The sequence below is a fragment of the Eptesicus fuscus genome, chromosome 7 (genome assembly GCF_027574615.1).
Source record: "Eptesicus fuscus isolate TK198812 chromosome 7, DD_ASM_mEF_20220401, whole genome shotgun sequence".
Classification (NCBI taxonomy): Eukaryota; Metazoa; Chordata; class Mammalia; order Chiroptera; family Vespertilionidae; genus Eptesicus; species Eptesicus fuscus.
The window spans coordinates 58,212,242-59,321,912 of NC_072479.1; the positions used below are offsets into that span (position 1 = coordinate 58,212,242).

The 1,109,671-nt window shown below is 42.8% G+C and overlaps 21 protein-coding genes, 4 long non-coding RNA genes, 6 other non-coding genes and 5 pseudogenes across 63 annotated transcripts; 17 read left to right on the forward strand and 19 right to left on the reverse strand.

Moving 5' to 3' along the window:
• The first annotated feature begins 863 nt into the window (after positions 1-863).
• BIN2 (bridging integrator 2) lies at positions 864-35,099 on the forward strand. Of its 2 annotated transcripts, none has more exons than XM_008140690.3 (13): positions 864-1,000; positions 7,989-8,069; positions 20,245-20,299; positions 20,565-20,659; positions 21,261-21,356; positions 22,983-23,090; positions 23,353-23,438; positions 24,580-24,655; positions 25,722-25,804; positions 29,202-29,955; positions 31,757-31,837; positions 33,788-33,862; positions 34,626-35,099. In XM_008140690.3, exons 1-13 carry the CDS (start codon positions 920-922, stop codon positions 34,653-34,655), a joined length of 1,701 nt encoding a protein of 566 aa, XP_008138912.1. In that variant the 5' UTR covers positions 864-919; the 3' UTR covers positions 34,656-35,099. The 2 variants fall into 2 exon arrangements, with proteins under 2 accessions (XP_008138912.1, XP_028000186.1); XM_028144385.2 differs by having other exon boundaries at positions 29,205-29,955.
• Positions 35,100-39,777: 4,678 nt separating this feature from the next.
• On the forward strand, positions 39,778-56,558 carry SMAGP (small cell adhesion glycoprotein). Its single transcript, XM_028144583.2, has 4 exons — positions 39,778-39,942; positions 40,782-40,909; positions 55,065-55,139; positions 55,837-56,558. The coding sequence occupies exons 2-4, from the start codon at positions 40,819-40,821 to the stop codon at positions 56,013-56,015; spliced, it is 345 nt and encodes a 114-aa protein (XP_028000384.2). The 5' UTR covers positions 39,778-39,942; positions 40,782-40,818; the 3' UTR covers positions 56,016-56,558.
• Positions 56,559-59,283: 2,725 nt separating this feature from the next.
• On the reverse strand, positions 59,284-62,524 carry DAZAP2 (DAZ associated protein 2). Of its 2 annotated transcripts, none has more exons than XM_008140686.3 (4): positions 62,418-62,524; positions 61,325-61,443; positions 60,668-60,913; positions 59,284-59,600 (listed from the first exon to the last, which is right to left on the reverse strand). In XM_008140686.3, the coding sequence occupies exons 1-4, from the start codon at positions 62,428-62,430 to the stop codon at positions 59,472-59,474; spliced, it is 507 nt and encodes a 168-aa protein (XP_008138908.1). In that variant the 5' UTR covers positions 62,431-62,524; the 3' UTR covers positions 59,284-59,471. The 2 variants fall into 2 exon arrangements, with proteins under 2 accessions (XP_008138908.1, XP_054575047.1); XM_054719072.1 differs by lacking the exon at positions 62,418-62,524 and adding an exon at positions 61,863-61,947.
• Positions 62,525-78,699: 16,175 nt separating this feature from the next.
• On the forward strand, positions 78,700-106,532 carry POU6F1 (POU class 6 homeobox 1). The gene is made up of 11 exons (XM_028144376.2): positions 78,700-79,062; positions 86,452-86,545; positions 89,656-89,851; positions 94,568-94,689; positions 95,572-95,797; positions 96,322-96,590; positions 97,236-97,364; positions 98,002-98,205; positions 100,018-100,159; positions 100,908-101,076; positions 103,572-106,532. The coding sequence occupies exons 2-11, from the start codon at positions 86,498-86,500 to the stop codon at positions 103,915-103,917; spliced, it is 1,851 nt and encodes a 616-aa protein (XP_028000177.2). The 5' UTR covers positions 78,700-79,062; positions 86,452-86,497; the 3' UTR covers positions 103,918-106,532.
• Positions 106,533-114,616: 8,084 nt separating this feature from the next.
• On the forward strand, positions 114,617-162,566 carry TFCP2 (transcription factor CP2). 3 transcript variants are annotated; one of them, XM_008140681.3, is made up of 15 exons: positions 114,617-114,865; positions 136,410-136,561; positions 141,264-141,340; positions 142,409-142,514; positions 146,297-146,403; positions 149,791-149,943; positions 150,737-150,847; positions 151,407-151,495; positions 153,138-153,186; positions 153,590-153,683; positions 154,493-154,583; positions 158,779-158,900; positions 159,348-159,490; positions 161,952-162,003; positions 162,430-162,566. In XM_008140681.3, the coding sequence occupies exons 1-15, from the start codon at positions 114,744-114,746 to the stop codon at positions 162,465-162,467; spliced, it is 1,506 nt and encodes a 501-aa protein (XP_008138903.1). In that variant the 5' UTR covers positions 114,617-114,743; the 3' UTR covers positions 162,468-162,566. The 3 variants fall into 3 exon arrangements, with proteins under 3 accessions (XP_008138903.1, XP_008138904.1, XP_054575048.1); XM_008140682.3 differs by having other exon boundaries at positions 162,433-162,566; XM_054719073.1 differs by lacking the exon at positions 136,410-136,561 and having other exon boundaries at positions 114,806-114,865.
• On the reverse strand, positions 151,677-151,800 carry LOC114231312 (small nucleolar RNA SNORA28). Its single transcript, XR_003617265.2, has one exon. It is a non-coding gene; the product is annotated as a small nucleolar RNA SNORA28 (small nucleolar RNA).
• A 13,699-nt stretch (positions 162,567-176,265) lies between the features above and the next one.
• Positions 176,266-189,228, forward strand: CSRNP2 (cysteine and serine rich nuclear protein 2). Its single transcript, XM_054719075.1, has 4 exons — positions 176,266-176,764; positions 177,815-178,074; positions 183,428-183,724; positions 185,871-189,228. Exons 1-4 carry the CDS (start codon positions 176,614-176,616, stop codon positions 186,789-186,791), a joined length of 1,629 nt encoding a protein of 542 aa, XP_054575050.1. The 5' UTR covers positions 176,266-176,613; the 3' UTR covers positions 186,792-189,228.
• Positions 189,229-189,307: 79 nt separating this feature from the next.
• On the reverse strand, positions 189,308-200,311 carry LETMD1 (LETM1 domain containing 1). 5 transcript variants are annotated; one of them, XM_008140678.3, is made up of 9 exons: positions 200,155-200,311; positions 199,447-199,598; positions 196,725-196,840; positions 196,032-196,114; positions 193,070-193,256; positions 192,845-192,946; positions 192,594-192,746; positions 191,585-191,681; positions 189,308-190,660 (listed from the first exon to the last, which is right to left on the reverse strand). In XM_008140678.3, the coding sequence occupies exons 1-9, from the start codon at positions 200,274-200,276 to the stop codon at positions 190,590-190,592; spliced, it is 1,083 nt and encodes a 360-aa protein (XP_008138900.1). In that variant the 5' UTR covers positions 200,277-200,311; the 3' UTR covers positions 189,308-190,589. The 5 variants fall into 5 exon arrangements, with proteins under 5 accessions (XP_008138900.1, XP_054575051.1, XP_054575052.1 ...); XM_054719076.1 differs by having other exon boundaries at positions 196,686-196,840; XM_054719077.1 differs by lacking the exons at positions 199,447-199,598; positions 200,155-200,311 and adding an exon at positions 198,551-198,633 and having other exon boundaries at positions 196,686-196,840.
• Positions 200,312-200,436: 125 nt separating this feature from the next.
• On the forward strand, positions 200,437-216,897 carry LOC129149795 (uncharacterized). Its single transcript, XR_008556611.1, has 2 exons — positions 200,437-200,642; positions 216,686-216,897. It is a non-coding gene; the product is annotated as an uncharacterized LOC129149795 (long non-coding RNA).
• Positions 216,898-220,853: 3,956 nt separating this feature from the next.
• Positions 220,854-264,553, forward strand: SLC11A2 (solute carrier family 11 member 2). 3 transcript variants are annotated; one of them, XR_008556610.1, is made up of 18 exons: positions 220,854-221,177; positions 236,426-236,479; positions 238,687-238,835; positions 239,605-239,730; positions 240,373-240,492; positions 242,564-242,670; positions 243,181-243,251; positions 243,360-243,427; positions 245,831-245,986; positions 246,629-246,787; positions 247,570-247,656; positions 248,383-248,502; positions 248,715-248,864; positions 249,365-249,438; positions 251,013-251,166; positions 254,066-254,119; positions 259,688-259,844; positions 264,539-264,553. XR_008556610.1 is itself a non-coding variant. In XM_054719074.1 (17 exons), the coding sequence occupies exons 2-17, from the start codon at positions 236,446-236,448 to the stop codon at positions 259,763-259,765; spliced, it is 1,707 nt and encodes a 568-aa protein (XP_054575049.1). In that variant the 5' UTR covers positions 220,854-221,177; positions 236,426-236,445; the 3' UTR covers positions 259,766-261,211. The 3 variants fall into 3 exon arrangements, 1 of the variants encoding a protein (XP_054575049.1); XR_008556609.1 differs by lacking the exon at positions 264,539-264,553 and adding an exon at positions 260,395-261,211; XM_054719074.1 differs by lacking the exon at positions 264,539-264,553 and having other exon boundaries at positions 259,688-261,211.
• Positions 264,554-267,370: 2,817 nt separating this feature from the next.
• Positions 267,371-281,316, reverse strand: HIGD1C (HIG1 hypoxia inducible domain family member 1C). Its single transcript, XM_008140676.3, has 3 exons — positions 281,223-281,316; positions 275,432-275,566; positions 267,371-267,435 (listed from the first exon to the last, which is right to left on the reverse strand). Exons 1-3 carry the CDS (start codon positions 281,314-281,316, stop codon positions 267,371-267,373), a joined length of 294 nt encoding a protein of 97 aa, XP_008138898.1.
• LOC114231307 (small nucleolar RNA SNORA73 family) lies at positions 269,896-270,098 on the reverse strand. Its single transcript, XR_003617261.1, has one exon. It is a non-coding gene; the product is annotated as a small nucleolar RNA SNORA73 family (small nucleolar RNA).
• An 8,713-nt stretch (positions 281,317-290,029) lies between the features above and the next one.
• On the reverse strand, positions 290,030-292,315 carry LOC129149723 (elongation factor 1-alpha 1-like; annotated as a pseudogene).
• An 8,252-nt stretch (positions 292,316-300,567) lies between these two features.
• Positions 300,568-309,321, reverse strand: TMT1A (thiol methyltransferase 1A). The gene is made up of 2 exons (XM_008140675.3): positions 308,431-309,321; positions 300,568-300,874 (listed from the first exon to the last, which is right to left on the reverse strand). The coding sequence occupies exons 1-2, from the start codon at positions 308,926-308,928 to the stop codon at positions 300,638-300,640; spliced, it is 735 nt and encodes a 244-aa protein (XP_008138897.2). The 5' UTR covers positions 308,929-309,321; the 3' UTR covers positions 300,568-300,637.
• A 6,794-nt stretch (positions 309,322-316,115) lies between these two features.
• On the reverse strand, positions 316,116-340,345 carry TMPRSS12 (transmembrane serine protease 12). Its single transcript, XM_054719080.1, has 5 exons — positions 340,114-340,345; positions 339,299-339,494; positions 332,669-332,937; positions 320,611-320,753; positions 316,116-316,678 (listed from the first exon to the last, which is right to left on the reverse strand). The coding sequence occupies exons 1-5, from the start codon at positions 340,286-340,288 to the stop codon at positions 316,424-316,426; spliced, it is 1,038 nt and encodes a 345-aa protein (XP_054575055.1). The 5' UTR covers positions 340,289-340,345; the 3' UTR covers positions 316,116-316,423.
• On the reverse strand, positions 327,553-327,999 carry LOC103285294 (dnaJ homolog subfamily C member 15-like; annotated as a pseudogene).
• Positions 329,030-330,948, reverse strand: LOC114231242 (nibrin-like; annotated as a pseudogene).
• A 194-nt stretch (positions 340,346-340,539) lies between the features above and the next one.
• LOC129149796 (uncharacterized) lies at positions 340,540-413,577 on the forward strand. The gene is made up of 4 exons (XR_008556613.1): positions 340,540-340,647; positions 340,756-340,839; positions 385,088-385,209; positions 413,219-413,577. It is a non-coding gene; the product is annotated as an uncharacterized LOC129149796 (long non-coding RNA).
• Positions 358,778-428,378, reverse strand: ATF1 (activating transcription factor 1). 5 transcript variants are annotated; one of them, XR_008556612.1, is made up of 9 exons: positions 428,137-428,378; positions 418,833-418,931; positions 390,105-390,224; positions 387,795-387,895; positions 377,276-377,406; positions 364,826-365,008; positions 364,581-364,740; positions 360,839-360,893; positions 360,111-360,258 (listed from the first exon to the last, which is right to left on the reverse strand). XR_008556612.1 is itself a non-coding variant. In XM_028144364.2 (8 exons), the coding sequence occupies exons 2-8, from the start codon at positions 418,923-418,925 to the stop codon at positions 360,114-360,116; spliced, it is 933 nt and encodes a 310-aa protein (XP_028000165.1). In that variant the 5' UTR covers positions 418,926-418,931; positions 428,137-428,378; the 3' UTR covers positions 358,778-360,113. The 5 variants fall into 5 exon arrangements, 4 of the variants coding, with proteins under 4 accessions (XP_028000165.1, XP_008138895.1, XP_028000168.1 ...); XM_028144364.2 differs by lacking the exon at positions 360,839-360,893 and having other exon boundaries at positions 358,778-360,258; XM_008140673.3 differs by lacking the exons at positions 360,839-360,893; positions 390,105-390,224 and having other exon boundaries at positions 358,778-360,258.
• Positions 428,379-437,387: 9,009 nt separating this feature from the next.
• On the reverse strand, positions 437,388-667,360 carry DIP2B (disco interacting protein 2 homolog B). Of its 2 annotated transcripts, XM_008140671.3 has the most exons (38): positions 667,062-667,360; positions 557,508-557,579; positions 535,280-535,408; positions 520,542-520,667; positions 507,241-507,453; positions 504,356-504,511; positions 503,834-503,953; positions 500,102-500,299; positions 494,732-494,823; positions 492,685-492,795; positions 491,041-491,164; positions 490,343-490,452; positions 489,428-489,530; positions 488,618-488,682; positions 486,374-486,467; positions 485,775-485,894; positions 484,235-484,349; positions 483,576-483,715; positions 482,798-482,934; positions 479,078-479,158; positions 476,954-477,081; positions 475,117-475,231; positions 471,808-472,009; positions 467,047-467,156; positions 466,829-466,909; positions 463,295-463,418; positions 461,619-461,740; positions 460,029-460,140; positions 455,197-455,306; positions 454,600-454,730; positions 452,846-453,014; positions 451,856-452,026; positions 450,515-450,576; positions 449,578-449,635; positions 447,074-447,148; positions 445,565-445,742; positions 443,634-443,757; positions 437,388-441,402 (listed from the first exon to the last, which is right to left on the reverse strand). In XM_008140671.3, the coding sequence occupies exons 1-38, from the start codon at positions 667,159-667,161 to the stop codon at positions 441,150-441,152; spliced, it is 4,731 nt and encodes a 1,576-aa protein (XP_008138893.1). In that variant the 5' UTR covers positions 667,162-667,360; the 3' UTR covers positions 437,388-441,149. The 2 variants fall into 2 exon arrangements, with proteins under 2 accessions (XP_008138893.1, XP_054575054.1); XM_054719079.1 differs by lacking the exon at positions 557,508-557,579.
• Positions 460,378-460,513, reverse strand: LOC114231321 (U1 spliceosomal RNA; annotated as a pseudogene).
• A 3,391-nt stretch (positions 667,361-670,751) lies between the features above and the next one.
• LARP4 (La ribonucleoprotein 4) lies at positions 670,752-746,851 on the reverse strand. Of its 5 annotated transcripts, none has more exons than XM_054719085.1 (16): positions 746,627-746,851; positions 728,185-728,329; positions 727,430-727,582; positions 724,194-724,269; positions 716,523-716,659; positions 715,024-715,127; positions 711,643-711,753; positions 710,099-710,152; positions 695,185-695,397; positions 694,612-694,715; positions 688,155-688,367; positions 687,022-687,070; positions 683,766-683,927; positions 678,310-678,440; positions 678,025-678,193; positions 670,752-675,405 (listed from the first exon to the last, which is right to left on the reverse strand). In XM_054719085.1, the coding sequence occupies exons 1-16, from the start codon at positions 746,636-746,638 to the stop codon at positions 675,067-675,069; spliced, it is 2,172 nt and encodes a 723-aa protein (XP_054575060.1). In that variant the 5' UTR covers positions 746,639-746,851; the 3' UTR covers positions 670,752-675,066. The 5 variants fall into 5 exon arrangements, with proteins under 5 accessions (XP_054575060.1, XP_054575059.1, XP_054575061.1 ...); XM_054719084.1 differs by having other exon boundaries at positions 728,185-728,332; positions 746,627-746,641; XM_054719086.1 differs by lacking the exon at positions 746,627-746,851 and adding an exon at positions 745,214-745,365 and having other exon boundaries at positions 687,022-687,055; positions 728,185-728,332.
• On the reverse strand, positions 684,121-684,224 carry LOC114231306 (U6 spliceosomal RNA). The gene has a single exon (XR_003617260.1). It is a non-coding gene; the product is annotated as a U6 spliceosomal RNA (small nuclear RNA).
• A 2,462-nt stretch (positions 746,852-749,313) lies between the features above and the next one.
• Positions 749,314-847,757, forward strand: FAM186A (family with sequence similarity 186 member A). Its single transcript, XM_054718608.1, has 16 exons — positions 749,314-749,539; positions 787,738-787,954; positions 791,130-791,300; positions 820,329-822,893; positions 822,966-823,624; positions 824,099-824,314; positions 824,531-825,070; positions 825,978-826,523; positions 829,845-830,484; positions 830,713-831,061; positions 831,170-832,126; positions 838,872-839,064; positions 841,043-841,194; positions 841,584-841,586; positions 841,851-842,033; positions 847,689-847,757. The coding sequence occupies exons 1-16, from the start codon at positions 749,378-749,380 to the stop codon at positions 847,714-847,716; spliced, it is 7,581 nt and encodes a 2,526-aa protein (XP_054574583.1). The 5' UTR covers positions 749,314-749,377; the 3' UTR covers positions 847,717-847,757.
• Positions 754,976-755,879, forward strand: LOC129149797 (cofilin-1-like; annotated as a pseudogene).
• On the forward strand, positions 793,113-793,215 carry LOC114231305 (U6 spliceosomal RNA). The gene has a single exon (XR_003617259.1). It is a non-coding gene; the product is annotated as a U6 spliceosomal RNA (small nuclear RNA).
• A 40,669-nt stretch (positions 847,758-888,426) lies between the features above and the next one.
• Positions 888,427-888,535, forward strand: LOC114231304 (U6 spliceosomal RNA). The gene has a single exon (XR_003617258.2). It is a non-coding gene; the product is annotated as a U6 spliceosomal RNA (small nuclear RNA).
• A 2,475-nt stretch (positions 888,536-891,010) lies between these two features.
• LIMA1 (LIM domain and actin binding 1) lies at positions 891,011-979,994 on the forward strand. Of its 2 annotated transcripts, none has more exons than XM_008140669.3 (11): positions 891,011-891,083; positions 920,103-920,244; positions 933,883-933,928; positions 943,888-944,355; positions 955,289-955,373; positions 957,019-957,167; positions 961,058-961,165; positions 964,798-964,855; positions 967,818-967,930; positions 975,528-975,661; positions 977,672-979,994. In XM_008140669.3, the coding sequence occupies exons 2-11, from the start codon at positions 920,126-920,128 to the stop codon at positions 978,687-978,689; spliced, it is 2,298 nt and encodes a 765-aa protein (XP_008138891.2). In that variant the 5' UTR covers positions 891,011-891,083; positions 920,103-920,125; the 3' UTR covers positions 978,690-979,994. The 2 variants fall into 2 exon arrangements, with proteins under 2 accessions (XP_008138891.2, XP_008138892.2); XM_008140670.3 differs by having other exon boundaries at positions 891,031-891,083; positions 967,821-967,930.
• A 2,540-nt stretch (positions 979,995-982,534) lies between these two features.
• On the forward strand, positions 982,535-1,016,080 carry CERS5 (ceramide synthase 5). Of its 5 annotated transcripts, XM_054719091.1 has the most exons (12): positions 982,539-982,905; positions 998,568-998,673; positions 1,003,340-1,003,470; positions 1,004,159-1,004,216; positions 1,006,190-1,006,240; positions 1,007,218-1,007,310; positions 1,009,144-1,009,272; positions 1,009,371-1,009,477; positions 1,012,661-1,012,817; position 1,013,393; positions 1,013,827-1,013,849; positions 1,015,189-1,016,080. In XM_054719091.1, the coding sequence occupies exons 1-12, from the start codon at positions 982,709-982,711 to the stop codon at positions 1,015,336-1,015,338; spliced, it is 1,203 nt and encodes a 400-aa protein (XP_054575066.1). In that variant the 5' UTR covers positions 982,539-982,708; the 3' UTR covers positions 1,015,339-1,016,080. The 5 variants fall into 5 exon arrangements, with proteins under 5 accessions (XP_028000152.2, XP_054575066.1, XP_008138889.2 ...); XM_028144351.2 differs by lacking the exon at position 1,013,393 and having other exon boundaries at positions 982,535-982,905; positions 1,013,741-1,013,849; positions 1,015,189-1,015,277; XM_008140667.3 differs by lacking the exons at position 1,013,393; positions 1,013,827-1,013,849 and having other exon boundaries at positions 982,543-982,905.
• Positions 1,005,054-1,005,188, forward strand: LOC114231319 (small nucleolar RNA SNORA51). Its single transcript, XR_003617272.2, has one exon. It is a non-coding gene; the product is annotated as a small nucleolar RNA SNORA51 (small nucleolar RNA).
• Positions 1,016,081-1,030,604: 14,524 nt separating the features above from the next.
• On the reverse strand, positions 1,030,605-1,033,891 carry LOC103285524 (cytochrome c oxidase assembly protein COX14). Of its 3 annotated transcripts, none has more exons than XM_054719097.1 (2): positions 1,033,780-1,033,891; positions 1,030,605-1,031,015 (listed from the first exon to the last, which is right to left on the reverse strand). In XM_054719097.1, exon 2 carries the CDS (start codon positions 1,031,005-1,031,007, stop codon positions 1,030,834-1,030,836), a length of 174 nt encoding a protein of 57 aa, XP_054575072.1. In that variant the 5' UTR covers positions 1,031,008-1,031,015; positions 1,033,780-1,033,891; the 3' UTR covers positions 1,030,605-1,030,833. The 3 variants fall into 3 exon arrangements, with proteins under 3 accessions (XP_054575072.1, XP_028000148.2, XP_028000147.2); XM_028144347.2 differs by lacking the exon at positions 1,033,780-1,033,891 and adding an exon at positions 1,033,597-1,033,767; XM_028144346.2 differs by lacking the exon at positions 1,033,780-1,033,891 and adding an exon at positions 1,033,436-1,033,582.
• A 153-nt stretch (positions 1,033,892-1,034,044) lies between these two features.
• LOC129149799 (uncharacterized) lies at positions 1,034,045-1,038,429 on the forward strand. Its single transcript, XR_008556615.1, has 3 exons — positions 1,034,045-1,034,207; positions 1,037,339-1,037,487; positions 1,038,346-1,038,429. It is a non-coding gene; the product is annotated as an uncharacterized LOC129149799 (long non-coding RNA).
• Positions 1,034,773-1,042,686, reverse strand: GPD1 (glycerol-3-phosphate dehydrogenase 1). The gene is made up of 10 exons (XM_054719096.1): positions 1,042,533-1,042,686; positions 1,041,805-1,041,979; positions 1,041,244-1,041,421; positions 1,040,312-1,040,452; positions 1,039,594-1,039,732; positions 1,039,248-1,039,360; positions 1,038,353-1,038,586; positions 1,038,030-1,038,136; positions 1,036,783-1,036,875; positions 1,034,773-1,036,288 (listed from the first exon to the last, which is right to left on the reverse strand). The coding sequence occupies exons 2-10, from the start codon at positions 1,041,843-1,041,845 to the stop codon at positions 1,036,252-1,036,254; spliced, it is 1,083 nt and encodes a 360-aa protein (XP_054575071.1). The 5' UTR covers positions 1,041,846-1,041,979; positions 1,042,533-1,042,686; the 3' UTR covers positions 1,034,773-1,036,251.
• A 2,117-nt stretch (positions 1,042,687-1,044,803) lies between these two features.
• On the reverse strand, positions 1,044,804-1,056,980 carry SMARCD1 (SWI/SNF related, matrix associated, actin dependent regulator of chromatin, subfamily d, member 1). 5 transcript variants are annotated; one of them, XM_054719092.1, is made up of 15 exons: positions 1,056,656-1,056,974; positions 1,055,871-1,056,058; positions 1,055,554-1,055,596; positions 1,055,337-1,055,459; positions 1,054,528-1,054,650; positions 1,053,148-1,053,264; positions 1,051,788-1,051,889; positions 1,051,096-1,051,257; positions 1,050,907-1,051,004; positions 1,049,578-1,049,713; positions 1,047,880-1,048,002; positions 1,046,692-1,046,793; positions 1,046,548-1,046,561; positions 1,045,930-1,046,008; positions 1,044,804-1,045,168 (listed from the first exon to the last, which is right to left on the reverse strand). In XM_054719092.1, exons 1-15 carry the CDS (start codon positions 1,056,830-1,056,832, stop codon positions 1,045,016-1,045,018), a joined length of 1,740 nt encoding a protein of 579 aa, XP_054575067.1. In that variant the 5' UTR covers positions 1,056,833-1,056,974; the 3' UTR covers positions 1,044,804-1,045,015. The 5 variants fall into 5 exon arrangements, with proteins under 5 accessions (XP_054575067.1, XP_054575069.1, XP_054575068.1 ...); XM_054719094.1 differs by lacking the exon at positions 1,046,548-1,046,561 and having other exon boundaries at positions 1,045,110-1,045,168; positions 1,056,656-1,056,978; XM_054719093.1 differs by lacking the exons at positions 1,044,804-1,045,168; positions 1,046,548-1,046,561 and having other exon boundaries at positions 1,045,864-1,046,008; positions 1,056,656-1,056,978.
• Positions 1,056,981-1,059,746: 2,766 nt separating this feature from the next.
• On the reverse strand, positions 1,059,747-1,081,059 carry ASIC1 (acid sensing ion channel subunit 1). 3 transcript variants are annotated; one of them, XM_028144344.2, is made up of 11 exons: positions 1,080,698-1,081,059; positions 1,079,876-1,080,071; positions 1,063,494-1,063,644; positions 1,062,757-1,062,884; positions 1,062,326-1,062,476; positions 1,061,889-1,061,945; positions 1,061,295-1,061,448; positions 1,060,789-1,060,880; positions 1,060,199-1,060,278; positions 1,059,997-1,060,101; positions 1,059,747-1,059,851 (listed from the first exon to the last, which is right to left on the reverse strand). In XM_028144344.2, exons 1-11 carry the CDS (start codon positions 1,081,057-1,081,059, stop codon positions 1,059,747-1,059,749), a joined length of 1,581 nt encoding a protein of 526 aa, XP_028000145.1. The 3 variants fall into 3 exon arrangements, with proteins under 3 accessions (XP_028000145.1, XP_054574433.1, XP_028000144.2); XM_054718458.1 differs by lacking the exons at positions 1,079,876-1,080,071; positions 1,080,698-1,081,059 and adding an exon at positions 1,065,867-1,066,556 and having other exon boundaries at positions 1,062,326-1,062,479; XM_028144343.2 differs by lacking the exons at positions 1,079,876-1,080,071; positions 1,080,698-1,081,059 and adding an exon at positions 1,065,867-1,066,547.
• Positions 1,060,606-1,063,571, forward strand: LOC129149654 (uncharacterized). The gene is made up of 4 exons (XR_008556509.1): positions 1,060,606-1,060,708; positions 1,061,023-1,061,130; positions 1,063,189-1,063,322; positions 1,063,516-1,063,571. It is a non-coding gene; the product is annotated as an uncharacterized LOC129149654 (long non-coding RNA).
• Positions 1,081,060-1,109,671: the final 28,612 nt, after the last annotated feature.

The window sequence follows — 1,109,671 nt, forward strand, 5'->3', positions numbered from 1 at the left end:
GGGCCTCGGGGTGGTCCTGAGGGGCCTCAGGGTGGTCTTGGGGTGACCTCAGGGTGGTCCTGAGGGGCCCGGGGTGGTCTTGGGGCGACCTCGGGGTGGTCCTGAGCGGCCTCAAGGTGGTCTTGGGGCGACCTCGGGGTGGTCCTGAGGGGCCTCGGGGTGGTCTTGGGGCGACCTCAGGGTGGTCCTGAGGGGCCCCGGGGTGGTCTTGGGGCGACCTCAGGGTGGTCCTGAGGGGCCTCGGGGTGGTCTTGGGGCGACCTCAGGGTGGTCCTGAGGGGCCCGGGGTGGTCCTGAGGGGCCTCAGGGTGGTCTTGGGGCGACCTCGGGGTTGTCCTGAGGGGCCTCAGGGTGGTCTTGGGGCGACCTCGGGGTTGTCCTGAGGGGCCTCAGGGTGGTCTTGGGGCGACCTCGGGGTTGTCCTGAGGGGCCTCAGGGTGGTCTTGGGGCGGCCTCAGGGTGGTCTTGGGGCGACCTCAGGGTGGTCCTGAGGGGCCTTGGGGTGGTCCTGAGGGGCCTCGGGGTGGTCTTGGGGCGACCTCAGGGTGGTCCTGAGGGGCCTCGGGGTGGTCCTGAGGGGCCTCGGGGTGGTCTTGGGGCGACCTCAGGGGTGGTCTTGGGGCGACCTCAGGGTGGTCCTGAGGGGCCTCGGGGTGGTCTTGGGGCGACCTCGGGGTGGTCCTGAGGGGCCTCGGGGTGGTCCTGAGGGGCCTCGGGGTGGTCCTGAGGGACCTCGGGGTGGTCCCGAGGGGCCCGGGGTGGACAAGCCCAGCCCCGCAGGGGCAGCGCCCGCAGGGGGAAGTGGGAGGCCCGCCCACCGGCGGATGCGAGGCATGCTGGGAACCGCACTTCCTCCCCAGGAGCCTCCAGAAAGCCACAGGCTCTCGGTCAGGGCCGCCGCCCCCAGGGAACCGACAGGATGGCGGAGGGCAAGGCCGGCGGTGCTGCGGGCCTGTTCGCCAAGCAGGTGCAGAAGAAGTTCAGCAGGGCCCAGGAGAAGGTAAGCCGCCTCGCCGCCCGTCCGCCCGCCAGGAGCCGAGGCCCGGGGCCCGGTGCGGCGAGAGGGGCGGCCCGGGTGCTCCGGGGCCCCGAGGCCTGGGCTGCAGAGAAGGGTCTCCGGCCTCCTCCGGGAAGCAGGAGCGGGGAGTGGGTGTCTACACCAGGCAGACTCTAGAGAGAGAGAGGAAGAGCATCACCCCATCTTGGGCAAGGATGAGGGACGCTGAGACCGCTGTCTTTCTCAGGAAGCCTAACGCTCAGGCTGACCCAGGAGAGATGAAGGGAAGGAACTAACATTGGGGGCTGCTGGGTAGCAGTTTTGACCCTGTCCATCCAGCAGGGATGGTATTTTACAGATGATGGCATTGATGGTTCCAAGGAGGTGATTCCCTCAGAGTCATAAGACAGAAGTGAGTGCCGCCGGGCGGCTTGGACTGGGAGTCCAAGGACTAGGTCATTCTGCGTGAGTCTCTGTGTCTGACGCCGCCTGGCCTCTGGGTGCAGTTCAGGCTGTTGTAAGAGTGGCCCGTATCTGCTTCCTGCACCGTCCAGGCTGGTGACGGTGCTTCTCTCTTTGCATGGTGCCCTGGGCTGGCTCTTGGTGGCCCTACTCCAGCCCTAGCATTTAGGCAGGTTGTCTGTCTGTACCTGGCCCACCTGTGTAGATGATGTGGACACTTCCCGACACATGTAATGGCATTCTTGTTTCTACCTACCCAGAGTATTTCCTTTGCCTCTAACCTCAACTTCTGCTCCCGCCGTCAGCACTCTGGTAGGTGAGATGGTATGGGAAGATGAATAAGCCAGAAGAAAAGGGGGAGGGAGCGATAAGGACCTGACATAGAACTGTGGTTTTCGAAGGGTCCGTGGGCTTAGAAGCATTTGGATGAATACCACATGCTTAAGAACTGAAATATTTTTGTAATCTTCTAAAAGCAGAGCACTGGCCTGGGTCCTGGAAGGATTAAAGGCAACCAGCTCTCCCACATGAGATTATCAACGGAGAATTGATGGAATGTAGATAGAGCGCCTGTCTTTTAAGAAGCTCACAGTGGAAGAGGGGAGGCAGGGAAGAAGCTGGTTCATGCGAAAAAGCAGAGGAAAAGGGACATTGTGTGGCTAGACTGTTGCATCACCTTGCTGCCCTAACTTCACCTTGATCATGGTTTCAGCCTTCAAAAGGCTGTCTTGTTACAGATCAGACACATAGAGATCAGAGTCTATGGGGAAGGTCTGGTTAGAAACAGTGTGGAGAAACAGGAGGTACTAGAGAAGAGGGGAAGGCTAGCTATACTAGTGGTTTGAAAAACAAAAAGAAAACCCAAAAGATAAAAACTGTGGATAATAGTTATTTTTAAAAGATAGAGAAATTGACTTTAACTCACTCTTTCACCTTCTGTCCTCATCCAGACTATCATCAACACTATGCCCTTGCTTTGGGATTTCTCTCCTTTTTTTAAGCATGGAGTCCTAAGCCTTAGGTAAATAATGTCCCTGCTCTGCCCACTTCAGATTCTGCATTTGTAAAATGAGAGATTTGGTGTTCAGTGATTTGGAAACTCAACATGGTAAGGACACTAAAGTGAGAAGAGGAGAGAGGGCTCCTTGAACCACAGCGTCAAATGCCTCCCAGAGGGAGAACCAGCTGCCCAGGTACACACTGTTCTTTGTGGTCTGAACCCTGAGAAGGCAGAGTGAGGAACAAACTCAGATCTGCCCTGGGGAATTCCCAAGTTGTTGCAGAAAACAAGAAAATATTCTGAACTTAGACAGAAGGGCAGGCAGAAATTGGACAGTTCAGTTGGCACCTTAACGATAGTGGATACTCAATGGATAGAGTGGGAACGGCCTGGGATGTGGGCAGGAGTTCGGCTTACTCAGCCTGCCAGAGTTCTTGAGTCTTGGGAAGTTATTTTTATTTTTCTATTGTTGAATGTGAAGTTATTGAAGACAAGATAAAGACGGTGAAAGTTACAGTCAAAAGAAAGGACTCCCTAGGAAACTTTGCAATCTTTCTATAAGCAGTTGGCTGTAATCTTCTCAGTAGTATGTAATAGCTAACATGTCAAATAGTCAAATGTGTCAAATATCAAGTGCCCACTAAGAAAGACATGATCTTTCCCTTTATGGAGCCAACATAGCTATAATAAGATTTCACTTCATCTTTTTAACCCTTAAGCACGTTATTAGTATCCCAATTTTAGAAATGAGGAAACAAGGCTCAAAGGAGATTAGCATGTGGCAGAACTATCACTGGAACCCAGGTGCCTTGCCTTTGGATGCCAAACTCAGGCTGCTCTCTTTACAAGGTTCCCGATAAACCACTTGGACATCTGTGCCTCCCCACTTCCTGCTGGCCTGCCCACTTCCTTCCTATCTTTTCTCAGGAGCAAAGCTGGGAGTAGGAACACCTTTTGCTCAGACCACCTCCTCTGAAAAACTAGGAGTGAAGGTCTGGTGACTGTTAAACGCAATGGAGGTGAAGCATTCTTGTGTTATTTTCCAGTTCCCATCCAGACTCAACATGAGACCATTCAAACTGGCTTTATTGTGTTTTTACAAGATGACACATTTTCACATTTCACTCTAATGCTTTCACCAACTGTTTGTGACATCTCTGTGGAAAACTCAGCTCTCTAACTCCCCACTCCTTTGTTGCTCTTTTCCCTCTGTTGACTTTTATTCAACATGTATCTCAGATGGTTCAATCAATATTTAGAGAAAAACTCTTTTGTCCAGGATACCTGGCTAGACGTCTATCAGGAGGGAATTTAGATATGAGTAAGAGGCATTTTTGCCTGCCCGAAGCTTACAATCCAGTTTTTTGTTTGTTTGTTTGTTTGTTTGTTTTTTAAAGGTAAAATAAGTGACCTGAGAGAGCTGCACCTCTGTGGGAATTCAGAGGACAGTAAGATTGAGGAGAATTGAGGGAGGTTTTGTAGGGGAGTCTGAATTTGAAATAGGAATTATGGCTAATTAGTAGTTCCTCAGGCAAGAGATGAGGAATGCCAGCATGAGCCAGGCGTGGCTTCTGGAAATCCTTTTAGGCAAGGAGCGGTGGGATAAAAGGCTGGGAAGTATATTAGGGCCATATTAAAGAGAGCCTACTGTAGCATATATCCTGAAAATAAAATTTCTTACATAACTACAGTATCATTATCGCACCTAGGAAAACAAATTTAACAAAATTTCATATCTCATGTGCAGGCCCTACTCAAATTACCCCAACTGAGAGAATTAACTCAAGATATACTAGTATGTGATTATGGGGAAGGGTCATGGTGAGGAACTATAGGCAACAAACATATCTGCAGTGATTTTTTTTTTAAAGCTTTACCCTCCCACTTCAACTTACACAGAATGTAAATCAATGAACACTAGAATATTCTTTACCTGTTTCACCAAGTGTTAACATTTTGCCACATTTACTTTCTCTCTTGTCCCTGCTCTTTCTCCCTAAGTATCTATATTCTAACTTCCCAGCTGCTAAGCCAGACAAACTGGGTCAGAATTCTCAGTGCAGGACTTCAGGGATTGGCATTACGTGGGCCTTTACTAGGAAGTGATCCTGAGATAGAATTTACTAATTCTTTCAACAAACATCTGTGGAGCATGTGTACACGCACTTCCCTCAAGGAACTCTGGTTAAGAAAGAACATCTACAACATAGTATAAGTGTCTATGTTCCTGGCCCCATTTCTTATGGCAACAAATGACTTTGGGCCCAGGACATGTTTCCAGGGTGATAATACTCATCTTTTCAGTTTCAGAATTGAAGGTGGGAGTGTTCCCTCAGCACACACACTCCCACACCTCCCAAGCCTTTTTGCCTTGAGCCTTTTGGGGATTGGGAACATAGGTCTGCTTTGTAGTTTGCCACGGTGATTCCAGCCTCAGTGGACTCCTCTATCCTTTCAGCCTCCTCCACCAAAGAAGAATTATGCCCCAAACAAAGGAAGGGAGGGGTAGCAGGAAGGAAGTGAGGGCTGTGTTAATCACTAAACAAGGTGGTTTTGCAACTTTCTTAGGGGGATGGGGATAGGGTGGAGCCAAGGAAGATGGCCTACTCTGCACAACCAGGGCTGGGTGTTAAGGTGGAGTTAGAGACAGACAAACATATAAGGTTAAACTGAAAAGGAAATAGGGAAGGGGTGGAACTAGACATAGTGATAGTGGGTTTGTTTTGAGTACTCACCTTAGGGCAGCACTGTGAAAGCAATTTATATGTATAATATTCATTTCTGCCGTCAACCCCAGGAGTTACTATTATCTTAATGGGGAAAGGGAGGCCTGTAAACTGAGGCTCCAGAGTTTAAGTGATTTGCCCAAAGGCATATATCCAGTAAGTGGAAAGGCCAAGATGGGGGCATACATTTATCTGTCTGATTCCAGAGTCCTTGATCTTAACCATTATAGAGAAAGCTCCAGAAGTGAGAGACACTAACCCCAGGATTAAGAATAGAGTCTTCCTGCCCTAGCTGATTTGGCTCAGTGGATAGAGTGTCCGCCTGAGGACTAAAGAGTCCCTGGTTCAATTCTGGCCAAGGGCACATGCCCCGATTGCAGGCTCGACCCCCCACAGTAGGGGGCATGCAGGAGGCAGCCAATCAGTGATTCTCTGTCATCATTGATGTTTCTATCTCTCTATCGCTCTCCCTTCCTCTGAAATCAATACAAATATTTTTTAAATATATTTTTATTGATTTCTTACAGAGAGGAAAGGAGAGGGATAGAGAGTTAGAAACATCGATAAGAGAGAAACATCGATCAGCTGCCTCCTGCACACCTCCCACTGGGGATGTGCCTGCAATCAAGGTACATGCCCTTGACCGGAATCGAACCTGGGACCTTTCAGTCCACAGGCCAATGCTCTATCCACTGAGCCAAACCAGTTAGGGCCAATAAAAATATTTTTAATAAAATAAAAATAAATAGGAAAGTATCCTCCAGTGAGAATTAATAAAAATTAAAAAATCTTAATTAAAGGCCCAGTATTTGTCCTCTCCTGTATCAGTCTTACTCTCCTTCCTGTTATAAGTATTAAGTATCTATTTGCTGGATACTGAGAAATCTAGATAAGTAAGGCAAGTACCCAATCCTCAGGGAGCTCACAATTTAGAAAGAGTCATAGATAGATAAATACAAAATAATAAAAGAGTAACAGAAGTGCATATAAGGTACAGAAGTTGTAAGTGCTTAGGAGGGAGTGATTAACTTGATTAATAAGATGAAGTAGATGTGATTAAGTGTCACAAAGAATATAAATTATGAATTGAGTTTTTTAGATAGTGGCCTGACAGCCAAGGTGGGGAAGAACATTCCAGAAAGAGGACACAGCATCTACAATAAGCAGAAATATGGCTTATTCAGGAAACTAATAAAGTGTTGGGGAGGGGGGGTGCGGGGAGACCTACAGGAAGAAGGAACTATGAGAGCTGAGGCTAAGTGAGTAGTGAGATCATTGAGACCTGCATGCATGCTAGAGCTTGAACTATAACTTACAGAAACATAATGGGTATGTAATAACAATTTGTTGAGAAGGTAAATGGAGAATCATTAGAAGGTTTTAAGTAGCAGCATGATAGGCAGACCAGGTGAGAAACAATCGGGGCCGGGGCTGAAGCTATGGCAATGAGACTAGAAAGCGTGGGATGATTTTCAGAGATGGGCGTGTTGAGGGATTCGATGAAGGAGGTGAGAGAGAAGGAATTGAGGGCAGGAAACTCCTGATATTCCAACTTGGACCTAGGGTTGGTGGTACCTCCTTCCAAAATGGGTTACAGATAGAAGAGGCAGGACTTTCTTATTTGTTTATGTGAGTGTCCCCTATGAAAACAGGTACTGTAAATTTTTCACTTCCATCTCCTTTTCATTAGTGCCGAGACCAGAATAATATTTAGCTCTCGGGTTCCCAGTGGAGAGGAAATAAACATAGATAGCATTAATTTTTAGCTGAGTTTTAAATGCATTTTACCAGGGCTTCTTAAAATAGGGCCCTCATAAGAGAGGAGTCTCCTGCCCACCTCTCTGACCTCATCTATTCTAGAGGAACCTGGGCTATGGCTGAAAGAGAGTTTCTCAATTGAAAAATGTCTTTAAGGCTCATTTTACTAGGTATATCTTTAAAAGCCATGCACATTTTACTTTTTGTTGTTGTTGTTAATCCGTACTGAGGATATATTTTTTTTCCATTGATTTGTAGAAAGAGTAAAAGGGAAAAGGAGGAGGAGAAGAAGCAGGAGGAGGAGGAGGAGGAGGAAGAGGAGGGAGAAACATATTAGTTGGTTGCCTCCAGCATGCACCCCAACCCGAGGCCAGGCGTCAACCTGCAACCCTGTCCTAGCCACTTTGGCTCAGTGGATAGAGTGTCAGCCTGTGGCCTAGAGGGTCCTGGGTTCGATTCTGATCAAGGGCACATTCCCAGCAGGGTGTGCAGGAAGCAGCCCACCAATGGTTCTCTCTCATCATTGATGTTTCTATCTCTCTCTCCCTCTCCCTCCCTCTCTGAAATCAATAAAAATATATTTAAAAACAAACAAACAACAACAACAAAAATCCTGTAACCCAGGTACGTGCCCCTGACTGGGACTCAAACCTGTGACCTTTCAGTGCGCAGTCCATGCTCTATCCACTGAACCACACCGGCCTGCATATTAATTTTTGTTTTAATATAATACTTTCCCCATCCCCCTGCAAAGAACAGTGTAAATAACAATGTAATTCCAGGAACATATACCTTATTATTTTGGGCTTTATATATATCCTCTAGCACACTGCTGCATATCCTTAAGAGTATCCAATGTGAAAAGAGCCATAAAATATGATTATGTATTCAACAATATGCTATATATCTAATTCTGTTGAGTACAGTGGCCCTTTAGTTGGATCTAAAACTCTGAGAGAAGCCAGGGACATGTGACGCCAACAGATAAGAGAGACTTGACTATACTGTATATAACCTTATGGGCCTCTCTGACTTATATCCCCAGGTACTGCAGAAGTTGGGGAAAACTGTGGAAACCAAAGATGAACGGTTTGAACAAAGTGCCAACAACTTTTACCATCAACAGGTAATCTGGAGGTGGGGAAGGGAAGTTTGGAGGGCTGAGTGGTAGAGGAACAGCACGTTCTTCAAATCAGAAAGCACTCCTGGTAACTCATTTCCCCAGGTGTAAGGGCCTCGGTGCTGCTTATCCTTGTCCTGGAACCAGAGGAACTTACCTTTCCTGCTCCTGCTGACCCTGGGTTCTGGGGAGGGGTGAGCAGATAAGTGTTCTTTTCTCTTAGTGGTTCCCCTAGGGCACCGTGGCATCACTAGGTCCTTAGACAAAATCAAAACGAGCCCCTGTCACCTTATTTACTTCCCAGGGTGCCTCTCTTCCACCCTAGGACTCTTCTTATCTCAATAGCCTCATGTTTTCCTTGTGGCCTCTTTGTTCACTACATCTACATACCCTACTTAAACCCTTTATTCTAAAATAATAGCTCCATCTTTTCACCTGTCATTCTCACCAACACCTTCTGTTCTCACTGTTCCTTCTGTCTTCACTGGATAGTATGGGTAATTTTATGTAGAAAATTTATGTTAACAAATAGATAACAGAGGTTTAACTTTCCATGGGATATCTGATTTTTCATCTCCATGTGCCAGGCACCATGCACAGTGCTTTACACACATCTCATTTAATTCTTACATTAGTCTTGAAGATTGTGACCCCCTCTTTTAATAGAAAGGAGTTGTTAACTTAAACAAATATCCAGTTACATTGCAGATTCCCCTACTACACTGCCTTACTTCAGACACCAGACACAAACTCCAGAGTTTTCTGGCCACCTGCATTTCTGACCAACTGGCTATAAATTTTGGGCTTCTTACTAGATGCTCAGCTTCCATAATTTGCTAGAATGATTCACAGAACTTAGGAAAGTGTTCTAGGTATAATTACAATGTTATTATAAAGAATACAAGTCAAGACCGGCCAAATGAAGACATATATGGTGAGGTCTGGGAGGGTCCCAAATGTGAAGCTTCTGTGTCCACAAGACATATCACCCTCCCAACAAACTGATCTAGAATTACCAACCAAGGAATCTCACCTGAGCTTCAGGTGTCTATACAGTTTTTTTGTTTGTTTGTTTGTTTTTAAAAATATATTTTATTGATTTTCTACAGAGAGGAAGAGAGAGGGATAGAGAGTTAGAAACATCCATGAGAGAGAAACATCGTTCAGCTGCCTCTTGCACACCCCCTACTGGGGATGTGCCCGCAACCGAGGTACATGCCCTTGACCGGAATCGAACCTGGGACCCCTGAGTCTGCAGGCCGACGCTCTATCCACTGAGCCAAACCAGTTTCGGCTATACAGTTTTTATTGTGATTTCATTGCATAGTAAATCATTGGCCATGTGATTGAACTTAATCTCTAGTGTCTCTCTCCTACCTTGGACTGATATCACCTGTCACAGAGCACTAACCCTCTAATTCATGGTTCATCTTTCCAGCCTGAACTGCTACTGTCCTGAGGTATGATCTGAGAGGCCCACCATGAATAATAAAGACACTCCTATTACTCAGGAAATCCCAAATATTTGGAATTTACTTCCCAGGAACCAGGGACAAAAACCAGCCAAAATATTTTTTAAAATATTTTTTTATTGTTTTCAGAGAGGAAGGAAGAGGGAGATAGAGATGGAAACATCAATGATGAGAGAGAATCATTGATTGACTGCCTCCTGCATGCCCCCTACTGGGGATCAGGGCCACATGTGCCCTTAACTGGAATTGAACCTGAGACCTTTCAGTCCACAGGCTGACGCTCTATCTACTGAGCCAAACCAGCTAGGGCATAGCCAAAATTTTTATTGTTCAACATCAGTTAGTCAAATTATCCTATATAATAAAAGGGTAATATGCAAATCGACCAAACGGCAGAACAACCAGTCACTATGACATGCACTGACCACCAGGGGACAGATGCTCAACACAGGAGCTGTCCCCAGCCTGCAGACCCCGATCGCCTGATGGGGAACAGGGAACCAGGGGTGGGTGGTGATGGATGTGGGTGGTGCCAGGCCAAGGCCCCGCCCTACTGATTGCCCCACACACAGAGGGTGACCAGTGTCTGGGGACGGGGCCAATGAGTGGGCAGTATAGCCCACTTCTTGGTCCCTCCCCCCGGCCGGCAGGCTCTGATTGCCCGATGGTGAACGGGAAACGGGGGGGGCGGGGGGGGGGCAGGGCCAACTGCCAGCAGGCAAGGAAGATGGCCCTGATCGCAGGCCAGGCCTAGGAACTGTACCCGTACACGAATTTCATGCACCAGGCCTCTAGTATGCAAAATAATTCTTTAAAATTATATTAAAAGGATATTAGCTATTATCTAACTCTGTAGTAGACTGTATCAGAATCATTTAGGAATATTTTAAAATGCAAGCTCATTGGTAGAAGGGCCTGGGAATCTGTACTTTTAAGCTTGCTTTAATGGAAAATTTCATACATACACAAAGATAGAAAAACTTGTGTAATGGATCCATATGTACCCATTGCTCAACTTTGATCATTTAACTCCTGGGAATCTTGTTTCATCTGGCTCCACCACTTTCCCCCATCTTTGATCATTATGAAGCAAATTCTAGGTATATTATTTGTCTATAAAATTTCAACAGGCCAAGTGGCCAGCTATACTAATAAAAGGGTAATATGCAAATTGGTCATGACACCCTCACAGTAACAACCAAACAGCAGGCTGCGTGGGTGACCAGGCCAGCAGGGGGGTTAGTGAGGATGACCAAACGACTGACCAGCAGGCTGTGTGGGGCAACCAGGCCGGCAGGGGGGTTAGCGAGGGATGACCAAATGACTAACCAGCAGGCTGCGTGGGGCCACAAGTCCGGCAGGGGGGGCAGTGAGGGGTGACCAGGATGGCAGAGGGGGGGGGGGGGCAGTGGGGGTGACCAGGCCAGGAGGGAGCAGTTAGGGGTGGGGGGGGGGGGCAGTGAGGGGCGATCAGCCTGGCAGGCAGAGGCGGTTAGGGGTGATCAGGCTGGCATGAGGGGGCAGTTAGGGGCGATCAGGCAGGCAGGCAGGTGAGCAGTTATGAGCCAGCGGTCCCAGATTGTGAGAGGGATGTCTGACTGCCAGTTTTGGCCCGATCCCTAAGGATCGGGCCGAAACCGGTAGTTGTACATCCCCCAAGGGGTCCCAGATTGGAGAGGATCTGGTCTGGGCTGAGGGGACCCCCGACCCCATGCACGAATTTAGTGCACTGGGCCTCTGATCAGTATATAAGAGGATAAAAAAGCTGTGGTACATTTACACAATGGAATACTATGCAGCTATAAAAAAAAGGATCTCTTACCCTTGAGACAGCATGGATAGACCTGGAGATTATTATGCTAAATGAAATAAGCCAATCAGAGAAAGACAAATATCACATGATCTTATTTATTTGTGGACTCTAATGAACAAAATAAACTGACAAATGAAATAGGTCCAGAGACATGGAAGCATGGAACAGACTGACAGATCTCAGAGGGAAAAGGAGAGTTGGGGGAAGAGGGGAAAGGAGATTAACCAAAGAACTTGGTTACTAGAGACCCATTGCATGAAATTCATGCACTGCGGGGGGGAGGGTCCCTCAGCCCAGCCTGCATCCTCTCACAGTCCAGGACTCCTTGGAGAATGTCCACCTGCCAGCTTAGGCTCACTCCCAGGGGGAGCAGGCCTGAGCCAGCAGTTGGACATCCTTCTCGCAGTCTGGGACCCCTCGCTCCTTACCGCCCGCCTGCTTGCTTCTCCTTACAACTCAGCTCGCTGCTCCTTAGCGCTGCCGTGGAGGCGGGAGAGGCTCCCACCTCTGCTGCTGCACTCACCAGCCATAAGCCCAGCTTCTGGCTGAGCGGTGCTCCTTTTATGGGAGCGCACTGACCACCAGGGGGCAGCTCCTGTGTTGAGTATCTGCCCCCTGGTGGTCAGTACACATCATAGCGACCAGTCGTTCTGGTTGTTCCACTGTAACGGTCGCTTAGGCTTTTATTATATAGATATGTATAGATAGCCCATGGACACAGATAATAGTGAGGTAAAGGTCTGGGGTGGGGCGGGAACCGGGTGTAGGAGGGCAAAGGGAATAAAATGGGGAACATTTGTAATACTCTAAACAATAAAAATAAAATTTTTAAAAATTATATTATCAACCTCTAAAGATAAGGACTCTTTTAAAATATAATCACCTACCTGGCTGGTGTCTCTCTGGTTAGAGCAGAGCATCAGCCCGAGCACTGAAGGGTCTCAGGTTGGATTCCTGGTCAAGGGCAGGTACCTGGGTTGCAGGTTCACTCCCTGCCCCCGGTTGGGGCATGTGTGGGAGGCAACCAGTCAATATGGCTCTCTCGCATCAATGTTTCTCTCCACCCTCTCTCTTTCTCCCCCTCCCTCCCTTCCACTCTCTCTTAAAAAAAAAAAAAAAAAGCAATGGAAAAAATATCCAGTGATATACAATCACCTAAAATATTTTATTTGCACCTAAAAATATTTTTCTGTAAACATTTACTCATAACAAATCAGAAAGTACATCAATAAAAAAATTAATTTAAAAATAATTATGTTTATATTGTGTTTTATATCCTTACAGTTATTTTGCTATATATGTGTATGATCTCTAAATATATCCACTATAAAGAAAAGAGGTTTGCAAAAGTGAAATTATTCCATTTATATGGTTTTATAACTTGCCTTTTTCACTTAACAGAATAACACAAATATCTTTTCAGATAGATCATGTTGACTATCCCACTAAAACATATGTAAAAAAAAAAATGTCTTGCCCTAGCCGGCTTGGCTCAGTGGATAGAGCATCGGCCTACAGACTGAAGGGTCCCGGGTTCGATTCCGGCCAAGGGCACATGCCTGGGTTTCGGGCTCGATCCCCAGTGGGGGGCGTGCAGGAGGCAGCCAATCAATGATTCCCTCTCATCATTGATGTTTCTATCTCTCTCTCCTTCTCCCTTCCTCTCTGAAATCAATAAAGAAATATATATATTTTAAAAATGTCTTAGTGATATTTAAAAATATTAGCAATAACTTCTTAATATAAAATGTCCAGTCAGTGTTCACACTCCCTTAACCCTTTGTACTCGCTTGCTTTTTTTCTCGAGCTGCTACCGATGCTAACCGTGTCGAGTCACACTCGACATCCGAGTGCAAAAGGTTAATTGTCTTTTTTATAGTTTGTTTACATCAGCAACTGATTGACATGTTTAAATCTCTTAAAGTTAAATCCCTTAATCTGTAGGTTTCTAATCCCTCCCTTTGTAGATTATTTGCTGATGATACTAAATTGTTTTCTTATAGTCTAAATTTTGCTGATTGAATCCCCATGGTATGTTTAACATGTTCCTCTATCACTTGTATTTTCTGAAAATTAATAGTTAGATTTAGAGCCTTGATGAGAGTCATATTTTTGTTTTTGTTTCTTTTGGTTGGTGGCGAGAATATTTATTACTGTAGGTGTTCTATTCTCCCAGCTGGAGGCACATCATTATAGTTGTCTCCTTTTTTGTGTGATATTAAAAGCCATAGGTGATCATTAACTAGAGAATCTGTGTTTTACATTAAGCTCTCTAAGTAATTATGATGTAGCAGCTAGTCTGAGAACAGCATTTGGCAACCACTGATCTAGTCTAACTCCTTTGAGGGGAAAAAGGATCTGATTGAGAGGGAAATGATTTCATCAAGGTAACATAGCATACGAGTTGCAGGATTCAAACTTAAACCCTGTGCTTTTTCCCCTGTACCTCAATAGGAGGCCTCCCTGGGCCTTTTCTCAACTCCAGTTATTGTTCTACTTTCAACTCCAGGGTAAAAAGAACAGGAATCAGTACGGTGACACCCACTTTGAAAGGTTTCCAGCTCTTGGCCCATTCTGTCCCTCAGTCCTTTCTCTCCCTCTCTGCCTTGTAAGATGGTACTGCAATGGCAGATGTGTGGGTAGAAAGGATAAGAGATGTGATCATCAAGAAGAAAAAGAGTATCAGATGGACAATTCCCTCAGAATTCTCTCTGCGAGCCCACCAACTAAATGTCACTTGATAGGGGGAATATTTTTGAGAAATGAAATGGAGTTAGATTAGGAACAAGGAAAAACTTTTCTCCTGTGAGAATGCTGCACCTATTGTAACTCGTGTTTGAACAGGCTTGGAAAGTTCATTTAACAAACATTTATTTCATGAGTGCCTGCTGCATGTGGGTACTGGGCTGGATGCTGGGATTTCACAGATAAGAAACATACCTGCCCTCAAGGGTCTCACAGTTTAAGAAGAAAGAGAGTGATAATACAGTCAGGTCTGAGGCTGGACCTGGGGTGGCTAAGGCGAACAGGAGGAAAAAAGACAAGGCCAGAGATTGAAAGTTAAGTATTCTGGAAATTAGACCAGTTGGTCATGTGCCCTTTTCCTCAACCACAATCAACTTGTAGGTAAACTTCTTGTTAATAAATAAATATCACTCCCAAACTTTCCAACTTGATTTCAAGGCCTTGCACTTACCTACGTTCCTAATCAAATTTCCATAGGTAATTTTTCTTTGAGTGCTCTACTTGCTTCCCTCTTTTCTCTCTCTCCAAAACATATTATATAGGAAGAATTCCTTTTCCCAAGCAGTACTTTAACGCCTTATTTCTGGTAGTGAGAGCTGCTTCCAAATTATTGCCTTTAAAATCCAATCAAACAGTCTAGCTTTATCTTCCCCCTTCTGGACCTCCATTAGATCAAACACTTTCAGCACTTGCTCAGTGTTAGTCATGCTGTTTACTTATTTTGCTGAAAGTTTGGGTTTCTCTGGTCCATTTTTCTCCAGCAAGGAGGGAACCCCAGGACTGGGGCCTTCTTTATCCTCACTACCCCAGTCTCCTAGAGAACATAGCTCTCTGTTTATCTACCTGAGTGCTTAGGAGAAGCTTGCAGAGTGAGTGGTTCATTAACTGAGGGCTGGGACTGTTTGTATAAGGGATGGGAGGGACTAACTCAGACTGTTTATAGTGCTGCCAAGAATTGGACAAGGCTTCAGAGAGCAGAAGTGACACAAAGATTTAGAGCTAGACATCGCCTTACCCGGCATTTATAGATGAGGAAACTAAAGCCAGAGAAGCAGAATAACTTGCTAGTTGGTGGCAGAGACAAGTATTTGACTCCCAGACAAGTGAGAACCCGGGGTGATTTAGCCTGGAGACATTTCAGGGAAGACAGGTCAGAGAAATAAAATGACATTCAACACAGGCACTGGGGCGGTAGGGGCTTGCGGTGGGGGCTTGCCTGAGGTGGGAATGGCTGGGGGTGGCGCAGGGGCGGTCAGTTGGGGAAAAAGAAGACATATGTAAAACTTTAGACAGTAATAATTTTTTTTAAATGACATTCAGTGCTTTTCGCCACCCTGCATCCTACTACTACTGCATCTCCTCGAAGGAACAAGAGTGTAAAGAAAGAACTTTGAGGAGGCTTGATTCTAAAACACAAAAATGGATTTGGACTTTTGTGAGGTGTGATGGAGGGCAGAAGGCATTCACATTTTATGGACTATGGTATAAATAGTTCCCCCTAGTACTGAACAGTGTACATACAAACTGCACAATCATACATGGTAGCCTGATTATTGACCTGGTTTTTCAGGCCATGTAATATCCAATGGGATAAAAATTAAGAATTTTATTTATAGAAATTATGTAAGATAGTTTACCAGCTTTTGTTCCTCACGTATGTATTTTTCAGACCAAATCTTCATGGTGAAATAAAGAGTTGAGTCAGAGTTGTTTTCTTTCAAAAAATAAATTTAAATCCTTGTTAATTTCTATAATCAGAACTTTTTAAAACCTGGGTTATCACATTTGCAAAACTCTCAAACTTACACCTACCTACCATAGCCATGTTTAAAAGGTATTATGATTGGTGGGTTAGAAGAGATCAACCAAATAACTCATATGCATATATGCATAACTCATGGACACAGACAATAGGGTGGTGAAGGCCTGGGGTGGGGGTGGGAGTGGGCTAGAAAGGGTCAATGGGGGGAAAAGGGGGACATATGTAATACTTGCAACAATAAAGATTTTTAAACAAATATTATGTATATTTAACATGTTAGACTGTTAATGGAAAAAGCAAGGAGGAAGTGAGACATCCTTTCTGGTGAATGCTGAGTGTTTGAATTTTTTTTAACCTACCAAATTTGTCTCCATAATGCGATTGAAACACTTTCTCACGGTCAACAGTGACCTCCATTACCAAGTCCAGTAACTTTTACATATTCTTCCTGCATTCTAACCGCTCTGTAGCATCTGACTCTCTTTTTGGTCATTTCTCTAATGCTGTCTTTATTCTCATTTGCTATGACACACTACACAATCCCAGTTCTTCCCCCTCTCTGACAGGGTGTTAGACTACCTTGAGACTATCTTTGTTTCCATGTCCCTTGAGCCTGATATTCAGCCCCTTGAGGAGGACTATTAACCTGAAGAATGGTGAAAAGTTTGGACTGGCTTAGAGGAGAGCTCTGGAGGCAAGAAGATAAATGAAATAATTAGTCCAGTTTTCTTTATTTGACTGAGTAGATCTAGATTTTCTGCTAAAATTAAACAATAATGGTCTTTCCTTCAAAGTTGTACACAAAATTTTAATTTAAGTTGTTAGATAGAATTTTCCAGTTTTCTGTAAATTTTTTTATATGTTTGGCATGCTCAATAGCCTACCCAGTAATGAGCACAAGCAAATAAAACAAATGAACTAGTTCACAAGTATGTACTGAATAATGCATCTTAGCTCAGATACTTCATCACCTGAACTGGTAGGAGAATCACTCCTCTTTTTTTTTTTTCCTTCATGCCTATTTATTTATTTATTTTTTAAAATAATTCTTTATTGTTCAGATTATTACAGGTGTTCCTCTTTCCCCCCCGCCCCCATAGCTCCCCTCCACCTGATTCCCCATGCCCTTACCCCCCGCCACTGTCTTCATCCATAGGTATAAGATTTTTGTCCAATCTCTTCCCGCACCCCTCAGATCCCTGAGAATTGTCAGTCCACTCCCTTTCTATGTCCCTGATTCTGTTATATTCACCAGTCCATTCTGTTCTTCAGATTTTTTATTCACTTGATTTTTAGATTCACTTGTTGGTAGGTATGTATTTGATATCTTTTTGTTGTTCATAATTTTTACCTTTACCTTTTTCTTCTTCTTCCTCTTCTTAAAGAATACCTTTCAGCATTTCATGTAATCCTGGTTTGGTGGTGATGAACTCCTTTAGCTTTTTCTTGTCTGTGAAGCTCTTCGTCTGACCTTCAATTCTGAATGATAGCTTTGCTGGGTAGAGTAATCTTGGTTGTAGGTTCTTGCTGTTCATCACTTTGAATATTTCTTGCCACTCCCTTCTGGCCCGCATAGTTTCTGTTGAGAAATCAGCTGACAGTCGTATGGGTACTCCCTTGTAGGTAACTAACTTTTTCTCTTGCTGCTTTCAAGATTCTCTCTTTGTCTTTTGCCCTTGGCATTTTAATTATGATGTGTCTTGGTGTGGTCCTCTTTGGATTCCTCTTGTTTGGGGTTCTGTGCGCTTCCTGAACTTGTAAGTCTATTTCTTTCACCAGATCGGGAAAGTTTTCTGTCATTATTTCTTCCAATAGGCCTTCAGTATCCTGCTCTCTCTCTTCTTCTGGCACCCCAAAAATCCGAATGTTAGTACGCTTAAAGCCGTCACAGAGGCTCCTTACACTATCCTCACACTTTTGGATTCTTCTTTCTTTCTGCCCCTCTGGTTGGGTGTTTTTTGCTTCCTCATATTCCAGATCTTTGGTTTGACTCTTGGGGTACGTTGATATACAGTTGAGTTTCTGTATATTCTTTATTTCAGACAGTGTATGCTTAATTTCTGACTGGTCCTTTTCCATTTTTTTGGCATTCTCATTATGGTCCTTGAAGGTCTCTTCAAGTTTCTTAGCGGTTTTTAGAAGATTTTTGAGTAACCTTATAAATGTGGTTCTGAACTCTGTCGTCCAGTAGTTTACTTTCCTCTATCTCTCCCATTCGTGACATGCTTCTGTGTCTCCGCATTTTGGCTGCCTCCCTGTGTTGATGGAGTGGCTTTGTGTGGTAGGTGACCTATAGGGGCCAGTAGCTCAGCTTCCCCAATCACCCGAGGTGGACGCTCTTGGTACACCCCTTTGTGGGCTGAGTGCAAAGTCTTGGTGTAGTTAAGTCTTGATTGCTGTTGGTACACTGGGAGGAATTGACCTCCAGGCCAATTGGCTGTGAGGACCCACTGTGTCTATAATGGAAGAACTGCTGCGCTGGAGACACGCTTATGGTGCAGGCCTTGTTTCAGTGGGGCTTTGGTGCTCACTGAGTCTGCCTCTTAAGTGTGTCACTTATGGATGTGAGGAGTTGAAATCTGGTGTCTCACACTGACCACTAGGTACACTGGCTTCTGGATCTCCAATGGGGTGCAGTTCAGCTACTGTCTGAGGCCACCCTGCAGGAGCTACAGCGAGAACCACAGTCCTCTCCTCCCTGCTTGGAGCTTGTAGGCTTTGGAGCTGTCTGCACCCGGTTGTAAGTTTGCTAGGTTAAACTGCAATAGAGAAGGCCATTCATATGCAAAAGCAGCTGCTTGGAGCTTGGGTGGGCTTGTAGGTTGTGTGGGGCGGAGTCTCAGGGTGTCACTAGGCTAGGGCGTGACAAACAGTGATGGCTGGCAGTGAGCCGTCTCTGCCTCTCTGACCGCGTCTCGCGCCCCAGCACAGCAAACAATTATTCTTGCGCGCAGCTCTGCAAGCAGCTACCCTCACTTTCCAACCCGATGGCAGACAGTCCAGCTTCTCCCCAGAAACTGGATTTCAGAGAGATCGGGAGCTTGTCTCTCTTCGGGTTGAAGAAAGCAATGCCGGGATCCACCGCCATCCCTCCGTTACCTCAGTTTTTCAGCGCTTGTGCCCTGAATGCTCTTTTCTCTTTCCGTCTAGTTGTAGAACTTCCACTCAGCCAGCTTTCCCGTGGTACTGGGTGATAGACGTTTTGTCTTTTAGTTGTAGTTTTGAAATTGTTGTGCACGGCAGCAGTTTAGATGTTTACCTACGCCACCATCTTGGATCTCAAGATCACTCTTCTGACCCATGGGCCTGGCCCTTTAAAGTTAGCTGCCCTTTCAGTCCAGTCCCATACTCCTAAAGTCAGGCTCTAAAATGTCAATGGTCTGGTCTCAGACTTCCTTCTTATCTAACTCCTGAAAGCTGGAGTTCACACAGAAGGGAAAGGGTCTCTAAAAAACACCCTGAGGAACAATTGAGGAACCTGTGAAAAAGACTTGGTACAGGGCATGTGAAAGATCTCTTTAAACATATATGCAAGAGAAAGTATATCTGCCAAGAGTACAGACGGCCAATGTAAGGCCAGTGGGCAAAAGTTCTGATAGAGCTATTTTAAAATGAAGTTCATCCTCAACAAAAGGTTATGTGGGTTTCTGGTTGCCTCAAGAAGCAGAGGCTAAATGAACATTTGTCAGAGCTATAACAAAAGTAGCTCATCTGTTGAGAGTGGAACTGCCAAACCTAAATGATACCTTCATCTCTTTCCTCCCTTCTTCTTTTTTAGAGGGAAGAGACCTACTCTGTGCTTGGGAGTCCTAGCATAAAAAGTGAGAATTCAGACACAGGAGCAAAGATCGAATCAGGCAGATAGATAGAACTATAAGTGAGGACACTGGAGTTGGAACAAGAGAATCAATGATGAGGCTCCTTGGAAGAAAAGTATAAAGCAATGGCTGATGGAAGGGAAGGGTAAAGTGGGCCAAGGCAGAGAAGGACATTAGGGGAGGAGAAGAATGGCCTGTGGGAGGGAGCAGAGAAGGAAGAGGGTCTGGTGTCTGCAGAAGATGGTAGCAATTTATCCAGAGAAGAAGGCATAAGCCAGATGATCACTGAATTTCAACAAAGAAACTTAGGTATAGGCACTTGTTCACTGGAAGGAAGAACATAGGAAAGAAGACATACCAATGCAGTGGGAGCAATGTCCCAACTTAAAAATTGCCCCAAAGAGACAACCTACAACTTCTCGGTAAAGAGAGTAAAAGCTAATTTACATTTGCAAGTGTTTGAAGAAGTTCCAGGATTGATCTCTGCTTTTAAGCTACTTTTATACTTTGACCTCTGCAGCATCTTTCCAAATATATCTCTTTAGTCACTAAAGGCGTTTCTCTCTTTCAGGCAGAGGGCCTCAAGCTATACAAGGAGCTGAAGAACTTCCTTAGTGCAGTCAAAGGTGGGTATGGTAGCACTGGAGAAAATCCAGAGGCTTTTATGCAGCTCTAGCAGGTTTGGGCGATGGGGGAAAAAACCCAACCTGGTATGCCTCTGACTCCTGGAACTTGGTGGGCCGGGGAAGAGAAACTTTTTCTATCCCAGCCCCAGCCAGCTTCCCTCACTGATAACCCAAACCTTCTCAGTTTATCCCCCTGATATGCCTGTCACCCATATGATTATTCCAAACTACTTTTGGGAAACTTTATGGAGCTCTCTCCTTTCAGTAATGCATGAAAGCTCAAAGAGAGTGTCAGAAACCCTGCAGGAGATCTACAGCAGTGAGTGGGACGGTCATGAGGAGCTGAAGGCCATTGTAGGGGTAAGTGTTCTGGGCTTAACAACTCTTCCCAACTCACTCCTGCCCTCATTTCAGCATCACCTCAGCGTCTCCATCAAGTAAATAGGAAAACAAAGGAGCCAGCCCTAGCTGGTTTGGCTCAGTGGATAGAGCATCGGCCTGTGGACTGAATGGCCCCAGGTTCGATTCCAGTCAAGGGCATGAGCCAATTCACACTGTTCATTTGTATAGTCTCAGTCACAGGTAGAAGAAAAAAACTGCAACTATGAAGGTACAAACAAATTTTCCCTAATCTGTGGATTCTGTTTTTGACCCTCTTCCCCTCTTTAAAACCTTATGGAAGGTTTCATAAAACCTAACTTCATGTAATTATTTACTCAAAAAATTACCTATCCTTAAAGCACTAGAATCCAATACTCTGACCATCTATTCCTGTTTTTAATCCCTGAATGTATGTCTAACCTTTTATAGGGCAGTTCCTTGGGGAAAGGCTGTTTCTTCATCTGATTCTTCCCAGTGCTCAAACAAGGAAGTCTGTTGCAGGAAGACTTTGGGCATTTCCCTGGTTTGCAGTTGTTGAGAAGTGGAGCCCTCACAACTCCCCTTTGCCTCTGTCCCACAGAATAATGATCTCCTTTGGGAAGACTATGAAGAGAAACTAGCTGACCAGGCTTTGAGGACCATGGAAAACTATGTAGCCCAGTTTGGTGAAATTAAGGTACTGACGCGATTTACAGAATCAAGGATGGGTTTTGAGTGGCCCATATAAGAGACCATATTAGGTTAAACTTATAAGTAGAGTTAGAGCCCGCAGTTAGGAACAAAGTTGAGTAGGTAAGGAGAAGGATTAAAGTTGAGGGTTAGTCAAGAGCAGGGGTCCTCAAACTTTTTAAACAGGGGGCCAGTTCACTGTCCCTCAGACCATTGGAGGGCCGGACTATAGTTTAAAAAAAAACTATGAACAAAATCCTATGCACACTGCACATCTTATTTTTAAGTAAAAAAACAAAACGGCAAAAACACCCGCATGTGGCCCGTGGGCCGTAGTTTGAGGACGCCTAGTCAAGAGGTTAAGATGGAGAGTTAGCTGAAACCGGTTTGGCTCAGTGGATAGAGCGTCGGCCTGCGGACTGAAAGGTCCCGGGTTCGATTCCGGTCAAGGGCATGTACCTTGGTTGCGGGCACATCCCCGGTAGGGGTTGTGCAAGAGGCAGCTGATCGATGTTTCTAACTCTCTATCCCTCTCTCTTCCTCTCTGTAAAAAATTAATATATATATATATATATATATAAACACAGTTTAAAAAAAAAGATGGAGAGTTAAAGGTAGGGTGGAGGTTATGTTTAGACTTAGATTTCAGTGGACTAGATTTGGACTGATTTTAAACTAGATCCAGGTTAGAGCATCCCTTTTAGTTGTTTGAAACAGCTAATGAGACTAAAAGATGTTTACTGTAGAGAAGCAGAAGGAGTCACAATAGTTATCTGCAAATATTAGAAAGTCTGTTAGTTTAAAAAGGAAGTGAACCTGTTCTAAACAGTTCCAGAAAGCAGAATTAGGATTCATTCAATTCATATCACCTAGTCTGTCAGGCACAGATTTTAGTTTAATAGGAAGAAATGAGAGGGAGCCTTAATTTTCCCATAGTTAGAGTTTTCCCAAAACGAAGTAAAATGGAATATACTATAAGATAGTGGGTTGTCTATTCTCTGTTCAAACAGAAGTCAAACTACTTCTTACTTTAGATATTGTAGAGATAGTTCATGTATTGCATAGAAACGTGGACCAAATAACTGCTAAGATCCTTTCAAATTCTGTGATTGAAAGAATGAGACATGAGATTGAGGAGACTCTCTCTAAGTGGTCATAATATTTTAATATTTTTATTGTGCTTTAGGATTTTCAAAACACTTTATATTCCGCATTTGATCTTTAAAATAACACCAAAAGACAAATGAGGCTACTGAGGCTTCAAAAGAGATGGGCCTTGCCCTAGGTCGCAAGGCTAATAGATGGCAGTGTTGGGCGTAAAATCCAAAACGTCTGCCTTTCAATTTCATAGGATTCTCAAGACCACTTATCCCAAGAGGCTGAACTAGTTTATAGTGAGTTTGTAGGAAATGTTCATATTTAATGCAGGCTTCCAAGTGTTGGATTGCCCTTTATTTCCCCCTGAAAATTCCCATTCTTTCCAGATAAGGACGATCCCTTGGGTACAAAACCATATTAGAACTTGAAATTTGATAATAGGACCCAGGAATCTTGCCTCTCTGTTTGATACTCTGTTACCTACTTCCTGGCCACTGAAGAATATCAAGGTTTTTTTCTCATGATTCTGGGTTAGGAAAGAATTGCCAAGCGGGGTCGGAAACTCGTGGATTATGACAGTGCCCGACACCACCTGGAGGCGGTGCAGAATGCCAAGAAGAAAGATGAGGCCAAGATTGCCAAGGTAAAAAAAAAAAAAATCCTAGTACAGGCTCCCCAGTCGTGCTAGGTTTAGGAAATGATAAATTCAACATCCAGTGTCCTGAAGGAAGTCCCTGTTTCTGACACCAATGCTCTAAGGATAGCCAGAGAGTCAAGGCTGGGGAGGGCATGGGTCTGAGAAGGAGAGGCATGGTTCCAAGGAAGCCTAGTCCCTGAAAGGATAAAAGCAGCAGCGTCTATCCTGGGGTTCAGAATTGAGGGGAACTGTCTCTTTTACCAACCAGGCAGATGAAGAGTTCAACAAAGCCCAGCTTGTGTTTGAAGATCTGAACCAGGAACTACTAGAGGAGCTACCTGTTCTTTATAACAGGTAATGACTAAGATTCTGGAAAGTGCTGTCACCTCTTGAAAAAAAAGCATCCAAGAGTAGGTTGTAGCCTCAGCCTGCCTACTAACTTGCTGTGTAATATTAGGCAATATTATCCCTCTAGACACTGGTTTCTTCATATGCAATACAGAGATAACCATCCTTGCCCAGCCAGCTTTTCCAGCTTTAAAGACAAGATGCTTGCTGAATAGGAAAGAGCTTGCAAGTAAAGTGCTGTCATCATGCATAGTAAGAGTATCTGGTTTCATGCTACAAGGATGTATTGTTTTAAACAAGCGTGGTTTGTGACCATCCAGATTTATCATCCCATGTAGATAAATCATGGGACGATTATTTCCATTAATGAAGATGTCTTTGCTTCACAGTAGGTAAAAGTGCTTTAGATGTAAATTTTTTACACTGGAAGAGAAATCTGAGCAGAAATTCTATTTGTATCCTAATTTCTTTTCACTGTACAAGCTATGCTTTAATTCAGTTGCAGCCATTGTATTTCATATTGTCACTTAATATTAGCTTACATATGATGGACCCTTTTTAATAACTACATGTATTCTAAAACATTATGTGACTTAATTTAAATAGAAGTGAAATTTAATAGTTTCTTGAAATGTAAATTTTCCCCATTCATTTCCAGTAGAATTCCATTAATGTACATATAGCTTCATAGAAGTTCAATATTGCATCATGAGAAAGAATAATTACTTATTATAATTGTATGGCCCTATATTTATTTTTTTAATTTGCATATAATATTTCCCCTTTTTTGTATGTCCTTATATTTATATAGCACTTTAAAAATTCTTCAAAGCACTTTAATGTCTGCTTCAGTACCTAAAGAGCCTGACGCAGATAACTCCGTGCAGCTAGAGATCTGTTACACTTTGGTGTCAGCCTGGGCTGAGTGTCTCCTCTGGCCTTCACACTCCTGAGAGTCAAGTGTGCTCCTGGGCTGGCTCTGATGAATCAGATCCCAGGACATCCCGAGTCTGAGGATGTGGGGTGCTTTTCTCTGAGGATCCTTGGTGGTGGCTGGCTTTGGCTAAAGCTCCTACCTTGTGTTTTCAAATAAAGACTTTCTTTACCAACCCTTTACCTGTATGTTTGTTGTTTTGCCCCCTGATAGTCGTATTGGCTGTTATGTGACCATCTTTCAAAACATTTCCAACTTGAAGGACGTCTTCTACAGGGAGATGAGCAAGGTGAGACATAGGTGGTCAATTTAGACATCTCAGTGGATTTTTCTAGTAAATATGAAAGTTGTCCTAATTTACAGAATCATTAACCTTTTGCACTCAGATGTCAAGATTAAAATTACTCTTTGAATGTATCAATAATTTGAAATATAAAAAAATCCAAATAAATAAGTTTGTATGAAAAGAAACTCCAGTTTTTTATTCTACTGCTGCGCTTTGTAAAATCTGGGGTATTTCAAAAATTAAATCCCGAGTAGAATAAAGGAATCGAAGAAAAAAGCAAGCGAGTGCAAAGGGTTAAGTATCCATATCAGCACTACAGATTTTTACCCTTTTCTTGATGAAACAAAAGCACTTGATTAACTGTGTTGACCATATTAAATCATATATATACATATCAGAGGGTCCTTTCCATCCCTGTTAAGTGAATAATAGGATTGAAACTTGAACTTCAGATGAATAAAGGAGGTTAGGCCTACGGAAGGAACAGCTGAAATGGGGAACTAAGTTGTGAAATATCTATCTTTGGTTGCTACAGAACCAAGAGGACAGTGTTTAAGCACAAGTCAGTTTCTCTGGTAGTTCATTGGTCTTGAATAGGGCCAATCCTACTCAGTGACAGGCAGGCACAGAACCTGACCTCATGGGATTCTAGTCCTGGGATTCCAAGTCTCTTTTCTAGTCCTGGGATTCCAAGACTTAGCTATCATCAACTGCATTCACATCCACATGCATACATGTTCCGCTCCACAGTTATTTTGGCTAAATTATGATTTGCCTAGTTAATATTACAGTGAGTTTTCATTCCTTGGATCACCTGAGAAGCTAGAATCTCAAACATCAAGGAGCCAGCCTTAAAAGCTGCCAGTCTGATGGAAGAGGCATCACTTAAGAAGGAAGTCAAGGAAGAAGGGGTGGTGGGACAGGACCCTGCCAAAGAAATGAAGAGGAGTTTTACAATTAAGGGTGGGAAGGTTTTATTTGGGGGAGCTGTCTGAAAGAAAGTAGAGAAGGGATATGCCAGTCTCAGGTTCCATATGGCTAGCATCTCCTTCTCTCTTGCTGGCTCTAGCTGAACCACAATCTCTACGAAGTGATGAGCAAACTGGAGAAGCAACATTCCAACAAAGTCTTTGTGGTGAAGGGACTATCAAGGTGAGCAATTTCTGAGACTCTTTCTTGTTTCACTTGTCCGGTATGTGAACATTTTCAACAGTCTCGTCTTCCATCCCAAATCCTGGCCATTCCTGTGTGCTTATGTGCATGATATTGTCTGTGGTTACACCCCTATATAAATTCTTTTACCTGTTATGAAATATTTCAGCTATAACTATAGTATAAAGAGTAAGACAACAAATAGCCACATACCTACCACCAAACTTAAGAAAACAACTATCTATATATATAAAAGGTTAATATGCAAAGTGTCCCCGTGGGAGTTTGACTGGGAGACCGAGAGTTCTATCACTCGCTATGATGTACACTGACCACCAGGGGTGGCGCAGAACGAAGGAAGGCCCAGGCCGGCAGCTGGGAGGCCCCAATCGGCCCCGATCACCGGCCAGGCCTAAGGACCCTACCCATGAGAATTTCGTACACCAGGCCTCTAGTTATATATATAATTGAAGTGACCAGTATCCCTTCCCCACTTACTTTCCACCAAAGGTCATCACTATCTTAAATTTAGTATTTATTATCCCCCTGCATTCTTTTTACTTTTATTATACACACATATACACACAAAATATTGTTTTGCATGTTTTGAAACCATATAAATAGAATTATGCTGTATTTTTTTGCAACTTCTTTTGTTCTGAGTATTGTTTGTGAGATTTATTTATTCTTGTTGTTCCATGTTGCTAGCTCTGTTCTTTCCACACTGTTATAGATGCTGTTGTATGGCTAGTTCACAATTTATCTCTCCTCCTGCTAATGAATATTTGGATTGTTTTCTAGTTTTTGCTATTACAAATAATGTTACAGTGAACACATTTTACATTTCTCCTTGTGAATATTATCAGGAGTTTCCTTAGGGTGTGTACAGGGAGTGGCATTGCTGAGCCACAGAGTCTGTGCATTTGGGCTTCTACAGCCTTATTAGATACTGCCATTGCCAAATTGTTCTTTAGAGTGATTGTTTCCATTTACAATCCACCAGCAGTAAATAAAAGCCCCCATTGCTCCATTTTCTTGCCATATGTAACATCATTATCATATTTAATTTTCAACCTAATGGGTACGAAATATAATTTTCTTGCAGTTTTAATTGAGATCTCCACAGTTGCTAATGAGCTTGAACATCTTTTCACATTATTAGCCATTTAAGATTCCTGTTCTGTAAGTCTCCTGTTTATCCTTTTTTCAAATTTTTCATTTGGATTGTTTACCCTTTATATTGATTTTTTTTTTTTAAGGGAGAGGGAGAGAGAGGTAGAAACATCAGTGATGAGAGGATCATTGACTGGCTGCCTCCTGCATGCCCCCTACTGGAGATTGAGCCATAACCCGGGCATGTGCCCTGACCAGGAATCAAACCTGTGACCTATTGGTTCATGGGTCAGTGCTCAATCACTGAGCCACACTAGCCGGGCTCTATACCCTTTTTAAAATATTTTAGTTATATGAACTTTTGGGGGGTTAAAAAATATTCTGGATATTAATTCTTTAATGATATGCATTGCAAATATTCTTTCTCAATCTGTTATGGATTGATTTTCCACTTTTTTCTCTTTTTTTTGTGGTGTCAATTGCCATCATACATTCTTTATGCTGGTAAGTATAAGCAATTCACTGGTCCCTCAGAATGTGATCAGTTTCTTATTTGGAAGCCTTTATTCAGGAAGTCTAATTACGTTCCCTCAAGTTTTATGCTGAGAATTAGGGATCCAAAGACACAGAGATTTGTTATTTCCCTGAAGTGATTTACAAAAAGTTGAAAGGACAGAAAATGTGCATACGGAGATAAGGAACAATTTAAACTTTCGCACGTACAAAGTGCCTTATGAGACTGGTAGGAATGCCAGAGAGATAAGTAATTGCCAATGTACAGACAGCCGGAGAAGGCTTTAAAGAGGTGATGAAATTGAGCTTGAGATCTGAAAAAGAATAGGGCTCACATCTGTTGCTTGAACTTCTCATTTAGCAATTAGTTACAAACTATTAAAAAGAATCACGAAAGAGCCAAAGTAGACTTCCTATGAGAAATCCCTTTTGATCAAAAAATTCTCTTTCCAATATTGAAAACCATAGTTCTCTCTAATTGTTCATTCATCTAAGACTTATGATTACCTACATTAAGATGCCTCAGAACCTTGTAGGGAAATCTGGTGTTTTCTTGCTGTGTCCTGGGCCTTCACCTACTGACCTCTAGAATTGTAGTGCTAGAAAGAACCTTATATCACTCAGCTTATGTCATATCAGAAACTCCCTTAGAAGGAACTTTCTTTTTCCTCTTTCTCTTCCTATCCCCATATCCCATCCTTGTGCTCAGGGCACAACACATAGTTGGCACCTGTCAAGGAAATACTTGTGAGTTGCTTAATCACTTGGTGTACAATACATAGGAGGCACTTAAGGAGGTGAGGAGTTAAGCTAATGCTGGCTGTAGAAGCACTTAACACAGTATCCAGCCTACTTGATACGTGTTACAGTTAAATTTTTTACTTATGGTAGTTATGTTCTATAAAGTCACCATAAGCACTAAATTCGTGAATACTGAACCACTGCTCCCAGGGGGAACACAGGGTTAGGTTTCTGTGAGCCCCTGGTCCCAACATTTTCATCAACTGATCAGTACATAACCTTGTCTTCTGTATGTTTCTGTTTAAAGACAACTTATTTAATATATGTTGTTGATTCATTAACATCGAACTCACAGCCCACAGAATTATATAACTCATGTCTGAACAAAGCTTATAACATACATATTTTCTCTGTAAGGCACATCACAGTCCTTTTGCTCTTAGCACTTTAGCACTACACTAGGAGGCCATTTTAACCAGAAAAACCACTAACAAAAGTACAGCAGTGTGAAAAATATGGCAAAAGAACATAACTACAATGTGAGAGCTGAAACAAGAAGGTAGAATGTTTCCTTGTTAGACCTCAGCTGAGAAAGTGTTGTCAGGCATTGATTTTTCACAACTTGCGTATGTCCATGAATGACCATGAAAGCATCACAAGTATTGTTTTGGGGTTACAAGTAAATTTTAGGGAGTCGGTGAATTTGCAAATGCAGAATCCATGAAGATCAACTGCATATCACCCATGAATCTTTTCCCCAGAGAAAATATTTTGTTAGTATGTTCTTGTTACTTTCTGCTTTCTTTTTCTTTATATATTTTTAAATAACTGAGATTTTGATACAGCCTTTTACACTCTACTTGATAACATAAGCATTATTGCAAATTATACAAGCTTTCTAGTATCATTTTAAATTATTTTATTCTGTTATTCTATAGCATGCATCATTATTTGGGGGTACTTAAAAATACCCAATAAGACTTCCTTTTTTTCCTCTCTCTTCTGAATCTGAATGTCCTTCATTTTTTAGCAGCAGCAGACGCTCTTTAGTCATCTCTTCCCCAGTTCGAACATCTACAGTCTCCAGCCCTCCTACCTCACCTACCAGTCCCTCTACACTTTCCTTGTCAAGTGAGAGGGACTCCATCTCAGCAAGTGAAGAAGAGCTAACATCGGATCCAGCTCAGGGAGAAGACAACTCTGAGATGAAAGAAGAGCCCTTAAAAGAAAAGGAAATAGAGAAAGAAGAGGCTGAAGCCAACTCCTCTGAGGAGGAAGAGCCTCTGCCAACCTGCAATGGCCCTACCCAGGCCCAGCCCTCTCCTACCCAGCCCACTGAGGGTGGCGAGTCCCAGGAGGAAGTTTTCCCTGGCTCCCCAGATCCATCCCCAGGCAGAGCCCTAATCCCTTCAGAACAGCCTGCATCTCTCCCAGAAGTTGTCCTCCGAACCCGAACCTCAAGTGAAGGGTCTGAACAACCAAAGAAGAGAGCCCCTGTCCAGAGGACCTCAGCACCCCCTAATAGGCCTCCTCCACCCAGAGCTAGAACCTCCTCTGGGAACATACCCTCCAGTCCTGCAGCCTCTGAACAGGGTTCACCCACCAGCCCCAGGGCCTCCTTGGGGGCTGGGACTCCAAGTCCTAGTTCTAGGGCCACTTTGGAGGTTTCTCTTGATCCACAGCCACCACAGAAGCCAGTAAGAACTCCTGAGGACAGAGAAAAAGAAAACACCGACAATCTGAACCCAGATCTTTGTACTTCCCCCACCTCGGTGATCCCTCAGGTGAGAGTGCATCTGATTAAGTCTCTATTCTCTTTTATAACCTTCCTATAGATCATCTTGACTATGTCCAGGTTGTCCCACAGTTAATCAGATTTTGTCATATTACAGTCTCAAGGATACTCTTGACTACCTTTTGTTTTTGTTTTTGTTTTGTTTTTTGTTCTGGGGATTGTTCCACATCTCCAGAGCAATTAATTTAGTGATCTGTACTGTTAGCGTATTTGACTTCTACAAAGGGCTTATCTCTAATATTATTATGAAAGGTTTCTACTGATTTTCTTTTTTTACTACAAGTTTGGGGAGTTCCAATAAAGAATCTACAACTGACATCCTGAGCTTTAACTTTTTTGAATAGGGGGTAGGGAAGAGGGTCTCACTTCACTTTGTCATACTTGTGACTGTGGTAAATAGATCTCAACCACATTAGCAAAGAATCATTTCATTGATAAGAAATAGAAGAAGGAACTCAGAGAGGAAGGAAAGTAAAAAAGATGGGCTTTTGAAAGATGAGAATGTGGATGAGAAAATAATTGTGTTAAAATAGAGACACAGTCCCTTTGGAGAACAAGCAGGTCTGTGAAGAATCTAGCAATCCAAGTCATATTCCATTCAGATGGAAAGGCTATCACAGAGAGATTTGATGTATTCTATGAGATTCCTGAGGGCAGAACTAGGCCCTATGTATAAAGATTGTTTTAAAGTACATTTTGAATCAATACAAGGGGAACTTTTAGCAATTATCTCTGTTAAAAAATGGTATGGAAAAATATTTTTTAAATATAGGGGCACCCGGCCAGTGTGGTTCAGTGGTTTAGCATCAACCCATGAACCAGGAGGTCACAGTTGATTCCATCAGGGTACATGCCCGGGTTGCAGCTCAATCCCCAGTAGGAGGCATGCAGGAGGTAGCCCATCAGTGATTCTCCCTTATCAATGATGTTTCTGTGCTTCTCTTCCTCTGCTTTCCTCTCTAAAATCAATAAAATATGTGTGTGTGTGTGTGTGTGTGTGTATACATACATATATACATATACACACACATATATATATACATATACATATATATACATATACACACACATATATATATATATATATATATATATATATATATATATATATGAGAAAGGGGACACAAGGGCCTTCCAAACAACAAAATGTAAAATGTGATGGGCCACTTTGACAAATAGTTCTCCTTCCTTGATGTTAAAAGCTAAGATATATGATCATCTGTCAGGTTCCTTATAGGGAGGATTTCGGTGAGACATCTGACTATATGGTACCAAGATTCATTCATTCATGCATTCCACAATTACTTATTGAGTCCTTACTATGTACCAGGCACTTTTCTAGGAAGTGGGGTATTACAGTGAACAAAGCATAAAATTCCCTGCCTTCCTGCATCTTACATCCTAGTGGAAGAGGGGAGATGAATACAAAACAGAATAAATAAATAAAATTATAATCAGTGGTGATAAAAGATATGGAGGAAAATTAAGTAGGGGAAGGCACAGGGAATTGGGGCTGAATTGCGATTTTAAACAGAGTGGCCAGAGAAGGTGACATTGGGGCAATGAAGGAGGCCAGGGCACGAGCCATGTGGCTATCTGGGAGTATGAGATTTCTGGTACCCCTCAGATCACACTATCCTATTACTGCCTATGCCTAAGGAAGGTTGACCATGATACCTTGGGAGCCTCCTGCTATCTGAGAGGAGTTAACATGAATGACGGGTACCAGGGTGGTATCCAGGGTGAGAAGGTTTGGAACTTCCTTCTACATTGTCCTCTTTAATCTACAGGTTTTTTCAGAATCTGACAAAGCAAGTAAGATGGAAGACAAAGAAGAGAAAAATAAGCTTATCTTGGCTGACTCCCCTGAGGTACTGAAATCTAAGTCATCAACATTATGCCCTGAGACTTGATTCACATGAGGTATTGAAGGTCCTAACAGAGCAAGATATAAAACTTTCTCTTGGCTGGTTTCTGGTGTGAGGTCACTATGCTGATTGAGAGGGATGTGGGGCAGTGAAGAGATGGATAGTGAAGAAGCACAGGGTAATTGTGGGATTTCGAATCAAGTATAGCCACTTCTGACATTTCTGCACTGAGAAGAGGAACTCAACAATATGGAAAATCCAAAATTAATTTATATTTGACTTTGTAATATATGACTTTAGTGTGGAGACAGCAATAATGTGAGCTGTTTGGCTCTGATGAATAATAAAACAAATTTTCATTCTTGGAGTAATCTTTTTGAAAGGGAGATTATGGGGACCAAGATGCTGTGGTCTATATTGAGGAACAGACTAGTAACACTGTTCTCCTTTGGAAAGAGGTACAGGACACAACCTCCTTTCCCCTGAGGCGACCTCCTTATATTTGAGAATTATAGTGTTATTGTTTTGTTTTGTTTTTTGAGAATTATAGTGTTGACTCACAGCCTTTCCTGTGGGATTGCTTTGGTCATCAACTAAGGAAACCTATTTTTCCTATGGAATTGAGCAACTAGAGCATCTTAGATCCTAGCCTATCAGTGACATCAATCCTCTGAAGCCTTTGTCCTACTAGATCTGTTTACTTCCCTTGCAGATACATCTCTCAAGCAGAATTATGGACATATCACATATAAAATGGATCACAATTAAAAAAGATCACTATGAGAAAATTTGTTCTTGCTTAGCATTTAAAATACCTGTAGAGAATGATAACTTTCTGGGAGGTAGTATTACCATTACCTTTCAGGTAATTCCTGGCCTGAAATCAAAGGAGAGAATAAGGAAAAATTTCCTAAAAGGAAAAATCAGAAAATTTCAAGTAGCTGTCATACTGATAGAAATTGGTTCTACCTTAAAAGGGTGAATTTTATGGTGTGTGAATTAAATTTCAATTAAAAATAAATTAATTCTTAATTGTAGAGTTCCAAGGTCTTCTCCTGGCTTAGCAGCTGCTAGACCAGTGGTTCTCAACCTTTCTAATGCCGCGACCCTTTAATACAGTTCCTCATGTTGTGGTGACCCCCAACCATAAAATTATTTCCATTGCTACTTCATAACTGTAATTTTGCTACTGTTATAAATCGTAATGTAAATATCTCTGTTTTCTGATGGTCTTAGGCGACCCTGCTAGCAGTTCTCAACCTGTGGGTCGTGACCCACAGGTTGAGAACCGCTGCTATAGAGCCATATTTACATTACGATTTATAACAGTAGCAAAATTACAGTTATGAAGTAGCAAAGAAAATAATTTTATGTTTGGGGGTCACCACAACATGAGAAACTGTATTAAAAGGTCGCGGCATTGAAAAGGTTGAGAACCACTGTCCTAGACAGAGCTTTTCACACTTTGGGTTCCTACTGCAGAACCTAGAACTTTTCCCAAAGAAACCATTATACCACTTGCCTCTCCTAACTGCCATAGGTTAGGATCATCTCAGTGTGTTAACTGCAGTGTATTCTTGAGGACAGTCTAAAAGTGGTAGGTAGTGTTCTTCAGACCTATATTTATATCCTCACAGACTCCCACATAGACATACATACTGATGCATGTCACACAAATTACAGTGTTTGATTATGGAAACAACTTTGGAGCCCAAAGACCTGGGTACCTGTCCCAGCAAGTCATTTCACCCTCTGAATCTTGGTTTCTTGGCCTGTGAAAGAGGATGACAGTAAAGCCTTTCCTCGTGCCGTCAGGCTGTAGTGAACCAACATTGTATGTTTACCCTTTATATTGTCTATGACCCTGTAGAGTGTAAGGCACAGAAGACCCCCTAAGCTGAGAGGCTGGGGAGGTTGAGCCACCTCTCACTGGCCGAACTCTTCTTTTTATAGAGCCAAGGTCTCCAGCTTCATGCCTCTGTGGTTCCAGAAGACAGCAACGTCACAGCACCTGAGCGTCAAGAAAAGGTAAGGTGGACAGATACACAGAGACCAAGATGGGTGGTAAGATTGGTCATTGGGAGTGGACAGAAGTTTGACTAGATTAGAATCTTCACCATGGCTGCTAAGGGAACCCAGCAGTGAACAATATCCTTAGAGCAAATGGGAACAGGGGAACCAAGAGTAAACTGGGACATTGTGGGTTTGGGGTGTCCATTTCCCAACACTTGGCCTTGAACCTCTTGACCTCTCACCATAGCCCTATCTCCCAAGTACTTATTTAGTTTTTTCTGAACTTATTTCAAAAAGTTAAATACAAAAAGGCAAATACATAAACACACATAAAATATAGCAAAATAACTCAGAAATAATGACAGTGACATAAAATGGAGCGATGAATTAGGCAAATAGAAAAATACCTTCTATGAAATAAACTTACTAAGGATGGATCACAAAATTGGTTCCAGACTTTCTAAACATCCAAGAAGAGAAAAATCTGATCAGTTCACCCAATTCATGATGCCATGAATGATGGCAATTCCTTCAAACAACTCCTGCTACTAAGATGAAAAGGCAATTTCTCCTGTGAATCCTCATAAAGAGATGAAGACAGATGCAATGACCAATATCTGCAAAAAGTTTTGACAATAATCCCAACAACCAGCTTCACTTCCCTCAATAGTGCATGACATGAAGTATAGTTTGATAGAAGCAAATTGAGTTTTTACCTTCCTTAAGTGGTTGGTGGGAGGGCAGGTGAGCATCTAATGCAATCATGTTTACTTTCCAGGTATCTACAATTCAAAGTGCACAACTCTGAAGAACAACTGCCAAGACCTCCCACATATGTACCTCTCCCAGAGAAACTCTTCAGCTAGAGGGTATATAAGTCGTAGAGACTTAAGGTCTAACATTCATTTCTAAGTTCTCAAAGTGGATGCTGGTTGTCTCTAAAGACCTAGCATTAATGGAGGCTGAGGAGCAGACTTAGGGGAGGGAGGGAGGCAGGCAGGCTTGGGAGACGAGATTGTTAGGCTCAGGGAATATTTAATTCAGATTTTAGCATTGTTACATAATAAGACTTTATATATTAAATAAAGGGGCTAAAATGACTATAACAAGCAAAAAGCATCTATGGATGCATACACACAACCACACATACTCAGAGAACAGGAAACAAATCTTGGATTTACCACTCATTTTTCAAGACTTACAGCCAAAAGAACATATTTTCAGATTGTTAAATAAAGCTTTATTCTATGTATGGAGTCTTTGTTTGACATAGGGAGGTTGGCCCAGTCCAGCACACTGTTCTCCGCTTGGGCAAGGTTATTGATTCTACCCTGGGTTCAGAAAGCTTTAGTCACATCCATGACCTCCAGCTCACTTGACCTTCCGGCTTTAACTATTTGATGATGCCATGGACCACAGGTTCCTCAATCTAGATACTCCACTGAATGCACCTGCCCCCTACCCTTGGTTAATAAGCAAATACCCTTGGAAAGGGGTTACATTTTAGAGTTATATCTAGTTTTAATAGTCTGGTACTTGGTGAAGAAAGGATCTGCAGGATGGAAGAAGAAATGGAACTCCAAGTAAAGGAAAAGGGTACAAAGTATAATAATATAATGGAAATGGCATGGAATTGGGAGTCAAGAGTCCTGGGTTCAGCTGTATCAGTTGCTTCTGTGATACATTAAAAGCTAACTTTGAAGTATTGCCACCCTGATAAACACAGACACATGTAAATCTGTCTGTTTTTTGTTTCTAAGGGTGATGGGCAATATCACCTTTTGTTCAATCATTCAGCAAGCATTTATTGAGTACCTGCTCAGTGCCAAGCACTGAACTAGGTACTAGAGAAATAATGAGTAGAACAAGTAAGAATTTTATAGAGACAGAATATTGAGCAGGGAGAAGAATGGGCAGGATTTAGCAATGTGTTAGAAGAAGACACATGATAAAGACTCAACTTTTAAGGAATTATTCTAGGTTAGGCTTGAAAGACTAGAATTTGATGGTGCCATTCCCTGAAATGGTGACTATAGGAGGAAATGCATTGTATGTGGGTTCTATGTTTGCAAGCAACAGACACAATTAAGCAATAAAGAATATCAGGCAGCTCATAGAACTGAAAGAACAAACAAGCTGCAGAAGGCAAGAACCAGCCCACAGCTATCTGTGGCAGGAATGTGTGGATTGTCCCTCTAGGCAGTTGTCATAAGAAGACAGCTTCAGCCACCATCTGCCACTGTGTCCTTTGCAGATCCAGGTTCCCTGGAGAAAGTACCTGACGGGCCCAGTTTGAGGGGAGGCATGTTAGTGTCTACAATGACAGGAAAAAGACCATTGTGGGGATGGCAGTAAGGACGGTGGGTTACAAAGAAGTACAAGGAGCCCAGCCAGTGTGCTCAATGGTTGAACCAGGAGGTCACAGTTCGATTCCTGGTCAGGGTACATGCCCAGGTTGTGGGCTCCATCCCAAGTGGGGGGTGTGCAGGAGGCAGCCAATCAATAATTCTCATCATTGATGTTTCTGTCTCTCCCTCTCCCTCTCTCTGATATCAATGAAAACATTTATAACCAAAAAAGTACAAGGAAACTTTTGGAGTGATAAAAACGTTCTTAATTTTTATTGTGATAGTTTATTACATGTATACATGTGTCAAAACTGATCAAATTGTATGCTTTATGTGCAGATTTTGGGGTATCTCATACAAATATTTGAGAACTTGCAGGACTTTCCAGTAGATATGTCCGTTAGGGAACTGAAAATGCATGTTTATATATTTTCTTTTAATATATACTTATTAATTTTAGAGAAGGAGAGGGATAGATAGAAACATCAATGAGAGAGACACATTGATCAGCTGCCTCCTGCATACCGCCCCACCGGGAATCAAGCCCAAAACCCAGGCATGTGCCCTGACTGGGAATCGAACCATGAACCTCTTGGTTCATGGGTTGATGCTCAACCACTGAACCACACCAGCCAGGCTACATGTTTGTATTTAGAAGACATTTTTCTAAGATTGAATCCTGCTATTTTATTTAAAAACCTTCAGAGGATCTCTTCTGTTATAATGGAGAGAAGGCTGCATGCCCCCCCAAATAAAGGCCTACTGCCTGTATTTTAATACCTCTCCTAGAAGGCATCCCAGTCCTTTAGCACTCAGAATCACTGCTGGGAGTGATACTCCACGGGTATTAGAAGGGTGGGGAAACTGCTGGGAATACAGGCCACCAGCTGTCCAAGGCCCTCCGTGAGCTGCTTGGAATGCCCCACCCATTCATCTGGCAAAACCCAGTTCAAGCCTTTTCTCTGCAGGGCTTTCACTGACCTCATCTCCTAGGAAATTGATTCTCTTTGTGAAATGAACCCTTCATTTGTATATGACACTACTGGAAGTTCCAGAAAGGCAGGAGAAAGGGCCAGTGGGTTGGGCGTGAGTGATAATTTTGCTTATCTAGGATAGATATTCCCAGGTAAGAACCAAACTGTTTATTGAGATATACAACAAGATAAAGTTGTCCAGGGGAAAAAGGCCAGGACTCAGAAGACTCATCTTGGCAGCAACATAAAGAGCTGAAATCCAGCAAAATTGGGCAGAGATGAATATCTCTTATCTCCTGTCCTGAGGCCCTTGGAGGTCTGTTGACAAAAGGATGGCTGCTCTAGTTTCTGAGGTTTAGCATTTAGTCCTTGGAGAACACTGGTAGGTCACCGCACAGGCTTCATTCATCTGTATGCATCTCTGTGTAGAATTAATTGCAAGAACATTGCCTTTTATCAACCTGAAGGACAATAATGACAGACTAGGCAATATGTCCAGAGTACAGTAGAAATATCCTGGTCATCTAGGGCACAGCAAAGAGCAGAGTATACGCACTGCTCACAGTATTGTTCATTATATGCTAAATTGGTGCTGAGCCTGTACATACTGGGTCCTGTTTTTCTACATGTTTACACTTTCAAAATGAATGGTATGTGCCTACAGGGATCAAATCACATATCAGCAAAACTTAAGGTTACATTTTACAGAGAAAAAAGATGCTTGTGAGAGACTATTAACCTTTAAATTGTGAAAGTAACAGTGCAAATCAGTAGAGAGTCAGTTCAGATGGATGGCCTCTGAGAGTCGTGGTTCTAACAGTTTTCAGTTCTTAATGGAATATATGCTGAGAGAGACCAACCACGAAACAAGAAAAATTTCAACCTTACCTGGAATTCATGGTCAGCTTGTCAGTAAATGCAAGCAATTGTCCACTTTTGGAGTTTAACCCTTAGAATATCCTTTTCTCTTGAGTATTCTCTGACCTGAGGACTGGTCCAACTGACCTTCTGCTAACTTACTATATGTGTCTTGCCTGTGTGTTACTTTCTTGGTTGGAGTAGCAGTTTCCCCACACCTGGGCTTTCTTCACTGATCACGGCTATGCCTTTAAAGACAGATTTAAATAAAATGAATTTTATTAACTTATTCTGTTTTATCCTCAGTTTTTACCAACCAAATAACATCTTTAGGAATGAAAGCAACTACCCTTGCTTATTTTGTGTCTGCTTTCTTTTTTCTCACACTATGTCTCCATTCTTGAGACTTTCTCTTTCAGTCTTTGTCTCCCAAATAAACTTGCACAATCCCTGTCTCTCTATATAAACATTGATTCCCAAACCTAGATTCCCAAACTCTTTACAATAAGAAGTAAGCACAGAAGTCTGTATCACTGGGATGGAAGGCAGAATAACCACAAGAGTTCTAACCCCAAGTAGGAAGCCAGGATAACAATAGCTAGCATTTATTGAGCACTTACTATATGCCCGGTAAGGTTCTAATGCTTTAGATCGGTGATTTTCAACGTCTGTGCCACAAGAATTTTTAAAACATGCAATACCTGACTATGTAGACTGTCAAATTTTTTAAATGACAACAGAGAACACAATAGTGCATTGTGACTGAATCAAAATTATACCTATTTTTGTCAGATCGGCAAAAAATATTTTTATGTGCCCTAGAATTTTAGTGATTAGTTTACGTGTGCCATGAGATGAAAAGGGTTGAAAGTCGCTGCTTTAGATGTAGTAACCCATTCCATCCTCACAGCAACTCTGAGACAAGTATTGCCCCAACGAGAGAAATTAAACAAGTAATTTATCCAAGATCTCGCGGCAGAGCAGATTTCAGAGCCCGTGTTTATACTAGCCCGACCTTAGTCACTGAGCTCATCATTAATTGGGAAACTTTCCTGCCACAAAAAAGTGAGTCAAGAGGTGGCTGAAGTATGGCATTGATTAAACCCTACCACGTACGGAACCATGTCTATGAAATGAAATGAAATGAAATGAAATGAAATGAAATGAAATGAAATGAAATGAAATGAAATGAAATGGCTTCACGGGCACGATCCGCTTCGGTCCCCATTTCAGGGTGAGGGAACAGACTTTAGAGATGTTATTTGCCAAAGTCACACAACCAACAAGCTGCGGAGCTGAGGCTGTCGGAGTCCAAAGTCCATGCCGCTCCTCTGCCTCAGACGAACACCCGACAGGACAGGACGGGGCGCCGTCCCGGTCCCCCTCGCCTCCCCGCTCCCCGGCCCGCGGGGAGGTACCTCGCGCTCCACGCTTCTGGACACAGACCTGTTTACCTAAGTGATAAGCAAACAAAAGTAAATGCGATTTCCCACGTTCATTGAAAATTCAAGTCGGTAGCGAGGAAAGCGAGCGGATCCCAGTTAGCCCGGGGTTCCGCTCCCACGGGCCCCCACCCACCCCCAGCCGCGGGGCGCGGGAGGAAGCGCTCCGGACGGAGGGCCCGGTGACCGGCGGGGAAGGAAAGGCAGCCTTTCCTCCCGGGGCGCCGGGCGGCCGGAGGGAACCTGCAGAGGGCGGTTTCTCTCCTCTTTTCCTGTCCCACCCATTCGGCCGGCCCCGCACCCCCACCCCCACTCCCACCGCCGGCCTCCGCAGCGCCCTCCGCGCGCCTCTCCGGGGCTCCCGCCGCCGCGTCCCTCGGAGGGTCTGCGGCTCTGCGGCTCCCGCCCCCTCGAGTTCAAAAGGACGCGCGGAGCGGCGCCGGCCCTGCCCCGCAGCCCGTCCGACTGGAAAGGTGAGCACGCGGAGGAGGGGGCCGGGAGGGCGGGGAGCGGCCAGCGGGCGCCCACACTCCCGCCGCAGCCACCTCAGCCCCGGCAGGAACTGAAACCGAGCGCGGCCCTCGGCGGAGGCTCCCTCGGAGCGCAGCGAGCACGCCGGTGCGGGTAACGCGGGAGGACGGGCCCGGGCCGGGGGGCGGGAGCGCGGGGCGAGACCAGGCGCCGCGGGCGTGGCGGGGGTCCCCCGGCGTCAGAGGCTTGGGCTCGGCCCTCGTGGCCGGCCAGCGGGGTTCGGTAGTCTGCGCGCAGACGGCGCGGGTGGACAGTGAAGGGCGGACCGAGGGGAGCGGGTCAAGCCCGGCGGACCGGTGGTTTCAGGCCAAAAGGCGACCAAGGCCCCTCACTCCCAGTTTCCTTTGCCTGGCTCACCCCCCGCCACCGCCCCCACGCGGCCCCCGGGCCAGGGGCCGGGCCTCCTGACACCGGGAGGGTGGCTCCGCCCGAACTCCGGCGGTGGAAGAACCGGGCACCTGTGACCGAGGTTGGCGGACCGGGGCCGCTGCTCGTTTGCATGCCTGTGCCTAACCTCGGCCTTGGTGAATGTGACCCCTGAAAGGACCTGGGGCACCCCACATGGTCAGGTTTATGCACCCCACATACAGGTGGTCTCCCGGATCTGCTCTTGAAAACGGCAGCCTGGGGAGACACCCAGGGAAACCCAACAAGGGTTTAGGACCAGCTCCACCGGGAAGAGGGGATGGGGACGGGACTCCCGAAAATCCGGCACCCACGGCCTCTGGCTTTTCCAGTTGTCTCCCGCACCTCATTCCTGTCTTTCCCCCTCTTCCTACAGATCTGCCCCTTCCTCACGGTGGCCAGCGCTTGCGGCAATGGCTAGCCTCCCACTCACACCTCCAGGTCCTCACGGTGCCCATCCACTTGCTGCAATGACCGGCCTCCCCACCACGCCTTCTCCAGGAGGTAGGTGAAGGCCTTTTCCAGGTGGGATGGTAGGCACTTTTCCAACGTCCTCACCCCAGCCCAGTCTCTGAATGCCCTGAGGCCTGGGGCCAGATGAGAAGGCCTCTGGCTGCCTCGCCCCGGAAAGGTCCTGGGAGGAAGCAGAAGGCAATTAGTGTGCACTTTAGTGCGTTTGCATCTAAGTCTCGTGGGCTGGGCCAGTTCCGGGCACTACCACCTAAAGCTTTGTGACACCGAGTTATCTAACCTCTAAGCTCCAGTTTCCTTATTTGTAAAATGGGGGAAATAATACCTATCTTATGGGGTTATTTGTGAGGGTTAAATAAGACAACTTATATAAAACACCTAGTACAGTGTCTCAGATCTAGTAAGCTCTCAATAACATTGATTATTATTATTATTATTATTATTATTATTATTATTATGTGTTTGTGAGAAACCCACCTTTTCCTGGAAAGGAATTCTGCATCTTTCTAATTGCGCTCCTCTGGTGATACACTCCAGTATCAAAAACCCATTGTTCCTGGAGCTATGCTCTCATCGCTTTGAGAATGGATTCCCACCAAGCTGAGCTGCTTATGAAATATATTCATTGATTACTTTCATATGTGCTAGTTAGGTTAAGGGAGGAATGAAGACTTGGTTGGTCCATACACCTTTGTTTTCATATACACGGTTTCATTTATCATCAGGACAGACATTCTCTGCTTTACTGATGTGGAAACAGGTGCATGACAACCCCAGGAAAGCTAAAACAATGTCCGCAGTGACGCACGCAATTCAGACTGTTAGTTGTCTGGTGAGAGAAAAGGGAGAAATGGGTAGAAGTTCAGATTGCTTAGCAAAGTCTTCCTGAGTGGGGAAGGGGCGGAGAATGGGTATGGCAGAGTGGGGTATAGACAGTATTCCGGAGGTAGTAGCATGTGTGAATCTGCAGAGATTGCATTTCCCCTGGAGGGTGTTCTGAAAGAGAAGAAGAGAGGGCAGAGGACCTGCAGGATAAACCTGCCCATAGGGAAGCCACGGGATGCTTGGGCAGCTAGCTGAGCAATCAGCACTTGGGTAAAAGGGGAGGTATTTACATTCCTTTTCTCTTTTTTTTTAAATTTGCGATAAAATACACATAATATGTGTTACCATTTTTTTGGTGGACAGTGTAGTAATATTAAGTATTAACATTCACAGTGCTGTGCAACCATCACTACCATCCATCTCCAGAACTTTTCCATATTCCTGAACTCTGTATTCATTAAACAGTAGCTCCCCGTTCCCTCTCCCCCCAGCCCTTGGTAACCACCACCGTTATACTTCCTATCTGTATAAATTTGACTAAATACCTTAATATTATAAGTGGAATCATATAATATTTGTCCTTTTGTGTCTGATTTATTTCCCTTAGCATAACATCTCCAGGTTTCATCCATGTTGTAGCATGTGTCAGAATTTCTTTCCTTTTTAAAGGCTGAATTTTATTATTTATATACATATAATATATGTATAGTATATATCAGTTTGTTTATCCATTCATCTACTGATAGATACTTCAGTTGTTTCTATCTTTTGGCTATTGTGAATAATGGTGCTATGAATATGGGCGTACAGATACCTCTCCGAGTCCCTGCTTTCAATTTTTTGGGGTATATATACCCAAAAGTGGAATTGTTGAATCATGTGGTAATTCTGTGTTTAATTTTTTTGAGGAACTGCCATACTGTTTTTCTTTTTCTTTTTTAAAATATATTTTTATTGATTTCAGAGAGGAAGGAAGAGGGAGATAGAAACATCAATGATTAGAGAAATCATTGATCTGCTGCCTCCTGCACGCCCCACACTGGAGATCGAACCCACAACCTGGGCATGTGCCCTGGCCCGGAATCAAACCGTTACCTCCTGGTTCATAGGTCAACGCTTAACCACTGGGCCACACCGGCCAGGCTGCCAGCCTGTTTTTCACAGTGGCTGCACCATTTTATATTCCCACCAGCAGTGCACAAGAGTTCCAATTTCTCCACATTCTCATTACTTTATCTTTTTATATAGTAGCTATTTTAATGGGTGCGAAGTGGTATCTCATTGTGGCTTTGATTTATATTCCCCTAATGATTAGTGATGTTGAGCTGTATATCTTCTCTGGAGAAATGTCTATTCAAGCCCCTTGCCCATTTTTTAATTGCCTTGTTTTGTTGTTCTTGTTGAGTTGTATATTTACATTCTTGACCCAACTAGTGACATCAATTGGTGATATGGTATTTTAGGATGTATCATACAGTCCCCTCCCACTGGGTCCAAGCAAATATTAAGTTCAGAAACAATACGGGAGAAATCACAAACAGTGAGATCATTGAGGGTCTTGTTCGTCTCTTCCCCATCTGTCCCCTCCCATCCTTTCCCCTAGTCCGTCTATAAAGAGCTCCTAAAGGAACTAACCTCTTGGAGTGTTGAAAGTGAGGGCCACGGCCCTAGCTGGTTTGGCTCAGTGGATAGAGTGTCAGCCTGCGGACTGAAGGGTCCAGGTTCGATTCCAGTCAAGGGCACATGCCTGGGTTGTGAGTTCAATCCCCAGTAGGAAGCAGCCGATCAATAATTCTCTCTCATCATTGATGTTTCTATCCCTCCCTCTCTCCCTTCCTCTCTGAAATCAATAAAATATATTCTTTTTAAAAAGAAGAAAGTGAGGGCCACAGTATTACTTTCATGGGCTCTTGGCACTTTTGCCTTTGTGGGCTCATTCCTCCATTAAAAAGATATATATAGCCCTAGCGGGTGTGGCTCAGTGGATAGAGTGTCGGCAAGGACTGAAGGGTCCTGGGTTTGATTCCAGTCAGGGGCACGTGCCTGGGTCGCAGACTCGATCCCCAGTAGCGGGTGTGCAGGAGGCAGCCGATTGATGATCCTCTCTCATCATTGATGTTTCTATCTCTCCCTGTCCCTTCCTCTCTGAAATCAATAAAAAATATGTTTTTTTTAAAAAAAGAAGAAGGTTATCATCTTTAAAAAAAAAAGATACATATTATTAGAGTGTTGGCCCCTGGACTGAAGAGTCCTGGGTTCGATTCCAGTCAAGGCACATACCTGGGTTGCATGCTCGATCCCCAGCCCTGGTCAGAGCCTGTGCAAGAGGCAACCAATCGATGCGTTTCTCTCACATAGATGTTTCTCTATCTCTCTCTCTGTCTCTCCCCCTCCCTTCCACTCTCTCTAAAAATCAATGGAAAAATAGCCTCGGGTGAGGACTATCAAACAAAAAGATATATATTAAAAATTATATTTTACAACTGTGTTGGTGTAAGGAAAAATATAATATTAAAGTTGCACGTATGATTAATAATTAATTGATAATAACAGTATTACAATTTCCTTGACCTAAATGTTCAATTTTTTCCTGTAATTTTAAAAGAAATTAAAATCATTGAAAACCATTTTCATGGGCCCCTGGAAGGATCATGAAGCCCAGGCGCAGTGCCTGCTGTGCCGAGTGCCGAGGTCACCCTGTTGGAAGTAGGATGGAGTAGAACCTGCCTTGTGGGCTCCGCCTACCCACCAGTAAAGCCCATCCCTTCCCACCTGATCATACTAGCTACCTCCTAGGTTTTCCTCACTCTGGATTGGACACTCAGTATTTTTCATCTCACTTATTTCTTACCACAACCCTAGGATCAGGTTTTAGTTTCATTTTACAGAAGCAAAAACTGAGGTTCAGGGACGTTCAGAAATTTTCAGAGGTTAAGAAATTCTCCCAAGGTCATGTGGCTAATGATGGCAGAAGTGGGATTTTGTGCCACGTTTGGTTTACTCCAGAGCCTGTGTTCTTTCCGTCATGGTATACTGCTCTTAAAGTGCCACTCCACCCCACTGGCCGGCCACATGAAAGAGAAAGGAGGAGAAAAGGAGCAGAATTCCAGGGCGGGTTCCCGTGGGAAGGAGGACTGGGGGAGCCGCCCTGTGTTGGGCAGCTCTAGAGCAAATAAGTAGGTTGGCAGACTCAGGTGGCAAAGGATCTGATGCCTGAGTGATAAGAGATTTAGGGGAACAAGGGACACAAAGAAGCCAACCTGTATCTGGGTTAACACAAGCAGGAGAGGAGGGTGAATGCGCAAAATAGATCTTGAAGTTCATTTGCTACTGGTTAGGATTTGGGTGGAACCTTTTTGTGGGTCCTGAGCCCCAGACCTGCCACCTGAAAGAAAAGCCGGCGGCACTAGAGTGCTTCCGAGCCTGAGAAGGGAAGGAGGAGAGTAACATTATTATTCCTTTGTTGGACAAAAGGCAGAGGAGAAATGGGGTAGCAACAGGAGATAACGGGGCGAAGCTGTAAGCCATCCCCCCTTTTATCCCAGACTTTCTGAACTTCGTTAACCTTTGTTGTTGTTTTCATTAAAAAGCTATTTCATGCCCCTCAAAATAGCCTCCTTGACCTTTTCTCTATATATGTGTGTGTGTGTGTTTATAATTTTATTTTAATTTACAGTTTTTACAAACATGTAATCATATTCCATGCTGCCCCAGCAATTTGCTTTTTTCATCTAACCACATGTCCTGTCCCGCGGTATATGCAGATCTGCCACATTCTTCTTAACAACTGTATAGTGTTTCCAGAATGAATGGCCTGTAATTTATTTAATCGTTCTTCCGCCTGTGGACATTCAGATATGTGTCACTCTTGCAAACAGTGCAGCAGTGAACACCCTTTCCATCTGCCATAAAACTCAGAGAACAACTCCGTTTCACCGGAGGCAGCACAGGATGTGCCAGATCTTGGAGGGTAGGTAGTGTGTGGTAGAAGGAGCCTTGGACAGATTTGAAACCCAGCTCAGCCAACTGCTGAGTGACCCTGCGCTTGCTGAGCTGCTTCAGCTTCTTGGCGTGTACCGAATGATAACAACAACCCTGTTTACGTCCTGTTCTTGGGGTGGAGGTAAAATAATGTATGTTTTGTAAACTGTAAATCATAAATACAGATAATAATTCTGATACTTGAAGCCGGAAAGGCTCTAGCTCATCAGTTCTCAGGACACTTTTTGACCTTTAGTCTGAGACAAGCACTTTTGTGTGCATTCAAAATTTTAGTTTTTGAAAAATAAACATTTTAGCACTAACCCATTTGGCTCAGTGGCTAGAGCGTCAGCCCGTGGACTGAAGGGTCCTGGGTTCGATTTCGGTCAAAGGCATGTACCTTGGTTGCAGGCTCGATCCCCAGTAGGGGTTGTACAGGAGGCAGCTGAATGATGTTTCTCTCCCATCGATGTTTCTAACTCTCTATCCCTCTCTTTTTCTCTCTGTAAGAATCAATAAAATATTTTTAAATAAATTAATTAATTAAAATAAATTAAAAAAAAACATTTTATTTTGGAATAATTTTAGATGTATAGAAATGTTGCAAACATAGTACAGAGAATTCCCATGTACCCTTCAGCCAGTTTCCCCTTAATGCATCTTACATGACCATGGTACATTTGTGGGAGAAACAAGAAATTAACATTGGTACAATATTATCAACTCAACTACAGACTTCACTGAGATTTCACCAGTTCGAAAATGTGATTTTGAAGTAAATGCTGATAGAACACTTTCAATTTATAAAAACTCCCAAAATTAAGGCTGAGAAAGGTCCTGGGGGCCAGCTAGTTCAACCACCCACTCGGTTAGAATCTCGCCGGTACCCGAAGCATTTGTCCTGCTGTGTTCTTCCCCTGTGGGGTGGCATCGGCCTCCCATTGGCGTCTGCCCCTGGTACAGGTCATCCAGTGGCATATCGGAGGGCAGCATTCAAGCGCTAGGCTCCCCCTAAGTTTTCTCTCGGGGCTTTCTGTTGCGAGCTGTCCTTACCTGGAACGGTTCCCAGACCGTTCACAATGTTGGCTGCTCACCTCAAAACTGTGACACCCAGACGCAGCTCAGCAGTCTAGGTGTGGCGCAAAGGAAGGCTGCGCGGCCGTGTCCATTATTAGAGACCATGTTAATGGTGCCTAATAGAACAGCAAGTTGAACCTGTTTTATGAGTAAGGATCATCGTAAGAAACTTGGAAGAGAAAGGGAAGCATGTAGTAGAAGAAAATAAAAATCATCCCAAATTCTATAACTTACCCGTCACGCTTGCTGTTGTTTGGGGGCATATCCTTCCTGGGTCAGTTGCTTTCTGAGGATCCTGTTAGAAGCCTTTTGGACACGCTGCCACTCAGCCATGGCTTCCCCATTCTTCCCCAGTCCCCATTTTACTTGTGAGTTCGTTGGTTTCCTGGACCTAAGAGCAGGGAATCTGTTAAATTCTCATCTTGTTCACTTTGGCCCGTTTCTTCAGTCGTTTGAAATCTCTCTGTTTATCAGCTTACTCATTGCCCCTCTGGCTTTGAGTGTTTCACAGTTTTGTCACTCTTTCCCTGGGTCCGCAGGGGGCTCTGTTTACCCAAAGGGCACTAAGCCCCTGGGGAAGGTACCGATGAAGTGGGACACCAAAACAAAAGATCTTGCAAAGAATTTCATATTCAATATCTTTTTAAAAACAGACAAGCCAGAGTCCTCATCATAAGGGACACATTATATTATTGGACCTTCTTCTACCTGTCTTACGATTTAATTTTTTTAATTGCTTAAAGGCCTTAATTTAGCCCTATCCCTGGTTTGCTATAATAATATCAATTCAGAAAGAACTAAAGTCAAACCCCAGGGGAAGGACCTCTGCTTAGACTGGCATCACTCAGGCCTCTCCTTGACTGACAGTTACCACCACACTTAGTCCTTACAACGAGGCTGAATTACTCCACAAGGAGAGTATAAACAGTTTCATCCTGTGTTCTGTGAGGAGCCTGTAGCTACTCACAGGGCACCTTCAGCCCCCTCCCCTCCTCACTCAGCTAATGACCTTATATTCTGTTTTCTTGGAAAAATTAGTTCTCAGAAGAGAACTGCCAAAGGCTCCTGTTCCCCCGCCCCCATCTGCCCACTACCTGCCTCTGTTCCTGTGTGCACATTGGTAATGAACGGTCCCCGCGCTGTCTGCAGCCAACCCCTCTATTTACAACTCGGTCCCAGACCCTTCCAGGCCATGGTGCCAGCCACTCTCCTCTCTCATGCATCATCGGTTGTTCCCTCTCACCTGACTCATTCCTGTCCGTACATAAACAGGCTGTCATTTCTCTCATCCTTAAAAAAGGCAAAAGCAAACAAAAAGCTTGAATTCCCTCCTCACTCTAGCGATAGCCCGTTTCTCTGCTCACCTTTACAGGAAAAAAAAAAAAAAGTTTATATTATGCCTTTGGTTCCTCTCATTCCATTTATTTTCCTTTTTTTTTTTTTTCTTTTTAATTCTCACCCAAGGATATTTTTCCATTGCTTTTTAGAGAGAGGGAAAGACGGAGAGAAACATCAATGTGAGAGAAACACATCGATTGGTTGCCTCCTGCACGAGCCCTGACCAGGGCCCGGGTCACGGAGGACCCTGCAACTGAGGTACATGCCCTTGACCGGAATCAAACATGGGACCCTTCAGGCCGCAGGCAGCAGGCTGAGGCTCTGTCCACTGAGCCAAACCGGTTAGGGCAACATTCCATTTTTTTTTAACCTTCTGTAAACCAGGGGTTTTATACTCAGCACTTCACCAAAGCATCTTTTAAAAAATATATATATATATACATATATATTGATTGATTGATTGATTTGAGGGAGAGAGGAAAGGAGAAAGAAAGAGAAAGAAACATCAATTTGTCCTTTCGCTTACTTATGCATTCATTGGTTGATTCTTATATGTGCCCTGATCAGGGATTGAACCACAACTGTGGCATATTGGGATGATGCTCTAACCAACTGAGCTACCGGCTAGGGCTGTCAAAGTCACTCATGACTTTATGCTTGGCAAAACCCAGGGGTCCTTGATCCTCTTTACCTGTGCTTGCTCCCATGATGCTCACCCTCTCTCATGATCTTAAATATGCTGACCTTTTAAATCTCCAGTGCACACCTCTTCCCAAAATTCCAGCCTTAACATCTGCACTTGGATATCTGATAAGCAGTCTGTCCACATCTGGATTTACCCTTCCAAATCAGTTCCTCCTCCAGGCTTCCCATCTCGGGTAGCCTCATGCCTTCCCTCCCTCCAGTCACTCAGGCCCAAACCTTGGTGTCATCCTGACTTCACCCCACATCCTGTCAGTCTTAACTTCAGAATATATCCGGCATCCCCCCACTTTCCCCTGAGCTGCTGCTAGGCCCAGTCAGTGTTATCGTGCAAACCAGAAAAAGGCTCCCCTTTGGGTGGATGAGCTGTGTGTGCCCTTGTGCCAGGTCGAACCTCTTTCTGCTTCTATCCCCACCTTCGCTCAGGAGCCTTTAAAATCAACCTCTGTTCCGTTACCTATTGCTGCATAACAAACCACCTCGGCACTTAGTGGCTTAAGACAATAGCAGTTTATTGTTCCTTAGAATTCTGTGCGTTGGCCAGGCACTCCTCTGCTGCTGTCACTGTGCTCGCACTGACGCAGCTGCAGTCCTCTGCAAGGTCCGCTGGGCCAGAGGGGCAAGACGGCCTCCCTCACGCACCGAGCGGTTGGTACGGGCGGGGCGCCTCCGTTTTCTCCGTGTGGCCTCTCATCCTTCAGTGGGCTGGATCCAGCTTCCTCACAACATAGTGGACTCAGTTTTCCAAAGGCATGGTCTTCGGGATTTCAGGCCCTGAATCAGAACCTGCATTTTCACCTGATCCCTCGGAGACTCTCGGGCACAGCAGAGTTTGAGAAGCGCTGTTGTAAAATATAAATCCGGCCAGTTTCTCCTCGAAAACCTCTAAAGGATTCCCATCTCACTCATACAGCCCTCTCCACTGCTCTCCTGCTCGCCTCCTTGAGCCCTCCAGGGGACCTCTGTGCTGCACCCCTGACAGGCCGAGTATGCCGTGGCCCCACGTGCATGTCGGAGTAGCCCTAACTGAACTCTGCCTGAAGGTTCCTCTCCAGGTCTGCATGGCTGCCTCCTCACCGAGCCGTCCTTACTCCAGTCACCTCATCAGGGAGACATTCCCTGACCACCGCCATCCACATCCGAACTCCCTGTCTCCCTTCCTGCTTGTTTTTTCTACATAGCACTAATCAACATTAATGCGGTCTGTTTTCTCACTTGTTTATTTTGTTTCTTGTCCTTCTCCCCCCTCAGAATGTAAATTTTATTTTAAACATTTAATTGTGGTAAAATTATACATAACATAAAATTTACAATTTTTTTTTATTTGAGGATATGTTTTTACTGATTTTAGAGAGAGAAGATGGGAGAGAGAGAAACATCAATTCGTTGCCTCCCTTACATGACCAGACAGGGATCAAACCTGCAGCTTTTTGGTGTATGGGACAACACTCCAATTAACTGGCCTGGGCTAAAAGTGAAAATTTTTACATCTACAGTTCTGTGTTCTTCCTCTGTGGGGAACAGCTGTATAGTGTTTCGAGACTGAATGACATTGTTACGCAACATCACCACAGCTTCTCATCCCAAACTGAAACTCTACATATTAAGCAATAATTCTCCATTCTCCCCTCCGCCCACCTCTTGATAATCACTCTTCTACTTTCTGTCCCTGTGAATTTGACTATTCCACATACCTCATATAAGTGGAGTCACGATACTTATCCTTTCGTGATGGGCTTATTTCATTTAGCATGTCTTCTTCCAGGTTCATCCATTTTGTATTATATGTCAGAATTTCCTTCCTTTTTAAGACTGAATAGTATTCCATTGTGTGTGTGTGTGTGTATGTGTGTGTGTGTATATGTGTGTGTGTATATATATATATATATATATATATGGCATTTTGCTTATCAGTTCATGGACATTTGAGTTATTTCGCGTTTTAGCTATATGAATAGTGCTGCTGTGAACATGGGTGTGTGAGTATCTCTTTGAGTTCATGCTCTCATTTCTTTCGGGTATATAACCAGAAGAGGAATTGCTGGGTCACATGGTAATTGTGTTTAAATTTTTAAGGATCTGTGAAGGCATGGGCTGTTTGTTGTGTTCACTGGCGTATGGCCAGAGCCTAGAGCAGAGCCTAGCACAGAGTACACGGCCAGTAAATACTTATGGAATTAACTTTTCATTTCTCTGTGAACCGGGACTCTCAGTCTAAGAAGGCTGTGCAGCTTGTCTGAGCCGCCTGCCCATAGGGGTCCCGAAGTAGCTCCTAATGCATGCTGTTTCAAGATCCAGGCCCCCAAAGCAGGCCCGAATAACTTGTCCTAGAATTTTGCTGGGGAACTATGTCGAAATCACCAGCTGTTTGCAGAATCCACCTTCTTTTCTATGGCTTGTCAGGCTCCTGGCCCCTCTTTCTCAGACGCTCCTACGTCACCAATAGTGGCCCATTACATGTTCTTTCAGTGCCGTTGACTGTCATTTATTTGGATTCCTTTTAGATTAGTCTGGTGCTTTCTGGGTTGCATCTCTCCTCTTAAGCTCACTTCCCCACCTCACCAAGTTCCTGCTGCTGCTTTTGTGCAAAAATCATTCTCTTTGACAGGAGACAGAGGCAAATAAAAGGCTGGAAGAATCTTGCCTCCTCTGTTACCTCCAAGCTGGCATCCTCAGGCCCAACAGCACCCTTAGCCCTTTCCCTGTTCTTGCTCCAAACATAACACTTTTTAAATTTGTTTGCCCGTTTTCTGACACTATTCTTCTAAGTCTCTAATATAGGCATTTCTGCTATAAAACTTGATGTGCATTTTTTTAAGACCCACATTCTGAAATCACACTACTAAAAATGGGCTTACAGGAAAAACAGGATTAGGACCGACCACTCAACGCTTATGAAACTCTGTAACAAAAACCCTATAAATATGACAACCATCTCAATTAAAATATTGACAGTGAAATCTCCACCAGCATTTCCATCCTCGAATCCCTGCCTGTCCTTTGCCCCCTGTGCCCTGGCGAGTGTGCATCCTCCTTTCAGACGTAGACGCCAGAGACCCCTCACCTCCAACAGAGTGAAATTGTTCGTCAAAACTTAAAATCTGATTCAGGGTCTGCCTTCTTCATTAACCCTTGGTTTCCACATACAGGTAAATTTATTTGTAAGTCCTTCATTTGTACTTACTGCTTCACCAGATGGCTTAATAAAAGTAGAGACCAACTGTATTACTACACCCAACGAAGACATTTCTATTGAATATTATGTTTCTTAAGGTCGTGATATTGCTGAAATGTTCTTTTTAGATGTAGAACATCAAATGCGAAAGCTGGAACAGCTTATGAACCAGCGTGATTTCCACGTTACACTGTGCCGATCACCTGTGGGTGAATTCACGTAGAAGGCGCACTCTTCGAAGCACGACAGTCTGTGTTTGATGGTAGTTGTCTGGTTTTCTTCTGCCTTTATCCGTGTCTTCTAAGCCATTGAACTTTTTAGAAAGCTTGTTGTGCTGCCTCATAGTTGTCGTTCATTAACTCTTCCTCTCTTTCCCTGTGGGAAACAAGAAAAGGACAGAGGTAGGAAGGTTTAGCATTAATACTTTGTTTGGGCTTTGGAGTGGGTCATCCTGATTCAGATCTTGGCTCCACCCACTGTTTCTTCATTTATAATATGAAGCGTGTCACTTAACTCTCCCGGGGCCTCAGGGTCTCCATGGGCAAATAAAAACACTACGATTGGTGTTCTAAGGATTAATAATCATGTCCATAAAGCACCTAGCACAAAGCTGTCATAATTGACATCATTTGCAGAATTTCCCAACTAGGAATCATCTTTCCTCCCAGATTCTCTTTCAGGGACTCACACGTATCTGTGCCCTGAACCCTCACTAAAATTCAGCTCCCTGGTCCGTCTGGTTGCCCTCCTCATTGCTGCTTCCGAGCATCTATGACAGCGCCTCAGGCACATAGTAGGGGCAAAGTAAATTGTTGATTGATTGAACTGAATATTGCTTACCTTTATTTTAAACTTACGTACCTACATTATTCTTCCCGGTGCTTTGTTTATCTTAAGCTCCCAAATGTTTAAGGAAGGCCAAACTAGAAGCAACTGTACAGAACTCTGGATCAACGGTCAGAAGATGGAGTCCAGCCCTGGGAGGTTTGGGGAGGGAACGTGTGCTTGGCAAGCGTCGATAAACTTCAGGGCTTTTTTTTCTTTTATGGATCTCACCAATGACATCTCATCACTTTTGTGGTATTCTGTTTGTTAGAAGCAAGTCTCTGGGTCCAGCCCACACACAGGCAGCGGGGCTTTCACCAGACTGTGACTACCAGGAGGCCGGAATCATTGGGAGTCACCTTAGACGCTCCCTACCACACTCCCATTTTACAAATCAGGACACTGAGCCACAGAGTGAAGAAGAGTGAGGAGAGCGTGGCCTGGCCTTGGGAGGGGGGTGCTCTCAACAGCCTACCTCGGCCTTCTCTGCGGCAGAGCCAGGACCATTCATCAGGCCTCCGCTTGGCCTGTGTTAAAATGCCCCTCAACACCACTGCCCCCCTTAGCACCGTTCCCAGGCTCCCCAGACCACCACCGGTCACTTAGTTTCACTTGCCCTCGCAGGGAACCTGAGGGTGTCCGGCACTGGACAAGAAGCATGCTATGCCCTGTGCTCCAGCCACACTGGCCTTGGAATCCTCTTGTCTCAGAACTCTGACCCGGGCTCTTCCCTCTGCATAGAATGTGTCCCATTTCCCTCAGGGTACTTCTGTCCTATAGTAACCTTAACTTAACTTTTACCCGTGGTAAACTCCTACGCCCGCTTCAGCTCCCTGTGCAAGTCTTACTTCCTGGGGAGGCTGTCCCTGCTGGAAGACGAGACCAGGCCCCTCGGTCACATGCTAAGTGCCGGGTATTTCCTTTGCTGCGTTTATCGGAAGTTCGTTACTGTGAACTGTGGTATGGCGGAGGGTAAGTTCAGTGAGGGTAGGCCATGAATGTTTTGCTCACTGCTATATCCCCGGCGTGCCTAGCATAGTACCTGGTGGAACGGTAGGCAGCTAATGGGTGACGCTGTTATCATCTATTGAAGGAATATGTGGATGCTTCCGGAAAACAGGATCCGCCAGCCTGTTTGCCTCAGGGTACTTCTGTCCTATAGTAACCTTAACTTAATTGTTACCTCTTCAAATGTTTATTCTAAAACGCTAACCAGGGGGGAACTGAAGGGCTTCCTGACTTCCCACGAAAACATTGAAAAGGGACTTCTGGAGACCAGTGGTTCTGCAGTGTTCCCACTCAGGATAATGACTTTTAGGGGTGGGTCATTCAAGCTCTGAGGGATAGGTAGACTAAGAGCAGGAGGGAGTGGGATATGTTTTAGGATAGGAGAGGCCTCGTTTCAGAACCTTTCCAATTACAGGGCCTGCTCTAGAAGTGTAGAAAGGGTTTTTAATAAGGAACCTCATCTCATTGTTTAAAAAAAATGTTTACATGCCCTAGCTGGTGTGGCTAGGTTGGAGCATTGTCCCATTCAGCAAAAGGCTGCAGGTTCGATCTCCCGTTGGGACACGTACAGGAGGCAACCAATCGATGTTTCTCTCTCACAGCAATAATTCTCTCTCTCTCTCTCTCTCTCTCTTTCTTTCTCTCTGTCTCTCTACCCTCCCCCTCTCTCTCTGCCTTTCTCCCTTTCTAAAGTCAAACATATTCTCAGGTGAGGATTAAAAAAAATGTATTAAAAACTTTTAGGTAGTGTTTACAAAGAGTTGGTAAGAACATTGAAGAAATGCATGTACCATATAATATATCTATTATGTATATACACTCAGCATTCGATTTCATTCATGCAAAAATATGCATTCCTAATTAATAATAGCTTAGCTTTATTGAGTTCCTACATGTCACAATAACCCTGTATAAAGCAGACACTATTCTCTCCATTTTTCAGAGGAGGAAGCTGATGCGCAGGGGCGTGAGGTAATTTTCTCAAGGTTCCACCGCCAGTAAAGGACAGATCTGAACCTTGTCAGTCAGACGCTTAACTCCTAAATCAAACAGAAAGAAGTCCGTGAGGATGTTCTGTCTCTGGGTGGTGGTTTATTTTCTCCTCTGTTCCCCAGGTTTTCTGTGTGGGTTTACTATAGAAGTCGAATGATAAATTTTTGAATAGGGAAGAAGGGTGGTGAAGCTTGAAGGACAAACATATGCTTTAGAACAAAACAACTCACCCCATTTCCTTCTCCACGTTTCTAAATTTTCCAGGACTGATCACCACCATTCGGCAGGTCACTGAGGCCCTGTCCCCAGAAGCTGAAGCCAGCACCGCACTCATTGCAGGTAACAGCGGCTCTGAGCCAAATCCAAGGGACCTTCTGAGTTCAGGGGCCATCTCGTTCCAGTCAGCCAGGAACCCGTGGTGATGAACTAGGACTTCCCTGTACAGGAAAGCTCTAAAAATCAGAGACCAGACCCACAAAGGGGCTCATTTCGGCACGTAGGTTATCTCACACACACAAAGCTCTGAAAGACTCTCTGAGGCTTCTGGCACAGGCACTGCCAGTAAATGATAGGTTGGGAGGTGGCCACAAGTAGATATAGGTGGGTATGGGCGCTACACTCCAGTACGTGGGTAGGGAGGAGGATGTGTGGTTTGCCAAGTGGGTGAGGAAGAGGATAGGAGGGAGCAGAGAACCCCCTGCAGGAGGCTATGGATTCAAACAACCCTTCCTGTTGGATAAGCTATTTCCTGTTTGCCTCCTTCCTGTTTCTATCATAATCATCAGGAACTGGTTGAGAGAGAGTTCCATTTTATCAGAAGTCAGAAGCCTTGTGTCCTTAGCTTAAGTCCCCAGAGATCATGTCCCATGGGGATTGGGCTTGGTGGGGGAATAGAGATTTGGAAGTGGACACCAGTTAACTAGACCAGGAGGATCCTTATGAAAAGTGAGGGACTCGTCTAGTTCAGGGGACCCCGTGAATTACTGAGATATACTGGATCCTAAAACATCTCTACATTTTCCCTCTCCTTTACAAGTTGTTATCACCGTGGTCTTCCTCACCCTGCTCTCAGTCGTGATCTTGATCTTCTTTTACCTGTACAAGAACAAAGGCAGCTACGTCACCTACGAACCGGCCGAAGGAGAGCCCAGCACCATCCTTCAGATGGAGAGTGACTCAGCCAAGGGCAGGGAGAAGGAGGAATATTTCATCTAATGATTCCCAGGCCCCACAGAGCTTATCCAGGCTCCAGGGCTAACACAATGACTATCTAATTTATTAGGTGAAAGTTTTTATCTGAAGCCAGTGAGAAGCATTGACTGGTATGGGCAAACCTGAGCTCCTTCCAGGAGGAGGCCCAAACCCAACATCACTGACAGTAGGGACCAGGGACATGGAGAAAGCTGCTTATGTCTTTAGAAAGCAGTGTTTGTGACTGACCAATAAGGTAGGGCTATCCCAGGCAACATTTCAGTATGTGCCCAGCCATCTTCAGGTTTTTTTCACAGGTCAAAGGGGAGGAGTTAGGGTCACTGGCTACCTAGTGACAGCCCCGGTGGAGGTAGTGTCCACAAAAGTTCTCCCCAGAGGCTGATACCACAATAAAAGGCCAGGCCCTGAGGGGTAGGAGACTAGATAGATACCTTACCTCCTAATGAATGTGCAACGTCCCTTCATCTGAGCCCATCCTTTCCCTATTTCCCAGCCTCATACTTAATGCTATTTTTATCAGAATTAAAATTTTTCATTAAGAAATCATTCTCATGTACAAGAAATAACTACTTTTTTAAAAAAAAAATCCATGTCTTTATTGGGATGTTTCCCACTCATCTTGATTCGGGTGCTTTTCTTCCTGCCGCCTTCTGAAGGAGCACCCTCCTGTAAGCCTTGCTTTCCCTCCCGTAGGCTGACAGTTGTGGAGCAGCCAACACACAAAACTACCGTTTGTGCATGGCTGAAAACGGTGGTGGTCTTACAGCATCCTGGACCTTTCACACCCATGCCATGAAGTAGGAATTGGGGCTCTTTCCTCTTCTCTTCTGGAGAGGGATGAAGGGGATCCTTAGCGAGAGGCATGTTGTGGTGGGGAAGTCGTTACTGCCAGAAAGGCTACCTTTACATTGTGACTTATCCCTGCTTAAATTTTCTGACATTTTCTTTTGCTTGACTCCTTTGCATATGTCCTCTCCCAAGCTAAAAGAACTCTTAAGGAAGTTTTGGAAGTTCCCAGAACAATTTTTTTGAGGGGTGTGTGGATGGGGCTTGAAACAAAGCTGGTCCTAGAAAGTGTCATTACAAACATACCCTGGGAGATGGATTGGCTTATTCTCCATCCTAGCAAGGGCCACAATTTCCCAGAATCCATTCTTCGTGTACACAGAGGGAACAGGAGCAGTCTACTTACTACTTTTCCCACTAATCTCCTTGAATCAAGCTGAGAAGCTTCTTGATCTAACTTGTATCTCACAATGAGGTATGTTTTAAAGGCACCATTGGCCCTGGCCAGGTAGCTGTCGGAGCACTGCCCTGTGCACTGAAGGGTCTCGGGTTCGATCGCTGGTCGGGGAGCATACCAGAGGCAATCGATCAGTTTTTCTCTCACATCGACATTTCTCTTCCTCCCTCTCCTTCCTCTCTAAAATCAATTTAAAAAAAACAAAAACCAACTTATCCTTGGGTGAGGATTAAAAGGTACAATTATTTTGGTGGAAATCATTAACTCCCCAGATATTTCTTTGGGATTAAGCTAAATCTTCTTTGAGGTCTTAAATGTATTGTCTCCATTGTCCAAGTCCACCCAAAGTAAGACCTCAGGAGTTGAGGAGTCAGTCTTGGCAACCCAGATTCCAGTTTTCAGTATTTCTCCACACAGAACTTTGGAGAAACTGAAGGTCACCCTGAACTTACACAAACTTTTATACTAAAATCATTTTCCTCAAGTCAAACTTTAGGGCAAGTTAGGAGTCTGTATCATTCCCTTATTCTAAGTTTATGTTCTGAATTCCTCTGGCATAATAGACTTCTAGAATCTGAGCCCAGCTGGTGTGGCTGTGGTTGAGTGTCAACCTATGAACCACGGTTTGATTCCCGGTCAGAGCGTACGCGCGCACACATACATACACACACACACACACACACACACACACACACACACACTGAAAGGGGGGTGAGTTAAGGTAGAAGAGTGTATAAGGGGGATAAAATAAGGGGTAAATTTTTTACACAATGGGGAAAAAAAGAAAGAGCTTAGGAAGTAAAATTAATTGTTTAAAATGGCAGTGGCACCTATCTGAATTCTTGGTGGGAAAGCTATAAACAGAAGAAATCTAAAAACAAGCTGAGTAATGAATCCTTGAAGTGAGGTGTAATGCAACTTCATCACTTTATTCAAATCTTCAAAATAGTCTTTATTCTACATTTTTAGTATAAAAAAATCCACAAGTTAAGTGCACCACAGTGTAGAGAGAGAGACATACAACGCTTAACTTCCATAACAGTCAATGGTACAGTCAAACATCACATGTACAGAACACAAAATTTAGATGAACTGAAATTATAAAAATAAAACCCAATTGCAAAAAACAAAAATTAAAATATTAAGGATCCCTGAAATATTCTTAACCCTAATGAGATTTCACTGGACTCAAGTCATTTTGTAGAGGCATTCACAACGTGACCCCATTAACGCAACTTAGGAATTATTGGGAGCCATGAGTGGCTGCATCAGACGCTTGGACAATAAATGGTAACCAATTTTTTATCTGACAACTCCACTTAAATTTGGCTCTAAAGTCATCAGGCTTATGAAATACATCCTCCTTCTTGCCCTCCCCCCACACACACACATTTTAAACAAACTGTTGTTTACAGTTTGTGTTGCTATCCTTTGTTCAAATAAGCTGTTTTTCTGGCACCAAAGCAAATTTGGGTTTGGTTCATGTAAGAGACAGCCTATGAGGAGGGTCCAAAAGGCACCCTCCACTTTTGCCTGAGGAGATACAAAAACAGAAATAATGGGGTCTGTGCTTTGGGCACAGACGGGGTTTCAGAGGATCCTTGTGAAAGACAAGTTAAAGATGACAAGTGGGACAAGTGCAAGGAGAGAAGGAAATTAGTCTGACTGGCTTTCTGTCCTGCACCACTGATTCAATGGAGATTGGCGGGAGGGAATGGAGGATGGATTGGGCATGGGATGTGGGACAAAAGATGGAAAAGAAGAGGCAGACAACTAATGCATTTCACTTATAACAAGCAATATAAATCAAAGACTTAAAGATTAAAGACCAATCAGAATAATTTGGCAACTTTAATTCTTAGGAAGATCAAAGTTCCCTCCAAACCTAATTTGATGTTTTATTACTAAAAGCAAAGACCAGTATGGTACAGTATTACTCCAGAGGAATTAAAGGAAGATCTTTAGGGCTGTTTCACCCACATTCATTTTATGAATGGATACCTCCCCTACCTCAAAATGCTTTAGGGAGGTACTGCTACCATTACATGGTTCCTTATTAAGTTTGAAAAGTGCCTGAAAGTTTGGGCACCAGAAAGACACCCCAACAACATGTGTCTTAAACTGCAACTTCAGGTTAATATGACTAAAGCAGTTACATTGTGAGAAGTGCTGAAGGTATGTGATGTCTTTCCCGGCACAGAGGTGGCCTTGGGTCTTCACCAGATGGTGTAGCCACCATCTGAACCACCCATGAAGAAGTTCCCCTTCCGCTGAGTTACGAGGACATTGGCTCCCTGCATGACTGCAAGCTGAGCAGCATTGGGAGGGCATCCAGGGGGTGGAGGCTGAAAGGAAAAGACAAGATTGACTGGGCATAAGGCAGCTGGTACAAGGGAAATGGTGAAACAGAAGACCTGTTAGGAAGATGGTAGTGTGCTGACCAAAAGCGTCTTTAGGAGCTAGCTGTACCACCAATCTGGGTTCTAAAGCAGATCTGTGAACCCAAAGATACAAACAGGAAAGCATGCACTACTTATTCAAAGAGCTCTAGCTTCAAGATAAAGCCTATGGATACCTTCTGAATATGGGTAGTCTAGACCCAGTGGTTTCCTACCCACATACCAAAAACAGGGATGGGGTGCCAGGTCCATGGCCCTATACCACAGGGTCCCTCAATATTTTTCAATGACGATGGGATAACCAAAAGGCTCTACCTAATGACACCATTCCCTCCTCATCTCTAACATATGGTGAGTAGACAGGCCTCAAGGCATAGCAAGGCCCTCAGACTGAAGGGTCACGGGTTCATCAGGTCAAGGACATGTACCTCAGTTGCAGGCTCACTCCCTGCCCTGGGAGGCAACCAACTGATGTGTTTTTCTCACATCGATGTTCCTCTCTCTCCCCCCGCCCCCTTCCTCTCTCTCTAAAAATCAATGGGGGGAAAAGACCTAGCAAGGACCATTTGGGCTCTAAATCCCATGTATAGGGAATCTAAGCAGAAGACATAACTAAACTCCCTAGAATCTTTCTAAAAGCTACTTAATAGAGATTATGCGTTCTACTTTTTTAATCAGCATGGCTCCATGCTGATGGCAAATATTAAGTAAATGCTATGGAATGAATACAGAATGTTACTAGACCAAAGTGAACTGCACAAGCAGCAGGTAAGACTCCTAGGACAGGAAAGCAAAGGAATCTGGTTAACTCAGAGCCAGTGAATGTTCCAGATGCTACTGACCTGCCACAGTTCTCCTGCCCTCTCAGTCACTTTCTGCCTGACTCGTGGCTGTCATTGGTTACACTAATACCAGCAACTATTATCCAAGGATGGTGAAAGGATGAAAATGTAGTCATTTCAGAAAGTTAAAGTACACAAGGGCTGAGTTTTTTCTGATAAAGTCATACTCACAGGAATGGTGCCAGCAGTAGCCCCAGCTCCAAATCTGGCACCTGCATCATACCCGCCTTCCACCAGCACTGTTGAACCAGGTGGGTAGATGGGGCCAACTGGATAATAAGCCATGGGGATTGTGGAGCCTAACGGTCCAACAGCCACAGACTGGGCCATGGGAAGATACAGTGAGGCGCCAGGAAATGCAGCTGACATGGTGGGGACGGTGGCAGCCCCTGGGTGCACAAAGCTCGGACGATAGAGCTAGAAAAGGCAGGAGAAGGCGAAATGTTACTTGATGACATTCCTATTTCAGATTTCATTCCTGTTTCCTCTTTAATGAGTCACTCTTAATTCTCTTTATTCAGATTATAATCTAGAAGTTACACAAGTTGCCTTTCCCCTACCACTCAATATTCTTAAATCACTTCCTGCTATAGCTAACCTTAAGCTGAAAGAATGCAAACTCATCTTAACTTCAGCCTGTGCCAAATAATGTGCAATAATCAGATAATGCATTCTGAACCCAACAGATATTGATGAACTATATGTTGTTTTAGATGATTCATTATTCATTCTTCTGTTTGTCAATAAATGGAGTGAGACTTAGCTAAGGACTGAAAATGTGATCCAAAAGTATTCTCAACCCGTTCAAGTCCCGTAAACTAGAAGCACCTCTGAGTAGGCGGGTGGAGCATCCGTATAGGGTGGAGCCTGAGGGAGATGCAAGGTCTGAGGGTACACTGGATTCCCAGGAGGCTGCACAGGGTAGGTTGGCTGCGTTGGATATTGACCTGGAAGACAAGAAAAAATGCATATTGCCTGCCATATAGAGCCACCAAAGAAGGGCATATCGGGTAGTAAACTAGTGGGAGCAAGCAAAAGGGGATTTGCAAAACCAGACTGCCCTGGAGGGCCCGATTCCTGTAGCCAAGGGGGAAAAGTATTCTCTTTGCTTAAGCAGTCCCTTATCGCGGATGCTAGGTCATAAATGGGCAGGAAAGTCGCTCTTCCCATAGTGGACTGGTGTACGTGGGAAATCTAGCTAGGCCCAAGTTCCTCCCAGAGTGCAGGGCAAGTTCTCGCCCGCGGAGTCTCCACAGGCCCGGCTGTAACCAGCCAAGACTTCGTAACGAGTAACGGTGGTTATCTCACAGATGTCCACTCAAGGTCGACTTCAAATTAAAACAAAGCGTGAATGGAGGAGGAGAACCTTGAGGCTGGACAGAGGGTGAAGGGGAAAGTCCTGGCTTGAAAAGCCGAGGTCGTGTTCTGCCAGACATACTAGCAGCATCCCAGGAACCAGGATAAACTATGGTCGCCAGCGAAGGGAAGGGGAAAGTGACCCTTGAGGCGCGGGCCCGCCCACCAGCGCCCGCTCCGGTTACGCCCGGGGCCTGCCTGTGGTTCGGGAGCGCGGCGCCCCGCCTCCGCCGGCTCCCCATTGGCCTACCCAAATCCCTGTTCTAGCTCCCCATTTGCTTCTGCAGATGCCCATCAACACAAACCTTCCCCCACCCCCACCCCCAACCCCGACTCCGCAGCGCCAAACTGCGCCACAGAGTTGAAGGGGGAAAGGGCCGGGAAGAAGCGAGCAGCCGCGATTCGGGGATGACGAAGGCGGCTGACGCAGCCCCGGGGGCTGCAGCCGGCCGAGGAGGGCGGCGCAGCTCGCCCCACATTTAGAGGAAGGGCACCCTGGGCTCCCGGCCGCTCGCTCCGGGCAGCGCTCCTCCCCGCGACGGCCTCAGCCGTCCCCAGTCCTTGCCTTTGCTGTTCATGGTGGCTGCGGGTCCGGTTCGGCTCGGCTTCGCGGACGGTTATTTTTTTCGTCCTCTTCCTGTTCGTAGTCACTTCCGTGTCACGTGCTGATTCGTCCTCTAGCGTCACCCGGTGCCGAGTGCCTCTGCGCCGGAAGCCCCGCCCCTTCGCCAGCCCTCCAGTAGCTAAAGGGAGAGCCCGCGTGATCCGCCCACTCGCGTTGGCCCCGCCCACTCGGTCGTGTCCTCCAATCCCCACCCCTGTCCGTCGCCTAGTGGAAAACCAAACACTACCTACGCGTGCGGATATTGTCTCAAAACAGGACCTGTTTTCTGGGGCGCTCGGAGGCGGAATCTTAAACTGTTTCCCGGAATCTCTTCCCATCGATGCGCAACGGCTCCAGGTCACCCCACCTTACAGCCTTTCTTTCCACCAGGGGCACAGATTTCAGTAATTTATCTTCCTGCTTGAGATGTGCTTCCTAAACCTTGATCTATCACGCTTTCCTACCAATCCCAACTTAAGCCTCAGCTCCGTAAACATTTATTTTGCCAGTCCAGCTCACACGTATTCTTTTCTGAATTAGACCATCCCTCGAATCTTCGCTGTCTTGTCTGCTGCACCGACAGGCTGTCAGCATTTACTTCGGTGTTGCCCTCTTTCTCACCAAAAGCAAGGGCGCATTGTGCTGTGTCCTCCACTACAGCTCAACCCGTGAGGCGAGCCGGTGGCCCTGCCCTTCCTTCCGCACCTGTTACCGGTGACCTGCACGGGGCTTTGTGTCTGTTTTCTTTGTGTACCGCTTTGCCTCTGACTTAATTGTCCTTAAGGGCAAAGATGCTATCCTTTAGGGCAGCAGTTAAGTTTTTCCTTCCATCCTTCATTTTAAAATACCTGCTGAGCGCTTGCTATGTGCAAGTACAGAGATGAAGCTGAACAAGACAGCTCAACACTATTTTCCCATAGAGTTTACATTCTATAGCATGTAGTAAGAATAGTAGAAGAAAAGCATCTGAAAAGAGAAAACTTTGGAAAGAAAAGCTCTCAGTAAACACTAGAAACCTGATAAATATTTGCTGGTTAATTAAACCACTAAAAAGACCCCTACTCACTTCAACTCTGACTTTTTCTCCAGTATTATATGAGCACCATTAAAATGCATGATTTCAAGGGGTCTTTACAACAGCCCTGTGTGCCAGGCAAGGCTTATATGAGCATTCCTGTATTTCAAATGAGAGAAATGATTAAAGAGAGTTGCCCATACAGTGAACTGGTTCCAGAATCAGGTCTTGTGTCCTGGCTTCCAGGGTCCCAAGTCAGTGTTCTTATTTTGTTCTGGATTGTTTGTTTGTTTCTTTCTTATATGTCACACTGCCTATCATGACTAAAACACTCTAAAAGTCCAGTGTCCAAGAGTTTTTGTTTGGGGACTTCTTTTATATTTACACTAGAGGCCCAGTGCACAAAATTTGTGCCTGGGGGGGGGTGGGGGTCCCCTTAGCCCAACCTGCCTGCTTTCACAGTCCGGGAGCCTTCAAGGGATGTCCTACTCATGGCTTAGGCCTGCCCCCAGGGGTAGTGAGCCTAAGCCACAGTCTGGCCTCCCTCTGCAGGAGGCGACCAGCTGATCAGGGGAAGGCGCCACCCCCATCACCCTGCTGCTGCTGCCACTGCCAGCCACTGCAGCCACCAAGGTGTTTTCATCAACACGGGCTCCAGTCCCTTCACCACGAAAAAATGACAACTTTCTTTAGGCATTTTCAAGATGTCTCTTTCATAGGATATGACATTTCTTTTTCTTTTTCTTTTTTATCCTCACCTGAGGATATTTTTCCAGTGACTTTTAGAGCGTATAGAAGAGAGCGGGAAAGACAAAGAGAAACATCAATGTGAGAGGGACACTTCGATTGGTTGCCTCCTGCATGAGCCCTGACCTGGGCCCTGGCCAGGGAGGAGCCTGCAACCTAGGTACATGCCCTTGATCAGAATCAAACCCAGACCCTGCAGTTGGCAGGCCGAGGCTCTATCCACTGAGCCAAACTGGCTAGGGCAGGATATGACATTTCTTAGCCCTCCAGCAGCAGACCTTTGTTTTTCCCTCCAGGAGTGAGGTGGAAAAACCCTAGATCACCTTCTTGGATTCTTATTACCCAAGTTACCAAGAACACTGTGAGTGGTGTACAGGGAGCTTAGCCAATGAGCAGTCAGAAAAGGTGTTTCCTCTGCAGCTCACGCGCAGAGGCGGGACTGCTGGAGCGCTGTTTCCCAGTGGGGGCGGGCCCCCCTGTGTGTTGTGTCTCTGCTCCGGGCCCACCCCCAGCCCCAGCTGCACTGCAGCTGCTGGTGCTGGGGGTGGGCACAAAGTTCCCTCCAGCCCATCTGCACATGCAGCCTCCTCCTGAGCTGGTCGTGACTGTTATGGCGTCCCGGCTAATTTGCATATTACCTCTTTATATATATATAATCATTAGCTTGACTCAGACTAACATTGATATTATAAAGCCTCTGATATATACCTTTTCCTGTATTCCTGACTGTTCTTGAAGGCAGGCACAGTGTTAGACACTCATTCATTCAACATTTATTTGTAGAGCACTTACCAACACCAGGCACTGTCCCAAAAGAAAACAAAGCCCTTGCTTTCCCGAAGTTTTCCTTCTAGGGCAGGAGCCTATAGAACTTTTTGACCAAAATACACAGTAATTCACCCTAAATCATGACCCAGCATATATACATTTATACATGTAACTGAAACAAACTTAAATGACTTTGTGCTTGTCTTTCTATGCACAACAAATGCACTGTGGTATTTTCTATTCTCTTCTATTTTTTTTTTTTTTCAATTCTGGTTGTGACTTCACATCCCACTAATAAGTCAGGACTCACAGTTTGAAAAGCACTGTTTATTAGTGGACTATTATCCCCAGGGCCTTTGTAATCAGTTATTGGTGAGTAAATGAGTGAATAAATCCTTGGAGGTCAGATCAGGCAAATCTTTTTCCCTGTATCCTTACTTCTCCCCAAATCAGATCTTAAATTAATTTCAGCCTAAAGCCTGAAACTGTAGAGAGAAGTCACTGATCTATCCCCACCCTTACCCTGTGCTCAGGACCTCAGAAAATAAAGGAGTGAAACTAAGAAAGGAAACTTCCCTTATTTCTCTTTCTGAACCCTCAGTTAGGGACCCTGGGATTGTGCTGACTGTAGCAGCCCATGTCACTGGGAGTGTAGGATGTGGGTCCTAACAGCCCATTTCAATGGGCATAGGAGGTGGATCCTAGTTCTGGTCCTACTCTGTCACCAACTAAGTGACTTTGGTTCTCACCTATTCAGCTCCCCTTTATTCCCTACTAGGTAGGAATCTGATATTGTGCCAGTGATCTTACAGATATTATCCATTTAATGTCCATAGCAGACTCCAAGGAAAGGTGCAAGTAAGGGGACTGTGTTTCAGAGAGGTTAAGTAGCTAAACTAAATTCCACAGCTGCAGAGCCAGTATCAAACTCGGGTTTGCTCGACTTTACAAGCATTGTTTTTAATCTGCTTACATTGTTTAACCTGTTTATAGTGTTTTTAATCAGTTGCCTCACAAGGGTCTCCATTTCATCATCTGTCCACCAAATCACACATTCCTTTTTTTTTTAATATATTTTATTGATTTTTCACAGAGAGGAAGGGAGAGGGATAGAGAGCTAGAAACATTGATGAGAGAGAATCATCGACCAGCTTCCTCCTGCACACCCCATACCAGGGATGTGCCCGCAGCCAATGTACATGCCCTTGACCGGAATCGAACCTGGGACCCTTCAGTCCACAGACCGACGCTCTATCCACTGAGCCAAACCGGTTTCGGCCAAATCACACATTCCTTGTGTCACCTCCAGCTATAAGTCTAGACTGTTTGAGGAAAGGAAAAGAGCAAAGGAGGCCTGAGAAGACAGAGGGGAAGTGGACAGAGCTGATAATTAAGTTGTAGATTCTGGTCAGGCCCTTAATGTGGAGCGAATGCGAGTGAACGACCACTGGAGTCCAGACCAAATTAAAATTTAGGGAGCCTTTAATAGTTAGCCGGCAACTGCTCTGCCTTTCTCCACGCAGGGAGTCCAGCGAGCAGCCAGACCCTTTGTGCAGGACCACTTTTAAGCCCATTAACCACATCCTGTTTTTGCAGAGCAAGCAACCCAAGACAAAACAGTTTTCCCAAGCAACATCAGGGTCATGCCATTGACGACCATGTTATTTACAGGGTCATCCTGTTCTTCAGAAAGCTGACAGTGATCTATGAAAGAAGGCCTACATGCTGGGAAGGGGCCATCAGACCGTATCTCAAGGCCTGGCCTGGTGTCAGCACTGACAACTCTATCTGGGGCATAGTCCACAGCCTCAGTAGTGCTCAAAAATTCCCACTCTCTAACATTACCAGGTGTTAAAAATTCAGATACCTCTACTGGATGGTAAACAGCCATTGCCCTAAGCCCTTTCCCCAAGTACCTGCCCCTCTGCTGTAGCCTTCCACTGGAATCCCCCAACCCTTCCAGGACCTCTCCATGGTCCAGGGACTAAAGGGTTAATTAACTCTTGACACCGGGAAGCCTCCAGGACCTAGCTAAGGCAACTGCCCTCAGATTGGTCAGTGCCTCCTCTATAAGATGTTAGATATTTTGCTTATCACCCTGGGACCTGGGCATAGGGGAAGCCAAATGAGATTACCAACGGAAATGGAAGGGTTGCAAGTCACTGCTCTCTCTGGCAGGTAGGGTTAATGAACAACTACTTTCTGGGACAGGAATCAAAAGCCATTCTATCCCCTTCATTTTCCCGGGTCTCTCAGTGAGATAAAGATGTTCATTTAGTCACTTATCAAACATCCTTTGAATTAATTTAACAAGTATTTATTGAGCACCTATTACATGCCAGGCCCTGTGCCAAGCGTTAGGGAAACAATAGTGAAGAAGTTCCTGCCCTCATGGAACGTAGTCTACCTAATAGGAAAGACAGATAAACAGATAGTCGTGATATAGTGTGCTCAGTACTGATACTCGGATAGCATGGGGTGTTCTGAAAACACCCCGTCTTCTCTACTGTGCTCAGGGAAGGCTTCCTGCTGACAGTGATGTGAGATGAAACCTGAAGGGTGAGTAGAAGGAAAGGGTGAGTAGAGGGCTCCTCAAACAGGGAGCAGCTTATTCAAAGGCCTAGAGGCGAGAGAGCTTATGGAGAGGTAGGACATGAAAACAGTTCAGTGGAGCAAGGACTGGGAGGAGATGAAGTTGAAGCGGGAATCGGGAGCCAGCATGGAAGATCCTATCTTAAGATATGGATTCTATCCTACAGGCTCGGGTCAGCCACTGAAGAATTTGAAGCAGAAAAGTAACATGATCACGCTTTTATTTTAGAAAAATCTTTCTGGCTACAGAATGTAGAATAGATTCGAAAGGGCAAAAATGGAGGTGTGAGCCCTAGTCAGTTTGGCTCAGTGGATAGAGCGTCGGCCTGCGGACTGAAAGGTCCCAGGTTTGATTCCAGTCAATGGCACATACCTTGATTGCAGGCTCAGTCCCTGGCCATGGTTGGAGCACTTGCAGAAGGCAACCAATTGGTGTGCCTCTCTCACATTGATGTTTCTCTCTTTGTGTCTCTCCCCCTCCCTTCCACTCTCTCTAAAAATCAATGGGAAAATGTCCTCAGCTGAAAAACGACAAGCAAAAAGAATGGAGGTGTGTCTGGGAGACCATTTAGAATGCCAAACTAGTAATTTAGGTGAGTAATGATGACAGACTGGCCTAGGGAAGTGGCAGTGGGGGTAGAAAGAAAGGGTGTGGAGGATACCAAAAATATTTATTCTTTTTAATTTTTAAAATGTATTTTAGAGAGAGAGGAAGGGAGAAGGAGAGAAATATCAATGTGAGAAATAAACATTGACCTGGGAATTGAAACCATGACCTTTTGGTCTATGGGACGATGCTCCAACCAACTGAGCCATACCAGCCAAGGCAGATTCTAGAAATATTTAGGAAAGAGAAACAAAGGGACTAATATTGGAATTAATGTTTGATTTAATTATTTAACAGGATTAATGTCAGGGATGAATACTCCATAAAGTCAAAATACAAATAACACATTGGAAAAGATATTTGCAATTTGTATCACAAAGGGCTAATCCCCCTGTATATAAAGAACCCTGAGAAATCAGTGCATGACCAACCATTAGAAAAAGTAGCAAATGCCCTAGCCCAGTGGTCGGCAAACTCATTAGTCAACAGAGCCAAATATCAACAGTACAACGATTGAAATTTCTTTTGAGAGTCAAATTTTTTAAACTTAAACTTCTTCTAATGCCACTTCTTCAAAATAGACTCGCCCAGGCCGTGGTATTTTGTGGAAGAGCCACACTCAAGGGGCCAAAGAGCTGCATGTGGCTCACGAGCCGCAGTTTGCCGACCATGGCCCTAGCCAGTGTGGCTTAGTTGGTGGGGCATCGTCCCATGCACCCAATGGTTGCTGGTTCAATTCGGATTCCGGTACATGCCGGGTTGTGGGCTAGATTCCCAAGGGGCGTGCATGCAGGAGACAGCTGATTCATGTTTTGCTATCACATCGATGTTTCTCTCTCCCTCTTCCTTCCTCTCTCTCTAAAATATAATTTAAAAATTATTTAAAAAATAAAAAGTAGCGTCCTAGTTGGTTTGGCTCAGTGGATAAAGTGTCGGCCTGCAGACTGAAGGATCCCAGGTTCGATTCCAGTCAAGGGCACATGCCTGGGTTGTGGACTGATCCATGATTCTCATCATTGATGTTTCAATCTCTCTCTCCCTCTCCCTTCCTCTCTGAAATCAATTATATATATTATAATTTGCTATTTTAATATATATATATTAAAATAGCAAGTGAGATTTACAGACAGTTCACAAAAAAGGAAATACAAATGGCTTCTAAACAGATGAAAAGATGTTCAGCCTCACTCTTAATAAGAAGGCAAATTAAAACCACACAGATACCATTATCAGATTGGCAAAACTCCAAACATTTGCTAACTTTACTCTATGTGCAGGGCTGTGGATAAGCAGACACTCTAATTTATTGATGGTCGGGCTGTAAATTGGCACAACTCCTATAAAGGTACTTTGGCAATATCCATCAAAATTATAAATTACTATTCCCACTCCCAGGAATGATTTCTACAGATATATTTGCCCTCGTGAGAAACACTGTATATGAGGCTGTTCACTGCAGCATTGTTTGTAACAGGGAAAAGTTAGAAATAGCCCATATGTCCATCAATGGAGAACTAGTAACATAAATCTTAGTACATCTATACATTTAAGTACTGTGAGACTGTAACAAAGAATGAGAAAGCTCTCCAAAATATTTTTAAGTGAATAAAAAAGGTTGAGAACAGTGTATTTAGCATGATGCCTTTTGTGTAAAAGGACAGGAAAACCAAGAATATTCATTAGTATTTGAGTAAAAAAATTCTGAAAAAATACACAAAATACCTATAAAAGTGGCCAGTGTGGCTCAGTTGGTTGGAACATCATCAGGGCACATCCCAGGTTTTGGGTCCCAACCCCCGTCAGGGCACATACAGAAGGCAACCGATCAGTGTTTCTCTCTCTCTCTCTAAAAAAAAAAATCAATAAACATATTCTCGGGTGAGAATTTTTAAAAAAGGAATGTATAGATTCATACAACAACATGAATAAACTCAATTACGCTGAGTGAAAGAAACCAGATTTTTAAAAAGAGTGCAGACTGTAGGATTTCATTTGTATAAAATTTTGGAAAACACAAACTAATCTATACTGATCTAGAACAGATTGACAGTTGCCCATGTAAACGAAGGGGAAGTTTTTGGGAATATGTTCATTATCTGGATTGTGTTTGTTTCATGGGTGTGTACATGTCAAAACTTACAAAACTGGGCCCTGGCCTGGTAGCGCAACTGGTTAGAGCATCGTCCCAATACACCAAGGTTGCCAGTTTGATCCCTGGTCAGGGCACATACAAGAATCAACCAATGAATGCATAAGGAAGTGGAACAACAAATCAATGTTTCTCTCTCTCTCCCTTTCTCTCTCTAAAATCAATAAATAAAATAAAAATTTTAAAGTTACAAAATTGCCTAGCCAGTGTGGCTCAGAGGTTGAGGGTCAACCTATGAACCAGGGGTTAGGGTTTGATTCCCTGTCAGGGCACATGCCCGGGGTGCAGGCTTGACCCCCAGTAGGGGGCGTGCTGGAGGCAGCTGATCAATGATTCTCTCATCACTGATGTTTCTCTCTCTCTCCCTTCCTCTCTGAAATCAATAAAAATATGTATTTTTAAAAGTTACAAAATTGCACATTTTAAACATGTGCAGTTTATTATATGTCAGTTACACCCCAATAGAGGTGTTTTAAAACATAGTGTGGGGATGAAGAAAGGGAAAAGCCCAGGATGGTGGCTAATGAGCTCTTTTAATGTGGTTGGGCAAGACAGATGCTGAAAGGGAAATTACAGCCGAATGCGGTAAGTGCTACAGAGGAGCTGGGGAAGCTGTGCTCTGAGGGCTCAGAGAACAAAGGTGCCGCTTCCTGCTGGGCCCCTAGTTCCAGTTAATAAGACAGTAGAGCGTTTTAAGGTCCCTTTATTGAACACCTACTATGTGTTGTGCTCTTCACTTATGTACCTAGAAAAAAAACAAACCACCTATTTGCCAGCCCAAATTGGGAGGGTGGAGGTTTGTGGAAGAATCCAAGGAGGCTCTTTGAAGCAGTCTTTCAAAGCTTTGGCTGGTCTCTGTGTAACTAAGGGAGCAAGGATTACAAGATATATGACTCAGAAATGGACCCTCCTTTCTTATTCCTGGCAAGCCTTCGTAGGGCAGGCACTGACACTGCTCTGCCTAATAATGCGCAGGGCTAACTCCACTGTTGCTGGGCAGCCTAGTAAATCCTAGGGCAGTGTCTCTTCCTTTGGGGTTTTGATTAGTTTTTCTCAATGTGAAATCCCAAACCACCTGCATCTCGGCAACAGAATCACTTAGTGCTTTTTTTAAAACAAAGTATTTTTTTTTTTTCTTGATTTCAGAGAGGAAGGGAGAGGGAGAGAGAGATAGAAACATCTATGATGAGAGAGAATCATGGATCGGCTGCCTCCTGCAGGCCCCCTACTGGGGACCAACCCCACAACCCAGGCATGTGCCCTTGACCAGAAACGAACCCGGGACCCTTCAGTCCGCAGGCTGACACTCTGTCCACTGAGCCAAACTGGCTAGGGCTCATCTAGTGCTTTATAAAAATGCAAAGCAGCCTGGCTGGTGTAGCTTAGTGGCTGAGCATTGACCTATGAACCAGGAGGTCACAGTTTGATTCCCATTCAGGCACATGCCCAGGTTGTGGGCTCAATCCCCAGTAGGGGGCGTGCAGGAGGCAGCCGGTCAATGATTCTCACTCATCATTGATGTTTCTATCTCTCTCTCCCTCTCCCCTCCTCTCTGAAATCAATAAAAACATATTTAAAAAACAACACAATAAAGTAATGGAGTGATGCTAACACACCACATCAACATCTGCAGGTTTGGGGGTTGAGATTTCATTTTATTCTTCAAGGTGAGAGTGTGTGTGTGTGTGTGTGTGTGTGTGTGTGTGTGTGTATTCCAAAGCTTACTTACTTTCCAAAGGGGCACTCAGAAGAATAGAACCTCATTTGCCTCAGGAGACTGGAAGGGGTCTGGACTTGGGGTGCCAGCCTCCCCTAGACAACTCTGCTGGATGGGCTGTGTGCCAGAGCTCACTGGGACACATGCACTTTGGCATCTTCTCCCTGTTCCCCCTGCGCACACTCACGTCATATTTGGGAAAGTATACCTCTGGGGACAGCTGAGGAACCAGAGGGAGGAGGACCGGGGCTTCCCAAAAGGAGTGGAGGTTTGAAGGAGTCCCCCCTAGGGAGGGAAGCAGACCTAAGAACATGCTAGGGTTGGGTTCATCCATGAAAGGACCTGACCCCTTAATAAAGATTGGACTTCTTAGCTGTTTTACACTTGGGTTACAGAGAACGTTAAAAAACTAAGTTTTAATGTTTTCCCTTAGTCATTGGAATTTGTTTTACTTTTCCTCCAACGCTTCAGTCAAGTATAACCTTATGTAGTCACTAGAGGCCTGATGCACGAAATTCGTGCAAGGGGCTCGGCCCTTGCAGCCCTGGTTTCCTTCGGAAAGTCGTCCGGACGGTCGTTCTGCTGTTTGGTCTAATTAGCATATTAGCTCTTTATTATATAGGACCGTGGTTGACAAACTGCAGCTCGCGAGCCACATGCGGCTCTTTGGCCCCTGGAGTGTGGCTCTTCCACAAAATACCACGGCCTGGGCGAGTCTATTTTGAAGAAGTGGCGTTAGAAGAAGTTTAACCTTTTGCACTCAGATGTCGAGATTAAAATTACTCTTTGAATGGATCAGTAATTTGAAATATAAAAAAATCCAAATAAATAAGTTTGTATGAAAAGAAACTCCAGTTTTTTATTCTACTGCCGCGCTTTGTAAAATCTGGGATATTTAAAAAATCAAATCCCGAGTAGAATAAAGGAATTGAGAAAAAAAGCAAGCGAGTGCAAAGGGTTACGTTTAAAAAATTTGGCTCTCAAAAGAAATTTCAATCGTCGTACTGTTGATATTTGACTCTGTTGACTAATGAGTGTGCCGACCACTGAACTAGGATGTTAGGGAGAATTCACAGCTGTGCCCCATTGAGAATATAGATGTCTTTCATTCAGAGGAGCCAGGAGTTCTAGGCTGGGCTAGCAGCCAAGTGAGTGGCCCAGGACAGAATGAAACGGGCAGTCAAGCAGAAGACCTGGGGGACAGCCATGAAAGGAATCTGGTTTCCCACTCCACGTCCCCAAATATACAGAGAGAGGTGACCCTTAGATGGAGGAAAACACAGACACCTGGGTTTCATATACATTATCTCATTCAACACTTAAAAAACCCTTGGAGTGTTACTCCTGTTTTATAAATGGGAGACTATGGCTTAAAGAGGCTAACTTGCTCTAGTCACACAGCTAGTAAGTGGCCACGGCCAGACGGGAACCTCGATCCCTGGATCTGACCGGATTAGAATGTCTCCTGCTTGTTCCTGTGGCCGTGGCTATTGGCAGACATGGCCCGTAACAGCCGGCCCATGCACGAGGGACATTGTTATTCTCTAGTCCATAGGACTTCGTATTACTTGATGCTATCAAGCCTACATTGCTTCTGTGGTTCACGAAAATAATAAAGATATAAAAAAGGGGAAACAATAAAATCAATGGCTCATGGAAAACATGGTGAAATGCTTCTGTCTTGGGAATGGTGGGTTTTATCATCCAGAGGACTTGGGAAGACAGAATTTAAAGAACATGAAATGCCGAAGAGAATTTAGGTTCTAGTCCTGGTCTGTTCCTCACCAGCTGGTTGGCCGTAGACAGATCATTTAACCTCTCTGACCCTCAGTTTTCTCATCCTGAAACTTACTCCTACCTCACAGACTTGTGAAGGGCAAATAAGATAAATACTTCTTCAACTGTAGCATGCAACCTCTATCTTAGTTACTAGAAGCATTAACTCTATCATATTGGCTGAAACTGCCCTGTGTTGCAAGGAAGGGGACCCCTGCGGGCTTCCGGGGCACAGGCTCTGTGGAAGCAGGAATCTGGGGCCTTTAGCCACCTTAAATGGACGGTGGTTGATTCTGCCCATTTATTTCCTACTCCAAGCTTTCTTTCCCTTTTATCTACACATCTGCATGTCGGGAATAAATTTTTCCTCCCTACAATGTCATTTTTTTTGAAGGAAACTTCCAGACCAACTCAGATAGAAGGAAGGAGGGGGGAGGACAAAAGCCCACATTTCTTCAGCATTTCAATCAACAACCTCATTTTCTCCTAACAGTTGAAGTGAACGTCTTATGAATAATGGATGATAGCCTGATGAATATGCACACAGCCTATTATGCCTGTGAGGTGTGGTAAATAATTTATGAGCTAAAATGTTCCTCACCTTGTTACTGTACAAAAAGTTATGAAAAGAAAACCGTCTTTACCCTTTGAGCTGGTAGGGTGATCTGTCAGAGCGACAGCAGCCCAGCATATACCTTTACATCACTGCTAAAATTAAAGTAAATACAAGAAAATACATGCATTTCAGGGTGGGAGGTCTGTACAAAGAGGGGCACGCACAGCCACACTCCCGGTCACGTACAAGTTTTCAAAAACTCTGGCTTCTCACCTTGAAATATCCCTGGATTGTTAACAGCACTCAGGGGCCTCCTTCACGGCCCATTCTCCTCACAAGGACTTGGATATGACCCGTCAAGATGGACTGCAGCTTCCTTGTTTTATCAAAACTGACTAACCACAAACGAGCCATAACATTATAAAATGTAAGTCACCAGATTTTTATTTTTTGTAATTCTAAACGCTTTCAGGGAGAACAAGCCGATAACAAACACGCAGGGGATAAAAACAACAACAAAAACTGGCCGGAGAAGCACTTGGAAATGTACTGCTCTCTTTCCTGTCCTTACAGCTGCGAGTGTTTTCCTGCTGACCAACCTGACTCCCTGCTGGACGGTCCTTCAGCCGACGCCCACCTGCCCAAGCCTCAGTCCCTTAGCAACAGCAGTGATGCCTTCAGTCTGGCGACTGGAGCGGAGGAGGGGCAAGATTAACTATGGAGATAAGGGAGGTGTTTGGGAAAATATGCACAGAACCTGGGGAAATGTGGTTGCTCCACGCCAGGTTTCGAAGATCTGGGACTGGGTCAGCTCTCCAGCCAGGGAAGCAAGGACCCCAGGGATTATCTGCTTACATTCCTAGAGGTTTCTAGGAGTAAAATATGTGCCAAGGGACATTAACTGTCAAAAGACCATCCCTGATAAGCTGGGTGGCTTGGAGATCGGGCAAAAGAGGAAACAGAGGCTGTCCAACATCTGTGGGATAAACCAATACATTCCCAGGAAACGGAATGAATGGCCTACAAACAAATTACGTAATGAAGTTATTGGAACAATGATGCACTTAAAATAATAATACTGCCCTAACCGGTTTGGCTCAGTGGATAGAGCATTGGCCTGCAGACTGAAGGGTCGCAGGTTTGATTCCGGTCAAGGGCATGCACCTTGGTTGCGGGCACATCCCCAGGGGGGTGTGCAGGAGGCAGCTGATCCATGTTTCTTTCTCATGTTTCTCTCTCATTGATGTTTCTAACTCTCTATCCCTCTCCCTTCCCCTCTATAAAAAAATCAATAAAATATATATTTTTTTAAAAAGAATGCTGCTCAAGATTACAAGCATCCGAAGCCCCTGCATTATATGAGATTCAAGACTCTTGCCCTAACTGGTTTGGCTCAGTGGATAGAGCGTCAGCATGCGGACTCAAGGGTCCCAGGTTCAATTCCAGTCAAGGGCATGTACCTTGGTTGCGGGCACATCCCCAGTAGCAGGTGTGCAGGAGGCAGCTGATCAATGTTTCTCTCTCATCGATGTTATTCCCTATCCCTCTCACATCCTCTCTGTAAAAAATCAATAAAATATATTTTAAAAAATAATATTAGAACAATGTATTATTCAAGAAGGCATCTTAGAGGAGGTAAATCTTGACAGAGTTTGTAAAGAAAGAAGGGACCCAATTAAATAGAAAGATTAGGAGGTATCTATAGCCAGGCCTGCCTGATCTGGGCCATGCCTCTCTCTCTGTCCAGCCTCCTTTGTGCTCCAGCCACATTGTCAGCCTGTTTCTTGAACACCAAGTTCTTTCCTGCCTCATTGTCTCTGCTGCTGTTCCTTCTGCCTCCTGCTTATTCTTTCAAACTTTGCCCTAAATACTCAAGACTTCCTCAGAGGTCTTCCCTGCCCCCCAGTGTTAATCTCTCTTGTATCACTTCTTGTTTATTAATTATCATGTATAATGATATATTTATGTGTGTTGTGCTTTTTGTTGTTGTTGTTTAATGTCTATTTTTTTTTTTTCAGCAAACTATAAATTCCACTGGACACTTAGTAGCCAGCCCAGTATCTGGCACATAGTAATAATAAATATTAGTAGGCTCAGAGGAGTGGGAGTCGAGGAGAAAAAGAAACTGTGCTGGGTTGAGGATACTGCTGAAGACACTAGTGAGTGACAGCTTCTCCCTACACAAACCGTAAATGTACACTTTGAGGAATTTTTATATTATACATGTAATTACCACCCACAATCAGATGCAAAGCATTTCCAACACCTGAGAAGATTTGTGGTCATGGAAATATTTATATTTTGACTTTTTTTCTGATTATGAAATATATATTATTCCAAAAAGATTATATTGCAATCTTGGAACAACAGAAAAAGATTGTATTACAAGTATTGGTGAGGATGTGCAACAACTAGAACTCTCATGTGTTACCAGCAAGGACGTGAATTGGTTCAAACATTTTGGAAAACTATTTAGCAGTACCTACAAAAGCGAAACATAAACCCCAATTCTAGCAATTCCACTCCTCAGTATATACCCAGGAGAAATAAGTGCATATATCGGGGGTCCCAAAAAATGTATACTAGTCAACACTTTGAATAATTATAAATGCAGTGTTTATTAAAATACATTTTATTTTCAAAATTGAGCTATCAGCTGTTAAAGTGTGTATACATTTTAGGGGGACACCCTGTATTTACCAAAAGACTTGTACAAGTATGTTCATAGCAGTTTTATTCATAAAAGATAAAAACAGGAACAACCCAAATGCCCACCAATAGTAGAATGGATAAATTGGAGCATAATTACACAATGAAATACATATAGCAATAAAAAAAAACAACAAGTAATACTGCTGGACCCAATAACAGGGATGAATCTGAAAAACATCTGTTGAGCGACAGAAGCCAGACACGAAAGAGTACACACTGTCTGATTCCATTTATATGAAGTTCAAGAACCAGCAAAACGAATCGGTGGTGATTGAAATCAGAATAGTAGTTACTGGTAGTTGATCAGCTCTCAAGAAGCACAAGGGAGCCCTGTCAGGTGTTGGAAATGCTTTGTATCTGATTGTGGGTGGTAATTACATGTATAAAATAAAAATTCCTCAAAGTGTACATTTACGATTTGTGTACCTTACTGGGTGTATGTCATGCCCCAATAAAAAAATTAAAGAAGTAATATTCACAGGAATGTATACAATATAAATTAAAGATGTCCTTTCCCCAAATAAAACCACAATTAACATTTTGATGTATGTCTCCTTGAACCCCTTTGACCACAAATCACACGATCCCTGATATCCAGGTCATCCGAGGCTTCGGGTCTGCGTGGAGCACCAAACCAGGCCACCAGGCCCAAGCGTTTCTGCCTTCCTGGTGACCACGCTCGCTAGCCATACGGGCCCCTTCCCGTCGAGTGGTAGGAAATACAAAAGTGAGTTCAGCCGAAACCGGTTTGGCTCAATGGATAGAGCGTCGGTCTGCGGACTGAAAGGTCCCAGGTTCGATTCCGGTCAAGGGCATGTACATTGGCTGCAGGCACATCCCCGGTAAGGGGTGTGCAGGAGGCAGCTGGTCGATGATTCTCTCTCATCGATGTTTCTAGCTCTCTATCCCTCTCCCTTCCTCTCTGTAAAAATTCAATAAAAAAAAAAAAAAAAAAAAAAAAAAAAAAAGTGAGTTCAGTCCTAACCTGTGCTGTCGAGGAATTTCCCGTCTGAGGGGCAGGGCTACAGGGACTACAGACCAAACAAAACCCCCAAAGCTGTAATGTTCTACAACCCTCCTGGGGGGGCGAGGGGGGGGGCATGCAGGACCTGGGTCCCCCCTCCCTGCGTGGAAAGGAGGCGCTGCGCCCCAGTTCCCAGGCTGGCTGAACTAGGTCTGAGTTCCCTCTCCGCTTTCCCGGTGGGGTCCCGGCCCGGGGCTTGTAACCGCCCCATCCCAGGCTTCAGGGACTGCGGCTTAGGGTCCCAGCCCGGACTCCCGGGCTCCCGCTCCACTCTCGCACCTTCCAAAATGAAACCACCTCAGCGGTACCCTGGGGGGGGGGGGGGGGGGCTGCGTGACCCGCCGCACCGACCCTCCACGCCCGTCCCGGGAGCGAGCCTCGGGGGCCTCCCGGCGTGGCTCGCGGCGGAGGCTCCCGGCCCCGCCCCCACCCCTGGTTCCCGGCTCCCCGACCCCCTCCCTCCTGCGCCCGCCCCCGGCGGCCGGCGAGCGCGGTGCAGCACGCCGCAAAGCTCTTTGCATAAATTATGCTCGTGACGCAGTAGCTAAAAAAATCCAAGTAGCTGAAGGAGGGAAAAAAGGGGAGGAGGGAAAAGGGGGGGGGCCGTGGAAAGGGGAAAAGAAAAATATATATACCTGGGCGCCCCCACCCCACCCCAGCTTCCCTCCCCGCTCCCCGGCCGTCCCGCCTCCGCCCAGCGCAGCCCGCGGAGTCCCCTTGGGCTCTGCCCGTCTCGGGCTGGGGGTCCGGGGGCGGCGGCGGGTCCCGAACGGTTCCCGGGCCGGGCCGAGCCCAGCCAAGCCGCACTGGCTTCTTTGTCTACCGGCGGCGGCCGCCCCGGCCCCGGCCCCGGCCCCCGGCCCCCCGGCCCGGGCTGTGAGATGAATCTCTAATCGGTGGCCGCCGGGCACCCAGGGCGAAGGCGGCTCGGGCTCGGGCTCCGGTAAGTAGCGGGGCCCGGGGCGGGGAGGGGTTTGCACGGAGGGGGAGGGGGCCGGGCAGGGGAGGTTTCGGGTTTGGTTAATATGCAATGCCCGTAATTAGCATAATTTATATATTTATGATAAAGAGAAAAAATGCCGCGGGGCCGGGGCGCCGGGATGCTGGGCCGGGCGGCGGGAGCTCTGGGAGCGGGACCGCGCGCGGCCGCCGCCCGGGGCCGGAGAGCCCGGGGTGTCGCCCTCGCTGGTCCGCGGACCGGCGGGGGCCCGGGGAGGCGGGGGGGCAGCCGCCAGGTGGACCTCGCAGGGAGCTTGCACCTGGCCCCTCCCGGTTTCTGCCCCTAGAGCCCAGGTTGGGTACAGACCACATAGGACGACCCATACCCAGACCCTGGGGCGACCGGGACGGGGGTCCTCGCCCCCCGGGAGAACCCGCCCGCCGGGGTTCCCGGCGGTTAAGGTCTGCCGAGGCGGCCAGGACGACCTGGGAGGACGGGGGGCACTCAGGGTTAGGGAGCTGGCGGCGTTGCTGGAAGGGTGGGGGAGTGAGTGAGTCCTTCATAAATATTTAATAATAATATTATTATTAATAAATCGTCATAATAATGGGCCCAATCTGTGTTCCCTGGGCACTCTCACCTGGCAGGGCCAAGGGAGCCTCAAGGTGCCTGGTAACCTGCACTTGAGCGTTGGGACACCTCGCTCAGCTGTGACGGGGAGCTTAAAGCCCCAGAAGAGCCTCAGCTGCTGGGTAGGGGCAATCGGACCAGGCAGGAGCCTTCCCCGGCGGATGAAAGAAGTTCTTGGCAGAGATTTTAGCCTTCTCCGCTCTTTCTGAGTCCTTGTTCCGAAAGCAGAGGGCTGGCCTTCCATTGTTCATGGACATCTGCCCCTCCACTTGCCTTGGTAGTCTAAGGTAGCCAGTATGGACAAGCAGGGCCTTCTGAGGAACAAGGCCATGTAGGATTCCATTTTGGTTGAGGTACTGGTGCTCAGGGTGATATTTCTGTGACCAGGTACTTCTTTGCATATCAGCGGTAGAACGTCATTCATTTGTTCACTGGTCCAACAAAAATACCTACTATGTGCCACACGCTGAACAATAGAGAGAGAACTTCCTCTGTCGTGGAGTTTTCATTCCAGTTTGGGGTGGGGACAGGCAGATCATAAACATGAAAACAAACAAGATAATATGATGTGATGTGAGGTACTACCCGGCAATTAAGAAAAAGTCAGAAAAATTTTGCTTCTCTAAGGGTAAGGAGCACAGGATTAGATCATATTCCCCTCCCCAAGATTTACTCACTATAAAGTCATAATAGTAATTTTTTACATTTTTTAAATAAAACTTGACAGTTAAAAAAACATTTTTATATGCATGCTTTATTTCAATTAAAAAGAATAGCAATAGCCCAGCCGGTGTGCTCAGTGCTTGAGCGTCGACCTATGACCCAGGAGGTCACTGTTCCATTCCCAGTCAGGTTACATACCTGGGTTTCGGGCACCATCTCCAGTGGGGGGGGGATGTAGGAGGCAGCCGACTAGTGATTCTCATCATTGATGTTTCTACCTCTCTCTCCCTCTCCCTTGCTCTCTGAAATCAATAAAAATATATATTTTTAAATAGCAATAGCCCTGGATGGTGTTCTCAGTGGTTAGAGCATCGGCCTGAGAACTGAAGGGTCAAGGGTTGTTTTGTTTGTTTTAATGCTCACCTGAGGATATTTTTCCATTGATTTTTTTGAGAGAGAGGAAAGGGGCGGGGAGGGGGAGAAAGAGAGAAACATCAATCCTGGGACCCTTTGGTTCAAGGTAACCACTGAGGTACCAGCCAGGGCAAGGATTACAGGTTTGATTCCCAGTCGAGGGCATGTACCTGGGTTGCAGGTTTGATCTATGCCCATGTCAGGGTGGAGCGCCTTCAGTAGGCAACTGATTGATGTGTCTCTCTCACAGTGATGTTTCTCTCTCTCTCTCTCTCTCTCTCTCTCTCTCTCTCTCTCTCTCCTACTCTCTCTAAAAATCAATGGAAAAAGTATCTTTGGGTGAGGACTGCCAAAATAATAATAATAGCAATAACAATTACATTGTATTTGCTGTGTGTCGGGCCCTGTTCTAAGTGCCTTACATAAATGTTATCCATTTAATCCTCACAATAATCCATGAGATGGGTAGTATAATTTAGCCCCATTTGACAGATAAGGAAACTGAGGCTTAGAGAGGGTTATCTGAGGCAGAAGCAGTACTCAACTTGAGTCTTCTACCTTTAAACCCAAGCCCTTTGTGTCAAAATGAGTGTCAGTGAGGCCACAACGGGAGTGATACCAGGGAGAAAGTGGCCTAGAGAGGGAAGGCTTGGGAATGAGGAACAGGATCGGCACATTAGGAGGGGTTAAGTGTGATCAAGGTTCTCCAGAAATACTACTTTGAATCACTTTAGCTAGCCCTAATACAGGGAATGGGGGCAAAATATGAAATAGGACATGTGTTTTGAGGAGGGAAGGAGGAAATATGAGGAGGCTAAGTGTTGTGATTTGATTTCTTTTTAAAAATATATTTTTAGTTATTTTAGAGAGGAAGGGAGAGAGAGAAAGAGATTAGAAACATCAGTGATGAGAGAGAACCATTGATCGGCTGCCTCCTGCATGCCCCCCACCGGGAGTCAAGCCCACAACCCAGGCACATGCCCTGACTGGGAATCAAACCATGACCTCCTGGTTCATAGGTCAACACTCAACCACTGAGCCACGCCGGCCGGGCTGATTTTATTTCTTAATTTATATTTTAATATATTTCCTAAATTTATAATGTCTTAATTATTTTATATTCATTAGCTCCCATATGTACAAGGTATTATACTAGGCACTGGGATATGGTGATAAGTGGACATGCCTTCTTGGAGCTTACAATCTAGTGGGGCAACAGACCTACGTTTTATTTTTCACATTTTATTTGCCCCCTCCCTTCACTTTGCCTGGGGTGAATCAAGTTTGGGCCCAAGGGAAAGGGGGCAGAAGGATAAACTAAACCCAAATTTGTCCTTATAAAATTAGTCTTTACTGTTCGACTGTGTAGGTCTAAGATTACAAATGGTATGCTCAATGAGGGGAAATAAAGTTGTTCACTACCTCCTTATCTTTTCCCCTTTCTCTTTCTGGCCCATGTGTGGGCCTACCCAGTCTATCAACAGCTTGGCAAGCCATTATCTCTGCCTATGGATCCAGGGCCTGAGGGGGAGGGTCTGGAGCAGAACTGAGAGCTTTCTGTGTCCCAATAAACTATCAGTGATTTATTACCAACTATATATATATCAGTGACCCGGTGCACCGATTCATGCACATTGAAAGGAAATTAATTAGAAGGTGGCCAGCAGGGCAGGACTAGGCAAGATGGCCGAACATGCCCTGGAGCCAATGGCCGGCCGCACCTGGGGCGGCCCTGAGGCTCGAAGGGCTTCTGTGGAGTGAGCGGGGTCCCTCCGGAGGTGGGGTCCTGCGGCCTGGTGGAATTGCACAGCACCCGGCCCCCCACAGCTCAGCAGCTCCTGCGTTGAGTGTCTGTCCCCTGGTGGTCAGTGCGCGTCATACCTACTGGCCCATCGGACGGATGGATGCTCGCTTAGTCTTTTATATATACAGATTTGTTTAAACTGTCAGTGATTATTATTCTCCAACAGGTGGGAAGGGAAGTCTGTGTCCTTGGGCCAGAAATGGAGAAGGGTAGGAGGACATACAGAAGTCCATCAGGCAATGACAGCTTGAAAGAGGTGGCGCCTGCCTGGAGTCTGGCGACTTAAGAACAGGACAAGTAATACTTACTTGTGTGCAGAAGGGCGTGTGGTGTTGCTTCACACTAGGTGCCAAAGCTGTGTAGACCAGGGTAGTAGTGATAAGAAATGGGGGGATTCTGGGCATATTGGAAGGGAGAGCTAGCAGGATTTGCTGAAGGAATAAGCATGCGATAAGAGAGAAGGCAAGGATGATGGCAAGGTTTCTGGCCTGAGCATCTGGAAGGATAAAGCTGCCATTTGCTGAGATGGGAAACGAAGCATGCAGGTGGAGCGGATTTGGGGTGGAAATTAGGAGTTTGGTTTTGAACTTGTTGAGTAGGAGATGATATGAGCAAACAGTAGGCCATTGGACATATGAGTCTAAAGTTTCCAGGTGAGGGCCAAACAAGACTTAGACTTGGTTGGTTGTCAGACTGGGGACGAGGGGAAGAGTGGGTTATCTGCCCCATTCGACTCAGCCCCAGCTACCAGTCTATACCTATCTCTTGCTTCCTGTCCTCATGGTCTATTTGAATGGCAGCTCTGCAGAAGGTAAGTGGCCGAACAATTTAAATGTAAGAGTGGTGTGGAGCTGAAAATATTGATGTCTACAAACAGCCTAGCCTGTGAGAATTACATATAAAATGTGAAAGGTAATTTCCCATAAAAAATGTGACTTTCTACCAGTGGAATACTGCTAAAACGAATTTCAGCTCAAGCAGCCATTCTTTGGACTCAACTAATTTCATGCAGAGTACCTCCACTCCCCAAAATGACTGGATAATGAGAAGGTGTTTTACACCTGGAAGACCTCAGCCACGTTAAGTGTTAAGGGAGTGAGTGAAACCACAGAAATGAGTCTGAATTAAGTTCCATTTTCCTCTACACGGCACAAGATTCTTCATACATAAAATTTCATATCTGAAACACATGCCACTCTAGAACAGAGGACCACACAAACTTTATTGGGCATCCCTTCTGTGCGTCCTCTGCCGCTCTGTATTCATCTACCTTGACACTGAAAACATGCTTTTTATATTCTTTACTCCCATATAGACTGCAGGCAGGGGCAACCTCTCCTGCTCCCCCCTCCTCCTTCTCCTCCTCCTCTTCCTCTCATCCTTACCTCATCCTTTTTCTTCTTTTTGTAATAAGAGAAAGTTTATTTTGAAAGCCACAGAAGTAGAAGTGAGCTGTAGAAGGAATGGGCTCAGAAAACAAGTTATAGAGGCAAAAGAAAGGCCCTTGGAGCTCAGGAGAGAGCCAGGCCCAGGACCTTGGGTGGTAGGGTAGGGGAAGTAGAGGGGAAGGAAAAAGGCGCTGCTGAGCTCTGGGGAGGGAGAGCCGCTAGACCAGTGACAGGCAACCTTTTGAGCTTGGTGTGTCAAACTTCGCCAAAAAACTGAGCCTAACTCGGGTAGTGTGTCACTTTGAGGAAAAAACATTATTTCGCAAATGTTTCCTCCTCAGGAGCAGCAAATGTTTCATCCTGGGCATGCGGCCGCCTCAGCGGCGCGTGTCATCAGAAATGGCTACGTGTGTCAGTGCTGACACGCGTGTCATAGGTTTGCCATCACTGAGCTAGACTGTAGGCTTCTTGACAGAGCTAGGGAATTTTCCCCCTATTGTATCCCCAACACCCAGCACACAGTAGCCACTGAAATATCTGTTAAATAAAGGAAGGACAAAGCACTTCAGGATTTTTTCTAAAATGATCTTGGGCTGTTTTAGGGGGTTCTGATTTGTTTGAGATTTCCCAGTGCTCCTCTGGGTGTTTGGAATGTTGCCCTACGCCTAAAGCAGTTCCTGAAAGAAAATTCCTCTCAGTCCCCTCCACTGGAAGTCCTGATGGCCCTGGAGTTTTCCTTCGTAGGCAAATGCCTCAGCACCTGCTGTTCCTTCCCCCGAGGTTCCAGGCATTTCTAGGCATTAGCACAGGAAAGCCAGGAATAAGTGAGCCACCTGTTAGCCAAGCAAGGTGCCTTGCCAGATTTGCTTCAGGTGTTTTCAAACGCAACTCACTGGAGAAAGAAAGCAAAGGAGCAGGCTCTGGGTGGGCCCTGGCTCCCTCCCAGCTTTAACCAGAATTGCCCAAATTATTTTTTATCATTATTTTAAATGGTAAATATTTCTTTAAATGTTGTTTTCTTGGCAAATTTATTCAAAATACTAAATTTTCATTTTGAAATTTGGTTTATATAACAGTGCCTAAATTGATGACCACCATTTTAAAAATGTTGAATTTTAGGTTATACTAGAGGCCTGATGTATGAAATTCGTGCCAGGGGCTCAGCCCTCGCAGCTGCAGTGGCTTGCCTCAGCCCTCGCAGCCCCGGCTTCGTCCGGAAGGTCGTTCGGCTGTCCAGTCTAATTAGCATATTACACTTTTATTATTATAGATGGATTTTATCTCATTCAATAAAAACACAAAAAAGTAAAACAAATGATGCAGAGATGAAAGAGGAGGATGAAGGGAAAGGTGAGGAATCCAGAACACTTCTCTGAGCTTAGTTTCCTCATCTATATGGTGATAATAATGTCCCCAGCCCCCAACTGGCATGAGTAATACATGAATTAGTTACATAAAATGCTTATTAGCACAGTAGGCACTCAAAATAAATGTTAATTGCCTTCTTTTATATATAAGTGTCCAAACCTATTTGTCCCCTTTATTACCTTTATTTCTTATGACTGTGTGGTTTGTGGCTCCAGCCAGACAGCCTGTTCTTACAAGGGCTTCTCCCACTCCTCCCTGCATTTGGCAGGCTGCTCTACGTCTGGGATGCTGTCCTGCCTTCAGTGGGGAAGGCCAGTCCTTGGGCCACGGCCACGAGATCACCTGAGAGCTGATTCTGTGGGGCCCCCCTGCTGGTTCAGGCTCTCTGGGGATGTTATTCTGGGTGAATCCAGGCCTGTGTTTTTTTAGTAAGTGCTCCAGTGCTGATCGTGTACGTTGAAGTTTGAGATTAATGTTTTTATTTGTTTGTTTTGTTTTAAACATGTTTTTATTGATTTTTTTAGAGAGGAAGGGAAAGGGAGAGAGAGAAACATCAATTGGCTGCCTCCTGCATGCCCCCTACTGCCTCCAGCCTGCCACCCTGGAATGTGCCCTGAGCGGGATTTGAACCGGTGACCTCTTGATGCATGGGACAGTGCTCAATCCACTGAGCCACACTGGCCAGGCGAGACTAATGTTTTAATGTATTCCTGTCTTTACCATCTCTTCCAGGAGGTCTGCTCAGACTCCTCCCCTGAGAAGCACTCTGACACCCAAAGTGCTCCTTATCCAGGTCTGAGGTTCTGAGTGTCGGGGTCAGAGTTGCTTTGGGTTCCGCTGAGTCTTCTTTCTCCCAATGGATGGGGGACAATATCTGGCCCTTCTCTTGTCACCCTGGTCCTTCTTCTTTCCCACCTCCCCTGAGTGTAGGTTCTCCGGGGAAGCTGTAGGAAGCAGGACACTTTAGTTTTAAAGTCCTTAGAATACTTTCTGTCTACAAATACTTGAGAGAACTTAGCTTCTCTCTTTTCCTACCATTCTACTTAGGACTTTTTGCAATGGTATGGGAATCGTACTACTGTGTCATATCAGCCTTTGCTTTTCCCATACCATCTCACCCCACAGGATGTGCTAGGTGTTGGCTGGTCCCCGCCCACCCTGACAAGTGACCATGGACCCAGGAGCTGGCCCAGAGTCATCTCTCACCGTCAATGAGCAGGTATCTTCTGGGGCAGAAAGAGGTGGGGGAGTGAGGGTGATGGATCAAGGGGTGTGGGAAAGTAGGAAGACCCGATAGAGCCCCTCATTGTCTGTTTCTTACCAAAGTTCATGGTCAGTTCACCTGACCAGGTTTAGATACCAGCTAGGATTTCTCAGGGGCTTAATTTGGGAATGTAAGCTGTGACTTTATTATTATTTTAAAATATATTTTTATTAATTTCAGAGAGGAAGGGAGAGGGAGAGAGAGATAGAAACATCAATGATGAGAGAGAATCACTGATCAGCTGCCGCTTGCACACTCCCCTGGGGATTGAGTCCAAAACCCGGGCATGTGCCCTTGACTGGAATTGAACCTGGGACCTTCAGTCCACAGGCCAATGCTCTATCCACTGAGCCAAACCGGCTACAGGGTTGTTTTTTTTTATAGATATTTTTTATTGATTTCAGAGAGAGGAAGGGGGAGGGAGAGAAACATCAATGATGAGAGTGAATCATTGATCGGCTGCCCCTTGTACGTCCCCTACTGGAGATCAAGCCCACAATCCAGGCATGTGCTCTGACCAGGAATTGAACCCCGACCTCCTGGTTCATGAGTTGATGCTCAACCACTGAGCCACACCAGCCAGGCTAAGGTGTGATCTTAAAAAGTGAAATGAAAATGTACACATATGTATAATTAGAGGCCCGGTGCACAAAATTCATGCACGGGTGGGGTGGGGGTGGGACGGAGGTGTCCCTCAGCCCAGCCTGCACCCTCTCCAATCTGGGATCCCTCGAGGGATGTCTGACTGCCCGTTTAGGCCCGATCCTGGTGGGATCGGGCCTGAATCCTGGTGGGATCAGGCCTAAACGGGCAGTCAGACATCCCATTCACAACCCAGGACTGCTGGCTCCCAACCGCTCGCCTGCCTGCCTGCCTGATTGCCCCTAACCGCTTCTGCCTGCCAGCCTGGTCCCCCCCAACTACCCTCCCCTACAGGCCTGGTCCCCCCCAACTGCCCTCCCCTGCTGGCCCGGTCACCCCTAACTGCCCTCCCCTGCTGGCCCGGTCACCCCCAACTGCTCTCCCCTGCAGGCCTGGGCCCCCCCCCCCAACTGCCCTCCCCTGCAGGCCTGGCCCCCCCCCAACTGGCCTCCCCTGCAGGCCTGGTCCCCCACAACTGCCCTCCCTTGCTGGCCCGGTCACCCCCAACAGCCCTCCCCTGCAGGCCTCGTCCCCCCCAACAGCCCTCCCTTGCAGGCCTGGTCACCCCAAAACAGCCCTCCCCTGCAGGCCTGGTCCCCCCTAATGCCCTCCCCTGCAGGCCTGGTCCCCGCCAAACTGCCCTCCCCTGCATGCCTAGTCCCCCCTAACTGCCCTCCCCTGCAGACCTGGTCCCCGCCCAACTGCCCTCCCCTGCAGGCCTGGTCCCCCCAACTGCCCTCCCTTGCTGGCCTGGTCCCCCCCAACTGCCCTCCCCTGCAGGCCTGGTTCCCCCCTAACTGCCCTCTCCTACTGGCCTGATTGCCCACAACTGCCCTCCACTGCTGGCCATCTTGTGGCAGCCATCTTTGACCACATGGGGTGGCCATCTTGTGTGTTGGAGTGATGGTCAATTTGCATATTACTCTTTTATTAAACAGGCTCTTACATGGGGAAATATTTGGACATTGGATAATTTGCTCTTGTTTCTTTTCCTGTGTTTTTTTTTCTTCTTTTGTTTGCTTTTGGTTTTAATATTTTTTCTTATATATTTTTTCTAATTTTTCTACAATCACCATTTATTACTTATATAATCTTAAAATGTTTTTTGGTGATTTTTTATCTTTTTTAGAGAGAGAAAGGAAGGGAGAGTGAGAGAGAGAGAAAAAAAACATCGATGTGAGAGAGAAACTGGATCAGTTGCTTCCCGCATGCACCCCGACCGGAGATCAAACCCACAACCTGGGCATGTGCCCTGACGAGGAACCAGACCGGTGACCTTTCAGTGCATGGGAAAATGCTCAACCAACTGAGCCACACCGGCCAGGGCACTTAAAAGGAGAAAAAAGATTAATTTTTAAGAGGAGAAAAAAGATGGACAACTCTTAAAATGCAATTGAAGTCCCTCATAGGTCAAGTTTGAGTCAGAAAGGCAACTGCTTTGGGGGTTCATTTCCTCCAGCTCCTGTGATGGGTCACACCATCACTTTTTCCAGCAGAGTCTCTGGCTGGATCCAGTGTTCAGGCCTAAGGAGTGTGTTGTGGGAGTAGCTTCAGGCATAGGCCCAATGTAGGGGAGGCTGGGCACAGAGCTTTTCAATGTACAGTGTCCCTGATTTTTGAATGGCCCCGTTGGAAGCATTTTCGTGCTGGAGTTAGAGAGCTGAGTGCTGGTTGTTTGAGCAGGGGAAGAAGGTCGTGTTCTGAGGAGGCCCAGGCGCCTCCGCGTTGCTGGGACATGGAGGCTCCCTTCAAGGTCAGAGCAGGCCGACAGCAGATGGCACAACTGTAGCCACAGGGCACAAGCTCCAGGCCAGGGGGGTGGGGAGAGGCTCCGTCCTCAGGATGCAGGAAGTTAGCTTGTAGGAAAATCTTGGCCTTTACCCCAGAGTTTTGGAAATAAAGGAATCATGAGCTGAAAAAGTTACTCAGCATTGTGGAGCATTTGTTCCACTGCTTTATCTCTGAAGGTTTCAAGGGACGTGAAGCGGGATTTGCTTCTTGGCCCAGCTTACGCTGTGGATGCTGTGTCAGGGGCCCTCACAGCCACGCACCAATATCCCGGCAGCCAAGAGAACATCCTTGCAAGGCTGTGGAATAGACTTTTACCCGCCCTGAACTGACTCCAAGAAAGGGACCAAATAGCAATATGCTCCAGGGGTTTGGCTCCGTGGGGCTTTTTCCAGCTGTGTCAGGCCCTGCCCCCTGTCCCCTCCCCAGGGCCTTTCTCCTAGCTCACTCCTCCTCTGGAGCCAGGGAGCTGCAGCCTGCCCCAGGCTCTGGAGTTCTCACAGAGCACGCAGTGCTCGGGACAGGAGGTCTACCCTTTCCTCTCTCCCGAAATCATGCCTAGAGCTCTGGTCACCAGGCGGGGGGGTGTCTATATCGGCCCCTCCCCCACAGGGTTCCCTGTCCTCTGTTTGCAGGTCATCGTGATGTCAGGCCATGAGACCATCCGCGTGCTGGAAGTTGGAGTGGACGCCCAGGTCCCTGCTGAGGAGGAGGACAAGGGACTGGAGGGTGTGGCCGCCGAGGGCTGCCAGAGTGGAGGTCCTGCTGAAGCCAGTGAACCTGCTGGCGAGGCTGGGCCAGACAACCCAGACTCTTCTGCTGAGGCAACTGGTACGAGGCCATTGCTCCCGTCTGGCATTGCTCCACCCTGGTCCCTCTCTGTGATTCCCCGGGGAGCCAGCACAGGTCCTCGGGGCCTAGGTGGCTTTAGGGTCTTGTCGTCTTCCTGTCCACTGGACAGCCTCTGGCCATGGCCTGTACTTCTGGTCAGCTTCCAGGGCTGCACTCCTTGTCCCTGGAGCTTTAGTTCTGGTTTCAGGCATTTCCAGACCTAAACTGGGAGGGATCAGGGTGAGGTGGGCGGAGAGTGAGTGGAGAGTGAGGGCTCGGCTGAAGGGCGTGTATAAACCTCAGAGGGGGCTCCTAGTTCTAAACCAGACCCTCAGCCCCAGTGCAGAGAGGACTAGACCTTGAGGATCCCGCCAGCCCTTCCAACTCAGTACCTGCTGTGGGGAAGCTGGGAGGTCCCAGGAGCTGGGGATGGGAGGGTATCTTACCCACCTTGGACTAAGGATGTAGGTTAGGTAGGACCTTGAAGAATGCCAGCTCCTTACTCCCAGCTGGGCTGGTGTGAGTCAGGCCTGGTGGACTTATTTCTGCTGTCCTCCAAAGATGACTGGAGGGCATGGGCTTGATTCTTCCCCATGGAAATGGATGTGGCCGATCCACCCACTCTATCTCCCCTAATTACCTGCAGTAGAGCTGTACTAGAGGCTGGGTCTGGTACCAGGCACTGCTCTCTGACCACAGGGCACCATTTCAATGGCTTTCCTCATTAACACCTTACAGAACAGACATCTCCTGTTGCAGGAAGCCTGAGGCCTCCCTTGCCAGTTTCCCCCAGAACACCAGGACTCATCTCCCCTTGTCTTCTGCGTATCTTCCCTTCCCTAGATTGGAGATCTGGGCTGGTGGGTGTAGGCTAAGAGGGGGAGCCAAGAAGACAGCAAATGAGAACAGACAGTCTTCGGGAAACAGCAACCCCTTAACAAGGAAACTGCAAGACCTCACATCCTGTGCTCTACCTGCAAATTAGAGTGCAGATTCACTTGGGACTCCCCTGCTTTTGAATAAAGAAATGACAAGAGACATGACCATTTCCCCCTTGCCTGGAAATGCTCTGCTCCGTGTTGAGCCCAGGATGGGGCATTACCCGTGTCCCCATGGACCCATGCCCTGGAGAGCAGGCAGGGAAGACAAGGATTCGTTGCCTCAGCCACCCTTCCCATCCCTTTCCATTGTGGGCATGGAGCCCCTTTTCAGAAAATTTGGGAGGTTTCCCAGATTTCTCCACAGTGCCCTGACTTCCCTCTTTATCCTTTTAATGATATTCCATGCCTCATTTCTTCTGGTGTCTTAATCTGCTCCTTATCCAAACCTGCTCTCAGAAATAGATCCCGAGCCAATTATTTACACCTTAGCATGAGTGTTTGTGGTAGTGTGCATCTTCTTCCAAAGGTTGGTATACGTAAGCCTTTCACAACATTTTTCTCGGTAAAGGAATTTGAATCATTGTCAAGCAGATAAGGCAGATATTTTGATGCTGCTCCCTAAGAAGCTGCCAGCGTGGATTGTGGTCTTAGTGTGACCTTGCTAGATATTAAGCATTTCCTCTTAAAACAAAACAAAGTACTGGCCGGCGTGGCTCGGTGCTTGGGCATCGACCTATGAGCCAGGAGGTCACAGTTCGATTCCCAGTCAGGGCATATGCCCAGTGTGGGGTGTTAGGGGGCAGTCAATCTTGATTCTCTCTCATCATTGATGTTTCTATCTCTCTCTCCCTCTGAAATCAATAAAAATATATTAAACAAAAACAAAGGAATAGGAAACTTTTTCAGGGTGGAAAAAAATCTAGTGATTTATGGCAGTCTAAATTACTGCCCAGTCCTTGTCACACACACATAGTTTTATAGTTGTGACCACTGAGGGTAGACTATGTAGCATAGCTCTGACCACTATATTATTTCAGATACCTTTTTCCTTTATTGACATAGATTCACACACCGGTTCTGGTTTTGACTATTGCCAAACTACCTGGTTTTTTATTATCATAACCAGTGCTGTTTGGAATATCTTTGTACTGGTCTTTGGAATTTTTTTTTTTCTTTGAGGTATAGTCCACCCAAATTATTTTGGAAGAGAAATCAATTGTTTATATAGGGAGAAGTTATCACATGAAAAAACGCAAACTCTTGCTATCAATGAGAGAAAACGTAACTGGCTATAAGGTACTACATGCCTGTTAAGCCAGAAAACTCAACAGTGATAAAAGCTAACCTGGTGATGCTGTGGAGAAAAGGTACATGGTTGATGTTTCTGTGAATTGGTTCAGTCTTTCCGAAAAGCAGTCTAGCAGGCAGTGACAAAAGCCTAAATATGTGCACACTCTTGGACCTCTTGATCCTACTTTGGAAATATATTCTAATAAAATGAATATCTCATTTCTTTGGATGGTAAGCTTTATCACTCATGTTTATCGTATTCCTATTTTCACTTTCCTTTTTATAATTCATTATATTTGTCAAGAAAAATGTTTTAAAATTTTCTCTTCTCTGATTTTTCCCCCCCAGTAGTTGGAAATGCATCTCCCCTCTGCGGTGAAGTGAAATACTAAGTGTTTCACTTAGTATTTTCCCCCCCACTTAGTATTTTATAAGGCTTTTGTTGCTGCTTGCTTGTCTCTTTAATTCCTTAAACAGTCTGAATTTCTTCATTATGTACTGTGAACAGGACAGTCCTGAGTTAGGTCGGAGCCTTTCCAGATTAGGACATGGGCTGGGGATGGGGGATGGGAGGTTCTCTGACTGCATGGTGCCCACTGTGGCTGTGTGCTGTGTCACAGGGAGCTTGAAGAACAAAGAGATTAAGAAGTGCATATTGCCAGTTAGGCAAATAGTCACAGGGTGTAAAGTACAGCGTAGGGAATATAGTCGATAATAATGTAATAACTGAATATGATGTCAGAGGGGTACTAGACTTCTAGGGGCGATTACTTCATAGGTTATAGAAGTGTCTAATCACTATGATATACACTTGAAACTAATATAATATTGAATGCCAACTGTAGTTGAAAAAAAAAATTAAAAGTAAGAAAAAGAGAGAGAAGAGGTTACTGGCCTCCACTCCCAGACATTCTGATTCAGTAAATCCATGTCCAGCTAGTATTAAGAGGCTATTGATCTGGTCTAATATCCATCACCCAATACCTAGACTCCTTTTAATGTCTCACCATCTACATATATAATTGCCTAAGCGACCGGTCGACCAGTTGCTATGACACACACTGACCATCAGGGGCAGACACTCAATGCAGGAGCTTCCCCCTGGTGGTCAGTGCACTCCCGCAGAGGGAGTGCCGCTCAGGTAAGCAATGGGCACCAGACTCCAGGCTCACGGATGGCGAGTGCCACTGCGGTGGTGCTGCGAGCCTCTTCTGATCAGGACTAGGCGCAAGCCCGCAGCATACATAGTGGGGCCAGGATGAGTGGGAGGGGCATGGCACCAGGCCCGGCTCGGGCTCCTCCCTAGCCGCCTACTGCTTCGAGCACTACTGCATCCCTCTGGGGAGGTCGGACTGCTGGTTTCAGCCCAATCCCCACAGGCCACCTACGGGGATTGGGCCGAAACCTGCAATCTGACCTCCCCCGAGGGGTCCAAGATTGCAAGAGGGCACAGGCCAGGCTGAGGGACCCCACCAGTACACGAATCCGTGCACCAGGCCTCTAGTATATGAAATAATAACCCTTTTCCTCAATGTGTGAATTCTTGGTGGGGATTTCCAATACCTCACAAATCAAGGTAGTAAGAGAAAACTGTAACCTGGATAAAAAGCTTTGGTTCACGGGAAGTTCCCTTAGAAACTCACTGAAGCTGCTCATTAGACTTCAGGCCTCAGGGACTGGCAGAGAATAGCTACCTGGCCTGGCCCTAGCTGGTTTTGCTCAGTGGCTAGAACGTCGGCCCTTGGACTGAAGGTTCTCAGTTTCTATTCTGATCAAGGACATGTGACTGGGTTGCGGCTCGATCCCTGGCCCTGGTCAGAGTGAGTGTGGGAGACAACCAATCGATGTGTCTCTCTCACATCGATGTTTCTCTGTCTCTCCCCCTTCTTTCCACTCTCTCTAAAATTCAATGGAAAAATATTCTCGGTTGAGGATTAGCAAACAAAAAAAAAAAGCTACCTGGCCTGGAGAGCCATTGTGATCCTGAGTGTGGCAAAGACGTGTCCAATTTTCAGGGACTGTCATTTCAAGGACTTCATTCTGCAGAATCCCTGTCCCTTCAACCCAGCACCTGCATCCAGGAAGTAGCCTGCAGATGGGTTGAGCAATGGTCCCGTTGCTGGATGAGCCAGGGGAAGCTGCTCCCATTGATTCTATCTAGCTCCTTCTCTCCCAGACACATGTTCCTTCCCTTCGGACCCCTCTACTGATTAGGTCAGAGGTCACAGTGTTCTGTAGAGCCAGGAAATGAGAGATGGACACCTAGCTGTGCATAGGCCTGCATTTTCTTCATCTAAATGTGGGAAGAAGAGGGCCCACATTCTAGGTCTGGCACAGGGCTCCAGCCTCCTGGTCTCACTACCAGTTGCATTTGGGAAGCTGCCTTCTGGGCCAGGGAAAGCCAGTGATTGGTCTCGGGTTATGCAGAAATAGGATGTGAGGCTGAGAGTTGCCACTTCAAGCTGCAGACAGGACATTCTAGTGCAGGGACCCGTCTGCTCACACCAGGCTCACCCTTTGTCCTTTCTCTCGATGCCACATGAAGTGAAGTCACTCCCGGGGATCCCTTCGAGTCCTGCCCCGGCTGTCGCCACTTTCAGCCAACCCCCAAGCCAGCCTCAGGCATCGCAGACCCTGACGCCACTGGCTGTACAAGCTGCCCCCCAGGTAAGAGCCACCCCTGGGAGCCGGACACCGCAGTGGGCAGAAGCAAGACATGGGACCACCACCATGGAGAGGCGATGGGATCTGGAAACTCACGAGGCAGGACAGGGACGGGGCTGTGGCTTGAGAGAGGGAATCCCCTACTAGGCACCCCTGGCCTCTCCCCTGCCCCAGATCAGGCCCACTGGGAAGAGGAGATCTACCTTTGCCAGGTAGTCTCCTTGGGTCCAGCAAGGATGGTAGAGATTACTTTAACTCTTTCATGCCACAGGCCACTCTGTTTAATGACTAAATGAGTGAATACCCTGTCCGGCCCTCCAGTGGCTGCCTGGAAGAGTTAATGCATTGTTCACAGCCCTCATTTAGAGCCGGGGGCAGCCCCAGCACAGCGAGCTGCCTCCAGGATCCTCCAGGCCTGCTGAACGCCCTGTGACCTTTGCTATATGCACAGATTTTTGAGGCATCCATCGAGGGTAGCCTCCCTCAGAGCTTCTCAGAAGCTTCTGTGAGCCCTTGACCACTTAGCTCCATCCGCCCTTGCCCCCTGCTGTCTGGCCACAAAGTGTTGGTCCTGTGGGCAAGGGCCCAGGGGAGGCTGGGGGGCAGCAGTCCAGTGGAAGAGGCCCGTGCACCCCCTGCTGTCCTGTGAGCAGGCCAGGTCCTGTCCTCGGTTTGGGCTGCTTCTCTGAAGACAGGCACCCCACTCGAGGCTGAGCCTCCAGCTAGGGCTGGTCTCTTCCCCGTCCTCACGCGGCCTCTCCCCCACTGCCCTCAGAATGCTTTGTTTGTGCTCCGCTGGGTCAGAGAGACCCAGTGTTTGCGCTGCCGATGTTGATTTTTTTTTTATTTTTTCTTTTCTTTTTGAAATCTTGTTTGCTTTTGCAGGTCTTGACTCAGGAAAACTTAGCCACAGTTCTGACAGGAGTTATGGTTCCAGCAGGGGCAGTTACTCAACCTCTTCTTATCCCCATCAGTATTGCAGGTCAAGTGGCTGGTCAGCAGGGGCTGGCCGTGTGGACAATTCCTACAGCAACCGTGGCCGCCCTCCCAGGACTGACCGCCGCTTCTCCTACGGGGGGAGTTTTCAAGCCACCTTTAGCCAGTCTCCAAGGTAACGGCAACTCTCCCCAGGACTGCACCAGGCCCCCCACCACCCACCACTACCATTCCTGCACGAGCGCTTGCCATGTTGGACTCAGAACCCGCAGCCCGCCCAGGGCAACAGCCCTGGAGTCTGGATCCGGTGTCCCAGGCACCCAGCCACAGAGCTGCAGCACCTCGGGACTCTAGGCCAGGACACCATCCGGCCCAGCAGGCCTCTCTTACTTCAGCCAACTGTCTGAGACTGCCCCTCTCCCCCCACGCCAGAAGCCACCCCATGACCAGCCTCCTGAGAAGGACTGCAAGAAGATGCAACTTCTGGTTTTGAACCTACACATCTCCAGGCCCAAGGGAGGGGGGATGAGCGATGTGGGCGTGTGCTGCCCCCTGCACGGATCAAGGGAATCACAGCTGCCTGCCCCCCTTCCCAGCTGCCCCAGCCCCCTCTGTTCTTGTGCCAGATCCCTTGGGATTGGAGCTGCTCTGGGCTACGGCTAGGCGTTTGAGCACCTCTGTCTCTGCCTTGCTCCATAGCAGCGGCCGTGCTGAACACCGCTCTCCCGGCACCCGTACAAGCTGCCCCACCGGTACAGGCCTCCTCACCCGTCCAGCCCCGGCCACCAGCACAGTCCCAGACGCTGTTCCAGACCCCGCCGCCACCGCCGCCGTCGCTGCTGCAGAACACGCCCACCATTCTACCGCAGCCCGCTGCTGCCACCGCTACCGCCCCCACCCCCAAGCCAGTGGACACCCCCCCACAGATCACCCTACAGCCTGCCAGCTTCACTTTTAGCCCAGGAATCGTAAGCTGCTGCTGCCCTCACCCAGGGCTGATCAGGGATGGATCAAATCTTGGGCCAAGGGTGGAACTGATGGGGGGAGGAAAGAGGAGGAGGACCAGGCCCCTGAATACGGCTCTTTTCCAACACATCAGCAGAGATGGCTCCCTCGGAAGCCTTCTCCTTGCAGCTGCCAGCCTGTCCATCCCAGACACGAGCAGACAACCTCTGCCAAGAGGGCTGGGCAAATTCTCCAGAACCTGAACCACTGGACCAGCCTTGGAGGGTGGGATGATGTCTGGGGATTGCAAGCTTGTGAGCGGTCACTAAGGTGGAGCTAGAGGCTCACGGCCCCTTGCCAGTGTCTGTCCTGGCTTGGCAGTGGAGCTGTTCGATGTGACTAGAATCACATCAGCCACTCCAATCTGGCACTTCTACCCTCCCAGGCCTGGCCTGAAAGATTAGCCAGTTACTCTTCCATGGCTTTGCCCCCACCCTCCCTGGTGTACCCCCTGCCACCCCTAGCCCTGGGTACTATTCAGCTGGTAGACATGAGCCTGTAGCCCACATTCATATCTGCCTCACGTCCCTACCTCCCCACCCCAGTGCCTTGAGCCCTCTTCCCTCTGCGCCCGTGGTCTCTGAGCCAGGCTCTTCCTCCACCCACAGATCAGTGCTGCTTCCCTCGGGGGACAGCCCCAGATCCTGGGCTCCCTCACGACAACTCCGGTCATTGCCAACGCCATTCCCAGCATGCCAGGGATCAGCAGTCAGATCCTCACCAATGCTCAGGGACAGGCAAGTGGTCAAAGCCAGGGCTGAGGGATGGGGGCTGTGGACAAGCTGGCGGGGGCACTAGGACTTGGGCTGAGGGTCACAGAAACTCAAACAGGGTGTCGGACTGCTGTTCATATCTCCTGTGTGGCGGCTCCCTGCTGATCCTGAGAGCAGGCAGGGGCATAGCCACTGCCTTGCCCTGGAGGCATCCACTCCAGTTGAGGTGAACACCCACTTCCTTTATGGAGTACCTACTTCGTGGCCAGGTCTGTGCTAGGTGCTTTCTCATACATCATCTCACTTTGTTTTGAGTACAGATCTATTAGGTAGAGATTTTTATTCCCGTTTTACCAGTACAGGGAAGAAGGCAGAGAATCAGAGAAATTAAGCCACAGCTAAACTGTGGCAGAGCAGGGATTCACATCCAGGTCCATCTGACTCCACATGCAGACCCATTCCTGCCCCATCACAGCTCTGGAGATAAAACAAAGGAAGCAGCCCCAGACTGTGAATCCTTCATTTTGTTGAGGAAGAAACGGAGGTCCTAGAGGTCGAGTGATTCATCTAAATGCCTTCCCCTACCAGTGTGGGCATGTGGGTTGGAGGTGGAGCTGGACACTGGCCTCACACTTAGAGTCCCTGCCTTATTTCCTCCCAGGTCATTGGAACACTTCCGTGGGTAGTGAACTCAGCTAGCGTGGCAGCGCCAGCACCAGCCCAAAGCCTGCAGGTCCAGGCTGTGACCCCCCAGCTGCTGTTAAACGCCCAGGGCCAGGTGATTGCAACCCTGGCCAGCCACCCCCTGCCTCCGCCTGTGGCTGTCCGGAAGCCAAGCATGCCTGAGTCCCCTGCTAAGAGTGAGGTACAAGGGCCGGGGTTGGGAATGGGGCAGGCAGTGCTGTCTGGCATACGCGGCCGCTCTTTAGACTGGGCAGGACAAGATTATTTTCTGAAGCCCCCGAGAAAGCAGGGACCTCCCCAAAGTTTGGGAATGTCCAAGGTAGAAGGCTCACATGAGTCACCTATGCTCTGCTCAGGGAAACCACGCTCCCCACCCCTGCCCCCTGCCCACACACACCAAAAACTTGTCCATGTACCCTCAGAAGCTAGTACCTTTCTGAGAAGGCCTGGGAGGAGGGGGTCAAAGTAAAAGGCCTTGATCAGCGCCAGGGTGAGAAAAAAAAAACAAAAAACTGCTGGAAACACTCTGGGAGGTTAGTTCTGCATCCCCTCCCTCTTCCCCCTTTACCCCTCCACCCCTCACTTTGATTATTCACTTATTTGTTCATTCGAGGAGCAGTTTTTGAGTGCCTACTATATTCCAGGTACTGAAGATCTAGAGATGAATACGATGCTCTTCCTAGCCTTAGGTAGCATGGCCTTGGGACAAGTACAAGGCAGCCTGACAAAGACTGATAGGGGCATGATAAGGGGACCCAAAGAAGGGAGCTCTCAACAGACGGGGGAGTTCAACAAGGCTTCCTAGAGAAGGGACGTTGAACTAATCCAAAGGGATGGCTTGAATGAGAGTATTTTATCTTTAGGAAATTGCAAGAGTAGAGTGTGCAGGGGTTCTCAAACCTGGGTGAGTGTCAGAACCCCCTGGAGGGCTTGTTGGAATGCAGTTCCCAGGCCCCGCTCCAGAGTTGCTTATTCAGTAGGTCTGGAGTGGGGCCCAAGAGTCTCTCTTTCTAACAAGTTCCCAGGTGTTGGGGCCCATGATTCTCCAGTGTGGTGTGCTGCTTCTCAGCTTTGTGAATAACCTCTCAGCCTCATCTGTAAAACGGAGATTATAAGAGGATCAACTGCAGAAGGTTATGAGTATTGGAGGACAGATGATTACACATAGGCAATTAACACAGGAAGCACTTGAAAACGAATGTTATCACTATTATTAGCTAGTGAGGGGTCATGGAGGGGTTCTTAGCAAGGAAATGGCTAACTAAATGTACATTGAAAAATTTCCTCTGTCGCCAGAGGAGCCAAGAACGACTGTGGTGAGACTTGAGTCCTTGTCACCTGTTAGGAGGCAGCTTAAACAGTTCTAGCAAGAGACCAGGACTCTGTACTAAGGCTAAGGCTCTGAGAAGCAAGAGGCAATGGACTTCAGAGCTACCAAGAGGTAGAATCCAGGGAACAAGACCCATCCTAGAGAAATTTGAACTTTTCAGGAAGCTTTTTTTTTTTTTTTTTTTTTCACTTAGCACCATGACTCAGCTTTTTCCATGTCAGTGGTTAAGAGATATACCTTATTCTTTTCATAGGGAGGTCCCAGATGTCACTTGCTGGTCCCTAGTAATGGATGTTTGGGCCTAGGAGGCTCTAAAATCAGGTTAGGTTTCTCCTCTGAGGGCAGAGATTTGAGAGCAGTTCTCAGGGTGGACACTTGCGGGGTTTTGACCAAGTGTACTGACCTTTCTGAGCCTCTGACCTGCCTGTGTCACAGGTGGCCATGAGGCCCCAGCTTGGTGGAACATGTTGCTGTGCTTATTTCGGAGGTCGTTATCATTGGGTGGGTGATAATAAGTAGTTTCTAGTCTTGCTTTTTGATGGGGCCCAGGGAGGAGTGTGGACTTCATGCCCATTTTTGCCCCCGTCTCTGGTCCATGTAGGGCCTCCGACCCCCTGAGCTGGGCAGGTAGGCAATAGGGGATTGTTGGCTCTCTTCTCATAGGTGCAGCCCATCCAGCCTACGCCAGCTGTGCCCCCGCCTACAGTGGTCATCGCCAGCCCAGCCCCAGCGGCCAAACCATCGGCCTCTGCTCCCATCCCAATTACCTGCTCAGAGACGCCCACTGTCAGCCAGTTGGTGTCCAGTAAGTGGCTCCTGAAGGAGGTTGTGGAGAATGGGAGAGGCATTTATTTGGACCCCCTGACATCTTTGAAAGCTGTTCTTTTCTTTTTTTTCTTTTTAATATATTTTTTATTGATTACAGAGAGAAAGGGAGAGGAGAGAGAGAGAAACATTGATGATGAGAGAAAATCATTGATTGGCTGCCTCCTGCACACCCCCTACTATAACACGGGCACGTGCCCTTGACTGGAATGGAACCCAGGACCCTTCAGTTTGCAGGCCGATGCTCTAGCCACTGAACCAAACCAGCTAGGGCTGAATGCTGCTCTTAATAAACTTCCTGGAATCCCAGGGGGAAGGGCAGGTGCTTGATGCCAGGGACTGGCTTTCTTATTCCTGTTAAGCTGGATTCTAGGCATGATGATAGTGGAGGCTGTTTCCCCATTGGCTGTCTCTCCAGTGATTCTTACCTAGTATTTGAGGAATGCGGAAGGCCAACAGGTGTGCTTGGGGGCCAGGAGTAGGGGGAATGGGGAGGGTCAACAGTTAGAGCTGGACAAACTTGAAACAAGACCCCAACCTCCAGACAGGTTGGTCCAGGGCCCTTTCCTCCATTATCTGTCTTGGGCCAAAGTTAATGAGGGTCTTAAGGGTAGGTGGGCCTTTTGCCAAATGTCCTCACCCCTCTGCACCAGGCCAGGCCAATGGGCTAGATAAGCAGTGATGATTATCTGTCCTCTGCACTCACCCTGCTCTCTTCTCTGGCCTAGAGCCACATACCCCAAGTCTGGATGAGGACGGGATCAACTTAGAAGAGATCCGGGAGTTTGCCAAGAACTTTAAGATCCGGCGGCTATCTCTGGGCCTCACACAGACCCAGGTGGGCCAGGCTCTGACTGCAACAGAAGGCCCGGCCTATAGCCAGTCTGCCATCTGCCGGTGAGTAAGGCTCCCTGGGCAAGGTCAGGGCCTGCTCAGGTGCCTGGTGCCACCAGGTATTCACAGGACCTGGTGACCCCTTTATTCTCCCTTGCTCCTGCCTTCTTCCAAATAAGGAAGGCTGCTTTAAGGATAAGATATGAATACCCGGAGTAGCCAAAGACTGACCAGGTCCTCTGATGTTTATCCTCCAATCCTGAGCAAATAGTACATATATATATGCTAGAGGCCCGGTGCACGAAATTCGTGCATGGGGGTGGGGGTGTCCCTCAGCCCATCCTGCACCCTCTCCAATCTGGGACCCCTCAAGGGATATCCGACTGCCCGTTTAGGCCCGATCCCGGTAAACGGGCAGTCGGACATCCCTCTCACAATCCAGGACTGCTGGCTCCCAACTGCTCGCCTGCCTGCCTTCCTCATTGCCCCTAACCACTTCTGCCTGCCAGCCTGATCACCCCCTAACCACTCCCTGCCAGCCTGATTGATGTCTAACTGCTCCCCTGCCAGCCTGTTTGCCCCCAGCTTCCCTCCTCTGCCGGCCTGGTCATCCCTAACTGCCCTCCCCTGCAGGCTTGATCACCCCCAACTGCCCTCCCTTGTAGGCCTGGTCCCTCCCAACTGCCCTCCCCTGCTGACCTGATCGCCCACAACTGCCCTCCCTTGCAGGCCTGGTCCCTCCCAACTGCCCTCCCCTGCTGGCCATCTTGTGGTGGCCATGTTGTGTCCACATGGGGGCAGGATCTTTGACCACATGGGGACAGCCATCTTGTGTGTTGGAGTGATGGTCAATCTGCATATTACTCTTTTATTAGATAGGATAGAGGCCTGGTGCATGTGTAGGGGCCAGCTGGTTTGCCCTGAAGGGTGTCCCGGATCAGGGTGGGGTTTCCCTTGGGGCGTGGGGTGGCCTGGGTGAGGGGCCTGTGGTGGTTTGCAGGCTGGCCACACCCCCCGGCGACCCAAGCGGAGGCCCTGGTATCTGGGATTTATTTATCCAGATAAATAAAGGAAACTTTGTAGCCTGGAGCGGAGCCAAGCCTTCTGCTCTCTCCGTGGCAGCAGCCATTTCTGTTGGGATTTATTTATCTTCTATAATTGAAACTTTGTAGCCTTGAGCAGAGCCAAGCCTCCTGCTTGCTTTGTGGCCGAAGCCATTTTTGTTGGGATTTATTTATCTTCTATAATTGAAACTTTGTAGCCTTAAGCAGAAGCCAAGGGCTGCAGAAGCTTGACTTCCTCCATCGCCGGGGGCAACCCTAGCCTCCTGCTCTCTCCAGCTCTGTGGCTGCCGCCATTTTTGTTGGGATTTATTTATCTTCTATAATTGAAACTTTGTAGCCTTGAGTGGAGGCCTGGGCCGGCCAGGGTGTGCGGAAAGCTTGGCTTCCTCCATCGCCAGGGAAATCCAAGCCGCCCTCCTGCTCTCTCCGTGGCTGCAGCCATCTTGGTTGGGTTAATTTGCATACTCGCTCCTGATTGGCTGGTGGGCGTGGTTTGTGGGTGTAGCAGAGTGATGGTTAATTTGCATATTACTCTTTTATTAGATAGGAGGATAGGATATTGATTTCAGAGAGAAAGGGAGAGGGAGAGAGAGACAGAAACATCAATGATGAGAGAGAATCATTGATCGGCTGCCTCCTGCACACCCTCTGCTTGGGATCAAGCCTGCTACCCGGGCATGTGCCTTTGACTGGAATCAAACCTGGGACCCTTCAGTCCATAGGCCAACGCTCTATCCACTGAGTCAAACCAGCTAGGGCAAGCAAATAGTCTTTTTCTGCGATCCCAAGACCCTAATCCATTAGGAACCCTAGAGGGAAAGGAGTGCAGCTTATGAAATTAGTCACAAAGGTGGGAACTTCAGTTCTGTCTTAGCTCTCAACTCTATCCCACCATCACCCCTGTCATGCTGTCATCTCCCTGTATTATAAGGCATGACCCTAAAGTGGTGTGGCTAGCTTCTGTGTGCAGCGTCTAAGCTAGTCCTGGAGCCAGTATCATAGGAGGGGTAGTAGAGGGGTTCCAACAAGAATGAGGCTCAGTATGGCCGAAAGGTTTCATCTGCCTTCCAATTCCATATGTAGACTACAGAGACTGTTAGACTCACTGCTGTGTTGGGAAGTCTGCAGCCACATCCGGGCTCTGACTTAGTGATGCTGCTATGAGAGGGTAATTAGAGGAGGACAGTGCTCATGATGTCCACTGCCCTGTGTGGAGACCTCTCAAGATAGCACCTCAAAGGACCGCACTTACTTGGTTGTGAAAGTTCTGGAATGGTTGTCCAGGTAGCAGCTGCACTGTTATCACTGCACTGCTGAACCGAGGCCATGGGAATGGCCCCTCTGTTGTGACCTGGGATACAGGATAGTCTGAGAAGTCTGGTTTCACCAAGCCATCGGGGTCTTGGTGGGGGTGGCGAGGAGCAGAGTGCTCACACCCAGGTGTGGGGAGTAAGACACTCTCACTGTCCCTTCCTGGGCTTGGGTCACCTACAGGTTCGAGAAGCTGGACATCACACCTAAGAGTGCCCAGAAGCTGAAGCCGGTGCTGGAGAAGTGGCTGAACGAAGCCGAGCTCCGGAACCAGGAAGGCCAGCAGAACCTGATGGAGTTTGTGGGAGGCGAGCCCTCCAAGAAACGCAAACGCCGCACCTCCTTCACCCCCCAGGCCATCGTGGCTCTCAATGCCTACTTCGAGAAGAATCCACTACCCACTGGCCAGGAAATCACCGAGATTGCTAAGGAGCTCAATTATGACCGGGAGGTCGTGCGGGTCTGGTTCTGCAATCGGCGCCAGACGCTCAAGAACACCAGCAAGCTGAACGTCTTTCAGATCCCTTAGGGCTCGGCCCCGGCCCGGTGTTCCAGCACTTTGTACTTGTCCCTGGGCACCTGGCTGCAGCCACGGCTGCGACAGCACCGTCATTCCGGTACATGTGGCTGTGCTTGTCCTGGGTCTTGAGACTCCACCGTGTGCATGCCCGCCAGCTGCCTCCCTCCTGTCCCCCACATATTGCACATCGTGGGGAGGGCGGAGGGGCCCTCTGAGCGCGCCAGGCTCCGGGCTGGTCATGCCCAGGGAGGGGATTTGTGGTGTCACTTAAAGAAGCACTTTGCTAACGTGGTTTTTGAAGGGTGAATTCTGGTTGGGAACCAGAAAACCCCCGCCGTTGGGGCAGGGCTGCAGCAGCCCCTAAAGACTGGCCATTAGCTCTTGTTTCCGATGGCTTCTCTGTCCACCCTCTCTTCTTTGCTCCTCTGTGTACGTGTGGCAGGTATGGCAGCTCATCCAGTAGAACCACAGCTTCACCCCTTTGCCTGCAGGCACACTACCCCCTGGAAGGACTCAAGAGACACAATTCTGAAAAGTGTGATGTGCTGCTCAGGTCAGACTCAGTGTCTGCCTTGACCTCAGAGTCAGGAGATTCCACAGCCCTGGGGCCAGAATAGGCCACCTCCTCTCCCCCACCCCGCCCCCCTCCTGGTTCCTCTGGAGGAAAATTGCACTAAAGCAGAACCTTTTCTTTTGTAATCCATGTTGGAAGGAAACATCAGCGAACTCTAGCTGTTGTGGAGTTGATCCAGGCCTGTGGCAGGTCGGGAACTTAGTGAATAAGGCCATTCTTCCAGATTTTAATCTAATCTCTGCCCATGACCATCTCCCCCCAAAGCAGTTGAGAGAACGTGCAGCCTGGAAAATCCCCTTCCCAAGTAAGCAGGCACTTTGGAGAAAAGTGAGGAAAGAAGTGCTGACCCTCTCGTCCTCACATTCTTCCCCAACCCAAGGCGGGTCTCAGAAGGGGCAAATGGAACAATAACCCAGACAGCCAGGCCTGGGAGAAGGCCGACATCCAGCCCAGAAACGTCTCCTGTGGAAGGTGACTTAACTCCAAGTTTCTTTGTAGCTTTAAGCCTTGGATACTGGATGAGAAATCTTATTTTGTCCCGAGCCTTAGACCCGTGTTTGTGTAAGTCATCTCCCCAGGACTCCACTGAACCAAGAATATCCCTGGAACAGGATGGGGTTTGCCTCTAGAGAGGGTAACTGTGGCACATTGGGGGTTGGCACCTCCTCCGAGCTCCTGAGTTTTCCAGCCTCGCCGTGGCTGGCCAACCCCTGGAACTCAGCCTGTGACTCCAGGAAGTCAAGAGAGAGCACTAAGAGGTTTGCTGAGATGAGCCCAGCCTTGCTGTATAGAGCATCCCTAAAGGGCCACCAGTCACAGGGGTCAGCCACCTGCTCTCTTCACTACTCTTGTCCTTACAGAGCCAGGTCTCTAGCAGCTGCCTTCCACCGCACCTCACCGGATACCCCTGAGGAAGGGACTGCCGGCAAGAACACACTGCAGCTCTGCTGGCCACAGGCAGCCCCCTCCTAGCCCAGCCTTCACCGGCATGCTGTTTCCTTTCCTGCCACACCTGGTCCCTCCCAGGCCCTGCCGTGCCAGCGGGGCCACCCTCTGGTAGCCCTGCCAGTGGGAAGGCAGTCGTGTGACAAACTGCCACACACACACACACACATTCCCGCCCCACCGCGTTGGGACCAGCAGACCTGCCGGAGTGAGGAAGCTGGTGGGCAGCCTGCCCGCCCCAGTTCCCCAAGAAAAAATGTCTCCAAGGGGAGGCTCCACACTCAAGGTCAGGGTGACCCACCTGTCTCTCGGTGAGAAGAAGGGAGGAGTATTGTGCACAAGTTTTCAGTACAAGTTAAAGTCCTGGCGTTGAAGGATTCAGCGATTTACACTTCAATAAATTAGAGCGGCAGTTTTCAACCTTTTTCATCTCATGGCACACATAAATGGATTACTATAATTCTGCAGCACACCCAAAAGTATATTTTTTGCCAATCTGACAAAAAAGTAGGTATACTTTTGATTCAGTCACACCGATGGCTGTTGTGCTGTGTTGCCTGTTGTCGTTTTTGAATTTGACAATCTAAGGGAAGAGAGGTCAGGGCCCCTGACCAAACAGTCAGGTAGTGCCTGTTTGAAATGTCTTGTGGCACACCGGCTGACATCTCTGAATTAGAGAGAGACAGGTTTTCACCCTCAAACACTCGCGTTCAGATATGCTTTCTTCCAGGTGGGTCATGGTGGGTACCCTGGGAGTCGCACATAATCCAGGCTGTGTCCATGGCAGTGGCTCTGCAGGACACCATGTGTCTGGTGTCAGGGCAGGAAAAAGATAATGAGCTTCTGCTGGTCCAAATTGGGCCTGGCCTTGCTTTCTCAGCTCCTCCCTCGTCTAAATCCGTCTTCCAGAGGCTGAGGTAGAGCTGAACCGTTTTCTCCTCTGCAGGAAGAATGGGTAGGTCTTTCTGAGGAGCTATACCAGGGTCGGAATATTTGCAGGCTGAATTCCCCAGGCAGGAGGGCGTGGGGTGTCCCTGAAATATGCCCAAAGCAGAGCTTACCAGCCTGCCATCTCTCCTGCTTCCCCACTGTAGCGCCACCCCCCCCCCCCGCCCCCGCCCTTCACTCCCCACCCCCCCCACCCCCCGCCCTGGGAAGCATCTGTTTTGTTTTTGTTTTTGGTAGTAGCATCAGACTCTAAAGGAGTTGATATAAATTTGTCTTGAAAGCACCTTTCTGGACTTAAAGCCAGAGCTCAATGGCTCCTTCGCCATGGAAAGGCAGGAGAAAGGGCAGAACATGTTTTGCTGTTTGCTTGTGGTTTCGTTTGTTTTTGTTTTAAATGAAAGAAAGACCAAAACTTTCTATGGCCTGGTGAATTAGCTGAGGCCTTTGGCCCTGCACTAAGCATGGTGTTTTATCCCGGCGGGGTCCAGGGAAAGAATTTGGCCAAATAGGTTGAGGAACTCACTTGAATTTGGAATGAGAGTCCCTGATGTTTTTGTGTCCTCGGCAATCCAGTCATCTTCCTATGCCTGGGTCCCCCTCCTGTCTCCTAGGCCAGGCTCCCACACTGAGGTTCTGACTGTCCCCCGACATGGGGCACAACCTGCTGAGGGCTGGAGTGAGGGCTGGGGAGGGAGAACACTTGCTGTAGTTGTGTGGAATAAACAGTATTTTTCTTTTGTACGGGTCTGCTTGTTTCTCCTTCACCTCTCCGGGTGGGGACATAAGGGCACTCCTGTCAGAGGCCAGGGAAGGATCAGTGAGCTGCCTCTGCGATCAGAGCGCATGGCCTGGAAACGCCATTTCAAGAGGGTGAAGGTCAGTGCTCTAGACTCACACTTCAGAGGGCCCTGCCCCTGGCCCTCCAGCCACGACCCTGTTCATGGGGTGCAGGGTCAAAGGGATGTGCCCTTTGTCTTTCTAGACCATCCTGGTACCTAGGACCCCAGAATACCTTGCCAAGCCCACTTTCCAGCCCCTTTTCTCTGGGTTCTGACAACAGACATGTTGGTGTGCATACTCCTAGACTCAAGAAATAACCAAGGGACAGCTGCTTGTCAGAGATCTGGGTGGGTGGAGCTTGAATATGCAGGCCAGAGTGTCTAAACATATACGCAATGTGAGATGGGGCTGCAAGGGGGAAGAGAAATCAGGCCATAGGCTGGGGGCCAGGGCTGGAGAATATTCTAGCACAAAACTTCAAGAACTCTTAGAAGTTTAAATTCAAACCCAGTCTTTTGGGTCATTTTAAAAAAATATTTTTTAAATTGATTTTAGAGATGAAGGGAGAGAGAGAGAGAGAGAGAGAAACATCAATGAAGAGAGCAAATTATTGATTGGCTGCCTTCTGCACACCCCACACTAGGGATCAAGCTCACAACTCAGGCATGTGCCCTGATCTGGGATGGAATCAGGAACTGGTTCATAGGTCAATGCTCAGCCATTGAGCCATGCTGGCCGGACCTTTAAGATCATTTTGAAGGTCTGCTTATCATTATTAGCTGCTAGAGCATTCACAATTAGGTTGGTTTGCACTTTATGAAATTTAGATACATGTTACGTGGACCTTCATTTGTGCTCGTCCGCAGGCCTGCCAATGTTCGGGTAGGCCTGATACTTGAGCTTAGAGCTGGAAGAGCGCAGCTATCGTAAAGGTTTCTCTCTTGTCTAACTCCTAGGAGTAGGGTTTATGCCCTGCCCCCTGCAGCCTTCCCACTCCCCCCTCTACCCACCTGGTATGGATGAGGTCTGGGCCACATAATCCAAACTGGTGAACGCAAGGCATCACCTTTGATTCTGAACCAACCAGAATTCCTGAGCCAGGCACTATGCTGGGTTCTAGATCAGGCTCCATCACCCCACCTCTACCCAAGGGACAAGCGATGTCTAAGATTCTGATGTAAGGCTTAAGGATCAGAGGAGCTGTAAAATAATGGGGCAAAAAATTAAATAGAAGCCAGCACTTACCTCTGCGCAGATCTCACAACCCTAATACTAGCTGTCCCTCCTGGTACTTAGACCCCCAGACTAGTCTGTGACTCCACACTAGTCTGTGACTCCTCAGTGCCCAGGCCAGGAGCACACAGTAGGTGCTTGGCAAATTTCAGACAGATGACTGAATGTATCTCCTATTCTCTCCTTCAAGGAAATAAGAGCTGAGACCCTGACTTCAGGCTGCTGGGAGAAAGCAGGTGGAAAGAATTCTGCTTAGCTATACAGGGTTTAGACTGTGGTATGTGGGAGTGAATGGAATCTGAGTAGCAACGGACCCTGACTGGAGAGAGGCAGATGCCATCAGAAGAGTCAGTGAAAGCTGATATCTCTGGCTCAGACCTGTCAAGTGTGGTTCCTGGCAGTTGGCCCAGAAGGTTGTAAAGCGGCGGGTTTGTGGAGAAACTGTAGTTTCTATTCCCAGGTCTATCTAGGATGTCCTTTGGGTTTCTGAATCCAATTCCCAAGTGTATATTTGTGTGTGTGTGTGTGTGTGTGTGTGTGTGTGTGTGTGTGTGTGTGTAGGATTCCCACACCAACATGCAAGTCTCAGACACCAGCAGGGTGTCCAAGAATTCAATTCAATTCTGACACTGTCTACCTGGAGATAGCATTAGATTCCACAGAGAACTGTCTCAGTTCCACAAGACCACCCTCCACTTCAGATACCAGTCCCCTCCCCTGACATGCGGGGGTGAAACTAAAAGTTCCAACCCTCTGTTCTCAGTTGGTTCTCCTCGCAACCAGCCCCCCGCCTTGGATTCCTTCCACAAGTCACCTTCATTCACATAAGCCTTCTGCGGCCGTTGTGGTGGGAAGGGGCTTGTTATGAAAGCAAGACCCGTTTCACCTTTATGGCTCTGCAGGTTTTCAAGAACTGAGGACCAGAGGCCAAATGGTGTAACAAAAGAGGCTCCCAATGCTCTTAAGCTTAGCAATTCCAAGGTCTCCGGGAACTGTGAGCCAGGAACTGTGGACAAAGACAAAGCATAGATGAGAAATGTATTTTGGTCATTCAATGGACCAAATATGTATGTTGGCACCAGTAATGGCACGAGGTGTTAGGCCAGTGGAATCAGACTGAACCTTCGTTTAGCAACCTCAGCACTTGAGTTCTGGCTAAGAAAGAATTCAGAGCCAAGACTCAAACTGTAAGAGCAAGTTTATTTAGAAAGTCACAGAGGTAGAAGAAGTCAGTTTGGGAAACAAGTTACAGAGGCAAAAAAAAAAAAAAAGGGGGGGGGGAGGGCTTGGAGCTTCAGAGACAAGGAAAATGTCCCCAGGGGAAGGGGGATGGGAAGGGCAGGGGTGTGCTCCACAGAGAGCTGCACTGGGTCTTCAGTCGTTTGTTTTTTGTTTTGTTTTTTAATATTTTTATTGATTTCTTGATTTTATTGATTAAATATTTTTATTGAGAGAAAGGGAGAAGGAGAGATAGAAACATCAATGATGAGAGAGAATCATTAATCAGCTGCCTTCTGCATGCCCCCTACTGGGAATCGAGCCTGCAACTGGGGCATGTGCCCTGACTGGGAATAGAACTGTGACCTCCTGCTTCATAGGTCGATGCTCAACCACTGAACCACACTGGCCGGGCTGGGTCCTCAGTCTTGAGGTTATTTAACTGGAGGTCTCAGGGAAGGATCCCGAGAGAATATTCATCAGCTTTCTAGGTGTGTCCTTTCAGCGTCATGGTCTCTACTGATGGGTTGGTGCCAGGGCAGGAGGTCATTAGTCAGCTGGTCCTAATGTCAACCATGGTGTCTCTTGTCTGTTTTTTTCTGGGCCTGGAGCTGAAATACAACTGAGGCCTAGATGTATGTGATGTGGGTCAGTCAGAACCTCATTGTCCTGGAGGCTTAAGAGCTACTCTCCTCTAAGGGGTGGGGAGACTAGCAACATGCCAGGGAGGGAAGGTCAGGGGAGGATACAAACTGCATGAGCAGTGAGATGGAAGGTCAGGGGTCTAAACTGCATGGCCATCTATATGCTAGGGGAGAAAAGGTTACCCTGAGGGTGAGGTCCTTGTTTTCCCAGTTTTGCTAGACACCTGGAGCTTTCTGTTCTAGTGACCTTCTGTACCTGGCCCATCATTCTTGCTCGGCTCATATCTGTCTAACTGCCTACCACATATATGTTAAAAAAACAAAACTTCACCCTGGCTGATGTGGCTCAATCATTAGAGTGTCGGCCCGCACAACAAAGGGTCTCAGATTTGATCCTTGATCAAGGGCACATACCTGGGTTGTAGGTTCCATCCCAGGCCCAATCTCTCTCTCTCTCTCTCTCTCTCTCTCTCTCTCTCTCTCTCTCTCTCTCTCTTCTCCCTCTACTCTCCCTCCCTTTCACTCTCTCTAAAAATCAACGGAAAAAATATCCTCAGGTGAGGATTAACAAAAGCAAAACAAAACAAAAAACACCTTTCAACCACATAAATTTGAAGATTTAATTGGCTTTATTCAGTGATTCACAATTGAGCAACATCCCATCTAGCACCTACAAGGGCTTTCCCAGGGGTTATACAAAATAAAGGGATTTTATAGGAAGATGGATTTATTAGGGAAAGAAAAGCTGATTATTGGGGGGCCAGAACATCTATATATATTTAATTGATTTCAGAGAGGAAGGGAGAGGGGAGAGAGAGAGAGAAACATCAATGATGAGAAAATCATTGATTGGCTGCCCCCTGCATGCCCCCTACTGGAGATCAAGCCCGGAACCCAAGCATGTGCCCTTGACTAGAATAGAACCGGGGACCCTTCAGTCAGCAGGCCTATGCTCTATCCACTAAGCCAAACCAGCTAGGGCCAGAACATCTTTTCTTTAAGGGTAGGAAAGTGGAAGGGTTTTTATCATGTAGATTGTCTTGCTACTTCTTTCTACTTACTGGTTAATTAGTCATATTTATTTGGTTCTTGATCAGAAAATTTCAGCCTGATTAAGGTTAATTAAGATTGCATTTCTGGGAGAGGTTAAAACTGCAATTAGATCAGGTATTAAGTTTGGCATCATGGGCTTTTAGCACTAATAATGCCATTTTGGGCCTGCAGTTTTCTTCTTAACATATATATTTCTTATAAATCACAGTATCACAGATGTCCTATGTGCTGTGGATGGCTGTGAAGGAGGAACTGACCTTTTAAGAACTAGAGAAAATGTGGACTGATTTCTGGACTGGAGATGAGAATTGAAGGGAACCTGAGGTTGCTTGAAGCTTCATGAGTGTGAATGTGGGTGTGAAATGTTTTGATTTCCTTTCCTCTCAGCGGCAGGGTCTTTCAAGGAAGACAGAGTGGGCCCCAGAGGCTGACTGTGTGGGACGTAAAAAGATGTAAAGAGTTAAAGCTAGCCCGGCCTGCGTGGCTCAATGATTGAACGTCGACCCATGAACCAGGAGATCACAGTTCGATTCTGGTCAGGGCACAGGCCCAGGTTCTGGGCTCGATTCCCAGTAGGGGGCATGCAGGAAGGAGGCAGCCGATCAATGATTCTCTCTCATCATTGATGTTTCTATCTCTCTCTCCCTCTCCCTTCCTCTCTGAAATCAATAAAAACATTAAAAAAAAAAAAAAGTTAACGTTAGATGGTCAGTCCCTCAAAAAAGCCTGCCTGGATAATTGGTTTCTTCTTATACCTGGAAGAAAATGCCCAGTGATTGACCCAGGAACCCAGCAACAGTGATTGACTTCAGTTCATGAGTAAGAAGGGAAGCCTGGGGTGCTGATCCAGGGAGCGTGAGCCTCAGGCCTCTGAGAAAATTGACTTGTCTTATGAGATAGGCAGGATAGGTCTCCTTTTGTCAATCATAATAATAGCTAACCTTCACTTAGCACTGACCATGCACTAGTCACTCTTCTAAGCATTTAACGTGCATTATTTCAGTTAATTCTCACTGGATTTTATAAAGTAATAACTAGTATACCCATTTTACAGATAAGAAATTGAGGCACAGAAGAAATGAGAAACTATTCAAGGTTGCTTTGCTTGTGAGCAGCAGAACCAGATCTTGAACCCAAATGTGCTATTTTTAAAGTCTGTGTGCTTAACCTTCCCCCATACGGGGTGGCACCTGGAGATTGCTGTCTGTCCTCATCTTTTTTATAGGATTTCCACAGACTCCCACACACCAGGGTAAACCCTGCTTTGTTCCATCTAAACAGTCTAGTTTCAGGATCCAATCTAGGGAAAAGAACCCTTCACAATGAGCCTTAACTTTACCCAATGGTCTAGACCCGTGGTCGGCAAACCGCGGCTCGTGAGCCACATGCGGCTCTTTGGCCCCTTGAGTGTGGCTCTTCCACAAAATACCACGGCCTGGGCGCGTCTATTTTGAAGAAGTGGCGTTCAAAGAAGTTTTAAGTTTAAAAAATTTGGCTCTCAAAAGAAATTTCAATCGTTGTACTGTTGATATTTGGCTCTGTTGACTAATGAGTGTGCCGACCACTGGTCTAGAATAAGGATTTTGGAGCTCTGTGCCACAGGCGCTCTGGTTAATTAGTCATATTGATTCTGTCTAACAGAAGCCATGGTTTTTGTGGTGGGATGAATTTATGGGGGAAAAACTTGGTTTATTGATAGGTGTTGCTGGATTTCCAGGGGACACTGGGGATCTTCTGTTGGAGGCACAGCTGCCAGGGTTGACCCTGGAATCCTCGTCTCCAGCCACGGCACTCAGATTTCCCTCTTAGTTACAGGGGGGAAGGGAGAGGAAGGAAAAAGTCCACCCCTCCCAGTCACAGAATTCCAAGGCTCTTCTCCCCTCCTGGGGAACTGGGCTCAAGGACATAGATCTCAAGGCTGATGGCTGCATTCCAATTTGGATGAGCAAAGGTTTAGGAGTCACCTTTCATTGCACCTCAGTTTATTTTAGAATTAATTAAAATTAAGGTAAAGAAAACCTGCGTGGTTTTAATTATGGTTCAGAATTTAAACAAACACAGGCTCAAACATTTCGGAGAAGTACATGTCTGTCTTTTTCTAAATATTTCCCAGAGGGCAGGGCTCCATGAGATTGCTAGATATGGCTCAGTTATCTAGTTACGGAAGCGGGACCTAGCCCTGAACGGGTCTGCCTAGGGCTAGTGGGCGGTGGGGGGTAGGGGTGGGGGTGGGGTGCTAACTTTGTGCAGGAAAAATTTTACAGCACGAGTCCAGGTGAATTTTAGAGAACAATTATTAAAGCTGGGGACAGTGAAACAAGAAAGGGCTGGGGAAAGGTCGCAGAGAGGACGACCATCCAGGGAAGTGGGGTTTAAGCAGAGTCTTGACCTCCAGAAAGGTGAGCTTAAGGAGAGAGGGTATTCCAGGAGCAAAGGAGCGCACGGAGGTCGAGCCTGGGAAACGGTCCAGTTCTCGGGGCGTCGGGGTGGGTTCGGTAGGACTAGAACGATGGCCCCACCCACGCCCTACGGAGCGGGTTTGGAACCTAGCGGTCCCGGAACGCAGGTAGCCCCCAGGGAGGCACGTTTACACCGAGACACCTGACGCACGCCCGGTCCCCTCCCAAGTAGCCCCGCCCATTCTCGGGGCGGGAAGCCGTGGGTAGCTGGCCTATCACCACTGCCGAGGCCAGCGCAGTCTCTTTTTCATTGGTGAGCGATCGAGTGACGTCATGTTCCCCGGCTCGGCGGAGGAAGAGGGCGCCAAGATGATTGGCTGGCGTCGGGGCGGCGGGCGGTGGAGCAGCCTGGCGGGTCTGGGCTCCAAACCCGTGCTGGACTTTCCCTTTCCATGTTTCGCAGCCGAGGGGTTGCTGCAGAGGTCGGGGAGTCGGCTGGGCGGGAACCTGGATTTGGTCCCAAGAGCTGCGGGGTTGACCGGAAGTGATCTTGGGGCTGACCGGAAGCGAGGCCTTGGAGGGGCCAGGGAGCGCGGGTCCCGGGAGGGAGGGGGTTCCTAGCCGTAGGGGGCGGGGGGGAAAGGTGCGACAGCGACCTGGGAGCGCCGGGGAGGCAGTGGGTCGCAGCTGCTGGTCTGTTTAGGAAGCAGCGAGTGACCACCACGCGCAAAAGGGGAGAGCCCGGAGAGCAGGAGTGTGGGCGTTCAGGGCTGCCTCGGGGCAGTCTGGAATAAATAAGCAGAAGGGCCCTCTCGCGGCTCCGGAGAGCTGATTGGGAGGGATTTTGAAAGTCGGGGCACCCCAGAACAAGGAGCCGAGGGTAGGGGAGATTAGTGCGGGTCGGGCTAAAGGGTAGCTGGTGGGTACTGCGTGGGAAATCTTGGTTTGGAGTTTCCTACAGTCCTTGCCCCCATTGGATAGAATCACACTGCTCACCTTTGTGCAAGAAACAGTGTCTCCTGGGGCAAGGAAGGAGCCAGGATGGCTTGGGCTCTGAAGCTGCCTCTGGCCGATGAAGTGATCGAATCCGGGCTGGTGCAGGACTTTGATGCTAGTCTGTCCGGGATCGGCCAGGAGCTGGGTGCTGGTGCCTATAGCATGAGGTGAGTGAGATTTTCCCAGACCCTGCACCTTCTGAATAACAAAGGCAGGATAGAGAGTAGAGAGAGGGGCTAATGTGGGGCAGAGTTAAAGAAGTTGTCTGCAGTTAGGGAAAAGGGTCTTCTTTCTTTTGTTGCTTTGAGTTTGAATATTGTGGAAGAAATGGAACTGGAGATTGTGGGCAGTGTCAAGTCTGCAGGATCAGTGGGAGAAGGAAGAATAGCAACCAGATAAATGTTGAGAGGATGTTGTGCCAGTGCGGGAGACTTGGGAGACTGGTGGTGGTGGTGGTGGTGGTGGTGGTGGTGGTGGTGGTGGGTGTGTAGATTGGACTGGACTTGTATGAAGAAGAGGCTATATTGAGCATGTGAGGAATGTCTAGGAGTTGGGGCGTTGGAAGCTGGATCTTAATGATGAATATTGCTTGACTGTTGGAAGGAAATGTGAGGCCTTGGTGAAGAAGTCCACACATCTATATCTTAGCCTGCTTTTAATGCTTTGCTTAATTCTAGGGACTTTTGAAACATAGTTGTGAAATGAAAAAGTGTCAAAGAGGACTTTTAGATGCTTTTAGACTTTAATGTATCAAACCAAATGTTGATAATAAAGTACCCTTTGGAAGCAACGTTACTTTCCCATGTAATTTATTTGCATGCATTTACCTATTTCATTCTCCCAGTATAGTTTGTTTCATGTTTAAGATTTGCAAGAATCATGTCTGGAAATGTTGAAACATCTGCATCTTAGGGTTAGATAGAATGTAATTGGGTTTCCAAATGTATTATAAGGCTTAATCTAAATAAGTAAGTCAAAAGAGACTTTGTTTTTATTGAATTTATTGGGGTGACCTTGGTTAATAAAATTATATAGGTTTCAGGTGTACAATTCTTTAATAAGTCATCTGTATATTGTATGTTTACCACCCCAAGTCAAGTATCCTTCTATCACCATTTATCCCCCATTTACTCTCTCCTACCTCCCCCCACCTCCCTTTCCCTCTGGTAATCACCATACTGTTGTCTGTCTAGAAGGGCATTTTTTGTTGTTGTTGTGTGTTTTTTTTGCTTAATTCCTTCACCTTTTCCACCCAGCCCTCCAACCCCCTCCCCTCAAAAGAGACTTTAGAACTCAACACCTTAATTGGGTTTAGGAAGTTATAGAGAAAAGATGCTTTTTATGGGAAAAGTGGACAAATTTTGCATTCTGATAGTGATATTCTTTGAGAGTTACATAATGTAAACTTCCTTTCTTTATCCCTATGAAACCAAAATGGACTTCCCACACTGAAGTAAAATTATGAGTTAGAATTTAGTAAACACTTCACCTTCAGGAATCTTTGCTTAGTTAGAACAATAAAGGCTATCTGTGTATACATATATTTGTGACTTTCAAGGAAATTTGAGTTCTATCATGCAATGCTCTTAGTCTTGAGAAATTTTTAAAAATATATTTTTATTGATTTCAGAGAGGAAGGAAGAGGGAGAGAGAGAGAGAGAGAAACATCAATGAGAGAGTATCATTGATCGGCTGCCTCCTGCATGCCCCCTACTGGGGCTCGAACCCGCAACCCGGGCATGTACCCTTGACCAGAACCGAACCTGGGACCCTTCAGTACGCAGGCCGACGCTCTATCCACTGAGCCAAACCGGCTAGGGCTGTCGTGAGAAATTTAACTGTAGTTTTGCCTGTCCTTGTTTACATAAGTCTGACCTTAAAAATAGTGATTAAGTTGGTCTGAAAGTAAATGCTTGCATGTTGGTATCTGACAATTTATACTATTGTTCATTTAAAGATTACCACAGCAAAAGTTTGGTTCTTGTCTAGGTTGAGTTGAGGATGGAGATAACTAACCATAACTATATTTGTTATAAAAATAGTTAACATTGTTAACAAACATTTGCAAATCCACTATGGACTCTCTCTGCTACATGACCTTACATTGATGAGTGCTTTCTATCACTCATTAATGTGAGTGGTCTTCACAGGTATTAGTAAGAATGCCTTGCATATTTACACATATAGAATTTTTTTTTCAATATCAAATTTACAGGAGTTTTCAACCCTCATTTTGTGTTTTTATAATGTACTAAATTTTTATTTATTTTTTTCTTGCATTTTGCTCTTGTCACTATTCTCTTGGCTCTTGCATACATTAAATATCATTTGCATTAACTTGTGTTACTTAGATATTAGTTCTCAAACTTGGGTATTCATGGGAATCATCTGGAGTACTTACTAAAAATAGTTTCCAAAGTCTCACTTTGGTGATTGTCTGGGACCAAACAAGTTCATAGATGATTTTGATGTAGGTAGTCCAGGGACCACATTTCAAGAAACACTGACTAGAGGAGTTTTTATAGACAGAGGTAATGGCTGTTTCTCCTTTTAATTACATCTTGTGATTGCTTTTCCTACACCTTCATTGGGGAAATTTTCTCTTTGACAAGCAATTTGTTCTGTAAAATTCTTTCCCTAATATATTTGTTTTACACTAGTTTGTTTACTTTAATGATTTTGCTTCAAATTTATATTTTATGAAGATTCATCTTAACTGGAGTCCTCTTTTTTATTTTTGATCTGCCATTCTATTCAGTAATATTCTTTTCATAAGTAGTCCTTTAATAGTCTCTTTACTTTTTTTCTTACATTTAATACATGGCACAGACTTTATAGTTAAAATAAAGGAGAGTTTCTGAAAACATGCTGAAAGAAGCCAGTTACAAAAACCGCATAACCTCTGATTCCTTTTCTATGAAATGTACAGAATAGGCCAGTGATGGGCAACCTTTTGAGCTTGGTGTGTCAAACTTCGCCAAAAAACTGAGCATAACTTGGGTAGTGTGTCACTTTGAGGAAAAAACATTATTTTGCAAATGTTTCATCCTCAGGAGCAGCAAATGTTTCATCCTCAGCATGCAGCCGCTGCCGCGTGTCATCAGAAATTGCTACGCGTGTCAGTGCTGACATGCGAGTCATAGGTTCGCCATCACTGGAATAGGCAAATCTCTAAAGACAGATTACTGCTTGACTAGAGCTATGGAAAAGGAAGGAATAGGGAGTGACTGCTAATAGTACCATTATTTTGGGGGGAGGGGTGTGATAAAAGTGTTCTAAAGTTGTAGTAATGGTTGTACAACTCTGTGACTACCTAAAAACAATTGAATTATACACTTTAAATGGTTAAATTGTAAGATATATGAATTGTATTTCAATAGAACTGTTATTAAAAAAAGTAAAAATTAGATTTTGTGATTTATTTATTTATGAATAGTTATTGATTTTTAGAGAGAGACATCCATGTGAGAGCACACTGATTGGCGCCCTCATACCCCCTACTGGGGATGAAGCCCACAAGCAACCCAGCTTGGGGATGTGCCCTGACCAGGAATCGAACCAGTAATCTTTCAGTGCATGGGACGATGCCCAATCAAGCCACACTTTATTTATAAATTTTCCCTTTTTCTCCTTTTTTTAAAATGTATTTTTATTGACTTCAGAGAGGAAGGGAAAGGGAGAGAGAGAAACATCAATGATGAGAGAGAATCACTGACTGATCGGCTGTCCCCTGCATGCCCCCCATGGGGGATTGGACCCGCAACCCAGGCATGTGCCCCGACCAGAATCAAACCCGGGACCCTTCAGTCCCCAGGCTGACACTTTGTCCACTGAGCCAAACCAGCTAGGGCTCTTTTTTTAAGTTGAGATGGAATTCACATTACATAAAATTAACCATTTTAAAGTAAACAGTTCAGTGGCATTTAGTGTGTTCACAGTTCTGTGCAACCACCACCTCTAGTTCCAAAGCATTTTCATCACCTCCAAAGAAAATCCTCTACTTGTTAAACACTTGCTTCTCATTTCCCTCACCCTTTCTCCCCAGTAGCAACTAATATGGATTTACCTATTCTGGATATATGCCATTGTATGTATATATCACAATTTGTTTATCCATTCAGCTATGAATGGACATTTGGATTGTTTTTACCTTTTGACTATTATGAATAAAAGAGGCCCAGTGCACAAAATTTGTGCATGGGGGTGTGTTTCCCTCAGCCCAGCCTGCACCCTCTCCAATCTGGGACCCCTCAAGGGATGTCCGACTGCCCGTTTAGGCCCGATCCCAGGTAGTATCGGGCCTAAACGGGCAGTTGGACATCCCTCTCACAATCCAGGACTGCTGACTCCCAACTGCTCGCCTGCCTGCCTTCCTCATTGCCCCTAACCGCTTCTGCCTGTCAGTCTGATCACCCGCTAACCACTCCCTTGCCAGCCTGATTGCCCTAACTGCTCCCCTGCCAGCCTCCCCTGATGCCTAACTGCTCCCCTGCCAGCCTGTTTGCCCCTAACTGCCCTCCCCTGCAGGCCTGGTCACCCCTCACTGCCCTCTCCTGCAGGCCTGGTCCCCCCCAACTGCTCTCCCCTGCAGGCCTGGGTCCCCCCTCAACTGCCCTTCCCTGCAGGCCCGGTCGCCCGCAACTTCCCTCCTCTGCCAGCCTGGTCACCCCTAAGTGCCCTCCCCTGTAGGCCTGGTCTCTCCCACCTGCCCTCTCCTGCTGGCCTGATTGCCCACAACTGCCCTCCCTTGCAGACCTGGTCCCTCCCAACTGCCCTCCCCTGCTGGCCATCTTGTGGCGGCCATCTTGTGGCCACATGGGGGCAGTCATCTTTGACCACATGGGGGCAGCCATCTTGTGTGTTGGAGTGATGGTCAATTTGCATATTATTCTTTTATTAGATAGGATAGAGGCCTGGTACACGGGTGGGGGTCGGCTGGTTTGCCCTGAAGGGTGTCCCGGCTCAGGGTGGGGGTTCCCTTTGGGCGTGGGGCGGCCTGGGTAAGGGGCCTGTGATGGTTTGCAGGCTGGCCACGCCCCCTGGCGACCCAAGCGGAGGCCCTGGGATCTGGGATTTATTTATCTTCTATAATTGAAACTTTGTAGCCTTGAGTAGAGCCAAGCCTCCTGCTGGCTCCGTGGCCACAGCCATTTTTGTTGGGATTTATTTATCTTCTATAATTGAAACTTTGTAGCCTTGAGCAGAAGCCTGGGCCCGCTAGGGCAAGCGGAAAGCTTGGCTTCCTCCATTGCCGGGGAAACCCAAGCCTCCTGCTTTCTTTGTGGCTGCAGCCATCTTGGTTGGGTTAATTTGCATACTTGCTCCTGATTGGCTGGTGGGCATGGCTTGTGGGTGTAGCGGAGGTACAGTCAATTTGCATATTACTCTTTTATTAGATAGGATGGTAGCTAGCATTATGCTTATGAAGGAAATAACAAAATGTTTATAAACATACATGTTCAAGTTTTTGTGTAGACATATTTTTCTCTTTATTGAGGTATAATTGACATATCATTATATTAGTTTCAGGTATACAATGTACTGATTTGATATTTGTATATTTTATGAAATGATCACCACAATAAGTCCAGTTAACATCTGTCTCTGTACATAATTGCAAAATTTCTTTTCTTCTGATGAGAACTTTTAAGATTTACGCTTATCAACTTTCAGATATGCAATACAGTATTATTAACTATAGTCACCATGCTTTACTAGACATATGTTTTCATTTCTCTTGGGTATATATTTAGAATTGGAATTGATGGGTCATATGGTAATATGGTAATTCTATGCTTAACTTTTTTTTTTTTTAATTTAAAGAACTTTTTTTTTTTTTTTAGTAGTTTTAGGTTCACAGCAAATAGAGGAAGGTATAGAAATTTCTCATATACCCCCTGCTTCCATATATGCAGAGCCTCCCCCACCAGAGTGGTACACACTCTGTACCTACATTGACACATCCTAATCACTCAAAGTTTACCTTAGGGTTCACTTTTTTTTTTTTAATTTTTATTGATTTTTTACAGAGAGGAAGAGAGAGGGATAGAGAGTTAGAAACATCAATGAGAGAGAAACATCGATCAGCTGCCTCCTGCACACCCCCTACTGGGGATGTGCCCGCAACCAAGGTACGTGCCCTCGACCGGAATCGAACCCGGGACCCTTCAGTCCGCAGGCTGACACTCTATCCACTGAGCCACACCGGCTTCGGCAGGGTTCACTTTTGATGTTGTACATCCTATGGGTTTAGACAAATTTATAATGATGTATATATATGTGTCAATATGGAATATTTTCATTGCTCTAAAAATCCTCTATATTCTGCCCATTAATTTCCCCACCTCTATTCTTGGCAACTGTTGTTCTTTTTACTGTCTCCATAGTTTTGTCTTTACTAGAGTGTCATGTAATTACAATCATACAATATGTAGTCTTTACAGATTGGCTTTTTTCACTTAGTAATATCTAGTTAACATTCTTTCATGTCTTTTCATGGCTTGATAGCTCATTTCTTTTTAGTGGTGGGTAATATTTCATTGTCTGGAAGGATTTATTTATCCATTAACCTACTGAAGGAGATCTTTGTTTCTTCCAAGTTTTGGCAGTTATGAATAAAGCTTGTATAAACATCCATGTTCAGGTTTTGGTGTGGAGATTGTTCTCAACTATTTTGAGTAAATATCAGCGATGTTATTGTTGGATCATCTATATATATAAAAGCCTAATATGCAAATTGTCCCCTCAGGAGTTTGACCGACCGGGAGTTCAATTGCTCACTATGATGTGCACTGACCACCAGGGGGCAGTGCGGAACGAAGGAAGGCCCCAGCTAGCAGCCAGCAGCCGCTAGGGACCCTACCCATGCACAAATTTCATGCACTGAGCCTCTAGTATAGTAAGAATGTGCTTACTTTTGTAAGAAACTGCCCAACTGTCCTTCCAAATGGTTGTACCATTTTGCTTCCCTTCAGCAATGAGTGAGAGTTCCTGTTGCTTCACATCCTTGTCAGCATTTGGTGTTCTCAGTGTTCTAGATTTTGGCTATTCTAATAGATATGTAGTACATGCTTAATTTTTTTCAAGAACTGCTAAGCTATTGTATTTATTTTCAAACTAGAGGCCCTGTGCACGAATTCATGCACCAGTGGGGTCCCCTGGCCTGGCCTGCGGGATTGGGCTGAAACTGGCTCTCCAACATCCCCCCAGGAGGGGTGTGCAGTAGGCAACTGATCAATGATTCTCTCTCATCATTGACGTTTCTATCGTTCTCTCCCTCTCCTTCCTTTCCAAAATTAATAAATATATATACATATATTTTAAATTATAAGGGAAAGTTACAGAGGTAGTAGAAGTGAGCCAGCTGGGCTACTTAGGCTCAAGAAACAAGTTATGGAAGCAAAAAGAGGGCCCTTGGAGGTTAGGAGAGAGAAAGACAAAGGTAAGGTAACATCCCTGGGGGGAAGGGGAAGGGGAAGGTGTGGGTGTGCTCCTGAGAGGGAGAGCGCTTCCAAGCTGTTTACACAGCATCTGAATTATTCCCACTATACAAGGGTTTCTCTTTGTCTACATCCTCACCCTTTCTTTCTTTCTTTCTTCCTTCCTTCCTTCCTTCCTTCCTTCCTTCCTTCCTTCCTTCCTTCCTTTCTTTCTTTCTTTCTTTCTTTCTTTCTTTCTTTCTTTCTTTCTTTCTTTCTTTCTTTCTATCTTTCTTCCTTTCTATTAAAGCTATCCTAGTGAGTGTGAAGTAGTATCTCATTGTGGTTTTGTTTTGCATTTCCTTAAAGGCCATGTTGTTGAACATCATTTTATGTGCTTGTTGATCATTTGTATATCTTTGGAGAAGTGTCTATTCAAGTCCCTTGCACAGGTTTAAATTGGATTGTCTTTTTTTTGTTGTTGTTGCTGAGTTGTAAGAGTTTTTTATATGTTCTAGATACTAGATCATTATCAGATAAATGGTTTGCAGATATTTTCTCCCATTATGTAGGTTGTCTTTTCACAAATTCTCTTACATAAAATCAGGAACTTAACACCAATACAATACTATAAACTATTGACTTACAAAAGTGTTTAATTTTGATGAACTCCAGTTTACCTATGTTTTCTTTTGTTACTCATGCTTTTGGTTTCAACTTTAAGAATCTGTTGCCAAATCAAAGGTCATGAAGTTTTACCCAGTGGTTTCTTCTGAGAGTCTTATATTTAGGTAATTGGTCTACTTTGAGTTAATTCTTATATATGGAGTGAGGTAGGGATCCAACTTCATTTGTTTGCATGTGGATATCCAGTTGTCCTATCCACCATTTGTTCATTTCTTTCCCCATTGAATTTTCTTGGCACCCTTGTGGAAAATCAAGTGGCCATAGATATAAAGATTTGTTTGTGGACTCTTAGTTCTATTCTGTTGGTTGATATGTTTATTCTTTGCTAGTACCACACAGTTTTGATTACTGTACCTTTGAAATAAGTGCTGAAATTTGGAAGTTTGAGTCCCCCTACTTTGTTTTTCAGTATTGTTTATGAACTTTTAACCCCAGCTAATGTATTTTCTTATCCAGAACTTCTGTCTGGTTCCATTTTATACTTTTTATCTTTTTATTGCCATTCTTTACTTAATCATACGTTGCTCTTCTGATTTCCTTTAGTTATTTGTCCATGGTTTCCTTCAGTTCTTTGAGCATATTTAAGACAGCTAATTTAGTGGTTCTCTATGGAGTGTGCCTGCTCCTTTCCCCACCCTCTTCCCTCATTGCCTTTCTCTTTCTTCTGAGCTCCAAAAACCCTTCTTTTGCCTCTGTAACTTGTTTCCTGAGCCCATTTCTTCTACGGCTCACTTCTTCTACCTCTGTGACTTTCTAAATAAACTTTCTTCTATAGTTTGGGGAGGGGGGAAAAGACAGTTTAATTTAAAGTCTTTGAATAGTAAATCTAGTATCTGGGCTTGCTCAGGGATGGTTTCTGTCAATTTCTTTTTCTCCTCTATGAATGGACCATACTTTCCTGTGTCTTTATATGTGTCATAATTTTTGTTGTTGAGAACTACATTTTGAGTATTGTAATGTGGTAACATTGGAAATCAGATTCTACTCCCTCCCTAGAGTTTACTGTTGTTACTCGGTGACCTCCTGGTTCATAGGTTGACGCTCAACCACTGAACATGTTACTTTCCTCCTGAAAACTCTCCAATGATTTTGCATCTCACTTTATTTTTTAAAAAATATATTTTATTGATTTTTTACAGAGAGGAAGGGAGAGGGATAGAGAGTTAGAAACATCGATGAGAGAGAAACATCGATGAAAGAGAAACATCTATCAGCTGCCTCCTACACACTCCCTACTGGATATGTGCCCGCAACTAAGGTACATGCCCTTGACGGGAATCGAACCTGGGACCCTTGAGTCCGCAGGCTGATGCTCTATCCACTGAGCCAAACCGGTTAGGGCTGCATCTCACTTTAAATAAAAGCCTCAGTTCTGATTAATACACATGAAGTGCCTCGCTGGACATCTTGTCCATAACTTCTGTTCTCCTGTCTTGCTCTGCCCCAACCACATCTGGCTTTCTTACAGCTCCTCAGATGCTGTGCACATACCCACCTCAGGGCCTTTGCATTTGTTATTACTCTTCCTGGGGTAATAGTTGAGAGGAATTGGAGTAGAGGACAGCAAGGAAAAGGAACTTGAGTTCATTAGCTGGAACTTTTAGAAAGGGAAAGGTAATGAGATGAGACTGTACAGGTAAGCAGGTCCAGTTTGGAAGGGCCTTGGGAGCTCTGTTGAGAACTATCGTGATTTCACTCAGAAGCTACGGAAGCATGTAAACCAAGCATGTCAAACTCAAAGGCTAACACGGGTCAAATAAACAAAGTTTATGTGGGCTGAAAAAAAACAAAAGCTTCAACTTTCATAGAAATGTAGGTTTATTTCGATAGAGACATGCGGAATACAAAGGGCTGAAATAAATGAGTAATTGTTAACATAAAATAGAACATTTTAATAAAAATTAATATTTTTTCTTGAACATTACTAGTAACTTACCACACACTGAATAACTGCACAAATTAATAAGTGTAATGCAAATAAACCTATTTTTCTTGTTCTCCAAAAACAAAATATTTCCTGTTGCGCACACCAAACAAGTCAGTACAAGACTAATGATGTGGCAGTCAGCTGCTAAAATATTCTTTGCTGGTATTAGTGGAGAGTAGTGGTGTGCCTGCGTGTAAGGCGCATAGGGAAATGAATGCAACACGATTATAGTAATCAGTCATTAGCAAACGTAGTTCGTTATTAATAATCTATATATATAAAAGGCTAAGTGACCAGCTGACCAGCCAACCGGCTGGTAAGTATGACACTCACTGACCACCAGGAGGCAGACGCTCAACACAGGTGCTGCTGAGTGACAGCAACTTTGCAGAGTGCCCTCTTGCACTCTGGGACCCCTCGGGGGATGTTGGACTGCCGGTTTCGGCCCGATCTCCACAGGCCTGGCCGAGGGACCCCACCTGCCAGAGGGACCCCGCTCACTCTGCAGACACCTTTTAAGCCTTGGCGCTGCCCCAGGTGCGGCCGGCCAGGCAGGGACCACAGGAGGATGGCTCCAGGGCATGTCCGGCCTTTCTCGCCCAGTCCTGCTCCACTGGCCACCTTCTAATTAATTTCCTTTCAGTGTGCACAAATCCGTGCACCGGGCCTCTAGTTATGTATAACAGGATATTGCAAAAATTAAATTACAAAAATTTTATTAAAACGTTTCTTACATACTATTATATTGGCTGGGCCACAAAAATATTCATTGTGGGCCGTGAGTTTGACATGCTTGATGTAAACAGAGCAATGATATTTTAGATTTACAGTTTTAGAAGTTACTTTGGCTGCAGATGGGAGGATAATGATGAAAAGCTAGTTATTATTCCTAAGAAGGGTTGAAGCTCAGTGAACTGGGTATCTTCTGCTTTGCATATTCTTAGAGATGTAACTAATTCTCTAAAAAAGAGAAAGGGAGCAAATAACAGACCTGCTGTGATTGCGTCATCAGACCTAGACAAGGGCATCTTGGAACATGTTGGCCACTTTAGAAGAAAGGGCCTTCATCAAAGGTCTGGTCTGAAGGAGCAGAAGGAGGAGAATTTTTATAAGCCCTACCACTGAGCTTACAGGGAGAAGGGATAGCTAAAGCCTCTTACCATTACATAGGACTAATGTTCTGGTACTTACAGGATTTCTCCAGTTAAAGTTAAAAAAAGCAAAAAGAAAACAAACCAAAAAAAACCCAGAGAAATATCTGTGCTTATCTTTTACTACTGGGAGGAACTGGGGACTGGGGAGATTGTATGGCTTTGAAGCTAGGTGTGGTAGTGGGGATGGAATGGGCAAGGCAGAAGAACCCCAAAGGTGGTCACTTTGGACCTGAAAAGAAGCTTTGAATACTGAAAGGGGAGTTCTGCTTTCTATATCAAAATTGTCAGGTTTCCAGAATATATAACCCATGAATATTGTTGCAGGTTGCCATTCATCACCTTGCTATTAATGTGAAGAGTCAGTAATTTCTGAAATTTAATAAAAGAGCCTGGTACTAATGATGCCACAGGTGATGTTTTCAATTAGCAGTGTTTTAATGAGATTTGTAGGCTGGTAAGAGCTAATCCTGTAATGCAGGAAAAAACCTGAGAAAGCAGGCCTATATCTGGCAAATCTCCTGAGGTAGGACTTTGTGATTCAGAGGTCTCTGATTAAACATTGAATATCTTATAAATTCTCTTGAAGTATCTGACATTGGTCAGATACTTTTCCACTTCCAAAATAAGTAAGACTTGCAGACATTTGAAATGAGAAGTTTTTAGTGACTTTCTCACCTAAAAGAAAAATAAAAAACACATTGCTTATAGAAGTAAATTAGTGACCAATAACTCAGCAGGGTAGAAATGAGGGAGATTCAAAAACTTGGAGGGAAAACAAATTAGCTTCATATTTTTGGGAAAACTTTGAGGGGTACATGACAGCTATTCAAGCTTCTGGTCTCTCTTAACTGCTGAAGAAATAGAATGGTTTAAACCTAAAAGCACCTACTTAAAGTACTTAAAGAATATTAAGACCATATTGAGACCTGGAAAATAGTTCCAGGAACAGTAGGGTCAAACCTCAATTCTCAAATGTCTCCCATCTCAAACAATTCAATTCTCGACCAAGTTGTTCACGGAAAAATGTCTTGGTTGTCCAACAGAATTTCAGTTCTAGACCCTGATACTTATAGGATGAGTCATGAGTCTCTCAGGCGACAAAGGAGAGAATGCACGAGTATGAGTCAGTTTACTGCTAAACCTCGGTTCTCAAACTTAATTCATCCTATAAGGCTGTTCGAGAAGCGATTTGCTTGAAAACTGAATCATTTTCCCTCCCATTAGAAATAATGTAAATTTAATTAATCTGTTCCGGACCCCCAAATGATTCCCCGTTTTAACCTTCTTTGTATACTATAGCACATGTCTAATGTACTGTTTAATATATAAACACTTTTTAAAAAGGACATGAAATGAAAGTGAAAATTTAACAAAAAGGAAATGAAATGTACAGTAAGAAATAAAAATTTACATACATCCTAGAACTTACCTTTAATGTTGAGAGCTATTGATGACTGAACATGGAGAGGAGCGATGGAGGGATGTTATTGTTGGGGAGTCCCCTTCCATAAAAAAAGTCAGGTAGCTGTTCTCCTGGATTCTGTCTCTCTTTTTGCCTCTTTGCTCCACTAGAACTTGCTTCAGGCTCCCTGGGCCTCTGTCTCACTAAAAACCTATCCAATGATGTTTGTTTTTGCCTGTGTTTTAACAATTGCCTGAAGCAAAACACTTGCACTGTCACTGAACAAGTTTATTGCAAGGTTTGTTACTCCTTTGTCATGGTGATATTTCTCAAATATTTACAGCACAGTTTCCTGAGCAGTTAACACCAGATTTAGCAGTAAACTGACTCATACTCCAGCATTCTCTCCTTTGTTTGCCATCTGAGAGACTCATGACTCATCCTATAGGTATCAGCATGAAAGGATTGTTAGGTCCAGACCGAAGTTTTGTTTGACAACTGAGACAGTTTTCTGTGGTTGAGAACTGAATTGTTTGAGATAGGAGACATTCGAGAACCAAGGTTTGACTGTGTAAGTAAAGCGGTTCTGTGCTTTGTTGTTTATTTTTTCTTAAGTGCTATACAATGGCTTTTGGAATGTACCCTTTTGTTCTTTCTGTGTGTGTGTGTGAGTGAGCGATTTAATATCTTCCTTTACATATTCACCACTACTATTGAGTTTTGTCGTAAAGAATTCTATAGAAACATTGGAACAGGGGCCTGTTCCTCTATTCAGTGGTCAGCAAACTGTGGCTTGCGAGCCACATGCGGCTCGTGAGCCGCGGTTTGCTGCTCTGTTGACTAATGAGTTTGCTGACCACTGCTCTATCTTATTACTTAACAAACCACCCCAAAGATGCAGTGGCTTGAAACAATAATTTGACTTCTCATGAATCCCTGGATTGATGTTGCAGATTTGCTTTATGTTGGACAATCAAGATGGCTCTCTCACATGTACAATACCTCAGGCAACTTCTATTCCATTTACTACTAGCTACTTCATACATCATTTTAGAAGAGGGTATTCTGAGATCATAGTTCATTAGAATCACTTTGCCCAAATGGATAAGATATAAACTTCCTAAGAATTGAAAACCTTTTTATGTCTTGACTTCAATTAATATAATTTTTAGCCTTGGCCACCGGGTGGCTCAGTTGATTGGAATGTTCTCTTGTACACAAAAACATTGTGGGTTCAATTCCCAGTCAGGGCACATACCTAGGGTGGGGGTTCAATCCCCAGTTAGGGTGTGTTCAGGAGGTGCCCAAATCGATAATTCATTCTTTCTCTCTCTCTCTCCCTCTCACTAAACATATCCTCAGGTGAGAATTTTTTAAAAATTTAAAAAGTATGCCAAAACCGGTTTGGCTCAGTGGATAGAGCATCAGCCTGCGGACTGAAAGGTCCCAGGTTCGATTCCGGTCAAGGGCATGAACCTTGGTTGCGGGCGCATCCTCAGTTGGGGGTGTGCAGGAGGCAGCTGATCGATGTTTCTCTCTCATCGATGTTTCTAACTCTCTATCCCTCTCCCTTCTTCTCTGTAAGAAATCAGTAAAATATATATTTTTTAAAAATTTAAGAAGTATAATTTTTAGGAATCATCTGTTAGAAAATACTATACTGATAAGTCTTTTGGATTTGGTATATACAAGGTTTAGCATGCCCAGATGTTATCTGTGCCTTGTTTTGTCATGGCAAATACACAAAAGTAGAAATGAAATTTTAAAAGATATAAACAGGTTCATGAGCCAGTTGGTCTAGCCCATATACAGACTTTTGTAGTTATCAATTGGTTGCTGCCTTCTGTAGCAGATGCTATGGCATATACTTTGGACTATAATAGCAGTGAACTAGTGTATTTCCTATATACTAGAGAATACTATATACCTATTAGTATTTTCTAATAATATATAGGATCCCTAGGCATATCCCAACACAGCTTTTAAGACCTTAACAGGCTCAAAACATTTAGGTCCTTTTTAATTTTTTAATTTAATTAATTAATTTTAAAGATATCTTTATTGATTTCAGAGTGAAAGGGAGAGAGAGAGAGAAACATCAATGATGAGAGGGAATCATTGATCAGCTGCCTCTTGCATGCCCTTACTTGGGATCGAGCCCCTAACCTGGGCATGTGGTCTGGCTTGGAATCAAACTGTGACCTCCTGGTTTGTATGTTGGCTGGGCTATTTTTTTTATTTTTATTTTTTAGAGAATGTTTATTAAAGCTGGGGACAATGAAACAAGGAAGGGCTTAGTATAGAAGAAGCAGCAGGAGAGAGACTAGGTGAGGCTGATTTTGCTCTCTAGAAATGTTATGGGAAAGAAATGAGCCAAGTCAGGGCTGCTTTGGCTCACTGGGAAGTCAGAAGAAAGGAAGCCTTGGAGACAGGTTCAGGAGGTTAGCCTGGGACAAGCTGCCACTGCCCATTGCTCCCCTGGTTGGCGGGGACCCTTAGAGCTTCGGAGATGCATGCCTGAGAGGGAAGAAAGGTGTGGGCATGCTCCCAAGAGGGAGCGTGCCCCATTGATTTGGAGAACATTTTAAAGAGGCCTCCTACTCTTTCAACCCTGAACTGGGAATTGAATATCTTTATAGAGTGGATCTAACAAGACTTCTTTGCTTCAGACAAACATCCTGCACACCCCACACTGGGGATTGAGCCCGCATCCCAGGCATGTGACCAGGAGTCGAACCGTGACCTCCTGGTTCAGAGGCTTATGCTCAACCACTCAGCCATGCCAGCTGGGCCACACGGTGTTTTTCATGAAAGCTGATATCAGCATTTTTGGCAACCATATCACACTGTTTATCTCATTGAAATCGATTTTTTTAAAGCCCTAGTCTTTCTTACATATATTGGATCACTTTGCTGTTTTTAGTTTTAAGTCTATGGCTTAATATTTATCCTTATTAAATCTTATTTAGTTAGATTTAGCCTCCTGTTCCAGCCAATTAGAATTCTTTTAAAAGTTTATTCTATCATATAGGATATTTGCTTTTCCATACCAGATTCCTGTGATTTGCATATTTGATCATCATCCTTTTTATTATCCTTATCAAGTCATTTATTTGTTTAAAATGTTGCAGGGGATGAATTTCTCTGGGGTCTTGTGGAATACTGCTTATACCTCCTAGATTTAGCTGCATTCTTTAGATACAGTTGTATAGTTATCTGTAAAGCCACTTAACTGTAGCAAAATTCATATTTTTCACCTTGAACAGAGATATCAAGAGAGACTTTATTTTATACATTGGTAAAAACCAGAAATATTTATCTTTCCAGCATTCCCCAGTCAAATCATATAAAAAGGGAATATGAGTTTGTTTGCTTATGGCTCCTAGTAATCCCTGATGCCCTGCCTAAATACTCAAACTATTATTTTAATAATCTCTTTTAGTCTTTCCCAGATTTCATGTCAGATCACTCTGGTTAAGGTATGGAGACTATACTTGCCTCATTTTAAAAATTACTACTACTACAGAAAAGATAGGAGAAAAACAGGAATTGAGATGTTCCTCTGTCTCTGCCTCATATTAACTAGTAATATGCCATTTACATCAAAGAGCGGACCTGTGCCTCTCTTACCTTTTTAAAAATATATATATTTTATTAATTTTTTTACAGAGAGGAAGGGAGAGGATTAGAGAGTTAGAACCATCGATGAGAGAGAAACATCGATTCAGCTGCCTCCTGCACACTCCCCACTGGGGATGTGCCCGCAGCCAAGGTACATGCCCTTGACCGGAATCGAGCCTGGGACCCTTCAGTCCACAGGCCGACACTCTATCCACTGAGCCAAACCAGTTAGGGCTCTCTTACCTTTTTTGCAAGTCTCAGCACATTGTGGGTTTCAGCTCAGCCTTGCTTCTTTTTTTTTTTTTTTTTTTTAATATATTTTATTGATTTCTTACAGAGAGGAAAAGAGAGGGATAGAGAGTAAGAAACATCGATGAGAGAGAAACATCGATCAGCTGCCTCCTGCACATCCCCTACTGGGGATGTGCTCGCAACCAAGGTACATGCCCTTGACCGGAATCGAACCTGGGACCTTTCAGTCTGCAGGCCGACGCTCTATCCACTGAGCCAAACCGGTTTCGGCAGCCTTGCTTCTTATTTATGTCAGTACCACCTAAAAAAATAGTTTCTTTCCTTTGTATGTATTTTTATTGTGCACCTCCTTCTAATTCTGAGTTGATTGCTGAGCTTTTTGTCTAGTCTTTCTAGACACCTCCTATCCTCTTCCCCCTCCATCTCAGAAAATGTGAAATTGGCAGAATTTCATTTTTGCGAACTCAATCTTGTTGTGTTCCCTTTTAGTACCTCACATTCATGGGCTTGGGTCCTGTCTTCACTGTTTGAAGCTTATTCTTTAAAAAACTAGGAATCACATCTGCTGTATTCCTTGTCCTTCCTGTCTGTTTGGCTGGGTTGCTTTCTTTTGAGGCTCCCACCACTTCCTCTTTTCTGATCAGTTTCTTCTTCTTGGTCAAATTAGGTTCAGAATATAATTCTACTTATTTCTTAGTCTTCTGGGTGTAGAATAATTAGCAAGCCAATTTTAAAAATTATATGTGCTGCTTTTTAGTTTAATGAGATTTTTTACTAGATGTTCAGCTAGCAGAAATCTTTTATCACTTTGTGACAGCAGGCTCTTAACCAAGAAAGTAAGGTAATTTCACCATTACTCAGTAGTCAGGACATCTCACTGGCTTCATATTAAAATTTGAAGGGCCATCTCTCTTTGCCACAAATCCAAGGAAATCAGTTATTTTCTCTCCTCTTTAAACATGTTATGACCAGTTATTTTTTTTAAATGTCTTGTCCAGCATTTGTTGGTGTTCTTTTTAACAATATATTTTTTTTATTAATTTTTGAGAGAGAAAGAAACATTGATTTGTTATCCCACTTATTTATGCATTCATTGGTTGATTCTTGTATGTGCCCTGATCAGGGATCAACCTAACAATGTTGGCATATCCAGACAATGCTCTAACCAACTCACCTCCCTAGCCAGGGCCTTTATGACCGGTTACTTACTGGATTTTTTTTCTTTTGAAGCTGACCTCAGAATAGAATGTAGTATCTTCAATTCTTGCCCTTCTACACTATAACTAATATAGAGATACTAGGGGCCCAGTGCACAAATTCGTGCACCTTGAAAGGAACTGTGGGCCACAAGACTGCGGTAGGCACAGGGGCAGGTCTCGGCCCATCCTCTACGCCCCCGCCCAACCCCTCCTGCCACAGCCCCAGGTTCCCTGTCTGTCGGGAGCCCCGCTCCCGCTGCTGCCGCTCCCATGTGCTGATAGAGCTGGCCCTGCTCACACCTGCTGACGGAGCTGAGCGATTGGGGCCGGGGCCGGCGCCGGGGCCGGCACCAGCAGCGGATGCAAGCGGGGCCAGCGCTATCAGCGGGTGCGAGCGGCGGCTGCTGCCCCGATCACCCCTCAGGAGCAGGGGGAGGTGGAGAAGCCCTCAGGGGCAGTTAGGGCTGGCAGCAGCCACTTGCACCTGCTGATGGCGCCAAGCGAACGGGACCGGCGCCAGGCATCAGCAGCGGGTGCAAGCGGTGGCTCTGGCACTGGCTGCAGGTGTGAATGGGGCCGGCCCTAGCGGCACCAGCAGTGGGTGCGAGTGGGGCCGGAGCCAGCAGCAGGTGCGAACGCCGGGAGGGACCACGGCATGTGGGAGCAAAGAATTTTCAGTAACCACCAGAGGCTCGCCCTGATGACAGCAACCAGTACCCTGCCTTGGTCTGGTGCCCCCATTCACCTGCTCCACCATCCCGCCGCAGCCAATGCCCACCATATTCACACACCCCCTGGTGGTCAGTGCATGTCATAGCAACCAGTCATTCTGCCATTCGGTCTATTTGCATATTAGCCTTTTATTATATAGGATTGGCATGTTTTCAGATATTTTCATCATGCTGAAATGTAGGTTATAAAATAGAGAAGGAGCTAATGACATCTTACTGTCCCCAGTTAGTTTCTAATTTCCTTAGATGCTATGGACACCTGTCTGCTTGCCTCTCTTACTCAAGATAGAGCTCATCCAACCTCTCCCTTTCTATGCTGTAGGATCTTTTTTTTTTTTTTTAAATATATTTTATTGGTTTTTACAGAGAGGAAGGGAGAGGGATAGTCAGAAATATCGATGAGAGAGAAACACCGATCAGCTGCCTCCCACACACCTCCCACTGGGGACATGCCCGCAACCAAGGCACATGCCCTTGATCGGAATCGAACCTGGAACCCTTCAGTCCGCAGGCCGACACTCTATCCACTGAGCCAAACCGGTTAGGGCTGTAGGATCTTTTTAGAAGAGAGCATTCCACAGCTGGTGGGCCTGAGGGAGAAAATTAAACCATAGTTGTGAATTAGTAGAGACTACTCAGAGAAGGGTAATTTATATCAGAAGCAGCTCTTCAGGGAATCCAAGTTACTTACAGAGAAGATCACTCTTAATAATGCTTTCTGCTATGCCTCTACTCCCACGTATGGATTTCCACTTAGCGATGCATATCTTAAAAATATACAGTACTTAGCCCTTGCTGGTGCCTCAGTTGGTTGGAGTGTTGTCCTATACACCAAAAGGTGGGGAGTTCGTTTGATTCCTGGTCAGGGTACATACCCAGGTTGTGGGTTTAATCCCCTGTCAGGATGCATGCGGGAGGCAACTGATCAATGTTTCTCTCTCACATAGATATTTCTCTCTCACTCTTTATTTCCCTCCTTCCCATCCCCTCTCCTTTCCTCTCACTAAAAATTAATTTTAAAAAAATTAAAAAAAATATTTATCTTTTTAACAGTAAGGTTTCTGTATCCTTATCCTTGATTAGAGGTACTATGAAATGTTGAGAATTCCAAAATGATTACAGTGTATTAGGGCTGAGTATTTGGGACAATGCAAATAAACAAAAATATAAATCATACCAACAAATATCTATCTATATATATAAAAGGTTAATATGCAAAGTGTCCCCTCGGGAGTTCCATCAATCACTTGCTATGACATGTGCCGACCACCAGGGGGCCTCTGGAATGAAGGAAGGCCCTGATCAGCCCTGATCATCGGCCAGGCCTAGGGACCCTACCCATGCATAAATTTTGTGCACCAGGCCTCTATTTTACAAATAAGCACATAAAAAAATTACTCCTTCAAATTGCATATGTTTCACTGAATGAATTAAATACACGAAGGAATCACAGAATATAATAAAGTGCCAAATTATACATTGATAGCAACTACTTAGAGTCTGCCAGAGTGGGTTTTCCTAATCTGTACTCAACTTACCTATAAGAAAGAGGAGACTTCTGTGTATTTCCAAAATTGTTCTCGTTGAATTTGGTATTGTTGTGGTATAAGCAGGGACCTAGAACTGTAGTTACTGGTGACCTTTAGCCTCCACCTATAGGAATGAGGAATTGAATGATACTCTTGTTCCCACAGCAGAGTAAAAGAAATTCAGTGTACCAAGAACATGAGTAATTCAGATATATTTGAGTTTTTAGATCTTAAATCCTCTTCTGAGAAAATATAGTTTTATGTATTGAGTTTGGCTGTACTATTTTGAGTTAATTTTAGGGGTAACTTTAGAATCAATTTTAGAATTCCAGCTTCAAATGATAGTCCTTTGCTTAGTCATGAGGGGTTAGGTGTAATGCCACATTATATTGAGAAGTCTAGGAACTGTTGCTATACGTATATTAACCTTGCTAGGCACTGACATTTGAGAAGGAAGAAAAACACTCTACATTCCTAAAGGTTGAGCTGTTGCTATGTTGCAAAATCTCATTTTCCTTGATTCCTAGTAATCTTCACTAACCCTTCCTTTCAAGGAATCATCAAATGTGATGTACTTAAGGATGTATAGCACCCTGGCCCAGGATTTCAGTTGGTTAGCTCAGTTGGTTAGAGCAGTGGTCGGCAAACTCATTAGTCAACAGAGCCAAATATCAACAGTACAACGATTGAAATTTCTTTTGAGAGCCGAAAACCGACTTCTGCACATGGGCCATGAAGTTTCAATCGCACTGTACGTGTGCACCCGCACGTGGTATTTTGTGGAAGAGCCACACTCCAGGGGCCAAAGAGCCTCATGTGGCTCATGAGCCGCAGTTTGCCGACCACTGGGTTAGAGCATTGTCCTGATACGCTAAGGTTGTGAGTTTGATTCCCGGTCAGGGCACATGCAAGAATCAGCCAAAGGATGCATAAATAAGTGGAGCAACAAATCTCTCTGTCTCTTTCTCTCTCCATCTCCCTCTCCCTCTCCCCCCCTCCCCACCTCTCTCAAATCAATAATATTTTTTAAAAATGTAGAAAAAAAGAATGTATGGCAACAAAGTCTCCCAAAGACTAACATCTTTTATTGCTCTGTAATTAAAGGAATATGTGCGTGTTCTCTCTCTCTCTCTCTTTCTCCCCCTCTTCCTCTTCCTCTTTCTCTCTCTCGTGCTCTCTCTTCCTGTAACTATCTAATAACTGAGAGTGCTACTAAGTGACCAACAGGTGAGTAGCGTATACCAAGTATATGCTGGACAAAGAGATGATTCATGTCCTGGGTGGAACAGAGCAGGATAGTGTGAGATTTCATCACACTACTCAGAATGGTTTGCAACTTAAAATTTAGGAATTGGTTATTTCTGAAATTTACCATTTAATATTTTCAGGCTGCGTGTAACTGAAACTGTGGATAAAGGGGGACTGCACAATAAAGATACTGCAGTTGGTGCATTTCAGAGAACAAATATATTACTGAATATCGTAAATTGTGATTTTGGAACTCTACATACGATTTTCAGAGCCCTTTTAGAAACACCTATGTTCCCTAGAAACACAGTCTTTGGGCATTTAGGTGGTTTTAACAGTGAATATATGTCATTGCTCATATTGTTGTGGTTAGGGGAATATCACAGCTGGTAATCTGAACTGAATAGTTGGGAAGAAACTCCAGAAAAGTGAGTAATATTTATGGTTTGCCAAAGCAAATTGCAGTTAAATTGCTTCCACAATAAATCTGCTCTTGCACCTTTGTCAGATGTTAACAAAAGTCATTTATTTGTTTTATTTCAGTGATGTCCTTGCCTTGCCCATTTTTAAGCAAGAAGAGTCAAGTTTGCCTCCTGATAATGAGAATAAAATCCTACCTTTTCAGTATGTGCTTTGTGCTGCCACCTCTCCAGCAGTGAAACTCCACGACGAAACCCTGACATATCTCAATCAAGGTTAGATGCGTCCTTGTTTGTTAGTATTACTGCAGACCTGCTGAATTCATGATATTTAATTAGGTACACTTTATGTGAAAAGTGCACCTTTCGGCCCAGCTGGTGTTGCTCAGTGGTTGAGCGTCGACCCATGAACCAGGAGGTCAAGGTTCGGTTCCCTGTCAGGCTACATGCCTGGAGTTTTGGGCTCAATTCCAGGTGGGGGTTGAGAGGGGGAGGCTAATTGGTGATTCTCTCTCATCATTGATGTTTGTATCTCTCTCTCCCTCTCTTCTTAATCTCACTGAAATCAATATAAACATTTTTTTTAAAGTGCATCTTTCTAGTGTGGACTGTCAAAATCCAAGGCTTACTTCAGATATTTGAGTTTTAATGTCATATGAGATATATATTAATAGCTTCTTTTGTCTGTGTGCCCATTTTCAGTTTCCATCTCCCTCTTTTTTCTAATCTATGTTCCCTGAACATCCTTACTGGTTACTATTTGAGAAGAATTACCCCACTCAGCATTATTGTTTATCAGTTGTATGGCCTTGGACAAGTTGCATAAACTCTTTATTTTTCTTTATTTATTCAGGTATTACATATGTGCCCTTATCCCCCCAACCCCCCAATCCCCGCTCATTCCCTCACCCCCTAGTGTCTGTGTCTATTGGTTAGGATTATATGCATGCATACAAGTCCTTTGGTTGATCTCTCCCCCTTCCCCCCATCCTCCCATGCCTTCCCTCTGAGGTTTGATGGTCTGATCGAAGTTTCTCTGTCTCTGGATCTGTTTTTGTTCATCAGTTTATGTTGTTCATTATATTCCATAAATGAGTGAGTTCGTGTGATATTTATCTTTCTCCAACTGACTTATTTCACTTAGCATAATGCTCTCCAGGTCCATCCATGCTGTTGCAAATGGTAGGAGTTCCTTCCTTTTTACAGCAGCGTAGTATTCCATTGTGTAGATGTACCACAGTTTTCTAATCCACTCATCTGCTGATGGGCACTTAGGCTGTTTCCAAATCTTTGCTATTGTAAATTGTGCTGCTATGAACATAGGGGTGCATATATCCTTTCTGATTGGTGTTTCTAGGTTCTTGGGATATATTCCTAGAAGTTGGATCACTGGGTCAAATGGGAGTTCCATTTTTAGTTTTTGAGGAAACTCCATACTGTTCTCCACAGTGGCTGCACCAGTCTGCATTCCCACCAGCAGTGCACGAGGGTTCCTTTTTCTCTGCCTCCTCGCCAGCACTTGTCATTTGTTGATTTGTTGATGATAGCCATTCTGACAGGTGTGAGATGATACCTCATTGTCGTTTTGATTTGCATCTCTTTCGAGCATGTTTTCATATGTCTCTTGGCCTTCTGTCTGTCCTCTTTTGAAAAGTATCTATTTAGGTCTGTTTCCCATTTTTTTATTGGATTGTTTATCTTCCTTTTGTTAAGTTGTATGAGTTCCCTGTAAAGATTAAACTCTTATTGGAGATAACATTGGCAAATATGTTCTCTCATGCAGTGGGCTTTCTTGTTGTTTTGCTGATGGTTTCTTGTGCTGTGCTGAAGCTTTTTATTTTGATGCAGTCCCATTTGTTTATTTCCTCCTTAGTTTCCATTGCCCTAGGAGCTGTATCAGTGAAGATATTGCTTCTGCATATGTCTGAGATTTTGCTGCCTGTGGATTCCTCTAAAATTTTTATGGTTTCCCGTCTTACATTTAAGTCCTTTATCCATTTTGAGTTTATTTTTGTGTATGGTATAAGTTGGTGGTCTAGTTTCATTATTTTGCATGTATCTGTCCAATTTTCCCAGCACCATTTATTGAAGAGACTGTCTTGATTACATTGTATGCTCTTGCCTCCTTTGTCAAATATTAATTGAGCATAATGGTTTGGGTCAATTTCTGGGTTCTCTATTCTATTTCATTGGTCTATATATCTGTTCTTATGCCAATACCAGGCAGTTTTGAAAACAGGGGCTTTGTAATATAGCTTGATATCTGGTATTGAGATCCCTCCTACTTTGTTCTTCTTTCTCAGGATTGCTGCAGCTATTCGGGGTCTTTTTTTTATTCCAGATGAATTTTTGGAGAGTTCGTTCTAGGTCTGTGAAATATGCCATTGGTATTTTAGTGGGGAGTGCATTGAATCTATAGATTGCTTTGGGTAGTATGGACATTTTAATGATGTTGATTCTACAAATCCATGAACACAGTATATTCTTCCATCTGTTTATGTCTTCCTCTATCTTTTTTTTTTTTTCAGTGTCCTGTAGTTTTCTGAGTACAGGTCTTTTACCTCCTTAGTTAAGTTTATGCCTATGTATCTTAATTTTTTTTGGTGCAATGGTAAATGGAATTGTTTTTTAAATTTCTCTTTCTGTAAGTTCACTATTGGTGTATAAAAATGCCATAGATTTCTGGGCATTAATTTTGTATCCTGCTACATTGCTGAATTCATTTATTAAGTCTAATAATTTTTTGATGGAGTCTTTAGGGTTTTCTATGTACAGTATCATGTCATCTGTGAATAATGACAGTTTTACTTCTTTTTTCCAATTTGGATACCTTTTATTTCTTCTTGTTTAATTGCTATGGCTAGCACTTATAGTACTATGTCAAACAGGAGTGGTGAAAGTGGGCATCCCTGTTTCGTTCCTGTTCTTAGGTGAAATGGTTTTAGTTTTTGCCCTTTGAGTATAATGTTGGCTGTAGGTTTGTCATATAAGGCTTTATTATGTTGAGGTATGATACCTCTATTCCCATTTTGCTGAGGGTTTTTACCAAGAAAGGATGTTGGATTTTGTCAGATGCTTTTTCTGCATCAATTGATATGACTATGTTTGCATAAACTCTATGTTTTAGTTTCCTTATCTGTAAAAATGGGATTGATGCTGAAACCAGTTTGGCTCAGTGGATAAAGCGTCCGCCTGCGGACTGAAGGGTCCCAGGTTCGATTCCGGTCAAGGGCACATACCTTGGTTGCGGACACATCCCCAGTAGGGGGTGTGCAGGAGGCGGCTGATCGATGGTTCTCTCTCATCGATGTTTCTAACTCTCTATACCTCTCCTTTCCTCTCTGTAAAAAATCAATAAAATATATTAAAAAAAATAAATTTAAAAATATGGGATTGATAATACCTTAGAGAGAGTTGTGTAAATTAAATGATACAATGTATGTAAACATTTAGCACTGTGCCTAGCATATAGTAAAGAATTGTAGTTGTTGTTACTAATACTAATAATATTATATTCTTATATATCCAACCAACTGAATTTTATTCCTTTTTCTTTTTTGCCTCTAAGGCAATTTATGGAAGTTTCTGCTTTCAACTACCTGTCATACATCCATAAACAAGATATTTGGGGGGATACAAACTTTCATATGATTCTGTCTATACTCTCTCAAGATAGACAGGTTGTTACTAAGTTTTACTCTATCCTTAAGTGATTGGAAACCCTTCTTTTTCTATAGTGTGTCTGGCACTTCTAGATGATGCTGGCAATAATGCGACAATGATGATGACAGCTTACATTCATATATTCGTTAAGTGCCAGGCCTTGTTTTACATCCTTTATATGTATTAAGACATTTAATCCTGTCAACAGCCCTGTGAGAAGATTACTAAATATTCCTGTTTTGAGGCTGAGGCAACTGAGGCAAAGATTAAGAAATTTGAAAAGGGCACACAATGGAAGAACCGGGTTTTTTTGGGGGGGGGTTTGTTTTTGTTTTTGTTTTTTTTAAAATATATTTTATTGATTTTTTACAGAGAGGAAGGGAGAGGGATAGAGAGTTAGAAACATCGATGAGAGAGAAACATCGATCAGCTGCCTCCTGCACACCCCCTACTGGGGATGTGCCCGCAACCAAGGTACATGCCCTTGACTAGACTCGAACCTGGGACCCTTCAGTCTGCAGGCTGATGCTCTATCCACTGAGCCAAACCAGTGAGGACAAAAACCGGGTTTTTAAACCCAGGAAATAGCTTAGCTTCCAGCTACATTAAATTGAGGAAAGGGACCAGGGCTTATGTATGTTTTTATCCCACACAGAATCTAACATTACTTTCAAAGCTCCAAAAATGTTGCTAAAAATGCCTTTTTTTGGAAGTGGGGGTGTGAAGAAAGAGGAATCTTTAATCATTCAGTAATTCCAAATCACAATCTGTCTGAGAGAGGAATATTCCTTGGGGTATTGAAGGGCGGTGGTGTATTCATTCGTGTGTGGGCCATTTTCTAGCCGCTCCAAGGCTAGAGCTTATTCTAGATACTTGGATCCGACTTTGGCCCCTCAGTTTACCTGCAGGCAAACGGTTGGGGGAGGGGGAAGCACGCCACAGCCTATAGTGTCATGGGAGTAAGGGGTTTCTCCTCTCATTCCTCTTACAGCACACAGGCTCCAGCTCCCTCTTCAGTGCCCTCAGGTCCACTGAGCACCCCCTTCTTCCCTGAGCCTCCTGCCTGAGTCTGGACGCTTGGATGTTTCTGACAGTTCTTTCCCGCATCCCCAGGACTCACGTCCTTCAGCCCATCCAACAAAAGTGCGGTGGCCCCATACATTAGATTCTTCAGAGAACACTGCTCTCCTAAAATTCAACTCGCTGCTGCCACCATGAACCAGAGGGAAACTCTCCTCCCAACTGAGTTTTTTTCTTTCTGAATTTTGCAAAGTTAATTATGATGAATGTAATACGTAGTTACTTTTTCTTCCAGGACAGTCTTATGAAATCCGAATGCTAGACAACAGGAAACTTGGAGAACTTCCAGAAATTAATGGCAAGTTGGTGAAGGTAAAAGAAAATGAAAAACATCCTTTTTATTGACTCTTTGTAACATTATTTTGCTTCCATAAAAGGCTTGGTGATATCTTACCTGCTACAGTTTGCTGGCAGAATGTGGGGTCAGAGTGAAACCCTCTAATTCACATAGATTTTTCAGAGCTTACCACTCCATGTCAGGATAGTTTCGTGGCTCAGTGAAATTCTTTTCAGGTGGAATACAGTAACATCCTTGAGCTCTTGAGAGAAGTTTCCCTTTCTCTTTGGATACTTTGTGTTGTTGTTTTTTTTTGCAAGGAAAACAGAAGCTAGTGTTGACGAATAGCAGTTTTCTTTGTCCAGACTGATGGTAATGAATTCACAGTACAATTGGGACAGAGGCGTTTGGGCAGCGGCTGTGAAAGATGATAAGAAGGATATGAATAGGCACCTCCGAAAAGTAAGAGTAATAGAAGTAAGGTTGATGGAAATAGCTGCTACCTGCTCTGTGTTTATATGGCGGGTTAGCAAGCAAGGGCCTTGGTGAGTTTTCGATCTGAAGAGCCAAGCCGAATATTACATGATAGCAGTAGGGGCATGTAGAAATGCTACTGATATGAGTCCTTTATGCTTAGTTACCATCAGAACTGATGTTTCAGCCAAATATGGCACTGGTTCATTGTAAAGATTATATCTGAGCAATTACAAAATTTACCTTGAATTAGAGCTTGGTATGGTGTGGGTCTTAGAGTGAAATAGGTCTTAAGAAAAACAATTTTAGCCCTAACCGGTTTGGCTCAGTGGATAGCGCGTCGGCCTGCGGACTCAAGGGTCCCAGGTTCGATTCCGGTCAAGGGCATGTACCTTGGTTGTGGGCACATACCCGGTGGGGAGTGTGCAGGAGGCAGCTGATCGATGTTTCTAACTCTCTCTCTCCCTTCCTCTCTGTAAAAAATCAATAAAATATATTTTAAAAAAAGAAGAAAAACAATTTTAGCTTGTATCTAAAAACCAACTGGGGGTGACTTCTGCAATTTTTTGTTTGTCAGCATTGATTTTGAAGGAATCCTATTATCATTTGATTTTGTTGCTTCCTTTTAGAGTATATTCCGTGTAGTGTTCCATGACAGACGGTTACAATACACTGAACACCAGCAGCTGGAGGGCTGGAGGTGGAACCGACCTGGAGATAGAATTCTTGACATTGGTGAGTTAATAGAATCTATTCCCAGGAAAGGCCTATAAACTATGGCCTGAGAATTGGTGTTCATGAGTTTACTTTGATTCAAAATGCTTCAGGGGCTCAATTAGCATGTACTTGGAAGTGGTTATTAAGTATAAAAGCTTACTAGTATGATGATACCAAAAGTTAGAAAGTGGAGACACTTCAGTTCCAGAACAATCATATTCATTACTTCAGGGTGATTTTTTGTTGCTTTTATTTCTTTTTAATTTAGTTGTAAAATATACATAACATAAAATTTTAATTATTTTTAATACATAAAATTATCCAGTATTTATCTTTTTGTGATTGGCTTATTACACTTAGCATAATCATCAAGGTTAATTTATGTAGTAGGATGTGTCAGAATTTCCTTCCTTTTTATGACTGTACTTGAGGCCCGATGCACGAAATTCATGCAAGAATAGGCCTTCCTTCCCACGGCTGCCGGCACTGGCTTCCCTCTGGCCACCGGCAGGCACCCGGGACTGGGGCTTTCCTCGCAGGGCTAATATGCTAATTAGACCGGAAGGTCATCCGGTCTAATTAGCATATTACACTTTTATTACTATAGATAATATTTCATTGTATATAGATAGCACATTTTGTTTATCCATTCACCCCCTCAGTGGATGCTTGGGTTGATTCCACCTTTTGCTTATTGTGAATGAATAATGCTACTATGAACCTGGGTGTGCAAATACTTATTTCAGTCTCTGCTTTCAGTTCTTTTGGGTGTATACTCAGAAGTGGAATTGCTATATTATATGATAATTCTATTTAAAATTTTTTAAGTAACCACCATATTGTTTTCCACAGAGGCTATACATTTTTTTTTTTTTGAGGCTATACATTTTATGTTCCTATCAGAATTGCACAAGGGTTCTAATTACTCTACTTCCTTACCAACACTTATTTTCCTTCTTTTTTTTTAAAAATATATTTTATTGATTTTTTACAGAGAGGAAGAGAGAGGGATAGAGAGTTAGAAACATCGATGAGAGAGAAACATCCATCAGCTGCCTCTTGCACACCCCCTACTGGGGATGTGCCCACAACCAATGTACATGCCCTTGACCGGAATCGAACCTGGGACCCTTCAGTCCCCAGGCCGACGCTCTATCCACTGAGCCAAACCGGTTTCGGCACCAACACTTATTTTCTATTTTTTAATATTAGCTATTCTAATAGATATGGAGTGGTATCTTATTGTGATTTTGATTTATAGTTCTCTAATGATTGGTGATGTTGGGTATCTTTTCATGTACATTTGTATATCTTTGGAGAAATGTATATTCAAATCCTTTGCCCATTTAAAAATTTTTTTTTATTTTCTAAAGTTTTACATATGTCTCCTTTTTTCCCAATTGACACCCCTCCACCGCCCCCCCCCTGCCCCCCTCACCACCACTAGCCATTCCCACCCCGGACACCTTTGCTCATTTTTGAATCTGGTTGTTTTGTTCTATATATATTCTGAATGTTAAACCCACATCAGATATATGAGTTACAATATTTTCTCCCATTCTGTGTAGGTTGTCTTTTCACTGTTGATAGTGTCCTTTGATGGACAAAAGTTTTAAATTTTAATATAGTCCACTATATATTTTTTTGTGTTTTTTTTTTCTGTGCTTTTGGTGTCATATCTAAGAAATCATTGGAAAATCCAGTATCATGAAGTTTTTCCTAAGAGTTTTAGGTTTAGATGTAGATATTTCTTTTTGAGGAAGGAAATTCTTGTTTGTTTGTTTTTTGTTTGTTTTGAGAGAGAAAAACATCACTTTGTTGTTTCACTTATTTATACATTCATTAATTGCTTTCTTGTATGTGCCCTGACTAGAGATTGAACTCGCAACATGGGTATATCGGGATGATGCTCTAACCAACTGCCATACCCGGAGAGGGCAGTGTAGATCCATTTTTTAAGTTAGTTTTCATATATGCTGTAAAGTAAGAGTCCACCTTCATTCCTTGCATGTGGATTTCCAGTTTTTCCAACACCATTTGTTGATATCCTTTACCATTGACTGGCCTTGTCACCCTTGTCTAAAATCGTTTTGCCATATATATGAAGGTTTGTTTCTGAACTCTCTATTCTGTTCCATTTGTCTGTATATTCATCTTTATGCCTGTACCACACCAGTTTTTTGTTTATTTATTTAATCCTCACCCAAGGATACTTTTTCCATTGATTTTTAAAGAATAGAAGGGAGCGGGAGAGACATAGAGAGAGAGAAACATTGATATGAAGAGACACATCGCTTGGTTGCCTCTTTGATGCGCCCCAACCAGGACTGGGGATCGAGCCCGCAACTCAGGAACGTGCCCTTGACCAGAATCAAACCCAGGACCCTTTAATCTGCTTCATTGCTCTGTCCACTGAGTCAAACTGTATAGGGCTCACACCATTTTTAATAATTGTAACTTCATAGTAAGTTTTTTTTCTTCTTTAATTTTTATAGGGATAGAGGAAAGGAGAGAGAGAGAAACATTGATTTGTTGTTCCACTTATTTATGCATTCATTGGTTGATTCCTGTATGTGCCCTGACCGGGGATCAAACCTGAAGTCTTGGCGTATTGGGATGATGCTCTAATCAACTGAGCTACCCGGCCAGGGCATGTAGGAAGTTTTGAAATAAAAAAGTATGAGATCTCCAATCTTGTTACTTTTCAAGATTGTTTTGGCTAGTCCAGGTCTGATATTTTGTTTTGAGTAGTGTATAAAAGGCCAGGTTTTGCCCCTAAATTCCTCAAAGTTCTTTTATTTTACTAATACCTGAGAGCTAGATTAGTGCTTTGTCTTACCTTAAGTAAGAGGCCTGGGATTAGAATCTATGTCTCTTGGTTTGCAGTTCAAGTTTTTCTACCTTTCTCCAGAGTAGAATTTATTTTTCTTAAACCATGGCACAAAAGGGAAAGATCTTTACAAATATGCACAGGCTCTCTTCATAAACATACTTTAAATCCCAGCATCTGTGTCTTTGATCTCTTATTGGTTACTATCTCCTATTGGTAAACATAGTTAAATCTAAGCACTACTATATTTATCTGAGAAAGCACTGGTTCTCATACAGATATCCATGTAATAAAGTTGGATGTAGGATGAATCCAACACAACTAACACTGTGGAGTGGGATCCACTTAATGCTCTCTTGTTTAAATCATTGATACTAAAACAGTATAGTTAGAGCACAGTTATAATAATATCAGCCTGGCCTTATCTCTTAGTTTGAATATTAATAGAAGTCAGGGAATGGTATTTGAGTTTGTGCTATATAGAATGGAATGCAAAGTTCTACTAAAGCCCATTCATTTTTGCTTACCTCTTGAGTACAAGATGTGTCACTCTGCTATAGGATTATTTGATGACATTCCCACTTCTATCTGTGATACAGTACTTTATGCCTTTATTCAGACACTCTACTTTATCCTTCTATAGCAATACTCTTAGTGTACTTCTAGCAGTAACACTAATCTAAAAACGAAGTGAAGCAGATTATGTTACAATTTTCATGACACTAGAGCTAGTGTGTAGACTAAATCTATTTTTAAGTAGAATTAAACTTTTTAAAGTAGAGAAAAGATACTCAGAAGCAAAATATTTAGATTAATGTTAGCTCTAATCAAACCTCTTTCACTGGCAAAAAGAGGTTTACATAAAAATCTTGGTAACTAAGGACCAACAATACCTGTATAAGAATCGGTGCTTTCTTACTTAAACCCAGTAGCACTCAGAATTGTTCACTGAATACCATTTGCTTCTCAGATATCCCAATGTCCGTGGGTATAATCGATCCTAGGGCCAATCCAAACCAACTAAACACAGTGGAGTTCCTGTGGGACCCTGCCAAGAGGACATCTGTGTTTATTCAGGTAAGGCATGGCAAATGGGGTTCCAGTTATGAAGAGCATCCTTACTCCAAATTTGTTTCTTAAAGAATAAAACACGTTGAGTTGGAAATCTTTACAGGGCTCCAGTGTGACTCTCAAGTGCAGACTCCTCAACATGGTCCTGAAAGCATTGAGGAGTTTCTTAATTGCTCTTCTCATTTCCCCAGTTTATGCCTTTGTTCCTCCCCAAAATGCTTACTAACGGCTACATAATTCAAGGCAGGTCAAAAGTAGGTTTACAGCTGTTCCTTTGGAAAATAATACAACAATTAATAAATAATAAGAATACACTTTGTGTTTTGCATACTCACAACTGTAAGCCTACTTTTGCCCCACCCTGTATTTTATTCTGGATATACCATAACTTATCTAATGATTATTTAGCATTGAGATTGTCCTAATTTTTCACTGTTATCCATAAGGTTATTTTGAACATCTTATACGTAAAATTTGATTTGCATATATGATTATCACCTTTGGGTAGCTTCCTTGAAAATTCTTATTTGTCATCATGATAGCTAATAATTTAGGTGGTTCCCATGTTAACACTTTGTATACATAATTTTATCTAAGATTTTCAACAATAATCCTGTGGAGTAGGACTAGTCCTTGACACTTAGAGAAGTTAATAACTTACCCAGGCTAGTATTTGGTCATTCAGAGTTCCACTGTTCAGATTCACCAAGGTCTTAGACTTTATGCAGAAGCCAGGCAAACCGTTTTCCTCCTATTGCCAGCTTTCATACACACTGTTTTCCCAGCAGACTAGTAGATGGTGCCTCCACTTGCTAAAATCCATCTAAAAGTCCAGGAAACTTTCACTAACAGAAATCACTTCTCTTTTATGTTAACTCTGTATTCTCTGAAGCAGTTCATTAATTTGATTCCTCACAGTAGCTTTTGTTAGCATTAGATCTATTGTTGTTGTTGTTGTTAATCCTCCCCCAAGGATATTTTTCCATTGATTTTTAGGGAGAGTGGGAGAGAGAGGGAAGACAGAAAGAAACATCGATGTGAGAGAAACACATCGATTGGTTGCCTCCTGCAGGGTCCCTGACCAGGGCCCGACCAGGGAGGAGCCTGCAGCCAAGGTATGTGCCCTTGACCGGAATTGAACACGGGGCCCTTTGGTCAGCAGACCGACACTCTATCCACTGAGCCAAACTGGCTAGGGCAACATTAGATCTATTTTGTTTGCATTTGTAAATCATTTAAGTCTTCCTTATTTCCATCATTAGAATACCAGGTGTACCAGTTAATAATGAGGATTTTGTAATCAAAGAAAACATGATAATTTCAAGAGAAACATCAAAAGCGCTTTATTCAAAGTAATGTCTATTGCTAGCTACATATTTCCCCATCTTTCAGGTAATTTGTGGATACCGTCCCAATAGAACTTTACTTGTTTTGAGGCAAACCATTCAGAGATCAAATTTTCCACGTCTTAGTACGTTTTGAAGTGCCACTTAGAAAGTGGGTGTGCCATCGATGGGAACAAGTGGTAATCTGAAGGAGCAAGTTCTGGTGAATATAGCGGGTGGGTTAATACTTCCCACGCAAGATCTTTTAACGTGTCTTTAACTGGTTTTGAAGTGTGTGATGGTGCTTTATCATGAAGCAAAATTACTTTGCTGTGACTTCTGGCCCGCCCATTCTGGTCATTTTACGATCAAAGCATGGTTCGTATTGATTATTTGTTGTCGGTAGCAATCAGTATTAACAGTTTTATCTAGTTTTAGAAGCTCATAATACACCACCCCTTCCTGATCCCACCAAATGCAGAGCATTGTCTTCTTTTTTTTTTTAAATATATTTTATGGATTTTTTACAGAGAGGAAGAGAGAGGGATAGAGAGTTAGAAACATCGATGAGAGAGAATCATCGATCAGCTGCCTCCTGCACACCCCCTACTGGGGATGTGCCCGCAACCAAGGTACATGCCCCTGACCGGAATCGAACCCGGGACCTTTCAGTCCACAGGCCGACGCTCTATCCACTGAGCCAAACCGGTCCTGGCCATTGTCTTCTTTTTGAAGCGATTTGGCCTTGCAGTCGATGTTGATGGTTGCCCTGGATCAACCCATGATTTTGTACATTTCGTGTTCTCAAAATAAATCCACTTTTAATCGCCAGTCACAATTCGATGCAAAAAAGACTTACTTTTGTGCTGTTGAAGCAACATTTTACTGATGACTTTTCGGTTTTCCATTTGTCTTTCATTCAGTTGATCTGGCACCCATTTTCCTTCCTTTAAAATCTTTCCCATTGCTTGTAAACTATTGGAAATTGTTTGCTGAGCAACATTTAATCTTTCTGCAAGTTGTTTTTGAGTTTGACATGCATCTTCTTCCAATAATGCTTGTAATTGTTGGTCTTCAAACTTTTTTGGTTGACCTGGACATTCTTTATCTTTCACATTGAAATCATCACTTTTAAAGCATTTTAACCAGCATTCACAAGTATCTTGAGATGGAGCATGTTCACCATAAGCTTCCCAAAGTATTACGATAACTTTTTCTTCAAAATAATGAATTAAAACTTTCCGCAAATGCTCTTTTTTGGCACAAAATTCGACTTTTTAAAAAAATATATATTTTATTGATTTTTTACAGAGAGGAAGAGAGAGGGATAGAGAGTTAGAAACATCGATGAGAGAGAAACATCGATCAGCTGCCTCTTGTACACCCCCTACTGGGGATGTCCCCGCAACCAAGGTACATGCCCTTGACCGGAATCGAACCTGGGACCCTTCAGTCTGCAGGCCAACGCTCTATCCACTGAGCCAAACCGGTTTTGGCAAAATTCGACATTTTAAGCGTAAAAATATCTATGATGTTAACACCTTCAGAAATTTTTTTTTTTAAATATATTTTATTAATTCCCTACAGAAAGGAAGAGAGAGGGATAGAGAGTTAGAAACATCGATGATAGAGAAACATCGATCAGCTGCCTCCTGCACACCCCCCACCGGGGATGTGCCCGCAACCAAGGTACATGCCCTTGACCGGAATCGAACCTGGGACCCTTCAGTCCGCAGGCCGACGCTCTATCCACTGAGCCAAACTGGTTTCGGCACACCGTCAGAAATTTTGACATATGAAGTTTTGAAGCTTGCTGTCAATACAACAAAATAGCATACACATAAAATTGCATATATATCAACATATGTGTAATCCCATCTATTGAAAAAATCTGCATTATTAACTGGCACAGCTGGTATAAATTCTTCAAGATAAAAAGAGTAATAGTTGTTTTTGTAGGTGTTCACAATGCTTTTGAAAAGTTTTGCTATTAGTAGTTGCTCAAAAATGTTGTTGACTGGTTTGTCTGGCCAGCAGTACTGAAACCTGGACATTGTCTTCTCTTCAGGTGCATTGTATTAGCACAGAATTCACCATGAGGAAACATGGCGGAGAAAAGGGAGTGCCATTCCGAGTACAAATCGATACCTTCAAGGAGAATGAGAACGGGGACTATACTGAGCACTTGCACTCAGCCAGCTGCCAGATCAAAGTCTTCAAGGTATTCCTGGGCATTGTGGTGGCCCTTGGAACTACTTGCCTTGTCTTTCAGTTGTAACATTTAGTCACCAAGTCAAAAAGCCAGCTTGTTGTTTTGTGTGTGTGTGTGTGTGTGTGTGTGTTTTTGTGTTTTGTTTTTTTTTTTCCAAAAACAAAACTATGAAAACTCATGGATTTTCATTGAATGCTCTTAAAGCCTGTTAAAGTGATAAGCTCTTTTAAAAATGCACAAAAATTATGAAAAGTGAACAGTTTTGCTTACATTTATACTTGATCTTCTTTCCTTATTTTGGTCTTTATCATGTGGATAAATATGTTCTCATTTAAAAAGATTCATTAATACAAAGGTATTCCAAGCACAACACTGACGTTCCCCTTTATCACTCTTACCCTGACTCTCCAACCTCTGCCCACAGGTAACCACTGTTATAATTTGGTGTGTATGTATCCTTCTCGTCCCTTCTGTGCTTTTATGTACACATGTTCATAGGTATACATATATTTTCTTTTCTTTCAAACATAAATGGGATTATACGGTATGAACTCTTTGAGGCTTGCTTTTTTCAGTTAACTGTGTGCTTTAGAGATCTTTCCATGTCCATAGTTATAGATCTCCTATTCTTTTTTGACTTCCTCAAACATTTAAATTTCCTATTTTCAGATTTATATGCAATTATGCATTTTGTCTTTATGTCATTAGAATATATCTTTGTATCATTTGTGACTGTTTACATTTTTAGAAATAATACTGTTGGGTTGAGGGTGAGTTTAAAACAAAGTATTTCTCATTTCAGCCCAAAGGTGCAGACAGAAAGCAAAAAACAGATAGAGAGAAAATGGAGAAACGAACACCTCATGAAAAGGAGAAATATCAACCTTCCTATGAGACCACTATACTTACAGAGGTAAAGGATTTCTTTTGGTGACAATTTTAATCGATACTTTTTACTCTTTTTTAAAAAAATATGTCTTTATTGATTTCAGAGAGGAAGAGAGAAGGAGAGAGAGATAGAAACATCAGTGATGAGAGAAATCATTGATCGGCTGCCTCCTGCACACCCCGCACTGGGGATCGAACCCAGGCATGTGCTCTTGGCCAGAATCGAACCTGGGACCCTTTAGTCCGTAGGCTGAGGCTCTATCCACTGAGCCAAGCCGGCTAGGGCAATACTTTTTACTCAAGAAAAAGTCCAATCAATTACATATATCTAATTATTATCTTGTGATTTACCTAAAACTAATATAATATATCAGTTATATCTCAGTTTTTAAAAATTGTTTTCCACATGTTCAAAATTTATTTGACCTCTTAATTATGCGGGGCTCTGAAGAATTAAAATTTACTTTTACTAATCAAGATGTGCCATTTAAGTAAACATATTATGTGCCATTTAAGTAAACATGTTTTGGTGGAACATTAGGGTCAATTATACTTTTTAGTATCTAAGTTTTCCTTTGTTGTAGTGTTCTCCATGGCCCGAAATCACATATGTCAATAATTCCCCATCCCCTGGCTTCAACAGTTCGCATAGCAGTTTTTCCCTTGGGGAAGGGTAAGTCTGGGAAATGAAATTAACTTGTGTCTGTACTAAATGTGTATTTTTTATTATCTTTCTATAGACAAGGTCTTTCTAAATCAATCAGTACTTCTATTTGGTCAGGCTTTGATGGACTTACATAGTAACTGAGGTTTGAATTACCTTCAAAGACACGGAAGGTATTTTGTTTTTTAACACTGTCTGTGTCTATGTAAGGCCTTGTCTCATAGAGGAGAGTACACTGGAATAGGTTAGACTTTGTTGCTATGGCAAGCTCAAATTGCATCAGACAGTTTTGATCATCTGCCAGAGTGTTGCCGGTAAGAGACTGAAAGAGTTTTATATACCCCTTTCTCTTATTTTTTCCTCCCATTAGAAAATCACTTTTACGGTCAGTTTTTAGTGAGTCAGGGACTGATTTTCTGGGCTTTTCACTTCTCCCTAGAACTGCTTTTTTTTTATTATTTCACTTCCTGATCATACTCTCACCAGATTGGTCATCGGAATTGAAACACAGTTGTACAAACATTAATATCTGTTTTGTTACTTATTAAGAATGATCCTAACACCTAATTATCATGAATCGCTGTTAATCAGGGGAAGAAGGTTGAACATGATAGCTAAAGAGTGTCTTATCACCCTATTAGCACATATTCCACATGGGCCATATTGAAATTTCAAATAAGCTGTGAAATGTGTGAATATATTGCTTGGTTGTAATGTTTGTTTTTAATTTATTTAGGCTCTGTGTTCAACCTATTTCTGAAATATTTCATTAAGGTGGCTTAAATATTCAACATGTATCAATTAAGAATAAAAATAAGTAGAAGTTGTAGAAAGAATAGTTAATTAGGGCCTTGAGATAAGTTACTAAATTTGAAGACTGAATTTGAATTTTGCAGTTAAGGCCAAAAGAAAAAAAAAATACCTTTTAGGAAAGAAAAATCTCTTATTATTCACATGGATTATTCAGCCTACTTATAAGCAATTTTAATTATTATATGGGATTTAAGAGGGGTTTCCCCCCCCTTTTTGTCATGTACTTCATTATTAGGCTCAAATTTCCACTCATAAAAAAAGTAAACATTAGGGAAGAGGGACAGTCTGTAAAACAAAAGGAAGTACAGGGAAAAACCTACGGTGTAGAAATAGCCCTTGGATTACAAATTAGATAGCACTAATTTTTGAAGCTGTTTTAAAAATAATTATTGTTTTTATTATAAAAAATGTGGGATATCATTGCATTTCATAAATTTTATTCTAATATTTTTCTGTATGTCTGTACATTTATATATTTTATGCAGTAATATATTGATTACTTTTATACTCTTGACAGTTTATATTCTAATAAATTTATATTAAATACTGTTTATGCCGTAATTTATCTAATAAGTCACAACTTACTGGAATCTTGATTCCCCCCCCCCCAATTTCTCCAATAATAATAAAATGTTGCAAATGTCATAGCTTCTCCCCCCAAAATCTTTACAATGAATTAGTAGATAATAGAAGTATTAGATCCAAGAATAAGAGTGTTTTATGAGAAAGCACAGATTTCTTTAAATTCCTAGTTTAGGACTTATTATGAGAGTAAAGAATGATGATGAACCTTAGTATGTGTCATGGACTCATCCTTTCATTATAAATGTTTCTTTAGAAATGGTTCACCAAACCACCAGCCAGAGCCGCCCCCTCCAGTCACAGATGTAAGTCTAAAGTTAAATGTCAGTTATTTGAATGTCTGATAATACTTTGATGACTGTGCAGTTCAGTAGAAGTGTCCAACTTGTCAGGAGTATTCATTCATTCATTAAACAAACATTTATTGAATTTTGACTATGAACAGATACTATGCTAGGGACTGAAGATATAAAACAAGTAATGCAGGACCCTTGTATTTAAGGAATTTACGATCTAGTGGGGAAGATAAGGATGGAATTCCAAGGGTATCTTGTATGGTTAGAGAAAGAAGACTGATGTACAAACAACTTCCAAGCAAACTAGGCCTATTTGAGTGTGGGTGTGTTTGGCTATGTGTTACCTAATAATATTTGCCTTTTTTAAATTCACCCTATTTAGTTCCAAAAAAAATTGCTTTCTCTCTTTCAGAACCTCTTGCCAACAACCACACCTCAGGAAGCTCAGCAATGGTTGCATCGAAACCGGTTTTCTACATTCACAAGGCTTTTTACAAACTTCTCAGGTTAAATTTGCTTGTCCTTTGTTTTCTCCAGCATGGGATATTCTTTTATATTCTAGGGCCTTCTGGTATCCATGTGAGGGTGTGTGTGTGTGTGTGTGTGTGTGTGTGTGTGTGTGTGCGTGCTGTGAAATACTTAAAAAGAAAAATCTCTTAGTTTAAACTCACTTTAATTTTAAAATATTTATTCTTTATAACACTTCACATAGTATTTTATCAAGGAACATTTCGAGGTAGTCTGAAATTTCCTCTTGATATCACTATATTGTATTTTATTTGCACATTCCACTTTTATTTAATACCTTCGGTTACCAGGTATGGTAGGAATACACAGATGTATAAGACATACATATTTCCTGATCATTCATTATCTAGTATCAAAAAAATCAAATCAAAATACCGCCCCCGCCCCCCCCCCCCAAAAAAAAAAGGGTAAACAAGTAGTTGTGATGTAGTAGATACAAAGTTAGGCATTTAGAGGAGGGTCTGGGGTTCGGAACATGTGTGATGCGTGAAGAATGAGGAGGAATCTGTTGGTCAGACAGTGAAGGTTAATTCAGGCAGGAGGAGCAACTTCTCATTAGACATCATCATTATGATGAAAACGTAGGGTTAAGTGGGGAAGTAATTGGGTGGGAACTGAGGTGGAAGATGAAGCAGGGCCCAGGTCATGGAGGGCCTTACATACCATGCAAAAGATTATGGATTATAACATAGTAGTAATGAGGTGTCCTTGTAACTGAGCCCATTTTAATAGTCATTCACAAAGAAAATCTTTGCCTCTATCACCCATTTTCTTATATTTATTTCAGGGGCAGATTTATTGAAACTAACTAGAGATGATGTGATCCAAATCTGTGGCCCTGCAGATGGAATCAGACTTTTTAATGCGTTAAAAGGCCGGTATGTGATTAGTGTTTAGTGTTAAAATATCAGTGAGGTTGGATTTCAAATGGATTTGGATTCAGGGATTCTTCACAATTTTTGTTGCATAGCTAAATGCATCTTGTCAAAACATTCTATTTGAATGCTAACTCTGTACCAAATAAACAAAGATGAAAAATATCCTTTCTTACACTTGATTCAAGGAATTCCTCATGATATCCCATTTTTTATTTTCACGTAGTTTTTTCATTCAGTAAATATTCATTGTCCCTATTATGAGCCATTGGGCTCTGGGGATATATTGGTGAGCAAAATAAACATGGATACTACTTTCTAATGGAAAGAGAGATAAAGATATAAACAGTATTTTGGTTAGTGATAGTACTTTGAAGTAAAACAAACAAAAACAAGGTTGTGACCTATAGAGTACCCAGCATTTGGTTAGAAAAGATCTTTCTGAGGAGGGATTATTTATCATCTACAGCCACACCACCCTGATTTTGGAAGCTAAACAAGGCCAGGTCTGGTTAGTACTTGGATGGAAGGAGGGATTATTTAAACTGTTATGAGAAAACGAAACTATGAGGGAAGAGCCTTCTAGGCAGAGGGAACAACAGATGTTAAGGCTCTGAATTCAGTTTTAGCTAGAAAAGAGATCATTCTTAAGTTTGTACAGGAATTGCTTAAGTGATCTTCTTACAAACATTATTTATAATACAGAGAGTGACTTATAGACCCATTTTGTGATTTCCAATTTCCAATAGGTACTAGTAATATTAATGGAAAAAACATACAGGTCAATGCCATAAAACCAAATCAGTTACTAAATATAATGAAACAGATTGTGTAGTATTTGTGTTTGTACATCACAGGAGTTATCAGGTTGGCTATAATCTTGAAAAATTTTAAGGAAAGAGGTGAAATTCAGGAGTAAATTAGTTGGAGAAAAAGAATGGATATTTCATTTTTACATGTATTATCTAAAGAGCACTAAAAAACAGGAAGCAGTGATGGAAAAAATTAAATTAAATTAAAAAAAAGAAAGAAATAGGGAGCAATAAGGTAATGAGATCAAATAGGGCTATCAAAGAAGTAAGAACAGCACTAACTGGTTTTGGCACCTACCTCAGTTGCCCACATGTAGAGGCAACCAATCGATGTGTCTCTCTCACATTCATGTTTCTCTTGCTCTCAGTCTCTCCCCCTCCCTTCCACTCTCTCCAAAGAAGTAAGAACAGAAAGAAGGCTTAGGCTACTTAGGTTTTTGTGTGTTTAAAAAAAAATTTTTTTTAATCCTCACCTGAGGATATTTTTTTCCATTGCTTTTCAGAGAGAGTGGAAGAGAGGAAGGAGAGAGAGAGAAAAAAAAAACATCAATATGAGAGAGACACATTGACTGGTTGCCTCCTGCACATGCACCTGCAACCCAGGTACGTGCCCTTGACTGGGAATCAAACATGAGACCCTTCAGTGCACAGGCCGACACTCTAACCACTGAGCAACACTGGCCAGGGCTGGCTCATGCATTTTGAATATAGATGATTCCTGACTTATGATGACTCGACTTATTATTATTCAACTTTATGATGGTGTGGAAGTGATATGCAGTCAGTAGAAACTGTACTTCGAATTGTGAATTTTGGTCTTTTCCTGGCACAAATGATAAGTAGTATCTATCTATATATATAAAAGCCTAAGCAACCGTTATGACCGGTCGACCAAATAACTGATTGACCGGTTGCTATGATGATGCACTGACCACCAGGGGGCAGACACTCAACACAGGAGCTGCCCCCTGGTGGTCAGTGTGTTCCCACAGCCAACCTCCTGTGGCCAGCCAATCTCCCTTGATCCCTTCCCCCAGCTGGCTCCAATCAGCCCAATCTCGCCAGGTCAAGGGACCCCACCTGTGCACGAATTTGTAGTAATACAATAATGCTGAGCAATGGCAGTAAGATAATTTTGCGCTACTGTAGGCTCATGTAAGTGTTCTGATCATGTTTAAGGTAGGCTAGGCTAAGCTATGATCTTTGGTAGATTAGATGTATTAAATGCATTTTTGAGTTATGACATTTTCCATTTATGATGGGTTTATTGGGACATAACCCCATCGAATGCTGAGGAACATCTGTATTTCTAACCTGTACATCAAAGGTCACTAACTCAGGTGACTACAGAGGCCACATGTAAATGAGTGACAGTCAAGCCTGGGGTGTACTGAAGAATGCATACCCCCTACGAGAGAACAGCTGATTGTTATCTTGTTGTCTTGTGGAATGAGGGCTTTGGATTGCCAGATCTGATTTTTGAAAAGCCAAAATTCAGAGGTTTACACTGAGTGGCCAGATTATTATGATCTCTGAACGCATAATAATCTGGCCACTCAGCACACACACACACACACACACACACACACACACACACACTAGAGGCCTGGTGCACAAAATTCGTGCACAGGGCAGGGGAGGTGTGTCCCTCACCTCAGCCTGCACCCTCTCCATTCTGGGACCCCTCGAGGGATGTCCAACTGCCCTCTCACAATCCAGGACTGCTGGCTCCCAACCACTCGCCTGCCTGCCTGCCTGATTGCCCCTAACCGCTTCTGCCTGCCAACCTGATCACCCCCTAACCACTCCCCTGCCAGCCTGATTAACACCTAACTGCTTCCCTGCCAGCCCGATTGCCCCTAACTGCCCTCCCCTTGCCGGCCTGGTCACCCCTAACTGCCCTCCCCTGCTGGCCTGGTCGCCCCTAACTGTCCTCCCCTGCAGGCCTGGTCGCTCCCAACTGTCCTTTCTGCAGGCCTGGTCACCCCTAACTGCCCTCCCCTGACGGCCTGGTTCCCCCCAACTGTCCTTTCTGCAGGCCTGGTCACCCCTAACTGCTCTCCCCTGCTGGCCTGGTTCCCCCCAACTGCCCTCCCCTGCAGGCCTGGTCCCCCCCCCAACTGTCCTTTCTGCAGGCCTGGTCACCCCTAACTGCCCTCCCCTGCTGGCCTGGTTCCCCCCAACTGCCCTATCCTGCAGGTCTGATCCCCCCGCAACTGCCCTCCCTTGTAGGCCTGGTCCCCCCCCCAACTGCCCTCCCTTGCAGGCATGGTCCCCCCCCCCCAACTGTCCTCCCTTGCAGGCATGGTCCCCCCAACTACCCTCCCCTGCAGGCCTGGTTCCCCCCAACTGCCCTCCCCTGCAGGCATGGTTCCCCCCAACTGCCCTCCCCTGCAGGCCTGGTTCCCCCCAACTGCCCTCCCCTGCTGGCTCGATTGCCCCTAACTGCCCTCCCCTGCCAGCCTTGTCGCCCCTAATTGCCATACCCTGCTGGCCTGGTTCCCCCCAACTGCCCTCCCCTGCAGGCCTGGTCCCCCCCCCAACTGTCCTTTCTGCAGGCCTGGTCACCCCCAACTGCCCTCCCCTGCAGGCCTGGTCCCCCGCAACTGCCCTCCCCTGCAGGCCTGGTCCCTCCCAACTTCCCTTTTCTGCAGGCCTGGGTCCCCCCACAACTGTCCTCCCCTGTAAGCCTCGTCACCCCCAACTGCCCTTCTCTGCCAGCCCGGTCACCCCCAACTGCCCTCCCTTGTAGGCCTGGTCCCTCCCAACTGCCCTCCCCTGCTGGCCTAATCACCCACAACTGCCCTCCCCTGTTGGCCATCTTGTGGCAGCCATCTTGTGTCCACATGGGGCAGCCATCTTTGATCACATGGGGGTGGCCTTCTTGTGTGTTGGAGTGACGGTCAATTTGCATATTATTCTTTTAATATATATATATATATATATATATATATATATATCTGAGGCCGGGTGCATGAATTCGTGCTTGGGTGGGGTCCAGCCAGCCTGGCCGGGGGAGGGGACATGGGCGGTTGTCCAGCCTGCCTGCTGGTCAAACTCCTGGTCGAGGGGACAATTTGCACATTAGCCTTTTATTATATAGGATATACACTGAGTGGCCAGAATATTATGCATTCAGAGATGATAATAATCTGGCCACTCAGTGTATATGGTGCCTTCTGTTGAAAGGAATTCAGTTAAATGCGCGCACCCATATACAAACACACATGGAAGCTAATAAAACAGGTCAAATGAGCTGCATTAGCCCTTGGGCTGCCAATTTTCAACCGTTGCTCTATAGTGTTACCATAACTACACGAGTTGTCCCTTAAAATGTGCTTGCTGTGAAAAATATAAGACTAACAGCTTTTTTCCTCTCTCACTAGGATGGTGCGCCCAAGGCTAACCATTTATGTTTGTCAGGAATCCTTGCAGTTGAGGGAGCAGCAGCAGCAGCAGCAGCAGCAGCAGAAGCACGAGGATGGAGACTCAAATGGTACTTTCTTCGGTAGGTCATTCAGGACAAGGCCAGGAAAGATATGAAGAAAAGGTAAAGAGATTACTTACAAGCATGTGTGATAGGAATTTATCAAATAACAGATTTAGAAGACATTTGCTAGAAGTAATGGTAATAGCTTGAGTTCCTAATATATGCCAGGCACTATTCTCAGCACTTCTTTACACATTTGAATTTTTACTAGTATCTCCTCTTTGCAGTAGATTTTATTGTTATCTCCCACATTTAGGTTAGGAAAATGAGGCTTAGGGATCTTAAGTAACTTACTCTCAACCACAAGCAAGTGGTTGAGTGAAGACTCAGGATTTGACTTTGAGTCCTTCAGAAATTGGGCATTCCTAATGATCAGATTACCAGTCAGGGGCACAGATAAGAGCAGATAAAGTTTAAGAACAGATAAACTTTGTACTGACTGCCATTGCTCCCTTCTTTTTGCAGTGTACCATGCCATCTACCTAGAAGAACTGACAGCTGTTGAATTGACAGAAAAAATTGCTCAGCTTTTCAGCATTTCCCCTTGCCAGATCAGCCAGATCTACAAGCAGGGGCCAACGGGAATCCATGTGCTCATTAGTGATGAGGTAGATTTTCAGTACAGCTGAATCACCAGTGAATTTGTCAGGGCATATAGCAGGAGCAAGAGCAGTTCTATTGGGGCAGAGTGCTCTGTTTTCTAGACCAGAGGTTCCCAGATGTTTTTGCTTGATTACCTCCTAAAATAATTTTTTTTAAATATGTATTTCTTTGCACATTTTTAGGGACTTAAAATTTTTACTCTTAAGTTTATTTATTTTTATTTTTTATTAATCCTCACCTGAGGGTATTTTTTCCATTGACTTTTAGAGAGAGTGGAAGGGAGGGGAGAAGGGGCAGAGAGAGAAAAAGAGAGAGAAATATTGATTGGTTGCCTTCTACACACACCCTGACTGACCGGAGCCTGGGATTGAATCTGTAACCAAGGTTTGTGCCCTTGACTGGGAATTGAACCCGAGACCCTTTGGTCTGAGGGCTGACCCTCTAATCATGAGCAACACGGGCCAGGGCTTTTTTAAGTTTAAATGAAGTTGCAAAGGATGCTATTTCTGGGGATATTATATGACATTTAAAAAATGAAATGGTGCCCTAGCCGGTTTGGCTCAGTGGATAGAACATTGGCCTGCGAACTGAAAGGTCTCCGGTTCGATTCTGGTCAAGGGCACATGCCTGGGTTGTGGGCTCGATCCCCAGTGGGGGACTTGCAGGAGGCAGCCAATCCATGATTCACTCTCATCGTGGATGTTTCTCTCTCTCTCTCTCTCTCTCTCTCTCTCTCTCTCTCTCTCTCTCTTCCTCTCTCTGCAATCAATAAAAATATATTTTTTAAAAAAAAGAAATGGTTGCCTGGCTGGAGTGGCTCAGTTGGTTGAGTGATGTGTCCTGTACACGGAAAGGTTGACAGTTTGATTCCCAGTCAGGGCACATACCTGGGTTGCAGCATGTTTGGAAGGCAGCCAATCATTGTTTCTCTCTCTCTCACTCCCTTCCTCTCTAAGCATGTCTTCAGGTGAAGATTAGAAAAAAAGTTTTTTTAATAAAATAATTCTGAAATGGTTCCTTCACTGTTCTAACTATATTCCATGTAACCTAAATACAAGTGATTTAATACCATCATCTGTTTAAAAGAAATACATGAATATGCTTTTCAACAGAATTTTTATATAATTTCCTTGAATTCATATTTATATTTACTTCTCCATATAATTTTATCTTACCATAACATTTTTATGCTTGAACATTTTTTATTAATTATTTTATCATATTTAATTGAGACAAACATTTGCTTCAACAAAAAAGTTGTTTCAGGTCCAGGCAGTGTGGCTCAAGTGGTTGAGCATTGACCTATGACCCCAGGGGGTCACGGTTCAATTCCCTATCAGGGCACATGCCTGGATTGTGGGATTGATCCCCAGTAGGGGATCCCCAGCCCATCAATGATTCTCTTTCATCATTGATATTTTCTCTCTCTCCCCTCTCTCTTCCTCTCTCAAAAAAAAAAAAAAATCAATAAAAAATTTGTTTCAGTAAAATTGATAGATTATTTCTCTGACTAGAATTAACATTATTAATTATACAGTTGATTAAAACAATATAAATGTATTACACGTTTTGACGAGTAATTATTAAACATTAAGAAAAAATTTATTATAAATTATAAATGCATCTAGTAATGAGATGGATGGGATTGTTTGATTCCCTACCCCCTGTCTCACACACAATTAATTCATCTCTAGATGAATACTGCCTATAGCATGAAATAAAGTTCAGCATCAATTCCATCTGTTTTTTCCTCTAGATGTAAGTGTTATGGAACCTGGTTCATGTTTATTGACCAATAGCAATGGATGGGGTTTTGTTATGACAACATTGCTCTATTTTTTTTAACTTCTGAGTTATGTGCCAAAAATTACATAGTATTATTGTCAAAAATTATTTTGAATCATCTGTCACTTGACAATTTGTGATTAGGTCACTCCAGTTCTGGTGAAAAGAAAGAATTGGTAACCATGTGACCCACTAAGTCATTAGAGTTTACAGTTGCAGTTATACTGGGGCATTCTGGAACCTTTTATACTCCAGGGCAATGCATTTTGGTAGGATTCCAGGAAGGTGAAACTCATGCCTTTATTTTATAAAGTGGGGAAAGGGAGTTTGAGAAGGAAAAGTGAGAAAGGAAAACTGAAGAGGCTTTCAGGCAGTTTTAGAAAAGAGTAGATATGGAAGTTGGAGAACTAGGGGTCAGTTCTCGCATATGGGCCTCTCAGTGTCTGTGTGCCTCTGGGAAAGTCTTGGTGTTAACTCAGGAAAATGCTCCAATTTTAAGATCACTGTTTTAAACGACTTCACTTTTAAAACTTAAAAACTAAATGGGAGAAAACAAAACAAAGGATTATTTTTCACTCAAATCTAAATATTATAAAAAGCCACATAAGCAAAATAAATACAACAAACCAAAGTTTTTTAAAATCAGCAAATTTTCTTGCTTTTTTTTTTTTTTTTTTTCAGATGATACAGAATTTTCAGGAAGAAGCCTGTTTTATTCTGGACACCATGAAAGGTAATAAAATAGTAAAACAAATACCTTTTTCTAAGGAGCTTAAGAGGTTTTTTTCATGCTTCTTTGAGGAGAGAGGGAAGGTATCAATCACCATATTTGAGGCAGAGAAAGTGACATCACATTAGAGGTTGTTCCTTTGTATGAATTGGCTTCTTGTCATTATCAGAATAGACAAAGTATAACTGATGATTCTCTGCCATTCTCTTTCGCCTTTCATGGACAAATGAGGAAATTGAGGCATGTTTTTATAATACAAATTTATTATAAGTATTCTGTGATAATTAATACATACACTGCTCTTTGCTCTGCTGTGTTTGTTGTTGTTGTTTTTTCTCAAAAGAACCTAACTGTATTTTTTCTTTCCTAATGTGTCTTAAAGGTGACTTAAAGATTATTCTCTCTTTCTTTTTTTCCCTTTTTTTACAGCAGAAACCAATGATAGCTATCATATTATACTGAAGTAGGTGTGGGGCATTCCATCCTCACTGGCTGCTGCTTCCTTCACCTCTTGGAAACGCCTCTCTCGAAGGGGTTGCAAATGGAGATTTGAAGGTCTGCAGGACCCTGACTCGGGGGGAGGGGGGGGGAGTCCAGGCCATGGAGGCAGAATCTCAGCCATCTGTGTTGGCCCAAGCTCTTGTGGCATACACAGATTACTGCCCAACATGCATTTCTGCAGCTGTTTCTTAGTTAAAATTTCTGGACTCTGTTGTTATTGAATATCAGTAGAAACTCCATTTCATTTGGGGTGTATGTAGGATATAATGATGATGATAATTGTGTGATGTTTAATGGGAAGATGTTAAATTTTGTGATATGGATCTGTGTAATTTTTTTCTAATATAAAAAAAGTGAACATCTATATTCATAAGACTAGAGCCTCAATCTCTTTTGCATCAAACATAAACTGGCTTTTTACCACAGTTGGCCCCTGAAAACCTCATCAAAGAGAATTTTTCTTTTGGTTCCCCTGTAATACTATGACTAATATTAATTTTAGCTAACATTTATGGAGCATTTATTTGTGCCAGGCAGTGTGATAAATTCTTCTAATGGATTATCTTGTTAAATCCTCTTAATAATCCTATATGAAGTAGGTAATAATGATCCCTAATTGAAGATGAGGAAATGGAGACATGTAGTGGCTAAGTAGCTTGCTGAGTAACGGGCAGCTAGCAGGCAGTGTGCTGCTGAAATCCAAAACCAGGCAGTCTGGTTCTTAAAAATTGCCACTCACTACGGCCACCCTTGCAGTACCCGGTGTTTGTCATCATTTCTAACTGTGGCTCTTCTGGTGAATAGGACATAACACTGAGTGAGAACTGGGTACTTAACCACTGAAAGGGACAAACCACACCTAATGATGAACAAATCAAAATCTACAAAAAGTAAAAACATAAGTGCTTTGTAAGCACCTTCAGTTATCAGATCACAGAATTTGAGGTGGTGAAAACTAGAGGTTTTCTGTAGCTCCCAAAATTCACTGTTCTTGAATGACTTTTTCAAACTATTTATTAATGAGATAAACTAACCCCTTCTTTCTCTTTCCCCTCTCTGCATTTTCTCTTGGTATAGGAAGTTCTTTTACTCCTGTGGTGTTCCTTTATTTAAGCTTTACAAGAAATTCCTTCTGATTCCATTCACATTCTTCCCATATATTTTTGTTATTTCTTAAAGAATGATTGTGTGTTTACATGTGTAAGACTATGGGTCCTTTTTTTTTTTTTCACATGTAAAGTTTTATCCCGAAATCCCTTTATACATATGTTGAGTTGAAAAAGATAATGTTCAAAGATTATGTACTGGATTTGGATGTGTGTGTTTTTAAAGAATTTGATAAAGTTTAAATGTTTTTATACAGATTTTTGTTCATTAAAATCAACCTGCAACATAGTCTGTTTCTTTTGATTGGAAACAAATTGAAAACTTTGAAACTAGAAAATTAAGTCAACTAACTTGTTTAGAACTGACCTGGGCAACTTGGCATCTTAGACCAAAATCTTTTTTTAGTGAATGATTACCAGATGTCTCCGTTTGAGAGGGACATTTCTAGTATACTATATTCCTAAGACTGGTTCTCAGCTTCAGGGAAGTCAGCTCTCTCAGCAGGCTTCTATTGTGTTGATTTTGTTTTTTTCCTATTCTGTCTGAATGATGTTAGGCTAGGAGGGTTGGAATAGATTAAGATCCAGTCTAAATCTCAATCTGTGACTCTTGTTTACTGCAAATGATACATAGAATTCTATTAATATATTTACTATAAACTTACACTTACTAATTTTTACTTGGAGTTAGGGTGTTTTTTTTAGAGTAGTCTTCAAATTTGTAGGAATGAATTCATACAAGTTTGTAATCACAGATCCTTAAATTATCCAGAAAAATCTCTTAGGTTTTCTTTAGCTTCAGAAAAATATTTGTAGTGCCAATCCTATACAATAAAAGCCCAATATGCTAAGTGTCTGGTCGTCCAGTCAACCAATCAAAACGAAATATGCTAATAATATGCTAAGGCCACTCAACTGCTTGCTATGACATGCACTGACTACCAGGGGGCAGACAGTCGACCAGCTGCTATGATGTGCACTGGCCACCAGGGGTAGACACTCTGGTAGGTTAGCTTGCTGCTGGCTGATTGGGACTGAGCAAGACAGGCTGGACATGCCCTGGAGCCCTCCCGCAGTCCCTCCCCAGCTGGCCAACCTCCCGCGTCCCTCCCCAGGCCTGATAGTGCACCGGTGGGGTCCCTCGGCCTGGCCTGTGCCCTCTCGCAATCCAGGACCCCTTGGGGGATGTTGGAGAGCGAGTTTCAGCCTGATCCTGCAGGCCAGGCCAAGGGACCCCACTGTTGCACGAATTCGTGCACCAGGCCTCTAGTACTATATAATTAGTAAGAATTGGTATTGTGATTATTCACCTTCTTTAAAAATGGCATCTGTTCATGGTTTACCCTTTCTATTAAATCAAAATTTAAAACTAGCTTTTTCATTGTGAAAGTCATGTACAAAGTGATAAATTCAAATAATAAAGAACACTATAACTTACTACTTACCTCCTAGTTCCATTCCACAGAGGTCATCATTTTAAAAAAGTACCTGCCCATATCTCTCTTTCCCTCTCTCTCTCCCTCTCTCCCTTTCTCTCTCTCTCTCTCTCCTCTCCCCCACACACAAATACTCAGATGGGTTCATGTAATAACTAATAGTCTGCAATTTTCTTTTTGTATTTATGTGACATACATTGAACATAGTTCTATATTAGAATTTATAGTTCCACATCATCCTTTTTAAAAAATGGCCATTCCCATGCTCGGGCAGGTGTGGCTCAGTTGTTTGGAGCATCCTCCCATGTACTGAAAGGTTGTGATTGGATTCCCAGTCAGGGCTCATACCTGGGTTGTGGGTTCGATCCCCAGATGGGGTGCATACGGTAGGCAACAAATTGATGTTTAACCCTCGACCCTTTGGTCTGAGGGCTGACACTCTACCACTGAGCCACACTGGCCAAGGGGCATCATCAGAATTTTTTTGCATGTATCTCTAAGATATATTCCTAGAAGTCAAATTTGCTGGATTTTACCTTTTAAACAATGTGACAGTTGATATTTAAAGTAGTTTAGTGTTTCTGTTAGTGTGAGGGTATATGAGAAGGAGAATGTTTAGATTTTAGGCCCTCCTGAGAGGAGAGTAGCATCCTATTTGACTTAACATTGTCTGTTCTGTTCCCTTGAAGTGTAATAGGTTCCATCTAGAAGAATCTGCTGTATAAAGACTTGGTAGTTAAAAGGGGGTTATTGGGAAATAAAAAAGAAAGAGCTATTTGCAGGACTCTAAGAATTGAGAACTAGTCACTTCATGAAATGTATCTAGTAAGTAGTAACACTTGGTCCAGTATTATGGCCCAATAAGAATGTTTGCCCACATAAATGATTTCTTTAAGAAGTCATTTAAAAGGAGGAGAAATGGGAATGGCCATATTGTCTGGAAAGAGATTATAGGACAATGAATACAAGACCACTAGCGTCTGAAAGACCTGAGAAAGCCGTCCACATGACGGGCAGGCCTTTTAATTCCTGGAAGTCAGGTGCTGTCAGGCATTGGGTATGTTGTGAGGAGTAGGTCATGATCTCACCACTGAGAGTGGGAGGAGCATGGGGAGGCTTGGCAAGTGAGGAAAGTTTGGCATATGGAACTAGCTGTTTCTCATTTATGCCAGTTTATTGCATGTAAATGGCTAATTATTTTGTATTTTATATATATATATATATAAATATATATATATATATATATAAAAGAAAAAGAAACATTTAATCCTATCAAGAATTTTTGTGAGTTTATTAGAGCCAAACTGTCAACAATTGCCTGGAAAGCAAAACCTCAACAGATTAAGATAATACTCCAGAGAATGGCAGTTTTACTTTTTTAAAAAATATATTTCTCATGGGAGAAAGGCAGTTTTGCATCTTACTTTATACATTACAATCAGAAGATGAAAGTGGGTTACATGGAATTCATTGGTGATAGATTAGGGAGCTGGGAGGAAGCAAAGCCGGGAAACCTCTGGGATTGAATGAAAAGTAAATGATAGACACATACATCTTATACCTAGGTGGACACAGGATAGTTAACCCTTAACAATTAACATGATAACAATAACAATGAGAGGATTTATGGTCTCCACCGTGGTGCCTTGGTTGTGCTCTGAGGGGTTTGGAAGAAAAGGGAGTTACCCTGACATTCCAAAGGAATGTTCTCCCAGACACAGATGCATAAGATGAGAGGCAGGCTTACATAAGATAAAGATTGACTTTTGTTAGGGAAGTTTCTAGAGGACATGACTATCTGCCATAAACTGTTTTTAGTTTAAAAGTTTTAATTTCAGACCGTCCTTTGTGATTATTTTAGGTCTCTGAGTTTGCAAAGCCACCATGAAGGCCTTTCCTAAGCTTGTCAGATTAGCACGTGGTCCCTTTTCTTCTACGAAATGTACACATAAGTGTAAGACAGTGGTTCTCAACCTTCCTAATGCCGAGACCCTTTAATACAGTTCCTCATGTTGTGGTGACCCCCAACCATAAAATTATTTTCGTTGCTACTTCATAACTGTAATTTTGCTACTGTTATGAATCGTAATGTAAATATCTCTGTTTTCTGATGGTCTTAGGTGACCCTGCTAGCGGTTCTCAACCTGTGGGGCGTGACCCACAGGTTGAGAACTGCTGCTGTAGAGCCTAAGACCATCAGGAAAACAGAGATATTTACATTACGATTCATAACAGTAGCAAAATTACAGTTATGAAGTAGCAACGAAAATAATTTTATGGTTGGGGGTCACCACAACATGAGGAACTGTATTAAAGGGTCTCGGCATTAGGAAGGTTGAGAACCACTGGTGTAAGACAATTGTGTAAACACTGCCCAGGACCTAAAATCTGACCTTTGCTTTTCATTGGTGGCTGCTGTTTGTTGTTGTTGTTGTTGGCTGCTGCTCTTGATAGTATGTCTTTTCTACCTATTCTGCTTTGACTTTATTGTTCCCCAAACAAACAAACCATCCCTGATTTGTGCATTCTGAGCTGGTTCATACATACATAGCAGCATGGTCTAGGACAAAGCAGTAACATTTACAATTGGATGTCCAAGGTTGTTATTTACATGTTAATAATATTAGCATTTCTTTTCACTTTTCTTTTAGTTTCTAATATACTGCACTTGAGCTTCCTGGTCATTTGACCTCCATAGGCCCTGCATAGGCTGGAGGCAGAATTGCAGTTATGAGCCAACTGGCACCATTGAGGTAATTTTAGTTAGTGATTCTATCAAGAAAATGAAATGCTGAATAAGTAACCCTGTGAAAATGGTTGTGATGTTTGTTAGAGGTTCGGATGATTTTTTTAAAATGTCTTGTAGTTCTTATTGATTTTTTAAATTTTTTTTGAGAGGGAGGAAAGGAGAGAGAGAGAGATATAGAGAGAGAAACATCAACTGGCTGCCTCCTGCATGCACCCCTACCAGGGATTAATCCTGAAACGTGGGCAGTGCCCTGAGAGAGAACCAGACTCACCACCCTCTGTTTCACAGACACTCCAACCAACTGAGCCACACCGCGCAGGGCTCAGATGATATTTTGACTGTTTTAGAGCTTATTGCCAAATTGGATTCTGCTATCTTTTTATTTTTATTTATTTTATTTTTTTAAATATATTTTTATTTATTTCAGAGAGGAAGGAAGAGGGAGAGAGAGAGAGAGAAACATCAATGATGAGAGAGGATCATTGATCGGCTGCCTCCTGCAAGCCCCCCACTGGGAATCAAACTCACAACCTGGGCACATGCCCTTGACTGGAGTCGAACTGGGACCCTTCAGTTCACAGGCCGACACTCTATCCACTGAGCCAAACCGGCCACGGCCTGCTATCTTTTAAAAATATATATATTTTTATTGATTTCAGAGAGGAAGGGAGAGGGAAAGAGAGATAGAAACATCAATGAGAGAATCATTGATTGGCTGCCTCCTGCGCATACCCCCCTGGGGACTGAGCCAGCAATCCGGGCATGTGCCCTGACCATGACCTCCTGGCTCATAGGTCAACACTCAACCACTCAGCCATGGAGGCCTGGATTTTGCTATCTACACTGATAAAAGAGAAACATGCAAATTAAACATCACTCCACTATGCCCACAAGCCACGCCCACAAGCCAATCAGGAGTGAGTATGCAAATTAACCCAACCAAGATGGCGGCCGGCCACAGAGCTGGAGCAAGCAGGAGGCTTGGGTTGCCCCCGGCAATGGAGGAAGCCAAGCTTCCCGCCTGCCCTGGCCGGCCCTGGCCTCCGCTCAAGGCTACAGAGTTTCAATTATAGAAGATAAATAAATCCCAACAAAAATGGGGGCGGCCACTGAGCTGGAGCAAGCAGGAGGCTTGGGTTGCCCCCAGCGATGGAGGAAGCCAAGCTTCCCGACTGCCCTGGCCGGCCCTGGCCTCTGCTCAAGGCTACAAAGTTTCAATTATAGAAGATAGATAAATCCTAGATACTTGCTTCCAGCCAGCCCTGGCCTCCGCTCAAGGAGGTGCTGAAAAAAAAAAAAGAAAGAAAGAAAAAGAAAAAAAGGAGGGGCTGGGACCTTGGGTCACTGGGGGGTGATCAGGCCAGGATGGGACAGCAGGGGCCGTTGGAGGTAAGCAGGCCAGCAGGGGAGGCCAGTTGGGGGTGATCAGGCTGGCAGGGGTGGCAGTAGGAGGTGATCAGGACAGCGGCGGGGGGGCAGTTTGGAGTGAGCAGGCCAGCAGGGGAGCAGTTGGGGGTGAGCAGGCCAGTGGGGAGGGAAGGTGGGGGCGAGCAGGCCAGCAGTGGGGGTGCAGTTGGGGGTGATCAGGCAGGCCGGCAGGCAGAGTGGTTAAGGGCAATCAGGCAGGCAGGCAGGCAGGTGAGCGGCTGGAGCCAGCAGTCCCGGATTGTGAGAGAGATGTCTGACTGCCAGTTTAGGCCAGATCCCTGTAAACCGGCAGTAGGATATCCTTCGTGGGGTCCCAGATTGGAGAGGGTGCAGGCCAGGCTGAGGAACACCCCCTCCCACCCCTTGTGCATGAATTTCATGCACTGGGCCACTAGTCTTAAAGAATAAGCTAACTTTGCTTTGGCTGTCATGTGGTTTAGTGTCATTAAATAACAAAGCTTTGGCACTGAGGCTGATAGTATTAAGATAAATTTCCATGACTTCTCCTACTCTGGATGTGTAGGCATACGAGACCTTTTTTAGCCTATTCACATGACTTTTAGGCTGTCTTTTTGTTACTCAGCCCATTGATTCACAGAGTGATCTGGGGCCTTCTCTTCCTTTTTGTCTTCTGTGTCCAGAAGAAATAGAATCATGAACATTTACATAGCACTGACTGTGTTGTAAAAATTTTATACTATAAACATTAACTAATCTTCACAAAACCCTACAAGATACATACTGTTGTCTCCATTTTGCAGATGAAGAAGCTATGGCACAGGGAAGTTATGTACATTGTTAAGGGTCACACTACTAGTGAGTGGAGGAGTTGGGGATTATATTCAGGCTGTCTGGTTCCAGGATCACATGTTATATCACACCTAAATTTTGGCAGATAGGGAATTGATCAATACATGGTACCCTAAGGACTGCTTTTTGGGGATCTGCTGCTGTTTCATTTTGCAGTGTTGTTTCCTAGCCTCTTGGAGTCTCATGTCACCTAGGGGAGAGGCATGGAATTCTTGGCATTTTTTTCCCAAGCTACCCTACCCTCTTAGATCTGGCTCCATAGTTCTTGGTTGTAGTGCAAAGTTTGGCTTTGGAACCAGCCTAACCTGAGTTTAAATCCTACCATCTCTCAATCCAATAAATATCCAATAAATACATATTGAGCTCCTAAATGTCAAATACCAGGCTTTGTACTGGGTACTGACCATATAGTAAACAAAACAATTCCTTGCTCTCATGGAATTTAGTCAAGTGAGAGAAAACTGAAAAACATAAACATATGTCAGGTGTTAAATGCTAAGAAGAAATATAAGGCAAGGGGAAAGAGACTAAAGGGAAACACCATTTTAGAAATAATGGTTAGACAGGTCTCTGATAGAGGACATTTGAGCAAATACTAAGTGAGGGAGTATGGCTAGCTGGTGAAAAGAGTGTTCCAGGCAAAAGACCTTGAGATGAGAGCATGATTGTCCAGTTGAAGGAACTGCAAGGAGGCCAGTGGGCCAGTATTAACAGCAGAGTAAGGGAGGGGAAAAGGAGAAGGTAACAAGATGATTAGGATTGGGGGAGGGGGCGCAAGGATGCACCTATCTCTTGTAGGGCCTTATAGGTCAAGGAAGAGACGTGTATTATTCTGAATGAGATAGGCAATCAAAGCAGGGTGTCCTTGGCAAAAATAAATTTGAAAGAAAACAAATCAATCAGTCAATACAAATTGAGATAACTCAATATATTGCTTGTATTTTCTTCTCTCTACACTGGGCAGGCTGCAGCATGTCACGCTGCTTAAGACTAAGATATCCCGTGAGCGAGCTACGGGGGTTTTTGTCGTTTTGTAGGCATGGGAGTGTGGTTATGGGAATTCGTTTCGTCATTGAAAATTTGTAGCTGAGTGCCTCCCCTCCTCAAAAAGCTGCAGCGGCGCCCAACTCGCTTTTCTTGGGACTGCTGCAGCAGAGACACCGCCTCGCCAGCCAGTTAGCACGAGTTTTAGCTTCGGCCGGTCGCTGCCTCCAACTCCCAGCATGCTGGTGGGCGTGGGGCCTGCGCGTAGACTCCATTTCCCAGCCTGCCCCGGGGCCCGGTCGGACGTGCCGGCGCCTATAAGAGCCAGAGCGCTGGGGCCGGAGCCTATTGTTAGCCGGAGCCGGGTCGGTTCTGGGCGGCTGCTGCCGGGGACGCCCGAGTTGCCGGAGCCGTCCGCCCTCTGCTGCCTGCGGGTCGCCCTGCCCACCCACCCACCCTCCCTCCCGGTCCTGCTGGCCAGGGAGCTCCCGGCCGCTGTCGGGGTCCCAGGACTGGCACTCTCCTCCCTCCTCACCATCGGGCTAGGGCGGCGGCGGCGGCGGCGGGGGCGGCGGAGACCATCGCGGGAGGAGGCAGCTACGGCGGGGCCGGTAATGGGCCTGGGGGTGCGGGGCGGACGGGGCCGCCTCGTCCTTTCTCGGGATCGGCCCTCGGGCGGCGGTGGCGGAGTGGTCAGCCCAGAGCCCCGCGGATGGAGGGGTCAGACAGGAGGGAGGCTCGGCCGGGAGCGGCCGGGGGGCGGGGAGCCGGGGCGCCGCTGGGAGGAAAGATTAGGGAGAGGCGTGGGAGCGACGGGCGCGGAGGTCGCGGGCCGGACTGCGGGGGCAGCTGGGGGGAGCGAGGGGCGGCTGGGACGCCGGCGCGATTGCGGGTGAGGGTTGAGTTGGGAACGGAGTGGAGGTGATGCAGGATGGAGCGAAGTAAAGGAAGGGGAGGGGGAACCGAGGAAAATGTGGGAGGAGTGGTTGGGAATTGGTGAGTAGCGGGCAGGAAGGGCTGGGAGGGCTGGGTAGGGGCTGCAGGAGATAAGAATGAGCGGGAAGGTTAACAGCCGGGAAGAAATGGCCGGGAGCTGAAGGGTTCGGCGAGGGTGTCCATTAAGGGGAACTGGTAACTTGGCGTGCCCTTTCAGCTCAGGTTCCTGCTGTATCTCCCATTTTCCCGGCGTTGTGTGGGAAAACGAAAGCATCACTTGCCCCGGTTGCTCGCTTGATCTTCTTCACAGGCCCAAACACGCAGCTGACTGCCATTCATCCCCGTTAGTGCCTCGGTCTTGCTGCATCGTTTTCAGGGGAGTTTAGAGTGGCATGTGACAGACACGCCAACCTTTCTTCAATATCAAATGTTAGAAGTTATCCCCGACAGACAGTGTCCCCTGTCCGACAGTTTTCAGTTCAAGGTAAATCCATAGTGGATTCAGATTTCCCTTTTCTGTACTGACTGTCCATCTTGCACATCTCCAAAGCCAGGAGGATGTTGGTGTGTACCAGAGGTGTAAATGACTGGCTACCCTTGAGAGGTAACGCTCCCTACAGCAGCATGCTCCGGTTCTTCACAAAGGTCTGGTGTCCTCCCTGTGATGGTGGGTTAGACATGCAGAGCCGCATCCAACCTTGTGGAGGTCGGTCAACACCAGGGAGTGTTGGAGGGGGACTTGGTTGAAATACCTAGTGTAAAGGATGTTTTCACTGCGTTCCTTAAAGATTCACGATCCTGGTCATCACAAGGACACATATCCACAAAATTCATGGTATTGGAGAATTAACCAGAATGTATTGTAAAAGGAGAAACAGGCCAGGTCATCTTACTCAGGTTTATAACACCGAGCAAGCCTGCCTTCCTCTCCCCTAGTTACAGATGGTAGTAGCCCCGATGATCTTACTGGAGGTTTTGGTCCCTTGACCTTTAGCAGAAGGTTGGGTTCCAGTTGAGCGGAGAGGCTTTTTCCTGTGAGATGTATCTTGTCTTTTTTTTTTTTAAATTCATTTAAGAGAGAGGCTTAAAATACCTAAACTTTGCAAATATATTCTGCATCCACAAAATTTGGCGGGGGTCCCTCTTTCGCTAGTCTCAGATGCTGGTTTTAAAGGAATCTTCACAGGCCTGGAAAGGCTGAGATCTAGTGCTCAAGTGCACATATGCTGTAGATCTATTTTGTTTGGTGCCAGCCTAATATCTTCTATATACTGTGGAAACCTTTGGGAAATGTTCAGCCTGAAACACTTGAGAAAAGACTAAAGCATGGAGGCTCAAAGTGTCAGTTGACCTTTCATTTCACTGGCATTTTAAAGCTTTTAGAGAGGTTTGCATTATTTTCTCAGAAGCATTTGTTGTTTGAGTTGCTCATTTTGACAGTTAACTGTCAGGTGTTGCCTGCGTTGCTAGTCTCACCTTGATTATTTCTGTATGGGTTTAAGTGCTGGGAGCATAACTTATAAGTGTTTCTCTTGAACACACACATTGATCTTCTGCCGGTTGAGAGGTGGGAACGACTGGTTTCTAATTGTGGTTTGAAAGGAGGTTGATTTGATAAATTGGAAAATGTGGAACCTAACTAGTATTCTAGTTGTAAACAAGAGCTCTCCAGGTTTATTCTTGGTGCCCAGTGAACATCTTTATCTAACAAGTTCACACCAGAGGGCTGGACAAGGAGACCTGGACTGAAATTTAAATATATTGGTTGTGAGGACAAAATCGATGGATTTATTTTATTTTATTTTAATAACGGAGTTAATGTCAGAGAACATGATGCTAACAGACCCTGTGTGGGGTGAAGAGGACTAAGTCAGTATGCATGTTATTTACACAAATAGCCATAGATTATTCTCAGACATTTTAAGGAAAATATTTTTCTCCTGGGTTTCACATCTTTTTATTTTTCTTCCTTACCTACCCCTTGTCATTGCCCAGAAACCTGTGTTCCAGGGGTAGAAGGGGAAAGACATAGATAAAAGGGTGAAGGAGAATGGCATAAGCAGCCAGCAATCCTCGCTGTACCGGAGTGCACAAACATTAACCTAACAGAAATGATGCTCCGAAGGGCAACTGGGTGGAGTCAGTGGAGAATTTTGATGATGAAGATGATTTGGGCCCTAGCCAATTTGGTTCAGTGGTTAGAGTGTCGGCCCTTGGACTCAAGGGTCACAGCTTGATTCTGGTCAAGGGTGTGGACCTCGGTTGTAGGCTCCACCAATTGATGCGTCTCTCTCACATCCATGTTCTCTCTCCCCCTTCCTTCCACTCTCTAAAAATCAATGGAAAAAATACCTTCGGGTAACAACAACAAAAAAAGATTTGGACCATACCCAATGTCATTCAGGGCTTAAAGAGAAATATTCCAAGGGAGTCCACACTACAGAAGCAAAGGGGACCAGGAAAGAACCAGAAGTGCATATCATAAATCCCGGAGTGATTCCAGGCTGAAGAAAAGGCCACTTTCCTAGTAGCATCACTAGCTGGCTCTCAGTTAAAACTGAAGCTGGACTTACAGCCTTTCTGAGAAAGCAGATGTTCAGCTCAGTTTGAGTTTTCATGTGGTTGATAAGTTTTTTAAGTGGGGAGGAAAAATAAAATTTAGTGGTTAACATTATTCTTTTTTTTTAACTCACCCACTTAAGTACTTAATTGCAAAGGTTTCTCCCCCACCTCATAATGGAGTGGAATGAGAAATTTGTTAGTTAATAGACACCTTTAAAACCATCACTATTCTTAACCCATAAACAGACCTCGGCTCTTTCCTTCTTACTATGTCCTAGGAATGTGACCTCTGATGGCAAGATCAGTAACCTGGAGGACAAAATTGATACTTTGGGCTCATTTTTAAATTTAATTACAACTCTTATCAAGTACTTGATCCCCCCCACTCCCTGGCCAAATTTATTTCAGGAATGTGCTTGTCTGAGACCTATATGGCTGATGTTTCTTAAGTCCATCTTGTGACTTAAAAAGGCAGATTTATTTTTTTTTAAAATCTGAATAGATCTGGTTGACTATATAGAACTTATCCAAGAGCAGCCAAATTGCTTCCAAGAGACACACACAATCCGGAAAAACAGCCCTGTAGCAGGCATCTCTTGACACCACACCGAGTATATTCTGGGTAGCTGCTCTGCAGTAATGCAGCCCTGTCTTTCTGGGCAGTGTTGTTATTCCTGCCGCATAATTAGCAACTAGTGAGATCATAGTCTGGGGAGATTCTGGCATTACTGAGGCAAAGCAGGGAGGCTTCATATCGTCACATGTGGCCCTGGCCCTGACAGCATTTCTGTCGAGCAGATTCATATCCTTGTGAACCAAAGTCCAAAAATGGAGGAGATTTGTATCCCAGACTCCTTGGTTGGGTGACAGCTGGTTGAAGACACTGCCTGCCATATTGATGTAACCAGAGTAAATTGTCATTTCTTTTGCTATTTGTTTTCCCTTTGCTAGTTTCTTTACAGAGGGCAAAGGTGGGAAAGCTAAGTTTTCCTTGCGCAGAGGAGGACGATAGACCAGCGGAACCCTATTTTATGGAGCAGTGTGAGATTGGGAAAGATTCTGGGTTTTGAAGCCAGTGCAGATTCTAATCTTCAGGCCATTCTTTAGAACCAAAGTTGACCTTTCTAGGAGCCTGGAGAGACATTGTATACTTGTGAAGATCTGGGTAAAGTGTTTCCTTGGCTGCTGATGTACTTTGAAATTGAGAGCCTAGAGCAGTATTTCCCAAAGTGTGTTCCAAGAATCATTTGTTTGCCCCCTAAAATACTCTGGAAAACAAAGGGTCCCATATTCAGGTGTGCGGAAACACTGTTCCGTCCCCCCACCCCACCCCCCATTCCCCATGCCCATTAGCATATTAAAAGCCTCTAAGAGGTTCTCCCATAAACAGCTTTCTGAACTGTTTTGACACAGCAGTCCTATTTTCATGTAAAAACTATTCATATCCGCCCTAGCTGGTTTCCCTCCGTGGTTGGGGCTTTGGCCGGGGACTGAAGAGTTCTGGTTTGGTTCTGGTCAAGGGCACTGTACCTCGGTTGCTTGAGTTAGTTCATTTCATATATACACTTTGGGAAATGCCAGGCTGTATCTTCACTAGGAAAAATAATTGGATCTAGTCTAGATTTAGGCACAGCCTATTCTGCTTTTGATGCCTAGTCCCTCCTACTGGCCCCTGGGAGAGCTCTCCTGTGTGATCAGAAGAGAAGCTCCTGTTATCCCCCAGCTAATGAAGCCTAAGCCCCGATGGCTTGGAACCAAAGGCCTTCACCCCACTGGGAAAGGTGCTGCGGTTACTCATCTCATTATTCTGAGAGGGACTGAGACTGGAAGGGCTGAAGGGAAGCAAAAGTAGGAGAACGTTGGCCAGAATCGGTAGAGAAATGACCTAATCTGGAGAAACCAGACATCAGTGCGAGCTCAGGTGCTTCCTCTCTTCAGTCGGAGACCTTTACTTACACACTTGGGAGGGGTCTGTCATAGGACAGGAATGCTGATTCCTCTTTTCCCCTGGGCAGAATCCTAATGCACCTGGCTACCTGGTGGTGAACAGGGGCTTTGGGGCCAACGTGGTGGGCTCCCCAAGGAGACCCCTTTGAAACCAATGGATGCATTCACGGGCTCGGGTCTCAAGAGGAAGTTCGATGATGTGGATGTGGGCTCCTCAGTGTCCAACTCCGATGATGAGATCTCCAGCAGTGACAGTGCCGACAGCTGCGACAGCCTCAATCCTCCTACGACTGCCAGCTTCACACGTGAGTGGGCCACTCCCCCTGCGTACACCCATGTCCCCAGGCATCAGAGCCCATTGCAGTTCTTGAGACACTTCTAACCAGCTCTTAGCTCCACCTCGCTCCAATATCATAGACTTAAGTCTGATTTATTCCAGCTGATTTTACTTATGCTTGGTTTTTGGGTCCCAGGATGGGGTGAATTAAATTGAAGGAGGAGAGGAGGCCAGGATTTACCCTTCCCCACCAGAGTCCCATAGAGTTCTGTGATATTGTAGCTCTAGCAGGACATAAATCCTTATAGCCTGAACAACTGGGGCAACTCCAGATTTCTTAATTCTTTTGCCCCAATTAGTTTCTTGGAAAGAACTTTTGATACTATAGATCGGGGGTTGCCAGTGGACCAAATCGGGCTCTGCCTGCTTTTGTAAATAAAGTTTTATTGGAACACAGCCACTCCCATTGTCTATTATTGCTTTCCTGCTACAATGACAGAGTTGAGTGGTTGCAACAGAGCCCTGATGACCTGCAAAACCTAAAATACATACTTTGTGGCCCTTTACAGAAATTTGCTCTCCCATTATACAACACTATCTAATAGAATTTTCTGTTATGAAAATAACTGTTCTATATCTGCACTGTCCCCTCATGTAGCCATTAGCCACATGTGGCTATTGAGCACTTGAAATGAGATTAGTGTAACTGAGGGGCTGAGTTGTCAGTGTTGTTTCACTTTAATTAACTTATATTTAAATTGACATGTGTGGCTAGTAGCTGCTATGTTGGACAGTGAAGCTATGCAGGTTGTTTTATCCTGAGAAGATTACCTGGAGATCATCTTCCCAACTGATGTCTAAAAATAGACTTTGTGGTCTGCTTGGGTAAAGTCAGTCACTGTGGACCAGCTGATGCTAAAAGTCCTTTCCAACTATGCATTTATGATTTGAAAATTAGGAATATGTCTAGGTACAGGGAGCACCTTTGGATAAGAGTTGAGAGCCTAGATGGATGAGAAAGAATAAGGTCCCCAAACAGGCCATCTCTGGGTTAATAAAATGCTGTGTTCCCTCTCAGCCACCTCCATCCTGAAGCGGCAGAAGCAGCTACGGAGGAAGAATGTACGCTTTGACCAAGTGACTGTGTACTACTTTGCCCGGCGCCAGGGTTTCACCAGTGTGCCCAGCCAGGGTGGTAGCTCTTTGGGCATGGCCCAGCGTCATAACTCCGTACGCAGCTACACGCTCTGCGAGTTTGCTCAAGAGCAGGAGGTGAACCATCGAGAGATTCTCCGTGAGCACCTGAAGGAAGAGAAACTGCACGCCAAGAAGATGAAGGTGCCTAGGGGATCGGGGGCCTGGTACTTCCCCTGTGCCAATATAAAGTGGGAAACCATATCTTTTTTTACTGTTGCCCTTCCTTGGCTTGTAGATTCCAGATCTTTCTAGTGAAAGGCTCAGATATGGATGGAATCAGATCTCATTCTAAGACCCTTCTTTTTGTGTCTGGTGGGAAGTCTACCAGAGATAGCAAAATGGCTTCTCTAGAATTTCCTGCCCTTGCCAACCTCAGCGAATTTTTATTTTTTTAAATATATTTTTATTGATTTCAGAGAGGAAGAGAGAGATAGAAATATCAATGATGAGAGAGAATCACTGATCAGCTGCCTCCTGCATGCCCCCCCGGGGATCGAGCCTGCACCCCGGGCGTGTGCCCTTGACAGGAATTGAACCCAGGAGGACCCTTTGGTCCGTAGGCTGACACTTGATCCACTGAGCCAAACTGGCTAGGGCAGCCAATATATTTTTAATGTTTAAAATGTGAATGAAGACATTCAAGTTTGCCACCCCTAGAACCGGGGGAAGCACAATGTTTCAGTGCCTTATCAGATGAGTATCTCATGCACAGGGCAGGTTTGGGATCTTTCGTGTTGTCTGAAAGGACCCTGCTGTTTCTGTAACCCCCGTCACCTCTTTCAGGCATAAGCAACAGCATTACCAAATGGTTACTTCAGTTTGCATAGCACCGTGTCTGCCGCTGATGCTGCACCAGCTCAAGGGTAGGAGGAGAGCAGGCCTGGAAGGCCCGTCTTAGAGTGCTGTCTTAGCACTGCTAGGTACTCCACAGCCATAGGTTCCACCAGTCTGCAAAAATTCCCCCAGCGTTCCTAGTTCAAAACTTGGAGAACACTGTTTGAGGCCTGGCCAACTTTCTTGCGGACCTGTATTGAAATAGGTGGCTGCATTATTGCCAGGGTTGTGGGTGAAATCCTAATGAGACACACTTCAGCGTGGTAGGGTTGGAGAACTGGTGGCAGCGGATGTAGGTTAACTGGATGTCATTGCTTTCTTCCTTTGAGAGTTCCGTGTCTACTTTCCTCGGCCTACTCCTAAAGCCGTACACCTGTTCTTCTAACTAGAATGACATTCAGGCTTCCCTCTCTGTGTCTGAGGAATTCCATCGCTGACACCATCACCTCCCTGCTTCTATAGCAACAGCTGGGCAAATAAACACTGTTCTCATCATTTGCCATGAAGGCTTTCTTCCCTTTTCCCAAGAAGAATCCCTCTCCTGAATCTGATAGAGGAATTATATGTCAAAATGTAACAGCCTATGGCCTCCCTAGTAGGAGGTCTGGAGATAAATTCAAGGCTTGAGGTATGGGGTTCCAGCTTACTAGCAGATGTGGTGAACAGCAGCAATGATGGCATCTAATCCATCTATCTATGTCAAGAGAAAACCCTTACTTTGCCCTTCCCAAGTCCAGTTTATTCTTTTCTTAGAAAATTTTCTTACCTTTAGCATTCTACAGGGGAGGCAGTTGGTCTCAAAAATATATATTCTGTTTCTCCCGTATACCATCTAATATTTATTTTCCTTTTGGGCTGCTACCAAAAGGAGAAAAAAGCCGCTGGTGCCTGGCCGGTGTGGCTCAGTTGGTTGAGTGTGGTCCTGTGTTTGATTCATGGTCAGGGCACATGCCCAGGTTGCAGATTCGGACCCCAGTAAGGGCGTATATGGGAGCCAACTGGTTGATGTTTCTCTCCCTTCCTCTCTATCTAAAATCTTTTTTTTTTTTTTTGCCTCACTGCTTTATTTTTTTATTTTTTTTAATCTTTACTGTTCAGATTATTACAATTGTTCCTCTTTCTCCCGCCCCCCTATATCTCCCCTCCACCTGGTTCCCACCCCAACCTCTGCCCTTACCTCCCCGCCCCCATCCTCATCCATAGGTGTATGATTTTTGTCCAGTCTCTTCCCACACCCCTCACACCCTTTCCCCCTCAAGAATTGTCAGTGCACTCCCTTTCTATACCCCTGATTCTATTATATTCACCAGTTTATTCTGTTCATCAGATTTTTTATTCACTTGATTTTTAGATTCACTTGTTGATAGATATATATTTTTTGTTCATAATTTTTATCTTTACCTTTTTCTTCTTCCTCTTCTTAAAGAATACCCTTCAGCATTTCATATAATACTGGTTTGGTGGTGATGAATTCTTTAGCTTTTTCTTATCGGTGAAGCTCTTTATCTGACCTTCAATTCTGAATGATAGCTTTGCTGGGTAGAGTAATCTTGGTTGTAGGTTCTTGCTATTCATCACTTTGAATATTTCTTGCCATTCCCATCTGGCCTGCATAGTTTATATTGAGAAATCAGCTGACAATTGTATAGGTGCTCCCTTGTAGGTAACTAACTGTTTTTCTGTTTCTGCTTTTAAGATTCTCTCTTTGTCTTTTGCCCTTGGCATTTTAATTATGTTGTGTCTTGGTGTGGTCCTCTCTGGATTCCTTTTGTTTGGAGTTCTGTGCGCTTCCTGGACTTGTAAGTATATTTCTTTCACCAGGTGGGGGAAGTTTTCTATCATTATTTCTTCAAATAGGTTTTCAGTATCTTGCTCTCTCTCTTCTTCTGTAACCCCCATATTTCGGATGTTGGTACACTTGAAGTTGTCCCAGAGGCTCCTTACACTATCTTCATATTTTTGGATTCTTTTTCTTTTCCAGTTGGGTGTTTTTTGCTTCTTTGTATTTCAAATCTTTGACTTGATTCTTGCGATTCTCTAGTCTTCTGTTAGATCCCTGTATATTATTTTTTATTTCAGTCAGTGTATGCTTAATTTCTAGTTGGTCCTTTTTCATATCCTCGAGGGTCTCGCTAAATTTATCAGCCTTTTCTAGGAAATTCTTGAAAAACCTTATGACCATGGTTTTGTACTCTATATCCCGTCATTTGCTTTCCTACATTTCTTTCATTTGTGATCTGTTTCTTTGTCTCTGCATTTTGGCTGCTTCCCTGTGTTGATAGAGTGGCTTTGTGTGCTAGGTGTCCTGTGGGGCCCAGTGGCTCAGCCTCCCCAGTTACCTGAGGTGGACACTCTTGGTGCACCACTTTGTGGGCTGTGTGCACAGTCTTGTTGTAGTTAAGCCTTGATTGTTGTTGGTATCACTGGGAGGAATTGACCTTCAGGCCAATTGGCTGTGAGGATCAGCTGTGTCTACAATGGGAGAACTTCTGTGCTGGAGACAACCTTATGAGACAAGAGTGTGTCCCTTATGGATCTGAGGAGTTGGTGGTGATTAACTCCTTTATCTGGATGGTTCCACTCTGACCCCTGGGTACACTGGCTCTTGGATCTCCAAGGAGGTGCTAATTTAGCCTCTGCCTGAGGCCACCCAGCAGGAGCTATGGAGAGATCTGCAGATTTCTCTTCTTTTGGGGTTTGGAGGTGCCCAGATGAGGCCCAGCTGTGAAGCAACGCAAGCCGCTGCGGGGCCTTGGGCCTTCTTTTGGGTGTTCTGGGTCTCACTGACTCAGCTGCAGTTTGTTAGGTAAGTTTAGAATTCAAAGGACCAGGCTATTCATATGCAAAAGCCTCTGCGCTCAGCTTGGATGGGGTGGAGTCTCAGGGCGGAGCAAACAGCAATAGCTTTGTGGGGTGGGATCTCAGGGCGGAGCACACAGCAATGGCTTCCCATCAGCCCTGCCCTAAGAGGCCCCTGGGTCTGAGTGTCCCTTGGTAATCGCTGCAAGCACCTCTGAGAGAAAGCCGCCTTCGCGTTTCACCCACTGCCAGACAGTCCAGTTTTTCCCCGTATGAGTCTGGGTCCCCAGAGTCTCGCCCGGAACTGGAGTTCAGAGCAGTCAGGAGCTTTTGTCTCCCTCCTGATTGAGAAAGCCAGCCGCATACTCAGTTGCCAGCCCTCTGCGTGCGCGTGCTTCCATACCTCTGCTTTCTGCAGCTCCTCTGAGTCTCCATGTGCTTTTCTCTTTCCTTCTAGTTGTAGAATTTCCACTCAGCCAGCCTTCCTGTGGTTCTGGATGATGTCCGTTTTGTCTTTTAGTTGTAGTTTTGAAATTGTTGTGCAAGGCAGCAGTTTAGGTGTTTACCTATGCCGCCATCTTGGTTTCTCTCTCTAAAATCATTTTTTTTTTTTTTAAAAAAAAAGCTGCTTTTCATCTGCAGCTTTAGTTACCAATAATTTTTTCTAATTCTTACGTTACTTTTTTTTTTTTTTTTGCCTTTTATCCATATGAATTCATTATTATGAATAGTATGAGTTGGGAATCTAACTTTATTTTTTTCCAAAAGACTATTCCCTGTCCCAGTACCATTTAATTATTAGAAGGCCCTTTGTCAGTGATAAGAAATGTCACCTCTGTCATGACATATTAAATTCTCACGTCTACATGGGTTTCTTTCTATTGCATCTGTAATCTCTTTCCTTGAGAGGATAGCAGGACTGAGGGTGATTAGGAGGAAGCCAGCCCTGGTGAAACAGACAGGAGCAGGCCTAAGGTCTGTGGACAGGCCCCTTGTAGTTGGCCTGCTGGTACAGAAATAATAATAGACTAAGGACTCCTCGGAAGTACCACTTTTTCTCGCCTCATTTTTTCTGCCCACAAACAAACAAACAAACAAACAAACAGGTGTGTAGCTTATTACCCAGAGGTGTTGCATCACATCTCTCCTAGGAGTTGTTCCTTTACCAGCACTGCTCTGTGGCTGTCTGATGAAATAAGCCAAACCCTCCAGTAGCGTGGCTTTCATCCTGCTAGTAGCTTCCAGAGCCCAGGGGGTTATGAGACCTCATTTTCTTTACTTGAAATCTCTAGTGAGTTTTCAAATGCATCCAGCTATGGATTGTCTTTAACCTGCCCTTCCACTAAGATTCCCTTTCGTGGCTGGCTGTCCCTCTTAGCCCAGAGAACCCAGCTCTGCCTGAATTACATATGCCACCCTACCTCACATACAACTTCTCTTTTGAAATCAAGTAAAAATGATTAGAAAGGAGAAAGCAAGGGCTTATAAGTTAGTAATTAATAGTTTGCTTATATTTTTCTCCTTCCAGTAAAATGCAACTCTCCTGTGTATGAATAGATAAGTTTTCACATTGGGAATTCAGGTTCATAGACTAAGATCTAGTAGCCTTGTACTAAACTTTAATGAAATTACTGCCCAAAATGTGGTTTTGAGTCCTTTATGGGGTGCAAATTGAAGAGTGTTTGCAAGCTTATCTATACACCCAAGGAGCATCCAACTATTAATACACCACACGTGCTGTGGCTACTGTGTTAGCATGGCTGTTTCCCTCATTGCAGATCGTGCTGCTCCAGAGGCTCCCTGTGAGGAGGCTCGTGCTGGTAACGCTGTAGGCTAACCTCTCCTTCCTGTTTCTTGGCAGCTGACCAAGAATGGGACAGTGGAATCAGTGGAGGCCGATGGCCTGACACTGGATGATGTTTCCGATGAAGACATTGATGTGGAAAATGTGGAGGTGGACGATTACTTCTTCCTGCAGCCTCTGCCTACCAAACGGCGACGGGCCCTGCTGAGGGCTTCTGGGGTCCACCGCATTGATGCTGAAGAGAAGCAAGAACTTCGAGCCATCCGCCTGTCACGGGAGGAGTGTGGGTGTGATTGTCGGCTGTACTGTGATCCAGAAGCGTGTGCCTGTAGCCAAGCTGGGATTAAATGCCAGGTCAGTCCATGTCAGGCCTGAGGTGGTGTGCCTGCACTAGAGTCAGGGGAGTGTGGCGTGGGTGCCAGTGAACCTGGAAGGCTACCCATAAAGGGTGGCTTCCCTGGGACTGAACACTCCCGAGTTCCACAATCCTCCTCCACCAGCCAAGGAAACCAGCATGCCAGGATTCAGGCTGCGGAGATACCGGTCATCTTGTCTGTGTTTTATTCCTTGGGGCTGATAAGAAGCAGCTGTCAGCCAGTGGAGGAACAGGGGTTAGTAAGTTTAATACTTAGCCGTTTCCTAAATATTGATTGGTTAAAAGGAAGCAGAAAAATGAGGTAGGCCTTTAGATTTTATCTTGCAAACACTACTCACAGTGCCTCCACTTCAATTTTATAAAAATCAAAGTAGTTCTTGGATGCTGGCATTCAGGATCACACTGGGCCTGGCAGAGCTTAAATTCCTATTGTCCATAAAGAAAGCATCATTCCCTCAACCGGGCCCATCGTCTCCCCGCTGGCCCATTGATGGACAGCTTGGAAGACACATTTCAATTGAAAACAGCAGTACCATCCCAAAGAGTGGAATGTATGTGGGACTTGTATACTGAGGATGTGGCTGCTGAGTCCTTGTAGCTGAACTGCTGACCAACCTTTTCTTTCTCACATTTGGGTATCAAATAGCTGTAGTGGACCTAGCCAAATACTGCTTGTCAGACTGAAGTCCCATAATGAATCAGTCTATTATCCACAGACCGTTCCTAAGAACTGAAATAGTTCTTTAGGTTGACATTATAGGAAGACACTGTGTATTTGTACATACCAGCTTACTCGTGTTTTTAATTTTATTTTTGCTATCCTCCTCTCCCCCTTGGGGATCCAAAAGAGAGAAAAGGAAGTAGAAAGGATCTCCTTTCTAGATGGTCTAACTTAGTTGTCTTGGTAACTGCTCTAGAAACAAACTGGTTGCCCTGACCAGTTTGGCTTAGTGGATAGAGCGGCGGCCTGCAAACTGAAGGGTCCCAGGTTCGATTCTGGTCAAGGACATGTACCTTGGTTGCGGGCACATCTCCAGTAGGGGGTGTGCAGGAGGCAGCTGATGTTTCTCTCTCATTGATGTTTCTAACTCTCTATCCCTCTCCCTTCCTCTCTGTAAAAAAATCAATAAAATATATAATTTTTTAAAAAAGAAACAAACCGGTCAACCATCAGGAAAGATGAAGCTGGCAATGAAAAGCTGGCTCTGTTATTTTGTTGGAGGCTGTTTTGCTTAGTTTCCCCAGAATGTATTTCTTTGGACTAGCTGGGACTTCCCATGCCTGTCATCACAGAATACAAGAGGCTTAGGCCCCAGCATTTTATTTTCTCAGTAAACCAGGTAAGACTGGAAAAGTCTTTGAGGCACGTAAATTTCTTCTGCTCTGAGACGTGTTGGCATTCATAGAGGCATCTCTGGACTTTTGAACTTGGAAGGGCCCTTTGATGTAATATTTGTCTCCTTCTTGTTTAGAAGAGAAAACAAAGCCCTAGAGCAGGGGTCCTCAAACTTTTTAAACAGGGGGCCAGTTCACTGTCTCAGACCGTTGGAGGGCCGGACTATAGTTTAAAAATAAACTATGTACAAATTCCTATGCACACTGCACATATCTCATTTTGAAGTAAAAAAACAAAACGGCAAAAACACCCGCATGTGGCCCGCGGGCCGTAGTTTGAGGACGCCTGATCTAGAGAGAGAAGCGAGGCTGCACTGGAAACACCAGTGGTCTGATAACTACCATCTGTGCTGTCTTGGCTCACGCTGCAGTTTTGAATTGGCTGTGTCTTTTTTCTTTTTCTTTAAAATACATTTTATCGATTTTTACAGAGAGGAAGGGAGAGGGATAGAGACATGGATGAGAGAGAAACATCCATCAGCTGCTTTCTGCACACCCCGTACTGGGGATCGAGCCCGCAATCAAGGTACACGCCCTTGACCAGAATCGAACCCAGGACCCTTCAGTCCGCAGGCCGACACTCTATCCACTGAGCCAAACCAGTTAGAGCTGGTTGTATCTCTTATAAGACCACAAATCCCACCTGCTTGTTTTGCCAGCTGATGTCTCCTGTCGCCATTGTTAAACTGATGGTCTCCTCTTGCCTCAATCTCCTTGTCCCCTTCTCAGGTGGATCGCATGTCCTTTCCATGTGGCTGCTCCCGGGATGGCTGTGGGAACATGGCTGGGCGCATTGAATTTAATCCAATCAGAGTTCGGACTCATTACCTCCACACCATCATGAAGCTGGAGCTGGAGAGCAAGCGGCAGGTGAGCCGCCCACCCGCCCCAGATGAGGAGCCCTCACCCGCCGCCAGCTGCAGCCTGACAGGAGCCCAGGGCTCGGAGACACAGGACTTCCAGGAGTTCATTGCTGAGAATGAGACCGCAGTGATGCACCTACAGAGTGCGGAGGAACTGGAGCGGCTCAAGGCAGAGGAAGACTCGAGTGGCTCTAGTGCCAGCGTGGACTCCAGCATCGAGAGCCTGGGCGTGTGTATCCTGGAGGAGCCCCTGGCTGTTCCTGAAGAGCTGTGCCCAGGCCTGACCGCTCCCATTCTCATCCAGGCTCAGCTGGCCCCAGGCTCCTCCGTCCTATGTTTTGCTGAGAACTCGGACCACCCAACTGCCTCGGCAGCGACCAACCCATCCTACTTGAACGGTGGGCCCCTGGTCTATTACCAGGTGGAGCAGAGGCCGGTCCTGGGGGTGAAAGGAGAGCCTAGTCCAGGAGAAGCCCCACCCTCCTTCCCCAAGGAGAAAGATCTCAATGTCTTCTCTGTCCCTGTTACCTCACTGGTGGCTTGTAGCCCCACAGACCCAGCCGTGTGTAAACCAGAGGCAGGGAAAGCATCCACTCTAGAAGCACTGGTGCCCGAAGATTGTATCCCTGAGGAGCGGGAGAATGAAGACTTCCGCCCCTCATGGTCCCCCTCAAACCTCCCCTTCGGCACGGACAGTGAAGAGGGCTGTGTGGCAGAGAAGACCTCACAGCCCGGCGAGGACCGGCCCCCTGAAGATTCTTCTCTGGAACTCCCTCTGGCAGTGTGATGTGGGCTGGACCTTCTGCCTCTTACCCATTCTCTATTTATTCCCTTATTTTATCTAACACCATTTCAGAACAAAACTGTAGAAGCGGCTGCTGCTCCCATGTTATTTTATTGGGGTCTTTGGGGGATGGGTGGGAAAGGATTGTTTATACAAGTATTTTTTAAAGGTAAACAGAACCAAGGAGACCAGCCCCAGCTCGATCTGGGGACAGTCTTGGGGCAGAGAAGGCCACATAATGCTGAATACCGAGTTTTCTGGGCCATTGGATCTCATAGGAGACACTAGGCAATTCAAGCAGCTATTCTTCTCACAGGGATCAGAATACATAATTTGAACAGCACGGCAAAGCCCCTCTCTCCTAAGCTCCAGGCGGCTACAAGCTCATTTTCTCGGTGGTTACTCTGATATCCCATTTTGGTTGGAAATGTCACCTGGAGAGGAGGGGGGAGAAGGGTCTCCACTTCTGTACAAAACCTACAGGATTTTTAAAAATTGAACCTGCCTTCCCCAGCCCCCTACTTGGTAAATAAGTTAATATTTGACATGTTTGGTGTTCTCTGGCCTGTTCCCCACACTGGGGATTCCTGGTCTGTAACTTGAATTGTTTCTTTCTCATGTTCTTAGGTACTAGAGTTTAACTTGTCTGTCTTCCCACCCCCCTCCCCATTTGAAGAAAAAGAGCTACATTGGCGGGGGATGTGGTATAAAGAGCCCATGTCTTCTGCGTGCGTCTAACACTAGCTCTGCTAGGCAGCTCTAGGCTGGGCTCACGTGTTCCATGGGAGGCATGTGGAGCGTTAAGTGTGTCCAAAGGAGGCAGCAGGAACAGTCTGCTGTCTGGAAAGATTAGGACTTCGTGCCATGCTTACTTTCACCCAGGTGTCCCCTCCCCACTTGGGGAGATTTGAGCTTTAAAGGAATATAGGATGTGGCATTCTAAGGTCACCAGTTTTGGGTTTTTTTCCCCTTCTATATCTACTCTTGGTGGTCCTTGGATATACAGGGTTGGAGAGTTCTTACACTATTCCAGTTCACTCCCAAGAATTGCAAATATTAGACCCCTCCATCTTGATATATGAAAATTAGAAGTCAAACCCATTCTTAAATGCTACATGTAACCCCCAGGTTCCAAAGAAGTCAAGTTCTGATGATAAAGCTGTGAGGCCTGTAGGACTCATTCAGTTCTTGCCTCTATCTGGGGACACCATTCCTTTTCCTCCCGTGTCCACCTTATGCTCCTGGATGTACTGCATTGACTACCACTGAATTCACTAGCAAAGTTACCTTTGTCTGCATTTTAAAATGGAGGCAGCAGGGAACAAAGCACTCGGGCATATTTCCACCATGCTTTGCTTCTGGTATGGTTTATTAACCAGGAAAGAACAAAGTGAAAATGTTTTTGGTGGGGGAGATAACTATTCCTACCTATCTGGATCATAAAGCCTTTTCTCGTGGGATATTATAGCCCTGGTGTCTTAAAGTAACCTTCATGTATATCAGTAGTATTTTCCCTATAAAATTGCTAAACTGAGCCTGCTAGGCCTTGTACTTAACACAGATACATCTTTTAACCCCTTCTTCCTCTCCTGTTCCTGTTTTTGCAGGGTTTGGAGGAGAGTTCTTAAGTATATAGGTCCTTAACACTCCATCCTCAAGCCTCACAAGACAAGAGTTGAGCGTCTTAGGTACCTGAGATCTAGATGCTGTCCCTAACTGAGCTGCTGCACTCCCCACCTTAGACTGGTCCCCTCAAATCCAAGACTGAAGCGTAATTGGGAATAGGACTCAATGGAGAAGAATCTTTCTGAAAGTTTGTGTTGAAAGGGGAGGGTGAGCGCTATATATTCCCTCCTTAGGAAGGATTCCTAATCTAGGAAGTGATTCCAGGTGCTCAATTAAGAGAGACATTATTAGCCTTTGGGATCAAAACAAGAATTTGAATCTGACTATTAAACTCATTGCCAACCCCCAAAATAATGATTTTTCTGAAGAAACTAGTTTCTTAATCTAAATCCTATATTAACCCTGTAATTCTGATTCACACTGATCCCAAGCTTTTAAATGCTAAGTGTCGAAATTTAGCATTAACTGTTGTTAAGCAAAGGGCCTTTTCTACAATCTCGTCCATCTCACTTCTGGTGCTACTCGAGTTGGACACAATTAGAGCTCATGGTTGCTAGAAAAGCTAGGCCTCTGATCACAGAAGCAGATAGCTTCAACCCCACTCAGTCCAGGCCTAGATAAAAGAAATTACTTTTTATTGCAACTCATTCCTTTCTCACTGTATACAGGTAGTATTTTCAATGTGAATCCAAAGCTTGTCTGGTTCTCTGGAAACAATTTTTTTTTTTTTTTGCCTTTCAGGTCCTTTACATTGTGATAATGTTGTATTTAAAGAGAATATTTAAATGTAATATTAAAGAAATATTCAAAAGAATGGTGTGTTACTCTTGATCTTGGCAGACCACAATACAGTTACTTGTTAGAAAAAGGATGCTTCTCCAGCCTGTATATAAAATTAATTAGGTCAGTTAGGGATTAATGTTAACAATGTAAGTGTTTTATGATGGGAAAACAACGTTCTCTTTGGAGCATCAAGAGCTTGACTTGCCTCATATGTGCTTATGCACCTCATCAGCTGAAAGAGCCTTGATCCTGCCCTGTTGGAGCTTTCCCTGTCTGTAGTCCCTACTCTTGGGGCCCGGATTCTAATTTCATTGCTTGCTATTTGTATGTACAATTTTCTATTCCTAGTTAGCTTTTAAAATCCAGCAACAGGATCAACTCCTTCATAACCTCCATCCCATCAGAAAGTTCTATTCCAACCAATTCTCTCCCCAATAGTCAGGTTATGACAGTCTTATAAAGGAGCCCTAGCAAAATGATTAGAGTATGCATAAGTGAATTTCCAGCAAGTGATTTCAGACAGTCTTTACTTGGGTTTAAAAACAGTGCTTCATGCATTTACAGTAACTACAGGCCACTGATGTCCCTTCATAGACAAAAGCTAAACCCAACTTACTATCTTGATGCAGACCTCTCCTGGTCTCCCGGGTGGGGTTAGTACTGTACAGGTTTGATCCATGGGCCAAAGGCAGCCACTGTCAGTTAGTTGGATGGCTGCAACACAGTGGAGGTAGCAAAGAGTTTAAGATCCACAGGTTGTGGCACAGCCCAGAAATTAAGACAAGGGTGTGAAGGCTATAAATACTGGGTAAGCGGTCAAGAAGGACTTGTAGTTCCTTGTATCTTGTCCATTAGAATGTTCCCATACGTTACTCACTAAAAGTAAAGGTGGTAAAAGGATTTGGAGAGGGAAGAGGTTAACCCAGTGAGGGGGACAAAAAAATTACTACTTTTGGTCATCTCAGGGTTGAGGGGAGCATCAAAGTGCATGCAGTTTAAGTAGTGCTGTTCCCCTCACCAGCCAGAAAATGGCTTTAACAAAAACAGCTGAAAAGAATATGGCAGTGAGTAAGTCCTAAGCCAAATGAGGATTCCCTCCTGGGCCAAAGCTCATTCCCAGAGTCTGAAATTAACATATTCCAGGAACAGCCCAGTTCAGTGGCTGCTTCCAGTTTCAGTTAATTCCAAGGAAGTTGGGATGACATCTCCCAAGAGCTACCTCTGGTGAGAGGTTGTTTCAGTTCCAGCTCCCACGAGTGTACCACACTGAAGCCCGTGGCACCGGCTCCTCTGCCTCACACACCTAACAGTGCACACAGACTGCCGACAAGTGCTGTTTGGTCCCACGCTGCCATGCTGACGGCAGGGCAATGCCATCCGCTCCACGTTCACTCAGCGCCTTGTCCCAATGTAGTTGATGGAAAGCAGGACCACGTTGTGTAGCAGAAGAGACAGCTCAGCTTCTGAAAACACCATCAATGTTAAAGGTTTGGCCAGGGAACAGTTTGCCTTCTAACTGCCTTGGTTTACAGGACTTGAAATTGCAGGTGGGAAGCCCAGTGCCGGGAATATGACGTTAAGGGGCTGTTGTTCTCAATTCCCCTTCTTCATTCCAGTACCTGCATGTATGCTTTTCTTTCCTTCCACCATATATCCTACCTACTCATCCTCATTTCTTAACTCTCCTGTGACAGCAGTAGAAAACACAGATAGTAATGGTACTAAACACCACTGCCACCCTTGGGATTCTTCTGGTAGAAGCTGGTGCTCTGGGGACAAGTCTCAGCTCTAAGGCGATTAGCAGGCCTACCCTCCCTCATATTCACAGGCTTAAAAACATCAAGGTCTACCTAGCCAAAGGTTCCAAACAGGGGACCCACCAGTCTAATACCTACCCTTAGAAACTTTTTGTTTAGCCAGCTGAGTGGTTTTGTTTTTAATTTGAATTTAGACTAGTGCTTCTCAACTAGGACAATTTGGCTCTCCCTTCAACTGGGATATCTGGCAATGTCTGGAGACATTTTGGGTTGTCAGAACTAGGGCGAGGGGGTACTACTGGCATCTAGTGGGTAGAGGCCAGGAATACTGCTAAACACCCTATATATCCACAGGACAGCCCTCATGATAAAGCTTCAATAATGCCAAGGTTGAGAAACTGCTTTAGACAAGCATGTGCTCATGCTCGTGCTCCCACAATCCCCACTACTCACTCCTTCATCTTGCATGATCTACTTCGTTACCTGCTTGTAGGCTAATGAGTTTGTACCTTTCAATTAGACAGACATGTAGATAGGGTCTAACAGTACTCAATAATTAACTCCAAAATAATCTTAGAATAAAATACAAAATTACTTGGATTTCGGTTACGCAATAGGGATTTGTCTGACCTTTCAGGTTGCAAGAAATCTGCAGCCATTCTGCCAGCCAAGTTCGACACCTCTCTTCAGCAATATGGGTAGAATTCAAGCCACGAAGATAACAAGCCTGTAACACTCAGAAGAGAAATGGTCCTTAATAATCACAGAGTGAGTATGCCAAGGAAGTGTAAACCTACAACCCCAAATCTCCTTTAAATTAAGTTACAATGTCATCCCAAGAAGGTGGCATTCTCCATGGCAATTTGAACTACGATGACAAGCAAAGAGGCCTAGGTTATCTAAAACAGTAGGTCTAAAGTGTAATGCCCCCCTTTTTTTTTTTTTAAATCCTCACCTAAGGATATTTTCTCCATTGATTTTTTTAGAGAGTGGAAGGGAGGAAGTGGGGGGGAGAGAAAAAGAAACATCGATGTGAGAGAGACCATCAATTGGTCGCCTTCTGCATGCGCCCCGACCTGGGCTGGGGATTGAGGCTACAATCAAAGTACGTGCCTTCAGTCCATGGACCTGTGCTCTAACAACTAAGCAAAATCGGCCAGAACTAATGTCCTTGGTTTTTGTTTTTATTTTTAATATATTTTTTACTGATTTCAGAGAGGAAGGGAGAGGGAGAGATTGAAACACTAATGATGAGAATCATTGATCGGCTGCCTCTTGCATGCCCCCCTGCTGGGGATCAAGCCCGCAATCTGGGCATGTGCCCTTGACTGGAATTGAACCTGGGAACCTTCAGTCCACAGGCTGATGCTCTATCAACTGAGCCAAACCGGCTATGGCATTATCCTTGATTTTTGAAGGACCAGAAGAAAGGAAACATAAACCAAAATGACTATGGACAATTCCTTCCTAGTAGTTAAGTTCACTGAGGGGGGAAAAAAGACCTAGAAATGAGGTAAGAGAAGAAAGAGCTTGGATTTTGCTATAACAAGCAAGACAACGAGCTCCCTGTAAGCTCCCAGTCCTGAAAACTCCTAAGTCCACCAAGAATTGAGGGTTGATATTGCAATGAAGCTCTTACCGATTTCACTTCCTGATCAGTCAGCTGATTAATCCCCAGCTTTGCCAAAGCCTTGTCTAGTTGATGAATCACAGTAGTATGAGTCTTTAAACGACGTCTCAACAAGAGAGAAGGCAGGTGAGTTGTGAGAAGCATGGCTCGACTCAAGGCTTTCTGTGATATTAACAACACAGGAGGAGCAAGTCAATATAGTAGCATTACTGCAAGCAAAGACCTGAAGTTTGGAAAAGAGAAAGCTTCAGAGTACTCACTATTTGCACAGCGTGGAGTTGATTCATGCCCAGGGGATGGTTAGAGAAACACTTTCTCAGAGCTAGGATATCATGTATTGCTGGGTGGGTACCACGCTGTATCTTGGGAGAGGTAAGAGATTGGTAGATGTTAACAACGTGCTGACTAACCCTCCTATCTGATTTTCATGCACACTGGCTCTAACAAGATTCCTAGTTTGGAACAAGGGTTAACTGGAAGAATACCTTGGTGCACAGCTCTGTCATATGCCACCGGAGTCCTTCATCAGAAATGAGAGGGATAGCTTTTTCTAAATAACTAAGGATTTCTGGGTGGGACTTTTTCCGGATATCATGATAGATATTTAAGAAATCAATTTGTTGCTTTGGGGTCCAGAAATGTCTGACCAGCAGTTGCCTAGGAAACAGGTACCTGAAAGGAAATAAATAACAAATTCACTTGCTGACACTGGCATCTTTCAAAGTGAATAAAGAAAGCATTTGACAGACATGAATAATAAAGAGAGATGGAGACACTGCTTTGCTAACACACTGTCTCAGACCAAGGTTTAGGATACACTCAAACACCATTTCCAGCAACATTACTGAGGTCCTGTGAAAGGAAGTAGTACTGGAAGAAGCAGCAATCAGATAAAATGACTCTTTTTGAACTAAAGCAATGAAGAACATATTTTGGACAGAATTTCAGAGCTGGACATGGTATGTAATGTTGACAACCTCAAACAGTAACACAGTCCTTAGGTGTATACAAAATGGAAAAGGCAAATTTGCTTTTAATTAATTTCCCTATCTGTGAGGTGGGTTTAAAACATGGCCATAGCCTTAGCAGGTGTGGCTCAGTGCATAGAGCATCGGCCTGTGGACTAAATGGTCCCGGGTTCGATTCTGGTCAAGGGCACATGCCCGGGTTGGGGGCTTGATCCCCAGTAGGGGGGCAGCATGCAAGAGGCAGCCAATCAATGATTCTCTCTCATCATTGATGTTTCTATCTCTCTCTCTCCCGCTCCCTTTCTCTCTGAAATCAATAAAAATATGTTAAAAAAACACACACACACACAAACAAAAAACATGGCCACAAATTCTCTGGCACTCCTCTTATTGAGAAATGCCCCTTTTTAAAAATCTGGGTAACTGACTTAACCAATAGAAGAGAGCAGAGTGAGTCTGTGACCTCCAAGGCTAGGTTATAAAAGGCCATGCCGATTCTTATTTGCTGACACACTCACTCTTAGAGCCCTGAGCTGCCATGTGAGAAGCCCCACTTCCCTGAAGTCACCATATTAAAGAGGCTACATGTAGGCGCCCTGATTTACAATCTCAGTCTTCCAGCCACCCCTCAAACATTCCAGACAAGTCCATTTCCCAGCTAACTCACTGAGGGACCTCTGTTAACACCACATGGAAGAGAAATATCCATTACTCACCTGAGCTCTGCTCTAATTCCTGATCCACCAAATCGTAAAAATGGTGCTTGTTTTAAGCTATTTAGCTTTGAGGTTGTTTGTTATACAACAACAGATAACTAGAACAAGATGCAAGGTCATAGTTTAAAAGTGTCATTTTTGGATATAAAGTAAAGTAATACAGATTTGTTATCAAAATATGAAATGCTTTTCTCTCTCGAAAAAATAAATTTGTCCCAAATCGCTATGCCTCCCAGGGAGTGAGTTATTGCCTGTAGAGATAATGAAAAAGGTCATTATCTTACTTCACATCAGATAGGGGCAGCTAAGAGATGAGAGTCTAGACCAGTGGTCGGCAAACCGTGGCTCGCGAGCCAGATGTGGCTTTTTGGCCCCTTGAGTGTTCTAATGCCACTTCTTCAAAATAGACTCACCCAGGCCGAAAACCGACTTCTGCGCATGGGCCACAAAGTTTCAATCGCACTGTATGTGTGCACCCGCATGTGGTCTTTTGTGGAAGAGCCACACTCAAGGGGCCAAAGAGCCGCATGTGGCTTGCGAGCCGCGGTTTGCCGACCACTGGTCTAGACCATCTACACCAAGCATGTCAAACTTGCGGCCCACAACGAATATTTTTGTGGCCCAGCCAATGTAACAGTATGTAAGAAACATTTTAATAAAAATTTAGTAACTTAATTTTTACAATATCCTGTTATAAATAATCCTATATAATAAAGAGGTAATATGCAAATTGACCCTCACGCCCTCGCACAAGATGGCCGCCCCCACGTGGTCAAAGATGGCTGGCAAGGGAGGGTAGCTATGGGCGATCAGGCCTGCAGGGGAGGGCAGTTGAGGGGCGACCAGGCCGGCAAGAGAGGGCAGTTAAGGGTGACCGGGCTGGCAGAGGAGGGCAGTTGGGGGCGATCAGGCAGGGGAGCAGTTAGGCATCTATCGGGCTGGCAGGGGAGTGGTTAGGGAGTGATCAGGCTGGCAGGCAGGCAAGCGGTTGGGATCGGGCCTAAACCGGCAGTCGAACATCTCCTGAGGGGTCCCAGATTGGAGAGGGTGCAGGCTGGGCTGAGGAACACCCCCCTCCCCCCCAGTGCATGAATTTCGTGCACTGGGCCTCTAGTTATTAATAACTAACTACAATGTTCGCTAATGACTGATTACTATAATCGTGTGGCATTTATTTCCCTTACGTGCAGGCACACCATTTCTCTCCACTAATACTAGCAGCGAATATTTTAGCAGCCAATTGCCACATCATTAGTCTTGTACTGACTTGTTTGTTGTGCTCAATGGGAAATATTTCACTTTCAGACAACAAGAAAAATAGGTTTATTTGCATTACGCTTATTAATTTGTGCAGTTATTCAGTATCTGGTAAGTTAATGTTCAAGAAAAAATAGTAACTTTTATTAAAATGTTCTATTATTTTATGTTAACGATTACTCATTTATTTCAGCCCTTTGTATTCAGCATGTCTCTATCGAAATAAACCTACATTTCTATGAAAACTGAAGCTTTTGGTGTTTTTTCGGCCCACAGAAACTTAAACCTTGTTTATTTGGTCTGTGTTAGCCTTTGAGTTTGACATGCTTGACCTACATCTACAGCTATTTAACCTAGGTATTACTGAGTGGCTTTTATGAACCTTGGGCTAATGAAAAGATTAGAGCAGGAAGTTTGATAATGGAAAATTCTTCTTAAAGTAATTTGTAATTTTGAAAAAATCTATGTATCTTCAATATGCCAGGGAGACAGACGTCTATACTCACATTAGCAAGAAGACCAGGTAGTTGGCAAAGGGTGGAATGGAAATAATACCCAGAAAAAAACACTTGGTGACATCTCGACGAAACTAAGCAGAAATAAACACAGATGCAGTTTTAACCCACATTCTTAATACAATGGACAATCCCTCCATCCCACTGTGCAGTAAACTACTGCAGCCCAGCAAAGGATCAAGATTATTTCTATCTACATGTAGTTGATAAGTTCCTGGAGGACCGAGCCCTGATTGACTTTTGTATCCCAAATACTGTCTAGTGCAGGGACTGACATTATACCAAATACCTCCGTGAATTCTTCCTGCTCTGCAGAACGGGTCCTAGATTCTTACTCAGCTCCAAAACGACTCGAGTCACCGCCAAATATTACTTTCCTGCTGCCTTTTAGATCCTTGCAAATTTTTATATGTTCAGAAAAAACCTGACTTTTAGTGTTTACAATTTTTATTTAGGAAGCGTGCCCCAAATTCTATGGAGCTCTGCTATGGAGGACTATAACTCTGAAAGAATCCAATTGTGACAAATAGTCTGATACTCTCATTTAGTTCAATACTTTAATCTCGTAGCAAAGGGCAAAAGCTTGATCAGTGGGGAACAAAACAGAAAAGAAAATAACATGAGATCTTGGTTAATTTCAATTACCTCACCGTGAACTTCTGGATATCTGTCTCTGGCCCATACCTGTCTCAAATGCTCCATATCCCGGTATGAAAGTTGATGAAACTTTACATTGTGCTTCGCCATATCTGCCTTTATTCTTCTAGACTTTTTGCCATCAGCCCATAACTGCTGCAATCCTGCCTCATTAAAGTAGAGGACAGAGTGTGATGTTACCCCAGTTTGAATCATGCCACAGATTCCTATATCAAGTTTACCCTCAGTACACAAACTTGTCCCTGCCCAACATTACTCTACATCAAAGCTTCCATCTAGGTCACTTGAAATTCTTGTGAGGCCAACCTATATCTCCTTCCTTACCCCTTTTCCCACAGCACATCACTTCTCTTCTAGCCAAGTGGGCCTTCTGTGACCTACTATGGAATGGTCTCCCTCTTCTGGTTTATTACTCATTCCTTTTTTTTAAATCCTCACCAGAGGATCTTTTTTCCATTGATTTTTTAAAAAAATGTATTTTTATTGATTTCAGAGAGGAAGGGAAAGGGAGAGAAATAGAAACATCAATGATAAGAGAATCATTGATTAGCTGCCTCCTGCACACCCACTACTGGGGATTGAGCCCACAACCCGGGCATGTGCCCTTGACTGGAACCGAACCCGGGACCTTTCAGTTCGCAGGCCGACACTATCCACTGAGCCAAACCATTTAGGGCTCCACTGATTTTTATGTTGTGTGTTTTTCCGCACTGATTTTTAGAGCGAGTGGAAGGGAGGTAGGGAAGGGGAATGAGGGAGAGGGAAGAGAAGAAGGGAAAAAGAGAAACATGGATGTGAGAGAGACACATCGATTGGTTGCCCAGGTATGTGCCCTTGACCAGAATCAAATGCTTGGCCCTTTAGTGTGTGGGCCAATGCTCTAACCGCTGAGAATACTGGCCAGGGCGTCATTCCTTTTTTAAAATAAAAATTTAGGGCGATGGGGGCGGGCTGGAGAGGGTCAATGGGGGAAAAAGAGGGACATATGTAATACTTTCAACAATAAAGAATTATTTTTTAAAATAAAATAAAAATTCACCCTGAGTGGCTCAATTGATTTAGAGTATCATCCTGTACACCAAAAGGTTGTGGGTTTGACTTTTGGTCAGGGCACATACCTAGGTTGCAGTTCGATCCTGGCTGGAGCTCCTAAGGTAGGCAACTGATGGATGTTTCTTTCTCTCCCTCCCTCTCTCTCTAAAAAACCAATAAAAACATATACTCCGGTGAGAATTTAAAAAATAAAATTCAAAGCTCCCTAACCTCAGGAAGTCTTGCTCAATCATCCCTACGTATTCCCTAACCAGATATTAACTTATCTCCTTTCTAGAACATTTGTGTAATTACTGTAATTCAACATATTTCTATGATCGTATTTTGCTCATTACATAATTCTTACATTTATCTAGAACTTTAGTTTTTAAAAATGCTTTCCTATTTATGAATGAAATGATAGAATGTCTAGGTTGGCTTCAAAATAATACAGGAGAAGGCATGTTTAGAAATGAAATAAGATTGGAGACCATGAATTAATTGCTGAAGTGAGGTTGAGTACACAGGAGTTCATTATATTATTTTCTCTACTTTGTGTATGTTTAAATTTTTCCATAATAAAAGGCTTAACAACAAACCAACCAAAATGCTTTCACACCCTTTTCTATTTGATCCTAGTTATAAACTGGGAGCAGACAAAGCAGCCATTTTTATCTCCACTTTACAAATACGGATAAGCAATTTGCTAGTAATGATTATGATACTATTCAGAATTGACAATGTGGCAGTTTATTGTAACTGGTATTATGACAAAAGTATAGAGTATAAAAACAGTTATAGTACATTTATTGAGCACTTACTAAGAATCGGGCCTTAAATACTTTACATGTATTAATCTAATCTTCACAACCATGAGGTCAACAGGTAGGTTCCATTCTTATCCCCAATTTACAGACAGCCCGGCCGGTGTGGGTCACTAGTTGAGCGTCGACCTATGAACCAGGAGGTTGCAGTTGGGAGTCCCGGTCAAGGGCACATGCCCAGGTTTCTGGCTCGGTCCCCAGTGGGGGCCATGCAGGAGGCGGCCGATCAATGATTCTCTCTCATCATTGATGTTTCGGTCTCTCTCTCCCTCTCCCTTCCTCTCAGAAATCAATAAAAACATATACTAAAAACCAACCAAATAAACAAAAAAACACACCCAAGGGCAGTGAGGTTAAGTAACTAGTCCAATCAGCCAGTGGCAAGCTGGCTCTAGAGTGGACAGCTGACTCTATACCATCTCCTAGTAACAAGCAGAGCTCTGATCTGGACCAAAACATTCAGAAACCAAGTACTATAGCACTATTTCCACAACATGCTACCTAGGATAGATGTGTGATAAGCATTAAACCACATTTTCTTATAGGCTAAGTCAACGGTAAATCAAAGGGCAGGTCTGTGCAGCGCCATAGATCCCTGCCCTTATGCATGACAAAAGAATTCCTGCTATAGTCAAGTGTGCGGTCACAAAGTGCAAAAATACCTATATTCCCTCTGGATATTGTTAGAAGTTGTTTCTAATAAAACCTTTCTAGAAACATCCTCAAGAAGTGCTAACTTATAAAACGAAGTTGAATACTCAAGCATTTATGAAACATAAGACATCCCAGCTCACTCTCCCATAGCAAAACCTGCCAATCATCTTACTGACGCTCACCCTCTGACATGGCCCGAGGGCCGATTCTAGTGACTCCCATTTCAGTTTTGTTCTTACCTTTAGTGAAGGTGGTGTACAGGACATAGAAGCGGGGGAAATAACGTTCCAAAAAACGGTGGTATTTCCCATTAATCGCTTTGGTCTTAGTCGCCACATAAGAGATTAAACTCTTCACGTCTGCCTTTGGAGAAAGGTGAAGCCTTGAAGACCTACAAGGAGGATCAGAGAGACCATCTGGGAATCAGTCCAAAACGCACCTTCACGCGTGGCGTCCCTGTCGTCCAGCACGGGCCTCCGAGAATGTTTGCTACGACCCGAAACCTCCGAAATACAACGAAGATCCTGGGATCAAGAGACAAGCAGTCAGGCTGAGAAAAAAACAAATGAGGCAGCGGAGCGGCGAGGCAGGAAGGGATGTCGGGGAGCGGCAGGAGTCCGGTGAGAGGCGACCCCTGAGGCCGGAGCTGCAGGACCAAGCCAGGGAGGTGGGGTCGAGGGGAACCCCGGTAAAACCTGAGCCGGAGACGGGGGCCTGGAAGCTGAACTCACGGTACGCTGGGGACTCAGACTATAGGGGGCACTCAGCGTTGAGAGGGTCAAGAAGCTAGGCCACTAGCGGGGATCGGGGTGCGACTTCTGAGCAAAAGAGTAAACATCCCCAGGTGAGGGCGTGGAACCCTGACAACCAAGAGACAGCATGCAAGCAAGGAAAAGACACTGGAAGGGCCTGGACATCCGAGATGCCGCTTTCTCCGGGTCCCTCACCAGGGGGCTCCCCAGGTCAGTCCGGCGCGAACGAGCTGCAGCCTCCGCGTGACGTAAGGTCGAGGGGTGACCGCCGAACCCCACAGAGCAGTTCGAGCCCAGCACAGCCTGGAGAGCGCCATCTTCTCGGCGAGGGAGGGGGAGGAAAGGTCTCCTTCAGGTCAAGGTTCACCGTCCAGCGCGTCCCTTTGACGGCGCATGCGCCTTTCTTGAGACCTGATTGGCCACCACGGACCGCTCGCCTCGCGCTAACCCGGCACTGAACGCACCCGGAAGCCGGAGTGCAGAGGCAGGGCTGGGATTGGACGCAGCCAGGGCTGCCTGCTTTCAGGGCGCCGGAAGCAGGCTATCCCCGACGGAGCGAGTGCTCCTGCCCGTGGTAGGGTCTGTGATCTTGAGGACGTCCTCTCTCTCTGAGTGACCCCTCTCGATTCCCTAGGGCCGCGATTGCCCTCTGTCCGACTCTCCTGCCTCGGCGCCTGAACGCGGTAGGTGCCCGATGTCAATTGGGCAATGCCTGCGGCCGCGGCGCCTCCTGGGTGCTGGGAGGGCCCGCGGCGCCCTCTCGTGGCGGCGGCGTGACTAGGCCGGGAACCGTCCATGGCCGGTTAGCATTTGGTGGCAAAGGTCGGGAGCCTGGGAGCGGCCGCTGGGCGAACCAAGTCCGCTTTTCCTTTGGTCGGCGTTCCCCAAGTGAGGTGGGGAAATGTCTTTCGTGAAGCGCCTCCTGCAGGCCAGGCTCGGGTCTCAACTTGAATGTCATTTTTCTTCCGAAAGTTTTTCTCTGACCAAAGGACACACATTTTCTCCCATCATCCTGTGTATTTTTTTTTATAGCACTTACCACTTGCATCGTTTATATGTTTTGTTTCCTTGTTTGGCAGGCTCCCTAACTAGGCTGAGGGCAAGTGTTTTGTCTCCTTCACTGCTATACCCTAATTAATGTTTAACAAATTAATACCTGAAGCTGGGAAGGATTCCCAGAAGTGGCACTTCGCTGCCTCCAACAGTTAAGACCTCCTGAATACATATGAATACAGGGTGGGACAAACTTAGGTTTACAGTTGTTTGTGTGGGAAACAATAAATAGTAATACTAGAACAAACGCAGGTTTCTGCGGGAGGCAGTTAGACATGAGCAGGGCAAGGATGATGGGCCAGGTACAGAAGGTCACCGGGTGGAAAAGCCCCAGATGCTGTTCCCAATGGAAACATCCATTCGTGTCATTGCTAGAGCTTTTTTTTTTGGGGGGGGGGGGGGGGGAAATGAGGGGCTTTCAAGTTTCCTCTGACCCTAAGGATAAAGGTCAGACTCCTTAACCAGGCCTACCTTCCCGGCCTCGTCTCCTGCCTCATTGCAGCTCTTTCCCCTTAGCTCTCTATGCTGAGGAATATTGGCCTTTCTGTTCTGCCCAAGGCCAGGCAGGCCACTTTATACGCTGGGCCCGTGGTCGGCAAACTGCGGCTCTTTGGCCCCTTGAGTGTGGCTCTTCCACAAAATACCACGGCCTGGGCGAATCTATTTTGAAGAAGTGGCGTGAGAAGAAGTTTAAGTTTAAAAAATTTGGCTCTCAAAAGAAATTTCAATCGTTGTACTGTTGCTATTTGGCTCTGTTGACCAAGGAGTTTGCCGACCACTGCCCTGGGCTTTTGCACCCGTGTTGCTCTTTGCTTGGCGTTTCTTCCCTCCCTTCTAGCTTGTCCTTCAGGCTCCTGCTGAAATGGTGGTAACAATAGCTGACACTTACTGAGCAGACACTACTGCCATCATTTTTCTTAGGGCTTTACTGTATTAAGTCATTTAATCCTCACTTAACTTCATGAGGCAGGTACCATTGTTAGCTCCACTTTCTAAGTGAGGTTAAGTAATCAGTCTTTGAGTCAGCAGCTGAACCCAGACAGACCGGGCACATGAATTACTGCTGTGTGTATATAAACATCGCTGTTACAGGAAACTCTTTCTTAAGCCCACAGAGTTAGGTTTCCCTGTTATTCATCTTGTAGCCAGCTATAATTATCCTTCATAGCACTTAAAATAATTAACTACAGCATTATGCTCTCAATGACTGTTCCCCATTTGATTCTAAGCTCACTGTATTTCTGGTCCCTCGTACAGTCCCTGGCACAGGAGGTGCTTATTAAGTATTTGTTAACCGAATACATATACCTGAGTATAAAGTAATGTTTTTCCTCTCAAAATAATTCTTTTGAGCCCAGCCGGCATGGGTCAGTGGTTGAGCGTCGACCTATGAACCAGGAGGTCACGGTCAGGCACATGCCCGCGTTGCAGGCTCGATCCCCAGTGTGGGGCGTGCAGGAGGCAGCCGATCCATAATTCTCTCTCGTCATTGATGTTTCTAGCTCTCTCTCCCTCTCTCTCCTCTCTCTTCCTCTCTCTGAAAGCAATAAGTATATATTTAAAAAATAATAATTCCGTTGAAAGGAAGTTGCTTTATATTTTGTGTTCTTTTATTCACTAATAAATAGTTAATTTATTCACTAATTCCACAATTATTGAGCATCTGCCCAGGCCAGGCATTGTTTTTGTTGCTTGAGATAAATCAGAGATTAGACAGATAAAGAGTACAGCCCTACCTGGACGGTGTGCTCAGTGGTTGAGCGTCAACCTATAAACCAGGAGATTACAGTTCGATTCCCAGTCAGGGCACATGCCTGGGTTATGGACTCCATCTCTAGTTGGAGCCGTGCAGGAGGCAGCTGATCAGCGATTCTCATCATTGATGTTTCTCTCTCTCTCTTCCTTCCTCTCTGAAATCAATAAAAACATATTAATAAAAAAAAAAAAAAGATTGGCCCTGATTGGGCAGTTAGCGCATCGTCCTCATACATCAAGCTTGTGAATTCATCCCCAGTCAGGACACATACAAAAATCAATCAATAAATGCATAACTAAGTGGAACAACAGATGAATGTTTCTCTTTTCCATCCTCCCTCCCTCCCTCTCTCTCTCTCAAATCAATTAATTAAATTTTAAAAAATGAAAAAAAGATTACAGCCCTACTTAGTATAGTTTACATTATAAAATGTTTGAGAGATTGTTTGGAATACCAGAGTGAGGTGGTATTCTGGGGCCTCATGTAAAGATTAGATTTGCTTGGGGACCTCAGGTGTAAAGATTAAAGTTTTGAATTTGATTTCAAAAGTCCTAGGGGCCCTAGCTGGTTTGGCTCAGTGGATAGAGCGTCAGCCTGCAGACTGAAGGGTCCCAGGTTTGATTCCTGCCAAGGGCACATGCCCGGGTTGTGGGCTCGATCCCCAGTAGGGGGCGTGCAGGAGGCAGCCGATCAGAGATTCCCTCTCATCATTGATGTTTCTATCTCTCTCCCTTCCTCTCTGAAATCAATAAAGAAATATATATATAAATAATAAAAAAATAAAAGGTCCTAGGGAATCATAATGCATTGTGCCCAAGGGAATGGCAAGATGAAGGTGCTATTTTGTAAAAATTACTCTGGAGTTAATATGGATTAGAGTGGGAAGAGACTGGAGGTTCAGGATATCATTAAAGTTATTTTACAGCAATCTGGACAAGAGATAGTGAGGAACCACCAGGCTGGTGATCATCTTACATGGTCCCAGATTTGTGCTACAATAAATGGGCACCAGATTTGAGCTCCCTAAACCCCAGTCATTTAGCTTGTCATCAGCATTTGCTGTTGTTCATTTGGCAAACACTTGAGGGCCTGCTCTGTACCATTCTGCTAGGTCCCAGGAAAATAAAGACAAATGAGAGGCAGGCCTTTCCCTCTAAAAGCTCAGAGATTTAGTAGAGAAGATTGACATTTAAAAATAATTGTAGCCCGCCCTGGCCGGTGTGGCTCAGTGGATAGAGCGCTGGCCTGTGGACTGAAGGGTCCCAGGTTTGATTCTGGTAAAGAGCACATGGCCAGTGGGGGGCGTGCAGGAGGCAGCCAATCAATGATTCTCTCTTATTGTTGTTTCTACCTATCCCTCTCCCTTCCTCTCTGAAATAAATAGAAATTTATTTTTAAAAATAATAATAATTGTGCTTCCCCTTCTCCCCTCTCTCTTCACCGCTCTCCACCAGGTGAGGGCACTGTGAGAAGGCAGCAAGCCAGAAGGAGAGCCATTTCCAGAAACCAAACCAGGTGGCTTCCTGGTCTTGGACTTCCTGCATCCTGAACTGAGAAGATAAATGTTAGTTGTTGAAGCCACACAATCTGTGATATCAGTTCTAGGTTTACTTACTTATTTAGTCCTGGGTTTAGGACTCAAATGCCTAGAAGGGCCAACACACAGGAGAGAATGAGAGCCCCCTGGGAAAGATGCCCTGGGGACTTAGTTACATTGTGTCCGATCCCCCACATTTTCAGGAGAAGCCAGAAATTCAAGTTTGTAAAGGTTAGCACTAATTTTAAAAGATTTTAAGAGGAAAAAAATAATTGTACTATCACGTGATAGGTGCTGTAACAGGAAAATGTCTAAGGTACAGTGAGAGTTAAAGGAAGGAGTAGTGAACTGACAAATTCTGGTGGTGGTTATGGTGAAGAGCAGTCATGTTTGAACTAGATCACAGGATAAACTGGAGACTAACTGGAAGACACGTACTTCGAGGACTGGCTTTTTGGAAGGAGGGAACGGTGTGTGCTAAGATAAGAACGACTGGAATCTTTCCAGGGAAAGATAAATCTCTTGCTGGTACAGATAACGACTGCAGTGATTTGCCACCTGCAGATGCTAATTCATTGAGTTTGACAGGTTGGTTTGCGACAAGTTATTCTTCCCAAAGCACTGAAAAAAAAATAAAATCCCAGGATGAAAAAATTATAATAACCAATGGTTTATATTAAAACTTCTTAATTGCATTCCTTCTTTCTTATGTGTTAAAAATGTTTTAAGAGGAAAAGAACAAAGAATATTATAACAGCCGAAAACGGTTTGGCTCAGTGGATAGAGCGTTGGTCTGCGGACTGAAGGGTCCCAGGTTCGATTCCGGTCAAGGGCATGTACATTGGTTGCGGGCACATCCCCAGTAGGGGGTGTGCAGGAGGCAGCTGGTCGATGTTTCTCTCTCATCGATGTTTCTGGCTCTCTGTCCCTCTCCCTTCCTCTCTGTAAAGAATCAATAAAATATATTTAAAAAAAAAAAGAATATTATAACATTCATCTATGTATCTACCACCCAAAATGAATAAATAATGTCATACCTATTTTCTCCCAAGCCCCATTTCCCTTTCTTCCTTTAGGTAGCCCCTTCATGTCAGTCCACTTTTAATACTTTGTATATATAGTGTATACAGGGTGTCCCAAAAAAATGTTTACACACTCTGAATAATTATATATTCCAGTGTTTATATCTGAAAGAAAAAGAAACATCAATTAAGCTAGCAGATGTTAAAGTGTGTATACATTTATACCCTGTATTTGAGCATTTATATAACAATTTATATTTGTATATAAATAAGTAGTATATGGTATTTTTTAATGTTTTAAATATTCCGGCGCACTCTGCCCTCCGGAGCATGTTTGAGCCTTTCCCTTCCTCTTCTCCTCCAACGGCCATGCATCTCCTAAACTCTGAGGCCCCATGAGATTTGCACAGGGGAGCAATGTGCAGTGGCAGCTCCTCCTGGGCTCACCCTCTGAACCTGTCACCCAGGCCCCCTTTTCTCTGATTTCCCAGTGAGCTGACAGCAGTCCCGCCTCAGCTCATTTCTTCCCATAATGTTTCTAGAAGCCAAAGCAGCCTGGCCTAGTCTCTCTCCTGTTGCTTTTATCCTAAGCCCTTACTTTAGGATAGTTTCACTGTCCCCAAATTTAATAAACGTACTCTCAACATAAAATAAGAAATCATATATTTGGTTTTTATGTTGTAACTGGACAACCAGTGGGTCTGGACTGCCTGTCACTACTTGAGCCAGTTCAGCGGAGACAGGGTTGAATCATATGAGCATTTACTCCAATACTGCCGAGAGAATGGGAGAGCAGCAGGTCACCCACAAAAATCTCTCCAGCCCCCCAGAAGCCAGCTGCTTATATTGGGGAGGACGAAGATTACATGGAGGAGCAGGAATCCCAGGCGTGGGGAAGTAGGCAAGGTGGGCTGTGGGAAGCTGGTGCGGGACGCCATTGGTGGACCTCATTCCAGGGTTGACTCCCGGGTCCTGGGGATGTACAACTCCCAGCCAGGTTCAGACGTGCTTTCTTTAATCAAAACAATCACAGTTAACAGAGCATGATTAATATTTCTTATTTTATTTCTTATAGCTAGTCCCCAATATTCTATTTCTACCCCTAACAATGTAGCATTTTTCTGTTTTGTTTCCCTCAAATTTGTTTTCAGAATTCATCCATGTGATGATATAGACCAAGTTCATTAATTTTAGCTGCTGTGCGGTGGTGTTCCATCACAAGAATACACTCCAGCCCTAACCGGTTTGGCTCAGTGGATAGAGCGTCGGCCTGTGGACTGAAAGGTCCCAGGTTCCGGTCAAGGGCATGTACCTTGATTGTGGGCACATCCCCAGTAGGAGGTGTGCAGGAGGCAGCTGATCGACGTTTCTCTCTCATCGATGTTTCTAACTCTCTATCCCTCTGCCTTCCTCTCTGTAAAAAATCAATAACATATTTTTAAAAATACTTTAAAAAAAAAGAATACACTCCAATCTGTTTACCTATTTGCTACTGATAGACATTTACATTGCTTTCATGTTTCATTATTACAAACACTACATTAAGGGAACATCCTCGAAGATGTCTCTTTGTTCTTAGGTAGAAGAGTTTCTCTTAAGAAACTTAAGTAGTGTTTTCAGACTGTTTTTTAACCATAACTCATAGTAAACACTTTATATCAAAACTCACTTCTTATGTTTTACATTGTTTCATTTTTGTAAAATGCTGTACATGACTCACTTGACTGATTTCAGGAGCCACCAATGGATTGAAAAACACGGCTCTAAGGCGATAGACTCTGGAACAAAGGATGTGTGTATGCTAACCTTGGACAAATAACAAGTTGCTCTCCAAAGCAGTTGTATCAGTTTCACAAGATAAGAGAGTCCTCCTAGTTTCTCTACACCCTCATGATGGAAGAAAAGGGTGCTGATATAAATCTCACCAAGAGTAACCTCACAGGGTGATCTGATCATAAATTCCTAACTGGGAAGGTCATGGGGGGTAGTTTTGCCCCAGGCCTATAACTTCTTTAATGAAAGGTTTTTTTGTGTTTTTGTTTTTTTTTTTTTTTTAATGAAAGGTTTTTAAGTAACCCCTACCCATTGTTCTTGTGCATCTAGGTTAACCTTTTAAAAAGTATAGATATTTTTATTGATTTCAGAAAGGAAAGGAAAGGGGGAGAGAGCTGTAGAAACATCAATGATGAGAATCATTGATTGGCTACCCCCTGCACGCCCCCTATTGGGGATCAAGCCCACAACGCAGCCATGTGTCCTGACCTGTAATCTAACGGTGACCTCCTGGTACATGGGTCGACACTCAACAACTGAGCCACACCAACCGGGCTTTAAGGTCCCTCCTTAAATGTGCATAAAAGAAACTGCAAACTGACATATTTTAAAGCATTTGAGATCTTTGCTTCCTGGAAATTGTGGTCAGTTTGGCTCAAACTCAGGTTTGGATGTTTCTTGTAGACATCACCAATACTTAAAGTGGTCAGACTTTTAATTTATTGCTAACCCAATAGATGTGAAATGAATCTCGTCCATTTACTCTGTATTTCTCTGATTATGTGAGAAAGCTTATATGTATTATTGGTTATGATTTTTATATGTATTTTTATATGTATTATTGGTTATGTTAATTTCTTCTGGTAATTCATACCTTTTGTTCATTTTTCTATTGGGCTGTTTATCTTCCTTATTATCATCAGTTTGTAGGACTCCTTTATAGATGCCAGGTAACAATCCTTTTATGATAAACCTGTTTGATGCAGATATCTACTCTCTGTCTTCCCATCTGTCACTTGTAATTTAACCTTGTTTAAGATGTTTTCTTGTAGGAGTTTCGTTTATTTTAAATATATTTTTTATTGATTTCAGAGAGGAAGGGAGAGGGAGAGAGAGATAGAAACATCAATGATGAGAGAGAATCATTGATCGGCTGCCTCCTGCCTGCCCCCTACTGGGGATCGAGTCTGCAACCCCACACGAGCCCTGGGGTTGCAGACTGGAATTGAACCTGGGACCCTTCAGTATGCAGGCTGATGCTCTATCCACTACTAAGCCAAACCATCTAGAGCTCATGTAGGAGTTTTTAATATTGGTTATACTAAATTTTATCAAAATTGTTCATTATGACTTCTGCTTTTTCATAATTTGCCTTAAGAAATTCTGCTTTAAGAGCATAAGGAGCCCTGACCGATTTGGCTTAGTGGATGGAGCGTTGGCTAGCGGGCTAAGGGTTCCAGGTTTGATTCCGGTCAGGGGCATGTACCTTGGTTGTGGGCTCGATCCCCAGTAGGGGGGGTGCAGGAGGCAGCTGATGGATTTTTCTCATCGATGTTTCTAACTCTCCCTCTCCCCTCCTCTCTGTAAAATTCAATATATATTTTTTAAAAGAGCATAAAGATATTCTATATTTTTTCAGATAATTTTGAAGTTCTTTTATAACTTTAGGTCTTTAATTCACGTGGAGTGTATTTTCGCCTATCCCTTTTCTATCTTCTGAATGTCTGGGCTCACTAGTGGACTTTTCACCACATTTCTTTCTGTAGTGGTTATCTTTGGCATTCTAGCCATTTTACATCATCCCTGTGAGTCTTTTTCTTAAAAATATCAGAATGGGAACATAGATAAGGCCACGGCTTAGAAAAGTAGCTCTTTGGAGGCCTGTAAGAAGAAACAGATGGCAGAGATGAGGTAAAGGGAATAATTGGAAGGAATCTGCCAAAGATGACATGCAAGGGTTATTCACCCATCACACCCGGAACCTGAGGGTCCCAGAAGAATTGTCCTTGTGGGGAGAAAAAGTGTTTCAGAGAGCTGGCCCTGAAAGGGAAGAGGTATAGACTTCTGACAGGATTTTTTAAATCCTCACCTGAGGGTATGTTTTTCACTGATGATGAGAGAGAGAGAGAGGTTGAGAGAGAGAAGAATCGGTTGCCTTCAGTATCCACCCCGACTGGGGATCAAACTGGGTATGTGCCCTGACTGGGAGTTGAACCCTTCAGTGCTCCTGGCAACGCTAACCAACTGAGCCACACCGGCCAGGGCACACATCTACTTTTTTTTTTTTAACACACCTACTTTTTAATTTTACCTCTCTGCCCTGTCTGCACGCCCCGTGAGCTTTTTCTGGGTTGCACTAGAAGATTGTGCAATAGAGTCATACAGAAGTTGGTGAATCTAAATAAGAACCCAGGTCTTCTGCTTCAAATTGAAAGGGTTCAGTGCCCTCCCCATCTTCTTCCACACAGGCATGCACCTCCTAAACTCCAAGGGACCTCAGTAGACTTGTAATCAGGGCAGCAATGGGCAGCAGCAGCTGGACCCAAGCTAATCCGCTGAACCCCTTTTCTCTGACTTCTCAGTGAGCCCAAGGTGCCCCACCGAGGCTCTCTCCTGTGGCTTCTATCCTAAGCCCTTCTCTGTTTCACTGTCCCCAGCTTTAATAAACGTACTCTCAAAAAAAAAAAAAAAAAATTGAAAGGGTTCTGCTGAGGCCAGCTGAAGCCAGTCTGTGAGAGAAGACCTGTAAGAGAAGAGGTTATCACTTTCAGAGGAGCAGTATTCCAAATGACAAGAAGTAGCCTTTGATTTCTACTGTAATCGTTGAAGTCATAATCAACATCAAAAGCCTTTATCGGCCTGTCTGCAATAGGCAATCAAGGAGGACACAGCTACATTTAGAATGCATTATTCATGAACAAGTCTAACAATTTACACCATGAAAATTAATATAAATAGATGAGCAAAGGACATATCTATATGATAATAAAAAGGTGGACCAATCTAGCTACTGTGGACAGTAAAGAATTAACATCAAACACGTCAGAAGTCAGTGCAATTCAACGATAAGGGCATCACTGGGTGCAGAGCAGTGCCAACGGGTTGGTTACAGGGGTTCCAAGTTCAGGGAAGCCGATTAGGGAGGGCGGGTCTCTTGCTTTCTGACTTCCTCCACTTTTTCCACCCTCCATACACACGCCCCACCCCAAACCTTTTTTCTTCCCGGCAACATGACCCTTGCCAGCGCTTTGAGTTCAGAGGAATTTTTACTTTGTGTGAGTCTGGCTCTGCCTACGGGGACCTTTACCCAGCATCAGCAGGAACCACCCTCAGGAGCCCTTTTGTGCTGCCCGGCACGTCCACAGCAATTAGAGCTAGAGGACAGAGGTGAGGGAACTCCTGGAGAGAAATCTTCCCCACCCAGCTGCTGCAGGGCCACCTAGGGTCTCTTCCATCGGTCTTGATACTCACCCTGATACATTGGCTCATTTATCTAGCCAGCACCATTTACTGAACTTCTAGGCACATTTGCACATTCAGCAAGATTCATAAATGTTTTACCTAGCTGAGTCAAGATGAGAAAGACCACGGATTCTGCAGTTTGCCCTGGCCCGGTCGCACAGTTAGAGCATCGTCCCCCTATGCCAATCCCTGTCATACAAGAATCAACCAATGAATGCATAAATAAGTGGAACAACAAATGGATGTTTTTCTCTCTCTAAAATTAATAAAAAAATTTTAAAAAATGATTTTGCAGTTTAATGTCACTGTCATAAAATTACTATCATATATTTAATGTAGGACAAAGGAATAATATGTTCACATATACATACAAATGGCCTTGTCTCAGGGTGTTTTTTAAAATTGATTTATTGATTTAGAAAGAGAGGAAGGAGGAAAGAGAGAAACATCGATTTGTTGTTCCACTTATTTATGCACTTATTGGTTGATTCTTGTATGTGCCCTGCCCAGGGATTGAACCTGCAACCTTGACATTTCAGGAAGACACTCTAACCAACTGAGCTGTCCTGCCAGGGCCATGTCTCAGGGTCTTTGCATTGGCTTTTCCCTCTGGCTGGAGGTTCTTCCCCAGATACTGTTCATGCAACTTGCTCTCTGACTTCTGTCAGATTTATGATTCAAAGTCACCAAGAGAGGTCTTCCCTGCCCTGCTGGCGTGGCTCAGTGGGTGAGCATCGACCTATGAACCAGGAGGTCATGGTTCGATTCCCAGTAATGGCACATGCCTGGGTTGGGGGCTCGATCCCCAGTGTGGGACGTGCAAGAGGCAGCCAATCAAAGATTCTCTCTCATCATTGATGTTTCAGTCTCTCTTCCGTCTCCCTTCCTCTCTCTGAAGTCAATAAAAAATATATATTTTTAAAAAGAGGTCTTTCCTAACCATCCCTTGTGAAATAGTCTTTATTTCTCATCTCTGGTTCTTGCTGGCCCTTATCTTGCTTTTCAAATTTACAAATTTATTTATGTATTTATTTATTTACTTACTTATTTAAAAATCTAACTTATTGTTATTTATTTTTTAAAATCCTCACCTGAGGAGTGAGGATATTTTTCCATTGATTTTTAGGGAGAGTGGAAGGGATGTAAGGGCAGGAGAGAGAGAGAAAAAAAACCCAGAAACATCAATGTGGTAGAGAGAGAGAGAGAGAGAGAGAGAAAGAGAGAGAAACAGAGAAACATCAATGTGGTGGAGACACATAGATTGGTTGCCTCCGCTTGCTCTTCAACTGGGGCCAGGGAATGAACCTGCAACCGAAGTATGTGCCCTTGCCTGGGAATCAAACCCGTGACCCTTTGGTCCACAGGCTGACCCTCTAACTACTGAGCCAAATGGGCCAGGGCTTATTTTTAATTTATTGATTTATTTTAGAGAGAGACAGCGATAGGAGAGACACATCAATCTATTATTCCACTTATTTATACATTCATTGTTTATTCTTATATGTGCCCTAACTGGGTGTCAAACCTGTAACCTTGGCATATCAGGACGATGTTCTAACCAACTGAGCTACGTGGCCAGGGCTTAAATTTATTTTTTATTTTATTTTTTAAAATATATTTTATTGATTTTTTACAGAGAGGAAGGGAGAGGGATAGAGAACTAGAAACATCGATAAGAGAGAAACATCGACCAGCTGCCTCCTGCACACTCCCCATTGGGGATGTGCCCGCAACCAAGGTACATGCCCTTGACCGGAATCGAACCCGGGACCCTTCAGTCCGCAGACCGATGCTCTATCCACTAAGCCAAACCGGTTTCGGCTTAAATTTATTTTTTAATAGAATTTATCACCCCCTGACATATACTTATTGACTTGTTTATTATTTGTCTCCCCCACAGAACCAGTTCTCTAAGAGCAGGAACTTTGTATGTCCTTGATCATTGCTATATTCCAGTGCCTAGAACAGAACCTGGCATACAGTAGATGCTCAATGTTGTATTTATTAAATGAGTGAAATTAAATGGAACAAACATATGGTGTTCGTGTGTTCTTATTCTTAATGTATGATGAAGTTAAATAGAAGATTCTAAGATGTCTTTTTTAAATAATTTTTTATTTTTCAATTACACTTGACATACAATATTTTATCAGTTTCAGGTGTACACCCCAGTAATTAGATATAACTTAAATGATAATCTCAAAAAATCTCATACCCATCTGACACAGTACCTAGTTATTAGAATATTATTGACTATATTCCCTATGCTGTACTTTACACCCCCTTGACTATACTATAACTACTAATTTGTACTTCTAAATCCCTTTGCCTTTTTCACCCATTTCCCCAACCCTCCTCCCATCTGGCAAATGTCAAACTGTTCTCTGTATCTATGAGTCTATTTCTGCTTTTTCATCTATTTTGATTTTTAGATTCAATTGTTGAAAGATATGTATTGCCATTTTATTGTTCATATTTTAAAATCTTTTTCTTTTTCTTTCTTTTTAAAATGTATTTTATTGATTTTTTTTTACAGAGAGGAAGGGAGAGGGATAGAGAGTTAGAAACATTAATGAGAGAGAAACATCAATCAGCTGCCTCTTGCATACTCCCTACTGGGTATGTGCCTGCAACCAAGGTACATGCCCTTGACTGGAATCGAACCTGGGACCCTTCAGTCCGCAGGCCGACGCTCTATCCACTGAGCCAAACTAGTCAGGGCAAATCTTTTTCTTAAAGAAGACCCTTTAACATTTCATGTAATACTGGCTTGGTGGTGATGAAATCCTTTAGCTTTTTTCTTGTCTGGGAAGCTCTTTATCTGACCTTCAATTCTAAATGATAGCTTTGCTGGGTAGAGTAATTTTGGTTGTAGGTTCTTGCTTTTCATCACTTTGAATATTTCTTCCCACTCCCTTCTGGCCTGCAAAGTTTCTGTTAAGAAATCAGCTGACAGTCCTATGGGTGCTCCCTTGTAGGTAACTAACTGCTTTTCTCTTGCTGCTTTTAAGATGTTCTCTTTGTCTTTAACCTTTGGCATTTTAATTATGATGTGTCTTGGTGTGGGCCTTTTTAGATTTATCTTGTTTGGGACTCTGTGCTTCCCGGACTTGTAAGTCTATTTCTTTCATCAGATATGGAAAGTTTTCTGTCATTATTTTTTCAAATAGGTTTTCAATTTCTTTCACCTTCTTTTCTCCTTCCAGGACCCCCATGATGTGAATGTTGGTATACTTGAAGTTGTCCCAGAGGCTTCTTACACTATCTTGATATTTTTTTATTCTTTTTGATTTTTACTGTTCTGATTGGGTGTTATTGTTTTTGTGTGTGTGTGTGTGTGTGTGTGTGTTTTTTTTTTTGCTTCCTCCTATTCCAAATCCCTGATTTGATTCTCAGCATCCTCTACTCTGTTGTTGATTTCCTGTAAATTATTCTTCATTTCAGTTAGTGTATCCTTCATTTATGACGGTTCTTTTTTATGGTTCCTAAGTCCTTTTTCATGCTGTTGAAGTTCTCAATAAGTTCCTTGAAGTTCTCAATAAGTTCCTTGAGCATCCCCATAACCATTGTTTTGAACTCTATATCTGATAGTTTACTTGATTCCATTTCATTTAGTTCTTTTTCTGGAGATTTCTCCTGTTCTTTCATTTGCAATATGTGTCTTTGCCTCCACATTGTGGCTACTTCTCTGTGTTTGTTTCTGTCTATTAGGTAGAACTTCTGTGTCTCCGGGACTCGGTAGAGTGGCCTTGTGTAGTAGGTGTCCTGTTGGGCCTAGTGGTGCAACCTCCCAAGTTACCTAAGGTAGGTGTTTCAGATGTGCCCCTATGTGGGCTGTGTGCACTGACCTGTTGTAGTTGAGCCTTGATTGTTGTTGGCATCACTGGGAAGGATTGATTCCCAAGATACCGTATTTTCTGGCGTATAAGACGACTGGGCGTATAGAAGATTTTCCTGGGTTAAAAAGTCGTCTTATACACCGGAAAATACGGTAATTGGCTGTGAGGACCAGCTGCAACTACTATAGCAAAAGAGCTGCTGTGCAACCCTAGGAAGCAGGATTTCCATGGGGCTTTGGTGTTCACGGAGTCCACCCCTTGAGTGTGTCGCTCATGGAGGTGATGGGGTTGTAATTGAGCATGGTCTGAAGATGTCCACCAGGTGCACTGGTACTGGGGCCTCCCGGGAGGTGCAAAGTCAACCACTGCCTGTGCCCTGCCTGGGGCCACCCAGCACTACCTACTGAGTGATCTATAGATGGCTGCTACTTGTGTTGGGCTTGGAGGTGCCCAGGAGATGCCAGGCTGTGAACCAAGGTAGGCTGCCGCTCGTGCTGGGCCTGTGGCCACTTAGTGAGAGGTACAGAACACATCGAGGCCAGCTGCTGCTTGTTTCAGAGATTTTAGGAAAGTCCAAAGCATGAGGCAAGAGAGGTGAGTTGTATAGAAAATCCACTGGAAATGGCTTCAGTGAGCCTGCAAGTTGGGTGCAGACAGGGTCTCGGAATCATCAGGGTGGGGCAAACAGTGTGAGCCAGGTTGATAGAGACTCAGATATGGTGCCCACCTGTCAGCCCTGTGGTGGGGAGGGTTCAGCAAAGGAACAATGGCCTCTGCCAGCACTTCTGTCTGGAAGAAAGCTGCCCGCCCTCCCAACTCTTGCCCTGGTGCCAGACAATTTAGTTCCTTCCTGTATACCCCTGGTTCCTTTCAAGTGGCTGCTCAATGCTGGAGCTCAGAGGGAGTAAGTCCAAGTAAGTCTGTGCATGGCCCTTTAAGAAGAAATGCCTGGGACTCCTCCTACCCTCTGTCTTTCTCAGCCTGATTCCCACCGTTTTTACAGCCTAAAGTTATGGGGACTTCTCCTGGCACTGGAACCCTGGGCTGAGGGATCTGGTGTGGGGCAGAGATGACTTGCTTCTCAGGGGGGACCTCCACAGCCAAGATATTTCTCCCAATTAAAAAACACCAAATGGTAGACTTACGTCGTTGGAAACGCCTCATAGAATAAGTATGTTGCTTCCTTTATTCACAGAACTATTTGTTAGATCTGTGGGAAGGAGTTACAAGACAGCTGCTAAAACTGCAACAGACTTAATAATCTTTCTAATTTCTTTAATCTTAGGTATTTTTTTATATCCTGAAGATCTGTACTATTCTAGGGAGTGATAGCTTAGGAGTGAAGATTTGCACTTACTCATGGTTAGCGGGTGTCTGAAATGAAAAAAACCAGGCAGATCCATCTGCTCAGACCCTAACCATGGCCCTAAAGTAAATTGCTTGAGGAAATTAGTTCCCAACGATTATAGGTGCAGAGTTTTTGAAGCATGTCCATATTCAAGTGTAGATCAAAGAAGCTCAACTAAAAGAATTGTGGACAGACCGAAATGACATCAGGATTGAGCATAAAAAGGGAGTAAAATGATTAAGACTCAAACTCAGGAGGAACTAAGGCAGTGGAAGAACTAAGAACATCTGAAATTCCTTAAATAAATAAAAGTTTATTAACTTTAAATAATTGTGCCTATGTTACAAATAATAAAAGCCCTCTATACTTAAAAAAAAAACAAAAAAACACCAAATGGTTCTGTGCCTCTGCCCCTCCTACCAGTCTCAATGTGGCTTCTTCTTTAATTCCTTAGGACTTCCATTCACCTAGATATCAGGTGGTTCTGAATGATGGTTGTTCTGAAGATTAGTTGTTTGTGTGTTTCTTTAATATATTTTTTTGATTTCAGAGAGGAAGGGAGAGGGAGAGGGAGATAGAAACATCAAAGATAAGAGAGAATCATTGATTGGCTGCCTCCTGCATGCTCCACACTGGGGATTCAGCCCACAACCGGGGCATGTGACCTCCTGGTTCATAGGTCAATGCTTAACCACTGAGCCATGCCAACTGGGCGATTAGTTGTATTTTTGATGTGGTTGTGGGAGGATTCTAGTACCACGTTTACCTACATTGCCATCTTACCTGGAGGCCCAAGATGTTTTTTTAAACTAATTCTGTTCAGCTTTAGAAACTTGGTTATTCTGAATCTCTGACTCCACCCCTCAAGAAAACTCCCCACCAACCTCTTTCTCAGTCCATTAATGGTAACCCGAATGTTTGCGCATTATTTTACAGGCTTTTTGGGTGGTCCATTGACCATGGAAAACATCCTGTGACTACCCTGGGATCTACCACCAACAGACAAGAATCATGGGACAACTGACCTCATCACCCACCCCAAGGCCCCTGTACAAGCCATCCACAAGAACCCCTTGGAGAGCTTGGCTTCTCTTTTCTGGTAACTCCATTTAGCACAAGTTCTTTTCAATAAACTCTTATCTGCTTGACTTGTACTGAGTTCCGTGCTCATTTTTAGGACTTGATACTCAAGAGCCTGGCATTTAAGGTCTGGTAACATTACTACATGAGAATCAGGGGCCCAGAAGGCAAGAGTAGAGTGTGTTTGTTGGGAGAAACTGTTGAGTAAAGAAAACTGTGGGGCTATGGTAGAGACTCACTGTAAAATCCATTCCAATTTTTGGAATTCCGAAACTAAAACAGGGCTTTTTCCTCCAACACTTCCGTTGGATGATTTCATCTAACTTCTCTCTTGTGAAGGGGGACAAATTGGTGGCCAACCCAGTTTTGCCTTAGGACACTTGGTCAACGAGGACAAAAAGGATAGATCAAGTTGTTATGATAGGACTTCTAGTCCTTGAGGGCACTCCTGACTAAAGAGATGGTAATCTGGGGTCCTGGCAGATCTCTTCCTAGTTTCTTCTACTGACTGTTCTGTGTAGGAACCAGAGCCACTTGCTGGAAGCCTACCTTGATGAATATGAATTAATTACTGCTTTTCATTCTAAGGCATTTATTTCTATCACATTTGTTTGCATATATTTTTATGGTACTAAGCAGATTTTTTTTTCTCCTTCACCCTCTTCCCTGTTAAGACCACCCCAAAATACTTCAAGTAAAGTTAAAGGGGTTACATACTTAAAAAAATCTGATTAAGGAGTGGGAAAAAGAATAACCACTAGCCATTTCTCTAATGGACAGCTCCACCACAGACCTCAAAGTGAGAGCTGCTCATGCTCTAGTCTCTAGAAACTATAAACCGGTGGTGTTCTGATTATCCTGACACTGGATTTTCTTCTTTTCTGTTACCTTGCGTAATTTGCCTTTGAGATTCTAGACAGACCTACGGAGAAAAGAACTCAAAACATATTTTGCTCCCGACCCCCCACTAAAATCCCCCCCCCCAAGTTACACACCCAAACTGGACAGTCACAACTTATTCACAAAACTAAAATTCCTCATTACCCCAAGCGAAAAATAAAAACGTCTTACAAAACTTGCCTTAATTTTGTCTCAAATTAATTTGTTTCCCTCAAATTGGTTAAAAGATAAAAATCATACAACTTGCCATCTACTATTCCTCTGGGCATTGGAAATCTGTCCTCAAAAGCTTCAGACAAGATGCATGAGAAAATAAGCCTGGCCCTGGCCAAGTAGCTCATTTGGACCATCGTTTGGACGCGCCAGTGTTGGGGGTTCAATTGGGTCAGGGTACATGCAAAGATCAATGAATGAGTGCATGGATGGACGGAGCAACAAATCGATATTTCTTTGTGTGTGTGTCTCTCCCTCTCTCAAATCAAATCAAATCAATACATTTTTAAAAAGAAAATAAGCCTGGCCCTGGCTGGTTTGGCTCAGCGGATAGAGCGGTGGCCTGCGGACTGAAGGGTCCCAGTTTCAATTCCAGTCAAGGGCACACACCTGGGTTGCGGGCTCGATCCCCAGCAGGGGGTGTGCAGGAGGCAGCCGATCAATGATTCTCTCTCATCATTGATGTTTCTTATCTCTTTCTCTCCCTCTCCCTTCCTCTCTGAAATCAATTGAGCCCGAAACCTGGGCATTTGCCCCAGACCGGAATCGAACCCATGACTCTTCAGTCCTCAGGTCGATGCTCTATCCACTGAGCCAAACCGGCCAGGGCAATAAAAATATTTTTTAAAAAAGAAAAAGAAAAGAAGCCTGAAAAAGAGAAACCTATACCACCTGGAAGTCGGCCTACATTCCATAATAAAACCCTTTTGCTTAAGTACACAACTCCCCCATTACCATTAGTAAAGTAAATATTACCATACTCAAGTTACCAAAAACTAGGACATAGCCAACCTCCTGGACTTCTACCACACCACTGGCTGCCTGCGTGTGGCCTTGCACGCTGGGACACTGCTCTAGCCTCCTCTAGCCTCCACACCTAAGCAGATTTCCTTTAAAACTACCAGAAAGCTTTCTGAAGGCAGCAACTCCTTCCTTCCAGTATCCCATCCCATTCTCCTTACCCCACCCCAAAGCTTCTCCTTCCCAGCTTTGCCTCTCCAGCTGACCTACAAAGCTATTTATTTGCCTGAGGCAGATTTTCCTCATCCTTTAAATTCCTCCCACATTGAGAAATTCTGGACTTCCTCTGTTTTTTTTTTTTTTTTTCCCCCAGTCTCAGGGTACTTCCTTTTTTCCCTTTCTTCCTTCCTCCTTCCCTTTTCCCCCTCTTTCTCAAAAGCCTTCTTTATACCTTCTTGCTTGCTTCCTTCTTTTCTCCCTTTCTCTCTTTTCTTTCTTTCATCAGTCAGAGTCCTGGGTTTGTGCGGCTTTGTTGTCTGCCTGTGAATCACTGATTGGACAAATGCCAGCAGGTCCTTAAAATCCCAAGGGATGGGCGGGTGGCATTTTCACCCACACCCGGAGACGAGTCCTAATTGCATCAGGGCTCACGTACCCATGCGGAAAATACTTGTGGACTGTCAAGCCTGGGGTTAATTGGTTTCAGTTTACATCTCAGGGGAGCAGAGTCCTAATGCACAGGCAGCCCGGGTACAAGTGCCCGAACCAACTTGACTCCAGGAGGAGTGGCGTCCTGAAGGAAAGCAACCCCTTTTACTTCACCCTTTCATACGCCGCCTCCGTCCCCTGTCAGAGCGAACAGAGGAAATCTTAGATGACACGTTTTCAAACTCAATTAATTGTCCATTAGTATCTAGGAGTGGCAGATATACGATGCTTCCCTTTTCATGGCAGGTCAAAGATGAAATCTGATTATGCTTTGAAGGATGTGGATTGCCTCTTGAAATTCCCTGCTGTGTCTTTATCAGTGTGGCGTTGCCCAGAGCAGCCTCCGTGCCCTTATTTAACCAAGGGAGGCACACTTGTCTGCTCCTGTAGACGAGCTGGCACTGGAGGGAGTCACACCCGTTCTGCACAATGAAGAAGCCGCGGAAGACGGAGGCAGCACCGCACTGTGAGCTAAGTAAGTAACTAGCAAGTATGCCTCAGCCGGGGACGTGGCCCACGGAGCCCACCCAGAAGGGCACGAGAATGGCTACAGCCATGTCGTTTTCTAGTTGCAGCAGAGGTTCCCAGAGGAAAGGCTCTGGTCTGGAGAGACTTTCTGAGACTCCCCAGGTGTGTTACAGAGAGATCCTCAGGACTAACTTGTGCATTTTCTTTTCTCTCCAGGAGAAAGTCTGTGTGCAAACCAGCCTGTACCAGATAACTGACGATGCTCAGCCCAGTTTTCCGTCCCCACGTTTTCTGCTTTGTACTTTATTTGGATTTTTCTTTTGTCCATTCACTCTCCTTCTTCTCTCCTGTTGGACTCTTTGACAACTAGTAAAATTTTCTCCCAGCAGTTTTTACATGAAGAAAGAAATTGGAGGGGGTTTTGGCTTTACCTCTCTAGGCCTATGAGTGGGTTAAATAAGCTTGGTTATCTTTGATATAAGGGGGAGGGTGTCTAAGAATGTTTCTGTAGCTCTGAACGAGAAGAAAATTAGGGTGGTTTGTCAGACCATTTGTTTTCTCCCCGCTGTTGCACCACTGGCCTGACTGCCATCTTCCGAGAAAGACTCCAGAGTGTGAGGTTGAGGCTGGGGCTGGAGTGGGGTTACTTTGGGGTAGGTGGAGGTAAATCTCGGGGGAAGAAGCGAGGCAGATGGGTAGAATGGAGGGAAAGGATTCATTACAAAGGCTGGCGAGTCAGGCACCTGATGCGGTCGAACTGGTTGCACTGGCTGATGTTTCGCAGTTCCTCTCAGGTGTGGGGTGCTCTTGATAGGGCACAGATACTATGATGAGGCTCTGGGGGCGAGAGGAAATGGTCTTTGCAGGTGGCTATACTTTATAGGGTGGAGCTGCACTTTATAGGGCGGAGCTGCACTTTATAGGGCGAGCCACGTCTCCAGAAGAAACAAGCTGATTGTCAGTAGCTAACGTGAGGCCACAGCGGACTATTGCACGAAACTTACCTGTCTGCTGGGTGGGAGCCTCCAAACGCACCCTCTGGGGGCTGGACCGCTCGGTAGGGTGCAGCTCCGCCCAGACCGCTTGGGCTCCGCCCCCGGCCTGACCTCGGGGGTGTGGGCGGAGCCTCGGGACCCGCAGTCCGGTTGCCACGCGCGCAGGCCGCTACCGGGAAGACGGAGAATCCAGCCAATAGGAATGTGCGGCTGCCATCCTGCCGGCCAATGGCGGGGCGTGTAGGAGTCGGGCTGCTTGGCGCTGGCTCCAGGGCTATGGAGCCCCAGGCGCGGGGACAGCTGGTCAGGTGGCCGCGGAGCTGGTAAGGCGAAGGGCAGGCGAGGTCAGGGGTCAGGCGGGCGCTCCGTTTGCCCCTGACGGGCCGGGGGGCCGGGCGGCTCTAGGGCCCGCCGGGGGGAAGGCGCGGGGGCCAGTGCGGGGCCCACGGGACGCCGTGCGGGGCTGCGAGGGCGGGGCGCGCAGGGGCGGCCTGAAGCGCGGGGTCTAGATGGAGTCGCGTTATTCCGAGGGAGAAGAGGGCGCCGGGAGTGGGGTGCGGGGGCGGGCGGGGAGCGAATACCAGAGTTCTCGGGGCCTCGCCCCTCGCCTCCCACGGCCTAGGAGAAACGGGCGAACCCCTGGCTGGACCTGCCCCCGCGTGGGCACCCGTGATCCAGGGTGCGGTGACCGGCTCCCCGCTGCGGACCAGGCCGCCGGGCCCCGGGCGGCCTCCTTACCCGCGCAGCCTGGGGCCCCGCCCGCCCCCTGGGCTCCCCACTTCCACAGCCGGTGCATTTGGGGGGCGGCCCGCCAGCCGAGCGCCCTCCTGGGAAGGGCCCGGCCCGGCCGCTGCGCCTCGGGCATCGGTGGGCTTTGGGCCTGTTGGTGCCGTCATTGCAGACGGTGTGGCAGCGGGGCGGACGCCCGTCCGCTGTCCGGTTGCACCTGTGCCTGATTTCAAAGCTGTCGCTCACGCTTTGTTATATCATCGCCTTTGGATTCCTCTTCCCTTCTGGTCTTCCCCAGTTCCCTGCCTCCTCCATCGGACACACCGCGTCCGAGAGCGTCGCTAGGGGAAAGGTTGAGGAGCCCGGCTGGCGGGTCTGCGTGTGGAAAGAAGGTGCTCCCATCCTGCCCTCTGCTTTCCCGGGAGCGTTAGGAAACGAAAGGAGCGTGACGTCTCTGTAGAGGGGGAAGGAGAAGCTACACGATGTGAACGGAGGGGCACGGGGACAGAGGCTTCCATCATGCTGCTGGCCCTTATGTTCGTGAGTGTGGTGAGGCCAGGGTCAACCAGGCTTCCCTTGCCGCCTGTGGCATCTGGAGCCCTCCCGGCCTGCATCGCCTTTTGGCGTAGGTTGCCAGCCTCTGTGTTCTCCTGTTTCCGCATACTTCACGTGGGGTTGATAGTATCAGTTTCACGGAGGTGTTGGTGAGTGTGAAAGGAGGCAATACACACGCAGTGCTTACAACTGTTTCTGGCATGTGGGAGGGTTGGGGTTGTTGTTGTTTTTGTAAGAGAACATTTATGGGATAAATTAAATTACAGAGGTAGCAAAAGCAGTTCCTAGAAGAAATGGGGTTAGGAAACAAGTTATAAAGATAAAGGAAGGGCCCTTAGGGCTTAGGAGGTAATGGTAACTCCTCTGGGGATAGGGGAGGGGGGCGGAAAAGGGAAAGGCCTGGTTGTGCTCCTGGGAGGGAGAGCCTGGTTTTGTTGTTGTTTTTGTTTTTTTTACTATTCCCTACATGTGCCTTCTTTCCCCTTAAAAAGTCCAAACTTAACAAATCTGACCTCATTACTTAACCTTTGTTCAGAACCCTGTTAGCCTATTGCCAACGAACCCTTGCCATTAATGTTGATCTGAGTATATAGTATAAATTACCGGTAACTAGAGGCTTTCTGCCAGGTGTTTATCTTATCATGAAATAAGGCTAGAAGCTATCACTAGACCAGGTCTGTCTGTGATAAGCGGTGTTGGGTAAATGAAACCTGAGAAGTTATTCGGCCGTTCAGTTTTTCATCGAACAGCATTGCATTCACAGCCTTGCGGCCTAGGCACAGTTTATTTTGGATCCCATACCAAAAAGGCCAGGATGGCAGCATACTTGATTCCTCATGTTTCTGGTGTGACCACGTCGGGACTGGGGAGGGGAATTTCTGGGCAGCCTGGCAGCACTTCTTGTTAATGAATAGGGAAGTTTGGTATGAATCTAATGTTATTCTGCTGTTAGGAAATCAGCAATGCTCCTTGGATTACTCTGTAGAGCTACTAAGCAGCGTTGGTTCAGTTTTAACTCAGTGAAGTGAAAGTAAGAGGTTAGAGAATAGTATCCACAAAGCAATAGGGCAGGGGTCCTCAAACTTTTTAAACAGGGGGCCAGTTCATTGTCCCTCAGACGGTTGGAGGGCCGGACTATAGTTTAAAAAAACTATGAACAAATTCCTATGCACACTGCACATATCTTATTTTGAAGTAAAAAACTAAACGGCAAAAACACCTGCATGTGGCCCGCGGGCCGTAGTTTGAGGACGCCTGCGATAGGTTTTCTGTTGGACTTTTAGTGCTAAGAGTTTGTGTGGGTGCTGTGGAATCAAAGACGTCTTTATTCCCTGTCTCCTCACCACGTTCCTAAATACAAATGTGAGACGACAGAGTTACGCCTTTTCTGTGCGCTTCCCTCTCAAATTCTGTGGAAAGCTCTAATGGAAGGTTGTCTTCTAATTCTCCTCTTCTAGGAAGCTGCTGTGTATGCATGTGGCCTTACTGGAAACTAATGCAAAATGAGAAACTTTGAATTTACAAAAAAGAACATCACTTACTCTAGCAGTATGCAGGTGTTATAAGTTTAGTTATTTAGCTTTGCAACAAGACAGTTTAGTATTCTTGTAGGGTTGAATGTCCCATGTTGGAGGGGTGAGAGTGGAGGACATTGTCTTCGTGAAATCCCTTTATTTGTACTTGAGTAAGGAGGAAAAGGAGTAACATCTTTAAAGAGTTGAGTGTTTGAGGTAGAAAGGGGAGCCTTTTGCCCCAATATTGTCATCTTTATTATCTGAGTCTCTGTGGTTTGAATACAATATTTTGGAAAAGAAGGTTGGTAGCATTTGAATGTGTAGAATATAAGGAGTTAGAAGAACTAGACCCTTGTCTTACTCATTGTATGCCATTTATTCTTTTAATAATTTAACACACATATTTAGAACAATTAACAGTTATTGATCCCTGGAGACACAAAAAAAGAGCCCTTTCAGGTACCATTAGGAATATCATTGATAAAATAAAACAACATATGTGTTTATAGGCTATATTTTATTTATTTATTTACTTATTTATTAAAAAGATTTTTAAATGGATTTTAGAGAGAGAGGAGCGGGGGGAGAGATTTATAACAGGTTGCCTCCCGCATGCCCCCTTCCAGTGATGAGCCTGAAATCGGGCATGTGGCTGACCGGAAATCAAACCAACAACCCTTTGGTGCACAGGCTGATGCCCAACGACTGAGCCACACCCGCCAGGGCATATACTGGTAAACTATATTTTAATAAAATTAGAATCCTATATAATAAAAGGCTAATATGCAAATCGACCAAATGGTGGAAAGACCAGTCGCTATGATGCTCACTAACCACCAGGGGGCAGATGCTCAACACAGGAGCTTCCCCCTAGTGATAGTGTGCTCCCATAGGGGGAGAGCCTCTCAGCCAGAAGCTGGGCTCATGGCTGGTGAGCCCAGTGGCGTTGTTGAGAGTCTCTCCTGCATCTGCAGCAGTGCTAAGGATGTCTGACTGCCGGTTTAGGTCCACTCACCCACCCCGAGTGCACGAATTTTGTGTACCGGGCCTCTAGTAGAATATAAAAGAGTTGGCCAAGAATGATAAAAATATATTTATTGTCTAATTCCTCTTCCACTTTTAATTTAAGGTCAGAGTAACTTATATTTTTTAGTGTAAGAACCAGTTTCCAATGAAGACAAATTGGGAAGTTAGGGTTTTCAGTCTTTGTGCCTATTGCTAGTAGGTCATTTTGTATGGGTTTTATTTGTTTTAGCCCCACTTATCTCTGATAAGCAAGTGTATGTTAAAACTCCAAGGTAATGCCTGGCTGGCATGGCCCAGTGGTTGAGTGTCTACCTCTGAACCAGGAAGTCACGGTTTGATTCCCAGTCAGGGCACATGCCAGGGTTGCAGGCTTGATCCCCAGTGGCGGCTGTGCAGAAGGCAGCTGATCAGTGATTCTTTCTCATCATTGATGTTTCTATCTCTCACCCTCTTCCTTCCTCTGAAATCAATACAGATATATTTAAAACAAAAACAAAACTCCAAGGTAATGAACGAAGCCTACAAGTTAAAATTTTAACAGGTTCCAAAGAGCAAAAAGAGGCATGTATCAGGTTGGAGACTCTTGTATGTTTTGTCTGTCTTTACACATAAATTTTGTTTGCTTTAAGACAACAAACATTGAGGAAAATATGTACTTAAAATTGTCAAGTCCAGTGTACATCAGGAGGGCCAATACTGTCACTAGAATAAATGAGTTGAATGTAATCTAATGATAATTATTTTTCATATTTGCCAGAGAAAAAACTACTTAAGCAAGTATGAGGGCAAAACATTTTTAAAAAATATATATTTTATTGATTTTTTACAGAGAGGAAGGGAGAGGGATAGTTAGAAACATTGATGAGAGAGAAACACTGATTCAGCTGCCTCCTGCACACTCCCCACTGGGGATGTGCCCGCAACATGCCCTTGACCGGAATCGAACCTTGGACCCCTCAGTCCACAGGCCGACACTCTATCCACTGAGCCAAACTGGTTTCGGCGGCAAAACATTTTTTTTCCTGAGGCTAGAAGTAGGTAGAGACTGATTTATAGACTTTTTTATTTCAATATAAAAGGGGTCTTTGAAATTGTTCTCAGAACTTGGAGTTGTGTTCCAGGATAGATGTGTCCAGCCAGGAGGCCAGGTTGGCCCCCCAAAGGGAAATGCACTGCTGTAAATTTGTGGTTAGGGGGAAATCGGAGGAAGCTCACACTGTGTGAGCTGGGAGGAACAAAGAGAAGCTGTAGTCTCTGGAAGTAAGATTTTAGTGAGCAGTAAACATTAAAGAAGTAAAAGCGAAGAAGAAGCAGTCAAGAAGCTGATTAAGCCTCAGTGCAGTGAGCAGATAAAGTTAAGAGTTCTCTTTAGCGGGTCAGGGCCTTCTAATTCTGAAGTCTCTGGTTGATGAGTGATATTTTTGTCTAAAACATCCTTCTTGACCAGCTTGGCCAAATTTCTTCCAACTGTTATCGTCTTTCACACCCAAGCAGCTGGTTTCATTATCAGCTGTACTCTCTCCCGGGATCTTAACTCCCTCTTTCCTTTTGCTAATTAATTTTCTCTTTCTTTATCATTAGATGTTCTCAATGTTAGGTTTTTCTTTCAACTATAAAACAGGTTCTCTAAAGTCTAGCTTAGGTGAGAAACTGTAAACTTGATATTGAGTTGAAATTGTGGTTCTCTGATAGACTAAGCAAGATTAACACTATGGCACACAAAAATCAGTAAAATGAAGAATAGTCTGAGCTGATATTTCTGTTTTTAAAATAGATTTTTATTGATTTTTAGAGAGAGGAAGGGAGAGAGATAAAGAAATAGAAACCGATAAGAGAGAATCATTGATCTGCTACCTTCTGCACCCCCCCCCCCCCCCCCCCACTGGGGATCAAGCCTGCAACCTGGGCATGTGCCCTGACCGGGAATCAAACCGTGACCTCCTGGCTCACTGGCCGACTCTCAACCACTGAGCCACACTGGCTGGGCTAAGCTGGTATTTCAGTGGCCATTGTGCCAGGGAGAGCGAGACTTACGCACACACAGGTGCCCTGATGCGTATTAAGCACATTGTACAATAGCAGCACTGTTTGAACTTTATGAACTGGGCGTGCTTGTGTGGCTTTCGGTGGGAGACATTCTGACCCTACCCACTTAGGTAGAGAGGAATGGAGTTTCTAGGCCTTTTTCTTAAACTAACACCAGAGGGGCTATTCACTCTCAGGAAGTAGATGTAATCAGTCTTCAATCCTTTTTCCCATTTTACATCAAATTCATTTTCATAAGAGAAAAATAGGATACACTTATCCAAATTAAATAATTTCAAATTTACATTCTCAAGAATAATTTAGAAATTCACATTGCTTTTCTAAGCTCTTTCCCCTCACCCCCAGTGGGGACACATTGAGTTTTGGAACTAACTAGATGAATACCCTAGATGGAAAAGACTCAGAAAATGGTGCGTCTTTAATGACCTGGAATGGAAAAACAAGGCAGTAATACTCTTTCAAAAAGTAGCTAGTAATCTTCCTTATTAAAACACACAGGGTTCAGAAAACAATGAGCTTTGTTTGAACCACTTGAATATTTCAGAGTTTTGTTGACTCTCATCCAGGGGTAGGAACTCACCTTCATAAAGAACATCTTGTGCAACATAGGTGTTAGGTTAATAGTAATGGTTTTGTAGGAATATCCAGTACTTTATTTAGCCTTAAAGTAGAACTTTCGGGAAAAGGGATTTTAGAAGGATCTGAGAATCTTTACATTTTCTTCAGGACACAAAATGAATTTTAAAAAGTCATAACTGCTTGTTAATACCTAAAACCCTTGGATATTACTTTTTAAAGCCTCGATCTGTGCCTCTGGCTATGTACTTTGTCACCAGCATGTTGCTGGCACCGAATCTTGTCTGAGAAAAGCGTTAAGAGGGAGTTAACTTCAAACATTCCTGTTCACATTTATTTAATCAGTTGCTTCCATGCAAACAGTTCTTTTGTTTGCTTCTATGAAATTTATTTTCCTTCTTCAGTGATTTTCAACCTTTTTCATCTCATGGCATACATAAACTAATTACTAAAATTCTGTGGCAAACCAAAAAATATATTTTTTGCCAATCTCACCAAAAATTTGATTAATTCTGGACACCTATTGTGTTGGCTGTTGTCATTTTTTATTTGACAATCTAAGGGAAAACAAGTCAGTGCCCCCAAATAAATCATCAGGTATTGCTTTTTTGCTTTTTTAAAAATTCCCACCCAAGGATTGAGGATATTTTTTCCATTGATTTTTAGAGAGAATGGAAGGGGAGTGGGGAGGGAACATCATTGTGAAAGAGATACATGGAATGGTTGTCTCCCACACAAGCCCCTACCGGGGATGGGCATCGAACCCCAGACCCTCTGATGCATAGGCAAATGTTCTGAACACTGAGCCCGCTGGCCAGGGCTCAGATAATCCTTTTTTTTTTTTTTTTTTTAGGTATTGCATTTAAAAAAAATTATTGTGGCACACCGATTGAAAATTGCTGTCCTAATGCTGCCTTTGATGTTGTTTATGTATAGGAGGGGAGAAAAAAAGGGAGGAAGAATTAGGGGACTGTTAAAAAACACTCCTAAACCTTACAGTTTTAGGGAGACCTTTGCAATGTTGAATACAGCTCTAAAATCAGTGAAATAGTTTTGAGTGCCTTTGCCCTCTACAGGGGAATTTTACAAGAAAAAAATATTTCAAATTAAAAAATTTTTTTAACCATAGGGGAAAAAGTTTAAGTTAATGTTTATGTATGTATTTTAATATTCATTTCTTGGGTCGATTTTTAAATAGGCTTGGGTTATTCAGAGTGTTCTTCCAGCCCTAACCGGTTTGGCTCAGTGGATAGAGCGTTGGCCTCTGGACTGAAGGGTCCCAGGTTCGATTCTGGTCAAGGGCATGTACCTTGGTTGTGGGCACATCCCCACTAGGGGGTGTGCAGTAGGCAGCTGATTGATGTTTCTCATCGATGTTTCTAACTCTCTCTTCCTCTCTGTAAAAAAATCAATAAAATATATATTTAAAAAAAAACCAAAGTGTTCTTCCAGAGTTCTTGTAAATGCTAAGAAACATAGAATTTCTTAAAAATATATTTTTATTGATTTCAGAAAAGGAGAGGAAGAGAGAGAAACATCAACAATGAGTGAGAATCATTGATTGGCTGCCTCCTGCACTCCCCCCTACTGGGGATCGAGCCCACAACCCGGGCATGTGCCCTCACCGGGAATTGAACCCAGGACCCTTTAGTCCGCAGGCCTACGCTCTATCCACTGTGCCAAACCGACTAGGGCAGTGGTCGGCAAACTCATTAGTCAACAGAGCCAAATATCAACAGTACAACAATTGAAATTTTTTTTGAGAGCCCAATTTTTTAAACTTCTTCTAATGCCACTTCTTCAAAATAGACTCGCCCAGGGCGTGGTGTTTTGTGGAAGAGCCACACTCAAGGGGCCAAAGAGCCGCATGTGGCTCGAGAGCTGCAGTTTGCCGACCACGGGACTAGGGCAACACAATTATTGTTAACTAGATATTCAGAATTGGTTATAGCTAGTTTGTGTTTTGAGGAGATAACTATTCATTTTGATATAATTTTAAATTTACAGAAAAGTTTCAAAATAGTATCAGAATAAATGATTTCAAGATAACATGGTAAGAGTCTAAGAGTAATGATAATGGTAACCAGCAGGTGCCTTGGGAGAACACGAAGGAGGGCCATTTAACCCAAATTAGGAGTCAGGAAATGCTTTCCTAACGATTTGGCTTCTGAAACTCCATGATCATAACTTTACAGCATGGCTATGTGGGCGCTAAGACAGAGTGATAGTAAGTTAAAGTGAAGGCAATATATGCCAGCCAAGTGGAGGGCTGCAGATCTCCATTATCCATTTGAGAAGCTTTCTCAGAGCCCAGGCTGGGTAGCTCAGTTGGTTAGAGTGTCATCCCAATAGGCCTAGGCTGTGGGTCCAATCCCTGGTCAGGGTACACACATTGTATAAATAAGTGGAACAACAAGTATATGTCCCTCCTTCGCTCCCTCCCTCCCTCCCTCCCTCCCTACCTCTCCCTTCCTTTCTCTCTAAAATCTATCAATCATATATATATATATATATATAAATTAAGCTTTAGAGAGAGAGTCCCTAAAGTATTTGTTAAGTGAATCCAGCCCAGCCAGTGTGGCTCAGTGGTTGAGCATTGACTTAGGAACCAGAGGTCACAATTCAATTCCGGTCAGGGCACATGCCTGAGTTGTGGGCTGGATCCCCAATATGAGGCATGCAGGAGGCAGCCTATCAATGATTCTCTCTCATCATGGATGTTTCTATCTCTCCCTCCCTCTCCTTTCCTCTCTGAAATCAATAAAAATATTTTTTTAAAAAAATGAATCCAGAGAGCAGTGGGTGGTTGAGACCAAATACTTGACTGAACCCAGATTCAGTATAGGCAATGCAGACCTGCCTGGGAGAACATGACAGAAAAGAATGGGGGCGGGGGGGGTGGGCGGAGGAATTGGATCAAAGGAGGAATCTAAGACTCAAGAGATGTTAGTGACGTACTTTAAGTCACCTGGTTCAACAAGTCTGATTCTAAAGCCATGATTTTCCTCTTTCCCCTACTTGGGAGCAAGGAGACATTATTCCATTCAAATCTCAGACTGGAGAGGCTGGAGGCTGGATTGAACTATCTGGATTACACTGTTGGAATGAAAATATGTTTTGAACTTTAAAATGTTTCAAGAAAATCACTTGAAATCTGGATACTGGAATCTGTCCCCCCTTTTAATGTTTATTCCTTGTTTTCTTGAGATTCTTTAACATTATGTGCATTAATTATTTTCTTTAAAATGTTTCTCTTAGATCTACATTATTAGAAAAACTTGAAATTATGATTATTTGTTATCCATTTATACAAGTTAAGGTGTTTCACACATGTTTTTTGCTAAATAAACAATCTTTTACTTCAACCTGTAAAAAAAAAGAAAGTGAATCCAATCATTTGCCACAGCATAGATGGAACTAGAGGGTATTAGGCTCAGTGAAATAAGTCAATCAGAGAAAGACAAGTACCATATGATTTTACTTATATGTGGAATCTAAAGAACAAAATAGATGAACAAACAAAATTGAAACAGATTCATAGATACAGAGAACAGACTGACAGCTATTAGAAGGGAGCCTTAATAGCTGGGTGAAGGAGGTGAAGGGACTAAAAAATACAAATTGGTAGTTACAAAGTAGTCACGGGGATAATGTAAAGTACAGCACAGGGAATACAGTCAATAATATTGCGGTAACTATGTATGGTGCCGGGTGGGCACTGGAAATGTCAGAGGGAATGCTTTGTAAAGTACATGATTGTCTGACCACTATGCTGCACATCTGAAACCAATACAAAACATATGGAAAATAAACTAATAGAAAAAAAGAAGCAAATTCATATTATCTTTATACTTTTTAAAAAATAAATAATACAGAAATGCACATGGTAAAATTTTTTAAAGGAAGAAAATGGTATATGGTATATATTCATTGAGAGGTCTTCCTTTGACCTAATCTCATTTGGGCTCCCCCACTTCTTCGTCTTAGGGACAGCATTACCAGTTTTTGACTTATTGTCCTTTGGAGAGAGTATATATGTGTACATGTGTGTGTTCTTTTTATTTTCCTACACAAATGATAGCATACTGTTCTATAAATTAGTTTGTTTTTTTACTTGACATCATATGTTGGAGATTATTTCCTACCAATATCTATAGATCTGCCTTATTTATAATAGCTGCATGGTATTCCATCGTATGAATGTTCATAGTTTATTTAATCAGTCCTCTGCTAATATCTTGGTTGTTTTTTGATACTGCAGTCTTTTGATACTACAGATAATGCTATGAGAAATATGCACATACTTCCTTATGTGAGTGTTTAGGATGTATTCTTTTTTTTTTTTTTTAATATATTTTATTGATTTTTTACAGAGAGGAAGGGAGAGGGATAGAGAGCCAGAAACATCGATGAGAGAGAAACATCGATGAGAGAGAAACATCGACCAGCTGCCTCCTGCACACCCCCCACCGGGGATGTGCCCGCAACCAATGTACATGCCCTTAACCGGAATCGAACTTGGGACCCTTCAGTCCGCAAACCGACGCTCTATCCACTGAGCCAAACCGGTTTCGGCTAGGATGTATTCTTAGAATTGCTGAGTCAAAGGATATGTAGACTTAATGACATTTGGACAGAAAATTAATTTTATTAGCATTTTAATACTGTAAAACAGTCTTACAACTTTTGATAAGGAATAAGATAAAATAGTTATATTACACTTAACCATTTTTCTGTCGTTGATTGCTGTTTAATAAGATGAATCTTACTGGCTATAAGAGAAGGTGGTACTTTATGGTTGGAGTGATCTAGAATATCAAAGCATATTAATCATAACTATCGAAGTATTGCTGAGTTGATTCTGGTTGCTTATATCTCAACTTCGTCTTTTCCTTAATGTAACCGAGTGACTGAAAATGGCCTGTGGTATGGCCTTAGAGAGCAAAACTACCTTAATGTTAACTTACAGCTTCCGTATGTATCTTAACCTCTCATGGAGGCTTAAACACTGTGCAGCACACCAAGCATAACTGACCCTCTCTGTTCCCTGTCCTGGTTATGTCCTATATGCACTACAAACAGTGGAGCTTGTGGTTTGTTAATGAAAAGTTTTAATGAGAAAGTTGGAATCTAGAATCAGTTTTCTCTCCTGGAATAATACATTCCTGAGATTTCAGAGAGAAGACTAGACTTCTTATATATTAATGGCTTTATATGTATTTAGTATAGGAATAATCAATTAGAATAGTGATATTTATTAAACTTTTTATCATGAAATATTTCTGTCTAAAGTTATTCTTTATCACTTTTGCAGACTACAGGCTTGGGGAAAAACACACTATCTCAGTTGTTTGCCTTTTATTTTTTTATTTTGAGAGTACGTTTATGAAAGCTGGGAACAGGAAACAAGGAAGGACGTGGGATAAAAGACGCAACAGGAGAGAGCATAGGCGAGGCTACTTTGGCTCTCCAGAAAAGAAGTGAGCCCAGGCTGGGCTGCTGGAGAGTCGGAGAAAAGGGGATGACATTGGAGACAGGTTCAGGGGATTAGCTTGGGCTGCCCATTGTGTCCCTGGTTGCAAGTCTTGTAGGGTCCTTTGGAATTTAGGAGATGCATGCCTATGGGGGAAGAAGAAAGGGAAGGGAAAGGTGCCCGGGTGCTCCTGGAAGGGGGCGTGCCTCAATTCATTGCTTTTTAAATATACGTTAAGTAGCATATTTTGGATTGGAATCTTCCTCAAATGTATATAAGCATTTCTGTGTCTTCTTAAATAGGATATCATGCATCACTACAAAAATAATCTAATTTAATCAGTTCTTGGTGAGTAGGCCACAGTTAAGAAATTTGATATAACAATAATATATTAATTATCCTATATAATAAAACGCTAATATGCAAATTGTTCCCTTGGGAGCTCAAGACTGGGAGTTAGATCACTTGCTATGATATGCGCTGATCACCAGGGGGTAGCATGGAACATGGTGGATGACCAGCAGCGGTGGTGGGGCGCTGAGGGAGTGAGGGAAGGAGGAGGTGGGGAGGCTGGAGGCGGGGAACCTGATCGGCCCTGATTGCTGGCCAGGCCTAGGGACCTTTCCTGTGCATGATTTCGTGCACTGGGCCTCCAGTATGATTAAGAATAAGGTAATTATTATTCTTTTTTTAATTATTTATTTAAAAATATATTTTATTGATTTTTTAAAAGAGAGCAAGGGAGAAGGATAGAGAGTTAGAAACATCGATGAGAGAGAAACATCGATCAGCTGCCTCCTACACACCCGCTACTGGGGATGTGCCCGCAACCAAGGTACATGCCCTTGACTGGAATTGAACCCGGGACCCTTCACTCCGCAGGCCGACGCTCTATCCACTGAGCCAAACCGGTTAGGGCAATTATTATTATTAATCTTTTTTTAAAAATATATTTTATTGAGTTTTTACAGAGAGGAAAGGAGAGGGATAGAGAGTTAGAAACATCGATGAGAGAGAAACATTGATCAGCTGCTTCCTGCATGCCCCCCACTGGGGATGTGCCCACAACCAAGGTACATGCCCTTGACCGGAATTGAACCCGGGACCCTTCAGTCCGAAGGCCGACGCTCTATCCATTGAGCCAAACCGGTTTTGGATATTATTCTTAATAATAATGTTCTCAGAGCTAATTGAAGTATAAGGAAGGGCTCTTTGCCTCAGATCAAATGGCCCAAGACCTTTTTCTATGACAGCCTTAATCCCGGATCGGATTTGTGGTTTCTAATTCATTGTGGGCTAGGAAAACCTGATTACCTGGCTTTTTAGAATTAGAAGTAAAAAGGCTCTGGGTGGTGCCAAGGGCTGTACTGTGATTGGAAGCAAGTGGTTATTGCTACGCTGAGTTATCAGATGTAAATCCCGTTTGGTGAGGAGCTATGGTAACTGGCTGAAAGAGGGGCTGGGATCTCTTGCCTGGTGTTGAGCCATCTGGTGGCTCAAGACCTGATAGGAGGAATATGGCTGGTCATACTTTATAACAAAATACCTGATATTGGTTACTGCAGAGATGAAAATTGTTTTCCAAATTAGTCAGTGGTGGTATGTTTTATACCCCAGAAAATAGATGAAACCTAAAACCCCCTTTGGGCCTGAATTCTGTAATTCTATAAGATAGGTATAATATAGAATATGTTGGTAGATAGATGGTCTAAAACAGAAAGTAGAGGACTGTTCAGTTAGGAGGAACAAAGGGACATAAATGGAAAAGACCATTTAAACAGTAAAAGACAGCTAAGGGGAGTCTTCATACCTTTTCAGAAGGAGAGTTATTATTACCCTATCTTCCCCTTCTGAATTTGCAATTGACTGAGAAGTAGATTCCTTAATTAGTAGATCAGAAATTTAAAAAATCAAGCCTTATTGGCGGGGTTGACTGGAGAATACACCATAGATCTGTGGTCAAATGGGCTTATTAATACCTCTTTACACCCAGTTGAACTTACCCCAACAGAATGGGGACATGTTGGACACCTCCTCGTCCCCACAGGTTGCTTATTGCAGGACTGCGAGGAGTGCCAGCATCTCGAGAACCAGGCCCAGCCCTCCTGCTGCAGCGCTCCCTCAAAGTCCAGGAGCGGAGGGCACGGTCATTAGTTTCTTCTCCCAGTTGTTGAAGGGTGGGGAGTGAGACCTGAAACATTAGAGCTGACGTCTCTCCTGGGGAAACATGGAGCTAGGAAATAGTGGCCCTCCACTATCCGTGTGCTGGTGAGGTGCTTTTCCCTGTCCAGAAATTGAAGCATAAGTGCTTGAATAAATATTTAAAAATATATATTTTTATTGATTTCAAAGAGAGGAAGAAAGAGATAGGAACATCAATGATGAGAGAGAATCATTGATTGGCTGCCTCCTGCATGCCTGTCCTCCCTACCCCCCCCCACCCCCCACACACACACACACAAACACTTGGGATCAAGCCTGCAACCCAGGCATGTGCCCTGATCAGGAATCCAACTGTGACCTCCTGGTTCGTAGGTTGATGCCCAACCACTGAGCCACACTGGCTGGGCCCTTACATAAATCTTTGTCATTTATTTCTAATTGAAGACTCCCAACGACTAGGCAATACCAAGTGTATTCCCGAGGAGAAAGAAAAGTCTGAGCGTTTTATAGTAAGAAGTCCATTTTGGAGGAGAATCAGTTCTGCATTCTTAGTGCCCGCATTGGTTCAAGATGGTAATCCTCAGATGTCCGGTGGTTTAGACAATGCAACATTTTTTTTTTGAGGTAATTCAGATGGTTAACTGGAGGCATCAAAGGCACAATGCCCTGATATTCAGGTAGGACTGGAAATTTCAAAAGCTTAAGTTCTCAGAGTCAGTTTAAACAAGAATAATTATTTTTTTGATGCCTCAGTTAATAAATTAGCAGCATAACCTAAAGTTAATAAATTAGCAGCATAACCACTGTGACTCTTTTTTATTTCTCCACTCTGTTTCTCAAGTTTAAATTGTTAGGTCAGAGAGAGTTTTAGATTTCTGCCCTTAAAAACTCATAAAAATGAGGCCTGGCTAGGCTACTCAGATGGTTAGGGCACTGCCCGGTCCCCATTGGTTAAGGTTGCAGGTTCCATCCATCCCTGGTCAGGGCACATACAAGAATCAACCAATGAATGCATAATTATGTGGAACAACAAAGCAGTGTTTCTCTCTTCCTGTCTCTCCCTCCCCACCCTCCTAAAATCAGTCAATCAATTAAAAAATATTAAAAACTCAAAATGGGAGAAATCAGACTGGTCGGTGCAGCCCTGGTCCTGGGAGGGGGTCCGCCCCCTCGCCTGTCATGCAACACATGTTTGTGGGGAACGTGGTGCTACGCTGTTCTAGAGGACCTGCTTCTCAAAAACAAATAAAACATTTGCCTGCTCCAATTTGGTTTTGAAATCTTGCCAGCAAAACCATGATTAAGACATATTTTTATTAAAATCCCTTAATCATACTCAGAAAACTAATTATTTTCAAGGTTATCTAATTCCATAGAAGAATTACTCTTTTCATATAGTAAGGCTTTGGTTGTACAGAGTACAAATGCTGTTGCTGAACTTGTTAGTTTGTTCTTGTTCACTCCTCTCCCTCCCTTTTCTACTTTCCAGAATCCTATTCTAAGAACACCATGGTGTTGGGGCCTGAACAGAAGATGCCAGATGGTAATTTACAGTTTTTGTGTTATTTTCTGATTGTTATTTGGATATAGAAATTTATCATATTTTCTTTTTCATTGTCTATTCCAACAAAAAATGTTCCCATTTGCCCTCCTTCGGCCAATAATATCTTCGTGGAGATCTGCTCCATTCAGAAGTCACCATCTGGTGACTGAGGCTGTAAATGAAAATGGGTTTATAACTGCAGAGACCTGCCTCATCTTGTTTCCAGTTCTGAGATGAGCCAAGATTAGCAACAAGTTAGGTTTCTATAGCAGTAATGCCTGCAAAGGCAGTAATATTCACAGACTTGTCATAAAACCCTCCTTCTGGGCTGCGGATGGCATTTCAGATATGTATGGAGCTGTAAAGTACTGGGTGTGCACCTTATGCTGTATTTGATTAGAGCTTCTTGACTGCTTTGACTAATCCTTCCTAATTCTAAGTTTTCCCTTTAGAATTTCCATTCCTTTTTATAATTAAAAAAAAATTCTTAATAAGTTCTGGGCCACTTTCCATATAGAAAGAAAGCTTTTGTTTTTTAATTGGAGGTTATAAGGATTTCTTAGAAACACTGAGATTAGAGCTTTGTGGTTCAAAATAGCCATTTGATGGCTACAGCTATCCTGGTTTTGTATCTTTTGGGCAGATTAGCCGTTATCTTCCAGTCCCTAATCCCTACCCCTCCCTGCATTTAAGATTAACTGCGGAATGCCTAGGTCAGGGAAACACTGTCAGTCTTCGATGAGTTCTCCTATCCCGAGGGTCACCACGTGACCTGCACTCTTTACTGCAGGCCTTAGTCAGGAGGCAGAGGGGTTCCTGCTTGGCGGTTTTCCGGCAGCCTCAGATTTTAGCCCGAACTGTGGCAGGATTTTGCAACTTCCACATTTTTTGAGAAGCCTGCCGGAGGCATAATGTCCAAGGAAGTTTCTTTGAGTAAGTCCTACCAAATATTAGGAGGGGAGGTGGTGGTGGTGTGTCCCTACTAGATTGACCCAGTTTTTCTTGTAAAAGTTAGGATTTTAGGTTACCAAAGAGGCTAGTCTGGGAATGTTATATTTTGAGTCCTAGACATCAGTGTTCTTAGAAGAAAATGAAATGGTTCTAAAAGTTGCCAAGTGGGAATAGAAGTATGAAAGTAGAAAAACCATTGTGAGACTATGTAAGTCAGTGGTTCTCAACCTTTCTAATGCCGCGACCCTTTAATACCGTTCCTCATGCTGTGGTGACCCCCAACCATAAAATTATTTTCGTTGCTACTTCATAACTGTAATTTTGCTACTTTTAATGAATCGTAATGTAAATATCTGTGTTTTCCGATGGTCTTAGGCTCTACAGCAGCGTTTCTCAACCTTCGCGACCCACAGGTTGAGAACCGTTAGCAGGTCGCCTAAAACCATAGATATTTACGTTACGATTCATAACGTAGCAAAATTACAGTTATGAAGTAGCAACGAAAATAATTTTATGGTTGGGGGTCACCACAGCATGAGGAACTGTATTAAAGGGTCATGGCATTAAAAAGGTTGAGAACCACTGATGTAAGTAGTCTTAAAACTGATATAGAGCCCCAGCTGTTGTACGTCAGTGGTTGAGTGTCGACCTATGAACCAGGAGAGGGTTGTAGGCTTGATCCCCTCCCTGCAGGAGGCAGCTGATCAATGAATCTCTCTCAGCATTGATGTTTTTATCTCTCTCTCCCTCTCCCTTCCTCTCTGAATTCAATAAAAAGATATTTTAAAAAAACCCACAAAACTGATGTAGAGCTGAATGACGGCAGAAGGAAGTGATAGGGAGCTTTTTTGCTATAGCCTTTTTTTATTTCTCAAATTTTCAATCATGTGAATGTATTGCTTATTCAAAAATAAATTTATTTCCGTGGCTGGGTGGCTCAGTTGGTTGGAGCATTGTCCCGTACAACAAAAGGTTGCATGTTCGATCTCCAGTTGGGGTGCATACTGTAGGCTACTGATTGATGTTTCTCTTTCTCTCTTAAATCAATAAAAACATATCCTCAGGTGAGGATTAAGAAAATAATTGGAAAAATTAATTTATTTAAAATAAAAATAAAGTATTAGAAATAAATTGAGATACAGTCAGGTAACTCTTGTGCCTTTAGGGTGTTAAAGATTTAATTTCAGTATTACTATGGATGAATTGTTAGTTTGCTCATTTTTTAAAAAAAATTCTTTTCAAATTTATTTATTCAGGTGCTGCTTCTGAAGACTATGGGGACTCTGCCAGTCTTGGTGCTATCAACCCTGCCTACAGTAGCTCCTCTCTTCCGCAAACCACCGGGACCTCAGAGGAGCCCTTCACCACCTACTTTGATGAGAAGATTCCCATTCCTGAGGAGGAGGTCAGTGACAGGTCCTTGGAAGAAAAAGTTGTTATGTAAGGAAAACGTGTGTAACAGGTCTGCTGGACAACGCAAGATCAACAACCTCAGGTCTAAGTTTGGCACACAGTCTCTGAAGACCGAATTTTAAAAATCAGAATAAATAGAAGCTGTTCAGGAAAATGAGGGCCTTGAAAACTGTTGCCAATGAGAAACGCTCACATCAAAGAAGTATGAGATTTATGTTCCTCTTTTACGACAGCTTTTTAAAAAAATATATTTTATTGATTCCTTCACAGAGAGAAGGGAGAGGGATAGAGAGTTAGAAACATCGATGAGAGAGAAACATCGATCAGCTGCCTCCTGCACACCCCCCACTGGGGATGTGCCCGCAACCAAGGTACATGCCCCGGACTGGAATCGAACCTGGGACCCTTCAGTCCGCAGGCCAACGCTCTATCTACTGAGCCAAACCAGCCAGGGCTTTTTATGACAGCTTTTGTCCCATTTGGGTAGTGGTTGAGCACAGAGATACTGATATTGTTACTCTTGTTTTAAAATGAGAGGCTGATGGAAAAGAGAAAGGTAAGGGAAAGGCTCTTTACTTGGACAGAGAAGGGGCCAACTTATTGATAATAAGTGGATAAAATGGAGATGAAACTTGGACACACCCAATATCCACCATCCTAAATCCTTTGTTTTGTGACACTGATATTGTTGCTTGTATATGATAAAACAGATCAGTAGTATGGAGGTGATAATCAGTTTGATCTCTTTTCCTCCTGTACAGCACTCTTGTTTTAGCTTTCGTAAACTATGGGCTTTCACGGGACCAGGCTTTCTTATGAGCATTGCCTACCTGGATCCAGGAAACATCGAATCAGATTTGCAGTCTGGAGCAGTGGCTGGGTTTAAGGTAAATGTCTAATTCTACCCGTGTCCCATTTATTTATTTATTTATTTATTTATTTATTTATTTATTTAAATAAATAAATAGAGAGTTAGAAACATCAATGAGAGAGAAACATCGATTCAGCTGCCTCCTGCACACCCCCTACTGGGGATGTGCCCACAACCAAGGTACATGCCCCTGACCGGAATCGAACCTGGGACCCTTGAGTCCGCAGGCCGACACTCTATCCACTGAGCCAAACCGGTTTCGGCTACCCGTGTCCCTTTTAAACACACACAACACTCTCACATCCTTTTCCTCTACTCTGCTGGTGGGCATCAACCTCTGAACTTACGGTGACGTTTAAGTGAAAAGTACTTTTCCATCTGGTTTTTTATTTTATTTTATCCACATAGTTGGTTTTTTATTTCACCCACACAATTCCCTTGAATAAAGGAGAAACTGCAGATGGGAGAAACTAAGGCTCAGAGAGGTACAAGGAGACATACCAGGTTATGTGTACAACCTGATACAGAACTTGGGTCACTTGGTTCCTGACCTGGGCTCTTTCCTGAATGTTGTGCTTCCCATTCACATTTCCAAACAACCAAACAAAAAGGCCTCTGCTGTCTGTGAGTGTTATGGTGGGATTTTGTTCTTCTCTAGTTGCTCTGGGTTCTTCTGTTGGCCACCATTGTGGGACTCCTGCTGCAGCGCCTTGCGGCTAGACTGGGAGTGGTCACGGGGCTGCATCTTGCTGAAGTCTGTTACCGTCAGTATCCCAAGGTGAGCAGTGTACTGTTCTGTTTGTCTGTCACTCACATTATAGGAATCTGTGTGTCTGGCAGTATGTGCTGGCCCTACTACTGTATACTGAAACAGTGGAGAACGTGGGGGTCAGTGACCCTGAGGACTGGGAGTCCCAAGGAAATTCTCTAGGCCCCTTTTACTGCCAAGCCACATTTCTACATTCCTTCATTTTCTAAATGAAGCTGGGCCTTAGCTTTATTTAGAAAAATCCTGTTTGAGTAAACATTTACCATTCATTCTGCCTTCTGGCATCTATTAGTGCCATGGCGTGGTGGGGGCTACTCTCTAAGCACTTTCAGTCATGCTTTCATATTACTCAGTCACTTTGCATTATACATATTTTCTTTTTGTTTGACTTTGCTAACAATTAGAAAAAAGTAAGTTTCTTCCTTATAATACAAACTGTTTGTGGCAGGATCTTTGGATCTTCTAATAACTATTTTTCAATTAACCCTGACCCTGGGTGTTACCCTCTTCTCTTCCTCTTCCTTCTGGACCCTTGGAGCCTTTCTTACTGCCACCTAAGGCGGAAGTGGAGCCTGTGTCCGGAAGAGAGCTTTACCCTAGCTTCATCTTTTTTTCTTTTTTTCATTGATTTCAGAGAGGAAGGGAGAAGGAGAGAGATATAGAAACATCAATGATGAGAGAAAATCATTGATTGGCTGCCTCCTGCACGCCCTCCACTGGGAACTGAGCATACCACATGGGCATGTGCCCTTGACCGGAATCAAAGCCAGGACCCTTCAGACCACAGGCCGATGCTCTATCCACTGAGCCAAACCAGCTAGAGCCTTTTCTTTTTATAATAGAAGGGAGAGGGAGAGAGAAATAGAAACATCAGTGATGAGAGAGAATCATTGATTGGCTGTCTCTTACACGCTGCACACTGGGGATCGAGCCTGCAACTTGGGCATATGCCCTGACCAGGAATTGAACCATGACCTCCTAGTTCATAGGTTGATGCTCAACCACTGAGCCACACCGCTGGGCCTTAGCTTCATCTTTATTTTTTAAAAATATATTTTATCGATTTTTTACAGAGAGGAGGGGAGAGGGATAGAGAGTTAGAAACATCGATGAGAGAGAAACATCAACCAGCTGCTTCCTGCACACCCCCCACTGGGGATGTGCCCACACCAAGGTGCATGCCCTTGACCAGAACCGAACCTGGGACCCTTCAGTCTGCAGGCCAAGGCTCCATCCACTGAGCCAAACCGGTTAGGGCTAGCTTCATCTTTAGATGAGATACTAGAGATCTACCTCTGGTTTGTCCTAAATGTTTAATCTCCTTTCCTGGCTGTGAGAAAGTACCCTAATCTTTTTTTTTCTTATATACTTCTTAAAAGAAAATCCTGGTAATTTATAATTTCTTTTAGCTTCTCTTTCTTTGTGTATCTTAGCAGTAGTTTTTTGGGTAGTAGATACGTGGAGGTGTTCTTTTACTGTGCTCAGTGAACCAGCATTAACTAGATTTGTCTTCAGCCTGCATTGTTTGACCAGATTAGTTCCCTATTTTGTCATACACCACCCAATTCCAACCACTTTGCCCTGAGTCCCTTTGCATCTGTCCTTTTTTACTTCCGTGTTATTATTACATTTCAGAAGACTCAGCCTTTTCACATTTGTTATGTCTCTTCGGTTACAATCTGGATCGATATTTTCTTCAGACATTTTTTATTCGCTCCTGAACAGTATTTTGACCATATTAGCATCATCATTTCCCCGTAAGACTTAGGATCGTTTTTTTAGGCACGAAATTAAGTGGAAATTAATGAATGGAAATTCCATTCCTCTCTTGAATGGAAAGGAAAGAGGAAAAAATTAGGATCCAGCTGCTACCTAGACCCTGACTCATAAGCTCCGCTGCACAGAAGCACACTTGCCTTCTGTAGCTAGGGCCCACAGTGCTATGATGGGTCTTTATCTCTAAACTGAAGGCTTATAAAGACTGCTGATGGGTCAGTTCCAAAATGTGAATTCCAAATTATGAGGGAAGTTCTTAGAAGTTATTAACTAGAACCATGTCTTTCTTCTGTTTGGTGTTTAGGTCCCACGAATTGTCCTGTGGCTGATGGTGGAGTTGGCTATCATTGGCTCAGATATGCAAGAAGTTATTGGCTCAGCCATTGCCATCAATCTCCTGTCTGTAGGAAGGTGAGGGAGTTTCCCTCTAGAAAGTAATATTTTGCTAGATTTCAAAGCAAATGTAAAAACAAAAACCCAACTCATTTTTAAGATTCAACTCAAGTTTATTATATTTTCTGTGGAACCTATCTGGGCCCACTTTCCTCTGTCCTGGAAGATGTAGACTGTATATCTTTCATGTTCTCATGTTGGATTATATATACCTCTGTTATGCAGTATGTATTATTGTGTATCACAGTTATTTATTTGTATGTCAAATTATCCCAGTAAACAATGAGCTCCTTGAGGGGTAAGACCCATTCTTTCAACTGTGTACCCTAATGTCTGACGTAGTAGACAGTCAGGTTTGAGTGAATATTATTCATGTGATCCTAAACTACCCAAGGCCTGGCCTCCTGCCACTGTCCCCTCCCCCCAAGTCCTTGCTTCTCCAGAAGTTGTATGTATGGAGAGCTGTTGGGAAGAAAGTACTTCTCTGTCTTTCTTTACTTTAATTTCCATTTCTTATCTCTGATCTAGGGTTCCCCTATGGGGTGGAGTTCTCATCACCATTGCAGATACTTTTGTATTTCTCTTTTTGGACAAATATGGTAAGTAGAGTGGGAATGGAGGGGTTAGGCAAAGAAACTACTTTTCCATCATGTGACTGATGGGGAACTCTGTCTCCTGTAAACTCACTGCTGCATTTTCCTCTTTAGGCTTGCGGAAGCTGGAAGCATTTTTTGGCTTTCTCATCACTGTTATGGCCCTCACTTTTGGATATGAGGCAAGTGTGTCAGACTATTTATTATCTTTTCAAGACAAACAAAAAAATTGTTTGTTGTTTTTATTATAAAAGACAAAATAATGCTAGGATGGTTCAATTGTATTGCATGTGCTAAGAAAAAGACAGTTGCTTCCTCTTCTTGTAAGTAGCAGAGGTGACCTATGAAAATAGTTTGCTATTGACTTGACCCAGAAATCAGGCAAAGTCATGCAGATTAAGAGGTTCAGATCTTTGTGTCCACTCTAAGAACATTCGTGAAATTGCCCAGGCCATCTGGGGTATGCATATCTGAAAAGCCCATCAAGTGTCTGAAGGATGTCACCTTACTGAAGCATTCTGTTGTGACATTGGTGGAGTTGGTAGGTGTACCCAGGCCATACAGTGGGGCTGGACATAGGGTTGGTGACCCAAAAAAGAGTGTTGAGTTTTTGCTGCATGTGCTTAAAAAGCCGGAGAGTAATGTTGAACTTAAGGATTTAGTTCCCTGAGCACTGGACACTGAGCACATCTAGGTTAACAAAGCTCCCAAGATGTGGCACAGAACTTACAGGTTACCCCACACATGAGCTCTCCCTGCCACACAGATGATTCTTACTGAAAAAGCGGTAGTTTTTAAACCAGAAGAGGAGGTTGCACAGAAGAAAACAGATATCCCAGAAGAAACTGAGGAAACAAAACTTATGGCCCAGGAGTAAATTCAGCATAAAATAAAAAATGTTTATAAAGTAAAAGCAGAAAGAAAAAAAGAAGCCAGTTAAGTCTTGGGCCAATTTTGAAGGAATATTATCTATAGCAAAGACTAGTGTCCAGGAAGGTCTGCAGGACTCCTATGTCAAAAACTTAGAGGCCCGGTGCACGAAATTTGTGCACAGGTAGGGTTCCTAGGCCTGGCCAGTGATCAGGACTGATCTGTGGGGCGACCGGCAGGGCAGTCAGGGGCCCCTGCTGGCACCCACCTTGGCCAGCCTGGTGCCGCCTGCTCACCAGCCCTGCCCCCTGCTGCTGCTGCTGGTCACCTCCTTCTGTGGGGTGATTGGCGAGGCAGTCGGGGGGGCCCCCCACTGGCACATGCCTTGGCTGGCCTGGGGGCAGCTCCTGTGTTGAACATCTTCCCCCTGGTGGTCAATGCACGTCATAGTGACTGGTTGTTCTGATGTTTGGTCAATTTGCATATTAGTCTTTTATTAAATAGGATTATTATATAGGATGACTAGAGGGTGGGTGGAGGTGGAAGAAGGCATAGAGAGAATAAGTGGTGATGGGAAAAAAATAAATGACAAACATTCTAGGACTTTCCAGACTACACCCCCTGGTTCCAAATTGGCCATCTGGACAATAGAACAGCTTTGGAGAGGGTTAGAAAGGATGTTAATAGGGTTCTTCTTGGCTATTAATGTAGAGAGGTCTGTTTTTGCTCATTTTGGTTTATACCAACTGCAGCTTGAACTTTGCTGCATTGCAACTACAGGGGATGTGGTGGATGCTTCCTGGTTTGTGCCCAGCCCAGACACTCCTAGGAATCGGTACCATGACATGCCTCAACAGCCCTTTTCTGTATCCGGTTAACTGATAGCTGTTTATTGGCCTGGCTGGACTTTTACAAATATATCTAATCTATGAGTAGGGTATACAGCTCGGTCTAAGGCTTTCAAGAGAAATGCTGAACCAGGAAAAAATATGTGTGAAAAGTGTTTTACGAATGAGTCAGCTTATGCTAGTGGCAAATACTGATTTTTAGATGAATATAGCTGATCAGAGGCATAAGTGTGGATAATTAAGAATTGACTGTATTCTTGGGTCTGTCTCATAGAAGTTATTGTGAAATTAATATCAATAAGGCCCTTAGCAGCCATTTCATTTCTTTTTTTTTTTTTTAATCCTCACTTGAGGATATTTTTTTCCATTGATTTGTAGAGAGAGTGAAAGGGAGAGGGAGAGACAGAGAGAAACGCCGATGTGAGAGAGACACATTGATTGGTTGCCTCCCACATGCCTCTGACCAGGGCCGAGAACCTGCAACTGAGGTACATGCACTTGACCAGAATCGAACCTAGAACCCTTCAGTCCGCAGGCCAATGCTCTACCCACTGAGCCAAACTGGCTAGGGCTCAGCTATTTCATTTCTTTAGCATATTAATTACATTCTCTGCATATCTATTTTGTGTATCTAAAATATGAGGTAAAATATCCAGGTACCCCGGAGTTGAATTCTCTGATCTCTGGCAGCAAGCCCCTAATGCTGCTTGGTTTGCGATGGTTCTGTATTCCTCGTTATTCTAGGTAGTTGTTGAAGAAGAAGGGGTTATAAGGAAAGGAGGAAAAGATGCTGAGTGTTTCCTAGTACTGTCACTCCCTCGGTCTCATATTCCAGTGAAAGCTAATAGTTGTTATGTTGGTCTGTAGTATATTACAGTGCGACCCAACCAGAGCGAGGTACTCAAGGGCATGTTCCTGCCATCCTGTTCAGGCTGCGGCACCCCACAGATCCAGCAGGCTGTGGGCATCGTGGGAGCTGTCATCATGCCACACAACATGTACCTGCATTCTGCCTTAGTCAAGGTGAGCAAGGCCTGTACCTCACTGGCCTCCTAGATAGGTCATGAGATGTTTTCCTTTAGTTGCAAGGGGCACATACTTAGTTTACAACTGTTAGAACTTGAAGGAGCAAGGTCTTTTTCCATGGTGAGACTCTTACAAACTCCACACTTGGACTCTGTTTTATGACCCCACAGAAACTGGAACTAAAGTTGTTCATAAAAGGTCTGAAAGTACACCGAGTCTCGGGTGTTTTAATCTCAAAGCCCTGAGTGGCCTTGAGGAGGTCAGGAGTCAAGAGTCCCACTAACCTTTTACCCGTCATTCTTACACAATAGTTTTCTGGGAAATTTCAGAGACCTTTATAATTAAGGTTATGCACTTGTTAAGACAGCTTGGTTTTTTTTTGCTTGTGTGTTTGGTTCTTCCAGCCACAATAACAGAGCTCAGTAATCACTTAGTTTCTATTACCTATTTGAGGAATGTGCAATGTCATCCAAGGGTCACGAAGTTCTTAGTGAACACGGATGTAAGCGATTCTCTCACATTTCATCTGGTCAATTGTTGCCCTCTAAATCTTTCAGTTGTCTCTAAACTCATGAAATATTACAAGGAAACTTGTTCCAAATAGTTTAAAAAAAACCGACTATGCTATTTTCTCTCCAGTCCAGACAGGTAAACCGAGCCAAAAAGCAGGAAGTTCGAGAAGCCAATAAGTACTTTTTCATTGAATCCTGCATTGCTCTCTTTGTTTCCTTCATCATCAATGTTTTCGTCGTCTCAGTCTTTGCCGAAGCGTTTTTTGAGAAAACCAACCAGCAGGTGGTGAGTCAACCAGCAGGGGCATGCGTGGTCGTGAATGTGAGGTCATGTGAAGGCGGAATGGGTAGGAAAGTATGACAACGACTGGGATCTGTGACAGTAGATCTGTGGCCTCAGTACTGTCCCCTAAGTCACTGCACTGGTCCGGGTGTGCAGCCTGGGGGCTGAAAGCCTACACCCTTTCCCCTGCTTTTGGCTCAGAAGGGAGATTGCCTCGTGCTGTGTTGTTAGTGGTTTCACATCTCTTTAGCCTTTTGTTTCCTGTTTATCAACTGCCAGTCTGCTTGCCAGTCCTGCCATTTGGTGATTGAGGACAGGTTGGGAGGAGGCAACAAACAAAACAGAAACTGTTGCTAGGACAGACTGTTTTGTCGTTTTGAATTCTGTCTTCTCAGTTCCTGGTTGCCTATCCAGTTTTGATCACCACTTTGCTTCCCATGTGTAGGACTCAGACGCCTGGTTCTGCTTGGACTAAGGACTCCCTGTTCCGGGTGTCCTCTCATATTTGAAGCCTTCCTAAGGGTCCTCCCTCCTGTCCTTAAAATGACCCAACAGTGCACACTGTAACTCAGTAAATCTTGTTGATGACGTGGGGGTGCGGGAAGATTATGGAGGAAGAGCACAAGTGATACTTGCCCCGGGGTCTGCCCATCACAGCCTGAAGCATCCACTCTGCCTCCAGGCTGTGTCGCATAGATGACTTGCGTGTGATCTGCGGGAGAGCTCTTCCTCTCTGGCCCATGCCTCGAAAATAAAAGTTGCTCCCAAACTGCTTTCTTTTCCAGATTGAAGTCTGTAAAAACAGCAGCAGTCCCCATACTGGCCTTATTCCTGATGATAACTCAACACTGGCTGTGGACATCTTCAAAGGGGTAAACAAGTCAGATTTGTGTTCTTTGGCCCTGGGTCAATATTCTTGGCTTAGTAGCTGGTCTTTTCTGTAGGTTCGCTTCAGAGCTAAGCATATCTCCCTGTGGAGTGTCATTTATTTCAGAGGTCCAGATGCTAGGCAAGCATTTTGGACTACATAGAAAGAATAAAGGATCAGCTAAAAAAATGAATTTTTTCAGCAGTTCCCAAACTTGTGCTGATAGTAGAGTGTTCTACTGATGTTAACAGGGGCAACTGGAGAAAGTGTACCTAGTAAAGTGGTCTTCACTGGGGCTCAGTCCCTTTTATATTGGTTACATTGTGAACCTCCAGGTGTAGAATGTGTATGTATGTAGCATTTCCCAAATTTATTTGAACTTTCTTTTCACTCTTATTATCTTCTAAAATATTGTGTTAAGCAGTATAATTTGGGAAATATAGTGTAGACTTTTTTATCTTATTAATATTTCAGGTATAGGTTGAGGATGAAGACTTTAGGAGCTTGGAGAAGAGAAAGGACTAGGCTAAGGAATGAAGGACCATCTAGCAAAATTTAGGTTGAAAGGTTTAGAATGAAGTTAGGACTGAGTTGAGCTTCTGGGACAGTGCCCCCTGCACAGCCCTTGGTTTAGCTGGGTGCATAGCAAAGAAGAGAGACATGCTGTTTTGGGTGTTGTCTAAGCAGTTCACTGACACACACCTGCTTCTCCCTTGCCCCTCCCCCCCAGGGAATTGTGCTGGGATGTTACTTCGGGCCTGCTGCACTCTACATCTGGGCCGTGGGGATCCTGGCCGCAGGGCAGAGCTCCACCATGACAGGAACCTATTCTGGCCAGTTTGTCATGGAGGTAGGTGCTGCTTTGACTGGTATAGACTAGAGCAGCGGTCGCCAACCTTTCAGACCCCACGGACCACCGGTTGGCGACCGCTGGACTAGAGGAAGGGGAAATTGGCCTTTTGTTACTTATTAATCCCATGCTTTTAAGGTCTTCCTGAATCGCTCCAAAACTTTTTAGTTTCCTGTTCCAGACACTCATCCTGTTTCTGTGTTTTCTTCCAGGGATTCCTGAACCTAAGATGGTCACGCTTTGCCCGAGTGATTCTGACCCGCTCTATTGCCATTATCCCGACTCTGCTGGTTGCTGTCTTCCAAGATGTAGAACATCTAACTGGGATGAATGACTTCCTCAATGTTCTGCAGAGCTTACAGGTGAGGTAGCATTATGGACTGCCCTAGGTACCAAGCCTAGTGCCAGGTGCTAGGAAAAATTTAGAGGAAGAGAGAGGCATGGTCTTGGTCTGCAGTAAATGTGTACGAAATCCCTGGCATCCAAAAGGCTTTTAGAAATGACTTGGTTTTTTTTTTTTTAAAGCCTATTGAATGGGAATTATAATTGCATATAGGATACAAAGTTATTATTGATTAAACCAAGAAAGTGTTAAATGACATATAGGATACTGCTAGGTCCTAAGCAGGTTAAGACAAGGCAGAAACAAATATTTGTAAAGAACCTTATGATCATAATTGATGTTAGGTTAATGACAGCTGTGCAGATTTCAACATAATGCTTGAGCATTTGGGATGATAGGAATAATTTTTCATAGAGTAAATGAGACAGGGTCTGTGTTTCCCTTTCACTAGTAATGCTACTCTGGGATGATACAGGGACCCCCAGCAGCCCCATCTGATCTTAGGTTTTTCTTTTCCAGCTTCCCTTTGCTCTCATACCCATCCTCACGTTTACGAGCTTGCGGCCAGTAATGAGTGACTTTGCCAATGGAATGTGAGTGTGCTTCTCTCGGTTCCCCAAAGCTGTGTGGGGGAAGGCTATCTTCATTAAGTAGGCCAATCAAAAAATGAGTCATAGGGGCTCGTGGGGTGGTTGCTAGCACTGCCTCCTCAATCTTTGGCTTAGAAGAGGAAGGGGGAGAGAGAAAGAGAGAGAGAGAGAGAGATCAATGATGAGAGTGAATCACTGATTGGCTGCCTCCTGCACACCCCCTACTTGGGATTGAGCCCGAAACCCAGGCATGTGCCCTTGACTGGAATCGAACCCAGGACCCTTCAGTCTGCAGGCCAATGCTCTATCCACTGAGCCAAACCGGCTAGTGCTAGAGCTTTAACTCTTTAGCTTCAGCCACTGAAGTATAACGCATCTTTTTATTTACTTTTTTGTTAGTCCTCGCCTGAGGATATTTTTTCCATTGATTTTTTTAGAGAGTGGAAGGGAGGGAGAGAAGGGGAGAGAGAGAAACATGGATGTGAGAGAGACACATCAATTGGTTGCCTCCCTCATGCTCCGACTGGGGGTGGGGATCGAACCTGCAACTCAGGTATGTGCCCTTGACCAGGAATTGAACCCCGACCCTTTGATGCATGGGCCGATACCACCAAGCACACCAGCCAGGGCTAAAGCATCTTTTTTATAAATACTTTTTATTGATTTTTAGAGAAAAAGGAAGGAAAAGGGGGAGAGAGAGAGAGAGAGAGAGAGAGAAACATCAATGTGAGAGTGTAACATCAATTAGCTGCCTCCTGCACACCCCCTACTGGGGATTGAGCCTATCACCCAGGCATGTGCCTAGACCAGGAATCAAAGCAGCCATCTTTCAGTGCACAGGACGATGCCCAACCAACTGAGCCACACTGGCCAGGGCTGAAGTGTGAAGTGACTTAATTCCATGTTAATGACCTGAATAAGAACGGTATAAGCTAGTACCTTACATACACATCTTTAACAGATATGAGAGTAGTTGAAATTACTTGTTGGATCTCTAGGGATACTCATAACTTGTTGAATTTTTAGGGACTTGAATAATAGAGGTTATTTGATAGGTGTTTTTTTTATTTTTTATTATTTATTTATTTTTGCTCTCTTTGTCTCTATCTTTATCTAATTTTGGCTTATTTAACCAAATCTGGGGTAATTTGTAGTTTTTTTTTGTGTTTTTTTTTTTTTTTGAGAGTACATTTATTAAAGCTGGGGACAGTGAAACAAGGAAGGGCTTAGGATGAAAGAAGCAACAGGAGAGAACCCAGGCGGGGTGGCTCTGACTCACTAGAAGTCAGAGAAAAGGGGGCCTTGGAGACAGGTGTAGGGGGTTTGTCTGGGAGGAGCTGCCGCTGCCCATTGCTCCCCTGGTTGCAGGTCTCTTGGGGTCCCTTAGAGGGAGGGATGCACGCCTGTGGGGGAAGCTGAGAGGACGGGAAAGGCGTGGGCATGCTCCCACGACGGGGAGCACACCTGTTTTGAAATGCTGCTTACTCCTGCCCTGTCTGCCCCACAAGACGCAGCGCCCTGCTCTGTTGTGGACAGGTTGGGCTCTTCCACCAGTGACGGTGCTGATTCTTTTGCAGGGGCTGGAAGATTGCAGGCGGGATCTTGGTCCTTGTCATCTGTTCTATCAACATGTACTTTGTCGTGATTTATGTCCAGAGTCTTGGGCATGTGGTTCTGTATGTGGTGGCTGCCGTGGTCAGTTTGGCTTATCTGAGCTTCGTGTTTTACTTGGTAAGTCCAGTTGGGAGGGGGTAGGGGCATAGGTATCGGGATGGCAGCGTGGGGCTGACTAACATCCAGGAAGCTCCCAAAGGAGCACCTAGCAGTCTGTCTTCAGGTTATTGAGGTAATTTACATGAAATTGTTAAGTCAGCTGTGGTTAAACTGCACACACACACACACACACACCACATACCACACACACACACCACATACCACACACACCACATACCACACACACACACACCACATACCACACACACACACCACATACCACACACACATACACACACACACACACCACATACCACACACACACACCACATACCACACACACACACACACCACATACCACACACACACACCACATACCACACACACACACCACATACCACACACACATACACACACACACACACACCACATACCACACACACACACCACATACCACACACACACACCACACACACACCACACACACCACATACCACACACACCACATACCACATACACACCACATACCACATACACACACACCACATACCACACACACACACAACACATACCACACCCACACACACCACATACCACACACACACACCACATACCACACACACACACCACATATCACACACACACACCACATACCACACACACACACCACATACCACACACACACACCACATACCACACACACACACACCACATACCACACACACACACACCACATACCACATACACACTACATACCGCATACCACATACCACATACCACACACACACCACATACCACACACCACATACCACATACTACACACATACCACATACCCCACAGATACCACATACTACACACACACACACACACCACATACCACACACACACACCACATACCACACACACACACCACATACCACACACACACACCACATACCACACACACACACCACATACCACACACACACACACACACCACATACCACACACACACCCACATACCACACACACACACACACACCACATACCACACACACACACCACATACCACACACACACACCACATACCACACACACACACCACATACCACACACACACACCACATACACACACACACAACATACCACACACACACACAACACATACCACACACACACACACCACATACCACACACACACACCACATACCACACACACCACATACCACACACACACACACCACATACCACACACACACACCACATACCACACACACACACACCACATACCACACACACACCACATACCACACACACACACACAACATACACATACACACACATACCACACACACACACCACATACCACACACATACACACACACCACATACCACACACACACACACACACACATACACACATACACACACACACACACATACCACATACACACACACACACATACACACACACACACACCATATACCACACACACACACACACACATACACACACACACTTTTTTGGTTAAACACTATTTTTAATCATAAAATTTGGTTCCTAAGAGCTGTCATCTTTCTATTTCTGTCACTTCTGTTTAGTTTCCATTCTTAATAATTCCTAACAGGAGAGTATAGGAACTAAACAAAGAGGATCAGTCTGGAAAGCAGAGAGTGGAACAAAATAGGGTTGGATAAGGGGGCTGTGCGGTGTGATTTCAGAGCTTTGGGGTGGATCATGTGGGTTCACAGCCCTGCTCAGCTCTGCTACTTAATAGCTGTCTAGTAAGGAAATAAATAAAAAGTTATATCTCACATTGAATTATTTTAGAATTACTAAAAGGTGATGGTTATAAAACCACATAGAAAAGGAATGTAGAATTATGTGTACCCAGATAATAAAAAAATTTTCAAAATTCTAGAGTCAATTATATAAAAATGGTAATAGTACTTGTCTTAAGATGATGGGATTATGGATATGTTCTTTTCTTTATTTTCCAAGTCTATAGTGTTATTTATATTAATGAAAAATGACTATAGCAGCAACATCAAATCCACCTCCCTGTTCTATACAGGTTTCTCTGAAACACACAAGGGTTGAGGATCAGGGACGGCAGAATTTATACCATATCTGCTGAAGAGAATGGTTAAGGATGGAGGCTGGAAATCCACTGCTGATCTTTGTAACAGTTAACCTAGTCCCCATGCCAATGTCTGCCACAGGTTAGGTACTTGATTGAGAAAAATCACTTTAGTGAATGTTGAAAAACGATGTCCTGAATTGATACATCCCCTTTCTTTTGCTCTCCGGTAAACCTTAGGCACACTAAAATCATGCTGACCCTATATATATTATAGGGACTTACTCTAAGGAAATCCAAGCAACTGAATATGTCCTTGACAGTAATTGTTTTTAAAATTTCTGTAGAAGGTAAAGGAATCCTTCCTTCATGCATATTGGTCATGAAGGTGCCGAGTTGTCCTCAGGCAGCCCGAGACTTTTGAGGTTGTTGAAGACTGTTTTTTAAGGCTAGAATGGGTTACTGCGGTTTAGCTCCAAAACATCCGCTTCATAGAGCAGTTTCGGAGACTATTCAGTTGTATTAGTCTGTCATTCATGCCCCTCCTCATGAAGAAAAGTGGTCTTTAGGGAACTCCAAGTCCGATAAAAGAAACAAACTGCAAACACCAAGCAGTAGGAGCAGAGGGAGCTCAGCATTGTCACTAGTGTGGAAAAGCCTGGCCGAAGAAGGAGATTCCAGGATGTTTTGAAGGGGTTGTGGGGTTGGAGAATGACTTGGTGATAGAAGATAGGCAAAGCTGGATGTTCACGGAAGAGAGCAGGTTTGCATCTGAGAGCCCAGTTTTGAGCAGTCACCGTGGGTAAGAGGGCTCTTCCGAGAGGTTGGTGAATGATGGCTCTGTTTTCTCTTTCAGATTTGGCAATGTCTGATTGCTTTGGGCATGTCCTTCCTGGATTGTGGACACACGGTAAGCACCTCTAAAGTCCTGACTGAAGAAGCCGCCGATGACTATACTAAGTAGACCCTGGATCAGTCTGTCTGATCCAGGTAGCCATCAGAGCCAGTGTGTTTCTATGGTTTACTGTGTGAACATAGCCAAAAGTATGTGCTGTTGCACAGACTGCATTTAGGATTCAAATGTTTGTTGTGAAAGACTTTCACATATGTATGAAAGATGGATTTTTCTTCCTGACCTCCTAACCTGGGAACTGGGTCTTTGAAAAGCTGACTATTTGCTGCTGTCATTTTAACACTAAACTCTTGAGCCACTGAAGAGCTAACTTATTTTATCCTTTTGAGAGATAAATCTCTATGCATGATTTTTAACTAGGCCATATGTTAAAAAAGAATTGGAGAATGCAGTACATTTCATAACAAAAGTACACAATGGGTATGCAGATTTGTTTATTAAAAGATAATGGATTGTAAAAAGCTGAGAAATACTTGTGCATACCCTTTCAATTATTTTAATTATAAAAAAGTAAAATCTCAACTAGAGTGGTTTTATCCATATTAAATGTAGAATTGGGAGACCACCACCTCTGTCAGGTTGAGAATTCTTTCATTTATTTCTTTAAATTTCTCAGTGAAAGTTAAGAGAGGTGAGAAAATTAAGGTGATAAATGGACAAATAGCAAAACTCACTGTAGGTGGTGGTTACTAATCACCTCGAAAATCACTTAAAGATTTTCCTCAGAGATTGAACACTTACCAGGATTTTCTTGGGAGTCCTGACTTTAATCACTTTTATGTTAATACACAGAGCTTTCTTGATACTTACTCTCAAGCACATATAGTTGTAAAACCTTCACTCCCTCCTCCAGGAGGGTGGTGATGGAGAAAGATGGTAGCATTTATAAACTGAAGTTCTCATGAGACTTTGGGGTAAGGAGAAAAGACTTGAAAGGAGAAGAAGAAGCATCTGTTGTATTCCTAAGAGCCACCTCCTACCAGCACCATCACGTTTTCCTGAAGTGTGCCCAGGACGGCTTGCAAGGCAGCCTCGGAGCTGTGGACCTAACCGATGCAAAGCGCTCTCTCAGCAAGTCAGTAGGGTATCACTGTGGTTGCACAGTTCTCTTCAGCCATTCCCTAAGAGGGAAGAACATTTGAGACCAGATGGTGGAGCTCTGGAGTCAGAGGAAATGGGTCCCTTCAGCATGAAGCTGCTGCTCATCAGCCACTTGCGACATTTTTACACGTGGAGACCGACACCATGTGATTATCTCAAATCAGATCACATTTGTGTGATGCAGATAATCAAGTCGTTTATAGCTGTTGACTTGGTGAGGACAGTAATGGGAATGGCATTGAATGACTTCTTACTTGGGAGGTGAGGGCTTTCCTTCTGGAGATATGGTGGATTGATGTTCTCTGTCCATTTGAACACTAAAGGCATTATTGCTGATACTTTGCACAGTCAAAAGTACAGACTGGATAGATTGTCTTTTATAAGTCACTAAGGGTAAACTACTGTTTCACTGACCATATCGTTAGCTTAGCTGCTCAGTATCATGAAAGACAAATTTCCCTAACTGTTCCTCCTCCTATCCATCCTGTTCCTCGGAGAAGATATTGAAGAATGACACCTTAAGCTGCCATAGGTCTGGCTATAGTAGGTGAGGGCCAAATTGACGAAAAAATTCTTTGTGAAAACAGTACAGAAACATTTACCTTTGCCCTGAATCTGGGTGGGCCCAGTCAGTCTCAGATTCACAAATATTTAGAAGTCCAGGTAAAAACTGGCAGTTTTCCTTTCAAAGTTGTATTTATGACATGCAATGATGGAGTATTTCTTCCCAATTAAATGGTACTTTACAATATGTGTATGGAATGTGTCACAGTGTTAAAAACTCCCATACTGTGTTCCATCTGATCCTCTCAGGTAGTGTACTTCAACCAGCACTCGGGTGCAGTGCACGGCATTCAGACCTTTGACGTTTTCCAGTGCCAGCACATGCATTGTCTCGGCAGTGTCTCTGTGTGGAATGTTTAAGGGTATACAGTTACACTTTCTGTCGATCGGTCCTTGTTCTCCATAAATGTGACATGAAATAATTGTGCTGCTCCAGCCTCCGAGGAATTAACAGGGACGGGCAGAGCTGTAGTTTGGCTCCTGAGAGGTTGTCTGGTGCTGTTGGGAGTGCTTACAACTGAGCTTTCAGTGACCATTTCACAATGTAAACTTGGTTTGTAATTAAAAACATTTTCCTTTTTTCAATTTGGTTTCCTGGGTATTTTTTTAACCTTAAAAATACTTTATTAATAAGGGTCTCAAGAACTTTGAAATATCGAAACTTCATCCACCCCCAGAATGACGTATTAAGCCCACTCTGTTCTTATTCCCTCTTTAAAAGGGATAGAGAAATAAATACTAGTAGATTTAATCCTTAGACTTGATGAATTGCAGATACCAAACACTAATTTCTGTTTACCCACTTTACCCACAAATATTTTTGCTATTGCTAAAGGTCACATCACTACCATCCTATATAATAAAAGGCTAATATGCAAATTGAACAGTGGAACGACTGATCGCTATGACACGCACTGACCACCAGGGGGCAGACACTCAACCCAGAGCTGCCCCTTGGTGGTCAGTGCACTCCCATAGGGGGAGTGCTGCTCAGCCAGAAGCCAGGCTCATGTGCAGTGGTGGTGGTTTTCCATCATTGCATGTGGTGGGAGTCTCTTCCGCCTCCACAGCAGCACTAAGGATGTCCGACTGATGGCTCCCAGACTGCAAGAGGGCACAGGCTGGGCTGAGGGACCACCCCCCCACACACCTCCTGAGTGCACAATTTTCATGCACCGGGCCTCTAGTATTTAAATAATAAGAAACTTGTTATTCTGCCTTTCTCTGCTCTAAACTGAACATTTTTCTAACTGTAGTCTTGTTTCACCATTGAAATAAGCATTCATATTCTGTATATACTGCCAATAAAAAGGAGTATTTGAAAAGAGAAACCAAAATTATTTATCTTAAAAAAATGAGTGAGCCTGGCCAGTGTGCTTCAGTGGTTGAGAGTTGACCCAAGAACCAAGAGGTCACTGATTCGATTCCTAGCCAGGGCACATGTCTGGGTTTTGGGTTCAATTCCCAATAGGGGGTATGGAGGAGGCAGCCGATCCATCATGTTTCTCTTTTGATGTTTCTATCTCTATCCCTCGCAAAAAAATAAAAACATTTTTAAAAAAGTGAGCATTTTGGCAGACTCCATATAAATGGGAATATTGGCACCATTTAGTGAAAACAAAGACAAGTTCAGGCACACGGAACTACCTGCCCTGTCACCAGACGCATGATGGGAAAATCTAAGCATTTCATTTGTCTCAAGAGGGTCACCAGAACTTCATTTTCCCTTATTTTGTTGCAAGCTTTCCCTGTCTTACAAGAGCTAAACACGTAGGTTATGCTGTAGAAGTAATCTGGGACTTTTGTTCTCTCTGTTGTCCTACCTCATTTAGCTCTCTCTTTTTAATTTGGGTTTAATTTCAGAACTAAAATAGAATGCATAACCATCTGAAGATCCTCAGTTGACCCAAGAACCTTTAACATTGCCCTCTAGAACTCTACTCTCTGCTCCTTCGTTGGGTAGGACCGTGAATCAGAATGTGTCAGCCTCTCTTGACACCTTAGCTTCTGAATGTTTAAAGCAGCTAACACATTACTATGTTCTAGCCCTGGTCCAAGCACTCATAATCTCATTTAATTCTTATAACAAGAGGATCAACTTGTATATAGGTGAGGCAACTGAAAGGCAAAAAATAACTTCCCCAAGTTACAATTGCTAAAGGGCAATTGGCATTAGAACTTGAATGGCTTAACTGCAGGGCCTACATTATCATTACCAAACCATCCTACATAATATATAGTACACTCTTCTTGTGAGTTTAAGACACCAAGCTTTGGTGGTTAAAAGCACGAGAAATATCAACACATGGAAGCATTTGCTTGATACTCGGATTAGTATTAAAGTATGTTTTAGCTCAGAAGTTGCCAACTGGTAGACTAATTTTGTTTGGCTTGCTCTAAGTAAAAAAAAATAATAATAATGTTTTTGGCAGGTGTAGAAACTGGGCGGGCCCTCTGTGATCCGACCCCAGCAGTAGCTAAGAACTAATAGTTAAGTTTACTCATTTGCATCACCTCTCTGCCCCTGAGAGGATATTTCAGACTATGTCTATGCCATTTAGCCCCATTTCTCAATGTCGCAGAGCAATGTGACAAACCTCTAGCGAAGAAGTTCTGTACATGATACACTCTGGGATCACAGGACTAATAATGCAATCCTTGCTTACTCCATAGGAGGCCCACCACCTTAGCTCATTGAGAACAGGGTGCAGTGTATTGTCAATATATCTGGAAATTGCCCTTGGTTAGGAAACCCTGAGATGTAAAACCCTACAGTGAATAAACAAGCTATCCCTGAAGAGCTGTTTTTCTGCCCCAAGGCCAGTGTGACTCAGTATTTCCTAGCCCATTAGTTGAGACTGGTTTTATCTTGGGCTCCATTTGGACTCATCTCTAGGCAGTCACCACAAGCCTGTGAGGTGTACAGGGCAACTTGTAACGTGTTAAAAGAAATTATGCTTATTGAACACTAACATGAGAGGGCATATTATGTACTTGGGATTTGCAAAGGTAGCACTTATTTCCGTTTTACAAATAAGTAGGATAAGGCTCCGAAAGGCTGCCTGACTTGCGCCAGGTCACGGGAAGTGGCGGAGTTGGAGCTTGAACCCAACGCCAGTGCCTTTTCCACTATAACAGGAATATTTTCTTCCTGTGAATTTACAGTCTGCGTTCTGCATTCATTCACAGGCTGCTAGTGCCAAGGGGCAAGAACATTTCCAAGGCCCCGGGCAATGATAGGGCTAAAATGAGACTCAGTGATTATCCCACAGTGTTTGGAGAGGAGAGAAAAGGAGTTCATGCAGCGTCACAGATCCCAACACAAACCATCTGGACTCAGGTCTCCAGGAGAAGGGTCTGCCATGTGTTGTGAAAGCAGCCAAAGTGATTCTGATTCAGACTGACAAACAGTTGGGAACCATAGGCCATCTCCCTCTCTCAGCCGTTGTGTGTGTGTGTGTGTGTGTGTGTGTGTGTGTGTGTGTTTAATGAAAGACTTTGCTCGGGTGCCAAAAGGGTAATGGGGCTTAGGCTTTAGACCATTTGAAAATTGATTTCTGACACACAGTACTAAAACAGAAAAGCAGCCGGTGCATTTGCCCTTAACATCCTGATCAGAAGCACCCACCTTAGGCAAAGAATGTGACAAGAACGGTCAAGTGCAAACTGTGCTAAGGGCATTTGGCGCTATCTCAGTCCTTAACTATTTCAGCTCCTAGCTATTTTTTTATATACTAAAACTATGTATCGGTAAGCCATTTCTTTTCCGAAATAAAAATCAGCGTAGCAGTACTGAAAAAAAAAAAGGCCTATATCGATATGCTATTTATAGATACTTAAGTGCCAGTTTTAGTATTTAAATACAAGTCAGTCTAACCCTTTCCATCTTTCTGTCCTCAGTACCACGTGGGATTGACAGTTCAGCCTGAACTCTACCTTCTCAACGCCGTGGATGCCGACTCACTTGTGTCTAGATGACCGGCAGCCTGCGAAGACTGTATAAGAGCCATTTTCTCGTAGTCCAGGGGCCCCTTAACATATCTCTGTTAGTTCAGAGGTGAGTTTTGTTCAAATGTTTTGAACAAAATGCAAAGATTTCCTCATGGGAAGACTGTTAAAAGCTGACAGCTGTTAAGTGTAGGTCAGAGACCCACCCGCCTCACAACAGTCCTACAACAGCCGGGAGTTGATCGATTGGCCTGTGATGGCCACACACCCCTATGGGTTTGTGTCTTAACTCCTGGGATTAAAAAGTGTATGTATTTAAGTGGACCTGAACATAACAGTTTGGGTAGAGTTTTAAGGTTACAAAAATAGATTTTTTTGTATTTAAAAACACACACATTGTTCAGACAAATCAGATATCTGTTTTGTCTCAATCGTAAGTGAGAAAGGAAAGGGAGTAACACTCTTTTTCAGAATGAACTGGTCCAAATGACTTACCTTTTAAAGTGGTGCTTAAATTTCATTTCAGTTTTAATCAACCAGACCCTTAGTAACTAATGGTACTAGCACATCATTTCTAAAGAAAACATTTCTTATGTTTGGCAACCATATTTAATCCTAATTATCAGTATGCTTTATTATTTTCTTGAATTTTTTTTCAGAAGTATGATGGTATTTTCCAAAGAGCTTAATACCTAGTAACAAGATGCAGAAACCATACTTTAAAAAAAAATTGATTTGAGAGAGAGAAAAACATCAATGTGAGAGAAAAACATCGATCGGTTGCCTTTGCACCCACCCCAACTGGGGACTGAACCTGCAACCTGGGCATGTGCCCTGACTGGAAATCGAACCCACTACCTCTTGGTCTACAGGACAATGCTCCAATCAACTGAACCACACTGGCCAGGGCCAGAAACCATACTTTAACCAGTGATCATTTTTCCATGCTGCATTATGTAATGCAGCGCATTCTAACATTCAAGGTTTAGGTATAAAAATAAGGACCGTCTAATATTTAACTTTGCAAGTCCCAACAAGATATAATGGAGGTATTCACTTTCTTTCTAAAATTTGTATAGTCCCACTATGTCTTTTCTTCCCATTTTCCCCATTAACAGTCCAACATCATTTCTAGGTCCAAAGCTTATTTCCAGGAGTGGCTTATATTTCTAATGTTGAATCTCCTAGGAAATGCTAAGCATTTTATTTCAATATATTTATACCAAGTAATAATATGAGATTAGAACTAGTCTGGCACTTGGAATGTTAGTCCACATGTCACAAACTGCCAGCCTATGTGTGGCTTATAGATTTTTTTGACCCCTCTTCCTAACCAGGATTGTTTTCCTTAAAATTTTTATAATAAACATGTAATATTTAAAAATGGAAAGTTTTTGCATGATTATCTGTAAAATCAGAAGATTTTCAACACTGGGCTCACATTCCTGCCTGGGAGTACAGTTGGCTGGAACTGAATGGCAGCTATTCATTTAAAAAATAAAATTAAATAAAATAAATATATATATATATGTTTTTATCGACTTTAGTGAGAGAGAGGGAGAGGGGAGGAGAAAGAGAGGGAAAGAAACATCTATCGGCTGCCTCCTGCACTAACGCCGGTGGGTCTTGATCTAGCATCTAGAAGGGTTCCGGAATCTGGAGAAGGGGCTGTGCGTAAATTAAATAAGAGTCCAGAGACAAAACATAATTTTGAAGGCATACTGGGGGGCGGCGGGGGGGGGAGGGACTCAGAGAAGCCTGGCTAAAGAAACCAAGTTCTCCTTGTCTCAGGACCCCTTGCTTTTTATTAACGAGAACTGTCCTAAGGCAGGGGGAGATATACACATCAAAGGGTAGGGTTTGGTACAGAAGCATTGTCAGATTGGGGAATTGCCTTCAGCTGTTTAGGTGTTTGGCCAGCAGGAGGCAATAACATGCCAACCAAGATGCCCTGAGCTGCCTGGCAGCAAGCAATCATCCTTTTCAGGTTTGGGGAAATGCCTTTAGCCATTCCAGCAGGCGATAACATATGTGACTCAGCCCTTGTTGAGTCCCCAAGTTCCATCAACCTTTTGATGAAACTCTTGCAATTATGACATGCTGGAACTGGCTTCCGGCACTGCACGACCTCTGGGGATCAAATGGGCAACATTTAAAAAATATATTTTTATTGATTTCAGAGAGGAAGGGAGAGGGAGAGAGAGATAGAAAAATCAATGATAAGAGAGAATCATTAATAGGCTGCTTCCTGCATGCCCCACACTGGGGATTGAGCCCACAACGCAGGCATGTGGCCAGACCAGGAATCGAACCGTGACCTGGTTCATAGGTCGATGCTCAACCACTGAGCAACACTGGCAGGGTGAAACTGGCAACATTTTTAATGCATGGGATGATACTCAACTGAGCCACACCAGCCAGGGCACAGCTATCCTTTTTTTTCTGTTTGTTTGTTTTTGTTAATCCTCACCTGAGGATATATTTTCCATTGATTTTTAGAGAGTGGAAGGGAAGGAAAGAGGGAGGAAGAGAGAGAGAGAGAGGGAGAGAGAGAGGAGAGAGAGAGAGAGAGAGAGAGAGAGAGAGAGAGAGAGAGAGAGAGAGAGAGAGGTGAGAAAGACACATTGATTGGTTGCCTCCTACACACGCCCATTTGTGGCTGGGGATCGGACCTGCAAGCTCAGGTACGTGCCCTTGACCGGGAATCAAACCCGAGACAATTCCGTGTGCTGGCCAATGCTCCAATCACTGCGAACACCGGCCATGAGGAGCTATCCATTTTAGTGGGATATACTTCACTCATTTCCTTCCAGCCCCAAAGGCATTGAGTTTGTAAACCCTGCAGCCTTTGTGTGACTTTAAGCATCATTTTCTTCCTTCAACATAAAAGTTAAATTTCTGACTTCTCTCTTATTTTAAAACTTAGTACCTTTCAATAAGACCTTTTAAAAATCTAAATAAGTGCCTATCTTCATTTATATGATTTGGCCATCTAAGATGGTACTTTAGAATCCCCTCATTTCTGCTTCAGGGGCCTTACAACTTCTGATAAGAGCAGCAGCCTTGTAACCCAAGTTAGAGTCCTTCTGATTTTAAAAATGAAACGGAATTAACATCAATTAGTAACTTTCACTTTAAAAAAAGACTTAAAATGAGTTTCACTGTTTCGGTTTCTTTATGCACAGACAGCAACTCGAAACAATTGGTTGCATTTTCTTTCGTCCCTGGACAATTTCATTTCCCAGTAGAAACATTCCCTGAGGATGTTTGGGAAAAGAAAAGAAAAGCCAAAAAAATTTTTTTTCTGTTTTGCAGCTCATAAAAGGATGAGGTGGTTGGTTAAACAGAGATTATATACTTGGGGGTTTCTGTAGCTCTTCTTCATTCTTTAACTCTGTATTACTAGGAACAGACTAAAGTTTATAAAAATTTATAAATATACCCTTCAGGTCCTATGACTCCTGTAATTAGAAAATCCTATATAATGAAGAGATAATATGCAAATTGACCATCACTCCAACACACAAGATGGCCGCCTCCATGTGGACACAAGATGGCCAGCAGGGGAGGACAGTTGGGGCGATCAGGCCAGCAGGGGAGGGCAGTGGGGGAGCGACCAGGCCTGCAAGGGAGGGCAGTTGGGGGTGATTAGGTCTGCAGGGGAGGGCAGTTGGGGATGACCAGGCCTGCAGGGGAGGGTAGTTGGGGATGACCAGGCCTGTAGGGGAGGATAACCAGGGGCAATCAGGCTGGCAGGGGAGGGCAGTTAGGGGCAATTGATCCGGCAGGGGAGCAGTTAGGCGTTGATCAGGCTGGCAGGGGAATGGTTAGGGGGTGATCAGGCTGGCAGGCAGAAGTGGTTAGGGGCAATCAGGCAGGAAGGCAGGCAATTGGTTGGGAGCCAGCAGTCCTGAATTGTGAGAGGGATGTCCCAGAATGGAGAGGGTGCAGGCTGGGCTGAGGGACACCCTCCCCTGCACGAATTTCATGCACTAGGCCTCTAGTTTGATAATAAAGCAAACTGAATCATGCTAAAACCAGTAGAAGAGATTGATGTCTAAAGGATGAGTCTTGGGTAAACTTTTTTGCTAAATTAAGAACATTCAATCATTCTCTAATTTATGATTTAAAAAATCTGGATTTCTGTATTATGTGCATATACAGATAATATATTTAATTTGAAGAATAGCCTAGATGTATACCCTCACTGAGTCCCTGGGGTTTAACTCAATTTGTAAAATGATGCTCTGGCATTGTGTGCCCAGAATGTAAAAAAATGCGATTAAATACAGTAGGTCCTCGGGTTACGTCAGAGATCCATTTCTACTGCGCAACGCAATGCGATTTTCACCGTAAGTCGGAACCCACCTACATAAGCACCTACATCACTCACATGGAGCACATACACAGCAGTAATGAAGTGAAACAGTAAAAAAAATTTAACAGATAACAATTCCTGACCTTTACTTGTGGTAAATAAATAAAAAAACATAAAGCACATATGTACATACATCGAAATGATGGAACTTTTTTTTTTTAATAAATAAATGGGAGGTGGCGACGTAACCAGAAACGACACACGACAAGTCCGACGTAACCTGAGAACTGTCTGTAGTTGTTACAGAGCAGCTGCTGCTCCATAACTGTGTGTCACTTAATACAAAAGGCATTCATGAGTGAGGCATTAAGGTTTACAGTAGCCAATGAAAATAGCCTTCTCAATTGTAAATATGGTAGTAAGCCACCAAAGCTTTGCCCCAGAAGTATGGTACAAATTCAGGTACTGTGATTATCTCTTCATAGGGTCTTCCTGCAAGGGCCCTCCCTCTTTACCCAAGCTTATGTGGTAAATCAGTATCCTGCATACTTTTCTCCAAGTGTGATAACATAATTGGTGAGTTCTCATGCATGGCTACTCTAATAAATAAATACTTTGCATTGCTTTTTTCAAGCATAAATATATTACTTTAATTCTCTCAGTAAGATTAATTTTGGAACCTTTTGGGTTTTGTGGGGGGGAAAACATTTCTAATTAAATACTTCAGTTCATTTATTTTAAAAAAATATTATTTTTTTATTGATTTCAGAGACAAAGGGAGAGGGAGAGAGAGACAGAAACATCAATGATGAGAGAGAATCTTTGATTAGTTGCCTCCTGCACACCCCAAACTGGGGATGGAGTCCGAAACCCAGGCATATGCCTGGACCGGGAATCAAACCATGACCTGCTGGTTCATAGGTCGCTCAACCACTGAGCCATGCCCGCTGAGCTAATCTGTTTTTAATGCTGAGTGTTTATTGAGAGAGTGGAATCTTTCCAGTAGCCTTATCTTGTCATGTGCAATCAACATGAAGAATAACATTTCTTTTTTAAAGAGGGTCTTTGCAGCATGGCATTCTGTGCCAGCTGTCTTCAACTTTCCTGACCTTCGTGGAACATATTAGATACAGTTGCTGGAATATTTTCTTCAATGGAATAAAGTAGTTGAATTCTTTCCTTGCCCATTTTCCAATGAGGACAGTGTTGACCAAAATATGTGTATTTGTTGGTGGCACTAGAAGAGCTTCATGATAGATACCAATGACAACTTTTAAAATAATTATTTTTGCCAATGGAAAGAAATGTATATAATACACAGAACAGCGGGCTAATACCTAGAATGCAGACATATTTTCAGATATCCCTACATTTCACTTCCTCAAATACTAGACTTCACCTTCCTGTCAGAATAACTCTCCACTACAGGAAACAGCAAGGAAGAGGAAATCAGCACCACAGAAAGTCTTACAGTGCATTCTGTTTTTCTTTTTTTTAAACATATTTTTATTGATTTCAGAGAGAGAGGGAGAGGGAGAGAGATAGAAACATCAATGATGAGAGAATTATTAATTGGCTGCCTCCTTCTTGCCCCCTACTGGGGATCGAGCCCTGCAACCTGGGCATGTGCCCTTAACCAGAATCGAACCCGAGACCCTTCAGTTGGGGGGGACCAGTCTGAGACCCTTCAAACCCCCGGGACTGAGTGTGTACATCTGGTCAGTGGTTGGCAAACTCATTAATCAACAGAGCGGCAAACCGCAGCTCACGAGCCGCAGTTTGCCAACCACTGATCTAGGCTATGCTGCAAATCAAATATATTATCTGTATATGCACATAATATAGAAATCCAGATTTTTAAATCAGAAATTAGAGAATGATTGAATGTTCTTAACTTAGGGGCCTGCGGACTGAAGGGTCTCGGACTGGCCCCCCCCAACTGCCCTCCCCTGCAGAGTTTGTACCTGCTCTATCCACTGAACCAAACCAGCTAGGGCCTTTAAAAAATATATTTTTTTTTATTGATTCTAGAGAAGAAGGAAGAGGGAGAGAGAGAGAGAAACATCAATGATGAGAGAGAATCATTGATCAGCTGCCTCTCTCATGCCCCCTACTGGAGATCAAGTCTGCAATTCTGGCATGTGCCCTTTTTTTTAATTTAAATTTCTTTATTAAGGTATTACATATGTGTCCTCATCCCTCCATTAACCCCCCAAACCCCCCTCCCCCACACTCATGCCCTCACCCCCTGGTGTTCGTGTCCATTGGTTAGGCTTATATTCATGCACACAAGTCCTTTGGTTGATCTCCTTTCCCCCACCCTCCCCTACCTTCCCTCTGAGGTTTGGCAGTCTGGCATGTGCCCTTGACCGGGAATCGAACCATGACCTCCTGGTTTATAGGTTGATGCTCAACCACTAAGCAACACTGGCAGGGCTTAGAGTGCATTCTTGATTTTATTTCAGTGAATCTCTCTTTATTTTTTAAATTTTTTATTGATTTTAAGAGAGGGAGGGAGAGGGAGAGAGAGATAAAAACATCAATGGTGAGAGAGAATCATTGATTGGCTACCTCCCTCATGCCCCCCCACTGGGGATCGAGCCCACAACCTGGGCTGTGGACTCCGTGCCCTGACCATGCCCTGACTGGGAATCGAACCATGACCTCCTGGTTCATAGGTCAACACTCAACCACTGAGCCATGCCGGTCAGGCTGTTTGTTTTCTTTTTCAGGCTTGGAGTCTGAAGGGAGTAAATCTGAGTCATGACAGTTATGAGTTGAACACAGTCTAATACATCTTTTTAGAATAGTCACGTTCCTATATACGGGGAGGTGCACAGTGGTGAGCCATATTTAAATAACATGACCATTCTCTCCTGATGTAATTGTTGCCCATTCTAAAAACGAGTTTATGAAAGCCTTAATTATTTGGGGAGAATGAAGCAATGAATAGATTGTCACATTTGATATGGATATAGAAAATTTCTGTGGCCACTATGTATAGCCAACTCCTAATTTTAAGGTTGGTTTGTCATACGATAGATAATTTTCTGTCACTAACTACAAAATAAAAAATTTTAAGTCAGAAAATCATGCTCTAGGTTCTGAAAGACATCATCAAGGATATTTTTGAGTTGACTATGATCGTTGCGTTGGAGGTCAACTTCTTAAACAATTGAGACTTACTATACCAGGCTGTGAAAACTCTAATACTTCTGCAGTACAATTTGCTATATATTGAAAATTCATTCTTCATAATAGTTTTCAGAAGCCTTCTTGTATTTTTTTGTATGCAGCTTCATTTTTTGGACGCAGCTTCATTTTTTGGACACATTGAAGAATCGAGGCCTAATGTAATCCTTATACATAGAATAGAGAACACCTAGAAACAAAAAGATGTATATCAATAGAGCATCCATGGGAACAAACACTGAATTTCTTCCACCTGCATTTTTTCACAGCTAGCCCACAATTTAAAACAAACAAATCAACAAACAACACTTTTCATCTTATAAAGTTTTGGCTTGGATTATACAAGTAGCTCCAGAACACACACACACACACACACACACACACACACACACACACACACACCACACACACACACACACACACACACACAACTAAGAGCCATTTGAGATTAGTGCAAGTCTGAATTTAGGATGTTATGCCACCCTAAAATTTGAATTTTAAAATATTGATGAAAAACTTAGGAAAGTGAAAATATCTGGCTAGGTATTAAAATTAAAAATAATGGGCACCTCAATTTAGCAAACATCTATTCAGTGTCTGCTTTGCTCAGTATCCCGAGGAAAACAAAGGTGAATAGATCTAATCTCTGCTTCTAGGGATTACGGTCTAATGGGTGAACTAGCTGTGAGTTAGGCAGATGAGATGGGTGTGTATCTTCCATAATATGAGGTCCTCGGGTCATGCAGAAAGGCCGAAGTAGGAACAAGGTGAGGAACAGAGGAGATGCTCCAGTGAATTCCAGGGATGTCAGCAGCTGTTTATACCCAAAGCAGGTGAAGGAGTCAGATTTAAACTACAACGCATCCCCCCTCTTGTCCATAGCAATATCAAGGCATCACCTCTCTAGTAGGTTGTCTACACTAAATCCTTGACTGCAGTTTCCTTCCCCGTTCTTTCTGACCCTGCTTGCTGATATCTTTAAAGAGTGCACGGAAGATAAAGGGTCAGGAAGTTAGTTGTTCTCATCTCAACATGATAGCTGGGTGAGGCAGATGTCTGCACCATTTTCTAAAGAAATATTATGATAGCTATCATAGATGCATAAAACTCAAGACAAAGGTTTTTAACTTGAATTATTGTGGTATCGATGGAAATAACATTCTCAGGTTCAGCCCTGACCAGTTTGGCTCAGTGGATGGAGCGTCAGCCTGCGGACTTGAGGGTCCCAGGTTCGATTTCGGTCAAGGGCATGTACCTTGGTTGTGGGCACATCCCCAGTGGGGAGCGTGCAGGAGGCAGCTGATCGATGTTTCTCTCTCATCAATGTTTCTAACTCTCTGTCCCTTTCCCTTCTTCTCTGTAAGAAATCAATAAAATATATATTAAAAAAAAAAAAGACATTTCATTTCCCTGTGCTGCTGCTTCTAATTCTTCCTTCTCTCTCTCTCTCTCTCTCTCTCTCTCTCTCTCTCTCTCTCTCTCTCTCTCTCTCTCTCTCTCTGTCTTTTTTGGCTTAAAACAACAGAAATACGTTGTCTCACAATTCTGGAGACTGGAAGTCTGAAGTCAGGGTATCAGCAGACTTGTTACTTTCTGAAGGACACGAGGGAGAATCTACTCCATGCCTCTCCTGGCTTCTGACAGTGGCTGTGCTCCTTGGCTTGATGCACACTCCAGTCTCTGCCTCCACCATTACATGGCATTCTCTCCTGTTTGTTCCCTGTGCTTTTTAGACACAGAGAATTCTTACCTCTTAAATGTTGGTGTTCTCTGGAGCTCTGATCTCAACTCTTTTCCCACCTGTTGCCTCACTGGTCAGCAAGTTAGATCTAAGTTAGATTTCTCTTCTGAGTGTGAGACCCCATATATAATCAGTGTACCATATGTGTTATTTCTACATTTCATAGGAAGGTGGTCTCCAAACTTAAATTGTGCATAAGTAAATATGTTGACCATGCCCCTCAAGATGCACATTTGTTTATAAACAGTATAAATGCCCCATGGTCAGCCTATATATTAGTAAAGTTTTTATTTATTTATTTATTTTTTTCTGCAAAACAAGGTAAAGAGCTTAATTCAGCAGTACAGCAAAACTGGTTAAAGCAAAAAAATCACTTCTGATCAACCTAGATCCAGATAGGAAGCTCTAGAGTAGCAATTGTCAACCTTTTCCACCTCATGTTGCACACAAATAATTACTAAAACTGCAGCACACAAAAAGCACATTTCCCTGATCTGCCAAAACAGGTAGAATTTTTCAATATAGGTTTTTTATTGATTTCAGAGAAGGGATAGAAACATCGATGATATAATTATTTATAAATTTCATTGGCCACATGGCCCATTGAAACATCAAGATAGAATCATGGATGGGCTGCCTCCTGCAATCCCCTCTCCCCCCCCCCCCCCCCCCCCCCGCCGCCTCAATTGACCATGTGTCCTGACCTCCTGGTTCATAGGTCAATGTTCAACTACTGAGCCAGGCCAGGCCAAAGGTAGAATTTTAATTGATTCACACCAGTTACTGTGTTGGCTGTTGATTTTAAATTTGACAATCCAAGGGAAAAGAGGTCAGTGCCCGACTAAATCGGCAGATACTGCAAGTTTTCAATTTCTTGCAGCACATCGGTTGAAAATCGCTGCTCTAGAGAGATGTTTCTGCATGGTTTGTCTCCTCAGTCATGGTCCACAGGACTCTGAGAAGCTGTAGGAATATGCAGGCGCAGACTCAAGGCCCGGCTTTCTCTCCAACGTTGTGGAAAGGGACTGTACGTCACGGGGCAGAGCCCTATGCTCCCCTACGCCACCTGGACAGAGCCCGGGGAGAGTGACCTCCCGGGGTATCCACGTTGGTAAAGCTTTTATTTTTAAGATAAAAATATTTTCTTCCCATATCCCCATGGATCTCCTTATATATCTTGTAGGGTATGAGTACTCTAATTTGGAAACATAGGTCATAGGCATCTCAGTCAGTATAATACAAAATTAAGAGTTCAGGCTCTGGAGTAGATTGCCCATGTGATTGTGAACAAGTGACTTACCCTCTCTAAACCTCAGTTTCCTTATCTGTAAAATGGAATAATAACAGTACCTACCTCACAGAGTATTGTTGTTTAATAGATTTTGGTCTTCGCTCAGAATTCCTGGTATAGACCTAAAATGCTTGGAATTTCCCAAGTAACAGGATTGCCTTTGTTATTCATGAGCCCCTTGGGTCATACTTTAATTTATGCTAATTAAGTGATTCACGAGGGGCTCCTCGATAGCTTCAAGATGTGGCTAGTCAGACAGACCAACCATGTGGCCATCAGGGAGGGGAGTAGGACTGGAGATTGAGCTCAGTCACGTGGCCAGTGATTCAATCAACCATCTAATCTAATAATAGACAAATATGCAAATTGACCGCACCTTCGCTACACCTAAGCCACGCCCACCAGCCAAGCCACGCCCACCAACCAATCAGGACGAGTATGCAAATTGCCCCAACAAAGATGGCGGCTGATTTGCATATCAAGACAGTGTCGAAAGAAGCCAAGAGCTGCAAAGGGGAGTAAAGCTTCGAAGAAGCAAGCAAGCCAGGGGGGCGGGGGGAGGAGAAGGGAGGAGCGAAGTCAGGGCCGTGGGCGAAGGGAAACGAAGGCGGGCTGGAGGAGAAGGCGGGGCCGGCGGCAAGGGCGGGGCGGAGGCGGGGCCGGGGCCGAAGGGAAACACGGGCGGGCTGGAGGAGAAGGTGAGGCGGGTGATAAAGGCGGGGCGGAGGCGGGGCCGGGGCCGAAGGGAAACACGGGCGGTCTGGAGGAGAAGGCGGGGCCGGTGACAAGGGCGGGGCGGAGGCGGGGCCGGGGCCGAAGGGAAACACGGGCGGTCTGGAGGAGAAGGCGGGGCCGGTGACAAGGGCGGGGCGGAGGCGGGGCCGGGGCCGAAGGGAAACGCGGGCGGGCTGGAGAAGGCGAGGTGGGCGGCAAGGGCGGGGCGGAGGCGGGGCCGGGGGCGGAGGCGGGGCCGGGGGCGAAGGGAAAAGCAGGCGGGCCGGAGGAGAAGGTGAGGCGGGCGGCAAGGGCGGGGCGGGGCGGAGGCGGGCGACAATGGCGGAGCAAAGGGAAATGCGGGCGGGCTGGAGGAGAAGGCAGGGCCGGCGGCAAGGGCGGAGCGGAGGCGGGGCCGGGGGCGAAGGGAAATGCGGGAGGGCCGGAGGAGAAGGCGAGGCGGGTGGCAAGGGAGGAACGGAGGCGGGGTAGAGTGCAGCAGGAAATCCCATTGCAGGAATTTTCCTGCAACGGGAAAGCTAGTCCGATATAATAAAGAGCTAATATGCTAATTAGACCAAACAGCAGAATGACTGTCTGGACGACCTTCCGGACGAAGCTGGGGCTCCGAGGGGTTGCGGGGGGGGCTGGCCGGGGCTGCGAGGGCCGAGCCCCTTGCACGAATTTCGTGCATCGGGCCTCTATTACCTATATAATGAAGCCCCAATAAAAGCCCTCCACACTGAAGTTCAGTGGAGCTCCTTGATTGATAAGCACATTGATACTCTGGGAGTGTGACAAGCCCTGATTCCATAGGGAGAGGGCACAGGAGCTTTGAGCTTTCGGTCCTCCCAGACCTTACCCCATTTGGCTGGTCCTGATTTGTACACTTTATAGTAAAACTATAAAGTTGATTCCTCTTTCCTTTCTTTCTCCAGTCACTTCGTTGCCGAGTCCTCGGTATTTCTAGGAGCCCTCTCCTCTCTGTTTCCACTGCACTTAATGCAGAGCCAAGTCATCATCCGCCTTCATGTCTTTGCTTCCTCCCCTCCATTGCAAATCATCTCAATCATTTTCCTCTTAACATTTTTTTCATGTTGAAATATACAAACACGGAAAACAGTATGTACAGCGTAAGTGACCAGATTAACAAGTAGTTGTAGAGTGAACACCTGTAGTTACGGGTCAAGAAACAGAATATTGCAGGCATCCTAGAGGCCTCCCAGGTCTCCCTTTCCGACCATAGTGTCCTCCTTTCCACAGGTTTATGATATGGTTTTCTTCCTTGTCTTTGCAGTGGGACTGTTTGTTTGGTAGCCCTGCACACACAGCTCCATATTGCCTGTTTCTGATCTTTCTATAAGGCGGGCATCTTCCCCATCGGCCATTCTGTCCATGTTACTCCCCAGTGTAAACCCTTGACTGGCTCACTTCATCGTGTTACTCCGCATCTCGCAACCGTAAAAATCTGTTGGGGGTTTGTTTTATACGGATTTAACTCAGCTTTCACTATGTTTTCCAGAGTCCCCTTCCCTGCATAGTGGTGGGGTAGTTTGGCTCACGCGACCTTGTGGCATGAAGGTGAACGTTGAAGCAGCAGCTGCCTCGGCCGGTTTGTACTTGGAGGGCTTGGTGCCGGGCACCAGGTGCACGTGCTTGTCCGCTGGCTCCCCTCGCTGTTGCTGGGCAGCAGGCCCACCGTGCCTTCAGCTCCCCTGGGTCGCCTCCCTGTCTCATCCGGCCTCTAGGCCCGGTGTGGATGAGCTCCATGACAGAGGTCCGCTTCTCCTCCGGCTCACACCGGGATCAGGGTTGGAGTCCGTAAGAGACTGACTCGCGTTCCCCTCTGCCTTGGTGGGCTCCAGTTCATCCTTACAGATTCCGGTGTATTTTGCCTTCCCAACTACTGCCTTGTTAACCTCGGGCCCCGCATTAGAAACACAAGCAACAAGCCTAACTTGGACTGTTTAACCAGCTCCCAAATTTGCTTAAGATCCTCTCTCTATAACAAATCCCTTCTTATATATCATCTCTAATGGTTTTCCTTCTCTGATCGAACCTCGATTGAAACAATTTGGTAGCAGGAGCTTCCAGAGAGAGATAACCATGAGGACAGGTTCTTTGTGTTGGTTCCAGGTTATCTGGAATTGGTTCTCTGGTCTGGGTAGACTTAAAGGTATCAATGGCCATTTCTTTCAGTGGTCAAGAGGGTGCTAGCATGCATCAGCAGAACATTTTGTGAAATTACCGCCAGTAGATACCCTTAAACAGATGCCTATAAAAAGCAAGGTGGTTGCTGATCAAGTGTTTGCTTCCACAGAGCACTTGGTGGAAGCAGGAGTGTAGGAGTATAAGGCTGGTTACTTCTAAGTGTGCTGGGAAACAAAGTGGTGGGCTCGGGCTTTTAACTCCTAGCTCCTGGTTCTGTGAGGGGCCTGACTGAAGCTGCCTGACTTCCAGGAGAGGATTCCTTTCCTTTCACGCCCTGTTGCCCAGAGGCATTTTGCAGGAGATTGGGAAGGCAGAAGGGGAGCAGCAGCCGCCGTCTCTGTCTGCTTGGAAGGCACGGCCGCAGCATGATTTTGCTCATCTTGCGGGCCCAGCTCCTGATACATACATTACTACTAGTCATCCTGCTTCTCTCATCAAACACTGATTCGCCTACACACCCAGCCCCAAGTTCCACTGAGGCGCCATGCTCCGGTGCCGTTGCTCTTTCCTCTGCCTCGTTGGTTCCTGGTCTCCTTCTCTGCCGAGTTAATTCCTCCATTTCTCTGCTCATTATACAGTTCACACCCTTACAGAGGCCTCCTGGACTCTCAGCGCCGGTCAGATGCCCCTCCTTTGTGCCTGTGCTCCCCAAGTCCCCGTGTTACCCCTGCCACAGCACCCATGACTTTGTATTTTCTTCTGCTGTTCTTGGTCTCTTGCCCTGAGGAGACTGACAGTATTTGAGGGTAGGGACCAAGTCCTACCTCCACATCTATAGACCAGCTCCGCGCCTTGCAGATAGAAAATGCCTAGTACATATTGGCTGAATGACAAAAACGAGGACTATAACTTTGTAAAGGTTCTCTTTGTACTTTGTTCAAGACTCCCTTATCACAGTTCATAGTAATAAGATAATTACCACTTAACTCCCTATGTGCGAACCCACACCTATCTCCATAGTCCTAGACTTTCTCTCAGGCTGATTCTACTCTGTACAGCCAGTGGGGGAGGGGCAGGGGGGAGCTAAGAACATTGTGCCTTGGTCTCATGAATATAGACAAAAAAAAAAAAAAAAATCAAGATAATTTAGGTTCCAAAGTGGACTTTTCTGCTTAATTTATAGACTAATAAAAAAGATTTCCTATTGCTCAAACTTGGAATAAAAGGAAAACGAGCATATTAAGACTTGTGGACTCTAAAAACGTTTTCTTCCCAGTTAAACTTTAATAATTATATCTGTTGTTCAAATCGGCTGGGAACTATGACTGCTGCTCTTAACTGAGCAATAAAGGCAGGTGTATAACTACTGCTTCCAGCTGTTGTAGGTATGAACACTGCTTTCATAATAGAGGCTAACATGGCCTATAACTTAGTTCTCCACTGGGTTTTTAAAAATTGATGTATAATTGCCATACAACATTACATTAACTTCAGGTGTACAAAATAATGATTTGATATTTGTATAGATTGTGAAATGATCACCACTATAAGTCTAGTTAACATCCATCACCATACATAGTTACATACTTTTTTTTTCCCTTGTGATGAGAACTTTTAAGATCTCTTTTAGCAACTTTCAAATATGCGATACAGTACTATTAACTATAGTTGCCAATCTGTACATTCCATTCCATGACTTATCTTACCTAATAATAGACAAACATGAAAATGGACCGTACCTCCGCTATGACCACCAGCCAATCAGGAGTGATATGAAAATTAAGCCAACAAAGATGGCAGTTAATTTGCATACAGAGGTGCCGAGTGACAGGGGGTGAGCGGGAGGCCTGTATCATCGCCATGGCGATGATGCAGGCATTCCGCCCCACCCCCAGTCTCTCAGGGCCTCTAGGCAGCATGGGAAGGCGGGGACAGAGCTGAAAGAGGCGGCTCCGGGGCGGGAGCAGAAAGAGCCTGCTCTGGGGCTGTGCTGCGGTGCCAGCAGCCAGGGAAAGGAAGGCCCATTCTAGCACAAATCTTCATGCATCAGGCTTCTAGTTTATTTTATAACTGGAAATGTGTACCTTCTGCCTACTGTGGTGGTGGTGTTTTTTTCAGTGTTTAAAATTTTAAGAAATTAAGCCTCAACCAATTAAAGAACTGTTTTTCTTACCAGTCTTCCACAATTATGTCATCTTGACCCAATATTCATCTTCAACTATGAATGAATAAAATAAATAAAAATACTCTCAAAGATAGCTGAACACAGCTACAAATTAAGCAGGTTACCTAGAGTCACAGCTCCTACAACAAATCCTTGGGCAGCAACTCTCATGTGAATAAGATGAATGGATATTTTCTGATTTCTTCTGTACTTTAACTTGTAAAGACCATAGGACACCACAGTCATAAAGCCCGCTATCCCTGTGAAATAAAAAAGGTTATATAAGTAGCAGGCCAGATTGGCATGAGCTTAGAGAGTTCAATAAAGGACTGTCCAAAGGATTAGTGCTTAGAGAATGAGCAGCCAAGATAGCAAAGGAACCTTGCTGGATTTGATTCACCAGATTTTATTTTATTTTTTTAAAAAAATATTTTTATTGATTTCAGAGAGGAAGGGAGACGGGGAGAAAGATAGAAACATCAATAATGAGAGAGAATCATTGATCAGCTGCCTCCTGCATGCCCCCTACTAGGGACTGAGCCCGCAACCTGGGCATGTGCCCTTAACAGGAATCGAACCCTGTACCCTTCAGTCCACAGGCCGACGCTCTATCCATTGAGCCAAACCAGCTAGGGCTGATTCACCAGATTTTAAAATGGGCTTATAACTCATGAATTTAATATTTGCAGTTTAGCCTTTTCCCAGGAAAACCAGAACCATATAGTGTAGTGATTTCTAATTTTCCTGAGCTATGACTTTAAATCATACCTTGCATGCTGCACGGCTAACACTTGGGCAAGTCCTTAGTGAGTAGACCTTCCAAACATCCTATAGCTTTTCAGTGTTTGGCTTTATTCCTTTCCACTTGTTATCAAATAGGGGAAATGGAGTAAAGTGATAAAACTGGATCTTCTGTAAAATTGAGACATTAAGCGAATGAGAGATGCACAGGAAGTATGTGATGCCAGGAAGAACTGTGATTCTAGAAAACTCCAGAAATCCCTACAAATATTTCTGTATTCTCTACAAATGTTACTAATAAGGGTGAAGTTATTGCTGTGGCAATCAAGATACTATGTAATTGGCTCTAAAACATAAAACTGATCAACTGAATAGGAAAGATCCTGGAAAGAGATTTAAAACACTGTGAAAAGCCATGACAAATCAAAATAATCAAATAACAGATAAAGGAATAATTATTTAATAAACATAATGAGTACAATTTATTGGTATAGAGAATTAACTTGGATTTCTGTTTCACACCAGACACTACAAAAAAAAAAAAAAATCCTGGATGGGTTAGAATTAAATGTAAAAATAAAACAAAAATATCAACAACAAAAAATAGAAGAAAATAGACTAGCATGCTTATAATATCCAAAAGAGGGTAAGGTAGACTTAAAATGACAAGGCAGATGTAATATTTTAACATAAGAATGAAGAAAACTTGAATAAAAGTGTGGGTCTATATTTTGGGTTTTCTCCTTTATCCTTTTGATATATGCATTTATCCCTCCATCTGTATCACACCATCTTGTTTACTGTAGCTATACCTCTTAGTATCATTTTAACCATTCTAGAACTTAAAACTTGCTGGGATTTTGATAGGAATTACACTAAACCTATAAATCAGTTTGGGGAGAATTGGCATCTTTATATTGAGTCTTCTAATCCATGAACACAATAGTCTCTACATTTATTTAGGTCTTCTTTAATTTCTTTCATTAGCATTTTGTAGTTTTCAGCATACAGATTCTGTACATGTTTTCTTAAGCTGATACCTAAGCAGTTTCCTTTGGAATGATTGCAAATGGTATTCTGGGGTGTTTTTTTTGGACATTGCTCAAATATTCCTAAGTGGACTTTATTTCACAAAATTATTTCCAATACCACTTCAACTATGTGATACTATTTAAATAAAAAATTTGGCAAATTCACAAATTATGTGCTTTAAAAAGTCATTTCTTCTACTTTGAGAAAGGGTGTTATGTTTTTAAGTTTGGTTTCCATGTGTTCATTGTTAGTACATAAAAATGCAATTGATATTTTATTTCAATTCCCTTGGCCGGGAATTGAACCCTAATTGCCTGGTTTATAGATTGACGCTCAACCACTGAGCCACACCAGCAGGGCAATGCAATTGATATTTATGCAGAATAGCAAGATTTTTAAAAAATATTTTTTATTGATTTCAGAGAGGAAGGGAGTGGGAGAGAGAGATAGAAACATCAATGATGAGAGAGAATCATTGATTGGCTGCTTCCTGTATGCCCCACATTGGGGATCAAGCCTGACCAGGAATCGAACCATGACCACCTCTGTTCGTAGGTAGGTAGATGCTCAACCACTGAGCCACACCGGCCAGGCAGAATAGCAAGTTTTGATTAATTGTGTTGGCACATGTGTATTTTTATAGGTGAGCAAGGTTATATTTATTCTTTTAGGACCCACTTAACAAATGGAAGTAAGGACCAGAGTAAATAAAAACATGTATACTTTATAGGCTTATTAGCAATAAATAAAATTGAACCCTAGTATACTGCTGGTGGGAATGCAGACTGGTGAAGCCATTATGGAGAACAGTATGGAATTTTCTTAAAAAATAAAAAATTGAACTGCTGTTTGACCCAGTGATCCCACTTCTAGAAATATATCCTAAAAATCCCGAAACACCAATCAGAAAGAATATATGCACCCCTATGTTCATAGCAGCACAATTTACAATAGCTAAAATCTGGAAACAGCCCAAGTGCCCATCAGTAGATGAGTGGATAAAAAAGCCGTGGTACATTACACAATGGGATACTATGCAGCTATAAAAAAAGAAGGATCTTTGACCCATTGAGACAGCATGGAGGGACCTGGAGAGCATTATGCTAAGGGAAATAAGCCAGTCAGAGAAATATCACGTGATCTCATTCATGTGGAATCTAATGAACAAAATAAAACGCCGAACAAAACAGGTCCAGAGGCATGGAAGCATGGCACAGACTGATGGATTTCAGGGAGAAGGGGGAATGGGGAATGGGCAGAGATTAACCCAGAATTTGGTTAATCAAAACTTGCTATTCTGCCAGGCCAGTGTGGCTCAGTGGTTGAGCATATATGCATAACCCATGGACACAGACAATGGTGTGGTGAAGGTTGTGTGGGGCGGGAACTGGGTGAAGGGGAGCAATGGGGAAAAGAAGGGAGACATCTGTAATATTCTCAACAGTAAAGATAAAGCAAAATCCTATCTAATAAAAGAGTAATATGCAGATTGACCTTCACACCAACACACAAGATGGCTGCCCCCATGTGGTCAAAGATGGCTACCCCCATGTGGACATAAGATAGCCACCACAAGATGGCCAGCAGGGGAAGGCAGTTGGGAGGGACCAGGCCTGCAAGGGAGGGCAGTTGGGGGCGGTCAAGCCTGCAGGGGAGGGCAGTTAGGGGTGACCAGGCTGGCAGAGGAGGGAAGTTGGGGACGACCGGGCCTGCAGGGAAGGGCAGTTGGGGGTGGGGGGACCCAGGCCTGCAGGGGAGAGCAGTTGGGGGGGACCAGGCCTGCAGGGGAGAGCAGTTGGGGGGGGACCAGGCCTGCAGGGGAGAGCAGTTGGGGGGGGGGGAACCAGGCCTGCAGGGGAGGGCAGTTAGGGGCAATCAGGCTGGCAGGGGAGAGGTTAGGGGGTGATCAGGCTGGCAGGCAGAAGTGGTTAGGGGCAATCAGGAAGGCAGGCAGGCAAGCAGTTGGGAGCCAGCAGTCCTGGATTGTGAGAGGGATCCCAGATTGGAGAGAGTGCCGGCTGGGCTGAGGGACACACACCCCCGTGCACGAATTTCGTGCATTGGGCCTCTAGTATAAAAATAAAAAGAAATTGAAATAAAAATGACAAATATATAAAATCAGCAAAAAGCAAATGCTAATAAAATGATGATGGTAGGCACATTGAGAGAGGGTACCATGCTGAAAGCTCTGTAAGTTTAGCTAAATCTTTCTGGAAAGAACTCTGGAAATATATAATAAATGACATTAAACTGAACATGCTTCCTGCTCTGGAAATTCTACCTTTGGGAACATGCTCCAAGGAAATAAGCAAAAGAAAATTTAAGAAGTTGACACAAAGATTTTATGGCTACATTATGTATAAGGAAAAACTAAACAGCCCAAATGGTTCAAACAAAGGAAAATCTGTCATAGCTATAAAAAAATTGTAAGCATAGAAACTACTAATACACAGAAATGTACATATGAAATGTTAAGTGAAAAACGCAAAAATAATATATCAACACAGTTTAAATGCACATAATATATGTACAGGTCTTAACAGTGATCATAGGACCATTCTAAACAATATAGATAGATTATAATGATGGAAGCTGTTGAAGATAACAAAAAATGTTTTATAAATTATTTGCACTGGACACTCCATCCTATAGCAGGAAATACATATTATTAAAATAACAATAGCTAAACAAACTACTCAATAATATATACCCCAATTTTATCATTAATTATTTTTCTAGCAAAAACTTGCTTCTCTTCCCTTATCAAATCAAGGCTCTGTTCTTACTTAAATTGCTTTTGTTTCATTTAGAGATTAAAGTCAGAACCTTTACTGTGTTCCATAGAGTGTCTTTGTAGTTTGTATATAATTGAATTTAGCTGGAAACACTTTAATCTTTCTACTTTAATCACCTTAAATGTGTCTGGAAAATAATTTAATTTACGGCAGGCACAGTGATTAATCTCTGCTCATTACAGTGATCTGTGCAGGTGGCATCGAGGTCTTGAATTGTTTTTCTAGTTAAAAATGCTAAGGAAGGTGAATAAATCACTGTAAATTTATTTGCTTAGATTTGCTACGGGTGCTATTATAAGTCATCCAAATTAATGAAACTTCTAAACACAATATTACTATAAAAACTTTAATTCTTGTTGATATGTGAATAATGACATGAAGTTGCTAGACTTACAGTGACATTGGAAACATATGACATACACTGGGGATCAAGCCCGAAACCCTGGCATGTGCCCTGACCAGGAATCGAACCAGCAACCTCCTGGCTCATAGGTAGATGCTCAACCACTGAGCAACACCAGCCGGGCATGAGAAAGCTTAGATTTTAAAAAATATTGGTGCCTAGATTTTTGTTTAAAGCCCACATACATGTTGTATTTGTTGAAAATGTAAACATACTAAGTATGTGTTGGGAAAGGATAAAGAGGCCAAGACTCCTTCTTTAATCTAGCACTTCTTTAATCTAGAGATTACTTAACCATCAACCTCACCATCTGGAGTAGATCAGGAAGCCAGGAAAAAGGGCCACTGAGCATGAATACCACAAAGTTCAAGCTCTCAGGTGTTTAGGAAGGCCCAGGCTTCCATTCAGAGCTTCTTTTCTCTGAATCGACTCATAGTTCTTTTAAGTTTAGGTATCTAGCGTCTAGTGCCAGAGAACACCAGAGGCAGAAGTTTTTTATGGTACCCAATAATATGGAAGAAACAAAAATCTGTAAACAACAGACACAAGAATCTAAAGGTTGGCGTTACTTAGAGGACGGAGAGACATAGCCATCTTCATAGTCCCAATAGACTTTCAGTGAGCTACTGAGTCATCACAGGAAATTAAAGTCCATTCAATCAATTCCATTTAGATTGGCTGGGATCTAATAATTTTACTTAACCCTCTAATGAAGATGGATTAGAATAAAATCTGATGCTCCATAATAATAATAGCTAACCATTATTGGGGATTCACCATATACTAGAAACTTCTGAAAGTGCAGCTTATGCTTAGTAGGGGTTAGCTTCAATTATCTGAAAAAAATCAGTTACATGAAACATTTCAATCCTCCAAGATACTGGGTATGGCATTATTGTAGGATTGCAGCCAGTTTTCCAGCATCCAGTCAAGGCTTGTACTTACCTACAGGCACAAAGGGCGAGTCTCTAGATTTCCTGATCAGTCGGGATAATTGACCTTCGTCCTCATCTGCTGACCACTGGTTATCTGATGACATTTTTCTCTCTAGTAACAGTAGGGGATAAATGAGGTTGCTGTGAATCATTAAAAAGAGTCCAATTATCTTCCCAATATACTTTGAAAAAAATATATATATATTTAAAATATTTTTATTGATTTCAGAGAGGAAGGGAGAGAGGGAGAGGGAGAGGGAGAGGGAGAGGGAGAGAGAGAGAGAGAGAGAGAGAGAGAGAGAGAGAGAGAGAGAGAGAGAGAAGAGAAACATTAATGATGAGAGAGAATCATTGATTGGTTGCCTCCTGCACATCTCCCTCTGAGGATTGAGCCCACATCCCAGGCATGTATACTGACCGGGAATTGAACTGTGACCTCCTGGTTCATAGGTCTACACTCAACCACTGAGCAACACTGGCCAGGCTCCCAATATACTTTTGATTATGTGTTCTGTCTTCATTTGTTTGTCATGCCTGTCTGCTCAATTGAAATAAAGTCATCTTTCCTCCACCCTTTTCATCAGGGGATCCTTTCATTATGTGTGGAGGGGGTAAAAGGAAACATATAAAGAGACATAATCATAATCAGATTCCATGAATACAGAGTGAAACAGCTTATGATTATGTTTTCAGTCTCTTTTTCACTGCTCGGCATTTGCGATCATTGGGAACCTCAGAATTATCCCACAAACAGTAAGAACCCAGAGCTTATTTTACTAAATATCATTTTAAAGAAGGACAGCAGTGCCAATATAGGCAACAATACATTCAGATTTACAGGGGATGGAAGAATGAGCACTCCGGTTCTACAGAACGTGCCGAGCATTATAAAGTCATTGATGTTTACCAAACACCTGCCATGTGCCAGGTGCTATGCTAGACAATGGAAATCATCTTCCTCGTGGACCCAGGATGAATGAGGGAACTTGGAAGAGCAGCTATAGTCACGATCAACATGGTTTAACAGCACCTCAGTCTGTTATCCCTGCAACTTACTACTTTCATCTCAAAATTTCAGATCCGATGGCTTCATCCTATGAATCAGCTTTCATTAGAAAAGGTAACGGGGAAGTGGAGAGGCACCATACCTTTGGCGTGTCCCACCGCCTGCTGTCTCCAGGTGCTCCCTGAGCCGGGAGCAGTAGATGAGAACAGCTTTGTGAGGCTGGAAGACACCTCGCTCAATTTCCAGCTGATGGATAGATACAGGGAAAGCCCTCCACACCCCTCCTCCCAGGGGGCGTGGCGAGCTGCTATTGGCCAAAGTCTTCACAGCCAGCCTGGACCACAAGCCTCAGGCTTTCCAAGGCAACAGGAAGGAGACATTCAGGCTCTTGGAGGTGCCATCCCTGAATTCTGTCTCCACAAGGGAGCTCCCCGCTTCCCTCTGCGGCTGTGAGTGCTGTTACCCGGCTCCAAGGCCCAAATAAAAAAGGAAAGTGGGCGCAGAGGACAACCCTGGGTTGGTGGCCGGGATGGGGCCCGCCCTCTGAGGGCTGAGGTGCTTGTCCTTGAGGCAGGTGTGCCTGTCAGAGGGGCAGCCCCCTGTGGCCGGAACCCCAGGCCGAGGCGCGGGCAGCTTGCCCACCGTCACCTGGCGGCCAGGCCCTCGCACCTGCCGTCCCGCAGAGGCTCCAACGGCACCTGCGCGGCCGGGCGGGGCGGGCCCGCAGCAGGTGCGGTGGGGCCCGGCCCTCCCCCGGCGCCCGCGTGGGGAGCCGCCTCCTGCGGCTGCAGGGCCCGCGGCTGGTGGACGCTGCTTCGAGCTCCTGTTGTGCCCGCGCCCTTGGGCACCGTGAGGCCTCACCGCCAGGCTCGCCGCCTCGACTGCAGGACGAGGGCAGAGGGCCAGGTAGCGTTGGCGGTTTTTTCCTTATAACTAATTTTTTTTTTTTAATGTCAGACTTACAGAAAAGTTCCGGGAACAGTACAGGGACTTGTATGCCCCGCACCCAGGTTCTCCAGGGTTAACATTTAGTCGCGTTTGCTTGATCATTTTTCTCTAGACGTGGTTTCTTCCTTTCGTCCAGTTATTTTGTAGAAGGTCTTTCAATGTAGGTTCTTCCTGATGCTCTCTCGCCCTCGGAAGGAGGGTATGCATTTGGGGCAGAATACCATTCTGTGGTGACGCTGGTGTGAACAAGCACATGAAGCCGGCTGTTTGGGGAAGTAACCTTGATCCGGTTATTGTGCTGGTAACGGTTGGTTCTGCAGGGGTAAAAAGCCTGGATTTCGGTGCAAACACGCCCATCGCGGTCCTGTCCTCACTGGACACAAAATGGGGGAGGGGTGTGCCTCTCTTGAGTTGGGGTGAGTCAGCAGTAGCACCCCGCTGCGTTGTCACCTGGATTAAGGTGGTGTGAGCAGGTTTTTAGTAAGTTTACTATTCCCCCTTTATAGTTCCTGTCTTTTGTGATGAGATACTTTAATATTGTACAAATATCCTGTTATTTATCAGGCTTTCACCCATTAACTTCAGCATCCGTTGATGATTCTTGCCTGAATCAATTAATAAAGGGTCATTTTTCAAAGCCATAATTTCTTTTGTATTTTTCAGCTGGCATTCTACTATGAGGAAGTGCTTTCTTTTATTTCCTGTTTATTTATATCAGTTTGGACTCATGAATTTCTATTTAATTCAGTAGGTTATCCATTACTATGATTATTTATTTTGATGGTCACATGGTCCCAGGTTTGGCTAGTCTGAGTCCCTTCAAGCTGGCTCTTATGGCCTATCGATATGGCTCCATCATTCTTCGAACACTTATGTCCTGACATAACATGCTGTTGCAGGCTGAAACCCTTCACCCCCACCCCCACCCCGACCCAGCTATTTCTTCAAGGAGGCCTGATTCATTTTAGTGTGGAATGGTATTTAGAAGCCAAGTTCTTGGCACTAGAGGTGCTCATTGTTAGTGCAGTATCATTACTTGTAGCCTTCTCAGCAGACAGAGTTAGGATTTATATCTGTGTCTATTTCTATTTCTCAATATCTGTCTATATTAAAACCATGAGCTCATAATAATATCTTCAATTTCAGTCCAAGTCCACAGGGTTCATTCTGATCTTCTCCTTTTCATATGTGATTTCTTTCTCTGACTGTGAGAGACCTGACCCCCATTATCCTCAGTGTAATGATTTACAGTCATGTGTCGCAGAATGACATTTTGGTCAATGACAGACCACATATATGATGGCGGTCCCATAAGATTATAATGGAGCTGGAAAATTCCTATCACCTGGTGACATTATAGCTGCCCTAAGGTCATAGTGCAATGCATTACTCACATGTTTGTGGTGATGCTGGTGTAAAAAATAACCGACTGCATTGTCAGTGGTAGTAACTTTGATCCAGTATTATGGTTATAAATGACTAACAGTTGGTTCTCCAGGGGTAAAAAGCCTGGATTTGTAACACTTGCGGATTTCGGTACAAATATTCCCATCACGGTCATGTCATCACTGAACACAAAATTGGGAAGGGGTGTGCCTCTCTTGAGTTGGGGTGAGTCAGTACATAATACTTGATAATGGTGAACAACTATGTTACTGGTTTATGTATTTATTGTACTAGTTATCATTATCTTAGAGTGTCTTCTTTCTACTTACAGGAAAGTTTGCTGTAAAACAGTAAGCTGCATTACAGCTGGTTACCTCATACATCTCATGTTACCATGTCTTTTGGTTGTGTCATTTTCTCTTGTGCTTGATTTAATCTTGTGGTATTTTGTACAGCAACAGGCTGTACGGGCTTGTAGCCTAGGAGCAACAGGTTATAGCATCTAGGTCTGTGTGAGTGCAATCTATGATGTCCTCACAACAATGAAATCGCCTAACGATGCATTTCTCAGAATGTATCCCTGATGTTAAGTGGCACATGATTGTGTTTGTTAATTGCAGAGTACACAAAAATCAGTTTCAGACTTTCTAACCCATACCTGTGTGAAAAACAAACCTATTAAATATTTTTATAATTCTTTTTGTCAGCGGGAATACAATCAAAACACTGTCTTCAAAAATCACTTGGAATGAAAACATATGTGTAGGCCCTGGCCGGGTAGCTCAGTTGGTTAGAGTGTCATCCTGATACACCAAGATTTCGGGTTTGATCCCCAATCAGGGCACATACAAGAATCAACCAATGGATGCATAAATAAATGAAAGAACAAATCGATGTTTCTCTTTCTCCTTTCCTCTCTCTCTCAAATCAATAAAATAAATAGAAAAGGAAACATATCTACCCCAAAACTTGTACACAAATGTTTGCAGCATCATTATTCACAATAGCCAATAAGTGTAAACAACCCGAGCATTCATCATTTGATGAATGGAGAAATGTGATATATCCATACAATGGAATCTTATTTGGCCACAAAGAGAAATGAAGTACTGATGCATGCTACACCACAGATGAATGTTGAAAACCATGCTAAGTGAAAGAATCCTGTCACAAAATAACACATATTGTGTGATTCCATTTATATGAAATGTCCAGAATAGGTAAATCTATAGAGACAGAAAGTAGATTAGTGTTTGCCGAGGGCTGCAAAGCAGTGGGAGGAAATAGGCCCATTACGAATGGGCACGGAGTCTTTTAAGGGTGGGTGATGAAAAATGTACTAAAAATAGATTTGTTGTGTGGCGGGCTGGCCCGGCCATGGCATACTCAGCCCCAGGGCACCTTATGTGCCATGCCAGCTCAGCCAGGTTCAGCGACCCTGAGAGGGGGCGGCTGAAAGACTTAGAAAAGACAGACAAGAGAAGGAAAGCTGGGTCTTGCTGGGACGCTGCTTCTCTGAAGGAGAGACAGCGCCATGCTCACAAGCCGTGTCTTTATTTTATAGCCGATGCCATGAGGCAAAGTAAGGGTGTGGTCAAGATGTTTACTACATTCTCGAGAGTTTTGATCCTACTCAATTCCATGCACCTGATCCAGCTTTGTTTCCTTGCAGCCTATATCACTCAGGCATGTGGGGCCACGTGTTCGGACCATAGGTTCAAGCTTACAACTACAGCTGTTGGCTATCATTGTGCTGGGAGGGCTCTGCCCTCCAAGCTGGGACTTGCACGTGGCCACGAGAGGACTGTGCCCTCTCATCAGTCCAAGGCTTGAACCTGTCCAAACACTGTAGCCGCACTCCACATTGTTGTAGGTGGTGGGAATGGCACCAGGTGTCTCACCGATGGGGTCAGACCAAACCTGATTTCAACAACCTCAGTACTTGGGTTCTGGCTAGGAAAGAATTCAGAGCCAAGACCCAAACTGTAAGAGAACATCCTATATAATAAAGAGCTAATATGCAAATGGTCATCATGCTCTCATGCCTTCACGCTGTAAAGGCTCAGACACTCAACACTGGGGAGAGAGGAATGGGGACCAGCCAGGCTGTGGCCTGGGAGAGGGACAAGCCGCCCACCCCATGGTTCCGGGTGCCTGCAGCTGTGGCCCGGGTGAAGCCGCCTGCCCACGGTCCCCTGTGGCTGTGGCCGGCCCAGGCGAAGCCAGCTTGGGTCCTGGGTGCCTGCGACTGGCTGGAGGAGGGAATCCTGGGTCCCGGGTGTGGGTGCCTGCGACTGGCTGGAGGAGGGAATCCTGGGTCCCGGGTGTGGGATCAGGCCAGCAGGGGAGCAGTTAGGGGCGGTCAGGCAGGCAGGCAGAGGTGGTTAGGGGTGATCAGGCAGGTAGGCAGGTGAGCAGTTAGGAGCCAGCAGTCCCAGATTGCGAGAGGCAGTCGGACATCCCCCAAGGGGTCCCAGATTGGAGAGGGTGTAGGCCGGGCTGAGGGACCACCCCATGCATGAATTTCATGCACCGGGCCTCTATTTATAAAATTACAGAGGTAGAAAAAGTAAATCCTAGAAGAAAATGGGCTTCGGAGATCAGTTATTGAGGTAAAGGAAGGGCCTTTGGAGCTTGGGAGTGAGGAAGCTAATGGTAAGGAGCCTGGGGAGGGGAGAGGAGGGGAAAGGCATGGGAATTTGCGCTGGGTCCTCCTTCCTAAGGGTTTTAAGGGTAGAGATTTTAGGGGAGGTCCCAGGAGACGATCTCAATAGAATAATCAGCAGTTTTCCAGGTGTGTCATTTCAGGGTAGTCGTCTCCACTAATTGATTGGCTGGCACCAGTCCAGCGGGTCATCATCCGATGCAGCTGGTCCCGAGGCCGGTTCTGTTGCTTCTCTGGGTCTAGAGCTGAAATACAACTTGAGGCCTAGATGTTATCTCTAGGGAGGAAAGGTCAGGGGGTCCTGGTCCAAACCCCATGACCAGCAATATGCTAGGGCTGTGGTCGGCAAACTGCGGCTCTCGAGCCTCATGCGGCTCTTTGGCCCCTTGAGTGTGGCTCTTCCACAAAATACCACGGCCTGGGCGAGTCTATTTTGAAGAAGTGGCGTTAGAAGAAGTTTTAAGTTTAAAAAATTTGGCTCTCAAAAGAAATTTCAGTCGTTGTACTGTTGATATTTGGCTCTGTTGACGAATGAGTTTGCCGACCACTGTATGGGAGAAAAGTCACCCTGGGACAAGGTCCCGCGGGCTTTCCACCCTCATGACCTCCGTACCTGGCCCACCACCCTTACTTCGCTCATGTCTCTCTAACTGCCTACCACAGGTTGTGTGATGGTTGTAAAGTTTTGAACATACCAAAAACTACTGAACTGTGTACTTTAGGTACATTTTATATACGTGAATTACATCGCAGTAAAGCTGTTTGGAAAAAAGCTACTTGGGTTGATTTTTTTACTGTCTGCTTTAATGTGGTTAGTATTCATTTGGAATACAGCCAGGTGTTTTCTATTTTTCTGTTTTAGGATCCCCTCTCTTTAAATTATATTTTACATAAGACATTTTTTGTTGTTGTTAATCCTCACCTGAGGATATTTTTCCCATTGATTTTTTTTTTTTTTTTTTTTTTTAGAGTGGAAGGGATGGAGGGAGGGGGGAGGGAGAGAGAACAAGGAAGAGGAAGATCCGTGTGAGAAAGACATATCAATTAGTTGCCTCCCATAAGTGCCCTACCAGGGTTGGGATCGACCCTGCAACCCAGATATGTGTCCTTGACCAGGAATTGGGTCAGAGACCCTTTGGTGCAATGGACCAACACTCTAACCACTGAGCAACACCAGCCAGGACTGTAAGACATTCTTTTATGTATGTTGTGTAAGATGTGGTTCCAAAAATCAAAACTATACAAAGGGTATATTTCAAAACATGTCACTTCTCTCTTCCCTTTATTTCTCCTCTCTTCCTACCTACTCAGTATAGGCTTCTCATTTCTGATTCTACTAATAATGGGTCTTTCCCCTTTTTTCTTTAGTGAATATAGTCAGGGGTTTGTCAATTTTATTAATCTTTTCAAAGAACCAGCTCTTGGTTTTATTAATTTTTTTGTATAGACATTTTGTTCTCTATTTCATTCAATTCTGCTCTAATTGTTATTATTTCCTTTCTTCTGCTGACTTTGGCTTGCTTTAGTTCTTCCTTTTCTAGTTCTTTAAGATGTGATGTTAGGTTGTTTACTTGGGATTTCTATTGTTTCTTGAGATAGGCCTGTAATGATACAAACTTCCCTCTTTTTACTGCTTTCACTGCCTCCCAGAAGTTTTGATATGTTGTAATATCATTCTCATTTGTCTCTATATATCTTTTGATCTCATCTTTATATCTTCTTTGACTCAGTCGTTTTTTAGTAGTATGTTGTTTGATCTCCACATATTTGTGGGTTTCATTACTTCCCTTTTTGCAGTTGATTTCTAATTTCAAGGCATTGTGGTCAGAGAATATGCTTGGTATACTTTCAATCTTTTTGAATTTGTTGATGCTAACTTTGTGACCCAATGTATAGTGTATCCTTGAGAATGTCCCATGTGCACTGGAGAAGAATGTAAGATCTGATGTTCTTGGGTGAAATGTTCTGTAAGTGTCAATTATGTCCATTTGGTCGAGTGTTTCATTTAAGGTTGTTATTTCTTTATTGGTTTTCTGTTTGGTTGGTCTGTCTAGAGCTGTCAGTGAAGGATTACGATCCCCAACTGACTGCATTTTGATCTGTTTCTCCCTTTAGTTCTGTGAACAATTGTTTTATATATTTCCGTGCTCCCTGGTTGGGTGCATATCTATTAAGATGTGTTATGTTTTCTTGATGTAGCATCCCCTTTATCATTATAAAGTGTCCATCTTTGTCTCTTGTTTTCTTGCAATCTATTTTGTCATAAGTATGGCCGTACCTGCTTTTCTGTGGATGTTATTTGCTTGGAGAGTCATTTCCACCCTTTTACTTTGAATCTACCTTTGTCTTTGCAGTTTAGATGTGTCTCTTTAGGCAGCATATAGTTGGGTTTGTTTTTTTGACCCACTCTGCTACCTGTGCCTCTTTATTGGTGAATTCAGGCCATTTACACTTAGGGTAATTATTGATGTATGAGGATTTTCTATAGCCATTTTATCTTTTGTTTTCTGGCAGCTCTGTGCCTTAATTGGTTATTTTCTTTTGTGTTTCTGACTTGTTTTTGTTTAGTGGTATTTCATACTTCTTTCCTGTTTCCTCTTTTTTTTCTCTCATTAAACTTTGTTATTTTAATGGGTCTCAAAATTCTGACAGATTTTTGGTCCTGTTGTTTCCATTACAAAGTACTGATTTTAAAAACAAATAACTTAAAAGCTGCCACACACATAAGAACCAAATGGCCCACAGAACATCCTCCTTTCCTCTGAAGGTTTCACGATGCATGTAATCGTTCACCAGTCTTTTACTATTAAACCTAAATGGCCAACTGAGACACACAGTTCTGAGAGTTCTTCCACCACCGAGTAAGACAGGGCGGCAGGTGTTGGGGATAATATTCACTTAGTTTCTGAGCTTTCTGGGCAGACCTGGTGACTGCCAGCTGCAGCTGCCTTCTTGTCCACTGCTTTGATGACACCCACAGCAGCTGTCTGTCTCATGTCACCAACAGCGAAACGGCCCAGAGGAGGGTAGTCAGAGAAGCTCTCAACACACGTGGGCTTGCTAGGAATCATATCAACGATGCCGGCACCCCCAGATTTCAAAAACTTGGGGCCCTCTTCCAGCTTTTTCCCAGAACAACAATCAATTTTCTCCTTCGGCTCAGCAAATCTGCAAGCAATGTGAGCGGGGTGACCATCCAGCACAGGTGCACACCCAGCACTGATGGGGCCTGGGAGGTTCAGGATGATCACCTGAGCTGTGAAGCCAGCTGCTTCCACTGGTGGTCCTTTTTGCTGTCACCAGCCACACTGCCACGGCGAACATCTTTGACAGACACGTCTTGACGTGGAAGCCCTCACTGTCCCCAGGAAGAGCTTCCCTCACAGCTTCATGGTGCATTTCAACAGACCTCACTTCAGTTGTAACGCTGACTGGAGCAAAGGTGACCGACCACCTGCCGAGTTTGCAGTTCTTACCACTCGTAGGGACTTATTTTCCCAGCTCTGGGACCCTGGGCTGGGGGTCCGGTGTGGGGCTGAGACCCCTTGATCCTCCTGGCAGCCTCTGCAGAGACAATCTTCCTCCCAATTATAAAAGCAGCACACGTGGGTGCCGGACCACCCCATTCTGTGCCTCCACACTTCCTACCAGTCTGTGTGCTTTCTTCTTGACTTCTCTAGTTGTAGGACTTCCATTCAGCCAGCTTTCCGGTGGTTCTGGATAATGGTTGTTCTATATTTTAGTTGTAATTTTGATGTGGTTGTGGGAGGTGGCAAGTACAGGCATTTACCTACACTGCCATCTTCCTTTCTTCTCCTAGACTCCTATCTTTAATATCACTAATTCTTTCCAACATCTGGTTGGCTCTGTTTTCCTATTTTTTTCTTTTTTTTTAAAGTAGTCAGTGCCTCTAAGCATGAATCACTCTTTTCTTTATATATATTTATATTATGTGTGTGTGTGTGTGTGTATATATATATATATATATATATATATATATATATATATATTTTTTTATTGATTAAAGAGAGAGGAAGGAAGAGGGAGAGATAGAAACATAAATGATGAGAGAGAATCATTGATCAGCTGCCTTCTGCATGCCACACACTGGGGATTGAGTTTGGAACCCGGGCATATGCCCTGACCAGGAATTAAATCATGATATCCTGGTTCATGGGTTGACACTCAACCACTGAGCCACACTGGCTGGGCTGGTTGGTGTGAAGAGTGGCTACAGCATTCAGACAGGATCAAGCCTCAGACTGACTTGTGGCAAAGCCACATACAAGTCCCAGCTTGGAGGGCAAAGCCCTCCCAGCATAATTACAGCCAAAGGCTATGGCTGTAAGCTTGACCTTATAGTCCGACCCTGCAGTCCTAGGTAGCTAAGGGATGTGGGCTACGAGAGGTGCAGCAAGTGCTGCCTAAACAAAGCTTGATAGAGTTCAGAGAATGGCAACAACAGGAAAGAAGCAGATTTGAAACTCGTAAGAACATTGTAAACATCTTGCCCTTGTTTTGCTGTGTGTGATCTGACTATAAAATAAAGCTTCGGCTTACAGGCTGTGTCACTGTTTCCTCATCCAGGCACAGTGATCCACCTGGTCCCAACTGTATGCTCTTGTCTGTCTTCTTTAATCCTTCACTGCCCCTTCTCAGGTTCACCACTGGCTGTGCTGAATGCAGTTCAGGTTGGCTTTGTTTTCTATGCTGAGTAGTTCACTCTTTTTTTTTTAATTAAATTTTTTTTTAATTGATTTTAGGAAGGGTGAGAAATTGAAACATCAATGATGAGAGATAATCATTGATTAGCTGCCTCCTGCACACCCCTACTGGGGACCACGCCTGCAACCTGGGCATGTGCCCTCACTGGGGAATCAAACCATTACCTCCTGATTTGTAAGTCAGTGCTCAACAACTAAGCCAGACTGGCCAGGCACTCAGTAAGTTTACTTGTAATCTCCTTAATTGCATGCTTCATTTCCAGGATTTCTGATTGGTTATTTTTTTAAATTTCAATCTCTTTGTTAGAATACTCATTTTGTTCATTGATTTGTTTTCTGAGTGCATTGAATTGCCTGTCCATATTTTCATACATCTCGTTGATTTTCAGAACTGCAATCTTGAAATTTCTGTCATTTATATCATATTTCCATCTGTTTCAGCTTGTTTTCTGGGGAGTTTTCATGTTCTTTCTGGTCATCCTTGTTTCTGTCATTATTCATGGTATTTGCTGTTCTCCTTTGCCTACTCATTTATCTCCCTGTAAGTATGTTCGATAGAAGCTTTGTCTGAAGAGGTCTTTCTACTATTTTCTAGTAGATGGCACTGAATTGCAAGATTTTTTTTAGCTCTGTGATTTCCCAATCTTGAACCTCTATGGCTTTCGTAAGACAATACAGCCATACGGCTTTGGGGTGGGATTTATTTTGCCCTCACTGTAATTGTGACCCCTGACCTCTGTAGGGTCTCACCTCAAGCACCCTCCTGTCACAGAGGGAAACAGCAGTTCTACTGCAATAGCTCTTGGTTTATAGATAATACTAGAGGCCCGGTGCACAGATTCGTGCACCAGTGGGGTCCCTCGGCATGGCCTGCGGGGATCGGGCCAAAACCAGCAGTCCAACATCCCCCGAGGGATGTAGTAGAGCGTGAAGCAGCAGGCGGCCAGGAAGAAGCCCGAGCCCAGGCCAGGTGCTGTGCCGCTCCCACTCATCCCGGCCCCACTGCGCCTGCTGTCGCCACTGCTCAGTATGCTCACTGCCACTCCGCGCACGCACCCGTCCTAGGGTGATACCGGCATGCCCATGACCGAGAAGTGGCCGCGGGCTCATGCCCAGTCAGTCCTGATGCTGGTCCCAATCTCGTCCCGGTCCGGATGAGGGAGGGGTGCGCAGGGGGAGTGTCCACGGGAGAGGCTCGCACTTCCGCAGCTGTGCTCACCAGCCATGAGCCTGGCGTCTGGTGCCAATTGGTCAGCTGAGCAGCGCTCCCACTGTGGGAAAGCACTGACCACCAGGGGGCAGCTCCTGCGTTGAGCACCTGCCCCCCTGGTGGGCAGTGCATGTCATAGCTACTGGTCGAACTGTCAAAAAGTCGCTTAAGCTTTTATATATATATATATATATATATATATATATATATATATATATATATATACACACACACACACACACTAGAGGCCTGGTGCACAAGATTCGTGCACTTTGCGGGGGTAGGATCCCTCAGCCCGGCCTGTGCCCTCTCACAGTCCAGAGCCCTCGGGACAGTCGGACATCCTTAGCGCTGCCACGAAGGCAGGAAAGGCTCCCGCCACCACCGCTGCGCTCGCCAGCCATGAGCCCGGCTTCTGGCTGAGTGGCACTCTCCCTGTGGGAGCTCACTGGCCACCAGGGGGCAGCTCCTGTGTTGAGCATCTGTTCCCTGGTGGTCAGTGCGTGTCATAGTGACTGGTCGTTCTGCCATTTGGTCGGTTTGCATATTAGTTTTTTATTATATAGGATAGGTGCTCCTGGACCTGACTCCAAGGGCAATGGGAGGTGAGATTTGGGAGTCCAAGCTGCGGCAGGGCTCTGTGGTCCCGTTTCTTTGCCTGAAACACCACCACCTGGCTGACAGTGGAGAACCGCACAGCAGAACCTTGTGCTCTGTCAGGCGTCTGCTGACTCAAAAACACTGTTCACTCCCTCCCCGCTTGTCCTGCTGGCCTGGCCGGCCCCCCCTGACCCCCCTGCAGCTCCCTGTTCCTTTCTCCCGGGCCAAAGGAAGCACCTGCTCCTGCCGGCTTTCTCCCCTCTCCCGGCTGAGTGTGAGCTCCTGGCTGCAGGGCTGTGTCTGTGGGCCATTTGCGTTTTCCTCCCTTCTCGTCTCCCCATTTATTCCCGGTTGCCCACCTTTAGATGTTTCAGTGCTCAGGTCTTTCAGGCATGCATCTGTGCTGAGTAGAGATTTCTTTGGTGAATAGTCATTGGTTAACTTGTGGAAGTTTCAGGGGGACAGAACAAGGTACGCTCTCACGCTGTCATTCCTCTGATATCATTCAGTGTCAGGTACAGTTTAAAGATTGAGAAAAACTCAGCCTGAGTTAAGTATATTGGACATAAGAGACTTTTACTTTTTAGGAATGATAAATTGTGAATGGTAATTTTCCTTGTTCCCATGTAATTCTCTTCAGGTTCCCAAGTAGTTTTCTTTAGAAACAAAATTATGTCTTGCTTGATTGGCAAATTACTATGTTTTTAAGAATTTATCTAGAAATTTGGGGCTTTGGCTATTCTAAATTTATTTCTTTCTTAAAAACATTTTTTTTTTTTTTTTTGCCGAAACCGGTTTGGCTCAGTGGATAGAGCGTCGGTCTGCAGACTGAGGGGTCCCAGGTTTGATTCCGGTCAAGGGCATGTGCATTGGTTGCGGGCGCATCCCCAGTAGGGGGTGTGCAGGAGGCAGTTGGTCGATGTTTCTCTCTCATGGATGTTTCTAGCTCTCTATCCCTCTCCCTTCCTCTCTGTAAAAAATCAATAAATATATATATAAAAAAACACAACATTTTTTTTTATTGATTTCAGAGAGGAAGGGAGAGGGAGAGAGAGATAGAAACATCAATGATGAGAGAGAATCTTTGATTGGCTGTCTTCTGCATGCCCACATTGGGGATCGAGCCCACAACCCAGGCATGTGCCCTGACCTAACTGGGAATCAAACTATGACCTCCAGGTTCATAGGTTGATGCTCAACCACTGAGCCGTGCTGGCCAGGCTCAACATTCACTTCCTTTGTCCTCAGTTAACGTGACCTCCCCCCACCTCGATTCTCTGATGTTTTCACAGTTCAGGGAATTCCGGTTATCGTTTAAGGTAGCCTGAAGGCTTTAGGATTTAAATATTGAGATAAAGTAATACTGAAAAGTTTTCTTTTTTGCTTTTGTTGATATTAGTCTGCCATGATTCATTATACTCTCAGTTGCCTTAACAGAGCAGCAAGACTTAAATTCATGTTAAGTTCTGTGTTTTCTGAAGCAATACTAAAGGGAAAGGCTTACTTAAGGTCAAGAGTACAAATAGAACTACTGTGCAATGTTCAGTTTCTATTCAAGTGTAAAATGCGTAGGAATTCAGAAGAAACAAAACACATAGGAACAGAATGTTTTATCATGTAAATGAAATAAATTTTTAATGTTCTTTTTTCGTTAGCCATTAAAATAAGTGTTGGGCTCATGGGCCAAGGTTCTTTTAAAAAATATACATTTTATTGATTTTTTTACAGAGAGGAAGGAAGAGGGATAGAGAGTTAGAAACATCGATCAGCTGCATCCTGCACACTCCCTACTGGGGATGTGCCCGCAACCAAGGTACATGCCCTTGACCGGAATCAAACCTGGGACCCTTCAGTCCGCAGGCCGATGCTCTGTCCACTGAGCCAAACCAGTTAGGGCATGGGCCAAGGTTCTTAACAAAATTAACAAGAAGCTGATGGAAGTAGTGGCCATGCCAAAACCCACCTTTCAGGCTTTGGTGCCCAGCTGTGCCTGCTTTCTTTCAGTTCCTTGAACACAAAACTGGACAAACAATGGGTCCAGGCTGCCTGTCACTACTTGAGCCAATTAAGCAGAGACAGGGTTGAATCACATGTGAGTGTTTATTCCAATAATGCTGCCAGTATGGGAGAGCAGCATGTTTTCCATGAAAATCTGCTCAATCTCCCCTCCCCAATAGCCAGATGCTTTTATTGGGTAGGACAAAGATTACATGGGGAAGTGGGCAAAAGGCGTAAGAATGGGAATAATGGTTACAGGTTACAGGCAATGTAGGCTGGAGGGAGGGGAATGGGGGGATGTTGTGAAGGGTTGGTGCCTCGGGGACTCTGTTGTTTTGGCAACAAAAGTGGTTCATCTTTCCATGATAATAGGCAGTTCTTGGATAAGGAGAATGGACCACATTCCCAGGTTAACTCCCACGTCCCAGGGTGTACAACTCAGCCAGGTTAGAATATGCTTTCTCTAATCAGAACAGAACAATCATGGTTAACAGAGCATCATTAACATTTCTTATAACTATAGCTGACCATCATGGTTAACAGAGCACGATTAGCCCTAACCGGTTTGGCTCAGTGGACAGAGCGTCGGCCTGCGGACTGAAAGGTCCCAGATTCGATTCCAGTCAAGGGCATGTACCTTGATTGTGGGCACATCCCCAGTGGGAGGTGTGCAGGAGGCAGCTGATTGATGTTTCACTCTCACTGATGTTTCTAACTCTCTATCCCTCTCTCTTCCTCTCTGTAAAAAATCAATAAAATATATTTAAAAACAAAACAAAACAAAACAAAAAAACAGAGCATGATTAATATTCCTGCCCCTAACAAACATACTGTGTTTCCTCTCTTCATTAGTCAGTGGCACAAGCTGTTACATTAGGCTGAAATACTCTTTTTTTTTTTCTTAAAGATTTTTATTACGCCCTAACCCGTTTGGCTCAGTGGATAGAGCGTCAGCCTGTGGACTGAAAGGTCCCAGGTTCGATTCCGGTCAAGGGCATGTACCTTGGTTGCAGGCACATCCCCAGTAGGAGGTGTGCAGGAGGCGGCTGATCAATGTTTCTAACTCTCTATCCCTCTCCCTTCCTCTCTGTAAAAAATCAATAAAATAATTTTTTTTAAAAAAAGATTTTTATTAGTTGGAGAGAGAGGAAGGGAGAGAGAGAGAAACATAGATGTGAGAGCGAAACATCAATCAGCGCCTCCATACCCCCACCGGGGATGTGACCCGACCAGGAATCGAGTCAGCAACCTCTCAGTGCACAGGTTGATCCCCAACCAGTTGAGCCACATTGGCCAGGGCAGGCTGGGATACTGCTTCTTCATCTTCTGGAACTCAGCTCAGATGTCATTTCCTCAAGGACGCCTCTGATCCTCTTCCTCCTGGATAGACCATATTCTGTTCTCTTCCCGAGCTTCTCCCTCGTAGATAGCATCATCACAGTTGTATGCTTCAGCAGAGAGGGACCAGGTCTAGCTTATTCAGGACTCTTAAGCCAAGCACCAAGAGCGGAGGACACAGTAGGCACTCACATTTGTTGAATGAAGTTCAACATTTACTAAGCACCAAGGGCTTCACATCATTAACTCCTCACCATATCTCTGTAGGTAGATATTATCCCCATTAGCAGGTGAGGAAAGTGAGACAAGAGAAGTAACTTGCTCAAGGTCACACAGTCAATGAATGACATAGCCAGGACTTGCCCTCGGTCACTTTGATGCCAAAGCCAGTGTCATCTTGACTTTTATTTTTCTCATTGTATGCAATTATCCCTCTGAAAAGCCAGTGTTGTAAGCACAGTACTGTGTGATCTACCGCAGGAAAGCAGAGGGTCAGATCAAAATGCAGCAATGAGCCCTGGCTGGTGTGCTCAATGGTTAGAGCATCAGCCTGAGCACCAAAGGGTCCCAGATTCAGTTCCCAGGCAAGAGTTCATACCTGGGTTGCAGGTTATACATTGCCCTGCCTCCCGCACATGGCCCTGTCTCTCTTCATCTCTCTCTCTTCCTCCCCCTCCCTTCCACTCTCTCTTTAAAAAAAATTTTTTTTAAATGCAGCAATGAGCTTATCCTGGGCATTTGTCGTGTGCCTTCCCAGCATCCATTCCCCCTTACCCCAGTCACAGGCTCTGTTTTCACCTGGATAATCCACAAGTCTCCTTGTCTCAGTCCACATGATCTGGGTGTGCTCAACCCCAGGGATGGAACACGGGGACCTACACTTGAGCCAATCAGCATAACCCATCCCATCTAAACATGATTGGTTCAGGAAAGGGCTGTGACCCAGGTTTGTCAATAGGAGCCTGATGAGACTCAGTCCTCAGGCTGTTGGAATGATCATAAGCATGTGTCATTCTGGGCCTGCGGAGGAAGGCAGTGAGAAAATAACATGGCAGCTGTAGTCAAAACAGGTTTTGTGGTGTTGGGAATCGGGGCTTATAAGACTTGCTCCTTAACTTGTGGAATGTCAGAAACACCATTTATTTCTTTCTCTACACCTTAGTGTTGTCTATAGAAAGTGAGGATAGGCCTGGCCGGTGTTGTTCAGTGGTTAGAGTGCTGTCCCATACACTGAAGGGTCCCAGGTTCTATTCCTGGTCAGGACACAGGCCCAGGTTGCAGGTTCAATCCCTGGTCGGGGTGCGGGAGGCAACTGATGGATGTTTTTCTCTTGCTCTCTCCCTTTCTTGCTCTCGAATCAATGAAAAACATATCCCCAGGTGAGGACTAAGAAAGAAAAAGGGAGGATAATATTTGCCAAACCACTTAAGACAAGAAGGAATTGGTAAGAATGTGCCTAGTACTTCGTACTTGGCTGTTATTTGCCTTCCAACATGCCAATATCATTTCACCAGGTCACCCTGTGGCTTTTCATAGTTCTCCCTCACTAGACTGACCCAACCAGTAGTGAGGTGGGTAGAGGAAGGAGGTTCCTACTTTGGGGAGACTGCAGTGGGAGGGGATTCATGCTCCATTGCGCAGGAGGCCTTCGGTGAGTGTCCAAACCTCACCGTAACAGTAACTGTTTCCTTGTCCCACAGAGAGAACTGAGCTTCCTTTCTTTCTGCTCTCTGGATTTCACAAACGGGGTCTTTGGACTTGAATTTTTCAAAACACATTCTGATCCTTCCAAAATTGCTTTTTCTAAAACCTGCTAGCTGTGTTTACTAGTATAGTTACCTGGCTGAGGAAAGACAAATCTGTATGTTTAAACAGCTTAACTTTCCACGAGGAAGGAAAGCCCTCCCAAAGACATAAAGAAAAATGAAACCAAGCCAGTAAACATATAAACTGTTTATTTTATTTCCATTCCTAAAATGCATATGAATTTATTGATTTGCTATTTAAAATAGGCCTTTTGCAAAATCATCTCAGAAAATATACTAAATTTATTAAAATACATGCAAACTATTTCTGAAAATTCTACTCTTAAACCCTCTGACTGATCAGCCCAACACTTGTGTTCAACACAATTTCAATGATTTTCAGAGGTTTTCGTGGTTGCAAGGAACTAAGAAATCATCTTGGGATGGGGTGGAAATTTGATCATCATAATCCAACAAATACTCGTCCACTTCTTTCCACGCTCACAAATTGTCTGGTTTTAGGGGCTCTTACAAAGTGTACCTAATTATACCAGGGTTTCCTAATTACAGTGAGTGGGCCTCTTCCTTGCCTGCAATTGACTTCATTCAGGAAAGTATATGCTAGTCAGTGGTCGGCAAACCGCGGCTCGTGAGCCGCGGTTTGCCGCTCTGTTGACTAATGAGTTTGCCGACCACTGGGATAGGGGCTTAATCACAAGGAACAACAACAGCCTGTAATGATTGGAATCGAGAGTCTAGGTCAGTGGTCGGCAAACTCATTAGTCAACGGAGCGGCAAACCGTGGCTCACGAGCCGCAGTTTGCGGACCACTGTGCTAGATAATAAGGAAAATGAACCCGAGAACCTTAACTGCCTCAGACAGTTTCATGAAAATACTAAAGTGTCAAGTATAATTTTCAACTAGTCTTCTTTTATTCAGTTTGCGAATCATTAAGGTATTTTCATTTGTCCTTTCTCAAAGTTTTCTTTTGAGTGATTTAACTACTTATTTCACCAAGCTCTCAAATCAAAGAGGGGGTGAAATTCAAATCTGTTGGGTAACAACTTAACTAAGATAGTTGAAGTTACTGAATAAACTAAGGTTTGCGGATAATGGTAGACTTCAATTTCAAAAGCTCATTGTTTCCTTTTATTTTTTTAAAAATATAATTTTATTGACTTTAGAGAAGAAGGGAGAGGGAAAGACAGAAACATCAATGATGAGAGAGAATCATGCCTCCTGTATGACCCCCACTGGGGACTGAGCCCACAACCTGGGCGTGTGCCCTGACCAGAATCTAACCGTGACCTCCGGTTCATAGGTCAACACCCAATCACCGAGTCACTGTTGGCTGGGCTCATTGTTTCCTTTTAAAGGAGAGTTCGAAGCTATTTTGTATTTGTTTTGTTTTCTTTAGCTAATTTATTCAACAGATATCTCTTAAGCACTTATTATATGCCAGGCATTGGGAATACAATGATGGGAGAACAAACAGCACTTAAAAAGTGCTCATAGAAATATATGTTTACAAATGATGGTGTTATAAAAGAAAATAACGTATGTAGAAGTAAACTCAAATCCTAGTACAGCCTAAATAAAACTAGAAAACAGCGATGCAACCTAACGTGGACGGATTCTTCGGGAGACAATGGAAAATGGCTAAACAGGGTATAAGGTAAACATTTTAGGATGAAATTCAGCTTTACCTGAAAAAGGGTTTCTCTTTTCCCAATTAGTATTTAAGTGTAAAACAGAAGCCTTAGGTGATCTGAGCCATTCATTCGGCTCTCTGCTCCCACTGGCGCTATTTCACGGCATATCCACAGATGTGCGGGCGCACCAGCGCCCAGGACAGCGGGGCCTGCAGGCGCTGCAGCTGCAGCCTGGAGAAGCCGGCCCGCTCCACTGCCTTCCAGCTCTCTCGGGTCAGGTTGCACCCGTCAAACAGAAGGTACCAGACAGGCTCCAGGACCTGTTGCCAGAAGTAACTCCAGGTTGAACGCTCAGCTGCTACATGCTCCAGGAAATAAAAGGCCCCGCCCTGGAAAAGAAAAGAAAGAAAACCCATTTCAAGGATTTTAGTTTGGGGAGAGCAGATTTATAAGATGAGTGAAGCGTCAGATATCAGTGGCCCCGGAGATCAACTTCGTGAGAAGACACGGATAAGTTACTAGGACATCATTTTGGTCAATAGTTTCATCTGTCAAATTTTACCCAGAGCTGCCACTCTAAAGCAATTATTAACACTTCTATTGTCTGATCATAAAAGCAATACATAATAATAGCTAAAACTTAACTTTTGCACTCGGATGTCGGATGTCGAGTGTGACTCGACACGGTTAGCATTAGAATAAAGGAATAGAGAAAAAAGCAAGCGAGTGCAAAGGGTTAAAGCAGTTACTATGTACAAAAAAATATATTTTTAAAAAATATATATATACACACACACACATACACACACACACACACACACACTTTATTTTTTAATTTCAGAAAGGAAGGGAGAAGGGAACAAAAGATCGAAACATCAGTGATGAGAGAGAATCATTGATCAGCTGCCTCCTGCACACCCCACACGGGGGATTGAGCCCAAAAGCCAGGCATGTGCCTGCCCAGGAATCGAACCGTGACCTCCTGGTTCATAAGTTGACACTCAACCACTGAGTCACGCTGGCTGGGCGATACTATCTCCTTAATGCCTACCATGTGTTAATCCACACAATAAATTTATTTGGTAAAGTATTATTATCATTCTTATTTTTACAGATGAGGAAGTAAGCACAGAAAATAAGCAACTTGCCTAAGGTCCCTCAGCTTATAAACGTTAGAATCTGGTTTGGCTCCAGAGGCTGGCAATACTATCTCACCAATATGTTTATTTAAAAAATTTTAGGAAATTCAGAAAAGTAAAAAAAAAAAAAAAAATCAACTATTGCCCTAGCTGGTTTTGCTCAGTGGATAGAGCGTCAGCCTGTGGAGTGAAGGATCTTGGGTTCGATTTCAGTCCAGCTCCTATACCTGGGTTGTAGGCTCGGTCCCCAGGAGGGGGCGTGCAGGAAGCAGCCGATCAATGATTCTCTCTCATCATTGATGTTTTTCTCTCTCTCCCTTCCTCTCTGAAATCAATAAAAATATATTTGCCCTAACTGGTTTGGCTCAGTGGATAGAGCGTTGGCCGGCGGACTCAAGGGTCCCAGGTTTCGATTCTGGGCAAGGGCATGTACCTTGGTTGCAGGTACATCCCCAGTGTGGAGTGTGTAGGATGCAGCTGATTGATGTTTCTCTCTCATTGATGTTTCTAACTCTCTATCCCTCTCCCTTCCTTTCTGTAAAAAATCAATAAAATATATTTTTAAAAAAAAATATATATATATTTTAAAAATCAACTATCATTTCACCACCTCGTGATAACTACAGTTAAGGTTTTGTGTGCATTTTTATATGAATATGTATTTTTTCCAAAAACTAGGATTGGAATGTATGTTCTGTTTTGTAACTTGCTTGATTTATTTATGTATTTGAATATTATTCTAAAACATAATTTTAAAAAATCTTCACATAATATTTCACACCACTGTAGGTACCATCTGTTATTTAACTATTCTCATTTAGGTTATTTCTAATTTTTCACTATTATGAATATGGTTACAGTGACTATCCTAACCCATAAATCTTGGTGACCATCTCTAATTCCTTCCAAATAAATAACTTGCTAAAAAGTGGAATTGCTGAGCCAAAAGTCTCTGCTGTTTGCCCTGGCTGGGTGGCTCAGTTGGTTGGAGCATTGCCTTGTACACGGAAAGGTGGTGGGTTCAATTCCCGGTCAGAGCACATACCCAGGTTGTGGGTTCGATCCCCAGTCGGGGCACATGTGGGAGGCAACTGATAGATGTTTCTCTCTCTCCCTTCTTCTCTCGAAAATCAATAAAAAACAACAACATAATCCTCGGGTGAGGATTTAAAAAAAAAAAGTCTTTGCCTTTTTAAAGCTGTTGGTGCAGGTTGTCATACTGCCCTTTGGAAAAGATGTAGCAAATTTACACTCAGACCAGCCGTGGGTGTGAGCGCCCATTTCCAATAAACTCCTCAGTACTCCCCCTGCCCCGCATCTTTGTTAATTTGATGGGCAAAATGGTATTATATTTTCAATACTATGCATGTCTTTAATATTTTTAATAGATATAACATCTTTTATGAAACCTTACGGATGATTTGGATTTTTTATTTTCTAATTTGTCTGTTAATGGCCTTTAACAGTTTTCTACTAGGGTGTGTTTTTTTTTGTTTTTTTCTTACTAATTAGTAGGGACGTTTTCCCCAGTTTGCCATTTAATTACTTTAAATTTTTTTATTTTAGAGAGGAAGGGAGAGGGAGAGAGAGAGAGAAACATCAGTGATGAAAGAGAATCATTGATTGGCTGCCTCCTGCACAACCCCTACTGGGGACCGAGCCCACAACCCGGGCATGTGCCCTGACCGGGAATCGAACTGTGACCTCCTGGTTCATAGGTTGACACACTCAACCACTGAGCCACACCAGCTGGGCCTTTTAATTACTTTTAAAGAAATTCTACTTCTTTTAGTTTATTCATGTGAAAATTGTTCTGTCTCTGCTTTGCAAACCTGTGGGAGAGTCCGAATCCACACCACCACGCACTGCCTGAGACTAACTAACCATGTCTTATATTTCTGTACCATTGTCACAAGAACGTAAGCATGATTAATTAAAATACTGAATGAGCTCAGGGTGTTAGTGAATTCATGGTAACACTTTGTCAGGAGGTATTTTATTCAACCAGTGGCTGCTCTGCGTAGAGGACTGTCATGTAGGAATCTGCCAGCGCTGCCCTCATCCAGGGCAGTCCTGTAAATGTAGGTCAAGCCTAGACCCAATAGAGGCCGCACGTTATTAGGACGTCTTCAGAAGTGCTCGGCCCATCGCTGAGCTGAGCAGGAGGAAAGGGACCTTCCAAAACCCGTGGTGGCTGCCCCGCTCTCCCTAACCTCCTCCCGCTACCCTAATCTTGGCTATCCCAGGCAGACAGCTGAGAGATGGAGTTCCCCCAAATTCTCTGGGTAAGTCTGAGAGCTGTGTTCATGAATGGAAAACGTGCTATTTCCTGATTTTAAAAAATTGCATAGAATTGGACAGGAGAGAGAGGAGGAGACTCAGGTCGGGGAGGTGGCTGTTGCCCTCTGGATAAAACAGCGACTGCCAAGTGGACAGCTGCATATGCAGGTTCACGGTTAGAAGGGAGATCTGGGCCAGATGTTTTGATTTGGACACCATCTGTGTATGGGTAGTAATTGAAAATTTTTGGGGTGAGTGATATAACCCAGGGGGATGTATAAATGAAATGAGAACCGAAAAAGAAACTTCAGTATTTGGGGATGGGTGGAGGAAGAACAGTCAGCAAACGTGATAGAAATGTTCAAGTCAGAGAAATGAAAAGTCCAGAGACGAGCAGTGTGGTGCAGCCATAACAAATATTTGCATTAAATGAAGTCAGACCTACTAGCTATATAACTTTGGGCAAGTTTCTTAACCTCTTTGAGTCTGTTTCCTCAACCCAACATGAAGACAATACCTATGCCCGGCTGATGTGGCTTAGCGGTTGAGCATCAACCTGTGAACCATGAGATCACGGTTCGATTCCCGGTCAGGGCACATGCCTGGGTTGCCGGCTCAATCCGCAGTAGGGGGTGTGCAAGAGGCAGCCAATCAATGATTCTCTCTCATCATTGATGTTTCTCTCTCTCTCTCCCTCTCCCTTCCTCTCTGAAATCAATAAAGATAAGTTTTTAAAAATGGGGGCGGGGGGGGGGGGAGAGACAATACCTACTTTAAAGGACTGTTGTGAGGATTAAATGAGACTGTGATAAAGCTCCTGGTTATAATCAGCAAAGAATGGGTGCTTCCCAGGAGCTAAGGCGGTCTACAAGAATATGGTCTCCTTAAGAGCATTATCAGTACTAGGAAACGGAGATGTTAATTACTTGCTTTGCAGGGAGGGGTGCTGTGAGATTAGTAACTCTGTGAGCAAAACATCTACTAACCATGCCTAGTGAGTGTGCAGTCTTAGGACACAACCCAGCTCTTGAATATAAGAATCAGACCTTTTTCATTTATTACTTTGATGTCGGCCTATCCTTGTGCCAAAGACAAAGTTACATTTTGCCTCTAAACACTATCTCCAAGTCCTTTTATTCCCGAGGAACTTCCTCTATCCTACATAATAAAAGCGTAGTATGCAAATTGTCCCCTCCACTGGGAGTTGTTCAGGGGGAGTTCGACCAGGGGGCGGGGCCGGCCGGGGGAAGGGAGGGAGGCCCCGGCCAGCAGCTGGCAGCTGCTAGAGACCCTACCAGTGCCCGAATTTCATGCACTGGGCCTTTAGTTAGAAAATAAAATGGGGGATTATAGACACCCTTTTCTCCTAGAAAAGTAAATTAAAATGTTAAGATAGCCATACTTTCTTTGTGTTCAACTATATTTAGAGTAAAACTATTTTAAACTAGTTTTAAAAAAATAAATAAAGGTAAATGTGGAAATTACACACAGGTATTAAAAATTTCAAACTAGCCAAAACCGGTTTGGCTCAGTGGATAGAGCGTCAGCCTGTGGACTCAAGGGTCCCAGGTTCGATTCGGGTCAAGGGCATGTACCTTGGTTGCAGGGCACATCCCCAGTAGGGGGTGTGCAGGAGGCAGCTGATCGATGTTTCTCTCTCATCGATGTTTCTAACTCTCTATCCCTCTCTCTTCCTCTCTGTAAAAAATCAATAAAATATATTTTAAAAAAAAGAATTTCAAACTATGCAGAAAGGAATAAAATGAAAAGAAATTCTTCCCCACCTCCATCCCATTCCCAAGAGGTACCACTGCTAATATTTTCTTGTCTGTCATTCCCATTAACATATATACATATTTAGGTATATTCTTTCCCACCTCACACACTTTGATGTAGGTTTATACTCTACATCATATTCTACACTTTGATTTTTTTTCATTTAACATTATCTCTTGGGAATTTGTTCATGTCCACATAGATAACTCCTCCTTGTTGGCTTTTCGGACTTCTAGGTTATTTCGAATTTGTGCTATTACAAAAACTATAATGGATGAGTATTTGCACATTTGTGCAGTATTGCTACAGGATAAATTCATACTGGGTAAAATAGTATGTTCACCTTAAATTTTGATATATTTGTTTTTGCTTCCCTTGCCTTTGAGGTCAAGTTCATAAAATCCTCTCTAAGACCAAAGTCCTTTAGTTTAGTACCTATATTTCCTTCTATATTAGAGACGCTGTAGAGAAAAAGGAATCCTCATTCACTGCTGGTGGGAATGTAAACTGGTACCGATGCTATGGAAAGCAGTATGGAGAATCCTCAAAAAATTAAGAATAGAGTTACCATATGACACAGCAACTCCTCTTTTGGGTATCTACCAGAAAATTTTGAAAACACTTGTTTGTAAAGATATATGTACTCCGCCCTAGTTGGTTTGGCTCAGTGGATGGAGTGTAGGCCTGCGGACTGAAGGGTCCCAGGTTCGATTCCGGTCAAGGGCACATGCCCGGGTTGCAGGCTTGATCCCCAGTGGGGGGTGTGCAGGAGGCAGCCGATCAATGATTCTCTCTCATCATTGATGTTTCTATCTCTCTCTCCCTCTCTCTTCCTCTCTGAAATAAATAAAAATATATTTAAAACAAAAACATTAAAAAAGAAGATATATGTACTCCTATGTTCACTGCAGCATTATTCACAGTGGAAGCAACCAAAATGTTCTTTAAAAACAAACAAACATATATATATATTTAATTGATTTCAGAGAGGAAATGTGCCCTTGACCGGAATCGAACTCAGGACCCTTCAGTCAGCAGCCTGACGCTCTATCCACTGAGCCAAACCAGCTAGGGCTGAAGTGTCCTTTGATAGATGGTTGGATAAAGAAGGTGTGGTACATTTGTACAATGGAATACTACTCAGCCATAAGAAAATATGAAATACTGCCATTTGCAACAGCATGGATAGATCTTGAGACTATCATGCTAAGTGAAATAAGTCAGACAGAAAAAGTCGAGAACTATATGATTTCACTCATATGTGGGATATAAAACTGAAAATGACAATGAGCAAACAACTCGTAGACATAGACAACAGTATGGAAGTTTCCAAAGAGGAAAGGGATGGGGAGGTAGTAAAGGGTAAAGAGGGTCAAATGTATGGTGATGGAAGGAGATTTGACTTTGGGCGGTAAGCAGACAGTGCAATATGCATGATGTATTATAGAACTGTACACTTGAAACCTATATAATTTTATTAACCAATGTCACTCCAATAAATTCAAGTAAAAAAAATTGATATTATCAAATTGCCCTCCAAGGAGAGCACTTCCTCCAATGTGCATGGGGTGTCCAATCTCCCAAATGCACCCCAACACCATACTGACCTTAAAAGTCTCTGACAGTATAATTGGTAAAAATGGTATCTTGCTTTAATTTGTTCTTCAATTGTAAGGTTGAGCATTTAAATCATATTATTGGCTGTTTTTATTTATATTTCTGTTCCTGCTCTTTGCCTATTTTTTCCTTGTGTTTTTCTTATTGATTTAAAAAAATCCTACCACCTGGCAGGTGTGGCTCAGTTGGTTGAGGGTCAGCCCCTGCACCAGAAGGTCACTGGTTCGATTCCCCGTCAGGGTACGTGGTGCCCAAGTTGTGGACTCGATCCCCTGAAGGGGGTGTGCAGGAGGCAGCCAATAATTGTTTCTCTCTCACTGATATTTCTCTCTCTCCTCTCCCTTCCTCTCTCTGAAGTCAATAAAAACATATTGTAAAAAATTCTACTGACCTTTGACTAGTAATGTCATTTAATAGGAAGAAAGTTAACCCTTTGTCTACCATCCCTGGCAAATATTTTTTCTAAGTTTGTTCTTGTTTATAGTACTTTTTTCCCTGCAGTTTAATTTCTTTCTTTCTTTATTTTTTTAGTTTTTATTGATTTCAGAGAGGAAGGGAGAGGGAGAGAAGAAATATCAATGATGAGAGCAAATCATTGATTAGCTGCCTCCTGCATGCCCCCTACTGGGGATCGAGCCCGCAACCTGGGCATGTGCCCTTGACCTGAATCGAACCTGGGACCCTTCCATCCTCCCTGCAGTTTAAAAATTTTGTGTATTCAGATTTACCAGTCTTTCCCTTTATAGCTTCTCCCCACTCTAAGATTAAAAAAAAAAAAAAAAAAAAAAATCGCCCTAGCCGGTTTGGCTCAGTGGAAAGAGCGTTGGCCTGTGGACTGAAGGGTCCCAGGTTCGATTCCGGTCAAGGGCATGTGCCTTGGTTGCGGGCACATCCCCAGTGGGGGGTGTGCAGGAGGCAACTGATCGATGTTTCTCTCTCATCGATGTTTCTAACTCTCTATCTCTCTAACTTCCTCTCTGTAAAAAATCAATAAAATATATTTTTTTAAAAAATCAATAGTGTCTTTTCTAGTAGTTTTACTTTTTACGTTAGGATGTTTGATTCAGCTGAAATTGACAGGACCGCTCTTGGTGGTTGCTACTCACCAGCCCTCCTCACAGGCTGACACTCACCGGCCTCAGCACCCTGCGCACCTCCTGGAGGATGCGCTCCTGGTTCTCCACGGAGCACAGGACCAGGGTGCACACCACCACGTCCATGGAGCCATCGGCCACCGGGTGCATGTTCTCCCCGGCGGCCACCACGAAGCGCTCAAACTGCACGTGTCGGTTCTCAGCGATGCTCTTGATCAAGAACTTCTCGAAGTTGGGGTTGGGGTCAACGCAGGTCACCCTGCACCCAGGCGGATAGAACTTGAAGTTGGCCCCGGTGCCGCAGCCCAGCTCCAGCAGGCAGAGCTCCCCCGAGGGGCTCCCATGCTCCTGCAGGCTGCTGAAGAGCTCCCGCTTCGTGCTCGCCATCTGCTTGTTGTACACTGAGGTGAGCCTCACCAGGAGGAAGGGGAAGCATCTTTTGCACATCCCGTTCCACAGGCCCAGGAAGTCCAGCAGGTACAGGGGGAATGCCAGGATGCGGACGGCCAGCTGCAGGAGCAGGACGGTAAGCGCCATCACTGGAAGAGGAGGAAACCCCACACGGCTGAGCGCACCGGCTCCTTTAAGGGCGGGCGGCGGCCGCTGGCCGCACTCCGGGCCAATCAGCCGCGGAGGGAGCCGAGCTGGGATCCTGGGCAAGAGGCCAGTTTCGCCCAATCAATGGCCGTGGGCGACAGTGGACTCAGCTTAGTTTTCATGAAGCAAATGAGAAGGTTCCGGTTTCTCCTTCGAAGGAAAGGGGCGTCCCGTCCCTGGTTCTGAATCTGCGCCTGCTCCCCCCGCTCTCGGTTGGGAGACGGCTGCCCGTTTCCCGCCCCAGTTCTCCCCGCAGCGCCCTTACCGTGGGCCCAGCGTCCGGTGACCTCGGCGGGGAGGACAGAGCCGGGGCGGAGCCGGGCCAATCGATGGCGGAAGACCGCGGCCAGCACCCCCCCTCCCCCCGTGGCCCTGCCCCGCACGGACTGCCCACCGGCCACAGTTAACAAGAAATTTCCCTTCGCGCTCTGCGTTCTGGGCTGAGACTCGCAGAGGTTCCTAACTCAGCACAGTTATGTTTAAGTCCCTGTGTTGGGCTGACCATCTTTTAAAGGGCAAGTTTCAATTTCAAATTGTGCACCACATTATTCAGCTAACTTAGATAAAAATCGTTCCCCAGAATATTCACATTTGGAAACCTCAAGCATTCAGATATATTTTCAAGCATCCTTCAATTTTTAACAAGAAAAGCCCCAGCTTTAGGCTGGTTGGGGAACACAGCAATTTTTTAAAATAATGGTTACAGCTCTAGCCGGTTTGGCTCAGTGGATAGAGCATCGGCCTGCGGACTGAAAGGTCCCAGGTTCCATTCCGGTCAAGGGCATGTACCTTGGTTGCGGGCAACCTCCCCAGTAGGGGGTGTGCAGGAGGCAGCTGATCGATGTTTCTAACTTTCTATTCCTCTCCCTTCCTGTCTGTAAAAATCAATAAAATACATTTTTAAAAAATAATGATTACATTAATTTTTTAAAAACTGGGCGATGGATACAGATAATGTGCTATTTTTTCATTATTTGTTATACTCTATACCCGTGGTCGGCAAACTGCGGCTCGCGAGCCACATGCGGCTCTTTGGCCCCTTGAGTGTGGCTCTTCCACAAAATACCACGGCCTGGGCGAGTCTATTTTGAAGAAGTGGCATTAGAAGAAGTTTAAGTTTAAAAAATTTGGCTCTCAAAAGAAATTTCAATTGTTGTACTGTTGATATTTGGCTCTGTTGACTGAGTTTGCCGACACGTATTTTATAAATAGTGTATCTTCCATTTTTAAAATTTATTTATTTATTTATTTTTAAATATATTTTATTGATTTTTTACAGAGAGGAAGGGAGAGGGATAGAGAGGTAGAAACATCGATGAGAGAGAATCATCGACCAGCTGCCTCCTGCACACCCCCCACCAGGGATGTGCCCGCAGCCAATGTACATGCCCTTGACCGGAATCAAACCTGGGACCTTTCAGTCCGCAGGCCGACGCTCTATCCATTGAGCCAAACCGGTTTCGGCCATTTTTAAAATTTATTGATGAGAGAGAGAGAGAAGAAAGAAAGAGAGAGAGAGAGAGAGAGAGAGAGAGAGAGAGAGAGAGAGAGAGATTTGCTTTTCATTTATTTATGTGTTCACTGATTGATTCTTGTATTTGTCCTGACTGGGAATCAAACCCCACAGCCTTGGCATATCAGGACAATGCTCTAACTAACAGCTGCCTGACCAGAGCTATCTATCCCTGTTTTTTGTTAAATATATTTTTATTGATTTCAGAGAGGGAGAGAGAGGGAGAGAGAGGAAGAGAAAGGGAGAAAGAATAATTGATGGCTGCCTCCTGCACACCCCACACTGGGGATCATGCCTGCAACCCTCACATGTGCCCTGACCTGGAATCAAACCATGACCTCCTGGTTCACCTGGCTCACAGGTCGAAGCTCAACCACTGAACCACACCAGCCGTGCTCTATTCCATTTTTAACAGCTTTTCCGAGGTGGAATTGACATACAATAAGTTGTACTACATATTTAGACGCATGGATACAGAGAACAGACTGATGATTGCCAGAGGGAAGGGGATTTAGGGAGCTGGGTGAAAAGGTGAAGGGACAAAGCAGTACAAGTTGGAAGTTACAGAAGAGTCACAGGGATGTAAAGTAAAGCATAGGGGATATAGTCAATATTGCAATAACTATGTTTAGTGACAGCTTAATAAGTTTTGACATACTGTGTACACACCCGTGAAAGCATCATTTCAATCAAGATGATGAACATATCCATCACCGCCCCCTCTCAATTCTCTTCTTGTCACTTTGTGATCCCTGCCTCCTCCCCTCCCCGTCCCAAGGCCACCACTGATCTGTTTTCCATACCTAGAGATTAGTTTGATTTCCTAGACTTTACGTAAATGCAGCCACAGACTATGTGCTTCTTTTGTCTGTCTTCTTTCACTGAGCATATTCTGAGAGTCGTCCCATGTTGCACGTATCCATTGACTTTGTTGTGTTCCATTGTATGGCTGTATAACAGTCTGTTTATCCATTCACCTGGATCTTTGGGTTGTTTCTGGTTTGGGGCTGTTACAAATTAAGCTACAGTAAACAAGTTTACATTTCTTCTGAATAAATTCCTATGAGAATATAGGTATATGTCTAACTTTTAAAAATATATTTTTATGGATTTCAGAGAGGAAGGGGGAGGGAGGGATAGAAACATCAATGATGAGAAAGAATTATTGGTTGGCTGCCTCCTGCATGTTCCACACTGGGGATTGAGCTCCCAACCTGGGCATGTGCCCTTGACCGGGAATGGAACTGTGACCTCCTGGTTCATAAGTCGAAGCTCAACTACTGAGCCACACTTGCAAGCTAATCTGTATTTTTAATGTTTACTTAGCTTAGGAATGTAAATACTTTCATTAGAAAGGCTTTATTTTTGGATATTCAAAGAATCTTGAAAACTTCTTGCAGATATTTTAGTATTTCACAAGGTATGTAATTATTTCTCTGGTAAATTTGTGTCAGTAATTTGAAAATGAAATATCAAGAGAGGCTAACTCTTTCTTCAGCTTATCTGCCTTTAAAGGACATTAAATGCAACCAGTTTATTGGCTTGATATTTCTTTAGGAGCTTAATGACCAGTAAATATAAAATATTGGTAATGACCAGAAGGTATAAAATACAACTAGAATTAACTACGCACAACAGCATACCTAATTATATATAGTAGTGTAGTCTCAATTATATCTAAAGGTAATTATGAAGAACAAGTACTCTTTGTCTTAAAATTTCCAGATCTATTATATTTGTGAATGTAAAAGATTATATAAATATTAGTGGCCCGGTGCATGGATTCGTGCACATTGAAAGGAAATTAATTAAAGAAATATTTTATTATCGCTATTCGCCCTTTCTCTATAATAGAAGTGTCAACCAAATTCATGATCGACAATGACAGATGTAAACACACGTGTGCGATTGGTGCCAGCTTTATACATATACTAGAGGCCCAGTGCATGAGTTCGTGCACCAGTGGGGTCTCTCAGCCTGGCCTGCGGGATCGGGTCGAAACCGGCTCTCCAACATCTCCCAAGGGGTCCTGGATTGAGAGAGAGCACAGGCCAGGCCATGGGACCCCACTGGTGCATGATTGGGGCCAGGGAGGGACACGGGAGGATGGCCAGCCAGGGAGGGACTGTGGGAGGGCTCCAGGGCATGTCTGGCTCGTCTCACTCAGTCCCAATCAGCTGGATCCCAGCAGCAAGCTCACTTACTGGTCAGAGCGTCTGCCCCTGGGTGGTCAGTGCATGTCATAGCAAGCAGTTGAGCAGCTTTAGCATATCATTAGCATATTATACTTTGACTGGTTGAACGGACGACTGGATAACCGGACACTTAGCATATTAGGCTTTTATTATATAGGATAGATAAACTTGCTTAATTAGACCTACTTTCTGATGTAGCTAAACTTTTTCCAGCCCAGTGAAGCACCCCAACTTCTCTTTCAGGTAATTGTCAGTAACACAGCAGTAAATATCAATACAAAGCAGATTATTATTGTAGATCACACAAGGAGAACAAAGGGTAAAATATTTAACTGCAGGAGTATATTCTGCGCAGTGAGAAAACCTGAAGTCATTTTCAAGATCCACCATTTCTTACTTCTTTTTAGTCAGGTCAAGTTTCTAAGCTTTCTAAATTCCCATCTTCTGGCTAATGAAAAGAAAACAGGATTCTGTCAAGGCTCCTATCTACCGACTCTAGGACTTCTATGAGGATCAAATGAGATGAGGCATGGGAAAATGCTTCACAGACATTTGGTTAAAGTGAATAATGTTTGGACCTGGCTATAAAGCAAGTCGTGTTCCTGGGCTGAAGAAACTGCAAGGAGGCTAGTTGCTAGGGAGAGGAAGCCAGGTGTTGCTAGGTGACATCATTACCCAGCGCCCACAGCCACTGTTTCCGGGTTGGGCTGGTATGTGGGCCACATTTTGTATGGTGGGGTCTCGGCAGTATCAGCTGCAGTTTGGTGGGGTGTCACTCCGGGGTGGTGGCAGGCCTGTGTCCGACTTGGGGGAAGCCAAGTGTTGCTTTGTGGGCACCAGGTCCGTGGTGCCGTTTCTCTGTAAATGGCCAGTGCACGTCACAGCAGCTCCTGCATTGAGAATCTGCCCCCTGATGGTCAGTGCGCATTATAGCAACCAGTCAGACAGACACTTAGCATATTAGCCTTTTATGTATATAGATTAGCTTGTTAACTGTAACTTACTATAGAATCCAGTTTTCACTGGTCAAAAACAACCACAGTTCCTTTTTTATCTGACAAAGTACTGATATGCAGAATATATAAAGAACACATTTAGTATAAAGGACATATACAGGATGTCCCCAAAACATGTATACACACTTTAACAGTGGATAGCTCAATTGATGTTTCTTTCTTTTTAGGTTTAACTGATTTGAAATGATGGGTGAAGCCAGACTAAGTTTTGAACAAAGAAAAATTATCCACTAGACTTTTTAATGGGGATACATAAAAGATAAAAGTTATGGTACAAAACTGGCAACAGTTGACAAATTGAGAGCACACAAATACTGAACAAACTGATTCTTTTTTTTATTTTTTATTTCTTTTTATTTTATTGATTTTTTACAGAGAGGAAGAGAGAGGGATAGAGAGTCAGAAACATCGATGAGAGAGACACATCGATCAGCTGCCTCCTGCACACCCCCCACTGGGGATGTGCCCGCAACCAAGGTACATGCCCTTGACCGGAATCGAACCCGGGACCTTTGAGTCCGCAGGCCGACGCTCTATCCACTGAGCCAAACCGGTTTTGGCCAAACTGATTCTTGATATTTGCAATTACATTGTTCGGGTTAACAGCAGTGCCTGGATCAGTTTGAAAATGGTCATTGACAAAAAAATTATTCATTTTTGTAGATGCTTTTAAATTTTGAAAATGAACTGTATGTAAATAAACACTAACTTTAGCATCATTCAGAGTGTGTATACATTTTCTTGGGAAACCCTTTATATGTGTCAGATATTTGCCCCTAGTCTATAACTAAGTTGTCATTTTCTTAGGTATTTCTTTTATTTTGATGAAGTCCAATTTATACATTTTTTCTTATAGTCCATGTTGTCTTGATCTTTTGTTTTTTGTTTTGCTTTAGTAATCCTTGCCTATTCTATCGTTGCAAAAAAGTTTCTCGTATTTTTTTCTACATGTTTTATATTTTTAGTTTTTTATGTTTAGGTCAATGATTCATTTTAAGTTATACTTTATATAGGATATGAAGTAAGGAGCAAGGTTATATTCTTCCACTTTTATTGAGATATAATTGACATACAGTACTGTATAGGTATAAGTTTAAGGTACACAACCATTATGACATGCAGACCCAGGGAAAAGCCCCATGACTGAAAATTTACCTCTGTAAGCAGAGGGCTGGGAAAAACCGAAGAAAGAGGCAGACTACTCGAGTCAGGCAATTAACAGTGTTTATGAAGAGAAATTTACCTACAAGGCAAGACAAATGGATATCCTTCGTGAAGCTTGGTAATCGCCAAAAAATTATGAAGAACAGGGCAAGATGGATGGGGCACTAGGGCATGACTCATCCCAGATAAGGGAAGATGCCTTGCAGGCCTGTTCCAGGAATCAGCATGTAATGTGGGGGTGGGTGGGTGAAGGGAGTAGGGGAGAGGTTGAAATGAAAGTTTCTGAGTGGGCTTACGGGGAAGCAATGTCTGTTCTGGCTGGCATCTAGCTCACATTATGGAAGGGTCTCATATTTCTTATTCTTTTTAATCCTCATCTGAGGATATGTTTTTATTGATCTGAGAGTGGGAGGGAGGGTGGGAACAGGGGAGAGAGGGAGAAACATCTGTCTGTTGCCTCCCATACTCGGACTAGGGATCAAACCTGCAACCTTCTTGGTGTATGGGTTGATGCTCCAACCAACTGAGCCACCCAGCCAGGGCTCCTATTTCTTTCTATACAGATGTCTGGTTGTCCCAGCACCGTTTGTTGAAAGGACTGTCCTTTCCTCACTGAGTTAGCTTGGCACCTTGGTTGAAAATCAATTGGTCGTATATATGTGGGTCTAATTTGGAATTGCTATCTGTTTTATTGATCTACTAGAGGCTCAATGCATGACATTCATGCACTGGGGGGGTGCTCCCTCAGCCTGGCCTGTGTCCTCCCTGGGGAGCGGGTCTAAGCTGGCAGTCGGACATCCCCCAAAGGGTCCTTAGTGCTGCTGTGGAGGTGCGAGGCTCCCGCCACTGCCACTGTGCTTGCCAGCCATGAGCCCGGCTTCTGGCTGAGCAGTGCTTCCCCTGTGGGAGCGCAATAACCACCAGGGGGCAGCTCCTGCATTGAGTGTCTGCCCCCTGGTGGTCAGTGCGCATCACTGACCGGTCGTTCTGCCATTCGGTCAATTTGCATATTAGGGTTTTATTATATAGGATATGTTCATCCACAGGGTACCACACTGTTGTATTACTGGAGCTTTATAGCAAATCTTGAAATCAGATAGTTTAAGTCCTCTGACTTTTTCTTTTCAAAATTGCTTTGACTGTTCTAGGTACATTGCATTTTTATACAAAATTTATAAAAGTTTAAATTATGTAGGTATATAAAATATGACTATTTCACTTTAATTATAAATTCTTTATTATTTGGTGTGTACATACATAAAGCATATATATTTAAACTGAATATTTAATACAAACTCTAAGGAAGTATTCCAATTGAAAAATTATGATTATAAAGTAAAACAATCAAGATACATCAAGGATGCATGTGATCCAGTGCCAAATTTACAATCAATCCCATATCTACAATGTCACAGTCTTTTTATTCCCTCAAAAGTTTCCACATAAGAACTCAAAAGTGGGCAGTAACTTGCCCAAAGAATAAATTATTTTCATTATGTAGAACATGGAATAGGACAGTATGAAAAATACAGCTTCTTCAGAGTATTTTATGGAGTTGCTAGTAAGACAACAGAGCCTAAGGCGACAAGGACCTGTCCAAGTAGACTGCTTATATTAAATATGCCTTTATTCCTAATTGTCTGGTTGAGGTGATATGTCAGCCACGTTTTGTAGAAGAATGGTGAACAATAGACACCAGGAAAATTTTTTCGGCCACAGCCATATCCATAACTGGTAATTCCCATTACAAAAAACTGTTTATGTTCTGGGACGTAGCACATTAATGGTCCACCACTATCACCCTATTAAGAAAGTCCCAAAAGAGTGTTAGTTACTTCTAGCAGTCCTTATATAGTAGTAAAGCAGGAGTAAATTAACCACATTAAACATACATTTGTATAAATATACATTTTCAATATACCTCTGACTAATTATGATCAATGGATTTTCAGTTTTATATTCCAACTCAAACAGGAATTCAGTTACATCCAGTTTGGCCTGGTATTTAGAGGAACCATACAGCTGATGGATAAACTTGCCATCTGTATAGTTTTGAACCAGAATACTATAAAGCAAATTGTTTGGAATTTTTTTGTACAATTAGGAGAAATATAATTCAGGATATGTGCAAAATATTGTAAACACTATCTACTAGAATACTTCTATTGCTGAATGCTGTTTGTGAAAGGTATATCTTTAAGATATATGAAGGAGTCTTTCAGGTGTGTGTGGTTTGCTAGCTAGAGGAGTGAACTGAATCTTGCAAGAAATGGCATCTTTCTAAGTGTTGACATTGGCTGGTGCATGATATTAGGAATACATGGCTAATCCCCTCTGTAGTATCACAAATAACAAATCTCCCTCGCAGTCATACAAGACTGTCCATGTAAGTTGCGTTGGTGGTATAGTGGTGAGCATAGCTGCCTTCCAAGACTGTCCATGTAACAACTGAAACACCATTACTAAGGATGTTAATCATCAAAGCAACAAGGACATTGAGCTGTCACAGTGCCTAAAAAGTTAAAGACTGTTTCTAAAATATTTTCAAATTCTCTATATGTGGTAGGCATTGAATAATTATTTTTTACAATGAAAATGTTTTGCTTATGAATGCAATTAAATTAGATTGGATTCTGTATTTTACTGAGCAAGGTTTTAAATATATATATATTTAAATATAAATATATATATTATGGAGAGGAAAGAGAGGGCTAGAGAGAGAGAAACATTGAGGACAGAGAAACATTGATCGCCCACCTCCTCCTGGGGCCAGGCATGTACCCTGACCAGGAATCCAACTGGTCACCTCTTGGTTCATGGGTCGATGCTCAACCACTGAGCAACACCAGCCAGTCTCAAGGCAAGGTTTTTAAGGAAAAGGACACAGGATGGATAAGCCCTGGATTTCTATAAATAAGAATGAGTAGGAAAAGATCAGAGCATGGGTTATTGCTTAGGGATGAAGTGCTGATGGATTTAGAAGTAGTGAAGAAAAGAGGAATAAAGAAAGTCAAAACAAAGAATAGATAAATTGGACTTCATAAAAAAATAAAAAACTTCTGTGCCTCAAATGATAACATCAGGGAAGTGAAAAGACAGTCCACAGAATGGGAGGAAATTGTACCCATGATATATACAGAATTTTTATGACTCAATAATAAAAAGGTAAATAACTCAGTTTAAAAATGGGCGAAGGATCTGAGTAGGCATTTCTCCCAAGAAAATATACAAATGGCTAATAAGCACATGCAATGATGCTCAACATTATTAGTCACTAGGGCAATGCAAATGAAAACGGAAATGAGATACCACTTCACACAAGGATGGTGGTGATAAAAAAAAGACAGATAAGCCCTAGCCAGTGTTGCTCAGTGGATAGAGCCTTGGCCTGAAAACTGAAGGTGTTGCAGGCTTGATCCCCAGCCCTGGGGCCCTGGTTGGGCGTGTGCGGGAGGCAACCAATTGATGTGTCTCTCTTTGTGTCTCTCTTTCTGTCTCTCCCTCCCCTCCACTCTCTCTAAAAATCAATGGAAAAATATCCTCGGGTGAGGATTAAAAAAAAACACACCAAAAAACCAGACAAGCAATAAGTGCTGACAAAGATGTGGAGAAATTAAAACCCTTATATTTTACTGGTAAGAATGCAAAATGGTACAGCCACTTTGGAATACAGTTTGGCAATTCTTCAAAATGTTAAACATTCACTCAGGAATTCCACCCGTAGGTGAAATTTGCAAGAGAAATTAAAACATACCAACACATAAAAACATATACAGAAACATTTATAGCAATATTATTCAGAATAGCCAAAAAGTGGAAATAGCTCAAATGTCCATCAGGTAATGAATGGCTAAATAAATGTGGCCCAGCCCAGCTGGCATGGCTCAGTGGTTGAACATCAACCTATAAACCAGGAGGTCACGATTTGATTCCTGGTCAGGGCACTTGCCCAGGTTGCAGGCTCAATCCCCAGTGTGGGGTATGCAGGAGGCAGCCAGTCAATGATTCTCTCTCATTACTGATGTTTCTATCCCTCTCCCTTCCTCTCTGAAATCAATAAAAATGTAAAATAAAATATGGCCTATTCATACAATGGTACATTATTTGGCAATAAAATGAATAAAGTATTAATATATGTCACAATGTGGTTGAGCCTTGAAAACATGCTAAGTGAATGGAGTCAGTCACAAAAGACCACATATTGAATGATACATTCATATGAAATTTCCAGAATAGGCAAATCTTTAAAGATTAGTAGTTGCCTAAGGCTGGGGGTGGGTGGGAGGAGGATGAAGAGTGACTCATAATGAGTGGAGGTTTCTTTTTGGGGTGACAAACGTGTTCTCAAATTAGATTATGGTGATGGTTGCACTACTATGTAAATAAATATACTAAAAACCCATTGAGTTGTACACTCAAAATGGGTGAATTGTGTATATGTAAATTGTATCTTAATAAAGGTGGTAATGGGAAAGAAAGGAAGAAAGATTCAGCGCAAATCAGGAAAGTAAGGATTTGGGTTGAGAAAAAAAGAACTTTTTTTAAATAAAACAAATTTTAAGAAAATTTTAAAAATATATATTTGTATTAATTTCAGAGAGGAAGGGAGAGGGAGAGAGAAATAGAAACATCAATGATGAGAGCGAATCATTGATTGGTTGCCTCCTGCACACCCCACACTGGGGATTGAGCCCATAACCCGGGCATGTGCTCTGACTGGGAATCAAACTGTGAACTCCTGGTTCATAGGTTGATTGGTGGTAATAAAAGAGACAGACAGGCCGAAACCGGTTTGGCTCAGTGGATAGAGCGTCGGCCTGCGGACTGAAGGGTCCCAGGTTCGATTCCGGTCAAGGGCATGTACCTTGTTGTGGGCACATCCCCAGTAGGGGGTGTGCAGGAGGCAGCTGATCGATATTTCTAACTCTCTATCCCTCTCCCTTCCTCTCTGTAAAAAATCAATAAAATATATTAAAAAAAAAAAAAAGACAGACAAGGCAAAACCGGTTTGGCTCAGTGGATAGAGCGTCGGTCTGTGGACTGAAGGGTCCCAGGTTCGATTCCGGACAAGGGCATGTACATTGGTTGCGGGCACATCCCTGGTGGGGGGTGTGCAGGAGGCAGCTGGTCGATGGTTCTCTCTCATCGATGTTTCTTCCTCTCTGTAGAAAATCAATAAAATATATATAAATAAAAAAAAAAAAGATAGACAAGCCCTAGCCAGTGTTGATCAGTGGGTAGAGCCTTGGCCTGAAAACACCAGCTAGGATAAAAGATTTTTTGAGAGGAATGGAGAGAGAAAAACACTGATGGGCTGCCTCCTGCACACCCCCGACCAGGACCCAAAACCATGTGCCCTGATGACCCTGAAACTCCTCTGTGTCTGGCAGGATGTCCAACCAACTGAGTCACACCGCCCAGGGCAAACATTGATAATTAAGACATCACCAGCCTTGGCTGGGTAGCTCAGTTGGTTAGAGCATTGTCCCAATAAGCCAAGGTTGTGGGTTCAATTCCAGGTCATGGCACATCTAAGAATCAACCAATGAATGAGTAAATAAGTAGAACAAGAAGTCATTGTTTCTCCCTCTGTGTGTGTGTGTGTGTCTGTATCTTCCTTCCTCACTTTAAAATTATTTTTTAAAAAAAGGCTTTACCAGAAAGTGATCAAAGGCCTTGTTCAAGTTCCCTTTGGCTTTAGAAAATATTTCTAAGGAAAATTATTTGGTCTTACCCTGCAAGTATCAAAAATTCCATCTTCATCACCTGCACAAAATGAAGTTACAGGAATTATATTCCCATAACCCTCATCAGAATTACAAATTTTTCGAGAAATATAATGTACTTGTGCTTCCTGTAACATTCTTGTAGTATTACCTATTAACAAACAAACAAACAAAAAAAAGCGCCAATAAGTGATTTTGGAGAGCAGGTATTTTGACAGTGATATAAAATTTTCATGTTGAATAGGTTTTCTTTCCAAAGTGATTGATTCAACAATTATGTAAAATTGTATCAATATTTGTATGTATGTGTGTATGCATGCCTAGGAAGACTGTGGAAGAACATTCACCAACATGCCAATGACCGTAATCTCTAGAGAGGAGGAATTTCAGGTTATTTTTGCCGTCTTTGCTCTTGTGTTCTCCTGTAGGTCTCACAATAGGATCTATCGATTTTACAAAATAAAGCAATTGTCAAGGACTAAAGACATAAAGCCTGAGGCCAAACTTTCTTCTGTTGTAAGTTGTGAATACTTTTACTTAATTTTACAACGATGCTAAGTCTCGGAGGATGGTGCACAGGAAAATAAAATAGATTTTAATGTATGTACTCCCCTCACTTCTCTGCTCATCCCAAACATAAAGTGGTTCTTGGCTACACAAGAAAATAGGAAAATACAGGACAACACACCAAGGACGGAGAGGACAGATTACGGACAGACTTAGCCATAGGAAAGCTGCTGTAACAGCAGCACCGGATCCCCTCAGCCCGTCTCAGAGTTGCCGTTGTCACCTGCGGGAGCCGAGTGTTGTGTGTGCCCTGCGTACTCCAACTTTCCTGGTAATAGACTTTGTCCCCTTGAGGGCAGGTGGGCAACGGTTCCATTCACAGAACTCCATTCTGCTGGTGACACTGATTGGTCCAGACTTCTCTATATTTAGTATAAGTGTAACTAATTGGAATCCTTAGCCAGCCTTTTTTTTTTTTTTTTTTAAACCGGTCTGCTGGAGAAGAACGTTTCACCCTAGTCACATGACTGATTCGCTATAAATCTAAGGCAGCCTGATTCTCTAGTTGCAGCCTTTTGAGGACAGGCAGCCTGAGACACTACCGTCAACATACAGAGAGAAAAGGAATAGGAAGCAGAAATAAAATACATCCCAAAGCCCAGATTCCTGGATTGAGGCTTCCTAGAGGCTAGCCACATTTCTGCCATTTATTTAAAAATAATTTCCAGTAACACGCTGCATATAAAAGAATACATGTAACATGTAAGTGATATCATGTAATAATAAAATGAACACCTGGGAACCTACCACCCAAGTAATGAACCTGGTGCAGTGCTATTAAGAAACAAACCAACAGAGATTTCAGAGTGAATACAAGAGGGAGCCCAGAAACAGATGTCTGGACTTCGTTCTGTTCCTCTGGTCACTTAGAACTTCCTGCACAAATACAGCACGGACTCATTACTACAGCTTTAGAATAGTTTTCTTCCACACGATTGTGTTGGCTGTTCGTGGTTCTTTTAGAATGGGCTTTTTAATTGTCTCAAAACTCATTAGGGTTTATCATTCCTTGGGTGAGTTTTTTTTTTTTCTTCCAGTTTTGCAGATAGAATTGACATCTTTATGATACTCAGTCTTCCTATGCAAGTATAAAGTGTTTCACTCCATTTACTTAGGTATTTTTAATGTCTTTTTAAAATAGTTTAGAATTTTTTTTCCATAAAAGGCCTGCAATCTTTTGTTAGATTTGTTTTTAGCTACCTAATTATTTTGGTATTTTTATAAATGTTAATGTCTCTTCACTTTTACAACATTAAAATGAAAATTTTTAATCATAAAGCAAAGATAAAAGAATTTCTCAGTGAACAGTCATATGCCCACCTCCTAGTTTATCTATAGTTGTTTTTGCAACTTTTATTTAGCTATTATCTTAAAGTTATAGAAAAGTAGCAAGAATAGTATAAAGAACTGTCAAATACCCTTTACTGAGATTCACCAGTTGTTTTTTCTCACATTTGCATTGTTTGCACTCTGTATGTTTATAATTTTTTCTGAACCATTTGAGGGTGAATGGCAGTGATTGTTTTAGTGTGTATTAGTTAAGAAAAAGGACGTGCTCTTATTAACCATAGTACTTTTATCAAGATCAGGAAATTTAACACTGGTATAGTACTATTATTTAGTTCACATTTAATCTCAGTGTATTTTATTTATTTTCCAGCTATCTTTCTGTTATAGATTTATAGTTTAATTTTATTATTTATAGTTTAATTTGAACCACTGACCCACTTCTATATTTGCCTATTCTGGACACTTTCTCATATAAATGAAATTATATAATATGTGGGCCTTTGTGTCTGGCTTATTTTACTTAGAATAATGTTTTAGCATGTATCAGTACTTCATTTTTATGGCTGGATAATATTGTCTGACTATACAATTTGTTTATTCATCAGTTGATGGACATTTACATTTTTCATTTTTTTGTTACTAGGAATAATGTTGCTATGAATAGCTGAGTATTGATTTTTGTGTGAACATGTTTTCATTTCTCTTGGGTATATTCCAACACATGAAATTGCTGAGTTGTATGGTAATTGTATGTTTAAATTTTTGAGGAACTGCCAAACTATATTCCAATGAAGCTGTATCATTTTATATTCCCACTAGCAATGTATGTGGGTTCTAATTTTTCATATTCTTGCCAACACTTGCTACTGCCTAAATTAAAAAAAAAATTAAAAATTGATTTCAGAGAGAGGGAGAGACAGAAACATAAATAATGAGAATCATTGGTTGGCTGCCTCCTGCACACCCCCTACTGGGGATTAAGCCTGCAACCCTGGCAAGTGCCCTGACCGGGAATCAAGCCAGGTGACTTCCTGGTTCATAGGTTGATGCTCAACCACTGAGCCACGCCGATTGGGTGCAACATAAATTTACATTAAGTGAATTATATTAAGTGAATGATGTTATAAATATCCAAATGGTCCTTGGCAGAAAAAAAGTTTCCCCACCCCTGTTTTAAAGTCTATTTTTGTCTGATAAATACACTGAGTGGCCAGATTATTATGATCTCTGAATGCATAATAATCTGGCCACTCAGAGTATATACTATATAATAAAAGGCTAATATGCAAATTGTCCCCTCAACCAGGAGTTCGACCAGCAGGCAGGCCGGCCAACCGCCCATATCCTCTCCCTCTGACCAGGCTGGCCAGACCCCACCCATGCACGAATTCATGCACTGGGCCTCACACACACACACACACACACACACACACACACACACACATACACACACACACACACACACACAGTGGCCAGATTATTATGCCTTCAGAGATCATAATAATCTGGCCACTCAGTGTATGTTGCTTGTTTGTTTCCATTTGCAGAAATATCTTTTCCTTTCCTTTACTTTCTGTGTCTTTTGATCTGAAGTGCGTCTGTTGTAGGCAGCATATGTATGGGTCTTATTTTCTTATTTATTCAGCCAACTTATGTCCTTTTAGTGGAACATGTAATCCATTTACATTGATTGTTAGGTATGTAGTTATTGCCATTTTATAACTCATATATTTTTTAAAATATATTTTATTGATTTTTTACAGAGAGGAAGGGAGAGGGATAGAGAGTTAGAAACATTGATGAGAGAGAAACATCGATCAGCTGCCTCCTGCACACCCCACAGTGGGGATGTGCCCACAACCAAGGTATGTGCCCTTTGACCGGAATCGAACCCGGGACCTTTCAGTCCGCAGGCTGACGCTCTATCCACTGAGCCAAACCGGTTTTGGCTTAATAATTCATATTTTTTTACCTTTTCTTCTTAAGTCCCTGTAATATTTTTTTGTAATAGTCATTTGGTAGTGGTGAACTTTAGCTTTTTATTGTCTGGGAAGCTCTTTCTCCTGTGATTCTAAATGATAGCCTTTATTCTCCTTAGATTCTAAAGGATTATTTGCTGGGTAGAGTAATCTTGTTTGTAGGTACTTGATTTTTATCACTCTGAGTATTTTGTGCCAGTCCCTTCTTGCCTGCAAAGTTTCTGTTGAAATATCATTTGACTGTCTAATGGGAACTCCCTTGTAGGAAACTGCTTTTCTCATGCAGCTTTTAAGATTCTGTTTGTCGTTAACCTTTGGAATTTTAATTATGGTGTGGGTCTCTTTGGATTCATCTTATTTCAGGCTGTGCATGCCCTGGAGTTATGTTTATTTTCTTAACCAGATTAGGAAAGTTTTCAGTCATTATTTCTTCTAATAGATTTGCAATGCCTTGCTCTCTCCTCTCCTTCTGGTATGCTTATGATGTAAATGTTGTTACACTTGTTTTCCCAGAGCTCTCTTAAACTATTCTCATTTTTCTTTTTTTGCTGTTCTGATTGGTAGTTTCTGATAACTTGTCTTCCAAATTGCTGATTCAAACCTCTGTTTCATCTAATTTTCTGTTGGGCCTCTCTAGTGAATTTTTCATTTTATTTATTCTTCATTTCTGATTTTTAAAAAATGGTTTCCATCTCTTTTTGTAAATTCTCACTGAGTTCATCTAGTCTTCTTTTAAGTTCATTGAACATCCTTATATCCAGTGTTTTGAAATCTGTACCTTATAGTTTTGACTCATTTTATTTCACTCTTTTTTAAAATATATTTTTATTGATTTCAGGGAGAAAGGGACAGAGAGAGAGAGAAAGAGATAAAAACATCAATGATGAGAGGGAATCATTGATCAACTGCCTCTTGCATCCCCCTATTGGGGATTGAGCCCATAACCCAGGCATGTACCCTAACTGGGAATTGAACCATGACCTCCTGGTTCATAGGTCAATGGTCAACCACTGAGCATACCTGCCAGACTAATTTCATTCTTTTTTAATATATATATATATTTATATATATATTTTATTGATTTTAGAAAGGTAGAGATAGAAACATCAGTGATGGGAGAGAATTATTGATTGGCTGCCTCCTGCATGCCTTCCTACTGGGGATTGAACCTGCAACCAAGGCACTTGCTCTTGACCAGAATCAAACCCAGGACTCTTCAGTCTGCAGGCTGACAATCTAACCACCGAGCCAAATCAGCTAGGGCTCATTTCATTCTTTTTCTAGAGTTTTTCCTGTTCTTTCATTTGGGACATGTTTGTCGCCTCATTTTGGCCGTCTCCTTGTGTTTGTTTCTATGTATTAGGTAGATCTGCTGTCTCCCGGTCTTGGCTGGGTGGCCTTATGTAGCAGGTGGGACCCAGATGGCACAGTCCCTCTGGTCTTCTGAGCTAATTGCTACAGGTAGTCAATCCCCTGTGTGCATTTTGTGTGCCCTCCTGTTGTACTTGAGCCTTGATTGCTGTTGGCCATAACTACAACAGAGTTGTTGGGTGAGAGCTGACCCCACAGAGTACGATGTGCTGTATTGGGGATCTTGTGCTTGCTGAGTCCAAATTTTAGGTTTGTCATTTGCAGAGCTAATTGGGTGGTGGTATGGTGTGATCTGAAGCCAATCACTGGGAGGTGTGTGTGTTGGTTCTAGGGGCTCTTGAGAGGGCCTCTAATGCAGGTTCAGTTCAGCCTCTGACTGTGTCAATCCTGGGGTCACCTGGTAGGAACTACAAAGTGATTTGTGGTTGGTAGTTTCCTGTGCTGGGCCTAGAGGCTCCTGGGAGAGGCTATTCTGTGAACCAAGACAGGCTGCCAGGCAGGGGCCACTTTGCAAGAGCCTACTGAAGCCAGCTGCTTCTTATTTGAGGTTTGTGGATCTATCAGATTTGGACGAAGTCCTCAGCCCAAGCCAAGGCTGGCTGCTTGTGAGGAACAGCTACTGGAAGAGGTTCAGGCCTGTGCCTGTTTGGGTGGGTAGGTTCTCAGGAAATCAGCAGGAGGACCAAACAAGATTAGCTAGTTTTATGGAGACTCACATTTGGCACCTTGACTGTGCCTGCAGGCTGTGTGTGTGGAGGGCCCAACAGAGGGTCAATAGGTCCTGCCAGTACTTCTGTCTAGGCCAGAGCTGCTCCTCCAGCCCTTGCCTTGAAGCCAGACAATTCAGTTCCTCCCCGTATATCCCTGATGCTTATCAAGATGCTGCCCCAGCCCTAGCTGGTTTTGCTCAGTGGATAGAGCGTCAGCCTGTGAACTAAAGGGTCCCAGGTTTGATTCTGGTCAAGGGCACATGTCCAGGTTGCAGGCTTGATCCCCAACAGGGGGCATGCAGGAGGCAGCCGATCAATGAGTCTCTCCCATCATTGATATTTCTATCTCTTGCTCTCTCTTCCTTCCTCTCTGAAATCAATAAAAATATACCCTATATAAAAAAATGTAGTATGCAAATTGTCCCCTCGACCAGAGTTCTTCCAAGAGTTCGACCAGGGATTGGGCCAGCTGGTGGAAGGGAGGGAGGCCCCGGTGCTGGCAGGTGGCCAGGGGAAGGGAGGGAGCACCCGGTTGGCAGCCGGCAGCCACTAGGAACCCTACCAATGCACAAATTTTGTGCACTGGGCCTCTAGTATGTGTATAAAGATGCTGCTCCAGCACTGGAGCTCAGAGTGAGTGAGTCTGTCAGCTAGTAAGTCCTTGTGTTGGCCCTTTAAGAGAAACACCTGGAACTCACACAGCCCTCAGTCTCATCTGGACAGAATTCCTGTTGATTTTCACAGCCAAAGTTGTGAGGATTCCTAAGCACTGGTGGTCTGGGCTAGGAAGCTGGGTATGGGGCTGCGATCCTGCCCTCTCCTCAGGGGAACCTCTGCAGGCTATATATCCCTCCTGATTCTTTGATTGTAAATAATTTATCATTATACTGTTTAACAGTGGAATAAATTAATATTTATGGTTAGCATATGTACAAAATTTATGAAGGTGGTGGTTTAGATTAAACTTGCAGGACTTTTTAAAGCACCCCCTCCCCTTTTTTTCTTTCAGAGTATACTAGTCCTTAAGGATCAATCAATTTTTGGTGGTTTCTTCAAGGAAGTCTTTTGCTTCATTTATTTTGGTTGTTAACTATGGAGACCCACCTTAATCTGGGTGGTTCAAAATCATGATTCTCCTGTGAACTGTTTTAATCTTGGCCTTGCCAGCAGATGAGTTTATACCCCAAAATAAGACTAGCTTCTCCCCTGCACATTTTCTGTTCAAATCCTCCTTTCAGTAGGATGAAAGGTTAGGAGCTGAAATCTTTGCAGTTTCTGTGATGACTTGTTTAAGAAGTTTCCAGATCTGAAATACACAGCAACCTGCAGATGCAAAAGCTGAAACACCTTGTCCTAAGGCTATCAAGCTTCTTGCCAGTCCCTGGTCAATTTCCGTGTCTGGCCATTTGGTTGAGGGCAGCGAGTACCGAGTATAGTGCAGGCCTTTGCCCACAGGGGCAACATCGCCGAGGGCAGCCATGGCAATGTGGTGAGGGAGGTGCTGTGCGCACTGACACTGCCTACATGACAGACGCAGGGACAAACTATCCCTCCTGATTTTAACCACCACACCATGGGTGTACGATCTGCCCATTCTGTGTCTCTGCCCCTCCTACCAGTCTTGACATGGTTTCTTCTTGTTAAAGAAGTTATGTTCAGCTAGTCTTCAGGTGGTTCTCAAGGGTGGTGGTCCTATAATTTAGTTGTAACTTTGATGTGATTGTGGGAGAAGGTGAGCACAGTGTTAACCTACTCCGTCATCTCGACCAGAAGTTCATTCCAGCTCTCTAGATTAATGTTGCTATGGTGTAGCTTTTCCTATCCTTTTGCTTTGAGCATACCTCTATCAGATTGGAAGTGTACTATGTATACCGTATATGAACCATTTGCTGGATCATGAGTCTGACTCAGTTTTAGAATATAGTCCTAGAGCTCTAGCTTTAGGGGTCTCCCCACACACACAGAGCAATCTTTGTTTTTCAACCCTCTCAAGGCCCATGAAACCACAGAAATCAATATTCAATGTTATAAATTTGGTAAAGACCCTCAACTTTGGTTATCTAAATTTCCCATCTTCATACTCAGTCCTTGACCTATGTATTTTCTGTTTTTAATAGTTTTCAGTGGGAAGGTTGGTATGTGCATGCAATCTGCAGAACCAACTTAATCCTCAGAACAATGCTCTGATAGGTATTAATACTCTCATCTTATAGATCATGAAAATGTGTGGCACTGTGAGAGATTATATAAAATAGTAGAAACAAATGAGTTTTGAGGCAGGCTGACCTGGGCATGAATTTTGACTCCTTTCTTAGCTCACTGTGTAACTTTGGGCAATTTATTATATTAACCTCTTTTTTTAGAGTTTTGTGCATTTTATTTAACCAATTCAGGCCATAATATTTGTAACTTAAATCCCTTGTATATATTATATGCATGTACCCCAGAGGAAACAGGAAGTAATACCTGACAGGAAATGTTTTTCCATGGCTTCTTTATTAAATCCTTAGTTATCTTCTCCTTTTTATATTAGAATTGTACCTAAAGAGATCACTGGCAAGAGGCTCTTCTTTTGCATGTTGATTTTGCACCTCCATTTCCTGCCTCAAGGCCCCTTTTAATTCTATATTCTTTTGATCATGATGAACTATTAAATCTGATCCTCCAAATGATCTGTGGAAGTTTCCCTACTCCAGGAAATGTGATCTTTCAGAATTTCTTGAAATTTTTTAGTCAACCATAATCATCCTTTTCACTAGGTGCATTCCTGGAGGCAGAGTTACCAGTGATCTAAATTTACTCAGCAACACCTTCTTTGGAAGAATCACACCATCATCCTGAAGCCTGTCATTGTTAGATGATTTTTTAGTTGACCTAGTAATTCTTGAGATCACATTTCTTCCTAATTTCATTTTCTTGAGATATTTTGTTACTTTCTGGTATTGTTTCATCATTAAAAGAGCCCTTTGTTTCTATAGCTAATCTTGGCTCTTTTGTAATATTGACATCTTTCTCTTGTTTTGAACTTTCACTTCAGTTTCTAACTCTGGTTTTGTGTACTTGAATAATTGTTCCAAGACTTCATTTTCTATGGCTAAATTGTCAATTTTCCTTTTTTCTGATCTTTGATTTTCTGTAGAAAGAGATTGATTGGCAGAATTTTTCACAGTGGATTTTTAATCTATTTCTATAAATGTTATCTGATTCTCCCCGCCCCCCCCCCCACGCCCCCAGTCTTATTCCGAGATAGATGCTGCTCCTTTTTTTTTTTTTTCATATTGAGGATGTAGCAAGTTGCATTTATTCTAGATGAGAATGAATTCTTGCTGATTTAGATGAAGAAATTTCTCAATTTTCTTCATCCCTTTCCCTTTCCTTAGTGGATAGTTGGAAGTAGTTTCTGATGGAGTTGATCAGTGGCTGCTGGGAAGCCCAATTTCTCCCTCTATTTACACCTAGGAGCGTGGTTGGTGAAAGCTGTATTATTATCAGAGCTTATGTGGAGGTTCCATTAGAGTAGATGTTTCTTGTGAAGGTAGTCTGAATTTTTGTTCCATTCTGAAGATTTTTATTTCTTTTGTCCTTTCACTCAAATCCACACATCTGTTTGCTCTGACTCTGTGTCGGCTACATGTTATGTTCACTGAGGCACTTGGCATGAGCTTCTCTTTGAAGGACAAGCCTTGGAAAAGGCTCGGTGCTGGAGCCATCATCCTGAATCCCACACTGGGCTGGCCCTGAGGATCACAGTAATTCTCTGGAGTCATGAAAACAACTGCCAGTCCAATTTCTGCTTCAGGAATAGGTCTAAGACCTTGCCTTTGCATGGATTGAATTGGATCCATTTTTTCTGAGAGTCAGAAATTAAGGAATTTGTTATTCTTACATCAACAACAAAATGTTCAGGAGCTGAAAATAAACTATCATCATCTTCATTTTCTTCTGTTATCAACCTAGCATCTTCCTCCCAAAACAACTGCTGAACTTACGCTGCTTGGCATTCAGAAATACAAATGTTTTCCCTTTGAAGATGTTTTCTTTCCTGTCGTCCTAACAGATCAATATTTTTACTTCTAAAAGCTGGTTCATCATCAATAGGTGGGTAAAAACTTTCAATTTGTGGACGCTGCTTCTTAGACAGAAGTACTTTTAAAAACTCAGTAAATTATTCTGGCCTTACAATTGGTCATCCACAAATGAGTGCACGTATTGTTTTAATGATCACTTTAACTGACATCAGAACAAGGTGTGTGCATTCACACCGTACTCCTCCGGGTTGCAGAGTGGCTTGATTTAAAGCAGTTTTCCCAGAGACTTCTAAACAAGAAGCGTATGCAGCCAAAGACTCAGACTCCACTCTCCATTTACTTTCAAACACTCCAAAGTAACTCTATCCTGTCTTCAAAGTTTGGGAAAGGCCATTCTACATTTCTTCCTCATTCACAAAGGTACCATACTAATAATTATCTTTATTGTAAAGATAAGGTTGGTTACAGAAAAGTTGGCAATGAACACAGCATGATTTCAACTGATTAATCATTTTCTTTCTTTCTTTTTAAACCTCTCCCAATTTTCTCCATTTTCAGAGAGAGTGGTCTGGCTGCTTCCCCCATGCTCCCCACCGTGGGCAGGGAGCCAACCACAACCCAGGCATGCATGTGCCCTTAACCGGGAATCTAACCCGCGACCCTTGTGTGGCCCATTCTCTAACCACTGAGAACCACGGGCCAGGGCTGACTGATCATTTTCAATGAGAATGCCAGTTTTCCCTTCCTACACACCCGTCAAAAGTCTGTATGGTTCTTGGCTGGGCCGTGGAGGTTTGGGGGAAGCGGGGGTTGGGAGGCGGGGGGGGGAGGAGAGCAGCTTCCACATGGGTCAGGTCCTCAGTGTCAGGGCGACCGGCGGCTGCACAATTACAGCTAACAGACGTGTGCACTGCAGTGCCTTGGGACTGCGGGCACCTAGACATATGAGCTGCCCATATTAACCTCTTTAAACCTCAGTTTATTCATTTTTTACAGCATTTCTCATAGTATTGATAGGGATGTTAAATGAGAAATTCATTAAAATGCTTGCCCTGCATAAATGGCAGTTGCTCCTATAATTATTCTCATTGTTAAAGATTTAATAATTGCCAATGGCCATTAAGCTAGTACAGGGCAGGGCTGAGATTCAGACTTATGTTTGTGATTCTAAAACCAATGCCTTTCCCTATACCATGTTGCTTTCCTTCTCTTCCTTAGAAAGAATTAACAGAGGAAAAAATAATAATTCACACATCTTTCATACATTTACCTCCAGGCTATCCTATCTAACTAATCCACAAATATTAAAATGGCTAGGTTCTGTGAGGAATAGAAGAAAAGGCTCAGTACTTGATCTCATATATGGCTAACTAGACTTTCATTACCTCAAGAGCAGTTTGTACTTAATGTAGTACTTAAATATTCAGGCTTTAGAATAAAAAAGACCTGGATTTGAGTCTCAGCTTCTCAACCTCTAAGATCCACAATTCCTGATCTGTTGAAAGGGAATAATAACATTAACTCCCTAATAGGAATTTTTGGAGGATAAGATAAAAATAATATATTTAGAGCAGGGCTCGAAACATGGTTAATGCTCCCAAATGGTAGCTGTTGTTATTACCAAAGTGAGATACCGTTTTCTACATTTAAATTTTTTCCCATTAGTGCAGCCAATCAACAACAGTGCCCCTTTGTGTAATAAAGAAAATTCACTATCAGCTTGTTTGATACTAAACAGAGCATTAAATTTAAAAGGACACCAAGTTGACTCCTTACAGCCAGAAGCTTATTAAAGACAAGCCATTCTGTCACGTAGCTGGCTCTATCACCTATGCGTCTCAACAAGGACACAAACACTTAGATTGCCGTTCTCTCTGAGGATGTCCAGAGGTTCGGGTATCTTGGCATGTATAACCAGAGAAAGTCTTTATTTCTGCTTTGGAAGATAATTTTCTCTCTCCCACAAGGAAGAAAAAAAAAAATACAGACAAGACAGACAGACATTTTCTTTTCACTGATTTGTAAAGACTCATAAAACAGAGAGATAAATATATAAAAAGGTTCACCCTCTCCAATAACCAGAAAAAAAAACTGTATCAATAAAGTTCAGACTATAATTACCTTCTTCTGTTTTTCTTCCCCAGCCACCTATGAAACACTCTGTCTTTTCATCCAGCTTTTGGAAAACATCAAAAGGTAGACAAATAGGCTGGATATAGTTATTGTACTTCACTGCTTTTTTCAAATGAAAAAGTGCAATATCATTTACATAAGTTTCCAAATTGAAGTTTGGGTGGATGATGATTGCTTTAACCTTTATAATCTTGGTGTGTGGACGTCTCCCATCAATATTATTAGTTCCAAGCACAGCTCTCCACACTACAGGATCTCTAAAAGAAAGTAAATGTTCTTGTTATAAACACGTTTATTTGAGTAACTATTCTTAATCTCCCACTAGTTTTTTTTCTCATGTTAATAACAAAAAAATTTTATCCTACTTTTATGTGACATAAAGTCACATCAAATAAAAACCTAAATATCAAGATGTGGGAAAAGAGAAAAAGATCAGTGGAACAGGAAGTCCAAAAACAGATTCAGAGAAATTTTTTAAAATATCTTTTTTTATTGATTTCAGAGAGGAAGGGAGAGTGAGAGAGAGATAGAAACATCAACGATGAGAGGGAATCATTGATTGGCTGCCTCCTGCATGCCCCCTACTGGGGGATCAAGCCTGCAACCCAGGCATGTGCCCGTGACCACAATCAAAGCCGGGACCCTTCAGTCCATAGGCTGACATTCTATCCATTGAGCCAAATCAGCTAGGATTCAGAGAATTTATATGACCTAGGCAGCAGCACTTCTTACCAGTGGACAGAGCATGAATTAGTAAATGATATTGGGGAAACTAGCTAATTAACTAGTGTGAAAAGTGAATTAAGTCTCTGAAAAACACGAAACAATAAAATAAACTCAAAATGGATTAAATTAATTTAGACACAAATATTTTAAATAAAACTTCCTATCTTTTAGAGATACATAAAGTGGTATGTCTGAGATTTGCTCCAAAATAATTGGAGGTGGAGTTGATGAGGATAAAGATGAAACAAACTAACAAAAAAGATGAAACAAGATCCTGCATGAATTGATAATGAAGATGGGTTATTAGTATCTGGAAGTTCACTAAACTATTCCCTCTTCTTGTGTAAATTCTTGAAATTTTAGAAGGAAACATTTGGATATTAAATTTAGTGTGAGAATTATAAAAAATAAATCAGAAAGAATATGTAGGCGAGTACATAAAACAGTATTGACATGAGGAAGGACTTTATAAAGCATGACACTAAATATAAAAACAATGTATCTTGACAAGTCTTTAAAAAAACACACCAAAAAGCAAGCACGACCCCAGACCAAACCAAAAGATGTTCTGTAGGACAAAAGTCAACAATTAAAACCCAAGCATTTTATAGTTGTTATACCTGTCACTGGATTAGGAAGGAAGGACTTACTTTTTACATGGTTGTTTAAAATGCTGAAATTCCTTTTCACTGTTCAAGTTGGAAAAGTTTATGTATGAGTGTGTGTGTGATATGCGCACATCCTATATAATAAAAGGCTAATATGCAAATTGACTGAACAGAAGAACGATCGGTCGCTATGACGCACTGACCACTCAATGGAGGAGCTTCCCCTTGGTGGTCAATGCAGTAGCCAGAAGCCGGGCTCATGGCTGGTGAGCGCAGCAGCGGTGGTGGGAGCCTCTCCCGCCTCCATGGCAGCAGTAGGGATGTCCAACTGATGACCTAAGCCATCAGTCGGACACCCCCCAAGGGCTCCCCACCATGTCAAAGGAACAGATCAGTAAAGGCACATTATAGAATTCAGGAGGCATTAAGAGCTTTTCCAAGACTTTTCAAACCATACAAGCAGGCCTTTTCTCCCTTGGCTTAAGGTTTAAAAGCTGTAGAAAAGCAGTTTTTAAAGATAGCATGTTAGAAAACAGTTGTAAAACACCCACACCTGAAAGAGCAGAATTGACTTCTAACTCTAAAACTTTTTCTCCATCTCCTTCTGTACCCTTGGTTTACACCGCTGTATCTTCCCAGGTTTATAATCTCTGTTCCTCAAAGGCCAATTGATAGAACTAAATCCATATTTTAAAAATATAGTGTACACATTAAAACCTATCCAATCAGGCCAGTTCCCTCAATTGAATTTGAAGTTATTAGTTCCTTTTAAAGACTTTTCATGCCCTAGCTAGTTTGGCTCAGTGTCTACAGGGTCAGACCGAAGAGTCCTGGGTTCGATTCTGGTCAAGGGCATGCTCCTTGATTGCAGACTCCTCCCTGATCTGGGCCCTGGTTGAGGCTCATATGGGAGGCAACCACATCGATGTTTCTGTCTTTCCCTCTCTTCCACTCTCCCTAAGAGTCAATGGAAAAATATCCTCAGGTGAGATTAACAAACAAACAAAAAAAGACTTTTCATTCTTCTCCAAGACAGCTGTTCTCTTAAAAATTAAAGACTAGCCTGGCTGGTTTGGCTCGGTGGATGGAGCGTCAGCCTGTGGACTGAAAGGTCCCAGGTTTAATTCCAGTCAATGCACATGCCCGGGTTTCAGGCTCGACCCCCAGTAGGAAGCATGCAGGAGGCAGCCAACCAATGATTCTCTATCATCGTTGATGTTTCTCTCTCTCTCCCTCTCCCTTCCTCTCTGAAATCAATAAAAAAAAAAAAAAAAAAATCTAAATAAAATTAAAGACTAGCCTGGCTGTTGTGGCTCAGTTGGTTGAGCACTGTCCCATGCACCAAGAGGTCCCTGGTTCAATCCCAGTCAGGGCACATGCTTGGGTTGCAGGCTCAACCCCCAGTAGGGGGCATGCAGGAGGCAGCTGATTGATGTTTCTCTCACATCGATGTTTCTATCTCTTTATCTCCCTCTCCCTTCTTCTCTCTCTAAAGTCAATTTTTAAAAACCCATATATTATTTAAAATTAAAGACTAAAGGGAGACTGTATGACAGGTACCATGGTTTTCCAAAGGATTTATCTTAGAGCTTTATATACCAGTATATATTCTAATCCTCACCCAAGGATATGTTTTTAGAGAGAGGAAGGGGGAAAGAGAGAGGGAGAGAAAGAAACATCAATGTGTGAGAGAACCATCAATTGGTTGCCTCCTGTATGTGCCCTGACTGGGGATCGAACCTGAAACCTAGGTATGTGCCAAGATCAGGAATGGAACCCAAAACCTTTTGGTGTAGGACAATGCTCCAACCAACTGAGCCACCTGACCAGGGCTAGAGCTTCATATTAAACTAGAGGCCCAGTGCACGAATTTGTGCACAGGTGCAGTCCCTAGGCCTGGCCGGCGATTGAAGCGCAAGCATCTGGCGTGGAAGGGCAGGTCCCAGGTGAACTCTGGGCCCTGGGCAGCACCTGGGCCCCTGGACCCCTGCGTGCCCCCCTCCGCCTGAGTCATGGCACCTGAGTCCCCATGCGGAGATGAGGTGGGCGCAGCTGAACACCGCGGGCCAGGGCGCAACATGGGCCTCTGGGCCGCCCAGCGGCACCGCATGGAAGCTGGGTGGGCAGTGCGCTCTCTCCCGGCTGGCCTTGCAGACTGGCTCCTGCGTGAACCCACATGGAGCCCAACCAGCCCCAGCTCATCCGGAAGAGGCCGCATGGGTGCGGGGCAGGCTCCTTGTGGGCGCTGGGCACCTGGGCACGAGGCGCGAGGGATTCCCCGGTGCAGGCCCTGGCATCCTGGGGAAGGGGACCAGGGGGAGTGAGAGCGAGCTTGGCGGACACCTTTCATTCTCACCGCACTTCTTCCCCGTCACCCCCGCCCCCCAGGTAGCTGGCGAGAGGTCGCAGCCCCCTGCCTGGGTGCTGCGGGAGGTTGGTTGCTGCCACGCACCCACCTTGGCCTGGCACTGCACGCTCACCTACTCCACCATCCCACCGTGGTCCCACTCTCAGGGCCCATCGGGGCCAGCAGTGCCTCCAGCCGCCCACTGCCAGCACTGCGTCACCGATGCCCGCCATGTTCCTTGCCACCCCCTGGTGGTCAGTGCACATCATAGCAAGTGGTCGAACTCCCGATATCCCAGCTGAACAATTTGCATATTAGGCTTTTATTATATAGGAGGACTAGAGGCCCAGTGCACAAAAATCATGCACGGGTGGGGTCCCTAGGCCTGGCCAGCAATCAGGGCCAGTCTGATCAGGGCCAGGCTGAAGAGGTGACGGTTGCTAGGCCGGGCGTGGAGGGAATGGACGCTAGACGCCGCCATCATTGGTTCCCTCCCTCCCCACCTCCTCCTTCCCTCGCCACTGCACCACCACCGTGGCGGGTGGGGTGGGCGGCGGGACAATTGAGGCCTGCTGGCTGGAGGGAGAGATGGGGCATAGGAGGTTGGCCACTAGCCCCAAGGAGGGAGCTGGCCCTCAGCCCCCTGAAAGGGGCCGCATCCGCCGCCACCCATCCCTGGTTCCCCATCCCAGCCCTGGGCCTGGCCCCAATTGGGTGATCGGGGACTGCTGGCTGGGGGGAAGGGACTGCGGGAGGTTGGCTGGCCAAGGGAGGTTGGCTGTGGGAATGCACTGACCACCAGGGGGCAGCTCCTGCATTGAGTGTCTGCCCCCTGGTGGTCAGAGTGCATCATAGCGACCAGTCGTTCGGTCGCTTAGGCTTTTATATATACACTAGAGGCCTCATGCACGAAATTCATGCAAGGGACTAAGCCCTCCCAGCCACAGCGGCTGCCTTGGCCCTGGCAGCCCCGGCTTCGTCCAGAAGGACATCAGGAAGGTCGTTCGGCTGTCTGGTCTAATTAGCATATTAAACTTTTATTATTATAGATAGGCTAGAAACCCGGTGCACAAAATTCGTGCACGGCGGGGGGTTGTCCCTCAGCCCAGCCTGTACCCTCTCCAATCTGGGACTCCTAGAAGGATGTCCGACTGCCCGTTTAGGCCCGATCCTGGTGGGATCGGGCCTAAACGGGCAGTCGGACATCCCTCTCACAATCCAGGACTGCTGGCTCCCAGCTGCTTGCCTGCCTGCCTTCCTGATTGCCCCTAACTGCTTCTGCCTGCCAGCCTGATCACTCCCTAACCACTCCGCTGCCAACCTGGTTGATGCTTAACTGCTCCCCTGCCAGCCTGTTTGCCCCCAACTTCCCTCCTCTGCCAGCCTGGTCATCCCTAACTGCCCTCTCCTGCAGGGTTGATCACCTCCAACTGCCCTCCCTTGCAAGCCTGGTCCCTCACAACTGCCCCTCCCTTGCAGGCCGGGTGCCTCCCAATTGCCCTCTCCTGCTGGTCATCTTGTAGTGGCCATCTTGTGTCCACATGGGGGCAGGATCTTTGACCACATGGGGGCAGACATATTGTGTGTTGCAGTGATGATCAATCTGTATATTACTCTTTTATTAGATAGGATAGAGGCCTGGTGCACGGGTGGGGGCCAGCTGGTTTGCCCTGAAGGGTGTCACAGATAAGGGTGGGGGTTCCCTTGGGGTGTGGGGCGGCCTGAGCGAGGGGCCTGTGGTGGTTTGCAGGCCGGTCACACCCCCTGGCAACCCAAGGGGAGGCCCTGGTATCTGGAATTTATTTTCCTTCTACAATTGAAACTTTGTAGCCTGGGGCGGAGCCAAGCCTGCTGCTCCCTCTGGGGTGGCAGCCATTTCTGTGGCAGTTAATTCACCTTCTACAATTGAAACTTTGTAGCCTTAAGCGGGTGAGCCCGGCCAGGGTGTGCGGAAAGCCTTGCTTCCCCTGTTGCCGCCAGCAACCCTGGCTTGCTCTCTCAAGCTCCATTCTGCCACCAGTTGTTTGAATTTGTTTACCTTCTATAATTGAAACTTTGTAGCTTGAGTGGAGGCTTAGGCCTGCAACTGCTATGGAAAGCTTGGCTTCCTCTGTTACCTGGGAAATCTTGCTCTCTGTGGCTGTAGCCATCTTGGTTTGGGTTAATTTGCATATTCGCTCTGATTGGCTGGTGGGCATGGCTTATATAGCAGAGTGGTGGTTAATTTGCATATTACCATTTTATTAGAGAGGATGGTTCTATTCTCACTGCAATAAATCCTATTTCTCCAATATTGACATAATCCATAGATTCAATAAACATTTATTGAAGTAGGCCAAGTACTATATTAGTACCAGGAATACACTAGTAAAATAAAACATGTAGTCCTTGCCTTCAAATAACTCCTGATCTAAAGGTGAAAAAGACAAATACATGATTACAATATAATAATTTTAAAAGCTAAAAAAAAGTTTCATTATTTAAAGCAAGGTCCAACCAACTCCAACCCATAAGCCAAATCTGGCCTGTCTCCTATTTTTACACAGCTAATAAACAAAGAATGTTTTTTGCACTTGTAAATGGTTGGCAAAAAAGTAATATTCTGTTCAAATTTCAGTGTTCATAAATATCTATTGGATCACAGCACATTCAATTATGTACTGTCTATGACCACTTTGGTTCTACAGTTACATAGTTGAATAGTTGTGACAGACACCATATGGTCTGCAAAGCCTAAAATATTTACCGAAAATGTCTTTACAGAAAATGTTTGCTGACCTCTGACTTACAGGATTCATTTAAAAAGATATTCAGTGTAGTACATATAAGGCATAATAGGCCCTTGCAAACATACAGCTTAACATGAAGTCACGTGTTCCTCCACCACTTTAAAATACTCCTAAGAGAATAAAATAGGAGTGTGTTAGGAATACATACCTCGTGTCCCTAGTGCAGTGGGCAGCTGTGAGGACCCAACTGTTTCTCACTAAGCTTCCCCCACATATATGAGCCATAATTTTTCCGGATCGAATCTGCAGGCTAACTATCCAGGGCCACGCGCCAATCTGAGCGTCTGTGCCCCCTACAATCCGAGACCCTGTCAACATATTCACAAGCGGAGCTGTTCCACAATCTAAAAACAAAAATGACGTATTACTTAGACTGAACACCTAATAATATGTATTACTTCCCAATCTTAACACATTAATATAAGCTTTTAAATTCCTATTTTAACAACGGGTCGAGCAAGCTGGATACCGTATTTTGAGGGAGGAAAAAAAAGGAGAGTTAAGGTCAACAGGTCTTAATTATTTATAAATAGAACGACATTAAATCAACACAATTCATCCATTTTAAAGCTCTGTTGCCCAAGAGCATACAAATGAGATGTTTTTCTGGCCAGGTGTCATGTTCTTCCCTGGGTGAGCTGGGGATCCAAGAGCCACAAGCTCCCATACTTGCCATTTTCATTGTTTATTTTTCTGAACTGCAGTATGCAAAGGTCACCTAAGAGCCCTAATTCAACTCGGAATTCCAGTGCATTCTTAATCTGTGAGATGGGAATGACGAGCCCCATCATGTTGTGAGGCGCACAGAGAGACGCCCTTCTTACTCCAATCCCTGCTCTGGTCGCGGTTACGTTTTTAGTTCAAGGCCCTCGGGCCGACGGGACAGGAGGGCCCGGGTCAAACACCGTGGAAGTGGGGAAGGGCGAGGGGACCGGTCCGAAGGGAGGAACGAACAGATACTGCCCTGTGCGTCCGGCCGGTCCTCCGGGGCGCGCTGCCCCTCCCGCCGCGGGAGCCGCCCGGGACCGGCCGCCCGGGACCAGGAGGGGCGCCTGCCGGGCGAGAGCGAGGAGCGTCCCGGGAGGAAGAGGGAGCTCCCCAGCAGCAGCAGCGCGGCGCCCAGCGGCCCCAGCCGCATAGTGGGACTCCTGCGGGCAAGATGGCGCAGGCCGCCCACCCGCCGGCCGCGCGGTGGGGCAGGTGGGGGCGGGGCCGAGCCCGCCCAGTCGCGGCGTGGCGCGCAGAGGTACCCCGGGGTGTGTGCGCTTATTGGACAGATGCACCAGGAGTCCCGCCCTCAGCCTGGCTCTGGGCGCTCCTGAGTGGACGGGACTTGCCCAGGCCAGGTCCTCACACCTCCGGGGAACCGCGGGCCTGTGGTGGGCGGGCCGGGGCCGGGGCCGGGCCGCGGTGGGCGCTGCTGGCGGCGCGGACCTGAGGCCCGGAGGGCTTCCGGAAGGGCTGCTCAGCAAAGGCGGCTCCGCTGGGCACCCGGAGGTAAAGCAGAGGGCAAAGCAAGTGCAGAGGTTGGGATTCGAGACAGGACCGGCGCTGGGAAACCCAATTTCTGTGATACAGGGTGACTCATGGTTAATTGTCTTGTAGTCGTTTGCCTTGAGCGGATCTCAGGGCGAGCTGATCCAGTCAAATGTGAGGACCTGCAAAGTGGAGGACAAAGCCTGACTGAAGGTAACGGCCGCCTCCACCTCGGTCCCTAGCCTGAGAGATGCATGGTGCCTTGCCCTGTCAGACTCCCTGAGATGGCCCTGGACACTCCAAACAGTGTGGGGAGAGGGTGCAGGGAAGTGACTCCAGCTAACGGATCCACTGAACAAGCATTCACCTTACACGAGGTGCTGGACAGGGAAATAGCATCCTACCACGGGAAGGGTGTTAAGACTGTCCGTCTGACCCAGGGAACTTTGTAACTTGGCTGGCACCCAGCCCAAGCCCAACACCAGCTCAGACACCAGGGAGTGGTGTGGGCTGTGGCAGTCTGGGAAGGCTCCCTGCAGGAGGGGTATGTTAGCTGGGCCTAGATTGAGGGGGAATGTCAAGAAGAGGAAGGAGATGTAGTGAAGACAGGCTAGGCCAGTGGTCGGCACACTCATTAGTCAACAGAGCTGCAAACCACGGCTCGCGAGCCGCAGTTTGCCGACCACTGGGCTAGGCTAAGCGACAGCATAAGCCAAGGCATGGGATTTTGAAAATTAATAAAGGAAACCTCAACCAAAATTGGAGTCTTGGAGGGCCTGTAGGGGGAACTCTCACACCCTATCACTCATCATTGGTTGCCCCAAACTGGAAGAGATATGCCTTGATTTCCAACAGGGAGATGTTTTCTAGTCTAGTACCCCAACAAAAGGAAGATTTTCTCCTTCCCCAGCAATGGCACAACCAATGAGAGATTGTCACAACTCAGCCAAGGAAAAGTCAGTAGAGTTTGAACTCCCAGGTTTCTTCAATGGACTCTTTCCTCCACAAGAGACAGCTCTTCTCCTTGGTTCTCCAGACTTGACTATGGTTTTGTCATAGCTCACAAGTCTTGAGTTGCAATATTCTGCTATTCCTCAATAAATCCATTTTTGCTGGTAGAATAGCTTTCATTTTTTTAAGGTCAATAATGTGTACCCAGGCATTTCTCCAGAGAAATAGAACCAATAGGACACGTAGAGATATATAAGAGGAGATTTATTATGGGAATTGGCCCACACCATTATCGAGGCTGGAAGTTGCACAGCATGCCATCTGCAAGATGGAGAACTAGGAAAACCAGTGGTATAGTTCAGTCCCACTCCAAAAGCTGGAGAATCAGGAGCTCTGATGTCTGAGGACAGGAGAGATGGATGTCTCAACTCAAGAAGAAAGGGAGAGTTTGCCTCTTCTTCACCATTTTATTTGGACACTCAGTTGATTGGATTGTATGACAACCACCCACATTGGTGAGGGCACATCTTCCTTACTCAGTCTACTAATTCAAATGCTCATTTCTTCCAAAAATGAACTAACAGACACAACCAGAAATATTATTTTACCAGCCATCTGGACATCCCTTAGCCAAGTCAAGTTGACACATAAAATTAACCATCAATGTCACTGTTGTTTCTCGACCTTTTGGCTAAGATCAAGTATAATGCAATATGTGTATGTGTAATTTATTGTTTTTATTTCAGTTGACATGCAATATTATATTACTTTTAAGGGCACAACATAGTGATTAGACATTTAGATAGATTATAAAGTTATCACCCTGATAGTCTACTACCCCTCTGACACCCTATGTAGTTAATATATTGTTGACGATCTTCCCTGTGCTGTACTTTACATTCCCGCGACTATTTTTATAACTGGCAATTTTTACTTCTTAATCCTTTTCACATTTTTTACTAGTCCCCTCAACACCCCTTCCATATGGCAACCATCAGTTTTCCTCTGTATCTATGAGGTTGTTTCTGTTTTGTTTGTTTATTTTGTTTTTTAGATTGCATATATAGCCCTGACCGGTTTGGCTCAGTGGATAGAGCGTCGGCCTGCGGACTGAGAGGTCCCAGGTGCGATTCCGGTCAAGGGCATGTACCTTGGTTGAGGGCACATCCCCAGTAGGAGGTGTGCAGGAGGCAGCTGGTCGATGTTTCTCTCTCATCGATGTTTCTAACTCTCTATCCTTATCCCTTCCTCTCTGTAAGAAATCAATAAAATATATTTTTTTAAAAAGATTGCATATATAAATGAAATCATATGGGATTGGTCTTTCTCTGACTTATTTCACTTAGTATAATACCCTCTAGGTCCATCTATGTTGTTACAAATGGTAAGATTTCATTCTTTTTATGGCAGAATAGTGTTCCATTGTATATATGTGCCACATCTTCTTTATCGACTTATCTGTGGATGGACATTGAGGTTGCTTCCATATCTTGGCTACTGTAAATAATGAACATAGGAGTGCATATAATTTTTGAATTAGTGTTTTGAATTTCTTTGGATAAATACCCAGAAGTATTTATATGGTAGTTCTTTATTTAATTTTTTGAGGACCCTCTATACTGTTTTCCATAATGGCTGCACCAATTATATATTTTGGATATTAACTGCTTATTGGATGTCTCATTGGCAAATATCTTCTCCCATTCAATAGGTAGTCTTTTCATTTTGTTGATGGCCCTTCACTATGTAAAAACTTTTAAATTTGATGTAGTGCCAATTGCTTACTTTTTTCTTTTGTTTCCCTCACCTGAGCAGACATATATACAACAAGATATTGCTAAGAGCGATGTCACAGAGTTTATAGCCTGTGTTTTCTTCTAGTAGTTTTATGGGTTCAGATCTTCTGTGTAAGTCTTTAATCCATTTTGAGTTTATTTTTTTCTTTTAGAGTTTATTTTTGTATATGGTGTAAGAAAGTGGTTTAGTTTCATTTGTTTGCCCAACACTATTTATTGATGAGACTGTCTTTACTCCATTGTATGTTCCTCTCTAGTTTGTGGGTTTATTTCTGGGCTCTCTGTTCTGTTCCATTGACCTATGTGTCTTATTTTAGTAATCAAAACAGCCAGTACCATGCCGTTTTGGTTACTATAGCCTTGTATTTTGATATCAGGTAGCATGATACCTCCAACTTTGTTCTTCTTTCTCAAGGTTATTTTTGCTATACGGGGTCTTTGTAGTTCCATATAAATTTTTGGTTTGGTTGTTATAGTTCTGTGAAAAATGCTATTGGTATTTTAATAGAGATTGCATTAAATCTATAGACTACTTTGGGTAATATGGACATTTTAACGATGTTAAGCATGGTATATGCTTACATTTATTTGTATCTTTTCAATTGCTTCAAAGTCTTATAGTTTTCTGAGTATAGGTCTTTACTTCCTTGGTTAATTGAGGCATGTTCTCTCTATCCCCACTTTGTAAGATTTTTTTATCCTTAAAAAAAAAGTTTAAAAAAATTTTATTTCAGAGAGAGGAACAGAGAGGGAAAGAGGGATAGAAACATCAACGATGAGAATCATTGGTTGGCTGCCTCCTGCATGCTCCCTACTGGGGATAAAGCCTGCAACTTTGGCACATGCCCAGACCAGGAATTGAACTGTGACCTCCAGGTTCATAGGTCAATACTCAACCACTGAGCCAGTTCGCCGGGCTGTTGTTCCACTTATTTATGCATTCCTTTGTTGACTCTTGTATGAGCCTTGACCAGTGACTGAACCCACAACCCTGGCGTATTGGGACGACGCTCTAACCAACCTAGCTACCCAACCAGGACATGTTGCTAATATTTTTGTTGAGGATTTTTCCATCTATGTTCATCAGGGATATTGACCTATAATTCTCTATTTTTTTTGGAGTGTCTGTCTGATTTTGTTCATGTCAGTTGTTGTGTTCTTCAGTTTTAGCTGCTTCTTTTTTATTCTTTTGTTTCTCTTTGTTGAAGTTCTCACTGAGTTCATCTATTCTTCCTCTAAGTTATAACCAGGGTTTTGAACTTCTGGTAGATTGCTTACCTCCATTTTACTTAGTTCTTATTCTGGAGCTTTGTCCTGCTCTTCCATTTGGGACAGATTTCTTTTTCTCCTCATTTTAACTGACTCCATATGTTTGTTTCTGTGTATTAGGTAACTCTCTTACATCTCCTGGTCCCTCCAGCCCTCACCCTGACAGAGTGGCCTTATGTACTAGAAGGTGTCCTATTGGGACCAGTGGTGCATTCTCCCTGGTCCCCTGAGCTGGGTGCTACAGGTAGTCCTCTGTGGGGGTTGTGTATGTCCCCCTGTTGTAGTTGGGCCTCTACTGCTGTTGATGCAAAAGAGTGGGGTTGACCCTCGGGCCGACGGGCCATGAGGGATGGCTGTGACTATAGCAGATGAGCTGTTGTGCAGGTACTGGCCCCACAGAGCAGGCGCTGCTTTAGTGGGGCTCAGGTGCCTGCCAAGTTTTCCCTTCAGGTGTGTTGTTGGTGGACCTAGTTGGGCGGTGCTCTCATATGGTCTAAAGCCAGCCACTGTTGGTTCTGGAGCCTCTTGGGAGGGGCTGCAGTGCAGGTCAAGTTCAGCCACCACTTGTGCTGGGTTTGTGGCCACTTAGTTGAAGCTATTTATGTTCTAGACCGACATAGTCTGTTGCTTATGCCAACCTTGGGGCCACTTAAAGGGATTTACAATGCAAGTTGAGATCAATCACTCACTCTTTGTGCTGGGCTGGGGCTGCTTAGCAAGAGCTGCAAGGCATACGGTAGCTGGCTGTGCTTGTTTCAGTATGTGGGCCTTTGAGAGATTTTAGGAAAATCCTCATTGTTAGCCAAGGTGACGACTCCTGTATAGGAGCTACTAGAAGAGGCTTGGGCCTGGTGAGCAAGTTCGGTGGGGTGAGGTCTCAGGGTATCATCTGGATGGGATGAACGGTGTAATCAGGTTAATGGAGAGCACAGGTTTGGTGCCTACCTGTACCAGGCCAGCTGGGTGGGAGAAGAGCTTAACAAAGGCACCTGCCAGTGCTTCCATCGTAGAAAGAGTGGAGAGTTGGCCCATTCCCTGTCCCTCCAGCCCTCACCCTGAAGTTAGTCAATTTAGTTCCTCCCCTTATATCTCAAGTGCTTTTTGAGCTGTTGCCCCTGTGCTGGAGCTTAGAGCTAGTGAGTCTGTGAGCGAGTGAGTCTGTGTGTGGGTCCTTTAAAAGCAACCCTTTGATCTAGCAGCCCTTTGTCTTTCTTGGGTGCAATCCCTGCTGGTTTTCATAGCCAGATGTTATGGGGACTCCTCCTCTCAGCACTGATGCCCTGGGCTGGGGAGCCAGATATGGGGCTGGGACCTCCCCACTTCTCAGAGGTGACTCCTGCAACTGAGAGATCCCTCCTGATACTTCTTCTTTTTTTAATTCTCACCTGAGGATATATTTATTGGGTAAGAGAGAGAGGAAGGGGGAAAGAGAGAAACATCGATCAATTGCTTCCCATACGTACCCCAAATGGGGAGTGAACCTGCAACCTAGGTATGTGCCCTGACCAGGAATCGAACCTGCAACCTTTCTGATGTACAGGACGATGCTCCAACCAACTGAGCAACCCGGTCGGGCTCCCTCCCGATTCTTAGCTGCCATACCGTGGGTGTGGGAACTGCTGGTTCTGCATCTCCACCTGATTAGTCTCATGTGGCTTCTTTATATCTTTAGTTATAAGAATTCTGTTCAGCTAGTCTTCAGGTGGTACTCAGTTTTAGTTGTTATAAAATTTAATTGTAAATTTGGTGTGATTGTGGGAAGAGGCAATCATAACCTCTACCTGCTCCACCATCTTGATCAGAAGGAGTTTTTCTTATTATTATTACTGTTCTGTTATCTTACAGAGACTGAGGAAACCATGTCTTCACATTTTTTGACCAGGATGTGTTAGAGAAAAGACACTAAGTTGAAGGCTTGTTCTTGGTTTTGCATTTGATTTGATTCTCTTTTGAGTCCAGAATCACCATGTGTGGGCCTTCTTCCCTTTAGCAGATCATTTAATATGGTTTTGGGATATGCAGTAGTAGGCCTGTAACCTGCTTCATACTTAGGGTAAGGCTGCTGATTGCTCAGCATAATGAAAAGAAAACTTTCAGTGTGCAAAGCAAGCTGGACAAGAGGGAGGAAAGAAGCAGGCAGCCTGCAGTCCAACAACAGGGCAGATGGCCAGGTCTGAGCCAAAAATATGTCTGTGAGAGTTTCATCATGGTGGGTTGACCCAGGATTTTTAAGAACAATGGAATCTGATGTCTGGTTTTAATTATCTTATTGCTATCTTGTTTTGTTCCTAAGATTGCCTCTGTTAACCCCACACCTTCATTAACAAGGGAGCAGTGTGGGCTGTGGTAGTCTGGGAGGTATGTCACACTGTGGGGAATTAAAGTAGGGGTCAGTGAAAGGACAGCCATCTTGTTGCATCAACCCTCTGAGACTGTCATGGTTGACAGCATCAAATCAAAGGAGGCTATTGGGGCTTTCAGGTGAGAAAGGGAATAGATGCTTCGGGCTGAGCTGAAGTCAATGATAGCCAAGTGATATTGGAGCAACAAGTTGCAGCATGAAACTGACCCAGGGGCAGACAAGAAACACATTTCCTGTTCCCCAGATATTTTAGTGGGAGGTGATGCTTGAAAGGGAAGCACAGTTGGGTGTGTGTGTGTGTGTGGTGTGGGTGTGGTGGGGGGGGGGGGGGATATGACCAGATTGGGTATGGCTTTATAAGCAGGGCAAGATGACGAATCTTGCTGTGATGGGTAACAGAGACACAGCAGATTTGTTTAGACACATCAGGATATGATCAAAAAGAGGTGCGTGCAGCCAGGCCATGAGGAGGCAGTGAAAAACACAGTGGGCCGGTAACCACAAAGTCCTGTGCCTGGATTTCTTCTGCCTCGTCTAGGTCTTCTCCCTTCTCTCCTGCACTGTCACGTCCTTTCTTTGTGGATCACTGCCATAAGCAGACAAGTATACTCTGGGGCAGTAGGCAGCCTCCAGAATGGCCTCCGATCAGCCCTGTCTCCTGTATTCACAGCCTGGTTTAGTCCCCTCCCCTTACTGTTAGCTGGATTTAGCACCCATGCTTCTAGCAAATAGTGATAGAGATGATGGCCTATTACTTCCAATATTAGGTTATCAAAAGATTGTGACTTATTTTTTTATTTTTTTCTTTATTGATTAAGGTATTACATATGAGTCCTTATCTCCCCATTCCCCCCCACCCCCACTCATGCCCTCACCCCCCTGGTGTCTGTGTCCATTGGTTATGCTCATATGCACGCAAACAAGTCCTTTGGTTGATCTCTCCCCCTGACCCCCACCTTCCCCTACCTTCCCTTTGAGGTTTGACGGTCTGATCAATGCTTCTCTGTCTCTGGATCTGTTTTTGTTCATCAGTTTATGTTGTTCATTATATTCCAAAAAGATTGTGACTTATGCTTGAACATTCTCTCTAGCTCTCCTGCTCTGAGGGAAGCAGGCTGCCATGTTGTGAATGACCCTATGGCCCTAGGGCATGGCCTCCAGCCCTACCAACGAGGAACTAGAGTCCTCAATCCAACAGCCCACAAAGAACTAACTCCTACAACACAGCACGCGTGAGCTGGGAAGCACCTCTTCCCCTGTCAAACCTTCGAATGAGACCATAGTTCTGGCTAACGTCCTAACCGCAACCTTATGAGAGACCTTAAGCCAGGCACCCCACTGAGCCACACTCAAGATTCCTGACCCACAGAAAGTGTGAAATAACAAATTTTTGTTGTTTTAAGCCACTGAGTTTTGGAATAATTTGTTATGCAGCGACAGATAATACATCTTGTTTCTCCTACCATTGAAATGTGTGGACGAAAGGGGCCATGTGCTGACCTGACAAGCTCAGGGAAGGCCTGTGTGGCAGCCTTGCAAACTCAGAGACCTAAAGTCACCACAAAGGATGGTCTGAAATGAACACTTGCTTTTTTTTTAAATCCTCACCCGAGGATATTTTTTCCATTGATTTGTAGAGAGAGTGGAAGGGAAAGGAAGAGACAGAGAGAAACACTGATGTGAGAGAGACACATTGATTGGTTGCCTCCTGCATGCCCCTCCTCCCCACCAGGGCCGGGGAGCCTGCAACCCAGACATGTGCGCTTTTTTTTTTAGTATTTTCTATGAATATTGTTTACTTTTTTTTTCATTTTTTTATTAAGGTATTATATGTGTACATATCTTACCATTGCCCCGCCCTCCCCCCCCCCAACTCCCATGCACGGGCATGTGCTCTTGACTGGAATGGAACCTGGGACCCTTCAGTCCGCACGCCGACACTGTATCCACTGAACCAAACCAGCTAGGGCTGAAATGAACACTTTTTAACTAAAAGCAGTTTATGGTGGTAGTCATGTCCTAGGCCGGCATCTTCCCCGACAAAGGTCAATCGTTACCCTAACAGCGTCTATTATCTTTTTTTTTTTTAAATATATTTTATTGATTTTTTACAGAGAGGAAGAGAGAGGGATAGAGAGCCAGAAACATCGATGAGAGAGAAACATCGATCAGCTGCCTCTTGCACACCCCCTACTGGGGATGTGCCTGCAACCAAGGTACATGCCCTTGACCGGAATCGAACCCGGGACCCTTGAGTCCGCAGGCCGACGCTCTATCCACTGAGCCAAACCGGTTTCGGCGTCTATTATCTTTTTGCATCTACAATAACATATCTCTGAATGTCAAAGCAACTTCCCTTTTTCAGGACCTCTCAAAGCCCGGGCACCACAGACCCCCTCATGGTTATTGAGTTGATTGTTGACTGTTAACTTTCCTGTTCCTCTGTCAGAGAAGCTTGTCTATGGTTTTACTTTTCATCCACTCCCAGAGATTTCCCCGCATTGCTTTCTCCGCTTCCCTAATCTCTCGCCAACGGGTTTCATGTAACCCACACAGGTCTCCTCTTTTGATTGTAATATATAAAATGCAAAACTACCATTCTTTGGAACATTATCTTAACCCGTTGAGATGTTTTTTCCCAGCATTTTTCCACAATTTGGCTCAAACAAACTCACCAAAATTCTTCACAGGTTTGACTGTTTCTTTTTTTTATTATTTTATTTATTTATTTATTTTATTATTTTTTAATTACTTTATTGATTAAGGTATCACATATTTGTCATCAACCCTCCACCCCCATTCCCATCCCAACCCCCCCCCACACACACACGCATGCCCCCATCCCCCTGTTGTCCGTGATCACTGGTTAGGCTCATATGCAAGCACACAAGTCCTTTGGTTGATCTATCTCCCTTGTCCCCACCCTCCCCTACCTTCCTCTGAGGTCTGACAGTCTGATCAATGCTGTTCTTGTTCTTCAGTCTATGTTGTTCAGCATTTCCCCTAGATGAGTGAGCTCATGTGATACTAGGAATACACTTATAGGAACCGAAAATGAGACAAGCAATAATGGTTATGCTGAGAGGCAAATGAATCAGTCTATAGTGAGTTTCTTTCTGGGCCAACAGTTCTTTTGAGTCCCGATTTCTATGTCCAACAGTTGTTTATGTGTTCATAACAGCAATGATATTTCAGTTCTGGATGGTGGACAAATGGTGGTAATGCAGGTCCGACCCTCTCTGGTTTGGTCCTGGGCAATCTGCAGTGACGCACATCTGGTGACTGCTAGTATGGTAAGGCATGGTCAGCGTCTTCCATCTCTAGACTGTTTCTCTTCTGACTTCATGGCTGGAGCACTCCTGTCAATTCCTCTCTGTTGCAGGAATCCACATGGTCTCGGAGTTGTTTTCTGAAAATATACAAACATATTCTCGACCAAAAGTTAATAAAGGAATATTTTCTATAAATTTGACTTGCGATCCTTTTTCATTTTTTTGCCCAAACGATTTTCCTTTGGTTTGTTTTGACACCATGTATGTTTTACCTGGGTGTCTTGTTGTTAGCATTACAAATGAAAGTTAATTTTCTAAAGTAAAAATTTTCTAGATGTAATTTATTTACAGGATATTTTTCCTTACATGATATTCTTCTATCCCCCCTATTTTGGTTTAAATATTGGGAGGCTTTTGGAAATTTTATGCTGTACTCTTGATAGCTTTTAAATTTTACTTTTTTGCACTAAAATGTGACTGCTTTAGGTTCATTATATGTTATGCAATTTTACCATGAGATGAACTACCAATAAAAATTTTAGTTAACACTTTAGGAACAGCTTTTTTGTCCAGTACAATTCATTTTTCTAGAGTATTTGCTTATTTTTATTGGCCAATTTAAATTAGTCTGAAAACTTGACTACTATTTTACTGTCAAATTTAATACTGTAACAACTATCTTGTTTTTCCCTGTAATTATTAGTGGAGAGGATTATTTGCCTTCTTAAGTAGGCCCAGAGCATTCCTGGTGCTAGGCTGGATTTAGATATCATAGACCCCAGTTCCCCAGATCATGGGTGCAAGACATCTCCATCAAGTCTTGTTGCAGTGAGAGGGCATCTGCTGTCAGCCATGTTTCTGTTACCTGGGTCCCGATTTGAGCTGGGCATGCGAAGCTGAGCAGCCATGGGGGCAGGAGATCTCCCTCAGCAGGGGTGAGGGTTCAGGCCCCTGCAAACTTGGGGGGGTGAAGGTCTGTGCCCCACCTCTGTTGACCCCCAAGTTCTCTCCTGATGGCCCCTATGCGACTGTGCCTGTCTTAGGTTGTTCCTTCCCTGAGGAATCTTACCCGGGTTTGACTGTTTCTTACATTGACAAGTGTTACCCAACAGGGACCAGCCCAGAGCACATCTGTGTCAGGCCGGCCTGTAGTGTGTGGGGTCTTGACTTCATTAGGAAAGATTCCCAGCATGAATCGACATGGGGTTAAGAGTACGTTGGTTAAAGCTGGGGACAGTGGAACCCAGGAAGGACTCAGGGTGAAGAAGCAGCAGGGAGAGCCGGGCGCTGCTCTGCTTTGGCTCTAGCACTGTTACAGGAAAGAAGTGAGCCAGACGGGGCTGCTGCCAGCTCACGAGGAAGTCAGAGAAAAAGGCCTTTGGAGACAGATTCAGGGGGTGAGCCTGGGTTGAGCCACTGCTGCCCATGTGCCCCCTGGTTGCAAGTCTCTTGCGGATCCTTAGAGTTTAGGAATAAAAAGTTCACGCCCGGGAAGGGACATGAGTGTGCTAGAGTGAGCTAGCATTGAGTCTTTGTCCTGGGGTCTTTTTGTCCCCCGCCCCCTTTTTTTTTTCTGCAGGTAAGAATATTAGGGGAGAGTTTTGTCAGCTGTCCAGGTGCATTTTTAATCTGCTGATGTATCAAAATAGTTGTTTAGGGGAGTTTTGGATTATTCTTTGGTCTGTTTTACTGTTTTATTTTTTTAGGTCTGTCTGGCCTTAATGGGTTTTTTGTTATTTGTTGCTTGACTTCATCTGTCCTTGAGTGTAGCTGGCACAATGTCATTAATTGGTCTTTGTCGTCTGTTTTCCCAGGCAGGGTGATGTAAGCTATGCATTCTCTGGTTGGGGAGGAGAGGTATAAACCATTTGCTCTCAAATGTCCTTGGTTGGGGAAGATAAGGTATTGTATTGCAATTCACAAGCTGGCTGCAAGCTGCCCAAACTGTTTGGCTTTGTTTAATTTTCTTGTTTTAGTTTCTCCGTTACATTTGCCCAGGGATTTAGCTCGGAGGGGGGCCCAGTGGTGGCTGGGTACGTGTTCCGATGGGGGCGGGATTGACTGGGTCTGGAGTTGGGGGAGACTTTATTCTTTCTTCGAGTCCCCTGCTCCACTTAGAGCACATCTGAGTTAGTGCTAGAAATAGATATACTTTTAATCCTCACCCGAGGATATATATTTTTTAAACTATTGATTTTAGAGAGAGAGGGGAGGGAGAGAAAGAGAGAGAAACATTGATCAGTTGCCTCCTGTAAGCACCCTGGAGATCCAACCTGCAACCTTTTGGTGTATGGGACGATGCTCCAACCAACCGAGCCTAGATATCTTTTTAATAAAATATTTTATTATGTAGACTTGAAGTAATAACAATATAAACATTCATGTACCTACCACTTCATTCACTATTTTTGTTTTAATAAATATTTAACCCATAGGAAATAATATTTATAGCACAATATACGTACAGTTTAAAGGATAACAATACAAGGATACTCATTTAAGAAAAAGAATGTTGTTGTTACTTTTGAAATTCCCTGTGTACCCCTCCCTATTCTATCTCTTTCTCTTTATCTTAGAACTAACCAATATTCTGAATTTTGTATTTATTATTCCATTGATTCTCTTTATAAACCTGGCAGTACTATATATTAGCCACTAGGCACAGTTGACAATTTAAATTTAAATAAAATAAAAAATCAAAAATAAATAAATAAAATAAAAATTTATTTCCTCAGTCACATTAGCTATATTTTAAGTGCTCATTAGGTTACCATGCTGAACATCAAATTATGGAATATTTGCATCATTGAAGAATTCTATTGGATAACACTGCTCTAAACAATATATTGTTTAGTTTTGCATGTATTTGAACTTTATATAAATTGAAGCATGCAATGACTTTTCTTTTGCAGCTAGCTTTGTTTAATTTAGTGTTAGGTTCTTGACATTCATTCCTATAGTTATCTATAGCTATAATTCATTTATTTTTACCACACATGGTGTATAAATGCCATAATATATTTATCTACATCAGAATTATTAATGGATGCTTAAATTGTTTTCAGATATCTGGTATTACAACTAATACTATTATGCATACAAGCATGAGTTTCTCTGGAATGTATCCCAGTTTGAGACTGCTGATTCATAGAGAAGACGCACTATCACCTTCTCTAAAAAATGCCATATTACAGATGTCCCCCCTTTTTCTCCCCATTGCCCCCTCCACATGGTTCCCGCTCACTCCAGGCCTTCACCACCTATTGTCTGTGTCCATAGGTAATGCATACATGCATATAGGATGTGTGGTTAATCTCTTCCCACCCCCCAACCCCCTTCCCTCTGAGATTCGTCCATTTATTGCATGTTTCTATGCCTCTGGTTCTATTTTATTCATCAGTTTATTTTGTTCATTAGATTCCTCGTTCTTTTATTTTGATTTTCAGGTTCAGTTGTTGATAGATATGTATTTATTGCCATTTTAGTGTTCATATATATTTTTTAACTCTTCTTCTTCTTAAAGAATACCTTTCAGCATTTCATATAATACTGGTTTGGTGGTGATGAACTCCTTTAGCTTTTTCTTATCTGTGAAGCCCTTTGTCTGACCTTCAATTCTAAATGATAGTTTTGCTGGGTAGAGTAATCTTGGTTATAGGTTCTTGCTGTTCATCACTTTGAATATTTCTTGCCACTCCCTTCTGGCCTGCAACATTTCTGTTGAGAAATCAGCTGACAGCCATATGGGCGCTCCTTTGTAGGTAACTAACTGCTTTTCTCTTGCAGCTTTTAAGATTCTGTCTTTGTCTTCAACCCTTGGCATTTTAATTATGTGTCTTGGTTGGTCCTCTTTGAGTTCCTCTTGTTTGGGACTCTCTGCATTTCCTGAACTTATAAGTCTATTTCTTTCATCAGGTAGGGGAAATTTTCTGTCATTATTCCCTCAAATAGGTTTTCAATTTCTTGCTCTATCTCTTCTCCTTACGGTACCCCCATGATACGAATGTTGGTAAGCTTGAAGTTGTCCCAGAGGCTCCTTATACTGTGTTCATATTTTTGGATTCTTTTTTCTTTTTGCTCTGCTGATTGGGTGTTTTGGTTTTTTTTTGCTTTCTCATATTCCAAATCATTTGATTTGATTTTTGTACTGTTGAATCCCTGTAAATCATTCTTTATTTCAGTTAGTGTATGCTTCATTTTTGACTGGTCCTTTTTCATGTCTTTGAGGTTCTCACTCAAGTTCTTGAAATTCTCACTTAGATCCTTGAAAGTCCCTTAAAGCTCTCATTAAAATCCTTGAGTCACTTTATAACCATCATTTTGAACTCTGTATCTAGTGGTTTGCTTGCTTCCATTTCGTTCTTTTCTGGAAAATTCTGTTTTTTTTTTCATTTGTGAAATATTTGTCTCCTCATTTTGGCTGCTTCCCTGTGTTTGTTTCTATGTATTAGGTAGAGCTGCTATGTCTCCTGGAATTGGTAGGGTGGCCTGTGAAGTAGGTGTCTGTGGGGCTTTAATGCTCTTCTCCCCCCATCCCCCCCCAAAAAAACACCAACAACACAAAGTATTGAATTACCATAGCTAAAACCCTGTTTTCTTTTTTCTGCTTGACCTTTCACTTAGAGAATGATATATTAAGGGACCATTTATGAACTTCTAAAAAAAGATCCTATAATCTGACATCTTTATTTATGGACTCGTGTCGTAAATATAAAGAAAAACAAGCAGACAAAATAAAACATGGACTGGATCCCCACTAAATTCATTGTAGTGGTTTCCTTTAGGGAGAGGAAGGGGGGAGTTCATCTGTGCATTTTTACTAAGAAAATGATCTAAATTAAAGATAAAATGTTAACACTTATTAATTCTGGATGGTGGGTATACAAGATTGTATATGTTAACTTGTGTAGTTTTCTATGTATTTACTTTTATTTGTAAAATTCTGTGATTTTAAAGTGGAGGTTGCCATCTAGTGGACACACTTAAAAAAATCTTTCATAGCAGGTGCATAAAGGTACAGCAGGTCCTTGAGTAACTTTTTGTTCAACTTTGTCCTGTTATAATGTTGATGAGATGATGTTAACTCCTGACTCTTGTTTATATGCCGAACCACTGACGTTAAAATGTGAGGACTTACTGTGCAACGGAACAGAGCGATTCACTCTTCAACAACACAGACAAGAAAGAAGGTGCAGCCCTGGCCAGGTGGCTGGGTTGGTTGCAGCATCGCCCCATACACCAAAAAGGTTGCGGGGTTGATCCCTGGTCAGGGCACATACAGGAGGCAACTGATTGAAGTTTCTCTCCTACATTGATGTTACTCTCTCTCTAAAATCAATAAAAACATATCCTCAGGGGAGGGTTAAAAAATTCAAAAAAACAAAAAAGAAAGAAGGTACATTCTAGTGGTCAAGACCACAAACTTTGGAGATGACCAGACCTAAGTCCAAACCATAGTCTTATTTTCTGTGTGACCTTGGCAAAGTATCAAACCTCTGTGTCTTAGTGAATTTGAACCCCAAGCTCTCATTCATTTAATACACATGGAGCATTCCTGTGAACCAGGTAGGCACTGCTCTAGAATGTGGGATATTGAAGAACACAAAAGAGACAGTTACCCCTTAGACTTTTATAAAGGTGTGTTTTGGGAGTGGGCATGGGGGAGAGACCACTATTTAAGTTGAATGGTTAAAGACCAGGTTAAAATCCCAAATCCCTAGGTGTTGTTTTTTTTTCAATTACAGTTTATATTCAATATTATTTTGTATTAGTTTTGGGGGTATAGCAGTGGTTAGACAGTCATATATTTTATAAAATTTTCCTCCTGAATATTTCCAGTACCCATTTGGCACTATACGTAGTTATTACATTACTGACTATATTCCCTATGCATCCCTGTGACTATTTTGTAACTACCAATTTGTACTTTTTAATCTTCACCTTTTTTACCCCATCCTCCACCTCCTCTCTGGCAATCATTAGTCTGTTCTCTGTATCTATGAGTCTTCATCAATTGTTCATGTATTTGTTCTTTAGATTACACATATAAGTGAAATCATATAGTCTTTGTCTTTCTCTGACTTATTTCATTGAGCATAATAGTCCTTACCTATGTTGTCGCAAATGGTAAGATTTCATCATTTTTTATGGCCAAGTAATAGTCCTTTGTATAAATGTACCAAAGCTTTTTTATCCACTCCATGTTGATGGGCACTTGGGTTGCTTCCATTGCTTGGCTATTGTAAATAACGCTGCAATGAACATAGGGTGCATATGTTCTTTTGAATTGGTGTTTTGGTTTCCTTTGGATATATACCCAGAATATATATCCAAAGGAAACCAAAACAGGGTCATAAGACAGTTCCATTTTTAATTTTTAAGGACCCTCCGTACTGTTTTCCATAGTGGCTGCACCAGTCTGCATTCCCACCAACAGTACACTAGGGTTCCCTTTCTTCTCACCCTCAGTTGTTTGTTGGGTTTATTGGTAATAGCCATTTTGGCAGGTGTCAGGTGATACCTCATTGTGATTTGAATTTGAATTTTTCTGACTAGTGACATTGAGCATCTTTTCATATGGCTATTGGCCATCTGTATGTCCTCTGGAGAAATGTCTATTCAGGTCCTCTGCCCTTTTTAATTGGATTGTGTGTGGGTTTTTTTGGTATTGTGTTGTACGAGTTCTTTATTGATTTTGGGTATTAACTCCTTATTGGATGTACTAGTAGCAAGTATCTTCTCCATTCAGTAGGTTGTCTTTGCATTTTGTTGATTTCCTTTGCTGTGCAAAAACTTTTTAGTTTGATGTAATCCCATTTATTTTTTCTTTTGTCTCCCTTGTCTGAGATATATCAGATAAAATATTGCCAAGAGGTGTCAAGAAATTTTGCTGCCTGTTTTCTTCTAGGAGTTTTATGGTTTCTAGTCTTACATTTAAGTGTTTAATGCATTTTGTTTGTTCTTGTATAGGGCATAAGAAGGTGGTCTAGTTTCATGTTTGGCATATATCTGCCGGTTTTCCCACCACCATTTATTGAGTAGATGTCTTTACCCCATTGTATATCCTTGCCTCCTTTGTCATATATTAATTTGCCACATTGGTGCATTATCTGCCGTTTTCCCACCACCATTTATTGAATAGATGTCTTTACCCCATTGTATATCCTTGCCTCCTTTGTCATATATTAATTGGCCACATTGGTGTGGGTTTATTTCTGGCATCTTGATTATGTTCCATTTTTCTGTATGTCTATATGCTGTTTTGATTGCGTTAGCCTTGTAGTGTGGTTTGATATCGGGTAGCATGATACCTCCAACTTTTCTTTGAAATAGCTATCAAGTCCTTAAGTCAAATTTCACTCACTTTATTTACAGCATCTTCTCTGGGATTGTGAATTGCCATTATGACAACTAATTCCAAACCATAATATGTATTTTTATATCCTCTCTATGTCCACGTATTTTAACTGGAGGAAGAACAAGTTTAACCAGCAATTTTGATATAATTTCTGGATAAATAAGACAAATGTAGTAAGATTTCTGAAGCTCTAGCACATGCCCATTCTTCATGCTCTGGTCAATAAAATGTAAGCATCTTATATGCTCAAGATGTATTCATGGGCAAGGTATTTCCATCAATATAATATATAAATTGATAATACATCTATATAGTGTTCTGAGCTAAGAAAGTAATTGCACTAGTCTATTGAACTTTTGAATTCTAATTCAGGTTTGGGTTATAATCACCTTTAAAATTCCATTAGCTTGACGTTGGATTCAAATTAGAAAAACATCTAGAATAATGTGGTATGCACTTAACAGAATCCTCCGTGGCTTTCCCATGTCTGTTACATACAGCAAGACTAAGGTATAACTTGATCTAGTGAGCAAGGCCCTATACTAGAAGTCTGTAGGTAGTGGAGAGTTTACAAATATTTATGGATGCCCAACTGTTAAGGCACCAAGGACTACATTATCTCAATTGCAGCCAAGCATGACATCTACCCAATATATTACGTTAAAAAAACTCTTGATATAACCCAGTGACCCCTTACCTCCTCCTATTCTTCAAGCTAATGGACCACTAGTTTAAGACTCTGGCTTTATAAATAGTGATATAAGTAATCCCACTGGTGATTGTACTTTTTTTCTTCTCATAAGCTGCTGCCAACTAAATGGAGTCCAATTTTAAAAGCTCTTATTAATAAAATATTTCATTAGGGTTAAATACAAATTTATCAACTGTGTTAATATTTCTGTGTAACAGGCTTCTTAACCATGTCCTAAACACTTGTAGAACAAAAAACTTCATTAGTTTATTGCAACTGATTTTGAATAAATCAAAACATACAATCAAATCTTAAAATAGGTTATGGAGACCAGAATTGTAAATTGATCCTCATTTTAAAACTAGAAATGCATTATACTTAGTATAATTAACAGAATGGCTATCAGGAGCTTGTCATTTATATATCAAGCAATGTATTTTACATTCAGCAAACTTAATTTTATCAAACATCCTTTAATTTCATAGACAACAATATGATACATATTGTATAAGAAGCACACAATAGTTTTGCAGTACAATTTCAAAGTGTATAGAAACTGGAATACAGAAGTTAAACACTGACAGCATTTGTGAACTCTGGAAAAACTGTATATAAAACTTAGAATCCAGAGATTAGCCAATCTGAAACTTTACTTCCCATAATATAAAAATGATACTTTGAGAGGCAAAATATTTTTTTTACTAAACTATATAAACATTTAAAATAATCATTAAAAACTCAACTTTAGAATTTATAAAGATTAGCTATAAAAATATATTGACAGTCACTTTTATAAATGTACCATTCACTACATTACAAAATAGTCTCTAGCATAAAATTGCTTTAATAACTGTACTATTTTAGAATCTGATAAACCTTACATTAAATCAATTATAAAATCCTCTTGGAAAACTTTGGTATGCATCTTCAGAAGTTTTTTAAAAAAATACTCTAATATCACCTCAAGGGCCTGTAAACATTCCATTCTATTAAAGCACAACAGAATAAGTGATGTATACTCAACTGCTTACAGAATATAGAATCAAAAAACAATCTGCTATGTATTTGTAGAAAATCACCATTCCCAGAATTACCCCAAAAACCAACTATTTAAAAGTGTCAAACTTTTAAACAGTTTTCTTTCCATTCTGATAATAAATGTTACAAAAACACTACACCCCATTCATGTACCTTAGATGCCTGTTAGGACAAGGCCTCAAAAATAGTTTAATCTACTCTTCAAAATGCTGTCAAGTCCAATAAACAAACTTAAAACCCATTTAAAAGACTTGACAATAGAACAAGTGTATGTAATCAGAACACATAATTATTTATATTTGGTTATGTATAGTTTTTCTTTTGGTAATTTAGAATTATTGGCAGAAATAAAATACACACACGCACACAATTGAAAAAAGTAAATTTTAGGAATCAGTATGAAATGCAGACCTATAGGGTAAATAGATTTAATTTTGAAAATGTACCAAATGTCATTTTACCTGCCATTTTTGGGTCATTGACGACTACTGTTGTTTAGAAAACTCAGATTGGTGCAGGCTCACTCCCTGCTTTAGTGTGCCTTTTACAGTTTCCAGTTGTGCCAGGGTCTTCCTTGAGGTCATTTTCCACTTTATCCTCTGTCACCAGTTCTCTTGCATAAGACATTTATCTTTGAGTTGCAAAAGCCTAAATAAAAGCTTCATTTTTGACCTTTTAATTTATAAAACTCCACTAAAAAGAAAAAATCCATTTAATTTTTAGGCAAGTCCACAAAATATTTTCTTAAATATCAAACACTTTTATGGGAATAAAGATCCTTCAAAGTTTTTAACTCTTCTATTAGAGTTTTATTTTGATTTTCCAGGACTGCAACTCGATTTTCCAGGCATTTCACATATTCTTTCTTCTTTCTGCGACATTCTCGAGCAGCTTCTCTAAATATAAGCATTAAAAAAACAATGTTAGAAAAAAATTCACCTTCTTTAAAGTGGTAAATGCCCTGCAGTAATTTTCCCTGCTTATCTTTTTTTTTTTTCTCATTTAAAAAATTAAGTTATCTATATACAATGAAATGTAGATCTTAAGTGTAGAATTAAGTTAGTTTTGGCAAATGCATATACATATACCTATATAGTCCACACACCTATCAAGGCCAGAACATTTTTATTGTCCCAGAAAATTCTCTCATGCCTGTTTCTGGTCAGTCCTCTCCTCTAGCAACTGCTGTTCTGATTTTATCACCATCAATGAAGATTTTCCTAATCTAAAACTTCATATAACAGTTATACAATGTGTACTCTTGTGCGTGGTCTCCTTTCTTTCAGTGTATTTCTTTTGTCTTTGTTAATCCTCACCTGAGGATATTTTTTTCCATTGCTTTTCAGAGAGTGGGAGGGAGGGGAGAGGGAGAGAGAAACATGGATTCGAGAGACACATTGACTGGTCGCCTCCTGCATGCTCCTCAACTGGGAGTGGGGAATGAAACTGAAACCTAGATATTTATGAAAATCGAACCTGTGATCTTTGGTGCACGGGTCGAAGCTCTAACCACTGAGTTGTTAATCCTCACCTGAGGATATTTTTGTCACTGATTTGTAGAGAGTGAGGAGGGGGGGGAGGGTGGAGAGAGAGAAAAACACTGACGTAAGAGAGACATCCATCAGTTGCCCCGACCAGGGCCAAGGCCAGGGATCCAACCCATAACCCAGATACCAGGGTGGACAATCCAACCACTGAGCAACAGTGGCTAGGGCTTATTCAGTTTATTTTTAAGGGTCATTCATGTTGCTGTATGCTGGTTTGTTCCTTTATATTTTAGGGCATATTTAACTGTATGAATATCACTACAATTTGTTGATCCATTGTGTTAGCCTGCTTCTAGTTTTAGCTGCTGTGCATGTTCTTGTGCCAGTCTCTTTGTAAACATGCCCTATTTCTCTTGGATTAATACCAAGAAGTGAAATTTAGGGGTCCTCTGCTTAATTTTTGACCCACAGATTCTTTAAATTAATTTTCATATTTTATTCTTCAAATTAATTTTAACTTATTGAAAATAATTTTTTCAATACATTTTACTGTAATAAATACAATGATTGATACTCAGTTTTGTATATGTCCTTAGAATATTTCTACCAAGTCACATGTAAGTTTTTTATATATATATATATAGATATATAGATAGATAGATAGAAGTAAAAAGTATTACTTGAGTATACTATGTACTGTAGATATTATCTGCCACTTGATTTTTAAAAAAATGTATATTTGTTGATTTCAGAGGGGGAAGGGAGATAGAAACATCAATGATGAGAGAATCATTGATTGGCTGCCTCCTGCACACCCCACACCTGGGACCGAGACCGCAACCCAGGCATGTACCCTTGACAGGAACTGAATCTGGGACCCTTCAGTCCACAAGCCGATGCTGTATCCATTGAGCCAAACCAGCTAGGGTTCTGCCAATTCATTTTATGCCCAAACTGTTTTAAAGATGTTTCTATGTTGGTACATAGATTTTTGCCATGTTGACTTTTTTTGTTAATTTCCATTTTCCTCACTACTAATGAGATCGAACATTTTTCAAAACTGTTGTTGGTCTTTTGGATCTGCTCTTATGTAAATTGCGTATTTATGAATACCCTTTGTCCCTTCATACTTTTTGGTCACTTTACAATGAGAAATTATTAGAAAGACAAACAACCTAGGAACTTTCTGTTCATTATACATATTAATCCTTCAAATGTTTTTACATTATTTTGTAATCTACCATTTGATGTCTCATTTTTATATCTCCTGTCATAAATGCTCTTTAGTCTCTCTTTTCCTTGGCTCAGTGGATAGAGCGTTGGCCTGCAGACTGAAGGTTCCCGGGTTCGATTCTGGTCAGGGGCACATGCCCGGGTTGTGGGCTCAATCCCCAGTAGAATCAAAAAAGGAGGCATGCAGGAGGCAGGAGGCAGCCTATCAATGATTGGCATGCAGGAGGCAGCCTATCAATGATTCTCTCTCATCACTGATGTTTCTGTCTCTCTCTCCCTCTCCATTCCTCTCTGAAATAAATAAAAATATATTTAAAAATAAAATAAAATGCCATGCACTAAATATTTCTAAATTTCATCTTAGAAATTTTATTGCTTAATTTTCACAAGTCTTTAATTCATCTAGAATTACTTTTGTTCATGGTATAAAAAAATAGGAATCCAATTTAATTTTCTTTCAAATGTAGAGCTGATTGTGTATCTTTTACTAAATAAGCCATCCTTCACAAGTGTACAGGCAGCCCTCAGGTTACGTCGGACTCGCCTTACATCGTTCTGTGGTTACGTCGCCATCTCCCATTTACAGTATTTATAAAAAAAAAAAGTTCCATCATTTTAATGTATGTACATATGTTTTTTATTATTTACTAGCGTTCCCGTTGCAGGAAAAATCCTGCAATAGGGTTTCCTGCTGCACTCTACCCCGCCCTGCCTGCTCTCCTCCCTTGTCCTCCGCCCCGCCTTCTCCACCAGCCCCCCTGTTTTTCTCCCTTCTCCCCTAGCCCCACCTATGCTCCTCCCTTCTCCCCCGCCCCGCCTTCTCCGCCAGCCCGCCTGCTTTTCTCCCTTCTCCCCCGGCCCCGCCTCTGCTCCTCCCTTCTCCTCTCCCCGGCTTGCTTGCTTCTCCACAGCTTTGCTTGCTTCTCCGCAGCTTTGCTCCCTTCTGCAGCTCTTGGCTTCTTTCTAGGCTGTCTTGATATGCAAATTAGCCACCATCTTTGTTGGGGTAATTTGCATACTCGTCCTGATTGGTTGGTAGGCGTGGCTTGGGCATAGCAAAGGTGCGGTCAATTTGCATATTTGTCTATTATTAGGTAGGACTGTATTTACCACAAGTAAAGGTCAGGAATTGTTATCTTTCTTTTAAATTTTTTTACTGTTTCACTTCATTACTGCTGTGTATGTGCTCCATGTGAGTGACACAGGTGCTTATGTAGGTGGGTTCCAACTTAAGGTGAAAATCGCGTTACGTCACGCCGTAGGAACGGATCTCTGACATAACCCGAGGAATGACTGTACTTAACTAGCACAGGCGATTTCTGGCCTCTCTCTGCCATTTGCTAATGTTATTGTTTGCCCCCTTCACTGATACCAAGTTGATTACAATGGCTTTTTAGAGTATGTTTCAATGCTTAACAAGACAGTAACCTCTTTCTGTTCTTGACCATTCTTGAATACTTATTTCTTCCTTGTAAACTTTTAGCTTATTTTGTCCAATTCTATAAAGATTTACAAAGATTCTAATTTAAACACATTACATTTATACATGAATTCTGAAAGAACACATTTATTATGGCTTAATCAAATAACATAGTATTTTCTGTTTATTCAGATACTGTTTTACCTCTCAATAAGATTTTAAAAATGTGGATTCTATGCCTTTCCTGTTAAATTTACTAAGTATTTTATGACTTTTGTCACTAATCTGAATGTAATATTACTTCCATTATTATTTTCAAGATGGCAAGCCATAGGAAATAAAACACCTTACTAAGTTGCCTTCTAAATTACTGTAGTTTAAAACATTTTTATGAAATAGTACACACAGATGTAGTGTAGATGTAAGTTATGAAGCATAATAAAATGAACAAATGTAAACACAATACCCAGCTTACTGCGGGGAAAATGTTATCCACCCTGTTGAAGGGCCCTCTGTGCTATCCCTGATTACATCCATACCCCTGCCTCTTGCCCAGAAGCAATTGCTAGCTTCAATCTTTTGCTTATTTTTATAGTTTTAGTGCATATAGCAATGTTTTAAAATACATTTAAAATAAAAGTAAACGTTTCTGGGGTTAAATTACTAATCTATTTTCATGTCAAAATTCATAGTTAGGAGCATTTCTTTGTCAGTAATTAAACTAGATATTAGGCAGAATCCCACTAATTCTTCTTGCTGTGGCAAGCAGCAGATTATTATTTTTATTTAACTGTCAGCTCAACAAGAACAAAATATATTGTTTGAAAAAGCTTTGCTTAACAGTGCTATTCAAAGGATATAATAACAATAAAGGAACTCTAGGTCAATATATTAAATAAAGAGATTGAGCAATGGGACTCACTGATCCATTTGAAATAAACCAGACATAATCACTCAGTAAAATAAAGCTGATATAAACCTCTCTCCTTATTTCCTATATACAATTCCAGTTAACACCTGGTTATATTTTGAGACTGAAAAAACATTACCATTCTGGCAGTATAATTTCACTACCCACCTGTTTTTCATCAACCTTATTTCTCTTTTCAACTGGGGGTCATCTGTCTTAGTTGTTGGAGATGTAAGACTCACAGGAGATGTCATCACCACAGTCTGTGGCAGCGAAGTCGCTGAAGGTGTGGTTCGAATCTGATATGTCTGCATATCTCCTGAGGCAGCTGTGTGGTCAAAAGAATGAGTTAATTCATAAGTGTCTTTAAAAGAACTTTGGGATACATTCCATAGATACTTAAACATACTTACTTTGTACAACCACCTGGTTGCTGGGCACAAGTATTTGCTGTCCATCAGAGGTCTGTGCATACTGGAGAATTGTTGTACCTTGTTGAGTACTGCCTGAATTTGTCATGGTTAGTGTCTGAAGTCCCTGTACTCCATCTGTGCCTGGACTGGCCAGCTGTAAGGCTCCATTGGGGGCAATGGCAACTTTAACCAAAGAGAGAACCTAGCTATTATAAGGCTATACAATACACTAATTGCAAAGAATTAGTGAAAAACAAACAAACAAAAAATTAAAACAGGCTTGAAAGCAGTTCTACCAGACAACTGTTGACCACTTGGAGTGAACTATATGTACAAGAAATAAAATGGCATTTCTTTAAAAAATTTTATAGTTTAGATGCACTAATCTTAATCTCAATTTCTACAATAGAAGTGGTCAAGGCACATTTTGGGCTCTATGGACCACTCCATGCTAACTGCTAACGTTGTCACAGCAGTTCTGGAATATTGAGAGGGCACTGATGGCTGACTTTTAAAGGAAAAATAACTAGAAGGAAACATTAATACAGCTTGTAATTTTTTCCAAAAGAAGCATAAAAGAGATTGTAACAAAATATTTTTAATAGATAAGTGTGCACATAGAAAACCTCAAATAGGATAAAAGATTACATAATGAAAAAGTTAACCTTTTGCACTCAGATGTCGAGTGTGACTCGACACGGTTAGCATCGGTAGCAGCTCTGTTTAAAAAGCAAGCGAGTCAAAGGGTTAATCTTCTAACTCTGTTTCTTAGCTCTACTCTCTAGTGGTAACTGCCTTTAGACATTAAATGTTGTTAAGTGATACTTAAAAAATATCATCTATTCAGTCACTTCCTAGCAAAAATCACCAATAAAGTTAAGTCATCAGAAAGTCACCAGAAGATAACATTTCTAAGCTCCCCACAAGCATTTCTCACTGAATTATACTTAGAGGCCTGGTGCACAAATTCGTGCATGGGTAGGGTCTGGCCAGCCCGGCCCGATCGGGGCGATCAGGCTGGGCTGGCCAGGGGGAGGGGCTGTGGGAGGTTGGTCGACCGGCCCCGCCCATGATCAGGATGTGGGGGGCAGATCGGGGGTGGGACTGGCCAGGGGGAGGAGCCATGGGCCTTTGGCAGGCCAGCCATGCCCCCTGGTTGAACTCCGGTAAACTCCCAGTTGAGGGGACAATTTGCATATTACCCTTTTATTATATAGGATGTTAATGCTTTCCCCTGAAACCTTAAATGAAATGCCCATGATGCATGACCAAACAGAAAAAACATCTTAGCATTTTGCCGTTCCCATATAATAGATCTCCTTCAGAATCTAATGCCTCAGCTCTATACCCACTTTTCAGATTATAATTATGTAACATTTTCCCCTTTTACGCTTTGCCTACCATTAGGCCAAAATGCATGTCAGCGTGTAAATTTTAATTAAAAATACTTTTTGCAGGAGTTTCTAATTATTCCCTCCCCACTACCACACAACAAATATTCCCACATACTTTAATATGTATATAATTTTAGAAGACATTAAAATTGTTTAAAATTTTATTAGCAATTACCTTCAATCTCCTTCCCTATAACACACATTATATACTCCCCCAAATATATTAATATAAATATATAAATAAAAAGTAAATGTCCCATTATCTATCTCTATTTATTCCACTGGCCAACCCTTACTCCCACTACCACCATTATTTTTGGTGCACATCCTTCCTAATCTTTTTCCATGCTCACATAGACTGATAAACAATTGACCCTTGAAAAACACAGTTTTGGAGTGTTGATCCGCTTATATGCGGGTTTTCAATAAATACATACAGTACTATAAATGTATTTTCCTATGCTTTTCCTTTTTTTCTAGCTTACCTTATTGTAAGAATACAATATATAGCCGAAACCGGTTTGGCTCAGTGGATAGAGTGTCGACCTGTGGACTCAAGGGTCCCAGGTTCGATTCCGGTCAAGGGCATGTACCTTGGTTACGGGCACATCCCCAGTAAGGGGTGTGCAAGAGGCAGCTGATCGATGTTTCTCTCTCATCGATGTTTCTAACTCTCTATCCTCTCTCTCTTCCTCTCTGTAAAAAATCAATAAAATATATTTTTAAAAAAGAGAATACAATATATAATACGTAGACATACAAATTATGGGTTAACTGACAATCTATGTGGCCAGTAAAGCTTCTGGTCAACAGTAGGCTATTTATTAGTAATTAAGTTTTTTGGTGAGTCAAAAGTTATATGAAGATGTTTGACTGCATGAGGATCAGCACCCCAAACCCCCCGTTGTTCAAGGGTCAGCTGTATTTGTATGAAAATGTGAAATTATACTCACAAATGTATAGTTATATACATCATCTGATGTGAAATATATGTGAAAATAAAGAATTGTTTTCATTTTTGCAACAGATCTTCATGTACTTGTTGAACATGTATATTTACCTGGTAACCCCATCCTTCCCAGAAGGACTTCACCCCACTATTGTCTGTGTCCATGGGTTAGGCGTATAAGTTCTTTGGGTGATCTCCTTCCTCCCCTCTGCCTTCCCTCTGAGAATCCTGTCTGTTACATGCTACTATGGCTCTATTTTGTTTGTCAGATTGTTTTGTTCATTAGATTCCACACATGAGTTAGATCATATGATACTTGTCTTTCTCTGACTGGCTTATTTCAGTTAGCATAATACTCTCCAGGTCCCTACATGCTGTCTCAAAGGGTAAGAGATCTTTCTTTTTTTACAGCTGCGTAGTATTCCATGGTGTAAATGTACCTCAGCTTTTTTATCCACTCATCTACTGATGGGCACTTGGGCTGTTTCCAGATCTTAGCTATTGTAGATTGCGCTGCTATGAACATAGGAATGCATATATTCTTTCTGATTGGTGTTCAGGCTTCTTACGATATATTCCTAGCAGTGGGATCACTGGGTCAAATGCAGTTCCTTTTTCTTTTTTTTTTGAGGAAACTCCACACTGTTTTCCATAGCAGCTGTACCAGTCTGCATGCCATCATCAGTGTACCAGGGTTCTTTTTTCTCCACAACCTCACCAGCACTTGTTTACTGATTTATTGATGGTAGCCATTCTGGCAGCTGTGAGGTGGAACCTCATTGTCATTTTAATTTGCATCTCTCTGATGCTTAGTGATACTGAGCATTTTTCCATATGTCTCTTGGCCATTTGTATGTCCTCTTTGGAGAAGCTTCTATTTAGGTCATCTGCCTCTCTTTTAATTGGGTTATTTCTCTTCCTTTTGTTGAGTTGTATGACAACTTTATATATTTTGGAAATTAACCCCTTATCAGATGTATCATTGGTAAATATGTTGTCTCATACGTGTTCCTTTTCATTTTGATGCTGTTTTCTTTTGCTGTGCAAAAGCTTTTTATTTTGATGTAGTCGTATTTGTTTCTTTTTTCCTCTTTCTTTTGCCCTAGGCATAATATCAGTGAAAATTCTGCTCTGTGGCATATCTGATATTTTGTTGCTAACCTTTTCTTCTAGGATTTTTATGGTTTCATGACTCACTTTTAAGCCTTATATCCATTTTGAGTTTATTGTTGGATTTGGTGTAAGTTGGTGGTCTAGTTTCATTTTCTGGCATGTAGCTAACGATCCCAAAACCATTTTATTGAAGAGAGCACTTTTACTCCATTGTATGCTCTTGCCTCCTTTGTCAATTAATTAAGCATAATGGCTTGGATCAATTTCTGAGTTCTCTGTTCTGTTCCATTGATCTATCTGGCTGTTCTTGAGCCAGTACCAGGCTATGTTTGGTTGCAGTGGCTTTCTAGTATAGCTTGATATTGGGTTCTTTTTTGGTTCTATATAAAGTTTTGGAGTGTCTGTTCTAGATCTTTGAAATATGCCATTGGTATTTTAATAGGGATTGCATTGAATCTATAGATTGCTTTGGATAATATGAACATTTTAATGATGTTGATTCTACCAATCCAAGAACATGGTATATTCTTCCACTTATTTTCTTCTACCTCTTTTTTCACCATTCTGCAGTTTTGGCTCCGCTGCGGCCCGGGTCCCGGGTGCCAGAGAAGGAAGGCCTATTGCATGAATCTTCATGCAACGGGCCTCTAGTAGGTATATAAAAAGGCCAACAATTTCTGGGTGTTAATTTTGTGTCCTGCTACATTGTCAAAATCATTTATTAAATCTAGTAGCTTCTTGGTGTAGTCTTTAGGGTTTTCTATGTACAATATATCATGTCTTCTGCAATTAGTTAACAGTTTTACTCCCTCCTTTCCAATTTGTATGCCTTTTATTTCTTCTTCTTGTCTGATCACTGTGGCTAGGATTTCCAGTGGTGAAAGGGCACAACCCTGTCTTGTTCCTGTTATTGGGGAAAATTATTTCAGTTTTTGCCTATTGAGTATGATGTTGGCTTTAAGTTTGTCATATGTGGCCTTTATTGAGATATGATCCCTCTATTTCCACTTTGCTGAGTTTTTATAAAAATGGGTGTTGGCCCTAGCTGGTTTGGCTCAGTGGATAGAGCACTGGCCTGTGGACTGAAGGGTCCTGGGTTCGATTCCCGTCAAGGGCACATGCCAGGGTTGCAGGCTTGATCCCCAGTGGGAGGTCTGCAGGAGGCAGCCGATCAGTGGTTCTCTCTCATCATTGATGTTTCTGTCTCTCGCTCCCTCTCTGAAATCAATAAAAATATATATTTTTAAAAAAAGGATGTTGGGCTTTTTCTGCATCTATTGATACGATCACGTGCTTTTTGTTTTTCATTTTGATTATGTGATGTATCACATTTATTGATATGTGAATATTGTACCAGCCTTACTCCCTGGAATAAATACCACTTGGGCATAGTGTATGATCGTTTTAATATATTGCTGGATCCAATTTGCTAATATTTTGTTGAGGACTTTAGCATCTGTGTTCATCAGGGATATTAGCCTGTAGTTCTCTTTCTTTGTAGAGTCTTTATTTGGTTTTGGAATTAGAATGCTGCTGGCCTCATGAAAAGAGCTTGAGAACCCAGAATGCAACTGTGATCTCTGGTTCATAGGTCAATGCTCAACCACTGACCCACACTGGTCAGGCTGTATTTTGTTTTAGTCTCTATGACATTTATTTATGCTCTGATCTTTGTTTTTTCCTTCCTTCTCCTTACTCTGGGCTTTTCTTCTTGTTCTCCTTCTAGTTCTTTAAGTTGTAGGGTTAGTTTATTAGCAATTTTTCTTGTTTCTTGAGAAAGGCCTGCAGTGCTATCAACTTTCCTCTTAAGACTGCTTTTGCTTTGTCTTGGAGATTTTGGATTGTTTGTTCATTTTCATTTGTTTCCATGAATTTTTTATTTCTTCCTTGATTTCATTGGTAACCTATTAATTTTTTTTAATAACATGTTATTTAGTTTCCATGTGTTTGAATGATTTGTGGTATTTTTATTGTAGTTGATGATCTCTAGTTTCATGCCATTGTGATCTGAGAAGATGCTTGGTATGATTTCATTCCTCTTGAATTTTCAGACTTAGTCTGTGTCCTAACATGTGGTCTATCTTTTAGAATATCCCATGTGCACTTGAGAAGAATGTATATTTTGCAGCTTTGGGGTGAAATGTTCTGTAAATGTCTATTAAGTCCATTTGATCTAGAGTGTCATTTAGGGTCTCTGTTTCCTTGTTGATTTTTTGTCTAGAAGATCTATCCAGTGATGTCAGTGGGGTGTTAAAGTCCCATACTATGATTATATTGCTGTCAATTTCTCTCTTTAAGTCTTCCAGAAGTTTTTTTATTAATGTATTTGGCTGCTTCTATATTGGGTGCAAATATACCAGAGTTATATCCTCTTATTGTATCAATCCCTTTAGTATTATGAAGTGGCCTTCATTTCTCTTCTTAAGGCCTCCATTTTGAAATCTATTTTGTCAGATATGAGTATTGCTACCCCAGGTTTTCTTTTTAATTCCATTTGCATGGAAAGTTTTTTTCCATCCCGTTACTTTCATCTTGTGTGAGTCTTTTGTTCTGAAGTTGATCTCTTGTAGACAGCATATATATGGGTCATGTTTTCTCATCCATTCAGCTACCCTATGGTTTTTGATTGGAGCATTTAAGGCATTTACTTTCAAGGTTATTATTGATAGGTACTTATTTATTGCCATTTTTGTTCTTGATGTCTGTGTTCCTCCCTCTCTTTCTTTCTTCTTACTAAAGTCCTTGTAGCATTTTTTGCAGTGCTGGTTTGGTGGTAATAAACTCTTTTAGCCTTTTTCTGTCTTCAAAGCTACTAATTTCATCTTATATTTGAATGATAGCCTTGCTGGATACAGTAGTCTTAGATTCAGTCTCTTACTTTTCATTACTTTGTATACTTCATGCCATTCCCTTCTGGCTTGAAGTGTTTCTATTGAGAAATCAGATGACAGTCTAATGGGAACTCCCCTGTAGGTAACTTTCCATCTCTCTCTTGCAACCTTTAAGATTATCTGTCTTTAACATTTACCATTTTAATTATGATGTGTCTTGGTGTGGGTCTTTTTGGGTTCATTTCACTGGGCCTCTCTGTGTCTCCTGGACTTGTGTGACTTTTTTCACCAGGTCAGGGAAGTTTTCTGTCATTATTTCTCCAAACAGGTTCTGTATTTGTTGCTCTCCTTCTGGTGCCCCTATTATGCAAATGCTGTTACATTTCATGTTGTCCCAAAGCTCCCTTAAGCTCTCCTCCTCCTTTTTAATTTATTTTTTCAATTGCTACTCTGAATAGGTGATTTTTTTAAACCTTATCTTCTAATTTGCTACTTCAGTCCTCAGCTTCTTGTAGTCTACTTTTGAATCTTTCCAGGGTGTTATTTTAGCTATGTCATTCTTCATTTCCAATTGATTTTTATTTTTTCAATCTCTCATGTCGTTGTAGTTCTCATTAAGTCCCTTATAATGCTCACTAGAGGTCTGGTGCACGAAATTTATGCACGGGGGAAGGGAGTATCCCTCAGCCCAGCCTGAGCCCTCTTATAATCCAGGACCCCTCAGGTAGGGTCCCAGGCCTGGCCAGAAATCAGGGCCTATGGGGGCTTTCCTTCCCCTGGATGCTGGCAGCTGGCCCTGCCCCCCTCCACTGCTTGCCATCTGTGCAGCGTTGCACCCCCCCCACCCCCCGCCACTGGTCGCATCCCTCTGTGGGCAACAGGTGTGGGGTGTGATTGCTCGGCTGGCCTGGGCCTCACTCTGCGGGGTGATTGCTGGCTGGCCCTGCACACCCGCCAGTGTCGCTGGCCGGTGGCCCGGGCCTCCCTCTGTGGGGCTATCGATCTCAGGGCCCCCAGATCAACTGACCCGCAGAGGGAGGCCCCCGCCCATCCGCTGCAGCACCGCCAGCCAGGTGGCCTGGGCTTCCCGCTGCAGGGCAATTGATGGCTCCATAGAGGGAGGACCCACCCACCCGCTGCAGCGCTGCTGGCTGGGTAGCCTGGGCCTCCCTCCTTGGGGCAAATGATTGTGAGCCTCCACAATCTATCGCCCAGCAGAGGGAGGCCCCACCACCCAGCTGGGGTTCTGTGATCAATCATCACACAGAGGGTGGCCTGGGACTCCCTCTTTGGGGCGATCGATCATGGAGACCCCCATTGATTGCCCTGCATGGGGTGGCCTGGGCCTCCCTCTGAGGGGCGATGGCGGGCCCCCGACCAATTGCATCACACCCGCATTGGCTGGCCTGGCAACAGTGTGTGTCATAGCGTGGTTGTCCGGACGGTCATTCTGCTGTTTGGTCATTCGGTTGATTTGCACATTACACTTTTATTATTATAGATTGAGTTGTTTATAGTTCTCACTGAGTTGTTTGATCACCCTATGACCATTACTTTGAATTCTTTACCTGACAAACTACTTGCTTCCATTTCATTTAGTTTCTTCTGGTGATTTCTTCTTTTCTTTCATTTGGTGGTGTGGCGGGGGGTTGTTTTTTTATCTCCCTATTTTAGCGGCCTAGCAGTCTGGGGCACCGGGTAAGGCTGGTGGGGTTGCGGGAATGGGTCTGTGTGTCCAGAGATTATTGGTCATGCAGGGTGTCACAGTAGTGGGTCCGATTTTCTGGAGACACCAGGTTAGGTGTGCTGGGTCACTGTGGCAGGTCCAGCAACCCAAGGTGTCAGGTCACTCCTACCAGGCAGTCAGGCAGCAGGGCCTTTTGTCCAGGCACAGAGGGTTGTGGTGGCATGTCTGTGTCTGGTGGCGTTGGGTCATGCTGGCAGTGCTGGGTGCACTGCACACTTCAAGGTGGTGGGGCCAGCTGTCCAGGAATACCGGGTTGGGCGTGCTGGGTTTGGCAGCAGGTCACTGTGTCCAGGTGAGCCTCTTGTCAAGGTGGTGGGGCAGGTGGATGCTGCTCCACTAGTGCAGGGAGCAGATTGGGTGCTCTTCATCTGGTATAGGGGCAGGCTAGGCAGGTCCAGGTGCCACTCAGCTGGTGAAGGGGCAGGCCTGGCTGTGCCTCTCCCTCTGTTGCAGGGCATGGGCTGAGCAGGGCGCTGACCTGCTGGTAGAGGAGGTGGGGCAGGCCAGATGACCCTATACTAACATGGCTGGTAGCAGGGCGCTCAGCTGTAAAAAGGGCGTGGCGTGCCCCAGTAGCCAATATAGTGAGGCAGGCCCCACTGCACTGCCCATCCAGGCTGCCAGCCAGTCCTCCAAGACCCATAGCACACAGAGCTGCTATGTCTGATCTGTATGTCAGGAGCTTTGGGTCCCTGCTGTGGGGCCCTGCGCCTGTGACCATGGCCTAGAGGTGCTGGGGCAGGTTTGTGCCCTGCAGCCTCCTCCTGTGGAGGATCCTGCAGCGCCCCTACAAAGGTGAGCTCCCCTCTATTAAGCAGAGAAATGCACCCAGGGGAGCAGCATGCTGTGTCCCACAGCTATGAGCACCTGATCTGCTCTCCCAGAGTTCCCCCTCCCACAGACAGATGCCCTTCTACAATCACACCCCCACATATTCTCCCTTGCACTCACCCACTCACTCTGGTCCTGCCCATTGCCATGTTGGGGCTTTTTTTTTTTTTTAAATAGATTTTTATTGATTTTTGAGAGAGGAGGGGAGAGAAACACTGATGACAGAGAAACAAAAATCAGCTACCTTCTGCAAGCCCCCAACTGGGGATCCAGTCCACAACTCAGGCATGTGCCCTGACTGGGAGTAGAACTGGCACCCTTTTGGTATATGGGACTACTCCCAACAAACTGAGCCACACTGGCCAGGGCTCACCAGCCACATTTCAACTACTCAATAGTCAAACATGGCTTAGTGGCTACTATACTGGACAATGCAGATATAGAACACTTAGCCATCATTAAGAAAGTTCTATTGGATCGTGCTACCCAAAATAATAGTTTACTGTATGTATAGCAAAAAACCATGTTACAAGGGTTGGTACTATCCATGGTTTCAGGCATCCACTGGGGGTCTTGGAACACATCTCTTGCAGACAAGGGGGAGGGAGATACAATTATATCATAATTTTTAACTTGCAAATACGTTATCTTTAAAATTTTTTGGGGGGTGGAATGCAGGGAACAAACTGATGATGACCAGAGGGGAAGGGGTTTTGGGGAATGGGTGAAAAGGTAAAGGGATTAAGAAGTACAAATTGGGTTCAGCTGGCATGGCTCAATGGTGAGTGTCGACCTATGAACCAGGAGGTCACAGTTCGATTCCTGGTCAGAGCACATGCCCAGGTTGCAGCTCCCTCCAGCGCCCACGCTCGCTTACACCTCCTGCGGAATCCGCACGTCTGCCAGCTCCCGTAGAAGCAGCGCAGCTCACGGTGGTGTGCTGCAGTTCCCGGCCTACTGCGCACGATTTTGTGCAATGGGCTACTAGTTATATATAAATGCCATAAAAATATTAGAAAATAAAGAAAACTAAAAGGAGCAGCGGCATATTTTAAAAAGAGGAGTCTCTTTGCCCAGCTGGTGTAGCTCAGTGGTTGAGCATCAACCTATGAACCAAGAGGTCACGGTTCGATTCCCAGTAAGGGCACATACCCAGGTTGCAGGTTCGCTCCCCTGTGGGGCATGCAGGAAGACAGCCAATCAGTGATTCTCTCTCATCATTGATGTTTCTATCTCCCTCTCCCTCTCTGAAATAAATAAAAATTAATAAATAAATAAAATAAGAGGAGTCTCTTTGAGGAGGTGACAGTTAAGCAGAGCAGAAGTGAGAATACAAGCCAGGTGAGGATCTTGTAGAAGAACGTGCCAGGCAGTGGGATGACAATGACAAAAATCCTGAGTGAGAAACGAGTTTCTTGTATTGAAGGAACAGCAAGAAAGTCAGTGTGGCCAGAATGCCACCAAGTGGCAGGAGATGAGATCGGAGTGGCAGGAAAGCCCAAATCCTGAAAGCAATGCCTTGTAGAATTTGTTCTAAAGTGTGATGGAACATCACTGGAGGATTGTGAGCAAGAGTGGTATGATCTAATGACATCTAATCTAATAATAGACAAATATGCAAATTGACCGCACCTTCGCTACACATAAGCCACGCCCACCAGCCAATCAGGATGAGTATGCAAATTACCCCAACAAAGATGGCAGCTAATTTGCATATCAAGACAGTGTCAAAAGAAGCCAAGAGCTGCAAAAGGGAGTAAAGCTTCGAAGAAGCAATCAAGCCAGGGGGGCGGGGGGAGGAGAAGGGAGGAGCGAAGTCAGGGCTGTGGGCGAAGGGAAACGAAGGCGGGCTGGAGGAGAAGGCGGGGCCGGAGGCAAGGGCAGAGCGGAGGCGGGGCCGGGGGCTAAGGGAAACACGGGTGGGCTGGAGGAGAAGGCGGGGCCGGCGGCAAGGGCGGAGCGGAGGCGGGGCCGGGGGCAAACGGAAACGTAGGCGGGCTGGAGGAGAAGGCGGGGCCGGCGGCAAGGGCGGAGCGGGGGCGGAGCGGAGGCGGGGCCGGGGGCGAAGGGAATCGCGGGCGGGCTGGAGGAGAAGGCGAGGCAGGTGGCAAGGGAGGAACGGAGGCGGGGTAGAGTGCAGCAGGAAATCCTATTGCAGGATTTTTCCTGCAACGGGAAAGCTAGTTTTAAATAAACCACTTTCACTGCAGTACGGAAAACTATTAGAGTATGGAAGCAAGATAACCAACTGGATGCCTACTGTAGTAATTCAGACATGTGTGCACCAAGGTGGTGGTAGTGACTAGAGATGGTTAGATGGAACATATTATTTTGTGGCAAGAACCAGTTAGACTTGAAGAACAGTGGTTAGGAGTAAAGGAGAGACTATTTAAAATGGATGGTCCAGCCCAGCATGGCTCAGTGGTTGAGGGTCAACTTATGATCCAGGAAGTCACGGTTCGATTCCCGGTCAGGGCACATGCCCAGGTTGTGGGCTAGATCCCCAGTAGGGGGCATGTAGGAGAAAGCTGATCCATGATTCTCTCTCATCATTAATGTTTCTCTCCCTCTCCCTGCCTCTCTGAAATCAGTAAAACTATCATACCTAATAAAATGGTAATATGCAAATTACCATCACTCCGATACGCCCACGATTGGGCTGGCTGGAGGCGTGAGGGGCGGGGACTCACAAGTCCCCGACTCCCACTCCTCCCGCTGGCTTAAACGGCCGGCGCTGCGGAAGACGCTGGTGGCGGAACCCGGGGTGGCCGATTGCGTGGCTGCTGGCACCAGTTTTCCGCCAGCAGCAGTTTTCCTCTGGCCACCCGCCCGATCGGAGTTCCTCTCGGGGTGGCCGATCGTGCTGGCGGGAGGCACTCTGATCGGCGGGTGGCCAGAGGAAAACTGCTGCTGGTGGATAACTGGTGCCGGCAGCCAGGTGAAGGAAAAGTCTATTGCACGAAACTTCGTGCAACGGGCTCCTAGTATTTAAAATAAAATAAAACGAATGGTCCAAGTGAATTTCTTGAGGTGATGGACTGTATCTTTTAATTTTTTTAATCCTCACCTGAGGATAAGTTTTATTAATTTTAGAGAGAAAAGGCGGGGGAGGGGGGGAGAAAGTTCAACACGAGAGAGAAACATTGATTGGTTGCCTCTTGTATGCACTCCAACTGGGGATCCAATTATGTGCCCTGATTAGGAACTGAATCCACAACCTTTTTGTGTATAGGACAATTGCTCCAACCAACTGAGACATCCGGCTAGGGCTGATGGACTATATCTTGATGGTGGTGGTGGTGGTTAGATAATCCATGCATTTGTCAAACATACTTTTACCCCAAACTAGTGTATAAGCTGTGTGACTACTTTAGGGACATTACTTAACTCTATAAGCTTCAGTTACCTCATAAATTGATAACTACCTACACCTCATAAATTTTAAGGAGATAATGCTGAAAAGTACTTTGCATTATTTCTGGCTCAATAATCATCAATATTGAAGTATGACAGTCTTTCTACACACCTTCTTTACATGGAAAGGTTTTTATGTGTCTATCAGGTAGAAATTTTTCCTATACATACTGTACTGTCCGGTGCTAGTCTGATAGATGGAAGTTGGAACAGACATAGGAGTGACAGCAGAAACTCCAGGATTTTCTCCGTCTCCTTTTCTGCCCCGTGTATCTTCAGAAGATAGATCTTTCAAAATTTTTCTGTGAAAAATAGAACTCTATTAACATTGGTAATGTGGGGTGACTTTATAAAAAGAAATTGCTAAATAAACCTTTTTCAATCTCTGGTTAAAAGCACAGTAATCTACCAGACACCTATAATGTGTCAAGGAATTCTTTTGTCTAACAAATACTTTTTAATGATGTATTGCAGGCTAGTTATACTTTACTTTATGACTATCTGAAAAGAGACACTGAACAAATACTCATACAGAGTGCCTTTCAATGTACCAGGCCTTTGTAGAGGTATAAAATGTCACTATCCCCTACAGGATGGCTCCATTGTGAGGGACTTCATTAATTAACATTTTCTAAATAGTGTCAGTGACCTTCTTTTTTTAAAAAAATTTTTAAATAAATTTCTTTATTGATTAAGGTGTTACATATGTGTCCTTATTCCCCCATTACCCCTCCATCCCCCCGACTCATGCCCTCACCCCCCTGTTGAGTGACCTTCTTTTAAAAAGATCAAATTTGCCGAAACCGGTTTGGCTCAGTGAATAGAGCGTCGGCCTGCGGACTCAAGGATCCCAGGTTCGATTCCGGTCAAGGGCATGTACCTTGGTTGCGGGCACAGCCTCAGTAGAGGGTGTGCAAGAGGCAGCTGATCGATGTTTCTCTCTCATCGATGTTTCTAACTCTCTATCCCTCTCTCTTCCTCTCTGTAAAAAATCAATAAAATATATTTTAAAAAAAAGATCAAATTTAATTTCTCAACCTTCAACTCTATAGTGGAAGAGAAGCCCACAGTTCTCAGAAAGAACAAGATTAGAAATACTATAAAAAATGCATAGTATCAGTGATTTTAAAAAATGCTTATTTTAACAAGAAGAGGTAAATAAGATACCACAGGTGTCCCTCAGACTTGGTAAAATGGAAATCATGACAGAAATAAGAGGATGAAAAGAGATTACTTACTGAAAAGAAAGGTTTTCCAAAATACAATTGGAGGAGGAGGGAGAAATAAGCATTGTTTATTTCCCCGGGGGGGGGGGGGGGGAGGAGGGTTACTCAAGAATTCCATGTTCACTATAGAAAAACCAGAAAATAGAAATGTACTTGTGTGAAAACATAACAAAAAAAGAACCGCAAAGGGAAAACACCCTTGGCATTAAAAGGGATTTTTCATGTTACCTATGCCAACCTTCCAGTCCATGTAGGAATTCCTTCTCTACATTCCTAACATCCTCTATTTCCAGGAATAAGGCATCCACAATTTGCAAAAAGCAAACCATTCAATTATTGAACAGTTAGAGCCCTTGTTAAAGACCCCAAACCGGTTCCACCCAGTGAAGCTAGAGAAATTTAAGTTTCAAACCTAATTCTATATCCATACCCTACTTTGCAATATTTGACAATTGCTACAGGTCTTGTTTTTTTCAAGGCCAAATAACTAGTTCCTTCAGCTGCTTCTATATAACATGCTGAAAATCATTTTCCAGCTTGTTCTCCTTACTCTGAACAGTCTTCCGACCAAGAGCTAATACAATCTTAGTCTGTATTACCAGAAGCTTCATACAGAACACAGGAGGTGGCAGTCCCTGTGTTGAGCATTTGTAGAAGTCGCAGTAGTTCCTAAACCTGTTTATGTATCAGAATCATCTGGAGTTTTTATTGAATCCAGATCCCATATGGTATCCCTAATGATTGAGTGAGTGGGCAGGATAGAGCTCCAGAATCCATTTAATGAGCTGCCTCATGGTTTTATGCAGCCAGCCTATCATGAGACTGTGGAATACTGTACCCATTTCTTTTTCATTTTAAGTTATAAAACATTTTGAGCACAAAGGAAAGTAAATAAAAACACCTATGTACCATATACCAAGAACCAATAGATGCTAATATTTTGCCATATTTGTTTCAGATATCTTATTTAATAAGAATTAAGTTACAGATACATCAATGTTACCAATTCCTTTCCTTTTTCTCCCCCTCAAAGAACACCATAAAATTATTGTGTATCATTCCCTTATATATTACTTTATTTTTACTACATAGCATTTAGATATATTATTTGTCATTGTTTTGTATTTTTTCCTCATCTTTTAAAAAATATCTTTATTGCCAACAGTATTACAGATTGCCTTCCTCCCACCTTGCATCCCTGAAATAAATCCCACTGGGTCACAGTGTATGAACTTTTTAATATATTGCTGGATCTGATCTGCTAATATTTTGTTGATGATTTTAGCATCTATGTTCATCAGGGATATTGGTCTGTAATTCTTTTTTTTTTTTTTTTCTTTTGTAGTGTCTTTATCTGGTTTTGGAATTAGGACAGTGCTGGCCTCTCGAAAAGTGTTTGGAAGTATTCCTTCCCTTGGATTTTTTGGAATAGTTTGAGGAGGATAGTTATTAGTTCTTTGAATATTTGATAAAACTCCTGTGAAGCCATTCAGGCCAGAACTTTTGTTTGCTGGGAGTTCAATTTCATCAGTTGTTATCACCCTATTCAGGTTTTCTGATTCTTCCTGGTTCAGTTTTGGAAGATTGTATTTTTCTAGAAATATGTCCATTTCATCCAGGTTGTCCAAATTGTTGGCATATAGTTGCTCACAGTCTTTTCTTATAATCCTTTGTATTTCTGTGCTGTCAGTTGTTACTTCACGTCTTTTGTTTCTAATTTTATTTGGATCCTGACTTTTTGTTTCTTGATGAGTCTGGCTAAAGGTTCAATCTTGTTTATCTTTTCAAAAAACCAGTTCTTAGTTTCATTGATCTTTTGTATTGTTTTTTTTAGTCTGTCACTTATATCCACTCTGATCTTTATTATTTCCTTCCTTCTACTTACTCTGGGCTTTTCTTGTTGTTCTCTTTCTGATTCTTTAAATTGTATGGTTAGATAGTTTATTAGAAGTTTTGTTGTGTTTTTACATAGACCTGTAGTGCTTTGAAGTTCCTTCTCAGGACTGCTTTTGCTGTGTCCCATGGATTTTGGCTTATTGTGTGTTCATTTGTTTCCAGGAAGCTTTGTATTTCTTCATTGATCTCACTGGCAATCCATTCATTGTTTAATAACATGCTATTTAGCTTCCATGTTTTTGAATTTTTGAGTGTTTTTATTGTAGATGATTTCTAATTTCATGCCATTGTGATCTGAGAAGATGCTTGATAGGATTTCAGTCTTCTTGAACTTGTAGAGATTTGTTTTGTGTTCTAACATGTGGTCTATCTTTGAGAATAACCCATGTGCACTTGAGAAGAATGTATATTCTGCAGCTCTGAGGTGAAATGTTCTATAAATGTCAATTAAATCCATCTGATCCAGTGTGTCATTAAGGGTCCCTGTTTCCTTGTTGATTTTTTTCTGGAAGATCTATCCAGTGATATGGTGTTCAAGACCCCTACTATGATTAAATTTTAGTCGATATCTCCCTTAAGGTTTTCCAGAAGGGTGCTCCTATACTGGGTGTATATCTGTTTAACAGGGTTATGGCCTCTTGTATAAGTGGCCTTCCTTGTCTCTTATTATGCCCTTATTTTGTCAGGTATCAGTATTGCTACCCTGGCTTTTTTTTCATTTCTATTTACATGGAAAAATATTTTCCCCACCTCTTCACTTTCATCCTGTGAGTCTTGTTCTGAGGTTGGTCTCTTGTAGACAGCATATATGTGGGTCATTTTCTTATGCACTCAGCTACCCATGTCTTTTGATTGGAGCATTTAAGCCATTTACATTTAAGGTTATTACTGATTGATATTTGCTGGCTGCTATTTTTATTCTTTGTGCCTGTGTTCCTTTCTCTCTATTTTTTCTTCTTACAACAGTCCCTTTAGCATTTTTTGCAGTGCTGGTTTGGTGGTAATAAACTCCTTTAGCCTTTTTTTTCCCCCTGAAAAACTCTTTATTTCACCTTCTATTTTGAATGATAGCTATGCTGGATGGTCTTGGATTCAGTCCCTTGCTCTTCAATTACTTTGTATACTTCATGCTACTCTCTTCTAGCCTGAAGTGTTTCTATTGAGAAAGCTGCTGACAATCAAATAGGAATTCCCTTGCAGGTAACTGTTTGTCTCTCTCTTACAGCCTTTAAGATTCTTTGTCTTTAATGTTTGCCATTTTATTTTTCCTTTTTAAAAACTGATTTCAGAGAGAGGAAGGGAGAGAAAAATAGAAACATCAGTGATGAGAATTATTGATTAGCTGCCTCCTGCACATTACCCACTGGGAATTGAGCCCACAACCCGGGCATGTGCCTTGACCTAGAATTGAACCCTGATCACCATTAACCAATGAATGAGCCACACCAGTGGGGCTTTAATGTTTGCCATTTTAATTATGTGTGTTGGTGTGGGTCTTTTTGGGTTCATCTTGATTGGGACTCGTTTCCTGGACTTGTATGACTTTTCCCTTCACCAGGTTAAGGAAGTTTTTTGTCACTATTTCTTCAAACAGGTTCTCTATTCCTTGCTCAGATTCTTCTTCTGGCACCCCTATGATGTGGATGTTGTTAGGTTTCAAGTTAATTATTTTTCCAACTGCCGTTCTGAATGGTTTTTTTTTTCTACCTTGTCTTCTAATTTGCTAATTCAGACCTCAGCTTCTTCTAGTCTACTGTTCATTCCTTCCATGGTATTCTTTATATCATCTATGTCATTATTCATTTATGCTTGTTGTTCTCACTAAGTTGTTTGAGCACTCTTATAACCTTTCCTTTGAATTCTTTACTTGACAAATTGTTTGATTTCATTTCACTTAGTTCCTTTTCTGGCATTTCCTCCCTTTCTTTCATTTGGGGGTTGTTCCTTTATCTCCCCATTTTAGTAGTCTGGTAGTTCAGGAAGGGGGCACTCCACTGGTCAAGGGGGCCAGGCAAGTCAGGCAATCTGTTATCCAAGGAGGCTCCACAGGTTGAGGGGCCAGGGCAGCCTGGCTCTCAGCTTGATGAGGGGGTGGGTCGAGCAATCTGATGATGGAGGAGGTAGGGCAGGTGCTCTGCTGGTCAAAGGGGCAGGCCCAGAGGACTGGGCTGTGTGTTGGCCTAGGAAGCAGGGCAGGCTTCTCCGGGGGCCAAACCAATCAGGATACTGGTTTGCTACAACCCTCCCCTGGGTCTGGGTGCATTGGGTCGCAGCAGTGGGGCTTTGGGCGCCTGTATATGACCTAGGGGTGCTAGGACATGGCCACTTCCCTGCCAAGCCTCCAAAAAGGTCTGCTCTCCAATCTCAAGCAGAGAGCAGCTCCGCAGTTCCTCCATCAGGAGCGCCCAAACTGCTTTCCTGCAGTTCCCACACTGACTAGCAGATGCCAGCCCACACACTCACTCACACTTGCCTGCAGCCATGCTGGTCTTATTGGTCTGTTCTTGATAAGACTGTGAAAGGTTGTTCTTTACCTTTTAAGTAATCTGCCTAGTAAGCAAAAGATTCTGAGTTTAACAAAATGCCTTTAGCGGGTCTTTGACTACTTTTTAAAAACAATTTCTTTATTGACTAAGGTATTACATATGTGTCCTTACCCCCCATTACCCCTCCCAACCCCCCCCCCCAATCATGCCCTCACCCCCCTGTTGTCTGTGTCCATTGGTTAGGCTTATATGCATGCATACAAGTCCTTTGGTTGATTACTTTTTAAAAAATGGAGTGTTCTCTGTGAAAAGAGTTAAGGTTTTTAAAAATAACTACGGTATTGCCCTAGCTGGTTTGGCTCAGTGGATAAAGCACTGGCCTGGGGACTGAAGGGTCCTGGATTTGATTCCAGTCAAGAGCACATGCCTGGGTTGCAGGCTTGATCCTCAGTAGGGGATGTGCAGGAGGCAGCTGATCAATGATTCTCTCTCATCACTGATGTTTCTATCTCTCTCTCCTCTCTGAAATCAATAGAAATATATTAAAAATAAATAAAGTAAAATGTTATTTCCTATATTTTGCCTTTGAAGTCTTTTGTCACTCTGGTTAAGCAGATAAGTATTGTTTCACAGTGACCTACGATCCTATTTAATCAAGTGTTCCAAAACATTTTGAGCCCTGACTGGTGTTGCTCAGGGTTAGAGCATAAGCCCGCACACTGAAAGGTCGCAGGTTTGATTTCCATTCAAGGGCACATGCCTGGGTTGCAGGCTAAACCCCCTGTCTAGTTGGAGCACATGTAGGAGGCAGCCAATTGATGTGTGTCTCTCTTCCTTCTACCCTCTCTAAAAATCAATGGAAAAAACATCCCCGGGTGAGGATTAACCAAATAAATAATAAATAATAAATAAATAAATAAATAAATAAATAAATAAATAAATAAATAAATAAATGGCATTTTAATAACTTTAATAAACTTCTCAAAAATAAATTATCTAAATTAAGTCTTGTTGATCTTGAACTAACTTTGGGATTTTCCAGAGGGTCCCTGTTGCATCTCAAACGATTTGTTCTTTCTCTTTGTGAGAGAGATGTTAAACTAATTAAACTTATTTGACATGTTAAATTACATGGTAGCATGGTCAAATAACAGTTGATACTAAACTTCTTTAGGCTATATTTGTATTAAATTCCTAAAATTGATATGTCCTGTTATTATGTCATCAATCATAACTGTATATCACAGAAATAACCAAAGTTCCTTATCAACTGTATTATAATGAATGCTCGATGAGATCTTTAACCATGAACATTTTTAAGTGTTTTATCATTTACAATTACTGTTTTAACTCTGAAGTTTTTGCAAAAGTGCTTCATCTTCAAGGAGATTCATAGAAAAGACTGACAAGTACAGGTTTCTGATAACTAAGATCAATCAATTTGCCTTCACATGAGAGGCAATAATGAACCTGTGTCATGGATGGTAGCCCAAGATCTGTGCTGATGTGAAATAGGCACTATGTTAATGTTCACATATGACAACTTCTGCAGGACACTGTGCAGACTTTGTTGGAATATCCGTGAGAGAGAGGATGGGCAATGAACGTGCAGAAATTTCAAGGCTCAGGCACCACTGTGTGGTTTCTGGGAGTTGTTTGGTTGGGTAAGATGTGCATTGTCCCAGGAACTGTTATTGACACCCTATTCAACTCCTAAGAACTAGAAAGAGACGCAAGCCTTTGTAGGAATTTGGAGATTTTGAGGCCTTTTATTCCTACCTGGGACAGTATTTCTTTCTCCCTCATACAGCCTGGTGAAGAAAAGGCACACGTGGGACTGGGAATCAGAGTAGCAAGCCACCTTTGAGAAGGTAAAAATACTAGCAAAGCCCTAACCGGTTTGGCTCAGTGGATAGAGCATCGGCCTGCGGACTGAAAGGTCCCAGGTTTGATTCCAGTCAAGGGCATGCACCTTGGTTGCGGGCACATCCCCAGTGGGAGGTGTGCAGGAAGCAGCTGATTGATGTTTCTCTCATCAATGTTTCTAACTCTCTATCTCTTTCCCTTCCTCTCTGTAAAAAATCAATAAAATATATATTTTAAAAATAGTAGCTTATCTGTGTATCTCTCAAGCAGGGCGACCCTATGAGTTAAATGTGTCTGTGACTCTGTAGGATATGGGTTTGAGCACTGTGGTAGAGACAACAGAAGGTGAAAGTACCCCTAGGATATTGGTCCCAGCTCTGGAAATGGGCAGAAACCCAATACACCCCTATAGATCAACAGCTCCTAGCAGTGTATACAGCTTTCCTCCAGGTAGAGCCTCTCACAAAGGAACAACATATCATGGTAAGCACTTCCTTTCCTATCTACAGGTGGGTTTCGAGAATACGTTTCATCTCACCTCTGCCATGGCTCAAACCTTCACTGTGAGTAAGTGGCACATCTATTTGCAGCAGAGGAGCACTGTGCCTGCCAGCCCTATGTCTCTAGAAATGTGAGTGCTACTCTATAGAATATATAGATCCTCCAAATGCTCCCATCCCTGTACCTGTGGTGGCCCCTGAGGCCTGTAGAGAGGGAATGAGGGGAATTCCTGTTGACACCTGGTATACAGATGCCTTTAAACAGGAACAAACTGTAGCAGCCACAAGCTGAACTCAGAGCAGTTTGGCTGGTGATCACTCATAAGTAATGGTATATGTGACTGAACTCAGTTCAGGCCCCTACATAAACTTTTAAGAGCTCTTTGCTGCATCTACTGCGAGGATGAAGACCATTCTCAGCAGACTGTGGACATCACTCTGAAGGGATGCACAGTTATTGTGAAGGGACCCAGAGGCACCCTGCAGAGGGACTTCAACCACATCAATGTAGAGCTCAGTCTCCTTGGAAAGAAAAAGAGGCTCCAGGTTGACAAATAGTGGGAAAATAGAAAGGAACTGGCCACAGTTCGCACAGAACATGATCAAGGGTGTTACACTGGCCTTCCGTTACATGATGAGGTCTATGTGCGCTCACTTTCCCATCAACGTCATTATTCAGGAGAATGGTTCTCTTGTTGAAATGAGAAATCTTGGGGGCGAAAAATACATCCGCAGTTTGGATGAGGTCAGGTGTTGCTTGTTCAGTATCTCAAGCCCAGAAAGGTGAGTTGATTCTTGAAAGAAATGACACTGAACTTGTATCAAATTCAGCTGCTTTGTGCAAGCCACATCAGTTAAAAACAAGGATATCAGAAAATTTTTGGATGGTATCTATGTTTCTGAAAAAGGAACAGTTCAGCAGGCTGATAATTAAGATCTAAGTTGTCCAGCTATAGAAACACTGAGATGCCGAATGATTTGTCATACTTGTTTGTGAAACTATAAAGATGTATAATAAAACCTTTCAAGATTCTGGTGAGCAGGTTGAAGATCTACTCATTGTATAGCCCCTTAAGAAAAGCCTCTTAAGTAAGTTCCCTTGCTTATTAAACCTCCCACCCACCTACTAATGTGGAGTGGTCTGCCTCTTTCTTTGGTCTCTCTTTGCCCTCTGTATCCAAGGTTGAATTTGCAAACTAACAGACCATTCCTGTCTTACATGTTTTTGCCTCGTATATTTATTTCCATTTTGTAACAAGGTTCTAAGTAAGCTGATTCCAGTTTACCTTTTTTTTTTTTTTATAAACCTCTGCTTCCTCCCTGCACCTTAAATTTCCAGTTTTCGGAACAGGCCAATCTCTTTCTTATCACACAACCTACCTTTGATTACACTTCCCCTCAGCCTAAAAAGCTCTTTTCCCACCTTGTATCTCACAAAATTTATCAGACTGGTGGTGATCTAAATGACATTTTTTATGAAGTATTTCCCACTCATTCCACCAGGCAGGAATGACTACACCATACGTGTATTTCTCTCATAACATCGAACATCTTACTGCAGCCTGGAGGGGCTCAGTGGCTGAGTGTCGACCTATGCACCAGGAAGTCACCGGGTTTCGGGCTTGATCCCCAGTAGGGGGCATGCAGGAGGCAGCCAATCGATGTTGATGTTTCTATCACTGATGTTTCTCTCTCTCTAGAAAAATCAGTATTAACAAAAATCTTACTGCATCTGTTTCTGTTTCAAACACAGGGTTTCACCCTGTCTCCTGTTCCTCCTATCCATCATCTAGTCATTAGTTTTGTCAGTTCTACCATAAACTGTCTCAAATACACCCACTCCAAAACTATCCCACTTCCCATGTGAAATCACCCATATTATTTCAACAGCCTTCTGTCAGTTAGTTGTACTACTTCCAGTTTTCCATTCATTCAACAATTACTGATATTAATCTTGAATTGTCACTTTGGTAGGCCCTTGGATCAGAAAAGATATTACATGGGCCATGCCTTAAATAAACTGGATTTCTTGCCTGGCCAGTGTAGCTCAGTGGTTGAGCACTGACTGTTGACTGATGAACCAGGAGATCATAGTTCAATTCCTAGTCAGGGCACATGCTTGGGTTGGGGGCTTGATCCCCAGAAGGGGCTTGCAGAGGAGCCAAACAATGATTCTCTCTCATTATTGATGCTTCTAACTCTCCCCTCCTCTCTCTGAAATTAATAAGTACTGTAACAGAGGGTCAGTAAAAGGGTGCCACAGAAGAAAGACTTAACCTAAAGTCTCGGGGTAGGGAGAGAGTTGGAGAGAAGGTAATTAGATCAGAGAAGGCTTCCAGGAGGAAGTGGGGACTCACGTATATGAAGGAGTTATGCAGAATGTAGAACAATGTGTTTCAGCAAAGGGACACATAAGGAACAAAGGCCCAGAGTTAGGAATTTAAAATTCCTAAAATCTATAGTCCTCCTTTCATACTGCTATTAAAGATAACTCTCTAAAGATAAATGTGGAAATCTAATAATTTGTCAAAAGATAGGTCTAAATTCTTCTTTAGCACAGCAACCTGGGCCCTTTATAATCTGGCTCCAATCTGTTTTAATAATCCCCTTCTTGTATACACACATGCTCCCTCTGTATATAGTTTGTTTTTACACAGCACCAATTGAAATCATTTGGTATTATAGCACACGCATGGTTTGATATGAAAGGACTCACCTATAAGATGGACGCCTTGCTAGGATCCCGTGGGCTTTCTGTGAGGAGCCGATGCTATCAGATGAGTCCTGAGATTCTTCACTTTCTGATAAAGACGATACCTAAAAAACAGAACTAGTTTTACTATGATGAACAAGCAGGTGGAAAAGAATTTAATTTTTACTTTTAGAAACAGTGACTTGTCTCCTGGTACCCAAATTACTTGTCAATTAATCTAAGGCCTAAAAGAAAGAAACAAAAGGAAATGGAAAAGGAGAACGTTTATTTCAAGAAGCCAAACTAATTAAGGGAACATATAGTGCAACTAGTTCAGAACTAAGAAGAATGTCTATCCCCAAATAAAGCCATACTATTTTACTAGAGTTGTAAAGACCAATCTCTTATCTCCACCCTATTTTTATACTGTTGCACATTACTCAGAGGTGTTTTTTTAAACATGCTCTCTGACTTGGATTTTGGACATGTTAATTTTGAAATACTATTAAATATCCAACTAATATCTCACTATTAGATAATGACATTGAGGAGATTGCTGAATGTGCAAAAACCTGTGAGTCAGGATGGGCTATAAATTTGGAAGTCACAGCTCTTCAGATAGTCCTTAAAGCCATTAAAACTGGAAGAGCTCAATCATGGAAAAATATAGAGAAGAGGACCAAGAACAAAATCCAGGAATATTAACGGGAAGAAGGGGAGGAACCAGCAAATGCAACAGAACAAGCCATCAGTGAGGTAGGAGGAAGACTCAGTGAGTAAGATGTCCTTGGAAAAGTGGAGAAAATAGTGTACTGAGGAGGAAACAATGATCAACCATGTCAAATGGTGCTAACAAGTGAAGTAAAACAAGGACTGAAAACAGACCATTAGATTTAGCAAGGTGGAGGTCACTGGCAAGGGCAGGTATAAACATGTGCTACTTAAAAAAATCTATTGAGTTAGTAATACATGTAAAGCACTTAGTGCATGGTACACAGCAAGCACACATTAAATGTTAACTAGTATTAGTAACAAATCCTTTAAAACGATGTCAACACAATAATCATATGCAAGTTTTAACTTACAGTAATATCTACAATTAAGAAAACAAGTTTTTTTCAATTTTTAAAATGTATTAAATTTCCCAACACTTGTCCAAATTTGCATCATTACATCTCACTTCACCTTCATTTTAAAAATAAAATAATCCAAACAGGCTTCTAGAAAGGATATAACAAATTTACTATCTATTGAAGGTCTTCCCTATTATTTAGACTTAGATCTTAACTTTCCAGAGAAGTTTGTTTTACATGTTATAATAGTTAAATACAAGTTCTAGTGTATAACTACTTATTTATATCTTACATTAAATCTTATTTTTTTGATGGAAAAGAACTGGTCACAACTTATAATAATTAAGAACTAATAAGAGCAACAAATAATAACAATGTAATGATTAGATTAAGAAAAATCTCACTTTTTTGTTTCCTTAAGCATCGTGGATATACCATTTCTAATCTAAACCTTTAACTGTTTTCACTGTCCCTAAGTTTACTCCAAAGCCTCCCACTGAACTCAAGTAAGAAAATAATTTCTAAGACTAAGATTAAGTATTTCTCTTTAATGACAGCACTAGCAAGTAAGAGTAAAACCTTCATACAAAAACTCAAAAATCCAATCAGCAGCCACCGTTTGTGTACAAAAACCACCTAAAAATGCAGCTCTAGAGCTGACAACATTGCCAGACACCATATATTCAGAAGGGAAAATGAGCATTTCTTCTAGGACAGCTGCTTCTAAAAATGAGAGATGTCCAAAGGCATTATGGGATTCACAGGAGCCAGAAGATAACATAGGAAGAAAGAATAGGAGCCCAGGATGGCTCTTTCCTTCCTACTGTTGTCAGGTGTTAATATGAAGGTAGATGTAAATAAAAACTTTCCTCTACTAAGAGAGAACTTTTATCTGACCTCCATAAAGCATAAGGTAGGTACTGTCTTACTTTATAAGATAACTGCTAATATTAACACCTTTGCTTTTTGTGAAGGATAGATACCACTACTGAGATTTTTTAAAAAGGTGCTTTCCCTTAAGAAATTAATTTCCTTAAGTTCTAAGCAATAATTTCCCCAAAAATTATCTTCTATTTTCACTGGATAGTATATACACGAAACTAGAAATTCTAAAACTTTTCTATTTGCTTCATTTGTTTGTCTAATTTCCTTGACTTTATATCTTGGTTTATAATATAGTAACTACACAACTTCAATGTGTCTGAAGACTCAGGGTATAAAAGTCCCCTCTCTCAACCACTAAGTCTTTGAATTTCTGTACCGTTTGCACGTGTGGTGGGTGAATTACAGAAGACTGAGCTGTCTGGATGACCCCCTGAACCTGTACTTGCTCTCCAGGAAGAGGTACAATTGTCACTGGCGCAGATCCTCTTAGTGACATCTAAGAACAAATAAAAATTCAATTAACAAAATATATACTGTACCTATGCACATAAGATAGCTGAATTCTTAACACGGGAAAACACATTGAGAGCTTATTATATTTAACCACACCTATTAACAGAACATTAGGTATCTTCTATGGGCCCGAGACTGCACTAGGGGGTTAAAAGTACAAACTAATTACAACCAACAGAGTAAGAGTTATAATGTAAGAGGAAAAACGAAGAGTACTGTAGTGTGAGAGCAAAGAAAACATGGTACTTCAGCTGGGTTTTGAAGAATAAACAATTCCCTGAAGGTGTGTATGGTAGAAAGCATGAGAAGGTATTTTGGACAGAGGAATTGACTGTGCAAAAACACGGAGGTTCTTTAGACTTTGTTATACTGAAGAGCTCTGTTTGAAAACCAATAAAGAGTCAAAAAGTGAGAGAAATATCAACTTTGGGCAGTGTCTTTAAAGAAAAATAAGATATTTCAAGTAAATAAATGAATCATGAGATTATAATTTATTTCTGGGGAAGTTAAATGAGGTTTCATGGAAATACAATAAAATGCTAAATCAAGAAAAGCCCACCCATCATCTCTCAAGGCTTTCTTGGACAGATTCCTCTTTTTTTTTTTTTTTTTCTTTTAATATATTTTATTGATTTTTCACAGAGAGGAAGGGAGAGGGACAGAGAGCCAGAAACATCGATGAGAGAGCAACATTGGTCAGCTGCCTCCTGCACATCCCCCACTGGGGATGTGCCCGCAACCAAGGTAAATGCCCTTGACCGGAATCGAACCTGGGACCTTTCAGTCCGCAGGCCGACGCTCTATCCACTGAGCCAAACCGGTTTCGGCTGGACAGATTCCTCTTTCAAGAAGCTTTCTCAGATATTAACAAAGATCTCTCGCCTTCCTCTGGACTACTCTGGTCCATACCATTCATCTTGAACTTAAATCACAAAAAAACCAAGTTGCTTCTCAGATCCTGAAAGTCACCTTCCTGACTGCTCCCCTATTTGTATCAGGTCCCCAAACTGTGCCTTATTCTCTTTCATTAAAGGCCCTTTTCCCCCTACCCAAGATCGGATTAAATTCCAGTCTATCATTACCCCAAAATGCCCAAGTCATGAAATTCTTAATATAAATTTTACCCAGCTACTGAGAAATGCAGGTTCTCAGCACAAAGGAATCCATCCTACCCCCACCCCCAACACAGGCATTAAGGACATGACCACATTCTAGCACAATGTCTATCAGCTCAAGGTCATGTCCCTAGGATGATAACCAGCCCCCTTAAAATGCATGGCCAAGAAAGTTCAATGCTGCAAAAGAATTTACTGTTTGTTTTAGCCAAAACCTGACTATAGGCCCCTGACCTCATTTTTCTTAGACCATTTACTTTAGAATAAACCTGCAGTTATAAATCCTTTCTCTGATCCTTAAGAGGAAATCCTTCTACAACCCAGAAATTTCTTTCTCAAGGATTTTGGAACAATCCCTTGAAATGTAATCACCAGGAAGGATAGGGCCCTTGTCTCCCTGTCTCTGTGGGAGGATAGGAGTCTAATTTTGATAAGCACCAATTAGTAAAACAGATGCCTGCATCACAATGACCAACTTCCCTACCTAACACCTAGCATACCCCAGTGTTTAAAAAACCTTTGGATTCAGCAAAGTTGAGCTCAATTTATGCAGGAGTCTTTCTTCCCTACTACACTAGTCTGAATGAAATCCATCTTGCTGTCTTTAACAAGTGTCCAGCTTTGTTTCTCTTTGATAGTACTCCATAGGGGACTACAGAAACCAAAGGGTAAAAATAAACAGAATTCACAAATCTTAAGAGTCCAGATCTAAAAACAAAATAAAACAAAGAAAAACAACAAAAGAACAACAAACAAGAGTCCCCTTACCTTTCAGACTCCAACTGAAGCCACTCACTCAACTAATGGGGAGAACCTTAATGGGATTAATTTATATTTCTAAAAGAATAAAAGCAATAATTTCTCCAGGTTCCTGGCAATCTTAGTGATTTTTGTGCAGACTATGCGTCTGGCAGGTAGGTGGGAGAAAAGCACCAAATTTTGTTTTAGCTTGCAGTTATCCTTCCCCCTTACCACTGTTCTAACCTCAAAAATACAAAATGCTCATTACTCAGGCTCCCAAAGCCTTGTGTCTTCCTACCCTCACTCTCAAAGTTGATCTAAATCCTGACATTTCTCTCAAAGGAGCACGAAACATAGATGACTGCCTCCACTCATCACTTTTCAGCACTAATCGAGCTTTCTGCAATGATGAAAATGTTCTATGTCCGAACTATCCAATATGGTAGTCAATAGCCACATGTGAGTATCAAGCATTTTAAATGTAGCTAGTGTGACTGAGTGACTGATTATTTATTTATTTATTTATTTTATTATTTTTTTTTAATTTCTTTATTGATTAAGGTATCACATATTTGTCCTCGTACCCCCATTCCCATCCCACACCCCTCCCCACACATGCCCCCACACCCCTGTTGGGGACTGATTTTTAATTTTCTTTAATTAAAAAATTATTTTTTTAGAGGGAGTTTGGGAGGGAGAGAGAAGATAGGTAGATAGATATAGATAAGTAGATAGACAGATAATCGGTTGCCTCCTCTACATGCCGACAGGGAATGAACCTGCAACCTTTTGGTGTATGGGATGACTCTCCAACCAACTGAGCTACACTAGCCAGGGGTAATTTTATTTTATTTTAAGTAATTTAAATTAAAATTGAAATATCCATTCGTGGCTTGTGGCTGCCATATTGAACAGTGCAGTTCTACATCTCAGAATGTAGAACCTGCTAGTACACTATGGCTCCAAACTCAGAACCCCTCTTAGGAGATTTTAGAAGACAAAAAGGATTTTTCTGGAGCTGCTCTGGTTAAATTGGAAGCTTCAGGACTTAAAGCCTCCTGGTTTCCTCTCACTCCATGGGGTTAGCTAAGTGCAAAGTTCCTCTTATAAAAGTGAGTAGGCAAAAATTAGCATATTCCTTAGCTACCTAATTAGGAGATTCCTGGACACTTGGGTGAGGAAGTGTGAGGAGTTAGTAGAGCGGTATGGGGAAAAAGTCTCTATTTATCCAGAGTCTGAGTCCAATGGCTTCTAATATCAGAAAGGTACACAGGTCCTGGCCGGTTTGGCTCAGTGGATAGAGCGTCGGCCTGTGGACTGAAGGGTCCCAGGTTCGATTCCGGTCAGGGGCATGTACCTTTGTTGCGGGCACATCCCCAGTGGGAGGTGTGCAGGAGGCAGCTGATCGATGTTTCTCTCTCATCAATGTTTCTAGCTCTCTATCCTTCTCCCTTCTTCTCTGTAAAAAATCAATAAAATAAAAAAATTAAAAAAAAAAAAAGGTACACAGGCTTTGGAGTCAGACTGGCTTGGGCTGATTTTCAGCTAACGGCACTCAATAGCTCTGTGATGCTGAGCAAATTACGGTACTTAAACTCTTAGGACCTCAGTTTCTTCTTTTGTAAATAGCATATTTTTTTTTCACAGAGTTATAGTGAAGATTAAATGAGTAATACGTTGAAAACAAAAGGTAGGAAAAAAAAGTGAAGAGAAGGAACCTACATATATGTCTCTTATTTGGAACCTGGTTCAATGTTAAATATGTGCATGTGTTTCTCTCTCTCTTTCTCTCTCTCTCTCTCTCTCTCTCTCTCTCTCTCTCTCACACACACACACACACACACACAAGAAATAACAATCAAGAAATTGTTAAATACTGATGACTATTTGATGGTATTAAGAAATAATACTAAAAAAAAAAAAATTAAATGAAATAAAAAATAATACTGCCCTAGATGGTTTGGCTCAGTGGATAGAGATTCAGCCTCCAGACTGAAGGGTCCTGGGTTCGATTCTGGTCAAGGGCACATGCTCAGGTTGCAGGCTTGATCACCAGTAGGGGGCGTGCAGGAGGCAGCCAATTAATGATTCTCTCTCATCATTGATGTTTCTCTCTCTCCTCCCTTTCTCTCTGAAATAAATAAAAAATATGTTAAAAAATAAATATTTTAGGTGGGAAAACAGTATTGTGGTTATATTCTTTAAAGGAGTCTTTATATTGAAGAGATACAATTTATTGAAATACTGAAGGCTGAAATAATGATATCTAGGATTTGCTTCAATATAAATCCAGTTGGTCGGGGCAGGGGAACAAGAAGCCATGAGTTTCGGCGAATTGCTGAAACTGGGTGATGGGAACCATAATGGTTCAACTTAATAAGCTCTTCTTCTGAATAGATCTGAAATTCTCCATAAGTGTTTTGAAAAGTACCCAGCACAAGAGTGAACACAGCAGGGTTGGTCCTGTTCTGTCTGGCTCAAGTCCAGTGCTCTTTCTAAGACATCTATCTTATCTCTCTCTCTCTTGATGCCAGTCAAGTTTTTCAACCTTTCACTCTATATGTTCTCAGTTTGCTTCCCACACAGCAGGTATATTTGTTTTGCATTTTCATTTCAAGGAAAAAGGCACAGACTATTTTGACATTTGGAATAATAATTATTAACTCCTACAGTACCAACTGTGACAAATCCTTAAGCCCAGAGTATCTGCTCAGTTCTTAATGGATTGGAGCCATTAATTCAAAATACAAATGAAAAATAAACTGAACCAAGTCTTTACATCTTTTACTTTCTTTAAGGTAAAGATAATTTAACTATAATTTTATGGGGGTTTTCCATAGTTAAGTCTATGCTGTATTTGCCCCCAAATGTCAGTCTTCCTAGGTCACAAAAGATTCAAATGAGCCCTGGCCAGGTGGCTCAGTTGGTTGAAGCATCGTCTCGTACACCAAAAGGTTTTGGGTTCGATTCCTGGCCAGGGCACATATCTAGGTTATAGGTTCAATCCCCAGTCAGGGGACATATGGGAGGTAACTGATGGATGTTTCTCTCTCACATTGATGTTTCTCTTCCTCTCTCTCTAAAATCAATAAACATATCCTTGGGTGAGGATTAAAAAAAGAAAAAAGATTCAAATGATCCTTAGACAGCCAGGAATTACACATAATAAACCCTTAAAATGTACTGTAGTAAAGAATTTACACTCGCCCTAGCTGGTTTGGCTCAATGGATAGGGCGTCGGCCTGCAGACTGAAGGATCCCAGGCTTGATTCCAGTCAAGGTCACAGGCCCAGGTTGTGGGCTTGATCCCCTGTAGGGGGTGTGCAGGAGGCAGCTGATCAGTGATTCTCATCATTGATGTTATAATCTCTCTCTCCCTTCCTCTCTCTGAAATAAAAAGAAAAAATTCACACACAACAGCATGCTCTTAGGAGAATCACAAAACCCTATTATCTCCTATACCCGTGGTTGGCAAACTTGCTCACGAGCCACATGCGGCTCTTTGGGTGTGGCTCTTCCACAAAATACCACGGCCTAGGCAAGTCTATTTATTTATTTATTTATTTATTTATTTATTTATTTATTTATTATTTTTTAGGGGAGTCTATTTAGAAGAAGTTTAAGTTTAAAAAATTTGGTTCTCAAAAGAAATTTCAATCGTTGTACTGTTGATATTTGGCTCTGTTGACTAATGAGTTTGCCGACCACTGTCCTATACAATTATTCACTTATTAGTAAACTCAAATGTACTTAAAAAGAAAGCCTTATTTTACTATATAACCAGTACCACTTGCCATAACTACATGGTTAACTATAAAAATGAGAGAAAATGTTTTTATTAAATGTTATCTTTTTAATTTTAAAACCAATAATCTAAAAACTCTTACCCTGGTCTACACAACCCCCTGCACAGAATGACTGCTTCCTATCTCCTGCTTCATCTGAAATCATGTTCCCCTGGTTCTGCCCACAGTAGAGAGTGCTAGTCCCTTCTACTTTTCATGCTCTTTCCCACCACAAGGTTTTGGCATAGATATTCCCTCACATGCCTAGAAAGTTCTCCCTTACTTCCTGGAAAGTTAGCAACTACTCATCCTTCAGGTCACAACTCAAGCATCACTTCCTTAGCAAGGCTGTCTTATTCCCAACAGGTCAAATTCCCTATTACAGTCTCCCATACTATCCTATGTATTCTATGCATAATCCTTTGTAGCACTTCTCAGAGTTAATTTCGCATCTTGGTGAATATCTGGCCTATGTCCTGTCTCCTCCACAAACAGCAAGTGCCATGAATGAGGAACTTGCCTCTTTTTGCTCCACACTGTATTCTCAGCCCGGTTGTTATCCCAACTGGCACATTAGATCCTAAATAAAGCATTGTTTAGTGAATTAATGAAATATCTCCCAATTTTGGACATTATAATTTAGTGGAGTTATTCCTATCACTTATTCTGGGTATATCTTTGACTTTTTTAAATTGAATTCTGTATTTCCTCACGTCAGTACATTTGACCAATTTTCTTATTTCCAGCCAACCAACAATAAGGGGTAAGGTGCAGGAGATAATGCCAACCTTCCCAGATTCCTCAGGCCAGCATGACCAGGTAGAAATGTTTTTTCTCTCTAAGTTTTAGTAAGGTCATTCTCATTGTTGACAATCCATCTTGTTTCAGCCAATTTCCCAACTTTCAAATAAGAGATATGATGTCTTTGAATTCAACACAATAAAACAGAAATATTCATCCATCTATCATTACCTAAAGAGATCTGGAATACCACCAATGATAGGGAATGTATACCATGTTTTGAGAACTACTAGAATACTGGAGTGGGGATAGATTAGATAAGCAAATCTAGGCACTATTATCTTTTGAATATGAGGACTAAGATTCTGGATTAAACAGATAATAAAACTCAACAAACGTTACCTACAGGCCAGGTGCTATGACAGACCTTCAAGATAAAAAAACAAGCAAAAAACCCAGATAACAACCATAGTTACTGCCTTCTGAGCCAATCACAAAGGGACCAATTAAAAATACTGTTTCTGTACACACATCTTAACATATGGCATTTATTTGTTCTTAAAAACCTGTCTGAAAAGCAAAATTTCACACCAAACAAATCTGGGGTGTGTGTGTGTGCGCGCGCAGAAAGAGGGGGAATATGTATGGCAAAAGTAAAAGAATAAAATCGTGTAGTTTGCTATCATCTAGAAAAAAATGTTGGGAAGACAGAAACAGGGAGAGGGTGGGACAAAAAGGAGATATACTGTTACATCCTTCTGGTTGAAAGACAATTCTCTAAGGGTGTTTCTGTGAATATTCTGAGCAGAGGCACTGACAACTTCTGTTCTGCACTATCTTTTCAAGGATGTTGACATGACATGGTGAACAGCTTTAGGTGACAAATTAGATTTCCCTTCAAGGTAAAGGGCAGATTTGTTTGCTGTCCAGAATAATAAAGGTAAGTCTTCCTTGAGGATAAAGGTTGGTCAGGTTTGCTAACAGCTCTCTTTAAAAGTTTGGTGTCTCCTAAGCTTGGAGTCCCACTCAGCAATGATACAAACCCACTGCAAATACAGCATCCACCTGAGCCACTCTGCATTAGCCCATGGAACTTGGAAGGAAAGGGGAACTGAGCAAACATGAAGCTCATGCTGTTTGCTGTGCCACAAGTTTTAAAGTCCTTTTTCTCTGAACCAGGATTCTCATGTCTTCTGCCAGCATCCAGGAGAGGCAATCTAGTTTATTAGCTTGCAAGGCAGGGTCAAGTCTCAGACACTTCACATTTCTTGACACTTCTCTGTCTTGTGCTTCATTTATATCCTAAAGACTCTAATCTAAATTACCAGGCCAAAATCTGAGCTAGAGCAAAAACAAGTAAAGTAAACAGAGTCACCTATCAAGGCAGACCTGAGTTGCTAGAGAGAGAGAGAGAGAGAGAGAGAGAGAGAGAGAGAGGGGGGGGGGGTGGGGGGGGGAGAGACAGAAAGAGGGGGGGGACCTAGAGAGAAAGAGGGGGAGGGACCTAAAGGCCGGGGTTTTCTCTAGATAAAAATAGGAGACCCCTATTAAACTGGAACTTCCCAAGGGCCACACACTCAGGGTAAGGTAACAGAAGGAAAGTTGTGTGGGGGAGGGAAGGATCGAAGAAGATGTAACTAGCTCTCCAGCAGATTTACAGCCCAAGTTAACATCACTATGGTCCAAAGAGACAAAAGCCTCAAACCCTGAAAATAGTTCTCCAGGTACGAGGCAATAGTAAATTCTTCTGGGAGAAAGGCACTCTCACCCTTGGCCACAAAGAATTCCCTTTCAATATATCAAGATTAATGGACAATAAAGAATAAAACATAACCAGTCACAGAAGGCACCCTGAGCATGAAGCAAAAATAGACAGCAGAATCAGACCCTAGTGATTTTAGATATTGACATCATCAAACAGATTATAAAACAACTAGAGGCTCGGTGCACGAGTTTTTTGCACAGGTTTGGGGGAGGTCCCTCAGCCCGGCCTGTATCCTCTCGCAATCCAGGACCCCTTGGGGGATGTTAGGCCAATCCAGGACACTGCATGCACCAGTGACCATACTTTTCAGTATGCAGGCCAACGCGCTATCCACTGAGCCAAACCGGTTAGGGCGACCATACTTTTCATACAGGTGAAAGGCATCTTGCTATTGTATGGGTAGCTACATTTTTTTGCCCTGAAGTAGTACCTAACATGATGGGTGGAAAAACTGAAGCAGAGAGAAGTTAAGTAATTGGCTTTGTCACACAGTTATAAGTGTCAGAATCAGGGCTGACCACAAAATGTGCAAGCCAGAGTCCATGCATGTCATCGCTGCATCATCCTGTTTTTTTTCAGTGTTAGAGTAGCCTTGCCAGGTTTTAACTTTTAAATCTAAGAGACTGTTCCCAATATATAGGGTAGGGTCCCTAGGACTGGCCAGTGATCAGGACCCTCTGTGGGGTGACTGGTGGGCAGGGCGATTGGGGGCTCCTGCTGGCACCCACCTTGGCTGGCAGCCTGGTGCCGCCCGCTGGCCAGCCCCACCCTCTGCCGCCGGTCACCTTCCTCTCGGGGGGGCAAACACTCAATGCAGCAGCTGCCCTCAAGCGGAGGCAGCTCCTGCATTGAGCATCTGCCCCTAGTGGTCAGTGCACGTCATAGTGACCAGTTGTTCTGCCGTTCGGTCAATTTGCATATTAGGGTTTTATTATATAGGACTAGAGGCCCAGAGCATGAAATTCGTGCACTGGGGGAGGGGATGTCCCTCAGCCCAGCCTGCACCATCTCCAATCTGGGACCCCTCGGGGGATGTCTGACTGCCCACAGGGATCAGGCCTAAACTGGCAGTCGGACATCCCTCTCACAATCCGGGACTGCTGGCTCCTAACCGCTTGCCTGCCTGCCTGCCTGATTGCCCCTAACTGCTTCTGCCTGCCAGCCTGATCACCCCCTACCCGCTCTCCTGCCGGCCTGATTAACACCTACCTGCTCCCCTGCTGGCCCGATCACCCCCAACTGCCCTCCACTGCTGGCCTGGTCACCTCTCCTGGCGGCCTGATCTTGTCCCCAACTGCCCTCCCTGCAGGCCTGATCTTGCCCCCAACTGCTCTCCCCTGCCAGCCTGATCACCCCTAACTTCCCTCCCCTGCTGGCCTGATCTCACCCCCAAATGCCTTCCCCTGCAGGCCTGATCTCGCCCCCAACTGCCCTCCCCTGCCAGCCAATTTGGTTCTGATTGGTCGGTTTCTATGCCAGTCAGCATCTACGGACCTATCTCTGGGCCTGATCAGAAAGGCGAGGCTGATCAGCAGCCCCCGCGGAGGCCCGTTGAGAAACAGGTGCGGCTGCTCATGAAGCCCGGAGAAAAAGAGAGAGGCAACGGCTGATCTACAACTGCCAAGGAGGCTGTGGATCAGACCCTGCCTCTCTCTCCGGGCCTGATCTGCAGCCTCCTTGGGTCGCCACGGCAATGCAGCACTGACTGCAGGACCGACTTCCAGTGTTTGGTCGAGCCTTTGGTCGGTCGTTACGGACCCTGTGTTTTTAAATATTAAGATAAAGGAATATTTTCTAGCTCATTTTATGAGGCCAAAGACATTAAGAAATAAGAGGACCATAGACCACTATATTTCTTATGAATGCAGACGCAATAATCCTCAACAAAATATTAGCAAACAGAATCCAGCACACAGAAAAAGAATGTAACACCATAACCAAGTGCTATTTCAGGTATGTAAAGTTGATTTAACATCTGAAAATCAATCAATGTAATCCACATTAACAAGCCAAAGAAGAAAAAAATCATATAATAACAACAATTAATGTAGAAGAAGCATCTGACAAATCTAACATCATCTCATGAAAAAACTCTCCTAAAATTAGGAATAGAAGGGAACTTACACAAACTCACAAAGAGCATCTATAAAAAAAAAAAACCTACTGTAACCCTGGCCGGTGTGGCTCAGTTGGTTGAACATTGTCCCATGCACCGAGAGGTGGCTTGTTCAATTTCCAGTCAGACCACATGCCCAGGTTGTGAACTCAATCCCTAGCAGGGGGTGGCCGCTCAATGTTTCCCTCTCAGTGATATCTCTCCCTCCCTCTCTCTCTCTCTCCAAAATAAATTTTAAAAAAGACTGTGTAAAGCCCACTGCATGGGAGAACATATTTGCTATCGTTATCTCCAATAAGTGTTTAATCTCCAATATTTACAGGGAACTCATACAACTTAACAAAAGGAAGATAAACAATCAAATCAAAAAATGGGCAAAGGATCTAAATACCGTATTTTCCGGCATATAAGATGACTGGACATATAGAAGATTTTCCTGGGTTAAAAAGTCGTCTTATACGCCAGAAAATACGGTAGACACTTTTCAGAAGAGGACATTCGGAAAGCCAACAGACATATGAAAACATGCTCAAAGTCACTAATCATCCAAGAGATGCAAATCAAAACAATGAGGTACCACCTCACACCTGTCAGAATGGCTATCATTAACAAATCAACAAACGACAAGTGCTGGAGAGGATGCAGAGAAAAAGGAACCCTCCTTCACTGTTGGTGGGAATGCAGACTGGTGCAGCCACTGTGGAGAACATTATGGAGTTTCCTCAAAAAACTAAAAATGGAACTGCCATTTGACCCACTAGAAGTAATACCACTTCTAGGAATATATCCTAAGAAAACAGAAACACTAATCAGAAAGGATATATGCACCCCTATGTTCATAGCAGCACAATTTACCATAGCTAAGATTTGGAAACAGCCTAAATGCCCATCAGCAGATGAGAGGATTAAAAAACTGTGGAACATCTGCACAATGCCACTATAAAAAAGAAGGAATTCTTACCATTTGCAGCAACATGGATGGAACTAGAGAGCATATGCTAAGTAAAATAAGCCAGTCAATGAAAGAAAAATACCACATGCTCTCACTCATTTATGGATAATAAAGAACATTATAACCTGACTAGAAGCCCAAATCACGAAGATTCATGCAGGAATGGGCCTTCCTTTCCCTGGCTGCTGGCACTGCCTTTCCGCTCCAGCCCCGGAGGCGCCTCTTTCCGCTCCGGCCCCACCTTCCCACGCTGCCCAGAGGCCCTGAGCAGCTGGGGCGGTGCGAAACGCCTGCGTTGTTGCCATGGCGACGATGCAAGCGTCCCACACACACCCCCTTGCCACTCTGTGTATGTGAATTAACCCACCATCTTTGTTGGGTTAATTTTCATACTCACTCCTGATTGGCTAGTGGGCATCGTGAAGGTACTGTCAATTTGCATCTTTCTCTTTTATTAGTGTAGATAAACAAAAAGATAGATCCAGAGGCAGAGAAGCATCGAACAGACTCAAATTACAGCGGGAAGGTGTGGGGGGGAGGTAAGAGGACAACCAAAGGACTTGTATGCATGCATATAAGCATAACCAATGGATGCAAGACACTGGGGGAGGTGAGTTGAGGGCATATGCCAGGGGGTAGGGGAGGCTGGGGGAAGGTCAATGGGGGGGGGGAGGGAAGGAGATGTATGTACTACTATTTGTGATACTTTAAACAATAAAAATTAAAAAATTTTTTAAAAGACAGTGTAAAAAAATACAGTTAACATCAGACTTAATGATAAAAGAATGAAAGCTTTTCCTTTAAAATTAGAAAAAAAGAAACGATATCCATTCTTACAACTCTATTCAACAGAGTTCTGGCCAGTGCAATAAGGCAAGAAAAAGAAATAACATGTATACAGATTGGAAAAGACAAAATAAAACTATCTCTATTTTCAGATGACATGACAGTCTATATAGAAAATCCCATAAAATAGTAAAAAAATTAAAAATATAAATAAATCATCTCTTCTAGAATAAGTGAGTTCAGCAATGTTGCAAGGTACAAGATCAATAAACAAAAATCAATTGCCTTTCTAAATACTAACAATAGCCCTAGCCGGTTTGGCTCAGTGGATAGAGCGTCAGCCTGCGGACTGAAAGGTCCCAGGTTCGATTCCAGTCAAGGGCACATGCCCAGGTTGTGGGCTAGATCCCCAGTAGGGGGCGTAGCAGGAGGCAGCCAATCAATGATTCTCTCTCATCATTGATGTTTCTATCTCCCTCTCTCTCTTCCTTCCTCTCTGAAATCAATAAAAATGTATTTTAAAAAAATACTAACAACAAATAAAGTCCAAAGTCAATAAAACATAATCCTATATAATAAAAAGCTAATATGCAAATTGTCCCCTTGACCGAGAGTTCCATGAGGAGTTTGACCAGAGGGCGGGGCTAGCCGGCCAACCGCCTGCGGCCTCTCCCCTGATTGGCCCCCCCTCCCCTGATCAGAGGCGGGGCCGACCCACCAACTGCCCACGGCTCCTCCCCCCGACCGGCCCGGCTGGCCCCAATCGGGGCAAGCCGGACGGACCCCACCTGTGCACAAATTCGTGCACCGGGCCTCTAGTTTACAATAGATTCTAAGAAAATATGCAGCCCTAGCCAGTTTGGCTCAAGTGGATAGAGCGTCAGCCTGCAGACTAAAGGGTCCTAGGCTCAATTCCAGACAGGGGCACGTACCTCAGTTGCAGGCTCCAGAGCGAGTGCAGGAGGCAACCAATCGAAGTTTCTTTCACATCGATATTTCTCTGTCTTTCCCTCTCTCTTCCACACTCTCTAAAAATCAATGAATAAATACCCTAGGGTGAGGATTAAAAAAAAATGATGCTGAAAAACAGTTAATAAATTAAAAAAAGAAAAGAAAGTATGCAGTATTTTCATGCACTGGTGGGGTCCCTTGGCCTGGCCTGTGCCCTCTCGCAATCTGGGACTCCTCGGGGGATGTCCACTGCTGGCTCAGTGGATAGAGTGTCAGCCTGCGGACCAAAGTGTCCCAAGGTTTGATTCTGGTCAAGGACAGATTCTCAGGTTGTGGGCTCCATCCCTCTAGAGGCTCTATTGCAAAAAATTCGTCCAAGAGTACACCTTCCCAGCCCCGGCTGCCTTGGCCCTCACAGCCCCAGCTTCATTCATCCGAAAGGTCATCCAGAAGGACATCTGGATGGTTGTTCCGCTGTTCGGCCATTTGGTCAATTTGCATATTACACTTATATTATTATAGACTAGAGGCCCAGTGCATGAATTCGTGCACAGATGGGGTCCCTCTGGGTGGTCTGCAAGGATCGGGTCGAAACCTGCAGTCCAACGCTGCCTGCAGCTCCTACCTGCCACTCCAGCTCATCCCGGCCCCACTGTGCCTGCCTCGGGCTCGCACCCAATCAGTCCCGACCGTGAGAGGCTCATGGTGCTCGCCAGCCATGAGCCCTGTGTCTGGCACCCTCCCAAGGGGAGTAGTCTGTGGGATTGGGCTGAAACCGGCTCTCTGACATCCCCTGAGGGGTCCCGGATTTGAAGAGGGCGTAGGCCAGGCTGAGGGACCCCACCGGTGCACGATTGGGCCAGGGAGGGACCGAGGGAGGGCTCCAGGGCGTATCTGGCTTATCTCATTCAGTCCCTATCAGCTGGACCCCAGCAGCAAGCTACCTACTGGTAGGAGCATCTGCCCCCTGGTGGTCAGTGCATGACATAGTGACTGGTCAAATGTCTGCCCCGTGGTGGTCAGTGCACATCATAGTGAGCAGTTGAGCAGCCTTAGCATATCATTAGCATATTATGCTTTGATTGGTTATCCGGTTATTCTATTGTTCGGTCTATTTGAATATTACCCTTTTATTATTTAGGACGTTTCTATCTCTCTCCCCCTTCCTATCTGAAATCAATAAAAATATTTTTAAAAATTAACTTAAAATTGCCCTAACCAGTTTGGCTCAGTGGATAGAGCGTCGGCCTGTGGACTCAAAGGTCCCAGGTTCGATTCCGGTCAAGGGCATGTACCTTGGTTGCGGGGCACATCCCCAGTAGGGGGTGTGCAGGAGGCAGCTTATTGATGTTTCTCTCTCATCGATGTCTCTCTCCCTCTCCCTTCCCCCTCTCCCTTCCTCTCTGTAAAAAATCAATAAAATATATATTTAAGGCCCGGCCGGTGTGGCTCAGTGGTTGAGCGTCGACCTAGGAACCAGGAGGTCACAGTTCGATTCCCGGTCGGGGCACATGCCCGGGTTGCGGGCTCGATCCCCAGGGCGGGGCGTGCAGGAGGCAGCTGATCGATGATGATTCTCTCTCATCATGGATGTTTCTATCTCTTTCTCTCCCTCTCCCTTTCTCTCTGAAATCAATAAAAACATTTAAAAAAATAAATAAAATAAATAAATAAATAAAATATATATTTTTAAAAATTAACTTAAAATGAATCATGGACTTAATGTAAAATATAGAATTTTCAGAAAAAAACAGGAGGGAAAAAAAATCTTTGAAATATAGGACTAGGCAAAGAGTTCTGAGATACCAAAAGCACAATCCATAAAAGAAAAAAATGATAAATTGGACCTAATCAAAATTTAAAACTTTGGGCTCTGTGAAAGGCCTTGTTAAGCAAATAAAGAAAAATAATTCTTCTACTTCCCTATACCATCTTGCTGGAAACATCCAAATAAATTCAACTAGATTTCTAACCCCCTCTACAGGAGGATCTGTCTTTACCAAAAAGTAAAACCCAGCTGATCAAGAATGTCCAAGACATTAGATGGAGAATTTCCTGGTAAGAAAGGATTACCAAAAGCTCTGTTGCACACAAATACATTCTTAGTATATTCCTGGACAAACCTTGGGTTAAATTCTAAAGTCAAAATTATTAATGGAATGAAGATCAATCTGTTTTTAAAATGTTTTAGAGCTGCCCAGTTGGCATGGCTCAGTGGTTGAGTGTCGACCTATGAACCAGGAGGTCATGGATCGATTCCTGGTTGGGGCATATGCCCAAGTTATGAGCTCAATCCCCAGTGCGGGGTGTGAAGGACGCAGCCAATCAATAATTCTCTCTCATCATTGATGTTTCTATCTCTCTCTCCCTCTCCCTTCTCTCTGAAATCTATTAAAAAACATTAAAAAATGTTTGGAGTCAAGTCTACATGTAATTTCTTTAACTCTCCTCATCCTCTGCCTTGAGGAAACAGGACTGGTGATTACAGCCTCTGGAGGTGTAGGAGACATTATGATATAGTATTTCTCAGAACTCCTTTCACTAGTTAAAGACTGATTCCTCAGCTGCTGGCAGACAGTGTTCAGCTGTCAGTTCTCTTTGAGAAATGCCTTGCTCGAGGTTGCACATTCCCCCTTCTCAAGATCCAATGACTGGTGCATGCAGGGATACAATGGCCTGGCTGGCTCCTTACCCCAATTCTTAAAGAACTATCTTAGCTAATGATATGGGGTTTGTTGAGGCCTTCATTGAGAGTGAATCCTCCCTCTGCTCAATCTTGGTTCCTTTTCTTCCTTTCTTTCCATTCCCAAGGTGGTAATCCCTAGAGGACTCCCCAATAAACCTGAATGCTAATCTCCATCTCATAGTCGGCTTCTTGGGAAAACCAAACTGTGACAGAAGTCAAACAGCTGAAATTCAAATCTTGTCTCTAGCTTTACTGGTTGTGTGACCTCTAAAATGAGAATGATAAAAGCAGGTAGGAAGGTTGATATGAGGGCTGAAGACATTAAAACATGTAAAATGCTTAGAAATGCACCCGGCACACAATGGACACTCAATAAATGTTAGCTGTTTTTGCCATCATTGTCACATGGTTCAAGTATACAAATTCACCTACAATATGAGAATTACTGGAAGTTATGAGCTGGATAAGACCTTCGAGTTCATCAAGTCTGATGCCCTTAATTTCCAGATGATGAACATCAAGTCTAAATAAGTTAAGTGACTTAGTCAATGTTCCAGAGTTACTAAGTAACAAAATCACCATTCAAACCAGGTCTGATTGCATCCATTGTTCTGTCCACAAAGCAAGACTGCCTCTCAATCTACATACACTTTGTAATTAAATGAAATTTAGTAAGAATTGAGTCCCTCCCCCTCACATTCTTGCCATAATTGAACCTTAGCTCTCCACTGATGAACACTGCCTCCCTTTATGGCTCTCTCCTGCACTTCTCTACCATGATCCTATAGACAGGGTGGGTGTTTCCTTTGCTCTTCATTGCTACTCTCAGAACACTGTCCATTCAAATTCCTTCCAGAAAACTCTAAAATTTGAGTTTTCTGGAAGGAATTTAGCAGCAGACCGTGTGGTGTCATGTGCCCTCATTTCTTTAAGACTTTAGTACCCTAATCACTCTATTCTCTCCAATATTACTCTTGATACAATTTTACTTCAATAGGCAACTTCCATGCCCAAGCCTCTGTTTTTGATTCCTCTCCTACAAAGCCCAGTCTTCCACCCTCCTCAACCACCCACTCCGATTATCATACCTTATCAGGGTATTTGTTTAGAAACAAATCTTCTATGTGCAGGAATATCTTGCTCAATGCAAAGCATTTAGCATTTCTGCCTCTGTTCGTGAAATGCCAGTGGCAACTCATCCCCACCCCTACAAATACATCTCGATAAGGGACCATACCACTCCAGTTGAGAACCATTTACTTAAACCTTATCATTACCAATAAATGCACCTCTCCATAAATCTCAAATTCAAGTATCCCTCTCTCTGAGTACCACTTACTTCCAATTCACTACCTCTACTATTGGACTCTTAATTCTTAGACTCCATAGGAACCTATAATCCATTGAGCCTACCATCTTCCCTGCTCTTGACCCATCAAATCCCCACTTCCTTGCTTATACAGTTTAAACTTCACAGTCCAGTATTATATCTCATACACCTCCAACATCCTTGTCTTTTCCTGCTTCACTGTAGTTCCTTGACTCAGTAACAATCCTGCTAACTTAACTACTCTAAGCCTGTAACCTCTATGCAAATACCTGAATCTGGACTTAATCCCTTTAAATTTGTGGAAGGAAGGGGCCACATGCTAACCTGACATGTTCAGAGAAGGCCTGCATAGTAGTCTTGCAAACTCAGAGACCTAAAGTTACCACAAAGGATGGTCTGAAATTAAACTTTAAGTAAAAGCAATTATGGTGGGTAGTTACATCCTAGGCCGGTATCTTCACTGACAAGGTCAACCTTTACCTTAACTGAGCCTATCTGTCTTTTTGCATCTATGATAACATACTCTTTGAAATGTCTGGGTAACTTGTAACTTCCCTTTTTCTGGAGCCCCTGGGGCACAACCTAATGTGCCTGGGGCTCCAGGACAGATATGACAAATTCCTTCATTGTTATGTTACTTGTTTCTGCACCCACCTAAGTATATGTCTATCATTTTACTTTTTATCCAATCCCAGGGGTTTCCCAGCTTTGCTTTCTCCCATCTCTCTAGTCTATCACCAATGGATTTCATGTAACCCACCTATGTCCTCTTCCTTTGATTGCAATGTATAAATATAGATGTAACCAGCCATTCTCCGGAGCATTATCTCAATTCGTTGAGGTTCTGCTTCCTGGCATATGTTGACAGTTTGGCTCAAACAAACTCACAAAAATTCTTTACAGATTTCAATGGTTTTTTTACGTTAACAAATCCATGATCAGTAACCTCAAGTGGACTTTCATGCTCTCCAGCAATCCTACTACATATCCCTCGTCCACTTATGTCCCCACTGTCCTAGCAGACTATTTCATCCTTTCTCCTACATCTGTATCTTCTCAAAGTATTTTATTTCACTGAGATACAAAGACACCATAAAAAAAAACTTTAGGGTATCTTATCTCAAATCTACCTGCCTAATCTGTATTTACTTTCTTTCTTATTATGATGTACCTGTGCTCATATAAAACAAAATTTTCTACTAATCCTCATCTCCTTTCCTCCTCAAGGACATAATTGCAGGAATGCCCTCTCCTGTATCATCAAATGTTTCCCTTCTACTTTATCATTCCCACTGGTATACAAATAGCCTGTTACTTCCATCTTAAAAATAATAAAAATAAAACTTCCATAACTTACAACCCCCTCCAGAAACTTCACTTTTTAGCTCCATTTTGCAGCAAAAAAATCCTCAAAGAAGTTGTCGAACCATTTTGTGGTCAATGAGTTTATCTACTCTTTTTTTTCTTTCCTTTCTTGTGTCTACTCATTTTCTCTGCTCTCTTTTTTTCATGCACTCTTGGATCCAATTAGATTTTCATCCCCACTCAAACTGAAATAGCTCTTATCGAGATTATCAATCAACTGATTCTCTGTTGCCAAATAAGAGTCCATTCTTGTTATTTGTGGTAGTTATGTTCCATCAAGTCACCTTGTACACGGAACTGACAAATTCTAAACCACTGCTCCCAGGGAAAATACATGGCCAGCTTCCTGCAAACCTGGGCACATTTTTATCAACTGGTCAATATATGACCTTGTTTTATGTGTTTTTTTTATTTAAAGACACCTTATTTAAATACATACATTGTTAATTCATTAACACCGAACTCATGGTCAGTAGCACTAGAACTCATGCCTGAATAAAACTAATTTAACCCATGTGTTTTCTACATAAGGTATATCACAGACTTTTTGCAGTTAGACAACACTTTACTGGTATGCCTACAGGCCATTTCAAACAGCAAAATCACCAACAAAAAGTATAAAAATGCAAAAAACATGGCACTAACTAGAACACAAGAAGAATTACTTACAGAATGAGAGCTAAAATAAGATCGAGCACTGTCTTTTCAACCTGAGCTGGGAAGGTGTACATCAAGTGATTAAAATTTTTCACCATTCTGTGCATATCCACTAATGACCACAAAAGTGCTGTGAGTTTTTATTTGGAGGATATAAATAAGTTGATCAAGTATGTGAATTTGCAAATACAGAATCTATAATAATAAAAGGGTAATAAACTAATTAGACCGGGTTGACTGGACATCGTCCGGTCGCCCTGCCTTCCTTCCGGACAAAGCCATGGTGACGAGGGGGGGGGGGGAGGCAGAGACGGTTAGGGTTGATCAGGCCAGCAGGGGAGGGCAGTTAGGGGTGATCAGTCAGGCAGGCAGAGGGGTTAGGAGAGATCAGGCAGGCAGGCAGGTGAGCAGTTAGGAGCCAGCAGTCCCGGATTATGAGAGGGATGTCCAACTGTTGGTTTAGGCCCGATCCTGCAGAGATCCTGAATTGGAGAGGGTGCAGGCTCGGCTGAGGGACCCTCCCCGCCCGTGCACGAATTTCGTGCACTGGGTCTCTAGTCCTTGAATAATGAGGCTCGACTGAGTTATTTTTTACTCCTCATTTTACCTACCAGCAGCATTGTACACAGTTGACCATCACCTCATTCTTAATTTCCAAGATCCCAATTTCTCTTGATTTTCATCTTACCTCACTGACCATCCCCCCATTTAATCTCCCCAAAATCCAAATTTATTTATTTAAAAATTTTTTTTATTGATTTCAGAGATGAAGGGAAAGAGATGTAAGATCACTGACGAGAGAGAATCATTGATCGGCTACCCCCTGCACACACTCTACTGAGGATCCAGCCAGCAACCCGAGCATATGCCCTGACTGGAAATCGAATCTTGACCTCCTGGTTTATAGGTCGACGCTCAACTACTGAGCCAGGCCCAGGCCCAGGCCCAAACTCCAAATTTAGAAAGCTCAAAGTGAAAGCTAATGACCACCTCCTCTCTGATTATACTCGTTTCACGGTAATCTTATCTAGTCCCATGATTTTTATGTTCAATGGATATTGTCCCACAGCTCTGGGATGCTCTGTTGTTGTTCTCCCCACATTTTTTTCTCTTTAAGTTTGGATAATTTCTGTTGACCTATCTTCAAGCTCACCAATTCTTTCCTTGGCTGTATCAAGTCTACTAATAAGCCCCCAAACATACTCCATGCATGTCATTTTTTTCATGTATGTAATAACTTTTATTTCTAGCACTAGAGGGCCGGTGCATGAAATTCGTGCATAGGTAGGGTCCCTAGGCCTGGCCAGTGATCAGGGCCTTCCTTCATTCTGTGCTGCCCCCTGGTGGTCAGTGCATGTCATATCAAGTGGTCGAACTCCCAAGGGGACAATATGCATATTAGCCTCTTATTATATAGGATTTCCATTTGACATACAGTTTCCATTTCTCTGCTGAAACTTACCATCTATCCATACATGTCCATCTTTTACACTAGAGCCTTTAATATGTTATATATTGTTATTTTAAATTTACTCTCTTTTAGTTTTAACAGTTGGGTCACCCTGAGTTTTTTATTATTCTTACTTTTGACAGTGGTGTGTGTGTTTTTTTGTTTTGCTTACTTGTACATGTTTCATAATTTTTGCATGAGTAGTAAAAATTCTTCTACTAGCTTTAGTGGGGGGGGGGGAGGGTAAGAGAGGGTAGGGATTGAGTCAATCTATTTAGATTGAGCTGGGTTTCAATTTTCTTGTTATGATTACCTTAAGTGCACCTCCAGCTTCAAATTCCTCCCCTGTGACCTACTGTTTAGAGTGGAGGCTGGTTTGCCAGAGCGTTTTTCTCCATGTTCTTACTCGCCTCTCAACTTCAAGCTTTCTCTGGGCACTTGCCCCAGAGTCGCTCTCCATATTCTTGCCCCTTCCCAGGAGTAAACTGCTGTTGATTTACTTGCTAGCAGGGAAAAGGTGCTCTGTTATTCTGACCCAGTCTCAGGCCCTACAACCCTAGTTTTAGTAGAAGGAAAATTAATGGTCTGAACCTAAGATAGTTTCCTGCCCTTCCCTCAGGGTTTATGGATTTTTTTATCTTTTCACATCTGCCAGCCACAATGAAAAATGGGATTTATTCCCTTCCCCTAGTAGCTTAAAGCTGCTTTCCACTGGGAAAAGGGGTCCAGGCAGGCCTGTACCACCTAGTAAGGCTTTCCCTGGTCTCCCTTGCTTCTCCCAATCTTCCTCAGGAGCAACTGTTGAGGGTCCTTGGAGAAAAGCCTACAAGTGGGTGTTACCTATCCTTGTGTCTGCAGTTCCCAGGATTCTATTCTCATGTTAGCCTACACTTAGACTTTAGCAATTCATTAAAAATATAGCTGAACTGTTCTTTCCCCTGTATGACAGACCTGCCTTCTTCCTGTCCTCTACTGCAGGTAAGCCATGACCGTATCCTATCTCTGATGAATTGAGAGAAGTTAGTTTTAGGGAAAGATCAATACTCTTTCTTTCACCTGTCCTGTAAAAGAAACTAACTCAGTGGTTGAGCATTGACCTATGAACCAGGAGTTCACGGTTCGATTCCCAGTCAGGGCATATCCTTGGGTTGCAGGCTCAATCCCCAGTGGGAGGCATGCAGGTGGCAGCCGATTGATAATTCTCTCTCATCATTGATGTTTATCTCTCTCTCTCTCCCCCTTCCTCTCTGAAATCAACAAAAACATATTTTTACAAAATACTCTTTCTACATTCTAGTGGAAGCCAGAAATCACCCTCATAAGTTTAAATACCACTTATATATCCACAACTCCTAAATTTACATTTCTAGTCTGGACCTCTCCCCTGGACTCCAGACCATATACTAGTATCTCCAACTGCCAACTGGACAAATCTACTTGTTTGGTTTGGCAGAAAAACTCTAAGGTGGCCCCCATTAGCTCTTCCTCCTGGTGTTCATGTCTTTGTGTAATCCTCTCCCCTTGAGTTGTGGGAGGGTCCTGTGACTTCTAACCAACAGAACAAGGCAAAGATGATGGGATACCATTCCCATGATTATGTTTTGTTTTATGGCAAAGGAATGGGATATCATTACCTTGATTATGTTATATTACATGACTGTCTTGCTAGCACCCTCTTCTCACTCCCGTTGGAATAAAAGAAGCAGGCTACCAGACTCAGAGAGAGAGAGAGAGAGCAGGGTGACAGCTGGGAGGGGGGAGGTAGGGAATGTGGAGGGATTGAGGAACAAAAGAAAAAAAAGAACTCATGGACAGGGACAACAGAGTGGTGATTGTGCAGGGGCGGGGGTGGGGGTGAGAGAAGGTATGGGGGGATAAATGATAATGGGGAAAAATAATATATATACACTAGTGGCCCAGTACATGAAATTTGTGCACATTAAAAGGGAATTAGAGGAAATATTTTAATATTGCTATTTGCCCTTTCTCTTTTATAGCACTGTCAGAGATGAAAGAAAATTAGTAAAATTTATATGAAAATCTCACTCCTGTCATAGTCTGGGGCGTGCCGTGGGACCCAGAGTCAAGTCCCCACCCGCCCGCACACGCCTCGAAATCATGTGAGACCCAGCCCCAGCCAGCCCCACCCCTGTCAAACCCCACAGGGTGGGGGGCACAGCCTCAGGTCCCCCAGCCCAGCACTGAATGGGGGGTACAGCCTCAGGTCCTCCGTCAAGCCCCGCCGGGCTGGGGGCCCGGCCTCAGGTCCCCTGCACCCTCCCCCCTGCACAAGGGCGTGATGACCATTTGCATATTAGCTCTTTATTATATAGGATTTTTTTGAAGCATGAGCCTGGCCAGTGTGCTCAATGGTTAGAGCATCAGTCAGAGGACCACTTCTAGGTCAAGGGCATATACCTCAGTTGCAGCCCCGGTAGGGGTGCGCATGTGGGAGGCAACTAATAGATGTATCTCACGTCGATATCTGTCTGTCTGTCTCTCCCCATACCCTCTGCCCTTTCTTCCACTCTCTCTAGAAATCAATGGAAAATATATCCTCAGGTGAGAATAGAGAAAAAAGAAGAAGCAGGCTGCCATGCTGTGAACTGCTTATGGAGAGGGCCAAATGGCAGCAAATTGCAAGTGAACTCTTAAGAGTTGACCGTGGCCTCCCATCAACAGCCAACAAAAATCTGAAGCTCTCAGTCCTACAGCTGCAACAAAATGAATTCTGCTAACAACTTGAGTGAGCTTAGAAACAGATCGTTCTCCAGTCTAGCGTCCCGATATGAACCCAGCCCTAGCTACCTTGCTTGTAACCTGGTGAAACTCTGAAGCAGAGATCCAGCTAAGACATGCCTGACTCCACAGAAACTGTGAGATAATAAATGTATGTTTTAAGCCCTAAATTTGTGGTAATTTGTTTTGTAACATAGAAAACTAATACAGATAGTAACACAAACGTTACAAGCCGAACTCCTAATTGCTAACATCTCCTCAAAAAGAAAAGAAAAACATGCTCCAGTGTCGTCCATGTCAATAAATGGCAACTCCATTCTTAGTTATTCAAACCAAAAACTGTAGTCAATCTTAACTCCTTTTTTATCTCTAAAACCCACATTGAATCTAAAAGCAATCACTGTCGACTTTACAAACAAATCATATGGAGACACTAACTTGATCTCAGTACCACTGTTACCACAATGGTCCAAGCCACTACTGTATCCATGCACTTTGTTGTAACTGCCTCCTAACTGGTTTTCCTGCTTCCACTTTCAAAAAGCAGCCAGACTGATCCAACTAAAATATCAGTCAGATAATGTTTTTACTCAAAATCCTCCAAAGGTTCCCATCTCACCCAGATTTAAAACCAAAAATCTTACAGTCGCATATAAGGCCTACATTATCTAGCACTCTCCCCTTCCACCCCCTTCCTCTGCCTCATTTCCTCATTCATCCCTCTTCCACCACACTGGCTTCCTTGCTATTCCTTAACCATGTCAAGTGCCTGTCAGTCTCAGAGTTTTACAATTGTTGGTCCATATAACTGAAGAGGTATTTCCACAGACAGGACTTCTCTCACTATCTTCGATAAAAAGTCAAGCCCCACTGTCCCCACCAATAACTCCCTATTCTTCCTACCTTGTTTTATTAGTCTCCACAGCATATCCTGCCAACTGATACTCATTTTATTGCCTGTATCCCCAAAACCAGAATATAAGTTCCATGAGAGCTGACACTTTTGTTCACTGCTGTACTCCCGGCTAAAACTAAATGATTGAATAAATATTCTATATTAGATACTGTTTCCTTACAAAATTTAGAGTCTAACAGTCAAGCCACAATACCTTGAATGTAAAATCAGTGACGTTATTTTTAAAAATCATTATACAACTATTTACTACCTAGAAATGTACTTATTCTACCTCACTGTAAATATGTTTCTAAGGAAACTTGGAATACATTCACAGGTAACCAAAATAACTGAGATACAGTTAAGTAAGCTAACTGAATTAGAACATTTCCGTGAAGGGCTCTAATAACAGAAAGGTAACTGGAAGACTCCATCTATTGTTCTTCCAGCATCATCTGGAGAAGATACTGTTGTTCTTCACAGATATAGCCGAATAACAGAGAAGGATGCATCAAGCTTGAAAGACTGACCCTTTAGGTCTCTGTTTCTCAAACTTTTTGGTCTCAAGATCCTTTTACACTCTTAATCATTATTAATGATGTCAAAGAACTTTTATTTATATGGGTTTTTATCTACCAATACTTCATGTAAAATTAAAATAAAAATTTAAAAAATATTTAAGTTCATTTTAAAATAACAACCATAAATCCATTATAAGTTAGCATAAATAAAATATTTTCATTAAAACAACTACATTTCTCCCCAAAATTAGTGAGAGAAATAACATTGCTTTACATTTCTTCAAATCTCCTTAATGTTTGAGTTAAATAAAAATGGCTAAATTCTCTTACTGCTTCTACATTAAATATGTTGCCATATGTTATTTTGGTTGAGGGGAGGAGTGTTTTAATAGTCTTTTCAGGTAATTGTAAATATTCTTCTTTGATACCACATCAAAACTTGACAGTCTGTAGTTTCTTAAAGTTTGTTTACAATGTACAATCTGAACTTTGTTTACTCTGCTAACATTAAAATCCACTGGTCTATCTTACGCTCTGAATGGATCTTCTACCCACACATGCCTTTGTTAAAATAGTTTGTAAGTATTGGGAAGCTGTCAAGTTCACAATGGTGAATAAAAGTTTTCCAAATTTCTACTTTTTGCTTGAATGTTCATATCTCCCCACTGGCAACAAATCCTGCCAGTTGTTTCCCTTGAACTGAGTCAGGTGCATAGATCAGACAATTTGAAATTTAAAAACATCAGTTCTGCCCTAGCCAATATGGCTCAGTGGATAGAATGCCAGCTTGTGGACTGAAGAATCCTGGGTTCGGTTCCAGTCAAGGGCACATGCCTGGGTTGAGGGCTCGATTCCTAGTAGGGGGCGTGCAGGAAGCAGCCTATCAATGATTCTCATAATTGATATTTCTATCTCTTTTTCTCTCTCCCTTCCTCTCTGATATCAATAAAAATATATAAATAAATAAAAATAAGAACATCAGTTCTGCAGTATGCATGCCTGTCCATTTAAATCCTCTAATGAATATGACTATTTTCCAGTTCAACAAAAATATTTTATATTTTTGATACCACATCAAAACTTGACAGTCTGTAGATTTATACCCACAATAAATCTACTGAACTGAAAATCTACTCCTGAAACTAATGGTCTGTTTCAATTAGTGTAATAAGCCAAATATTTTTTTACTTTCTTTATGCAGCAACAAAACTGGTCTGAAAAAATCTAAATTATGCGCCACATAAAATGAAATCTTCTTCAAGTTTGGAAAACTACCTACAACATTAAATATACATTGTATAAAAGAAAACTGAATGATCTTGACAAGATCCTCCTATCTAATAAAACAGTAATAGGCAAATCATCACTCCGCTACACTCACAAGCCACGCCCACCAGCCAATCAGAAAGCGAATATGCAAATACATCCAATCAAGATGGCTGCAGCCTCGGAGAGTGGCCTTGGTTGGAACTGGGCGATTGGAGCCGAAGATCAGAGGGGAAGATTGGAACCAGCTGGGATCCCCTGTGGTGATTGGAGCCAGCTGGGGGTCCCTGACCAGGGCCCAAGCCTTGGCCAGAGGCTTGAGGCCTTGGCTGGGGGCAGAGCAGGGCGATCAGAGCCAGCTGGGGGTCCCTGCCCAGAGCCCAAGCCTCGGCCAAAGGCTTGCAGCCTTGGCCGTTGGGGCAGAGCCTGGCGTTGGGAGCCAGCTGGGGGGTCCCCGCCCAGAGCCCAAGCCTCAGCCAGAGGCTTGCGGCCTTGGCCTTGGATGGAGCCAGGCGATAGAGCCAGCTGGGATCCCCTGCGGGCAATCGGAGTCAGCTGGGGGTCCCCGCCCAGAGCCCAAGCCTCGGCCAGAGGCTTGCGGCCTTGGCCTTGGGTGAAGCCAGGCAATTGCGCCAGCTGGGGGTCCCTTTGGGGGATTGGAGCCAGCTGGGGTCCCCTGCAGGCGATTGGAGCCAGCTGGGGGTCCTCTGCCAAGGGCTGGAGGCTTTAGGTCTTGGCAGGGGCGGAGCTGGAGATCACAGGAGATAGGTGTGAACTACAGAGCAAAGACCTTTTCTGACCTCATTGGCTAAGCTCCCTGTATGCCACTGGTAATATTCTTAGTAACTTGGGTAGAAGAATCCAAAAAGGTGATCTAGGGCTCTTCCACCACACTCCTGGGGAAAAAAACGAAGATCTGCTGCTGGAGGGCTAAGAAATGTCATTACCTGCCCTACACGGTTTGGCTCAGTAGATAATGCCTAGGTTTGCCAACCGCAGAGTCCAGGTTAGATTCTGATCAAGGGCATGTACCTAAGTTACAGGCTCCTCCCTGGCTGGGGCCCAGGTCAGGGCTCATGCAGGAGGCAACCAATCTAAGTATTCCTCTCACTTTGATGTCTCTCTCTGTCTTTCCCTTTCTCTTTCACATTCTCTAAAAGTCAATGGAAACATATACTCAGGTGAGGATAAAAAAAAAAAAAAGTAATGTCATATTCTATGAGAGACACATCTTGAAAATGCCTAAAGAAAGTTGTCATTTTTTCTTGGTGAAGGGACTGGAGTCCGTGTTGATGAAAACACCTTGGTGGCTGCGGTGACTGGCAGTGGCTCCAGCAGTGGGGTGATGGGGCTGGTGCCTTTCCCTGATCAGCCTGGTTGTCTCTCACAAAGGGAGGCCAGACTGCGGCTTTTTTTTTTTTGGCGTCACATAAGCCGTCAGTAGGACATCCCCTGAGGGCTCCCAGTATGTGAGAGGGGGCAGGCTGGGCTGAGGAGACACCCTCAGTGCATGAATTTCGTGCACCAGGCCCCTAGTCTATATATAAAAGGCTGTCTGTCCGGCTGGTGGCTATGATGCACACTGACCACCAGGGGGCAGAAGCTCAACGCAGGAGCTGCCATGACACACACTGGCCTTTTAAAAATAAACAGCACCACAGACCTGGTGCCAACAAACCAACACTCAGCTTCCCCCAAATGGGACACAGGCCCCGCCACCACCCTGGAGCAACAGCACACCAAATTGCAGCCAACGCTGCCAAGACCCCATGGTGCAAAATGCGGCCCACAGCCCAGCCCAGAAATGGTCACTGTGGGTGCTGGGTAATGGCGTCACATAGCAATACCCAGCTTCCTCTCCCTAGCGACTAGGCTCCTTGGAGTTTCTTCAGCCCAGGAACACAACTTGCTTTATAACCACGTGCAAACATTTCACACTTTAACCAAATGTTTGTGAAGCGTTTTCACATGCCTTATCTCATTTGATCCTCACAGAAGTCCTAGAGTAGGTAGATAGGAGACTCGGAGGAATCCTATTTTCTTTTCATTTGCCAGAAATCAGAGATTTAGAAAGTTTAGAAACTTGACCCGACTGAAAAGAAGTAAGAAATGGTCGAACTTGAAAATGACTTCAGGTTTTCTCTGCGCAGAATATAGTCAAACACTACTACAGGTAAACCCTTTGTTCTCCCTGTGTGATCTGTTAGTACAATAATAATGTGCTTCATGTTGATCTTTACTGCTGTGTTGCTGACAATTACCTGAAGAGAAGTTGGGGTGCTTCACTGGGCTGGAAAAAATTTAACTAAATCAGAAAGCAGGTCTAATTAAGCAAGTTTATTCTACATATATAAAAGGCTAAGTTAACTCGCACATGCGCAATACATATAAAGCTCTTGCTGGCGCCAATCACAAGCATGTGCTCAGATCTGTCATTGTCGATCGTGAATTTGGTTGACACTTCTATTATAGAGAAAGGGTGAATAGCAATATTAAAATATTTCTTTTAATTAATCTCCTTTCAATGTGCATAAATCCGTGCACCGGGACACTACTATTTAAATAAAATCTACCTCCCATGTATTTCAACACTTTATAGTTTGTTTTTTTGTTTTTGTTTTTGGCTTGGTTCTTTTTAAAACATTAGTTATTAGAGATCTGAAACAACCAATTAATCTGCATATATAATATTCCTAACTGGCTCAATATGTTGGCTGGTCCTTTCCTTACCTGTTGAGCAATATGAGAAATATGAGCTCCTTGAACTGTTGAACCAGGCTGAGGTGCTGTCTCTGAAGTGTTACTCTTGTGGGAATCTTCCATAATCAACTGTAAAGAAAAAAAGTCAGTTAAAAGATGCTTTCTAATCATTTTCAGGAAATCTGAAGACATTTCTTTTCTTAACATGCATACATTTTCAGAGAAACAAGACAGAGCTTTTCTATGTGATGGGCTGAGCTCAATTTAACCAGACTCAATATGTTCCCACAACTCTGCTCTGGGAGTGTAGCAATCTAAGTATAGGATCTTAATGAAAAGTGCTATAGAATATATATAGTACACTGGTAATGAAAAGTGCTATAGAATATATATATAGTACACTGCACAGTTGTGTAAGAATTGATAACTTGGTTGCCTCCATTAAAGAGAATTGGGATGCCCTAACCAGTTAGGCTGTCGATAGAGCGTCAGCCTGCGGACTGAATGGTCCCAGGTTCAATGCCAATCAAGGACTCATACTGTGGTTGTAGGTTCCTTCCCCACCAGGGCCCTGGATGTGCTGTGCAGAAGGCAATCAATCATGTGTTTCTCTCACATTGATATTTCTGTCTTTCCCTCCCTCTTCTACTCTTTCTCTAAAAAATAAAAAATAAGTAGAAAAATATCCTTGGGTGAGGATCTAAAAAAAGAAGACTTTTCCTTACATATTATTAAGTACTAGAGGCCCGGTGCACGACATTGATACACTGGAGGGAGAAAAGGGGTCCCTCAGCCCGGCCTGCGCCCTCTTGCAGTCCAGTCCTGGGGGGAACGGGCCTAAGCTGGCAGGCGGACATCCCCCAAGAGGTCCTTAGCACTGCTGCGGAGGCAGGAGAGGGTCCTGCCACCAGTGCTGCACTCACCAGCTATGAGCCCGGCTTCTGGCTGAGCGGCACTCCCCGTGGGAGGGCACCAACCACCAGGGGGTAGCTCCTGCATTGAGCATCTGCCCCCTAGTGGTCAGTGCGCATCATAGCGACTGGTCATTCCACTGCTCAGTCGATTTGCATATTAGGGTTTTATTATATAGGATGATAGTCTTCCTGTCCATGGACATAGCACAGCATTCCTTTCTCTAGCCTAGGGACAGTTTCTAATTGCACATACAGTTTTATGTAGAAAATTTATTGAGTAGAAGTTGAACTAACTAAATAACTAAATAAATCTATACCCAAGGAGGCTCAAAAAATCTAGCTGATCTAATCAATTTCAGGATATGGCAGCTGGTTAAGAATGAGAATAGGAAAGAAACCAAGATGGTGGCATAGGTAAACACTTGAAATTGCTGCCTCGCACAACCACTTCAAAACTACAACTAAAAGACAAAACGGCCATCATCCAGAACCACAGGAAGGCTGGTTGAGTGGAAATTCTACAACTAGAAGGGAAGTGAAAAGCACACTGAGACTCAGATGAGCTGCAGAAGTAAAGTGCAGAGGTATGGAGGCATGCACGCGGAAAGGGCTGGCAACTGAGTATGCGGTTGTCTTTCTCAATCGGGAGGGAGACACAAGCTCCCGACTGCTCTGAACTCCAGTTCTGAGAGAGACTCTGGGGACCCAGACTAATATGGGGAGAAAGTGGACTGTCTAGCAGCGGGCGGAACTCAAGGGCGGCTTTCTCTCAGAGGTGCTTGCAGCGAATACCGCGGGACACTGAGACCCGGGCCTCTTAGGGCAGGGCTGAGGATCAGCCATTGCTGTTTGCTCTGCCCTGTGGATTCCCTGAGACCCCGCCCCACCCAAGATGTGCGCAGAGGCTTTTGCATATGAATGGCTTGGCCCTTTGCAATCTAAAATTACCTAACAAATTGCAGCTGGGTCAGAGAGACCCAGAACATACAAAAAAAGGCCCAAGGCTCCACAGCAGCTTGCATTGCTTCACAGCTGGGCCTCATCTGGGCACCTCCAAAACCCAAACAAAAAAAAGGAATCTGCAGATCTCTCCGTAGCTCCTGCTGGGTGGCCTCAGGCAGAGGCTAAATTAGCACCTCCTTGAAGATCCAAGAGCCAGTGTACCCAGTGGTCAGAATGGGACCATCCAGATTACAACTCCTCAGATCCCTAAGGGACACACTCGGGGCAGACTCAGTGAGCACCAAAGCCCCACTGAAGCAAGTCTTGCCCCATAAGGGTGTCTCCAGCATAGAAGTCCTCCCATCATAGAAACAACTGATCCTCACAGCCAATTGGCCTGGAGGTCAATTCCTCCCAGTGATACCAACAACAATCAAGTCTTAACTACAACAGAACTGTGCACACAGCCCACAAAGGGTTGCACCAAGAGAGTCCACCTCAGGTAACTGGGGAGGCTGAGCCACTGGGCCCTATAGGACACCTAGCATACAAAGTCACTCTATCAAATCAGGGAAGCAGCCAAAATGTGGAGACAAAGAACCAGGTAACAAATGACAGAAACGGAGGAAAGCAAACTACTGGATATAGAGTTCAAAACCACGGTTATAAGGTTTTTCAAGAATTTTCTAGAAAAGGCCAATAAATTTAGTGAGACCCTCAAGGATATGAAAAAGGACCAATGAGAAATTAAGCATACACCGACTGAAATAAAGAATAATATACAAGAGATCCAAGAGCAGACTAGAGGATTGCAAGAATCAAGTCAAAGATTTGAAATACAAAGAAGCAAAAAACACCCAACTGGAAAAGCAAAAAGAAAAAAGAATCCAAAAATATGAAGATAGTGGTGTGGTCGGCAAATTGCGGCTCGCAAGCCACATGCGGCTCTTTGGCCCCTTGAGTGTGGCTCTTCCACAAAATACCATGGCCTGGGCGAGTCTATTTTGAAGAAATAATTTAGAAGAAGTTTAAGTTTAAAAAATTTGGCTCTCAAAAGAAATTTCAATCCTTGTACTGTTGATATTTGGCTCTGTTGACTAATGAGTGCCGACCACTGAGATAGTGTAAGGAGCCTCTGGGACAACTTCAAGTGTACCAACATCCGAATTATGGGGGTGCCAGAAGAAGAGAGAGAGCAAGATATTGAAAACCTATTTGAAGAAATAATGACAGAAAACTTCCCCCACCTGGTGAAAGAAATAGACTTACAAGTCCAGGAAGCGCAGAGAACCCCAAACAAAAGGAATCCAAAGAGGACCACACCAAGACACATCATAATTAAAATGCCAATGGCAAAAGACAAAGAGAGAATCTTAAAAGCAGCAAGAGAAAAACAGTTAGTTACCTACAAGGGAGTACCCATACGATTGTCAGCTGATTTCTTAACAGAAATTATGGAGGCCAGAAGGGAGTGGCAAGAAATATTCAAAGTGATGAATAGCAAGAATCTACAACCAAGATTACTCTACCCAGCAAAGCTATCATTCAGAATTGAAGGTCAGATAAAGAGCTTCACAGATAAGAAAAGCTAAAGGAGTTCATCACTGCCAAACCAGTATTATAGGAAATGCTGAAAGGTATTCTTTAAGAAGAGGAAGAAGAAAAAGGTAAAGATAAAAACTATGAACAACAAATACATATCTATCAACAAGTGAATCTAAAAATCAAGTGAATAAAAAAATCTGATGAACAGAATAAACTGGTGAATATAATAGAATCAGGGGCATAGGAAGGGAGTGGACTGACAATTCTCGGGGGGAAAGAGGTGTGGGGGGTGCGGAAAGAGACTGGACAAAAATCGTACACCTATGGATGAGGACAGTGGAGGTGGGGTGGGAACCGGGTGGAGGGGAGCTCTGGGGGGGAAAAAGAGGAACAACTGTAATAATCTGAACAATAAAGATTTATTTAAAAAATAAGAACGAGAATAAATGGGTTATACGAGATGTAATATGTCAAATGAAGAACTACTTAGAAAAAGACTAGTAAAAAAAATTGGGTAGAATTTAAGGTTTTTGTGGTTTTGTGCAATGACATAATAAAGAAAAAAAGAAAGGGTTAGCCTGCAAACATAAGAAAGGATGCTTAATATCACTTATCATTAGGAAAATGCCAAGTCAAAACTACAATGAGCTACCACCTCATATCCATTAGGATGGCTAATATAAAACAAAAAAGAAAATGTATTGGTGAGGATATTGAGAAATTGGAACATTTGTGCACTGTAGTGGGAATGTAAAATGTTGCAGCTGCTGTGAAAAGCAGTATGGTGGTTCCTCAAAAAATTAAAGATAGAATTACTATTTGATCCAATAATCTCACTTCTAGGTATATATCCATTAGTTCTGTGAGCTATCTGTTCATATTATTTGTCCATCTACCTACCAGAAGTTAATGTTTTCCTTATTAGCCTACATTATTTCTTCATATAAATTTATTTTAATCCTCATGTGAGGACATGTTTTCACTGATTTTTTAAAATATATTTTTTATTGAGTTCAGAGAGAGGAAAGGTGAGACAGAAACATCAATGAGAGAGAATCATTGATTGGCTGTCTCCTACACGCCCCCTACTGGGGATCGAGCCTGCAACCCAGGCATGCGCCATTTACTGGAATTGAACTTGGGACCCTTCAGTCCGCAGGCTGTCTCTCTATTCACTGAGCCGAACCACTAAGGCCATTGATTTTTTTAGAGAGGGAGAGGGAAAAAGAGAAAGAGGAACATAACATTGATCAGTTGACCATGCACACGTCTCGACCAGGAATGGAACCTGCAACCTAGATATGGGTCCTGTGAATCAAACCTGCAACCTTTCAGTGTATGAGATGATGCTCCAACCAACTGAGCCACACCAGCCAGGGGTCTTCATATAAATTTTATTTCTATTATGTTGATACAAATACTTTCTCAATATGATTTAACCATGCCTATTTTAAAAAGTTTTTATATGCTTTTACTGATTAGGGAGAGAAAGGGAGAGGAAGAGGGGGAGGAAAGAAAGAGAAAGAGAGAGAGAGAGAGAGAGAGAGAGAGAGAGAGAGAGAGAGAGAGAGAGGACAGAAACATACTGTACTGGGGATCAAACCGCAACCTTTAGGTGTATGGGACAATGCTTGAACCAACAGCCACAACAGCCAAGGCTATTTTAAAACTTTTGATTTTGACAAATTCATCTAGTATTTCCTTTGTTCTTTCTTCAACTGCTTTTAAGCCTTCATAATAGTCCAGTGCCGTGATTTTTTTCATCTACACTAATACAAGTGTAATTCCACAAAGTAAATATACAGACAGTGCCAAAGATAGAATTACATATTTTCTACATACTATTTCTAGTGAAGTAGACTTTTAAACACTTCATTTCAGAAGACATGGTTAGAATATAGAGTAAAGAAGAAAAAAGATGTAGTGCTAAAGCACTGAAATAAGATTTTTTAAAACCTTGTTAAATTACTGGAAATGGTACTCTTCTTTTTGTTCCACTGTGACTCACTGATTTTCCCTCCCTAACATTATTAAGAAATCCTATATCTAACGGAAACTAACATGATCAACAAAACAACAAACATTTCCTACAGTTAGCAAATAACATCTTGGACAATTATTACAACTATACTGTATTTCCTATAGAAAAGAAGAAAACCTATTTTCAATGATTTTTTAAAGAGGAATCAGTTTTGGCTGGCGCTATTTTGGGGCTCAGTCCATCAGGTTTACCAGATGACCTAAAAAATTCATAATCCCTTAAAAAAAAAAGAGGAATTGGCTTCATTTCCCCCCAAATGAAAACAGCTTTATAGTTTCATCTCATTATAAACAATTGCTGTATTTTAATGTTATCAGAATATAACCTTTAGTTGTTCACTTATTTTTTACTTATTATTCCTAAAACTGAGGTTAAGATAAACATCTGCTAAAAACTTGCTCAACACACAATAAATTTTATGTGTACAAAGGCACTTAAGTAAAGTAAGCCCTGGGCAGCTGCTGGAAGCTTAAGATGAGACAACCTCAAGTGGGGCAGAATCACAAGGCAGGCAGTGAAACAGCTTCAAAAGTACGAAGTATTTGGGGAGCTGAGAGATAGCAGCAGGCTGTGATCTTGCTGATGACATAGTGAGAAATATAAGTAAAGGCATGGTACTTTTTTTTTTTTAATAGAGATAGGAAGGGACAGAGAGAAACATGGATTTGTTATTCCACTTATTTATGCATTCATTGTTACTTATTGTATGTGCTCTGATGGGAGATGGTACCCGAAACCTTGAAATTGGGATGATGTTCTATCTAACCAACTGAGCTAACCAGCCAGGGCAAAGCATAGTACCTTAGAGGAAACTTTCAAAGAAAAAAAAAACATTATGTGCTAGACACTAGGAGCTTTTAAATATATTATCTGCTGGATTCCCTAAATTGAGGCTCAAAGAAATTGTCATTTACTGTGGATCTCACAGTAAGATGTGAATGCAAGACCTGAGGCAAGAACTGTTTTAATCCAAAGTCTATGTTCTTTTATTCTGCATTGCCCCTCTACTCTCACGTTCCCAACTCGTCCACCTGGCAAACTTGTTTTCAAGTTACATCCCAAACATTATGTTCCATTATGGTCCCTCCTTTCTTAATGCTTCCACTGTGCCTTGCAGATATTTCTAAGGAGGTTTCTTAACACTCTCAACTGCGTTTATTGGCATGTCGGTTTCCCTTAGTCTTTTTTAAAACTTTTATTTATCATCACAATTTATCCCCCATACCCTCTTCCATCCCACCCACACTCCTACCACTGTTTCCCTTAGTCTTAAGGCACCTGAGGACAGTGCTTGTATCATGTAAATCAGTGATGGTGAACCTATGACACGCGTGTCAGCACTGATATGCGTAGCCATTTCTGATGACACATGCCGAGGATGAAACATTTGCAAAATAATGTTTTTTCCTCAAAGTGACACACTACCCGAGTTATGCTCAGTTTTTTGGCGAAGTTTGACACACCAAGCTCAAAAGGTTGCCCATCACTGATGTAAATGTATGTTTTGTGCCCAGCAGAGACCCTCACCTATACAGTAAATAGTAAACATCAACAAATACAGTGTAGTCTTCTCATGTGATGAATGAAGAGAGTCTTAGTTCCTCACCTAGAGAGGATGTTGAACTATGAGAAAGCTTGCGGCGAGGTGTCTCTTGCTCACCATTTCACAACTGAATTCACGATCTCCCCTCAAAATTGCTTCTCTTAGTCATATTGAATTTCTTTCAGATCTTCAAATGTGCCTGCCTCGCTTTCTCTCACCTTCAGGATTTTATATACTACTAGAGGCCCGGCGCATGAAATTCGTGCACGGGGGGGGGGGGGGGGGGGGGTCCCCTCAGCCCAGCCTGCATCCTCTCCAATCTGGGATCCCTTGAGGGATGTCTGATACCCGGGCCTAAACCAGCAGTCGGACATCCCTCTCACAATCCTGGACCGCTGGCTCCTAATCACTCACTTGCCTGCCTGCCTGGTCGCCCCTAACTGCCCTTCCCCCACCCACCAGCCTGGTCACCCCTGCCAACCTGGTCGCCCCCAACTGCCCCACCCTGCCGGCCCAGTCGCCCCTAACGCGCCCCCCACCCCCCTCGCCCTGGTAGCCCCACACAGCCTGCTTGTTCAGTCGTTTGGTGGTCCCTCACTAACCCTGCTGCCGGCCTGGTCATAGGCAGCCATCTTGTGAGGGCGTGAGGGTCAATTTGCATATTACCTCTTTATTATATAGAAACACTATCCCCCTTCTCTTCATGTGACCTATTCCTATGAGTTATCCTTCAGGGCAAACTTTCCTAACTCCCTTAGGCTGGTTTAGAAGCTCTGGCAGTAATGTATACCCACAGCACATGTTCCCCCTCTTCTCCTGGCACTTATCACAGTAGTTAACTGCCTGCTCTATACCCCACAGGAATGCAAGCTCCAGGGAGTCAAAGACCATATCCTGTTCCCAATATAACACTGATATCGTACATATTTATTACTGTTGAATAAATCAATGTGTTTAGTTCAGTTTACCTACTCAAAACTGATAGAAACAATGGTTAAATATGTTTAGACAATTATCTCAACCCAGCCTTAGGAACAGGACAATGCAGGCACAAAAAAACACCCTATGATAGAGTTGGAAATTCATTATAAGTAAATGGAAAAAAGCACATTAAAAAAAATAAAAATAAAAGCATTTTTAAAGTATTTTTAGATGGGACTACCTCCTACTGGTGATATAGTAGTACTGTCAGATGTATCACAGAGCAAACATAACCTTAAAGGATATCTACAAATAAATAATAGAGCTAATATATTCAGCTTTGGTACAAAAGAATTATTCTGACTGAGCCAGAGGTGACTGCACACTTTAGTATATAAGAAAAATAGCATTTTAATAAAACGGCATCTCTCTGTTCTGTTGGTAACAGAAGTCTCAGGATAAAATACATTTTGCAAACACAGGGTAAAACTTATCCCAAACGAGGCCAGTTTGACAAAGATGCTCGCCAAATCTCTGCTGAAAAGGCTTCCGAAGGTCAAGGCTCTCAGTGACCATTAGCCCACTGCTCCTCAAAAGCTAACTGAGTGACTTTCTCTAACAGCTACAACGATTCAAAAGCGGCGGTGCGGCCCTGCCCGGCACAGCTGACGCTCTGAGGTCCCCTTCTTAGTTTTATGATGCAGGGGGAGAAAAGTCAAAGACGTCTCCTCGGTCTCGTCGTCTGAACAGAGGTAACAGACGATCTCCGGTCAGTCCACACCCTCCTTCCTCGCTCATCACCCGCATCTTTCCGTTACTGTTTTGTGTGTCTGTCGGATTATTTTACTGTCTCCCCACTCGACTGTAAAGTCTACGACGGTAGAAGGGCTGTTTCTGCCCCGCACGGCGGGCCGACCTGGGGCCTGGCACCCCGAGGGCGCCCGGTGCGCGGCCGTGGGCTCCCCGGAGAAGATAACCGGTCCCGGGCCGCGCTCCGCCAGCAACGCGCGAACGCCACGGCCACGCCGCCCTCCCCCCGGCCCCCCGCGCCAACCGCAAGACCTTCCGCCGAGGGCACTCGCCTAGAACCGTGGGAGGGCGGCTTCGGAGGCGAAAGCCACCCCGCGGCGGGAGGTCTCCGGGTTTACCCTGACGGGGGGCCGCGGGGAGGGGAGGAGGAGACCCACCACAGCCGGGAAACGGCGCGGCCGAGGCGCGAGAACCGGAAGCGCGCGAGGCCGGGGGACAGCGGGCGAGCCCCCCCCCCTTCCGCCGAGCGCCCTCCGCGCCCCTCCCCCACCGCGGCCGCCCGGGCGCGACCCCCCACCCGGCGAGCTGCCCAGCGCGGCGTCCCCGCAGCGCGGCGTCCCCGCACCCTCCCCCGGCCCGGGGGCTCGGGAGCACGCCCCACCCCCGTCCCCCGCTTACCTGTGGCTGTCGCCTCGCCGCTCTCCGGGGCGGGAACTTCCACTCCCCCCTCCCAGGTGGCTCCGAATTTACTACCTATTTCCCCACCCCGTCACGCGGCGGGGGACGTGCCTCTTGAACGCCCGGCGGGGCGGGGAGAGTCAGTGTCACCTAACAGCCAACTGTCCTAGGCTACCGTTTCCTCGGCAGTCGGGGCCGCCACTGGCGGCATGATCTGCAACCAGGCCGGGGGCGGGGAAGGGAGGGGGTCAAACCTGAGTGAGCGTGGGGGGCGAGGTTAAGGCTGTGCCTCCGTGACGTTCGCCGTCCTACGTCATCACGTTGCTCACGTGACGCGCCGCCATCTTGTGCCGGGCTAGCTCGGAATGGCGAGTTGCGGCGATTGGAGGTGTCAGCTCCGGTGGGAATTGTAGGTGCACCGACTCCTTTCCGCTTCAGGAGCCCTGCCCGCACGCGGTCCCCACGTCTGTTTCCGGAGGCCGTCACCCGTTCGCGGGTGTTTGGGGTCGTGGTTGAGTGGCCTCGCTCGCAGCTCAGCTCCTGCCCGCGGCTCCCTGTTGGGCCCTCGGGCCTCGAGCTGCCCTCCCTGGCCCTGGCGCAGCCTGACCTGCCGGCCTTCCGTAGGGAGAAGTGGCTGGAAGCGGGGCGGTTGGCTCTCCTCAGCTGCTGAGATCACCCAGGACTGATTTGAAAAAAACGTAACTGCCACTCCGAAACTCACATTTATACCAACAGTTAAACTAGAAAAAGGTTACATAATGGACTGTCGTGAAATAAGATGTTAGACGGTCATTTTAATACACTACAAAAACTTTGTAAAATATTTTATATAATGTGTCTACCTTTCTGGAGAAGGAATTATGCGTTATTCTGAATATTTTTCTTTACCCATTTACTTGCAAGGTGTTCTTTTATGGCTATAGTGATAGTAATGATAAGTGATAAACCTTTTAATAAGTTCTTGACAAGTTAAAAAGTTCCAGAATGCTTCTGAAATTTTACTAGTTTGAGCTCTCCAATGAGGGAGACTGATTTGAGAGATGGGGCCCATTCTGATTTTAACCTTTAGCGCCAGATAGTGTGATTTAAAGCTCAAGAATTAATGTGTGCCAGACACTCCTAGGAGCTCACAAACGTTTAGACATCATCATTCAGCAAACATTGACTACCTATTAAAAACTAAAACAGGTTGACTGCCTTTATTTAGATTTTTAAAGATTAAATCTTTATTGTTGAAAGTGTTATTTATGCCCCCTCCCCCCCCCATGACCTCTTCTAGCCCCTCCCCCGCCTCTCCCCCCAGGCCTTCACTACCCTATGGTCTGTGTCCGGTGGGTTATGCATATATGCATACAAGCTCTTTGGTGGATCTCTTTCTACCCACCTACACACCCTGCCTTCCCTCTGAGACTCCGCATTCTATTCTATGTGTCTATCGTTCTGGATCTATTTTGTTCATGTTTATTTTGTTCATTAGATTCCACATATAAGTGAGAGCATGTGATACTTCTCTTTCTCTGACTGGCTTATTTTGCTTAGCATAATACTTTCCAGGTCCCTCCATGCTGTCTCAAAGGGCAAGAGATCCTTCTTTTTTACTGCTGCATAGTATTCCATTGTGTAAGTGTACCACACCTTGTCTACTCATCTACTACTGATGGGCACGTGGGCTGTTTCCAGATCATAGCTATTATAAATTGCGCTGCTATGAACATACATCCTTTTGGATTTGTGTTTCAGAATTCTTAGGATATATTCCTAGAAGTGGGATCACTGGGTCAAATGGCAGTCCCATATTTAATTTTTTGAGGAAACTCCATACTATTTTCCATAATGGCTGCACCAGTTTGCATTCCACCAGCAGGATTCCCTTTTCTCCACATCCTCACCAGCACTTTGTCATTTGATTTGTTGATGGTAGCCATTGTGACAGGTGTGAAGTGATACTTCATTGTCATTTTTTAAAAACATTTTACTGATTTCAGAGAGGGAGGGACGAGAGAGAAACATTGATGAGAGAGAATCAATGATCAGCTGCCTCCTGCACAAACCCCCAATGGGGATCGAGCCCACAGCCCAGGTATGTGTGTGTCCTGACCAGGAATTGAACTGTGATCTCCTGGTTCATAAGTCGATGCTTAACCACTGAGCAACTCCGGCCAGGTTCATTATTATTTTCATTTGCATCTCTGAAGATCAGTGACTGAGCATTTTTTAATTTGTCTCTTGGCTATCTGTATGTCTTATTTGGAGAAGTGTCTAGGTCCTTTGCCCATCTTTTAATTGGATTGTCTTCCTTTGAAGTTGTATGAGTCCCGTTCTACCTAATAAAAGAGCAATATGCAAATTGATGGCACCTCCGCTACGCCCAAGCCACGCCCACCAGCCAATCTGGGTGAGTATGCAAATTAACCCAGCCAAGATGGTGGTTAATTTGCATATCAAGAGAGCGTAGAAAGAAGCCAAGCCTGCTGAAGGGAGCGAAGCTGCGGAGAAGCAAGCAAGCGGGGCGGCGGCGAAGGAAGGGAAGCAGGCAGGGTCGGGGGGGGGGGGGGAGAAGGGAGGAAAGCAGGCAGGGCAGTGACCCCAGCAGGAAGCCCTATTGTAGGAATCTTCCTGCAACGGGCCACTAGTATATATATATTTCTTCTCATTACTGCAGTCCTTTTAGCATTTCTTGCAGTGCTGATTTGGTGGTGATAAACTCCTTTAGCTTTTTTTTTTTTTTTTGGTCTGCAAAGCTCTTTATTGTATCATTAGACTTGCTGGATATAGTAATCTGGATTTCAGGTCCTTGCTTTTCATTACCTTGAATATTTCATGCCATTTCCTTCTGGCCTGTAAAGTTTCTGATGAGAAATCAGCTAACAGCCTTATGGGAGCTCCTTTGTAGATAACAAATTGCTTTTCTCTTGCTGCCTTTAAGATTCTTTGTCTACTTTTTAGCATTTTAATTATGATGTTTCTGGGTATGGGCCTGCTTGGTTCTCTGTGCCTCCTGAACTTATGTGACTTTTTCCTTCACCAGGTTAGGGAAGTTTTCTGCCATTATTACTTAAAACATGCTCTCTGTCCCTTGCTCACTTTCATCTCCTTCTCACACACATATTATGCGAATACTGTTACATTTTATGTTGTCCCACAGCTCCATTAAGCTGTCTTCCTGTTTTTTTTTTTTAATTGTTTTTTCTTTTTGGTTCTCTGATTTTTTTCTACCCTGTCTTTTAATTCACTAATCTGATTCTTGGCTTATCCTAATCTGCTGTGTATTTTTTTCCAATATATTTTTTATTAGTGCTATGCCATTCTTTATTTCTGACTGGTCTTTTTTTTCATAATTTCTCATGCTGTTGAGCATCTTTGCCATGATTATTCTGAACTCTGTATCAGATAAATTTATCTCCATTTTGTTTAGCTCTTCTAGAGAATTCTTTGGTTCTTTCATTTGGGGGTTGTTTTTTTGTCTCCCCATTTTGGCTGCCTGTTTGGTTTTGTGTCTATATATTAGATCAATCTGTTACTCCCAGTGTCTAGTGCAGGACAATGTCAGATGCTGTTTCTGCCTGGCCCAGAGTACCCTATTTGGAGTTATCAGCAATCCACAGCTTGTGGCTCCCTGTGCTGGGGCTGGGTTCTTTGGAAAGGACAAAGATGTATAGCAGGGTCTGCTTTTCCTAGCCCCGGGCCCAGAAGGGGATCAGGTGAAGACTCAAAGCCTCCAGACGTCTGCCTCTGCCTGCAGTCTGATTGTATTCAGGCTTGATTAGCCTCAGGGTATCAACCACAAGGTGGGGCTACAGGTCTCCCAATAGGGTGGGGCAGTGCCTTCCTCCCAGGCAAAAACTGCCTGGATATCAAAGGTCCTTGGAGAAAGATGTCCTCCGTAGATGAGGGAATGACTCAGCACAGGTAAGTGGGGTGGCTGCCCTCCAAGCTCCAACCTGACTCCTCACACAGCTCCAGTCTACTCTGCCCTCCCTCTGCCAGAGCCCAAGGTGAGTGGCTGCACAAGAAATCTTGTCATTGGCCCTTTAAGAGGGTGCCTGCATTTCCAGCCATCTCTGGCTAGCATACAGCATCCCTGCTGCTTTTCACAGCCAGGTGTTATGTGGGCACCTTTCTCAGTTCTGGTTCTCTGGGTTGAGGAGCCCAGCTTGGGGTTTAGACCCCAGAATTCTCAGTGGGAATCCCCCACAGCTAAGATATCCCTCTGGACCTTCAGCTGCTGTCTATGGGAGCCTGGCCAGCTCTTGCACGTTTCTGCATTTCCTACCAGTTTCGATGTGGTCTCCACTTTATATCCTTGGTTATCACAGTTCTCTCCAGTCTTCAATTGATTTTTCAGGATGGTTTTTCTATATTTTAGTTGTATTTCCAGTTTGGTCTTGGGAGAGTATCAGTGTAGCTTCTACATACTCCACTGCCATTATCCTCCCCGCCCCGCCCCCCCCCCCCCCCCCCCCGCCTTTAAATTTTTTGATTGGGCAAATTACCCAACTTCTGTAAGCTTGTCTTCTCCTTATCAAAGTTGGGAAAAACATAATGCTCAGCCCATGTCCCAGCATTATTTAAAAAATCAAAATATATATCATAGGAAAGCAAAGTACCCTATAAAGGGAAGGAGTGGGGAAGAGGTTCTCAGACATCAACCTTTCCTGATTAACAAAGTCCATTGGAGCCTGGCTGGTGTGGCTCAGAGGTTGAGCATTGAGAGGTCACAGGTTCCATTCCCAGTCAGGGAACATGCCCAGGTTTCGGGCTCCATCCCAGTAGGGGGCATGCAGGAGAGCAGCCAATCGATGATGTTCCTTTCTCATCGATGTTTCTCTCTCAATATCTTTCTCCCTTCCTCTTCTCTAAAACAAAACAAAACAAAAAGTCCACTCTAGCTTGTTTAGCTCAGTGGATAGAGTGTGGGCCCGCAGACTGAAGGGTCCCACATTCAATTCTGGTCAAGGGCATGCACCTCTGTTGCAGGTTTGATCCCCGGCCCTGGTTGGAGCAAGTGCAGGAGGCAACCAATCGATGTCTCTCTCCCCGACTCTCTCTAAAAATCAATGGAAAAATATCCTTGGGTGAGGATTAACAACAACAAAGTCCAGTGGAATCCAGAACATTAGTGGCTGGAAGGCTGGTTCTGTTTACTGCTCTTTTGTGTGTGTTTGTTTCTTCCTTGGAACACAGAATACTTAACAAATGTTAATCTGGAAAAGCAGTAGGGAAATTGAAAAATGTTACCATCAAAAGAAACGAAATTTTACTGAAACGTTCAAACTGTGCATGGGAAAGAAACCAAAAACAAAATGTGCATTGGGTGCTCCCTCTGTAGCTCCTCTTCCATCTGTAAAATGTCTAAATCAGATTTTATATGGTGCAACACTGCCATTCACAAATACAGTCCTTATTTCTTATGGAAGTGTCACAAGCTGAAACTATCACTCTTCTGAACCATGAACATCAACTGTAAATGGGAAAAAAAAAGTCGATTATAATGCACACTGTTGTATCTGAATATAACAGTTTTATAAACCAGATAGGTTTTTTAACTTTAGAAGTGAAGAAATAAAGAGAAACAAATCTGACTTTCAAGAGCCAAAGGCAATTGTTTTCAAACCAACTGGTCAGTGGTGGCACCTCTTTGACTATTTTAGTAAGGAGAGAGAAACGTTATTAATGAAATTGTGTATATACCCATCCCAGAGTTGTGTGGATTGAATGAGTTTAACACGTGTAAGTTAGAACCATGCCTGGTAGACGAAGCACTAAATAAATGTTTATCTTTGTGAACTGAGAGTGGAGATTCAGAGAAGTGAATGAGGTCATCAGCTGGGCCTCTACCAACTACCTACTATTAGCATCTTGCTTCTACATAGTTTTGACAAAACGTGCTTCCTTCCTTCAAAGACTAATCCTTCCACCTGTTCTCTGGATCCCCACCCCTCCTGCTTCCTCAGTGACCTTGCTTTGTCAATTACCACTTATACTATATCTGGAAACTTTCTCTCTCTACTGGCTCTTTCCCCAACACAGGAATATTTTTTTAAAATATATTTTTATTGATTTCAGAGAGGGAGGGAGAGAGAGAGGGAGGCAGAAACATCAATGATGAGAATCATTGATTGGCTGCCTCCTGCACGCCTCCCACTGGGGATTGAGCCCGCAACCCAGGCAGGCATGTGCCCTTGACCGGAATCAAACCCGGGATCCTTTAGTCCACAGGCTGACACTCTATCTACTGAGCCAAACCAGGTAGGTCAGGAATATTTTATTTATTCCATTTTTTAATAACCTCTCAATTTTATAACCCTCTTTTAACTATTATGCTGTTTCTTTCCTTCCTGTGTACAGATAAAGCTTCCGGAAAGAGTAGCCTCTATTTAGTTACACCTCCCATCACTCCTCCCCTGAACCAGTTTTCTGTCTTCTCCCTTAACTGCAACTGAAATCGCTCTGACCAAGGTAACCAGTGACTGTCAGATGCCAGATGCTTAGCCAGTCCCCATTTTACTCAGCTTCATTGTAGCCTCTGGCAGCATTGATCACTCTCCTCTTTAAAAAACTTCCTATAATTTCTATGCCCGTGCTTATTTTTTTGCTCCTCTCTCTCCAGTTATTCCTTCTCCCTTTTGTGGACTCTTTCCCTACCAGCCTTTAAATGCTGGTGGTGTTCTCCATGACTCCCATTAGTGATCCTTTTTTCCACTTTACATGATTTTCCTTGGTACTAACTTTCACTGTCTTTCTTTTTTTTGGGGGGGGAGGGTAAGCAATATCTATTGTCTGAGTCTCTTCCCCGAGCATGAAGTCTTCCTGGCGGTGCTGCTGAGCGCCCTGGCGCGGCTCTCATGCCAGAGCAGGAAAGTCTTCAGGGTCGTCCGGGTTTGGAGCAACGTCGTGTCACCACTTCTGCTCTGGGTCCATAGTTCTCTGTCCTTCGGATCCTTCCCGGGCCTCCCCGTGCGCCCTGGACCAGGGAGGTTACCAAAATTAATCTCCAGCTGGGATGTGATGTCATTGGCCGCTTTCCAGAAAACATGGGCATCATCCTCGCAGTCATCCTTTACTGTATCATCTCTGTATCGGGACTTGTGTATCACCACTGCTTTGGAAGGGACCGTGCACTCAGGTTTCCGGATGTTAAATTCAGGCTTCGGTCTAGTCTGTTCTTGAAGAGTTTTCCACTCATCTAGGGTCATCTCTTGAACTGGAGTTTCTTCTTCTACCTCCAACTAAGGAACTTTGGCTGGAGACCCCTCCTCCAGGGGGTCCGGGGGCTCCTCCATAGGCCCAGCCGGCTCCCCGTCACTGGTATCTACCGGATCCCCAGGTGCGAACTCCACATCCACCCATGCTGTCTTCAGTTCTGATTGCTATTTTATCACTTTCGTGGCTTCAACTACCACTTGTACAAGGAAGTCTCCCAAATATCTAGTTGTTGACTGGAGTTCTCCTAAGGCAGAAACCTAAATATTTAGCTTCCTGTTGGACCCCTTTTCACTTGCATGTTTCATAGCACCTCAAATACACGTGACCAAAATGGAACACGGCATCTTCTTTCCCAAATCGATTCCTCTTTTGTTCCTCTTGGTAAATGGTCCCACATCTACCTAACTCCCCAAGTCAAAGCCTACTAGTCATTTTGAATTCCTCCTTCCTTACCATGAATACTCAGTAGTTGAAATCTTAGTCTCTTAAATTTGCAAGCATTGTCTCTCATCTCCATCCTGTCACAACCTTATGTGCTCTTGCTTTACCACTGCAGTTATTGGAAAGGCCTCCCAGCCTCAGATTTTTTTTTTTTTTAATATATTTTATTGATTTTTTACAGAGAGGAAGAGAGAGGGATAGAGAGTTAGAAACATCGATCAGCTGCCTCTTGCACACCCCCCACTGGGGATGTGCCCGCAACCAAGGTACATGCCCTCGACCGGAATCGAACCTGGGACCCTTGAGTCCGCAGGCCGACGCTCTATCCACTGAGCCAAACCGGTTTCGGCCCAGGCTCAGATTTTACCTTCCCCTCCCTACCCACACCATTTACTATGTGACCACCAGGATAATCTGTGTTGTAAATCTGAGTGTTTTATTCCCTTGCTATAAATCCTCATTGGCTCTTTTTGGCCTACTGCATAAAGTTCCAAAATTCTTAGCGTGATAGATAATATCGTTGTGATCTATTTTTAGCTTAAGCCTCTGACTATCTTTTACTTTTCTCCCTTCAAACCCTGTAACCTAATAACGAACTGCAGTCACCAGAACATGCAACTCCACCTTCCCCCTTGTTGTTTTGATCTTACCTGGCTGTTCCATCCTTCGAAACTCAGTTCAGACATTACCTCCTCCAGCATGTATTCCTCACTATTCTCCTCATCGTTGGATTGGGTGCCCATCCTACCTGTTCAGACATTCCACCACACAGGACTATAGTTTGAATTTGACATTGTAACCCGTAATTATATAGTTTTCCTGTATTTCCTTGAGAGCAGTGACTTGATATTTTTCCTTCTAGCTTCAGCTCTTACTACAGTGCCTTGTGCCTAGTTAGTAGGCACTCAATAAACATGTTAAATGAAAAAAATGTTCTCAGCTGCCTAAATAGCTTGGACCCTAATTCAAAGACGAGTTTTAGTGTCTGTGAGAACATGCAAAATTTGATGGGCTCCCATCAAGTTTCTTGAAACCAAGGAATGTAAGAACAAATTAAGTATTACTTTAAGGAAAGATGAAATCCAGCCCAATCACACATTAGAAAAATACTAAAACTGATAATCATAAGTTTAAAACCATCAAATACCACATGAGTAGGAGGAAAACTAAGCTATAATTGTTACTGACAAAAGGCTTTTTAGTTTTCAAAATGACTCTACTGTTTCTTTATCTGGCCTCCTTTTATAGCAATAATTTGCTATGATCTCTGCTCACTTTCTTAGAACACTCTAGCTATCCTGAGGTATTACCATCTGACGTTAGATTTAAAATTTATAAATTACAGCCCTCGCCGGTTTGGCTCAGTGGACAGAGCGTCGGCCTGCGGACCGAAGGATCCCAGGTTCAATTCCAGTCAGGGGCATGTACTTTGGTTGCGGGCACATCCCCAGTAGGGGGTGTGCAGGAGGCAGCTGATCGATGTTTCTAACTCTGTATCCCTCTCCCTTCCTCCCTGTAAAAAAAAAATCAATAAAATATATTTTTAAAAAAATTTATAAATTACAATTGATCAATTCTCCCAATGTGTGAAGGATTAAACACAATCAGGCATCAATATTTATTAACACAAGACAAAGGAAACACATTCAATGAGTTAATAGAACACTGTCCAGCCAGATGTTAAATTTAAAAATGTATATCTAGTCTAATTTCAAATAAATAAAAAAACTTTATACATAATTACACAGTACTATAGTTTGAATTTGACACTGGTAAATATCTTGACAGAAAGTAAACAAAACAGCATTTAGGACTAAAAAAGTATTCTTGGATCTTTACACTCTCTTCCTCTGGACAAATAGCATGGCCATCTACATATACCTAAAGCAGAAATGCATGAATGATACTGAAAAGGCCTATTGTGTATTTGGAGTACTGCAGCTTCTTGCTCCAAATACTCTTGCTTTTACATCAAAGCAGACAACAAAACAACACTAAGGCATAGATCATGTTGGAGTTTGAGGGTGAGGTGGTAACTCCTCATTAGCTTTAGTCTAAAAGATTCCTGGATATTTAAGAAAGTAACTTATTTGGCCAAGATATTGAGCACCATGCCTGGGGCAGAGGCCTTAATAAAAAACCTAAGGCCTCAGGCCCTCTGTTGATTCAACAAAAGCATTAAGCAAGCATTGCCCAGGGACTAAAGGAAACACACTCACATGACCTATAAGTAGGCAATGGTCCCTAAACAGCCTGAGGCAGCACAGCTTCATAAGGAAAGGACTTGGTACTGGGGTAACGGGCCCTTTTATGAGGCAGAAAGTGAAGACTGGGTTCACTGGTGCCCATTAGCATGCTGGTCTTTCCCAGGGTCTTACTGATGCAGGAGATGGCATTTGGATAGCTCTAAGAATCCGTAGGACCTAGGGTTTTTCTTGAGGCAGCCCCTTTCCTGGTCTACCTCAGTTACTTCTGCTGAGAAGCAGAAACAGGCTCTAAAAACTTTCAGATGAGTAGATTACTCTATGCTATTAATTTAGTTTTCTTTTTCACAGGCATAAAAACCCAGACAATGCAGTCCAGAGTTTGGCAAGGCTCTTTCTATCAATAATGGCCTTTTGGGTCTGTCTGAAGAGTCCGTCTTACCACAAAGGTTCTACTTAATGTGGAAAGAGCAAGAGCACTGTGTCATCAAGAGAAAGTTTTCTTATCCAAGTCTGCAACAGACTAAGCACAAACACCTCTAAGCAGTGACTGGACTCTCTTCCCCTCCAGAGATGCTTTACCAGAGCTACTGATGAAGCTCCCAGAGACACTTAGCTTCCTGTCCTCCACAGGCGTATTCTGGCTTTTGAGGGATAAGCAGAAGATCAATAAAGCAGCCACAAGGCAGAAAGCAAAAACTAAAGATGAATCAGAAGCCTTAGGAACTAAAAAACTAGCTAACTGGCCCCTAAGTAACTGGGAATTGGCCACATTTTGAGATTAATAGATTATCTTCTTTGAAGGAATGAGTATAGAACTGCTCTATCCAACATCATAGCTATTCCCCACATGTGGCTACTGAAAACCTGAAACATGGTTAGTCTGAACAGAGATGTGCTTAACAAGAATGGATTTCAAAGACTTAATAGGAGAAAAAAAGTAAAACATTTCAGTACTTTTTTATATTGATTTCACATTGCATGATTTTTTTTTATATATTGGGTTAAATAAAACATATTAAGACCATTTCACATGTTTCTTTCTTAGTGCTTAAAATGTGGCTACTAGAAAATTTAAAACGACAGATGTGGCTCACATGATGCTTCTAGCAGACGCTCTGACTCGTGCAGTAAAGAATAATCCAACGCACAGAACAGACTCTGCCTGTATCATTTCCTTAGAACTTACTATTTACCTCTCAGGGCCCCTTGTTTCTGTTCAGTGAATCAGTAAGAACTGTTTTCAGAAAATTACTTTCCAAAAAAGCAGGCTGTTTTCTCTGCAAAACAAACTGTTGCTTGTCGCTGGGATTTCTTGCCCCAATGTAAGTGCTTTTTTCCTGTACATCCTAGAACCTCTCCCATCATGAATAAATTAATTTCACCCAAAATGTTGGAAAAGAGATCTGGACCTGGAAATGTCCTGAGGTCTGCCCTCTGTGGAGAAGGGGTTGGGAGGGAGGGAGGATTATGTAAAAGGGAGTCAGAAAGTGGCTTTGAGTCACAGACTGTAAGGGCAGCCTCCAAGAATGCTGCCACAGAGAAGGGTCTGGCCTTTGCATTACAAACCTTATTTTCAGGGTAATTACAAGTCTTAAAAATTGTTTAAAAACATATTTAGTTTACATGATGTTACAGTGGGGTAAATAATATGTATTATTAAAATAGTCTAAATAAATATTTACACAATAGACCAGAGTGGGTCAAAGAGAACCATTCTGATTTAACATGTTAACTCTGTTCACTTTGATTTTTTTTTTAATTTTTAAAAATATTTCTGTAAGAAAAAAATAAATTCAACTATATTCAAATACATGAAGTATCAGACCAAAGAAAGAAACTGAGCCGGAGGCCACACTCAGTCCCAAGCTCAGTCTGCTTGGCCTGGGCACCACAGTTATTTCAAAAGAGTTTCTTGCATACATCCAACTTCCCCTATTTCAGCATAAGCCTGGCTATTTTGGCAAGTCAAACTGGGTCAGTTTTGAGATGTACAGTTATGTGGCCTTACGGTTTCACGTGACTTTGGTCCCACTGTCTTCCCAGCCTATCATTCTTGTTCTTAAAATCCTGGCCCTCATGAATTGGAAGAACAGAGGACGCTCTTCAGTTTTCAGAAAAGAGAAGCTATATGTACAAACTGTAGACACAGTTTACACTGAACCTGGAAAAAGAGGAAATTCTAAATTCTTATGTAGTCACTCTTAATTTGAAACACAGTTTCAACACTGGGGGCCAAAGTGAGTTATTGTGGTTCCTTAGAATAGGGTGGGATCTAATGAATCTGAGCTTTTTCATAACATTTTGATTTTTAAACTGAGACTTTTCAGCTTGTAGAAACAGGTTGAATTCTTAAAAGCTTAAAGCTGATTCTGGGAATGCAAACTTTAAAAACAAACATAGGCAGCTTTAGTTTATAAAATACACCAGCCAATAGAGACATAGTACAATGTGCAGCGAAATCTGCAAACAATTTGCATTTCTTAGTTACCTATTCAACTCCACCACATTAAGAGCATATCTGAAATTCTCTCAAAGTAGAAATGTTCCTACTTTGGTGGTTGTAACTGGACAAGCCAATCTTCATTTTTTAAAGCTAAATTATGTGTATTCTTATTTACATGTTCCAAACAATGGTCAAAATGTTTTACAGTCAAGAACTATATATATAATTTTTATATTCAGTGAGTTATCCAATTTGCTTATGAGCCGACTGAAGTAAGATGAGTAGTTCCATGTTAACAAAACCCGCAGAATGTCTAGCTGGTAAAAGGCAAAATACAGTACAGAGCGGGGAACTGGGTACCTCACACTACCCCCTTATGTGAATTCATTAAACTCCCTTACAAAATTCTAAAATGGCATTAGATAAAAATACAAGTATATACAACAGATGAAAAATATGCAACATGCATGTAATTGCTTTAGTAACGTGCTGCTCACGCTATGTCAAAGCTCATGACTGTTAACATTTTTTTCATTTGCCACCACAGAATTCCCCTTTTCTGTGTGTTGTGTGATTGCAGAATCCCACAGGATGAGATGAAGGATATAATGTAGCCACCTCAGCTTATTTTACATAATCTGAAAGCTTGCTCCTAAGTCACCGGTCTTCGGTGCTTGTGGTTTCTCAGGATGGCCCCTGGTATCTCCACAGGCTGGTTACATGTTATAAGCCACGTAGATGGGGTCTAACTGGTCAGCGAGGAAGCTGTCGCGGAGGTGCATCCTTTGCTTCTCTCCTCGGGAGTTGATGGGGATGACACCTGGGTCCACCACAACCACGACGCCAACGATGAGGTAATGCTCCTCCAGAACCACATTTGTCACTAAAGGAACCAGATCTAGAGCTTCCTGTTCAGAGCCACACAGTTCCACAACCACCACGAGCAGGTTGGTCCACGTGAAGACAGCACTGAAATTTCAATGACATTCATTTAACGTGTCAGTACATTTATCAGTCATCGTTTACAGTTTTATCTTCCCAAGGCTTCTCCCCATTTCCCTGAGAACTGCCTTCTCTCTTAGCAGCCACGTCTGTATATAAAACCTTCCCCTACGACTGCAGCTGATTAGCTGAGCCATCCAAAATCTCTTGGGAGTTTGGAACTGGGATTGAAAGTTGTTAGCTTGTCACCTGAACTGGGGACACGTGGACTTGAAAGTTCTGGGGTAGCCACGTGTGCAGAGAATCACAGAGAATGGCTCTTCAGGGAGAAGAGAAAGAATGAAGTGGATGTCCATGTGGCTCTAGCAAGTAAGAGGACAGTGGTTCCTGATGGCCTTGTCTCTACCTTTCTTGAGAAACAGAGTTAGTTAGAAATTTTTAGGAACCTCTGAGATAGGCAGGTATTCTATCCATTAACTCTCTCTTTTGCTTAAGTGTTTTGTTTTTTTTAATAGTTTCTGTTATTTGCAAAGTAAGAACTTTGACTAAGATAATATTCTTCATCTGACTTGGCTTCATCTGAGCTTAGTGCCCCACACAAGGGTGTCTCCTCTTATGCCATAAAAATGCCATGAAGTAGTAAGTTGCTTTACATTGAGTGGGATTGCTGGGTAAGAGGATATGACCTGACTTGTGATGTGCAATGTTAAACTGCTTTAACAAACAGAGTCCAATCATTAAAGAAAAATGTTCACAATTTCTGACTGCATTAAAAGCAGAATGTCAACCAGGATGGGTAGCTCAAGTGGTTAGAGCATATGCCAAGGTTTGGGGTTCGATCCCCCGTCATAGCACATACGAGAAGCATCCAATGGCCCAGCTGGTGTGGCTCAGTGGTTGAGCATTGACCTATTTACCAGGAGGCCATGGTTCGATTTCGGCTGGGAAATATGCCCAGGTTGTGGGCTTGATCCCTAGCAGGGAACGTGCAGGAGGCAGCTGATCAGTGATTCTCTCTCATCATTGATGTTTCTCTTTCCCCCTTTCCCTTCCTTTCTGAAGTCAATAAAAATATATATTTTTTTAAAAAGAAGCAACCAATGAATGCATAAATAAGTGGAACAACAAATCGATGTTTCTCTTTCACTCTCCCCACTCTTTCCCTCCCCCTCAAATCAATTAAAAAATTTTTATAGCAAAATGTCTAAAATTAGAGGGTTAACCATGGCACCCAGCTTCTCTGCATTTTCTTGTACCTCACGGACATAATTCAGGTCTGGGGAGAGACTCTGACCAAAGTGAGAACATTTTTAAATATATATATATATATTTTTTTTTTAATTGATTTTTTACAGAGAGGAAGGGAGAGGGATAGAGAGCTAGAAACATCGATGAGAGAGAAACATCGACCACCTGCCTCCTGCACACCCCCCACCGGGGATGTGCCTGCAACCAAGGTACATGCCCCTGACCGGAATCGAACCTGGGACCTTTCAGTCCCCAGGCCGATGCTCTATCCACTGAGCCAAACCGGTTTCGGCAAAAGTGAGAACATTTTTAGATAAAGAAGCATCTGGAAAGCAGGAGCAACCTTTAAAAGCATTGTGGCCTTTCAGCAAGGGGAAAAAGAAACAAAAAACGAGTAAGGACACACTGATAAATATGTAGAGAAAAGAAATTGGGTGGACTCTGTATTGTTAAGAATCCAGAATAAAAGCCAATATGAAAACTTCAAGGTTTTAATTTTAAGGAATTTTAAGTCAATGTGAAGTTGGATGATCCCTTATCAGGGATAATGTAGGGTGATTTCCTACACTGAGAGGTAAATTAGGCCAGATAAAAGTAATGATCCTTTTCATCTGCTATCCACTTAACAATTTAAAAGCACATCCTCACTGGATCCTCCCAATAATCAGGAAGTGACACAGAAAGTACTTTACTGACGAGGGAAGCAGCCTAAGTGGGAGAGCAAGGCCTTTAAGCTCTTGGTCCTGTCCACCATTCTACTCCGACTTTCTAGAGGCAGTAAGTCTATCATTAAAGAGGACTCGGCTCTGTAATGGTCCTTAGAGCCAGTCTCAGGTCTCCATGGCCTCATCTGCCACAGCAGATGGCACCCAAGACAGAATCAGTCTACTTATTCTCTTAGGCCCCCCGAGTTCTGTGTCTGAGGTGGTATTTGGTGCATTCAGCTGACTACTTAGTTTTCCTCGATACTACAGCTGAGGTGGGAAGCCTGTTCGGGGGGTGGGGCTTACCATTCGGCAATGCTCCTGTGGATCCGAGACACTGAGGTCTCAATATCGATTGGGTGGTATCGTAATCCCCTCAGCTCCAGCGTTTCATCCAGAGCTCCCACCACATATAACGCATCATGACGCTCTGACAAAGAAAAAGAGGAATTTGGTTTATCAGACACATTTTGAGTATGATACAATATTAGAATTAAGAGCACAGAGTTCAGACTGCCTGACATGTCATGTGGCTACATCACTCGCTGTGTAACTTCGGGCAAATTAATCAAGCCTCTGGGTTCTGCTTCACCCTCTGTGAGACAAGATAAAAACATGGCGGTGGAGATCAACCAAGGACTTGTATGCATGCATATAAGCCTAATCAATGGACACAGACACCAGGGGGGTGAGGGCATGAATGGGGGGTGGGGGGTGGGGCAATGGGAGGATAAGGAAACATATGCAATATCTCAATCAATAATAAAAAATAAAAAAAAAACACAAAAAAACATGGCTGTGCCCTGGCTGGTATAGCTCATTTGGTTTGAGTGTCTTCCCGTGCACCCAAGGGTCGTGGTCTCGATCTCTGGTCAGGGTACATACGGGAGGCAACTGATTGATGTTTCTCTCTCCATTGCCCTTCCTCTCTCTCTAAAAAAATTAATAAAAACATATAAAAAATAAAATCAATGAAAATATATCCTTGGGCAAAGATTATAAAAACAAAACAAAACATGGCTGTTATTAGGATTAAATGAGATAATCCACGTAAGGTAGTTTAGTTTATATGATGCCTGGTAGATTGTAAGTGCTAAAAAATTAGCTATTATTATTACTACTACTACTACTACCTTACCAGGAATTGTACCAAGTGCTGGGGAGACAAAGATGACAAAACACAATTCCTGCTTTGAATACTTACTATCTACTGGGGGAAGTAGACACACAAACGGGTGTTCCCTTGTAACGCAGTGAGCCCCGTGACAGGAGTGTGCACAAGGCATCAGGGGAACAGAGGATACCCCCGAGAAGAGCTGAAGCCAGGCTGAGCTGTTAAGGATAAGTAGGAATTGGCCAGATGATGGCTGGGGGAGGGGAGAAGGAAGGGAAGTGAGGACTTGAGATGGAGAAGACATGAACATGTGTCATTGTGTCTAGACATCTTCAAGGAATCTGGGAATAAGGAGTAGGATTAAAAAATGTGGAGACTAGTTCTGGTTATTAACAGGGTTGTAATCTGTGTCTATATTACTAGTGAGTGCATTCTGTGTGCCAGGCACTGCTCTGGGCACCTAAATGCATCAATCACCTGACTGGGAATTGAACCACGACCTGGTTCATAGGTCGACACTCAACCACTGAGCCATGCCAGCAGGGCTAGAGTTGGGTGTTTTAAAATGCCTATTCATGCCACCAGGAACGCAGGTTGAAGGCAGCAGTGAAGCCATGACAATGAACTGGGCAGAGGATGGCTGGGGGGACTGCTCATACCGGAGCCTTGCCAAGCAGTCTCAGCCCAACATGCGACATTAAAGGGACAGAGGAGCTCTTCTGCAGACGGCTCCTCTGCACGGACTCCCTGTCAGGGATTAGGGCTGGTACCCGGGAGTAGAAGAGCCAAAGGTGAAATACCTGTCCCGAGGGCTTGTTCGGGGCTGAGGGTCTGTGCTCTGCCTTTCACTGCTCAGCAGGCACACCTCCAGCACTGAGGCTGAGCCGACCCGCAGTTCAGGGGTGCTGATGTGGTACCCTGGGTGCTTACCTCCTAGGTGTTTTTTAGGGGCAAAATCTTTCTTTATTTGCAGATGAATTCACACATGGATTAAAGAGTCGTAGGAGGGAATAATTAAATACGCACAGCACAATGCAAAGGCTGGCTGAGGAAGGCCGGCCAGTGCTCCTGGCTGAAATGCAAAGCAGGATGAAGGGGAAGAGTTGGCGTGGGAGATACAAACCTCCAGTGGCCGCAGTGAGCTCAGTTCGGCGGACAAAACCAAGGTATCCTGTCCGAGCCCAAAGTGTCTGAGCAGCATCCCCAAAGCTGAGGCGAGTGTTGAAATGATCAGCTTGAAGAGTCTCACTGTCGTAGATGGTGTAATAGCCACTGGCCGTATGGGGACTGTTTACCCAAATCTACAACAAGAAAAGGGCACTGGTCACATTTCAAAGAACACATATTGTGAGTTTAGTTTTTTAAACTCATTTTTATATTAACAGCAACAACACAACTGCAATAAAAGCAGCTGACATTTCAAGTATTCAGTGAGGTAAGTACTTTATTTATATGCTTTATCTCATTCATTCCTGCCATATATGACAGGACAATACAGTTCACACTATTGTTATTCCCATTTTACAAGTGAAAAAACACAGAGTTAAGTAACTTGCCTAAAATGCGGGAACTAGGAGACTCACACCCAAGTCTGAGTGGCAGAGGCCATGCTCTGAACCACGACACTACACTGCCTCCCTGGCTCATCTCCCAGCCTCTTCCAGAGACTCACAAAGGCTTCCAGGTGTCATTCCTGTGCTTCTGAAATAAGGTAGAGAGCCCTCAAGGAAACAATACAGGGTATCTGAATTTACCACATAACAACGCAATACCTAAAAGTGGTTGGTAACACCAGACAGGTGCCATTCTGTGTGCATTACAGATACAGGTATTAAGTAATGCCTTTAATTGTCACACAATTCTACTACATAGGTGCAAATATTATCGATGGATGAGGAAACTGAGGCCCAGAGAGATTCAGTAACTTGCCCAATATTGAGAAACTGGTAAGGGGTAGAGCCCAGGTCATCTGGCTCCTGTACCTACAACACTCCCCCCAGTCCGCTATGGGATGAAACAGTGTCCCTCAAGATAGATCAACCAAAGGACTTGTGTGCTTGCATATGAGCCTAACCAGTGATCACGGACAACAGGGGGAGGGGGGTATGCGTGTGGGGGGTTTGGGAAGGGAATGGGGGGGGCGTTGATGACAAACATGTGATACCTTAATCAATAAAGTAATTAAAAAAAAAAAAAGAAACATTGACCCTCAAAGATTTGGGGGAAGAAAAATTAGGCCTTTAAAAAGATTTTAATACTAATACAAAAATTAAACACATTTTGGGATAGAATATAAAATTTGCATGAATTTTTGAAATTTAATATTTATGGCTCCTTAAATAGGTGGGAGGAGGTAGGATTTGCCCATTTTCCTTTTCAATTGAGGGATTGTCAGTGGACAAACCTGGGACTAGTTCTAGTTTGGGTGCCTAAATCTCCTCTCCATCCTGGTCTCAATCGTCCCCTTCTGTCCGTTTCAGTCTTGTGCTTTACAGAGGAAGAGGAAGACTCTTTTAAAGATGAACATTCCCAATGGGGGAAAAGCACATCCACAATTTCTCTGACTTTGAAATATGAACCCTCAAGCTTTTCTCTGTTGACTTTTCAGAGTAAAGGTGAAAGGTATACCTACCTCTCCAAGGTGAGAGTCTCCAACAGGCCCTTTGGTTTCAGGATTCACAATAACCACTTTCACTCCAGGTAAAATCTAAGAATCAAAGAGAAAACACAAAGACTCAAATAAAATCTAGTGACCTGCTCTCCCTTCCTCTAGTGAGGCGAGGAGTGCACAAAGGCAGCAGCTGAGACGGTGCTCACAGGATCGCCTCAGTGGAGACCAGAGGTACAATAAGATTCATCCTCAAAAATAAACCAAGCAGCCAACCAGTCTATCTTCCTTCAAAGGGACGAGAAACGGCAGATCAGAATGATAACAGTTAAGAATCTGTAGACTGCCCTGGCCTGTGTGGCTCCATGGTTAGGGTGTCCCCTTGAGAGCACGAAGGGTCGAGAGGTCATTCCCCGTCAATGCACAAACCTGGGTTGCAGGTTCAATCCCCACCCTGGTCAGGGGGCATGCGGGAGGGAGCCAATCCATATGTCTCTCGCACATCAATGTGTTTCTCTCTCCCTCTCCCCCCGCACTCTTGCTCCCACCCTCCTACTCTCTCTAGAAGTCAACGGAAAAAAATATCCTCAGGTGAGGATTAGCAACAACAACAATAAAAAGAAAAGAAACAAAAAGAATTTGTAGACTAACTTAACCATGTAACTGTCCTTTCCCACAATCTATCTTGTTCACTGGATGGTGGCACTAAAAGGGCAGCAGTGAGAGACTGCACTCCAGTCCACAGTGAGTGCTGGAGTGCAGGGACCTGAGAGTGACAGAGGAAGGCAGGAGTTTTGCAGGAGACTAGAAAGACACTCGCGTGCCCAGGATCTCCCTCAAGAGGGAGAAGGAAGAAGCAGGTGCTGGCTGAGAGAATGGCCCAGGGCTTCTCTGGCCACCTGTATTCCATCTCTTACACCTCCTTTTTCATCTTTGGTTTCTGGATTATGCAGTTACGTGAGAAACCCTACAATGATTATCTGGGCTCCTACATCTAAAACCTCCAGGAAGGAAGAGAAAAGACCACGCCCCCTCGTCTGGGCCGGGCACTGTGATACACACAGCTCCTGCGGTACCCAGCTGCTAACTGAGGCAGAGAAGATTTGACAAGGTGATAGGATCAACCTAAGTCCACCTGGAAGAGTTTAAACAAAGAGGGAAACTGCAGTAAGTTCTCCGTGGGGCTGGCCTACCACCTGATAGGCTGGGCAGGTTCCCACTTTTCCCCCCAATTTTCTCCTCTGCCTTTCAGACTTACTAGAAGGGATTCTGAGGCATCAACACATCTCTTCAAAGGGATAAGAAACTTGAAAGCTTATGCTGATGTTTCATCACCCTCGGTAAATTGTTTAAAACCGATATAGGCTTGGGGTGGTAAACACACAATACAATATACAGATGATGTATTGTAAAACTGTATATCTGAAACCTATATAATTTTATTAACCAATGTCACCCTAATAAATTCAATTAAAAAAATAAAATTATATCCCTAGCCTGTTTGGTTCAGTGGATAGAGCGTCGGTCTGTGCACAGAAGGGTCCTGGGTTTGATTCCAGGTCAAGGGCACGTACCTCGGCTGCAGGCTCCTCCTGGGCTCAGGCCCTGGTCAGGGCTTGTGCAGGAGGCAACAAATCGATGTGTTTCTCTCACATCGATATTCTCTCTGTCTTTCCCTCTCTCTTCCACTCTCACTAAAATCAAGGGGAAAATATCCTCGGGTGAGGATTTAAAAAAAACACACCTGCTATAGATCGAATGTTCCCAATGAGGATTGGAAATCCTAATCTCCACTGTGATGGTATTAGGAGGTGACTCTGAGCGATGACGAAGTCAGGAGGGCAGAACCCTCAAGGAGGGGATTAGTGAACTTATAAAAGAGACCCAGAGATTTCCCTCGCCTCTTCTGCCATGTGAGGACAAGATGGCCATCTATGAACCAGAAATCCCTTGCCAGAATCTGCTGGTGCCTTGATCTTGGATTTCACAGCCTCTACAACCGTGAGAAGTTTCTGTTGTTGATAAGCCAAATGAACTAAGATAATAATTAAATCTCTCCTTGAACATTTTAAAGCCTCATTCTAATCTAAATCTTATCCCCATAGATAATCACTCCAATATTTTTAATCTCTTCCCCATTTTGGTTTCTCTTTGAACTATAATCTTAAACCACACCCCTCCCCTATCTGCCACCTATTTTTCTCCTTGTAACATTTATAAAGATAGAACTGGCTCTTGTTCATCTCTCTACCTTGAATAAATGAACATTAAATTTTGCTTGTCAAATAACAATCAACATGTCAGATTTTTAAAAATCTATGGAAATTAAGAAAATTGAAAGAGTATTCTTCTTATGTATGTACCCATATGAATTTGAAAGCATTGGCTCAGTTGAAATTGTTGAATTATCTCCAGATTTCAGTTAAGTTTTGCCCTGGGTACTAATACGTTAAATGGCTTCAGATTTCTTTAAAATGAACCACTTCTCCACATAGACCACCTTCCCAATGGTTAACAAAACACATTACCTTTCCAGACTCTGAGAGGAGCAAACTCTGGGGGGCACCCCGTTCCACAAGACGAACCCTGCAGAAGGACAATATTTACTATGTATGAGCCTTTTAAAACGTGATTGCACCACATCAACTACAGCTACAAAGTGCCTTCCTAAGACCTCTAATTTGTCTCTCCTTACGCTACAGCAGGTTCTCAAACTTAGCATTGCTGACATTTTGGGTCAGATAATGTTTTGTTATAATTTTTTGTGAGGGGCTATCCTGTGCATTGTAGAATGTTTAGCAACATCCCAGTCCTCTACCCACTAGATGTCAGCAGCAACCCACTTGTGACAACCAAAAATACCTCCAGACTCTGTCAAATGTCCTCTGGAGGAAAAAATCTCCCCAGGCTGAGAACCACTGAACTCGTGAGATGCCCTAACTGTGCAGGCGGGTCCGGGCCAGGACACACCAGTGAACACAGCTGATGTCAGTGGGGAAGGGTCACAGAGCCCTCGGGCCAGGCTCACCTTGGGATACAGTTAAAATTCCTTTCTACGTTGATGAGGGGAAAGGCTTTTACTCCTGGGGTTCAGATAAAGTATTGTTTCAAAAACCCTACTCCGCCTCATTTATCTTGTCTGTCCCATCTTTTATTTTTAAACTTTCAGAGGGAAGAGTCTACCCATTTTGGTTTAATTTATATCAAAATACTTTTACACAGGCAGGAACTAAGTATTACATCTTAATATTAAAGAATAGTGCAGAGACTGTGAGAATTAAAGCTTTCTTCTTATCAATGTAAAAAATTATCAGGTATTAATAATGAAAACAAATTATTTCCCTCTTTCCATGCCCCCTGGAAGATACAAACGAAAGGATGAGGAAGGGACTGGCTTTCTTGAGGCTCAGAACTTTTTATGTTTAGGAACTCTAATAAAAAATGATCAAAATAAATCTACTGTACCTGTCATGTCTTAATGATTTCAGATCTACATACACAGTAGTTGGATCGGGCCCTGAGGTTCCCTAAAAAAAATAAATCAATGTATGGTTTATTTAAAATTTAAATTACTATATTTCCATATTTCATATATTTAAATAAAGAAAGAGGTAAGTTAGACATATACATGAAAAATGCAAACTCTACTTTGAAAGTCCCCTCTTCAACCAGATGCAGCAGGGTGCAGCCAACACCTAAAAGAGGCGCTTGGCCAGGCTTCGCCCTCATGTTTCTTTCTTTTCCTCCCTCGGGAGAGTGGGCCAGGGGCCTTCTCACAGAGGCAAGAGAAGCACTAAAACGTTACCAGGCTAAGGCTGGTCCCCATCCCTGGACTTTAAAGCAGGGACGACTGCCTGGCCTGTGTGGCTCAGTGGTTGAGCATCAACCTATGAACCAGGAGGTCACAGTCTGATTCCTAATCAGGGCACATGCCTGGGTTGCAGTCTTGATCCCCAGTAGAAGGCCTGCAGGAGGCAGCCAATCGATGACTCTCTCTCATCATCGATGTTTTTATCTCCCTCTCCCTTCCTCTCTGAAATCAATAAAAAAATATTTTTAAAAAATAAAGCAGGGACGACACAGGTCAGCATCTGTGGGGATTTTCAAAATTAACACTGGCCCAGCCTGAAAACCAAGGGCCCACAATTGGGCTCCACGGTTAAAGCATCATCATGTTATTTAAAAGTCACTTGACCGTGGTCACAGAAGACCTGAAAGTATCCACCCACGTATGCCACCTTCTTTTACTCTCACTCTTGTCCATGCCTATATTTTCCTTATTAGTCTCCAAGTTACATGAAATCAGACTCAGTTCTCCTCTGTTATGTACCCACCAGGAATAACATGGCAAAGTTGCCATCTGGCTGGAGAAAAGAATACAGGCTTATTTGTACTTCCTTTGCAAAAAAGTTATAAAATATGGAGGAGACCGGAAAACAGAGGGAAGATATAAATAAAATTCAAATAGGACTCAGAAGTCTTCTTCAGTCATTGCTGTGGACCATAAAACTACTACTAAGAGTAAACATTTAGCACATGGGTGCTCCAAGGCCAGAAACAGCTCCACGCATGTAGCATCTAGCAACTTAGTGACTGATTCTACAGAACGGCACTGTGAAGCAATACTCTTCTCTTCACCTTACAGATGAGCAGCATGAGGCACAGTGGAGTCAGAATAAAGCCCCCGGTCCCAGAGCAGGCAAGAGGAACCGGGGCTCAACCAGGCGACTGCCTTCGAGGCCTCTGCTCCAGAGCGCCACACATTCCCCTTGCATTGTTCTCCAAGCAAGATTTCAAGAAAGTCACCTGTAAACATATTGCTACATTGACTCTTGATCCAAAAGTGGTGCTGACAGCTCGAGGGGACAGACCGATGTCTTTGAAGAGCTTGGAGAAGGACTGTTGGAGGGCAATACGGGGCCGCTCCTCGGCCACCACCACACACGTCCGGATGCAGGAGAGGTTGATCCCTCTGGTCTGTAAGACACCATGCATGTGAGCTGAGGTTAGCAAGACCGTAAGAGAACTGAATAGCTAGGGCCAGTGCTGTCTCTTTGGTCAGGAAAAGCCCAGGAACTGTGTATTCTCACCTCAGACAACCAGAGAAAAGACAGAAGTTTCCAGAAAATGCCAAGGCTTCCACTGAAGTCATTACCCACTGATAAATGTGCTCATTCTCTGTTTCTTTTCTCTTTCCTCTAAAAACCTCAGGTTCCTCAGCAATCCATTTTTATCCCACCCCATTTCTGTGCCTTGTATTTCTCCCTACTGCAAATTGAAGAAATGGGACTACGAGGAAAGAAGCCTAGCACCCTGGAGAGCAAATCTCTTATCTTTTTTTTTTTTTTTTCCTTCTTAAGGTCACATTTCTCTATTTAAGAAAATCTGGTGTCTTCTGACTCTCCCATATGCAGTCAGACATATGCTCACTGGATACACACACAAATGAGCTACCCTTCTGTCTCTGGGGCACTCCCCAAGCTCTAATGTTCTGAGGTTGCAAATTCTATTGGGAAAAATCCTACTGGAGGTTAACAGTTTCCTTTCATCTTTATATAAAGTCATTTCCATTCAGCCTCCCAACCAGTTTCACCTTCTTCGCCACAAATTTAAGACCCACATTAAACTCTGAAAGAGTGCAGAAAGTGGAAGAGATAAACTTCCTGAGGTTTACAAAACACCTGTTTGCTGCCTAGAGAAAACCAAGCAGGTATGCCTGTCGACCCCACTCAGCACCATACAGTCCCGTTTCTTTACAACCTTCCAGGACTGCTGTTTGTTGCAGCTGCTTCTTACCTTCAGCACCTCCACTTGGTTTCCAAGCCCCTTGGTGCAGAGCTCCATTACTGAATAGGAGCAGAACGTATCCCTTATCTTGTACTGGTTGACAGTGGCTAGCCAGAGGAAAAGGTTGTTTTCTAACTCCATAGGAGGAATTAAGATGGACTGGTGACCTGAATAGACACTGCAATAAAGGAAGGCAAGAGCTGACATTAGCAAATCATCCTAGATATCTTGATGTTTTAAAACATCATCAATTCAACTGAGCACGAAGGACAGTGTAGGGCCATATTAGATACAAAGGTCTAAGAATCAGCCTTGTTCATATGCAACTCACAACACAATAACTATAAAATAGAGCAGACTGTGATACATGTAGTAACTGAGATGTGAATAAAGGACATCAACAAGATCACAGAATAAAGAGTTAAGTCATCCAAACTGGGAAAGCTGGGGCTGGCAGGGGCGGGGAGTTTCAATGTGTAGGTGACAGTTGTTCTGGGGCTTGAAAAATGAGCAGGAATATGACAGTGGCAGGAGGAAGTGAGGATGGTGATGAGAGTATTCCAGGCAGAGGAACAGCATATGCAAATGCAGAGGTATAAAATTACATGGTGTGTTTAAGGTTGACAGAAATAGTATCCCGGTGTGAAATACTAGAGCACAGGATGCATGGGGGAGCAATGAGACGTGAGGCCAGGAGGGCTGGGATCAAACTGTGAAAGGGCTTAATTATCATATGAGGGATTTAGACTTTACCCAGCAGGCAGTCACTGCAGCTTTACGTTGGGGCAAAACTAGCAACATGGAGGAGGGATTGGAGAAAAGAGACACTGAAGGCTGAGAGACAGTGGCAGAGACTGCAATAGTCCAGATGAGATGATGAGGGCTTGAACCCCGACAATGCAGCGGGATAAAAAGGAATAGTAGAGTCACATATCATATGTATAATCTGCAGCCATGAATCCTCAACTTCCTAAACCTGGGTATAGATCAGAATCACCAGGAGCCTAAGAGTCCACCTTTACAGATCTCTGGGGAAGGCCCATTAATTTTTTTTAGACCTCTACGTGATTCCTGTGTATAGACAGGTTTAGGAACAACTGAGCCAAAGGACATGACATTTAAATGGATGTGAGATATAAAGACAGAGAAGTTGGAGGTGATGCCCAAGTTCCTAGTTTGGGCCCCAAAGTGAAGGATCCATCCTAACAAAGACGGAGACACGGAAGGGGCTGTTGAGTTGCACACAGCTGTGAAGGACTCATGGAGATGTGCGCTGGGAGGTGAAAATGCAGGTATGAGGTAAGGTTCCCTGGGCGGATAGTGGAAGGAGCGGCAATATGCTATTCCATAAGAAACAACCTGGTCAGGACAGACGTGCTACTTTCCAGCCACATGCTCTTCTCCCACCTCATTATATTCCTTCCTGCCAAAGAAGGGGGTGCATTCTGGCTGTCAAAGCATGACATATTTCACCCAAGTATCATCCTTCTACTTGGCTCTACTTCTAAAGAGAGGATTACAGGACAGAGCAGAGAGCAGGTAATAAGATCACTAACCTTTTGCATGAGGCACAAAACTACAGAAAAGAAAAAGGGAATATAAATAAAACTAAACCAACATCAGAGATATATTAGAAGTAGAAATTCTGGAAAAATCAGCATTTTATTGACACTTTGCCAAGTGAAGGGAGCAGAGGGAAGGCTGAGATGGTTATAGCCTCCACAGACATGCCTGCACGTTCTGCTTTGCTTTCCCATTCCTACCTGCAGAGACACCAGAGTGCAAAGCCAAGTCCACAGTAAGGGTCAAGGCAGATGGCGATCTGCCGAGAAGAATACAATTCACACTGGAGCTTGATGGCTCTACAGAGAGCATTGACTGCCGAGTGGGACATCTGGAAAGCAAGGAACATGGAACAGGATGGGACAGGCATCCCACAGGCAGCAAAACAATAGTTTTGGGAAGCTTCGAGTCCCCCAAACTCCTCAAAATGATGTATATTTTTCATTGGTTCTAAAAGCTTAATCTCTCACTTAAGGTAACAAATTTCTGTTCATTAGTCAATACTGAGTTTTATGAAATATGAATCTGTAATTTCATACTGTCTTTAACTGTAACTCTTACTATCTGTTAGCTTCAGAACATGGCATAACACAAATTCCTTGGGATAACTTATTCCGGAAGAGCCGATGCTCTTATTTAAATATAGCAGGGACCCTTGATCCTCCGCCTACTGTCTCTGGTACAACCAGTTGGCCTCTACAGCTGAAGTCCCTGGGGCAGTGGTCATCTCTATTTTTTGCAGGCCTGGCATTTGACCAGCAACCAGTGAGTGAATGAGTATATACAGACTACTCTACCTTCACTCCTGTAAGCATGCCCGTTGTAGAGACACTAAAATCAAGATATGCCAACATCTCAGGAGTGGGTGGTTTATACAACTGAGGCAACTTCTTCCTGGGTAAATCATCTGCAAGGAAAAGAAAAAATCTGATGTCAATCCCAGAAGCTGGAACATGAAAGCCGCTGCTCTTTAACTGGTTTTCTGTGGCCTTGCGATGGCCAAATTTAGCTTTTGGGATTTGGGAAAGCTTAGGCTTCTCGTATTTAACCAAGCAGCTTAGACATGGGCTGGAGTTAAGGGCACCGCTAGGCAATATGAATAAGCAAACCTGTATCAGGCAAATGTATTTACTAGAAGGTAAGTGAGGAACATTATAACACAGTAGTTGAAAACTAAGAAAGTGTACTATTGGCATTCGAATCCCAGCTCTGCCATTTTTCAGTGATTTGACCTTGAAGTTATTTAACCTCTTTGTGTCTGTTACCTTATCTCTAAAATGTATTAATACCTACCCTCATAGAATTATTGGGAAGTTAATTCACACAAAGCAATTTGAAAATAACTGACTAAAATGCTCAAATAACTTATTATTATCATGTTGGTTTCAAGTTAAAGTTCATTACTTACAGTTTTAGTACATGTTATATTAGTCATGGACTGCTTTAAAAGTTGTTGTTCTGTAAATTAACATGGTTTTAAAAAACTATAATCTAGAATTAGGAATTATTTTCCTTTCTCATTTATTTATATTCTCACCCCTTTTCCCCCAAATATGCTTTATAAATATGTCAAAACCAAGGCTATCAAGTATGTCTCTGGCCCAACCATGTCTCTTCAATGGCTCCATTGGCGTTCTGCTTCAAGAAACAATTTTGACTCTGACTTTAAAAAAGACAGGGGTGAGTATATAAATAATAATATATTTTTATTGATTTTCAGAAAGAAGAAGGAAGAGGGAGAGAAACATCAATGATGAAGGAGAATCATCAATTGGCTGCCTCCTTCACGCCCCCTACTGGGGATTGAGCCTGCCACTCAGACAAGGAATCGAAGAGTGACCAACATGGGTCAACACTCAACCACTGAGCCACACCAGCTGGGCCTGACTCTGATTTTTAAATCTCTATATTACTGGGTGCCCATCTCTGATCAAACCAAAGACTTTCTCTATCACCTTCAACCCACCTTTGTGAGGGTCATTTATGTGCCTAAAGAAACCTTCCTAGAAAAAAAAAGAAAGAACTCTTTGTGACCCAGCTAGTGCTGCTCAGTGGCAGAGTGTGTTCACCAGTCAACCAGCAACGGTTCATGGTTGACTCATGAACCAATAGGTCACAGATCCGATTCCTGGTCAGGGCACATGTCCAGGCTGTGGGCTCGATCCCTAGCAGGGGGCATGCAGGAGGCAGACAATGAATGATTCTCTCTCATCATTGATATTTCTATCTCCCTCTCCTCTCCCTTCCTCTCGGAAATCAATAAAAAATATATGTATTCTCATGGCTGTATCACAGTCCATATTTCAGGTATTCCTGAAATGTGAATGAGTCCAAAAACCATAGTACATCTATATGCCTCATTAACACCAACACAATCTATTTGTACATTTATTATATACTTGAGGTCCGGTGCACGGATTCATGCACCAGTGGGGTCCCTTTGCCTGGCCTGAGAGGATTAGATTGAAACCGGCTCTCCGACATCCCCTGAGAGGTCCTGGATTGCGAGAGGGCACAGGCCAGGCCGAGGGATCCCACTGGTGCACGATCAGGGCCAGGGAGGGACTGTGGGAGGGCTCCAGGGTGTGTCCAGCCCATTTCGCCCAGTCCCAATTGGCCAGACCCCAGCAAGCTAACCTACCGGACACTTAGCATATTAGGCTATTATATAGGACTAGAGGCCTGGTGCACGAAATTCATGCACGTGTGTGTGTGTGTGTGTGTGTGTGTGTGTGTGTGTGTGTCCCAACTTAGGCAGCCTGCACCCTCTCCAATCTGGGATCCCTCTCACAATCCAGGACTGCTGGCTCCCAACTGCTCACTTGCCTGCCTGCCTGATTGCCCCTAACTGCTTCTGCCTGCCAGCCTGATCATCCCCTATCCACTCCCCGGCCAGCCTGATCAATGCCTAACTGCTTCCTTGCTGGCCCGATTGCCCCTAACTGTCCTCCCCTGCCAGCTTGGTCACCCCCAACTGTCCTCCCCTGCAGGCCTGGTCCCCCTAACTGCCCTCCCCTGTCAGCCTGGTTGCCCCTAACTGCCCTTCCCCGTTGGCCTGGTTCCCCCCAACTGCCTTCCCTTATAGGCCTGTAGGCCTGGTTCCCCCCAGCTGCCTTCCCCTACAGGCCTGTAGGCCTGGTTGCCCCCAACTGCCCTCCCCTGCAGGCCTAGTTTCTCCCAACTGCCCTCCCCTGCAGGCCTAGTTTCTCCCAACTGCCCTCCCCTGCAGGCCTAGTCCCCCCGGCAACTGCCCTATCCTACAGGCCTGGGTCCTCCCCAACGGTCCTCCCCTGCAGGCCTGATTGCCCCCAACTGCCCTCCCCTGCAGGGCTGGTTCCTCCCAACTGCCCTCCCCTGCTGGCCTGATCGCCCACAACTGCCCTCCCCTGCTGGCTACCTTGTGGCGGCCATCTTGTGTGTTGGAGTGATGGTCAATTGGCATATTACTCTTTTATTACATAGGATGACTGTGCTTATGTCCTTAAGTTACACATGCAAAAAAAATCTAGTTTAGCATCTGGCACACAATAACCACAAACACATGTCATCCCTGGATTTAAACCCATATAAATGTTCCTGAGGTGGATACTATGTGGTACTTACTGAAAGCAGGTGGTGGAAGAAATTAATGGTTAAGAGGCTGGAAACGGAGCCAAACTGACTGGGAATGTCAGTGCTACCACTTAACCTCCTGTGCCTCCGTTTTCTTATTCGTAAGATGAGGACACAAATTCCATCACTTCATTAGGGTTGGTGCAAGGATAAAATTAGGTTATACATGTTAGATGCCTGGCACACAGTTAGGGCTCAACTAAAGATGTTATGATTATGTGTGAAGTGCTTTACATTATGTCATTTTAATCTTTAAAACACCACAAAATAGTTATTACAACCCCCATTGTATAGACAGTTTTGCCCAAGTTACTGGTGGTACTCAGAGAAGAACAAAGTATTAGGATTTAAACCCTGTCTGCCAGACTCCATAACTCACACTCTCCCCTATCCCACCATTCTCCAGGTGGCCATGCGTCTTATCCCCTTCTTTAGTAGAAATGCCATCTAACATTCATGCAAAATTTATGATTTTCAAAGAACTTTCATATAATATTGCATTCGATATTCTCACTAAGTATGTGAATCAGGTAAGGGCAGGTAGTATTTTAGAAAAGGGTAATCTCAGACAAGATTATATAGAGAACTAGAGGCCCGGTACACAAAATTTGTGCACTCGGGGGGTGGTGGGGTGGGAAGGGTGTCCCTCAGCCTGGCCTGCGCCCTCTCACAGTCCGGGAGCCCTCGGGAGATGTCTGACTGACAACTTAGGCCCACTCCCATCAGCGGACATCGTTAGTGCTGCCATGGAGTTGGGAGAGGCATTGGCCACTGTCACTGTGCTTGCCAGCCGTGAGCCCAGCTTCTGGTTGAGCAGTGCTCCCCTTGTGGGAGCGCACTGACCCCAGGGGAAAGCTCCTGCATTAAGCGTCTGCCCCCTGGTGGTCAGTGCGCAACATAGCGACCGGTCGTTCCACTGTTCGGTCGATTTGCATATTAGCCTTTTATTATATAGAACTAGAGGCCCGTTGCACGAAGATTCGTGCAATAGACCTTTCTTCACCTGGCTGCCGGCACCAGTTTTCCTCTGGCACCGGGGACCCAGGCCTTGGCTCTGGCCTCCCGCTGGCCCGATCGGCCGCCCTGAGTCCCGCCGCCACGCCTCCTGCCGGCCAATTGGTCCCCCCTCAGCGGCAGCCGATGGGGGCCGCCATCTTTGCTGGGTTAATTTGCATAGTGACCTGATTGGCTGTGGGCATAGCAAAGGTATGGTCAATTAGCATATTACTCTTTTATTAGGTAGTACTAGAGGCCCGGTGTACGAAATTTGAGCATGGGGATGGGTGGGTGTGGAACACGACCCTCAGCCCAGCCTGCACCCTCTCCAATCCAGGACCCTTTGGGGGATGTCCCTCTCACAATTTGGGACTGCTGGCTCCTAACCGCTTGCCTGCCTGCCTGATCGTCCCTAACCACCTCTACCTGCTGACCTGATCGCCCCCTAACTGCCCTCCCCTGCTGGCCTGATCGTGCCCTAACTGCTCCCCGCTGCCGGCCTGATCACCCCTAACTGCCTCTGCCTTGGCCCCTGCCACTGTGGCTTTGTCTGGAAGGACATCTGGAAGATGTCCGGTCTAATTAGCATATTACCCTTTGATTAGTATAGATAATACTGAATACTGAAGCTTGAACTACAACCAGGTCTTCTGACTCCTAGTCCAATGCTGTTTCTACTATATCACATCTAAATCCAGACTGTATCAGATCTCAGTGTTTTACATGTACATGGTCATATCTAGCATAAAAACCTAACCAACATTTGATGATGCCAGAGTAACAGTAACATACTGTCTTGAGGGGCCTTAGCATGTTGTGATCTGCTTCTCTGGGTCTGGCTGTTGCATTATCCAGACTTTTGGTAAGGTAAGCTAACTGGGTATTAAGTTTTGACTCTGTCTTATCAGAGGAAACGTATTGTGATGTAAGAGCGTCGTAAACATCTTTGGCATAAGAATCTAGGAACTTTCAGGGAGTAAATGCTCTTGTTCCTTCAACTCCGGAGAAATCTCCCCTTCACCTGTGTCAATGATGGTTGGCCAGGTTTTCACATCCACAGATGCAGCTGCCTCTCGGGATTTCAGTAACCTCATTAGCATCTGCGTGGTGAGGATGCAGGCGGCTTTGCTGACCTAGAAAACAAATGAACAGAAATAAGCACCAGGAGGCTTAGCCCGCATGTAGCACCAGAGACTCTGGCTGCTGCTAAGAGCAACTCGCACACCACACTGGACAGGGCACAGCAGTTTTTTAAAAACACACACAGGTCAGTGCTTCCCCTTACATCTGTCCTCTGGTGATGTGTAACTCTTAACTGCCTCAGAATGATGGACTTGTTCACGACACCAGTTTTGTTTTGTTTTGTTTTTTAAATACCCACTACCACAAATTATGCAGTCGAGTTTCCCACAGGTGGGGAAATCGCACATCTACAGTGCAACGGATAAGCCTCGCCCTGGGAAAACCACCTTCGTGATCGTGGTGTCTCCCCTGCCAGGTAAGTATACAAGTTTTGTTTACAGTAGTGATTCTCAGGGGTTTTCCATAGTTATAATCTCAGTATGGATCCCGCAATCTTTTGGTTTCATGAAGACCAAAATAAAATAAAAACATGGATTTTGTAGTACTCAGGGAAGGAGTTGGTGTCTGTGACAGTTTGGTTGAATGGTTGGTAAAATTAACTAGACCTAGAACATATGCTGAATTTGAGGGACTCTGTGCTCACAGAAACTGCTGCTCACCCACACAGAGAAGCACAAAATGACTGACCTCCCCATAAACGGTGTCAATGGGAGGAAGCTTCCTTCCCCGCTGCTCTGGCCTACCTTGCAGAATATGACAAGGGCATTTTGTTGAATTGCACTTTGTAATAAAATCATCTGTGGTGAACACAGTGTTTATGCTGCAGGCTCCAATTGCTGACAGAGCAGCAGTTCTTAAAGAAACAAATGTTACATAAATTGGAATTTTGTAACTCTTTGCTTTAAAGTACATTAGGACATGATGCAATAAAGATTCATCTTATTTTCTTCAATTCTCATATTCTTCAGAAGCTTCTTTCACTTCCAGAGCAAGCTCTGGACACTTTTTTAATACTATGCTGAATAGATACATACTGAATTTATAAAATTAACCAAAATAAAAGTGATCTAACACTGAGGAGAATTCAGTTTGGCAAATAAAATTACCTTGGTTATTGTTTAGAAAAAACACACCAAATAGAACATTTTTTTAAAAGAAGGGATCAACCAATGAATGCATAAATAAGTAGAACAACAAACTGATGTTCCTCTCTCTCTCCCTCAAATCAATCAATCAATAAAAATAAAAAAGGGGAAAAACAAGTTTTATGGAGAGTTAGTTACTATGATAGCTTTGCCTCTTTAATGTTCATGATAAATGCACATAATTCTGTATATCACCAATAACCACTTTCCCATACTCTTCCACTGAATAACACTGGTCAATTTGGTCAGATTAAGAAAAAACAAGCTGTTTTTAGGAGAAAGATTTGACTTTCTGACTCAATAGAACTGGAGAATTAGTAAGAATCCTTAGTTGTCTAAATCTGGATTTTATGAGATGAGGACAAGGTATACTGGGTACTTACATCAACAATCATGCGGACTGTGGGCAATGTGGCGGTAAGGTTCTGAGCATGAGGAGGCCGGACAGTCACAGGAATGCACCCCGCATACAGGCAGCCATAGAAGGCAGCAATTAACTCGATGCCTGCAAGACAGTCAGTTGCTTAGCTGCCTAGCATCACTGTGAACCTAAAAGGCACACCTTCCCAAACTAGTTTATTAAATCATGTGTCAAATGGGTTATTCAGACCATAACTTAACAGAGACACTAGCCGAAGAAATTTTTAAAACTGAGAAGGAATAGAAGGGAAAGGAGAAAGCACATAAAACAACTTTAAAGAGAGAGAGAGAGAGAGAGAGAGAGAGAGAGAAGAGAGAGAGAGAGAGAAGACAAGAATCAATAAGAAGAAAGGAAGTCAGAAGTAAAGAAAACTTTTTAAAAAATATATATTTTATTGATTTTTTACAGAGAGGCAGGGAGAGGGATAGAGAGTTAGAAACATCGATGAGAGAGAAACATCGACCAGCTGCCTCCTGCACATCTCCTACTGGGGATGTGCCCACAACCAAGGTACATGCCCTTGACTGAACTTGAACCTGGGAACTTTCAGTACGCAGGCCGACGCTCTATCCACTGAGCCAAACCAGTTAGGGCTAAAGAAAATTCTTGAAAGATACCCCAAAAGAAAGTGTTTTGGTTTCATTACTTGATGTCACTTAGGAGAATTAACTGCAGAAATTAGGGATGTTGAACTTGGTAAATAAAAGAATAGGAAAAGGAGAGATGAGGATCACATGAATTTTCTCTAAATCTGTAGAAGGCCACCCCGGGTGAAGAGCAATTTAATTTCTAACAAATGGCTCCATCAGTGGGTACAAGTTTTAGGGAGGTAATATGAAGAAGACTCTGCATTATCAGGACTTAGCAGGTGGCCTCCTCAGAAAGTGTTCTGCTCCATCACCATGTCATAATAAACTGGTGATGAAGACAGTAAGACAGGAACACCATAGGAAGGATTCCTTTACCAGCTGACCTTCTAAGAAATCTTACTATCAATGTAAATAAAATAGCAGAGTAATCACAGAGCAAAATGAAATAAGGGATATGAAAGACCAAAGAAGGCTGGATATATGAGTGGGTTTGGTGAAAGAAGAATAAAGAGACAACTCAAATATTTCACCTAAAATTTTGAATATTTACATCAAACTGTCACCAAATAATTCAGAGTCCCTCTTACTGTGAGGAGAAGGTTGTTGAATTAAATTAGAGCATGGAAGATGAAAACAGCAATAAAAGAGGAATACTACACGTCAATTATGATATGAACAACTTAAAGTCAAAGAGTTCATGGACAACTTTCTTTTGGAAACCAGGTCAAATGGTCCCATTTCTCAACATGATTACAAACAAAGTATCTCAAAAGTCAAGAAGTCTTCATTCATTCATTCATTATTTACCACAGTGCCAGGCACTGTGCTAGAGAATGAAAATACAAGAGTAAACACAAAAGACGCAGTCCCTGAAGAGCCGTCATGCTGCATAACTCCACTAACTCGCATCTTAGCCCGTGTGCAAGGTATTTCGGAAGTCGGGAGGTGCACAGCCTACATGGTCATGCGTGGTGGCCCTGAGTTCCTGTCCTCTTAGTTTGTAGTCTAATAATGGATCTTAGGTGCAGTCTACCAACTCAACACTCACCAGGTGGATAGAGCAACACCACATTGTCGCCTGCATTTAGATGCCCCTTATCACCAAGAACTGACGCAATCCTCTCTGCTCGCTTGTGAAGCTGGAGGCAGCTGGCTGTGCACACAGTCGTGCCCTTTAAACAGGAGGAAATATGGATCATTAAGAAAATAAAACAGCAACAAGTATAGCCAATTTGACATTATACCTAAAAGACTTGTGCCATGGTAGATTATTTTTAGCTATTTATCAATTCCAGTGAAAATCCCTCTGGTGCCAAAGGACATTCTTTTTCAATGTCCAAAGGTACTTAGGGAATATCTACATTAACTTAAATCAAACATATGTACTTATAGTCTTTCTTGCTTAAAATAGCTTTAGAAATACACAGGGATTGTTTTCATTTAAATGAGGAAATAAGAGTAAAGGGAAAATAAAGGGACTGCTAAGTAGGATGAGGGCAGGACAATAAATGCTGACCATGTGGTCATGTGCATTTGCTGGGCATTAAGCACATATTTGACTGAGTTTCTAACAGCAAAGATGTAAATAAAACAGTAACATTCAGCTTTACTAGCTAATAATAAAGATTAGCAGATTTGAAGATGGCCAACTATTACTGATCCTGAGAATAATTTTGCCTGTGGGTCTTCATAAATATCCTTAATTATCAACTAGAGGCCTGGTGCACAAAATTTGTGCAGGGGGGTGTTTGTGGACGACGACGATGGTGGGGGAGTAGGGGGGCTGTTCCCTCAGTCCGGCCTGCACCCTCTCACAATCTGGGACCCCTCAGGTAGGGTCCCTAGGTCTGGCCAGCGATCAGAGCCTATCGGGGCTTTCCTTCCCCCAGCTGCCGGCAGCTGGCCCTGCCCCTGCCACTGCTTGCCATCTGTGTGGCACTGCCGCTCCCTCCCCCGCCACTGGTCGCCTCCCTCTGTGGGTAACAGGTGTGGGGTGCGATTGCTTGGCTGGCCTGGGCCTCCCTCTGCAGGGCAATTGTGGGGCGATGGCAGGGCCCCCTAACCAATCGCATCACACCGGCCTTGGCTGGCCTGGTGCCAGTGCGTGTCATAGTGTGGTTATCCAGAAGGTCGTTCTGCTGTTCGGTTATTCAGTCGATTTGCATATTACGCTTTTATTATTATACATTCAAGTTTTACTAGGCTGGGCTTTTTAAACCTCCTTTCCCTTGTAAAAACTTCCCACAAATGTGAGAGTGCATAAAATATAAAGCAGCCCAGCTGCCGTGGCTCAGTAGTTGAGTGTCGAGGTCACGGTTTGACTCCCAGTCAGGGCACATGTCAGGGCTTGACCCCCAGTGTGGGGCATGCAGGAGGCAGCCAATCAATAATTCATTCTCATCATTGATGTTTCTATCTCTCTCTCTTCTACTCTGAAATGAATAAAAATATATATTAAAAAATAAAATAAAATGTAAAGCAAGCATCTGTGTAAAAACTAGTGTGACATGAAAAAGACCACTGCCAACAACTCAAATGCACCGCCATGAGCCCCCCAGGCCAGCCTTCTCTTCCCTTCATAGGTAACTACATCTTGCCTTAAAAAAATATAAAATTAAATCTTTATTGTTGAAAGTATTACACATCCCACTTCCCCCCCCCATTGACCCTTCTAGTCGCTCCCACCCCCTTTTTTACCACTCATGAAATTTTGAATTTTATATAAATGAAATTGTACTGTATATACTTTTGTGCTTTGCTTCTTTCTCTCAACATTATCTTAAGAGTCATCTATGCTACAGTGCCTAGGTGTAGTCTATTCATTTTTGTTGGTGTATATTTAATTGTGTGAACACGCAATTTATTCATCCATTCTACTATTGACAAACACTCATCCTTCTACAATATCCTACTGCATAAACATTTACGTTCTGGTCAGGTACAGACCTAGAAATGGAAATGCTGGGTCACTGGGTATGCCCATCTTCAACTTTAGTGGATAATGCCAATACCACATGGTCTTAGTTACTGTAACTGTATATCTCAAAAAAAAATCTCATGATGAAAACAAGTTTTACTGAGTAGTTTCTTTTAAAAATACTTTTTTAAAATTTTAGTAATATAAAATAGGGACGTGTTCCATACAGAAAATTTGGAAAACATAGATAAATACAAATGTAACACTATTAACATTTCAGTATGTATTTTCCTGGTGTTTTTCTTTTTCTTTTTAAAAGACTATATATTATATATAAATTCACAAGAAACATTTAAAAAAAGGTATCATATCTACCCTGGCTGGTGTGGCCCGGTTGGTGGGAGTGTCGTCCTGTGCATAGAAGGGTGTGGGTTCAATCCCAGTCAGGGCACATACCCAAATTGCAGGCTAATCCCCAGTTGGGCTGTGTATGGGAGGCAACCGATTGATGTTCCTCTCTCTCTCCCTTCCTCTCTCTCTCTAAAACCAATAAAAACATATTCTCGGTGAAACTTGACTCAGTTATTGAAACACTTTCATGTTTGGAATAACTTGGGCATGAATCTACTTTTTCAACTACCAATTGTAGGATATATAAATATCGACCAAATATTTCTGGTGAAAATTTAGCATTTGAATTAAAAAGTACTCTAAGTTTAAAAATACACATAGATTTAGAAGATTTCACATATACATGTTAAATTTATAATTAATAATTTTAATATTGATTACATGTTGAGTTGATAATATTTGGGAGATATTTGGTTAAATAAACATTAATATTACCTGTTTAAAAAACACACATATCTTCAGGTGAGGATTAATAAATACACACATAAACGAATAATAGTTTTAAAAAGGCATCATATCATACTATCTTCCAGAGGCTGTCTAAGTGAAGAATGTGGGCTCTGTCCAGCTGGTGTGGCTCAGTGGACTGAGCATTATCCTATGCACAAAGAGGTCACCAGTTTGATTCCTGGTCAGGGCATAAGCCCGGGGTTTCAGGCTTGATCCCCAGTAGGGGGCATGCAGGAGGCAATCAATCGATGTTTCTCTCTCACTGATGTTTCTCTCTCTCTTTCCCTCTCCCTTCCTCTCTGAATATTCTGGTGAACCATCATTAGAAAGCAGTAGTTAAATGCATTCAAATAATTTTCAATTTGCTTTTTATCTGTCAGCAATAAATTACTTAAGTAGGTACCAAAAATAACTGTTTTTAAAATGTTGATCTATTGTCACTTTCTTCCTGGCAGAAATCAAAGAATTAAAAGTCAAACTGGGTAAAATGTTATGTGTCATAATGCATTCCATGTATCTGTAGAGATATGTAATTGCATTGTTGGCCCCACCATTCCTCACAGAACTGAAAAAAGATGACTTGATTGTATCACAAGAAAAGACAGTATTAAATAACACTGCAGGGGGGGGTCTCATTTCAACCTTGAATGATTGCACAACTTATCCTCATATGTCAAAACAAGGAGAAAGCAGTAACTCTTTCCTCAGAGTTGGCAACAGATATTTCCTGATGAAAGAGATCAAAGGTGCCTAAGGTCCTCCCGCAACATTCACCTGATTTGAAAAACAAATGAAGTTTCATACCTTTGCATTTAGCAGCATGAAGAGTACATGGTCAGGGGTTGCCTGGGCTCGCCACTGTAATATCTCTGCCAGAAACTGGTGCTAAAGTCACAAAGCAGAAAAAAAGAATCAGGTTCAGCAACTTTAAACAAGTTGGATAGCACACCTTCCATCTGCTACCTGAAGTTTAAGTTTTGTCCTTGCCTTGTTTGTAAAAATCAGCACTTCTGGAAACTTACCTTCCTCACTAAATCATTCTCTTCAATTTGCCCGAGATCCCTTCCTGCAGCTTGTGCTATGCGTTTTCCAGCAACCAGATTCCCAACCATCACAGAAGCAGGGCCTACACCTATAAGTAAAGGCAAAATTCAACCATGGAGATGGTAATTCAAGTTACATACCCCAATATATTTTTAGACTGACCAAAACTGGTTCAAATAATTGAGCATTCTCCTAGGCACTGGGAACACAGGAGCAAACAAGACTAAGAGCCTGAATTCTAGTGGTGAAAGGCAACTAATAAGCACATACACAAATAAATACAAAACAAAACAGGCCCACAGGAATTGGGGAGTTGGGGGGATGGAGGAGGGCAGGTGGGTATAGGGAAGTTTTTACTCGGAGGAGGTGACAGTTGGTTGCAAATGCTCCAATCTAAACACAACCCTAAAAGTGAGTTTATCAGTAATGAATATCTGGTCTGGAAAGAAATCTGCTTTCTACGAGAACTGAGAGTGAGTTAGTTCATCAGGAATATCAGAAGTGCTTTATTAAAAGTGAATGACAACTAGATTATAGGATATTCTATAAGACAGCTAGCCTGGATTCCTCAAAAATATCCACGTCTTGAAGAGAAAATATGGCTGGGAACTTCCAAATTAAAGAACACGTCACCCAAGTGCAATTCGTGACCTTCACAGGATACTGGATCTTAAAGAAATCAGCTATTGCCCTGACAGGTTTGGTTCAGTGGATAGAGCGTCGGCCTGTGGACTCAAGGGTCCCAGGTTCGATTCCGGTCGGGGGTGTGTGCCTTGGTTGCGGGCACATACCCAGTGGGGGGTGTGCAGGATGCAGCTGACTGGTGTTTCTCTTTCATTGATGTTTCTAACTCTCTATCACTCTCCCTTCCTCTCTGAAAAAATCAATAAAATATATTAAAAAAAAAGAAATCAGCTATTACAAACAAGTGGAGAAATCTGAATATGTACTGTATACTATTAGATGAAAGCATTATATTAAGGTTAAATTTCTTAATAGGATAATGATTGATTAGGAAAATTTTGGGAGAATTTTTTGTTCTTTGGAGATCCATTGCTGAAATACTTAGGGGTGAAGGGCCATGATTTCTGCGATCTACTTTCAAAGAGTTCACTAAAAAAATAGTAACAATTGGTTAATCTAGGAAATGGTAATCAGGTGACCATTATACTATTCTTTCAACTTTTCCATAGGTTTGACACTTCAAAATAAAAAGGGAGCCCGGCAGGTGTGGCTCAGTGGTTAAGTGTCAACCCATGAACCAAGAGGTCACCAGTTCCATTTTCAGTCAGGGCACATGCCCGGGTTGCAAGCTTTTTTTTTTTTAATCTTTATTGTTCAGATTATTACAGTTGTTCCTCTTTTTCCCTCCCCATAGCTTCCCTCCACCTGGTTCCCACCCCACCCCATACCCTTACCCGCCCCCCCACTGTCCTCATCCATAGGTGTATGATTTTTGTCCAGTCTCTTCCCACACCCCCCACACCCCTTTCCCCCCGAGGAGGGTCAGTCCACTCCCTTTCTATGCCCCTGATTCTATTATATTCACCAGATTATTCTGTTCATCAGATTTTTAATTCACTTGATTTTTAGATTCACTTGTTGACAGATATGTATTTGTTGTTCATAATTTTTATCTTTACCTTTTTCTTCATCTTCCTCTTATTAAAGAATACCTTTCAGCATTTCATATAATACTGGTTTGGTGGTGATGAATTCCTTTAGCTTTTTCTTCTCTGTGAAGCTCTTTATCTGACCTTCAATTCTGAATGATGGCTTTGCTGGGTAGAGTAATCTTGGTTGTAGGTTCTTGCTATTCATCACTTTGAACATTTCTTGCAATTCCCGACTGGCCTGCATAGTTTCTGTTAAAAAATCAGCTGACAATTGTATGGGTGCTCCCTTGTAGGTAACTAACTATTTTTCTCTTGCTGCTTTTAAGATTCTCTCTTTGTCTTTTGCCCTTGGCATTTTAATTATGATGTGTCTTGGTGTGGTCCTCTTTGGATTCCTTTTGTTTGGGGTTCTCTGTGCTTCCTGGACTTGTAAATCTATCTTTCACCAGGTGGGGGAAGTTTTCTGTCATTATTTCTTCAAATAGATTTTCAGTATCTTGCTCTCTCTCTTCTTCTGGCACCCCCATAATTCGGATGTTGGTACGCTTGAAGTTGTACCAGAGGCTCTTTACACTATCTTCATATTTTTTGGATTCTTTTTGCTTTTCTGGTTGGGTGTTTTTTGCTTCTTTGTATTTCAAATCTTTGACTTGATTCTTGAGATCCTCTAGTCTGTTGTTGGATCTCTGTATATTATTTTAAATTTCAGTCAGTGTATGCTTAATTTCTAGTTGGTCCTTTTTCATATCCTCGAGGGTCTCACTAAATTTATCGGCCTTTTCTAGAAAATTCTTGAAAAACCTTATAACCGTGGTTTTAAACTCTATATCCAGTAGTTTGCTTTCCTCCATTTCTTTCATTTGTGACCTGTTTCTTTGTTTCCGCATTTTGGCTGCTTCCCTGAGTTGACAGAGTGGCTTGGTGTGCTAGGTGTCCTATAGGGCCCAGTGGCTCAGCCTCCCCAGTTACCGGAGGTGGATACTCTTGGTGCACCCCTTTGTGGGCTGTGTGCACAGTCTTGTTGTAGTTAAGCCTTGATTATTGTTGGTATCACTGGAAGGAATTGATCTCCAGGCCAATTGGTTGTGAGGATCAGCTGTGTCTACGATGGGAGAACTTCTGTGCACAAGACACCCTTATGGGACAAGACTTGCTTCAGTGGGGCTTTGGTGCTCACTGAGTCTGCCCCCTGAGTGTGTCCCTTATGGATCTGAGGAGTTGTAATCTGGATGGTCCCATTCTGACCACTGGGTACACTGGCTCTTGGATCTCCAAGGAGGTGCTAATTTAGCCTCAGCCTGAGGCCACCCAGCAGGAGCTACAGAGAGATCTGCAGATTCCTCTTCTTTGTTTGGGTTTTGGAGGTGCCCAGATGAGGCCCAGCTGTGAAGGAATGCAAGCTCCTGTGGGGCCTTGGGCCTTCTTTTGGCGGTTCTGGGGCTCTCTGACTCAGCTGCAGTTTGTTAGGTAAGTTTATATTTCAAAGGACCAGGCCATTCATATGCAAAAGCCTCTGAGCACATCTTGGGGGGGCGGGGTCTCAGGGCAGAGCAAACAGCAATGCCTTCCCGTCAGCCCTGCCCTAAGAGGTCCCCGGGTCTCAGTGTCCCTTGGCAGTTGCTGCAAGCACCTCTGAGAGAAAGCCGCCCTCGAGTTCTGCCTGCTGCCAAACAGTCCAGTTTCTCCCCATATGAGTCTGGGTCCCCAAGTCTCGCCTGGAACTAGAGTTCAGAGCAGTAATATTCTAACTGTCCCTTTAGAATATTAGCCTCCTTAAACTCTTATTTCCACTAGCAGAAACTAATAAATGTCATAAATACTTTAGATCTACACACACTGTTACTAAGATAAGGTTAGTTGGTGAGCTGACAATAACATCTAGATAAGCAACTGTGATATATGATCTTAGTCGCAAGACCCCTGATGTAATATTAATATTTTAATATCGTGATAAAAATACCTAGAGTCAGAGGCTTACTTATATCTTGCTAGTGAACATTCCTGTTTACTTTTCAGTAAACACGGTCTTACAGAAAATAATTAAATACCAGCTTCCCCTTCCCTTCCCTGTCTTCCCACTGCTACCTTCTTCCCAGCACAGTGGGAGGCTGCTGTGCTGATGTACATAGAGAGTGTGTGGCGGCAGTTGGATCTGTAAAGGCCAGTTTTGGGCTCTCATGTTTTAAGGCATCCAGGAAACCAGGAGCCTCTCATTGACTCCTCAATGAAATGAAAAAGCATCAATAAACTTAAAGATTTCATGTTGGATTGAACTGCCAGTTTAACATGACTGACCATCAATCAATTACTCCTGCCTTTAGCCTCCTAACTCAGCGCTATAACCTAGTCTGCTAGAAATTAGGCAAAAGGGTGAAATTGACTGTTTTGTTTTTCTTTTCCTTATGGCAATTCATATACTCTTATTTGCGTCTTGAAGTCATAGGAATATGGCAAATGCCAAACATGCTATTTACCTGTGCTTACAATCCAGAAAATTTCTGAATTAAACATTTTTCCCCTCAGAGCTGTCACAGGCCCAAATCAGACACCTAAAGCTAAAAGGAATGAGGGATGATTCTAGGTAAGAGAGTCCCAACAGAAAGGCAGTGTAATTGAGCAATTCAGAGCATGGATTTTAGAGTCAATTAGTGTGACTCTCACCTCTACCACAACTATCTGACTTTGGGCACAATTCTTAACTTTCCTGACCTTTACTTTCCATAGCTGGGCACAGAGCTTTAGGATCACATTGTAAAACATAAAAATTAGCTAATATTTGGCTTTTAGTAGGCACTCAATAAATACTAGCTATCTTATCAAAACCTCCCTGTAGGACTTGCTTTATTCTGCTTCCCAAATGGGATTCTGAGCGTCTTTGACTCCGTACCTCACATCCCGGGGAAAGGAGGAACACTACTAAGAATTACTTAGGAGAGGGAGCCGACAGAGAACAGGAGAAGCCCATTCTGCAGGGTCTCAGTCCTCCCTGCTTTCAGTCTGGTGATAACTATTATCGTTACTAACTTTTGTAAAGTCTAATTTTAGAGAAAGAATCATGTGGGGAAAAACTCAGCTTCTTGAATTTACAATCTTAACATTACATCTTCAAAGCCAGCACATTACCTGGTTGCTTTTGCCGGGGTTTTGGCAAATTGGTCACGCATGTATGTGGGCACATGAGGATATTGCACGGATGTAGAGATCCTTCCAGGAAGAGCTGTTTCGTTTGAGATATATGAATTCCTCCTAGTGGAGTTTTTGGCAATGTATTGGCAGGCACCAGAGCAAGACAATAAACCCCCACTTGATGAATGCTATCGATTGCCTAGAAAAAGAGAAATATTCCGTGAGATTAATTTTACTACATTTGACATCTCCCTAACACAATTCATTATTCTATTCTAGACTTTTCTTTCTCTATACATTCTATTCTAGCTCTGGAATCTGGCAGATTAGTAAGATCCCATATGTCTGAAGTTATCTAATCCATTCAGTGATGGTAGAAGTCAATAGAAGGGTAAGATACTATCTAAATGGGTAGAGGTGAACACTGACTTGCAAGCCTCAATATGTTGAGTGATAATGTGAACCACCTACTAATGTGTTTTGGTTGTTTTAAACAACTTAAAGGGGCAAAAGAATAAACTTAAAAATCAATACTCCTCCAATTTCCCTCCTTATCAATAACAACAAGTGAAGGTGGAAAGTCTGGCAGAGTTCCTAAGTCTCTGGTATCTCAGAGTTACAGAAAGTGAGCAAATGTATTACTGTATGTAGCCTTGATTTCCTACTGAATACACCATTTGGTAAGGTGTCTACTGACCACCTTCCTTAGGTATTTACTTTATTACACACTGGAGGCCCAGTGCATGAAAATTCATGCACTGGAGAGGGGGTCCCTCAGCCTGGCCTGCCCCCTCTCACAGTCCAGGAGCCCTCAGGGGTGGGAGGCGACGTGGTGATCAGGGGAAGGCGACGACCCCATCACACCTTTGCTGCTGTCACTGTTGGCAGCGCAAGCATCAGCTGGCCCTGGTTACCTGAGCCTCGGGCCGGCCCTGGGCAGCTGCGGGGGGCTGAGGGGACTGGGGGACTTTGGAGGCAGGCGCACGGAACTGAGGGGATTGGGCGCCGCCATCTTGTGGCTGTGGGTGCCGCCATCTTTGAGGGCGTGGCAGTCAATTAGCACATTCCCTCCTTATTGGCTGTGGGTGCCACCATATTTGAGGGTGTGACAGTCAATTAGCATATTCCCTCCTTATTGGCTACGGGCGCCGCTATCTTTGTGACAGTGTGAGGGTCAATTAGCATACTCCCTCTTTATTAGGTAGGATAGACCTGGAATCAGTGATGGGCAACCTTTTGAGCTTGGTGTGTCAAACTTCGCCAAAAAACTGAGCATAACTTGGGTAGTGCGTCACTGTGAGGAAAAAACATTATTTCGCAAATGTTTCATCCTCAGGAGCAGCAAATGTTTCATCCTCGGCATGCGGCTGCCTCAGCGGCCGCATGTCATCAGAAATGGCTACGCGTGTCAGTGCTGACACGTGTGTCATAGGTTCGCCATCACTGCCTGGAATTAACACCACTGGCTCTACCTACCAGAACATATGGTATCCTTACTGTTCTACTACGAATCCAAGTGCTCTAAGCTGATAAGCTACAGAGACTGCAAAAATAATGCCCTTTTATTTCATGCGCAAATCAGACCCCAAATGACTTAAGAATTTGAATTAGCATAGCATTTAAAAACTATAGTTGCTTTCCAAAAAAGTAACAAATATCTTGGGGAATTTCAGTTTCCTGTGACAGGAAAAAACATTTCACTACAAGATTCAACCATTATGCCCCAAAGTTCATTGTGAATGAAATAAGCAGTTTATTTGTTCGAAAATATGAACAGTATAAGAAATACTTTCTTTGCAAGTCTGGTTCTTAGCCACCTTTCAGAGATCATCCCGGGCCCACCTTCTTCACAGTCTTTTCTGTCTAGTGTATCTTCAGTAGATTCTCTTCCTTTTCTCTGATTTTCCACTACAAATAGCCTATGCTATACCAGCTGATAATTCAGAATCACAGACCCTGCAGATAGGAAGAAATCTCAAAAGTCATCTAGCCTTATCAGTCATCCCATGATTGCATAATTTCTACAACATTACCACTAAACTGGCAATTAATAAATCCAAACGGCCCAAGCAGACCAGTTATGGATGTTGGGAACACTCCCAATGGACACTTAGCATATTAGGCTTTTATTATCCTATATAATAGTAATATAGGATAATAGTGTCCAGGCGGCCGTTCAACCAATCAAAGCGTAATACGCTAATGATATGCTAAGGCTGCTCAACTGCTTGCTATGATGTGCACTGACCACCAGGGGGCAGATGCTCCGACTGGTAGGGGAGCTTGCTGCTGGGGTGTGGCTGGTCGGGACTGAGCAAGATGGGCCGGACACGCCCTGGAGCCCTCCTGCGGTCCCTCCCTGGCCCCAATTGTGCACTGGTGGGGTCCCTCGGCCTGGCCTGTGTCCTCTCGCAATCTGGGACCCTTGGGGGATGCCAGAGAGCCGGTTTCGGCCTGATCCCACAGGCCAGGCTGAGGGACCCCACTGGTGCACAAATTTGTGCACTGGGCCTCTAGTATGATGATAAATACTAAGTAAAAAAGTAAAGACAAGTGAGGGGACAGAGAGTAAAAGGGAATGTTATTTAGTCATCATTTACTGAATGCAGGTACTAAATGCTTCAATTAATTATCTAATTACTATCAATTAATCCTCCTAATAGCTCTGTAACATAAATAATTTTATGTCCACTTTATAGATTAGGAAATAGGCTCCCTGAGGTTAAGTAACTTGCCTAAAGGCATATATGTGGTGGGGAGTGGAGCTGGGATTCAAATGAAGACAAGTAAGCTCCTTTCATCACTCTAGCCTGCCCCCTTTGGAAACATATCCCTTATACTGAACCCAAATCTTTCTCTTTCCCTAGTGGCTTATGTCACCCAGATCTCTAACTTCACAATAAAGCCCCTGCAAAGTAAGAACAACACCCTATATTTTCCTGGATCCCTTGCACTCTATGCACCACTTTTAACATGTAATAAGACTGTAGCTGTTGACAAATGGATTGATTACTGTCGAAGATGTGTTCCACATATGGACAGTTAAAATTTTTATGGGTTGTAAACACTCTGGAACAAAAAAAGTGAAAGAATTTGCTGAGGCAAGTTAGTTCAATTCTTTTTGGCAACCTGAGCAGAAAAATACTATGTGGTCCACATGGAAAAAGGGTATTAACTATCTAGTTTTGTTAATAGCACCTAGAATATTTAAGTAGCGATTGGCAAGAAAAAAATAAGGTAGTATAACTAGTCCACCAAAGAAAATGGTAAGCACTGGTTGCTGCCGCCTTTGACAACAAAGCTCACCTGCAACACCCGGCTCATCCACTGGAAACTATCTTCCTCGGAAGCATCAGGTCTTTGTTCCGCAACCACGACAATGCGCTCATCATAAAATACAGACACAGAAAACACAGCAATTCTAAGAGAGACAGATCAAACACATCAGGACTCCCTTCACAACCAGCCCTATTTACTTTGCTCAGTTGGAATACAGAGAAGGGGCGTCCCCACCACACTAGCCAAGAATGAGTAGTTTAGAAAAGAAAATGTACAATCATTACTATCAAAACGAGGACTCAAAAAACATGTATTAAGCACCACTGTCGTGAATGTTGGGACACAGTGATAAATAAGACAAAGGCCCTGTCTTCATGGAGTTTGCATATCAGAGAGAGAACAAACAAATATAAAATAATGTCATGTTGTAATATACACTAGGAGAAAACTAAGGCAGGGTGAGGGGGTGGAGTGGTGCACTATGAAGGCAGGTGGTTGGGGAGTGCTTTCCTGAGGAGCGGACACTGGAGCAGAGACCTGAATGAAGTGAGGACGCGAGCCACGCGGAGATCTGGAGGAAGAGGTTTCCTGGCAGAAGGAACGGAAAGCGAAAAGGTTCTGAGGTAGGAACGAGCTTGGCAGGTTTGAAGAACAGCAAGAAGGCCAGTGTGCCTGAAGCAGAGTGGTGAAGCAGAGAGCGGTGGGGAGAGGTCAGAGCCAGGCCAGGGCGGTCACAGAGGACCTGGTAGGCCAAAGGGAGGGGTGTTTTAAGAGAGATCTCCGCTCAAACGTCCCCTTACTAGTAAGGCATTCCCAGACCACCTTAGAGAAACTGGCAACCACAGCCCCACCCCCTATGTTTTTTTCTGCATAGCATTTGTCATCATCTCATACGTTATCTATTTCCCTATGTGGTTACCGTCTGTTTCCCCCAATGAGAATGTGGCTTCACAAGGCCTGTTTTGTTCAATACCACACTTCGAACATCAAGAACAGTGGCATACAGTGGGCACCCAATAAATAGTTGTAGAATGAATGCATGAAATAATGCGAAGTCATTGGAGAACTAAATATACCCACACACCTGTCTCCCTTCCTTCCTTTCATCCTCACATATTTATTGAACACCTACTGTGTGCCAGGTGCTCTGCTGAGTGCTATGGGTATAGCTGTGACTAAAGTCAGGTCTAGTGCCCCATATGGAGTTTACATCTCATAGGAAGCTACACCATGACAAAAACTACACATTTCAAGAATTGGTTCTCTATTGGTTTAATTCATTTTTCTTCTTCAAATACTAAAGGGATACCAAGATTGCTTCAAAACATATCCATGATTGAAAACTACTGAACAGGACATCCATTTTTCAAATATGTATCAAAAATCTTTTCTTCAATTAATAAGCAAAGAAAAAAAGATATCTAATTGACTTCACCCATGGAATTTGAAATTAGTACTTATGTGCTATGCCAATCTCTGTGTTAAAGTGATATAATAAATTAGAGATGAGCAAGAGAAACAATTCTTAGATGTAAAAATCCTACAAAGTAGCATCTTTCTCAGTTAGACTGAATGGGACTACTTCTGTATTGAAGTAATATAGGAAGTTCAACATTTTAGAATCTCCTCAATTCTCAACAGTGATAATTAAAAACTGAAACACAAGGGTCTCATTATGTCTTATTTCTCTCAATTACAGCCAAAGAACCAGACATTTTAAGACAAATATTCAAAGCTTGGTTTCTGCTAGGCTTAACCCAAAATAATCCAATCACTTGAAAGAGAATCTACAGAATACAATCAAATCACCTGATATATTTAGATTCTACGGAAAATGTTAACAATTGAACTCTGCACTACTCACCTTCCTCTATAAACAGTCTTTATTGATTCCACAGCCAATCCTGTAGCAACAATGTCATCAGCATTATGTCTTCGACCACTAACCATGAGTAACCCGTCCATTTTTCCAACCACAAACACCAAGCTGCCCTGAAAGATAACGATTTACCTTGATTTCCATAATTTAAATAGTAAAACAAACATTTTACTTCTGCCTTGAAATAAACCTCATACAAAATATAAGAAACAATACTAAACTTTATGGATTCTGAGAAAATATTTCACATCACAGCATCTTGGAAATTAGTGGGGGGAAAACCTGTGGTATCTTACAATTAAAGGGGTCTTATAGTGTATAAGAAGGGAATCTATTCATATTTATTCTTAGGGAGGAATTTTATAAGAAAGCAATTAGAATGGCATACAAGGATAGTTTATTTTCCCAGCCATGATTATGTATTAATTTATTTTCTGTACCTATTCATGAGATGGATGCAGAGGAGAAAAATGTTGTCAATTAATACTGGAATTAGGAAAGAGATAAAAATAGTTTTGATGTTAGAATGACTGTTTCAAGTTTATAAGGGTAATGCTTTTTCCATCTGGCAAGATCACAAACAGGCTAATACAGGTCAAAGGAAGACTGTAGGAGTCTTTCCTCTCCAGTAAGATAAGAGCTGCAGGAAAGTATGCTGTTAATGCCCTAAAAGCACCACTGCATAAATAATTTTACTTATTATTTAATATTATTATCAGTAATTCCCCCAGACCCACTAGCAATAAATTAACTTTTTCCATTCATTACAGAATTCCTAAATTTCTTGTACCATCTTTATATATTCACTATCTAGCCGTCATCTCCATGTGAACGTCACTCACTGGCTGACTGGGCACAATGCAGTGCCATACACTGACCGGGCTACGTAAGTACGACATAACCTCCAGTCTCAAGAAGCCAGTGGTCCGTCTCAGAAAACAGAAGAGAACCATTCATTTCCACCCTAGTGTGAGAAATGCTACGGTGGAAATAAAGAAAAGGAGACAGTCACTGTCTCCCACATCCGTCTCTTCATTTCTTTCACACTAACAGAACTTTTAGCTGGGCATGGCTGATCAAAACAAGGATGGCACTTCACCCTCCCTTGCGGCTAGGGGGGCCAGCTGACTAGTTCAGAACAATGGGATGTAAGTGGAAGTGTTGCTCAGCAGCTTCAGGGAGTCTTCCTTACAGGAGAAAGGACTGCACCCTTTCCTCTGTCCTGTTTCCTGGAATGCAGATGTGATGGCTCGAGCTCCATCTTGGATGTCAACAGTGGAGTGGTAAGCTACTATCACAAGGAGCAGGTCCTTAAGAGCTTCTTGGTGCTGAGCGAGGAAGTCAAGACAATAGGTGCAGACTTCTCTTTCTAGAGAATGATTCTCTTAGAGGTATTCCCTTGCCCCCACCATTCTCCAGGAACTCTGGGAAAGAACTATAATAAAATTATATCTTTTCTTATGTAACTTAAACCTTCAAGAAGAGAAGCGAGAGTAAGGAGGTAATTCGAGACTGATGGAGGTCTATGGGCCTAACTGTGATAATGAATAACTATTACTTATAAAGTAAAATCCAAACTCTCATTCTGTCATGCAAAGCCTTCCTTGCTGGCTCATGAAACTAGCTATAAGCTCTTTGAAAACAAGTTTTGTGTCCTAATTGTCTCTATAAACCCAGTGACTATAAATACCATTTACTGGAAAACAAATTGCTTTCATTCAAAGAATTTACTATTATACAAATTGTATTGCTGATAATCTGTATGAAAATGCTTTGTACACTATTTATTATGGTTTCCCTTTGCTATTAAAGGAAATAGCACACTTATAACTTATTGACACATATTAATCAAACCAAAGAAGGGTAGCAAGAGTGAGTAAAAAGAGTTTTGAAAATAAAAAAATGTCTCAATTTGGAGGAGTCAATGAACTTGGGTAACAGAAACAATAAACTTTGATGCATTTATTACATTCTTATAGGAAATGCTTTAAATGTAAGTTAAGCGGCCCTATAACACTCTTGGATTAATCAGAATTTGTTCTGGTCTGTGGATCAAAGTCCAAATATTTGAATAAGATGCATCAAAACAAACATGAAAACATCACTTACGGGCCCTACAAACCCCAGCAATCCTGACCGGATGAATGGCACATCCCCAACAGGAGAGCCTGCAGAATTCACTGGAATTACCTAAAACACAGAAAAAAAGAAAGTGACAATCTGAGATTTTAATTTAAAAATGTACTTAAGAACCTCTCATGCATTTGGGATCTCTGACTTTCATGTATGAAGGGTTCTCATACTTGTGCATATATAAATTTGGTATTTTCTCTTGCAAAAAATATGTATTTGTTTTAATTGATTTGTGAGAGAAAGAGGGGAAGAGAAAGAAGGAGGGAGGGAAGGAGGAAAACAGAGAGAGAGGAGGGGTGGGAAGGGCACAGATAGACATCGATTTGTTGGTCCACTTATTTATGCATTCATTGGTTGCTTCTTGTATGTGCCCTACCCCGAGACTGAACCTGCAACCCTGGCATCCAGGGAAAATATACTAACTAACAGAACTACTTGAGCTACCCGGCTAGGCTGTTTTGGTTTTTCAAGTCTTTAAGTGTTGTTGTTTTTTTAAGTTACACACAACAAGTAACACATATTAAAATTATGTAAATAGTGAATACAGGAATCCTACCCCCCTTAAGAAATAACAATCATTTACAATTTGTTGTTTATCTCTCTGTATTTTTTTTAGATTATTAAGCATTTTTTAAAAGGGATCATATTACATATACTGCTTTGCAACTTGCCTTTTCACACAACATATCTTGGATACCTTTAGAAGTTGGTAAGAGTTCATATGGCTCCCTTTGTACAACAGTTCTGTAATATACCACTGCACGGAGAACAGCGTAGCATAGCCGTTGGAGTCAAATGTAAGTCAATACCTGGCTCTGCCACTTACTAGTAATGTGGATCTTGGGCAAGTTCCTGGATGTTCCTAAACCTCCGTTTCTTTTGCCATAAAATGAAATTCCCAATGCCTCTCACACACAGCTAAGGTCAAGATTAAGGGAATGTAAACATATTTGCAGACATAAGCACAGTGGCTGGTCCAGAGTAAGTACTCAGGAAACTATTAGAATTAGCAGTTATCAGAAAGTAACCGGTCTGTATAGCTGTGTAGGTCAACTAATTTTTCACTATTACAAACAGCACTTTAATGAACACTCCTATACACATTTTTGTGCATTGGAATAAGATGCACAAATCTTTTCAACTTTAACAGATTGTCTTTACAAAACTGTTATATCAGTTACATTTCCCCAATAATATATCAGAATGTCTGTTTTTCCTGTACTCTAACTCATACTATACCTTATCAATTTTTCCAAACTTTGCCAATCTGGTAGGCAAAAAACAAAGATATCCCACTTACATTTAAACTGCATTTCTTTATTAGTAATATGGATGGATTTTCTTCCCTTTGTTTATTGGTCATTTGTATTTCTTTACAAATAGCCTGTTCCTGTCTCCTGTTTATTTGCTCTATTTGACTGGTGTTTTTCTCTTTAGTTTTTAAGATTTCTTTTTTTATGTACAGAGAACAATTATAACAAGAGCTAACATTTATTATGCTTATTATGTGCCAGCCACAGGACCAGCTGTTTTATAGTTAATCCTCAAGGCAATCTTATGAAAAAGGATTATTATTTCCATGTTACAGATGGGAATGTAAGACACAGGAAGTTTCATTTGCCTCAAGTCAAACAGCTAATAAGTGGGGGCAATGAAAAATTAGCTCTTTGCTTATCATATGTGTTAAAAAGCTTTCAGGAGCTTATTTTTGAAATACACTTTTCTTTTCTGACCAGTCATTATTACTAGGTCTTTCGTCCTAGTAAAATGTTAACCACGTTGAAAAATTCTTCAGGGTTTATATATAAGATTCCAGTGAGAAAAATATTAGAAATGTTAATTTGCAAACCCAGGCTTTTAGTTAGGATTTTTATTCTACTTCACTATCATTAAATTTATACTGCAGATTTCAAAATTTCTTTATTACTATGGACCTAGCAGTTTAGTATTATATCTAAGAATTTTGATCAGGCAGTTGTCCTTGTAGGAAAGGCAATATAACCAAATATTACCAGTATCTTCTAACGCTGCTTGAGGATCTTATTTATATAAGGCAAATGCAACAGAAAAATTCAGGTATTCAAAATATATGTAGCCCTGGCCAGTGTTTCTCAGTGGTTAGAGCATTGGCCCATGCACCAAAGGGTCACGGGTTCAATTTCCCACCAAGGACACATGCCTGGGTTGCAAGTCCAATCTCCAGCTATGTTCCCCAGGTATGTTCAGGAGGCAACCAATTGATGTGTCTCTCACATCGATGTCTCGCTCTCTCTTTTTCCCTCCCTCCCTCCCTCTATCCTTCCTTCCACTCTCTCTAAAAATCAATGGGAAAAAATATCCTCAGGTGAGGACTAACAACAAAAAAAGAAATATATGTAGTCCAAGCACTTTTAAAATAAAAGGAATAAGGTAAGATTTAAATTAGTGACATGTATATATACTCAGCAGAGGTAATTAGTCACCTAAAGAGTTTATGAAGGTCTACTCCTATCAAGGTGACTTGGTCTTAACTTTTGACGGCTGGGCAAGAATATAGCAGTAACAATGACGATGACGGTAATAACTGACAGACATTTAATAATTTATATTATACCATTTTAGGCCGTGTAAATAGAAATGATGGTGAGCTCAGGAATTCTAAAGTTTTTCCAATACCACACCATTTACATAGATACCACTCTCCCACCAGCTACATCTATCACTACTTAACTATATGCACTGATTTTCAAATGGGATGGTAGATAGATGTGCCCTGCCATATTGAGAACCAGTAGTCTAAATTATAAAAAAAGGAAGCTTGAAGAACTGAAATAGGTTGTGGTCATATAAGCCCTGTTTAGTATGAAAGGGACCTGGCCCATAAACTGAGTTCTCTGTTCCCTAAAAGGTACCCGGAGGTAGGTTAATCCCAATGATAAAATATAGACAATTAATTATGCCTGTTCTGATTTCCAGGCTCACCAGGCACATTTTCATTACAATTTGATTTCACATGCAGAACTGCCTGCAGGAAAGCAATGTGGTAGTTACGCTGGAATATGAGCTATCTGAGAGCTCTGGTTGTTCCCCTGATGTACCCCAAACCTCTAGAATGGTGCCAGGCACATAGAAGGTGCTCAATAAATACTTGTCTCACGGAAAGTTTGAATGACAGGAGCAATCTGCCCCTGTGACAGAACAGGTCTTCATTTTTCTTAGCAACCTGGCATTCTGGTTTACATCTGTCTTCATGAGCTCAGTTCACTTGAGTCTACACTTAAGAGATGGATTCTCACTATATACTGTTAAAATTAAATATTTGGGCTTATAAAGTTCAAACCATGGCATATTCACCAAAGGAATTTTTGTAAGGCCTCTTATTTATTAACTTACTAATTTAACAGTAGCACTTCCTGTGTGCCAGGTGCTGCTCTAAGCACTTTATAAACATTAACTCACTTAGTTCTCACAACAATCCTATGACGTAGTTACTACGATTACTCATTTTAAATATAAAGAAATTGGGACACAAAGAGGTTAAGCAACTCACCTAAAATCAGCTAGTGAGTGGCAGAGTTAGGATTCGAACTAGGGCAGTCCAGCTCTAGAGCACATACTTTCAACCCACTATATTATGCTATTTCCCATGAACCAAGTCATCTGCCCTAGTGACACCCTCACCAAACATTTTCCTGGCAACAGTTTAATATCATGTACCTCAAAGGTATTTTTGGTCACACCAGCAAGCCCAAAGTACATCATGCCTCCTGTTCTGGAGCTGACACAGATCTCTCCAATTTCGTCAGTTCTGCAGAGCTGGGGAGGTCCATCAGGTCTCACGATGCACATCATCCCTAGTGCACAGAAAACACAGTCAAGAAGCAGAGATCCTGGAAAACCTTCATCCTTGTGAACCCAGGAAAGTCTTGTATTTAGTGAGTGGCATTAAGGAAGAATAACCAAAGAAAAATGTTAAAAACAGACCTGAAACTACATAGTATATTTGAAATTTCCATCTTTAAATATCATCTACTTTGATGAGAGACAAATACTTTTTTTAAATTCAGCAAAACAACAACAGCATCAAAACATATAACGGATGCAGACTGAAGCTTTTAAAGAAGGTGACATTAAAAATGACTGTGAAGTCCAAAGAAACGTAAATTAATCCCCCCCCCAGGCAGATCTAACTCAAACACTCATGGAAGCAGTGTGTTCTTCCTGCCAGTCCCATGGCTTGGCAATTACGGTGAAAACCAACTTTAATACCACTCAGACTTCGCTTTCCATGTGAACAACTGTAATCAGCACCCACAATTAAATCACAGGACACTGCTGGAAGGTAAGTATAATCAGAATTACTTAACTGTTAGAAAGGCTTTGAGAAACTAAGTGACTAAATTTTGAGTTCCTGGTTTTGGATCCCGTATTTTATCAGCCTCTACTATCTCTAATAATCTTTGTGAAAAAGCAAATGATACTCCTGAGAACTCACCACCAGGCATGACATGTCCCACATCCTGGACTGTTAGTGCTGAATTTTTATCTTCAGTATTGACCCGTATTACCCCATAGCTCAATCCATTCATTGAGAGAATGGCTCTTCCCGGCAAAGGGGCCCCTGGAACTCCAGGCCTGAAAACAAAATAAACTCATCAAATTTGGCAAACGAAATAATGGAGAAAAATATGAGTATGTAGGAAAGCAAATTTCCTCCAGCTAACACACACACACTCTCTTTTTCAAAGCATGGTCAATTTTCATTCAGGTGGAAAAAGTACATTTAATCAGATGTTAAGAATATACTGGTCTTGTGTATACTATGAATGTACTTTGCACACTTATGCCCCAATCAAGAATAGCCTATTTCTAGGCTAAGATATTAACTGAGGATTCTGAAGAGCAAAACAACACAGAAAAAGAACTAATTCAAAAAAATGAGATGAGAATAATTAAATTTTCAGTTTACCAGTTATACTTAGTGCAAGAATGGGAAGAATAAATGAGATGCTTCAGACTGCTTTGCAAAGTCATTTTCACTCTTAGACTCATGAAGCAGAAAATTAGCTAATGCCCTTGTCACTGGCTGGTAAATTCCGCACATCTGATCAAAGCTGTAATGTACATTAAGAGCACCGGTGTCCTGAACGATACCTGCGGATTGCGACAGTCATGGCTTCAGCAGAAGTAGCGCACGGACAGATGGCCTCAGGTTTCAGTCCGTGGCTCTGGAACAGACTCAGGAAGGCATCGCAGGACGACACAGACCCTGTAAGGAGATGGAACAGATCAACTTGAAAGCTGACATTGTGATTTTCACTACTGTAGGAAACTGGTAAAGAGTGGAAAGCCAATACATTTTTTTCTCATGAGAACTCTTACTGTACACCATTAATTCCATACAAACATTTTACTGTGCCTGTGAAATGGCTGATACATATCAAGGACAAATGAATGTTTATCCAGACCATAAAAGATCACTGACACAATTTAAAGCTACAACTTGTAATAAAGCTGCTCCTAACGAGCTTCCCAATCAATAGCAGAAATGCAGAGAGCACTGTGGCCAGTCTGGAACTGAGCAACGCATCCTGGATAACTATGTTAGCCAGTGCAGAACTAACACTCTGGCTTAGTTCCACCCTCTTCTACATGATATGCTCTGACTTGTTTCTTATTGAGGTCAATCCCATGTCTGTGTTTTATTATACAGGATGATTAATGTGACTACTGACAAAAATCCAGTATGACAAAGAACATAGTATCTAACATTTTACCTGGTTCTACTGTGTGGGAGCTCAGGATGTTGTGTTTGTGGGGGAAAGCAGGTGACATGGGGGATCTCTAAAAGCTTTTGCAAACTTGATTTGCTGCTAGGGGGAATTTACATAGAGTGCAGTCACTTGGTTACATCAAGTCATTTTCTTATCATTCCTTTTAGTTACATGATAGAAAAAGGGTATAAATAAGTGAGCAAGAGAAAGTGGATTTAAAAGCATATGGAACCGCCTAGTCGGTGTGGCTCAGTGGTTGAGCATCAACCCATGAACCAGGGGGTCACAGTTTGATTCCTGGTCAGGGTACATGCACGGGGTTGCAGGCTCGATCCTTAGTAGGGGGCGTGCAGGAGGTAGCTGATCAATGATTCTCTCTCATCATTAATGTTTCTCTCTCTCCCTCTCCCTTCCTCTCTGAAATTAATAAAAAATATATTTAAAAAAATATTTTTACCCATCCATCAAATGATGAACAGATAAAATGTGGTATATCTATACAATGGAATTATTATATGGCAATAAAAAGAAGTGGAGTATGAACACATACTACAATGTGGATGAACCTTGAAAACATTATGGTTAAGTGAAAGAAGCCTGTTACAAAAGAGCAATATAGTATAATTGCCTTTATATAAAATGTCCAGAATAGGTAACTATAGGGACAGAGTAGAAGTTGCTGAGTAGTAGGGGACAGTGGAGGAGAAATAAGGAGTGAGTACTAATGGGTATGAGGTATCTTTTGGGGGTGATGATGGTCTAAACTGAGATCATGGTGATGGCTGCACACTCTGTGAATACACTGAAACTATTAAGCTGCACACTTTAAATGGGTGACTTTTATGGCATATGAATTATATCAAATTATATCAAACGTTAAGAAATGAATAGTCCCCAACCTACACTCTAGAAGTACTCACAGGGATTTGCTCCATCTGTCACAATTAACATCCGGAGGGAACTCAAGCTCACATCTCGTTGGTCCCGATGTGCCATCATAGCCCAGTGCAAGTCTCGACATTTTACTAAAGCTACCTTGGCTACAAATTCAAAAGGGATAGTTAACACACACATACATGCTAAATTAGGTAGATATTTAATATACTATCATAAAAACTTTTAGTTATTTTAGGGATCATGATTTTCACTTAGAGAAAATAAAAAAGGTTTCAAAGAATGTATGCCCGGTGCTCTGAGGCAGCAGTGATTAACTGAACACAAACTGTTTGCTCACTGTGACCTGTAGGCAGGCCACATATCTTTGCCAAGGAAGTTATGAACACCAAAGTACTCAATAAATCTGATTCAGGGCTCAAATTCAGGCAAATTCATCTCAATTCTTAAGAAAGGATGTCATAAGAGATGAAAATGACAACACACGTAAGCTTAGTAATTGAACTCTAACATTTGTCAAGCCACCAAGGCATAGAACTATGTCTCTAGAAGGGTGACTTGAAAATCCCTGAAATCTTAGTTCAAACAGTCACATAATTAAAGCTTAGATGTTGTGTGTAGCTACCTTTGTGGGCATGTACTCTCTGGACCCAAGAGAGAGGGCAAGTCTTCATAACAGAGTAGGGTACACTAATTGTATGCATCTTATTCATTACATTCTGAAAAGCAAAGGAAGATAAAAAATAATCAATCCGAAATACACATATAGCTTTTTAAAACTGAACTGATATTCTGTTAACAATTTTAACCACATGTAATATATACTCAAATACACGCTCTTTGAAAAAAAAAAAAAAAGAAATATTAACTTTAAGGTTGAAGCCTAATTTGCTATCTACCCTTAACCCTGGTCCCTCTCCTCCTTAGAGATAATCACTATTATGAATCTGGCATGTATCCTTCCAGTTCTTTTTCTATGTACTTACATATATAGTTGTCCCCATGGAAACAGAAAGTATTGTTAACATAAAAGGCATCATACTAGACATATATCTACAATGTACTTTTTTTCACTTAAATTGTTTCAGAGCTAAATCTACGCACATCAATATGAGATCTACACAATTCTTTTCCAACTGCTGCATAGTATTCCATAGTATGAATACACCACAATTTATTTAGCCATTTCCCTATTATTAACTATTGTTTTGCTGTTACAAACAATGTTCCAAGGGACATATTTTCACTTCCCTGAGTATATGTACAAGTGTTTCTCTAGGGTAGGTACAGAACAGTGGTATTGTTGGGTCACAGGATATCTGCTTCTAAAATTTAACAGATGTTGCCAAACTGCCCTCCCACCCACTAAGTGCTTTCATCATGCTGGCACTTGCCACGTACCACAAAGGGCTGGGTTACAAAACAATCTATCAAAGTTTCCCTGTTACTTAGAGAGGGTCCTGCCCACACCTGTTAGGTATTTGAGTAGATAAAGCTGAGTGAGCTGAGAGGGTCATGCAATTTGGTTTCCTGTCACCCAAACAAATGAATATACCCAGGACCTCCTGTCCCCAAAAGACCCAGCCCAGCAGAATAACTAAGTCTTGGTATTTAGGCTGGCCATTTTTCTCAACACGTAAGTGGCCCAAAGAAACCAAGACACCATTGTTAACTTCTTTTTCCTCCCTCCCCAAAGTTTCTAGGGTATGGTGACAAACTTTTGGATTTCAGAGAAAGAATGGTGTTTATAACTAATTTTTCACACTTTGTCCCTCTAACTCCTCACAAGGGTTTCTTAACCTCTGATAAAAAACAAAATAGCACCCTGGCCGGGTAGCTCAGTTGGTTAGAGCATCGTCCCAAGACACCAAGTTTGTGGGTCTGATCTCTCGTCAGGGCACAAAGAAGAAGCGACCAATGAATGCATAAGTAAGTGGAACAACAAACTGGTGTTTCTCTCTCTCTCAAATCAGTAAGTTAAAAACAATGGGAAGGGCTTCTGAAAAGAGCTAGGAAGTATGTACACTCAAGGAATAGGCTCTTACTAATTTGAGGGGTCCTGAGTGAAAAGGGATCCCCTCCCCCATGCTTCATTTTCTCTTCTTTTTCAGACTCCTGCAGTATGTAAGGAAGTTGAACAAGATACTCTGAGTTCCTTTTCAACTCTAGGATCTTGTACCTCTTTTCTCTCCCTTCCTAATCACCATGCTACATACGGTAGCTTTTCCCACTTGAAACATCCCCTCTCTCTACCTCCACCACAAAAATATCTCTATGTGGCTAAATCTTAGCCATTTTTCAAAGCCCGACTCAACTGTTACCTCTTCCATAAATACAGCCTTTGTGCCAGAGCTGGGAGGAATTCACCTTTCCCCAACTCCCATAGCACATTACCTGTTCCTCTCTTATGGAAAGCAGCCCACTCTATTCTTTAATTGTAGCATGCAGTCATTCAGTACATTTTGTCCAACTGGAAAGTTAGTTATTACCAACAGTTGCCAAGTTCTAAATATACTTACATAATCTCAAACATACTTATAAAATCATAAATACAGTCATTTTTAGAATCTTTTAGGCTTTGAGCCATCATAGCAGATGTCTTAAAAATTATAGATCCTAAATTCTCCCATTAACTATTACGTGAGGAGTATGCCCAACCACACAATGAAGAAAAAACAGACAGAAGTATATTCTCCCTTTAAAAACAATAACCTTTCGTATTGTAAAATAAAATCCCTCTGGAAAATATTATTGATCTTTTGGGGACTAAAATTTCAAACAAGCACTGTGAGATTCTCTGATTACACAGCATGCATACTGATCTGAATCATAAGATTTACACTAAAGGCCTTAATTCTGAGTAGCTTACCGCAAACATGCCATGCCACAGCCCAGCATCCTTCTTAAAGTCTAAAACATTTACTACTGTTTCTCCTGAAATAGAAAAAATGGGGTGGCGGGGCGGGGGGGAGACAAAGGAAATCATCTTTAGTGGTACATAGCAAAATCATGTTACTTGCCTCTATTGAACAGCTGGTTTGGTACTTCTACAGAGATCACTAAAAGCTCTCAGAGTCTTTTGATTACATGGCCATGGAAGAGACAATGAGTTCCAAACTCCTTATGACTTAGATACTATCTTCTGAGAGGTAATCCTCTTTTCCTAATTATATAAGGAACTTTGAAAGTTTCACAAACATGTAAAAATTAGAATTCCCAGAGAGAGAAAATGTTGGTACATATATCTATATATTATACCTATATACACACACATATACTTCTAAGTATCCTACAGAATACACTTTTGTGTTCTGATTTGTGCTTTTTGGTAGCTGAATTTGACTCTAAATGTACTGCTGATAGCAACTCTATACACTTGGGAAGATGGAGATACCTGACATTCTGCAGCTAATAATAAACAGGTGGTTTTAATTAGTTTTCTATTTCTGTGCTCTAGAAATCATAGTTCACATATTTGGTTTGCCCAGAATTTTAGTTCCTTTAAATTGCAGCATATTTGTGAAAAAGAAGAAAGCCAAAGCAAGCCAAGAATGTGTCTTAAAACATTTCACTCTGAACTTGGTCATTAACTGGAATCCAATCACTGAGCACCCTGCTCCTAGTCACACCACATGGATCTGAAGCTCACAATGAGGGCAGTCATGGGATGAAGTCTGACCTTCAGAATAATTGCAGGCCTGGGACAGAGCTTGGCAGTGAGACAACATTGCAAGGCGGGACACCGTAACTCCCATTACACTCCCTTCTTTGCTTGTTTTATACTAGAAAACAAAAACACAAAGAAACAAAACATAAGAAACACAAAATGTTATTTCAAATGACAGGACTAGAATCCTAAAACAAAAGGATAAAGCCATGATAATGGGCTGAATTTAACATGCTTCATATGAACATTTGAGGCTGTGCCCTTGGGCCTCAAACTCTAATCACACAAAGATAGGATTGGAAATGGCAAAGCTCAAGAAAAGTATGTGTGAAAAATCCTTAAAAGTTTAATTAGTCACTAGTGTGAAGTGGCTGTTAAAGGAGCTAAAACAAACAAGGGACTTGAGCTGCATTAACAGAAGCACAGTACCAAGTACAGGGCAAGAACAGTCCTGCAGAGCTAAAGGTGCTCTGTTTGGGAGGGGGAGACCTAGAAATGGCCTATTCACTCCTACAAATCAATTAACTATAATTGTGCTTTTACCTCAATGCTCCAGCTATTTCCCCTCCTCATTTCTCCAGTCTCTTGCACCCGAGTCCCCTCTCCGCCAGCAACAGAAAAATGTATCTGCCTGTTTCTTTGCCAGGAAATCATTTCTTAAAACTCTGTACTTCTCCAAGTCTTTTGTAACTTTCTTACATGGCAAGGATCAATTTCTTTGCTGTCTTTCTCTTGAATGTGTATTTACGTTAAAAATAATTAGAATAGAAAGCCACCATAAGACATTTTACAAGCCAAAAGATGGAAATCTAACGAAGTAGGAGGATCTCCTAATATTAAAACTGCAAAAAAGTTAGTTTAAGTTTGTAATATAGCATGTGAAGCCAAAGGAAAAGCCAGAATGTATGTTCCAATCGCAGGACTTACCTCGATGTACGCTGGCTCACTGCCGGCAGGTGAGATGTGGGGCTGCCAGTCTTTAGGAGGCTTTGAAAGGTACTTGGAATCTGTTACAACCCATTTGAGCCGGGGCCAACCTAAATCAAACCCCAAATAAAAACTGAATTGCCTAAGCCATAAAGGAAGGAATTCACACTGAATTGGTCGTTTTAAACATCAAGAGACCAAATCAAGGTCATTTTATAATCAGTAAAATATGTTTATTAGTTTTTAGTGACACATCAGTAAACATTTATACCTTCTTTCAAAAGTACAATTGTTCCACATGCTCATTCCAGGCCTTGACATTACCTCAACAACTGGGAGGTCCATTTGGCAGTGGAAGTCCACTGAGGTTAGTGGTCTATCCTCTGTCTCTACATGTAGCATTTAGCTTTAATGAACAGAGTGGTAGCTTTTTCCAACCATCAGCATAAAGGTTAAGGGTGTGGGCTGTGGAATCAGATTTGGGTTCAAATCGCTGCTCTGCCATTTATTAGCTGTGACTTTGGGCAAGTTACTTAACCTCTCTGTGTCTCAGTTTCCTCACCTGTAAAATGGGGATAATAATGGTACCTACTTCATAAGACTGTGAGAATAAGAAAATAAATTTAGCTATTATTAAATTAAAACACTAATTAAAGCACTCGGCTTTAACTGATAATTCAGATACAAATATTACTAACCTTTAAACTGTACAATCTCTCCATTCTGTGTTTTTGGCAGCCCCTTTAGACAAACTTCACTGGTAAGAGCTAAGGCAATACCACAGCTTCCTAGCAAGAAGCCAATCTGCTGCCCTCCAGCATCCTGTGGAGAAGATAGTGAGCACAGTAGAGGAGTGAACGTGAGCACACTCATACCCAAAACCTAACACTTAGTAATGCTCTGGCACTTGTGTGATAACATTCATGGAGCCCCACTGATATCTGGCAACTCAAAAATCTAGTGACAATATGTTCTTCCAAATAGTTTGAAACATACAATGATTTCCTGAAGGCAAATAAAATATTTTATGAATCTGACATTGCTAATGAATTCTACCAGCCAAATGTGACCATTTTATTCAAAGGTCAACTATGCTCCTCTTTTATTATTATTTTTTAAAATATATTTTATTGATTTTTTACAGAGAGGAAGGAAGAGGGATAGAGAGCTAGAAACATCGATGAGAGAGAAACATCGATCAGCTGCCTCCTGCACACCCCCCACTGGAGATGTGCCCGCAACCAAGGTACATGCCCTTGACGGGAATCGAACCTGGGACCCCTCAGTCCGCAGGCCGACGCTCCATCCACTGAGCCAAACCGGTTTCGGCTATGCTCCTCTTTTAGATTAAATTCAAGCAATTAAATAAATGCTAACACGGTTAAGTTGTCTTGACCTAGTCACACCCCCAAATCCAAGAGCAAAGCAAGTCAGGTTAGAACAAAATAAATAATGTAAATGAACATCAAATGTCCAAATTTACAATGAAAATGAACGAATAGCTATACCAAAATCCATATACTTGTTATTATATTTTAAAAGAGGTAGATATAATATAAAGATTTTCATTAAAATGTCATCTTAAAGTATCATTATGAAATCACACAAACACTGTCAACTTAGTATAAGAATAATCCTATGACTTCCTGAACAATCTAAATATACTATATCCCATCAACCAGAGTTTTAGAGATGTTACCAATTTGTTTTTTATTCCTTTAAGAAAATAATCTTTTTCTTGTAAATCCACACTCTCCACCATATTTGTCTTGATCATCAACTCTCAATAATAAACAACACGAGAAAATTAAGGTTAGGTTAAACAGCTCGTGAAAAAATCATTTGGTTAAACTTGGAAATTTGCCACATATGCTTCATTTTAGGAGGGCTGATTTGTTATTAATGTAAAGTCCTGTGCCATAGAGTAGCAACATGCCATCATTGCACCACCCTTCAACTTCATGGAAATCCTAGGTCACATGATACAATTAAACCAAATCCCTTTACAAAAGGTCTTACCTACTGTAAATGTGGATAAATGTGGATTACAGTCTCTGAAGCAAGGGTGGTAATTGTTGAAAAGTCAAGTATGTCCCCATAATTTTTAAGTGATATACAATACTATATAATACTATAAATATTCTATCTTAGGTAAAAACATGTTATTTGCATGAAAGTTATAAATATTAATAATTTTTATACAACTTTCATGTTTTTAAAAAGTGAAACTTAGTACTTAAGAAAGCAGATGTTTCTAATGTCATGACCAAGTCAATGGATCCAAGAACCCAATGACCGCCATGTCACACAGGCTATATTCTTTTTAAATTTAGCAACGTTACCTTTCTGGTAAGAGGTACCTCTATAGGCACTGGAATCACTTCCGCCAGGAGACACCCATAAAAAGCCACCATAAACATGACTGGATCATTGTTGGGGTAAACCAGGGCTACCTAAAATGCATAATGACATTGAATAACAGAGGAATAAAAACAGACTAAGGCTTTCAATGTCACTCTGTAAGATATACATTTAAATATAAAACATCTTCATGAACACAATAAATAAAACTAATTAATAGCCTAAAGGAAATTAAGTTATTGAGAAGGATGCACAAATCTAAAAAGACCTCTGTCATTCCTATGATTATACTAGACACATTTTGGGAACTATATTGCAATTTATCATCATCCTAAGATTTTTCACTTAATTCTATTGGTGATTTAGCAATAAACAACTCATCTTAAGTAGTAAGTTAATTACTTGTGAAAACTAAGCCAATTTACTTTAGTGCAAAGCTAAAGCAATAAAATAAGTGTAACGATTTAGAGACCAGCATATTAAAGAATAAGCCTCACATCTCTCACAGAGAGCTATAAGCATTGAAGCTCTTACTCTTTGACAAATTCATTGCATTAATTCTTACTCACTGAGCCAACAATGCAAGTATTCTAGCATGAAAGGCATTTGGTAATAGGTATAAGCAATATTGGCAGAAACCATTATGGATATAAAGTTCATTCATTTACAAAAGATAAACAGTAAAACTTCTGTAATGCGTTCAAACCTGTGATCTCACCTCTAATACATCACAGGGATAACCGACTCTTCCTACTACTCAAGGAATGAAAAAACACAGAAGTCACTATCATTCTGGAGTTTTGTTACTTGGCTCAGATATTTATACATTAACATTTGAAACTTAATTATGGCACTTGACTCTTGTTTTTCCTTCTTTTGCTTTCAAATTATCTAAACTCACTCTCAAGGTAAGTTCAATTCTTTTTTTAAATTAAAAATTTTTTAATAAATTTCAATTCAGACCTTCAAGAGTTCTAAAAAAATACAAACTCCACAAGACATTTAAGTAGCCCATTTTCTTCCTGCACACAAGTGCCTCTGCTGTCGGGAAAAGAGAAGTACCTCCTGAGGGTTCAGTGAGGACTAGGAAACACTCATATGCCACATTTGTAAGTAGAAGCCATCCTTTAGGTGTTCTTTGCCACAATGCAAAAATATTTTTAAAAGGCTAGTTTAGGAGATTCTATAATCATGAGTCTCCTAAAAGCAAGTCTGTTGCATAGCTGGTGTTTCATTCTACAAATTCCAACTGAAAAGTAATGTTTGATTTTAAGAAGTAATCATATTTACAAATTAATAGGAAAAAACCTTCAAAAATTAAAAAAGATTCATGTCACCTTCAATTAAAGAAGAAATTAAACGATGCCTATTTGCTTCTTCTTAGAAGTAGCAACGAGTCTCCCTTCCTTTCCAAATAAAACCACAGAAAATTGTTTTAAAATTTTTATGTGACTTTTTATAATCCTCACCCAAGGATATGTTTTTGGTGTTTTTTTGTTTTTTTTTTTTATTGATTTTTAGAGAGAGCAGAAGGGGGAGAGAAATAGAAACATTGACTGGCTGCCTCCCATATGTTCCCCAACCCAGGATTGAACTGCAACCTAGATATGTACCCTGACTGGGAACAGAACCCACAACCTTTTTTTTTTTTTTTGGTGGATGGGTTGATGCTCCAACTGACCCACCCGGTCAGGGCGATGGGATATTTTTGAAAGAGAAAAAAAAAACCAGAGTCAACTTATATCGAGATATTTACTTCCAGAAAGACTTAGGTTTCCCTACTTTTTATTAGCTCCCGAAGAGTTTACTGATTATCAGCTACAGAAAGGGACATGTGAATTTCCTTCAATTGATGAATGTAAGAAATATTGCCTGGCATTGGGCCAACCTGGGTTGGCAACAAACCATTTTCATTTCCTAAGAAGAAGTTATATAAATTATGCTGTTGTATATTAAAAATCCAGAATGCAAATGTTCAAAAGCAATAAAACTTCACCTCCCTAAAACCAAAAAACAAATTAAAATTACCCTGTCTGCAGGTTTTAATACAGGTTCATTTTTGGTCCCCAGTTTATTAAGCAGTGTATAGGCCAACTTTAAACTTCTGCTCCACAACTTTCCTGGAAAAAGAAAAGAAAACAGTCATATAGAAAACCACAGGTACACCCCCTGCCACCACCCCTACCCCTAGCACGCCCACGCCTTTCTTCCCTCTCAGAGAGACATCCCCTAAACTCTCAGGGTCTCCACGAGACTTGCAACCAGGGAAGCAATAGGTGGTGGCAGCTCATTCCGGGCTAACCGCCTGAACCTCTCTCCAAGGCCCCCTTTTTTCTGACTTTCCAGTGAGCTGACAGTAGCCCCACCCTTGGTTCTCTTCTGTCAAGCTCTCTTCTGTCAATGTGACTCTTACTTTCCAGTGAGTCCCCGCATGGCTCACTTTCCCATAGCATTTCTAGAAAGCCAAAGCAGCCCCACCTACGCTCTCTCCAGTTGCTTCTTCTACCCTAAGCACTTCCTTGTTTCACCGTTTCCAGCTTTAATAAACATTCTCTCAAGAGAGAGAAAGAGAGAGAGAGAGAGAGAGAGAGAGAGAGAGAGAGAGACAGACAGACAGACAGACAACCACAGGCCTACCTCATCAAGAGCATTCAGTCCCTAAGCACATATAATAAGACAATGGCCCCTTCCAAATGACACATCAGACAAGCATGGCCTCCAACAGAGAGCTCCTCCCCCACAACAAATGTTATATTATTCACACTAGTTTATGGAAAGCCAGTCCTGCCTCCAAACAACAACAACAAAATACAGCAATGGAAGCTCATTCCGGTTTAGATAATTTTTCAAATTATTATTTTTTAAGTATGTTTGTATTGATTTCAGAGAGAGGAAGAAAGAAGGAGTGAGAAATAGAAACATCATTGATGAGAGAATCATCGATCAGCTGCCTCCTGCACAACCCCTACTGGAAATCTAGCCCGAAACCTGGGCATGGTCTCTGACTAGAAATCGAACTTTGACCTCCTGGTTCATGGGTTGATGCTCAATTTCTGTAGTAATCTGAGTATCTTTAAAAACAGTTTGATGTGAGCTGATCACACTTCAAGGCAAGGAAACAATTGCTTATCACAAGACTGAAAATCAGAAGACTACACCATTCTAAGCTTTTTCTGAAGAACCATTTACAAACATGGTATTAGATACTTGAAGTAACTGCAAAGCAAAAATGTGACTCAAATAATTTAGCATTTCATATTACTGTATTTCAGTGAAAACAGGTAATAAAATGAAAATTAACTATGTGAAATGTGGATATATTCAAATATATTAAATAAACATGAAGAGATTTAGCCAGCTAACTGCTTTCTTTAAGGGTTATATGGATGAAATTAATATACAGCTTCTGAAATGAATGCTAAAATCTGCTTGGGGGTGAAAAGCCGATTCTCCCTTCTTCATGCTTCCTTCCTTCAACCATTCTTAGAAATTCTTATATTATGGAACAAGTGAAAGACAAATTGTATTATTTCAATAGATATGTTACTTTTATATCCAACACATTCAGAGGGGCATCTAAGGTTTAAACTCATATCAGTTTCCACAATTCTTTAAATAAAACCAAAAATTCCTCTAAAATTATTCTATATTTAGGTCTATGGACAACGTGCACCGCTTGTGAAGGGAAAAAGGAATCTGTCTGAATAAACTAGTACAAAATCTCACAGCCCAGGTTAATTCTACTCTTCTTGTTATTTTTTTCACTCTTCTTGTTATTAAAAAAAAAAAAGTTTTTAAAGAATTTATAAAATAAAAATAATTTACTTTAAAAAGTTATTTACAAAAGAAAAAGAAAAACTTTAGCTAGGATGCAAAACTGAATGGAAAAGTACTGCTTCTTTGTTTATTATAGAATTCTGTGCCTATTATAAGCAAAGAGGCAGGATGAAGTAAATGACAAAGATCTAAAGAGTAATCAATTTTAATTTTTGGATAAAATTATATGGTTTTTACCATACACCATTAATCCTGCCCAAATGTCTTCCTAAAATCCTGTCTTTAAACAACTCTATTCCAACAAACTAGACAACATGGAGGAAATGGACATATTCCTAGAAAAATACAACCTTCCAAAACTCAATCAGGAAGAATCTAAAAATGTCAACAGGCCGATAACTATGGAAGAAATTGAAGCAGTCATCAAAAAGCTTCCAGCAAACAAAAGCTCGGGGGTGGGGGGGGGATTAAAACCTATCCTCCTCAGACTATTCCAAAAAATTCAACAGGAAAGAACACTTCCAAGCTCATTCTATGAAGCCAGCATCACCTTAATACCAAAACCAGATAAAGATAACACAATGAAAGAGAATTAACATAGATGCCAAAATCCTCAACAAAATTCTAGCAAATGCGATCCAGTGCTACATCAGAAAGTTCATACACCATGACCAAGTAGGATTTATCCCCGAGATGCAAGGATGGTACAATATCTGCAAATCAATAAATGTGATACATCACATAAACAAATTGAGAGATAAAAATCACATAGTCATATCAATTGATGCAGAAAAAGCATTTGACAAAATCCAACTCCCTTTCTCGATAAGAACTCTCAGCAAGGTGGGAATAGAAGGATCATACCTCAACATAATAAAAGCCACATATGACAAACCCACAGCCAACATCATACTCAATGGGCAAAAACTAAAACCATTTCCCCTAAGAACAGGAACAAGACAAGGATGCCCACTCTCACCACTCCTGTTCGACACAGTACTGGAAGTATTAGCCATTGCGATTAGACAAGAAGAAGAAATAAAAGACATCCAAATTGGAAAAGAAGAAGTAAAACTGTCCTTATTCGCAGATGACCTGATAATGTACATAGAAAACCCTAAAGACTCCATCAAAAAATTATTAGACTTAATAAATGAATTCGGCAATGTAGCAGGATACAAAATTAATGCCAAGAAATCTATGGCATTTATATACACCAATAGTGAACTTACAGAAAGAGAGACTAAAAAAGCAATCCCATTTACCATTGCACCAAAAAAAATTAAGATACCTAGGAATAAACTTAACTAAGGAGGTAAAAGACCTGTACGTGGAAAACTACAGGACACTGAAAAAAAGAGATAGAGGAAGACATAAACAGATGGAAGAACATACCATGTTCATGGATTGGTAGAATCAACATCATTAAAATGTCCATACTACCCAAAGCAATCTATAGATTCAATGCACTCCCCATTAAAATACCAATGGCATATTTCACAGACCTAGAATGAACCTTCCAAAAATTCATCTGGAATAAAAAAAAAAAAAAGACCCAGAATAGCCACAGGAATCCTGCGAAAGAAGAACAAAGTAGGTGGGATCTCAATACCAGATATCAAGCTGTATTACAAAGCCACTGTTCTAAAAACAGCCTGGTACTGGCACAAGAACAGACATATAGACCAATGGAATAGAATAGAGAACCCAGATATCGACCCAAACCACTATGCTCAATTAATATTTGACAAAGGAGGCATGAACATACAATGGAGTCAAGACAGTCTCTTCAACAAATGGTGTTGGGAAAATTGGACAGATACATGCAAAAAAATGAAACTAGACCACCAACTTACACCATATACAAAAATAAACTCAAAATGGATAAAGGACTTAAACATAGGATGGGAAACCATAAAAATACTAGAGGAAACCACAGGCAGCAAAATCTCAGACATATGCCGAAGCAATATCTTCACCGATACCGCTCCTAGGGCAATGGAAACTAAAGAGAAAATAAACAAATGGGACTATATCCAAATAAAAAGCTTTTGCACAGCAAAAGAAACCATCAACAAAACAACAAGAAAGCCCACTGTATGGGAGAACATATTTGCCAATGTTATCTCCAATAAGGGTTTAATCTCCAACATTTACAGGGAACTCATACAACTTAACAAAAGGAAGATAAACAATCCAATAAAAATAATGGGCAACAGACCTAAACAGATACTTTTCGAAAGAAGACATAAGGAAGGCCAAGAGACACATGAAAACATGCTCAAAGTCACTAATCATCGGAGAGATGCAAATCAAAACGACAATGCGGTACCACCTCACACCTGTCAGAATGGCTATCATCAACAAATGACAAGTGCTGGCGAGGATGCAGAGAAAAAGGAACCCTCGTGCACTGCTGGTGGGAATGCAGACTGGTGCAGCCACTGTGGAGAACGGTATGGAGTTTCCTCAAAAAACTAAAAATAGAACTCCCATTTGACCCAGTGATCCCACTTCTAGGAATACATCCCAAGAAACTAGAAACACCAAGCAGAAAGGATATATGCACCCCTATGTTCATAGCGGCACAATTCACCTTAGCTAAGATTTGGAAATAGTCTAAGTGCCCATCAGCAGATGAGTGGATTAGAAAACTGTGGTACATCTACACAATGGAATACTACGCTGCAGTAAAAAAAGGGAATCCTTACCATTTGCAACAGCATGGATGGAACTGGAGAGCATTATGCTAAGTGAAATAAGCCAGTCAGAGAAAAATAAATATCACATGATCTCACTCATTTATGGAATATAATGAACAACATAAACTGATGAACAAAAACATATCCAGAGACAGAGAAGCATCGATCAGACCGTTAAACCTCAGAGGGAAGGTAGGGAATGTTGGGGGTAAGGGGGAGAGATCAACTAAAGGACTTTATGCATGCATGCATATAGGCCTAACCAATGGACACAGACACTAGGGGGGTGAGGGCATGAATGGGGGGGGGGGTGAGGGGGGCAATGGGGGGATAAGGACACATATGTAATACCTTAATCAATAAAGAAATTTAAAAAAACAAAAAAATAAAATTCTCTCTTAATGTTAAACACCAGGGGATGCACAAAGTCTCTTCTTTTTTGCTCTAATATTTATTTATTTATTATTTTTTTAAACAGTGCTACCCTTCTTTTTTTAAAATATATTTTTATTGATTTCAGAGAGGAAGGGAAAGGGAGAGAAAGATAGAAACATCAATGATGAGAGAGAATCATTGATCGGCTGCCTCCTGCATGCCCCACACTGGGATTGAGACCACAACCCAGGCATGTGCCCTTAACCGGAATCGATCCCGGGACCCTTCAGTCCTCAGGCTGACACTCTATCCACTGAGCCAAACCAGCAGGGCTCATTTAAATATAAGCTGCTTTGCAAATGTCAGGCTAGCAAATTAAAATATTTGTTAATAGCTGTACTCAGAACTTAGGATCCTATGAAAATAAAAGATCTACTGAAACACAATGACCAGCAACTGCGAAATACCAAGATAAAAACCCCTCCCATGATAATCTGGAGAATTATTAGGAGAGAAGGAAGGAGCTGGAATCTTGCAAACTCACCGTACGTGAGAGTGTAAACTGGCTTCCCTGTCACATCCAGTGCAGTCAGACAGGGGCACTTTGCTTGAGTGGTGCCCCAGCGCTGCAGGGCAGATTCCAGAGCAGGAGGCCAGTTACAGATGACTCCTAAGGGCTCTCCCTTCACAGGGGTCATCTGCCGTCCCTCAGGCTTGGGCTGGTTAGGGTCTGGCTGAGGTACTGAAACAATAGAAATGAGATCTGATGTAAGTACAAATACCAACCAATACAACTTAGGTCACTAAACCCAAATATATTTCCCTTTTCCTTTCATTTTTATCTAGTTTGAACTCACTCTGAGAAAAGAAAGAACACTGTTAGAAGTGGTAATCCATAACCTGGGCCTTAATTCACTTTCCCACATAACTGTAAAATCATATTTAATTTAATTTAATTTTATGCAACAAGCAAATCCTGCGCCCGACAAAGCAAATCACTGAACACATAGAAAAGCATAAAGTATAAATTTCCTTTTAGTAATTTCACAATTTTTAGTAAACTTGTTTTGAAATCTTTCATTTGTGTCCAATGTCAGAGAGCCAAGTTCCATTTTACCAGATAACATTCAATGAAAAGGGACTGAATGGTGAGTCAGGAAAACCAAGTTTATATTCACTTTTTACTAGTGTGACCTTAGGCAAACTGAGTTATCTGAGTCTTGTTTTTCCTCATCTGTAAAATGGGGACAGTAACAGTTATATCACAGGGTCAGTATCAGACTCAAACCAATAATGGGCATGCATGTTCCTTCCATGGCCAATCCCTTTGCCTCATGGTGAACCCGTACTCATCCCTCTTAAGAAGCAGCTCAACCAGTGCATTCCCTGGTAGTCAACACTTATTAAAGCACTAGGCTCCTCAAGGGCTTCTTGATACTGTACACGTCTTTTCTCCACCCTAAGCTTTTTGAGAGAAGGCATGGTTCTTACTTCTCTTATTGCCTATAGTGCCTAATACAAAATGCTCAATCAATTTTAATTAACTTGAACTGAATTTGGGGGAGATAGAAAAGCTCTAGATTATTAACATGATCATTCCAGAAACTGGCAGTAAATAGTATTTCATATTCTTTCATTTAGATAAAGCTAAAGTCTTCAATTTTTCTATAATAAACAAGTATTATTCAAATAATAAAAAGCAAAAAAAATCCTATATATTCACAATAGGAAAGATAATTTGCACATGGAATAAAAAATCAAGTATTTACTGAGTACCAATTATGTAGACAGGATGTGATAAACAGTGAGAAAGTAAATACTGCATCTGTTATTCTTTGACAAACATTTATTCTTTCTAATGCTATGTGCAAGGAATACAGAGTCTATGTCCTCCAGGGGTATCTAGAGTACAATGCGGACACACACACACACAGAGCTAAGTAAACATGAGCAGTGTATGACAGAGGCATGTATAGAGAAGGCAGGCGGGAGAGGGCCACATTGCCCAGCTTAGGGGGTGGGATCCCTCACCTGTAGGAGGTAATGCCTGAGCTGAGTCTTAAAGGTAGGTTAGGATTTAGCCAGGTGAATGGGAGGTAAGAGAAGAAGCACAGAAAGGACAAGGAACAGAATGAGCAACAGGTATTAGATGGGCAATTGGAATATGAAATAAATTTTATTTTATAGCTCAATTTGATGACAGATTTGAGAAGCTCACTAAAATATCTTGAGTAGTTCCACTTCCCAAATCACCGTCCTTCTACTCTGTATATTTCCAGACCCTAAACCATCAGATTAAGTAAAAAAAAAGAACATGGATGAAGCTAAGTAAATAGTTTTGGTTTTGCAAACAGACTGTATATATGGCAGGCACAGTCTTCTGTTGATAAAAGTCTGTACATTGTTGCCATCCACTAGGCCTCAATGCAGACCTCAGGGCACACTCAGACTTCCAAAGACATAGGGGTATCTCTTTTCCAAAGGTATTCTTATTCAAATAAACAACGGTTGCCTATTAATAACTAGTTACAAGCTGTTGGCTCTATTCTGACAATGAAAACTGTTTCAGTATGATTTCTATTAAACCTTGAGCTTCATTTGCCTGGTCAATACACAGTGCTAACATGCCTGGTGAGGTTATTATTGGCATGAGCACCTTGAACATCAGTGCACTGAGAAAGATCCCCTTAGCTCAATGAGTTCAGTGACTCTTAAACAAAAGTTCATCTTAACCTCATGTGTCAGGTTGCTTGTTGCTTCCTGCTGCATAAAACGGGTTAAGACCAGATCTAGGCTACTCATGGGCCTATTTTCAGTAACAGGTCTGGGGTGATCAAAGCCTACTATTAGTCTCAGGATGTAAAAATGGAGTACAAAGCTACTAGGACTTAGTTCTTTTGACAAAAGCTTTTGTTAGGTAGATCTATTTGTCACCTAGCTTCAATAATTATCAAATGGTCACTCTTGGTTCATTTATGCCCCCAAGGTGTTCCCCTCCCAGTCCTTCCTAGATATCATATGATTTCATCCATAAATTTTTTAAATTCCTGAATGAATAAATCACTATCACCACTTCCTCTATGAAGCTTCCCCTAACCACATGGATGCAACTGATTTCTTTCCTTCTCCAACTACCTGTATTAGTTGATACATATTTAATGGCTAAACTCAGTTCTCACATGTATATATTTTCCAACAGGTCTAAACTGTAAACAACATAATGGAAGAAGGAAGTTGACTGTATTTTGATTACCTTTTTCACCATCTACCACGTTATCTTTTTTAAATATATTTTTTATTGACTTTAAAGAAAGGAAGGGAGAGGGAGAGAGAGAAACAACAATGATGAGAGAGAATCATTGGTTAGCTGCCTCCTGCACACCCCCTACTGAGAATCAAGTCTGCAACCCGGGCATGTGCCCTAACCAGGAATTGAACCATCACCTCCTGGTTCATGGGTTGACGCTCAACCACTGAGCCACACCAGCTGGCCTACCATGTTATCTTAAAGCAGTCATATACTAGTATATGTGTTGACTGGCTGATTTAACAAAAGGGTCTGTTATATCAAAAAGATTGGGCAAACTTTTGAGTTTGACATCGGTATTCTAGGATAATGCCAAATAGAAATAATCCTATCTAATAAAGAGGGAATATGCTAATTGACCATCACACCCTCAAAGATGGCGGCACCCACAGCCACAAGATGGCGGCGCCCAGTCCTCTCAGCCCCCCAGCTGCCCAGGCCAGCCCGAGGTACAGGCAAACCTCGGTTGGTGGCTGCTCAGCCACCCAGAGCTGCCCAAGGCTCAGGTAACCAGGGCTGGCCGAGTCTTGCACTGCTGGCAGTGGCAGCAGCAGAGGTGTGATGGGGACGTTGCCTTCCCCTGATCGCCAGGTCACCTCCTGCCCCTGAGGGCTCCCGGACTACAAGAGGGGGCAGGCTGGGCTGAGGGACCCCCCACTCCAGTGCATGAATTTTCATGCACCGGGCTTCTAGTTTTTCAAATAATGTATTTGGCAAAGTTCCAAATTTCAAAGAGCATATTTTCAAGGATAGTTCAATACTCCATAGTTATCTCTTTGCTTTTTTCTCCCTCCCTCCCTTCCTATTTTTCATCTGAGATCTAAAATATAAATGATCCTTAGGGGAAAAGAGCAGAGAACTATGAACTTGTTTAACCCAAAATGATGCCTTGCTCATCCTTAAATCCTATAGTACCTGACATGTAGTAATTGCTTAAGAAATGTTCGTTTATGGTACTATTACTACTACCTTCCACAATTTCTTCAGAATCATCCACAAAAAATTCTTTTAAGGGAGGCCTTTTGGGTCGTTTCAGAGTGTTGAGAAGCTGTTGGATTTTTGTGGATACTCTGCTACTGACAGGAACACCTATAAGGGAAAAAACGGTAAGTTAAAATTAATTGATTTCAGGGATATTTTAGTTCATCAATTTTCTTAGAAGCTTTTATTTCTAATTATTTTTGGCCTTTTCCCACAGTCTCATCCTATTTCAACTGGGACAAATAAATACAAATATGTCCATGACAAGTTTTGACAACCGAGAATAAATATGGTGCTATTATTAATATATTGCTTAAAGATGTCACCTAATCTCCCTTTTCTCTTATAGCATTCTTTTCTTTTTACATATTCAATTTTTGGTTCAAAGTATCTTTTGAAAGTACAGACTAAGTCTGAACAAGTGTCAGTGTGGCCACAGTGCAGGCTGCTGAAACAGCATGCTCAAGATGACTTGTGTTACTGGATTTCTACCCCTTAAGAACTCCCTACCATCAGCTGTATCCATAAGGCTGGACCTGTTGGATCCTTTGTGCATGCCTTTAACTATCCCGGAGGGGGGCAGATCAATATTTGCTGGGCGTATTGAGGAAGATGATGATGATGAAGAGGTAGTTGTAGTGACATCAGGGGGAGCAGAAAAATTCTCTAAGAGGGGAGAAAAAAAATTAGAATTATATTACATTAGCAGTAAAATAAAGAATTTTTCAATCTTTTTTGTTTGTTTGTTTTGCTTTGCTTTTTAGCAAGGAAGAAAACTATGGGAATGAGCTCTTGTAAAACAACCTTTGGAATCAAATTCTACTAGCAAGATATAATGAGAGAGCAACAGGTTAAGCCAGGGCTTATGAGCTTTCCAAAATTATTTTAAAAAACTCGAGTAGCCTTAGTAAGATCAAATCCTCTAACAAATGTTCCTCAAAAACACTCTTTTCTATGTAAAAAGACTAGTAGGAAACCAATATTAAATAAAAATGATCCTAAATAAAATAAAAATTACAAATGACTTCAAAATGAAACCAAGTGAGTATGATTATATAGTTACTAATATTCTAGTCTGTTAAGCATTTCTTCATGTTTATGTTGGTTTATCTGTAATATTTCTTCTTCTATTGAAGAGAGAAATAGTATCTTGAGAATGGGTCAGATCATTCGAGTTTTCAGATGAAGAAAAACAGATAGGTCTCCTTTTAATTTTTATTAATCGACCCATAGGCAACTTGGATCTATACACACACAGACCAGGTTCTTCCCTTGCTCTAAGCATGGTTAGTGTTACTGTACTCTGCTTCATGTATAGATTCTTAATATAAAGGAACTGAATGACATAAATTGGAAGAGAGCCATTCAAGAGGGATGTGTTACAAAAAAAGTAGAAGAAGAAAGCATCTGGAGAAGTAAAAAAATGAAATTAGAAGTAAAATATACAAAATAATAAAAAGCCACTCAAAACAATAAAAAGGGGAAAATCATAATATGAACAATTTCTAAAATCAATTTGAAAGTAAGATTTCTATGTTCTAAAAGTCTGTAATTACTAGTTTAATAGTTTTTAAAGTTTTAATATAGTACTAACTATAAATAAATAAATATAGTACTGGCACAAGTATATTGCAGTATATCTCTTCTGTAGGATAGTGTGGTAACCTGCATTTTTATTTGACCCAGCAATTCCACTTATAGAAATACATCCTAAAGAAATAATCAGACAAATGCACAGTTATGTGTTCATGAATGTTCATCCCAACAGTTTTTATAATAGCAAAAAAATGTATAATACTTAAATGTCCAAGATTGGGGAATGGCTAAATAAACCAGGACATGGCCATACAGTGGCATATTTTGAAACATAAAAAAAATAATAGTATAATTCTATATTAATGATATAATAGATGTTTGTGATAAGAAAAGCTGATTATGAATGTTATGTTTAGTGTAATTTCATTTTAGTAAAAATAAAACCTACATATTTATATGCAAATAAAGTCTAAAAGGATATATGATAAAGTGATAACATTAAAGTGTTATCCATGGAAAGTAGGTTTATAAATTATTTTTCTTTTATCAGTACTTTCACATTTTTCTATCAGAATCATTAATTACTTCTTTTAAAACATGCAAAAGGCAATAATGTTAGATGAAACTGTTCTCTTTTAGACCAACGTGAAAATAAAACCTGACCCAACATGACTGTTGCTGCCTCTTCCAAATAGAAGAGGCGGTGAGCATGCTCACCTGTAGCTGCTTTAGGAGGTTCAGTGAGTGACAGGACAGGTTAAGAGTGCAGGACAAATCAGTGCTATTGGCACTTGGCTTTTAAATGTAGTCAATCATAACCTCAAGGTAGCTATTGTCGTTAAAAGTTATTGGCTTGAATTAAAACTTTTCCAAGTTTTTCTCTTTAATTAATAAAAGGATACAGGTGCAATCTCCCTCCTGGGCGGATACCCACACCTTTCCCCTCCCCTCGATCTTCCCCTGGCCTGTTACCTTTACTTTTCTCGCTCCTAAGCTCCAAGGACCCTTTTCTTTCGCCTCTGTAACTTTCTAAATAAATTTCCTCTTATACTTTGAAAAAATAAAATAGCAATATATATAAGGTGATATAAAAGGTCACTGATAAGAAAATGAAGATACCAAAATGTAATTGATTGTCTAGAAAAAAGAGAAAAGTGCAACAGACACATGATCTGATGTTCATATACATCACTTAGTGTGTGTACCAACCAATTAAGCAAAAGCAGAGAACTGAGCTGTATCTTTATTTGCAGTTGTCACAAACTCTTTAGAAACACACACAAAAGAACATAAAGCAGAGCCAAGCAAAAGCTACATACACACCATACAGGTGCAGAGGCAACACGTAGCAGCTCACGGAGTCCCATCCTCGGGCTGCACACTCTAGTTGAAGCAATAACACAGCAGCAAGGACAATAAATCCAGTCTTTATGCTAAAGACAAAAGGGCCTCACTGAAATTGTCTTAGTACAGAATTTGCTCAGGTTTAATGTTTTTTGTTTGAGAGAACGTAAACAATAATCCTGGGAAAAATCTAAGATGTTAGTATTTTAACACCTTTGATCAAATGGAATATTCTTCAACAGGGAAAAACCCTCGCTAAGACTGGTGTTATATCTTGCAGCTTGAGTATTGCTTATGGAAATAGTTATGGCTTCAGGTGGGCAATACTTTGCACCAAAAATGCAGACAAATGTATTGCTGGTGTTTCCTTCTTTGCTTCATTAACTGTCATGTTCTTTCTGATTCTACTTTTTAGGCCACTCTGAAAAAACTAATACAAATAAAAACCTCTTTTTCTGGATACTGGGAGCCAGATGGGACATAATTTGGGCTTCTTGGGTAGACCCAGCTCCTACCTATTCGAGTATTGGCAAATACATCAGCTAGAGACCCACTGGTTCCTTTGACCTCTCCATGGGACAGCGTAGAAGACGCGGATGAAGAAGTGGACGATCCCTGAATGGAACGGTTGATCCAGGACTCCGCATTCTGTAAGCTCTGTTGTAAGGCAGCAGAGAGCGCAGCTTGGCGTCTCAGAGAGCCCTCATCCTCGGAGGCCGAAGACGTGTCTGTGTGGAATTAGAAAAAAAGTTGTTCTCGATCCTGCCTAGAACAGAGACCTTTCACTTCTTGCTCATTGATCACACATTCAATTTTGACACCAGCAAAACATTCGCATTCTTAAGGTAAACTAATATGTCAAGCTTCTCCAGAATCACAAGGAAAGGTCTATGGACCAAAGTGCTGAGAACCAAGAGCAACAGTAATTAATATAAATGCTAGAAGTCAGGTCAGAAGGCTGAATTGGGCTCTTTGATATTCACAGGGTGAATATTTGCATTTTATTACCTACTGCTGACTCAATGGTCTAAAGCACACTCCCCCAACCTGATAATCTTACTGTTTACTAAACATTACCAGTGATATGTCTGTTTGCATACCTAAAAGGCAATTGTGTATTCTAGTAAATAAAAGCAGATGGGAACAGAGACTCAGTGGAACTTGGCTACTACAGCTAAGCTTTCCCTGGCTTCCCCCATAATTTCCAAATTTATATTTCTTGTCTTGTGCATTAATTTGCGCGTCAGCCCTTTCTCCAAGCCTTTGAACCTGAGGCCACACTGGCTGTGGCTTCACACAAAAGACTGCAAAACTAAGTCTAAATCTACAGGTAACTTTATTTTTTAAAAACCCATTTAGAACATTTAAACTTCACTGTTTTTCTGATCTGAGTTTAATCAATACCTAAGTTCTTTGGCTTATCTTACTTATGTTCAAATAATTCTGAAGTGCTTATATATCATCCTCAATCCCTTAATTTATAGAACCCTGTGATCAGATGCTACACTGATTTCAACAAGTACTTATTAATTAATGTTTACTTAAAAGGAAATAATCTTGATAGGGAGATATAAAAACTTATTTTAATTAACGACTTAAGTGTCAGTGAGAGGCTGGGGAACTGATGTGGGATAAGAAATAATGCTTAGCCTGAAGGCATTCATGGTTTCAGCGAAAAAGATAGCTGGTCACTCGGCACAGGTAAGCTTTCCAAACATGAGAGGAGAGGGCACTGATATGTATTTCTCTTCTTAATTCTCAGAGAAGAACTGTGAGAAATTCACTGAGGTCTGTATTTAGCCTGGCCCTGACTTCAGGAAAATAAGGCCTAAATTAGAAAAGCATAATGAAAAGAAGAAAAAAAAATTAACCAAATATAGGATAGCCAAGGGCAGCAGAAGTCAGGGATTTGTTCCAGGGCTCCAAGCTGACGAGGCACTCAAATTAAGGGGCATTTGGTCTGATGTGAGACAAACCCTTTAAATGATTTTAGGGGTTATAATTTATGGCCTGCGGATTGAATTTCATTCATTTTTTAAAAAATTAAATGTTCTGTGATTAGTCCTGTTGAATTCTTTCCTATAATTCAGGTGAACCTGTAGGTCCATGTTCTACTTTGGCTCAAAGAACTAAAGAGATAACATTGCAAGTACCAACAATGGAAATTTGAACCACAAAAGACTAATTTAATCTAGAAGTCAAATTCTGCAAGAGAGAAAGTTTATCCTTGCTTTCTGCTCTGGACTACTTCCAAATTATTACCTCATATTGAAGGAGATATGAGGCCCAAGATTTGTTTTGTTTTCTGGTGTGTATTTTTTTACAATGTACTACATAATCACTACATATGCCAGGAACTATATCAGGTTCCGGGGATCCTGAGATGTATGAGTTCTTATGAGACAGGAAGGGCCCTAAAAAGGCTTACAGTCTAGTACAGGAGAGACGCACAACCCCAGACTGTTTCACAGGAATACAACAGATGCTAAGAAATAGGGTAAGCAAGGGTTCCACTCCAGGGCACCAATCCCAGCTGTGGATGTCAAGGACTTCTATGTAAATGGAGCAAAGACTTTGAGGAGGTAAGGGGCACCAGGTGAGGCTGGATAGGTAGACAGTGACCAGACCTCAAAGGGATAAACAATGAGGTTCTTTAAAGGGCAAAGAGATCTATAATGCAAAAGGAGATGATTAAAGGAAAATATAAAGAAACGTAATAGCATCTGTCATGTTTTAAGGAAAGCATTTTGCATAATTTCCAGAAATTATTCTAACATTTCAGCTGTACCTTGGGAGAGAGATTTCTATATTTGCAAATATGCTAAAGAAGGAGGTCGGGGGAGGCTGACCCTTAAAGTATTTTTAGGGTATAGATAATATATCTCTGGATCCCATAAACTCCACTAGATACGCAGGCTATCTTCATTGAATCATTTATTTTAATCTGTATAAGTCTAAAATCAGAATAACCCAATTTTCAAAAGATAGTAAAGGCAGTATTTTCATGATTAAGTTTATGGAAAACTGGCTTCATTATGTTTCTATATTGAATCAATTACGTAATTAGGTATATTGTTTCAATTCAATTTCCTCATTGGCCCGCAGTCTTCCTCAGAGTGTTTAGTGACCATGACTGTGGGCAGCGTGGCAGAGTTTAGTGGGGAAAACATGGCTCTGGTGACCCCTGGGGTCCACCCCTTACTGGCTTTGTGACGTGTGGGTAAGATTACCCATCTGAGAAGCCTGGCTGTTTGTTTAGCCATTCAATAAATTTCACTAAGCACTTCACTAGTTTGATATAAAAAGATGAGTAATTAGTTATGAGAAGCATAAGGTTGGGGAGAAAGAAGTGCGGGTAGAGGGAAAGCTGGGAAGGGACAGAAAACAAGGCACATTTGAAGATCTGAATGAAATTAGACTAGCTGAAGCACAGGATGCAAAATTGGTAGTGAAGAAAGATGAGGGTGGACAAGTGAACAGCACTGGGTTGCTAAGGTCAGTGTAAGACGTGCTAAGGAAACTGGCTTTTATGCTAATTGCAGTGGTAGGCCAATGAAATGAGTCCGTGTCCAGAAAGCAGCCCCAGCAGTGACAGCACAATAGCAGGTGGAAAATAAACATTAGGTCTCCTTTTCCTCCCAGAATAACCGACCCTATGTTACCTCACGAAACTGGCCGGGCAAAGCTTAAAGCTGATTGTGTTTAAGATCACACAAAATGTAAGCACTTCTCTGAGACTGTATCTTTATAAAAATAAAAACGAGCTCCCTTAATACTTATATGTTGCCCTGGCAGGTGTTGCTCAGTTGGTTGAGCATTGTCCCCTGCACTGAAAGATTGCTGGTTTGATTCCTGGTCAGGGCACATGCTCGGGGTTTGGGGCTTAATCCCCAGTAGGGGGCATGCAGGAGGCAGCTGACTGATGTTTCTCTCTCCCTCTCTCTCATCCTCCCACTCTCTCTAAAAGTCAATTAAAATATATTTATACTAGAGGCCCAGTGCATGAAATTCATGCACTCGGGCAGGGTGGGGGGGCCCTCAACCTCGCAGTCCAAGAGCCCTTGGGGTATGTCCAACTGCCAGCTTAGGCCCACTCCCCACCGCTGCGGAGGCGGGAGAGACTCCTGCCACTGCTGCTGCACTTGCCAGCCATGAGCCCAGTTTCTGGCTGAGCAGTGCTCCTCCTGTGGGAGCACACTGACCACCAGGGGGCAGCTCCTACATTAAGCATCTGCCCCCTGGTGGTCAGTGTACATCACAGCGACCCGTCATTCCACTGTTGGGTTGATTTGCATATTAGCCTTTTATTATATAGGATATTTATTTAACTGTCACCCAGAAAACTGAAATGAATTTGTAGAAATTCAGGGAAGATTAAATGAATATTAATAGAAATAAAGCTATCATTTCCCCATTGATTCTGCTCTGGTTGAACATGAACTCACAAATGTTTATCTGTTATAACTAAAGTCCCTTATCTAAACTATTGTATATGATGAGTACATCTACACAACACAATTTTGAAAACACAGTTTGCCCTTCAGTTCATAACTAATATGATTTTAACACAGCATCATTTAATACTGATCACCGGAAGCCTAACCTCCATTTATAACCAATTAGAAAACATACATTCTAAGGAAAGAAAAGCCGAGTTTACTAACTGTTCTTAACTACTGTAGCACTTTCAGTCTTTAGTCATGTGTGGAAATGACTTCCCCCTTCTTGGTGGAAAATATAGTTATTATATCTAAAAGTGTTTATTAATTAATAATTCTAATTTATAGGTTGAATTTAAACACCTACCATATCCACTCTGCTCCTGATAAATGAAAGCAAACCTATACAATGACTTGTACATAGATGTTCATAGGAATTTTATTTGAATAACTAAAAATAGGAAACAGTCCAGCTGGCATGGCTCAGTGGTTGAGCATTAACCTATGAACCAGGAGGTCACAGTTCGATTCCTAGTCAGGGAATGTCCCCCGGTTGCAGGACTCAATCCCCTGTGTGAGGCGTGTAGGAGGCAGCCAATCAATGATTTTCTCTCATCATTGATGTTTCTCTCTCTCTCCCCTTATCCCTTCCTCTCTGAAATCAATAAAAAAATTTTTTTTAAAAAGGAAACAACCCAAATATCCATCAACAACTGAATGGATAAATTGTGGTGTATGTATATGATGGAATATTAATCAAAAACAAAAAGGAATAAACTACAGTACGGATACACACAAAGTAAATGAATCTCAAAATAATTACACTGAGTAAAAGAAGCCAAACCTTTTCCCCAAGCCCCCGTAAAGAAGTACAACTGTATGATTCTATTTATATAAAATCCTAGAAAATGCAGACTAATGTAGTGATAGAAAACAGATCAGCGGTTACCTCGTGAGGATGGGGAGAAGGGATTACAAAGGGATCGTGAGGAAACCTGGGGGGCTTGTTCATCTTAATCGTGGTGATGACTTCATGTGTTTCTAGGTCAACACCAGAAGTATACTTTAAATATGTGCTGTTTACGTCTATTATAATTCAGTAAAGCTATAAAAAACTAATTAAAAAAACTGTAGTGAAACTGACACCTTGGTGAGAGGGTGGCAATCTGGAAGTCAGTCTATACAACCTGAGGCAAAGCAAGTTTCTCTACAGGCAAGGAAAAAATTTGAAGTTTAGGGAAAAAATTTTTAGAAACCCCAGAGGAGACAGCCTAGGAGTAAAAATATATATGGAAGAGAAGATGAAAAGGTTGGTTCTGGAAGCAGGCCAATCTGAAACTACCATGGGCAACAATCCTGAGCAACTTAATCGAGCACCAAACCCAAAGTGGGTGCCTGCATGCTGATTCACCAGACAAGTGTTAGGGAGACTTCAGAACTACCCAAGAGATTTTCACATCCCACAATAATCTATCTGTCTCTGTGCACAGAGAGCTGGCTGGGACTGAAAATCACTACCAAGAGCCTAATTAATTAGCAAGAGGTCCATGAGTTGCCTGACCATTAAAATCCAAACTGGGATACTTCTGAGAGAAGGTGCACTCACTATAAATAATACTCCAGGGTCACTCTACCTATGGGTGTGTGTGTGTGTGTGTGTGTGTGTGTGTGTGTGTGTGTGTGTCTCCAAACATTGTTTTTCTAGATATTTTCCCACATCTATGAAAAAAAAGTTTATAAAACAAATCAATATTACAAATAATAGTGGGGTGAGAAGAGAGATTTTTTTTTCACTTATTGCCTATTTGAAATTTAGATCAAAACATGCAATTGTTAGAGCTCCAAAATTACCAGAAAATATTTACTGACAATATGGTAGAATGAGAGGCAATATGCAAGTGGTTTAGAGAATGGGCTTTAAAAATCTGACTGATCTGGACTTCAACCTCAGCTCTGCCACTGAGAGCTGTTCTTAGGGGTCTTTCTCCCCCCCCCCCTCCCCCAGACCTGCTGGAGTAGGAGCCTCACATTTAGGCTCAGGGGAAGTGGAGGTGGAGGCCATGGGCTTTTAGAACTCTACAATACCAGTAATTAGCATAATCTAATCACGCTGTGCTTTGTGTCTCTTAAAGTTGTCTTTGCTGTGTATACAAACTACCCCCCAACTCAGAGGCTTGAAAACTGTTTTCAGTCATTTTATTGCTCAGTTTTGCTCCGATGCGTATGGTTCGTGTTTCCTGTGCTAGCTGCTAGGGTAGCTGAGTGGCTGCTGGAGTACACAGCATGGCCTCCCCTATCTGGGGCCTTGGTGCTGGGTGCTTTGGTTCACCTCCACATGGCCTCTCCCTGAGGCAGGATAGGAAGAAACCAGGAAAATTCCTTGGCAAGTGGAATGGGGAAACTGAGACAGATAGCTGAACAAACTGACCTGGCAATTTACAGCCAGATCCAGTCACCAGGGCAGAAAGTCCAGATGCTTAGCAACGGGCAAAACTGGCACAGCCCTGGCCTGCAGGGTGGCCTTTCCTCCCCTAATCATGCGGTGGAGACCCCCTGACCTCTCCCTCCTAGAGATAACATCTAGGCCTGAGTTTTATTTCAGCTCCTGGCCCAAAAAAGCAGCAAAACCTGATGGATGGGGATGCCAGGACCAGCAATGACTAACTGTTACAAGAAAGCGGAACTGGCCCTGAGCAGGGTCTGCCTGGGGCCAGCCAGTAGTGTGCAGGTGCTTGACTTCGTGCAGGAAAAAGTTCACAACCTGAGTCCAGGTGAACTTGAGAGGAGGTTTGTTAAAGCTGGGCGCAGGGAAACAAGGAAGGGCTGGGGAAATGAGCCTAGGCGGGGCTGCTCTGGCTCACTAAGGAGTCAGAGAAAAGGGGGCTTTCGGGACAGGTTCAGGGGTTTGCCTGGGATGAACTGCCACCGCCCATTGCTGACCTGGTTACAAACCTTATGGGGTCCCTTAGAGTTGCAGGCGTCCTCAAACTACAGCCCGAGGGCCACATGCGGGTGTTTTTGCCGTTTTGTTTTTTACTTCAAAATTAGATATGTGCAGTGTGCATAGGAATTTGTTCATAGTTTTTTTTAAACTATAGTCCGGCCCTCCAATGGTCTGAGGGACAGGGAACTGGCCCCCTGTTTAAAAAGTATGAGGACCCCTGGAACTTTAGGGGATGCATGCCTGTAGGGGAAGAAGGGGTGGGGAAGGTGTGGGTGTGCTCTGTTCTTAGGGGTCTTAATTCTTCTGTTTGTTGTTCTATGAATTTTCTCTTTTGTGGCGAGTGTTTCTATTTTTGGATGGTTTGCTCACATTCAGTGGATTTGTAGCTGTGGGAATCCCAACTTCCTAGGCTGAGGTTGTGTGTGTGTGCCAGAGGGTTATGACCAGCCTTTATGTTAGTTCTCAGCAGATACAGCCGTGAAATTTAAATCCTATACCCACTGACCACAAGTACTTAGGGAAGGTGCCTGCCTCTATTATCCCAAGGCCAGGTATAAGTCAAGCTTTCTTTTCTTTCTTTTTTTTTTTTTTTAGTCAAGCTTTCTTGACATCTTCTTTTGCTGGCAGTTTAACTTTTTCAAACTCATTCTTCTGGTGAAGATATAAGCCTCTCCAAGGATCTCGATTCCAGCTTCCAACCTATATAGGTCCAAGGTTTTATCTTTTCTGCCCCTTATGGTAACAATTTAGATCCCTACTTTACTGCCTCCCCTTTCTGCAGGGGAGCCAAGTGTGCCCCATCTCACCATTCTAATTTTCAGTGATCTTTCTCTCTCTTGCTCCTGTATGTTATTTAAAAGGAAGCTGATTTTATTTTATCTAGCACTTCTAAAGGTATGTTTTCTTTCCCCAATTTCTAGGAGTTTTTCAGGTTATCTAATTGATTACACAGCTAGAAACAGAAGTTGGGCAATTTATAGAACCTCTACACCTGTTTTCTCATCTGTAAAATGGGAGAGGATCGTCGAGAGAACTGAAAATGAAAAAAGTTAAGTACTTAGCCCTTTCATTATAAATGGTAACTATGAAGTTAACTTTTATTGGCAAACTTAAATTTTACAACTAGCTATTGAAATCAATGAATTCAATCTGTTAAGAGTGGGTTTTTATTGTGCTTTGGGTTAAAGAATAATGAGTTTTACTAGCTTCCTAAGTAACTGTGTACAGTTGCTAACCCATACTAATAATGAAAATATGCTATTAAAATTATCCAAATATATTAGAGCATATATATAGAGGTCTGATTTGCCTGCTCTGTTTATCTTGTGGTTTTGAACAAAATTAAAATATTTAGAAAAAAGCTTCCCAAGTTGGTAATTCTGACAGGTTATCTCTTTTAAGTTCAAATTAACTGACTGATGTGTATTTTGGGCTATATGTTCTCAGAAGGCAATAGCTATTCGATTTGTTTAGAATAATCCCCATCCCAGTACCATGCACATATGAGTATCTATTAAGTAAAGAAAGATTTCCCAAGCATGAGGCATTAGTAGAGTGAAAAACAAAGTCAAGAAGACTCAAGTCTGAGGCTTAATTGCTGTTTGACCTGAGGTAAGTGACTGAACCTGCTTGTTTCCTCATCTCTAAAGAAATCTGCCCTTCCTGCCTCACAAACGCTTATGAGGAGCGAAGGGGCAGGACAGCCACAGGTACCTGGAAGTCTTTTACAGACCATAACACAGTGTAATTCCATAAAGCACTGTTAAAGCATGTTAAAAGTATAGCAATATTCCAGTCTGTCCACCCGTCAGAGAAGCACAGAGGTAAAATTCTCCTCGTCTGGTGCTATGAATTACTGCCACAGTCACTTTCACGCAGGGCCCTATGTGAGACTAGACCTCTAAATTGAAGCTTAGTCTCTACCCAGCCAGCTGAAATAGCTTACTGTGTTTTGGGGTCATACTGTGATTTATTTGACCATCCTGGTACCCTCAATGCAGTGTTGGGTAAGCCCACCTGGGTGCAGAAAAAGCTGAGAGGGGAAAAATATATGCTGCCGTTTTTATATTGTGTTTATTCGTATGAATGAGTAATAGTTTTACACAAAGAACCTCCACAAAGAAAGAGCTGAGGTAATTGTCTCATGACATTGGTAAATGATTTCAGCACATAAAGGGAACTGGATGGCAGTAATTCAAGCAGTCTAAAAGGACTCAGACACTAAAAGAACCATGGGGTGCTACCAACTTGGAGAATTTAAAATTTTCAATGCACAAGATAGAATTCAGTGTACATATCAATCAGTAAATTTTAGGTTGATTGACACTTTACTATTTGAGAATGATTTATAAATGAAAGGCAAATTATTTCCCATGCCAGCTATTTACCATATTTTCTCCTTAAATCCTTTTTATTAAATCCCCCCTCCCAAATAGCTCTAAATTGTCATCAAGTCAGTAATTCTAATTTTATGTGCTGAGGGGGCCCCTCAGACAAGCTGACTAGCTAATGCACTCAAGCAGGTCTCCCCTCACAACTAGGTTCACACTGGACAGCACATCAGAGTGAGGGCCCTGACTGCTCACACATTCTTGACCTGAGTGATGTGTAGTATGACCTTTCAGTGCACAAAGAAAAATGCGACTAAAATACTATGAAATTTGAGATTAATTTTCCCCTTCAGGAGTGGCACAACTTCTCTAGAAACAAAGTCAAAGCAAGTTCATCTTTTATAGCTGCCCAGAACCTGTGTTTTTTTTAATACAGCCTTTAACAAGCAATAATTAGTGTCAATTCTCTTCTTCCTCCCCATCCTTGTGTGAAGACTCGGTATTCTTCTAAATGCCATTGTTTCAGGGTATTCTTCTAAATGCCATTGTTTCAGGGGATGCCCGAGTAGACAAGTGAGATAAAGTCTACCTGCCACCCTGGGTTAGTCTGGGAGACAGTGCCAGAGGCTTAAACTGCAACAGGAATAGGAGACAGCCGAGTCTCTAACGGGCTTTCAGAAGCTTGGAGAGAATGGATCCTGAACCCTAACTTGGGAACAGCAAATTCCATCCTCTAAACTGAAAGGTGCTAACAGACGCCTTATAATACAGGTCTTCCCGTGTTCCCTCACAGTATTTGTGCTAGGCATGTGCGAAATTGTAAACTGAGAGCATCAAGATCTAGCTCTATGTGGGAACTGTGAGAAATCACCTTCTATTTGAAAACATGGATGTTGAAACCAAGGGTCCTTATGACTTGGATTAAATTTAGTTTTAAATTCTAGCTCTGGAAATTCATTCTCATTCTCTCTCTCTCTCTCTCATAGACCTAGTCTTTCCCTCTAATCAGCAACCTCACCACCACCACTCAGGTATCAGGAGACAGTAGCTGGACCATGGTCACATGGTCTGGACCTCTGCCAGGCTAAAGAAAACATCTTGACCTAAATTACGTTTCAGTTTCTGAGCCTTAATGTAGAAAGACCCCTGGTTACTTTCCCATGAGACCGAAACCTCAGAACTATCCTCAAGACCTGAAGAAATGATTCATTACCCTTACCTCTCTGACCAGTGAGCTCCCAAGCCCTAAATTCATGGTGTTTTGTGATTTTGCCCTATATAATCTGTAAACTACACGACATCAGATCTTTAGCATTAGCTCTCCCTATCTGGACTGGTCAATTCAATATTAAACTATTTTTATTTCGCCCGCCTGGCTTGGCTCAGTGGTTGAGCGTCGATCTATGAACCAGGATGTCACAATTTGATTCCCGGTCAGGGCACATGCCCAGGATTGCAGGCTCAATTCCCAGTGCGGGGCGTGCAGGAGGCAGCCAATCAATGATTCTCTCTCATCATTGATGTTTCTCTCTCTTTCTCCTTCTCCCTTCCTCTCTGATATCAATAAAAACAACAACAACAACAACAAACTATTTTTCTTTCTATACTGAAAGCTCCTGCTCATGCATTTTTTGGGGCCAATGCCTGCAGGCAGGTGGACTCAAGGAAAAACATTGGGGTTCCAGTAACAATGTCCCTAAGAGCACATAAAGATTTTGTATATGCTATTTTCATCGATCCTCAGAAGAGGAGATAAATGAATAGAAACATTTTAAAGGTCTTAGGAGAGAGGACTGAATCTTTACAATCATGCAATTATTAAAACATGTAAGGTGAATTGACAGTTTCCTGAAATATGCTTTTGTTCCCATTAGGACTGATTCATTTGGCAGGAAAAAACTCCATGTAATTTTTTCATGGAAAAATGTATAGGGTACTTTTCTTTTTAATGTTAAAAAGCATGAAGTAACATCTTATGGTAATGTTTAGTGCGGCATATGATATTGTGTTGTAATGATTACTGCTATAGATTACTTGAGTATATAGGATCAACTAAGTTCCAGGTGCAGGAGCTTTAAAAACAAAAACAAAAACATGTAAGGTGATCAAGAACATTAAAGCATATCTTTAAGGCTGTAGACAGAGTGGAACATTCGGGTTTAGAAATGCATGAATTCCAAAGGACTATGGCCTCATTCAGCCACGAACAGCCACGGTTTGTCTCTAGGGTGGGTAAATTCCCCTCAGGCAGTGACTTTTGTAAAAGGGGACAAAAAGGTTTCCATTTCTTCTGAGCATTAGCAAGATCCTTTGCTGCACTCTCACATTTAACCCAAGGCCATGAGAGCAGACTATTTACTCTGAAACTGCATTTCTTTAATACAGTTCTGGAGAGGATTGTTTCTAAGAACTAAGAGTCACATTGCTCTCTACCCTTTGCCATTTACTACAACTGAACCCTCAGCTGCGCTGGAGCACAATCTGCCAACAAGGAACAGCCACCACTGAGAGCCCCCTTTGTCCCTGAGAACCCAACTCTGTACGAGTGCGGGAGGGAAACCATCCAAGATTTCGAATGAGTGGGTTGGAAGTATGCACCACTATAGACACAAAATGTCTTATTGTGATGGTCTGCTAGAGGTATCCTGAATTTCGTTTTGAGAAACACTTGAAGCCACAAAGCTATTTCTCTTTCACACATATTGACACCACAGATGTAAAGAAAAAAAAAAAAAAGAGCACACACAGTTAATGAGCCCACAGCATACCCAAATGCTCTGAGAAGTTAGCCAAAACCTAGGAGAAAACTTATTAATATGAACATGGACCAGAGATTAGGATCAAGTGTGAATAGCTCAACTTGACAGCTGTGATTCAAAATCAACCACAACAAAGTAACCTTCCTGGGAATCTCCCCAAGAGACACAGTAAGTAGTTAGATCAAAACAACATGGGGAAATCTTTTACCTAAAGATTTCATTGCCAGTAACGTGACATTAGGGATACAGACACTACACTGAGGCTCTAAAATAGATTTACTGCCGGCCAGTGTGGCTCAGTGGTTGAGTGTTGACCTATGAGCCAGGAGGTCACAGTTCGATTCCCCATCAGGGCACATGCCCAGGTTGCCGGCTCGATGCAGGAGGCAGCCAGTCAATGATTCTCTCTCATCACAGATGTTTCTATCTCTCCCTCCCTCTCCGAAATTAATAAAAATATAAAATAATAATAATATGGAAAAGAATAAAAATAAAACAGATTTATTATCTGTAGCCTCAGAGGCCTATACAGAGATTTTTGTGGGGACATCTAAAAAAAGTTTTTTAAGTTTTTAAAAACTTAAAGATTCTGAATAGACAAGACAACTTCAAGTTGTTCCAGCTGCGCCTCAAATATGAAATGATAACTCTTAAATTTACTTTAGGAGGAGTAAGAATAGTCTGGGAAATAGGAATGGGATGAAGACACTTGGTTTCCACTGATCTCATGACCCTATTATACAAAGTGATTCTTAAAAATATGTAAATGTATACACAATATATTCACACACACACACACACACACACACACACACACACACACACACACACACACGTCTTCATATCTATTACAACTTTACCTGACTGCTCTCCTATCATCTTTAATGACACACAACAAGTCTACTTACTCCTATGACTGTAGCGGAGACAAAGTACCTGAATCAGGAGTATAAATTTGTTAAAGAAATATAGGACTATCAGTCATGTTTCGAATGTCCATGAAAATAGCTATTTAACCACAGCAGAGCTGTGCTAGACTAAGTTTTAACGTGCATATATTTATGATTACATGATTTTGGGAGTATAGCAAGAATATTCGAAGGAGAAAAAAATTTTTTTAATAGCTTTACTCTTAAGACCTCTTTTTGTGTGCTGTTTACAATGCAACAACCAAAACAAGCCCCCACCCGTGTATACTTTCACACACCTCTGATCTTCAGTGTGTGCTCTCACACACCTCTGATGAGGAGGAGAGTTCTGGCTCCTACCTCAGAAAGAAAGACTAGAACTTATTTCAGGAACATCAAAGTAGCAACTGTCAGAGGGAAAGTGTGACAAACTTACCAGGAGGCGTGCAGGCATCCGCAGGAGACTGGACGAATGTGGACCGCCTTTTGGTTGGCATGGGCAAAGCCATTTTCTGTTCTTTATGCTTTGCCAGTGCGGCCTGAACTGCTTCTGTGTGAATATCTGAAAGAGTAATAAACATTTGCATTTATCAGCTCCTGGCTCTTAAAGTATTTTACTTCTGTGGGCTGACCTATCACTGCTCAACGGTAGAAAAAGGGATGTTTAGGTGATTTTTATTTATCATTTGTGTTAAAATATAAGGGCTGATGTTACTTGTTCGTCACTTTGGCCACAAAAGAATTCAGCTCTCCACTGAATGTCTAATTGGAATCTCAAAATTAACATAACTAGACAGAACTCTTGATTCTCTACTCCTACTCCCAAACTCACATTTCTACAAAATCAGACCATCCTGTACACAGTATTTTGGATTCTGCTTTGATTTTTTTTTTTTTTAACACTTACACAATCCTACTGAGGTAGGTAACAAATGAAGTGAATTCCTAGTTCCCAAATACTTCTTCTCCTCAAGCAATGGGCCCAATCCACATGTAAACCATCCTTAAAGGCCTGTCTGTAATATATAAATACACCCCTTATAAGGCTGGAACAAGCAGATCCTTTGGGGCATGAGGTAAACTCTGCATCAAGAAACTGCAGGTCCCTAAAGTTGAGTCACTTTAATGACACTGCCTTAGAAAGAAAAGTCCTTGAAGTTCAAGGTTGAAGCTCCCTAGAGCTCTCTCTCCCTTTCTAGAGATTTCTCATTTATTCCTTTGTTTCTATGATCTACCCTAGATATTTATTCAACAACAATAACAAAAAGTCTCACTAATTTAACTGGAAACTTCTTTCTGGGTAAATATAGACACCTACAGTAATTTTAAGGGCTGCATGATATTTCACTGTATGATGTGCCATAATTTGTTTAAGCAACCTTACTTCCAATTTTCGCTACTATTCATAGCAACTATTCACTGCAAGAATAATTCAGTATTTTCACTTTATCACAGATGTTCAACCCTATTTCCTTAAGATTAATTCCAACAATTGCTGAGGTATACAGGATTTTTCTCCTACATAGCTACAGTACATTGATTAAAATCCAGAAATTAAAAATTTATAAAACTATTATCTAAACCACAACCTATATTCCAAGTCAGCCAATTGTCCCAATAATGTCTTCTATAGTTTTTTTTTTTTTTTTGGCCTTTTTCCCTGATCTGGGACCCAATACAGAATCACACATTTAGTTGTCATGTCTCTTTATAACCAGGAATAGTTTCTCAACCTTTGTCTCTCATTACCTTGACATTTTTGTACAGATTAGTTATATTGCAGAATGTCCCTTAATTTTGGTTTTGTTAACACTTCTCCGTAATTATTCAGACTGTGTATTTTGGCAGGAAGACCACAGAAGTAAGGTGTCTTCTTGAAACATGATGTCAGGATGCATCTGCCTTATTACTGGTGATAGTAACTTCGATCACTCGATTAAGATGGTGTCTGCTAAGCTAATCCACTGTAAAGTCACTATTCTTCCCTTTAATTAATTTATGGGTGAATACTTTGAGACTATGTAAGTGTTATATACTTCATTAAACTTTCACCCACTAGTTTTAGCATCCACTGATGATTCTTGGCTGAATCAAGTATTTCTATAATGATTATAAAATGGTGGTTTTAAAACCCCATCATCCCTTCTGTATTTATTAGTTGGTATTCTAAGAAATATTATAATGGAGATGAAAAATTCCCGTTGCCTAGCATTGTAGCACAGCACATTACTTACGTGTTTGTGGTGATTTTGGTGATAGCAACCTACTGCCCTACCAATCGAATAGAAGTATAGCACATACAATCATGTATGATACATAATATCTGATAATGGTAGTAAATAACTATGTTACTGTTAATATGTATTTAGTATATTGTTATTTTAGATTGTACTCTTTCTTATAAAAAAAGTTTGCTGTAAAGTAATATGCTGTGTTACCCAGGCACAGTCTCATACATTTTGTGTTTACTGTGTATCTTGATTGTATTATTTTCTCGGGCTTTGATTTAATCTCATGTTGTTTTGTACAGTAAACATGCTGTACGGGCTGGTAGCCTAGGAGCACAGGCTATAACATATAGCCTAGGTGTGCAGAAGGCTATACCATCTAGGCTTGTGTAAGTGTACTCTGATGTTCGTACGATGATAAAATTGCCTAACAATGTATTCTCAGAACATATCCCTGCTGTTAAGCAGTGCATGACTGTGTATCAATATGGACCTATTGATTCTCATTTTATTTCTTGACTATTCTGTTACTATTGCTAATTATTTTGGTGCTGTGCTAATATTATCCCAAATTTGCCCAACAGGAGCCCCTTCAAACCAACTCTTATGTCCTTCTGACATATCCCTACCATTTTGAGCAATTCTTTATTTTCTGGTATAAGATGTTCCAGACTCATATGGTACGTTCCCTGCTCCAGCACCAAAATTATACATTTCTCCAAGGGGCGTTGGCTCTTCTTGGTGGAGAATGGTACTTAGAACCAAGATCCTAGTATTGGAAGTGCTCTGTGCTATTGAGGTATCTTTCTTCTAAGCCCTTCCAATAGATAAAGTAAAATAAATATAAACATAAATATTCACACATATATCTGCATCTATTTATCTATATTAAAAATCATGAGTTCATATTAATACCTCCAATTCCAATTTAACACCACAGAATTCATTCTAATCTTCCTCCATCCCATTTGTAACTCCATTCCCTAACAGTAACAAATCTGGTTCACCATATCCTCTATATATTTCACTTGTTCCCTCAGTCCTACAATATACAAAAAGTAGCTTGGAAACTGCTATCCTATCTATCTATATAAAAGGCTAATATGCTAAGTGTCCTTCCCTCCGTCCGGGTAATGACATCAAGTAGCAACTCCCGGCTTCCTCTCCCTAGTGAATAGCCTCCTTGCAGTTTCTTCAGCCCAGGAACACGACTTGTTTTATAGCCAGGTGCAAACACTTTACACTATAACCAAATGTCTGTGAAGCCTTTTCTGGTGCCTCAGCTCATTTGATCCTCACAGAAGTCCTGGAGTAGGCAGAAAGGAGACTCAGTGGAAGCCTATTTTCTTTTCATTAGCCTGAAAATGGAGATTTAGAAAGCTTAGAAACCTTACCCAACTAAAAAGAAATAAGAAATGGTGGAACTTGAAAATGACTTCAGGTTTTCTTACTGCATAGAATATAGTCAAACACTGCTGCAGCCCTAGCCGGTTTGGCTCAGTGGATAGACTGAAGGGTGCCGGGTTCAATTCTGGCCAAGGGCACATGCCTGGGTTGCAGGCTTGATCACCAGTAGAGGGCATGCAGGAGGCAGCTGATCAATGATTCTCTCTCATCATTGATGTTTCTATCTCTTTCTCCCTCCCCCTTCCTCTCTGAAATCAATAAAAATATATTTAAAAAAAAAAAACACTGCTGCAGTTAAATATTTTACCCTTTGTTCTCCCTGCCTGATCTACAATAATAATCTGCTTCATGTTGATATTTACTGCTGTGTTGCTGACAATTACCTGAAAGAGAAGTTGGGGTGCTTCAATGGGCTGGAAAAAGTTTAGCTAAATCAGAAAGCAGGTCTAATTAAGCAAGTTTATTCTATAGCTATAAAAGGCTAAGTTGACTTGCACATGCGTGAAATATATAAAGCTCTCGCTGGCACCAATCGCAAGCGTGTGTTTCGATCTGTCATTGTCAATTGTGAATTTGGTTGAAACTTCTATTATAGAGAAAGGGCGAATAGCGATATTAAAATATTTCTTCTAATTAATTTCCTTTCAATGTGCATGAATTCGTGCACCGGGCCTCTAGTATTACTATAAAAATAAATTTTTAACTAGAATTCAGTATTTGATTGCAGTTCTTTTTGTCTTTAGTCTGAGTTAAAATACTGTGTTCAAAGTCAATTTGCGTTATTTCTCACCCTTTCCCTCTTTGGTGTGGTTATATTATTCTACTGAATAATACAGTTAGGATCATTTGCTTTTATACATATTCCATAGGTACTTCCCTACATATTCCATAGGTACCTCCAAATGTTGTAGTTAAACAATATAAGAAATACTAGTATACATCCCTCTCTCCTAAAATAGAAAAATATATCTGGTCTCTTCTCTTGTTCCGAACACTAAGCTCCTATAACTATAACCCTTGTAATTTTGTGAGTGATAGGAGTGTCTTGAGGATGGGGTCTGTTCACCAGAAAGATCAGCCATAATTAGAAGGTGGGGCCCAGCCGGTGTAGCTCAGTGTTTGAAGGTCGACCCAGGAACCAAGAGGTCACAGTTCGAAGCCTGATCAGGGCACATGCCCAGGCTGTGGCCTCGATCCCAAGTAGGAGGCACCTGATTGATGATGTTTCTATCTCATCAGTATTTCTCTCTCTCTCTATCCTACTCCCTTCCTCTTTCTCTAAAAATCAGTAACAACATATTTTTTTAAAAAGAAGCTGGGAACGTTCAACCTTACCCTCCATCCTCCAGGGATGGGAGAGGGGCTGGGGATTAAATGACTAATAATTTAATAAGCATGCCCATGTAATGGAACATCCACAAAAACCCTAAACAAGAGGGTCTGGAGAGCTTCCTGGTTAGTGAACATACCCACCTGATAGCAGGATGGTGCATCCCAAACACCACAAGGATTGTCAGTCCACTCCCTTTCTATTCCCCTGATTCTATTATATTTACCAGTTTATTCTGTTCATCAGATTTTTTTATTCACTTGATTTTTAGATTTACTTGTTGATAGATATGTATTTGTTGTTCATAATTTTTATCTTTACCTTTTTCTTCATCTTCCTTTTCTTAAAGAATACCTTTCAGCATTTCATATAATACCTGTTTGGTAGTGATGAACTCCTTTAGCCTTTTCTTATCTGTGAAGCTCTTTATCTGACCTTCAATTCTGAATGATAGGCTTTGCTGGGTAGAGTAATCTTGGTTGTAGATTCTTGCTATTCATCACTTTGAATATTTCTTGCCACTCCCGTCTGGCCTGTGTAGCTTCTGTTGAGAAATCCGCTGACAGTCATATGGGTGCTCCCTTGTAGGTAACTAACTGTTTTTCTCTTGCTGCTTTTAAGATTCTCTCTTTGTCTTTTGCTCTTGGCATTTTAATTATGATGTGTCTTGGTGTGGTCCTCTTTGGATTCCTTTTGTTTGGGGTTCTCTGTGCTTCCTGGACTTGTAAGTCTATTTCTTTCACCAGGTGGGGGAAGTTTTCTGTCATTACTTCTTCAAATAGGTTTTCAGTATCTTGCTCTCTCTCTTCTTCTGGCACCCCCATAATTCAGATCTTGGTATGCTTGAAGTTGTACCAGAGGCTCCTTACACTATCTTCATATTTTTGGATTATTTTTTCTTTTGTCTTTTCCGGTTGAGTGTTTTTTGCTTCTTTATATTTCAAATCTTTGACTTGATTCTTGCAATCCTCTAGTCTGCTGTTAGATCTCTGTATTATATTTTTTATTTCAGTCAGTGTATGCTTAATTTCTAGTTGGTCTTTTTTCATATCCTCAAGGGTCTCGCTAAATTTATCGGCCTTTTCCAGAAAGTTCTTGAAAAACCTTATCACCGTGGTTTTGAACTCTATATCCAGTCATTTGTTTTCCTCCATTTCTTTCGTTTGTGATCTGTTTCTTTGTCTCCACATTTTTGCTGCTTCCCTGTGTTGGTAGGGTAGCTTTGTGTGCTAGGTGTCCTATAGGGCCCAGTGGCTCAGCCTTCCCAGTTACCTGAGGTGGACACTCTTGGTGCACCCTTTTGTGGACTGTGTGTACTTGTTGTACTTAAGTCTTGATTGTTGGTGGTATCACTGGGAGGAATTGACCTCCAGGCCAATTGGCTGTGAGGATCAGCTGTGTCTATGCCGGGAGAACTTCTGTGATGGAGACAGCCTTATGGGACAAGACTTGCAAAATTGCAAAAGCCTCTGTGCTCAGCTTGAATGGGGCGGAGTCTCAGGGTGGAGCAGACAGCCTTGGTTTCCTGTCAGCCCTGCCCTAAGAGGCCCCTGTGTCTCAGAGACCCGTGGTAATCACTGAAAGCACCTCTGAGAGAAAGTCGCCCTCGAGTTCCGCCTTCTGCCAGACAGTCCAGTTTCTCCCTGAATGAGTCTGGGTCCCAAGTTTCGCCTGGAACTGGAGTTCAGCGCAGTCGGGAGCTTTTGTCTCCCCCCGAGTTGAGAAAGCCAGCCGCGTACTCAGTTGCCTGCCCTCTCTGAGCGCATGCCTCGGTACCTCTGCTTTCCACAGTTCCTCTGAGTCTCAGTGTGCTTTTCTCTTTCCTGACAGTCCAGTTTCTCCCCGTATGAGTCTGGGTCCCCAGAGTCTCGCCCGGAACTGGAGTTCAGCGCAGTCGGGAGCTTTTATCTCCCTCCCGCTTGAGAAAGTCAGCTGCACACTCAGTTGCCAGTCCTCTCAGCGCGCGAGTCTTAGTACCTCTGCCTTCTGCAGCTCCTCTGAGTCTCAGTGTGCTTTTCTCTTCCCTTCTAGTTGTAGAATTTCCACTCAGCCAGCCTTCCTGTGGTTCTGGATGATGTCCGTTTGTCTTTTAGTTGTAGTTTTGAAATTGTTGTGCGAGGCAGCAGTTTAGGTGTTTACCTATGCCGCCATCTTGGTTTTCCTCAATTTGCACTTCTTTTATCATTAGTGAGATTGAACATCTTTACAGAGTATTTAAGGGCTATTTAATATTTGTTTTTGATTATTTGTTTGTCTGTAAGTAAAATGAATGCTCATGTCACATGACCATTTTCCCATCGGGTTTCTGAGTTTATTTTTCCTTAATTTTTAAGAGTTCTTAATATGTAAGGGATAGTACCTCTTTATCTCTGATGTATGTTAGAAATATTTTCTTTTAGCTTGTCATCTGTCTTCTGACATTGTTTTTTATAGTGCTTTGTTTTTTATTTTAAGATCTCAAGTCAACAATCTAACTTCACACCTGAAGGAACTAAACAAAAAGAATAAACTAAAACCAAAGTAAGCAAAATGAGGAAATATCAAGGATTAGATCAGAAATAAACAAAACAGAATTTTAAAAGTAGAGGGGGAAATCAATGAAAATAAAAGTTGTGTGTTGTTGTTGTTTTTAAAAGAGCAGCAAAATTGACAAACCTTAAACTAGATTTATAAGAAAAAAAAAAGAGAAAATTCTCAAATAACTAAAACCAGAAATAAAAGAGAAAACAGAAACAACCAAAGGGGGGGGGGGGGAGAGAAAAACAAACAAACAAAAACAACCAATGCCATAGAAATAAAAGAGATTACCATGAATAATTATATGCCTAATTAGATAACCTAAAAGAAATTGATAGCCAGCTGGTGTGACTAGGTGGATTGAGTGTCATCCCATGGATCCAAGAGGTCCAGGGTGTGCCAGAGGTAGCCAATCAATGTGTCTCTCTTATCGATGTTTCTATTTCTCTCTCCCTCTCCCTTCTTCTCTATTTAAAAATCAATAAAAACATACAAAAAAGAAAGTGATAAATTCCTACAAACATACCACCTATAAAAATTGAATCATGAAGAAATAGAAAATCTGAACAGACCATTATAACTAGTAAGGAGATTGAATGTTAATATCCTTAGGTGTTTTTTTTTTTTTTTTAAAAAAAGGCTCTTGCAAATAAATTAGAAAAAATAAACCACAATTAAAAACACACACAAAAAAAACAGGTTTAGGGAATGAACAGGTAGTTTATAGAAGAAGCACAAATGGATAACAAACATATCCCCAAATGCCTAATTTCATTATTGATAAAATAACACTTCTACCAAGAGGGTAGGAGAGTGTTCATTTTTTCACATCTATAAATAGCAGCACACCATTTTTTCATCTTTCTTAAAAAGACAAGTGGGAAAAGTTATTGTACAGTTTTATAGTAGCTGCTCCTATTCTTGGCTTGTTTTTATGAAGTGTTTAAGATGTGGTACATAAGTGGCACAGCTGGGCTTTAAGGGCCAAGGGCAGAACAGGACACCAAGCACCCTTACCTATTAGGACATTATTTTACTCATTTTTTTCCTTTTGACTTTTTTCTTTATTTTTTTTCTAGGACATTATTTTAGATAGACAGACAAACACACACACATATATATATATATTAGAGGGCTCGGTGCATGAATTTGTGCATGGGTGGGGTCCGGCCAGCCTGGCCAGGGGGAGGGAACATGGTGGTTGGCTGGCCTGCCTGCTGGTTGAACTCCTGGTTGAGGGGACAATTTGCATGTTAACCTTTTATTATATAGGATATACACTGAGAGGCCAGATTATTAGGTGTTCAGAGATCACAATAATCTCGCCACTCAGTGTATATATAGACAGACTAAAAGGCAGATGTGTGGGTAGGTTAGGTCAGTAAGTAGAAAAGTTCACTTCAAGGAGTTACCTGCAAGCCAACAAAGCCATGCCATTTTTACCAAGTTCTGAGGTACCAACCACTTTAACATTAAGACAGAGGACCACTATTAAGCTCTGTAACATTAGGATACTACATTAATTTTGGCACAACTCTGTGTTGATGGGGAGGCGTAGTGAAATTTTAATTTTGCATTTCACATTCCCCCATTTTTACAAATTCTGGTTTTATTTTTTTTTAGCCTGTGATATCTATATAGCAAACTAAAGGCCTGGTGCACGAAATTTGTGCATGGGGTGGGGGTGAGGGGGGGGGGTAAAGGCATGTCCCTCAGCCCAGCTTGCACCCTCTCCAATCTCTCACAATCCAGGACTGCTGGCTCCCAACCGCTTGCCTGCCTGCCTGATTGCCCCTAACCGCTTCTGCATGCCAGCCTGATCACCCCCTAACCACTCCCCTGCCAGACTGATCGACACCTAACTGCTCCCTTGCCGGCCTGATTGCCCCTAACTGCCCTCCCCTGCAGGCCTGGTCGCCCCCAACTGCCCTCCCCTGCAGGCCTGGTCACCCCCAACTGCCCTCCCATGCAGGCCTGGTTGCCCCCAACTGCCCTCCCCTGCAGGCCTGGTTGCTCCCAACTGCCCTCCCTGCAGGCCTGATCACCCACAACTACCCTCCCCTGCTGGCCATCTTATGGTGGCCATCTTGTGTGTTGGAGTGACCGTCAATTTGCATATTACCTCTTTATTATATAGAAAGGATGGCTGGCTATTCATCCTTCAAAATGGCTCAGACTTTACTCTTAACAGTACCCAGTGCCCAGGTTCCTTCCCTGGTCATCCTCTCTTCCATGCTGCCTCTGTAATCTGTACAAGGATTGCTGTGTTTTCATCTGTGTTTCTCTAGCATCTAAACTGTGCTCGACTCATAGGAAGTCTATAATAAATGCTTGCTGAACCAAATACAATTACCTTCCTTGGTATGAGAATGTATGTTAAAACAGAAATAAAATGGTCTCAGTGTACCAGTGGCAGCCACCTTAGCAAATGTCACCAGGTCAGAGACCAGATTTGGACAGAGATAAGCAAAAGTTCTCAATTAGGATGACAGAGGGAGTTACTACTGCATTTAACGCCCAGCATTAAGTCAGAAGAATCTACACTTGGAGTAAGAATCAATAAGAACAATAACTGATTTAAGGTTTTAAATCATTTATCCATGGCTATCACTTTAAAAACTATATTTTGCCATTTTTTAAAAAATTAATATACATACATTTTATGTTACATGTATCTTGTATTTTACCACAATAAGAAAACTGAAAAAATATATATATTGGAAAAAAATCTAAACACATATAATGCTAAAGTGAAAAATTTCCCTAGAACCACCACTTCCCAGAAATAATAGCACCTCAATAGTTTGGGGCACATATTTTTCAAGTTTCTGTATCTTTGTACATACTAATATATGGAATTATTATTACTACCATTCACAAAATTGGGTCATATTGTACATAATATCTTGCATTTACTTTAAAATATATTTTGTACATCTCTCCATATCTACCTCACTTTTTGTGAGCCTTCACAGAATTTTTAAATCAGCTTTCATAGAATTCCATTGTATATGAGTACTATAATTTATTTAATCATTGTATTACTACAAGCAAAACTACAACACACATACATACATAAATACATATTTTTTATCTTTGTACACATATGTAGATGTTTAAAATAAATTCCTAGAAGTGAAATTTCTGGGTCAAAGTGTATGAAGACTGAAAGTGTAAAAGGTATTTCCCAGCTGTTGCACTATCACTTTAAGACCACAATATTAACTTAATCTTAGCTCTGAAGAAAAATATTTTCTACTGTATTTATATTTATTATACCATTTCAGTGTCCCTGAGGTTTACTTAGTTGAAACAAGATTGCCACATTTAACTGAATCTATGATGCCATTTTAAAACACAACCTGATTTTAGTTATGTTGAAATATAAAAAGCATTCCTTTTATATTAGATGAAATATATTTCTCTTAGCTGTCTTGGAAAATAAATGATTAACTGCTTATTCTCAGAAAAAGCACTTTCTCAATAAAAGAACAACAGCAACTCAAATGCTCACACTAAACAATTAAATATACCTTTCCAAAGTTTATTTTTACATAAGATATGAAACATGTGACAGCAAACTTGCAAAATCTAGGGAATTATTCACATTAAACAGGCTTTTATTTTTTTTAATTTTTTAATTTTTTATTTTTTAAACAGGCTTTTAAAGGCCCACTTGAATAATCCTCTGCCACAAGGATTCATAGCATCAGACCACAGAACAAATAAAACTCCAACTATTTTCTAACACGATAAACCCAGGCTCATAAACGCATGTGAAAAGGAGATGTTCACAGTTACTGTATTAGCAAAGCCTCTTTTTGTAAGAACAGACTGCTCCCTGTTAACTGCATTTGACTCATTCACCAGCACACAATTCATCTTGATCTTTGATAAAGAAATCACTTCCGAAGTTCAGTCCCCAGACACAGCTACCTTTGGACATCTCTGCCAGAAGCACATGAGAGCTAGGTATCATTTTCCAGCGCTAATGTTTGAGCTGAATAAGGTGATACTAATACTCCTTTAAAGTCCTTTTGGCTTTTGTTTTGTTTGAGGTGGCTAATTGCTCAAAAGATTAACATTAAAGGACTTATCACAATGACAATCAGGCCCTGGCTGGGTAGCTCAGGTGGTTAGAGCATCCTCTGGATACCCCAAGGTTGTGGTTCAATCTCCAGTAAGGGCACATATAAGAAGTAACCAAACTATCTATCTCTCTATATAAAAGTCTAATATGCAAATTGACCCCATGGGAGTTTGTCCGGGAGACTGATGACTCGCTATGACGTGCACTGACCACCAGGGGGCACTGCAGAACAAAGGAAGGCCCCAGCTGGCAGCCAGAAGGCCCCGATCAGCCCTGATCACCAGCCAGGCCTAGGGACCCTACCTGTGCACAAAATTTGTGCACAGGGCCTCTAGTGAATATATAAACAAGTGCAACAACAAAATAGATGTTTCTCTCTCTAAAAATCAATTAAATAAAAAAGAGAAAAGAATGACAATCAGATCACTTTCCATTAACTGTGTATTTGTCTACACTTGTGACCGAAACATGTGTAGAAAGGGGCATCATGCCTTGATTTGCAGGAATAAAAAAGGTACTGAGTAAGTATGTTTGAAATGTCACACAGACGTTGGCTAAGCACAGAAAGAAGAATCAGATCAGATGATCTAAACTCTGCATAAATACAAGCTCTTTATACCAAGTCTGAAACATGAAACACTGTCTATTTTATTATCATTGGTTGAAATGTCATAATAAGCCACCACCAAACAAGAGAGAATTTTTCAGTCCCTCTTTCGTCCCTCAGGTATGTATCTCTTTCCCTCTCTCCTCTAAGCTCCAAGGGCCCTTCTTTTGCTATAACCTGTTTCCTGAGCCCATTTCTTCTATGGCTCACTTCTTCTATCTCCGTGACTTTCTAAAAAAACTTTCTCTGAGAATGAGAGAGAGAGAGAGAGATGAGAGAGAGGGAGAGAGGGAGAGAGAGAAAGAGAGAGTTTTCACTGTTGAACTTACTGACATCAATATTAAATCCTTTTTGTGTACCCATAACTTTACTCAGTATTCTTGTGATTATCACTGCACATATTTTATGTTCTTAAGCTATTTTTGCATGACTTGTAAATGTAACCCTTCGTATGAAAAGAGTGGCAGAGTTGAAGTTGAATTTACATCAAATTCTGTAACCTAATTTGCTCTACTTCTGCTATTACTGTTGGTTTCTTCTTATTCATAGAAGCCACAATTCTCAGAATGTACTGAGCTTTCCTTTGCTACTTAGTTGAACAATTTCTAATATATGAAAAAAATGTGATTTTCACCAAAATCCATGCTTGCATACTTCCTCTTTTCTGTTCCCTTCATGACAGCATTGCAGTCCTCTCACAGCTTTCAATCTCTTCAGGGTTTTTAAATAACCCTTTCTTTCCTACTTTACCTCCTCTTGCTCTACATTTCACATCTACCCTAAAAAAAGAAGTCCAGTGAGACAATTATTCAAAAACCTATTAAATCCTCTTCAATATCCCTGTACCTAACCAAGACACTGAACAGTCTGCTAACCAGCATCTGACTCGCAAACTACACTTTTAGGTATTTGGGGTAAATGTGAAAAAGAAAAAAAATGGTATAAAAGAATGGGAGTTGGGGGAGGAGATAAATGGTGATAGAAAAAAATAAAATAAAAAGAATAAAGTTTTTTAAAAAGAACAGGGGCTAGAGATCACAGTTGGGTTTTGCTAGGTAAAATTAAAATATTTACACTACTGAATGAGTTCACTAAAGCCTTTTACTATATGTCATCAGCTTGGACATAAGATGTAGAGAATCATCTTTTGGTTCTTTACTAATCCTTTTATTATATCCTATGAAAACAAAGAAAACCAAAACCAAAGACAAAACACTCCTAGAGAAGGCCAGGATGAGAGTTGCAAAGGCTAAAACCCTCTTGACACTGCTACTGAACCTGGTCTCCAGCCTCAAAAGGCAACACTGGGTTCCTGGGAAATCAGACTTGTGTCTTGGCAACAAATAGGAACTTCTGATATACCTTTCTTTTCTATTTTTTTAAATCCTCACCCAAGGATGTATTTTCTATCGACTTTTGGAGAGTGGAAGGAAGGGGTGTGGGGGTGGGAGGAGACAGGGAGACAGACAGACAGACAGACAGACAGACAGACATCTATGTGAGAATGACACAACAACTGATTGCTTCCTGCAGGCACCCCGTCTGGGGCCCCAGGGATAGAACCTGCAATCCTTCGGTGTGCAGGCCGACACTCTAACCAATGAACACACCAGTTAGGACATAATACGCTTCTACATCCAGCATTACCTCCCACAAATCCATTCTTAACAACTACTTTCATTCCTTCCTTTCTTCAAGTTATCCTTTTAACTCATGTATGTTAAGCCCTGTGCCAGGCATTGGGACCCAGTAGTGGCAGAGCATACTGTCTACAGCTGGAACGAGCTACAGAACAAACACGCATCTGATTACGTACTGCCCTGCTGAAAATCCTTCAATGCTGTTCAAGGTTTCTTCAGATTTGGTCCCTGGTAATCTGGCTAGCCTCATCTCCCACCTCCTTCAGGGGCCTTGATTCAAGTTGCAGCCATAAGGAATTGTTTTCAGGTCTACTTTCTCATGCATTTCCCTTTTATTGGACAACTCTTGTCTTTCTGCCATGACTCAGTTTAGATGTCTTGTTCTCTGAGAAAGCCTCCCCTGTTTGCTTACGGCCAGTCAGGTACAAAGGAAAATTCTGGTGTGGCATGCAGCCTCTGTTTTTTTTTTTTTATTGAATACTTCTCCACTCTTCCTTCCAGTGTGTGAAAATATATTTCTAATAAAATCAGCTCACAAAATGGCTGACGCAGCTCTGCATCCACATCCTTTAGCTCATTTCTCTGAAGCAGTTTCTGAGAGGAGGCAACGAACACCCTGTTTTTCAACTTAAAAAATGGTTAAGGTAACTCTGGCTGGCACAAGTGAGTCAAAAATCTAGGGAAAGTAAATTTGTATTCCAGCTCATCTCCTGGCACAATAAATGTGCTGCAGAGACTATAACGGGCAGCAAGCAGAAGGGGATGGGACGGGCTCACTGCACCCACACCCCCCTGAGGATCTCTGATGTGTTTCTCTGCTCATCAGTCCTGGACATGGGGTGGCAGGAGCATGCTCCCACTGCCAGCCACAGCATGTCGCCCTTTCCCTTCCAATGGGTACTTTTTAGGTCAAAAGAAATAAAATTTAAGAGTTTACTAATTTGAAATTGCATTGTGAGTTTTTGTTCCAGGTCCATCAGTTAATTAACAGCTTTGGCAAACACAGAGGACTTGCCTCTTCCAAAAGAGTTCACTGAGTTCTCCCTATATACCACCCTGTGTGACCCTAGCCCTCCGCTTTCTTAGTTATTTATTCGCATTGCCTTTGTACTTGTCTGGCTCCACGTCTGCCCTGGAGCACAGAAACATCTTATTTGCTGCTGTATCCGCAGTAAATACTGAGTATCTACAATACCTGGCACATAGTAGGCACTCAATAAATGACTGATGAATGAATCAATATAGACCTGTTGATACTTCAAGGAAACAGGACAAACGTTAGAAGCTCTGAGAATACACAGTTTATACTAAGTCAGTAAAAACTCTGCCACTGATAACTTCCAGTTCCTTCTCACCTGATCGATATCGTTCATCCCTGGCTCCCCCAGATCGAGATCGGTGGTACTTGGAAGGAGCGGAAGTTTGAGCTGCAGATGGAGCAGGTGTCTGGTTTCTATGTTCTTTCTGTGCTGCTGAATCAGTTTCTAAAAAAGGAAGTTTGGAAGATGGTTATCCGATAACAATAATAGCTAACATTTTCTGAGCACTTCACATCATTCCCACAACACTCTGAGGTAGGTATTATTACCCCATCTATAGTAAAGGGTTAGAGAGCTATAATATACATACAGAAAAATGATAAAGACATCCAGGTGAAAAAATAATCATCTTAGAGCCATAACTGTGAATAGGTGATAGGAAAGAAATAGCAAAATGATCTACATAAAATGAGTAAGACATTCCAGAGACTGCAAGAACTGGTGGGGCAGGAATAAGACCCCTAATCCTACATATAGTACAAAGAACAGCTTGCAGAGCCTTAGCCTCCCCAAACATAAGTTACTCCGAATAAACAGATCATTTAAGCAAAAGCAGGGTGCTTACTATGCAAACATAGCTTCAAGTCATACTTAGTAGGCCCTCTTCCAACTGGAGTCACACCTGAACTGGTCCTTTCCAGTCCCTGGTCTGTTCCCTTATTCTGCCCTCTCAACATTTACTGTCTCATCAAGAATATGGGGAAGAGCTCTAGCCAGTTTGGCTCTGTGGTTAGAGCATCCAGCCCATGGACTGAACGTTTGCTGGTTTGATTCCAGTCAAGGGCACACGCCTGGGTTGCGGGCTCAATCCCCAGTAGTGGGCGTGCAGGAGGCAGCTGATCAATGATTCTCTCTCATCAGTGATATTTCTCTCTCTCTCTCTCCCTCTCCCCTACTCTCTGAAATCAATACACACCCACACACACACACATATATATAAATGGAAAAAAATATCCTCAGGTGAGGATTAACAAAAACAAAAAGCAAATGAATATGGGGGAGGGAGAAAAAAGTAGGTAAAATAAGCAGAAGAAAAACACCTTAAGTTCTTTTTTAGTGCCTTTTTTTAAATGGTATTAGCTCCAAAGTCATAATCTATAATAATCTATAATAATAAAAGCATAATATGCAAATCAACTGAGCAATCAAACAGCAGAATGACCTTCCGGACTACCACGCTATGACATGCACTGGCACCAGGCCAGCCAAGGCGGGTGTGATGCGACTGGTTAGGGGTGCCCCACTATGGTCCCACAATCGCACCACAGAGGTAGGCCCAGGCCACCCAGCTGGCAGGGCTGCAGCGGGTCGGTGGGGCCTCCCTCTGCAGGGCTATTGATCTGGGGGCCCCAAAATCAATCACCCCACAGAGGGAGGCCCAGGCCAGCCAAGCGATCACACCCCATGCCTGTCGCCCGCAGAGGGAGGCAACTGGTGGCCAAGGGGGGGGAGGGGAGTGGGGGCAGTGCCGCAGATGGCAAGCAGTGGCGGGGCCTGGTGCTGGCAGCGGGGGAAGGAAAGCCCTGATAGGCCCTGATTGCTGGCCAGGCCTAGGGACCCTACCCAAGGTGTCCCAGATTAGGAGAAGGCGCAGGCCTGGCTGAGGGACACACCACCCATGCACAAATTTTGTGCACCGGGCCTCTACTTTTTAAAATAAAGTAAGAACATTTAACATGAAATCTACCCTTCTAATAATTTTTTTTTTGTCAATCCTCATCCCGAGGATAATTTTTCGATTGCTTTTCAGAGAATGGGAGGGAAGGAAGAGGTGGTGGTGGGGGGGGATAGACAGATAGACAGACAGACATCTATACGAGAATGACACATCAATTGGTTGCCTCCTGCAGGCACCCCAACCAGGGCCCCTAAGGATCGAACCTGCAACCAAGGTAGGGTCCTTGACCAGGAATCAAACCCAAGACCCTTCTGTGTGTGGGCCAATGCTCTAACCACTGAGCACATTGGTCAGGGCTACCCTTTTAATAATTTTTTAAGTGCATAATACAGTATTGTTAACTATATGCACAAGGTTGCATAGCAGTTCTCTAGAACATTCATCTTATATAACTAAAACTTTTGACCATTACAGTAATAACTCCCCATTTCCCCTCTCCCCAGCCCCTGGCAATCAACATTCTACTCACTGCTTCAATCAGTATGACTATTTTAGATTCCTCTTAATATAAGTGGAATCAAATAGTATTTATCCTTCTGTGACTGGCTTTTCTACTCAGCATCATATCCTCCAGGTTCAACCATTTGGTCACACACTGCAGGATTTCCTTCTTGTATAAGGCCTATTTTAAGTTTCTTTAATAGCACTTAGTTGTGCCCAGCAAGGCAGTTTACACATAGCAAATTAGGTGTCCACTACCATAGAGGTCACCAATCCAGCAACTGAATTGCTCCAGACCACAGCTGAGAATCAGCTTGCACAGTGGTCCAGGGAGTACAAGTAACAGCCCTACAGACCTCAGTCAAGGCTGAGGGTACTATAGGAACTAGGAACTGGGACTCATAATGTCATATCATTTTTTAAAAATATATTTTTATTGATTTCAGAGAGGAAGGGAGAGGGAGAGAGAGAGAAACATCAATGATGAGACTCACTGATCGGCTGCCTCCTGCACGCCACCCGCTGGGGATTGAGCCCTGGGGATCAAGCCTGCAACCCAGGTATATGCCCTGCCCGGGAATCAAACTGTGACCTCCTGGTTCATAGGCTGACGCTCAACATGCCCGGCTGGGCATGTCACATCATTAAAAAAAAAATTATTGGCATGCTTGAGAGGCCGTGTGTAAGAGGTCTAGCTGACAGTCCCAGCTGAGCCCTGCCTCCCATCTGCCCCCGCCAAGGCACCAGATATGAGTGAAGCCATCTTGGGCCTTCCAGACCAATCTGTACACACCAGGTGAAAGCACTTAGCGACCCCAATTGGCACCATGAGGAACACAAAAAATCACCGAGGCCTGACCCAAATCAGAAGATATAAAGGTTATTTTTTTTAAGTTTGATTATTTTTGTACATGGTTTTTAAGAAGGCAAAAGAGTATATTTTAGGAAGCTCTCCACAAAAGTGCTTTTATGAATCTAGAAATGTTTTATTTTTTATGGTTCCTGGTAGCTGAGATTTTTATTATAAAATATATTAACCAAGCAGAACATATTTTAACACTGAGATTTTGAAAGGTAATGTCTGAGGTTGCAAACTGAAGTTTTAAATCAGCCTAAATTCTCTTGATAATCTACTTCACAGAAGAGTTATAGTGAAGTCTTAATATTTTCATACCTTGTTTCATTTGTTAGTTTTATTACTCTAGAATAGAAGTCAGCAAACCATAGCCCATGTCTATTTTTATAAATAGTTTTATCTGAACACAGCCACACTCATCTGTTTACACACTGCCTGTGGATGCTTTGACACTGTAAAGGCAGAGTTGGTTAGCTGTGGCAGAGACCATATGGTCCTCAAAACCTAAGATATTTACTTTCTGGCTCATTACAGAAAAAGCTTGACTCTCCCAGGCTATACCAATAAAAGCTAACATTTAAGTGTTTGCTTTGTGGTAGGCACTGTGCATATAGAAGTACACACAAAATGTTTTCACATTTTGTCTTATTCTTCACAACAATCCTATAAAGTCAGCATTATCAACTTACTATAGAAAAAGAAGCAGAGGCATGTATCATTTTATCCAAAGTCACAGAGCCAGAGAATGACAGAGCCAAGATACAAAACCAGGTCTGTCTCACCCTACTGGTCTCCACCAGAAAAGGTTATAAAAAGGTTGTGATGCCCTAGCCGGTTTGGCTCAGTGGATAGAGCGTCGGCCTGTAGACCGAAGGGTCCCAAGTTTGATTACGGTCCCGGTTGCGGGCTTGATCTCCAGTGGGGGGCGTGCAGGAGGCAACCGATCAATGATCCTCTCTCATCATTGATGTTTCCATCTCTCCCTCTCCCTTTTTCTCTGAAATCAATAAAAATATATTATTTTTAAAAAGGTTATGAAAATTCTCCCAAGACTTTAGAGGAAAGCAATCAGAATTAATAATTTAGTCTGCAAGTATCTAAATGCTTCAGGAATTACAGTCAGCAGCTAGACAAGCACTTGTGTATTTTTTAATCACCTGCCTTCATGTGAAAGATTCTGCAAAAAGCCCCTCTAAAAACTTTCGGCCATTCATTAGAGAACTTATTTAAAACATATTCCAATTGGAGTTGGGGAACTTAGAAGAGGATGGGGGGGGATGAATGATGACAGAAGGAGACTTGACTTGGGGTAGCAAATACACAATGCAATATGCAGATAACGTATTATAGAATTGTATACCTGAAACCTATATAATTTTATTAACAAATGTCATCCCAATAAATTTAATAAAAAAGTTAAAAAATATATTCCAATTAACTTTAAATAGAGGACAACAAATAGGAAGGGTCTATTTTTATCTACATGGTCAGATGATACAGGAAGGAAATCACATTAGCACACATGAGGTACCTTGCTTGCAAATATGCACAGAGAAAATGGTTTGACTTAAACAGAGCATCAGGTTTAAAATACTAGCTTTGTATTACTTTTTGGGGCCATACTGAATATGTAGCTAAAGTACCTATCGCTGATAATTTTTTAAATTAAATAAGCAGATTTGCTAGGATTGATCAAACCACCCTGCTAAGAAACATGGTACTTCCAAATTAGGTATTAGTAATCCAGAGTATGAAAGGAATAAATATAGATTTGCATTTCACAGAAGATGGACAAAATCGGTTCATGTATTTTTACCATTGCGTTCTCACACTTAGGCTTTTACTTTGTATTTTTCAATGCAATTAATTAGGATAAAGAAGATAATGTCAGCTAAAGAATAAAAATTGAAATAAAGAAATGATGGGGGGGGGGTAACAGGGGAATTGGGAGTTAATACTTTTGTTTGAGGAAGAATTAGAGAGAATGAACATCTCCACTCAGATTATCTAGAGATTATCACAGACCAAACCACAAGGAAATATAACACAAATACAGACATCTAATGAGAACTGAGAACCAGTCAGATGATACTTAGCTAAGAGATCTACTGAACTGGCACCAAAAAAAAAAAAAAAAGCCTCACAACACAACAGGCTCTTCACCAGGCAACATTAGAATGATGCTCTGCAATGTTTATCTCAGCTCCCTCAGGGACTTAGTCACCCAAGCAGACCAGGTTTCTTTTTGGTCTAAAACCATGAGAAACATTTCCTTGTAGCTTGCCAGAAATAAAACAAAATATTGATTTGCAGTTTCAATAAGTGGCTAACAAATTTGTTCAGTGACCATTCCTCAGGTACCCAAATCATATTGTCAAAAAAACATGGATTCCTGACACAATAATCTTGATTAAAAAGTGTGAAACATCTACTTCAAAGAGAGCCGATCTGAAAAAGAAGTAAAAGGAAAAAAGGGTAAAATGAATTCCTAGGAATTGAGTCACTTTAAGTATAACAGAGGCACTTAATAATGAAACTCTGTTAATCTTCTTGAATGTGAGTTATTACTCTCCAATTGATATATGAATTCTATAAACTTTTATTCCCAGGTATTTGAGTTTACTTTTTAGAATATGAGTTACAAATATATTTTATTATGCACTGAAAAAACTGGAAGCAAATATAGGAAAATATTAATAGCAATTATTTTGGATGGTATATATTTTTCCATAGGCTTTACTGGATTTCTACAACTTAGAAAAGTTCTCTATTTGGATCATAAAAATAATACATGCTCACTTTAGAACATCAAAATGATAGTAAAAGAAGAAAATAAAAATGATAATCGTTTTTCTTAATTTAAAGGTCACACCACATAGAGTAGATTCTTACAATAAATTAAAGTAATATTCAGTCTTCAGCTTCCTAAATAAATTATGACACTATGAGCAGGATATCCTTTTCCTATCTTCTAAAATCAATTGTCTTTTTCTTTCCCCAAAAGCACTGGCAAGTCAATGCATATTCGGAGGTGGGGGGGGGGGGGGGGATTATGTTGTGGCTGGATTAAAGTAATTTTGGAAGGCTTATTCCCACCTTAGCTTACTTGCCAGGACAACAGTTTGTTGTGGAAGGGGACAGAAAACAATGTAGCTGGTGGATCCTGGGTCCGGGTGAGGCCGTGCGCCCCTGGATCCGGGTGAGGTCACGCGACCCTGGGTCTGGGAGAGGCCACGCGCCCCTGGGTCCGGGTGAGGCCACGCGCCCCTGGATCCGGGTGAAGCTAGATCCCGGTCCGGGTGAGGCTGTGTGCCCCTGGATCCGGGTGAGGCTGGGTCCCGGGTCCGGGTGAGGCCGCGCGCCCCTGGGTCCGGGTGAGGCCACGCGCCCCTGGGTCTGGGAGAGGCCACACACCCCTGGGTCCGGGTGAGGCCACGCGCCCCTGGGTCCAGGTGAAGCCATGCCCCTGGGTCCAGCCGAGACCAAACCAGAGGGAGTCGGACCTGCATTACCACCATTTGTCCACCATCCAGAGCTGAAAAGTCAGTGCCGACATGTACACATAAGGAACTGGTGGACATTGAAATTGGGTCTCAAAAGAACTGTTGGTCCAGAAAGAAACTCACTACAGTCTGATTCATTTGCCTGTCAGCATAACTATTATTGCTCGTCTCACATTCAGTTCTTATATTTCTAGTGACACATGATCTCGCTCATCTAGGGGAAATGATGAACAACATAGACTGATGAACAAGAACAGACCCAGAAACAAGGAGGCATCGATCGGACTGTCGGGCCTCAGAGGGAGGGTAGGGGAGGGTGGGGGGAGGGGGGAGAGATCAACCAAAGGACTTGTGTGCATGCATACGAGCCTAACCAATGGTTAAGGTCAACAGGGGGGTGGGGGCATCAGTCGGGAGGGGTGTGGGATGGGAATGGGGGGATGAGGACAAATATGTGACACCTTATTCAATAAAGAAATTAAAAAAAAACAACAAAACAATGTAGCTGGGTCTCATCAAAGAGAGGAGGGAGGGGTCTGGAAACACAGGAGCACAGCAGGGTGTTATTTAACAGTATGTCCAGCATCAGCTGGGCAGGCAAGATGCTGCTTAAAGATGAATCATTCCCTGGGGCCCGAAAGTAGAGATTTCTCTACTTAGAATAAGGTATGTACAGTTTCACTACCACAGTAAGATGACAAAAGCAAAGATAGAATTAACAATATATTAACATAATTAGACAGTATATGCCATGAAAAATACGCTGACTATAAAGACTCATGAAAAGGTCTAAATGAAACATCCTATATAATAAAACCCTAAAATGCAAATTGTCCCCTCGGGCGGTTGTCCGACTGGGAGACCAGGAGTTCGACCGCTTGTTATGATGTGCGCTGACCACCAGGGGGGCAGCGTGGAACATGGCGGGCTTCGACGATGAGCTGCGACCTCTCGCCAGCTATCTGGGGGCAGGGGTGACGGGGATGGAGGTATGGTGAGAATGCAGGGTGTCTGCTGAGCTCGCTCTCACTCCCCCTGCTACCCTCCCCCGGGACGCCAGGGCTTGCACGCCAGGGCTTGCACGCCAGGGAAGCCCCCATGTTATGGTGCCAGGCGCCCATGAGGAGCCCGCCCCGCACCTGTGGGCCTCTTTCGGGTGAGCTGGGCCGCAGCTGCCAGAACCTCAGGGGCCTGTGAGTTCACGCAGGAGCCAGTCTGTGAGGCCGGCCGGGAGAGAGCACGCTGCCCATCTGGCTTCCGTGTGGCATGGCTGGGCGGCCCAGGGGCCCACACTGTGCCCTGGTCCGCGGTGTCTGGCCACGCTCACTGCATCTCCACATGGGGACTCAGGCGGAGGGGGGTGCGAGGGGGTCTGGGGGCCCAGGTGCTGCCCCGGGCCCAGAGGTCAGCTGGGACCTGCCCTTCCACGAGAGACGCTCTCACTTTGATTGCCAGCCAGGCCTAGGGACCACACCTGTGCACAAATTTCATGCACCAGGCCTCTAGTCAAGCCATATAAGAATACAAAATATGTACATAATATGATTATAACTGTGTATGTTAAAACTACAGGGGTGGGCAAAAGTAGGTTTATTTGTATTGAAAATAACATAATTAATAAATAATTTAAAAAGAATAAAATGTTTTGTGTACTCATAACTGTAAACCTACTTTTGCCCACCCCTGTATTCATACACAATTATAAGGATCAGATGGGACAAAAAGTTCCTAAGTAGCTGGAATCAGGTTGTGGTGAGCACTCACATTTTTTAGTGCTTTGTTTAAAGTTATATATAAAATCAAAGTAATTTTAAAAGGCACCAAATACAGATAAGTGCTAGAATGACAGCTGCCAACTTAAATCAAGCATTCTTCAAAACTGCTAAATTCTAGTGTGAAACATACTTGGGATCCAAAGAAAAAGCTTACTTACTAGTTTTCATACAGTGACAGCTTCAGTTTGCGGGTTCCTGAACTTTCAGTCTGTTATGCAGAATATCCACTAGGGGTCACCATTATGTTTAAATAGTGATGCCGTTACAAGGTTTAACAGTAAGTTTAAGAAAACCTACAAATTTCAACTTCTTTTACAACACAAAGCCTTCTTTCTCCATAATCAACATGTACATAATTTATGTGGAAAGAGACATCAGACTCTTCCATGATTCTATTGTTTGAATACAATAACAATGATAACCTAAAAAAAAGAAGCTGCTATTTAACAGTATAAAACTATGCAAAACTTTCCATTCAGGAAGATGGAAGAGAGCAAGCCTCAGCTTTTCATCTTTCACCTCTGCTGATGATTTCACAGATATTCTCACCTGTGAGAGGAATACAGTCAAGCAGGATGTGCTCTGAGAATCAAGGAAAAAAACATTCAAATTTTTAGGAGTGAACAGAGCAGACACACTCATTGGTCTTGGTGCTAGTGTCCAGAGAAGAAATATATTAATAACTGATCACCAGTTCGCATATGTCTTTTATATGTGATATGTGCAGAAAAGGAAAAGGAACAAGGCTCTCTGAGGCCACATAATGGGGAATTTAATTTGTATTAGAGCTTCAGAGAAGATCTATTAAAAAGAGACATTGATGTAGGCTTTAGCTAGGCAGAGAGAGGTAGAAGCCACCTCATACAAAAGCATGGTATTTGTAGAAGTCCGGTGAGGAAGAAAAATCTTGACAAGTCTAAGAAAGACTCCAGTGAAAGATGTAAAATGATACAAAATGAGGCTGGAGAAGAAAAGGGAGGTCAGGTCACTGGTCCTAAGCCAAAGGCCCGGCCTTTGAAGGGACTTAAACAGGAAATGACAGAATAACAAAGATAATACATTTCTATGGCTCTTTTAACTTTCATGACACCATCTCCTTTTATCTTCACAATAACACCATCTAATAGATACCAGCAAGGAAGCAGGACACCCACCACAGATTAATCTGTTTTTCTCTAGTGAGAATGTGTCAATAATCACCTTGAATCATTAGAATGAGAGTCTCCAGTCCACTTCCATGCCAAAAAGGGTGGGTGAGGATACCTTGAATCACTCAGGGAATCTCCCCTGGGAGCTAAAGCACCTCTGAGTCACTGAGGAGAGCATTCCTCAGAAGACGGGAGATTAACCTCACTCATTGCCTGCAGGAGAGAATGACAGTGTTTGCATTTGGAATCTGGAAAAGGGGCCATCAGCCTGAGTCCTAGGGGTGGATTCTGGGAGAGAGGGATGCTGGGAGTTCTGGGTCTGTGAAGTGGCCAGCATCTGAACAGATCCCGGGCCCACAGCTTCCTGGGCCATTTAGTGTCAGGAAAATGCTGTGCCTGGGGCTAAAGGAGTACCAGACCAAGAGCTCCGCCCTGAGAATACAAGATGGTGCCTTGGCCCAGCCGAGCACAGTGGGCTCCTCCATCAGAATGGCTAAAGCGGGAAGCAGGCTTAGCAGTGGGTCGGCGTTACTGGTCACAAGGAAGGAGCAGTTTCCACAGCACCCCATGAGGCACGGAGACGCAGCGGCAGGCTGTGGGGCTCTTCCCTTCTGGGTGTGGCAGCTGCCCACCATTCCTTCTGCACTCCCTAGATCCCAAGCCGTTCTTGGACAACTCAGGAGGAAAGAGAAGCCCCAAGAGGAAGAGAGCAGACTTCCTTCTGATAAGGCATATGGGGACAGATCTGATTACAATGCATGCTCCACTTCACAGTGACTATGACACTATCCAACCCTAGCAAATGAAGGGCAGAGCTGGAATAAATAATTCCATATTCTTTCCATTATGATCCTCACTAGGGAAGGAACTTTTAAATCAAAATGAGATAAAAGACAATACATCCCACCCTCCACTCCTCCACACACAAAGAGGCCTACTAAATATTTATGTAGTTGGAAATGTTCTATAGCATTCCAAAATGCTGTTCCAAATTTCAGTAGTTGGTTTTAAGTTCATTTCCCTTTGAATTTCCACAGTACTTTGTTTAGAACTGTCTTACAGTACTTATTTGACTTTATCTTTTATAGTCTTGATTTGTATACCTTGTGTTATCTCTCCTACTATAGTATAAATAACTTGAGGTCAGAGGCTGGTCTTAACTCATCTTGTATCTCTGGCAGTAATTGGCTCTGGCTAGGTCTTATGCATTGCCAGCACCCAGTATTTTGGTTAAAATAAGTAATTAAGATCTTGTCTGTCTCCTCATTTCCACCAATGATAGTGGGTAGCTAGAAAAAACAAAGACAAAAATGAAGAGATAACAATTTAAAGGATATGGTGAGTGTAAAGCTGAAAGGCTGCTCATCTGGGTATCTCTGCCATACAAGCTTTATGCAAAAATGTGTGCCTCTCACAGATTTCATACAATTACAGGAAGTCATCAAGAGGCCTCTATCCTTGACATGAGTTCCCAGGGACTTTAGAGAGAGAGGATAGAACACGGGGCTTTCTTTTGTTTCATTTTAACTTGGTCATATACTACTTGCACAATCTCAAAGGTAGGACTGAACATAGATTTGGGAAAAACCTTTGGGTCACCAAAACTTCTTACCACGACAAGCTAGAGAATGTTAATATATAACCACATTTAGAAAGTGTTATGTCTTACCCCTAAAAGGACAATAGGTAAAGGTCTGGGGTTAAAATAATGTGGCAACCTGGGCCAAGGAGCAAGTAACAGGTGCAATCCTATTTTGAAGCAGGAGACACATACAACTAAATGAAGCAAAAGACAGCAGAACAAAGTCAAAGGAAGAAAATCAAACACACAAAGGTCACAATCTCAAATACACAAAGACAGAATGGAATGGTTAGAACAATGGCATCAAAACCAGAAGCTGCAGTACTGTCCTAAAGCAAAAGATGTGGAGTCCTACAGGAGATGCCACTGTTGAACCTCAAGGGCAATTTAAACAGCGGGAGAGTTGCAAAACAGCTGAGGCAGGACTCTGCTCAGACCCATCCAGAGGAGGGAGGCCTCCCAGTTTCAACACCTTAATCGGCTGTTGTGGAGACAATATGATCAGCTTGCTGGTGAACAGCCAAATGAGCTACTAAGATCTTAGAGATTTTTTTCTTTATAATTAATTTTTATTATGTTTACATTTATATTTGAAATATGAATATATGTCAAAATTGTTAATTTATAAAGATATAATTATAGATATTCCTTATAACAAGTACAACTTGTAAGAAAATAAATGTAAATTAACCAATGTAGAATTTTAATTTCTATTTCTCCATTATAAAACTGGAAAAATGTATATTCAATTTTATCTTCTTATTTGACAAAATGTTATGTGACTGATCTATGCTAATTATTCTTTATTACTCAGTTGTGAGAAATTACAATGATTTCATTCATGCTAATCATGTAAATGAGAACTATGTTTAAAAATATTAAAGGATTTCGCTGAAACCGGTTTGGCTCAGTGGATAGAGCGTCGGTCTGCGGGTTGAAAGGTCCCAGGTTCGATTCTGGTCAAGGGCATGTACATTGGTTGCGGGCACATCCCCAGTCGGGGGGGGGGGGGGTGGGGGGGGGAGGGGGAGGGCAGGAGGCAGCTGGTCGATGTATCTCTCTCGTTGATGTTTCTAGCTCTCTATCCCACTCCCTTTCTCTCTGTGAAAAATCAATAAAATATATTTTAAAAAAATATTAAAGGACTTGAATTTTGTTCTCTATTTGAACCAAACAAAAGAATGAAAATGTATAAATTTTAATCTGCTGTGATAAAATTCGTAAGAAAATTGCATAAAATCTGAAAATTTAAAAATATCTTTATTGACTTTTAGAGAGAAAGGGAGAAAGAAACATCGATGAGCGAGCAACCTCCTGCATGCCTCCTACTGGAGACTGAACCTGTGCTTTGAGTGGGAATCAAACCAGCAACCTTTGGGTGCATGAGAGGATGCCCAACCAACTGAGCCACACTGGCCAGGGCAGATCTGAATTTTTAACAATTACAATGCCTGTTGTCCAAAATCAGTTTCTGAAACCCCTTCCTTAAAGAAAACTTTAGGAAGCATATTTATGTATGTACACTACAGATATCTTTTAGATTGATAGAAATTATCTTTGTACTGATTCTTTAAATAGAAATCTATATATATAAAAGGCTAATATGCTAAGTGTCGGACTGTCCGATCGATCACTATGATGCACACTGACCACCAGGGGCAGACACTCAACACAGGAGCTGCCATGATGTGCACTGGCCATTTACAGAGAAATGGTGCAGCGGACCTGAAGCCCACAAAGCAACACTTGGTTTCCCCCAAGTGGGACACAGGCCCTGCCACCACCTCAAGCGACAGCCCACCAAATCGCAGCCAATGCTGCCAAGACCCCATGTTAAAATGCGGCCCATAGCCTAGCCTAGCCCAGCCTAGCCCAGCCCAGCCCAGCCCAGCCCGGAAACGGTGGCTGTGGGTGCTAAGTAATGATGTCACATAACAATGCCTGGCTTCCTCTCCCTAGCGACAGGCCATCCTAATATATAAAAACCCTGGATCCGTCACATCCACAACGACCGGAGGCTCGACCAACTGGAAGTCAGTCCTGCAGTCAGTGCTGGGTTGCCGTGGTGACCCAGCACTGACTGCTGAGGGGGCTGCAAATCAGGCCCAGAGAGAAGCCTGAAGAGAGAAGCAGGGTCTGATCCATAGCCTCTGTGGCAGCTGTTGATCAACACTTGCCTCTCTCTTTCTTTCCAGGCCTGGCCAGCAGCTGTGCCTCCATTTCTCTCCAGGCCTCCCCTGGGGCTGCTGATCAGTCCTGCCTTTCTGATCAGGCCCCGTTGATAGGCCCAGAGACGGTGACTGGCATAGAAACCAACCAATCAGAACCAAATCTGGATCAACTGTGAGAAGCCAATGGCTGCCTAGGAGGCGGAGCTTTTGATGCTGACTGGCATAGAAACTGACCAATCAGAACCAAATCTGGGTGAACTGTGAGGAGCCAATGGCTGCCTAGGAGGTGGAGCTTTTGATGCTGACTGGAATAGAAACTGACAAATCGGAACCAAATTGGCCGGCAGAGGAGGGCAGAGCAGTTAGGGGAGATCAGGCCAGCAGGGGAGGGCAGTTAGGGGTGATCAGGCAGGCAGAGGCAGTTAGGGGCTATCAGGCCGGCAGGGAAGGGCAGTTGGGGGTGAGATCAGGCCGGCAGGGGAGAGCAGTTGGGGACGAGATTAGGCTGGCAGGGGAGGGCCATTGGGGGCGAGATCAGGCCGGCAGGGGAGGGCAGTTGAAGGCAACCAGGCCGGCAGGGGAGGGCAGTTGGGGGCGAGATCAGGCTGGCAGGAGAGGGCATTTGGGGGTGAGATCAGGTCAGCAGGGGAGGGCAGTTGAGGGCAAGATTAGGCCAGCAGGGGAAGGCACTTGGGGGTGACCAGGCCAGCAGGAGATGGTCATTGGGAGAGATCGGGCCGGCAGGGGAGCAGTTAGATGTTAACCTTTTGCACTCGGATGTCGAGTGTGACTCGACACGGTTAGCATTAGAATAAAGGAATTGAGAAAAAAGCAAGCGAGTGCAAAGGGTTAATCAGGCTGGCAGGGGAGTGGTTAAGGGGTGATTAGGCTGGCAGGCAGGTGAGCGGTTAGGAGCCAGCAGTCCTGGATTGTGAGAGGGATTGGGTCTAAACCGGCAGTCGGACATCCCCCAAGGGGTCCCAGATTGGAGAGGGCGCAGGCTGGGCTGAGGGAAAACCCCCTTCAGTGCACGAATTTCATGCACTGGGCCTCTAGTCTATAAATATAAAAGGCAAATATGCTAAGTGTCTGTCTGGGTAATGATGTCATGTAGCAACACCCGGCTTCCTCTCCCTAGTGACTAGCTTCCTTGCAGTTTCTTCAGCCCAGGAGCACAACTTGTTTTATAGCCAGGTGCAAACATTTTACACTTTAACCAAATGTCTGTGAAGTGTTTTCCTGTGCCTCATGTAATTTGATCCTCACAGAAGTCCTGGAGTAGGTAGACAGGAGACTCGATAGAATCCTATTTTCTTTTCATTAGCCAGAAAATGGAGATTTAGAAAGCTTAGAAACTTGACCCTACTAAAAAGAAGTAAGAAATGGTGGACTTTGAAAATGATTTCAGGTTTTCTCACTGTGCAGAATATAGTTAAACACTGCTACAGTTAAATATTTTACCCTTTGTTCTCCCTGTGTGATCTACAATAATAATCTGCTTCGTGTTGACATTTACTGCTGTGTTGCTGACAATTACCTGAAAGAGAAGTTGGGGTGCTTCACTGGGCTGGATAAAGTTTAGCTAAATCAGAAAGCAGGTCTAATTAAGCAAGTTTATTCTATATCTATAAAAAGCTAACTTGACTCATGCATGCGCAATACATATAAAGCTCTCGCTGGTGCCAATCGCATGTGTGCGTTTCAATCTGTCATTGCTGATCATTAATTTGGTTGACACTTCTATTATAAAGGGCAAATAGCAATATTAAAATATTTCTTCTAATTAATTTAATTTCAATGGGCACGAATTTGTGCACTGGGCAACTAGTGTTAGGATAATGGATTCTGATTAAAAATGAGCACTTATATCTGTCCTCACTCCTTCCCAAAATGCCACTAGAATGATAATGAAGGCTTGTAGCAGGACAAGAAAACAATCAGTTCAGATAAATACAGGGAGAGAGGCAGTACCAAGCGTTGTCTCTACAAAAATAATAATGAAACTGATAGATTAATTGTGTAAGAAAGAAAGGAAATGTAATCCTAGTAAACCAAGTGACTTAGCTGTGAACAATCTTTACATAATCATAATACATTATAATAATCATAATAAAAAACAGTGAATGTTGACTTAGCAACAAAAAAGCAATATATTGAACATACAGCCCAGAACGAGTATGATAAGGAGATGTGAAGGACAGGGGAAAGGGGAAAAGGGAGTGTGTGGTGTCTGTGTGGCGGAGGGAGGAATATGTAAAACTGAAAAATTGTAATTTCCTTTTTAGTAAGAGATTAATAAATCTTGCCTCAAATTGAAAAAAGTTAAGAGAGGTGGTAAAATGTTACTTAGAAACACAGAGTAAATGCCAGGAGAAACAGAAGAGTTGAAGGAAGGAATCTCCGGGGAAAAAGAGGACACTGCTTATTTTTGTTGTTACAAACCTCCTACTACCATTTGATTATTTAAAATAAATGCATTAATTTGATTTAAAAATAAAAATAAAGAGGAATGTTAAATCTCAGATGAGAACCAACATACTGTGCACAGTCTTGAAGTTTAGTCGATCTAAATGGAAAGGTTAACTGAGGATGGAAAGAAGCTGCCTATCTGTAATCTGCTTCTTTCATTCCTGACACTTCCATCTTCTAAAAGAGATGTTCATTACAGGAGATACTGGAAATTCTAAATGTTCTCCCCGTTCAGTTACACAAGCATTTATAGAACATTTATTATATGCCAGGTACCAATGCTAGAAACTGAGAACATAAAGAATAAAAATAATGATAATAATAATCATCTTTAAAAACATTCCTGACTTTAAAGATCATAAGGTTCTATTAAAGCTAGTCCGTTACTTGTATTCAAAGGAGTATCTTAAAGATTAGACCACAGAATCAGCCCAGGAGAGTTGCTCCCTAACACAAAACTTTCCATTTTCCTGAAACTCCAAGAGTAGCCAAGAGTGACTAATTTACAGAGGAGTTAAAGTATTTGTGGTTTGAGAATGCAATTCTTTGAGGCATGCCAAAAGAGTTAATTTCTGGCTTCTTTCCCTACAAGTATGCTAATTTGGACATGGGGGAAGCTTTATATCGAGGCTCTAGAGCTTCCAACTACTGAAAGATGTTCTATGGGCTCTTCTTTCCAAAGATCATATGGCTCAGAATGAAGAGATGTGAAGCTACCATACTTTCATTCCTCCCAGGCCTCTCACAGTGACAGCATCGTGAGACCCTGATAATGATTTTAACCTTTATCAAGATATGAATTTTTCATACAGCATGACCCTTACAGATAAAGTTTGGGTTTTATTTAACTAAAGAAACACAATCAGTTCCAAAGTTGGGAGATTTAAGTGATTTTCAAGGATAATTCTGACACACCATATTTTTGTCATACAGTGACTTTAGAATCTAATCCCTGTGATACTAGTGAATTACATTATGCTTAGCATTAACCAAAATTGTCCTTACTTGACTTATTTTCTTCAAATCTTGTATTCTCTTCCATATTTTCCCTTCTCCCTCTTACATTCTTAATTATTTTCTGAAATCTTAAAGATTTATGTAACATTTGAGAAATCTAAAATACATGTAAATGTGCAATCCAAGATAACTCAACTCCAAATCAATTTCATAAAGAAAATGCACTAAATTTTTAGATAATATAAAGTTTTAGATAAGCATGTACATAATTGTTCTAATAATACAGAGCAGCAGGCAGTATTAATTTTTTGTTTCAAAAGAGATTAGTGGAGAATGTTACTTTTATACACTACACTCAAGTAGCCACCCTCACAATGAAGCATCTTGCACCTGGAGTGCATAAAATCTATAAGGTAATGGCAAGAGTTTGGAGAGGCTGAATCCCTCTAGAAGTAAGGAGTAGGAAACTCCTACTAACAGCAGTAAAATGAGTTTCATTTAATTCTATCTCAGACATTAATATAATTTAGTAAGTTTAAATTTTTCATTCCAATGCCATTAAAAAAAAATCAAACTAAATACCTTCTTCAAAGTCTACAAAATATATGGGATAAATAAGCCAAGGAGTATTCTCTATTTTTTTACTAGAGAACCTATGGAATATAGATTATCCACCAGCCCACAACCGGCCCTTTTGGGGAAAGACATGAATAGGTTCAAGAACAAAGGTGGGCAAAGAAAATAATAAACATGAAAAAAAAATTCTATTTAACTTAAAAAAAAAAAAAGAAAATAATAAACATGAATTGAGAAAATTTACCACTAGGAAAGAATCATTTAGGAAGAAGGAAATTGAACTGAGAGGAAGAAGTGATATACAAATGAACAATGAATAAAGAAACAATATTAACCACCGTTAACTACATAAAACAACAATAATAATTGATCATTGAAGAAGCATATAAACAAGGTGGCACTATAATGAAAGATGGGCAGTGATGGTAGTCAATATAAAAGCATTTTAAAGCCCTTGTGTTTCTTGGGAGAAGAATTAAGATGTCTAATAACTCTAGACAGTTTAGATTTTTTTTTAAAAGCCTTAAAACAGAAACATTACAGGAACAAAGACAGCTACTCATGATAAAAGAAATAATACACAAAGAAGACATAATTCTTAATTTGCGTGTACCTAGTAACATAGTTTTAAAACCTTTAAAACAAAACTTTACAGAGCTATAGAGAAAACTAACAAACTCAGTCATGGTACAGATTTTTCAACACACTTCTATCAGAACTGATAGAGCAAATAATCAAAAAGTTAGTAAGAATAGAAAAGATCTGAACAACATGGTTAAATAGTTTGAATTAATGGACCAAAACCATCCACTCAACAAATAAAACACAAATAGATGAGTTATAGAAATTTACCAAATACTAGGCCTGTCTTAACAAATAACGAAGACTTAATTTTGTACAAGCATGATCTCTTTTTAAAAAATATATATTTTTTTTTATTGATTTTTTTTACAGAGAGGAAAGGAAGGGAGAGGGATAGAGATTTAGAAATATCGATGAGAGAGAAACATCGATCAGCTGCCTCCTGCACACCCCCTACTGGGGATGTGCCCGCAACCAAGGTACATACCCTTGACCGGAATTGAACCTGAGACTCTTCAGTCTGCAGGCCGACACACTATCCACTGAGCCAAACCGGTTAGGGCACAAGCATGATCTCTTGACCAGTGAAATTAAGAAACAGTTATCTGCCCTGGCCAGTTTGCTAAGTGGTTAGAGCATCAGCCCTCGGACCAAAAGGTCTTAGGTTTGATTCCCAGTAAAGGGCATGTACTTCGGTTGCAGGTTCCCCAGCCCTGGTAGGGGCATGTGCCAGAGGCAACCAAACGATGTGTCTCTCTCATGTCGATGTTTCTCTCTCTCTCTCTCTCTCTGTCTGTCTCTCTCTCTCTCTCTCTCTCTCCCTCCCTCCTTCTATTCCACTCTCTCTAGAAATCAATGTAAAAAATACCCTTCGCTGAGGATTAAAAACAACAATAAAACCCCACATATATCTTAGGAAAGAAGACAGAAAATCTAAGCATCCAATTCAGGAAATTTTTTAAAAGTTCTAACAGTGTTAGAATATAAGAAAGGAAATATATATATGTATATATATATGTATGTATGTATATATATATGAGCAGAAAATTATAAATCAAAAAATAAAGACATGCTAAAAAAATCAATAAAAATGAAAAGCTTGTTCTTTGAGCTTCTGGGAAGACTGATCAAAAGAAAAGAGATACAAGAAAACAACATAAACAAAGCAACAGCTTTAAAAATAAAAAGAATAATGTGGATAACAGAAACAATACACTTTAAATTTAACAAAACTGGCTCATGAAGAAACAGAAAACTGATAGAACTTAGTGACAGATAAGAGATGGGGCTTGGAGGAGGAGATGCTGAGGATGACTTTGAAGTCTCTAACTTGCTAGGTTTATGGATGTGAGCTCCATTTATTCAGAAGGAGGAAACTAGGAGAGAGGCATTGAAGCAGATTGGATGTCTTTTTTTGGTTAGTTTTATAGTATGTATGTACTGTATACATGTAGGAGGAGTTGGTGCTATTGGTAGGCGTGGTGTGTGTAAGTCATAAATTTAATGGCTATGTTTGGATATGTTGAAATAGAGGTTCCTTTCAGATATATAAATGGAGATGTTAAGTATGCAGTTGGATCTAGGATCAGGAGCTCAGGAGAGATCTGGGTTGAAGATACCTATGGGAGTTACCTGTATTTAAATGATAATTAAAGCCACAAGTATGGCTGAAATACCCTAGGCAAATAGAGCACTGGTTCTCAAAATGTGGTCCCTCGACCAGGAACCTAGGGCACCACCTGGGAACTTGGCAGAAATGCCAATTCTTGGGCCCATCCTGGACCTACTGAATCAGAAACCCTGAGAATGGGGTCCCACAATGTTATTAACCAGCCCTCTGGTGATTCTGATGCAGGCTAAAATTTGAGAACCACTGATATAGAGTGAGGCATCAATAGGGCTTGGGACCTTGCCTTGAGAGTTCCAACATTTAACAGAGCAGAATGAGCCCCCCAAGATGACTAGGAACAGCAGGAAGAGGGAATTAAGAAAATGAGGAGTGTTTCAAAACAAGTGTTTCAAGAGGTAGAGTGGCAAAGACTACTGAGATACCACTTACGATAGCTCCTGAAAGGACTGGAATGAGCTGAGAAGTGAGCAAGAGTTGAGAAAAGAGAGATATAAGTACAGATAATTCTGAGCAGTTTGATCATCAACAGGACAGAGAAGGTGGAGCTGGAAGAAGTTGACAAGGAAGGATTTTTTATTTTATTTTATAGAACAGTAATAAGCATGATGAACTGCTAAGGGGAAGAATCTGGCTGAGAGGCAGAGTGACTGTACAAGAGAGATGGGGAAGTGACAGCGACAGCATACTTTAGAGCAGCGGTCGCCAACCGGTGGTCTGCGGACCACTGGTGGTCCGTGAGGTCCGAAAGCTTGGCGACCGCTGCTTTAAAGACAGGGGCTGTGCAGCTGTCTGCCTCAGTAGGAGGAGCACTTTATTGCCAACAGTGTTTAGAACTGCTCTACATGGTGACAATAAAAAGCTGGCCAATTTTTTGTTGGTTTTATTATCGCTTTTTAAATTCCTACAGATCCTGTACCCCTTATTGCCAACACCGGGGTGGCCCATTCCCACTGCCCTCTCCTTGCTGTCACTGAATGATAGTATACGGTATCTGAAAGGGGGTAACGGGATGGGACTTACAGCACAAGTGGAAGATTACCTTGGATAAGAGGGACAGATTACCTTTTTAACCCAGAAGGAAGAGGGAAAACAGGATGAACACAGATGTGGCAAGTGGGGCGGTTGGTAACAGAAAACTGAAGGAATACCATCAATGGGTTCTCTTTCCCCCATGAGGTGATCTGTAAGCCCCTTCCTGCTGTGAGACGGCTGTCACATTCTCCTGGCCTACAGCAATTAAACATCTGATCTGTCACATCCACACTCACTAAGCAACCTCCTATTTGTGATCTGGCTTTGCACGGGGCAAGAATGTGTTGACCACGCAGACTTGAGTATATCTCAGTTCTTTCTCATAGTAAATTGACCACTGGTTTCCATGTAGCCTGACTACAGATAACAGATAGATCACGGTCCTTTTTACAGTTACATTTCTTATTGAGTTATTTTCTTAGGATCTGATTGCTTTTGCAGCAAGTGAATAAAGTAAATCTCTGGGCTCACTGAGACATGGGCCAGACCCACAATTCATTAGCCAATCAGAGTGTTCCCCTTCTCTCTCATGCCTTGCTCAGCAAAAGCTGGCTTTCATTAGCTGTCACTGACCCAATTTCTATTTCTTCCCTCTGAATTCATTTCTATATACATCTGTTCATTAAGATATTTTAAACTGGCTGTCACTGCATTGACCAGTGGTTTTTGTAGAGAGAAATTTCCAAGAATAATGCAAGAAATAAAACAAGGACCTCAGTAAAACATATTGGTATAACACCATTATTCATTTACTTATTCCATTATTCATTCAACAAATATTTACAGACTATATACCCTGCATAAGGCTCGATATTAGAACTGTGAGGTATACAAAGTTCTCAAGGTATTTGTAATCCAGAAATTAAAAGCAATTAGCTCCACAAAGAACAGGCTTGCAAGAGGGAAATTAGAAAAAAAAAAATCCTTAAAGTAAAAATAATTAAAGCAGCAATAAGCTATCGAAGGAAATCCTGAAATCTGAATAACTTAAAAAATATGACGACTCAGAGACAGACAGCCTTGCCTGGAAGCAAAGGTTACAGCATCCCCCTCTGGAATTAAGCACAAAAGTGACTCAGAACTTTCTGATATATAAAGAATGTGCCAGACCCTGGCCGGGTGGCTCAGTTAGATGGACCATCAACCTATATACTAAAAAGGTTTCGGGTTCATTTCCCAGTCAGGGCACATACCTAGGTTGCAGGTTCCATCCCTGATTGGGGTGCGTAGGGGAGCAAACCAATTGATCTCTCTCTCTCTCTCTCTCTCTCTCTCTCTCTCTCTCTTCTCTCTCTCTCTTCCTCTTCCTCTCTCTCTAAAAGTAAAAACAACAAAACAAAAAACATCCTCAGGTGAGGATTTAAAAAGAAAAAAAAGTAAAGAACATGGCAGTCTCTTTGCAGAAGAAATAAGTCAGGCTTTAAATTAATTTAAAAGTTAATTTAGGGTTCTTACCCCTAAATCCTCAGGTACTCCAGTACTTGAGTTGCCTTGCAATACTGAATCTGTCATTCCTTCTTACTTTTGCTCCTCCTGCTCTCCATCACAGTCTGTGTCCAGTCATAAATAAGATGCAGTTTTTCCATGACCTGGAATTTTCTGCCTTTGAATCATATCAGCTATGCAGCTACACTATCACCCAAGCTTTGTGTAAATGATTTGATGACCTTGGGTATTTTAAAAGTGCCTAGCACACAGCAGATGCCCAGTTAAGATTCATTTCCTCCTTTCTTTCCTTCCGTTTTTTTCTCTCCTCTGGTGAGGAAGGGAGGGAAAAACAGGAACCAACTAAAGACAGATCTGTAAAACAGCATTTTTTGGTGTAAAAATACTGAAAAGGTTTAAACCACTTCTCATTGCCTACCTTGTGTCTGTGGGATGTAAGGAGACAGAAGTTTTGACCTTTTCTTTTCATATCCCTTCTGTGTGATGTCCCCTAAAATAGCAAGAAACAGAAATACGTTATGCATTATTCTTACACGGTGCTTGTTCACTGTAAAAATAAAATTGATTACTGAGAACTACAGAATTACCACACAGAAAGTAGGAAAATAATGTATAGTTCTTTGCCAGGGATTTAGCTATGTGTGATTTCCCACAGGCTTGGAGCTGACTTCTTGTGGGAAATTGTAGGGCTTGTCCTTACACTAATCTAGCATAGCAATATGCTGCGTACCATGTCAGATGTTCCTGAGTTCCTAGGTACCCCTCGTTTCCTTGGTATTTAATATATACCAAAATGGAATGCTGCAGTTTTCAGTTTGAACAAATGAATGCAATTGATTTGGGAGGTATTCAATTATATTGCTATACAGATCCACATAAAATCAAAAGTCTGGTTAAGGGGAGAAGTCATGGTTCAGGCATTGGGATGGAATATTTGAAAGGCCCTTCTACATCCTAGTTAGTACTTGTGTGAGTACCTGGGGCTGGAACTCCCACATCCTCTCCCTTCGGTTCACTGGTCTGTATTACTGATATAAATGTATGTCTTTTTCACAAGGTTAAATTTTTTAAAGTATAGGTGAAGCATACAAAAAGTACATATACAATAAATGCAATAATAAAATGATTAGGAGAAAATGTGTGGTTGAAGTATCAAGAGAGATGCTGAGTACTAAAGAAAAGGTAGCAAAGGGATGGGTAGAGAGCAGGGTGAAAAGGAATAAGGAATACAGAACAAAAAGGCATTCAAGGGAGGATAAGTAATTCAAAGCTGGGGGAATGAATATATGTGGTGAGGTGACATAATGCTGCATTGTTTTCCAAAAAGAAAATTTTTTTTTTTTACTTAGAGAAAACCTTCCTTGAAAGTGAAAAAAAAATTTAAATATATTTTTATTGTTTTCAGAGAAGAAGGGAGAAGGAGAGATAGAAACATCAATGATGAGAGAGAATCATTGATTGGCTGCCTCCTGCACACACCCCCACTGGGGATCGAGTCTGTGACCCAGGCATATGCCCTGGACCGGGATAGGACCTGGGACCCTTCAGTCCACAGGCCAACACTCTAGCCACTGAGCCAAACCGGCTAGGGCAAAAGTCAAAATTTAGTATAAAAAGTAATTTATATATTCAAATTTACAACATGTACCTATTTTTTCATTGATTTTAGAGAGATGGGAGAGAGAGAAACATCGATTTGTTGTTCCACTTATTTATGCATTCATTGGTTGACTCTTGAATGTGCCCTGATGCAGGGCATGTGAGGATGACACTCTAACCAACTGAGCTACCCGTCCAGGGCAGCATTTACCCATTAGTCAATTTGTGTGTGTGTGTGTGTGTGGGGGGGGTGTATGTGTGTGCATATTTTGATGGACCCAGATTTGAAACCCAGAGTGATGAATGTCAGCTGCTGTTGGCCTCAGTATCTGAATGGTGGACAGGTGGCAGGACTCACTGATGGGCTCACTCAGGGGAGTAACACTCAAAGATGGCAAGTGTGGCAAGCTCACACTTTCTGAAGAGAATGGGCCCCAGAGTAGAAGCCAGAGAGAGTAGTTGCCCCAAAGCTACTACAGTGATCTGGGCAACTTGGTACTAGTTTAAATTAAACACAGTGGTAGAGGGATGAAAAGTGAATGGATTACAAGAGACATTAGGGAGAAAGACTGAATAGGATTTGATGACTGGCTGGATATAGGTGGAGAAGACAATTTCTGGCTTGAGCAACCAGGCAGATGGTGATATTCTTTGATAGAGAAATAACAGCAAGAAGTGCCACATTTGCTGGATCGAAGTAAATGAGAGTTGAGTTTAGAAAAAGCCTATGAGACACACAAGAGGAGATGTCCAATTAACAGTTGGATATATGGATCAAGAACTCATGAAAGAGATATAGCTTTGGGATCATTAGAATATAGTTAAAAAATAAACTGATAGAATCTCTTAGGCACAATCTGGCAATTTCTATCAAAAATTTGACTCAGCAACTACACTTTTAGGAATTTACACAATGATAACATTCACCCAGGTATACAAAAATCAATCTAAGAATATTCCCTGAGCCACACTGGTCAGGACCACAATGCATTTAAAACAAACACCAAACCTTGTCAAATTAGCAAACTGCTAATCCATGTGTTCATTAAGATATTTTAAATTGGCTGTTACTGCTTTGACCTACTAGTTTTGTAGGGAGGAATTTCCAAGAATAATGCAGGAAATAAAACAAGAACCTCACTGAACTATGCTGGTACAGCACCATTATTCATTTATTTATTCCATTAGTCATCCAACAAATATTTACAGACTATATACCTTGCCCAAGGCTTGATATTAGAACCACGATGGATACAATCCTCCAACAATATACACAACTAACAAGAGATGTGGGAGCCTACCAAAGAAACATTCTTAAAAACAGGAAATCATGTCTTTTATTGCAAAAGAAACAAAGAAGCATTCTTTTATCCCATTCCCCACTCATAAGCTTCCCTAACCTCCCCCCACTCCCTCTCTCCCTCCCTCCCTCCCTCTCTCACAATTTCCCTCCCTCCCACTCCCTCCCTCCTTTCCTTTGAGGAAACAAAGACCACTTCTGCTGGCTCTGAACACATCTGATAAAGTGAAATGCTTTTAAATGCTTTCTTCAGCGCTTCTCTAGAGTCTCAATCATTCACTGTCAATAAATGATGTGGGACAAACTGTTAGATCTGGTATCTTGGACATTAATCAACCATCTCAGGTTCTGAAAAGTGAATTAAGAGTCTAATTTGGCCATAGCCGGTTTGGCTCAGTGGATAGAGCATCAGTCTGTGGACTGAAGGGTCCCAGGTTTGATTCCGGTCAAGGGCATGCACCTTGGTTGCAGGCACATCCCTAGTAGGGGGTGTGCAGGAGGCAGCTGATCGATGTTTCTCACTCATCGATGTTTCTATCTCTCTATCTCTCTCCCTTCCTCTCTGTAAAAAGTCAATAAAATATATATTTTTAAAAAAGAGTCTAATTTGGCCCTACTAATTAACACCATTAAATCCATAAATGAGCAAAGACATTAAGGAGACCTGGAAGAAGATAAACTGCAATGAGAATGTGAGAACTAACTTAAAAATGCCCTCCCCCTTTTCCTTTGACCACAAGGCCCTGCTCAAAAGTCACCTCTTCAGTGATGCCTGCCACCTCCTGATAGTCACTTCTTCCTGGTGCCCCAAAACTCTGCACACTTCTAATATACACTTAGCACAGCACTGGTATTTTATTTTATTTATTTATTTTTTAATTGATTTTTACAGAGAGGAAGAGAGAGGGACAGAGAGTTAGAAACATTGATGTGAGAGAAACATCGATCAGCTGCCTCCTGCACACCCCCTACTGGGGATGTGCCCGCAACCAAGGTACATGCCCTTGACCGGAATCGAACCCGGGACTCTTGAGTCTGCAGGCTGACGCTCTATCCACTGAGCCAAACCGGTTTCGGCAGCACTGGTATTTTATGTATTTTAGTTGTAATACCAGTTTGTTCCTAGGAGCATGTCCATGCAGCATCCACTTACTCTGCTGCCATTTTTAATCTCCTCCCAGCACTGGTATTTTAATCATTTATTTACACATCTGTGTCCCTACTAGACTGTGCACTTGAGGACAGGGATGTCTTATTCATCTCTGTAGCCTACCCACAACCTGGCACAATAGATACTTGTTGAATGAGAAACTGAATGAATTAATAAAATGGAGGCAGTCTGAGAACAATAAATCAAAGAGATGTATACTTGGGTGGAAAACTGGAAATGGAAGAAAGGAGCTGAAAGGCTCAGGAAGAGAAATTCAGTGAACCAAAAGTATACTAAAAGTTGACAGCTACACCTCAAAAGTGGCCAGAAAAGCGACACTTGGCCTGCCTGAAGAGAGAAATAGAACATAAATCATTGGGCACTAAAAGCTGAAGGAACTCCACCTGATATCGATGTTCCTTTAGCCAGAGAACAAGACCAGACAGAAGGAACTCTGTTATTCCACATAACTGATTTGTTATTCCACATTTCAGTCACTGCCCAGCTATAGTCAGTGCTCTTTTATATATACACTAGAGGCCCGGTGCACGAAATTCGTGCACGGAGGGGGGTTGTCCCTCAGCCCAGCCTGTACCCTCTCCAATATGGGACCCCTTGAGGGATGTCCCGATCCCACCGGGATCGGGCCTAAACAGGCAGTCGGACATCCCTCTCACAATCCAGGACTGCTGGCTCCCAACTGCTTGCCTGCCTGCCTTTCTGATTGCCCCTAACCGCTTCTGCCTGCCAGCCTGATCACCCCCTAACCACTCTGCTGCCAGCCTGTTTGCCCCCAACTTCCCTCCTCTGCCGGCCTGGTCACCCCTAACTGCCCTCTCCTGCAGGGTTGATCACCTCCAACTGCCCTCCCTTGCAGGCTTGGTCCCTCTCAACTGCCCTCCCTTGCAGGCCGGGTGCCTCCCAACTGCCCTCTCCTGCTGGCCATCTTGTGGTGGCCATCTTGTGTCCACATGGGGGCAGGATCTTTGACCACGTGGGGGCAGCTATATTGTGTGTTGCAGTGATGATCAATCTGCGTATTACTCTTTTATTAGATAGGATAGAGGCCTGGTACAGGGGTGGGGGCCAGCTGGTTTGCCCTGAAGGGCGTCCCGGATCAGGTGGGGGTTCCCTTGCGGTGTGGGGCGGCCTGAGCGAGGGGCCTGTGGTGGTTTGCAGGCCAGCCACGCACCCTGGCAACCCAAGTGGAGGCCCTGGTATCTGGAATTTATTTTCCTTCTACAATTGAAACTTTGTAGCCTGGAGCAGAGCCAAGCCTGGGGCTCCCTCCGAGGCTGGCAGCCATTTGTGTTGGGGTTATAATTGAAACTTTGTTGCCTTAAGCAGGTGGGCCCAGCCAGGGTGTGCAGAAAGCTTTGCTTCCCCTGTTGCCGGCGGCAACCCTGGCCTGCTCTCTCAAGCTCCATTCTTCCGCCATTTGTTTGAATTTGTTTACCTTCTATAATTGAAACTTTGTAGCTTGAGTGGAGGCTTAGGCCTAGAAAGGGCAGGCGGAAAGCTTGGCTTCCTCTGTTACCTAGGAAACCTTGCTCTCTGTGGCTGTAGCCATCTTGGTTTGGGTTAATTTGCATACTCTCTCTGATTGGATGGTGGGCGTGGCTTGTGGGTGTGTCAGAGGTATGGTCAATTTGCATATTTGTCTATTATTAGATAGGACTAGAGGCCCGGTGCACGAATTTGTGCACCAGTGGGGTCCCTCGGCCTCGCCTGCATGATCGAGCTGAAACCAGCTCTCCAACATCCCCCGAGGGGTCCTGGATTGCAAGAGGGCGCAGGCGAGGCTGAGGGACCCCACTGGCGCATGATTGGGGCCAGGGAGGGACACAGAAGGTTGACCAGCTGGGGAGGGACCACGGGAGGGCTCCAGGGTGTGTCCGGCCCCTCTCACTCAGTCCCAATCGGCTGGACCCCAGCAGCAAGCTAACCTACTGAGTGTCTGCTGCCTGGTGGTCAGTGCACATCATAGCAACTGGTTGACCAGTCGACTGTCTGCTCCCTGGTGGTCAGTGCACATCATAGCAAGCGGTTGAGCAGCGTTAGCATATCATTAGCATATTATACTTTAATTGGTTGAACAGACAACCAGACGACCAGACACTTAGCATATTAGGACAACCAGACGCTTAGCATACTAGTAGCCCTGCACACGAATCCGTGCATGAGTACCTTGCTGCCACTTGCCTCAGCTGGCCACCCGCCCATCACCGCTGGTAGCTCTCCCGCTGCTCGTAGCTCACTGCCCACGCCCTCCTGTAGCTCTCCACCTGCTGCCGCGCCCTCCTGGAGCTCTCCGCCCACTGCCCCGCCCTTCTGTAGCTCTCCACCAATTGTAGATTGGTCGTGACGTTATGGCATAACGGATAATGAACATATTCCTCTCTTATTATATAGGATGTTTACTAGTGTCCCAGTGCACAGGTTCGTGCACACTGAAAGGAAATTAATTAGAATATTTTAATATCGCTATTCGTGTCTTGCTAATGAGAAGAAAATAGGATTCTACTGAGTCTCCTATCTACCTACTCCAGGACTTCTGTGAGGATCAAATGAGATGAGGCACAGGAAAACGTTTCACAAACATTTGGTTAAACTATAAAATGTTTGCACCTGGCTATAAAGCAAGTTGGGTTTCTGGGCTGAAGAAACTGTAAGGAGACTAGTCGCTAGGGAGAGGAAGCCAGGTATTGGTTGCTATATGACATCATTACCCGGTGCCCACAGCCACCATTTCTGGGTTGGGCTGGGCTGTGGGCCGCATTTTGCGCCATGATGTCTTGGCAGCACTGGCTGAGATTTAGTGGGGTGTCGCTGTGGGGTGGTGGCGGGGCCTGTGTCCGAGTGTTGGTTTGTAGGCGCCAGGTACGTGGTGCCAATTATTTTTAAATGGCCAGTGCACATCATGGCAGCTCCAGTGTTGAGCGTCTGCCCCCTGGTGGTCAGTGCACGTCATAGCTACCAGTTGGATGGACGAACACTTAGCCTTATATACATACACTGAGTGGCCAGATTATTATGATCTCTGAATGCATAATAACCTGGCCACTCAGTATGTATATACATATACATATACATATAATATACATATACATATACATATACATATACATATACATTACATATATATTAGAGGCCCGGTGCATGAATTCCTGCATGGGTAGGGTCCAGCCAGCCTGGCCAGGCAGAGGGGACATGGGCAGTTGGCATGGGCAGAGGGGACAATTTGCATATTAGCCTTTTATTATATAGGATATACACTGAGTGGCCAGATTATTATGCGTTCAGAGATCATAATAATCTGGCGACTCAGTGTATAGATTGATTTCAGAGAGGAAGGGAGAGGGAGAGAGAGAAACATCAATGATAAGACAGAATCATTTATCGGCTGCCTCCTGCATGCCCCACACTGGGGACTGAGCCCACAACCCGGGCATGTGCCCTGACCAGAAATCAAACTGTGACCTCCTGGTTCATAGGTCGATGCTCAGCCGGGCAGTCGGTACTCTTATCATTCTCACCACTAAAACAATGTTTTCTAAACTTGCCCAAATTTTAAGAATCTCTTCTTAAAATACAAATTCCCAGGCTCCACCCATAAAGACTCTGATTCTGGATTGAGGCCCAGATACCTGTATTTCCAACAAATGCCTTCTAATGAGTCTTAAAAATCGGGCAGGTTTGGAAACTGCTGCACTAATGTATCATGTCTGGAGTGTGCTGGGTAGTGTGGAGTGAGGAGGGTGGAGAAGGGAAGGGGGATGCTGTTTCAGTGATGCAGCCTCAAAGGAGAGCATGGAACCTCAGGAGCTCACAGACACTAAGTCAACCACACACATTCTCACTCAGAACAATTTTTTTTTTTGCCATCTGGCATATAAAACAAAAAGGAGTACCATAACTATATCAGTATAAAAATCTGCATTAAAATAGCACCAATTGGAGTTAAACCTGTTGTTCAAGTTTTCTGAGAGCTAAACAAATAAAGGAAGGATTAGCCTTCCCCTCCCACTAGGGTAATATTTCTCCACCCACATGTACACTTACAAGAGTAGCCACTTCCAGGGGTCTGTAGCGCCTGGCAGGAATGGAGGCACCGAGCCTGATAAGTAGATAGTGACCCAGACAACCGAGAGACAATTTAAGACTGTGTAGTTGCTTCTGCACTACCACAATCTTGAACAGACAATACCAGACATATGGAAAGATACATGTGCGGGGCAGAACAGAAAGTAAATATTCCCAACTTCTCTCCTCACCACGTGGGACGAGGAAAGCAGCCTGGCACAAGTAGCCCACAAATCATCTTCAAGCAGACTGACGAAGGGGCTGAGAGGAGGTGTCTGAGCCCCCAGCCAACCCGGGCCTCTTAAAGGTCGGCGGCGATAAGAGAAATAGTCCTACAAATCAGTTAGCCATTGAGTGTATATTTACTCCATGGGGTGGCATGTGCTGTGAAGAACCTCAGAGGCTGAGCTCAACAGAACCACCTCTGGAGCACAGCCTTACAACTCTGTGGCTGACTCTAGACAAGTTTCACTTGACCTCTTGATAAGTCTCCGTTTCAAGAGACTGTGTCTGTAAAATGAGGAGCAATAATATTTACCTTGCAAAGGTTTGTGTGTGTGTGTGTGTGTGTGTGTGTGTGTGTGTGTGTGTGTGTGTGTGATTAAAAGGACTTAGTAGGGAATCTGGACACAGAAGTACCAGTATCAACAAACTTTTACTGAAAGCCTCTAGAAGCCTACCCTACTGGCCAGGTGGGGGTAGGGGCCAGCAACTGTGTTGCAAAGAAAGGAGAGAAAGGCCAACAGGCATTACTAACACTCCGTACCACCAAGGACCACGGGACCACGCGACCACGGGAGAGGTGCATACCAAATGCAGGGTGGAACCCAGAAGCAAGCATCAGGATTTCTGTCTGGAAAGGGAAAGAAAAGCTTTACTTACAGAGTGGGTGACATTTTTGTTTGGGTCTGGCCTTTCACTCTAATATCAGAAACATGACATAAATTCCTAAGGAAGCAATCACTTAGTGGTTTACTGGTTTTCCTCTGCTGCTGACTGGCTCTATACAGGTATGGCTATGTTTGGTAGTTTCTTTAGGATTCTTATCTGCCAGAGAGAAGTAGAGCGATGCTAAATAATTTTCATAGATGACCTGTGCAGCACCCTGAACAATTAAGTGCTACATAAACACAGGGTTTCAGAAATCCTGGAGGGTCACCAGGTTCTATGTCTACATAAACTTGATAGGCAGAGAGCAAGGATTACAGCTCCAGCCATAAACTCTTTCTGCTCCAATTGAAATAAAAAGGTACGTGCCACTGCCGCCCTGCCTCAGTCACACCTATTTAGTCAGAGGCAGCAATTGGTGGGGGGACTTTTGGGATCCCATGAAAAGTAGTTTTGAGTACTGAATGAATGACATGCAGTGTTAAGCCAAGATGAATAAAACAGTATCTATGTCTCCAAGAAGTTCCCGGTCTAAACAAATAATTACAATAAAAGCTACAAGTGTTATACTGGAGATTAGTACAAAGTCATACAGGGGTACAAAAGAAATAATGGTAATAAAAAGTAACTATAATGCTCAATAAGAATAAGTGAACACTCATCAAGGATTTAACTATGTATCAGTCTCTGCTTCAAGGGCCTCACAGGAGCCCTATAAGGTGATATTATCATCATTCCCATTTTATAGGTGAGGCTACTGAAGCATAGGAAGTTTAAGCTACTTGCCACAGTCAGACCTATTCAGTGCTGTGATCAGGATTTGAACCCAGGCAGATCAGGCTCCAGGGCCCCTCCTCTTAAACACTACCCTACTCAGAGAGGCACTCCAAATTTGGCTTCAGAAAGATTGAGAGGACTTCACAGAAGTTGCTCTTAGGTTGAGTCTTAATGGATGACTGAAATGAGAGACAGACGCTGAGGGTGAAGACACAACTTCTGTGGGAGATAGTGAGTGGCAGGCTTGGAGCGAGAAGGATAAAAAAGCGTGCTGTAAGTTCAATCTCCAATGAACGGGACATTGGCCCCACTGGGGCTCCAGCAGGCCCAGCCCAACGGAGGACTCCACCATTTGTGCCTCAACTTGGACTCTTCAGACACGTGAAATTTAGGGCTGATATTTATCTCATGAGTCATCAATTTACATCCCTTTTTCCTCTTCATTAAATGTCTCTATATGACACCATCATTCTGACTTTTCAAAATATTCTGATATCCATTTGATTTACCTAAAAATCCTCTTCAATAAACAAAATTACCTTTACAGAAGAAACAAGCGTGAAAAGGTAAATGTCTTGCTTAAGGGAACCCTGCTAGACTAGAATCTGGGTCTCTGGCCTTCTCTGATTGTTCTTTGTCCATTGTTGATTTGTAGGTGGCCCCCAAATCAGATGCAATGAAAGTATAAAACTAACCTATTGTTCATAAAATGAACACAATGGGATAAACAATGTTTATGACTCACTGCAAAATAGAGATGACTTTCTTTTTTATTCTTTTTTATGACTTTCCAGAAGGCATTAAAAATCCCACCCCACCCCCAACAGGACCCTGAGTTCCTCTTTTAATCATCTTTTCAGTGAGACAGCCAACTGTGGCAACTGTGTCCAAGGGCAGTTTTAAAGTCAGCAAGAAGTTATTATACATCATTACTAAATATCCAGCTAACAGAGAATGTGGCCTATCTTCTTTGTTAAGAAGCAATTGTGAGGAAAAGAAATAAAACTAAGAATAAGAAGTTCTAGAGTCATCACCTTCAAATCTACACCTGTATCTAATAAACCTATCCTGTTCTCTATAAGTAAATCTTAGACAGGAAGGTACTACATGTTTGCTATGGCTAGAGATGGGGAATGAGATTAGGGTTATGGCTATTCATACATAAGTGACATAAGGGCCAAAAATATAGCTGTGAATGTGAATGAGGTCAATCTTATCACAACTGAAAAAGGCAGAGGATTTGGATCATATCCAGGAGATGCTGGCTAGAAGACAAAGAACATTTTTTATTAAATTTTATCATGTTCTCCTTATAACAATAATTCCATTCAATGAATAACATGTACCAGCCACCCATCCTCCAAACATCCTCCTTCCAGAGGTGGTATATAAAGGTTCACAAGCACACAAAATAAAGGCTCATAGTCACACAAAACAAGCCCCTCAAACCAGTGACCGGGCATTGGGCATTTATCCTTTTCCTAACTATTTTTCTTACCTTATCTGTACTGAAAATGGCCAAGAGGATGCCAAAGAATTAAAAACCTGAATTGTTTTTAAAACTATAGTTTCTTTCTACACAGAAGTAGAACAAATCTTATGTTGAAAGAGGATAAAAAGATATATTTTTATACTTTACCGAGAAATAAACCTCTATTAAAATACTCAATCTGCTGAAAGATGACGATAATTTTTATTTTATCTAATTTTTCTTTTGGAAAAATTCAGTGATTCTAAAAGTCTTCAAATGGCAGCTTATAAAAATTACAGTTTCTCTTCTTTTAACTGAACCTTGCTAATATTCTTACAAAAGAGTTTCAAGGAAATTAACTTTAGGACATTCAAATCTCCGTGCTCAGTAGATGTTCTCTCACTTCATTTAAAACAGCCACTAGACATTTTCCACGTCAAGAACTTGAGAATAAGCCCAGATTGCTTTCTCCCAAAACTCAAATCATAGAATAGTTTTGGCTGCACAGTTCTGTTTTCTAGGTCAAATATATATATGACTTCTTACAGATGGTATTTCACCTAAGGCATCAAGCAAGTTCAAACAGATAAAAAGCAACAGAGTAAAACACTTGAAACACGCTGAGAAACTGAACTCTGAGTCTGACTACATCATCAGGCAGCTGGCTAAATTAATCCATCTAATGCAAAAGGTATGTTCACTTGTCCATTAGAAAAACTATGTCTGCAAATAAGAAATTTGCTATACAAATGACCCGAGTGTTTAAACAGAGCAGGAGGAGTCCCTGGGATCCAGTTCAGTTGGTGGAAAAAGCACAGGTTCTAGCCTCAGGCAGACCTCGGTTTGGACCCCAGTCTGCCATTTACTGGCTCCTTGACAAGTGATGAACAACTTTGCCTCAGTTTCATAATAGGTAAAACTGGAATAACTCATACCTCGAACGCTTATGATGAGTCTTGAATGAGGGAATAAATGCAAAAGTCCCTGGCACATAGGCCCATTCAACTAGTTTTAGTTGACAACACCCCAGCCCCACCCTTAAGTCCTAACAATAACTTTACCCTTGAAAGAGTTATTTTCAAAATTCTGAGTTGGTAGGTTCTCATTTTAAAAAAAGAAGAGGCCCTAGCCAGTTTTGCTCAGTGGATAGAGCATCGGCCTGAGGACTGAAGGGTTCCTAGTCTGGTTCTAGTCAAGGGCACATGCCCGAGTTGCAGGCTCCATCCCCAGTGGGGGGTGTGCAGGAGGCAGCCAATCAATGTTTCCCTCTCACCATTGATTTTCTATCTCTCTCCCCCTCTCACTTCCTCTCTGAAATCAATTATAATATATATATATAAAAAAAAGAAGAAGAGGAGAAAATGCATTAAGTGCCTCTAAAGACATATTATGGTGCTAGACCCTCAGCAATAAGAGCCAACATTAGTCGTGTTAGTGACTTTGGGTGCTAATAGTCTAAAAGAAGAAAAATTGACATCAAAGAGGAGGCACAACTTTCTACACTAGAAATGAGCAGATATTAGTTAAAATGGATATATGTAAATGTATGTATATAAAACAGTGCCATTATGCACAAAATAGGATTACTTGCATCTAACTATGGATGTTTCTCTCACATTGATGTTTCTAACTCTATCCCTCTCCCTTCCTCTCTGATGTTTCTAACTCTATCCCTCTCCCTTCCTCTCTGTAAAAAATAAATAAAATATATATTTAAAAAAAAAAAAAAAAAAGACAATTTTTTATGGGTCCTTCTTTTACCTGACTTTCATCTTTAGTTTTCCTCAGAAAACCAAAAAACTGTTTCTTGCAAGAACAGTTGGGTATATTTAATTAATCTGCCTTTATTCTGACATCCATCAGAATAATTTTTTTAAATTAGCATAAGGGCCCTCTCCCTTTCGGGAGCATGCCTGTGCCTTTGCTGGCCCCATATCCTTCCCCCCACATGTGTTACCTTTCCCTTTCTCCCTTTCTCCTAAGCTCCAAGGGCCCTTCTTCTGCCTCTGTAACTTGTTTCCTGATTCCTTGCCCAACGGGCTCACTTTTTCTACCTCTGTAACTTTCTAAATAAACTTTCTCTTATAGTTTGTAAAAAAAAAATTAGGCAGCGAATGTGTCAGGCTTCTTTATCACTGGTGTAGATAAAATTAACAACTGTTTAAAAATCTAAGTATGGGCCCTAGCCAGGTAGCTAAGTTGGTTCGAGCTTCGTCCAGATGTGCCAGAGTTGCGGTTTTGATCCCTGGTCAGGGCACATGCAAGAATCAACCAGTGAATGCGTGAATAGGTAAGGTAGAGCAACAAATTGATGTTTTTCTTTCTCTTTCTCTCCCTCAAATCAATAAACATAAATAAATAATCTAAGTATGTCCTCTTACAAGTGCAGAAGTAACGTGAAAACTTTTAAACAGGTAAAGATTTTTGTTGGTAGCTGATTCATACTGCTCTGGAAACCAAAGACACACAGGACAAATCACAGGAGGGAGAGCCCTGTCACAGCTACAGAATGTGGATTACAAAATAAGCAGTTTGGTTAGGTCAGAGTGGAAAGGGCCTTTCCGATGAGACAGAAAGCAGATTATCTTTATGTGTTTGGCACAGTTTATAGCCTTGGATTCTAGGTGTTGGGATATCTGTTTTCCTCCTTGTTTTGCCTCTAATTAGCCCTCTGGTCTTAGGCAAAACATTATACTTTTCTGCGCCTCAGTTTCCTCATCTGTAGGAATGAGGATCAAGTGAGCTCTATGGCTGCTCTGGGTTCATTTTCAATGAATGCCACTTGCCTGGCACTGTTATGTGTGGCAAGTCAAAACCAAGGGAAGATATCTAGTAGGCAATCGAAAGATAAGCTCTAGGAAAGATATACAGATTTTTACCATCAGTGTAGGAGGTGGCAGCTGAAGGCTTGGGTGTGCATGATATCATTAGAAGGAATACTGTCTGAGAAGAGAAGGCCAGAAAAGGAATCCTAAAAAAACTGACATTTAAAGGTTGGGCAGAGGAAAAAGAGACAATACAGAGACACAGTGGGAGACCAGGAAGGAATAGGGGGAAATGAGAGAGGAGGGAGAGCGAAAGAGAAAAGGAGAATAATGTACGCTGTCATTAAATGTAAAATAAAGATTGAAAAATACCTGCTAGATCACCAGTGGCCCAATTAAGAACAAGTTTTTTAAAATTTTTATTTATTGATTTTTAGGGAGGGGGAGAAGGAGAGGGAGAGGAGGAGGAAGAGGGGGAGAGAAATTTTATATATGAGATATATATATGGAGAGAGAGAGAGAGAGAGAGAGAGAGAGAGAGAGAGAGAGAGAGATAGAGAGAGATGGATTTGTTGTTCTACTTATTTATGCATTCATTGGTTGATTCTTGTATGTGCCCTGACCAGGGATCAAACCTTCAACCTTGGTGGTGTATGGGGACAACGCTCTAACCAACTGAACTACTCAGGGTAGATTATTTTTTATTTCAATATGTTTATTATAAACTGAACAAGACATGGGGCAATATTGACAGAGGCTTATAGGGTCAACAAGAGTAAGCCTCTTTTTTTTTTCCTTTTTCTTAAAGATGGACAAATTTATGTTATGTAGAAATAGCTACTAGATAAAGGTTGAAACACTGACTCAACCAGCATATACTAAGAACTTCCTACCTACAAAGCACTACTTCCGAGTACAGGACAGAAGATCACATGGTCCCGAAATTTAGTCATCATCATTAAGTATATAGGCTCTTCCAGCATAGAGACATCTAAAAATAATGATATAATTAATGACTTAATTACAAGTTTGATAAGGGCAAGCAGAAGTTGTCTAGGGGGCTGAGAGAGCTCTGACAGAGATTCCAGCAGGCACATTGCTCAGAGTAAGGCAGAGTTCAAACCCAGGACATGACCTAGTCTGGGCAGCTGGGGAAGGCTCTGAGGAAGTGATATTTAAGCTGAGTCCCAAGAAAATTTAAAATGAAACAAAAGCTGGGGACAAGGGGCCTGCAGTGATATGCTAAGCAGACCCTCTTAGAAGACCTTGAGAGGGATGGGTCTGGGTGGGAGTGTAGCTGAAAGGCAGTGTGGCAAGTGGCGTGGAGATGAGGCTGGGGAGGTGGCGGGAGCCCAATCCTGTAGGGCCCTGGAGACCATTTGAAGGATTTGGGATTCTATTATAAACTAGAGGCCCGGTGCATGAAAATTCATGAACTGAAGGGGGAGGGGGTGTCCCTCAGCCCAGCCTGCCCCCTCTCACAGTCCGGGAGCCCTCAGAGGCAGAGGCGACCCGGTGATCAGGGGAAGGCGACGCCCCATCACACCTCTGCTGCTGCCACTGCCGGCAGCACAAGCCTCGCCAGCCCTGGTTACCTGGGGGGGCTGAGGGGACTGGGTGCCGCCACCTTTGAGGGCGGGGCAGGCAACTAGCATATTCCCTCCTTATTGTCTGTGGGCGCTGCCATCTTTGAGGGTGGGGCAGTCAATTAGCATATTCCCTCCTTATTGGCTGTGGCTGCCACCATCTTGGCGATGGTGTGAGGGTCAATTAGCATATTACTGCTTTATTAGCTAGGATAAAGGGAAAGCCATTCGAGGGCTTTAAGTAGGAGAGTAACATTAAAAATAGCAAAGGAACAAGGTAACTGATATAAAGACTGAAGTTCCTGAAAGGATTAGAAGGAATAAGATCCAGAGCTGGGGGCATAGGTTTTCTCATGGGCATAGTTCCAGGGCTCCCCAACCTATGCTGGGAAGCTTTGTGTCCTTGCTCTGTGAGTGCTTTATGGGTGTGGAAAGGTTTACCCTCAGTCCTAGGGGCAGCCCGGCAGAGCTCAGAGGAGCTGGATACCCTGAGGCAGTTACCACAAGTACCAAACAGCCTTTTTATCCCATTGCACTGAACAAATATCTTTTTCAGTATCTGTCAAGTTGTATAAAAGGTTGGAAACACTGCAGGACTTTATCTCTATGAAAGGAGACGTGGATGGATAAATGAGCACTGATGCTGAGGGAGCACCCGGGGCAGGGTTCTGGTTTGACGACCTCTAAATTTCTTTCTGCGTAGGAGTCAGAGTAAAGGTGTTTTTTGTCTGTTTTTCCCTTTAACACTCATTTAGTTCTTATCTCATGTCAGATACCATTCATCTAAAGCATTCACATGTGTTAACTCATTTAATCTTCAAAATAATCTTCAAAATATTATCCTTGGTCCCAGTTTCCAGGTGAGAAAGTGAAGCACAGGAAGAGTAAGTGACCTGCACAAGGACACATTTGTGGGAGAGCCAGCTTCAAACCAGATGGTCTGGCTCCAGTGCCCAGGCTCTTTACTACTCACAGCTGCCTCTGCAGCCCTTTGCTGAGGGGCTGGAGGGCTGGAGGAGAGGGTTTTAGGAGAGATACCAAGTGCCACTAGAGGAACGGACACAGACTGCAGCCCCAGCTCTGCCAGCTGTTTCTAAAAAAGTCAACCTCTCTAAGCCTCAATGTCCTCACCTGTGAAACAATGATGATAGAACCTACATGTTGTTATGAAAATTAAAGAGACAATACATGCAAAGTTCTCAGTGCCTAGCACAGAGTAAGCACTCAAAAATGACATCTGCTCCTCTAATGGCAAAGGGAGTTAACTAAAGAAATGTAGAGTGTGTCTGTCAGGCAGGCACTGCAGAGGGTCCAAGAAGACAGGAAAACAATTTCAGTGGCACCAGTTTCCAGTGCTGTGATTTTCTCCAGCCGTCCCTGGGAGAAGGCTGATGGTGTGCATAATGTAGAGCTGGGGGTTAACAGAAAAGGGACCCAGGCTAGCAAGTACTTACTGATCAATACTCAATCAAGCAAGCAATAATACATTGCTTGTATTATTGTATCACTATTTAAATCACTTGTTAAATAGTGATTTGCACTACTATCAACCTAATTTCTACAACTTTATAAAGTTTCTAAGGGAAATACACTGGGGATTCATCTTTGGACGGCAGAACACATCACTGTCAGGAAGAAATGACAGGATTCCAAAAGGAGGAGAGCTGAGAGGTATCGGGGTAGGGCGATCAGGAGGACATAAAAGGGTTCCTGCTACGCTAATTCTCTGCTACTTTCCCTACCTGTTCTTTTCTCACTTTGAACCTATTAAAGATGAAGAAAAAAACCATTAAAACCAAATCCATGAGAAAGTGATAAAGAACAGAGAAGACTGAAGGTGGGTTTATGTTTTAGAGGAAACACTAGAAACTAAAATTTTCTTGGGCATTGTCTCCTAAAGGTCTGGGAGAGGGGCAGAGACTATAAAAGAAGAGATTATGGCTGGTGCAAGGAACAGCTTTGGGGGACCTGGTAGTGGAAGTTGAGGGGGATCAGGTCTGTGAAAGAGTGGCTGAAGGTATGGATCACCAGGAGAGGCAGAGGGAGGGAGAGGATAAAACCACCAGCAGCAGTGGTGGGGAGGAAAAGGGAGTTCCTAAACCCGCAAGGGTCCACCCTAGGTCAGACTTTCATAGAAGACATCAGCTGCTGGGGCTGGTTCCTCTTTTACTGGGGCAAATTTAAAGTAAATAATTGGTGGTCACTATTTTTAAAGATTAAATAAAAACAACCCACGCCCCTCAATGCAGTCTCAGCAAAAGAATAAACGTTAAATGTTAATAATACTCTTAGGAAAAGAGGCTCCCTGAGCAAGGGTGGGGAAACAAACAAAAGAATAAAAATGAGATTTGTAATTAATAGAAAGGTGACCATGGCATGTCAGCAGTGCAAGAGCTGATATACTTAGCAGGTAAAAAAGGACAGTGAGCCCAAGCCAGTGTGCTCAGTGGTTAGAGCATGGGCCCACACACCAAGGGTCTCAGGTTCGATTCCCTATCAAGGGCACATACCTAGGTTGTAGGTTTGATTCCTGCCATGTGTGGGAGGCAACCAATAGATGTATCTTTCTTACATTAGTATTTCTCTCTCCCTCCCTTCTACTCTCTCTAAAAAACAATGGAAAAAATATCCTCAGGTAAGGATTAACAAAACAAAAAAAGAGAGTAAAAGAAAGAAATATGATGAACTGCTTAAGGATTCTTATGAATGACTTCTAATTTTACAAATACCTAGCCACCACTGCTTAGGAGCTGTAACTTTTGGTTTGTCTGACATAGTATGGTTTAGCTCTGTCCGAAAGGTGTGTGCCTATTGTTCCCATAGAGATATTTAAATCTCTAATATCATTACCAAAAGATCTACTTCTTTCCTGTAGTTTCACTTGGAGAAAAAAAAACAAAAAAACACAAAACAAAACAGCAAATTCCTTCTTAAAATAGCAAAAACAACAATGCAAGGAATAATACTTCAGAGTTGGAACAGATATTTCCTGTACTTCACTCTATGTACTAATCACAAAGTTAGGAATGAAAAGGGAAAAAACACTACTGCTACTTATCCTCAGTAATAATGAAAAACCAAGTATATCACTCTTCCCCTAAACTCACCCCCCAAACAACACCCCCCCAACTTATCTAAATATAATTACAGAAAAAATAAACTCTGAATGCTGTCACTATATATGGAAATGTGAATATTAATGACAGTAGTGGTAATACGAAAAAGCCATTATTCCAGAAGAAAAGCTAGAAATAACCAAATGTTGGATATGTTCAATTATGTTTAGGTATTACAACTATATACTTAGAATTTTAAGTTTATTATTCTTGGATTAAAATACTTTGTCAAGCCCTGGCCAGTTTGGCTCAGTGGATGGAGCGTTGGCCTGTGGACTCAAGGGTCCCGGGTTTGATTCCGGTCAAGGGCATGTGCCTTGGTTGCAGGCACATCCCCAATGGGGGGTGTACAGGAGGCGGCTGATTGATGTTTCTCTCTCATCGATGTTTCTGGCTCTCTCTCCCTCTCCCTTCCTCTCTGTAAAAAAATCAATAATATATATATATATTATTAAAATAAATAAATAAATACTTTGTCAATTTAAAATATTTTCTATTCCCTTTTCCATTTGAAAATAAGTATTTTTGTAATGCTGTTTTTTCAGAATAAAGCTTTTTAAAGAATCCTATATAATAAAAGAGTAATATGCAAATTGACCGTACCTCCGCTACAAATATGGCAGCCCCATAGCACCAGGGTGGGACGCTAGCGTCGTCACCATAGTGACGATGCTAACGTCCCACTCATAGGCTGCAGATAGGGGAAGGGCTGCAAACAGAACGCTGGGCTGCTGGGCTTGGGCGTGCTCAGAGCCGCCGCCCACACAGCTTGGGACGCGCCCCTGGCCCAGTAGACAGAAGCCCAGCTGACAGAAAGCGGGCGGTGGGCTGGGGGTGAGCTCTAAGCCACCGCAGTGTGACTTGGGACACACCAAGCGGACAGACACTGGGCCAGGGAGCGATGCTGCACAACTTGGGACATGCCTCCGGCCCAGCAGACAGAAGCCCAGCTGACAGAAAGCAGGGCGCTGGGCTGGGGGCATGCCCCTGGCAGCCCCCCACAGTGCGGCTTGGGGCATGCACCCAGCCCAGTGGACAGAAGCCCTGCAGACACAATGAAGGGGGTCCTCTGTGCATGAGCTGTAGAGGAAACACCTTTTCTGAAGGCTCACTGGCTAAACTCCCTGTAAGCTGCCTCTCACAGTGTTCCTGGTAACTTGAGTAATAAGAACCCAAGAAAGCGTTCTAAGGTTTTTCCATCTCACTCCTGGAGGAAAAACGAAGGTCCGCTGCTGGAGGGCTAAGAAATGTCATATCCTGCCCTAGCCGGTTTGGCTCAGAGGATAGAGCCTCGGCCTGCCCACCGCAGGGTCCAGGTTCAATTCTGATCAAGGGCATGTACCTAGGTTGCAGGCTCCTCCCTGGCCAGGGCCCAGGTCAGGGCTCATGCAGGAGGCAACCAATCGAAGTGTCCCTCTCTCTGTCTTTCCCTTTCTCTTCCAAGCTCTGTAAAAATCAATGGAAACATATCCTCAGGTGAGGATAAAAAAAGAAAGAAAGAAAAGAAATGTCATATCCTATGAAAGACACATCTTAAAAATGCCTAAAGAAAGCTGTCATTTTTTCATGGTGAAGGGAGTGGAGTCCGTGTTGATGAAAACACCTTGGCGGCTGTGACAGTGGCAGTAGCAGCGGGGTGATGGGGCTGGCGCCTTCTCCTGATCAGCCCAGTCACCTCCCGCAGAGGAAGGCCAGACTGAGGCTTAGGCCCGCTCCCCATCAGTAGGACATCCCCTGAGGGCTCCCAGTCTGTCAGAGGGGGCAGGCTTGGCTGAAGGACCCCCCCCCCAGTGCACGAATTTTGTGCACCGGGCCTCTAGTGTAATTATAATGTTTTAATAGAACATGAAAGATGAGGAAACATCATTATAAAAGCCAAGCATAAGCAGTTTGTGTGCCAAGGGCTTTAAGGAGAAACAAGTGCCCCCAACATCTCTTCTTTTGTCTTCCATAATAAAAATTTTAGCTGGACAAAACAACCACTCAGGGAAAAGACCACATTTCCCGGTCCCCATAACTAGGTGTGGTCAAATAACTAAGTGCTGGCCCATGTGGTCTGGTCAAAAGAATGTGTGCAACTTCCAGGTCCTGCTCTTAAAGAGAAAGAGCATGTCCCTTCCTTTTCTCCTTCCTGATGGTCGACATGGGATTGTGGTGATCAGCCATCTCGGACCATGGGTGATGGCCAGATCCAAGGACAGTGAGGGGACAGGATAGAAAGAGCCTAACGCCCAACAACCTCATGAGCGGAGTTGCCACACTAGTGCTGGCTATTAAAAATGACATGTTAATAACTTTCTGTCTTGTTTAAGTACTTGTTATTGGGGTCTCTGTTTCATACAGTCAAACCCATAATCCAAAAAATACATAGTAAATGAGATGATTTCCAGTCAGCAGCAGCAATTGTTGCTACTTGATGTCTCCACCAGAACCACAAACCATGGCACTAAAACTTTTAAAAGCAAATTTAACTGTTACATAGGTGAGATACACCCTTATAAACTTTTTACTATTAAACCTCTTAATAAACATTTTTTTCACAGCCAGTCTTAAGTCAATGAGATTTTTATCTAGGCTGAATGCTTACAAAGTACTGGTTTACTTACTTGAAATCAAAATATTGCAAAGCAACTCTTAAACTAATGTAAGATCACTTAAGTACACACATTATGAGCCTTGAACTGGATTCATCAATACATTGTGCTAGTGTTAATACTTCTGATACATGCTGTTTCCATGAAAGGTTTCAGCACAATCAAAATGACATTTCTACATTGCACTTGTGTTTATTTTTATTCTTCAAGTTAAACAGCAACCATTTGATATGTTAAGAGTCCCCCCATCAAAATATTATCTAAATAAACTATCAGTTAAAAATAGACATGTGAATACAAATTCTAATTACTAATTTGCCAGTTGTTTAAGGACTACCGTCTGGAAATAAGCAAGCTGTGTGAGAAATGTTTTTCCTCTGTCTTCAGACTAAAAGCTTGCTGTACCAGAACCATTAGTAATTCTAGGAAATTCTCTAAGCTTCAACCAGAGCAACTGTGCTTTTACTGATTATACTCGATCAGGCTTCATGTAAGACTGTGCTTGGACAAAAGACCCTCACTCACTTAGCCAAAAGATTTTACTACTGAATATATAGGCACAGAGCAATGGCCTCCTCAGTAGTAGAAAAGAAATACCATCAAGTAAAGGAAAGAAAGAAAAGTAAGTCATTGGAAAGACCTAATTTGGTAAAAGAAAAAGACTATCCATTAAAAAAAAATTTTATGTTTAAACTTTTCTGACTACTCCTCCATTTCTGTGTGATGCGCTGGAAGTCAGATGCATCTATATTGTAAGCTTGGCCGTCACTTATCAGCTATGACTCTTCGGACAAGTTATTTAAAGTTCCTGGGTCCTTGTTTGTCCATCTGTAAAATGAGGAAACCTGCACTTGTCACACAAGATTGTTAACAGGATGAAGTGAGGTAATGTATGCAGAGTTCCCAACAAAGTGCTTGGTCCAGGGTGGACACTCAATAAATATTAGTTCCCCCCTCGATCATTCTGCCCCTAACACCAACCATTTAAATCTCAGAATAAGCCTGGCGGGTGTTGGCTCAGTGGTTGAGGGTCAACCTATGAATCAGGGGATCATGGTTCGATTCTGGCTGGCGCACATGCCTGCGTTGCAGGCTCAGTCTCCATGTGGGTTGTGATCAATGATTCTCTCTCACCAATGATGTTTCTATCTTTCTCTCCCTCTCCCTTCCTTTCTGAAATCAATAAAAATATATTTAAATATATATAAATCTGAGAACAAATTACAAATGAAACAGTTCTTATGTGGGTTGTATGCCTTTTTGGACTGGGTGATAACTATGTTGAAGAACACTTTCTTGGATAAAAATATTCACTCACACAAAAATTTATACTTGCATGTTTATAGAAGCATTACTCATAACCAAAAACAACCCAAATGTCCATCTGATGGATAAAGAAAATGCGGTATATCCAAACAATGAAATATTATCCAGAAATAAAAGGACTGATATGCTACAACATGGATGAATCATGAAAACATTATGCTAAGTGAAAGAAGCCAGACACAAAAGACCATATTTTGTATGATTGCATTTATATGAAATGTCCAGAATAAGCAAATCCATAGAGACATAAAATAGATTAGTGGTTGCTTGTGGGAAAGGGGAGAGTGGGGGAGGATGGGAAGTGACTGCTTAATGGGTTTCTTTTGGGGGTAATAAAAATGTTCTAAAATTAGATTGTAATGATGGTTGCACAATACTGTGAACTTACTAAAAAACACTGAATTGCATACTTTAAATGGGTAAATTGTATGGCATGTGAATTATATATCAATGAAGATTTTTAAAAAGCACCTTACTTCATCTAAAAATTAATAAATCAAATCACAGCTATTCAAAATATACTGCTATCTAGAAAACAGGCTGTATTGATGATGGGTATGAGTATGTGGATATAAACTTAGTCATTTATAAAAATCTTTAGCAGTTCATCCTGCTTATTTCTTTTTTTTTAATTGATTTTAGAGAGGATGGGAGGGGAGACAGAAGCATTAATGATGAGAGAAAATCATTGATTGGCTGCCTCCTGCACGCCCTTGTACTGGGGATTGAGCCTGCAACCTGGGCATGTGCCCTGACTAGGAATCAAACCATGACCTCCCGGTTCATAGGTCAACACTCAACCACTAAGCCACACCAGCTGGGTTATCATGTTTATTTCTTTCTACTCTTTACATACAATGGACGCCTTATCTCCTGTGCATCTAAAGTAGTACCAGCTATATACCATACTTGGGAGAACTGAGAAGAGCCACTCAATTTTCTGTAGGACCTAAATCTCTTGTGGCACTCTAAATTATATATATATATACACACACACACACACACACACACACACACACATACACACTAGTATACACACAATGTGTATGTATATAAATTATATGATATGAAAAAATATATGTGAACATTTATGAAAACTGACCATAAAGCAATTTATAAAAATTTAAAAGAACTCGTATCATAGAGATTACTTTATCTGTCAGCAATGCAATCTAGTTACCAATCAATAAAAGATAACATTTGTAAAGGCCAGCCATAATAAACTCTACTGCTGTGCCATTACTTGTATTATATACTGTGCATGTAATACACATATGTACCATTTGATAATGTTAGTTCATATGGAAATGGAGTGAGGTTGGGTGTATGTTTACACAATGCCAAGAGATTTCCTTGTTATAGTTAATATATTTGTTTCTCAAACACTGTGTAATCAGTCATACTTAGGAGCATTAGGGGACTTTGCTGTTTAAAGTATTCATGGGGTAAATCTTTTTGTACTAAAAATAATTTTTGCCTACCTCGTCTGCAGTTAATTCTTTCAAAAGCCTGTTCCGTATTTAGCAGAGTATTCAGTGTACTATCACTATCTGGTAGAGCACAATCCAGCAGGAGCTTGCATGAGATGCAAAACAATGCAAAGAAAAGAATTTGGTGCTCTGGTCAGTGCCAAGGTCAACATTTCCCCAGTGTACTAATTCAGCAAGCCAAGGCCTGGAACTAGTCCATGGCTTTATTGTCATTGTGAACTTATCCTTGAGCAGTTCCTGAGAAAAGATCTCCACTGTGTCCAAAAAAAAAAAGGGGGGGGGGGGGGGGGGGGGGAAGCGGGGAAGACCAGGCTCAATCGCCTGAGGCAACCAAGTAGCTTAAAAGTCTGATAGTTAATAATTTTCCTCATCACTAAAATACTACGCCAAGTCATAGCTCTCCCCTCTTCTTTCCAGGCTAAATGGCACAGAACAACTTGAGCCTTTTTAAAAAGACTTAATTCTCTGCCTGGCCAGTGTGGATCAGTGGTTGAGTGTGGACCTATGAATCAGGAGGTCAGGGTTCGATTCCGGTCACGGCAGGTGTGTGGGTTGCAGGGTCGATCCCCACTAGGGGGCATGCAGGAGGCAGCCGATCAATGATTCTCATCATTGATGTTTTTCTCTCCCTCTCTGAAATCAATAAAAATATATTTAAAAGAAAAGACTCTATTCCCAACTACTTCACTTGCTTTTTATTAGACTAGGCAGTTGTCAAATGGAGACATACTTAACTATGTCCCTATTTCTTTTTTAAAGTATATTTTTATTGATTTCAGAGAGGAAGGTAGAGGGAGAGAGAGATAGAAACATCAATGATGAGAGAGAATCATTAATTGGCTACCTTCTGCACGCCCCCCCACTAGAGATCAAGCCCCCAACCTGGGCATGTGCCCTAACAGGAACAGAACCAGGACTTCCTAGTTCATAGGTCAACACTCAACCACTGAGCCACACTGGTCAGGCATAAGTGCCCATTTCTTGCACTGTGATATGCTCTCTTCCCAGTTCCCCTACCCTACGTAGTCCTCTTTTCGGAACTAAATATATCAAAGGCAAAATATCTTTACTAACTTATAAAAATGTGTGATCTTACCAATTTTTCTCTTTAAATTGACATGTTTATTTGCTTGAGAAATTAATTCTTGCAAATATTAAATTAAATGCTAAATTTTAACTTAGATACCAATTATATTACTGAGATGCATGTATTAAATTATATAAACTTTGATACTACCATACCATTTGTGAGTGTGCAAAGTCCTGCTATTATTTCTGCCTCATTTCTTCCTACTAATGGATTCCTAAGAGGGAATAGACGGAAAATACTTCAATAAATTAATATATGAAGTTTGAAATATATGAACCTGCTCAAGGCTGACAAGAGGGATTTCTAGAACTCCAAGAGCTCCTTTGTGATCCAGTGCTGAGTGGTTAAAAAGAAGGATGAAATAATTTTGCTCTCTGATCACAGGATGAGAACGTTGATTTCTGTAATAGGAGTGATAATGGTAGCAAACCAAGGTAGGAACAGAGAAGAAGTACATGAGTAAAGATGGTGCCTACCCCCAAAATCATATACAAACAGACGTGGGTTCTTTAGAAACTGGGCATGAGACAGGGTAAGATTTAAGTACTAGAATAAAAATAACAGGTTAAATATGAAGCATCCCAGCTGGCATGGCTCAGTGGTTGACCTATGAATCATGGTTCGATTCCGGGTCAGGGCACATACCCAGGTTGTGGGCTTGAACCCCAGTGTGGGGTATGCAGGAGACAGCCGACCAATGACTCTCTCTCATCATTGATATTTCTATCTCTTTCTCCCTTCCTCTCTGAAATCAATAAAAAAATATATATATTTTAAAAATTATGCAAGATGTAGTAAGAATACATAGAAACATTACAAAGGCCAACAAAAAAGCCTACTGTGAGGTAATGTGGTACAATGGTCAGTGACCCAAATCTGGAACCAGATGCTTGGGTTCAATTCCGCTTGCTAAAAATAGCCTACAAAAGCAAGAGAAGTGTTCAATGAACTGGCTAACATGTATAAACACCAAATATATAAAATATAAAAAACAAATGTACTTTGAATTAAAAGGCTCTCTCTGGTCAGCCTGTTCCACACATTCCTCATTTATTCCTCATGTTGACTGCTGATTGAAGTGAGGTATTGGTCTAGGTATTTGGGGGGTGCCAAAACAGACAAAGATTACCTTGTGGAGCTTCTATTTGAGGGAAGAGACAGACAATAAACTATAAACATAATAGGTAGATAAATTATATAGAATATTAGGAGGTGGAAATGCTACAGAAAAAGAATAAAGAGAGCAGGGTATGAGAAATTCAGATGGGAAGGGAAACTGTAATCCTATATAATAAAACCCTAATATGCAAGTCAACCGAACGGCAGAATGACCAGTTGCTATGATGCACATTAACCACCAGGGAGCAGACGCTCAATGCAGGAGCTTCCCCCTGGTGGTCAGTGTGCTCCCACAGGGGGAGCACTACTCAGTCAGAATCCGGGCTCACAGCTAGTGAGTGCAGTGGCAGTGGTGGGAGGGATGTCTGACTGCCGGCTTAGGCCTGATCCCCGGGGGGGGCGGGAGTGGGCCTAAGCTGGCAGGTGGACATCCCCCCAGGGGTCCCAGACTGCGAGAGGGCGCAGGCCGGGCTGAAGGCCCCCCCCACAGTGCACAACTTTCGTGCACCGGGCCTCTAGTATTAAATAAGGCAATTAAGCAGAACTCATTTGAGAATGAGTTGAGCAAAACCTGAAGGAGAAGTTAGCCAAACAGGTATCTTGGGAATAGCCTTCTGGTAGGACTCTTCCAGGAAGAGGAATCAGCTATGCAAATCAATGAATTGAGAAATTAAACACGTTTAAGCTTTAACACTAGAAGCAAACATGAGGCTTCCCCAAAACACTCATCTTTGGAAAACAGTTTTTTGAGGGAGTTAAAAAAGATGAGTAATACTCTGGTTGGTGTGGCTCAGTTGGTTGAGCGTGTCTTGTGCACCAAAGGATCGCCGGTTCAGTTGCCCGTCAGGGCCCAAAGATGTCTAAATTAACTGTCCTGGCTGTATGTACAATGAGGGGCAGAGGGTATTTAATTCAAACATATGTGACTCTTGAATTTACTGGTCTCCTACCCTGAGTGAGTAGATGTTATTTCTAACCATCATAAAATACCTATTTCTGGTTCTATAAACTGACACCATCTCCCAGCCATTTGAGGTGACTTACTAATTAAAAACAAAGTTTCCTAATATTTCAATTTTTTTTTCTGTTCAGTTGAGCTGCAGGAAATGGAAGCAGTTGAATGTAAATGTAAATACGGATGTCCTTACAGAACTGCTGTCATAAATTATATGATCAGGAAAAGAGCAAAACAATACAAAAGATCATAATCTCAAAATCTCCTACTGCCATCACAAAAAACAGGTAATTTTTATAGAAATGGTGTTGATGATAACCGTTAAGCTAATAAATAACAACCAGTGACTCCAATCTCCGTAGGCAAAGGCTATAATTACACCCTGTCAAGCTTTCTGTTATGTGGATAGCAGGTTAATATGAAGGAATAATGAAATCAGAACATCCCCTCGGGGAAACAATTGTGCAGTGCTCAAGAATCGTTAAAATGTTTATATGTTTTGACCCAAGACATCTTCCAGGAATCTACTCAAAAGGAAAACAAGAATGTGTCCAGTCACTATTGTTTTTATAGTGACAAACTGAAAAATCTAAATGTTCAACAAGTGGGAACAGTTAAAAAATTATCTTGGAGCCTGGCTGGTGTGGTTCAGTGGTTGAGCATCAACCCATGGGGTCATGGTTAGATTCCCAGTCAGGACACATGCCTGGGTTGCGGGCTCAATCCCTGGTGGGGGGCATATAGGAGGCAGCCAATTGATGATTCTCTCTCATCATTGATATTTCTCTTTCCCCTTCCTCTCTCTGAAATCAATAAAAACATATTTTAAAAAATTATTTTGGAATAATATATATCTAATAGAAGGATATTTACTAAGAATTCCTCTAGCAGAGGAACTGTTTAAGAAAAAACTTTTTAAATACACCAGGTAGACAGCATAGTACATTGTAAAAAGCATTAGTCTGGGAATAAAATTACCTATTGGTGATATGGTTCCATTCCTAACTACGCTATGTGACTTTAGCAAATCATTTCTAGCTCTGTTAGTGTCCTCATCTGTAAAACAGAGATACGAATATCCAACGTCTCTTCACAGTGGTGTGTGTGTGCATGTGTGTGTGTGTGTGTGTGTGTGTGTGTGTGTGTGTGTGTGAGAGAGAGAGAGAGAGAGAGAGAGAGAGAGAGAGAGAGAGAGAGAGAGGAGAAAGAGAATGTACAAAGGAAAGTAATAAATCTGAAAACTTTTTGATGTCATCATCATCATCAAACTGTATCTTAAGAATAAAAAAGGGAAAGGAGGTATTTTTTTAAAATGTTTTTATTGATTTTAGAGAGATAGAAAGGAAGAGGGAGAAAGAGAAACATCCAAGAGAGAGAAACATGGCTTGGCTGCTTCCCCAAGGACCCCTACTGGGGATGGAGCCCACAACCTGGGCATGTGCCCTGGCCAGGAATTGAACCAGTGACCTCTGGTGCTGAGACGATATTCAACCAACTGGTCCACACCGGCCAGGGCGAAAAAAGGTATTTTTATTCTCACTAGAGAAAGAAAAGCAGACTACCTTGTAAAATTATCCATTTATAGATGACCAGAGACATAAAGCAGTGGTATTTATGAAGAATCTAGAATTGTGCAAGAATACATTTTAGAGCAATGTGAAAAGCAGTTGAAAAACCAGGTAAAATAATATGTTCCCAAGTCTCTACAAAGGGGAGTATGAGGGAAAGAGGTTGGAGGAGAAAGACAGTGTGTGACAGGCAGGATGCAGGCTGTGTTAATGTTCTCCTGAAGGGTGTGAGTCTAGGATTAAGACTACTTAAAAAAACTATGTTAAAAAACAGTACATCTTGTGAGGCAGGTTACAGCCACTGTGCCCAAGACACCATAGTTATCATTGCCTTAATTATGTGGATTACCCAGTTTTTATAAATCATCAGGATTCCTAGTTTGTCCTTCCTTTAAAGAAAAAAGAAAAAGTCCTTCACTCATTAATGCAGAAATAGGTAGGTATGCAAGACTTGATGACATTAGAGAAAAGAAAATAAATGAAACTCATATTTAGAAATTACTGGAGTTATTTCTGAATCTTACATCAGCCAGTCACATGGTTAGATGCTTTGGACCCAACCTGACAGAATTCAGTGTAACCACATTCTGCATGTGTACTCACTTCATGACCACGGGAGGCAGAAAAATATACTTGCCAAATATGATTAAGGAAACTCTGAAGGGCTGAACCAACGAAGCCAATGAGTAAAACCATCAAAAGAGCTTTACTGTTCAGTTTGCAACCTTCTCCTTTCAACGTGAGCATTCACTGTAATATAACGTATACTTTATATTCACAAAGAAGGTTGAAAAGATAATTATAATAGAGGAGCTCTAAAAATCATTAAAGCACCCTATTGTTCAGCTAAACAGAAGTCAGCATTCACTGCACACGTGCCACTCGGTGTCATCTGTGACCAAGTCCAGGGCTGCACAGGAAAGGTCCCAGGGCCCCCTCACTGCTCCAGTGTGAGTTCTCATGGCCGGAACCGAACCTGGGACCTTTCAGTCCGCAGGCCGATGCTCTATCCACTGAGCCAAACCAGTTTCGGCACACCCCTTCTTCTTAAGCTCCCTCGGCCTATCAGACATCACACATCCCAGTAATCACCCAGTGACTATTTTTAAAAAATATATTTTTATTGACTTCAGAGAGGAAGGGAGAGGGAGAGAGAGATAAAAATATCAATGATGAGAGATCAATGCTGAGAGATTTCAGGGAGGACAGGAGAGGGAGAGAGAGAGAGAAACTTCAATGATGACTAGCTGCCTCCTGCATGCTCCCTTACTAGGGATCAAGCCCATAACCCAGGCATGTGATCAGAATCGAACCTGGGACCCTTCAGTCTGCAGGCCGACGTTCTATCCACTGAGCCATACCAACTAGGGCCAGTGACTTATCCTATACTAGAGGCCTGGTGCATGAATTCATGCATCTGTGGGGTCCCTCGGCCTGGCCTGCGGGATGGGGCCGAAACCAGCTCTCTGACATCCCCAGAGGGGTCCCGGATTTCGAGAGGGCGCAGGCCAGGCCAACGGACCCCACCGGTGCACCATCGGGGCCAGGGAGAGATGCAGGAGGGCTCCAGGGTGTGTCCGGCCCGTCTCGATCAGTCCCGATGGGCTGGACCCCAGTAGCAAGCTAACCTACTGGTCGGAGTGTCTGCCCCCTGGTGGTCAGTGCACGTCATAGCGACTGGTAGACTGGTTGACTGTCTGCCCCCTGGTGGTCCATGCAAATCATAGCGAGGGTTGAGTGGCCTTAGCATATCATTAGCATATTATGCTTTGATTGGTTGAACAACTGACTGGACACTTATCATATTAGGATCTTATTATATAACTAGAAGCCCGGTGCACAACATTTGTGCACTGGGGCGGGGGTGGGGGTCCCTCAGCCTGCGCCTTTTAGCAGTCTGGGATCCCTCAGGGGATGTCTGACTGATGGCTCAGGCCCACTCCCCGTTGGTCAGACATACTTAGTGCTGCCACGGAGGCGGGAGAGGCTCCTACCACAGCTGCTGCACTTGCCAGCCATGAGAGCACAGCCGTGAGCGCACTGACCACCAAGAGGCAGCTACTGTGTTGAGTGTCTGCCCCCTGGTGGTCAGTGCGCGTCATAGCAACTGATATTTCCTGTCTGGTTGATTTGCATATTATGATTTTATTATATATGATAAAAGGGTAATATGCAAATAGACTGAACTGCAGAACAACCGAACAACCAATCAAAGCGTAATATGCTAATAATATGCTAAGGCTGCTCAACTGCTTGCTATGACGTGCACTGACCACCAGGGAGGGGGCAGATGCTCTGACCAGTAGGTTAGCTTGCTGCTGGGGTCCTGCTGATTGGGGACTGAGCGAGATGGGCCAGACACACCCTGGAGCCCTACTGCAGTCCCTCCCTGGCCCGATTGTGCACTGGTGGGGTCCCTCAGCCTGGCCTGGGCCCTCTCGCAATTCGGGACCCCTCGGGGGATGTCAGAGAGCCGGTTTCTGCCCAATCCTGCAGGCCACTCCCCTTGGGAGGGCGCCAGATGCAGGGCTCATAGCTGGAGAGTGCTGCTATGGCAGCGTGAACCTCTCCCATCAGGACTGATTGGGTGCGAGCCCACGGCAGGCACAATGGGGCCGGGATGAGCGGGAGCCACAGGTAGGAGCTGCAGGCAGCGTTGGACTGCAGGTTTCAGCCCGATCCCTGCCGGCCACCCAGAGGGAGCCTACCCCGCCTCTAGTTTTTTAATAACACTCCATACACAAAAGGCCACTGCACTATCTAATACTGCTGTATTAAGATAACAATCTCACTTTTAATCTATTCCTCTATAGAAAAATCAGAATGGTGAATCAGCAGTTGTCTGCAAACTCTCCAAAAATTCATTTGGAATAAAAAAAGACCCCGAATAGTTACAGCAATCCTGAGAAAGAAGAACAAAGTAGGTGGGATCTCAATACCAGATATCAAGCTGTATTACAAAGCCACTGTTCTCAAAACTGCCTGGTACTGGCACAAGAACAGACACATAGACCAATGGAATAGAATAGAGAAACCAGAAATCTACCCAAACCACTATGCTCAATTCATATTTGACAAAGGAGGCAAGAGCATACAATGGAATCAAGACAGTCTCTTCAATAAATGGTGTTGGGAAAATTGGACAGATACATGCAAAAAAATGAAACTTGATCACCAACTTACACCATACACAAAAATAAACTCAAAATGGATAAAGGACTTAAACATAGGACAGGAAACCATAAAAATACTAGAGGAAACCACAGGCAGCAAAATCTTAGACATATGCCTAAGCAATATCTTCACCGATACCGCTCCTAGGGCAATGGAAACTGAAGAGAAAATAAACAAATGGGACTACATCCAAATAAAAAGCTTCTGTACAGCAAAAGGAACCATCAACAAAACAATAAGAAAGCCCACTGCATGGGAGAACATATTTGCCAATGTTACCTCCAATAAGAGTTTAATCTCCAACATTTACAGGGAACTCATACAACTTAACAAAAGGAAGATAAGCAGTCCAATCAAAAAATGGGCAACGGACCTAAATAGATACTTTTCGAAAGAAGACAGAAGGAAGGCCAAGAGGCACATGAAAACATGCTCAAATTCACTAATCATCCAAGAGATGCAAATCAAAATAACAATGAGGTACCATCTCACACCTGTCAGAATGGCTATCAACAACAAATCAACAAATGACAAGTGCTGGCGAGGATGCGGAGAAAAAGGAACCCTCGTGCACTGCTGGTGGGAATGCAGACTGGTGCAGCCACTGTGGAGAACAGAATGGAGTTTCCTCAAAAAACTAAAAATGGAACTCCCATTTGACCCAGTGATTCCACTTCTAGGAATATATCCCAAGAAACTAGGAAAACCAATCAGAAAGGATATATGCACCACTATGTTCATAGCAGCACAATTTACAATAGCTAAAATTTGGAAACAGCCTAAGTGCCCATCAGCAGATGAATGGATTAAGAAACTGTGGTACATCTACACAATGGAATACTACGCTGTGGTAAAAAAGAAGGAATTCTTACCATTTGCAACATCATGGATGGAACTGGAGAGCATTATGCTAAGCAAAATAAGCCAGTCAGAAAAAGATAAATATCACATGATCTCACTCATTTGTGGTATATAATGAACAACATAAACTGATGAACAAAAATAGAGACAGAGAGCATCAATCAGACCATCAAACCTTAGAGGGAAGGTAGGGGAGGGTGGAGGTAAGGGGGAAGAGGTCAACCAAAGGACTTGTATGCATGCATATAAGCCTAACCAATGGACACAGACACTGGGGGGTAAGGGCATGAGTGGGGGGGGGGGCGTGGGGGCAATGGAGGGACACATATGTAATACCTTAATCAATAAAGAAAAAAATAAAAATAATAATGAAGGAAAGCTATATATGCTGATATGGAACATCCTCTAAGATACAGGAGTGAAAACAAAGTACCAAATAGTTTGTATAGTGGAGTCCCTCCTTATAAAGAGCTTATCTCTACATGAGCATGCTAGTTTTGCCTAAAGGACAAATTAATAGAAGGATTCACAAAAGACTGGAGAAATGTGTCAATTTTAAATACCCATGTAACAAAAAAATTCGCTTAGATAATTTTTAAGAGGTTAGTGAATATTTTTACTGATCTGGTATTAAAGTCTGACTAGATTAAAGCAAATATTACCTATTCTATCATAAATGTAAAAATAACCAAGTTTCAAAGAAATAAAATTGAGACAAGTGATAGTTATTTTTAAAAACATGCAAATCAGATTTATCTAAATACCTTGGGTTACCAAACTCCTTAGTTACTGAATCCTCAGCCTCTTTCATTCCAAGTGAAAACTGTCTTTTTTAGGATCACCCAAACCAGGCCAATACTCTGAAAGCCTCCTGGTTTTGGACACATGTCAAAGCTCTAAGATTCAACAGCCCCAGACTGGATATGCATAGCAATGATCGCTCTCTAACTACCCATATACACTGCTTTTGTTAACCTGTTTTACCACCATGCAAAACAGACACAATCCAACTACACAGTCAAAACTTTATCTCCAAGGCCCTCACTTTTTCATTTCTGCTTATGACTCTTATTTTATATTTCTAAAACAATTCTATCCCTGCCAAAAGCCTCTTTTTATATACTAAGCCATATAAAGCACTGGTGAATGAGATTGAATTCTTCTAATGTGAACCAAAGTCTTAAAGCCATGGCTGGAATACTCCGTGTAAGATGGTGGCACCTATTGGCAAAGTGCTATAAAATTATTCAGCTTTACTGAACACTGTAAATACCTAAAACACAGCAAGAAAGAAACTATGTTCCGGGAACTGAACTGGAATTATGAGATCACAAAGGCACAAAGAAATCCTACTTTTTGAGGGTAAAAGAGGGAAGGCTGAGAGTAAAAGGGGAGAAGGTAGGAGGAGCCCTTCAATATATTCCCAAAAGGCCATGTGCCAGAGATCATGTATTTAATTCGTTCTCACACATTTTCACTTCCGTGCACCTAGAGATTTTTCTTCCATGAATAAGTGGTTATTTTATAATTAAATACACAGCCTTTTGATTAATTCAATTAATACAAAGTCAAAACAAAACAAAATATTTGAGCAAGATGGATGTAGTATTAGCCTCAATGGCCACATTAATTTTAATTTTTGTGTACCTGAAGCTTTCTACTAGTAACACCCTCCAGTTCCCTCTCCAGTTCTAAATATAATTACCAGTACACAACAAACAGGAAACATACCAGTTATATGCGCCACTAGCTTGCTAACTAACACTCATTACCAGGACTGGCAGTGTTTTTCTCTCATTAGAGCCAGAGGCTGCCAAAGTGTCACTCCTTTTAGACCCTGAACTCGAGCTCCATGATCATTTACATGGCCAATTTAACTTAATGGTATTATGAAAGTAACTCTTTAATATATCATGTTATTCAAAATAGAGCTCTTCCTTCTCAATAACAAGAAAATGTCAAAAAAACAAAAAACAAAAAAAAAAACGGTCAAAAGAATTACAGCTAAAAGCTAAAAGGTAGATCCTGGAATCCAAAAGACAAGCCCTCTAAGACCTGTCATTTAAGATACACCAGGGATAACACTGTTAAGTTATTTCACAGTTAAGTTATTGTCAAACTAGATAATCTTATCTAAAAAAGTCAGGCAAGATAAAAACTGCAAAACATCTAAATTAATATAAGACCAAGACAGACAAGCAAAACATTTTATCACATATCCTATCCTATCTAATAAAAGAGTAATATGTCACTCCAACACACAAGATGGCTGCCCCCATGTGAACACAAGATGGCCAGCAGAGGAGGGAAGTTGGGGGTGACTGGGCCTGCAGGGAAGGGCAGTTGGGGGGGACCAGGCCTGCAGGAGAGGGCAGTTGGTGGGGACCAGGCCTGCAGGAGAGTGAAGTTGGGGGTGACCAGACCTGCAGGGAAGGGCAGTTGGGATGGACCAGGCCTGCAGGAGAGGGAAGTTGGGGGCGACTGGGCCTGTAGGGAAGGGCAGTTGGGAGAGACCCAGGCCTTCAGGGGAGAGCAGTTGGGGGGACCAGGCCTGCAAGGGAGGGCAGTTGGGGGCAATCAAGCCTGCAGGGGAGGGCAGTTAGGGGTGACCAGGCCAGCAGAGGAGAGAAGGTGGGGGCAATCGGGCTGGCAGGGGAGCAGTTAGGCATCAATCAGGCTGGCAGGGAAGTAGTTAGGGGATGATCAGGCTGGCAGGCAGAAGCGGTTAGGGGCAATCAGGAAGGCAGGCAGGCGAGCAGTTGGGAGCCAGCAGTCCTGGATTGTGAGAGGGATGTCCGACTGCCCGTTTGGATCAGGCCTAAACGGGCAGTCGGACATCCCTCGAGGGGTCCGAGATTGAAGAGGGTGCAGGCTGGGCTGAGGGACACCGCCCGCCCCCCACCCCCGTGCATGAATTTCATGCACCGGGCCTCTAGTCAAACTATAAAAACCTTTTAATACACATTATATTTGAACTAGGCTAAACTTTTTTCTTAAATATATTTATTGATTTTTTTACAGAGAGGAAGGGAGAGGGACAGAGAGTTAGAAACATCAATCAGCTGCCTCCTGCACACCACCTACTGGGGATGTGCCCGCAACCAAGGTACATGACCTTGACTGGAATCGAACCCAGGACCCTTCCGTCTGTAGGCCGATGCTCTATCCACTGAGCCAAACCGATTAGGGCTAGGCTAAACTTTTAAAATACATTATTTTAATATTTCTGATGACCTTTTCCTATTTAACAGTTAATGTTGCGTTCTAGATTAATAATCATTTGATCATTAAGCAGCTTCACACTTAGCATAAAGCATTATATTAAGTATATGTGTTAATCTGTATCACATGATGAGCAATACATGAACCAATCTTCATATTAATATATATTGGACTTCATAAAATGAAAAAAAAAAAAATTCTACTAAGTTCTAAATTTGGCCAAAACATCAGTCAAATGAAAAAGGAATAAGTAAAAAGGAATGTTTCTTTCTTTCTAGAAACCTTGTCAATTAAAAATTAAACCTAAATTAATTATCACAAAATCCCTTGAGGTAAACCCTGTCTCCACAGGTATGGGGATTTGATCAAAAAGAAAAGAGCAAAAGATGTCATGGTTCAGATTCAAACTCAGGATGGCATTTGGTTCTGTGCTGTAATTACGGAGGCAGCAGGAAAGGGCTGGTTGGGGTCCAACACCTCATACTTAAATGAAACAAAGGATGTGTCCCCAACAGGAACTGCTGACTTCCCAATAATGCCCACATATAATCTCCATTTGTGGCTTTAGGCGATTCACTAAGCTCTAATGGACTATTTATCTTTTGCAAAATAGGTGGAATCATTTGTAAGGTTGGGACATATTTTTAATGAGCTGTTGCTTCAATGTGTTCTTTATTTCCAGAAGACTAAACTCAGCTATTGTCTTATACCAGGACATTAAGTCTAGAGCTATACATAAGTTCCTCTTCATATATGGATTTTAATTCCAGCAAGTATAGAAGTATAGATAAAAAGAGAAAAAGTTGTAGAAGTATAAAACCTAAGTTTAATTCAGGCTGAAATTTAGTTGTTTACTAAAAAAAAAAAAAAAAAAAAAAAAGAATTAAAATAACATACTGGATGGATAAACAAAAACATGAAACTCAATAAAAACTAAGAATAGCATCAGGTTCAGCAATCAGACACCAGATATAGCCCTCCACTTCTTGGCCTTCAAAGCACATGAAGAAGTAAGACAAATTGTTTAATTCCTACTCTTTGAAAAGATGGTATACCTAACTTGTAAATGGAGTTTCCTATATGGGTTCTGGTCCATGGATAGGCTAAAATGTTATAACATCAAAACTTGATCTCCCTGGCTGGTGTGGCTAAGTGGTCAGAGCACTGTCCAGTGTACCTAGGGTCAAAGGGTTGCGGGTTTAATTCCCAGTCAGGGCACATACCCAGGTTGTGGGTTCAATCCCTAGTCAGGCCGTGTGCAAGAGGCAATCCACCGATGCTTCTCTCTCACATCAATGTTTCTCTTCCTCTCCCTTCCTCTTTTTAACATCAATTTTTATGTTCTTTCTAAGTTTTGGATATTAACCCCTTATTAGATGTATTGGCAGTATGTTCTCCCATCAACCACATGACTTTAAAGGTTTATATTTCACTTCACCAGACCCCATCCCTACCCTTCAATCTTGTAATGATCTATATAAATAGGCGCAAAAATCCAGTTGGACAGTAGGGGCTATAAACATAGAATCCAGCCTCTTGGTTAAGATGGAACTCCAGATAGCATGGTCTTGTTACAGGTGCCTATTCCCTGCCCAGTAGAGGTATGCAACCCAGTAGATAGATATCTCTTTCAGACAGCATACCCTAAAAAAGGTCCTCCTGATCTTCAGTGAAGTTACTATTAAGGACATAACTACTATATACCCATTTTTTAAAAGTAGAGGGAAGCTCTGAATCTTGTCTAAGTACAGTACAGTAGAAGTATTAACAAAACAATTTCTAAAATTGCTTCACCGAAGTATTATTTCAAGGTTGCTTTTCTTCGGGGGGAGTAGGGTAACTGAACATTTAAGTCTACCTTTGCTTTTATCCTTTGGTATTCCATAGCTACAAAATAAATCCTAAGTCGATAAATTACATTTTTATAAAAGCAAAATATCTTCAAGAGACAATTTTCTTTAAAATTTCTTTTCCATACCTAGTTTTCAAACACAACTATGACAAAGTTTAAAGTATAACACAATATAAATGTAGGCAGAACACCTGTATAATATCCAACAAGTAAAAGGAACACTTAAAAGAACCAGTGGGAAGAGCAGAAGAGAGAAGCACAGGTGGCATGCAAAGTATATGTGGACTTTCAGCTTTTGAAAATAAAATACAAAAGGTTATTTTTAGGGTTGTTGCTTCCATGTACGATCTAAAAGCACAGGAGACACTAAGAAGAGGGGAAAATTTTGAAAATAGACTAGGATTGAATGAGTAAAACAGTATTGGCAAATTCCTAGGCAATCACAATCTGACGTAAGTCATTTCTATGCACCTCTATTAATTAAAAGAATATATTAATTTTATTTTGGAAAGAAGCTAACAAAGTGCCTCATGAAAAATATCCCCTCCCTGTCAAAGACACCTCTAAAACCTCTAATAGGACAGGTATCCAAAAGAATAAATGACACAAGCTAACTCTGCATTAATTATTCATTAAGTAAGTATTTTAATAAGGTCCATATAGCAAATGAAGGGTGAAACAAGAGGGTGGTCTATAGACTGGGCAGAGTCAATAACAGAGCATCCACAGAACCTAAGAGGACAAGGGAATACATACAGTAAACCGTCATGTTGTACACCTTGAAAATAAAATGAACAAGTGTATAAGGAAAAGGGTAAGAAAAGAGACTTTGTGTCAATCTCCAGTTTTATCTAGAAACCAACTGGCCTCATATACTTCCAAAGCAAACAAAGACACCTGCCTAAGGTGCAGAGGGCAAAACTGGAGTGGCTGCATCTGGAAGAGAGAGGAAACATAAGAGCAGACCAGCTTAAGGTTAAATTCATGTATATTATTTATTTTTATAACACATTCTCCCATAGTTCAAAATCCAAAGATACAAAACTGGAAAAATATCATTCCCTCTTCTGTTTTCCAGTCAAGTTATTTCTTTGCCCAAAGACACACATACAAGCAACATTTTTAAAAAACCTGTCATTGTTTTAACTAAATGCACTGACATCACACATATGCATATATTACAACTTTTCCAAAGAAGCTGACTTGAAGACATTTAAAAAGTATCAAGAGAATTAGTAGAGTAAAAGTGCTGGATTATGAAGTCTGGGTTCTTGCCTCAACTCTGAAAGACCCAACACTTCTTTGGCATTCTCCCTTATCTCTGTGGTCACCACTTGAGTCCAGGCCACCATAAGCTCCTGCCTAGACTTGCCTCAGCTCCTCCACATCCTCCAAATATGTAATTCACCCTCTTGCCTCCTCCAAGCCATTCTGCTCAGGACTGTAGCCAAAATAGTTTTTTTAATGCAAATCATTTTTTTTTTTCATGCAAATGCTCAACTCTTTTGCAATTTTCTTTTTACCATTTCAGTGAAACCAGGAACAGGGACATAATCACCTATGGTGAGGCTGGCAGAGTCTTTAAGAGACCACTTTCCGAGTTGAGTCCCCTCATTGAACAGCCCGCACTGAAAAGACTGAAGCCCACAGAGGCAAAGTAAGCAGGCCACATCTTGAATGTACAGGATCACAGAATGCCACGATTATGTGGGTACCTGAAGGTCATTCATTCGTTCATAAATATTTACTGAAGGCTGGGCACTGTACTAGGTATCAGGAACTGCAGTGAACAGACAGATAAGATCCCTGACTTCACAAAGCTTATGTTTCTAGAGACATTTCTAGAAAATAAGTAAATACTCAAGATAATTACAAAGGCACCTTCTCTCAGGTCTGGATTATTGTAGTCAACTTCTGGGCAGTCCCTCTGGGTCTGCTCTTGGCCTCTGCACTATTTTCCACACAGCAGAGTGATGCTTTTTGAATGTAAGTCAGATCATGCCTATACCTTGTTCCTTATCTCCCACACTCAGAATAAAAACCAAACCTTTTACCGTGGCCTGTGAGGCCTCGAGCGATCTGGCTCTTCTCCCTCTGCCTTTCCTCACTTACTCCACTCTGGCCCATGCCTGCTGACTAGTCTTCCGAGCACCAGCCTGTTCCTCCTCTAGAACTCACCTGCTGTTCCCTCTGCCTAAAACACCTGTCCCCCAAGTCTTCTCATGATGCTCTCTCACTTCACTGTCCTTGTCATGAGGTCCTCTGACCACGGTTTAGAACAGCATTCTGCCTTTAGCTTCATTTGTCTACACAGTCAAAAGATGATATTTTCTTAAATAATGAGAGGGGTGTGTGGACTGGTGCCAGCATAGATGAAACTAGACTGATCATGAGTTTGTTGGTAATTGCTGATATTTGCTGATGGGTACATAGAGATTCCCTATACTATTCTCTCTACTCTGGTGTATGTTTGAAATTTTTCCATTTAAAAAGGTAAAAACAATAATAAAAGATATCCAAAATATTAAAATGGAACCAATATTTATTTTATGCTTCCAATATAAATTAATATTTCAATGTTTCATAAAATTCTAGTTTGCATCGTTAACAACTAATCAGGAAAGAAGCTATTATCCTATCAAATAAAATGTGCTTCATTTCAAAAGTTACTACCCTTCTCTCTTGTTTTGGGGGATCAAGCCTGCCCCACTGCGCCGTGTGCCACTGTGGGAAACCTGCGCGGGTCCAGTGCAGCCTGAGCTGAGGGGGCACCACTGCCTGCCTGGGGGTTCAGCTGCAGGCTCACCTGGCTTTTAGACCATACTCTGCCTCCATCACCATTAAAGGTGACAGTGTGGCCTCAAAAGAGGGGGGAAAAAGGTAAAACAAAAGTTATCTTTTTTCTTCCTTGACAAACTTCTAATCTCCACAGCTTATAGAACGTTCCTCTGCAACAACAAGCTTGCCTTTTAGCCCACGAGAAGTAAAGGAAGGACTAGAAACAGAATTCGTGCCAGCAGTAATGGAGTGGACAGAGCCCTCTCTGCTTCCCAGTGTCCCCACTACCGTGTAAGGTTAATTATACCAGATAGCTTTTAAGGATACTTAGTATTGTGGTGAATGTGGGTAGCAAATGGATGCTATGCAAGAGATATCAGCACTAAGCAATTCCCCTCCTGGGAAATAAGGTGAACAGTATTTCTTTGACTCTACTAGCAGTTTTCCTCCATACCTTTCCCACAACTCCTTTCACATCTCTCTCTTCTGAAAGCCAAATCTGTAGCAAATAAGGTAAACTGGACACCCCATGACTGGAAAGAATCAAAATCCTATTGGACACCACTGCTCTAGTTCTGCCTTGCCAACCTGAAGGCTAACTGACTGGTTTTACTGACAAAACTGGTTGCCCAGGAGGGTGTACATTATCTCTGAGAACCACAAAGAACATTAAATCTTTGCAGTAGCAGGGTTTTTTTAATCTTTATTAAAAGTATTACACATGCCTCCTTTTTTCCCCTGTTGACCTCTTCTAGCCTGCCTCCAGCTCCCGCCCCGGGTGCAGCAGCAGTCCTAAAAGCCATCAGTTTTTTTAGCTTATAAATACATATCCGTGTCAGTGATTCCCAAATCTGGCTAATTTTAGGTATTTCTAGAGGAGTTTTTTAAAAGACTCAGTTGAGGCCCAAAAATCTGTACTTTTAAAAGTTATCAGGTAATTGTGCTCACTCAGGTTTAGAAACTAATGATGTAGTACAACCTAAAGTACAAACTAAGTCACAATTCAAGAGTGACCTGCCTCCAAAATTTTTATTTATCCTATATAATAAAGATGTAATATGCAAATGGTCGTTACACCATGATGCATAACTACCACTGCGTAATGACTGGATCACAGATCAGCAGGAGGGTGGGGCAGCAAGCTACAAGCAGGCGGCAGAGAGCTACAGGAGGGGGCAGGGCAACAAGCTATGGGTGGGGCAGCGGGTGGAGAGCTACTGGAGGGCGGCAGTGAGCTACTGGTGAGCTACTGGCGCACGGATTCATGTGCAGGGCTACTAGTTCTGATCATAATAAAAATATTTTCCCCATCCTGGCCAGTGTGGCTCAGTTGGTTGAAGCATTGTCCCGTACACCAAAGGGTAGCAGGTTTGATTTCTGGTCAGAACACATACCTGGGTTACAGGTTTGGTCCCTGGTTGGGGCGTGTATGGGAGGCAACTGATCAATGTTTCTCACTCCCTTTTTCACACTAAAAAAAAAATAAAATTTTTCTTGAAATAAAACCAAAATTCTTGATAATATACAAAGTAAAACTGAATTGTCAATTCAGCAAAAAAACCCACACAAAAAAAAACAACATTAGTAAAGAGCTAACGAATTATAAGAAAGGGCTAAAGCAGTGTTTTTAAGGACTGGCACTATCTACATTTGGGGCTGGATAATTCTTTATTAATAGAGGCTGTCTTGTACATTGTAGAATACTCCTATCATTTCAACATAACTTCTGTGAAAACCTTATTATTACAAATTTAATGAGTGATTTGCTGAAATGAAGGCCAGGTCTCTTATATCCACTAGGTGTAGACAGCAATCCCGTCAAAGTTGTAACAGACAAAAACATCTATAGACATTGCCAAATCTATTCTGGGGGCAAAATCACCCCAGTTTAGAAACATGGACTAAAGAAACTGGGTTAAAAAAAGAAGAAGGAAAGGCTAAACCAAAGATACAGAAAATAAAATTATCTTCAAAATATAAAGCAATAGCATATGGAGAAGTGTTGTTAGCTCTTCATATTTACTAAAAACAAACAAAAAGAACCAGACTTAACTTACAAGAGGAAGCATCTAGAGTACTCACAAGGAAAAACCTCTTAACTCCTAATTAGAATGAAAAGACTGCTGCGACTCAGAAGGTTTGAGACTAGAGTACGTGGGTCTGAGAGACCTACGGAGGGCCCGGTTTAGCCTGAGAATCTCTCCCACCCCGGAGCCTGAAGGACTCCCTTCAGAAGGAAAGCACTTGACTCAGAGTTAATGTCCCCTGTGGACTCAGGTCCGTGTGATGTGACAGTTTCTGAAGGCACACACAGCAAGCCAAGAAGGTTAGCAGGTTTGTGGTCTTTCCCTGCTGCTTTTGTACCTCAAGGCCAAGGTGAGGCTGTGAACACATATTCTCCTTTGTGCCCAAAGTCATTCCCAGCACTTGTCTAGTGCTGAGGCTTACGGTCAGGAGTGGCGATCTGACCAGTAATGGTATTCCGTCCAGATCAGCACTCCTACAGGGTCGAACCTAGCAAAAGTAAAGTCAAAGAGAAGAAATTACAGAGAGAAAGATGTCAGAAATTCTTTTCTTGTAAAGCAGTAGTTCTCCAAAATCTACTCCATGGGTTTCTGGAGGTCCCTCTAAGAACTTACATAAGTCCACAAAGCAAAAAATATTTTAATAATAATATTGCCATTATTTGCCTTTTTTACTGTATGAAAGGCTATTTAAAATTTTTACCTACTGTTTTTCAATCTATAAGGATGGATCTCAGCCTTTACATTCTTAAATTATCTGCACTGATGGTGTAAATGCAATGGAGAGTAAAACTGGAGCCTTGGCATGATCAAGGTGATGGCGACTTGGGAGATGCACTCACATGGGAAGTTACTGGTTTCCTTACATCTTTGACCAGAATCCGTATCTCTTTAACATTGTGTGGTGTCTCAAGAAAAAGCACTTGCATAACTGAGTTGTGAGCTGACCTGGCTGCCTTTTTACTTAACACCCTTTCTACCTGAAAGAACAAGTGTTGGACAAACTATGGTTATTCAGACTTGAGTATCTGATGTACATTTTCTTCAAAACGAACCAAGTGAGCCTCTCACTGGCAATGTCGATAACAATGATAAATTTCAGTGACCTGAGAGTGATTTCAAGCAAAAAAATCAAAATTTTTGAAAACTTGAGCTTGACAGCTTCCCAACATTTAGCATTTTTCTTATAACTGGAGGTGATATTAACAAATATAATTTTTGATATTGTATAAAAAGTCATACATGGGTAATATATACATTCTGTTAAGACAGATAAATGGATTTTAATGTAACATAGAAGGAAAAGTTAATCCATATGGTTTCATATTCTTGACTGTAATGAACCTTTAATAAACTACCATTTGAGTTTGGGTATAGTATTAAAGAAGAATATCCACAGTTATATGGAAAAAAAAAACTATTAAAATACTCCTGACTTTTCCAAATATATAGCAACGTGAGGCCAGATTTTCTTCATATACTCCAACCAAAACAATTTATCATAACATATTAAATAAAAAAGCAGATATGGGAATCTAGATATCAGAGTCACAAAAATATAAAACAGTGATTTTTGTCATTAAATATGTTTTGTTTTGGAAAATAGTTTTATTTCTCACTAGAAGCCCAGTGCACGAATTCAGTGGGGTCTGGCCAGCCAGCCCTGATGGGGGCCCATTGAGCGAGGCTGGTGGGGGGGAGGGGCCGGGGCCGATCAGGGGCAGGGCCTGCCAGGAGGAGGGGCCACAGGCAGTTGGCTGGCTGGCCCTACCCCCGATCGGGGTGTTGGGGGCTGACCGGGGGCCAGGCCGGCCAGGGAGGGGGGTGCAATCGGGGCCCAGATTAGGCCGGTTGGCTGCCTCAGTGCGCATCATAGCCACTGGTCGTTCCGCTGTTCTGGTCGCTGGGCTTTTATATATATAGATAATATATGTTACTTATGATAACACATAATTTATTATTGTAATTTTAAATAAAATATTTTTAAAATGCTTCCGTTTTAATTTTTAATATGGTAAGTAATGATAAATATAATTCACATAAACAAAAGCTATTTGAGTCTCAATAATTTGAGAGTACAGGTCCTAGTCAGTTAGCTCAATTGGTTGGAGCACTGTCCATATACCTCAAGGTTGTGGGCTTGATCCCTGGTCAGGGCACATACAAGAATCAGTGAATGCATAAACAAGTGGAACAACAAATGAATGTTTCTCTCTCTCTCTAAAAATCAATCTATAAATTTTTTTAAAAATTAGGAGTAAAAAGTTGTAAAAACCACTAAATGTTTAAAGCCTTTAAAGAAACTGCAGTAATATATTAATAAAGGACTGCTTCATATCCTATCTAATAAAAGAGTAATATGCAAATTGACCATCACTCCATCACACAAGATGGCTGTCCCCATGTGGTCAAAGATGGCTGCCCCCATGTGGACACAAGATGGCCATCAGGGGAGGGCATTTGGGAGGGACCAGGCCTGCAAGGGAGAGCAGTTGTGGGCTATCAGGCCAGCAGGGGAGGGCAGTTAGGGGTGACCAGGCCAGCAGAGGAGGGAAGTTGGGGGCAAACGGGCCTGAAGGTTAGGGGAGACCAGGCTTACAGGGGAGGGCAGTTAAGGGGAGACCAGGCCTGCAGGGGAGGGCAGTTAGGGGTGACCAGGCCTGCAGGGGAGGGCAGTTAGGGGCAAAGAGGCTGGCAGGGGAGCAGTTAGGCATCAATCAGTCTGTCAGGGGAGTGGTTAGGGGGTGAACAGGCTGGCAGGCAGAAGCGGTTAGGGGCAATCAGGAAGGCAGGCAGGCGAGCAGTTGGGAGCCAGCAGTCCTGGATTGTGAGAGGGATGTCCGACTGCCCGGTTTAGGCCCGATCCTACTGGATCTAGGATCGGGCCTAAACCGGGCAGTCGGACATCCCTCGAGGGGTCCCAGATTGGAGAGGGTGCAGGCTGGGCTGAGGGACACCCCCCCCCCGTGCACGAATTTCATGCACCGGGCCTCTAGTTTTATTATAAAAAATCAGCAACAAAAAGAACTACTGATGCACAGAACAATCTGAATGAATCTCTAGAGAATTATGCTGAGTGAGAAAAATCCAAACCAGATTTTTTATTCCACCCACATACATAGTTTTAAAATTTTACTTTTCACTTACATTTTACATTCAATATTATTTTGTATTAGTTTCAGGGGTATAGCACAGTGGTTAGATAATCATATACTTTACAAAGTGATCCTCCCAATATTTCAAATACCCACCTGGCACCATAGATATAATTAAAATATTATTGATTGTATATTAGTGTACTGTACTCCCCCATGACTATTTTGTAACCACCAATTTGTACTTCTTAATTCCTTCACCTTTTTCACCCAGTCCTCCAACTTCCCTCCCCTCTGGCAACCATCAACCAATCTGTTCTCTGCAACTATGTGCCTGTTTCTAGTTTGTCTGAAATGACAAAATTACAGAAATGGAGAACAGGCTAGTGTTGCTGTGGGAGGTGGGGAAAGCTGAGGTGGGAGGGAGAGTGGATGTGGCTGGAAAAGGGCAACAGGAGGCATCTTGTGGTGATGGAAATGTTCTGTATCTTGACTGTATCAATGTCAATATCCTGGTTATGATTTTGTAGTACAGTTTTGCAATGCTACCACTGGGAAAACTGGGTAAAGGTAACTGGGATCTCTCTGTATTATTTCTTACAACTGCATGTTGAGTCTACAATTATCTCAACATTTAAAAATTAATATTTAAAAAGTTATAAAAGAGAGAAATCAACAGAATATAACATAATTATATAAAAACTCTAGAAGCTATAAATTCTGCCTATTAAGCTGATTAATGATATCTTCAGACTACTAATATTTTTGATATCTTAGGAATAAAAACTATTCCATAAAGCACCCATTATAAGTGTTAATTTATTATAGTCCTACAACATGTCAGATGCTAGGTAAAGAGGATATAAAATGAATAGGAACCTACCCTCAAGGTGTGCACAGTGTAGTAGGGCTGACTAAATGGCAAACATGCTCAGAATGCAATCTGGAATGTGCAACGATAGAAATATAAGGTTGAATGGGAGCATAACTTCATAGGAGTCAGGTAAGCTTCATGGAAAGTTGACAACTGAGCAGAATTCCTAAAGGGGAAAAAAGTTGCAGGCAGAAAATAGAGAAGAAAATGCAAAATACACTGCAGGATTTTAAACGAGAGATTATTATATTTGTGTTTTATAAAGATATCTTATAATAGTTTGGAGGAGACAGCTGGAGGCTACCGTGTTAGTCCAAGGAATAACAGGGCATGTGAGATCTAGGAGAACAGTAGGGACAGAGAGAAGGAAACAATTAAAAGTGATGTTTTGGAGGGAGAACTGATAGGATTTGCTGACCTAGAAGAAGGGTAGCCAAACATTTTCTGTAAAGGATCAGAGAGTAAATCCTTAGGCTTTGCAGGCCACATAGGGTCTCTGTCATAATAAATATAAATTAAAACACACACACACACACACACACACACACACACACACACACACAGTATATGCTTATTTTAAATAACCACTCAAAAATGTAAAACCCATTCTTGGCTCATCTCGACTCACAGGTCTCTCTCTGGTCAGATTTGACCCAGTAGCTATAGCTTGCTGACCCCTGACCTAGGGGATAAGCAATAAGGAAGGAAGAGCCTGAGATGACATCCAGGTTTATGGCCTAACCTAGTGGATAACCACTTACAAAGACTGAACACAGAATAAAGGCAAAAGTTCTGAGATGTTGTTGAGAGGGTGGGTGAAAAAAGCAAGTTTAGTTTTAGATGGCCCTGGTGGAACTGTTAAATAGAGTGTTGGATATATAAAAATGGAGCTCAGAACAGAGGGCTGAGTAGGAGACAGAGATTTGGAAATCATCAGGATACAAAATAGTTAAAACTGTGTAAGTGGCTGACAGCCAAGGTGAGTGTCAAATGAAAAAAAAAAGTTGGCTACAAACATGGGAAACACTAAGGTTGGAGGATGGGGGAGAGAGAAAGAAAGGAGTCTGTGAAGAAAACTAACAAAGAGGACACAGAGAGGCAGGTATGTTTTAAAATGCTAAAGGACAGCAGAAAACCAGGTTGTGGACCTTCATTTATTGCCCAGGAAAAAAATGCTAAAGCACAGATGTTCCAAAAGGCAGTGAGGGCTGCCTAAGGACAGACAATCCCCATGATTCTGGCTATAATTTCCAAGAGGCCAATTGTTATAAGGTCTCTTTCCCAAAACAAAGGTTTATTCCTTGGCCAAGTTATACTATTGTTTCCTAACCTGTCACCAGCCTACTCTTCGTGTAAACCATGCTCGGGAGTAGGAGCCAAGTGCTAGAGGAGGACGTTTACATATTAACCTCACTTCTCCTTCCATGAATGGAGGTCCAGTTGTAACATCTCTGGCATTTCTTTGCCACTGAGATGATTCTATTTTGGGAAGGGAAGCAACTGATCTGGTGGGAAATTTTGGGAAAAATAAACAGTCCAGTCATGCTCTTTTTCCTTATAGGAGTGAGCTTGCCAGTAGGAGGTGGGATGGGTGAAGGGTTTATATACCACATATGCCTTCTCCAATCCAGGGCAATCCTACTATGACTAAGGCACAGGTCTGCCTAATTTTGGAATTCAGTAAGCAAGCCAATTGGCTCTAAGACTAAATTGCTTCCTTTACCTTAGCCTTTATCAATAATAAAGGCAATATCATGGCCCCTATCTGCTAAACCTTTAGGTTTTCTTAAAATTTATTCAGAACCTGGATTGGGTAAAAAGGTGCTATTTATTTCTTTCCCCTCCCTTCTAGATGCTAACATTGGGTGTAGATAAGTAACAATCTAACTTTACATTAATCTAATTAATCTAATGTAATCCTAGTAAATTCAAGACTTAAAAAGAGGTTATATAAGCTCCCATCTTTCTTTTAGATGGAGTTTCTTAGGTATTTTAATAATGAGAATGTTGAACCTCACATTTGTTTATAACATGAAGCAGGCAAGAGATTACCACAACAAGAGATATACTTATGGCTGAAATTAATTTCAAACATTTCATCTACTTTCAGATTGCAAGATTTTTGGAAAAACTTCCAAGAACTCTTAATATCATCAAACACAGTCAAGGAAATCATAGCACAATTCTATTCTTAAGAAAAACATATCTCCAAATGTCCTCCAAGTACTTAAATATAATCATAAAGATTTATCTCTGATATTTTTAAAATACTTGAGAAGACAAATTATTTGAATAAGTAGATTTAGTAATTTCATGCAAAAATACTGCCCCCACTATTTATTCTACACTACACTGTACCGTTTTTAGTCTTAGGAAGGAAAAATACACATTCTACAGAAAAAGGAAGCAATCAAAATTGTAAAAAGGTTTAAAGAATACCTCCTATCTGGGTTGTGCCTGTTTGAACTATGACCACATGGGACTCTATTAGAAAAATAAAATTGTTCCGGCCAATGTGGCTCAGTGGTTGAACACTGACCCATGCACCAGGCGGTTATTGGCTCAATTCCTGGTCAGGGCACATGCCCGGGTTTTGAGCTTGATCCCTGGTGGGGGGCATGCAGGAGGCAGCCAATTGATGTTGATTCTCTCACACTGATGTTTCTATTTCTCTCCCCCTCTTCCTTCCTCTCTCAAAAAAAAAAAAAAAAATCAATTAAAGCATTTTATTTTTTAGGAGTTTTTATATTTTTTATTGATTTCAGAGAGGAAGGGAGAGGGAGAGAAACACAGAAGCATCAACAATGAGAGAGAATCATTGATCAGCTGCTTCCTGCATGTGCCCTGACTGGGAATTGAACCCTGACCCGGATTCATAGTTCAACACTCAGCCACTGAGCCACACCAGCTGAGCTAAAAACATTTTTTTTTTTTAAAGAAAAAAATAAAATAAAATTGCCCTGAAATAGTATGACCAGTGATTCGTCCTACAATGGGCTTCTCCACCAATCACAGTAGACACTGTCCAAAGCTAAAGACACAACTCTACTGCTTCTAACACCCACCATACATTAAGGACCAGGTTATACAGATTATGTTGTAACAACCATACTGAATGAATCTGGGTCCACACCAAATGTAGGTGGCTACAGACCAGGGTAGGCCAGGAAGAAAAGAACTTTACATGGGATGGCAGGTGGACTGACTAGAGGAGGGTGCTCTACTAAATCTGTAAGCTAACTTGCAGGTACTCAATCTTACTTGTCTCACTACACTACGAAGCATCCAACACAAAGCTTTACATCAGTGATGGGCAACCTTTTGAGCTTGGTGTGTCAAACTTCGCCAAAAAAACTGAGCATAACTCGGGTAGTGTGTCACTTTGAGGAAAAAACATTATTTCGCAAATGTTTCATCCTCGGCATGTGGCCACCTCAGCGGCCGCGTGTCATCAGAAATGGCTACGCGTGTCAGTGCTGACACGCGTGTCATAGGTTCGCCATCACTGCTTTACATAGTAACTGTTCAAGTAGTTATCTGTTTAATGGAACTAAGTGCTGTGGCAGATGAAGCTACATTTGGAGATTTTGTGGAATTTCCTTCTTCCGGATTATGTGCTAAGAGTGTGGGATAGATTTAGCGGGGAGCCTAAAAGAATACATAAGCATTTTGTTCTGCCCAAATGAAAGCAAGGAATACCCTATGTGTCTTTATTTATTAGAGCTCACATGTAGAATGGTACATGTCTAAACACTCTTTGTATGCCATGAGAGTTCTTTGTTTCAACAGCACCCACTAGCCAAGATGCTGACACTGGGCATATTCTCAAACTCTCAACTGTCTCCTAGTGCTGCTCAGATCTGACTTAATCCTGTCCACGAAGAGTCACAGCACGAGAGGGGCTGGATCAAGATACTCTATGAAAAGCAGCCATTACATAAGCAGCCTAATTCACGGAAGAAGGCACTGGGACACCAAAATGTTTTCTATTATTTTAAATGCTGGCAACACAAAGAAGAACCAGCAATCAATATTTCAAGTAAATTAATTGTATAGACTCACCAGCCTACAGAATTTATAAATTAAAACTCTGATTTTCCTTATCTGGGAAATGGCAAGGTTGGAGAATGGAAGAGAGGAGATTCAGAAACAATGCAGTAAATTGGAAGGTTTTTAAAAACAGAGCCCGCATTTTGTTCACTTTCTTATCTGTCAGAGAGTCTAGCAGTAGTGCTTTGCCGCAGCATGCAGTAACTGTCTGCAGAATCAAACTGCTGCAAAAGCATTCTCAGCACAACACCAACCTAGAACGCCACAATGTTAGGAAGCCTCAACTCCCTCCTTAGCAAATGCTTTCAGTTCTGCTCACGCAAATAAAAACATCTAAACTATGTCTATAGGAAATATATATTAACTTCATAATATACAAGTTGAGAAATAAGACTCTCTTTTATGAAGGTGTATTTTTAACAAGAGCCATAAGCTCAGCAAAGTTTGAGGAAACTGGTCTTAGTCCAGAGGTAATATTTGTATATCAGCATGTGACAAACATCTTAGCATTGAAGAAAAACAAAAGACGCATGAGGATTATGAAATAAAATAGTAGATCCAACTTTGTAATTTTAAAAAGTGAAAAAGTGTTTGCTTTGTTTCTACAGACTGAAGGAAGACACTTGAGAACTATCTTGTGTTGAAAAGGAAAGGGCAACCTAAGCAGAGCAGTGTAACTAGGGCTGTGTTGTTAAATTCTAAAGAGCAAACATCTGTAATCCTGTCATATGGCTGCATCCATAAATGTCTTTTCCTAAAGCACTAGTTAAACTAAAGGTTAAAATGGAAAGACAAATGAATCTTTTAAATAAACTTCCAGTTCTAGATGAATGTTAAATTTTGAATTTGACTCCCATCTACTTACAGCCATGTATTTTATTTATATACTAGAGACCCGGTACACGGATTTGTGCACAGTGAAAGGAAATTAATTAGAAGGTGGCTGGTGGGGCAGGACTGAGCAAAACGGGCCGAACACGCCCTGGAGCCAACCTCCCACAGTCCCTCCCCGGTCGGCCACACCTAGGGTGGCTCCGGGGCTCGAAGGGCATCTGCGGAGTGAGTGGGATCCCTCTGGCAGTATTATATAGGACTAGAGGCCTGATGCTCGAAATTTGTGCAAAGGGCCTAGCCCTCGCAGCCACGGTGGCTTGCCTCAGCCCTCGCAGCCACAGCAGCTGCCTCGGCCCTCAAAGCCCGGCTTTGTCCAGAAGGTCATCCAGAAGGACGTCCAGAAGGTCATTTGGCTGTCCAGTCTAATTAGCATATTACACTTTTATTATTATAGATTCTCTGTGAGGCTTTTCCTGGGAACGCGTTTTTCCCTCAGTGTTGCCAGGGCATTTTCTTTCCATATCTCTATTATCATTTAAATCAGCATATAATCAAATTTTAATTTCCTTTTTCTTATAAGTCAGTTCCTGATTAGACTGTGAACTCTTTGTAGACAGATACTGGGTCATAGTCATTTTGATATCTTCAGTTATCTACTAAATAGTGAGCAGTCACTAAAAGTTTTGTTGAGAGAATGAAGCCAAACTTCTGAGAATCTTGTTTAATAAATTTAAGACTGCTGCCTGGCCGGTGTGGCTCAGTGGTTGAGTATCACCCCAGGCTCCAAGAGGTCATTGGTTCGATTCCCAGTCAAGGGTACATTCCTGGTTACAGGCTCTATCCCTGGTAAAGGGCGTGAAGGAGGCAGCCAATCGATGTTTCTATCTCTCCCTTCTGCCTCTCCCTCTAAAAATCAATAAAAACATATTAAAAAAAAATTTAAGGCTGCTCACTCAAAGTAAGTCTTCAAGTAACCCAAGGTTTTGAAAAAAATTATGTGTTTTTGTGTCAAATATCCACATATAGTTTGTCTATATCTTTATACTTTAGAACGTCAGCAACTATCTCATGCAGAATGATGTTTTGTATTTAATAAGTGCAAATATGTACTGATCCAATTAATACATCTAGAAAACTGGGTGTTCAAATGTGTGTGTGTGTGTATGCTTAAAGAGTGAGAATTTACACATATATTATACAGCACTATGTAGTACATATATGTATGTATATTATACAGCACTACAAAACATAAAAGACAAATTCTATAAAGCTGTTTTTAAGATATGAAGGTTTTTTAAATAACATATACAGGAAAATCAGAGAACTTTCTCATTTTTACTCAGGACTTGGAAAATCATCTAGAGTTGATTTTCAGAAGTAATAAAAGAATCATGACACAGCAAAACCCCGTCAAACTACTGAATTTTTCATAAAGACATCAGAGAACTTCACTCATAGAGGTGACACATTTCTATAACCAACTGCAAAAGATTTGACTTTAACAACTAGTAGCAGATGTCAACACAGAAGCTCAGTTGTTACTCTTTCTTGGAAATTAGATGATCCTTAAACGTATTACCTTCACAATATTTAAACATGTAAAAAAATTTTAAAGACCAGTATTTACTCTTAAAATAGTAACCATGAAAACAAGTTTAGTAGCTTTAAAAAGACCAATATTTATCTAATATCCATATAATAACTTTTAACCTTTTGCACTCAGATGTCGAGTGTGACTCGACACGGTTAGCATCGGTAGCAGCTCGAGAAAAAAGCAAGCGAGTGCAAAGGGTTAAAATAACATTTACAGTTCATTTAAAAGTGGAGTATAATTTTGTAAAGGAGACCTGAATGTCTAGCCACAATTTCGTAAAAGGTAATAGTGAGAAGTCAAAAAAAGAATCTAAGCAATCTCTTATAAAGTAATCTCTTATAAAAATCTCTTACAACCTGTAAAGGGGTTAAGAGTCTTATCCTTCCCTTACAGTCTCACCCCCAATTCACCCTCAAATAACTGTGACAAAGCAGTAAGCCAAGAGAAGGGGTCCAACAGTTCAGATGGTGGAATTCACATGCAAATTCTCTTCCACCTTCAAATGTCTGGCTGGTAAGAGTATTACCAACCACATAACATGGCCTTGGTTTTCAGTAACAAAATGCCATTTAACATGACACAATATACAGTAGAGATTTACTTCTCATTTGAGAAGGTGGCCATGACCTAGAATTTCCTAGGTGACATGTTTAATAACTCTCTTCACTATTTCAGTAATTAACATACCCTGGGATAAAATACAACAAGAGCTCAACAGCATACTCTGGGAGAGAGAGAAAAACAATAACCACATTCACTAAAAACGAAACTATCTTCATCACTATACTTTTTTTCTTGACTAATAAATAAGGAAAAAATGCCTTTGAGATACATGCTCAGCAAAATTTGAGGTAACTATGGTCTTATTCTAGGGGTAATATTTGTATATCAGCATGGCAATCTTCATTACACATTGCGGGCGGATCACGAGCATTCTCGTGTTTTCATATTACATAATGTTTTACATAAATGTTAAAGGCACGCCTTAAAACCAAATACCCATTGCATTTGAAAGTTATTTATTATATGTTCTTACAAGCTAATATCTTCTTAGTTGTGAGAAACCAAGATGGCAGTATAGGTAAACACCTGAACTTGCTGTCTCACACAACCACTTCAAAACTAAAACTGAAAGACAAAACAGACATCATCCAGAACCACAGGAAGGCTGGCTGAGTGAAAATTCTACAAATAGAAGGGAAGAGAAAAGCACACTGAGACTCAGAGGAGGTGTGGAAGTAAAGTGCAGAGATACGGAGACACGCACGCGCAGAAAGGGGCTGGCAACTGAGTATGCGGTTGTCTTTTTCAATCAGGAGGAAGACACAAGCTCCCAACTGCTCTGAACTCCAGTTCCGGGCTAGACTGTGGGGATGCAGACTCATACGGGGAGAAACTGCACTGTCTGGCATCGGGCCGGAACACGAGGGTGGCTTTCTCTCAGAGGTGCTTGTAGCGATTACCACGGGACACTGAGACCCGGGGGCCTCTTAGGGCAGGGCTGAGAGTCAGCCATTGCTGTTTGCTCCACCCTGTTGACTCCCTGAGACCCCGCCCCACCCAATTTACAACTCCACCCAAGAAGTTTTTGCATATGAATGGCCTGGCCCTTTGCAATCTAACACCTAACAAACTGCAGCTGAGTCAGAGAGACCCAGAACTTCCAAAAGAAAGCCCAAGGCTCCACAGCAGCTTGCACTGCTTCACAGCTGAGCCTCATCTGGGCACCTCCAAACCCCAAACAAAGAGGAATCTGCAGATCTCTCCATAGCTCCTGCTGGGTGGCCTCAGGCAGAGGCTAAATTTGCACCTCCTTGGAGACCCAAGAGCTAGTGTACCCATTGGTCAGAGTGGGACCATCCAGATTACAACTCCTCAGATCCATAAGGGACACACTCAGGGGGCACACTCAGTAAGCACTAAAGCCCCACTGAAGCAAGTCTTGCCCCATAAGAGTGTCTCCAGCACAGAAGTTCTCCCATCGTAGACACAACTGATCCTCACAGCCAATTGGCCTGGAGTTCAATTCCTCCCAGTGATACCAACAACAATCAAGGCTTAACTACAACAAGACTGTGCACACAGCCCACAAAGGGGTGCACCAAGAGTGTCCACCTCAGGTGATTGGGGAGGCTGAGCCACTGGGCCCTATAGGACACCTAGCACACAAAGCCACTCTTATCAACTCAGGGAAGCAGCCAAAATGCGGAGATAAAGAAACAGGTCACAAATGACAGAAATGGAGGAAAGCAAACTACTGGATATAGAGTTCAAAACCACGGTTATAAGGTTTTTCAAGAACTTTCTGGAAAAGGCCGATAAATTTAGCGAGACCCTCGAGGATATGAAAAAAGACCAACTAGAAATTAAGCGTACACTGACTGAAATAAAAAATATAATACAGAGATCTAACAGCAGACTAGAGGATCGCAAGAATCAAGTCAAAGATTTGAAATACAAAGAAGCAAAAAACACTCAACCAGAAAAGACAAAAGAAAAAAGAATCCAAAAATATGAAGATAGTGTAAGGAGCCTCTGGTACAACTTCAAGCATACCAACATCTGAATTATGGGGGTGCCAGAAGAAGAGAGAGAGCAAGATATTGAAAACGTATTTGAAGAAATAATGACAGAAAACTTCCCCCACCTGGTGAAAGAAATAGACTTACAAGTCCAGGAAGCACAGAGAACCCCAAACAAAAGGAATCCAAAGAGGACCACATCAAGACACATCATAATTAAAATGCCAAGAGCGAAAGACAGAGAATCTTAAAAGCAGCAAGAGAAAAACAGTTAGTTACCTACAAGGGAGCACCCATACAAATGTCAGCTGATTTCTCAACAGAAACTATGCAGGCCAGATGGGAGTGGCAAGAAATATTCAAAGTGATTAATAGCAAGAACCTACAACCAAGATTACTCTACCCAGCAAAGCTATCATTCAGAATTGAAGGGCAGATAAAGAGCTTCACAGATAAGAAAAAGCTAAAGGAATTCATCACCACCAAACCAGTATTATATGAAATGCTGAAAGGTATTCTTTAAGAAGAGGAAGAAGAAAAAGGTAAAGTTAAAAATTATGAACAACAAATACATATCTATCAACAAGTGAATCTAAAAATCAAGTGAATAAAAAATCTGATGAAAAGAATAAACTGGTGAATATAATAGAATCAGGGGCATAGAAAAGGAGTGGACTGACAATTCTCAGGGGGAAAGGGGTGTGAAGGGTGCGGGAAGAGACTGGACAAAAAACTTACACCTATGGATGAGGACAGTAGGAGGGGGGGTAAGGGCAGAGGGTGGGGTGGGAACCAGGTGGAGGGGAGCTATGGGGGGAAAAAAGAGGAACAACTCTAATAATCTGAATAAATATTTATTTAAAAAAATAAAAATATAATTATAATATCTTCTTAAAGTCTGATATTTTGTAAGACATTTTTTGTCCTCGTTCAATAGAAAATTATCTGGCCACTGGGTAAAAATAAAACTACTAGTGTGCAATGTGTTAATATATATGATTCAAGATTTATTACATATCCATTAAAAGAATAATTATAACATAGACCAAACATCCTTTCTTCTTTTTTTCTAATAGAGTCTGTCTACTTTTAGTGAAAACATTCATTTATAACATACTAGAGGCCCGGTGCACTCGGGAGGCGGGGGGGGGGGGGGGGGGGTAGAGTGGGGGCAGGGCTGTCCTCTTGCAGTCCGGGAGCCCTCGGGGGATGTCCGACTGCAGGCTCACTGTGGGCCTAAGCCTGCAGTCGGACATCATTAGCGCTGCCACGGAGGTGGGAGAGGCTCCTGCCACCACCACTGCACTAGCCAGCCATGAGCCCAGCTTCTGGCTGAATGGTGCTCCCTCTGTGGAATTGGGCTGAAACCAGCTCTCCAACATCCCCTGAAGGGTCCCAGATTGCAAGAAGATGCAGGCCAGGCCAAGGGACCCCACCGGTGCACGATCAGGGCCAGGGAGAGACACAGGAGGTTGGCCAGCTGGGGAGGGACCATGGGAGGGTTCCAGGGTGTGTTCAGCCTGTCTCACTCAGTCCTGATCGGCCGGACCCCAACAGTAAGCTAACCTACCAGTCAGAGCGTCTGCCCCCTGGTGGTCAGTGCACGTCATAGCAACTGGTCAACTATCTTCCCCCTAATGGTCAGTGCATGACATAGCAAGTGGTTGAGCAGCTTTAGCATATCATTAGCATACTAGAGGCCCAGTGCATGAAGATTCGTGCAAGAATGGGCCTTCCTTCCCCTGGCTGCTGGCACTGCCTTCGCTCTGGCCAGAGCCGCCTTTCACCCTCCCCACACTGCCCAGAGGCCCAGAGCAGCTGGGGTGGTGCGGAACACCTGCGTCGTCACCCGCGGACACTTGGTGCCTACAAATTAACCCGCCATCTTTGTTAGGTTAATTTGCATCCTCACTCCTGATTGGCTGGTGGGTGTCGCAAAGGTACAGTCAATTAGCATGTTACTCTTTTATTAGTATAGATTATGCTTTGATTGAACGGCCAACTGGTTGATAGGACACTTAGCATATTGGGCTTTTATTATATAGGACTAGAGGCCCGGTGCACGAAATGCATGCACGGGGTGGGATGTGTGTCCCTCAGCCCAGCCTGCACCCTCTCCAATCTGGGACCCCTCGAGGGATGTCCGAATGCCCTCTCACAATCCAGGGCTGCTGGCTCCCAACTGCTCACCTGCCTGCCTTCCTGATTGCCTCTAACCGCTTCTGCCTGCCAGCCTGATCACCCCCTAACCACTCCCCTGACAGACTGATTGATGCCTAACTGCTCCCCTGCCAGCCTGATTGCCCCTAAATGCCCTCCCCTGCAGGCCTGGTCACCTCTAACTGCCCTCCCCTGCAGTCCTGGTCACCCCTAACTGCCCTCCCCTGCAGGCCTGGTCACCCCTAACCGCCCTCCCCTGCAGGCCTGGTCCCCCCAACTGTTCTCCCCTGCAGGCCTGGGTCACCCCCAACTGCCCTTCCCTGCAGGCCCGGTTGCCCCCAACTTCCCTCCTCTGCTGGCCTGGTCACCCCTAACTGCCCTCCCCTGCAGGCTTGATCACCCCCAACTTCCCTCCCTTGCAGGCCTGGTCCCTCCCAAATTCCCTCCTCTGCTGGTCTGATCGCCCACAACTGCCCTCCCTTGCAGGCCTGGTCCCTCCCAACTTCCCTCCCCTGCTGGCCATCTTGTGTCCACATGGGGGCAGCCATCTTGTGTTTGGAGTGATGGTCAATTTGCATATTACACTTTTATTAGATAGGCTAGAGGCCTGATGCATGGGTGGGGGTTGGCTGGTTTGCCCTGAAGGGTGTCCCGGATCAGGGTGGAGGTTCCCTTGGGGTGTGGGGCAGCCTGGGCGAGGTGCCTGTGGTGGTTTGCAGGCCGGCCACGCCCCCCGGCGACCCAAGCAGAGTCCCTGGTATCTGGGATTTATTTATCTTCTATAATTGAAACTTTGCAGCCTTGAGTGGAGGCTAGGGCTGGCCAGGGTGGGCGGGAAGCTTGGCTTCCTCATCGCCGGGGGCAACCCAAGCCTCCTTCTCTCTCCAGCTATGTGGCTGGTGCCATTTTTGTTGGGATTTATTTATCTTCTATAATTGAAACTTTGTAGCCTTGAGCGGAGGCCAGGGCCAGCCAGGGTGGGCAGGAAGCTTGGCTTCCTCCATCACCGGGGCAACCCAAGCCTCCTGCTTGCTCCAGCTCGGTGGCAGCTGCCATATTTGTTGGGTTAATTTGCATACTCGCTCCTGATTAGCTGGTGGGCGTGGCTTGGTGTAGCAGAGGTATGGTCCATTTGCATGTTTCTCTTTTATTAGATAGGATGGTATGTGTTATGGACTGAACTGTGCCCCCACCAACTCATATACTGAAGTCCTAACCTCCAGTACTTCAGGATATGACTGCATGTATTCTTAAAGAATAAATTAAAATGAGGCCATTAGGGTGGGCCCTATTCCAATGAATTGGTGTTCTTAGAAGAGAAACTGTGGACACAGAGACACCAGGGAAATGACCATGTGAGGACATAATGAGAAGGCACTGTTTGGATGCCAATGAGAGAGACTTCAGAAGAAACCAAACCTGCTGGGGCCCTGACCTTGGAAAACTAGCCTCCAGACTGAGAAAATAATTTCTGTTGTTTAAGCCACCCAGTCTATCGCATTTGTTATGGCAGCCCTAACAAACTAATACACACAGTAAAAATACGCTTTCCGAGTGATAAAGAAATGGTGTCCAGAGATAGCTGCCCAAGAGAGATTCGTTTCCCTTCACAACTGGTGCCAGAAAGCAGCTGACAAACACAGACTACTTTTCCCATCCCCCCTTGCATCTAGGTTGGTTCTCACCAAACAAATATGTCCACTTTGGCTGAGATTAAGAAGTGGGTGTGCTTTTGTTGCCCTCTCTCTTTTTGTCACCATCTTCCTTTTTCAGTCTTCTGGCTGTTTATCAACCCCTAGGACACCTGGAAGCCATGTATGTACAAACAACTGAGGAGCCTTCATCATCCTGGCTCTCTGAATGACTTCACGGAGCAACAAACATGTCCATTTTGGACTTTGCTATGCATCTGAGATTTTGGATTTGCCTGTCTAAAGCAGCAATCATTATGTTAACTTAATATAGATGATATTTAAATTTGAGGTTTCATTTTCTTTCTTCAAATTTCAGAACTGAGAGTTAAATATAGTTTTAAGTCATATGAAATTGCCAGTATCTGACTGTCTTTGACTTACAAAAATAGCAATTTCACATGATTCAACCTAATGTGTTTGGTCTACAGAAAGGCGTATCAGCCACTACTGCAATTCCAGCTTACTTCTCAAATCTCCCCACAGAGTTTGAACACATTGATGGATACTAACAGCTCAACACTTTCCCAGACCAAGAGGCAGTTCCACAAACACTTACATTGACTACCGGCCAGTTCTCTGCTTCCACAAAGCCATGCCATTAACTAGTTCTCTGTTATTTGATATTTTTCTGCCCTTAAATTAACAAACTATACCACAACAATTTTCACCATTCAACAAACTCAGAGGTTATTTCAGATTAGTTATAAGGGGAGGGAAGCAGACTATGTAGGAATGCCACTTTTCCCCCTGTAGGAAATAAAAGGGGAGAGAAATTCTTATGCAGAAAAGAAAAAAAAAAGACAAATAAAATACTTTAAAGCCAGGCTTATCAGTGCTTTATTCTAATTTGGAAGAATCAGGTAATGTTCTTTGAAATCATCTATACAGAGCTTGATTTCCTACTTTTGTGGAATTGTTTTTTATCAAACTTTTACAGTTTTAAAAAATGATACAGACTTCTGGTGTTAGTCATGATGAAATGAGCCCACAGCCTATTTCTCTGAGTACAACTAAAAACTCTGAACTGAATACAAAAAGAAACACCTGGGGACTCAGAAAAGTAAAGAAATAGCAGGCAAATTGGTGAGAAAAGTAAAAACTTAAAGAATTACAGTACCAGTGATATTCCTACTTTTTCTTTTAACTCCTTCACCTCTCAGCTTTGACCCCAGAATGTCTTGGTCCAGATGGCCCGAGTCACAAATGGAACAGTGGAGATTCACATTAAAAATGCTGAAAGAAACTTCCTCATTCTGGCCAGAGAACTGGCAAAAAAAGAGCCAAAGCAAGCCAAAAAATAAAAGGTAAATTCCCCTTTTTCCTTTTTCCCCTTTATTTTCATTCTCCTGGCCTTGTATGAAGTCAGGTCCAGTCACAGAACGACGTGGGAAAGGGGCCTCTGGGAACCCAGGAATATGAGAGAGATGTCAAACAGAAGAAAGCTAGAAAGGGGGCTCCCAAATCTATATCTAAACAAAAGCAAGTTCCAGGCTGACCCCCACGCTCGCCTGTGTAGGACAAACCCAGCATTAGTACGTGGCAGAGCAGTTCCAACAGCATAACAACTGCTGAGAACTGAAAGAACACCAGAACCACCACCCACAGAAGGTGAAACCAAACTTGAGATCTGAAGTTAACCAAGTGGACTGATTGCTAACACACAAAAATCTCAACATTCTACAGAGGATTTTAACAGGAACCGAAGTCTCACAACATAATATTCAATATGCCCAGGATACAATAAGAAATTACTCAACATACAAAGAACCACGAAAAATATAATCAATTCATGAGGGGAAAAAACAATCAAATAGATGCCTAAACCAAAATTAAACAGATATTAGAATTATCAAAGAAGTTAAGAAAGATATCCTTCAGGTATAAGGTTAAACAATAATTAAGAAAGACTAAAAGCATTTGCCAAAAGCAGTGGGAACTTTCTGTTACCTTCACTTTTTTTTTTCTGTAAATCTAAAACTTCTCCTAAAATAAAAATTTTATTCTTAATAATAAATTGGCCCTAACCGGTTTGGCTCAGTGGATAGAGCATCGGCCTGCGGACTGAAGGGTCCCAGGTTCGATTCTGGTCAAGGGCATGTACCTTGGTTGCGGGCATATCCCCAGTGCGGGGTGTGCAGAAGGCAGCTGATCGATGTTTCTCTCTCATCGATGTTTCTAGCTCTCTATCCCTCTCCCTTCCTCTCTGTAAAAAAATCAATAAAATATATTTTTAAAAAAATAAAATAATAATAAATTGAATTTAATTGGGACTACTCTGACTTCATAGGTTAATTTGAGAAATGACATTTTTAAAATTTATATATCCTATGAATTTTTAAGACAGCACAAAGCAGAGTAATAAAACGTTGGTACCAATGTGAGAAAAACAAATTTATCTAATAAAACAAACTAAAGCTCTTAGAAAGAGAGCCATGGAAATATAGAAATATGATATATAACAACACTGGTACCACAAATTAGCTCATGGGGTTCCAAAAACAGTCTCACTACATGGAGAAAAATAAAATTGGATTATTATTCTAAGCCATATATAATGATGGACTCAGATGGATTACAGACCTAATGTGAAAGACTTAATTATAAAATATATAATTAAAAATGTAGAATATCTTTATTATATTTAACAAGACCCAGAAAGCTATTCGGTAAAAAATTATAGACTTGGGATTATATCAAAGTTAGCTTTTGTTCAACAAAAGGCACCACTGACAAAATTAACATATATGACAGACTGGGAACGGCAAATACCAGCCTAATATTCTAAACTAGACAAGAGACATCTGGAAATCAACCAGGAAAAACAGGAACCCTAATTAAATAAATGGACAAAGGATATGAATAGGTAATTCAGTGAAGGGACATTTAATGGCCCTAATAGTATACAAAGAGATGCTGCAGCCCTAGCCAGTTTGGCTCAGTGGATAGAGCATCAGCCTGAGGACTGAAGGGTCCCAGGTTCAATTCCGGTCAAGGGTACGTACCTTAGTTGCAGGCTCCTCCCCAGACCAGGGTGGCCCAGGCCCTGGTCGGGCTCATGCAGGAGGCAACCAATCGATGTGTTTCTCTCACATCGATATTTCTCTCTGTCTTTCTCTCTCTCTCTCTCTCTCTATATATATATTATTTTTTTTAAAAATCAATAGAAAAATATCCTCAGATGAGGATTAAAAAAGAGAGATGCTGCAACTCATTAGGAATTAGAGAAAGCAAATTAAAACAACATTAAGATACCACTTTACTCTATCAGATAGGCAAAAATTAGGAAGGTGGCTAAAGCCAAGTGCTGACAGGAAGATGGAGAAATAGGATATCCTTTGCGCACTCTGACAAAGACCCAAATCTGGCAGTGCTTAATCAAATTAAGTACAGCAATCTACTCTTGTGTATATGTCCAAAGAAATTCTTCAGATGTCCAGGATCATTACAGAACAAGTATAAGACTCTTTGTTATATTTAAAATTGTTTTTCTTGAAATAAAAAAAAAAAAACCTGAAAAAAAATTAAGTCAATAAAAATATATTTTTTTAAAAAGAAAATACATTTTTTAGAAAAGACTATTTGTTCATCACACTGTTGGTGGTAACGGTGAGCTGGAATCTGAGTGTCCACCACTGGGAATACAAATAATTTACAAAAGAGTAGATGGTGTTAGAAATAAAGAACAAGACATACACACAGCAACAAAAATAGTCCTTAAATTGTCCTTAAACAGTAAAGGGGGCTGGGAGGAATAAGAAAGAAAACAAAAACTATAGCACAGTAACATTTAGGTACATTTAACTATTTAAACACACACACACACAACCACCACAGCCCAGCTGGCGTGGGTCAGTGATTGAGCATCGACCTATGAATCAGGAGATCATGGTTCGATTCCCCGTTGGAGCACAGGCCTGGGTTGTGGGCTCCATCCCCTGTGGGGGGTGTGCAGGAGGTAGCCAATTTATCTCTCATCACTGATGTTTCTATCCCTCTCTCCCTCTCTCTTCCTTTCTGAAAAAAATAAAAATATATTTACCAGTAAAAAAAACACACAACACCACGTAATTACAGAAATATAAATACAAGGATATATATATTTATTTAGGTGACAAGTTGATCTGATTATTAAATACTTTAGTAATGATGGAAGACTAGGAACAGAAGTAGGGAGTGGAGGTAAAAAGGAAATTAATTTTTAAAGCTAAGAGAGCCCTGGCTGGTTTGGCTTAGTCGTTAGAGCATTGGCCCTTGGACTGAAGGGCCTCAGGTTTGACTCATTTCAAAGAGCCCATACTTAGGTTGCAGACTCCTCCACGGCCCTGGTAGGCGCACGTGGGAGGCAACCAATCAATGTGTCTCTCTCACGTCAATGTTTCTCTCTCTGTCTCTCTCTCTCTGTCTCTGTCTCTCTCTCTCTCTCTTTCCCTTTCCCTCTCTCTAAAAAGCAATGGAAAAATATCCTCAGGTGAGGATTAACAAAAAGAAAAAAAAAAAAAAAAGAAATGTTATCTGAAAACCTAAATGATTCATTCAGTGAAAGAAATCTGTCCCTTGTGGGAGTGACGGTAGAGGGTCACTTGATCACCCATGTGCCAAGTATAAACTAAATAAACCTGGACATATGACACTGGGTATGGGCAGAATTATGCATGCGTTTGAAGCACCTTGACAGGACACTCTCCTTGCCCTCAACTGTGCCTGGTGCCCCCCATTCTGGAGACCCTCTATTTTACCCTCTTCAGAAAATAATTCTGTAATCTGCCAGGGGGAGGAAAGAGCATTCTCTTGGCTGCATGAAGAAGGAAGAGGATGTGAGAGTCTAGCCTTTCTTAAAACTGTGGAAGGAAAGGGCCACAAGCTGACCTGTCAAGCTCAGGGAAGGCCTGCATGGCAGTCTTGCAAACTCAGAGACCTAAAGTCACCACAAAGGATGGTCTGAAATTAAACTTTAACTAAACGCAGTTATGGTGGGCAGTTACATCCTAGGCCGGTATCTTCACTGACAAGGTCAACCTTTACCTTAACTGAGCCTATCTGTCTTTTTGCATCTATGATAACTTACCTTTGAAATGTCTGGGTAACTTGTAACTTCCCTTTTTCTGGAGCCCCTGGGGCACAACCAAATGTGGTGGGCGCCAGGACAGATACCACAAATTCCTTCATTATCATGTTAATTGTTCCTGCACCCACCTAAGTATGTGTCCATCATTTTACTTTTTATCCAATCCCAGGGGTTGCCCCTCCCAGCCGCGCCCCCCCCCCCTCGCTTTGCTTTATCCCACCTCCTTAATCTATCACCAATGGATTTCATGTAACCCACCTATGTCCTTCCTTTGATTGCAATGTATAAATACAAATGTAACCCGCCATTCTCCGGAGCATTATTTCAATTCGTTGAGGTTCTGCTTCCCGGCATATGTCGACAGTTTGGCTCAAATAAACTCACAAAAATTCTTTACAGGTTTCAATGTTGTTTTTTTTACATTAACAAAACTTTCAATGTATCTTCCTGTTTGTAACTTACTTTTAGCCTCATTTCTAGATGGACTGGTCCAGCCCATTTCTGAGCCTTTTAGATTTTCATAGTGTAAATCTCCTTACTCCCCCATTGCCACTTAGGATTCAGCTTTCTCAGGTCTGCTCAGCCACCTGCTCTCTAAATTTCAGAATTTTGTTGCTGCTGTCTCTTCTGCGGCTCTGTTTTGTCCTTGTGAATTAATGCTTTTATTTTTTTTCTTTTACTGTCTTTTAGTGAGGTCTGAGAAACAATGAAGGTTATTAGGCACATTCATTCTGCTATCTCGACTGGAAGCTTCCTGAATTGTTCTTTATCTCCACTCTTGGTGACTTGAGATGCTCCTTGTTGATAGAAAGCAAGCTCAGAAACACCTTGCTGCCAACTGTGCAACCTCAAGCAAACTACTTCACCTCTCAGGACTTCAATTTCCACATCTATTAAAAATATAAAAGAGAATTGCTAAGGTTCCTTTCAATTCTAGGAGTGTATTGGCAGGAGCACAGAAACTTTTAAATCACCTTGATGTCTTCAGCTAGTATTGCTTTAACAAAGGCTATTAGGCATATTCATTCTAGAACTTTAAATTTTTTCTATTATTTGTGTTAGCCCTAAGAGTAAAGGAGACTGATCAAAACAATGCAATATGTAAAAAGTTTTTTAACTGGGTTGATTAATTTATGTAATAAGACTCCATAGATCTTTAAATTTGTGACTATGCTTAATTGTGTTGAAGTTCACTTTTTACTATCTATAACACTACCATTTAGATACTTTGTTTTCTATTTACCATTTAGGTACTTAGTTCTTGAATAAATGGTTAGCTGAACAAATCAGTAGTACTTAGTTATATGGTAGAGAGGCAAGCTCAACCTTAAGAGAAACAACAAGAATGCCAGAATTCACTTACTAAGAATCACAAAGCTTATAAAACCCAAATTCTTCCACTACTTAGCAGTCCGTGCGTATACGTGTGGTCACAAAAATGGTAATACATTTTTTGCTGGCTTTTGCCCACTCTGGGCTCCATCAGATCCCTCAGGGAATATCTCCCAGAGCAGCCCTTTAGCCACAGTTCAGCTACTGGCAGCCCCCATCGTGCATTCCTTGCAGATGTCCTTTGCCAACTACTGTTGGGAGAACACCTGTATCCCCACCAAGAACTGTACCTCATCCTTCAGGTCTGCCAGGCTAAGCGGGCAGAGCAGGGTAGGCTTCCACCAAAAGGTAGAGAGATCACCCCCAGGGGTCTCCTCGGTCCGGCTGGTGCCCATGCACCACACACAGGAACGTCTCTCCCATACCTCAGCCAAGACCATATGCAGAAGGCAAGATAGGCAGGTTACACAGATTACATATTCTTTCAGAGTTTTCCAAAACTTTCATTCAATCTATCTCATTTGCTTCTCAAAATGCTAAAAGTAGTAAGCGATTATTTTCCCCATTTGATGGACAAAGGATCAAGGCTTAACAATTCAGAAAGCTCACAATACATATCATTTACTAATATTTTATTATTTAATATTTATTATAGTTTATCCTACTTAAAAAAGTAAATACCTTTCTTCCTAGTGGCAAACCCTGCAAGTGTATGAGTAGTTAGTATAAAGATGAGAAGTCAAAGAGACAGGATAAAGGATAGCAAGAATGAGAGAGAAGCAAAGTCAGGACATGTGCTCCATCAACAAAGATTAAATTTCTAAAGATCTGTGTGTGGGTTTTGCTATTGTTCAGAATAGTTTCTTGAGCAGTGAACAAAACATGTAGAACTTATCCTTTGATCATTGTGTTGGTTAGCAGGGAAACTGACAAGCAAAGGGAGAGAGGATTAATCCACTTTGTGGAAGCACCTAGAAATAAAAAGAACACGAGGCGCAAAGAATGGGGCTCAAAGGAAACAAAGAGAGGTAAAGGCCCAACAAGCTGGAAAAAATAAGTAAAGAACTCTGGGGTTGGAACAAGATGAGAGTAAAAGTTGGAAGTCAAAAGCAACAGTAGATAAAAGGTGACTAGAAGACCATTACCGTAGAGGAAGAGTAGAGATAAAGAACAGTTCAGGGGACGTCCAGTCAGAGATGGCAGAATATGTGCACAGCCCCTGTTCTGTCTCAGACCTCACTAAATAACAGTGAAGATGCAACAAGTGAAGCAAAGGAATCCCAAACTAGAGAAGGTAGATCCATTCTATTAATGCACACACACCCTGAGATCAACTCATCTAAACCAGAGCAGTCAGAAGACTCCAGGATGGACTTGCTCAAGAAGGCAAAACTGACAGGACACTTAATGTGAATGATCATAAAGAGGGGAGACTTCATGCAACTGAAAGAAAGCCTGGAGACATTTCAATGATACATACATAGAAAATAAGCAAATAAAAAATCTACCAACTCCAGAGAAAACATGATTTAGCTCTCAACAGTATTTATACAGTTACTAGAGACCCAGTGCATGAAAATTCATGCATTGGAGGGGGGGGGGGTCCCTCAGCCCGGCCTGCCCCCTCTCACACTCCAGGAGCCCTCAGGGGCAGGAGGCGACCCGGTGATCAGGGGAAGGCGACACCCCATCACTCCTCTGCTGCTGCCACTGCCGGGAGCGCAAGCCTCGGCCGACCCTGGTTACCTGAGCCTCGGGCGGCCCTGGGCGGCTGGGCCGCCATCTGAGGCTTGCCTGCACCTCAGGCTGGCCCCGGGCAGCTGGGCAGCCGCCATCCGAGGCTTGCCTGCGCCTTGAGCCGGCCCTGGGTGGCTGGGGGGCTGAGGGGATTGGGGGACTCCGGAGGCAGGCACACGGAGCGGCCGGGCCCACCTGCGGCCCCAGCAGGGCTGAGGGGACTGGGCACCGCCATCTTGTGGCTGTGGGTGCCACCATCTTTGAGGGTGGGACAGTCAATTAGCATAGTCCCTCCTTATTGGCTGTGGGCGCCGCCATCTTTGAGGGCGAGGCAGCAGTTAGCATATTCCCTCCTTATTGGCTGTGGGCGCCGCCATCTTTGTGATGGCGTGAGGGTCAATTAGCATATTCCCTCTTTATTAGATAGGATAATAATGTAAATACTGAATATCAATCTAATGTAAAACATGGTGACTATAGCTGATAACACTGTATTGTATAATTAAAATTAGCTAAGAAAGTAGGACTTAATGTTCTCACCAAAGACAAATATGTAAAGTTATGGTTGTGATACATGTGGTAACTTTTCATCTTATTTTTGCTTATCTATAATTTTTAACATTTTCTACAATAAACCTGCATTGCTCAATGTGGAAAAAGTAAGAAAAAATTTTACTCAGATTCAAATCTAAAGTAAATGAACTGATCTCAGGCAAAAGTATCAGAAACTATTAAAGCACAGTAATCAGAGGCCATTTAGTATAGAGTGAATAGTCTTATACACCTCAAATGCCCAATGACACCATAGTAATGTAGAAAAGGGCAATAAACTCAAAAGAATGAACCCCAGGTTATTAATAAAGGGTTAAATTATGCTGTGTTTAAGGAATCAGAGTAATATGTTATGCAATTTAGGTTGATTCCTATAAACCATGGTTCAAATTTAAATAGCTTTTGCTCTTAAAATGCACTTATGTGAAGTATCAGTCATCTGGGAAATCTTCACAATATTCAAAATATCTTATTACTTAACAATAATAAAAGATTTATTTCCACATTATTATTGTTCCATTCTTCTGAATCAATTACCCTGACTGATACGTTTGGCTGATACTTTAAATGGATAAATCAAAGGAATCACAAAAAACCACATATTATTGTATGATTTCATTGATGTGAAAAATCCAGAATAAGTAAATCCATAGAGGCAGAAAGTAGTTTAGTGGTTGCCTAGGGCAGTGGTCGGCAAACTCAGTCAACAGAGCCAAATATCAACAGTACAATTGAAATTTCTTTTGAGAGCCAAATTTTTTAAACTTAAACTTCTTCTAACGCCACTTCTTCAAAATAGATTCGCCCAGGCCGTGGTATTTTGTGGAAGAGCCACACTCAAGGGGCCAAAGAGCCGCATGTGGCTCGCGAGCCGCAGTTTGCCAACCACAGGCCTAGGGCAGGGGGAGAGAGAAATAAAGAGTGATTGTTAATAGGTTTGGGGTTTCTTCATGGGCTGATGAAAATATTCTAAAATTAGACTGTAGTGATATTTGCTCAACTCTGTAAATATAGTAAATACCACTAAACTGTAAACTTTAAAAGTGTAAATTTTATGGCATATAAATTATATCTCAGTAACACTATTACTAAAATAAAAAAGTTTGATAAAAGGTCTAAGTGCTTAATCCTAATGTGTAAATGAAAATAACAATACCTACCTTGCAGGGTTTTTGCAGAAATAATATATGTAAAGCACTTAGTACAGTGCCTGGCACAGAGCAGGTACTCAATAAATACAATCTATTATTGCCCTAAGGGTTTGACTCAGTGGATAGAGTGTTGGCCTACTGACTGGAGGGTCCCAGGTTCGATTCTGGTCAAGGGCAAGTACCTTGGTTCGGGCACATCCCCAGTAGGGGGTGTGCAGGAGGCAGCTGATCAATGTTTCTCTCTCATTGATGTCCCTAACTCTCTATCCCTCTCCCTTCCTCTCTGTAAAAAATCAATCAAATATATATTTTTTAAAAATACAATCTATTATTAATATACTAGAGGGGGCAGACCCTCAACCCGGCCTGTACCCTCTCGCAATCCGGGACCACTGGCTCCTAACTGCTGGCCTGCCTGCCTGCCTGATGGCCCCTAACCACTCTACCTGCCTGTCTGATTGCCCCTAACCACTCTGCCTGCCTGCTTGATCACCCCTAACCACTCTGCCTGCCTGCCTGATCACCCCTAACCACTCGCCTGCTTGCCTGATTGTCCCTAACCACTCGCCTGCCTGCCTGATCGCCCCTAACTGCCTCTGCCCCACCGTGGCTTCGTCCAGAAGGACTTTCGGCTGTCAGGTCTAATTAGCATATTACGTTTTTATTATTATAGATACATTACATAAATTGCTTTTGACTACAGACTTAAATAAATGACACAATCTAGTCCTGAAAATACTTCATGTTTTGAAAACATTACTGATAAACTTTGAATTTGTAGCTAAATGGAATCTCTAGAAAAATAACAATTTGTCACTTGTTTTGAGATGTGCATAGGCAGCACCTGTCGCCAGCCTACAGCAGTGTTTACTAGCTGCAAAGCTGGCCTGTGTGCTTGCTGCCTGCTGATTAACAGTCACCACAAGCACTGATTGGCTAATCACTCCCTTCCCACTGAAGCAGCACTGTTTTAGAATCTGGTTTGACCAGGCCTATTCATTTCCTTCTATTTAAGACAAGTTTTCAATAAGGTAAGACAAGTCACAGAGATGGAAAAGCCTATTAGGTTATCCAGAGCATTCTTCTCAACAACTCTGGAATGTGGGAAACTTCTATAGAGCTATTAATATACTAATGGCTATGAATTAATATGTTGGAGCGTAAATTTTTTTTCAGACTGGGTGTCTGATTAAATATTCATAGTTAGATTCTGAGTAGTTCAATTTCTCAGTTCACTTGTGAATGTCATGGTCTTATGAAATAGATGAATAGAAAAAAGTTAGTGAAGAAACTGTCCAAATCTGCAGGAAACTTCAAGTCTCAACAAGCAAGCTGGCCCCTGAGTACACTGTTATTAACTCTAAATTTAAAACCCAAGAGATCCCATGGAAATTTAAAAAACTTAATGTTACCCATTACACACAAAACTAATAAGGCCTGAAAAACAAAATTCATAGTTTCTAGACATCTCCATTTCCTTCTCTAGGCAAAGAACTAACACAGAGCAAATGGTTGCTATTCAGCAGGGAACGGGGGTGAAGGAGGAAAATGGAAGCCTAGATAACTTGCAAGCCTAGAAAATCTAAACTGCCAATGACACTGAAGGGAAGTTTAAGAAAATTTTCAAATTTGATACGTTATGTTGAATATTAAATTTGGAGTAGGACTTTTCTTTGTTGCGCAAGGAACTTAAATTTCTACATCTGAAAAAAAGTCATAAAATTGAAATCTTTAAAAATTATTTATAATGAAATGAACTTAAAAGCAATTCATAATGAAATGAACTTAAGAGCGCACAGACATAAGCTAAATACATGGAAAAGAAATTATTATAAAATGAAATTAAACAAGCTACCAATGTCCTATTAAACATAAAATTCAGAAATCACACAGTCTTCCCCCATACCTCTCGCCCAGCCCCAAAATCACACTGTTTTTTAATGGCCACCACTCTCATCCCTGACTTGGTCAGTGGAAGGGAATTCCAATTTATAGTCCAAACCTGGAGCCATTGTCCTAAGAGAGTTTCTCTGCTCTGGAATACTTCTTTGCTGTTTCAAAGGTCATGCAGTTGGTTAATTACCATAAAATGTAAACTTTAACTCAGTGACATGAACAAGCTGCAACCTGCGTTAAAGAAACCTGAACACATATTACTGCAACACTAAAGAACTGTCTGTACATTTCCAGAACAAATCTTGTCACTTCTTTTCCTTTTTGATCATTCTTTTATTAACTTTGCAGGCCCACTTAAGAATTTCATTTATGAAGACACCCACAGATAATAAGGAATAAATAAACTTGGATTCCCTGAAACACCACCCATGCACACAGCTGGACCATAAGGTGGTTTTTAGTTAAACAGCAGCTACCATATTTGGTCATATGCTTCAAACTGTTACAAACACAGAACATTTGCTCAATTCTAACTTCAGCTATTTACTAACTGAATTCATTTCTATATGAGGTAGACGACCTAGTTTCATTAGGTTAATACCTTGGTTCCTTTTCTTTTGAAGACTCAGTGAAGTATTAAGTAGTCATAAATAAAATGGGTATTGTGTCAATAATGCTTAAACATTTGAATAGCCAACTAGCAAACCATAAGTTAGGAAACTCCATGCATGCTTATGTAGGTTTTAAATCTTAAATACCATCAACTATAATTATAAAAGTACACTAGGTGCTAGTAGCCTCGTAACCACCAAATTTTAAAGCTTTTTCCCAAGTAGTTTTACTAAGAACAAGTAAAAGCCCATTTTTTCCTCTTATCTTTTGAATCCTGTCACTTCTTAAATAACTTAAGAACTATTATTATTATTACTGTACACAGTGATGTGTGAAAAAACACTCCTCTGGTGTCTTGCACTTTAAAATGCACATCAGCCCTGGCTGGTGTGGCTCAGTTAGTTAGAGCATCGTCCCATACTCCAAAAGGTGGTGGGTTCAACCACTGGTGAGGGCACATGTAGGAGGCAGCCAATCAATGATTCTATCTTATCAATGATGTTTCTGTACCCTCTCTGAAATCCATAAAAATATATTTAGAAAAACAAAAACCTCTATCAAGTATCTGCATGTGTCAGGAACCATAAAAGCAGTTAATGATATTAATTAGGCATTCCTGGTTCCTGGCTCTCATGCTCTGCCCAGTCCGGTATTTCACTTTGAGGATTCACCCCTAACCCAGCACGTAACATCAAACTATGTTCTCAGGGGACTTGCTGCTAGAGGAATTCCATGTTTGTGAGATCTAACTCTAGTTTATGGCAGGCCTGTACCTTATCCCTCTCCAGCCTCCTATCTACTCCAGTCCTTCCAGTTTGATGTCTAACTAATTAAGCAGCTTTTCCTGCTTTGACTCTCCCAATTTATTTTCTGGTCTAACTCCCTATCTCCCTAATCCCTTCATGGAAACTGTTTTTAAGTCTTTTTTCTTTCTTTTTTTTTTTTGAGAGAGAAAGAGGAAGGGAGAGGGAGAGAGGAAACTGTTTTTAAATAGCCTTCTTGATAACTGACCTCTGACTTGGTTCTGCCTACCCTTCTTGAATTATACTATCTCAGGAGGCAAAGGCAGTGTGCGAGGTTTCATATCATTCTCTCCCCAGCAAACACGTCGACCCTTTAGGAGGTATGATGTAATGCAAAGAGCACTGGCCTAAAAACCAGAGAGGCATGGACAACTATGGCCTTGAGAAAACTTTTTAACCTCTTGAACTTCAGTATCCTCAAAAATAAAATGGGGATTCTGTTGTCTAGTTAGGGTTATTAAAAGGATTACAGAAAATTCATGTACAGAGCCAAGGGCAATGACTAACAGAAGATTTTTAGTGATCATGACTTATTTTAATACAAAATGGGTTAGTGTTATAATAGATCTGAAATCTTATCATAAATGATAACAATTAATATTAATTTAAAACTCTAGTTTATAATTTCACAACTATCCAATTGTGCTAGAATTTTTAACTATAAACAAAGAAGTACCTGTCCTCAGGGGATTATTCAGATAAGGGGGAAAAAGCAAGTAAAAAGAAAATCACAATACAATGAGGCAAAATTACAATACAATAGGGGTCAGAACAAGGTTTAAAACAAAAAAGCATAGCCTTGTATGCTGTGGCTCACTTGGTTAGGTGTAGTTCTGTGCAACAGGATGTGGCTGGTTCAATTCCCAGTCAAGGGCAATGCTTCTCTCTCTCTCTCCCTCTAAAAAATCAATAAACTATTATTAAAAATTAAAATAAAACAAATCCTCTCAGAAAATCCGATACAAATTGAACATACCCAGAGAAGTGGGGGAGAGAGAAGGCACAATAGGGAAGATGGGAGAGAGGAGGTAAGAGAGTGGCAACAGCAAGTGCAGAGGACTCCTTAGTGAAATTTAAAGAATGGCAGCAGCTGTCCACTGGCTGATCTGCACTAACTTTTCTCCTGTTCAAATAACCAGAGCCACAAACTGACCTACTAACCCATGTATACTCACATAAGATTCTTACAGGGATGTAAATGAAATAAATTCGTCATAAGCTGATAATTGTTAAGCTGGGTAATGGGTACATAGTTATACTATTCTCTCTACTCTTGTGAATGTTTTAGATAGTCCATAATAGCCGAAACCGGTTTGGCTCAGTGGATAGAGCGTCAGCCTGCGGACTGAAAGGTCCCAGGTTCGATTCCGGTCAAGGGCATGTACATTGGTTGCGGGCACATCCCCAGTGGGAGGTGTGCAGGAGGCAGCTGATTGATGTTTCTAGCTCTCTAGCCCTCTCCCTTCCTCTCTGTAAAAAATCAATAAAATAGATAGTCCATAATAAAAAATGGTATTTTTTTAGTATTTAGTTCATTTAGAAATCTATGGCAAAATAAATTATTAAACACTTGACTAGTCCCTAGTTCCCTTTGTTTTTTTATAAAACATTAAAGATATATCTTGTTTTCTTTTTTAGAACCTCAAATCACAGAAAGGATAGAATGAATTCTTAACCAGGAAACAATGCCTATGTGTTACTTCTCTACCCTTAAGGAAGACAATTATTTCCAGGATCGCCCCATTGTCCTCCAAAGAAATCAAAGGAGCCTGGCTGGTGATGCTCAGTGGTTGAGCATCGCGACCCATGAACGGGGGAGGTCATGGACACATGCCTGGGTAGTGGCCACAATCCCAAGTAGGGGGCATGCAGGACGCAGCTAATCAATGATTCTCTCCCATCATCTATGTTTCTCTCTCTCCCTCTCCCTTCCTCTCTCAGAAATTAAAAATAAATAAATAAAAGAAATCAAAGGATGGTTCAACACAGGCTGTATTCCTGGAGGAAGATTAATTTTTTAGAAAAGGAAAACTTGAAAAAGTAGTGCAAATAGTATGTATTTTTTAAATCTCTCTTTTTTTATTAAGTGCATGTGGGCTGGAAAAACGAACTCTTGATGTCTATTGCCAAATGTTGATTGAAAAAGCTACCTGCAGAGGACAAAAGCTTAGATAACAGGAGAGGCAACTTCAACCCCAGATATGACTTTGAGCTCAAAAGGAAGAAAAGTGGGATAAACCGGTTTTTAAATATATAAAACTTAGCCCTTGGGATCACTAACATCTTTTTTATTCTAGCTCTCTTAAAAATTGTTTTCTCGGTAGATGAGGCTCAGTTGGTTGAGCGTCATCCCATGCACCAGGAAGTCGCTGGTTCAATTCCCCATCAGGGCACATGCTCCAGTTGTGGGCTCGATCCCCAGCTGGGGTCCTAGAAGAGGCGGCCAGTCCATGATTCTCTCTCATTAATGTGTCTCTCTCTCCCCTTCTCCCTCCCTCTCTCTAAAATCAATAAAAACATATTAAAAAATTTTTAAATCGTTTTCTCAAAAGCATATGTAAATTCAGTTTTCCTTACAAATAAAGATGTTTAATCTTACGTTTTAACTTTTACTTCTTAGTAATAGTAAACATTTACTGAACTCTAACTATGAGCCAGACATTTACCATCAATTATCTTTTTTAAAGATTGGTTTTAGAGAGAGACAGAGGGAAGGAGAGAAACATCGACTTGTTGTTACACTTATTTACACATTCATTGGTTGCTCTAGTCCAGTGATGGGCAACCTTCTGAGCTTGGTGTGTCAAACTTCGCCAAAAAAACTGAGCATAACTAGGGTAGTGTGTCACTTTGAGGAAAAAACATTATTTCGCAAATGTTTCATCCTCAGGAGCAGCAAATGTTTCATCCTTGGCATGCGGCTGCCTCAGCGGCCGTGTGTCATCAGAAATGGCTACGCGTGTCAGTGCTGACACGCGTGTCATAGGTTCACCATCACTGCTCTAGTATGTGCCCTGAGAGTAGACTGAATCCACAACCTTGGCATATGGGACAACTCTGTAACCAAATGAACTGCATGGCCTGGGCCTACCATCAATTATCGCATTTAATCCTCACAAAATCCGTATGAGGTGGGTTCACTATTATACACATTTCAATGAGAAGGAAACTAAAGCTTAAGAAGACTGAATAACATAACCAAATTGCCAGATTGCCAAACAGAAAAGCTAGAATGCCAACTTACTGCAGAACCTGAGTTCATAACCACTAAATGATACTTTGTCTTTTTGCCCTTAGTACCTATATCTTTAGCTTTTGGCTTGCAGCTCTTATTTTATTCTAACTCTGGAGAAAAATAAAGTCAACTTTTACATGTTTAAATAATCACTACTTTTTGTAAAAGATATATTTTTATTGATTTCAGAGAGGAAGGGAGAGGGAGAAAGAGAGAGAGAGAGAGAGAAACATCAATGATGAGAGAGAATAATTGATTGATTAGCTTCCTCTTGCACACCCTACACTAGGGATGGAGCCTGACCGGAAATCGAACCAGGATCTGATTCGTAGGTCGACACTCAACCACTGCGCCACACCGGCCAGGCATAATCACTACATTTTAAATGGAAAGATTAAAACACATCAAGATCCTAAGCCACTCTTATGCAATTTAAACATTAACTTGTATGTATAATACTTGTATAAAACATGACTCTTCTAAGCCAATGTCACCAGGATTGAGCTTTTACTAGTAGTAGTCTCCCTGGTTTAGGGATAAATTTCACTGATCCATCCACAAGCTCAGCTGTTTTTCCCTTTGCAACCAAGGGCCCATATTACTTGTAAGACAGCAGGTACCACTGGGAAGGCAAATGATGGCCACGATGCTGGGCGAAGCTAACAACAACAGAACTTCTGATTTTAGTATCTTTTTATACACTGTCCTCCAAGTAAGTGGCCTCTAGCTAGATATGATGTGTATACACTTTACCAAAATAATTTTGTCACTTTTTAAAAGTTTACTGTGTGATCAAGAGACACCATTAAGCCCTGACCGGTTTGGCTCAGTGGATAGAGCATCGGCCTGCAGACTGAAAGGTCCCAGGTTCGATTCCAGTCAAGGGCATGTACCTTGGTTGCGGGCACATCCCCAGTAGGAGGTGTGCAGGAGGCAGCTGATTGATGTTTCTCTCTCATTGATGTTTCTAGCTCTCTATCCCTCTCCCTTCCTCTCTGTAAAAAAATCAATAAAATATATATATTTTTAAAAGAGACACCATTAAGAGAGTAAAAGTCAAGCCACAGAGAGAAGTATCTGCAATGTATACAACTGAAGGACTTATATCCAGGATATATAAAGAATGCCTACAAATCAATTTTTAAAAGACATACACAATTTAAACACACTTGAACAAGTACTTCAAAAGAGGATACCCAAAAGGCCAATAAACATATAAAAAGGTGCTCAATATCATTAGATATCAAGGAAGTGCAAGTTAATACCACTAGGAAATACTACTACTATGTATTTACTAAAATGGTTAAAAGTAAGGAAACTAACAATACTAAGTGTGGATAAGTATAGGAGCAAATGGAATTCTCACTCATTGTTGATGGGAGTGAAATTGGTATATACACTTTGAAAAATTATTTGGTAATATCTATTAAAGCTGAGCATACACATACCTATGAACAAGCAATTCCACTAATGGATATATCCAACACATGTGCATCAAAAGACATATATAAGAACATTCATAAGAGCCAAAAAACAAATCAAATGTCCATGAACAGCAGAATGAATAATAAATTGTGGTATACTCATATAATTAAACTAGAGGCCCAGTGCATGAAATTCTTGCACTGGTAGGTTCCCTAGTGGCTGCCAGCAGCTGGCTGGGGCCTCCCTCCCTTCCCCTGGCCGGCCCCGCCCCCTGGTCGAACTCTGGTCGAGTGGACAATTTGCATACTACACTTTTATTATATAGGATACCGTACAGAACAAAAAAGAATTACTACTGCTGTAAGTAACAACATGGATGGAACTCACAGGTATAATGCTGAACAGAAGCCAGACAGACACAAAAGAGAACATACATTATTCCATTTATATGTATTTCAAAAACAGGAAACCAATCAATGATGACAGAAGTTAGAGTAGTGGTTAATTCAGGGCAGTAATAGCTGGAAAGGGGCACAACTTCTAGATGCTGTTAATTAATATTCTCTTTCTTCATTTGGAAGTTTCATGAGTGTTTCATTTTGCAGAAGTTCACTAAAAATTCATTAAGCTACATGTTTATTACTATGGACTCTTTTTGTAAGTTATACTTCAATTAAAAATTTACTTTAACGGAGTTCACTGTAGAAAAGATGAAAGCTACCTACAATTCCAACAGTAGGTGAATATTCAAGTATAGTATATCTAAAACAATGGTATATTATTCAGTCATGTTTTTAAAGAATAACAAAGTAGGAAATGTTCTAAATAGTTTTTTTAAGTTGATATAACTGAATTTATTGTATTACCTCAATTAAAAGATAGAAAAGTGACTGAAAAGGAAATTTACTTAAATAGTATTTGTGTTTATATTTGGGTGTGGGGCTTAAGGAAATGAATTCATTTTCTTTTTCAGTTCCCTTTTTCTCCCCATTAAGCATGTGTAGTTTTTATAATGAGGTGGAAAGCTATTTAAAAACATTAACAATTTGCCACAGACATTCAGATTATCTTAACCTTAATGAGTTTACCCATGAAATCTATCTTGGTAAAGAATCTGTAGCACTGAAACCACTGAATGAGAACCAACAATACAAGAAACAACTAGAAAGTAGTTTGGGTTATGTTTCATTTTCTTTGTATGGCCAAAGTGAGAAACGATGTAATCATAAGTCTGATTAAAGCTTTGTAATTGTTCTAGCACCTGTTCAACTTTGCTGATGAACAACACAAATATGACATACTAAAATTCAGACAGGATTTAACAAGTGAGGTATATCAAACACAGGCCCTGTTATTGTCAAGGTTTCTAGGTGTGGCTGCAGTTCAATTATAATAAGATCATTTACATCTCTGAGTCAGTCACCCCACTCTCCTGTCTGTGTCTCTCCTTCCACATCAGACGTGGGCAGGAACGTAACACACTATACATAGCACAGATCTGAGCAAAACAGGAATATCACCTCTTTTCCTTTTATGATGGAAAATGAAGAGAGGAAAAACTAGTACCAAAATACACATCTACAAAGGTTAAAAAACTTAGTTTTTGAACACGTTTATGAATTCCAAGATAACTGCAGCCTTCGCTATTCTATTTATAAGATTTCCTAGCTTGCCCAAATTGTGTGTGCATATGTGTGTATCTGTGTGCAAGTTACTTTCCCACACTACAGGTTAGAGAATACAAGGAATTAAGATTCCAGAAACTTCCAAACCTAAAAAGGTCAGGCAACCTGCAATTACACACACCCCTCAAGTTTACAGAATTCTGGCAGAAATCTAGTCCAAAATTTAAGAGAACACGAAATGCTACAGTAAATCACAAAAGAAGATATTTTCTTCTCGTATTTCTCTCAGTCTGCCTATCTTGTTCTCCAAACAGAAGCTATTTATGACCATGGATTAAAAAAAAAAAATTCCTCCCCAACTGTAAGGACAGCAGTTTAGTTCTCATACTATAGCGATGCAAATTTCACACTGGAATTACAGCTATTACTAACACTCTAACCAAGGATACGGTTTACTTTCACATACTTTCTTGTCTTTTTTTTTTTTTTTTTTTACATTTTTGTCTTAATGACAGTAACCAAAATGTTGAATACAATATTTTGGGTCATTTTGTCCCCATTTTTCCTCCAGAATCTATAAAAATTAAGAATATTTTGTTTGGTGAAAAATGAAAAGGAAATGATATAGGAAATTAAGTGCTCACATTTTAGGAGTTAATATGGACATTAAGTGGGTTGTTGCATCAACCCCAATTTTTACTTTCTAATCTCTTGAGCCATACGTAAGTCTAAGCTATTACCAAGAAACCTTCTTCATCCACCCCAACTCTGAAACTTGACTTTCCTGAACTAAGACTGGCATCACAGCCAAGATTTTCTCAAGTCTGTACAGTGCATGTTGCTGCAAAGAGATGGTGCAAGTGAGGAGGACCTCTGGGATCTCTCCAAAACCTGGGGTTTAGGTTCTTTCATAAACCAATGAGGAAAGCTGCTTACTGTTCCTCCTGTTCAAACAAGTTCCATTATCCAAATTTAATTACCATGGTGATCATCAGAAAATTTCTAACAACTCCCATAGTATGTTTAAATAAATGTATCACCACATTTTATACCTCAGAAAACACTTGATGATGCCTGCTTTAGAGAGAGAACTCCAGAGGTCTATGAGTGATACTTAATTTATAGAAGAGGGTGCATCTTAAAATGAAGGTCAAACAAAACTGTTTCATAAAATGTAGAGGTATTTAAAATAGATTTCTCCTTATGTCTGCGGCCAAGTTTATCAACTCTATTATCAATCGATCAAAGTTGAGCACAAATTTCCTGCTCTGTGATCAGTTGCTTTGAATTCCTCTATTTGCCCAATCACCTTCAGCTCTGAGTCAGTGAGGAATAGAAAAATGGCTGCCCTGGTGAGGTAGCTCAGTTGGTTAGTGTCATCCCAATATGCCAAGGCTGTGGATTTGATCCCGTCAGGGGACATACAAGAACCAAACAATGAATGCATAAATGGGTGGAATAACAAATCAATATTTCTCTCTCTCTCTTCTTCCTACCCTCTCTTCCTCTCTGTCTCTCAAATCATTTTTTAAAAAATCATTATCAAAAGCATAGCATACCTGAGTCTGAAAAAACCTTAGCACTGAGAAACAAAACAAAACCCTAAAACAGTGGTCGGCAAACTCATTAGTCAACAGAGCCAAATATCAACAGTACAATGATTGAAATTTCTTTTGAGAGCCAAATTTTTTAAACTTAAACTTCTAATGCCACTTCTTCAAAATAGACTCGCCCAGGCCATGGTATTTTGTGGAAGAGCCACACTCAAGGGGCCAAAGAGCCGCATGTGGGTCACGAGCCGCAGTTTGCCGACCACTGCCCTAAAACTTTGCAATCCAAAAGCCAATCCTATATAATAAAAGCATAATATGCAAATCCACCAAACAGCCGAACAGCGGAACAACCATCCAGATGACCATCCGGCACCACACTATGACACCCACTGGCACCAGGCCAGCCAAGGCGGGTGCGATGCAATTGGTCGGGGGTCTGGCCATTGCCCCATGACCACCCCGCAGAAGGAGGCCCAGGCCACTGACCGGTGGGCTGCAGGGGATGGGCTGCAGCGGGTGGGCAGGGCCTCCCTCTGCGAAGGAAGCCCAGGTCCTGGGTGCCAGAGGGAAGCTAGTGCCGGCAGCCAGGGGAAGGAAGGCCTACTCTTGCACAAATTTTGCGCATCGGGCCTCTAGTTAACCTGTAAGTCTCTTATATCTTTTCAATGCTTTAAACATACCCTTTCTCCTTAGAAAGTAAAAGTTTTGCCCTGGCTCAGTTGGTTGGAGCGTCATCCTATACACCAAAAGATTGCAGGTTTGATTCCCAGTCAGGGAATATACCTCAGTTGTAGGTCCAATCTCCAATCAGGGTGAGCATGGAAGGCATGTAATTGAAGTTTCTCTCTCCCATCGATGTTTTTCTCTCCCCCTTCCTCTTTCTCTAAAATCAGTGAGCATATCCTCCAGTGAGGATTTTTTAAAAAAGAAAAGAAAGTAGAAGTATTTGATGGGTTTCCTTTAGTCTACATAATGCTGACAAAGGAAATATGACGACTGAATAGCAGATGAAAAGGAAAATAACAAAAAAGAATTTTTAAAAGTTACAAACTTGGCAGAAACATTATAACTCAAGCCTGAGAGTACTTACAAATAGACTTATGTAATATAGGTGGCATTATGCTTTCAAAACCCGTAATTAACACATAAAAGTTGCACTATCTTTTCCATATTTATTAATGCAAATTTGTCTCTTAACCCTTACCATTTTTCATATTCCCTGAAGAAAAATGTGTACATGTTAATTTTTTAAAATTCCAGAACATAAAACTAAGGGCATTTAAAGAACTATGAAAAATACAAAATCCTACATAATAAAAGCCTAATATGCAAATTGTCCCCTCAGACAGTCATTCGACCGGGAGTTCGACCACTAGCTATGACATGCGCTGACCACCAGGGGGCGGCGTGGAACATGGTGAGTGTCAGTGACACGGCACTGGCAGTGGGTGCTCAGGTGCCAGGCACCTGCAAGGAGCCCGCCCCGCATCCATGCAGCCTCTTCTAGGTGAGACGGGCCGCAGCCTCCGGGACTGCAGGGGCTGGTAGGGCTTCCCGTGGGTTCGCACAGGAGTCACTCTGCAAGGCCAGCCAGGAGAAAGCGCGCTGCCCGCCCGGCTTCCATGCAGTGCCGCTGGGCGGCCCAGAGGCCAACGCTGCATCCCGGCCGATGGCATCTGGCTGCGCTCACCACATCTCCGCGTGGGGACCCAGGTGCCTGACTCAGGCAGAGGGGGACGCGCGGAGGCCCGGGGTCCCAGGTGCTGCCCAAGGCCCAGAGGCCAGTTGGGACCTGCCCTTCCACGCCAGACGTCACGCTTTGATCGCAGGCCAGGCCTAGGGACCACACCCATGCACGAATTTTGTGCACCAGATCTCTAGTCAGTTTATAAAAGAATTTTAATCATTCACAATTTCCTATCCAGAGATTTTGCTCTATTTCATTCTAGACTTTTATATACTCATTTGAAAATCCATGATGAAAAGTATCCATATATATTTAACCCTTTGCACCCGCTTGCTTTTTTCGATTCCTTTATTCTACTGCTAACCGTGTCGAGTCATACTCGACATCCGAGTGCAAAGGGTTAAAAACAGAAGACATAAGATATAAGAATGTTCAGGTGCACTGGGAAGCTCATCTGAGCGGTTCCCGGTCCCCTTTTCTTCCTCCCAGGCACATATTACCTTTGCCTTTCCCTCTCCAAAGGCCTTTCTCTGCCTCTGTAACTTATTACCTGAGGCTACACAGCACAACTGGCTCATTTCTACTATCTCTGTAACTTTCTAAATAAACTTTCTCTTATAATTTGAAAAACAAAAAAACAAGCCTCACCCCAAAAAAGAATGTTCATAGCAGTGATATTTACAATAGCAAAAAAATGGAAACAACTAAAATATCTATCAGCTGTTGAATGGACTAATAAACTGAGGTGAATTCATGCAATGGAATGCTAGAGCAGCAGAGGAAAATAAACTACAGTACAATAACTTGCATCAGTGAGAATGAATCTCAAACAATGCTGAGAGGAAAAAAAGCAAGTCACAGGAGAAAATGTGAAAATTAATAAATAGACACCGCATATTAAATGGGATGGGAAAGCTAGAACTGAGAACTCCCATGGATGTGTGAACGCATACTACTGAGCCTAACAGGAAGACACGCATCTTGCATTTCCGACAAGAAGTAAGACTGCATGGCTACCTCAGCAGAAGAAAGAAAAGATTCCTTCTAGCCCAATAATAGTTCAGCCAATGAAAAGTCACTATACTCTGAACCTTCAGTTTCTTCCAATGGATTCTTCATTTATAGCAGCTCCTCTCAAGTACATAAGAGTGTTCCTCTTAACTTGCACATGAATGGGCATTAGACCACATGTTCCAAATTGCAATTCTTTGTTGTTCCTAAATAAATCCATTTTGCTGGAGAAGTATCTGGCTGATTATCTGTTTAAGGACAACAAATACATACAGTAGGATTCTACTCTTAAAGTTCAGAAACTTACAAAGCTAAGTATTTTGTTAGGGATATATACAAACTATATAAAGCAAAATTAGGGAGTGACAAAATTCAGTATGATGGTTACATTTGAGGGTGAGTTGAAAGTAATGAGTCTATAGGGCCTGCAGAGGTATTTTATAATTTTAGTTCTTAAACTAGATATTGGACGATCTATTACCCTTTCTTAAACTGTACATACATGTAATACAGTTGACCCTTGAACAACACAGGTGTTAGGGACAACAACCTCTGCACAGTTAAAAATACCCATATAAATTTGACTTCCCCAAAACTTAAATTGTCCTTTGGTATCAGTGGGTGATTGGTTTCAGGACACCCACAGATACCAAAATCCAAGGATGCTCAAGTCCTCTCTATAAGATAGAGTAGATAAGTGTATACAGTAGTCCCTCAGCATCTGCAGACTCCCAAGTGCAAATCCACAACAAAAAGCATTAATAGAAAAAAAAATCCTGTACAGCCTAGCCGGTGTGGCTCAGATGGTTGAGTGTTATCCCAAGCACCAAGAGGTCACCAGTTCGATTCCCAGTCAGGGCACATGCCAGGCTTGTGGGCTTGATCCCCAGTAGGGGGTGTACAAGAGGCAATCAATGTTTCTCTCTCATTAATGTTTCTCTCTCTCTCTTCTTCCTTCCCCTCTCTAAAACCAATAAAAACATTTTTTTTAAAGAAGAGCTGTATCTTAGTTTAAAAAAAAAAAAAAATCCATGTATAAGTGGACCTGCACAATTCAAACCCATGTTAAGGATCAACTATAGAAGAAAACCATGCCAATTATCTCTACTAATCAACATAGTTACTCACATAAACCATGAACAACCATGAACTACATGACATTTGAGGAAACCCAACAGAACAGAAAGAAAGAGACAAGATGGACCGCTGGAAGAACTTGCCCCAAAAGAAATACATTAAATCCTCATTTAACATCATGGATGGTTTCTTGGAAACTGTGACTTTAAGCAAAATGACACATAATGAAACCAATTTTACCATAGGCTACTTGATATAAACAAGAGTTCATTTCTACAGCATCTTCTGATCACAAAAACATCACCAACATTCTAAATAAAGACTCAAAAGCCTTCTAATATTAAAGTGAAATAAAGATGAGTTATCCATACATTTAAGAAAGATATAAGAGAGCAATTTTCCAACCCACTTATTCCAGTTCAGGACCACAGATGGTCAGAGTCTATTCTGGTGGCTCAGGGCATCAAGTGGGACCCAAACCTGGAAGGAGGACCTCCAATCACAGGGTACGTCACACACCCCACCCCCACACTCATTCAAGCTAGGACATTTAGACAAGCCAATTCACTTAACTGTGTACATCTTTGGGATGTGAGAGGAAACTGGAGTACCTGGAGAAAACCCATGCAGACATAGGAAGAAAATGCAAACTCCTCATACAGTGGCCCCAGCTGGAAATCAATTTTTATTCTCAATGTTATAACAAAACAATGTTGAACAAAACGGTATTATTCAAGGTCCCGCTATATGAGGTATTTCAAGAATTAGAAGGTAACTTTTAAAAAATTCTAGTTAGCATGCTCAGAGATTCAAGAGGTTGTCATGTCCATAAAAATCAGAATGAACTGCTGTTAGAGTAAATTTTAAAAAGAGAGAGAGAACAAACATAAAAGAGATGAAAACCATGCCATGTGGAAGGAAAGAAATAATAAAACAAAATCCCCGAGTTGTAGAAAGACAGCCAATAAAGAGAGTGAAAAACTACCAAGTGCCAAACAGGATGAAAAGGAGACACACACCTAGACACATCCTATGAAATTTCAGAAGTCCAAGAACAATAGGCAAAGCCTAAATGCTTCCAGAGTACAGTTATGCACCACACAATGACCTTCTCCAGTCAACAACAATGATGACAGTGTTGACATAACAGTATAATGGACCTGAAAAATTCCTATAGCCTACTGACGTCATAGATATCATAGCTGTCGTAATGTCATAGCCTAAATGTGTTTGTGGTGATGCTGGTGTAAACAAACCTACTATGCTTCCATTTATATGAAAGTATTGTACATGCCATTATGTACAGTACAAAATACTTGATAATGCTAAGTGACTATGTTACTGAATTATGTATTTACTATACCACATTTTTATTATCTTAGAGTGTACTCTTTCTACATATAAAAAGTTTGCTGAAAAGAAATTAAAAATTCTTGTTGTTTGTGCCATTTTCTTCATTCTCTTTGAGGCAGGGGTTTGGTAAAAAAGCATCATATTTCCTTCTCCATATGTCCAAAGCTCTTCTAGGTTCTAAAGTAGTATTTATTTAATAACAGTATTGCAAAGGCAGTATTTGTGGAATATAAACATTTAGGCTTAATTTGTACACATAGCATGAAGACTACATATTATTACACAAAACAATAGTATAAAAATTATTTACTGTGATAACATAAGAACAATAAATAATATGACTACAAACACTCAGAAGGAAAAGAGTACTAGAAAGGAGTAACACAGCAGAGAATCAAAAGATGCTTTCTAAAGTTGACTTAATATATTATTGAAAGCTATACTATTAACTATCAGAATACAAAGCTGATAAAAAGTGGTTATATTTTGGAAAGTGAGACTGGGGATGGAGAAGAGACTATTTTTCCATTTCATAGTTTTTCAACAATGTTCCCATACCGTTATTTTAATTAACAGGAAAAAATACATAGTGTTCTTACAAATATTCTCATACCTTGTTCCCACCTCAATAACCCTTAGGTAAGAAGGTCTTTTCCCCCATTCAATTCTCCTATCCTCTATACAGCTTTAACATTATTGAGTATTTATCTCTATAAAAGCAGCACATGCTGCACCCCAGTCCACCTCCATGATCACTCCTGGCACTCTGGAGGACTCTTCTTTCTCCTCTAGCTTCTAAATATAGACATTCCAGTTAGCTTCATTTTTCACTTTCCATTTCAAAGATCTGATTCATCCTGATGAAGCTCATGACGATGATGTCCAAATCCTTCAACTGCTCCAGGATATAATTCAGTATTTATCAGCGCCTACTGGACAGTCTACCTGAGTGTCCTGTCAATGCCACAGATTCCATCATGTCCAAAATTGTATTTGTCATCTTCTCCCCAAATCAACACCTCAGGCGGTTCTATATACAATACCAGTAATCCCCTAGTTACCCCAACTCAAAATCTGGGCCATCTTTGACTCTGCTGCTATTTCCTCACATCTCACCATCTTTCTTCTCCTCAATGTTTTACAACAGGGAAAATAAAATGAGTAAGAGATGGTTTACAGCCTCTGGGAAGGATGAAGAGAAATGTAAGCCACCGACTATAAAGTAATGTGATAAGCAGTACAAAAGATAAATGCACCGGAGTTGAGGTTGGGCTGAGGGAGGAACAAAGGGGAGAGGAAGGAATTTAAGCTGTAAACTGTAACTCCTGTCCCTTCATCCTCTCTAGGCCAAAACAGCAGCAGCACACATCCTGGATACTTCAATGTATAACTTGCTTTAAGAAAATCCAACATATAAGTTTTCACTGACGGACTATAAATTAAGCATCGATGGTTCTCACTATACATGGATTTTCCTTCAATAACTGTCCTAATGAACTTAAAATAGGATTTTCTTTTTTTTTTTAAATATATTTTATTGATATTTTACAGAGAGGAAGGGAGAGGGATAGAGAGTTAGAAACATCAATGAGAGAGAATCATCGATCAGCTGCCTCCTGCACACCCCCTACTGGGGATGTGCCCGCAACCAAGGTACATGCCCCTGACCGGAATCGAACCCTGGACCTTTCAGTCCACAGGCCAACGCTCTATCCACTGAGTCAAACCGGTCCTGGCTAGGATTTTCTTTTCATATATTTTCATAAACATACTCACAGGTCATCTTGAGCATTAAAGAGTTGAAAGAACTAGATTCTCTCATCTAGCCACTCATCTCCCAGAGGCTAGGAAAAAGTTAAGTAACTTGCCCAGAGTCGCAAAGCTTGTAAATAGAAATGAAACCAGAACCCAATGATCTTTTCCATGTTACTTGACTCACTGCTTCTCATCTCAGCATACTTTCCTAATTGATACACTTAAAAGCCAACAGAAATGAGAATCTAGTAAAAGGGCTCAACTCCAGGTCACTTAGACATGCACATATCCTATATAATAAAAGCCTAATACACAAATCGACCGAACGGTGGAACGACTGGTCGCTATGACGCACACTGACCACCAGGGGGCAGATGCTCAACGCAGGAGCTGCCCCCAGCCTGCAAGCCCCAGGCCAGTCAAGGCAGGTGCCAGCGGAGGCCCCCCCAATCGCCCCACAGAGGGAGGCAACCGGCAGTGATGGTGGGGGACGGGGCCCCTGAGCGGGTGGCGCCAGGCTGGCCAAGGTGGGTGCCAGTGGGGGCCCCACCCATCACCCCACCATTCGCCCCACAGATCAGCCCTGATCGCCAGCCATGCCTAGGGGCCCTACCTGTGTATAAATTTTGTGCACCAGGCCTCTAGTATAATATAAATTCCAGAAACATAGGAATCTGGCTATAACTTAATTATCTCTAAAAATGAGAAATAAGTCCTCAGGTTGTTGATGGAGTCTCCTGTTCCATATGTTCTCTCCAAAATGCTGATAAAGTCATTTTTCTTCTCCAAAATAAAGGCCTAACTAGACTTCTAACTATTCAACTAAAAAACTTAGAATTTGGGGGAGTGAGGTGGAGGTCCACACAGTTTCCCTCTAAGCCTCCATCAGAAGTGCGATGGCTTCGAAAAAATAAATTCTAGGTATTGAACCACTTGTGATGATACCAAATTCCAATTAGTATATCTCAGTCAATCTCCGATTTCACCTTCTATCAGAGAGAAAAAAAAAAAATTACTTCTCTCTGTCTCCAAAAAGTAATGGGTCCTTTTCACATTATAAACTTGTCTTCCCTGATAGAGCAGTTAAGTGGTTAGAATTTGCAATTTGCTCTAAGCAAAATCCTAGACTCTGATCCTTTTCTGAAGGATCCTCTCCTCACTTTATAAGAAACATGTTTTTATATGTGAGAAATGCAAAATCAAAAGGAGCCAAGAACTGAAGTCCGACTCTACCCTGCCTCATATAGCTTAAATGTCAAGAGGTCGATTTGCAATAACAGATGGCAAAGTTAATAACGAAAGAAAAAAACTGGTTTGTTTGGTTATTTAATTTCAACTAAAGTCTAGAAGACTATAAAACCCACCCTTACTATACTCTATTTTCCCTTTCAAAAGTTCCTGAGAAATCTGTAGTCTTGAAGTTGATTAGACTGAAAACAAAGAATTCTCAACAAGTGAGAACTTATTCATGAACCACTGCTAATGAAAACACAATGGACATTTTAATATTCTTTAAATTAATTCTAGGTAAAACCTGATGATGTAAACAAATATGGCCCTGTCTTGTTCTTGATGACTCACTGTGACACTGTCACATCCTCTTTCTCACTACTACCTCAGCTTCTAAACGGACAAATCATTGTAGATAACAGGTTGTCAAAAGTTGGGAAAGCAGTTTCCTGTCAAATGAGTCAGAAATAAATCAGCCTGGTTATAACCAGAAGGGTTGCTAACAGTTATTCTACTTCACTCAAGTTTCTGTTCATTTATCTCAGCGGAAAAAGTGAGCCTCATGTACTGCCTTTCCTTCTCCCAACTTCCCTAGGAGCCCAAGGGAAGGTCCCTTGCTGTTTTTGAGGAAGAATGGAATGGCTTTCACAGTGCTGTGTGCACTCCCTCCTCCCAATTCACAGCCACTCCCTACATTTACATCTGAGACTAGAGATCTCTTGTCTCACCTACCCTTACTCATCCTCGCTGGCACACCCTTACCTCATCCACCCTTTATGTTACTGACCACAACCTTGTGTGTGTCTACAATTATATGTCTCTGACTTTCCATGTAAGCATAGCTGCTTAAAAAGGGGTGGCATTTTTCTTTGTCTTTACAAAGAGTTTTTCAAGGAGACATACATGATACTCATTCTTACTTTCTTTTTAACTCAGAGAATACTCATAACACCATCAGGAGAGAACCCCCTCAACTTCCTCCTCTGCCTATAAATGTCTGCCTCCTTCCCTCCTTTCCTTCTGTCTCAGCAGAAAAGGAATCACTCGTGGTATCCGGGATAATCAGAGCTGCTTCGAATCTCAAACCTTCCAGAGATCGTGTTCCATCACATCTTTTCTACTCTCGACCTCCAACCCCTCCTCTCCAAGGCCTCTTACCCTTCTACCCCACAAATGAATATACTCAAGTCTCTCCCTACTTAACATATTAATTCAACCATCACATACTTACTGAGCAACTACTATGTGCCAGGAGCTCTTTTCTACCCTGGAGACAAGGTGGTGAATAAAAGGGAGTTCCTGCCTTCATGCAGCTGACTTTCTAGTGGGAAGAGAAAGCAGAGATAAAGGTATAAACATCCTGGCTTCTATTCTTTCTCTCCTTTCACTTTACACAGCCAGCATTGAAAGAGCAGTGCACACTGCCTGTCTCTACTTCCACTTCCTCTTCCGCACTGGATTCCTCACCCTGCTCCCAACACATCTGCAGTCCTCTTCCACACTGAGACACCTCAGGCAAGGTCATCACCAAGGAAGCCCCTCTACCTGTACATCTCAAGGGCATTTCTCAGTCCACTCTGTTAAACTCTGAAGCAACAGGCATTTCTTGAAATTCCCTATTGCTTTGCTCTTCTTCTCCCTCTCTGGCCAACATACCTCTCTGACTACTTTTTCTCAGGTTCCTTTTCTTCAGCTTCCCCCTTAAAATGGCGGTGCTTCTGGAGCTCTATCCTTAGCCTCTCGCACTCAATGTGCTCCCCTTGAACCACCGCAAGTCATGCCCATGGCATCTATTGTCAGTCATGCCTACTCAGGAATACTGAATGTGCAGCTTCAGGACAGGCCTTTCTAAAGAGCTCCACACACATATAGTCATATCAATATGATAATCTTTTAAATCACATCTCTTGCCCTAGCACAGTGGTTGGCAAACTCATTAGTCAACAGAGCCAAATATCAACAGTACAACGATTGAAATTTCTTTTGAGAGCCAAGTTTTTTAAACTTAAACTACATAGGTAGGTACATTGTTATTAACTTAATTAGGGTACGTGGTATTTTGTGGAAGAGCTACACTCAAGGGGCCAAAAAGCCGCATGTGGCTCGCGAGCCGCAGTTTGCCAACCACTGCCCTAGCAGGTTTGGCTCAATGGATACAGTGTCAGCCTGTGGACTGAAGGGTCCCAGATTCGAATCCGGTCAAGGGCACATGCCCAGATTGCAGGCTCGATTCCCAGTAGGGGGTATGCAGGAGGCAGCCAATCAATGATTCTCATCATTGATGTTTTTATCTCTCTCTCCCCCTTCCTCTCTAAAATCAATTTTTTTAAAAAATATATATTTTATTGATTTTTTACAGAGAGGAAGGGAGAGGGATAGAGAGTTAGAAACATTGATGAGAGAGAAACACTGATCAGCTGCCTCCTGCACACCCCCCACTGGGGATATGCCCGAAACCAAGGTACATGCCCTTGACCGGAATCGAACCTGGGACCCTTGAGTCCGCAGGCCGATGCTCTATCCACTGAGCCAAACCGGTTAGGGCTAAAATCAATTTTAAAAAATTCAATAAATCAATCAATCACATCTCTTTTCATCATTACTGAAATAGAATAATACTTTCTTAAAATAGAATAATCTTAATTATTGTTTTACAAGTTCTACTTCTCAGCAATAAAGATAAATATGAAGTTCATGCTAGAGTAATAAATATTTGAGATCTTATTGTATTTATCCTACGTGCAAAATTACAAAAAAAAATTAGTGTTTGAACAATACCTTGGACATAAGGCCTAAAATAGGCACCTGAAAGAAAATTAATTCATTTTGTGTGTACAGTTGGACATATTATGGGTGGCCTATGTTCTCAAAAGTCTAGTTGGCCACACTGCAAACACTAGGATAAATCGACCAAAGGTCTGATTTAATTAAACAAACCCAGTATTTACCATGTGGCTGAATATTTCACTTCCCTGGTTTTCCAACATTTTGCAAAAGATGTAATGTGCCCAAGAAAACATATTAGAAAACCAAGCATGGGAAATATTTAGTTTCTCCCAACCAAGACCAACCAACTAAACCAAATGAATGTTGCTGGCAATATCTGGTCTATAGAAAGACCCACCCAAATAGCTTATTCCTCAGGTCCTATGGGTAATGCATTTGAGTAAGGTAGAGGAAAGGGGAATCAGCGCATGGGCACAGTGCAAAAGAACACAAGAGGCATTCATCCTCCCACACCCCTTCTCCCCCCACATAGGAAGCAGAGACAGTAGCCAGCATGGCTCTGGCTCTCATACATGCACTGTACCAGGCCTGGCAATGTGTCTTCTGTAAGTAACCTATATAATAAAAGCCTAATATGCTAAGTGTCCAGTCGTCTGGTCATCCATTCAACCAATCAAAGCATAATATGCTAATGATATGCTAAGGCCACTCAACCACTCACTATGCGTGCACTGAATACCAGGGGGCAGACGCTCCAACTGGTAGTTAGCTTGCTACTGGGGTCTGGCTGATCAGGACTGAGCAAGATGCGCTGGACATGCCCTGGAGCCCTCCCGCGGTCCCTCCCTAGCTGGCTAACCTCCTGTGTCCCTCCCTGGCCCCGATGGTGCACCGGTGGGGTCCCTAAGCCTGGCCTGAGCCCTCTCGCAATTCGGGACACCTTGGGGGATGTCAGAGAGCCGGTTTCTGCCCAATCCTGCAGGCCAGGCCGAGGAACCCCACTGGTGCATGAATTCGTGCACCGGGCCTGTAGTTCACATAATAAATATCAGCTGAATTGAATGAGCAAAGTAGCCAGGTAGGCTGATGAAATGGAAAGCTGTCACATTATCCAGCTGTAAAAGTCACATGGAAAATCAGAGGGCACAGATAAATAGGCGAGGAAAACAAAGGAAAAACAAACTTTAGAAACTAACCAAATGCCGGGAAACGTCATGAGCCCCTGGGTTCCAGCCCTGGCCAGCTTTCACAGGGGTCCCTTTTCTATACTTCTTGACTCTGTAAAGCTGCCACAACGTAAGGAATCCCGTTGGAATCGTCTCCCTGCAAAGTCCATCTGTTCACTGAACAAGTGTTTGCTGAGAGTCTTCTATGCTGGGCCCTGGGCATCCAACAAGCAGGGTCTCTGCTCTTGCAAAATAACATCTTACTAGTGTAGAATCAGATAATTAACAAATAAATACATGGACAAGATCATTTCAAATGGTGGTATTAATTATAAAAAAATTTTTTTTAAAGTAAAAGAGTAGTGAGATGGAAAAAGATGGGAGAAGTTGCACATTTAAACAAAAACATGGGAAAAGGGGCAAAGCTATCAGCCAAGCACAGACCTTGCATCAGAGCATTCCAGGAGAAAAGCAAGGAACAAGGCCTGGAGGCAGGAACAAGCATGGTGAACCTAAAGGAGAGAGAAAAACCCTCACCACCCTCAGGTTTTTGTTCAAATGTCATTTTATGAAGGGTTTACCCTAACTACGCTATTTTATTATTCTTTTAAGATATATTTGTATTGATTTCAGCAAGGAAGGGAGAGGGAGAGAGAGAAACATTAATGATGAGAATCATTGATCAGCTGCATCCTGCACGCCCCCTACTCGGGATCAAGCCCACAACCCGGGCATGTGTCCTTGACTGGAATTGAACCGGGACCCTTCAGTCCACAGGCCGACGCTCTATCCACTGGACCAAACCGGTTAGGGCTAGCAACCCTATTTTAAATTGTATCTACTGACCCGACCCCAGTATTCTCTATTCCTCTTCACAAATTTTCTTCATTGAAATTTTTACCATATGACAGGCAATACACATTAATTTCTATTCCTACAGAATGTAATTCCCTTAAAGGGCAGGGATTTTTGTTAAACACTGCTGTAATGCCTGTACCTATGTGGCACATGATAGGCACTCAATAAATAGCAGAGAAATAAATAAAAAAGGAAGAAAAGGTGAGGGAGGGAAGAAAGCAGGGAGAAAAGAAGGAGAGAGGAAGGAAAAGAAGAAGATAAAGAAGAGTGTGGCAGCCCTGGCTGGTGTGGCTCTGTGGTAGGGTGTCAGGCCACACAGGGAAGGGTCGCAGGTTTGATTCCCAGTGAAGGGCACCTGTGAGTTCGAACCCCGGCCCTGGTTTGGGGTGCAATTGATGTGTCTCTCTCACATCGATGTTTCTCTCTCTCTCACACACACATTCTCTCTCTATATCCTTCCCTTCCACTCTCTCTAAAAAATCCATGAAAAAAATATCCTTGGGTGAGGATTAAGAAAAAAAAAAGTCAGTCTGGCTGATGCACAGAGATAGTTTAAAACCTCATTATAGTCCTAGCTGGTCTGGGGAATGAAAGGTCCCGGGTTCAATTCTGGTCAAGGGCATATGCCCAGATAAGGGCTCAATTCCCAGCAGGGGGAGTGGAGGAGGCAGCTGATCAATGATTCTCTATCATTATTGATGTTTCTCTCTCTCCCTCTCCCTTCCTCTCTGAAATCAATAAAAATGTTTGTTTGTTTTTAAAAGAGAAAGGGGCTTTTCTTTCTGGTTCCTGTCTGTTCTTCTTGACAGGATAAATATCAAGAACTTCAGTATTTCTGATGTCCTATGGAGTACTAGCCAACTTATTTTAAGATCTTTTCTAATTTGAGACAATTGGAAAGATAGCTAGTCTAAGCTCATGAAACTTTCGTGTTTTAATAGTATTTTTCCTACATATACCAGGATTTGGGCACTTTATTCTGATTGCTCATCCTTATTTGAATGCTAATACCATCTGCTTTGAGTATAAGTAATTTTAGAATTTGCTTTAATATATGATAAATCAAAGATAACCTCATTATTGTTTCTAAGTGTTCTTGACTATTCTAAAACATTTTTCTGTCATATAAACATTGAGATCATTTTATCTCATTCCCTGCCTCCAAAAGAAATCTTCATTGGAATCATAATTGACTTGCCTTAAATTTTTATATACTTAGTCTTCCCATCCAGGAGAATGACATGTATTTCCATTTCTTCAGATCTTGCTTTTACATCCTTGAGCTTTTACAATATTCTTCATACAGAACCTATACCTTTCTTATGATGTTTATCTTTAATTATTTTATCATTTAAACTTTATTATTATAAATGAAGTATTTTTCTCCTCACCAAGATAGTTCATTCACATATTTTCCCTTTTCAACATCCCAATGATACCAAAGAATGTTTTCACCTCTCACCATCCCCACACTAACATTCCACAAAATCTGTGTTTTGCTGAAATTAAGAATATTTTGTTCAAACAGATTCTCTCCCACAATGTCTCTTCTATTTAAAAGACCCTTACTTACCATTTATATTATCTATTCTTTGTCACTCTCAATGTATATAATTATTTACTATCCTATATAATAAAAGGCTAATACGCAAATCGACCGAACCGCGGAAAGTGCAGTCGCTATGACACGCACTGACCACCAGGAGGCAGACGCTCAACGCAGGAGCTGCCCCCTTGTGGTCAGCACTCCCACAGGGGGAGCACCGCTCAGTCAGAAGCCGGGCTCATGGCTGGCCAGTGCAGCTGCGGGGGCAGAAGCCTCTCCCGCCTCCACAGCAGCGCTTAGGATGTCTGACTGCCGAAGGCTCCCGGACTGTGAGAGGGCGCAGGCCGGGCTGCGGGACACCGCCCCCCCCCCAAGTGCACAATTTTCGTGCACCGGGCCTCTAGTATATAATATATATGTATATTTCAAAGTCCACTGTCCATCACTGTTTCCTCTCCTATTTTGAGGTTTCTTTATTATCTGTTTGAATAGAGTATATTGGTTAGATTGGAGTCTATGGGTGATATAATCTCTGAACACTTGCACTCACACAGAGCTTTCTTTAAGCTGGAAGGTGAATAACATCTAGATTCTAGGGTTTTTGGAATGTAGACCTTTTCTCTAAATAGCCTGCAGATGTTTCTTACACCATCACCAAAGTTACAGTATTGCAAATATTCTATTGTTTTGTTGTTGTTGCAATTTTAACTTTATGGTCCTGTCTACCAGCGTATAGAGGGTTTTTTCTTTATCACTGAATTTGGTAATTTTATCAGAATATGCCTAGGTTTGTGCCTTTTCTTATCTGTCTTTCCTTGAGCACAGTGAACTCATTCAATCAGCAGTCTTTTTCAATACGCAATCTTTTTTCAGCTGAGGAAAATTTTCTTTTATTACTTATTTCTCCTTATAAAGTTATTATTTGCATTTAGGTTTCCTGGATTTATCCTGCAAGTTCTTTAACTTGACTTTCATGAGTTCCCATTCTAACTCTTGGTATTTTTGTTCTAAAGTTTGAAATTGTTATTTTACTTGAACTGAGTTCAAAAAAGAGGACAGGAGAGATGTGCTCAAGCTGCCATCTTCCAGAGTTATTTCAAATAGAGCTAAATGCTATCTTATCGCGTAAGTAGAAAACATTGCTTCCAAGTGCTAAAAAGACAATAATCTAAAATAATATTTTTTAACTCAAACAGCTATTTGTTGAGGAGTTACTAGATTGAAAAGCTCCTTGAAAACAAGGAATCTGCCTTTGCTACCTCCCTCACCTGTCAACAGACTATGTAAATAAATGTACTCAATACATCTTTTTTTTTTTAATGTTTTTATTGATTTCAGAGAGGGTGGGAGAGTGAGAGAGAGATAGAAATACATCTTTTTTTTTTTTTAATGTTTTTATTGATTTCAGAGAGGGTGGGAGAGTGAGAGAGAGATAGAAACATCAATGATGAGAGAGAATCATTGATTGGCTGCCTCCTGCAGCCCTGCTACTGGGGATTGAGCCTGCAACCCGGGCATGTGCCCTGACCGGGATCGAACCCAAGACCCTTCAGTCTGCAGGCTGACGCTCTATCCACTGAGCCAAACCGGTGAGGGCTCAATACATCTTTCTTGATATATTGATATGTTCAGCACCTTAGAAGTTCAAAAAGGTAGAAGACCTAGTCATTACACTCAAGAAACCCAGAGGCTTACTGAGGAGGCAAAGAATAAAAAACATAATATACATACACACAAATAGTGGTCAGGTAAGTGTTACACTGTGCTACTGCATACAACAGGAGTCTAAAATTAGAAGAGATTAATATGGACTAACTCGGTCAGCTGGTTTTAGGATGAAGGGGCCATCAGCTAAGCCATGAAACACAGGTACATTTTAGTAGGAGAACAGGCAGTCCTAACAAAGAACACAGTCTCTGAAGGGGCACGGCGATGGGAACGAGCCTGTCCGGAAGGAGTGAGGAAACAAGCCTGACTGTAACAGAAGAGCCGGTCAGACACTGGCAAGGAAACCAGAACAGACAGGGAGACTGATGACAGTTCAGACTCACTCACTGGTTGAATCAGTATTCAAAAAGCACTATGATAAAGGGTGCTGTGTGCTGTCCTCAAGCAGCTTACAAAGAGAGATAAGAGTACTTATGCAAATGAAAATTCATAACTTTTAATATAATTTGAGAAATAGCTATAATATAGAAGTAACACTAGAGAGCAGAGCTCAGAGAAACAACTAATGAGGAAGTTGTGTGTGTTTTTAAACAGGAAATTAATCTTCTAGTATTTCCCTTGGTCTCCCTGAAGAAAAACCAAAAGCAAAGAGCTGTAGGGAGGAGAATGCATACATATTATTTTTCTACATGGTCAATTTAAAAATGAAAGTTTCTCCAAACGGAAGTCCAAAAAGGTAATAATGACAATGCTTTAAAATTTTAAGACAGAGGGGAAAAACTGTAACTATGTATGGTGATAGATCAGTGTTAACTACACTTATAGTGGTCATCATTTTGCAATATATACAAATACTGAATCATTATGTTGTACACCTGCAACTAATACAGCTGGATGTCAATTATACGTCAATTAAAAAGCCTGTTTGCCTCAGTCACAGATTTACTAAACAAGACACTATCAGAATCTTCTACCCAATGATTCCTGCTGGGTTTATTTTTCTAAAGGAGAGTTAGTGACAAGACTGGTGAGCACCATCATGAGTTCATGCCTGACCAGAGTTAAAGCACACAAGTTCCAGAATAGGAAGGAATAACTTCAGACAACATAATCCAAAGTCCTTCAAAAGAAAGAAAAACCCTACAGATGCTTTAATTTATCCAGAAAAGCAATAGTCCTCTGAAAATAAAGAGCTATTAAAACACTACTCCTTCACAAAATAAGAAATAACTCCAAGAAAACCAATTAAGTACATGTCATTTATAGAAACATTTACATTACATTAATGCATACATTAATTTTAAAATTAAGTGTTAAATATCCTAAGGGAGCCCGGCCGGTGTGGCTCAATGGTTGACCTATGAACCAGGAGTCACGGTTCGATTCCCAGTTGGGGCACATGTCTGGGTTGCAGGATCGATCCCCAGTAGCGGGTGTGCGGGAGGTAGCCAATTAATGATTCTCTCATCATTGATGTTTCTATCTCTCCCTCTCCCCTTCTCTCTGAAATCAATAAAAATATATTTTAAATATATATGTACATATATCCTAAGGGAAATAAAAAAACAATGACAACACTAAAACCTCCTGAACCAGAATGTAATCACAATCCTGTATCTGTAATTCAGAAGCTCAAGTCCAGTGCACACCAAGGATTTTAAAGACACCAGACCTGTGGAATTTCATTTGGGACTGTCCTGTGAAACGTCCAAAATATTTTCCTCCCAGTTTTTCATCCCCATTTCAATTCAAGGAAGAATGAATTTTGTATCAAAACGTAAGTATATAAAATTATCTTTCACTTTATAGATAGTCTTATAGGACTTTACCCAATATTTTTTAGTTCTTTTAAGAAATAAAGATGTTACATCTTGCCTGAAGCTAGGCTGGCACGAAAGAAATTCTCCTAATATGTTTTAGAGTGTTGATCCCCCTGATTCTGGCAAAGCAAGGTCAGAAATAATCAACCTCATTCCTATTTCTATATATTTCTCTTAGAATAGGATAAAACATTCCATTCTTTTCCCTCCAGGGAGCCCTACCTCCAAAACTCCAAAGACAGAGCTGTATCTTAAGAACTGTATCATAAACTGATGAACAAAAAGATAGATACAGAGGCAGTAAAGCATCAAACAGACTGTCAAATTACAGGGGGAAAGTCAGGGAGAGGTGGGGGAGATAAGAGATCAACCGAAGGACTTGTATGCATGCATATAAGCATAACCAATGGATGCAAAACACTGGGGGGTGAGAGCATGTATGGGAGTTGGGGGGGGGGTCAATGGTAAGATATGTACACATATAATACCTTAGTAAAAAAATGAAAAAAAACTGAAAATTTGGCTCTCAAAAGAAATTAAAAAAAAAAAAAAAAAAGAGCTGTATCAAAGACAGAGAAAAGATCTGGGCCTAACAGTTAAAATGAAAGAGGTTTTCTCCAAAACTACTTGAAACACGATTCAGGGAAATGGAGGAGGATGGCAATGTAGAAACACCGTGGGGGTTGGAGCCACGCTGACTTGGGTTCCAATCTCAGCACGTGAGACTTGCAGGCGTCATGTTCTTTAGCAAGTGGGAATCACAGACCTATCTTTAGGAGTTGTTAGGATTAGACTTGCCCAAAGCAACAGAATCAGAACCTGACCCCAGTTCCAAATGACCAAGTCCAGTGTCCTCTCCTCTTTGCCATTCATTTCAGAACATACTGTTACTGGTAGGGAGGAAGGTAAAGATCAGGTGGGCCCTGGCTGGTTTTGCTCAGTGGATAGAGCATCAGCCTGTGGACTGAAGGGTCCCAGGTTTGATCCCGGTCAAGGGCATATGCCTGGGTTGCAGGCTCGATCCCTAGTAGGGGGTGTGCAGGAGGCAGCCAATCAATGATTCTCTCTCATCATTGATGTTTCTCTCTCTCTCTCTCTCTCCCTGTCCCTTCTTCTCTGAAATCAATAAAAATATGGGTGTGTTTTTTAAAAAAAAGATCAGGTAGTGTGTAACAACAGGGCAGGGCTTGGCACACACTGCATTCATTCCTCAACTTTCAGGTGCGTTTCGCTAGTTCAGTTCCCTCATCATTATAGGAGCTATTTATTCAGCACCGACCTACAGGTGGGAGGGTATATAAAATACTTCGCACAGGGCCTGTTACACAATAAGCACTCAGTAACTCATGCCTACTTATACAGAGATCTTAACTTCTTAAGAGAAAGTTAAGGAAAGTCTGGCTCTTTACAGGAAATCAAGTGAAACACAGTTACCCAGAAAAAAAGGAAGAATGTCAGATTGGACATTTCTCAGAGAAAGGCAATGTGTACAAAGGCAGGGACATGAAAAAGCACAGTGCATTCAGGGAAGTACAAGTCATTTAGCATGGCTAAAAAGGAGAGAAATACATAGAAGGAGCAGGAGATTGGGCTAAAAAGGCAGGCAGGTCTTGGTACACAGAGGATGCTTGGATTTCATCCTGTGAATAGGAGAAGCCAATGTAAACTTTGAAACAGGGAAAAGATCTGTGTTTCAGAATGATCATTACATCATAGAATAAGGATGGACTGGAGGAAGCAGAGACTTAAGGCAGGCAGACAGGTTAGGAGACTACTGCAATAATCTCGGCAAGAGATGATAAGAGCCTCAACAAAGACGGTGGGAATCCATCCATACCCATGCGTATAGTTCCATGGTAGAGCATTTGATTGCAAAGACAGTGTGAATGGGGGGAGGAAGTAGAATCAACAGAAGTCAGTGATCCATTAGCAGTTAAGGATGGAACATGGACAACAATTGCTCTGCAGTCGGGCGGGTGGGGGGGGAGGAGCGATGGTCTGTGTGACACGTCCACCAAAGTCATACTTAAGTCATTCTCTGGGCAAGGGGCAGGTCTTCAAGAGTGACTTACAGCACCAGACACAGCCCAGCCTGGTGACTACTGCTGCATAACCTTACCCTGGTTCTGAAACAAGCCAGCCAAGACTCTGCCTTCACCCTCAAATCAGACTCAATTGTGCTGAGCTGTGCCAAGAAACAAAGCATAGTGTAAAGGAGATGATCAAGTTACCACATGACTGCAAACATGATGTAAATGATAAATAAGCACTGTAGAAAATTCTTACATAAAACAAAAGCCAGGGTTTATATTGAGTGCTTATCCCAGCCAGGAAATCTTGTTAATAAATACAGGAGCAGAAAAAAAGAAAGTGAAGGATGACCCCCAAGCTTTTGACCTGGATAAGTGAACATTCTTATGTAGGGAGCATTTGTGGAGCAGATGAAAACAAGGAGTGCAGTTTTGGACTTGCTAAGTTACAGTTGTCCAGGGGACCAAGGGGAGGTCTGGAGCAGAGGAGTCAGACTATGGACTAGAGATTGCAACCATGATAGCTGGCGCCCTGGCCATGGATAAGATGACTCAGCAAGTGTACGTGAAGTGAGAGGAAGACTAATGACAGATATCAGGAACACCCACACCAGGAAAAAGAGAGAAAGAAGCCCAAGAGAGAGCATAAGAAGGAACATTTAAGGAGATGGAAAAAAGGGATGCTATAAAAGCTAAGGAAGGAGAGAGTTTCATAAAGATAATGATCCACAATATCCAATGCTGTAGAGAAAAATGCTGTATCCAGTGGGTACTTTTCAGTCTGAAAGTAGAAGTCATTGGTGGCCTTTGCAGACAGTTGTTTCCGAGGCTTGATGAGGCAGAGCAATGGACTGAGCAGTGAGCAAAGGTAAGATAACGGAACTGTAGGCTATACCTCCTAGGATGGATGAGAGGGAGAGGGAGAGAGAGCCAGCACACAAGAACAAGCAGATTCCAATACAAGATTGTGGGAAGCTGGTGCTTTTAAGATGAGAGAAACTTCAGCATATTTATTACAGGCTGAAGGGAAGGAGCCAAGAGCCAAGTGTTAAGTGAGAGGCTAAAGATGAGAAAAGAGACAAAGACAAGTCTACGAATGAATAGATCAATCATGAAGTACGCTCCCAAGATCCCAGAAGAGAAGAAGATGGGACTGAGAACACAATCAGAGGGATAGACTGTGCAAGAGGAGGGGCTATCTCCTCCTCTGAGAAAAGAAGGAAAGGGGATAAGGGTGGGAACTGATGCAGGTAAGTCTGTGAGTGTTGAGGAGGGAAGCTGAGGGAGTTCGGCTTTCTTTACAAGCTAGTGAGAATGAAAGGTGATAGACTTGGTTCTTAACTTTGCTTTACAGTCCTCTTAAGAAACTGATGAAAGCTCTAGAATCTGTCCCCCAAAAGGCACCTGAGCACTCACACTCAGACCCGTGTATCCAAAGATTCTGTCAGTTGTGAAGCTATGGAATTCCAAAGAATTGGCCTTTCATAGGCAATCTTGTTCACAGAAGAACACCCACATGGGAAAGCAACTTATTCATCATAAGCATAAAGATATTTAAAAACTCTCACTTAGCTCTAGCCCGTTTGGCTCAGTGGGTAGAGCATCTGCCTTCAAACTGAAGGGTCCTGGGTTCGATTCTGGCCAAGGGCATGTACCTAGGTTGCAGGCTCAATTCGCTGCTGGTTGGGGCGTGGGCAGGAGGCAAACAATTAATGAGTCTCTCTCACATCGATGTTTCTCTCTCTGTTTCTCCCCTTCCACTCTCTCTAAAAATCAATGGAAAAATATCCTCAGGTGAGGGTTAACAAAAAATAAATAAATAAAAATACAATCTAAAAAACAGCCCTGGCCCGTTTGGCTTGGTGGATGGAGCATCAGCCTGTGGACTGAAGGGTCCCGGGTTCGATTCCAATCAAGGGCACATGCCCGGGTTGTGGGCTTGATCCCCAGTGGGCGGGTGTGCAGGAGGCATCCAATCAATGATTCTCTCTCATCATTGATGTTTCTATCTCTCTCTCCCTTCCTCTCTGAAATCAATAAAAATATATTTAATAAATAAATAAATAAATAAATAAATAAAAAATAAAAAACAAAACCTCTCACTTAAACCTCTATGAAATTTTCAATCACAAAAAAGAGATGGACTGCTTGTATACAAAAGCACTAACTTAAGGACTCTCTAGGAATACAGACACAGGAGACCATCTTGCCTTTAGAAAACATAGGAGGTAAAGACAATGAGTGACAGAGCCGTGGCTTTAGCAATAGCTTTACATAAAAATAGTATTTTTTAAAAGATGAAACATAAATCTAGAGGTGAAGGGAGACAAAAATCAGACCCTTAAATCTAAAGATAGAGGACTGGAAAAGGCTGGTAGTAAACGCAACTCAAAGGAAAAGAGGATGCAAGAGAAGGTTCTGAGGAGGAGCCAGAAGGATTTGTTCACTCAGACAGCGGCTGTCAGCCCCCGCACTGGTGCGCCGCAAGATTTTTAAAACGTGCCGTACCTGGCTACTTAGCCAGGGGCACTGACATCTTTTGCCTTAGATTGTCAAATTTAAAAATGACAACAGCCAACACAACAACAGCCATCTGGTGTGAGTGAATCAAAATTATACCTATTTTTTTACTGTCAGATTGGCAAAAAAATATATTTTTAGTGTGTCACAGAATTTTAGTAATTATTTTATGTGTGCCATGAGCTGAAAATGGTTGAAAATCGCTGAAACTATTTGAAGGTTCGGAGCATCCACATGTGCCTTTTCATAATTTGTAGGTGCCTGGGTCTCAGAAATGATGCTTAAACTTCAGAGCCACCTGCCAGAACCTACAGGCTTGGAAATGTGCACATGCCAGATGTCCGTCCAAAACAAACCAGCTACTCCTCTCTGCTCCCGTCTACTGCTTTCGGTGACCCAACATGTGCTGAACGACGGGTAGAGGGTGCTGACGGGAGCAACTGATGATGGAGTGAAGTCTTACTTTTAAAAAACATATACACAAATTGATTCCATTCATCACTTCATATGTGACCACACCCTGCTAAGTAACACAAGATATGCTATCAGAAACAATAAAAGATTACATGTACCGAGCACTCAGTGCGTACCGCACACTACACTCGGTTTTTCTCCTATTATCTCATTTTAAACCTCCTTATAACTTTAATGAGGTTGTCATTCCTTTTTTAAGTACTGAAGACACTAAAACCAGGCAGTCCAAGGTCACAGAGCTAGTAAGTGACAGGTCAGGACTTGGACCCACGCTCACCAGATGCTAAAACCTGTACTTCTCAAATGATTATACAACCCTGCCTTGTGCCAAAATCAAGTCCCCAAGCACAGACTTTATATTTCAATTCAAGTCAAATTGAAGTGAGCAAAAGTGTACTGCACTCCCAAAACAATGCAAGGAAGAAACAGTTGGGAGTTATTGAAAGTAGTTTAAGGCAGCGGTCGCCAACCTTTCGGACCTCACGGACCACCGGTTGGCAACCACTGGTTTAAGGTATAAATGACCTCACCTCTGTAGGAGCTTACATTGAGGAGAAATGAAAAACAATTTAAGTTATTATAAAACCTATGACTGGCAAAAATTATATAAACTGTAAATGCTGTAAGGTTTGAAGCAAGAGAGCTCACAGTAGTCAGGGTCAGGTTTATGAAAAAGGTAGTACTTTGACCTGGCTGGGGTGTTCAGTGGTTAGAGTGCCGGCCCCCCTGACCAAAGGGTCTCGGGTTCGATTCCTGGTCAAGAGAATGTACATTGGTTGCAGGCTCGATCCCTGACCCCAGTCAGGGTGTGAATGGGGAGGCAACCAATTGCTGTGTCTCTCTCACATTGATGTTTCTCTCTGTCCTCCCTCTCCCTCTAACTCTCTCTAAAAATCAATGGAAAAATATCCTTGGGTGAGGATTGAAAAAATAAAAAAATAAAAATAAAAAAGGTACTTCAGCTGAACTCTTAAAAAATTGTGAGAAATTTTGTAACCAAGCGTTTCAGAGAGCATTCCAGAATTAATCATGAGAGTAGACCATGGAAAACTGTAGTAAGTATAATACAAATATAGTGCGAAGGCCCTTTTTACCAATCAGCTGAACTATCAACCCTGAGGTGCTAATCCTTACACAGGCCAGGAAAGGAAGTAGCCACCAAGGACTGGCTAAGAGTGAAGGGTTTCTCTTATTCAAAAATTCAGCTCAATGCTATAGGACTGTCACCAACAAGATTAATTTTCCAAAACACAGCTGGAACTAGGGCATCCAAATAAGCGACTCCTTTACAGGATGGTGAATCATTCCTCCAACAGACAGAAATCTGTCTGCCATTTCTCTTCTGGAACTGCCCTCGAAACCAGTTCACCTCCTAATTTTTTTGATAATCATGATTAAAATCAGTTTATAATCACTGATTTAGAATCACTCTAATTTTTTCAATCCCAAGTAGTTTGGACCCCAAAAGAATATCAACCAGCTTTTCTCTACTTGACTCCAAGTAACCATAACATGAATCTAGAGGTGAAGAACTAAAATGAATCGAGAAGTGAAGTATTAAAATTTGCCACCATGAGGATTTTCAAAAGAATGTACCACAGGCTCTGACAGCAATTTTTTTTAACATATTTTATTGATTTTTTACGGAGAGGAAGGGAGAGGGATAGAGAGTTAGAAACATCAATGAGAGAGAAACATCGACCAGCTGCCTCCTGCACACCTCCCACTGGGGATGTGCCCGCAACCAAGGTACATGCCCTTGACCGGAATGGAACCTGGGACCCTTCAGTCCGCAGGCCGACGCTCTATCCACTGAGACAAACCAGTTAGGGCTCTGACAGCAATTCTTAAAGATGAATTCCAACAAAAGTGAGTACAGCCCACCAAAAAGAAAAACATTCCAGTTTTTAGGAGGTGGGTTATTTAAAAATCCACACACCTGCTTTCCTTCATACTCCTAGCATCAGGTATGACAACTGCTCAGATGCAATTTCTGATAGAGGCATATCCTATGAATTCATGACTATGCTACAGATATCGGAAGGAAGTGGCCCACTTTCCCGCCCCCTCCCCCCCAGAAAGCAGGAGCAACTTGCCAGTTTTCTGGTGCTCTAGTCTAGTTGCCAGTTTCTGAGATTGTGAAGTACGATCTCTTTTCTTTTCTTTTTTTTTTCTTTAAATATATTTGCATTGATTTCAGAGAGGATTGGAGAGGGAGAGAGATAGAAACATCAATGATGAGAGTCATTGATCGGTCGGGTCGCAATGGGGAATGCAACCCAGGAATGTGCCCTGACCAGAAATCGAACCGTGACCTCCTGGTTCACAGGTCGAAGTTCAACCACTGAGCCACTCCGGCTGGGCTGAAATACAATCTCTATCCAGTATCTTACCCTTTTCCTTTTCAATGCCCCCACCTCTTCCCCACTCCTAAAGAGGATTCACCTCAACTCCCAGCACTTGGCCCTCTCTAATCCCTCCACCTCCCAGGTGGACCCCGTACAGTGCGGTAAGGACTGCAGAGCTCGGTGATGAAACAGATAAGAGAAAGGGAGGATGTGGCTGTGTTTGTTGTATTTGTGCTCAGAGAAGTGTTCAAACAAGAAAAGGGAGGATCCCTTCCTGTAAGTGTTATTTTATCTTAAATATCTTTCCAGTTGTCATCTTTGGACTGTTCTCAGATACTGAAAGACTTGCATTCCTTCCGACGGGCCACAGACGTTATGGGATTTATTCATTTATTTATTTTTAATTTCTTTTTAGAGATGTATCTTTCTATTTTATTTTATTTTTTTATTGATTTTCAGAGAGGAAGGGTGAGGGAGAGAGAAACATCAATGATGAGAGAGAATCATTGATCAGCTGCCTCCTGCACGCCCCCCACTGGGGATCGAGCCCAAAACCTGGGCATGTGCCCCGACCAGAATCAAACCTGGGACCCTTCAGGCCACAGGCCGATGCTCTCTCCACTGAGCCAAACCAGCCAGGGCGACGTCTGGGATTTATATCCTTCATTCCTTCACACATGGGACTGAACTGCACAAGGTAAATCACAGCCTGCTCTGCTAGCCAGCCAATCCTGACTCGTATTTATAGTACATGCTGCTTTTCTACGACAACGACAAGCAGAGCTTCCTCTTTCCTCAGAGGGCAGCCTCTGTACATAAACCCATCATGGTCTCATGTGCACACTGTTTTGTTGGTGTTTTTAAGTGATTTCCCTACCAGGGTCAAAACTCCTTGAAAGCTAATACAGTCCCCTGCTCACCTCTGTACCCCTAGCACATGGTAGGGACAAAATAAATGTCTGGATCAAATACGTGAACGATAGATTTGAAAGAGTTCAGAAAGAGAATCAACCAGATTCCTATGTGGAATTGTAGCATACAACTGTTTTGTAGTCTTTCCTCAGAGTAAAAATTAGAGTTAATAGGTTGTGCAATCAATAACAGTACAGATACTGAATCATTTGATGGTAACAAATGCCATAATTACATGGCAGCTTAGGATAATGGCACTTATTACATGAGCAAATTTAGACAAAACGCTTAACCTTTCTGTGTCTGTTTTCCCCTCTGTTAAATAAAAAGGAGGGCGGGCAGGGGAGAGGTGAAAATATCTATTCTATCTAGTCACAAAATCGTAGTGAAGCTCAAATGACATGCTGTATAAGATCATTACACAATAAAATGCATTATCAGACAGACTTAACTGTTTGTGCTATTTTATATACATGCATACAGTTGACTAAAACATATGAATAAAGTTCAGACAAAAGTGCCTATTGTCAAACATATAATAAATGCAATAATATATGTAGATCATGAACAATTTTTCAGCCATAGGAATACTTTATAGAAACCTCCTACCCTACTCAATTTATCTGTTAGAAAAGCTCATGAGGATGTGTAAGCTCAGTTTCAGACGATCCTCCGGAGAGTTTCAGGCTATTCTTTTTGGTGCAGAAGCAGGAGGCTTCACCACCAAGTTCACGCTGACCTGCTGCCAGCACCAGCCTCAGCGCTGGGTTCTGCGGCAAACAGCCCGGGGAGGCACACCGCACCTCAGCACAGAGCGGGCAGATCCCTGGCCAAAGCCTCCAGCTGAACACACAGGCCGGCACAAAGGAGGCTCCTGAACAGTACACAGCTCAGACCATCCCTAGAATCAGGACCAGGATGGCCTGAACCTAAAAAGAAGTAATAATAAAATCAAGGACTGAGTGCACCAAGGTCAGCAACACACGATAAACACATAAGCACCTTCTCTTTTCAGAAGAAACATGTACTTTTGCTAGATCGGTAACTGAGGAGAACATGTAAAACAAGGACGGTTCCAAACATGCTACAGACATCACAAATAACACCATGTTATAGATTAGGGGGCTGTTGGGTTGTTTCGACTTCGCTTGAATTCCTAAAAATATCCACCTACTTCTCCAGCAACCATTCTCTGTACTTTAAGCAAGAGCGAAACAGATGGCCAAGATGCTGACACTGCAGGCCCAAGGTTTTTCAACTGTGTTTTCCCAGTTAGCCATTGCTAAGAGTGATGAAATACAGGATAATGTAGCATAAATCTATAAGAAACCCATTGAAACTAAATCACCCCAAACAAGCCTGCATTGGAAAAGCCAAACCAGGTACTTGTCCCTAAAAATGTCTAAGCCTTGGAATTCAGTTTGTAGGAGTCTCACACCTCTCCAGAGGGAGAGGTGAGCTAATCACTGCGAGTCCTAGAAACAGGTCCTCAGAATCATCTCGAGAGACGCCCAGGGAGTAAACAAGAATCAGATGCAAGCAGAAATACCAAGAATAAGGAGCTTCCAGGATTTCCCTCTACGTGTAAAAGCAATCAACTCCTATTTTTAATCTTGTTCTGATGCAAACATCCAGCCAACCCGCTCTCTCTTTCTGGCTAATCAAAGATAGCTGATTTGTTACTGTACGGCAACTGTTTCAAAAGTCAGAACTGAATGGCAGTCACCACAGGTTTAAAGACAATGCTTCGTTTGAGGAGAAGGAGAATGCTGAGAGGCAGGACGGATGGCAATGCCCTAAACACAGAAACAAACTCCTGTCTTTGGACGTTGTCCTGTTCATCCCCCACCACTGATTTGGGGGGACTGGCCGAAGAACAACTAACTTACCAACCGGTTAATTGAAAATTATGTTGGTAATTAAGTGCAAATGAAAACAGCACCTCCCTATACATTGGGAAAACCCTAACAGGGTTATTAGTAATAATAATTTCCTCCCATGTCAAACTGGATTTATAACCCTCAAATCCACTTCTGGTTTTTCATGGAAAGGATGCAGGACGGAAAGGGGGCGGTGAAGGAGATAAAGTCTCCATACGTAAACAAAGTCCAAACTCTCCCGGAAAACTTCTCTCACAGGCTTCTGTTCCAACCCACAGTTTTTAAACCCACTTGGAAAGTGCACGAGAAGAGGGCCTTTGGCGAGGAACTCACTAAGAACATGCAACTCTGGGGACACCGCCACGTTCCCGACATCGAGCTTGGACAAAATGCTGCTTTTGTCTGGGAGGCGGCCTGTGATAAAAACAGGAACTTTACGCGAACTGATCACAACTGCACCAGAAGCCGGATCACATGCCCACGACACAGCAATGCCTCTCTCATTGTTGTCCAAGGGACTCGTCCAGTAACAGTGGCTTGATTTATTCCAGTCTTTTAATTCTCAAAATAAACCCAGCTCTCCTGGTACCCATCCATTGTCAAAAGAAAGAGGGTGCCTGCCGGCCAGGGTGTCTGCATGGAACCTCTCCCTCCTTCTTCAAAGACCCAAAAGGTGATCGGAGGTGGAAAATTCAACGCGAATACAGGCACCGGGGGGGGGGGGGGGGGGAACCCTAATGACAAAGGTGAGGTCTCGACGCAGCACCGTGTCTGTCTTCGGGTTAAAGCCACTGCTCCTAACCTCCCCGGGACCCTGGGCGGCCCACCCTGCTTCCCTCGCACTCCTGTCACTGGGAGGCACCTCGCATTGTTAGAGGAGGAAGGAGAACGGCTGCGGATTTCCCATGTGTCTTTTTTTTTTTTTTTTTTTTTGAAGGGGGACCTCAACGGGCGTGGGGCCCTCCCCTGGAAAAGGGTAGAGGGCAGGAGAAAGCTGTCAGCCGCCCAGCTCGCAGCTCACCCCCACCCCCAACGCGCCCAGACACCGGACCGAAGCGGAGGGCGCAGCTTTGTCTGGAGGTTAGGGGGGGCAGAGAGGACCTCTCCCCCAAGCCCCGGCTGAACCCCCACGCACAGCACACAATGAACGACACGGGCCAGCCGCTTCACCGAGTGCGAGGGAAGGGAAGACGACCCTTCAGAGCCCGGGCCAGATTTCCGGCATCCGCCTCCCCTCTCGCCCGCGCGGCCAGCAGGGCGCGCGGCGGGGACCCGGTCTCCCCCTCGCGGCGCTCGCACCCCGCCCGGCTCACCCTCCGAGAGCTCCAGCTCCAGCTCCGCCAGCTGCGCCCGCACTTCGGGTGGCAGAGCCGCCACCGCGGCCGGCGCGGGCTCCGAGCCTCGCTCCGCCATCCCGGCTCCGCCAGCCGCACTCCGGAAGACAAGCGAGGGGGCCGAAGGAGGGACGGACTGACGCGGGCCCACACCCCGGCTACAGGATCCGGCTCCCGCCGCCGAGCGCTGCCAGCACCGCCGCCGCCGCCGCCGCCATGAGCGAGCGTCACGTGCGCGCGCCGGCCCCGCCTCCGGGCTGAGAACGCTCCGCCCCCACGGCCAAGTCAACCTCGGGACCCGCGGGCTTACTGCGCCCTCTACTGGGAAACGCCTGAAAGGACGAGCCCAAGCTCGCCACCCCAATTCTCCAGCACAAAACGGGCTTAAGGTGTTGATGGCGCGGACACACAGTTTAACCTTTTGAGAACTCACATGCACTTAATGGGCTTCTGAGTTTTAGGGGCTCCTGGCCATTCTTTTCCAGCTCTCTTCACTTAGTAATGTACGCCTTTGTCTTGTCCCTTCCTCTATTTTACCTTGATTGAAACCTACCCATTTATCGGGATCTGAACACAAGCCACACGCGGCTCTTTTATTGGGGTTTACCGGTCCCATTTGCCAGGAGCTCTTTTGTTTCTGTTTCATTTCTGGCATTTATCACAATGGAGGGACAATCCAGTCACTTCTGCCTAGATTTCTAAGTACGTGAAAGAGGGGAACTTAGTCTTGTTTTATCTTTCGGCTTAATAGGTTTTTCCCCACAATTAATATTTTAACTCAATATAAGGAAGATCCAAAACATTTCTGGACTTCTACCAGGAACTACTGGGGAAATGCTTAAATTTTCATTTATATTCTTTCTTTAGTAGTATTAACTTTTTCCTTTTAATACCAAAGCTCTCCTTCACAATTTGGGAGATTCTAGTGTTTTCACTTCCCTTCCATGCTGATCCAAAAGTTATTTAAAAGAACAGGCCCCAACATTTGCCCACCATGAGTTTCTAGTCAGGATATCATTCATAGGCTGGAAGAAAAAGAAAATTTAAGTTGAGAAAAGAATTTCAGCCCGGTTGGTGTGACTCAGTGGTTAAGCGTCAACCTACGAGGTCATAGTTTTCTGGTGTGGGTTGCAGGCTCAATCCCCAGTAGGGGGCGTACAGGAGGCAGTTGATCAATGCTTCTCTCTCATCATTGATGTTTCTATCTCTCCCTCCCTCTCTGAAATCAATCAAAATATATATGTATATTTTAAATATATTTTATTGATTTTTTACAGAGAGGAAGGGAGAGGGATAGAAAGTTAGAAACATCGATGAGAAGCATCGATCAGCTGCCTCCTGCACACCTCCTACTGGGGATGTGCCTGCAACCAAGGTACATGCCCTTGACTGGAATGGAACCTGGGACCCTTCAGTCCGCAGGCCGATGCTCTATCCAGTGAGCCAAACCGGCTAGGGCCGTGGTCGGCAAACTGCGGCTCGCGAGCCACATGCGGCTCTTTTGCCCCTTGAGTGTGGCTCTTCCACAAAATACCACGGCCTGGGTGAGTCTATTTTGAAGAAGTGGCATTAGAAGTTTAAAAAATTTGGCTCTCAAAAGAGATTTCAATCGTTGTACTGTTGATATTTGGCTCTGTTGACTAATGAGTTTGCCAACCACTGGGCTAGAGCAATAAAAATATATTTAAAAAAAATAAAAATAAAAAGTGAGGTCCATGCTCCCTCCCCAGAATCTGAATGGGCTTCTGAGTATTTTGACCAATAGAACATAACACAAGTGATACTATGGGACTTCTGAGGTTAGGTTTTCTGGAAGTCCATGCAGCTTCCCCTGGTTCTCTTGAAATGCCCCTCTCCCGAGAACCCTCTCAGGACCCTCCTTCCCCGAACACCAAGAACCTAGCAACCATTCTTGCAGGGGAGCTGCCACATTTGGAAGGCCACGTGAGGTGCTCTGCCCAATGTCGCTGGCTAAGCCCTGCCTTTCAGTCATCGTAGCCTAGGGTGAAGAGGCCTAGGTGATTCCAGCCACTGGACACTTCAGTCTTCCCTAGCTGAGGTCCAAGACAATGTGGAACTAAGACAACCTATGCCTGTTGTGCTGTCTAGAAGCCTGTGAATATGGAATGGTCATCTTTTTATGCCACCAAGTTTGAGGTGTTTGTCACACAGAAACAGATCACCACAAGGGCCTTGGCAGGGGTTCTTGTTTATTCTAACAGCCCTTGACCCCCTTTTCCTTGTCAATATACCACACCAACCCCGACTGAAGGTGAACATGCCAACTGCTCACTTTCCCACCCTCCTTGGCAGGTGTGTGATCATTAAGGGAATAGGGAAGGGGAGCGTCTGGGGAGGATTTTCCTCCCTAATGAGAAACATTAATTAAGGCTACCAATTTGGTTTAGTCCACTAAAAATAGTTCCTAATATGATAAAGAAATTAAGTTATTCATAGCCCTCTCTTGGCCAAATACATTTACCAACACATTGACATAAGGCTCTAAAGCTGTATGTAATCCTGTAAACCTGTTATTAATGGGACTATTTTGCTCACTGATATTAACTATCCCCATTAAGATAAACTGTTCATTAGTAAATTAAAGGTTTTAGCTACTTAAAAGGGCAATGCTACTGAGCTAATTATTAAAGTGAATGTTCACATTAAATCTCTTACCTCATACTCACATCACATAACTTGGTATATAGTAAAAATCTTATTGCACTGTACTCACCATTTCACTTAAAGGAAGCACTTTATGGCTTGTCTTTGGCATACCCAAATTGCCAGCATGACTACTTTTGTCCTGTGGGGCCATTATTAAATAAAATAAGGGTTACTTGACTTTAAAAAAAAAAAAAAGCACTGCATTAGAGCAGCGGTCTGATAACCACGAGCAATGGCTGTATGGTGTATAGTCTGGATATGCTGGACAAAAGGGTGATCCACATTCCAGACACACTACTCAGAATGGCATGCAATTAAAAATTATGAATTGTTTATTTATGGAATTTGACATTTAATATTTTGACTGCCTCAGATAACTAAGCCATGGAAATTGAAAGTGCAGGTAAGGGTGGACTGATGTACTATATTCAATACAAGTTGAGCTGTCACATTAATTTACAGATACCATCTGTTAAAAAGCTAGAGATTCACTCAGCTTTTCCATTTTTGCATTTTCATAGTATGAAAAAGCTTAAAAGACCTATTTAAATTGCCCAGTAAAGTTTCCCTTTAAAAACCTACCAAAACTTTAGCTTTAAAAAAATAAAACAAAAACACTTTAGCTTTAGGATTTTCTCTTATAAATATAGGTTTTGAAAGCCCAGAATTTACATACTCAAGTCGGACCATACTATCAGCTCAATGAAAGCATATCCTTAAACTGCACACTGCCCTGTAATTTTCCCCCATTCAGTAACTGCTTCTCACACAAAAATAACTTAAGAAAACCCCAGAATCATAAAGATGAATCTTACAGCTCTCTGCCCTCACTTTACAGATGCAGTATCACATATCATGCCTCTGCCCCTTCCCCAAAACAAATCAAAACCTGCTGAGACCAGGATAGTAATGGAACTAGAGAATGGGCAACATATAAAATTATTGAAAAGTAAATACAAGTAGTCATTAGACATAAACCACCTGGAGAAAAGAAAACCAGTCTTGCTTTTAAACAATTTTATTTGTTCTAATTTTTGTTACTTTAATTTCCCATAGCACCTTGGCAATGTTGAAAACAAAAATACAAATATAGGATGTACTCATTTTAACATAATATGCATGAGCATGTGTCACATCATTTTTTTTAGGGGGTGGGAGGGACAGTTTTGACAACAGGAACAAACTTAAGCAATGGACAAAACAGAAAGCAGATAACTGGTTCTGACCCCCACAACCCAAACCGAGCATTAGAAGATATCACTCAAGGGACACCTGAATCAGAAAAAAAAAAAGTAATGTGGATGTTTCTTTATACTATATGCTAATCAGTGTTTGTGCTATAAAACTGAAAGTAAAACCATTTTCTGCTGTTGGTGTCTGAGTTGTATTTTTAAGAACCATCTACTCAGCAACTCTTAAGAAGTTCTCAACTAAAAAAAAAAAACCAACTTTAATAATCAGGTGAATTTTGAAAGAGAATTTACTCTCAACCTGAAAACAAATTTTCTTTCAACTTCTTAAAATATCTTCATTCAGCTAATGAAAACTGAAATACCTATGTAACTTCCTGGAAGCTCAGACAAGCTAAATTAGCATATACCAAAAAGTCTAAAGTTAAAATTTTATAGCCAAATTGAAAGGAAATATATAAAATTAGGGGGGGAAACCACCATCACATAATTATGAATTTGTTTTAAATCCTTCAAAAGGAATATACTGTCCTCTCTTACATTTTATCTTTTCTGTAAAATACAAAATGGATTCTTTTAAAATATGGTTAACATATATGCCCAACACAAATATCAGAGACTTAATCCCGGTGTGTTCAACTGGATCAAAGTAAAACCAGTGGACATTTATGCCAGTATTAAGGCCATAACTAAGAAAACTAGAGAATTATTTAGTAAATTTTAAATACTATTTTCTGTTCCAGGAGATGCTAATACTCCATCACTAAGCCTTTTGCAAAACAAACATTTAAAAAGAGAAAGGAATGTGAAACAATATCCAAGCTACCTTAATTTTAGGAACCAAAAATAAATTTAAAATCTGCATGTCATTTGATCACATGCAAATTGAGCACATATGATGACAACAATAAACAATAGCAACTGAAAGATTTATCTTCTTCCAAATTCCAGTTGAAAAAAATTTAGACGGATAACTCTCTTGAATGTCAATGTCTATACTTGCAAAAATGAAGTTACTCAGATTAGAGACAGGCCCTGGATATCACGAAAACCTTAATTATCAGGATAGAAAATGGAGATAGGCTTTTGCAATATCTCTATATACCCTCTCTATGAAGTGCAAGGTGGTGACTTTTTTTCTCTTCATGAAGTAAGAACTATGGCAGATAATCACTGTACCATACACTCCATATCATTTTGTATCTACTTTTAGCTTCCAACAGCCCAAGCAAGTGTTAAGCCATAAGGATGAAGAAAAAAAATAAAAAATCAACACTTAAATTCCTCTCTAAAAAAACAAACGGCGCTGGCCAGTGTGGCTTTGTTGGTTGGAGCATCTTCCCATAAACTGGAAGGTGGCTGGTTCGATTCTCAGTCAGGACATATACAAGAGGCAACTGATGGATGTTTTTTTCACATCAATGTTTCTCACTGTCTCTCTCTCTCTCCACCCCCCTCCTTCCTCTCTCTAAAATCAATGAAAAACATAACCTCGAGTGAGGATTACAACTAAAAAAAAAGAACCAAATAAATAGTTGAACTATAATGAATGCTCAACCCTCATCAGTTACAGAGTAATGCTGGGGGAGGGGGGGTAGAGTGGGCCAAGTTTCACACAATTTATAGGCATCATTAGATACAAACCTTAAATCTGCGGTAATAAAATAAATGCTAAATACATATTGTGAATATATATATTATATACACACACACACACATTTATTCTTCCCTATACTTCCCATCAAAATGGGAATTATTAGTTGTAATGAGGCAAATTAAATTAAAACAATATATTTTACAAGAGAATTTAAAAGGTCATGTCTTTAAATTAAATTTCTACTCTTAATAACATTTTGGGGAAAAGCAAGAACACACTTTCTTAAAAAAGAAGACCTGTGTTTCAATTAAAATACTTAGTTTTAAAAGTTGGAATAAGTCACACAAGTGTACAAATAATACAAGCCCACTTCTGTGACACTGTAAAAAAAGTAATGTTTTGTTTCAAGTGCAACTATTAAGTTTATAATTCTCTCCAAATGATTTTTATAAAATGTTTATTCTCCTAAATCCAATGCATTCACAGAGTGTTAACACTTTAAATGTTTATCATTTCCACCAAATGCAGCATTATCTAAGTAAACCAAAATAAGCACTTTATCACAGATATAGTTAATGATTATTAATACTTTTTTAAAAAGAACCTAAACTTCCCCCAAATTTCAGCACAGGTAGTTTAATTGTAGATTTCAGTTCTAAATGATTTAAAAAAATAGTGTGTAGAAATGATTCTTCTTACTTAAATGTATTATATCATGTTATCAACCCACCAAATCAAAAGCAATTGCCAAGCTGAATAAGTTACAAAGAAATAACAACTCTGGCTTGTACAGAAATGTGCAGTGTTTTCAAAGCTCTGAACAGTTACCTACTAATACAAATCTCCACAGCTTAACTTAGAGTTGGAAGATGAGTTTTCACAGTAATGTAATTTTAACCTCCATTTACATTCATTTTAATATATTACTAAGATGTTGACTCTATGTCACAATGGTGCTTTCCAGTGTTCACAATTTACAGTTTCAATTTATACAAGTCATTCACTAACATAAGGGACAGTTATTACTGCTACAAACTATCCCTAAAAAAACAAAAACCCCACCTTACATAGAACTCTGAAAATGGTATGACTTAAAACAGATTAATTCAACATGATTTTTAATATTTTAGCCATTTTCTAAACACCAGCATGTAAACTTGCCTATTTAATATGAGAGCTACAACTTGATTCACTGAGATATTATGTAATGATTTTTTTCAACTATCCTCACCTTAACTCAAAAATCTCCTGACTTGCTGGCTCTGCTTCGATGAATTTCAAACTGTATATTTTTTTAAATTTTAATTTTTTGGAGAAAGGGAAGAAAGGCAGGTTATGATAAATACACTGTAAACAGAAAAAGTTGCCCCCAAATTAAGCCTTTAAAAATTATTTTTACTTTTACACTACTTAACACTTTAAGAGTCAATTACAATGTTTCATTTTTAACACTAACACAAATAAATTACAGTCTGCTCTACCATTCTGGGATCTAAACTTCTAAATACATGAACAGAAGAGTAAAATACTTCACTGTTCAATTCAGAAATTTAGAACAGTTATATGATTTGACTAGCGTGGTCAAGGTGGTTAAAAACATACAGTTATGTAGGTGGTTAGTTAACTTGCTTCTGGGGGTTTTGGTAGTCAAAGAACAGAGAATAGCAAATGAAGTAATACAAAAAAATTATTTCCTATTTTAGGGGAGGGGAGAATCACAGGCCAGTTTAAACCTCTGCAGGCCTTTTGACTTGCCCAACTCTGATCTAAGACAAATTTTTCAATTATCTGAATAACCCCCATTCTTTCTGTATTAAAGTGATTGGTAGTCACATCTCCAAGTACAATCAAAAGCTTGTTGAATAAAATATTAGTAAAGTCAAAAGGAGACTACATATCAAACTGGAAAAATAATCTACTCAAGTACATATTACATTCAGTTTTCAAATCATTTACTAACATGAAAACAGATTTGGCTTCAGTCACTCTTGTACACACAACACACCCAAACAGGCACCCCAGCCACTGATCTGCTTTGCAACACAAGGCCATAAAGGCAGAGATGGCATTCTCTAAGCCAAACTTTAAATAGATTAAAAAAAGTAATTTCTAATTTTACAGAAATGCTTCTTCAAAAAATATTTTCTCTCACTCCCTCATTTCCTATACTGAAGGATGTGTAATGTTTTTTCCCCAAGCTAAATCTGAACCCTCAAAATTGATTCCAGGCAGATCTCTGCAAATTAAAATCAAAAACAAAAATAGAAAAATTATATTTTTATATATGTATACATATATATATATTTATACTGATTGGAATCCTCCAGCATTTTAAAAATCACTTTAGAGATGAATTTTGGGATTCTACTGCTCACAACTCCAAAATCTGTAATGATTTAAGGATATCCTTTCTCTTGTTTCCTTTCTGGTCGCCCTCTCCCCTCCATAACAGTTCAATATAGCCACGGCTCAAGTTTAATGGGAAGAGAGAGAAGTTTTTGAATAGTTTTTGTTTGTTTGTTTGTTAGTTTTACTTTGGTGATCTGGGTGGCACATATTGCTCTTTGCCATTACGTCGAGTAACTCCCTGAGGTATGGCCCTGTGGCCAAACTGACGTCTCTGTTCCCTGATTTTTCCAGCTGCTCCCCTGGGGATGGTATTGCCTCGGAAGCCAGAATAATCCTTACTAGCCCTTGCTTCTGGCTTCTCATGTGGTTTCTCAATGGACTTCTCAGGAGCTCCATTCTCTTCATTTTTGGTGGGAGACACTACATTGGAGCGAAGTTCTCGTAGTGGCTGCACAGGAACTGGAGATGGCTCTTTAGGAGGCTTCTGGCACACTTCAGCATAACTTAGCTTTCGGGGTTCCTTGGAAGGGAAGAAAAACAAAACATTTTTTATGGTGTACATTCTCTAAGTAATAAAGTATAAAAAGGACAGTATTAGCCACAAGAAAATCAGTTATTTTCTAAGAAAGGGTAATAGGCACTCTAATATCAATGCTATTAACGTGTATTAGTACAATCTTTTAAAAAAAATTTTATTTATTGATTTTAGAGAGTGGGAGGGGGATAGAGAGAGAAACACTGATGTTTTTTGTTCACTTATTTATGCATTCACTGGTTGCTTCTTATATGTGCCCTGACCAGGAATTGAGCCCACAACCTTGGCGTATAGGAATGATGCTCTAACTAACAGAGCTACCCAGTCAGGGCCAGTACAATCTTTTTAAGAAAGTACTTTTGGTAAGGGCAGAGGGAGAGGTGGGAACTGGGTGGAGGGGAGCTATGGGGGAAAAAAAAGGAGAAACAACTGTAATAATCTGAACAATAAAGATTTATAATTAAAAAAAAAAAGAAAGTACTTTTGTGGCCCTGACTGGATGGCACCGTTGTTGGAGTGTTGTCCCCTACAACAAAAAGGTGACAGGTTCAATTCCCGGGTGGGAAACATACTTAGGTCACGGGTTCAATCCCCAGTCAGGGTGTGTATGGGAGGCCACTGATCTCTCTCACATCAATGTCTCTCCTCTCCCCAACCCACAAATCAATAAACATATCCTAGAGTGAGGATAAAAAAGGAAAAAGTATGCTTGTTGAAAATAATCAAAACTGTTGCAATTTATGTATGAAATAATTCACTTGAGGAATTTATCTGAAGAATTTTCATATTAGCTTGTTTATAGTAATGGGGGAAAAAACTGGAAACAACATAAATGTCTAACAAGGACAGATTAAATTAATAATAGTCCATCCATACGATGAAATAAAATGGTTTCATTCTCTTTTCCCTTGCTACAAAGAACCCTAAGAGGGATTCTATAAGAATTTCTGCAGAGCAGTTGGAAACCAATCATATATTAATGAAAGACTAATTAAAAGTCTTAATTACTTTATCTGAAAAACTAGCCCAACAGGGGTATTATGAAAAAGAATAGTCATTCAATACTTGATAGATGCTGTTCTATTATTACTATTATTATTATGTTAAATGTTTTTATTGACCTCAGAGAGAGGAAGGAAAAAGGATACAGAAACATTGACTGGCTGCCTTCTGTACATCCCCTACTAGGGATCAAGCCTGCAACGCCGGCATGTGCCCTGACCAAGAATCAAACCTACAACCTCCTGGGGCATGGGCCGAACTCAACCAACTGAGCCATACCAGCTGGGCTTGTTATTACAGGCAGTCCTTGGGTTACGTTGGACTCGACTTACATTGTTTCAGTATTTAAAAAAAAAAAAAAAAAAAAAGTTGTCATTTTGACGTATGTACATATGTGCTTTATGTTTTTTATTATTTACTGTATTTACCACCAGTAAAGGTCAGAAATTGTTATCTTTTACATTTTTTTACTGTTTCACTTCATACTGCTGTGTATGTGCTCCATGTGAGTGACGTAGGTGCTTATGTAGGTGGGTTCCGACTTATGGCGAAAATTGCGTTATGCCGCACCATAGGAACGGATCTCCAACGTAACCCGAGGACCTACGGTATTATTATTAAATCACAAGATAAATTGTGATTTAAAAAAAAATTATTGATTGGAGAGAGAGAAACAGAGAGACACAGAGATACAAACTGACTTATTGTTCTACTTATTTATGCACTCATTGGTTGACTCATGTATATGCCCTAACCAGGGATTGAACCCACAACCTTGGCATTATCAGGACGATGCTCCAACCAACTAAGCTACCAGGCCAGGGATAAAATGTTCTTAACCCAGAAAAAAGAAAAAGCTATACCAAAATACTACTAGCTATAGCAATAAATAAAAGGCCTGGCTGGTGTGGCTCAGTTGGTTGAGCATCATCCCATGCACCAAGAAGTTGCCAGTTCAATTCCTGATTAGAGCACATGCCTAGATTGGGAGCTCAATTCCCAGTGGGGGGATGCAGGAGGCAGCCAGTCGATGTTTCTATCTCTATCCCTCTCCCTTCCTCTAAAACAAAATTGTTTAAAAAAAAATACATACATATATAAAATAAAAGGATTATAGGTAAATTTTGTAGTCTCCTTCCCCCCTCTGCTTTTCTGTATTTCCTTAATTATAAAAATGATTCTGGAAATTGAATAAAAACGAGAGCATTCCCTCATGGGTTCCATGGACTTGTTAAGCATTATACACACACACAAAAAGTCCAAGAGTTGAAGCCTCTTTATACTAGCCCAAAAGTGATACATACAACATAACATAGACAAGACATTTCAAAAAGCAATCAAAAGAAACAGAATGAAGAGTAACTTCTTCACTCCCTCAACGTGACTAAAATTCCCCATTTCTTCACAGTGACTTTAAAGTCCTTTAGCTTTTTTTGGATGCAGGCAAGCCCAATTTGGATGCAGGCAAGCCCAATTTGGATGCAGGCAAGCCCAATTTGGACTATTTCCAAATGACTCTGCTACAGCGGGCGGGGGCAGGAGGGCATGTTCATTATTGAATCTATGCTATTTTTCCTTCATAAACTAAATTCATCAAGTTACCTGTAGGGCCACAGCTACAGCTGCATTTATGTTATTATCACATGGTGAAGCAATATTTGTCCCTGATGGCTTTGCAGGATTTGGGGAAGAAACTGATATAGTTGTTGGGTTGAGAACATCCTTCTGAACAGTGGAATCCTCCACTAGATCCTTTTCTATCCGAGTTGTGCTAAGAAAAAAAGAATTTTACATTAGATTTAGTATAGTACACAGAAACAGGTGAGCAAATGATCAGAAGAAAAAGTAATCTTAATGTGGAAGATCTTTCCATATCAAAAACTGTACCTCAATGCAGGAGGCTCAGCTGTACACGAAGAACCAGTACTTATATCGAGTTGCTGGGCAGCGGCACATTCGGTCTGTTCATCCTCTGCAGGCACTGGGCAACTATCCCCTTGTCTTAACTCTTCATTGTCCTTAAAATGAAAACATATTTCAAAACTACATTTATAGTAAAATACAGCATGGGAATGTAGTCAACAGGAAATGTAGTCAATAATTATGTAATGTGTCAGGTGGGTCAGGGGGATCACTTAGCAAGTTATATAAATGTCTAACCACTATGTTTTACATCTGAAACTAATATAATATTGAATATCAATTATAATTGAATAATAAAGAAATTTTAAATTAGACTTATAGAGGCATTTCTCCAAATAAGATATACAAATGGTCAACAAGTATATATGAAAAGATGCTGAACATCATCAGTCATTAGGGAAATGCAAATCAAAACCACAATGAGAAACCACTTCATACTCACTAGGATGTCTATAATCAGTAAGAGAGGTAATAACAAAAGTTATTGATATGGAGGTATTGGAACCCTCATACATAGAGAGTAGCAATGTAAAATGGTGCAGCCACTTTGGAAAATAGTGAGGCAGTTCCTCAAAAAGTTAGAGTTACCATAATTCACTCTTAGGTACGTACCCAAGAGAAAGCATGTCTGTACAAAACTTATGCAAAAAATGTTCATAGTAGCATTATTCATATAGCCAAAAAAGTGAGAACAACATAAATGTTCATCAACTGGTGAACAATAAAACAAAATGTGGAACAGTAGTCCCTCCCTTATTAATAGGTGATAGGTTCCCAGAACCCCAATTTTTCCTATACATACACATCTATATCTATGATAAAGTTTAATTGAGCTCCAGACTGCAAGAGGGATGTCTGACTGCCGGCTTAGGGATCGGGCCTAAGGGGGAAGGCAAACATCCCCCAAGGGGTCCCGGACTGTGAGAGGGCACAGGCTGGGCTGAGGGCCCGAATCTCGTACACTGGGCCTCTAGTAACAAAAACAAACAAACAAAAAACAAAACAAAACAGAAAAAGTACAACAATATACTGTAATAAAGGTTTTGTGAATGTGGTCCGTCTCTCTCTTAAAATACCTTATTGTATAGCACTTACCATTTCACTTAAAGGAAGACTCTACAGCTTATCTTTGTCACATACAAATCACCAGCATCACTACTCTTATGCTCTGGGGCCATTATTATGTAAAATAAAGAGTTTCTTACACACAAGCACTGCAATATGGTGACACGTGTGGATACACAGGACAATGATTCACACAGCAAGCGCGCTTCTCAGAATGGCATGAAATTTAAAACTTATGAATTGTTGCCTGGCTAGTGTGGCTCAGTTGGTTGAGTGTCATCCTGTGAACCGAGAGTTTATCGGTTCAATTCCTGGTCAGGGCACATGCTTAGGTTGCAGGCTTGATCCCTGGTAGCAGGTGGGGGCAGGAGGTAGCGGGTGTGCAGGAGGTAGCTGATTAATTTGTTGTTATCACATTGATGTTTCTCTCTCTCTCTCAAAATCAATTTAAAAATCTTTAAATAAAATTCATGCGTTATTAATTTCTGGAATTTCCCATTTAATAATTTTAAATTATGGTAACTAAAACCATGGAAAGCAAAATTACAGATAAGGGGGGACTACTATATATTCATACAATGAAATGTTACTGTGCAATGAAAGGAATAAAGGTACCCACACATGCCACAACAATGAATGAATCTTCAGGACATCATGCCAAGTAAAATAAGCTAGCCAAAAAAAGACAAAATACTCTCTGATTCTATTTATATGAGGCAACTAAAATACTCAAAGTCATAGAGACAAAATAGAATGATGGTTGCCAGGGGCTGAGGGAAGGGAGAATGGGATTTGTTGTTTACTGGTAGTATTTTATTGTAAGACTAAGAGTTCTGGAGATTGGTTGCACAACAATGTGAATGTATTTAGCACGACTGAGCTGCACACACTTAACAATGGTTAAGATAATAAATTTATGTTATGTGTATTTTACCAGAATTAAACCAAGAAAAATAAGACAATTACAAAACTAAAAATTAGGAAAGCGAAAACAAGCAAACCAAGGTCCAATATCAAATTAAGAGTTCCAGAAGAAGAGAAGAAGTGAAGGATTTATCAAAGAGAAGTACATGAAATTTATCCCACATGGAAGGCCATGAGTTTACAGATTTAAAAAGCCCATCAAAGTAACCAGTACAATGACTAAAACAAAACTAGGAGTCATAGCAAGATACATCATCATGAAATTTCACAGAATACCGGGAGTAAATAAAATATCCTAAAAGCCTCCAGTGGGTGTGGGATGAGTGGATGGATGGAAAGATATAGATCGTTAGAGAACGAGGGATCAAAACCATAGTTCTGGCCCGGTTGCAGTGAATCAGTGGTAGAGCACTGACCTATGAATCAGGAGATCATGGTTCAATTCTTGGTCAGAAGACATGTTTGGGTTACAGGATCGATGAGGGGAGTACAGGAGACAGCCAATCAGTGATTCTCTCTCATCATTGATATATCTCTCCCTCTCCCTTCCTCTCTGAAATCAATAAAAATATATTTTAAAAATAAACAAACCACAGTTTCTGAAATGAACCCCTGGAAGCTAAGATTATTTCCTAAGCCAAAAAGAAAAAAAAACACAAAACAAACAAAAACTACAAAGGAAATACTGCCAAATATTATTAAAATTAAGAACCTATTTTTCACCCACAAATACATAAGACTAAAAACAAACCATTAGTGATAAACATAACTGACAAAGAATTAGTATCCAGAATATTATTTAAATTCCATGAATCTGTAAGATATGAGATAAACCAATTTAATAATAATGTGCCAAATATTTGAAAAACTCTTTATAAAAGAGACTTAACTGGCCAATAAACATAAAAATGATAATTTAGCTGTGGCCAGTTTCTCAGTGGTTAGAGCATTGGCCTGTGGGTCACTGGTTCAATTCCCGGTTAAGGGCACGGGCAAGGGCACCTCGCTTGCAGGGTCCCCAGCCCCAGCAGTGGCAAGTCTCTCTCTCTGTCTCCTGCCATCATCCTTTAGAAATCAATGGAAAAAATACCCTTGGGTGAGGATTAAAAAAAAAAAAAAAAAAAGATAATTTAACCTCAAAAGTCATTTAAATTTTATAAAGCCCTATCACTCACCAATTCCACCTTAGAAATCTTCTTGCTCATATGAACAGAAAGTTTGAAGATTCATAGCAATATTGCTTACTAGTATAATGATGACCCGAGAAAAACATTAGTCCATCAATGGTAGAATGAATAAATGTTATATTCTTACACAATAGCTCAAAATAAAATAGTCACCTATATCAACAGCAATATATTTCACACAACACAGAAGGGAAGAAGTAACAGAAGAATACATATATGCATAACCCAAGGACACAGACAACAGAATGGTAAAGGCTTGGGTGAGGGGTGGGGAAGTGGGAGGATGGGCTGGAGGGGGTCAATGAGTAAAAGGGGGACATATGTAATACTTTCAACAATAAAGAAAAAAAAAGACAGTCTGATTTTCAAAGGTGAAATATGTGAATCTTAAAAGTGACAAAATAACTACAATACTGCATTTAAAAAAAAAAGGCAATAAAGTATCTTCAAAATTTCGAAGAAAACACAGCTCAAATGTCCATCAATAGTAGAATGAATTCTACTAGATAAGCTACTGATCAAGTGTGAGAACATCAAAACTTTTTCAAAATGCAAGATCTCTACAAATTTATACTAAAAGCCCTTTATTCAGGAAGCTTGGGAAGATGTGACTCACCATAATATGGGAAAGTAAAACAAGAGCAAGAAAAAGGGGGATCTAACAAAGGAGAGTAAGGAAAATCCCCAGGATTGATAGTGAAGAGACGTCCCAGAAACAAGCCAGTGCAGCAGGCCATGGAGAATATTAAAAAAGGAGAAATAGTAACAGTATACTATGAGGCTGTTAGGAAAAAGTTATGTAATACTGAGATGTGACTTACAATGATGGCATGTCCTAGTCTAACTGGCAATGATTTTTATTTTCTTAGTGATACTAAAATAATGGGGCATAGCCTGAGCTAGTTTGACTTAGTGGGTAGAGCATAGACCCACGGACTGAAGGATCCCGAGTTCGATTGTAGTCAAGGGCATATACCTTGGTTGCAGGCTCAATCCCTGGACTTGGTTGGGGCCCGTGTGGGAGGCAACCAATCAATGTGTTTCTCTTATATTGATGTTTCTCTCTGTCTCTCCCCTCTCTCTAAAAATCAATGGAAAAATAGCCTTGGGTGAGGATTAAAAAAAAATGAAATTAATTAAATTTTAAATAAAATAATGGGGCATCTTATAATTGATGGTATCCTAGATATGATGAAGTAAAATCTACTGGGAGGATGAGAAGTATATGTTACTTTAAGAAAGCTAAATACTTAGCTTCTAGAAAGTAAAGTTAAAAGATGTCTACAACTGAAAGGTAAAAAAAATAGCAGTATAACCATGTGAATTAGAAATACAGGAATAAATGTCAGGAGAAAAGCTAGAGTTGAAGGGGGTTGCAGGGTACTATTTCCATAATAAGCCCAGGTATACTGTATACATGTACTATTAAAATAAGAATAGAATTAGAAAGAAAATAAAAGGCAGAACATGAGAAAATAAAGGATGAGGTATCCTAACATTTTGACATCCACTCTCCATTATTTAAAAACTGAGTTTACCAAACTATCTTAAAATTCTCATTTATATCATTGGTAAATTATAGGCACTTAGGTAGAAATGACACTTTCCATTTGGCTTGCATTAATCAGTTCTATCAAGCTGAGTGACTGACAAAGATATGTAAAAATATTTTATTTGTTGCTTTATCATATTTTTCTTACATAATTTTTTAAAAATAAAAATAATTAAAAAGCAGGAGGAAAGCCTAAGGGAACTTTGGGACAACACAAAACGAAACAACATCCACATAATAGGGATGCCAGAAGGAGAGGAAACTGAGCAAGGAATAGAAAACCTGTTTGGAGAAATAATGACAGAAAACTCCCCTGATATAGGGAAGAAAAAACCCACACAAATCCAAGAAGCTCACAGAGTCCCAAATAAAAAAATCACCTGAAGGTATGTTTTTTTAATTGATTTTAGATAGAGAATAACGGAGAGAGAGAAACACTGATCAGTTGCCTCCCATACAGCAACCTAGATGTGCCCTGAGAAGGAATTGAACTTGCAACCTTTTGATGTACTGGATGTAGGGGATGATGCTCCAACCAACTGAGCCAATCTTTTTATAATACTAAAAGTATACTGACAACCCCCTGAATTAAAACTATATTAGAAATACTTATTAAGAAAACCTAAATAACTTAAAACATAGGCTAATACTATAGTCCCATAAGATAGAAGATTAGATGTTTCAGTGTTTACCTTTTCTTTGTAGACACCTTTAACAACATCAGACATCCTACTCTCCAAAACAAGTTCACCTGGTGTTCTTGATGAACTTCCAGGTAAAGGAGGAAAATTTGAGGCTAATAAGTCAAACTTTGGTGTTGGAGCCTTTGCTTCAGCTGTTGAAGGCTGGGGTCTCTAAAAGACAGAAATCATAAAACAGGTCATATAACTATCTCATTCTCTAACCCTGTACCACAGAAGCTGAAATTTAAAAAACAACAACAACACAAAAACACAAAAAAAATCTCTACCCTAATGTACAGAATTGTTTCCCTATAAATTTTTGGCTTCTCATCTCAACTGAGCTCAAATTAGTCTTTTTTATTTTTTTAATATGGAATGCTTCACAAATTTGCAAGTCATCCTTCCACATGGCTATGTAATTTTTCTCTATATTGTTCCAATTTTAGTATATGTGCTGCTGAAGAGAACATAAGCTCTCATTAATCCTTATCAGTACTCCTTACCTTTAGGCAGCTCCCTCTCTTATTTCTTTTGCAAACTTTGCCAAATTCCTAAGCCTTCTAATCAATCTCCACTATTCTTTGCTTTCTAAATTAGCTCTACCTCCTTTTCTAACAAAACAAAAAAACCCAACCTCACATAAATTTGCCATCATCATTCATCCTTCCATATAATCTCGAGAGAACAATATCCTTCCTTGAAAATCTCATCTGTCCCTTTCACCCTAACCACTCTCTATATCCTCTGACACACCTCTCTCTTGTTGTATCTCCTCCTCTATTCCTCACCTCTGTACTGATCATACCACTCCTTTAACAAGTCACCAATGCCTTCCACAATGCAAAAGCTGGAAGTCTTTTTTCCATGACCTCACTATAGCATTTGGCCTGGTAAACATTCTTACCTTTGGGATCTCATTTCTCCCTTAGCTTGTGTGCTACACCTTTCTCTTGATTCAGATCTGACAATCATGTGCTGTTCTCTGCTTGCCTACTTCTTTTGATGGTTTTTGGTTCCTATACAGTCATTACTTCTCACTTTCCTTGTGGGATGATACCCTTTATTCATGACTTTAACTATTATCTACATGCAAACAATCCTTAAAACAATCTTTTTCACTCTTTGGTGACTTTGGGCTGCACAACTCTGAAAATATACCAAAAATCATTGAGTCCTATACTTTATTTTCAGCCCAGACCTTCACCTGAAACCCAGATATCCATTTGCCTGCCTATCAGTCATTGCCACTCAGACTTTACTTGGATACTTCAAACAACATAAGGAATAATCTCATTTTTCAACCCAAAGTCATTATGTTCCCCAAGGTTCCATTCTCAATCCCTTTGAAAATAATCACTCACTATACAGAGTCCCCTGCCATGATCTCATCTACTCATATGACTTCAGTTACTATGAGTAATCTTACAAATCCTAAATTTTATCTCCAGCTAACATCACCCTCCTGCCCTTCATAGTGGAAAACATGCCTGTCTCCTTTTTCTTCATCTCAACCTTCAGTCCTCAATCCAGACGTTTTTTAATATGTTAAACAGATTTCAAACCTAATTTCGCCTCTCCTCAACTGTTCAGGGCCACCTGAGGATGTTACTGCTTCAATAGTATCTTTAAAAAGTTGTTGCCTAAAGTCTCATGGCTGCCCATAGTATAGAAAGCTATAAATGGAAAAAACAACACTGTTTTAAAGGTTTCATAGTTTGCCCTAAGGGCTATTCTTTGTTATAATGCAATACATCTTCTTCTTTGAAAATGTGTATGTTTTCAATACTTTATAAATGTGATATATGTATAACTTATATGTACAACAAATAGTAAGCTATATATATATATACTACTTATATATGTATATAATTCACTACTTATACATGTAAAATAAGCATTACATTACACATTTATGATATATCTGTAAATTCTAGGCAGGGTTTTCTTGAGACCTCTATATCTTCCTACACCATTTTTATTCCTTAACACTTTTTGGGCCCAGTTAAGAAATGGTAATAGTCACTATGAACAAACAACACACACAAAATATCAAAATATGAATAATCTGAGGCATTAAGATTCAAATAAGAACATATCTAAAACTATAAACATTTTTCTTTAAGCAGTTTTATAAGATTAGTGGATATAAGAATTAACAGTAGGTAGAACACTGACTCCAAACAATAAACAGTATAACAGTTTCTAGCACCATCTAACAGAGCTTTAAAAATGAATGATATGCTTTATCAGACTGGCCAAAGATCATTATATCCTGCCCTGACTGGTGTAGCTATTGGTTGAGCGTCATCCCATGCACCAAAAAGGTTAACAGTTCGATTCCTGGTCAGAGCACATGCCTGAGTTGTGGACTCAATCCCTGGTGGGGGGTGTGCAGGAGGCAAGCTGATTGATGTTGTGCTCTTACATCAATGTTTCTCTCTCTCTTCCTCTCTAGTGATCAATAAACTATTCTTTAAAAATAAAATAAAATCCTATCCTCTGTAAGGCTATGGATAAACAGGAATGAAAATCAGCACAACCCCTACAGAAAACTACTTAGCAGCAACTTATTAAATTGTGACCCAGAAATCCCACTTCTAGAGATTCTCCTTCAGATATTGCATACATAGGAAATGATAATTGTATGAGGTTATCATTGCACTGTGTGTTATAGCACTTATATACAAACAAAAGATTCAAGCTGCTTAAATGTGTTAGTAAAGAGTTAATCTTTTCATAGAATATTTTCACATTTTTTATTTTTAAACCATGTGAAAATATTAAATACTCAAATAATTTTTAAGAAAGTGAGAAGCCCAGGTCAAATCCCTAACTATATGTGCACTTTAAGGGTGGAGGGAGCATGATAATGGTGTATATTTCAGGGTCAAGCACAGGCTCTATTTACATTCACTGCATAAATAATCAATCAAGTAGCCCTAGCCAGTTTGGCTCAGTGGATAGACCATCAGCCTGCGAACTGAAGGGTCCCAGGTTTGATTCCGGTCAAGGGCATATGCCCAGGTTTCAGGCTCAATCCCCAGTGGGGGATGTGCAAGAGGCAGCCAATCAATGGTTCTCTCTCATCATTGATTTTTCTTTCTCCCTCTCTTTTCCTCTCTGAAATCAATAATATATATATTTTAAAAATCAATCAATCAATCAATCAAGTAGAAACCAGGTAGAGCACAAGTCAATGCCATAGTAAATTACAAAAGGAAAAAAAAATTAACAGCAGTAATTGAAAGTAAAAAAAAACACTTACTGGGATTCTGTCATCTTCTCGTCGTCTTCGACCTCTGAAAAGAGTTCTCCTTTTAACAAAACAAAAAGGGGGTAGTGGGAGGGAGAACTCATAAGTTTCTTCAAATTTATACATTTCATCAAAAATGAGTGTATTTCTATTTGAAGTATCTAGACATCTAAATTTCCATTATTATTAAAAGATAAATATGTATTCTTCTGAAGGGATCCTGAGCAAATCACCACCACCACGAAGTAAGCTGTGCACATTTTTACTACAAGCACTCTCTCCACACCAGAAGCAGATTAGGGCTCAGCTATGTTTTGTTCAGGTAGGTTAAGTTATATAGAACCCTATTCCCTTAGTTTAGAAGTTAAGAAATTAGCTCTGGCCGGGTAGCTAAGTTGGTTTTACAGCATTGCTCTGATATGCCAAGGTTGGGGGTTCAATCCCATGAGGGCACATATTGGAAGCAACCAATGAATGCATAAATAAGTGGATCAACAAATCTCTCTCTCCATTCCTCTAAAATCAATCAATCAATCAATCAATCAATCGATCAGTTAGCTGTAGGAAATTAAAACTATAATGCAGATGGAATTTTATATTTCTAAACCATTCTTTGTGAACTTCAGAATAACTTTTATAAATCCGACTCAGTTAAATTCTATATAAACACTCTAAATTTCTTAATAATTATGAAAAACTATTATGTAAAAATGTATTTACTTAACAGTAGATTATGGTTTCCAAATATTCACATTATGATAAAAGGATTTTCATATACCTTATTTCCTTCCATATTTATTACCATACTAGGGTCCCCTACACGCTTTTGCTTTCGATCGCGGTGGAGCTGGGTGCCTGTCTGCTGGTGCCAGAGCGGACAGGCACCCAGCTCCCCCGCTTTTGATGGTCCGCAGCAGGACGTGAGCTCGCTGTCCCAGAGGCCCCTTCTCTTCCGCAGCACAGCCATGGCGCAGATGCTGAGCTCATGCCGCCACTGGCGACGCGAGCTCAGCGTCCTGCCGGCCCAATTGGCTACCCCGGCCACCCCGAGTCCTGCGCCCTGCGCCTCCCTCTGGCCCAATCGTGGGCGTAGTGGAGTGATAGTAATTTACATATTACCATTTTATTAGGTAGGATTCACTCACCTGCCCCTACCATAATCCCCATTCTGTTCAATCTGCAAAGCTGGAGTCTCTTTGGGAAGGTAGCTTTGCTCCTGATGCCCTGTTACTGTAGGGTTATGCCGTTCAGTTGGAAAGTTCCTGGAACCAGATCTGTTTACTGGTCCATCCCCCAATGACACAGATCCCTCTGTTGAGTGTTCTGAACCACTTGATGACCTAAAATGAGGCTTCACGCTATAAGAAATAATGATTACATATATGAAAGGATAAATCAAGACAGACAGAAAATCATTTTTAATTGTAGAAACTCTTAATAGGCCAAGTTAAAAACTGCTTTTTTGCTATTTCCTGTTTTCCATTCGTTAAGTTAAACATAAAATTACTGTATAGAAATGTAAACCCTTTTATGTCCCAGATATATATTTTCAAATCTATTTCATTGATTTCCCACAGAGAGGAAGGGAGAGGCACAGAGAGTCAGAAACATCAATGAGAGAGAATCATTGATCAGCTGCCTCCTGCTCACCCCCCACTAGGGATGCGCCCGCATCCAAGGCACATGCCCCTGACCGGAATCAAACCCGGGACCCTTCGAAGGGCCAACGCTCCATCCACTGAGCCAAACCGGTCAGGGCCCAGATATATTATTTTTAAAAGGCAAAGAACTTTTACATTAAAAAATTGTTTAACCCTAGCCAGTTTGGCTCAGTGGATAGAGCGTCGGCCTGTACTGAAGGGTCCCAGGTTCGATTCCGGCCAAGGGCACATGCCTAGGTTTCGGGCTCAGTACCCAGTGGGGGGCGGGGGGGAGGGCATGCAGGAGGCAGCTGATCAGTGATTCTCTCTCATCATTGATGTTTCTATCTCTCTCTATCCCTCTCCCTTCCTCTCTAAAATCAATAAAAGTAATTTTTTTTAAAAAAAAAAAAGTTGTTTAGAGACATTTGGGGGAAAATCCAAAGTTCTTTGAGATACTCAGAATAAAACTATGATTTTAGCTTCTTTCTTTAACATGAGCTGAAGTCTTGACATATGTAAATCAGCCAGGCTTTAAGCTTATTAATGAATCTGTGTCATGACTCTACCTTATTAATTTTATATATAAAGTACAGACATACATACATAATCCCCAATATTAAATTTTCATAGGGAGAGCCCCGGTTGGTGTGGCTCAGTTGTTTGAGGGTGGTCCCATGTACCAAGAAGCTGCTGGCTTGATTCCAGGTTGGGTTCGGCCCAGGTTGTAGGTTCAATCCTTCCCCAGTAGAGAGTGTGCAAAAGGCAGGCAATCGATGTTTCTCTCTCTCCCTCTCCCTTTCTCTCTCTTAAATCAATAATTTTTAAAAGGTTGCTGGTCCGAGCCACGGTCAAGGCACATGCTCAAGTTGTGGACTCAATCCCCAGGAGGGGCATGCAAGAGGCAGCCAATCGATGTGATGCTCTCATATTGTTGTGTCTTTCTCCCTCTCCCTTCCTCTCTCACTCTCTTTAAAAAATAAAAAAAAAAATCAATAAAGCTTAAAAAATTTTTTTTCATAAGGGAAAATCAGAAAAAAAAAGTATAAGAAGGCTCGTTAAGGGAATGACAATAAAAAACAGAAATAGAGGAAAATTTTAAAATCCCACCTTCTTACTAAGTAAGTATCCCTTGAGAGATACTTGCCAAATGAAATTTGTTGTTAAACGATCCATATGTGGGGGGGGGGGGGGGGGGGGGGGAACTAGGAAAATATAATACAGCTGATATGACTTCATGAATTAAGGTATGAAATCTGGTAAAAACAAGTCAAAATAAACAAAGAAAGCTACTTCTAACAAAAGTAACTTTTATCTTGGCTCATGTACATAGGCACCCAACTCCTACAATTTATAAGCAGATGAAGCTATGGTAAAGGAAAGAAGACGCAGTTTAATCAATAGTTAAAACATCTAAAGTTAAGTCCAAGCAACTGAGGATCTTGGCTCTATAGATTTTTTAAAAATATGTTTTTATTGATTTCAGAGAGGAAAAGAGAAAGATAGAAACATCAATGATGAGAAAATCATTGATGGGCTGTCTCCTGCACGCCCCCTACTGGGAATCGAGCCCACAACCTGGGCATGTGCCTTTTACTGGAATCGAACCTGGGACCTTTCAGTCCGAAGGCCAACACTCTATCCACTGTTGGCTCTATAGATTAAATAAGAGTATAAGACTTATATTTAGCCCCTTGCTTGAAGTTTATATGCTCATTTTTTCCAGTCTATTTTCATAATTATAAATTCATAATATTAATAACACACTGTCAATTCCTGGCTATCTGAAGAGGGATTAAAACCTCATACATTGCCCTAACCGGTTTGGCTCAGTGGATAGAGCGTCAGCCTGTGGACTCAAGGGTGCCAGGTTCGATTCTGGTCAAGAGCATGGACCTTGGTTGCAGGCACATCCCCAGTGGGGAGTGTGCAGGAGGCTGCTGATCAATGTTTCTCTCTCATCAATGTTTCTAACTCTCTCTCCCTTCTCTCTGTAAAAAATCAATAAAGTATTAAAAAAAAAACAAAAACACAAAAACCTCATACATTAATTCCAATAGCATTTCCAGCTATCCTACTTTACTCTTTAAGGAACATAAAAAATTAGGTTACTTAAAGATAAAACTCAAGCTACAGAGTTGGGCTGAGTTTAATAGGAGATGATACTTTTCCAGAGACTTTCTGTCACAAAATAGATTTTTAATCATAATTAAAATAATAGAATGTCAACTAACAAAAAGTAATTTTCAATATATTCATATTATCCATCATATCTGAAACTGACCTCATTAAGTAGCTACGCTGTTTACATTACCTGTTCACAAACTTTCACTTAAATTTTCTCAATTCATTTCAATAGAACTAATGGACAAGTTAGGTTTAAATAGCCCTCAGATCTCATAATCTTACCCTTCACTGAGAGGGACTCACAATCTGTCTGGGCAAAAGACATAAATAAGTGATAAAAGATAGAAATATAGACAGAAAGATAAAGTATGAAAGGTAAAATGCCCCGACTTCTGAAAGTAAGTCCTATTTTCTCTAAGTAGGTCTAGTGATCATCACTGGGCTGTTATAAGGCCAATCCTATCCTATCTAAAAGAATATGCAAATTGACCATCACTCCAACACACAAGATGGCTGCCCCCATGTGGTCAAAGATCCTGCCCCCATGTGGACACAAGATGGCTGCCACAAGATGGCCAGCAGGGGAGGGCATTTGTGGGCAATAAGGCCAGCAAGGGAGGGCAGTTGGGGGTGACCGGGCCTGCAAGGGAGGGCATTTGGGGGCGACCAGACCTGTAGGTGAGGACAGTTAGGGGTGACCAGGCCTACAGGGGAAGGCAGTTAGGAGTGACCAGGCCACCAGGGGAGGGCAGTTGGGGGGGACCAGGCCGGCAGGGGAGGGCAGTTGGGGGGGACCAGGCTGGCAGGGGAGGGCAGTTGGGGGGGACCAGGCCGGCAGGGGAGGGCAGTTGGAAGGGACCAGGCCTGAAGGAGAGGGCAGTTGTGGGTGACTGGGCCTGCAGGGGAGGGCTGTTGGGGGAAACCATGCCTGTAGGGGAGGATAGTTAGGGTGACCAGGCCAGTAGGGGAGGGCAGTTAGGGGCAATTAGGCATTGATCAGGCTGGCAGGGGAGTGGTTAGGGGTGATCATGCTGGCAGGCAGAAGCAGTTAGGGGCAATCAGGCAGGTGAGTGGTTGGGAGCCAGTAGTCCTGGATTGTGAGAGGGATGTCCGACTGCCTGTTTAGGCCCAGAATGGAGAGGGTGCATATGAACAACAAATACATATCTATCAATAAGGAAATCTAAAAATCAAGTGAATAAAAAATCTAATGAACAGAATAAATTGATGAATATAATAGAATCAGGGGCATAGAAAGGGAGTGGATTGACAATTCTCGGGGGGAAAGGGGTATGGCGGGTGCGGGAAGAGACTGGACAAAAATCTTACACTTATGGATGAGGACAGTGAGGGGAGAGGGTAAGGGGGGGTGGGGGGGATCGGGTGGAGGGGAGCTATTGGGGAAAAGAAAGAGAAACAACTGTAATAGTCTGAACAATAAAGATTTATTAAAATAAATAAAATTTAAAAAAAATTTAAATTGCTTTTAGTTTATCTCATAACAAAGATGTCTGTCCTACTTAAAAATTCACCCCTTTGGTATTTTTAAGAAAAACTTTACCAGCTAAGGTACAGAGAAAGGAAATGTTCTAAATCTCAAGTGTGTGGATAATAACTAGCCATGTAATCCTAGCAAGATATTTGTCCTCTTCAACTTTCACTTTCTTCATCATAAAATTAGTTAAAACTACATCCTAACAACCTGGTCTTTTCAGATTTAAACATCCTTGCCTCCAATGAAGTAATCCATTTGAACAAGAGGACGGGAGTTAAAGGACAAGGTATGTAATTAAAATTCACTGTGCTTTTCTACTCACATGTCCTAGCAATATCAAATTTTGCAGTAAATTGTTAGTGTATTACCAAACTAAGTCATGTATAGGAGCACAAATAATATTTTGTTCATAAAGAATCTTTCATTCTGAAAATAATAAGAGATCTCATTTGAAACTTCATAAAGATTAAGAATGTGTATATGTAGCCCTAGCCGCTTTGGCTCAGTGATAGAGAGCAATGGCCTATGGACTGAAGGTTCTGGGGTTTGATTCCAGACAAGGGCACATGCCTGGATTGTGGGCTCCATCCCCATTAGGGGGCGTGCAGGAGGCAGGCGTTCGATGATTCTCTCATCACTGATGTTTCTAACTCTCTCTCCCTCTCTGAAATCAATAAACATATATTAATGGGGGGGGGAGTGTATATGTAGTAAAATTTTCCTAATACTTAAAGAAATGATCTTCCAATGCTTTAACCAACGGTGTCAGCTAAAGTGAGTATACAAATTGTGACCATTAGAGGGTAGTACATATGTATACTTCCAGAATCCACTAAAGATATTTTTTAATACCATAAGGCTTCTTTCTCTAGTGGAACATGTTTCCGAAAAACCTCACAACAAAGAATTCAGTTTCTAGATGTCATCTTGGAAAAACATACCCTATGTGGTCTCTTTGCCAGAAAAGAATCAACTGGGAGAACAAGACCTGGCAAGAGAAATTACTCAAAAGAAATAATTTCATGAAAATAAACACAAAACCCAGGAGGCTCACAAAATAAGCAAACAAAAAATAACAAATGTAAAACTATTAAATAATTCTAAACCTCTATATGAGCACTTTTTTCTTTGATTACTCATACTCTGTCAAAAGCCATAATATATACCAAATTATTAAGATTATCAGTTGATGCTTATATAAAGAATACTTGAGACTTATCAATATTTTATATTATAGCAAATCTAAATACGTAAAAGGCTAAGCAACCGGCCAGTAGGTATGACGCGCACTGTCCACCGGGGACAGATGCTCAACACAGGAGCTGCTGAGCGATAGCAACTTTACCGAGTGCCCTCTCACACTCCGGGACTTCTCGGGGGATGCTGGACTGCCAGTTTTGGCCCGATCCCTGCAGGCCAGGCCGAGGGACCCCGCTCACTTTGCAGACGCCCTTCGAGCCCCAGAGCATGCCCCAAGTGTGGCTGCTGGGGAGGGACTGCAGGAGGTTGGCTCCAAGGGTGTGTCCGGCCCATCTTGCCCAGTCCAGCCCCACTGGCCACCTTCTAATTAATTTTCTTTCAATGTACATAAATCCGTGCACCGGGCCTCTAGTATTTCCAGAGTTCTCAATAACATATTCAGAACATAAGTGTAGACTTTTAGAGTCAAACTGCCTGACTCAAATCTTGGCTCTGCCAGCTACTCCCTATGTGCTTGCAGATAAAATATTGAACCTTATATGTCTCAATTTTCTAATTTTTAAATAGATACAGTAACTATCAATCTTAAGGGTTGTGAAAATTAACTGATTAAAACATGTAAAGCCCTTAAAACAGAGCTTTAACACTAAATGCCCAATAAATGTCATGTTATACACTGTAATAAGTGAAAATTGTTTCAAAAAGCCAATTATTAAAAATCCTAAATAATTCATATTCCCAATATTACTACTCAATTCAGTTAACATTTCTATCCTCAAAAAAAAAAAAAAAAATGCTCATTCTCCAAAATGTTACCTATTTAACATACTAAATGGCATTTAAACACTAGATTTTTATGTTACTACCATAAAATATTTTCTGCTCCCTTTATTTATTTATTTTTAAATCAGTTTGTACAATCTCAGTCCCAAGTTCTTTCTATACCCATTATCAACTCTGAGGTCAAAGTGTGTTTATAAATTCTAGATTAAATCATTCATATATTTTGTACAAAAAAAAATTTCCATTCATCTGAATCTGCAAATAAGCACTGCAATGAACACAGTACAGTACAGTAACTCTCTAAGGACTACTGAGAATGGCTTACAATAAATTCCAGCCATGATTTTTTTATCTTACCGATTTTTTTGGAATGGTCGACCCATATTCACAGCAGCAGCAGTTGTTTTATAAGATCCTGGTGAATTAAAGCCATTCACAAAACTACTATTTGGAAAGGGAGCCTAAAAGAAAAATTTAATGTTTAAAAACAGTTAATGGTAAAGGCAACATCTGAAGTGAAAGTCATAAGAAATTTCTGATGACTTAACCTAGCATCAATTTCTTCTAGAAGCTCAAAATAATTTTAAACATTTTACTTTTTCACTTTTGCAGTACATTATAGAACAAGAAATCACTGGTTCATTACTTCATAAAGAACACTTTTGAGTAAGTTTCACAAAACTAAAAGCAATTTAAACCAATGGATTTATCCAGTCTCTAACTTTAATTCACTCAGCAAAATTTAAAGAATGAAATTATAGAAACAGTCATATGCATACATTTGCTATGGGATATTGTATATCCTCATCATTACTTAAAAATCAGAAAATAAACAATCAACAAAACAAAAAATGAAATCCCAGTCTAGCTGATTTCTTAAAATTTCGGCTTGAGTGAAAAATTTTATTATTCTGTAAATATCTCACTTACCAGTGGTGTTTCAAAGTAAGGTGCAGGATTTGGAGACCAAGACTGAGGCACAATACTATAGATGGAGTACTGTTGGTGAGGACTATATACAGGCTGCATAAAGACTGGTGAGGCATACTGTGCTTGAGTTTGAATGGGCTGACTATACATACTAGAATCCATTAATCGAAAACCATTCTTAGCAAAAAATGTATTGATGGCTTTTATCCTTGCCTAGAAGAAAGAGGAACACATAATTACAAAGGACTAAGTGTATATTTTTACAAATATATTTAATTAAAATTTTTAACTTATTTTACACGACATTATTTCTGCCTGTTGTAGAATGAGTAGGGCAAATGAAAAGAAATTGATATATTTAATTAATTGAAACTTATGTATGGCAAATACACAGAAGTCCAAACTAAATGCAACTTAACTAAGACAAGGGGGTTAATATTCCGAATACATAAATTCTAAAAATAGATTTAAAAGCCAACAATCCCATCTAAAAATGAGTTAGAAAAATTAAGAGTTCACAGTAAAAAAAAAAAAAAAAAAAGGTAAATGACTCTGAAACATATGAAAAAGATGCTAAACCTTGCTAAGAGAAATGCAATTAAAGTTGAATTAAATTTATTTATGCAATCAGCAAAATCCAAAACAGACAATCTGATACATTAATGATGGGCATGCAAAATAGCACAACTCTTATGAATATCAATCCCACTCCTAGAAATCTTTCCCAAATATACACTGACCAAAACAGTTTTTTTTGTTTGTTTTTTTACTTTTTGATTTTTAGAGAGAGAAAGAATGGAGAGGGGGAGAGGAGGAAGAGGGAGAGCGGGGGAGAAGGGGGGAGAGGGACAGGAAGAGAGAGAGGGAGGGAGAAGGGGAGAAGGGGGCAGAGGTACAGGAAGAGAGGGAGACGGAAAGAGGGGGACAGGGGGAAGGGGAGCAGGGCAGAGGGGGAGAGGGGGAGAACCCACACCTTTAGGATGACATGCTAAACAACTAAGCTACCAAACCAGGGCCAAAACAGTTTTGCTTTTTTTAAGGAAGCACACAGCTATTCACTGACACTATTTGTAATGTAGGGTCGGGGGTGGAAGGCAGACTCTCTCCACCACACACAAACCAACCCAACATTCCATCGATGGCTGAATACACCAGGATACATACACACAACTGAGTAACATGCAGATATAAAAAGAACTGAGTAACTGCTCTAGATACTACTATGAAGTGATTCCTAGAATATACAGATTAAAGGAAAAAAGGCAAGGCAAGAAGAGTATGTATCATAAGCTATTCTTTAGCTAAGTCAGATGGAAATATGAAGACATACTTACATACACATATACAGGGTGTCCCAAAAATGTATACACGCACTATGTCTAGATCAAATAACATTTAAAAAAATGAAGTGTATTTTCATAAACACTGCCTTTTAAAAAATATGTATTTTTACTGATTTCAGAGAGGAAGGGAGAGGGAGAAAGAGAGAAACATCAATGGCGAGAATCATTAATTGGCTGCCTCCTGCATATCCCCTACTGGGGAATCAAGTCCACAACCCAGGCATGTGTCCTGAGCAGGAATCGAACCCTGACCTCCTGGTTCATAGGTAGACGCTCAACCACTGAGCAACAACACTGGCCGGGCAACACTGCCTTTATAATTATTCAAAGTGTGCATATATATTTTGGGGATACCTTGTATATATCTGAATATTTATTTAAAATACTTTGCTTTTAAACAATGCACATACTGAAAATCAAATAAAAAAATCAATTTGCAAAAGTTAAAAGCAAATGGGCCAAAATGTGCATTTATTAATAATATAACACAGAGAAATCCTAAGTGGCTTTGAACCAAAATAAAAATCAACTCTGTCCTGGCCAGTTTGGCTCAATTGGTTGAGGGCTCAATCCTGGTAGGGGGAATGCAGGAGGCAGCAGATTGATGTTTCACTCTCACATCAATACTTCTCTCTCTGCCCCTCTCCTTCCCTCTCTAAAAATCAAATTTTTAAAAAATCAACTGTTATGAATGTTCCTTACGAATAACCCAAAAGGCAAAGTATGGAAATTTTCTTAATATTCTCAGAATTATATTGTTATTCTGATACTTTGTATGTGACTATTGGATTCATCAAATCAGTATTATACTGGAGTCACTGAGATTTGATTTTCACATGGGAAAAAGGAGAAACAAATGTGAGACTGAAGATGCAAAAACTATGTCACCTGAATTCAAAGTGGAAGCATCAGTATAAAATCATGATGGGGTCCAGCTGGCGTGGCTCAGTGGTTGAGTGTTGCCCTGTGAACCAGGAGGTTACAGTTTGATTCCTGGTCAGTCAGGGCACATGCTCGGGTTGCACTTTTGATCCCCAGGTAGGGGCTGTGTAGGAGGCAGCCGATCAATGATTTGCTCTCACCACTGATGTTTCTATTTCTCCCTCTCCCTTCCTTTCTGAAATCAATAAAAATATATTTAAAAACAAAATAAAATAGACTATCTTTTAAAAAATCATGATGTATTTTGTCTTAAAAAAAAAAAAAAAAGACAAAACATATATTTAGTCACAATTACTCCTTAGGCAAAGCCAGTGAATACAAAGTATCATTTCCCCATAAAAGTAACAACTCCAGAGAGTTGTCTTGACACAAAAGATACAAAAGCCTGCCGAAACCGGTTTGGCTCAGTGGATAGAGCGTCAGTCTGCGGACTGAAAGGTCCCAGGTTCGATTCCGGTCAAGGGCATGTACATTGGTTGCGGGCACATCCCTGGTGGGGGGTGTGCAGGAGGCAGCTGGTCGATGTATCTCTCTCATCGATGTTTCTAGCTCTCTATCCCTCTCCCTTTCTCTCTGTGAAAAATAAAAAAAATAATAATAATAAAATAAAAAAAAAGAAAATCTTTCTTTAAAAAAAAAAAAAAGATACAAAAGCCTCATATTATCTTGTTGCACTAGAGAGCAAACAAGCCAATGAAAATTATTAGGGACATAATAAGAGAACTCATAAAGTAAACTCAGAGGCCACACTTCATCAGTGAGGACAATAAGCACACCAAATATGTTTAAATCTCAAAAATAAAAAAATCTGAATGGTCATTTTTGAAAGTTGCCAGAGAATCAATGCATTATTTTCAAAAACAGGTAATAAAAGCTAGAACCAAGCATTTATCATGCATTTTGTCAATGAGCTGTACCTCAGGGCAATGAAGATGAGGGCAAGCTTCTCTTTATAGAAGTGTTTCAGCTAATAAATAGAAAAAAGATTAACACAGAAATAGCACCACTCTTCAACCCTTAATGAATTAATAGACTTCACCACTGAGAAGTAGCAGCTAGCATAAGAGATATAACAAATACTTTATATGCATATGTTCTCTCTCCCCACTGCTCCAAAATCAAATCCAATTCTATTGAAGCCTCTAGATCTAGCTACCAATTTGCAGGAAATATAGGGGACAGAGAATCATGTTAAACTACACTCAAGAATATAGCTAGCCAATTCAAAGATGGACAAAGTACTTAAATAGACATTTCTCCAAAGAGAACATGTGAATGGCCAATAAGCACAAGAACAGATCCTCAATTTCACTAGTCATTAGTGAAATGCAAATCAAAACTACAATAAGATTCCATGTAATGCATTCTTCATTTTTGACTGGTTCTTTTTTTCTTTTTTATCCTTGTTAAGTGGTGCATGACTGTATTTGCATGAATAGACAAAATGTTGACTAGTGGGGAAATGGCAGACTAGCTTCCATTGAATCAATATTTGAGCAAGAAAGAGTGCTTGGACACTGATGACAACTAGTGGAGTGCTTAATAAAGGGAGAGGTGGCTGATCTTGCCTAAGTGAAAAAACAACAACAAACCAGTAGCTACCACTTCCATTCCTCAATGGCCTGTGTTCTGGAAGTGGCTGTCTGGTGGCAAGGCAGATTATGTGAAGATTTTGTCATTCAAATATGCTGCAGGTGATGCCTAAAACTTTAATAGGCCTAAAATAGGGAAATCTTACCCTTTATAAGAGCATGGATGGACCTGGAGACCATTATGCTAAATCAAGTAAGGCCAGTCAGAGAAAGACAAATACTATTATGATTTCATTTATATGTGGAGTCTAATGAACAAACCAGACTCAGAGACAGAGAACAGACTGACAGCTGTCATAGGAAAGGGGTTGGGGCTGGGTGTAAAAGGTAAAGGGATTAAGCAATAGACACAGAAAACAGTATGGTGATTTCCAGAGTGAAAGGGGATGTGAGGGAAGTAGAAAAGGGTAAAGGAGGGATAAATGGAGATGTTAGAAAACTTGGCGTGGGTGGTGAACACACAATACAATATACACATGATGTATTATATAGAATTTTACTTCATGAAACCTATATAATTTTATTAACCAATGTCACCCCAATAAATTCAAAAAACCCGATGAGGCAGAACCCTTCACCACCACCATTACCCTAAATGTAGATAGAGATAATGGAACAGAAATTTCAGTGACCACAAGGAATATACACTTTGCAAAAAAAAAAAGTTTGGAAAAGTCACAGACAGGCGTTTAACAAGTAAAACATCAGTAATATCTGAAGAGTAGAAGAATCAGATTTCCAGAGTGAACATCTTATAATACTTAGAATATCGTTTTCTTTCTTTTTTTTTTTTTTTAAATATATTTTATTGATTTTTTACAGAGAGGAAGAGAGAGGGATAGAGAGTTAGAAACATCGATGAGCTGCCTCCTGCACACCCCCTACCAGGGATGTGCCCGCAACCGAGGTACATGCCCTTGACCGGAATCGAACCTGGGACCCTTCAGTCCGCAGGCCGACGCTCTATCCACTGAGCCAAACCGGTTTCGGCAGAATATCGTTTTCAACAAAAAGTTACAAAACATACAAAGAAAGAAAAAACTATGGTGATTCACAGGGGAAAAAAGTTATAACTATCCTGAGGAAATCCAGACATTGGAATTACTGGTCAAAGATGTTAAATTTTAAATCTGCTCAATGAGCTAATGAAAACTATGGAAAAACCTAAGAGTAACTAGGGAAAAGATATACACATAAAATGCTAAAAAGGAATCAGTAAGCATACCTTACAAGAAATGCTAATGAGACTTTTTCAGATAAAATGAAAAGAAGCCAGACAGTAACTCAAAGCCATAAGAAGAAATAAGAAACATTACTAAGGATAATCACTGAGGTAAAGACAAATAAAAGTTATTGTATTTCTGTTATGTAAGCCCTCTTTTTTCCTCATATGATTTAAAATGGAAATGAAAAAGACAATATAAATGGCTATCAATGGGCACAAATATATAAAGATGTAATCTGTGAAAGTAAAAAATATAAAGGGGGAGGGATAAAGAAGTATAGGAGCTGAGTATTTGTACACTATTCAACTGACGTTGTTAAAATTTTTAACTTAAAAATATACAGTACAGAAAAGGAGAAAAACAAAATTGGTACATTATAAAAGTTCAATTCAATTAAAACACAGGCAGTTAACTAAGGAATTGAGGATGGAAACGCCTAGAAAACAAATACCTAGATAGCAGAAGTATCTCTCCTGATTAGTAATTACTTTACAGGACCCAGGTGACCGACAGAGACTTGGCCGACAGCAGCTGCCCTCTCACTCCAACAACAATTGTTTGAGCTGTCTTGTACCCATGGTGTGGGGAAGTGGGTTTACGCTATCTAAATCCAGCCTACCACCAGGAATGCTCAGGACCTACTCAAGAAGGCAAATAATCCTTTCCACTAATATTTACAGGGTAAAATAAGATTGTTGTTAGAGTAATAAACTTGACAGTAAAATAAAGGTCAAGTTTTCAGGCAAATTTAAATTGGCTAGTTGAAACAAGCGAATATGCTAGAAAAATTAATTGTATTGGACAAGAAGGTGTTCCTAAAGTGTTAACTAAAATTTTCATTGGTAGTTCATCTCATGATAAAATTGCGCACCATGTAATGAACCTAAAACAGTAATATTATAGTGCAAAAAATAAAATTTAAAAGCCATCAAGACTACATTATAAATTTTCAAAAGCCTCCTAATATTTAAATCAAGAAAGGAAGGGATATAAGAATATCATGTAGGGAAAAATAACCTGTAAGTAAATTACATCTAGAAAATAAATACTTTAGAAAATTAATTGTAAGGCTAAAAGCAAGACACCCATGAAAAACACACAAGGTGTCAAAACAAGCCAGAGGAAAATCATTTGGGCAAAAAATGAAATAGGATCCCAAGTCAAATTTATAGAAAATATTCCTTTATTAACTTTTGGTTGAGAATATGATTATATATTTTCAGAAAACAACTCTGAGACCATGTGGATTCCAGCAAGAGAGAGGAATCGACAGGACTACTCCAGCCATGAAGACAGAAGAGAAGCAGTCCAGAGATGGAAGACGCCGACATCGCCTTGCCATACTAGCAGTTAGCAGCTGTGCGTCACTGTAGGTTGCCCAGGACCAAACCAGAGAGAGTCGGACCTGCATTACCACCATTTGTCCACCATCCAGAACTGAAATGTCATTGCTGACATGTACACATAAGGAACTGTTTGACATTGAAATTGGGTCTCAAAAGAACTGTTGGCCCAGAAAGAAACTTACTACAGACTGATTCATTTGCCTGTCAGCATAACCATTATTGCTTTTCTCATTTTCGGTTCTTTTAAGTGTATTTCTAATAGCACATGATCTCACTCATCTAGGGGAAATAATGAACAACATAGACTGATGAACAAGAACAGACCCAGAAACAAGGAGGCATGGATCAGACTGTCGGGCCTCAGAGGGAGGGTAGGAGAGGGTGGGGGTAAAGGGGAGAGATCAACCAAAGGACTTGTGTGCATGCATATGAGCCTAACCAGTGGTTAAGGACAACAGGGGGGTGAGGGCATGTGTGGGGAGGGGTGTGGGATGGGAATGGGGGGGATGAGGACAAATATGTGATACCTTAACCAATAAAGAAATTTTTTTAAAAAGTAATTACATGTAAACAGTTTAAACTCTACTAAAAGACAGAGACTGGCAGGTTGAATTTTAAAAAAGAATCCATCTATGTGCTATCATAGATTCATTTTAGATTCAGAGACATTGAAAGCAACAAAATGCAAGCAAATAGTAACCAAAATACAGCTAAGATGGCTTTATTATTATCAGGCAAGATATACTAAGTCAAAAAAGGTTCCAAGAGACAAAGGACATTATATATTGATAAAAGGTTCAATTAAGCAAAAAGAGAAAACAATTGTAAACATTTATACATCTACCAAAAGAGTCCTTACATACATAAAGCAAACACTACCAGAATTGAAAGAATATAGTTCTACAATAGAGACTTTATTAACCTTTTGCACTCGGATATCGAGTGTGACTTGACACAGTTAGCATTAGAATAAAGGAATCGAGAAAAAAGCAAGCGAGTGCAAAGGGTTAACCAACTTTCAGTAATGAATAATCAGCAGAAGAGCAATAAATAGAGATCTTCAACAACACTATAAACCAAATGGATCTAAAAGATACTACTTCAAACTCTAGAATACACATTTTTTCTAAGTGTATGCAGGACATTATCCTCTCTGAAATCAGTAAAAATATATTTTTAAAAAAGAGGGAAAAGATAACTCACAAAATGGGAGAAAATATTTGCAAATCATGTATCTGATGAGGGACTAATATCTAGAATATATAAAGAACTCCTACAACACAAAACAAACAACCCAACTTTCAAAAAAGATATACAAATGGCAAATAAAACATAAGGAAAGACTAAACATCATTAGTCATTAGGAAAATGAAACCACAAGCTATGATGATTTTTATTTAAAAAGCAGAAAATAACAAGTGTTGATAAGATGTGGAAAAATTTGAATCGTATTGCATTGCTGGGAATGTAAAATGGTGGAGCTGCTGTGCAAAAACAGTTTCATGCTTCTTAAAACGTTAAACATAGTATAACTAGAGGCCCGGTACATGAAATTCGTGCACTCTAAGCCTGCAGTTGGACATCCTTAGTGCTCCCGCCACCGCTGCTACACTCACCACCCACGAGCCTGGCTTCTGGCTGAGCGGTGCTCCCCCTATGGGAGCGCACTGACCACCAGAGGGCAGCTTCTGCATTGAGCGTCTGCCCCCTGGTTGTCAGTGCACGTCATAGCGACTGGTCGTTCCACTGTTCAGTCAATTACATATTAACCTTTTATTACATAGGGTATTTGCCAGTAATGTCTAGGTAAATACCCCAAATAACTGATAGTTCTATAGCATTATTCATACTAGCCAAAGAGAGTTAAGAACCCAATAAAAAGTAATGAAGTTCTAATATATGCTACAACATGGATGAACCTTGAAATCATTATGCTAAGTGAAATAAGCCAGACACAAAAGGACAAATATTGCATGACTCCACTTATATGCAGTTATCTAAAACGAGAGGCCTGGTGCATGAATTCATGCATGGGTGGGGTTCCTCAGCCTGGCCTGCAATCTGGGCCATATCGCCCGGGGCCAATGGTGGCGGGACCACGGGAGGTTGGCTGTGGAAGCACACTGACCACCAGGGGGCAGCTCCTGCGTTGAGTGTCTGCCTCCTGGTGGTCAGCATGTGTCATAGCTACCAGCCAATTGTATGGTCATAAAGGTTGCTTAGGCTTTTATATATTTTAGATAAGCAAATTCATAAAGACAGAGACTATAGATTAGAGGTTACTAGGGGCTGGGAGAAAGGCACATTATTGCCTAACTTGTATAGATTTTTTGTTTGGGTGATGCAAAATATCTGGAAATAAATATTGGTGATGGTTGCAACACAATGTGAATGTATCAAATGCTACTGAGTTACACACTTAAAAATGATAAATTGTATGTATGTATATTTTACCACAATAAAAAACTTCAAAGTATTTTTCACTGCAATATTATCCTATTATAATAAAAGCCTAATATTCTAAGTGTCCGGTCGTCCTTTCAACCAACCAAAGTGTAAGGCTGCTCAACCGCTTGCTATGACATGCACTGACCACCAGGGGGGTGGACAGCCAACCGTTCGACCAGTCGCTATGATGTGCACTGACCACCAGGGGGCAGATGCTCCAACCAGTAGGTAGCTTGCTCCTGGGGTCTGGCTGATCAGGACTGAACGAGATGGGCCAGACACACCCTGGAGCCTTTCCACGGTCCCTCCCTGGCTGGCCAGCCTTCCGCATCCCTCCCTGGCTCTAATCATGCACCAATGGGGTCCCTCAGCCTGGCCTGCACCCTCTTACAATCCAGGACCCCTTGGGGGATGTCGGAGAGCTGGTTTTGGCCCGATCCCACAGGCCAGGCTGAGGGACCCCACAGGTGCATGAATTCATATACCAGGCCTCTGGTTATTTATAAACAAACTAGAGGCCCGATGCACAAAAGTTCATGCAAGAGTAGGCCTTTCTTCCCCTGGTTGCTGGCACTGGCTTCCCTCCGGCACCTGGGACCCGGGCTGGCTTCCCTCCAGCTCAGCTTTGTCAGGAAGGATGTCTGGAATGATGTCCAGAAGACGTTCGGTCTAATTAGCATATTACCCTCCTACTATCATAATCAACTTAATGTTTATACATGGAGAAAAATGGATAATTAAATCACGATGTGCACGAACAAAGTAGTGTATATACTCGAAACAATAGTGAACGAAGAGATGCTGAAGCTCTATTATGTGAAAGAATATGAGGGTCTATTGTACATTCCCATTTATACAAAGAGAAAAAAATTCTTAGATGGACAGAGAAAAAAACTGCTCTCTTGAAAAGGACTGAAGGGACTTAATTATTTAATACTGTTTCACTTTCTTAAGCTTCAAATTATGAAATAATAAAATATACAACAGAAATATAAGAAAATATTTTCTACTGACATATCATCTATATGAAACCCAGATAAAATTTAATATTCCTAGTTACCAAAGCCAAATGAAATGAGATGAAGCACTGTATCTTAATGAAATTATCAATATATGCAGAAATAGATGGAAAACATTATTCACTTCATCTCTTTGTACTCTAAGATCACTGCTTTTGAATCACAGGACTTCAGAAATGAAAAGCATAAACATTTCAAAGAAATAAACCAAGACCTCAGAAGTAACTTGACACTCCTAAGATCAAAGAGCTTAAAATTGAAAACAACATTAAGGGCTGTAATATAGGACTTCTGAATCCTGCCCCTGTCTTTCTAGGTCTAGGTCGATTTTAATGAATGATATGAAAATTAATGAGAATGTATGAATCTCTTAAAAGAACACCGCTGTGATGACTAATCAAAAGAACCACAAATAAAAACCGAATAGCAGGGAAAAAAGAAAAATCCTATCTAATAATAGACAAATATGCAAATTGACCGCACCTTCGCTACACTCAAGCCACGCCCACCAGCCAAGCCACGCCCACCAACCAATCAGGACGAGTATGCAAATTACCCCAACAAAGATGGCGGCTAATTTGCATATCAAGACAGCATCAAAAGAAGCCAAGAGCTGCAGAAGGGAGTAAAGCTTCGAAGAAGCAAGCAAGCCGGGGGGCGGAGAAGGGAGGAGCAAAGTCAGGGCCGGGGGCGAAGGGAAACGCAGGCGGGCTGGCGGAGAAGGCGGGGCGGGCGACAAGGGAGGAGCGGAGGCGGGGTAGAGTGCAGCAGGAAATCCTATTGCAGGATTTTTCCTGCAACGGGAACGCTAGTATTTTATAATAAAATATGTATACATTTTCCACTACACCTGAAATCTCAGGAAAAGTAATAAGTTATAAGAAATGAGAGTAAGGATCAAAATACTATTTATAGATGATATGATCTCTCAGACATAATTCAAAGAGTCAACAAACCACTAGATGTAATAAAGGAGTTAGGCAAGGTTGCTACATATAATAATGTGGTGTTTATTTTTTAAACACTAAGACACAACGGAGAGGGAGGAAAAGCAACAAAAATTACTTTAAGGGACTAATTAAAAAACACAATAGACCTGAATGAACAGAGAAATATCCTCATTACAAAGTTATAATGTTGAATAATGTAGAGTAAAACTGTCATTGTACCCCAGATAAGCAACATATTAAATGCATTGCATTTATTTCAATACTAGAGGCCCGTTGCACAAAGATTCGTGCAAGAATTGGCCTTCTTTCCCCTGGCTTCACTCCTGGCCACCCTGGAGCTGGCAAGTCCTCGCTCCCAGCCAGAGCACCGCTCCTATAGCTCCCTCCACCGCCCCCCACCCCCCCTCATAGCAGGAGTCCTGCCCTGCCAGGCCACTCCATGCCTGCATATGCAAATTAACCAACCATCTTTGTTAGGTTAATTTGCATACTCACTCCTGATTGGCTATGGACATAGCAGAGGTACAGTCAATTTACTTGTTTGTCTATTATTAGGTAAGACTAGTGACCTGGTGCACAGATTCATGCACATTGAAAGAAAATTCATTAGAAGGTGGCTGGCGGGGCAGGACTGAGCAAGATGGGCCTGACACACCCTAGAGCCAACCTCCTGTAGGCCCTCCAGAAGGTGGGGTCCCTCTGCCTGGCCTATAGGGATCGGGCTGAAACCGACTCTCCGACATCCCCCAAGGGGTCCCGGAGTGCGAGAAGTCACTGCAAAGTTGCTGTGGTATAGGGTCTGGAACGCAAATGCAAGTGTGCAATAAACCAGATTCGGGGCCGACAGTGCCCCAGCAACAATATAACCCATGGCTGAAGGTGAAATCACGTTGCCCCGTGAGGAATCAGGCTCCCTCCTCTCTATTTTCTGGGTGCGTCACCCAAGAACTGTCACTGACAAGTCACTGCAGCTCAGCAACTCCTGCATTGAGAGTCTGCCCTCTTGTGGTCAGTGAGCGTCATAGTGACCAATCGGATGGTCGGACACTTAGCATATTAGACACACACACAAGCACGCACGCACGCGCACACACACATATATAGACTAGAGGCCCGATGCATGAAATTCATGCAAGGGGTTTGGCCCTTGCAGCCCCAGCTTCATCCGGAAGGTCATCCAAATGGTCATTCCGCTGTTAGGCCATTCAGTCAATTTGCATATTACACTTTTATTATTATAGATGGTTTTTATTTGGTGGTACATATGGGAAAGTAATCCTATCTAATAAAGAGGAAATATGCTAATTGGCCCTCACGCCATCACAAAGATGGCGGCGCCCACAGCCAATAAGGAGGGAATATGCTAATTGACTGCCCCGCCCTCAAAGATGGCAGTGCCCACAGCCAATAGATAGCGGCTCCCAGTCCGCTCAACCCCACTGGGGCCCGGCCACTCCGCGCAACTGCCTCCAGAGTCCCCCAGCCACCCAGGGTCAGCCCAAAGTGCAGGCAAGCATCGGATGGTGGCTGCCCAGCCACCCAGGGCCACCGGAGGCTCAGGTAACCAGGGCCAGCCAAGGCTTGTGCTCCCAGCAGTGGCAGCAGCAGAGGTGTAATGGGGCATTGCCTTCCTCTGATCACCGAGTTGCCTCCCGCCCCTGAGGGCTCCTGGACTGTGAGAGGGAGCAGGCCGGGTTGAGGGACGCCCCCCCTTCCAGTGCATGAATTTTCATGCACCGGGCCTCTAGTGGTTTCAAGACAATCCTAAAAAATAACAATGAGGAGGGAAAACTTGCATAAGGAAATAGGATATCTAAAACTATGATAATTAAAACAGAAATGTTGGTTCAGTAGAGAGCGGCAGAATAGAGAACCTGAAACAGATATGATACATGCAAGATTATACATAATTTGTAGGACAGACCACTCAACAAGTAACTGTTGAGACTGACTTTCCTTTTTTATTTTTAGAGAAAAAAATGAAATTAGACCCATCTTATATTGTATCAAATTAATTCCAGATGTTTCTAAGTCCTAACTCCAATATATAAAACTTAAAAGCTATTAGGAGACCCAGGAGAACATCTTTATAGCCTCAATCAGGGAAAGGAGATAATAGTGAGAAGAGCCTTAGAGGCAGAGGAAATAAGATGACAACTGGCAGAGAGCTTCATCTGTAATATAAAAAGTAATAATACCACCTACCACATAGCAATAATGAGATTTACATATGTCAAGTTCTTAGAATAGTGTCTGAAATATAATCCTATCTAATAAAGAGGTAATATGCAAATTAGCCATCACTCCAACACACCAGATGGCCACCACAAGATGGCCGGCAGGGGCGGGCAGCTGTGGGCAATCAGGCCAGCAGGGGAGGGCAGTTGGGAGGGACCAGGCCTGCAAGGGAGGGCAGTTGGGAGGGACCAGGCCTGCAAGGGAGGGCAGTTAGGAGGGACCAGGCCAGCAAAGGAGGGCAATTGGGGGCAATCAGGCCTGCAGGGGAAGGCACTTGGGGGGACCAGGTCTGCAGGGGAGGACAGTTAGGGGTGACAGGGCTGGCAGGAGAGGGCAGTTGGGAGGGACCAGGCCAGCAGGGGAGGGCAGTTGGGGGGCGACCTGGCTGGCAAGGGAGGGCAGTTAGGGGCAATTGGGCAGGGGAGTGGATAGGGGGTGATCAGGCTGTCAGGCAGAAGCAGTTAGGAGCAATCAGGCAGACAGGCGATCGGTTGGGAGCCAGCAGTCCTGGATTGTGAGAGGGATGTCCAACTGCCCATTTAGGCCTAAACCCATTGGGTTTTCAGATTGGAGAGGGTGCAGGCTGGGCTGAGGGACACACACACACACACACACACACACGCACACACACGCACGCACGAATTTTGTGCACCGGGCTCTAGTCTCTTAATAAATTTAAGCTCCTCTCATCCTGGTTCTTCTACTTACTAGTTGTGTGAAACTGGACAAGAAACTCTCATGCCTCATTTTCCTTACCAGTAAAATAGAGAAAACATATATGATTGGAGCATTGTTCCATACAACAGAAAAATGTGGTTTGATCCCTGGTTAGGGCACATGCGTGTGTGTATGGGAGGCAATCAATGTTTCTCCAATTGATGTTTGTTTCTTTCTCTCTCTCTCTCTTTCTTCCTCTCTCTCTAAAGTCAATAAGCAGATCTTCAGGTGAGGATTTAAAAAAAGAGAAAACAAGTACCTACCTTATTACGTTCTCATAAGAATTAAATGACTCTATACTTATAATGGTGATTAGAACAGAAACTGATATACAGTAAGAGCTCAATACGATTTAATAAGAAGGTGTTGCACTTACAAATATTATTATACAAGGTGGGACAAAGTAGGTTTACAGTTGTGAGGGTGTGAAATGGGTATTTTTGTATTATTTTCCATACAAACCTATTCTTCCCTCACTCTGTATTACTTAAGGAAAGAGGAGCATGTCAAAGTGAGTGTTTAGGATTCTATTTTAGATGGTAACTCTGGTAGTAACGTGGAGAATGAACTGTAAGTGGGGAATGCTGAAGGCCTCACAGTTCAAAGGCTACTCTAATTAAAGTCTAAACAATGGCAATAATGACTGAAAGAAGTTTTAAAGGCAGATTTCATGTAACCTGAGAATAGATCAGACATGCAAAGAAAGTGAGGTTTTCTAAATGGTTGAATGTTAATGTAATGATGTAGTGAATTGAGATGAGGATGAAAGCATTACAAATGTTTTCCACTTTGTTACTAAAAAATTATTCTTATTCATTTTGAGATCTGGGATTACCTTCCAGGTTGTTAATCAGCATCTAACTAAAACTTCATACTGTATGAAGTTATGCTTTAGAAAAGAATTGCTGTATAGAAAGTATTTCGATGTCCCATCAACTAATTTTCCAAAGTAGCATGTCACATAAGTCAGAAATTTCTTGAAAATTATTATAGGTTTTAGAAAATATTATCCACTTGTGTTTTTAAAATTCTCAAACAGACAAACAAAAATCTTTCTTGTTAGATGCTAGTCTTAATTACAAATGTTTCTTACCATGATTGGCTTGCCCTGAAATGTTTTAACTTCTTCTCTCAAATATTTAAAAGCCTGTTAACAAAGCAGAAAGGAACTTTCATCAGCATTCAAACATTTCATTAAGGCCATCTTTATTCTATCCTGAGTTTGGTATTAGCAACTATCTCTAAACCAGGGGTCCTCAAACTTTTTAAACAGGGGGCCAGTTCACTGTCTCTCAGACCGTTGGAGGGCCGGACTGTAGTTTAAAAAAAAACTATGAACAAATTCCTATGAACACTGCACATATATTATTTTGAAGTAAAAAAAACAAAATGGCAAAAACACCCGCATGTGGCCCGCGGGCCGTAGTTTGAGGAAGCCTGCTCTAAACAATAAAAGAATAATGAAGGTGATTCCATATACAGGTGATATGGAATGAAAAAGAAAAAATTTAAGGTCTCAGCTCCAGTTCAAATTTAGGGTAGATGAGCTACTATGGATTACTGCAGATAAAATGCACACAATTCAAAACAGACCCAAAATTTCACTACCTTTTTAAAAATATATATATTTGTATTGATTTCAGAGGAGAAGAGAGTGGGAGATAATAGAAACATCAATGATGAAGAGAGAATCACTGATCAGCTGCTTCCTGCACATCCCCAACTGGGGACCAAACCCACAATGTGCCCTGACCGGGAATCGAACCTTAACCTCCTGGTTCATAGATCAACCCTCAACCACTCAGCCATTCTTGGTTGGGCTACATATTTTTTAAATGGTTCAATAAGACAGCCTTCCAAGGTAAAAATTGAAAAAAAAAAGAAAAAAAAAAAAAAGCCCTGACCGGTTTGGCTCAGTGGACAGAGCATCTGAACTGAAGGGTGTTGGGTTTGATTCCAGTCAAGGGCCGGTACCTCAATCGCAGTCCCAATCAGAGCATGTGCAGGAAGCAACTAATTGATGTGTCTCTCTCACATAGATGTTTCTCTCTCTTTGTCTCTCCCCCTCCATTCCACACTCTCTTAAAACAAAAACAAAAACAAAAAAACAAAAAAAGAAAGAAAGAAAAAAGATCAACAGAAAAATATCCTTGGGTGAGGATTAATAGAAAAAAATAAATAAATACACACACACAAACCCTCAAACCAAAAACAGAAACAACAAAAACCAGTAAGAGGTTTTAAAATGCTATTAGACATGTTTCTGTTTCAAAGGAATAATACTTTTCTTTAAGTAGGACAACATTAAGAGTAAAATCATAGTATCAAAATTTCAAGAATCAGAAAAGTTAATATATTTACTGTAGGCCTACTATGAAGTAGAAATACGAACTACTAATATATTATTTCCAAACGCCCATGTTAATTTTTTTGATAGAAATAAATTTCTCAAATTAAAACTGAAAAGTCTTTAGGCAGATGATCAAACATAAAACCATTAAATAAGCAAAACCAAAAAGGTGAAGAAGTTGCTCAACAGTCTTCATAGGCAGTGCTGTAAACACACATTTTCTCAATTAAAATATACCACTTCTTTCATCACTAGAACTGAAATTAGAAGAAAAGTTTTATTCTCACCTGTTGTGCATCTGTGTCTGACTGGAAAGTGATATACCAATTGCTATTGTGTGCAAACTCACAGCTTATCACCTTGGGGCAGTTTTCATTCTTGAACAAAGCTTTCACTTCCTAAAAAAAAAAAAAAAAAAAAAAATCCAAAACTTTAGTTAATTCTATAAAAACCAAGAATAGTTATTTCTTCTCCTGACTTTTGGTCCTTTCTATTTCTTTACTTGTTAACTGCATTATGGCTTCTACCATTTTTCTATTGAGAGCAGGCTTTATTCTGAAACAAAAACATGTATAGTTACAGCATAAATATTGTATACGATTTAGGAATGGAGCCACACTTTATAATCAAAACTGAAGTATTTCACTCCTAGTGGCAAGCTAAATTTTTCTTACAGAAAAATCATCATGCCACAATAAAAAATAAAAAATGGAAAGAAAGAAATGTATGTCCTCCCTTAACATTTTCTAGGTGCTAAGTATTGTGGAACCTCAGTTCATTAATTCACTCAGGGAGGCTGTTCGAGAAGCAAAAATTAAAATCATGTTTTCATATTAGAAATCATTTAAATTGAATTAATCAGTTTCAGTGATTGTTTTAACCTTTCTTATACACTAGTGGCCCAATGCACAAAATTCGTGCACATTAAAAGGGAATTAATTAGAGGAAATACTTTAATATTGCTATTTACGAGGAAATACTTTAATATTGCTATTTACCCTTTCTCTATAATAGAAGTGTCAGAGATGAAAGAAAATTAGTAAAATGTATATGGAAATCTCCCTCCTGTCAAAAGTCTGGGGCATGCCGCAGGACCCAGAGTCAAAGTCCCCCCGCCCACGCACTTTGAAAATGCAGGAGACCCAGACCTGGCCAGCCCCACCCCCATCAAGTCCCCTGGCCAGGCGCTGGGGCAGGAGGTGCAGCCTGAGGTACCCCGGCCTGGCACCACGCAGCCTCAGGTCCCTGCTGATCGATCATTACGGCATCACGGCATGACGATCATTTGCATATTAGCCTTTTATTATTATGAATAGTACGTCTAATATACTGTTTAATCTATAAACACTTTTCTTAAGTTTATCAAACTACCCTTTACTAGCCTTAAGCTTATTTTTCATGTATCACTGCTATTCCTTTACCCAAATCAACAATTTTTCTACCTATTCAATTGCCTGTGATTATTGTTTTGTGAGCACTTTCACACCCGTACAGCAACATTAGCACTTTTGATGGCCTCTAAATGTTTTAAAGTTGTGCTAACCTTCAATTTCCCCAACAACAAAAGCATTCTCCCCTTTGTTGCCTGAGAGAGACTTTTTGTCATGGTGAAGTATCAGTATGAATGGAACCAGGATTTCCTGATTCATACGTTGGTGCTCAATCACTGAGCAACACTGGCAGGGCCCATATCTCATTTTAATCTGCATTTCGGTTTTTAGGGCCTAGGTCGACATTCTCTGGCTATTTTCGTCATCTGTACTTGCTTTACTCTTTCTTTCTTTTTTAATGTATTTTTATTGATTTCAGAGAGGAAGGGAGAGGAAGGGAGAGAAAGAGAGAAACATCAATGATGGGAGAGAATCATTAATCAGCGGCCTCCTGCACGCCCCACACTAGGGATGGAGCCTACAACCCAGACATGTGCACTGACCTCCTGGTTCATATGACGATGCTCAACCACTGAGTCACGCCAGCCGGATATACTTTTTTTTAATGAACAGTATGTTGCTACCTCATTTAATGTTTTCCATGTGTGTGAGCTCTAGCGATAATAATGGGCCCAGATGGCATGGCTCAGGGGTTGAGCATGGTCCTATGAACCAGAAAGTCAAGGTTCAGTTCCCAGTAGGGGTATGCAGGAGGCAGGCAATCAATGATTCTCTCTCATCATTAATGTTTCTCTCTTTCTCTCTCTCTCTCCCCCCGCTTCCTCTCAGAAATCAATAAAAATGTATGTATTTTTAAATTATAATAATGTCTAACCTTAGAGTGCTTTTATTTGCTTGCTACTGCTCTTTATATACTAATTTAATTCTCACAAAAATTTTATGAATTACTTGTTACTATTATCCCATTTAACAGATGAGAAAAAGGAGGCAAAAGAGGGTCAAGTTAACTTACCCAAGGTCATAGAACTAGCAAGTAAAAAGGCTAGAATTGAGGCAATTTGGATCTAGAATTCAGGCTTGCATATACTCTACATTGTTTCTTAATATTGCTTCCTATTCTGCAATCTTCCTTTCAATTTGTTACTTTTGACATAGTTCATAATTTTAAATCAAAGATCTCGTGAGAGTTTCTTTTCCAATTTCTCTCACTGCATTCTGGAGATATAACACTAAATGAACTCTGAACAAAAAGATGAATATGTTAGGTGGCAAAAGTCTAACCTGGTTAGTCAATTGCCATGTATCAGTAACTGATTAATTCTCCTCTTCTCAAATTTACTATGCCTTAACATGACAACTCAGTGTGAAGTTCTCTGGCTTAGTGGTTAAGAAACACAGGCTTTGAAATCAGAGATCAAGTTCAAATCCAGACTCTGTCATTTGAACAGCCCATGTGTCCTTAGCGAACTTATTTAACCATACTAAAGCTCAGTTAACTTTGTCTGCAAAACCTGAGGCTTTAAATAACTGAAGTATATTGCACAATACTTGGAAGAACCTAATTATCAAGTAAATGCTATTATACATACATTGTTGTATAAAAGAGCCTATTTCTGGATTATACTGCTTCATTCAAGTATTATTTTACTTATGTACCTGTACTATAGTATCTTTACAACTGCAGCTTTGCTTTAATATACAAATTATTTTTTATTGTTTTCTGAGAGGAAGGAAGAAGGAAAGACAAATAGAAACATCAATGATGAGAGAGATTAATCGCTCAGCTGCCTCTTGCATGCTACACACTGGGGATTGAGCCTGCAACCCAGGTATATGCCCTGACCGGGAATAGAACCATCCTAGCTCATAGGTCAATGCTCAACCACTGAGCCACACCAGCTGGGCTGCTGCTACTTTGCTTTATATTTTGCTAACCAGACGGGTTAGTCCTGAACCATTAATCCTTATTCATATTTTTCTTCTTCATTTCTTTCAGATGAATCTCAAGTTTCCAAAAGCACCTGTTTATATTTTAATTGCCATTCAGTCAAATCAATATATTGAAAGTTTCAGTCTTCCTTACTAAGAACATACAATCATATCTTCTTCCTCCCTCTGCACCATTCTTCAAAAATTTCAAAGCTTACTAAACAAGTTAGTATTTATCCTATTCACAGAAATTGATATGAGGACATTGACACACTTTGCTTGTTTATTTTAACTCCTCCAATTTAAAAGGTAAAGAATACTTAGCTTTAACAACACTTAATAATTTACCTCTACTGGTGTTGTTTCAGGAATCTCTCTAAGAATCACGATACAACGCTTATGACTTGGTCTCACTTTCTCACCCTTCTCATCAACTTGTACCATGGGAGAAGCTGAAATTTTAAAAAAGATGTCATTTGAAAGTGACAAGTAGATAGTAATGCCATTAAAAACAAGCTATTCATTTCTATTTCCAACTGAATAAATTAGCAGAGGTTATTATCCCAAAGAAATTAAGTTGTAGAATCAAAGATTAAAGCTACAATAAAATATTTTGAGATTATACAAAGAACATTGTCAAATATTATTCTCTGAACAAAATCAGAGTAGCTACTTTCTGACTTGCCACTGTGTTGTGGTTGGGGGGGGGGAAAAAGCCTTCAAGGAGCATGCAACACATATCTAATAAGGCAATTTCTCCATATACAAATACCACATTATTTATCCCTATTTGGGGGAATGCAGTATGCCTTAATATGTTAAGAAACTCTCCTTAAAATTACAGTCTAGCTCGAGCTGCTTTGGCTCAGTGGATAGAGCGTCCGCCTATGGACTGAAGGGTCCCAGGTTCAACTCCAGTCAAGGGCACATGCCCAGGTTGTGGGCTTGATCCCCAGTAGGGTCTGTGCAGGAGGCAGCCCATCAGTGCTTCTCTCTCATCATTAATGTTTCTATCTCTCTCTCTCTCCATCATCTCTCCTTTCTGAAATCATTATATATATATATATATATATAAAGAAGTGCTTAAACCAAGAATTATACACAAGATTGGATCATTTTAAGAAATAATGCCTGCACAAACCAATCAGAGATTTCACAAAATGTTTTTAGCCTTCTGAGAATGAAAATCCTTTATTCCCAAGTAGTAAGTCTATTATTGGACTTGCTATATTTAACTTTTAAACATTTCCAGCAACATATTTCATAAAAAAAATTAAGATCTGCCTTTGTTTAGTCAAGTACTTAGCAAAAACCACATAAGAGAGGTTACCAAGAAATACAAGATACAAACATCACTAAAAATTCTTAGAACCTCAAACAAAATATAAATTCCTTACCAAATTTTAGAGCAGTGTTTGTCAAACTGTAGGTTACAACTCTTTATAATAGGTTGTGAATCAGTTTAGACTAAAATAAATGAGTCTGTTGTAAGCATTTAGCATTAATCTGTGTAGCATTTTTTGTGTGTGGGTATGTGGTATATGTAAAATGTACTACATGGGTTCAAAAATTAGAAATAGATTGCTTTAAAGACTGTGAAAATGATACATAAAACTTTCCAATAGCACAGAAAACTGATATTTAATTGCTTATATGTGTAACTGGGTATCAAGATTAACAATGAAGGTATAAAACTGATACAGAAGCAATATACCAGTCAGTAAAGATAAATGACTGGAATACAGTAGTAAAAAATAGGAACTTAAAACAATTCTGTCGAATCACAAATTAAAAGAATATTTAATTTTTTGACTTAAAGAATAAGCTAAAAGGAATGCTTTACATACATCTCAATACTTCAAGAATTAGATCAGGGTCTGTGGTTAGCTTTTTTATTTCTTCCATGTTGGCAACTGTCCAAATTGGAATGAACTGATCACTGTCCATTTGAGATATCAGGTAAAGATCCTTTGACAAATTCTCTCTGGGGAAAAAAAAATAAACATAAGCAACAGTCCTATAAAACAAACAATTCCTTAAAAGTACATAAAGAGATACCTTATTCACTTGTCACTAAGTCTAGGAAAATAAAATTATGCTACAGAAATAACACAATTATGAAAATATATAATATACAACAGATGTGCTCTAACAACTTCCAGAAAGATTCTGAATCTCCAAATACACTGGGCCCAATAGTTTTTTGTTGACTTTTTTATTGAATTTATTGAGGACCATCCTAATATGTAAATACTAGAGGCCCAGTGCGTGAAATTCATGCACGGGGGGGGGGGGGGTCCCTCAGCCCGACCTGTACCCTCTCCAATCCGAGAACCCTCAGGGCATGTCCTGCTGACAGCTTAGGCCCGCTCCCTGTGGTTCTCTGCTCTCTGCGGGGCTTGCCTGCTCCACACCATAGCGATGGGCAAGCAAGCCCTGCTGGGTGCTGCCTGCAGCTGCGCTTGTCTGCTCCCGGGTCGCCGTGGCAATAGCCAAGCAGGCCCTGCTGGGTGCTGCCTGCAGGCCCACTTGCCTGTTATGGGTCGCCGGCAGCTACCGCCAAGCAGGTCAAGCTGCACCACTGGACCCACCCCCAGGCCCACCCTGAGGTTGCCTGTCTAGCCCTGCCTGGCTCCCCGGCCCCGCAGCAGCTGCGGCCACTGGGGTCTGGCCCTGCCTCCCTCTTTGGCCCTTGAAGCAGCCTCGGCGGCTGCTGACCAGACCCTCCCCCAGTGCAGGTGCATAGAGGCGGGCCCAGGCGCTGCCACCGCCCCCCGGAAAGACCCCTCAGTGTTCAGGGGTCAGAGCGGTGGCGGCGCCCCTGGACCCGTGAACGCTGATGGGGTCGGGTCCGGGCGCCACCACCGCCACCGCTGCCGCCGCCCCCGGAGAGACCCCTCAGCGTTCACAGGTCCGGGGGGCGCCACCACCGCTGCCACCGCTCTGACCCGCGAATGCTGAGGGGTCTCACCGGGGGCGGCGGGGGCAGCGGCGCCCGGACCCGACCCCATCAGCGTTCGCAGGTCCTGGGGCGCCACCACCGCCGCCACCACTCCGACCCTGCGAACGACCCTGCGAACGACCCTGCGAACGCTGAGGGGTTTCCCCTCAGTGGCGATGGATCCGGCCTCTCAATGGCTGGATAGGCCACCCCGAGTCCCGCCCCCCAGCCTCCCGCTGCCCAATCGTGGGCGTAGCGGAGTGATGGTTATTTGCATATTACTCTATTATTAGATAGGATTAACCTTTTGCACTCAATGTCGAGTGTGACTTGACACGGTTAGCATCGGTAGCAGCTCGAGAAAAAAGCAAGCGAGTGCAAAGGGTTAAAAGCAGCAAGAGAAAAAACAGTTAATTACCTACAAGGGAGCACCCATACAAATGTCAGCTGATTTCTCAACAGAAACTATGCAGGCCAGAAGGGAGTGGCAAGAAATATTCGAACCTACAACCAAGATTACTCTACCCAGCAAAGTTATCATTCAGAATTGAAGGTCAGATAAAGAGCTTCACAGATAAGAAAAAAATAAAGGAGTTCATCACCACCAAACCAGTATTATATGAAATGCTGAAAGGTATTCTTTAAGAAGAGGAAGAAGAAAAAAGTAAAGATAAAAATTATGAACAACAAATACATATCTATCAACAAGTGAACCAAAAAAATCAAGTGAATTGAAAATCTGAAGAACAGAATAAACTGGTGAATATAATAGAATCAGGGGCATAGAAAGGGAGTGGAGTGACAATTCTCAGGGGGAAAGGGGTATGGGAGGTGCAGGAAGAAACTGGACAAAAATTGTACACCTATGGATGAAGATAGTGGGGGGGAGGTAAGGGCAGAGGGTGGGGTGGGAACAGGGTGGAGGGGAGCTGTGGGGGGGGGAGAGGAGAAACTATTGTAATAATCTGAACAATAAAGATCAGGCAGGCAGGCAGGCAGGTGAGCAGTAAGGAGCCAGCGGTTCCAGATTACGAGAGGGATGTCCTACCACTGGTAAACCGGCAGCCGGACATCCCCCAAGGAGTCCCCGATTGGAGAGGGTGCAGGTTGGGCTGAGGGGACCCCCCAACACACACACACCAATTTTGTGCACCAGGCCACTAGTTGGTTAATAAAATTGTACACGTTTCGGGTGTACAATTCTATAATACATTATCTGTATACTGTATTGTGAGTTCACCACTGCAAGCCAAGGCTCCTTCCATCACTATTTATGCCCCCTATACTTTTTTCTACCACCCCTCACCCCCTCCTTTCCCTCTGGTAATCACCATACTATTTATTGTCTGTGTCGCTGAGTTATTAGTTTTTTTTGTCTGTTTTGTTTTTTGCTTAATCCCTTCAATTTTGGGCCCAACACTTTTGAACAAGGAATTTTATGGAATTATATTAATATGAAGAGGCTTTAGTATTAAATTTAAAAGTATGTTACAAAGTATTATATAAAGTGTAGTTCCATCTTATAAACACTTTATCACTGATGTTAGATTATGCAGTTTAACCATGAGTTGGACTGTGAAGGATTTTAAGTTTCTGAATGTTAGCATTTGTTTATAAATATGTTTATTTTATTTTATAATTTAAGTAATAAATTTAAAATATTAAAAAATTAAGACTATGCCCTAGCCAGTTTGGCTCAGTGGATAGAGTGTCGGCCTGCAAACTGAAGGGTCCCTGGTTTAATTACAATCAGGGGCATGTACTTTAGTTGCAGACTCCTCTCCAGCCTGTTCAGGGCTCGTGCAGGAGGCAACCAATTGACGTGTTTCTCTCACATGGATATTTCTCTCTGTCTTTCCCTCTCTTCTATTCTCTCTAGAATTCAAATGAAAATATCCTGAGGTGAGGATTAAAATAAAAAAGCTTTACACAGTGGCAGTATCAGAGCCAATGAGGTTTATCTAAGGTGTGATTACTGCTAATTAGGGGGGGGAAAAATTAAGACTAAAGATTCTTTAAGATACATTTAAAAAAGGATGTAGCCCCGACGGGTTTGGCTCAGTGGATAGAGCATCTGCCTGTGGACTGAGGGGTCCCGGGTTCGGTTCCAGTCAGGGGCATGTGCCTTGGTTGGGGGCACGTCCCCAGTGGGAAGTGTGCAGTAGGCAGTTGATCGATGTTTCTAGCTCTCTGTCCCTCTCCCTTCCTCTCTGTAAAAAAGTCAATAAATTATATATATTTTTAAAAAGTATGTAAACACTTCTATCATACACATACAATATTATTTTTAAGTAAAATAAAATCCATACCTTGTTCACATCAAATCTTTGAAGCAGTCAGGTTATAAATATCTAGGAGTCTATGCTTAAAAGCCACCTTCTTAATAAATGATCTATTTAAAACTGAAACCACCCAAGCACTACTGATGTCCCTTCCCTTGCTTACACTGCTCTATTTAATATTTTTTCCATAGTGATTAACACATAACACTTCTAATTTGCTTATTTATTACTTTTACTGTTTTGCCCCCCAACCTCCCCAGCCAGAAAGGGTCTTTGTTGTTCAAACATGTTTCAAAGACCTAGTGCTTGGCAAAGAGTAGGATCAAAGGCCTTTAAATTCAAATTATATTAAAACAGAGTATTGTGGGTTATTGTTAAGCTGATTAACATTGTCTCCCTCCACACAACCACATTTGACTGACTTAAAAAAAAAATAAAAAAAAATTAAAAAAAAATAAAACAAGAGTAGTAATTATTTTTTTAAAGTTACAATTGTCAACAGGTGGTAGTTATTTGCTTTTGGAAGAAAACGGAGAATACAGGGAAAACCAGTAAAGGTTAAACTCAATTCAGCACCAAAGGAGTAACATACTTGTATCAGCATCACCCTAATAAATAAAAAACTTTTTAACATTTTGTACTCGGATGTCGAGTGTGACCCGACACGGTTAGCATCGGTAGCAGCTCGAGAAAAAAGCAAGCGAGTGCAAAGGGTTAAAAGTAAGAACTTTAAAAATGGTTGTCTCCCTCCACACAACCACATTTGACTAACTTAAAAAAACAACAAAACACACACACACACACACACACACAAAAAGAACTTTAAAAATGGGGGAGGGGGAGGGAGAGAGGGGGGAGGGAGAGAAAGAGAAAGAGAGAGGGGGGGGAGGGCGGGAGAGAGGGAGGGAGGGAGGGGGAGGGAGAGACATCGATTTGTTGTTCCACTTATTCGTGCATTCACTGGTTGATTCTTGTATGTGCCCTGCTGGGGGATATCAAACCTGCAACCTTGGCACACTGGGACCACTCTAACCAAATGAGCTAAGAAATTCTTTAAGAACTTGAAAATAAGACAACAATAAAAATAATATTTGCATGACTAAAAAGTTGTAGCCTGAATTTATTCTGATTTTCAGCAGGTCTATTCTTATAAAACACTAGTGGCCTGGTGCACAGATTTGTGCACATTGAAAGGAAATTAATTAGAAGCAATATTTTAATATCACTATTTGCCCTTTTTCTATCATAGAAGTGTCAACCAAATTCACAATCAACAATGACAGATCAAAACACACATGTACAACTGGCACCAGCGAGAGCCTTATATGTATCATGCATATTTTTAAATTGCCAGTGTGCATCATATGTACCGGCTGGTTGGTCAGTCAGATGGTTGGACACATGGACAGTCGGTCACTTAGTCTTTTATATATATAGATTAGAGGCTCAGTGCACAAATTCATGCATGGATAGGGTCCAGTCTGCTCGTCCTGATGGGGGCCCATCGGGCCAGGCCAGCGGGGGGGAATGGACCCGTGGGCAGTTGGCTGGCCAGCCCCAACCCTGACTGGGTTATTGGGGGCAGATTGGGGGCTGGGCTGGCCGGGTTCAGGGGGAGGGGGGCGATCAGGGCCCGGATCAGGCTTGTTGGCTACCGCAATGTGCATCATAGCCACCGGGCGTTCTGCCTTTCCAGTCACTGGGCTTTTATATATATAGTGTCAAATGCTTAAAGAAACTGTACTCCACAGAAGTAAGTCAACTTAATGGATATAACATCTAGGTTTGAATAATTATGACTAATATCTGACATGTACTGATGGCCATTTTGCTGACCTACAAATGTCAATCAGTCACCCAGCTGGTTTGAACTGTAACACTGTACTGAGCAAAATGTGGTAATTATCGCAAGCAAGAGCTTCCACTGCAAAACTAAAAAGGCTTGAAACAATTACGTGTTCAAAGATAAAAGAAGAGCTGTGGAAGCTACAAGAACAAAATGAAATTCCAGAAGGATGATCTTTCTTTCCTGAGGGCATTTGCAGATCCTGGAGCAAAGTAAAATCAGCAAAGCTTTCAGCAGTTGCACAGGACTGGCATTATGAATTGGAAACAAAGAAGCCCTCCACCACACAACTGTGTTTACTTGAGTTCGAAGGACGGAGATGAGAGATTGGGAGTCAAGTTGAAAAGATAAAATCTCTGTGGTCTTGTGGAAGTTCCAGGGGAAAAAGGAATGAACCCCGCATCAAACACAAGACAGGTTTCCTCCACAAGACATTTGCCCGATTTTAGAGCTGTATGAGGTAAGAGGCTAAAGAGCTAATCTCAAGCCTCTGAAGAAGACAACTAAATCTCCCTTGATGTTTCAGGACCGAGGTAACAGAAAACTGCCAACTTCTAAATCAAAAGCCTGAGAAGTCCATGCCTAAGGAATATACATAAATTAGAGATGAACCGAATCTAATTAAAATGGCTGCTCAGCCCTGATCTAGCTTGATTCCTGACCGGGTTGAAGCAATCATTCTGCTTCTGCCTACCAGAAGAAAGCTCAAATCTTTTCTAGAGGGAAAAATTATATCACTTGCAGCTCCTAGCTTTTTTATAAATAATGTCCAGTATATAATCAAAATTTATGACATGCAAAAAGGCAGGAAAATTATGACAGAATCAAGAGAAAAAACTCAGAATATTAGCAGACACACAAATGATCCAGTTAATAGGCAAAGTTTAAATTAACTATTTTAAATTAACTATTACAACTATGTTATAGAAAATAAACTGCATCTGATTTGAGAAAAGAAAGCCAGAAGGTTCTTGCTTTTATAGTAGGGCCAGTACTAGACTATGAAGACAAAGAAGGAAAGGGGAGATATTTAGGATGAGGAATCAATTAAACCTAAGCTGAGAGTGTACTGTGTCTAAAGAAATAAAAGCCTTTTTCCAAAAGCAGCCTGAGGTGACCTCTGAAAATAGTTCACTCTTCACTTGACCCAGAAAACCTCACAAAATCATGCAAATCAGGAGGTTCAAATCTTCATGTTTGCTTTAAAAACACACATGAGGCCCTGGCCAGGTAGCTCAGTTGGTTAGAGCGTTATCCCAATACAAGAAGATTATGGGTTCAATCCCTGGCCAGGACACATACAAGAAGCAACCAATGAATGTATAAGTAAGTCGAACAACAAATTGATGTCTCTCTCTTCCTCTCAAATCAATTAAAATAAAATTGTTAGCCTGGTCAGTGTGGCTCAGTGGTTGCGTGTTAACCCATGAACCAGGAGGTCACAGCTCAATTCCCTCAGGACACATGCCTAGGCTGTGGGCTCAATCCCCAATAGGGGGCGTGCAGGAGGCAGCCAATGATTATCTGTCATCATTGATGTTTCTCTCTCTCTCTCTCTCTCTCTCTCTCTTCCCCTCTATATTCCTTTCTGAAATCAATAAAAATGTATTTTTTAAAAAGGTATCCAAGAGAAATTTCATTATCTTTCTACTGAGAATAGAATATCCTGTGCATATCCAATTGAAGCAAGCATGCCAAACTCACAGCCTGCAACGAATATTTTTGCAGACCAGCCAATATAACAGTATGTAAGAAACGTTTTAATAAAAATTTTTACAATATCCTGTTACACATAATTATTAATAACAAACTACAACGTTCGCTAATGACTGATTACTATAATGGCATTGCATTCATTTCCCTTACACCCCTTACACGCAGGTGCACCATTTCTCTCCACTAATACCAGCAGCGAATATTTTAGCAGCCAATTGCCACATCATTAGTCTTGTACTGACTTGTTTGGTGTGGGCAACAGGAAATATTTCGCTTTGAGAACAAGAAAAATAGGTTTCTTTGCATTATACTTATTAACTTGTGCAGTTATTCAGTGTCTGGTAAGTTAATGTTCAAGAAAAAATAGTAATTTTTATTAAAATATTCTATTATTTTATGTTAACGATTACTCGTTTATTTTAGCCCTTTCTATTCAGCATGTCTCTATAGAAAGAAACCTACGTTTCTATGAAAATTGAAGCTTTTGATTGTTTTGTTTTTTTTTGCAGCCCACATAAACTTCAACCTTGTTTATTTGGCCTGTGTTAGCCTTTGAGTTTGACATGCTTGAAGATTATATCCTTAAATCTAGTTAAGAAATATAAAAGAATGATACCAGAATACATAACTAAAGGAAATTAAAACCACCATTCTTCCAGGTACTTTACATCTAACAACCAAACAATTAAAAAAAAAGGAGAAATATCCACACAAAAAGGCAGTGATAGTGTACCGTGAGAAACAGAATTCTAATTGTTTCTTCAGGCATTCTTTTAGGTCTTCTGTAGAAATTGCTGAATTGCTTTCTCCTGATGGTAGAAAACAATAGGGAAAAAGTTAATACAAATTACTGTAAGTGGTTAACTTTACATATTGTTATACTCAGAGTAAATCACAAATTATACACAAATTAAACTCATAAAATTAAACTATTACTTTTACAATTCAGATCACTCAAGGTCCAACTAATTTCTTTCAACCAATCGATATTTCATCAGTTTAAAATGTTTATCAAGTAATTAACAAAGCACCATTAATACTATATACTTATTACTAACATATTGTAAAATATTACCCTAAATACTTTAAAATGAACAAGAGTTGATATTAATCTAAATTTGATGACAGTGACTAACTAGACAAAAATGGGATATAAACACACACAGAGACATCTGTAGTATTGGGAGTAAATCTGATATTAGTCACACTCATTAAACTATCTCTCTCTTTTTTTAATGTTTTTACTGACTTTTTAGAGAGAGGGATAGAGAGAGAGAAACATCAATGAGAGAAAGCATCAATCGGCTGACTCCTGCACACCCGCTACTAGAGATCAAGCCCACAACCTGGGCATGTGCCCTACCGGGAATGGAATCATGACCTCCTAGTTCATAGTTCAATGCTTACCACTGAATCACACCAGCTGGGCTCAACTTCTATCTCTTAATATTTTTTCACTCCTTAATTTTAGAACACCATTATCTTCCCATGAATATTTAAAGTACTCAAATGTCCAAAGGACCAGATCAACTCTATAATAGTCTCCTATACTTTCTATTATTTAAACCCGGAAATGAGCCTTTTGGGGGGGGACTCAAACCTGTAAAACGAAGATTATCTTACACAAAACATTAAAGAGTCAAAGCATACAATTTGTCCTTTTTTTTAAAATCCTCACTTGAGGACATGCTGGGAGGGAGGGAAGGAAGGAGGCAGGGAAAAGAAAGAGAAACATCAATGTGAGAGAGAAACATTGATTGGTTTCCTTCTGTATGCTTCCTGACTGGATAATCAAACCTGAAACCCAGGTACTATATGTGCCCTGACCAGGAATCGAGCTAGCAACCTTTTACTGCCCAGGATGACACTCAACCAAGCCACTCGACTGAGCTGTCCTCTTCTTCAAAAGCATTAATGATTAATTTCCTTTAAATATACAGACAATAGAATGTATATAAAGATAAATTCTGCCCTGACTGGTTTGACTCAGTGGATGGAGTGTGGGGCCTTCGAACTGAAGGGTCCCAGGATCGATTCCGGTCAAAAGCATATGCCTGGGTTGTGGGCTCAATCCCCAGTCGGGGGCAGGAGGCAGCTGATCCATGATTCTCTCTCATCATTGGTGTTTCTGTCTCTCTCTCCCTCTCCCTTCCTCTCTGAAATCAATAAAAAATATTTTTAAAAAAAGATAAATTCTATGCATGATTTTACCACTACGCTGTCTAATTATTCAAGATTCAAAGTGATATTAGATATTAAATTAACTTCATTAAAATGAATATAAGCATTCTATTTTTATGTAAATAGAATCCTTTTAATACAAAATTCATCTACTCAATTACTAGCTAAATGAGCAATAACTTCATTTAACCTTTCAATATCATTATAGCAAATTTATTAAAATATCAACTGGTTGCCACATCACTTAAACTAACTCTATGTTCAAAGTAGCCAGCCAGTAATGCCCAGCCATCACGGCTCAGTGCTTGAGAATCCACCTATGAACTAGGAGGTCACGGTTTGATTCTCGGTCAGGGAACATGCCCGGGTTTCGGGCTTGACACCCAGTGTGAGGTGTGCACGAGGCAGCCAATCAATGATTCTCTCTCATCATTGGTGTCTCTCTCTCCTTTCCTCTCTGAAATCAATAAAAATATATTAAAAACTAAAGCAAACAAACAACAAAGTAGCCACTAGTTAGGTATATTAGACCATAAGTAGAGAGTAGAGCCTACCACCTTAAATTATTATATGGAAATACCATCTTATTCCACTTCTGAAATCAACTTACAAACCAACAGACTTTAAAAATCTAGTCCAAATATTTATAATAAATAAGGAAATTGACAGAACTTGCACTAATCCCAACAAAGTTGGATCCTATGAAAAATTGTAATTTAGGTTTCTTTCAACTATTTTGAATATTTTTTCCCTTTCATCTTGAATTGCACTTTCTTTTAATAGGAAATTTAAAGTTAATATTTTTTAATACAATTTTCATGTATGGCCATTTTAAGTAAGAGTTCTCTTCCTAGGGGAGTTAAGTTTTGACAATTATGGATAAGCTAAAATGGTTAACAATAGCTTAAACTTATATAGCACTATCTATGTATCAGACAACTTAACGCATTTTTACTCACTTAATTCTGTCAAAATTATTATTACTATTTTTATTATTGTTGTTTAATTTGTAGATTAAGGACACAAGCATGGGAAAATTGAGTGAAGGCGAAGACAGAAATGCCTACCCCTCCCATTACACTTATTTTCCAAAGAGACCCTTCAGAAATTAGAAAAATTAAGTTAGGTCATGAGGATCTGTGGTTCAATTTTAGTTTCCTTTAGACTTCATCCATTTTAAATCCAATCAACTACTAATCCATAAATATTAAGTGAATATTAAAAAGAGAAAAACACATCTCACAAGTTGTAGAACCATGTTTTTATTTTTAATACAGCCTTTTACTTAAAATTAATCCCTGCAACTTCACATTTATAAATGCATTTCACACTGACAAAAGTGATGGATCATGGGAACAATGAAGTTCCTGGGTCAGATTTCACCCATAAATATTTAAAGGGGGGAAAAAAAGTGATGGGAAAATTGACAGAACTTGCACTAATCCCAACAAAGTTGGACCCTATGAAAAATTGTAATTTAGGTTTCTTTCAACTATTTTGAATATTTTTTCCCTTTCATCTTGAATTTCACTTTCTTTTAATAGAAAATTTAAAGTTAATATTTTTTAATACAATTTTCACGTATGGCCATTTTAAAACAGTATTTACTGATATCACCTAACAGCATTTTATTAACATAAACTTCTTTCCCAATAAGAAAATAAACTAACCAATCCACAGTTTAATTAGAACAATGATAAAGAGACTTGGGGGTAAGGGTGGGAGGTGGAGGGGGTAAGAAGACTAGCATATTCAATTCTCATTTGATCAATAAAACCTAAAGCTTACCGGAAATGTCATATATTTGGTAACTCAGATCTTCTGGCCCTAAAATCATTCCATTAGTTGATTCTTCAATGCCTGTAGAATTTCTTGTGGTTTCACAAGATGAATACATTACTTCATATTCCTTACACATATCATCTGAAAGCTCTGTATTACCTGTATGAAAGAAAACATACTGGAAATAAATAGAAACTCTTCAAATCCTATCTTTAGGAACTCTGGTCCCTATGTCTTCTATAATAAGATTTCAAGGAATCTACCAGTTGGTAAAATGTCCACAAGATTTTAAGTAAGAGTTCGCTTCCTAAGGGAGTTAAGTTTTGACAATTATGGATAAGCTAAAATGGTTAACAATAGCTTTAACTTATATAGCACTATCTATGTGTCAGACAACTTAACGCACTTTACTCACTTAATTCTGTCAAAATTATTATTACTATTTTTATTATTGTTGTTTAATTTGTAGATTAAGGACACAAGCATGGGAAAATTAAGTCATTTGTCCAAGGTCAAATAAGTGGTAGATCAACACAAATTTGTAAATACCACTTTATAAATGGGCTTAAAGGCTGGACCCAAAGATATAGTTTCTGCTTGAAATTGGTGACCATTCATACTAGATATGAGAATTGTATACAAACTACATTTGTAAACATATTTAATCAAATAATCAAAGGATGTACCCTAAAGTTCTCTAAATTGATTTGGGGATGTTTAACCAAAATGTGTTTTGTTCTGACAAAATATTTAGAACTCACCCTCAGGATGAGACCCAGATGTTGCTGCTGTTTCATGCCAAGAGCTTTCAGTTCCATGAGTTACTGGCGTGACATCAGTATTTCCATGAGGAATTTCTTGCCACACTTTGGCATTAGGATTTAAACCAGTTCCTTTAGATGTTACCTGCTAAATAATCAAAGGATCAACTTGTAAACTTTAAAAGTCAGTGCATTAAAAATACAGATTTAGTTAAAAGACGTTTTCTATTACTTACATATAAACAAAACCCCAATATTAAGTAAATTAATAATAAATAAAATATTAAATAATATTTAAGTTTTTGGCTTAATTTGATAATATAAATCCTTTTGAGTGGATGAACTTGAAATGTATCTATAAAATTTAGCTACCTATATAATAAAAAATATCTCTATAAAATACTAATAATATAGAAATACTGCTTTACCTCAATCTGCTTGCAAATGTCATAAAATTTATTCAAACTATTCACATATCTTTGACATTCGTATGTGTCTGTGTATCTAGAGTAAATTTTTGAGTTATCTAGAGCGATATTACAGAGTATACAATTTTTACTGCCATCCAAACTGATACAGACCTTTGAGTCTGATTCTACCGCTGGAAATTAATTTCCTCCCAAGTCAAAAACAGCAATCTGCCTTACATTAGAATGTGCTTTTCCAAATTTGTCCTGAAAGTGTATATTCTTTTTTTAAAATTGTTTATAGTATTACAGATGTTCCCTAATTTCTTCCCCCTGCCCCTCGCTTTCGAGCTACTGCTTAAAGTCCACAACATAATTATGTAAAATTACCATCTAAAGTAATCTTTTGCATACACACAGAGGTGAAAAGTAGAAATGGATCATAGTATAGAGGGTGGGGAAGAAGAGTATTCAAAAGATGGAGAAGAAAGCAGGATGCACAAATACACTTCTCTCACCTCATTCCACCAAACTGGGCTTGTTCCTTCTCAAATATATTAATGACTTTCAAAATGTACTCCCTCTCCAAAAAGTTATTTTTTAAATAATTGATTTCAGAGTAAGGGAGAAATAGAAATAGCAATGAGAGAGAAATTTCGATCAGCTGCCTCCTGCATGCCCCTCACTGGGGATCGGGCCTCCAACCTGGGCATGTGCCCTGATCAGGGATGGTTCATAGGTCGATTCTCAACCACTGAGCCATGCAGGTAAGGTCCAAAAGTTACTTTTTTAACTGTCTTCGCAGTTATAGGCCCGTCCCCTGGATGGCAGGCACCAGAAAGTGTATTCAAAGGGCAAGGTGCTTTCAAACAAATACTTGGGATTCAGCTTTCATGAAAAATAACTGGTACACACTGAGCCAAGTATCAGGAGGTTGTTATAAATTCTGTCTACATTCAGGGAATTCTTACGACTGACAATGCATCATGGGACTAAAAAAAAAAAAACCCCCCAAAAAATCAGCCTTTAAGGTATCACTAACACTGAAAAATGGGCAACCAAAAGCAGGACTCTGGGTAGGTGGAACTTCAGAGCCCCCAGAGTTGCTGAGAAGAAAGACTCAGCTTCTGGGAGGCCTAACTATACTTCTATACTAACTACAACTATGTCCCATGAAATTCCCCAGTAACCTTTTAATAAGGTTGTTGTTGTTTGTTAATCCTCACTGGAAGATATTTTTTCATTGATTTTTAGGAGAGTGAAAGGGAAGGGGAGAGACAGAAAGCGAAACATAGATGTCAGAGGGACAAATCAATTGGTTGCCTCCCACACCTACACCGGCCAGGGAAAGAGCCTGCAACCGAAGTCGGTGCCCTTGACTAGAATCAAACCCGCGCCCCTTCAGTCTGTGGGCTCCCACTATCCACTGAGCAAAACCAGCTAGACCACTGATGGGCAACCTTTTGAGCTTGGTGTGTCAAACTTCACCAAAAAACTGAGCATAACTCAGGTAGTGTGTCACTTTGAGGAAAAAACATTATTTCGCAAATGTTTCATCCTCAGGAGCAGCAAATGTTTCATCCTCGGCATGCGGCCACCTCGGCGGCCGCGTGTCATCAGAAATGGCTAGCGTGTCAGTGCTGACACGCGTGTCATAGGTTCGCCATCACTGAGCTAGACCATAAACCGATTTTGTTGTTGTTGTTAATCCTCACTGGAGGATATTTTTCCATTGACTTTTAGAGAGTGGAAGGGAGGCGGGGAGAGACAGAGAGAGAAACAGATGTAAGAAAGACATTGATTGGTTACATCCCACAAAAACCCCAACCAGGGCCCCTGACTAGAGCCAGACCAGGGCTGGGGGGATCCAGCTTGCAACCAAGGCATGTACCCTTGACTTGTATCAAACCTGGGACCCTTCAGTCTGTAAGGCAATGCTCTATCCACTGAGCCAAACCAGCTAGGGCAATAGACTGACTTTTTACTTGAGTTTCCATACTATGCAACTACCATGACTAACATGACTTATATGTAGGAACCAATGAAACACTGTTTAATTATACTATATAGCTTGCCATATATTTTTTGATTGCTTATCAACCAAAACTCAATTTGGGAAAAAGGAGAACACTCAGACACAATGTCCTTATCCATGCCAAGGTTCATTCAAATGTTGGGAGCAAGAGCTGGGCCTACGTGGTGGTTGTAAAGGCAGTGTTTTATCACTGACACTGTTTAGAATTGCCAGGTATAGGATAATTATAAGCATATGCCTTTTAGTCAATGCATTGCTTTAAAATTCTCTACAGACAATACACCCCCTTTCTGCCTTCACCACAGCAGTACCCTCCACATCACCTTACCTTTGGAACTGAGCTGTCTGAATATGATATGGGAATTTAGGTACAACTTAATTTCTGACTGATACAGAAAAAAAAACTATGAGGAGTTTGTGAGAGCCTGGCTTCCCTGCCATGTAAAGAGCATTTAACTTGTTCCTAAGCACTTTAATAGAAGAAAATCTATGTACTGGCATACCCTCCTCCTCCCTCACTTTCCTTAATTCTGAAAATACAAGTAATGTCCCTACCCAAGAAAATGGCAAATAAGACTACAGCTCTCAACAAAACTTATGGAATTGTTACATAGTAGTATGTTGCTTTAGTAAAATAGAATAGGAATTGTTATTTCAAGGTAGTTAATAATTATTATGTAAACATATAATGGTTAAGGCTCCAGAAGCACACTTAAATTCAAAACACAACTGTTATTAAAAACAAACAAAAAAACCCAGCTCTAACATTAACAGTACTGTGATACTTAACCAACATTTTCAGTTGTTTTCCAGAATATCCAATTCATAATAATTCTTTAAGAAGTACCACTATTACCTTAATAAAGCTAAATTGAAGTATAATTCCATTAACTGAGGAACAACTATGGCATAACAGAAAAAGTTAACTTGGTTTTGCCACCCAGGAATTATGAAATTATTGGCCTGTTTCCTCATTTAAAAAAAACAACAATCTCTAGTCTACCAAAACTTCTTACTAGTATAGTCCCTACACATCTTGGAGACTTAACTTCATTTGTTTTGCTCACTACTTCCTCTTTTCCTCTTGTTATTTGTATGTAACCTCTATTTTGTTACCAATATAATAGTTTATTTAAACAGGTGTTCTTTGCCACCAGGCAGTGGGCTCAAGGAAGACAGAAACTAGGTCTTCCTTTTCTATTTTAGCTGTTAACACAAACCAAGTGAGAGTAGACCCCCAGCTGTCTATTGAATAAATAGAGGCATGTGTGCAATAAAGGAATGTTAAGCATCTATAATTACCTTCCCAACATGCTAGACCAGAGTTGACAACACTCTTTCTTTTTTTTAATGTGGCCTGAATTTAAAATGGAAATCTTAGTAAAAATGGTTTATGGCTTTTGGTTTCAGGACTGCTAAAAGCTTTTACAATAACATCAAAATCAATAATAAAGTGTCAAACCTTGCAGGAGAGGAAAAGCATTTTTGAAGAAGCACCATTTGAATAATCATAGCAAAATCTTAGCTTAGAGAGGTTAATTCACAATTACCTCATATCATAATTATCTCAGGAAGGAAACGAACTAGTTTTCTTATTACAACCAGGAAGCCCTGCCAGGACAGGTATTTAAAAATCTCTATGGCATAATTTTAGAGGCAAATTAGCTTTATATTTATCACTATATAGCCATGCAAACAATGTGCACAGTACCAAAAGTATCTTATCAAGGATTTTGTGTGTGTGTGTGTGTGTGTGTGTGTGTTGTTTTTTTTTTGTTAATCCTCACCTGAGGATATTTTTCCCTTTGATTTTTTAGAGAGAATGGAAGGGAGGGGGAAAGAGAGAAAGAAACATTGATGTGAGAGAGACACATCGACTGGTAGCCTCCCACACACGACCCAATGGGGGCTGGGGATCAAGCCAGGAGAGGAGGTACTAGATCTGTGCCCTTGACCAGAATTGAACCCTCGACCCTTCAGTCTGCAGGACAACAACGCTCTAAGCACTGAGCAAACCTGCTAGGGCTTACCAAGGATTTTTAGTTGTCACTGTGCAGAACACACTCTGGCTAAATTAAAGAGAAAGGTAATTTATTAAATGGCAGTGTCACTATCGCTATGTCACTAGAAGGGCTGAAAAAAGCAGATGCAAAGATAACATCACCCAAAATAATCTTACAGAAGCGGCGTGAAGAGGAAATCACTATCCCTGCCACTACCAAGCACTAAATGCAAAATAAAAATCCATTATGAGCAATCTTTACTATGGCTAGCACCAACTTAACCTTGAAACTATTAACTACATTTCAAGCTGACTAGCTCTTATCCATTCCTGACTGCAAAATGAAAGCTGTGAATAGAACCTCCATTTCCTTATATTGTGTATTTTCAAATTGAAGGCATCTGTGAGTGTGTCTGACCAGTGGCTGTGAGATAACATGCTTGCATCCACTTAGACACATGAGAATCTGGGAATTTTTGAGTTATGAAAAGTATGTACATAATATGGGTATTTCTGCAAATTTAGAAAGCTTCTCAAAAATTGGGAGGCTGCAAATATGACAAATGTACACTATAAGAGATTAAGACTAACATTTAACATAAAAATATACACTTAATTCATAAATATCCAAATACTGGGGGATTATGACCAAAAACTTAGCTTTTATTGATGAGATTATTTTATTAAGCATTTAATAATTAATCAAAATAATACACTAGATGATTTTCCGAAGCAAACTATCTACAAATCTGATGTGTCCCTTGATACTGGTGCCAAGAATAATTAAAGTGAGTAGTGTATGGCACATAAACAAGCAGTACTCCTGGGCATATTTATATTTTCACCAGCCTAGTTAGCAGTATACACTTCAAAAGCCAATGTACACAAGAAAAGATATACAAGGATGTGTTATTGCAGCACTGACCCCATAAGCAAAAGACTGAAATCAACCCAAAGTCCATCTATAGGCAAACAGTTCAATAAAATTTTGTATATTTTGTAAATATTACAAAAATTAAAGAAAAAAGAGGCCTATATACTAGTACAGTAATATGAAAAGTGCTCAAATATATGCCATTCAGTAAAGAAAATCAAGTTGCAAAACGTAAGTACTTTATTTTATCATTTATGTTAACAAACATAAAATCATTATACAGGCCCCAACTGGTTTGGCTCAGTGGACAGAGGTCAGCCTGCGGACTGAAGGGTCCCAGGTTCAATTCCGGTCAAGGGCATGTACCTTGGTTTCGGGCACATCCCCAGTAGGTGGCGTGCAGGAGGCAGCTGATCAATGTTTCTCTCTCATTGATGTTTCTAACTCTATTCCTCTCCCTTCCTCTCTGTAAAAAATCATTCTATTTTAAAAAATCATTACACAGATAACAATAGAAACTAAGATAATTTGCCAAACAGGGAAAATGTATAAAAAGACAAGAAGGGATAGTTAATTACAATGTATCATTTTTACCATTAAACTACTTTGTCATTTTGACCAAAAAATGCTGTAATCCACATGACTTTCCTAAAAGCTGGCAATGTTTATCAAAAGCCTTAAAAATAGCCCTGGCTGGTATGACTCAGTTGGTTGGGCGTTGTCCCATGCACTAAAATGTTGCTGGTTCAAATCCCTGGATTCCTGGGGCACAGGCCCGGTTGCAGGCTCTATTGCCAGTGAGGGTTGTGTAGGAGACAGGCAATTGATGTTCCACTCCCACACGGATGCCATAGAGATTATAAAAAAAAAAAAAAAAATCAATGAAAGTATGGGGGGATGCCTTAAAAATATACATTTTTGATCTAGAAATTCTACTCAGAAGAGATGTGCGAAAGCATGTAAGTACAAGAATGTCCACGTTAATTTTATAATCCTAAAAAATTAGAAACATGCAACTGCTATCATCTGAATGTTTGCATACTGGCCCCCATTCATATGTTAAAATCCCAATGCCCAATGTGATGGTACTGAGACATTGGGCCTTTGGGAAGTGCTCTTCTGAAAGAAACCCACAGGGCTCCCGGCCCTTTCACCAGATGAGGACACAGAGAAAAGGCACTCACCAGCCATGAACCAGAAAGCCCTCACCAAACACCAAATCTGCTGGCACTATGATCCTGAACTTCCCTGAAGTAAATTTCTTTTGTTTATAAAATACCTCAAGTGTGATTCTATTATAGTCTAAATTGACTTAAGATACCAACTACAGAGGATTTTTCCAATAACTATAGCACAGCCATTTACAGAATATTCCAAAGCCTTAAAACCAGACTGTATATAAAACTGGTAAAACCTAAGTTCTGTGGACTGCACCAATGCCAATTTGCCAGTTTTTACATCATATTATAGTTATGCAAGGTGTTGCTACTGGGAGAAAGCAGGCAAAATGTGCATAGGACACCTGTACATTTTGGGGCCAACTTCTTGAGAATTTATACTTATTTCAAAATAGTTTTTTAATATTGTAAAGACATTGAAATGTTCACAGAAACTTGGGGGAGGGGTAAGGCAAATTGCTATTTTATAAAAATGATTTAGTTTTGTGAAATAATGCATAAACATAGAAAAGATTGAGAGTAACTAAAAATTAGTTTTCAATAGTTACCTCTGAGCGGCGTGTTTTTATTTTCATTTTTGTGCTTTTCTGTATTTTCCAAAAATTAACATCTATTACTTTTACAATCAGAAAATATATAATGAAACATTTAAGATATAAATAAAAAGACACATCAACAGAATATCCCAGAGCCTTAAAACCAAAATGATATAAAATCGTTCCTGGCAAGTGACATAAAAAACTATTGTCTTCAAAGAAGCTTAAAGAACTTACCAATTGCTAAGAAAAGCACAAACAAGCAAAATGACAATTCACAGCAAAAAAGTACCCAAAAAACTAATACACACAGAAAAATGTTCAATTGCACTGGTAGTTGAAGAAACACAAAATGCCCTGGCTGGTTTGGCTCAGTGGATAGAGCTTCAGCCTGGGGACTGAAGGGTCCCAGGTTCAATTCCAGTCAAGGGCACATGGCGGGGTTGCTGGATCCCCAGTAGGGGGCGTGCTAGAGGCAACCGGTCAATGATTCCCTCTCATCATTGATGTTTCTATCTCTCTCCCTTCCTCTCTGAAATCAGTAAAAAAAATAAATTTTAAAAAGCAAATATTTTAAAAAAAAAGGTAAATCAATTATTTCATTTTAACCTATACAGTGTTTTTTTAAATATAAGAATGCCTGGTGTGGACAAAGAATGCCTGGTGTGGACAATAAATTGGGCAATAGTAAAAACACTTTTGGAAAGCAATTTGCCAATACTGATATAAAAAACTTTAAAAATGTTCACTCTCTGATCTAATGCAATGAATTTTAGCCTAAGGGCTTTATACACAAGAGTGTTCTTTACAGAATTACTCAACATAAGGAAAAACTGAAAACTAAAAATGTCCAACAAAAAAAGTTGGTGTTTTTCTGCCCAGCCAGCATGGCTCAGTGGTTCAGCACTGACCTATGAACCAGGGGGTGACGCATGGTTAGATTCCCCTTCAGGGCACATGCCAGGGTTGCGGGCTCAATCCCCACTGTGGGATGTGCAGAAGGCAGCCAATCAATGATTCTTTCTCATCATTGTTGTTTCTCTCTCTCCCTTCCTCTCTGAAATAAAAAATATATTAAAAAGTTGGTGTTTTTCTATAACCAAGTCTTTAAAATGACATAATGAATCTGACAAGTCAGTTTAACTGAAGGCTTATTTTCTTTTAAACTCTAGATAACTATGTTTGATTCATCTTTTGACTAAAGTTCAATAAAAAAAAAAACACATCAAAATCCTTATCTCTTCTACAAAACTAGAAGTCCTCAAGGCTACAGTTATGTAAAAAAAAAAATCTAATAAAGGATGTAAATTGTCCAAGTGCCTGTTGAAACTACCTGCCAACATATACATAGTATGTAAGCACACAGATACTCTCAAATTACAACAAAAATACTCAAATAGTCCTTAAAATTAACAGATTCATCACCACCTCTATTTCTAAGCAATATATGTCATCACCAACTAACCAATAGAAGCGCTCAATATTGAACCATTTTATGCCAATTCCAAGCTTGGAAAGAGATATAAAGAAAGGAAAAAGGGGAAACATCAAATTCTTGGCAAGATAATACTTTTAGTACTTAAGTAATGTAAACAGTCCTCAAAGAACTGAGTCATTTACTTCAAATTGTTATCTGATAAAGCCAATGGCTAACTATACAAATAAACTTAAAAAAACAACCCTCAAATATCAGTATTAAATATCAAAATAATCTTTTTCAGAAAAGGGTGCCTTTTAACTCCCAGTGTTCATAGTCAAGTCAACAAAACATGTTACTTTCAAATGAAAATGGCCACAAAACTGAGATGAGACTTATCTTTCATAAATATATATGAAAGCAGCAGCTCACATATGGATTTTATGTACCAGATTCTATTCTAAGGCTTTATATTAACTGTCAATCCTCTTAAAACCGTGTAAGATGGATTCTTAATATTATCCTCATATATTAATATTATTCTCAACTTACAGATAAGAAAACTGAAAAACAGAAGTTAAAAAAAAACTTGCTCAAGGTCATACAATTAGAAAGTGGCTCTGCCTGAGCAGGCAGCCTGGCCCCAGAGTCCACGTTCTTAACCACTCTTTTACGCAACTCTGTATATAAATGTACCTTATCATTATTACTCAACCATTGCTCTCCTATTTTTTTCCTCCCCCCAACTCAAAAGACTAGTATAATCCTATTTTTCTTACCTTGCTCAACTGCAAATTTTGTAAATTCTATAAATTTACATTCTCACAGCCAATTCAACAACAAATATTTTAGTACCAACTACCGGTATGTTGCTCTGTTGATAAGGGGAAAAGTGCCAATAAACACACATTCAGTGAATCTTTGATTTCCTCTGAAAAAATTATCATAAAAGCTAGGATATTTTTTAGCCCTAGCTGGTTTGCCTCAGTGGATAGAGCATCAGCCTGTGGACCAAAGGGTTGTGGGTTCAATTCCGGTCAAAGGCTCTGGTCTAGGCCCTGGTTGGGACACGTGCAGGAGGCAACCAATCGATGTGTTTCTCTCACATCAATGTTTGTCTTTCCCTCTCTCTTAAAACAAACAAACAAACAAATAGTCAAACAAATATTCTAAACAAAAACACTAGGATATTTTTTTAGAATGAAATGGGGTGAGACATGTTCTAGAACACAGGTGTACTATGACTGTCCAGGATGAATCGGGAAGTATGGTCTCCTCTACCTATTTTGCAGTTTGTGGTATCTAATGGTATGGAATGCTAGCAAACTACATGCTATACAAATCCTGATTACTCGACTTTTCTGTGCTGACACAGAAAATGCTTTTCTCATTAACATATAAACCAAACCAAATGTAACTCATCTCTGGAATTTTGCTTCATGCCTACAGTTCATACCCTACCCCTAGTAATATTCATCTAAAGTACTACTCTTGTCTTTGGTTTAGAACCAGTAATTTATAAATACAGATAGTTTTTGAACCAAAGATAGGTTCAAATGGTCTGACAAAGCAACAGACAAGAGAGGAAACATGAGTATGTGATACTCAAGTTTCTTTTTCTTGCATTTACTTAATGCTTATACATTAGAAAAAGTATTTTTTTCCAATAGAGCAAATATGAAATGCCTATTTGCATTTTTATCATTTATATCCCTTTAAGTCTTGCATGTAAATGAACCTGTATTTTTAAACATACTAAAATCTTCATTTATTTATTTTTTAAATTGATTTCACAGAGAGAGAGGGACAGAAAAAGAAACACTGAGTTGTTGTACCACTTGTTTATGCATTCATTGATTGCTTCTTGTATGTGCTCTGACGCGGGATCAAACCTGCAACTTTGTCGTATCAGGACAACACTCTAACGTACTACATGGCCAGAGCTTCATTCCTATTTTTAAAGTTTTATTTGTCTAATTAAAACTATATTCAAACTATAAAAAAAATTAATAAGGTAATTAATTACCCTGTTTGGTTTACCCAAATCAGAGCAAATTAGTAACAAGGCTGAGATTAGAACTCAAAAAGTTACATATATCTTAAATCAGTGCTATCCACAGTAATTATTGTAATTACCAGAGCTGCTATCATGTAGTTTTCACAAATTTACCAGAAATATTAAAAGAACAAATTTCAGTGGTTTTGAAAGGCAACTACTAACATACTGGACAATTTACATCACAACAGTTACTGTAATGGTTAAACACTATTGTCTGTCAAGCATTACCTAGTAATACCATATTGCAAGGATTACTTAATATATAAACACCATAGACACCAGAAACACAAACTAACTCTGCCAGAAGAAATCATTTATCTCAATTTATAAGTAGGAACTTGAGGCTCAAAACTCCCCACTTGCCTCAGGTTATGCAAGGATTCTAAAACCCTTACAGAAAATCACAATGCAGTAATATAAAAGTTTACAATGTTTTCTAGAAGACTGAAAACCTCCTTCAAAATTAAACTTTAAACAAAACAAAACTTAAGCAAAACACAGGATATAGGAACGATAAATTAAAATGCTATGAGCAGAAAAATACCACATGATCTCACTCATTTATGGATAACAAAGAACATTATAAAATGATGAACAAAAAGATAGATACAGAGACAGTAAAGCATCAAACAGACTGTCAAATTACAGGGGGAAAGTTAGGGAGAGGTGGGGGAGATAAGAAATCAAACGAAGGACTTGTATGCATGCGTATAAGCATAAACAATGGACGCAAAACTCTGGGGGGTGAGGGCATGTATGGGAGTGGGGTGGGGTGACAATGGTAAGATATGTACACATATAATGCCTCAATAAAAAAAATGTCAAAAAAAATGCTATGAACACTGTTTTCATTTAAGGATATTTAGGATTCAAGGAGGTTAGAATCTTTTTTATGACCTCAAATTGACAGCTGGATACATTTCTCAACTTCCTCTACTTTCCATTCCTCAGCAATACAGATTCAGACGCCATTTTTTACTATGGGATCAAAATCTTTTTTTTAAAAATATATTTTTATTGATTTCAGAGAGGAAGGTAGAGGGAAAGATAGAAACATCAGTGATGAGAATCATGGATGGGACTGCCTCCTGCTCACTCCATAGTGGGTAACATAGCCCTCAACACAGGCATGTTTCCTGACCAGGAATCTAACGGTGACCTCCTAGTTCATGCTCAACCACTGATCCACACCGTCCAGCCTCAAAATCTTTTTTTTTTTAAGTCAATTGTTTTATTTTTATTTTATTTTTTTATTATTTTTTTGTTAATCCTCACCCAGAGGATATTTTTCCATTGATTTTTAGAGAGAGTGGAAGGGGGAGGGAGAGACAGAGAGAAACATGGATGTGAGAAAGACACATCTGATTGGCTGCCTCCTGCACACACCCCAACCAGGGCCAGGGAACCTGTAACCAAGGTAGGTGCCCCCCACCGAAATAGAACCCAGGACCCTTCAATCCGTAGGGCTACGCTCTATCCACTGAGCCAAACCAGCCAGGGCTCAAAATCTTTTTTTAAGCTCCTAGGTAGAAGACCAAAATCACAGATTTGAAATGTACATGCCTAGTATTAAGGATCACTTCCATTAACTGGGAATAATATGAAATAATAAAATAATAATAATACTAGCATGTAGTCCGAATGAAAATTGATACACAATAGTTGAATACCAGTATTTCTACTTTTTCCACATACTGTATACTTTGAAGCACCATGAGATACTTTTACATGTTTATATTCACCTGAACCTTTTATTCCACTTTTCACACTTCAAAAATAATTTTTACTTTATTTTCAGTCCATTATATCTAAAAATATTTTTATTTGAAAATATTTTTATTCATTTTTAAATTCTGAATCAAGTTGCAATAAATATTCCAAAATCAATTTGTTCAAAAAATTACTCAACTATTCACTTATAATTCTTCTTGGCAATCACTTCACAATTCATATAGTTATTTTCTTCTTTTCTAAGTCACTTTTTAAAAAAATGATTTCTGGCCCTGGCTGGTAGCTCCGTTAGAGCACTGTCCTGATATACCCAAGTTTTGGGGTTCTATCCCCAGTCTGGGCACATGCAAGAATCAACCAATGAAATAGAGTGTTGGCCTGCGGACTAAAAGGTCCCAGATTCGATTCTGGTGAAGGGCATGTACCTTGGTTGCGGGCACATCCCCAGTAGGAGGTGTGCAGGAGGCAGCTGATTGATGTTTCTGTCTCACAAATGTTTCTAACTCTCTATCCCTCTCCCTTCCTCTCTGTAAAAAAATCAATAAAATATATTTTAAAAAAAAAGTCAACCAAATGCATAATAAGTGGAACAACAAAACGCTGTTTCTCTCTCAAATAATTAAAAAATCATTTCTAGCCAGTGGTACCTAATAACTTTCTATAAATAATTATTTAAGCTAATAGAGGAAAACGGAGTACTGTGCATAGGCATACTTACCTATGATTACTGTAATATAAAATTAATGAAAAATTATTCAGGCAAATATTCCACTATTTTCAGACACTAAGGCTAACCTAAAGTGCAAAATGTTATCACCTAAAAAAGCAGAAGACTTTGGAAGTCAGATAAATTATTTTTAAAATTATGTAAGATCTGGGGGCAGGGGGGAATGGGAGTTGATTAATGTGTACAGAATTTCAGTTTTGCAAGATGAAGAGTCCTGGAGATGGATGATGGTGCCAGTTGCACAACAATGTAAATGTACTTAATACCACTGAACTATACACTAAAATAGTGAAGATGATATATTTTGTTATGTGTATTTTACCATAATTAAAAATAATTTTTAATATATTTTATTGATTTTTTACAGAGAGGAAGGGAGAGGGATAGAGAGTTAGAAACATCAATCAGCTGCCTCCTGCACACTCCTCACTGGTATGAGCCCGAAACCAAGGTACACGCCCTTGACCGGAATCGAACCTGGGACCCTTGAATCTGCAGGCCAACACTCTATCCACTGAGCTAAACTGGTCAGGGCTAAAAATAATTTTTAAAAGTTATTTGAGAGTGATTAAAGCATCTTAAGAGTACATAAAACTCATTGCTATCTAAAGTGGTTTTAAGTATTCATTTTCAGAGAAAACCTCAAATAGAGACAGAAATCCTATTAAAAAACAAAACAAAACAAAACACTGCCAAACAATTAGAGCAGACGTAACTAGCTGAAAATATTAGCGGGGGGGAGGGAGGGGGTGCACGCAAGGGAGGGGGAAGGAATGATGTGAAAAATGAATAAAATGTCAGTAAGCAAAAAAACATGAAAAATTTGCAAACTGCCTCCTTGGTGCTCAAAAACTTAAATAACTCTCTAGTAGCCAGAAGAAGGGAGCTGTTTCAAACTTACAGAATTTGTTTAACAATTTATGTTGGGACATGTTTGACAATTTTGTGAATTATCCAGATATTTTTACCTCTTTCCAGAGAGCCACTGTGTTTCTCCTTCAAAACAGGTGAGAAAAAAACAGTAAACTACTGATGTCTATATAGCCATTTGCCTGCAAGACCACGTTAAAAAAAAAAAAAAAAGTAACATCTAAGTATTATTTAAAATAAGATTCCTTGTCTGCCTACGGAAGCATAAAAATCTTTTAAGTAATTTAGAATCCTAATTGCAGCTTAAACATTCACTGGCTTCGCAATCTTGGGCAAGTTTCTTAAATTCTCTGTGCCTTAGTTTATCTCTAAAATGGAGATAACGCCACTACGTCAAAAGTAGGCTTGAAAAAAAAAATATGTATATATGCGCAAAAACACTTAACAGGCCCGACACACAGTAATTACAATACATGTGCACACCACTATTATTATACTATTATCATTACTTTTTATATATCCCACTGATTCCAGTTATAAATTAGTAAACTGGAGTCTCTCCAGAAAAATGCACTCAGTAAGAGACTTTGAACACAACTCCAGAGGCCTCTTAGATCCCAGATTGGTGAAGTCCAAAGATGATCCACATGCAACTTGGTTTTATAGTAAAGTGGTTCTTAAACTCTCCTGTGCCATGGACCTCTTCTCAGAATAAATTTTTAAGTATATAAAATACTAAGGATCACAAAATAAACCAATTATAGTTATCAAAGTATTTTTAAATTTCAAATTTAGTAATAAATGTGCTTTACTAATACAATAACAAGATTCTTTATATATAATAAAGAGTAATGAGCATAAACAATGTCAAGATTATCTGTTAAAACTGTAATAAAATGAAAATATTTCTCTTGTTGAATCCATTAAAATTTCAAGAATTTTCATTTCTAGATTTCAATTAGAAGCTAGTGAAAATAAGCATTTTTTTTTCCCTTAACCAAGTTCATGGACTTCCTCAATTCTATCTAGGGACCCAGATTAAGAACTCTTGGCTTAGGGGAAAGTGCAAAAATAAGTTCTGAAGCCAGAGCTTTATGTTCTAGAAGTCAGACTTCAGACTTTAGTCCCCACATTATTCACACCTGAATGACCTTAGACATCAAACTTCTGAGCTTGGGTTCACTTATTTAGAATAATTCCTATATCATGAAGTTAAGAGGATCAAATATTAGCTAACAAAATGCTAAATGACCAATGTTGTTTTTTAGTTTTTTTTTTTTTTTTACTGATTTTAACATCATATATTCAGCCCCAAATATGTAGTGACATTAATTTTCAATAAAACTCATTAGGAGAGATATTTTAAATCACATACTGATTCACAAAGAAAATGATTAATGGAAACAATTGTATGTAAACAGTTTAGCGAGAGCCGTGATTTGTCATTAGATTGACTTGTATCTAAATCTCAATGCCACTCCTTTACTTTTACTAAGTTACTTAACCTCTCCACCTCTCATCTGTAAAACACTGCTTTGTTTTAGAAACAAGAGAGGATCTAGCTTCAACACTCAATAAATGGAGCTATTATTATAGTTCACATTTTAACAAAGCCAAAGAAATCAATTTGGAACTCAAAAGTTTATTTTGGAATTATGTTGATATAAATAAACTTCACAGTCCTTCTTTTGCCTGGCAAAAACATATACACACTGGAATCTGCACCATTTAAACGGCATAACATTCCTAACACAAACTGGCATTGTTTAAAATCATAATCTGATTTCTTTTTCTGCCCAAAGAAAAACAAGTATAAGAATCAGTCAACAAAATGGCTTCAATTAATTTTAAAACTTTTCATGATTCACCTGGAATATTCTAATGAATGTTTATCATCAATGCTGGACATACTGTAAAGTAACTGTGTCAATTTAAAACCCAATTTAAAGCTCTCACATTAATCAGATACACTGAGTAGATTAAAAAGAGAGAGCAGGTCATTTTCTTTACACGGAATATTAGAGAGTAAGATCCCTCCCTTCCCCCCCGAAAAGACTGGCCGATCAATTATACAACCTGTAAATTCCTTCCCTCATTGAAAAGATTCTTTTATGGGCATAGTTAACAAGGGCCAAGTTGCGAAGTTGCAGCTTTGCTGGTTTGACGTTTTCACAATGCAAGAACAGTATGATCTGGAATCTACTCAAAGCTTTAGCCAGGCAGTCAGCTGATGCTCACTGCACACAAGAGAAAGACAGAAATAAGAGAAATTAAACCTCGTATATTTGTGTAAGGCAGGTACCTATTACCTAAAATTAACATAGGCCAACAGCTGACGTTCCAATTACAAGTTTTAAAAAAGTGTTTATATTGTTAAGTAACAATACAAAAATTGGCTTTCCCTGGACTTAGGTTTCTCCCATTCTTGGAATTTTCCTTGCAAAGGGCTTTTATCCGTTAGAAAAAAACAACAACCAACAAGCAAAAAACACACACACAAAAAAAACAACCACAACCAAGTCCTCATCCCGGAGTCGCTGCTACAGTAACTTTTACAAAAGGTCAAAGCGGTGCCTTTCAAGCCTTCCAAACCCTCTTGGCTTCTCCTCGGTTCACGGCAACTCACTTTTACACCCACGGAACGTTCCAGAGACCAAGAGTCGGGGACCGCACAAAACTGGGTGGGGGTTGCTAAAAAGAAACTTGCAACTTTCTTCCCCCCCCCCCCCCCCCCAACACACACACACACGTACCGAATTTCACCTTCTCCGCTCCGCCGCCCCACATGTTGCTCGCCTCTCTCCCAGCGGGCCCCGCGCACCCTCGCTCCCACCCCCGGAACGCGCCCACCGGGTCGCCCTTCCCCGCAGGCTCCGCCCCCCGCGCCTGTTTGCCTCCTCCGGGGGACCCATATGGGACACTTTCCCCTTCCTCCGAACCTCACGCCGCGCCACACCAGGCTCCCTTCCCCACCTTCAGTGCCCCCCCGCGCCGGCCCTCCCCGCCCAGAGCGTCCTCCAGCGGGAGCGCGCCGGAGCGGGGCCGCAGGCCTGCGCCGCCCAGGTGCTGTGTCAGCCTCCCGGCCGGTCCCGCGGCGTGCACGGCCTGGAAAGTCACATGGCGGTGGGACCGGCCGGCGCCTCCACACCCCGGGCTCCCTGCGGGGCAGGACAAGAGAACCCAGTCCACTCACCTCCACGAAGAGCAACATGCCTTCCCCGTTCGACCCGATCGTTCTCGCCGCTGCGGCTCCGAATGGCTTACAGGCCCGAGCCCCAAACGCCAGGATAAGGACACTCGCCCGGCCCAACCACCCGGCAGCGGACCCGGCTCCTCCCCCGCCGTCAGTCGCAGAATTCTGACCCGCCCAGTCCCACCTCCCTTGAAACATCAACTGTTTCCTGTTCTAAAGAACAATTGCTTCCGGGAGAAAAAGAAAATCCTCGGCGCAACTCAACTTTTGCACCACCTTTTATTTTCCAGCGGCTTATGGAATGTACTACCCTCCGTCCTAGGGGGAAGGAGGGACGCGGTCGAAGGAGGCACCATTCTGTGCTACGGGGGTGTGCAAAGGTCGTACTGCATTTCAGCCACTGCAGAACGGCCAGAATTTCGCAGTTTTCATAGCTCAGAATCTAGATCTGATAAAAAGACGAGCTTGTGCGAAATATTCTGTTTCTTTCTTTTTTTCTTTTCTTTTCTTTTTTTTTTTTGTGTGTGAGAAGTGTTCTGAAAGAATGCCCAACCCTGCCGAAAAGGTGGTGAGGCTCACAGAAAAAAGTAAGAGAAGGACAAAAAAGACACACACACAGTAATAGTAAATATATTAATAGCAGCAGCTGTATTAAACGCTTACTGTGTGTTTGGCACAATTCTAAGTATTTTACGGTAATCTTAAGACCATTGCAGGCAATAAATGCGATTATCCCCATTTTACAGTTACGCCTTTTAGGAGGGCGGGTTTCATTTAGACACACCTTTAAAGAACTTTGCCCTTGTTAGTTTGTTTTGTTTTTTTAAAAATCAGATACCCACATCTCCGCTTAATATCGAGCTACTTTATAATACTTAATCTGAATAGCTTCTTCTTGATGTTTGCCATCAATTCAAATGGAATATAAAAAAAAATTTTTAGAGTGTAAAGTGAAAGTTAAGTTTATTAGTGAAGCCGTGAGACAGAAGGCTACTCCACAGGCAGAGCAGCCAAAACAACAAAAATTCCTACTTTTCTGTTAGATGATCCAAATTCCTTAGTATACCTCCCTCATCAGTCCCACTTCTATATCCTGGTGCAGGCACTCACTTTTGAAAGAATCATGTCTTAATATTTTCCAATGGATTTTTCCCATTCTATTATATAAAATGAAGGTTTCATTTTCACTAAACTGCTGTTAATTTGCTTTCAAGACCATTCTGAACCCATGTAATCTCCTTTACCTCAAATGAATTTTACTTTTTCAATTAGATAGTAAATTAATTCCATCAAATTGTTGATATTCGTGTCTCATACTCTTTCTAATCTGATCATCAGTAAATGCAACATTACTTCATATCAATTAAACCAATCTCCTCACTTTCCCCCCTGAAATACAAGCTCAGCACTCACCTCCAAAGCCATGGCTCAAAGTGTCTTCCCTATCTGGAAAGCCTTCATTTATCAATCAACCTTCTCTCTCCATAAGGTTTTCCCAAAGACTGTACTCCCCACAGATCTCTTCTTCATGTCCCTTGTTAGCACTCGAATATTATATTCTATCTTGTTATTTTCTTTTTTTCTGTTTCTTTGCAGGTACCCTATTATATTCTTCACAGTCTAGGATAATGGTAGTCACATAGTAGTGTCTCAAAAAATGCTTCTCAAATTGAAAGGGAAGGAGAGAGTTTTAAATTTGCTTTAAAAAATCTTCATTTCTAGTTGCTGATGAATTCCATGCTGCATAAAAAAATATGAGAGCACAATAATGCTAAATTAGTTTAGTTGATAATCATGCTGGCTGCTTTGCGAATGCCTATGGGAGTAAGCAATGTAAAGAAATCAAGTGAAAAACAATTTAAGGATCTCACAATGTAATGTTTTCAACAAAATACTTAAACAAGTTAATTGATAATGACAATAAATGCTGGATATTTTCACAAACCTCACATTTATAAAAATAAATAATTTTCTTTAATCGTGGTCCTTTCAGAAAACATCATGAACTTCCTTGAATAAATACACTTAATTGTGAGAAAAGGAGGGAGTAACAGTTTATGAGTAGGGGCAGGATGGGCAGTCTAACAATAAAAGAAAGAATTCTGGCCCTAGCCGATTTGGCTCAGTGGATAGTGCATTGGCCTATGGACTGAAGGGCTCTGGGTTCAATTTCAGTCAAGGACAAATGCCCAAGTTGCAAGAGGCAGCCAATCAATGATTCTCTCTCATCACTGATATTTCTCTCTCTCCTCCCTTCCTCTCTGAAATCAATAAAAAAAATTTTTAATTAAAAAAAGAAAGTATTCTGGGGCTTAGAAAAGTTTCTGTAAGGAGAGAAATCTGAAATTATAGTAGATATCCAAATTTAGACAGTATCTGTAGAGAAACTGAGAAAGGATACATCAAATGTTAGAAAAGGAAAACTAAGTACAGCATCTGGTTTTGAGTTTGCACTAATGGTAGAGACAAATAATAGTTATACTTTAATGAGATAAGTACTATAATAGAAAGTTTACAAAGTGACTTGGGAAAACAGAAGAAGTAACTTAGATAACAGGATCTTAAAGAGAAAAATATCTAATTTGCTCTCTGTATATTGATATTTTTAAAAGACAACTGCATTATGATGCTCTGCCTCCTTTTTCTGAAAGCCTGCAACATATCAGTTGTTTGACTTGACAAGTTTACAACAAGGACTCAATGTAGGACTAAATTTACAATAAGTTTACAGTAAGGACTCAAGATTGGAAGTTCTTATAGAGAAATTAAGTAATACATCCACAACTTGTATAAAATGTAAAACCTATAAAATGATATTATGTAGTTTATTAACATATACACCTGTGGTAAAACTACATAAACATAGACTAGACATAAATATATCAAATTCATGGTAGTCATTGCCTCTAAAAAGGGACAGAGGGGAAGCAAGGAGTCTGGGGAGAACACCAAGGGGACTTCAACTTATATCTAATGCTTTCTTCTAAAAAGATCTGAAGCAACCTTAGCTGGTTTGGCTCAGTGGATAGAGCATTGGCCTGCGGGCTGCAGGGTCCCGGGTTTGAATGCAGTCAAGGGCACGTGTCCGGGTTGCGGGCTCCATCCCCAGGAGGGGCGTGCAGGAGGTAGCCAATCAGTGATTCTCATCATTGATGTTTCTATCTCTCTCACCCTCTCCATTCCTCTCTCAAATCAATAATTTAAAAAAACATCCGAAGCAGATATGACAAAATGTTAACCTTTTGCACTCAGATGTCGAGTGTGACTCGACACCGTTAGCATCTGTAGCAGCTCGATGAAAAAAGCAAGCGAGTGCAAAGGGTTAATATTTGTTCATTCTAGGTGATAGACACATGATTATAATATTTACTTTCTGTACTTTTTAATATTTTTTAATTAAAAAATAAGAAAGCTATACAGCCAACAAAACCATTGTCCTTTAATTTCTCCAGCCTCCTACATCCTTTCACATCCACTGCAATCAAAGAAGCTGCCCAAAGGACTCCTCTTTCAGTTAGAAAGCAGCCTCTAGTACCCTTCCATTTCTGGAGCCAACTATGGAACTTCAAAGCCTTCTTCAGTCAGGTTCCTTGGAAAAAACAGGTAACTAGGCAGTGCAGAGTACAGTCATCATTCAAATAATATCTTCTAAGTTACTACGTGTCTAGGAAAAGTTGAGGGGCAGCTGAGGAAGTTGTAACACAATTATTCCATTACAGGCTTAAATATTCTTAAGCAAAATTTCAAGAAGAGAGAAGAACCAGGAGTTACATTTGATACACTGGATCTTGAATTCTAACACCTAGATTTTAAGCTCATTTAAGCAGGGCTATATTTCTATTTCTTTTGTCATTCCTGTTGTCTGTTCTTTCCGCCCTCCCCCCCTTCACCCTTCTACCATCACAGCATATAGAATGCCTAGTTCTCTGCATGTAGTAAGCACTCTTAGAATGTTTGAGTCAATGATAATGTCACAACAGGTCTATTATGACATCACCAGGACCAGAACACCAGGGTTAGCAACAAATCAGTGGCGTGGTAAACGACAATCTCTGAGAGCAGGAAAGACGTCTTCTAGCTTCCTCGTGGACACGTTTATTACCATTTGCCTATATTCTGAGGAGGAAATAAAGAAGAAAAAGAAAATCACTCAACTTTATCAAAATGAAAAATAAGACATACAGTGAATCTGATTCAGAAAATGAAGTTGTGGGTTACACCATCATACCCAAACTGGACCTTGAGGTCCCTAGACTTGAGATCCCTGACTCAGTACAGCAAATCATATCTAAGATTGAGCAAGCACAGCTCTTTCGAGCCAAAGAGGTAGGTATAGTTCCTGAGAATTTTATAGGTTGCAACTTATTTTTTCTTTAACTTCCCATGACTAGCTACATTTTTTTAGAACTCATTTTATTTGCATGATATTTGACTGTGTTTAAGGTAATTTTGATTTCAAATGACAATTTCACCTGACTTCAGATAAACAAGCTCCAATTTTATATTCGTCTCATTTTCATCTTAGAATTAATCAAGCTTTTTAAGAAATAAATCACATGTGCTATTGAATGATTGAGAATCAAGGAGAAATTAAAATCGATAGCTAGGTAATTTTGATATCTAATTTTAGTCAATAGTTTTCATTTGTTCCTTACTGACTTATCAAATAGCTTATTAGCAGTGATTCATCCTCATATATTTTCTTTGTACATTCTTTGGGATTTTCTACATATACTAGAGGCCCAGTGCACGAAATTCATATACAGGATGGGGGGGTGGGACCCTCGGCCCCGCCTGCACCCCCTCCAATCTGGGACCCCCCAAGGGATGTCCAACTGCCTCTCGAAATCCGGGACCACTGGCTCCTAACGGCTCTCCTGTCTGCCTGCCTGATCGTCCCTAACCCTTCTGCCTGCCTGCCTGATTGCTCCTAATCACCTCTGCCTGCCTACCTGATCTCCCCTAACTGTTCCCCTACCAGCCTGATTGCCCCTAACTGCTCCCCTGCTAGCCTGATCGCCCCTAACTGCCTCTGCCTTGCACCCAGGACCCAGGATACCCTCCCTCTGGACTGCCACAGGCACCCAGGACCCGGACCAGCTTTGCCCGGGCTGGCTGCAGCTGCAGGGGACCGTGGGTGGGCACCTTCACCCGGGCTGCAGGTGCTGGCGCGGGGGACTACGGGGTGGGAAGCTTGTCCCTCTCCTGGGCCCCAGCCTGGCCAGTCCCATTCCTCTCTCAAGATCTCATTTGTGCCTGGCTGGTCCCCATTTCTCTCTCCCCAGTGTTGAGTGTCTGAACAGTTAGGGCATGATGGCCTGAGGGTGTGATGACCTGAGGGCATGATGAACATTTGCATATTAGCTCTTTATTATATCCTGTCATGTGCTAATAAAGGCAGCTTTATTTTCTCCTTTAATATCTGTCTGCATTTAAACTTTGTTCTTGATGTACTAGGTAGGCTAGGACCCCCAGTATAAAGTTGAATGGAAGTAATGAGGCATTCTTTTTTTTTTTTTTTTTTTTTTAATTTAAATATATTTCTTTATTGATTTCAGAGAGGAAGGGAGAAGGAGAGAAAGATAGAAACATCAATGATGAGAGAGAATCATTGATCGGCTGCCTCCTGCACGACCCCCACTGGGGATTGAGCCCACAACCCAGGCACGTGCCCTTGGCCGGAATCGAACCTGGGACCCTTCAGTCTGCAGGCTGACACTCTATCCACTGAGCCAAGCTGGCCAGGGCAGTAATGAGGCATTCTTACTTTGTTCTTGATGTTAGGGAAAAGCATTCAGTCTTCCACCATTAAGTATGATAGTAGCTATATATATTTTAGAATGCTCTTTATAAAATTGGGGAAATTCCCTTCTTTTCCTAGTTTACCTAGATTTTTAATCAATAATAGATATTGGGTTTATTTTTTAATTCAATAAATGTACATATTATGAAATGACCACAATACATCTCGTTAACACCCATCACCATATATAATTATACATTTCATTCTTGTAATGAGATCTTTTAATATTTACTCTCTTAGCAACATTCAAAATGCAATACAGTATTATCTATTCTATAGTCACCATGTTGTATATCATATCCATGTGACTTATTCATATTAGGTTTTATCAAAAGCTTTTACTGAATTTAGTGGAATAATCACATTTTTCTCTCTCAAATCTGTTAATATAGTGAACTACATTGATTTATGAATGCTAAACCAACCTTGAATTTTTGGAATAAATGCCATTTATTCATAACTAGAGGCCTGATGCATGAAATTCGTGCAAAGGGTTTGGCCCTTGCAGCCACGGTGGCTTGCCTCAGACCTTGCAGCCCCAGCTTCGTGCAGAAGGTCGTTTGGAAGGACATCCAGAAGGTCATTCGGCTGTCCAGTCTAATTAACATATTATGCTTTTATTATTATAGATGTAGCATGTTTTCTTATCATCTTGTATTTAGTTTGCTAAATCTAATCTAATAATAGACAAATATGCAAATTGACCGCACCTTCGATACACCTAAGCCACGCCCACCAGCCAAGCCACACCACCAACCAATCAGGACGAGTATGCAAATTACACCAACAAAGATGGCGGCTAATTTGCATATCAAGACAGCGTCAAAAGGGGGGGGAAGGGGAAGAGAAAGGAGGAGCGAAGTCAGGGCTGGGGGCGAACGGAAAAGCAGGCGGGCTGGAGGAGAAGGCGGGGCGGGCGACAAGGGCGGGGCGGAGGCGGGGCCGGGGGCGAAGGCAAACGAGGGCAGGCTAGAGGAGAAGGCGGGGCGGGCGACAATGGCGGAGCGGAGGCAGGGCTGGGGGCGAAGGGAAACGAGGGCGGGCTGGAGGATAAGGTGAGGCGGGGGACAAGGGAGGAACGGAGGCGGGGTAGAGTGCAGCAGGAAATCCTATTGCAGGATTTTTCCTGCAACGGGAAAGCTAGTTTTGTTAATAATTTTTTGTGTCCATGTTTATAAAATACATTAGTCTGTAGTTTTCTTATAATGGCATCGGAGTAATGCTAGCTTTATAGACTCAAGTAGAATATTCTCTACAATTTTCTGTAAGAGTTTGTTGAAGAATTGGCATTTCCTTTTACCGTATATGTTTGGTAGAAACCACCAATGTTTTGGTGGGGTTGGGAGAAAACCAATGAAACTATCTAGATTTGGGGTTTAATTATGGGAAGGTTTTAAACTACAAATTTAATTTTAAAAAACATCATAGGGCTACTCATGTTATCTTATTTCTTCTTCAGTAAGCTTTCACAATTTGTATCTTTCAAGGAATTTGTCCATTGAATCTGAGTTTTTGAGTTTATTGGTTTAGAGTTGTTCATGATAATCTATTACTATCCCTTCATTAGCTGTAGAACCTTTATAATATCACCTCTCATTTATGATATTAGTAATTTGTCTTTTTCTATCTCTCTTTATTTCTGGAGAGAATTTTTCAAATTAAATCTTTATTGTTGAAAGTACTACATCTGTTCCTCTTAATCCCACATTGACCCCTTCTAGCCTGCCCCCATCAGCCACCCCAGGCCTTCACTACCCTATTGTCTGTGTCCATGGGGTATGCATATATGCATACAAGTTCTTTGTTTAATCTCTTCCCACCCACCCACCCTCCCCTGCCTTCCCTCTGAGATCCGACAGTCTGTTCCATGCTTCTATGTCTCTGGATCTATTTTGTTCATCAGATTCCACATGAGTGGGATCATGTGATACTTGTCTTTCTCTGACTGGCTTATTTTGGCTTAGCACAATACTCTGCAGGTCCCTCCATGCTGTCTCAAAGGGTAAGCGATCCTTCTTTTTTACTGCTGCATAGTGTTCAATGGTGTAAACGTACCACAACTTTTTTATCTACTCACCTACTGATGGGCACTTGGGCTGTTTCCAGATTTTAGCTATTGTAAATTGTGCTGCTATGAACATGGAGGTGCATACATTCTTTCTGATTGGTGTTTCGGGTCTCTTAGGGATATATTCCTAGAAGTGAAATTACAGGGTCCAATGGCAGTTCCATATTTAATTATTTGAGGAAACGCCATACTGTTTTTCATAATGGCTGAAAGTCTGCATTCCCACCAGCAGTGTACTAGGGTTCTCTGTTCTCCACATCCTTGCCAGCACTGGTCTTTCGTTGATTTGTTGATGGTAGCCATTCTGACAGGTGTGAAGTGATACCTCATTGTTGTTTTAATTTGCATGTCTCTGATGATCAGTGATTATGAGAATTTTTTCATATGTCTCTTGGCCATCTGTATATCCACTTTGAAGAAGTGTCTATTTAGGTCCTTTGCCCATTTTTTAATTGGATTGTCTTTCTTTTGTTAAGTTGTATGAGTTCCTTACATACTTAGGATATTAAACCTTTATCAGATGTATCATTGCCAAATATGTTCTATACAGTGGGCTCCGTTTTTGTTTTGTTGATGGTTTCTTTTGCTGTGCAGAAGCTTATTATTTTGATGTAGTCCAATTTCTTCTCTAATTATGTTTCTATTTTTTATGTTACCGATTTCCAAACTGATCTTTTTTATTTACCTTGTGTACTTTGGGTATAATTAGCTTTTCTTTTTCCAATTTCTTAAGGTAGGATCTGAACTCATTGATTTAATAAATTTTTTATTTTGCAGTAAGTGTTTTGTTCCATATATTTCCCCCTCTGCAAATAAAATTAAAAGTGCTCTGCTTTTATTTTATTCAGTTTTCTTTTCTTTTTTAAATATATTTTTTATTGATCTCAGAGAGGAAAGGAGAGGGAGAGTTAGAAAGGATATGAGAGAGAATCATTGATCGGCTTCCTCCTGCATGCCCCCAACTGGGGATCAAGCCCAAAAGCCAGGCCTGTGCCTTTGACAAGAATTGAACCCAGGATTCTTCAGTCCTCAGACCAACAGTTTACCCACTGGGCCAAACTGGCTAGCGTTTATTCAGTTTTCAATACTTTCCCTTTTGATTTTTTTTTTGAACCATTAGTTATTTAGAAGAGTGTTATTTAGTTTCCAAATATTTGGAGATTTAAAAATTGTATTTGTAGCCCTAACCGGGTTGGCTCAGTGGATAGAGCATCGGCCTGCAGACTGAAAGGTCCCGGGTTCGATTCCGGTCAAGGGCATGTACCTTGGTTGCGGGCACATCCCCAGCAGGAGGTGTGCAAGAGGCAGCTGATTGATGTTTCTCTCTCGTCAATGTTTCTGACTCTCTATACTTCTCCCTTCCGCTCTGCAAAAAATCAATAAAATATATTTTAAAAAATTGTATTTGTAATTCAGTATTTTTGCATTCAGAGAACTTATTTCATATGATCTGAATCTTTGTAAATTTCTTGAGATTTGTTTTATGGTTCAGAATATGGTCTCTATTAGTAAATGCTATGTATGCACAATTTTTATTCTGTTTTTTAGTCGAGTATTCTATGAATAATGTGAATGTAAGAAATGAGAGAGAGAGAGAGAGAGAGACAGAGAGAGAGAGAGACATTGATTTATTGTTCCACTTATTCATGCATTCATTTGTTGACTTGTATGTGCTCTGATGGGGGATCGGACTCCCAACCATGGCCCGTTGGGATGACACTCTCACCAACTGAGCTACCAGACCAGGGCTGTAGATAGTTTTATAAGAGTTTATTTGAGCCCAAACTGATGACAGTTGCTTCAGAGAATAACAGTTTTGCAGTTTCTTCCATGCATTTGAACTAAGGAGGGAACATAAGATTCCATGAAGGTGCGAGATGGATGGGGATTGGATTATAGTGTCGTTAACAAGGTTATTGGCAGTCGGATCCCAGCAGCAGCTGCAGCGGCTCTCGTCTTTCCAGGCTCTTCTTGCTATCTTCTTTAGCTTCCGGAAACATGGCCTCTGGGGTGGCTGTCTCTGATGGAGTCACCAAAGTGTTCCATGACATGAAGGTACGTAAGTCCTCGACACCAGAGGAGGTGAAGAAGCGCAAGAAGGCGGTGCTCTTCTGCCTGAGTGAAGACAAGAAGAACATCATTCTGGAAGAGGGCAAGGAGATCCTGGTAGGTGATGTGGGTCAGACAGTAGACGACCCCTACGCCACCTTCATCAAGATGCTGCCGGACAAAGACTGCCGCTACGCCCTGTGTGATGCGTCCTATGAGACCAAGGAGAGCAAGAGGGAGGACCTGGCGTTTATCTTCTGAGCCCCTGAGTCTGCGCCTCTTAAGAGCAAAAGGACCTATGCCAGCTCCAAGGATGCCATCAAGAAGAAGCTTACGGGGATCAAGCATGAATTACAAGCAAACTGCTTCGAGGAAGTCAAGGACCGCAGCACTCTGGCAGAGAAGCTGGGGGGCAGTGCTGTCATCTCCCTGGAGGGCAAGCCCTTGGGAGCCCCCTCCAGCCCCCTGCCTGGAGCATCTGGCAGCCCCAGACCTGCCTGTGGGGGGTTGCAGGCTGCCCCCCTTCTGCCAGACCGGAGGGGCTGGAGGGATGCCAGCAGGGGGAGGGCAATCCCTTCACCCAGTTGCCAACAGCCCCCCACCCCCTGGACCTTCCTCCTCCCTCCACCCCTGACGGTTCTGGCCTTCCCAAACAGCTTCTGATCTTCTGATTCCTCTCGGGTTGAAACAGACCAAGTCCTCCCTACCCCAGGCACCCCAGTTTTGGAGAGGGCCTGTTTTTTTTTTTTTTTAACGACACCCCTACTTGCAACCTGTTCCTCCCCCCGCTTTCCCATGCTGCCAACTTCTAACCGCAATAGTGACTGTGCTTGTCTGTTTAGTTCTATGTATAAATGGAATGTTGTGAAGATAACCCTTCCCCATGCTGCCTGGTTCCCCTCCCCTTTTCCACCTGGTCTTGGCCATGGAAGCAGGACCCTTAATTTAAAAAAAAAAAAAAAAAAAAAAAAAAAAAGTAAGAAAAACAACAATAAAAAGCCTCAATTAAAAAAAAAGATTATTGGATTACAGTGTAGTTAACAAGTTTATGTGCTCTCTTGAGAGTGGTTATGCTTATTGCAAAGGTGTGTAAACCTAAATGCACAAAGAAAACAATGGACAAGGCTAGCTTAAAAAAATAAACTGTCTACTAAAAAAGTTATATGCATGACCTGCCCAGTTAGGAAGTTATAATCAGATCACTCTGTGAGGTTACTTTACTTTTTTATTTTAAAAAATTGATTTGAGGGAGAGAGAGAGAAACATTGATTTGTTGTTCCACTTATTTATGCATTCATTGGTTGATTCTTATAGTGCCCTCACCAGGAATCAAACCTGAAACCTTGGTTTATCAGACAATGCTCTAACCAACTGAGTTACCCTGCCAGGGCCAAGGTTACTGCTTAGAGCCCCCCCAACCCCATTTTTTAATTTATTTTTATTTTTAAAAAATTTAAATTGATTTCAGAGAGGAAGGAAGAGGGAGCGGTAGAAACATCAATGATGAGAGAGAATCACCAACCGACCACCTCCTGCATGCCCCTACTGGGGATTGACCCTGCAACCTGGGCATGTGCCCTTGACCTGGGACCCTTCAGTCTGCAGGCAAACTGTCTATTCACTGAGCCAAACCAGCTAGGATTAGAACCCCCTTTTTAAAAAACATAATTTCTTTTTTATTTCAGAGAGGAAGGGAGAGGGAGAGAGAGGTAGAAACATCAATGATGAGAGAGAATCATTAATCAGCTGCCTCCTGCACGCCCTCTACTGGGGATCAAGCCCACAACCTGGGCATGTGCCCTTGACTGAAATGGAACCCAGGAACCTTTAGTCCACAGGTGGACACTCTATCCACTGAGCCAAAGCAGCTACAGCTAATTGGGTTTCTTTTTTATCCAACCTGACAATCTCTGCCTTTTAATTGGATGTTTAGACCATTGATATTTAATGTGATTATTGACATGGTTAGATTTAAATTTACCATCTTGTTCTTTTGTATGTCTAATGTGGGGTTTTTTGTTTCCTTTTTATTCTTTTTCTGACTTCTTTTAAGATTCAATATATTTTTATGATTATTTTATTTCTTTTATTGGCTTATTAGCTATAATTATATTTCACCTTTTTAGTGGTTGCTGTAGGGTTTATAGCAGTGATGGGCAACCTTTTGAGCTTGGTGTGTCAAACTTTGCCAAAAAACTGAGCATAACTCGGGTAGTGTGTCACTTTGAGGAAAAAACATTATTTCGCGATATTTATAGTTTAAATAACATAAATGTATAATTGTTATATATAATTGTATTTAATAAACCAAAAACTAAATATTTAACTTACCTGCTTAGTGACTTCTTTGTTCATCCGTCATTCGGTTTCTTTTGTTGGTCTTGATATTATTTAGCTTGTGTGGGGTGCGGTGAACTAAGATAAGTGAGGGGGAGGGGTAATTCTTTAACCTGCCTATTAGTGACTTTTTTGTTGCTGAATTTCATTGGCTAAATCTTCAATTGAAGGTTGGTATTTTGTACACTTCAGGCCCAAGCAAGCACTACTAACTTCATCTGTCAATCTGTTTCTTTTGTTGGTTTTGATATTATTTAACGCTGAGAATAAGGCCTCACAAAAGTATGTAGAGGGAAAAATTGTGAGTAAAGCCATTGCTATATTTTTCAGGGTGCTAAAAGTGTCTGGTAGTCGGTTCCAGGCACTCCAAATTTCCTGTTCGTAGTGGCACTCCTCTTGATTTTCCAAGCGGCACCTTTCCAGATTCTCAAGCTTTGACCTCAAGTCGACAAACACCTGAGCCCAGATACTGTCTTGAAATTCTGCAAGTTGCATCTCCAAATCATCAATTTGCATCCATTGGAAACCATTTAATTCCAAACTACTATAGACTACTACATCAGGATACTTAATTATTTTCATGGTCTGTTCTAGACTTCTAAATTGGCTAAATCTATCACTAAACTGGTCAAGTAATGAGTCTAAAACATGCTGGTACTTCATATGCAAGAGTTCCATTTCATTTTGTATAGCTGCACTGGCCTTCTCAAAATACTTTGTTGCTCGAGGAAATACTTATAAGTTTTAGTTTCTACACCTTGCTTGAAGATTTTAACTTTACTTTCAAAAGCTTTTATGTATCCAAACATAACGTCAATACTTTTGCCAAAATCTTGTAACTTTAAGTTCAGTTCATTAATATGAACAGAGAGATCTGTAAAAAACATCAGGGTGTTGACCCACTTATCATCATTAAGCTGAGGAAAGTTTCCCAGCTCCTTATCATCAAGAAATACTTTAATTTCTTCAAAGCACTCCATAAAGCGCTCAAGAACTTTGCCTCGGCTCAGCCATCTTACATTATTGTACATCAGCAGTCCACTGTAGATGGAATCAACCTCCAGTAAAAGTGCCAAAAATTCTCGCTTGTGAAGGGGGTGAGCAGCTATTAAATTAACTATTTTTGTAACAACTGACATTAAGTCATTTAAGTCGGTGAATCCTGCCTTGGCACATAAAGCCTCCTGATGGATAATACAATGAAAAGGCACAATCGTATTTCCAATAGCTTCTGTAAACAATTAGACAAATCCGACTTTCCCCCCACCATATTTGGTGCCCCATCTGTTGTCACTGACACAACTTTAGAGATATCAATGCTTAGGTCACGAAATGTTTGTATAACAACCTTACATATTTCGCTTCCTGATTTACTTGTTGACACTGATACTAACTTTATCAACTCTTCTCTCATTGTGAGACCATCAGAATATCGACCAATAATGGCCAACTGAGCATGTGATGTGACATCAGTAGTTTCATCAAGAGAGATCGAAAAATATTTACACTTCCTTATGTCTCTCTTTAATTGATGTTGTACGTTTGTGTTCAGTCTCATTATTCGGTCTTTTATGATATTTCTACTGAGTGGTAATTCAGATATTCTCTTAATAATTGCATCTTTATTCTGCATATCGTGAAAGAGAACTGGTGCACATCTTAGGAGAGTTTCTTTAATAAATTCTCCCTCACTGAGCGCTTTTCCATGCTGAGCTATATAGAGTGAGCAATGCTCAAACTTGCAGATGTTAAATTTGTAGAGCCTTTCATAAATTTAAAGATGGAATTAGATTGGCTCTTATAAAGGTGTAGCTGCCTGGAAATGTATTCCTTCCTTTCATCCTCACTTTTTTCCAAGAGCTGGGAATGATTAGTTTCAAAATGTCTATTTATATTCCACGTTCTGCTTAGTACCATTTCAGTACATAGAACGCAAAATGATCTGCCATTTTTTTCTATAAAGTCATACATCTCGGTCCATGTCTCTTGAAAGGGTCGGCCACTGCTACTACCACTTCCTTTACTTAACCTTAGTTTTTTATTTTTTGAGTTCTCCATCAGGGGGGCAGTGACAGAAGATAGAATTATAGATAGCTTGTTAGGCCTGCAGGCAATTAGGGGTTAACTAGCCTAACTAACCACAAAATGGTGCATATAACTGTCTTTTAGGAAAGGGCAGGGTTAATAAGCAGAAATAGGGGTTAATAAGGATGCACAACAGTAATAGTGGTGAAATGGAGTCTGCACTATGGAGCAAGATAGTGTTCCTTATGTGAATTAAAATGGCTGCCGCTATTTCTAATGGCGGGAAATGGCACCCATAGCATGCCACAAACCCTCGCTTCTCCCAGCCTCCCCCTCACTTATCTCAGTAATGATGGATTAGAAATCCATGACACCCCAGAACAGTAGATAATGGTTGCTGTGGTTAACTGTTATTTGGTTACTGATAATGGCAGGGCCCCCAGAGATGTGTCCCCCGCTGCGTTCCGCTGCTCCCTGCTCTGCCGGCAGAAGTGAAGGCAAAGATCCCAGCTTAATTGGAAGTCCCAGAACTAGACACTCTATGCCGGACTTCTCTTGTTTTGGCCTACAGACCTCCGGCACAGAGTGTCTAATAGGGGAGGATGAAACATTTGCGACTAGAGTCTTGGAACTCCAAGACTCTAGTCGCAAATGTTTCATCCTCAGGAGCAGCAAATGTTTCATCCTTGGCATGCAGCCGCCTCAGCGGCCGCGTGTCATCAGAAATGGCTACGCGTGTCATAGGTTCACTATCACTGGCCCAGTAACCCCTAACTGGGGTTTATAGTATAGATATTTAAATTACCACCATCTATTTTCAAATGGGATTATACTACTTCATTTTTTTTTTATTATACTACTTCATGAACAGTGTATGAACCTTATAGCAATATTCTATCTCCCCACCTCCTGGCATTAGTGATATATATATAATTCCTCACCTGAGGATATGTTTATTCATTTTAGAGAGAGAGAGAGAGAGAGAGAGAGAGAGAGAGAGAGAGAGAGAGAAACATTGATGTGAAAGAGAAACATCGATCAGTTGCCTTCCATATGTGCCCTGACTGGGGACTGAACCCACAATCTTTTGGTGTACACTCCAATCAACTGAACCACTCAGTCTGGGCCATTTGTGATATTTTTATTATACTACTATGTACATTATAAACTCATTATTTATTACATTCCTGTTATTTTTTTTTTTTTTTTTAATATATATATTTTATTGATTTTTTACAGAGAGGAAGAAGAGAGAGGGATAGAGAGTTAGAAACATTGATCAGCTGCCTCTTGCACACCCCCTACTGGGGATGTGCCCGCAACCAAAGTACATGCCCTTGACCGGAATCGAACCTGGGACCCTTGAGTCCCCAGGCCGACGCTCTATCCACTGAGCCAAACCGGTTTCGGCCATTCCTGTTATTTTTGCTTTAAACAGGCAATTCCCTATTTTTCAATTTTTTATTGTGCTAAAGTATAAATAAAATTTTCAATCTTAACTATTTTTAATTATACAATTCAGTAGCATTAAGTACATTTACAATGTTGTATAACCATCATCACTATTTTCAGAACTTTCTCACCATCCCAAACAGAAACTCTGACCCATCCTATCTAATAAAAGAGTAATGTGCAAATTGACCGTCACTCCAACACACAAGATGGCTGCTCCCATGTGGACATAAGATGGCTGCCACAAGATGGCTGGCAGGGGAGGGCAGTTGTGGGTGATCAGGCCAGCAGGAAAGGGCAGTTAGGGGTGACTGGGCTGGGAGAGGAGGGCAGTTGTGGGTAATCAGGCCAGAAGGGGAAGGCAGTTAGGGGTGACTGGGCCGGCAGAGGAGGGTGGTTGGGAGGGACCAGGCTAGCAGGGGAGAGCAGTTGGGGGGGACCAGGCCTGCAGGGGAGGGCAGTTGGGGGCAACCAGGCTGACAAGGGAGGTCAGTTAGGGGTTACTGAGCCAGCAGGAGAGGGCAGTTGGGGTGACCAGGCCAGCAGGGGAGGGCAATTGGGGACAACCAGGCCAGCAGGGGAGGGCAGTTGGGGAGAACCAGGCCTGCAGGGGAGGGCAGTTGGGGGAGACCAGGCCTGCAGGGGAAGGCAGTTGGGGGCAATTGGGCTGGCAGCGGAGCAGTTAGGTGTCTATCAGGCTGGCAGGTGAGTGGTTAGGGCGTGATCAGGCTGGCAGGCAAAAGCAGTTAGGGGCAATCAGGCAGGCAGGCAAGTGAGCAGTTGGGAGCCAGCAGTCCTGGATTGTGAGAGGAATGTCCGACTGCAAGCCGGGATCAGGCCTAAATCGGCAGTCGGACATCCCTAGGGGTCCCAGATTGGAGAGGATGCAGGCTGGGTTGAGGGACACCGCCCCCCCCATGCATGAATTTCGTTCACCGGACCTCTAGTTAAACAATAACTACCTATTCCCCTCCCACCCCCAAACTCTGGCAAACACCATTTTATTCTCTGTCTCTATGCATTTGTCTACTCTATAACTTATGTAAGTGGAATCATAAAGTATTTGTTCTTTTGTGCATGATTTATATCACTTACTGTTTTTAAAAATTCATCTATTGTTGTAGCATGTATCAGAATTGCCTTTCTTTTTAAAGTTGTGTAATATTCCATTATATGTATACTAGAGGCCCGATGCATGAAATTCGTGAACGGGTAGGGTCCCTAGGCCTGGCCATCGATCAGGGTCAATTGGGGCCTTACAGCTGCTAGCTGGGACCTCCCTTCCCCCAGCTGCCGACTGCTGGCCAGGGCCTTCCTTCATTCTACGCTGCCCCCAGTGTTCAGCACACGTCATAGTGGGCAGTCAAACTCCAGGCTGCTCAAACTCCTCCCAGTCAGTCAAACTCCCGAAGGGACAATTTGCATATTAGCCTTTTATTATATAGAATATCACATTTTGTTTATCCATTCATTCATCAATAGACATTTGGATAGCTTCCACCTCTTTACTATTGTGAGTAATGCTACTATAAACACTGGAGTACAGATATCTATTCAAGTCCCTGGTTTTAATTTTTTATATACTCAGGAACAGAATTGCTAGGTAATATGGTAATTCTGTTTTTAATTGAACATTGTTTTCTGTAGTGGCTGCATCATTCATTTTACATTCCCATTAGCAGTTAACAAAGGTTTCAATTTCTCCACATTTTCACTAACACTTGTTATGTTCTGTGTTTTTCTTTTTGTGATAATAGCCATCCTAATGGGTGTGAATATCTCATTGTGATTTCAATTTGCATTTCCCTCATGATTAGTGAGATCAAACATTTTTTATACATTTTTTAAAAAATATTTTTTATTGAATTCAGAGAGAGAGGAAGAGAAAGAGAGATAGATCATCAATGATGAGAGAATCATTGATCAGCTGACTCCTGCACACCCCCCACTGGGGATCAAGCCTGAAACCTGGGCATGTGCCCTGACTGGGAATTGAACCCAGACCTCCTGGTTCACAGGTTGACCACTGAGCCACACCAGTTGGGCAAGATTGAACATCTTTCTATGTGCTTATTGGCCATGTGTATATAGTCTTTCATAAAATGTCTATTCAAGTCTCTTGCCCATTTTGGAACTAAGTTTGTTCTTGTTGATTTGTAGGAATTCATTTTATATTCTTGATATGAACCATTTATTAAATATGTAATTTGCAAATATTTCTCCCTTTTTTTTTTTTTTTACTCTATTCATAGTTGGGATGGTTAATTTTATGTGTCAACTTTACTGGGCCACAGGGTGCCCAGATACTTAGTCAAACATTATTTTGGATATGTCTATAAAGATATTTTTGGATGAGATTAACACTTGGATCAGTAGACTGAGTAAAGATCTAATCCAATCAACTAAAGCCTGAATAGAACCAAAAGGCTGAGTAAAAGGGAACTCTACTCCATTTGCCTCACTGCCTTGAGCTGGGACATTAGTCTTTACCTGCCTTCAGACTTGAACTAGAACATCAGCTCTTCTTGGGTCTTGAGCGTGCTGGCTTTCAGACTGGGTCTACATCATAAATTCAATACCCAGAGTGGTTTTGAAGAACCAGAATATGAAGGATGAGTTTTCTGAATTGGGTTTGGAGTTTCTGAAATTGGCTGACTAATTTGATTAGGTTTAAGGTGTGAATGACTCCTATTCCAGTATTAAAGAGAGTAGTGATAGTCCTTGACATAATCTGGCAATTAAAATATGCAAAATATCACCATTAACTACTCCTAATCACCCACATACAAAAAGCAAGAATCTTTGTAATTGTGTACATAATACTTTCAAACATTTTTGGCAAACTAACAAATGTAAATAGATTGGTTATTTGCTCCTAATATCACTGGACAAAATGGAGAAAGAAATGGATGAGTTTAGGGATTCAAACTGCCAGCTCAAGTGCCACATAAATGACCTAAAAGTTCCTTTGTGTACCCTGAAGGAGACCCCTATCTCCTGTAGCTGCATGGCTGAAACTGCTGAAAATTAAACCCAAATTCTCACTCAGGGGCTAATGTTAAAGTGAGGGCATTGATTGGGAAGGGATGGGATTATGAAAGTTGGAATGGGGATGTATGGAAAGGTACTGATAAAGCTTGGGACATTGAACCTTTAAATTCTGATGAGTGTTCTTGCTAGGGCAGTGGCCTTCCACCACATTAGGAGCAGCCTCTCCATCCCTGTCTGAGGGGATTAACTCTGCATTGCCTGAGGAAACTAATAATCTCTCCTGTGGCAGTAGCCATGCAAGACAATGCTGAGTCTCTTTAGGAGCTATCCCTGTTACAAGTCTTTGTTTCTAGACTCAAATCGAAGCAGGCCACTAAAGGTGAGGTACATAGTGTGACCCATGAGAAGGTATACTGCACTCCAAAGGGACTACTTGAATTTTCTATCTTTTGTAGTCTGAAACCCAGGTGATGTATGTGGGAATGGATATATGGGGTGTGGTTTAATGGTGGAAGAAACATAAAGTTGGAGCAGGCCAAATTTATTGATATGGGCTCCCTAAGCAGAGGTTCTGCATTTAATGTTGCAGATTAGGGAGTTATAAGACCTACTCATCCATCCTATTCATGGTGAAAGTATGTCTTCTGGAAAGTAAGTCCAGAAGGCATACTTTCACCATGCACGTGAGAAATCTAGGAGGGGCGCCTCAGCATCCATGAAGAGCTCTGTGTTTGCTCTTCTCTGTAGGTCAGACCTAACAGTCAGAACTGCAGTCACTGAATTGGAAAACCTAAATTCAATGGAAGTAATTGGATCCTGTGGTGGCAGGAGCCAAGTGGTGGCACTCAACCACCAAAGGCCAGATGGTTATGGTTCCCTTAATGGACAAAAGAGTCAAAGCACCAATCAGAATAGTCTGACTTATGCAGAACCAAGGCATTGGCTAGTTGATTGTCGTGTTCCTAGAAGTGAAATAGATGATTATGAATTATCTAGGTCAAGTGAATGAAAGTCTAACCTGAATCATAAAAACAGACAGTCATGACCCTAGCCTGTGTGGCTCAGTGGATACAGCATTGGCCCACAGACTGAAGGTTCCCAGGTTGGATTCTGGTCAAGGGCACGTACCTTGGTTGTAGGCTCGTTCCCTGGCCCTGGTCGGGCATGCATGTGAGAGGCAACCAATTGATGTGTTTCTCTCACTGTCTCTCCCCCTCCCTTCCATTCTCTCTAAAAATCAATGGAAAAATATCCTTGAGTGAATATTAATAATAATAATAATAATAACTTTTAAAAAGACAGTCATCACCCCTCAATCAATTCCCAGACTTGACCCAGTTTATAGACCCAGAACCCCTTGAATGAAGGGGGAGGCTGAGACCTCCTCCAAGAAAGACCCCAGCATACTACCAAAAATTTGTACTATTAATCTGTCTTGAGGCTTTTCCAAAGATACCTATGGCATTTACAAGAATAACTGCATTCTGGAAAAGGAAATAATCAGACCTTCAGGGAACTACTAGACACTGGCTCTGAACTGACCCTAATTGTAGGCCATCCCAATGTCCACTGTTGTCCATCAGTCAGAATAGAGACTTATGGAAATCAGGTGATAAACCGAGTTTTAGCTCAGGCTCACCTCACAGTTTTGTTCAGTGGGCCCCTGAACCCATCCTGTGGTTATTTTCCCAGTACTGGAATATATAATGAAATAGACGTATTCAATAGCTGGCCGAATCCCCCACGTTGGTCCCCTTAGTGAGGGCTATATGATGGGAAAATGCCAAGTGGAAGTCACTAGAACTGCCTCTCCCTAGAAAAATAGTAAATTAAAAGTAATACTGCATTTCTAGAGGGATTACAGAGATAAGTGCCACCATTGAGGACCTGAAAGATGCAGGTGTTAAAATTCCTACCACATCTTTACTCACCGTGCCTTTTTGGGCCTGTGTAGAAGACAGATGGATTTGGAGAATGACAGTGGACGATTATAATATTAACCAGGAGGTGACTCAAATTGCAGCTGAAGTACAAGATGTGGTAATAGCTTGCGCAAATGAACACATCCTGTGGTACCTGGTATGTAGCTACTGATCTGGCAAATGGTTTTTCTCCATGAGGACCACCAGAAGCAGCTGGCTTTCAGCTGGCAAGGTCAGCAGTACATTTTCACTGGCCTACCTAGGGTATATCAACTCTTTAGTTTGTTACTACTCACGAGTGAAGCTATCTGTTCTTTGTTGGGAAGATTATTATTATTGATTCAAAATTTGTGGTTGCAGCAAAAGTAGTGCTTAGAGGGAAATGTATATCATTGAATACATATATTAGTAAAAAAAAGAAAGAGTCAAAATAAATAACTTAGCTTTCCACCTTGAGAAACTAGAAAGAAAGGAGCAAATTAAATTAAAAAAGGAATGCATGTAATACTTTCAACAATAAAGATTTAATTTTAAAAAAATCAAAGTAAGCAGAAGAAAAGAAATTTAAAAAAACTACAACAGATACTTACCTGGTAGGGGATAGAGGATCACGAGGGTAGTTTTCCCAGGGCTAGGCGTATCTGTCTCACTCAAGATGTGCTGACCCTTGCAATTTCCCCAAATGCAGGAAACTCAACTGCGTAATTGTGGTAGTGGGGAGAAAATTAGAGGAGAAATCAATAAAGTCGAAAACAGGAAATCAATAGAGAAAATAGAGACCTAATAGTATATGTTCATGTTGACCAATGTCACTCCAATCAATTTAATTAATAAATATATTTTTAAAAGGATTTAGCAGAAACAAGAGCCTAAGAAATCATATCCACAAACATTAGGTTTAAAAATGGTTAGATATAGAATTTAAGCTCATTTAACCCTGCTTAAAGAAATAAAAATAATCAAAATATGACTAAAGGTTAAAGTCTCTTAAAATGAGCCAGAAGTTTTTTGTTTGTTTATTTTGTTTTTTCTGTCCTAGTTTCTCTATTTTTTAAAATATATATTTTATTGATTTTTTACAGGGAGGAAGGGAGAGGGATAGTTAGAAACATCGATGAGAGAGAAACATCGATCGGCTGCCTCTTGCACACTCCCTACTGGGTATGTGCCCACAACCAAGGTACATGCCCTTGACCGGAATCAAACCTGGGACCCTTGAGTCCTCAGGTCGACGCTCTAACCACTGAGCCAAACTGGTTAGGACTAGCCAGAGGTTTTTTTAAAAAAAGAACTAAATAAAATTTCTAGGCATAAAATTAAAAATGTTAAAATTATAAACTCATAAACAGATTAAGTAGCAGATTAGACCAGCTAAAGAGCTAATGAACTAAGAAAATTCTGAAGAAGAATGCAGCTCAGCAATAAAGAAATTGAAACCACAAATGAGAGGTTAACTAACATGAAGAGCCAATATATTCTAGTCAGACTTTCAGAAAAATAAAATAAAGGACTGGAGAGAGGTAATAAATAGATAATGTTGAGAATTTTACACAATTGAATAAAAGATACCAATTCTCAGATTTAGAAACCCGAAAGAATCCCAAGCAAGATAACAAAAATTAAATTCATACTTAAAAAAGAAATTCATACTTACATAGTAGTGAAACTGCAAAAAACCACAGACAAAGGTTACATCTTAAAATCAGCTGAAGAATAAAGTCCCTACAAAGATTACATCTTAAAATCAGCTGAAGAATATAGATCCTTATAAAGTAATGGCATTTTGTACTCTCAGCTATCTCAACATTAACTATGGATACCAAAGGTAATGGAATAACAACTTCAAAGCTTTGAGAGTAAACACCTCTCAACCTAGAAGTGCACATCTAGCAAAACTATCTTTCAAATGTGAGGTTGAAATAAAGGCATTGTAAATGAGTAATTTAGAGGGTTTACTAATAGACCCTCACTAAGAAACGTCTAAAGGATGTTCCTGAGGAAAAAAGAAAGGAAATCACTGAGGACTCTAATATGAAAAGAAGCATAATGAGAAAATAAAATTGTAAACATAGGCAAATATATAGATATCAGGTATATAAAACAATAACAATATATAATGAGTGAAGTTTTACAAAAAAAGAAAATACTGGACAACAATAGCATATTAAGCCCTAGCTGTTTGCTCTGTGGTTAGAGTGTCAGCCCTCGGACTGAAGGGTCACAGGTTCAGTTCTGGTCAAGGGCATGTACCTTGGTTGCAGGCTGGATCCCTGGCTCTGGTCTGGTCTCCTGTGGAAGGCCGCCAATCAGGGTCTCTCTTTCACATCGATGTTTCTCTCTCTGTCTCTCCCCGTCCCTTCTACTCTCTCTAAAAAAAAAAAAAAAAAATCAATGGAAAAAATTGTCCTCAGGTGAGGATTAACAACAACAAAAGTAGCATATTGAAAGAAGAGTGATCAGAGCTAAAGCCTTAAGATACTTGTGCTGTTCATAATGGGCATTGATATTGATTTACTTTAGAATGTGTTAATTTATAAACATATGTGTTGAAAATTTTAAGGAAACAATTACTGAAAGAAAAAGTCAATACTAAGGGCAAAAAAAAAAGTCAGAAAAATAAGTATTCTAATCAATGGTTAGTATTTTCTAGCCATTCTAATTAGAAATAATATTATTTAGATGGTAAAAATGAAGCAGATATATCAATCTGCTGAACCTGGGTCTGTTTACTTTTCCTTTAGTCTTCTCTGAATTATGTAGAGTGAGAAGGAATGGGTGAAGGGTGGAGGTTGCCTTACCCGAGTACCTATGTCTGCTGACTTCTACTGGGTTTGACAAAGAAAGGCAAAGAAAAACATTAAGGCGGGAGGCAGGTACAACTCCTTCCTGTTTGATTGGGAAAGTGTCTCTGAAAGCATCTCCTTCATGGCTCTCTTTCATGATAGACCTATTACACCAGCTTCCTTTGGGTGACACAAGCACTGGAGCTACAGTAACATTATCTCCTCTCTTTGTTTCTGCTGTTGCTAAACTCTGGTTGTCTTGCTTTCATTCCCTGTTTGGCCTCTCATCTCTTCTATGACAACAAATTCTTTAAATTTTTTCATGCTTTACATACCAAGTCTTGTTTGTTTTTCTGGCTAGGCCTTGACCTATATATTCAATATCCATGTAAAATTAGAAATCAAAAGAAAACGATTGTTAGACTATGTTTACAAATGAAATGTCCAAAGCTGTAGAGAATTTTTATGAGTTTATTTGAGCTAAAATGGATGACAAATGCTGAGAATCAAGATTTCAAATGCACCCTGGCTAGGTAGGTCAGTTGGTTAGAGCACTGTCCCCATATACCAAGGATGTGGGTTTGATCCCCAGTCAGGGCACATACAAGAATTAACCAATGAATGCATAAATAAGTGGAACAAATCGATGTTTCTCTCTCTTGCTCTCTTTCTAACTAAAAGTCAATAAATAAAAATTAAAAATGAATAAAATAAAGAGTTATATTCCTGGAGCGTGACTACCCACCATGACATGCCTAGTTAGAAATCTATGATTAGATCACCCTGTGAGGTTAATTTTTTTATATATTTATTTTTATTGTTGAGAGTATTATAGCTGTCCCCCATTTCCCCCTTTTCCTCTCACCGCCTGGAACCAGTCCCACCTCAGGCCTTCACCGCACTATTGTCTATGTCCATGGGCCATGCATATATGTATATAAGTTCTTTGGTTAATCTCTTTCCTCCTCCCCCTGCCCTCTAAGATCTGTCAGTCTGTTCCATGCTTCCAAGTCTCTAAACATTCTTTGTTCATCAGTTTCTTTGTTCAGTAGATCCCACATATAAGTGATATGGTGTGATATTCACCTCTTTCTGACTGGCTTATTTTGCTTAGCATAATAAAATCCAGGTCCACCCATGCTATCTCAAAGGGTAAGAGAGTCTTCCTTTTTACAGCTCCCTAGTATTCCATAGTGTAAATGTACCACAGCTTTAAAAATATTTTTTTAATTGATTTTTTTTTTTTACAGAGAGGAAGGGAGAGGAATAGAGAGCTAGAAACATCAATGAGAGAGAAACATCGAACAGCTGCCTCCTGCACACCCCTCACAGGGGATGTGCCCGCAACCAATGTACATGCCCTTGACCGGAATCGAACCTGGGACCTTTCAGTCCGAAGACCGACGCTCTATCCACTGAGCCAAACCGGTTTCGGCGAAAAAAAAAATATTTTTTTAATTATTGATTTCAGAGAGGGGAAGGGAGCGGGAGAGAGATAGACACATCGATGAGAGGGAAACATTTGATTGGCTGCCTTCTGCATGCCCCCTACTAAGAATCGAGCCCCAAATCCTGGTGCATGTGATGATGGTCAACTAATTGAGCTACACTGGCTGGGCTGTACCACAGCTTTTTTATTTTAATTAGTTAGTTAATTAATATTGGTTTCAGAGAGGAAGGAAGAGGGAAGAGAGAGAGAACACATCAATGATGAGAGGAAATCATTGATTAGCTGCCTCCTGCATGCCCCCCCCCCCCCCCCCCCGGGGATGAGCCCACAACGCGGGCATGTGACCTGACGAGGAATTGGACCATGACCTCCTGGTTCATAGGTTGACGCTCAACTACTGAGCCACACCAGCCCGCTACCGCAGCTTTTTTATCCACTCATCTACTAATGGGCACTTAGGCTATATCCAGATCTTAGCTATTGTAAAAAACACTGCTATGAACACAAGGGTGCACATATTCTTTCTGATGGGATTTTTAGGGTTCTTAGGATATATTCTCAGAAGTGGGATGGCTGGGTCAAATGGCAGTTTCATATTTAATTTTTTGAGGAAAGTTCATACTGCTTTCCACAGTGGCTGTACCAGTCTGCATTCTAACCACCAATGTTGTTATGGTTCCCTTTTCCCACATCCTCACCAGCACTTGTTTGTTGATTCATTGATGGTAGCCATTCTAGTAGGTGTGAGGTAATACTTCATTGTCATTTTAATTTGTATCTCTCTAATGATTAGTGAAGTTGAGCATTTTTTCATGTCTCTTGGCCATTTGTATGTCCTGTTTGGAGAAGGGTTTGTTTAGGTCCTTTGCCCATTTTTTAATTTAGTTGTATTTTGTTGAGTTGTATGAGTTCTTTATATATTTTGGAAATTAACCCCTTATCACCTTATCACATGTATCATTAGTGAATATATTCTCCCACTCATTGGGCTCCCTTTTCATTTTGCTAATGTTTTTTGCTGTACAAAAGCTTTTTAGGCCCTAATTGGTTTGGCTCAGTGGATAGAGCATTGGCCTGCGTACTGAATGGTCCCAGGTTTGATTCTAGTCAAGGTCATGTACCTTGGTTGCAGGCACATCCCCAATAGGGGGTGTGCAGGAGGCAGCTGATTGATGTTTCTCTCTCATTGATGTTTCTAACTCTCTATCCTTCTCCCTTCCTCTCTGTTAAAAAAAAAAAAAATCAATAAAATATTCAACAAAACAGAAAAACAATCAAAAGCTTTTTAGTTTGATGTAGTCCCATTTGTCAATTTTCTCCTTAGTTTCCTTTGCCCTAGGACCATGGTCGGCAAACTGCGGCTCACGAGCCACATGCGGCTCTTTGGCCCCTTGAGTGTGGCTCTTCCACAAAATACCACGGCCTGGGTGAGTCTATTTTGAAGAAGTGACGTTAGAAGAAGTTGAAGTTTAAAAAATTTGGCTCTCAAAAGAAATTTCAATCGTTGTACTGTTGATATTTGGCTCTGTTGACTAATGATTTTGCCGACCACTGCCCTGGGAGATGTGTTGGCAAACATATTGCTATGAGAGATGTCTGAGACTTTGCTGTCTATGGTTTCTTCCAAGATTTTTATGGTTTCATGACTTACATTTAAGTCTTTCATCCATTTTGAGTTTACTCATGTATATGGGGTATGTTGGTAGTCTAGTTTCATTTTTTTGCAAGTGTCTGTCCAATTTTTTCCAACACCTTTTACTGAAGAAACTCCATTGTATTCTCTTGCCTCCTTTTGTCAAATATTAATTGAACATAAAGGTGTGGGTTTATTTCTGGGCTCTCTGTTCAGTTCCATTGAACTATATGCCTGTTCTTGTGCTAGTACCATGGAGTTTTTATGACAATGGCTTTGTAGTGTAGTTTTATATCAGGTAGTATGATCCCTTCAACTTAGTTCTTTCTGAAGACTGCTGAGGCTATGCTAGGTATTTTTGGGTTCCATATAAATTTTTGGAATATTTGTTCTATATTTGTTAAATATGCCATTGGTATCTTAATAGGAATTGTGTTGAATCTCTATGTTGCTTTGGGTAGTATGGACATTCTGTTTTAAATAAATAAATAAATAAATACATACATACATACATACATACATACATACATACATATATACTAGAGGCCCAATGCACCAAATTTGTGCAAGAGTAGGCCTTCCTTCCCCTGGCTGCCAGCACCAGCTTCCCTCTGGCACCTGGCACCCAGGCTGCCCTCACAGCCCTGGCTTCATCTGGAAGGTCATCTGGAAGGATGTCCAGTCTAATTAGCATATTACACTTTTATTATTATAGACATACTAGAGGCCCGATGCACAAAATTCATGCAAGGGCTTTGGCCCTGGACCCCGCCCACTGCTGCCATGGCTGGGGGGGGGGGGGGCTCTACCACCTCTGCTTGGGCCCCTGCCTACTATGGCTTTATCCGGAAGGAAGGACGTCTGGAAGGACATCCGGTCTAATTAGCATATTATGTTTTTATTATAGATAATTGATTTCAGAGAGGAAGGGAGAGGGAGAGAGACATTGAAACATCAATGATGATAGAAAATCATTGAGCCAAACTAGCTGGGGCAAATCTAGTAGTTTTTTAGTGGAGTCTTTAGGGTTTTCTTTTCTTTTTCTGTTTTAAAAATCTTTATTGTTATGTCACCCTTTTCTCCCCCATTAACCCCCTCCAGCTTTGGGGGTTTTCTATGTACAATATCATGTCATCTGCAAATGAAGACCATTTCACTTCTTCTTTTCCAATTTGGATGTGTTTTATTTCTTCTTCTCTGAATGCTGTGGCTAGGAGTTATAGTATTATCCTACATAATACAAAGCTATTATGCAAGTCAACTGAACGGAGGAAAGACCAGTCGCTATGACACACAACAGAGGGCAGACGCTCAATGCAGGATCTTCCCCCTGGTGGTCAGTTTGCTCCCACGGGGGGAGTGCCACTCAGCCAGAAGCCGGGCTCATGGCTAGTGAGTGCAGCAGCAATGGAGGGAGCCTCTCCCGCCTCCACAGCAGTACTAAGGATGTCTGACTGACATCCTAAGTTGTCAGTTGGACATCCCCTGAGGGCTCCCGGACTGTGAGAGGGCACAGTGAATTTCATGCACCGGGCCTCTAGTGTTGAATAAAAGTGGTGAAAGTGGATATCTTGTCTTGTTCCCAATCTTATGGGAAACGCTTTTAGTTTTTGCCCATTGAGTGTGATGTTAGCTGAGAGTTTGTTATATATGGCCTTTATTATGTTGAGATATGATCTCTCTATTCCCACTTTGCTGAGTTTTTATCATAAACTAGAGGCCTGATGCATGAAATTCCTGCAAGGGGCTTGGCCACCACCAACATGGCGGTTGCCTCTGCCTCAGCCCTCACTGCTGTGGTGGCTGCCTCTGCCTCAGCCCCTGATGCCATGGCTTCGTCCAGAAGGTCATCCAGAAGGATGTCTGGTCTAATTAGCATATTATGCTTTTATTATTATAGATAGGTGCTGGATTTTATCAAATGCTTTTCTGCATCTTTTATGATTATGTGATTTTTATTTTTCATTTTGTTTTTGTGATTTATCACATTTATCGATTTGCAAATATTGTACCAACATTCCATCTCCAGGATAAATCCCATTTGATCATAGTGTATGACCTTTTTAATGTATTGCTGGATCTAGTTTGCAAATGTTTTTTAAATATTTTTTTATTGATTTCAGAGAAGAAGGGAGAGGGAGAGAGAGACAGAAACATCAATGATGAGAGAGAATCACTGATCAGCTGCCTCCTGCATGCTCCCCACTGGTGATCGAGCCTGCAACCCGGGCATGCGCCCTTGACTGGAATCGAGCCCTGACCTTTCCAATGCTCTATCCACTGAGCCAAACTAGCTAGAGTTAGTTTGCAAATATTTTGTTGAGGATTTTAACATTTATGTTCAGCAGGTATATTGACCTATAATTTTCTTTCTTTGTAGTGCCTTTATCTGTTCTTTTTAATTAGGATAAAGCTGGTCTTGTAAAAAGAGCTTGGAAGTCTTCCCTCCTCTTGAATTTTTGTTTTGTTTTGTTTTGAATTTTTTGGAATAATTTGAGAAGGAGAGGTGTTAGTTCTATTTTGAATGTTTGGTAAATTTGCCTATCTGGTATAAGACCTTTGTTGCTGGGAGTTTTTTTTTTGTTTTGTTTTTTGTTTTTATTGCTGCTTCAATGTCATTACTTGTAATCAGTCTATTCAGGTGTTATGATTCTTCCTTACTGAGTTTTGGAAGATTGTATGTTTCTAGAAATTTATCCATTTTTCCCATGTTGTCCATTTTGTTGGCATATAGTTGTTCATAGTATTCTCTTACAATCCTTTATAGTTCTCTGGTATCAGTTGTTATTTCTGTTTCATTTCTGATTTTATTTATTTGGATTCTCTCTTCTCGTTTCTTGATGAGTCTGGCTAAAGGTTCATCAATCTTGTTTATCTTTTCAAAGAACCAGCTCTTGGTTTAATTGATATTTTGTTGTTGTTTTCTGGTCCCTATGTAATTTATTTCTGTTCTGATCTTTTGGTTGTTGTTAATTCTCACCCAAGGATATATTTTCCATGATTTTTAGAGAGAGTGGAAAGGAGGGGGAGGGACAGAGAGAAACATTGATGTGAGAGAGACACATTGATTGGTTGCCTCCTGCATGCACCTGGACAGGGACTAGAGATTGAGCCTACACCTGAGGTATGTGCCCTTGAACAGAATTGAACCTTTCAGTCTGCAGGCAGATGCTCTATTTACTGAGTAAAACTGGCCAGGGCTCCGCTCTGATCTTTATTATTCTCTTCCTTCTACTTACTCTGGACTTTGTTGATATTTTTCTTTTAAAAAATATTTATTTTTATTTATTGACTAGAGGCCCGGTGCATGAAATTCATGCATGGGGTGGGGGTGTGTGTCCCTCAGCCCAGCCTGCACCCTCTCCAATCTGGGACCCCTCAAGGGATGTCTGACTGCCCATTTAGGCCTGATTCCAGTAGGATCGGGCCTAAGCGGGCAGTTGAACATCCCTCTCACAATTGAGGACTGCTGGCTCCCAACTGCTTGTCTGCCTGCCTTCTTGATTGCCTCTAACCACTTCTGCCTGCCAGCCTGATCACCCCCTAACCACTCCCCTGCCAGCATGATTGATGCCTAACTGTTCCCCTGCCAGCCTGATTGCCCCTAACTGCCCTCCCCTGCAGGCCTGGTCACCCCTAACTTCCTTCCCCTGCAGGCCTGGTCCCCCCCAACTGCCCTTCCCTGCAGGCCCGGTCGCCCCCAACTTCCCTCCTCTGGTCACCCCTAACTGCCCTCCCCTGCTGGCCTGATCGCCCACAACTGCCCTCCCTTGCAGGCCTGGTCCCTCCCAACTGCCCTCTCCTGCTGGCCATCTTGTGGTGGCCATCTTGTGTCCCCATGGAGGCAGCCATCTTTGACCACATGGGGGCAGCCATCTTGTGTGTTGGAGTGATGGTCAATTTGCATATTACTCTTTTATTAGATAGGATAGAGGCCTGGTGCACGGGTGGGGGCCAGCTGGTTTGCCCTGAAGGGTGTCCCGGATTAGGGTGTGGGTTTTCTTGGGGCGTGGGGCAGCCTGGGCGAGGGGCCTGTGGTGGTTTGCAGGCCGGCCATGCCCGCCGGCAACCCAAACAGAGCCCCTGGTATCTGGGATTTATTTATCTTCTATAATTGAAACTTTGTAGCCTTGAGCGGAGCCAAGCCTCCTGCTTGCTCCGTGGCTGCAGCCATTTTTGTTGGGATTTATTTATCTTCTATAATTGAAACTTTGTAGCCTTGAGCGGAGCCAAGCCTCCTGCTTGCTCCGTGGCTGCAGCCATTTTTGTTGGGATTTATTTATCTTCTATAATTGAAACTTTGTAGCCTTGAGTGGAGGCCTGAGCCGGCCAGAGTGTGCGGAAAGCTTGGCTTCCTCCATTGCCGGGGAAACCCAAGCCTCCTGTTCACTCAGTGGCCGCAGCCATCTTGGTGGGTTAATTTGCATGCTCCCTCCTGATTGTCTGGTGGGCGTGGCTTGTGGGTGTAGCAGAGTAATGGTTAATTTGCATATTACTCTTTTATTAGATAGGATTTTGAAGAGAGAGAGGAAAAGTGGGGAGAGAGAGAGAGATTTGTTTGTGGTTCCCCTTAGTGATGCATTCATTGGTTGATTCTTTTTTTTTTAATTTAACAAATATTTTTTAAAAATAAATCTTTATTGTTCAGATTATTACAGTTGTTCCTCTTTTCCCCCCTCAATAGTTCCCCTCCACCCGGTTCCCACCCCACCCTCTGCCCTTCCCCACCCCCCCACTGTCCTCATCCATAGGTGTACGATTTTTGTCCAGTCTCTTCCCGCACCCCCCACACCACTTTCCCCCTGAGGATTGTCAGTCCACTCCCTTTCTATGCCCCTGATTCTATTATATTCACCAGTTTATTCTGTTCATTAGATTTTTTATTCACTTGATTTTTAGATTCACTTGTTGATAGATATGTATTTGTTGTTCATAATTTTTTTTTAGCATTAAACTGTAAAACAGAGTTTTTTTTGTTTTTGTTTTTTTAATTTCTTTATTGATTAATGTGTCACATATTTATCCTCATCCCCCCAATCCCATCCCACACCCCTACCCATGGATGCCGCCAACCCCCTGTTGTCCTTAACCATTGGTTAGGCTCGTATGCATGTACACAAGTCCTTTGGTTGATCTCTCCCCCCTACCGCCTCCCTCCCCTCCCCTCTGAGGCCCGACAGTCCGACTGATGCCTCCTTGTTTCTGGGTCTGTTCTTGTTCATCAGTCTATGTTGTTCATCATTTCCCCTAGATGAGTGAGATCATGTGTTACTAGAAATATACTTATAAGAACCGAAAGTGAGACGAGCAATAATAGTTATGCTAACAGGCAAATGAATCAGTCTGTAATGAGTTTCTTTCTGGACCAACAGTTCTTTTGAGACCCAATTTCAATGTCCACTAGTTCCTTATGTGTACATGTCAGCACTGACTTTTCAGTTCTGGATGGTGGACTAATGGTGGTAATGCAGGTCCAACTCCTTCTGGTTTGGTCTCGCCTGGACCCAGGGACGCGGCCTCACCCGGACTCAGGGGCGCACGGCCTCACCCGGACCTGGGACCCAGCATCACCCGGGCCCCGGGGCGCGTGGCCTCACCCGGACCCATGTTGTTCATAATTTTTATCTTTACCTTTTTCTTCTTCTTCCTCTTCTTAAAGAATACCTTTCAGCATTTCATATAATACTGGTTTGGCGGTGATGAACTCCTTTAGCTTTTTCTTGTCTGTGAAGCTCTTTATCTGACCTTCAATTCTGAATGACAGCTTTGCTGGGTAGAGTAATCTTGGTTGTAGGTTCTTTCTATTCATCACTTTGAATATTTCTTGCCACTCCCTTCTGGCCTGCATAGTTTCTGTTTAGAAATCAGCTGACAATCATATGGGTACTCCCTTGTAAGTAATTAACTGTTTTTCTCTTGATGCTTTGAATATTCTCTCTTTGTCTTTTGCTCTTGGCATTTTAATTATGATGTGTCTTGGTGTGGTCCTCTTTGGATTCCTTTTGTTTTGGGTTCTGTGCGCTTCCTGGACTTGTAAGTCTACTTCTTTCACCAGGTGGGGGAAGTTTTCAGTCATTAATTCTTCAAGTAGATTTTCAATATCTTGCTCTCTCTCTTCTTCTGGCACCCCCATAATGTTGGTACGCTTGAAGTTGTCCCAGAGGCTCCTTACACTATCTTTATATTTTTGGATTCTTTTTTCTTTTTTCTTTTCTGGTTGAGTGCTTTTTGCTTCTTTGTATTTCAAATCTTTGACTTGATTCTTGCGATCCTCTAGTCTGCTGTTGGATCTCTGTATATTATTCTTTATTTCAGTCAGTGTATACTTACTTAATTTCTAATTGGTCCTTTTTCATATCCTTGAGGGTCTCACTAAATTTATCGGTGGTTTCTAGAAAATTCTTGAAAAACCTTATAACCATGGTTTTGAACTCTATATCCTCCATTTCTTTCATTTGTGACCTGTTTCTTTGTCTCCGCATTTTGGCTGCTTCCCTGTGTTGATAGAGTGTCTTTGTGTGTTAGGTGTCCTATAGGGTCCAGTGGTTCAGCCTCCCCAGTTACCTGATGTGGACACTCTTGGTGCACCCCTTTGTGGGCTTGTGTGCACAGTCTTGTTGTAGTTAAGCCTTGATTGTTGTTGGTATCACTGGGAGGAATTGACCTCCAGGCCAATTGGCTGTGAGGATCAGCTGTGTCTACGATGGGAGAACTTCTGTGCTGGAGACACCCTCATGAGGCAAGACTTGCTTCAGTGAGGCTTTGGTGCTCATTGAGTCTGCCCCCTGAGTGTGTCCCTTATGGATCTGGGGAGTTGTAATCTGGATGGTCCCACTCTGACCACTGGCTCTTGGATCTCCAAGGAGATGCTAATTTAGCCTCTGCCTGAGGCCACCCAGCAGGAGCTATGGAGAGATCTTCAGATTCCTCTTCTTTGTTTGGGGTTTGGAGGTGCCCAGATGAGGCCCAACTGTGAAGCAATGCAAGCTGCTGTGGGGCCTTGGGCCTTCTTTTGGATGTTCTCGGTCTCTGACTCAGCTTCAGTTTGTTAGGTAAGTTTAGATTCCAAAGGGACAGGCCATTCATATGCAAAAGCTCTGCACACAGCTTGGGTGGGATGGGGTCTCAGGGTGGAGCAAACAGCAATGGCTAACCATCGTCCCTGCCCTAAGAGGCCCCTTGGTCTCAGTGTCCCTGGGTAATCACTGCAAGCACCTCTGAGAGAAAGCCATTCTTGAGTTCTGCCTGATGCCAGACAGTCCAGTTTCTCCCCGTATGAGTCTGAGTCCCCAGAGTCTCTCCCGGAACTAGAGTTCAGAGCAGTTGGGAGCTTGTGTCTCCCTCCGGATTGAAAAAGACAGCCGCGTACTCAGTTGCCAGCCCTTTCTGCGCGCGCATGCAACTCCTTACCTGTGCACTTTACTTCCGCACCTCCTCTGAGTCTCAGTGTGCTTTTCTCTTTCCTTCTAGTTGTAGAATTTCCACTCAGCCAGCTTTCCTGTGGTTTTGGATGATGTCCATTTTGTCTTTTAGTTGTAGTTTTGAAGTGGTTGTGCGAGGCAGCAATTTCAGGTGTTTACCTATGTCGCCATTTTGGTTTCTCTTGGTTGATTCTTGTATGTGCCTTGACCCACAAATTGGCATATCAGGACAATGCTCTAACCAATTGAGCTACCCCACCAGGGTGCTCTTTTTCTAGCTCTTTTAGGTGTAGGTTTAGAGTGTTTATTTGAGTTTTTCTTTTTCTTGATGTAGGCCTGTAATGCTATGGACTTCCCTCTCAGGACTGCTTTCATTGTGCTTTCATATATGTTGGGTTGTTGTGTGTTCATTTTCACTTGTTTGCAGATAACTTCTGATTTATTCCTTGATCTAATTGTGAACCCATTAATTGTTTAATAACATGTTGTTTAGCCTTCATGTGTTTGAATGTTTTATTTTTTATTGAAGTTGGTTTCTAGTTTCATACCATTGTGGTCAGAGAAGATGCTTGATATAATTTCAATTTTCTTGAATTTATTAAGACTTATTTTGTGTCCTAACATGGAGTCTATCTTTAAGAATGTTCCATGTGCACTTGAAAAGAATGTATATTCTGCTGCTTTGGGAGGAAATGTTCTGTAAATATCAATTAAATTAATCCGATCCAGTGTGTTATTTAAGATTGTTGTTTCTTTGTTGATTTTTTTGTCTAGAACAGTGGTCGACAAACTGCGGCTCATGAGCCACATGCGGCTCTTTGGCCCCTTGAGTGTGGCTCTTCCACAAGATACCATGTGTGGGCGTGGCACGTACAGTGCGATTGAAACTTCGTGGCCCATGCGCAGAAGTTGGTTTTCAGCTCTCAAAAGAAATTTCAATCGTTGTACTGTTGATATTTTGCTCTGTTGAATAATGAGTTTGCCGACCACTGGTCTAGAAGATCTATTCATTGATATTAGTGGGATGTTAAAATCCCCTACAATGATTGTATTGCTATCGTTCTCTGCCTTAACGTCCACCAAGATTTTCTTTATATATTTAGGTGCTCCTATGTTGGGTTCATAGATGTTTTTGGGGGGTTCACATATGTTTCCAAAGGCATATACTCTTGTTGGATCGATACTTTTAGTATTTTATAGTGATCTTCTTTGTCTCTTGTTATGAAGTCTATTTTGTTGGATATAAGTATTGCTATTCCAGCTTTTTATGTTTGTTTGTTTTCATTTGCATGTAATATTTTTCCCATCCCTTCAGCTTGTGTGTACTTTTGTTCTGAAGTGGGCCTCTTATAGACAGCATATATATGGGTCATGTTGTCCTATCCACTCAGCCACCCTATGTCTTTTTAAAATATATATACAGCCGAAACCGGTTTGGCTCAGTGGATAGAGCATCGGCTTGCGGACTCAAGGGTCCCGGGTTCGATTCTGGTCAAGGGCATGTACCTTGGTTGCGGGCACATCCCCAGTAGGGGGTGTGCAAGAGGCAGCTGATCGATGTTTCTGTCTCATCGATGTTTCTAACTCTCTATCCCTCTCTCTTCCTCTCTGTAAAAAATCAATAAAATATAAAAAAAAATAAAATATATATACATTTTTTTATTTCAGAGAGGAAGGGAGAAAGAGAGATAGAGAGAGACATCAATGATAAGAGAGGATCATTGATCAACTGCCTTCTGCACGCCCCCTACTGGGAATCAAACCTGCAACCCAGGCATGTTCCTGGACCAGGAATCAAACCATGACCTCCTGGCTCGTAGGTCAACTCTCAAGCATTGAGCCACACCAGCTGGGCATATCCTATGTCTTTTTTTTTTTTTTTAATGTTTTTATTGATTTCAAGAGGAAGGAAGAGGGAGAGAGAGATAGAAACATTGATGAAAGATAAACATCCATCGGCTGCCTCCCACATACCTACTTGGGATGGAGCCCATAATCTGAGCATGTGCCCTGACTAGAAATGGAACTAGCAACTTCCTGGTGCATGGGATGATGCTCAATCAACTGAACCATGCCAGCCAGTCTACCCTATGTCATTTGGTGCAATTAATCCATTTTCATTTAAGGTTATTATTATTTTTAAATTAATTTCTTTATTGATTAAGGTATCACATATTTGTCCTCATCCCCCCATTCCCATCCCACACCCCTCCCCACCCATGCCCCCACCCACCTGTTGACCTTAACCACTGGTTAGGCTCATATGCATGCACACAAGTCCTTTGGTTGATCTCTCCCCTCTACCCCCACCCTCCCCTACCTTCCCTCTGAGGCCTGAAGGTCTGATCCATGCCTCCTTGTTTCTGGGTCTGTTCTTGTTCATCAGTCTATGTTGTTTATTATTTCCCCTAGATGAGTGAGATCATGTGCTATTAGAAATACACTTATAAGAACCGAAAATTAGACAAGCAATAATGGTTATGCTGACAGGCAAATGAATCAATCTGTAGTGAGTTTCTTTCTGGGCCAACAGTTCTTTTGAGACCCAATTTCAATGTCAAACAGTTCCTTATGTGTACACGTCAGCACTGACTTTTCAGTTCTGGATGGTGGACAAATGGTGGTAATGCAGGTCCGACTCTCTCTGGTTTGGTCCTGGGCAACCTGCAGTGACGCACAGCTGCTAACTGCTAGTATGGCAAGGCGACATCAGCGTCTTCCATCTCTGGACTGCTTCTCTTCTGTCTTCATGGCTGGAGTAGTCCTGTCGATTCCTCTTTGTTGCTAGAATCCACATGGTCTCGGAGTTGTAATGTTATTATTGATCATACTTATTTATTGCCATTTTATTCTTTTATCTACGTTCCCCTCTCTCTCTCATTCCCAAAACCCCCTTCATTCTTAAAGCAGGCACTCTAACATTTCTTGCAACACTGGTTTTGTGGTAATGAACTGTTAGCTCTTTTTGATGGTTTATTTTATAAAATTAAAAAGGCTTATGTCCAATGTCACTGAATGGGGAAACAGGTACTAAGTTAAACACAACAACAACTACAACAATAGAAGAGATTTTGAGAGAAAAAAAAGTGCATCAAATGCAAATTATTCTCATCTCTAATTGTTATACACAACTGGAAAGGCTAACAGCAATCTAGATGGCCACGCATGCTCAGAAACTCATTTCATCATGTTCTTTCCTGCTTCATCCAGACAGTTTCAATTTTGTCAAGACTCAAAGGTACAGTTTTAGAAAGACAATAAATGAGATAAATCTCAAAGTAAAGTAAGCAGCGCAAAGTAAGATAAACCTTACTGATCTAACTGACCATTTTCAAACAATAAACTCCACATGGTTCACAGCAAAGAAGTAAGTTTGGAAGTCAAATTTCCATCATGGTCCCAAGGTGGAGAATGAAACAATGGTTCTGATCTAATTGTACAGATAGCTGTTACATGGGACAGCTATCTTTCTTTCCAGATTATACACTTTAAGAGCTTTTCCTAAATAATCTCTCAGAGAGTTGATTTTAAGTGACGGCTAAAATATTAGCAGTTGATTTCAGATTCTTATTATACACTAGAGGCCCGGTGCATGAAAATGCACTGGAGCGGGGTTCCCTCAGCCCAACCTGCCCCCTCTCACAGTCTGGGAGCCCTCAGGGGTGGGAGGCGACCCGGTGATCAGGGAAGGCGATGCCCCCCATCACACCTCTGCTGCTGCCACTGCCGGCAGCACAAGCCTTGGCGGGCCCTGGGTGACTGGAGGGCAGAGGGGACTGGGGGACTCTGGAGGCAGCCATGCAGAGTGGCCGGACCCGCCTAGGCATGGGCCTGGCTGTGCCATACATCTGCTGCCCCAGTGGGGCTGAGGGGACTGGGCGCCACCATCTTGTGGCTGTGGGTGCTGCCATCTTTGAGGGCGTGGTAGTAAATTAGCATAGTCCCTCCTTATTGGCTGTGGGCACTGCCATCTTTGTGAGGGCGTGACAGTCAATTAGCTTATTCCCTCTTTATTAGATAGGCTTTTTCAAAGTCCATCTGTGTGCAGAAGCAAAATTATGAGTAGTGGCTCAAAGAGTTGATTTCCTGCCCCCAAGGGGTATCACAGGAATTGATGACTGAATGTAGTGCCAGGGTATATGCTCTGTGGTTTTTATAGAAAATACAATTGTTGGCACAGGAATCAGGAGGAGCATCCCAAAAGTCAGGACCACAGCTGCATAGTAGAGGTAAAGTAACACTATAGAGCTGCATTTTCTCTTGGATCTGGGCCCTTAACCTTTTGCACTAGGATGTCGAGTGTGACTCGACACGGTTAGCATTAGAATAAAGGAATCGAGAAAAAAGCAAGCGAGTGCAAAGGGTTAAAGCTTCTACATATCTTTGGTATTTCTTTTCTCTTTGTTCCTGTTTTTCTGTCCTCAAGTCATAGCTGCACTAACATCTCACTCATCTTCTCTCCTTAATAGAGTTCTTCATGAAAGTTCATTCTTAACATCCTCTGCTCTTCAGCATAGCATTGCTGCTCTTTCTCTTTAAAAAAAAAAATTTTTTTAAATTGATTTCAGAGAGGAAGGGAGAGGGAAATAAAAACATCAATGATGAGAGAGAATCACTGATCGGCTGCCTTCTACAAACCCCCGCACCCCCACTGGGGATGGAGCCCACAACTGGGGCATGTGCCTTGATCAGAATCAACCAGGGACCCTCAGTTCACAGGCCCATGCTCTATCCACTGAGCCAGACCAGCTAGGGCTTTTTCTTTTCTTAATTCTTGGTGACCTCCACCCACTGACAGTCTGTGCGTGGATCATTAGTTCCTGGGCACTGAAACCATCTTTCTGTCCAAACCAGCTGACGACCATAAATCTGATCTTGTGGGGCATTCTGTGCACTGGGGTGGTCAGGTTGGAAGTGCGCTGGCCTCATTGGCTGCAGGGCCTCCAGAACCCTCCATCCACTCTAGGCAGCGCCTTGCCTTAGGTGAAGCTCAGGTAGCGCTGCCTCTGCTTGCAGGCCGAACTCCTGACAACTAGACCTGGCCCAGCCCAGCCTCTAGGCCACTTGCCTTCAATTTTAAATGATAGCCTTGCCGGATAGAATAGCCTTGGTTGTAGTTCCTTGCTTTTCATCACTTTGAACATTTTATGCCAATGCCTTTTGGCCTGAAGTGTTTCTGTTGAGAAATCAGCTGACAGCCTGATGGTAGCTTCTTTGTAGTTACTAATTGCTTTTCTCTTTTTACTTATTTAAAAATACATTTTTATTGATTTCAGAGAGGAAGGGAGAGGGAGAGTGAGGTAGAAATATCAATGATGAGAGAGGGGCCTCCTGCATGCCCCCTACTGGGGACCGGGCCTACAATCCTGGCATGTGCCCTTGATTGGAATTGAACCGAATCCTTCAGTCCACAGGTGGATGCTCTATCCACTGAGCCAAACCATCTAGGGGTCTATAGCTACTTTTAAGATGCTCTCTTTGTCTTTAATCTTTGACATTTTAATTATGTGTCTTGGTGTGGGCCTCTTTGGATTATCTTTCTTTTTTATTAATTTCTCACCTGAGATGTTTTTATTGATTTTAGGGAGAGAGGAAGAGAGAGGTGGGGAGAGATAGATCAATGTGAGAGAGAAACATTGATCGGTTGCCTCCTGTGTTTGCCCTGACTGGGGATTAAACCTGCATCTAGGTATGTGCCCTGACTAGGAATTAAATCCACAATCCTTTGGTGTATGGAACAATGCTCCAACCATCTGAGGCACATGACCAAGGCTGGGTGCATCTTGATTGGGACTTCCTGAATATGTGTAACTTTTTCCTACCAGGTTAGTTTTTAGTCATTATTTTTTCAAACAGATTCTCTATCCCTTGCTCATCCTCTTCTCCTTCTGGTATCTCTATGATGCGGTTGTTGTTATGCCTGGTGTTGTATCAGAAGTCCCTTAAACTTTCCTCATTTTTAACTTTTTTTTCCTCACCTGAGGGTTTTTTCTCCTTTGCTTTTCAGAGAGAGTAGAAAGGAGAGAGGGAGGTGGGGAGAAAGAAAGAGAAAAAAAAAGAGAGAGAGAAACATTGATGTGAGAGAGACACATCTACTGGTTGCCTCCCATATGTGCCCTGACCAGGGGCAGGAGTAAAGCTATAACCCAGGTATGTTCCCTTGACTGGGAATCAAACCCACAACCCTTCAGTGCAGGGGTTGATGCCCTAACCACTTAGCAACACTGGCCAGGGAAGGCTTTCCTCATTTTTAAAAATTCTCATTTCTTTTTGATGCTCTGCTTGGGTGCTTATGATTATCTTGTCCTCTAAATTGCTGATTCAATCCTCTGCTTCATCTAACCTGCTGTTGATTCCTTCTAGTGTATTTTTCATTTCAGATAGTGTATTCTTCATTCCTGATTGGTTCTTTTTTATGGTTTCTTTTTTTTCTTCTATGTCCTTTTTAATGCTTCTTATCTCTTTGTTTAAGCTCTCACTGAGATCATCCATTCATCCCCTCAGGTTCTTCTTCTTTTTTCATGGAGATGTAACAATTTACTTCATGGAAATACATCTACACAAGTTATGCATACAGCACAGAACTATAAACAACAAGGTGCAGCAAACATTATTTATTTTCAGGTAGCCTGATGGATTATTGCAGATTTGAGAAATCAGCACACAGAACTCCTGGACAGAGCATTGCTTACAGGTGCTTTTATCTGTGTGGAGACAAAGGCTGAACTGTTTGTCCCAAGTTATCACTGTGAGAGCCCTCAGGTTATTGAACATTCTTATAACCATTGTTTTAAACTCTGTATCTGGTATTTTGGTTGCTTCCATGTCATTTAATTATTTTTCTGGGGATTTCTCTTATTCTTTTATTTGGGGTATATTTCTTTGTCTCCCCATTTGTTTCCTTTTTTTGTGTTTGTCTCTGTGTATTGGATAGGTCTTCTATGAATCCCAAGCTTGTTATGAGGGCTTTCTGATGTAGGTGCCTTATGGGTCTCAGGGGCAGAATCTTCTAGATTACCTGAAGTAGGTGCTCCAGAAATAATTCTTGTGTGGGTTATGTGCTCTCTCCTATTGTAGTTGAGTCGTGAATGCTGTTGGCCCATTCGTGGATAGAGTTAATACTCAAGCTGGCTGATTATAAGGATAGACCTCATTCACTCTGTATGAGTTGCTATTCAGGAGCTGCCCCTGAGGCAGAGCTGTTCCTAGCAGGGTATGGTGTTTGCTGAAGTAACCCTTTGGCAATGCCATTTGTGTGGCTAGTTGGGCCAAGCTATTGTGTGGTTTGAAGCCTACCAGTGGTTATGTTGGTGTGGGGGCCCCTTGGCCTGGGCTCTGGTGCAGGTCAATGTCAGATGTTGTGAATAATTGGCCTTGGGCTACCTGTCTGGAGCTACCATACTATTCATTGTTTCCTCTGTGTCTGCCAACAGTCCCTTCTGCCGGACTCGAGCTTGGCAGGGTGGTGTCACCAGCATTTGGAATGCCACGTTAGTGTACTCCCCAACTGGTGCTGTAAGAATAGGAGTGCCTGACCCTGAGAGATGGAGCCTGAGGGCAGTGTGGTATGTTGACTCAGGACCAGAACCTCAGTAGCCGACTTGCCAGAGCTCTTTCCAGAGCCACACCACCCAGATCCTCTTTTTATGGCTTCTGTTTGCCCTAAGTCACCTCCCCTCTAACAGAGCCACGGTTAAGTGCCCAAGAGTGAGCTCTTATGGGTTGGCCCCTTAGAAGAGCACCTAGGGTGCTAGCCGACTCCCTCCTCTTTCCAGCTGACAGAGTCCCTGTTGATCTTTGCTGCCAAATGTTATGCAGACTCCTCTTCCTGGCCCTACTGCTCTGGTTTGGGGTTCCTGGCATGGGGTTGAGACCCCACACTCCTCAGGAGGGACTTTTACAGCTGAGATATCCTCTGGCTTCTTAGCCACTGTACCTGAGTGCTGGGGCCAGCTCTCTCCATGTCTCTGCCCTTCTTACCAGTCTCTGTGTATCTTCCTCTCTATATACTTGGATGTAATACTCCTATTCAACTGTCCTTCAGTAGGTCATTCAGGTTGATTGCTTTATAATTTAGCTGTAAATCTGGTATGGTGCCAGGAGAAGGAGGTGTGTGTAGCTTCTACCTACTTTGCAGCCATTTTGGCTCGCCCCAGATATGGTTTCAAACCCAGTATTCTTTTCATTAGATCAGGCGTCCTCAAACTATGGCCCGCGGGCCACATGCGGGTGTTTTTGCCATTTTGTTTTTTTTACTTCAAAATAAGATATGTGCAGTGTGCATAGGAATTTGTTCATAGTTTTTTTTTAAACTATAGTCCGGCCCTCCAACGGTCTGAGGGACAGTGAACTGACCCCCTGTTTAAAAAGTTTGAGGACCCCTGCATTAGATCATAGCAATGCTAGGATGATGAAAGCAGAAAAAAAATTTAAGAAGGAAAATTTGAGATCCACAGTAAAGCTAGAATTAGTAGGATTTTGATTCAACAGCTTTGTAATCACTGTCACTGACATTCTAGGAAGAAAGGTGACAAAAGCTTATTGTCAAACTGAAAATTTATTAATATATTCCCCTTTCTTATTTTTATAGGAAATTAATTCGCAGCTGAATGACATATTGCAAAGTGTGCAACGGGTAATTCATCGCTACACTTTTGATGAGTCCATGCAGGCTGGAAAGAAAATCTCTCTTGCAGAATATAAGAAACGGAGACTAAATGTGCTGGAGAAAATAGCTTATTGTGCTAATTCTGCTGACATTAAAGAAAAGACTCTCATCCACATCCTGGCATGGTTGGAAGAATGGAGTAAGTTTTCAAAAGTGGTTTGAAGGAAAACCACAAAGTTGATGAAAAAGATAGAGAGCAGGATCTATAAGTAAATTTTGAAGGATTAGAAGTAGACTAAAGAAGAAAGGATAAGGAGCTGTCCTCTATTTCAGTAAGAATATATATATATATATATGGCGAAGCGACCATCCAACTACCCAACAGTCTGACTGGCCAGTAGCTATGACGCACACTGACTACCAAGGGGCAGATGCTCAACGCAGGAGCTGCAAAGCTGCAGTCACTTGGCAGTGGTGGTTCTTGGGTAACGCACCCCAGAACCAGAGAGGAGGGAGCCAGATTCCTCGCAATTCCTCTTGCACTCCGGGTCCCCTTGGGGGATGTCAGAGAGCCAGTTTCGGCCCAATCCCTGCAGGCTAGGCCAAGGGTCCCCACCTGCCAGAGGGACCCCGCTCACTCCACAGATGCCCTTTGAGCCGCGGCGCTGGGCCAGGTGCAGCCGGCCGGGGAGGGACCATGAGAGGTTGGCTCCAGGGCATGTCTGGCCTGTCTCGCCCAGTCCTGTCCCACCAGCCACCACCCAGGACCACCTGCATTAGCCCCTGCACCAGAGGGACTAATTAATTTCAATGTGCATGAATCCATGCACTGGGACACTAGTCAAATAATAAAAATACAGGCTTGCTCACTTAGTGCCAATAATTCTGGCCTCTTTGTTTTGCTTCAGGCATGCCAGCATGCTCCTGCCCAGTGTCTTTATGCTTACTTTTCCCTTGCCTAAACATTTTTTACTAGGTAGACACATGGCTCATTCTCTGCTTATATCTTACTTTAAAATGAGATGTTCTCTTTCCTCTGAAGCAGGGGCTAATGGTGTGACATGCTCTAATTGCCTGGCAGAGAGTCATTATTTTGGTCCAATGATGGGAAGTCCCCTCAGTTGGCAGGCAGTGTGGTGGTGAGGGGCATCCAAATTAAAGAGAATTATTTTCTAATACTATTTAATTTGGTTTGGCTCAGTGGAAAGGCATACGCCTGTGGACTAAAAGGTCCCAGATTCAATTCTGGTCAAGGGCACCTGGGTTGTGGGCTAGATCCCCAGTAGGGGGCCTGCAGGAGGCAGCTGATCAATGATTCTCTCTAATCATTGATGTTTCTCTCTCTCTCTCTCTACCTCTCTCTCCCTCTCCCTTCCTCTCTGAAATCAATAAAAATACTTTTTAAAAATACATTTTTTACTATCTTTCCTACAGTGACTTTTTTCTTATTCATAAAATAAATTATAATGAATTATACCTATAAAATCTTTACTTAAATCTAGAGTCTACTCAGCAGCCTTTATCTGTATTCATATACACTGAGTGGCCAGATTATTATGATCTCTGAACGCATAATAATCTGGCCATTCGGTGGATATCCTATATAATAAAAGGCTAATATGTGAGGCCTGTGTCCCACTTGGGGGAAGCCAAGTGTTGCTTTAAAAAATAAAATAAAATAAAATAAAATAAAAGGCTAATATGCAAATTGTTCCCTCGACCAGGAATTCAACCAGCAGGCAGGCTGGCCAACTGCCCATGTACCCTCCCCCTGGCCATGCTGGCCGGACCCCACCCATGCACGAATTCATGCACTGGGCCTCCAATATATATATATATATATATATATCCTATCTAATAAAAGAGTAATATGCAAATTGACATCACTCCAACACACAATATGGCTGCCCCCATGTGGTCAAAGATGGCTGCCCCCATCTTTGACCACATGGGGGCAGCCATCTTGTGTTGGACACAAGATGGCCAGCAGGGGAGGGCAGTTGGGAGGGACCTGGCCTGCAGGAGAGGGAAGTTGGGGGTGATCAAGCCTGCAGGGGAGGGAAGTTTGGTGTGACCAGGCCAGCAGAGGAGGGAAGTTGGGGGCAACTGGGCCTGCAGGGAAGGGCAGTTGGGGGGGACCCAGGCCTGCAGGGGAGAGCAGTTGGGGGGGACCAGGCCTTCAGGGAAGGGCAGTTAGGGGTGACCAGGCCTGCAGGGGAGGGCAGTTAAGGGCAATCAGGCTGGCAGGGGAGCAGTTAGGCATCAATCAGGCTGGCAGGGGAGTGGTTAGGGGCTGATCAGGCTGGCAGGCAGAAGTGGTTAGGGGCAATCAGGAAGGCAGGCAGACGAGCAGTTGGGAGCCAGCAGTCCTGGATTGTGAGAGGGATGTCCGACTGCCCATTTAGACCCGATCCTACCAGGATCAGGCCTAAACGGACAGTTGGACATCCCTCGAGGGGGTCCCAGATTGGAGAGGGTGCAGGCTGGGCTGAAGGACTCCCCCCCTCTCCCCCCATGCATGAATTTCATGCACCGGGCCTCTAGTATATATTCACATTGAGTGGCCAGATTTTTATGAGTTCAGAGATCATAATAATCTGGCCACTCAGTGTATATACCCAGTGTTAAACATAGTTATTTTGGGCATTTTAACTTTGCTTTACTTTAATAGAAAATAATGCTGCTATTAAACATCTTTGAAAATGGAAAATAAAATAAAATTAAGTGTTCTCTGACCATCCCCATTCTCTATCCCTTGTCCATTTCTCTTTACTCTTTTTTATTTTTGTCTATACCATTTCTTACCATCTGACATACTATATAATTAATGTTTTTATTTATTTTTTTGTTTGTCTCCTTTCACTAGAATATAAGTATTATAAAGTCAGGGAATTGGTTTTATTCAATGTTTTATCCATAAAATTTAGAAGAAAACTTGACAGAGAACATGTTGATTGAATGAAAGAATGAATAAACTACGAATACAAAAAAAGGAATTTAATTTGGTTGCAAGAAATCTCTTGTAACAGGGCTTATAAAAGAGTAGATTAACTTGCCAAAGGAGTTAATTGGGGCTTAGATCCCCAATATTAAAACACATGTTCACATTTTAGATACCTACTTCTCTGGAGTCTACACCAAATAGACATCTTTTAACATGATTCATATTTTTATATCCAAGACTAACTGTTCAAGCCTCTATTCTAAGTCTCTTCCTTTTTCATTTCCTCATAAGAAAAAGGTCTCAGAATAGCAATAAGTATGAGATACCTATATTCCAAAATACTACAATGTTCAATAGTCAATATTATAAGACCATATAGTTACAATTATTTATTTTTCTGAACAAAAGTAATTTTCTTTCTCTCGTTAAGATGCCATCTTGTCTGATATGACTGCAATTGATATTGATGAACACCACCACTGCGTAGCACAAATGGAGATTTTACCAGAAACGTTCAAAGCTATTGAGGGCAATGTCAGGACGTTGAGTGGAATTAGTGCCTCTTTGATCGAATACAAGAAGAAAGAAGAGGAAAAAAAAAGTAAGGATGGTTTAAGACATTGGATTTTACTTTTTCTAAAATTCAACTTTATTGAGGTATAATATAGATACCCTAATATTCACTCATTTGCCCTGGCCAGGTGGCTAAATTGGTTGGAGTGTTATCCCATACCCCAAAAGGTTGCCAGATTTGATTCCTGGTCAGGGCACATACCTAGGTTGTGGAATCCATCCCAGGGCACATATGGGAGGCAATAAATAAATGTTTCTCTCTCACATCAATGTTTCTCTCTCCCCCTTCCTCTCACTCTAAAAGCAATAAAAATACATCCTTAGGTGAGGATTTTTTTTTTTTAATTCACCCATTTAAAGTGTACAATTCAGCCGAAACCGGTTTGGCTCAGTGGATAGAGTGTCGGCCTGCGGACTCAAGGGTCCCGGGTTCGATACCGGTCAAGGCATGTACCTTGGTTGCGGGCACATCCCCAGTAGGGGGTGTGCAAGAGGCAGCTGATCGATGTTTCTGGCTCTCTATCCCTCTCTCTTCCTCTCTGTAAAAAATCAATAAAATATATTTAAAAAATAAATAAAGTGTACAATTCAATGACTTTTAGTAAATTTAAACTTGTGCAATCATCACCACAATGCAATTTTATTTTTTAAAAATATTTTTTAAATTAATTTCAGAGAGGAAAGGGAAGGGAGAGAGAGAATCATTGATCGGCTGCCTCAAGCATGACCAACAATGGGAACCACGCCCGCAACCCGGGTATGTGCCCCAACTGAGAAATCAAACCATGAAATCCTGCTTTATAGGTAGATGCTCAACCACTAAGTCATGCCAGCTGGGCCCCACAATCCAATTTTAGAACATTTTCGTCATCCCAGAAAGATTCCTCATACCCATTTGCAGTCAATATTAATTTCCAACCCCAGCCCTAGACAATCACTAATCTATTTTCTGTCTCAATTGCTTTTGCCTTTTCTGGATATTTCATAAAATGGAATTATATTTTATGTGGTCTTTTATGTCTGTTTTTTTTTTCATTTTACATTATGATTTTGAGGTTCAGTCATGTTATAGGATGTACAGTTGTTTCTTCCTTCCTATTTCCAATTGCATACTACTGTTTGTATATACCACACTTTGTTTACCCATTCACCATTTCATGGACGTTTAGATTGTTTCCAATTTTTGGCTGTTATGAATAATGCTGCTATGAACACACATACATATATTTTTGTGTAGACATGTGTTTTCATTTCTTTTGAATAGATACCTAGGAATAAAATTGATAGGTCATTTATCTATTGCAGGTAAACTTACGTTTAACTTTTTAAGAAATTGTTAATTGATTTCCCAAGTGATAGTACCATTTTACATTCCCACCAGCAATGTATTTGGGTTCCAGTTTTTCAACATCCTCAACAACACTTGTTAGTGTCTGTCTTTTTTATTATAGCATGTCTAATAGTTGTAAAATGATAACTCATTGTGATTTTAATTTGCATTTTCCTAATGACCCTTTTATGTGTTTATTAGCCATTACAGTATCTTCTCTGATGAAATATCTATTTAAATACTCATTTCTAGCCCTAACTCAGTGGGTAGAGTGTCAGCCTGCAGACTGAAGGGTCCCAGGTTCCATTCTGGTCAAGGGCATGTATCTTGGTTGCGGGCACATCCCCAGTAGGGGGTGTGCAGGAGGCAGCTGATTGATGTTTCTCTCTCATCGATGTTTCTAACTCTCTATCATTCTCCTTTCCTCTCTGTAAAAAATCAATAAAATATATTTAAAAAAATAAATACTCATTTCTATTATTGAGTTTTAAGAGTTCTTTATAGTGCTCGCTTTGGCAAGACATATACTTACTAAAATTGGAATAACACAGAGAAGATTAGCATGGCCCCTGTGCAGTATGACATGTGTATTTGTGAAGCATTCTATTTTTTAAAGAGTTCTTTATATACTCTGGATAAAGTAATTTGTAAAATATTTTCTCCCAGTCTGTGGCTTGTCTTTCCATATCCTTTATTAATTGACTTATTTATTTTTAATTTTTTTTTTAAATCCTCAGCTGAGGATATTTTGAGGATTTTCAGAGAGAGTGGAAGAGGTAGGTGAAGACAGAGAAACATCAAACTGAGAGAAACATCGATTGGTTGCCTCCTGCACACGCCCTGACCAGTGCCGGGGCTGGGGAGGAGCCTGCAGCCAAGGAATGTGTCCTTGACCTGAATCGAACCGGGACCCTTCGGTCTGCAGTCTGAGGCTCTATCCACTGAGCCAAACCGATTTGGGCTCTTTTCGTTTTCTTAATGGTATCTTGGAAACCCACAAGTGTTTAATTTTTATAAAGTCCAATCAATTTATTTTCCTTTTCAGAGAAGTTTTATCATAGTTTTAGTGTTGTATTATGACCTTAGGGAATTCCAAGAGGGCTGCAGAGTAGCTGGAAGTTCCATTCATTTGCTCCCAGCCCCGGATTGGACTTGCAGCTAAACTGCAGAGCAATCAACGAGAAAAACCAGTGGAAGTGTAGCTGATCCGAAACTATACTAGTAAACAGTAGCACAGAGGAAGACAGGAGGAGACACAGAAAGTGTGAGCCCGCTCATGCAGGTGCGGTGGCTGGGAAGCCAGAGAGATATTGTGGCAGCAGAGCTCCCTCTCACTGGGAGCATGGAGTCTCAGCCCCTTGCAGGGATCCCCAATTCAGAACAACAGAGACAGGAAGGGGAGCCTGCGAAGCATCAGATGGTGGTAACGAGTGGGAATTCGGTCCACCTGGGAGACTTGAACCACACCATCCCAGGGAAAAAGCAATCATATTGTTTCAATACCAGCCTGGGAGGTTTGCTTCAGTCTGCGGCTGTTGGAGGGGCCGTGCAACAGTGCTTGTCCGGCGGCGGGATCTGCTTGGTACACCCAACAGAAACTTGGCGGGGCCCTCTATTCTCCGTAGGAACTTTGGGCAGAAAGCAGGTCGGAGACTAGACTGTGGTTTGGGAAAGAGAATCAGTCTTGCCCACCTGAGTGCACGGGTGACGCCCCTCCAGATACCTGCTGAGCTGCTCAGTCTGCCCCATCTTGCTGTGTTCTGAAGTAAAAGGCTGGAAAACTGGGCCTGTCCTGCTTGATTTGATGGCGAGGGGGGGAGTTGGCCAAAGAGGAGTTGGCCATTTGGCCCGTGTGCAAGCCTGGCGGAGCTGGGAATTTTGGCTTAGCCCTGCAAGGGCTGGCAGCACAAAGCGACTGGAGTGGCAAGTGGGGCTGGTTTTTTTGATCCCTTCCTGCTTAATTAGGTGGAGCAGGAGTGCCAGGGACCCATAAAGAGCTGTTTTGTTGTTGTTGTTGTTTTGTCTGTTTGTTTTGTTTTGTGACTGTGTCTCCCAAGTGGGCTTCTGTCTGGAAGTCAGAAGGTCATGTGCTGGGATCTACAGCTGCATTAGGGGAAGCAGATCAAGCTCCCCAGTTAGTTCAGCTTGCACAGCTCTGGGAAGGAGAGGAAGTGCCCTTCCCCCATTCTACAGATTGCAAGCACCACCCCCAACAGGAAAAGGATTGAATCACTCCTGCCAGGTCCCATATATGTACTTCTGCTGAGTGCAGTTCTATGGGGGAAGAGAGAGCACCCGGCAAGACCTGAGACTGACCCAACCACTGAGCTCCAGGTGCTACACCAACTGGACTACTAGGAACTCTTCCCTGCCAAGCTTTGGACAGGTTGCTAAGGACCAGGCGGAGACAGCATCTGACACTGGCTTGCACCAGAGGACCTCCGGGAATGCCCAGGACCAGCACACCCAGGCCAGCTTTAGACAACCTGAGAGCAGGATCCACCAAGCTTCACAGACAGCATATCTGAAGGGTGTTTGCAGCGGGCACAAAGCTGCTGAGGCGAAAACCACTTTTTTCTTTTTTAATCTTTCCTTTTCTATTTCATTCTCTTTTTTTCCTTTTATGTTTTATTTCTCTCTCACCTTTTCTTTCTTTTTAAAAAGTATATACTTCTTTATTGATTTCAGAGAAGAAGGGAAAGGGAGAGAAGCTAGAAACATCAATGATGAGAGAGAATCATTGATCGGCTGCCTCCTGCACGCCCCCTACTGGAGATCAAGCCAGCAACCCATGCATGTGCCTTTGGCCGGAATGTACCTGGGACCCCTCGGTCTCGAGGACGATGCTCTATTCCCTGAGCCAAACCGGCTAGGGCTCTCACCTTTTCTTATTTTATTTTTTCTTTTCCTTTTCATTAATTTCCATTTTTCATTCCTAGTCTTTATTTTATTTATATATACACTAGAGGCCTGGTGCACAAAATTTGTGCATGGGGGGGGGGGGGAGCGGGGGCGGTGTTCCTCAGCCCAGCCTGCACCCTCTCCAATCTGGGACCCCTCTCACAATCCAGGACTGCTGGCTCCCAACTGCTTGCCTGCCTGCCTTCCTGATTGCCCCTAACTGCTTCTGCCTGACAGCCTAACCACCCCTTAACCACTCCCCTGCCAGCCTTATTGCCCCTAACTGCCCTTCCCTGCAGGCCTGGTCACCCCTAACTGCCCTCCCCTGTAGGCCTGGTCACCCCTAACTGCCCTCCCCTGTAGGCCTGGTCACCCCCAACTGCCCTCCCCTGCAGGCTTGATTGCCCCCAACTGCCCTCCCTTGCAGGCCTGGTCCCTTCTAACTGCCCTCCCCTGCTGGCCATCTTGTGGTGGCCATCTTATGTCCACATGGGGACAGCCACCTTTGACCACATGGGGGCAGCCATCTTGTGTTGGAGTAATAGTCAATTTGCATATTACTCTTTTATTAGATAGGAATATATATATATATATATATATATATATATATATATATTTTTTTAATTTTAATATTTTCTTTTCCTTCTTTCATATTTTCTCTTTTGTTTCTTTTTTCTTCTCTATTTTTTGTCTCTTGTCTTTGATTATTCCTTTTCTGTTTTGTCTCTTTTCTTATTCTTTTATTTTTGTTGGTTAGTTTTATTTTGTGTTGTTTTTTGTTTTGCCTTGTTTTGTTCTGTTAGCACCTGTACAACAATTTGTATAATGTGATCATGGTTGAGTCTCATAGTTAGCCTGACTGAGGGTCAAGTCTACCCACAAATGGGACAACAGAAATCAAGACTAAATAACAACAAAGGACCCACATAACCCATATAAGGTACATTCCTACAGCATCCAGATCAGAAGAACCAAGAGACTGCATCACTGGGTCCCACAAAACACCTACTACAGAAGGTCACCCAATCAAGACTGGGAGTCATAGCAGTTCAATTAAATACACAGAAACAAAAACAAAGAGATAGCCAAAATATGGAAACAAAGAAACAGGCCCAAATGAAAGAACAGGAAGAATCTCCAGAAAAAGAGCTAAATGAAATGGAGGCAAGCAATTTATCAGAAACCAAATTCAAAGTAATGGTTATAAGAATGCTCAACTGCATGAAAATACATAGAAATCAAGAAAAAGTAACCAGTCAGAAATGAAGAATAACATATCTTAAATAAAGAATACACTGAAAGGAATAAACAGTAGGTTAGATGAAGCAGAAGATTGAATCAGTGAATTAGAAGACTAGGTAGAAATCAATTAGAGCAGCAAACAGCTGACAGCCTTATGGGAACTCCCTTGTAGATAACTTTTCGCTTGCTGCCTTTAAAATTCTCTCTATCTCCTTTTTTGTTTTTTTGTTAATTCTCACCCAAGGATATTTTCCATTGATTTTTAGAAAGAGTGGAAGAGAGGAGGAAAGAGAGAGAAACATAAATGTGAGAAAGACACATCAATTGGTTGCCTCCCACACACTGACCAAGTCTGGGGATCGAGCCTGCAACCAAGGCACATGCCCTTAACTGGAATTGAACCTGGGACACTTCAGCCCACAGGTTGACATTCTATCCACTGACCCAAACTGGCTAGGGAAACTTTTTAAAAATACACATTATTATTGATTTCAAATAGGAAGGAAGAGGGAGAAAGAGATAAAAACACCAATGATGAGAGAGAATCAAACCATGACCTCCTAGTTCTTAGGTCTATGCTCAACCACTGAGCAACACTTGCTGGGTACATGAGGCTACTTTAAGGAACTTTTGGGACAACATAAAATGTAATGACATCCACATTGTAGGGTGTGCTGGGCCAGCACAGCCAAGGGTTCAGTGAGCCTGAGGGGGTGGGGGAGCACAAAGAATTGAAGAAAAGACAGACAGGGAATAAGCTGGGTCTAGGTGGATCTCCTGTGCCTGGCTAAAGCCACAGAGAAAGATACAGATGGCAAGCTGAGCCTTTATTTTATAGCCAGAGGTAAACAAGGTAGTGCTCACCATAGTTACAATGTTCTTGTGAGTTTCACTTGTTTTGGCAGCACTTGCTGCACCTCCCACAGCCCATTAGCTACCCAGATAGGATCTAGGAGGCATCATAAGGTCAAACTTAATTATGCTAAGAGGGCTGTGCCCTTTAAGCTGGGACTTCTTTGTGGCTTTGCCAACAGGTCAGTCGGAGGCTTAACCCTATAGCCACTCCCTACAGTAGGGGTACCAGAAGGAGAAGAGAGTGAACAAGAGATAGAGAACCTGTTTGAAGAAATGATGACAGAAAACTTCCCTAATATGGGGAAGGAAAAAGTCACACAAGTCCAGGAAGCACAGATAATCCCAATAAAGACAAACCCAAAGAAATCCACACCAAGACATATCATAATTAAAATGGCAGAGGTTAAAGACAAAGAGAGAATCTTAAAGGCAGCAAGAGAGAGACAGTTATCTACAAGAGAGTTCCCATAAGGTTGTCAGCTGATTTTTCAACAGAAACACCACAGGCCAGAAGGGAATCCCATGAAGTATTCAAAGTAATGAAAAACAAGGACCTGAAACCAAGACTACTCTATTCAGCAAAGCTAACATTTAAAATTGCAGGTTAGCCAAGCCAGCATGGCTCAGTGGCCAAGCATCAGCCTGTGAACCAGGAGGTCATGGTTCAATTCGCATATGCCTGGGCTGTGGACTGGGTCTCCAGTGTGGAGCATGCAGGAGGCAGCCAATCAATAATTACTTCTCATCATTGATGTTTCTTTTCTTTTTTTTCATTATTGATGTTTCTATCTCTCCCTCTCCATTCCTCTCTGAAAAAATAAAAAATATATTTAGAAAAAAATTTCAGATCAAATAGGGAGCTTCCCAGACTTAAACAAGGGCAAAAAGGAGTTCATTATCACCAAACCAGCATTGCAAGAAATATTGAAGTTACCGCTATAAGAAGAAATATATAGAGAGAGGAACATAGGCATAAAGAATAAAAATGGCAATAAATAAGTACCTATCCTACCTAATAAAAGAGTAATATGCAAATTGACAGCACCTTCACTATGCCCAAGCCACGCCCACCAGCCAATCAGGGTGAGTATACAAATTAACCCAACCAAGATGGTGGTTATTTTGCATATCAAGACAGTGTAGAAAGAAGCCAAGCGCTGCAGAAGGGAGCGAAAGTGCGGAGAAGCAAGCAGGCAGGGCGGGGAGAAGGGAGGAAAGCAGGCAGGACCAGGGGGAGAAGGGAGGAAAGCAGGCAGGGCCGGGGGAGAAGGAAGGGAAGCAGGTAGGGTTGGGAGAGCGCAGCAGGAAGCCCTATTGCAGGAATCTTCCTGCAACAGGCTACTAGTCAATAATAACTGTAAATGTAAATGGATTAAATGCTCCAAACAAAAGACATAGGGTAGTTGAATGTATAAGAAAACATGACCCATATATATGCTGTCTACAAGAGATCTACCGCTGAACAAAAGATTCACACAGGATGAAAGTGAAGGCATGGAAAAAATATTCCAAGCATATGAAAACAAACAAAAAAGCTAGGGTATCAATACTTATATATGACAAAACAGACTTTAAAACAAAGGCCATAATAAGGAATAAAGAAGGACACTACATAACACTAAAGTGAGTAATCCAATAAGAGGATATAACCCTGGTAACATATATGCACCCAATATAGGAACACCTAAATATATAAAAAACTCTTGGAGGAATTTAAGAGAGAGATTGACAACTATAAAGTTATAGAAGGGGACTTTAACACTCCATTGACATAACTGGATAGATATTCCAGACCAAATATCAACAAGGAAACAGCAGCTTTAAATGACACACCAGCTCAGATGGATTTAATTAATATTTACAGAACATTTTATCCCAATGCAACAGAATACACATTCTTCTCAAGGGTGGATGGAACATTCTCAAAGATAGACCCCATGTTAGGACACAATGAGTCTTAACAAATTCAATAATATTGAAATCAAATCAAACATCTTCTTGGGTCACAATGGCATGAAACTGGAAATCAACAATAATAGAAAAGTTAAGAACATTCAAACACATGGAAGCTAAATAACATGTTATTTACCAATGAGTGGGTTACCAATGAGATCAAAGAAGAAATAAAAAAATTAACTGGAAACAGGGGGTGGAGGGGGAAATTAACTGGAAACAAATGAAAATGAATGCACATCCAAAACCTATGATACACAACAAAAGCAGTCCTGAGAGAGAAGTTCATTGCATTATAGGGCTACCTCAAGAAACAAGAAAAGACTCAAATAAACAGTTTAACCCTGCAACTAATGGAATTAGAAAGAGAACAACAAGAAAAGACCAGAGGAAGCTGAGGGAAAGAAATAATAAAGATAAGAGTGAAATAAATAATATAGAGACTAAAAAAATAATACAGAGATTAAATATGGCGGCAGAGTAAGTGGATGTTGCATGGACATGTTCCCAGGAGCAAACTAGAATTACAACTAAAATACAGAAAAACTTCCTAAATAATCAACAGAAGACTCACTGGAGAGAACCTTGATAACCGAGGATGGAAAGTGGAGACCGCATAGAGACTGGTAAGAGGGGAAGAAGCGTGAAAGGGCTGGCTGGGCTCCCACAGACAGCAGCTGAAGTTCTGGAGAGATATCTCAGCTGTGGAGGGTTGTCACTGAGAACTCTGGGGTCTAATTCCCAAGCTGCCCCCCTCCCCCAACAGAGAACACCAGAAGTGAGAAGGGTACCCACATAACATCTGGCTGTGAAAAGCAGCAGGGTTGCTGTCTGACAGGGAGAGATGGCTAGAAATTCAGGCACCCTCTTAAAGGGCCAACACACAAAATTCCCTGTGCAGCCACTCACCTTGTGCTCCAGCAGAGGGAGGGCAAAGTGGACTGGAGCTATTTGAGCAGAGGCCAGAATTGAGGGCTCTGGGGTTAGAGTTCAGAAGGCAGACACTCTGGTTCCCTGTGCTGAGTCATTCCCTCATGCTGGAGAGGTTATCTTTCTCATGCAGACATTTTCTATACAGGTGACTTTGCCTGGGGAGAAGACAGTGACCCACCCTATTGGAAAACACCTTGCCTCGCAGTGTAGAGTTTCTGAGGCCCACTAAGAGACTGAGAATAACAATTAACCTCTAGGCAGGGGCAGTTGCCCCACTCTGTTGAAAAAAACTCTTGCCATACCTGTGGACAATTGCCTAAGGGCAATTCAAGATGAAAGCCTATCAGTCAGTAGGCAGAGGCAATCTCGGGAGCCTTTGAGTCTGCATGATCTAATTAGACAGAAACAGTATTTGACACTGTCCTGAACTAGAGATTGAGAGGTATAGCAGATGTACCTAATACATAATCACAAACCCAAACAGGCAACCAAAATGAGGAGACAAAGAAACAATCCCCAAATGAAAGAACAAGAGAATTCTCCAGAAGAAGAGATAAATGGAATGGAGATAAGAAATTTAACTGATATAGAATTCAGAATAATGATGGTAAAGATGCTCAACAGCATGAGAAAAGATACAGTAACTATGAAAACAGAAATAAAGGATGACATAGCACAAATAAAGAACACATTGGAAGGAATACACAGCAGATTAGGAGAAGCTGAGGATCGAATCAGTGATTTAGAAGACAGGGTTGAAAAAATCACTCAATCAGAGAACCAAAAAGAAAACAAAACAAAACAATTAAACAAAGGAGGACAGCTTAAGAGAGCTGTAGGACAGTGTGAAACATAAATGTAACAATATTCAAATAGCAGGTGTCCCAGAAGAGGCAGAAAGGGAGGAAGGGATAGAGAACTTGCTTGAAGAAATTATGGCAGAAAACTTCCCTAACCTAATGAAGAAAAAAGTCACACAAGTTCAGGAGGCACAGACAACCCCAAGCAAGAAGAACCCAAACAGGCCCACACCCAGACACATCATAATTAAAATGCCAAAAATTAAAGACAAAGAGAGAATCTTTTAAAAAAAAATAGATTTTATTGATTTTTACAGAGAGGAAGGGAGAGGGATAGAGAGCTAGAAACATCGATGATAGAGAAACATCGACCAGCTGCTTCCTGCACACCCCCTACCGGGGCTGTGCCTGCAACCCATGTACATGCCCTTGACCAGAATCGAACCTGGGACCTTTCAGTCCGCAGACCGACGCTCTATCCACTGAGCCAAACCGGTTTCGGCAAAGAGAGAATCTTAAAGGTACCAAGAGAAAAGCAAAACAGAGAGAGAGAGAGAGAGAGAGAAGCAAACTGTTACCTACAAAGGAGCTCCCATAAGGCTTGACAACTGATTTCTCATCAGAAATTCTACAGGCCAGAAGGGAATGACATGAAGTACTCAAGGTAATGGAAAGCAAGGATCTGAAACCAAGATTACTATATTCAGCAAAGCTATCATTCAAAATAGACGGTCAAATAAAGAGCTTTCCAGACAAAAAAAGGCTAAAGGAGTATATCATTACCAAGCTAGCATTATAAGAAATGCTAAAGGGACTGCTGTGATGAGAAGAAATAGAGAAAACCTAGGCATACAGAAACCTAGGCATACAGAATTAAAATGGCAACAAATAAGTACCTATCAATTATAACTGTAAATGTAAATGGATTAAATGCTCCAATCAAAAGACATAGGGAAGATGAATAGATACAAAAACATGACCCAACCATGTGCTGTCTCCAAGAGACTCACTTCAGAACAAATGACACACAGAGGATGAGAGTGAAGGGATGGAAAAAAATTTTCCATGCAAATGGACCAGAAAAAAAAAAGCAGGAGTAGCAATACTCATATCCAACAAATTAGACTTCAAAATGAAGGCCATCACAAGAGATAACAAAGGTCACTACATAATACTAAAGGGATATATCCAACAAGAGGATACAACCCTGGTAAACATATATGCACCCAACATAGGAGCACCTAGATATAATTTTTAAAAAACTTCTGGAGGACTTTAAGGGAGAGATCGACAACAATATAGTCATAGTAGGGGACTTCATCACTCTGCTGACTTTACTGGATGGATCTTCCAGACAAAAAATTAACAAAGAAACAGTGACTCTAACTGACACACTGTTCAGATGGATTTAATTGAACTTTATAAAACATTTCACCCCAGAGCTGCAGAATATACATTCTTCTCAAGTGCACATGGGTCGTTTTCAAAGATAGACCACATGTTAGGACACAAAACAGTCTCTACAAGTTCAAGAAGATTGAAATCATTCAAGCATCTTCTCAGATCACAGTGTAATGAAATTAGAAACCAACTACAGTAAAAACATTAAAAAACATTCAAACACATGGAGGCTAAACAGCATGTTATTAAACAATGAATGGGTTACCAACGAGATCGAGAAAGAAACCTCAAAAAAATCCCAAGAAAAAGTAACAATAAACGATTTAACCTTACAACTTAAAGAACTAGAAAGAGAACAACAAGAAAAGCCCAGAGTAAGTAGAATGAAGGAAATAATAAAGATTAGAGTATAAATAAATGACATAGACTAAAAAATAATGCAAAAAATCAATGAAACCAAGAGCTGGTTCCTTGAAAGGATAATCAAGATTGATGAACCGTTAGCCAGACTCATCAAGAAATAAAGAGAGAGTACACAAATAAATAAAATCAGAAACAAAAGTGGAGAAGTAACCACTGACACCATAGAAATACAAAGAATTGCAAGAAAATACTATGGACAATTATATGCCAACAAACTAGACAATGTGGATGAAATGGAAAAATTCCTAGAAAAATACAATCTCCCAAAAATGAATCAGGAAGAATCAGAAAACCTGAATAGGCCAATAACAACTCATGAAATAGGAACAGTAATTAAAAAAAAAAATCACAGCAAACAAAAGCCTGGGTCCAGACAGCTTCACAGGGAAGTTTTACTAAACATTCAAAGAAGAACTAACACCTATACTCCTCAAACTATTCCAAAAATCCAAGAGGAAGAAACACTTCCAAGCTCTTTTAAAGAGGCCAGCATTATCCTAATTTCAAAACCAGATAAGGACACTACAAAGAAAGAGAATTACAAGCCAATATCCCTATTGAATACAGATGCTAAAATCCTCAACAAAATATTAGCAAATTGGATTCAGCACTATATTAAAAAGATCATACACTATAACCAAGTGACATTTATTCCAGGGATATAAGGCTGGTACAATATTCACAATTCAATAAACGTGATACATCACATAAACAAATTGAAAGAAAAATTCACATGATCATATCAGTAGACACAGAAAAAGCATTCAACAAAATCCAACACTCATTTTTGATAAAAACTCTCAGCAAAGTGGGAAGAGAGGGAGCATATCTCAACATGATAAAGGCCACATATGACAAACCTACAGCGAACATCATACTCATGGGCAAAAACTAAAATCATTTCCCCTAAGAACAGGAACCAGACAGGGATGTCTATTTCACCACTCTTATTCAACATAGTACTGGAAGTCCTATGCAGCGGTAGAAAAGAAGAATCTCTCACCCTTTGAGATAGCATGGAGGGACCTGAAGAGTATCATACTAAGTGAAATAAGTCAGTCAGAGAAAGACAGTATCACATGATCTCACTTATATGTGGAATCTATGTAACAAAATAAACTGATGAATGGAGTGGACCCAGAGACATAGAAGCATGGAACAGAGTGCTAAGTCTCAGAGGGAAGGCAGGGGAGTGTGGGTGGGTGGAAGGTAATCAACCAAAGACCTTGTATGCGTATATGCATAACTCATGGACGCAGACAATAGAGTGTTAAAGGCCTGGGGCGGGCAGGAGGGGATGAATGGGGGAAGGGTACATATGTAATACTTTCAATAATAAAGAATTATTTATAAAACAAAAACAAAACATCAATGAAACCAAGAGTTGGTTCTTCGAAGAGATAAACAAAATTGATGAACCTTTAGCCAGACTCATCAAAAAACAAAAAGAGAGAACTCAAATAAATAAAATCAGAAATAAAATAGACAAAGTAACAACTGCCACCACAGAAATATAAAGTATTGTAAAAAAAAATACTGTGAACAACTATATGCCAACAAAATGGACAAACTGGGCAAAACAGAAATTCCTGGAAACATACAATCTTCCAAAACTCAATCAGAGGAATCAGAAAACCTGAATAAACCAATAACAACTAATGAAATTGAGCAGTAATAATAACAATAAAAAGGACACCCAGTAAACAAAAGTCCTGGACCAGATGGATTCAGTCAAATTTTACCATCACCTATCCAACTCAATCTATCCCAAAAAATTTAAGAGGGAACACTTCCAAGCTCTTTTTACCAGCATTATCCTAATTCCAAAACCAGATAAAGACACTACAAAGAAAGAAAATCATGGGCCAATATCCCTAATGAACATAGATGCTAAAATCCTCAACAAAATATTAACAAATCAAATCTAGCAATACATTAAAAAGATCAGCTGAAACCGATTTGGCTCAGTGGATAGAGCGTCGGCCTGCGGACTGAAGGGTCCCAGGTTCAATTCCGGTCAAGGGCATGTACCTTGGTTGCGGGCACATCCCCAGTGGGGGTTGTGCAAGAGGCAGCTGATCGATGTTTCTCTATCATCGATGTTTCTAACTCTCTGTCCCTCGCTCTTCCTCTCTGTAAAAAATCAGTAAAATATATTACAAAAAAAAAAAAGATCATACACCATAATCAAATGGGATTTATTCTGGGGATACAAGGTTGGCACAATATTTGCATATCAATAAATGTGATATATAAACAAAATGAGGATAAAAACCACATGGTCATATCAATAGACACAGAAAAAGGATTTTATAAAATCCAGCACCCATATATTATAAAGACTCTTAGCAAAGTGGGAATAGAGGGATCATACCCCAACATAATAAAACTACATCTGAAAAACTTACAGCCAACATCATACTCAATCAACAAAAACTGAAAATGTTTACTTTAAAGTCAGAAACAAGACAGGGATGTCCACTTTCACTACACTAGCTGGGCCACTTCCACCATTCTTATTCAACATAGTACTGGAAGTGCTAGTCACAGCAATCAGACAAGAAGAAATAAAAGGCATCCAAATTGGAAAGGAGGAAGTAAAACTGTCATTTGCAGATGACAGGATATTGTACACAGAAACCTACTCCTAAAGACTTCACCAAAAACCTACTAGATTTATTAAGTGAATTTTACAAAGTAGCAGGATACAAAATTAATATCCAGAAATTGGTAGCATTTTTATACACCAGTAAGAAACTCTCAGAAAGAGAAACTAACAATCCTATTTAACACTGCAACAACAACAATAACAACAACAATATAAGTAAGTAAATAAATAAATAACCTAGCAATAAACTTAACCAAGGAGGTAAAAGACCTCTACTTGGAAAACTATAGGACATGGAAGAATTAAATAAAGGAAGATACAAATAATTGGAAATATATAGCATGTTCATGGATTAGAAGAATTAACATCATTAAAATGTTCATACTTCCCAAAGCACTCTATAAGATTCAACACGATTCCTATTAAAATACCAGTGGCATATGTCACAGACATATAACAAATTTTCCAAAAGTTTATATGCAACCTAAAAAGATACAGCATAACCTCAGCAATCTTGAGAAAGAAGAACAAAGCTGGAGTATCACAATACGGAATATCAAACTATACTACAAATCTTTTGAAATAAAAACAGTTTGGTACTGGCACAAGAACAGGCATATAGATCAATGAAATAGAACAGACAGCCCAGAAATAAAAACAGTTTGGTACTGGCACACCTTATGATCAATTAATATTTGATAAAGGAGGCAAGAGCAAACAGTGGAGTAAAAACAGTCTCTTTAATAAATGGTGTTGCAAAAATCGGACTGGTACATACAAAAGAATGAAAATAGAAAAACTCAAAATGGGTAAAAGGCTTAAATGTAAGTCAGGAAACCATAAAAATCCTAGAAGGAAACATAGGCAGTAAAATCTCAGACAAATCTTGTAGCAATATTTTTGCCAATATATCTCTTTAAGCAAGGGAAACAAAAGGAAACAAACAAACAAACAAACAAACAAAAACTAAAAAGCGTCTGCAAAACACATCAAAATTACAACTAAAATAAAGAACAACCATCATTCAGAACTGCCTGAAATCGGTCTGAGTGGAAGTTTTACAATTATATAAGTAAAGAAAGCACATTGAGACTGATAGAAGGGGCAGAAGCATAGAATATGCAGGTCTAACACCCCCATGACACATTCTTTTAATTGGGAAGGATATCTTGGCTGCAGAGGCCTCCATGAGGAGCAAGGGGTCTGTATCAGCCCCACACCAGGCCCCTAGCCCAGGGTTCCAGAGCTGGGAATAAAAGCCCCTGAAACTTCCGGCAATAAAAACCAGTGTGGATTGTGGCTGAGTGACACAGAGACTGCTGGAGACTCAGGCAGTTCCTCTTAAAGGGCCAGTGCACCAACCTACATGGTCCTGCTTCCCATGAACTCAAGCTCTTGACAGCAGCTTTGGGGAATCCAGGGACATAGAGGGAGGAATTGAATTGTTTGACATTGGGGCAGGAGTTCAGGGGCATCTTTCTCACAGACAGAGATGCTTGCAAGGAGTCATTTTTCCTGTGCTGAGACTTCCCCCATCACAGAGATGACTGGAAGCCATATCTGAGTTTCCATCAGTGTGGCCCACACTGTTTGCTCCCCTAGTGATTCTCTGAGACCCCACCCCATCCAACTTACAGAACCACCCAAGCCATTTGCAGTGGCTTTTCCATATGAATGGCCTGTCCTGGCTCAGGCTTCAGACTCTCCTAAACTCTCTCAAATAAGAAGCAGCTGGCATCAGCATGCCCCAAACCTATCAATAAGAGGCCAAAGACCTGGCACTAGCACCAGCCTGCCTTGCTTCACAGCTGTGCCTTGCCTGAGCACTTTCAAGCCCAATACAAGTAGCAGCTATCTGCAGATCTCTCCGTAGCTCCTGCTGGGTGGCCCCAGGCACTAGATGACTTTGCACCTTTTAGGAGGCCCCAGAGCCAGTGCATCCGGTGGACAGCTTCAGACCATACCAGATTGCAACTCTCTACACATCCACAAGCGACACACTTAAGGGCCAGACTCAGTGAGCATCAAAGCCCTACGGAAGCAAGTCTTGCTCCATAGGAATGTCTCTTGCACAGTAGCTCTTCCACTGTAATCACTGATGGTCCTAAACGCCAATTGTCCTGGAGGTCAACTCCTGCCAGGAGTTGTGATGCCAACAGCAGTCAAAGCTCAACTATAAGAAGACTGTGCACACGGCCCACACAGTGGTGCACCTAGAGGGTCCAGCTCAGGTGCCTGGGGAGGCTGAGCCACTGGGCCCTACAGGACACCTACTACACAAGGTCACTCTACCAATTCTAGGAGACATAGCAGCTCTACCTAATAGCATTGGGACCCCTTTCAGTTGGTTCCTGTGCCCCTTTGACATATCCACAGCAATATAATTTTTCTTTTTTTAGTAGTTTCTTATTTTCTGGCACTACAAGATAACTCAGGTTCATCCTGAATATTTCCTACCCCAGTCCTTGAATTTCCCATGTCTCCAAGAGTTCTGGTTCCTTTTATTAGAGAATCTTATTAAAAACCAATGTTTGGCTGCTAGATGTGCTCATTACTACTGGGTGTCATTTCTGTTTGGCCCTCTTATCTGACATGCACACAAAAACACCCACATGTGTATGCAAAGCCACAAATATACACATATCTATAATTGTTTACTTATATAATCATCTGTAACTACATTAAGCTAAATGGGAGTTCTTACTGATGTCTCTAACTCTAATCCATTTTCACATAGGCTATTGTAGCCCCCTCTCCTTGCTTATCTGTAAATCTCCACTCAAACAATGAGAAACCTGCTCCCATTATCTGCCATCCATTTACTTGTTGAATTCTAGTATACTGGTATAGCACTATAAGATTATTAACTCCTACCCCCACAGGAAACAACTTACCAATTAGAGTACAATACTTAAGTGCAGCTCTTTTTGTCTTCATACTTACAGGTTCATGTCCAGTTACTTAGGTCAGCACCTTCCCCCCCATCCCTTTCAGTAAGGTTGTGTCATACACTTCTAATACAGTTAGATTTTCCTATCACAGTCTGTATTCCTTCCTGGGACTTCATGATCTCCTAAATGGCCATTTAAAAAATTTGCATATATTATTTAGAGTTCTATGGGGTTTGACAAATGTATATTGTCATGTATCCATCATTACAGTATCATTCAGGATAGTTTCTTCACCCTAAAAAATCTGTGTTTCACCTATTCATCTTTCCCTTCTCTCCTCAAGCTCTTTATATGTTTTTTATAAAAACATATTTTTAAAAACATATTTTTTATTGATATTTAGATAGAGAGGAAAGGAGAAGGAGTGAGAGAGAAAAATCGATGATGAGAGAGAAACATCGATCAGCTGCATCTTACATACTGCTACTGGGGATTAAGCCCACAACCCAGGCCTATGCCCTGACCGGGGATTAGTGACCTCTTAGTGCATGGGTTGATGCTCAATCCACTGAACAACACCAGGTGGGAAGCAATCACTGATTTTATTTTTAAAGATATTTTTTTATTGATTTCAGAGAGGAAGGAAGCGGGAGAGATAGCAAAATCAATTGATTGGCTGACTCCTGTACACCCCACCCTGGGGATTGAGCCAGCATCCCAGGTATGTACCCTGACTGGGAATCAAACTGTGACTTCCTGGTTCATGGGTCGATGCTCAACCACTGAGCAACACTAGCCAGGCAGCAATCACTGATTTTTAAAAATGTTTTTCAAGAATGTCATATGGTTAGAATCATGCAGTATGTAGCTTTTTCAGACTGGTTTCTATCACTAAGCAATACACATTTAAAGTTCCTCCATAGCCGAAACCGGTTTGGCTCAGTGGATAGAGCATCGGCCTGCGGACTGAAAGGTCCCAGGTTCGATTCCGGTCAAGGGCATGTACCTTGGTTGCAAGCACATCCCCAGTAGGGGGTGTGCAAGAGGCAGCTGATGGATGTTTCTCTCTCATCCATGTTTCTAACTCTCTATCCCTCTCACTTCCTCTCTGTGAAAAATCAATAAAATATATTTTTAAAAAATAAATAAATAAAAAAATAAAGTTCCTCCATAAAAAAATAAAGAAAAAATAAAGTTCCTCCATATATTTTTGTGGCTTAATAACTTATTTATTTTTATTGCTGAATAATGTTCCATTGTATAGATGTACCACAGCTTGTTTATTCACCTATTGAAGGACATCTTGGTTGCTTCTAGATTTTTGTGTTTAAGAATAAAGTTGTTGCTCGGCCTGCATGGCTCAGTGGTTGAACATGAACTTATGAACCAGGAGGCCATGGTTCAAGTCAGGGCATATGGCCTTGGTTGCAGGCTCAATCCCCAATGTGGGACATGCAGGAGGCAGCCAATCAATGATTCCCTCTCATCATTGATGTTTCTATCTCTCTCTCCTTCTCTGAAATCAATTATATATATGAATAAAATTATAACATTCTCATGCAAGTATTTGGTGTGTGTGTGTGTGTGTGTGTGTGTGTGTGTGTGTGTGTTCATAAGTTTTCAAATTTATTGGGTAAATTATCGGAGCATGATTACTGGATCATTTAGACACATTACTTTGTAAGTAACTTTGTGAAAAACTGCCAAACTGCCTTACAAGTATTATACCATTTTTTATTCCCACCAGTAATAAGCAAGAGTTCCTGTTGACCCATATCCTTGTCAACATTTGGAATTATCAGTATTTTGGGTTGTGCTATTTTAATGGGTGTATGACAGTATCTCATTGTTGTAATTTGCAATTGTCTAATGACAGATGATATTGAACATCTTTTCATATACTTACTTGCCATCTGTATATCTTATTTTTTACCTTTATATTTTTATAAGAGTTATATATGTGTGCTATTTTATTTATTTTTTATTTTTTGTTTTTTTATTTTCTTTTTTAAAAAGTAAATCTTTATTGTTCATATTATTACAATTGTTTCTCTTTTTTCCCCACATAGCTCCCCTCCACCAGGTTCCTACCCCACCCTCTTCCCTTACCCCCCCCCAGTGTCCTCCTCCATAGGTGTACGCTTTTTGTTCAGTCTCTTCCCACACCCTCTACTCCCCTTTTCTCCCGAGAATTGTCAGTCCACTCCCTTTCTATGCCCCTGATTCTATTATATTCACAAGTTAGTACTGTTCATCATATTTTTTATTCCCTTGGTTTTTAGATTCACTTGTTGATAGTTACCTATTTGTTGTTCATAATTTTTATCTTTATCTTCTTCTTCCTCTTCTTAAAGAATACCTTTCAGCATTTCATATAATTCTGGTTTGGCGGTGATGAACTCCTTTAGCTTTTTCTTATCTGTGAAGCTCTTTATCTGGCCTTCAATTCTGAATGATAGCTTTGCTGGGTAGAGTAATCTTGGTTGTAGGTTCTTGCAATTCATCACTTTGAATATTTCTTTCCATTCCCATCTGGCCTGCATAGTTTCTGTTGAGAAATCAGCTGACAATCGTATGGGTGCTCCCTTATAGGTAACTAACTGTTTTTCTCTTGATGCTTTTAATATTCTCTTTGTCTTTTGCTCTTGGAATTTTAATTATGATGTGTCTTGGTGTGGTCCTCTTTGGATTCCTTTTGTTTGGGGTTCTGTGTGCTTCCTGGACTTGTAAGTCTATTTCTTTCATCAGGTGGGGGAAGTTTTCTGTCACCATTTCTTCAAGGTTTTCAGTATCTTGCTCTCTCTCTTCTTCTGGGACCCCCATAATTCTTATGTTGGTACACTTGAAGTTGTCCCAGAGGCTTCTTACACTATCTTCAACTTTTTGTATTCTTTTTTCTTTTTGCTTTTTCAGAGGAGTGTTTTTTGCTTCTTGGTATTCCAAATCTTTGACTTGATTCTTGCAATCCTCTAGTCTGCTTTTAGGTCTCTGTATAATATTTTTTATTTCAGTCAGTGTATGCTTTATTTCTAGTTGATCCCTTTTCATGTCCTCGAGGTTCTCACTAAATTTATCAGTGGTTTCTAGGAAATTCTTGAAAAACCTTATAACCTTGGTTTTGAACTCTATATCCAGTCTTTTGCTTTCCTCAATTTCCTTTAATTGTGGCCTGCCTCTTTGTCTCTGCATTTTAGCTGCTTCCCTGAGTTGATGGAGTTGCTTTGTGTGTTAGGTGTCTTAGCAGAGCCCAGTAGCTCAGCCTCCCCAGTTACCTGTGGTGGATCCTCTTGGTGCACCCCTTTGTGGGCTGTATGTGCAGTCTTGTTGTAGTTAAGCCTTGCTTGTTGTTGTTATCACTGGGGGGAGTTGATCTCCAAGCTAATTGGCTGTGAGTATCAGCAGTGTCTCCACTGGGAGGGCTTCTGTGCTCAGCTTGGATGGGGCGGAGTCTCAGGGTGGTGCAGACAAGCTCTGGTTTCCCGTCAGCCCGGCCCTAATGTCCTGCAGTGATGGCTGCGCGCACCTCTGAGAAGGCTGCTCTTGAGTTTCGCCTGTTGCCAAACAGGCCGGCTACTCCCTGACCAGAGCTGGATATCAGTGCAGTCGGGAGGTTTTGTTTTTCTCCTGAACGAGAAAGCTAGCCACTGGGAGGGCTTCTGTGCTTGGTTTGGATGGGGCGGGGTCTCAGGTTGGGGCAGACAAGCTTTGATTTCCTGTCAGCCCTGCCCTAAGAGGGCCTTGTTTTCCGTATCCCGCTACAATGGCTGCGCCCCTCTGAGAGAAGGCTGCTCTCGAGTTTTGCCTGCTGCCAGACAGGCCGGTCTCTCCCCGACCGGCGCTGGATATCAGTGTAATAGGGAGGCTTTGTTTTCCCCCAATGAGAAAGCCAGCTGCACATATGGTACCCGCCCTCTCTGCGCCCCTCGAGCAAGCCAGTCGTGTATTCAGCCACCCACCCTCTCTGCGCTCACAGATCTCGGCACCTCCACAGCTCCCGAAGCTCAGCGTCCCTTTCTCTTTTATTCTAGTTGTAGAGCATCCGCTCAGCCAGCTTTCCAGTGGTTCTGGATGATGTCTGCTCTGTTTTCCAGTAGTAGTTTCAAAATTGTTGTGGTAGGCAACAATTAGGTATTTACCCTATGCCGCCATCTTGGTTTCTCTATATGTGTGCTATTTTAAAAAGAATGTTATTTCAGTGAATCAATGTTATAGATATTCTGTAATGCATTTAGAGAAGTGTTTAAAAACAAGTACAATAAAAATGGTTATAAGAGTTGTAAATGCAGGCTACTTTGGGAAGAGTGTTATTCTGGAGAACGGATGTCTTACCTTCATTTTAAAAATATGTTTTTAGTGTTTGGCTGGCATGGCTCAGTGCTTGAGCATTGAACTATGAACCAGGAGGTCATTGTTCTATTCCTGGTCAGGGCACATATCCACATTGCGGGCTTGATCTCCAGTTTGGGGCATGCAAGAGGTAGCCAATCAATGATTCTCTCTCATCATTGATGTTTCTCTCTCTCTCTCTCTCTCTCTCTCTCTCTCTCTCTCCTCTCCAATCCTCTCTGAAATAAATATATTTTAAAAATGTTTTGATTTTTAGAGAGAGAGGAAGGTAGAGAAATAGAGACTGGCTGCCTCCTGCACACCCCCTACTGGGGATTGAGCCCAAACCCAGGCATATGCCCTGACCAGGAATTGAACCAGTGACTCTTGGTTCATAGGTCGATGCTCAACCACTGAGCCATACCAGCCAGGCTTACCTTCACTTTTTAAAAAAGATATATTTTTATTGATTTCAGAGAGGAAGAGAGAGGGGAGAGAGAGAAAGAGAAACATCAATGATGAAAAGGAATCATTGATTGGCTGCCTCCTGCACAACCCACACTGGGGATTGAGCCTGCAATCTGGGCATGTGCCCTGACAAGGAACTGGACTGGGAATTGAACCATGACCTCCTGATTCATAGGTTAGTGCTCAACCACTGAGCCATGCTGGCTAGGCTTACTTCACTTTTGAATAGTTTTGCTGGGTATAGAATTCTTGGTTAGCAGTATGATTCTTTCAGCACTTTAAATATACCATCCCACTGCCTTCTGGCCTCCATTTTTTTCTGATAAAAGAGTGAGCTATAGTTCTCCTGTACTTGATTAGTCTCTTTTGATTGTGATGAGTCATTTTTCTATATTTTTGTGTCTTTATTTTATCTTGTTTATTTTAATTTTTTTCTATAACCACCTTTCCCCCCATTTTATCTATTTACTAGAGGCCCAGTGCATGAAATTTGTGCATGGAGGGGGGTCCCTCAGCCCGGCCTGCACCCTCTTACAATCTGGGACCCCTCGGGGGATGTACAATTGCTGGTTTAGGCCTGGTCCTGCAGGGATCCCTGCGGATTGGGCCTAAACCAGCAGTCAGACATCCTTCTCACAATCCGGGACCGCTGGCTCCTAAATGCTCTCCTGCCTGCCTGCCTGATCATCCCTAACCATTCTGCCTACCTGCCTGATCGCCCCTAACCACTCTTCTGCCTGCCTGATTGCCCCTAACTCCCTTTGCCTGCCTGTACACCCCTAACCACTTGCCTGCCTGCCTGATCACCCCTAACCACCTCTGCCTTGGCCCCCACACTCGGGAGCCAGGCTTCCCTCCCTCTGGCTGGCTGCAGGCACCCAGAACTGGGCCCCAGCTTTGTCAGGAACGACGTCTGGAATGATGTCCGGAAGACATCTGGTCTAATTGGCATATTACCCTTTTATTAATATAGATTATTTTGTGTTTGTCCACTTAAAATTTGGTGAGTTTTTTGAATGTGTAAATTAATGTTTTTCATAAAAATTTGGATAATTTGCCCAGCTGGTATGGCTCAATGGTTGAGTGTCAACCCATGAATCAGGAGGTCACAGTTCAATTCCCAGTCAAGGCACATGCACAAGTTATGGGTTCAGTCCCCAGTGAGGGGTGGGTAGGAGGCAGCCAATCAATGATTTTCTCTCATCATTGATGTTCCCATACCTTTCTTCCTCTTTATGAAATCAATAGAAAGATATTAAGAAGAGAAACTTTCCCTCTGAAACTAGATCTCTAAAATATATATATACTAGAGGCCCGGTGCACAAAATTTGTGCACTGGTGGGGGGTGTCCCTCAGCTCAACCTGCACCCTCTCCAATCTGGGACCCCTCGGGGGTCCAGACATCCCTTTCACAATCCTGGACTGCTGGCTCCCAACTGCTCGCCTGCCAGCCTGATCACCCCCTAACCACTCCCCTGCCAGCCTAATCGACACCTAATTGTTCCCCTGCCAGCCTGATCGTTCCCAACTGCCCTCCCCTGACAGTCCGGTCACTCCCAAATGCCCTCCCCTGCATATTCCCTCTTTATTAGATAGGTTTTTTTTCTTTAACATATTGGACAGTGTACCTGCCATGTCTTGACAAACCAGTAAAAATGTAAACCCAAACTAACAGTGTCATAAAATAAACTCCTTATACAGGAATTTCATGAGACCTTGGAAAGGTGATATCATGTGGTTATTTCTTCCCTTTTTCCTTCTTTTTCTTTTTCTTGATGTTGCATCTTTTGTCCTTTCTTTTCTCTTTTTATTCCTGTTCTGACCTCTCTTTCTCTTAATTTTTCTGTTGGTAGAATTGTCAGTACTTGAATCTGTCTTGCTTCCAGAAGACGAAGAAGGGGTAACACACTGTCATCTGAAGAAAAAGATGATCTATGTTGTGATCGGTGGTGTTTCTGGTTTTGCTCTTTTCCGGGTTTGTTTGTCATTTCTGCCGTGGAATCTTCAGACTGGTGCGTGGGCACTTCTTATTCATGTCTACAAAACCTCCTGCCTTGGTGAAAACTGTAGGGGAAAATGCCTTCCTGGGTGGGCTCAAGCCCTGCCCAAGGTTCTGAGGAACCAGGGTGGGGAGCACCCACCACTGCCCTTGCTGAGCCAATCTCCGGACGTCGGGGTACTCTCCAGTAATGTAACTGCAATGTCTCCGTTTGCCTTCAGAAATTAGTTGGAAGTTACTTTTGATGTGAAACCCTACCTCAGACATTTCCTTTGCAGTTTCTAAAGATTTTAAACAAAACCCATTTACCTACCTAACATGGTCAGAAGTTTTTACCCAATGGGAGAGGTTTGCTGGGCAGCATCACCCAGATACCCCTGCCCCTCTCAATCTCCAATCACTTGGGCTGGGGGCAAGGGAATTTCCAAGGCTATAAGTGTGTGTGGGGGGGATCACTCTATGTGGGTGCAGGCCCTTTGGAGGCTGACACCCCAGGCTGCCTCCCAAGCCTACAACCCTCCCACCCCCACCCGCGGATGGGAGCTGATCACTGGGTGGGAGGGGGATAGGCAGTGCTGGCACCTCCCAGGCCCACAGCCCAGGCCCAGGTCCTGGCTGGGAGCAGATCGTGCTGGAGGGTGGCTGGGGGGAGGTGCTCGAGGCCTCCCAGGCCACTGCCCGGGTCATGGCTGGGAGCAGATCAGGGGTGTGTGTATGTGTGTGTGTGCACGCGCGTGCCTTCTCCCAGGCCACTGCCCAGGTCCTGGCTAGGAGCAGATCTTGCGGGGATGGGCAGGGGGGGAGGTGTGTGCAGCCTCCCAGGCCACTGCCCTGGTCGCAGCTGGGAGAAGATCATGCCTGGGGGTGTGCGCCTTCTCCCAGGTCACTGCCCGGGTCACGGCTGGGAGCAGATCGCGCAGGGGGTGTGCGCCTTCTCCCAGGCCACTGCCAGGGTCGCAGCTGGGAGCAGATCAGGGGTGTGTGTGTGTGTGTGTGTGTGTGTGTGTGTGTGTACATGCGTGCCTTCTTCCCAGGCCACTGCCCAGGTCCTGGCTAGAAGCAGATCGTGCGGGGGTGGGGGTGGGGCGGGGAGGTGCGCGCAGCCTCCCAGGCCACTGCCCTGGTCACGGCTGGGAGCAGATCGTGCTGGGGGTGTGCGCCTTCTCCCAGGCCACTGCCAGGGTCGCGGCTGGGAGCAGATCACGCTGGTGGTGTGCACCTTCTCCCAGGCCACTGCCCGGGTCGCAGCTGGGAGTAGATCACGTGGGGGGGGGTCATGGCTGGGAGCAGACCAGCTGGGGTACAGGGGAGCCTCCCAGGCCAACAGCCCGGGCCGCATGCTGCCTGCTCTCAGTGGCAGCCCTCCCTGGGACTGGGGGACTTTGGTGGGCCTGAGAGGACTGGGCACCACCATCTTGTGTCTATGGGTGCCGCTATTTTGTCACAGAGTGATGGTTAATTTGCATATTACTCTTTTATTAGATAGGATATATTCCAAATATATCCTATATAATAATAGAGGGATGTACTAATTAGCCCGGACGCTGTAACAGTCATGACTGGTCAGGTGCGTAATAGTCACGACCAGTCAGGCATGGCCTGGGAGTGGCCCCAGATGGAAGCGGCCACTGGTGGAGGCGCATGCAGGCCCACAGCACCGCCCAGCCTAGAGGCCGCCCAGCCAGGGGTCGCAAGCAGGCACACCGTGCCGCCCAGCCTGGAGGCTGCCCAGCAGGGGATTGTGAGCAGGCATGCTGCGCCACCCAGCCCGGAGGCCACAAGCAGGCACACCGCACTGCCTGGCCTGGGAGTGGCCCCCAGACGGAAGCGGCCACTGGCGGAGGCACGCACAGGCCTGCGGTGCTGTTCAGCCCAGAGACTACCCAGCTGAGGGTCCAGTGGTCCCAGATTGTGAGAGGGATGTTCGACTGCCAGTTTAGATTGGGCCTAAACTGGCAGTTGGACATCCCAAAGGGTCCAAGATTGGAGAGGGTGCATGCTGGGCTGAGGGACCCCCGCACCCCGTGCACGAATTTCGTGCACCAGGCCACTAGTATCCTACCTTATAATAGAGAAACATGCAAATTGACCGCACCTCCACTATGCCCATGATTGGACCTGCGAGAGGCTGGGGGCGGGACTCCGGGTGGCCTATCCGGCCGTTGAGAAGACCAAGATGGCGGCACCCAATCCTCTTAGTTCCGAGGGTCCCGGGGGCGATCGCCATCCTGGGGGGGCGTGGCTGGGCCCAGCCAGGCGCTCCCGGGGGTTCCGGGGGCGATTGCCACCCTGGGAGGGCGTGGCCGGGCCGAGACAGGCGCTCCCGGGGGTCCCGGGGGCGATCGCCACCCTGGGGGGGCATGGCCGGGCCCAGGCAGGTGCTCCCGGGGGCGATCGCCATCCTGGGGGGGCGTGGCTGGGCCCAGCCAGCCGCTCCCGGGGGTCCCCGGGGAGATCACCAACCTGGGGGGGGGGGGCGTGGCAGGACTCGCCAGCCCCTCTCAGGGTCCCTGTGAACAATGCAGGCATGTGGTTGCTGAGACCCAGACCAGGCCTCTGACCACAGATTCATAGCTTTGCAGAGACCTAGGGCAGGGATCTGTCTCATCTGCAGAGAGACAGAGGTTCTGCAGTGCCCCCAAGACATGGGTGGGCCCAGCCAGGGATCAAGGGGCATGGAAGGACTCCTGGCAGAGGGGCAAGGACCCTCACCCCTGAGGTGGGGGTTGAGGGGTGGAGCCACCTCAGTGAAGGGGTGCTGCACTGCAGGGTACTGGACTGACTGACATGATTCAGAGAAGCTCCCAGTGCTAATGGGCCTCACTCAGGCAGCCTTCACACTTCAGAGGCAGTGACTACTGCTCCTGCCTTGACCCAAAAGCAAGCTCGCTACACCCTGCCCCATAGCAGAGCATGCCTAGGCAGTGAGTGGGAAGCCTTCCACCTGCTTCGGAGAAGGGGGGGCAGTAAAGAATGGGAGGAGAGGAAAGAATGTGGAGCATCCGCAATGAAGAGGTGCTTGAGAAAGAGGCTTGGAAGCCTGACTGGAAGGTTTGTTCTGTTTGCTGGGCCGCTGCCCCTTAGGAAGCGCAAAGAGCATGGCTCTGAGGGCTTCCTGTGTGCTGAGTCAAGTTCCACTGCCAACTGGAATTGGCCTCAGTTTCCTGGTCTGTAAAATGGATGAAGCATGTCCCAGTGCCTTCACTGAGCTTTGATGGCCAATTGAGATACTATATAAAGAAAATGAGGGAAGAAGTGAGAAAGAAAAGGAAGGACAAAAAACACAAAACAAAGACTGAAAGGAACCTGTAAACCCATTGTCACTTAAATAGGGAATATAGTCAGTAGTGTTGTAATGATAGTATGATGCCAGGTGGGTACTAGAAATATTGGGGAACACTTTGTAAAGTATATGATTGTCTAACCACTATTCTGTAACTAATATAAAACCTGAAACCAATACAAAATAATGTTGAATGTAAAGAAATGAAAATTGGAGTGAAATTTTTATAAATTTCAAAGTTTAAATAAAAGCTGTAAAGGAAGGAAGGGGAGAATAAAAAGTGTTTTTCATTTTGCCACTTCATTAAAAAGACAGTTGTCTTTATATGGTGCTTTTATACTTTTCTAAGTCATTATCTCATTTTAATTTCCGGGCAACTTAAAGACAAGATAAGTATTCCCTCCACTATTCAAAGAAAGGAAATCTTGGTGTCTGGTCCTAATGATTCAATCGTCAAGCCCTTATTGTAAAGCAGGGTTAGTAAAATTTTCTGTGCAGGGTCATATCTATACTAATAAAAGCCTTGGGGGTGATCAGGCCAGCAGGGGAGGGTATTTGGGGGCAATCAGGCCTGCAGAGGAGCAGTTAGGGGTCAATCAGGCCAGCAAGGAAGCAGTTAGGGGGCAATCAGGCAGGTAGGTGAGCGGTTAGGAGCCAGCGGTCCCGGATTGTGAGAGGGATGTCCAACTGCAGGATTAGGCCCGATTCCACAGGAATCGGGCCTAAACCTGCAGTTGGACATCCCCCGAGGGGTCCCATATTAGAGAGGGTGCAAGCTGGGCTGAGGGACACCCTCCCCAGTGCACGAATTTCGTGCACCGGGCCTCTAGTGTATATATATTTGGATGATTTGGCCATTACTTCTTCAAACACTTTTTTAAAATTTATTTTTCTTTATTGATTAAGGTATTACATATGTGTCCTTATCACCCTACCCCCCACTCATGCCCTCACTCCCCTGGTGTCTGTCTATTGGTTATGCTTATACAAATACTTTTTAAAAAAATATGTTTTTATTGAGAAAGAGGAAGGGAGAGGGATAGAGAAAAACATCGATGAGAGAGAAACATATCAGCTGCCTCCTGAATGCCCCCTACTAAGTATCGAGCCCAAAACCTGCGCATGTGCCTTGACCAGGAATCCAACCGGTAACCTCTCAGTGCTCAATCAACTGAGCCACACTGGCCAGGGCACTTCTTCAAATAATTTTTATGTACTTATCTCCTCTTTTGGGCTTTCTATTATTTGTACATCAGTATGCTTAATGGTGTGCCACTTGTCTCTGGGGCTTTGTTCATTTATCTTTCTTCTTTTTTCCCCCCTGTTCCTCAGAGTAGACAACTTTTACTAATCTAGCATCAAGTTTTCTGGTTATTTTCTTCTGTTAGTTCAAATCTACTTTGAGCCCTCTTAGCTAACTTTTCATTTTAGTTATTATAATATTCAGCTCTATTTTTTTCCACTTGGTTTTTCTAATTTCCATATCTTTATTGATATGCTGTATTTGATGAGCAATTATCATCATAGTTGTTTCCTTCAGCTATCTGTTAATTATTCTAACTTCCTTAGGCTTAACCATAGGACACAACACAAAAGAAGAAATACAGTCTCATCATTTGTGTTTTTGGTTTTTCTTCTTCTAGCATCTAGAAGAACTCTATGGAAATCTTGGAAAGAAAGAGTTTTAAAGCGACCTGCAACAGCCCATGCTTTAACAGCATATCAGATGATCGGTGATGAATTTGCAACAAATACAAAGGTTTCAGAAATCCAAGGCATGCTACAGGAACTCATAGATACTACAATGTTCAATAAATTGGAAAACAATGCTATTAACTATATAGCATCAACAATAGCAAACCTTTCTAAAGCGTTGACTTCACTAAATAATGAAGTAAAAGTTATTAACCTCCATCCTGATATGTATATAAGTGAGGCAAGTGAAAAAGAGATCTCCCTGCAGGTAATACAAGAGCTCAGTGAAGAAAATGAAATGCTTCAGCAGAAACTTCAATATGCAGAAGAAAAATGTGAGCAGCTTATTAAATTCAGAGCATCGCCCACATCAACCTTGAAAGTGTTACCTGAGTTTTCTCCACAATCATCCATGGGCTTTAGCCTGACTGATGAAGAAGAGAGTGTGGACAATATTTTGACCAAAGAATATGAAAATAGTATGGGGAGGGCCCAAAGTAAGGGGACCCAAGGCTCCGTGTTCAAGTGGGACTCAGCAATTTCACATGCAGCCCAAGTTGAAATGACTGTAGATTTAATTGAACAGCAATCCCCTTTACCTGAAAAGCCCCCAAAAATACCTTCCAAAGATATCACTGAAGATAAGATATCACTGAAGAAAGGTGACATCTATCAGAAAGGTTGGACTGATGAGTATCAATCACAGAAAAGGAAGATCACAAAAGGCCCATATGAGCTTGAGACCTCTAGATCAAATCTGACTAATCAGACAAGTAAACAAATAGTCTCGGAGACCAAAGTGGATGACTTAGAGCTACAAGCAGAGCAAAAGACGAGCCAAGAAATGCAACCCCTTTCTATAGACAAGTCAAAGTCATTCATTGAATCAAAAAGTCAACGTGTTCTTTCAAATTTCCCTTCTACTGACAGGAAGAGCCAAGGTGGCAAAAGTGGAACTAGTAAGTGGGAACGACTCAGGAAGCACAAACCTGCGTATATAATTGAGAAAAGCCAAGTTACTTCAGGGCGTAAAAAGAAATCCACCACTGAGTTAATGGACAAAGAGAGCAAACATCGTATGAGTTTCCAAGCAGAGTCATCTGGGTCAATCCAACTTGATAAATCCTCCGAGAAAGTAAAAATAAAAGGAAAGGAACATCAAATCTCTTCAGAAATTACCACAAGCAAAGAAGGAAAACCTGAAGAGAAGGATACGTCAGTCTCTACCAAGAAGGTCAAGTCTCATGAACTTGCTAAATCACAATCTAAGATAATTAAAGAGACTTCAGAATCTACTACAGCTCTAGGAAGTCCAGATGGCAAAAGTGAACAGGATAATCTAGATGAATTTCATAATGCCATAATGTCTTTCTTAAAAGAGAAAATTGATAACACGGGAACTCCTTTGGATAAAAAGACTGTGCCAGAAGAAGAGTTATTATTAAAAAAAGCAGAAGTTGAAAAATTAGGAATCATAAAGGCAAAAATGGAAGAATACTTCCAAAATGTGGCTGGAGCTGTGGCAAAAATCTTGAGAAAATACAAAGACATTAAAAAAGCAGGACAAATGAGAGAGAAACAAGTGAAACAAAAAAGAGTCTCATTTATGCCAGGGCTAGATTTACAGAGGCCAGTTAGTGCAAAGTCTGAAATTAGCTCCTTACTCTCATCTGAGAGCATGGACCCAGTAATACAAAATTTAACACAAGAGATCTTGACTGAAATAGAAAAGGAAATAGATGCTCCAGTAGTCGCAATAGCAGGGAAAGACCACAAGGAGAAGGAAAAACAGAGGCAGGAGGAATATTTGCAAGAGGTTCAAGGAGAAAGTTTTGATATGAATCTTAAACACCAGCAGTTGGAAGAAGAAAGGAATCTCTGGAAGATGAGCTATGAGAGGATAAGTAAGGATTTGGAAAAGAAAAATACATGGCTCCAGATGAAGGAGGGAAAGCAAGAGGAACAGAAGCAGAATCAATGGCAGGAAGAAGTGTGGAAGTTCCTTCAAAAACAGAGGATGCAAAAGCAGACTGAGCAAGATGAGAAGCAAAAGGGAATGGGAGAGGAAGAACAGCAGAAGCAAAAGCAGCAGCACCTGGAAGCATGGAGGCAAAAAGTGAAAGAGAAAAGAGTGTCCTGGGAGAAGCAGATGGAGCAGATTCAGAAGGAAGTGAAACATATGGAGCTGGAAAGCAGCTGGAAGGAAGAAGAAGAGAAGCAGAAGCAAAAGAGAAAGGGGGAGGACGATGAAAGTCAGTGGCATAAAAAAGCAAAGGAGCAGACGAAGACTAAGGAGGAAAAACCTGAACTAGAAAATATGTTAAGTCACGCTTCAATAACATTGTCTCCCAGGTGGAAGAACACATGGAAAGATGCATTCCAGTTACACAAAAGAAAAGAGTTCCATATGAATTTTGCTGATGAAAAGCACTCTGAACCAGTCATTCCTCCCACCTCGACACAGTTTTCCTCACCTGGGCCCTTGCCTATTCCTGGACAGTCTCCTACAAAGTCCATGGCTGTCATTTATAAGGAGGCCCAGGCCCAGGACTTCACTCTCCCTCCTGAGCAGGCCCAGGCACTGGGCATCACTCTCACCCCTCAGCAGGCCCAGGCCCAGGGCATCACTCTCTCTCCTGAGCAGGCCCAGGCCCAGGGCATCACTCTCTCTCCTGAGCAGGCCCAGGCACTGGGCATCACTCTCACCCCTCAGCAGGCCCAGGCCCAGGCACTGGGCATCACTCTCTCTCCTGAGCAGGCCCAGGCACTGGGCATCACTCTCACCCCTCAGCAGGCCCAGGCACTGGGCATCACTCTCTCCCCTCAGCAGGCCCAGGCACTGGGCATCACTCTCACCCCTCAGCAGGCCCAGGCCCAGGCACTGGGCATCACTCTCACCCCTCAGCAGGCCCAGGCCCAGGCACTGGGCATCACTCTCACCCCTCAGCAGGCCCAGGCCCAGGGCATCACTCTCTCTCCTGAGCAGGCCCAGGCACTGGGCATCACTCTCACCCCTCAGCAGGCCCAGGCCCAGGCACTGGGCATCACTCTCACCCCTCAGCAGGCCCAGGCCCAGGGCATCACTCTCTCTCCTGAGCAGGCCCAGGCACTGGGCATCACTCTCACCCCTCAGCAGGCCCAGGCCCAGGGCATCACTCTCTCCCCTGCACAGGCCCAGGCACTAGGCATCACTCTCACCCCTCAGCAGGCCCAGGCCCAGGGCATCACTCTCACCCCTCAGCAGGCCCAGGCCCAGGCCCAGGCCCAGGGCATCACTCTCTCCCCTGCACAGGCCCAGGCACTAGGCATCACTCTCACCCCTCAGCAGGCCCAGGCCCAGGCACTGGGCATCACTCTCACCCCTCAGCAGGCCCAGGCCCAGGCCCAGGCCCAGGCCCAGGGCATCACTCTCTCCCCTGCACAGGCCCAGGCACTAGGCATCACTTTCACACATCAGCAAGCCCAGGCCGAAGGGATAAGTCTCACTCCTGAGCAGGCCCAGAGACTGGGGTTCATTGTCACCCCTGAGGAAGCCCAGGCCCTGAGCATCACTCTTAGATCTCAGCAGCTCCAAGCCCAAGCACAGGGGATAAGTCTTATTCCTCAGCAGGACAGGGGCCTGGGAGCCATTGTCACCCCTCAGCAGGCTGAAACACAGCGGGTAACTGTCATTCCTGAGCAAGCCAAGGAACTGGGGTTCCATCGCACCCCTGAGGAGGCACAGGCACAGGGAATCACACTCACACCTCAGCAGGCCCAGGCAATGGGCATCACACTCACCCCTCAGCAGGCCCTGGCACAGGGCATCACTCTCACCCCTCAGCAGGCCCGGGAACTGGGCATCACACTTACCCCTCAGCAGGCCCCGGCCCAGGGCATAACTCTCACTCCTCAGCAGGCCCAGGCCCTGGGCATCACACTCACCTCTGAGCAGGTCCAGGCCCATGGCATCACTCTCACCCATCAGCAGGCCCAGGCATTGGGCATCACACTTACCCCTCAGCAGGCCCAGGTACTGGGGATCAATCTCACTCCTCAGAAGGCCGGGGCAAAGGGCATCACTCTCACCCCTCAGCAAGCTGAGGCACTGGGCATCACACTCACCCCTCAGCAGGCCCTGGCACAGGGCATCAGTCTCACCCCTCAGCAGGCCCAGGAATTGGGCTTCATACTCACCCCTCAGCAGGCTGAGGCCCAGGGCATGACTCTCACCCCTCAGCAGGCCCAGGCACTGAGCATTACACTTACCCCTCAGCAGGCCCAGGCACAGGGAATCACTCTCACCCATAAGCAGGCCCAGGCACTGGGCATCACACTCACCCCTCAGCAGGCCCAGGGACTGGGGATCAATCTCACCCCCCAGAAGACCTGGGCACAGGGACTCACTCTCACCCCTCAAGAGGCTCAGGCACTGGGTATCACTCTCACTCCTCATCAGGCCCTGGCACAGGGCATAAGTCTTACCCCTCAGGAGGCCCAGGCACTGGGCATCACTGTCACCCCTCAGCAGGCCCATGCACAGGGCATTACTCTCACTCCTCAGCAGGCCCAGGCACTAGGTATCACACTCACCCCTCAGGAAGCCCAGGCCCAGGGAATCACTCTCACCCATCAGCAGGCCCAGGCACTGGGCATCACACTCACCCCTGAGCAGGCCCAGGCACTGGGCATCATAGTCACCCCTCAGCAGGCACAGACACAGGGAATCACTGTTACCCCTCAGCAGGCCCGGGCACAGGGACTCACTGTCACTCCTCAGAAGGCCCGGGCACAGGGAATCACACTCACCCCTCAGCAGGCCCAGGCACTGGGCATCACTCTCAACCCTCAGAAGTCCTGGGCACAGGGCATCACTGTCACCCCTCAGCAGGCCCAGGCACTGGGCATCATTTTCACCCCTGAGCAGGCCCACGCACTGGGCATCACTGTCACTCATCAGCAGGCCCGGGCACACAGAATCTCTCTCACCCATCAGCAGGCCCAGGCACTGGGCATCACTTTCACCCCTCAGAAGTCCCGGGCACAGCGCATCACTATCACCCCTCAGCAGGCCCAGGCACTGGGCATTATACTTACCCCTCGGCAGGCCCGGGCACAGGGACTCACTGTCACCCCTGAACAGGCCCAGGCACTGGGCATCACTGGCACCCATGAACAGGCACAGGCACAGGAAATAACTGTCACCCCTAGGCAGGCCCTGGCACAAGGCATCACTCTAATCCCTGAACAGGCCCAGGCACAGGGACTCACTGTCACCCCTCAGCAGGCCCGGGAACAGGGAATCACTGTCACCCCTAATCAAGCCCAGGCACAGGGAATCACACTCACCCCTCAGCAGGCCCAGGCACTGGGCATCACTCTCACCCCTGAACAGGCCCAGGGACAGGGACTCACTGTCACCCCTCAGCAGGCCCGGGAACAGGGAATCACTGTCACACCTGAACAGGCCCAGGCACAGGGACTCACTGTCACACCTGAACAGGCCCGGGAACAGGGAATCACACTCACCCCTCAGCAGGCCCAGGCACTGGGCATCACTTTCAACTCTGAACAGGCCCAGGCCCAGGCCCAGGGCATCACTGGTCACCCCTCAGCAGGCCCAGGCACAGGGAATCACTGTCACCCCTCAGCAGGCCCAGGCACAGGGAATCACACTCACCCCTCAGCAGGCCCAGGCACAGGGCATCACTGTCACCCCTCAGCAGGCCCAGGCACAGGGAATCACTGTCACCCCTCAGCAGGCCCAGGCACTGGGCATCACTATCACCCCTGAACAGGCCCAGGGACAGGGCATCACTGTCACCCCTCATCAGGCCCAGGCACAGGGAATCACTGTCCCCCCTCAGCAGGCCCAGGCACTGGGCATCACTCTCACCCCTGAACAGGCCCAGGGACAGGGCATCACTGTCACCCCTCAGCAGGCACAGGCACTGGGAATCACTGTCACCCCTCAACAGGCCCAGGCACAGGGCATCACTATCACCCCTGAACAGGCCCAGGGACAGGGCATCACTGTCACCCCTCATCAAGCCCAGGCACAGGGAATCACTGTCCCCCCTCAGCAGGCCCAGGCACTGGGCATCACTATCACCCCTGAACAGGCCCAGGGACAGGGCATCACTGTCACCCCTCAGCAGGCACAGGTACTGGGTGTCACTCTCACCTCTGAACAGGCCCAGGCACTGGGCATCACTGTCACCCCTGAACAGGCCCAGGCACAGGGCATCACTCTCACCCCTGAACAGGCCCAGGCACAGGGAATCACTCTCACCCCTGAACAGGCCCAGGGAATCACTGTCACTCCTAGGCAGGCCCAGGCACAGGACATGACTCTCACCCCTGAGCAGGCACAGGCACAGGGGATCACTGTCACCCCTAATCAAGCCCAGGCACAGGGAATCACACTCACCCCTCAGCAAGCTCAGGCACTGGGCATCACTCTCACCCCTGAACAGGCACAGGCACAGGGAATCATTGTCACTCCTAGGCAGGCACAGGCACAGGGCATCACTCTCACCCCTCAACAGGCCCAGGCACAGGGAATCACTGTCACCCCTCAGCAGACCCAGACACAGGGCATCGCTCTCACCCCTGAACAGGCCCAGGCACAGGGCATCACTGTCACCCCTCAGCAGGCACAGACACAGGGCATCGCTCTCACCCCTGAACAGGCCCAGGGAATCACTGTCACTCCTAGGCAGGCCCAGGCACAGGACATGACTCTCACCCCTGAGCAGGCACAGTCACAGGGACTCACTGTCACCCCTCAGCAGGCCCAGGAACTGGGCATCACTCTCACCCCTGAACAGGCACAGGCACAGGGAATCATTGTCACTCCTAGGCAGGCCCAGGCACTGGGCATAATTCTCACCCCTGAACAGGCCCAGGTCCAGACCCAGGGCATCACTGTCAACCCTCAGCAGGCCCGGGAACAGGGCATCACTGTGACCTCTCAGCAGGCCCAGGCACAGGACATCACTGTCCCCCCTCATCAGGCCCAGGCACAAAACATCACTGTCATCCCTAATCAAGCCCAGGCACAGGGAATCACTGTCACTCCTAGGCAGGCCCAGGCACTGGGTGTCACTCTCACCCCTCAGCAAGTCCAGGCACATGCACAGGGAATCACTGTGACCCCTCAGCAGGCACAGGAACAAGCACAGGCACAGGCACAGGGCATCACTGTCTCCCCTCAGCAGGCACAGGCACAGGCACAGAGAATCACTGTCACCCCTCAGCAGGCCCAGGCACAGAGAATCACTGTCACCCCTCAGCAGGCACAGGCACAGGGCATCACTGTCACCCCTCAGCAGGCCCAGGCACAGAGAATCACTGTCACCCCTCAGCAGGCACAGGCACAGGGCATCACTGTCACCCCTCAGCAGGCACAGGCACAGAGAATCACTGTCACCCCTCAGCAGGCACAGGCACAGAGAATCACTGTCACCCCTCAGCAGGCACAGGCACAGAGAATCACTGTCACCCCTCAGCAGGCCCAGGCACAGAGAATCACTGTCACCCCTCAGCAGGCCCAGGCACAGAGAATCACTGTCACCCCTCAGCAGGCACAGGCACAGAGAATCACTGTCACCCCTCAGCAGGCACAGGCACAGAGAATCACTGTCACCCCTCAGCAGGCACAGGCACAGAGAATCACTGTCACCCCTCAGCAGGCACAGGCACAGGCACAGGCACAGGCACAGGCACAGGGCATCACTCTCACCCCTCAGCAGGCCCAGGCACAGAGAATCACTGTCACCCCTCAGCAGGCACAGGCACAGAGAATCACTGTCACCCCTCAGCAGGCACAGGCACAGGACATCACTGTCACCCCTCAGCAGGCACAGGCAAAGGCACAGAGAATCACTGTCACCCCTCAGCAGGCCCAGGCACAGGGCATCACTGTCACCCCTCAGCAGGCACAGGCACAGGGCATCACTGTCACCCCTCAGCAGGCCCAGGCACAGAGAATCACTGTCACCCCTCAGCAGGCCCAGGCACAGAGAATCACTGTCACCCCTCAGCAGGCCCAGGCACAGAGAATCACTGTCACCCCTCAGCAGGCACAGGCACAGAGAATCACTGTCACCCCTCAGCAGGCACAGGCACAGAGAATCACTGTCACCCCTCAGCAGGCACAGGCACAGGCACAGGCACAGGCACAGGCACAGGGCATCACTGTCACCCCTCAGCAGGCACAGGCCCAGAGAATCACTGTCACCCCTCAGCAGGCCCAGGCACAGGGAATCACTGTCACCCCTCAACAGGCACAGGCACAGGCACAGGAGATCACTGTCACCCCTCAACAGGCACAGGCACAGGCACAGAGAATCACTGTCACCCCTCAGCAGGCCCAGGCACAGGGCATCACTGTCACCCCTCAGCAGGCACAGGCACAGAGAATCACTGTCACCCCTCAGCAGGCACAGGCAAAGGCACAGGCACAGGCACAGGGCATCACTCTCACCCCTCAGCAGGCACAGGCACAGGGCATCACTGTCACCCCTCAGCAGGCCCAGGCACAGAGAATCACTGTCACCCCTCAGCAGGCACAGGCACAGAGAATCACTGTCACCCCTCAGCAGGCACAGGCACAGAGAATCACTGTCACCCCTCAGCAGGCCCAGGCACAGAGAATCACTCTCACCCCTCAGCAGGCCCAGGCACAGGGCATCACTGTCACCCCTCAGCAGGCACAGGCACAGGGCATCACTGTCACCCCTCAGCAGGCACAGGCACAGGAGATCACTGTCACCCCTCAGCAGGCACAGGCACAGGCACAGAGAATCACTGTCACCCCTCAGCAGGCACAGGCACAGGGCATCACTGTCACCCCTCAGCAGGCACAGGCACAGGCACAGAGAATCACTGTCACCCCTCAGCAGGCACAGGCCCAGGCACAGGGCATCACTGTCACCCCTCAGCAGGCCCAGGCACAGGCACAGGCACAGGGGATCACTGTCACCCCTCAGCAGACACAGGAACAGGGAATCACTGTCACCCCTCAGCAGGTCCAGACACAGGGGATCACTGTCACCCCTCAGCAGGCACAGGCACAGGCACAGGGGATCACTGTCACCCCTCAACAGACACAGGAACAGGCACAGGGGATCACTGTCACCGCTCAGCAGACACAGGAACAGGGAATCACTGTCACCCCTCAGCAGGTCCAGACACAGGGGATCACTGTCACCCCTCAGCAGGCACAGGCACAGGCACAGGGGATCACTGTCACCCCTCAGCAGACCCAGGCACAGGGGATCACTGTCACCCCTCAACAGGCACAGGCCCAGGCACAGGGAATCACTGTCCCCCCTCAGCAGGCACAGGGACAGGACATTACTCTTACCCATGAGCAGTTCAAGGCACTGATGGTTACCCTCAATCCTGAAAAATCCCAGGGTTTGAGAGTCACACTCACACATGAACAAATCCAAGCATTGAGAGCTCCTGTCATTCTCCAGGAAGAAGGGACATTGATTACTCCTATTCAGGGCCAGACTCTAAAGGCACCTGCCACTTCTGAACAGAGCCAGGCAATGCAGATCCCTGTGACTACTCAACAGGCCCAAATACTTGGTGTCCCTATCATTCAAGGCCAGGATGAGGCCTTGGGAGTCACTATCACACCACAGCAGACAGAGGCACAGACACAGGCACTGATGTTCACTCTTACTCCAGAGAAAGCGCAGATTTCAGGTATCACACATACCAATGAACAAGCCCCGGCCGTGGGTATCACCCTCACCCCTGAGCAGGAACAAGTATTGGGGGTCCCGCTTACCCCTGACCAGGCTCAGGCATTAGAGACCCGTCTCACTGCAGAACAGGCCTGGAAATTGGGGGTCTCTATCACTCCAGAAATGGTTCAGGAAGTATCACACACTCTTTCTCTTAAGCAGAGCAAAGCATTGGGGGTCACTCCCACCTATGAACAGTCATTTGGCACTCCTTTAACTCTGAGTCAGGCCCAGGCATTGGGAATCCCAAATGCCTTGGTATCAGCTATCACTCTTAGGCCTGAAGAGTCTTTGGGGGCCCCTCTCACCTCAGATAGAGCCCATGTCTTAGGATCTCCCCTTACCCATGAGCAAGTTCAACCTTTGGGAGCTCCCTTCACCCCAGGACAGGCCCAGCCCATGGGTATCACTCACATGTCTAAGCAGAGTCTAGAATCAAGAGCTCCTCCCATTAATGAGCAGTTTCCACAATTCTGGGCTGGCCCTTCTTCAGGACATACCCTGGACGTTGGGATCTTTTCTATTCCTGAAAAATCCATCCAGCCAAGTGCTCCTTACATGCCTAAGCTGTCCACCATACTGACTCCTTCCACTCCCAAACCATTTCGAGAATCAAAGACTCCTTTCCTTTCTGGGCAATCCACTACATCGAGAACTAGACGGTCCCTGGTATCACCTGCTCTTATTGACGAGAAGTCCCCTGTATTTGAGGTCTCTTCTACTCCTGTGCCGATATCAGGGTTTCCTTTTAACCAAGCCCCGCTTGACTCTGGGAAACCCCTAGGAAAGGGGGGCTTCCTTGGGAAGCTCCTGGCACCAATTCCTTCCTCTAAACAGACACTGGTTTCTAAGGGTCAGATCACCCCTGTGCAGTTCCTAGCACCAGAGGTCCCTCCCATCCCTGGGAAGCTTCCAGTATCTGGGACCCCTCCCACTCCAGGGCAGCCCCTCACACTGGATCCCCTTCTTAGCTCTAGGCAGTTCCTCATACCTAGGGACTCTCTGACTCCCCAGTCACCTCTGGTATCAAAGGTTCCTCTTGCCTCCAGGCAGCCTCTTACATCCGGGATTCCATCCACCTCTTCACAGATTCCCAGTCTCTGGGATCCTCTCTTTCCTGGGAAGCCTTTGATTCCTGGGGCCTCTTCTGTCCCTGGGGAGCTCGTGGAATCTGGACTCTCAACCTTCTCTGAGCAGCCCCAGGCATTTCAGCTCCCTACCACCTGTGAGCAATCTCCCCATCTACAAGCCCCTTCTACCCTTGGGCAGCTTCTGGCACCACAGACCCTTCCTGGGCAAGCTTTCCCACTATGGATCTCTCCCACCCCTGGACATCCCTCAACACTACGGGCCCCCTCAACCCCTGGAAAGCCCCCAAAAGATTTGTCTCTGCAATCTAAATCAGAATTGGTCCATCCCAGTGCTCCACATTTCAAGGTACCACAAACCCCTTTCACCACTAAGAAGTTCCAAATATCAGAGGTCTCTGACACTTCTGAAGAAATCCAGGAACTCCAAGATTCTTTTACTATGGAACAACTTAGGACATTTCAGTCCTATCTCACCAATTATAGGACACCAGTATCACAAACTCCTTACATTGATGAGGGGGCCCTTCCCGCTCTCATGAAGCCTATAACATCACTACCTTCTCTTACCACTCAACCACCCAAAAGATCACAAATTTCACCATCCGAATGGGACTGGAAATCCCGATTCCCCCCTATAAATAAGCCCTGCGTCCTGACTTCAGGTACCAAGAAACTCAAGATGACGATACCACCTTCCTCTTTCCAAGAGCTCAAAGAGCAGAGGTATTTTGTTGATGTGAAGGCTCAAAGGAAGAACCTGATACTCTTAAATCAAACCACAGAAACTTCTGGACTCCCTTCAGAGCAACAAACAACAGCTAGAAATCTCATAATTGAGACACTTCATACAGACACAGTTCGGCTGGGATACCTATTCCGCAAGTACATTGCCTATAGGCTGATCCAGCGTGCAAGGTAGATGTAACTATTACTTGTTGATTTCTGGTTTAGTCATGATTTCAAATATCCTCCCACGTTGCCCTATAAGTATGTTCATATTTGTCAGATCAGGTGTTCTAAAAGATTCTCTTATGGTAGGTCTATGGGATGGAAGCCTATTTAAGATAGCAAAAGGAGATCTTTTTTAGAAAATATCATATAATATGATCCATTTCATCTATATATATCTTTAGCAGAGACGCCAAGATAAATTTTGTGGATCATGACTGATACCCATAATATCTACTTCAAAAATTTAGATTCTGAATTTCTTACATCATCTTGGGCTCACCAGAAGATGTATGATTCTTAAAATGGGAGATGGCAGGTTATGTATAAGGTGTTGCCATGGCAATTTGACTGCTGGAGTGACCTGAAAGAAACAGGTCCTCATCCTGATTTTTAAAAATTGCAAATATCAGAAATAGGGCAGGGAAAGTGACAACTGGCCTGCCATCCTTAGCATTTGCGTTTTGAGGTTACCAACCTATTATTTTGGGGAAATTTTTTAACTTTAAATTACAAGAAGCTAAACTAAAACCTATAATAGAGAGGTTATCATTAAATATAGGAAGAACTATGTTATTTATTCAGCACATGTTTACTGAATGCCTCCTATGTGCCAAGCATTGTTCTAGTTGCTAGGGATATAGCAGTGAATAAAACGAAGTACCCTGTTCACAATAAATTTACATTTTTGATAACTAAGGATTGAAATAACAAGGTGCAAAAGAAAGACTTATTCAAGATATAACCAGAACTTTTAATTTCAAAGCTTAAACAGATTTGTTGGAAAATGTTTTACTCTATATTTGTCTTTAGTTTGTTCTTTCTAAACTGAATATTCCTAGTTTTTTTTAATCCATTCGAGAATTTTAAATAACATGTTCCTGGTCAATCTCCAGTTCTCTTACATCTTTTTTCCTTAGTTTTATTTAAATTTTTAAAGCCAAAACTGGTTTGGCTCAGTGGATGGAGCGTCGGCCTGCAGACTGAGGGGTCCCGGGTTCGATTCTGGTCAAGGGCATGTGCCTTGGTTGCGGGCGCATCCCCAGTGCGGGGAGTGCAGGAGGCAGCTGGTCGATGTTTCTCTCTCATTGATGTTTCTGGCTCTCTGTCCCTCTCCCTTCCTCTCTGTGAAAGATCAATAAAATATATTTAAAAAAATAATAATAAGTGCAATTCACTGGGTATCATATTTTAAAAATTCAAATGAGATAAAGTGAAAAGTCTCCCTAATAATCCTATCCTAGTCTTTAGGCCTCTTCCCCAGGGCTACTAATGCATATGCATAACATTTTCTGCACATGTAGAAAAGTACTATGCTCTTTTATCCCCCTTTTGCATATTTTAAAGTTACTATGTTTGATTTTTTTTCATAATCGAACTTAGGTATTAAGTGTTAGATAAATTGGGAATTCGTATATAAAGGGTCTACTCATTCATTTTATAGTTCCATAGTATTCAAAGTCCGGATTTATCAGAATTTACCTAACCTCTGATGGATATTTATGCTGTTATCAATATTTTGCATTATAAAAATATATTTTTATGAACAATCTTGTATACACATATATATGTATGTATATTCCTAGTAGAATTTCTGGATCAAAGGGTGTTTTACAATTGTGATAGATTTTTGCCAAATTGTTTTCCAAAGAGGTTATAACAATTTACATATTGGTTAGTGTTGTAAAATGGTATTTCCCTACTTCAAGACTAACACAAACTATTATCAAAATTTTGTACATTACGAATATAATAGATGAAATATGGCATTTTACTGTTTTAATTGTCACTACTTTTATTATTGGTGAGGTTAAGCATCTTTTTCTAGACTTAAGAGCCATCTGTATTTCATTTTCTGTGAAGACACCATTAAAATACTTTGCCCATTTCTCATTTGGGTTGTCAACTTGCTTTTTAAAACTCATTTGGGGGATCTGATCAAATATTTGGAAAATTGGCCCCTCCTCTGTGATATAAATTATAAATTTTCCCCCACTTGTCTGTTTTTACTCTGCTTTTGGTATTTTTTGCTTTGTAGAAAATTATGATTTTTAGCCCTAGCTGGTTTGGATAGAACATTGGCCTGCGGACTGAAGGGTCCCTGGTTTGATTCCGGTCAAGGGCACATACCAGGTTGTGGGCTTGATCCCCAGTAGGGAGTGTGCAGGAGGCAGCCAACCAATAATTCTCTCTCATCATTGATGTTTCTATCTCTCCCGCTCCCTCTCCTTTCCTCTCTAAAATAAAAAATATATATATTTTAAAAATTGTGATTTTTAAAAATCCTTTCTAGGTCTCTTAGTATTTTTATGGTTGGTTATTCATTTTTTTGTTTGTTTTATATTTAAGTCTTTGATTCACAATATTCTGTTGTGAGAAATGGATCTGGTTTTTCCCTGCACATGGCTACCCAGTTGCCCCTCACTACTTACAAAATAATCTACCTTCCCCCCTACTGATTTAAACATATCTTAATCATAAATTCTTGTATCAATTAGGTACATATCTGGACTTTTTGTTATTTTTTACTGATTACATATAGATGAGTCACTTCTAGCCCATGTTATTTATTGCAGTTTTATTTTCATGATGTTGAGTCTTTGTCATAGTCATTATAGTGTTTGCCAGTACTTGTTAATGAGATGTGAGCAGAATTGGTATGTCATTTCTGTGCTGAGCTTGTCATTGTCAGTCTGAGACCCTCCAGAGTCTCCTTTTCCTTTGCCATGATAACCTACAATGTTTAAGATGATAGCTGTTGCCCTAACCGGTTTGGCTCAGATAGAGCGTCGGCCTGCGGACTCAAGGGTCCTGGGTTCGATTCCGGTCAAGGGCATGTACCTTGGTTGCGGGCACATGTGGGGGGTGTGCAGGAGGCAGCTAATGTTTCTCTCTCATCGATGTTTCTATTTCTATCCCTCTCCCTTCCTCTCTGTAAAAATTAAAATATATTTAAAAAAAAAAGAAAAAGATGATAGCTGTTCTTTTAGCCTGTATTCTTGAGAGTATACAATGAAGCTCTCCCTGCTGTGTCCTGATGGATTTGTAGTATGAACAACAAGTAAAATTTTCTTTTTAGCCACTAAGATTTGGGATTGTTAAGACAGCAAAATTTAGCTTATCTTTACTAACGCTGTCTTCCTATCCAAGAATATGGTATACCTTCCTTTTTGTTCGAGTATGTGTGTGTCCTTCTGGAAAAAGGTTTTGTATAACTCTTCCATATTATTCCATAAGTGTATATCCTGGTAGTTGTGTTTTTAAAAAAATATTTTTATTTATTTCAGAGAGGAAGGGAGAGGGAGAGATAGAAACCTCAATGATGAGAATCACTGATTGGCTGCCTTCTGCACACCTCCCACTGGGGATCAAGCCCACAACGGGGGCATATGCCCTGATAGGGAATAGAACCGTGACCTCCTGGTTCATAGGTCGACGCTCAGCCATGCTGACTGGGCAGTTTTTATTTTTGTGGTTACTATGGTAAAAGGACTCTCTTTTTCTATGATATCTTCTAACTCATTATTTGTATAAATAAAGGCTAGATTTCTCTATATCAATTTTGTATGCAGCCATTTATGGTATTCAAACATGTGAAAATTTTTCAATTGATATTTTTGAGTTCTCCAGAACTCAAATATAATCATAGCACCTATCAATAATAATTTTTTACATTTAGATTTGCCAATTTTTAAACATCTAATTTCTGTCTCTTGATTATCTGAATTGGTTAGTATCTCTAAAACTCTGTTAAAAAATATTGGTGATATGGCTACAAAGTCATCTTTATTCATTTGACTGCCCTGAGTAACAGCTATGAGTGCCTTCCCATGGCCCCACGTTATTTTTCTAAAAAACAGTTCATATTCAAGTGTGTTTAAAGGATCACTTACATAGATATTCTCTTTTTTGAAAAAGTTGTAAAATGTTCTTAACCTAAGTCAATTTCTTTTTTGTTCTTATTTTCTCCATTCTATGTAACTCAGATGGCCAAAATATAAGCCATTTCATTGCTACTTATTAAAAAATAACTATAAATTGATTAAAAAGATAGTGGCAATAATGAACATCCTATATAATAATCCTATACAATAAAAGGGTAATATGCAAATTGACCCTAACGGTGGAACGGCCAGTTGCTATGACACGCACTGACCACCAGGGGGCAGATGCTCAATGCAGGAGCTGCCCCCTGGTGGTCAGTGCCCTTCCACAGGGGGAGCTCTGCTCAGCCACAGGCTGGGCTGAGGGTTGCGGCTCTGCAGCTCTGTGGCAGCACTAAGCCGTCAGTAGGACATTCCCCAAGGGCTCCTGGGCTGCTAGAGGGATGTCTGACTGCCAGCTTAGGCTTGATCCCCTGGGGAGTGGGCTTTTAGCCAGCAGGTGGACATCCCCTAAGGGGTCCCGGACTGTGAGAGGGACCCACCCCCCCAAGTGCACGAATTTTTGTGCACTGGGCCTCTAGTCTTTCTTATATTTGTCAGTAAAAATATGCTAACTTTTAGGTTGAAGTACATTTTTGTCATATTAAAGTATCCATTTGCTCCTGTTTCATTATGTTTTTAAAAAATCAAGAGTAGATGTTGAATTTTGTTAAATTTGTTAAATCACATTTTTTATTAAATGTGATTTTGACATGTCATTTTCATATGCATTAAAGAAAATATTACTTTCTCCTCAGATCTATTAATATAATTAATTATATTAAACCATCATTGCATTTCTGGAATAAATCCTATTTGTCCTAGGTATATCTAGCCTTTAAATATTATGAAGTTTGTTTGCTAATGTTTTATTTAGTTTTTTTTACATTAATTAGTAAGTTTGATTGGTGCTATCTTTGTCAATTTAATTTAATTAAGTATACTAAGTTAACACAGAAAATTGACCTGTTTAAGTATTAAATGATCCATATGTTTAGTAGGTTCTAAGCTATTAATTATAACCCACAAAAGGGACCTAAGAGTTGTTTCCTCTCTCTGTGTGTGTATTTATATATGTATGTAAAACACCTATGTTCAGAAACATATCTTCAATGATTCCCTTTGCCAACTACTGCCCCCAAAATCCAAACTCTTTAACATGCCTTTTAAGGCCTTTCATAATCCAGCCATTCCAGTCTCCTTCCCACCATATCCTTTCATATATCCATGGTCTAAAAGTCTCAGACTATTCACCACTCCCAAAATATAACTTCCATTCTCTTACATTTGTACTAAGTATTACTTCAATATGGAATTCCTCATCCCCTTCTTCCCAAACTTAAGGTTTACCTGAGATTCTGTTTAAAATACAGATCTCGAAACCTACACATCAAGATTTTGATTAAAAAGGTCTGGGGAGACTTGGAATCTGTATTTTAAACAAGTATTTCCTCCTTCCCCGACAAATGATTCAGTACACACTTTGAGAAATATTGGTATTCTGAAAAGGGAGAAGATCTAGGTATGCTTCCCAAATATGCTATTTATTTATGTGACTTTAGAAAATAAATTAGCCCGGTTGGTATGGCTCAGTGGTTGAGCATCAAGAGGTTGCTGGTTTGATTCCTGGTGAGGGCAAGTAACCCAGGTGCAGACTTGATCCCCAGTGGGGGCATGCAAGAGGCAGCTAATCGCCTCTCTCTCTCCCTCTCCCTTCTTCTCTCTGTAAAAATCACTTCAAAAATATTCTAATTTTTTCCCCCTCAGATTCCTTTTCCTCTCTTCTAGTACAGGGATGGTGAAACACAATTTTTTTTAGGAGACCCAAAGATGGTAGTATGCATTATAGTAAAGAGAATACATTTTTATGACTATTCCTCAAGATCCTATTCAACATCTTCTTATAAAGCCTTCTTTATTTCTCTTACTATAATTAATTATGCATTTCTTTTTGCTCAAATAGCATGTTTACATTTCTATTTAGCATTTGTTTCATTCTCTCTTTGACATAGTTAATTTATTAGTCTCCTATTCTGGCTTTGAAATTCTTTGAAGGCAAGAACACTGTGTTTTTTATAATTGTATTAGAGGCCCGGTGCACAAATTTGTGCGCCAGTACGGGTCCCTCAGCCTGGTCTGTGGGATCAGGTCAAAACTGGCTCTCTGACATCCCCTGAGAGGTCCTGGATGGGAGAGGGCACATGCCAGGCTGAGGGACGCCACCAGTGCTCTATCGGGGCGGGGGGTTGGGGGATGCGGGAAGTTGGCCAGCCGGGGAGGGACAGTGGGAGGGCTCCAGGGTGTGTCCGGCCCAGCTTAGTCTTGAACAGCCGGACCCCAGCAGCAAGCTAACCTACTGGTAGGAGCGTCTGCCCCCTTGTGGTCAGTGCATGTCATAGAAAGCAGTTGAGTGGCCTTAGCACATCATTAGCTTTGATTGGTTGAATAGACAACCGGATGACCGAACACTTAGCATATTAGGCTTTTATTATATAGAAATATGTCTTGTACATATTAATACTAAAATTTTAATGTATTAAAATAATAATAAACAACACTATTATAACACTAAACTGTGAAGGGTTAATGAAAATTTGACAATCATATAGATTTTTGAAAGTTTAGTCATATATGGAACTAGATTAAGATTTCATTAAGTAAGCCTCCTATCCCTATCCCATCCCTCCCTACTTATTAAGGATGAGATGAGAATTGAAATAACTAAGGCCAGGTTTGCTGAGATAAGGAGAGTAATTATATCAATCTAATTCTTATTAATTTTTTTCCAGAAACAACATAATCAAAAGATTACAAGCCATCCAAAACAGTGGCAAAGGTTATGAGACCCAGAACCTTTACATAATGCTGAACAGAATTGATGGCTACCAGGAAAAGATGATGGGGGTCTGGACCAAGAAGCAGAAGTCTCTAGAGCAGAACCGGAATCAGTGCCTGAGGAAAATGATGTTCTTATTTAGCCAGGTAATCTGTTTTCTATTCCCTCGGGCTACTGTAACAAACTTTATGGCTTAAAACAACAGAAATGTATTCTTTTAGAGTTCTGAAGGCCAGTTTATGAAATCAAGATGGAGAAAGAATCAAGACGGTTCTTTTTGGAGGCTCTGAGAAATGTATTCCATGTCTTTCTCCTAGAGTCTGGTAGCTATAGACAATCGTTGGCATTCATTGGCTTGTAGCTGCATAACCCCTATCCTCTGCTTTTGTTTTTCCCTTAGCCCTTTTCCCAGCTTGTCTGTCTTCACTTCTGAATCTTACAAAGTCATATGTCATGGATTTAGGACCCACCTGTTTAATCCAGGATGATCTCATCTTGAGATCCTTGACTTAATTACACCTGTAAAGACCCTTTTTCTAAATAAGGTCACATTCACAGGTTCTGGGTGCACATATCTGGGGCGTCACCATTCAATCAATTACACCGTGACTTCAGTGAAACGCCTAAATTGACAATAGGAATACTGGCTGGACTTTCTAGATGAGAAAAGGTTAGAATAGGAGAGACTTCTAGAAGTGTTCAATTCGTTCCTAGTCAACCCACATCTACCAGCCTCTCTTGAAGTCACTACTCTCCAACTGATTCATGACAGTTACTCCTTTCCTCACAACTATCAGAAAGCAAGTTTTAATTTGGTGAGTTTACAAGAAAAGCAATAAGGATGTACTTAACTTGCTTACATAGCACCATACACAGAAGACCCTGTTTAACTCTAGCAATCCACTCATTGTGTCCCAGAGCCCCCTCTGAGGTGACCTTCCACAAAGTTATAAAGGTGAGACTAGAGCTCTTTGCTCTGGGATTACATGCTCCCATTACATGTTCTAGCCTGAAGTTCTGGAACATCCTGGGAATTCTAGGAACATTTTGTATCTATATATCCTTTCCTTTCACTAAATTAATTAATTTAGTTACTTAATAAGATCAGTTTACTTGCTACTCTAGAAGGTACAGAGACTTCTCATCATAGCCTGATTCAAATCAGACATATTCTGAATTTTCCAGAAGGGCTACATTTTAAGAATTAAAGCTCTTTGTAAAATAAAAAAAAAAGGATATTTTGACAGTTTTTTGCTTGGAAAATATGGCCAGTGTAAGTAGAAAGCAAGATCAGTTGGCAGTGTCATGAACTGTCTAACAGGAATCACAATATCTAGGGCATGTCAGAGGATGAATAGGGTCTGGGGTCCAGGCAACCTTAATCTGGATGATAAGGTGGGTATTAAGGCATAAAGAAGAGAGAGGAAAAAGCAAAAGAGAGAAGAAGATAGAAATGAAATAAATACCTTTCCCTGAGTCAGGGTGGTGGTCAAGAGGTTGGTTCTGCTACCATACTACATGGGTTCAAATGAGCTTCACTACATACTAACTAGGAGACCGTGGGCAAGCCACTTAAATTTTCTGAATTCCAAACCCCTATATATAAGACAAGGCCAATAATAGCACCTATCTCATAAGGTTGTTGTAAATATCAAGTGAATTATTATGTAGAAAGCATCTGACATTCAGTAAGGATTCAGGAAATGTTTTCATCATTGCATTTGCATAGTTCTTACAATTTATGAAGTGCTCCCATATATATTGTTATACAGTTCTCACAACAACCCTGTGTTATTATCCTTCTCATAGAATAATGAGAACGAGGTGCAGATAAAATTAGCAACTAGCTCAAAGTTACACAGCTAGGAAATGAAAGGGCTAGGATCAGAGCTTACGCAGGAGCCAGGCTTATATATATTATAGCTGCCACCACTGAAATTATGTTGGAGGTGGGGTGGAGGTTGAGGAGTAGTTGGAGAAGGGGAGAAAGAGAATGGAGAAATAGGTTTTGCAAATCCATGATAAATAAAGAGTCATAGTTAAGCGAGGGCCAGCTCAGAAGACCTTCCTGAAGATTCTGGCCCTTTCTTTTCATTGTTTCCTTTTTTATTTATTTATTTTTAGCTCCAAGATATATATCAATTGAAGCTTAGTCAACCTGTACCTTTGTTCATCGACAAAAAGCAGAAACCTACGCCTATCAAATTTATTCAACAGCCATTCCTAGAGCTACCAAGGAAAGAGGACAGAAAATCTGATATATTCAAGAAATTTAGGTATGTGGTAGGAAAGACTGACATTAAACTTTCTTTGGATGGTATGCTTTTTTTTTCTGCCCAAGATCTTTCCCTTCCCCACAATTATCATATGGTATAGTGGAGAGTCTAAGGATTATTAATTTTCTTAGCTATTTTAACAAGAGGCTTATTTGTATATATTCCTACTTAAATATTTAACATCCAATTTTGAGTTCCTTTTTTAAAAAGAAGCTGACCCATTCTTACTAAGCAACAAATTAATACACAATGAAGAAACTTAGAAGTATTACTTAAAAAAAAAAAAAAGGTAGGAACTTTGGGAAGGAAGTGGAAAAAGATTGTTGCTGGGGAAAAAGAAAAAAGTTTTCTGGATATGGTCCATATACAGTAATCCAGGCACTAAGAAGGCAGTTTTAAAATGGATTACTAGGTAAAATCATGGAAATGCAACTTTTTTGGGGGGAGGTAGGGCAATTTCAGCAAATTCTGCTGTTTTAATTCATTTCTCAGTCAAAGTGGGCATGACTAATGTTCCTCAGTGTGAGGAAGGGCATTATAGGATAGGGTGGTGGTGGTGTTGAAGAAAAGAGGGGAGAATAAGAATCATAGCTTTTGATTGCCTATGGAGTGCAGGGGAGTTTGGCGCTTTCAATTAGTGCTCTCTGACTCTCTAGACAAGAAGACCCGATGGAAGCTATCTGGAATGCTGATCAGTCCACTTCAAGCTACCCAATAACTGAGAAGACATCAATACCTTCACTGTGGGCCCAGCTGGGTGGGTACCCACCTATTCCCATGCTGCTCCAGTTAGATGTTCAGTCTACCTTCAGAAAATCTCTTGCATCCATTCAATCACAGTAAGTTAAGGACTGGAAGCATTCTGATAATTGGGTTTTTGGTCAAATCCCTTCCTCCCTCCTCCCCACCCAACTTAACTTTCTCTTACAGCACCAAGGAGTTACCTAAAGTATTAGTGTTTCTCTCTGGAGGCCTGCAGATGTCACTATGGAATAATATAAACAAAGCAACCAGTTATAATACCACAAAACCTAATCTAACACTAGATCAGTCCACTTTGAATTCCACCCTTTATTATTGGGATTTTATTATTGAAGGTACCAGAAAAACCATAGTAGCATGCTTCTGTCCACCTCCTGGTTCAGTAACATACCTTAAATGTAGCTGTCATATCTAGGCCCAACTTGAGATAAATTAAGTGCTTGAATCCCAGGATATACTGAAGAATAGGGAAGGTGGGTGATGTGGGTCCACCTTTCCAAATTCTGTTAAACCAGATTCTCACTTGATGATTTCATACTCTCAGAGTGAGTTAGAGATTAAGAGTCAATTACTTTGTAAATCCTAGTTTAGCACTTCGGAATTTGGTATCTATTATTAGGGTTACCAGATTTAGCAAATAAAAATATAGGACACCCAATTAAATTTGAATTTCAGATAAGCAACCAACGATTTAGTACTATAAGTATAGTCCATGCAATTGTATTCTTATATTAAAAATTATTTATTTTTATCTGAAATTCAAGTTTAACTAGGCATCCTATATTTAATATGGCAACTCTTCTATTGTGCCAAAACCTCTATTTTTTACAGCTATTGCAAAATATGTATGTATTAATTTTAATGTAGAGGTAGATGCCTGAAAACTTTCAGAGTAAGAGATGCTGAAAACAGTGGGGGGAAAAATTAAGACATTACAAGAAAATGAAAGTCTTGGATTTTTGCTATTTTTCACTAAAATAGAATAAGTACAGGGAATATCAATTTTTAGAAATCTTAAATTAGTAATAATGGATGTTATATAATCAGTTACTATTTATACTTCCTTTTTTCTCACTAGAATCTCTTCAAGGTCCTTCCTTCCCCAAAGAGCATTATATTTAATTTATGTTGTGTCAATTAAAGTACAGACCAAAGATTTTCTTTCCTTCTGGGTTTAGTTATTTCTACTGTCCTTTAGGAGTCAGTTTAAACTATCACACTTTCTGAGCTATCTTCTCTGACTCCTATGTGCTCTCAATGTATCTTGTAATTAACAATATCCTAGCACTTACCATTTTGTGTTGTTGGTTTTTTTTAAAGATATTTTATTAAGCCCAGCCAGCGTAGCTCAGTGATTGAGCATCAACCTATGAACCAGGATGTCATGGTTCGATTCCTGGTCAGGGTACATCCCGGGGTTGCAGGCTCGATCCCCAGTGTGAGACTGCAGGAGGCAGCCAATCAATGATTCTCTCATCATTGATATTTCTAACTCTCTCTCTCTCCCTTTCCCTTCCTCTCTGAAATCAGTAAAAAAAAACTTTTAAAAAGATAATTTATTGAATTTTAGAGAGAGAGGAAGGGAGAGGGAGAGAAACATCGACGTGAGAGTGGAATATTGACTAGCTGCCTCCTGCACGCCCCCAACTGGGACCCAGCTCACAACCTGGGCACGTTCCCTGACAGAATCAAACCGCCCAACCAACTGAGCCACACTGGCCAGGGCTTAACATTCTTTTGTTCTTGTTAATCCTCACCTGAGGGTATTTTATCCATTGCTTTTCAGAGAGAATGAAAGGGAGGAGGGTGGGAAGAGAGAGAGAGAGAGAGAGACACATCCACTGGTTGCCTCCCGCATGTGCCCCAACTGGGGGTGGGGAATGAACCCACAACCCAGGTATGTGCCCTTGACTGGGAATTCAACCCGAAACCCTTCAGTGCCCAGTCCAATGCTCTAACCACGACTACACTGGCCAGGGCTTACCATTCTGTATTATAATGGTCCTGTTACTCCCCTGATTTGAGACTACATTTTGGGGCGATTACTTGCTTGTTGTGTCCAACTGTCTCTACTTGTGTTCTGCCTGCTTTCCTTGCAAGAACATTTGCTAACTACTCACTACGTGTGCCAGGTACTGTAACTAGGTACTGAGATACAGTAAGTGGGAAGGTTTCAAGAGACCATGGTTGCCAGGCAGAAGGAACAGTATGTAGAAAGATCCAGGGCCAATAGTGTATGGCTGCTTCTGCTTTATCTCCTACAAAATAAAAAAAATATGAAATGAAAACCTTCCTACTCCCCAGGTCCCTTCCTTCCTGTTTCAAACAGGGGTGACTAGAACTAAAATTTCTCTTTCTGCCTTGATGTGTTATATGGTACTTGGAGTTACTGCCATCTTTGGCAACAATGAGTTGATAACCACAGGACAAAAAGAAAATACGCCAAGAATTACAGAAAAAAGAGATAAGTAAAAACCTGTCCTTGATGACATCCAGTTGTTAGATACACCCATTTGTTTCTGGGCTTTTAAAGTGAGTAATAAATGGTCTTATAGCTTCAACCATCCTTAGCCAGGGATTGTTCCTTGCAGCAATAAGTACTACTGACTTATTCAGTCTATATTTTTCCCCTCAGGAAAGCCTTTCCTAACTCTGCCTGTTGCTCTTAGGTGTCAGCTCTCCACACTCCCATAATATCCTAAGCTTATTACTCGATCATTATATTTTCCCACATATTATAATTATCTGTTTATGCATCTGTCTCATTGTATCCTCAGAGGTCTGACACTTTGCCTGGCCCATTAGAAATATTCAAAAGAGTTTAATGATGAATGGATAAGTCTATGTTTTTGTCCCCAAAGAGGTAATAATCAAAGCAGGGGGTGAGGAAATACTGAGGAATTACAAAAGATAACAACTATCAAAAAACAGTTTTCAACAGGACTCTCTTAGAGAAAAGAAAGCCTTGGAAGTTGTAGAATATGTGCTGGAATTCTTATTGAGGAAAATACTACTCCCTGTTAAATAATAGTAATAACAGTAACACTTCACAATTGTGTGGTGTTTTTCACCCTGATTCTAATATCAAATTTTTCACCCTGATTCTAATATCAAATTTAACCTCACAACCATCCTGGTGAGGTAAATAGAGCAAGCATTTTAGAAAATAGGAAGCTGAGGCAGAACCACACTTTCAAACAAGTTATATTCACCACTAGAGGCCCGATGTGCGAAATTTGTGCAACGGGCTCGGCACCCCCCGCCCTCCACCACGGCTTCGGCTGGAAGGTCATCTGGTCTAATTAGCATATTACACTTTTATTATTATAGATACTGTAGACATGAAACTTACCTTAAGCTAAATTGCTTAAATATTTTTCTTCCACTGAGGTAAATACTATCTGATGTGAAAAATCTTACCAAACAGTAGACAAATATTAGGGTCAGAATGATGAGATCTGCCATTTCTCTGAAATTTACCCTATGTCTCTGTGACACTGTTACTCGGTGTCACACATAAGCATATACACACACATACTGTCTTTCACTATTCAAATCTTGTTTAAAATATAGGTGGAGAAAGCTGACACATAGTGTGATGTGTCATAATCCTTCACTTCCCTAAGGGATGGTCCTACAGGGGGGAGGGGTTGCATGCTTGAAAATAAGTAAAAGGTTCAGATGCTTGCCTTGACTTGTTACAGCATTTTCCCTAAGGAGGGGAAAAAAGACTTAGGACACAAGTCATGAATTGGAAAGTTGCCGGGTAAATACAGAATCAAGGCAGAGGAAGCTACTTATGTGCTATCAATGATTGTGACATAAGATTGTGATTTGGATTTGTCTCCATGGTCAGGATGTACCAACAACCTGGACAGTTATGCTTGCTACACAGCATGCTGCTTCTCCCACTTTTCTTTCTTTCTTTCTTTCTTTCTTTCTTTCTTTCTTTCTTTCTTTCTTTCTTTCTTTCTTTCTTTCTTCCTTTTTCTTTCTTTCTCTTTCTTTCTTTCTTTCTTTCTTTCTTTCTTTCTTCCTTCCTTCCTTCCTTCCTTCCTTCCTTCCTTCCTTCCTTCCTTCCTTCCTTCCTTCCTTCCTTTCTTTCTTTCTTTTCTTTCTTGAACAATAAACACCTTTATTACATGAGCTAAGATAGGAGTGGGGAGGAGTTATTTGCCTTTCTGAGCCTTGATTTTCCTCAGATAGAACTCCAGCTCCTCTAGTGCATAGACATTTGCTCTGACACATTGGCCTGGTCTTAAAGGGTTGCATACAAGAAGCTTGCCTGGTGGATCTGTTCCTCTAGAAGACTGCTAACTTTGCCATTATTTTCCCTTTCATCATATTTCTAATGAATTTTCTTTGATAATTTTTACAAAACTATATTTTATTGATTTTTTACAGAGAGGAAGGGAGAGGGATAGAGTTAGAAACATTGATGAGAGAGAAACATCAATCAGCTGCCTCCTGTACACCTCCTACTGGGGATGTGCCCGCAACCAAGGTACATGCCCTTGACCGGAATCGAACCTGGGACCTTTCAGTCCGCAGGCCTATGCTCTATTCACTGAGCCAAGCTGGTTAGAGCTCTTTGATCATTTTTGTTCAAAAATCTCTTCCTCCTCAGGAGTCAGCTCGGCCCCCTTCTTGTGGCCCAGGGGCAGTGCATAATGGGTATGGGGTGCTGTCAATGAGCACGATGTAGTTCTTTACTAGGATATTGGTGTGGACCAGTTCGTAGTTGGATGCATGGTAGACAGCATCCACAATCCTTGTTTTGCGTGAACAACACGTGTCAGACGGGATGTGTGCAGGAGGCAACCAATCGGTGTGTCTCTCTCATATCCATGTTTCTCTCTCACATCGATGTTTCTCTCTCTCTCCCTCCCTCTCATTCACTCTCTCTAAAAATCAATGGTAAAGCCCAGCTGGTGTGACTCAGTGGCTGAGCATCAACCCATGAACCAGGAGGTCACAGTTCAATTCCCAGTCAGGGCACATACCCAGGTTGCAGGCTCCATCTCCAGTAGGGGATGTGCAGGAGGCAGCGATCAGTGATTCTCTCTCATCATTGCTGTTTCTATCCCTCTCTCCCCCCTCTCCCTTCCTCCCTCTGAAATCAATAAAACCAATATTTTTTAAAAAGAACTTAAAAATTTTTAAGCAAATAAAAATTGATGGAAAAAATGTCCTCAAATGAGGATTAACAACAACAAAATGAGATATTTGTATATGGAATACCAAGCATAAATTAAACACACTTTTTTAAAAAAGAAAGAAAAGAGAACCAACATGATGGTGTAGGTCAAGCATGTCAAACTCGTGGCTCGCAGGCCGCATGCCTCATTTATTTGGCCCGTGTTAGCCTTTGAGTTTGACATACTTGGTGTAGGTAAATTCCGGTACTTGCCGCCTCCCACGACCACATTAAAATTACAACTAAAATACAGAACAACCATCATTCAAAACCATCTGAAATCTGGCTGAATGGAAATCCTACAACTAGAGAAGATAGCACATTGAGACTGGTAGGAGGTCTAATAAATAAAAAGGTATTGCCAAGCCCTGATCTTCCTGATTTTGGTCTTGGGAGACATTTTGCCATGTCAATTTTACTAGTTTAACTTTGTGAGTTCTGGGGCATTCTTATTTTCCCTATGAGTCATCTATATTCTCATAAATGTATTTAAGAGAAATTTGTAATAAGATTAATTATCTTGTCTTGTTTCCAGGTTTAACAAGAATCCCAAGCGACTGTAAAATTAAACAAGCATGTTGAAAGTAAAGTTCAATGTTTTGGTAAAATGATTATTTTGCTTTCTTTCACGTATATACATTGCTTTGTCTATCCTTTGCTTTTACACTCTGCCTATCAGTCATTCAGGTTAAATATCTTCATTTCCAGAATACTACCATGATCACTCAAGAAAAAAATATCTTTAGCTCTATATTATTAGAAACACAAAGCTTCAACAAACACTGGGGTAGGCTGTCATTAAAAGGACATCATACAGCCCTTGACAGGATCGTAAAGTGTCACAAAAAGATGCCTCAGAAATAAAAAATGAATGATATTAAAAGAAAAGAAACCCATCAGAAACCCCTGAAGGGTCAGAGGTGGTTATGATTTGGTAAAGAAGGGGAATAGTAGCCTGGACCGAGGAGGGCCAGACTCCCAACATAGAGAGTAGACTTGGAGAGAAATTTTGAGCTGAGCTCTTTTGTAGACACCACATTGCCCACCATAGATCATTGCCTTTTCCATCAGCCCTACAACACCGAAAACAAGTTTGTAGGGGAACACTATTAAGATGTAAAATTAAAAAAAAAAAACAGTAAGTGCTGGTTCAACCAACAAACATCTAAGCGTTTCCTCCTACCTTCTCCTAGAGGCCTTTTTCACCCAGGGAGCCAAGTACATTTTTAGAAGAGAACAAAGCCCAAGAGAAGGTATACAGAGGTTCACTAAGGGGCAGAGCCTTCTGATGAGAGTGACACACATGATGATATTAAGAGTTAGACCCTCCACTCATCAGGAGTGGCACAGCTAAATTTTGATCTCCTCTTTTCTCCACTATCCAGCAAGATAATGAATGGATAACCCTGAGGGAAAATATCTCACAGGGAAAAATAACTAGACAGTTACAAAGGCAATAAACCGAAAAACCTATTATAGATGACAAGAATTAATAGAATACAAGCCAAATAAATGTCACCAAACAGGACATTGCTAATGAAGTGGAAACAATCATAAAGAACCAAGTAGGTTTACTGAATATTAAAAATACAGTTGAAATAAACTCACTAGATGGGTTGTAGGGAATGTGCAGGAGGCAGCCAGTCAATGATTCTCTCTCATTATTGATGTTTCTATCTCTCTCCCTCTCCCTTCCTCTCTGAAATAAAAATCCTATATAATAAAAGCTTAATATGCTAAGTGTTGACCGGTCGGCTGTTCAACCAATCAAAGCGTAATATGCTATGACTAGCGTTCCCATTGCAGGAAAAATCCTGCAATAGGGTTTCCTGCTGCACTCTACCCCGCCCGCCTGCTCTCCTCCCTTGTCCCCCAGCCCGCCTTCTCTGCCAGCCCGCCCCGCTCTCCTCCCTTCGCCCCCGGCCCCACCTCTGCTCCTCCCTTGTCCCCCGGCCCGCCTTCTCTGCCAGTCCGCCCCGCTCTCCTTCCTTCACCCCCAGCCCCACCTCCGCTCCTCCCTTCTCCCCCCCCCGGCTTGCTTGCTTCTCCGCAGCTTTGCTCCCTTCTGCAGCTCTTGGCTTCTTTCTATGCTGTCTTGATATGCAAATTATCCGCCATCTTTGTTGGGGTAATTTGCATACTCATCCTGATTGGTTGGTGGGCGTGGCTGGTGGGCGTGGCTTGGGCGTAGCGAAGGTGCGGTCAATTTGCATATTTGTCTATTATTAGGTAGGATATGCTAAGGCCACTCAACTGCTCATTATGATGTGCACTGACCACCAGGGGGCAGACACTCTGACTGGTAGGTTAGGTTGCTGCTGGGGTCCAGCAGATTGGGACTGGGCGAGACAGGCTGGACACGCCCTGGAGCCCTCCTGCAGTCCCTCACGGGATGGCCAACCTCTCGTGTCCCTCCCTGGCCCTGACTGTGCACCAGTAGGGTGCCTCAGCCTGGCCTGAGTCCTCTTGCAATCCAGGACCCCTAGGGAGATGTTGAAGAGCCAGTTTTAGCCCGATCCCACAGGCTAGGATAAGGGACCCCACTGGTGCATGAATTCGTGCACTGGGCCTCTAGTGTGTGTGTGTGTGTGTGTGGGGGTGGGGTGGTGTGTGTATATATTCTATCTAATAAAGAGGAAATATGCTAATCGACTGCCCTGCCCTCAAAGATGGCGGCCGTCCACAGCCAATAAGAAAGGAATATACTAATTGACTGCCCCTCCCTCAAAGATGGCAGCGCCCATAGCCAATAAGTGGGAATATGCTAATTGACTGCCCGCCCTCAAAGATGGTGGCGCCCACAGCCACAAGATGGCAGCGCCCAGTCCTCTCAGCCCTGCCGGGGTGGCAGGCGTGTGGCAAGGCCGGGACCGCCCCCAGGCAGGCCCGGCTGCTCTGTGCGCCTGCCTCCAGAGTCCCCCAGTCCCCTCAGCCCCCCAGCTGCCCAGCCCCGCCCCAAAGCACAGGCAAGCCTCAGATGGTGGCTGCCCAGCTGCCCAGGGCTGCCTGAGGCGCAGGTAACCAGGGCTGGCTGAGGCTTGTGCTGCTGGCAGTGGCAGCAGCAGAGCTGTGATGGGGGTGTCACCTTCCCCTGATCGCCGGGTGGCCTCCTGCCCCTGAGGGCTCCTGGACTGTGAGAGGGGGCAGGCTGGGCTGAGGGACCCCCCACTCCAGTGCATGAATTTTCATGCACCAGGCCTCTAGTGTGTGTGTGTGTGTGTGTGTGTGTGTGTGTGTGTGATGTATATGATGTATAGCCCTGGCCATGTGGTTCAGTGGTAGTGCTTTGGCCTACCCACCAAAAGGTCGCAGGTTCAATTCCCAGTCGAGGGCATGTCACTGGCTTGCAAGTTTGTTTCCAGTCGAAGGTTCCTCAGCCCAGGTTAGGGTGCTTGTGGGAGGCAACCAATTGATGTGTCTCTCTCACATTGATGTTTCTCTCCTTCCCGTTTTCTTCCACTCTCTCTAAAATAAGTGACCCCTGGCTCTCTCCTGACAATACTGCCTCATCTGCGGACCTTTCACACAATGTCTATTTTAACTTCCCCATCCCCCTCTATCACTTGGCCTGAAAATGAGGTGGCGGGGTGGGGGGGGATGTCTTTCTCACTCCTCAAAGCTATTTCCAGATCATTCTCCCCTACTCTCGTTATATAGTAATATATAAAATATTATATATTATGTTATATATAATAATACTCAATTTAAAGTTTCCTGTCTTTAGACTATATACCCCTATTGCCTTCTCTGTTGTAGTTATTTACCAACTCCTTACTCACTGTCACTCTATCCAATACTTCTGTCATAATCTCTAACAATTTCAATAGTCACATAGATCTTTCCAACACCTGGCATCGCAATGTTTTGATCTGCTCTCCTTCGGGGATTTCATCCTTTAGCCATGAGTCATACCCTTGACCTTGTCATTACAAAAAAACACACAAACAAACAAAAAACACCCTGTAGCCCTTCTATAATCTTAATTTCAAACAACTCATTCTTCAAACATCACCTCTTTATACCTCATTTCCACTAGTAACCCAACCCCAACAATCCTTTGATCTCCACAGGAAACTGTACTTCATTGGTTCTACCACTTTTTTACTCTCTCCCACCTCTTTTGTAACCCAGTATAAATTCCATGGTCAATAATTACAATCCATCCCTAGCATATGTTCTCAACTCTAATTCACTTGCTCCTCTCTTGCTCTGAAGTACTCTGTCTGACCACAGACCAGCTTAAATCCAATTTTCTCTGCCTATTCTATAGCTGTATCCTGGCAGCTATATGTAGCTTTGGGAAAACATTCAAACATTGAAAACATTCAAACTTGTTGACTGGTTTTATTTTAAATAATTATTAACCTTGAGTGGCCTCATAAGGCTTCCTGGCAAACATTCTAAATCTCCCTAATCCATTCACTATGACTTTCCTGAATAACAACTTTGTATTTTCTCCTATCTCTTCAAATCTCTGAGACCTTCTCTTTCATCTTTTTTGGCTGATGATCTAGCTTCTTAAAATATATATTTAAAAAAAGAAGAAAAGAACATTTAGGCTTAAATTAATAATTTTCTTATTGCACTAAGAAAATGGAAGTACTCATTAACTCCACATACTCCTACCACCATATCTCCCTAACTAACTGCATTTGTACCCATACATTCTACTTTCTCTCTTGTTACCTGTGGATGAACTATCTGACTACTATCTAATGCTGGCCCTTCCACTTATAGATTAGGACCCATTTCCTCTCTTCAAGGACAATGCTTCAATAATTCTCCCAATCTCTCTCTGTACCATCATTCCCCCCCCACCCCACCTTGATGTTATTTTTGTGAACTTTAAAAAGAAAAGCAAACAACTCTCTTACACTCATTTCCTCTGCCAGTTACTGCTCTATTTCTCTCCTTCCTTTCCCAGCAAAACTCCTTTCAAAAATTGTGTAAATTCACCGTCTCCAATTTCTCTCCTCTCCTGAACCCACTCTAATCAGGTCTTTCCTCCTACTCCATCATCAAACTTGCTTCTAGCAAGGTCATCAACAACCTCCACATTGTTAAATCCAACCATCTATATCTTCAGCCTCTTCTTACTTGACAAATCAGCAACATTTGAACTGCTGATCACTCTCTTTGAAAGAATTTTTTCAGATGGATTCCAAGACATCCTGTTCTCCTGATTTGCCTCCTACCTTTCTGGACACTTTTATATCTTTTTACTTGTTTCTCTTAATCTCCCTGACCTCAAAATGTTAGAGTGGCTCAGAGTTTACTCCTTAGACCGTGTTTCCTGTCTACTCTCCTTTTATGGTCTCACTCAGTGTTATGGCTTCAAATACCATATATATGCTGATGACCACAAATTTATATCTAGCTTTGACTTTGCCTCTGAACTTTGCCCCTGAATTCTAGTCTTATATACTTAACTATCTACTTTATATCTCCACTTGGCTGAGCTCTGATAGTCTATACCATCAAGCCTACTCCTTATGCTTTGTCCCTGATAATAGTTTTGCCTTGAATCTGTAGCTTGAATTTACCTTATATAAAATAGTTACCTATTTGGTTTCTGAGGTAGAGGAGGGGGTGTTTAGTTTTTTAGTTTCTGTTCATATTAGCCTCGAATAATAGCTCTTTATTTTCAACTTGTCCATATTTTTTCATTTTAAATGTGTCTCTTAAATAGATAATATACTATATCTAGACCTTAATGAAATCAAGGGAACTCATTACAGATACAACAGAGATAGAAAAGAATATTTAGACCCTAGCTGGTTTGGCTCAATGGATAGAGCGTCAGCCTGTGAACTGAAGGGTCCGAGGTTCGATTCCAGCCAAGGGCACATGCCTGGGTTGCAGGCTTGGTCCCCAGTAGGGGGTGTGCAGGAGGCAGCCAATCAATGATTCTCTTCATTGATGTTTCTATCTCTCTCTCTCCCTCTTCATTCTTCTCTAAAATCAATAAAATATATATTTAAAAAAAGAAGAAAAGAACATTTAGGCTTAAATTAATAAATACTTAAATTAAAAATTAGATGAAGTAGATGATTTTTGGAAAATTATAAAATGCCAAAATTGGTAGAAGAAATTAAAAATATGAACAGACCAAATACCTATAAATAAATTGAATGATAATTGAAGACTTTCCCTCCAGATAAAAAGCCTTAGGCTTATATGATTATACAGTTTTACCAAGCCTTCAAGGTACAGATAATCACTTTATCAATTAAATTGTTTCAGAAAATAGAAAAAAAAGAAGAAAAGCTGCCTAATTGTTTATTCCAAAGTACAAGAAGAATCATAACCCATATTACTGATAAAAATAGATTTAAAAAATAGATTCAAATAAAATTATTCAACTGAATTCAACAGTCAAGGTTTTCTTCTAGGAACGCGAGAATGGCTTAACATGAGTAATTTATCAGTTATTGATCATATCTATGGATTAAAGGAGAAAATCACATGATCATTCTACAAGTTGCAGATTAAAACACTTGATAAAGTTAAACTTTATGTTTAAAATTTCTTCAGAAAAACATAAATGTTTCTCTATACTAGCAATAATGAACCAGAAATGGCAAACTACCATTCATAATAGCACCAGAAATTATAAAATATTTAATAATTAATCCACAATACTTTACCCTAACATTTTTAAACTCTATTAAAGGACACATAAAGGAAGATTTTAAGTTATATTCTTAGATAAGACAGCATAGGAAATATGTCAGTTCTTCCCAAGTTAATCTATAAATTCAAATATTTTAAAATGTTAGCTGGAACTTTTTAAAAGAAACTTGACAAACTCATTCTAAAATGTATTTGGAATATTAGCCCATTAAAAGATGAGTCAATTTTGAAAAAGAAAATTTACAGAGGATAATAATACCAACTCTTAAGATCAAGCACACCATAGATATTTTAAAAAAACAATAGCAGCAGCACAAGAACAAATAACAAATAGAAAGGATAGAAAGCTCAGAAATAGACCCTGGATACATAGAACTCAACATATGAAAAATGCAGCACCAAAAAGGTGGCAAAGCCATTTTAATGAGGAAAGGACAGATTGCTTAGGAATTATGTTGATACAACTGGTTCACAATATTAAGAAAAATTGAAATATTCAAAGTGATGAATAGCAAGGACATATTGAACCATGTCCAGCATGGCCAGGGGTGAACCTGAGGAGGGGAAGTGAAGGATTAAAGAAGATTGACAAGAGTATACAGTTGGGACCAGGTAGATCACTGTGCCTGGATGAGGAAACAGTGTCACAGCCTGTAAGCTGAAGCTTTATTTTATAGTCAGATCACACACAGCAAAACAAGGGCAAGATGTTTACAATGTTCTTGTGAGTTTCAAATCTGCTTCTTTCTTGCTGTTGCCATTCTCTGAACTCTATCAAGCTTTGTTTAGGCAGTACTTGCTGCACCTTCTGTAGCCCACATCCCTTAGCTACTGAGGACTGCAGGGTTGGACTATAAGGTCAAGCTTACAACCACAGCCTTTTGGCTATAATTATGCTGGGAGGGCTTTGCCTTCCAAGCTGGGACTTGTATGTGGCTTTGCCACAAGTCAGTATGAGGGTTGATCCTGTCAACGCTGTAGCCGCTCTCCACAGACCAACAACCAAGATTACACTACAGAACAAAGCTATCATTTAGAATTGAAGGTCAGATAAAGAGCTTCACAGAAAAGAAAAAGCTAAAGGAGTTCATTACCATCAAACCAATATTACCTGAAATGTTGAAGAGTGAAGAAGAATCCTATATAATAAAAGGCTAATATGTAAATTGTCCCCTCGGGAGTTCGACCAACCAGGAGTTCAACCGCTTGCTATGATGTGCGCTGACCACCAGGGAGCGATGTGGAATGAAAGAAGGCCCGGAAGGCAGCCAGCAGCTGGGAGAAGAAAGGTCCTGATCGGCCCTGATCGCCAGCCAGGCCTAGGGACCCTACCCATGCATGAATTTCATGCACTGGGCCTCTAGTAAAAAATCCTCTCTAATAAAATGGTAATATGCAAATTAACCATCACTCCGCTACATAAGCCATGCCCACCAGTCAAGCCACACCCACCAGCCAATCAGGGCAAGTATGCAAATTAACCCCATCCAAGATGGCTACAGCCACAGAGAGCAAGGTTTCCCAGGTAACAGAGCAAGCCAAGCTTTCCATAGCCGTTGCAGGCCTAAGCCTCCACTCAAGCTACAAAGTTTCAATTATAGAAGGTAAACAAATTCAAACAAATGGCGGCAGAATGGAGCTTGAGAGAGCAGGCCAGGGTTGCCGGCAGCAACAGGGGAAGCAAAGCTTTCTGCACACCCTGGCCGGGCTCACCCGCTTAAGGCTACAAAGTTTCAATTGTAGAAGGTGAATTAACTGCCACAGAAATGGCTGCCACCCCGGAGGGAGCAGCAGGCTTGGCTCCGCTCCAGGCTACAAAATTTCAATTGTAGAAGGAAAATAAATTCCAGATACCAGGGTCTCCACTTGGGTTGCCAGAGGGCATGGCTGGCCTGCAAACCACCACAGGCCCCTCGCTCAGGCCGCCCCACGCCCCAAGGGAACCCCACCCTGATCCGGGACACCCTTCAGGGCAAACCAGCTGGCTCCCACCCATGCACCAGGCCTCTATCCTATCTAATAAAAAAGTAATATACAGATTGACCATCACTGCAACACACAATATAGCTGCCCCCATGTGGTCAAAGATCCTGCCCCCATGTGGACACAAGATGGCCACTACAAGAAGGCCAGCAGGAGAGGGCAGTTGGGAGGCACCCAGCCTGCAAGGGAGGGCAGTTGAGAGGCACCAAGCCTGCAAGGGAGGGCAGTTGGAGGTGATCAACCCGCAGGAGAGGGCAGTTAGGGGTGACCAGGCTGGCAGAGGAGGGAAGTTGGGGGCAAATAGGCTGGCAGGGGAGCAGTTAAGCATCAACCAGGCTGGCAGCGGAGTGGTTAGGGGGTGATCAGGCTGGCAGGCAGAAGCGGTTAGGGGCAATCAGGAAGGCAGGCAGGCAAGCAGTTGGGAGCCAGCAGTCCTGGATTGTGAGAGGGATGTCTGACTGCCCGTTTAGGCCCGATCCCACCAGGATCAGGCCTAAACGGGCAGTTGGACATCCCTCCAGGAGTCCCAGATTGGAGAGGGTACAGGCTGGGCTGAGGGACAACCCCCTGCCATGCACGAATTTCGTGCACCGGGCTTCTAGTCTAATCTAATAATAGAGGAATATGCAAATTTGTCCATTACAGCATCACGTCATGACCAATCAGCAGGCTGCATCCCCGCCCTCTGCTCAGGCAGCTGCAAGGCCCAGGGTAGGATAGGATACGATAGGAGGGGATAAGAAAGGAAAGGGAGAGGAAGGCAGGCCTGCATGCAGACAGGCTGAGAGGAAAAACAGAAATACAGAAAGGGAACAAGAAAAAGACATAGGAATGGAAAAGGGAAGGAAGCAGTGTGGAGCTGGGAGCCCCACCCAGACGCGGGAGGAGGGCAGTGGCGGCCGTTGGCGGGAAGGCGCCCACGGGTCCAGGATGGAGTGGAAGACAGTCTGAGGCCTTCTGGCGGACGTGCTCCTGCTTCACGGCAACAGTGCCTAGGCCGCGTGGGCCTCAGCCACCCTTGCTGGGCTGGGCGTCCCAGGCAGGGAATGGGAGCAGGACAGCGGCGGGGAGGCTGGGGAAGAGGAGGTGGCGAACACCTGGCCGGGCTGAGCCCTGGGCTGGGGGTTAATGCTCCGCCTCAAAAGGAAGCTTTAAAAAGGGAGGGAGGGAGGGAAGAACTTTATAAAGGAGTCAGTAGAGAGCAGAGTTAAAGAAGGAAAGAGGATGTGTGAGTGAACTGTAGGAGCTATAATGAAAATCAAGTATAGTTGTGTACTGGGGACAGATTTTATTTATTTATTTATTTTAATATATTTTATTGATTTTTTTTTTTATAGAGAGGAAGGGAGAGGGATAGAGAGTTAGAAACATCGATGAGAGAGAAACATCGATCAGCTGCCTCCTGCACACCCCCTACTGGGGATGTGCCCGCAACCAAGGTACATGCCCTTGACCGGAATTGAACCTGGGACCCTGGAGTCCGCAGGCCGACGCTCTATCCACTGAGCCAAACTGGCTAAGGCTGGGGACAGATTTTAAAAGTAGAAGTCAGAAAAGAAAAAAGATAAATGATAGCGAATACTTAGGCAGGTAGATAGATAGATACTAAAACAGTGGAAGTAAGTAGAGAAGAATGTATGGTAAAGGTAGGATGAGAGAGAAAGAGGGAGGAGGGAAGAAAAGTTTTAAAGGGGAGCCAGTAGAGCCTAAAAGGAGAATGGGAAGAAGGAAGAAATGGGGGAGGGAGCAAAGCAGGTTCGAGGGAGGAAGAGAAGAAAAAAAATTAAGGTGGGAAGGAAGGAAAAGGGGAGGAAAGGGAGGGGGAAAGATAAAGGAAAGAAGGAATGTGGGGAGGGAGGGAGGGTAGGAGAAAGATGGGAAGAAGGATGATGGAACAGAAGTAGGAAATAAGGAGGAAAGAAAAGTTTGTAAGTGATGAGTCAGTAGGAAAAAGTGTTACATAAAGGAGACAGAAAAATTGTGTGACAGGGAGAAGACAATAAGGAAGTCAAATACAATTGTGTGTGAAGGGGATAAGATTTAAAAAAAAAAGTTAATAGGGGCGACCAGTCTGGCAGGGGAGGACAATTAGGGGGATCAGGCCGGCAAGGCAGGGCAGTTAGGGGGATTAGGCCAGCAGGCAGAATGGTTAGGGCAGGCAGGCAGGTGAGCAGTTAGGAGCCAGAGGTCCTGGATTTCGAGAGGGATGTCCTACTGCCAGTTTAGGCCCGATCCCAGTTGGACATCCCCTGAGGGCTCCCAGATTGGAGAGGGTGCAGGTCGGGCTGAGGGACACCTCCCCATGCATGAATTTCATGCAGTGGGCCTCTAGTATGAACAATAAAATGGCAATAAATATATATCTATCAACAATTGAATATAAAAATCAAAATAAATGAACAAGGAATCTAATGAACAAAATAAACTGATAAATAAAACAGAACCAGAGGCATGGCAACATAAACTCAGAGGGAATGGGGAGGGGAGGGTGGGAAGAGATTAACCAAAGAATTTATATACATATATGCATTACCTATGGACACAGACAATAGGGTGGTGAAGGCCTGGGATGGGGCAGAAACTGGTGGGGATGGGCAATGGGAGGAAAAAGGAGGACATCTGTAATACTCTCAACAATAAAGGTTTAAATAAAAAATTAAGTAAGATACCTACTTTACACTAAATACAAAGGTAAACTTCAAATGGCTTAAAAGATATAAATGGAAAAGTAAAACTATGAAGCTACTGGAAGAAAATGCCTTTGTGAGTTGGGTTGGGAAACAGTACAAGATGCAAAAATATAAAACAAAATCACTACAATGTACATTTTAAATATCTTACAATTTTATTTAAAAATTATACCTCAATAAAACTAAAAATTTAAAAACATAAAATCAAAATAGAATTTAAGCCCAAAATTTAATAGATTTACCAGCATGACAAATTCAAGAGGTAGCAAGTATTGGCAAAATGTGTGGGGATACTGACCTCTTATGCATAGGATGTGGAAGTGTGAATTCTTAACTGTTCTGGTACGCAACCTACAAATATTAGTGAAGATAAGAAACTGTACACTTGAAACTGTGTGTCCTATAATCCCAAGATCTCATTTCTTGGGTATATGTCCTAGAAAAAATGTCATGTGGATTATTACCATGAACATATATACTAGTCCAAGTGTTCATCCAGCTCTTTCCATGATAGCAGGGAGGTGGAAGCAACCCAGGTATTTTAACTAGGAAAATCCTACATAATAAAGGGTAATATGCAAATTAACCATCACTCCGCTATGCCCATGATTGGGCCTGCGGGAGGCCACCGCACCGCTGAGCGGGGACCAAATGGGACCGGCGGGACGCCAAACTCACCGTCTGTGCCATGGCTGTGCTGCAGCACAGAAGGGGCCTCTGGGGCAGCGTGCCCACGTCCCCGCCCCGGCCTGCCTTTCGGCGGGAGGGAAGGGGCCTGTGGGGCCCGGAGCTCAGCATCCGTGCGGCAGGGGAGGAACCAGAAAAATGGATCTTTCCAGTTCCTGATGCTGACAGCCCTATGGGTGCCAGGGTCCTCCACCTGCAGCCCCCAGTCGCAGCCCATCAGCCCCAGTCGCAGACTGGAAGCCCCCTGCCAGCAGTCCAGACGGGACCAGTGTGGCGCCGCAGTGGTGGGTGTCAGCGGGCATGCTACAGACATCAAATCACTGCCACCGAGGCCACCCCCCACACACACACTCGCAAGTAGTATGATCCAAGGGGGCGACTCCTGAGGCAAGGCTCCCATGGCAGCTGATGCTCACCATGCCAGGTGAGGAAGCCAGACCTGAAGGCCCAAGCCCCCGAGTACCCAAGCTGCAGGGCGTCGTGGGCTAGGGCCCTGAGGAGGCCCCAGGACAAGCATCTTCCCAGAGGCTGTGCAGAAGGAGGGGAGGAACCTCTGGCTAGAGGCCGGGGTGAAGGATGCTGGTGTCTTTGCAGGCCAAGACAGGGCTGAGGGAACCCCCCCCCCTGCACCCCCGTGCACGAATTTTGTGCACCAGGCCTCTAGTAGGTACATAATAGGGTAACTGTAGACTGGAAGAAATGCATCAACTAAAAGCAACAAACCAGGTATACATGTAGTGCACAGATAGATTTTTTAAAATATATTTTTGTTGATTTCAGAGAGGAAGGGAGCGGGAAAGATAGAAAATTGATCAGCTGCCTCCTACATGCCCCCCACTGGGGATCGAGCCCACATCCCAGGCATGTGCCCTTGACTGGAATTGAATCCAGGACCCTTCAGTCGGCAGGCGGGCACTCTATCCACTGAGCCAAGCCGGCCAGGGCCACAGATAAATTTTAAACACAGTGTTAAGTGAGAAAGAAAAAAAAGAAAGAAAAAATAGAAGGATATTTAAAGCACAATATTATTTATACATATTAAAAACAAGTAGACATTATGGGTTCCTGTGACTCTTCCCACACCTCTTCTCAAAAACTCTATAGAGCATAAAGGAAAGCAAATAAAAATTCCTAAAACTGATTTAGACATTAAATTTTTACCTGAATGAGCTCACAAGGTCTAAAAGAGAAGGAAAGTGCCTGGCATTTCCTGCCTGTTGGGGCAGCTTATGGGACACAGAAACCCATCCTCCAAGCTGCAGGATGGAACTCTCACCTGGGAGGGAGAAGAGGGGTGACGCCCTGGAGAGAATACAGGCTGGATACAGAGTGTTCAGTGGCCATTTGTTCTCACTAATTCTGGGGGGTGGGAGGACGGGGCTAGGACCATCCCTCCCACCCAACAGCCCTCGAACAGTCCTGTCTGTGCAATGAGAGACTACTGCAGAGGTAAGAAAAAGGAGACAGAGAATTCAGTCCCTGCTTATAGCATCTCTCCCCTCCCCTGACCATGCTCTTTCACATTTTGTTCCTAAATCTGTCCTATCGCAGACTTTGTTTAAGGAGGTCAGGGGGTTGGGTAAAAAAAACTAAAGGGATTAAGCAAAATATATATGTGATACACAGACACGGACAACAGTATGGTGATAGCCAAACGGAAAGGAGAGTGGCGGGAGGTAGAAGCGAGCAAACGGGAAAATGGGGACTGAAAGTGACTTGGCTTTGGGTGGTGAGTGCATGATGCAGTATGCAGATGAAGTTTTGTTGAGCTGTACACTTGAAACTGTATGGTCTTATTAACCAATGTCACCCAAATAAATGAAATAAAATAAATAAAAATAAATAAATAAATCACTACCAATCTCTGGGCATCAGTTTTCTTGTCTGTAATGATGAGGGGCTGGGCAAGATGATGTCTTGAGATTTTTTGAGTTTTGTCATTCTCTAATGAGGAGTTTCCCTAATTCCTATTCCAAGGGCTTCTTTCCAAATATTGAGGCAGCCACCCTCAGGTAGGGCACCACCTTTTTGATGTGTCCCCCTCTGTAGGTGGGTGGGATTAGCAGCAGCTTCTCCCTTCAGACTTTAGTGCTAAAATACTAGTAAAAGATCTAGAGGTTTATTGAAATTTCTCTTTTAAAAGACTCAAGTGCTGGATTTTTTAAAAAATAGGCTTCTTGAAAGATAACTGACATACCATGAACTGCACATATTTAAAGGGTAAAAAAAAAAAAATATCACACCAGCACAATCAAGATAGTAAACATACCCATCATCCCCCAGTTTTCTCATGCCCCCTTATCTTCTTTGTTTAAATCAACCTTTCCCCCATTTCCAGATTATCAATGATTTACTTTCTGTCACTATGCTGTAGTGTACATTTTCTAGAATTGGAATCATACAGTTAAGACTTGTTTTTACCTAGTTCTTTTCACTTAGCATAATTTTTTGAGAATCATATCATTGCATGTATCAACAGTTCATTCAGTAGACTGAGTAATATGGCATTGGAAAGTTAACACAATTTATTTATCATTCGCCTGTTAATGGACATTTGGGTTGTTGACAGTTTTTGGCTATTAAAAATAAAGCTGCTATTAATATTTGTGGCCAAAAAATCCCTACAACTGATACTCAATAGAGAAAAAAAACAACAACCAGAAATCTCCAATTTACATGTAAATTGGCAAAAATATAGTAGGGACCACTCAGAACCCCCATAGGTATGTAGAAGTCACAGAATCTGCTCGAAAAAGCAGAGAATGTGGAACGTCTTAGTTTTGGTAGAGCCTGATAACATCAATAAGAGCTCACCCCCCGAAGGAAATCATCCAATCTCTTTTGAGAACAACTGAGAGCTAGTCTGAAACCTGGCAGATCGGCACAGGCAACAGGAGTCAAAACAGGGCTTGAAAAATTCATAGGGAAAATGGGAGGCTTCTGTAAGACTATCAACAATAAATAAAATAAAATTTATAGGAACAAAGGCGGCAGTTGTAGGAAAGTGCCACTTTAAAGAGAAAGAGACTCTTTGGAATGTAAAGTCATTGTTCCTCGGATACAGCAGTCAGTGGTAAAGAGAAGAAAAGAAGTAGCTGGTAATAAGTGCCCCAATGAAAAAAACAATAAGGAGAATCAGAAATCTGACTATAAAGAAACCACATTAAGAAAACTGCTCTTCACTATAGCAACAGAAGAGGGAGCACTTGAGCTGAAAAAACCAGGCAGGGCCCTTAAAAACTGTCTCCTGGCCCTAGCCGGTTTGGCCCAGTGGATAGAACCTTAGCCTGTGGACCAAAGGGTCCCGGTTCAATTCCGGTCAAGGGAACATACCTTGGTTGCAGGCTCCTCCATGGCCTGGGCCCTGGTCAGGGCAGTCAATGTGTTTCTCTCACATGGATGTTTCTCTGTCTTTCCCTCGCTCTTTCACTCTCCCTAAAAAACAATGGAAAAATATCCTCAGGTGAGAATTAACAGCAAAAAAAAAAACCCACAAAAAACTGTCTCCAATCTCTCCAAAAGATCCATCTATAAAGGCTCACCCAGAGCCCTGGCCTGGTTTTGCTAAGTGGTTAGAGCGTCGGCCCACGGACCAAAGGGTGGAGGGTTTGATTTCCAGTCAAGGGGCACATAGGGCAAGTACCTCGGTAGGGGTGTGTGTGTGGAAGCAAACAATCGGTGTGTCTCTCTCACATGGATGTTTCTCTCTCTCTCTCTCTCTCTCTCTCTCTCTCTCTCTCTCGCTCTCGCTCTCTCTCCCTCCTCCCTCCCTTCCTGTCTCTCTAGAGATCAATGGAGGGAAAATATCCTTGGGTGAGGATTTTTTTAAAAGGTGACCCAGAAAAACCCAACATATTAAAACATGAAAAACACCAACAAAAATTCGGTAGCCACATGAAGTTGCTATAAGGAAAAAAAAACACACACAAAAATAATCACAAGTTTTGACAGATAAAAATAGGCCAGGAAAAATGCTGTCCTAAAGCAGAAACCAAGACTAAACTTGTAAGATACAGTAGTAGATCCTGTGATGTGCTCCCCAGATAGGTGCTTCAGGACTGAAGGAAGTTGCTGAGTCCTCCTTTGGGGATTTCCTTTAGCTGAAGAAAACTCCCTCTCCCAAGGTCAAACCCTCTCCCCAAGGTTCACCTGCATTCAGTGACTGGTCCATGTCAAAATATAGGTCCCTGCCTTAAGGTGGGACAACTCTAAAGGGCCAGTCCAACTTCAACACTCCTTATGGAATGGGCTGAGGTCTTTGTTGTAATTCATCATGGTCAGTGGTGTGCTGGAGCTGGTTCCTACTGACCTGTGAGAGCTAACTGTTAAAATTTTTAAGAATGTTACAAGCAGGTTGTTATATCATAGCCAATACTAAAACTTAAATCATATAAATTCAAAATTAAATAAATTATACTCAAAACCAAGGTAATAAATACTTAATATTCATTACTTCCTAATTATTTTACTACATTTACTATTATCTATGCTCTTGAGGGTATGGATGCTACTATGCATTTCTCCTTAGATCCACATTGAGAGGCGTCATGTTGGTAGCTTAAAATTGGCCATGATGGCCCTGGCCTGGTGGCTTAGTTGGTTGAAGCATCCTCCGTACATCAAAAGGTTGAGGGTTTGATTCTCTGTCAGGGCACATTCCTGGTTGCGTGTTGGATTCCCCTGCACATGTGGGAGGCAACTGATTGATGTTTTTTTTCTCTCTCTCTCCCTTCCCCTTGCTCTAAAAATCAATAAAAAAAACATGTTCCTGGGTGAGAATTAAAAAAAAAAAATTGCTCATGATGGATGTATTTACATGCGTTCATTTCCCTGCTAAGAACTGGTTGTTAAACATTTACCAGCACACTAGTAGTTGCAGTTCAGTATCTCCTTCTAATCCTCCTTTCTTCACATTTTCATAATTGCTCATCCCATGGACACTCTCCAATAAACTTTGTGCATACTAATCTCTGTCTCAGAGTCGGCACCACAGGAAATGCAACCTAAAACAAAACAAAACAAAACAAAAAATAGCTAGGACCAATGTACCACATAGAACATAGAGGATGGAAATAAGAAAAACCAAGAGAAAAGAAATAAGATATTAAAAAAGACCAAAGAAAGATAATGTAATACAGAAATCAGATGAACAGCATACATATTTCCAGATGCCTTTAAAAGAAAGTCAAAATAATAGAATTAACATATACAACTGTAATTCAATCACACTTTTCTTGGGGATTGGGTGGTTGGGAGGGGAAGAAGACCTGAATCTATACATATTGAAAGGGCACATCATATACCAAGTTAAATACACCTGGATTGGTCACCATTTAGATTTATCCTATAAATTATTATGCTTCAAAACAGAGGGAAAAAAATTACCTGTGGTTGGCAGAAAGACCAAGTCACTTTCTTTTTTTCTTTTTTTTTAAATATATTTTATTGATTTTTCACAGAGAGGAAGGGAGAGGGAGAGAGAGCCAGATGAGAGAGAAACATCGATCAGGGATCTGGCCTACAACCTAGATTAGTGCCCTTGACCGGAATCGAACCTGGGACCCTTCAGTCCGCAGGCTGACGCTCCATCCACTGAGCCAAACCGGTCAGGGCCCAAGTCACTTTCTAAGGATAGTAAACCAGTCTTGCATTAGAGTTCAGCACAACATTCAAAGCCAGAAAATAGTAAAGCAACATCTACAATATAATCAAGGAAAAAAATGTGCACCCAGGAATTTAGTAAATGCAGACAAACTGTTCTATAAGTGGCTATAGAAAAGTTTTCAGTATGATAAACGCCCGGGGCTATTATACTCATCAGTCCTTCCTGAGGACTGCACCCAACTAAGAGAGGACCGAGAAAACTTCAGCAAAGAGACTGGTGGTACACACTGGATATATTTAGCTATACATCTCTAAGACTAAAACAAAAGTGGTCTTAAGAATAGTATGAGGAAGTACTCAGAGATCATGGCTGAAAAAGCAGCAAATGCAGCAGGAAAGAAATTCCGAAAGAAGAAATTTCGCAATTAAGATTCACCAAGCAGGCCCCGGAATTTTACCTCTCCCCTTTATTTATTTACTAAAGATGTCTTTTGGAACTAACACCCACACAAAAAAATTAACATAGACTGGCCCTATTTACTTATGGGATTTCTGTTTGAAAAAAGTTGATTTGAGAGAGAATCAACCATGTGTCCCCTGGAGTAAAAGTAGGTGTGTCTACAAAAGACCCACCAATACTTATATACACTGAGGGAAAAAAGGAAAAGAACCTTAACAAATTTAATTGATGTTTTGTAAAGTTTTCCATCAATGCTTGATAATTTAAAGAAAATTGTATTAAAAGAGATTTAGAAAGTAAAAAAAAAAAAAAAGTATGCCCTAGCTGGTTTGGTGCAGTGGATAGAGCATCAGCCTGCAGACTGAAGGGTCCTAGGTTTGATTCTGGTCAAGGGCACTAATCTAGGTTGTAGGCCAGATCCCTGGCCCTGGTGAAGACGCACGGGGGAGGCAACCAATCAACGTGTCTCTCTTACATCGATGTTTCTCTCTGTCTCTCCCTCGCCCTTCCACTCTCTCTAAAAATCAATGGAGCCCAGCCAGTGTAGCTCAGTGGCTGAGCATGCACCTATGAAGCAGGAGGTCGAGGTTTGATTTCCAGTCAGAGCGCATGCCTGGGTTGCAGCTGGATCCCCAGTGTGGGGTGTGCAGGAGGCAGTCGATCAGTGGTTATCTCTCTTCATAGATGTTTCTCTCTCCCTCTCCCTCTCTAAAATAAAAATAAATAAATAAATATCAATGGAAAGATATCCTCAGGTGAGGGTTAACAAACAAAACAAAACATAAAAAGATCAGTATGAAATTTTGCCCAGCCAGTGTGGCTCAGTGGTTGAGTGTTGACCTATGCACAAAGAGGTTTCTGGTTCGATCCCTGGTAAAGGGCATGCAGGAGGCAATCAATGTTCTCTCTCATTGATATTTCTATCTCTCCCTTTCCTTTCCTCTCTTTCTAAAAAATATCATTTAAAATGTTTTAAACTTTTTTTAAAGAGAATAGCATGAAATTGTATACGCTCTAACAATGTAGCAATAACAAAAAAATGAGAGAAGTGGGGAGAGAAAATCATTTCACTGATTGTCTAACAGGTAAAATGTGGGATTTCAAGGATATGATTTAAAGCCAGCAAACTGAATATATAAACCAAAACGTATTTATTATTATTTTAAATATATTTTATTGATTTTTTACAGAGAGGAAAGGAGAGGGATAGAGAGCTAGAAACATCGATGAGAGAGAAATATCAATCAGCTGCCTTCTGCACACCTCCTACTGGGGATGTGCCCGCAACCAAGGTACATGCCCTTGAATGGAATCGAACCTGGGACCCTTGAGTCCGCAGGCCAGTGCTCTATCCACTGAGCCAAACCGGTTAGGGCCAAAACATATTTAGAAGGACAAGAATAAATAATTAAGGAAACAATACTATTAACTAAAATTGGATAGTGGCGGGCACAGAGAAGAGAGGAGGTGGTTTCAAGTTCTTTCGTTATTTCTCCAAATAAGAAACTAATAGTCAATGTGTGAACAAAAGGAGGACCAAGGTATTATATGAGTATCTGTATAAAGGGAAATCGTTAGAACAAGAATATAAATTTCCCTAAATATCAAGAGAAACACACACACACACACACTCACATAAATGCTATGTCTGATCTCAATTACATCCTATTTATATATACAAAATAATGTGTGGTCTTCCAGTAAATTGTACCTCCCGTTTCCTTTGTTCTTTGTGGTATGTATATTTGTACACACACACACACACACACACACACACACACACACATGCTTAATCACTTATTACAAGGAAAAGATATTCAGATTGACTCCTAAAATAAAACTTGACTCTGTGCTGTATGTAAGAGATACTAAAATAAAAGAATGAACAAAGATGTACTGGGCAAACGTAAATTTAAAAAAGCAAGGGCTGTAATCTTAATATCAGATAAGGTGAAAATATTAAATGAGACAAAGAAGGGCACTTTATAGTGTTCAAAGCTAATATTCATTCATTATCCTATATAATAAAAGGCTAATATGCAAATCGACCCAACGGCAGAACTACTGGTTGCTATGACATGCACTGACCACCAGGGGGCAGATGCTCAACGCAGGAGCTGCCCCTTGGTGGTCAGTGCACTCCCACAGGGGGAGTACCGCTCAGCCACAAGCCGGGCTGATGGCTGGCGAGCGCAGCGGTGGTGGCAGGAGTCTCTCCCACCTCTGCAGCAGTGCTAAGGATGTCCAACTTAGGCCTGCCCCAGGCTTAAGTCATCAGTTGGACACCCCCTGAGGGCTCCTAGACTGTGAGAGGGCGCAGGCTAGGCTGAGGGACCAACCCCCTGAGTGCACGAATTTCATGTACCGGGCCTCAAGTGAAGATATAATAGTCATATAAATACAACAAATAATATAGCAACATCTTTTGTAAAGTAGTAGATACAGAAGATTGGAGAAATAGAAAAATGCTAATAATTACTTTAATGACTAACTCTCAATCCAAGATAGTTAAAAGGAATAACAACAACAAAAAAGTATGCATTTATGAGAACTAAACAATATTGAACTATAAGACAGCTAGTCTTACAAGACGATAAGAAGTTTATAAATATTACTAAATGTTACATGATGATATATCGGTTATCTATTGCTACATAACAAATTACTTCCAAAATTTAGTGGTTTAAAACAAGACATACATTAGCACAATTTCTGTGGGTCAGGAGTTCAGTAGCAGCTTAGTTGACTGGTTCTGGCTCACGGTCTCTTATGAGGTTACAGTCAAGACGTTGGCTGGGGCTGGTCATCTGAAGGCTTGACTAGGACTGGAGAATCTGCTTCCAAGTTGGTTCACTCATTGGCTGGAGGCCATATGGACCTCTCCATAAAGCTTCTTAAGTATCCTATGATATGGCATGTGGCTTCTACCAGAACAAATGACCCAAGAGTGACAGAAAGAATGAATGCCTTTTTATGCCCTATTCTCAGAAATGCTAGACTGTCATTTCTGCCACATTCTATTCATTAGATATAAGTCCTTAAGTGCCAACCATGTTCAAGGGAGGGGCTCCACCTTTTGAAATGAGTTATACCAAAGAATTTGTGAATTATGTTTTAAAACCACTACAGATAGTATACAGTCAAGGGCACATGCCTGGGTTGCGGGCTCGATCCCAGTAGGCAGCCTGCAGGAGGCAGCCAATCAATGATTCTCTCTCATCATTGATGTTTCTATCTCTCTCTCCCTCTCCCTTCCTCTCTGAAATCAATAAAAATATATTTTTTAAAATTTTGAATTGTTTCTGTATTAAAATAAAAAATTGATCTATAGTCTGCTGTCAACACCCAGATAACCAGTTTTTTAAATCACAAAAATACTCTACACAAGATCCTGTTAACTTTTGAGTTTTGCATTCACAGTAGTCATAGGCAAAGGAAAGGAAGAAAGGGAAGATTAAAAAGTTACAGCAAAAAATACAGAAATGTTGTGATCCGTGTGACTCACTAATGGGAATGTTCCAACATTATCTGACCTGTTTGGAAGACAAAGACCTTTTAAGGACAGTGCAGTTTAAGGATTTGGACCTGGTCCTGCTTGAGTTTAAAGGGCTTTTTCTTGATCAAGAGCCTCAAGCAGAGGACAGAATAAGAGGATAAAAATAAAGTATCAAGTCTTATATGTGTGGTGATTATCCCCAACTAGGATAAAAGCTTCTTATGAAAGACTATCCTTTTTCCCCCATCTAGTTTAGCTATTCTAAAAATGATCTACCTAACGGAAATCAAGATAAAGAAATATAGTCAACCTTCAAGTGCTAATTTATAATTACAAGAGTGCTGAAACTAAAGCCCTGGCTTCCAATTCTGCTAAGTAAATGAGCTCATTAGAGTTCATAGTTCTAATTCTATTCACCCTCTACTAAAAAACTCAGGTTTATCAGATGCTGGCATTGCTAATACTTAAAAAATAAAATCAATCAAGCAATCCTGAAACACAATTCTATATGTCTCTAATGAAAATATCTCCAAGTGGAAAAAAAAATAAAAATAAAAAATTTCCCAGTGAAAGGAGATAAACTGAGCACATCTGGGACTCCTATCAGGATAAAGAATCTGTGGAACAGAGTTCAGTTATCACAAACTTCCATCACACTTAAATAATCGATCATTGCTTTCCCCACCTCTAATCTGTTAATATAGTAATTTACATTGGTAGTTTGTATTGTTTTGTTAAATCACCCTTGCTTCCTAGAAGAAACTGAACTAGATCATACATATTATCTATTTATTACACTGCTGGATTCAGTTTACTAATAATTTATTTAGAATTTTTGTGTCTATGATAATGAGATAGGCCTTTACTTTTCTTTCTCTCCCAATCTGGTTTTGGTATCAAGGCTTTCATGGTCTTATGAAACGAGTTGGGGAATGTCTCCACTTTTTCTATGTTCTGTAAAAGTTAAAATTTAAGTGATCTAGTCATTGAAAATCTGGAAGAATACTTAAATAAAGCCATCTACAGACCAAATTTATTTAATGTTCTTTCAGCAGCAAACACAGGCATACCGTGGAGATACTGTAGGTTGCGTTCTAAACCGCCTAAATAAAGCAAGTATTGAAATAAAGTAAGTACTGCTGCAATAAAGAGAGTATTTCAATAAACTGAGTGATAATCTTTTTGTAAAAAATGCAACATCTGTGAACCACAAATAAAGCAAAACCAATAAAACGACGTATGCCTGTACCAGAATATCCATGTAACAATGGCTTAGACAATAAAGACATTTAATTATCTCTTCTAATCAGAACTCACTCCAGAATAAAGCATTAATGACTGTTTTTCTTATTCTTGATGGTGCTGCATCTGAGTGATACTTTAACAGAAAGTGTAAAAGAGTGTATATACATCTGAGAAGGCTCAAATTTATGCATGAACCAAAAAAAGCAGAATAGCCCAGCCGGCGTGGCACAGTGGTTGAGCATCATCAACCAAGAGGTCACGGTTTGATTCCCGGTCAGGGCACATGCTTGACTCCCAGTGTGGGGAAGCAGGAGGCAGCCAATCAATGATTCTTTCTCATCATGAGTGTTTCTATGTCTCTATCCCTCTCCTTTCTTCTCTGAAATCAAAAAAAAATTTTGTTTAAAATAATAAGCTTCTGGAAATCAATCAATCACTGAAATATTATTTATAGGTGCTAATACTTTAAGTTAAATATATATATACATATAAATAAATATATTTTATATAGAATTAGAGAAAGAGTTCTGTGTATTTTTTAAATTGATTTCAGAGAGGAAGGGAAAAGGAGAGAGAGATACATCAATGATGACAGAGAATCACTGATGGGCTGCCTCCTGCACTGGGGATCAAGCCTGCAACCCAGGCATGTACCCTGACCAGGAATCAAACTGTGACCTCTTGGTTCATAGGTTGACGCTCAACCACTGAGTTATGCCAGCTGGGATATTTTTTATGCCTGAGATAGATCTAATGCAGTAGCATTTTTTGTAAACAAAACAAAACAGAATTAGGGTTTGATTTCTAATCCTAGCTTTCCTTCCTTTTGACTTAAGCATAAGGTGCAAATATTGTTCTTTTTATATTCTTGGGGCCTAATGCTGTGCTTAAACAGTACAGAGAAAGTTCTAATCTTTATTTTATTAGTGATGCTGACATAACAATTCTAGTAAATTTGTATGATCAGTCTAACTGATTGAGACTATTTTGTGTTTTGGCAGATAGTCTCAAAATAAGAGTTGATAATTTTTCTGCAATATCCCAAAAGCACATTAAGATATTTGCACACATAACTGAGAATCTGTTTTTTGCTAATAGCCATGTGGAGGTCTTCCCAATAAATAGCCAGAGCATTTTGAAATGCCCTTTAGGAATACAATTAATTGTGAAAGGGCAGGTATTTGGGGGAGCAGGGAGGAGGAACCAGAAGCAACTTAAATTAGAACCACTGTTTTTTTCACAGGATAAAGGTGGGGGGAGGTGAAGAGGGCCTGAATCTGGTAATTTAAGGTGACAGACACTAATAATAAGTGTCTTTGAATTTAAAAGCTGCAGCTAGAGAGGACATAATTAAATTACACGAGGACAAAGAAGGCTAGAGAAAGACTAAAAGGTGCTGTCAGGTCAGCCTTCCACTACAGCTAGGTACTGTTCTCACAGAGTTCCCTAGAGAGTCTTCTACCATCAAGTGACATTTGAGGTATTAAACATGTGAGATGGGATTGGACACCTTGAGCATATGATCCTTAAAGGGCTGACCGTGCACACTTCCTGTTGAACTAGTTTCTTATCCTACACTCTGATCCCCAAGCTCAGATGTTCTCCTGTTCTCCAGCACTTTTCAAACTCTATCATTCGGTTACTAAAAGAATGAGGAAGAACCAACAGGTCAGCTTCTGCTGTGGGGAATGCAATATACCTCCAGAAAACTTCTCTGCCTATCCGAAGAATCACTGGAAGAAGTGGGGAAGGGGTCTAATATTTACTGAATGTGTACTGTATGCTAAACAGAGTACTACGTGTCGTTTAATTTAATCCTCATGACAATACTGTCACCCAAGTATTATTGCCAAGAAAGACACTGAGACTTAGGAAAGAAACTTGCCCCTGCCCCCTGACTCATGTTAAAAAGTTAAAGAGGAAATGCAAATGCATTCTGACTCCTAAGCTCATGCTTATTCCACTAGAGTGAGGGATCCCTCCCAGTCAAGTGTTAATGGCTGCGTGTTTCTCTGCCTCTTGTTAATGCATCATCTCCCTGGCTCTGTAACATTTCCACAAAAGAGTGACTCTTTACTGAAACAATTTAACATTTTGCAAACTAAGAACCTGACAAAATCCCAAAGGTTTAAGTTCAAGGATACTAGTGTACATGTGTTTAAGATCCTAAGAGTGAAAGGAACTACACTAATCTTGCCAACAATAATTTTTTTTTTTTTAAGAAGGAAAAATCACTTCCTCCTTCATTTATTGTAATTGCTTGGAAGCAGAAGTCAGGAAATTCCCTTTCTTATTTGTGGTATTTATGTGGCTGTTATCTGCAAAGAACAGAATTTATTCTGCTCTATTCTTTGACATTTTCAACATTCTTTTTCATTCTTCCTTAATAGAACATAGTTTGGGTTAGTTTAAAGATTTGCACATGACAATAGTTTATTTTATTCGCTTTTCTATATTCTTAGAAAATGAAGCTATAAGCAAACCAAGTATGCCTAATCACTTCTTTATTTTTTTTAAATATATTTCATTGATTTTTTACAGAGAGGAAGGGAGAGGGATAGAGAGTTAAAACATCGATGAGAGAGAAACATTGATAAGCCGCCTCCTGCACATCCCCCACCAGGGATGTGCCCGCAACCAAGGCACATGCCCCTGACCGGAATCGAACCTAGGACCCCCCCAGTCTGCAGGCCGATGCTCTATCCACTGAGCCAAACCGGTTCCGGCCTAATCACTTCTTATACATAAGAAATGTATATTCCTGCCCTGACCAGTTACTCAATGGTTAGAGCATCAGCCTGTGGACCGAAGGGTCTCGGTCAAAGGCATGTACCTGGGTTGCAGGTTTTTTTTTTGTTTGTTTGTTTGTTTTTAACATATTTTTATTGATTTTTTACAGAGAGGAAGGGAGAGGGATAGAGAGCTAGAAACATCGATGAGAGAGAAACATCGACCAGCTGCCTCCTGCACACCCCCGACCGGGGATGTGCCCGCAACCAACGCACATGCCCTTGACCGGAACCGAACCTGGGACCTCTCAGTCCACAGGCTGACGCTCTATCCACTGAGCCAAACCGACCTCGGCAGGGTTGCAGGTTTTGATCCCCAGCCCCAGACAGAACTTGTGTGCAAAGCAGCCAATTGATGTATTCCTCTCACATAGATGTTTCTCTCTCTCTTTCTCTCTTTCTCTCTCTCTCCCTCCCTCTCTCTCTCCCACTCTCCTCCCTCCATTTCACTCTCTCTAAAAACCAATGGAAATCCTTGGGTGAGGATTAAAAAAAAAAATTCCCCAAAATGATAACTTACTATCCTAGTAATTACTTAAGGCAAAATACCTAGACTACACATATATATTTCCAGTTGAATGAATGAATTAACTATACATGTTAAAAACACATTTAAGTATATGTTTGGGAATAATACAAACTGTTCAAATTATAGAACTCATAATATCCTAGAATACCTACAAAATATGTTTCATGTAAGTAAAATAAATTATTGTAATTATTAAAAGATTACCACAAACATGTATTTAAATGGAATATAATAGAATGTCCAAAAATAGACAAATGCAAATATATTCATTTAATTTTCAACAAAGGGAACAAAGTTATTCAAAAGCAGAAAGGATAGTCTTTTCAACAAATGGTGCTGGGACAACTGGACATCCATATGGAAAAACCTTTTACTCTTACCTCACACCATATACCAAAAAATTAACTTTAAATGTATTATAGACCTATAGGTAAGAGATAAAACTTCTGAAACTACAAAACATAGTAAAAATCTTTGTGAGACTTCGGTTAGACAACAATTTCTTAGGCAGAATGCTGTACAAGATAAAAGAAAAAAATGATAAATTGTACTTCACCGAAACTTAAAAGTTCTGCTTTCTGACAGATACTATTAAGAAAATTTAAGCCCTAGCCGGTTTGGATCAGTGGGTAGAGCATCGACCTACAGACTGAAGGGTCCCGGGTTGGATTCTGGTCAAATGCCCATCTGCAGATGAGTGGATAAAAAAGCTGTGGTACATTTACACAATAGAATACTATGCAGCCATAAGAAAGAAAAGACCTCTTACCATTTGCAACAGCATGAATGGACCTGGAGAGTATTATACTAAGCTAAATAAGCCAGTCAGAGAAAGATAAATATCACATGATCTCACTCATATGCGGAATCTAATGAACAAAATAAACTGATGAACAAAATAGATCCAGAGATATAGAAGCACGGAACAGACTGTTGAACCTCAGAGGGAAGGCAGGGGAAGGTGGGTGGGTGGGAAGAGATCAACCAAAGAACTTGTATGCATATATGCATAACCCGTGGACACAGACAATAGGGTGGTGAAGGCCTGGGGCATGGGGCAAGCTAGAAGAGGTCAATGGGGAAGACAGGGGGACATAGATAATACTTTCAACAATAAAGATTTAAAAAATCAATGGAAAAATATCCTTAGGTGAGGATTAGTAACAAAAACAATTTTAAGAAACAAGCCACAGATTGGGAGATAATACTTTCAAAGCATATATCTGATAAAAGGCTTGTATTCAGAACATATAAATAACTTTTACTCAGTAAGACAAATAATCCAACTAATAAATGGAAAAAATATTAGAGCAGATACTCCACCAAAAATGACACATAAAAGACAAATATGCATATGAAACGATGCACAGCATCATTAGTTATTAGGGAAATGCAAGTTAATACAATGAGAAAACCTGGCACCCACTAGAAGGCTAAAAGTAAAACGACCAACAATACCAAGTACAGTGAAGGATGGGGAGCAACTAGAACTCTTATACATTGCTGGCAGGAATGCAAAATAGTATACCCACTTTGGAAAAGTCTGGCAGTTTTTTTTTAATAAGTTAAATGCATGTCACATTGTAACCCACTCCAAAGCAAGCCCACTTCTAAGTAATTTACCCAAAAGAAATGAAAACAGATGTCTATGTGAAAACTAGTATGTAAATATGTATAGCAGTTTTATTTATAATAGCCCAAAGCTAAAGCAACACAAATGTCTATCAACTAGTGAACTGATAAACTGTGATATGTCCAAAATGGAATCTACTACTTAGCATAAAAAGGAACTACTGCCTGGTTGGTGTGTCTCAGTGGTTGAGCATTGACCCATGAACCACGAGGTCACGGTTTGATTCCTGGTCAGGGCACATGCCCAGGTTGCAGACTTGATCCCCAGTAGGGGGCATTCAGGAGGCAGCCAATCAATGATTCTCTCTTATCACTGATGTTTCAATCTCTCTCTCCCTCTCCCTTCCTCTCTCTGAAATCAATAAAAAACCTATTTAAAAATATAAATAAAAAGGAACTACTCATACATGAAACAACATGGATAAGCTCAAAAGCATTATGCTAAGTGAAAGAAGCCAGAGTCAGACACAAAAGATTACAAACATTTATATAAAATTCTAGTAAAGTCAAAGCTGCAATGACAGAAACCAGATCAGTGGTTGCCTGGGGCAGGGATGAGGGATTAGGAGAGGAGCCTGATGGCAAAAGGGAACAAGAGAATGTTTGGGGGTGACAGAAACATTGTGTTTGGATTATCATAGTAGTACACATTGTCAAAAACACATTGAAATGTATAATTAAAACTGATGACTCTTAAAGTATGTAAAAAATACCTCAATAAAGTTGATTTTTTAAAAACATTTTTTACAGAGAGGAAGGGAGAAGAATAGAGAGTTAGAAACACCTATCAGCTGCCTCCTGCACACCCCCTACTGGGGATGTGCCCGCAACCAAGGTACATGCCCTTGACTGGAATCAAACCTGGGACCCTTCAGTCTGCAGGCCAAAGCTCTATCCACTGAGCCAAACCGGTTAGGGCAATAAAGCTGATTTTTAAAAAATGTTCCTCTTCCTTCATGAGAATCAGAGATTTAGATTAGATATGAGATTTCTGATCACGTGACATTATTAAAGATTTCCTTGACAATTTTTAAAAATAGAGAAGGCCACTGATTAAAACAGAATAGATTTTTTTTAGGCAAAGAGTAACTAGTACATTTATCTCATATATATATTATATATGCCTATATTATGTAATTATGTTATGAAATACATAAGGGTGGAGCAAAACTAGGTTTACAGTTATGAGCACAGTTTATTCTTATATTACTATTTATATTTTTAAATTTATTTTAGAGAAAGGAAGGGAGAGAGAGAAACATCAGTGTGAGAGAAACATCAATTAGTTGCCTCCTATATGTGCCCTGGCTGAGGTTCGAACCCGAAACCTGTGTATGTGCCCTGTCCAGGAATTGAAACTGCCACCTTAGGGTGTACCAGACAACACTCCAATCAACTGAGCCACATCAGCCAGGGTGCATTATTATTAACTGTATTATTTTCCATACGAACAATTGTAAACCTACTTTGCCCAATATTTATGGGATGCTAAAAGTATTTATATAAAAACTACAAAGCTTCTCAATTTAAATTTTCATCCCTCTTTAGAGAGTTAGAAAAATACAGCTTCATTTTTTCATATACGGTTATCAAAATTGCTCATTATGAGTGTACCCAAATGTTCATGATAGTTTAATATAAACATATCAAGCTTTTAAGTTCAACTGGCCCATAGTGTATTGTATGGCCACAAACTCTTAACTTGTGGGTTTTTTAAAAATATATTTTTTATTGATTTCAGAGAGGAAGGGAGAGGGAGAGAGAGATAGAAACATCAATGATGAGAGAATCATTCATTGGCTGCCTCCTGCATGCCCTACAATGGGGATACAGCCGGCAGCCCCAGGCATGTGCCCTGACCAGGAATTGAACTGTGACTTCCTGGTTCATAGGTTGACGCTCAACCACTGAACCACGTTGGCTGGGCTTAACTTGTTTTTATTATGATTTTTTCCTGACTTTTCTTACACCTAATTTAAAATAATAGTCATGCCTAGAAAATTATGTGTAAAATAATAAGACCTCTGTTGTTTTTTACTCTACACAGTAATTCCCCCCTTATCTGCGGGAGATATGTTCCAAGACCCCCAGTGGATGCCTGAAGCTGCAGATAGTATTGAACATAGTATTCTCTGTTTTCTTCCTATAAATACATACCTATGATAAAGTTTATAAAAATTAGGCAAGTTCATAGTTACAAGATTCATTCTTACTGTTCTTATCTTAGCAACCTCAGCATATTTTCCTTTTTTCCTTATTAAGTCAAGAACTTTCACCTTTTCACTTAAGGAAGCACTTTATGACTTCTCTTTGGCATATTTGAATTGCCAGCATCATTACTCTTGAACTTTGGGGCTATTAATAGGTAAAATAGGGTGACTTGAACACAAGCACTGCCATATCACAACAGTTGATCTGATAACCAAGATGGCTACTAAGTGACTAACGGGTAGGTAGTGTATACAGCGTGGATATACTAGGCAAAGGGATGAAGCAGGACAGTATGAGATTTCATCACACTACTCAGAATGGCATGCACTTTAAAACTTATGAACTGTTATTTCTGTAATATTTTGTTTAATATTTTCAGATCACAGTTGACCGTGGGTATCTGAAACCACAGAAAATGAAAGCACAGATACAGGGAAACTACGTCAGTTCTCCTAAGGCAATCTCCTTTCCAGGGTCCTTCGTTACCCTGTGTATACTGATGATTTTGACCTATAGCTCAGAGCCAGATCCAAGGTTTTCTTTCTCTTTTTTTTTTTTTTAATATTTTTTTTATTGATTCTTCACAGAGAGGAAGAGAGAGGGATAGAGAGTTAGAAACATCAATCAGCTGCCTCCTGCACACCCCGCACTGGGGATGTGCCAGCAACCAACGTACATGCCCTTGACCGGAATCGAACCTGGGACCTTTCAGGCCGCAGGCTGACGCTCTATCCACTGAGCCAAACCGGTTTTGGCCAGATCCAACGTTTTCTGAGGCCTGAAGCTTACACAATTGGAAGACCCTCTTAGGAAAGTTAATATAGCTGTTTAAATATAGAATTGTTAGGGCTTGTCTCAGGTCCTTGAAGGGGCCTTTGCAAGAGACATGAAGATTAACTTCATCAGCTTTACAGCAAATCTGCCTCTGTGCTGTAGATATACCTTAAACCCAGATATTTTTCTTAGTGAATACAGAACTATTCTCAAGTTGCCTACTAGATGGATATTTCTTTTTTAAAGTCCCCCTTAAAATTAACAGGCCCTGCATATAAGCATAACCAACGGATGCAAAACTCTGGGGGGTGAGGGCATATATGGGAGTGGGGTGGGGGGTGGCAATGGTAAGATATGTACACATATAATACCTTAATAAAAAAATTGAAAAAAAAAATTAACAGGCCCACAGTTGAACTTGGTGTCTCTCCTTCCCACTCCTCCACCACTATCACCAGGAACTCACTAGTTTTCCTATATTCTCCAGATCAGGAAATAGCACCAGCATTCATCTAGTTGCAGAAGTCACCTCCCTATCCAAGCAAACCATTAAATCTTGACAAATCATCTTCTAAACAATTTGACAATCCTACTCTAGTTCAGACCATCAACATCTTTTTTAAAAAAAATTTATTGTTGACAATATTACAGATGTCTCCTCATCCCCCGCACCCCCTTTGCCCTCCTCCACCCAGCCCCAGCCCTACTCCAGACCTTCCCCAAACTATTGTCTGTGTCCATGGGCTATGCATACATGCATATATGTTCTTTGGTTATTATCTTCCTTTCCTCTCCATCCCCCTCCCCTCTGAGATCTGTCATTCTGTTCCATGCATCCATGCCTCTGGACCTATTTTGTTCATCAGTTTATGTTTTTAATTAAATATTTATTGTTGAAAGTATAATGTATGTCCCCTTTTTTTGCCCATTGACCCCTTCTAGCCTGCCCCCGTCCTCCACCCCGGCCTTCACCACCCTATTGTCTGTGTCCATGAGTTATGCATATATGCACACAAGTTCTTTGGTTGATCTCTTCCCACTCACTCACCCCCGCCTTTCCTCTGAGATTCCATAGTCTGTTCCATGCTCTGTGTCTCTGGGTCTATTTTGTTCATCAGTGTTTTTGGTCATTAGATTCCACATCATGTGATACTTATCTTTCTCTGACTGGCTTATTTCGCTTAGCACAATACTCTGCAGGTCCCTTCATGCTGTCTCAAAGGGTAAGAGATCCTCCTTCTTTACTGCTGCATAGTATTCCACGGTGTAAATGTACCACAACTTTTTTATCTACTCATCTACTAATGGGCACTAGGGCTGTTTCCAGATCTTAGCTATTGTAAATTGTGCTGCTATGAATGTAGAGATATGTACATTCTTTCTGGTTGGTATTTCGGATTTCTTTTCTTTTCTTTTTAATATATCTTTATTGATTTCAGAGAGGAAGGAAGAGGGAAAGAGAAATAGAAACATCAATGATAGAGAGAATCACTGACTGGCTGCCTCCTGCACGTCCCCTACTGGGGATCAAGCCCACAACCCAGGCATGTGCCCTTGACTGGAATCGAACCTGGGATCCTTTAGTCCACAGGCTGACACTCTCCAGGCGTCCTCAAACTACGGCCCGCGGGCCACATGCGGGTGTTTTTGCCGTTTTGTTTTTTTACTTCAAAATAAGATATGTGCAGTGTGCATAGGAATTTGTTCATAGTTTTTTTAAAAAAACTATAGTCCGGCCCTCCAACGGTCTGAGGGACAGTGAACTGGCCCCCTGTTTAAAAAGTTTGAGGACCCCTGCCCCTGTGCCAAACCAGCTAGGGCTGTTTCGGGTTTCTTACGATATATTCCTAGAAGTGGGATCACTGGGTCAAATAACAGTTCCATATTTAATTTTTTTAAGAAACTCCATACTGTTTTCCATAATGGCTGCACCAGTCTGCATTCCCACCAGCAGTGTACTAGGGTTCCCTTTCCTTCACATCCTCACCAGCACTTGTCATTTGTTGATGATAGCCATTCTGACAGGTGTGAAGTGAGACCTCATTGTTATTTTAATTTGCATCTCTTGGATGATGGGTGACTTTGAGCATTTTTCATATATCTATTGGCCATCTGTATGTCCCCTTTACTGCAGTTGATTTCTAATTTAATTCCATTGTGATCTGAGAAGATGCTTGATATGATTTCAATCTTGAACATGTAGAGACTTGTTTTGTGTCCTAACATGTGGTCTATCTTTGAGAATAACCCATGTGCACTTGAGAAGAATGTATATTCTGCAGCTTTGGGGTGAAATGTTCTATAAAGCTCAATTAAATCCATCTGATCCAGTGTGTCATTTAGAGTCTCTGTTTCCTTGTTAATTTTTTTGTCTGGAAGATCCAGTGAAGTCAGCAGGGTGTTAAAGTCCCCTATTATGACTGTATTACTGTTGATCTCTCCCTTAAGGTCCTCCAGAAGTTATTTTTAAATATATTTAGGTGGCCCTGTATTGGGTGAATATATGTTTACCAGGGTTATATCCTCTTGTTGGATCGATCCCTTTAGTATTATGTAGTGACCTTTATTGTCTCTTGTGTTGGCCTTCATTTTGAAGTCTATTTTGTCAGATATGAGCATTGCTACCCCAGCTTTTTTTTTACTTTCATTTGCATGGAAAAAATTTTCCCATTCCTTCACACTCTCATTCTGTGTGAGTCTTTTATTCTGAGGTGGATCTCTTGTAGACAGCATGTATTTGGTACATGTTTTTTTATCCATTCAGCTGCCCTATGTCTTTTGATTGGAGCATTTAATCCATTTACATCTAAAGTTATTATTGATAGGTGCTTATTTATTACCATTTTAATTCTTTATATGTATGTTTCTCTCTCTGTTTCTTCTTATTATTATATCAGTCCCTTTAGCATATCTTGCAGTGCTGGTTTAGTGTTGATAAACTCCTTCAGCCTTGCTGGATATAGTAATCTTGGTTTCAGATCCTTGCTTTTCATTACCTTGAATACTTTATGCCATTCCCTTCTGGCCTGTAGAGTTTCTGATGAAAAATCAGGTGTCAGCCTTATGGGAGCTCCTTTGTAGGTAATGGTTTGCTTTTCTCTTGGTGCCTTTAACATTCTCTTTGTCTTTAATTTTTGGCATTTTAATTATGATGTGTCTGGGTGTGGGCCTGTTTGGGTTCTTCTGGCTTGGGACTCTGTGCCTCCTGAACTTATGTAACTTTTTTCTTCATTAGGTTAGGAAAGTTTTATGCCATTATTTATTCAAATACATTTTCTATCCTTTGCTCACTTTCTTCCCCTTCTGGAACACCTACTTTTTAAAAAAATATATATTTTATTGATTCAGAGAGGAAGGGAGAGGGAGAGAGAGATAGAAAATTCAGTGATGAGAGATCATCATTGATTAGCTGCCTCCTGCACACCCCACACTGGGGATTGAGCCTACAACCTGGGCATGTGCCCTGACTGGGAATTGAACCATGACCTCCTGATTCATAGGTCAATGCTCAACCACTGGGCTTGGCACACCTATTATGTGAATATTCTTTTGTTTCATGTTGTCCTACAGCTTCCTTAAGCTGTCCTCCTATTTATTTTTTCTTTTGGTTCTCTGATTGTATTTTTCTACCATCTTTTAATTTACTGACCCGATCCTCAGCTTCCCCTAATTTGCTGTGTGTTCATTCCACTGTGTTCTTTATTAGTGCTAGGTCATTCTTCACAGTTACAATATCTTTTCTCATGCGATTGAGCATCTTTGCCATCATTATTCTGAACTCTATGTCTCATAAATTTCTTATTTCCATTTCACTTAGCTCTTCTTGTGGAGAATTCTCTTATATTCTTTCATTTGGGGCTTGTTTTTTGTCTCCCCATTTTGGTTGCCTGTTTGGATTTGTGTCTGTGTATTAGGTAGATCTGTTATGACTCCTAATCTCTAGTGCAAGACAATGTCAGATGCTGTTTGTGACTGGCCCTGCATACCCTGTTTGGAGCTATCAGCAATCCACAGCGTGTGGCTCCCTCTGCTAGGGCTGAGTGCCTTTAGAAAGTACCAAGATATGCACGAGGGTCTGCTTTTCCTAGCTCAAGGCCTGGGATTACATCAGGCAAAGACTCAAAGCTTCCAGAGCTCTCTGCCTGCCATCTCATTGACACGCAGACTTGATTAGCCTCAGGCTATTGACTAAAAGGTGGGGTAAAATATCTTCCAACAGGGTGGGACAACTGCCTTCCCCCCAGGCAAAAGCCACCTGGATAGCAAACATCTGCTGGAGAAAGATTTCCTCCGAAGCATGAGGGAATGACTCAGTACAGGAAACCAGGGCAGCTAGCTTCCAAGCTCCAATCCCAGAGCCTGCAATCTTGGCTTCTGCTCACACAGCTCCAGTCCACTCTGCCCTCCCTCTGCTGGAGCCCAAGGTGAGTGGCTGCACACAAAGTTTTGTGCATTGGCCCTTTAAAAGGGTACCTGCTTTTCTAGCCATCTCTCCCTGGCATATAGCTACCTTGCTGCTTTTCACAGCCAGATGTTATGTGGGCACCTTTCTAAGTTCTGGTTCTTTGGGCTGTGGGGCCCAACTTGGGGTTTAAGATCCCAGAGTTCTCAGTGGGAATCCCCCACAGCTGAGCATCCCTCCAGAACTCTGGCTGCCATCTGTGGGAACCTGGTCAGCCCTTTTGCACCTCCATACTTCCTACTACTCTCTATGTGGTCTCCACTTTCCATCCTCGGTTATCAGGGTTCTCTCCAGCTAGTCTTCAGTTGATTTTTCAGGGTTGTTTTTCTGTGTTTTAGTTGTATTTCCAGTTTGGTCCTGGGAGAGTGGCAGTGAGCTTCCTCTTACTCCACTGCCATTTTGGAATCTCTGTTTATAAGTTTCTTTTGTTCATTAGATTCCACCTATAAGTGAGATCATGTGATATCTGTCTTTCTCTAACTGGCTTATTTTGCTTAGCATAATACTCTCCAGGTCCCTCCAAGCTGTCTCAAAGGGTAAGAGCTCCTCCTTTTTTACAGCTCCATAGTATTCCATGAAGTAAATGTACCACAGCTTTTTAATCCATTCATCTACTGATGGGTACTTGGGTTGCTTCCAGATCTTAGCTATTGTAAATAATGCTGCTATGAACACAGGGCTGCATATATTCTTTCTGATTGGTGTTTTGGAATTCTTAGGATATATTCCCAGAAATGGGATTGCTGGGTCAAACAGCAGTTCCATATTTAATTTTTTTAGGAAACTCCACACTGTTTTCTACAGTGGCTGTACCAGTCTGCATTCCCACCAGCAGTGTACTAAGGTTCCCTGTTCTCTACATCCTCACCAGCACTTGATGTTTGTTGATTTATTGATGATAGCCATTCTGGCAGATATGAGGTGATACCTCAATTATAGTTTTAATTTGCAGCTCTCCAATGATTACTGATGTTGAGCATTTTTTCATGTATATTGGCCATCTGTGTGTCCTCTTTGGAGAAGCGTTTAATTTGGACTTTTTAATTGGATTGTCTTCCTGGTGTTGAGTTTTATGAGTTCTTTGTGCATTTTGGAATTAATTACTTATCAGATGTATCATTGGCATATATGTTCTCTCATACTGTGGGTTTCCTTTTCATTTTGTTGGTGGTTCTTTTGATGTGCAGAAGCTTTTTAGTTTGATGTAGTCCTATTTGTTTATTTTTTCCTTTGTTTCTCTTGTCCTAGGAAGACCATCAATATCTTTCACCTAGATTATTCCAACAGCCACCTAACGGGTCTCCTAGCCTCCAGTTTTACCACCTTTCAAACGATTCTTCACATTCCAACCAAAGTTACCTCTCTAGAATACACATCTGATAGTGTCATTCCTGACCCTGAATACTTTACTATACTGTACAAACTTCAATATGTATAAGAAATGACTTGGCAGTGTTGTGAAGGAAAAAAACACACACCAAAAAACAGATTTGGGAACTTTAACCTAGTGATTTTGACTCAGTAGATCTGGGGTAAAATATAGGAATGGGTATTTTTAACAAGACTCCTAGGTGATTCTGAGGTAGGTAGTCATACGTTAAGGCACAATGTTTAATGGCTCCCCAGTTCTCCTACAAAAAAGTTCAAACTCTTTAACATGTCTTCTAATGCCTTCTACAATCTTGCCACTGCATACCTTTCCAGCTTCATTAATGACTTCCTGTACCCTAGGCTTAAGTTATACTGAATTTCCCCACATTTTTAAAGAAATGATCTGTTCTCCCTTGTTGATCCTACCCCATCTATCCATTCCTTCCAATAAACCAACCAAACACACAAAACCTCCTGCCTTGCCAATTCCTATTTTCCATTCAGTTTAGACATTAATTCCTCTAGGAAGAATACTGATTTCTGAGTTAAGTATCTCTTCTAAAGGCTAGCATAGCATCCTGTATTTTCCCCTAACACAGTACTTATCTAAAGTAGTCTACTGACTTATCTGTCCTACTGAATCACTGTCTTGTTCTCCAATGAATCTCCAGGTGCTTAGCACTGTACATGGAATATAGTAGGCACTCAATAAAAATTTATTGAATGAAAAGTAAATGAATGACTTTTACTTAGAAGAAGTATGAATGAACTTAAGAGAAACAAGCTAACATTTTTATTTATGTAATGGAAAATATGTATACCAATGAACAAGTGCCAGGAGGGACAACAGAAAAATAACTATAGTAAATGAGCTAGTAAGAAAATGAACAAGGGATTTAAATAAGCAGTTCACACACACACAGAAAAATAACCCAAATGGTCAATAAGAATAGTTTATTCTCATCAACTAGACAAATGCAAATTAACCAATGATCTTATTATTCCACTAGTGCCCCAGGGCACAGATTCGTACACATTGAAAGGAAATTAATTAGAAGGTGGCCATCGGGGTGGGACTGAGTGAGATGGGCTGGACATGCCCTGGATCCAACTTCCCATGGTCCCTCCCTGGCTGGCCACACCTGGGGTGGCGCCACAGCTTGAAGGGTATATGCGGAGTGAGTGGGGTCCCTCCAGCAGGTGGGATCCCTCAGCCTGGCCTGCAGGCATCAGGCCAAAACCAGCTCTCTGACATCCCTCGAGGGGTCCCAGATTGCGAGAGGGTGGTTCTCGGGTGACACACCCCGGAATCGGGCTCCCTCCTCTCTGGTTCCGGGGTGCATCACCCAAGAACCACTGCTGCCAAGTCACTGCAGCTTGGCAGTTCCTGCATTGAACGTCTACTCCATGATGGTCAGTGTGCATCATAACTGCCGGTCAGACCGTCTGCCCCCTGGTGGTCATTGCATGTCATAGCTACTGATTGGATAGTTGCTTAGCCTTTTATATATATAGGTACCCATCAAACTGGCAAAGATTTAAGTCTGATAATACCAATTTTTGGCAAGGATGTAGAGAAATGAGATCTCACACTGTGGGTGGCAAGGTAAGCTGAAGGTATATTCCTAGAAACTCTAGAATATAAGTATAAGGATATCCTTTTAACATTGTTTATAACAGTAAAAAAATGGAAATAATCTGAATGTCCACCAGTAGTGGCATATGTATCAATGAAATACTTTAGAGCATTTAAAAATAGTTATGGATATACATATGGATAGTGCCTCATAGTGAAGAATAAAGAGTTAATGTCAGTAGTGCCAATGTTTAGAAAACAGAAGTAAAAAACAAAGGGTCCAACACAGAAGAAAAGCAGAAGATAATGGTATAACTATCATTTGATTACCTTAATCTGCTATTTTTCCAACAAACTTCTTGTCATTATGTTTGATACATGATCTACTATTAAACTACAATTTCTCACCTCATATAAATTCATTAAAATAAAACTTTAAAAATAATTTTATTGATTTTAAAGAGGAAGGGAGACGTAGAGAGAGAAACATCAATGATGAGAGACAAATCATTGATCAGCTGCCTCCTGCACGTCCCCCACTAGGGATTGAGCTCACAACCCGGGCATATGCCCTGACCAGGAATTGAACCATGACCTCTGGTTCATAGGTCAATGCTCAACCACTGAGCCATGCTGACTGAGCAAAATAAAACTCCTTTGAGTTTTAGCAGTACTGACTGCCAAGTGCTATCTTTTTAGTTTTTTTGTATAGTTTTTGGGATTGTAACATTGTTTGATCTTACATTAATATCTACAAAATCCTGAATATCATTCACATTAATTTAATGTTTTAAGATTTCAGTTAAATGATGCAATTTCTCCCCACCATCTATCCATAGTGAAATTATTTCTTCATAAGGCCAAGGAGATGGTTCTAATAAATCAAAATAATTAAAAATGCTTTGTTTCTAATAAAAGACATAAATTCATTACTATTTTAAAATACATTTTTATTGATTTCAGAGAGAAAGGAAGAGGGAGAGATAGAAACATCAATGATGAGAATCATTGACTGGCTGCTTCCTGCACGCCTACTGGGGATGGAGCCCGCAACCTGGGCATGTGCCCTTGACCGGAATCGAACCTGGACCCTTCAGTCCACAGGCCAACATTCTATCCACTGAGCCAAACCAGCTAGGGCTAAATTCATTACTTTTTATTAACATACTAGAGGCCTGGTGCACGAAATTTGTGAAGGGGGAGATCCTCAGCCCGGCCTGCACCCTCCCGCAATCTGGGACCCCTCGGGGGATGTCCAACTGCCAGCTTAGGCCCAATTTGGCCTAAATTGGCAGTCAGACATTCCTCTCGCAATCTGGGACGTCTGGCTCCTAACTGTTCGCCTGCCTGCCTGCCTGCCTGATTGCCCCTAATCCCTCTGCCTGCCTGCCTGCCTGATCACCCCTAACCACTTGCCTGCCTGCCTGATTGCCCCTAACTGCCTCTGCCTGCCTGCCTGATCGCCCCTAACTACTCTGCCTGCCTTCCTGATTGCCCCTAACTGCTCGACTGCCTGCCTGATCACCCCTAATTGCCTCTGCCTGCCTGCCTGATCACCCCTAATTGCCTCTGCCTGCCTGCCTGATCACCCCTAACTGCTTGCCTGCCTGCCTGATCACCCCTAACCACCTCTGCCTCAGCCCCCACAGCCGTGGCTTCGTCCAGAAGGTCCTCTGGAAGGACGTCCGGAATGACATCTGGAAGGTCGTTTGGCTGTCCAGTCTAATTAGCATATTATGCTTTTATTATTATAAATTCTTGTGCAGAGCTTCACATTTATTTTTATTAAAATGGAATGTCTTTAAACTTACCTGACTTAAATCTTTAATATGAGATTCATGCTTTCTACTACCAATTTAAAACTTTCCAAAGCTTTTATGGTGCATTTGATTAAATTTTTTACTTTATGTTAGTTCATCTTGACTGCAATACAATTGAAATTATGTCAACTTAAAAAAATTTATTAAAAAAAATAAAATAATGAAAATTCTTCAAAAATTTTCAAGGTTTTGCAAGAAATCAATGTTAGCTAATTCCTTTGTCAAACCAGAATTTAACAAAAGAGAAAAATGCATATTTTATGAAGGATATGACTGACATAAAGCAGTGGCTGTTCATAAATGACATGTTGCCCATCTCAAGCATTGTACTTGAGCAGTTTCAATAATTTTAATTTCAATTTTTTTGCTACAGTTTCTAGTTTAATTTTATTTTTGTTGGGTTGGTGATAAATAAAATAAATTTTATCCAGAATATTTTTAAACAATTGACTTATTTTACTTTAGGTACTGAATTGCAATAAATGATTTAAACAGTGCCAAGTGATGACTTTAGGAAAATTTTCTAACAAATTTGTAACTACTCTAGACTTCCTTCCCACTACTGTAGGAACACTATTACAACAAAAATGCAATTAATTTCACTTTCAATTATTCATTATCAAAGGCCCAATCATTTAAAGCAGACAATACTGAATTAGAAATATACTCTGTTGTAGCTGATACCAATTCTTTTGAAGTAACAAATATCATTACCAGTAGAGAAACTGACTCAATTGCATATTGAAGATTCATTACAAAGTGCTTTTCTTTAATTGTAGATCCCTAATCAATGACAGCACATAATTGTCATTCTCTTCTATGATATTCTTAAATAGCTTCATATAATTTATTTTGCAATATATTTTGCTGTTCTTCCTTATCGCACTGTATCATGCATGTAAACAACTGCCTATATCCACTTCATTTTTCTCTTTTAACTCTATGCCCCCTCACTATCAAAGACTACTGTGTTTTACTAAACTATAAAGAGTATTGAAAACTTTTATGATAGTACAGCCGAAACCGGTTTGTCTCAGTGGATAGAGCGTCGGTCTGTGGACTGAAAGGTCCCAAGTTCGATTCCAGTCAAGGGCATGTACATTGGTTGTGGGCACATCCCTGGTAGGGGGTGTGCAAGAGGCAGCTGGTCGATGTTTCTCTCTCATCGATGTTTCTAGCTCTCTGTCCCTCTCCTTTCCCCTATGTAAAAAGTCAATAAAATATATTTTTTAAAAAAAAGAAAGAAAACTTTTATGATAGTATCAATGTCTTTATTTAATTTATACAACAAATTGGCAATTGAGTCATTAGGTGCTTACTTCAGCAGCACATATAGTAAAACTGGAACGATACAGAGAAGATTATTAGCATGGCCCTGAGCAAGGATGACATGCAAATTCGTGGAGCTTGCCATATTTAAAAAAGAAATTGAGTCATTAGTTGATGCATCTGACAAATCTTGAATTATGATACAGTCTTTTTAAAAAATCATGTTCCCTAATTTATTTACTTATTGGCAGAAATTTGCCTACTAGTTTTATTAGTACCATCTCAGGGTACTAAATATGACTTCCATTCCATGGACCAATGGACATGCTTTTCTGCTGTTACTCCTAAATGTTGAACTATCAAACAATTCTTACATCCATTCTTTTATTTAAGCCTTTTGTACCATTCTGAAAACACTCCTTTTATAGCCAATTTCATGCTACAAATGTGACAGCTCTGGACACAGAGTTGGGAAGAGATACATATATTACACAGTATTTCCTTCATACAGACAGATAACCTCGAGAGCAGAGTTATTAGTAAAATGGAGTTAAAAAAATAAATGATGAGTTTTGAATGTTTACTTGTTCTTCACATATTTTACTGTAAATTTAGAAATTTGATTTTTAATAGTGGTTATGCTTAATACCTGGCTCATAAAATCCATGAAAATTTAGCATTCAGCCTTGCAAACTGGTAAAAGTCAACTGTGTGTATAGTAAGGGAGGCTTTGGGAGAGCAAGTAATTTGTCTGAGTTAGTAAGTGGCTAAGTCAAGATTCAAATCTAAGTCCAAAACTCTGACACAGGTTAGGTTTCTTGGTGAATAAGGGCCATAATTGGCTTGTGTTGTGTGTGTGACTGTGTGTGTGTGTGCGCGCGCGCGCGTGTGTTTTAACTTGCAGGGGGTGGGGCATATACAGAGGAAACTCCACATGCAAGGGAATTCATTTTCTGGACTACCATCATTTTCTGGACTACCATCTTATATTGATACCGGGGGCCCAGTGCACGAATTTGTGAACATTGAAAGGAACTGTGGGCCTCGGTGGGCAGACGGGCGGGTATGGACCCATCCTCCGCACCCCCACCCGGCCCCTCCCGCCATGGTCCCCGGTCCCCAGTCTGCCGGCAGCCCTGCTCCCACTGCCGCGGCTCCCACGCCAGATGGCACCAGCCCCAATCGCTTCGTGCCTTCAGTGGGTGTGAGCCGCAGCTGTTGCCCCGATCTCCCCTCAGGAGCAGGGGGAGGTGGAGAAGCCCTCAGAGGTGATCAGGGCCAGCAGCTGCCACTCGCACCCGCTGATGGCGCAGAGAGATTGGGACCAGCACCAAGTCCCAGCAGCAGGTGCAAGCGCCAGGTGGGACCTCGGCATGCGGGAGCAAAGAATTTTCAGTAACCACCAGAGTCTGGCCCCGATGACAGCGACAGGTGCCCCGCCTTGGTCTGGCCCCCCGCCCCCCCTCACCTGCTCCACCATCCCTCGGCAGCCAACACCCGTCATGTTCTACGCATGCCCCCTGGTGGTCAGTGCATGTCATAGTGACTGGTTGTTCAGTTGTTCCAGTTGTTCTGCCATTCAGTCTATTTGCATATTAGCCTTTTATTATATAGGATTGCACACTCTTTTACATTCCCGTTCTGACTGCCAGTTTTGCTAGAGTCTTGATGCTTCATACCTATCCAGGAAACCAGTCTAGGCTGGATACTTGAAGGAAGAGGGAACAACTGAGTGGTCTATCCATCATCTGCTATTGGACATTTCTCTTTTAAAAATTTTTTAAATTGCTTTAAGGAATGTAAATACAGGTGTCTCCCACCACAAGCCTCTTAACAGGACTACATGAATTCCAAAAAGCTTCAGAAAACTTGTAGTCTGAAACCTGACTACACTTGGGGTGCAAGAAAAGGAAAGGGCACGCTCCAGTCCCAGGAAACTGGGGCAAGAGTTTGGGGAACAGGAGGACCAAGTGCTAGCCTTCTTAAAGTTCTCAAAACCTTTCACACAGCCTCTTCCTAAGAACTGTGTGAAAGGCTGGCGCTGCTGGGGAGCCTGGAGATCTGCCCTTGCCCAACCCCTCCATTTAAAAGGGGACATTCTGCTCTAGTGGGGTGAAGCGACTTGAGGAACGTCAAGCGGTCGAGGCAGCAGTAATTTATAGCTCTTTCCACTGCAGCGCACGGCCTCCTCTAAAATACCCTCCCGGCCGAGAACTTACCCCGAAATCACCAGGAACCTGGTCGGGGACTGGCCTACAGTTGAGAGCCTAGGACAAACCTCCCAGTCGCTCCTGAGGCGAATTGCAGTAACGGAGTCAGAGTTCATTAAGGTCAAACAGAGATGCACAAAGCCCGAGGCAGTTAAGATAATGTGGATTCCTCAGCAGGGAGACTCGGCCGAGGGCTAAGCAGCCCCGCCTCTCACGCGCGCGGCGGACCAGCGCGAGCAGCCGCGAGGGCAGGGCACGCAGCGGGCGGCGCGCACGCTCGCCCCGAGGCCGCGAGGGAGGCGGGCTGACGTGCGCGCTCCCGCGGCGGTGGGCGGGGCTCAGGGCGGGGCTCTGCGCCGGCCCGGGGCGGGGCGGCGGGAGCTGTAGGTGCTGCTGCTGCTGCTAGGTCGCGACAGGTGCGCGAGGCAGAGCGCCTGCGATCCGGGGCAGGGCTGGTACCGGTGCAGAGAGAAGACCGCCTTCAGCCAGGTAAGGGCCTTCTCTCTCCGCATCCTCCACAGCCGAAAAGTAAGGTGCGCGGACCTCGGCTTTCCTCCGCACCGTCTTTCCCCCGCGATTTCAGTCAGGGGCGCGGGGAGCACGGGGGGAGTGAACCCCTTCCCCTCGAAAGAGGGAGTGGAGGAGCCGCTGGTTCTCTGCCCTTTCTTCACTTTTGGGTACTGCTCTGGGGTTGGAAGTAATTATATAGGGCTGAGCCTTTGCTGCCTGAGGGAGGAAGCTGATAGGAACTCCCTCTTCTTAAATCGGGAACACTCCTTTCCAACTATATATTTTTTGATGTGGTGGAAGGAGGTGGCAGTTCCTCTATATTCAAAGGAATATCCCAAGGAAATACTATTATGATAGTCAACTGCTCTTTCCCCCCTCTTTATTTTCAGCCATTCCCTCCCTCTTTGACTTTTCTGCCCTTCCATTCTGCCAGTTAAACTCTGCTTAAGACACTTATATCCTTCTGAGGTGTGTGGAGAGCATAGCAGTCCTTGCAGCCGGATGTATCATCCCCGAATGGCTATCGTGTCTGTATTGCTGGCACCTGTCACTAACGTACGTAGGTGTTAATATAAGGTAACTGGACACCCTGACGACACCTACTAAACTTGAAGTTGTAGGTGCTAGGAGCGAACCATCTGGCGCTAGTCCTTGCCTCCTTCTGGCGCTGACAACAACTGAGTTTAGCTGATCCTGGTGAGAGATATTTGAACTACTATTGTCTTCCACTTAATTCCAGCTTTCAAAAGCCTACCTAATCCAGATGGTCCTATCAACTTGACTCTTTTAGTCAAGGTACTTAGAGAGTTATCAGCCTTTAAGACGATGCCTCTGTAGGGGGTCGGGGTGTCTTCTTTTGAATGAAAGAGCCTTTCTTTTGCTCTTGATTTCAGTGGTTAAATAGAATACTTTCTATCTGCATAATTACTAATACTATTCACAAATAATAAATTCACAGTTTTAGGAACTGTGAAATAACACTTTCTTTTGAGGTTTGATGTATACACAAAAGAAGATGACCCTTAACAAGCATTTCTAAGTTCCTGTGGAGTTATAGCCTGGATGAAGGATGATCACGTTTTAAGTATACCTTCAAGAAGTTGCAGAGTTAGCAGGGGAGAAGGTTTTAAAGGAAAAAAATAAAGAAAGCTGTGCATGCATATATATTTCCTTGTTTTGCATCAATAGAAAAACACATAACATGGCAATATGTAATTACTTTAAAAACATTTTTTTTTACCATACATTTATTAAGTGCCTCTTGTTTTGTCAGTTCTACTGTGGTTTCAAAGTTCCAAATGGCCAACTATAAAAGAGCTTAAAATCAAATGGATTAGGCAGATCAGTGGCTATAATTTACAGTGCTGGTGAGGTCGATGCTGTACTATAGATCAGCCCAGAGTGCTGTGGGAGCGCGGAGAATAATGTTTGTTTGTTTGAATTCTGCCTTTTAGTTTCCCTTAAAAACAAAACAAAAAAGTAAACAACCACAATAGTAAAAACCTTTGAGTAATAGGGTTCTCTTCAGTTCATGAATTTGTATCACTCATATTTCTTACCTTGCATTCTGTCACCATTATGGCCTTTTCAAGATGGGCTTATGTCCTCTTGCTGGCACTGTAGCAGTTCAGTAAATAGTTGGTGGAGCTATTTTCACTGTTCTCTCATGAGCCTGGAAGTGTTGTTATCAGGTAGTTCCTGAACTGTAGAGCTACTGGGAAGAGAATAGAGTATTGGCAACATCAGTAAAGCAGCGCCATTTTGTAAAAATTGCTCCATTGTGTAACTTTGTTTAACTTGGTACATTCAAACTTTGTTCTAGACTCTGGTTAAAGGTGGGCCAGATTTCAACCTTCTAATAATTATAAGAAAAGAAAGCTTCAGAAGTGAAAGCAATTCTATTAACAGCATAACTTAGTAATAGAGGATACTTTTTTCTTGCTAAGCTGTCCTCAAAATGTCTTTCTTTTTTCTTTGGCAGCAGGGATAGGGTGGATAAATGGGTGGAGAAGGAAAGAGTCAGAAGTGTTTGAAGATTCTTTGTAGAGTCTTGATTATCTGAAGTCTGTAGCAGTCTTGAGTGCTCGTCATATAGCTGTAGGCTTTTAAAAATTGCCTACTGTGCGCCAGTGCCTTAATATACAGAGGATGAACATGACATAGTCCCTTCTCTGTGACTGTTTTTCATTTTTTAAGTAGGATTGTGCGTTAATAATACAGATGGTGGTTGTTTCATTTGGTAATTTGAGCCATGACACTTGTTGAACACGTTTCTTTGACATTGCTTACCTCTTTTCTTTATATTTACACTCTAGGAAAGTGATCTCCACCAAGAATTTTTAGAAATATATATTTGCATGTAATTTGGGTACCTATAATGATTACATTGTTTTCTTACAATGTTTTCAAGTACAGAAGTTCTTCAAAGACACACAGACAAAAAAGAAAGTTGAGAGTATGGGAGATCATTGGACAAGTTTGCCATAAAAGGCCTCCTAACCACAGATTGGGAGAATTTGTCATTATTTATATTGACCATGAAACTAGTTTTCAGGCATTCTTAATTCCATACACTCAGAAGTAGATGATCTTCATTTAGATTGGAATTGTACTCCTGCAGATAGAAAGGTGGGTAACTTGGTTCTGAAGTCAGGAATTTCCATAAGAAAAGACTGTTGGTTTTTTTTTTTTTTTAAGGTTGCTCTGGTCTTTCACTGTATTTTTTTGATAAGAAGTTAAAGTACTTTATTTTGGATTGTGTACAGTAATCTCTAGGTGACGTTAAATCACTTAACACAGACTCTCAAAGTTCTTTAGTAACAAATGAGTGGTTGTAAATTGAGTAGTTTCTACTTAATGATTGCAGAATTGAGAGTCTATGGTAAATGGTGCTCTTGGTAGGACCATACTGATATGTTTATTCTGTGGCTGGATGCAAAGTCCTTGAGCCTCAGTCAAGTTACTGTGCTAATAGAAGACCTCTTCTCATAAAAAGGACAAGGTTTGACCCAAAAGCAATTCATTATTCAGCATGTCAAATGATTTTTTAAAACTTGAAAACGTTTCTAGAGACTTCACATGTCCAGTTATAAGAAGTTAACATGATACCATGAAAATTTAATTATTTTTATTTTCTGTCAAAGAATTTCTTAACAATGCTACTCTGACACTAAGAACTTTCATATTTAGAAAAAAATGCAACTTTTTTTGTACTTCTGATAACAACTGTGGAGCTGTTTTTCTCTTATTTATCTTATAACAGAGCTTACTATTTAAAAATCTTACAATCTCTCAAACATGTTTTCTCTTGCATGCCAAAGTATTGCCAATTTTTGTTTCATTACCTATAGATCAGTAACCCAGATATGCTTTTACTTGGCTTTAGCTTTCTACAATTTTTTTTTTCTTCCATAAATTGAAATCAAGCAAATGGCCCAGGAGTTCTTTTCCTCATAGTCAGTTTTACTGAACAGGTAACACTTGCTCAGATTTAGCTTCCATCTCCAGTACTAGAGGAAATCTGTCTGCCTATACGTGGTCCCAGTGATTTCCCTCTAATGGCCCTGTCACTGTCCTCCTTACCGCGTGGCAACATTTGACCAAGAGGACAACTTTTCTGGTTCTTCCTTTCATTTGGCTTTTGATGTGACTCTACCTGGTTCTCCATCTTCTATTCGAACTTCCTCCCTTGGTCCTTCATTAACTCACAGTCTTTTTGCCCCTTAAATATGGGTGTTTGCCATGGCCCTGTCCAGAATCTTATTCTCATTATACTCTTTCCCTGTGCAATTTGATCTGCTTTAACACCTCCATCTGAGTGACTTGCAAATTTATCTTTAAAAAAACACACGCATTAAGCCCAGCTGGTGTGGCTCAGTGGTTGAGCGTGGACCTATGAACCAGGAGGTCACGGTTCAATTCCTGATCAGGGTTGCAGGCTCGATCCCCAGAGGGGGGCGTGCAGGAGGCAGCTGGTCAATGATTCTCTCTCTTCATTGATGTTTCTATCTCTTACTCCCTCTCCCTTCCTCTCTGAAATCAACAAAAATATATTTTAAAAACACACGTTAACAATATAATATATATATATAATTCTTGTTTTATTTTCACAAATACAACTATACATTCACATTTAGAAAATAAAAAGTACATATACTAATTATAAAAAAATTGGGACAAATTAATTATAAAGAAGATAAAATATTTTATCTGTTCCAGAGAGAACTATAATCTGATGTATTTCCTTTCAGTCTTTTTTTTCTTTGATGCACAAACATACACACACTCACAAACACACAGCTAATTGGGTTCATACTATTACAGTAGATACAGTTTTGTATCTGCTTTTTTATTTACATTATGTCATAGTTTTTTATGGCATGAAAATCATTTGAAAACAATTTTAGTGGATGTTTAATACTATATTGCATTGATGTTGCATAATTTAACTGTGCACTTGGGTGTTTTGATTGTTACATTATTAATAAGTGAAAAAATTTTAGAATAAGTTTATGCGTAAATCTTTGTACAAATCACTTATCATTTCCTTAGGTTAGATTCCCAGAAGTTGAATTACTGTGTCAAATGGCATGAAAATTTAAAAATACTAAACCTCCTGCCAAATTGCTTTTCATGAAGACTAGGCTAATTAACATTCTCACCTGCAGTGATTGTGAGTGCCCATCATATTGCATTCTTCATAACATTGAATATTATTTTTTAATCTTTACTAATTTGATAAGCAAGAGTTATTTAATTTGTATTTCTTTATTAGTGAGAGTGAACACTCTTCATACATTCATTTCAATTTCTTCTTCTGTGAATTGTAATTTGTTTAATTCATTCCCATTTTTATTTGGGCCTTAACATTATAATTATGTTGTTTTTCTGTCTGGGGTTCACTCATTTGTTTGGGGGAGAGAATATAGGTTTGTATTAAGCCAAATTGAATAAGTGGAATGACAAAGTAGAAGGTGTACAGGAGGTGTAAATTGTGGTGTTTTAAATGCCCATTGCTATGAGAAGCCAGAGCTTGTGATGGCTGAAGCAGCACTACAAACAGAAAGGGTACTGGCTGGAGTCAGGATTCCCAACTTAGTGTTGGAAACTATCCACTTAGGTTATCCGGAGTAAATCATTCATCCTCTCTGAGCTTCATCTGTAAAGTGAGAAGGTTGGGCTCTTGATCCCAAAGTCCGTACAACCTGGATGACTTTTGATCCTTGCTCACTGTATATTCTGAAATTATTTTATCTCCCATTCCTAATCTTCATCCATTTTAAATATACAGAACCTGAGGAAAGACTGGGTACAGCAAAGGCAGTTTTCACAGGGGTAACAAGGCTTAATGGAGCTGGTGGCAACTTAATGGTTTGCTCCCACTGGACAATAGAAGTTGCATAGATTGACACTTGGCAACTTGATAAAGTAAGTCTGAAAAGCCCTGCTGATCCATGCCACAAAGCACCATCATCTCTAGAGAATGTAAAGCAAGTCTTATGATAAAAGGTTTAAGTTGCTATGCCAAGTTATTTAACAACTTTCACTATTTCGTAGGGAAATTATTTTTAGTGTTTTTCTTTGTGATATATGTATAAGCTCTTCATTTTAAGAATATCAGTTCTTTTGTTTAACTAGATAATTGTCTTTTAATTTTATACATGATTTATTATTATTTATCTATAGATCTTTTTCTTTGGGATTTTTTTCTTGCTTTCATGTTTAAAAGTCTTTTGTCATCCAGAGGTGGATTAAGTATTCACTTCAATTTGCTTCTAATTTTTATGGTTTTACTTTTTATATTTAACTAGAGGCCCAGTGCAGGAAATCTGTGCACTGGTAGGGTCCCTAGCGGCTGCCAGCTGCTGGCCGGGGCCTCCCTACCTTTCCCCGGCTGGCCCCACCCCCTGGTCAAACTCCCAGACGAACTCCTGGTCAAGGGGACAATTTGCATATTATGCTTTTATTGTATAGGATTATATAGGATTTTTTAATTTTTCTTTTTTACTTTGGAATACCAAACCAGTATGTTTAGTGCCTTTGCATATCTCTGAGCTTCAGATCCATATTTCCAACTACCTGGTAGACCATGTGGGTAATCCTTATATACCAGGCACCTGCATCCACCTAGTTTCTCTAAGGAAAAAGCTTGAATTGTCTTGAACACTTCAGTCCTTTTCTCCTCCCACATTTAATCACTAACATTGGTTTATTCTACCCCCACAGTGATAATGCCTCAATGCCTCTTTCATCTTCTAATTCAGATTCCCCTTTTTTACTAAAGTTGCTGAGCATCTTTAGAGTTGGCTTCAGTTTTGCTTTTTCATTCATTAAAAAAAAAAAATAGAACACTGATTTTCAAAGTATGGTTTCCTCAACTACATGTTTCAGAATCACCTGGGGTGTTGGTTAAAGAGCTAGATTCCCAGGTCCTACAGAAATCTACAAATCAATATATCTGAGGGATGGAAGTACCTCAAGAGATTAATTCACACACTTAAGGGGAACCAGTGCCCAAGTCAAGTAAGTAAGTTTCTCTGCATGCCACTCAAGACCCTCACTCCCATGCCCTGGCAGCCTATTTTTCCCGGCTTATCTCCCACATCACTACCCACCCACCTGGCACTGTAGTTACACAATGATTCGTGGTTTCCTGGACCCACCCGGTCTTTTCCTGCCTCTGTGCCTTTGCTCATGCAGTTCCCACAGCCTTATGCTCCTCCCCCAACTCCTGCTAAAATCCTTTTCCTTAAGAGCTCAAATAAAATGCCAATTTAAAGAAAAAAAGCCTTTTCTAATTTCTCTTAGTTGAATCAGTGGCTTCCTGCTCAGTCTTCACTTAGCACTTTATGTTTACTTTTTTTTTTTTACCTTAATGCTGTCACTATTTATGAATTATTGCTTCCTTAAAAGATTATAAGCCTTCTAAGTGAGAACCTTGCCTCTTCATTTCATAGCTATTATTCATATAATAAACAATTAAATACACAGTACATGAAATATATCTCATCTTGCAAATATTATTATGTAACAATGTTCAGCTTAATATCACACTTAGAATAAAATTGAAATCTTAACCATTCATTGCTGGCTGTCTCGTGTTGCTCAGTGGTTGAATGTCAACCTATGAACCAGGAGGTCACGGTTTGATTCCCTGGTGAGGGCACATACCTGGATTTCGGGCTCTTTCCCCATTAGGGGGAAGACCCAATGATTCTTTCTGATCATTGATGTCTCTATCTTTCTCTCCCTCTCCCCTCCTCTCTGAAATCAATAAAAATATTTTTGAAATAACTTAACCATTGCTTATAAATCCTTATTCAATCCAGCTTTCATTCATCTCTATGATCACTCACTTCTCATTCACTCACTAGCCGTATTTTTCCTGCCTCGGGGCCTTTACCTCGGCCTGGAAAACGCTCCCATCTCTTCTCCTCACCTGGTTGGCTGCCTCTCTCCTCCCCATCATTCAGGTTTCACTCAAATGTTGTTTACTCAAAGAGGCCTTCCCTGACCACTATCTAAAACATCTCCTCCCTTCCCTACCACCACTCCAGTTACTCTTTGTCTTTCTTCACAGCATTAGTCACAGTATGTAATTGTCCTGCTTCCACAGTAGAATGGAAGCTACATGAGAGCAGAGACCTTGTCTGTCACTTTTAAGGTTGTATTTTTAACAAATCTGCTTGACACATGGTTAAGTGCTCAATAAATACTTGTTGAATGAATTAATAAGGCTTGAAGATAGACTTTTCACTATAACAATTCTTGTTTTGGTTCACAATCCAAAGCTTTGTTGTTGTTGTTTTAATGGACAACAGCTGAGGTAGTTCCCCATGAAGGTTCAAATCAGGTAGCAGTCTCTGAGGACTTCTGAAGGTAGCAGGACAAAGGTTTGGATATTGTGATAGGCAGGGCTCAGTTCCATCTGAGTGCAGGTTTTCCAAGGTGTTCCCAGGATCCAGGCCACTGTTTTACTACCTGTCAGCGTATCCTTCCAGTGTTATTACTGTTAGTCAGTACTATTTTTTTTTTTTACTTGATTTCAGAAAGGGGAAGGGAGAAGGAGAGAGATAGAAACATCAATGATGAAAGAGAATCATTGATTGGCTGCCTCCTGCATGCCCCCTTCTGGGATCGGGCTTGCAACCTGGGCATGAGCCCTTGACCATACTCAAACCTGGGACCCTTCAGTCCACAGGCTGACACTCAATCCACTGAGCCAAACCAGCTAGGGCCAATACTAGTCTTTTAACACTCATTACATTTTTAAATCAAGTATAGCAAAACTAGAATCCAATTGACTAGAATCTTCAAGCATCCAGAAGTTTTCTTCCGCTTTCCTTCTCTAGATGAAAAATAAGGAAGCCACAGAAAATCTTCAAGGAAAGTATATTTTCATTACACTTACTATACACCCTGAAATAGGAGAGTGTATTGATTGGAAGGACTGTCAACAACAATTTTAAACAAGGGTTTCTTGTTAACAACTAGTTGAGCCAGACAATGTAACTAATCAGTTCTAATATCTTCCTATTTCTCTTCATTGGGTAACCTTATTATTTAATTCCATTTTTTCTTGAAACTGAAGAAAAATTTTATTTAAAATAATAATAGCAATTTATGATCTTTCAAAATACTTTTACTTTTACCCTCTAATTTAATCCTCATAGTCATGTGAATTATTATCTGTTTTTTAGATGAAGAACCTGAGACCAAAAAAAAATTGATTCCCCATGCCAACTAAAAGATCCCTCAATAAATCTCTCCCAATAGCTTTTTTAAACAGCACCATAATTTTATGTAATTTTAGAAGGTAAACATTAAAAGTTAATTAAAAAACACTAACATTAATATGTTTGTAACCAATACTCATTAAGAAATAAGATCCATAGCATCAGTTAAGATGAGCAGAATTTTATCACTTCTGGTGGCTGTGTGATTTGGTAATTCTTTATGTGAACAGCTTCGGTTGTCCTTGTCCTTGATTAAAGCATTGTTCCGTGTTAGCTTCTCAGATTTTTTTCAGAAAGGAAAGATTAGAGAACTTACCTAGAGAAGAGTCACTTTTCAGTAAACCCGTTTTAATTCTCCTGCTTAAGGGATTGGTTAAATAGATCTGAGTTGGCTTTTCAGATTGAGCAAGACCTGAAAAAAACACACCATCTAAAATTTCAGATAAGAAGAATGGAAGCCAGGCCCTTCCTGGAAATGGCCAGGAGTGAAACTAAGAAGCCCTGTATTTGGAGAAATCTTGCTTAATTATTAAGGACAAAGGACTGTATAAGGAGGTATATCTTTAACGGAAGCAGCCTTCTTAAAATAATTGTTTATATTTCGTCTGCTTTGACATTGTGAAGAAGACTCCTTTCATTATCCACTTTGTCTTAATTAAGCATGTAATTGGCAAGACCTGTGAGCATATAGGCAGATATTCAATTATGTAGGTGGGCCTTTGTCAAGATATATGGCAACTGAGAACTAGCATAGTACTGTTTTTTATTTGTGTAACATATTTATTGAGCCCCTACACGGTTCCGGGCACTGACATTTGATGCACCTGATGATAAAGTATGGAATGGTACAAAGGTTAAAGGAGAAACAGGCTGTTCAGCGTAAACCTATGCTTTTGTGGCCTTGGTCAACTCTAAATTTCCACATTCTTTTTCCAATTAACTCTGCTTTTCTCTACTTTTCCCCTTAAGGGTTACTATCAAAATTATCTGTTTTTCTGCTTTCTGAAAAAGATTTTACTTACTATGTATGAAAAAATTACTCACTTGGATTATGTTGCCCTTACAATGAGTTAATTATCAACTGGGTGGAAGGGAAGGAGAACTAAGTGAATATATAACAAATTAGATTTGAGAGAGAGAGGTAGAATTAAACTTGGATTAGATCTAGTAATTTCTTAATTTAAAGGGAAAAAAAAGATATGATTCTTTATGACCTAAAATTTTTAAACCAAAGTCAGTTTTTAAACCCTGCAACTGGAGGTTATTCTTTTAACTATCTAAGTAAGATAAATGAAGATTACCATGGTGCTCTCCCTCCCGGGAGCTTGCTGGTGCCTCTCCCTGCTCTCTCCCTCTCCCCTGCCCCAGGCACATTACCATTAGCTTCCTCACTCCCAAGCTCCAAGGGCCCTCCCTTTACCTCTATAATTTGTTTCCTAAACCTATTTCTTCTAGGAATTACTTTTTCTACCTCTGTAATTTACCCAATAAATGTTCTCTTACGACAACAACAAAAAAGATTAGCACATTTTTGTAAAAAACTAATTTGGGTTTCAAAAGCACAAGAAGATACTCAAGTGAATGAATAAAGTAAGAGAAACCATGTAAGGTGATCGTTATATCATTTTCCACTTAAGAGTTTTTACAAAGGTGTTGAGAACACCTAAAATTTGGCCCTTACAAGGTATAATTTGACAGATTTAGATGTTTTGGTGCAGAGAAATGGTGTCAGGGTTTTGAGCAGATCTGGAGTTCCTGGTACTCACTACCAGTTTCTCAAAGTATTAGAGTTTTTGTCTCTTAAATTTCAGATTTAACAAAAATAAGTTGACCCTGAAATGCATTGTACAGTAGAACTTTATTCTCTGTGCTAGAGATCATTTTGTTTCCATGCCAGCCTCCTAAAAAATGAATAAGAGATAACATTTATTTAACCTCTCTAGATCTCAGTTTCTAGATATGTAAAATGGGACCATAATATTCTGAGTGTGAGGATTAATACCTTTATATATGCAAAACAATTAAAACAGTATCTGACGTATGGTAAATGTTCCATAAATGTTAGCTACTTTTATTATCACAGTTGTAATTATTAAGCACATATTTTAGCACTGAGCTAAAAGAACATTTTATTTTTAAAAAATATTTTGTATTGATTTCAGAGTGGAAAAGAGAGGGAGAGATGGAAACATCAATGATGAGAGGGAATCATTGATCAGCTGTTTCCTGCACACACCTCCCGACACACACAAACACACACACACACACACACACACACACACACACACACACACACACACACTGGGGATTGAGCCCGAAACTGGGCATGTGTCCTGACCGGGAACCACGATGCTCAACCACTGAGCCACATTGGCCGGGCTAAGAGAACATTTTAGAGATGATGAGGCTAAGGCTTTTTTCCTAATGTTACCTAATAAGTAAGTGGTAGGCCGGAGATGTAGGCCTGAGCTGAAAGGAACCTGGGCAGAGTTGGCCTAGATATGAAGCATTACCATTTCTAGTTTCCTTTTCTTTTTTGGAGTCTTTTTTGTGAGTTTATTTGAGCCAAACTGTCAAAGTTTCCAGGAAGCAAAATCTCAATGGATTGAGATAATGCTCCCACCATTTCTAGTTTTGAGATTCTTAGGACTGGCCCAGACTACCCTCAGGTTCTGGGAAGATGTTGTTAGCAGTAAGTTGTTAGAGCATGGACATTAGGATCTCTTAGACTGTTTCAAATGCTGGCTCTGACTCTTACTAGCTGTGTGACCTTGAGCAATCTATTTAACCTCTGAGCCTCGATTTCTCCTCCTGTAAAATGAGAACAATAATATTTGTTTCATGGTATCATAGGATTAAGTGAATAAGATCAGCTGGAATGAATCACCTTGCATAAGACATGTACTCAATAACTGATCCCCAGGCTTATGCTAAGGTGGCCCAAACTTTTGCTTGATTCTGACACAGTCCATCTGGGTGATTACGATCTGTATCTGCCTCCCTGCTCTGGCCTAATAACTCTGGGATCATGCCAAAACTAAACTCTCAGGTCTGTTTTTACATTGGAATGTAGAAGACCCTTTTCAGAAAAATTAGATGTGTTTGGACTCCACATGAGATATTCACATTCTAAATATAATCCTGATATTCAGAGAACCCTCCCTTCACACATACCCTCCCCTGCCCTCCCCCCACAACTGAGAGGCATTAGACTGGCGAGTTGAGGGTAGCAGCTGGAGCACAACCCCAAACAGTGATCTCAATGCCTGGATTGTCATTCGGTGTCAGTCAGACTTCTCAGAGGACTGTGCTCTAGCGGGAATGTTAATGAGCAGTCAAGGGGTAGATGTCCTACAAAAGGGAACTCTACAGAAACGAGGATCTCATCTGTATAGCCAAGCAACAATTCTATGTAGAAAGAATATTAATGAGATCTGGATAGGAATCAGACACCAGGAAAGGACAGCTGCTGTGAGAGGCAATTTGAATTGTACAATGAATTACACATGATATTCAGAAAGTCCTTGTGCAATTTTAAAAAGTAATTAAGTTGTAGAGATAATAAATAATTTATAATTGAAAAGTAAATGTATTGAGTGGCCAATACACATTTGAAAATATACTCAACCTCCCCCATGATTAAAGGAATAAAAACTAAAACAATCATGTATTATTTTTCCCACATCTAGCAGATTGGAAAAAATTAAAAATGTTTAATAATGCTTAATATTGACAAGGATGTAGTGAATTGCTTTCTCTTTTAGCTGATGGTTCAAGTATAAATTGATGCAAAAATATATATAAACAAAAGCAACTTTTTTGGAGAAACGTTTGGGAATGTCTATTAAAATTTTAATGCATAGGCCTTTTGAACTACAAATGCTGCTTCTAGGAATTTATGCCATAGATGCACATCTCCAAGTAGGCAATAGCAGAGGCATGTTCATTACAGCCTTCCTCTTAATAATGAAGAACCTAAAGCCACCTAAATATTCATTGACAGGGGCCTGGTTAAATAAGACTATTTTGGAGTGAAATAATAAGTGGTCCTGAAAGGTTGGAGTAGATCTGTATGTCCTGATGTTTGGAGATGTCCAAGGGGAAATAAATAATGAGTATAAAGCACATTAACATAAAACCATTGTAATTTTTTAAATGTGTGTTTGTGCATGATGTGTGTTAGCATCTCTGTGCCTGAGTTTTCTCATTTGTAAAATTAGCATTATAATAATATCCACCTCATGACTTATTGTGAAGATAAAATGAAATACAATATGTAGAATGTTTAGAACAGAGACTGACACATAGAGATATGTGTTTATTATTATTATTATTATTGTTATTATTATTACTACCACAAATAAGCAATATTAGGAAGCTTATATTCCAAACTGTGACAGAGGTTATCTTTGGGAAGTAGAATGGGCTTGGGGGAAGGGGTGGACAAGAGCAGGCAGACTTCTATTTCTTATTTCTTTTATTGATTTTTTTTTTATAGACAGAGGAAAGGAGAGGGAGAGAGAGAAAAACATCAATGAGAGAGAATCACCTATTAGCTGCCTCTTGCACACCCCCTACTGGGGATCAAGCTCGCATCTGGGGCATGTGCCCTGCCAGGTTATCAAACTGGCAACCTCTTGGTGCATGTGTCACCACTCCACCAACTGAGCCACACCTGTCAGACCAGATTCCTATTTCTTGTCTTTGTTTCTTTCTTTTTTTAATTCTAACCCGAGGATATTTTTCCATTGATTTTTAGAGAGTGGAAGAGAGAGGGAAAGACAGAGAGAAGTAGCGATGTGAGAGAAACACATCAATTGGTTGCCTCCTGCACGAGCCCCCGACCAGGGGTCAGGCCGGGGAGGAGCCTGCAGGCGAGGTACGTGCCCCTTGACCAGAATGGAACCTGGGACCCTTCGGTCCATCGGCTAATGCTCTATCCAAACCAGCTGGGGCCAAACCAGCTAGGGCCAGACTTGTATTTCTTATTGTTTATGATAAGCAGACCCACCTCTTGATCAATCACTCTGACCAAGGAAGTTACTGAAGGAAATGACAGCTCTGGTTTGGAGTGCTGGTTGAGACCTCTGGAGGAGGAGAGGTCCCCAAGGAAAGGAGGAGGGTGAAGGAAGGTGGGGCTGTGGGGAGAAAGGAGGGATGCTGGTGGATTCCACCTTGGCTGCTGAAACTCTTTTGAAAACCACTAACATAATTAAAGATTAAAAATTTTTATTGTGCAAGAACCTTATAAAGGCCCAACAATTATATCTGGACTTACCCTTTTTGCAATTTAATAACATTTTTACTAACACAGTGATTTATGTTTAATTTGACTTTTGAATTAAAACTACAAAAAGTAATTGCTTAAAGTGGCCAGAACAAACATTTAAAAAGAGGTAGTTTTTCTAATAATTATAAAATTAAAAATTTAATGGTTTAAAGAGACCCATGTCATAATTTTTCAAGTTTCATCCAATACTGTGGCATGTATCAGTATTTCACTTCTTTTCTTTTCTTTTTTTTAAAAAATATATTTCTTTATTGATTTCAGAGAGGAAGGAAGAGGTAGAGAGAGATAGAAATATCAATGACGAGAGAGAATCATCAATTGGCTGTCTTCTGCACGCCCCCCACTGGGGATCGAGCCGGCAACCCGGGCATGTGCCCTTGGCCAGAATCAAACCTGGGACCCTTCAGTCCGCAGGCCGATGCTCTATTCACTGAGCCAAACTGGCTAGGGCAGTATTTCACTTCTTTTCATGGCCAAATAACATATGTACCTTTATATGGATAGACCATATTTTGTTTATCCACTAATCAGTTGATGAACATTTGGAATGTTTCCACTTTGGGATCATTGCGAATAATACTTTATGAACATCCTTGTACAAGTTTTTATATGGACATGTGTTTTTATTTCTCTTGAAGATACAACACCCCCACCACCACATATATCTAGGAGTGGAAATGTTGAGTCATTTGATAATTACATATTTAACGTTTTGAGGAAATGCCAACTATTTTCCAAAGCAACCGCACCACTTTACATTCCCATCAGCAGCATATGAGGGTTTCAGTTTCATCCTCACCAACACTTGTCAAGCAATATTTTTCTTTTCAAACAATAATTCTTAACCACATCCCACAATAAAAAAATTAACATTCTTACCCAGTTTATATACACACACACATAAACAAAAGCTTTATAAAAGAATACCTATAAAAAAAAAAGAATACCTATACTATGTGTGATGTTCTGACATTTTCTATTTTCATTCTATTCTTTTTCATTAACGCAAATAAACATGTTAGTTCTGTCCCACTGAACTGATTTCACAACTCACTAATTTTGTGACCTGCTACTAGAAAAACTCTAGGCTATTTTACTAGTATCCCTTTAATTTTACACAAAGAGGAAATTAAGGCACTGGGCAGTGGCAGCTCGTCCCAGGTTAACCCCCTGAACCTGTCTCCAAGGCCCCTTATTCTCTGACTTTCCAGTGAGCTAAGGCAGTCCAGCCTAGGCTCCCCTGTTGCTTCTTCTGTGCCCTTCTATGCCCTAAGTGCGTTTTTGCTTTGGTCAAATAAATTATTGCTTACTTTCACACACACACACACACACACACACACACACACACACAGATTGCCGGTTCGATTCCGGTCTGGGCACATGCCCACGTCACTGATCAATGTTTCTCTCTCTCTCTCTCTCTCTCTCTCTCTCTCTCTCTCTCTCTCTCTCTCTCTCTCTCTCTCTCTCTCTCTCTCTCAATCACTCTCACTTCCCCCCTTCCCTCTCCCTTTAAAATCAGTAATAATAAAAATCTTTTATTTCAGTGTTTTTCAATGTGTGATGGGTATACCTACAATCACTTCAAAGTTCTTGTTAAAATGTGGTCTACCTAGGCCCTACTCCAGACCAAATGAATTAGAATTGTGGGATGAGACCTGGAAGTCAGTATGTTAAACTTCCTAGGTGATTCTTATATACACTCAAGGTTGTGACCTACTGAATTAATTTTCCTTTTATTTCTCACATTAGCTCCTTTTTTGGGTTCTAGAATTATTATTTGGCCTTGTTACCTGAAAAGCCAATAGTTATTTGAAAGAATTAGCATTTGTAAGAAAATACCTGAATTGCACTGGCTGGAGTTGCTAAGTGGTTAGAGCCTTAGCCCCTGCACCAAAGGGTCTAGAGTTTGATTCCTGGTCAAGGGCAAATACCTGGGTTTTGGGTTCGTTTCCTGCTCCTAGTTGGAGTGCATGTGAGAGGCAACCAGTCAATGTGTCTCTCTCACATTGATGTTTCTCTCTCTCTCTCTCTCTCAAAATCAATAAAAGTACATATGTTCGACCACGTGGCTCAGTGGTTAAGTGTCAACCTGTGAACCAGGAGGTCATGGTTTGATTCCCAGTCAGGGCACGTGTTTGGATTGCGGGCTCAATCCCCAATAAGGGGCGTGCAGGAGGCAGCGGATCAATTATTCTCACTCATCATTGATGTTTCTATCTCTCCCTCTCTCTTCCTCTCTGAAATCAATAAAAATATACTTACTTATTTTTAAGTATATTTTATAGATTTCAGAGAGAAAGGGAGAGGTAAAAATGTATTTATTTTAAAATATATTTTTATATATTTCAGAGAGAAAGGGAGAGATAGAAACATCAATGATGAGTGAGTACTAGATCTATCCCCAACACTGATTACATTGTTGTTGTTGTTTTTTTATTAATCCTCATCTGAAGACATGCTTATAGAGAGAAAAGGGGAAAGAGAAAAAGAGAGAAACATTGATGTGAGAGAGAAACATTGACTGGTTGCCTTCCATATTCGCCCTGACCAGGGATCTAACCCACAACCTAAGTATGTGCCCTGACCTGAATTGAACCGGCAATCTTTTGGTATACAGGGCGACGTTCAACCAACTGAGCTACTCTGGCTGGTCCACATTGTATCTTTTTGGTGCATGGGACAATGCTCAACCAACAGAGCCACACCAGTCAGGGCTAGATCTAACATTTTAGGAACTTAAGACAAACCTCCTAGAGCAGGCTCGAGGGGTCAGGGAAAGCATATGGAGGAAAGTGTCATCTAAGCTGGGACCTGTAGCGTAAGACCATGGAGGAGGATGTAAGGAGAAAGGCCAGGGTTCAAGAGAGATAAGTTGTGTGTGCATAAAGATATGAGAAAAAGTGTATACAAAGTCCACACGTCAAAAAATAAAAGAGTTGTGTGAAAGAGTACTTACTGATTAATAATAATGATGATAATATTAAAGATTTATTGAGCATTTATTAAGTGCTAGGAGTATAGTACATACTTGACATTTATTAACTTGTGTGTTTTTTTTAATATATATTTTTACTGATTTCAGAGAGGAAGTTCCTTGCCACGACTGGGCAAGCAACTTCTTTTAATTCTCCAAACAATATTATGAGGTAGGTTCTTTCCCCCCAATTTAGAGAGTAGGAAACAGAGACAGAGTGTAATAACTTGCCCAAGATCACACAACTAGTGAGTGGTATGAGATTTGAACAGCTAGATTTAAACTCCAAGGCCTATCCTCTTAGCCTCTATGCCATTCTCTCTGCACTGTGTCACGTGGTAGACATTATATATAGAACTTTTGATAAGCCAAGGTAGTTGATGGTACATTTCTCAGGGAAGTGAATTAATTGCCTATGGTCAGCAGAATTGGAAAAAGGCAGAAAAAGAACCTGTAAGTCCTCTTTTTAACTTCAGACATTGTACACATTTTGTTATATCATACTGTCTTTTATGTTATATTGTTTTGTTTGATATAAGCAAAAATACATATGCCATCTCATCTTTTGAGAAAAATTATTTGTGGATAAATAAACTTACTTTGAGGGGTAGAAGTAAAGGAGGAGGATACATGTGATTCGGGCTGTGTTATGTTGTGTCTTCATGGGACATAGGAAACTATCCAGCATGCAATGGAAATTCTAGGACTGGAAGTCAGGAAAGTTAGGACTTAAGATACAGTTTTGGGAATCATCTGGTGTAAGTGACCTTTGATGACTTGGAGAGTGGCTGAGCTCACCCGCAGAAAGGAGAGAAACTGACACTTGACTAAGGCCTAGGAATAGGGGTGAGTGGAGGGCCAGAATGGTTTGAAAGATAGGAAAGGAATCAGAAGAGTTCCATTTAAGAAAAAAAAAACAAGGGAAAATAAAATTTCAAAAATGAGGAACTAATTAACAATTCAAATGGCAACAGAAAATGATAAAAACTGAGATAATGGTCCTTGGATTTGAGTTAAGAGATCTTCAGGAGAACGTCAGTAGGATGGTAGGAGTAAAAGCCAGAGCCAAGTGGGCAGAGGGATGAATAGAAGATGAGGAAGTGGAAACAGTGAGTATCTGGAGACTAAGGTTTGGCTGTGTTGGTAGGAGTAAGGTGAGGAGGTAGTTTGAGCAGGGGGGAAAGCTTAAGAGAAAAAGGGGTTATTTATTTAATCCATATATACAAATTTCAAATATGTATACACACATATCAGAAATGTGAGCATGATTTTAGGGCAAAGTCAGAGATGGAGATGAGACGAGGTTCTGGGAAGATAGAAGGGAAAGATCAGGGGCTCAGGTGGATTGTCCTAACGCTTATTTTTCTCCTGACATATAGGCAAGATAGGGGGAAAGAGGATTCTACCCGAGTGAACTCTTTTTTGCTTCTTCTTTTATCTTTGGAGTGGTAAAGTGTGAATCACTACAGATGAATGTTTGTAAGAGCCAGGTGAAAGTTGCTCTCTTTCTTTGGTGAGCAGTTTCCAGAAGTGATATTGCTTCTCATTTATATAATCTGTTCTTCATTATTCTTGCTCTAAATCTTAGTGTTTTTTAAGAACAAATATCCTTAGAAGGAGAGAAAAATGTTATTAAAGTGAATTTGCCTTGATGGAAACATCTATGTCCTTGTTGAGCCCTGGGAATTTGGTCATTGTTATAATTTTCCTATTGTCTGGGATACATGTTTCTACAGAGGCCTGGCTTAAGGTCTTCCAAGAACAGTAGCAGTGATTATCCTAACATACCTACAGACTTGTCTGTCACCATGTTCCTGGATAATAGAGCAGGGAGCCTTTTATGTATAGTATTTAAAGTTTTTAATGGTCCCATTTTTTTTATATATATCACTTGAGTTTATCTCAGAGTTTAAATAAACTAAAATTACTAATCCACGGTTCTGAAAAAATGATATGTCCTTTCTTGACAATTAGTTTTGGACTGCATAATCATTTTTTTGTACTGATAGTGTTTTGGGTAAAATTTAAATCTTCATGCAATTTTATTCAAGACAAATTTATAGAGTTCCTTTTATTTATAAAGCAATATACTAGATACTAGGAGAGAAAGAGTTCCCTTGACCTCAAGAATCTTTCTTGATAAAAAAGATTGATAAAATTACAAGGCAAAGGAAATGACCTATGCTGATTGGGAATAGGTCAGGAGCAGTTCAGGAAAGGTTTTGCGAGAGGTAGTCTCTCACTTGAGTCTTGAAAGGCAAATAGATTGAGGAAGGGGTAGCATTCCAGCTGGAATGGAAAAAAAACAAAAACAATGTATTAAGGGAGTAGATAACGGTAATGGCATAATTTTGGAATTCTAGATTTCTTTTTATGTCAAAATTCTATGGAGATAGGCTTCTCACTATCAGAGAAAGAAGTTACAAATAAATAAAAGGGAATATGTACTGGAATGAACCTTGTGGTGCTAGATTGGAGTCAAAAGTATCACTATAAATTTATAGTTTAAAAATATGTATACAGACAAGTAGCTATAGAAATATAGATATGTATAGATACATAGGTTAATATACTTACATGTTTCCTGGTTCTGTCCCCTAGAAGCAGTGACATATCAGTAGTAATGAAAACACCAGTACCCAGATCTTGGTTTTTCCAACAAAAGGAATCAGGCACTTTTGAGAAGTTGTTGATTCCAGGGCCGGGGCAGGGCAAATACAAGATAAGTCTGGAACATCTTATAGTGCTGGAAAGTGAGGAAATGCTCAAACAATAAAAAAATAAAATAAATTGGTAGTATGTTGAAAGGACACCAGGGCCAAGCTGAAAGAGCTCCAAATGGCCAAAGGTGGAACAATTTGAGCAACAAAATAATTCAGGGAACAAAGTCTGTAGTTTAGTTAATAGTATTGTACCAATGTTTATTTTTTACTTTTGATAATTATATTGTGGTAATGTAAGGTAAAGCTAGGTGAAAACTATATGGGAACTCCCGAGGATATTTTTCCATTGCTTTTCAGAGAGAGTGGAAGAAAGGGAGGGAGTGAAGGGGAGAGAAAGGAAGAGAGAGAGAGAGAGAGAGAGAGAGAGAGAGAGAGAGAGAGAGAGAGAGAGAGAGAGAGATGTGAGAGAGACACATTGACTGGTTGCCCCCCACATGCACCAACCTGCCCCAGAGTACTTGCCCTTGACTAGTAATCGAACCCATGATCCTTTGGTGCAAGGGCCAATGCTCTAACCATTGAGAACACTGCCAGGCTATATGAGAACTTTTTAAAAAATATGTTTTTTTATTGCCCTAGCTGGTTTGGCTCAATGGATAGAGCATTGGCCCACGGACTGAAGAGTCCTGAGTTTGATTGTGGTCAAGGACACGTACCTCAGTTGCAGGCTCCATCCCCCTTGTGGGGTCCATGTGGGAAACAACCAATCTGTGTGTCTCTCTCACATTGATTTTTCTCTGTCTCTGTCTCTTCCACTCTCTCTGAAAATCAATGGAAAAATATCCTCAGGTGAGGATTAACAACAACAAAATAATAAAATAAATATATTTTTTATTGATTTCAGAGAGCAAGGAAGAGGGGGAGAGAGATAGAAACATCAATGATGAGAGTGAATCATCGATCAGCTGCCTCCTGTATGCAGGGATATACCCTGACCAGGACTCAAACTGTGACCTCCTGGTTCATATGTCCACACTCAACCACTGAGCAACACTGTCCAGGCTATCTGGGAACTTTTGTACTATCTTTGTAACTCTGAAAATCTAAAATTATTTCAAAATAAAATGTTTTAAAAAAGCTATTAGCTTCTAAAATTTTTTTTCAAGTATGTGAATTTAATCACTACTTTTTATACAAAAATATAGCCTTAGAAATAAATGTAGTTTATATTCTGGAAATAAAAAACAAAACATTATGTGGGCATATATTTCACATTGCTTTTGTTTAAAATTTCCCTTTGTACCTTCAAGATTGTTAATTGTTTTTTTCCTTTTAACTAGTTGCTCCCATTTATCTGTTGACATCTAAACTGAAGAGTTTTTGGTTAATAACAAAACCAAACTTTAAAACTCTGCAATCTAAAAAACAAAAAACATTCTACAATCTATTTCTAAAAATATAACATTTTCTCTGAACAAGTGAGTTTGTTGTACCATTGACCCTTGAACAATGCAGGCAAGGGTGAGGGAGCTGACCCCCATGCAGTCAAAAATCTGTGTAGTCAGGCTGGTGTGGTTCAGTTGATTGAGTGTTGTCCCGTGCACCAGGAGGTCACCAGTTGCGTTTCCGGTTAGGGTACATGCCCAGATTGTGGGCTCGATCCCCAGTAGGGGATGTGTAGGTGGCAGCCCACAGATGTTTCTATCTCTCTCTCCTTTCCCTTCCTATCTCTGAAATAAAAATAAATAAAAAAATTTGCCCTGGTTGGTGTGGCTCAGTTGGTTGGGTGTCATCCCGGTCAGAGAAGGGTTGCCAATTCAATTCCCAGTCAGGGTACATGTCCAGGTTGTGGGCATGCAAGAGGCAACTAATCAATGTTTCACTCTCACATGAATGGATCTCTCTTTTTTCCTTTCCCTTCCTCTCTCTCTAAAAATCAGTAAAAAAAAAAAAAAAATTTTTTTTAAGTCTGAATAACTTTGGACTCTTGGACTTCCCTAAAACTTGATTATTGTTAACCTGAAGTCTTACCAATAACATAAACTGTCAATTAACACATACTTAGTATGTTATATGTATTATCCTATCTAATAAAAGAGTAATATGCAAATTGACCATCACTCCAACACACTAGATGGCTGCCCCCATGTGGTCAAAGATGGCTGCACCTATGTGGTGCACAAGATGGCCACCACAAGATGGCCAGCAGGGGAGGGCAGTTATGGGCAATCAGGCTGGCAGGGGAGCAGTTAGGCATCAATCAGGCTGGCAGGGGAGTGGTTAGGGGGTGATCAGGCTGGCAGGCAGGTGAGCAGTTGGGAGCCAGCAGTCCTGGATTGTGAGAGGGATGTCCCAGATTGGAGGGGGTGTAGGCTGGGCTGAGGGACACACCCCCCCCATGCACAAATTTCATGCACCGGGCCTCTAGTATACTATATTCTTACAATACAGTAAGCTAGAGGAAAAAATGTTATTAAGAATATCATAAAGAAGAGAAAATGTTAATGGAATTTATTTTTTAAAAAATCTGCATGTAAGTGGACCCCCACAGTTCAAACCCATATTGTTCAAAGGTCCACTGTACTTTGCTCTCTTTAATTTTTCAAGGCTATATTCAGGCAACTATGCCTCTTGCACAGTAGCCATCTCAGGAGAGAGAGATAGACACACAGAGAGAGAGGACTTAGATTTGGCTTATAAGAACAGGATTCAGGAATTTATTAGTGGCGGCTCATTTGCTTTTGTCCCAGCCTGGTTCCTGGGAGCCAATTCATTAGGTTAGGTAAGCCTATATCAGAGTAGGTTTCCTGGAGCAGCTAGAGACCTCACCCTAAGCAATAGCTTGAGGAAGCTGATACCTGGGGCCAAATATCCCAGTGAGTCATTGCCCAACCCTTAAACTTTCAAGGACCTTTGTTCAGAGATCTTTATTTCCAGGCTCCAGCTCACCTGTAGAATGTTTAGCTATTCTATAACAAAAAAAAAGAAGAACTTGAACTGAGAATTAGAACTCTGGCTCTCTTGCCCTAACTGGCCTGGCTCAGTGGATAGAGCGTCAGCCTGCGGACTGAAGGGTCCCAGGTTCGATTCCGGTCAAGGGCATGTACCTTGGTTGCGGGCACATCCCCAGTGGGGGTGTGCAGGAGGCAGCTGATGGATGTTTCTCTCTCATCGATGTTTCTAACTCTCTATCCCTCTCCCTTCCTCTCTGTAAAAAATCAATAAAATATATATTTAAAAAAAAAAAAAAAAGAACTCTGGCTCTTATACTAACTACCTGGTGAGTTTGGGAAATTATTGGACCTTTATGTGGTTTAATTCCCTTACTGTAAAAAAAAAGGGGGGGGGGAATTTGATTACTGATTTCTAAACTGCTCTCTTGTAAAATTCTGCACATGTATCTAAAGTTGAAGACATCTTCCTTCATAGCAAATGATTCCCCTTGCTATGTATCCCCTTTTTATTTGATATGCCATTGTCCTTATAGTCTCTGAGGCTAAAATCTTAGTTATTTTTGTTACATCTGTTTCCTTTAACTCTTGCACACAACTGTCAACCATTCCAGCAGTTCTTTGTTCACAGTCAAAGTGGTAATAGAATGCATATGACCTTAGAGGTTGGGTTTGGAGTCTTGTTCACATACAGAATGTCCAAACCTGCAGAGAATTTTTATAGAGTTTATTTGAGCCAAATTGACGACAATGCTGGGAAACGAAATCTCAAATACTTCAGAGAACAGTTTCGCAGTTTCCTTTTTTTTTTCTCTTCAAATTCCAACTTCTATGCAAACTTTTATTATTGAAATTGAAGTTTCTTTTATGCATTTGAAATTAAGGAGGGAGTGTAAGAAAGATTACATGAAGATGGAAGAAAGCTAAGTGGGGATTGGTTTACAGGTTAGTTAAGATTATATGCTTTCTTGAGGGTGGTTACGCCTTGGAGGGGTATTACTTCTGGCATTTCAAAGGGGTACATGTGAACAATGAACAGGGTTTGCTTAAAAACCTTCCACTAAAGAAGTTATAGACCTGTCATATAATTACCCACCATGACCAGTCTAGTTAGGAATTTATGATCAGATCACCCTGTGAGGTTATTTTCCGAAGAACTCTTTTTTTGTCCACAGTCTGAAACACTAGATTCTGCCTGGGACATCATTGAGTGGCCAAATTATTATGATCTCTGAACACATAATAATCTGGCCACTCAGTATATGTGTGTGTGTGTGTGTGTGTGTGTGTGTGTGTGTGTGTGTGTGTGTGTATGTGTATATTAGAGGCCCGGTGCATGAATTTGTGCATGGGTGGGGTCCGGCCAGCCTGGCCAGGGGGAGAGGACATGGGCAGTTGGCCAGCCTGCCTGCTGGTCGAACTCCTAGTCAAGGGGACAATTAGCATATTAGCCTTTTATTATATAGGATATACACTGAGTGGCCAGATTATTATGCGTTCAGAGATCATAATAATCTGGCCACTCAGTGTATATTAGCTATGTGACCTTAGGCAAATTATTCCACCTCAATGAACCACATTTTTGAAAATGGAAATCATATTCTAGGGTTGTGAAAGGATTAGTTGAATTAGTAAGTGACTAATAAGTGATAGCTGCTGTTACTATTTGTTTTGTAACTTTATTTATTTATTTCCATCACCATTTATCCCCTGCTGCTGTTATTATTTGTATATGGCAGTGGAAAAAATATTCAAGGATATTGTAGCAGCCCAGACTGAATACCTTCTTCTGAGTGGGTCTTTCAGCTGTTGGTACATGTCTTTTTCACTCTTAGCAGGATTTCTGGAATTAAGGAAATTGTTCTAAAGTCTGAGAATAGGACCCTCATTTGAAAGTATGTGAGGGGAGATATCATACCGTTCTTTAATGTAAACCCATGAAAGCCAAGAACCGTACTTTCTGGCGTATAAGACGACTTTTTAACCCAGGAAAATCTTCCCAAAAGTCAGGGGTCTTATACGCCGGAAAATACGGTAGGTTAGAAAAATCTCTGACAATGTATATCAGATTGCTTAAAACCCCAATACCGTATTTTCCGGCGTATAAGACCCCCAACTTTTGAGATTTTCCTGGGTTAAAAAGTTGTCTTATACGCCAAAAAATACGGTAGTCACAACGGAGAGTATTTCACGTGGGCCCAAGTATCTCTGATAGAACAAATGATTATTTCTGATGCTTATCATTCTTGAAAGTTACTTGCCACTATATTCTCATTGAAAGATAGTTTGTATGAGTTTGCAGCTCGGGGTTCAGAGATTTTGCTACCCAATTTTCTACATTGGCTGAAAGATGGTTTTAATCATGATTCGTTACTTGTAGTGGAAAGAAAATTGACCTTGGAATCAAACAGAATATGGGTTTAATAGCTAAGTGATCATTATAAAGTTATTTAAATCTCTAAATCTCAGTTTCTTCATTATAAATATAAAATAATAAACCAATTTTGTAAAGTGGTTGTGAGAATTAAGTGAGATATGTATGTACTTCCCAAAAGTAGATATTTTAAAATGTTTATTTTCTTCCAAGAGTCTGATTTTTTAACCTTAGCCTTGAATTTTTAGCTTCCTGTTGTGTATCAGTAGTATTTGTATTCTGACATGTATATCTCAACCTGTGTAAAGCAAAATTCATCATTCTCCCTCTTCTTCCCATATTCACTCTCTCTGTTAATGGCAGCAACATTCAACATTATTCAAGTTTGATGGTGCCAGCTTTGATTCCTTCTTCTATCCTAAATCCTTTTCTATTTTAAGAATGATCAATTCTCTCTTTCTTTTTTATTTTTTTTTAATTCTCACCTGATAATATCCCCCCTCCCCATTATTTTGTAGAGAGAGTGGAAGGGAGGAAGGGAAAGAGGGAGAGAGAGAGATAGAGAGAGAGAAAGAGAGAAAAAAAAGAGAGAGAAAGAGAGAGAGAGAGAGAGAGAGAGAGAGAGAGAGAAACATTAACATGAGAGAGACACATCAATTGGTTGTCTCCCACATGCACCCAGACCAGGGCCAGGGATTGAACCTGCCATTGAGGTATGTGCCCTTGATCAGAAATCGAACTCGTGACCCTTTGGTCCCCGGGTCGATGCTCTAACCACTGAGAAACTCAGCCAGGGCTCTCTTTCCACCTTTCTATTTCCACCTATTTTGATTTTAACCTTGATTACCTATCACTTAGACAGTTTTATGATCTTCTTGACTAGTAATTTACACTCCCATCTTTTCCCCTCTTCTCAAGCTACACACTGCTGCAGAACCATTTTTTAAAACATGGCTTTTGCCCTGGCCAGGTAGCTCAGTTAGTTGGAGCTTCGTCCCCTACACCAAAAGATTGTAGGTTCGACTCCCAATCAGGGCACATACCCTGAATGTGGGTTCGATCCACAATTGGGGCCAGTTCGAAGGCAATAGATCAAGATTTCTCTCACACATCGATGTTTCTCTTTCTTTCTCTTCTTTTCTCTCTCTCTCAAATCAATAAAAAACATATCCTTGGGTGAGGATTAAAAAACAACAACTAAAAACAACAACAGCAACAACCCAAAAAGGCTTTTATTAGGGTGCTTGCTTTTTCAGAAATGTTCTTTGTCCCACCACAGAGACTGAGGAATTCACTACAGAGTTCTTTTCTTACAAATGCACTTAATGAGGCTCAGGGAAATTATTTTTAAATTTTCCATAAAGATCATATCTGTGCTAGGGCGTGGCACCTTAAGATTACAAGACCTCAGCTCACTCACAGGCTAGTTCTCTCCACTATTGGAATATGGCTCAAACTCTTTAGCATAGTTTTCAAGCTCTTCCCATTCTATCTTTCCATAGCGTGTCTTCAACTTCTAGCGCACCTAGAGTCTAACTCCATTGAAGTCTCCTGTGCTGTTCCAACTCCCTAATGGTGTAATATTGTTCCTCCCACCCTCGCTTGTTGAGATTCTGTTGTGTTCCTAAATCCCAAGTCAATCCGATGTGTCACCCACCAAGCCAGAAAATCAGGTCCTGTACTCCAAAACATGCATTGCCTCTAACCACATTCTGCCTTGTGCTATAATTATTCATGTACACGTTAGCAAGCCCTATAGATTACACACACTATTTGGGTAGGGCCCTCTCTCTACACCTGTCGGAAGTAGTTACTCAGTAACCTGATACCAGGTGATTCTTTCCTTTATCTGTTTCATAGGATGCTAATTATAGTGCTAAGAAATAACAGTACGCTTCTGTGAAGAGAAGTGTGATCAGGATGTGAGCCACCTCATTCCTCGAGTATAAAGTGTGCTTACCCTACCTTTATACCAAAATAGATGTTCTGACTTTTCTTAACTTTCTGGACAAGAGTAATCAAAACCATGGAATTAGACTTGGGAATTAAACTCCTTTTCTTAATCATACTCAGTCCCTCAAATAATTTGTACTTTTCCTTTTTTACAAACAAACTTGAGAACATATCTTTTGTATTTTTTTTTCTTTGATTCAGAAATGATCGCTGTAGAAGAACTCACAACATTTATACCCACACCTATGCTAGAAGCATAATTGTACCAAATAATGTTTTAAAGTGTTGGTCATTATTTTCTAAAGGGTTATTACTGTGGTTTTACATACTGAAGTTTAGCTAAATTGTTTGTTGTTTCAGTGTCTTTTTCATGTTAGGGAAAAGGCTGACAATGTTTGGTGGGTTTGTCAGTTATAGACTGGAAAACAAATAGAGAAATATCATATAGTGTTTAATACATTCAGGTTTATTTCAAAGAACATGTATAGAATTAAGGTTATTTATCCAGGAAGAAGAGATAATATAAAAATCAAACATTTATTGCTTACTTATTCTATGTCAGGGTATTTATCTTCTTTATTCCCCATAAGGATACAATGAAGTAAGCACTATTATAATGGGTGAAAAATCTAAGATTTAGGGACAGACACAGCTTTAAGTGATGGGGCCAACACCCATTTAGATGCCAAAACTGTCTCTAATACAAGAGCTCCTTACCATCAAAGGGTTCTATGTTGGGTTCCAACTTGGGGATTATAAAACAAATTAGTAAACAAAAATAACAAAACTAGCGTTGTTTTCAGACAGAGCTTTAATTGGGAGAACAAATACTACCCGTGAAAAAAGAAGCTCGGTCTTTTATGGCTGCCTATCACGCACTTTGTATCACAGGACTTTTAGTGTGAAATGGAAGCCCAGGTTGCTTGGGTAAGCGCACGGTGTGTTCTGCTGTTGTTAAGGCTGTTGGAAGCAGTACCCGAGCCATACGTTCTACCAGATCAGTTATGCTCTGCGTTTGTAAAGAGGGCTGCAAGTAGTCCTTTCATCTATATTTTTCACTCTTTAAATAAGGAAACTATTGACTCATTTCTAATCTCACCTCTTCTGGACAAAGGTTGGAACTCCTTTGGTAATTACTGGGGCAAAAAAAAACACACACACACAAACAAATCAGGGTAGGGACCAGGTGATATCAAGGGCCAGGTTTTATGCAGTCTTTGACTTGAAAGGATTTTAGGAAAGAATTTAAGTATAGAGGTTTTAGCCCCCTGAATTTAAAGTCATTATAATTTCCCCAATTGTTAAAAGGCTTAAAATAATAATAATTATAACAAAAGCGGTTACTAATATATTATACTTTAAATGCTCTTAATACTACTGTAGCATACCTAGTATTTTAAATATATCATCTCCTTAAATCTATATCAAAAGCCTTATAAAGGTAGGTAGTATTCTCATTTTTTCAACTGAAGAAACTGAAAAGATGACATAATTTGTTTAAGGTAACAAAGTTATGATTTTAACTGAAGTCTATCTTGCCTTAAAGCCCTTGCTCTTTGTATTATCCACACTCTGTCCCCAGCTCTTTCCCCAACAACAAGTAGTCAGTGCTGCAGAGCTTGGGGAGAGAGGGCAGCCAAAAGAAACTTGGATGTAGGTAGAACCTAATTTGGACCTGAGTCTACAGAGATGCTGATTGTACCTCCCCTGGGATGTAACTCAGAAGAGTGGAACATTTCACTCCAAATGTGACTTTGGAACAGACTTAAGTTCAGGAAAAGGCCAATCGATGTTTGCACAGTAGGGTCAGTCATAAAATGATGGAACTGGAAAAGACCTTTGAGATCATCTGGTCTAACCTTCTCATTTTACAGGAAACTACAACCCAAAGACATTGAATCATTTGACCAAGGTTATGGTTTTTGAGAGAACCGGTAGAAGACTGTGGTCTGCTGGTCTAAGACTCTCTGCTCGCTCTCAACATAACACTGCCAGTGATTGGATGCTGGAGAATTCTCTTCTATGTCTAATATTCTGATTTCCTTTATTTAATAGGTATTTCAGTATCTGTAGACAAGATGGAATCAACTCCATTTAATCGACGGCAGTGGACTTCACTATCATTGAGGGTAACAGCCAAAGAACTTTCTCTTGTCAATAAGAACAAGTCATCGGCTATTGTAGAAATATTCTCCAAGTAAGTGCTGATTCTGGTCCAAAAGGACCATCTGTCTTGAGCAAACATTACCACCTGTCAGGGAAATCAGTAAAGGAAGTACATGGTATCAAATGGCTTTATTGAGCTCCTTTGTATTTTAAGCACTATATAGGCACTGTGGATGACTATAATAATCGGGAGACACATTTTATCTTTGAATTTTTGTTTAGTTGGGGAAAGAAAAGTTACAAATTCAAAAGGTAATTATAAAACACGGAATTACCAAGCAAAATGTCACAAGTCCCAAATAAGTAGGAATAAGACCTAGATCAGTGATGGGCAACCTTTTGAGCTTGGTGTGTCAAACTTCGCCAAAAAACTGAGCATAACTCGGGTAGTGTGTCACTTTGAGGAAAAAACATTATTTCGCAAATGTTTCATCCTCAGGAGCAGCAAATGTTTCATCAGAAATGGCTACGTGTATCAGTGCTGACACGCGTGTCATAGGTTCGCTATCACTGACCTAGATACAGAGTAAGAGAGAGAGTGACCATCATGGACAGAGGCTAGTCACAAAGGCTTCCTGGTTGAGATGAGTTTTAAAGCAAGTTTTGATTTAGTTGAAGAGAATGGAATGTAAGGTGCACTCTCTACCTGCATTGTCCAATATAGTAGCTACTACATATATGACTATTTTAATTAAAGTTAAATAATATTTAAAATTCAATTAATCAGCTGCACTGGCCACATTTCATTACATGTAGATGGTGGCTGCCATATTGGACATCACAGAAACATTTCATCATTGCATGAAGTTCTGTTGAACATTGCAAACTATGTAGGCAAACTGTTGGCCACTGGCTGCATTTTAGTAAATAAAGATTTACTGGAATACAGCCATGTCCATTTGTGTACTGTCTATGGTTACTTTCATTTACAACAGCAGAGTTGCAGCAGAGACCATATGGCCCTCAAAGTCTAAAATATATACTATCTGACCCTTGAAGAAAAAGTTTGCTGACTTCTATTCTGGACCATGAGTTCTTTGATATGAGGGTCCCTTTCCTGCTTATTTTGTATCCCCAGTGTATAGCATGGTGACTTGAACATAGTAGACACTCAACAAGTATTGAAGAAATACTATCTATATATATAAAAAGGCAGTGACCATAACAACCGAAATGACCATTCGACCGGTCACCATGCGGTGCTAGCATAGATGCATAGACACAGGTAAAGTCTGTGAGTGAACTAAGAATGAACAAGACAAATGCTTGCCTTCACAGAACTTGCACTGTAAGAAGGTTAGGTCAGGGATGAGAATTTAAAATTGTCACCAGCAGACCTGAGGTGCCGCTTCTCAGAGCAGTCAGAGATACACCTGGTAGCAGACTGGGGGCGTGACTGAAGGGCTGGTGCCAACGTGAAGGTGGGGCCATTCTGGATTTTCCAGAGGAGCCAATGGCTGCCTAGGAGGTGTGTGCCGTGCCAGCACAGCCAAGGGTTCGGCAAGCCTGAGGGAGGGCGGCGAAGGATGTAGAAAAAACAGACAAAGAGAATAAGCTGGGTCTAGGTGGATCTTCCTGTGCCTGGCTGAGGCCACAGAGAAAAGATCCAGACAGCAAGCTGAGCCTTTATTTTATAGCCAGAGGTAAACAAGGTAGTGGTCACCATAGTTACAATGTTCTTGTGAGTTTCACTTGTTTTGGCAGCACTTGCTGCATCTCCCACAGCCCATTAACTACTCAGATAAGATCTAGAGGGAGTCATAAGGTCAAGCTTAATTATGCTAAGAGGGCTGTGCCCTCTAAGCTGGGACTTGTTTGTGGCTTTGCCAACAGGTCAGTCCAAGGCTTAACCCTATAGCCGCTCCCTACAGAGGTGGAGCTTTTGACGCTGACTGGCATAGAAACTGACCAATCAGAACCAAATCTGGGTGAACTACGAGGAGCCAATGGATGCCTAGGAGGCGGAGCTTTTGACACTGACTGGCATGGAAACTGACCAATCAGAACCAAATCTGGGTGAACTGTGAGGAGCCAATGGCTGCCTAGGAGATGGAGCTTTTGATGCTGACTGGCATAGAAACCGACCAATCAGAACCTAATCTGGGTGAACTGCGAAGGCAGAACCTAAGGTGGGGGCTGAGGAGGGGTTTTAAGGGCAACAGCTGTTTGGTGTAAGGTGTAAGAAAGCAGTTCAATTTTTTAATAACCAGTTTGGCAGTATAGTGCATATGGCTGGCTATCAGTCCAGATATAGGGGTTATGTATTTTTGTCTGCCAAGAGCATCTCCTCCTGCTGAAAAAGGCTTCCCCCACCATTTAAGCAATCCTATCCTATATAATCTATACTAATAAAAGGGTAATATGCTAATTAGACAGGGTCGACCAGCCATCTTCCAGACGTCCAACTTCCTTCCAGACAGAGCCATGGTGATGGGGGCCGAGGCAGAGGCAGTTCGGGGCAATCAAGCCGGCAGGGGAGAGCAGTTAGAGGCGAGATCAGGTTGGCAGGGGGTTAGGGGAGACCAGGCCGGTAGGGGAGGGCAATTGGGGGTGAACTGGCCTGCAGGGGAGGTCAGTTGGGGGTGACCAGGCCTGCAGGGGAGGGTAGTTGGGGGTGAGATCAGGTCGGCATGGGAGGGCAGTTGGGGGTGACCAGGCTGGCAGGAGAGGGCAGTTGGGGCAACCAGGCCATCAGGGGAGGGCAGTTGGGGGTGACCAGGCTGCCAGGGGAGGGCAGTTGGGGGCATTAGACAGGCAGGCGAGGGGTTAGGAGCCAGTGGTCCTGGATTGTGAGAGGGATGTCCGACTGCCGGTTTAGGCCCGATCCACAGGCATCCCTGCAGGATCGGGCCTAAACCGGCAGTCAGACATCCCCTGAGGGGTCCTGGATTGGAGAGGTTGCAGGCCGAGCTGAGGGACACCCCCAACCCCGTGCACGAATTTCATGCACCAGGCCTCTAGTCTATATATATAAAAGCCTAAGCAACCGTTCAACTGGTAGATATGAGGTGCACTGACCACCAGGGGGCCAGACGCTCAATGCACAGGCATGGAAACATGGAACAGACTGATGAATCTCAGAGGGAAGGGCAGAGGGGGGAGGGGAGAGGGTAGGAAGAGATTAACCAAAGATTTAATATGCATACTAGAGGCCCTGTGCACCGGTGGGGCCCTTCGGCCTGGCCTGTGGGGATCGGGTCGAAACTGGCAGTCTGACATCACCCGAGGGGTCCCGGATTATGAGAGGGTGCAGGCCAGGGCGAGGGACCAGGCCTCTAGTATGTAAATAATAAACTATGATGGGAAATACATTGACTTTGCTCAATAAAGATGCCACAGTGGGGAGGAGCTTAGGGAAGATGGTAGTTTTGCCTCACTAGTAGTTTGTTAATTGATAGGTAGCTACAATGCATTTAAGAAAAGGATGGTAAATATTTGAAGAAAGTAATTCTGGGAGCTATATCTAGGATATAATTAAATACCAATAAGAGGTTTCTGTAATGTACAATATCACCTTTTCTTCAGTAACAAATCCATCAAGCACCTGCTATATGGAAAACACTGCCCTTTCAAACTGTTGACCTTGGTTATTGCTTAAGGTGAAGTGAAGGTTGCATGAGACCACCTAGCCCTTTTACCTTCTACAATATGCATTTTATATTGCTGTAATTTTATGTCACACATGTATTATTCTTATATTTTAAAAAAGAAAATTAATGAAGCTATTTCAGACAAAAAGGATCAAGATCTGAAGGCTATTAAGACTTAATCCCTGACCTCAAGGAACTTAATGGTATGTTTAGTATAGTTTATATACAGGGTATCCCCCAAAAATGTATACACACTTAACAGCTGATAGCTCAATTGATGTTTCTTTCTTTTCAGATTTAACCCATTGGAAGTAAAAATTATTCAAAGTGTGTATACATTTTGGGGGCACACCCTGAGTAAAGAAGTCCCCAAACTTCCTGCATCTTAAGAATCACATGGGGTACCAGTTATCTATGCTGCATGAAAAAAAAAAAATCTTCAAAGTTTAGTGGCTTAAAATAATGAGAGCATTTATTTTGCTTATAAATCTCTAATTTGGCCAGAGCTTGCCTCTGCTCCTCTCAGCATCAGCCAGGGTGGCTCAAAGGGTGGTGACCATAATTTTACCTAAAGGCTCACTCAACTCACAAGTGAGGAGGTCGAAGCTGGTAGGCATCTGGGCTCTCAGCTGAGGCCCTGTTTGGAACACCATGTGGCTGCTTGGCTTGGCTGGCTGCATTCCAAGGGCAAACATCCAGACACAGAGGGAGTGAGGGAATGAAGGAGGAAGGGAGTCAGGGTGAGAGGATGTATTGCCTTTTATGACCTCAGAAGTTACACACTTTTGCCACATTCTCTCCATTAGAAGCGAGTCACGAAATCTGGCTCATATTCAGAGGAAGGGGAGTTTGACTCTACTTTTTTTTTTTTTAATCCTTACCCAATGATATTTTTTCCATTGATTTTCTTAGAGAGAGTGGAGGGGAAGGAGGAAGGGGAGAGAGAGAGAGAAACATAGATATGAGAGAGACACATCAATTGGCTGTCTCCCACACATGCTGGGGATGGAGCCTGCAGTAGAGATATGTGCCCTTGACCAGGAATCGAACTAGAGACCCTTCAGTCTGCAGGCCGACGCTCTAACCATTGAGCAACTGGCCAGGGCTGACTACTTTTTAATGGGTGGCGTTTCAAAGGTTGTTTTGGATATGTTTTTGTTTGTTTGTTTTTTTCATGATAAAGCTTTCTGTTCAAACATTTTTTTATTATTGTTTAAAGTATTACATATGTCTCCTTTTTCTCTTAATTGACCCCTCCCTGGCCACTCCCACCCCCCAGGACAAGCCCCCACTGCTCCAGTGTCTGTGTCCCTTGGTTATGCTAATATGCATGCATACAAGTCCTTTAGTTGATCTCTTACCTGCCCCCCCCCCCCCCCCCCCCTTCTCTCTGAGGTTGGACGGTCTGTTTAGTGTTTCTTTGTCTCTGGATCTATTTTTGTTCATCAGTTTATGTTGTTCATTATATCCCATATATGAGTGAGATCATGTGATATTTATCTTTCTCCAACTGGCTTATTTCGCTAAGCATAATGCTCTCCAGGTCCATCCATGCTGTTGCAAATGGTAAAAGTTCCTTCTTTTTTAGAGCAGCGTAGTATTCCATTGTGTAGATATACCACAGTTTTTTAATCCACTCATCTGCTGATGGGCACTTAGGCTGTTTCCAAATCTTAGCTATTATAAATTGTGCTGTTATGAGCATAGAGGTGCATATATCCTTTCTGATTGGTGTTTCTGATTTCTTGGGATATATTCCTAGAAGTGAGATTACTGGGTCAAACGGGAGTTCCATTTTCAATTTTTTGAAGAAACTCCATACTATTTTCCACAGTAGCTGCACCAGTCTGCATTCCCACCAGCAGTGCATGAGAATTTCTTTTTTTCCACATCCTCGCCAGCACTTGTCGTTTATTGATTTGTTGGATATGTTTTAAAACCATCCTATATGGCTTCCCTGTCCCCCTCCTCCTCCTAAAGATTCTGATTCAATATGTCTGGGATGGGGCCCAGGAGTGTTTTTAACAAGTATCCCAGGTGATTTTTACCTCTAAGGAAATTTAGGAAGCACTGGTAGTGGAAGAGAGGGATTTGTGAACTTGAACATAAAGCAGCGTAGCTCAGTGGTTGAGCGTCAACCTATGAACCAGGAGGTCAAGGGCATATGCCTAGGTTATGGGCTCGATCCCCAGGGTGGAGTGTGCAGAAGGCAGCTAATCAATGATCCTCTCTCATTATTGATGTTTCTATCTCTCCCTTTCCCTTCCTCTCTGAAATCAATAAAAATATATTTTTAAAAAATAAAGCAGAATGATAGGTTCATACAAAGGATTGTAGAAAGCAGAACATGAATAAAGGAAATAGGAAAGCAAGCCATCTGGCATGGAGAATAAATACCAAGGGGAGAAGGGACTGGAAGGCGATAAACAATGGAAACAATTGAAGGTTTTCATGCAGGGAGAATGTCATGATCAGACTTGTATTTTAGAAAGATGCTTCTGGCAAAGGTGTAAAAGGTGTACCGGGAAGGGGAGAGATGGATAGCACGGAGACGAGTCATGAGGGTCTCTTGAGAACCAAAGTGAAAGCTATTAAGGGTGGGGGGCAGCAGGGATGGGAAGGAAGGGAAGGATTTGAGACAGTGTTGAGATGTGATTAATGGGACTTGGAAACTCCCTGTTCTGTAGAGAAACTTCTTCGCATTCTTACCCTTTTCACCCTCTCTAGCCCCACCTCTCTTCAGCTGAACTTGGCTTTTCCTTGACATGCATTCTGTCTCTGAGTAGTGTCTTCCTGCTCTTTCTGCGCATGCTTCTCTGAAATAGTCTGGCGCCAGGAGTCAGGAGGGCTACTCCCCTACATCTCCACTACTGTTTCCCATCTCTTGTATTTTGTGCCTTTTTCTGAAGTTCTAACCCTGTGCTTTTAGACTCACAGCTATCTATACTATAATCCTCTTATTCTCCCATTTGTTGCATTGGGGGGCCAGCTTCAGGGTCAAGCTCCTTGCCTTCACTGGGGACACTAGCTTCCAGATTCATTCTCTTCTCAATGTTTCTCAGTGGGGGTGCTATTAGCATTTTAGATGAGGCAGGTCTTTTCTATGCAGGATGTTCATCATTTTTGCTTTCCTTCAAATGCTGGTAGCACCCTGTGACATTGTGACAACCAAAAATGAAGAAAGGGGTGGAGGAGAAACCCCAATAAGATTCCCACACTTTTCCAAATGTCCCATGGGGCCAGTAGTGCCTCCAGTAAAGAATCACTGGTCCGCCCTAGCTGGTTTGGCTCAGTGAATAGAGCATCAGCCTGCAGACTGAAAGGGCCCAGGTTCGATCCCAGTCAAGGCCACATGCCTGGTTTGCAGGCTTGATCCCCATTGAGGGAGGGGGGGGGGGGGCGTGCAGGAGGCAGCCAATCAATGATTCTCTCTCATCATTGATGTTTCTATCTCTCTCTCCCTCTCCCTTCCTCTCTGAAATCAATAAAGATATATTTAAAACAAAAAAGAATCACTGGTCCACATAAATGATCTGACTGATATTCTGGACTCACAATTTCTTGATCTCCCCTACTTCTTCAACCTGCACCTTGTCTCTCGTGCCCATGTATCTAATCCCAACCCCATCATCACCTAGACTCTATCTCTGAAATGTTACATTTGGAAAGCCTACTGCCTGATTAGAGCCTCCTGTGCTTCCATATGTTTTTCCCACTGATCCTGCTCTTTGGTCACACCAGGACACCCAGGCTGTGGATGTCGGTCCCCTTCCTGGCTTCACTTCCTTCCCTGCCTGACTTGGTCAGTCATGTCAGTGAAACTCTCACACTTTCCTCAGTTCCCTTCTCCTTTACCTTGTCCTTGTCCAGCTCAGTCAATTCTCAAGATAAAGGGTTTGAGTCTTGCAGTTGCACTGATGAGAGTTAGGAAGTTGGAAAAAGCTGTTCATCTTAGGGGCATTCTTCATTTTGCAGTGAGAAAGTGCAAAGGGATCTTAGAGATCGTCATAGCATAGTAGTTTGTCTTTTCTCCAGGAAGGTTATAAGGGCAAATGGCAGTTATGCAAAACTGTAAATCCCGAACTCATTAATTAGAATTAATGTGCCCAGTACTGTGCTAGACGCTTGATAGAAATAGAGACTACTTCTAACCCTAACAAAAACTGCATGAGGAAGGGACATTATACCTGTTTTATAGTTGAGAAAACTGAGGTGTGGAAAGTAACCAGCCCATATTAGTATTTTGTTTCTGCCTGGTATTTTTCTTCTGATGCTTATATCCTAACTATTGACTGGCTTTGAAGGATGAATAGAATTTTATTTGGTTGGTTGGGAAGATAGTGGTGACATGGCCGAGGAAGGGGTAACAGGAGGTAAGGCACAGAAGTAGGATAGGGCACGATGTGAAAATCAGAGATCTGCCTGGATTTCTTCTCCAGGTTTCTTACTAAGTGGAGACATATTGCTGATATTCCTTAAGGCTGTTAGGGTTCACTCACTGTATGCTCCCAAAGCAGATTGCAGGACTGTGTTCTACAAGGCATATATGAATGTCTACTTCCAATACCTAGTGACCTGTTTTCTCTTGTTTTTTGAAACACTCTCTAGTACGGAGTTTGGAATTAGTAAATCCTATACAAGCCTAGTCAAGAGACTGTAGGAACACATAGGAGGTTTCTGATCAGAAATTAATATAAAATTTGGAGGAAACTTAATCTGGCAGATGTTCATAGAATTAGCTGGGCTTTACATTTTTTTGTGTCAGTGAAAATGACTAGCATTTAAAATATATTTTAATGAGAACACTTTCTCACTCTCTTTAAATAAAAACTCAAATCTGAATATTTTATTTCATTATTTTTTAATCCTCACCGAGGATATGTTTTTATTGATTTTAGGGAGAGAGAAAGGGTAGGGGAGAGAGAAACATCCATGTGAGAGAGACACATCAATCCATTGCCTCCTGTGTGCACCCCGGACCAGGGATCAAACCCGCAACCTAGGTATGTGCCCTGACGGGGAATCAAACCCACAACATTTTTGCCATTCAGGATGACGCTCCAACCAACGGAGCCACCCACCCAGAGCAAATCTGAAATTTTTAATCTGCAACTGCTCTGGCATGAGGACTTAATAGCTCCCTGGGCCACAGGGTTTTTGACATGACACCACTAATTCCCCAGTGCTCTTGAGGAACGTGTGAGTCATGTCCTCCTTTGTTGGAAGTCCTTGTGACAGCCTTCAGGGGCTTGCTTCTTGTCAAATGTTTAACCACTTTCAGTTTTGGGTTCACTAAGGAATATTCTTGTGAATTTAAGGAGTATGTGCTTTTTTCTAATTCAAGCATCTTTAATACGTATTTTCCCCAACATGGACATCTTTTTGTACTTTTTATGCTGGTAACAATATGCAGTTTATGAGGGTGCTGTGGATCCCCACCATAGTTTTCATGAATTCCAGGTGAGGGCTAAAACACTTTATCTGGAATTCTTGACTTGGTAAATGTGTGACGAATCCAGTCTGTACAAACAAGGGATTCCGCGCCTTTTGTCATAGTATGTTATCTCCCTGGGGGCCTGTGAACTATTGAGCGCAAACTCCCGGCCAGGCGTGTGGTGACTGTTCTCTGTAGAAGCCATCAGCAGGAAGTTGAGCAGAGGAAAGGCCGCTGGGTTTTTCTAATTGTTAACCATGCATTTGCATGTATCTTACCTTATAATAGACAAATATGCAAATTGACCGCACCTTCGCTATGCCCAAGCCACGCCCACCAACCAAGTCACGCCCACCAACCAAGCCCACCAGGAAACCGTTGCAGGGCCATTGGGGTGTGGCGGAGGCTTTCCCGGCCTTGGGCACCAGCGGGGAGCCTGCACGGATCGCAGGAAACCACTGGGGGTCGGCTCCTGCGATCGGTAGCAGGGACGCTGGGTGCGGCCGAGCCCAAGGCCGGGAAAGCTGCCCGAGGCTTCAGCGGGGAGCCTGCACGGATCACAGGAAACCACTGGGGGTCGGCTCCTGCGATCCTTAGCAGGGATGTTGGGTGCGGCCAAGCCCAAGGCCACTGCCCGGGGCCAAGCCCCGACCCTGAAAGAAGGCAGAAGGCGGTGGCCACAGCCAAGGCCTGGGTCCTCGATGCCGGCAGAAAACTGGTGCAGTCAGCCAGGTGAATGAAGGTCTATTGCACGAATCTTCGTGCAAACGGGCTACTAGTATGTATATAAGAGTAATTTTTCTAGCATCAGAGCTTGTCTCATGAGTACTTTATAGCTCCAGAGTTTTCTTTTACTAAACTTCTCTACTGTATAAATAACTGAATTTGAGGTAAGGAAGGGCCTATTGATGGGTCCATTTGAATGGCTAGCTTGGATTTCACTTACCATTGACTTCAACAGAACATAATCCTTTGCTTGATTAAAATTTGACCCTTGGTGGAATTTGGTTTCTTTGCAGAAGGTTTCTGTTTGACTCATACATGTTTAGAATTAAAGGGAATCTAGCTCAGTAGTTTCCAAACTCTCTTAATTGAGTTCTTCAGAGGAATCTCAGGGGACAGTTCTGAGAAAATGGGAAGATCTAAAGGGCTGAGCCTGAGCCCTTTCACCCTAGTCGTCCTGCTTTGATCCCTTTTATATGTTAGGTTCTAAATAAGATGTCATTTGAACAGAGTATTCTGCAGCGAAAAGAGTTTAAAAACTACTGATCTGGCTAACCTGCATCCCATTCCTCTGACAGAATATGAACTTGATGTCCAGCAAGTATGACTGAAGACCACACCCTACATAGTGGCAGAACACAGCACACATATTCCTCCCCCTCCCATGCTGCCTTCCCCCATGTCACAACTCTTCCCACTCTTGTTACCTACTCCATAGTCCCAAGGAAGAACAGGGTTTATATTTAGTTTTCTTCTTCAGTAAGAAGAGAAAAAAAAAAATTGACCCTTAGATCTTCCTGGTTAACCTCTTTGCTTCTTTGTAATATTTTAGTGGTGAAATTGTTCCAGAAGAAAATACATTGACTAAAACTTGGGAGTTCCCATTTTCCCTTTTTGGCTCAGTGTTCCCTTTGCTCTATTTGAGGGCTTATAAGTAAGAGTCATGGCTCAGGAACTTTGTTTTCTGGCCTTAGAAAAGTTTGAGACACTGTTATTACTCCCCAGATAATTTTAGCATCCTCCATCAGCTGCCTGCCTCACAGCTGAGCATTAATGAGCAGTTGCAAAATTAAATTCAGCATGTGAAGAAGAAAAGACTGAAGGGCAAAAAAAAAAAAAAAAAATGGCAGGGAAGAGGGATGATATTTTAATCATAGAAATCTCATTGCAAATATTTCCTCCTCAACTTTAAATCTTCAAAATGCCTCAGCCCCTTCCTCAAATCAATAACCTTCATATTTTGTGTCAGAATAATGCTAATTGCTCTAAATGCCTTTGAGGAAAGTCTGAGGCCAGAATACTGGTTTAACACCAAATTCAGAAGGATTACGCCTTAGCATCTCTTAGCATTCTGAGGGTACAAAATGTAAAAGTAGCAAGAACCTGGCTTAGAAGAAAGCAGTGGTGTAGAACCTGTCTCCTTTGAATCTACTATTTTGCAAGTACTTAATTACAAATAAAAGGTGGGGATATTTGGTTGGGAGTTTCAAAACAATTCAAGATAGCCATCAGTATATATAGATGCTTCAGTGCTAAAAGGTCAGGACTGAAGATGAAAATTAATTTGATCTTCTTTCTTTAAATCTGTGTTACTGTTAGGACAGTAAAGGGAACTTCTGAACTTATTTACCCAACTACCCACAGTGTAAATATTTTGCCTTGGAGAACAATTGACTAAGAATAAATCCATTTGCTGATTGGCTCTGGCTTTCATATATTGTATTATTGCTGTAATATACTGAAGATGATTACCAAGTGTTGTGGAAACACAAGTTCAAGGCAGGTTCTAAGTGCCTTTTTAGCTATAATCCACTGTGTTTCTGCAGTGGCATTTTTAGGTACTCTCTCAGACATATGTATTAATACAAGTGGGGAGGGAGGGATATATGTACAAGGACATTCATCAAAGCACTATTTACAATGGTAGAAAACTAGAAGCAATCCAAATGCCCATTAAAAGGAGTATGGGTAAATTAATTATACTGTATTGATGATGGAAGAAGATTGCCAGGGTAACCCAGGGCTTCTGTGTTGCTAAATCGAGATGTCTATTAGCCTTTGTCTTGCACGACTTCTCACCACTTCTTCCTTCCCACATTTTTTTCTTCTCTTGACCTCACTGGCAGTTTCCTGGTTTTCCTACTACCTCTCTGCCTGTTCCTTGCCATTGTCTCTTATCACCTCTTCTTCCTCTTCTGACTGCCAATATTAGGGTCTCTAGGACTGAGTTCTGGGCCTTTTCTTGCACTACACACACTTTGTAGGTGATAGCATATACTCCTGTGCTTTAATAACATCCGTGGGCAGACAAGTCCTAAATTTACAGTATTATCTCAGATTTCTCTTCTGAGCTCTAGACACATGTATCTAATTACTGCCACCATCAAATGGATGTTTTAGTTAACATGACTAACACTGACCTCTTGATCTTCCCTATCCGCAAATTCACTCCTCCTTCAGAATTCCCCATTCCAGTAAAGTAAATAGTACTTCCATTGACCCAGCTGCCAGAAATCTGGGGATCACTTTGACTTCTTTTTCCCCCACCTCTCATCACCAATCTTGTTGATTCTACCTCTGAAATATGTCTCAAATCTCTTCACTTTTCTTTATCTCCAATGCCACCACCCTGGGCCAAACCAGCATCATCTCTCCCTAATGCCACCTCCATTCTCAGCCCCCTCCAGTCCATTCTCCACATAGTATCCAAAGAGCTCTGTTAAAAACATGAATTGGATCAATGACCATTCGTTGTACCTAGGATTTTTTAAAGTTTTTCCCCCACTGATTGATTTTAGAGAGAGGAAAGGAGAGAGGAAAAGAGAGAGAGAGAGAGAGAGAGAGAGAGAGAGAGAGAGAGAGAGATCAATTTGTTGTTCCACTCACTTATGCATTCATTGGTTGTTTCTTGTTTGTTTTTTTGTTTTTTGGTTGTTTCTTGTATATACTCTGACCAGAGATCGAATCCACAACCTTGGCATATCGGGATGACATTCTAAACAACTGTACCCGGCTAGGATTAAGTTAAAAACCCTTACAAAGCCCCTGCTTCCAAGTGTCACCTCCTGCTCTCCCCCTTTCTCAGTGCACTTCAGCAACACTGGGGGTCTTTGTGTACCTATACATGAAACGCTTTCTTGCCTTGGGGCCTTTGTGTTTGCTATTTTTGTGTGTCTGGAATGCGTTTCTTGCCTCATTTTGCCTGGCTAATTCCTTCTGGTCAAACTTCAGATCTCAGGCTAGAGGTCATTTCCTCAGCGAGGTTTTCCTTCACACAGACACATACACACACACACACTCACACCCCCCCCCCCCCCCCCGCCCGCCCGCCCTTTCAATTTGTTCCCTTTGTTAGGTTACTTAATAATACTCTTCTTCTTTGAAGGATTTATCACTATATATGTGTGATATGTGTATATGCTTATATATGTGTAAATATACATGCATTAATGTGGGGGAAATGTACATCCTAGCATTAATGCAATGCCGTATCCTTTGACTAATCCCAAGGCAGTTTTACACACGGGATCTCATTCAGTCTCCCTGCAACCCTGAAAGTAGCTATATAAAATCATTTTCTAGATAAGAAAACTGAGGCTTAGAGAGGTTAAGTGACTTGCCAGATATCATAGTTAATAAGTGATGAGACTGGGACTAACACCCCAGACTTTGCGGGTACTTTCTGCTCTACCCAGTTGTTTCCCAGCATTTGGCCTCATCAACTTGGTATGTTATATCAGAGCAGATGACAGGAACAGCAGGAAGTGAGGGCTACTCTGAATCTCTGCTTCTTCTGATAGAGTTGTTAAAGCTCAGTTGCTGTCAGACACAGGTTTGCAAAAGTCATTTTCTTAAAGATTGAAATAGTAAAAATATAAGTTTAATCTGAGGACATTCTCTTTTTTTCTCCCCTTCTCTGAAGGTACCAGAAAGCTGCTGAAGAAGCAAATGCCGAAAAGAGGAGAAATGTAAGTACTCAGAAGGCCCGGGGCATGTGAGGCCTCAGGAGCAGAGCCTGTGTGGCCCAGCCACCTGCAGCCTCTGTGGGGCTTGGGCTCCATGTCAGCTGAGCCAGGCACTTGTGCCAGCTGGTCTGAATTGTGAGCCATTTGCTCAGGAGAACTTGGCTTAGGTGGAGGGAATCATTTTTTCACAGATGTACTCCTTTTGAACCACTTTTTCTTTCCTGAGTTGAGAGGAGGACAGAAGGCCAAGTGCTTTGCCTGAGGTCACTAAAATGGCTTATTACTTCTGCTCAAATTAGGATACAGGGCTTCCTAGGCTGCCATCCTTTTTTCCAAATCAAACCACCAGAATTTCTGTATCTCTGCATTTAAGTGGTTGCAGCTGTGCAGCTATTGTCCTCCTCTGGGTTCGTTTGAAACAAACTTCTTGACCCAGTCTAGTTAGCAAGTTTCTTAGCTGCAGGATCCATCAAAGGCTCAAGCCTCAGACCAAGCTCTCTGCTCGTAACCATTCTCTACTCTCCCTGCCAGCTCACTTTCCAGCTGGGCTGTATGGTGTATTTCTTTTGAAATTTTACTCTTATTGCAGAGGTGTGTGTGTGTTGGGGGGGGGGGGGGGGGCGGGGGACACCTCACGTATTTGGACAAGAATTCTTTAATTTGGCTGGCATTATGAAAATATCCTCCTGGCAGTTTTCAGTACCTAACCTATTTAAATTAGTATATAACATGCCCCTGTCAATTTGTTCTCTCTAAAAAGGGGGGTGGGGGGAGAATGCTAAATGGGTCCTTAGCTTAATTTTCCTGTAATTCAAAAATTGGCCCTAGCTGGTTTGGCTCAATGGGTAGAGCATTAGCCTGCAGACTGAAAGGTCCCAGGTTCGAATCTGGCCAAGGGCACATGCCTGGGTTGTGGGCTTGATCCCCAGTAGGGGGCGTGCAAGAGGCAGCCAATCAATGATTCTCTCACATTGACTAATGCTGGTTTCTTTTCTTTATTCCTTCTCTCCCCCTGAAATCAATAAAATAAAAAAATAAAAATTGGATCTCCTCAGGTGCTTTGTAAGAAAAAGCTACCATCATTTCACTTAGATGCTAGTTTTTTAAAAATCTTTTTATTTATGTATTTATTGTTTATTTATTGTTTTATTGATTTCAGAGATTAAGGGAGAGGGAGAGAGAGATGGAAACATCAATGATGAGAGAGAATCACCAATCAGCTCCCTCCTGCATGACCCCACTGGGGGCCCAGCTCCCAACCGGGAATCCAACTGTGACCTGCTGGTTCCTAGGTTGATGCTCAACCACTGAGCCACACCAGCTAGGCTCAAATGCTGGTTTCTTTTCTTTATTCCTTCTCTCCCCCTTGCCTGCTATTTCCCCCCATTCTCTATCCTTCCTTCTTTCCTTTTACTATTCATTTAGCAAATATTCAAAGAGCACCTACTATGAGCCAAGCCCTGTTTTAGGCATTCATACAGACTACCTCCCTGCCACAAAGGGGTTTAATTTACATTCTAGTGAGAGACAGACAAATAAAGATATTGTGTCAGTTGATGATTAGAGCTATGAAACACATGTAGCAGCTAAGAGAGATAGAGTGTAGAGAGGTCAAGGAAAGGTTCTGATAAGGAGACATTTGAGCAGAAATCTGAAGATTTGAGCCAGGAGGAGAATGATTCAGGCAAAAGATAAGAGCACATACAAATGCTCTGAGGCAGAAACATTCTTCGTATGCTTGGGTAATAGGGAAAGCAAGGCAATATAGGGCCATTGTGAGGACCTAGACTTTCTTTTTCTTTTAAAAAAATATTTTTATTTATTTCAGAGAGGAAGGGAGAGGGAGAGAGGTACCAGAACATCAATGATGAGAGAATCATTGATTGGCTTCCTCCTGCATGCTCCACACTGGGTATCGAGCCCACAACCCAGGCATGTACCCTGGTGGGGAATCAAACTGTGACCTCCTGGTTCATATGTTGACGCTCAGCCACTGACCCACACAGGCCTGGCTGAGGATTTAGACTTTAACCCTGATGGAGTGTTTGTGTGCAAAGGAGTGATGTGATCTGGTTTAAATTTTAAAAAGAGGAGAGACTAGAGCTACAATGGCAGAAGTATGGAAACCAATTATAAGACAACTAGAAGCCTGGTGCACAAAATTTGTGCACGGGTAGGGTCCCTAAGCCTGGCTGGCGATCAGGGCCGAAAAGGGCCTTCCAGCTGCCAGCCAGGGCCTTTCTTCATTCTGCACTGCCCCCTGGTGGTCAGCGCACATCATAGCAAGTGATCGAACTCCTGGTCTCCCGGTCAAACTCCCGAGGGGACACTTTGCATATAAGCCTTTTATATATATAGACCAGAGGCCCGGTGCACAAAATTCATGCATGGGTAAGATCCCTAGGCCTGGCTGGAGATCAGAGCCCATCTGTGGGGTGACTGGTGGGGCAATCGGGGGGCCCCCACTGGCACTTGTCTTGGCTGGCCTGGCACTGCCCACTCACCGGCCCCCCCCCCCACCATTGCCAGTTACCTCAGCAATTGGGGGGCCCCCTGCTGGCACCCACTTGGCTGGCCTGGGGCCTGTGGGCTGGGGCAGCTCCTGCATTGAGCGTCTGCACCCTGGTGGTCATTGTGCATCATAGCGACCAGTCGTTTCGCCAGTCATTCTGCCGTTCGATCGATTTGCATATTAGGCTTTTATTATATAGGATTGTAGTGATTTAGGAAAGATATGATAATGGATTGGACTGGAGTAGTAGCCACATAGGTGATGAGAAGTGGTCAGGATTTATACCGAAGGTAAAGAGAAAAAGAAGAATCAAGAGTGGCAACAATGTTTTTGGACCAAACACCTGGGAAAATGCCATTAATTGCGATGAGGAAGACCATAGTAAAAGCAGGTTTAGAGTAGGAGAAATATTAGAAGCTCAGCTTTGGACGTATTAAATATAAAAATTTTTAGTAAGATATCTCAATGGAGATGTCAAATAGGAACTTGGATGTGCAAATTTAGAATTGGAAGAGATCTGGGCTGGAGATGAGAAGAGATATATATCAACATGTCAGTGGTATTTAAAGATGCATGAGATGCATGAGATTACCTAGGGAGGGAGTGTAGCTAGAGGGAAGTTCTGAGGACTGAGCTGAAGGGTACCTTGGTGTTTAATGGTTGGAGAGATAAGGAGGAACCAGCAAAGGAAACTGAAGGAGAGCAACTGGTGAAATAGCAGTGAAACGAGAGAATGTCAGGAGTCAAGTGAATAAAGTGTTTCTAAAAGGAGAGTTCTCAACAGAGTTAAACACAGGCTGACAATTGATGGTTGGATTTGGTAACATGAAGATCATTGGTCATCATGTGCTGTTTGGGAGTGGGATGAAGGCCTGATTGGACTAGGTTCAACAGAAGTTGACACCACGAGTGTAAGAAAACAATTATGGAGCATAAATTTATGGAGGAATAAGATGTGCTCCCTGCCTTCATGGGACTGTTCAGAGTTTTGAAAATAGAATTTATAGTCCCAGTGTGATAAGTACCATATTAAAGAAACACTCAAGGTGCTGTGTTTTAATTTAGGGAAGATTTATAACCTGGGCTGTGCCATGTCAAGGCATGCTTCCCAGCAGTGGTGCCTGCTTGAGCCCGAAGGACAACAGGAATTAGCTTTAAAAGCAGGGTGAGGGAGTGGCAGAGGGAGCAGCACATGCACAGTGTGGAGGTATAAGAGAACAGGCATCTTTGACAGTTGAAAAGATAATTGTCACATTCACCAAGATAGAGAATTCAGGGGGGGGGGAAACACAGATTAGTCCAGGCCAGTGTGGCTCAGTTGGCTGAGCATCATCCTGTACACCAAAAGGTCGCTGGTTCAATACCTCATCAGGGCACATGCCCAGGTTGTGGGTTCAATCCCTGTCAGGGTGTGTGCAGGAGACAACCAATCAATATTTCTCTCACACATCAATGTTTCTCTCTCACTACCTCTCTTCTCCTCTCTATCTAAAGTCAATAAAAATATATATTGTTTAAAAAGAGTTAAGAAAAAAAGCGGGGGGGCGGGGAGAATATTAAAGTGTGAGGAATGAAGGGAAGAGAAGGGAGACTTCATCCTTAGATAAGGCTGAGTGTAAGGTGCCTGTGGGATTTCCAGGAGAATTAATAGGTAAGGAGAGATATCTGGCTAGACTTAAGGGTTATGAGTCATCAACAGATAGCAGGGGGCTGAAACCAAATCATCTATAGAGAATATGTACAGTGAGCAAAGAAGAGGACATAAGACAGAGCCTCAAGGGACCCCACCATAGAAGAGAGGAACAGGGGAAGAGAAAACTATAAAGAAAATTGAGAAGGGGTCAGAAAAATGGGAAGAAATCTAGGAAATGGGGGTATTACATACACCATGGAAGGAAGTAATTTTCAAAGCTGGCAGTAATCAGTAATCTAAAATGCTGTAGAGAGATCAAATAAAATAAAGCAGAAGTATTGACAATTGCACTTGACAATTGAGGTAAAAGGATGTCAACAAGTAATTAAAGAAGAAACAATAAATGAAAAAAAGAAGAAGAAACAATAAACATGAAAAATGCTTAGCCTCACTGATAATCAAAGAAATTTAAATTAAACTATTCATGAACTATAAATTGTAATGTAAATAGTTGGCAGACTTTCAAATGGATAATATTCAGTATGTGAAGAAGTATGAACTCATACACTGTTAGTGAGAAGTCAGGCAATCCCTATTAAAATATTAAATATATTTCATACCCATTGATCCAGCATTTCTACTTCCAGAAATTATCACCCAAAAAAAAAAATCACAAGAAAAAGAAAATAAACTTAAAAGATACATATTGCAGGATTTTTTATAATACTGAAAACTTTGAAATAATTGAGATATTCTCAAAGGAATGATAAATTATGGTACATACATTCAGTAGTATATTGTGTTGTATATTATATATAGTATTATATTATATGGGTAAGATTTCATGTACTGACATGGACAGATATCAAAAGTACATTAAATGATTAAAGCAAGGTACAAAACAATAAGTATAGTATGATTTTATAAAATAAATATAGTTTATAAAAATAAGGGGAAATTGAGAGCATATACACCAAAATGTTGGCAGTGGATATCTTGGATGGGAGGGATGGGGGTGTCAAATAGAGAAAATTATAGCATATATACAAGACATGTATGTATACATTCCTATATTGATTGTGACTTTTTACTCCCAATAAGTTTTTTTATTACTTTTGTAATTGATAAAAATAATGTTAAAAATAAAATAACAAAATGGAAATTTTAAAGAGGTAATTTGTAAAAAAAATAATAATAAAAAAATAATAATAAAAAATAAAGAGGTAATTTGTGATCTTGATTAGTGCTACTTCAGAAATATTTTGGTAGTCGAATTAGAGTGAATGGAAAGGGATCAAGTGGAAATAGCAGCTACAAGACACTTAACTCTGAAATGCAAGAGAAGCAATAACTAGAGGAAGACATAAAGTTGAGGGAGGGTTGCTATATTTTCTAAACAAACTTGTTATTTTGAAATAATAATGAACCTACAGTAGAGTTACTAAGATAGTACAGAGAGTTCCTATATACCTCCACCCACCTAGCTTCCCCTAATGGTAACATCTTACATAACTATGGTACATTTATCAAAAATTAAGAAATTAACATTGGTGCAACACTATTAACTACAGACTTATTAGAGCTTACCAGTTTTTCCATTAATGACAGAGGGTTGTTTTTAAGATCCACTAGACTTGTAAGAAGTCTGAACTATCTCCTGAGGAACAAGAAGTGTCCATATAAATTTATACAAGTGACTGACCAGGTAAAAGAATACTTAAACATTCTACCATGGAAAGCAAGTTAGAGAAACATTAGGGAACAAGTAGGTAAATTTGTTCCTTTAGCAAATAGTGGGATAACCTAACTTTCCAAAAAGTTACTCCTCATTTTCTCTTCCTCTCCCACTTATTCCTAGGACCCAGAAACACAAACCATTAATACCACCAGCAGTGATATTTCCAGGTTCCCTTCAAGCATGGAATATGCCATTTCCTGAAATCTGTGCTGCCTGGGCACTCATCTCCAAAATGACTGGCTGTCACTTTTCTGAGCAGCTCTCAGCCTAGGACCGTGGTCGGCAAACTGCAGCCCTCGAGCCACATGCGGCTCTTTGGCCCCTTGAGTGTGGCTCTTCCACAAAATACCACGGCCTGGGCGAGTCTATTTTGAAGAAGTGGCGTTAGAAGAAGTTTAAGTTTAAAAAATTTGGCTCTCAAAAGAAATTTCAATCGTTGTACTGTTGATATTTGGCTCTGTTGACTAATGAGTGTGCCGACCACTGTCCTAGGAATTTCTTCCCTTCCTTGGAGGCTGTACATCCAGGTAGTCCATGTTTCTAATCCCACTGCTGTATCCTACCAAACATCCTCCTCCTTTTTTAAAAACATATTGTGTTGGTTTCAAAGAATAAGGGAGAGAGATGGATGATAGAAACATAAATGATGAGAGAGAATCATTGATAAGCTCCCTCCCTTCCTCCCCCCATCACTCCCCCTCCCAAGGATCAAGCATGCAACACAGGCATGTGCCCTAATTGGGAATCAAACTGTAACCTCCTGGTTCATAGGTTGACACTCAACCACTGAGCCATGCCGGCGGGCCTGCTTTTAATATGAACATTCCCATGTCGATTTCAACATTAAAGCTCATTTGACTCAGTCTCTTCATTTTACAGGTGAGATAACTGAGACCCAAAGAGAGGAAGGGACTTATTCAGGGTCATACATCTCAGAGTGACAGAGCGAGGACTCACCCTAATTCCAAGTCAGGTGCTCCTGCAGAAAGGACATTGTGTTGCATCTCCTTGGAGTTCCTGATCTGGATTCAGGCAGCCAATTATGGTCTAGAGGCAGATCTGCCAAGATTCTCAGCCTTGCTGGGTTGAATGAACAGTGTGCTAGATGTCACTTTGAAAAAAGAGGCTATGTAGCAACCAAGGGCCCTTGAAAACTTGCAGCATCCTTGACTTCCCACTGCCTTAATCTAAGAAAATAGTTGGGAAAAAGTTAAAACCTCGATACAAATGACATCAACTAGAATCTTACCTTATTTTGTGTCCCCACACCTACAGTGTAGAACAGTAGAGACTATAGAGAAAGTAGAAAGAACAGTAAGAGACTTTAACTCAAGTTCAGGATTTGGGAGATGACTGGGTTCTGTGGATGATCACCATTGCGAGATATGGCTTAAGGGGTAGAGAGGATCATCCATCTAATAATAATTACCACTTACTGGGTGCCTATTTATGTCAAATGCTACATTACATGCTTAATATATCCTCATTTATTCTCCACAATAGCCCTGGATGGTAGTTTCCAGAAATTAAGAAACTTGCCCAAGGTCACTTGGTTGGGTGGAGCTGTATTATACAAGTAATACATATTTATTGTAGGAAATAAAGAGAAGAAAATATAAGTGACCCATAATCTATTATCCAATGATAACCCGGACTATCTCAGTCCAATACTCTATTCACTGTGCTGACCAACCTGCTTTTAGCTCTCCTTTTTGTTCTGTACTTTCTTGCATCTCTTTCTTCCCCAGAAAGACTGTAGGCTCTGCTCCTTCCCCATCTGTGCTCCCCCCCCTCCCCCCGCCGGGTCCTAAAGACCTGGACACCTAGCATGACCTGGAAGTGCTGCCAGGAATGACTTAAGGGTGTGGGGCCTTTAATGCTGTCAGACCACACAGCCCTGCCCTTCCCCTTTTTGTCTCCACTCCAGCACTTTTGAACTGGTATCCCTAAGTGCTCCTTTTAATAAATGAGCACATTTGCTCCTCCTTAAAATGCCCCACAGGGATGTTCTCCACCCAGGCCCTTGTTTGGGACACTGCTGGTATTCTATCACATATCCCTCTCTTCCCAGTCACCACGAGTAAAGTGGAAATGACAATTTTCAAGCTGCTTACAGTAACATCAAAATTATTTCATATTCTGTAGAAACTTTTTTGTGACATGAAGATGTCTAATTTTATTTTTATATTCATTTTATTACACAATGAGTACATATTTATTATAAAGAGAAAATACAAATGCCCATAATCCATGATTCAAGGGTAACCCATTAATTTCCTGATGTTTTTTCTTCTAGAATACTTTTCTATGCTTAGATTTATAAAAATACATGTGTATTACAAAACAGAATCATGCTGTCTCATAATTTGCCTTTTTCCACTCAAAAGCATCTTTCCACGTTATTAAATATACATCGATCACATGATTTGTCTCTGAGAAAGGTAGTGTCCAGTTACTGAGGCAGAATGCCACTTTGATTCTCAGGGCTCCTGTCTGGGCAGGGCAAGGGCAAGGCAGGTAAAGTTGGAGACCAAGATGACTCATCCATTGTGTGGCAGGAGGTACACAGAGCCAAGAGTGCCGCTGGCAGTTAAGGTAGCACCAGCTTCCAGAGCTGGGTTTTTGTTTTTTTTTTAATTCTCTCCCAACAAGAAAACTTTTCATGCTGCTTATATCTCTGATCCATACATGTTTCCCCCAGTGAATCTTGTCAGCTAAGTTTTAACACTAAAATCAAGCAGTTGTTCTGTAACTTTAAAAAAAAAAACTTTATTAAAAGTATTACATATGTCCCCTTTTCCCCTATTGACCCCGTTGCACGCCCCCCCGCCCCCCCCCAAATTTCCCCCTCAGGCTGTCCTGTAACTTGTTTTCAAGCCTTGTAGCTACCTGATGAAGTGGCTCTCGGCGTGTGTTCAGAAGAGGAATAGGGAATCTTAATTCCCAATATAGCTGCTAATCCTGTTTAATTCCCCTGGAGTCGTTCACTACTAGGTGGTTTGCCTTTTCTTTCTCAATTGAAAGACGGGTGAGTCACAGACTACAGGAATGGAGGGCAAGAAGGTAGTACTGGAATTTGTGGTTTGTTGGGAAGGTGGTGCTGCTCTATTTAGGAGTACTTTCAGAATATGCCAACGCTGAATTTTATTTAAACAAACATGTTTCCTCTGTTATTGTGGAACAACATAGACAGTTTCCAGGTTGTTTTCTATCTGTCTTACATTTTGAAATTAATTCCATTTTGACCCAGGTGAAAGTAAGCTCTTCTGAGATATTTAAATATCTGCCCTTCAATCAAGAGAGTAGGTGTCGGTGCTTTCATATGAAGCCTGGATATTTCTCAGCCAAAGGGTCTCTAAAATAGTGACTTTTCTGATAACTGAAAATTTACACATGGACAAACATGTAGAGAAGAGCAGGAAAAAAATTAGATTTTTACGTAAAAATCTAATTGAGAGCCATTTTGACTGTTTCTATGCATGTAAATTGTCAGATATAACGAAATATTGTTTATGCAAATACATGTAAAAGCCTGGTGACTTCTTTAAACTTCTACAAATAGTAGCAATCCTTGATGCTACTCTCCACAATTAATGTATTCTGTAGTTTCAGCTATTTTGCCTTTTTTTTTTTAAATACTTTTTTTAAAAGCAGGATATACCATATAATTTTGTGGCATGTAATGATGAACTTTTATTAATGCGTATTTACAGGGTTTAAAGTACCTGGTGTTTGCTTTTTCTTTCTCATTTCCCCCATTGATCTTTGGATAAAAAAATCTCTTGTCTCCAATGTAACTGTCATTAGATCTGGGCTCTCCTTTCTCCTCATTTTGTCCTTATAAGGCTATCCTGTTTTATCACTTCCTGCTTCAGCTCCTGACTTTTTCTCTCTTCCCCTCTCCCTCTCCTGGGTGGATGCTTTTTCTCCATGTGGCAGGGCTGTAACTGTTCACAGCTGTCTGAAACGCCAGTGGACCTGGGGCAGCTTGGAGTTTTAACTTTCATTTTACAAAGAACATCATGTTTGATTGTTTCAGCAGGCAAGTTATAACTGGCACTTACTTCTTGTTCTTCTAGAACACCGAAAATCTCCCCCAGCACTTTAGGAGGGGAATCCTGACTGCGTTAAAGAAGAAGTGGGAGAACCCAGTGCTGGGAGCTGAGTCTCACACAGACTCTCTGCGAAACAGCAGCACTGAGGTCAGACACAGAGACGACCATCCTCCTGCTGAAGTGGTGAGCAGCTCTGCCTCTGGGGCCGAAGCTAACCGAGGGGAACAGGTCCATCCCAGACCTAGACGTGGATCACCTGCTGAAGCCCATATTCAGGATCCGTATCCCCGCATTGGGGACAGTGAACCTCTGAAAGACCACTCAACAGAAAAGAACAAAATGGAAAACTGTCTAGCAGGAGAATCCAGGCATGAAGTAGGAAAGCCCGAAATCAGTGAAAATACAGAAGCTACAAACAAAATAGAGAAATATAATGTTCCACTGAACAGGCTTAAGATGATGTTTGAGAAAGGCGAACCATCTCAAACCAAGGTAAGGATTGGGAGCATTTAAAACTTGATACAATCATTTCACATAAACAAAGCTGGTTTTCTAATCCAGACAGTTTGAATAGTGTGGAGCATGTGGTCTGTATGTCTTGAATCAAGTTCAGTGAGTTAATTAAAAATCTCGGAATTATTTGCATAGATGGTAAGATTTGTGAGGTTCCAACCCAATTTCATGTGAAATCAAGCTCACACAGGGCTTCAGGTTGATGTCTAGAAATGAAGAGAGTTTGATGCCAATGTGATTTTGTGTTTTTGTACGCTTGCCCTTTTAATTTGTCTTCCTGTGTCTTTTGTCATTTGTCGGTTTGGGGGGTGGAATTACTGCTGAAGCGTTCTCTTGGACACAGCTGCAGGCTGAGTGTTAGGGCCAGATTTTAACGTTAAGACTGAGGCTTAGTTGTCTCTGCTAGCTGAATCCTTTCTCCTCTTCTCAACTTCCTCATCTGTGCCTTCCAACAAATGTTTTCTATCAGCTAAAATCCTCTCCCAGGAAAAATCAATGAAGATAGCCAGACTAACTGTAGCCTTCAGGATTTTTGACTTGCAAATGCACAGGGTTGCATTTTCCTACAACTGTTAATGAAATTTGATCCTTCGTGTGGATTGCAGACCAGGTCCCCAGAGGGAATTACTTAACTAGAAAATGAGTTACATATGCTGGTGACTTATAACACAATCCAGGGGCTGCAGAACTGGTAAATTTTTCCAGTTTTCTCATACTTTCCTGCATATCTGGCTTTGTACATGAGGATGGTTTGTTATAACAGTCATTATAATGAAATAAACAGATATGATGGGTAGCAAAGCCATCATTTACTTTAGATTCCATCTAGATGGGAAAGCTGAATTTTTTTAAGCTAAATAGTTGGCCCAAATCCCTATATTTGTGAAGTAATGGTATGAAGCATTCTTTCTGAGATAAAAATTAGATAACTATCCTAATCCTCAATTATATATGGGGTGACTTAGTCAATTCCTTCCCATAACTTACAGTTCCTGGAGCTTTCCTGCCTAGAAACATTCTTGAGTGTTTAGGGCTCATCTATTTGAGAATGTAGAAAGAATCTTTAAAGGTTTTCAAACCTAGAACCCTGCTCTGTAAATGAGTTTTAGCTCTATTTTAACACTGAAACCAGTTGGCAAGAGATGTAACCACAAAGCAGTTTTACAACTTTTCTTAAACTCTCATCCTTCCCAACTTTTAGTCCTCTAGGCCTGCCAACTCCCTCTTTCTTCTTTATGGTCTTAATAAAAAAATTTTAAAATTTAAATGGGAAAAAGAATTTTAAATGGAAGGAAAAAAATGTCAGAAATCCTAAATAGAGAGGAAGGGGCTTTGTTGTGACTCAAAGCGCCATTGTAAGTCTCCTCCTCACAGACCCTGCTAAGGGGCAGAACAGCTGATGTCATGCCAGCACACACAATGTAGGTTCAGTGCAAAAGGCTGCTGCATGTCAAAACTGGCCTAAGGTGGGAAATGACTGGGATTGCAGCAAACAAAAATGCTGATTATGTGTAAGGATCTGGTGAGAGACTTTTTTCTCATAAGTGCCTGCTGAGAGATGGGTCAGAACAAGCCTGTCTCTTTGTGGCTGGTCAGAGTGGAGAAAAAATTCCTTATATAAAGAATTGTGAGTCCCCAACCCAATTTCATAGGCACTGAGCAGCTAACGGTCTAGGAAGATTGGGGGTGGGGTGATGGTTGTCCTAAGATTAGACTTTTTAAAGTGCCTTTTTAAACTTCTGAAATAGTCATTTGTCACTTAATGGACTGCTTAGGGAGTGTAATACACAGCAGCCCTTGGTTTTATTCGCTGTTTCTAAATAAGTAGCATTATCCATGTTGGAAACAGTATAGATTACTTTTAAAAGTTTTGTCTTAATATTTCAGTAAAACTGTTAAAATTTTGTCTACTTTAGGCTAAGGAATAATCAGTTTGAAACTAGGTTATGGTTATTGTTAACATAATTTCAGCTTTAATAAGGATAAGGCTATAATCCATTTAATTAATTTGTTGTTCCACTTATTCATGCATTCCATGATTTTCTTACATGTGCCCTGACCAGGGATCGAACTGCAAACCTTGGTGTATCTGGAAGATGCTCTGTTGTAGGTGGCAGGAAAGGCACCAGGTGTCCGACCAGTGGGGTCAGACCAAACCCGGGTTCAGCAACCTCGGTACTAGGGTTCTGGCTAGGAAAGAATTCATAGGAAGACCCAAACTGTAAGAGAACACTTATTGGGTAAATTACAGAAGTAGAAAAGGTAATTCCTAGGAGAAAGAGGTTTAGGAAACAGGTTCTAGAGGTAAAGGTAGGGCCCTTGGAGCTTGGGGCTGAGGAAGCTAATTGAAACGTGGAGGGTGGGGGGAGGGTGGCACTGGGTCCTCCCTCCTAAGTGTTTCAAGGGTGGAGATTTTAGGGGAGGTCCCAGGGGAAGATCTTAATAGAACATTTCCAGGTGGTTTCATTCAGGATTGTGGTCTCCACTGGTTGACTGGCTGGCACCAGGGGGGTCATTATTCCCTGCAGCTGGTCCTGAGGTCAGCCTTGGCTGGTTTTGTTACTTACCTGGGCCTGGAACTGAAATACAACTGAGGCCTAAAAGTTATCTCTCGGTAGGAAAGGTCAGGGGGTCCAAACCTCATGACCTGTGATATGCTAGAGGAAGTAAAGTCATCCTGGGGGCAAGGTCCCACCCTACAATTGATTGTCCATTGCTAGCCACCTGGGGCTTTCCACCCTGGTGATCTTCTGTACCTGGCCCATTGTCCTTGCTCTGCTCGTGTTTGTCTGCCTACAACATAACCAACAGAGCTACCTGACCAGGGCCTCATGGTATATTTTACTTCTTCTAGTTAGTCATATTTTAGTTGTGTTAACTTGTTTTAGATTACAAAGGTAAAATAGTACATTGGCTAAAACAGAAATAACTGAAATAAAAATGGAAGTTTCCCTTGTCCCATCCCCTTTTCACTTCTTTGCTACTTCTCTCCCCTAAGACTTCTAAACCCGTGAATTTCCCATAGAATTTCTGTTCCTCTTATTATCAGGATCATTATATGAATGGCTACCATCAAAACACTAACAAAACTTCACTTGTTAATATGAGAGAACAACTGTCCTTCTTCAAACAGTCCAAAATTTTTGTGGTTTTCCTTCTTATAAGTTCCTGGAAGTGACGCCTAGTATTTTGTGTAGCTTTATATAACACTGGTACATACCAGTGTGTATGTGTTGGTGTAGTGGAGCAAGCCCTTGAGAAAATAAGGAAAGTAAGCTAAAATCTGATATGTAGTCATCAGCTATTTTATCTATAACCAACGAATCCATAATCTACATCAAAGAAACATTTTATATTTGCCTTCTTGAAGAATGGGTAGGTGTCTATAGGGAACCTCTACATTGTTATAAAATTACCCATAACATTTTATCTTCTCCTTTCATAGTTAATAATTGCGTGTGTTCCCTTATCTACTTAATGTCATCTTAATAAGATTTTTTCTTCTGCTTTCTTAATGTCTCAAGTAAATTAGTTGGAATTAAATTCCAAGAATGCAGTTTTGAGGATGTTCAAAATCGGTATCATTTGCATATTTTTAAATCATAATTTTAAGATGGGCTTAGAGAGGAAAGGGATTTGAATGACTGTCAACATTACGGTGGTCATCCTAGTGAAGGGTAGTATATCTTTAATTTGCTTATCAGAATTATAAATCTTAAATTTACCCAGCATTCTACCTCCATTTGATATATTGTTAGTGCCTTAAGTACAGATAACTGGTTTTGTTAAATAAACACAAGAATTGTCCTTGTTTTTCTATCAATGCCATCTTTCTTGTATATCTTATTAAAACTAAATTTTGCTGATTTATTATTATTCACTCTTGAATAGTTTATAGCTTCTTCTGTGATTTCAAATGTAAGTAAGAATAACCTCTATATAGTGTATAATTTCTCATAAAGACCTCATACTAGTATAAATAATTTTTATTTATCCCTACTTTGTAACTGAATAACTGTTTGGTCTTTTGTGGTAAGATGATAATGGACCCAGGTATAAAGGTGCCAGTCAAGGAATTCTGATCTTTTTCACTGTTTGTTGCCCTAAATAGCTGTCCTTGATGTGCCAACTGGTGACCAGTCATCTCTTTTCTGCTTACTTTCATGCCAAATAACTACTTAACTGGTTTCTAACTGGTTTTCATTACAATAGAACATGTTGAAAAGTAATAGCAGGAAACTGGAACATTCTCTAAGCAATGTTGGCTACATTAGAGTTTGGAGGGGTCAGAAGGACATCATTTACCTCCCAAATATTTACCACCTCTGTCTTCTTGCTATTGGACTCAATCCTGGATTAGACAACATGGTGTGCATCCAGATGAATGTATTAGTCATTTCCTCTAGCCTTCTGACTTATCAATGAGTTACAAGGTGTGAGAAATCCCTATCATGTTCGTAATCCAGCTCACTGCTCTGAAGCAGTTAAGATATTAAAATCTATATTTTATAGATGGAAACAGCCAAGGTCAGAGGACTTAACTGATATACCCAATGTCCTGTGGCTGATTAATATCAGAATAAGGACTGAAATTGTGTAGTACCCTTTCTACCATATAACACTATCTTCATGAATATTATAATAACTGTTTATTGGATAAAAGCAACTGGCCATGGCCTTATACAATTTTGAAATCTAAGGAAATTAAAACATCAAGAGCTGTATTCTCAAAGAATTTAGCTCTCTATCATTTCTCTTCCCTCATTTTATAGTCTCTTAACTAAATAAAAAACATGAGGGCAATGAAGAGAAGAAATACATCATAATACAGCAGATTTGTACTAAAATTCTTGAATTAGAAGCTTATGATTGGAGAGGTTTGGTTTTCTTATATAAATGAAATAGTCATCTGAACAATTTCTCTCTCTCTCTCTCCCTCTCTCTCCTTCCCTCTCTCTCTCCCTCTCTCTCTCTCTCTCTCTCTCTCTCCTCTCTCTCTCTCTCACACACACACACACACACACACACACACAGTAAACCAGAAAGGAGAAGAAAAAGCCAAGTAAACCAGGAAAAAAGAGTAACCATCATCAGTTGTGCACAGTAATACCCTTATCATTGCATAACTAGTTTGTACATGGTTTTAGTCACTGTATACTCACTGTTTGTATGCTTATGCTTTATCTTTTTTTTTTTTTTTTTATAGACCTTTCTGTGTATCTTCCTAGTTCATGTAGTTATCCTTTTATGGCAACATGGTATTTCATTATACTGTTTAATCATTCCCCAGTAATTAGGTTCTTTTTTAGCCTAATAAAAAAGCTCTAAGCATCTTAGCAGAAACCTTTTGTTTTAGTTATTTGGGATGTTATCATGGTCAAAAATTATAATTCATTAAATATTCTTCTTACATATTTTCAGCTTGTTCTCAAAGACTATATTATTTTATAACATCACTAGCACAATCTAAGGACATAGTCAATTATCCAGCACCTCATCAGCATTGGTTTTACCATTTATATCTGTTCACTAGTGACCCAGTGCACGAAATTCGTGCACGAATGGGGGGTTCCCTCAGCCCAGCCTACACCCTCTCCAATCGGGGACCCCTTGGGGGATATCCGACTGCTGGTTTAGGCCTGATCCATAGGGATCAGGCCTAAATTGGCAGTAAGATGTCCCTCTCGAAATCTGGGATTGCTGGCTCCTAACCGCTCACCTGCCTGCCTGCCTGCCTGATCGCCACTAATTGCCTCTGCCTTCCTGCCTATTGCCCCTAACTCCTCTGCCTGCCTGATCGCCCCTAACTGCCTCTGCCTGCCTGCCTGATTGCCGCTAACTGCCCTCCCCTGCCGGCCTGATCTCACCCCCAACTGCCTCTGCCTGCCTGATCTCGCCCCCAACTGCCCTCCCCTGCCGGCATGATCACGCCCCCAACTGCCCTCCCCTGCCAGCATGATCTCGCCCCCAACTGCCCTCCCCTGCCAGCATGATCTCGTCCCCAAATGCCCTCCCCTTCCGGCCTGATCTCGCCCCAACTGCCCTCCCCTGCCGACATGATCTCGCCCCCAACTGCCCTCCCCTGCCGGCCAATCTGGTTCTGATTGGTCGGTTTCTATGCCAGTCAGCGTCAAAAGCTTCACCTCCTAGGCAGCCATTGGGTCCTCACAGTTCACCCAGATTTGGTTCTGTTTGGTCAGTTTCTATGCCAGTCAGCGTCTCTGGGCCTATCTTTGGGCCTGATCAGAGAGATGGGGCTGATCAGCAGCCCCCTCGGAGGCCCAGAGAGAAACAGAGGCGTGGCTGCTGGCGAAACCCAGAGAGAAAGAGAGAGGCAACGGCTGATCAACAGCTGCCACGAAGGCTGTGGATCAGAACCTGCCTCTCTCTTCAGGCCTCTCTCCTGGCCTGATCCACAGCCCCCTCAGCAGTCAGTACTGGGTTGCCATGGCAACCCAGCACTGATTGCAGGACTGACTTCCGGTGTTCTGTCGAGCCTTCAGTTGGTCGTTACGGACCCTGGGTTTTTATATATTAGGATATTAATTTAATAAATATGAAGTAATGCCCTCGCTGGTGTTGGTTGAGTGTTGTCCCATGTACCCAAGGGTCGCCAGTCAGGGAATCATCCTAGTCAGGGCACATGTGCAGGTTTCGGGTTCAGTCCTGGTCAGGGTGCATGCTGAGGCAGCTGATCAATGTTTCTCTCCCTCTCCTTTCCTCTCTCAAATCAATAAAGATGTTTTAAAAATAGGTATGAAGTATTACCTCTCCTTCCTTTTCTTTTTTTTTCTAATTGTAAGAGTAACACATAATTTTTGTAGAATGCTTAGAAATACAGAAAAAGGAGAGACATCGCAGCACTGGAGATGAGTGCTCCTTCTCTATGTGTTGTTTTACTTAAATGAGGTCTATTTTTTCTAAGAAGGTCCTTGGAAAAGGCAATGTTTACCTCACAGTACTTTGAGAAATTAAGGCCAGGTTTTATCTACACCCTATGATAACCATTCATAGTTCAGCAAAGTCTCATTTTTCCTTAAAAGTTATCCTTCCTCCACCCTTGACTTTGGAGGGATGAGAGTCTGCAAGAAGGTCAAAGTTGAAAGGTTGAAGGAAGTGGCTGAGAGAGATAGGAGCCTCTTAGTAAATTAAGGTGTTGAAAAATCAAATTTTGAAGAGAACTTCTTCTGAAAATAGGATGGAGGGACAGGAAATCTGCTTTTTACTTGACACTTGGGACCTAACTTATTTTATTTCTTAAAAAAAAAAAATTCCAGAGAAAAGAAATTTCACGGACCACTGGCTAAAAGCCCCAAACTCTTAATTTATTATTTGTACACGTTGATGTGTTTATGGATTCACAGAGAATGTTTAAATAGAGTTACTACAGTCAGCTGACAGGAAGGAGGCCATGTGGGGTGGGGTTAGGTCAAGCTGTAGGAAATTCCAGGGAGTTTTAAAGTGTCTTGTCTTTTCTTAACAGATTTTTATGATGAAGGCTCCCTCAAACATCTGAATAAAAAGGGCTGAAATGCGATAAAATATGTTACAGAAGAGTGTTTCAGTATCACAATTCCTGTTTTTTTCTTTCTGTGTTCCTCTGCTTCCTTGAGAAATATTGGAGGAAACCCCTCCTTCTTCCTGTACTTCAGATTACCACTTGTAAAATGAGGGTCATAAAATTCATAGTAAATGCATTTGAGAAGTTGTTATTCTGGATATTTGAGTGGTTTGGAGGTGAAAAGGTATTTAGAAAATGCTTAGTGCTTCACCTGGGATCTCATTAAAAGCAGTCTCAGATCTGTATTCCTCCTCAGAACCAGTGTCAGTGTAACTTCGATTTCCAGAGACATTTCTATTTTTCTCTAAGCCCAAATAGCTTTGCACAGTCACTTTTTTAGTACTTGAAAAAAGGTAATATAGATTATTGATATCTCATGAGCCAGAAGTCTTTTCTTTTTCCTAAAGGCTCTTTATTTAACCCAAAGTTTTAAATGAAAAGCTAGCAAAGATTGGAAATTTTATGCATTTAAAACCAAAGAAACGCTCTGCCCTGGCATGGCATATGCACTGATTCTAAATGGCCTTGCTCCCAGTAACACCAGTGCTGGGCCTTCCCACATGACTATAAGTACAGACAGAAAACTGAACCCTCAGCAGATTACGAATGTAACACATACCCTTTGATTTAAAAAAAAAAATACATTTTTATTGATTTCAGAGAGAAAGGGAGAAGGAGAGAGAGATAGAAACATTAATGATGAGAGAGAACCATTGATCGGCTGCCTCCTGCACATCCCCTACTGGGAACTGAGTCTGCAACCTGGGTATGTACCTTGACCAGGAATCAAACCGTGATTTCCTGGTCCATAGGTCAATGATCGACCACGCCAGCTGGGCCACATACTCTTTGAATTGTACTGAAACTTTACCTTGACAGGATTTAAGTATTTGAAATATTGCTCTAGTATTAAGAATGCAGAACTTGTTCACTTTCAGTTTGTTTGTTTTTTAGTGTATTTTCAGGCTTTCTCTCTTTTTGAGCCCTGAAAATTCTAATTTTTATAGTGATCATCTTACAGTGCAGCAGCATTTGGGATAAATCTTTGGAATTTCCTTTACTTCAATTATCTGCAAATGAGAAATGTTTTGAAAACAGAAAAAAATATGTATGGGAGAGTATCCTGCCAAATTTATCTTTTCCCTTTGGCAAGTGATCTTCATTTCCAGATTGGGGGCTGCTCCCAGAGCAACAGTAGGTTGCATCATATGAGTTACGTGGATGTGATTAATGATGTAGCTGACCTGAGTATAATGTGGCAAAGTTAGAGGTGCTACAGCTTATCTTGATTTTTATTAAAAATAGATTCAGGGAGCATTTGAGATTTTGCTCTCAGGCATATGTCATCTGTTTTGGCTCAAACAAACTCATAAAAATAAAATCGATTCAAATAGCCCAGCCAGTGTGGCTCAGTGGCTGAGTGTTGACCTATGAACCAGGATGTCACCGTTTGATTCCCAGTCAGGGCACTTGCCTGGGTTTCGGGCTTCGTCCCCAGTAGGGGGTGTGCAGGAGGCAGCAGATCAGTGAGTCTCATCATTGATGTTTCTGTCTCCCTCTCCCTTCTTCTCTGAAGTCAATAAAAATATTTTTATTTTTAAAAAAAGATTCAACTAATAATGTAAATAGCAAAGCTTATTTGAGGTAAATTATATTAATTGTATATTGAATTTGCAAGAAACTATATTCTTTTTGGTATGGTACAAGCAAACCAATCCTTGGCTCTGACTTCTGAAGTGGTATGTTTTTTTACTGGGGGATGTGGGGGCATTTAAAATAAGTGATAGTTCAGTCTTAAACTTTATTGTTGAGTTGATTAATCCATTGAACTTAGAGGTTTAATAGCTATTTACTAATGTTGAATTCAAAAGGGTACTAAGTCTGATCTGTTATACTGGATTTCAGTTATCTTTTCTACTTCATGTTATCTTGAGATGTAAATGATAGGATGTGGTTGAAGGCCCTCATTACAATCTGAATAAACATGACATGCTGTGTACTATGGAAACATTCTGTGACTAAGTGCCTTTCTATTGAGTCACTTTTCCAGGCTTAAAAATTATAATTTGTAATTTTAATTAGAGATCTACCTTAGATAGGAGAGATAGAAATATAGTGATTTACAGGAATCACAAAATACTTTACTAAAAACAAAAATGTGTATCGTTCACTTTTCTATTTTTTAAAAAAGGCATAGTCTCTTGCCCTCAATAAGCTTCCAAGCCAGTAGAGGAACACAGAGCAGTTTGATAAGCATTGTCATGGAAGTGTAACCAAGTACTTTGGGTACAGAGGAAGAACAACTTAGATTTATGTAGGACAGACTTCATAGAGGGAAAGTTGCTTAGTTTACAGAGTCTTGAAGGAACAAGCATTTGCTAGACAACAGAAGGATAAAGCGGTAATCCAGGTAGAGGGAACTAATTTACAATATCATGGACCTCACAGTAGTTTGCTTTGCATGGAGGGTAAAGGGTGAGGAAGAGGATATACCCAGAGAGGGAGGTAGGGGCCAGATCTAGAACTGGTCTTCTGTGACATACTAAACACTTTAGATTTAATTCAAGGAGTGATCGGGAATCCTTAAAGAATTTTAAACAGGCCCGGCCGACATGGCTCAGTGGTTGAGCATCAACCTATGAACCAGGAGGTCACGGTTCAATTCCCGGGCGGGGCACAAACCCTGGTTGTGGGTTTGATCCCTGGTAGGGGGCGTGCAGGAGGCAGCCCATCCATACTTCTCTCTCATCACTGATGTTTCTCTCTCTCTCTCCCTCCCTCCCTTTCCTCTCTGAAATCAATAAAAATATTTTTTAAAAAGAATTTTAAACAGGAGAGTAACATAAATTATATTTGGGGATAATTGCTTTGTATTACTTGGGATAATGGCAGCATCATGGAGACTTGATTGGAAGGTAGAAGAACCAGTTAGAAAGGTAATCAGTAGTCCATCTATTGCAGCAGCAGCAGAGATAAGGTAGGACATGGAAGGGAAACAGCAGATATTGCTGTCAGGACTTGGCACTTTGGAGACATATGTCATTGTCATCTGGGACATGAAGATTCCCCTCAATGACGTTTAAATTACGAGGCTTTCTGGTTAAGCTGGTTAAGTGCTGATCGTTAGCAGAGAGCATAACCTTGATAGAGTGAACTTATTTTTCCCTGGGTACTTGTGAACATGTAGTGCTTGATACTGATAATATGGAAAATATATTCTGTGGAATATAAAATTGAATCTCTTCTGGATTTTTATTTATAAAGGAGATTTGCAGTCCTCCTTTTTGAACATTGCATCAAGATTTCCCATCTTCTATCAAAATTTATTGCTTGGTTTTGTTTTCCAAACAGATTCTTCGGACCCAAAGCCGAAGTGCAGGTGGAAAGAAGATCTCTGAAAACAGCTATTCTCTGGATGATTTGGAAATAGGGCCAGGTAAGCAGAGAGTTCCATGTGCGTGACGTTCTCTGGGAAGTACTCATTAGTAAACAGTATCTTTTGGCCCCAACACCAATGCTTTTGAAGGAAGAGTGGTACAAATTAAATGGAAGCCTATCTGTTAGATACTGTTATTGGAGAGATGCATGGATTGTCTTTCTCCAGTGCTAGTGGGAGTGAGGTATCCCTTTCCCCATTGGGTGCTGCGTACTTATGATATCGAGAAAAAGAATTTTCTGAGACTTGCATGGGAGGATGAGTGACTTTTATTTGCATGTAATTATATCCTTGGGTTTCCCAAGTTCCATTTCCCTTAATCCAGTCATGGAAGACGTGCAGCTGGGGATTCAGTAGAGCTAGAAGCAAAGCCAGTGTCCCAAGTTTCCTTTCCATGGTGGAATCGGGTGGGGATTGGCATCAGGCTAGTTGCAGTGCATCAGTCCACAGTGTGGGGTCCACATCGGCCATGTGGGTGAATGCAGGAGTGTGAGAGTCCCGCAAGGCAGGAGTTAAACACGAACAAGCAAGAGGCAAGAGTGCAAACCAAGCCTGGCCAGCAAGGGCTGGGCAGTGACTGAAAGTTGAGCCTGTGAAGCAGGAGGTCACAGATTCCTGGTTGGGGCACATGCCCAAGCTGCGGGCTTGATCCCCAGTGTTGGGCATGCAGGAGGCAGCTGATCAATGACGCTTCCCTCATTAATGTTTCTATCTCTCTATCCCTCTCCTTTCCTCTCTGAAATCAATAAAAATATATTTAAAAAAAAAGGAGTTTAAACCAAGACAGTGAACTCCTTTGTTTAGGAGCTTAGGTACCTCAAGTCCTCCCAGGCTTTCAGTGGCTGCACTACTCTGGCCAATGATCTGTTCCCAAGTGTGACTGACAGGCAAGAACCTTTCCTTTATCGCCCAGACTTGACTGGGCATGCATTTAAACTGCAGCTTCCTGGCAAAACTGTACAAATGACTAAATATTTGGCCTTCCCTTTGCTCCTTTCCTGCTAATTAATAACTAGGTTAAATTACAAAGGTATCAATACAAGACATTCCCAAATGTCATTGCTCTCCACAAACAGCTTCTCTGTATTTTTAATCCATCCTTGTTAGTGGTAACCTGTGGTAAATATCTGGTACCTTTGCAGGATTCCAAGGGAAGTGCTACAGAGAATTTTGGCTCCATGGTCATTTGAGGCTTGAGGGGCTCTCATGGATGGGCAGTATGAAAATTGGTCATCCTGATCCCTGGCCAGATAGCTCAGTTGGTTAGAGCATTGTCCCCATACACCAAGGTTGTGGGGTTTGATCCCCAGTCAGGGCACATACAAGAATCAACCAACGAATGTATAAATAAAAGTGGAATAGCGAATTGGTGTTTCTCTCTTTCTCTTTCTTTCCCCCTAAAGTCAATAATAATAATAATAAAATAATAATAATAATAATAAAAAATGTATTTAAAGATGGGTTATCTGTACTACCAGTAGTAACAAAACACCTTAAGGTTGGAATTATTATGTTTTGAAGGGCATATTAAGGGAAAATAGAAGAAATTTATTCCATTACATTACAATAGCCCCAAATTGAGAATCTTGAAACCACTAAAGTCATATTTTATCTTCTAATAAAGCATCTTTTTGCATACTTCCAGGTCAAGTGTCAACTTCTGCATTCAATTCGGAGAAAAGTGAGACTAGGCGAAACCTGGAGATCCCGCGCCTGTCAGAAACCTCCATAAAGGATCGAATGGCCAAGTACCAGGCAGCTGTGTCCAAACAAAGCAGTTCCACCATCTACACCGTATGTGTTCAGCATCATTCATTCATTCATTCATTCATTCCTTAATCCAACAAATGCTCACTGAGCACGGGAACTAGAAATGTCACCAGACCCTGACTTGTGAGCCCTGCCCCCATTCCCTTTTCACAGAGATCCTACCCTAGCTTTAGTTCCATCCCTACCTGTTCTATCCTGTTTTGCTTTCCTAGGCCTCACTCCTACCCCACTCATTTTTTGTATAATGTTACCATTCAGTAATGTCATAGAGTTTTTCTGTCTCTTCTGCTTAATCTTGTTGTTAAAGAAGTGGTATTTTATTAGTTTTTTCAGAAACATCTATTTTTGTTTCTGTTTTTGATTAAAGAAAGGGCAAATAGTGGAGAGAAATATCAGATATATTTGATATTAATATGGGTGGGGTTTTTTGCAAATTTGTGTTGATATATAATTCATATGACATAAAAATCACCATTTTAAAGTATAATAACTCAGTAATTTTTACAATATTCACAAAGTTGTGCAACCATCCCCACTGTCTAATTCCAGAACATTTCCATCATCCCAAAAAGAAACTCCATGCCTGTGCAGTCACTTCCAATTCCCCCAGGAGCCACTAATTTACTTTCTGTCTTTATGGACTTGCCTATTCTAACATCCTATCTAATAAAAGAGTAATATGCAAATTGACCATCACTCCAAGACACAAGATGGCAATTGTGGACAGTTAGGAGTGACCAGGCCTGCAGGGGAGGGCAGTTGGGGGTGGTGGGACCCAGGCCTGCAGGGGAGGGCAGTTTGGGGGGACCAGGTCTGCAGGGGAGGACAGTTGGGGAGCCCAGGCCTGCAGGGGAGGGCTATTGGGGGAGATCAGGCCTGCAAGGGAGGGCAGTTAGGGGTGACCAGGCCAGCAGGGGAGGACAGTTGGGGGGGCTAGGCCTGCAGGGGAGGGTAGTTGGGGGGGGCAGGCCTGCAGTGGAGGATAGTTGGGGGGGACCCAGGCCTACAGGAGAGGGCAGTTGGGGGGGGACCAGGCCTGCAGGGGAGGGCAGTTGGGAGGGACCAGGCCTACAGGGGAGGGCAGTTGGGGGGGGGGGACCAGACCTGCAGTGGAGGATAGTTGGGGGGGACCCAGGCCTGCAGGGGAGGGCAGTTGGGGGGGAAATCAGGCCTGCAGGGGAGGACAGTTGTGGGGGGCTAGGCCTGCAGGGGAGGACAGTTGTGGGGGGCTAGGCCTGCAGGGGAGGGCAGTTGGGGGGGACCAGGCCTGCAGGGGAGGACAGTTGGGGGGGCAGGCCTGCAGGGGAGGACAGTTGAGGGGGCTAGGCCTGCAGGGGAGAGCAATTGAGGGGGGGCAGGCCTGCAGGGGAGGGCAGTTGTGTGCGACCAGGCCTGCAGGGGAGGACAGTTAGGGGCAATCAGGCCAGCCAGGGAGCAGTTAGTCATCAATCAGGCTGGCAGGGGAATGGTTAGTAGGTGATCAGGTTGGCAGGCAGAAGTGGTTAGGGGCAATCAGGCAGAGGCAGGTGAGCAGTTGGGAGCCAGCAGTCCTGGATTGTGAGAGGGATGTCCAAATGGGTGGTCGGACATCCCTCAAGGGGTCCCAGATTGGAGAGGGTGCAGGCTGGGCTGAGGGACACCCCCCCCTTCCATGCACGAATTTCATGCACTGGGCCTCTAGTTTCTTATAAATGAAATTGTATAATATATAGTCTACTTAATCTTTACTCCTTGTGATATGATGATTTTCTAAAGAAAAATTAGAATAGTGGATGAGAAAAGGGGAGAGAAATGACAAGATGATGTGCTCAGTAAGAACAAAGAAATTGGTCTTCTAAATAAATTGGAGAGTTTTTCTATTTTATACTTACCTAGGCTTAACTGGCAGGATGACACTATGGAACTACTTAATTGAAGTTGCCTTTTAAATACCATTTATTCATATGTACACATGCATATATACACATGTACACATACCTATATATGTATCTTTCAAATATTTGTTCCTTCTAAGATTTCAAATTACAATCCATTAATCTCTTTTTTTATTATTATATTTTATTTCAGAGAAGAAGGGAGAGGGAGAGGAAGAGAGAGAAATAGAAACATTAATGATGAGAGAGAATCATTGATCAGCTGCCTCTGCATGCCCCCTACTGGGGATTGAGTCTGCAACCCGGAATCAAACCCAGGACCCTATAGTCCGCAAGCCCAAGCCTACGCTCTATCCACTGAGCCAAACCAGCGAGGACCATTAATTTCTTGATGTCCTATTTTTTAACAAAGTTGGAAGACTAGTATTGAATTTTATTCGTTCCCAGCCAGACTGAAACTGCCTATTAGAAATTGTAATGTGTATTTCAGGAGTTGAGCCTTCTTTTCCCCACATTACTAAGTATGCATTCTCCAGTAGTATTTATTGGTGGGCTAACTCTCAGGGTGATGAGTGATTTCATCTTGATTATTCACTATAATTTTAAGAAGAGATGTGTGTAAATCAACAGTGAGTGTGAAAAGTGAGCAAACTTAGACTTCGCTTAGAAGGCAGGTCTGGAGATACAGCAAATCGGTGATCTGTGCAGCTCTGTTCCCTCCTGTTGCAGGATTTTGCTGCTTCTCAGTGCCCTGCTGCTATAAACATTCCGACCAAGTGACTCCCTAAGTGGAAAAACCTGTTCAGTGACCTTTTTAAAAAAACTCCTAATAGAGTTTCTGCATTGCAGTCTCCATCTCTGAAACTTTTAAGAGTTGAAATGCTTTAGGAATTCTTGTAAAAAGCACATTTTATCTCATCCCAAAAGAATTTCTCAGGCCCCCTACAGAGGATGGTTGTAACAGGCACACACTCTATGGCCGTGATTCTGGAGGCTGGGCTCTGAGATGGGGTCAGGAACGAGTGGTTGGACTGTTGGACTATTGTCTTCTGCAGTGCTGGCTGCCAGCTCCTCCCTATAGATGCACCTCCAAAATGTGTGCCTTAATTTGGATTTCCACACCTGATTAAGTCAGTCACACTCACACTCCCTTCCATTGGCCCTGTGGCCATAATTATGTTTTCTCCCCATGCCTACAGAATCACAGAGAACAGAAAGGTACTATATTTCTAGCAGACTAATGATAGGAAATGTTCATAGTTACCTATCTCTATATTAATTTTGGGTATAATATATAAAGTTAATTTTAATATTTCCCCCCACGTGTTCTTTGCGAGGAAAAAAATTTAATTATGCTTATTCCTATGATAGTATTAATGCCTGCTTGGTATGTTGAGGCTCTGTTATGAGAAGTAGAATAAGGTATGTCTTTAGTACAATGTATGAATTTTATGCAAAAAAAAACACAACACACATGTTTTTTGAAATTCTCACCAAAAAAAGGTTGTTTTATAGTTATCATTAAATATAATTTGTTTTCATATGTATACATCATCCCTGTCTCTCTTTCCAGGCCGGGCATTTATATATATGGTCAGTATATTTTCTTAATTATTGGCACTTGGCATCTCCTTTCCCTGCTCCAGAATGGTCTTTTCTGATAAAACTCACAAGCTTTGCATTCCCACAAGCTCTGCTGCTAGAAGAGTGAATCACAAGAACATTGTATGCTGGGGGTGGTCTGTGTGTGTCTGTGTTGATGTGCATATATTCTAATGAGCATCCGGTTTTAGACTAGTGTACAAACATTTAACTCTGAGGTATGTGTCCACAAAGCTGCTTTTGTCGTTTCACAAGTCAGTGGGTTTTGCTTGTGAGAATTAGGGGGGTTGATTTGATCTGAGGCCTCTTAAAAGAAATTTATTTTTTACATTCCAAGTTTACTTAATAGATGTGACATGAAGAGAATAGTGAGAATTTATTTCATTTTATTATTTTGAAAATTAAAAAAAAAAATCACAGACTATTTTTATTTTCTAGAATGAATTGAGAGCCAATGGCAGTGAAATCAAAATTCATAAGTTGGAACAGAAGGAGAACGTGCCCCCAGGTCCTGAGGTCTGTATCTCCCATCAAGATGGAGAAAAGGTGGGTTTAAAAGTCTAATGTCCAGTTGCCAAAGAAGCATGTGTTCTAAATTAGATGCTTAAAATTAGAAACCACTCTGACTCTGGGCTGTAGAGTGTCTGGGAATTTGGTAACAGCTGCCAAGACAGATTGTTGTTTTTGCAGGTCACATAATTTTGGTTGGGGAGCTCTGTAACTTATAGCTGACCAAATAATGAACCTTCATTGGAAAATTCTTTTGCTCAGCAAATGCTTAGAGGGCATAGAGCTAAAGTGATTTTTGAAAATCTGTTTTGATTAGAAATATTATCTTCAAAGTATTTGTATATTATTAACTCATTTTATGCAATAAAATTTCATTCTTTCACTCAGTATTTTGAAAGGTGGGCACTATGCTAAGCATGGGAAATACTAAGCTTAAAAACTAAATATGAACATACCATTCTATGTGGTCTTTATCTGCAAGGAAGCTAACAGTAGAAGGGAGATGAGTAACAGGTTGGCCATCATAAAGCAGTGTGACCTCTGCTGTTAGAGGGCTATTCAGGGCTGTGGAAGCTGAGACTAAGGACACTTGCCCTAACTTCCTCAGGAAGGTCATGTCTGAGCCAAGTCCTGAAAAATGTGTGGAAATAGGCAAAGTGAATAAGGAGAAGTTTGAGTAAAGAAAGAGAAGGGTATTCCAGACATAACAGAGGTTGGAAATTGGAGATCTGAACTAAGATGACTTGGCTGAGCAGGGGAGGTACATACAGGCCATGATGAGAGACAGGTGGAGGGAGAGGGCCAGGGTGGGTCTTGAAGAGCTTTGTATGCTACCCTTAAGTGTTTTGGATGTAGCCCTGCAGTGGTGGAAAGCCAGTGTAAGATTTTAAGCAAATTAGATTTGTATGTTATGCATTTATTGTTAGATGAATGGCTTAGTTGGAATAAGTAACAATATGACTATCAGGTGAATTTATCATTTTCTTTTCCAATCCATTACCCAATCTCTTTTATCTTTTGGTCAATATTATAGTGAAATGTTAAGTTAGTTAAGGAGAAAGAGCTTTCAAATCTATTACAGTAATTAATCTTAGGAGAAAAACCATTGTTTCTGTTGTACATATTGACACCTGGAAGCCATTCTTCCAAAAGGTGAAGATATCATTAAAATAGTTCTCAAACTTAGTTCACTCTAACAGACTTTATTTTTAAATATATTTTTATTGATTTCAGAGAGGAAGGCAGAGGGAGAAAGATAGAAACATCAATGATGAGAGAGAATCATTGATCAGCTGCCTCCTGCATGCCCCCCACTGGGGATGGAGCCCACAACCTGCGCGTGTGCCCTGACTGGGAATGGTTCATAGGTCGATACTCAACCACTGAGCCATATCGGCTGGGCCCTCTAAAGTTTGCTGTATTGACAGAACACTGACAGGAACTCATGAAATACACTACACACTTGGTTGGACCAAAGTAGTCACACAGAAAAATGATCTCAGATTAATGGCTACACAAGTTGAATCATAAAATAGAACAGGAAAAAAAATTTAGAAAAATTAAATCACTTTACTTTACAAAAACTCACAAATATATGTTGAAATAATAAGACAAAAATACTTGGCGGTAATGTGTTTCATAATCATAAAATTACCAAATAAATTACATACATCCTTGCAACAGTGGGCTCAAGCATCAGTCACATGAGTCACATGTCCTATATCAAGTGAGTTCTCTCATAAGGCTGCCTGGGTTTCTCATTTTTTAAGTGGAAGATTATGTCTTAAGAATAACAAAGTAAATATGTTTGGAATTTTTTCTTATGGCTTATAAAAAAAAGACATTTAAAGGAAAAATATTCCCAGCATTGAAATCCCCAGTGTACCCTAGGAGCATAGTTTGAGAAATGATCCTCTGGAAAACAACACATGGATTGTCCCTATATCTAATTTCATGTTTTCTTCTTGATTGGATTCATGCTGGTTTGAAACTGGAACTCTGAGCTGAACTGGAGGATCAGAACATTTTAATTATAACCTAAAAGAGCTTCAGTGCAACTGAATCACGAATTGGGGAGTGGGTGGGGAAGAAAGGTGTTAAAGATAGGCCATCGTCTTTAAGCACACACTGTGGGTTCATCAACGCTTGGCTGCCTTAAAATTCATAACATTTTTCAGAGCCTCAGCTATCCTTTTGGTTGTTTGCCTAGTTTTGGTTAACCAATACCTAAGAACTATTTGAACTTTGATTTGTTACAAAAGGACATTAGTGTGAGGGCAAACTTGCCTCAAATAGAATATTTTGTAAAAGCAATGTTCTTCCCTTTCTTGTCCTGTGAATGAATTTGTACTTTCCTTTAATGAAATGTTTGAGCAAAATCTCACATGCTCTCTCCTGGCTGTTCCTGCAGTGAAGTCATCTGGTTGGACATGTACAATGATGTCATGATTGGCGTTAGCTTTACCTTTTAGGTTCAAGGTGACCAAATTAGAGGAGAAAAGAAGAACATCCTGGGATAGATACACCCACTAATTAGCAAGAATTGAAGAGCTTTTTATGGCCATGCATGACTTTCAGAAATTTTATTTCATATCATTAAATGAAATAATGCATGTAAGGTGATCATTTCAGTGAGCATAGTAAACACTCAGTAAATATTGGCTGTTATTATACTGGTTCTCTTTATACCATGTCAGAATTCCTATAATGAAAAGAGAGTAGTGGGGAAGAACCAACCATGCTGAAATTCAGGTGCAGTCAGGCAACAATTTAATGTCCAATATTTTATCATCATAAATGTATTCAGTACGTTAGGCAGCCTGGTATAAACTCTCAGCATCGCACATAAAGTCCCTGACATCCGAGTGAAAGAATTATTACAGATAGAGGCCTTACTCGGTCCCTCATTATTTTGAGTGTGGAGGAAGACACCAGGAAGGCTAGGGACCAGGAGAAAGGACAGAGAAAGCTAGTAGAAAGTTCTTTCTTTAACTTTGATGGTTTCTGGGGGGAAATATGCACCTACACATAAGATCTGTCATCTTGTTAAACACTGCTATTTTGAGACTGGGATTAAAAAGGGAAACTAACCTTGAAGGTAATGCCAGAGGTTGGTTTTAGATACATTTGTTGTACAGCTATCAGAAAGTCTTCTGTGCTAGCAAGCTGGTTTCAGCAGCATGTATTTGGTTGGGAAATAAGGAATTAGGAAAATTAAAGAATAATAATAGTTTCTATATATAAAGACTGTATTTTGCCTTGGAGTGAGTTATGGTTTATGGTGAGGAGCTTTGCTCTCCATGATAGAGGGTTTGTTTGCCCCCATCCCCCTCTCCCCCTCCCCCGCCCCCCCGCCCCAACCCGGCCCTTTTTGTTTTTTGAGAATTGAAAGATATGGTTTAGAAGTTCTTTCATAAAGACAGATGATGCAGAATTTTGGCAGTGGAGTGCAGTCTGCTTCTGGCCTTACTCTGTAATTGAGAGGCATGTTAATATCCTCATAAAAGACATTTTGCTGCCTCTTGTTTAAATGCTCAGCTGTTCCGGGGCCCGTTATTTCCCCCAGGCAGCCAGTGACTGACTGGAGTCAGCAGGTTTCTATGGCACTAACAGCAGCTTGTTCATTTATTTTTAATGTGATTCTTAATCCCACCCCTCTTTTTTTGTAGGTTTCTGCAACTGAGAATAGCCTGGCAGTCCGTTCCACCCCTGCTGAAGTTGACTACCGTAAGCGTTCATTCTTATATCTGGAGGGTGTCCCCATTGCTGTCAGTGCTGAGAAAGTAACATTAAATTCAGCCAATCAGATCTTTCCCTTGGTTTTAAGGAATGATGCTTGAATACCCTTCACACATTTCATGGCTTAGGGAGAAGTTAAATTCAACTATATATTACTAACTTGGGGCAAACTGAACACTTTTTTTAAAAATATGGGAGAGGGTAGAGAGAAAGAAACATCAATGATAAAGAAACATGGATTGCTGCCTCCTGCAAGCCCCATACCGGGGATCAGCCAGCAACCCAGGCATGTGCCCTGACCAGGAATAGAACCAGTGACCAGTCTCGTTTCATGGGTTGACACTCAACCACTGAGCCACACCAGCCAGGCAAAAATCTTTTCAGGTTTAAAACTGTAAAAACTAACTTTAAAGTTTCATTTACAATATATATATATATAAATATTTTTATTGATTTCAGAGAGAAAGGGAGAGGGAGAGAGAGACAGAAACATCAATGATGAGAGAGAATCACTGACTAGCTGCCTCCTGCACGCCCCACTCTGGGGATCGATCGAGCCTGCAACCTGGGCATGTGCCACGACCTCCTGGTTCATAGGTTGATGCTCAACCACTGAGCCACGTTAGCTGGGCTGAAGTTTCATTTTAATAAAAGTTTAGCCAAAGATTTCATTCATTTACAGGGATAAAGAATTAGTATTTGAGTAACACATTAAATATCTTTCCCTACTTATCTAAATATGTACCATAGTCTACCCAGTCTAGACAGAGTCTAGAGATTTTCCTGTTTTGTTAAATTTCATCACCTTTTCATCCTATTTTGGAGTGATTTTGAGTTTCACTTTGCCCAAAGATAAAAAACTTTGGTTTTCTCTTTACTATATCCACTTGGACTCTGATCTGCAGTATTATATCTACACTAATAAAAGAGAAACATGCAAATTAACCATCACTCCGCTATGCCCACCAGCCAATCAGGAGGGAATATGCAAATTAGAAGGGCAAAGATGGTGGCCGCCCAGCTGCTCCAGGTGCAGGAGTGGCCGGGCAGGGCAGGATGCCTGCTATGTGAGGGAGGGCGGGGAGTCGGGGGGCGAAGGGATCTACAGGAGGGCACTCCAGCTGCAGCAAAGACAAAGATTACAGACTCCAGCTGGAGTCTGCAGCGAAGCAGAGACGATGAAGATGGCAGACTCCGGCCAGAGTCTGCAGCGAAGATAAAGATGGCAGACTCCGGCTGGAGTGAAGGCCTGGGTCCCCAGTGCTGGAAGCCAAGGGAAGGAAGGCCTATTGCACGAATCTCTTCGTGCAACGGGCCTGTAGTATATACATATTTGGATTTCTACCTTCTCCCTGGTTAATTAGTTTATTAGACACTTAAAAACTCAGCAACTAAAGTAGAGCTAAACAAATCTCTAGTAAACCCTACCTTATAATTTTAGGGAGAAACTTTTGCTGCTTGAATCCAAGAATATTTCTTTTGCAATCATTTTGCTTGTATAGAAATTTTTCCCAGGCTCAGTTGGTTGGGTGTTGGCCCGTGCACCATAAAGGTTGCAGTTCGACTCTCGGTCAGGGCACAAGCCCAGTTTGCTGGCTCGATCCCTGGTCGGGGGCGTATAGGAAGCAGCTGATCCATATTTAGCTCTCACATAGATGTTCCTCTCTTTCTCCCTCTCCCTTCCTCTCTCTCTCAAAATTAATTTAAAATATTTAAAAATATTTTTCTGAGTTTTGACTAGGTTTGCAAAACATTTTTTTTAAATGAGCCTTAATCTTTTAGTACTTTGTTGACTTAACTCTATATTATTAAGAATTATTTTATGTTTCCTTAGTAGCTGTATAAATGGCTTTTCTGTGCCTCTTCTTAGTTTTCCACATTATGAATGTATTGGCAGGAAGTTAACTTATGCAGGTGACACGTCAGTGATTATGAAAAAAATTTCATGGAGCCTTTTTCCATAATCTTTAGCCATGGATATCTGCTATAGGACTAACCAAAAAGATAGTGTCAAATCTCTCTCTCATACACGTTTTGAAATTTCTGCTCTCCAGCACCCCAGAAGGAGTTAGTGGGAATGGTAACTACCAAAAAGTCATCAAAGTCTATAAACAGCCTTTAAAAATGACAGAAGTGCCCTGAGGTCCAGCACCCTGTCCATCCCAAGCCACTAAGTTGTTTGAGCATCATCCCCTGCACTGAAAGGTCACCAGTTCAATTCTGGGTCAGGGCACATGCCAGCATTGTGGGCTTGATCTCCGGTAGAGGGTGTGCAGGGGCAGCTGATCAAAGTCTCGCTCTCACATTGATGTTTCTCTCTCTCCCTCTCCCTCGCTCTCTCTCTATCTAAAATATAAATATTTATTTATGTGTAAATATATATATGGAAAAATATATACACTGAGTGGCTAGATTATTATGATCTCTGAATGCATAATAATCTGGCCACTCAGTGTATATCCTATATAATAAAAGGCTAATATGCAAATTGTCCCCTTGACCAGGCTGGCCGGACACCACCCATGCACGAATTCATGTACCGGGCCTCTAATATATATATATATATATATATATATATATATATACACTGAGTGGCCAGATTATTATGCATTCAGAGATCATAATAATCTGGCCACTCAGTGTATATTAAATATATATATATGTCTTTTTTAAATGACCAAAGCTACAGGGCAGAGAGTTCCTTATATAGGGTGGTTTGGATTCTGGCTGTTTATGACAAAGGGTGAGAAAACCTCCTGGCTGAGAACCTGATTTGTGAGAGACCCTAAGACATAGCTTTTAGCATTAGAATATTCCATAGGAGAAAAGCAGTGTTTTTCCTGGTGTTGAAAGGACCTGTTTTAGTGAAGGTCCTTTCTTTGCTTTGGGGAGGAACGTTTTCTCTGACTTCCCATGAGGTCTAAAAAATGTCTTCCTTTTGTAACTCAAGCAGGTAACTCCCAGGTTAAGAGTGAGGTCCAGCAACCTGTCCATCCCAAGCCACTAAGTCCAGATGCCAGAGCCTCCAGCCTTTCTGAGAGTTCTCCTCCCAAAGCAGTGAAGGTATGATGGCAATTTCTCTGTGAGCCTTTAGGCATTGGTTTTCTAGTGGAGTTCATTGCACCTCTATCATTATGTTCATTATAACCTGTTTTTACTTTCCAGGGGATAAAAATACCAAATAAGGATACACTTAAGGCCAGTCACTTTTCCTGGAAGTCTTGTTACTTCTGCTCAGATGTTTGGGTCAGGAGAGGGGAGGCTCACTAGTAGCACTCAGTTTGAAATCTGGAAAACTCATGAAAGTTTTAAGAAAACCTGAAGTTAAAGAAAATAAACTGATTTTTAAAGTCCAAGTTCATTAATCTGTGAATGGGTAAAAGCTCACAAATGGAAAATATGAGAAATCCGTTAAACTAAAATCAGCCCATTGGACAGGAATGTGCAATGTCAACTTCAAAAGAGTGGCTCCCTGGTTTGGGGAACTTTACCATCACATGATTAGTGGTCAGCATATTTAAAGAAAGAATGTGTACATTCCAGAGGGGGTTGGCTAGCCCATTTGCTGTAAGAAAATGGACATTCAAGTAACACTTATGTTTTGATATACTCTTATATGTAAAGGAATGTAGAAAATTTTTGTACTTTAAGAAAACTTTACTTGTCTATTCAACCTATGATCTCTTTTTACTCATCAATTTAAAAAAACCATCTTTTCCCTTCCTACGAACAAATATATCTTATATAATAAAGAGCTAATATGCAAATGGTCGTCATGCCCTCACGCCTTCACGGCTCAGACACTCAACCCTGGGGAGAGAGGAATGGGGACCAGCCAGGCACAAATAAGCTCGAGAGAGAGGAATGGGGACCAGCCAGGCTGTGGCCCAGGAGAGGGACAAGCTGCCCACCTCGCGGTCCCAGGCGCCAGTGGCTGTGGCTGCAGCCCGGGAGAGGGACAATTTGCACACCCCATGGTCCTGGGTGCCTGCAGCTGTGGCCCAGGTGAAGCCACCCACCCATGGTCCCCTGTGGCAAAGCCATCCCGGGTCCTGGGTGCCTGCGGCCGGCCAGAGGGAGGGAATCCTGGGTCCTGGGTGTGGGGCAAGGCAGAGGCGGTTAGGGGTGATTGGGCCAGCAGGGGAGCAGTTAGGAGCAATCAAGCCGGTAGGAGAGCAGTTAGGGGTGATCAGGCAGGCAGGCAGAGGTGGTTAGGGGCAATCAGGCAGGCAGAGGTGATTAGGGGCAATTAGACAGGCAGAGGTGGTTAGGGGAGATCAGGCAGGCAGACAAGCGGTTAGGAGCCAGTGGTCCCGGATTGTGAGAGGCAGTCGGACATCCCCCAAGGGGTCCCGGATTGGAGAGGGTGCAGGCCGGGCTGAGGGACCCCCCTCCCCATGCACGAATTGTGTGCACCGAGCCTCTAGTATTCTCATAAAAATAAACAAAGATTTAAAAATATCCAACACCTATTGTGGGCTGATTATTATTAAAACTGACTTGTTTTCGTTGAATGCTTTGCCAATGTTGTGCTAATTGACTCATTGGGATTAATAAGCAAACATACCTACATTTCTTTAGTGTCTTTCTCCTCTGGTGCTCTCTTAAGTTTTGTTTCAAAACTTAAGTTTTGAGAGAAATTCAGCAGGCAGAATTAGTTTTCAGGTAGTTGAGGCTGTCCCATCCTCATGCGCACATCTGCTGTGCTTGTATCTCTCAACTGTGGGCATGATTGGTCCTTTAATGAAAGTTAGTGCACAAAAAGGATGAAGAGAAGAGGACACAGGTGAGGAAAAGGGAGAGTCCAGTATGTAAAGGGTGGGTTAAAAAGAGGGAGGATGGGTAAAGAAGATAAACATGAATGTTTAAAAGGAAGCAGAGATTCATGAGGACAGTAAGATGTATTGAAAAGGAGCAGAAGGTAAAGGAAGTAGCAAGAGAAAGTGAGTATAGGGAGAAAGAGCTGAGTTATAGTGATCGAATCCGCACATGTATTTGACATGGCCCTCTTCTGTGCTGGCCTTAAAGATCTGCTCATGCGTCAGCACTTTCCTTTTTCCAGTATTTGGAGTCCAACAAAGTAGCAAATGCCACAGGGTTAATTTCCTCTTCAGTAGCAGCCCTGTCCAGATGTGAGTCCTTGGGTTATAGTTCTGGATTAAGAACAGCTAGCAATGGCCGAAACCGGTTTGGCTCAGTGGATAGAGCGTCGGCCTGCGGACTCAAGGATCCCAGGTTTGGTTCCGGTCAGGGGCATGTGCCTTGGTTGCGGGCACATCCCCAGTGGGGGGTGTGCAGGAGGCAGCTGATCGATGATTCTCTCTCATCGATGTTTCTAACTCTCTATCCCTCTCTCTTCCTCTCTGTAAAAAAAATCAATAAAATATATTTTTTTAAAAAAAAGAACAGCTAGCAAATCTGACTTGTCTGTGGGTTCTGTGTGACTGAGGGACTAGGGAAATTCTATGGCTAATGTAAGAACTGAAATCTGTTCTTGAATATTTTTGAATTCTCAATCCAGTCCTAAGTCCTTCCCTCAACTGCTAGATCAGCCTTCCTAGCTATTTCCTGATTCAAACTCCAGGGTCTGAGCTAATGAGCAATGAGCCATAGACATCTCACTTAGGTCTTCCTGGCATACCATGAAGAGGAGCTGGAGGTAAGCTCCCTGTGCACCTTCCCCAGACCCATGCCTGCTGCTTTGGCCCTGGTCACTCAGCAGTAGAATGCAGACAGGCCTGCCTTCACCAGCCGTATACTGCAGGTTCTGAACATTGTCTACAGACAGGAGTAAACTGGCCCGCTGCCCATGTTTGCCCATGGATCAAAGCTCAAATGGTTATGGTGTACAGAGCCCGGGGTGAGACCCAACCACATCTCCACTTTTGTTTAAGAGCAGTTTGTTTTCTCTTCCTCAAAGGTACCCTTTACATTCTGCAGGCAAGTATTTAAACACTTTGGCATAACCTGTCTCATGGTTATAGACCATGAAACAGAAGGTGCTTCTCCATTTTGGGAAATTACATACAGCTAAGAATAAACTTGTTCACTCAGAATAGATTTTTGGGCCTCACGAAACCTGGAAAAACTCTTTCTTCGTGTCTTGTCGTTTATTGAAAATAGGACATCTAAGTTGAGGCTCGACTCATTTCAAATTTTAGCTTAATTTAAAAAACACACAATACTGGTCTTTAAAAGTAAGGATTTTGTATCATTTGAACACTGGCTAAATAACTTAGTTGATGAGACTTGGTGCTAATAAAGTTGAAGTTGCAGATTCCTTCTCAAAAATGTGTTATTCTGGGTGCAGAGCTCAGTGGACCCTGTGAGAAGGATCAGAACCTTTTGACTCAAGAGACCCAGAGGTCTCTTAAGCTTTATGTTTTCCCATTGAAAGAAGTTACCCCCTAATGTTCCCAGAGGGAAGAATAAGGGGGAAGTACAGGGAGTTGTAGCTGGCCCTGGGAACACCTGCCTGCCCCACTGTGTCCGGGACAGCCCTGTGCCCGGCTTCCTTGGCTGCTCCTGCTGATGAGTGTGGAGAGAAAACATGGCAGACTGCAGGAGAGGGTGTGCACTATGGCACCCCCCTCCCCGTGCCTGCCAGCTGACCCTTCCTCTACAGACAGGGTCGGAGGTCTTGGGCTCTTTTATAGAGTGATCAGAATTACACTAGAAAGGCATCCAGACTCTTTTCTCATTATCTACATCATTACTGCTTCCTCAAAGCACTAACCTTTCCTCTACATGTAGAGCAATCTGTTTAAGATGTGAATATCCCCAAAATGCTTTCAAAATGTTTCACAAGAAAGCTAGGGGAATGGTTACGGCTGTATAGAACTGGCCCAATCATTTACTGTGTGGCAAAGAAGTTTAATTTAATTACCTAGCTGTTTTGCACAAATTGGAAGGAGGGAATGGCAGGCATTTTGTGGTGTTCGGGGAATAGACATCTGACATCCATACAAAATTTCCTCCTGATTTCACTATGTCTAAAAGCTAATAGTTAGCTGTTGCCTCCCCCGACTACAGACACCCATATATACCCCCCAGTGGCAATATTAGACTAAGAAATATACTTAAGATAGGAGACTGAAAGCAGGTAGATGAAGTCATGCAAATTTGTTGGAAAAATCGCTTTAAGTAGATGCTGATTAGCAGAGGCCCTGTAAGATCCCTCAGGTGGGAAAGACATGACAGTGTTTATGAACATCAATTATGTATATATTAGCTCATTCATTCCCAAATATCCTGAAGTTATTATCTACATAAGACTGTATTTTGTTCAAACTGCTGTAGTAAGATTATTTCCATTTGGGTTAGCATCTGCTCTCTTCTCCCAAAGAGTTTCCTTTAGTTATGGAAATTTAACAGTGCAGGAAAAATTTAAAAAAAGCTTTGTGGGTTTGTGAGTCAGTAGTTCTGAGTTTTAATTTACTGACTGTGAGAACTTTGATAAGGCACCTGATATCCTGGCGAGTTAGTTTCTACATGAGAAAAAGGGTGAGGGAGGGGAGATGGAAAAACATCTTACACGCTGAAAAAAAATATATATTGTAAAGATTTTCAAACGTCTAACATTCTAATATTGACAGTGTTTTAAATGTGACTGTGCCAAGTCCGAGCATGCCATGAAGGCACGGGCAGGATGTATGCCAGACCTACCATAATGGTAGAGATTTTTGGACATTGACTACACTTCCTGTTGTCTGAATAGACATGGGGGCAATTACAGAAAAGTGGCTGAGAGCCCAGGACAGAGGAAATAAAGGGGAGGCACAGCCACAGCTACTCTGACTTGGCGTTATACCATGTTGCCATCCTCTTGTCTTTATGAAACCAGAAGGGCCCTTGGGCAGCTGCCAAATAAACCTTAAATAATATTAAAAAGGGTTTATGTAAAAAATGAATAGGAATAATGGGGATCTGGTAGGTCTGGTTAGTTAGAAGCTTGTGGTTAGTCAGATATTTGAGCAGCAATCTACAGACATACCTCGGAGATGTTGTAGGTTCGGTTCCAGACCACCACAATAAAGTGAGTTGTAATTTTTTGCTGATGGGAGATTTTGCCTTTATTTTGTAAAAAACACACAACATCTGTGAAGCGCAATGAAGTGCAATAAAACAAGGTATGCCTGTATGATTTTGATATTAAGGAGGAAGAATGATTTTTCACTTGGGTGGGTGAAGGCTCCGCTCCGTTCAAGGGAGAGCCATTGTGGGTCAAGGGTAGAAGGTAGTAAGACATTAAAGAATTGTTAATGAAACACTTCTTGTGTGGGTGAAGGCTCATAAAAGCCTCTCTCCTGAGCTGGGGCATGTGCCAGCCTCAGGTAGATATGGCTGAGGCTGATTTTGCCACGATTAGCAGAGTTCGTTGAAAAAGAAAGAAAACGTGGTCTTATTCGTGGATCTGAGTCTGTAACTGAGTTACAGCTCAGCCGCAGTAAAGCGCTCCAGGGCGCACCAAATGCTGTGTATTCATTGAAGGTTCCTGTTTGTCTCTTCCAGCTTCTGCTTCCTGCTCCCGGTACCTAATTTCTGCTCCTGCCTTCCACTTTCCTCCTAATGTGAGCTCAACTTTCAGCTTTCTCTCAGGTTCTCCCTTCTAGTCACTGGGCTGCACCCCTCTCCCACAGTGTGCCCTCTCTCTGTATGTACAGCGGAGGGGTGTTCTTTAACCTTCCATTCCACTTTAGCAGAATAATACCCATTTCCTCCTTTACCATGGGGAATTTGTCTCCTGCTCTGTCTTTACTGACCAGAATGAATACTTATTTTTCTAAGCCAAGTGTTAAAAAAAAAAAAAAATACAGAATCCACCCAGCAGCTGAAAAATATTTTCAATCTGATAAATACATTTGTCCTATTACTTTCGCATTATGTGAATTGTGAGTTGTACCAGCTCTCTCCAGTGGCTTCAACTGTACTATTATACTGAATCATTCTGCATTTTAATGTATCTCCTGCTTGCTAGATAAGGGCCTAGTCCTTTTAGAGAAACCTAATTAAACTATTCAAGGACACCTCCACTTAGGTCCTATCTTGTTAGAAGTGTTCATAAGGAAAAAATAATTCGGAGCTCCAAACAATGCCTTAATTACTTCCAATGGCATTCAATATCGCAACATTTGATCACATTTGAATACCTCCCTTATGCTTGGTAAACTAGGTTGTAGCCTGTGGTCTTTGATTCTTTAAGTTTTTCTTTGTAGGACTGTACCCCTAGGAATGGAGGGGGGGTTGTCATTAAGGAGCCATTTCCACTCAGTTTTGCTCCTTCATTCTTAAATACTTTGGTGCTCTTTGGGAGTTTCCCACTAATTTTATTGAACTCCTTTTTACAGCTCTTCCCCTTTACTTCCATTTCATGCCCATTTTCTATTCTCGTTTCCTGTCCAAATCTGCTTGAAAAACCATTCCTACTTTTTGCCTTACCTCCTAGTGAATCATGTGACAAGTGAACCAGCAGTGTGAAATTTTTATGGGTCTATTTTCAGGTTTTTTAAATCAAAATTCTATCTTGCCCATACCGGGTTTGTTTTAAGCTTACCTTAACCATTCGGGTCCTGGACCTTGGAACTCATTTGCATTATTAACACCACACTGGTCTTGGCAGCAACGGGGCCACCCACGTGCCTGTGAGAGCCTCCTGGCCACCTTAACCGAAGCTGCTTCTGCATTTACTGGTTGAGGTGTTTCTGTTTGGGCAAGTGAAGGGTTACACACACCTAAGGACTTGGAACCCCCACCCCTAGAAGCCATGTAACCATTTTTTATTACGTAAAAACTTACAGTTTTGGAATTCTGGCTTTCATCAGTGCTTGAATACCAAGTATTTTATGCTCTTTAGAATTGGGTTTACTTACCGGCTAGAACGCCTGTGCTCACCCCACCCTATTCCACACTTTACAAACAGTTCATGATTCTCAGTCAGTTATGACTTCCCATTTTTTTAGTTTTATTCTCCATTGTTTTGTGTGGGGTTTTTTAAGGTGTTAGAACTTATAGCTTTATTGGGCTATGCTTTCTTCTGGAGTCCTAATAAAATAGTTTGTGGCTCTTTTAAATTGTTCCATTTATGTGTCAGTTTTGACTTATTTTAAAAAGATTGTGCCTCGTGAATTGAGCAAGTCAAGATTATAAGCAGAGGGAACTAAAAGATGCTTTATCAAAGTGTCTTTTCCTAATTCCCAAAGCCAAATGCTCTTCCTCTCCTTGAAAATTTTCCCCTTCAGAATTTGTTCTTATAAAAAGTCTGTCCTGTTTTTCCTTGGCACTTGAATGAAACCATCACACTTCTTCCTTCTTGTGTGTGATATTTTCCCCTAATTTCCTGTCTGCAGAAACATTATGTATGTGCCATTTTGTGTGTGGTGGCCTGTCTAAGCCTTTCTCCACAATCCAGCCCTAGACCCACCCATCCTCAGTGGCTGCTACGCTTAGGGCAGCCACACAGTCTGGGAAGGGGATTCAGGACAGCCTCTTGGCTTCAAAGAGCCAGCTGATACAATCACAGTGGACTTAGTGTTCCTGTGAGAATTAACAGGCCAGGTTAGGGAGCCCTTAGATAGCAAAGTCAATTTCAGGGCACATCTCAGCAGAGTACTAACTCATCACTGCCTATGCTAAGTGAAAGTTGTCCTTTTCCTTTTCCTAGAAGTTTCAGATACCTGCAAGAGAGACCTGTGTGGAATGTCAGAAGACAGTCTACCCGATGGAGCGTCTCTTGGCCAACCAGCAGGTGTTTCATGTCAGCTGCTTCCGTTGCTCCTATTGCAACAACAAACTTAGGTAAGTGAGACTAAAGCAAGCCAACTCTCTGTATAGTTGGACCCCCCGGAAGGGAGTCTTTGGCTTTCAGAGTGCTGATACTAACAGCTATTGCGCTGATAGGGTGCTATTGGAGGCCCCTGAAAAAAGTAAAAAGTACTGTTTAGTGACAAGTATTTCATATCAAATGGTTGCGGTATTTGGAACTTCTTGGTGCATTGATGTATTAATTTACATGTTAGGACTGAAGCTTAAATAATAGAGTGGCAGGTAAGACCCCCTATGACCTAATTCAATAGAATGTTTTCCCTTTGTGTCATAGAATCATAAAGTTAAGGAATTTCAGGGGGATAATTATCTAAGCTCCCACTTCAGACTGTCCTGAGTACTGTATAAATGGTCACAATAGCAATAATCAGAGGCCCGGAAGAGAATGTATTTTTCTGTATGTTGCTTTGTTTTCTCTCTGAGAAAAATAGTCATTATGTGTATCATTTCTTCCAAGTAACTCAAAGTATGGATGCAAATGTGGCCAATTGGGGGAATATTCCATATTAACTCATTGTAATTACGAAGCCAGGATGTCACTTCCTCCAGCTTTCCCTCCAGAGCAAGCCTCCCTTCTCAAATGCCCTTGAAAGATGTCCTGGCATCTGCACGACAGCCAGGTCCAGTGTGAGATGGCTCGAGCTCGACCACATTCCTTCCACTGAGCCAGTGTGTGCCTCTCTAACTTCTACTCATTGGTCCCTTTTTTCCACTTCATTTTTTTCCCCTCCAAAGCACATTTTTCTGAATTTTTGAATTTTTATATTTCTCCTGTGGAAAGGCTGCTGTTTTTATACCTCCTTTAAAATGTCTCACCCTGCCGAAACCGGTTTGGCTCAGTGGATAGAGTGTCGGCCTGCGGACTCGAGGGTCCCAGGTTCGATTCCGGTCAGGGGCATGTACCTTGGTTGCGGGCACATCCCCGGTGCGGGGTGTGCAGGAGGCAGCTGATCGATGTTTCTCTCTCATCGATGTTTCTAACTCTCTATCCCTCTCTTTTCCTCTCTGTAAAAAATCAATAAAATATATTTTAAATAAATAAATAAATAAATAAATAAAATGTCTCACCCTGTGAGAGACACCAAATCTCCTGCAGGCCTGTCCAGCACGGACATTATGTTAGACTTACTTCCCGACAACTGCGCACTGTTCTCCTATTAACTGTATTGAGTCACTCGTATCTGTTGAGTGCCAGCTTTTTGCAGCACATTGTGCCCATTCCTGTAATGATGTGCTTTTAAATTATAACACAAATGGGAATCTAGGAAGAAGAAGATTTTACAAAGGAATATTACTGTAAGTAGCTATAGGTTGTAAATACTTGGGAAATATGTGAGTGATCAGAGAGAGGTGGGATTACCTAGGCAAGAGTTCCTGGATAAAGTTCTGGGGGTTTTTTTGTTTGTTTGTTTTTTAACAGTTTTGACAAAGGGTAAGGAAATCATTTGAAAATGAGAAAATGTACCAGGTAGAAAGATGTCTTGTGAAGGTTCAGGTCTGGAAGGGTTCATTTTTTTTTTATAAGGATAATAAAACTGTTATGCTTTAAAAGAGTAGAGAACCCAGCTGGTGTGGCTCAGTGGTTGAGCATCCACCTGTGAACCAGGAGGTTACAGTTCAATTCCTGGTCAGGGCACATGCCCGGGTTGCTGGCTCGGTCCCCAGTAGGGGGCATGCAGAAAGCAGCCGATCAATGATTCTCTCTCATCATTGATGTTTCTCTCTTCTCCCTCTCCCTTCCTCTCTGAAATTAATTTTAAAAAATATTTTCAAAAGGGTAGAGAGAAAAATAAATACATCTTATTGCTACAAAATATAAATAAATAAATACATAGAGTAGATAATCCTAGGTGATTGATGTGTTTTTGTATTTTTCTCACTTGTCATCTTCTGAAAATACTGCAATTGCCAGATTTCAGCCTGCTGGTGTAAATAAGAACATACAGATTTGTTAACTTCATGCTCTTTTTCTTTTAACAACAGTCTTGGAACATATGCATCATTACATGGGAGAATCTATTGTAAGCCTCACTTCAATCAACTCTTTAAATCTAAAGGCAACTATGATGAAGGCTTTGGGCACAGACCACACAAAGATCTGTGGGCAAGCAAAAATGAAAATGAAGAGACACTGGAGAGACCAGCCCAACTTCCAAATGCAGGAGAGACCCCTCAGAGCTCAGGGGTAGAAGATGCCCCCATTGCCAAGGTGGGTGTGCTCACCGCAAGTATGGAAGCCAAGGCCTCCTCTCAGCCAGAGAAGGAAGACAGGCCAGCGGAAACCAAGAAGTTAAGGATCGCCTGGCCGCCCCCCACTGAACTTGGCAGTTCAGGAAGTACATTGGAGGAAGGAATAAAAGTATCCAAGCCCAAGTGGCCTCCTGAGGATGAAATCAGCAAGCCTGAAGCTCTGGAGGATGTCGATCTGGATCTGAAGAAGTTGAGACGATCTTCTTCACTGAAGGAAAGAAGCCGCCCATTCACTGTAGCAGCTTCATTTCGAACCACTTCCGTCAAGAGCCCCAAATCCTCGTCCCCACCTTTCAGGAAGGGCTGGAGCATGTCAGAGCAGAGTGAGGAGTTTGTAGGAGGAATAGCAGCAGGAAGGAAACAAGTGGAAAATGCCAATGCCTCTGAGAAGAATGGGAGTGTGGGAAAAACAACCTGGCAAAACAAGGAATCTAAAGGAGGGGAGATAGGGAGGAGGAGAAGTAAGGAAGTCTATGGTTTTGAGATGGGGAGTGAGAATCTTGTAGAAAATGGTGCAAACTTAGATGAAGATGATAGAAACCTTTTCAAACAGCAGTCTCCACTAGAACCCAAGTCTCCAAATTGGTCCAGCTTTGCAGACAACACCTCTCCTAAAGAATTCACTACTCAGAATCAGAAGTCCCAGGATGTGGGATTCTGGGAGGGAGACATAGTCAAAGAGCTGTCTGTAGAGGAGCAGATAAAGAGAAATCGGTACTATGATGAGGATGAGGACGAGGATGAGGAATGATAAACTGCTGTGGTGCTGGGCCTCATCTTGTGCTAGTGTTAGTGAGCCACTGCCCTTTATCAGAGTGATGTATGTATACAGTTATCTTAGCATAAACTGTAATTTATGTGGAAGTAATTATGGGAAACAGTTCTTGCTTCAAAAAAAAAAAAAAAATCCCATACTGCAGCTTATCTCTAAATGCTAGAGATAGCATTACCTAAATCCTCTATTTTAGCCATGATAATATACATAAGTGCTTTAAGGTCTTATAAAAGAGAAGGGGAATATTCCAACTGATATAGTCCAGATTCCACTGTATTCCTGAAAGGCAATATGAAATAGATAGATGATTAGTATAGTACATTGTTACACTAAAAATGGAATCATACAGAGGGATTTAGGGGCCTAAACAATATTACTGTATGCACTTTAGTATAAAGGGCACAGTTTGTATATTTTTAAATGAATACCAATTTAATTTAGTATTCAACTATTAAGAAATCAAATATTTAGTCTTTTTTTAAAATTTTAGATTAACTACCTTACTCAGATATATATGGGGGATTTATTGCTTTGCATTCCTGCTCTTTAAACCACATCCTAAACTGGATTCTTGAGATATAACACAAACATCTTTCTGAAACACCTTTTAAGCACCTTCAGTGCTTGGAGAGATCCACTGTCTCCTAAGAAAACTATAGTATTTGCCAATAAGTGTGACTATACCCCAAGTGATTGCTTTCTTCTCTGTGGTATCTGTGCTTCTCATAATTTGCTAAAAGATACAATATTTTGTTAAGATCTTTTATATGACTGTTTGCCATGTTTCATGTTACAGCAAAATGAGTTTAAAGAAGGAATAACAGGGGGAGGGGGGACCTGCCTTAAACAACTTGAGCTCAAACCCCCAAACCATATATTTCATTTCAGATCCCCTTTCTGGGACACTAAGTTTTTAATTCCTATCAGCTCTGAAATGTATTGATTTTTATGGCAGACAGTATTCCCAGGGTGCAATTAAACCAATTATAGGCTTGTGTGTGTGTGTGTGTGTGTGTGTGTGTGTGTGTGTAGGGGGTGGGGGGGTTCCTAGTGTTATGTCGTTGGAACATTATAAGCTTGAGTACATTTGTTGTACATAATTGATATTCCAAATTATATGTGGTGAAGGGAGGTGTTTTAAGCTGTGTAGGCTTTTCTTTGTACTGCATTTTTAGAGATTTAGCTCTAATATTTTTTAGAGATGTAAAATGTTCTGCTTTCTTACAGTCTTGCTTAGTCTGAAACATTTTTATTCAATAAAGCTTTAAATTTACATTTGAACTTTTCAATGTTCCTTTTTCATTATTATTTTTTTACATTGTTACAGACTCTCCGGACCTACTTTTACCTTAGCAGTTTGGAAAGAAAAAGATCTGATGTGGGTTTAAGTGGAGTGCTATTAATATACCTCACCACTAGGTGGTGGTGTTGGGATGATTTTGGGGGCTTTCATCCTGAAGGTAGACAAATTTTTCTTGAAAATTGAAAGCAACTTGGCAAGAGAATTAATGTGTACATTCAAAATGGGCCGTTTGTTTTACCAATTCAGAATATAATGGTGGGTTTTTATTGTTAATTGTACTTAATATTAATAGTTTACCTTACAATTAGGCCTAAATGCCAAATGGAATTTCCAAATGCCTCTGCTGAAATGGACTTGTTTTCCACTCTGAGCAAAGGCATAGTTGGTTGTTTGATTTCCTTGCCTGCACAGGCAATCGACCCAATTGTTAAGGCACTTTTTTTTTTTAAATGGGAAGTGTGGATTTTCTTGGAGAGAGGCATGCTTTTTGAGTCATCTGTTATGTTTTCCTGGGGTACTGTGCGTCTCAGGGTTTTGCCTGGTTTTCTAACTACTTTTTGCTCTTGCTCCACCATAAGCTAAAGTCGGTTAGAAAGCCTTGTTCACTGAACAGTTATCCAGAAGCTCCTGTTGACCTTCATAAAATATCCAATCCTGGCTTCAGTTTAGCTACTCTTACTGTGACACACTGCTACTCTAACCTATCGACGTGATACAATATCTCCTGACTTTATACAATAAAGTCTGAGTGCCTATGGCTGGCATTTATGGCTATCAGTTGAGTATGTCACCATATATCAGGTACATGGGCACTGAGATTACACTTAGAACCCTTTTCTATGCCTTTCAAGGGCTAAGGTAGACATAGGTATAAAGAGTAGAAACAAGGACTAGCTCCATAATCAATATAATAAAAGAGTCATTTTAAGAGAATGACCAGATAAACATTCTTAGAAAAAAACAATAAACATTCTTAGAAAAACAAAAATGACAGCCAAATAAAAAGTGTTTATTGTTTATTCTCTCAGCTCTCCTGAATGAAGGCAACTTGTTTGGACTTGGTATGTTGATGGTGGCAATAGGATGATGTTTCTCATTTGGTGAAGTGGGAAAAGGAGACTCTTCAACACCATTGTACTGGTGGGATCACTTCTGGCCAAAGCTTTCATTACATATTTCATGAGCAATAAGTTTTGTAACAGCCAAGAGGTTGAGAAATAGTACAAATGTGTTTTTAAAACGTATATATATACATTTTATATATGTGTATATATTTTTTGTGTATATATGGTTGTGTTTTTTTAAGAGAGGGAGAGGGAGAGAGAAATACTGATGTGAGAAACATTGATCGGTTGCCTGCTGCACGCACCACCACTGGGGGGATCAAACCTGCAACCTGGGCATGTGCCCTGACTGGGAATTGAACCTGCAATTCTTTAGTGCATGGGACTATGCTCAACCAACTGAGCCACATGAGCTAGGGCTGGGCATAGATCTTGAGACCAAGATCATTGTGTGTTCCTGCATGCCAGGTTAGCATGTTCTCTGTTCCTTGGGGCTCTGGTTTGAATTACCATGGGATCATGGAGGACTTACTTCTTTTAAAATGTATCTTCAATATAGACAGGGTAGTTACCATTAAGCTATTGTTGGGTTTGGAGAAAAATGGTTTCAGGCAGTGGTTCTCAGACCAGCAGCAAAGGCATCACCTATGAGATTTTTAGAAATTAGAAATGCAAATTCATGGGCCCTACCCTGAACCTCCCGGATTAATCTCTTTGGATGGGCCTCAGGAAACTTTTAATGAACTCTCCATGTAGGAGATGGAACAAGCTAATGGCTGAGCTGGGGTGCACTAAATTTTGAGAACCACTGAGTTAAAGCAAACCTAATGTACTCCTTAGAATCGCTGGCGTTTTGTTTTGTTTTTTCCTTTTCTCTCATTGAAACCCTTTAACTGCTGCCATACTAGTGATAGTTACTTTATCTGTCCTTAGATAAGAGGTAGAGATTTAGATTTTTAACTTCTTTTAAAACCATTCTAGTTAGCCTCCGATGGTGGAGAAGGGTAGGCGGGTCCAGCTCAGATGAGAGCGGGGAGTGGAGAGATGAGTACAGCCTGCCCGGGAACGGGAACGGGAGCAGCTTTGAGTTGCCCGGGCTGAGAAAAAGGACTGTCCCTATTCGGGAGCTAGCCCCGAAATAAGGGGAGTGGCAGTAGGTGGACAGGCGAAAGAAGCGTGGCCGAAACTGATAGCAAAAAAGGGCGGGGCCAGCGTTCTGAGGCCAGTGGGGGTGGGGCCAGGGCTGGGGGAGGCGGGGCTGGATGAGGGGCGTGGCTCGGGCGGGGGCGGGGCTGAGGGAGGCGTGGCTCGGGGCGGGGGCGGGGCTCGGGGCGGGGCTGAGGGAGGCTCGGGAAGGGGTGTGGCCAGCCTGGAGGGCGGGGTCCACCACGAAGTCCGAGGAATGCGCGGCGAGCGAGGTGGGCGGGGAGGCGAGAGGGGCGTTGGAGAGGCCCGGCTTCGCGGAGGAGGCTCGGGAAGGGGTGTGACCAGGGCTGAGACGTGCGGGGAACGAGAAGGGGCCGGAAGGGGGCGGCCACCGGCCCGGCCCCGCCCCGGGGCCGCCTCCCCGCGGGTTCCGTTGGCTGTGGCGGCGGCTGAGGCTGTGGCGGCCGCGGGGCGGGCGTAAGATGGCGACAGCGGCGGCGGGCGCCCTGGGCCTGCTGTGGGGCTGGCTGTGGAGCGAGCGCTTCTGGATGCCCCAGAACGTGAGCTGGGCCGACCTCGAGGGGCCGGGCGACGGCTACGGCTACCCCCAGGCCCGGCACATCCTCTCGGTGTTCCCGCTGGCGGCGGGCGTATTCTCCGTGCGGTTGCTCTTCGAGCGGTGAGAGCCGGCGAGCGGGCGGCACGGGCGCCGGGGGCGCGGGCCGGGGGACGCCGAGGGCCGGAAGCAGAACTGCAGGGAGAGCCCGGAAGCAGGGGCTGGGCTGAGGGGTGCAGGGGGAGCCTGGGCTCCGCGCGGGATGCGCGGAGGGTGGCGAGGTGGCCGGGGAGCCCTGGCACAGACAGGGAGCTTGGGGCGTGGACCATGCTAGAGTGAGAGCGAGGAGGATGCTGGGCCCATTCAATGTCAGGTTCCAGAGGCCTCTTGGCGGGGTGTCTTCCCAGCCTCCGAGGATTCTCCAGACGGGGAAACTGGTTGAGCGTGAGCTGCGGCCGAGAGCCCGAAGCGAAGGACAGGAAAAGGGCCACGGGAACCCGAGCTAGTTGGGGCCATGCAAGCTGAAGGGTCAGCGCAAGAGCCAGACGTTCAAGCAAAAGGGGCGGGTTCATGGGAATCTAAGATTTGTGAGGATACCTTAGTTTCTGAGAGTTGACGGGAGCTGGATTATTCAGGCCCTAAATGTTGGTTTGTCAGCTCTTGGACATGTGCTTGTGTTTCAATAAAATTCCGCCAGGGCCCGTAAGAGAGTAGGGTGTGGTGGAGCCTGAGGCTTCCAAAGTATGGAAAGTTGTCAGCTTGTTGCTGATGGGGCCTTGGAGGCCAGTGATGGAAGGGGGAGTGGTCATCTTGAAAGGATGGAGAGCCCTAGGGCTCATGAGAGAAAACTGCTTGTATTGAGTCAAACTTCTGAGTTTAGCAGAATCACGACATCTTTGTTAGGCCATGATTTTGGAAAAGTGATTTCACCTTTCTTTGAGTGACTGGATTGTCTCTAACTGTCTAAGATAAAGATATTCAATGAGAACTTGATGTGGTGATTTTATAAGGTGGACTTACAGCTGTGGGTGATTTTGACCAAGTCTACTCCTACTCTGGAAAGGAGACTTCTTTCCACTAGGTCTCTGGTAGTGAAGGTGGCACTCTGACACCTTTTGTTCACTTGGGCTTTATACAGAACATGAATGCCCTTTCTGGGATGCTATAGATAAAAAAATCTGTTACTCTCTGAAAAATTAGTGTTATCTCTTTGATTTGCCTACTACTTATGACACAAAATCTTTCAAAAGTATTTGCTATGTAGCTAGCTAGTCATTAATCCATTTATTCATAGTGTTTGTATATTATCATCAAAGTGTTCTGCTAGATTTCAAGTGCAAAATATGATGCTTTTAAAAAATGTTTTTATTGATTTCAGAGAGAGGAAGGGAGAGAAAGAGGGATAGAAACATCAATAATGAGAGAATCATCTATCAGCTGCCTCCTGCACGCCCACCCCCGGGGACTCAGCCGGAAAACCTGGCATGTACCCTGACCAGGAATTGAACCATGATCTTCTGGTTCATGGGTCATCGCTCAACCATTGAGTCACACTAGCTAGGCTGATGCTTTTAATTGTAGCAAATGAAACCCAGTTGCCTTTTATGGGTCCTCGGGAACTTAGTGGTGCAGTTTTTAAAGTATAGTCATTTTATAAATGTTATTGGGATGGAGATACAAACCACTTATCTCTCTTAGGAGTAACCTAGATCAGGTTAGTATGTATATGAAGGCTGAAAAAAGAGGAAGACAATGTAATGACTAAAAAGGAAAATACACAATTCAAAACCTGCTAAAAAAATTCATTGTCCTAAGAAAAGATTCTGTGCTTCTTACATAAATATATACCAATATGGAAATATCTCCACATTAGTGGCTAGAGGAAATAGCTTGTTGCTTCTAAACACCCATTTTATATAAACTTACATTATCTTCAGATTTCCAGAAAGTTCCCCCAGGTGGCTGAAGACTTATCTCCTGGCAGAGCCACTGGAAAAGATCCTTTACCTGTGGGAATTCTATCTGAATGTTTCTATGGTGCTCCAGTGTCAGGAGAGTAGGGGTGGATGGGAATACTGAGCTGAAAGCATTCTAGTATGATATTTCTTGGCTAGTATAGATCAGTACTTTGTTCATCTCATGTTTGATCTTAGGAAAGTTCAACCCTAGAAGCAGTCTTGCTATTTTGTTTCTCTTTTAAGACAATACTTTAGCAATAAAACTGACTGCTAGATTACTAGTTCCTCTAATTGCTCTGGTCTTTCATAAAGGTAATAAATAGAAGCCATTCTTATTGAGTATAGAAAAAAGATATATCAGAAATATTGGTGGTGTCGTTTTTCCTACATTTTCTCATTTCTCAAATCCTACCTACTTAGTTTCTAGAAGCAGTTCTGTAGTTACCATAGACTATAAGAGCTAGAATTCCAACCGCCTTTTACAGATAAACTACGGCCACTTTTCAGAGGTTGCATACTCTCCTGGGGGAAGAGCTAGAACCAAGATGCAGATCATTTCCCCCAGCCCAGGGCTCTTGCCACTGTGTGTGTATAATGTGGCCATCTTTTCCTGTTCCTTAACCTCCTTTCAAGGGTTAAGATTTAAACTCCTGGTTCCTAGTATTCTAAGATTTGGAGAACAAATTCATGCTCATCTTATTCTTCATTATTTAATATAATGTGTTTGACTTGAATTTTGCAGTTTTTTAATTGTTCTGCATATTTTAATGAACCTTACACTGTAACCCCTGATAAGTTATCTCTATTTGTGTTGTTTTAAGAATCTCCCAAAGAATAAATATAGAATTTACAATCTGTTCTCACTTTCTCTTCCTTGTCATCAACCACAGTGAGTATTTTATTTTTTTAAGTTCACACATTCCCTGGTGAACTGCAGCCCATCTGGTAAGGATGACTTGAAAAGCTACTCGACCATTTATGTAAAGTATTTATTTTTTTTTAATTTCTTTATTGATTAAGGTATCACATATTTGTCCTCATCCCCCCATTCCCATCCCACCCCCCTCCCCACGCATGCCCCCACCCCCCTGTTGTCCTTAACCACTGGTTAGGCTCATATGCATGCACACAAGTACTTTGGTTGATCTCTCCCCTTTACCCCCTCCCTCCCCTCCCCTCCCTCTGAGGCCCGACAGTCTTTGTCTGTTCTTGTTCATCAGTCTATGTTGTTCATTATTTATGTAAAGTGTTAAAATCTAGCTAACTATTTTGCTGAAGAACTACAGGTAGGAGAGAATTACCTACCAAGAGGCTTTCCTTTGTGGGCCTCTGTTGACTGGTTGCATTGTTATGGCCCAGTACCTTGCAAAAATGCCTTGGGTGTAGCATGTGGTCAGTAAATACTTTTTGATAGTTTGAGAAGGGTCCACCCTCATCTCTCATTTGCCCAGAGGAGTAACTGGAATCTAAATCTTCAATCTGAAATAGATGTTTGGCTTGATTAAGAGAGGCAAAACTATAATTCCTTTGTTTCTATTGTTAAATTTCACCATACTATATTTGCATGTTGTATACCTTCCTACATCTTCTCTTTCTCCTCTCCCCCCATACACAAACTCATGCTACCCTGTACCTATTAAAAGAGAGATAAACTTTTCCACCTGTTTTTTTAAACTTATTTTAATATTATGTTGATGGTTGAGATCTGAAGGAAAAAGTGGTTCAAACTAGGTCTGCTATGCCTTACTTACATTAGATCTTAAAGATAAATTGTTTGAAATTTAATATCTAGTCCCTTGAGCACTAGATATAATATCTTGTTCCTTGGGATTAAGTAGGAGCTTGAGTCTTAATATTGACACCATCAGAGATATATAGGCTCATTATTTTGAATATGATACTGCAATAGGAGCTTTATGTTGCCAGAAGAAAATTTTATGAATTATACAGGAGGTAGATTAAAACTCTCCTTGCTGCTCATTCATTATTCCAATCCCCTCTTCTCTCCTGTTACTTCCTAGGCAACCTCACTAGGCTGTCTAAAAAGCCTTCTCAATATCATTCTCACTGGGGACTGAACATACTCATTTGCTGGCCGTCATGTAACTGGCAGCAAAGAGTAGTGACTCTGTGTGTTTGTGTGTGTGTATGTATACGTTTCTTAACCACTCATTTCATCTTCCTCTTGTAAACCTTGCTACCTCTGCTGTATACTGCCTTTGTTTTCCTGTTCTCCCCCACTTCCCCTAAGAAAAGGATGAACTTTTTTTCCTCTTCCCGACAGACCTGCTGTCCCCCTCCTAGAACCATAGCAGGTCACAGCATTGTGACCCAGTGTTAGTAGAGCCTCGATAGGGAAGAGAGGCTTTGGGAAGAATGGACTTAGCTGCTGACTAGGCTGTAAGGGAGACTGCCAATTCCACTGCATCCCTAAAGGTGTTCTGTTGGGTGTTATTGAATTGTAAATCACAGAATTAAATCAGGTTTGCAGATCCAGCAGAGCGAGATTGAAAAAGATGGTCACATGACCCTGCTCTTATCTAAGTATCCACCTCTTAATAAGCTCCAGATGGTCAAAAGCCTAATGTGTTCCTCCTCTCTATGGGAAAACTTCTTTCCCAAGCCCTTTCTGGGTAGTGGGTATTGATGCTCTGCAGATAACCCTGAATACTGTCATGCATGAGGTCAGGTTCCTGGCTTATCCCTAGAGACAATATATTCGCCACTGAAAAGAAACGTGCTAGATATTTTTGCTTTAGCCACTTCCTGAGTCAGAAAACTAGGGTTTCCTACATGAGTAAAGAAGAAATTGATGAAGGAAGAGACAGCAAATGAAATCTGTACACACACAGAGTGGGAACGGAGAAATAGAGTGGGAACGGAGAAATAATAACCTATTTTGGCTTCCTCTCAGGGGTATTTTTAGGCAAATAAATGCTGCCTTCTAAAGAATTCACTAAGTTATGAGTTTTTTATACTGAATCCACTTCTAATTAATTGAGGTGTTACTGCAAAAGGAGTTAACCATAATCACTTCTAATTTTTAAAAAAATCTAAAACTAGTTTCCTTAGATATGAAGGCAGTTTTTCTAGCTGTGAAGGAGAATTCTCTCTGAATCACCTAGGACTATGCTGTGCGGTACAGTAGTTAGTTAGTACAGTAGTTAGTACAATAGCTGCTAGCTTTTTGGCATTTCAGATGTGACTAGACAGAACTGAGATGTGTTCTAAGTGTAAAATAAAATACATACTGGATTTTGAAGCTTGATACCAAAAAATAGTAAAATATCTTAATTTTTAACATTGATTACATATTGATATGCTAGTATTTTGTATATCAATTTAAACAAGTAATTATCAAAATTAATTTCACCTTTTTTACTTTTTAAAATGTGGCTATTAGAAAATTTAAAATTAGCTATGTGGCTCACATATTTCTGTTGAGCAGTGCTGCTGATAGTGACTCAAAACAAATGTTAATAATCAAAAAGAGAATTATATAAATTCACATTTGATTCAGTTTTTTAGGACCAAAAGGTAATTAGTTCTACATATATCAGACTATGCTTTAAAAACACTGAGTCTTTCTAAAAAAATTATAGTAAAAATGGGATTTCTAAAATGTTAATAGTCTATTTTGAGATATCTTTGATTGACAGTGCCTTTAGCCAAGCATTGGTCTGTAGTTTTGCTTTTCTGCATATATCTTCTCAGTTGCGTAGATAATGAGCTGTAAACAAACAAGTTTGTCAAGTAGTTAAGTATACATGGGCTCTGCACAGCCTTGGTAAGGCAGAGAATAATCACACTATTATATAGCTTCTCAAAATTAGGGAGTTTCTGAAAAAGGGTATTCCTTACAGTCTTTAACTTTTAGGGTCAGCATTTGTAGGAAGTCTCTATTATAGGCACAGAGGGTCTCAAACTAAATCAGATTGCTAGATATCAAACTATGTGCCAAGGATAAAAAGGTGAATAAGTCATGATGTCTACCCTCAGAAAGAGAGTAAGAAAATCAGTGGTTAGAAGACAGTGTAATAAATGTATGCACAAGGGTAAGTTATGGAGGTTTGGAGGAGGTGGATTCAGTTCCTTTTTAACAGCTATTAACTTAAATATAGGCCTAATGTCTCGCTAACAACACCCCCTCCCCTGTTTGTTGGACTATGAAGAATGGTAAGAACTTTTTGAGAAAGAGTTTTTTGTTAACCTTTTTCTCTAATTCACCTCTTATTTGACACCCGGGTTTGTTTCTACTTTAAGCAAATACATTAAGTTGTATAATCACTTATCCATTTAAAAATGATAAATATGTTTGGCCCTGGCCAGTGTGGTTCAATGGTTGTAGCATTGGCCATGCACTGAAGGATTGCAGGGTTGATTCCTGGTCAAAGGCAAGAACCATGATCCCTGGCTTTGGTCAGGCATGTGTGGGAAGCAACCAATCAATATGTCTCTCTCACATTGATGTTCTCTCTAGAGAGAGAGAGAGAGAGAGAACATCAATGTGAGAGAGACATATTGATTGGTTGCTTCCCTCTTCTCTTCCTCTCCCCCCTCTTCCTCTCCCCCCTCTCCCCCTGACCCCTCTCTTCCTGTCCTCCTCTCCCCCTTCCCCCTCTCCCCCGTGCAATAAAACTACAAGTTAGTCTTAAATTAGTTTGTATCTGAAGCATTTGAACATACTTACATACTCTTAAGTAATTCTTCTCTCAAGACTTAGTTCCCTTATAATAAGGTAAGGTATAAGCAGGATGCTGATCCTTTTTTCTCCTCATAGTACCAGTAGGTACATTAAGTGGCACAGGTATTAGTCATAATTGTGTAAGGCCCTGTTATAGGTCTAAGTGAAGATAACTGTGCTACAAGTGGATAACGAATGAAGGATACTCTGGTATAAATCCACAATGTGTGCCTTATCATGGTTTAGAATAGTATGTCATAGAGGTCCTTTTCCTTTTAGTCTGTTTGTGCTTTTTTGTTTGTTTTTATTAAATTTGTTGGGGTGACATTGGTTGACATGATCATATAGATTTCAGGTGTGGGTTTCTGTATTACAAGATACTGCATCATATGCCCACCACCCAAATGTTTCTGCTTTGTTTTAAGAACACATTTGCCAATTAAAAAAAAAATAGTCCTCAAGCCCAGCCAGCGTGGCTCAGTGGTTGAGCATCAGCATATGAACCAGGAAGTTGCACCTCAATTCCCAGTCAGGGCACATACCCGGGTTGTGAGATCAGTCCCCATTGAGGGGTGTGCAGGAGACAGCCGATCAATGATTCTCTCTCATCAATGTTTCTATCTCTCTCCCTCTCTGAAATCAATAAAAAATATTTTTAAAATAAAAAAAAATACTCCTCGAAATAAAATGAAAAAAATTACACACAGACAATGCAAGAAGTACTGGGTTTGGTGGTATACGTGTCCGACAAATGCAGCATTTTGTACATAGCAAGCACATAATGTATACAACAATGTGTATAACACATTTGCTTATATATAGAAAAATCCTATCCTCTTAAGAACTTACTCAGAAAAAATACATTAACATGGATGCATGTGTATATGGAATATACAAGATAATGAATGGCTAGGAGTCACTCACACATAAATGAATAGTGTTAGTATAATTTAGAAATTCTTAAATATCTTTTTGTCCTCAGCATTCCTTTTCATTCTTATAAATTATTGAGGATTCCAGAGGAGTGTTTGTTTATGTGTGGGTTACATATACCTATCAATTTTTTTCACATTTGAAATTAAAATTGAGAAATTTAAGAAATGTATTTATCATTTCATTAAAAATAATAACAAACCTATTACATGCTAACATAAATAACATTTTTGAAAAATAATTATTTTCAAAATAAAATATTTAGTGAGAAGAACAGCATTGATTTTACATTTCACAAATCTTTTTAATGTCTGGCTTAATAAAAGATAATTGTTTTTTTTGAGATAATTGGATTGTCTTCAGTGGCTTCTGCATTCACTCTCTTATGATATGTTGTTTTGATTGAAGTACATAAATACATACGCTTAAGCTTCACATAGATATGTCATTGGTAAAAGGAAGTATTTTTTTTTCTTTTATACAACAAGTAGTGGTTTCTTAAAGGTTGGTTGTGTTATAGAATCTGAAACCATATCAATGAGCATTTTATTCATGTTAAAAATTTATTAGTCTGCCATACTTTAAATGGATATCATGTATTGCTCATTTGAAAAATACTGGTTCACTGAGTTATATAGCTCTGGCAAATGTTATTCATTATACAATATTTTAAAATCATATTAGTTAATCTCATAACCAGTATCATCAGAAAACTCAAAGTTTATCGTCAAGTCCAAAGGTGGATATAAGTTCTCTAAAATTCTAATTTTTACTTGAAAGTTTGAATTTTATCATTGGCAACAATATTTGTTTCTTTTTTTTTTTTAATATATATTTTTTATTGATTTTTTACAGAGAGGAAGAGAGAGTGATAGAGAGTTAGAAACATTGATCAGCTGCCTCCTGCACACCCCCCACTGGGGATGTGCCCGCAACCAAGGTACGTGCCCTTGACCGGAATCGAACCTGGGACCCTTGAGTCCACAGGCCGACGCTCTATCCACTGAGCCAAACCGGTTTCGGCATATTTGTTTCTTTTAAGTGACAGGCTTATTTCCTTCATTTTCAAGAAAATGTTTTCTAAATACCTAGATCTGAATAACCTTATTTTATCTGTTGGCCATTCTGTCAGGTAAAATTGCTGTTCAATGAAAAAAGTGATTTGGTTCAGCACACAACTCCGTCAACCAGGTGCATTTCCTTGAGACAGCCATATATGTACTTTAGTGTGCAGCAAAAGTGCTTTCTGTGTACTTCCCATTTTATCACAGAATACTTTTTAGCAGTTTAGTCATTGGTTAAGATTAATAAAATTAATCATTTACATTATTTCATCAAGGACAGTCTTAAGTGAAACTAGGTTTGTTTCTTTTTTAGCTAAGAGGACACAGCAAGGAATAATATAACTACTGTCCCAATTTGGTGTCATTGCTTAGATTTGTGCTCAGGTGCCATCATTGCAAATATCAAGACAGTAACAAAGGCAAATAATATATTAATATTATTATGAAAATAATTTTGACTTTATGGGCCCCCAGAGAGTATCTCAGGGACTCTCAGGGGTCTGTGGACCATCCTCTGCTGTAATTGAATGAAATCACCTAGGGTTAGTATGTAGAGTAAGAAAAAAACCTGCATAGAACCCTGAGGAAACACTTTATCTTAGGAAAAGGAAAAGGAAAACGAAACCCAAAAGGAGATAAGAGGTATGACAGCCATACAGTATTTTATCTTAGTTAGCATTTAATAAGTATTTACTTTGTCCCAGGCACTGTTCTAAGTGCTAAACATAGTAACTTTATGAGGTAGATAGATACTGTTGTTATCTTCATTTTACAGATGAATGAAAAACCTGAAGCACAGAGAAAGTATCTTGTCCAAGGTGACTCAACTAGCAGTGCATACCAAGCAGTCTAGTTCTACTGCCAGAGAGATAGAGAAAACTGGGAAGAGTATAGCAATGAGGAAGCTAAGAAAAGAGCATTTCAAGAGGGAGGGCATGGCCAATATAAAATGGTGCTGCATGTCAGGTAAGATATAGGACTGAAAAACACCTATTTGATTTCACAATAAGAAGATCATTGACAACTTTGGCAAGAGCAGTTTCAATGGAGTGTAGGGACAGAAGCCAGAAGAGAGAGGGAGGAGGGTTGAGGAATGAGTGGGAGAAGAGAAGTCAGGAGGAGAGAACTTCAGTTGTGAGGTAGGAAAGAAACAGGGTGTGAGGGACAGGGAGAGCCTTTTTAAGATGGGAAAGACTTTAGCATATTTAAGGTCTAAGGAGAAGAAATGAGGCTGAAATTCATAGGGGGAAAAAGAGGAATTAATAGAATGAACTTTCTGATCAATAAGAGAATGCATTTAAAGCACAAGAATATTAATTTTAGATAGAGTGGTTCTGCTGCAGGCATTTCCTTCTCAGCCCAGATTCTTGAGAGTCTTGGCTATTTTCACTTCTTTCATGCTCCTCCTCATATCTTTCACTGCTGTAACTCATTAATATCTTTTAGAGCCTCCATTTTACTTACAGGAATTTCTTTGGTAAAGATTACCCAAAATCTCCAAATTGCCAAAGCCAGTGGATACTGGATTTCTACCTTATTTGATAGGACTTCTGTCCACTTGGTTCACCTTTTATGCTGGTTGTCAACCAGGATTCTGACCTTGTTTCTCTTTTCAATTTGTATTGCTTTCTTATGTAGTCACATCCACCCCCCACAATTTTAGCTACCACCTATATTCTTATTCTCTCTCTTTTTCTTTCTCAGATGTGTGTGTATCTCAAGTCCCTTTTCCAAGTTTATTTGCCTACTAGACAGTTCCATTTCAGTGTCCCATTTCATCACACACAGCTCATTTGTCACTCCCAAATTTGCTATTACCTTATTCTCTACTTGGTTGAGACACTGTAATCAACTTAGTTTCCCAAGCCAGAAACATGAAAAGCATGCTTGACTCTTCCTTTTCTTTTGCCTCTTACATCTATTCAGTCACCAAGTTCTATCAGTTTTACCTCCTTGGTATATTTTGAATCCATCCTTTCTATTTCTATAGTCTTAGTTCAATGTTTTATCATTTATAGCATGGATTTTTTACAATAGCCTTTAGGTGATGACAGTTCTTTATTAATATATAGATCCATTCATCTCTTCTCTAACCCCTCGCCCCCCTGTCTGAAGCCTTTCAGTGACCATCAAACTATACTAGTAGGATAACGTTCAAGCTTAACATAACATACAAGGCACCTGTGATCTGGCCCCTAATTACCTGTATAGTTTTTTTCTCCTATCACTGTTGCCACTGCCACCCCTACCTCTAATGCATTCCATAATTCTCTAAGTAGACTTTGTTTCTTATATCTCTGTTTTAGTACATGCTGTTCCCTCTGCTTGAATGTCCTTTCTACGCTCTCCTTCTGTTTTTGTTTTTTTTTTTAATATATTTTATTGATTTTTTTACAGAAAGGAAGGGAGAGGGATAGAGAGTTAGAAACATCGATGAGAGAGAAACATCAATCAGCTGCCTCTTGCATACCTCCTACTGGGGATGTGCATGCAAACAAGGTACATGCCCTTGACCGGAATCAAACCTGGGACCTTTCAGTCCACAGGCCGACGCTCTATCCACTGAGCCAAACCGGTTTTGGCCTGAATCTGTTTTCTATGGGACTCTGCATTTGCCTCTTAAGGGGTACATATGTTTTGGGGGATGATTTTCAAATGCTGCTTTTGTACTTAAGGATTAAATTCTAAACTGACTTCATCTGGCCCTAAAAACCTTTATTTAATCATCACCTCAGCTATCTCCTTTGTTTCTCTGTCTCTGTCTCTCTGTGTGTGTGTGTGTGTGTGTGTGTGTGTGTGTGTGTGTGTGTGTAGTGGGGAGTATTCAGATTAGATTCAGGTAATTTAGTTACTCGGTATTTTCACCTAATGATACACCATCCTCAGTCTATATAAGACCTTTTTCTTTTTATTGTATTTCCCCTTCATCCCATTCCTTATTTGCATTTCTTTGATGGTTATTTTTATTTTTATATATTAATTTTGACAAGTCACAATGCTTCCCAACTCAACCATGTTGCTACACATCTATATAATAAAATCCTAAGTGACCTTTACGATGGAAAGACCAGAACGACCAATCACTATGATGCGCACTGACCACCAGGGGGCAGACGCTCAAAACAGGAGCTTCCCTCTGGTGGTCAGTGCACTCCCACAGGGGGAGCGCTCAGCCAGAGCAGGCGGGTGGTAAGGAGCAAAGGGTCCCGACTGCAAGAGGGATGTCCATGGGGAGCAGGCCTAAGCCAGCAGGTGAGCAGGCGGACATCCCCCAAGGGGTCTCAGACTGCGAGAGGGTGCAGGCCGGTCTGAGGGACCTCTCCCCCCCCCACCCGCCCCCTCCACCCCAGTGCACAAATTTCGTACACCGGGCCTCTAGTGTAGAAAATAAAATGTGTGTTGCACAGTGGGGTATATGAGGCCAAGGCTACAGGCTAAGTGTTTATGGCTACTTCAGGCCCCATGGACTACCCTGAGAACTGAGAGCAACATCTCAGCATAAGTATAGCCAATCTATGTTACTTGCCATGATACACCAGTTGAGAAGCTTGATCTAGACTTTCTAATATATTTGTGTAACGTTCATATCCATCAATGATGTTGCAATGAATCACAAAGACAGCAGTGTTAAGTATAACTCCTGTCTTGGATATGAACAAGCAAAGTAGTAATTTCATCTTAATTAACCCAGGCTTAGGTCAGCTGCTACCATATATCTGGAGGGCAGGGAAAGGGCAAATTGAAATGATCTCTGTAAAGCAAGACAGATATATTACAATCAGGTTGGATCATTAGACTCATCATGTTTCTGGAATGGCAGGTGGAAAGGAGTATCTTCACATTATAGACCACTAAATGCTCACTTATTCAGACTTGAAGGCAAAAGGAAGTCTAGTCTTACAGATTATTTTAAAACTTGGACAACAAATTGATCCTGGAGAGGACAGAAAATCACAAGAGGCCCTGGCCGGCTCCAATGAATGCATAAATAAGTGGAACAACAAATCAGTGTTTCTCTCTCTCTCTGTCCCTCCCTCCCTCCTTCTTCCTCTCTCTCCAAAATCAATAAATAAACAGAAAGAAAGAAAATCATGAGAAGTTTGATTTCTCAGTGTCATCCAGCACAGCAGTTTGTTTGCAAACTATGTTGTCAGTAATCCTTTATACTCTTAAAAATTATCAAGGACCTCAGAGCGTTTTTGTTCATGTGAATAATATCTATTAACATGTACTGTTTTAAAAATTAAAATGGAAAATAATTTAATATATTATTCATTTACAGATAACAATACATTGATTATATTGATAATATAACTAACACTTTATGGGAAAAAATTTCCAAAACAAAAAAACTGTGAGAAGAATAGCATTATTTTACATTTTTGTAAGTCTCTAATATCTGGCAGCTGTATTCTCATGTCACCTTCCGCATTCAGCCTGTTGTCATATAACCTGTGGAAGATTCCACTGTATACTCATGAGAGAAAGTAATTATTATGAAGTTATAGAATTATTATGGGAATAATTTTAATCTTGCAGACCTCCTAAAAGGGTCCCTGGAAAGTCTCCAGAGCACACTTAAAGATCTAGAAGAAAGGATGAATGCCAGGCTCTTTGTCTGGAGTTTGACTAAACTATATGTCCATTTTATAAATTACATACTAAATACCAGGTAGATGATATAGAATGAATAAATGATTGAGTCCGAACTTCTTTAAAGTTCTACTTTAAAATAATTTCACTTTCTTCATTAAGGTTATTCATTAAATGCATAAATCTATTTATTTAATTTTTTTAATCAGAAAAATTCTTTTCCAACCATAAGTCCTTATATTTGGTTTTGGGCTTCATGCTATAGCACAAAATAGGTGCCTAATAAATATTTGTCAAATAAATAAATTTTCTTAGGGTCTGTACAGCTGTAACTAACTGGATGCCAGTAACTCTATGTCTCTCAATGAACTCTGTGAACTATTGAGGGCAGGATGTGAGCTAATGACAACTGTAGGATATCAAGTCCCCTCCAATGTCCAGATAATAATAAAAATTATCTTGGCTTCCCTCAGGTGAGCAGGCTACAAGCCTATCCCTGTTGTATGAAAGAAGATTTTTGCTCTTCTCGCCTTCTGCTGAAGGTACCATCAGGGTACCCAGATTGAACTATTAGTTTCGAGTAAAATAATAATAGCCTCCTTTTATTGAATGTTTACTAAGTGTCAGGTACTATGCTAGGCATGCATCATGTCATTTCATCTTTAAAATGAATTTTCACAAAGTCTCTTAGCTGTTACAATCTGCCTAACTCCAGAGCCTTTAATCACCTGACTGCTTCTGGATTGAGGAAGAGACCTACATCAAGGGGTAAGAATAGGAATTTTAAAGGCTGTTTTTTGTTTTTGCATCTACCTCTTCATACATTAATGTAGATGAGAAGAAATGGAGGAGACAGACAGAGATAATTCAGTGCTTTTATTGCAGATATGGCACCAACTCAAAAGCAAAGAGTGACTGCCTTAATTACTTTTCTGGATGCTGATCAATGCTGGGTCCAAACTGAGCTCATAGGGCAAGAGTGGGATTCACTGAACCTCTCACAGAAACTATTGAGCACAGAATCTTGGTAAATAAAAAACAAACAAACAGTATTTGCTGTGTATTCTTTGTTCACGATGAGTTTAAACAGGACTGGGGTTTTTAAATATTTGTACACAGAATAATATACCAGGAAATATAAGTTAAAGTATCTACTAGTATTGACTTTTGAATGAAACTTTTGTGTCACCTGTGTAAAAGAGAGGAAAGAATGGGTTACAGATGTGGCTAATTTGTGCTCTGAATAAATGTTTCCTCATGGCTCAGGAACTTTGGTGATAAGGGTAAAAGTTTTTATAGAAGATAAACAAAGTTTCTTATTCTCAGTCCCTCCTTTAGAGATAAATTCTGGATTCAAATGCAGACCAAGAAAATAGGTCAAGAACACTCCATCTTAGGCCTCCCAGTCATATTTTTATCGGACTCCCTAAAATGCTAAGAGAGCTAAAACTGGTTTTGATTTATTCTCAAAATGACTACATGGAGCTTTTCCTAGAGCTGATTAATACTCACAAAAATCTATGGTTGTGGAGAAGCAGGAGATCTTTCTTGAAGAAACAAGGACTAGTTTCTCAAATATCTAAAAATTAGGAATGAATTACAATTAATGATAATACTATGTAATCTTAGATATAGAACAAAAATCTTAGAAATCACCTCATATAACACCTTTTAGATGATAAAACCAAGACTCAAGATTTAAGTGACTTGGCCAAATTTATATGACTTATTAGTGGTATAATCTAGGGCAGGGATTGAATACTAATAGGTAATTTCTTTCTCACCCTAGTTTCCTTATTTCTTTCTTCCAAGTATTTTCATAATCTTTTTATTAGGCAGGAAGGTGACCATGACCCAGGATATTTGTAGTTAGGAAGAGCTCAGCCTCAGTTTTACTTTTCCCTCCAATTAAGATCTTCTTGATATATATATAAAAAAAAAACAACACTACCATTTATTAAGCACCTCCCTGGTTCCAGGGTCTTCACATACATTATCTCATTGGATACTTACAAGATTCTTCTAACATTGTAATGGTCACATGAATCATTTGGGAATCTTGTTAATGGAGATTCTGATTATGCAGATTATTCTGGGATGGGGTTCAAGATTCTGCAGTTCTAAAAAGCTTCCAAGAAAAGCCATTAATGCTGTTGGTCTGTGGACTTTATATTGAGTAGCAAAGATGTTGGTTGATATTATCTTCATCTTATGGATGAAAAACTGAGCCTTACAGAGATTTAATAAACTGTCCAAGTTCATACAGGCAGTAAGTGGTAGACTAGTGATTTGACCTAGGTCTTTCTGGCTTTAAAGCTCTAGATGTGATGAGGGAAGCCAGGGAAAAAATGGAAAGAGAGCTTATGACCCAATATTTCTTAAACAGGTCACTTCTCAAGTAGGCCAGTGGCAAAATCCAGGATAAAATAAAAAAGTCTTGGCTCCCAGCCAGCTGATTCTCCTTTTTCCTCCCCATCAGTCCCCTAATCAGGATCTTTCCTCCTGATTAGCAAACCATATTTAGATTTGGCTTTTGGGCTTTCTCCATTACAGGTTTATTGCCAAACCCTGTGCACTCCATGTTGGCATCCAGGACAGTGGTCCTTATCAGCCCCAACCCAATGCCATCCTTGAAAAGGTGTTCATATCTATTACTAAGGTAAGTGGGCAAACAAACAGCGAGGATTCATATGAGGGATTGCCCCATAGGGCAAGGGAAGATAGAGAACAAGTATCTCCCAAGTGTAAGAATAGGATGGGATGATCTTTCCCATTTGGGTAGTCCTTATACTAGGTGTACCAGTTAATAATGTGGATTTTTTTCAATAGATGGAGTTACACATTGTTGATATATATGCGATTTGATATGTATGCTATTTTGTTGTATTGACAGCAAGCTTCAAAACTTCATATGTCAAATTTGCTGAAGGTGTTAACATCATAGATATTTTTACATTTAAAAATGTCAAATTTCATGCCAAAAAAAGAGCATTTGTGGGAAGTTTTAATTCATTACTCTATTTTGAAGAAAAAGTTATCGTATACTTCGGGAAACTTATGGTGAATGTGCTCCATCTCAAGATACTTGTGAACGCTGGTTTAAACACTTTAAAAGTGATGATTTTGATGTGAAAGGCAAAGAACGTCCAGGTCAACCAAAAAAGTTTGAAGACCAACAATTACAAGCATTATTGGATGAAGATGCGTGTCAAACTCAAAAACAACTTGCAGAAAGATTAAACATTGCTCAGCAAACAATTTCCAATTGTTTACAAGCATTGAGAAAGATTTTAAAGGAAGGAAAATGGGTGCCACATCAACTGAACAAAAGACAAATGGAAAACCGAAAAGTCATCAGTAAAATGTTGCTTTTGTGGCACAAAAGAAAGGCTTTTTTGCATCGAATTGTGACTGGCAATGAAAAATGGATTTATTTTGAGAATCCCAAATGCACAAAATCATGGGTTGATCCAAGTCAACCATCAACATCCACTGCAAGGCCAAATCGCTTCGGAAAGAAGACAATGCTCTGTGTATGGTGGGATCAGGAAGGTGTGGTGTATTATGCGCTTCTAAAACCAGGTGAAACCATTAATACTGATCGCTACTGACAACAAATAATCAATTTGAACCACGCTTTGATCGTGAAACAGCCAGAATGTGCCAGAAGACACGGCAAAGTAATTTTGCTTCATGATGGCGCACCATCACACACTTCAAAACCAGTTAAAGCCGAAACCGGTTTGGCTCAGTGGATAGAGCGTCGGCCTGCGGACTGAAAGGTCCCGGGTTCGATTCCGGTCAAGGGCATGTACCTTGGTTGCGGGCACATCCCCAGTGGGAGGTGTGCAGGAGGCAACTGATCGATGTTTCTCTCTCATCGATGTTTCTAGCTCTCTATCCCTCTCCCTTCCTCTCTGTAAAAAATCAATAAAATATATTTAAAAAAAAACACACAAAAATAACAGTTAAAGACATGTTAAAAGATCTTGCCTGGGAAGTATTAACCCACCTGCTGTATTCACCATACCTTGCTCCTTCAGATTACCACTTGTTCCGATCAATGGCACACGCACTTTCTGAGCGGCACTTGAAAACATACGAAGAAGTGGAAAATTGGGTCTCTGAATGGTTTGCCTCAGAACAAGAAAAGGGAGAAACCGAGATGGTGGCATAGGTAAACACCTGAAATTGGTGCCTCACACAAACACTTCAAAACTACAACTAAAAGACAAAACAGACATCATCCAGAACCACAGGAAGGCTGGCTAAGTGGAAATTCTACAACTAGAAGGGAAGAGAAAAGCACACTGAGACTCAGGAGCTGCGGAAGTAAAGTGCAGAGGTACGGAGGTGCGCGGCACGCGGAAAGGGCTGGCAACTGAGTACGCGGCTGACTTTTTCAATCCGCAGGGAGACACAGGCTCCCAACTGCTCTGAACTCCAGTTCCAGGTGAGACTCTGGGGACCCAGACTCATACGGGGAGAAACTGGACTGTCTGACACTGGGTGGAACTTGAGGGCAGCTTTCTCTCAGAGATGCTTGCAGCGATTACCAAGGGACACTGAGACCCGGGGACCTCTTAGGGCAGGGCTGACGGGAAGCCATTGCTGTTTGCTCCGCCCTGAGACTCCGACCCACCCAAGCTGTGCTCAGAGGCTTTTGCATATGAATGGCCTGTTCCTTGGAAATCTAAACTTACCTAACAAACTGAAGCTTGGTCAGAGACCCAGAACATCCAAAAGAAGGCCCAAGGCCCCACAGCAGCTTGCATTGCTTCACAGCTGGGCCTCATCTGGGTCCCTCCAAAACTCAAACAAAAAAGAGGAATCTGCAGATCTCTCCATAGCTCCTGCTGGGTGGCCTCAGGCAGAGGCTAAATTAGCACCTCCTTGGAGATCCAAGAGCCAGTGTACCCAGGGGTCAGAGTAGGACCATCCAGATTACAACTCCTCAGATCCATAAGGGACACACTCAGGGGGCAGACTCAGTGAGCACCAAAGCCCCACTGAAGCAAGTCTTGCCTCATAAGGGTGTCTCCAGCACAGAAGTTCTCCCATCGTAGACACAGCTGATCCTCACAGCCAATTGGCCTGGAGGTCAATTCCTCCCACTGATACCAACAACAATCAAGGCTTAACTACAACAAGACTGTGCACACAGCCCACAAAGGGGTGCACCAAGAGTGTCCACCTCAGGTAACTGGGGAGGCTGAACCACTAGGCCCTATAGGACACCTAGCACACAAAGCCACTCTATCAACTCAGGGAAGCAGCCAAAATGCGGAGACAAAGAAACAGGTCACAAATGACAGAAATGGAGGAAAGCAAACTACTGGATATAGAGTTCAAAACCATGGTTATAAGGTTTTTCAAGAATTTTCTAGAAAAGGATGATAAATTTAGTGAGACCCTCGAGGATATGAAAAAGGACCAACTAGAAATTAAGCATACACTGACTGAAATAAAGAATAATATACAGAGATCCAACAGCAGACTAGAGGATCGCAAGAATAAAGTCAAAGATTTGAAATACAAAGAAGCAAAAAACACCCAACCGGAAAAGCAAAAAAAAAAATAATAATAATTCAAAAATATGAAGATAGTGTAAGGAGAATCCGGGACAACTTCAAGCTTACCAACATCCGAATTATGGGGGTGCCAGAAGAAGAGAGAGAGCAAGATACTGAAAACCTATTTGAAGAAATAATGACAGAAAACTTCCCCCACCTCGTGAAAGAAATAGACTTACAAGTCCAGGAAGTGCAGAGAACCCCAAACAAAAGGTATCCAAAGAGGACCACACCAAGACACATCATAATTAAAATGCCAAGAGCAAAAGACAGAGAGAATATTAAAAGCAGCAAGAGAAAAAACAGTTAATTACCTACAAGGGAGTACCCATACGACTGTCAGCTGATTTCTCAACAGAAACTATGCAGGCCAGATGGGCGTGGCAAGAAATATTCAAAGTGATGAATAGCAAGAACCTACAACCAAGATTACTCTACCCAGCAAAGCTATCATTCAGAATTGAATGTCAGATAAAGAGCTTCACAGATAAGAAAAAGCTAAAGGAGTTCACCACCACCAAACCAGTATTATATGAAATGCTTGCTGAAAGGTATTCTTTAAGAAGAGGAAGAAGAAGAAAAAGGTAAAGATAAAAATTATGAACAACAAATACATGTCTATCAACAAGTGAATCTAAAAATCAAGTGAATAAAAAATCTGATGAACAGAATAATCTGGTGAATATAATAGAATCAGGGGCATAGAAAGGGAGTGGACTGACAATCCTCGGGGGGGGGGAGGGGTGTGGGGGGTGCGGGAAGAGACTGGACAAAAACCATACACCTATGGATGAGGACATGGGGGGGGGCGGGTAAGGGCATGGGGTGGGGTGAGAACTGGGTGGAGGGGAGCTATGGGGGGGGGGGAAGAGGAACAACTGTAATAATGTGAACAATAAAGATTTAATAAAAAAAAAAAAAAAAGTTCTATTGGGATGGTATCCACAAATGACGTGAAATATGGGGAAATGTGTAGCTAACAATGGACATTACTTTGAATAAAGCACTTTTGATGTTTCTCTTGAAATTATCGTGTTTTCTTTGATTACAAAATCCACCAATATTAACCGGTACACCTAGTAGCTATGAGAAGAACTTTATCTTCTCAGAGAAATACCTTTGGGCCAGGATCTAAGTCAAGTTTACATAATTTGAGTTTTAGGCCTAGCAGCCACTACCACCCCTTGCTCCCAGACAAATCATATTTTAATTTTGTTTTTCCCTGCTCCAGCTTTTGTCAGTATCTAGTTACATAATTAAGATGGGGACCGATAGCCTTTGCAGTTTGGATTTTTAATATTTTTTTTACTCAGCTTGGGCTGGAGGGAGAAGACCAAACAAGGACGTATATAGGTGAGTGATAAAGGTCCTTGATGTGTGAAATAGTATTTTTGTGATGTGTGAAAATGACTTTTTTTTAAATTGTTTTCAGAGAGGAAGGAAGAGGGAGAGAGAAACATCAGTAATGAGAGAGAATCACTGATTGGCTGGACGCCCACACTGGGGATCAAGCCCGAAAACCGGGCATGTGCCCTAATTGGGAATCTAACCATGATCTCCTAGTTCATAGGTCGAAGCTCAACTACTGAGCTACGTCAGCCGGGCTGAAAATGACTTTTGAGATGAAACCTGGAAAGATAACATCACTTAAGCCACTATAGTTATCACCCCCTTTGCCACTGAACTAGTCAAGAGATTTAATGAGATGTTTGAAGAAAAAGGAATGTTCTGACTCTGGTCATATATCTACAGTATCCTGATGAGAAAAGGCTGGAGGGCCTGTCAAAGCAACTGGACTGGGATGTCCGAAAAATCCAATGCTGGTTTCGCCATCGGAGGAATCAGGACAAGCCCCCAACGCTCACTAAATTCTGTGAAAGCATGTAGGTGTGCAGAGGGAGGTGGGGAGTGAGGAGAAGGGAGGAGTGTGAGTGGACTGAGGTTTTCTTTTTGGAAATTACTTGTATTATTAGGACAACAGTCGATGAATGTGCAGGGCTAACTATATTTATTATAGGCAGGAAAGAAGAGCACGGGGAGACTAGTCACCCTTTCTTGGACGATCTTGCCACTAAGCTAAATGTAGTTCCCTTTCCCAAATACATAGATTGGGAGTGAATTCCTGTAACTGTACTTACGTTGGTAGACATGCACACCCTTGTACACCTTGATAGCAATAGTACCAGCTTGCTCTAAATGGACTTTTTGATGGGCAGCATCCCTTTTCTGGGCATACTATACTTATTTCACTGGGTTTTTACTAATTCCCTTCTGGACACAGAGCACTGTATTTATCGTTGTGCAAAGAAAATATTAGGCATTATTATCAAGGAGTATGATATGGAAGAAAAGTTGATTAAAGCCAGTATACACTTGTGGAAATCTATTTTAAACAGCCAAAAGATGTCTCCTTTGACTTTTGCGGTAACAGTATTTGTTCCTATTATGGGGACTTATCTTCTTTTTCACCAGTAACTATCTTATCTCCAAATCTGCTATCTTGACTTCTTTAGCCCCAAAGACTTTCTTTTGAGTGAATATTCATCTAACCTCTACTCTTTGCCCACCCAGGTGGAGATTCACTTTTTATTTATGTATATTCTGCTACGGAATTAGATTTCTTTGGTCGGTGAGTGTGAACTTCCTCTGATCTTCTTTTGGGTTCTAATCATGCCCACATCTCTAGAGAATAATTGGTATTGATTAAATCAGCATAAGCACAATGGTTTACAAAGCACTTGACAAAAAACCTTATTCTTCCAAGGATGAGACGGTTACAGAAATGGAGTCAGTAACTCTTTAAAGTGGGTAAAATTGGTATAATTCCTGCTTTTCAGTTAGTTGCCAGAGTCAAGGAATTTCAGATTTTTTGATTTCTGATTACATGTTTTTTATTTCACAGCACCACCCTATTTTTCTAAATGATATAATTAAGGTTTCAAAATATATGAAGCAAAAAGAGGCAGAACTAAAGGATGGGGATAGACAAATACACATCAGATTGTGTATACTTAAAGATTTTAATACTCTCATCAGTAGTTGACTAAATCACTAGACAAAAAATATCACTAAGGATATAGTTTTGTACAATACAGTCAAACAATTTGACCTAATTGACACTTAAGAAGAACATTACACCAACAGCTGAAGAACATATATAATTTTTTTTAATATATTTCATTGATATTTTACAGAGAGGAAGGGAGAGGGAGAGAAAGTCAGAAACATGGATGAGAGAGAAACATTAATCAGCTGCCTCCTGAAACCCCCCCTTCCCCCCCACACTGGGGATGTGCCTGCAACCAAGGTACATGCCCTTGACCGGAATCGAACCTGGGACCCTTGAGTCCGCAGGCCGGCGCTCTATCCACTTAGCCAAACCGGTTAGGGCGAACATATATCATTTTTAAGTGCACATGGGATGTCAACTAAGATAGACCATGTGATAGGCCAGATAATAAATCTCTGCCTCCTGGTGCTTACTATAGGCTGTGTTCTTATACTGACTGTACAAAAAGAGGAAGCAGAATAAACCCACCCCTTATATACCTCAGCCTAGGCCCTTTGTCTGGTCTGTATTGTGACTGGAAGGAGGGCATGGAGAATGAATGAATGAATCTCAGTAAATCTTAAAATACTGAATTCTTACAAAATATGTTCTCTGATCATAATAAAATTAAATTAGAGATCAATAATAATAATGAAATACCCATAAAATGTTTGGAAGTTAAACAATTCTGCTACATAATCCGTGGATCAAACAAGAAATCAGAAGGGAAATTTTAAAATGTTTTTAATTGAACGATGCTGAAATTACAACATGCCAAAATTTATGTGATGCAGCTAAAGTATGCTTAGAGAGAAATTTACAACTTTAAATGTTTATGTTAGAAAAAGAGAAAGCTTTAAAATCAGTGATCTAATAAGATCTGGAAAAAGAAGAACAAAGTTAAATCCGAAATAAGTTAAAGGAAAGAAATAATAAAAAAATAAGTAAAAATTAATGAAATAGGCATTAGACAAACAATGGAGGAAACTAATAAAGCCAAAAGTTGGTTCTTTGAAACATTTGATTGAATTTGATAAACCCCTCGAAAAAAGAAAACAAATCAATATCAAGGAGAAAAAGGGATTATCGCTGTAGACACTGAAAGGATAATAAGACAAGATTATGAACTATTTAATAGTAACAAATTCAACAACTTAGGTGAAATGGGCAAATTTCTTATAGGACATAATTAAAACTCCATTAGAAGTTATTACTTTTATCTTTTGAATCTTTGACATAGAGATCTTTCTCTTGGTTAACAAATGGAATTATTATCTTCCTGTCTTCCTGTCTCCTCCTTCCCAGGTGATGATGCTTTCAAAAACTATCCTAGAGCTCTCCCTGCCCTTATTTACCTCAAAGCATGATTTTTCTATTTGTAATAACACTTTAAGTCCTAGAAGAGAAATCTAGATATTTATTTAGCCTTCAAGGATTTCTAAATTCTGTCAAGAGGGATTACTTTTCACCCTATAGCATAGAGAGAACAGGATTATATAAGTGAGCCATGGGAGAATTCTGAAGACTGACCTGGATTATCTGTTTTTTCTTAGTCACCTTGGTTTTGGGACACCCGACAGTGCTGGCATAGCTATCCATATCAGGTAGGATCGGAGCATTTATGTATGTGTATAAAATAGAGTAGGGGACAGTGCAATCACAGGACAGATAGCACATTTCCTTGGTATTCTTAAGGGATTAGGGGCTGAGTCTCTTTGAGTCATATATAAAGGGTATCTATTTCTGGGGTCCCCGTAGCTGTGAAATCCAGGGATCTTTTTTTTCCAGTTCCCCATTTTATTCACTATATTCCCCTAATTGGGCTGGAAACAAAAGCAGCTTTCTGGCACTTAATGAAGTGCTTTCTGGTTCAGGTGTCATTTTTGAATCAAGGGTAACTTGGAGTCCCCTTAATCTATACTATAAAAAGGTCAGGAGTGGAAGAAGGAAAGGCCTAAGTATATTTAATCCCTTAAAAAGCATTAATTGCCCAGAATTTTAGATACACTAATTTGATTGCGCTGTAGTATGTATTAACTTTATCTGATCTCTAAAAGATGAGAGCTGAACATATATATCCTATATAATAAAAGCCTAATATGCGAAGTGTCCGACTGTTGACCAGTCGCTATGACGCGCACTGACCACCAGGGGGCAGACGCTCCAACTGGTAGGTTAGCTTGCTGCTGGGGTCCAGCCAATCGGGCCGAACATGCCCTGGAGCCCTCCCGCAGTCCCTCCCCAGTTCGATCATGCACCAGTGGGGTCCCTCGGCCTGGCCTGCACCCTCTCCCAATCCGGGACCCCTCAGGGAACATCAGAGAGTCGGTTTTGGCCCGATCCCCTCAGGCCAGGCTGAGGGACCCCACTGATGCACCAGTCCATGCACCAGGTTTAAGTCTCCATACCAACCCAAAGCCTGTTGTTAGCTATTAAAGATCTTGGAAGATGATGAGGAGAAAAGACTTAAGTCATTTCTTAAGTTTTTTATGGCTCTTGGTCCTCCAAGGCAGAGATAGTTGCAGACATAGAATGAATCTTTGACTAGCTGGTATTCTAACTACTTCTTTCTCTCTTTCAGCCTCTCACAAGTGGGCTTTATTACTATTATATCATGGAATTGGCCTTTTATTGGTCTCTAATGTTTTCTCAGTTTACAGACATTAAAAGAAAGGTAAGGACACTGGTTCCCTCGATTCCTCCTTATTGCATCCTCCTTCCTAGCAGCTACCATTACTGCCATTGTGATGAATTCTCTGTCCTGACTGGGACCACAAAAGAGGGAGAAAGTAGGTTTGATGGGACTATTAGTTCTTTGTAATGTTCTCAGAAATGAGACTTGACTAATGAAGAAGTATATTTGAGGCCTTCAGGGTAGCCAAGATGAGAACAGTTAACAAGCTAAGTGTACCCTTTTCTTTATTTTTCTCCAAGGCTCTTACATGTGTAAAGCTCAGGAAACTAGTCAGAACTTAGGGATAGCAAGGCGTGATACAGGACAGGCCAGAATCCATAAAGGCTAAATTTGGCTTTTGCTTGGCATTAGGGGCCCTTGTTCTCTTTCTGCTTTTCCTTCTTGGTGACCCCACTTACTCAGAATTTCAACAGGAAGGGGTTCTAGATTATTTTGTTTACCATTTCCTTGCTATTATTTAGGAAACAAAGATTCAGAAAAGTAAGTTGACTTGTCCACATAGTGACAAATTTGGAAATGACTTAAGTTTTTTATAAGTAGACAATTTTCACCTCTTATTGTTGTCCACCTGACATAATGTAGTTCCAGCAGCTCTAGTCCTAATCTGTTACTAACTTATGGTTATTTTTGGTGAGAAAACCAACGTTAGCATTTATGGGAATGGACTGAAACTAATCTGGGTTGTTGATTTTTACATAACCTACAAGCTTGATACTCCAATCTGGTGCCTTTCACTCTCCTATGGTCAGGAGACACAGGTTCCCTTATTAAAATTTTGTTTTAATACATGACACAAATATAAAAGTTTAAAAATGTACTAGAATGTATACTTTTGAACCCATCCTCAACTCAAGAACTAGAATATATCACTGTATCTGTCTATGTGGAAAACATAACTTTTCATCCTTGTTTCTCCTGCCTTCTCCCACCTTCTGTCCCTCACTGGGCTAAGAAGTATTTATTAGCTATGTCTGATAACTCAGGTATTTAGAGATTTCTTCAGGTCAACCCTTGGCATTGGAATCCAAGAAGAAATTAGAGCTTTTTGTTGTTGTTTTTGTTAATCCTCACCAGAGATATTTTTCCCTTTGATTTTTTTAGAGAGAGTGCGGGGGCGAAAGACAGAGAGAGAGAGAGAGAGAGAGAGAGAGAGAGAGAGAGAGAGAGTCTGGTAGAGACATCGATGTGATAGAGACACATCGACCAACCGGTTGCCTCCCACACATGCCCCGACAGGGGCTGAGACCCGAACCTGCAACCTAGGTATGTGCCCATGACCAGGAATTGAGCTGACACCCTTTGATGTGCAGGCTGGCGCTCCAACCATTTGGGCCACACTGGCCAGGACTAAATTAGAGCTTTTTAACCTGCTTTAAGCTATATTAACATAGATTATGGGTCACTGATGTAGAGAGTTTGGGTCAAATGCTAGGCAGCTTCTTTTTCTTCAATATATTTTATTGATTTTTTACAGAGAGGAAGGGAGAGGGATAGAGAGTTAGAAACGTCAATGAGAGAGAAACATCGATCAGCTACCTCCTGTACACGCCCTACTGGGGATGTGCCTGCAACCAAGGTACATGCCCTTGGCCAGAATCGAACCTGGGACCCTTCAGTCCAGTCCGCAGGCTGACGCTCTATCCACTGAGCCAAACTGGTTAGGGCCTAGACAGCTTCTTAATGGAGAGTTTAAACAGAATGGAACTTCTAAGGCTGGGATAAGATCTTCAGAGAACAATGCAGGGCATTGAGTTGGCTAGCGTCTCTATGGCCTTGCCTATACCTGCTGCTTCTATTTCCATTCCTTCCTAGGACTTCCTGATCATGTTTGTGCATCACTTGGCCACCATTGGGCTCATCACCTTCTCATATATCAACAACATGGTTCGGGTAGGAACTCTGGTCATGTGTCTACATGATGCCTCAGACTTCTTGCTGGAGGTAAGACCCTAATTCCTTTTCCCTTGTTATTCCTCTATTTCTCTCCTTTGCTTCCTGAGAATGGGCTTTCTCCTCAATTTAATTCTTCTTTTCTCCAGGCAGCCAAGCTGGCCAATTATGCCAAATATCAGCGTCTCTGTGACACCCTTTTTGTGATCTTCAGTGCTGTTTTTATGGTCACTCGTCTAGGAATCTACCCATTCTGGTAAGTGTTAGAGCTGTGGAGCTGTCGTAGGAATGTAGCTAATGATACCTTTTGTCAGTTTAGGGAGTAAACCACCAAGAACCTGATGCCCTGCTTTTTCCTTGACCTAACCTAACCTTTATGGATTCTCACAGGACCTCAGTTCCCTTGCATAGTATTTCTAGTGAGGCATAATCCAGACTCAGAGCATCCAACTCACTGGCTGTGGCTTTCCTGAATCATCTCTGAGGAACAGTCCTCATTTTATGTCTAAGTAATTCATTTGCTTTCTTTTGTGCTGATTACAAAATTCTCAGGCTCTTCTTGCTTGTTTTCCTACTCACACCCTCTCTCCCACCCTGATAACACATACACACACACACACACACACACACACACACACACACACACACACACGCCTCTCACTTCTACACTCACTACTTTATGGTACAAAGTCAGTTGACTCTGTGGATTGGAGATCACGCTTAGTCTGAGGGAATTAGCTACCAACTATTCTATATGTGCCTGAGGATCTGAGTCCTAGGATCATGATTAAAATTGCTGTCCCAGTTTTGTGCATATTTGAAGTGATCAAGAATATAACTTATTCCGTTAGTTCCTATGGTTTATACAGTGGAACCTTGATTCTTGAACTTAATTCTTCCAGAAGGCAGTTTGAGAAGTGGCTTATTCAAAAACCAAATCATTTTCCCCCATTTTTAAATTAGTAAATTGAATGAATTTGTTCCAGACCCCCAAATGATTCCCTCTTTTAACCTTTCTTATATGTAGTACATGTCTAATGTACTGTTTAATCTATAAACACTTTACAAACAAAAAGGACATGAAATGTAAATGAAAATTTAACAAAAAGGAAATGAAATGTACAGTAAAAAATAAAAATTTGCATACATACTAGAACTTACCTTTAATGTTGAGAGCTATTAATGACTGAATATGGAGAGGAGGGATGGAGGGATGTTATTGTTGGGAAGGGAAGTCCTTCCATAAAAAACTTATCTCTTTTGTCTCTTTGCTCCACTAGAATTTGCTTCAGGCTCCCTGGGCCTCTGTCTCACTAAAAACTTATTCAATGATGTTTGTTTTTATCTGCATTTTAACACTTGTCTGAAGTGAAACACTGCCTTGTCATTGAACAAGTTTGTTGCATGATTTGCTGCTTCTTTGTCAGGGTGATATTTCTCAATAAAATTTTGCATTTCTCCTCATTTCCCAAGCATTTTCTTGATTAGTGAAGTAGGAATATCCCTTCCCTTCTTCTCTGAAGAGAGCTCTTCAGCTGCTGTATGTTGCTGTTCCCTCTGAAGGTCAGCTCAGTGTTGTGGTCCTCCACATCATCATTATCCACCTCCAAGCCATGGACTTGCCCAGAGACACATTATCCTCCACAACAGACATAGGCTTATCCTCAAAGTCTCTTTCAGCAACAGACTCAGGCCACAATTTCAGGCCGATTGCATGGTCCTGGAAGACACTTCCCCCTATGCTTTGTCTGTGAGCCTCAAGCAAGTGAGAATGTTAAAATGTTCCTTCCAGAACTCCCCAAGAGTTAAATTAGTTTTAGACATCACCTCAAAACATCTCTGAAACAGTGCCTTTGTGTACTTCTTAAAAATTAGAAATGACCTGCTGGTCCATGGGCTGGATAAGAGGAGTTGTGTTAGGTGGCAAGAACCTAACAGTGATGAAGCTGTACTCCTCCACCAACTGAGCCTCCAAGCCTGGAGGGAGGGAAGGAACACTGTCCACTACAAGAAGTGCCCTGAGTGGCAATTGTTTTTCCCAGAGGTATTTCTTCACACTTAGGGCAAACATTTCATGAATCCACTCAATAAAAAAAATTGCCTGGTTACCCAAGCTTTGCTATTAGCCCAGCACATCACATTCAACTTATTTTTCATGACATTATTTTTCTTGGAAACTCACGTTTTCAGAATGATAGACCAGTAGAGGCTTCAATTTAAAGTCCCTACTTGCATTCCCACACAACAAAAACGTCATCCTGTCCTTCATTGGCTTGTGTCCTGGCAGTGACTTCTCCTGTGTGATGTAAGTCCTTTTTGGCATTTTCTTCCAGAAGAGGCTTGTCTCATCACAATTGAACACTTATTGGGGAACAAATCTCTTGGCCTCTACATATTCTTGAAATTCTGTCATGAAATTATCAGCATCTACTTTGTTAAAGCTATCAGCCTCCCTATGCCTGACTACACTATGAATGCCACTTATTTTCTTAAATTTATCAAACTACCCCCTACTAGCCTTAAATCACTTTCAACACTCATTCCAGGGATATCTTTTAGGAGGTCAGTATGCAGCATCTTCGCTTTTTCACATATCATTGTCTCCAAAATGCTACATCACTGGCTAATTGCTTTTCATTTATCAAAATCAACAACAATTTTTCTACTTATTCATTTGCCTGTGATCTTTGTTTCATGAGCACTGTCACATCTTTAGCAACATCAGCTCTCTTGGTGGCCTCTTTATGTTTTAAAATTGTACTAGTTATTGATTTCACCATGCCATACTTGGTAGCCAAATTAGACATGCAAATACCTCTCTCATACTTGGCAATTATTTCTTTTTTAAGCTCTATCGTTGTTCTCACAACTTTCCTTTTCACTTTGCTACTATCACTAACCTTCTTAAGACCCACATGACTTACTGTAATATTTAATAATAATAAGCAGCAACAAAAGCCAAAAAAAACCCACAGGAAAATATTCATAGCACAATTTCCTGAAATGTTAACAATGTGAGGTTTAGTGGTAAACTGACTCATACTCGTGCATTCTCTCCTGTTTGTCACCTGGGAGACACGTGATTACATACATACATACATACAGGTATCAGCATGAAAGGGTTGTTGGGTCAAGAACCGAAGTTTTGTTTGACAGCCAAGACATTTTTTCCATGAACAACTTAGTCAAGTACCGAATTGTTCAAGATGGGAGACATTTGAGAACCGAGGTTTGAATGTATATCTTCCCTTACCCCTAAAGATAGAAAACTTCATAGGCTGCCTTCCTTTATTTTCTCATTGTGGATGAATATCCATGGAACTTCAACTGAGAGAAGGTACAGGGAGAAAACACAGGTTCTGCTTCTCAGGGAACTCAGTTTCATCCCTATCTGCCTGGCTTAGACTCTACAATCTGACCACTCGTCTCCTTCTTCTAGGATTCTGAACACAACCCTCTTTGAGAGTTGGGAGATGATTGGGCCCTATCCCTCCTGGTGGCTCTTCAATGGCCTTCTCCTGATCCTACAGGTTCTGCATGTCATCTGGTCCTACTTAATTGCACGAATTGCTTTCAAAGCCTTGATCCGAGGAAAGGTGAGGATGAAAGATGGCTTCTTTCTTTGGGGTTGAGTAGAAAGATGGATATTACTCAATAGACCTTCTCTTTCGATCTAACCTAGTGAGCCCCATCTACACAAGAAGACCCAGCAAAAAGCCTAGGGATCCATAGTTTCCACCTTTTCTATAAGTATGAGTGTTTAGCCTTTTAGGACATGACTTAGATATAAGAGGAAGGATCTTCCTTCTTCCTATCCTTTAGAAATGACTGTTGTTAAATAATGAACAGGATTAAGTTTTAGAGAAGATCTCAACCATTTCCTACCCCTTACCTACCTACTTGAAAAAAGGCTCCCCAGCCAAAAATAAAAAATATGAAATAGATTTCATATTTTTTATTTTTGGCTGGGGAGCCTTTTTTCAAGGAAATCATATGCAGAGCTCCAAGATAAAAACTGTAAAAGCAGAGATTGCCTAGGGAGTGGTGTTGGTTCACAAGCCACCTCAAGATGACCACACTGTGATGTTCAAGATATGGTTTATGTAAGAGACCAAGTACTGGCCTCACCCCACTGTTGTATGAGGCAAGGATCTTAAGTGAGGCTATTTAGGGTTTCAAATACCCATCTTCTGCCCAGAGCCCACAAGCACAGAGAGAAGTGTCATTTAATGATAAAATTCATAAGTGAATCCAAGTTCTAAAGCAGTCAGGCTTTAATCAGTCTAAGGGCTGGGGATTCAGCCTTCAGTAATACAGAATCCCAAGGTGGGGGGCGGGGGCTCTGCTAGAGGACACAGTGACTCTAGGACACAGGGATGGAATGTTACCTGGGCATATAGGACCTCTTATGTCTGTTCCTTATGGCTGCAATTGGTTACAGAACTTGCTCAGTGTGTCTATGCATCTTGCTGTAGCTACTAGACATCTCTTTTCTCCCCTGCTTTTCTTTCCTGACCAGGTGACTTATCCAGGAAGGATTACACCCAGATTCTATATTCTCCACTCTTTTCTCACCTCCTTCCTTTTTTCTATGCCTGGCGGGAGCTGGACAATTTCGTCTCTTGCATGTAAGTGTATCTGTGCTTCCAGTATTCAGTGAAGCATGTCTTTCTGAATGTGTTTCTTTTCCTTCATGCTTTCCTTCCTGTCCCCATGTTGTCTGAAAGCATGCCCACTCTCCTGACCTTGGTGGGGCCATTGTTGACTGGAGCTCAAGCTGCTGCCAGATTTTCCTAAATGGAGGCAAGAATGGAGTCTACTCTTTTTTTTTTTTTCCTTTCTGTTTTTTTTCCTTCCCCTCTCCCTTTTTGAGCCTCCCTTTACCTCAGATCTAGACACACTGTGCTCTCTGGTAGAAATTTTCTAAAGATCAGGAATCAATTAGTTATCTGGGTTTAGAAGTCAACAGCTATTATAAACCATAGGATCTTAGAGCTAACCAAAGCAAGTGCCCCACTTCTTGGAAACAACAATTGTACTTTTGTTTCCTTTTCACCTTTATTTACTTATTTAAAAAACAGCACATATTTATTATCCTTTAGTTCTGGAGGTCAGAAGTCTGTCATAGGTTTCATTGGGTTTCTCTCTTTTACTTCTATGGTCCATTGTAGAGAATTTGAAATATTTTGTTTGGTATGCAGGATAATTTAGATTTGAAAACACTGCTCTAATCCAAACTCTTCATTTGAAATTATAAAACAAAAAAGCTGAGATTAAGCAGTCAAGATTCACAAATAGTAGCATGATTGGGACTGGGACTCTTTCTCCCTTGACTGCCAATCCACTTTTCACCATGTGGATCTTGGGAATGCCAAAGTTGCACAAGAGAAGTTATCTTGCTTCCAGGAAAAGGGAGAAGATTGGAGAAACGGTGTCATAGGATATTGCTAATTGCGCCCAGAATGAATAGAACTGAAAAAGGCCCAGTATGGATCAGTTTTGGAAACAGAACAAAACTCAGAATAACCAATATGAATAACTGCATTCACCATTACCACCAGAAGATAGACATAATGATGACAGTCATATGCATTATTTATGTTGGCCTTTTTCTACTTTTTGAGATGGAAGGAGAAAAAAGGTGTCTGGAGTGTACCTCAAACCTAAATCAGAACTCAGGGAATGATTTCAGCTCTCTTAGGCTGGTCCTGAAAGATACACCCCTCAACCAAACTAGCTACTTATTCCGTAGAGAATAAAAACAGAAATGATGAGAGAGAAACCCAGGAAGCAGGCAAAGGATATTCACAACAGTAGCCATGGCCCAGATAATATTTTGAGTCAGGTGCCACCAGAAAGTAGGCCAAATTGGGAACAGTGCCCAAACATGGGCTCTGTGGGCTTTGTCTTAAGTTTCCAGAAAAGTTCTGTCCTCACCTTTCCTACCTTTGGCCCCATCCCACCTAGGTATCTAAGGATGATCGCAGTGATGTGGAGAGCAGCTCAGAGGAAGAAGATGTGACCACCAACGCAAAAAGCTTCTGTGGCAGCAGCTCCAGCAATGGTTCCAGTTGGGTGAATGGTCACATGGGAGGCAGCTACTGGGCTGAAGAGTAAAATGGTTGGTAAGGGGACTTAAGCACACATGGACTTGTAGGGCCACTGGCAACCTACTCTTCTTGGGCCTCCCCAAATCTGCACTCCTGTGACTAGGGGTCTGCAGGCACTGAGGAGAATCAAAGAAGCAAATATTTTCACTTTTTTAAAAACTCTGCCATTTTGTATTTAATAGCCTCCAGGTTCTTTCCATAATATTTGCTGTGTGTGTGTGTGTGTGTGTGTGTGTGTGTGTGTGTGTGAGCGCGCACCTGCGCATATGCATGAGTTTCATTGCCTGGGTTGGGGCACAATTCTGAACTGGGGCCTCTAGGCCTTACCTGGTCCACCTCGGTCCCAGATTTGGCTGCATCTTGAATTATACTGGTTCTGGACTATCCCCTCCCTTCTTGTCCATGACTCTTGAGGCTCTGGCCATCTGAATGGAGCAGCCAAGTTGAGGTTTCTGTACTGTTCTTCCTTCAGAGCTGGAATATTTCACATGAAGTTGTGTAGAAACAGATAACCATGGATGAATGGCCAAGATTGCTGTGACCCCTAGCTACATCTCCTTCCTACCACCTGGTAGTGACAGGGACAGCTGCTGATAACCCTGCTCTTTACTCAATGGTACGCAGGGAATGGGGGTGGGAGAGGGTGAGCAGAGGGCTAGAGGAGGACAACAGCCACTGGGTGAGCTGTTAACAGTTTATACTATTGTTTACTCTTCTGTGATTAAAAGTGCTTCAACCCTCTTCTGCTATCTCAAACTCTTCAGTGACTCTATCCCCAATTCCCTGAATCCATAAGCCAATTAAGGATTTTTTTCAGGTCTGATTCTGAAGCCATTGGATACCAAATTTTTCTTTTCTATGCATGCTGGGAAGAGAGTGTCTACATGTTAGGACTTTATGTTTTAAGAAAAGATAAACATGTATAGTAGTCACAAGAAAAAATACCGAGCAGATTAAAGCATGTATATCACCAAACCAACAAAGACTTTGAAGAGCTAAGACACTTTTAGTTAAAAATACAGATACTGCCAGTTAACATTTTAAGATTATGGTAAGTGAATCTAAGCAGATGTTTTCTCTTTTAGCCCATGGAAAAACAGTCTTCCTAATCCAGGTTTTTCTCTAGTTGAGGTCTTGGCAAAATTACCAATAGTAGTATTTATTCACTGGCTGGTATGGCTCGGTTGGGTGTCATCCCATTTACCAAAAAGGTTGCTGGTTCGATTCCTGGTCAGGGCACATGCCCACATTGCGGTCTCAATCCCCAGTCGGCAGCTGATTGATGTTCTGCTCTCACATTGCTGTTTCTCTCTCTTTCTCTAAAAATTAATTTAAAAAAATTTTAAAGAATAGTAGTATTAATGTCTTAGGATAGTTTTCTGCTTAGTGAATATTCATATCAAAATATTTCCAGCCCTAGCTGGTTTGGCTCAGTAGATAGAGCGTCAGCCTGAGGACTGAGACCCGAACAAAACCAGCCAGGGCTCATCATTGATGTTTCTAACTCTTTCCTTTCCTCTCACTTCCTCTCTGAAATCAATAAAAATATTATATATATATATATATATATATATATATATATATATACATATATATATATATATATATATACACACACACACACACACACACACACACACACACACACTGAGTGGCCAGATTATTATGATCTCTGAACGCATAATAATCTGGCCACTCAATGTGTGTGTGTGTGTGTGTGTGTGTGTGTATATATATATGTGTGTGTATATATATATATTAGAGGCCCGGTGCATGAATACGTGCATGGATGGGGTTCGGCTGGTCAGCCTGGCCAGCCTGCCCAGCGGGAGGGGACATGGGCAGTTGGCCAGCCTCCCTTGCTGGTCGAACTCCTGGTCGAGGAGACAATTTGCATATTAACCTTTTATTATATAGGATATACACTGAGTGGCCATATTATTATGCGTTCAGAGATCATAATAATCTGGCCACTCAGTGTATATATTTCCAGGTGCTCTGTGTACATTAAGACATATGGAGTATTTCATTGTCAGGGAATTAGGATTCAAATTGAATGAAATAGGTTCATTGATGGAAAAACAGTCTTGAAATTGATGTTCACTGACAATGAAATAGGTTCATTGATGGAAATAGGTTCATTGATGGAAAAACATCAATGAAATTGATGTTCACTGACAATATAGAGATATTGACCCTATTAAACCTTACTGAGTGGCTGGATTTTAAAAAGACTTACTATGGGGTAGGGGAAAATTAAGTCCTAAAAAAAAATCTTACAAATTTAGTCATATCTAGTCAGTAGGAGTAAAAGATTAGCCCAGCCAGCTTGGGCGTTGAGCGTCAACCTATGAACGAGGAGGTCATAGTTCAATTCCCAGTGTGGGGCATGCTGAAGGCAGCTGATCAATGATTCTCTCTCATCATTGATGTTTCTATATCTCTCTCCGTCTCCCTTCCTCTCTGAAATCAATTAAAATATATATATTTTTAAAAGATTAAAACACTCAGGTCTTACACCTAGTTCCTCAACTTACCATATTGTTAAATAGACTAGTAATTGTAAAATATGAATGAAATGCTTTTGAAAGTCAGAGAAGATATGTATTTTGTTTCCCAGGGGAGAAAAAAATAAGATTATTTACTAACCTGGCTAGAAGTTAGTGTTGCCAGTCTCTAGGAATTCAGTCAGGGCTGTCAACTAAGGCACCTGCACATGACCTTCTGAAATTTAAACAATTGTTTTGTAAAGATGCAATCAAGTGCATATCTAAGACATAGCTTTTTATTATATGCCAGACACTGTATAAAGCACTTTACTTATGATAAAAATGAAGCAAAAAGAGATTAACTTGCCAAAGGTCAGGCCAGCTAGTAAAAAGTCACACTGTGTCTCCATTCTTTTCTTTTTTAAAATATATTTTTATTGATTTCAGAGAGGAGAGAGAGATAGAAACAGCAATGATGAGAGAGAATCATTGATTGGCTGCCTCCTGCACGCCCCACCCTGGGGATGAGCCCACAACCTGGGCATGTGCACTTGACCGGAATCGAACCTGGGACCCATTAGTCTGCAGGCCAACACTCTCTCCACTGAGCCAAACCAAGTAGGGTCACCGTGTCTCTATTCTTAACCACTATACTTGACCACTTCCCAAAACTTCATAATGAGGAAGAATAGATGTTGAAGAAACATTTAGCCAGAGGCATAGACTGATTAGAGTTTGTCTTGGATAAGTAAATGGAGATTAGGGTCAATTATAAGAACAGGGTCTTGTTCTGAGAAGGAACTATGCATAAAGTGGGTGAGAGAAAGGGTGTAAGTGGGTGTGAATACTAGATGATAGTAGTGTTATTGGGCAGCAAGACAGTCATGAGGCTAGTTTTATAGATGGACTGGGAAGTTTTCATGCCTGAGAGGAAGGACACAAATTGGTGAAGAGCTGGTTAGATGCAGACTCACATCATCCCTACCAGAGAACTAGGAATATTGGTGAGAGAAGCAAGGTATTACCTCTCCTCTGTTTAATATAAAAGGTTTTTAACTTCATTATTGAAAAAAATAACATCTGTGTAGTTGTACTACTTAGAAAATGATTTTACATACATCAAAAAGTGAACTTAAGAACACTTCTGAAAGGTAGGATTATCCTCATTCCACAAGTGAATAGTATGGTTGTTTATTACTATGTAACTAACCACCCTAAAATACAGTGGCTTAAAAGAACAGTTTATTATTTCTCATGGTTTGGTTGGTTGACTGAGCTCAGCTGGTGATATCTCATGTGACCCCAGTCTGATGGCAGCTGGGAATAGTCATTTGAAGACAACTGGGCTGGATGTTTAAGATCAGGGGTCCTCAAACTTTTTAAACAGGGAGCCAGTTCACTGTCCCTCAGACCGTTGGAGGGCCGGACTATAGTTTAAAAAAAAACTATGAACAAATTCCTATGCACACTGCACATATCTTATTTTGAAGTAAAAAAACAAAACGGCAAAAACACCCACATGTGGCCCACGGGCCGTAGTTTGAGGACGCCTGTTTAAGATGATTTACTATCCTGGCTAGAAGTTAGTGTTGGCCGATCCCTAGTAATTCAGTCAGGGCTGTCAAATAAGGTACCTGCACATAATCCTCCATGTGTTGGGCTTTGCACAAGTGATTGTGTTCCAAGAGGCAGGAAGCAGAAGTTGCTAAGCCATTTAAGAGTGTCGTCCAGAACTGGCGCGTATCACTTACACTGTATTATATTAAAGTAGTCACAGGGACCACCTAGATTCAAGGGATTGTGAGATAGACTCTACTTCTTGATGGAGTGGCATGGTCATTGCAAAAAGAGCATGTGGAGCCCTAGCCGGTTTGGCTCAGTGGATAGAGCGTCAGCCTGCGGACTGAAGGGCCCCAGGTTCGATCCCAGTCAAGGGCACATGCCTGGATTGCGGGCTTGATCCCATTGTGGGGCGTGCGGGAGGCAGCCGATCAATGATTCTCTCTCATCATTGATGTTTCTATCTCTCTCTCCCTCTCCCTTCCTCTCTGAAATCAATAAAAACGTTAAAAAAAAAAAAGAGCGTGTGGAATGGGAGAGACAGTTGCATTCATCTTTGAAAAATTGAATCTGCCCAGTGAGGAAACTGAGTATCAGGAGTTACTTAAAAAAACACAAACAGCCCTGGCCAGTTTAGCTCAGTGGATATAGCATTGGCCTGTGGACTGAAGGGCCCCAGGTTCAATTCCAGTCAAAGGCACATGCCCGGGTTGTGGGCTTGATTCCCAGTGTGGGGCGTGCAGGAGGCAGCTGATCCATGATTCTCTCTCATCATTGATGTGTCTATCTCTCTCCTCCCTTCCTCTCTGAAATCAATTAAAAAACATTTTTTAAAAAATAAAAATTAAATAAAACAGGGTAGTGAGCACACAGTGCAATGTACAAATGATATATTATAGAATTATGTACTTGAAACAAAATGTTATTAACCAATGTTACCCTGACAAATTTAATTTTTTTTAAATCCTCACCCAATAATTTTTTTAATTTTAGAGAGAGAGAGAAGCATCAATGTGCAAGAGAAACATCGATCCACCGCTTCTCCTATGCACCGACTGGGGATCCAGCCCATGATGTAGGCATGTGCCCTGACCAGGAATCAAACCTGCAACCTTTTTGGTATATAGGACTATACTCAACTAACTAAGCCACCTGGCCAGGCACAAATTTAATTTTTTTTAAAAAAACTTAGATTGCTCATCATGTATCATGAACTCTCACATTATCACAATCCTAAAAATAATTATATGAGTTTAGTGGGTGATAGTATGCTGGTTTTAAACCAAGTTATTCATACTTAATTTTTTTTAAGTTCTTCAGACTTTAAATCCATTATCTATGAGGGGGATATTTTCAGTTCAATAAAACATTTATTAAGGGCCTACTTTATGATAGGCACTGTGGCCAAAGCTAGGGACACAAAGATGAACAAGATCTGGTTTCTACCCTCAAGGTGCTCATAACCCAGTAAGGGAAAAAGAGAAATGCGATAAGAACTATCCTAAATTATTCTTGGCAAGGTGGGAGAAAACTTGAAAGTGGCACTGGGCCATTGAAAATGAGTAGAGTTTTGCTTGGAAAACAGGAATGGAAAGGTATTATGTTTAGAAAAGATGTGAGAGTAAATGACAGATAGTTCTGGCTTAATGCATACTAAAATAGGCTGAGTGGCGGATAAGGTTTTTTTATATATAAAATTTTTTATTTATTTTCAGAGAAAGAGAAACATCGATTTTTTAATGCATAGCTGAGGTTCCAAGAAAAGGTCACAAAAGCCACAAAGAGAGGAATTGAAAGCTAGGGCAAAAGGCAAACAGCTGCAATTATTGGAGGAATAATGGGCATATAACTTAAGGACTTGGGTTTTCATGTTGACCACAAAAGAAGAGTCTGGCCCCATGCATAAAGCTGGAACTGAGACCTCCAGCTGGGGCTGAGACCCAGAAAAAGCAACAGACTTAGTGAAAGGGAGAAAACTAAAAAATTCACCCAGTTGGCAAAAGGAGAAAGCAAAGAAGTTCAAATACTTGGGCTTGTGGTTCAGGAGATGAAAGAATTTTCTCAAATTCTGGGCCCACATTTCATGTGAATTTGAGAATCTAAAGATACATTTCCTATGTGGCCTGGGAAACATCTCAACCCACACCCAGTCTCAGGTAAGAACTTGCATGAAAATTGGTCTCAGATCAGTTATCCATGGGGCTGCTCTCTGGAGAGACATGTACATGATGGTGCAGACAACATGGGATTCTTATACCATCACCACCACCCCCAAATAACAAAGATTATCTCAGCCCTGGCTGGTGTGGCTTGGTTGGAGCATCATCCCATACACCAGAAGGTGGGTTCAGTTCCCGGTCATGGCACGTACCCAGGTTTCAGGTTCAATTCCAGTGGGCGCATGTGCGGGAGACAACAGATTAATGTTTCTCTCCTTTCCTCTCTATAATCAATTTTTAAATTTTTTTTAAAAGATGATCTCAGCCCTAACTGGTTTGGCTCAGTGGATAGAGCATTGACCTGCGGACTGAAGGGTCCCAGGTTTGATTCTGGTCAAGGGCATGTACCTTGGCTGCCGGCACATCCTCAGCAGGGGGTATGCAGGAGGCAACTGATCGATGTTTCTTTCTCATCAATGTTTCTAGCTCTCTATCCCTCTCCCTTCCTCTCTGTAAAAAATCAATAAAATATGTTTTTAAAAATAAAAGATTATCTCAGTCAAACTTGCAACACATAACTAACTAAATACTAATATCTAGAATATATTTAAATAAAGTCAACCCAATAACAAGAAAAGAGGAGGGGCTGTGGGTGCAGGAAGCACAGAATATGAATAGGCAGTCCCTAGAGGATGAATATGCTCATGGATTATAAATCAATAAAAAGGTGCTCAACCTACTGGAAATCAGTGATGTAAATTAAAATGAATAGAAACCACTTCACACCAACAGTGTGTGGAAGTATTGCTGGTGAGTGAAATTGACATACCCACTTTGGAAAAGCAACAATAACTAGTAAAGCTAAATAATTCCTCTTTTGTGAAACTAGCACATGGGCCCAAGAAAACGTAAAAGGATACACATTGCATTGCTATTTATAAGGGGGGGGGAGTGGAAATGGCCCATTGATCTTTCACTAGATGAATAGAATAAATTGATTTATTCATACAATTGGAATTACAATTGACCCTTGAACAACACAGGTTTGAACTGTGTGGGCCCACTTATATGCATATTTTTTTCAATAAATATGTAATTGACCCTTCATATCCCTAGGTTTCGCATCCATGGATTCAACCAACCACAGGTCAAAAATATTTTCAATCCTCAGATGCAGAGGACTGACTGCATGCACTGTTCTACATCATTTTACATGAGACTTGAGCATTCACAGATTTTGGTATCTGGAAGGGGGGGTGTCCCAGAACCAGTACCCTGTGGACGACTGTAGTTAAGTTTTGGGGGAGTCAAAAGTTATACGTGGATTTTCAACTGGGGCGTCGGCACCCCTAATCCCCACATTCAGGAACCAACTGTACAGCAATTAAAATGAAGAACTAAGTTTTCCTGTCAATATGGATGTGTTAGTCTGAACCAATAGGATATGTAAGTACATACAGATATATTTAAAATATAGCCCTAGCTGGTTTGGTTCAGTGGATAGAGTATTGACCTGCAGAATGAAGGGTCCCAGGTTCAATTCCATTCAGGGACATATTCCTGGGTTGCAGGCTAGATCCCCAGTGGGGGGCGTGCAAGAGGCAGCCGATTAATGATTCTCTCATCTATGTTTCTCTCCCTCTCCCTACTTCTCTGAAATAAAAATATTTTTTAAAAAAATAAAATATGTTCTTATATGTATCAGTCAAAAAAAATTTTTTAATACATATTTTTAAAGATTTAGTATAAGGAACTGGCTCACATGGATGTGGAGGCTGAGAAACCCCAGGATTTGGAGACCCAGGAAGGCTGAGCATACTAGTATAGTTCCAAACAAAGTTTGAAGGCAGGGGAAGACCAGGGTCCCAGCTTGAAGACAGTCAAGTGGAGAGAAAGAATTCTCTCTTACTCCAATTTTTGTCCTATTCAGGTTTTCAATGGATTGAATGAGGCCCAACCACATTGGGGAAGGCAATCTGCTTTATTCATTCTACAGATACAAATGTTATTCTCAACCAGAAACACCCTCAGAGATGCACCAGGAATACTGTTATCCGCTATCTGGGCAATCAATGGCCCAGTGAAGACAAAATTAACCAGTACAATGGATAAATACCAAAAAACTGTTGGGTGAAAAAAGTCAAGTTGCAAAAGAATGTGTCTCAGTTGATGGAATTATTATTACCTTTTTAACCCCCAAATAATATTAAGGGTACTTCCATAGCAATAGTACAGAAATGCACAGCTACTGAAAGGTGGATAGTGTTTATCTTTGTGGAGGGAGGATGTAAGATGGGTTTATTTTTGGTGCTCTTCAATATGTTTGGAATAATTTTAATGTAAAAACAAGTACATGGCAGTTTCAGGGAACTGTAATCTGTTGGGAGTTGTATCAAAGTGACAGGAGATGACAATAAGAAGGTGGTTTGGGGCAGATTGTGAAGAACCTTGACTAGCATGCTGAAGATTAAATTTTATTTATTTTTCTTATTATTTTTTTAATATATTTTTATTGATTTCAGAAAGGACAGGAGAGGGAAAGAAACATTAGTGATGAGAATCATCCATCGGCTGCCTCCTGCACGCCCCCCACTGGGGATCAAGCCTGCAAGCCGGGCATGTGCCCGTGACCGGAATCAAACCCGGGACCCTTCAGTCCACAGGCCAACTCTCTGTCCACTGAGCCAAACTGGCTAGGGCTGAAGATTAAATTTTAGATGAGCTGAAACCGGTTTGGCTCAGTGGATAGAGCGTCGGCCTGAGGACTGGAAGGTCCCAGGTTCGATTCCGGTTAAGGGCATGTACCTTGGTTGCGGCCACATCCCCAGTGGGGGATGTGCAGGAGGCAGCTGGTCGATGTTTCTCCCTCATCGACGTTTCTAGCTCTCTATCCCTCTCCCTTCCTCCCTGTAAAAATCAATAAAATAATATATTAAAAAAAAAATTTTAGATGATAGGTCATGGGGGCCCCTGAAGATTTAAAGCAGTAAAATTAGTCCTGTAAAAGCAGTCATAGAGAGGGCTATAATAGAACTTGGGACTTGACCTTACAGAGGTACAAGAAATGGCTTTATAAAAGGGGGTAGGGAGGTGGCTGTGCTAGCCTGGCTGGTGTTGCTCAATGGTTGAGCATTGACCTATGAAGCAGGAGATCACAGTTCAACTCCCTGTCAGGGCACATGCCTGGGTTGCAGGCCTGATCCTCAGTAATGGGTGTGCAGGAGGCAGCCAATCAATGATTCTCCTCATTGATGTTTCTATCTCTCGCTCTCCCTTCTTCTCTGAAAAACAATAAATAATATTTTTTAAGAAAGGGGCGGGGGGGCTATGAGTTGACATAGGCCAATATGTAGTAAGGATACATATTAAGGTTATCTGTACCACCTTCACCTCAGTCATCTGCATACATTTATTTTTCTCTAGTTCAGTAAGGTCTCTGCTAGGGCAGGCCTCCAAGATTTTAACCACAGCCGCAGACCTACCAAAAAACAAATTTGGAATCTGCTTTCACTCAAATGAGTGCTCTGTGAAAGCCTCCTAGGAAACAATACTAAACTTTTTGGCAGCATCACCGCTTTACTATCTGGGGGTGATTTATTTGCTGTTTATTAGAAACTACATGATTTTTATTTTTTAGCCATTCTGTTACTAGGCTTTGTCTTTTAATGGGAGAATTCAGTTCATTGATATTTACTATAATAACCGAAGAACTTAATTATATTCATTTTAATTTGACAGCAAATATGTCTATTCTTTCTTACTAAATACAACTAGTTCATGCTCAGTAAATACTACACAACTGCTTGAGTTTAGGTTTTCACAAGCTATATTTGAAATGACTGTAGGTGCTCTAAGTGAAAATGACTGTTAGACAATTGGAGGTAGGGGCAGACTGGAACCTAGGCCAGGAAACAAGATGACAGATACACACTGGCATTATCTGCTGTATGAGAGTTCTCCAGAAAAACAGAACCAATAGGTTAGACTCACGCAGGTGCGGGGAACCATTTTTCTGCCAAAGGCCATTTGGATATTTATAACATCATTTGCAGGCCATACAAAATTATCAACTTAAAAATTAGCCTGCTATATTTGGTCAAACATTTAATTAACTCACCCCTAATGCCTTGGCAGGACCAGACCAAATGATTTCGAGGGCCTTCCTTATACATCCCTTGGGCTGGACATTCCTTACCCCTGGAGAGAGCAAGAATGACTGATTTCACCCAGCCGGTGTGACTCAGTGGTTGGGCATCGACCCATGAACCAGGAGGTCCCCGGTTCGATTCCCAGTTAGGGTACATGCCAGGGTTGCGGGCTCGATCTCCAGTGGGGGGCATGTGGGAAGCAACTAATTGATGATTTTCTCTCAGCATGATGTTTCTCTCTCTCCCTCTCCCTTTCTCTCTAAAAACCAATAAAAAACATTTTTTTAAAAAAGAAGGAGACTGATTTATTTTAAAGGCTTGCCTCATACAATTGTAGGGACTAGCAAGTCTGAAATTTGAAAAGCAGTTGGCAGGCTGGAAATTCAGGGAAGAATTGTGTTGCATCCAAGATCTATAGATTGGAACTTCACGCAGGGTTTCTGTGTTAGTTTTGATGCATAATTCCTTTCTTGGGAACCCTGTCTTTGCTCTCAAGGCCTTCAACTGATTGGGTGAGGCCCATTCACATTACAGAAAATAACTTGCTTTACTCAAAGTCTGCAGGTATGTATTTGGTCTTCATCCTAGGTTTTTGGCAAAGAACTTCTGAGACCTTGGAATCCTCAGAGAGAAGATTGTGTGTGTGTTTTTTGTATGCTAATGAGATGACTCTTGGTGGGCCCCTAGATAATTTCAGAATTGGAGATGGTTGCCAGAGGAACCAGACCAAGGCAGGATTTGAGGGCTGGGATTTTCAGCCCCACCTGACTTCCAGGGAGGGGAGAGGGATAGGGGTTGAGTTAATTGCCAATGACCAGTTATTTAATCAACCATGCTTATGTGATGGAATCTCCATAAAAACACCAAACAAACAGGGTTCAGAGAGCTTCTGGATTGAATACTTTGAGGTGCTGATAGGGTGATGTGCCCTATACCTTGCCCTATGCATCTCTCTCTTCCACTTGACTGTTCCTGAGTGGCATCTTTTCTAATAAACCAGTAATAGTGAATGAAGTGTTTCCCTAAGTTCAGTTCTGTGAGCCATTATTGCAAATTATAAAACTTAAGGAGGTGGTCGTAGGCACCAATTTGTAGCCATGTCAGGCAGAAGTGTGGGTAACCTGGGGACCCACTGGTGAGAGGCATCTGAAGTGGAGGACAGTCTAGTGGGACTGAGCCCTTAACTTGTGGGGTCTGCACTACCCCGGGGTAGTTAGTGGCAGAATTGAGTTATAGGATACTCAGTTGGCATCCAGAGGTGGAGAATTGTTTGGTGCGGGGAAAACTCACACATTGGGTATCAGAAGTGTTGTGAGTAGAGGAAACAGTTTTCATTTAAGACCCATTTAACCTCTAACCTATACTCTACCTCACCCTACCCCCAATATAACAACTATTGTAAGTTTGGTATGTCCTTTCAATCCATTTTTTAAACATGTTTTTTATACTTTCACCAACACATATGCATCCATAACATAGACTATGAATAACTACATTCTGTAATAATTTTCACCATGGATTTGTTATGTATCCTCTATCATATGCCATTTCTAATATATACATTGATCTGTTTATTTTTCTATGCCACTGGTCTCTATGTCTACTCCTGCACTAATACCCCAACATTTAGATTACTATTAGCTTTCTACTGTGTCTTCATATCTGGTAGGCCCAATCCATCTTCTTTGTTCCTTTTCAAAATTATCTTAGCTACTTGTGCTTTTAAATTTTTTATTTTTTTATTTTTTATTTTTTTAGCCCTGGACGGGTAGCTCAGTTAGTTAGAGCATCATCCTAATACGCCAAGGTTGTGGGTTCAATCCCCAGGCAGGACATATGTAAGAATCAACCACTGAATGCATAAATAAGTGGAACAACAAGTCAGTGTGTATTTTTTTCTCTCTCTCTAAAATCAATTTTAAAAAGATAATTTTTATATGAAAAGTGTTATCTTTTATAAACACTAGGCCCAGCATGGGAAGGGGAAGGGTCACAGAAACCTTTTTGGAAAAAGAGAGGATAGAGAGGTGGGTAGAGATGATGTTCTATTCAGAAAGAAAGCATGAACAGGCATGAAAACAAGAAACTGTGCAACCAGTCAGGCAGTTTAATATTACTAGAACAAAGGATGAGGTGGGTCAGCTCTTAAGGACCTCATAAGCCATACTAAGGAGTCTGGACTTGACCCTATAGGTCAGGGATTCTTTAACCTATTGTCTATGGTTGAGCTTCAGAGGCGATCTAAAGCAGGGAATGCCATAATTAAATTTGTTCCAAATAGATGTCTCTGATGGAAACGTGGCAAATAAATCTGATGAGGTCAAGACTGGAACCAAGACCACCAAAAACCTTCTGCAAAAGTATAGGCATCATCCCAATATGCCAAGGTTGTGGGTTCAATCCCCGGTCAGGGTACATGTAAGAATCAACCAAGGAATGCATAAGTGGAAAAACAAATTGATGTTTCTCCTTTCCTCTCTTAAAAAAGAAAAAAGGGATAAGCAAGAAATTATAAGGGTAGAATTGATTAAATGGGTGTCTAAATGGTAAAAATTAATAAGACAGTACCTGGTTTGGATTAGAGTGCAGGGAATAGTCTAATAAATCTCCCTTACTTCTGACTTGGATGATAGTGTAATTAACTAAAATAGGAAGAAACCACAAGTAGGTCCTGGAGATGAGACGGAATGCTGTTAGTTGTGGACCTGTCAAGTTAGAACTATAGGAAATTCAAGTGGATACATCAAGCAATTGGATATACCTGAAACTCAAGTCCACCTGTAAGATACAGACTTGGAGGTCAGCAGCAGGCATTAGTGGCTGATACTGTGTGCTTATCATGTGCCAGACAGAATTTTAAATACTTAATATGAATTATTTAATATTCAAACTAATCTTTTAAATTAGGAATTATTTTTTATCCGCATTTGACAAAGGTAAACTGGGGAGTTAAGAGTTAATAACTGGCCTATTACAAGATAGCTATAATGGTGGAGCCAAGATACCAGCACTGAGCACTTCACTACATTCTGTAATGTCAGAACCATTAATTACCTAGGTTAACTGAGAAAATACAGAATAAGAGCAATAGGCCAAGAACAAAATTTTGTAACACCTTGGTGTTTAAAGTGGGCAGAGGAGGTCAAAAGGAAAAATCAAAGTGGTAGAAGGGAACAAGATAGTGGTCCCTACCTGCAGCCAAAGTAGAGCTTCAGTGCCTCAGGAAACAGTAAGGGGAGGACTGAAATCATCAGTGGATGTGGCACAACGGAGGGGATGTCGACGGAATTTCAAATGAAGTGGTGGAGGTGGAAGGAACTTCAAGTCTCAGAAGTGCTACCATGTGAGACTTCTCTTGAAATAATCTTCAGTTTGTTTTGGTAGGGGGTGGAGGGCCTTAAGCAAGTTTATATACTGAGAAGAGATAACTAAAGGAGCAAGGAGTAGAGTTAAGGCTAAGGATGGAGGCAGAGACTGCAGGGAAGTTGTTTAGGGGACTAGCTATGGGCATAGGCTGGACAGGGAAGAAGCTTAGGCCAATAAGGGACTGAAAGACTGAAATAAAATTAAAGGAGTCAAACAATTAGAAGTCTCCAAGTTCTAGAATAGAATGGAAATGAGAATGTAAGAAATTGCCTCAAAAAAGACTGATTTTGTACTACTTTGAAAGTGGCACAGGGGACAGCTGAGAGAATGGTGACCCTAACTGTACAGGTGAGAAAGCAGAAGAGGCAGTAGAGTCCTTGGTTGATACACCAAGAGAGGATGGGAGCAAAAGAGATGAAAACGTAGAAAAGCTGGGTTGTTTTTTTATTGACTTTAGAGAGGACGGGAGAAAGCAGCATTGATTTGTTGTTCCACATATTTATGCATTGCATTCATTGGTTGATTTGTGTATGTACCCTGATCAGAGATCAAACCCACAACCAGGAAGTATGGGACAACACTCTAACCAACTGAGCTACCTGGTCAGGGCTAAAGCTGGGTTTTTGTTGTTGATAATGCTCACCCAAGGATTTTTTCCATTGATTTTTGGAAAGAGAGATGTGAGAGACACATCAACTGGTTGCCTCCTGCATGGGCCCCAACTGGGTTAGGGCTTGCAATCCAAGTACATGACCTTGACTGGGAATCAAACCCAAGACCCTTCTGTACACAGGCTGATGCTCTAACCACTGAGAACACTGGCCAGGACTAAAGCTCTGTTTTTTTAATCATGGAAGAGGGCTTTCAGGTGAAAGGTTTAGGAGTAGAGGGACAAAGGTCAGAGCAGTATGCACAAAGAGTATGAAAAAGGAAGGAGGTTGATATTTGGGGTGATCACCAAGAAGGACATGAAATGGTGGTAACAAACCTCTCTTCATAGTTGGGTTTTACCTTGAATACAGTTTTCTTTCAAATCCTCTTCACAGCTCTGTAATAAGACATGCAGGTTTGATTTCCTATACAGTGGAACAGTGAGTAATCGACCCTTAGGCTAACACTACACCCAATGAGCTTAAGGAGGTGAACTGTATTACTATAGACTGCCCAACAACCCTTCCTTTTGGGAATTGAGCCTCCTCCACTTGGCGCAATTTTGAGAGGACTGTTAAACAAGGGCCTCTGCCTTCCTTAAATGCTGACCAGAGTATCCCATTACCTGGACACAGTAATTGGTGCAGGAATGGTCATTGGACCAAAGAGCTCTGGTCTTTGGTCGAATTTTCAGGGGATTTATACAGCTGCTAGGACAGTCATTTCTATGAGGTCATGAAAGTTGATATTACTCCTCCTAAAATTGTATAATACCCACTTCATGGGTATTAAGAGCTCAAGGTAGTGGAAATCTAGTCTATGACTAGAAAACAGGTAGTTAAGGGCCCACCTCTGTGGTCGTAGCCTATTTAAATAAACAAAAACACCAAGACACAGACAGACATGACAAAATATTTAATGTCTGTGCATGTGCCTCCCCCTGCCCCAATTCCTGTTACGATCTGATAGCCTCCTTATACTGGCAGTTCCAGAGAAAACACGGGCGCTCATCCCCAGCAGGACTTGAAAACCATTAAGGCCCTGGTTCTCTTGATTTGGATGATTGTAGGTGAGCTCTTTCCATAGCATGCCTCAGGCCTCTCTGGTCAAGGAGAGGAACCCCCCAGTTCTACAGGTCTCCTGAGGTCTTCTGTTCTTCTGCAGCCTGGCGCCGGGCAATGCGCCGCTGGAAAAAGTGGTAGGCTCGAACACTGCAGAGGTAACCCCCATACACAGTAAGGAGCATCATGGAGGTGGAGAAAGTCTTGTAGCCAATGTCAGCTAGTTGCTTGGCAGTTGGCATGTCGTCCCCTAAAAGAAAGACTGAATTTAGACACCAGGATAGGTCTCATGTGCCCAGCCCACTTCCCTGTTTAAAGCCATTCCATAATTTCTGCATCCTGCTTAGTCTGTCTACTCTATTGAATGGCCCCTACACAGATGCAGAGTCTTATAGTGGAAGACAACGTTTGGGAAGTCAAAATAAATAAAATCTCCATGAAATACAGACACACAGCTGGAAGCAGGTGAATCCGGATGACATCACAGCTAACACCTCACACTCCATGTTTTTGGGAAGAAGTGACTGGTACGGACCACCCAGAAATGTTAACTGGTACATTAAGCATGCATCCGTTTTTCTGGCTAACAGGCAATTAATGGAGGTAGCCAGGGATTAAACATTAGCAGTAAATTATTCTCTGTAGGAGATCAAATGGGAACCTTCTAGGCAATATCCAATTTATTTTCCCATAAAAACAATCTTATTCACGGTGGTTAGGTTCCCAGGTTAGCCCTCAAGCATCTGTTTAAGCCATAATATTCCTGAAATAGTGCCAACCTTCCACAGCATTAATTCTAAGTTCCAAACATAACACAAAGCACCTATCCCAACGGCTAAAAAGAAACGGAGTCCCCAGCAACTGTTAACTCACATTTGCATGAGATAAATTACTTCTAATTAATTCCCTGGATATTCTGAGCTAGAGAACAAGAGAAAATCTAGCATGCCAATCTCTCATCCTGAACAAAACGTTCCTCAGTTTGGGACTATGAATGTGTTCTTAGACTCCTCTTTGTTGAGGGAACTGAAATTAAGAGACTAGCTGAGATTAGTGAGAATATGTTTCTTAAAAGTCAATGTGGAAGAAGAAAAGCTCAGGATTAGCTGGTTTAGGGAGTCAGGAGTAGGGTGAGGTAAGTGCTTCTCTGAGTGAGTTCTATGGGCTGAACATTTCCTTAGAGCCAGTCCTTGAAGGTGGACCCCAAGCTGAGCTAAGGCATAGCTTCCTTGAATTATAATTCCAAGTGACTTTAAATAAGGTCAGAGGAAGAAAACCAAATGGCACAACCTCAAGATGAGGTTATCTGAGCTTCGAAAGGACCCCAAGCTGTGAGACTGAAGAAAACACACACACAGCAGAATTATATTAAGAGACTTGCAGACCTTCAACCTCCCCGCTACTTCTTTCCCCTCATATTCCCCATAACCCTGGCCAGATGCTTACCACTTCTTTGAGGAGCTGAAGGAAGAAGGCTGGAAGCATTCACTAGCCAAGAAACAAAATGGTACAACTTGGCTAAAAGAGTGACAGAAGACTTAATAGACTTGATTTTGGTATCTAGAATCTCACTTTTCTTATCTAACCCAACCTAAGATTGTTCCTATTTTCAAATTTTAAAAAACTCTTCACATACCCTGAGCTAATACAGGGTGTAGAAAAGAAGACAGATGCAGAAGTTCAAAGAGATTTATTAACTGAATGGATGAGGGCAAAGCTGAAAATATCTCCAAGTTAGGAAACTTTGTCCATTGGGGCACTTAATAGAAATAAGAAACAAGAAGAAACAGGTGTGTGCACCCAGGTGGTGGTCACACTGTCAGTCAAGATCTTGATCTGGGTTTTGGACATCTTAAAATTAAGATGCTCAACACAATATTCAGGTGATGATGTCTATCAGGCAGATGGGTATGCAAATCTGGACAGCTCTTGGGAGGTAACGAGTGACACCAAAGCAGAGGATAAGACCAGAGAGAGAAGCCAAGGAAACACAAGTATGAAGAAGCAAAATAATTAGGGTAAGAAAGCAGGTAGAGCATTCCAAATATTTCGGGGGGGGGGGGGGGCGCTTTTTCATTTAACTATATCCCTCTTCCTGGTTGAAAGTCTCTGCTGTACCAAGTCACTGCCACTGACGGAAGTGTGCTGCATTTTTCAGGTGTACTGGGCCAGAATGAGAATTGGGAACCACTACTGCAAAGTTATGTGCCTGGAAGACTGGTCATATGGGAATAGATGACTAGGTCACAGGTAAACCTAGGGCAGTGATGGCGAACCTATGACACGCGTGTCAGCACTGACACGCATAGCCATTTCTGATGACACGCGGCCGCATGCCGAGGATGAAACATTTGCTGCTCCTGAGGATGAAACATTTGCGAAATAATGTTTTTTCCTCAAAGTGACACCCTACCCGAGTTATGCTCAGTTTTTTTGGCGAAGTTTGACACACCAAGCTCAAAAGGTTGCCCATCACTGACCTAGGGTAAAAATTTAGTGCACTGAACTGTAAGTCATTAAGTAAAAAGCAAATTCTTAGCCAGGGCCCCAGCAGGCCCACAAACCCTGACCTTCCCCCACCCCCCCTCCCCGCCAAAGGTCAGAGCTACTGGAGTCAGAACTTGGAGGGCCAAGACGCCCCGCTGGAGTCAAGGTTTGACAGGAACCTACAGCTGCAAGGAGCTTGTTGAGCTGGACGCAGTGCAAATCGCGGCCTAGTCCGCGGTGCAGGGTACACCGGTGACTTCAAGGGCACGGAAGCCTGAAGACTGGGGCACGGGAGGATGCGGGCCAAATTGGCGCGCCTCAGCCCGCCCCAGCAGACGGCGTACCTGGATGTTGCAGCTCGCTCCCGTCCAACCCAGGCCTCCACTGGCAGCGTCTCGCCACCACAGTGCGCGCAGCCTGACACAGCACCTAACACCAGGGTGGCGGTCCAGGAACAACCTAGACACTGAGGTGCTATTGGTCAGGGAAGCCACCTTTTCTCCCTCCCGCCCACCCGCCCCAATTACCCTCTAGGACACGACTCCCAACTCAGAGAGAGGGCACCGCGTGCCGGACACTCAGGCGGGAGCGCGCGCCGCCCGCAGCCCCGCCTGGTTGCCGTCCTTGAACTTCCGGCTTCCGGCCCAGCCACCCTTACTACGCATCCTCAGACGATCCTCCCTTTCCAGGAGGCCCATTGGATTCTGGGGGTTGTAGTCATTCTCCATTGAGCGAGGGTCTTTGGTGACTCAAACTCTAGAATTGGAACTTTTAAGTACCCAGTCACGAAAGAAAAGACGGTCTTTCTCGCGGACTCAGTCAGTCAGCCCATCCCCAGCCTACGGCGCAGTGAAGTCTCCAGGTGCGAGGTAGGCTCCCCCGGCTCAGCCCTCTGGAGTTGAACCGCGCGCCCCCTCCAGCCTGGAGCTGCCCTCTACCCGGTGGCCCAGCTCAGGTAGGAAACGACCCGCCCCGTGAGGCCTGGACCGCCAAGGAGGCCGCAAGTCTGGCCATGGCCACGGAGTGGGCCCGAGGACTGTTTCTGTCCTGTGTGTGACCTCTCTGCTCGCAGGCGGCATGATAAAGTCCCAAAGAAGCTCTGGGAAGGGGATGAGAGGGGCGTGCCCCGTGGGGGAGGAGAACTGCGTGGGCACTGCTAGGGGCAGGGAGCAGCTGGGAATATCGAGGAGGGCTTTCTTCTTTTTCTTCTTCTTTTTTTAAAAAAATATATCTTTATTGATTTCAGAGAGGAAAGGTGAGGAAGAAAGAAATAGAAACATCAATAATGAGGGAGAATCATCATTATTGGTCGCCTCCTGCACGCCCCCCACTGAGCCCGCACGGGGCCTGTGCCCTTACAGGAATCGAACTGTGACCTCCTGGTTCATAGGTGGATGCTCGACCACTGAGCCAGCCAGCTGGGCAAGGAGGTTTTTTTTTTCCCCCTTTCCTTGCGGTATAAATGAAAACACACCACAACATACAAACTGCCACAATGCACTGAAGCACCCTTCCCCAACTCGTTTCTGGAAAAACCACACTTTATTGGTTAGACAAATAGCCTGATTTGAAGGCCTTAGATTCAGTTAACTGTGGAGGGAACAAGAGTAGGCAAGTGTTTGACTATCTAAACAAGGTCACAGCTGCTGCTGAGGGAAGGGAACTGCCTTCCTGCCCTCACTTTGACCTCCTGTATTCAGCCAGTGCCCCTAACTGGGCCAGCCAGATCTGGGGTGACTTTTTTCACTGGAAAGAAAGTGAATTCTCAGCAGCCAGGTACTGAGAGGAGCCTGCCTGCCTGGTTAGGCCGGGAATAAGAGAGGGTTAACATAGTGCTGGCCAGAGCCAGTTATATGCCAGATGCTGCCACACAGGAAGCTGAGACCCTTTGCTGGATTCTAGGAGCATCTTAGGCCCTCAGGGGCTATTTATAGCCAGGAGCCTAGGCTGCTGACCCGGGACATTCCCTCCCCATCCTGGAGCAAGGCCAGTGCAAAGCACACTCCTCTCCCTCCTCCCCTTCCTGTTCTTTCCTTACCCCAGGACAGCCGGGGTGCCACCGCAGGCACACTGGTGTGCTGCAAGGATTTTTCAAAACATGCAGTACCTGACTATTTAGTCAGGGCCACTGACCTCTTTTCCCTTAAGTTGTCAAATAAAAAAAAATAACAACAGCCAACACAACAATAGCCATCCAGTGTGAATGATTTAAAACTATACCTTTTTTTTTTTTCAGATTGGCAAAAAAATGTATTTTTTCGTGTGCCACAGAATTTTAGTCATTAGTTTATGTGTGCCATGAGATGAAAAAGGTTGAAAATCGCTGCTTTAGGGGTAGGGTGCTTTTCATTCTTTTCCTCCTCCCGTTTCCTAGCTCTTGTGAGAAGGCATATATATCAGATGACAGAGGGCTGGCCCTGGAATGTCAGGATCCACCAACATGGGACTTGGTCACCCTTCCTACCCCGGATCAGCTTTGGGGCCACTCTCTGGCCACCTGCCCTCTAGAGCAGCTGGTTAGCTGCTCTGGAGGCAGCTAAGAAATAGGTTCAGGTTTTGGGAGAAGGAAAGGGGTGGAGCCAAGGATGTCCTGGGGAGGTAGCAGGAGGATCCCAGCTGAAACCTCCCCTGTCACTGGAGCTCCTGAGAAGGGAGGTGGGGCAAATACAAAGGTCACAGGGAGCAGAGTGATCCGAGCCTGCTGTGGAAAGGTGTAGCTCTGTCAACAGATTAAGTTGTTGCTCCTCAAAGAGGGTGCTGGCGGGGAGGGGGAGGGGAGACTTGGAAAGGTCACGCACTGTGGGGAGGAGCTGGCAAAAAAAACTAGGAACCAGGAAGTCCATGGGGAGAATGACAAGCCCCAGGGCCCGAGATGCCAGCCTGGTAGCAACTCTGGTGCCAGGGCAGCCTGGGGGAGGGGAAAGGGAATGACCAGAGGTTTCCGAGGACGCAGATGTTGCTAGGAGAAGCTAGAAGGGGGTTGAGATCTTTGTATTTTGTTAACAAACACTGAGATCCATTGATGCTGTGCAGGGCCTGGCAGAGGTCAGACAGAGCAAAGGAGTCCCTATGTCAGCTCAAAAGCCCAGATCCCTCCCTGACAGCCCTTGCCTCATCCTTCTTGTGGCTGAGATAGTTCTTTAGCTACTTAACTGGGCTTGGGGACAGGATTCCTGTTCTGTGTGAAGCGGCAGTGGGCACCTATTGCCTTACTTCCTTCTCCCTCCACATACACACCCACAGTAGGCAGCACTGGGCCTTCCCAGAGGACAGGGAGGAAGCGAGAGCCACATCTGCAGAGGATCAAGGCCTCTCCATTTCTGCTGAGATACGGCAAGAGGCTGCAGGCTGCTTGGTGGTTCAGGGTCTCCAGACAGGTCGCTGGGCCCTATAACTTCCTGTCAGGTGAAAAGCTGAGAAGAGGCTGCTCTGTAGGGGATCCCAAATATCTCGGTGGCCAGGTACACAAACTTCTGCCTGTCTCCACTGGGGTAAAGAAACTGCCTGGCCTGGGCCACGGCCCTGCTCACAGATGTTCTGGATGATTCTGCAGGCAGCGGATGAATTCGCCCACTGGCTGGCTCTCGTAGCATATTCTGTACACAGCCATGAACAGAGGGAACCTGGAATGGGGAGGGAGAGACCCAGCTTAGCCTCCTTGTACATCCTCTAGCCCCCACTCCACATCCCCTTCTAACCCTCTACTCTCCTGCTCTCCCACCTTGGAGTTAGGGTAGTTTCTGGTTCTCATTTTCCAGTTGCTGAGAATTTTAACTTCCTAGCTCCGGGTTTTAGGGTCAGGTTGTTAATTGCCTTGCTCCCTATCATATTGAACTGGCCAACATGATTCCCTGAAATTGTTTGGATCCAAGTGGACAAACCACTGAACCTCTGTGAGCCTCGGTAGCGTCAGCTGTGAAGTGGGCCAAGGTGACAGCGCTGAGGGATTCTGTGTCTGAAGTGCTTCATAAAGGCCAGTTTCCTTCTCCTCATCCTCCTGCCCAGGCTGTTTGCTTTACCAGGAGGCTTTACTCTGACCAGCCGTGAGCTGATCTTTTGAGCCTGTTTCATTCTCTCTTTTTCCAGGATTCTTTCTCGGCCAACAGAGCTCTGCTCTGATCAGCCCATCACCCCCTCTTGTCTTTGTGCTTCACATAAAGCAACACCTTGACGTAGAGACTGTCCTCACACCTCAGCACCCAGGACAGAGGTCAGGGACAGAAGGTTGGCTTTAGGTGAGCAGCTTAGACTCGGGATGATAGACAGAAAAACAGGACAATCAGGTGAGCTTATTCCTGCTGCCCCAGAGTTCCAACCCCCATAGCAGAGAATGAGGAAAGAATCGAGGGGGCCTATGCAGAGGGGTTGAAGCAATGTGGTATAAAGATCACTAGACAGGAAGGAGTTCAAAGACCATGAACTCCTAGTTGGGGGACAGTGGGCATCCAGACTCTTTCCAAGCTCTGGTCTCTGTGTCTGTTAACATAAGATAACATTTCCCTCTCTGCCCACTTTTCTACAGATTGAGGAGGGTTCCAGAAGATGAAGAATGGGGAGAGCACTTCTGGCTGTGGTTCCCTCCACCAGTGGGGCTGTGGTTCCCAGTGGGGCTGTGGTTCCCAGTGGGGCTGTGGTTCCCAGTGGGGCTGTGGTTCCCAGTGGGGCTGTGGTTCCCTCCACCAGTGGGGCTGTGGTTCCCAGTGGGGCTGTGGTTCCCAGTGGGGCTGTGGTTCCCAGTGGGGCTGTGGTTCCCAGTGGGGCTGTGGCAGACACTTACTTATCTATCATGCCCTTTTGTCGGAGGATGCTGTGTAGCTCCCGGGCTGTCTGGGGCCCCTGTAGCTTCTGCCCATTCAGCATCTCTTTCTCCAGCTGCTCAATGGACTGTGAGGAAAACAGGACAGGTGGATGGAAATGAGAGAGGATTAGTGTGAGGTTGAGAGTCGGGGGCTCTGATGAGAGGTGGAAGGTCAAGGAAAGAAAGGCTAGCAGTGTTTACAATAAGCTTAATGTTTGTGCTCAAGAGACACCTCAAGCCAGGTTCCTCTGCCTTGACACCTCTAAGGCCCCCCCTCTGTTCTCCATTCTCCCAGTGCCCACCTTTCCTGTGCGGGCAAAGGCCTCGGCCACCTTGCGGTTCCGCCCTCCGTAGCAGGTAGTGATGAGGTCAGCGACACCACAGCTCTCCAAGAAGGTGGCAGAGGACACAGGGCCCCTGCAGAAGAGCTTGGCGAAGGCAATCATCTCCATGAGGCCCAGTCGGATCACCGCTGCCTTGGTGTTGTCGCCAAAGCCCAGCCCGTCGCAGAAGCCAGCCCCCACGGCCACTACATTCTTTGGAAAATGGGAGTCACAGATGAGACAGAATCCTCTTCTTCAGGCCCCACTTGGAGCCCTCGCCACCTGCCTCCTGTTGCTTCCATCAGCCATGATATGCCCACTGAATAAGTGAAGTATAGTGGGTGGCTCCGTGACTATTTCTACCTTGTGGTTTTCCCACTTGCTGTACTCTCCTCTAGCCTGGGCTTATGCTTCCTGGCTCCCCAACTCTGCTCCATACTCCATCCTTGAGGAATTTACTGAAAATCAATCTTCCATCTGGCTGGCTCCCCCATCCATGACTATCCCTGATATCCAGAGTTCTAGCCATCCGTCTGTCTGGGTGTTCTGGACATCTCCCATTAGCCTGAGTGCTCCCCCAGAGCATCTCCTCTTCTCCGTGGACCACCCCCTGGAGCCAGTGATAGGGATGTCCCTCAAGAGGCTATAGGGAGAAAGCAGGAAGGGGGCCCAGTGTCCGATGATGAGTAATCAGCAGGCCTAAATGATTTTGGCTTTGCTTCTGCAGTTCTTCCTATGTGTATAGGGTTTGGTGGGGAATGGGAGCAACTGCCTATGAGTGAGAGCCTGGAGTACCAGTAACCAGGTATAGCTAAGCCAGGCCCTCTTTCAGGATCTTCTCCCCACCCCCTAGCTGCTTCTACATCCCTCTCACCTTTAAGGCCCCACATATCTCTACTGTGTCCACCTCTTGCACCACCGTGATGCGGAAATTGGGTGTCTGCATTAGCTCTTTCAGAAGCAGTCCCTGGGCCTGGTCCTTGCAGCCTGAAATGGAGAGGGGCAAGGCTTGAACAGCGGACTCTTGACTCTTCTTTGCACACCTGCCCTAAGCAGGACCCGAAACCCTTTCCCTGGGGGGGGGGTCCCAACCTTCCCTCACCTCTGATGCTTGGGTCTTCTTCCTTTGTCTGCCTTATGGGGAGAAGATGGCTAAGTGGGTTTGGGGGAGGGAGAGTGTGGAGCTGCTTTATGTATGTGGGCTGTGGTGGGGCTCTCACCAATGGTTGTCTCACAAAACTTCTCATCAGCCACCTCGTTGGCAATGTTGGCCCCCATCAACACATTCACAGGGATGCCAAGTCGCTCCCCAATCACTTCAGAGATGAGCTTCAGCCCGTTGGGGCCCTCGTCTATACCCTGGGCACAGGATGGAGCTCAGGCCAGGCGCTCTTTATGCCCACCGAGGGCTTCCCACCTAGAAATCCTACCCTTTCCAAATCCGCTGTTCATCAGTGTCCCCCTAGCCCCAAATGTCCTGCTGCCATCCCAACCCAGCCAAAGTTTGTTGTAAGGAGGGTGGGTGGCATATGAAAATCCATCTGAAAACTCTCCTCCACATACCCTCAAATCAGCCTACCTCTCCAAGGCAATGTATCTCCTCCACATTCCTATACAACTCACTTCCAAGTTCCCCAGACCAACTTCTCTTTCACATTCCTCAAACCAGCCTGCTTCTCATACCCCCAGGTATCCTTTGGACACCTCCTAAACTCCCAGGTCATCTGCCTCCAAACCGATCTCTTGTCTACTCCTCAACCAACCTCCCCTTCCCAGTGGCCCCCAGCATCTCACTGTTTCTCAAGCCTCCCCAAAGCCACTCCTTTCCTCTTCCCAGAAAACTCTTAGCCTACTTTTGGCATATTCTCTTCTCCCCACTTTACCCACCCCGAGCCCCACAAGTTAGCTGCACCCCCATCCACATGGTGTCCCTGGCACCTTAATAAGAGATATCCCGATGGCGTTTGCCTTCAGGTGGCCCTTGAGCTGATCACAGAGCTTGCTGATGAACTGATGGGGCACCACAAAGATCAGGATGTCAGCATCCACTGCAGCCTGGACCACATCTGGGACAGCCACCTGTGGGGTGACCAGTGTTCATGGGCCTGATAGACTTCTCCTAGCCCCTATGAAACCCCATTCAGTTCAGAAGATCTAAAAGCCAAAGAATGAGGCTTGTGGGGGGAAAAGACCAGTTTGGGGGTTGAATCTGGAAGGGCTAAACTTGGAGGAATACGACACTCTATTCCTTCTCCCATAGCCACCATTCCCTCTTTGCTGCAGTTTTCCTGGGCTCTTGACTCTTGGAAACCTCCTCCCAGCACCCTCCTAGCCTTTGGCTGTGGGACAGTTAGAGGCCAAAGGAGGCCTGAGCTTGGCAGGAGGAAGAGGCCAAGTAATTTCATCACCTGCTCCTTAGGGTCCCTAACGGGGAAGGGAAAGCGCCAGTTCTGCTGTCTTCTCTGGGGAGTGAGCCACGTGGATTTGACCAAAGACCTTAAGTCCAAGGAGCATCGTCCAAGTCTGCTAATAACCCAGTGAATAAGTAACTGGATTAGAGCCTGAGGCAGGCACTACCTGAACCCCAGGACTGGGAGCCAGAGATCCTGTCTTTGGTTGCCACAGAAACCAACTTCCTGGTCTTCTCTTAAAGGCCTGGGAGTCCATAAATGGGGGCTGGGGGGCATTCAGGTTCTCCTGTTCCAGAAAGTGCCCAGGAAAGCAGTTTGGGGGCTGTGCATAGGAGTGCCCGGTGCCTGGAACAGCCTTCCTGAGACACTTCCCAAGTCCAGGCAGTACCAGAAATGTCCCCCTTCAGCAGGAGGCAAGCAAACCTCCCCATCCCTTCCTTGTAGGGTGTTGGGGCTCACCACGTTGGAGGGAAGCTTGTGCCCTGGCAGGTATTTGACATTTTCATGCTGTGTGTTGATGATCTCCGTCAGCTTTCTGCCCCCGACGTCTTCCTCAAACACCCACATGGTCACCCGTGGGTCAAAATGTGCCAGCTTGGCTGCATTGCCACCCACAATCTTGGCGATGGCTGAGCCCCTGGTAGGAGAGGGAGCACAGAAAGCGGGGTGTGATGGAGGAGTCGTGGCAGGGGAGGGGGCAGTGTTCCACCTCAGTTTATCACAGCAGATTATTTACCTTCCTTGTCACCCCCACCCCCAAACCCAAGCAGCTTTTAAGCAGAGAGCACTGGAGGCTCCCTTCCTGTGACGAACAGGTGCAGGGCCAGGGCCAGGCAGGGGCCAGGAGAGGTTTGGACACCATCTGTCCTCCGGGGGGGGGGGGGGGGGGGGAGATAACAGCAGGGATGGAAGAGGAATCAGAGGGTATTTTCTACCCACTGTCTGCCTCCTGCCCACCTAGGCCTCTGTGTACTTGGGGGATCCCCCTTCCTCCCCATACCTCTTGACAGAGCCACTTACCAGTTGCCGGAGCCTAAAATGCAGACTTTCTTGCCAGCCATGGTGCCGCTTTTCTGCCTGAGCCAGCTGGTTCCACACTCCCGGCTCTTCTCTCGGCTAGGAGCATATAACTCTGCCACACGTGGGTGCAGCCAAGCCCCGCCCTCCAGGGGAGGCAGGCGCCTAGGGAGACAGTCTGGCCGAGCCAGGGACATGGGAGAAAGGAGTAGAGACAGGTGGGGAACTGGAATGGGGCACCAACCAAGCTCCACTTGTCCTCAGGTTTGCCAGCTGCTGGTGTTGGCAGTCTTCCTCTGGCCCCAGCTCAATCCCCCGTACCCCCTGCAACGGTCTCATTCTGAAGTCTGCCAGGAAATAGCCCAGATAGGAGCAAGTGACTGCCCCATCACTCCCTCCTGTCTTGCAGCACTAGAATGTATTCTATGCAGCTCTAGTAGCAGATACAGGAATGTTTTCTTTTCCAGGGTATATGCCTAGTGTATCCTCCTGCCAGGACTCCAAAAAGTGCTCTACAGTTTTGTCCTCTAGCAGTGACAGGGACCACATGTCACTGGCCCCACACTGGCTGCAGGGCTGTGTGAGTGGGGGTGGACCCACTTTTAAAGCTAAGACCACAAAAAAGGTAAAGGCGTGCTTTGGGGACAACCCAGCCCAAGAACGAGAGGCCCCAGGAGCCCTGACAGACAAGGTCATCTTGGTTACCCACAGTCGTCATCTCAGGCACTCACCAGTGGGCCTCCTCGCCTCAAAGTCTCCCCACCTGAACGTCTTCCAGGAAGGGAGGATGGGAAAGGTCAAAGTGAGAGGCTCTGATGCCCAGCTTGAAGACAGGAGAGAAAAGAAGGTGCCAGGGTGCTCTCTCCTTGAGAGGCTTTCAGCACCCTTCAGTTCTTTCTTGGGGTTTTAAACTACCACACTCGGGCTGCCTCAGGTTAGTGGCTAGTTTGCAGAAGCCAGAAAAGGGGAAAGGAGGCTGGATCGGGAGTAGCTGTGACCTTTGTGAGAGCTTGTTGGTCTCAGATGCTGTGACTGAGTAAGTGGGGTGTGATTGGGGGTGGGGGTGGGGAGGAGAATGGAAGCAGCTCTTTCAGCAGTTCAGGGCTCTGGATCGCCCACAACCATCTGTTTGACTAAGAAGGGGAGCTCTGGTTTCTAGGCTGATCTGAAGAGTGAGGTAAAGGGCCCTAACACTCCAGCTGCCTGTGCACCTTGACCTAGAGGGCAGAGACCATTGTGTGCTCACGTGCTGACCTCCTGGGCTGGCAGACTCCTAAGTGGGTGTTTCCAATCCCCGGGGCCACTGTTGGCCGGCAACAGTGATAAACACTGGGCTAGAGGGGAATCTGTGCAACCACTGGGTAAGGGTAAGTGGCACGAGGTCAAAAGCAATGCTTTCCAGCCCGGCCACTGTGTCTCAACTGAGCATCAACCCATGCACCAGGTCACGGTTCAATTCCCGGTCAGGGCACATGCCCAGGTTGTAGGCTCGATCCCCAAAAAGGGCATGCAGGAGATCAATTTTTCTCTCTCACCCATGTTTCTATCTCCCTACCCCCTCCTCTCCAAAAATCAATAAAAAACGTGTTTTTTTTTTTAAAGAGCAATGTTCTATGGGCTGCCCAGAAAAAGCCCCCATATTCTCCTTCCATGGCCAGAGTTCCCGTAGGAGAGAACATACACGAAATCAGTAGTTGTTTCCCTTAGGAACAAAGTTGTACCTCTACAGAGCCAGCCTCGCACAAATCACTCCAGTATGCACTGGCTCTGAGACAAGGCACCAGTGCCAGGCTGCCAGCTGGGAGAACTGATTATGGGTGATAGAATAGAAAGAATGCTTCTGTCCTTAACACATGATGGGAACCCCAAAGAATGGATATTTATGCATAAAATAACCCCATTGTTTTTCCCTAAATTCTTCCATCTCATTATGCTCCTGTAGTAATTTTTAGTGTGGAGACAAAGAATTTGTTCATTTATATAGGAATAAAGAGTGTGCAGAGATCCAGAACAGCTTGTCATAGGAAGTTATCTGTATCACTAGGCTCTTCCCAAGAGCAAACTGTAGATTTGCTTGAAATTAGTAAAGGTTCATCAGTTATTCATTACACATGTAATTAGCCTGGGTAAAAACAGATGCTATTTCAATGTCCTTGACATAAATTTTTTCCACTCCCAAGTTATCACCCACACTCCTTTCTGCTTTCCCTACTGAAGTCTGATAAACCCCCAAGTTCCAGATTAGGAGGTGGTTTTCTCCTTGGTGGGTTTGACTGAAGACAGGGAATACTCGAGTGTTCCCATCCCACTTTGGAATGTGCTTGCACACACCCTCTATTCTAAACCCCCTTCTTGTGTAGAACCAAGCAAGACAATGGCACAAAGGAGGAAAGTAATGAGCCACCAGCTGGGAAGCAGGTACATTAGGCTAGAAACTGCTAATGGGAATATCAATCCTGAGCAAAATCTTCCAAGTTCTGCCAGTGAGGGGCTGGTTGTCTCTAGTGTGAGGATGACAACACAGCAAGCCTTTCCATGCTGGTCTTAGGAACTGAAATCTTATTCAAGGCTGTGCAAGTGGGACCGTCAAGAACGGTGGGCAGAGAACAAAACGGTTTTAGCTGTGCAGGCCCTGGCCCCAATCTAGACAGGAGCCCTGATAAGTGGAACTCCCTTGGAGGACGCTCAGGTTCATTAAGGGATCACAGGCACCCAAGGACAGTGCACGTGCACGAACACACTCAAGCCCTGGGAACTCAAAAGGACAAGGGAGATGTCAGTACTACTGTCTTGTTAGTACTTTCCCAACCGGAGCTGGAGACAGCGATGAAACCCAGTGACCCCACCAGCCTCTGGCCTGCTTGGACCCCTGGGGCTGACAGAGCGAGTTCTCAGGTGAGGACCTGAGGTCCACAAGGTAGAAACCTTTTTTTCTACCATATCCCCAGCACCTAGCAGGTGCTCCATAAATAGCTGTCAATAAAATGCACAAATACCATAAGCATGGCTAAAAGCACTGGAGAGAAAAGCTCAGGGAAGAGCTCTCCCTCAGGAGGTAAGGGGACCCATCTTTCAGAAGATTCTTTTATTAAAACTGGGTGACATCGATAAGGGGACAGTACAAAAAAAATTTTGGTCCATGAAAAAAACATAATTCAGTTAATAAAAAGTTATCTTTTACAGGGACACTGTGTAGGAGTGCCGAGCTTCCTTCTCATGGTTCCAGCCCCAAGAACAGAGGTTGTCCAGTGTCACTGGGGAGCTTTCGGGGGAGGGGTGGGATAAGAGCAGGAAGGAGACAGGAAGAAAATTGTCCCCAACGTGGAACAGGCAGGGATACCGGGCTGGGGGAGGTGCTCGCAGGAGCCTGAGGAGAGGTGGGAAGCAGGGGCTTTGTCAGTTCTGTGGGTTGAGCCCATGCAAACGGAATCCCCCCTCCGTGCCCAGCTGTCTCCCACCCTGCTGTGTTGAGTCTGCGAGCCTGGGATACACTAACTCGGGGCGATACACCTGGAAGAAGAATCTGAGGCTCTCATGGAAAGATGCAAAACCATCTCAGTCCCAAGGGGCCAAGATCACAAGGTCCTGCTGTACCTGAGGGGCCTGAAGCTTTGAGGGCAGGGGCTGGGGAGTCACCATCCTGTGAGGCAGGGAGGAAGGAGTCACAAACCCAACTCAGAGCTCTTCTGCAGCCCTAGGCGCTTTCACTCCTCAGTGCCCCAGAAGTCACCAGCAGGCGTCAACTGGGCAGACAAGGGGCAGGAAGACAGGGGTGGCCCAGGGCTTTTACCCGTTTGACTTTAGGCCTGTTTCTCCATGAAGGGATGGGGGAGGCAGAATGGAGTAAATGAAAGCACACCTCCACGCAACAGCAGGGAGGACAGCCTCCACTAGTAATGACAGTGCCCAGGTTAGATTCCTGGGGCTCTGACAGGGAAAGGCAAGATTCCCCCACCCAAATACCCTGGGTTAGGACGCATAGGAGGGAGTCCTAAAAAGAGCAGCTACAAGGAGTATGCTGGGAGGGAGCAATCATTAAAGAACAAACTCCAATACTGATGTGGACCCCCTACGAGGGAGTAAGAGAAGCACTGAGACAGCAGGCCAATCCAGAGACTGCAGACTGACCTGGGCCTCAGTGGAGCTTGAGAGCCAGGGTTCCTTTAGTACTAGAGGGCAACAAGTGAAGGGAGAGTTTGCTCCAAACCTGTGGAGGGAAGGAAGGACATTGGATTCTGTTATCAGGAGAGCCAAGATCAACTAGCTTATAGAGTGCCCCCAGGCCTGAGTCTTGGAGAAGGGAATGAGGGTCCCAACTCCTCGGTCTCTGAAGGGCAGAATCAGTGTAGCTGGTCCCCTTGAAGACCACCTGGCCTTGGGCCTAATCCATTCAATGCACTGATACCACTACAGGTTCTCTCTCTAATACTATCTAGAGGTCCTATGTAGACCAGGGGAGGGTAGAGGCACCCGGGAACTTTGTGGGGTAAAGGGAAGCTGGGGGTAGGGAGGGATGGGGTGGGAGAAGAGGGTCACAGGTATCTTGTAAGACAGAAATGTGAGACCCTCTTCATTCTGGTGTTGTCCTTCAACCAACAGCATCCCCTGGAAGGTCCCAAGCAAGACCAAGGCAGGTGCTATGAGGCAGGCAGAACGGGGCCCAAATAAAGAATCGGCGCAGCCAAATCAGGGCTGTGGGAGAGGCCCTATGTATTTCGGATTCCCAGGGCTTGCTCTAATTCTTGCCGTCTCTGCTGCACCTAAGGAGAAAACAGTGGAAGGAGTGGAAGATGAGACAAACCAGGAGTAGGCAACTAATACCACTGACCCCGCCGGGGAACAGACCCCTTGCCTTTTGTCACTTTCCCCTGTGCAGCCCAGGCCACCTACCTTGGAGTAGAAGTATCGGCACACGGCCTCCTGAGCCCAAGGCTGGAAGTAGAACTCAGCTCGGCGCTCTTCCTCTGGGTTGCCCACCACATCGGTCATGGTCTGAGGGAGAAGGCAGGGAGTAGAGAGAAAATAGATTTGTTTCCTTTCTTTATGCCTGTACAGATTGAATTGTATTCCCTCAAAAGATGTCAAAATCCTAACCCACCAGTACCTGTGAATCTGACTTTATTTAGAAATAGGGTCTCTGCAGATATCAAGTTAAGGTGAGATCATAGGGTAGGCCTAATCCAATATAACTGGTATCCTTATGAGGAGGAGAAATTTGGACACAGAGACAGAGATGCACAGAAGGAAGAAGTGAAGACAATTGGAGAATACCATCTGCACACCAAGTAATGCCTGAAGCTACCACAGTTAGGACAGGGGCCTGGAACAGACACTCTTGCACAGCTCTCGAAGGAACCAACCCCTGTGGACACCATCTTGATTTCAGAACTGTGAAACAATAAATTTCTATTGTTTACACCCCATTTGTGGCAGTTTGCTACAGCAGTCCTAGCAAACCACTAATGTAACGCCCACAGTCACCCTTGCAATCATCAAGTCACTGCCTGGTTCAGGGATCCCTTCTGGAACTCTTGGTCCCTTGCTCAGCCTCTAAAAGAGTAGTCATAGTCACCACAGGATGGCGAGGACTAAGGGAACATTTCACACATTTTGTGCCTGTTCCTACCTTCTTGCCTCAGCCTCTGGTGCCCCCCTCGCTGGGAAATAACAAATTCTTCATGAAGCCTGGGCCAGCTATTTGAGTCTTATCAATCTCCCTTCTCCTTTTTATTATCTTACTAATATTGATGAGATCCAATAATGTCTGATATGGCTTATTACTTTTCAAACCACAGCCTAATTTCCCCAAACCGAATGCATGCTGCTTTGAAGCAGAGATCTTTTCCCACCTGTATCCCCTATGATATGGTGCACAGTTACAACAAATACATGCAAGATAAACACTTGATGATTCTACCTCAATTTTCCTACTTAATTATAAGACAGACCCTAGAATGTGCTAAAGATAATCTGGTCCCTCACTAACCCTTCTGGCTTGTCTACCAGATGTCACAGAAATCATGCAAACATGTGCCTCACTGAACTGAGTCCCTTTGCCACTTTCCTAGGTATTTTTACCTTGAGGTCCCGGCACTGAGACTGAAGCCAATCATTAATGAAACCCTGAGGGTCTCTGGCAAAGCTCAGCATGAACTCCCGCTGAGTCTTCAGCTGATTGATAGTTTCTATTGTCTCATGGATCTGAAAGGAAGAAGGAAGCTCATAACATTTTCAAAATGGGGAAATGCAAAGGTAAATGGAAGACAGTGTGGACATCTCCTTGTGCCACTCTCAGCCTAGTACAGAGCTGCCTAGAAATGACACCACTGCCCAGAGCTCCCACTGCTCTGGCCCTCACCTTTCTCTCAGGAGATAACTCGCACTGTGGCTCTATTTACCTGATGTGAGAGAAGTTTTCCTTTTAGTCTCCGGTGCCCATTCTGGGGGAAGCTACATGGTGAATACTTAACCCACAGCACAGATAGGTCTAAAAACACTCTTGGGTAGAGAAATAGTACAGAGGGCTGTCTCAAAAGTTAGGGTCCATGGATTTTTTTTCTCTGCCTTCTCTTCTCATTCTCCATACTCTTCCTGGCAATTTCATCTACTCGCATGTCTTTCATTACCACTGACAGGGTAATGAGTCCCAGTCTGCAAACTAGAGTCCATTTCCTAAACTCCAACCAATCCAATGACTTGGATTGCACCTTAAACTCTGTAAAACTAAATTCACTACCTTTCCTCCAACACTTGCTTCTCCTCCTGTTGCCAGTCTGAGTGAATACTACTACCCGCCCAAACTAGAACCCTGGGAGTCATCCTAATGCCTCCTTCTCCCTCACATCTCACCCACCATCCCCATCTGAAGAGTCCAAATCCCTTCAACTCTACTTTGACACATCTCAAGTCTGTCTACTTATTTCCATCCTCACTGTCTGTACCCTAAGTTTAGACCCTCCATATATCTCACATGAATTACCGCACCGGCCTCCTAACTGGGCTTCCTGCCTCCAAATCTGCCTCTTAAAATCTGCTCTCCACCATCCTGACGGTGATCCCTCGAAATGCAAACAGCATCAGCCCCTCCAGTCTTCAGTATTAACAGGTGTTTCCTGCACCAAAGCTTCTTCGTGATTATGCTCCACTTTCCCATCCAGTTTCCTTTCCCAAACGTCCCATCACAGGCACCTGGAGCTGTATCTAGCACACAAATGACATACTTCTTGAAAATGCTAGGCTCATCTTTGGACCTGTACACACCCTGCTCCCTTTCTGGAATGTCCTCTGCCTCCTACACCCTAAGCACCACTCTCTTTTCTCCCCCACTGTTAATTTCCACTCTGTCGTTCAAGATTTTGTTGAGGCATCAACTCTTCTGGGAAAGCCTCCCTGTTCTCCCCTTTTTGGCTTTACTTGTAGTAACTATGTCTAATAAGGTTAAAGATAATAATAAGATAATAACAACAGTAGCAGCAATTGTCATTTGTTTTTATGTGCCAGGCACAATGTCATGCCTCTACATCAGTTGTCTCATTTAATCCTTACAGCAAGCTTATAAATAGTCTTTACTTCACATATCAGAAACTGAGGCTCAAAGCTATTAAAAGGTATAGCCAGAATCAGAACTCATGTATGTCTGGCTCTAACCAGCGCCAACCACAGTGCCTGACACATACTGGGTGTCAATACATTTTTTAATACCAAGGATCAAAAGGCAGCCTAGAAGCTGTGATAGAGGGCTGGCAGCACCCAAACTACCCAGGTAGAAGCACCTACCTTGTTGTCTAGAGTAGCAATCTCCTGCTGGCTGGCAGTAGACAGCAGAAAAGAATTCATCTGGGTCTTCAAGGTATCATCCACTTCCACATCAATGTCATAACAAGCCGTCTTTTTCTGATCATTTGGGTCAACACTGGGGAGGAAATCAAAGGGGCCTGGTAAAGGGCTTGTCCCCTAAGACCTAATTACACAGGGTCAAAAAGATGGCTCAAGAAGGAAGGGAAAGAAGTTGATTGCAAAATTCCTTTTGGGTGTGACAGAAATGTTCTGTATCTTTCTTGTGGTAGTAGCTACAGGGTATAAGACATTTCCCCAAAGTCATCAAACTATACTTTGAACAGGTACAATTTATTGTATACATATAAATCTCAATAAAGTTGGTTTGTTTAAAAAGTCAATGGTAAAAATTTAAGTGGAACAAAAGATATCCAGTGAAAGTAAGTTTCTCCCTCCCCAAAGAAAACCACTACTGTAGTATCTTATATTATCTTTCTGCCTGTTAAACTAAAATTGACCCTGAAAATAAATTCAAATAAAACACACACCACACAAAATAAGTGCTCTAATTTTAATTACAGGAATATAGAACAGACCAACTTCTAACCCAAAGTACAGGTAACAGGAGTTCCTACTGGCTGAGTGATGGCTCACAGTCTAAAGAAAGGAAGGCCTTTATTGGAATTAATACAGAGTAAGGTTAAGAAGGCAGAGACTATATCCAACCTCAGAGACATGCTGCTTTGAGGAGGAAGTACCTTCCATCATGTTATATGTGCCTAAATGCCTTGCTCATCCATCTTCTGAACAAAAAAGTAGATGGAGGTAATGGAGGTGGAGTGTCAGACTGGAATGCCCTACCATCCAGAGAAAAGATGGTAGCCTCTCAGCGATGAACTGGTACATGTCTAAAAACAGATTCTCCAAAGGAGAGGAGAAAAGCCCTGATTTGTAGCATCTGCCAATTTCTGTGGTTTAAATATTCCCAACATGGTTGATTTCAAGCTGCCAATATTACATCACTGATCAAGGAGTTGGGAAGAGCTGGGCAGTTACACAGCATTATATAGTACTTCCACCATACAGACACAACAGACACAAGTAACCTTGAAAACACAGATACTAATAAAATAATTAGGAAGTGAACTTTTGAGTAATATTACCCTCATTTTAACATAATACATTTAATTCTAAGTTTATATAATGTAATTTTAAATAACAGCTATGTTTAACAACCTGCTTGCAAAATTCCTGAAAATTTGACAGTTGGCTTGTGCAAGCCAGTACAAGCCAGCACCAGTAACCACTACCTGCCATACACATGCTTACCTGATGACATGATTAATGATGATGGGTTCTGGTGGCATAAGCAAGGCGTGGAGCCTTTGGGGGATCTCTGAAAATTTCATACGTTGAGACTCAAAGATCTGTGGAAAAGGGGAAGGGGTAAGAAGTTGGCATTTTGGGTACAACTAGGGCTTCAAAGGACTCTAGCAAAAGAATGGGTCCTTTTCTTACCTGCTGAAGGTACTTGTCACAGATGACAAACTCCCGCTCATGAGGGTCCTGGAGCTTATGTGTCTTTATATACTGCCACAGTGCTTGAATGATCACTGGACGGGTCTGGGTGTGGATGCCCAGGAGCCTAGCCAGGCGAGGGTCTAATTTAAACTGGGGAGGCTGCAGAAAATCAAAGAATATAGAGATGAAGTAAGTGAGCTGGGTCTATATGCATTTTGGGGTGTTTAGCATGACCATACATTCGAGTCATTCAACAAGTAGTATAGTAGTGTTTTCTCTGGGACAAACACTAGGAGAAATTCAGAAATGACTAAGACCCTATTCCTTTATCTAGGGAACTTAAAGTCTGGTGTAATTATCCACAACTAAAACTTTAAAATGTCAGACAGCTGCCCTAGTTGGTTTGGCTTAGTGGATAGAGCGTCAGACTGAAGGGTCCTGGGTTTGATGCCGGTCAAGGGCACGTACCTTAGTTGCAGGCTCAATCCCTGGCCCCGGTTGGGGCACATGTGGGAGGCAACCAATCGATTGATGTTTCTCTCTATGCCTTCCACTCTCCCTAAAAATCAATTGGAAAATATCCTCAGGTGAGGATTAACCAACCAACCAAACAAATAAAAACAAACAAAAATGTCAGACTGCTGATGATGTGACTGAAAGCCAGACCCCCTCCCGTCGCCATAGCATACCTGGTAATCCAGCATCAGCAGGACAGTGCACCGCACATTCACATCTCCCGGCCGCTTCACCTGGAAGCCATCTGTCTCCTGGGTAGTGGCGGTCCTGTGCCACTACAGAGAGGAAGATGTCAGGGGTGCTCTCCCAGAGGAAGAGCTGGGGTGGGAGGGAAGAGCTTCTGTAATGACTGAATTCAACTTTGATTACTGAGGCTACTGGAAAAGAGCAATAGCATGAGAGTTTATTTGTTTTTTAATTGCTTATGGCTTTGGGATTATTGTCTGTTGAAGTAGATTAACCTTTTAATTCTTACTGCTCAGGGTCACGTTTAAATTAGCCTAAATTTCCAGTGATGATTTTATCTATACAATGGGTAATACACATATGCATAGTAAAATAACACAACTATCATTTACTGAATACGTACTATGTGTGAGAGTATTCTAAGACATTTACTTGGATTATATCATTAATTCCCACAACACCCATACCAGATAGGCACAGATCAGCCTATTTTGCAGACGAGAAAACTACTGCTTAGAAGAATGAAGTTTGTCTAAGGTCAAATAGCCAGTAAGGAGTGGAGCTGCGATTTGAGCTCTGGTGTGTCTAACTCTACAGTCCACATTTCTAGTCACCACCATGCTTTAGTTAAGCATATTTACAAATTTCTATGGATTCTATGACTTACTTCCCTTATTAGATGCTAAAGACCTTCCCATGTCTCTTAATGGTTGAAGTTAAGGGGCAGCAGCTACACTGGCAAAAAAAGGAGCAGGTTAAGTTCACTTGGAATGTTGGACTGCCTCATTCTGGTTTTGACTGTATCCCAAAGAACACCGTTGCTAACACGGCTTTCAGAACATTGCATGATCAGGCATTATAACATATTCTTAATTTTGGAATGCGAATCTAAACAGAGCAGGGATCAAAAGGAAGTCCCAGATCTATAACAGTAACCTTGGCAAAGACTAGAATCCTAACAGTTAGCCCGCCTAATTATAGAATCTGCTAACATGAAAAAGTATGAATAGTGTATGGTTAACTATGTCTCAACATTATTAATAAGCAAGATACATGTGGCATGTAAAAGAGGCCTCCATTAGAATTTCCCTTGAAAGTGGAGGGAGCAACCAAGATACTGTAGTAACATTAAAAAGGTGAGACAAGTCAGACTGCAAGAACTATTGGGTCCAAACAGCTAGTGCCACCTGGAGGTCAATGTGCAAACTACAAGGGTGGTACTGTACCCCTGGGGTAAGTCTTTATTTTTTATTTATATCTTCCCCTCTCCCTAGACATTAAAATTTGACTCCCAAGTCCATCATCCTTCAGTCATAGAATCAAAGTCTAGAGGGCAGAACTACTCACTTCTACCAGATGGTTGTCTGGCCCATACAGGTCTTTGTCCAGTTCGATCACCAAGGATTTAAAAAAGGAAGAGAACTTCCTCTTTTGTTTGGTGGCATCATATTTGGACAAGGCTGACTAGAGGAGAGAAACAAAAGGTCATGTTAGAGAAGCCCAGAAAAAATTCCTTGAGACAAAGTCCCATAAAAAAAAAAAAGGGACCCAAACAGCAATGGGAAAACTCAAAAATGTCTTTTGAGCCTGGCTGGCATGGCTCAGTGGTTGAGTGTCGAACTATGAACCAGGAGGTCACGGTTCAATTCCCGATCAAGGCACATGCCTGGGATGTGGGCTTGGTCCCTAGTCGGGGGTGGGCGGGGAGGCAGCTGATCAACAATTCTTTCTCATCATTGATGTTTCTGTCTCTCTCTCCATCTCCCTCCCTCTCTGAAATCAATAAAAATATATTTTTTTAAAATGCCTTTTGAATATCTCTTAGGAAATAGAAAGGTAGGTGTCTGTGAGTATTAAACAAGTCACAGAACCCTGAAGCAGCAGCCTATAGTATGTATAGGGTCACTGACTTAACTTTGTCAAGTTAAGCCAAACCATTACACATAAAGCGAGTCTAAACAGAGAAAAGTCTGACTCTAGAGGGGAAATGAATCACAGGCAATGAGCAGCCAGAACAAAAACAGCTTTATTTGGATAGAATGACAGCACCAGCACATGGGCTGGATCTATAAAGAGAAGGAGGCTCTGACACTGAACCCTGGTTCTCCTGCAAAAATGCATTCACATTAGCTTGCCTGTGAACAGCTAAAAATAGAGTCAGAGAGTATAAGGGCAACGTGAGCTTCCCCAAGGAGCTTCTGGGGTAGGAAGTTTGGGGGCTATCGCCTGTCAGCTGCTGCTCCCCATGAAGCAATCAAGGGCCTGTCAGATAAATCTGTTCCACTTAGACTGGGAGATGTCTCCAAGGAACATTGGGAAGATAGAGATGCCACAATGGGAATCAAGGACCTCAAGAACTCAGCGGAAAATATGGCCTCAAATTCTAAGTGCAAGCTCACTTGAACACACACACACACACACACACACACACCCCAGAATACACTGCACATACTGCTAAATTCAATGGCCAGTAGAGCAAGGAGGAAGGTAAATAACAAATCTAATCCCAGGACAATAAGGTTCTCGATATGACACCACAGTGAGGGCCAAGCTGTGGGAGCCAACACAAAGAACCATTGTCTTTAGCACAGGGAACACAGTGACCCATCCCCCGCTGTTCCCAACAGGAGCTGTGAGCACCAGTCAGGCTTCCTGCCAAGCAGACAACACTGCTTGTTCCCCGCAGCTCCCACCCGAGATGCAGACCAGGGTGGACCTTGAACTCACATCCTCCAGGAGCCGTCCTTCTACCCGAAGCTCCCAGGAAGCCACCGTCCCTTCCCCATCCTCGGCATCTGACTTAGCCGGGTTGAAAGTGTTAGAAATGAAAATTCGCAGCTTCCGTTTTTGCTGAGGAAGGTAGAAACAGGATTGATGGTGGAGCTTCAGTGGTTTGATGTTGAAGACAGGGTCTCCCCAAACCCCATTATTCCTAACAGACTGGCTTAGTGTCTATCCAGTCCCTAGGGTGGGTGGACAGAGATTCCATCTAGGAGTACAGGCCATTGGTCTGAGTGCAAATGTATATACTGAGATGCCAGTGCCAGTTCCTAAGGAGGCAGAGTAGTTGTAGCAAAAACATGGACAAGGTATAGTGTATTTCTGGTGCAAGAGATATCAAAAATCCCTCCCCGCCCTGACCGGTTCGGCTCAGTGGATAGTGTCGGCCTGCGGATTGAAGGGTCCCAGGTTCGATTCCGGTCAAGGGCATGTACCTTGGTTGCGGGCACATCCCCAGTAGGTGTGCAGGAGGCAGCTGATCGATGTTTCTCTCTCATCGATGTTTCTAACTCTCTATCCCTCTCCCTTCCTCTCTGTAAAAAATCAATAAAATATATATTTAAAAAAAAAAATCCCTCCCCTTTTGCTGTTTTGTTTTTATGTTCCTAATGTAAGTCTAGTTCACAGGTAGATGGGAAAGATGTCACTTAAATGCCAAGGAGAGCTGTGCTGCGCCTTTGATTTCTCATCCTAAGCCTGTTGCAGGTTCCCGAATCCTCTCCTTTGGTTCTCTGCCTAGGGCACTCCTGTGTTACCTTGATGGGACGTTTCAAGGCCTCCTGTATATCTAGCCGCTTCCTCATGATAGTCTGGTCCAGTTTCCTTTCAAAAGCCAAGAGATCCATATAGGCCTGGGATTCTGGTACCAGTTCACGAATCTTAGAAACAGAAAAATATCATGTGGATACAGAGCTGACCATCTCTATTCTCAAACTCACCACACCCTCAGGAAGTCCTACAGCCTGGACTCACCCTTTGAGGTAGAATTTTGTCAGCCATCTTCTTTTTCTTTGCACTGTTCAAAAGAAACACTGTTATCAGGTTGGGATGGAACCAACCAGAACATGAGACAAGGTGTCAGCACCCCCATTTATAGTAAAGTGAAGGGACTGCAAAGATTTTCTCAAATCAAAGACATTCCCTCAACCCCCCACCCAACACGAGGCATTCTCAAGAATAAGCACCATCTGCTGACACAGCAGCACCATTCTTGGTTCAGATACTCCCACCACCTGAGTTCTCATAGGTTCCCTCCCTCCGTCCCTCCCTGCCCCGCATGGTCATCTTACTTGTGGTTTCGATTTTGGACCGCCTGCTGCTGGACCTGCTGGATCTGCTGAGGAGCAGGTCTCTTGCGGGACTGGTCCATCCCTGACTGAGCCAGGCCAGGTCGGACTGAAGGGTTCCCCCCGTAGCCAGGGGGTCCCATGGAAGGTCCCTGAGGTGTCATTCGGCTGCCCGGCAGCATACCTGGTCTCTGTAGAGGGGAGAGCACCCAGAGATGTCATAGCTCCCCCTACTTAGCCCACGAAGAAAGGAAACGTGGGGGATTCTTGAGTTCTTTGAATGAAACAAGGCCAGTGGGGGGAGGGCTGGGGGTGGAGTACAATGGAGAGCCCTCGGCCTCTTTGAAATGCAAATCACTGGAGCTTCCTCGGCTCCAGTCGTGATTCGTAAGAAAATATCGCTCCAAAGTAAGTATCAGATTATACTCAAATCCTCCCTAGTCTACTTTGTATCTGTCACACTGGACATCTCTAGTTCAGACAGTGCTGTCAGCTACTCCCCCCTTGGAGGCTGGTCCCTCTGGCATGGAGCTGCCCACGCCCTCATGCCCTCCAGGTCTCAGCTGCCCACACCGGCCCACTTCACCCACCCCGGATCCACATCCTGACCCCACCCCACGGAAACCATGCCCCCAGGAGCAGGGAGCGATGCTAACTGCCTCCCCACCCTCACTCAGGGCCCAAATCCTGCCAGGGAGCCCCTCCTCCTCCTCGCCCCACCGCTGTCACTCCCAGGCCCCCGCTCGGCTCCGCCCCGGCCCGCGCGCCCCTCCTCCAGCCCCACTCACCGGATAGGCCGCCCCGGGCATCGGGGAGCGGTACAGCCCCTGACCCGGCGCCGGGCCCATTCGCACGGGAGGCCCCGGAGTCCCGCCCGGGCCCAGGGCAGCCGCCGCGCCCGCCCCTCCTGAGGCTCCGGCACCGCCGCTCGGAGCCACAGACTGGAAACCCGCCCGGGCCGCCATCTTCCCCGGAGCCGCTGCTGCAGCTGCACAAAGAACCGGAACCGGAACTCCCCCCGCCCCCCGCGCGCCCCCCGCGCGCTCGCCTGTCCGCCCGGCCGGCCGGCCGGCACGGGAGGCTCAGGGCAGCGAGACTGTGGGCTAGAGGGGGCAACTAGCGGAAAGGGTGTTGGCCACGCCCTCCCGCCTTCGCGGTCCGGGAGAGGAAACCATAGAGAAGGGCTCTGGGATAGAGAGGCCCTGGGAGCGGGCGCCCCCAGGCGACGGGAGGAAGACAGGCGCTGGAAAGGAGGACCCGGCCCCAGCCCAGCGCTCTGATGGGGACGGTGGTGGTGGCACGGCTTCTTCTGGGCGCAGTGTGTCCAACTTTCCAAAGCGCTTGGGTTGTTCGTTCCCTTCTCTTACTGCTGTAGAAGTCCGAGGGACTGAAGAGGAGAACGCACTGTTTATTCTATTCTACAGACGGGAAAGCTGAACTCAGAGTAAATGACTTGGCAAAGGTCACTAGGTTAGCAGCAAAGCCAAAGCCCAGAATCCACATCTTCTGGCTTATACATTACCTGCGGCTCATTCCACAGAAAAAGTGCCTCAGTAACAACCTCATTAGAACGTCAACCCAACTAATTCCCTGACTTTTAACCTAACCTGCTTCCAAATTTTAAGTTTACCTTAAAATTTGACCCTGCCTCCTCTCCAAAGCATCCTTTGTGCAAGGACTTCTCTTTGGGATCTCTGTTGCCTTAGGCCCCGCCCTCTTTCCCTGTCCAGTGGTTCAAACCATTCCTGGTGTGATGGCCAGCCAGTCTCATCCCAGGAGGATCAGGGTCTCCCTGCTCAAGCCTCCTTATTCCTCCCCTGATTGTTTGGCCCTAAACCAAGCTTAGCTCTAGGCACTTAATGGGAAGGCTTAAATACTATTCAGATAAGAGAAGAAGACACTGACGAGGAGTGGTTGAAACCCAGTTTATTAGACCAGAGGCATGCGTCACCCATAGCCCTGCCTGCTGTTCTCCATCCCGTGCACACCCCCAGGCCTTGCTCCTGCTTCCCTCTGGAGAGATCTGCTCTCTAAGGAATTACTAGGAACTAAACTTCCCAAAGATCCTATAGCCTCACCCTCCAGCTCCAGGTCAATGCACAGGTGACCTGCCACAGGTCCTGTTCTGGGGTTGGAGACCAAGAGATAGCTGGGCAGAGAAGGCCTGGGAAGGGGCAGGGCCCTGGCCTGGGAGGACCGCCTAATGGAAGGGGCACAGCAGGCTCTCCATCTCACTCAGCTTCTCTTTAAGGTAGGAATAGCGCTCAACTTCCCCTCTCTTTCCTCCCACTGCCAAACCATACCTCACCAGAAAATACAAGTGATGGGTTTGGGTATCAGATGAGGAAAGGGGACTGGGCCCTGGAAGGAGGGAAAGGCCACTGAGGGAAGACCTCCGCTCTGCCTGTCAGCACCCCACTGCTCCATCGAAGGAGTCACTGATCCATAGCAAGCTCTCTCTTTGAAGCCCTTGGCTTGGTGTGCAGAGCAGATCTCCCTCCCTTGGGTGGGGGCTGTCTCTGTATCAGTTCCTTCCCGTGGGAGGCCACAGGCAGCCTTGCAGAGGACGCCGGGGTGGGAGGAGCAGGGGAGGGAACGTTAAGGCTACAGGGAGGACAGAGAATGCCCGGGTTAGGGGGAGAGGGGGAGGCCAGAAAGAGGCAGAGCTTGTGATTCACAGCTTCCTTTATGTCGCCACCGAGACAGTGCGAAGGTTACAATGCGCGTGTCGTCTCCTTGTGCTTCTCAGAGGGATGTGTGTACACAGTACAGACACCAGGGGAGAGAGTCCAACTCTTTATACAGGTGAAGGCATTCAGAGACCAGGGAGGGAGCAGAAACATGGGAAGGGGTACTTGGGGTGGGAGGATGGTTCTCAGAGACAAGAGGGGATGGGGCAGAGACAGACAGAGTTAGGGGAAAGTATATACAGAGATATAGCAATATAGAGTCTGTATCATATAGAAATAGAAAATGCAGATGAGGTTGTTGAGAGAAGCAAATGAAGTTGGGAAAAGAGGACTTGGGAGAATTCCATAAGAAAATTTATGGATGTGGCCCTCTGCAGGGGCCCCTGGGAGCGGGACCCGTGCCCCTCTCCCTGAGCTGGAAGCCAACCAGCTGGATCTTTTAGGGGATAGTAGAGGAGGCTGCCTCTTGGGATTTCTGTCTAGCAGCTCTGGGGTGGGGGTGAACTTGTAGGTATCAGGATGTGGCCTACAGCACCAGGGCCACATCTTGTCCCCATCTCCACTTCTTCAGGGGATCCTTACCCCCACCTCCCTAGTGACTTCACATGGTGTATGTGTGGGGGTGGGGGGCGGGACTTAGTTCCTGCCTGGAACTTGGGGCTGGGAGGTGGTCACTGGGCTGAGAGGGTCTCTTAAGGCTGGGGAAGCCCCCCACCACCACTATCCCTCCCCTTCAAGGTACATTCTCTGGTTTAGGGCCAAGTTCCAGATCCGAATGATCCCCTCCCCCCCCCCCCACTAGGAGGGGGCTTTGGTGACTGGTGGCAGCAGAATGTAAGTGGACACTCAGATGACAGACAGCCAGACAGACAGAATTCAGGCTGGGCGCTGGGGGAGGCAGCATGGAGCAGAGAGGGGCAGCCTGAGGTCACTTGCCCAGTTCTCTCTTTTTAGTTTCTTTTTTAGATTAGTTTTGTTAAAAATAAAAAGAATAGGGTAGAGACAGGGAGAGTACTCTATGGTCAAGACTCCTTCCTCACCACAGACAAGAGGAAAGGACTGCCCAGGAGTGGGGGGCTGCCTTGGGAGGGGGAGGGTGTCCCCAGGGCAGATGTGGGGGGGCATTTGAGGGCCCCCTTGCTCTTCTAGCCCTCCTCATCTAGGCCTTTGGTACAGTGGCCTGCAGGGCTCAGCAGGTGAAGTCCTCAAAAGTGCCGCGGGCCGGATGGTGAGGTAGGATGTTGGCAGCATACGTCATCCCAGCAGGATGGCCCCGCAGGCTCTCACATGGGTTCTGGAGGAACGGCACAAGACAGGGACTGGTTATTGACAGGTGGCACTAGGGCATGGGGAGGCAAAGGAGAAAGGGTAGCAAGGGGTGGTCCAGGGGTGATGGGGAAGGGGCAGGGTGGGGGGGCACCCATCTCTGGCTCCCTCACGTGTCTTTTGACGTCATCCAGGCTGAGGGCCACACCCTTGTCTGCGCTGCTCCTTTTGGCCTCCTTCTGGCACTTGCCTCGTCTGCACAACTTGTGCTTAATGACCTGGGACATGTGGGGTGGTGAGTGGGTGTGTGGGTGGCCTGGAACCCCGCTCCTTCCTGGCACGCCCCTCCTCCTTCCCCCTCCCCCCGCCGCTTACCTCATAGGCGTAGTCAAAGAGCTCCAGCACCGTGAGGATGCTGGCGCCAATGAACAGCCCCATCTGGCCCCCAATGTCACCTGCAGGGGGCGCACAGGGAGGTCAGTAGGGTCAAGACACCATGGGAGCAGCAGAGCCCACTGGGACAGGGGCAGGCAAGTCAGAATTGCGGAAGGATAGATAGCCTTTGCACAGAAGGAGCACAGAGTGATTCTGATGGGGGGCGTTATTTTCTCCTCCATGCCTTTCTGTGTTTTTTTTTTTCTACTTTTCTTAAAATGAATAGGTGTTATTCAGAAAAAAAATTGTTCATAAAATACCCCCAACCCTCTTATTCTCTAGGCAAATGTTCAAGGGTGTATGAAATAGTTCCCCATTCATGACCAGGCCTATCTCTTCCTATTTGCCCTAAGAGGAGGCTCAGCCCCCGCCCTCCACCACATACCAAGACAACAACATTTGGGGAAAGGCCCCAGGGATGGCTGAGGAGGAAGAGCTCATGGGACAGAGGTGAGCAGCCTGCTCTGGGTGGGAGGGTGTCACACCATGCCCATGACATGGGAAGGGGACAGGTGCCATCAGCAGCTCACCCAGGAGCCCTGCAATCTCATAGGCCTTCTTCTGTTCAATGGTCTCATAGTTGAGAACTTCAAAGAAAATGTCCAGCACCAGGATGTTCTCCCTGCAAAGGGGTTGGGGGAGGAGACCTAGGTTCAAGTCACATCTCTGTCCCTTACTAGCTAGGTAACTTTCGTCAGTTATCCTCCGAGTCTCAGTCTCCATATCCATCAAATGAGATGCTGATGGGGATACCTGCCTTTTAGGGTTGTTGCGAGGATTAAATGTGATGGCATATACAAAAAGATGCTCCATACACTAGCAAGTGCGAGGTGATCCCAGATACAGCAAGGAGAATGACAACAGAGGATGAGGTGAGGAGGAAGGAGAAAGAGGCACTTTCCCTGCTTGTTCTGACTTGATCTTTCCTCACCCCAGATTCAACTTCCTCCTGTCTGCTGGCCCCCACCAAAGCCTGCTGACACCCCTCACAGTCCCAGCCCAAGAGCCCCCCACCCTGCAGAGCCAGAGCCCTTACCCTATGTACTGCTCAGACTTGTTGAACTTCTTGGCCAGGTATTTGGCTGATGCTTTGCTGGGGATCTTGACCATGGACAGCTCCTTGGCATAGCGGGTCAGATTGCAGGGCATTTCACACACACAGTACTCCTGGTCCTTCTCCACCAGGAAGTCTGTGCCCAGCCAGGTGAGAGGCGCCAGTTGAGTGGTGCCTTTCTGCCAGCACCTTCCCACACGCACATCCTGGCCTTGCCCAAAGGAACCCTGAGCCCCCTTCTCTTTCTTCACCTCGGCCCTGTGCCCTCCCTCACCAGCCTCCCAGGGGTATTTCCTAGTCCTATATCTCATTCCCTCAGAGGCCTTGGGAGTCAACCAGCTGAGCTGCTGAGGAGAGAGAGTGAGGGCCCCTCCCAGGTGACCCTGGTCCATTTTTCACGGGGGCCTTTAGAGATGCGATTCCCCAGCCTTGCTAAAGTCAGACACGGGAGCTTTCAGGTGAAGCTTGATCCAGGAGTTATTTGCAGTTTCTGGGAGCTTGGCCTGAAACCCCTGTGCATATGGCTGGCAGCCTCTCCTTCCCTCCCCCAGACTGCCCCAGGGCAGGGTCGCTCACCCAGAGCAGGATCCGCACACTCCTTGTACTGCTCTGGAGTGCAGTATGGGGCGTCCCCTACAGAGGAGAAAAGACAGTGGTGTAGGATGAATATTAAAGGGCTCCGTGACAGTGGTTGTAACACAGGTCTAGAAGCTGGAAGAGGAGAGGGTGGGACTAGCTAGCCCCCAGTCTGTCCTGGAGGTGACCCACCCCACAGTCCACTCCTCCTGGACCCTTCCCACCCATCTCTATGGGAATAGGCAGGAAATACGGTACAAGACGTATGGGTATGGGATGGACGTCTCATTTATGAGAATGAGGGCTGGAACTGGGGGAGGGAGACGCCAGCTGGTCTTCCTCCCATGGTGGTAGGAGGTTGATGTGCATGGGGAGCTGGTGAGGGGCAGGGTAGGCCGAGGGGCCCCAGGACTGTGTTTGGAGCTTTGGGGCCTGACCTGGCATGTGCACCATGCGGCAGTTACAGTTCTCCACCAGGTAGCGGGTCTCACAGTCGATGCGGCAGGCGGTAATGCTGTAGGAGTCGAAGAAATCCGAGTCCATGGTAACAGCTTTGCAGGTGCCCCAGGGCGGGGGCAGGTAGATGAGCTGCTGGGAGAGCCGGGGAGCTGGGGGGTGTGGAGACTTCTCCCCCAGTCACCTTGATGGGTTCTCTAACAGGATGCAGAACTCGGGCATCCTGCCCCGCTCCCTCCACAGCCTCTGAGCGTCTTAGAGTTTAGAGAACATCCCAGTGTATCAGCTCATTCTTGCTTCTCACTAGCCAGATCGCTACCCAGGCTCTCGCTCATCTGCCCCTCCTGTTAGTGACGGCCCCCCGCTCCATCCTGAGCACCCCACCCAGGCCCATCCTCCTGTGGCCTCTCACCCTCTGCTCCTGGCAGGCCACAAAGGTCTGGAACCCCGGGGCCACACCAAAGCCCAGCTGGTCGATGAAGGGAGGTTCATCCTGACTGTGGATCTGCACTTTGATGCCAGCTTCGAAGGACGTCTCGTCTAAGGGAACGAGGGGGGCGGGTGTTGAGAAGGCTTCTGATCCCCTAACCTCCTCCAGAGCTGGGACACCCTGCCTCTCCGGGGAATGAGCACAGCACACACTGGGACCGGGGGATCATTTATGGGACCCCAGCCCATCCCTAGCTTCCTTCTGCGATCACCAGCCCCAGGCTGCCCTGATGACTCCTGCATCCTGCACGCTTTTTTCTTACCTGGCTTCGGCTATGCACATTGGTGTTTCTCAGATGCTCTCCATTTATCCCCCTCCTTTCCTCCCTTCTCCCCCATCTCTCTCTGCCCCAAGGCCCCTGAGACCAGACAGACAAGAGGCAGCCCAAGAGAGGGAGTTATTTATAGAGCGAGTGGCAGCCACTGATGGAGAGGGATGGCTGGTTACCTTGGAGAGCAACTGAGCCAGGAAGGGGGAGCTGGAGAAATGTGAGTGTGGCAGTCAGTCAGGTGGCATCGGAGAAGGAGACGGGGAGATGCTGGGAGGAAGAAGGGAGGAGAGCCCGGGGCCTGCCTCAGGTCCCACAGTGGAGCCCAGGAGTCCCCTGGCAGAGGCTGAGGCCTGGAACCGTGGGGAGGGGCCCCTGCGGGGTGACATACCAGTCTCCCCCCATACGGGCAGGTACTCGTCCTGCTGGATGTCTAGCATGATCTCCAGTCCATTGCCCGTCCCACCCTTCATGGTCTTCAGCGGTGGACGCCCGTCTCGGCCAGAGTTGAACGTGTAGCACTTTCCGTACCGTGTGAAGACCTGGCAGGGGCGGGTGAAGAGCCTGAGAGCCCTGCCCGCACCCCCTGCCCACCCAGGGCTGTCCCCGGCTGCCCCCAGCCGCTGGAATTGCAGTGCCCTTCAGGACCGGCTCCTCCTGTGCGGCCCGTTCGCCATTGGCCTCTGTCCCCACCCATTCTCTCCCTCCTTTGCCCTTGGGGACTCCTCTGCTACCTGGATAGGTTTCCGGTTGGCTTTGGCCAATGGGTGGCATCGGTAAGGGATCAGGGGGCAGAAGGAGGGAGAGGTGGGGCACCTCTCCTTCCCCGCCCCTCATGTCGCCGCCTGTGCTCCCTCAGCCGGCGTGGGACAATGGCCCCTCGTTGGTTTCCTTACCTCTGCCCAACGCTCTGTGAACAGGCCTCATTAAAGTCTTTTCCGTTGAACTATCTGAGTGGCCATCTGATTCCTGCGGGGACCCTGACACAGACACCTCAACATCGGGGTCCCACCACTGCCTGACCCTGGGATTCCATCCCAGCCATCTGAGGGGCCCTCTCCCCAAGACCCTCCTCCAAACCAAGTGAAGCTTTTTAGTGTCCTCAGGCCATCAGCCCCTCGTGTTCATCACTGTCCCATTATCACCAGACCCTGAAAGGAAGCCCAGCTGCCATGCCCAGGACCGGGCTCACCCAGCACCAGCAGCTCTTGTCTCAGCGCCGGGCACGTTGGGCAAGGCTCGTGCAGGACTGCCAGGGCCTCCGGACAGACCTCCGCCCGCCCGGGGACAGCCTCTCCACTCCACCCCCAAGAGCAGCCCTTATCCGCCAGAGAGGAGTGAGCCAGTTCTCTGTGGCCCTTTCCCCACAGCTTCCCTGAATGCCCCCAGGTTCCCACAGATGGAGGGAGTGTGTTTTACGACTCCCGGCGCGCGTCATAGGTGAGTACAGGCACAGCCCAGAGAATGAGAGAGACAGTGTCTGGCCAGACTGGAGCGGCAGGGGGAGTGGGGCTACTCGGAGCAGAGTCCTTGCCCCCTCCCGCCTTCCTAGCACAACCTCCTTCTCCCCCTCCAGAGAAGAAAACATGCTGTCCGCATTTGGGGAGCGAGGTCCCAAGATGAGGTGGAAAGAGAACTCTGACCGCTCCTCACCCCCCAGCCCGCTACTGGGTTCCGTGGCATTCCGGTTCCAGGCCGGACACACACCATGCCTGCCCTCCACCTGGGGATGTGAGGAGCGCCCAGGGGCCTGGCGCGCTGGTCCAGCCTGGCCCTGGATCAGAGAGCTGTGCTGCTGGCTGGCGGACCGCTGCTGCCATCTTGTGGTTCTGGGTGAGAAGTGTCTGTTCTACCCTTGGGTTCAGAGGAAGGAGGCCAAGTGGACCCCTTCCTCGGCCTGTCCCGTGCTGCTAGATGTCCTGGCCTGCCTGAGGCCCAGCGGACCAATCTGTCTGCAGTCACTCTGCGATGCACCGATATGATGACACCCACCTGCTCCTGCACTAGGAAGGAGGTTGGGGACCGAGGGGGAGGGGGTTGGGGAGGGAGGGCGTGGCACCTGGTCAGACAGAACTGGAAGCTGAACTGGGGAAAAGATGGGCTTCCTCCGCAGGAAAGGCCTCAGACTCCAGAATGGAAGGAGGCTGATCCTCCCAATGAGGGCTTCCTGGAGAAGAGGGTCCCTGGCCACGTGGAGCTGGGGGTGGGGTGGGGGGATTTAAAGGAGGCCTGTTATCCCCCCTCAGAATAACATGTGCACGCACACGCACACACATACACACGCACACACACAGACACACTGTAGGAGGAACACAGGAAGACCAGGGAGGATGCAGTGAAGTCCCTGCAGGGGAGCTGCGGTGAGGGTGGGGTGGGGTGGAGGTGAGGGCTGTTCCCACGCTCCGCCTCCCTTCCACGCTCTTCCACCTCCAGTGGCACCTGCCCCAGCTCCAGTCCAGGGATGACAGTCAAAACTGTTACTGCCTGGCCCAGGCACCCACCTGCTGGGCAGCAACTAATTACCAACTAGCACGATAGACTTTAATATTTTAACAGGAAGAGCGGTACTGAGATTAGAAACCCAGCTCCAGACCCTGGGCTCCTGGGTGAGCCCTGGCCAGGCCTCTCTGAGACCCGTCGCAGAGGGCGGGTGGTCCAGGTGAGGTGGGGGAGGAGCAGGACCCGCCAGCCCAGCCCCAGAGTGTTAGGGTGAGCCAAGGCAGACACGCTCGGGGTGCCAGGCCAGGCGTGGGTCTCCACTCACCACTGAGAAGTTGTGAGGGCCGCAGGGCCCCCCACAGTAGGAGCAATAGAGCAGCATGTCCTCCAGCCGGTGGCAGGAGCGATTGTAGAAGCGGTGCAGGTTAAAAGGCTCCCCAGAGAAGGCCTCGGGCCCTGGGGGGGCAAGGGGCACCCCAGGGTCGTCACTTTCGTCCATCCCCAGCATCGGGGCCAGGTAGAGCAGGTCAGGGTAGCTGAGCTGGGACAGCCGCACGGCATTGGTGTTGCAGAGGGTGACCGCCGGGAAGGCCAGCTCCGAGGTGGCCACCTCGTCCAGCAGAGTCACGTGAGGGTAGCTGAGGTAATAGGCAACTCGGTCTCCTACCTGGCACAGGAAGGCCCCCAGTGCCAGGACAAAGGCCACTGCCCACAGGGCCTGCCTCGGCCCTGGACCCCCTTCCACAAATATGTGGTTGGCACCATGGAGGGTGCAGCTGCTGGCGAAGGCCACCAAGTCCTCGGGCAAATCCCCCTCTCTGGCCTCCTTCCTGGGTGCCTCCTTTTCCTTCTCTTCTTCCTCTTCTTCGGACTCTGAGCTGTCTCGCTGCTGCTGCTGCTGCTGCTGCTGCTGCTGCTGCTGCTGGGGACCCTGAACATCTCCCAAGGGCCCGGGGGCCTCCTTTCCAGAGGAGAATGACACAGAGCAGAAGATCTGGATTGGCATCTTCACCAGGGGCTTCCTGGCACCAGGGGATTGGCAGGAGGAAGGTGAAGGAGATGTGATCCCAGGCAGGGTCTGGCAGGGCCAGCCACCAGCCCTCCTGCCAGGTCTCCGCCAAGGGCTGGCCCCAGCCGTGTCCTTCCTCATCAGGGCCTGTGTGGCAGTGTGGCTGAGCTGGGGCGGGGCATGGAGAGAGGATCGGCCTGCCCTGCCAGGGAGGGCGGGTGTCTGGGCTGATGAATAATTGAAGGCAGAGTGAAAGGGAGGCTGATGGAGGGGGCCTGGAGCCCCTTTTTTATCACCGGCTCCAGCAGGAAGGAGAGGGTTGAAGACAGAATGGAAATCTGGAAAATCCTAGGGGCTCCTGGAAGCCACCTCTCCAGGTGAGACGGGACCTAGATAGTCCCTTGCTCTCTCTGCCAAGCCAGCAAAAGTCCCTGCTCCTCCCCGTCACACACACACACACACACACACACACACACACACACACGTGCACACACACACACGCATGTGCACACACACACACACACACACACACACTTTCAAGCTCCCTCTCATCCTCCAATCTGTTCCTCAGCATCCCCTCAGCCTTCCCATCCCAATTCAGGGTCCTCTCCCTCATCCCCCCCCACCCTGGTCCAGCCAGGCCTCTGGCATATCTGAGCCCCCACACTCTCTTGGCAGTCTCTCAGACCTCTAATCCCCCCTGACTCACAATCCCCCCAATTATTTCATTGACTCCCCAATTCTCCCAATACACCATTCTACCCCAGCTCTCTTCTACTTATTCCTTTTGATTCTCCGTTTCCTTTCAATCACTGTCCTGACCCCAATTTACTTTCAGTTATTTCCTGAACCCCCTGTTCTCCTGCAATCACACTCCCTTGACTTCCAATTTCCCTCCAGCCAGTCCCTGACCCCATTTCTCCTCCGCTCCGTCCCCTCACCCATCTCTGCTTCAGGTCAGCACCCTCCCCTCCCCGATGCTGAGCTGTACTTAGGTCACTTCCCCCTCTTCCATTCCCTCTGTGGCTTGGGGGGCAGCCCAGGTTCCATTAGCACAGGTCTCTCACTGACCACAGACTCATTTATGGCCAGCTCCCAGCACTAGGGGGAGGGACCCCATCTCTTGCAGCTGAAAAGCTTCCTAATAGATCACCCCTCCCCCTCCCGGCTTGCCCACCGCCCAACAGTCCAGGAGAGGAGTTCTAGGAATTCTCTTCTGGGGGGTGGAAGAAACTGAGATCAGAGCAGAGACTGGGTCCTGGATCAGGTGGGGCATGTTGGGAACCAACCTGGGTAACCCCCAAAACCCTCAGCCTCACAGATGCCCCCAGCCCCTCAGTCTCTGAGGCCCCTGTTGTCCCCAATTTCTCATTCCCTTCCCCCAGGCCCCCGGCCCCTCTGTGGGCTCTGATTACTCAGGGCCACTGGTTGAGGAACTTGAGCCACCAGCCAAGTCTCCAGGGCCTAGAAGGTGACCTGAGGAGGGGAGGGAGGGAGGTGACGCATATTAACCCTTCCTCTGCAGGGCCAGAGGAGGAGCATGGGGGTAGGACAAGTCTACTTGGGCCTTACCACTCCTTAACCGACCCACAGCCCCAGGCCTCGTTCCCTTCCCCGCTCCTCTCCCCTCCCTCCCTGCTCCCACACATCTTCCCTTCCCCATTTGCATGCAGAGACCCTGGAGTGTGCTGGGTATGGAAGGCAGGGTGCCAAGTTCTAGCAGAACTGACTGATGTGGGACCTTTAGCCTCAGCTTTGCTGCCAGGGACACAGAGGCCCCGGAGAAGAGCAGCCTTTGAGATCTGGCCCCTCTCCATCCTTATGCCATTGCCCTCAGACTGGCCTCCTCCTCTTTTGCCCAAACAACAGCCCTTCAATGGGTCTTCCCCCCACCCCCATCCCTGCAGTGTCTCCCCATTTTCAGTCCATGCTATGTAACTGTGACCATTCTCCTGCTTAAAGACCCTCTCTCATTCCTTAGTGCCTCTTGGTAAAAGTCAACCCAGTCCCAGAGGCCTTTGCAATTTACCTTCCATCCTCACCTCCCCTTCACCCCAGTGCACCGCCCCGCCGCCACGCCCTTCTCCCACTCTGCACCAGGCTTATCCGTAGTTCCATGCCTTCTCTGGACTCCATCTGAGGAACTACTCATATTTCCAGACCCTACTCATACATTACCTCCTCCAAGAAGCCTTCCCTGACTCCACAGGGCATAGTCAGTGCCCACCCAGGGAACAGACTAGAAGGTCCGTTTTGCTCAAGGCCCTTCAGGCACGATAGTGAACAGCATGTTCACAGGGGCTATGAGAATGACAGAGCAGGACCCAAGGACCCAGTGGAGAAACAGGAACCAAGAAAGACCAGGGACACGCTGGGCAACCAGAGATAGGTGAGGAGAGACCCTCGCCTCCAGCTGTTGTCCTCATGCTTCTGTGTGCAGCCATGGGCTCCTTCTCTGTTTCCTGCCCTGAGCGCATTTTCATCCTGCCCACCAGACCTCGGCTGTCGGACTTTGCATGTCCTCAGGCTGGGTTTGAGAGGTGGGTTCCAGCCTTGGGCTGGAGGAAGGGCAGCCTAGGTTGAGGCTTGGCTGGCCATATGTTCCACACCCACTAGAGGGCAGTGTCCCCGCCTTCAGATGCCCTGGCAGGGGAGGTAGATTGGACTTCCAAAAGGAGGAAACGAAGGCAGGGGAAGCTTCCAGTGTGGGGGCCTCATCAGGGAGAAGGGCGTGCACACAGAGCAGCTTCGGAGGACCGCCAATCTGGCATGGCCGGACCCTGCTTCCCCACACCACTACAGAGACCCACTGCGCACACCCACACACCTCTACATTAGACACACAGCCCTCTGGCGGACAACAAACGTAACACACACCCTAACTGCTCTTCCTTGTCCATCTTCTAACGTCCTCTCCGATCTCAGCTCGTTCCAGTAGACAAATCCAAATGTCTCACAATAATGGGAGGTGAGGCAAGCAGCACACACAGACCCCCAAGCATACACAGAGGGCCCCAGAGCGGTGGCCAGGCAGACACACATGCGGAACAGCACTCAATTCTGAACGCTCTGTCCACGGAGGCGGCCCTTCCCCACGCCACTCCCACGCCAGTCTCTCTTAGGCTGTGAGTGCTCCCTCAGTGGGTTCTGCCTTTCTCTACATCTCTCTCTGAACTCCAACCACCCCTCACATCTGTGGAATGTTTCATGCTTTTCAAATGATAGCTCACGGGATCCTTACACAACCCAGTGAAATAAGCAGGTTGAGTAACTTCACCCCCATTTGACAAATGAGGAAACTGAGGCATAGTGACCTCTTCAAGACTCATGGAGAGCAAGTAGAGGGCTTGAGACTAGAATTAAGTTCTTCTTCTCCAAATCCCTTTCTTCTCTGTCCTTCCATTTACCCATCAAATATTTCCTGAGGGTCTGTGTGCTGAAGACACAGGGAGAACAGATAAAGGACCGGGATCCTGCCGTCAATGAGCTTACTGTCTAATGGGGGAGTCGGACATCAGTTTTTTTAAATCACAAAAATGAATATGAATTAAAAGCTATGATAAGTTATGAAAAACTGATTTTATGAGGGTGAATGATAAGGAATCTGACGCAGACAGGTAATCAAGAAAGGTCTCTCTGAAGAAGTGACGTTTGAATTGCAATCTAAAGAATAAGAAGGGATGTCTGGCTGGTGTTGCTCAGTGGTTGAGCATCAACCTATGAACCAGGAGGTCATGGGTTTGATTCCAGGTCAGGGCACATGACCAGGTTGCGAGCTCAACCCCCAGTAGGGGTGTGCAGGAGGCAGCCGGTCAATGACTTTCTCTCATCATTGATGTTTCTCTCTCTCTCCCTCTCACTTTCTGTCTCTGAAATCAATTTTAAAAAATCTTATTTTAAAAAATAAAATGTGGTATATTTGTGTAATGCGATACTACACAGCACTGAAAAAGAACTACTGCAACACACAACAATGACACTGAATGTCACAGACACAATTATAAGGAGAAAAAAAAAAAACAGACATAAGAGGGAATACACTGTATAAGTTCAAGACCAGGTGACAAGTCTCTATACTGACAGCAGTCAGAATAAAGGTTAATTTGCAGCAGCATTGATTAGAGAAGGGTCTGGAGGAACTTCCTGGGGTGCTGGAAATGTCTTACACTTTTAAACCAAATGTAAACACACACCAAGGAAATATATAAAATATTACATTGTAAGATACAGCAACATAAAAAAATACTAATGAAAAATTCATCGTTCTACCATTAAATCATACCACCTCATGATTTTAAAGAAGAGAAAGGCTTGGGGCTGAGACTTGAGTAGTGCCAACATTTAATGGTCAAACAGGAGAATGAACTGGCAGAGAGACAGAAGGAGTGGCTAGACAAAGGAGGAAGCCTGAGAGAGTATGGTTGACAGGAAAGAGAATAGTTGAAAAAAAAAAAAGAGGTGATGGTCAACCTTTTTGAATGTTATTGAGAGATCAAGGATTAAAAAAAATGTTTGTGGGATTTGGCAACATGAGGATCACTTAGCTAGAACCATGTTGGTGAAGTGCTGGGGCAGGAGAGAGGCAGCCTGGCGTGGATTGAAGAGTGAGTTAGAGAAGAAAAAATGAAGACAGCGGAATACATACATCACTTTTAAGAATTTTGCCTGTGAAAGGAAGCAGAGGCATAGTGTATGTGGGAGTTAGAAGGGGCTGTGGCGTGCAGACATCTGTATTTTGGTTTTTATCTTAACCTTACAGCCCGATGCACAGTAAGTGCTCAGTAAATGTTAGTGTCATAGCGATATAATTCAAGATGGGAGAATCGTAAGCATGTTTCACCACCAATGGGAAGGTTCCCCTGGAGAGGGAGAGCCTGGCTGGAGAGGAGGAGAGGCAGCAGAGGGGAAGAACTGGTGGCGAGTTCAGCCTAGATAAGACGGATGCTCCCCTCGGGGGTTGGTTCCCAGAGAAAGCAGGAGACCTTGTCAGAGGCTTCCATCAGCTCGGTGAAGCGGGAGCCAAGGTCATCTGCTGAAGGTGAGAGGGGGCCGGAAGGTGGCTGTTTGAGAAGAGTCTAGAAGTTTGCAGTAATCACTGGGGAGAGCACGTTGACCGGGAAAACGCAGTGGGGTTGCCAGGCAGCACTGCAGCCCATGTGAGGGTGTTGGTCATGAACCCAATGCGCTTCCAAGCTGGTCTGCTGTGTGACTTCCTCTGGGAGAGCCCGACCGTCCTGGGGCTGCCCTGGGGCAAGCAGCGGTGGGCTCGTCTAAGGCTGGACTTGGTCAAGGGGAGCAGGGAAAAGGCAGAGGAATCAAAAGACTTGGTGTGCTCACCCAGCCGGGTGTAGCTCAGCTGTTGAGCGTCAACTCAGGAACCAAGAGGTCACCGGTTCGATTCCCGGTCAGGGCACATGCCCAGGTTGCGGGCTCAGTCCCCAGTGGGGGACGTGCAGGAGGCAGCCAATCAATGATTCTCTCTCATCATTGATGTTTCTATCTCTCTCTCCCTCTCTGAAATCAATAAAAATATATTAAAAAAAAAAAAAAAGACTTGGTGTGCCCAACTTGAGGCCAGGATTCCTTTCCCTTCCTGCTGCACCACAGCTTCTTCCCAGAGGGGGCACGGCAGGGGTGCCTAGAGCACTCTTCACCACACACCACACTCTGGCTCCTAGGGTCACACACAAAGAACCTGGACTTCGAAGATCTGAAGTCAAGGTCCTGCTCTGTCACCTACTGGCTGCATGACCCGGAGCAAGCACCGAACACCTCGGAGCCTCAGTTTCCCCGTCTTTCAAAGGAAGGGATTAAAATGTTCCTGCCTCCCAGGTTTATGAGGGCCGCACGAGCTCAAGTAAAGGGAATCTGTTCATTGCAAAGTGAGACGGAAAGAGATGATTAATTTTGCTGGTATGTGCTCTGCATGCAACCAGAGGTTTTCCACACACAAGCTCCCTCCCGCAGCCACACAAAGTGAGCTGCATGCCTCCATGCACATCCTCACACATCCTCTTCACACCCCAATCTGCATCCACAGTCTCCCACTCAGACATGCACACTGAGGTGCACATGTGTGCTTGCACACTCGGGGCACACCGGCAGGGAGCCTGAGTTGGCTGCTGTCCATGGTCAAAGCCACTGCAGCAGTCTCTCCCCTGGGGACGTTCCCAGGCTGGCACGATGATGTGACACACCAATTGGACACACACACACACACACACACACACACACACACACACAGCCCAACCTCTCAGGCCCCCGGGACTGTCAGAGGCATTGAGAGGATGCAGATGAGAGGGGCGGGAAAGGATTTTCTTTCCAAGAACTCGGGAGTTCAGAAAAATCACAAGTTGCCCTCCCACTGCCTTGGGACTGCCTGGGGTAGCAGAGTCTCTGTCTTGTAGTTTGTTAAGGGAACTTGCCCTCAAGGTGAATACACAGTAGTTTCATACTCATTTAAACATTTTCCATGAGGAAGAGGTCTGTTCCATGTGCCCAAGACAGTCGGTACTGCACATCCATTCTACACACGGGCCGGCATGGGCTTAGCCAGAGTCCCAGAGGCTGAAGGAGGGGCTGCCCCCTGGCAAAGACTAATTTCACAGTCTACAGGAAAGCGGCCCTAGAAGCTCCGGAATGGAGCGTATGAAACTATTCCCAAAGCATAACCCAGGAATGCCGATACCCAGCCTCACCCTCCACCCGAACTAGGCACCACTTCTCATTCTTGCAGTCTGCTTCCCAGTTTGCCTCCCAGAATTCCCACGCAAAGGTCCTGACTGGAAGGTTCTCAGTCAGAGGGCAGAGGCTCCTGGGGCAGCCACCTCAGACATACAGCGAGGGAAGGCTTGTGCCTAAGGGGCCCGGCAAGGCCGGGCAATGCCCCTTGCTGGGGAGGACTGGGCTGGCCATCAGCTGGGCTGGCGTGGGGAGAAGCCACACGTTCTACTAACCTGGAGCTTCTCAATAGCTGAGCTGGGCTGGGCAGACTGGAAGGACTCCACCTCGATGTTGAGGAGCCTTTCATCCCTGGCGCGTTACTCCTTGCTCCCAAGGCTTCTGTCAGTGCTGCCCACCCGCTCAGCTCTGAGCCTGCCTGGGCACTGCCCTTCACTCTAAGCTCCCTGAGGGCAGGGACAGGCTCTGCCTGTTCACCACCCAGCTGGAGCCTGGCACTCAGAAGGGGCTCTGTCACAAGAATAAATCAAGTGGCCCTAACCGGTTTGGCTCAGTGGATAGAGCGTCAGCCTGCAGACTGAAGGGTCCCAGGTTCGATTCCGGTCAAGGGCATGTACCTTGGTTGCGGGCACATCCCCAGTAGGGGGTGTGCGGGAGGCAGCTGATCGATGTTTCTCTCATCGATGTTTCTAACTCTCTATCCCTCTCCCTTCCTCTCTGTAAAAAATCAATAAAACATTTTTAAAAAAAAAAAGAATAAATCAAGTGGAGACTGACACACTTCCTGCCTAATATTCAGCCTCCCTCACCATCCCCCAGAATTAGAGCTGTCTTCCACGAAGTTGAATCATGCTCAGAAGCCACTCCCACCCACAACAGAACCATCGCCCTCGCTGTGGGCTTCCCCTCGGCTTCCCGGACACGCACAGGGGCAGCAGGGCCATACCCTGCAGTTGCCCAAAGGCTGGGGCAGGAGGAAGGCGCTTGGAGGTGCTGCTTCCCACCCCCCTGCTTCCTGCTCTGCCCCCAGAGGCACTCAGTAACTCACATCAATTCCCTATTACTTTAGCCAACAGCCAGGAGATCAATTAACTTAGAGCAGCCTCTTAGCTGACAATAATCTGGGAGAGGGGTGGAGTCAGAAATGCTAGGGGAGGGTAGAGGTGAGAGAGGAAACCAAGTTAGCCAAGGGGATGTGTAAGTGTGTGTGGGAGAGGAGAGAGAGAGAGAGAGAGAGAGAGAGAGAGAGAGAGAGAGAGACCCTCCAATCTAGGGTCCCCTGGATTCTTGCAACTGGCTGTACTCGTCTCTTCTCAACTCAGGGAGGGAAGGAGAGAAGGGGAGGGTAAGGGAAGGTTAAGGCTGGACGAAGTTCCAAGAACCCCTAGGTCCGGAGTGCCTCTCCTCCGAAGTTAACCTCTCCATTCCAGGCTCTCCTATCCCTCTGCAATCCGTGCATGCTCCCCTGTCGGAGCCCCTTTCACCCATAAAGACCACCAGGCCTCTAGGTGGAGTTGCCCATGACCCCCCCTTTCTCTGTGTGTGTGTGGCAATCTGGGCAGCCTTCCCCCTCAGCAGCCCCTCCACTCCCTACCTAGCTGGAGGGAGCAGACCCAGGTAGTAAGAGTGGGCCCTCCCCGGGACTCCTGGTCTGAGCTGCTGAGGGCTGGGGTGTGTGAGTATGAGAGGTGTCAGTGAAGGGGCAGAGCCAACCCTGGGGATAAGGTGGCTCCCTGCTAGTCCTGGCTCTCCCTGGGCCCTGTGATCCAGCTCTGCTTGCTGTGAGAGGACTTCTCCCTCCCCTCTGGGTCCCAAATCACCCACCTCCACCCACCCCTTCTACCAGCATCTCACCCCACAGGTGCTCCGGGAGGTTCCTGTCCTCCAGAACCCCAGGGGGATTTCTGTGTGCATCCTCTTCTCTCCACCTCTCCTCTGGGGGATTCCTGCCTCCTCCAGAGTCCTGGGGGCCCCTCAGGGGCCCCTCATGGATTCCTGTCTCCCAATCCTTTGTGCCCCAATTCCATCCCCTCCTGAGGGAGCATACTATCCCCACTACACACCCACCCCTGGGATTTCCAGTCTCTGCCTTCCCTTTCCTTCTGTTCCAGGGTTCAGAAATGAATTCCGTTTCTCTCTCCCCCAGGCAGAGGCTCTGGGTCTCAGCTGGCGGAGGGGGTGGCAGAGGGCAGACTGGGCCACCATCTGTCAGCCCCCTCCCCTCGGTGCTGCTCAGCATTCCAGCCACATTGCCGCTCCCAATGCCAGGGACAGATAAGGTGCAGCTGGAGGCTGGCACCAGCTGCGACTGTGCTCACTCCCCCAGCCCAGCCCAGACACTGCAGACAGCTGCGCCCCCGGGCCCCTCCATGGAACCCCTGCCCTGCCTTGGCCTGGGTGGCATCGAGGTGGGATGGGAGAGTGGAGCCCTTGTTGCCCTGGCAACCAAGCACCCCACCATGAAGGGAGGAGGTGGCCGGGGCAGAGAGAGTCTTGTGGGCGGGCCTCTGGTTGCTCTTTTGGTAGCTCAGGAGAGAGCTCCTGAGGCCCACCTCACCCACTGCTGTGGGGATATCTCCCCACTGCCCTCTGCCCTTCAGTCTCAAAGCGTTTCCAACCTGTGCCTCCCGATTTAGCCCAGGTTTCCCATTATCACCCCACTCTCCCAAGCGGACTCAGCCCAGCTGGGGATGGACCTGTCAAACACTCTGTGACCACCAGTCTGTCCCCTGAGGTTGAGCTGGGATGTTTGAGAGTATGCCATTCCCATGGCCCCCGAACTGTCCTCCAGAGCAGACACACCCTCACAGACCCTCACACACACCCTCACAGACCCCACAGACCCCCACACACACCCAACAGACCCCCACAGACCCCCCCACACACCCAACAGACCCCCACAGACCCTCACACACACCCTCACCGACCCCACAGACCCCCCCACACACCCTCACAGACCCCCACAGACCCTCACACACACCCTCACAGACCCCCACACACACTCACACACACCCTCACAGACCCCACAGACCTTCACATACACTCTCACACACACACCATCACAGACCCTCACACACACTCACACACTCACAGACCCTCACACACACTCACACACACCCTCACAGACCCTCACACACACTCACACACACCCTCACAGACCCCACAGACCTTCACATACACTCTCACACACACACCATCACAGACCCTCACACACAGTCACACACACACTCACACACCCTCACACACACTCATAGACCCTCATACACACTCACACACACCCTCACAGACCCTCACACACTCTCACACACACCCTCACAGACCCTCACACACACACACCATCACAGACCCTCACACACACCCTCACAGACCCTCACACACACCCTCACAGACCCTCACACACACCCTCACAGAACCTCACACACACCCTCACAGACCCTCACACACATTCTCACACACACACACCCTCACAGACCCTCACACACACTCTCACACACAGTCACACAGACCCTCACACAGTCTCTCACACACAAACCCTCACATACAACCTTATAGGTTGGATGAGGGTTGCCCTTTGAAACCTGCAAAGGAGTTCACCTGGTGTCCATGCACACTGTATTTTGCAGACACTGTGAGCCAGGGCTTGGACCCCCCAGTTAAGAACCTCTGCTCTTGAGGTGGTAGAGGTGCCAAGATGTCTCTCCTAAGCTCTAACCCGATACAGATGTTTTCTGTCAGTGTCACATCTGCCCAGTGGGTAGATACACCCCTTTTGGTCTAGCAGGGACTGGCAAGGATGAAAAGGCAGCTGTTCACTATGAGACCAGGAGAGAAGAGAGAAGGTAGAGTCCTGGCTGGTGTTGTTCAATGGTTAGAACGTCAGCCTGCACACCCACAGAGGAGTCAAGGGTTCGACTCCCTGTCAAAGGCGCATACCTGGGTTGCAGGTTTGATCCCTGGCACCAGTAGGAGCACGTGTGGGAGGCAACCAATCTATGTGTCTCTCTCGCACCAATGTTTCTCTTTCTCCCCCCTCCCTCCCTCCCTTCCACTTTCTCTAATGAAGATTAACAAAGAGAAAGAGAGAGAGAGAAATAGAGTGAGAGAGTAGAGCAGAGCACCAGGCAAGGAGTGTCTGCATCCCTTAGAACCAGGGAGCTGGAGGAGTGCCAGACCCTTCTCCACCAGGGAGATGTCAGACATGGACTCACAACATGGGTCCCATCCATTAGGAGCATCCCAATGGACAGAAGTGGTAGGGTTCCTGACATGGAAAGGATCCAGCAGTGGGGTCAACCAGAGAGGGTAGAAGAAGGGGCTGAGAGGTTTGGGTTCAGCCAGATTAAGGGTCAGGCCTTCTTTGATAAGGGCTCAGAAACAGAAAAAAACCTGGTCTGCCTGACAACCCAGACCAAGAAGTGCCTGCAAGCTCCTGGCCTGTATCTCTCTTCCCAGGAAAAGGAAGAACTCAGGTTACTCCAGAATTTTCCGAACCAGTCATATCTCCGTCTGACAACCCAGAATTGTCCCCTCAGACAAAATAGAATGACCACATTCCAGTAATTTCATTTCCATACACCAAACATGTCTTAGCATCACCACTTGGAATCTCTCTGGGCGTGAGAGACGAATGGAGCAATGGAACACTCTCTATGGACTAACGGTACCCTCATTTTATACCTTGGCACCTTCCCAGGTTGAGCCAAGCAATTCCCTCCCTCCTCCAACACTACAAACCATCCACAGCGGGATGGCTTCTCTCTTCCTTGGTGGTCCCTTCTGCTTGTGTGTTGGGAGGAAGGCCTTGGCTTTCACTTTCACCTTCACCAACAGTTCTATTCTCTCGGGAGCACAGTTGGTGAGCCTGGGAACCCTTAGGTCAAGGGCTCTGGGGAATCCAGGACTCTCCTGTTTTGAGGAAGGAAAAGAGGGAAGAAAGTGGTTCTTGCATCACATTAAGCTCCCCATCAGCTTGGCTCAGCAGTTGTATGAACTTTTGTCTGGTAGGGTTGACAAAGGCTCATAAAACCAGTCTGTAGAGCAGGGCTTTAAACGATTGGGAAGTCTGCTTGGTGGGTGTGGCTCAGTAGTTGAGCATTGACCTATGCACCAAGAGGACTCCGATTGGATTCCGGGTTAGGACACAGGCCTGAATTTTCGGGACCAATTGCCCTATCCCTGGTAGGGGGCATGCAGGAGGCAGCCAATCAATTGCTCGATCGATTGATCGATGTTCTCTCTCTCTCTCCCCCCCTTTCTCTCTAAAATAAATAAAAGCATATTTTTTTTAAAAAAAACTTAATTTCATTTAAAAAATTGGGAAGTCTTGTGTAACCTCAGTAAGAAAAAACAAGCATGACCTTTCTACAGGCTCAACGTTTCTACACAAACAAATGCAGTTCATGCTCCCATAATGCTAGGAGGAAGCAAGCAAGTAGGGAAGAAAATGGGCAGGGAGAAAGGGGAGGTTCTGAGAGTGGAGAATTGGGGGCAGGCATGGAGAGCAAGGGGCTCCTAAGGGAGGTTGGGTTTTCAAAGAGCAGTGGCCAGAATTGGAAGTAGATACGCTGACTCCAGGGTCAGCAGTGTTAACAAAAAGAGCACACTGCATTGGGACTTAAGGAGACACGTTCTAATCCTGAATCTGTAACTAACCAGCTATGTGAGCTCGGGGCAGCTCATTCTCCCTCTCAAGTTTGTGCATTCATAAAATAGAGATAATATGGCTATTTATCTAGGGGATTGCAGGAGTCTAGAAAGCATTCTGAAGAATTACCAGCATCATCCTCTCACTCAGTGTTATTTTTCATACACGGCTCCAGGCCCTCTGGTCCCTTTCCAGCCTCTTTCTGATTCTATGCCCTCAGGAACCTGTATGACTTGCTTAGGATCACCCGGGACAGAGAGTGCCCCTAACCCTCTCTGGGGTGCTGGCTTTAAGGCAGCCCACCTATGGGGCATCTCCATTTTAAGAAGCAAAAAGAGCTTGCTGTTCAGCCATGACTGTGTAGCCCAAATCATCTCTCCTTCCTCAGACCGTATGGCTCTGTGGCTCTTGGTGGCAAGGGGGTAACCCAATTGGACAGTGTACGTGTATGATGTGTGTGTGTGTGTGTGTGTGTGTGTGTGTGTGTGTAGTGGCATGGAGAGAATGACCTATCTGGCCATTTAACAGAAAGCTTCTCTTACTTTTCATGTTTCACAGTGCTTCTCAAACTTGAATTCAAGTCACCTAGGGATCTTGTTAAAATGCAGATTCTGAATCAGGAGGTGGGGTGGTAAAGTCTGCATTTCTTTCCAGCTCCCATGGGATGTTCCTCGCCCCCTACCACCCAGCTCTGACACCTGTGGCGCAGAAGGTAAGCTTGATGGGGTCAAGGCCATGCCAGGCTGTGCGTGTGCCTGTGCATGTTGTGCGCTGTGGGTTCTCTTTGTTGCCATATCATGGACACAAGGCTGAGGCTCCAGCACTCACACAGAACAAATGCACCCCATGCTGAACAAAATCCCTGCGAGCCCCAGGGACACATAGCGTCCTCTCCCAGTGGAGCAAGCAGGATGACAGGACTGCCTGCTCCCAGTCTCCTCCTCCTCGGGGGGCCGGCTGACTCACACTCTGCACACTCCGCCCCAGGGGACTCACTCACCACCTTGAAGTCTTCTGCGCTGCACACCTCCCCCCGGAACTGGCAGGAGAGCAGCATGTCTCGAATGTCGTGCCCCGCACGGTCGTAGAACTCGCGCATGTTGAAGGGCTTGGGCTTGAAGCTGCGGAAGTTGGCCTTGTCCTGCAGTATCTCCAGCTGCTTCTCATCTGCCATCTGTGTGTCCGGTATCTCATACCTGGAGCCCGGGGGGCGATCCGAGCATGGATCAGCATGATTTTCGGTTCCTGCCTCTGGCCTCCAGTGTCAACCCAACCTCCAGGGAATGGGGGGAGGGCAGCATCCAGCCCTGTGGGTAGGTCTGGGCACAGGCATAGAATAAAGCAGGGCGTGTCCAGAGGACCTGCCCCATAGGTTCTGAGAAGGCAGAAGGATCTGTAGTGGCTGCCTGGGGGCTGGGCATCTTAGCACAGCGGTAAGGGTGAGGTGACAGAGAGATCAAAGCTGGAGCTATGGCTTTTATAGTCTCTACCTGTTAACGATGATCTGTCCCCATCCCCTAAGTGAGAAGATCAAGACATAGTGGCAGGAAGGTGGGGAAAGGTCACTCCAAAGAGGGTGGTGATGTCTTACAGCTCAGGCTGGGTAGGGGCAGGGCTGGTCTGGACTACGCTGGGATCAAAGATTGGGTGCCCTTAATTGAGTGTTCAGCAGTACCCCAGTTCCTTTGCAGTGAGTGGCAGGTTTGATGGGGGTTGGAGGGCGAGGTTGTCTGGGTTTTATGGAGTTAGGGAATGGGGGCCTGGGAGCTGGGATGCATGCAACTCTGGGAGCCCGGCTGGGGGATGGGTGAGAGCCACCCACCTGTTGTTGAGCAGGGCCAGTAGCTCCCCAGCATGGTACAGGTCATTCTTGGAGACTTGGCTAAAACGGAACTCATTGAGGTTGCACAGTGTGATGGCAGGAAAGGTGAGCTGGGAGGCAGCCACCTCGTCAAGCTTGGTGACGTGGTGGTAGTTGAAGTAGTACTGCACACGCTCCGTGCACACACACAGCAGCACAGCCAGTGAGCCCAGGAAGCACAGGGCCCAGAGCGCCCGCTTTAGTGACAGCCGCTCGTAGGAGAAGATGTGGGCCAGGCCGTGCAGCGTGGAGCTGCTTGCGAAGGCCTGGATGCTCACCGGCTGGACTCCACCCACCTCTTCCTCCTCAGCCTTCAGTTCCATCCTGGCCAAGGGGATCCTGAGGGAAGGGGAGGGAGGGAGTCTGGCATTATTCTGGGGTGAAAGTACATATAGGGTCCCTCCAAATGTGTGCATCTGAAGTTCCCATCTCCAGAGGTCACTGCCTCTGGGGCAGTAGACTCCCTGGTGGGCTAGCCCAGAGGTGGCTGGCCCAGGGACATACTATCAGCAGAGGGTTCCTCCAGATGCAGGGGCTGGAGGTCAGCTCAGGCCAGGAGAATGCTCTCCCAGAGAAGCTTCCCAGGCAGGGGAGACGGCAAACATAGTCATCCGAGGGCGAGAGGGAAGTCCCAATGTTCCCACAGGCAGACACAGGAGTTCCCTCCAGATGTGGGGTCACTCTGGGACAGGAATGTCCACCCCATCCTGGAGATGAAGACTCCCTCAGATGGGCTGAACCCGGGGTCAGGAGCTCCTGGTCAAGGGTGTCCCCAGGGCTGGGCTCCCCCCTCCTTCCTGAGCTAAACCTGGGCCAGAAACCTCCCAGGGAGGTGGGTAGCGGCCCAGGCTGAGAGCTCACCTGCAGACGTCTCTAGTTCTCATAACCCACAGGCTGTATATGTGTATGTTTGGGGAGGGGGGAGGGCCACCCGCGGTGGATACATGGGGGGGTTCCCTAAGACAGCGAGCTGTCCGCGCCCCGGACGCAACACCCCCACTCCTCCAGTCCAGCTTCTCGATGCAGCCAGATCCCCTATTCGGCCCCCGCCCCCCTCCCCATCCACCAAGCCGCCCCAGGAGCTGGGGAAAGCGAGAAGGGAGCAAAGTCCTGGCTTCGTAAGCCAAAGGCAGGGGGATAAGAGACCCACCTTGAGGGGCTTCGGGAACCCGGCAATCCTGGGGTACCGGGCCGGACGCGGGCTCAGCGCCGAGCCGCGGAGGGGCGCATGGCCCGGAGCGGGAGCCGGCGGCCGCCGCGGCACGCCGCGCAGAGCCCTGCAGGGAGCGGCCCGCTCGGCCCGGCCCGGCTCGGCTCGGTCCGCCCGCCCGCGCGCACTCGCTCGCTCGCTCGCCTTGGCTCTGTCCGCCCGGGCTCGGCGCGGTGCGCGGTGCGCTGTGCTCTCAGCCCCGGGATCTGCAGGGATCCATCGTCCGGCCGGGAGGCGGCGGGAGGAGAGGCGAGGGGGAGGGGAGAGGGTGCGCGTGCGCGCCTACGAGTGTCTGCGAGGGTGTCTCCGGGCTGGTGTGCGCGCCAGGCCCCCGGACCTGGGACCAAGACCCAGGGCTCCCGGCTGCCTCGCCCCCTCTTCCCGGTCACTCTCGGCGGCTCCGGGACCGGAGCCGGGTCCCTTCCTGCGAGGCCCTACGGTTTGTGTGTGACTGTGGTGTGTGTGTGTGTGTGTGTGTGTGTGTGTGTGTGTGTGTTCGCGCGCGCGCGCGCGCTCGCGGGAGGGAGGGTGTCTGCCCCCAGCGTCCCCCTCCCCGCTCCGTCTCCTTCGGATCGATGCTCCTGCCTCTTGCTGCTGCCTCCTCTGGTGGCACACACGCGCGTGCACACACACACACACACACACACACACACACACACACACCGAGTCACACTTGACTGATTCAAGCACTTGCCGGTGTGGAGACACAGGCACACATACAGACCAGAGTCACACCACACCACTCACACCCACACATCCCAGGCCTGACCCACAGGGCAGGCACTCAGGAGCTTACACATACTCATCTGTGCCTATCCTTGCTCCCCATGTACATGTGACATGTACACAACACACACATATAAACAAACACACAGCTTTGGCCACCCAAGCCCCATCCTTATAGCTTTGGGGAGCATGTTTGCAACCCCTCAATGCCACCTCTAAAGAAGGAGCAGAGAGAGGGAAGGAGAAATAGCCAGAGATCAAGGGAATTTGGACAGAAGTCAAGAAACCAGGAAACAGAATAGAGGGGGGTTGGGGAGGGTGGAGGGTTAGGTGGGTGGGGGTGGACAAGGCAAGGAAGGGATGGAAGGGGGAACTGTACTCAGGGGACAGAGCAGAATTCTGGGGCACTGAGCCCAGGCCTCCGGCTGCTCCTGTAGCTCTCACATCTTTCCTTCTCTCCCTCCCTTTTCCTCTCTGAGAGGTCTGGGGGTGGGGGGGGGGGGGCTTCTACACAATTAACAGAGAAGGAGCAATCAAAGGGAAGTTGTTAATTTGCTGATGCTCATTAGGGGCTCTTAGCACAGAGACTGTTGAGTTCTGATGGTGTCAGATGATGAGGAGAGGGGTGTGGAGGACCAGAATTCTATCTCTAGCAGCTCCTTCACTCCACGTGTAGGCTGGCACAGCTCTGGGAGAAAGGAGGTGAGAGGTGTGTTCTCAGGGCTTTAAGGATGGAGAAAGGGCTGGCACAGTGGATGAGAAGTTGTGAGGGGTTGGGGGCAGGGGACACATGGGAAGTCAGGGGGAGAGCTGGAGATCCCTAGAGGAACTGTGGGCTTAGGACTGTGGAGGAGGAAGAATGGGATTCGTTTACTAGGGGCCTGGATTTGGCGCTGCCAAACGGAAGAGAGGATTTGGGGTTCTGGTCTTGAGTTGGGGAGCTGTCCAGCAGCACCAGGAGGCCTCAGAGGGCTGCCATGTCCCTGGGCAACCACTGGGTGACAGCACTCTCACAGATACTTAGAATCAAACCAGTGAGGCTTCTGGGAATGGGAATTCCGTTTGGGAGTGCCCCAAACAGGGAGCCAAGGAAGAATTGGACAGTCCGATTCCTGAATTCTTAGTGTCCTCAGGGGGATGAGAAGACCATCTTGAAGCATCTGCAATTCCCTTAGTTCCCCACCCTCGCAGGCTGAGTGACTGACATATAGAGCTTCTTGAAATGGCTGCAGATTGCTTCAGTCACCTGGGATGTTACTGAGGGAGCAGCGTGGGTGGAAGGAAGGTGATGAGGTGAGGTGGAGGCAGGCAAGGACTGATTGAGGCCAATGAGCAGCCTCAGGAGGAGTCTGGGGGAAGATAAAAGATGTGACTCGGGGAATTTCAGTTTCCAGACCTGGTCCTGCCATTCATTAACCCCGGGCAGGACCTTTCTGACTCAGTTTCCTCATCTGTAAGATGGGAATAATATTTATTTCACAGGAGTTACTGAGGATTACATGAGATAATGCATAGAAAGTGCTTGGCACATTAGCTTGTACTTAGTGAATCCTCAAAAAGTAATATTAGCCTTGATGTTTGGGTCCAGTGGTAAACCACCAGTGCAGCTAAATCGGGGCAGAATCTGACAATGGTTCAACCCAGGCTGCACATTTGAATCAACTGGGGAGCTTCTTAAAATGCTGATGCTGTGGCCCCATTGGAGACCAATTAAATCAGAATCTGAGGGTGGGGCCCAGATTTCTCAACTGTTCAAGAAAGACCTTTAATATACAGCAGCCAGTCTGGAGAAACCGTGATCTTCAGAATCTATGGGTCTGAATCAAGGCTTCAGCATAATTCTCCAGCCTTCAAAGTTCTTTCTTCTTTTTAATTTGAGAGAGAGAGAGAGAGAGAGAGAGAGAGAGAGAGAGAGAGAGAGTTGTTTATGCATTCATTGGTTGATTCTTGTATGTACCCTGATCAGATCAAACCCGGAGCCTTGCTATATTGGGATGACTGTCTAACCAACTGAGCTACCTGGGTAGGGCTCAAAGTTCTTTCTTATGGAAAACCTAGGTCCCTCATGCTGTTGCTTCCTCTTCATTTGAGGTGAGGCGAATCCCTGAACACATTCCCCACCCCTGCCCTATACATTTCAGCAACCCTCCACCGAGGCATTTCCTGTGTCAAGCCCCAGGATTGGCCCTGGGGACATGGTAAGGAGTGGCATCGTCCCTGCCTTCAAAATTTCCTAGTGTCAAAGGAGAGATGAACGTGTTGACAACTGACTCTAGTGCAAAGGCCAAGAGTGGAAATGAGGACTGGGAGAGGGCTGCCAGCGCAGAGTGGCAGAGGGGCAAGCCAGCCTGACGGGTTTGTAGAGCAGAGATGAAGAAGGGGGAAATGGGCTTCAGAAAGACAACACTTGAGAGACCCAAGGACTGTGATTAGTGTCCCACTGCTCCTTTCTGCTTCTCTGGGTCACTTACCTCCTGTTCAGACTGTGACAGATTCCAGCTCCTTCAGCCTCCCCTCAGCCTCTTGTCCACACGTCCCTCCTCTCTGGCCCCTGCAGTTCCTACACCTCAGTACCCTTTCTCTCCTGGGGCTGAGAGAGAAACAGGCCTGGAGATACTCCTCCCTCCACTGGCATGAGGCCAGGACCCACTCAGGGCTTTGGCATCCTGCTGACCCGGATTCAAGTTCCATCTCTGTCACTCCATCGCTGTGTGATCCTGGGCAAGTTACTTAACCTGTCTGAGCCTCACTTTCTCCACAAACCATAAAATCTGGCTAATGCCCGCAGTGATGAAACATGTATGCCTAATAAACAGTAGGTGTTCCATCAATAGTGGCGAGTATTGTTTTCATCTCAGAAAGGCTGATGGGGGCAAATTCCCCATGGACACTTCCCTTGCAGATGGTCCCATCTGCTCTGGGTTCAGAAGCACCCTGCAGCCTCCCAGAGACAGGGAGGAGGGAGGAGGGCAAAGAGGGGGGCGAGGCCCCCTGGGACTCCCAGGCAGCTCTTCTCTGCTCCCCCATGCGTGAAATCACAGGCGCCCCCATCTGTCTGCATCCACTTCATCTGCTAGCTCAGCAAATGCAGAGACAATTAAGGAGTTAATTAGCAGGCGGGTGGGAAGGGCTTCAGACCCGAGGCTGATGGGACCCAACCACTCCCCCCTTCCCATCCCTCCAGGCTCCGTGTTGAAATGGTGACCCTCATCTTCTCTCCCTGTTTCTTTTCTGGTCCAAATGCTCCTCTTACCCTCTTTCCTAATTTCTTTGCTACACTTGTCCTTTCCCCCAACCTTGTGCTGGCCGCCTCTTCCCCATTTCTCTCTCTAATCTCCCTCCTTCCTCATTTAGCTTCTCCCCCCCCCCCCACCCGCCTCCCCCGCTTTCCACCCAAGTCACTGCCTTCTCCATCCTTCAGGGGCTAACCCATTCCTCCTCCCCATCTTCTCTTCTCATTCTGGCCCCTCTTCACTCCCCACTCTTTCCCCCCCCCCCCCCCCAATCACCCATCCTTCTCCAACTTGAATGGGGGTCTCAGAAAATGTGCCTTGTTTGCTGGTTCATGAGTATGGGGCTCACTATTTGCTACAGGAGGCAGCAGGATCCAGGTTGCCTGCCAGACTGGGTCCCCACCTCTGCTCACCCTCTCCCAGCACCTCCCCCTCCTGACTCTCTGGTGTCTCCTCTGCCGGTGCGTCTCAGGGGGGGTCCCACCCCGTACCCCTGCTGCTCCTCTCTCGGGGTCTGGCGGTTCACCCGCACATCCAGGACGATGCTGGAGCCTTCTTTTTCCGCTCTTCCTATCGGGGACCAGCACATACATGCCCACCTTTCTTCCATCACACATCCCAATTTGTGTCATCGTGTACCATGCTTACAGAGAAAAACACAGGGAGACTGGGAGACAGAAAGGCACAGAGCAAGAGCGAGGTGGAGAAATCGGGGCCAAGGCAGAGATTAAAAGGGCAGATGTCTGGGAGGGAGGAGGAAGTGGAGGCGGGGAGGATGGGGAGAGAGGGTACAGAGAGCTGTAGACATAGAGATAGGGAAGAGAGTTAAGGTCCCTCCCTGCTTTAAAATCCGGGGCCTTTGAGAAGAAGAGTGAACAAAGGAGAAACTAAAGGCCCACAGAGTGCCTGGGGCTTTTCCTTTCCCAGAAACTTCCCTGGTGAATCCCTTACCTCGCACGGGCCTCCGGTCCCTCCTGGACCAGCTGCTCTGGTCTCTCTGTCTTGTGGGCTCTAGCTGCCCTGGGAGTAGGTCTGTCCTCTGCCCTCCCCTCGCACACCCTCCCCACGCGGGGTGCTCCCCCAGAGTGGGCAGCAGCGGTCTTGACCTCTGGAGGAGAGGGGAGGGGAAGGGCTGTGGACAAGGACACCCCTCCTCCCCCAGACTGCGCTCCTCCCACACTCAGTGCATTGGATCCTGGGCACGTTGAGGGCAGGGATAGCTGCTCAACAGTGTTCAGTGAGTTGCCTAAAAGAAAAGCACCCGTGCGGGCATGGTTGGGCCTGGAGCTCCTAGGCTCGGAGACACTGTCCTTCCTCTGTATCAGTTGGCCCTGCAAGGGCGCCTGTGCCTCTGAGCTGTCCCCCAGCTCAGCACAGTCCTCCCCTTTCCCATCTCTCCCTCCAGGAACCCCTCTATAGCCTTCCCCTATGGACCCTCCCGCCGTGTACCCTGGCCCCTCTGGAAGGCGCAATCTCAGCGGCCTCTGAGCGGGAGGAGGCAGGGCCGGTGAATAATTCATGGGGCTGGGAGGCCCTTATCTCCCAGGCCGGCCCCACCCGGGGCCCCTGCGCTGGGCTGCTGTCCCGCGGCTGCCCGCTTTATCTCGGCGCCCAGCTTGTAATGCAGCCCGCCATATCACAGGCAGAAGGGGAGATTAATTTTCTGGTTTTGCATGGGCGGGAGGGGAGGGGGCGTGGGGAGGTGCCGGGGAGCAGAAGCTGGGATCTTTCCGATTTCAGACTCCAGCGGCTTAATCCTCTCCGGGCCTGCAGAAAGGGGAGGAGGGGGTGTTGCCAGCCAAATTTCATCATCGCGGCAGCCTCAACAGAGGGCGGAGGCGGCGAGGGGCAAACAGACGGGAGAGGCAGCGGCGCTGGCGCCGAGAGGAGAGTTGTTTGGAAACTGGGTGGAAGGCGGCCCTCCCAGCCCGGGCGCACAGGCGTCTGCTCGGCTTGTCAGCAGCTGGGGCCGCGTGGGGTGAACACAGGAGCTCCGCGCACAGGGGCTCACCTCGTAGGGAGTGGCACCAGCCTTGGTGTCTGCCACACCTCACACAGGGCCTGGCACAGAAGAGTCTAAAAAAATGTGGCCTGACTGTGGGCTGGATGTCTGGGGGGCCGGGGCGGGAGGAGGGGGGGTGGGGCGGGGAGAGGGCGTGCAGATGAGCTGAGCAGACAGCTCCCCAGGCTCCCGGAATCTGGCCCTGCCATCTTTCCATCTGCTCCGTGGGCCCTGGCACACGCACACAGCTGGCTCCCTTGGTTTCCTGGGCCAGCGAGGGTGGGGACACTGGCCTGGGGAGCCTGCAGGTCCCTGATGCTTCTGCTTCGATGACACAACTACCTAGAGCTGGAGGAACCTCCACCTGTTAGCGGAGCACCTGTTACGCAGCAGGGCGAGGGCAGGGCAGCCCTGTGTTCCTCAAGATCAATTAGAAGTGAGTCTGGCCTTCAAGGAGCTTATGGCCCAATTGGGGTAACCAGACAGTTAGGTAATTGACTGATGCATGACAGAGCGTCATGCTTGCCAGGGAAGAGCTACTAATTAAGTTCTCCCGGGGAGGAGAGAGCTGGTGATGACCAGGAAAGTATCTTGGAAGATGTAGCATTTGAGATGGGTGTTGAAGGATAAGTAGGAGTTTGAATTGGCTTGTAATGGCATGGGAGAGAGGCAAGGCATTTCAAGAGGAGGAATAGTACAGAAGAAATGATGATAGGAGAGCAGTGTGAAACAAGGAGATAGTAATTTTGTCTGTCGGGTGGGTGAAGGGGCAATAGTGAGGGTCAGGGCTGGGCGGCAGGCAGAGGTGAGGACATAAAGGTGCCTGACGTGGTGTGGTTGAGCGTGCATTTGTCTTGGATTATTGGGAAGCAACTGGAGGACTTTGTGCAGGAGGTGGCATGATCAAAATACTGGGGGAAGATAACGATAGCCAGCATTATCAAGCATTTGGGTGCTGGGTATTGCTGTAAGTGCTATGGAAGGAATTCTCTCATTAAATCCTCACAACCACACTCCTAGAAGGTGATAATATCATCCCATTTTACAGATGGGGAAATGGGGTCACAGAGGTGTTGGAAATAGAAGGGGGATTAATTAAAGACAGCAGAAATCACAGATGGGAAGTTTATGATAATAAATTTTTTAATGTCTCATGTACTTTGGGGCACGGAGAGAAAGAATACTCATTTTTTCTACTTTGATGTCCAATTTATCAATCTTTAATTATTAACATTTCCCTAAATATTCTCTAAATATACTACTTATACAACCAATAAATCAAAAACTTATGAATTTAGCAAATTATATTTCCCCAAATATATAAACATTGATTTCAAGTGGAATCAATTAAACCTCAGAAATCAGGTTTTCTTAAAAGCTTTAAACATCCTAAAAAGCAGACAAAACAAACAATATTACAATGACTGTCCAAAAAATGCCCATTATAAAAGCAGCATCATGAATTTAAATGTCTTTGATCCATATTTCCAATACTACTATTTTTATTCTTACTCTCTTTTCTTCCTGGGATAGTATTTTTTCTGACTTAAATTCAAGAGTTGAGTGTACCTGCCCCAGCAGGCGGAGGCTGCAGTCTGGGGTGACAGGGGCAAAGGTCCTGGCAGGGTGGGGCTTCCAGGGGGAGTCTCCTGACTTCATTTTGCAGCCCTTCACCTATTCATCAGGAACTCTCCTCTTTACACTTGGACCAATCACAGATTCTGAATTTTTGCGTGTGACCCTAATCTTTTCCCCCAAATGATTCTAGTTCTGAGTACCTTATCTTTACAGTGCAGCTCTCTGTGTTCTGAGTGGGGCCTGGTCTGGTTCAGTTAAATCTAAAGCCCTTGGTCAATTGGTTAACTGGAACTACGTCCATCCCTTCCTTCTCATCGGCTGCTAAGACCTACACTATTGTCAGCTGAGGCGCTGAAGCACGTGTCTAAGATGAGGCATTAAGAGCTGAATTAGGGCAGTGGCAATGGAAATAAAAAAGGAAAGGACAGTTTTCTGAGACTCCATGAAGGCAAAATTGACTTCTATTAAATGGGAGAGAATAGTTTACCTTATAGAATCAAATGAAAATACATGTGAAGGTCCTTTATACCATATAAGCACCATTAAATCCTGGTTGTTTTGCTTTCTTTCTTTCTTTTTAATCTTTATTGTTCAGATTATTACAGATGTTCCTCTTTTTCCCCCCCCATAGTTCCTCTCCACCCAGTTCCCACCCCACTCCAGGCTCCCCCACCACCGCCCGCCCACTGACCTCATCCATAGGTGTAAGCTCTTTGTCCAGTCTCTTCCTGCACCCCCCACAACCCCTTCCCCCCGAGAATTGTCAGTCTGCTCCCTTTCCATGCCCCTGATTCTATTACATTCACCAGTCTGTTCTGTTCATCAGGTTTTTTATTCATTTGATTTTTAGGTTCACTTGTTGATAGATATGTATTTGTTGTCACTTTGTTGTTCATAATTTTTTTTATCTTTACCTTTTTCTTCTTCTTCCTCTTCTTAGAGAATACCCTTCAGCATTTCATATAATACTGGTTTGGTGGTGATGAACTCCTTTAGCTTTTTCTTGTCTCTGAAGCTGTTTATCTGACCTTCAATTCTAAATGATAGCTTTGCTGGGTAGAGTAATCTTGGTTGTAGGTTCTTGCTATTCATCACTTTGAATATTTCTTGCCACTCCCTTCTGGCCTGCATAGTTTCTGTTGAGAAATCAGCTGACAGTCATATGGGTACTCCCTTGTAGGTAACTGTTTTTCTGTTGCTGCTTTTAACCCTTTGCACTCGCTTGCTTTTCTCTCGATTCTTTATTCTAATGCTAACCGTGTCGAGTCACACTCGACATCCGAGTGCAAAAGGTTAAGATTCTCTCTTTGTCTTTTGCCCTTGGCATTTTAATTATGATGTGTCTTGGTGTGGTCCTCTTTGGATTCCTCTTGTTTGGGGTTCTCTGTGCTTCCTGGACTTGTAAGTCTATTTCTTTCGCCAGGTGGGGGAAGTTTTCTGTCATTATTCTTCAAATAGGTTTTTAATATCGTGCTCTCTCTCTTCTTCTGGCACCCCCATAATTCAGATGTTGGTACGCTTGAAGTTGTCCCAGAGTTTCCTTACATTATCTTCATATTTTTGGATTCTTTTTTTCTTTTTGCTTTTCCAGTTGGGTGTTTTTTGCTTCTTTGTACTTCAAATCTTTGACTTGATTCTTGGGATCCTCTAGTCCGCTGTTGAATCTCTGTATATTATTCTTTATTTCAGTCAGTGTATGCTTAATTTCTAGTTGGTCCTTTTGCATATTCTTGAGGGTCTCACTAAATCTCTTGGAGGTTTCTAGAAGATTCTGGAGTAACCTTGTAACCGTGGTTTTAAACTCTACATCCAGTAGTTTGCTTTCATCCATTTCTTTCATTTGTGACTTGTTTCTTTGTCTCTGCATTTTGGCTGCTTCCCTGTGTTTGTTTCTATGTACTGGGTAGCTGTTAAGTCTCCTTGAGTTGATAGAGTGGCCTTGTGTGGTAGGTGTCCTATAGGGCCCAGTGGCTCAGCCTCCTCAGTCACCTGAGGTGGACACTCTTGGTGAACCCCTTCGTGGGCTGTTTCCACAGTCTTGTTATAGTTAACCCTTGATTGCTGTTGGAATCATTGGGAGGAATTGACCTCCAGGCCAATTGGCTGTGATGACCAGCTGTGTCTACACTAGAAGATCTGTTGCACAGGAGACACCCTTATGGGGCAGGACTTGCTTCAGTGGGGCTTTGGTGCTCACTGAGTCTTCCCCTTGAGTGTGTCTCTTATGGATGTGAAGAGTCGTAATCTGGTATGGTCTCACTCTGACCACTGGGTACACTGGCTCTTGGATCTCCAAGGAGGTGCAAGGTCAGGCACTGTCTGAGGCTGCCCAGCAGGAGCTACAGAGACATCTGCAGATTCCTCCTCTTTGGGGTTTGGAAGTGCCCAGACGAGGCCCAGCTGTGAAGCAAGGCAGGCTGCTGCTGCTGGGCCTTGGGCCTTCTTTTGGAAGTTCTGGGGCTCTCTGACCCAGCTGCAGTTTGACAGGTTTTAGGTGGAGAAAGGACAGGCCATTCATATGCAAAAGCCTATGTGCACAGCTTGGGTGGGGTTGTAAAATGGGTGGGGAGGGGTCTCTGGGAATCACCAGGGCAATGCAAACAGCAATGGCTTCCAGTCAGCCCTGCACCAGAGAGGTCCCTGGATCTCCGCATCCCACACCCCCATGCAGGAACAATGATCGCTGTGAGCACCTCTGAGAGAAAGCTGCCCTCGTGTTCCTGTCCTGATGCCAGACAGTCCAGTTTCTCCCGTATATGTCTGAGTCCCCCAGAGTCTCGCCCGGAACTGGAGTTCAGAGCAAGCGGGAGCTTGTATCTCCCTCCCGATTAAAAGAGTAGCACATCCAGGTGCCAGCACTTTCCGCGCCTCCGCACCTCTTACCAGTCTCAATGCGCTTTCTTCACCTCTCTAGTTGTGGAAATTCCACTCAGCCAGCTTTCCCGTGGTTCTGGGTGGTAGTTGTTCTGGCTTTTAGTTGTAGTTTTGATGTAGTTGTGGGAGGCAGCAAGTATAGGTGTTTACCTATGCCACCATCTTGGTTCTCCCCTGGTTGTTTTGCTTTTGATGTTTCGTTATGGCCAAGGACAAAATCCAGGGAGTTCACCCAAAGGAGAGGAGGCAGGAAAGGAGGCTGAAAGACAAAGGGAACTGAGAAAGAGTGGTCAACAACAAGAACCAGGAGAGAGGTGCCATGTAGACCAAGGGGGTGGGAGGCATGAGGACATTTAGGTGAGTTTTATGGAGGTCCAAGAGAGAGGAGGTAAAGATCCAAATTAGGGTATGGACAGTACGGGTGTGTTGCCAGGGAGACAGGAAATAAAGGAGGTGTGTGATATCTTAGATAGAAGTGGCAGATGATAACTGCCTGGTGTGCTGATGAAGGCCATGGGGGACACTGGTGATTCTAAGGTCATGTACCTGGGGATGCAGGGCCTGGGCAGGTGCAGGTAAGGAAGGTTGGGTGGTTCTAGATTCCTACAAGTGACAGAACAGAGGATTCCCACTGTGACCGGGTTTGGCTATCCTTTGCAAAGAGAAACTATTCACTGGCCATGTGGTCCTCAGCCTTCTATCAGAGCTATCACCTTCCACTCAGCCTCCACTCTTCTCATGGAAACAGAATCAGAGAAGTTTAGAACTGGCAGGGTCTCTACAGGTCCTCTAATCCACCCTCCACCTTCAACTACCACCACTGAACAGATGAGGCTAGAGAGCAGAAGTGGCATGACGAGTGAGTGACAAAGCTGGGATTAGAATCCTGGTGTCCTGATACCCAATCTAATATATTTTTTTCCCCTGTCACTCAACCTGGTGATCCTACTGCCAGAGGACTTGGACCATGACATCCAATCTCACCTGGCTGCCTAAAGAGACTTTTCCAGATAAGTGGGCTTTATTTTGGCTTTCCAGACCTAAAAGCCCTGGCATTGGGGTAGGGTTGGGGGGCTTGGTGATGGTCATTGAAAGTATGAGACATCAGAAGAGATAAATCCTATCTGTGTTTAAAAGAACAGGGATGTAAGTTGGGAGATTTAAAGAAAGAATAGGTCATCAGAAGTGGAAGAGCCCTAGCCAGTTTGGCTCAGTGGATAGATTATCGGCCTGTGGGCTGAAGGGCCCCGGGTTTGATTCCGGTCAGGGGCATGTACCTTAGTTGCAAATCAGCCTGGTTGGAGCGTGTGTGGGAGGCAACCAATGGATGTCTTTCTCTCACATCTATGTTTTTCTCTCTCTCTGTGTTTCTCCTCATTCCCCTCTACTCTTTCTAAAAATCAATGGAAAAATACCCTCGGGTGAGGATTAATTAAAAAATTTATTTTTAAAAAGGGAAGAGATTAGGGGCAGGAGATGGAGGTAGGGGGACACTAGAGAATGGGATCCCTTGGGCTCAACGAAGCTTTTGCCTAAGCCCATGTGAACTGAATAATTGCCAGAGGGAACATAAAGTGGCGGTGTCCTCTGGGGATGGGTAGCTGGAGACCAAGGACTTGAGGTCTCAGCATAGGATAGGGTGAGTGTCTTTATCAAACTTGAAAGAAGCAGAGCCCAGCCTCCAAACTGGCAGCACCTCTCTATCTCCCCTGGGCCTCTGACCACTCTCTTCTCCCTCCTCCCTTTGATTGCTGGTGGTAATTGCTCTCCATTTGGCGATTACTTAGCTCATTGATTGCCTAAAGGAGAGTATCAGCCTAGGGTGGGGGTGATTGGCAAAGAAAGTAATAGGGAGGGAGGACTCCAGGGGAATGGATATGGACCTGGACCTGAAATGGGGGGGCTGGAGTGTGGTGGAGGAGGGTGATCTTGGGTCTATCTGGACCTAGTCAGCTGGATTGCTCTGCTCAGAGCTAGTTTGGAAGAATCACTTTTCAAATCTAATATGGACACCAATATTTTCATTCTCAGATACCCAACCACATAGGATCCAATTGCACTCTCCAACTTTCCACCTCTATCATCACCACCACCATCACCCTTGGGGTAGGTAGCCTTTAAGGTGACTCCCAGTGACCCCTGACTCCTAATATTCATGCCCTGGTGAAACCCTATCCCTTCAAGTATGGGCTGTACTTAATGGCTCTGGTGAATATAGTTCAGTGGAGATGATGGGATGTTATTCAGGATGAGGCGACAGAAAGACTGTGGCTTCCATCTTGGACAGTCTCTCAGCTGCACCGAGGAAAGCCAGCTGCCACGCCATCAGCCACCCTATGGAGAGGCCCACATGGCAAGGAGCAGTACCCAGCCAGGTCCAAGGCCCAGGAGGCCTGAATCCTGCCAACAACTGTGTAAGTGAGCTTGGAAGCAGACCCTCCTCCTGTGGAGATTACAGGTGAGTTTGCACCCCCAGCTGACACCTTGGTTGCAACCGTGTAAGAGACATTGAGCCAGAGGCAGCCAGCTAAGCCGTGCCTAGATCCCTGGCCCACAGAAACATGGGATACTAGATGCGTGTTGTTTTGAGCCATTAAGTTTTGGGGGTAATTTGTTATGCGGCAATAGGTAATTACTACAGCCACCATCACTGTCATTACCACCATCACAACCACCACAACCATGCTCTCAAACTCCCACCGTAACTGCTACCACAGCCATCACCACTGTCGCCACCATCCCCACCTCTACTTTGAACTCAAATATAAACGCTCTCATAAGCACCAGCACCACAATCATCACCCCCAGCTGCAAAAGTCTTTCTAACACCCAATCTGTACCAGGCTTCATGCAAGATTACAAACAGGTAGGAAACACAGCTGTGCCCTCAGAGAATCAGTTGGGAACCCTCTTGGGGAATCAGGACAGGTTCATAAAATGTGAAAGGCATCCAAAAAGTCTAATCTATTGCCACTTGGGTGGTAAGGAAGACTTCATGGGAGAGGGGCCCCAATCTAGGCCTCAAAGGATACGTGAGATCTGGATAGGCAGAGGGGGAGGGGAAGATATGAAACAGCTTGATGTGTCAAGTGAACACTGAAGTGAGGAGGTCTGGCGGGAGGGGAGGACCATGCAGGGGAGTGGTGGGAAATTAGGTTGGAACCAGAAAAAAAAAAAACACATGGAGGGTTAATGCTTTTGCTCAGGGCTCTCCACTTTCCAAAGCATTCTCTGTGCTGAGTTGGTTAAGTAGCACCATCCTCCTAAAGATCTGCCCAGTTTTCCAGCTCAGCTGTAGGAAGCCAGGTCTAGGATTGAAAGCTTTACCTTCTGCTCCAGTAGGAGGCAGTGTGGAGTGTTGGGATCCAGCCAACCTGAGTCACAATTCTTTCCAACTGCTAACAACAGGTAAATTATTCAACTTCCCTGTCTATCACACCTCCCTCTCAGGCTGTTGTATAGACCAGATATCATATGAGATATGATGTGTTTCCAGGCACACGGCAGCTTGGAAACAAATGTTAATTCTATCTTCTAGCCCTCCCTGCACCTTCTCCCACCCAGCATCTGTCATTCACCTGGAGGCTGGGCTGAAGTTCATCCAGGCAGACAGACCAGCCACACTGCCTGACTCCTGGGGCCTCATTCACATATGGAGATGAGGTTGGAGGAATTAGGAGGGAGACCCTGTTGATCAGGATTGGTCCAGGAGAGCTGACTCCTCAGTTCAGGCCCGTGTGACCAAGGAATCACCTCATCTGCCTTTCCCAGAGTCCCCCACCATCAAGGAGGGCAGAGCCCAGAGACAGGATTCCAGGGCCAGGAGGGAACCTCTTAAAGCTTCTAGATCAGTGATGGGCAACCTTTTGAGCTTGGTGTGTCAAACTTCGCCAAAAAACTGAGCATAACTCGGGTAGTGTGTCACTTTGAGGAAAAAACTAACTCCAAGACTCTAGTCGCAAATGTTTTCATCCTCAGGAGCAGCAAATGTTTCATCCTCGGCATGCGGCCGCGTGTCATCAGAAATGGCTACGCGTGTCAGTGCTGACACGCGTGTCATAGGTTCGCCATCACTGTTCTAGATGAACTTTAGGCTCATCCTCCAGCCAGGGAACCTGCCACGAATCCCACATGACAAGACAATGCCATCCTGACAATTGTTTACAGCATTCATGTCCGTAGCTTTGTGATAGTCACCAGTACCCTAGGACACAGGCCTCGATATTGCTTCACCCCACTTTATAGATAAATAAATGGGAACGCAGGGAGGTTAAGTGATGTTGCCCAAGACCACTGAAGTGGTGAGTGGCTGAGCTGACCCCAGGTCTCAGGATGCTAAATGCTGTGTTTCTCCCCAGCCCACACTGCCCTAAGGCTCAGAGCGGCTCAGTGACTTGCATGAAGTCCCTGGGCTTGGAGGCTTGGACGCAGTAGGGGGGTTACAACCCAGGCCTCATCTCCAGCCCCTAGAGCAGTGTTCTTTCTGCTCCATCACCCTGCACTGGGAGAAAAACTGCTTCTGGGAAACAAGTTTGGCAGTGGAAAGGGAGAAATGAAATGATGGCAGGGGAGGGAGGAGGGAGCTGGAACCCTGCGGTGACTGTGGAGGATGGGGTCGATAAAGAGCTGGGAGGGCTGGGATGCCGGGGTCCCTGGTTGGCTGGGGCTGGGAGCAGCCCTCCCCACTCTGTAAGGCCTGGGGCTGCAGGCTGCTCGTGCTCCTCCATCAAGACCCCCAAGAGCCTGAAATCAAATATTCCTCCTCCCCTGCTCAGGCAGCCTTATTGCCTCTGACAGCAAATGTATTGCTCTAATCTTTTCTCATTTTGCCAGAATGGGCTCCATTCTGACCTCCCTCTCAGCCTTGAAGGCTTCACAGAGGTGGGAGGGATGCACCAAGGTGGGAGGGAAGCGCAGGGGTTGGGCTGTAACTGGGGCAGCTTCGGTGATCCCGGCTTTGATATGGCCTGGTCTCTAGAAGGCTAACAGAGACTGGGGCATTTGGTGATCTCTGGGGGAACCCGTGACTGAGAAAGCAGATGGAAAAGGCTTGGTGGGCAATGAAGAAGCCGGCCCAGGGCCCCAGGGAGACAGACTTCTGCAGAGCAGACAGACCTGGGGTGTGTGTGTGTGTGTGTGTGTGTGTGTGTGTGTGTGTGTGTGTGTTAGAGCCAAAATTTTAAGTTTGGGAGATGGTCCTGTTGAGATGGGGGGAAGGTGGGGTGTTCCCACCCTCTCCAGAGTGACTGGCCTGGCCCCCCTGTCCTGCTGTCCACTCTGCTGCCTAGAGAAGCCTTGCTGATATGATGCCCCCTGCTGCTCTGGCTGCCTCTCCTTCTGGTCTTCCCTGATTAGATGAGCCCTCAGGCTTGGCAAACCTCCGAAAGGCATCAGGGGAGGGCCAGAGAGGTGTGGGGGTGTGGGAGGAGCAGGGTTTGGGAGGCACTCTTTTTGGGAGTCAGGGCTGGTGCCCAGAACCCCAGGCAGAGGGTGATTGTGGGAAGGAATGTAATGCTCAGGGACAGCTGGGGGTCCATGAGAAGGGCAGAGCAGACGAGTGGATCTTGGCCAGGGAGGAGAAGGGCGTGGCACATCTAGAGCAACAGTTAGGCAGGCGGGGGGCGGGGTGTCCAGTGCTCTGGTCTGAGGAGGCTGGAAGGACGTTTGTGTGTGTGTGTGTGTGTGTGTATGTGTGTGCATGTGTGTGTGTGTGTGTGTGTGTGTGTGTGTGTGGTTTGTCTGTCTGTCGTAGGATCCCCATGTTCCATCGAGGTGAGCACCTGTCTGTATGCACCTTCAGGTTGGGCTGGAAAGTTTTGGGGATCCTGACAGTTTGTGAAAGGGAATGTGATAGGACCTCAGCCTCTGGAGTATGTGTGTGGGAGCCCGCTTCTCTCTCCTTGAGGTTCTCTGGCTCTTGCCAGGGAGAAACTCAGGACTGAAGAGGCTGAGCTGGGCCAGAGCTCCGCCCAGGGTTCAGCAGGGTTAGAGTGGGTGTGTGAGGAGGTAAGACAGAGTGGAGAGGGTGTGACTGCTCCTGCCTCCCCTCTGGCCATCAGTTGCTGCCTCCTCCTGCCAGGCAAGGCAGGCCCACATCTTAGCATAGATCTTCTCACAACTATTCCCTTTCTACACAGAACCCCCTCCCCTGCCTGGACTGACCTTCCTGCTCCTTTCTGATTGTTATCAACTCCACTCTCAGAAAGCCTTCCCGCCTCTTCCACAGGTCTCCATTCATTCTCTGAACTCCCGAGGTTCATGCCAAAGCCACTCACTTGGGGTGGCCATCAAGCCTTGCCGGAGGACAGCAGAGGGGAGGTGTGAGAAACTTTCTACATGGCAGGCCAGGAATAGAGCTCAGTCCCAACCAGCAGGAATTATCACTCACTACCACACGCACACAGGTGTATGCACAGTGCGGAGTGACCTGGGACAGGTCCCTGTCCCCTCCAGGTCCCTCACAGCCCCCTGCTCTGGAGATACTAGTACACCTCCCTTACAGAGCCTTAGGGTCACAGGTCTCAGTTGTGTCAACAGACCCAGGACTGGAACGTTGGCCCCACCCCTCTCCCTGTGAGGAGCAGCCTTCTGCCCAGGGGGGCCTCAGTTTCCACAATGCACAGGGCTGCAGCGCCCCCTGGTGGCCTATCACCCTTTCTCTGGTGTAGCTGTGTAGGATGCAACAGTAAGAGGCTTCAGAAGACATTTAGACACAGATATCTAACCTTTTCAATTAAAAACAATTGATAGCTGTTGATTGAAAAATGCATAATAACTGAGCTGGATAACATCATTAACATTACGTTGTATTTTATTCACCCTCTCCCACCCCCCTCGGCAATCCCAGTTACACATAGCCTTTATGGAGCCAGGGGCTGAATCTCCTGTGATCACTCCAAGGCTGCGACAATTTGGGAACTATAGATTTAAACCACTCATATCACATATGAGGAGACAGTCCTAGATTGGCTGCCTCCCACACCCTTCTGGGGATCAGGGATTGAGCCCACAACCCAGGCATCCGACCTGAAATCCAACCTCCGGGCAACTCCCAACCAACGGAGCCACACCACCAGGACCAGAATTTGAATTCTAGCTGGATATTTGCCACAGGCCTGCCATCAGTCCTATGTAGGGAAGAAGTGGCAGGCAGTGTTGGCTGGAGGGGCAGGAGAGCAGGACCATCTGTGAGAGGTGCAGGGAGCCCCCACTCTATCTTCTTATTCAGATTCGGGTAAAACATGCTAAGAGGAGCTGCAAAAGGGAGCTAAGGGGAGGAAATGGCAGGAGAATAGAGGAGGACAGCCAGCTCTGCTTCGAGCCCTTTCCCACCTATGTCCAGACTGCACAGACTCTAAGCAAGTCATTTAACTTCTCTGAGACGCAGCTTTCTCCTCTATAAAATGGGAGGAAATTAGCAGTTGAATATTCCCCTCCCTGTGGGAATAATGCCTTTCTTACCCCACAGGACTATTAGGAGAATCTAATAAAATGTGTGGGTAAATTGTGAAGTGACTGAGGAAGGGGATTTTGCATCCATAATCTCCTTATTAATCCTCAAATCAGCCCTGTGAAGTAGATTCCATTATTCTCGTTTAACACTGGAGGTACAGAAGTTGATCAGAGAGGGGGAGAGCCCAGATTTGACTCCCGGTCTGCCTCCTCTGAGAACTGGCTCCTGGCTTGACTTTTAGGATTAACAATTAGTAGAAGTGTTACTTGTTACAAATGACATAAATCTCCAGTCTTTTTAAAGAACCAGCTACTTTCCTCTCCCTCCTCTCAGCCTGTCTCCCTACAGTTCCAGCCACCTTGAACCCAGAGTCCTCTGAGTAAAATGCAGGCAGGCAGGCGGTGGCCTTTGCTTGACGCAGGGTTAGCCGAGGTGGACACAATGAGGAGGGGATACAGGAGTGTGTAGGGGAGGGCGGGGGCAACAGAAGGCGAGTGGATCCTAAACCTGTTTGCACCTCAGAATCACCTGGGAAGTTTTTAAAAAGTCCCTGAGTCTCACCCTTCATGAGTCTAAACCTTGGATCCATATTTTGGATTTTGGATGCGTCTGACCAGCAGGGGATGGTGAGAATACCTTCTTGGATATAGCCTTTCAATAGTTAGTATGGAGCAGTGGTCCTACCCACCCAGATAGTAGCATCAGCATCACCTAGAAATGTGTTAGAAATGCAAATTCTCAGGCCACACCAAAGACCTACTGAATTAGAAACTCTAAAATTGGGGCCCACCAACCCGTGTTATAGCAAGAGCCCTTAGGGGATTCTAGTGCACACTAACATTTGAGAACCTCTGGTATAGAGCAGGGACCTACTGAAGGCCAGGATGTTGGTAGAGATGGTTCAAGGTGCGGTGAATGAGCTGTGGCCTGTTTTGAAAGAGACTAGAATCTGGTGGAGATGAGCTTAGTACCTCAGTAACTATACCCTCTCCCTCAAGAAAGGCTCCTCGGAGCGTGGGCACCTGGGAGGGGCACATGTGTGTTTCTGAAGGGACTTGGTTCTGTTAGAGTCTGATTTATTTCAATACTCTATTCATTGTAAGAGGGTGATTTCTAGGCATGGAGCGGGGAAATAATGGATTTGGGAAGTTTGTTTGTTTTTGTGCTTTTTTTTGAGTTGAGAGAAAAGGATCATCAGAAGAAAGATAGCTCAGTTGGTTAGAGTACCATCCAGTTATGACAAGTTTGGGGGTTCGATTTCCAGTCAGGGCACATATAAGAATCAACCAGTGAATGTATAAATAAGTGAAACAACAAAGCGATATTTCTCTCTTTCTTTCTCTCTCTCTAATCAATTTTAAAGAAGAAAGGAAAAGAATAGACAGGAAGGCAGAGAGACACAAAATAATAAGAACTACTATTATGGAGTACTTACTATGTGCCAGGCACTGCCTCATTTAATCTTCCCAACAGCCCTTTACACTATAATGATCACGCTCACTTAATAGGTAGGGAAATACAGGCACAAAGAATTCAAGGTTCCATCACGAAGGTCATAAGTGATGGAAGTAGATCTTGAACCAAGGTCCATATAACTCCAGAGCCCATGCATTTAACCACATGCTTTGCTGCTTCTCTTAGAAACATTGGAAGTACAGGGCTGTCACTTGCTCAGTGGCTCACTAGTATCTCCAGAATTATATGGTATTCAAGGTTTCTCCCACTGTGGCCTCAAAATTCTTTGCAGTCTTATTCCCCCTCCCCCCCAAATCAGGCAGGACTTAGCACTGCAGCCACACTGGATTTTCTCCATTTTACTTCCTGACCACTTCACTTCCCACTCCCCTCCCCACTGGGACCCGATCCATCTGTCCAAGCTTAGCTCAAATGCCCCTTCTTCCAGGTGGACGCTCCAGATTCCCAGGCAGAAACAGGCTCGCTCTCCCGGAACCCCCAGAACACAACCCCCCACCTCCGCCCTCTGCTGTTTGTCCCCACTCCACCCGCTTCGTGCTCAGCACCCTGCCTGGCATGCAGAAGTGCTCCAAACATCTTGGTTTAATTGATAGAGGAAAGAATAATTCTCCTATGGAGGTAGCGAGTGAGGTCTCTGGAGATGGAGATAAATGAGAAGGAACTGGGACGCAGAAACCAAGGGGGAGTGCAGAGAGGATGAAGTCCAACGTTAGGCGGGGACCAGACGGAGCACAGCCAGGGACGGAGTCTGCCACGCCCCCTCTGCTCCCGGACCGACGACGGAGCGGCCCGTCACGACTTCTGCGCAGGCGGCGGGTCCCCGGAGAGGTGGGGCGCGGGGGCGGGCGCAGCGCGCTCCGGGTCTCCTGCGTCCTCGCATTAGCAGGAATCCATTAGTGGCTCCTGCGCCGAGGCGGCGGCCGGGGCGCGCGGGGTCAGCGCTGTTCCTCCCTGCGTGCGCCGGCGGGGAGGGCGGTGGGTAAGGTGACTATCGCACCCTCCGACGGCGCGTTCCAGTAGCGAGAAGCCCTTTTCCAGCCATTACCTCGCTGGCGCCTTGGAACCACCAGAGAGTGGGGCTCCCCAGACGCGGGAGATTAAATTACCAGGCCAAGAGCGCGCCTCTAATAAGCAGCAGGCCGGGAATCGAACCCGTGCTTTCTGGCACCAGAACTCGTGCTTTTCCCATTTCAGCTGCAGCGCCAGGATGCCTCTTTCCGAGAGAACTATCGTTTGGGAAGAAGGGGTGTTAGGACACTCCCCTCCCCCTCACCCCTTTTCTGTACTTATTTCTCACTGGCCTGGTGCAGCAGGGAAGGGGGCTGAATGGAATGGGAGGGGTGTGGTGGCGCTTCGGATGGAGGGAAGTGTAGGGGGAACAGTGTTCTCAACCCCCTACTCATCGTTTGGTTCGCAGGGATTGGGTGGTGGGGTGGAATGCTACCACCAAGCCACTGAACTCTCTTCTGCTTACTCTAATGGCTATTTATTGGAGCTGCAAAAGCAAGAGAATTTAGCAGTAACTAAGAGGAGTACCCACTTTTGTTCTTTGGGAGTTTATAGTTCAGTAAGGAAGATCAGGAATATTTACTGAGCACTTACTGTGTGCCAGGAACTGTGCTAAGTTCTTTTTTGTAAAAAAAAAAAATATTTTTATTGACTTCAGAGAGGAAGGGAGAAGGAGAGAGGGAGAGAAATATCAGTGATGAGAGAGAATCACCTCTTGGCTGCTTCCTGCAAGCCCCCCACTGGGGATGGAGCCCACAACCCGGGCATGTGCCCTTGACTGGAATCAAGCGGGGACCCTTCAGTCCGCAGGGTGACACTCTATCCACTGAGTCAAACCGGCTAGGGCCGTGGTCGGCAAACTGTGGCTCGCGAGCTACATGCGGCTCTTTGGCCCCTTGAGTGTGGCTCTTCCACAAAATACCGTGGCCTGGGCGAGTCTATTTTGAAGAAGTGGTGTTGGAAGAAGTTTAAGTTTAAAAAATTTGGCTCTCAAAAGAAATTTCAATCATTGTACTGTTGATATTTGGCTCTGTTGACTAAAGAGTTTGCCAACCACTGGGCTAGGGCATGGATATCTCATTTCTTCCTCTCATCAACTCCGTGAAATAGGTGTGATTATGATTTCCGTGCATAGGTGAGTGAGCAGAGGCACCGATGACTTGTGAAAGGCCATAGAACTGATAACTAGAAGAACCAGGAAGACGAAGAAAATACTTTTGTTTCAACATATATGCAAGGAATAGCACATTGTGCTAGCGGAGCTTATAGCCAAGGCCTGGCTCCAGGCCTCAGAGACCTCCCTGGAAAAGGCAGAACACAGGTAAGCTGCCCAGAGGGGTGAGTAGAATTTAGCCAGGTGAAGAGGCAGTGGGGGTCGGGAACTGCAAATGCTGGAGGGTCTGGAAGTGCAACTCCAGGTGCAAGCAAGGGGCCAGGTTAGGGGAGCCTTGTTAAGGATTTTGGTCTTTATTGAGGAGGAATGGGTTTAAACAAGAGTGACTTGAGATTAAAATTGCATTTTTAGAAAATGCAAGGTGTAAATGCGAGTGAGGGGTAAACAGTTTCATTGGTGGTTTGGACTACTGAATTGGACAAGGGTGGTGCCACTCGGAAGGAGAAAAATGGGCACAACCAAGAAACACGCAGAAGTTGCACTCAGTAATTGGGTAAGGAGTGAAAGGAAGAGGGAGAAAGCTGAGCCATTTTATACCTCCTGCTCGCCCTCACCCCCAGGTGCAATCATTTAATAAGTCCATTTAATTTCATTAACATTTTCCCCACCTATCTCCTCTTTTCCATCCCGACTGCCACTGGCCTAATTCAGCCTGCGTCCTCTCTGCCTAATAAAGCAAGAATATTTATTTTTAATTTAAATTTTATTTTCAATTACAGTTCACATTCAATATTATTTTGTATTAGTTTTGTCGGCGGCAAAAATAGCACCAGGTTTTAGACAGGTGGAATCAGACCGGACCTCAGTTCAGCAACCTCCACACTTGAGTTCTCCCTAAGAAAGAATTCAGAGCCAAGACTCAAATACAAGCAAAAGTTTGTTTAGAAAGCCACAGAGGTAGAAGTGAGCCGTAAAAGAAATGGGCTCAGGAAACACGTTACAGAGGTGATAGAAGGGCCCTTGGAGCTTAGGAGAAAGAGAGAAAGATAAAGGTAACGCAGGAGGTGGAGGGATGGGGAAGAAGGCGGGGGTAGAAAAGGCACTGGAGAGGGAGAGCCTGCTGGGTCTTCATCCTAAGGACTTTCTAGGGTGGAAATTTTAGGGTCAGTTTCAGGGGAGGATCTCAATAGGATATAATCAGCTTTCCAGGTGTGTCCTCTCAGGATGGTGGTCTCCACTGATTGGCTGGCGCCAGGGCAGGGGGCTCATTAGTCAATGCAGCTGATCCTGAGGTCAGCCTCCACGACGCAGCTTTTCTGGTTTTGTTGCTTTTCTGGGCCTGGAGCTGAAACACAACTGAGGCCCAGATATTACCCCTCAGGGTAAGAGCTTAAGGGAGCAGTTGTGCAAGGACTAGCCTGGGAGTCCTTGAGGACACTCGTTGGCCTCCTGTTTATCCTCCAAGGGGTTCTGCTGCATGGCTAGCGACATGCCAGGGGAGGAAAGGCCAGGGGAGGATCCAAATGACAAGACCGGCGATATGAAAGGTCAGGGCCTTCTAAATCTCATGACCAGCGATATGCTAGTGGAGGAAAGGTTACCTTGGGATGGAGGTCCTTGTTTTCCCAGTTTTGCCTGTTGCTAAGCACCCAGGACTTTCCATTCTGGTGACTTTCTGTACTTGGCCTATTGTCCTTGTTCTGCTCATGTCTGTCTAACTGCCTACCACAGTTTCAGGTGTACAGTATAGTGTTAGACAATCATGTACTTTACAAAGTGACCCCTGCTGATATTTCCAGTACTCACCTGGCACCATACATAGTTAATACAATATTATTAACTATATTCCTTATGTTATACTTTACATCCCCATGACCATTTTGTAACTACCAATTTGTACTTCTTAATCCTTTCACCTCCTTCACCCAGTCCTCCAACTTCTCTCCCCTCTGGCAACTGTCAGTCTGTTCTCTTTATGAGTCTGTTTCTATTTTGTTTGTTCATTTACTTTTTTTGGTTCTTTAGATTCCTCCCTATTTTTTTAAATTGATTTTTTTAAAAAAACAAACCTTTGTTTTTATTGATTTTTTTCAGAGGGAGAGGGAGGGGGGACAGAGAGAGAGAGAGAGAGAGAGAGAGAGAGACATTGATGTGAGAGCGAAACATTGATAGGCTGCCTCCTGCACACCCCCTATCAGGGATCAAGCCCACAACCTGGGCATGTGCCCGGCCTGACTGGGAATTGAACTGGTAGCCTTTTGGTACACTGGACTATGCCCAACCAACCGAGCCATACTGACAGGCTCTCCTCTTTTTTAATTATTGACACTATTACAGATGCCCTCCACTTTCCCCCCTTTGCCCACCTCAACCCAGAACCCCTCCCCTCCCTCTGGCCTTCACCACTCTGTTGTCTATGTCCATGGACTATGCATATATGTTCTTTGGCTATTTTCTTCACTTTCTTTCATCCAGTCCTCCATTCCACCCTCCCCTGTGACAACTGTCAGTCTGTACCATGTATCCATGCCTCTGGTTCTATTTTGTCAGTTTATATTGTTCTTTAAATTCTACATATAAGTGAAATCATATGGTGTTTGTCTTTTCTCTGACTGACCTATTCAATTAGCATAATGCCCTTTAGGGTCCATCCAGGCTATTGCAAATGGTAAGATTTCATTCTTTTTTATGGTCAAGTAATATTCCATTGTATACATGTACCACAACTTTTTTTCACCATGTTCATAATTTATTGTACAAATTGAATATCACATGAGTTGCCATTAGCTTCTCCAGGCATGGGAAATTAACAGATGAGGTGCAGTTTAGAATTCGTTTATGCTGTTTTCACAGCTGGAGTTCATTTAGACCTTAACTTGAAGATAAAACCAGCAAAGCAATGCCTCCATGTGTGGCCAGTATACAATTCATTCTGCCTGTGAGAGTGTAAGAGTTGAAATATTTTTTGATACCAGTGAAATGGAATTGGGTGACAGTTTCTAAACTGGTCATGACTTCAATCTTGCAAAAAACATGAATTCTGCAGGCTGCATCCTTCAACATATGCAACTACCCCTCTGTCTACCATGTATCACAACTTTTTTTATCCACTAATCTATTGATGAACACTTGAGTTTATTCCATATCTATGCTAGAGTCTTTCTATTCTTAGGTTTTTCACTCTCTAGACCATTCTCCATGCCACATGAGCATATGATCTCTGTAAAATGCAGACCTAATCACAGTCAGTCCAAGCCCCATTGTCTTGTCGTTGTGCCTATTACAGGATATAGTCCAATCCTTCCTAGTCTGTTCCCAACATATTTTGTTATCTCCTTCTTTTCCTCAGGCCAAAGCTGCCCAAGAGGCATCACACCCACTCAGCAACCATCACCTGCATATTTTTTTCTTTTTAATATCTTTATTGTTGAAAACACTACAGATGTCCCCTCTGTTTGTTTGTTGTTGTTGTTTTTTCCATTGATCTCCTCCACCCTGGATCTGCCCCTCCCAGTCCTTCACCACTCTATTGTCTGTGTCCACGGGCTATGCATACATGCATTTAAGTTCGTCAGTTAATCACTCCCTCTCACACCCCCCACACACAACTTCCCTCTGAATTCCTTCGGAACTTCCCTCTGTTTCATGCTTTTATGTCTCTGGATCTATTTTGTTCATCAGTTTATTTTGTTCATTAAATTCCATATATGAGTGAGATCATGTGATACTGAGCTTTCTCTGATTGGCTTATTTTGCTTGTCACTTGCATATTGAGGTAAATGTCCCTTCATATCCCTAAACCTTTGTAAATGGTTTGCTTGTATATTTGTTTCATTTATTTGTTAATCCTTACCCAAGGATATTTTACCATTGATTTTTTAAAAATATATTTTGTTGATTTCAGAGAGGAAGGGAGAGGGGGAGAGAGATAGAAACATCAATGATGAGAACCATTGGTTAGCTGCCTCCTGCACAACCCCTACCTGGGATTGAGCCCAGGCATGTGCCCTTGACCAGAATCGAACCCGGGACCCTTCAGTCCGCAGGCCAATGCTCTATCCACTGAGCCAAACCAGCTAGGGCTCCATTGATTTTTAGAGAGAGTGGAAGGGGGTTGGGGGGGCGAGAAACATTGATGTGAGAGAGAGACACACACATCAATTGGTTTCCCTGACTGGGACTGGGGATCAAACCTGTAACCCAGGTATGTGCCCTTAACCGGGAATCGAACCCGAGACTCTTTGGTCCTCTGGCCAATGCTCTAACCACTGAGAAAAACAGGCCAGGGCTGCTTGTATATTTATTAAATATACACGTGATTTATTCCTGAGAGGTCACACGATCTTCCCTGTTGCCAGGAATTTGCCACCTCTTTCTATCTGGTAAATTCCTATTCACACATCAAGACCAGCTCAGATATCAAGTCTCTGTAGGCTTTTCTAACAGTCCCACTTCCAAGATAGGATTAAATGCTTCCTCATCTGTGCTTCTAAAGCACTTTACACAATTTAGTCCTAGTGCTTATTTCATTGTATGACTATAGGTACCTAAGGGGACACAGGCTAATGCAATCGAGTCCTTTTGACCTGAAAGGGTTGTTGGGAAGTTTAAATGGGATAATATATGTACAGCTAATATTTTCTTTTCTTCATCTCTTTCCTAATAATAGCAATAACAATCTGTATTGCAATTTACAAAGTATAAATTTTAATTATGTTTTTAAAAATGTATTTTTATTATTTTTATTTTTTTAATATATTTTTTATTGATTTTTTTACAGAGAGGAAGGGAGAGGGATAGAGAGTTAGAAACATCGATGAGAGAGAAACATCGATCAGCTGCCTCCTGCACACCCCCCACTGGGGATGTGCCCACAACCAAGATACATGCCCTTGACCAGAATGTATCTGGGACCCTTCAGTCTGCAGGCCGACGCTCTATCTACTGAGCCAAACCGGTTTCTGCGAAAATGTATTTTTATTGATTTCAGAGAGGAAAAGAGAGGGAGAGAGAGATAAAAACATCAATGATGAGAGGGAATCATTGATCAGCTGCCTCCTGCATGCCCCTACTAGGGATCGAGCCCACAACCGCGGTCATGTGCCCTTGACTGGAATTGAACCTGGGACCCTTCAGTCTGCAGGCCAATGCTCTATCCACTGAACCAAACCAGATGAGGCTTTAATTATATTTTATACAGTCTCTTGTTTTATCTGGGAAAACACCTGAGCGATAGGGATGGTACTATTATTTCTGTTTTATAGTTGCAGGAAGTGAAGATCAGAGGGGAAAGAGTGATAATGTAGATGGTTCAGTGGCATGCTTGCCATGTAAAAGTGCTCCATCAGTATTTGTTTGCATGGAATCAAGCTTTCTGGTTATAAAATCTGTAATCTTTCCATTAAAGTACACTGCTCTTTCTAAGCTGTAACCAGTATTTTCTCCAATTGTGGGTAGCCAATCATATTGACTAATAAATTCAATGAAGTAGGGACAACTAAAATGGGAGAGAAAAAGAGAATAGAAAGTTCAGAGTACAGGATAAGCAGAGTTCTGTGGTACTTGGTTGTAATGTAAAATGTATTTCTTACCGCGGGTCATGGAAGAAAAGAAAGTATGAAAGCCCCACATTAGCCCAATGCAAAGTTCAAAATGAACGTTTATTGAATGGAATTATAGCACTTTCACTTTGTATATATTTATGTTTACCTGAGCTGTCTCCTTCATTGGTGGTTACTGGAAAGCAGAGATCATATCATCTTTATTTTCCCAATTCCTTGCTACTAGAGTGCTCGTTATGAATTTGGTACACTTAATAAATGGGTGTCAAATTAAAACCTGTATGAATACATGAATAAACGAAGGCATTATATAGATCAATAAATATGGTTGCTAATGACTACTGTTCTATCTCCTTCCAGATTTCTACCTCTTCAACAGCCAGACCCAACACTAAGTTGATAGTTTCTAAAAACCCTGTCCCTGCCTGGAGTAAACAGTGAGGCCAAGAATTTATACTCAAGGGAGGGGGGGGGGGGGGGGGGGAGGTGGGCAAGAAGGGGTCAATGGGGGAAAAGAGGACATAAGTAATACTTTCAACAACAAAAAATTTTTTGTAGCCCCACCGGCATGGCTCAGTGGTTGAGCTTCCACCTGTGAACCAGGAGGTCACCGTTTGATTCCCAGTCAGGGCACATGCTGGGGTTGCAGGCTCAACCTCCAGTGTGGGGGCAACCAATCAATGATTCTTTCTCATCATTG

Coding starts and splice junctions, on each gene's coding strand:
- LOC103285524 (XM_054719097.1), bottom strand. CDS start 1,031,007: ATGCCAACTGCCAAGCAACTAGCTGACATTGGCTACAAGACTTTCTCC.
- DAZAP2 (XM_054719072.1), bottom strand. CDS start 61,932: ATGTCTGGCAGAACACGACCTCGGCTTTTCAAGCCAGGACTTTCCCCT. Junction 61,444..61,862: donor ACCCTCTGTCCAGCCTCAAG/GTTCTCCTCCTC, acceptor CTTGTCTTCCAG/GTCAATATCCAACGCAGCCA. Junction 60,914..61,324: donor CTCCACCCGCCTACTCAGAG/GTGCTTCTAGTT, acceptor TGCCTTTTCTAG/CTCTATCGTCCGAGCTTTGT.
- GPD1 (XM_054719096.1), bottom strand. CDS start 1,041,845: ATGGCTGGCAAGAAAGTCTGCATTTTAGGCTCCGGCAACTG. Junction 1,039,733..1,040,311: donor TCGGGATATCTCTTATTAAG/GTGCCAGGGACA, acceptor TCCTGTGCCCAG/GGTATAGACGAGGGCCCCAA. Junction 1,038,587..1,039,247: donor AGATATGTGGGGCCTTAAAG/GTGAGAGGGATG, acceptor CATTTTCCAAAG/AATGTAGTGGCCGTGGGGGC.
- HIGD1C (XM_008140676.3), bottom strand. CDS start 281,316: ATGTCATCAGATAACCAGTGGTCAGCAGATGAGGACGAAGGTCAATTA. Junction 275,567..281,222: donor CTCGCCCTTTGTGCCTGTAG/GTAAGTACAAGC, acceptor TTTATTTCACAG/GGATAGCGGGCTTTATGACT. Junction 267,436..275,431: donor TGTAGGAGCTGTGACTCTAG/GTAACCTGCTTA, acceptor TTTTGTTTCTAG/GTGTTCTCTATTCTATGTAT.
- LARP4 (XM_054719083.1), bottom strand. Junction 716,660..724,193: donor TTAGAATTCTGTTTCTCACG/GTACACTATCAC, acceptor TTTTTTCCCCAG/AGAGAATTTGTCAAAGGATC. Junction 687,071..688,154: donor GGGGATTATGGTAGGGGCAG/GTGAGTGAATCC, acceptor TTTTGTTAAAAG/GAGAACTCTTTTCAGAGGTC.
- SMAGP (XM_028144583.2), top strand. CDS start 40,819: ATGGCTAGCCTCCCACTCACACCTCCAGGTCCTCACGGTGCCCATCCA. Junction 40,910..55,064: donor CACCACGCCTTCTCCAGGAG/GTAGGTGAAGGC, acceptor TAAATTTTCCAG/GACTGATCACCACCATTCGG. Junction 55,140..55,836: donor CAGCACCGCACTCATTGCAG/GTAACAGCGGCT, acceptor CTCCTTTACAAG/TTGTTATCACCGTGGTCTTC.
- FAM186A (XM_054718608.1), top strand. CDS start 749,378: ATGAAAAATAAGACATACAGTGAATCTGATTCAGAAAATGAAGTTGTG. Junction 787,955..791,129: donor GGCATGGTTGGAAGAATGGA/GTAAGTTTTCAA, acceptor TCTCTCGTTAAG/ATGCCATCTTGTCTGATATG. Junction 832,127..838,871: donor AGGCTGATCCAGCGTGCAAG/GTAGATGTAACT, acceptor ATTTTTTTCCAG/AAACAACATAATCAAAAGAT.
- ASIC1 (XM_054718458.1), bottom strand. CDS start 1,066,547: ATGCCAATCCAGATCTTCTGCTCTGTGTCATTCTCCTCTGGAAAGGAG. Junction 1,060,881..1,061,294: donor AAGTCTGAGCAGTACATAGG/GTAAGGGCTCTG, acceptor ACCCCTTTGCAG/GGAGAACATCCTGGTGCTGG. Junction 1,060,102..1,060,198: donor TCTTTGACTACGCCTATGAG/GTAAGCGGCGGG, acceptor CACATGTCCCAG/GTCATTAAGCACAAGTTGTG.
- LIMA1 (XM_008140669.3), top strand. CDS start 920,126: ATGGAATCAACTCCATTTAATCGACGGCAGTGGACTTCACTATCATTG. Junction 961,166..964,797: donor CCCATCAAGATGGAGAAAAG/GTGGGTTTAAAA, acceptor CTTTTTTTGTAG/GTTTCTGCAACTGAGAATAG. Junction 967,931..975,527: donor CTCCTCCCAAAGCAGTGAAG/GTATGATGGCAA, acceptor TCCTTTTCCTAG/AAGTTTCAGATACCTGCAAG.
- SLC11A2 (XM_054719074.1), top strand. CDS start 236,446: ATGGTGTTGGGGCCTGAACAGAAGATGCCAGATG. Junction 240,493..242,563: donor GTTACCGTCAGTATCCCAAG/GTGAGCAGTGTA, acceptor TTTGGTGTTTAG/GTCCCACGAATTGTCCTGTG. Junction 245,987..246,628: donor TGCATTCTGCCTTAGTCAAG/GTGAGCAAGGCC, acceptor TTTTCTCTCCAG/TCCAGACAGGTAAACCGAGC.
- SMARCD1 (XM_054719092.1), bottom strand. CDS start 1,056,832: ATGGCGGCCCGGGCGGGTTTCCAGTCTGTGGCTCCGAGCGGCGGTGCC. Junction 1,054,651..1,055,336: donor CCTTGAAACGTCCCATCAAG/GTAACACAGGAG, acceptor TACCTTCCTCAG/CAAAAACGGAAGCTGCGAAT. Junction 1,051,005..1,051,095: donor GTGACAAGTACCTTCAGCAG/GTAAGAAAAGGA, acceptor CCTTTTCCACAG/ATCTTTGAGTCTCAACGTAT.
- LETMD1 (XM_054719076.1), bottom strand. CDS start 200,276: ATGGCGCTCTCCAGGCTGTGCTGGGCTCGAACTGCTCTGTGGGGTTCG. Junction 196,841..199,446: donor GTACACCACCTTCACTAAAG/GTAAGAACAAAA, acceptor TTAATGAGGCAG/GATTGCAGCAGTTATGGGCT. Junction 192,747..192,844: donor AACTCCACGCTGTGCAAATA/GTGAGTACTCTG, acceptor TTAATATCACAG/AAAGCCTTGAGTCGAGCCAT.
- CERS5 (XM_054719091.1), top strand. CDS start 982,709: ATGGCGACAGCGGCGGCGGGCGCCCTGGGCCTGCTGTGGGGCTGGCTG. Junction 1,003,471..1,004,158: donor ACTAAATTCTGTGAAAGCAT/GTAGGTGTGCAG, acceptor TTGCCCACCCAG/GTGGAGATTCACTTTTTATT. Junction 1,006,241..1,007,217: donor GGCATAGCTATCCATATCAG/GTAGGATCGGAG, acceptor TCTCTCTTTCAG/CCTCTCACAAGTGGGCTTTA.
- TMPRSS12 (XM_054719080.1), bottom strand. CDS start 340,288: ATGCGGCTGGGGCCGCTGGGCGCCGCGCTGCTGCTGCTGGGGAGCTCC. Junction 320,754..332,668: donor GGGAAGAAAAACAGAAGAAG/GTAATTATAGTC, acceptor GTTTGTTAATAG/GTAATACTACAAGAATGTTA. Junction 316,679..320,610: donor GAATTTTTGATACTTGCAGG/GTAAGACCAAAT, acceptor CTTTCTTAATAG/GGTGATAGTGGTGGACCATT.
- DIP2B (XM_008140671.3), bottom strand. CDS start 667,161: ATGGCGGAGCGAGGCTCGGAGCCCGCGCCGGCCGCGGTGGCGGCTCTG. Junction 486,468..488,617: donor TGTGGCATGGCATGTTTGCG/GTAAGCTACTCA, acceptor TTTGCTTTTCAG/AATGTAATGAATAAGATGCA. Junction 467,157..471,807: donor ACCCCGGCAAAAGCAACCAG/GTAATGTGCTGG, acceptor CTTTACTTATAG/GTGTAGGCCCTGCTTCTGTG.
- ATF1 (XM_028144364.2), bottom strand. CDS start 418,925: ATGGAAGATTCCCACAAGAGTAACACTTCAGAGACAGCACCTCAGCCT. Junction 377,407..387,794: donor GCAAGGCGTCCATCTTATAG/GTGAGTCCTTTC, acceptor TATTTTTCACAG/AAAAATTTTGAAAGATCTAT. Junction 364,741..364,825: donor CAACCAGGTGGTTGTACAAA/GTAAGTATGTTT, acceptor TTGACCACACAG/CTGCCTCAGGAGATATGCAG.
- TFCP2 (XM_008140681.3), top strand. CDS start 114,744: ATGGCTTGGGCTCTGAAGCTGCCTCTGGCCGATGAAGTGATCGAATCC. Junction 114,866..136,409: donor GCTGGTGCCTATAGCATGAG/GTGAGTGAGATT, acceptor GTTTTATTTCAG/TGATGTCCTTGCCTTGCCCA. Junction 150,848..151,406: donor AGACCACTATACTTACAGAG/GTAAAGGATTTC, acceptor CCTTTGTTGTAG/TGTTCTCCATGGCCCGAAAT.
- BIN2 (XM_008140690.3), top strand. CDS start 920: ATGGCGGAGGGCAAGGCCGGCGGTGCTGCGGGCCTGTTCGCCAAGCAG. Junction 21,357..22,982: donor CCCAGTTTGGTGAAATTAAG/GTACTGACGCGA, acceptor ATTCTGGGTTAG/GAAAGAATTGCCAAGCGGGG. Junction 23,091..23,352: donor ATGAGGCCAAGATTGCCAAG/GTAAAAAAAAAA, acceptor TTTACCAACCAG/GCAGATGAAGAGTTCAACAA.
- POU6F1 (XM_028144376.2), top strand. CDS start 86,498: ATGGACCCAGGAGCTGGCCCAGAGTCATCTCTCACCGTCAATGAGCAG. Junction 98,206..100,017: donor AGTCCCCTGCTAAGAGTGAG/GTACAAGGGCCG, acceptor CTCTTCTCATAG/GTGCAGCCCATCCAGCCTAC. Junction 101,077..103,571: donor AGCCAGTCTGCCATCTGCCG/GTGAGTAAGGCT, acceptor GGTCACCTACAG/GTTCGAGAAGCTGGACATCA.
- CSRNP2 (XM_054719075.1), top strand. CDS start 176,614: ATGGATGCATTCACGGGCTCGGGTCTCAAGAGGAAGTTCGATGATGTG. Junction 176,765..177,814: donor TACGACTGCCAGCTTCACAC/GTGAGTGGGCCA, acceptor GTTCCCTCTCAG/CCACCTCCATCCTGAAGCGG. Junction 178,075..183,427: donor TGCACGCCAAGAAGATGAAG/GTGCCTAGGGGA, acceptor GTTTCTTGGCAG/CTGACCAAGAATGGGACAGT.
- TMT1A (XM_008140675.3), bottom strand. CDS start 308,928: ATGGCGCTTACCGTCCTGCTCCTGCAGCTGGCCGTCCGCATCCTGGCA. Junction 300,875..308,430: donor TGCGCAGGGTGCTGAGGCCG/GTGAGTGTCAGC, acceptor TTTCTTTTCCAG/GGCGGGGCCTTTTATTTCCT.